This window comes from Meriones unguiculatus, chromosome 18 (genome assembly GCF_030254825.1).
Source record: "Meriones unguiculatus strain TT.TT164.6M chromosome 18, Bangor_MerUng_6.1, whole genome shotgun sequence".
NCBI classification, from domain to species: Eukaryota; Metazoa; Chordata; class Mammalia; order Rodentia; family Muridae; genus Meriones; species Meriones unguiculatus.
Window position 1 is genome coordinate 6771023 of NC_083365.1, and position 1093228 is coordinate 7864250.

Consider the following 1093228-nt stretch of genomic DNA (forward strand, 5'->3'; position numbering starts at 1 on the left):
CAAGATAGAGAGACACAGGAAGATTAGATGCTCTTAACTGCTGATCCATCTTTCTAGTCTCCATACGCTTTTTGAAGCACCCAGTGTACTTAGGGGTACTATTTTGGGCCCATGTGTTAAGAATGCTACTTTCACAAGAGACTGCCAAACTGTCTTCCAAAGTGGCTAGATTGTTTAGTCTCCCTTCTTGCAATGGATGAGGGTTTCTGCTACTCCATATCTATATTTTTTAAAAGACCCAGAGGATGGAGTCCAAGATGGCACAAACAGCATGCACTGTATCTGAGAGGCACAGGATATGAAACTCTGAAATTGGTGAGTGGAGGGGCAGCTGAAGCCAAAGCATCAACATAGAGGCTTCCTGGGCAAGAGGGGATGACTTGTGAGCAGGGATGGTTTGGATCCAGGTCACTAGTGGATGTCTTCGGGGACTGAGAGTGGTGAACATTCAACACCCCCTGCACTTACCCTTACCCCAAACACAGGCCTCCCTTCTCAGAGGAGGCAGTGGCCACTGCCCCAAGCACTGCCCTCAGCAGAGGGGGCAGTGATTGCCCCAAGCACGAGCCTCCATGCTGGGTGACTGAGGTGGCAGAGGCAGCTGCCCCAAGTACAGGCTCCCTGCCCTGTGACCAAACAGTGGGCACCACTGAGCTGACGGATCTCCTGCACTCTCGGTTGCCCCTGTAGGCCAAAATCTGAGAGTAGAGAACAGGGGAACCCCTGTGCTTTCCAATTAGGCCCGCAAGCAAGTGAGTGTGCCTTTAAGTCAGTGCATGCAGAGCCCCAGATCCAGGGTTCCTCTATGCTATACATGGCATCCCTCCACCCCTACCCCCACTGTGGTCAACATAGGGATCCTTGGGACAGTGTTCTCAACATTGAAGCCCCGGTTCTGTGGGTCTCCCAGTGGAGTCCAGGCAAACAATCCCTGGAGCCCAGATAAATCTGAATACCAGAAGGACAGTACAACAGGCCTGTAGGCCACTGAGGTATTCAGGTCACCTTCCCATGTGCATTGTGCCCGCAAATAGCACCAGCATCCCCTCCTGAACTTAAGCTCCACCCTTCCAGGCATCTACATGCTCTAGCACCCTGTCCATCAAGGCACACTTCCACACACACAGCCATGCTTACACACAAGCACCTGCGACCTTCCTCCCTTAGCTATAGCTGAAACACCAACATCCACTCTGAAACTGGTGAACCTCTCTCATCTTCCTGAAGAATACTCCAGACACCAGAGAAAGACAGACCCAGTCTGAAGTATAGACTCCTGGAACAAACAGCGAAAGTTACAGATAAGCAGATGACTAGAGGTTGGTGTAAGAACACATCCAACAAAAATCAGGATTTCATGGCTTCACCAGCAACTGAAAAAAAATCAAAGGATATTTTAATTCATCAGAAACACAGGAATGATCTCAAATCTATGCTTATCCAGTTATCAGAAGTGCATAAAGAAGAAGCAAAAAAAGCTTTCAAAGAAATACAGGCAAATACAGCCAAATAAATAGAGGCATATAGAGAGGAAATGAACAAAAAATAGAGGCTATCATGGAAAGACAGGAATCCACATTCAAACAGATGAAGGAAATGGTGCAAGACATGAAAACAGAATTAGAATCAATAAAGAAAACACAAACAAAGGAAACTCTAGAGCTGGAGAACTTAGAGAAAAGATCAAGAACCACAAAGGTAAGCATCACCAACAGAATACAAGAGATAGAAGAGAGAATCTCTGGCGCTGGAAGCAATTGTAGGAATTGATATATCTCTCGAAGAAAAAGTAAAATTGGAAAAGTTCCAAACACAAAACATCCAAGAAATCAGGGATGCCATAAAAAGACGAAATCTAAGAATAACAGGAATAGATGAAAAAGAAGGTTCCAGACTCCAAGGTCCAGAAAATATTTTCAAGAAAATCATAGAAGAAAATTTTCCTAATTTAAAGAAAGAGATGTCCATAAACATACGAGAGGCCTACAGAACACCAAATAACTAGACCAGAAAAAAAATCCTCATGTCACATCATAGTAGAACACTATGTAGAACACTAAATCTACAGAACAAAGAAAAAATAAAATAAAATCAACAAGGGCAAAGGGCCAAGTAACATATAAGGTAGACCTATCAGGATCACACCAGATTTCTCAACAGAAGCTATAAAAGCCAGAAGGGCCTGGGAAAATGTTATGCAGACTCTAAGAGACCACAGATGCCAACCCAGAATACTATACCTAGTAAAGCTTTCAATCAACATAGATGAGGAAAACAAATTATTCCATGACAAAACTAAACATAAAAAATATCTACACAGCAACCCAGCCCTATAGAAGATACTAGGAGGAAAACTCCAATCCAATGAAAACAACTACACCCAAGAAAACACAGGATATACATAACTTCACAACAGAAAATTAAAGGAAAATAAACATTGAAACATAGTGACACCACCAGCTCCACAACAAAAGGAACCAATAGTCATTGGTCACTATTATCTATCAGCATCAACCGACTCAACTCTCCAATAAAAAGACACAGGCTAAACAGAATGGTTGTGGAAATAGAATACAACATTCTGCTGCATCCAAGAAACACACCTCTGCAACAAAGATAAACACTACCTCAGAGTAAAGGGCTGGGAAAATATTTTTCAAGCAAATGGACCCAGAAATCAATCTGTGATAGTTATCCTAATATCTAATAAAATAGACTTTCAATCAAAATTAATCAAAAAAAGATGAGGAGGGGCACTTCATTCTTATCAAAGGAAAAATCCACATCACAATCCTGAACATATATGCCACAAATCTTAGCACATCTGCATTTGTAAATGAAACATTATTAAAGCTTAAATCACATATTGATCCCAACATCTTAATAGTGGGAGACTTCAACACTCCACTCTCACCAAGGGTCAGATCACCTAGATAGAATCTAAACAGGGAACTAATGACACTTACAGAGGTCCTAAATCAAATGGACCTAATAGGTGTCTACAGAACTTTTCACCCAAATTCAAGAGAAATCCTTCTTTTCAGCACTTCATAGAAACTTCTCAAAAATTAACCATATAATCAGGCACAAAGCAAGCCTCAACAGATACAAGAAGACCAAAATAATCCCTTGTATCCTATCAAACCATCATGGCCTAAAACAACAACAGAAATAACAAAACGCCTACATACACATGGAAACTAAACAGCTCTCTACTCAATGACAGCTTGGTCAGGGAAGAAATGAAAAAAGAAATTAAAGACTTTCTAAAATTCAATGAAAATGAAGACACAACTTACCCAAACTTACGGGACACTGTGAGAGCAGTGCTAAGAGGAAAATTCATAGCACTAAGTGCCTCTATAAAGAAGTTGGAGATATCTCATACAAGCAACTTAATGGCACACCTAAAGACCCTAGAAAAAGAAGAAGCAGACACACCAAAAAGAAGTAGACAGCTGGAAATAATCAAACTCAGGGATGAAATCAATCAATTAGAAACAAATAAAACAATTCAAAGAATCAATGAAACCAAGAGCTGGTTCTTTGAGAAAATCAACAAGATAGACAAGGCCTTAGCCAAGCTAACTAAAAGGCAGAGAGACACCATCCAAATCAACAAAATCAGAAATGAAAAGGGGGCCAAAATGACAGACACTGAGGAAATCCAAACAATCATTAGGACTTACTTCAAAAGTCTATATGCCACAAAATTTGAAAATCTAAATGAAATGGACAATTTTCTTGATCGATTTGACTTACCAAAGCTGAATCAGGACCAGGTAAATCAATTAAATAGTCCTATATCCCCCAAGGAAATAGAAGCCGTCATCAAAAGTCTCCCATCCAAAAAAAGCCCAGGACCAGATGGTTGTAGCGCAGAATTCTACCAGACCTTCAAAGAAGAGCTAATTCCAGTTCTCTTCAAACTATTCCACAAAAGAGAAACAGAAGGAACATTACCAAACTCATTCTATGAAGCCACAGTCACCTTGGTACCTAAACCTCACAAAGACCCAACAAACAAAGAAAATTTCAGGTCAATCTCCCTTATGAACATTGATGCAAAAATACTCAGCAAAATACTTGCAAACCGAATACAAGAACACATCAAAGATATCATCCACTATTACTAAGTAGGCTTCATCCCAGGTATGCAATATACGGAAATCCATCAATGTGATCCACCATATTAACAAACTGAAAGAAAAAAAAAAACCACATGATAATCTCCCTAGATGCTGAAAAAATATTTGACAAAAGCCAACATCCATTCATGTTTAAAGTATTGGAGAGATCAGGGATACAAGGCACATATCTAAACATAGTAAAGGCGATATACAGCAAGCCTATAGCCAACATCAAACTGAAAGGAGAGAAAATTAAAACATTCCCACTGAAATCAGGGATAAGACAAGGCTGCCCACTCTCTCCATATCTCTTCAACATAGTTTTGGAAGTCCTTGCTAGAGTAATAAGACAGTTGAAGGAGATCAAGGGGATACAAATTGGAAAGGAAGAAGTCAAATTATCACTATTTGCAGATGATATGATATATACGTGAGTGACCCCAAAAACTCCACCAGGGAACTCCTACAGCTGATAAACACTTTCAGAAAAGTGGCCGGATACAAAATTAACTCAACAAAATCAGTAGCCTTCCTGTATACAAAAGACAAAAGGGCTGAGAAGAAATTAGGGATACAACACCCTTCACAATAGCCACAAATGACATAAAGTACCTTGGTGTAACCAAGCAAGTCAAAGACTTGTATGAAAAAAATTTCAAGTCTCTGAAAAAAAGAAATAGAAGAAGATATCAGAAGATGGAAAGATCTCCCATGCTCATGGCTTGGCAGTATTAACATAGTAAAAATGGCCATCTTACCAAAAGCAATCTACAGATTCAATGTAATTCCCATCAAATTACCAACACAATTCTTTACAGACCTGGAAAGAAAAATTCTCAACTTCTTATGGAATAACAAGAAACCCAGAATTGCTAAAACAATACTCTACAATGAAAGATCTTCTGAAGGTATTTTCATCCCTGATCTTAACCTGTACTATAGAGTAACAGTTATAAAAACTGAATGATACTGCCATAGAAACAGAATGGTGGATCAATGGAAACGAACAGAAGACCCAGAAATAAACCCACACACTTATGGACACCTGATCTTTGACAAGGATGCCAAAACCATACAATGGAAAAAAGATAGCATCTTTAACAAATGGTGCTGGTCTAACTGGATGTCTACATGTAGAAAAATGCAAATAGATCCATACTTATCACCCTGTACAAAACTAAAGTCAAAGTGGATCAAGGACCTCAACATAAAATCAAACATACTAAATCTGTTAGAAGAAAAAGTGGGGAAGAGCCTTGAACATAGGAGACAACTTCCTGAACAGAACACCAACAGCACAGGCTCTAAAGTCAGCAATCAATAAATGGAACCTCATGAAACTGAAAAGCTTCTGTAAAGCAAAGGACACTGTCAGAACAAAAGGACAGCCTACAGAGTGGGAAAGGAACTTCAGCAACCATATATCTGACAGAGGTCTAATATCCAGAATATATAAAGAACTCAAAAAGTTAAACTGCAACAAATCAAGTAATCAAATTAAAAAATGGGCTACAAAGCTAAACAGAGCTCTGTAGAGGGATATCGAATGGCAGAGAAACACCTAAAGAAATGCTCAAAATCCTTAGTCATCAGAGAGATGCAAATCAAAACAACCCTGAGATTTCACCTTACACACATCAGAATGGGTAAGATCAAAAACTCAAGTGACAACACATGCTGGAGAGGATGAGGAAAAAGGCGAACCCTCCTCCATTGCTGGTTGGAATGTAAACTTGTACAACCACTCTAGAAATCAATCTGATGTTTTCTCAGACAATTAGGAATAGTGCTACCTCAAGATCCAGCTATACCACTCCTAGATATATACCCAAAATATGCTCAAGTACAGAACAAGGACATTGGCTCAACCATGTTCGTAGTAGCTTTATTCATAATAGGCAGAAGCTGGAAACAATCCAGATGTCCCTTAACAGAGAAATGGATACAGAAATTGTGGTACATTTGCACAATGGAATACTACTCAGCAATTAAAAACAAGGAAATCATTAAATTTGCAGGCAAAGGTAGGAACTAGAAAAGACCATCCTGAACGAGGTATCCCAGAAGCAGAAAGACACACATGGTATATTCTCATTTATAAGTCGTTATTAGACATATAATATAGGATAATCATACTAAAATCTGTACACTGAAAGAAGCTAAACAAGAAGGAGGACCCTGGGTCAGATGATCAATCCTCACTCAGAAAGGCAAATGGGATGAGCATCATAAGAGGGAGAAAACAAGGAACAGGACAGCATCCTACCACAGAGGGCCTCTGAAAGACTCTACCTAGCAGTGTTTCAAAGCAGATGCTGAGACTCATAGCCAAACTTTGGGCAGAATGCAGGGAATCTTATGAAGGAAGGGGAGATAGAAAGACCTGGAAGGATCAGGAGCTCCACAAGGAGAGCAGCAGAACCAAAAAATCTGGGCTGAGGGGTCTTTTCTGAATCTCTATCAGAAAACAATGACCATGAATGGAGATAACCTGCACAGATGTAGCCCATGGCAGCTCAGTGTCCAAGTGGGTTCTCTAGTAAGGGGAACAGGGACAGTCTCTGACATGAACTCAGTGGCTGGCTCTTTGATCACCTCCCCCTGATGGGAGGAGACTGCTAGTCTTACCAGGCCACAAAGGAAAACAGTGCAGCCAGTCCTGGTGAGAGCTGACAAGCTAGTGTCAGATGGAAGGGGAGGAGGACCTCCCATAGCACTGGACTTGCAGAGGGGAATGGGAGGAGGGAGGGTGGGTGAGATTGGGAGGACATGAGGGAGGGGGCTGCAGCTGGGATACAAAGTGAATAAACTGTTATTAATTAAGAAAAAAATAAAAATAAACAAAAGACCCAGAGGAAAAACTTAATAAAAAGAATATTGGGACTTGTTATACAAAGTTTGAAGAATATAACACAAGAAACATAGAAATCTAGGTATGCTTTCCTTGTAGCCACAGGAGCTCTAACATGTAGATTCCTTGTGCAATAAACTTGATGCGGTAATGGCAAATGTAAGCCCCTTAGACATGAAGTTTTCTCCCTTCCCTCCCCTCTCTCACAACATTAGTGTGGTGTACCCCAGTGTTGCTTCCTGCTGAGATGTTTGAGAAGCTACGTGAGGAAGGCTGGCTTTCTGTTTCTTCCTTGCTCTTTATCCTCCGTGTAATTACCACCGGAGAGCACACCCAGCGTGAAGCTCACCTTATCATCCCCACAGAACCTGAGGCTACAGGTGCCGCTGTGTCACTCAGGGGCGTCTTCCTGAACTGTTACAATAATTGAGGGTTTTTACAGCCAAACCCTATTCATGTATTGTAGCCATTTTTCTTCTTAGCCCAGTTTCACTATACTTTAAGCTTCACATTTTTTTTGTCTCTATATTTATCTGCCAAAGAGTTCAGTGGCGCTATGTTAGATGATAGACAAAGCAAACTTCTATCACCTAACAAAAGTGTTTTGTACTTTGCTCCTCCAGAGCCTTATTGCATTCACAAAAAAAAAAAAAAAAAAAAAGGTTCTGGAAATATCAAAACAAGAAAATTTCTATTGTAATCAATATGTAAGCTTTCAACACACACCTTGTTTTTATTTAATGTTTTTTTACTTTTCATTTTGGTGAATATGTCCTGTGACAACATATCTGAATTTTAGCTATCTTCCTGACTCTTTTAAGATTCACTACTGCTGTGTGCATGAACGGTCTGCCCGCCACTTTGTGGACTCACATCTTACCCATTCTTCCATTTCAGATCGAACTCCATTTCTCCCATGTCTTCTGAGATTAGTGTTTTTGTTGGCTTAGAGTTGGAAGGGGGCTCTTTCTAGCTCCATTTCCTGGAGTAAAGCTTATATTATTGTAGCTGCAATTACTAATCTGCAGTGAACGGACTTGCTGACTTGTTTTCAGAATTGAATAATAAGGTGTTCAGCACAGTTCGTGTCACCTAAAACTCAGCGGTAGCATTGAGAATAAGGCTTTCCACTCCTTTCCAACCAGGCTACCCTCCAGCCACTGCCAGAGACTCCCAGTGACCCTCTACTACCAGTCAGGAGTGCTGGCAGCAGAGGTTACAATTCAGCGTTGTTATTTCAATGTGAAATGTCATCTACAGCCCCGAGTATTTGAACGCTTGGTCGGTACCTAGTAGTGATGTTCTGGAAGGTTGTGGAGGCTCAGTGGAGCACTGATCATTGACGGTGACTCTTGCGACTTTACAGCTAAGCCCTGCTATCTGTCGATTCTCTCCTTCTGTCTATAGAGGCAATGTGACCGGTTAATTACACAATCCTGCTGCCATGTCTTCCTTGTATGGTAAACTGTATCCCTTCTTAAACCATGAGTCAAAATAAACGTTGCATTTGTCAGGTATTTGTTACAGCAAAGGGAAAACAAATGGTTACAGGTACCCTAGAAAAGGTTTCTGCCATCACACTCTCCTGAGTTTGAGAACTATGCATCAGACCTGTGAGGCTGAGCCATTTATAGACTCCCAAAACTGAAATCTGAAATATACACTTAGGATTGACCCCAAGTTAGAATAACAAACTATTACAACAGAAAAATGGGCCTTCCCAGAAAAATCCATTCTCTTGAGTTGCTTCAGCTGTAGGTGACATAGTAGACACACAGTTTTGTGATTCTTGTACCCATCATCCCTTTGTGCAGGGTCTTCTCTGCACAGGCTGATATTCATTGTCATGATATATCCATATTTACCTTTTTCTAGTGTTTGTAAATGTAGCTTCTAAAACTCATTGTGAAATTTAATTGTTGTGGTAACAGTGTTGAGAATGAAGACCTATCAGAGCAAGTCCGTCAGGAGGGCTATGACTTTGTGAATGGAAATGGATAAATGATAGAACAGGAGTAAAAGCCTGATAAAAATAATAATTCCAGCTCTCTTTCTTTCTCTCACCTCCCATTTCTAACATGTGATCATGTCCATCATGTTAGATATGGCAAGAATTTCCTTGTTAGATGCCCCTGAGTCTTGAACTTCCAACCTCCAGAACCATGAGGCAAATAAACTTCTGTTGTCCATAATTCACCCAGCCTGCCGGTATTCTGTTATAGCAGCAGAAAATGGGTAAGACACCACTAATCTCTTTGATTTTAGTGTTTTATGGCACTACATTACAAAAATAACTCAATTCAATTCCAAATAAACCCATGTGAAATGTTTACCTTTCAATATTCCAAAAATAAAAAAACTCTGGTACTATTATCCACATAGTACTTCACGCAGGGTTATGCGTCAAAGTTTCTTCTCTCCTTCCCTTTCCCTGTCTTCACAGCCACATTGACGACCCTCTTACATCACCATCTGGGATCACTCTCTCTCCACCTTTTCTCTACTACCACCAAAGACTGCTTTAAGCAGGGGAGGGATCCAATAACCTCATTCACATTAAAATGCAAATTAGTAATTCCCTGTAAGGCTTAATAGGGTCTCTCCCATGGGGAATTTATATTTTAATGTGAACTGAAGACCACATCTATAAAAGTACAATTTCAAGGATCAGATATTTAAGTAGAGAAGGTCACTCAAGGAGGCACTAGGCCCTGCACAGGCTCGTATGTGTTAGATCAGGGCAGCAGAGTACATGAGACCTGTGATAGGGCCGGCAGCCAGGACCTGAGGACCAGACAGAACACTGTCTCCTCCTAGATGGCTCTGGGTGAAGGATGAGTTAGGACATGCATGGAGAGCAGCCTGTGCAGGCAGAAGTCAATGGTTCTGCTCCTCCCAAAGTCAGAAAAGGGGAGTACTAGCAAAGGAAAGCTCATAGGTGTGCCAGCAGGCACAAGATGAATCTGACAAAGGCAACTTGGAGGCATCCAAAGAGAAAGCAAAGCCAGGAAACACAGGGATAGGAGGGTGAGCTTAGTGCAGAAGAAGAAATTCTGAAGCTTTGCCTCAAAGAAGTGCAGCGGCTTTAGCTAGGGTGGAGTCCTTGCTCACCCCCAAACAAAGAATATCCAGACCAAATGACAAGGGAGGCACAAATTTGTTTTTGCTGTATTTTGCCTGTCTATTGCCTATTCTTCATGACTGACTGCCATTTAATTAATTCTTTACGATGTGTCATTTAGAGACTAGATGTGGTCCGTGGGCTCTCAATCTTTGGCTCTTGTTCCCTCTTCCTTGTTTGTCATCGATTGACTCTTCCACATTTGGTTCTATTTCTAGCTTCTAAGACTCATTTCCCTTGGAGTGATTTATGCTGCATGCAGAACAGTCAACGTATGCCTCTGACAGGGTCAAAGCCATTTTTCTCCTCCGGAACCAACATTAGCTGACTTTGTCTCAGTAGCTGTTATTGGGAGCCCTGAAGAAACTTGCTACAGAAGGAACCTGGCCACATGTGTCATTTACAGTGTGTGATAAGCTTCGTGCAGTGACCTGGGCCTTTCCCCTCGTAGACGGCCAGCATCTACACACAGAAACAGACACTGGTGCTTCTATTCAGATTTTTCTCCTGTAGCTTTCTGGAAAAGCAACTGCATCTTGGTTGCACCAGCTCCAAACACAGTACATTGCATTTAGGTCTCCCGATGGTTCTCATTCCTCAACCCAGACTGAAGGGAGAAGGTAACTTGGAACATACTTTCTCACATCAAATGGCAGCAGTATGAGAAAATGATTAGAACTATGCTTGTGTATTCAGAACCTCTGCATACGCAGGATGCAGAATAGTTGACCTACTTAGAGAGAACCATGATCTATCCCAAAATGTCAAAAGTATCAACAAATAATGCAGCCTACCACGTTGGCCCACAGTTGTAATGAAGATAAAATGATGGGGGGGGGGAGAGGAGGAGCTACACTTGGTGTGCTTTCTTCAGGCTCACCAGGAGACTCCGTACCCCACACCCATCATTTCATGTATCTATTAACAACTCTGCAAACCCTTTTAGTTAGGGACAGAGACATCAAGCAAGCAGGTAAGAAGAGCAACCAAATAGTTAAGAGTTCACAGTTATTGACTATTCTATGTTTCAGGTCTTTTCTGCTACTACTAATAGAAAGTAGAATTAAAGTTGTTTTCAACAACAGCATTGGCCCCTTGCTGTGCAAAAGGTCCTTATGGAGGGGATTTGAGGTTTGGTTTCCGGTGAGTCATCATCACTCCTGGGGTCCTAGGTCTCCCTTGTTGCTACTCTGCCACCCTCACCTGGTGTTCTGGTGCCTATATACCTTACAGCAACCACACAGCTAGAGCAATGGCAGCTTCTGCACACGACCCCTGTTCTAGCTTTGTTCAGCATCCTATTAGCACTAATCTTGAGTTCTTATTGACTACGATTACATCATATAGTCATGTCTAACGCAATCATTCGAAACAGGCACAGATTGTCAAGTTCAGCCAAGCCTGACTCAGTTTTTCTTTAAAAATAATTTTTTGTTTGTTTGTTTAATGTGTGTGTGGTATTTTGCCTGGATGTATGTTTGTGCATCACATGCATGGCTCAGGCTCATGGAGACCAGAAGGATTTCCTAGAGATGGAGTTACAAATGCTTGTGAACCACCGTGTTGGTAATAGGAATTGAACCCAGGACCTCTGAAAGAGCAGTAAATGCTCTTAAACCACTAGACCATCTCTCTATCTCCTCGCACAGCTTCTCTTGCAGCCCAAACCTCCTTGGCAGTATTCTTGAGAATAGGTACACTGGGGTAGAAACTGATTTCCAAAGGAAATGGGAGCACTAGTCAGTCAAGGGCAACAATGAACTGCATCATCTAAACTGAACAACCGAAGCCATCGATGCCATCTGCACACACAATAACCACTAAAGAATACAGTTGACAGAGACTGGGCTTCTTAGAAACTTGGGTCAGGAAAACCATATTGACCTGGCTAATGACTAAAAACAAATACCTAATCCTAATGGCTAATTGCCCCTCTGTATGTCTTGGTAAATTCTACCCAGCAGCAGGCTCCTCCTGTTCCATATAGAGCCACATTCATGTGTCATAGCCTAGCATATCAGCCCTGGTACCCCAAAGCAGTGGTTCTCAGCATCAGCATCAGTGTGCCCAGCCTCAGCCCGGAGGATGGGAGAGATGGGACCACTGCAAAACACCAAGTCTTAGCTACCACACAGAGCTTTTTATTTTAAGTCTCAGCTGAGAATCGGTGAATCCATCAGCTTTCCACAGAATGCAGATGTTTCTGTCCTGGGAGCCACATTCTAAGGACCCATTGTCTAGGGAACAAGGAGCTTGGAAAAGGCAGCTTGTCTCCATGCTGACAACAACACATAGCTCTTAGCAAAACGTTAGAAGGTCACAATAGGCTTACAGAAGAAGCAGCTGGTTTTAAAGTAAATATCACCAGAAACCAAAAGACTCTTAGTGCAGGGTTGGACCCTAACGTGGCGATAGTTGAACCTGAAAAGGCTTTGATTGACAAAGTTCCAGGCTTCATATTTGAACAGAATGATTTAACCCAAGACAAAGTTCAGATAAACCAGATCCTGTTTTCTTACATTCCTCAAAGTAGCTGCCACAGCAGCAGGAAGCCACAGGGACTCGGACATACACAGAAGCAAACACACAGAAAATCCACAGGGTTTGAGACTTATGCTTAGGATCAGAACTATGTAATGATGTCACCATACTACATTTTTTAAGCACATGATTGCAACTGTGATCCCAGGCTGAAGTTATTTAAATTCCAAAACAAGAGGTAGTCAGTCTCCTTCACCAAATGTAAGATAGAGGAGAAAAAGGACTTTGTGTTCTCAGCCACTTACACAATGGCCGGTATGGGTTCTTAAATGGAACACATACTCAATAGCTATGTATTGAGAATAAAGGAAAAGAACCCCATATGGGCACGAAAGAGTTTTCTAGAGAGCAGAACTAAGGACATGGGGTAAAGGGGCAAGGAGGTTTCCCCAGAGGGCAGAATCATGATCAGTCAAGGAGTCCCCTGCTTTCAGATTAACACTGAGGACATGTGTGTGTCATGTGCTCAGTTTAACTTTATAACTGCCGTGTGTCTCCGTGTTCCCTTCTAGAATAGGAAGTTTATTTGCTTTCTGCAAGGTCAGTCTTTGTTGTGTGTTGTAGGCATTTAGTGGCCATTCATCTTCTTGGCTATAGGTCATGTGAATAGCCATTGTGGATACAGTGATGTTTGCCATCACCCGTGACCTCAGAGTTGAGCTGGATTATGACTAGATAAAGCATTAAGTTGTTTGTGGCTATGCAGTTTTCAAGGCCAGCATCTTCAAGTGTCTCTCTGCTCTGTCTTCACAGCCCTCTCTGTGTGAGGGAATGTCCCAGGGCCTCCTTCATGTAAGGGTAGCCCAGGATACTCGCTCAACATTCTTAACAGCTGTGTGCTGCATGTGTTGTCTACGACAAGCCCATTCCTCCTCAGTACAAGGTTGTAAAGGTTAAGTGGGAGCTGGTCGCAAGTCACTGGGATTGTATGAAACAGAGCCAGGTCACTCTCTGACTGGTGCCTTTTCCCTTCCAGCATGAGATTCCTGGGGAAATTCCCATTTTGTTTGGGTCCATCGTTTCAATAGTATGATGGTTAGATTAAGAGACACAATGTCTCTTTGGAAAATCTTCATTTCTGCTAGGCCAGCTACATAAAGACACCCAAAAATCCCCTCTGCTGTGGTTAAGGGAAGATGAAAGAATATATGTAAACTACCATACAAGCCCTAAGTATGTTTTATCATTGTTATTATTTTGATATATGGTATTAATGATTCCTCCAGGTGAATTTCATCAGATTCTATTGCTCACATTCAATAGAAATATTTTCAATATCCTCTTTGATTTCTTAAGTGCATTCTTTAGAAGAAAATTTCCAAATATTCTGATTTTTAAGGTTATATTATTAATCTACTTTCATCATAGGAAAAAAACCCCACACTTTATAGAATTTGAATCCTTTGAAATTTTTTGAGTATTTATCTATATCCTAATATTTGGTGTATCTTTGTGAACCTACTGCTTGTACTTGAAAAGAATACATTTTGCAGTTATTGGGTAAGATGGTCTATAAATATCAATTGGGTCAAGGTGGTTGATACAGACTCTTCAGATTTAGAAAAAAAAATTAAATGCCTAATCATTTGGGGAATAGAAATTAAGTATGGTAAATTTATATACAAAGCTATTTTATTACTGAGTACTCTGAACAATTTTACTCTGTTGACTCTCTAAGACATGGCAAATGCTCTCATTAGCTTCCTGCATTGCCCTTTTAGAAACATGTCCTAAGTGGATGAGAATAATTAGACATAGTTAAGGACTAATATTATACAAATCACAGAGAAACGTTTGACAGAACTCTTCAAATAACATAGCACATTATGCCTCAGCTTTCCAAGTATCTGCTGAAGAGCTGTTCAAAGCCTGAGTGACCGATGGATTTGGAAAGACTTACCTTTGCTCATCTTCATTATTGAAATGGGTTAATCCCTCTAAACAAAGAACAGGCTCAAGTCCATCTTGTTTCCCTGGTGCTCACTGATGCTACATTTTCCTCGTGAGCCAGAGTTCAGTATAACAAAATGCGAGGAGACTGCCCTGTAAGACTTAAAAGGGAAGCCAAACAAGACTCCGATGCCACTTTAGAAAGAGGCTTAATTTGAAAGAAGTCAAGAAGCCTGGTAATGCTGCTTCCCCCTCAGAGGGAGGTAATTAAAGAGCAGGCCAATCAGTCAGAGACAGTCCCTGTTCCTATCACAATGGAACCCACTTGGATACTGAACTGCCATGGGCTACATCTGTGCAGGGGTCTTAGGTTATCTCCATGTATAGTCCTTGGTTGGAATAGCAGTCTCAGGAAAGCCCTGTGCTAAGATTTTTTTGGTTCTGTTGCTCTCCTTATGGAGTTCCTGTCCTCTCCAGATCTTACTATTTCCCACTTCTTTCCTAAGATTCCCTGCACTCTGCCCAAAGGTTGCCCATAAGTCTCAGTATCTACATTGATAGTCTGCAGGGCAGAGCTTTTCAGAGGTCCTCTGTGTCAGGCTCCTGACTTGTTCCCTCTTTTCTTCTTCTTCTGATGTCCAGCCTCTTTACCTTTCTGGATGGGAATTGAGCATTTTAGCAAGAGTCCTCCCTCTTGATTAGTTTCTTTAGGTGTACAGATTTTAGTAAGTTTATCCTATATTATATGTCTATGTGAGTGAGTATATACTGTGTGCATCCCTCTGCTTCTGGGATAGCTCACTCAGGGTGACCTTTTCCTTTTCCCACCATTTACCTGCAAATTTCATGATTTCCTTGTTTTTTATTGCTGAGTAATATTCCATTGTGTAGATATATCACAATTTGTACATCCATTCCTCCACTGAGGGGCATCTGGGCTGTTCCCAGCTTCTGGCTATTACAAATAAGGCTGCTACAAACATGGTTGAGCAAATGTCCTTATTGTGTACTTGAGAATCTTTTGTATATATGCCTAGGAATGGTATAGCTGGATCTTGAGGAAGCACTAGTTGTCTGAGAAAGCGCCAGATTGCTTTCCAGAGTGGTTGTACAAGTTTACATTCCCACCAGCAGTGGAGGAGGGTTCCCCTTTCTCCACAACCTCTCTAGCATGTGTTGTCTCTTGAGTTTTTGATCTTAGCCATTCTGATGGGTGTAAGGTGAAATCTTAGGGTTGTTTTGATTTGCATTTCCCTGATGGCTAATGAGGTTGAGCATTTCTTTAAGCGTTTCTCTGCCTGAATCAAGACCAGGTAAACCAATTAAATAGTCCTATATCCCCCAAGGAAATAGAAGCTGTCATCACAAGTCTACCATGTAAAAAAAGCCCAGGACCAGATGGTTTCAGCGCAGAATTCTACTAGACCTTCAAAGAAGAGCTAACACCAATACTCTTCAAACAATTCCACAATATAGAAACAGAAGGAACACTACAAAACTCATTCTGTGAAGCCACAGTCACCTTGGTACCTAAACCTCACAAAGACCCAACAAAGAAAGAGAATTTCAGGCCAATCTCCCTCATGAACATTGATGCAAAAATACTCAACAAAATACTTGCAAACCAAATCCAAGAACACATCAAAGACACCATCCACTACGACCAAGTAGGCTTCATCCCAGGCATGCAGGGGTGGTTCAATATACGGAAATCCATCAATGTGATCCACCATATAAACAAACTGAAGGAGAAAAACCACATGATAATCTTGTTAGATGCTGAAAAGGCATTTGACAAAAGCCAACATCCATTCATGTTTAAAGTATTGGAGAGATCAGGGATACAAGGCACATACCTAAATATAGTAAAGGTGATTGCCTCTCTTCTTAACCTTGCTGTATTGATTAAATCTTCTTCTGCCTTTTACTTTTAATTTTGGCTCTTTTAATTAGCTGAGGATGCTCAAACCTAGCTTGTTGGGGAATAGGCTGTGACCCTAAATACTATAACCTTCTTCAGCAGCCATCAATTGGCAATAACTCTTCAGGTAGAGGTGGAACCTCTTGAGTTCCTTACTAGCCTTTGCCAGAATTGCCGACTGGCATGGTCTTGTATAGGCTTTATGCTGGCAACTGTAGCTCCTCTGAGTACCTGTGTACAAGAACTATTTACTACCAAAGCTCTGCAGCCTATGGTGGGCTTCACACACCCATCCTCCACCCACGCTTGTCTTGACTGGCTTGTCCTTGTGCTAGTCTTGTGCATTCAAATGCAGCCCCATTGGTTAAGGGATGCGACAGCCCTGCCCTTTGCAGAGGACCTCCCTCAACCTCTACTCTTACAGTCTTTCTGCATCCTTTTCTGTGATGTACCCTAAGCCTCATGGGAACAATGTGATACACAAATCTCAATTGGGGCTAAATGCTCCACAGTAGCTTATTATTTGCCCTTTAACCATTGATAAGTGTTTGCTTTAATTACTGTAATTGAAAAAAGAAAATCTTCTCCTGGTGAGGCTTGATGACTAACAAAGGTGATGACTGTGGCTTTTCCCCATGGGTTGGGTTCCAACCCCATAGGTTGTTCTTGTTTGTTTGTTTGTTTGTTTGTTTTTGATTGGCTAGGCTTTAAAAATGAGGTAAAAAAATTAAGGAAAGAGGGAAGGGTCATTGCTCCAGGCCACAAAGTACTAGGAATACAGCAAGTCTTTCATGTGAACAAAAGTTTGACTGATTTGGGGTGGTGATTAAAACATTTTCATAAATGTTTTACAAGGTGGAAGAGATAAAAGATTTTAATTCCTTATCATCAACAAAAGTTTTACAGTGACTGATAGAAAAGACTAATATTTATTGTTTCTAACAATACTTTTTCTGAATAGACACACAGATCAATAAAATAAAAGAAAGGGCCCAGGTATAAGACCATGTTCCTAAAACATATAGCTATTGGCAAAAATACCCAGTAGGAAACAAATTGTGCAGGGGAAACTAGATAGCAAAATGTAGAAGAATGAAATTTGGTCTGTATTTCTGAAACCACTCTCTACTCCCTACCCTACCCCCTGAAACTCAACTTCAAAAGCAGCAAGGACCTTGACATAAGACAAAGATACTCTGAATCTTCTAAAGGAAAAAGGGTGTTTGCTTCAACTTACAGATAACATAAAGACTTTTAAATAAGAGTCCCATAGTGCAAGGAAAAAACAATCAACAAATGGGAACTAAAAAGTTATACAGCAAAAAAAAAAAAAACAAAACACAAAAACAAAAACAAAACAAGAAAAACAGCAATCAAGTGAAGTGACATCATATAGAATGGGGAAAAAATGTTTTCCAGCTATACACCTATTAGAGGATTAGTATCTAGACTGTAAAAAGAAGTGAGGGTGGTAAAAAACAAAACAAACAAGCAGACAAACAAAAAACCTTAAACATAAAAAATAAAATAAAATAAAAGAAAGAAAAGAAACACTGAACAACCCAATTAAAAAGTGGAATGTGGAACTGAGTTTCTCAAAAGAAGAAATACAAAATGCTAAGAAATCTTTTTAAAACTGTTCAATATCTTAGCAATCAGGGAAATGCAGACTTTTATTCTTCTAGCCAGAATGGCAGAGATGAAGAAAGCAGATGCTGGTGAGGATTCAGAGAAAGGGGAACAAAGTGTTCATTGCTGATGGGACTATAAAGTGGTGTTGTAATTTTGGGAATCAGTGTGGAGTCTCCTTAAGAAGCTCGAAATGGACCTACCACATGGTATTATACCACTCCTGGCCATATCATGAAAGGGCTCTATCTATACCCACTACAGAGACACCGACTCATCCAAGCTCTTTGTTGCTGGGTTTGCAATAGGGAGGAAATGGAAGCAGAGTAAATATCTATCAGCCGATGGAAGGGTAAGGAAATGTGGTATATACACACAATGGAATTTTCAGTCAACTGGAAAGAAAACTGAAACTGTGAGATCTGCAGGTAAATGGATGGAACTGGAGACAAAAATATCTCTGTGAATGAGGTGACTCATCTCAGGAAGACCAGTGTGGCATGTTTTCTCTCACAGTTAGATCTGTGTTTAAATTGGAGTGTGTGTAGAAGCCAGGGGGCTAGAGAGAGGACTTGGCAGTAGTGGCAGGGGAGGGGAGGTTGTCAGGATATATTTAAAAATGCTTGGCTCTGGTGGACGGGTGACCAGACCAGGAACTACCAGGTGAGCTCTACCCGCACGGGTCACCAATGTTAGGGTAAAGTCAGAGAGAAGACAAGAGGGAAGAAACTGAAGCAAAGAGAGCAGGGCAGAGTGGCAGATGGTTATATCTGAAGCACCTGGCCCAGGTGATGACATAGGATGCAGGTAGTGACATAGGACCTTGTGAGGCCAGTTGAATTGCCTGCACAGCATCTCCTTTATAAATTCAAACTAATTTTAATATGATTAGTGCATCATATCAGGTAGGCCTTTTTAGCTGTAAGTGACTGAAATAAACTCAGAATTATTTGACTTGGAAAAAGTCATTTAGGAATAGAAGGAAGCCTATTCAGATGGTAAGATAGGTAGCTGGAATTTTGAAATGGTTAGGAAGGTAGGCATGTCGTGTGCTCATAATTTCAATACTGTGAAGACTGAGGTAGAAGGATTGTGAATCCAAGTAAGAACTTGCTTTTAAACAAACAAGTTATAAAGTAAAATAAAATAGAAAATAAGGTGAGTTTAATCACTGTTCCGTACGTACAGTGGCCTAAGGAATAGGAGTAGCTGTTCCATCTCTGTGTGACTAAAGTCCCTTTACAGGATTAGCTAAGGCTGCTTACAAACCCATCTTCCAGCTGCAAGATGAAGGAAGGAAAATAGTCATCTTATTTTTTCCAGCTTCTAAAAAGGAATTAACCTCTACATTTCAACAGGCCTCATATAGCAAAATATACATGCCCAAAGGTTTCAGACAGAAGGCAGGAGAAAATAGACAGATACTAAGCCCATTGTGCATTGTTTCTGATTTTGTAATTGACTGTTTTCATGCAATGTAGCAAAGAGAGAAATGTGCTGTTTTGGTTGTTTCTTTCCTGCTGATACGTAGCAGAGAAATCCATAGCATGTCCACATCCTGTTTATCCACAACAAAATCTGTGGAATTGGAGAAATTAAATTGGGTTTTGTCATTGATCAGCTGTATGAGTGTCTTCAAGTCATTGTTTCCTTGAGCCCCAGTACTTTCACAAGAGAACTGGTGTAGATGAAGCCTACAGTAACTATCAGAGGCAGAAATCTCTATTATGGGAACCAGCTTTCTTGATGGAAACATCTAACTAGAAAGCTACATCCAATGAGACCATTGAACAATTGAAGAATGGTTGACATCATTGAAAAACTGGTTCTACCATCCTACTTAATTTTAATTAATTTAAACTTAAAAGGTCTCTTGTGGCTAATGACTAGTGTGCTGGGCAGCACAACCCTGGATCCTAAGACTATAACAATAGGAGCCTTGTCTGTCTTGCTGATGGTCTGTTCTCCCAGCTTCATGTACCAGCGTCAAGTTACCAGGTTGCAAGGTTCCTATAAGTCTTTATCTGGCTGCTAATGAGTCAGACACTGTGCTAGGCACCGGGCACCACCCTGTGAACACTTGAGGTACAAACATTGTTCCTCTGGTTCTTCAGGGGGAAACACCACAGACACGTGGTGTTTTAGTATGATAAATGGTGATGACCAAGACAGAGGCTTGTTGCTGGGAGAGAGACCACACAACAGGAAGACAGCACGCGAGTGAAGAATTCCCTGAAGTGCAGGAGTCAGCCCTGCTGTGCAGGAACGGAGGCTGAGACCATGCCTGAAGCTTCTAGGAGCTGTGCCTCGGAGCAGTGTGGGATGGCGAGTGAGGCAGGCAAGAGGGCTGTGCAGTTTATAAGAGGGGGCCAGAGAGGTCTTCATCAGCAGCGTCTTCAGCTTCACTTTGAGGGGGGTGGAAGTCGCTGAAAAGCTTTGACAAAAGGTCTGTGACACATCTCATCCTGCTTTTCAGAGGATCACTCTCCCTGCACTGTGAACCAAGGGCTGCTGACAGAGAAGGACCACTGAGGGTTCTCAGGGAGACATGGTGAGACTTGAACTGTAGGAGCAGTAAAGTAAGTCTTAGTCTATGTTTTATTTTAATTTTGCTGAGAATCCACTTAGGGAGTTCCATATTTAAGCATATCTAAAGCTCACTGTGCACTAACTAATTTCCTCCGGCATCTTAGTTCACCTCCTGTTACTATGGATACAACAAACTGAGATATTTACACATCAGAAAGTGTATTTATTCACAGCTCTAGTAATTCCCAGCTTTTAGTGAAGGCCATCTTCACAGCATGATGCAGCAGAGGGTGTCACATGTTGAGATAGAAAATATTCTAGGACACTTCATAACAAAGCCACTCCCCTAATAACTAAATAATCCACTAACGAATAAAGTAAGCCACCCATGAGGGCAGAGTCCCAGACAAAGAGATAGTCACCTATCAATGGTCCAGCCCCACATAGTATCAGCCCTTTAGATCAAGGTTGTCTTTCACAAATGAGCTCTCAGCTACAAACCCTGAAATCACAGTTGGTCAGGTTCAGTGACTGAAGGTAATGTCAGCAGCATTGGCTTGTGGATAGGCCGTGGTCTGGGAGGAAGAGATGAAGTGAAGCAAGGGTGAAACTGGAAGAATGGCGTCAGAGTTTACTAGTGTGAACACAACTGTGGGTGAGCAGTCTCGGAGGCCAGACAAGGAGCGTCACCTGTCACCTACTGAGCCTGAACCCAAAGGTGAAGAATGACCGTGCTTCATAAGCCTCTCAGCTGCAGGGACCTGGGCGCTGGGTGCAGCATAGCTGTCTACCTAGAAGTGCAAGCAGAGGCAGAAGCTTGCTCTTCTGCTCCATCCGGACCTGGTCCACAGCTGCCTGCTGTGCTGCCCAGCTCCCAGCTGTCTATCACTGCCCATTGCTCAAGGGCAAGCCATCCAGCCATGCCCGTCACCAGGTTTTCTGCCCAGAGAAAGCTGTCTAGACAGTCTTTCACTCCTCGCTAACACACTTTTGCTTTAAAAATTATGTTAATTCAAAGTGATGAATAGAATATATTGTGTGTGTTCTCTTAGGTACTTACCTTCCACAATTATAAAACATTGCACAAATCAGTATAAAAGAGATTACAGAATTCCCCCCCCCAGACAAATTATTAACTGTTAGTGAAAAAATTTAAAGGAGACTTTATCTTTGCTTTATGGAAGTTTCTTTAGAACCAGAAAGCAACGATAAGGGAAATAAATGTAATTAACCTTGAAATGCTAAATAGATAGCTGGGAACACCCACCTCTCTAGCCTTGGCAAGGATTTTTCTAGGTTTTGGATTCGTTCATTTACAAAGTCTGGAAGTCTGGCATTTGCTTGTTGTTGAGTTAGTGCCAAAAAAATGAGATGTTTGTCATCTGATAGAACAGAAGGCTCTTTGATTTCCTGGGAGAGTACAAACTTAGAGAATGTGCAGCCTGCAGAAAAGGAAAGGGAAACCCAGAGAATTAGCCCTAGGCTGCCAAGCCTTGTTTTTGAAGGATTTGTAGAACAGAAACCATATTGTGAGGCTACTCAGCTGCCTAGGGCTTCCACCTATCTGCCTTGCTCAGTTCCCACCGCGAACCTTATTTAGAAGCCAGAGATTTGTGTCTGAGTCCATATTTTTCAGCCTAAACTCAGGCAGCTGTTGACTTCTCCCTCAGTGTCTATCTACATCTATGAATACCTTTATTCTATGTCCTTCCTGCATGCTTGGTATGGAGAAAGGGTCCTTTTGTCCACCAGGGGAAGATGTCTCCATTTCAAGCAATCAGTGCACATGAAGTGTCTCTCTGTACCGCAGTAGGCAATGATGTTTCCCCGCTCAGACCCCATTTACCACCCTGTATTCTTGTCCAGTCAGCTGCAGCTAGAGCAGTTGTTGATAGTAGGCTTCTACCTGGTGCGCTGCCCTTGGTGATGGAAGTCAGCTGGGCTGGTGATGTCTGACCTTAGATGTCTGGTCTAAGGCTATCTGTACCTTAGACCCATAGTCACTGACTAATAAACAAGAGGCACACACTTACGCCTAATCCTTCGCCCCAAGGTTAGACAAACTCACAGAGTGCAACCGTGCTTCAGGGTCCCACGGACCAGCGTAAGGCTATGGGGATAAGGCTTTCTCTTAAGACTACGTCTTTGCTTGTCTCCTACTTCTCTATCCTGCTTCATTCCCTCAATCTCCTATAGGTCTTCTGGTAGCATATCCTAACTGTGTGTGCACAAAGCCTTAGTTTGTCCTGTGTTTCTAGAGAACTTGACAGCAGGCTCCGGAGTCCAGCACTGGGAGCACCTCTTACCTTCAGGGTCAGAGAATACCTGGCTAGTTTTATTTCATGCAAATTGATTCACTCACAGCTTCAATGATGATGTGAAGTGAGCTTGTAGAGCAGTGCTGATGAGTGGCTGTTGTCCCTCAAGGAGATGGTTTCAGATGTTTGACACTTACCTGAGGCCACACAGTGCTATGAGGTTGAATGTGTGTATAAATGCCCCCTAATGACTAAAACATAAACATGTAAACTACAATGCCAGCACAAGGATTTCACAAAGACATTGTTTGTGCGGTCTTGTTATGTCAGAGCCCAGGCTAACCATATACTTATGGTCTTCGTACCTCAGCTGCCTGGGTACTGAGATTATGGGCATGTACCAGCACACCAAAAGATGGTTTTAACCTACAAATATTTAATGTTTCTTGTATGCATATTGAGTTTCTTCATAGTGCCTAGTCAAGATTTTCCAAAAAGAGCATCTTAATCTATTTTTTTTCTTCCTAAAACTGTCCAGCAGCATGAGCAACACCTACAAGCTTCTTAGAGATGTAGAATCTTTGGCCTTAATCCAGCTGAATCAGAATTCATATTCTTAACATTTCCCTTAAGATTCTTAAGCATATGAAAATTTGAGAATATTGGCTCAAAGAAGTCCTTCCAGCAAATGTATTCGTTACATTTGGGTCCTATGACAAGAGGGGTGCCTTGGTGTTCTGTTGCTGTGAAGAGCTGTCATGACCAAGGCACCTCATAGAAAAGGAAGCATTTAATTAAAGGCTTGCTTACAGTTTTAGGGGGTTGCAGTCTGTTATCATCAAAGCACAGTGGTGCAAGGGCAGGCATAGCACTCTGAAGCAATAGCTGAGAACTTTTCATTTTGATCCACTGGCAGCAGGTTGGGGAGGCAGGGTGGGGGATGGGAGATACCAACTAGGCCACGCCTCCTAACCCTTACCAAGTGGGAACAGAGCATGCAGACATAGGAGCCTGTGGGCCATTCTCATTCAAACCAGGACAGGAGGGAAGGTTTATTTTGGTCCTCAGTGTCACAGGGCTTCATCCATGGTGGCTTGGTCCTATAGGTTTGGGTAGGACATCATGCAATTAGAGCAGGGGTGTATAAGACAGAAAGTTCTTCCTCTCGTGGGAGACATGAACAGAGAGTGAGGAAGGCACTCAACACCAAAATTACAATCTAAGGCATGCTTACTATGACTCACTTTCTCCAGCTAGGTACCACTTCCTAAAGTTTCCAGAACATTCTAAAATTGCACCACCAGTGAGAAATCAAGTGTTGAATGCATGAGTCATGAGTCAAGTCTGTGGGGGACATTTCATACTCAAGGCACAAAAAACACATTTTCATGATTGACATAACTGAACAATTTGAAAATGACCCAATTTAAAAGATGGTAGCTCAAGGTAGAGTAAAGTGAATGTGCTGGCACAGTCTCTGTATCTCAGCACTCAGGAGCTGAGGCAGGAGCATCATGAATTTGAGGCTTGTCTTAGATATACAGCAAGACCTTGTTTTGGAAAAGAAAGATATAGCCATAGTTGCAAATTTAAGATATAGGCATAGACTAGTGCTGCTGTCGGCTTTCTCAGAGACTCTTCTTTGCAATGGCAGCCGTTAATGCAGAGGCTTGTAACTGGTCAAAGTATTGAGAACAACTAAATGCTGAGTGTCATGCCCTAAAAAGGACCTCTCAGTCACCCACAACAAAGCTCAGGGAACACTGCAGAAAGAGGACAAGGGCTAGAGATGGGACGAGTGCTCTGAGAAGAAGCCTTTAAACAATGTTATTGCTGTTGCGCTCACGAACTCACTGTAGCTGTGGTTATCTGTACAAAGTCTGCACAAGGCCAAGCCCATCAGCATCTCCTCATGGATGGGAGGGGGCTCATGAGATGCCATCCAACTCCCAAAAGACTGTTAGCAGCTAATGATTTCTGGAAGGGTGTGCACGTTTCTTCTGTGACATAGCCACTGATAAGTTATCTGTGCTCCATTAAATAAGCCCTCACAGGCTCATGTAAGCGGCCTAGCAGAACTCAGTGGGATACACACAGAAATGAAAGGAGGAAGAGGACTTGTTAAAATGAAGAAGGGCTTCAGAAGAAGAGGGGAGGGGATAAGAGAGAGTATTAGGGATTGAAAATGACTAAAATTCATTAAATGCTCAGGTTTAAACTGTCAAATTAACAAAAAGATTGAATGATACAATTTATAATGAAAAAAGGAGAAGCAGAAAAGAGCAGGAAGAAGGACAAGGAAGAGAAGGAGGAGAAGAAGAGAAAGTAAATTCTTAGTCATTGAGACAACATTTTTTTCTATAACTTGTAACCTTGGAGGACAAACCCTAGAACTGGGATACACAAAAGTATTTCTGAGAAACCAAAATAAGTGCAAATTAGTTCACAAATCAAACTTATCTCACAGGAAAAAAATCCCAGATCTTCTCAGCTGGGGCTTGTTTTCGGCTGTGTGTTCGGTTTAGTCAGACTGTTTCTCTGGTTTTAAAGTCTGGTGAATTTTGAGAGTCATTACAAGGAAAAAAGTGGCTTCCTGACAGTACAGCCACATTTATTTTGGGCTTGCCTTGTGGGTTTGTACTGGAGATGCGTAAGTGTAGAGCCACGACCATCCTGATGTAGAGAATCAGAGGCCCTGGGATGTGCTTCAGCCCCTATCACACAACAGGTTCCCGGCATGTGCTTCAGCCCCTATCACACAACAGGTTCCTGTGATTCTGATGACGCCCAAATTTTGCTTCTGTTGTTTTGGAGGAAGGAAAGTGTGGAACAGACATAGAGGAGGGAAACAGAGATACTGAGTAGGTTTGCGGGCTCCCATGGTGCCTTAGCTTAATAAAAGTAGTCAGCAGGAATTATTTTGGTAAGATGGGCCAGTCTGAGTGAAGACAGTGATAAAATACCTATTTACATGGCTGGGACATAGATTTTAACTTCAGCAGACAAGATGCTAAAAGACAAGGGGTCATTACAGACTATTCAAAGTGCTCAACTTTTGTTCTTCTGAGTGATGATGGGCTATTTATCTGCAGCAGAGAAACGTGGCTAAGAAAGAAAGAAAAGTACAGGTGAAAGGGAGAGGAGTCTGTTATCTGAAGGCTTAATTGGTCCGGGATGCTGAATAAAGGAGATTCTAGTCAGCTAGGTGGGGGAATAATGTTGGTTAGATCAGCCTTGAAATCTCAGCCACAAAGCACTGCTGTAACAGGATCCAGGGTGCTGAGATGTTACTTTGTGATGGGAAACTTTATAGAAAATGAGAGAGGCCGAATTAGAGCTCCAGGGCCTGGTTCAGTGTGTAGCTATACCCTTATCTGTCTTCAAAACCCTTTTTACTCTAACAATATTTCCATCTTATAAAACCCACTTTATCGTGTTCTCTTTACACTTGTGTGTCGCTAACATTCTTTTAAGCCACAGTTGCCCCTAATTGAGTGAAACCAGGTTTTAAGTAGATATTAATATTTATTCAAGAATACAACCTGCAGCTTTAACATTCACATAAGCTCCAGTGGATTTCAGCCTCTGGGGTCCCCTGACTGCTGACAACGTGATTTTCTCATACCTTATTAGGTTTGTCCTGTTTGTTTTGAAGAATTAGATAGACTGACACAGAATTAAACGTGTTACTCTCCTCGGTATGGAGCTGGGTGCCAACATTAAAACAAAGTGTCAAAAATGTCCTTGAGATGAGAGGAATGCAGTAGGTGAGTGGTAAGGCATAATTCTGTGAGCATTATTCAGTAGCTACACTGCCTGGTACTTTACATTTAAATTATTGAGAACTTAAAAAAGAAAGCCAGATGAAGTGGCTTCAGGGAGTGACTGTCCTTAACCACTGACATCAAACGGAATAACATTCTTTTAAGATGGTTGTGTTAATTCAGATAAAATTCTTCCCTGAAAAAAGGGACACTCAGCCTGCTCGGCATAGGGGAACTCTGTGCCTATACTTACTGAACAGCCTATTAGTGTCTGGGTTTCTGACCCAACACAGAGAAGATTTAAGTTCTACCAATGGACGCAGGCCGAGCTCTTCTTGTCCAAGAGAAGAAAGACACAGGTTGCATTTAAAGGCCTTTGCTAATTCTTTAATGCCATTCTTAACCATTAAAAAAATGCTCTATATGGCTTTAATATCAATGGTGTTTTTTTTTTTTTTTAAATTACAAAACAGGACACACACTTACACAATTTAAACGAATGAAGAATGCATTGCCGGAATGTTTTGTTTAATGGTTGTTATGTAACCTTTCAGGAATAAACAGATCGTGCTTCTTATGTGAGGTTGCATGGACATGATGGATGTTCCCTTCAGAACACACAATAGGATGCTTATATGAGTGATGGTGTGCCGCCTCCGTTGTCATTTTTACATTAGTGAAACAATACGGTGACTAATAATATATTTGAAAATATGTCAACAATTCAATTTTTTAAAGATCTACATTTGCTTCTTTTTAATTGTCTTTCTTAAGCTGGGGAGCAGAGACATACACTCAGCGGCCAATCTTGGTTGTCACTTTGATTGGACAGAGAACTGTCTGGGCTATCAGTCTGAGACAGTGGCCTGAGATGAGGACATTCTGGGAGGCGGCGAACAGTGAGAGGTGGGCCTGACTGGAGGAAGCAGATCTTTGCCCGTGTTCTTGGTGACTGCATCTTGTCCTACTGCCTTCATGTTTGTGTAATCTCTACTTCCTAGTTACCACAGTTGAGGTAGTCTGTGTTGCCATGGGCTCCCTTCCAGGTAGACTGGTCTCTGACACTGTGAATCTAAACAAATAATTTTATTCTTTAACTTATGTCAGGTATTTGACCATAGCTTCCCAAAAGTAACAAACACCTAATTACATTTATTGTCATATGCACACATTCTGTCTTCCAGAGCTATCATTCCTTCATTTTGTTCAACCATAAAATCTAATTTCTTCTCATGGCATGAGGAAGGATATTATATTTTGAGCCAATCTGAAAACGAAACTTTGTGCAATGTCCACTGCCATTTTCTTGTGCCAGAACACTGAAGACTTCAGTGAAAGAGGACATCCCATGTGTCAGATCCTCAAACCAAATATGTTTGCTTTCTGAGTCCAGTATGGTAAGAGCGAGGGCTGTTGCCATACTGCTGAACAGTGGGTCAGTGCAGGTAATAGCACTTGATGCCGTTGATGGAAAAGATGCTTCTCTGAACACTTTGTGGTTTGATAGCCATACAAGGAGGTTTGAGACGGTTCAACCATCAAAAGTCTCCATTTAAAAAAAAGTCACTATATAGTCTTATCCTTAAAAACTTAGAGCCCGTGGGGCTGGGGGGATGGCTCAGTGGCCTTGGAAGTGTGAGGACTTGAGTTTGAGTTTCCAGAACCTTCATAAAGTGGGGCAAATGGTGTATATCTATCTCAGTCCTGGTGCTTCTGTGCTGTGATGGGCTCCAGAGTCAGTAGACTGGAAACCTGGAAGTCAGTTAAACTGGTGCACGCAGTAACCACCCAAACTAAAGCAGCAATGACAATGAAAACCCAACCTCAACCTAGAAGTCAGGCACCATCCCCAGAGCCAGTGGGTGTCCTGATCTCTAAGCTCAGACTGTGACATGTGTGCATTTACACATCCTCTCATAAGCACATGCATCGCATAAGCACTATAACATAAGTTCCTCAGACCTTGGCACAACTGACACCACTATGGAAATAGCATTCAGGCCTTGGAATCTAGCACACAAGAGAATGAAGACCTAATCCATCAAACTCCCCAGTTTTGGGAAAGTCTCTAAATGTACAAGCCTTGCTTTTTTGCTTCTGTTGGCCCACTTCTGGTTAACTAGTCTTTTTAACTGATGGGTATCAAGCCAGAATGTACTTTTTTGCTTAAACATTCATTGGAGAAAGGATTTGGGACTGCTCGAACCAGAACGTGAGTGGTCTTTTCAAAGGGATATATCACGACACACAAACCCTTAGAAACTGATAACTTTGAATTTAAGCTTTTATTATACCCACTTCTTTTATATTAATTCACTGACAAACAATAAAAAAAAAATCTCATACTAACAAGTAAACAACGGTTCTTCAATGTCCTGTCACAGAGAAGAACAGTCCTGTTCGGTAAGGAACACAGCACATGCTTTTGTGCATTGTCCACAAAAGGGCAGAAATGGGTGCTTTCTACAGTTTTCAGCCCAACACACCAACACTTATCCTATTGCTGCAGGGTTCTCTTCACATAAGGGGATGTGCTTGATAGTTCTATAAAATGGGTTGTTCTTGTTCCTGCTGTTTAAAGCTGGGGCTGGAGAGATAGCTCAGCAGTTAAGAGTACTTGAAGACCCAAGTTCCGTTTCCAGCATCCACATGGTGGCTCACAACCATCTGTCTGTAGTTCCTGTTCCGGGGGATCTGACATCCTCTTCTAACCTCCATAGGCACCAGTCACACATGTATACATGGTGCGCATACATTCATGCAGGCAAAACACTCATGCACGCAAGATAAAATAAATAAATCTTAAAAAAAAAAAGGAAAGAAAAGAAAACCGCTAACCCCCAGGGACCCACTCTGGAGCTTAGTTTGCATGACTTCCTTTGCTAAATGGCCTCCTATTGTCTACTCTCCATCAGTTCTTAGTGTGTGCTCTTTTGTTCTGTTTTTGCTTTCAGTACAATAACACACATTTGGCCAAAAAAATGAGAAGCAACCCTTTGACACTGATAAAAATCACCTAAACCCCAATCTCATAAGAGATAAGAAACTATTACCTTATCTGTGTGTAGATAGCCACAGGCCCACAATGTCTACCGAACGTTTAGCAGTTGCACCATTACTGCATCAACCTTCTTCCCTGACTGTGAACACATGGGCTAACTCAGGAACACTGCAACCAAGAGCCCGTTAAAGGCTAGAGCATCACTTAAGTGAACAGAACTTGTTAAATCTGTTTACAAGAGAGAATCTTAAAAATTAATGTTCCCTTGCTCTAAGCTCACTAATTCTGGTGAAGGAATTTGACTTGGGGCATGCATGTATTTTGTTTTGAGAAAATGAAAGTTTTGATATAGTTCTCAAAGAGTTTATGAAGTGCAGGAAGAAAATCTAATGCCAAAAGAATGTGACTGAAGGCAGTTTCCAGCCTGAGCAACTGTGATTTTTATCTAATAAAACATGTAATGAAAACATGCTATCCACCATCAGTCAGTTCCTCGGGATAATTTAGGCATCATGGATGGCACTTGCAGCCTATTTTATCACGCTCACATCTCATCTGGTGACTGCTATTGCTGATGTCTAGCAGCTCCTTCTTGTTCACATCGGCTGGTCTGGAAATCCATGGTTGTTTGGCTCTGTGGCTTGCAGGTGCAGACACCAAACATGACCACAGCAAATATTCATTAGACACTTTTTTCCTAAGTAGTGGACTGAATTCATGTGAACTCTTCCACGCTCAGGCTTCCTACAAAGCTCCCCCTGTTTTAAAAGAAAGGCCACTGTAGAGGACAAACATGTCCAAGGTTTCAGGCTTGAAAATAACAATAGTTTTGAAAGTAAGTGATCGGATCCCAACCCTGGCCTTAAGCCCCGGAATGTATTGTTTCACATGTTAATGGAAATCAAATATATGTGTTATGAAAGTCAGTTCTGTTTAAGACAGGAAGGCTAGTCACAGGGTAAAGCTGTTCCTAAGGCGTGTTGCTTTATTTGTTACATATCTAATATGTGCTGTGTGCTTTAAAAAGTTAGTGGTTTTCATCGATTAAGGTTTCCTGCTACTGAACCCCTGCTATGATGGTCAGCATTCTGATTATCTGAAAATAATTCTGTATCAAAACAACTCAACCTAATGTGAGAAACCATCAATTTCCGCTGGTCCTAGGGATGGAAAGAGTTCACCCAGGTGGATCACTAGGAAGTGGGAAAGTGGATCTCCTTGAACCCTAGTTTACTGATATCTTCTAGTGGAGAGTTTGGGGAATGCGCAGTGCTCAGTGAATATTCAGCCAATAAATAAATGAATGAAGGAATTGGTCAATGAATGAGTGAATGACTTGGGAGAGAAAAAAAAGAACACAAAACAGTGCCAAATTAAGCTGAGTAGTCAATAATTTTTAATTTTTTTTATATGAAACATACGTTAATTTTAAAAGCCATTTAGTGTTAATCTAAATAATATATTTTTAATAAATAGCCTTCAAATAATGGTATAAAATATTCAATCATTACAGAACTCTTTATTTGTCTTTCTGTGAAAATGGATATAGTTCAATTAATAATCCATATGATGATTCAAGGAACTCTGACATGTAGAACATAAAGTGACAGGAAAATTAAGAGGTAGTTAAAAACTTACCCTGCTCTTATTCCTAGCTTCCATCAATAGAGGCTTCAAGCTTGCAAAATTCATGCAACTTTTTTGCAAATCAAGCAGCAATTGGAGTAAAATCTAAGATGACTCAGGAAGCCAGGGCCTCAGGACCAAAATAAAACCAGACTGGATATGACTCTGTGAAGTCTCAGAAGTATAATTTAAAAATTACTGGGTTAATTTGCTTTTCTATCGCAAATGGTCCCTGAAAAGGATGGTATAATTTATGACCCAGGCATGATGATGGAAAGTTCTTGGTGGACAGCCAGGCCACGTCTAACTGTGTATGTCCTAGCATTGTGATGGTTTCATTCATCCTCAGTGAGCTTATAGATGTACACATCATCTTTCTAGGACCTTTTACTGAAAAATAGACACAAACATAAACAACACCAATAATCCAGCAACAAAATCCAATAACAATAATCCAGCAACAGAAGCTCCAAAAGCACATAGACACAGGGGAAATTAGTATTTATTGTGGCTCGCCATTATAATCAGAACTTTAAAAAATCTTTTCCAGACATCTTAGTAGAGAATTATTGCCATGGTCCTTCCCACTCCAGCTTTGACTCTTAGCAGAGAAAGTCACAAGAGTAGCCAGAAACCTCTCTTCTAAAGACTGCTGATGCTGAGGCCTCATCGTGAAATTGTAGTTATTATTATTGAGAATGTATTTTGGGCTTCAGTGAATTTTTCCAGATACTTCTCTATTCTCTTTGTGTGTGTGTGTGTGTGTGTGTGTGTTTCTGTCTGTCTTTGTCTCTGTCTCTCTCTTTCTCTTTCTCTCTCTCTCCAGTCTTACTATGAAGCCCTGGTTGTCATGGAACTCACTATACAGACCAGGTGGCCTCAACTTAGAGAGGTCCTTCTGCTTCTGCCTTCTAAGTACTGGAATGCCTTCCAAGCACCAACATGCCAGGTTCCCACTCATATTCTTCACCTATTCAGTACATACTTGGGTGTTGATTCTCTCTCTTCCTAGCTGAAGGAATACTTAGTTAGGTGGCTACTGTGTGCCTTAGTTTATTCTCCTGTACAGTGAGAGTGATAATTCTACGCTCACAGGGCTGCGCTGAGCAAGAATTGGTAAGTTGAATCAGTGCACACGGAACTCTTGTTTACATCAGTGGTGCTGAGGATCGAGCCCAAGGCAAGCGCTCTACCAGCTCTCCCACACTGTGCTCTTAAACTGTGCCTGATATCTGCTGACGAGTGTCCTAGAGTCTACATATTGAGTAACTGCTATGTACCATTGAGTCTGCTGAGCCCTAAGCATATGAAGATGAAAAGCATCTTTCCTGTATGTACTACTGTGTATTAATTAATACACATGTGTAATTACATGTGTGCAGTGCCTAATGATGCCAGAAGAGGGCATCAGATTTTTTTCTGGGTCTGGAGTTGTAAACAGATGTGAGTTGCCATGTGGGGTGCTGCGAATCAAACCCAAGTTGTCTGGAAGAGTAACCAGTGTGCTTAACCTTTGAGCCATCTCTCCAGGCACCTCCACCCCTTTGAAATCTGAGGCAACATTAAGTTGTTTGGGCTGGCCTTGAATTTGCAGTTTTCCTGCATCTTCCTCCCTAGCGGGATACAGATAGCACCAAGTGTACACTATGGTGGCCACTGGATCTGGACTCATCAGTGAGAAAGTCAAAGCTGACAGCACATTAAGTGTATTAACTATTGCCATGTTCACATATAATACACTGAAGAAAATTTCTCATGCTTAATACCAGCTGATTCAGTTATGAGTAATGTTATATAATAAATAATTTCTATGTTTCTGGTATTGGCTTCAAAATAATTTGTCAAGTTTGAGAAAAGGACACAAATGAATGTGGATTTGCTATGAGGTGAAGATTGTTGACTTAAGATGTTATTTATGTAGGGGATGGTACTTTAACTTCTATGTTTTAGTGCAGGTTTAGTGCTTTATATTTTTTTATCTTTAAACAAGTACTGTAGAAAGTTCACATAGATGTTGGTGGGAGTTAGAAATCCCTAACACTTTCAATATAACCATGTGTATGGATGAAAAACATTTTGACTTGAAAAAAACTAGTGGATGTGTCTACAATGAGAGACGTATGAAAGGAGACCGAAGGGACTAGACACTGATGGGAAGATGATGAGAAAGATACCATGCAACTGATCTAGAAAGAATTTGGAAAGGAAGACACTCACAGAAGTTAGCTGGGTTTTAAAAAAGAAAATCAATCAAACCTTTATCAAGAAACCAAAGCTCATGACCACAGGGACATACTTGAGGCAAACAAAATGAGGTCTATTTGGTTTGCTCCAGCAAAACATAAACTCTGCCTCCCATGTTCTTTGGGCTCTTCACAAGGGAATTGAAAGGGGCTTCTTATAAGATTTGGGTTTATCTTGGGTAATGTCTGTTTGGCTTGTACAACAAAATATCATAGTCTAGATGGATTACCAATAACAGAACCATGTTGCTCAGAATGTGAGGGAGACAGGATAGTCCAAGATGCAGGTGCCCCAAGATTAGTGTCTGGTTAGGGCCTATTCCTAATAGCCAGTGCCTTCTCGTTATGTGTTCACATGAAGGTGAATGAACTCCCTTGAGCTCCATTTTATAAAGGGATTAATTCCAGGATCCATTCACCCCGCAGAAGTCTCAGCTTCCTAACTGAGAGATTAGGATTCAATCTGTGGGTGCATGTAATTCTAAAGAGTGTGTAAGAACACAGGGACAGCTCTGGGTTAGGTGTTGGATTCTCTAGGAGGCTGAAAGGTTAAGACAGAACCAACCAAATGTACTGTTTATAAAGAAGCAGCTGTCACTCATTGCTCAGAAGACGGCTATGGTTAGTCACCTGCTGGCGACACAGGTGGTCTTGTGTCCACCCAGCGCAGATGAGCTGTGAACTTCGTGTTTGTTCAGCGGGGGATGTCTTGGTCTATTTGCCACTGGCTCCTGGAGATGTTCAAGCTGCCCTGGGCTCGCATGGGCAATTAGATGGAGTTTTGGGAAGACGTCTTAGCATTTCATACTTTGGACAAACTTTGTTTTTAATTGTGTTTTGTAAGAAGAGCATACAATCCACATCTGAAATGGCAAGGGGGTAATGGCAGAGGAAAAACAATGGATTTGGATTAACATGAGCAAAAATGAGTCTCACAGTTATAAACAAGAATAGCACAATTAATTACTTAGCAAGCTCTACATAAAGAATAGAAAACTCATTAAAATAAAAAACTAAAGGGGGGCTCTCTAATAGTTCCAGAAAGCCAGGAGATTGTTTAGGGACTATGAACAGAAATCTGGGTTGTATTTCTGTAATGCACTTCACCCCATTAACTTTATATAAAGAGCAGTACTATCAAGAAACAAACGAAAGCAGCTCAACTGTCATCAAGTACAGGATTACTCAGGAAACGTCACCACTTAAGAAACAAAGCCTGCTTTTCTGTTTGTATCAGCCACATCAAACAACAAAGCTAAAACGAGAAGGGTAAAATAACTAAAATAACTTTTGCTGCCATAGCAGTACACAGCGGCAACTGCTGGCCATCTTTATCTTCTTGGACAGAAATGATTTCCAAATGGCCTTTTGTTCTCTGTTTTATAATTGGAATTCTGACTTTGGTGGAACTTGTGTTCATGGATGTTGCCTTGGTTTGGCTTTCAAATATACATTAAAGGTTCATGGTTACCCATTAAATATATATTAAATATACATTAAAGGTTCATGGTCACCCATTTGTTCTCCAGAATAGCATTATTGGAAGTGGTGGACACAGGGCCTCCCAGGAGGTCTTTAGGCCACTAGAGATATGACCTTGGGAGGTCACTGGGATTCTGATTCTTCCCTCTTTTCCTTCCCATCCTTGAATCAGTGGTTTGGCCTGTCTGTAGTGTGCTTCGTCACCCCAGGCCTAGATAGAGCTGACAGATACAAATGAGAAATGTTTTATACGTCTCACATACTGTAAAATGGAGTATCTTCTTATATTGTTTAAATAAAAATGTACAGGTCAAAAAAACAAACAAACCTAAAGCCCTCAAGAAGAAGAAGGTCTGAACTCAGAGGCCCCTGAGGTGGGAGGCTCTGGAGCAGAGACAGGAGAGAAGGGAGAAAGCTGCGGAGAAACGAAAGGGTCAGATACAGGAAGGAGGCAGAATCTGACAGAAGAAAAGCAAAAGACACAGGTATTCAGGAGAACCTGTTGTGAGTGCTTGCACCTTAGACTTGGGGGCCCCTTGGTGCCCACAAAGCCCACTGAATGTGCTGCTGCTTACTTCTCAGAGCAGCTGTGGGTCGCACCCCCTTCAGGGAACGGAACAACTTTCACAAAGGTCACATATTAGACACGTTGCACATCAGATACCCACATTACAACCCGGAACAGTAGCAAAATCACAGTTATGAAATAGCAATAAAGATAATTTTATGGCTGGAAATCACTGCAACATGAGAAATTATATTAAAGGGCCAGAACATTAGGAAGGTTGAGAACCACTGGTTCTCTGTTAATATTAATTAATTAATATTAATATCGTTTCTCTATTAGAAGAAATAGAAAAAGTGAAGAATGTGACTTGTTCTTTGGAAATATTTCTAGTACTGTTGAAACACTGTTAGGTGTTCAGGTGAGGAGACATGTTTGAATTGCTTCTTAGTAAGAGCCAGAGACATAAAATCATTGCTAAAAGGAAATAAGCAGGTAACACAAAAAAAAGCCATTTGTGCTGATATTTGGGAACTATGGCCAGCAACATACATCCCACTCAAGACCCATTAATTACTGTGCTGAGTTTGCAAAACCTTTGTCAATGCCAACAAGGAGAACTACAGTTTAGGACCTAGGATTCCCAGTGGTCATATCCATGGTGCTTTCCCCATCCTCTACCCCCTGTCCCTTCACAACCTGGCTTTGCGTGGTGCTTCTCCCTACCTTTCTCTTAAAGTAGAAAATTTCCTTATTTCATCTACTCTTTCAGAATGTCTGGGTCACGTGTTCTCATCAGAGGTCAGCACCAAATTGATGGTCAATGTTTCTTCCATAATAGTTTCTCACATTGTTTCTTTTTCTCTTGTTTCTTTTAATGTTTCCAGCTTCTTTTTTAGTTTTTCTCCCAAAATAAGTTTTATCTCTTTGTTTCTGGGGCAACTTCCGAAGTGGACTTGTTAGTATTATTTTCATCAACTTATTGGTTTTAATTACTTGCTCTCTGTAGTACATACTCTCTCTGGATAAATATACTTCATCTGTCACAACATTCTTCATTGTACTTACCACAGAGTCCCTCAACACACAAGCTCTTTACACGTGGTTAGTTTAGTAGCAGGAACAACAACAACATAAGCCAATGAGGAAGGAATACAGTACTTTAACTGGTAGTTTTATTTGTTTTTCTGGTGCTAGGAATGGAACCCGGAGCCCTGTTCGCATCAATCCCATGGTCTGTTATGGAGCTGACGCCAATCCTAGAAAGCACGTTCATCTGTGTTCCGTGGTGGATGGAGGCCATTCTCTGTCGACCCTATATTTTCATATAAAGGGATTTCAACTACATCAACACTTCCGGCCTTTTCATCTCCTCACCCGTATCTCCCCAAGGAAGGAGAAAGGGGCTTAGCTGTGAGCAGAATTCAGAAACACAAGGTGAAGGCACTTTGCTGGATTCCTGCCTCATGGCACTGGCTTGCTAGCAAAGAAGAGCCATTCTCCTCTAGTCTATTGCTAAACTCTCTTGAGGAATGTCTCACTGGGGACATGCTGTGTCCTCAAGCACAGGGAACTTGCAAACAGGTTCCAGTTGGAAAAGCTTTATTGGAGAGCAAATAAAATGTACTTTTTTAAAAAGACCAGTCATAAAACATTTGGAACAGACTATGATCAAAATATAGTGTATGAAAATTTTTAGAAATAAAGTTTTAAAAAATAGATGGGCAAAAATTAAATGCACATTAGATATTAACTTCCTAAGCTATTTTTTAATGATTTTGAAAATGATTTCTTAAAGTTAAGATAAACTTTTCTACACAATTAAAGTCTAGATGGATTCCATAATCTATCCAACTTATATGACTGACCATCCCCATCACTTTGGAAGTTAAATGCATGAACCTGTTGATATTACATAACTGCCATAAATAATCATTTTGATAAATGCTACAACTGCTATGTTGTGTTCATGACGTCCAAATTAAGGACTCTTAAAGTTAAAATATCTTTAAATGGTAATGGACTTTGTGTGTGTGTGTGTGTTTTTTATTATTCAACACACGTGTGAACAACACACATAACAAATATACTGCTTTTATTTGCTATAATAGACTCTCTGCTAGCAAGAGAAACCTGTGAGACCATTCCTAAATTATGATATAAAACAGCTTGTCCTTTGGAACTTTTGGAGTAACCTGAGCTTTCATGGAGAGAACATCTCAACCTCGCTGATGTCTCCTACTATTCTTTTCCTGATGTGAATGTCAGCACCATTCCTGGAAGCACAGCAGCCATCTTTTACCCATGATGATGATGATGGTTATGAAATACTGTCAGTTATAAGTGATGGATGCTGACTCAGTAAGACAATAGAGCCAAAATGCCTACCTGCAATTCACATGAAACAAAGCCACCAATTTCCCACTTCCAGTTTCCTTTTGAGAGCTAGGAAATAAATCTGTATTTAAGAAGGCCCTGCCAGGCAAATGCTTTCCTACCGTGCCACACACAATGTGGATGATACATTGTTCGTATTCTGAAACCTCCCTCAATCTTGAGTCTTATCAATTTAGCTGAAGAGCATTGTGATTAAAGAAAAGATGAGAAGGATAAAAATAGTAATGGGGCCACTAGCTTAGTTGCACAGTTTTTGGAAAGGTTAAATACAAGAGAAAACCTGAAAATAAGCAGTTAAATATAGGACTAAAGGAACTGTCAGGGAGAGTTGGAAATAGGAAAAGAGAAAAATCAAATGAGGGTGCAGAGATAAATGACCTGATATGAGTCAAGTCAAACCTGACCCCGCCTGGGCCACCAACTCTGTAGCTCTGTTTCCTGCTCATCTTATGCTGAGAGGCTCATTCAACGCCCACTCTAGATTATGGATGAAAAAAACATGGTCAACCACCTCTCTCACTGATCTCATTTTGTCAAGAAATATGTCTCCTTAGGCATACCCAAACCTTTTGCCATTATTTAATATAAAAACCTCATAAAATCTCTTTAATACCTGCATGGGATTATCCAGGAAATAAGCTTTGTCTCAGATGCTTCACAACAAATATTCTGTTCAATAGTCTCCCCTGAGAGAAACTGAAGATAGAAATAAGGTTGTGTATGTCGTCTTTGAATGTCTCCAGTCTTATTAGGAGAATGTAGTCTAGTTCTGTGCTGCTCTTTAGGGAAGGCTGAGTGGATTCCCAGACACAGGGTATATATTGGGACCAAGGAATTGTGCCTGAGAGAAAAGTGGCCTAGTGAGTTACATGGATCACTGCAGTGAGGTGAGCCTAGAATGATCTTGGCTTGGTGATGATCCCCCAAGAGTCACCATTTCATTGACAATAAGCATCAAAAATCTCCCCCAATAGTCCAGGAGGAGAAAGAAAGGAGAAGGAATAAGATGGAGAGAGAGGAAGTGGCCTGATGGAGCAGATCCAGCTCAGACAGGATGAATTTTGTGGAGACTTCCAAAGCCGGATTAGCCTGGGATGATATACTGTAAGTGCTAGAAGACCAGAGAGAGCAGCCCAAACTATTCCTACTCTTCCAAGGAAATTATTGTATTCAGCTCCTATGATGTCTGCTTTGAAGAGTGAAGTTGTCCAAGTTTTCCTAGTGAGAGTCGCACTTAGAAGCCTTCAGTCAACACTGAAGTTCCAGATAACTCTTGACAGATGTCACAGGTTGAGACTTTAGCTAGCTGGATGCATGCACATTCAGCAACAAAGAACTTTTAGAATATAGACATTTGAATAAATACTACTCACCATTAAGATAAAGGAATCAAAGTCTCAAAGGGGGAAACAGAGGCAAGATAGGAAAAGATTAAGAAGACAAGACAAGTCATGTCTCATTCTGGAGTCTGGCCAAAGTGTCCTGTTAGATCGGGGTCAAGAACCCCATCCCAATTGACCATTTGCTGTGAAGATTGCCTACATGGAAGCCATGTTCCTCCTATATAGTTGTCAAAACCACAATGAATCTGCTTAAGGCTTAAGCATACATGGTCTTTCTCCATTCCCAGTTGTAAACCTACAATTATCTAGGACTCTCACTAGAAAACACATATGTAGTAAAAGATGTCCTAAACTCTCGTGCAACCCTGACAACTCACAGTTTTTACCAGATTTCTACCCTAATTAAGGTATCTCTTTTGCAAAAGAAGTTTCGTAGCAATCCTTGAGGCTATAACCTGACAGCCACCAGAATGGAACATGTGGCTGCTGTTAAGACACCTGAGTGTCTTGAGAAGCCCACACCCACACTCAGGCATTCACTATTTTTTCCTGAGTGTTCTTATGTTAGAAAATTTCCACTAACTTCAACTCTGCTTCATCTTCACCTGACCTGAAATGCAGGCTCTCCTCAGCAGGTCAAGAATTCTTATTTTCACATGAGTAGAGATAGCCTAAAGAAAAGCTCCAGCAATGGTAAGTGGGATACAGAGTTGTGTCCCTAGTCCCTGCATCTCATTGCCACTGATGATTATAAGTCTCTTTCTTTCTCTCTCTCTCTGTAAACACACACAGACACACACACACACACACACACACACACTGTTTTGCCTTTAATTAAAACAATAAAGTACGGGAAAAAACCTCCCCCCAGACTGAGTGGCTTGACACAATCAGTGTTTCAGTTTTAGTTCGTCTCTTGATTCTTGTTTAGTTTATCTTGGTAAGGTTGGAGTGGCCACATTTTTTTCAAATTAATAAATTATTAAAATTTCATATGTATGCACTGTGTTTATATAATTTCACCCTCTCTCATGTCTAATCCCTTCTATATCTCCCCTCTCAAATTCATATGTATATGATTATGCCAATAAATATACAAACACAGCCTAAGGGATCTGTTTAGTGTTGCTTGTACATGTTTTTAGCACTGACCATTTTGTGTTGGAATAACAATTAGAAGACTCGTCCCTGAAGACTATTTCCCCATTTATCAACAGTCATTAACTGTGTAGTTCTTCATCTGGGGGTGGGGGTCCCCGAGATTTCTCCATCCACAATGACATTCAGTGGGGGTGTGCTTATTCAGACTTTGGTTACACAACCACATTGTTGAGATTTTATGGATGTACCGTCCCCATCATATAATGAAAACACAATCTTACAGCAGACTTCCTGTGGTCCTGTGTCTCTTTCCATCTTTGTATTTCTTCCTCCGCGATGTTCTCTGACCCGTAGGAGTGGGACAAGCTGTGGGTGCATTGGTTAGGCGTTCTGTGAATTCTGTTGACCATTTGACTCACTGTGGCTTTCTGTATTGATTTGCCTGCTTCAAAAAGCAGCTTCTTTGATGAGGAGGGAGAGAGACACTTATCTGCGGGTGTAAGGATGAGAATTTAGAATGCAGTTAGTAATCATACTGCCTTAGGAAAGTAGCAGTCCTAGTTCTCCTCTAGGACCCATGACCTCACTAACCGTGGGTAGCTGGCTAGGTCTGTGGTACCAGGCACAATTTCTTTCCTGTTCAGAGACTCTGAAGTCTAACTAGATGGCTGCTGGTGACCCCCAGATATTGCATCATTAGGAATATTTTTGCTGTGCTGGTCACTGTTGTGGGTTATAGGCATCACACCTGGTTAGCTAACACTGCTGACTGCTTGTCTCCCTTCACAGCTTCCATAGCACCTCACAGCACTAGAAAGACTAGTCTTCGAGGAGGAGGTTTGTAGGTCATGTCCAGCTCCATTCATCAAAGTCCTATGTCTGAAGGACTTTGTGTCTTCAACAACAGGTCCCTACCTTCAACTTCTGGGAGATAATCAGGGGCAAAGTGATAGCGTACGTTGTTTTGGGAGTTGCTTAGACCCTCCTGGCCAACAACTGGAAAGGAAGCTTCTTGTGCCTGGTGCTGGGATTTTTGTTAGGTAGTCTACGGCTCTTGAGGGAGCATTATCACTCCAACTAGTGTGACGTCATTATATAAATAAGGTGATAATGTGAAATAATATGACTCATATGGCTTTTCCAAACATCCTTAGTGTTATTTATCTCCCCTTCCTTCTACCTTCTATATTGTCCTTCTTCCTCCCTCTTCAGTTGAAGCAACCTCTTTTTTCCATTTCTCCCCTCATATCACCTGTCCCCTGCTATTTCTTTCTCCAGAATTCTGTCCTTCCTGCCCCATCGTCCCTTTTTACTTTTGTTTGTTTGTTTTTGTGGTAATTTTGGGTTAAATGCTTATATCTGAAGATTTGGGGCTGGGAACCGCAAATAAAATAAAATGTTTTTTTAAAACATGGAGATTACAGAGAGGCCAAGTCTTCCTCATGGTCTCTCATTCTCCAGGCTGGTCTAAAGACATCTCCATTTCCAAAAGCAACAAATGAGCAAGTTCCAAACTATGTATGCTTTCCAAGTCTCTGCTTATGTCACATTTGATACCATCTCATTGACCAAAAGAAGTCACATGGCCAACATCAACATCTTATTCAAGGAAGTAGAGGAATCGGGGATGGAGAGATGATGGCTCTGCTAGTAAAGTGATTGCCACGAAAGTGTGAGGGTCTGAATTAAGCTCCCTAATCCCTCTGTAAAAAGCTGGGCGTGATGGGGAGGCAATCTCAGTGCTGAGGATGCAGAAGCAGAAGGATCTCTGGGGTTCACCTGCTGCCAGTCTAGCTGAATCAGTAAGCTCTAGCTTCAGTCACACATCCTGTCACCCCGTCAAGGACGACCCTTGTTGTCAAACTCTAGCCTCCCTCTAAACATGCAAACATAGGCACGTGTACTTTCACACACATACGCATATGAACAGAAACGTGCACACACATACTCATACATTCAAAATAAAGCAAATAAATATATATATGTGAGATGAGAGATCACACACACGAGACATACAGACACATACATACACACACAGAAAGAGACAGAGAGAGAGAGAGAGAGAGAGAGAGAGAGAGAGAAAGTTGAGAAAAGATGCTGGGAAAAAAACTTAGAGCTTTGCATGTGCTAAGCAAGCATTTTACCACTGAGCTATACTCCTAGCCCCTAATGAAAGCATTATAAAAAAACAATCCCTGCAGAATTTGTGGACATTTTGGCAATCAGTCAGGCACAGAGAAGTATTGATGTTTATGTGCACTATAGCCAATGCTCAGTGCTTATTTATCTCCCCTTCCTTCTACCTTCTATATTGTCCTTCCTCCCTCTTCAGTTGTAATTACATCCATTTCAGGGAGTTAGGCTTTTTACCAGTGCATATGTGTGTATGCATGTACGATGCATGCTAATGGCCCAGAAATGTTTGTCAGGCTCTGCCAGGAGTTTGTAGAGGAGAGTTAGGTCTTCTAAAGAACTCACTCACAGTTTGGAACTTTTCAATAATAGTCCAGGACTTCTTGGTGCAAACACTGTTTTAGTGTAGCTGACATTCCAGGCCGATTCGAATAATCAAGATGGATTGCTCTTCAGGGTGCAGGTTCCTTCAAACTTTATGTGTCTCAGCATCACTTGAAAGATGTGTTTAAGTAAATTTCCAGACGTTACACAGATTTGGATGGAGTTGACCTGGCACGAAGCTGGGGGCTGTACATTTCTGTTAGGTGTTAGGCAGTGCCTCCCGTATGACTGGGTGTCTCACTATCGCAACAAAATACAGCAAATAACCACCTGGGGCTCATTGCTCTGTAGAGGAGCCATGATGGCAGTTAGCTCTAACTTACCATTGTTTTCCAAACACTCTGTCTTTCAGGAATGTCAATACAGCTAGTCTTAGGTAACCACCACCACAAAAAGTGCCCCACTGGGATGCAGGGCTGTTTCAGCTGCTCACTTCTGCAAGGGTTCCACTCAACTAAGCTCCTACTTCTTTTCCTTCAGCCTCCTAGTACATGAATATAATGGATGATGATTCAGAGTAGCTGCAGGAAAGAAACCCAGCAACAAAAGTCAGCTGTGACAGAGGCTTCACTATTGAGTTAACAGCATCCATCAAAACACACAAAAGATTGAAGATGAATCTCTCGGAGTCTGATTCTGACCTCTGCCAATCAGGAACTAGGAAGATTAAAGACAAATCACTTGGTTGCTCTTTGGTAGGAGGGAATGCTTTTCAAGTTCAGCATTAACAGCTCTTGGTTGGTCAGAAGTAAGCAAGTACTCTGCTGTATCCTGATAATTGCAATTGAGAGGGGCTCTTATCAGCATTGGCGAGAAAATTATTGTCTATTCTTTACTGTAATCAGTGCTCTATTTATAAAATACACCCTCTATCTGGGCACTTCTACCTTCTAGGTAACAGGATGCCACAGTTGACTAGAAAATCATCTCATTCTCTTTGGGAGTTTTCAAATAAGAAAAGGATAATTTTTATTACACGTGTGCCACTGCCTGGCACCCCTTTCATGCTCATAGTGGCATCGCCAGCTTTGCAGAGCACAATGCTCTAACCTTAGACTCTGAATCAACATACAGCTGGACCTCTTATCACAGACCTCCAGGAAATCTTGATTTTCCTCTTTGCATGTCCCCGAATCTCTGATGTTTTCTTGTGCTTGGCCAGTTCTCCCTGTTTGGGGGTAAGGTCCTACAGCCATGATACTTGGGCCTGGAATAGTATGGTTATATCGGATTTAGCACACAGTCTTTTCCTTTCATGTGCACAAAGAAATGAGTCAAGGCACCTTGGGACATATACCAAGAAGTGGCTCTAGCCTCATCATATGGCAGATTTGCTTTTAGCTTTTGGAGAATTCTCCACACTGATTTTCATAGTGGCTGCATCAGTTTTCAATCCTGTCAATAGTTAATGAGGGCTCCTTTTTCTCTACTTCTTCACCAGCATTTGATAAATTCATAGATCCAAGAGAAAAAGCTACTGCTGCTCCTTTGCAGTATAATTTCTAATAGCATTCTAATCCTATAGCCACTGATGGGTATAGCTCTCATCCTTCATCAAAGAAGCTCTTTGCAACTGATGAGTGACTATTAAAGAAATCCACATCTTATCAAAATGCATATAACATGTGACTTTGGATATCCAACCAGAATTGATACAAGTACAATTCAACCCCTATACCTAAGGCTCAGGGAATGAAGCATGACACCTACAGTTTTAGTTATTGTTCTATTGATGTAAAGAGACAACATTACCAAGGCAATTCTTATTAAAAAAGCCTTTAATTGAGGGCTTGCTTACCGTTTTCAAGGAATGCACAGGCATGGCACTGGAGCAATAGCTGAGAGCTTTTCATACTGCTCTGCAAGGAGAGGTAGTAAGGGAAGGACAAATAGAGAAAGACAGAGAGAGAGAGAGAGAGAGAGAAGAAGAAGAAGAAGAAGAAGGAGGAAGGGAGGGAGAGAGAGAAAGAGAGAGAGACTGTGCCTGGCATGGGTTTTTGAAATCTCAAAAACTCTAAATTACTCCCACTGATACACCTCCTCCAAATAGGCCACACCTCCTAATCCTTTACAAACAGTTCCACTAACTGGGAACATAGCATTCAAACATTTCAGTCTATGTGGACAATTCTCATTCAAACCAGTGCAACTGCTTTGAGATTGTAGCCTGTAGACATGACCAGGAGTCTACCCTCATGAAATCTCAGGGATGTTGTTTCCTCAACAAGACCTGCATAATAAGAATAGCAATTGACATGTCAACATGACTGGTGGAAAATTCACAAGGACCCGCCCATAGGTTAAGACCCATAACCAAACAAAAACTGCTGAGAAGAAAGTAACACTCCATTTTGTACAGGAAAAACTGTTATCCAATCCCAAGAGGTCAGCCCTAAACACTGGTACATATGATTAGCACTAAATGGACTTATGGGGTTTATGTGCGTGTCTTCACATATGTTACAGTAACAGTTATAGAAGTTCTAAATTTGAGAGAATCACAAAAGAGTTAGAGGGGGCAGAGGTAGAGGTAGAATTGTATGAAATGCTAAAAAAATTGAATTAAAAACGAAACAAATTTATGCATTATCCCACATTTATTGTTGTATATTTTGGTGGCCCCTCACCTTGTTTTAATTAATTATTTTTAACTTCTTTCTTTTTGTAAATTAATCATTATCAGGGATTGTTTAGGAATCTTGCATGATGTGCTCAGCTTCCAGTCTCCCCATGCCTGCCTTTCTTCTCCCATACCAACCCCCCATCCCCGACAAACGCCAAGAAAGAAAAAGCAAAAAATACAAGTCAATTTTCAGTGGTCCATATATTCACTGGAGCATGGTTAAATTCCATGTGGCCAGTCCATCAAGGGAGCATGAGTCTTTCTCAGCTTGCATCTGGGTCAGTAGGTATCACTGAGGCGATCCGTGTGGTGGCCAGAGTGGGGCTCCCTCTCTTGTGCCAGTGCCAAGGCCCGCACTGCAGTGCTGTGTGACTGTGGCAAGGAGCAAGATCAGCTCTCCCTTAGGTAGTGGCACCAACTCTTCCCTGCCCACCACAGGGCTGAGACCAAGGGTCGGGGCCTTGCAATACAGAGACACATGATGGATTCTGCCTGGAAGGAGATTCCTACTGTCAGTTAGGGAGGCTGTCGGATAACCAGTTAGACATGCGTCATGGATGCGTGTGTTTAGTGGAAGGGAGCAGAATCTATGCTTTTGGCTTTGACAAGCAAGCAAAGGATAAAACAAGTGTGGCTCTCCAGGCAAAGGCACTGGCCACCAAGCCTAATCACCTGAGTTCAAATCCCTCATCAAGGTACAGAGACAGAAAGCACACTGCTGCTATTAATTAAGTATTCTGAAGAGTAAATGCAGGATGGAGCGACGTGACCGCCTGTGTTAAGGTGATTAACAGGACACAAGGATGAGCTTTCTGTTCAGGAAGCACAGTAACTTAGCCCAGCAGTGGAGTAATGCCCATCAAAGACCACTATGTCTCCGTGTGGATGGTCAAAACTTTTACTTAAGGTAGCAGCAAGTGAGCACTGACGGTGGTAGAGGGAGGAGGTCTGCAGGGAGGAGGAGAGGGAGGAAAAGATGGAGGGAAAGAGAGAGACATAGAAGGAGAGACAGAAATGTGGAAATAAGAGATTGCACAGCACGCAAACTCCCTTCTGAAAGTAGCCTGTGAGAAGCATGTTTGCTTCCTGCACCCCAGTCCCGTGCAGCACTGTGACAGCTGCAGCTTGACGGACAGATGGTCTGAGTTCTTCTCTGGCCTCCAAGTACCCTGGGAAGCTCTGCGTCGTTTCCTAGATCTTTGCTTTGCCTTTCTTCTGCAGCCTTGGGAGCCACTCAGCCTCCTAGAGCAGGGGTGGCACCTCAGCTTCTTCGTTGTGACCTACGGATGATGGTGTCTTTGGTTTTGTTTCTGGATTGCTAATACTCCCCAAAAACCGGTTGGTAGATCAAATGAGGAGAAGGCAATGTTCGTAAGTAATCTGTAGGAACCATAACATTTCTTGTCAGTGTTCCCTAAATAATCCAAGGATAACAACGATTTACAGAGGATTTATTATAAACACCTAGAGACAGTTTGAAGCACATGGAAGATGTGAATGGATCAGATGCACAAACAATTCCATCTTCCACGGGGCAGGGCATTATCAGAGATGCTTTCCTTAAATATTCCTGAGCACATCTACATAGACAGCTGTGTAGCCTACTTCGCTGCAGCTCAGTAATCACAACCGAGAAACTTAATATTAACACAATGTTGTTCTTTAGAATATGTACTCAAACTTTGCCTATTATCTCCATGTCTTTAACAGAAGTTAACATTTTGCTTGGTTTTATCGAACATGGAAAAGCATATTATGTTCTTCTGTGACATTTATATTTTTTGACAAGTACAGGACAATTGCTTATAATCTGATGACATCAGACAGAGGAACTTGAGTTAAGAATAAGCATTCGTCAAATCTATTAGCTTGATGAGTTTCTTTAGATTGTTGCAGCTCGTGACTTACATTTTGTAAAACTTAGCCCTCTGTCTTCACTGCTCTGTGATATACAGCTCAATTAGAGAGAATAAATGAACTTAGGGCTTTGAGACACTCTCAGTTGTAATTGGGGTCAACCCCTTGATGCAGTTAGCAATCGATGGTCTATTACAGATCGCAGACTACAGACTTCAAAGATTTGGCAGGCGATCACCTCAACACACCACTGCACACCCAGAAGCAGAACTTAGGGCACACTACAAAGTTAAAACTGTATCAGGAAATTGATTTTATAGTTTAAATATTGTTTAAACTGCGCTTGTACCCTTAGAGAATAAAATTTCTGACTCTATACAGTAACCTAATTTTGATGAGATTTCCCCTTAGAGCTAAAATCCTAGTTACAATGTAGAAAAAGATATTACTGATTAAAAATGTTTCACTATCAAAAGCACAGGCGAGCTGTTTCATAGGGTATATCCGCACCTGCATCTGTATCTGTATCTCTCTGCACCTTGCCATTGAGTATGTTCTTGTCAAGCAAAGTGCCACTATTGTCACACCCGTCATTGGAGTAAGGGCTTCCTTTTAAGGATCCTGATCTTGAAACAGAATAAAAGGCAGTCAAGAAACCAAGAGGGTCAGCGGCACAGGAATCTGTGACATGTGCTCAGCTTCAGAACTCCTACAGGTTAACAGACCCGGAACCAGAAACTGCTCATGTTGAAGATGACACGTAAGTTACCTTTATGTTTTTACAGTATCACCCATCCTTTATACAACATGTTATTCTATGAGCCTTAAGATGGAATTTTCCTATTTGTGTATAATGTGGGAACAGGGGACCCACTCCTATCATGGCAATATCTGATGCTACAGGATTCCCCTGTAGTTTCCAGCACAGGTGCTGCTGTGACATTTTAAACATTTCTACCTTCTTTTGTCCGCTATAATATTTTAATTAAGTGGTGATAGTTTAATTAAGCTAATTAAGTGGTGATAGTTCTGTCTAGTTTCAGAAAGTTGCTGCCTGATTGTGAAAATTCACTCATTACTTAGAGCATTGTGTTGCTCCAGCTGCTGGTACTAATGTCTAACGGAGCGATCAAAGTGTCTGTCAGATTGAGAGGAATGGAAACACTCTCAATAATTTGTGCAGAAGCCCAGATCAAAAGAGTGGATGGCATTGCTGCTCACAGCCATCGTTCTGAGATCATGATTATTCATTTGGGACCCAGATTTCAAGAAGATGCCCCACACAGCACATGCTTGTAGAGTGTGTAATTTAACAGGTGACAGTGTCAAGAGAAGGAAATTACAGAAGAGTTGTGCGGTAGCCCCAGGAAATCTTGTTAATCATTTTGACCTTTTCTTTTGCTGTTGAATTGGTTATTTCTAATAGGAAGAGAGCATTATCACTCTTGATTGAAGTAGGAAGTAAGGAAAACACACACAGCAATGGAACAGTTTGTAATGTGCGACACTCGTGGAGACAGTACTGGTGCAGGTGTCACTGTGGCCGCTCAAGGAGATAGTTCATTTGTTTACCTCGTTCCTATTCTTCCCTTCCTAATTGTGGCAGAATTCTAAAACCCATCATAGACCTCTCATCTAGCAGACGTAGTGGCTTTGAGGAAAGTAAAAGCACAGCCTTCATCAGTATAGGGTTCTTGTTTGAAAGGAAGAACCTCAAGTTGCTCTCTCTTGGGAGGCCAGAGCCAGAGGTGACGTCCCGGGAAGTCTTCCGATGCCGCACAGAGGCATCCGCGACAGGACCCCACATCTCTTTTCGGTCCCTCAGATACTCTTCTCCTTCTCTTGGGAGTCACTTCTCTTCCTGCAGCACATGCCATGTTTCCCATCCTGTCGGAAAATGAAGCTTTGTGAAGGTGTTCAGGACCAAAGCTCCCAAAGCTGCTTTCCGGGAAAGGATGTGTGAGCTACAGAGTAGAGTAGGAGAGGAGCTAGAGTCGGAAACAAATGAGTCAATAAGTATTTTAAAAGGTCTTTGATAGTTTTAAGATCTTGGTAATATTTTTAGATGTCTCTTTTTATTGTTTATCATTTTTTCTCTCTTCCCCACCTGCTACATGATATTACATTGGACACTGACAGTGACAATCGTTGGTGGAGATGGGACTGGGGGCACTAATGGTGACCGCTGAGCCTGGAGCCCAGTGGAGCATGTCATGCATGAATGAGGCAGGAGCTTATCCCACCACCTGTTGCCCAGAGGCAAGAGGCTGGCTACGTACAGGTTTGGATGGAATTTTTCCTCCCAAATAAAAATTATTGGAACATGACCACATCCATTTATTCATAATATGTATTTTATTAATTTAATCACATATTTAATTAACATTAATTAAATATAATACAAAAGTCTGTGGCTGTTTAGAGTTCAAGGGGAAAGCAGAGCAGTGTGACAAATACTATATAGTTCCAAATGCCTAAAATAATTCTTTTAATCTTTTGAGCTCATTTGTAATTGGCATAAGAACTTTTAGAATGACATCTAAGCTACAAACGGATATTAAGTAAATAATTCATCAGTTTTATCTGTAATTATAACATTGTACAGTGGATCATTATAAAAATATCCTTTTTCCTCATTGTGGCATGAACACTTAACATAGGCTCTGCCCTTCTAACAGGCTGTTAAGTGCACAGCATTTTATTGCTGACTTGAGTTCAAGGCTGCACGGCAGATCTCTAGACCTGATCCATCTCGCTTGACTGTAGCCTCTTGCCCATGGCTTAACGGCTCTCATTTGTCATCCCCCAATCCCTAGCTCTTGCAACAAACATCCTCTTTTTTTTTTTAATTCTACTAGTCTGACTACGTGTTTGATGTCAGTGGCATCATGATGTACAGTTAATTTTCTGTGACTGGCATGTTTCACTCATGATATCTTCAAGACTCACTACATTTTTTTCTAATCACAGGGTTTCCTTCTACATTTTCTCTATTCATTTATCCATTTTCATGTCTTAGCTATGTGCATAGTGAGACAATAAATAAAGACTACATGATGACATGTCTGCATACCTGTCAAGATGGCTATTATTAGAATAACAAGAGTCAGCAAGTGTTGCCAAAGACATGGAGAAATTGGAGTGCTTGCCTTCTGCTTCTGACCATGCAAAATGGAATAGCTGCCCCAGAAAACATTATGGCAATCCTTCAAAACAATACAAAAAAATCCATATGATCAGGCAATCTTCCTTCCGATTATTTATCCAAAGCAATTGAGATCAGATGTTAAAAAAAAAAATTAGTCCTATACCCTTTGCAGCACTATTCACAAAATATAAAATAGCTATTATCTGCTTCATCACAAAAATATTTGATGTTCTCTGTTCAAAATTCAAAACTGCTGTTCCCAGGCCAACAGATTCGGCATTACCAAAGAGCTCATTAGACTGTCGTTTATCCAGCCCCATGCCACAGCTAAGTGAGGGAATCCCTGGGGGTGGGAACCAGCACCAGGGCCTCTGCGTGACCCAGGTGACTGATGTGTAATCAAGTCTGTGGTCTAGAGCATCCTGCCCTGATGTCACAGTGTCTTGCAAGTGGACCAGTGGTATTATCCTTCAGGTCATGCCTCACATCTCGTAGGGTCACAAGAGTTCGCAGGTTAGGGCAGGACACAGTTCAGCACGCAGATTTTCATATGAAGATCTCGTTCAGCTGACCAATGGTCTTCATGTGGAGTGACTGTCCTGTTAAAGACGGAGTGCACTTTTTCAATGATAAGATGAACATTTGCACACAGCTCATTGTGTGTGCAGTGGCTTAGGGTGCAGTGTGACGGTATTACTTTAGGAGGAAAAATACCCCTGATCGAAGATGTGTGTCTCTGTGCATGTATTGATACATATTGAATAAGTTTTCATCAAGGAAATGATGAAAAGGGGCAGGAAACATGTCTTTCCTGCTGTCTTTGGCCCCCAGTCAGGGGTCTGGATATGGATACGCAGGGTGTAGGCCAGTGGTTTGGAAGCTTTCTTCAGCACCTTAATATAGTTCTTCAAGTTGTGGTAACCCCAACGATAAAATTATTTTTGTTGCTAGTTCATAACTCTTATTTTGCTACTGTTATGAATCATGATATAAATATCTGATATGAAGGATATCTGATATTCAATCCCCTTGAAAAGGTCATTGGACCCCCCAAAAGGGTCACAACACACAGGTTGAGAACTGCTGGTGTAGACTATAGAGGAAATGTGGCCTCCTGTGACAGGCATCCTGTGCCACCAGGAGCTACACAATTAAGGGAAGGGCAGAGGGTCCTCTCAAGTTTGGGATCCAGGATCAAAACCCAGGCTGAAAGAACCCACATTGGCTCCAGATCGACTTGTCAAGCTTCCCAGTACTGACAGTCAAAGCTGCCTCATGCTTTGAGGTGGGGCAGGGCTGCGTGCTGTGGGATGTGTCACTGCGCATACCTCCTGCGCATCAGTGACGGCGAGTACAGCCTACCGCTCTACCACACACTGCCCGTGAGTGTTCTTGAACTAGTGAGCTCCTGTCCCAGTTTCCTCCCAAGTCCTGGGACTGTAAACAGAAGCCACCGTGTTAGCCCTGACTTCTAATGCTTTAAATTCATCCTCAGGTGGTCAGTGTGTTTGGTAGTGTTCCGGGTGTGTCATATCCTGAGTGTTGTGATTTCCACCACCAGCTATTTCAAATGTGGAAGAAGATGTTTCTGGATAGATGAACGCAACATTTTTCCTGGGCAACTGCCAAAGGGTGTCTTGGTTAAACATACTATTGTTTATTAATACAGTTATCGCAAGTCAAATTGTACATCCTTAAGTGATATGTCAAAAATGTACCAGGCCTTGAAATGGACTTTAGAATTAATAACTCTCTTTGTCTTAGATAGACAGTGGGCGATCTCTTTGTCTTGGTGTTTGCTCCTATTCTCTGCAAACTATCCAGACAAATTTTCTGATGGATTCTTTTCTGTGCTCGCGTGGAAAGAAGGAGAGTTTATGCTGTGCAGTTTACCGTTTGCCAGCAGAGTGATTGTCCAACCATTCCACGGCATTTAAAATGCTTACTTTTGCTTTCTCTGATTTAGGGTAAGTCATCGATGAGATCCTATTATGGTGCCCGTGTGCACTTAGCTTGTTTCAGGCTGTGTATGGGGATTTGAGAATGCTGTGTTTGAGAGGAATGACAAAATACAGAAAGCATTCAGACATTTTTAAAACTTTCTGATTGGGGACATATCTGTTGATACAGTGCTTTCTATGGAAGCATGAGGACTTGGTTTTGGCCCTCAGCGTTCAGGTAAAAAACACAAGTGTGTCAGTGCTTGTTTGAAATGCCAACACTGAGCAAACAGATATGGAAATACCTGGGCTCACCTGATGGCCAGCCTTGCCTAATCACTAAACTCCAGGTTCAGTGACAGATCTTGTCTTGAAAAGTGATGTGGAGAGCAACTGAGGAAGACACCTGGATTCAACTCCCGACCTACACGTACATACACATACATGTACACATGCGCCTGTCCACGGTGTGCACGGGGAGGACACGCAGAGCACACAGAATCTTTGAAACAGTCTTAAAGGCTGATTCTCCTTAGTGGACTATGTTGTAGAGACTATGGACCTGAGTAAGATGGCTCTCGTGTCCTAAAGAGTTTACACGGATCCGCATTGGCATTCTAACATAAACTCCAACCTTCAGCAGCTTGGGCATTTGTGCGTGTGAACAGACAGCTAAGTTCTGTATTCTTGGAGTTTTGTGTATGTTGTACAGTATTTTGAAAAACAACAAACCCACACTGAGTGCAAAGCCTTGAAGGAGGAAGTTGCTTGTCAAGGTTGTTTCCTGATGCAGCTGAACTTGCTTGAACTGACTTTGTTGTCTTGATATGTACCTTATGAAAGCTGATTTTCTGAAACAAAAAATTATAGACAATAGACAATTTTCTTTCAATTTTTGCCTTATTTTTCTTCTTCTTTTTTTTTTCTTTTTTTTTGCAAATCCTTTCTGTTTTGTTTTGGTGTCTCCTTCAAAGCTGGCTTTGGAGCATCTGATGATGTTCATGCTTCCTCACAAACACAAAGGCCTTTAGCACCAATCTTTTATTTCTGTCTGTTTCCCAGTAAGTCTGTCCTTAGTGAAAGGGAAAGCAGAAAGCCAACAGGTGAAAGAAAAGCAATAGCTAGCCAGCTCAAACCAGCTGCCTGTAGAAGAGGAACCGGAACACGAGCCAAATACTGGTATCCCGAGTTTCTTGTATTGCCACGTCGCCTTGTTTATCATGTTCCTCTCCCACGCTGTAAGGGCAGCTATGCACTGATTATATTCCCCAGGAGAGACCCTGCCATTCAGAGACAAATGAATATTTGTTGAGTGGGAAATAATTAAGATGACTTTGAACCCAATGCTGCCTCCCATGGAAAACTGTCATGCAACTTTGAAACGACTCCAAACACTCAGAATTTGTCACTTGCTATGTCTTTTGAATAGCATCCCTTTAAGAGGCTAGAATCTCATCAGACTCAATATGTATGAACTTGGAGTGAATTGCTTCTTAGGCTCTCGTGAAAGTTACATCAAACCTTACTGGACACCCAATAAAGGAACTACTGACCTTAGCTACCAGACTTGGAAAATACACATGAACTTGAGTTTGACTGACACTTTGAGAACTTAGCCTGTGGCATATGCTCCTTACAAGACCATGAGCATAGGGTGTGATGTGTCTCACTATGCTAGACACTTCTCTGAATACCAAGAGATCAGGCTGAGCCAGGAGACCCTGTGATTCTCCAGGCCTTGACGTCTCACATGCCAGCACTATTACTATCTTCCTGCTTGGAGGGACCTATGAGTCATCACAGATGTCCCCCAGAAAACTCTGTTTTGAAAGACAGACATCAAACTTTAATTAGACTTTATTTGTTAGGGAACTTTAATCACGTTACTGGAATTTAATACAATTAGGAGCTTCTCTTTCTGAGATTAATATAGTGTATTCTTTGTGAGGTTTGTTCACAGTTTTCTTTCTCTCTTTAGCCATTGTGAACTCATGAACCATTCTGTTTGCATGACACTGAGTGATATGATTCATGGAATCACTACTTTGGTCATTTTTTAATTTCTACCATATTCACATCAGAGGAACTTCATGTCTGAAGAGGAAACAGGCATGTGGTCCACGTCTCAGCTGATGGCTGAGGTATGTGAGGCTGAGAGAGGAGGGCTGGCATAGGTGTTTACGTGAGGTCAGCCAACTGTGTGCTAGCATGTGCTTTGCAAGCATCTAATCTTCGTGGTAACTTCTTGCATGCTGAGTATTTCCTTTGAGAATTAGAAGCGTGATATGAGAATTCATGGCATGGTAAGCTTCAAGACATTCAGTGCACTGGTCACCTTTCTTACCCCCTCTCACCCTGCCCAAGAAGCACCTCTCTTAGCAATTCGGGTTGCTGTCACACAGTCCCTTAGGCTTGATGTCTTAGCAGCACCAGGCATTCGTTTCCCACAGGTGTAGAGGCTGAGAGAGGTTAGGGTGCCAACATCCCAGGGTACTGGTGATAGCGTCCTTCTGTGTTGTAGCCTGCGGACTTTTCCTCGTATCCTTACGCAGTGCGAGCGGTCACAAGGAAGCCATGGGTCGTATCTAGAATGAGGAAATCCTGTACAGTAAATCACCCTGTTTGTTCGGCTCATGAATGACATAAAATGAATAGGGTCTATTATGTAACGTGAGACTGGGGAGATGAGTTATCCAGGTGCAGCCCGTGGACCTTGGATCCTGACTCACAAGCCAACTGCGAAAAGAAGAAAGTGTGAAAACTGGAACCTAAACAAGAAGCGGCATGGGGGGTGTTGGGGACACACAGGACCACTGTGTGTCATTTTAGCGTGAAGCCGTGACTTTGGCCTGCTTAAAATGACTTGGGTCAGAAATATGTGCTTAGTCAATATACTTAGTAATTTCATATGAATGGAAAAATAAATGAGGCTTACACTGAATCTCAGATTTGTTAACTTACTCCGTGTGAGTGCAAGCTTGTGTTTTGGTTTAGTTTGGTTTGGTTTTTGGTTTTAGGTTTGTTTAATGGCTAAAATAGCCAGATTCTACCTCTCAGTTCTGTTGTGGAGCCTGAGGTAGTAACAAAGTTCCCCATCATGTTTAAGATGAGTCTATGTGCAAACAAAATTAAATAATTAAATTTACTTAGAAGCACACACACTCACACGTTCACAGTATAGACACACATGCTACGTGTGTCACATATGCACCCTTTGAGCTCCGGGTGCTTGAAGTGCTGTGCCCCCTTCCTGAGACGCAACTGCTGTTGAAGGGTCAGAATGCCCCAGGCTCGACGCCAAGTTCACCTGAAATGTCTCCTCCTGAGGTGTCTCTTTAGAGTAAAGCAAGGCCACTTCGCTTCTAAAGTGAGGTAAGAGGCCCTCGTGTGCCCAGAACACAGTGGCTAAGTGCTAACAATTTTCACAGAGCACCTCCCTTGAATATGTGCATGAGGAATGCAGGGATTCATGGTTCCTTCACCTAGATGCTTCCTTCAGATCCTAGGAAACCTCATTTCTTTGCCAGCACTGCTTTGGAGGAGAGCCTGGAGGCAGACAGGAAATCATGGCTCATATCCTGTTGTCTGATCGTCACTGAAGGCCAGCAGGTCAGTTCCTTTGTGAAATTTAAAGGAAGACAAGAGTTGAGGACAGGGAGAAAAGACTTTCCAAGTTTGCCATGGTTTAAGCAGAAGAAAGGAAGCCCTCAGTTTACCCACCAAAGCAGCCTTCACTGCTTCCAGCCTATAGTGTGCACACAAGCAGTTTTAGAATGCTGTTAAAATGCATATGGTGGGGGTGCTGAGATGGCTCAGCAGGAAAAGGCACTTACTGCCAAGCCCAAGGACTTGAGGTGAATCTCTGCACCCCACACGATTAAAGGAGAGAACCGACCACAAACAAGTCAGTCTCTGACCTCCACAGATGTACTACTGCCTGCTAGTGCAAGCTTGTGTGCTTATGCATGCCACACGTGTGCACACATACACACACCCTAATACACATTCACACACACACACACTTACAAACACACTCACATTCACACACACACACACACACATATACACATACATGTACATACATACACAAAATAAATTAAAAATGTTTAAAAATGCATATTATGACCCCACCAGGTGTGGGATGAGGCAGGAATAGACATGCAGAAGGTGCCTTGTAGCTAGTCTATAGTTCATACTTGGACCTTAAGGTCACATTGTCACTTTTAGAGGTGGACTCTAATTTCTCTTACTGGTCCTCTCTAGGGCTAGATCTTTCATTTTTATAACATTTGTGAATATGCATCTGTTTAGCATCATGAGTGCAATCTGAGAATAAGCCTAATGGCGAGTTCATGTTAAGTGCATGGCTGCTGTTCAGAATCATACAGGGAAGGACCGGAGTGGGACGGGCAGCCAGGACTTGCAAAAGAACACTCTGTGAACCCCTGGGCTGCCTTTCCTGTTTTCCCACCCAGGCTTTCAGGCTGTTGTTAGGTGAGGGCTGTTGTCTCTATAAGAAAGACAGAGAAACACCAGCTTAGAGCCAGCCTACTCTGCAGAAAACATGATCCAGTTTCTTCAAAGATAAATGCCAGAAAGAAAATGGGTGGGAGGGGCGGGAGGGGGAGAGCACTCACAGATGAGGAGATCTAAGGGTCTTAGGAAACAATGCATTATGTGCACTTTCATGGAAACCTGAGTTGGCTGAATAAAACCTGTAACAGACATTTTTGGAGGTACTTAGCGACCCGCTCATAAGTGTTAAGTAACGGTTGTCAGTTGCGTTGCGTGTCCTCTTGTTATTGCAAGCATGTCACAGAGCCATTATCTGTAGAGATCAAACAGGAAAATCATATCCTGTTTTTATTTACACACACAAATGCACTCGTACATATGCACACACGTGCACACACACGTATGCACACACACACACACATATGCACACACATACAAATGCACTCACACACATGTAATGATGAAAGGTGAGGAGGAACAGATGAAGCAAAGAGCAGAATGCTAGTAAACATCATTCTTAAGCCCTCATGTGTGAAAACTTTTTTGCTCTAGCAGTGAAAACCCCATCAGCTTCTCCTCAGAAAACATCCTATGCCACCAAGGCACAAGGATCAGCACCAGGAAATTAGCAATAATGGAACACTATTAACTGATCAGAAATTTCATTCTAATGTTACCCACGTCTCCAACTATTACCATTTTTCTTTTTCAGGAACCAAGGGAAAGTCCCATCTTGAATTTGCTTATCAAATTTCCTTATTTGACTCTGGTCTGTGATTAGTCCCCAGTGGGCCCCCCCCACTACTCTTCGCATCTTAGCACACTGGCAGCATTCTCGTTACAGTGTAGAAAGTCCTTCAGTTTGGGTTGGTCATGATTCCAGCTGGGGTGTACGTGTGTTTTCATAGACTGTTCTGTCTATGCTTAGGTATGTTTGAAATTTTCCACAGTAAAAGTAAAAACAACTTTTAAGTTCAGGCACTGTGCAATTGCATATTTCTTTAAACTGAGTAGTTCTTAAGTGAGAAGAGTTGATGCTAGAATTTAGACTCATCCAAGTAAAAAAAAAAAAAAGGTTAGTTAGCATCCTTTGTATTACAAAAGTGTGATGTGAAACAATCTTTAGACGTGGAGGCTGGCCTCATGGGTGAACAGAGCCCTGCAGACATTTTCCTGCTCTGAACATAATTAATCCACTCCTACTCGATGGGTGCTTTCCAATAATGAGGGTGTGCAATCAACATTGAATTCTGTTTTGCACGGTTCCTTAGTTAGGAATGATGCACTTTGAATTCTCACTCAAAATCCACATAGTGAAGCAAAAATAAATATTGAAAGTAGGGTGACAGAGAAGGTCATAGAATTTAGAGACAGAAAAGCAGGCTTCCCTTGGGAAAAGAATTGAGAAAAATAAAACAGCTGGCATTCCTCCTCATATACATCCATCCTTATGTCTCTCTCTCTCTCTCTCTGGAAACACAAAAAATAAGATTTTGGGGGGATTATTTTGGTGTGTGTGTGTGTGTGTGTGTGTGTGTTCCACTGTGCCACTTCTGTCTGTAACTGTTCTTCATCCTATGTGTCCTGAGAAGCAATCATCTGCTTGATCATTAGAGGTTATAACCCCAGGTACAGGAATCTCTTCCGAGCGATTTCAACTTCCCATCAGCTTCACCCATACCACGTATTATAAAAACTAATTTTATTGATCTTGTGAGTTAAATAGGCATGCCAGTCAGATAGACGATGGCCATGGAGAGGAAGGACATGTGCTTTCCACAGCACTGACAGCCTACTTCTTCAGTTGTAGTTATAGTAGGTGGTGAAATCGGACGTAGCTGAAAAGCAGACAGTTTATCTCCTCCATTCCTCATAATCAGTCATTGGCAGGTTCTATCCGTATTCTGTTGAGTATAAACCCACTATAGGTCCTGATAGTTAGTTCATGGTTCTCACATACAAGTGGCAAGAACAATATATCTAAGCAAAAAACAATTAGTCATGTCTGGAGAGAAGAGGACATGGAAGTCTTCAGAAAGCAGCGGTGACCCCTGGAAGGTGAAGTCCCTGTGTGAAGGTGCAGCTCCTTCTAGGTCTTACCAGGCAAGTGGGGGGCTCCATAGCCAGCTCTGCCTGAGCTGTCAAGATGAAGTTGTAAGTGCTGTTACATGGCATTTCAAATTCAATCTCGCTGGCCACAACTTCTCCTTCACTTCATAAAAATGCTAACCTTGTTCAGCTACCAGAGACTCTTGGATAGATCACTGTTGGATGGTATCCAGCTTAGGGGTGCATTGGTGTAGGCTTTCACCCTGAGGACCTGTACCCGCTTCCCTACACCTTCCATGGGCAGTGAGCTTTCCCACCCAGTTGACACTTGGCTTACTCCCGTCGCTTGCTTTGGTATATGTGGATTCTTACCATCAAGAACAAATCTGCATGGTTATTGGGGAGACGAAGAGCATCTTCACCCATCTCTTGTGTACATGGTAAAATGTATAGAGGATAAAAGTTCTTCCACAATCAGGTGTGTTTTTAAAAAATTTGTTGTTTCCGGTCTTAAGAAAAGCAGAAAGAGTGAGTCATATAAAGGAAAGGAAAAAGTGTGTCTGAGTTTGTGATTGCAAGAGTCAATGTTTACCATGCTTCTCTCATTATGCTTCACAGCATCTGCTTTAACCACGAAGTTGTTGAATTTCTGGGTGGAGAATCACTTGGTGAGCTAAAAAGGAGCTGGGGCTGTCTCTGACATGAACTCAGGGGCTGGCTCTCTGATCATCTTCTCCTGACGGGGGGTGCAGCCTGAGCAGCCCATAGAGGAAGACAATGCAGCCAGTCCTGATGAGACCTGATAGGCTAGGGTCAGATGGAAGGGGAGGAGGACCTTCCCTATAAGTGGACTTGGACAGGGGCATGGGAGGAGAAGAGGGAAGGAGGGTGGGATTGGGAGTTTATGAGGGAGGGGGCTACAGCTGGGAAACCAAGTGAATAAAATGTAATTACTATTTTTTTTTTAAATAAAGGAAAAAAAATAAAGAGGCCAACTTTCCAGACACTAAAAGGAAAAAAGAGAGAGAGAGAGAGAGAGAGAGAGAGTTGCATGGAGGGATGGATGTGAGCATGCAGACACTTAGAGCTCCTGTTGTCAACCCACTCGTAACCAGGAGCCACAGTGTGGAAAGAACAACAGGAGAGACGCATAGCTCAGCTTAGTCAAGAACAATGCAGTGACCACACCTTGCTTCTGGGGCCATACACACAGCACAGCAGCCAAGGCCTAGACAAGTGAAGTCATAGTTTAAACGGGGCTTGTCTTTGTGCTAGCCACTGGCCATCTGGAGCACACAATAAAGGGAAGTCCACCAGAAGGAAACATCAGAAACGCTCAAACACTGTGGCTTGGATTTAGAAAGCTTAAGAGAGGACATCAAACCAGTTCCTACTTGGAATGGAGTGTGTTTACTCTGCTTGTTTGAAACCAGAGCCAATGACCCTAATGGTTTTAACTGGTTCTAAGGGCTCTTTTGGTTTTTTCCAATGGAACTCTTGGTCTTGGCCAGTTTCTGCAAGTGCATGTTTACAGATAGCGCAGGCAGATTTTTTTTTTTTTTTTTTTTTAAGGTTTGCAGTCACGTCTTTCCCCAAAGCTGCCCAGGGGCTTAGGGAGAAGCACATTTGTTTATAGCCACTTACAGGCTCCTGGGAAGGTAGATGATCATAACTAGAGGAGGTATGGGTTAAATAAACAACAAAAACAGTGGCATGTTTTAGCATAAGCATGTGCTCCACTAGGGGAGGAAGATAGATATTCAAATTGTGACCAGGACTTTGCTTTTAGAAAGGCGGGAGAGAGGGAGAAGATGTGGGGGAGCCAACAATTTAGCAGTATTTCAGTAGCAACATTAGCAGCATGAACGGTACTCTTTTCTTTCATCTGCTCTGCACAAAGTGGCGCTGAGTAGCCCCAGTCTGAGCACAGGCCACCTTAGGTGGACAGCCCGTTCAAGGTTTCAGCCTTCAATGTGATCAGCTCCTGGAGAGCCTTAGGACCCTGGCAGTCTACCACGTGTGATAACCATGTCCAGAATGCCTGAAACAGAGCTGAAATTAAAAGTCATCTGGGCATGGCTGCAAGCCTTGGTCCTGGCCCAGATACAATCCAGCCAGTCATGTACCAGTCATGTACCCTCTGAGCCCACATTCTGCACTGACGAAACAAGAAGCCTGGAATCAGTGAAGCAATGGAGCATTTCTTTCAAATATTACTCAAGCCTGAGATAGAAAGCATCTCTGTGGTTGAAGCCAGTGTTGTAGCCAGAGCCCTGTGCTGTTTTGTATTACTGTCCTGCAAATGACCTTCAGCCCTAACAATACTCAGACAATGTACTTTGTCATCCCATTGAGGTCAGGCTTGCTCCGTGACTTGCTTTGGCCAATGGGACAGAAGCAGACATTCATAATGGGTTTGAATGATCAAGATAGCTTGGCATCTAGCATTCCTGGGGTCTAAGGTAAAAACAGTATGTCCATGAAGCAATGTTCTTCATCCTGGAGAGGGAGAGAGAGAGAGAAATGATATGTACATATATTTGACTCTTAAGTTGGTTAAACTGTAGATCCATGAATAAGATGTAAAGGGTTTTTTGTTGGTTTGTTGTTGTTGTTGTTGTTGTTGTTGTTGGTTTGTTTTAATGTCACTGAGACTTGGGAGGATTTTTCTTATACAACTTTATTCTAGCTAAGCCTGGATAACGGACAGTTCCAAAATATTTTCTCAAAATCTATGTGTAGGTATAATGTTTATGAGAAAGTAAGACTGTAAAGCATTAAGAACCAAACACAAGCATCCTGCCAGCTCTGCATATATGTCACTGATGCTGCCCACAATAAGCAACTGAACTGGTTTTGCCACCTCGATATCCAGTGTGGCTGTCTTGCTCGATTGTTTTCCAGTCTGATTATCCAGACTCCAGACTACTCTGTAAGTTCTCGTAACTACTCAAATGAGGTACTACTCTTTTGACAGGTTTTGCTGGTTAGTTTTTGTCAACTGGACACAAACTGGGGTCATCTTGGAAGCAGGAACCTCAACTGAGGAATGACCTCCATTAGACTGGCCTATGGGTTGTCTGTGGGGTGTTTTCTTGATTGACGGTTAATGTGGAAGGACCCTGGACATCATGGATGGCATCAGCCCCTGGAGCAGAAGACATCAAACTGGAGAAGCTGTGAGGAGTAAGACAGAAGCAACATCCCTCCGGGGTTCTTGTTTCTGGTTCCCGTCCTGATATCCCTCAATGATCAGATGTGATCTGTATGTAAGCCAGTTAAACCCTTTTTCTCCCCAAATTGCTTTTGATCATGGTGTTTATTATAGCAGAGAAGCACACTAGGGCAGCGGCCCTCCTGCCCTACTGTGGCATCTGAATGCAGGTATGAGACTGATTTTGGCAGACAAACTTAGCCACTTCACCTTCTAACCCCAACTCCTTCCTTCCCACTAGCCTCACCTTCTTTATAGCCAAAATCACACCACAGTTATGCATTGGTCCCATTAGGAAATCTCCAGGGTGAGGTGGAAGGGGTTCATGGGAGCCATGCGGAGTAATGGATGCCTCCACATCGACCCCTCTCCAGGCTGATGGCAGTACCTCAGCCACTGCAGCCAAGGCCAGCATCTTTTAGAAGAGCTCTGTCAGTGAGGCAAGATGGTCAATTTGTTCCTCTAGAGGCAGCTTCATTTCAGCAAAGCTAGAAATGGTTTAACCAGACTTCAGTGCCAAGAGGCTTCTGTCAAGCCCTCCTCTGCGGGCTAAATTTTCTCCAGTATGATCCAGAAACTAGTCCCTGGATGACATCTGAGGAGGCCAGGAAGGGCTTTCTGCCACTTCCCTGAACCATTTATTGAGCACCTTCGGGACAGAAACAGCAGTATGCTCAGTACCACAGTATCTCCATGAGGACAACCAGACCCGTCATCAAAGTCATTGCTAGTGTGCCTAAAAATCTAGTTTAAAATCTGCAGGAGTATTTTTTTTTTTGATGAGTTATCACTGAAACAGTGGAGGAAGACGCGATCATCGACTGTACGCGCTCAGTGGTTCTATGTGGGTCACAGTGTACAGCCCTCACCTGGAGACACCCCTTTGACATCCTCCTCAAATGTGTAAATACAGTCCAGAGAAGCGAGTGCACAGAGAGAAGTGCAGCCTGTTCAGTTCCCTCTCAGAGGCTGCTGCTGCCCTTCATATTCAAGTAGTGCTAGTGTGTTTTCCAAAAGATCGGTCTTTGGACGTATATTTGACTTCCTTGTCTGTCCTTTCCTACCTCAGCTGTTCTTCCTCATCCTTTAAACAAACAAACAAACTTTTTATTGATCCTTTGTGAATTTCACATCATGCACCTCAATCCCTGTCACTGCAGTGTCCCTTTGTATGTGCCTTCCACCCTTGCAACCTCCCCTGACAAAAGAAAAGAGAAAACAAAAATAAAAAATAAACAAAACATAAAAAACCCTCGTGCGGCTGCTGCAGTGTGGCACACAGTATACGCTTCTGTTCACGCATCTTGCAAATTCATCGCTTTGAGTCACTGGTCCGGTTGAGGCATCTGACTTCTGCTCCACCATCAGTACTAGATCCTCACGAGGACGCCTCTCGGATATCCTGTTGCTCCCGTGTCATAGAGAGCTTGTGGTTTTGGATCTACAGGACTGGCTTCTTCATGTGCTCAAGCAGTTCAGAGATGGGGCAGATGTTGGGGTGGCCCAAATCAAAGCCCTGGACCTGGGCCTGAGTGATAGCCGAGCTAGTCAGCTCACCAGCGCTCCCTCCTACACAGCACCAGAGGGAACTCTCCAGCATTGCCCCAAGCTCAGGCACACCTTGGCCTTCAGGGCCAGCTCTCCCCTCCAGCCGCCTGCTTCCAGAAGCTGGGGTGGGTGGGGGCTTCCTCATCTTTTGAGACACCGTTCTGATTTAACCCATTCCAAAAGCCACGTCAGCTCCTCACAGTGAACGCACATCACCGGTAGCTGTCCTCACATGTCTCCCATTGCAAACAAAGCAGGGTCTTCTTTAGAGAAAAGATCAAGCCAGAGTGTGGCCATTCCAATGATAATGGCAATCAGAATAGGTATTAATTGCGCACTTACCTCAGACCACATACAGCTGCAAGAATTTCAGCCTGACTAATTACGACCTGCAAAATGTTCATTAATGTCTGTTTTTGTAGACAAAGTGTAGGGACTCTAGATGACAGGGCAGACAGATTTCTGACCTAACAGAGCATGGCTTCTAACTGTAGCCCTTAATCTTACCAGGGAGTCTTCACAAAGCCTCCACCACGGGGAATCCATGGGCAGAATTCAGGGAACACTGTACAGATGAGAAGTCATGTTTCTTGTGATTTCTAGCTGAATCAGTGTACTTCCTTTGGGTAAAGAATGTAGATAACAAACTGCTCTGACTTCATCCACCAGTAAACTCCCTAGAGGTGTTCTCTTATCCTGTGACCGTTGTGGCTGTTCTACTTAAATATGGATTACCACCTTCATTACTTGATGCCTTCAGAGGTTGCTCTATCCATCTCTACAGGTTGATGTTTCAAGCACCACAAAGGTTCATGTCTTTTAAAAAACGTGTTCTACTTCTATGTAGGTGGGTCGCTCTGTTTTGATTATATATATATCTATCTTTTGTTTTGTGCATATAAATCACTGTTCTGCCACAACATGGACAAACCTCAGGTGTCACGGTAAAGGAAAGAACCCTTTCCTTTACAGTCAGAAAGAACTGTGGCGTTTATACCACTTCCTACACGAGACCTTCTAGACAAACAAAGCTATAGAGATTAGTAGCTGCCAATGGCTGGGAAAGGGGAGAGGGAAGTGACTGTGGAGTTTCCCTGTGGGGAGGTGTGGGGGGTAGGGAAGATGGGACTGAAGAGAATGCTCTCAGGTTAGATTCTGGTGGTCTATTCTGTAGATTTGCTAAGACAAAATTGCGTCTTTTGGGTGAGTTTGGTCATGGTAAAGTTGTACTTAACATGGTTGTTAAACCAAACCCCGCAATATTCTGGACGAGCCAGAGCTTCCTGAACTGCTTAGAGATCCATGGTAGGAAGCACAGATGCACAGAAACCATACCTCAGGCTGTGCCAATAGGCACCTGGTAAAGTTCTATTGAAAGAGTCAAACGTGCAGGGCTTGGCAGTGCCAGCCTTTAATCTCAGCAGAGAGGCTGGCAGATATCTCAGTAGGAGACAAAGAAAGCTCCCGTGCAGCCAGGGGTACATGGTGAGATCCTGTCTCGAAAAAAGTCAGTTTTGTTGTTTTTGTTTAATGTAGCTACTCTTGTGAGTTTAAATAAGTGAAATTATATCATGAATTAAACTGATTTAGCAAAATTGACAGGAAGGAGAATGGATATTAAGGAAAATTTCCTGAACTCTTTCAAGAGAATAAAAGCAACAGAACAAGAGCCTGGACTCTGTGAACCCTGCTTCTTATCCTGGTATCGCATTTCCTCCCACAGTTCCCATCAAGCTGCTGCTCCTTAGGATATTAAAGAGCATAAAAGCAGGTTTCCGGTTAGCCGAGTCCACAAGATGAGTGCAAAACAATTCTTCTCTACCCACTTTTGGAGCCATCACCTTTGCCAGCAAAAGGTTCTTTGCTGTGTGTGTGTGTGTGTGTGTGTGTACTGCTCTTTAGGTTAATGATCAGTCTTACTCATGGAAGATCCTTCCTACCTTCCTCCATACCTTGCAAGGCTCTCCTCCTCTGAAAAGACTAATCCAAAGATGGGTGGGTCTGCCAGGAGATGACAGCTATAACATGCTCTCTTTCTGTAGACCACATGACTCATTGATGTCCTCCAGTTTAGCTTTACTGGATACTTACTTGGGGCCCTGACCATGGTCTTTTGCAGGCTTAGGGAACAAGTTCTGAGACACGCTGACAGTATCTTATCTCACACACCTACTGCTGTACTGGGCAGTGGACTTCCTGGGGCAGAAAAAGGGCAGCAGGCCCTAGTGAACCGGGAACTTAATGAGCCTGGATACGATTTGCAACCAGTGACTCGGACTGGGAACTTGTTTTCCTCACCTGTGGACCATTTATTCTGTGTTCCCAGGAGGACTGAACACCCAGTGTCCAGCTGGCACTATGCTCAATGATATATGTCTATCACCTTCATTCCTTCACTCACCGTGCCCTGTCACCTCATGTAAGCGTGTTGAGATCATCTCCAAAACAAACTCTTTAGACACAAGTTCTTCTCTCTGTGTTTGATCTAGAGAAACCTTAGTTTAGGTAACGCTGCATGAGATACGTATAGGTAGGCCCAAGTAAAGCAAATCTTTAAGAGAGGTGTAACAGAGTACCATCAAGCAGCAAGCCCCGTTGCCACTGGGATGTAGGCTCCGTAATCCACTAATTATGCAGCTGTTCAAACATTTGGGGACACCTGTTTGTGAATGATGAATGTTGCACTGAAATTGTCAGTGACGTCACATTTTCAGTTGGTGAGCATTAAGTACATAGTTTAAAATTGGCAACATTAGTTCAGATCAAGCCTAAAACACAGGGTTGATACGGGTAGGTGACAGAACTCTTCTTTCCTTTTGCAAATTAGAAGTGGCTCAAAAGGAAATACATAGTCAAACCAAGGTTGGGGGTCTTTGTCTTAGTCCTTGTGCTATGAGGTGGCTCAGAGAAGCTGTCATCCTTGTTGATACCGGCAAGGGCAATTTAGTACCCACAAAACAATTGTTCCTGCTTGAAACTCTCATCTAGCATGGCTCCCTGGAGAGATCTGAGCAGGATAGGAGGTAATGACAAAGTTGCATGGATACAGGAACACATAGACAGAAGAACCAGCATGAGGCGATTAGGCTCTCTGGTGGAGAAACTGTCCAAGAAACTCCATATGTTTATTATAGAGGTGGACAGGGGGATGGGTTATGGTATACGACTAAGTCAAGGAGGCGGTCTCTAGAAGGAGCAGTCTTTAAGCCATAAACAGCTGGGAGGAGAAACTACAGGGGACATTCTGCAAATACTATTCACATTTATACGCAGACCCTGCGGAAGGCTTTGCCACTCCCAGGGGGCTGAGGCAATGAAGACCTGGATGTGACCACGCCCATGTCAAGAGCATGCATTCGCTGGGAACTTCACTCCCAGTTGGGGTGGAGGGAGAAAGCGCCTCAGTTCCCCCTCATGAAGTAACTGCTCCTGCTTAGAAGGACAATCTCATCATGGTGTGGCCTGACTCCCAGGCTGCACTGCTCCTGAAAGACAAGGTGACCACAGGTTTAGGACAATGACTGGTCACTTCTGGGGGCCACTCTAGGCATCTGAAACAGGACGCTGTAAAGCACCTAGGTGCCCTTATCTTGGTGCCTGCCATCCTAGAGAGAGGAGTTAGGCTAGCTGAACTTAAGGCTAGGCAGTTGTCTATCACCAGAGACACTCCTTATGTGAGCAACTTGTTGTATGCAAAGTTAAGCAGGAACCAGCCTCAAAGTTTCCAGACAAAAAGGATGCTTGCAAAATGAGGGCAGGGATGCAAACTTTTACTCTGCTTTCATCTATCCAAGGAGTGTCTTCAGGCCCAAGTGAAGTATCAGTAGAAGCAGATTCTAAACTTGTCATACTAGTGTCTTCACTGGACAGTCGTCCTGAGAATACTGGCTGAACATCAGTTCTGCTCACAAGGGACTTCAGAGGAATGACCTTTCTGTCTGCTCCTGGGGTCTTTTTTTTTTTTCTTTCATTCTTCCTTCAGGACCCAACGGGAGGGTAGAGACAGTGTTAGGCCAGCTTAGAAAAGGGTAAGCCTGAACCAATGTTCCTGCCATCTACTCAGCTGCTAGCTCCCAGGATCCCATGCCAGAGCACAGCTGCCCCTCCCTTTCTCAGACCTACCCACGAGGCTGGGAACATCTGTATTTTGGAGCCTGATGTGGAGAGCCCAGCTCCACAGCTTTGTCCTTCAGAGAGCGATCTGGGAATAGCAACTAGGATCTTCTTAGAAAAGCAGGAACTTGGATCTGCCCCAGCCCTGCTGTGTCAGGACTGGGGATGCAGAGATTCAAAGCTTCCTTTCAGAAGCTCTGTGTAGGAAACGAGCCCGTAGGGCCTCTGACACTTGCCACAAAGTGGGTTTGTGTCCCTCTGCCTTGCAGATCGTTCACTGCCGTAATTTGAAAAGAACATATCGTATGTGTGTGTGTGTATGTGTGTGCTTGTGTGTGTGCTTTTTACCAAAGAGCTAAAACTAGTTCAGATAAAAGCCCATGACTTCTTCAGTCTCTTGTTTTACTTTTGAGATTCATATAAATTTTATATTCAATTCCATAACATACTGATATTTACCTTAAACTAAAATTGCTTGCTTTAACTTCTAAGATCTTTGAAACAAGCTGATTCTTCAGGCAATGTAGCATATGTCTACCCTTCCTGCCCATGACTTCCGAGATGGCTTGGCTAAAGGTTGGGTCCCCAAGGCATGTGTGTTTAAAGGCTTGGTTGTCAGCCCACTGGGGTGTTGGAAGGTAGTAGAACCTTTAAGAGACTGGACCTAGCAGGTCACTGGAGTGTTCCCTTGAAGGAGACATTGGGACATCTCCCTCCCCCGCCGTTGTCCCTGGCAACGACTGGGAAAACAGCTCATCCTGAATATGCCCCCCACACTGTGTTTTTTCTTGTCAAGCTCTCAAAGCAGCAAGGCCAGTTGACCACAGGGTTGAAACTCCAAAACACTGAGCTAAAATAAACTTTTTACTCTTAAAGTCAATAGTCTCAGGTATTTTGTGATAGCCATGGTACACTGATTCTTACACCCCTGCTTTTAGCATTTTATACACACAGCAGATGCAAAGTGACTTAATCAGTTAATAATTTAACAGGGAAATAAATGGCTGGAAATTGCAGGCTCTAATTATTAGGGAAAAAAACAAGGATTCATAAATTTGATTAGAATAGGAGACATTTCTTTAAATTTTTAATCATAGATATTGATCACAAAATAGTGCAAAATTTTATGTGAGGTATTCTCCAAAAACAGGAGAGATTTAGATTATTTCCATGTACTTTTTTTTTTTTTCTGAAGGCAGTAACACTCTTCTGTTTGGTTCCCTACACGCAGAGCTCTGAGGCAAGTATTTGAGTATATCTGTGTTTGTGTGTGTGTGTATCTTTGGAGAAAGCAGAATGACACCTTGAGCTGGGCAAGAATATGGCTTTAGTAACGTATAGCCATGGCTTGACTCACACAGCACTCTGGGGCATGACTCATACCACTTAGTTGCATCACTTGGGGTTTGAGGTAAGAGCCAAGGCTGTGTCTCCCACTGGCTTGTCATTGACTTTGAGATGTTTGTGGAGGAGACAGTGAATCTTTGCAAGACAACTCCTGATCGCGGGAGCAGAAGTCCCAGGCATGGTATCTTTGCTTTCAGTCATAAATCCTCACAGCAACTGGCAAGGAAAACTTACAGGGGTGGGGGTAGGGGTAAGGGTGGGGAGTGGTAAACTTCCATAGCATTCCTGTTCTGGGGCACGGTGGTTCAGAAGGTCTGTCTTTTTTGGTGTAACCCTTCAGTCCACATCACTCATTGTATAGTGACTGGGCTGTGTTCAACGAAATGTGTGTCATCGTGTAAGCACTGTAGACTGTACTTATGCAAACTAAGGTGGCTACAGCAATGCTAGGCATAGTAACATTATGGGCGCCCAGCAGCACAAACAGCTGGTCTCTGAGACATCATTTAGTATTACATGGTGACATATTCTTAGCGTCATATTCTTCCTTACACTGTAGATAGCTCATAGGTTTGGCTCTTGCAAATAAATAAATAAATAAATTTCAAGAATCCTTGGGATTCCCATCCAAGTCTCTCTCACTTGTCATGGCATTCAGGTGACATTCCTAAAAGTGCTTCCTTCCTACATTGGAAGTCCATTGTGGCCCTGCTCTGGACACACCCATCAGGTCTGGGTGCTTTATCTTGAACACCAAGTCTTAAGGAAATAACCAAGGCCCTGGCCTTATGGTTCTTGCTGATTACTTAACCAGCTGCCAGAATGCTGAAGCTGCCTTGGCAGGCATCCACAGTGAGGCAGGGGGCCCGCCAAGCCCTCACAGTGAAGCCGCTGCCGTTACCAGGCAGGGAGACATCCTTCAGTGTCAAGTGGCTTTTAGACATGCAGATTATGATTCTTTTGGAATCACCTTAGATGACCTGATGCTGGGAAGGTGGCCTGCTTTCAGGCTGCACAAAACCTGGAAATGCGTTCACCACTGCACAAATTAAGCAGGATGCTAACTGAGAATCAACAGGAGGCAGCACATTGCTTTTTAAAACCCTCCCCTTCATTTATTATTTTTTGCCCAGATTTCCTCTGTTCTGTTTTTTTTTTTTTTTTTTTTTTTTTATCTTACCAGGCTAAGGTGGCAGAATGGTTTTCTGCATTGTGTAAGACACAAAATTCCTCTAAGAGGCCTTGTGATTCTGAAGCAAAGCTGATAATTTACAGTACATGACTTCCAACTACAAAAATTCTATTTTATCATCTAGATTCCCACTGTATATATAATAACTATCATGTATGAAGAATAGCCTTTAAAACAAAATCATAGTCCATTCCACATCCTGCAGTGTTAACCAATAACAAGAGACGACAGAGTTCTTGGGAAGTTTTTGATTTGAAGATATCCAGTGATCCCAAGTACTTTCTCTGAGAGCAAATTATTGGTATGCTTGAGTTTTAAAGTTGTTCCTGGAAAAAAAAAAAAGACATAAAAAGGAAGACATGACTGCCTCTGGGTATGGTGGAGGAGAAGGTTTATTGTAACTATGAGGAAGGGCATAGCCAGAGATATGGCCAGACATTTGGAAGAGTCCACAGTGGGAGGAGGAGAAAGAGGGGAGCCGCTGATCAAGAGGGGCATCCTGGAGTAAAAGACTGACCAAAAGATAAAAAGTCCAAAAAGGACATAGTCAAATGGCTGAATCATGGGAAAGAACAACTGGGGAAGGAGCCCAGGGCTTGAAAGTTGAGGGTAGTGGCAGGATCTGCCAGCCAGGAGGACCCTGTAATAGGTCGGGACTAAGGGATGCCAGGAGAACCTGGAGGCCGGAGCATATTTGATCAGTTAATAGGCATCTCAGCCATTTGCCTGGGTTTAAAACCAGCAGTTCTGTCATACTCACTCACACAGAGACAACATGGCTGTGTGGAAGGCTGTGTATTTTGCCATTGTCAACAGAGGTACTGTTTTCTCTTGTCTCTAAGAAATGTCTATCCTTGTTTACAGATGTCTAAAGTACTCTTTTTTTTCAGAATCAAGATCCAGATGGACTTGTTAGGTACTTAATTCTTGTGAAGGGGACAGAGGGGCATGAGGATGTGATTCAGTGGGAAGTTCTAACCTAGCATGCACAAAGCCTGGCTCCACCCCAGCCTCTCAGAAACTGGACATGCTAGCACACACAGTCCCAGAAGTAGAGACGGGTAGAAGTTTAGGAGACGCTCTTGACTACATAGTGAATGTGAAGGCAGCCTGGGATCCATGGAGCTCACCTTGTCAGAGAGAGGTGGGGGAGAGGACAGAGACAGAGGGACAAAGAGACAGAGACAGAGAGAAAAAGAGAGGCGAGACAGAGAAGGAGAGAGTCAGAGTCAGAGACAGAGACAGAGAGCACACTAGATGAGATAAACAGTTCATCAGTTCACTTTAACCCAGTGTTTTGGAAAAATAGCCTCCCTGTGTCCTCTGGCCTGAGGAAATATCACTTTCCCAAGTGTCCTCAGGGAAGCCCTATTGTCCCTCATTTCCTGAAGAGAACAGTGTGTCTGAGAGGGCTTCCTTCCCCCTCTCCTCCAACAGTGATGACAGGACTCATGCACACACGTAGCAGGAAGCTGCCCAAATCGCCAGCTTGCCTGTGCCTGTGCCGAGAAGAGCCCTGTGTTCCTGTAGTAAGCGGTCCCCAGGTTTCTCCTGACAAGGGCCTTTTACTGAGGTTGTGCCAGCATCCCCGGCTTTACAATAGTGGACTTCTAAAGAGAAAGTTCACCTCTTTGGCTTCTTCTTAACCCAGAGCTCCCTGCCCTCAGGAAGGATGACATTGTCTGCACTGGAACTCAGCCTCTGACCCAGCTGCTTCCTGGCCACTTCTAGCTTTTCAGAAAACATTGTTCTTGACACTGATTTGCTGCACTCTAGACGCTCATGTCATGGAACAAGCAGACAGGCAGCATGCCATGGTTAGCAGTACAGCCTGGGCTAACCTAACCTTGATTTTCTTCTTTCCCTGCTTCCTTCATTGTTTCCCTTCTCTTTTACACGTGGGCTCCAGGAGAACCCGAATCAGTGCTTCACGGCAGCATCATGTTAAGTGGAAGAATTTAAAGGTGCAGTTGGTCTGTGTGTGACTCTGAGCATTCCCTCGACAGGATCTCACGGCCGCTTCGTCACCTGCTTCCCACTCCAGCCCTCAGAGCAGCCCGCTGTGCTGACTTGTATCATAGATTAGTTCTCCCTGTTTGTGAACTTCAGAGATGTGGCTGGCTTCTTCCACTTGCTATAATATTTTTGAGACTCGGTGGATACACTTCAAATGACTGGAGTGTGAGCAGCGTTGAGTTTCTGGACGTTCCTCTGGTCATTGTCAATCTTCTGGTAGGTCCGGGGCAGAGCGGGAGAGAAGGGGAGGCCTTCCGTCCCATGTTCTCTCCATGGTCAGCTCCTGTGTGAGTGTGCACGGTGACTGAAAACTGAGATTGGAGGAACCTAACAATCTCTTCACAAAGGGTCATTGCCAAGGCCAGGGCCACAGTGGTTAGAGACAGCCTCCCAGGGGTCCTTGCAGCTGCCCAGCTGGAAATCCCGCCCCTCCTTCCCTCCGGAGGGCTGGCCTTGGCTCTCAGCCTGGGAGCTGCAGGCCTCCATTTCCTGCTCTGCCTTGGGGGATCTCCTTCCTGGCTGGCTCCTTCCCATCCCCCAACCACAGGACCATCTCTGTTCCTTTTCCTTTTTCCTTACCAAAGGTTTAGAATGGGGTTGTTTTCTTCTAGCAGCTTCCCTGTTGCACTTGCCTGGCAGGGGACCTGAGACAAAAATAATACAATGAATGGCCTTCTCTGCTGGCCACTCCAGTGTCCTCCTGGCTTTGGAGTCACTTAGAAGTGGCCCTTTTACCTCTTTGGCTTTATCTGACTCTTCCTTTTACTCCTTATGTAGTCCAAGCCAAGTGGCCTTATTACCCGAGTTACCAGGGGCAGAGCCATGCCCTGATAGCCCTAGTATGCCAGATTTCCTCAATAAGGTAATGAAACAAACAAGCAATAGTGAAGATCAGAGAAAGGAGATTTAATCCGTGTGGCCACATTAAGAAGCAGGACAAAGCCATGAAGGGACTCCTGAAGGTCTGTCTTCTGAGGTTCCTGCTACACAAACTCACATACCAAAGTGGAAGCTTGCTGAAAAGTTCACCCCCTAGTACCTGTTAGAGTCATCCTGACTGGCTTACCCCGCCTTACCCTATACTCTCCAGTCCAGGATCTGGGCTTTTCGTCTCCCAGCTGCTCTGATGTCTATATAATCTCAGCCGTTTTGGACACAAGGCTTTTGTGTGTGTGTGTGTGTGTGTGCGTGTGTGTGTGTGTGCCAACTGATCTGTGACTCATCTCTTAGCCTCCCTCTCCTCTCTGTCCTCTCTTCCTCCCTTGCACACCCCCCTGCCATGGTCCTGTTCGGTCAGGATCCTTTCAGATGCCTGTGGCTGTGCTGTCCCTCATGTCTACAGTAAACCTTCTCTCCCACCTATACCTAGGAGCAGCAATGTCCTCTTTTCTTGTTTTCTTTTTCCTTCCAGTTCCCACACGAGGTTGAAGGGAGGGACAGAGTTATGCACAGCTAAGCAGTCTGTTCAGGGCATTATCTAGTCTGTCATTCACCCACTGTAGTCACACCCCAGACTCTCCTGAAATATATTCTGCTGCTTCTTTAGAATTGTACGAAATCTCCCCTAGAGGACCAGTTTCTCCTCTGCTGGCACCAGGCTTCAGCCTTTTCCTTCTCTCAGAATGAGATTTGGAGAGAAATACCAGTTTCTTAGGGACCATTATTTTACTAGTCTGGTAGCCAAAAGGAATGGCATGACTGTCTCGTTAGCATATCTTCCTTATTCCTGCCAGCAGAGCTACCCTCTGTCCCTGGAACAGTCAGGTCTATCCCTTCGTTTGGGTCTTCCCTGTAGCTCTTTTTGTGAAGGTTGCTCTTTTCTTTAGTCCTTACCCAGTTGGCTTCCATTCAGATCTTAATAAAAATATCATGAATAAAAAAGTCATTGATTGTTCATGATGTGCTGAACCTACCTCCCTTCACAGGTCAAAGATGGCTTTGCAGCCTTACTAACCAGTAGCTATTTTGTCTAGTTCATTTATTTCCTTGTTTAGTCATTCATCAAATATCTCATTCCCACCATAAAGTGTGAGCCTGGAAGAATGGAAGCCTTATCTGTCCTATCTACTATGGTTATCTATTGCCACAGAAAAACTGTATAACAAATTAAACACAAATCAAACCTCAGAGTCACTAACAAACAACTATTTACCATGCGTTTCCATGTCAGCAACTTAGAAGGCATGGCGATGCAGTTCTGGTGACTAATAAACATCTGGGCTTGGGGAAGGAGGTGCGCTCTATCAGGCAAGGTGGTTTTGTAAGGGCCCTGAAATCTATCGAGAAGCACCAGTGAACGGTGGTTTACAAGACTTTTGCTAGGCCCAAGGGGGGGGACCCTAGGAGACCCTAACTTCCCGAGGGGGATGAAGAGAACTCAGGAGACCAATCGTCGATGCAAGAGGTTTAATTCAGCCATCGTATGATGGGGCTGCCCCCTCCCCCCCCAAAAAAAAAACAGCGAGGAACAGTAAGGAGAAACAGAAGTCTGAGGTTTTTAAAGGAAGGAGCGCGGGATTCACGGAGGTTGTGAGCTTGGCAACACCGGATTGGGTAGTTGACTTTTAAAATGATTGGTTCATTTTAGGCACCAAGTCCATCTGGTCCTGCCCTGACCTGGGTTGGGCTCTGAGGTCTGGACCGGTTACTAAGCAACGTTATCTCATCCTGCAGATCTGGACAGTCCTCCACAGCGGGGAGGAGACCTTTCCTATTCCTTTGCTTTCCTATTCCTTTCCTATTCCTTTCCAATGGGTCTTGTCTCAATTTATCCGCTCCTCCTCCTGCCTTCTGTAAAAGTGCTGGGAGAATTTAGTTTAACACGGGGTATAGAATTTATAAAGAAACCTGTAAAGCTAGCCTGTTCCTTTCACTTTGTCATGGTAGAGCTGTTAATATCTGCGGGCCAAAGAAGTCACAGTGGACGATCACAGACAGACAATTCAAGGAATGATTCTAAGTTTGTTCAAAGAATTCAGAGGAGAAAGCAAACTCCCAAATGAATACAAGCGAATGTAAACACCTGAATAAAACACAGAAGTCAGACAAGATACTAAAAAGTTGTTCAGTACAGACACAGAAGTACTGGAAAAATTGAAATACTGGAAATGGAATCCAACTATAAGTCAAATAAAGCATTGTGGAAAGCCTCACCGTAGATTCAGTCAAGGAGAGGACAGACTACCCATCTTTAAATAAATAAATAAAGGCATGGCCTCCCAGAAAGTATTGACCCTGCCTGTGCTTGCCTAGGCCAACTCATCACCTCTGATAATCTTGTACCTCTACTTCTCACGAATCTCATGCTGAGAACCAAATCCTGGCCTCCTGCACCAAGCTAGCCTACAACTACCAAGAATCTTATTCCAGGAGTCAAGTCCCCATGGCTTCCTGCAGCAGCAGCAGCCATAGCCACATTATATCTGACAAAGATGTCATAAATACTCTTTGGAGAAAAGATAGGCACTTTAACAAATGATGCTGGGAGAATCAGACATCTACACGCAGACAAGTAAGTTATTAACTGAACCTTATCTCTTACCCTGCACAAAAATTAGCTCCAAATGTATCAAAGACCCCTTTGAAAACCCTGAAAGAGCTAGTGAAAAGGCAGAAAAAAAAATGCTTTGAGATATAGGCACAGGAGGAACTCCAGCCACTCAGCACACAAGGTCAATAATTGGCAAATAGAACTTCATGACATTAAAAGGCTTCTGTGCAATGAAGTAAGTTAGTTGAGGGAAGAGACTGCCTACAGCCTCAGATTTGGAAGGCAAACTTGCCAGCTATATACCTCACAATGGATTAATATCTAGAGTATACCAAGAACTCAAATAACCGAACAGCAAGAAAAAAATGACACATTCCATGGCTGGCTTCTGGAACTGAACAGAGTTCTCAAGAGAAGAAATGTAAACATTATTTTTAAAAAGTGTTCAACATCCTTAGCCCTCAGGAAAATACAAACTGAAACTACTCTGAAATTTTTTTTTAACTCTAACCCCAGACAGATGGGCATCATCAAGAGAACAAACAGCAAGCATTGATACAAATGTGGGGAGCGAGGGACCTTTAATCACCATGGGTGGGAGTGTAACTGAGGCAACCACTATGGAAATCAGTGTGGAGGTGTCCAAAAAGCTAAATACAGAGCTACCATATGACCCAGCTATACCACCTCCCCTGGGGTATATGCAGAGGACTCCTTAGCATAAAGATGCTTCACAGCCATGCTTACTGCTATCTCAGTCACAGTGGCAAGTAGACTGTACCAGGCTAGGTAACTTTGATACAGAAAGTGTGGTACACATGTACAATGGACCTTTATTCGTCTATAAGGAAAGGTGAAATTTTCAGGAAAATGAATGGAAGTGGAAATGTTTTATCAAATTATAAAATATAGGTTTTTAAAAAAAGAAAAGCGATATGCATTGTCACTCATCTGTGGGGCCTCGTTTCTAGTTTTTATGTGTGTGTATTTATGTGGAAGTGAGTGTGTGTTGGGGACAAGAAATTAGAAAGGATCCCAGCAGAAGGGAAAAGGAGCCTTAAACGGAGAGGAGTAGAGAGGGCAACAGAATACATGATATAAATGTGGAAGTGGGTACAGGAGTTGGAGGGTTTAAGTAGGGGCTGGGAGCAGGGAAATGGTGAGGAAGTGGGAGAGAGTCAGCAAAAACTAAGTATGCATGAAAATACCATAAGAAAATATGTAACTTTGCAAGCTAATAAAAAATGAAAAGAAAAGACAGGGACAATCCTGGAACATACACACACACACACACACACACACACACACACACACACACACACACTTTCCCAGGGCTTTTGCTGGGATAATCACTGTAAACCCTCAGTCTGTTGTGTGCATTTGATGGCTTAAAACATCTTAACTGTAATTCTAACATGGATTTTACCTAGCTAAAGTATTGACTCAGACAGTGATCTGGAATCAGGGAAGAAATGACTGCATTGATCTTCAAAGTGCATTTTTTGGAAAGACGAATAAACAGTACAGAAAATATTGATAGATGGTCCTGGTTAAAGCTCCAGCTCTTGTTCATTTCTCCAGAATTACAGGTCATTACCAGCAGCAATCCGAGGGCCTGTCTTCAGTGGGAACTTTCTGTCTGATAGCTTTGCTACGTTATGAGACAATCTTTCTAAGTGACAGAAAGTAATTAAAAGATATCACAGAAAATCAATCTGCCCAGTTAATCTTGCCACTTCCAAACCCGGAAAGAACTTTCCTGACAACGTGTTTCTCAGCTCTGCCATCAGACAGACATCAGAAACAGAATTTTACATTTAGACACCATGTGTGGGTAGAGTTCTTTCTGGAAAGTAGTACAGTAAATATTTTTATCCTTCTGTGACATGTATTCTGTATGGCAGCTCCTGAGCTCTATCTCTTCGGGCTTGAGTGGTGGTAGCTGGAATACCAACTACTGTATGAAGATGTGCTCTGAGCCAAAATGACTCGGAAAAGCTTCAGCAGCCTGTGGCCCTGGCCACGGTTTACAAACCAGTATTTTCCAGTTCTCCAAGGAACAAGGCATTTGGTGGGAATACTTTAGGGAAAGAGTTTCAGAATAACTAATTTAAGATATAAAATTCCTTTCTGAACAAAAAAAAAAAAAATCTCTGCCACCCTCCAAATGAACAGCTTAATGTATCCTGAAAGTATGGTAATTTTACTTAACAAAGAATAGTTTTGCATGCAGCTCTTTATGTCAAGGGACTACGTGGCTTTCAAGAGACTGTTGATCAGCCATTTCAGTGTGGAGATTAGAAAGGAGCTGCTGTATTTAAAAGGAAAAAAATATTTTCTTTTGCCCTCTCAACAGTTCCTCTTCATCCCTTGAAAATGGCAAAGTCCCTTGAACAATTTATAATCCACTGTTACTGTATAATAAAACATGTACCTTGCTCTCAGGGTATAAAGTTTATCAAGTGAAATCCTTGATTCTCAGTAACATTTGAATTTTAGATCAACAAAATTTAGCATAAGTGTGTCCTTTGCAATGCTTAGAAGATAAATACTATAAACATTTATTATTTATCATCTGAAGTTCGTATCTAACTATGCACCTTGTATTTTACTAACTACCTTATCTGGACCACTTTAACATCTCAGTGCCTCAGTTTGCTCCTTTGCAAAATGTGAGAAATTGTTCCAATGTAATAGGAATGTTGTCAGTAATAATGAGATTAATACAACTTTATCTTTAAACACATTGATGAGATCCTGGCACGTCGTGAGTATAGAAGATGACCTATTAGCTGTCACCGGGTATTTTATTATCCAATTGGTATTAACAGTACATATACATGATGACATAATTGTTAAGACCGGATTGTGTCACCCTCCACATTTATGAGTTGAAGTCTGAATTCCCAGTGTGACTCTGGCAGTGCAATTAAGGTGAAGTAATGTCCACATCTGACTCTTATCCTTACGGGAAGAGTGTGAGGCTCCCAGCTTGCCTGTGATGAAAGGCCATGTGCTTGCTGTGAGGGAGGAAAGAGGCTCCAGGAAATCCAAACCTACCAAGGCCTCCATTGTAATGGTCAACAGCCACAACTCTGAGAACATAGCCTCTGTTGTTGTTCAGGCCAGTCTGGATAATTTCCTTGTGTCAGCCTTGGCCCTTGATACGGTAATGAGGCAGATAACAACACCTTTCATGAGCTCCCTAGACATTAAGATGATGTACAACATAGGGTTCAAAATGGTGCCATGAGAACAACTTTCTCCAATTATTCCTTTTATTACAGATTCTTTTACAAATTTCTTTTTTGTGTTCCTTGTTTCACTTTGATGTTCATACCTCAGTGCAATCTTACTTTTTAATCTTTAGTTTTAAATAATCAGATGTTTCCACCTGTGAAAGCAAAGTTCCTTGTGGAAACAGAGCATTGGTCCCTAGCAACACAATTCTAGCCCACAGGCAGAGCCAACACTGGTTAGCACCTTAAGGTCCCTTTACTAGAAATTTCTTCTTTTTCTTCCTCCTCCTTTTCTGCCACTGAGACTAATGAACTAGATAAGCAGTGTGCGTTGACTTTTTTGTATGTGTGCATGTGGCATTAATTATTCTAGCTAGACAGGAGTTAAATGTAAACCCCATCAATATTCAGTCAGTGCCTATGCGAAGCATGTGGAGTGGACCAATTCTCTGTGGTTAATATGTGTTTGTGTTCTCTTTCACACCATGTGAAAATCACTTTTAGTGTTTTGTAAACACTTTGAGATCTAAACAATCTTTTGTCTCCTGTAAAAATATAGTTTCTTTTAAAAAAACCTTCATGAAACACAGATTTGCTTCAAAATAATGTAGGAGTAGGAATTAGGACTAGAGAGGAGTCGATGGTTGTAGCGTTTTGATGGCCACATTGAGGTTTGTTGTGACTTTCTGTTACTTTGTTCTGTTATGCTTACGAATTTCTCTATGTGCTTGGTGTCCAACCCTGTATAACAGAACTGCATATCTGTGCCCTTCACTGTTTGACTGTTTAATGCCTCTCATTCTGCTAGTCATTTGTATGCTTTTTCTCAGACATCAGGACATTCTTTAGGCAATGAACATGACATTCATTGAACAGATTCAACGAATGGAACGAGGGTAGCCCCGATAGTGACAGCTTGCACAAAGACACACTTTGCATATATAATTTGCATATTAATACTGATCAATATAATGTGTCTATTTATGGGATATACATAATGTTTAAAATATATATGTACATACATATGCCCAAATACTCTGCGAAATGGCTAGATGTAGCCAGTTAATACAGAGACTTTAAACGTGCACCATGGTTGTCTTTGGATCTTTGTTCTCTGTCCTCTACTGTAAGAAGAGCACTAGGTAGTATTGTTCCTTTATCCTTTTTTTTTTTTTTTCTGGAACAACAAACAAACAAAGAAACCAAAACTAAGAATCTTATCCAAACTCAACTCGCACTTTGAGGGCTGGCTCAGTATAGGCTAGCTGAAAATGGTTGAACTTCAGCCAACTTATAGGCTGTGAGAGCGCCATAAATGTTTACTTTTCAAACCATTGAGATCTTAGAATTATTACAGATGATTATCTGGAGACAATCTAACACTGAACTGTAATTTCTTTATTCTGTTTTTGGGGGGGAGGATTTATTTATTTCTATATTTTTTTGTGTATGGAAGTTCTACTTCAATGTTTGTGTATCATATTCATGCAATGCTCAAGGAGGCCAGAAGAGGGATCAGGCCCCCCCGGAAAGAGGAGTCAAATACGGTTGTGAGCCACCTTGTAAGTGCTGGGAATTGAACCCAGGTCCTCTGGAAGAGCAGTCAGGGCTTCTAATATCTTCTAATATACTTTCTTAAATGAGGAAATACATCCTTAAAAGTTCAATCAACATTGACAACTGCATGCTACATAAAATTAACTTTAATCTAAACTTTAGATTAAATACTGTAGAATTTACAGTATTTAGATTTTTGTTTGAAGTCCGTCTATACCTGGCTAACAAACTTGAGAGCTAGCAATTGATTTCACCACTGCCCCTGAGGGCCCTTCTAATCATGATTGAGAAAATGACGTGGGGGCCTTCTGATGTTTTGTGAAAGGCTAGAGACCCATTCAAGGTCTGTTTAAAAAGAGAAAGAACACAATGAGGCTTCTTGGTAGAATCCAGGAGTAGGAACAATAGCTCTCCTGTTCCTCAGTGAACAAGAGTCCTCGCTGAAGCTAAAGAGCCAGCACAATTGTCACCTATGGTTGTCACATGTTAGAGAGTTGGGGGATCAGTCTTTCATATTTTAGATGGCAGTTGTTTTATTTATGGTGACAATCTGCCAAATGACAAAATATCTTACCTTATAGCACGAAACATTTCAGTACATGAGAGCCAAATGTCTAAAAGGGGGTGGAGCTTTAACCTTTATCTCTCTGGTCTTGGGGTTGCAGGCTGACTCCCCTTCTATGCACATCCATCTTTCTTTCTCAAGATATTTAGAATGGTATTCTCTCTCCTTCTTTCGACCTGGGCTTGATGTGTTGTATTAGTACAGGCTAATGGAGCTTGGCAAGAAGATTCTGCTTTTCCACTTCACCTTCGAGTCTTAAAAGGCAGAATGAGGAAAGTCTTGGGTATGTGTAGTTTAGTTGGGAGATGATCCTAAAAAAGCAGTGGGAGCCAATGAAGGGTGAGCTGGCTCTGCCTGTGGCACTGGGGTCACCCTGCTAAAGCCTCTCTGGCATTACAGAACATACATTTGTTTTCTATTTCCTTACTGCTTAGAATGCACTTTACACTGAGCCACTGAGGACTTCCCAAGCTGTCTCCTGTTTCTCAGTTCTTGAGGGTTGCTTCTCCGAGGGCCGTTAAATCACCAACTTCCTGTCTGTATTATAAGTGGGTTGTGCACATTCTCCAGGCCCAGAGAAAGCCTTCAATCTATGAAAAATGAGAAGCACTTGTTTTGGGTGTGGAGCTTATGTAGTCAACAGGAACAGTCCCTAAACAGGTGACTGAGGGGTCCACTGAGGAGCTATGGGGGGGGGCACCGAAAACAGAAGGGAATTATTTCACTAGTCTCAGAATGGGTGCAGAGCGTCCATGCTCTCCGTGTGCGCATCTTCTCTAACTACAAATGTTGAAATCACCCCCTCCAGTGGACGGTATTGTCTGAGACTTTTAAAAGGTGATTAGGTCACAATGACAGTCCTCGGGAATAGGATGTGCCCTCAGGACAGAAGTCACAGAGAGTCCCTGATCCTTCTGCCAGATGAGATTATAGCAAAAAGTGCCTGTGAACCATGAAGCAGATCTGCCTTTCCAACCCTCAAAACTTTAAAAACTACATTAACATTTAGAAGTCATCCAGAGGACTGTCATTTTTTCTTATATCAGCACAGATAGAACAGATCAGAACCTTAGCTCTAAGGTGTTCCTTCTCCTACCCATCTAGTGTTCTTCAAGCCCTGGAAAAGGAGGAACTAGAGGTCACAATACAAAGTAAGAATATTCTGTTTACTCACCGTGTTCTTCTTCTTAAGGGTCTCCTTCTTTTCTGTGGGAGCAAAGAAATACCAGTAAGATGGGCTGAGGCGGAAAGAGCCACGGCTGGGAACATCTCCTGTCTCCAGCTTGTACTCTCTGTTTTACAATGGTTGGATAAGCTTACATGATTTTACAATTAAGTCTCTGTCGTTTTTATCATTTTCTACTTCAGTTTTATTGCTCTTGGCATCTGTCAGGCTGCCCCGATTTCATCTGGAAACAAAGAGCATGCTGTATATATTAGTGTTCTCGAAAACAGCGTTCAAAATCATTCCCACACGAGGTAACATGGCCAAGTTGTCTGAGATAGTTGGTGAGAAGACTGAAAAGAGGCAATTTTGATTGCATAACCTTGTATATTAGTGTCCTGGGTTTTTTGTTTTGTTTTATTGTTTTTAACAAACTTGACACAAGGTAGAGTCATTTGGTAAATGGGAACACCAATCAAGAAACTTTCCTTGCCAGATTGGCTTGTGGGAGAGCCTGTGTTGCATTTTCCTGATTAATTATGTATGGAATTAATTATGTATGTAAGTGGTCCAGCCCACTGTGAGTGGTGTCACCCTAAGCAGGAGGTCCTGGGTTGTATGAGAAAGCAAGCTGAATTATAGGTGTATATACATGGAATTACATGCATTATAAGTATTTTAGATAGCAGTATGATTCCTTATGACTTTTTCAGATATTCTTACTTTTACCCTCTTATCTTCTTCTATATTTACCTTCCTCCTCCTTAATTAGAGCCCCCATTTTTCCCATTTCCCCCAGCGAGTTCCCCTTCTTAATGCCCTCCCACCTCCACAATCATATTCTTCTTACTTTCCTAGTTTATACAGTTACTTCAGGCTTTAAAGCCAGTAGTCTTTGATGAGAGAAAACATACGACTTTTGTCTTTCTGGGTCTAGGGTCACCTCACTCTTTTCTAGCTCTAACCATTTAGCTTCAATTTTCATGATTTCATTATTTATAGATGAATAGTATTCCAAAGTATACATATACTATATGTTGGTATAATGTTCTTGTGGAATGTATACAATTTACCCTTGTTCATTCAAATGCTGATTTCTTTACCCCACCATCTGGTTTCAATTCAGACGTTGCATTGTGATGCTTAATCTAAGCATCACCTATCTCAAGTTTGTGTAAACATGTCACCATGTGTTCTCTGAATCACCAACAAAACAACCAGCCAGTGCTGAGCAAAGGAGAGAACAGGGTGGGACATCCTGGTCCAGAGGGGAGGAGAAAAAAGGAAAAGCAGGAGGAGAGATCCCAGAGAAGAAGATTGGAAAACATCAGGAGAAATGAGCTGGACCTAAGATATGACTAAAAAGTAAGTATTATGTGAGAAATGTGAATGGGAGGAAGCTATATGGGAGCTTGGAAGTTTAGGATGGAGTAACTATTGCCCAGCATTGTGCTCTAGGTTAATTAAATAAATCTAGTCTCTGTGTGGTGATTTGGACATACAGTTGGTTTAGGAATACCTGCTGTTTAACTAAAAGATAAATCAATATTAAATATTAATAATCATCAACAACTATCTATCTATGAGCTGGAGGACATTTGGGTGTTTTCCAGTTTTTAACTGTGAATTGAGCAGCAATTAAGGTGGAAGGAAAATACCTTTTATTGACAACGCCATGCAATTCTGACACAGGGTACCGAGAACCTGGGCTTGATATGGCCGGAAAGCCTCTTCTCTGAGGACTACCTCTCAGGGTACCATAAGGCACCATACAAGCTTCCAAAGGAGGGAATCAACCAATAGTATTACGCAGCTATGGTGCTTATGAAACACAGCAGTGACCAGAATGCTAAGATGTAATATTGGCATGCTTATCTTGGTGGTAACCAACAGCTCTCTAATAAGACTAAAGACCTGCTTTACAGGAGAAAAATCATGCCTAATGTGGGAAGCGTAGCCGAGAATCCAAGGCTTGTGAAGTCTTGAGAAAGAACCCACAACCTCCGCTTTATTAAACCAACATAATTCCTAATTACATTCTAAATATTTCTTGCCATACCTACAAATAATTGTAATTCTCATCCCACACCAAACAAACCTCTCTTTGCAACAGACAGGAATCATTACAGAAAACCACAAAGAATCAAAAATCAGAGTTGTTGAACCCAGTCCCAGCAGATAGATACATCTACAGCAAAACTCCTGCACCTGAGACCATTGTAGAAGAGGAGACAGAAAGAGCATAAGAGCTGGAAGAATAGGAGGTTTGCTGTGAGACTGTCTCTTAGAAAAGTCAGAAGCTACACCCACAAAATATAATACACCCACAAAATATAAACAACATGACTGCTTAAACATGACCTGAGCAAGTACAAGCATAGATATACATGCTAACTTGGAAGGGGAATTTCAGGCTATCAGGGAATGCTGAGGGCAGGAGAAAAAGTTTTCTCTAGGCAAGAACAGCACATCAAGTGGTTATCCAATACCAAATGCTCAGCCTTGAACACACACACATACAAATAACACATGGACTGACCAGGTCATGTTCATATATTTAGAGATAGATAAGTAAACAATTAAAGGAAAAGGCCCCACATTTGGAAAAGGGCAAGAAAGGGGGATATGGGAAGGCTTGGAGGAAGGAGAGTGTGAAGGAAATTATCTAATTCTCTTATAATCTCGAAAAATTTTAAAAAATTACCCAGAAAAAGCAAGCAGGCAGGCTGGACATGTCGTGAGGAGCCAGTATCAGCGCTCCTCTACTGCCTCTGCTTCAGTTTCTGCTTCCACGTTCCTGCCTTGCTTGAGTTCCTGCCCTAACTTTCCCCAAATTGCTTTTGTTGTAATGTTTATGGCATCAGTTTTCCTAACTAAAAGGGAAACTGGTACCAGGACAAAGAGGATTGTTGTGACAAACCTGACCCTGTGTTTTTGTGAGGGTTGTGGCAGCATTGGAACTTTGTGCTGGAAAAGCCATTGAGAGCTCAGATCTCAGTGGGCTGTTCTGTGGGAACTTGGGATTCTTAATAAGAATATTGAGAACAATAAGATGATAAAGACCTGGCTTGTGAAGTTTTAAAGGGAAGCTTCAGGGTCCTTTAAAAACTCTATTGGGGCCATTTAATATTTTTAAATTTTAATTTTATTTTTATTAATTACAGTTTATTCACTTTGTATCCCAGTTGTAGCCTCCTCCCCCGTCTCCCCAAACCCAACCTCACGCCCTCTTCTTCTCCTATGCCCCTCCTCCAGTCCAATGTTAGGGAAGGTCCTCCTCCCCTTCCCTCTGACCCTAGCCTATCATGTCTCATCAGGATTGGCTGCATTGTCTTCCTCTATGGACTGTAAGGCTGCTCCCCCCTCAGGGGGAGGTGATCAAAGAGTCAGCCACTGAGTTCATGTCAGAGACAGTCCCTGTTCCTATTACTGGGGATCCCTCTTGGACACTGAGCTACCATGGGCTACTTCTGTGCAGGGGTTCTAAGTTATCTCCATGCATGGTCCTTGTTTGGAGTATCTGTCTCAAAAAAGACCCCTGTGCCCAGATTTTGTGCTTCTGTTGCTCTCCTTGTGGAGCTCCTGTTCCCTCCATGTCTTACTATCTCCCCCTTCCTTCATATGATTCCCTGCACTCTGCCCAAAATTCTGCTATGCATCTCAGCATATGTTTTGATACACTGCTGGGTAGAGTCTTTCAGAGGCCCTCTGTGTTAGGCTACTGTCCTCTTCCCTGTTTTCTTCCTCTTCCGATGTCCATCTCATTTGCCTTTCAGAATGAGGATCGAGCATTTTACCCAGGGTCCTCCTTCTTGCCTAGCTTCTCTAGGTGTACAGATTTTAGTATGATTATCCTATATTATATGTCTGTCCACTTATAAATGAGTATATACCGTGTGCGTCTTTCTGCTTCTGCGATACCTCACTTAAGATTAAGAGTCTGTGGCAGCTGAAGAATCTGTTGTGATCAACAAAAGATCAGAACCACTTTACTGAAACTTTTACTGGAACCAAACTGATCAGATGGGTCCAGTGGTGAAGAAGAGGAGAGCAGCAGCTTTGAAGTGAAATCCTTGAGAGTATTTCCTCAGGGTCAGCATGCCGAAGCTCTGGTAGAAGGACAAGTCTATACCTTCGTCTGCCAGCCAAGCTTTATAATTGTAGGAGTCACCCATGAGGTGTTCAGTTTGGGAGCATGCAGGGGTCATGGAGAACAGTTGAGGTTTGGCACTATGAACATCTGGAAGAGGCCATTGGTTAAGTAGCAGCCTCGTTGCAGTGACAGCCCCAGGATTACAGGAGAGAAGGTGGAGAGAAGGTGAGGTCTGGCACCATGCAGCGTCAGTATCCCTGAAGAGATCCGTACTGGTAAAGATGCAGCCCAACTGCAGTGCAGACCCCAGCATTTTGGAGCTGCCAGTATCACGGGAGGACCACTAAGGTCAGCAGCAGCTGTAGAATGTCAGTCTGAACCTGGGAGATGTGCTGTGTGTCATATGGATGGCAGAGAAGTGTAGTCACCTGGGTCTTTTGGAGTCCGGAGAGTGTGAGAGAATCAGATGCCTCGAATCTGACCTTTTTACACTGTTGGGCTTTAGGTTTTGTTGTTGTTTTGATTTGATCATGACACTGCCCTCTTTTGTTTTGTTTTGTTTTGTTTTGTTTTGTTTAGGCTAGGATTGCATAGTGAAGAGGCTTTGGATAGAGATGCTTATGATATTTTTGCAGAGGCTTTGAACTTTGAAAGAGACTTTAGATGTTTTAAAGAGACTGAACTTTGGAAGTCTTTGGATTGTTAAAGATTGTGGCACTTTAAAAGCTGGAAAGTGTTTCAGATTGTGATGTTGGTATTAACATGAGATCTGGGGGGATGACCAGAAAAGGAAACACTGTGGTTAAATAGTGTTATAGCAGTGTACTAAGTTGACAAGAGGTTATTTGTCCTGATTGTTTTTGTTTGTTTCTTTGTTTGTTTTGTCAACTTGACACACGCTGGAATCTAGAGTCATTTGGGAAGAGGGACTCTCAACTGAGAAAATGTGCTGTCCCGGTTGGCCTGTAAGCAAGTCTCTGGTGTAGTTTCTTGATTAATGATTGATATAGAGTGGTCCAGTTCGCTGTGTGTGTAGTTTGACCCTTGAGAAGGTGGTCCTGAGCTGTGTAAGAAAGCAGGCTGAACAAGCCATGAAAAACAACCCCATAGCATGAACTTCTCCATGGCTCCTGCTTCAGCTCCTGCCTCTGGATTCCTGCCTTGAGCTCCTGCCCTGACTTCCCTCCATGATAGACTATGACATGAAAGTATAAGCCAAATAAACCCCTTCCTCCCTAAGTTGCTTTTGACCATGGTGCTTTATCACAGCAACAGGAACCCTAAGACTCTGGAAAGGAGTTAAAACAGTGCATGACGTTCAGTAAATGAGGTGGGCTCCATTGAGAGCTGTCTTGTAATAGTTATATTACAGTGTCTGAGTCCACTGAGACATGGCTTTGACTCCTGCACCTTCTTTGTGCTTCAGTACCCTCGTCACTATGTTTACAGATTCAAATTCCCCAAAAGTGAATGCTACAGGGTAACCACTAACCCTTTATGGTACAGGGTAACCACTCAGGCCGATTTTGGTAAGGATGGATGCAATAATCTGCAGCCTGCAGGGAGTAGAATAACAGAGAGTCTCTGCCTGTCAGCAAGGATGTTTTCCAAGAAGTTAAATTCTGTGAGGCCCATCTAGGAAATTGATTTCCTCAGGAGATAGTCTAGAAAGCTGATTTATGAAGACAGAATTATATTAAACACCCTGACTTCTCTGAACTTCTCCTGGAGGCTCAGAGAACAAGATATAAGGCCCTGGAGTGAGGGAAAAGATTGCACCGTGGCCACTGAGTGCTTGTCTCTAGTCAACACGTTTTGTTTCTGAGCCTAAGGACTCTAGTCCTCCCTCTGTCCACCCATCATTGAGAGATCAGTTTCCCCAACTTCTGAGTCTGGCATGGTTTTTTGTTCCTGGTGGTCAGGGCTTGGGCCAGGTCCTTCTAGATTCTTGACTTTTTATTCAAAGAATTGACGATTAAAGGCTCACACAGATTGGCAAAAGAAGCAAGAAAACTTAATTCAGAACAAAGGGCTAGTATCAATTACAAAGGGATACGCTGGTAAGACTGACAGGCGGCCACAGGCGTGGGTTCACTTACAGCTCTGACTATTGTTCAGCACTTTTTTTATGGGATTCAAGAGAAGAAAGAACTTTGATACTATTTTGGTGGTCTTCCATGTTGTTTAATAGATTAAATCGTATATTCTCTTGTCCTTCTGTGCATTCTCCTTCCCATAATGCACTGGATTTTAACTATGTGTGCACCCAATATTCATAGGCATAAGGTGGTAAATAGGAAAATTTCTCTAAAAGTAAACTAAAGAACACAATTTTCGTGAGCTTTCTGACCATGTAGTCAAAACCAATTCAGTCTTTCTATTCCTCATAAAAGAATGTTTGGAATATATTGAAACAGAAACCATCTACATTTGTTTGTTATCAGGGCTGAAAAATTCATACTGTGGTTCAGAAATGGAAGTAAGGATAACCTTATTCAGATGAGGGGACGAAGAGGGTCCTGCATTTGCTTATACCTTGTTTGGAGAGATGTGTGTGCCCACAGAACATTTAAGTGAGAAATTGGACTGCCAAGGGCATTGTTACGAGAGGGGGCTGGGTGTGCTGGTTTGTCCCACTCTTTTCTTTCTCTGGTCTTTTGACTGCAGGGAAAATGGCATGGCTGTTCTGTGAGGGTTCAGCAGGTCTTATGTGCTCATTCTCTTGTATATTAAGCTACATACAAACAAGGAGGTCTATAGGATGAGAGAAACACCTCATACCACACTACAGTGAACCAGATACAAGATACATGGTTCAGACAACCTTAGTCCAGCCACATACCCATAGATGGGACCTGCTAGCCAATCAGCACCAAGCTGTGGGGGTCTGAGCCAACCTAGTGGAGACCAGTAGAATCACTCAGCTGAACCAACAGAGCTGCTAACTCATAGGTTGTGAGCAAGCATTGTGTTTGTCATTTTAACCCACTGCATTTTGAGATGGTATGTCTAGTAAAATAGGACATTGAAGAAATCAAGACACAAAAGTTTTCAGAGCAGTGTTTTCTTCTTTTATGGTGTTTTCACTGTGAAGAGCACTCCCTTCCATCAGATGAATTCTCTGAGAGCTTTCTTGTTTGCTGGTAAAAAAAAAAAAAAAAAAAAAAAAAAAGAACAGGGGCATAACTCTGGGTCAGAATGGGGTAGAGAATTTCCTTCTGATGTCACTGCTAGGTTTGGCTGGGTGTTAGAGAGGACAGTAGGAAAGCAGGCACAGACTGAGAACTAGGAGAGTGTAGTATTAAAGGCAGAAGTAATTTAGCAGCTCAGGCCAAGCAGACACAGAAGACAAGTCCTGCAGATCCGAAGATGAGTGTAACTGAGCTGATGCCACCCAAGGAAATCTTCTTAGCACACTTGCACGCTGGCTTCTTCAGCCTTGCTACATTATCTCAAGAATCTACGTGTGCTTGGCAAGAATGATTTCAGTTCTTTCTTCTGAGCTCACGGATTCCTGCTTGTGCGTAGATGAAATGTTTTGAAAGTGAATCCCAGAGCCTTCCAGGAAACTCCCCAACCAGAACAGTCAGCCAATCCTGTCCATGAAGTCTGTCTACACAATGGCACCATCAGCAGGTAGCACAATTAGCAATCTCCCTCCGATGAGACCACAAACACAGACATCTGTTGCCAACTGCTTGGGAGAGAGCTGCACATGAAGCATTTCTGGGAGAACACGTGCACAATGCCTCAGAGGAGTGTTCTTAAGAGCCACACAGATGCCAGGGCCTTGGCTCTGTTTTTCAATCTAAGAATAATTTGCTAAATTACTCAGAATATAGCATATGCAAGAATGCAAAGGATTTTTAAAAATCTTCCTAGGGCTCTCTGATGGATTCTACTTGTAGCTCCTAACTGAAGGTCCTGAGAGCCTCCCTCTTTCCCTCACCTACTGTCTCTTTCTCCAATTAGGAAGGTATTTCTTCTGCAAAGTAAGCTTCTACTTTGAGAGCTACATGTCCTGGAATACCTAAACCAAGTTTCCAAGAGCGTTTAAGTGTTTTCTCCAAGTCATGAGGGCAAGATTTCAATTTCCTCCCCTGGAAAGATGGTGGGTATGAGGAAAATCCTACTTAGGTCAAGCAAAAACTAGAGAATTAAGTAGGTTGAAGGATGAGAAAACAGAAAAGAGTGAACTACTGTGTGGTAACGAGACTTAGGGAAAGGAATTGCTTCCCCATGGAATTCTCCGGAGAATGTAATATTTTCCTGACGTTTCACTCAGAGTGGGATTTCCAGAGTCAGGAAACAGGACAACAGCAATTCTTATGATTGTGCTATGTATGTGATTTTAGAATGTTTGGTTAACATTTGCTATTTTAGCACATTCATATAGTATGTAATGATTTGATTCAACCTCTCTTTTTCCAACCTTCCCTTCTTCCTAGTCGCTATTAATCACTATTTTATATTTGGGCCAAAAATTTTTTTAACTTCTTCATGTAAAATAAAACACATATCCCTTGTCTTCTGTGTCTGGCTCATGGGGAATTTCACTTCACATGCCATCCTCTACTTTGATCTGTTCCCTGTCAAATGGTAAGACTTCATTCTTTATGGCTGAGTAATTTCCATTATGTATATTTTCTTTCTTCACCCATTGATAGGCTAACAGATTGGTTCTGTATCTTAGCTCTATGCCAGTAGGCCATAATGAGCATGGCAGCAGGTCTCTCTTTGGTCTTCTCAATGTACCTGTTTCACCTGTGCTTTGGTTGTGTCCGTCCCACTCACAGTTTGACAGTCCACCAAGATACTGGTTAATGAATGACAAGCCTCACTTGTGTTACCATGATCTATTCCACCACAAAAACATGCAACTTAAGTTGAACAAGCATTAAGCATACAACTGGCCAGCTAGTCTTAGAGATCTTTGGCCTTGAAAACTGGGGATTGTTCTTAATTGCTGTTCCTCTTGGTGGCCATATAGGCTTCTATCATGTATGTTTAAGATGAAGAAAAAGTTGTTCGTGCGTGTGCGTGTGTGTGTGTGTGTGTGTGTGTGTGCACTGTTCTGCCACTGGGTTCCACTGCCAGTGCCAGTCCTTGTCTGAGAATAGCCATTGCTTTACTGGCCCTTGACTAGTTCTTCCTATCATTATCATGGTGCAAACTTGGCTCACTGCTTCTGACAGCTTGAGAAATAGGAATTAATTTTCTGAGGTTTTCTTAAAACACCCATTTCTCCAACAACCCACAGAAGTCCATTCTCTTAATAGATACCTATTTATACTAACAGTTAAAGCAGACATTCAAGAAAGTTCATGCTACCCTTGGGCTTTTTTCCCTGAAGAAGCCATGCCACCACGAACAAGGACTGCCTTGCCACCCAGCCCCACACATCTTGGAAGAAATAGGTCAGATGCTTCTAATGGCATAGCTGTCAGCTGTCAGCTATCCTTGGCAAAGAGCAGGGGTGGCCAGGAAATACTGCTTCAGGTTGAAAGCTTGTCCCCATCCCTCTTTTGTTTCATCAGCTTCACTTCATTCCCCATCAGACCTTTTGCACCAAATGCAAACAACCAGTTATTTGGGCCAATCCTCCTTCTCACTTGCCTTCATTGATTCTGCTTGTGTTTTGTCTTGTTTTTGTTCTTGTTCTGTGGCAAAAATGGGGCATGCAGAGGAGGGAAGCTACAGCAAGGGAATTACATAATTCAGAGGCTTCCGGAAGAGTTGATGGAGTTACATAGCTCTCTCCTAATTATTTCCCTCTTGGGCTCCAATTACATGTTAGAAACTTTTGGGCAATCGACCAATTCATCATCTTCAAATTCCCATGGATTATGAAAACCAAAGGGCCTGAACCCAAAGCTTAACATTGTTCTAGTGCCAGCAGAAGGCTTAAAGGATTAGATTCTGGGAGGCAGGGTAGAGTGGGATGGGGGAGGTAGTTTCTGTCTTAAACAGGCAAACAGCCTGAAATTTTACTGGTTGTCTCCTGCTGGGAAATCTCCCTTTGCTCATCCCTGTCAAAGGACCAGTGAATTTTTTTGTTTCTTAGAGAAGACAAGGGCCACTGCTGAGCAAAATTATTATTTCTCTCTACTTGCGTGGCTATTTTGTGTTAATGTTTTTGTTTTTGTTTTAATGGTGCTAATTTTCTTATTCTCTGAGTTTCCCTCCACTCCACTCTGCATTAGCAATCTAGTCAAAGTCTCTGCACTTTCAGCAAGTGCTCTATCACTGAGCTGTATCCCCAGCTTTTATCCTCTTTTGATGTGTTCCTAGAGGGCTCGGGAGAAGCATCTCTATTGCCTCTCAAAGTGAAGGTCACAGACAATTCATATGATATAGAAGAAATACAGAACTGCACCTCACTTGGGCATATCAGCTTCTGTTTACTCAGTGCTTATTAAGGCTGTGCCTTACTTTCAGGTGCTCTAGTCAGAGCCCTGATAGAAAATGCATGACACAGTCCAAGATGGGTGTTTTGGAAAACAGCAGTGATATGGCTATTCTTGAAAACTTCTTGAAAGCCCCAGAGAACCTCTACGTAAGTATTTGCCTCATGCTCACTCTTATCAATGGTATGTTGGTATGTCTATGTGCCAAGAGGTCATGGTTATTTTGTTTGCTTCATTCAGGATGAATTTCCTACCATATAGTGGCACCTACTAGGCTTTTTTTTTCTTTTCTTTTTATGACTGGATGAATCTAGGAAGAAGCCACAGTGTATCAGGCTCTGCCCTGCCCTTTCTTTAGTGAACATTTTCAGTATTTAGATGTTATTGTGCTGCCCAGAAACCGCATTGCTTCAAGCACAAATTCTTACTTCTCCAGCCTAAAAGGAGTTTGGACTTTGAGGCTGCAGCTATGAGTGGGTGCAGTAAAGGCAGCTACGAGGCAGAGGTCGCCTCTTCTGCTCCACCTGCCACCTATCTGCTCACCAGGCGCTAACCGTACTCTTTCAGCTCAGCTCCTCCAGCTGCCTCTACTGAGTAGGGAAGACTAGGAGCTCCCAGGCCTTTGTGCTCTACCTCTCCCATCTACATTGTTCTTCTGGCTTTGAATCTGGGCTGCAGCATGCTGTCCCTTGCTGAGGCTGGGAAGACCAGACATGCAGGTGTCTTTATTTGTCCATTCGAGGCATGTGAGCCCCAGCACATGTAGCAACAGGATTCAGTTAACCCAGGACCCACAGGGTTGTTTGGAGATGTAGAAGGAGACCAGTTGGGTGGTGAGAGAGCCACCTAGCTAAATTAATGACCACAGAAGGACATGAGTGTGGAAAGCACCCTCACTGTCATCACCATGCTGTTTGGAAAGTTAGGAAGTATGTTGAGGTAAGCAAGGATTTGGGGAATGGGCAGCAGAGGCAGATTCTCAAATAGCTTGACGCTTTCAAACACAGTGGGCAAGCTATTCTCAAACTACTTGTCATTGCTCAGATAAAAATGAAGCAGAAGAACAGCGTGTGGCTTTAAGCTGGCCACAAAGCTAAAGGGTAAAGTGATAACAGCAAAAATAATTGTTGTGCCTCCCTGACCCAAAGCTACCAAAAGCTAAAGGATAAACTGATATTGATAAATATGATTGGCTATCTCCTGCCTCACATACCTCAAATGGGCCAGACATGACAGTCTCTAACTGACTACACATTTGCACTGACTGAATAGATGAGTTAATCGTCTCTTCCTATGGTGCCCGAATAGGTGGGAGGTTTGTGCGCAGGCTCATGATACTCTGAGCACAGCACACTTGATATCCACTCCAAAAGAGCCTTAATAGAGGAATTCTGTGCAAGCTGGCTTTTGTGCTGTCCCAGTTTGCCCCACTGATCCTTTTCACAGGGCTACCACCTTTCCCTGAGTTCTCGTTTCATCAGAGTTCTCTGAACTCTTCTGATTTCCCAGTGCTCTTTGGGAAGATCCTGGAGTAGAGGCATCTCTGGCCTTGGGCTGTCTTATCAGGACCAGGCTGATTTTCCAATTCTCCAGTGCCAAGTCTATACTCAGACTTTACATGCCTGTCCAGTAAGTGATTTAAAAAAAAAACAATTATTTTACTTATTATGAACTATTAGTGATTTTTGGAATCATACTTTATTCCTTGTTTAGGAAAAAAAAGCTTCTTTTTGGGGGTGGGGGTTGCTCTGTTTTTTTGAGATAGTTTCTCTGTGTAGTTTTGGACTTGACTTGTAGACCCCCCTGGCCTGATCTGCCTTCCTCTGCCTCCCCAAGTGCTCAGATTAAAGGTATGTGCCACCATCCAGCTGAAAAGCTTCAATTTCTAATTCAGGATAACAAATTTGTGTCTTCTTTTAAGAGAGAAGGAATCCTAAAATGTTGCTTGGGAGTCTGGGGAGACGGTTCAGTAAAGAGTGCTGATCGTTCTTCCAGAGGACCTCGTTCCCAGAACCCATACAGGGTGCCCGAGCCTTACGGCCCCTGTAACCCTCTTCTAGGCTTTGAGTACGCCTGCATACATGTGGCTCCCTCCACACATATACATGCTTGCACACAGGCATGTATGCTTACCTGCACACACACAGGTGCACACACACTAAAAAATAAACTTTTAAAATGTTGTTTAGTGCACTTCTTTTTCTCTGGTACAGTTCATCATAATACAAAAGAGGCTTTTTTTTTTTTTTTTTTACTTTAAAAGAATAAAACATTCTAAGGTTTTTGTTAAGTGTGCATGATCACCTAGCTTTTTAGAAATTTTACCTAAATAAATCAAAACATTTAAATCCAACTACTAAAAATAGTCCTTTTTCTTATGAAAATTACATCAGAAAGACCAATGCCATAAGTACCCATCACCCAGACTCAATAATTGCCAGAAGTTTGCCAAACCTAATTGTCACTGGCATTTTCTACTTTGTGGCTTCTTTTTTCTTCCACTCTTCCATACCCCTTTACTTTTTTTTTTTTTTTAATCCTCCTACACTAGATAGGAGAGAAAAAAAATGATAGAGGGAGCAGGGAGTGATGTTATGTTGATTAGAAGCATGAAGTTCCTTGTACCACGTTTGATCTTTGCCATTAGGATGTCTAATTTCTTACTGTGTCTTTGCCCATGGCTACTTAACAACTAACCAACAGCATCCAACCGCCAACCAGCCACCCTGCCTATGCGGATCTAGTGTTGTATGTCCTCTCAGTCCACAGAATTCCAAATGTCACACGACCACAGAACCTATCTGCAGCTGGCAAAAGCACAGCCTCACCAGGGCACGAGGCGAATCACAGTCAGCTGCTCATACCCCACACCTGGGGCTAGACTGAAGACATTCCCATAGCATTTCTGTGGGTTTGTTTTTTTGTTTGTTTTGTTTTTCCAGACAGGGTTTCTCTGTGTAGCCTTGGCTGTCCTGGACTCACTTTGTAGACCAGGTTGGCCTCAAACTCACAGAGATTTTCCTGCCTCTGCCTTCCTGAGTGTAAAGTACTGTATGTTTCGCAGTTAACACACCAGCATTTTGAGGTCTGAAACCTTTAGCAGCTTGGTCACTGTTTATTTTTTTGAAAATGACCCAATTTCCCACAATTGAAGCATTGGGCATTTTGATATCTGAGACCTCTAGTTATAGCTATGTACACATTGGAACTAATATTGGCTGTATTTCTTATCCACTTGTCCAGGGCACTCCCTGCACCTTTAATGGTATATTAATGTTTTTATATTCAGTATTTGCATTTTTATATGCCAAGGTCACTATCAATACTTGTCTTGCACCAGGGTCTAACACAGCTTTGTTCACAGCTGATACTGATCTTTGTAAAAACTCAGTGAAGCCTTTTCCAGATGCTTGTATAATCTTTATAAATGAGGTAGGCCTTCTCCCAGGCTTTTCAACTCTGTCCCAAGCTCTGAAAGCCACCAAGTGACATTGTTCTATAGTAGCAACATCAAATTGAAGCTGTTCTTGTATATCTGAGTACCACCCTTCACCCAGCAACTGGTCTTTGACTATATTCATTCCATTGCTTAATTTCACTGTTCAATATTCATGGCTTCTTCCCTGCACCACGTTATCCATTGTAATTACTGACCGCATCTAGCGTAGCTGCCACCAATCCCTTCCAGTCTTGAGGAAAAATTCTATTTTGAGTAGCCCATTTATTTAGAATTTGTTTTATATAAGGCAAATGCACTCCATATGAAATCAAAGCCTCTTTAATGCCATAGATCTCTTATTTTTATAGGACACCATCCTATCTCATCATTCCCTTGTTCCATCCTATTAACAGGCATATGCTGCACTACTATTGGAAAAAACTGATGGTGATTTTGTAATCCTAGGTCCCCCTTCCTCCCACTCTGGCAGCACGGTTGGTTCAATATTAACCCTTTCTTTCAAAACAGACTGTTTCATCTTTTCTCTGACTCTAGCACCCTGTGCAGCCTCCTCCAGGCCACACACCCAGCTCCTCACCCACCCCAGGGGCTGTGGGAACTGGAAACAGAAAGTTCAGGGTGCTGGGCAGGGCTGAGATATGCCCTCCACCAGTTTATCTCCCTCTTTCTTCCTGCTGCTCTCTTGCTGAGTCATAGTGTCTTTCTACCTTTGTTGGTGCTCCTTACCAGCCCAGCACTTCCATTTCCACCTGCAATTTTTCCAACTTCTCAGCCACTCTCCAAGCCTTTTTTGAGACAGAATATAGGAAGAAGAAAGAAAAGGAGGGGCAAAAAAAAAAAAAGAATAACAACAACAACAAAAAGCAGGGGCTATCCCAGTAGAAGCAGCAGCTTTTTTTTTTTCTGGCATCTTGAAAGAAAATATCCATTCCTCTTTCCCCTGCTGTTTCCTCTACAGCCCACATTGGGCACCAGGTAATTGCAGCACTTTCCTGGGCCTGCTTGCAGTCTAACTAAGGCATGCAGCTTAAAGCTGTTGACCTTTAGCTGAAGCAGACTTTCAGCTGCTTCTAACTCGATCTGACTTTCCCACCATCTCGTCTCTCCACATGGTTCATATTACCTGCTTACAACTCCATCCTATCCCTTCTACTTCCTTCAGCATCTTCCTTAATTTTCCTAATGTCCTCGGAGTCTCCCAAGACTCTTCTCTCTGTCCAGACATTCTGCCCCTCCAGATGTTGACTGTCAGCTCTTTATTATAACCAATCAGCAGTAAGGCAATGCCTGAACATCTTTTTAGTTGCCTTTAGGCAATAAGAGCTGCCTGACCTTCATGCTTTAGGCGGGTGTGGAAGGACAAACATTTACAAATGGGAAGCCAGTGATGGGCCATAGATAATACCAAAATCCTACCAGCACTTAGCTCTCTGCCAGTATAGAATTAACAATAGAAAATACATAGACACACCTTCATACAATTTGAGGAAGGTCACCCCAACTCCTGATTTATCTTTTTTTTTTAAAAATCATTTCCTCTTAGCATCTTTGTTGCTAGGTATGGACTTGGTAATCTGAGTCTCTTAACATAGTGACATCAGCTCCTTTGCAGGGCTGAGATTTTCATAGTTTTTTAATGTACATATACCATGGGGTTCACTTATCTTATTTAAATCTCAGCTTGTTGTTAAGTTTATGGTAGAATTTCTCTGATGCCAGGCATCATGTCATAATATGTATCTACAAACACTACACTATTGGTATCGGCTTCCACAGCATAATGCCGACAAATACCTTTTTAACATAGTAGCTATCACATAGTTAAAGAATTACACCATAGGACCATTGTATATTGTTTCAGTCAAGCATGAGAAGAGACAGAAGGTTGTTAGATCAAGGTCTTCAAAGATGGAGTTCTGTGTGAATACCTCTCTGAACCGCTGCTGAGAGGTGGCCAGGCTGCACCGTAAGGATGTAACTGGGAAACAGAAGCAGCATCAGCATCCTCCCCAGGCTTCCAGGTTGTTTCACTGACACATGCACAGTGAGAGTGATCTCAGGCCTCTTCCTGAATGCTTCTTACACAACCCTATGTGCATGCTATTTTTCACAGCTGTGACTTCTCAGATACCAAGGGACTGCTGTCAGTTTGTAGCGGGTGCCCGCTGTTTTCTAGCAATAAACACCTGTCACCTACCACATGCCAACATTCCCAAATTTGGATTTTATGCAGTGGGGACCAACTAGCTCTGTGTAAAGTGTTTCTCTTCCCCAGTCTCCTTCCTCTGAAGCTAGAAGTTTCCAAATAAAGGGGTGGGAGCATGTAGCAAATGCGCAGGACAAATAGTAGAACAGAGGGGATTTTCACAGCATGTTCCTGTAGCTCATCCTGAAGGGATGGGGATTCCTGGGGGATTGAAATGTGTCAGGAGCTTGGAGCCACCTCCAAGATGAGCTTGGATACTGGGCAGGACTTACAACAGTAGTTTAGATTCATGAACTAGGAATGGTGACCGCTGTGCAGACTCAGAAGGACTCCCATCTCAACAGATGCTATTTATTCTTCCTTGTGGTGTCTTCATTCTTCTTTGTCTGAAACCATTTTTCTACCTTTATTGTTATAAAAAGAAGAATCTCCAGTGTACATATCTCAACTGGACTAGCTAGAAGCTTCTACTCCATGTTCAATAATATTTCAGGGGAAAATTCAGTTGGTCTGGGATAGGCTGTGCATCAGTTGGCTCTGCTTTGTATAGTTAATTACAGACCGAGGAGAGAAGGTAGGAAAGGGCTGTTCAGAAGGTGGAGTTGGAGAAAAGTCCTTATAGAACTGAGCTTTGGGTGAGGAGGTACTCCCAGGAGATGTCTGTCATGTCCCAATCAATACACACAACATCCTATGAGGAAGATAACTTCAGCACCATTTTAATAAAGATTAGTTGTGGCTCAGAAACTTCTTTTTGCATAAAATGATACATCTAGAAGGCAAAACCTGGATTTTGTCATTGTTATTGTTTTAAAATATCATGTGTTTATTAATTCTTTGAGACGTTTATACATTAATAGGTGTAATTTCATCACATTTACCCCAACTCCTACCCTCACTCCAGCCAGATCCTCCTCTCACTTGCCCAACTTTGTGTGTGTGTGTTCTCTTTGTTTGAAAAAAAGTAACTCAACAAGAACAAATTTGTGCTGTTTCTATATTCATGGATACCAGGCCGTACACTGGAATGACAATTTGCCAAGGATCACTCTTTAAAGCAAAGTGACTCTCTCAGACAGATCCCATCTCCTGTCCTTAGATGCTCAGCTGGTGTGTGTATGTGGGGGGGGGGCTTGTGAGCCCCCGCCCCCTCCATCTTGGGAGGTTAACTGGCTTGATCTTGCACTGCTCTTATGCGGGCAGCGGGCAGCCTCAGCTGCTGTGTGCATGAGTACAGTGGTCTTGTGGCATCAAGCAAACACTGTTCAGGTCCTGTTCTCTTTGACTCTTGGCTTTTACCATCAATTAGCTTCTTCTTCCACTGTGATCCCTGAGCCTCGGGGGAAGGAGTTTTCTATAGATGTCTCACTGCTGGCTGAGTGCTCCATCAACTCTTTGCAGTTTGATAAGTCAGAGTTTCTACATTAACCATGGTCCAATTAACAAGGAAACGTCTGTGATGAAAAAACCTGGATTTGAATACAGCCGCCTATGAACCCTAAACTCATAGTCCTGCCAAGCCCAGTCTACTTTCTTACCATCTTAATAGTAATACATCTCTATTCAGTAGTTGTCTCATTGTGAAGACATGAGAAGTTTCTATTTTTATACTATTTCCTTATAAAAAACAGAGAGTAGTTATTTTCATGTTTCCATCTGTAGAGAATCAAAATCACTTCAATCATTGGGCTTCAGCCAAAAGTTTAAGAAAGCATTCTCTGATAGTCCAAAGTTGATAGAAGCCATGTGACTTTATCTGTGGCCAGCATACCTTTTCTGTAAATAATGAAAGTTTTAGACTTCACGGCACACATGGCCTCTATCTCAACTAATTACTAACATTATTGCTCTAGTCTAAAAGCTGGTGTGCCAATAAAATTTTCTGTATGAACACCAAAATTGCAATTTTAAGTACTTTCCACTCTATGAAGACCATTTTTGTTTTGAGGCTTCTCAAACATGTAAAGCCAGTCTTAGCTCACAGGTCAAATTTGTTGAGTGGGCAGTGTAGTTTCCTACCCCTAATATACATATGGATACATTATTAACAGTGCCAGATCTTGCTTTCATGGACCTGGCCAACTAGAGTCAAAACCAAATCACATACTTAAGCCAGTATTTTCAAGATTACAGTAGTGGCAAAAGGTATGAAAAAGAAGATGAAACAGCCCTTGGAGTATGTCCTGTAGGGGAGTAGATCTCGTCTGAGACTGAGATTAGAGAAACTCCCTGTCTGTACTCTTCCCCTTAGCCTAATAACTCCCTGTCTGTAACCTTTTGGTTTCCCAACATGAACGCAATATTACTGACTCCTAGCGATCCCGTGGCGCCTATGGTTGTGTCTATGTGGTCTGACTGTCCTCAGCCCGGTGCGTTTACACAGAGAGGAGCCGTCATCCTCCATGTCTTCTCAGAGCTTTTTTCTCATTGCTAACAAGCTGTCGTTTCAGTGTACACATGTAGCTGCTTTAGCTTTCCCTTCTAATCCTTATTAATCCTGAGTGCTTTTCAGCTAGAACTGATAAAGATAGTGTGTCCCAGAATACGACTTCCTCCCCTCATCCAGAGCACAGCTCTTGTTCACTTCCAAAGACTGTTTAGCGCTTGTTCGTTAATCAGAGGAGCAATAGGAAGGTGTAAACCCAGGATGCACCGGGACTGGTTCCAAGACCCCCGTGGACAGTGACATCCCTAGACACTCAAGTTCTTTACATAAAATGGCATATTTGTTGAGAGTGAACCTGTATCCTCCCATGTATGTTAAATCATCTCAAGATTACTTACAATACTTAGTAAATCATAGCACTGTGCATGTAGTTGCTAGAGCCCACTGTTTAAGGAGTAATGATTTTTAGAAGTCTCAATATATTCATCACACATCTGTTTTTCCTGAGCAGTTTAAATTCTCAGCTAACCGAACCTGCATGTACAGAACCCATAAATATATTCCCATGAGATTTTATTTTTTTGGTGCAGAAACAATGTCCACCCAAACATCTGGGTCAGAATATCCAAGGAAAGTGATAGGATGCCAGAGGTAATCTCTAAGCATCCGAACACTTGTTACAGATGCCTCTGAAATGACTGGAACTCTCTGAAACCACAGACTATCAGAGATGTATTTGTTGGACATGGAACCAGAAAAAATAAATTTGAAATGTGTCCTGAGAGTTCCCAGATGGGGCCTTCTGAACCTTCTAGGATCCTGTGACTTTCAGCAAAGCAGGGGATAACGAGGCCCCTGGTACAGATTTAGGGGAGCAAAGACCCTAAGCTGATCCCATCAAATGGAACCATCTGGGACTTCTTTGCTAATAAATGCAGTGTAGTAATTTGATTAGATTATTTGTGTGTGTGTGACTACCAGCACATGTGGGATTCCAGGGATAGACCAAGAAAACAGGGAAGACGGTCCATAAAGACATTTTGATTGTTGTAATCGTCTCATGGAGTGGAAACTTATAAAAGGGCTGGAAGTTTTTTGAAAGCCTTCCCTTTAACAAGTGAGGACCAAGCCTTTCCCTCTCACTTTGGCCAGGGTTGTGACTGACTTGTAACCAAAAGAACGACAATAGCCTAAGGCAAAACCAGTGTCTGTTCTCACGCTCTCATTGAACCGTCAGCTTTGGGGAATGTGAAGGCAGTAGACGCGGGGTAAGAAAACCACCTACCCCTGCTCGAAGCGCTGGGGATTCATGGCCAGGGGCTCCAGAAGTCAGCCCCGGAACTCCGGAAGTCAGCCCCGGGGCTCCGGAAGTCAGCCCCGGCTGAGCCCATCCAGCAACTCTGACCACCCACCGCCAGCCATTGGCACGAAGCAACCCAGATACTCAGACCAACCAAGCCGTCACATGATTACAGTCTAGCTAGCAAGAGCTCGGTGCGGTATTCCTTCAGGGCTGCCCATTGGCCTGTAGTGGCACATTGGATTTGTTTCGCCTCCTTGGGTTCACAGAGATGCTGCTGGTGCGAGTCATTTTATTATGGATACCAGCCACCCGGAACTCTTCCAGGCTCTAAAGAAGGGAGATACTTCTGCTGAAGAACTTTAATTGGCCACCCATCTAACAGGACCTGTGATGCCCATCCAGAATGTCTACAGAAAGGAGAAAGCCAGAGTCATCACAGAAGAGAAGAACTTCAGATTTGTTGGTGGTGTTCACATGGTTCCAGCCAAACAATGGTCCCGGCTCCTTGGCATCCAAACAAAAAGCGTGAAGGAAGCCGCAGAGCAAGATGTTGAGAAAAAAAGTAATGCACTGTTGAAATGCTGCAAAACACTTTCCATAAAGCAAAACAAACAAACAAACAAACAAGAAACGGATATAGCAAAGGATACCATCAGCTCATAAGAAAGCCTGTTGGGTATGTGGTTTGTGGAAGGGAGCTCAGTGTTCTCCTGACCTCTTTAGTTATGAGTAAGAAGTAAATATCTGTGAGGAATTTTTGTGAAAGATATCAAAGATAACCAGATATTGAATTTGCTGGACGAATTTATTAGCTGAGTGTTTTCCGGGTTATACATTGGCCTTCTCCAGAAACCATTGGCATTTTTAGTGCTAGACCCAGTGGTCACTGATTAAAAAACCTGAGTGACTCCCAGAAGGTCATTAACACGGTAGAGGTAAGACCTCTACTGCATTTTTGGAGCATTAAAAAGAAAATCTCCAGAGAAAGTAGCTGCCAATCAGATTTTTCCCATGAGATCAGGATTTCAGTGAATCCATAGTCCAATCTAAAGCATAGTATATGCGTAAGATTTTTAACAGAATGAATTCTGACCCTTGCTTCACATCCTCATTAAGCTGGGTAATACATGATAAATTAATACAAAATACTAATATGATATGGACAAAGTTAGTCCATTTGTAGACTCAGTAGTAAAACGATAGTTTTACAATGTTAGGTGTACACATGTTGATTATGGCTTATTAGAGTCACCACAATGAAAATGTACAAACTCTAGCTATATCTGGTGGCCTGTACTAATTTTAAGACATCGTAAACAGAGAAAAGAACATGTGATATCTGTGTCTCTGCCTACAAAGCTCTGCAGCAGATGACATTATAGGGTGTGGTGGTGGGTTTCCTGTACTCATACTTGCTCAAAAGGAGAATAGATTGAGCCTGAAAGGATTCCAAGAGAAGCCTGGGCAACATAGAATGAGCATGTCTCTTAAAATCTCAACAATACCGAAACAAAGTAGATTAAAATAATCGCTAATTGAGGGATCGGGACACGGCTGGGATACAGAGTTAATAAAATGTAACTGATAAAAAAAAAATAAAAGAAAAAAAAAGATAAAAAAAAATTAAAAAAAAAATAATCGCTAATGTTAGACCCTCGGAGGCCTTTAAAGGTGGGAAAACTGGTTGACTTGGGTTCTGCTTCCCCTAGCACTGATCTTGCAAAGAACATCACCAAACTTTTTGCTAATTCTTAGTGTGCATATATTCTATATGTCATCTACCTGCCACACATATGTGCTTATACATGTGTGTATATGTCAGTGAAGTCTTTGGTTTAAAAAAAATCCAACAGTAAACATATATCTTTGAAAAAAAACCCATCTTGGATAATGACATACATTTTCATTTATAATCAGTTTTTAATGGACGGTTGGACACAGGCCCCCAAATCAAACCTTTTTATTCAGACACCTTAACTTTAATAAGATCAAGCAAAGCTATCCTTTATGCTTCTGTCTGGGACACACAGCCTACTTCTCATTTTCCTAAAGATGCTTTCTCTCAATTCACATTTCAATAAGTTCAGGAGTACTTGCACAATTCTTTCTAGAACTTAGGTCATAAAAACCATGCAGGCAGCACAGACATCAAGGGAAGGGAAATCCTATATCCAAATTGAATTTTCTCACTGAGGTATGTATATACTTTTTTAAGGATGATAAGACTCATGCCTGCCTTTAAGGAGGCCACTGTCTGGAAAGGGAAGCCAAGGAGGCTGATAAAGAAACAATAGATGCAAGAGAATGCTGCACAGAATGTTTGGAGTGATGGACAATAGCAGGGAAAAGCTACCCTGAATCCAAGAAGCTGCCAGCCTCCTCTAGGAGCTGCAGTTCCTCTTTGGTCCCCTACTACAGCACACACAAAGTGTTGTTGGAGTTTTCTAAAGATATTAGGACTGAATTTAAACATGAAAAGTTACTTCTTCCTGGAGGATGTTTTTCCTCAGCCAAACGAAAAGGCCTCCTTAGGCCTAGCTCTTGGGATAAAAGGGGGCCTCACTTTCTACTGCTTGACACCCCATAAATAGATCTTCTGCGGAGGTAAATGATTGGTGAGAGATGGCATAAAGAAGGAACATTTTCCATCTCCACTTTCAGCTTCTTAGAGTCTGTATGGGTCATGTTGACAATGATGGTTACTTCATCTTTCCACTTCTTCAACCAGTCTGGAGGCAGATGAATAATAGCAGCAGCAGGAGGCCCTGGAGTGTACTCTTGGGAGCAAGGAATGAAATAGTCAAGGGGTTTAGGTGAGGTCACATTAGAGAAGAAAGTTCCACGCCATGTCACTGCACCCTTCCATACATAGTTACAGGCACCTGACCAGGAAGTAAGCACACTGGCATAAACGGGGTCACAGCACACCAGGTAAGATGGCCTCTTTGCCTCCATGACCATTTGCCTCCCATTCCCTAAATATCTTCCTCGGGTGATCACAGGCTGTTTTCCAGTCATTTGTAAACACAAATAACCTTTGTATTTCTTTGTCATGTTCAGTGGTGTGGATGGAGATGTTGTCTTCTCTGCACATGTGCAAATCATCATAGGGTTTAGTTCTTGGGGTAAGCTTGCTAGAAGGTAAGGCTGAGCCTCCTTTTTACTCCTAACTCCCAGTAGCTTCAGGACCATGGCTTCACACAGTGGTGAAGTGGCTTCACACAGCACAAGTCTGTCTTGTGCTTTTGGAAACATCATTCTCTGTTCTTTCAAGTGCTCCAAGAACTTCTAATTGTGCTGCTTGTCACTTCGCTTCACTGTGCAAACTGCCTGGAATCTCCTCGTAAATAGGGGTTCAAATTTTTACTGTGTGTATGTGTGTTTGTGTGGGATTTCCCCAGAATGGCTTGTAAGAGTAATATGTTAATGGCTGTTAAACCTGAACAAGGGGAATCAGTTGAAAAAGATAAGCAATTGACTATAGCTTAAAACAGAGGTAAATACATCGAAGAGCAGTGGATTTGATAAGCAAGTATTGTTCCAACTCTTTACCATGGCATGAATATCAAAGCTCTGTGTGTTAAGATCTCATCCCCTGACCCTTGCCCTCTACCCCAGTGTTGAGGTGGTGGAACCTTAAAAATATGAGTCTCAGTGCAAGAAAAGTCCCTGTGCAAAAAGGTGTGATGGTCCCTCCCAAGACCATGGTTCGTGCTGGTCTCACGATGTGAGTTAGCTCTGGCAGGAATGAGTTGTTGCCATAAAACTAGTTCATCCTTTCTAGACATGATTGCTTTCCCATTTATCCACTAGCTTTTGATGCAACCAGATGCTCTCAAGAGGATATAAGTACCAGGAGTCAAACAAACCTCTTTAAGGAATTGACAGGCTCAGGAATTCTGCCATAGTGATGCCCAATAGACTAAGACAAACTTACATATATTCTCTTGCTGATGTCTCTGTAGTTAGAAGAAACAATAATTAATGCACTTTATTTTAGCTTTAACTAGAAAATGTCACCTGACGCAAATCAAGGGACCTTGGTAAAGTTATAATTATGTGATTGTTATAACAACTGACAGCTTGTTTGACACTACAAAGGCAATACATGCTTTTCAAATTTCGTGCTGGCGCCGTTCACTTATGCACCCGCTCTCTCCCATAGCGGTACCTGAGCCCGGGAAGAGGTGCCCCAGACGAAGCTTCATTCTCAGAGTTCACCGTCTGGCAGAGCTGCTGCTTGTCTGCAGTGAAAATGGTTGTTTCTGTGAGTGTCTTCACATTAATCACAATCACCTTTGCCTCCGCAGTCCTGTAACACATTACAAAACATGGCATCTTAAGATAACCAAAAATTTCTGCTCATAGTTTTATGGGCTAGAATGTGGGGTGGGCTGTCCTGCATTCTGTCACGTGGTTGAAGTCAGACTGGCTGGGCTGTCTTTGTGCAAGAACCCAGATGGTTCTTGCAGTGAAAAGCCAGGGCTTGTGTAGGTTGAGGGGCACACATAGCACATGCCCTTTCCAGCACCATGCTTCTGACAGAAGTGCCTCTCCAAGAACAAGGACCCCACAAGAAACAACAGAAGCGGCTCAGCCTTTCCAGACCTGCCCTGAAGTTCGCAGACTACTTCTGCTGTGTGCTATGGGTTATATGTAAGTCAACAAGGTTGGTCTAGATTCAAGTGGGAGGAGGAACACAGAATCTCTGTTAATGGAAGTTGTTCCCCAAAGTTTGAGCACACAGTGCCTGGTATAACAAGATTTATGGGACTATTTGAGGACGTGTTAGAGATAAACCAGAAGCTGTGCTTGAATGTTGACTGTGAGATTTGGATCTCTGTTAGCAAAGCTTCCTGCAATTTATGTCTCTGAATACTTCCAGTAAAACTAACAGAAGCAATTGTTTCTTTATGCTGTCCATTTCTTATCAGGCTTTTCCATAGGAAATGTGGGACAAAACCTGCGCTGTCACAGCCAGTACTTGTTTCAGTTAATACTCGTGCTATATTGGAAGGAGAAACATGTCGTCCTCCTAAATGGGAGCTTCTTTGTTTGGGTTTACCAATAAAAACAAACTCTGAGCACATTTACAGTTTTAATAGCGGAAAGTTTAAGGTCATTAGAGCCTCAGGAGTCACATGCGTGTCCGTCGACAGGAGCAGTCCACAAGCAGAGTGGCCGGGCCCCTAATCGTCCCTACCTGTAACCTTTCTCAGTTGATGTGCGCACTCCTCTGTCACTGACTTTTTTCACTCTACAAGGATTTTTATTAGAAAGACTCTTTGGCACAGATTTGAATAGCCAGGCTTTCTCAGTTATGACTCGAGGAACCCTTTGACCTAGCTGGAGGCAGAGACAGTATCATCTGCCACAGACTGGCAGGTTCTAAGGTTACTTCTTCTGATTTGTCCACATTCTAGTGGGTCCTGCCCACAAGCTGAGCTCAAAGGAGCAAGATCTATTTCCCATCACTAGACAGAGAGGACAACTCCAGAGCCTCCACCAGCAGCTTTTTACGTATGTCAATCACATGGGATTATTGTTGAAAGCCTCCCATGGTCCCATGAAAAACTAACTGCCTCCTGAATGTAAGATTCTGGTTTGAATGGTTTAGGATTGGCCCTGTGGATTAGGTTAATCTCCCAAAGTCATTTGCATCATTCTTTTAGTGAGTGGCTTTCAGTCTTTCCTGATCAAAGCCCTCAGAAGAAATACATTTTATAACGTGATCCTAGATGTTTCTGCAACTAAAAACTGTTTGAAATAACATTTCACCCTACTTTTTGCAATGTGCTGGAATATTTAAAAATAACGTTTGTGTGTGTGTGTGTGTGTGTGTGTGTGTGTGTATGTGTATGTTACGGTGATTATGAGCTAACAGGTCAGTATGCTATCATTCCCATCATAGACTACTGAAACAGTTAGCCCTGCCCCCAATTAGGCAGTAGAAACTGACAAGTGCCAGCTTAATAACCAATAATTTCCTCAGGCACTGTTTGGAAGATCACTAAGCGCCTAGGGCTTTAGAAGGACTTCAGGATCAGTCAGGAGTTAATGTAGAGTCTGCATATCAATCACCAACTTAGCTCTCATACACCTTTATGGTAAGACTCCTGAGGAATTCAATTCCCTTGCCTTCTGATGGAGGAGAAACAGGATCATTCTGGATAACCAAACTATCTCCAACAGCCTATATTGGAACATCCAAAACTATAGGTCATGTGTAGATAACTTCTAGGAGTCTTCTTGACTTCAAAAAGGACAATTTTGCATGACCCAACCAGCAGAAAGACTCTACATACCAGATGAATAAGGGGAGGGAAACTTTTGGTCAAAAAATGATCACAATAGTTAAATTTTCATTGTATATTTACCTTGTGCTAGGCATGTTTCTATGTACTTTATATTACTAACTCATTCAGTTTCAAAAAAATTCCCATTTTACAGATGAAGAAACCAAGGCATCAGTTGAAAAGTAGTTGGCCCGTTACATTGTTAGGAAATGATAGGGCCAGAAGAATACAAGCCTGGGTTTTCTGTCCTCAGATTTCAGTTTGCTCACAGTGGTTTGATATCCTACATGCCTTTAAGAACGAATCCTGAAGTGCGTTTTTTAGTCAGCCCTGCATGACTGTGATAGAACACCAACATAAATGACTGAACTGAGGAAGGTTTTGATCAGTCTTGAAAGCTGTCCATTAATAGACTGCCTCTTAACTCTCTGTCCTGGAGCACTGTATGGAGATTGTCGTGACCTTATTCTGGCTATGGAATCTGTCTAAAGACACAGACTCAAGTTTCATTAATAATATGTCTTAGGATGTTAAGCCACTTGTAGATCTCCAGGTAATAATATTTTCTGTAGACATTTTCATATAGATATGAAACCCAGGAAAGGAGGCAGACAGGTCCGGTGTCATGAGCAGCCCATGTCAGAAACAGAGGAACACATTTGTGACTTTCAATGTCAGGGTTTAATAAATTCACAGAGTGCATTAGTTTAGTGGGCAAGAATTTGCCCAAAGGTCCTGATTGTCTTTTAAGTTGGCTAAAGCAAATATAGGTCTTTTTTCTAATCTTAACTACTATTGTTGGCTCTCATATCACACATTCCAGGTCACACAGTTAATATGTCTACATATATGTGTATGTATAGGTATAGAAGCTTAAAGAGGCTTTAATAGAGTTCAAAGAATGCAAACAGACCTGAGACTAGAAGCCGGAAGCTCACAGGCATGCAAAAAAGTACTATTGAAGGCTCAGATGACTAGCCCTGACAGAGGTCCGCTATAGATACTTCTGCAGAGTCCAATCACAGCCACAGATTTGAACCAAGCCTTGGGATCAGGTCTAGCCCAGCTGCAGTAGTGAGATGCAGCACTAAGAGGCCTTGGAAATGAAGAGCAGGACCAACTCTAGATGGAGAAACTGGTGGACAAAGGGTGGACAGACAGATGGCAATCTGAATAGTCTCCCTTAATAATATGCCAACCTGAAGGCCCTGTGATAATTGAGGGTTCTCTGCCTGCTGGTCTTTTAACATATATACCAAATGGTCAAATGGCAGATTGGTGGGGTCACTGTTAGATCAGAGTTATAACTTTAAAATGACAGGGAAAACTGGCAGGTTTGTGGGAAAAAAAAAACTGACATGAGAGTGACTCTTTTAGCAGGAGAGTCTTAGGATATGGAAGGCAGTGGTCAGCCTCAAACTGAATGAGTGTTAGCAAAAGTGGAACATCATACTTTAGACAGTAATGACAGAGCTTTGGAGGAACAGGGGGCCTTCTCTTCAAATCTCAAAGAGGAGCTTCACTGTAAGATGTAACTGCCATGTATAGTGTGCAAGGTGTGTGAGCGAGAGAAAAAGAGAGAGAGAGAGAGAGACAGATAGACAGACAGACAGAGACAGAGATACTTGAAATTCCTAGAAAGGATGTTTATGGATCCCACATGATTTCAAGAGTGTGAAAAGTTTCTTACCACATGTGGCTCAATCCACATGGCTTTTGGTATGGAGAAAGGCACTAGGTGGACGATAACCAAAAAGCGCCTTTTTCCTAGAGTGTAAGGAGGGAGGCTGGGCTTGCTTTTCCCTTCTAGGTCTGAGTGCCATAATTCACTTGGGGCTTGTCAGCTCTTGGCTTTAAAGAACAGACTACATGTGGTGTGGTGTATTGTCTCCTAGGCGTCTCCTCTAAAAACAGTCCATTTTAAAGTGCAGGTCCATTATCTAACAGGCGATGGGAAGAAAATGTCTTCCTCCTCCGATGAGGTCCAGATGATGGTGTTTCTCTTTCCTTAGTTTGGTATGTTTTATAAGTTCCCAGGCCTGAAAATCCTGATAGGATTTTAATATTTCCATGTGCTCATATGATCCCACTCAACTTTGTTGCATATAAAGGATGGCACTATTTCTTCTTTTAGGAATAACTTATTGATAAGTCTGTGTCTTATGGGTGGTGCTGGGCAGCTGGCGGTATTTATGTGCCCACAACGGTGCATAACCGTCTTATTTCTGCACTTAAACTCAAAATGGAATAAAGGGTGCTTATAATAGAGTCTCTCCTGACCAAATAGAGCCTAGAAAAACACCGTTTTACACAATATGTAGTTACTTAGAGTAGAACACAGCCTGGTCTTAGCACCTAGAAGCAGAGACTTGGTAATCTAACAAATACACGACAGTGCAGTTTGGATGAAGATCCCAGTTTAAATCAACTGAGAATAAAAATCAACCAAGCAGGGGGTTTATAAAGAGTAATGAAGTACTCAAGGGATTAAGGGGAACACAAAGACTCTTTCTTAAAAAAATGATGAGAAGGATGGTCAGAGGCGTAAAAGGAAGACCAGAGGCCAATGGATAAGTAGACATAAGTAAGAGAGCGTCAACCAGCAGGTCATCCCTAAGATGAGCCTGGAGTTCTAAGGGCTGAAAGCATCATGAATTAGTTAAAGTGTCCACCAGGCACTTAGGGGAAGAAGCTGGACTGGTGAAGACTGGAGAGTAAGTGGGAGAGGAAAAGGCAGAGAGGGCAGAGAAACCTGAAATCAGGAGAGAACGAGGGCCAGAAAGGCTTCTAGAACTGCAAGGTTTGTTGTAAAGATTGTAGTTGATTTAAAGACAGTAACACATTGAAAGTGTCTAAGGAAGAAGTGACAGGGATAGTAAGCTCAATTGGGGAAAAAGTGATCCCAAGGGACTCACCTTGGCCTTGAAAACAAGGTGCATTTCACCATTGGCCTCAAAAGAAGTAAAAGAAGTCAGATGTAAGAAAACAATTAAAATTCATACAAAATCTTACAGCATGGACAAATCCATAGGATGAGGATATAGATTGGTAATTGTCGGGCATTGGTGTGAGAAAAGAATGGAGTGACAGCTGATGGTTCAGGCTTCTGTCTTTGCTTTGTGGAATCAGATAGTGTTAATGTTTAACTTTGTGAGCATGTTGTACCAAAATGGGTAAAGCGTGTATTATAGGAAACAGACGAAGGGTTTCTAAAAGATTGGAAAAGCAGTTTACCTTGAGAACAATGAAAGGCCTCGTCCCTGGAGCATGAATGCCACATTCCAATGGTAGGAGGCAGCCCCAGCTGTGTGATGTGCACAGTGTAAAAACGGAGCCGTGATTACAGTTATTAAAAACTTCAAGGCAGCATTAATCCAAACATGGGGCTCTTCTAATCATGGACTCTTGGAAGGGGGTTTTCTGAGTCTGAGCCCTGCCAGGACTGCACAGGAAACACTTCCGTGAAACACATCCATGGCGGAGCATCTCGCCAGCTGGGCTCAACCAGAGAACTAGGAAGCATGGGGAGGTGCTAAGATGAAGGAACAGAAATCCGGAGTTATTCTTGTGGGGAACTGGAGGTAGAACAGAGTCTGGCATGCAAAGAGAATTACTAGGCAACCAAGAAAGCCAGTTATTGTTAGAAAGCACTGGTTTGTAATAATGTGGTTATGAATTTTTTTTAACACCGGCTCTCCAAAAACTAAATGGACATGTAAGATGTCTTAGTTAATGTTCCACATCTGTGAAGAGCACCATGACCATGGCAACTCTTATAACGGGGAGAATTTAATTGGGGCTGGCTTCCAGTTTCATAGTTTAGTCCATTATCAGCATGATGGGAAGCATGGCGGCACACAGGCAGACATGGTGCAGGAGACGGAGCTGAAAGTTCTATATCTGTACTAGCAGGTAGCCGAAAAAGAGAATGAGTGGACATGGCTTGGGCTATTGAAACCTCAAAGCCCACCCCAGTGATACACTTCCTCTAACAAGGCCACGCCTACTACAAGAAGGCCATGCCTCCTAATCTTACTCAAGTGGTGTCACTTCCTGATGACTAAACATTATAATACATCAGTCTATGGGGGCCAATCTTATTCAAACCACCACAAGAGATCAGCCTTTTCTGGGAAGAAGCGGTTGAGGATCAAACAAATGAAGGGTTACAAGTTAACAATTAGGCTAACTGGAGCTAATAGAGAACTGCAAGTGGGCTAAGGAGACCACCTCACTTAGCAGCTGTTTATACTATAATCAGAAGCAGCAAGAAGTAAGGGTTAAGATCTAAATGAGGTGCAAATGCAGAAAACTGGGAGAGAAGAACAAGAGTAGAAATGGTGGACTTTGTTGGAACTATTGTAATCTAAATTTTCAGGTGGCTGTTCTGGGCTTTAAAGGGCCAAGGATCCAGCCCTGCTTCTGTTGAATCTATCAGACAAATGACCCAACTCACAGAGCATTAAGACTGAAGTGACTGTTGTCTTAAGATCTATCTAATGAAGATAACTTATTCTCCAGGAGGAAAGAAATGTCCTCCACTGAACACAGCCAATGAGCATTGATGGATGCTGCATCTGGCATGACAGATGGAGGAAGTCAGGAAACACACTTTCTTCTGTCACAGACTTGTTTCCCCTCGCGGTTTTGGTCCTTTATGTGGTAGCTGCTCTTCTTACAGTTCTCACCTCCTCTGCCATTGCTACTCAGAAAGGACATATCAGGCACCACACAAAGCAAGACCAGGAATCTGGCCAATGTGTGGTTATCCAAAATTCACTTCTTCTTCCATTTCTTTAAATACAGGCTCTGTTGAAGCTTGATAAATGTAAATTTATACACCTGTGGGTCCATAAAGAAGCTCCTTGTTGGCGGTTGGTCTGATGCATGTTACTGGCCCTCAAGATCTGGTTACAGCAATCCTTGTTTTGTAAACCTGCCTAAGACATACCTGATTGGTTGATTAAAGGGCCTATACCTGGGCAGGGCAGAATGGGGTAGGCGTGGCTAAGGCTCCAGGGCTTCCAGGACAGGAGAATTAAGGGAAACAAGAAGCCTGGAAAGAGAGGAAGAAGGAGGATGCCACAGTGAGTTCATGGGAAGAAAAAAACAAAACAAAACAAAACAAAAAAACAACTCACAAAAAGACAGGAAGATTACTCCAATATTGGCGTGAAAAGGCCCAGATGAAAAATACAAGCATGGGATTATGAATGGAAGGTAGACCAGATGAGCATTTAGATGGATGGTATTTGATGGGGGCTAGGAGATGGATGGTGAGGTTACTGAGCCAGCATAGGGGAAACCTATATAAGGCAATTATAAAATCTAACAGGTGTCTGTGATTTATTATTTGTGATAGCAGGTTAAATAATACCGCTGCAATAATCTTAGGGCTAATAGTAAGCATTATATAGCCCAACACTTTTTTTTTTTTTCCAATTTACAATAACAGCACCAGAGCTTCCTGTTCTGGTAAGGGCACTCCCGACATGATGCAAATATCTCCTTTTCCAGCAGTGAAGAGTATTTTCTCTCTTTTTTTTTTTTCACTTTGTAAATAGGGTCATAAAGAGTAGTCTCTTTGTTTTTGGATTCTTTAGCTCAGCATTATGCTTCAGAGCTTCATCCATGATTGCTACACCAGTGTTGCTCAATCTTTCTGATGGTTGTACTGTTTGTTATCCATAGGGGGCTAGTTCCAGGCTTTCCCAGTGATACCGAGGAGCACAGGTCCTTTATCTAAATAGGAACTCAAGTTCTTTATATAAATAGGCTTAGTATTTGCATGTAACCTATTCTTGTATTCCCATATTCTTTAGGTTATCTCCAGACTACCTATAATACCCAACAAAATATAAATAGATATACTTTATTGCTTAGGGGAAATAACAAGGAAGAAATAACTGTCCAGTTCAGTAACAGTGCTATAGTTTTGCAAACATTTTCGAAACATGGTGGCTGAATATGTGGATCTACAGAGCCAACTCTATTGCATTAATATTCTGTCTATCGATGTATGTGTCTTGGTGTCTATCTATTTATCTATGATCTATCTATCTATTATCTATCATGTATTTAATCTATCATCCATCTATTGATTGCTTCCCTTTTTGGTGGAAAATTGTGTTCTGTTTAGTTTGAGGCTACTCTGAATATTTTTCTTTCTCCTGTCTCTTGGTTGAAATATATTGTATATGTGCCCATGTACTTCCGGATCCTAGTGTACGAATGAATATTAAGTATTTTTAGACATAGTAAAAGATGTTTCCAAAATGACAACATCACTTTTTATTGTCATCCACACTGCAAGAGCATCTCAGTTGCTCTATACTTTGTCAACATTGGTAATGTCTGTATGTAAACATTTTTGTCATTCTTTGAGGTTGTTTAGTACTGCTTTTGTATTACATTCTATTTGAATTTAACATGCATTTACTAGGTGACTCATTGTGGATTTAGCACTGTGCTAGATGCTAAAGGATATTCCTCAGACATATGCTGGAGCTCTCTGCTTATAAACTCAATTAGAGCTGGCATAAAACAAAACAGATTTATTATCTATAAAACTGAGCTGTATGGAGGAAGTTGAAGCAGAAACCTGGTATTAGCTTGTCTTTTTTTTAGCTTCTCCTTTCTGGGTGTTGACTTCATTTCCTCATGCCCTAGACCAGTGGTTCTCAACCTTCCTAATGCTGCAACCCTGTAACATAGTTTTTCTTCTTGTGGTGAGCCCCAACCATAAAATTTTTTGTTGTTACTCCATAACTGTATTCTTGCAACTGTTATGGATTGTAATCTGCATTTTTGATGGTCTTAGGAGATCCCTGTGAGAGAGTTTTTTAACTCCAAGGTGGTCATGACCCACAGGTTGAGAAACACTGCCCTAGGCAATTTCTTTATGTGGTTGAGCCCATGGTCAATGGCAAGGCTCTGTATCTAAGAACAAAGAAGGAGAAAAGTTGCTCTTTGTCTGATGAGTTCTAATAATAAATGCACAGAGATAGCTTTATTAGAATATCAGGGGTTGTATGCTCATCTCTGAACTGGTTTTAGAATTCATCAGAGGATTGAATGGGAACATGGCAGGTAAATCATTATCACTGACACATTTTAGAATGAAACCCAATAAAGAGTTCATTATTTTGTCAAAGGCATTGATTATGGAAGAGGGTTCAAATTCTATACCAATGACATGGCTCAGATGGAAAGAATTTCTCAGAATAAGAAGGGTGAGAACAGGTAGTTCCCGGAAAGACTCTGAGGGTTCAGGCTGGTGGGGTTTTGTTTATCTCCCATCTCCTTCTTTCCTCATTCACAGTACTATCCACCCCGTTTCCATCCACCTTCCCCATAGTCCCTTTTTACTTTGCTGGCTTCTGCCGCTCCTTCAGCTTACATAGCTACATATAAAGGATTGGAGCTAGGTTACACAAGTGCGAGAAAACGTGTAGTGTTTTTCTCCCTGGCTCTCTTACTCCTTGTGGTACTTTCCAGCTCGGTCTGTTTACCTTTTTGTTTGTCTTGTTTGTTTTGTTTAGTTTAGTAGATTATTTGTTAAAATGGCTGCAACATTCTTCTCTCAGTATTCTCAGCTTGAACATTCCCATCCCACAGCACTGTGAGCTGCGCATCTGAAGCTCATGGGGATTTCCTCTCAAGCTAGCCACATTCTACACTGGTAGTGCTCCTTGGCAAATGGCCGTGATCCTGGCATCTGCACTGGCCTGGGATCTCCATTGCAATTAAGGCTGCTCTTTGACAAATGGCCAACCCTGTCCTCTGCAAGGACTCCAATCCTGGCATAATGAGCCTGGCCTCAGCTGCTCTCCATGATCTCCGAAACCCTGCGTCTTTCATGCCCTTTAAATACCACATGCGTAACACCCAAACAATTGTCAGGTTCTGCTGCCAGCGTAAGATGTGGTGGGCTGTTGTGGACTACAACTGCTGGGTGCTGACCCTGAGAAACAAATTCCTGCTGTCCCAGTGACGCTCTAAGCATTCCCCTGAGGGGTGCTTTCCTCTTAGAATCACTGCTCATTCTTCAGACTCAGCCCGATCAGCAACCCACTGCCCCAGTGGAGCACAACAGCGTATGGAGGTTTCACCTCAACAGTGTTGTTCTTCTGTCAATTATGGCTGCTTCCTCGGCCCCATGCTGGTCAGCACACAAAGATTCTTAGCCAAAATGTCCCCCAGTGGCCTGTATGTGGTTCCCAGCAGTGTCTTCCCCTCTGAATCTGGTCTCTAACTGTGTGCATTATTCTCAGTGTTCTTTTCTTCAGTGATCCCACAAGAACAGCCCATGGAGCTCCGTGCACAGTGCTCAATGCTCTTCCCAGCCCAAAGGGCCAATGTCTTTCACATTTCCTCCAAAGAGCAACATGGTCATGTTTACCAGAGGTGACCCCACTTTGTAGAAATCATTTTCTATGCTAGGTTCATTTCTGTTTTGTGATTTTTTTTTTAAAGTACTCTCACAAAAACCACCATGGGGGAGGAAAGGGTTTATTTGTCTTAAAAATTCCAGACCATAGTCTAGTATATGGGGGAACTCATAGCAACAGGAGTCTGAGAAGCATGTATAGCGATTCATTCACAATCAAGAGCACAGAAGAACCACACAAGCTGTCCACTTGCTCGCTTGCAATAAGCCAGTCTCCTCCACTCTTATACAATCCATTTAAAGATGCCTTTGAGAAAAGGAGAACATGAAGTACAGAAGAGATAATGAATGCTGTTATTGATGGCTGCTCAAATAATTCATGTTCAAATGTAGACATGAGCAGGAGAGATATGGGGAAATGTGTGCACGGGACTTTGCATAGCGTTGGTGAGCTAATAATGGCGAAGAACAGACCATAGTGGAACACAAGTTAGCTGTGTGGGTCAGGGCAGAAGAGGGACCAAAGTGATCAAAGTAGGAACATAGTTCTGATCTTCTTTTCAGATGAATGTTTTTGTTGTTTTTTGAGACAAGCTTGTCTCAAACTTGATATGCAGCTGAGGATGACCTTGAACTTTTGACATTTCTCCTTCAAGAGTGAGGATTATAAATTTATGTCACTATATTTGGCTTAGATGAACATTTTAACTTTTTTGTGGCTGAATGTCCAATGGTTTTCCTCTTTTTCTGTTTATAATACAGTGGTTTACTCCTCCCCCGTCTATAAATGTCATTTCCTCACCCCATGAACCAGTTTTATAGTTTATTTTGGATAATAGAACCATGAAGAAATGATAGTATGTCAATATCAGTCTAGGCTTTAAAAAACGTTGCATGTTTCCACTTATTCTTGGGAGGCTGCCTTTGTGATGTGAACTAGCCCAGGCTAAACTTCTGATGGATAAGGAATAATACAAAGCAAACATGAACCCTTATAGCTGTTTCTTTCTTAGAGCAACTGCCTCTCCCTCATCCATCCAGCATAATGACAGACTGCAGGCCCAACAAGAAGCTAAGTTAAAGTAAAAACCTACCCAGTCATGGGTATTTGGGTAGGTTTACATTACCCGATATAAATCCCCTTCTATCTAGTGGGCCTTACATCCAGTTAGGCAACTGTTAGTTACTCAAAAGAATGTCAGTGCCACTATTGCCCCATTAGGGATATGTTGATGAAACAGTCATTGTTGTGGTTTGGAGGCTGGATGAGACTGTTGAGTGCTGTCTCCCTTGGCAGCTTGTGTAACACCTTTTGATACTCCAAGAGCTAGTCTTGAAGCCGGCCTCCAGCTTAGTTCCAGATCCATTCCTCCGTGTCCTGGGTCCTAAAGGTGTGGTGTATTTGGCAATAGGATCTTCTAGTTAAGGGGATACACACACACATACGTGCACATGCCTGCGCACACATACACACTCATACATGTGTGTTCACATATCCCACATATATATATGTATACACACACACATATACACACTTTTATGTGTGGTTGTTTTTTTAAGTAATATGGAATACTGTTTCCATTTGGAGTTTCCAAGTATTTCTAGTGTTATTTATTTATTTATTTTTCCTCCCCCTCTCAATGTATCGCCTTCTCTCCTTCCTCCAGAGTTAAAGCCCTCTCCCATCTCCTCCTTTCCTCATTCACAGTACTATCCGCCCCGTTGCCATCCACCTTCCCCATAGTCCCTTTTTACTTTGCTGGCTTCTGCCGCTCCTTCAGCTTACAGCTAGGTTACACAAGTGCGAGAAAACGTGTAGTGTTTTTCTCCCTGGCTCTCTTACTCCTTGTGGTACTTTCCAGCTCCGCCTGTTTACCTTTGAATCCCACTTGTCTTTACACATCTAAATCATATTCTGTTGTGTGTATGTACCACATATTCATGATCTGTTCATTAGTAGAAGGACAGACGGTTGTTTCCATTTTCTAGTAAAGCGGTAGCGCACGTGGCTGAGCAGGGATCTCTGGAGGGAGAGTTCTTTGGGCACGTGGTGAGGAGGGGTACAACTGGGTCACATGGTAGATCTCCATTTAGCTCTTTGAGCATTCTTCACACTGGTTTCCATGTGATCTGCATCAGTTTGTAATGGCCAACAGTGAATGAGTGCTCCTTTGTCCCTGCATCCTCAACAGCAGTTTTTGAGGTCATCCCCATTTTCCCAAGCCAAGTAGACTGGGAAATCCAGCTAGGAAAAACACACTAGGAAAACTAGGCATGAGAATTTATTGAAAACACGAGACTGGGGAAGGGAGCGGCTCTTCTGAAAAGGAAGCTAGCCAACCCTGAGATGGCGGCAGTTTATCTTACATTCCAGGCTCTTCGGTAGGTAAGTAACTCACAAGTCTGCAGGGAGCTTCAACCCACATTAGTCCCCACTATTTTGGGGTCTGCTCAAATGGTAATCTGTTCATAGCTTGTTTATCTGTCTGGGAGTGTTTCACACTTTTCCCCTATGAACTTCATGGTCCTGTACTTCACCTTGGCAAGCAATTTGACTCAACACTGAGGCTAGGTTCAAACCTGTGACCCTCAGGCTTGGCTCTGTGGTAGTCTCCTGCTGAGTTACTTATCTAAATCCTCCACTTACTGCTGAGACCCTCTTTGCATCTCTCAGCCTCCTGCTTCTGCCTTCAAAAGGCCTCTTTGAGCTCCTTGAATTCTATTATGGCCTCCTTAGCTTTTTGGTAGCCATTTTATGACAGACAGACAGAGATATTATAGATGTTAATTACTAAGTACTGTGTGCTATGTACTATGTTATCTGAGTTAGTATTGGTAGTTAAGACTGAAATAAAATTGGAAAACTGTGTTTGCCAATGGCTACCTAGTAAGAGAAACTAAAATTTCTTGGAGAATTGCAGCCAGTTAGTGACTTAGCTTGTGAATTCGTTATGAAACACATTCTGACATTGAGGAAAACAATACATGTGTGCTCATCCATGTTTCCAACGGAACACGTTCATGACACATGACATGGCAGACACAATTTTAAAGAAGGATATTCTAATAGTAGAGTTTAAGACTAGGCATGTGAAGGTGGAAGGGAAAGACTGGAGAAATAATTACTAGAGAAATACCGATACACGGGATGCAGAGGTCACTGTAAGAAGAAAGCTGTTGTTTCATGGCATACAATTAATGGCATCAATTCAAGTGACAAATCAGCTGTTCGGGGAAGAATATTTAGCTGACCTTTCAGAATCACAGGTCTTCTGCCCTAGTTAGCACTCGTTATTAGGGATTTTATCTACTGATGTGTGCATTTTTTTATTGTTTTTCATAGTTCAGAGTCTTAGCTGGGTCTTTGTGGTAGGGTGTTTCACAGCTTAATGGACTTCAAGACATGCTATCATCAACAGAGCATGTCATCAAACATAGAACGTTTAAGGTGAAAACAATTTTGAGAAAATTTGGTATAGGAGGGTCAATCTGACATTCCTCTTCACTGTCACCTTAAGATATATCCTAAAACCCTTATGCAAGAGTCTTATTGCCTTGAGGAAAGGAGCATCTTTGTCTTTCAGGCAGGTAGGCTGAGAAGCATCTGAACACATTTTAATAAAGTTTTTCCAGGTTCCTTAGCTCAGAATCTTTATGTATAAAGATTGTTGTTATATAATGTTACTTTCCATTATTTATCAAAATTCATTTGATAAAGTCTGGATGAGAAATGTTCCCCATAGATTCGTGTATCTGAACACCTGGTACCCTGTTGGTAGCCCTGTTTGGGAAGAATATGAAGAAAGTACATCACTGGGGTCAGGATTCAAGAGTTTATATCCTGGACCTATTTCCAGTTTCCTCTCTATGCTTCCTGTATACACAGGAAGTTAAAATAAATTCAGCCAGTTTCATGTTCCTCCTGTATGCTGTCTCTGTCATTATAGACTTAGACCTTTGACTTAAATCTTCCTTAAATTGCTTCTGGTCACCATATTTTATTATAGCAACAGAAAAATAACCAAAACAAATTCACTATTAAAAAAACATAGGTTAGCTGAGTGGTGCATGATTTTCTTACATTTTTAATTAATAAATTAATTTTATATTACAATCACAGTTTCCCCTCCCTCTTCTTCTCCCAGTCCCTCCCTCTCACCTCACCTCCCCACTATCCTTCCATTCTCCCTTTCTCCTTAGAAAAGGCTCAGAAAAAGGAAGGCCTCCCACAGATATTAACCCACCTTAGCATATCAAGTTGTAATAGGTCTAGGAGCATCTTCTCCCATTGCAGCAAGGCAAGCCAGCCCAGTTAGGGGAAAGGATCCCAAAGCAGGCAGAGGAAGCTCTTGCTCCTGCTGTTAGAAGTCGCACATGAAGACTGAACTATACCTCTGTTTCATCAGTACAGAGGGCCTACGTCCACCCAAGTATGCTCCCTGTTTGGTGGTTCAGTCTCTGTGGGCCATTATGGCTTCAGGTGAGTTGGTTCTGTATGTTTTATTGTGGTGTCCTTGATCTCTCTGGCTCCTTCAGTCCTCCATCCCTCTTCTGCAGAATTTCCCAAGCTCTGTCTAATGTTTGGCTGTGAGTTACTACAGCTGTTCCCATCATTTGCTAGGTGAAGCCATTCAGATTTCATTTCTTCTAGATGCCTGTCTGGAAGAATAGCAGAATATCATAGATAGTATCAAGTGGGCTCTCTCTCATAGTATAGGTCCCAAGCTGGGCCAGTCATTGGTTGGCTGTTCCCTCAATTTCTGCTCAATCTTTACCTCTGTACTTTTTGTTGGCAGGAGAAATTGTGGGTCTAAGGTATAATGGCTGGTTTGGAAGTTTTTTTCTGGTTGCAGGAGATGGCCTGCTCAGGCACCACATCCCCCATTGCTAGGAGCTTTAGCTAGCTTAACTCTCATAGAGTGCAGGGGTTTCCATTGTCCCTGGTTTGGAGCTCATCGCTGAGATAATCCACTGAATCTGGTTCTCTCTCCCTCCACTCCACCCCCTCTCCCCAATGTCTATCATACTTCTTCTTACCAGAGAGACTCAAGAGTTCCCCCTTGGATCCACCTTGTTACTTCGCTTCTTTGGGTCAATGGATGGTAGCATGGTTATCCTGTACTTTATGGATACCATCCACTAATAAGTGAATACATACCATGTTTGTCTTTCTGGGTCTGAGTTACCTCATTCAGGATGGTCTTTTCTAGTTCCATCCATTTTCCTGCAAATTTCATGCTGTCACTGTTTTTAATGGCTGAGTAGTAGTCCATTGTGTAAAAGTACCACATTTTCTTTTTTCATCATTCAGTTGAGGGACACCTAGGTGGTTTCCAGATTCTGGCTATTACGATTAAAGCTGCTGTGAACATAGTTAAGCAAGTGTCCTTGTTGTATGGTGAAACATCTTTTTGTTATACATCCAGGAATGGAATAGCTGGGTCTTGAGGTAGAACTATTCCCAATTTTCTGAGAAACCACCAAATTGATATCCGAAGTGCTTGGACAAGTTTGCACTCCCACCAGCAATGGAGGAGGGTTCCACTCGCTCCACATCCTCTCCAGCATGAGCTTGCTGTCCTCTGAGGTTTTGGCCATTCTGATTGGTGTAAGATGGAATCTCATAGTTGTTTTGATTTGCATTTCCCTGATGACTGAGGATATTGAACATTTCTTTTATTGTTTCTCAGCCATTAGAGAATCCTCTGTTAAGAATTCTCTGTTTAGATCTGTACCCCAGCAAAAAATTATTGGGTTATTTTCTTTGTTGATGTTTAGTTTCTTCAGTTATTTTGGGTATCAGCCCTCTGTCAGATGTAGGGCTGGTAAAGATATTTTCCCATTATATAGGCTGTCATTTTGTCCTTTTGACAGAGTCTTTCACCTTACAGAAGCTTTTCAGTTTCACGAGGTCTCATTTATTAGTTGTTGATCTTAGTTTCTGAGCTGCTGGTGTTCTGTTAAGGAAGTTGTCTCCTGTGCCAACGAGTTCAAAGCTCTTCCCTACTTTCTCTTCTGTGTTGCTGGATATGTGATCCTATTGTGAATCTCCAGATTGTGAACAATAAAAACGTGTTTCTTGGGGCTGGAGAGAGGTCTCAGAGGTTAAGAACACTGGCTGTTTTTCCAAAGTTCAGTTCCCAGCAACAACATGGTGGCTCACAACCATCTGTAATGAGATCTGGTGCCCTCTTCTGGTGTGCAGGCACACATGCAGGCAGAATGCTATACAAAGAAATAATAAATAATTCTAAACAAAAAACAAAAAACCAACCTGTTTTTGTTAGGTGTCGCTCAGCCCTAACACACATCTTTAACATAAAAGCTTTCTGTTTACAGTAAACAAGTACTTGTGGTTTTGGCACAGCCATAGCGCACATCATTAATCCAAGAGCTAAATAAAGTTAACACTCAGTCAAGAGGTGGAGCAAGCAACTAGCTGAGTGGGATTAAGCAGAAGGAGAGACATGAGTTGAAGGGCACTTCAAACAGCATGAAGAAGAAGGAGGAAGAGAAGGAGGAGATTTTGGCTTTTAGCTTTCTGCTTTTGGCTTTGGCTTTTTCCATCTAGGGTGTGAGCTGAGTAAAAAAGGTTTTCTCCTCTGGGATGTGAGCATATAGGAAGGTCAGATGGGCACTTACTTTGCTCCTCTGACCTAGTAGAATTTCACCCGGCATCTGGCTTCTGAGTCTTCTTTGATAAAATTCACACGGTTGGGATTTTCTTTCTTTAGAAGAACACTTCCGTCAGATTTAGTGTATCTGGTTTTATGTTGAGGTCTTTCATCCACTTGGACTTGAGTATTGTGCAGGGTGATGGATATGGATCTATTTGCATTCTTCTACATGCAGCCATTCAGTTAGACCAGCACCATTTATTGAAGATGCTTTCTTTTTTTCCACTGTATAATTTTGGCTTCTTTGTCAAAAATCAAGTGTCCATACATGTGTGGGTTTATTTCTGGGTCTTCAATTTATTCCAGTGATCAATTTGTCTGTTTTTATGCCAGTACCATGTGGTTTTTATTAATATTGCTTTGGAGTACAGCTTGAAACCAGGGATGGTGATAACTCCAGGAGTTCTTTTATTGTTCGAAATTGTTTCAGCTATCCTGGGTTTTTGTTTGTTTGTTTTTCCTTATGAAGTTGAGTGTTGTTCTTTCAGGGTATGTAAGAATTGTGTTGGGATTTTTATGGGAATTGCATTGAATGTGTAGATTGCTTTTGATAAGATGGCCACTTTTACTATGTTAATCCTACTGATCCATGAGCATAGGCACTCTTTCGTCTTCTGATATTTTCTTTAATTTCTTTCTTTAGACTAGTTCTTGTCATACGTGTCTTTCACTTGCTTGGTTAGAGTTACATCAAGGTATTTTATATTATTTGTGACTATTGTGAAGGGAATTATTTCCCTAATTTTTTTTCTCAGACCATTTATCATTAGTATATAGGAAGGCTACTGATTTTTTGAGTTAATTTTGTATCCAGCCACTTTGCTGAAGGTGTTATCAGTTGTAGGATTCCCTGGTAGAATTTTTGGGGTCACTTTATGTAAACGATCATATTATCTGCAAAGAGTAACACTTTGACTTCTTCCTTTTCAATTCATGTTCCCTTGACCTCTCTCCTTCAGATGTTTTATTGCTCTAGTTAGTACTTGAAGTACTATATTGAACAGGTATGGAGAGAGTAGTCAGCCTTATCTTTTCCCTGATTTTAGTGGAATTGCTTTAATTTTCTCTCTATTTAAGTTGATGTTGGCTATCAGCTTGTTATATACTGCCTTTATTGTGTTTAGGCAAGTGCCTTGTATCCCTGATCTCCCCAAGATTTTTATAATGAAGGAGTGCTAGATTTTTTCAAAGGCTTTTTCAGCATCTAATGAGATGTGTTTTTTTTTTCTTTCAGTTTGTTTATATGGTAGATTGCATTGATGGGTTTTCCTATGTTGAACTATCTCTGCATAGCCATTCTGGGATGATGGCTACTTGATCACGGTAGATGATGTTTTTGATGTGTTTTTGCTTTACAAGTTGTTTTTTTTTTTTTTTTTTTTTTTTTTAGTATTTTTGCATCAGTGTTCATAAAGAAGATTGATCTGAAATTCTCTTTCTTTGTTGAGTCTTTGCGTGGCTTAGGTATCAGGGTAACTGTGGCCTCATAGAATCAGTTTGGCAATGTTCCTTCTGTTTCTATTTTGTGGAATAGTTTGAGGAGTATTGGTGTTAGCTCTTCATTGAAGGTCTGGTAGAATTCTGTGCTAAAATCATCTGTCTTTTTTTTGCGGGGGTGTACTGGGATACTTTTAAAGATTACTTCTATTTCCTTAGGGGTTATAGGACTATTTAAATCATTTACTGGATCTTGATTTGATTTTGGTAAGTGGCGTCTATCAAGAAATCCTCCATTTCATTTAGATTTTCCAATTTTGTAGAGTATATTTCATTGTAAGACCTAACATTTAGATTTTTTTCAGTGTCTGTTGTTATATCCCACTTTTTATTTCTGATTTTGTTTGTTTAGATGCTGTCTCTCTACCTTTTAGTTAGTTTGGCTGAGGGTTTGTGTGCCTTGGATTTTCTCAAAGAACCAGCTCTCTTGTTTGTTTTTTTCTCTTAGTATTGTTCACTTTGTCTCTAGTTTATTGATTTCAGCCCTGAGTTTGATTATTTTCTTCCATCTACTTCTCTGGGGTGTGATTGCTTCTTTTTGTTCTAGAGCTTTCAGGTTTCTTTTAAATTGTTAGTATGTGATCTCTCCAATTTTTTATGAAGGCATTTTTAGTGCTGTGAATTTTCCTCTTAGTGCTGCTTTCATTGTGTCCCATAAGTTTGGATATGATGTACCTTCATTTTCATTACATTCTAGAAAGTCTTTAACTTCTTTATTTCATCACTGACCTGGTGCTTATTGACTAGAGAGTTGTTCCGTTTCCATGAGTTTATAGGCTTTCTGTTGTTTCTGTTGTTGAAGTCCATGCTTTAATCCAGTGATCTGAAAAGATACAGGGGATTATTTCAACTTTCTTGTTTTATGTCCAAGTATATTGTCAATTTTGGAGAAGGTTCTGTGAGGTGCTGATAAGAAGGCGTATTCTTTTGTGTTTGGGAGATATCTTCTGTAGATATTTGTTCAGTACATTTGATTCATAATAGCTATTAGTTTCAGTATGCCTATGTTTAGTTTCTGTCTGCCTGACCTGTTCATGGCTGAGAATGACATGTTGAAGTCTCCTACTATTAATGTATGTGGTTTGAGGTGTGATTTAAGCTTTAGTCATGTTTCTTTTATGAATGTGTGTCTTTGCATTTGGGACATAGATATTTAGCACTGATACATCATTGTGGTGGATTTTTTTCTTTGATGAGTATGAAGTGTCCGTCTCCGTCTAGTATGATTAATTTTGGTTGAAATTCTATTTCACTAGATATTAGAATGGCTATTTCTGCTTGCCTCTTGGGTTCATTTGCTTGGAAAAAAATCTTTTTTTCCATCCCTTTATTCTGAGGTAATATCTGTCTTTGTTGCTGAAGTGTATTTCATGTATATGGCAGATTAATGGATCTGTTTTCACATCCTTCTGTTAGCCTGTGTCTTTTCATTGGGGAATTGAGCCCATTGATGCTGAGATATTATTGACCAATGATTGTTAGTTCCTGTTATTTTGATATCGGTGGTAGTAGCATGTTCATGCATAGGCATGCATTTTCTTTCTTTTGGTTTTGCTGGTCTGAAATGATTTCCTGTATTTTCTTGGATGTAGTTAATCTCCTTGGGTTGGAATTTTCCTTCTAATATCTTCTGGAGGGCTGAACTTGTGAATAGATACTGTTTAAATTTGGCTTTGTCATAGAATAACTTGTTTTCTCCCTGTATCCTGAGTGAAAGTTGTGCTGGGAGTAGAAGTCTGGCCTGGCATTTGTGAGCTCTCGGATACCACAAAACACCTGCCCAAGCCCTTCTGGCTTTTAGAGTCTATGTTGACAAGTCAGGTGTAATTCTGATATGTTTGCCTTTATATGTTCCTTGGTCTTTTCCCTTGCAGCTTTTAATATTCTTTCTTTGCTCTGTACATTTAGTGTTTTAATTATTATGTGGAGGCAGGGATTTTTTTCTCTGGTCTAATATACCTGGTGTTCTGTAAGGTCCTTGTATGTTTATAGGCATCTCTTTCTTTAGGTCAGGGAAACTTTCTTCTATGATTTGGTTGAAAATAATTTCTGGACCTTTGAGCTGGGAATCTTTTCCTTCTACTCCTATTATTCTTAGGTTTGGTATTTTCATAGTGTTTCAGATTTCTGGATGTTTTGTGTTAGGAACTTTTTAGAATTAACATTTTCTTTGAGCGATGTATTGATTTCTTTTGTTGTACCTTCTATGCCTGAGATTTTCTCTTCCACCTCTTTATTCTGTTGGTGGTGCTGGCATCTGTAGTTCCTGTTTTCTTATCTAGGTTATTGCTTCTATTTCCAATTTTAGGTCTTGAACTGTTTTTACTCATTTCCTTCACCTGTTAAATATATTTTCCTGTATTTCTTTAAGGGATTTATTGGACTTAAGGTCTGTGTGTGTGTGTGTGTGTGTGTGTGTGTGTGTGTTTCAGCCAGCCATGTTAGGATATCCAGTGCTTGTTGTAATAGCATAACTGAGCTCTTGTGGTGCCATATTGCCCTGGCTATTGTTGACTGTGTTTTTAGATTTGCTTTTAGCCATCTGTGTTTATAGGTTTAGGTTTAGATTTCGGAGTTAATCTTTGTGGTTGAGTGTTTTTGCTTTGTTTGGTTTGGTTTGGTTTTTGTTTTTAGATGTTTTCCCTTTGGCTACTGTTTCCTCTATGTCTACTGGCTTGAGTGGCCTGGAGTTCTGGTGACAAGCTAGTCTTCAGGTCAACATAAGGTGTCTCTGTTTTCAGTCAGGCACCTTCACAGCCAGTCCCAGGAATGCAGGACCAGCAGGACCCATCATGATTACCCGCCGAAGCAGCAAGCCACATGTGCCTTTGGCGTAATGTGCTGGTTCACTTTATGAAAAGAGTGTCTCCCCCTCTTCCTCTCTCTCTTCCCCCCTTACCCAGAGACAGTCTCTGTAATCCCTTTCCATGTGGGACCTGTCGCATAGCGTAAATCCGCTATAAATCTCAATAGTCTCCCCTTGGGTTTTTGTGGCCTGCGTGGTCCCTGGAGTTTTGGGTGCTATCCTTGTCTCTGGGTACCCTGGGGTACCTGATACTGGTGGGCTTTCAGGAAAGCAGGCCCCGTTGTGGACTGGAAAACGGAGTCCAGAGGGTGGGGTGCATTTAAGCCTGATGAGTGAGTTTTAGGGCAATATGGCAGACAAGGGCTTGGGGCAGGGTCTTACCTGTTTTTCCCTTGGTGGCTGCTGGCCTCTAGGAGTGCAGGCCAAGTTGTGGGGCAGGAAATGGAGGACAGGGTATGGGGTGCAACTTAACCCAGTTGGGGTGCTATCAGGTGAGCTGGTGGGCGGGGGATTGGAGGGGAGGGCCTTACCTGGGGTCCTTGGTGCCTCCAGGAAAACAGACAGAGTTGTGGGACACAAAATGGAGTGCAGGGTATGGGATACAGCTTATTGCAATTGGAGATGCTTTCAGGGGAGTTGGCGAGCAGGGCAGTAGTGCACACCTTTAATCCCAGCACCATGAAAGTGAAGACAGGCAGATCTTTATGAATTCAAGGCCAGTCTGGTCTATAGATCGAGTCCAGGACAGGCAGGGCTACACAGAGAAACCCTGTATCAAAAAACCAATACCAGAATCAGATAACCAACCACCACCACCACCACCAAAACCCCACATAGGTTAACTACTTTCTGTGAGCTTCATTTGCTAATAAAGTCTCCTGTATTGGCCGTACTTACAATCAATACATTCAGACCCTTTACTCATTTTATTCTTTGTTAAAGAGACCTCAGCCAAAGAGCCTACAAGATACAAAAAGTATGGTATTTCTTTCCTATGGGCTACAGTTGATCATGGCAGAAGCAGGAGGCATCTGAAGGCTTTACTAAAGTGGTGGCCACCGATGGTTGGCCAGGATGGTGCTGATGGCTGGGAAACCTGCATGTAGTCTCCCCACACAGACTTTCTCACAGTTGAATGGTTGGGTTATGACCTATCTTGAAAATCTCATAGTGTCAGTTCCTCTGTATTTTCCTAGTGGAGGCACTCACAACAAGGCCCAGATTCGAAGCAGGCATTTACAGTGCTCACTACTTGGTGGGAGGAGGGTGACCATCACATTATTAGAGGCCTACACTGAATGGGTTCCGTGTTTATCTTTAGAAACCTGCCACACGCAGATATGAGTGAATATAATGTTAATTTCTTCTCCTTCTTATTCTTATTCTTATTCTCCTCCTCCTCCTCCTTCTCCTCCTTCTCCTTCTTTTTTCCTAGACAGGGTTTTTCTAAAGTTAACCTTGGCTGCCCTGAATTCATTTCATAGACCAGGCTGGCCTTGAACTCACCAAGATCCTCCCGCCTCTGCTTCCCCAAGTGCTGTGATTAAAGGCGTGTACCACCACACCCGGCCAGTTTTTTCTTATTTAGGAGAATTTCTAAGGATGGCCCAGATCTCAGACCGCAGTGTGGGAAAGGGAATTAAAAGTAGAAGGCTGGAAATTCAGATTTGGTTACTGCAGTTAAACTTGCCAGGTTTGAAATTCTGGACTGAAATAACTTCTTACCCAGGAATGAAAATGTAAACTCAAAATTGTAGAATTGCTATACTGAAATACTTCATTAGAAAGAATCTAGTGCATTCCTTCACTTCTGGACAATCTGAATGCAACACATTCCGAAGAGTTTTCTTAAAGTACCCTTTCTAGAATGTAGCCATACAAGGAGATTCTTCTACAGTCTTTCTTAATTATATACTCCAGCTTCTTCAAATAATTTTGGGCCTTTACTTTGTAAATGCTATCAGTACTGTCATAACATCTTAGGTATTGCTAAAACCTAAGTCTGGATCTGAAATATGCAAATAAATTCTACCAACCTCCAAGAGCCAAAACCACACTTCAAGCCAAAAATGTATCAATCTCTTCAATGCTTCTCATGAGAATCTTAATTCTATACATTCCAAGGTCCGTAATTATAGGCTCACATTCATCTATGGTGTTGAAATATAAGAGTCTTATATTGAAAGAAAATTTACACTAAAAATTGTTTTTCATACATAAAAGCAGATCAGAGTGCTCAGACGCCTGCTGCTTATTTCAGTTCCTGCACTGTCCGCTGCCCTGCTCAATGCTCCCCTTCCTGCCTCTGTGTCACCCCAGACCCTTGTCTCTGATCTCCCACTTCACTCAAGCCGCGTCCCCCGTGCACCACTGCGTTAGGTCAGGGCTAGGGCTCTGCAGTTCCTGGCTTAGAGATCGCAGTTACTTAGAATTCCATGCAGAGTGATGAGGATTATACTGAGGAGACATGTAAAGCTCTCCAGCATGTCACCATCATCACGGTTATCGTCTTTATAACATCTGAAAACCAACAATTCCCAAGCATTCTGTGCCAGGTAGGGCAGAGAGTCATTTCATTACAGCAAGGAGAACCCAGGTAGACAAGGCACAGAAAACAAAACACAAAGCCGTAAAATTTGGCTCAGTGGGACAGAGAGCTTGCTATGCGAGCATGAGGACCTGAGGTACAATCTCTGGCACCCCAGAAACAGTTAGGCATGGCTGCACATGTCTATAATGCCAGCATTGGAGAGCAGACACGGGTGGATACTGGGACCTCATGGCCAGCCAAGCACAGTTGATAGCTTGAGTGAGAGAGCCTCCCTCACAGGAATATGTGGAGGGCAGCAGAGAAAGAAATCTGACATCCTCCTCTAACCTCTGCTTGTGTGTTCAGGGGCACACAAACGCTTCTTCATCTTAGTTAGTGTTTTATTGCTATGAAGAGACACCATGACTGTGGCAACTCTTATAAAGGAAAGTATTTAACTGGGGCTGGCTTACAGTTCCAGAAGTTCAGTCCATTGTCATCATGGTGGGAAACATGGCCTCCAGGCAGACACGGTGCTGGAGAGGAGCTGAGAGAGTTCCGCAGGCAGCAGAAGTGTGCCACACTGGTCATAGCTCAAGCATACAAGACCTCAAAGCCTACCCCCACAGTGACAACTTCCTCCAACAAGGCCATATCTAGTCCATTAAGGCCACGCCTCCTCATAGTGTCACGCCCTATGGAGAAAGCACTCAAACACAGGAGTCTATAAGGCCCTTCCTGTTCAAACCACCGCACCTCCAACACACACACTAAGAAAACACAGGTGAAAGCATACTAATATTCATAATATTCATAATGGCCTAATGATTTTAAAAAGCTATTCTACCCAAAGCACTCACTTTGCCTTAGGCAACCCATTTTAGAGAAGGGAGTAGATTTAGGGACATGTGGCCTCCAGTCTATTATGAATCCACAGAGAAAGACAGAGAACGGGGGTGGGGTTTAGAAGGATGAGTCTTTGAGTCTTGGGCATTGGCCGTATTTTCAGGTAGAGCTGAATAGTGAATCACAGAGCCTCTGAACTTGGGTCTCACTATGATCGTCCTTTGTTAAAGACGAAGAGTCTGATTCTGAAGGTCCAGACAAGCCCCAAAATGGTGTTCATGGGCCTTTCTTGGAGAAGTGTCTAGGGTGCATGCGTGTTGCAGTAGGAGGAGTGCATTGATCGGGTGACACCTGCAGGACAGATACTTGGAAACACTTGAAGATCAGTGAGAAGCAATGGTGGACTTTATCTCCTCATTAATTCCTAGCAGCAGCTAGACAAGGCTATTTATTCATTATTTATAAATATCAGACTACATTATATCTTATTATACATGGTAATTCTATCTTAAAGAAACTTACCTCTAAAACAAAACAAATTTCATAGAGGTTTGGAAGGAAAGAATTTATTAGCATACCTTTATTTCATTAATTTACTAAGTTAGTAAGAAGGTATTGAGGATACACTGGGTATCGCGGGCACGGGAAAAAGTACTCCTCCCTACTCAGGGTGTGGGATAAGGACTCAGGGTCAAGTACAAATATTTCTAATCCACACAGCACATTTGATAAGGGATCACTGATGACTCCTTTCCATATGGAAGGGAGACAGATGACTCATTAAGCTTGAGAAGACATCTCAGTTTACAAACACATTATTGAAACTGTCAACAGTACAGGTCCAAAGTGAGAAAGAATTCTTGTCCTAGTGAGCATATGACTCTAACAGATGGCTGTTGTCTAATAATGGAGAATGTCTAATAGGAGGAAGAAACTGGAACTCCTCTAAATAGCTCAAGTGAATAAACGAAAACACCAATTCTTTACAAGCTTCTGGATTTCTTGTCCTGTTAACTTGACTTTCATTGGTTTTAAAGAACGCATGATTCTTTCTCTTTCTCGAAGGCCTGTTAATCTCTACAAACTGTGGACATGTGGACAGTAGCAAGCGTTTTTCTTCCTTGGGTTGTAGAAGCTTCTGTAAACAGCCTTAAAGACAGTTATGGATATTGGCTACATGGTACCATCTTTACATTAAACTGCTTATCAAAATAAGTTTGCTCAGGTCCACAACTAGCAGGTTATTAAACCCCCCAGAACTCCCACCAGCACACATAGAACTTTCTGGAGAGCTTATGATAGAATGCAATACAATACATATATCAGCCCCGTTCTGGGAAGCTCAGTTACGGACAGTTCAATGCCAGACAGGCCAACGCATGTCCTCCAGGCAGTGGAGCTATGAAGAAGACATCTTTTCTGCTAAGCTGGAATCCTGGGGTCATGATTTGGACCTCATTTCATCCTCCATTGCTCCCTCAGTCAAGGTTGCAGACTGCACAAGTGAGGCAGCAGTCCTGAAGCCCTCTTCTTGTATTTGGCACCCTGTTAGATAGTGATGATTTAATTGGCCCTTCAGACAGCTTGGAAAATGCTCTTAGGGTACCAGACATTTCAAGCCCTGTTTAGACAGAATAGGCCAGAACAAGCTGGAGCTCAATTAAGTTTGTAAAAACTATCAGTTGGGCAAACCTATGAAAGTAACTGTGGGGTGGATTCTGAGGACCAGAGCACAGGTACATAGCTGCTTTCCATTTTGCCTGGGAAAAGATGAAGAAGAGGCTTTCTGTCTTGTCTTTCATCTTTTAAACTGCTTGTCCTCATCGTATACAGAAATAAATCTCTAATGCTCACTGTCCAATCTGCAGAAATTACATTTTTCAAAGATACCTCAGTGGACTGGTGCTCTATGCTGAGGATCAGTGATGAAAATACAAGAGGATGATGACTTAAGCAGACATATTTCCCATAGTTCTGGAGTGTGAAAGGCTCAGACTGAGGTACCAGCTGATCTGTTGTCTGGTGGCCATCTTCTTAGTGTTAAGATGACTGCCATCTTTAAGGTATTCTAATAATTAATGCATATTCATTGTTCACAATGATGTTTTCATGATGACATTTTCATATGCTTATATATGCATGTTATGTGTTTTGCTAATATTTGCTCCCATTACCTACTCTTGTCTCTCTTCTTTTCCTGCTGGTCCCTTTCTACCCCAAACAGTCATGTTTCTTCTGCTTTGTACATACATACCTTTTACATACACACATATGATCTACACATGAGAGCAACATGTGATTTTTGTCCGAGTCGCTTATTTCAACATTGTGCTGTTCAGCTCTATCTTTCCCCTGTATATTATATAATTTCCTTTTTCCCTATAGATGAGAAGCAACTCCGTTGCTTATATGTGCTTCTATATACACATTTCATTTATTCCTTCATCTGTTTATGGGCATCTAGGCTGGTTCTCAGTCTTACCTGTTATGAAGAGGGCAGGAATAAACATGGGAATTCAAGTATCTCTGTGGTATCAGTGCATGACCATTGATTTGAGGGATTACCGTACTGATAAGTACAGTGGCTGTTTTAATTCCTTTTTTCCATGCATCACTACCAGAACTAGTTGCTGTCTATTTTCTTGATGATAGCTGGGATGGCTGTCTTCTTGTTCAGTCATATAACTAATCAAACTTTAGTTATGCCTCTTCTTATGAGAATATTCATTAATCTTATCATGAAACCTGCACCCTCATAGCCAAATCACCTCCAGTATTAGTCAGAGTCTGCTAGAAGGACAGGGAGAACATATGTGTATAATAAAAGATGACTTGTGTCATTAGCTCACATAATAGGGGGACCAGGTAGCTGTCCTGCAATAGCTCACTGGCTGTGCATGCTGGAAAGGTGACCAGTGAACTGCTCAACCCAACAATCTATTTGACCCAGCAGTCCCAGTCCAGCACTAAGGCCTGAAAGCCTCCTGAAAAGCTGCCTGTGTGAGTCCATACTGAAGAGTCAAGGAGTAAGAAACCTAATGTTAGCAGTCGATGGGAGGGCCTACCAAAACACACACCCATTCAAAAAGAAAACAGGCTTATGTTTACCCCTCTGCCTTCCTCCAATGTTCATATAGTTCCAAGCTTCTGGAGGTTGCCACAAATATTCAGTGCAGCCCTTTCCCCAAAGTCACTGTCCTAGAAGCCATTCTGCTCTGGAAATGTCCCCACAGACACACAGAGCATTTCACACATCTTAGACGGCTCTTCATCCAGCTAAGTGGAAAACCAAGACCATCAATACAACTTCGCTAAGATCCCACGTCTGAATTCCATGCCGTGAGAAGTAGGACTTCAGCATATGGATTTAGAAGAGAAGAGATGAAACATTTAGTTCTCAGCAGCTAAGAAGCCTCTGTATGCTTTTATGGAACAGGATAGAAATAAGAAAATACATTTTTAAAGTGGCCCATGTAGGAAACTTAAGCCCATTCTAAACCAACTCTCAGAATTGGCACAGGCTGAGTGGACTCATGGCAACCAGTTTTTAATTTCATCCTGATAATAATATCTTAACGGAGAGTTTATTTTTCACATTCCATGGAAAATGCTTCCATAAACACAAAGCAGCTCATCCAGAGTTTTAGAAGATAGTTAAATGAACATTGATTTCACAGGATGCCTGACCAGAGGATCCAGCGAATGAGTTAATGATGGAAATGATGACATTGTCTGAAAGTACAACCATGGCATACATCTTCCTGACACATGCTCACACTCTCCCATCCAGAGAATCCTGTTTATTTGTTCAGATTCCAGATATTTTAAATAGTTTGGAGAAACAGATGGGAGACACTGGAATGAATCAGTTTGGTTAAATAACTGCCATGGTTGAGAAGATAATAAGTAGAGTTATCATTTTATGTAATAGGTATTTATTATTATTATTATTATCCCTACCACTGATGTTTTATTGAGTCTTATGTAGTTTGACAAGGAACTTCAGTTACACAGTTGACGGGGCCATGAGTCCTGCTTTCTGTCAGTGCACTCTCTCTGATACCTATGTCTCAAATTTCTCATGCAAGTTTAAGAAAACTTGAATCTCTTACAAAATATTGGGTAATGGGACTAGGGAAAGGGCATGGGGGGGAAAGAGGGTGGGTCAGAGGGTCAGAGGAGATGAGGGAAGGGTCTACAGCAGGATACAAAGTGAATAAATCGTAATAAATAAATAAATACTAACATAATAATTAAACATATTGGGTAATAACTTGTCTACTTGTTTGCTCCCCCTGACTTTGGCTTGAATACAAAATAAGATGATCTTGTCCTTTGTTTCATTAAAAAAAAAGAAAGAAAGAAAGAAAGAAAGAAAGAAAGAAAGAAAGAAAGAAAGAAAGAACAATTGACAGGAGTCTGAGATCAGAGAACACAGCAGCACCTCCTATCTTTGATACCCTGTGGCATCACTTTAGTGAAGTAGTGTGACAGAGGTTGGCATTTCTCTCCTCAGGAGAGAGCAGCGAGCAAGCAAAGGAATATTCACGGAAAGAAGGCACTCAAAGAGCTTCTCCTTGCAGAGTCTTATTTTCGACTGCTGTTTGTTTAGGTGCCTAAGCTGTTTGACTACAGAAGTTATGACTGCAGCTCTGACTGGGCTGCATGGAAATAGAGCAGGGAGATGGATGGAAAAACATGATGGCCATTACTGCTGGCTAAGCTAATTACTTGAACATTTTAAATGAGGCATTTCAAATGTCTTCGGCAAGGCCATCAGCCATGTATGGAGCCAAGGCTTATTTTTAAAGTCATGACGTTGCCGGTGGAATGCTTTGTTACTAATTTAGACCGCTTGTCCTGAGAGTTCACGTCTTCAGCATCAGCTGCCACCCACCATGTGCTTTGTTCAGGCCGAAATCCACTTGTGGTGGAATCTCAAAGCCGGACAGCTCCACGGGGAGCCAGCAAGGTTGTTCAGGGGGTTATTTAGATCGGACTCCAGCTTTGAAAACCACACATCTTGGATATGGGAATTGGGAATCATTTTGGATATTCATCCCATTCTCCTTTCTCTTGAGGGTACAGTGGGTCTGTTAGCCTTTTGAATTTGGGATTGACTGTGAACTGTCAGCAGGTAATAGTTAAATAGAGACTGAATTTAGTTAGGCTAGGCCTGCTGTGATCAGAAACAGATGGCCTTTTGCTGCTCCTCCTTGAATTTCAGTCAAAAATATAAAGGGAGAAAAAACAAAGTTTCCACTAGTCCCACAGACATTTGTTGACATCCAAATCTATGACTATAATATTAATCCTACTGTGATGTTTTTGTTACATAGCGTAATCTCAATAACCAACTGACTAATATATGAATGAACTGAATGATCTGTATTACTTCGTTTCACTCGATTGTATATTTATGTAAACTAACACGATCATTTAAAACTCCCTCCCACAAGTTATAAAGAGAGACTTAATTAACACCAATCTAAAGGGAAGAGTGGGTTGGGACCCAGTAGATACCAGCTTTCTCCAAATGGAGCAAAGGTAAGAGCTAGGGTTAGGCATCCAAGGGTGGTACTGAGGTGTCCTAAACTTCTCTTGTCCAAGAAGATTACCTCAAAGAAAATTGTCTAGAAAGGTTTGAATATAGCCTGGGGTTATAGCTCAGTTGCTAGAGTGCTTGTCTAGCATGCACAAAGCCTGAGGTTTGGTTCCCAGCAGCGCACAAACTGGGTACGATGGCCCACAACTCTATCCATGGGAGAGTGTTGAACAATCCCTTATTCTTAGCACTTTGATCAGTGCTGAGTCTTTCAAGTTATCAATGCTCACTGCAAAAAGATATATATATATTCAGAACAATAACTAGCAAAAAGGCTGTGAGATTTAAGACCAAGTGGGGATATGGAGAGAGGAAAGAGAGAAATTATACAAATAGAATACTCATTTATAAAAATCCAAATTAAAAAAAGAAAATATGCTTATGAGTATTTGAAGGAAGAGAAGCTCAGAAACTTCTGGTGAGAATATGATAGTATTCGGTTATCACAGAGATTCCTTACAAACCGAATCAGTTTCCCATTTGCTAACCCTGCCTCCCTCTCCTGGTATATACCCAAAGGAAAGGAGACCAACAGACTAAATCTGTATGTGTGGGGTTATTGTCCATAGCTAGGTCATGAAATTTGTCTAGATGCCCATTAATGAGCAAATGCATAACAACATGCTGTATTTATGTAATGGACTATCATAAATTTTATCGAGTTTTAAAAAACAAAAGCAGAGGACATTAAGTTAAATGAGCCAGACATAGGAAAGCAGGTCCTGGAGTGTTCTTTCTCATAGAGTGGAAAGTGAAAAAAAAAAGGCCTCTTGAATGTGTAAGAGTGGTGAGTATAGATTGGAGAGGCATGTGTAAGGAGGGCTCCATGAGGGGGTTTGGATTTAATTATGCACCCAGTTTATAGGTATGGGAATAGCACAGTGACATCCACTTGTATGTCAAGAGAAATCAAAATCTTAGTAATAAAGAATAATGTATTTTTTAAAGGAACTGCTGTGACCAAAGCCAATTTTGGTACTAATTTATTCATATAAACACAACTATTTATACGGCAATTTGATGGGCACATTATGCCCATTTAGCAGAACAACATCAGGACCTTTCTGACTAGGGCCTGTGACCTCACCAGCCATGAGGTTCGTCAGGTTTAGGGTACCAAACAGGGATTTTTGTCTGGGGTGAGGTAGGGCTCTAATCCGACCCGACAGGAGCTGGTCACCCTTTAGTAACAGTTACCAGTGCTGCATCAGGGGAACTGGCCGGTGAGCCTGGGGCGTTGCATGCTGAGGCTGGCTTTCGGCCATTCTCCCTAGCAGCTTGCACCTTGCTCTCTGGCACAGTGAGAGCTACCAGCCGGGAGGAGTCTTCAGTCTTGGTTCCAGACTTGGTACTTGGTACTTGGTACTTTGGTACTTGGTACCAAAGTATTTGATGTCTTCAGCAACCAAGTCTTATAATCTAGGTCTGGCGAGCAATTTGTCTGGGGGGCTGCCGAGGCCCTCAGACTAACTTCCGGATGGTAGCTCATTATTGGTGCTAAGACTGAATAACATATGTGTTCTAAGAGCAGTTTCCTGCATCCATGCAGGGCGCTTCCATTTACACTATTTTTTTTTATTAGCTTATCCATTATCAGGCTTTCCTCTGGCTTTTTCATGAATCCCTATTTTCAGCTGATCCTTTCTTTACCCTCATCTCCTTGTCCTTACCCCTCCTAAGACATTATAATATTTTTCAGTTCCAGACATTTTAGTGCAAATTTTATAATTTCATTTTTTCTTACAACTGAATAAAATTCCATTATATATGCATGCTATATTTTTATTATCCATCTACACTGAGCCCTAATTTTTTTGTTTCTTTTGTTTTTATTTGTTTTGTTTTCTTTGATTCCTTCTAGAAATGTCTTTTCACTTGTTTATGGGGAAGATGCAGCGGCCTCCCTCTCCCACTTATTTATCAGCGGGCCTGGTCTAGCCCACTAGACCAGGCATTGTGCTTGAAACCCAGTTAAGGTTCAGAGTATGTGGTACTGGGGGACTAGTTGGAGAAAGCAAGGTTTCTAGATTATTTAGAGCGAAGGGTGTCTGCTAAAGTTTGAAACGGATGGAATGGGAGGGTGGAAGAAAAGGCAAAGTATGGTGAGGACAGCAGTGGGCTGTAGGTGTAAAAGTGGTGGGAAGGTTATTTCAGAAATGTAGAAGAGAGGGGGGAATCTCTGTTACTTCAGGGAAGTGAGGCTCTGTCATGAGGCTGTGACAGGAATTAAAACACTGGGGCTTAGCAATTAATGTACAAGTTAGAGGTAATTATGTTGAGTGAGGAACTAAGCTACTAAAGACCTACAGAAAAACAGAAAAAAAAAAAAGACACGATGGGTAAACGAAAATCAGATAACCAAAATACGCATACAAACAAACAAACGAGCAAACACACATTGGGGTGGGGTGGGGGTGTGGCGATGGAGACAGATACACACAGAGCGGTAGTAACCTGAAATAGAAGATATTGGTCCGGTTATTTCTTGGTCATTGGGACGCTGTGATTCCTCCCACTCCTAAGCCCGTCCTTTGCATCAGTTCCAGCAAAGGGAGAGGGGTAGAACTCAGTAGATCAGTCATCTTAAGCGTCTGTGTCCTTTCACTGAGGACCTCTGTAGGGAGAGACTGTTTGCTAGACTTTCTTAAGCTGGGTACCCTTATCCTGTCCAGCGGATGATACAGCCCTGCCCTCTGTGAATAAGATGGTGATTCCCCCACAGCAGCGCTCTGAGGGGATGTGGCCAGTGTGTCCACTGAGCCCTTCCCTCCCCTGTGTGTGGCTTCCCCTGGGGCAGGCTCAGGGGTCTCTTAGTTCCGTCGCTCTGCTCTTGGTACTTATTTTGTTCTCTTCTGCTCTTGTGCTTGTTGGTTCGTTAACCTGGAGGCACTTGTCTGAGGTTCAGTGTGAGACGTTTGCTGGTGATGCTCAGGTAGGGCAGCTGAGCTCAGCCATAGCTTCTGGAGTTAAGGTGTGCATAGATGGCAGGGGGTGCAGGTCCGGGTGCAGGTCCAGCTGCAGCTGCACACGGAGAATGGCTGGGCTACCAGGGGGCAGCTATGATGGCTGAGGGGCACAAGCCCCAGGAATTGTCAACAAGAATATTGTCATGGTAGAGGTGTTTGTTTCCACTGCCCCGGGAATTGAACTTTGGATCGCACACGTGCTAGGAAAGCACTGAGTTATAGCCCCAGCTCCGAGGCACTTTTCGTAGGCTGTTAGAGAAGGCATCAGGTTGGGCCGCAGTTTGTGGCCATCAGGGGGCAGCTGTGTGGCTGTAAGTGCTGAGTCCCATTACGGAGGAAATTTTACCGATGAACAAGTGTTTTCCAGCTTACTGTCTGAAGAGTAGCTCGGCTACATGGTCCCGCAGCTGGGGTCCTTCTGCTTAGCCTACTGTGATCACGTGCTTGTTCAGGTGTGGCTTCTGCTCTGCCGTCTTATCTGAGATCCAGGATACTGGATTTTGTTTGTTTGACTTCTACTTTAAGTATCAACTGGCAAACAAACAAACAAACAAACAAACAAAAAACCCAGAAAACACTGGATAAGAATTTTCTTCTAAGAATATACTTTCAGAGACTAGAGTGGAGAAATAACACTCAACTTTCTAGAATTTTTTCAGTATTTGATATAGTGTGTATCTTAGAAAATCAGTAAATGCTCAGTTAGGCAAAAGAATCAAATGCTGTTTATCATTAGAGATTTTAGGAAGATACATATTTATTTAGAGCAGAACATAACACACAAGAGTAAAACTTAGAAGACTCACATCTAAGGCAGAGTGAGAGGAAAGTAGGCTCAGAACAGCAAGTTCATGGCAGCAGGTAAGTTAGAAATGAGGGCCTCTGGTTCCCACATGGAGTCCTCCCTCTTTTCTAAAACTCCTTCAAGCAGGTTTATAAGTTAAGAGTTTATACTGGTGGGTACCTTCTGTTTTACACCATAGCTTAGTGGCTAAAACCAAAACTCCTTTATGAATACTGCCAAGGTTTTCAAGTGAGCTGTCTTGCTGCTCTGGGCCAGCATGGCTGTCAGAGCTGAAGGCAGTGACCCGTTGGGACCAGCATCTGCTCAGTTAACTAGACAGCTTAGCTAATCTTGGTTGGATCCATTCCACAGCTGGTTATTTTGGTTGGAAAATGAGGTCAGCTCAGCTTAAAATCTGTCTCATCCATCCACAGGTTAAGGCAAGACTGCACTCATGGTGGTTAGCAACTGGAATGGAGCATTCTCACTAAGTAGCCAAAGCCCACCTTGAGGCCAGCCTGGGTAACAGGGCGGAAAAGACAGGAAGTGTCATTACAACTCCATTGCACAATCTGTCAATCAAACCATACCAGGGAGGCCATTTTTGCAGTCAATCAACTACAAGTTAATTAATTTAACCTTTCTTGCCATCCATTGTACCTGGCCTACTGCTGCTGTAGTCTCTGTAGAAAAAGAATAATTGATCTTTGACCTCTAGTGAAAACTATGAAATGAAAACACCTGTTTTCTTGAGAAATGTTTGGTGATTCAGGGTCAGAGCTTTCTATTGTAGTCCAGAAAAGCATAGTCCTTAAAGTAGATATTCTAACTTCTATTTAAAAGTCACATAGAAACTCAGAGGCAATGTAGGGTGCATAAATTAAAATTGGCTTTGGTGAGAATAATTGACTTCTCGGAGGTGCGGCCAACAGGGAACTGTCAGGATAGATGAGTTTTTACACATCTCAGAGAGAAACTAGAGCTCTTGGTGCTAAATTTAACTTACAAGGATATCATACATACATTTGACAACCTGAAGGTCTTCCGTGTATAGGAATTTTTGCCATCTCTGTCTGATATTTTCCTAATTGCTATATCAGCTGAGATATGTGAGGGGGCAGAATATCCCCAAATAACACATGGGCCACTTCATTTTTAGACTTTGATTAGTTACTTTCCCCAGGAGATTGACAGTGAAAAGAGTAAGTTATCCAGAGCCAGGGTTGATGTGGATAGCCACAAAGGTATTCTTAGGGAAAATAACTAAAATGTTTCAAACAACAACAACCCACCAGAGTACCTCTAACATGCTGGATTAAACAGAAGAGGAAGAAACCCCACAATGCTGGCTACAACCAGGCTGGATGTAAGCAAAGACCTGAGGCCGGTTAGGTCTGTGGTTCTATATCTGACCAGGCCCTCCTTTAATGTCCAGAGCATCGGTTTTGAAGGACTTATGGGTCAAATAAAAATGAAAGGCGACATCAGCGAGTCCACCACTCAGTGAGCTGGTGCTCCACAGGCTCAGCCTTAGGACACAGGAAAAGCAGAAGTAATTCCATCGAACACTGTGCTTTTTACCAGCAACTTCGGGACTTTTTCCAGTCAAGGGTCTTATGATGCGTAAACAGTCCGCCAGGAAACTGTGTCCCAGCCCCTAGTTTATTTTTAATTTTCAAATATTGTCTCACTAAGTTGCCCAGGCAGGCCTCGAGCTTGTGATGTCCTTGCTTCAACCTCCTGAAAATCTATGATTACAGGTTTGTATCACCAGGCCCAGTGGAAAAAAGACATACATTTGGGTATTGAGTAAGGAATTATGACTAACATTTCAAAATCAGTGGTCAACAGGGGAATAGTAAGGAGTTTTTTCTTCATGATAGATTTTCCCTGGGAAACCCTTTTAATTTTAATGTCTAAGAAGTGTTTATGTTAACACTGTAATATTTGGTACTTTAAAACTATATAGCGTCTTACATTGGAAGAATTCCTTGTCTTGGACTTAGGTATGGTGAGTGCCCTTAGAGTAGGAGTAGGGATTTAGGCCCATTTTCTGAAGGCCCCAATCCATCTTCTGGCTGTGTCACGTCTCCCACGGAGAAGTCTGTGGGGTATAAATGATTATCTTCAATAGTGCAGAAGTCTGTAGCAGAGTGTGAATTCTTTTTATAAAAGTAAACAGTTCATTTTTTAATATCAATCTACTAAAAGCAAAAAACAAGAACTCCTCAGTAGAGTATTATCAGTTGCAAGCCAGTTCCAGGAGACATAAGTAGTGTTAAGATACAGTACTGGGGGTAGGGCATTCTGTTCTTTAATGTCATCTTTGTTTTCCTCTTTTAAGATTCATTTATTTATTTATTTATTTATTTATTTATACAGTATTCTGCCTGCGTGTGAGCCAGGAGGTCAGAAGAAGGCACAAGATCTCATTATGAGTCTACCATGTGATTGCTGGGATTGAACTCAGGACTTTTGGAGGAGCACCAGTGCCCTTCACCTCTGAGCTGTCTCTCTGTCTTTTCATGTGGGCCTCCAGTGCTCCGCCTCACTACTTCCCTGGTCTATTTAAAAGTGTTAGCAGAGAGCTGAGGCTCGGTGTCAGGACCACTGGAGTTTTTCTGTTGTTTTCAGGTCCCATTGCGATAGAGGAATTTCTTGCCACTGTCTCAGCACCATTTGCTGATATCGAGTGCTCCCTCTCTGTGTCTTGCTGTTTACTATGGTCTTTTATGAGGAGGCAAAAATTCCTCTCTGACACCTGTGACCTTATTACTCTTACCATCCTAAATATGAACAATTCTCTCAGAAAGTGGCCATTGTCACCTCATTTCATTTAACCCTGTGTCCATCATTAGAGCCCTCTGCAGTCCCTCTGAGCATGTGCACTTCTGACTGAAAAGGCCTGGGAACAGATTGCACACCTCTAGCCCCCCACCTTGCTGCATCCATCCCTGAGAAGTTGAGCACAGAAAGACACAGCGTCTTAAGTTAATGAAAGGTCTGGTAGAGAAAATGTTTTGGGGCAAAGCAGTATAATATTTTAGGTTCCAAAGACATCAGCCTTTCCTGTTGGAAGTATTGTCCTAGATTCAGACGTGGGGGGCCTGCCTGAGCGCGTGCTGTGAGGGCCCCATTCCGGGCTTCCTCTGGCCGGGCTTCCTCTACAGAAAGGTGGTTTCTGAACCTGGGACATGTGCTAATCCGGGGGGCACTAGACCCTTCTTCCGTGGGTGTCAGAATGCGTTTCCCAAATATTCCCAGTCCAATTCCAGGTCTCCACAGGCCTCTACGCTGGCTCTGCCCACTAAAAATCAGCCAAGCTGAAATTGTCTTTACTGCGAAGTCTCATAACTAGGCAAAGGTCAGCTGTAGGCTTACCGCTTGATGATTTACAATCCCTATTATAGGAGGTTTTAGACACCTGAGACCTGTCACCGGTGCAGTGGAACTTTTCTTGAGGCATTGGGTGATAGGATGAAGAGATTCCCTGATAACATGCTCCTTCTCTGGAGGAGGTAGGCCACAGTACGCAGTCGACTGGACGTGTTGGAGCTGACACCCTGGCAGAGACCCACTCCCAGTGACCAGATTCTCCGAGTCTTGGTGGGATAACTGTAAGATATGCTTTACACGCCTTTTCAAGGAGGGGTGGAACGGAGCCCTGTTGTCTACCAAGATAACTTACTTAACAAAATATCTTTCTTTGGCTCCTCTCACACATTTGCCTCATATTCAGAAGCTAGAATAAAGGAGGAAAACAGAATCAGAACTGGGAATTGGGAAACACTGTATGTTTTCAAATACATAAAGTAAGGAAGAAATAAAGGAAGAGTCCTTTTAGTAGCTATTGTAGTGTGTTGTGAATCAGTCTAGCCTGCCTTAATTTTACAGAGGCAGTAAAATCCTTATCTCTTAAATTAGCTACTTGAACTCATGAACCATGTGTGGAACATAAGCTCCATCCCAGGTTAAAGGCTTGGCTGCCTTTGCTGTATGAAAAGAGGGAGTAACTAGGGAAGCAACCGAACAGAACGGAGGGATGTTACATGTCATGAGGCGGGCGTGCCCATGCACACCTCCATAGCAATAGTGTTTCTGTGATAAGAGGACAGTTGTCTCTTCCTCCTTCAAAGTTGTGCTGGGCTAAATACACAGGTTGATTCATGTTGAGAGAGTAACCTAAAAGATAGGCTGATCTGGACATGATTATTACCAAGAAACTGGCACCGTATGTCCTATGACAGAGTCCACGCTTGGCACCTAGTTAAATCAGTGTGTGTTGACCTGATGTATGGTTGGGGAAGTGCACACAGGCAGATTAAAGTTCTTCTTCGGAAGGGTGGTTCTATTGCTGCCCTTTCGTGTGCAGCTTTGGGGGGTCTGAATTGGGCAACACTAGAACATTTGGGAAAGAGAAAATTATTATCTTGGAGAGCTTATAGGATTGCTGAAAAGGCAGAAAACAAAGAACCTAAATCCAGAGAAAAAGGCTGGGGAGACAAGAGCTTTCACAGATGAGAATCTGGGGAGAAGAGTGCTGCAGGTCCTTTATCTGTGGCAATCATATAGAGCAAGAGAAAGAAATGCAGAAAGTAGTTTTAAGAGACTGTCAGGACACAGCCGGGATACAAAGTGAATAAATTGTAATAAAATAATCAATAAAAAAAGTAAAAGAGAGAGAGAGAGGGAGAGAGAGTGTCAGGAATCACATCCTGTCGGGCCTTTCCTACAGAGGTGCTGTCACACGTCTATCTCCCTTTCAGCCACTTTCCGAGCCGTGGGACATTGCTGCTTTGAACACAATGGAGCTGCAAATGGAGCTTCTGAGGGCTTTCAATAAATAACATGCAGCCTCAGGTTCTCATAGAGCAGGTGACCCTTAGAGAAAAGGAGGTAGGAAATCATGCTATTTTCTTGATGCTAAGAAACAAATATGCTTTTTTTTTTTTTCTGAAATAGGATGCACTTTCATATTTGACAAGGAATTATAGTTTGTCAAGATTTTTCTCTCTTTGTTATTAGGACATTTCTTATTGACAACTTGAATTTTTGACAGTGTAAATTGGGTAACATGTTATGTAATGGACTTTAACTTTTAAAAGCCATTTAATCCATTTTTCCATCCACTTTTCTCTAATAAATTTCCTCCCATGGGAAACACATGAAATTATAGTGAGTTTACCAAGTATCTTGCACCCAGTTTTTAAGAGAAAAAGAAAAATCTGGGAAAATAAACTACTGATATTTAGCTAAAACATGCAGGCAATGACTTTGCAGATTCCCAGATTTGTGCTGTTGTCAACTGGTCAGAGAAGCTTCACTTTGCAGGAGGCAGAGCTTAAGGCTGAGACTGCTTATTTGCTGAGAGGATGTGCTTGTGAGTGCTCAGCTGTAGGGGGGCATTCTGTATCCTTCCCTCCACATCCTTCAAGGCTCAGGAACATCGTGCATGAAGAGGAGTGCTGCTAAATCCTAGCCTTCGGACATGGCATGATTGCTCACACACAGATCCACAGCAGTTTGTATTTACCCGCGTAAGATGGGTACAAGATTGAGTCAGCTGAAAATTCAAGCAGGGAGTTGGCTCTGAGCTCCTGTGCTTTGCTGCAGAGCTTCTGGCTGTTGGTGACTGCTGGGGACAGAGTCGCTTTCTTTTGGTAGGGTGTCCACTGGCAGCCAGCTATGCCCGACTAGCTGACTTTATAACCATGCCTATCTGGGCAGCACTAGTTGGAATTGTTGGGTTACTTTTTTAAGAAGGTGTGTGTGTGTGTGTGTGTGTGTGTGTGTGTGTGTGTGTGATGTTTTGGGAGGGGATACAAGTCAGGGGGCAGGAAGAGTTGGAAGGGAGGAACAGGGGTAGATATGAGTAAGATGTGTACATGTATGAAGTTTTCAAAGAAAAAAAAGGGAAACTACCAGATTTTTTTTTTCCTTAATTATCTACATTTTTTAAATCAGCTCCAAGAAAGATGCCCACTGGGAGAGCTTTTCCTAGATGAGATTTTGGGATAGTCAAGCACAACTGAGTCTTGGGTCAAAAATTATGAAAGAGGACCCCAATTTAAAAATAAACATTAAAACAATTAAAAATGAACAATTCTTGAATTTCTCTGAAGACGTTCAAGCAATCACTCTAACATCAGTCACTGTGAAGCAAGTCAAAGCCACAGGGAGATGCTTGTCACGTTGATCCTGTGGTTTAGATGACAAAGACAGAAAGCAAGAAGGGAAGCAAGCACGGCCTCATCCACTTTGGAAGATCTTCAAGAGTGAAACATGGACTTACCACTTCAACTTGGCACCTCCACTACTTGGTACACCCAAAGGCAACAGAAAATACACAGACAATCATGCAAACGCTCCTACCAGTACAATAACCAGTAACCAGAAGGTAGAAACAGACCACCTGCCAATCAAGTGTGAAAGAAGAAAGTGTAAATCCCAGGGCTAGAGAGATGGTTCCATAGTTAAGGACACTCCTTGCTCTTCCAGGGGACTGGAGGTAGGTTCTTACCACCCACCTCTGGCACACATAAACACGCTCCTGTAACTCCAGCTTCAGGGAATCCGATGGATCTGCACACATATGACAAACACACATGCACATAAGTAAGAAAAAAAATGAGAAAAACTTTAGCATGTACCCTTATGAAATATTAAACTGTTAAATGGAGGATCTCTTAGATACATGTGAGAACTTATATTACCCGTGAAACTATGCTACATTAAAGCAACCAGACACTGACACTCACATATAGAATCTAAGTGTGTAAAATATCCAGAAAAGAGATATCTAAGGAGATAGAAAGTAGAATATTAGTTTCTAGTGGCTTGGAAGAGAAGGAAGTGGAGAGATGGTAGGAAGAGATTGCTCACGGGTATGATTGGGGAGAAAGAAATATTTGGAGTCAGGAAGTAATGGTTAATGAAACACTTAGAAACTACACTAAAAACCACTGAAGTATGTACTTCACTATGAAGCAGTGAACTTTATGGTCCATGAATCACACTCAATAAAGATATTAGAAAAATGAATATTCAAAGGGAGTAAAGTGACTAGACAGAGATTTTTGGTTGAGAAGGGTTCTTGGCCTTTGACAAAATCTAACAGTCTTCCATGATAAAAGTTCTGAGGAGATTAAGAATACAAGGGACATACCTCAATATAATAAAGACAGTTTACACCAAGCCCATAGCCAACATAAACTTGCATGGAGAGAAACTCAGAGCAATTCCACTAAAATCAGAAGCAAGACAAGGCTGTTCCCTCTATACATATCTACTCAATACAGTACTTGTAGTTTTTGTTAGAGCAATATGACAACTGAAGGAGATCAAGGGAACACAAACTGGAAAGGAAGAACTCAAAGTATCTTTATTTGCAGATGATATGATAGTATACACAAGTGATCTAAAAATCCCACCAGGAAACTCCTACACAGCTGATAAACACTTTTAGCAAAGTAGCTGGATACAAAATTAGTTCACAAAACTCATTAGCCATTCTCTATATAAATGACAGACAGAGAGAGAAATCAGGAGGAAAACACCTTATACAACCCTCTTAAAATATAAAATATCTTAAGGTAACTCTAACCAAGCAAGTGAAAGAATTATATGAATAAAAAAACCACAGGTCAGTGAAGAAATAAATTAAAGAAGATATCAGAAGATGGAAAAATCTCTCATGCTCATGGATTGGAAAAATTAATTTAGTAAAATGGTCATTCTAGCAAAAAAACAATTTACATATTCAATGAAAACCACATCAAAATTCCAACACAATTCTTCATAGATCTTGAAAAGGCAACTCTCGGCTTCATATGTACACACATACACAACTCAGGATAGTTAAAACAATCCCGAAAAATAAAAGAATTGTTTGATATATCACCATTCTCAATTTCAAGTTGTACTACAAAGGTATAGTAACAAAGACAGCATGGTGTAGATGCAAAAAAAAAAAAAAAACCAAAAAAAAAAAAAAAACATGTAGGTCAATGGAACTGAATGAAAGATACAGACATGAATCCATATATCTATGGATACCAATTTTTGATAAAGAAGCCAGAAGTACACACCTGGAAAAAGACAGCATCTTTAATAAATAGCAGTGGTCAAACTGGATGGCTGCATGTTGTAGAATCCAAGTAGATCCATACTTATCACCCAGCACAAAACTCAACTCAAAATCGATCAAAGACATCAACATAAAACCAGATATACTAAACCTGATAGAAGAGAATGTGGGAAATAGCTTTAAACTCATTCGCACAGGAAAAATACTTTCTGCACAGAATACCATTATTACAAGCATGATAATCAACAACTAATAAAATAGGATTCATGAAACTGAGAAGCTTCTGCATGGCAAACGACACCGTTATTCAGACAAAGCACAGGTGACAGAATGGGAAGGGATTTTTACAACTACACTCCCCATAGAGGACTAATGTCCAAAATATACAAAACTTAAGAAGCTAGATAGCAGGAAAACAAATCACCTAATTTCACAATGGGGTGTGCATCTAAACAGAGAATTCTCATTAAACTCAAGTGTCCGAGAAATACATAAAGAAACACTCAACACCCTTAGCCATCAGGAAAATGCAAATCAAAACTACTTTGAAATATTGTATCTGTCAGAATGGCTAAGATCAATAAAACAATTGTCAGCTCATGCTGGCAAGGATGTGGAGTAAGGGGAACATTCATCCATTGCTAGGGGAAGCACAAACTTGTACAGCCACTATGGAAAGCATTGTGGCAGTTCCTCAGGAAGATGGGAATAAATCTACATCAAGATCTAGCTATACCACTCTTGGGCAAAAACCCAGATGATTCTTTATCCTACAACAACGGTGCTTACTTGCTCAACTACATTCATTGCTATACTATTCATAATAGCTAGACATTGGCAACAACTAGATTTCCTTCATCAGAAACACAAATATGGTATATATTTGTTTATACATAGATATTAGATGTTAAGTCAATGATAACTAAGCTCCAATCCACAGAATCATAGAGAGTAGGTATGGAGTAAGATACAGACAAACCTCATTAGGAAAGGGGAATAGAATAAATAATTATGGATAGATTGGGGGAGGGGCGAGAATGGGCGGCTCAACTTGAGAGGGATAAGGGACAAGAGGTTGAAGAGGGAATACAAGGAGAGAGAGCTAAAGTTAAGGGTCATGTGGGGTTAGTACAGAAATCTAGTACAGTAGAGACTTCCTAAATACATATATGAAGATGATCTAAATGAAACTGGCAAATAATGGAGAAGACAGAGTCCCAACTGGCCATCTCTTGTCACCAAGTGAAGCTTCAAGTACCAGGATTGGGTTACATCAAATTGAGTTGTCGGCTGAAGGGATCCTGTGGGAATCCCCAAACAATTCAGGCTGCTGCAAAGACTAAAGGTTGCTCTCCACAAATTGATAGCAAGACCCTATTGTTGAAGACACCATCTACAAAACTCATTGAACATGGAGAAATCCAGCTGGTGACTACAAAGATCCTTTATCTCTATGTTCTAGTGTGTTTGGTACAGAAAAGTACTTTGAACACTACTTTCTCAATACTGCTTGGGTGACCAAGAAGCAGACCAGATAGTCCAGGGATCCAACAGAAAACCAAATACCAATGGTCTTAAAAAATGTTGTGATAAATGACTCCTTAATGATGTTCTGCTATACTCATAGACCTGTGATCTTGTTCACCCATCACCAGAGAAGCTTCTCCCTACAGCAGATGAGACCAGATACAGAGACATATAGACAGACGTTACTCAGAGTGAGAAAGAGAGCAAGAGATAGACAGAGGGAAAGAGGAGAGAGGAGAGAGAGAGAGAGATTGAGAGAGAGAGAGAGAGAGACCTTGGAACACTCAGCCCTAAACAGAATGTCTCCATTAAATCCCCCAATGCTCAGAGCTCAGGGAACCCCTTGGAAGAGGGAGATGAAATAGTTTGTAAGAGCCAGATGGAAGGGAAGAAACCATGGGAACAAGGCTCTAAGTCAACGTGAGCAAAGCTCATTAGGAAGTCACAGAGACCGAAGCATCAAGCACAGGCTTGCACAGGTCTGCACCAGGTCTTCTGCGTACATATTATAGCTTTCAGCTTAGTGTTTTGATGGGATTCTTGAGTGTGTGAACAAGTGGGTCTCTAATTCTTCTTTTGTTTGTTTGTGTTTTGTTTTTGAGACAGGATTTCTCTGTGTAGCCCTGGCTGTCCTGGAACTCGCTTTGTTAATCAGGCTGGCCTCAAATTCACAGAGTTCCACCTGCCTCTGCCTATCAAGTGCTGGGTGGGGTGTCTCTCATTCTTGTGCCTTCTTTTGGGCTGTTTCCTTCTGCTGGTTTGTCTTGTCTTATTATGTTACATTTCTATTATTACATTTTATTATTATCTCTTAGAAGCCCATAGAGACAGAAAGGCAGTAGATTTGGAGGAAAGGGGAGGTAGGGAGAAACTGGGAGGAGTGGAAGGAGAAGAAACTACAGTCAGGATATATTAAGTGAGAAGAGAAAACAATCTATTTTCAATAAGACAAAAATAAAAATAAAGAATAGGGGAGGCTCCTGAGGTTTTTATTGAGACAGAGAGGCTGGCCTGTACCAATGAGATCCAAAATGAGCATATTTTTTCCCACCAGTGTCTCAGGACCTAACCATCAGAGAGTGACCTCCTGCTACCAGAAACTAGTCTGTGTTTGCAGGTTGACGCCTTGACTCAAGGACATGATGGCATTGACACTGGTTTGCTCACTGATAGAGAAAGTACACACAATGACACAAACAGCAGGTTGACGCCTTGACTCAAGGACATGAAGGCATTGACACTGGTTTGCTCACTGATAGAGAAAGTACACACTATGACACAAACTTCAGTCTTTGTTGTTTGTTGTATTTGTTGCTAATTCAGGAAGTCCCTAAAGCTCTGAAGTTTCAGTGGATGGCATTTACTGTTTAGACATGAGTTGTCTGCTTTGCTTCTACCTCTGCAATAATAGCTAGGTGGACAAATGAACATTTTCACCACAAACATAATACTATTCATCCACTGAACACGCTGTGGTGAGCAGGAGTGGCTTGTAGGGCATGGTATCTACTTGAGAGAGAGTCATGAAAGAGAGAAAGAGCAGAGAATGAGAGAGGAAGAAAGAAATAGTCTAGGCATCTAGGGAAGAGCATTTGGAGCCCGGTGGGTGAGACAGTGTATGAGGCCAGAGGAAGATGGAGAGGACATTGTGCTAACTAGGAAGGTCTGGTGGAAGCACCTTGTTTAAGATCTCAGGCACTTACTGAGGGCTTAGCCTTCATCCTGGAGACAGCTGGAATCATGTAATGGCTTTCCATTGCCTTTGGACTTTGACTTTCCTAGTCAAGCTACAGCATGGGGAAAGGGTTACATGACTGACATGAATTAGAGAACTTGGGTAGGTGGGAGGTGATGATGGGCAAGTAACAGACAGCAAACAAGCATGGGTTATCAAGGGCTCAAAACTGACTGACCTAGATTGGCCATTTGTTGGAAAAGGGATAATGGAGACAATACTGTCAAAAATAATGTTGGGGTGTGGGAATGTAGCTCAGTTGGCAGTGCTTGCCTAGAATACAACATCCTGGATTTCATGCCTAGCATGACACTACACTCCTATAATCCTAGCACTTGGCAATGGAGACAAGATGATGAGATAGTCAAGGCTATCCTCCTTTACACAGCGAGTTCAAGGCCAGCCTGGAATACATAAGACCCTGACTCAGAAACAAAAAACAAAACAAGACATAACAACAAGCCAATGGGCAGCGTCTTGGTCAGCTGGAGTAATATTTTTCAGTGGTGATGAAAGCAAAGGGGTTGGAATGCCACAAGGGTGACAGGCGTTCTACTAGAGCACGCTCCGTATGGCTAAAGACAACTATACGGTTACAATTTCCACCTGACTCTTAGGCGTCTTCAGTGACCAGAACTCTGCCCTACATGGGGTGAGTCAGGATTGTTGCTCTCTGTGAAGCTGGGGGAGAACTTCTGTCAGCACCAATGATAACTGTATGCCTGAACACATGTGACTTAGATTTGGTCATAAAACGCTTCACCAATCTTCCGCGGCTGCCTCAGAAGCCTTGCTTTTGGATTCTGGATACCTTGTTATCAGAAAACTTGGGATGCAGTGAGGGCACTGTGGTTGTCTAGCGCAGATCCACATCCAGTCTCTGAGCTGATGCAGCACTTCATCCATGCGTAGCTAGATTCAAGCCCCAAAGCATCCAGTTATCCTCAGGCATGGCAGGTAGACACAGGCAGCCCAAGCTGAACTCTGCCCTATTGGAATTCCTGACTCTGACCCCTAAATCTACAACAGACAAGAGATTATTCGGAGTCAACAGCACACCAATAGATAATTGGCACGATGCATTTGGGATGCCTTCGTGATATGGACAGAAAACTCACACATACATTCCTTTTCCCGCTAATGTTGCAAACTACATATTTCATTTTAAAAAACTTGTAAGTTGCACCATCTCTTTTACGCATTTCCATTATTTGTCAAAAATATTTGCTTTGCTTTCTTTAGGTTAGGAAGAGAGGGAGAAAGAAAGGGATGACCAGAGATAAAAAGAAGAAACTTCCTCTTGGTGCCACTACTGCAGGGTGGTGATGGCACAGTGGCCATAGCTGTGCCCTCTGCACAGCACCACAGAGTCTGCTCTGCCTGGGCCCTGGTCTGTTATATAAGGTGGGCATTACACTCTGATGACTGGCACTCTGTCCATTGTCGCTGTCCTCCCTGTAACATGTGCTCTGTCTCTAAGAAGGTCCAGATGGACTGTGTTAAGAAATTTTTATTGTTTCCTTTGGATTTGTGATGAAAGCACATAAAATTACAAGTGGAAGAAACATCATGCCACAAAATTGCATAGAATGATTACAAAATGTGAATTATGCATTTTAAATTATTTGAGATAGAAGAACACAAATATGTACATTTTAAGAGCATCAAATACTTTGCCCCGTCTCTCTTTTTCATCTCCAATGACAGAAGCCACAATGTTCACGCCATGAGGAACAGCATTAGCACAGTGCAGAAGGGCAGTGTTAAGTTCAGAGGGATGCAAGCAGTGGTCCTTTCTGTTGGAACTAATTAACGACTGCTTATCCGTTATAGGAGTTTTAATTAATGTATGGTGGTACTCAAATGATAGAAACCAAAACCCATGGCTTGTCCTTAGAGCTTTGAACATTGATTTTACACGGTCCAACCACGATATTCTCAGTAGTTTAAAGGTGTCGGGGACACAGTCTAATTTAATGCATGATTCTACTCTCTAATATAGGAAAAACCACAGTACAGAATTTCACACATTCAACAAAAAAACAAGGCAAATACATAAAGGCACAAAACTGCACATCATACAGACCCCTTTTCTTTACCTTTATCTATTTTCAAGTAATAATAATCTTATTAATGGATAGAATCACGGTAGTAGTTTTGATGATGCAAGATGCACAGTGTTCCACGCTACCCCACAACTGCAAAAAGTGTCACTGTACAGATATAAAAATGTTATTACAGTTAATGACCAAATACAAAACATTGTAAAATGACTAGAATCACCAAGGTAATGAAGTCCAACCACCAAAACGGGGCTTGAAAGTCAGGGTCAGCCAACCTCAGTCACTGTGTGGCCTACAGCGAGATCCTACGCTCTGCAGCAACCGCCGTGCAAGGTTCTGAGTGCTGTTACCTGTCCACTCTGCTCCAGTTTCCAACAGTCTCTAATGACGTTTGTGAAATGCAACATTCCGTTTAGGCCCTTCGCACTTCTTTCTGAGTAATGCCTTTCTTTCAAAGTGCAAAAGTAGTGTGGTTTACAAAAGATTTCTCTTCGTTGGAAGGTGAGTTTTAGTAAGTGTCTAATTAACACTCTTGATCCTTCAGATAAAATACAATCATCTCTAAAGGGGATGTGATTTTTCCCCTTGTGTCTCACTAGATTTTTTTTAATCAAACACTTTCATGGTGTTCGAAGCAAGCCTTCATTTTGATTAAAACTTAATTATGATCCTAGTTATTGCTTAAAGTTAAATAAAATCATTTCCATAAAAATACTAAATTCTTGAAAAAAAAAATTTCAGGACACAACTGGTTTTTGCATTATAAAATGCTTTGCTAAATTATAACCAGACAGGTTCACTTTAAAATAAAATGAAGCCATGAGTATGTCATTGCTGGGTTTTAATCTTCTTTGTCTCACTCTCCAAACCCTATTTTTTCTATATAATATTATTTATTAATACCTTTTAATAATGTTTTTATTAACTTTAACATGATATAATTTGTTCCTCTTATTACCCTTAGAATAAAATAAGGACTAAGAAAGACATGACTAATTGAAGTAAATATACAAACTAAAATATAATCAAAGCTTTATTACTATTATAATAAAATTGAAATTAGTTAAAATTTATTGAAGATAGTAATACATTTGCACTCTATTTCCTATGCATTTTTGCATATTCTGACCATTAAAACAAGCTCAAAAATATGATACTTAAAATCCAAGTTTTGATCCTACAAATTTTTTTAGCAAATTCATATTCTAAATTCTAAATCTACCTCAAGTTGCATCAATGACTCCATAAACTGATTCTTAGCGTTTCCATATACTTTAATATCCATGTAACATATATTTGACCCATTTTCTCTGTCCGTGTATCCCTGAACTTTCTTTTAAATCTTATGGAAGAGATTGGGTCCCTGCCAATTAATAAACATACATGTACACTCATGCGTATGTATGTGTGTGTGCACTTATGTAGCTGGGTGCATACATGTAATATATACACGGAGATAATGTGTATCATTTATACATGTGCATTTAGATAAATATTCTATCTTCCTTTCTACAGTAAAAATAAATGAGCCACAAAAAACATCTAACAACAAAGTGACCCACTGGATCCTGTTCAGTCTGGCTGAAATCCAGATGAATACACATCAGCTCAACTCTCCCTCAACAGAACAGACCAGTTGTCGCTTTTTGACAGCTTCAGGTCAACAAGTGACAGACAACCGAAGGCATGCGGCCCAGTATGCAACCCATATTGCTAACTGTGAAATGGCTTCACTGGGAAACGATGCAATCAAGTGATTGTTTTTAATAAAAGAAACTAGCTTATACGAGTCACTATGGTATCTAATAAAGCCATGTCAATAGCAAATACAGATGTCTCTGTGATAAATAAATTAGCAAACTGCAAGCCACCAGTGCCTGCAAAGCAAAGGATGAAACCATTTCCTGTACATGTACTTGGGAACATGGAACTGCAGGGCAGTTAGGTAAATGGCGCTCAAAGCCGGAAGCTCCACATGTTAAACGGTGCTATGCGCTTCTCCAGCTATCTGTTACTTTGAAGTACTTTACACCAGGGCTTCAAACGAAGACATGAGCTCAAGTGTTCTTCCAAGAAGATGCTGTCCTTCCTTACACGTTCCATGGAGCCTGGGAGCTGTCTGCTTTCAATTTACTATTGGAAAGAAAAGGTCCTGCAACCATGCACCCTTCTCTCTAGACTGGCAATAGTTTCTACATGACACATGGAACCCCGGGTATGGGACCTTCACACGGATCCTTCTGGAACTCTCCCTTTGGTATGGATTTCAGGCTAAGGGATGTTTCTCAGGAAGATGTCCTGGGCAGTGATCTTTATCATTGGAGTCGGACGGAGCTCAAGCAGCCGTGCATATCTAGAAGGCCTGGAGGCACCTCACAGAGGGGTATCAAACTCTCTTCCCGGGTTCTCTCCTTCTAGCTCCTCACTGGAGGGAGACTTGTGGTTCACCTTTCCAGGCTCGGAGGCCAGGGTGGGAGGGGCAGAGCCGTGACTGCTGTCTTCACTGATCTTCCCTTTCATGGCCTCCTGCACGAACTCCAGAATCTCCAGGGGCAGTCTTTTGAACTTGTCTTGGTATTCTTGCTCCAGCTCCATCTGTAGCTGTGAGACAGCAGGAGAGGACAAGGTTTGAGGTTGTATATCTGAACTCAACCATACAGAAGCTCTTTCACAGAGAGGATAAATGAACTTGCAATGCCACTCACTGCTCTTCTACAGTTTAGTAGGACATACTACTCATTCACAGCTGAAAACCAAGTTCTGATCACATGTGGTAGAAGCAAGCCTAAGGACTTCTACTAAGACAAATAAACACAACGATGAACACATGCACACACACCTGGAAAAGCTTACAGAGGTCGTATATAAGATTTAAATTCTTACACTTGGGAATTGATTGAGTGATGGTAACAGCAGGACTTGCCAAAGCCAACTGTAAACAGGGCAGGGGGAGGCTGAGGGGACTTTGGGACAGAGGGAGGGTGACTCTCAAGGGCAGGGTTTCAGCTGGAGGCTGGGAAGCTAGTTTCTTTATTCAGCTAGTATTTTTGTTTCTTACAGGACCTCGTGCATGCTAAGCAAACCCTTTCCCACTGATCTATAGCTCAAGACGATTGGTGCCTTTAAAGCCATGGTTGTCAACCTTCCTAATGCTGTGACCCTGTAACCCTTCATGTTGTGGTCACCCCCAACCATAAAACTTTTTCATTGCTGCTTCCTGACTACAATTTGTTACTGTTATAAATCATAATGTAGATATCTGATATTCAGGACATCTGATATGCAATCCCTGTGAAAAGGTTGTCCGACCCCAAAAGGGTTGCAACCCATAGGTTGAGAACTGCTGCTCTAAAGAAAAGCTTGGTGAGGTTTTTCAAATGAGCACAACTCATGTAGAACATTACCTTTTGCTATGACTTCTTTTTATCACTTCCTTATTTTTTTCCAATGCAATTTTTATTTGTCTTTTAAAGTGTTACAGCTACCTTTTAAATGTCTTCTATTTCATCTGTTTTATGCCTTGAAAATTGCAAGACCTTTTTAATGTCAAGGAAGTCTTTCTTTACATACAGATTTATGCAGCTGCCTTAGCTATAAAATGGTTGTAAAATCACGTTTCTCATGCAGGAGTCAAGTAGGGTGCTTGTAGCAGCGAGGGTGGCTTACAAGAAAACTCTGTTGTCTGAGCCCAGATAAGATTCCAAATGTGAAATGTCATTCAATCTCCTGAAGAGAGTGCTCCTTTACTGTGCTTGTTAGACTGGAGGCAACGCTTTTAACAGCACCTGGGAGGGTGAGGCAGGGCAGTCACCATGGGTACAAGGTGAGCCTGAGCTACACAGTGAGTTCAGGGCGGTCACCATGGATACAAGGTGAGCCTGAGCTACACAGTGAGTTTCAAAAACAAAAACAGTCAAACACAGCCCACAAAGTCCTTAAGATCTGACAGTGGTTTGGTGCTAATCAGCCTTTTAATGTGCAAAGACCGTCTTGGGCGTGGCCTTGACCCTCAATCTGGATGTGGGGGTGGGCCCAGCCTCTGCATGCTCAGCTGTCCTGCTGGAGGCCAGTACAGCTGCTCACACTACTTACACTTATCTTCTAAGTCCCCAGCTCTCTGCTGGCCACACCCCGGGCTGGATGTCCTCTATCTGCGCAGCAGGTGAGGCCTCTCCTACTTGGCTTTGACCTCGAAGCTCCTAAGGTGAAGGCAGTCCCTGGGGTGGCTGCCCTTGTGGGTCTGAACCTCTCCTCTAGACATCGCCAGCCACTGGACAGCGTCCAGTTGCTCAGCTTCTTCACTGTTGCTTCAGGCCAGAGATATTTTGCCAAGTTTTAGCGATTTAATTTATATATCTATGCATAATCATCTCTGCAACTCTAAAGCTCCCAAAATTTCAAAATGTGGAAAATGTTGGTAAATCTGTGACCAACTCCGCTAGAAGGACAGCAATGGAGGCATTTGTAGTCTCCCTCTTAGGTCCTCCCTTGCGCCTTTTACTGCAGAAAGTTTATCTGTATAGTCAGTGTACGGACCAGGCTTTCTTGAGTGTCGCACTCATGGTATACGCAACACATTGCCTCTCCAAGTAAAAACGGTTATGATTTCTAAAAAGCAATGGACTGGAAGCATGGCAGAGAGGGGATTCTGGATCTTCATGAATGACCTTCTCCAACACATATATTAAATAGAGTCTGAAAAAAAATGGTTTAGCCTGAGTATTCAAAATCAACTTTTTCCCCTCTCAAAGAAAATACTTGTATTTACGTGTGTGTGTGTGTGTGTGTGTGTGTGTATGGAGAAAGAGAGTGAGAGAACGAGAGAGAGAGAGGGATAGAGACAGAGAGATGATTCATCATCATAGTTTTAAAAATATGAGAAAATGCCCCCAAAATCAGACAACACTTTTTAAAGATGTTGGTAATTTGATTCCTGTAAAGACTTAATTTTGATAATTTAATTTTAATAATCACTGACCTAATTGTGGCTAAGTCATGACCATCCTGGACTTTTCCTTTCATCATGAGGTAGAAGCAGATTTTAATGCACTCTAAACTAGGTCATTGCCTCACAGTTTGGATGAAATGTCATATACGCTACTCTTTAGAAAAGTCATTCAATTATTAATAAGCTAATTTTAAAATTGTATTTACCATTAGGTGTCAAGTTAAACATTTTCCTTTGTCTATTTCTCTTCTTATAAACTAATGATCTGTTCATTGTAAGAAAACATAAAAAGTGTGCAGGCAAAATTTTGGAGCTATTCTACAAAGTCTAATCCAACCAGAGCTAGTGCAGCTCAAGGACTGTTGATTACTGGGGCCAAGAAAGTCACAGGAGTGAGAGAAGTAGGCTGTGTGAAGAGAGAGTAGGGGGGCGGGACTGCAGTTGGAGAAGACAGAACCCAACCAAAGTTGATGCCTGCAGCTAGGTTCTAGCTGAGGCCTGTCAGACTCTGGTTTTTCAAGAAAAAAAAAAAAAAAAAAAGTGGGTGCTCTAATAAGGGGAACAGGGATTGTTTCTGACATGAACTCAGAGGCTGGCTCTTTGACCTACCCCCAACTCTGAGGGAGGAACAGACTTTAGGCCACAAAGGAGGGCATTGCAGCCAGTCGTGAAGAGACCTGATAGGCTAGGGTCAGATGAAAGGGGGGAAGGACCCCCCATCAGTGGATTTAGAGAGGGGCAGGAAGGAGATGAGGGAGGGAAGGTGTGATTGGGAGAGAGTGAGGAAGGGGACTACAACTGGGATACAAAGTAAATAAACTGTAACTAATATAAAAAAAACAAAAATTTAATTAAAAAGAAAAAAACCAAAAACACAGTAATTGAATTTTTCAAGTGAGAATTTCTGATTTTTTTTTTATAGTCAGCAATCAAACAAAGTAATATTTGTCAGTCCAATGACATTTTCCAACACTGAGCAGTAATGTGGCGTTATCTGAAATAGGTGTGTCGGCCCTGGGTTTTGGTGTTCCTTTCTGGTGCCCCCTCCCCCTTCAGAGCTAGCCTTGATATATATAGCAGGTGCCTGATCCTCACAGGTAGCCTCAAGTGCTGTATGAGGGTTGAAGGCAGCTACTGGGGTGTCACATTTGAGGACAGAACGGGCCCTGAAGCCCACCTCAGGGCAGTTCCCTTTCAGTTAGATCTTGCATTAACCTGAGGCCTGCAAGCCTGAGGTTTGGCCTTGCCTCTTTAGACAGGGTTGGATGGCAGGCAAGCCTGGGTGACAGCCTCTGCTGTCATCTTCACCTTCATTCCACATTCAGTAGAGAGCAAGCACTTTCTGTGCTTCCTATGAATTTTGTGCTACAAATAACCTCTAAGTGAAGCTAGGCAGATGCTAAGAAGCTGGCCTTCCCTGTGCTCTGCATGAGAAGCTGTTAACTGATGAGGCGGGCTGAAACCATCATGTTTGTGTTCCAGGCAGACAGCATTAACTATGTATGGTGGCTTGAGCTGGTGCTTTAGTCACAGGTATTTTCAGAAGTGGGCCAGAGGGTGACCTGGGCATGAGTTCAAGATCAGCCTGGATAAAGGGCTAAGTACTCACTGCCCAAAGCTGCCCTGTTTCCCCGGGAGACAGCATTTTACTTACACGTATTTTGTGTTCTAAGTACATAATTGTATTTTAAAAAATTCCAAGAAGTATTTTAAGACAAAAACAAACTAACAGAAAGAAAGAGAAGGATAGCACACATAGCCTTTGCTTAGGTAAGCCTACTTTTTGGGAATGAGCTTAAGGATGCTCAAAGCATTATGCTGTTGACTGTATGCACAAAATAAATGAACAGTGGAGACAAGAAAAAACAGACCCAATGTCAACCTTCGTAAATAATCTTAATTGTACATTTCTTTGCTGAACGCACACATTCTGAGTTTGTGTGGTTAGTTGCTTGCACTGTCATTTGATCTGGCTCTCAAAAACTAGAAGCTAACTACAGATTTCGTTAAATGGAGCATAAACATCTGATTTGGCAAGTATATTCAACAGGTATTTGTTTCTATCTCCTCTTACCACAAGTTTGTGGTGTCTCGGTAAGCTGGCTCTATTATCAGTGATGTTATTTGAGACCTAGAGAACTTGGTAGCCACTGCACCTTGATTTTGCCAAGACCTGTTTTGTTCTTTCAACTGGCAGTTATGATGTGAAGTCAAATTCTAGATCTGAATGAGGTTTCTTCCATAATTTCTTACATAATTGGTAATTCTTTGCTCTTCATCGGAGATAGATGGTGGTTTTTAACTATTTCATATTTAGTTGATATTCTTCTGTAATGAACAGCTAGATCCTGTCTCAAAAAGCAAAATAATCACCAGTGTGCACCAAGGACTTTCAACCTAGACTAAAGTTCTCCCCTGAAGGCAAGGAAAAAGTTAAACGTTTCCTTCTTTTTCTTTAATTACAAATTTTCTGAATAAGAAATTGTGAGAGTAATATTTTTTAGTTACATAATTTTTCTTCCTCCTCTTCCTCCTTCCTCTTGCCCCCTCTTTCCTTCTCCCCTTCCCCATATACCTGCAGACAATTCTTTTTCTACCAATTCCTTGGATTTAAATCAGTTCTAATGGTTTTGTGCTTCATGTCTGGTGTGACTGAGGGGATTCTGTTGGGCTGGCGCTGAGGTCTGTTAGGATGTCTCTTTTGATTTGTGAGTATCTGATTGTGTGTGTGTGAGTGTGTGTGTGTATGCATGTATCAGGTGCCCAGACACTTTTCTATGTCCCCTGCACAAAACCTGGAAGTAGCTGCTTTCCAAGGTAGTTCTCGTTCCTGCCATGAAGGTTTTGATAAACTCAGCCCTGGGTCCTGGAAGTGCCTGTTCCCTGCTTTCAATTTCCAGTCCAAGTTGGACTGGATGATTAAAGACATTTTGAAAAGCCACTGGTACAAACTGGTATTTCAAGTGTTTTGTTTGCTTTGGTTTTTGAGGCAGTCATGCTACGTAGCTCAGACAGGCTTGGAACTCATTATGTAAACCAGGCTGGTCTTGAACCCATGTTCTTAGTGCTGCTTCAGCTTCCTAAGTCCTGGCATTGCAAGTGTATGCCATCGTGTCTGGCTTCAATTTTAAATATAACTTTATGGTTTCTAACTTATTCAATTTTTAAAAATTGAACATTTTGCCTTCTGATAGTATTACTGTTTACCTCCATGCTTTATGTAAACTATGCAGAAAGTTTCAATATTATGATCTATTGAAACAACCAAGTAGCATTCAAATTTTCCAAGATTCTTTTCATTCCCCGAATATGCTCGACTAAGAATAGTTCCCCGTTAAAGTGTGTCTAAAATAATTATACTCTTCCTGCAGTTCTGTTGCCTTTGACAGACACAGAGGAAGTTTGTTCTCATTTAATCTTTTAGGTTATTTTATTTTTTTCTTTTTTACCAGTAGTAGCTATCATAGATATTTAAATTCAATTCCTGATAATCTTTTAAGCATGTATGTACGCATGTATCTGTCTGTCAATCTATCTAACGATGTATCTATCTATATCTATCTATGTATCTTTCTGTCTGTTATCTATTTATCTATCTATCTATCTATCTATCTATCTATCTATCTATGTAATTTTATTTTATGTGCATTGTTGTTTGTCTGCATGCATGTCTGTATTAGGATTTCAAATCCTGGAGTTTTAGACAGTTGTGAGTGCCATGTGAGTGCTGAGAATGGAACCCAGGTCCTGAAGAACAGTCAGTGTTCTTAACCTTTGAACCATCTCTCCAACCCCCCTTTAACCCTATTAAGTTATATCTTTTTGAGTTTGGGAGGTAGGTACGTATATTATATTGTACAAAATAGTTTGAAACTTATTGTGAAAGGTAAGGGAAAATAGTAAAACAAATTAGTAATTAAATAAATCAATAAAACACAAGTATTTCTGTGAAAGGGTTCTACTTAGTAAAATGACACATCCAAGTAAGTGTAATTAACAAACTGATCTGAAAGCAGATGACTAGGACATAACCATCACTACTATTAAGGTAACTGCAAAGTCCATCTAGCCATGCACACATACTCTGTGAATATGAGAAAATGTAAAAATACAGAACTACTTTGAAAGGAAGCATGAGATCATAAATTGTGTGGGGATCATGAATATTTTTATTTCTTCTTTTCGCACTTTTAGGTAATGTGATTCTTCTACTTTTGGCATGGAAAATGTCTTTCTAAAATGAAAACAAAATCTAATATACATTTTAAAAAATAAATAGGAGGAAAAGGCAGAACCCTAGCTGTGTGATATAATCAATGATCATTGCAGTGAATATAATTCTCTAGCTTCAGCTTTATCTTTACAAATGGATATTTAAAACAACTTGAAAAACCATCCCCAAATACATTTAGAGAATGGGTAGGTAGTTTCAGATTTAGCCTGAGCAGCCTTGAAAGGCCCTGTCTTAGTTTCAGAATAAGCTCATGAATTTTAAGAAAAGTACAGAATGAGGTTAGTCGGGTTACCTGAGGGTCATTCAAAAAGCTCCATGTTGGAAAAGCAGACTGTATCTTATAACTCTAGTTTTTATTTGTTTTCCTTTAAGTTTTCTTAGAATAAGTTACCATGAGACTTTGAATTAATATGAGCAACTCCACGAGAAATTTCTTTTGTACCTAAACACAAAATGAACTATAAATAAAACAGAACAGTGACATTTACTTAAAATTTTGTCTGGGTTTGAATCTAAGAGAATTCCTAAATTACGAAACTAGCAAAAGCCCTGCACAGGAAGAGGCTCTTTGGGAAGCAGAGGAGGCTCTCCGTCCTGCAGAATCGGGCTGCAGTGTTCTACCAGGATGGATGAGAAGCCCTGCATGAGGCCAGAGGTCTCTACCCTGGAGAGGAGAATTACTAAAATGGCCAGAAGATAAAATGGCTCACGGAATATGGAGGAAAACATTTGCCAAGGAAACTGGAATCAAAATCAACAATCAAAAATGAGTAGAGCTTCCAGATCTACATTACTAATGTGAATAAAGAACCCAGAGTCAGTAAATATAAGGAGAAACTAACTGTTCCACAATTGTAATCTGTGCGGCCTCAGCAGAGAAACATCAAATTCAGACATGTCAGATTCCTTTACAGCCCAAGTCAGGAGGGAGGCATATGGACAAGCAGGTACCAGTAGCCGTGAACCCAAGTTCCCTAGTCAAATTCAGCTGATGTTGGACCTTGTAATTCAAGGTTGCCATTGGCAACAGAAATCTAAAGAAGGAGCAATGTGATGATCGGTACGTTTCGAGGTCAAAGAAGGAAATACTTGAGACATGGAAATAAATAAATCCGCAGAAGAAAAGGCTTCTGGGTTTGAAAAGAAAGGAAAAGAAAGAAAACTGGACATTTCCTGCCAATGTGGAAGATTATAGTAAATTCAGAAGATGAGTGTTTTTATCAGGGGCATGAGCATAAACATATATTTTTACCAAAATTTCTCAAGATTTTTATAACTAATAATTGATTAACACTCATCTCATAAGCAAGCATCAACTAGCAACAGGACTTAGCAAAGGGCCTGTGAGCAAAGCAGAGAGTCTCACAAGGAGGGTGACTCAGGGGCTACAAAAGACTGTTCCTCCGATGTGTCATTAAACAAAGTTGACCTTGTGACGCTCATTTAATCTACTGCAATTTCAATTGTCTTACACATAATTTTAATTTTATTTCTTATGTTAGGACATGTATCTGTATGTTATGTCTTCCATTCAAGCTTGTATGACAAATGCTTTTGCCCACATTGCCATCTCACTGGCTCTTCAATTGTCCCAAATATTAAAATAAAAACAAAAAAAGAGTACTATATTGATTCCCTCTGGCCGCTGTTAAAAGGTCTAAATGAGACCAGGTTTTGCATATTGTGATTGCTCAGGAATAGTGTTGAATCTTCTTTCTAAAGGGAGATGAAGAACGAAATTTGTACACAAGCACACCTGGCACCCTGCCTGCCAAGGGACCCTGCCCCTAGTAGTTACACTTCTTGAGTAGCTACTTGGGCAGTCCGACATGGTCATGATTCTTCTCGGATCTCTCTTTTTGGACTGGATTCTGGTTTACTGTTGACTTTAATGCTTTTTTCAATAAGTGCTATTTTTGAGTGGTTTGATGCCATGGGAGAGGAAGAACTAAGAACCTTTTCAAAGTAGGAACAGATATGCGTGGAGAAAAGAAGTTACTGGACTGAAAGGCTTCCACAGAACAGGAAAGGGTGTATGGCAATGAAGCCTGGACTGTGACCTTAAAGTGACACTGGAAATATTCTTTTGAGGAGTTTAGATCTAAAAGTTGGGTCTCACAGGATTGGCTAATACCCTTGTCTGATCATACTTAGGGATGGACGTTCCCAGTGTGCTCCCTTTTCTGTAGAACAAATAATAAATGGCTTTCCCCAGGCAGACAGTTCTATTGCTTAAATTCCCTTTTTGGTGCTCCTCCTCAAGGTGTGTTATATGTGTATAGACAGCTATTTCTTAGGCTTTGTATCCACTTTAATATATAAAAATGCAACCCTTTGTATATGTCTTTCATACAGAATCATCTATAGATCACAAATGTTGAGACACATCTTCTTAAAAAATAATGGCACTATCTAAAAAGAGAAGATCTGTTGACAAGCTTTAGTGCTTCCCTAAAGTGGACAAACAAAGGCTCAGGCTCTGAGCCACCAGATTGATGATGGGTGCTCAACATCTGCATTTCTGACCAGCTCCCAGAAGATGCAGGCGTTGCTGGTCTGATGGTACTTTGTACAGGACCAGTTTACACAATGATCTGTAGACAGTTTTCTCCCGTTAAATTTTCTCCTCCACATTATTTCAGGGATATATAAACAAGGAAGTATATACACACATACACATGTACACACACATACCACACTTCTTTCTGGTAATCTCTCCATTATGGACCTCTGGACCTTACGGTTGGTTCCAGAGCGTTCACTGGAAAATACAGGGCAAGCAGCAGAATGGGGGATGCTGAATGCAGAGGAAGGAAAGAAGAGGAGCCAAGGATAAGGCAGACAAAGTACTAAGTTGATCCAGATATTGAGTCGATAAAAGAAAGAAAATATAAAGCAGACATCATGTGATTTTTTTTCCAGTATCCTGATGTGCCTTTGTATCCAGATGTAGTACGTATATGTGCACTCCTTTTTAAGTAATGGAGGAGGGGCTCAGGAGATGGCTCAGAGGTTGACGACTGGCTGCTCTTCCAGAGGGCCTGAGTTCAATTCCCTGCAACCACATGGTGGCTCACCACCATCTATAATGCGATCTGGTGCCCTCTTCTGCCATGCAGATGTACAGGCAGATAGAGCACTTCCACACATTGAAAGAAAGAGAGAGAGAGAGAGAGAGAGAGAGAGAGAGAGAGAGAGAGAGAGAGAGAAGGACATTGTGGTGCCTTTCCCCAAAGGTCTACCTCCATCCCTTCTTCTCTGTCCCTAACTGAAAGTACCTCTTCTTAGATGTTACTATTTCTTAACACAGCCCATACTTTAGACTTCTGAGCTTTGAGATGCCTTTCAAATTTTCTTTTGCAATTATCTCACAGGCACCTAGAGATTACTGTGGAAACCTTGGAAAGGAATGTTAGCAATTATGCAGTCAAATCCTACATGATTTCAGTCTTGGAAAGGGACTTTTGCAATTATATAGTCAAACCCTTTCCTTTTACTAAGTGCAAAAGTAGTTAGTGGTTTCTAAGAATATAGAGCTGGCTGGTGGCAAGGCTGGCATCAGAATCTAGTCAGCTTGGTTCTGTGGCTGACTGACTGGATGACTGGCCACAACATTTCACTCATCTCTGGGTTATAAACCTTTGACTATAACTATGTCCCTCATATTAAAGTACAGCATGTATTTTTGCTTTTCTTTCAATATGAAGCCTGTGGGATTTGTTTGAGCCAATCCTATGTCATCAGGTATGCCTAAGTAGAAGCATGGAGAAAGACTCACTTAGCTGTTGTCACAGCTCTTCTGTGACATACAGCCCAGATTGATGTTCAACTTCAAACAGATACCCAAAGATATGAGCAAATCCACACAAAAGCCATGGAGACCCCTACCTGACCTGTAATGAACTGAGATAGCTAAGCTCAGGCACAAGGAGCTAACTTATAAACTTGTGAGCCAAATGACTGTCCTCGGATGCTAGAGTGATTTATGGCTTTTTTTTTTTATAGCATTTCCTAATGACTTTCATGACTTTTCTCAAAAGTCCTATAATTGTGGCATAGAATGTTTCCCATGTTCTGTAAGTAGGACTGCTGTCATCTGTATGTATATGAAGTTACATGTGTAGCCCTATCCTAGCCATTCAAGAAGCAGCTCATACTGCAATTTAAGGCAGTGATGGAGTATTCAGCAAACTACTTTGTCTCAGCTGTTATGTTCCAGGCCTCAGGAGTTCTGTTCTTGCTCTAGGATACTACTCTCTTACGGGGCCCTGCTACTGAGGACTGGGAGTTTTCTCCTCTCAATGGGCGCTTTCTTCGGACTCAACTGCCATCTATTATCACTAAGAATGAACATAATTATGAGTATGAAAACTAATTTTGATTATGCTAAACATACCAGAGAGACCTTGTTTAAAGGAACATTATGATTATACCTGAAATGCCAAAGCTTTGAAGACCTGTGCTTTGATCTAAAGCAGTTTAGGAGAATTATTTTGTAATATGGAGGAAATAAATTTTTAGCACATTATTAAAATAATCCCATGATTCATAAAACGAGGGAACAGAAGTTTGCCACCTAAGTGATTTAGAAAAGAACCAGGACTTGAACTTAAATTCTTGCCTTCCAATCCAGGCTCCATTCTCATTTTCCAGACAAAGCCCTTAATGTTGAAAGGCAGTATGTGTGCCAAGGGGAGGCTAGCAAATCATTTCAATATGCTCTCCTTGAGTGTCTAGTTGCTTTCCTAGGACAAGCAGGGAGTCTTTCAATAAAAGGTGATGCCAGGAAGGACCCCCATGGCAGTCTTACTGACACACAGTCCTTGCAAGAAGAGTAGGATTTTACAAAAAGAAACTTATAAGGACTCCCAACCATGTGCCACTAGCTCAGTCTATTTCTAAACCTTCACTGGGTCTTTCTATTGGAAGATGCTGGCTTTCCACTCTCATGCGTAAGTCTTCAGTTTTCAGAGGTTGTTTATTTGCTCAGCTGGCTGTCTTCTGTTTGCCATTAAGAGTCTAATTTAATTTGACTATTTCTGTAAAGAGCCAGAGACTATAAGAAAGGGCAAGCAAACGGAAAACTGGAATAAGGGAAAAAAAATCACAGTTGAAAAGGAGAAGTATTACAAACTATAAACAATCTGGCAAATCACTAATAAACAAGAAAACAGAGACCCGGAAAAAAGAATTATAGTAATATAATGACGGCAATACTTATACTTTATCAAGTGCTTATTTTCTTAGAGCTTTTCATGTAGCACAATATACTGACTTCAGAGCATCTGAACGGAGGTATCGCTGGAGTCCAAGAAATAACATGAATCCGTGAATTAGTTTTGGGACAAAGCAACAGACAGAGCTTTATTGTCTGTAGAGAAATGGTGTTGTATTTCCTGCTTAAAATATTAAAGCTGGAAAATTTGACATATACTGAAAGGCTCCTGACTCTGCTAGTTCTGTCACTAGTTTGTAACACATTATTTACATAACTATGAGTAGCAAGGACATGTCTGTCAACTGTGACTTTTCTCTCTAGAGGGACAGGAAGAGAGGAAACACTAGAGGAATCCCACTTTTCAACCACATAAACCTAAGATGATCTTAGAAAGTCTTAAGGACTAAAAGACTAATCAAAGGCTAATTCTAGATTCAGCATCTATTTCTCTTCCACCAAGAGGATTAAGTTCACCCTCTGAATTTAACTCCCAGATGGATCAACACTGAAAGCAAGCCTCTGCTACAAGTGCTGAAGGCAGCTAGCTCAGATAAGTGGGGCATCCTCTGCTAAGCCTTAGGCTCTCACCAGGAAGGGACCTTGCCTTGTGTGGACCTCAGGAAGAGTTTCCTCATCTGTACATGTCTTGATGGTGGCTCCTTTTTAAGACCTAGGGCTGAGCACAACCTCAGCCCTAGCAAGGACCACTGTCTTGACTCAGCCTAAACACCACATTTAGAAAACAAGAGGCCAACTCTGTCCCATGTCCTAGAATGAACTCAGATGTGTCCCCAGAGACAGCCCTTCTCTTGATCACTGAAAATTAGTTTGGGATTTTCTTTCTTTTTTTTTTTTTTTTTTTTTTCTAAGTGTACATTTCAAGAGTTGTAAGCTGTGCTAGGGTTTTATCAGGATAACTGATTTTGGTGCTTAGGGAGTGAGTATGTCCTAATTATATAGTCACTCCTAAACATGATGTTTATTTCTCCTGCTTAAATTGCTGTGGTTTAGGGTTGAGCATTTACAACTTGATTTGAAAGGGAGCTGGGTGCTGTTCTGGTTTCATAGGCATTTGAAGGACTCTGATTGCCAGGGGCCTCAGTTCTCTACTGTAAAAGGAACTTTCAGTCACCTGGTTCAGATGTTGTCTCGGAGGCTCACTGCCTCTGCCTGATAGCCTAGGCTTAGTCCTGGAAGCTTCTTGCCTCCAGACAGTCGATCCCAGGCCTAGAACCTCTTCCACCTCTGAGGGTTACTGCTGAGTAAGCTCACCCTTCTTGTTCCTACTAAGTTCTCAGCTGGCTGGTTTAACCCAGCTGTTCCGGCTGAAGCTCCTCTCCAAGCTGAGTGATTCATTCTGGATTTTCTCTAGGCCTCTGAACTGCTCTGCTTGGCCTCAAACTAATTCCAGCAATCTGCTCTAATCTTCTAACTCCTTCTAATTTGGTCTTCCCCTGAGTTTTCTCTCTGCTGTCTCTCTCTATGACTGTCCCGGTAATACTGCCTCCTCTCTCATTGCCCCTTTAGCTTCCTTTTCCTCCTTCTTCTCCTGAGAGTTGGGTCATATCCTATTCTATTAGGTCTTTCTCCAATTCATCACTGTTTCTGCCACTCAATTAGACATCACTTTCAATCATAGGTGCTTCCTTCCACAAACTAACTTTACCTTCATTGTTTGGGATTAAAGGTGTGTACCACCAAACCTGGACCTAAGCTTTTCTTTATCTGAAACTTGCTCTATCCCAGGGTGGCCTTGAACTCGGATCTGCTTGCCTCTGCCTCCTGGTGTTAAAGGAGTGTTTGTACTCCAGCCGGATCACACAGACCTCTAAGGTTTTTGGATGTGATCTATTGCCGGAGCAGGTGTGTTCTGAATTAACGTTCCTCTACGCTCTACCCAAGGTGAAGCTGAAAATGACGGGCTTCCTGAAGATCCGCACACAACCTGAGCCGGGGAGAATGTGAGCGTGAAGGGCTGAGTGGAGCTGCGGCCAACACGGAAGACGTCACGCAGTCTTCCCGACTAGACTGCTGTCAAGTGAAATACACGGTCAGTGTTCCCTATCTGATTTTTTTTTTTCCAAAAGAAAAAAATCAGAAATAGAAATTTTGTATTAAATTGAATTTTTCAGTCTTGGCCTCTAAAATACAAATTCGCAAAATATGAGGAAGGTTAATTTACAATTTCTGGGGAATCTTGGTTTCTATATGTGTTTATCTTTGAAGCTGAAAGATTGCTACCTTACAGCTGAGGACTCTCCATGCAGGGATGGGCCTCCATCAAAATTTGTGCCATTGCTTTTGGCATCTGCTACACCTCGCTGGAAGTGCCTAACCCAGGAATACATTTAAAATTATAACGAGAAATTTATTGAGATGTACAGAGTTAGGGTTTAGTAACCTCACTGCTTAATTTTTTACTCATGTGTGAGCCTTTTATAATAAAGTTTATTGGCTGCAGTAGTAACTCTTTTGACACAGAAAGACAAAAGCGCCATGTTCACTCGTTTGCGGTTCCCAGCTCATTTTCAGATATGAGCAAATAACCTTATGTAGCTGCAGAAATCAGGAAGGTAGAAAGGGATGATGTAGGTGGAGGGGGAGAGAAGGAGCTTGAGAAAGAGGAGTAGCCGCTTGTGGGGCCTATAAAGAGGGAGTAAGAAAAGTGGGGCAGCTTAGCTGGGGGGAGAGAAGGCACAGCAATGCAGTGAAAGGGGAAGCGTGAAGGAACAGATGCCACTAAGGGCATGTGGAAAGGCCATAACGAGACATTTTGTTTGGCATTTACCTAAAATTACACCAGAGTGAGAGGAAGTCTTTCTATTAGAAATGCCAGTACCAGACATAAGAAACTTGCTCTTGAATTTTGGTCAGGGAAATCGAAGAAACTCCCTCACAAACCAATAAAGACTATTGCCATTGTTTCTTGCTTATTTCTCTGAATTTGAAGGGAAGTCCCTATTGCTGAAGACACCACATACTTTGAATATAGGATTTGCAGAATGTGAGGTGGCTCTGACCTGAAAGCCTCCTTCCTGTGGTCTAGAACTCACAATACAAGAAGGTGCTTTGCAAGCTGCCAAAGGAGAAAAACCAGCCAATATTTATACCCAGCTATGATATCTCTATAACATGATAATAATCATTGGAAAGATATCCCTAAAGGTACATGATTGGCACTTATATCTTGAAAGTAACCAATAACTGTCTGGTGGAAGTAAGACCTGCTCAAAAGGAGAGAATTCATGCCTGATAAAGTAAACCTAGCCAACGACCCATGCCCAATGAGGTCACAGACTCTAAGGGGAGGCTCCTGCCGACACTTTCCTAAGGTAATATAATTTCTAACTATAAGTAAATATATCCTTATACAGCACAGGAAAGTATAGCTCTCACCCCTCACTGAAGAAGCTTCTTTCTGAAGCAGACAGAGCCTCATACAGAAAACCATAAATGGTCAAAATGCAAGGAACAACTGACCCTGGGGTGGCAAGCCTGATTATTACATACAACACAGTCCCCACACCTGAGGTTTAGGGAACACCATGGAAGAGGGAGTGAGATCATTGTAAGAGTCAGAAGATCATGCTGAGAGACTGCGTCTTCTCTACAGGACAGGGAAGCTGCACCTATAACATCTTTAAAATATGTTAGTTAAACCAAGATCTGAACAATGGCCCTACAGGTTGACATGCCAACATGGATGGTGGAACCCTCACAAAGCTTCACCCATAAATGAAGAATTATAGGTAATTAATTATTGCTGAGAGACGGAGAATCAGCCTTCTCTAGGGGTGAGGCGCTGGTAGGTTGTCCAATACCAGCTGGTCTACCCTCAATGAGCAACACTAAATTAAGCAGTGAGATTACCAAACCCTAACTCTGTACGTCTCAGCAGGCTGTACTGATACCTTTACACGTACATATGCCTATAATCAAATAATTTAAAAAACAATAGAGAAACACATGAAAATAGATGGAGGGTTTGGAGGTAGACAAAGAGGAACAAAGGGAGCAGGAAGCCAGATATGATAATGGGTTGTTCAAGATGATTAAAGTATATTGTAAATTCTTTTTAAGAAACAATGGGCATCTAAGGGCACCACTCTGTTCCTCTGTCAACGTGGCTCCAGTGTGTAAGCCACACTGTGACAGAAACCTGATATTCTGAATCACAATGTGAAAATAACCTGGTCAACTGGGAACACTCATGCATGATTGTTATATTTTATGAAGCCATTTTTTTTTTGGCTCTGTTTGTCATAGCAGCTAGTATTATATGGATATATTCTTACATACACAATTTATGCTGTATAATTTACACTGGAATTAATGAAATGCTGAATATACATGAAGATATTATGAATGTTTATGTTAGCCATGATTCACCTTTATTAGGAAATTTTTATACCATAAGGATAGCCTCTTACAGTTGCTGTAGGCCTTTTTGCTCATTCTGAGTTTAAAGTAAAAATTAGAGAATAAGGCGAACTATAAATCTTGAATACTTTAAAGCTACTTCATGGCTATAAGAAAGAGCTGGTGTTATGAAACCCAGGGGCATTATTACTTCACATCAATCTTTATCATTTTTTTCTTTTACATGAAAGCTATAGAAATGGGGAAAATTGCTCCCCTTTCCCACCAGGGGCTAAAATATACAACATCTATGGTTCATGACTGTAGTGAAGCTAATTCCATAACCACAGGGTCGCGCAACTTCAGTTCAGTTCTATTGTAAATCAATTCTAAAATACCAGGCCTTTTTCTTCTGCTTGGGTAGCAAGGTAGATATAAAAAAGCAAAAGCTTACTTTTCTTGCACCTACATTATTAGGTGTCCATATCTTTGAAAGGCCTCAAAAAAACAAAACAAAACAAAAGGGGAGGATCTGTAAACTGTTCAGTTCAGGGGATTAAAATCCTGTATTTATACACGGTAAATAACAACACATGAAAACTATGATTCATCTGACTGGAGACAGGAAAGTCTACTGGGTTCCACTAAACCTTGTCCTATTCTCAGCTAATCACATCAGTGAGAGAGCCAGCATGGTTTCACATTATATATAGCATGGGTTTGAAAGTGGACAGTAAAGCCCTGACCTGTGATTCATTTTTTTGCCTTCACTACTTAATAGATTTACTGATTAGCTCATATAAAGGGATTTTAAACTTCTCTATACCTGGCACTGTGACACAAGATAGTCACAGGGGCAGGGACAAGACCCAGCCCTGATTTTACACAGCCCCCAGATTAGCGAGCAATGGCACATCCAAACCAAAGTGATGTGCTGACGAGTGCCGTGCTGAGAGCCGAGGCTACACTGCAGGCAAGCAGGGAACACAGTCGCCCGCGCTCGCCATCACAGGGAAGGAACCACCCAAGGCCAGACGGCCGGGATAATGCTGGTTCTCCAACACGGTGGCTGGTTTTCTAGATGACAACCATGTAAGTTCAATAAAAGCCCATTGTGTCACTTCCATATTTGTCCAGTTACATTCTAAAATGACCACAAGAGGGAAAGCAGCAAGAATGGGGTGAATTATAGTAATGCATTCCTATAATCCCAGAAACTCGGGGAAGGCAGGCAGGAGGAGGAACAAGAGGATACGGCCAATTCCAGACCAGAGGTATGCGCTAAGACCCATCTTCTCAAGGAAACAAACAACAAAAGTTTCAGAATTCTAATCAAGTTTTTAAAAGCCTGAATATGCTGTCTAATGTTATGCTAACTAATATGTAACAGCCTATCAGGTAAAAATATCCCATGATGAAGCAGAGACCAATAGCCTAATCAATCATAAAATCATAAAGATCATTGTGCATAATTTGTTATGTGACACATAAATGTCACTCAGAAGATGTGCAAACATAATTCCTATAAATACAGTCCTCCTTACGACTCACTATTTCAACACGTGCTAATGAAATATGTATAAATACAACAGACTTCTTTATTGGTGGCAGAGGTCTGTAATGCCAGCTACTCACAAGGCTGGAGCTGGAGGCCCAGCCTGGGCAACTTCCAAGACTGTCTCAAAAGGAGAGAGTGAAAGAGTGCTGAGGATGTACTTGTCGTAAAACACTTGTCTAGCATGTGTGAGGCTCTTGTTGAAATCCCTAGCGTGGCTGAAAATAAAATGAATACGACAGACTTCTCAGCTGCCATTTCAAGATTTCAACTTTGAGTTGCTTGCCTTTTTGAGAGGTGGGAAAATTCCCCTGTTCCAAAATGGTTTGAAAATGTGTCAGGGCCTCTTCAGTTTCACTAAGTTCTGGTAACACAATGACAACACAGCACAGAAATGTTTGGCATTGTCAGGCAAAGCGTGTGAGGTCCCAGAGACTCAAAGTCCTCAGAACTGTCAGTGTCACCACGGAAGCTTATTAGAAATGCAAATTCTTAGGCTGACCCTTTACTAGGAAAGTCTAGGGATGGGATCCCGCTTATCTGTATTTTGTTAGTTGATTCTGATGATATGTCAAAGCCTGAGAATCATGGGTAGAGCTTGAAGAGGACCCACAGGAGTCTCATTTAGATGACGCGATGGTGGTCCTTCTTACATTATTTAGCGATGATGTCTTCAAAAGCGTAATGCTAGATGTCAAAGTGTTTTGTTTTGTTTTGTTTTTTGGCCCCTAAACACCTGGTAATTTTTAAATACAAGGACACTATGTCTAATACTCCTGAAGTTTGCGTGGCTGTGATGGTAGCATTATTTTCTCGGTGGACTTATCATCCACTTGTGAATGCACAGCCCACAACCCTCTGGCCTAACCACTTCAGTCTGTCATAATTCCATCTTAAAATCTGTCATGATTCTAGTTACCTATATCTTTGACAGAGTTATAACTGGCTTAAAGTGTTATGAAACAGGTTGCTTTTTGCAAGAAATACTCAAAGGTGCATACTCTGCAGGCTCTTCCTGGGTACCTAGCAGGACTGAACACAAGCTGCCCACGGCTGTAATTTGCTGGCTTAAACCGTACCTTTGAGTAGCTTCCTTTCTCACCTGATCGGCTTTCTGATTTCACTACAGTCCTGTCAGAAACACTAATTTAAAATTATACACAATGTATGTCTTGGGGTCTATTTACAGAGGATACAAATTAAGCCACTCACTGAGCTTTTGGGCTGAATGTCTTGGCTGGTACACACTGGGTGGAATTTTCAGGTTTCTTTTCTTTTGGGTCTAGTGTACGGTAGTTCCTAATGCATGATGGTATTATGTGACTTTTTTAGAAAGTATTCGAGAGCCCCTTCATATATTGTCCAATGACTTCATTTAGTTCGAAAAAAAAAAAAAAACACTACATAAATTCACATGGGCTTGAAACAGGTAAATTTGAGTTTGCCCTAACCTTTTGTAGAGAGCCTACCTCATCAGTCATATACAAAATATAACAGAAGTCTAAGATGTTGAGAAATAATTTCTATAGAGAAAAAAGTGAATACACAAGAGAACTGATGGGCGTGGTTGGAACATGACCACTATGAGAGAGAACACAAAATGTTCTCTTTTCCTCGAGCAATCTACGGAATAGACAGATAAAGGAAAATCCCAACTGGTCTCAGTGCCTTTATTACATAACATTTCAAGTGAAAGGAAAAACTGTTAAGAAAAATTATGCTTCACTTTTTAAAAAATGAAGCATGTGCAGCATCTGAGTGTGTTCAAAAGCAGTGTGTCCCACGGAAGCAAAACCATAGTATTTTCAAGTAACTTGTTATTGTACTGTTTAATGGCGTAGGCCATTCAAGAAAAGACTTCACACTAAACAACAGCAAAGACCACTGCAGAGACACAATGTACACTTAAAATATATTAAAATATATTTAAAATACCTAGTTGTCGCAGCTGTATTTTTAACATTTTCCAGATGCAACAAATTAAACATTCATTGACTTTTTCTTTTTAGCTGGCTTTTAACCAGAGATTTTTGCCTCAAAAACAGGACCTAATACACAAACAAATAAAGTAGCCTTTGTTTCTTACTTTTAAAACCTTGGGTGTATTATTCTTTGTTAACAGCTTCTCTTCTTTGATCACACACCATTCCTACAAATGCACACATTGAAATTGTCTGCCTTGTATGTTCTCATTTCATTCTTAGAAGCAAATACTACCGACGTTTTCAAGCCAAAATGCTACTAATAAAGACATAAGGCCTGACTGAAAATACAGCCTTTTCGTTTTATTGAAGGAAAATAAAAACAGCCAATTTGGCTCTCCCTTCTCTTTACTGGGGGAAGTTTCTCTACAAAGTAGAAGTGCAATCAAAGCAAATGGATATGATTACTTTGGTAGGAAAGATGTTAGAATGGGGTAATTCTGTGGGTCTTTCCCTCCCTCCTGATCCTGCTGTTTTCCAGGTTTCACCACATTCTAGTAAGCAATTACTCAGTTGAATTACCTGCCACCCATGAGGATAATTAACTTGCTCTAAGCGACTGACAGAGGATACATTGGGAAAAAGTGTCTTCAACAAGAAATACCCAAACAGCATCTCACAGTTGGAAAGATAGTTTTTAAATATCCAAAACTTGCCTATGAAAAATTCAGATACACACGTCTGAACAGAATTGTTAGTTTTATTAATGTAGACATGAAGGGTTAAGCTGATTCCTATTGTCTGTTTGTGAAAACTGTTATTTGTGTGGGTGTTCATACTACCCTGAAACCAGAAATTGGTAGGAAAAAAAAAATGGAGTGGACTTTCTTGCTTACCGAAGTCACTTTTTAAATAAGAGTTTATTTTATTAAAATAAGGTCTTATTTTAAAAGCCTACTATTAATTAGGATATGCTTATTTGACCATTTGTTAAGCTTTTTAAGTAATTGATTCATTTATTCACTTTACATCCAACTGATCACTTGTGAAGTAACCCCACCCCCAGCCCACATGCACATTGTTTGACACCCGCGCTGTTTGTACTGCTGAAAGGGTTTTATGCCATGCTATGACAAGAAGCATTGGAGAGTCCACATAATCCATGAGCATGCCATCTGCAAGGCATTATAGTGAGCCACACGGCCCAAGATAGCTACACCACAGACAGCCTAAATTAAGCAGAATCTCTCTGTGAGGCTTGTACAGCTTCCTACCATCCAGCTTTGCATGATCACTGTGTCATTCTAGGAAGGGCCATCCTTGACTGTCACTTTCATTAAAAATTTTCCATTTCTACACAACATCAGGATCTGGTGACCAAAATAAATGTTTTTTCCAATTATTCTCATGACTTGTCAGATCAATTAGACCCATAGCTATCTAGCCACTATTACCAAGTACAAACACATACATAAATATTTTATAATGGATATTATAAACATATTATGATTGCCTTCATATAAGAGCTGGCCATAGAGTATGTGCATGCTTACTGGTAATATTTGGAAATGAAAATTATAGGTATGGCTGCACTGAATTTTCAGGAAGGTTCAAAAGACAGCTCAAAAATAGGAAATATAAAAATGATACCTTAAGGCCATTTAAAAACACGTTTAAGAAAGCAGACTACTAAAGACATAACACTTTTTTTTTACATAGAGAAAATTATAAAATTCTTGTGAATAAAAACCCAAGAATTGCTCTTGAAAGAGCTCTGTTAAGGACTGGGTCCCTAATTTGATGCTACTGGGAGGCTCTGGGAATCTTAAGAGGTTGTAAGAGGCCTTGGGTCACTGGCATGATACTCCTGAAATCCTGGGTCACAGTGGGACCCTGCCACTTCCTTATTCTGTCTTTTTCCACATGGCTCACATGTGGTAAAGAGGCCTCCTTCACAGGCATTTCACTGCCATCACAGGCCTGAGGCAATGAGGTCAAATGATCCTAGATGAAAACATTTAAAACTGTGAGCCAAAATAAGCTTAGCTCCTTAGAAGGGGAGGAGGACCTCCCCTATCAGTGGATTAGGGGAGGGGCATCGAGGGAGAAGAGGGAAGGAAGGGTGGAATTGGGAGGAGATGAAAGAGGGGGCCAAACCTGGGATGCAAATTGAATAGATTATAATAAATGATAATAATAAAAAATAAATAAGCTTAGCTTTTATAGGCAATGTCTCAGGTAAAGGCTAAGCTAAAGAAGAACTGTGGAGCCTGCCTGCCAGGGTCTGCTGTGGAGTTAAGATAGTCAAGAGATCAGGATAGATACAAATACAGATGACTTAACCAAAGGAATGGCTAGGGGTCACAAACACTGATGCATGATTGGTGGAACTCTGTCATATGATCATAATGTCATGGCTAAGTACTGGGGAAAAGGTAGATTATGCTTAAGATAGATCATACTTACAAAGGTGATTGATTATCTTAGGTATAAATCAGACATCAGTTCCTCATTATGCACCACACATAACTTTAAATTAATAGATTTCAGTCCTGAATGAAGATTGCTTTGAGATGCCTCAAGTACAGTTTAGAGGAGTCTGTTGATTAAATGCACAGTTAATCTTCACTAAAGTGAGAACAGGACAAAGATGTTAGCAATGAACACATGTGACAAAAACAGCTTTGAGCTCTGTAAAGAATTATTACAAGCAATAAGGCAACCCAGCACAGGCATTTACATAAGAAGGAATTCATTTCACCGGAACCAAAACAAGAAATGGAAAAGGGATCATTGTCTTCACTGATCAAGAAAAGGCAAATCAAAACCACAAAGAGATCCATCTTAGTGGGAAAAATAGGAGGTTTCACTTAAAAATCGACGATGGCAGGTGCCAAGATCAGTGGCGCTCCCCCAACCCTAGTCGAGGAATCGTAATGTGTTACAGGTACTTGGGAGGACGGTCAAACCTCATTTTAAACATGTCCAAAGGCACAGCAATGATGTTCCAGGTAACCAAGTCATACAGAGTAAGCATCGTAGGAGACACTCAATGTCTTAGTTAAGGTTTTATTGCTGTGAAGAGACACCACGACCAAGGCAACTCTTATAAAGGACCACAGTGTGGGAGGTTTAGTTCATATCATGGCTAGAAGCACAGTGCCATCTAGGCAGACATGGTGCAGGAGAAGGAGCTGGAAGAGCTACATGTAGATCTAACGGCAGCAGAAGCTTGTCATACTGAGTGTAGCTGGAGCACCTAAGACCACAAAACCCACCCCACAGTGACACACTTCCTCCAACAAGGCCTCACCTCCTCACAGTGCCACTCCCTATGGCCAATCAAACACATGAGTCTATGGGGAACCACAGCCATTCAAACCAGCACACTGTACCTGAATATTAATAGCAAATCTACTTAGTACAGCAATCTCTTGGAAATCACTAAAACATCCACCCAAAGGAGAAGAGATAAATAACTGTCATATATTCATGGCATAGAAGGCTGTATGGATGTTAAAACAACTAGAACCACACTCAACGGGTACAGATTAAACCTTTCTTACATACATAGGAAGAAGTGTATTATCATAAGTAGGAGTGACATTGCTCAGTCTGAGACTACTGTTCAAGAGGCCTCAAGTTCCTTCTTGTTCTCCTTGACCTTTGATACCACCATGGTATTGACCAGGCTCAGTGGTACACACCTTTAGTACCAGCATTTGGGGAGGCAGAGGCAGGCAGATCTCTGAGTTTGAGGCCAGCCTATCTACAAAGTGAATCCAGGACAGCCAAGGCTATGCAAAGAAACCCTATCTTGAAAAAAAAAAATAGCATACTACTGTGACTGGGTCCTTTCCCTCTGTAGCTCACCTGCGGAGCGCCCACAATTTTTTGTGTGTGCCACAGCAGCTTGAACGTTCTATGACAGACTAGATTCAATCTTGTGAACAGGCCACATTTTATCTCTGCAGGACCAGCTGAGAACATTGGTTTAGTTCTATTTGGGGCTATTGTAACTAACGAAGTTCTGAATGTTCTAGAATGTCTTTGGATAATATATGTGCCCATTTCTGCTGCCTCTGGCAGCACATTTTTAAGTGAGAACTGTATAAAGGTTACATATAGTATACAAGAGTATACTTTACTAAACATTACCATGCTTCAGCACAGTCCTTCTAATGTTATAGGATGACATTTTATTCTACTAAAGCAGCACACACACACACACACACACACCCTAAAACTCAAAATCCCAAACTATATAATGTTATAAAAAGACATGTGCATGTGATACACAGAACCTGGGTGACTATAGAAAGTATAGGATTTGTACAAAGAAGATTCAAATTCCTGGTTACCTTGGAGGGCTGAAAGTGGAAGAGAAGGAGAGAGAGGGGAAAGAGAAGGAGAGACAAAGAGAAATAAGGGAAAGAGAAGACAGAAGGCACAGAAGGAGAGATTTGTGCTGTAAATTTTTACAGGAACACAATATATTAGAAATATACTAATAGGATCTTTCAAGAAATCGCGCCTAGCCTCAGGAGGTGGAGGTGGCGAAGGAGGAAGGAAGGTCACCCTCAGATACACTGGGAATTTAAAGTTGGTCTGAGCTACATGTGGGCGAGAGAGTGTCTCTAAATCAAAGCAAAGGAGAGAGTAGAACTGCTAAATTCTGAAAAGTCGCTAGTACACGTGGCAGCTTTTACACTCGGATAAGAGACTTAAAAGTTTAGGCGTTTTTGTACAAGAAATCTGGTACAAGTTTTCTTTGCAGATACAGGCATGCTGGCACACATGTAAGCTGCTTGGGAGGGCAGAGACAGGATGCCAAGGTGGAGCTCAGCCTGGGGCCTCGTGTCAAAAGTGAACCAACAAGCTAAATTTTGCATGAAAATAAGTACATTTTGAAAGCATTTTTCCCTGTGGTTTCTCCGTGGCACCTAACCTGTATCCTCACAGGACACTAGTGGTTAAAGTTCCATCTCCATCAGCCTCAGCTACAACTGAATAACTACGGCATTGTCTTCATGTAACATCTCAGTGTCAACCATTTCTTAAAAGGTTTCTTCACTCAGAAAGTGTTCCTTCTTCAGCAAAGCGTCCTTAGTTCACTTACTAAACGTGCTGGGATGTGGAATCAGAAATGGTTTTCTTTTTGCCAGTAATGTTATTACATGACCTTCCTGGGACCTTGGGCCTGGAGTAGTGTCTGCTGCAGCTAGGTAACCCTGACCTTGGAGACGCCCACTTCCAGTGGTGCCGGCAGAGAGCAAAGAACTGTGATGGAAATGCTGGCCTCTTTTTTGTACTTCTTCCCCCTTACTAACAGCATTGTTCAAAACACAGCTTTGATTCCATTTCTCTGTTGAGACATCTCCTTAAAACCTGTGGGGTGGATGGGAGAGAACCTGTTCCCCAACATGCTAGCCCACTTTATAATTTTCGAGCTGCCTTGCCAGCCATAGGCTCACAAACATTAAGGGGGATTCCTACATCCTCTCCACACTACGTCACATCCCTTATTAATCAGGTGTTTTTGTTTCCTTCCACAACAGACATTCTAAATTCACTGTGCACACATCATTTCAAATTTCCCCTATCCCTGTTATGTTATTTAAACTTTTCCTACATATCAATTAGTTGGAAATAATAAGTCTTTAGGCTATCCATTAATTGCTGCGCTGTAGACATGATCTGTATTTAAAATTATGCGAGGAAAATTAAGGTGAAGTACAAAAGAGTCTTGGCTAACGGAGAAGGCTTCCTAGCCCTCCCGAGCAGCAGAAGCAGTAGCAGGACAGGCGGATCCTCAGCAGTCTCCTTTCCTGGTTTGTCACTTGCTAGTGTGAGCTGTGAGAACAGTCTGCTCCGGCTTCAGACTCCTCTTCCTGGCTTTTCAGTTTTCATTTTGAATACTTACTGTATTTGGTCATGCTGCAGCAGAAGAAAATGATTGTCTGCCAAAGGCCCTTTTCTAGTGGAAATTTATTATAAATAGTTTAAAGGCAACAAGGCTTCATAATGAATCTCCTTCTCTCCTTTCTTTCCCAAACACAACACATCTCTGGTCTGGAATCTTTCTGGAATCTGGGGGAGGCTGGAGGGGGCTGAGCCAGGGGAACCAGGGGAGAGAAGAGGTATCACAACTAGCTACCTCACCCACCACCACTTTTATCTTGGCAAATGCTGCAGTTTTACTGGACGATTACTTGAGGGAAGAAGTCAGGGAGTCCTTGCTGTTGGCACAGGGCCACTGGAGCTGTGACAATTTTATAAAATTGTCTTTGCCTTTCTAATCACTAATCCTCTTGTTTTGCTGAGAAGTGCCCCGTTCCTGGGATCTATCTGTTTGACCCCATAGTGGGTGTCCCTGAGGATTACAGAATGGGGACTAGAAAATCTGGAAAGCGAAAGGGAAGATGGAAGGAATAGTGGGATCTTTTTCATAACTCTCCCGTCCTGGGAAGTTCACGTTCATGCTTGTTGATTTTGCATTTGCATGCTCTTCCGTTTCTGTTTGTTTTGTTTTTCTCTCAGGCTTCTTGTTTTGGTTTCCCCATGATGAATCACTTTGACTGTGGATCCTGAAAAGCGAGGCATTGTGGAGTCATTCTTGCCCTCTAGTGGTGAAATAATGTATTCAAGTACTACTCATGCTTTATACTTCTGTCTAGAGTTCAGTCAGATAAACACTTTCTATCTTTCCTCTTGCATAAGCTGTTTTTGAGAATCCTCAATATTCATGTGTGTTTTCATAAGTTGGAGTTGCTATTTGGGCCCTTCCTGTCCCTTTTTTTTGGAGACAGGGCCTCACTATGTTGGCCACGCTTGTCTTGAACTCTGAGTTTGAGATCTCTTTCTGCCCCAGCATCTCCAGCCTCCTAGTCGATTTCCTGGAGAGATGTTAAGTGACTGCTTAACCCAGACAGGACACTGACACAACCCAAACCCTCCTCGGTGAACTGATGAGTTCATTGGGGTTAATCTTCAGGAGTGTGGGCAAAGCCCTGCTCACGGGAATGTAGGTAACTCAGTCTCCTTCATCACTGTAGGCCCCGCCCCATCACTGCAGGCCCCGCCCTATCACTGCAAGCCCCGCCCCAGCACAGGCATCAAGGAGGTTTCCTGGAATATGCTGGACCTCGTGCGTCCTCCTGAAGCTACAACTAACACCTTATAAGAGATAATTGATAAATTCATTTTTATAGCTCCGAAGAATGGGAACTTCAAAATCAACAATGCCAGCAGCGTCAGTGTCTAGTAAGGACTTCTCTCTGCCTTTCAGCTGGGTCATCACGGTGAAAGGACAGCACGGAGAGGGTGCCTCAAACTCTTACAAGGGCACTCATCTGCTCTTAAACCGTTAACACTGCTGCACCGTGGGTTACATCTCAATACGGGCTTCAGAGGACACAGACATTCAGAGCACCGAAGGAGGGGAATTTCTACTTCTCAGATACTGAGGTTGAGAATCACCAATGCTTTTCCACTTTTTTCTGACCAAGTGAAGGAAATCTGGCCTGTATCTCAGACGTGTTTGCCTCTGGGTGTTCCCGTACACCCATAATTCACAAGCATTATTGGCACAGCTGTATACGTGTATACAGCCTTCCGAGTATACCCAATTCCTGAACACACCTCCTGGCTCAGGCAGGACAAATAAACAATGTGCCTGTGGATATTTTTTAGTGTCTTGGTTTATGCTGAAGTTAAAGTCATCTGCTCTGGCCATGGCAAATATTTAGTTGTTTTTATAGTATTATCCCCTTTGCTCAAGGAAAGGAAAATATGCTCAGAGCCCCACAGCTCCAGATTGAAAGCTGTGGCCCATTTACACTCATGTGCTTTAAAGAGGTGATTTCAAGTTGGGTCTTAGAGAATAGAACCATCGCACCAGTCTGCCTGCCTGTCCATAACTCTGGTCATGTACAGCCAAATGAGCTTGACCAATGGTCAGTCTATGTCCAACTTCTAACATGAAATAAGGATGGCACCGGCAGCCTTCCAGATGCCGTGGGGGATCAGGAGATAGCTCTCCGGGCAGGAAGTGAGAACTGAACCAGTAAGGCTGATCGCTGTCTCGGAATCACTACAGAGCCACCGAACCGTCCAGCCTCTTTACTGTAAGAATATGTCAGCAGATGTTCTGAGAGAAAGAACTCAAGAGAGGCAGAGAATGCAGCCAGCGGGCCTCCCTCCTGTTTGCCTCAGGGCCTGCAGTCATTTTCTCCTGGGACAAACTGTTTGCAGACCAAGTGTTTGGCTTCCAAGTCCCCAAACACAATCCATCTGGAAAAGTGTGACAAATTCCTAGTTTGGCATTGCTTGTGGCTGCCAGGCTCTGCTGAGAACTGGGAAGTGTTAGGCAAAAATGAGAGAGAAGCTATTCTTTAGTTCTTCTTTCCTTGCTGAACGTGTTTGTCCAAGCACAGACACTCTGAAGATGGCCTGCGGCAGGGTAACTGAGGAAGATGGTTAACAGGCTCACGGGGATCATCCAGACTGCCACCATGGGCTAGGAGAATCATCCCTAGACTCCCATTGGTTCCTCTGGCTTTTGTCCATAAACACATTACACATGGTTGGACTGGCCTAGGCCCTTTGACCCAGGTTCCCAGCACACAGCTCCTACAATCCTCAGGACCTTCTTAGAAAGAGGATTATCTTCTGTTAATCACAATGAGTACTTTCAATCATGACTTGATCCTAATCAGGTGTATGGGGATCAGGCCTCTGGACGGTCTCTGGATGAGGCTAATCATGACAAAGACAGATGATTAGAGTTGGAAGCTTTTAACCTATTGCTGGGGGACCTGGAGACGGTGAAACTCATAATAAGAGAGCTTCCATGCTGGTTCAGCTTCTGTACTTGGGGCTCTCTCTGCTCTTGCCCTCTACAAGTGTTGAGACTTAATAGCCAATGTGATGGTATTAAGAAGTAGGGCTGGGCTCAGTTGAAGAGCACTTGGCTAGCATGCACAAGCTCCTCCCCAGATTTGATCCCAAGCACTACATAAGCAACAACAAAGGCAGGGCCTTTGCAAGAGGATAGGGCCAAGGGTGACTCCTTTATGAAAGGAGGTCGAGAACCTTAGTAAAAAGGCTTTTTAGAACCTTTATAAACTTTTATTAAAACTTGCAAATAAAACCACCATATTACCAAAATTAAAAGTTTTTCTAGTTCTAATTCTGCCATGTATTTTGTTTTGTTTTCAGTGGTGGATAAATATATAAAATATATTTGTGACATAAAACATAAATTTTAAAGCACCTGTATTGGATACATATTTTAAATGTACAGAAGTTCGGTGAATCATATCAACTTTGATCTGGTTAACTGTGGTGTATGAAATAAGGCTTCATGCACCTTTTATCTCTTTAATGGTCTGCCTTCAATCATGAGGGCACAGTGTGCTTCTCCTACAAAACTTGATACCTTTAAGTGACCACATCTGCCAGTGATTCTATGTTGAGCTTCCTATCCTCCGAGACTGTGACTTTTTAAAAATAAATTAACCAGTTTCAAATATCTTGTCAGAGCAATACAAATGACATTCTATATTTTTACCAACTGGTAGAATGAAGTCCCTACCTGAGTTCTATGACCCTCTAGTTTCCAGTCAGTTGGCACAGGTGATCCAGGACTGCATTTGCAACTGAACTGAAGGGAGCCTTGTGGGACTGGGTCCCTGCAACTGGCTCCAAGTAAGACCGAAATCATTTGCACCGGACATCAAGCTAGTGATGGAAAATTGGTCAGTATTAACAAAAGTGCCCCAGATAGTTGCCAGAAGTCCTTTGCTTATTTCCAAGCCTCTTTCTGGGCCTAATTCCCTAGGCCAGAATTCCTGGCAGGACTTACAGTCTAACTCCAAATGTGACTGAAGGGTAGGGTTGAAGCTCAGGGCTTCCTTAACCTCCGCCCTGCACACACCCTAGGTCCCTTTATCTGCCTGTTTTCCTCTATAGTTTCACTTGTCTGTGGGCAACTCCAGTTTGAAGATACTAAATTACAAACTAGATATGTAAAAAATTCACAACATTTATAATAAATGTAATACAATTATTACAAGATGTTGCTATAATTCTGTTTATTGTTGGTGTTGCTGTTTATTATAAGCATACAGGGTCTGGTGCTGTCTGCAGTTTCTGATGCCTTGGAAGGTTCCTCTGTGGATATAATAGAGGCTAATGTAGTGAAAGGTGGGTGACCTAAATCAGAATCTCTGGAGAGGCTGGCTAAGGAATCTTGTGAGTCTGGTCCCCAGACTAATTTAGTTAGAAGTCCTCAGCCTTGGCTGTACATAAAAATCACCCATGGCCATTTAGACTAGGCAGTCTTCTTGCCAGCTTATTACATAAGGATTTCGGTGTTGAGGAAGAAGAATCAGCATTTCTCAGATTGTCTGGGTTCCAGCTAGTGACTAAGGTTGCCAGCCCTGGCCTGGAGAATGATGGTGGCAGTAAACAAGGAGATGGAGCAGCTACAGGTGCAGGGCAATGGAAGTGAAGCTTACGGCTCAGGAGGAACCTTGAACTTCTTAGGATGGACCCCTGCCTGCTGCTCCAGCTGACTGCATACCTGGTCCTATCTTCAACATTCAAGTGAAGCTTCAGACCATCACATGAAAATCTGCACTTTGTAACTGCTCTCAAGATAGTGTACTTCCTGGACATGAGCCTTAATGGACGACTACTTCAGTGACTTGGTGTTGAGGGTGCTAGTTGGGGCTTTTTTTAAATAGGAAAATAGAATTTTCCTATTTAAAATATGGACCATGGACCAGCAGCCGTGGCAGCATCTGGGAGCTTGTTACAAAGCTGGACTTTGTGGAATTTGTTGTGACGTATTCTCGAGCATATAGACTCAGAGCCTTCACTTTAAAGTAACTTCAGGCAGCGTGCATACACTCTACAGTATCAGAACCATTGAGGAGGAGATTTCCCCCAGACAGTGCTATCGCCATTCCAACCATGGGCGTGATGCACCATGTGATTTATGTGCCAGTTCTGTACCTCCATTATTAGGGGACTGCACAGCCCTTATCCTACCCCAAGAAGACTGGGCATGTGCCTGTATCTGTTATGTAAAACAACAACAACAAAAAGGCATTGTGGTCATATTTTCCAGTCTCTTTGGAGGCAAAATGGAGTTCATTCTCATTTAACAATATGATTGAGATATCCTTTCCTTCTCAGTGTCTGTTGAGGACCTAAGAGAGACTCACATTAAATGTCACCCTGCTCCTCATGGTCACAGACTCACTTCCCCAAGCATTCTTTCCTCCCTCGGCTCTTCCGTTATCCTAATTACCCTCTTACCATATAATACAACTTAACTGATGGAAAATAGGCTTTAAAAACTCTGGCATAATAAAAAGAAAATTGGCTTGGATAGAAGTTTAGCAAATTGGAGCTTCAAAGTGAATGCTTTGTATCTGAGCAGCAGACACAAAGAGCCACAAGGAGCTGGAGAGAAATTAGTCTTGCAGAAGGGAGTTATCAATTTTATTAATCTTTTTAGACACACAAAGAAAACTGATAACTTCATGGATTTTTTTTCTCTAATTGTTTCTTTTCTATTTTGCTGCTCTATGCTTTCATTTTCAGCTTCTTCTTTCTGCTCTCTCTGGCTCTAAAGTGTGGCTTCTGTTCTAGTTTCTTGAGCTAGAATTGTAGAGTGCCACTCTCTCTCTTCACACTTAAGCTAAAGCCCCACACTTTCTTAAAGGCATGTCAGAAGTTTCATTCTGTAGGCATTAGTGAGATACAGTCTTGATGTTCAGTTCAATATATGTTCCGATTCTAACTTTGCTTTCTTTTTCTTACCCGTGCATTTATTGAGAATATTATTGCCTGTTTTCCAAATGCTTGCAAATTTTAAGTATTCTTCTGGTTATTGATCTCCAGCTTATTTAGCTTTTTTCCAAGAATGTACTCTGCATGATTTCAGTAACACAAAGCTTTGAGCCTTGCTTTACGACTGTATCCACAGACTTTGTTGGCAAAATCAATGTGCAGTGGAGTATGTATTGTTTGCTAGCTGAATGGAGTGCATTGAATTTGTGATTATGCTAGATTGATCAGTTGTGTTACTCCAATTCTTTGTGCTTCTCTATTTCTTTGTTCTGCTGCTTTCATCAATAATAGACAGTGTGTTAAAATCTCCATCTATGACTTAAGGGGTGGACGGTGGCACTCCTGTTTATGTAACAGTTTCCAGCTCCAACACTCTCACTTCACATGTACCTGGGTTGAGAACTTACAGGCTAACTGATCTATTTTAAACAAGCAAATGTCACTAAGTGTAGAAAACCTCTGCGAAGTGACAGAGGACAACGTTGGCAACAATGGGCGTGGCAAACAAAAGGAAACCACAGACTTGACATCCCTCTTCCTTACCTTCAATATCATAGAAGAATCGGTTTTCAAATACTGGATGCTTGAGCTATAGATCTACTTCCTCTATGTCTAATGACCTTTGTCTCAAGTATGCAGGGTATTATTGAGAGCTGGAAGCCATCAGAATTCACAGGGTACTGAAATGCTAATCATGAATTATACAAGCTACCCTTTGCGACCGGTGCCTAGGATTAAATAAAAGGTGTCTGATGTCATAACCACAGGGAAAAGTCCTCTTCCGCTTGGATTTTTCAAATCTGTGAGAGGAAATTTTGGAGGATAGCAACAGCCATTAAAACCAGGAATTAAAAGAAGAGTCTAATGCTAGAATCCGATTCTGAGGTCTGCATCACAGCGTCAAACCAATTACTATACACGCGTTCGCCACGGAGGCTGTCCCCGCACGGCTTGCCTTGGGAGCAGTGAGTTATTTTGAAGCAATAGCAAACATGACTAAGTGTTACCTTTCCAATCTCCGTGTTTATCACAATTGAAATATATTTATATTATATATATATCCATATACCATATCTTTATTTATATGAATATGGATGTCAGTCTAATAATTCCATAATTTTAGAAAAGCTTTGAATGAGGACGAAAGCATACAATTTTTAGGGGCTTAAAATTGAAAACTTTAGGTACCCTTGATCTAAATTACCAGCTTACGATTTGATTTTGTTCCAGCATGAAAATACAGGCCATTGGGTTGCCAATGCACTTTCTACTTCTTGGAAAATGCTTCCAAAGCCAAAAAAATCCAGTCTGAAAGACTTCCTTCAAGACGTTCTGTGTGTCTGTAATGTAGAGGATCTTCACAGTTTCTGTCTAGATGATGCCAGGAAGTCAGCTCTTCGCACGTTGGTAAAGCACAGATGGGTGGAACGTGCTCATTCTCTAACTCCATTAGGCATAGCCACAGCTCCCATCTTCCGATTTTCCGATGTTAGCAAAGGCTAACATCTACTAAAGGTTACAGATCTATAAAACAGATCCTTTCTTTTATATTTTTGGCAATTTGCTATTCCCTAATAATTTCATCCTAAAGTCTATAGCTAAAGGTCTTTATGTGGGACAGGAGAGGTGCCCTGGAAGTTAAAAGCACCAGCTGCTTTTCAGAGAACCCAAGCTCAGCTCCCAGCACCAACACGACAGCTCACAGCTCTCTGTAACTCCAATTCCTATGAATCCGAAACGTTCTTCTGACCTCTCTGACCACTGCACACAAGTGGTGCACAGATATATATTCAGGTAAAACACTCACACACATGAATTATTTCTATATATATATAATTTATTTAAAAACTGCAAAATATAATATAAATTATAAAAAAGCGCTGGCTGCTCTTCCAGAGGGTCTATCTGGTAACGGAGAGCCATCTTTCACCCTAGTTCCAGGGGATCTTATGTCCTCTTCTGGTCTCCTTGCACACCACACATGTACATACATACATTCATACATACATACATACATGCACAAATCCATATACATAAAAATTTTCAAAACCTAAAAAATGTTTAATAAAACATGTTCTGAATCAATAAATATTTTTTAAAATATTGGGGTGCTGGAGACTGAGCTTAGGCCCTCACACAGTGTAACCCACACTCTACCCCCGAGTTACACACAAGCTTCCCTCCTACACTCTGGTTTTCGGGATATTGACAGCCTGTATTTGCAGCTTTACATCTCGTTCTGTTTACACTGATGTCACCATTCCTTGTCTTCTCCTACTTTTATTAGTTTGTAACAATGGCCACATAACCCAAATGCTTTCAAAATTATGAAGATCATTAATACTAACCATAGTAGAGAATGAACAAAGTTTTCTTTCTGCTTACTCTTCTATTAACCCCAAGTAACTACATACCAAATAACTCGTGTTTTGTGCAAAGCTGGAGAAAGAACTTAAGGACCCTCCGAATAAGGTCAAAATGACGTCAAGATGTTACCACAAGTGTGCACCACACAGCAAGGTCCCGAGCTCAGCGCTGCTGGAGAACCTGACTGCAGCCCCACCCCCACCCAACACAGGCAGCAGGTCTGTATGATTTAAATGGTTCATACATCTTTTGATGGTATTCTAGAATTCTAACTTTAATGTCAGCACAACATAAGAGCAGAAGTGGCACGCTGAGAGCTGCATGAACATATTAACACACACACACACACACACATACACACACACACACACACACACACACACACACTAAAGAGGCCCTTACCAGGGAAGGCAGAAACAACAATGTGGATTTGAAGTGAACATGGAATTAAGAAAACTATTGGTTTCAATTACTGTAACTGTCCTGAGTTACTTTTAATGAAGATCTGTTTTAGAAGGGAAAAAGGCAAACAGATTAGCCTCAGCATTCCCACAGGGGGACAACAGTTGTTTGTGGCAGCCGTGATAAAGGCAACTGTTCTTTAAAATACAGTCACAGCTAAAGGCAATTAAGGTAACAGGACTACAGTGTAATGGTTGAGAAATGGCTCCATGAAACAATTAAATAGCCACCTCAATGTGTTTTAAGGAAATCGCCTTGTAAGACACCACTTCTATAAACTATGGTCACAGAAAATGATGATGGAATGTGGCTTATTAACGTTTGAATTTACAGTTGTTTAAGCCACCATTTCTGTATATAAAATCAAGTCAATTCCCCCAAATCAATTATTCTTGATGAGGTTCAGTCTGAAAAAAGTCTCTTTCAAATTAGAGAAGAAAATGAAATCAAGGGTCCTGGGTTGAACTTATAGCAGGTTTTTTTTTTTTTTTTTTTTTTTTTTTTTTGGTGCTTTTGCCTTCAATAATCACATGTTGGCCAGCCTGAACATCTGCAAAGTTTATCATGGAAGAGACCAGAAGTGGGCACAGAGCCTACGTATCTAAGCCCAGCACTAGGAGCCTGAGGTCCAAAACCTGTGTCTTGAAAGCCAGTCTGTGATACTTAATGAAGGAAAGAGAGGAGAACAGAAGAAGGCAGAGGGAGAGAGGCGGGGTGGGAGGGGTAGGGACAAGGCAGCCCCTGCTCTCTGTTGGAGCCATACTTTTCAGACTTGGACTGTCACGAGTCCCTAGCAAGGCACTGCACATCTGGAAGTCACCCTTATCGCCAAGAGTCTGTCTGTCCACTGTCCAGTTGTTGTTTATTTTTATTTTTGAAACAGTCTGATCTAGGTAGCTAACAGTGATTCTGAATTTCTGGTCTTCCTGCCATGATCTTCCAAATATTGACTGGGGTTACAGGTGTGCACTGTCACACCCGGTCTACGTGGAGCTGATGATCAAACCCAGGGCTTTGTGCATGCTAGTGAAGCGCTCTACTAACGAGCTGGAGCCAAGGCCTTCCTACTCTTTCATGCATTCTCTCTCTCTCTCTCTCTCTCTCTCCCTCTCCGTCACTCTCCCTCTTTCTTTCTGGCATGCTAAGCAAGCACATTACAATTGAATCACATCCTAGTCCTCTCACTTGCTTTTATCACCATAGTGTGACCACCAGTAAACTGAAACCAGGAAGACAATGTTTCATTTCAGCATCTTGTCCTGGTTTTGCATCAGCTAAATGAGACTTGTGCTTGAAGCCTAGGCTTGTCTATGGGACAAGTACTCTGTTTTAAGTCTGCAAAGTACTATGGGACCTGACCACTCAGGTAATTTTTAAAAGAATGTGTGTGTGTGTGTGTGTGTGTGTGTGTGTGTGAAGTATGAGAGGATAATAAGGAAAGGTTGAACAAAAGCAAGAACAAACCTAACAGTGCAAACCTGACTTCCTGTGATCACACGTCTGTTATCTCAGGTACAAGGTGATATGATATGAGCTCCAACCAGCTCAGGCAATTCGTCACCCAGGGTCCTGTTGCCTGCAACACATTTGTCTTCCTTCTTGGGCAGACTCTACTGAGGAACAGCAGCTTTCCTCAGAAGGTATCCTGTGTATTTCCTCACACCTTCAACATCTGGAGGTCCTCTCTGAAGCCCAGGATTTCCCCTCACAACCTCATGGGTCAGTCTCTCATGGACTCCTAGAGGGGATCTCATATGAGACACATACTCTAGCTTTACCAGCTTTCCTGAGATTTTTGGATATAGGCCTACATAATCCCGTAACTTGAATTCTGCATTTTGGGAAGCCTGTTCTATGAAGATGCTATCAAGTTCTGTTGCCAGCTCAAGAAATAGCTGGACCAACATGGGCCATGGTTGTGCTGAGTGCCTGAACAGCTGAAACCAAGAAAACACTTTCTTAGCCAGTCATTTTCCAGCAGGGCGTCTTTGAAACTATCCCTTTAAAAGGAAATTTTGATGTGGAAGCACATGGCTTCTTACTAATGGCACTTACCTTTTTCACAACTGTGGCTGTTTTGTTGGCACTTGATTTGCCTACAACTTTAAATGTGTCCATGTTCCTTTCCAGAACACGCTGCATATTTTCCACACCCTTCTGTTCTGCTTTTTGCTTGTGAATCTTATTATAAACTTAGTTAAAAGCAGCTAGCAGTAACCACAGCACAGCCTTAATGCTATACATCTTGCCCACCACGTTAATTCAGCCTTACTGAAAAATTGCACGTGCTAGGCAAAAGGTAGTCAGATCTTTTTAGAATGTAACGCAAATGCCTGTACCCCAACAGAGTTCTTACTCCCATCTGATGCTTTGGGAACTTGGGTTTTATTTTCTGCATTTCAATCAGCATTCTGGTCTGCTGAAGTATCTTTGGAATCATTCATTAAATTCTGCTTACATCATTCTAGAATTCCTCTCAAAGGTCTACAGTCCCTATGGTCAGGCTTAGTTATGGCAATGACTTCACATCCTCACTATCTATTTTGTATTTTTGTGTCAGGATCAGATAATGAGTATTTATTTATTTATTTTTACAGGAAACTGGCTTATGGATTATGGAGGCTGTAAGTCTCAAGATCTGTGATTGACAGGCTAGTGACCTCAGTGAGCCAATCAACAGTTCCAAAATGGGTCTGATGGTGCAAGAACAAGGGGAAGCAAAGGGACAAAGATCTAGACCAGAAGTCAATGGGCTTGGGACTCAGGGTGAGCCAATGTTCCTGTGTTTCAAAAGGTTGATCTCAGGCTAGAGATCAATTGTCTCAGCTTTACCAGTCAGGACCTTCTTCACCTCGTCCTTTCTGTTCTTGCTAAATCTTCAGCATACTGATGGGAAGACAACTGTTTCTCTCAATTTACAGAGTCAGATATTAATATCATCTCAAAATTGACCAGCTGAGACACCCAAATAATGTTTGATTGAATGTCTCGGCACCCTGTGACTCAGTTAAGTGAAGAAACAAAATTAAGCATCAGATAGAGCTTAGTAAGGTTTCTAAACCTGGAGAGGAAAGGGTTTGTTTCAGCCTACAGTTTCACCTCATAGTCCATCGCTGAGAGAAGTCAAAGCTGGAACTCGACAGGGCTGGAACCTGGAGGCAGGTGCTGCTGCAGACCATGAAGGGGTGCTGCTTACTGGCTTGCTCCTTCTGATTGCTAACTAGGAAATGATTGGGCTTGCCCACAGCCCAAGTTATGGAGGCGTTTCCTCAGCTGAGGCTCCCTCCTCTCAGATGATTAACTTGTTTCACGTTGACATAAAAATAGCCAGGAAAACATGTATAGATAAAAGAGAGACCTTAGTCCCTTTGCGGATTTTTACATCAAGCATTAGGAACTGTTCTGTCATTTCTTGAATGTGTGCTAGCATTCCGATTTGTTTGGATTGTGACAAAAGTGACTATTTGCTACATCTGAGCACAAGCAATGAGAAGTCTGTAGATACCAGGTGCTGGAAAATCTGAGCTAGACTGTTAGAGACATAAACCTCGATCATTCCCACTGTCCCAGCTTCCAAACAGGTAGATGAAGCTATTCCTCAACCAGTCACCACAGTCACCTGACAACATAACACCTGGTTATTTACTTAAATCATAAAAATTTTAAGGTAGCTTATGACTCAGCTAAAACCCAGTCAATTATTTTACACACTTGTATATATACATACATATGTGTGCTTCAGCCTCTTTCCTGTGCCATCTGAGGAATGGCTGGTGAGATATTTATGGAGAGATGATCAAGTCTATTATGCAGCTTATAAACATAACTCGTCAAGAAGCAAATTTGCAGTGAGTGGTCTTGAAAGACAGGGGCCCACAAGTGGATCCCACTCATCAGTGCCAGATAGGGCTAGCTAATAGTTACAAAGACCTTCATAAGCGCCTCCACCTTGGGTGTGGCAAATCTCCACAGAAGCCTCAGGGTAAAACCTGATGAGGGCCTTCAAAAGCACGGGTCTTCAAAGGCTGCAGTCAGCTTTTTCAAACATCAGGGCAAGGAAAGGGGTATCACGAGGATGGAGGTCAGGAGAAGGCTATCAGGAGGGTGGAGAGTTATATGTCCTGATTGGCAAGACGGCTCAAAGGGCAGAGGTGCTGGCCAGATAAGCCTGATGAAAGTTCAGTCCTGGAAAACAACATTAGGGTGAAAGGAAAAGCTGTTCTCTGACCTCCACACACATGTCATGCCTTGAGTATCAAAAGCCATTTCCATATGACTTAATATTGTCAGACTGTGAGAACTTAGAATGTGGATATATCTTTGGGGGCAAGGGAGACCACCACTCAATCTCTTGCTGTTTAATGATCCCTGATAGTGTGTCCAGCTGTGAGACGTTCTCTAAAGAAGTGAATCTTTATCATCAAGATAACTAACCTCTTGGGTTCTTCAAAAACTCAGATTAATCCACCTGACCAAGTGAGAGGCAATTAATTATCTTAATGAAGATCTTTACCCCAGAGTCATGCACTGGAAACAAGATCAAACATCGACTTTAGACATGGTGTCATCAGTGGGTCAGGCTTTTGGGTTTTAGTCTTATGATAGGGATTCCCATAATCTGCTCAGAGCTGGAACCAGCATGTGCGCAAATCTACGGAAAGCAAATAGTTTGCATGTGAGCTTGCCACATGTCAGTGGCTCTCAAGTTCATCATTTAAGCACAAGGCTGTGCAAAAAGATCTCCACCGAGTGCTGCTGTTTGCTTTTCCTGGCGTTAGCCTCTACAGCCCTTGACTACATTTTCAAATTTCCCTAGCATTACCATACTTCGAAATGATATGAAATTAATTCCTTTAATGTATTACACCAGCCAAGTTTTAGAACCAAGCGTTACAGAAATTATTAAATATGCTGGATAGCTCATTTGTCTGAATAAGTATAAACAACTGTTCTACTGGAAACTAAGTTTTATTACAGCCAGTAATTGTTTCATTTCTGCAGATGTGGAGTCTTAAGTCCATGTCTGTATCATCCTTTGGTCAATAAAGTATTAAAAAGTGGCATGCCAATGGCAAAAGTTTGTATGGATTTTTTTGATGCCTTGAAAATCATAGTCAGCTAAAATAATGGTAAAACACTTATGAAATTTACTTTTAAAAATTCATTAGTCAGAAAAAATGGAGAGCTGGAAAGATGCTGGCTTAGGAGTTAAGAACATTGCTGCTCTCTCAGAGGACCCAGGTTCGAGTCCAAGCACCCACATGGCAGCTCACAGTCATTTGTAACTTAGTTCTAGGGCCCCAATATCCTCTTCTGGCTTCTATGGGCACCAGGCACATGTACATATACATACATACACCCATATACATAAGATGAAAATAAATAAATCCTAAAAAAATAAATGGCTAGTTGATCTTTTCTTTTAAAGATAGAAGTAAGCATTCAAGAAAATAAATAAGAGTAAATCAGAACAACTGGCGGGGTTTCGTCCACATGCCAACCAATGTCTGAGCTCTGTCCTGACGTCTTACCGTCTAATTCTCTTACAAGGATCTGACTTGACATTGCTAACACTGAGACACTGTAAACTCAGGCAGAATAATCAGTAAGAAATAGAAGGTGCTGATCACTGAGAAAATCTTAAATAAGAAGTTGGCAAAGGAAAGATCATTGCTGGAATCTGGTGACCGCGCATCACCCAGCGGAGAGAGATTGGGCAGTGGCAGGAGAGCATCCCTGGCACATTCCTGCAGACACGAGCCAGGGAGAGGCTGCCTCTGCTCCAGTTTCCATGTGTTCCCCACATCTGTGAGTCAGAAGGTCACTCCCAGTGTCGCAGGGCTGGGAGGTGAAGCCTAATATAGTGTCTGGATTGCTGAGGTGGGGGCCTTAGTCATTTACAAGGACCGGCTGTCAAAGCGAGACCCTGCGCGTGCTGAACTTTTTAAAAAGTCCTGATCTGTATTCGTCTGTAATGTAAGAGGAAGTGAACAATGGTGTATGATGACGCCAGCCTCTGAAGACATTTTATACTTAATACACGGGTGCACATTCAGTAAGTTCTCACAGGGCTGGAAATGGTGTTTTAAAGCTGTGTAGTTTAGCTTCATTCAGAAAGGGAGCCTCCTTGCTTCTAGATGAGGAACACAGTGAATGTAGGCTCACTTTTTTGGGGGGGGCAGCAGTTATAAGTCACAGACAACTGAGAATATAAACATTTTAAAAACAGGACATAGGTACAAAACAAAAACACAAACCAACAGCAAAATTTAAAAAGCTGCAGCATTTATCAAAGTCAGTCTGGCTTCATGATACTTTCTAAGTCCACCCAGGTGTCACTGGACACTGTGTGTGTTGGAGGTTGAGGGAGGAAATCAGCCACATCCCCAGGTGGAATATGGAAGACCCTGGGTTCCATTCAGCCATCAGGAAAGTCACACAAGATGCTCCTGAACCCAAAGGTGAGAAAGGACCAGGCTGGAGGCCGCTTTCAAGTCTCAAAGCTTAAGCCTTTAGCTGCCTTCTTTGCACCAGCATGTTAATGTGGATTACTCCAAAGGGGCCAATACATAGAACGGCTAGAGTGAAATCAGCTCTCTCTCCTCTCTCTCTCTCTCTCTCTCTCTCTCTCTCTCTCTCTCTCTCTCACACACACACACACACACACACCCCTGAGCTGAGATTTACATTTGGGTTTGAGTTTGATCCCTGCTCAGGAAATCCTGCAGCTCAGCCTTTCCTTTGAAGTCAGTCATGCTTAGGGAAACGCTGAGGAATTTGAGGATTAAATGAAATGTCCTTCTAGGGCCTTTTTCGCCAATATTTTCTTAGAAAATTCCTCAAACATGTGGCAGTTAAAGGAACTGTACAGCAGCCATCAGCAGACTCACTGTGATATTCTACCACTGACATTTACTATGCCTTTACAAGTCAGCTCATGTCTGCATCATTTAATTTCGGGGTACGCTTCAAAGGGCCTTTCAGACATCAAAGCTAACATATTGGCACACATGTTACTGGTTGGGGTTCATGATGATTAAGAAAGGCTCACTAGGCCACAGAGGAAGACAATGCAGCCAGTCCTGATGAGACCTGATGAGCTAGGGTCCAGTTGGAAGGGGGGGAGGTCGCCCCTTATCAGTGGACTGGGGGAGGAGCAGGGGAGGAGAAGAGGGAGGGAGGGCAGGATTGGGAGGGGACGAGGGAGAGGTTACAAAGTGGAATACAAAGTGAATACGTTGTAATAATTAATTAATTAATTAATTAATTAAAAAAGGTATTTTGCAAGTGCAGCATGATTCTCTGTCTCAAATGTAAATTCTCCTAGGTCTGGATGAGGCGACAAGCAAGAATCAATACAGAACAAAGCCCTGCATTGGACCTTTTCCTAAATAACTAATTCTAAGTCTAGAAAAACAAAACAAATAAACTCCTTGAAAGGGAGGGGGAAAAAAGAAAGGGTTTCTTCTTTTCCTCTCTCGTTTGTTGATGTCATAAATCCGTTGGGTTGGGTGCTTTAGAGCACTTCATCAAGGCACCATGATATTTATGAGCATAAAAGCTGCAACCCTGAGCCTGCACAGATTCTTTAAAATAGCTCTACAGAAGTTTTGACCAGGAATGAGCCGATGAATTTCTGGCTTGTACTTAAGCTTGGCCCAATAAAGGAGAGCATGTCACCTCCGTAAAATGGCAATAGTGAGAGGACAACAGTGCTGGGTTAGAGCAGCTCCTACTGTAAAATAATCTTTCTTGTCTCCACCATTTGCTTAAGAGAAGGTTAAAAAAGATAACTAACATTGCTGTCAGGAGGGTCAGTACATTTCCTTGTTTTGTATTGCCAAACCTTGGAGAGAACTTAATTTGACTTTGGATCCTAGAGAAGACCATGGCCTATAAATAGGAATGAGCTGTTAAAGAGTACTTAAAGGAATTACAGGAAGACAAAGACAGTTGAGGACTCAATGAGGCCCCAAGCACGCATGACAAAGGCCACATTGCTGGGGATGTAAATTATGAAGTCTAAAATGCAAGCAAATCGGTGTAGCTCTGGAAACACTCTCTTCATTCATTTCATTTCCCTAAGTTGCTCAGAATAGTCTCTATTAAAACAATTTGTCACACTACTATTTTTCTTCCTTTAGCTCAAGGGTTGGCAAACTCAAGGGAGCCAGAGAGAAAATATTTTGACTGTGTAGGCTGCTCCGTTTGCTATGGCAGATACAAACACAGACAACACATAAGGAAATGAGCATGCTTATGCTTACTAAAACTTAGCTAAGGACCTTGAATTTTGTGTTTGAAGTTATTTCATGTGTCCTAAAATATTCTTCTTTTGATCAGTTTTCAGTCATTTCAAAATCCAAAACTCATTCTTTTTTCCCAGCGTTGTGTAAAAACGGGAGGTAGCCTGTCTAGTCGACTTCCTATAATGGTGAAAAGACAAACATTGGCACTGTTCAGCACTGTAGGCATCAGCCACAGGGCTGTGGGGCATGGGATTCATGGATCACATGAAGGAAGAACTTAATTTTAAATGTTATTTAATTAATTGTAATTAAATAAAGGTTGGATAGCTGTACATGGCTCACAATTACCCATTTGCATAATTCAGCTGCACAGACTTCTTTTACATCAACTTGAGAGAAATCACATCTTTGGCCTATAAACAAAAATCCTCATTTTTGCAGAGTAAGTCAGATAGGTGGTTCTCCCGCTGCAGAGACCGCCTCTGTATATACCCCTGCATGCACACTGTGTGCTCAAGGACACGTCCAATGCAGAGTGCTCATGCATGAGCACACCCAGGATACCTCTCTGCATTTCCTATATCAAGCCCAGGGAAAATTATAAGTATGAGAGGAAAAGAATATCCCTCAAGATATGCTTTCACTTCCTCTTCATTGCCTATGCAAACATAATATAGGATGATGAATGCTATTATTGTATGGCATGAAATTCAACAGTCCTTTTGGTTTGCTCAATTATTTACTTTTTTAAAAATCTGTATCTCCTTTCATCAGCTTGCAGTGATGAATCTGCAAAAGTGATCCGGGAAAGGAGATCTTCTGAGCTACGTAATGCGGGCATTTCCAAGTAAATGACAATACCCCACCCCAGGTCGTCCCAGATGAAATCCCCATCTACAGGCAGCATGAATGCTGGGCTTACAGTGAGGCCAGAGAAGCTGACTAGTCACATACAAAGTCACAAAAATCACTAACTTTAAACTGCTTTTGTCACAAGTATATTCAATAAAACTATCCGTGACTGTTTAGATGCTTCGAAGGCATCTCCAGCATACGATGTCCGTCCAACATTCTGCTCGTGTCTTTATCTTAAGAGTCTACACTTGGTTATCTCTGGCAATCCTGTAGTCTGCTGATAGATGCCGACACTCCCTCGAGCTCACAGCACGCCCTACAGTGAGCTCAGCACCAGGTCCTGCCTCATGTGCTCTCTCTGCTGTCATAATCCGGATTCACATGGTTATTGGCTCTTATTACATGAATGCAAAAATCTCTTGAAGGCTTAAGAAGAGCAAATGGCTAAATGAATGTAACAAGGATCTTGAGAAAGCTTGACTGACTGACTCTCTGATGGCACCTAAGAGTGGGAGGTCACCATGCCAATGGTACATATGAGCTCCATCTGTTACCAAGAGGCTAATTCTGCTCATAGTGCCAATCAACGCGCAGGCTTTGAGTGGCTGAAAATTTGCAATCTCTTTCTTTACTCAGTTCTTTGCTTTCACTTTATTTCGCACTGTTTGTCTTTAGAGATACTTATCTTTGCTAAGTGCCTTAATGTTCTCTGTATTTTTCTTGAGAACAGAGCTGTCATGCAATAAATATTGTAGTTATAATTTGGAGCTCCAGTCCTTACTGCTCTAAAGACCAGCTGTTCCTTACTGTTTATCTACTTATTTATTTATGGTGCCAAGGGCGGAACTCAGTGTCTTGTGCATTTAGGTTGGTTTCCCCTGTCTGGAAAACCAACTCTGAGGGCTGTCTGATAATCCAGTGTCCACCTGGGCGCACACCTCTTTGTGTCTGTATATCCCTGTTTATGCCCTCAGGACTACACGTGGTTTCTATCACACACTCTTCCACGTCACTTCCGCTGGATTTGTGAGCAGGAAATAAAATATTTATTAGTGAAGCAGAGCAGTGGTCCATTCAAATTGGGCCATCCAAAGAAAATACTAGGCAAAGAAATTACAGCCAGCATTTAAATCCATGCTGTGATGTTTTGGGGTTGGTTTTGAAAGTATTCTGAAACCAGGTACAATGCTGAGGTCTTTGCTTGGTCTCAGGAGCCAGGAAAAGAAACAGGATGTTACAAATTGGTTGGTGGTTGTTTATTACCACAACCTACTTTAGATCTTGGAATATTTTATTTTCTTCCCATCTACTTGACATTTAGGAATGAAGGATTTTTTATTGAAAAGGCAGAGGACAGTAGGCATGGCGTGGCGGTGTGCTGCGAGTACCGTCTGCAGATGAAGCATTTCTCCGTATCAGTTTCATTATGTTGAGATGATTCATTGTAACTGTGCATAGACAGTGCAAAGTAAACACTTTCAGACTAAGCTGCTATTGCTTGAAGTACCTTTGAATTCTTCAGAAAGCATGAAGACATCACCATCTTTGGTCTCCCGCAAGAGCTGCACAGTTCTGTCCCCAGATGGTCTAAATTTCTCTTGTATTACGGTTGGAGCACAGTTCTTCTAAATGTAAAGCTTCTCTCAAGCAACAGAAAGGGCTCGGCCTCCGTTCCCTGCTTCCTTTCATTTGAGGTGTACATCAGCCTGAAGACACCACATTTGTGTCTGTGCCACCTAATATCTACAGAGAACCACATGCTTCGTCCTCCCTCCATGGACCTGGCCTGAAGTAGGTTCCCAACCAGTTATATGGAATGAGTTGATACTGTTTTAAATACTTGGTCATCAGAGAATTAGTAATGTCGGTGACATGCTCTTTAAGTGCTCAAATGCATTGCTGGTTCTCAGTGGCTTTTTCGGCATCTCACCAGGTTAGCAAGGACCCCCATCCTTGACTTGCTGAATGGGATTAGCATCTTGTCATCTTGCTAACTGAAACTGTAGCCAGCAATCAGATTATCCATGTCATGTGATACACCCAACAGAATGTCTTGTAAACAAACCCAGGTGCTGACCACTTTCTCTAAGTGTTAAACCACAGGCTGTTGGGCCTGTAAACAGGTCAACATTCTGTTGAACTATCCTGATGTGCCTTTTGTTATCTGGCTACATACATCAATGTCAGATGCACACATGTATCTCTAGAAAGAGACCAAGTGTGAAAGTGTTGATACACCAAGGGAAGGCCTCAGAATAGTACCCACTCCCAGAATAACATTTTGAAATCAAACCAAAAACATCTCAAGCCCAGATTTAAATGCTGGCTATAATTTTCTTGTCTAAATTGTCTTTGGATGCCAAAACCTCTGGTATGTGTGACTCTCTACATTAGAAACATTTACTTGAGTTTTTGTATGTTTTTCTATTACCTCTAAATTTATAGGAATTTCACCTATACTAATACTAGATATGTTATAATACTATAATTACTAAGTTTTATGGATGACAGTTATCTGCCCCTCAAGGTATATTTTAAGGAGCAGAACATATATTCCCTTTAGCATAGACAGAATTGTCAATAGTTGTTTAAGTTTTTTTTCCCTGTATCAGTAAGGAAATCCTCCCTTTTCCTCAAAGTACATGATTATCTTCTAAGAGTTATAACTTTATGTTCCTCCGCTTAAGTCTTGAAATCATGTAGGTGTGAATTTTCTCATGATGTGTTGGGCATGAATCCTTTTATATTTCTTTCATATTGATGACCCACAGTCCTGGAACCATTCACTCATTAAAAGGTTTGTTTCTCTGCTGATCTCCAATGTCAACTCTGTCAAAAAGAGTTTCACACTGTGTGAAATTCTTTATGTGAAACTAATTTGTGCCAGTGTTTAGCTTGCCAAGAGCCCATCAGTATCTTTAATGTTGTACATTTATGATTTTTGATAAGTGATAAAAATTTAAAGCTTAAAGTTATCTTAAAGTTCAGGTCTGCTTCACTAACTCTTAAGTCTCTTTTTTTTTCACACACAGTTGGGAATTTACCTAGCACATTCTACAAGTGTTGAGATAATCTTCTTGGCATTGTATTTCATCAACTTGGATAAATTCTTTTTATGCTATTGGCTCCTGGCATTCATAAGAATGTTGTAATCAGGCTTGTTTGATGTTTGTTAGTTGTGTTACATTTCTTTCATAATTTTCAGTATTTGCTGCTAGCATTAGTATCAGACATAGCACATTTGCTAAGGCATTATAAAAATTAAAAGTTATACTGGTTGCTTGCTGTTTATTTATGAAAATGATGTTGATGTGTGTATCCTTCAGGATACTTTCCAAGCTTTTATTAAAATGATTTTTCTGTAGACACTTTAAATGGACACACATCATTTACAAAGTCAGTTATTCCTCACCTAAAATCTTTCGTTTCTTACTGCAGAGACGTGAAGGTCTGAAAACAGAGTCATTTAGGCCTATTAGGAATGCTTTCATCATGATACTTTGCTTGGATTAGTTTATTTATATGCATATATATGCACACAGAAATTAGTCAAATTTCAAATTGTGTGTAATTACTCAAGTCCTCCAATATTAACTTTTTTTCAGCCTGTTTCATGTGTCAGTCGCTGAGAAAAGTGTGTTGGACATTTAAATACAGAGCTGGATGGACTTAGGTCGGTGTTGGTACCACACAGTGGATACACACGGCACTTCAGTTCTTGTACCTTCTCAGACAACTGGCTGTTTTGTCGTTCTGCAGCAGCCTTCATTTATTTCAGCCTAAAATGGGTTTACTTGATTAGGAGGGTTCAGTTAGTTTTTAGCTGACACGGTTTTCTTTTCTTTTGATGTACACCTTTCCTAAGCCTTCACACTCTAAACATGTCCTTCTCAAGCAGCACAAAGTTCTAGCTGACCATCTCTCATACTTGTTAGTGGAGCCTTGTGTGTATGTTATAACTGGGATTTGATTTCATCATCTCACTTCAAGCTTTTAATCTTTTCCTTCCCTTCTCTGCTTATTCCTTCTCCCTCGACCCCCGCTTTCTGTTGTACTGTGTTTCTTAATCTCATATTTTTCTGCTCTGCAGTTAGAATCTTTTCATTCTTTCAGTGGCATCCACTAACTTACAGGCAAATGAATCTCCTCACAGTCTTCCTGAACAGCACAGGGACTTAGGCTTTACAATCAAGTTCTTTTGAGTAAAGCATTGCTTCACGTTCTGTTTCTATTATGTAACCACACAGAACATGGTTCTGCTCTTACACAGTCACCGTTTGTTTAGATTTGCCTGCTAATTTACTTCTGCGGTGCTGCTATTCAGTTTTCCCTCTGCGGTTATTTTTCTTCTGACTGTTTTCTCATTAAAGGCCGGATGGTAAGTGAACTGAGATTCACCACTGTTCCAGTGGCTCATATGCTCATAGGTTTTGGTTCTTTGTTGTTTTTATTTTGGAGGGGGTTGGAATAGGCTTCAAATATTTTCATTGCTTTCAGTTCTTAAGTGATATTTTGGGTTTCTGAAATTTCAATAAGTTGGATTTGGATACAGAATATTTTAAACTTCATTTATTTACTTATTACAATGTATTCACTTTGTAACCCAGCTGTAGCCCCCTCCCTTATCCCCTCCTAACCTCTTCCTTCCTCCTCTTCTCCTCCCATGCCCCTCCCCCAGTGCACTGATAGGGGAGGTCCTCCTCCCCTTCCCTCTAACCCTAGCCTATCATGTCTCATCAGGATTGGCTGCATTGTCTTCCTCTGTGGCCTGGTAAGGCCACTCCCTACTCAGGTGGAGGTGATCAAAGAGCCAGCCACTGAGTTCATGTCAGAGACAGTCCCTGTTTCTATTACTGGGAAACCTTCTCAGACACTGAGCTGCCATGGGCAACCTCTGTGCAGGGGTTCTCAGTTATCTCCATGCACCGTCCTTGGTTGGAGTATCAGTCTCAGAAAGACCCCTTTGCCCAGATTTTGGTTCTGTTGCTCTCCTTGTGGAGCTCTTTTACCCTCCAGGTCTTTCTATCTCCCCCTTCTTTGATAAGATTCCCTGCACTCTGCCCAAAGTTTGGCTAAGAGTCTCAGCATCTGCTTTGACATACTGCTGGACAGAGTCTCAGAGGCCCTCAGTGGCAGGCTCCTGTCCTGTTCCCTTTTTTCTCTCTCTTCTGATGTCTATCCTGTTTGTCTTTATGAATGGGGATTGAGCATCTTACCTAGGGTCCTCCTTCTTGCTTAGCTTCCTTAGGTGTACAGATTTTAGTATGTTTATTCTATATTATAGGTCTAATATCCACTTATAAGCAAGTATATACCATGTGTGTCTTTCTGCTTCTAGGATTCCTCAGTCAGGATGGTCTTTTCTAGTTCCCACCACTTGCCTGCAAATTTCATGATTTCCTTGGTTTTATTCGCTGAGTAGTATTCCATTGTACCACAATTTTTTAAAAGATGTATCTTGTTTACAGTTCTGATTCTATGAGCTTGCGTTTTCCGTTAATTCTAAAGACAAAGAATTCAAACCCTCTCCTGTTTTCATCCTCTCACCTCCTCTCACACAATCTGTTATGACCCCTAATATTGCTACTGTGTTTCTGCATGCCTTTGACACTCCTCTATATTATGGTAATTTTATAGATCTCTGGAAATATACTAATTGTCACTCTGTGACTATAGCTGTACATTGAATTTTAAATAGGACTGTGTTTTGCATTTATGGAAAATCAATGTGTTTCAAGTCTGCTTCATCCTCATTTAAGTTCCAACTTGTCAATCTTCCACACACCTGCTTAACTGTCTCTCATAATTCCTACATCTCGGTCTGTAGCACTCTTTTTACCATCTCCTCCGGTGTTTCTCGCTCACCGACTGTGAGTTTGTGCAGTGTGGCCACTTTGGAAGTTTATATATGTACAGTAGCAGTCTAAGGTATGGTTTAAAGACTGGTTCCTTTATACACAAATGGATCAATTATACCAGAAGCCCTAAATGAGATGCACGTAGACCAAATACTGGGTTTGTGAAGTGGTATGAATTCAGGCTTCCAATTTCTGTGAGAAGCAGCCATAAATCATCACCTCTCAGGGAAAACCCTTTTTCCTTTGTAGTACATCATGCCTTGAAAATACTATTTTCCTGAAACTCCTTATAATAATAGGGTTTCTCTTTTGTTTAGTCTTTTGATTGATGGATGGGTTCTGTCTCCTCAGGGTCCCACCTTTAGATAGTGTGTCTTTTATTAGACACATCATGCTGGCTGCATCTCCTGTTCTTCCACTGTCCAAACAGCTCAGGAGATACCCTCGAGGGGGAGGCCTGCTTACTCTTCCCCTGTTGTGTAGGCACTGCCTCGACTCCGTGGCACCTCTTCTAGACATTCCTTGCCTCTTTCCCTCTGTTGATGGATTTAGGCACATTTAAGATGCACTCTGAGCTTTAGTGGGCTCTCTTTCCGTAACCTAAACCATCACCATAGAAAGTTAACTTTCACTGGCATTCAGGTAGTCATGACTATGTATGAAAAAATGTACAGACATGCGATCAAAACTATGGTTATCATATCAGCAACAGCTGTGGAATTTTGTGCTGAGGGAAACACGTGACTTCAGGAGTACTTCAGTATGGCTGTGATTCTCCTAAGAACCAATCAAGCTTGGAGGGCTCATTAGCAGAAACATGCTGCCATCAAGGAATCATAAGGAGCCATTTAGGCAAAATGAGTGTTTTGAAAAACTGGAAGTAGAGAGAGGGCACTTCGAAGAAGCGGATGCAGATGAACAGCCTGAGAAAAGTTCAGGATTTCCAAAAGTCTCCCATTTAAAAGTAACTTTTACTAGCAATAGATTCTTTACAGTAAATTAAGGGCATTTAAAAAGCCACTCAGAAACGAATAAATACATTATTTTGGGGAGACAAGCCAACAGTGAATGCAGAGAAGAGCTGTGCAGCACCGTGACCCCCTCGCCCAGTCTCTGCTGCCTTCCCTTGTTAACCATGGTAACCAGTGGGAGAGCAAACACCTATGAGTGCTCTGTTTATTCACACTCTTATCTGTGTCTACAAAGCCATGCACAAACATCCTTTGCCTTACATTTTAGTAACATTTATAGGTTGTACGGTATTTCTGCCTGTCTGGACATGTTTTTAAGCAACTCTTCTGCTTGTCTGGCCACAGAACTTGCAGTCAACCGTTTCAGAATTTCATGGCTTTGCTCTTCTCACCTACATATTATCTGTAAAGAAGCAGACTCCATGCTAGCTTTCAATTTTTCTTTCTGGAAATGTCTGGAAATTGTCTCCTGCTTTTGATATGGTAGATTTTTTTCTGGTTTGGGGCTTTCACGTGGATTTTTTATTTTTTTTTTCCTGCTGCTGGTATTGAGTGCTCGCTTTGGATCCTGATAATTGCTCTGTGCCTGGAGTTGTAGAAACATTTCCTGCCATCGCTCAAGGATATTTGTATGCTTTGGTCTCCTTCTGTGGCAGCCTTCCCCCCAAGCCCTGGCCCTGAGCACACAGTATACACTGCTCTGTAGCCTCCCGTCCTTCTGTCTGTATTGTAATTATTTAGTGATCTCCTATATATAGTTGTCTCCTCTTTTTATCCTCTGAGCATTTTGTCTTTCACTATCATTTTAGGAGAATCATTAAATATTACTTCCCAAAATTTAATTTATCCCATAAAAATACACAAAATTCCTGAAGAATATCTATATAGTTTATATAATCTTATATTTTATGTTTGCTTTACAGTATAAATAATTCTACATATAATATTTTAATTCCTAAGTAGAACCATAGATGTTGTTGCTGACATAGACAGGATTTTGATATTTTTATTTAAATGATATCCAGCACGTAACCGAATTACTTTGTATTACATATTTTTAGTGTCTTATGATGATCAGATAAGTTTTAAATTGTCTAAGTTCCCTTCATGCCTCACACCGTAACTCACAAGATGGGATGTACATGGGAAAAGAGAATGGTTGGGAGTAAGGCTGTGGTCCAGACAAGAAGGGTGGAAGCTAGGCTGCAGGCCTGGCCTCACCAACCAATGAGCGGATCGCTCGCTCTGGCCTCTGTCTATTCCTGCCAAATCAACAGACATTTCAGCCCTGCTTAGGTCAAACTCTGAGCCTTTCATTCTAGTTTTCTATCTTAGGGTTGCAGGCCTCCTTTATTTCTCCTTTAGATGAATATAAATTAAAATTACCCAGCCCATCGGCAAATTTTTATGTCAACAAGAACACAGCAATAGTTTAAATACCAGGTATGAGCAGGAGTCCAGTGGGAAAAATCTCAGCTGAGGAAGAGAGGGTGAAGCTGAGGAAAGGCCACGGCTGCACCCAGGGCGAAAGGAGTACAAAATCAAGTATTGAATTAGCCAGCTGCTCTTCCCCTCTGTGACTATAAACTCGTAGCAGCTAAAAATGAGTAAGAGAAGGCACAGTGACGAGCCACCGGGACCAACAACGCTGGCAGCAGACACCATCCTTTCATCTGACACCTGGGCAACAGGGAAGCAAAGGCTGATCTAAAATAAAAGGGACTGGGCTCTTAAGAGACTAGGCTTTGAACCTGGATAATGAATGTGGGGGCAGCTAGGCAGAAAGGCCCAGGGAGACGTGCTCATCTGGTATTCTGCCTGCTATCATCTACACAGATTGACAAATGTGAAAAGCACCACGTACGGTGCAGTGTTCAAAGAGAGCAAGCACCGAGAACAATGTGATTTCTGTTAATTATATCTTTGTTGAACTAAAAGAGATGCTTTTACCAGAGTGTGTGTCGGAGAAATGAGCTGCTGTGCCTTTATATCTACACAACTCCCTCCCCTGACATTTGTGTGCATACACACACATGCACACACGAGTCAGTCTTCCATATTCATGGGATCTGCATTTATAGATTAACCCAACCATGGAATTATGGAACAGAAATGTTTGAAACAAAAGTTGGATTTGTCTTGACATATATGTTTGTTCTTGTCATTAGTTTGTAAATGACACTAGCACTTCCTATCATAGCACTCACAATGTATTAGGAATTGAAAGGGAATTAGAGGTGACGTAAAGCGAATGGAGTATAGATCGCTCTGTGCAATTCTAAGCTAATACCATATCACTGTATATAAGAAACATGAGCATCTGTAGATTTGAGTACCTATGGGTGGTCATGGATGCTGAACTATCAATACATATTTAAGTGTATATTGTAGACTCATGGATAGATGGACTGTTGGATATGGCGTGCTACTTTTAAATTAACTGCCCTTAACAAGTGATAGGAAAATTAAAGGATGGAGGGAGAAAGTTCTGGTAGAGACTAATGGATGGGGGATCATCTCTGGGGTGAGCTAGAAACCTAGAACAATGGAAACTGCCGGGAACCAATGGGAATGACCCTAGCTAAGACTCCTAGCAATGGAGGAGATGGAGCCTTAACCAGCCATCTCCTGTAAAGACTTCCAGTGGAGGGCTTGGAATACCACCCCAGTCACACAACCTTAGACCCACACTTGTCCTGCCTGCAAGATGTGCAGTGGTAGAAGATGGAGCAGAACTGAAGGGCTGACCAATGACTGCCCAGCTTGAGACCCATGCCATCCCTAACACGATTAGTAATATTCTGCTAGACTTGCAGACAGGAGCCCCGCATAACTGTCATCAGAGAGGCTTCACCAAGCAACTGATGGACACTGATTCAGAGAACCAAAGCCAAACATTAAACGGAGCCTGAGGAATCCTGTGGAAGAGGGAGAGAAAGAACTGAAGGGGCTAGAGGGGCCAAGGATACCACAAGTAAGCCTACAGAATCAACTAACATAGGTACATAGGGCTCATAGTCTAACCTGCCAAGCAGAGAGCATGTATGGGACTGACTGGGTCCTCTGCGCACATGTGACAGTCGTGCAGCTGGGTCTTCCCGTGGGACTCCTAAAGAGGAAGCGGTGGCTGCCCCTGACTACACTGCCTGCCTTTGGACCCCTTTCCTCGTCTAGCCTCGTCTAGGGAAGATGTTCCTAGTCTTACTGCAGCCTGAGATGCCGGGACTGGTTGAGATCCATGGGAGGCCTCCCCTTTTCTGAGGGAAAGGGGAGAGGGGTGAATGAAAGAGCGGTGGTGAGAGAGAGGAGACGCTGCAATCAGGGTGCAAAATAAATCAATTACCTAATCAATGAAAAGTAAAAACAAAAAACTCTATATAGTCTCTTTTACTCGTCCATAAATAAGAATTTTAACTACAAGATTAGATATCTTTGTTGGGAGTTTGACATGTGGCCTTTAGGTTTCACAATTCTATAAGCTTTAATGCTTATGCAGAATGTCCACAAAGGCCAGGGTCCAGACAAGGACCAGAATGCAACACTCTGAGGGCACCACACACTGTTTCTCATCCTGCAAAGTCTCACGCAGCAGCTTCTGTCCGGTCTTATTTCACCAGTGAGATTTAGGTACTTCGTAGAGATTCTAGACACGACAGTGATGTGGGGTGAGCTGTGGACACTCAGGCATCAAGTTCAAAGGGAGAAAAAAAAAACTGTCTAGATCTTCCAGCTGAGCTTAAGGGCAAGCCAAACCGGGGGAGAGGAATGTGTTCGGGCCATGCGCAAAGCTTTGCTGTGACCGTGTGGCCCTGGCAGAGGCAGGCATTGTGTGGCCCATCTCTGTAGCAGACATCTACTGGAGCAGGACCGCAAAAGTAACTGCCAAGAGTCAGCCCACTTCTCCAACAGAAATATTTTACTCATGAATTTTTAGACATGTCCACCACCTCCTAATAGTTCCTTCCTGACCCATGAATGGGTTGGTGTTTGTGTGTGCAATATTTTCTTTTAGAGCAGATGTTAATAGGATATTCTGAAATTTTAAGTATGAAGCAGGTTTTAGCTATGTGTTGGGGGTGCTGTATGTCAGAGATACAGCATTTGCCTAGCAGGCTTGAGGTCCTGGGCCCAATCTTGTTCACCACAAAACTAGAAAAAAATATTCTGACTTAACTCAGCAGAATTAAGCCTTTCGGCAATGAAAATGAGAATGCTTTTTCTACAAAATATGAGACTCTAAAGGCTTTTGCTTAAAATTTTGCCAAACCTTTCTAAGGAAGTATAAACACAGTTGAGAAAATTAAAAGAGAAAGAAAGAAAAGGCTGGTGTCACCTAAGCCACATGTCTCTTGTTCCCAAGGGACCCAGCGTTCATGAAGCTGTTTATTATTCACCTCATTACAAACGTCTATCCGTCACAGCAGGTGTTGGGTCATGAGAGGACACGGTGTCCAGGAAATCTGAAATTAGGTTAGAAATCTCCCAGGTGACCAATTCCCTTTCAATTGACTCAAGTAGCTGGTTCCACCTCGCACAGTCCCTGACATGGCTGTCGTTTGACTCCCAGCTGAGATGTCCCTAAAGCTCACTTCCTGAAGATTCAAGGGCCGCATGTCCAGGGAAGGGACACAGGCGGCCATCCCCTTTCTAACTGTCAGAGAAAACAGTTTCTTTCCCTCCCCCGTGGAGGGTAACTGTATTACAGAACTCAGGGCATCTTCACGAAGAGCGTTGCTGCCACCTCTGACCTGCAATCCTTCCTCTACTTCTGCTCAGGGCCCAGCTCTTCACTCTTGGGCTAGACCTGCCCATGGCCTGACATCAGAAACGTGTAGCAGAACTCCCCGTGTGAGTCCACGGTCTTGTGGAGCTAACAGAAGTCACCCAGCCTTCACCACGGGATGCTGCTGTGTTGTTTCTGGCGTTTCTGTGGTTTCTGGCGGCCCATGCAGAAGGTCATTCCCATCACTGGGCATACAACACTTCCCCGCTCTCCTGAGACATGCAGGATGTGGAGAGCTATGGACTAAGCAAGACTCTTCCAGTTTGTGGCCCAGAGAGGGAGACACAAAAACCTTCCCTCCCACTCTATCCTCTCCACCCCTTCTACTTCCAAGTCTGCAGCTGGAAGGCGCAGACTTTCCTTGTTCTCTGTCCCTGGCCCTTAGTGGCGCTACTGTCTTTGCAAAAATATTAAGACTGTAGTCTCTCAGACTTGGCTTCTGGTTGAAAGGGTGTGAAGGAACTTGGAGAAATCTCTTACAATCCTATTTTCCAAGATGTATGTTCCATTACTGAGAAACTTCTCTTTCAGGAGGCTCATCCTTTCCTAGAAGAACTCCTCCTCAGGTGTGAAACCACAGCTTAAGGCAGGAAGACAACATGAATTTATTATGTACAAAATGCTTTCCCTCCACTATGAGGTGGAGCAGACTCTAATTCCTGAAGCTAGCATTAGCAGCCTATTGGGCGGAAGATGGCTCAGTGCAGCAGCCAGCCAAGCATGCAGCCTTACGTTGTGGAGATCATCTGTAAATATCGTCCTTTGAAGGCACCACACAGCAAAAGAAAACAAGCTCATAGTCAGGGGGTGTCTTCAGGGGGCGGTTAGCCTTGTATTTCATGATATTTCTGCTGTATCCTCACTAAAATACGGTTCATGGCGGGAAAGGCTTTCCTGACAACTATGAGGGTTGGTGAAAACATCTTCTTTGGTCTTTTCTATAGTTATCATCTCCTTTAGTTGCCCCTGTCAAACTAATCTCAACTATAAATTACATGTACTTACGAACGTCTTAGCAACCGGATGCCCCATTATTCCCTTTGTTTTCACATTATCCTTCTAGAACGTGGCTTGCTTCCATCTAAACTTTCAGAAGCACGTGAGATGGCTTTCATTCCTTGCCTTCTCCTGACCCTTCCAGTGTCATCTAGACCCCAGTGCTACTTTCCGCTCAAAAATAATGAAGCTATGGACAACCTCATGGTTACGGATCCAAGAGAGAGTCTTCTATGGCTAGAGTTTGTGTGAGTCACTCACATTCGAGAGCAGGGAATTTGGTCCCAGCGTCAGAGCTGGGATACTTGGGAAGTGAGATTAGTGGATTAGTGAGGCAGGGGTGGCTTTGTCACATAAGCCATCTCTCTGGTAGCTTGCTCTGTCTTGGCATGGGAAGACTGCTACTGTGTGCTACATCCTGACAGGAACAGTGGCTCAGCAGAAGCTAGGGGTGCAGTCTGGGACTTCTTAGCCTCCTTCTTAGTCAGCTGAATGGACTCTGCTCTACCTAAATGATCCACTCTAGCAACAAAAAGCATACCGACAGAGCAGCTTCACACAAAATGGGCAATTGTATACATGGGTAATTCTGCTGATACATGATTTTCTCTGGTTTCTGTGGTGCTACTCTAGATTTTCTCCTGCCTTCTAGAACCCCCTTTCTGAATCTTTTCTATTACCTTTGTACCAGATTTTTAATGGTCTCTTTTTCAAGACACATCAAGGATTTTATGTATCCCGACAAATAAGTTTAGGTAGATTTGGGGTTCTCAATATCTCCTATCTCTACCAATATTTTAGGCTTGCAAATCTCATTTGGAGAAAGGATACAAATTTTAAATCATTTAATTTTAAATCATTCTGCTTGAACCCTCCACCTGTATCCACTTCACAAAAAGTTATAATGACAAAGAAATCACAAACCAGCCTCCAGTCAGAAACTACATGTTCTACAGAGTTAAACCCAAGAGCAGGGCCAACATGAGGAAGACAGAGTGCTACCTAAAGCATTCTTTTTTAAAATATTTTTATTTATTTATTTTTATGTGCATTAGTGTGAAGGTGTTAGACCACTTGGAATGAGCATTACAGACAGTTGTGAGCTGCCATGTGGGTGCTGGGAATTGAACCCAAGTCCTTTGGAAGAGCAGGCAGTGCTCCTAACCACTGAGCCATCTCTCCAGCCCTCCAATCATTCTTACAGAACTTTGAATAAGTTACTTTAACTTCCTGTTCCTCACATTTTGAGCCCACAAGTGTGACTTAGCCTTCGCTTCTGGAAGAGGCTGAAAATGAACTCTTCCAAAGGTAAGCTCATTTTTCAAAGTCTGAACAACTCCTTCCTTGCTAGAAGATGATGTAGAAGGGTGAGATTGGAGATAATGCTTCCCACAAGGAAGTCACATGTCATCCCCAAACTGCTTCTTCACCCAGTATCTATTCAGCTTCACTTATTGCTACTTAAGACTTCTAGGAGGAGTGAAAAAACACACTCTGTGAAATGAACCGGGAAAGTGTTGGCTTGGAGTCAGCTGCCAGCAGGTTGAGACTTAGCAGTGGGAGGATTGTTAATGTGACAGAGGAGGCAATTTTCAGACACATTGCTGACTGGGTTACAGAACTGTTGTCAAGACTGGACTTAGGTTTTAGGAGACTCTTGTTTTCCCCAAAATAGTACCTTCTGGTTACCTGGAAGATGATTGTTTAAATAGATACTATAATGGTTCCCTTCTGTGGGAAAGGTAATTCAATTCAACAGGAAATCTTGTTTTGTTTATAATGAATGGGTGGTGCTATGGTTTGAATATGATTTGTCCCCTGTGAAACCCATGCTGAGATCTAATCTCTGTTATGAGATATTAAGAAGTAGAATAAGGTGAGACATTTTATAGGAGATTAGGATTCTGCCCTAATGAATGGCTTAATGCACTGGATTAAAGATCATCTTAAGAAAACAATACAGGGTTGCTATAAAAGCTTATTCCTTGTCTTTCACCATGTGGTGCCCTTTGCTACCTTGGAACTCTGCCAGCAATAAAAGCATCATCAGATGTAGCCTCTGGACCTCAGATAGAAGCATGGGATGCAGCGAGCCTCTTAACAACTCTTGAGCTGGTATAGTGTGTTATAAAAAAGAGAAGTAGATTGCAAGAAGGAATAATGAGCTTTCTATAGTGGCAAGCTCCAACAGGAGCTCTGTATAAATCCTAGGGAAACCCTGTGCCAGAAAGCCACAGAGTTCGAACAAATGATGTGCTGGCATGTATTTAACAAGGGGCTGTTCTAGAAAGAAGAAATACCCTATTCATAGAGTTTGATATTTCACCATGATATAAATACTTGTATTATGTCCAATTTTAAACAATCAAATAGATGACTTTGAACAAGGGTTAGGAAAAATAATGTTAAAGCCAGCATACAGATTCTACAAATCTAAGAGTATAGAAAGATAATGCTGAAAACTATTAAATAATCAGTAACTGGTGACTTTGGGGTATTGGTATCTTATCTCTTAATAGTATTTATTTCTAAATTTATGCAATGAAAATTTAACAATAGCCATATTTAACAAGCAATACAAAAAATCCCTGGAAAAAAATGAAAATGGACGGCAGTAGGCCGTGGTTTGTCCTCAAAGAATAAAATGAAATTAGGGTTCACTTAATAATACTTGATGCGTGTGAGGCGAGCGTGATAACCACTACACTATGGAAACGACACAGAGGAAGACAATGCAGCCACTCCTGACAAGACCTGATAGACTAGGACCAGAAGGAAGGAAAAGAAACTCTCCCCTACCAGTGGACTGGGGGAGGGGAGTGTGTGGAGAAGGGGAAGGAAGGGAGGGGTTGGGAGGGGAGGCGGGGGGGAACTAGAGGGGGGATACAAAGTAAATAAAGTATAATTAAAAAAATATTACTATGCATCTAAAAACTGACAGGGTAATAGTATAGCCAAGACTCATCTCAACTTTGAAATAGTGTTTTTTCTAGTTTGGAAGGGAAGAAAGAAATGAGGGAAAAGTGATCCAGTAGGTTTCAAAGACGGATGCATTTCAGCAGCATCAATTCTTAGTTGCTTTATAGAATATCGAATAAAAATGCAGTAGAATAAAAAAAAAGAAAAAAATAATACTTAATGCACCTGATGCGTGGGAAGTGAGCATGTTGGTTTAAGTATTTTTACACTCGTTGGTGTTCTAGAATGTTGTTTATGGATACACGACTCAAAAACATGAATAAAGATATCAGAAGATACAGAAGTAACTGTCTTCTATAAACCGTGTGACCTGCATATGAACACTACATTTCCTTTTCTGTGAAAAGCAAATCACTGCGAAGGTATTTGCTTATTGAGTGATGTGTGACAGCATCTGAATTGTGTCATCTTGAATACTGAAGCCCTGATTTCCAGTATTGGGACGGTATTTGGGATGGCGAGAAACAGATCAAGGGGCCATGACCTATATTTGCTTCAACGCAAGGCCATGTAAAGACAATGGCCGGTCTCTTTCTGCGTGCCCGGAAGAGAAGCAGAAACCATCCCTACAGATGTCTTTATCTTATACTTACAGACCCCTCAACAAGGAGAAAGTATTTTTTTTTCTTTAAGCTCTAGTCTGTGATTTTTTTTTGTTACAGAATCCTAAGCTGATAGATACATAAACAATGAGATTGTACATAATTCTAGGACACTAATATAATGCTCGTATCTAGGGCTTTTCATAAAGCCCCATGCTAATGTATTATCTTCTGCCTCAAACTTTAGCTCATCCTCTGGGTCTCAGTTCAGACTTTGCCACCTGGGTGATGCCACCTACAGTTTTGGTTTTACCAAGTAAGTGCTTGTTCTCTTCCCCTGCTTTGGTTTGTTTGTTGTTTGGGCTTGTCTTGAACTTGTGGTGATCTTCTGCCTCAGCTTTCTAAGTGCTGGGATTACAGGGCTTACCACTATGCTTAGTTTACAAACAACTTTTTATAATGAGAATCTTAGTGCGTATTGCCAGGGTAAACCCTGTGTAGGCAGGTGGCCCGGACGCTGGAAATTAAGCGTGTACCTTTTAGCTCAAAAACGGCACCGATGATTTAGTTATTAAAGTCCTCCATCCCTGTAGAAAGTCCTATGGGAGGCTGCACTCATCCACTGCATTGAGGCAGCCAGGCATCTTTCTAATTTCCCAGTTCAAAGTTCAACGCCTGTTATGTAATAGGCATCTTTTAGTTGAATTAAGGAAGGTGAACAATGGACAGACATTGCTCACCCAACTGCAGCTTTGTGAAGGAATCATAGTTCCCACAAGCCACAGAACTAAGCACAGATACCTGAACTTTTATATTATCAATGAGGACAAAACAAAACAAACAAAACAAAACCAACCCCCCGCAAACCCACTATTTTCATTTTCTCTAGGATGAGAACACCAATAGATATTACTTAGATATAATTATAGGCTCTATCTCTCAGTGGCTAGTTTAGAAGAACACTATCGATTCTAATTTATTTTTCTAGGCCATTGAGGCTCTACTGCTCTATCAGTGACCCTATGGACTCATTAAATCTTTCAGCATGATATTTATGCAGCTGCTTAATGAGTCCTCCAACACCTTCAACTCTCTGAATCTCATGCCTATTATTTTAGAGGTAAATGCCTGACTTTAATTAATCATATCCTTCATGGACTCAAAGGAGATCATAAAAAGGTTACAGAAGTTTCTGATGGTGAAAGGATTCTTTGTTTCTGTTTTTAAAGATCTTCTTCTCAGAGAAAGCCCCCCCCCATTTTTAATTCTTAAATCCTTCTAAATGTAGCTTAAAGCAGTTACATTGCCAAAAAGAACAGGGTGAGTGGTCATACACTCCAGAGAGGCCCCTTCCTGCTGAGTGAGTAACACTTAAATACAATCTAGGAGCTGGTTCTCGTTCAAGGTAGTCTTTAGATTTTATAGTATCCTCTGGGGTAAACTATGACAGAATAAATGTAACTTCAAGGGATATATGAAAGCCAATTGCTTAACAAGTAAAACTAGGCACATTTCAAAGGCTACACACTATCTCTTCATACACACTAGCCCCTGCTACACACTAGCCCTTCATACACACTAGCCCCTGCTACACATGATTTCCAGTACACACCAGCCCCTTATACACACCAGCAACTTGTACACACTAGCTCTTATATACACTAGCTCCTAGTACATACTAACTAGCCCCTTTCTGGGATACTTCTGAAGAAAGCTTAATTAATAAGGACACCTATAGAGTGCTGGGGATTCAGCTGACTTTACCAAGGAGAGAGTAAGATGCCAAGGGAGCCAAATCCATTTAGTCTCTGGTTAAGTCAGCACCTACATGTATATTCTAAAAGGTGAGTGGAGGGGGAGGAGAGGGAGAGAGGGAGGGGAGATAGATGGTCACTAACCCTCAGTTTCCCCAAGAGTGCAACACTGAGCACAAGAAGACAGTACAAGTGATGTGGTCTGCAGGTCTTGATAACAGTGCATGCTAGATAAATGCTATTTTGAAATTATTTCATTAATACCTTCTTACTGCTGGTAGCTGACTTTTAATAGTGTCAAAGCATGGAGGAGCTATGTTTTCTGTCCTTTGGTGTTCCCTGCTGGCAAAATCTAGAACACAGCAGACACATAATAAATACTTGTTATTAATATGTATTTTCTCAAGGTAATGTCTTCAGTATTTGGGGGAATGGGCCATTTTACAGATCCGCAATGTTTTCAAAGATTCCTTTTATTTTTTTATATTTAATTATGTTAATTATAATTATATGCAGGTACCCTTGGAGTCCAGAAGAAGATGTCAGATCCTTTGGAGCTAGAGTTCAAGGCAGTTGTGAGCTGCTTGACATCATGGGTGCTGGGAACTGAATTTAGGTCCCTTGCAAGAGCAGTAATCTTTCTTAACTGCTGAGCCATCTCTCCAACTCCCCTAGGCTTCTTAATAACCCTCATCTACACGAGAGGCAGGCACTTAAGAGTTTGTTCCACAGCAATGTCAATATTAAAAATAGAAGTTATAAGAATTCGTAGAAGTCTGGTCTATTGTTTTGCTTCACCTATTGATCTCCAGCTAATAACAAGGACTGCATGAAAGCATGCAGTCACAATTTAAAAAAAAATATAAACTTCAGCTACTGCATACAAGCACTCTTGGGACCCACCTTTTGCATATCACAAGTATAAGAGCTGTATATACTACTAGCTTTAATTATTTTTCTCATTTTCTATTGCTATGTATAAATAGAAGTTGTTTAGTGAAAAATAAGACACATTCTGGGAAAATTAAAATTGGAGCAAAAATTGACTTTCTATATAATGTTACATAATAATGGTTTGTATTTTTTTAAACCATACCATAGTATAATTAGTTTTTTTCTGGTTTAGCAATGAAACCTTTTTCATAAAAAGTGTGAGGTTGGTTTATTTTTACATTACCCTTTGTCTCTGAGCAGCTAAAGGGAGCACACTAACAACGTGATTAAAGATGTTTTTTGGAAGTGTAGGTACTGTGGGGATATTCTTTTAACAGATAAATCATTTTGGCTTTTTGTTTATTTGGTTGGTTGTGTTGTTGCTGTGTGCCAGGCAGAAAGGTCAGCTGTTATTCTGAAGGGGACGAAGTTGTAACTGGGCCACCAGAAGCCCAGTGGAGTACTGGGACAAAACACAACATGCAGAGTCAATGAATTTGTTTTTGAAATAACCCAAGTCCTGTACTCTTAGGCTCACTGTCATTTGTAACTTTTGAGAGAAGCTAGAATTCTACTCATCACATAAATGCCACACAGTGGCTCTCAAAGTAAAGCCAGCAAAATGGCTCAGCTGGTAAAGACACTGGTTGCCAAGGTAGACCCACAGGGTGGACCGAGAGAGCCAACTCCTGCAAGCTGTCCTCTGGGCACGACACATGCGCTCTGGTACCTCCCCTTCCAAAAAGAAGAAAACCACCCAATCAGCAACAAACCAACAGGAAAGAAGCCTTAAATTCAGATCCAAATGAGGGGCAGGTTTCTAAGCTCCCCTAGGGCTGCCTGTAGAAGGTGGGAAACCATGTAAGCCAGACATCCTCCTCCCCAAGAGCGAGCTCTATCACACGGCCACACAGGCACAGTCACTGATGACGGGGTGCTGTTGGAAGGCTCTCAGAGTCTGTAACTTGGCTCTCAAATATTCTGTTTCTCTGTCTCTCTCCCCCTCTCACTTACCAAGAGAAAATAGTGATATCAAATGGCTAAGCTTGTGATTAGACAAAAACAAAATTCAAGTACAGAAGAAGATTACAGCTTTTTGCATATGCTTAAGACAGGATGTAGGAATGTTCTAGAACTCTGGCAGTCACCTCATGGCCAAAGGAAATGCGTGTCAGCTGGTTAGAAAGAAGATTCTTCTACCCAGCTGGACCTCTTGGATCAGAATGTGTGCTTAACAGGATGCCAAGTAATTCACAGACCCCTCACCCCCACCCCTAAGATTTGTTCAACACTGAGCTGATGCATAGACTTACCTTTCTTCCTCAGCAAAAATTGTTTGCCGCCATTTTTATATGTTTTTCTATACTACACTGCATCACAGATCAACAAATATTTGAAGAAAAAAATGTTTCCAGTCTCACTGTATTTTTGTTACATCAGAGAAGAATCTTGTTATTAAAAAGATTAGTCTATTTTAGAATATACATTTTAAATCTTTCAATTCCTTCTCACAGCATCTTTATGGATTATAGTACAATATTTCTGTACAGGCACATGGATCAGGTCAAAGTGACTGGTGTATCTATCACTTCAAACATACACTGTGGAGTGTGTGTTGAGCACATTCAGAACCCTCTGTACTAACTACTGTGCTTTCAGATTCGTTTTAAGGAATGCAACAGATTGTTACAACACAATTGCAAGGAATGTCCTCTGCTCAAAGTTCACATCTGCAGCTTGCCTCAGTCTCCACCTGCTGCCTCAGCATCTCTTTTGCAGTGGTGTGATCTAGTGTTCCCGCTTCTACACAGTCAGGGCCGTGAGCTGCCCTCCTACCTCCAAATGCCACGAGATAATACAAGTCCCTCTGTTGAATTTTTAGAAGAAATGCTCTAGTGCAGTGTAGATGAGTTAAGATGATTCCCTGAGAGACTGCTCTTGGGTTTTAAATAAAACTATGGGACTGTGTGGGAAAAGGAGGTTATAGTGAGCGTCAATGGAAAATACATTTCCAAAGTGGGAAGAACAGATGAAGAGCAAGAAAAAAAAAAGTAAGATGAAAAGGGGAAGCCAATTTTGCAAATAGAAGAAATCGGAAGAGGAAGAACGAACGGGGAGTATATGTCTCTTGGAAAGAATGCAAAGATGAAGAAATCCATACCAGAGGGTACAGGAAAGGCCAACGAATGTATGCCAGTTGTGCTGGGGATTCCACAGGAAATAGAAGAGACCACGAAGGATGGAGGGAGGGAAGTCCACGCTGCCTGCACCGGAGCTGGCCACACACCACCCTTCTCTCGATAGGGCCCTCCCATCCAGTCCTACCTGGCTAGAAGGACGGTGCTCACCACCGGAGAGCTGGAGGGTTGGGGGGAGTAAGGTTGGGGGGAACAGAGGGATCCTCATGGCAACTTTCCGACAAGACTGAGGAAGAGCCTTCCCCCTGTGTGGAGAAAAAGGGAGGCTGTCATTTCTCTGTCAAGGAAATGGCTTTCTGAGTCACCTGGTGTTTCTAACTTAGGTCTGGGTGGTCCCTTGATGTGCCATCTGGAGTAGCGATGTAACACCCCCTCCTCCCTCAGCACCCGAAGGGTGCCATGGGACCCAGCCTACTAAATGACTTCTTGGCTTTTCCCCATCTTCTCCAGGGATTATTGCTGAATGTGATGACAAGTCTGTATCAAGAGTCTATATCAAGAGTCCCAAGAAAAGATGACATTGAGTGACAGCTTTTCACTGGGATGAGGTATTCCAGTGAGTCAAGTTATAATGCTCTACCTTTCATCCACAGAGAGAGAATGTTTTTAAATGCAGTTAATGTATCTCTCTACATAAATAAAAAAAATTCAGAAGTCTTTACTGGAATGCCCTTCAGCAGCATAAATGGGTAAGAGGAGCCGTGCCGAGATCACAATGGCCCCTGAGTAAAGTGGCAAATTTGTGAGCTGTCCTGTGTTAAACAACTGAAAATATTTACCGACTATGAAAGTGAGAACGTGACGGGCGTTGCTTGTGGGCATCTAGAGTGCTTGTGCATCATCAAACAAAGTAGAGAGAATAGACTAAGCTCTTGACCCCTCGCAGCTTACACCCGACTGGGGAAAGACAACTAGACACAGGAAAGAAGTCTATGGCGGAGGGAGAAGTGGTTAAGTGCAGTGACGCATAGGCAGTAAACTAGAAGGAAAAGGGCAGAAATAGAAGTCATTGGTGCTATACAAATTTCAGGGTTTTTTTTTTCTTAATCTTTATGTATTTGGGTGCTTGCATGGTCCTTGCATGGTATATATGCCTATCTACCATAGAGGCCAGAGAGGGTGCTGGGTTTCCTGGAACTGGAGTTGCAAATAGCTGTGAGACACAATGTGGTCGCTGGGATTTAAGCTGGGTCCTCTGGGAAGCCTTGAACCTTCTTAACAGTCTCTTCAGTGCTGGCAGGCGTAAATTTAAACAGATCATGCATGCAAAGTCTCCTCAAGACCACAGGACAGAATTGTTCAATAAACACTTGGGCTATGAAGAAACAATCTATACAGGAGACCACGATGGGATGGGCTAGTTTGTTGGGGCTCAGCAAAAAGGCCGATATGGTCTGAACAATAGTAGCTGTATGTGGAAAGCAAGAAGAGATGGATACACTCTGCAATGAAAGAGCTGGATCTTGTAAGCATTCATCACGAGAGAGACAGAGGCCATCAAAAGGCCTTGCACAGAGAAGCGACTTGATTTAAACGTTGACTCTTGTTGCCGAGCTGGAACTAGACAGGGAGTGGGTACACAACTGTAGGGAAAGACCATTTTAAGATCCACGTAGATGGTCATCCTGCCTTTTGGCCAAGGTGAAAAAACATATGTCTCAATACCTTATGCTACCTTTCAAATCCTAGGGTTTTCTGATTCCATCTAAAACAAAGAGTAGTAAGTGAAAATGCTGTTTGAAACTTTCACTTCGAAATTCCAGAACTTCCTTGTCAGAATAAGAGATTCAACTAATGATAGAATACAGAAGACTTGTGTCAACTGATTTTTAAATAATTTATGTAATTTTATTTTGTGTGCATTAGTGTGAAGGTGTCAGATCCCTTGGACTCAGCATTACAGACAGTTTTGCGCTGCCATGTGGGTGCTGGGAATCGAACCCAGGTCCTTTGGAAGAGGATACAGTGCCCTTAACCAATGAGCCATCTCTCCAGCCCTCTGCCAACTGATTTTTGATTATATAAAATGTATGGATGGGACCCTCATGGCTGACTGGCTATACCACTGTTCTTGAGGTATAACCCAAGAAATATAGACAGTAACACTCGGTGTTAGCCACCGTTTTCCTACGTTGAACAGAAGTTTCTGGAGTTCCCTCAGCACTGGACTTTTGAAAAGCCCCTTCTGTCAGTCCCCACACTTGATTTCCTGAGGACTTAAAGACTCTTGGATAAATGGTTAAAACATGTTTCCTGACTGAGTTTCACCATTTCCCCTTTAAAATGTCAAAAGCTTGGGTAAAATCAGGTAATAGTTTTCAGATATCAATTATACTTTCATATATTTTGTTTTAAAAGTGTTTAGAATGTGTGTATCCATACTTTTTAATTGTCCCATTTATCACAAAGGAGGGCTTGAAAATTAGAGCTATACTGAGAACTTAAAATCCAGTTAGTAGTAGAAAAATGCAGGCAAACCATGCATGCTGTCATAAACACAGGACAGGAAATGGGGAGAAGTTCCAAGGCTCCCATCCCTGAGAGTGAAGGCTTTTTTGTGTACAGCAGTGGAAGATGGAACACGGCTCAGTCAATTCTTGGTACTAAATTGGTGTTTACTGAGAAGACTCAGAATCATAACTCAAGACCATCTCCTTAGCATGCAGAGTATTCCCTTCAGAGTCTCTGCCTTCTACCCAGTATAACTGATTGCATCTTCCTGCATCAACTCACTTCTAGGAAGGGAAAATCCAGAAAAAGAGGTAGAAAGCGAGTTAACTGGGAAGAGAAAAGGAGGAAGAATCAGCTGCCTCCAAGGGATTCTATGTTACAACTTTGTTTAAACTTCAAACTCATCATCTTTTAGAAGTCAGCTAACAATAGTAATCTGTCACTCAGCCTAGGATAGACCAAGCTTGAGACCCCCACCTCACCACCCTTGACATAGTCATATAGCCTGGCACCAAGCTGCAGGTTAAACTTCCTTTCTCTTTGTAAGGACAAGCACCTGGAACTCCTCTTCATGCAAATGAAGCATTCCCAGCACCTCACCTCAAAAACCCCAACCTGCTCCCCAAGGTTTATATGGCTCTTGTTTCCTCACAATAAAGACAGAGGGTTCACTGAAAACTCTCCAGAGAAGGCTGTTTCTCTGACATTCACACCAGCCACGACCCTGACTAACCCACTCACTCCTTCCAGTCCGGTCAGGTGCACAGCATGCCTGGATACCCCTAGGGAAAAGCAGATGGGGGCGGCAGGGCTCTTTTGGTGACTTGTCTTCATGTCTTTATCTGCTTGCTCATCTTTCCTACTTCCTTCTGTATTAGACGGGGAAAATAGCTTTGTAAAACCACGTGGAGCTAAACTCCACGCTGCAGGGGACAATTCCCTGTCATCACATGCTTGACAGCCTGTGTGTCTTTGTTGAAACCAGACTAACTCAAGCATTAACAATTCCAGCTCTGCTATGAGGAGCCTTTCTGTCGCTCCCATTGGCTATTTGAGTTATTTGGACTGTCTCTCCCAAAGAAAACAGACACAATTTGGATTGGATTTTAAAACTATCTTCTTTAGAAACCACTAATTCTTAAGGAATATCCAGGCCCAACGGAAGGGAACAATGCAACCAAGCAACAGAAGCCCAAATCAATCATTGCCCTGGTGGGTTCTTACTCAGACTGGAGCATCTGAATTCCTTGCTGGTGCTTTGAGAGGTGAAGAACCTGTACCCCAAACACAAGGCCTCTCCAGAGCCAGGGAACCTACATGGAAGCTTCCAAGCAGCAACCCGCAGCTTCCAGATTTGACACTGATTTGACAGCAGGGCAAATAGAACTTACAGAAATGATGGAAAACACACAGCTTAAGATTTAAAGCTGAGTGGATGAGTAGAATGGACTCAGTAGAATGGACTAGAAAGATAGTCAGAAAAAAAAACTGTCCCAGGAAAACTGAAGTTGGGGGAGCACCCCTTTTATGAGGAAAAGTGAAAGAGAGAAAAAAGAAAGAGGGTGGGAGGGTAGGAACAAGAGGAGAGGAGGGAGGAGACTATGATCAGGATGTAAAGTGAATAAATAAATTAATTTAATTTAAAATAGATAAAAGATGGAGTAAGAGTCTATTTTTCATAGCCATGAGAGCAGACACATACACATATACAACAAGTGAAGAAGACATGTGCACACACAGCTACATACATGTGTACAGAACACAATCCTAAAAGTGAGGGAAAACATTAGGCAGAAAGCCACTGTTTGGGAACATGATAACTGAGGGTCTGACAGGACAGATAAAGTTATCTGTCTTGCCGTTTCAAACGCAGAGACACATTAGAGAGTTATCTGTCTGGCCATTTCTTTTTAAAAACTTTTTATTTTATTTATTTTTTTACATTTTATTCATTATATATCCCTATTGAAGCCCCTTCCCTAAACTCCTCCAGGCCTACCCTCCCCCCCATTTCCTTCCTCTAGTCCACTGAAAGGGGAGATTTCCTCCCCTGCCATCTATCTATAGCTTGTCAAGGTCATGAGGATTGCCTGGATCCTCTTCCTCTGTGGCCTGGTAAGGACATGGAGGAAACAGGAGCCCCATAAGGAGACCAACAAAGCTAAAAAATCTGAGCCCAAGTGGTCCTGCAGAGACTGATGCACCAACCTCTCTGGCCATTTCAAACGCAGAGATACATTATAGTATTATCTGTGTGGTTTATTCAAATACACAGACACATTTTAGATTTATCTGTCTGGCATTTCGAAGACACAGACGGCATTATAGAGTTAACGGTCTGGCTATTTCAAACACACAGATACATAAGAGAGTTATCTTTCTAGCCATTTCAAACATACAGATACATAACAGAGTTATCTTTCTGGCCATTTCAATTACACAGATACATTAAGGTTACCTGTCTGACCACTTCAAACATACATATACATTAGTTATCTGTCTGTCCATTTCAAACACACCAGATACATTATAGAGTTATCTAGAGAAACACAGAAACAGGGTATAGAATACCAGGGAACAAGGGCTGTCTCTGACATGAACTCAGTGGCTGGCTCTTTGATCACCTCCCCCTGGGGCGGGGCAGCTTTGCCAGGCCACAGAGGAAGATGATGCAGTCAGGGCTGATGAGACCTGATAGGCTAGGGCCAGAGGGAAGGGGAGGAGGACCTCCCCTATCAGTGGACTGGGGGAGGGGTATGGAAGGAGAAGAGGGAGGGAGGGTGGGATTGGAAGGGGGCTACAGCTGGGATACAAAGTGAATACATTGTAATAAATAAAAAAATAAATTAAAAAATACCCCCCCCCCAAAAAAATAACCCACCCCACAACACTATGTATGTGGCCAAAAGGAAAAAAATATACTCTCTGTCTAAAGAACTACTAACTCTTAACTACATCAACAGATACAGGAAGGCAGCAGAATTTTATCCCCAGTGAGCTACCAAAAAGTAACTGTCAATACAAAATTTTACACCCAGGGAAAATACCACTATAGAAGAAAGGCAGTGTAGATTCTTGTTCACATTTTATTTATTTATCTATTTGTTTTTCCATATTTAAAATTATATTATTATTATTACTATTATTATTTATTACAATTTATTCACTCTGTAGCCCTCTTCCTTATCTTTTCCTGGTCCCCCCATACCCCTCCTGTAGTGCACTGAGGAGAGGTTTTCCTCCCCTACTATCTGACCCTACCCTCTCAGGTCTCCTCAGGACTGTCCAGATCCTCTTTCTCTGTGGTCTAATAAGGGGGAGGATCACCACCAGGGGGAGGTGATCAAAGAGCAGGCCGTGCCAGAGACAGCTCCTACTCCATTTACTAGGGAACCCACATGGAGACTGAGCTGCCCATGGGCTACAACTGAGCAGGGGGTCTAGGTCCTCTCCATGTATGGTTCTTGGTTGACTCATCAGGCTCTGCAGGCCCTTGTGTCCACATTTTAAAATAAAGAATGTTCGGAAAAGAAGGCTTAGGCATGTAGCTAAACCTGAATGAACACTGACAGCAAGCATACACTAGTCTCATGCCTTGTGAGTTTAAAAGTCTTTGTGATCATCTCATGCCATTACCTTTTTCAGTGTCATCCAACAGGGGGCACAGTAGAAAATCAGAGTCCTCGGGAGAGACTTTGTTCTCACTGAAGTTCTCATGCACTGGGAACCGGTGGGTGGAGAACATGTTTTGATAGCTTTGCTGTGTTTTAGAGTTTTGCCAGAGACTTTGAGGCTTTTTTTTTTTTTTAAATTAAAACTTATTCTAATTTTAAAAAGTCTTTCTAATCACAATAGTTTTCAAAAATAAGTTGAGATTGGACAAGGGGAACCAAAAATGGTCTCAAACATCCTGGTATCTTCCTGAAGAAAAGTAAACATGTCTCAGTTTTATATTCAAGAAAATAAAAAATAACCATATTTGTTTTCTAAAAAGAATTCTTTGCATAGATAAAAATGAAAACCAATCTCATACAGAAAGATAAAACCAAACTACTGTGTGAGTTCACTTGACGCTGAGTGAGGCATAGCCCAAAGGCTGCTGGCTCCCATGGCAGTTTGGGTTCTCCCACAAAGAATTATCAGTGACACCGGCAGGGAAAATTCATTCTGTCCACTGAATAGCAAAGATTAGAGGAGATGCAAACGATGAGGAGAAAGGTCTGACTTGAGATCCTCAGGTTAAGCCTTTCCCTGAGTACAGCAGGGCAAAGGTCAGCTGCCTCCAGGTTACATCTCAAAGAGCTGCAGAGCTTCCTAGCAAGGTTAACTTCACACCAGAGCTGAGTCACTCACCCTGCCACAGAGATGTCAGAGGAAAAATAGAGAAAAATCCTAGTTGAGAAGAGAGAGATGGAGAGAAACAGAGACAGAGAGAGACAGACAGAAACAGGGAGAGAGACAGACAGACAGAAAGAGACACAGACTGACAAAGACAGAGATAGGGACACAGAGATACAGACAGACAGAGGCAGAGACAGAGAGATAAAGACAGGGACACAGAGACATAGCTAAACAGAGACAGAAACAGACAGAGACAGTAGCTACATGATGAAATGCCTTAAGGCTTCCTGAAATTCTCTCTTGATGATGAGCTAAATTAAAAAAGAAAACCTATGGCCTAAGAAACACCAAAGACAAATTAGGTGTCAGAGAAAAAAAAATAAATTACAAATTTATTGACTGTTTTTTGAGATCAGGCAAAGTTCATTAAAAAGTCCTGTCAAAAGATGATTTCTTTTTAGAGCCAGCTGCGGCACAGTGATCAATATTCATTGGGATATTTGCAACAGATTGAGGGCAACATGCTAAAATAATCATCTTTCAAATGGTCAAGAATGAGTCCTCTGTATCACCGTAACGTGTAGTTGTTCAAGCCCACACAGGCAGTGGCTGCTCAGGATTGGCAGCTGAAGTTTTGAGTCACTTCCAATGTGTTTTGTATACACTAATTCTTTCTTATTGGCTTGGCAAATTCAGGTATAGAAATCCCGAGGAAGCCAATTAGGTCCCAGAGTTGGAAATTGGGACAGTTCTTGCAAGTATCTTCAGGATTCTGTGGTTGAATTTTGCAAGAATATGTATCTTAGACATACATTTAAGGGCTCAGTGAAGCTCTTTGGAACTGAGAATTCTGTTGCAAAGGAACTGAACATCACTTTTATGAATGCCTATTGTTTGTAGCCTAATAAGCCTCGGTGGGACTTGCAGACAGCAATGGACAACTTGATCTTATGTTAAATGGAGGGTCAAAATATTTATTTGCTGTAGAAATTGCCCTTAAGGATCACCTTTCTGTCTTTGCAATGCTCTCTAAAGTTACGTGCTAAAGGAACATACCATGCTCATTCAGAATGGGGATAAAACCGAACTCTACCTATCAAAAGCCACCTGCCTCGATGTGGGGCAGTCTAAACTAAGCTTTCACACTGAGGCCATCATCTGCTCCCCACGGGGGGGGGGGAGAGGGTAGTCGGGGGCATCAGGAGCCTGAGTTCACTTTGCTTGAGCACTTCACGGCTGCTTGCTCCCTGCTGGACCAGTGAAATGTTTTGCCACCGAAGTACTGTTGGCTTACACCAATTGGCTGTTTGAATTTCTTGTGTTAAAATTTTAAATCTCCTTTTACTTTTAAAACAAGATTTTGTTTATTAACAAGGAAGAAAGTTATACAGATAAGTTGAAAATTCAGAACACCTCAAAATAGTAAGTAGATAAGGATAAAAGAACGCTGTAAAAAGAGCATTCTCCACATCTGGGCCATGAGTGTGGACACCAGCATGTGACTCTTGTATGTGGACGAAGTGGAGAGTGAATCATCATATCCAGGAATATGTTGAAAGGCACTAAAGACAGGAGAAATGGGATCTAGTGATATTTTTGCTATAAGCAGATAACTACACACTACCAGGTTCTACTGAGAATTTTTTCCTGGCCCTTTTTTGAGAAGGACTGCTGTTTTCCAGAAGAAAAAAGGAAAGTTTGGGCATGTTTTCATATGAAGGTTGCCAGCTACATAGTCAAGTCCAGTTCTTTGTCAAGAACTCAGACTGTTCATAAATTTCAAGATGTCATGAAATCATTCTGCCTTGCCATCATTCTTGCTGAATGGAATTGACTTGGTGAACCTATTTTATAGCTACTATTGATTACTTCTCTTTCCTTGAGTTTTTCCTCTGTTCTGTTGCTGCTCTTATTAATTTTGTTCATAGCTGGGTCAAGCTCCAAAGGCAGCACTATTCTGGTCCGCATCCCACAGTCATAGGCATGCTGAGGTCTGCTCAGCATCCCGCCTTTCCTACCTCACACATGCTGTTTTGTGCTTCAATGTGCTTCATCGCACCCCACACCTGACCTTGCCGTTTCCCTCCACTGCTAACTGCTCCAAGTCTGAAGTGTCCCCCCCGGGGGGGGGGCAGTGAATACGGCGCATGTGCTGTAAGGAGGCCCAGCTGGGCTGGGCAAGGTACCTTACAAACCTTGAGGAGGCCACTGTGATAGTAAGACAGTGTAGGCTGCATAACAACGCTGTCTCACTTTTTCTTTTTTTAAGTGCATCTAGTGGAAAGAAATGGTCTCAGTGGGAATTTGACCTTGAAGAAAACATTAGGACTCTGGTCTCTTTCCTCTGTTTCTGATTTTTGGCTGCCAAGCATGAACATAATTCCTCTACCATGTGCTATCTCTGTGACCTGGTGTGCTGTGATAGGCCCAATGCAATAGGGTCGGAAAACAAGGGACTAAAACCTCTGAGCTTGTGAACTAAAATAAGCCTTTTTTCCTTTTAAGGTGATTATTTCAGGTATGTGTCACAGTGTCAGAAGGCTAACACACTCATCCTTTTGTTATCATAGTCTTCCAGTTGCTGCGTCTCTTGATTTATTTTTGTTGTTGGAGACAGTCTTATATGAATAGCTTCAAACCTGATATGTAGCCAAGGATGACGTATAAAAGTCCCGAGCCTCCTGCTTCCTCCTGCCAAGTGTTGGGATTATAGATGTGAGCTACCATGGCTGACTTCACATGTGATTTTTCATTTTATTATCAAAGTAATGGCTCTAAAACCATGTTCTTAAGCTCCAAAGAACACCCTTCAATAAATGATTTAGCCTGACAGGAAACCAATAGTTTTCAAGGGCTACCTTCAAATCTGCTTACAGCAAGATGGCCACAGGCACAGCGTCATAGATAAAAGAGCAAATTTATTGTGGTACTTCTTTACACTAAGAACTAAAGACAAGAGAACGACTAACAATTCCTAGGAACACTTTACATCCTTTCTAAGGAGCCAAGAAAAAAGAAACAAAAGCTGCTAAATACATCATTATAGTACAAACTACTCAACACTTCCAATTACTATTTATTCACTATTTGATGAGAAAGCATAATTTTTTTTTTTTTTAGGTTTCAGTGACCATAGAACCAAGAAGCTGCACTCCTTCCACCTCTGTGAATGAGTCTGAGCCACTTTAAGCCAGTCATGAATATTATGTTCTCTTTCTGGTGATGTGTTTAAGACCTGCAATGTGGCTCCGTTATCACAGGAGAAATCTATTTTGTGGGGGCTGGGCACTAAAGTAGCCCCCCAACTTTAGGACTGACCTTCCATCCCTAGACAGGTCAGCTATCCCTGGAAACAGCTGCCTGCCCAGCACTGGCTGCCCACGTGCTGTGGCATGAGTGAGACCCGCCGCCCCTGGATTGTCTGAACATCTGATCTCCAGCTGCTAACACTGGTTAGCAGATCGCGGGATTTTCAGGCCACGCAGCCTTGCTGGTGGAGGTGAATCACTGGGGGTGACTTCTGAGGGCCTGGAGCCTCAGTAATAATGTCACTTATTAAGCGGTCACCATTTAAGGCAACCCTTTATTCAGAAACGTGGCTTCGCTGTCACTCCTAGACGAGCCATGAGCTCCCAGTCTCCCTGACTCCATCCCCGAGTTAACGGGATCATATGTGCACGCGAGCATGTCCAGTCAGCACACGCCTGTTGTCTGTGAACTGTGCTCCGGCAGGTAAACTGCCACAAGGTACTGGTTATTTTAATGTTTGGTTGTGTGCAGCAAAGAAGTTTCAAGGTGCTCCAATAGCCACTTACTCAATTTGATCTTAATCATGATGACATTTAGAATAGTCACATATGTGGCCATATATGTTCACACTCTCAGGACTGGGGAAGCTGAAGGTGAAGGAACCTGAGTTTACACACACACACACACACTGAGGGCTAGGAAGATAGCTCAGTTAGTAAAGTGCTTGCCTTGCAATTGTGAGGACTTGAGTTAAATCCGCACACGTTACACTCATAGAACAAATCTCTGTATGGTGCTAAGTCCTTGTAATCCCAGCACTGGAGAGGGAGCAGCAAATGGATCCTTGGGTCCCTAGTCAGTCAGCCTAGCGTACTTGGCAAGTTTATGCTTGTCTACAGGCTAGTGTGAGACCTTGTCTCACACAACAAACATAGATAGTACCTGAGGAATTATCCGCTGGCCTCCATATGTACACACACACACACACACACACACACACACGCACGCACGCACACACGCACACACACTTACCTACACACATATGAATATATATAATACCTATGAATTACTTAAAGTAAATTATGTTAAAATACATAAATCACTGCATTTTATCTATAAGTAAATATTTTACAATCTTGAACCAATGTGCACACACACACACACACAAACACACACTCAAAAGCAAGACAAAACTAAAAATAGCTGTAGTTGTAAAAAGGGTTCTAAGAGATCTAAAACTGCTTATGAGAGTCACCATAAGCAAATGTATCATACCAGGACACAAGGCGATGGCAAGCTCAACATCAGGTGCCCAGCTTAAAAATGTTTGGGTCTGAATATGTATAGTTCTGACTACTTTTAAGTTTTCTTAAATTTTAGTCAAACCTGGATGTTATTTAAAACATTTGAGCATGTAAGTAAGATAGATTTTGAAAATAAAATACAGTGCCCCTCCCCCAGTGTGTCCTGAAGTCACAAAACGCCAAAGCTAATCTGCCCCTTATGCCCTCAGCTGAAGGACTCCTCAGTCTTGTTACTCTCGGGGTTTGGAGCCATTGTTAAGTAGAAGAGCTCGCAGACCCTGTGACACCAAACAGAGAGGGCTGCTGGGCAGCCATATTGTGCAGAGAGACACTGCATATCCAGAATGGCCAAAACATTGCTTCAGGGGTTCAGCAGCAGCTTAGAAAGCTGTACAGTCTAAGGCTTCATGGATTGTTCATTCCGTGAATTCTTCGCTTCATATTTTTAGACCACGAATGACTGTGGGCAACTCAATTCAATCAAGGAGAGAGAGATCAGAGATAGAAAGGAGATGGCTGTGTGGCGTCTCAAGGAGAGAGAGACCAGAGATAGAAAGGAGACGGCTGTGTGGCCATTTCTAGTGTTACGCTAAAAATATATCCGGGTGTGTTCGCATAAGCAGCCCGAGAAGCTGGCAACGAATATCTGAGGTGCCTGTTTGCAGGGGTCACTTCAGAGTTAGCAACAATATAACACAATCAGTTACAACAATACAGCGATATAATCTTGATACAATCAGTTCCTGTCTGAGGCTGTATATGGCTAAGTCTGAAATCTTTAGAACTAACAAATTTTAAGTGACTGCTATATATGATAAATATGAAAGCTGAGGAACATAGCTATGAAAATCTGTTCAGAGCCAGCCATGAGGAATCTCTCTGAGGCTCGCCAGGGAACAATACACACAAACAAACAAACCTAACCCTTGAGTTTTGCAGACTCCATAAACTCAGGTTGGATGGCAGTACTTTTGAGACTCCGACTTTTCAGCTGTAGCTAAAAAGGTTGGGAAATCTGAAAGGTGCATTTATTTATTTGTTTGTTTATTATAATTTATTCACTTTGTAGCCCCCTCCCTCATATCCTTCCACCTCCCTCTTCCCCCCCTATGCCCCTTCCCTAGCCCACCGATAGGGGAGGTCCTCCTCCCCTTCTATTTGACCCTAGTCTCATCAAGTCCCTTCTATCTGATCAAGTCTCATCAGGGCTGGCTGCATCATCTTCCTCTGTGGTCTGGCAAAGCTGCATCCCTAGATGAGGTGACCCAGAAGCAGAAAGACACACTTGGTATATATTCACTTATAAGTGGATATTAGACATCTAACATAGGATAAACATAAACGTAAAATCTATAGTCCTAAAGAAGCTAAACAAGAAGGAAGACCCTAGGAAAGATGCTGAAATCTCACTCAGAAGGCAAACAGGATAGATGTCGGAAGTAGGAGAAGATACGGAAAAGGACAGGAGCCTTCCACAGGGGCCTCTGAAAGACTGCACTTTTTTTTCTTTTAAAGAGACAGAAATTTTTTTCAGTAATAAATAAAAATGTTCTCGACCTGAGAAGCTGTTGAATAACCTGCAAGTATTTGATTTATAGTTTATTCAACTTAATGTCCATAGACGATTCATCTTAACAAACTGCAAGCACAACCTGCTTTGATTTGTTGTTTTGGATTGAACTCAGGACCTAGTACGTACTGAGCACTTTCAGGGCCACAAAGCTGAGCCATAATACGATTTTAAAGGGCAGCACTGCTCAGCTGTTGCTCTGGGGGAGAAGAGGTTTGCTTTTCTCTCCTTGATGGAAGATTTTGTTGGATGAAGAGCAGGGTGATCTTGGTGAAGGGTGCCCTCTGCTGGGAAAAGTCTGATGTTGCAGCGCTACATTAAATTGGCTGGCGAGATTAAAAATACCCCTGCTCAAGCCGTGCCCAAAACCAGGTATCAGACCAGCTGAAACCAAGCCTGTGAGGAGGGCCTCGAGCCCTCGCACAGCTCAGACAGTGCCAGCTGGTGATGGATGCTTGCAGAATATTGCCGTATGTTCACCATCACCACAAACGACGCGTTTCACGTTCAAGGAGTGAGCTGAGAAGTTGTGCAAGGTACTTAAAAAAGCAGGAGGTTTTATTTTTACTGGAGAGAAAGCAAACGAGCCACCTGTGTACAGACAGTCGGTGTTATTTGGCTTCATTTACCTTGGGCTTCTCATCCAGGATCTGCTGGCGGATCTCCTTGTGTTTCTCCACAAGTTTTTCTTGCCTTTTACTTTGTGCTTCCTCTAACTATGAGAAAGTTATCAAAAGAAAAGAGTGATCTTAGGAAAAACCCACAAAACTTTTATGCAACAAAACAAAAAGAAAGCTTTTCAAACCAAAGGTAACAATTATTTGGTATACTGAGCAAGAATTGAAGCTTTGAAGCTAGGTGAACCCGGGGCAGAGTGGGGTGGTGACTAATAGACATACATTTTTTTAAATCTTTGAAAATTTCCATAACACAAAATTTTAAAAAGCTTAAGGACAGACATAGATGTGGCCATAATCTCTATCATTGGTAACAATGAAGGAATCTTTTGGGAACTCCCTTTTGGGTCATTTGGGCGGGGGGTCCTGACTTGCCCAATAGCTTTTAGTTAGCTCTTTATACATATGATCTGCAACAGTCAGAACAGGTGCTCTCTTGAGAAGTATCTCAAAGCAGTTGATGCTGGGGACAAGTGGATACAACGATGATGCACAGCTCTCCTCTTGGAAGGTCACAACGGGCTTGGAACTGAACCTGTGTCATTGCACAGGAGAGAGGGGAGGACAGACATACCCTCTGATGAAATGTCCCTGTGTCATTTGCAAAGGAGAGAGGGGAAGACAGACATACCCTCTTGATGAACTGCACCACCTCCTGGATGTAGGACCGGATCATCTCCGTCTTCTCCCTAAATGTAAGTAAGCCACAGATCACACACCACCCCACCTGGAACCCCAGACTTCTATGCTTTTACTATCTTTGCATAGCTGTTGAAAGAAAGGCCCAACCTGGGGTGGGGGAGAGTGATGCTGCCTCTTCCCAGGCATAGGCCTGGTTTTCATTAGAAGCTCCCAAGGTTGCCTAACAACCTGACAAAAGAGACCACTTTACTTTTTTACAAAAAGGTCCAGAGTACCCCTGTAGAAGAGTTCACTGTAAGAATCATACAAACGAGACTGTGGTAGTTTGCATAAGACTGGCCCCCACAGGCTCTTGTGTTTGAATGCTTAGTCACCAGGGAGTGGAACTCTTTGATAGGATTAGAAGGATTAGGAAGTGTGGCCTTGTTGGAGGAAGTGTATCACTGGGGGTGAGCTTTGACATTTCAAAAGGCCATGTTTGCCCCCACCCAACAAACAGGATAGAACTCTCAGCTACCTTGAGCATCACCATATTAAGCAAGCCCACAGTTAAATTCTTCCTTTTATAAGAGTTGCTTGCCTTGGTCATGGTGTCTCTCCACAGCACTAGAACTGTGACTAAGACACGGATCAGGTAAAAGATTAATTCAAGGAGGACAGACTTCACTCAGCGGTCTTTGGTGAAGACCCTGGTTCTCGGACAGAGAACAACAGTTGCTGCTTCAGTCAGGGAGGGGGCTGCTTCCTACTCACTCTTCCATCTGGCTTTTGTCTTTAGACTTGGCTTCCGTTATCTTCTCCTGCCTCTTTTTATCCATTTTCTTCTTTAATTCCTTCTTCTCTCTGAATTTACAATGGGGAGAAAAATCAGACAAACTGGATAGCAATCTGCATTTCATGCATTTATGTATATTCAGGCCAAAAGTGAAGGAACGAGGGCTTACTTCTCACAGATTTCCTTGAGCTTCTTTAGCTGATTGTTCTGACACTCTTCGGCAACATCTGTCAACTTCTGAATGAGCTGTGGAAAGAAAACGCCAGTCTGATGTTTTCTATGATCACAGACATACGCTCCCGTTCCTGACATCCCCACCCCAAAGCCAGCATGTGTACTTAGGCAATCTGCAGTGGATGCTGAGATGCTGTTAAATCCCAGGAGTCTGACTTTGGCAACGAGGACATGATTTAAAGTATGACATCATCTGCTTGTGGTTTTTAACATGAAATCCTTCTGATTTTCTCTTTTAACTGAGTTGAATTCACTAGATTGTCATTCCAGTTTCAGCGGCTTGGCTCAGGGCAAACAGGGCTAAACACTGTGGTTCTATGTGCTTACCTCTAGTCTGTAATGCATTAAAAGTATTATTAGGGGCTGGGGATACAGATCATATCTGTATTTTTAATGTAATAAACATTAAAGTCATGATTTGGGCGAAGAGTCTGTCTTTTCTGAACCATCATTTTCTTGATTATAAGTCAGATCATTGCTCCCTTTACCTCTGGTAGGTGGTGTGAAGCTTATAAAATACTAAGTATGACATAAATGTAAGTTATAATCAGCAGTGCAGAATTCTGGGCTCCTGGCTGTATTTTGTTGTTGTTGACTTGCTTTGAGGATGACATCAGTTCCCCGTCTCAGAAACTGATGCAATGTCCTTGTGGGGTGACTTCAGTTGGCACAAAGCGCATCAGGAATGTTTTTCTGTGCTGTTGTTGAGCTTGGCTTGTGTGCATGCAGTAACTGTTTTGTTTTGCATCCTTTTTTTTTTTTTTTTTTTTTTATCAAGACAAGATTCAAGACAGCAGCAACCGCGTCTTTGCATCCTGAACACTCCCACGGCTCCCAACATTCAGCACATGCCCAATGAATGTCAACTACATGAAAGTAAATTTTTGTTCCAATCAGTCCTCACTCTTTTTTTCCCCACACCAAGAGTCTGTGAAATCTCAGGCAGCTGTAGCAACAGACCTCAGTCCTTCCACGGGAGCATAAAATATATGGCATGGACCTTCTTTGAGAGGCTCTACCACCATTTTCAAGGCACGGATTTTTTTTTCCCCTCAAAACACGCAGAGCCAGATGAGATACTATAAGTTTAATAATGACTAGTTTACTATAAGATGACTAGTTTACTATAAGTAATCTCTAGCGCAGTAACAAGCCATTGCTCAGTGTTCATTGAGAGTTGGTTCTAGGGTCTGGAGTGTGTACTCAACCCCATGCGTGCCCTGTGCTAAATGGTGTAGCAGCTGCCATAATAGTCACACGCTCCTCTGTGACCTTCAGATTGTCTGTAATATCTAGAACACTTTAAATGCTGTGAAATAAACTCAGGCAGGCTCCACAGCCTGGGGCTTCACCTGTCCGCTGCTGCTCTCCACTGTGGTTTCAGAAGTTGCTTTTAAAAGCCCTTTTAAGGGGCTGGAGAGATGGCTCAGTAGGAAGACAGCTCTTATTCTGTTAGCATTGGGACCCTGGTTCTAATCTCCAGCACCCATATGAAAAGGCAGGCATGGCCCTTCCCATCCCTAACCCCGGCATTGATTTCAGAGGCTTAGAGAGCTCCATGTTCGTTTGTTTGTGACTAGCTACCAGGGAGAACACGGGGCACGGAAAGCCCACTTGATCATTCAGAAGAGTCCGCCTCAGCACAGCCGCCTCGGTTGAGGAGATCATGCTTTGAGCTATGCCATTTATCAAACTGTCCAAAAATGCTGTTGTCCCCTACCCTCACAGACTTACACAGGCCAAAGTACCATGTCTCCACTGCATTCCTTCTCCCAGAAGACCTTCTTCTGTTCCATTTGCCTCAAATGTTTCACAGAAATTATTCAGATTCCCCACTTTGCTATATCAGTTTCCCCTGGGAGACTTAAAAACGCAGGTTGCACGGCCTTTTCCTGGGTTTATGAACAGGGCACTGGGCCTGAGAATGACTATTTTTATAACCTCCTCGGGGAATGTGAATACTTGGGTGGTCCCTGGGGTATCTCACAGGCACTCATTTGAATTTGCTGGCAATCACATGTCCTTCTCCGTGTTCTCACCTCTCATTCTCACGATCACAGAATATTTTATTTTCTGGATTTTGCCAACATCCGCTTACATTTCCTGCTTTCCTCCTACTCATTGTCCTCATCCTTAGCACTCTGACATTCACCAGCAAAGCCACCGAGCTAGAGCCCCTGGGCTTTCCACCCACTCAGTTCTGACATTTATTTTAATTTGGGATCAGTCCTCACTCCCACGTCCCCTGAGGTCCTGCTGGCTGGTTGTCTTCACACCCTGGTAACTCGGGTCTGTGTTCTCAAGTCTTGTCCCCACTTCCTGGTTCTCACTGTGTGTACCTCTTGGGGAACGATTCATTTCAGCCTAAATCCAGTAAGTATTGATCAAGCATCCTGCAGGCCTGGCACTGTTTTAGAAGCTTGGCTGATGACTCATCTGAATGGATCCTGTTACTCCTGTGTCCTATGGCGAGCAACTAAAGCATGACAAGGACACATTAGAAATAAAAACCAGCTCTCTCCTGGTCCAATAATTTAGAATCTGTACTTTTTCAAGGTTCCTGGGGGGAAATGTGTACCTCGGAGGAATTTGAGAAGCCCTGTCTGGATTATTGAAGGAAGATGCTGACACCATTAATGAAGCCATTTCAGTTTGTCTGGCCTCTGCCTCAGGAAACTTTGTGTTCTCTTCATCACTCAAAATTCAAAGTCCTTATCTCTGTAACCAGGGTGGTTTGGACAGCTTTGGAAAGACACAGAAATGATTCCCAAGAGACCATATATCATATTATAGGTCTCTAATTTGTTTGTTTGTGACACCTCCCCCACCCCCGGATTAAGTCCTTTATTTTCTTTCATGTCTTTTCTACCTGTTGAAGGATCTGAAAAAACATTTCATATTTTTTATTTGAAATGTCCTGTGACATTTCATGGATGGAATTTCAATGCATGAGATAAACTTCCTCTGCGCAAAAACACTTTATCTATCTTCTCAGAACCATGCACTCTTGCTCTGTCTTTTATTCTCCTTTAATCACAGCAATTTGGAGAGAGAGGATCAGGCATTCAAAGACAGCCTGAACATACAGCGAGACTATGAGTCAGAACAAACACAAAGCAAACAGACAAACAAAACAAACGAAGAAAGAAGAGTGATTCCCACAGTGCAGTGACCCCTTCTCTTCCCTTTCAACCTAACCACCTGTGCTGGGTAGGTTTTTATTTGTTTGTTTGTTTGTTTTGTCAACCTGATACAAGACAGAGTCATCTGGGAAGAGGGAAACCCAACTGAGGAAATACACCCATCAGACCGGTCTATAGACATGCCTGTGGGTCATCTTGCTCTGAGAGGGTCCAGCCCGTGTGGGCAGTGCTGTCCCTGCCCAGTGAAAACCAAGCAAGACAGTGAGCAGCATTCCTCCATGGCCTCTGCTTCGATTCTGGTTTCCAGCTTCCTGCTCTGAGTTCTTTTTTTTTAATTTTTTATTTTAATTTTTATTAATTACACTTTATTCATTTTGTATCCTGCCATTAGCCCCTCCCTCCTCCTCTCCCAATCCCACCTTCCCTCCCCCTTCTTCACACATGCCCCTCCCCAAGTCCACTGATAGGGGAGGTCTTCCTCTCCTTCCTTCTGATCTTAGTCTATCAGATCTCAACAGGAGTGGCTGCATAGTCTTCCTCTGTGGCCTGGTAAGGCTGCTCCCCCATCAGGGTGAGGTGATCAAAGAGCAGGCCAATCAGATTATGTCAGAGGCAGTTCCTCTTCCCATTACTATGGAACCCACTTGGACACTGAACTGCCATGGGCTACATCTGTGCAGGGGTTCTAGATTATCTCCATGCATGATACTTGGTTGGAGTATGGGTCTCTGGGAAGGCCCCTGTGTTCAAATTTTCTGGTTCTGTTGCTCTCCTTGTGGAGTTCCTGTCCTCTCCAGATCTTACTATTTCCTACTTATTTCACAAGATTCCCTGCATTCTGCCCAACAGTTGGCCATAGTCTCAGCATCTGCTTTGATAGTCTGCAGGGAAGTGCTCTGAGTTCTTACCTTGGCCTCCCTCAATGCACTCTGTTGGGACATGTAAGCCAAATAAGCTCTTGCTTTCCCAAATTGCCTTTCATCAGTGTTAAATCACAGCATAGAAAGCAATCTAAAACTGTCTCAATTCTGTTTTAAATACCAGAATTCACCTCCTCTTTCATTAAGATTTCAAAACCCTCTTGTTGCTGAAGTCATTTCTTATTTCTCAAGATTTTAATTATTCCACAGATTCCTACATTTCCTGGATCGCAGAACTTTTAGAAACTCAGTAATGTTTTGTTCCAATGATACATTTAGGCTAAAATAAAATAAAATTGAAGACTAGCTATAAGGTCCAAACAACTTAAAGCTAGTAATTTATAAAGGATTTCCAACAGATGTTTCTGTTTCTATAAGAAATAAAAACTATCTCTCAATGCCTGTGAGTTTGGTGTCATACTTGAGGGTGTCATGGCACACAGTTTGGGAATACTTTAAATTTCATAGGATAACTAAGTACTCTCACATGGATACCTCTTCCTCAGTTTCAACAGGAAGTACCACAGTTATTCCTTCTTTAGCTTTCCTGCCGCCAGGCTGGCTGTGGCTGCTCCCTCCCCATCTCAGCATCTGCATAAGCAAAGGCTTCCTGGTGACATGACTCTTTCTTCTATCAGGCCTCATCATTCAGCTCAGAGGTGTACAAGGCCATTTCCCACCCTCTTGGGCACTCTCGTCATCCACTGAATCATAGACATCTGTGCATTTCTCCACGAGTAACAAGAACCCTGGTGCACATGCCTACGAACTGCAGTCTCTGCTTGAACGCATCTCTTCCCTGTCTGTAATGCCTCATTAGCTTTTCTACTCCAGCCCTGATATTTTCCTTCCTTAAATGTTTCCAAGACTTAGCTGGCCCTGTCCCCAGATATTTTTCTTGACTTGCAGATTTTCTTTTTCACACTGGCCTTCATCATATTTAATATTCAAGCCAATAGTTTGCTTCCAGGACTGTCTGAACACACCTGTGTGTACACCTTTTGTTCTTCACAATATTTTATCTTTTCAGTGATATTCTCATGTGAACAGGACACAGCACAAATAAAAATTACTCCCATTGACTATAGAGCTACCTTGGATTGTGCTGTTATGCCTCAACAATTCTTACTTCTGTTTGAAGTTTGTCTAACTAAAGTCCAGGAGGTAGCATGAGCCGTACAAGTGCCTGGGAATGAGATGACGTACATGCACACACACTGGGCCTCTTTCCCACCCTACCAAGAGAAGGCTTGGGCTCATTTCTGCTTTCCCACCCAGGACTGTCTCTCTGGGAAGCGCTTGCTCTGCTTTTCGGCTCATGCGTGGCTCCCATGGAACTGTTCTGTACTCCAGCCTCCATCCTTTGACTAAAGGAATGGATCCAGGAGATCACTGGTCTAATCATAGCTTGACTTCTCTATGGTAGCAAAGCTCTTCCCCAAGATTCACCTACAAGTCAATGGAGAAAGAAAACCCTGTCTTGTTCATCATCTGATGCTGAGAATGATACTAAGTCTAGAGGGAAACAACAGAGAATTGGAAAGTGATAATAGCCACATGGGGGTTACAGGCAGTTTTCCTGATGGATTTCCTGGATCGGCTGTTTCTGGATTGATCTCTGTCAGTTCCCTTCTTTATATTTCTACAATACTTTTTTTTTCATATGATTCTATCCCGTTTATTTTTTCTAGTATATATTATTTCTCAAGTTAGTCCAGTGTAAGTTTCTAACTCTTGCAATCTGAAGAAACTTGACAAAACAAACAAATTAACTAACTAACTAACTAAAAATTTCTCCACTGCTCCCCAAATAAGATGAAGGAACTCGAGTTTTGGTTCAAAGTTTTTACTGCATGAGATATGAACACAGGACCCAGATGAATGGTTTTTATAGTAATGGAAGCACTTCTAACTAACCTAAGAGAAGAGGACACTGACATTTGGAGTTAAGTGTTTTAGCTACAAGCCTCACCAGGAATACATAATTACAGGTAACAACAGAGGAACAAAGATTTAGAGTTCTTAGAAAATGAACCAAGTTTACATATGGTAATCTAAAATTCTACACGATATTTAATTTTAACTGTTGATATAATTTTTTTCCTCAAAGTAAGAGACACATTTTTTTTTTACTCTGTTTGTTTACTATTCATGGTAATCTGCTAGATAAAAGTCCAAACAATTTAAAGAATCAAAATCTAAAACCAAACCAAACCAAAACAAAAACAAAAAATAAAAAAAAAATAAAAATAAACCCCTGGAGAATAGAATTTCATGCTTGTTCTCAACTCTGAACTAAATTTCAATTGGTTTAGTCACTCGGGAAGAGAAAATTTTCCCACAGAAGAAAGTAATTCCCTGATGCTAAGTCAAAGAGGATAAAAGATGTGTGGACAGAATTAACGTATTTGTAGTCTCTTCTGGGAAGAATGATTTTGGGAAAGAGACAAACGCCCAGTGCCACGTACATGGATCACACATAGCTGCCTTCCTCATTCACCAACTCCCTGAGAAACTTTGTCTCTTTCGTTAGTGTCAAAGCTCCTCTAGTGAGTTTTCACTATAAACTAGTCAACAATGAAAGAATTTATGATGTTCGTGAATTATTTGGGGATCAGCTCTAACCAAGCAAGTGAAAGAACTGTTTGAAAAACTTCCGGTCTCTGAAAAAAGAAATAGAAGAAGATATCATAAGATGGAAAGATTTCTGCTTCTCCATGGTCAGTGACACAAGTAAGTTGTGTCTTCGGCAATGGGGCCTTATATCAGGCTGTAGAGAGTAACCAATATATATAGTCATATATATCTATATATGCATATATATAGATATGTGTGTGTGTGTGTGTGTGTGTGTGTATTTTAGAAAGCGTCTACAATAATAGGCTTCCATATAGCTTTTCAAACGGTTTCTAATGTTAGGTGTCTCTGCTCATATCCCCTCCTCTACCCTACCCCTCAATCTTCCTACCTACTTAATTCTCCTAGTCTAGTCTCCCTTTATCTCTTTATAACACTGTCCTCTTTGCTCTTCCCTCGAAGATCCCTTCACCTCCCCTGTACCCCAGTTCCTTGCTTGCACCTAGCCTCTATAGACGGTCTCTCAAGATTACTTAATGCTTTTATTACTTTGGTTAAGTCAGGTCTGAGGACTTGCAAACGTTAAAGAAGTTCACTTTATCTGTTTTGAACGGGGTAAATCACAATGCAGAGTGGGAATATAGGAAAGGCATAGAATCAGAGCAGATTTTTTTTCCATTTCACTGTATTATTATTTAGAGTGTTTCACTTCTTTTTTATTAATTACACTTCATTCATTTTGTATCCCCCGATAAGCCCCTCCCTCTTCCCCTCCCGGTCCACCCTCCCTTCTGCATGCATGCCCCTCCCCAAGTCCACTGATAGGGGAGGTCCTCCTCTCCTTCTTTCTGATCTTAGTCTATCAGTTCTCATCAGAAGTGGCTGCATTGTCAGGGTTCTAGGTTATCTCCATGAATAGTCCTTGGTTGGAGTATGAGTCTCTGGGAAGTTCCCTGTGTTCAAATTTTCTTGTTCTGTTGCTCTCCTTGTGGAGTTCCTGTCCTCTCCAGCTCTTACTATTTCCCACTTCTTACATAAGATTCCATTCACTCTGCCCAACAGTTGGCCCTAAGTCTCAGCATCTGCTTTGATAGTCTGCACGGCAGAGGCCCTCTGTGGCAGGTTCCAAGGTTGTTTCCTATTTTCTTCTTCTAGCTTTCAGAGGCCCTCTGTAGCAAGTTCCTAGTTTGTTTCCTGTTTTTTTTTTTTCTTCTGATGTCCATCCTCTTTGCCTTTCAGGATGAAGATTGAACATTTTAGTTAGGGTCCTCTCTTTTGCTTAGTTTGTTTAGATGTACAGATTTTAGTGGGTTTATTCTATGTTGTATGTTTATATGAGTAAGTACATACCATGTGTGTCTTTTTGCTTCTGAGACAACTCACTCAGGATGATCCTTTCCAGGTCCCACCATTTACCTGCAAATTTCATGATTTCCTTATTTTTCATTGCTGAGTAATACTCCATTGTATAGATGTACCACAGTTTCTGCATCCATTCTTCAGTTGAGGGGCATCTGGGCTGTTTCCAGCTTCTGGCTATTACAAATAAAGCTGCTACAAACATGGTTGAGCAAATGTCCTTTTTGTGTACTTGAGCCTCTTTTGGATATATGCCTAGGAGTGGTATGGCTGGATCTTGAGGAAGCGCTATTCCTAGTTGTCTGAGAAAGCGCCAGATTGATTTCCAGAGTGGTCGTACAAGTTTACATTCCCACCAGCAGTGGAGAAGGGTTCCCCTTTCTTCACAACCTCTCCAGCATGAATCAGAGCAAATTAAAAAAAAAAAAAAAAAACAAAAACAAGAAACAATCTTTGCACATCCCTCACGGTGTTCATGTGAGATTTTATAGAACAACTCATGGAAACTTAACCAAGTGGCTAGAATATGGTAATAATTCTTTTCCCAAAGGTAAATTGCTCAGGAGTGAAGAAAAGAGAAATGGCTTGTGTTTTTACATATGTACCTTTTGACAAATTTTACCTCTTTGGTATCTATATCACTATTTCTGAAACAAGAAATGTCTATAAGAATTCTTAGAATGTCTCCTTTGACTAGGATGTTAGTTTATATTATATTACAGAATGTAGCTATGACTCACCTCCCAGAGATATTAAAATAATAATTAGGATGGTTAGTTTAAAGCAACAGATTTTTTATCTTTGATCTTTCTCTTTTTTGTACGTTATGTATATTGTCTTGATTAATTAGATGGTGCTAATGACTATTCTGTAAAGATTAAAGAAACATCAATGAACAACAAAACCCAAAGGCTTTGTTTTGTGTCAACATAAAGCATCTTGAGGAGGGTGACACTCTGCTGTGAGGAAATATCAAAACAGAATCCATGTGACTGGTCTTTTAGCTTGAGCACCATGGAGTTGCAAGAATTACTATATTTGATCTGGCAAACAACGGTTGCTGAAATGATATATTTTTGTATTTAGAAAACAAAATGACTGACATGTTTTTCTCCACGGGCAGCTCTTCTGGGCCTGCCTTCTAAATGGACCATAGAGTCCAAGATTTATAAGCATGATACAAACAAGACAAATGTTATCTCTTCTAGTCAGACCTGCATTGTTAATGATCTGAAAACCTTTATCTGCAATGATGCCGAAGACACAACTTACTTGTGTCACTGACCATGGAGAAGCAGAGCTCTCGGGTTAGAAGCTTCACCCCTACATGACAGCATACATGGAAGACACTGCGTGGTATCAGAGGAGAAAATTAACCACCCATATCACTCAGCTACGAACCCTGTGACCTACAGTGTTTAGCTCAAGTATCACATTCAAAACTGAAGCACCCACAGCCAAGGGATAGTGATCGTTATGGTTCTGTGATGCTTTTGATAGGTTTGTTTCTCAGTCAGATGCTTGGCCCAGCGCTTTCCATTCTTTCTTCTTCCTTTTCCCTTCAGTGCTGGAAATCGAGTCTGAGCCTCACAAACACTAGGCAAGCACTGATCTGTAAACCCAGCCTTTCCACTTCTTCACTTTGCCTAAATTGTGTATGCATCCTCATGTCTGTCATACCAGCCACTATTCTAAGACCACAGTTCAACATTAGGACCCCAGCCCTGAGTTCTCCAATTCCATGTCAATCCCAGAGGACCAAAGGATGCAGTTTCAACTGAGAGCTCTCAGTGATTGTCACCAGCTGCGAATGGAATAGCTCATGGGCTACGGTGACGATGAAGGGGTTAAAGTCACATACGCCATCACAGGACATTGCTGCCCAATGAGTAGCTATGTGACACCTGACTTTCAGAATCCTCATGTGTTCAATGAAGAGCAGAGTAATTATCAGTCCATTAGCTGCCCAGGAAAATAAGAAAAAATGCATAGACTATTGTTTTCAGTTAAACGTCTCTATTTTTGTATGATATGTGTACCTCAAACACGAATGTGTCGCTATTGACCTCCTGATGCAGCTGGAGAGAACTCACTATCTTCCTTTGGTGATTTGTACTGGCTCTGTGCTCCAACTTGCTGTGAGACTCTTGAATCATCTCCCTCTGTAGCCCTGCCTGATGTACACATGTGTGCCAGGAGTAATTACAGGCTGGTGATTCACCATGTTTACTGTGGTCCTGTTATCTGTTTTTCTTTCATAGTCTGACTTTAGCACAGAATCTTTTTTTTTCCTTAAAAACTAAATCGTTTATCTTTCCCTAAAATGCTGCAATTTTTATCAGAAAAGAAATGACAAATAAGTAAAGGATTTTAGCAACAGAACAATAAATAATGTAATTGTCAAAACGTTATTTGTCAGTTTTCCTATTATTTTCTAATGGAGTTGACCACACACATGCACGCAAGCTAAATCTATAGACTACAACTTGCTCCTTTTATTTAACATTTAAGTGACATTTTGTCATATTTTTAATGTTGTTCATTGATTATGAATTGTTTCATAGTATAATGTAGATTAATATGTTCAAAGTATAATGAATATACTTTGAATAGCTTTTGTTTTCCTTTATCTTTTGATGTCATTACAGCAATGCTGTGGAGGTCATTGTGTGAAATTTGCTACCAAATCTCTTTCTAGAAACATTATGCCAACATGACCTATCACCCATATGGATTGATGCCCCTACTTTGGCACTAAAGAGTTTATCTTTATTTTATTTTATTCTATTTTATTGTGCGTGTGTGTTGCCAGTGAAAATGATGGGAAATTATATTTATTTCCAAATATATAATTTTACTTATGGGCATAGAAGATGGATGTGTATTGGCCATTCATATTACTCTTTTCTACAAACTGCCTGTTTGTATCTATTTGTATTTTTCTTTTGAGAAAGAGGTTTGATGTTGCATTTTTCACTTAATATTTAAGACATGTGCAGCTTAGAGAGTGTGGAGTAACTGGTGCCATCTAGGAATACAGGAATGGACTGTTTTTCTCTGCCATTAAAGAATTAAAAGGCAAGAAACAGAGGCATGCAGAGACTGATGGATCAACCAAGGACCATGCATGGAGAGGACCTAAACCCCCAGATGTAGCCCATGGGCAGCTCACACCCTAGGGGCTCCCTAGTAAGGGGAGCAGGGCCAGTCTTTGGCATGAACTTGGTTGCCTGCTCTTTTGATTACCTCCCCCTGAAAAGGTGGACTTACTAGGCCATACAGAAAGAGGATCCAGACAGACCTGATGAGACCTGATAGCCTAGGGTCAGATAGTAGGGAGGAGGACCTCCCTTATCAGTGGACTAGGGGAGGGGTATAGGGGGGAAGAGGGAAGGAGGGTGCGGTCTGGAAGAGATGAGGATGACAATTACTGGGAATCCTAACATGGAATGTCTATCAATTTGCAATGCTTATCAGTCACCATTGAAAGTAAAACCTCATCAGCTGCGCAACTTTAATCCTAGAACTCAGGAGGCGGAGGCAGGTGAAGTTTTGTGAGTTGGAGGCCAGCCTAGTCTACATAGCCAGTTCTAGGCCAGCCAGGTCTACAGCTCTACAGGACTGGAATTCAGTTCTCAGCACCAACAACAGGTGGCTCACAGCTGCCTGTAACTCTGTCTCCAAGAGACAGGATGCCCTCTTCGGGTCTTTATGGATACCCACACACATGCGGCATACCCTCACACAGACACACAAATAAAATCAACTTTCTTTAAGTGAAAATGTCATCCAAGTGTCATAGAGAAGACAAGGTCACCCTGTGCTGGAAGAGATTATCAGTTCCTTCCTAGGAGCCGGGGCCCTTCGGTAGTGTAATCAAACCTTCAGGCCATTCACAGAGAAGCTCTGAGCCTACAGGCTTGAGTGTGTGGGGGAGTGTCCATCTTTGTTTTCACACACCCATACTAAAGCATTTCCTTCTACAGTGAATACAGGCAGGCAACCCCAGCCTGATAGATATTCTGCTATAACAGACTGATGTCATCCATCCAGCTCATTAATCAAGTTGTGACGGGTTCAGTGCTTCCCATTTTGATTAAAGGGAACTTCAGGCTGACTCTAAAATGTACAAATTTTGAACACAGCCAGGGGTTTATTGTGCCTCTTCAACCTGAGTGTGTGCAGGGTCATACACTCTGCTGAAATACAAATCATGACGTAGCAGATCTGCGATGGGACTTCCTCTGAATGAGGCTGTGGCTGTGTGGTGACTTGCATGGAGTTCCCTAGGGACACACAGCCTCATCTGAACAGGCTCCAAGCCTCCGAAGCCACTGCCTATGAAAATTGTGTGTATTGTATATTTCTGTGTTAATATGAATGAACAATGCCTTTAAAAACATTCTCTTGGCATTTAACAATTTACAGATTTGGTAAAAATTTCGTCACATCTTTGCTATCCTATCAGCTTTCTAGTGTCTTTATGACTGATTTCATGTGTTAAAATTCTATGTCACACACTCCTTAAGCACATTTTAATTATTTTTGTCTTTGGCTTCTACCAGGATGTTGGGCTGATGTTATTATTTTCAGTGAACATTTGGTTAGGATTTTATTAATGTTAATGGTTTCCTAATCCCTGAAATATAAAAAACTTAACCCAAATGAGTCTAACCCCAAAGTAATTTTAGGAGACAAAATCACTTATGTTTAAATTTCCTCATCACCCTCGTACCTGTGGTCTGCTGACTTTTAAATTAAACTTGGCGTTTGTGTAATTTCAGTCTGGGGAACCCACTCATCCTTTGGACACACAGCTAAATGAAACTGCACCTTTTGGTCAGCTTTCAGTCAAAAGATTTTTGTATACCAATCAATACTTTCAGAATTGAAGAGTCCAGCATTCGTGATGGAAGCAGGCGTGGAGTATGAATTGGGGAAACCAAACGGCAGTGAGACAAACTTCCGGATTGAAGGGGTCTGCATCTTAGCCTTGTGAACAAAAGCCTCCATCAGTGGTTCATGTGAGTTCCAACCTCACACACACTGCGCTGAGCAAGGGAGAACTGGGAGAGGGCTGCTTAACATTTGACCTACAGGCCATGCTGATCTGAATACGTATGTATGCTTCATGAGAACTTAGGTCTCCAGTGTGTGCATTTCCTTTCCCCAGCAGACGAGACTGGACGCAGGGAGCCTGGCATTCCACCTCTGCTAGGATTTCAAGACCTCCCACCACACAGCGAATGGGACCCAGCTGCTTTCCACACTCCTCATGGGGCTTCTCCTTGGTCCCATTTGCAGCTCAGATTCTAGCCCCTACCCAGCACACTACACCCGAGAGGACATCCTAGGCTGTCAGGGATTTTTTCTTAGCTATGCTGCACTTTCACTTTTTGAGAATCTCTGCTAAATGACTAACTCCCCTTTATTCTGCTACATCACCTCTGAATAACCACGCCCTTTTCTTGGTGAATGCAATCTTGTCCCGGGTAAACTCAGGTCACTATGGTGGGTTGTCAAGACTGCTCAGTAGCATTCATTCTGTTAGTCAACTGAGTCCTCTGTGGGTGAACCCAGGATTAAACAATATCAGGAGCTAGCCTTGGCTTCTTATGAGTTTAGACTGTCCCTTTTTGGAAGACCAGTTCTCACTATGGAGACAAGAAATTTTCAGAATGGTCTTTGGGAAAGTTCCATGTCAGTCCCCTGTTCAAAGACAGCTCCCCCACCTGCCATGCTCGGATGGTGCCTACTTAACTCTGAGAACAGTACACAGAGACAGTATCCAAAATCCCAAATATGTGTCCCCTCCTTAAACCCCATCTGTCTTGCTCAATACCTTCTAAGTTTCTTTAGATGGAGCCACTCTGCTATTCCTCCAAGATCCAGCCCAGACACTTTGCATGTTGCATTTCCTGTCTGGAAAATCCTTCTTCCATGTGTGTGCCTGGACCAGCTGTTAAACTGCTGGCTAAAATGTTGCCTTAATGGCTAGTCTGGCTAGTCCTTCCTTGCCATATCACTTATAATTTCCAGGTACAGTCTACATTCTTCTCCAGCCTCAAACATCTATTTCCCAACACTAATACTATGTTTCTCATAGTCCTTTCTTGCTACTTAATATATTAAATATTCTGCCAACTCATCATCTGATGGTCTGTGCCCCCCTTGGAGAAGGTTAGCTCCAGAAGGGACAGCATTGTTACCATTTTTAGCCAACATTTGTTTGAACTGTTTACTGAGCAAATAGTAACGCTATTTGCTGAACGAGTCCATGAATGGATGAAGCAGATTTCTCCATGGGGTGATCACATTATAGTGTTGATTATTATGAAGGTTGGTCTTAATTGGAATATACTGAAAATCTGCATTTTATGTGATATGTGAGACAGTTCTTGAAGGATGGACAGAGAATAGCAGCCGTCAAAAAGGAACATCTGGCTGTATGTGCTCTGCACGAGCAAAAACAAAAAGCAATCCCACCACCCTGACAGTGGCCTTCAGTGTCAAGCAGGAGGGCATCTAGGTACTGGTTAGGAAGCAGTGATTCTACAGTCAGATGGCCAAAGTTCAAATCACAGATGTACCACTTTCTAGTCATAGCACCTTGGAAAAGTCACCACATGGAAAATGTGCTGACGACAATCCTGAGAGCTAATGAGTGCCTAAGGAGAAAACTGAACGGTGATCCCTTGAAACGTCTTAGCATAGGACACAGCGCAGCTGCTGTCGTCATTGTTATAGTCTGCAGTTTTAGCCATAGCTTCCTGGAGAAAATCAGATAGTAGTGGTTGGATCTAGAAGGATGGTCATCATCTATTATTAAAATTAACTTGGGCTCTCTTGTGTCTGTCGAGTCAATTCCTCCCTCACTGCTACCCCAAACCCCTCTCAGGCATTCTTTCACTGTTTGAATCTTTAGAAAAGTAGTAATTTTAAATTTTAATGTGTGTGTCTGTGCCTGAGTGTTAACTTATACTTTGTGCACCCAGTGCCAGCAGAGTTCATACAAGGCATTGGGTTGTCTGGAAATGGAGTTACAAGCAGTTGTAATCTATGATGTGGGTGCTGGGAACAGAACCCAGATGCTCTGGACCATTCAGTGCTCTTACGTGTTAAGCCATCTATCTAGCCCATTACAGCCTCCATCTTAGTTCAGTAGTTTACCAATCCGGGCAACTCACCCATGCTGTGGGGCTTGTTAAAAACACCTCCTATAAGTTCCTGGTCCTCAGAGAAAGTTCTTGGAACAGAATGATCATTAAGAGCCCATTCTGTGGAAGACTGCTGAATTAATATTTAGGACAGGGCCTCAGCCTGGATTTTAATCAGCTCTCCAGGGGATCCTGATACATCCTTTAAGTTGAGAATAACTAGCCAAGTAGACTATGCTTTCGGATAGATATGTCATGTAATTCTGACCTTTTAATTTTACATTGTCATAAAGGATTCAGGATGAAGACAAAAGCATTACACCAAGTCAACCTATTACATAGTATCTTTTCTTTTTTCTTTAATATTAGGTTAACATACAAAATAAGGTGTTTCTTTGTTACATTTTCATTCACATGTATCTTTTGTGTCTTGTTTATATTCAATTTTCCTCCCTTCCTAGCTGGTCCTTTCCTTCCTCCCAAACAGTATCTTTTCTGATTTCATGAATAGTTTATGTACATATGCATAGGTAGCTTATTCACAAATCTGGTTTCTGTGAGAGAAATGGGATACTTTGCCTCTTTTCCCATTAACCTTTCTTGTTTTCTCTTCCCCATTCTTTTCCTCTCCTTCTCCTTTAGAGTGCCTGTTCTTCTTTCATGCTACATGTTTATATTTAAATCTAGATTGCACACATGAAAGAGAACTTGTGACATGTCTTTCTGAGTTTGGCTTATTTAAGTTAACATGATGATCCTCAGTTTCACCATTTTTCTGTGTGTGAAATAACTTAATTCTTCTCTATGGCCAAGTAATACTCTGTGTGTCTTTTCCACATTTTCCCTATCCATTTAGTTTTTGATGGACATCTTGGCTGGTTCTTGTCTACTGACTTCTGCGGATGGGGCAAAGATAAATATGAGTATGCAGTGTCTCTGAGGTAGGCTGACTTAAGATTCCTTTGGGCAGCTGAGTCATGACAATGCTAGTTTTAGGTTATGAGAGCTTTTGTAACTGAGCTTCATACTGGCTGTACTGGGTTACCTTTCTGCCACCAGCTTACGAAAGTTTCTTTTCTCACATCCTCCCTAGTATTTGTTGTCATTTGTTTCTGTCATTTGTTTCATCCATCTTGACCTGGATGAAATGGAATCTCAAAGTTTTAATGCAAAGTTTTAATTTGCATTTCCTTGACAGCTAAAGATGTTGAGCATTTTAAAATATTTATTGATCATTTGTATTTCTTCTTTTGAAAACTGTCTGTTCAATTCATTTTCCAATTTACTGACTGGATGACTTGTTTTCATAGTGCTTAAGCTGTGTGGTATTTTGGGGAGTAGGGTGAGGCAGGGTTTCTCTGTGTATAGCTCTGGATGTAGTAGAATTACTCCATAGACCAGGATGGTCTCGAACCACAAAGATCAGCCCGCCTCTGCCTCCTGAGTGCTGGGATTAAAGGTGTACGCCACCACCACCCAGCTGTGCATTTCTTTATAGATTCTACTTCTTTGTTGGGTGTACAATTTGCAAAGAGTTTCTTCCTTCCATAGGCTATCTCTTCATACACAGTGAATTTTCTTACACGTACAGGCAGATTCATAGCAAAAAGGTGGATAATTCTATGAAACCATTTCCTCAATACACTATTCATTTCTGTCAAGGTTATTCATTTTGGTTCTTTTGTTTTGGGCATTAGCTTGTTTTCAAGGCTAGTACTTACTAAAGTCACATTATGTGTCTCTGTGTGTGACCAAATGTTAAACATTTCTATTATTTATCAAAGCATCATAGACAGTATCAAAAGTTTTACAATCCATGAGAAAATATTTTGGCAGGCAAACCTTATCACTAACAAAGAGGATGTCTTTTGCTTTCATGGGTAGCCTTGAGGCTTTGAAGGAAAACCTGGACAACAGGCAGCATACAGTTCTGTTGTGTCTGTTCTTGAAAACCTCACTGATACAGAAGTAGAAGTGAAAATTTACTTGGAGCACATGCTTTATTTTTGAAAGAACTTTTTACTTCCTTGTGCCATCTCAAAGATCCCCCGAAATGAACTGACATTTAAAAATAATCCAGGGAAGGTAAAAACAAAACACAGCTTTATGGAGGGATTAGAGGAACTTATCAAAAATTCAAGAAGTGTTAGTGTGTCGGACCCTGAGCATCCTCTGTGCTCTCCCTGATGGCGTCATTTGCTTACACACTATGCCCTCTGAGTCATCTGAGAGCAGCAAACGTTTGTTCCTCCTTTTCAGAGCCCTGTAGCTGCACAAACACAGCAAGTATGTTTGTATTCTTGGCTTACCAGTTTAATGTGCTCTCGCTTCTGGTACTTCTCACTGTAATACTGCTCCTGCCGAAGATTCAGCAGCTGCTGTTGCTGCTTGTCCTTCAAGTCTATTAGCTTCTGGGTCATTTCTGCATCCAGGGCGGCAAGGTCTTGCTCTATGGCTGATGAGCCATGGTCAGGGCTGCTGGGCTCAGATCTGCAAAGACACAGAGCTTGGCTCAGGAACTATGCACGTGGCACCAGGTGCTCTGAAGGCTCTGAAGTGCCTGCTGAGGTCAATGGGCCTGGAAGTAGAGACCACACCAGTACAAGGAGAAGCTGTGATTCCCACATCCAGACAGAAACCAGTTTCAAGTAAAGGGCTCTTTACATTACATGGCATGCTCCGGGGAGATGATGGATGATGGAGGGAGCAACTGACATAATAAGCACAGTGCCTATGATTACTCTGAAAACTTTGTAAGATTTACTTGTAGATGAAGAGAGTTGGGAGACAGGAAAATAGAGACTGGACCTCAGGGTCTTTGCATCTCTTGATACATTTTTAGATATCAAATGTTTTAAGACTTTTTGCATTTCCTTGACGCTAAAGATGTTGAGTATTTTTGAATATTTATTGATTGGTTGTATTTCACGGTATATTTCATGGTAATGTTTCTACATCTTCCATAACTGATCCCTGCACCTTTAGTTCCTTCCTAGGAGCCAGGGTCCTCGGTAGTGTAATCACACCTTCAGGCCATTCATGGAGAAGCTCTGGGGCTCACACACTTGTGGGGGTGGGGGAGCTTCCATCTTTGTTTTCATGCACCTACATTAAAGCAACATTTCCTTCTAGAGTGAAAACAGGCAGGCAACCCCAGCCTGACAGATGCTCTGCCATGATAGACAGATACCATCCATCCGTTCACTGACAGGGCAGAGTGCATCCCATTTTAACTACAGGGAACTTCAGGCTGACTCTAAAAAGTAGGAATTTTGATCATGGACAGGGGTCTATTGTGCCTCTTCAACTTGAGTGTCTGCCGGGTCACCTAGGACTCCGCTGAAATACAAGTCGTGATGTATTAGATCTGGGATGGACGTGATATCTGCATGTTTAATAAACTTGTGGCTCTGGAACGTCCTCTGAATGACCACCATGTTGTGATTTGCATTCCATTCCCCAAGGACACACAACCTCATCTGAACAGGCTCAAAGCCTATGAGGCCACCATCTATGCAAATTGTGTGTATTGTATTAATATTAATAGACAATGCTTTCAAAACATTCTCTTGGCATCTAACAGCTTATAGATTTGGTAAAACTTTTGGCATATCTTTGCTTTTCTGTCAGCTTGCTGTTGTCTTTATGATTTCATGTGTTAAAATTCTATGTCATATACTTCTTAAGCGCATTTTACTTACTTTTATCTTTGGCATCTATTAGAATGTTGGGCTGATGTTATTGTGTTAAGTGAACATTTGGTTGAGGATTTTATTGATTTCATGGCTTCTTAATCTCTGCAATATAAAAACTTTAACCCAAGCTAGTCTAACCCCAAAGTAATTTTAGGAGATGAAATCACTTGTGTTTGACTTTCCTCGTCACCCTTGTTCCTGGGGCCTACTCACTCTTAAGTTATACTTTGCATTTGTCTACTTTAGTCTGCATTACCCACTCAGGAGAGAAAGGGATGTCTAACTGTTATCTGGGAATGACTGTGTTTAGTGGCCTGGTGACCTTTGTCGAATTCTCCCCAGACCCTTATCACATGCTTGTTTTTCACAGTCAGTCTATCTTTATGGAAGATATAACAAGGTCTTTATGTAGAGTTTCAGTGTAGCCATGTCCAATCTTTATTTAGTTTACTTTGTGCTTTATTCTGCACATGAGATTGAGTTAATTATCAACAGAATGTCTTCATGAAATTGTGCTGTGCTTAACTATGCCTAAAATAAAGTACTCGTGGTCAGACTCCTGAAGGTTGACCCAACACCGCTACTTCGTCATGCTGAACTGAACTACCTTCCTGCCTAGTGCTGGCCGTGGTAGTCACAGAGATGCTGCTTGTGTGTGTTATTCAAGCAGAGCAGAAGGTTGTGGAAGCCTTCCTGGTTTGCTGTACCTGTTTGCATCTTCAGACATTGTGGGCTACAGAGATGTATCCATCTACGTCTCCTGTGCTGTCATTTTGATGAGGAATTTACAGAATATGGTGTAAAAGTAAATTTAAAAAAATGAATGTGTTTATCATTAATGTGTAGTTCTCAGGAGATATTTTAGAGCAAACTTTGTCTTCACTGACTGTGTAGCGAAAGGTAAATGCTGATTTAGCCTTTAGCTTTCCTCACCAAAGAGTGACAAATTTCACCTGATACCTTCCACGTCTGTTCTACCTCTAAGGAAAGGTGATTTTTTTTTTTTTACAACTTCTTAAAAATCAGACATTACATTTTGATTGTGTTCTCAAGGTGAGCACATGTTACATCATATGTCACAATATGGCTCTGAAGCCGCATCCTTCCTTTCTCCACAACCTGGTGACAAAGATGACGATCAGAACAGGGTGAGAGGAAGGACGCATCACAGCCTTCTGCATTCTCAGGTCACAGACAGATGGCTCACACACTTACAGCTTCAGGGGGATTTACGGAATTTTCAGCTAGAGACGAAGAGTGTATTTCAGTGGCAATCAGTCACTGTAAGTCAAGCCATTGAAACACCTTAATGAGAGCCGATGACACATTTCCAGAAAAGCTCTTTGTACTCTACATGGTTTTCCTGGATCTGTGATGACTGTTGGATTACCCTGACCACAACTCCCCATTTATCAGCTAAAAAACAAAACAAGACAAAACTAAAACAAACCTAAAACAGGATACCTCATAAAAATAATTTGTTTGAAAAAAAAAATTTGTTAAGCTCTTACCCTATAACTTCAGCATTAAGGAGGCTAAAGTAAAATATCATAAAGCGGAGGCTAGTCTCATCTTCTCTCAGGGCCAGCCTGAGCTAGACACTGTCCACATCTCAAATCCCAACCAACTAAATAAATAAACAAATACCAGTTTTAATCCAAACTGCAGAAAATCAAGTAAAAAAGGAAAACGATGACTTAAAGTGCTTTCCCCACCACTGTGCTATTTATTTAAAAACTCAAATGCACATTGAAATAGAACAAAAGGATACTTAATACTTTTGCTCTGAAATATTATATATATCTCCATAAACAACATTTCACATTTTAAGTTGTGTGGATGGTGTTCATGATGACATTGGAATAATGTCTTATACAATCCTATTAGTGTTCATTAAAGAACTAAAGTTTAAAATGTAAAATTGTTTTGAAATTTAGCTAAATTAAACCAAGGAGGACAAAAATTGTTCCCTAAAAAGACAATAAGAAAACTTAAGTTATCTTCACTTATTTTCTAGTTCTGTAATTGTTAAACATTGAAGAAAACATTTTCACAATAAAAATGAACCCCACTGATTAGAGAGCAAGAGATTATTTATCACCAACAAGCTTGCAAAGGATGCTACAAGAAAAACATGATCAAATTAGGAGAAAGGGCTCAAACATTTATAACAGTTGCTAAGTAATCTTATTTGGCCTTTGCTGTTTCATAAGTACATTAGAAGCACTGAAGCAGCTATCAGTTTCTACATGCTTTGGAAGACCACAGGTAGCTCTTCTGGAAAGTCACATGTCAGGCTCCATGCCACAGATATCACTGATGGGTAGGCACCATGCTTTGGCCCCACTGTAGCTGCATCTAAGGTGTGACTGGGCTTTGGTTGCTTAAGTGGGCCCTTGTTGCTGTGCTCTGGTAGATAGATGCCTGTGCAGACTTGGCAGGGCTGCTGCAGGAAATGCACAAGGCAGTACAGCCGAGTGCTTAGTTGTTTTGACGGTCCTGTCTTCTCAGAACCTCAGCTTGTTCGGAAACTTTCTTTGCAAATTTGGTTGCAAATGGAATGGTTTTGTTAGGTTGTAATTGGATAAGGATGGGCCCTACCTAATCTAGGTACTAAAATCTTTAGAAGAAGGAGCAAATTTTGGCAGGTATACCTACACAGAGAGAAAGCCATGTGATGGCGTGGGCAAGTCTGATATGATCAATCTACATGCTAAGGTGAGCCAAGGATATTTCCTGTAACTGCTACAAGCTGGAAGAGCCCAGAAATGGCATTCCCCAACATCTCTAAGCTGATGCCCTGCTCAAACACTGATTTTGGACTCCTACACTGAACTGTGACATAGCATTTTAAGTAGCCAGTTTGTGGTACTATCCTTTATGGTTGTAGAGTGCCCTAGCACATCTGCCTAAAACATCCTTGATACTCAACAGAGGAGCTCACCCAGTGGTGAAAGAGCCCCACATCAGAAGGCAAAAGATCCCAGTGTGATCAGACAGAACCTACGCCGTGAAGCCCAGGACAATCTGGATGAACATCCTACGAAGGATTTTGAAAGAAAAGGCCAAGCTGAGATCTACACGGAAATCAGAATACTGAGATTCTGATGTTGGTCAGCAAGTGTCTGCTACAGTTTAGAGGTAAATCTTTCCGTCTTCATGCAGAAGATCTGCTGGTGGAGGAGCCCATGAGCCTGAAGAATCCTTACTTCCCCTTCTCATCGCAGCACACAGTCCAAGCAAGGAGCAGTGGCTTTTACGTGGCTGGGATGGAGACTGAAGATGCAGGTGGGATCTAAGCAAGGCCTTTGTGATGTCTTTCAACTTCAGGGACACCACTGAAGAGTTATGGACCAAATTTTATCAATAACAAGTCTTTGAACCAAGAGTGCCAGCAAACCCCTCAGTCTGTTAGAGCTGCAGAGGCCTACCACAGGCCTGAGTCAGACTCTGAAATGGAGGCCTGCATCTGAGCAGTTGTCCTGCCACTGCTTGTATGAAGAAACCTCTGAGCCACACTGCTATAGCTGGACAGTGGACTCACTGCCTTGAACAGATGTGGCCATGGTGATCACATATATTTCAATCTCCACAAAGATGCCTGGCAGTTACAGATCCACAAAGCCATGTCTTCCCTCCTCTAGTGCTCATTTCACATCCTAAACTCTCTTAGAAAACAACACCAACACAAGAATCCAGCCCTTTCTCCCACTTCTGCGACCTCTTTTTAGGAGTATTTATCCTCACTCAGCTAGACTCCCGAGAAAGCGTTCCCTCCGGCCTCTGCGCTCCTGCTCTGAGCGCTCTGTCCTGGCACCAGCCTCTGCGCTCCTGCTCTGAGCACTCTGTCCTGGCATACCATCCGGGAAACATCCCTTCAGCATCACCTGCACCAAGCATGACTGAACTGGAGCGTGTCAGTAGCTCACACCCATCTGCGAAGCCTAGCACCTTCCACGCAGCAGCTAGCAGTGTTCTCTGAGGCCATTAATTGAGTTGATTTCACTGAGTCGTTTTCTTCAGTGAGTTCTTACTCAGCCACATGAGTTCTGAATTACTTGTCACTCGCTCCAGCTCTAAAAGGCCTTGGTTAAACGGTGTTCTCTCCTAACTGTTAGACTTCATGCCACTCTTCATGGGGCTTTCTAGTCTCGCCCCTTTTGCCAACTGTGCTATCCAGGGAACAAGTCAAATTTTCCCTGCTTTGAATCTTTCCCTGGGCCTGGAAACATCTTCTGCTACTTTCCTGATGGTTGTCCAGGACTTACTCCTCAGAAGTAATTCTATACTGACGTGTCAGTATAGAATTACTGATTCTATACTGACGTGTCGGAATAGCTCTCCCAGCTAGTGCGTATCATCTCAGCATTTGGACACCAAGGCAGGAAGAGCATGCGTTCAAGCTCATCCCAAGTATTTTAATCAAGGTTTCTATTGCTGGGATGAAAACACCGTGACCAAAAGCAGTTTGGGAAGAAAAGGGTTATTTGGCTTATACTTTCTGGGTCATAATCCACTGAGGGAAGCCAAGGCAGGAATTCAAACAAGGTGGGAACCTACTTACTGGCTTACTCTCCATGGTCTGCTTAGCAGCCTGCTTTCTTATAGAACCCAGGGCCCCCAGCCCAGGAGCTGAGTCCTCCCAAATCACTAATTAAGAAAATGCTTGCCCACAGCCAGTCTTATGGAGGCACTTTCTCAGTTGAGATGCCCTCCTCTCAGATGACTCTAGATTGTGTCAGCTGGCATAAAAATTAGCTGGCACACCCAGCTACATGGCGACACTCTGTTTCGAAATTCTGGAGACCGGGCGTCAGCTAGGTAGTGAGGGACTTGCCCGGCATGCGCAACTCCATGGGTTCTATCTCTAGCAATAATAAATAAATAAAAACAACAACAACAGCAGGGAGGATGTTCTCCTCTCCACGTCATTCCACATCACAATATTGTTTCTGTTTTTATAGTCTTCATGATTATGCTGTATGTTTACATTTGTTGTCCATTTTCCTCTCATCACTAAGATATATTGGGTTTCCATTGCTGTGATAAAGCACCACCACCAGAAACAGTTTGGGGAGCAGAGGGACTACTTCTTCCTATACTTCCGGGTAAAGACTCATCATTGAAGGAAGTCAGGGCAGGAACCTGGAGGCAGGAAATGATTCAGGGGCCATGGAGGAGTGCTGCTTATTGATTTGTTCCTTGTGGCTTGCTCAGCAACCTGCTTTCTTATAGACACCAGGACCACTGACCCAGGATGGCACCACCTCCAGTGAACTGGGCCCTCCCATATCAATCAAGAAGAGTCACCACGGGCTTGCACCTGAGGAAGTTTAGTGGGAACGTTTTCTCAGCTGAGGTTTTTCCACTTCCAAAATGACTGCAGCTTGTGTAAGTTGAGATAGAACTCACTGGCCTATATAGATAGATAGAACTCACATGTGCCTATATGTTTTCTATTGGAGGGTAAAACTTTATACAATCATTGCATTATCCACAGGACACGAGAAACACAGCAATAATACTCTTTAATAGCTAGGCTAGGCATGCGTCCACCCATCACATTCTGAGTGTTCTGAGTATGTGACGCTGTGAGAGCCCCAGACCTCAGCATACCTATCAGGCCATTATGGGTTCAGGCCTCAAAAGAGAGTGGAAACTTCTCCCTCCTCAAGGAAAGCCATCTCTTCAACTAGATTCCAGGTACTTAAGAGTCTGTACCCAGCCTGTTGCTGACTGAGATGGGGGGGAGCATCAGCAGCTTGATACCTAAGTCAAGGGGTAGCGCTCTGGAAGACTAATTGTGCAGCCACCCCAGAATTTGTTCAAATGAAGACATCCACACCTGCAGTCCCAGCTTTCCCGAAAGCAGAGAAAGAACAGCCCCTGAAATTTAGCCATTTAACACTAGTCTGGGCAACTAGCAAGATATTGTCTCTTACAAAGAAAAAGGAAGGGAGGGAGGGAAAGAGGGAAAAATTAAATTCAGCTCACAGGCAAAAGTGAACCGAAATGACTCAAGAGCAGCGGAGAGCGGAGCACAGGTTAAAAAATGTGACACAGCACATAAAAACATCAACCACACACGCCAGCACCTCTTCTTCCTCGACATAAAACCAGCAAGGAACTACCAACTCACTTTTTCTTGCTGTCCTTTTTGGCCGACTTTTCCAAGGCCGCCCTCCTTCTCAGGTAGTCGTTCTGAATGTCGTTGTACTTAGTGGTGTGGTCCTTAATGAGCTCCGTGGTTTTCTTGTGGTGTCTCTTGACCAGGTCTTTCATTTCTTTGTAGTGCTTCTTTTGAAGTTTCACGAACGATTTCTGTTGCTTGAGCTCCTCGATAGTTTGCGCCTCTACTTCTGCAACAGAGGAGCGTCAGAGCTGAGTGGCAGGGAGGACTAAGGGTCCGGGAAGGGCCGGTCCTGCTCCTCTGCACCCAGAGCAGCTGGAGAACACAGCTTGGGCGGCAGACCTGGCAGTCAGCCGAATCTTTCACCTGGAGCTTATAAGTTTTGTTTTCCTAGAAATGGAGGCTAGGATGGAGGTTTGGGTGCCTGTGACTTACCGTGAGCAGGGAGGGAAAAGATGGAAGTAGACCAGGAGTGGAAACAACCGAGCGAGGGTGCCTGTCAGTTTCTGTCTGACTTCTGAATAATGGCAGAGGAACCCGTGTACACAGCACCCCAGGGTGCTCTGCCTCTGCCCCAGGGTGCGGTATAAAGAATGAAGAAGTCCGGCTTCTTGTGTATTTGGGACAGTCAGATGGGGGACGCAACCTTCTGGAGACCATCTCCCACTAGATAAAGGGCAGTTGTGCAGAGAAGTAGAAACTCTGGACTGAAACAAACCAGCCTTGCTATGGCTGGGAATAGATTGCCACCTCAGAGGAAAGTGGAGCACGTCCCCAGCTTTACACTTTTTAAGGATGAGGACATTTCTACTAGCTCACAAGGCTGGTATGATGGTGAAATAAGAAAAAAAAAAAGTCATGGAAAGTGTTAATCATTTTCTGGCTCCAAGCCTGAACCTGAACTGGTTCTTAACCTTCTTAATGCTGTGACCCTTTAATATAGTCTCTATGCTGTGGGGAGCCCCAACCATAACACTATTTTTGTTACTACCTCATAGCTAATTTTGTTACTGTTATGACTAATAATATAAATACTTTTGGAGACAGAGTTTTGCTATAGGGGTTGCGACCCACAGGTTGAGAAACACTGCTGAAGAGGCCTAGCACATGATCAACACAGGTTCAACATCTTCCACGGGACTCACTGAGGAGGGTTTTCCCTATATCTCGGTGGACATGGAAATAGTGTGTGAAGAAAGCATCCTTTAATTTCCACAGTGGTTCCAGCAGGGCTAGTGATTAAACACCTGACCACAGTGTTTAATCCAATATTGAGAAAAACGGTCAAGTATCAAATCATTCTGTATTTCAGAGGCCCATTTCATCACTTCTGTAATAGGCATCTTAAAACTGCAATCTCACCTCTGAAATCAAGATCCCACACTAGTATCCCTATTGCTCTTCCTAGTATCCCAAGAACAGGGATTGGGGGAGCCTTTCAATCTATGGTGTCTTAACTTTAACAAATTATCATTTATTTGGACCCAGATTAAGTCAGAGTTTACATGTTTGCATCTCTTGATCTGAACTTTGTGTTTTTGGAACAACAACAACACAAAAGATACCATAAATATTTATAATTGTCAAGAGATTAAAAAATAATGTATGTCAGGAGTCACAGCAAACCTGAATAAACAGGGGAACCGGAATGGTTGTTTCTGTTGCTAAGTACCAAAGCCTTTAAACAGCACTTCATTCTCTAACCGTGCATCTGCCCCGACAGCTGTTTTTTCTCTTTTTGGGAAGCTCAGAAAGAACTAGGTACACTTATTTAATAGTTTTCTTCAGGTTCAACCTGACTCCTGATGGTTGCATCAAGAATTTACAATCCTAAGGAATTGCTGCCTTTTCTGGTAACAGTTTCTAGAACATGAGCTATGGGCCGCTCCTTGCTCCAGCCTATAAGAAAAAGACACTTTAAACTGCCTTTGAAAAAGCCTCCATGCAGAAGGCTAGACCCCTGGAATATACCAAAATGTAAAAGTAATGTTTGTTTGCATAAAGACACACTATCACTAATGGGTGAGCTGCCCAGAGTCGGCCACAGGTAAGGGGTGATACAGACCGGCTGCCTCTGTGTATATATTACATATTTTAGGTGACACTTCAGTATCTTCTTTTCTGCATCAATGTTGCATTGTTTCCCACCTAACCTTAAAAAACATGCTTTGTTGTCTTACAAGTTCCTCGTAATTTTTCTGTGCATGACTTACGTACTTTTTGATGAAATGTAAAATGCAGATAGTGCATAAAATGCATATAGCCAAAACCTCTAGCCCTGCACACTTTTGCAAAGTTGACCTGTTTCAGTGACCATTACCAAGTAAATGCCGGAATACTGCCAGGACCCTGGACACCTGCCGAAGCCTGACCCCACCAGGCAGAATCTGAGCCTGGGCTCCAATGGTGCGATGACTTTTGTCTGCCTTTGACCCTTAGGCAGGTGGGATCATGCTGTCTCGTGTTCTGTTCCTTTTTCTCAACACACCTTAGCTATCCTCCTTGTTGTAGGTGATCAAAATCTGTCCTCGTAGTTACGTCTCATGCTGTTCTGTGACTGCATCACAGCGTAATGACTCAGTCACTGCAGGCCGGCATCCAGTTCTTACCAGTGGTTTTAGTTTTGGTGAATGCATGCATACACCCTTGTTCCCTTTCGTGCCGGGTATTCTAAACATTCTTTAGACTCCACTACATAGTAAGGCTAGGGGTACTGAAGAAAGCTGAGATCAATTTGAATCCCATTGCTTGATGTAACTAACCCAAGTTCATGCCAAAGATCATAAACATTGTATATTTCATGGTCACAAATAGGCTGTATTCTGCATATCTTAAATACAACTGATTAAGTCAATACTTTAGGGAGACACACATTCCTGGTTGCTGAAGGAAACTTGTTTTTTTCTTATACTTTCTCCAGAAAGTATTATTTTTAGCCAGTAGGGTCTACTCTGCCTACTCTGGCTTCTTCTCTGTGATTTGCATTAGATAATGTGATCAAACTCAGGCCAGATGTGTATAAACTGTTTTAAAAAATCTATTGATGATGTTAGTTTTCGGAGATCAATGGCAACATCTACTTCTCTTAACACTTACGGCACAATGTTCAGTTGCCAGAGCCCACGAGGAAGAAGGGCAGGGCTCACCTGTTAAGACGCTCTGGATTAGATCTTCAGTTTTGGCAGGCGCCTTCACAGAACCTGCACCAAGAAGAGCAGAGAAATGGCTATCTTCGTCCTTTGAATTTTCAATCCCATTTTTAAAAACAATGTTTGGGGAGGGAAGTGTAGCTCAGCAGTAGTTCACTGGCTTCACCTCAGTACGGAGGGCAGGGCCCCTTGAGTTAAGTCTCTTTAGAGACAATGGCTAACTGTGGTAGGAAGTTATTTTCAACACAATTACTCTAACACTTACTTAATTTGTAACTTGGACTCAGTCCCATGTTGATGAGTAATTACATGTATTCTCCTCATATAGGGGGCATCCCTCCACTTGAACCAAAGCAAGACATACAACTTCAGCAGTGCTACTGACATCTTCTGGCAAAATCAGGAGTGATGTGATTAAAGCCTGCTGCTCAAAAGGCAGTACTAACTTTTGCAGACAAGAACCATTATCCACACCAAAATCACGGAGAGAAGTGTTAAGGAGTGAAATGGTATTAGTGTATCCACAAAATGCTTCTCCCCACACACCTAGGAATAGGAACCGAAACTTTAAGAGGAAAGCCACTTTGACCTAAGGACCTGATATCACCAGGGATGGGACACTGCCACATCATCTGTCTCTGACAGAATGCGTCAAGAAGGGTGCAGCAGTGAAACAGAACCCCAATCTGATGACAAGAAAACATCGAGGCAGCTCAAAGTAAGTAATCTTGAAATTTTTTTGAAATCATTTTGAAAAATAATTTACAAGAATTCCTCAAAGGTATCAGGGGTCCCAGAAACAAGAAAGAGTCAGGAGCTGTTACAGAGGGAGGGCGACCATGGAGACAGGGTGAGCAAGCGAAGTGTGGGATCCCTGAGTGCAAATTTGGACAGTAAACAGACACTGCTGCAAGGGAGGCCAAGTTCACTGGCTCTGCGGCCTTCAGGAAGTTCTTCACCACCTCTCGGAAGAAAGAGCACACTCTGCTGAGGACTGGAAAATGATGGTGAAACGACCGACCTCCCATGCATGGCCTAGAAGGCAGCCTAGTGTGGGCAGTCAGTTAAGGTGGTGGGAGGGTCAGATGTTGGCAGAGACTTGAGTAGAAGCAAGAGTGTGCTCTTAAGGCACATTCTTCTAAGGCCCATGGTTCGCTGCTTGAAGAGCTCTTCACAAACTCAGACTATCAGTGAGTGGATCATAATTCACCCCAAATAACAACTCACAAAACAGGTGGAGATTCTTAGGTGTCAGCAGAGACCTGTGGGGTCCCGTGACATTCATCCAGGTGTCCACCCTGCCTCCTCCCTCCCCCACATCACACAAGGGCGTGCTTTCCTCACTCAAAGCCACAGCATACTGCAGAGGCGCCCAGAGGCTGAAGGTTGGACAGCTAGGAAACAGCATTGTCCCCACCGCTTACCTGGAGCTGGCTGGCTGTGTGGAGCCTGGGAAGGAGGTTTGGGAGCAAGGGATGTGGTATGATTCACCCCATTTTCTGCCGGAGTTGTCCTGGTTTCACTTGGAGCCTCTGAAGATGTCTCCCCAGGGTCAGCCTAAATCAGAAACACCTTTTATTACTCTCAGTTTCATATTGTTTTTATTGTCTTCCTATACCAACAAGGCCACACCTTATGTCATTTTCAAAATTCATCTGGAGTCTGAAATGATGAAATGTGAAACTGTCTGGAAAGCAAGATGAACTGCATCGTGTGAAATCACCGAGTGGCAGCTTAACTGCACTAAGGGCTCCGGGTTCAGGTTCCGCTCCAACTTGTCCATGCTCTTGGATGAGCCTTCCCACACTCCTGTCCCCTTCCACTCTCTTTCTCCCCTCCTGGAAAAGAGGAGCCCTCTCCCCCAAGATCAACCCTCCCCAGCACATCAAGTCACATCAGGACTGAGCATATCCTCATACCCTGAGGCCTGGCAAGGCAGCGCTGTAGGGGGAAGTGATCTGAAAGCAGGAAAAGAGTGGAAGGGGACAGGAGGGGAAGGGAAGGACTGGGAGAAGAGGAGGGAGGGGACACCCTTGGGATGTAAAGTAAACAAACTGAGAACTTTTTGAGAAGTAACTGAAGATTCCATGGGCTTGACTCTGCAGTGTGGTGGCTTCATCTCAGCCCAGCCAAGTGGGCCTGTTTTCAGTGCCACAGCAGAGTAAACAAATATGGCATTGAAAGTGTGTGAAAACCTATTAAAAGAAAGTCAGGGTTGAGCTAGAGGACATGAGAACTTGTTATAAAGTCTAAATGTTTTAAATAGCAGGCATGCTGAGTTCTGTGACAGTGACAGCTAAAAACCACATGAATACAACAGTAAATTATGGCTAAGGTGGAGACACAGAATAGGCGAACGTTAATTCCCGAATAACTCACCCTGTCACTCTGAAGCAGCATTCATTTAAAAAATGCAATTAAAATGGCTAAATACTTACAGTTGTGAAATACTAAATTTAACTTTTTGATCTGAAAAGTTGAGTCATTCTCGCCAGATTAGTGCATGCTCTTAAATGCAATATCCAAATTCTGTGTCTACCTCAAAGGAATCAGCATTTTTTAAAACAACGTTTCTCCTCAGGCCTCTTCATAATGGCTGCTATTATGTGTTTCAACAAAACAAGGACAAAATCTTTTCTCAAGGTGCTGGACATTATGACAGAAATAAAGGTACCAAAATTTGTTTTTATAAGCGTAATTGGAAAACCACTGGGATGCAATTACGTGAATTTCAATGAAGGAAGGCTCCTAAGGGGAACCTTGGTTGTTCTTACTAGATTTTTGCTTTTGGCCTCTGCCCCCTAGTGGTCATATGGAATTACTGCAATATGTTCAAAATAAAGACAAAAAAGACTTTTAAAAACTGAGATTTTCTATTTAAAAATTACATCTTTCCTTGGTTAGAGTATCAATCTCACAAAGACCCCTGTGCTCAGATTTTTTGGTTCTGTTGCTCTCCCTGTGGAGCTCCTGTTCTCTCCAGGTCTTACTATCTCCCCCTTCTTTCCTAAGATTCCTTGTGCTCTGCCCAAAGTTTGTTTATGAGTCTCATTATCTGCTGTTATACACTGCTGGGTAGAGTCTTTCAGAGGCCCTCCGTGATAGGCTCCTGTCTTGTTCGATGTTTTCTTCTTCCAATGTCTGTCCTGTTTGCCTTTCTGAATGAGGATTGATCATCTTACCTAGGGTCCTCCTTCTAGCTCACCTCCTTTAGGTGTTCAGATTTTTGTAGGTTTATCCTATGTTATATGTCTATTATCCACTTATAAGTGAGTACATACCATGTGTGTCTTTCTGCTTCTGGGATACCTCACTCAGGATGATCTTTTCTAGTTCTCACCATTTGCCTGCAAATTTCATGATTTCCTTGTTTTTAATTGCTGAGTAGTATTCTATTGTGTAAATGTACCACAATTTCTGTATCCATTCCTCCACTGAGGGACATCTGTGTTGTTTCCAGGTTCTGGCTATTATGAATAAAGCTGCTACAAACATGGATATAACCTAGAACCCCTGCTCAGATGTAGCCTCAGCTCAGTATCCAAGTGGGTTCCTAGTAAAGGGAACAGGGACTGTCTCTGACATGAACTCAGTGTCTAGCTCTTCGACAGCCTCCCCTGGATGGGGGAGCAGCCTTGCCAGGCCACAGAGGAGGATAAGGCAGCCAGTTTGGATAAGTCCAGATAAGCTAGGGTCAGATGGAAGGGGAGGAGGACCCCCCCTATCCGTGAACTCGGAGAGGGGCATAGGAGGAGATGAGGAAGGTAGGGAGGGGTTGGGAGGGAATGAGGGAGGGGGCTACAGCTGGGATACAAAGTGAATAGACTGTAATTAATATAAAAAATAAAAATTAACAAAATCACATCTTTCCAAGAGTTAAAGTAAACAAACATTCCTTGAAAAAATACCACATGTAAATCAGTCTTTTTACAGGTTTTGTGGAAAAAGACTTGTGTACTGGACATGGAAATTTTGGCTTTGATAACCAAGCACAGAGAATACATATTTTAAGAATTCTGCCGAATGTTTAACATGAAAGTAAAATGTCTTCCCACTGTCAGATGTGACGGGGGTTCCCAGAGGACACTCCTTCTCCTGAGTCCTGGGCTGGTGAGGCGGCTCCCTGGGAAAAGGTGCCGGCAAGCTTGAAGACCTAAGCTTGAGCCCAGGGACCCTCCTGACAGAAGGCGGAAACAACCTCCCAGAAGCTGTCCTACACTTGTGTACTTCGACACACTCATGTATGCCCCCCAACACACCAAGTAAATACATAAACAAATGTAAAAATAATTAAAATATGCTGCTCGTGCCATCAGGCTGGTTAGGACGACTTGGACCTGGTGGATGAGGGTGACGTTAGCCAGAGTGTCATGAAGGAGAACTGAAATTTCAGGGTGCGCAGCTCAGTCTGCGGAGGACAAGGGTTCAGACACGTGAGGACAGTGGTAGAGGCAGGACTTCTGTCGCTTTGTCAGAGACAGTATTTCACCTGAAACAGCTCCCCAAACACCTAATCTGTCCCCAAACTTTCCACTAGCCTAGTTAACCTAGCTATTGCATCTGTCCTAAGAAAGCCAGACCCAGTCCTGAGAGCACACCCTGACCGTGCTCTTCCACGTGCACAGGCGTGAAGCGCACTGTCATTTGCAGCCGCCTTTGAAACGTGTTAAGGAAATTAGACTGATAAGCGGATAGAGGCATTTATATGTGAGAAAGGGGAAAATTGCGACTTAACTGTAGACAGAGATAAGATGACCAATTTTACAGTTCTTTCAAGTTTTGTGTGTTTGAAAGTTTTTAAGATTCTAGTGGGACAAGCGAGAAGCAAAGGCTTTAAGTAGCTGGACAGATTCACCCTCCACCGTTAGGGTTTGGCTTTCTTCTTTTGAAGATTTATTCATTCCTTAACCCGCATGAATCATTGTCCTGTACATATGTACATGTACCATATGTGTTCCCAGGGTCCTCAGAGGGCAGATGAGGGCATCGGATTACTTGGAATTGGAGTCACAGATGGTGTGAGACCACACGTGGCTGCTGGGAAGGGAACCTAGCCACCCAGCCCAGCTCCAGCCCCGTTTTCAGACATCTGAATGAACAAGTAATATGTAAATTATTTTGATATCTTTTGAAGCCAACGTTGTCCAGCAAGTTCTTTCATCCAGACAACTCCCTACACATCAGGCTGTACCACCATTTAAATAAGCCCCACCACACACTGAACCAGAGGGACAACTCCGAGTTTAATGTGTGAAACTTCATTAATGTCACTTTCTTCTTCAGAAGTGAAGAAGACAGAAAATGATTTTTCTCAAGGGGTGTGTATGTAAATATATATCCATGTGCATACATAAGATGTATGTGTATGTGTATATGTGTATGTATATATATTCCAACATAACTGACATAAAGTATTAAAATAACATTTATTGAAAGTAAGAATAAAAGGATGAATGAATGAATGAATGAATGAATGAATGGAAGAACAAGTGCACATTCAGTTTCCTGCTGGTACATAAGCAGTTGGTACTTCACTGGCAAAGTCCTGAAACTACAGTACCACCTACGTCTTATGCTGGAATCAGAAAAATGTGTTTGAATGAGTGATCGGTAAATCCATGGATAGAAAGAGTGAAGCTGCTTCTCTTTCTGCATTTGACTCATCATTACACCTAGGGGATTAGAAAGTATTAGAGTGTGAATAACACGGCCCTGCTATGTTATATATGTGTCAGGATCTATGTGAGGGAAATCAGAAAAGCCACAGCTATTACAATCTTTATGAAATGTGTGCAAAAATTTATAGATTCTATGCTCATACCCAGTAGATCATTGCTGTATTAATAACTGTTGTACTGTACTGTTTAAGAATTACCAGACAAACGTCCACATGTCCATTACAGAGGCAATTAAAAACTATCACAATCTGCAGGTGTTTGAATGCAAGTTAACCCTTCAGTGCCTACCTCTCCTCATCTGCTAGAAGGGAGCAATTAGAGATTATGGATACTTTAAGACACAAGTGAAAGTAGGCCTGGCAGTTCCTGCCTGCAATCCTAGTTACTTAGGGGCTGAGTCAGGGGGATCATGGGCTCAGCAACCTGTCTAGGTTGCACGGTGAGTTCAAGGCCATCCCAAGCAATTAAAATAGCTGGGGTGTAGCTCAGAGTCAAGTATTTGTTGAACTACCCAACCAAAATGACACATGTTGATACGTTAAAGGGCCCCATTCATGCCAGGTACATGGAACGGAAGCAACACACATCACATTTGTTTTCCCTCTGCTCCTCTGATATGCTGCAATGAGCACTGCAGAGACAAAAGATTACAAACAAGAAGGTGATCCCCCTACCCCCAACTACCAGATCCTAACTTCTTGGTATCTAGCCCAGGATCTGAGGTGCCTAATACAGACAATTAGAGCCTCCCTTTTAACAGCCCCTGGCACTTCACACCAAATGACCAGGCTCAGAGAGGACATAACCCATTCCTTCCCAGGGGTCCCCTTTCTCTCTGGGACTCTGCCTGCTGTGCTCGTCTATAATGTACATGACTTATTCAAAGAGTTCTATGAGGCTCAGTGGGTAAAGACATCTGTCACTGCGCCGAACACCCTCAGTTTAAAACCTTAAAGTCCACGTGGTGGAAAGAGAAATGACTCCTGCAAACCTGACTCTGGACTCTGAGCTCCCTGTGGGATATGACTGCACACACAGGTGTAAGTAGTAACGATAACTTGTGCCTCCAGGCCTTGGGCACACCATTCTCAACATGACAGTCATGCTTGACATCAGGGCTTTCCTGATTAAGCGGTCACAGTTTTCCTATACAGGTATGTGTTAAAAGTAGAAAACAAAAAGAGGTGCTAATATTTCATTTGTCATCACTGTAATTACACCAAGGTTCTGGGCTTTGAACTTGCAAACAAAGATATATGCATAGACAGCAGGCTAGTGTGGCATGTATCGATGGCTGACAGTGCCTACATGTTACTGAAGAGTTTCTTTTTTGTTGTATATGTTCTAAGTTTTTTATTTGGCATTTAGACAAATACCTATACAGTATTCCTAGGATTAAGACTATGTTTTTATTCTGCAACAATTCTGACCAAGAAATGCTGACCTGAAGAGCAATTTTTTAAAATGACAAACATACTCAGGGGCTGAGGAAAACACCAGTCGTCCCAGAACTTGAGAAACAAAGGCAGGGAGATGTGCAATCTGAGCCAGCCTGGCTACACAGTGATATACTGGCTGCAAACAAAAACAAAAACACAACAAACAAAAACAAAGCAAGAGGAAAAAGAAAGACATGAAAGTAAATGCAGCAAATATCTATCTAATCTTCTAATATCCAACCATAATGTACATGTTACACAAATATAAACATTACAGTCTGGACTTAGGTTATTCAGAATATAATTTGAATGCTGCCTATCTCAACTGGTATGTAATTAAATGCCTGTTAACTGAACCCAGGGGAACACTTCAGATTTAAAAATATCCTAAGAAGTAATTTATTAGCCAATTAGGAATCTGGTAATGATTTGCAAATCAGTGGTTTTCTTATGGTCAAATAGAAGGGACTTTTAGAAGCATCATGTTCAGGGTCAGACAGAAGATGTCTTTGCTACTGCATAAGGGTCTCCAGTGCCTAACATGTCCTAGATAGAATTTTCTGCTGAGAAAACTATGGCTGCTTATTTTGAGTGGCCTCGTTCAGATAAGTACATAACACTGTAAGATGGGAAGAGACATACACGGCCTCAGAGCCTGGAGATAGCTTTCTCCTTACAGCTATTCATGGTCAAAGGAAAAAAAAATCAATTCTTCAGTTTCATAAACGAGGCCAGAAAAGCTTTAGGCAGCTTCACAGGCAGTGGGTAGGGTAGTTATCTTATTGTCTCTGAGACCAGTGTGGAGTCTTTGTGATTTTAAGGCTTCTAAGGGATGGTGGAAATGTCCAAAGTAATCTAAATTTAGCCAGCATTGTACATTTATAGAAACCATTTCTAATCACTTTATCAAAAAGAAGAAGCAAAATTAATGTTGACCTAAATCTCAATTTCTGTGTTTTTTACATCTTTACTGTTTTTATTCTTCAGAAATAGGCTCTTAGTATGTGATATCAGCTCTTGGTACATGATGTTGGGTGGAAAGTGAAGCTTCTGAAGGACATGGTTGGGTGAGAGATCTCTGCAGTAAAGGGTCTTCTTTGCTCCCATTTCCTTAGAGAGACAGTTTGTCCTGTGACAGAGAAATGATCTTGGAGGCACCCTCACTGAATGCTCCATTATGAGACTTTCAGCAGCAGCACCTTCAGCTGGAGAGATAGACTGTAGGTGTGAGCTAACAGGCCTGTGACATGAGCAATTCCTCCCTGAAGATAGCAGCTAACAGCCAGGTACAGGTAGATGGCCCTTAGGTCCTCTGTACATACACTGTAGCCTCCAGTTTGGCGTTTTTATGAGATTCCTGAGTGTCGGAACAGTTCTCGGCCTTCTCTTAAGCTCTTTTCCTTCTGTTTGCTTTGTCCACTTTTGAAGTGTTTTGTTTTATCTTATTCTATTTCACCACATTATATTTTATTATTAACCAGTAGAATCCTATTTATTTTCTATTAATGAGAGACAGAAAGGGCATAGATCCAGATAGGAGGGCAGGCGAGGAACTGGAAGGAGTTAGAGGAAGAAAAAACCATATTCGGGATATGTTACATGAAAAAAATCTATTTCCAATAAAATGGAACCATGTAGAAGTAAGTAAATAAATCTTCTTAGCATCTCATTGAAGCCTCCTCTAAAATATTCTAGGCCACAAACTCAGTCTGACCAAGTACAAAGAACCTTTGCTATCTGGTCAGAGCATAGAGCAGTGACTTTGGAAACCAGACGCAGGACACACAGCAAAGCTGCACAGTTACCTGGAGACCGAACTCCTCACTCTGCAATGACTGGTGGGTACTGAGGAAATCAGGGAGGAAACTAAAAATGGTGCAGCATCAAATGAAAAACAACTTATGGGAACCTTTGTGACGCTGCTAAGATGGTCATAAGAGGAAGGTTTATAGCTGTGAACGTCCAGCTGGGACCCTGCAGCCGCCAACGATGAGCCTGGCCTGGCTTGTGTGTGAGCACATACATGTCATGACGCCCATGTAGCGTTTAGCTATCAGGACATTTGTTTTCTCCTCTACCGCGTGTCTTAGGGATTGAACTCAGGTGGTCTGGTTTGCTGGCATGCACCCTTACCTACCAAGCCTCTCAACAGCCCCTGATACATATTTTGTGTATTGTAAGAAATCACAAAACACTTGGAAAATTTTTGAATTAAAAGCAAAAGAAGATACAATAATGTAGTGAAAATTGCTTTTCAGTGACTTAGTTGCCAAGTCAACACAGAGTCATCTAGAAACACCCAAAGCAGCAAGATATGCACAGTGACTACAACCACAGGATGAGGCACAGGTCTGGGCTAAAGAATGCCAAAGAGAAAGAAATGTGGAAATTCTCGTAACTCATCTCAAGTTTTGTAACTGTGTGAATTCTGTGAACTCCAGCGTGCAGTGTCTGTGAGGTGTGATGTTACCCATGCCGGCAGGTAGATGTGGAACTCACATCACAGGGATGCATTAAGGCTGGGCCCGTTCTCACCTCTTTCTTCACCTCCTCTTCATCCTCCAGTGTCAGTGCAGCCAGCTGCTTAGCTCTCTGCTCCATCAGATTGACATATCGGATTGGGTTTGACAGAGCTTCGATCACATCTAAACAGAAGAGACTTTCTAAATCAGGGTTCCTGGAGGAGCTGAGTATCCAGCATCCGTCTAAAGAACCATCCATGCGTACAACCCATCATCTATACATTTGCACTTATTCCTTGCCCAGTCATTCATGTAGCATCCTTTACTCCTCCACCTATGCCTAGAACTCAGATACGCCACATTTTAAAATTTCTAAGGGTCAGGACATTGATAAAACTTTCAGAGAGAAGTCACATTCTGAGAGCCAAATGACAGGCATTTCAGTCAGGACCCCCCAGCTACTTCATTGCCACCTTCCTTTTGAAGGTTTTGTCTGTTCTAGCAGTGGTCTCCACGCTTGGCTCGTTTGGTTAAATGAGTTTCATAAACAGAGAACCTTCATATAGTCTGTCTTCCAGATTGTTGGAACAACCCAAAGACTTGGCAATTTTAGTTTCATTTGCATGGCAGTGGCCAGGCAGAGGGAGTCATATTGGTCCACCTTTGGGAGAGAAACACTTGTTCCAAGTTTATCACAGTCTCTACCACTGGCCACTATCTCTCTCACTCCCAGGACCCACGTTAATAAAAATAAATAAATAAATAAATAAATAAATAAATAAATAGATAAATAGATTGTGCCTCCTGGTTAAGTTAATTCCTGTAAGTTTTGGACTCTATCCGTAGAATTGGTTAGAGTTCTGCTACTAGCTGAAGGCAAATCATTGCACAGTCCAGGATGAGCAACTGCAGAAGCCGGCGGCAGGGGAGGGGCAGGGTTGGTGCCGTGGGACTAAGGCTGCCCGCGTGTAAACTGACTAAGCACTGAAATACTACGATTTTAATTGAGACGTTCAAATGTGCACAGAAAGGCCCAAACAACCGGCCGTCAAGCATGCACAGAGGTGGTGTGTCCCTCCTTCGGCTCGGTCGGCCTTCCATCGGGCCACGAAGAGGTGGGCGGGCCCGGCTGGCACTGTTTACCTGCATACGTGTCTGGCACGTAGTCTTTGACTTCGATGTAGACAAAGACAGCTGGCAGCATCAGGGGCTGGTTCCGCTCATTCCGCAGGCAGATGTAGTGGTAGCCTGCGGGGCGACAATGGTACCGACAATGGTACCGACAATGGTACATCCGTTCCCACCCATGGCGCGTGACCAACAGGCCACTTCTTCCTCTCCCTAATCACACAATTTGAGCATTGCTGATTCTGTTTTTATTTTTACTCTTTCCCCCTGCAAACTGTACATGCCAGTTTAAATTATTGGTCCAAATGTACCCTCTACACTAAATCATACTTGATGTGATTTCGTGACTGGGGATCTGCTTTGTCCACGGGTCATCAGTGCTTTGAGGCAAGCAGAGAGTGTACACACATACGTGGAGTTAAGCACTTTTGACATACGTGTGGGTCAGCAAAGAGAGCCCCTATGTTGGGTGGGCTCAACCACGTCAGCCACCACGTCAGCATGTACTCCAAAACAAAACACGTGGAACAGAAATGGCACCCCAAATGTACAACTGTGCCACTGAGCTCAGGCTAGCCCAGAAAATCCTTATGCTGAGCCTGATGTGCTTTGCCTCCCCCATGAGCTCAGGCTAGCCCAGCCAGTTCTTACACTGCGGGCTTTGTTCCCCAGGTTCCCATGTTAGAGGTTGTGTGATGATCCAGCTGCTGCCTCCCGCACAGCTGGAGTCACAGGTCTTGCCAGAGGTGGTTCTTGAGGAACATGCTCATTAAAAAGAGTGAGCCTGGCCTTCCCCAGTTCTCTGGCTTCCTGCCTGGCATGGTGATCCCCACCCCTACTTCCCCCCACCCCTACTTCCTCCAGGAAGCTTCCACTATCAGGCCTTTACAAGAGGGAAGCTCATGAAATGATCAGGTCTTGACCTTGTAGCCTCCCAAACTGAGTGAAATAAACTTCTTTTCTTTAAAAAGCAGCCTGACTAAGGTATCTTCATTATAGCAGTAAAAAAGAGATGGATATACAGTGCTAACCCACAGGGCTCAGGGATTGACAACGCAAATGCCCCTGAGTTTTCAGGCAGCTTGCTACGCACAAGCACTGTGGCCAAGGTTGACTTTTGCCATACAACAACAAACATGCAGAAATATGAGATGGATTTGAGCAACTTTAAAGCCTCTGTGCTACAGCACAATCACAGAAGAGCAGCCGCTCCTACGCCGTTCCTTAAAGAACGCCTCTCGCCGCGCGAGCCTTACCTGGCCGGACAGCCTGCACAGGCAAGATCCGGTGGCCGATAAATTTACCCCCTTCTTCATAGGCTGCTATCCTCAAACAGGCCAGAGAAGGCAAAACTACCTGTGGGGACATGAGAGATGCTGGTTACAAGAGCAAGCACATCCTAGGAAGAACTAGAAAAGGATTAGAAAAGCCAGCCTTGCCGTTCCCAAATCTACTCAGCTAGTTCAGGTGAAAGGTAGGCTGCCCTCTGTGAGGTGAGAGAACACAAGAAGAATCTGCCACTGTGCTCCAGAGGCCCATTCAGGTCAAGGGTACTTTCTTTCTACATACGCATCATCCATGAGGAGAGTTCTGTGAACTCAGGGATCCTACCCATATGCACGTAGGTTCACACAGGAAGCTACTTTGATATCAAAACCTAAAAATAAGGGGCTGGGAGGATGGCTCAGAGGTTAGGAATACTTGTTGCTCAGTTTGGTTCCCAGCACCCACACTGCAGCTCACAAGGATCTATAACTCCAGTTCTAGGTGATCCACACACCTCTTCTGATCTCTGTGGGCACCAGTATGTGCTGGACAGACTTATACACAGGCTAGACATTCACAGAATTAAATAAAGCTAAATACTGGAAAAAAATAAAATTAAAGCCTTCATGGTAACCTTCAAAATACACCTTCTTTGTACAGTCACAACCAAATAATTGCTTGTTTTTCCTCTGTTTAAAACACCTAGAAAACACCTGCCTCTCAAGCAAGCAAGAGACCTACCTTTTTGAACACAATAGGTTCTTCTTCCCAGACAGGGTTGACAGCATTTCCTTGGGATGTCTTGGTTTTAAATGCCTTCCTCCTTGTGTCCACGGGCAAACCAAACATATCCACTTCCACATAAGTTCCAACTTTCTTATCAGAAAGAAACTGACCGGAAATAATCTAGAAAACATCAGAAAGTCTTAATATATGGTTAACAAAGAGCCAGGAGACAACTAACACTAAGGAGGCCAAATGCAGCATGTGAGTGTGAAGTAATAAACGAAATAACAGCAAGAGTAGAGCCATCATTCCTCATCCGCTTAAAGAGTCGGCACAGGAGGCTGGGGATGGGGAGGTTAGGAGCCAATGGATGGAGTCATATGAGAGCAATAAGTGAACAGACATCCTTGGAAGTCACCAGGTTATCACGACCTCTGTCCTTACCCAGTTAGCCATCTGTACAACTGTTGGCCTCCTTTATCTGCTACAGAATGAGTCAATACCCTGAAGTTAAATGAAATTTAAGACTACATGTTCCTATAACATTCCCCATGTCTTCCTCTCTCTATAACTCAGATGTCACCATTTAGGGACCCATCAGCTATCATAAGGTTAATGGACACGCTAACCCAGGACCAAGTCAGAGCTTTCCATGTTACTTCCTCCCTGACTCCCTCACCATCTCTGGCCACATCAGCAGACTCTCAGGCCTCACTTAGCCTCTAGTGCTTGTGCCCGTGCCACTATTGCTCCGGGCTCCTAGGCCAGCCATCATCTTGCAAGCCCTGTCCCTGTCACGGGGAAGCTCAGAAGGCGGCAGAGGGTTTGCTCCATCACCCCTGTTCCCGCTGCTCTTCTGAAGTGAAGAGCAAGGATGTTTTATTTGTTCCATTAACCATCATGACAGATGATTGATCCCTTGGATCTGGCAACCCGGTTACACAGAGAGGAAGACGTGGCAGTTCTTTTGCCGGTATGCAACTTTAAAGTATGAGCTTCACAACAGCAAATACTTCCAAAGCTAGACAAAGTAGGCCCACAGTTGTGTAGCAGGCTAACTGGGCAAGAGGAAGGCAAAGACAAGCGTGGTGAGCGCACACCTGCTACGGATCGCCGCTGTTTAACGTGGCTTCCATCTCCTAGCAGGCTTTGTATAACATGTTGGAACTTTCAAGTGAAGTGAGTCCGAGCAGGGGCTCAGATGCCGTGAAGTTCTGAGGGCTCCTGTTGTGTGGCCAAAAGCAGAGTCCTAAAGTAACGATGGTCCCAAGCCTCTTGTCAGTCAGATGGGACTGATGTCACCACACTACCTTGTAGATCTGAAACTGTAAAGCCTCGGCCAGAAGACCCACACAGAGGTCTCACAGGGCCAACAGGAGCTAACCCCGGGTTTGGCACCTGGGACTCCGTGCAGTGGCCTACATTTTGTGCAGAAGCTACAGGGTAAATTTTGGGCTGTGGCTCTCAACTATTCTGCCTTCATCCCAACTTTCCTGTACTGATGTCATGATTTTATAACTAATTCCACTGTCAGAGTAGAATTTTCAGGACATAATAAACAAGCCAAAAGACGTATGGGAAATAAGATGGACCTAAACAAGGTCAAGCTACTGCTAGTTTGACTCGGCTGAAACAGTTGACAGGAGTGATAAAAATGTAGTATTCTGTCTCCACCTGGTGCTTATAAGTGTGTCTTAAACATTCCTGACAGGAATTAAACATCATTTGCTGAAAACAATTTCTTAAAATAAATACTTTTAGGCAGCACCATTTTTGCCTAGTTTACTCTATAATATGTGGCTTGAAATAACTTCAAAAGATACAATTACAGAACATTTCACTGAGATGTTACTTTTGAAACTTTAATATGAAGTGGCTTACTTTGAGGACAGGCAGGGACTGGCCAGCAATGCCGGATATGGAGGTGGGGACCTGTCTTCCCACCTAAGCTGAGCCGGAGGACTGTTGACTGAGGCAAGCCTGGGCTACATAGCAAAATTCTGTCTCACAAACTAAGTGCTTGGGATGTAGATCAGAGGTAGAGACTGGCTTAGTGGATGCAGGCCCTGGTGTTTCATCAGCAACTACATAAAGTGTGTGTGTGTGTGTGTGTGTGTGTGTGTGTGTGTGTTTGGGTTATATATTAAACTCTCAAAAGGGTGTGTGAACAAGGTTTTTTCACATGATTTTGTTAAGGAAAGTCTGAAAATGCATTCATGTTTTGTTTTGGAAGTTTATTAGTCATGGAAACACAAAATAAATGAGACTAAATTTTTACTGTTTATGACATTCTAATTTCAACAACTACATGCTTCCAGAATCCATTTACAAAACTGGAGCCCTCTCAGGGCTGGAAAGATGACTCAGCGGTGAAGACTGGCTTCAGAGGACCTGGGCACAGCACCCACATGGCAGCTCACAACCATCTCTAACTCTGTCTGGTCCTAGAAGATCTGATGCCCTCTTCTGGCCTTCACAGGCACCAGGGTGCACACGGTGCCCTGACAGACATGCAGGCAAAACAGTCATACACATAAAGTAAAAATTATGTTTTTTAAAATGGAGCCTCCTCATGGTATTAAAATACTCCTTGACAGCTAAAAATCTGTCATTACATCTATTTCAAAGGTGAATAAAAAGATTAGGAATTCATTTTTAGGATAAGATACATAGTTAATAAAGCAACCCTTTAGGATTACTAAAGTGATTTTTACATCCTGAGTACTCCGGTAAATTAAAAACCACGCTGTAGTAGCCTGGAAGCTTTTGGTTAATATTTAATAATTAGAATTAGTGAGACGGGGAGAGGAGAGACTGGTGCCTGCTTCCCTTTGCACTTCCCAGCGGGAAGCCTGCACCCAAAGAGAGGGTGTGCCACTGGAAGGCTCTGCTTCATCTCCTTCTTCAGCTCCATCTGTTCTCATCCTAAGAATAAAGCCCCTTTGTGTCCGTGTAGTCTGAGAAAATGTCTAACGAGTATTTGATCCTTAAAAGGAAAAATGTATGAAGGAGCCTTCCTAGCTCATTAGCTTTTAATGACAAAGACACTTCTTTATGCAAAATAGAAGCCTCTTTCCAGGGATGGGTTTGCGACTGGGTGGTTGAGGGCAGGAGGAGGGGTGGGAGAGTTAGGGAGGAGTGCACATACCTTAACAGATAAAGTGTTGGCCACTATTCCATCCACGATTCCTTCTGTGAACGGGTCAAAATGCTTGTCGGGCCTCCGCATGAACTCCGGCTTCAGCCGGTAGCCGCTCTTCCCGTTATACTCATACATGCCCATGTTGATCTGCATGGCTAGATCTGGTGAGCAGAGGGACGCGCTGTGACGCACGCGGGCTGCAGAGCGCAGGCTGGCTAACAGTACAGTCCATCGCCCCACTGTTACAGTCCACTACCCAGCTGTTACAGTCCATCGCCCCACTGTTACAGTCCACTTCCCAGCTGTTACAGTCCACTACCCAGCTGTTACAGTCCATCGCCCCACTGTTACAGTCCACTTCCCAGCTGTTACAGTCCACTACCCAGCTGTTACAGTCCATCGCCCCACTGTTACAGTCCACTTCCCAGCTGTTACAGTCCACTACCCAGCTGTTACAGTCCATTGCCCCACTGTTACAGTCCACTACCAACCACCACAGTCCACTACAGTCCACTACTGTCCACCACAGTCTACTACAGTCCACTACAGTCCACCACAGTCCACTACAGTCCACCACAGTCCACTACAGTCCACTACCAACCACTACAGTCCACTACAGTCCACTACAGTCCACTACAGTCCACCACAGTCCACTACCATCCACTACAGTCCACTACAGTCCACTACAGTCCACTACCAACCGCCACAGTCCACTACAGTCCACTACTGTCCACCACAGTCTACTACAGTCCACTACAGTCCACCACAGTCCACTACAGTCCACTACAGTCCACTACAGTCCACTACAGTCCACTACAGTCCACTACAGTCCACCACAGTCCACTACAGTCCACTACAGTCCACCACAGTCCACTACAGTCCACTACAGTCCACCACAGTCCACTACAGTCCACTACAGTCCACTACCCAGCTGTTACAGTCCACTACAGTCCACTACAGTCCACCACAGTCCACTACAGTCCACCACAGTCCACTACAGTCCACTACAGTCCACTATAGTCCACTACAGTCCACTACTGTCCACTACAGTCCACCACAGTCCACTATAGTCCACTACAGTCCACTACCAACCACTACAGTCCACTACAGTCCACTACCAACCACTACAGTCCACTACAGTCCACTACCAACCACTACAGTCCACTTCAGTCCACTACCAACCACTACAGTCCACTACAGTTCACTACAGTCCACTACAGTCCACTACAGTCCACCACAGCCCACTATAGTCCACTACAGTCCACTACAGTCCACCACAGTCCACCACAGTCCACTACCAACCACTACAGTCCACCACAGTCCACTACAGTCCACTACAGTCCACTACAGTCCACCACAGTCCACTACCGTCCACTACCCAACCGTTCTAGGCCACTTGTCCAACCCTTCGTCTTTTACAAGGAAATGTAGTCCCACTTCATAACAATTCAGGGATACAAATAAAAAAATAAAATGAGCTGTAATCCCCGATGTGGAGAGAATGCTACCGGGCTGGTTCATTACCTTTTCAATTCAAATCTGCATTTACAAACATACACCCATTTTAGGAAGCATTTTTGGCTTCAATTTTAACAGCTGTATAAAATTCCCTTTCATACATATACTTGAGTTGATGTTTTTAACCGGTCCCTTCTTTGGGCACGTTCCTGTGTTTAGTAAATTTTCAGCATTTCAGCATTCAGTGAACATCATAATGAAATTTTTGAGAATTTAGCAATATTTTTGCTAGGAGTAAGGGAATTGTTGAATCAAATGTTAGGTACATTAGAAATGCTGTTTTGTTTTGGTAAGTCTTGTTAAAATGCCCTCCAGAGAGTTTAAATTAATTTATATTCACATAAACCATTTTAGAGGATTTTTTAAGACTCATTTTTACATAATTCACTAATAAGAGGTGCTCTAATTATCGGTTTATTAATTTATAGAAAGACATTTTAAATGTACATTTCTGTGATTAACTGCAACCAGACTGATTTGTAATCAGACTCTTTTCAGGTGGACAAAGGTTATTGGTTATTTTCTTAGCAGTCACTACACTAACTCAATGTCTAAATTTCCTATAATTGCTGAGGCTGAAAAGAGGGCATTTCACCGCCTGGATGTTTAATGGTGGAGTATTTACCAAGCAAGCATGAGCCCTACATCGAATCAAAACTGGATATGATTCACAGCACAAAAATATAAATAAATAAAATAAAAACCAGAACAAAGATTCAAATTTAACAAGGCACCAAGGAAGCTGTCCGAATCATGCATGAAGTGATTCATTTGCACTAATGAGGCCAACAAATAAGGTAATAACAACAAAGGTAATAACAGGATTGTTTCAGAGTTCTAGGTGAAACTTTTTAGAGTGTGGGGGGCCGGATAAGTTAGAATGTCTCTATTGCTTTGTTGAACTATTATGACACTAAATTGGACAGTGTAACATGAAAGGCAACAATGGATCTCTCACACTTGAAACAGTTAATGTTGCTCAAGAAACTGCTTTGCCAAACAGTACTAATTACACACAGGATCAAAAAAACAAAATTAGGGCCAGTGGGATGGCTCAGCAGATAAAGAAGCACCTGCCACCAAGCAGATGACTTAAATTTGACCCACAGGACTCCCTGGTAGAGGGAGGGAGCTGAGTCATAAAAGCCGTCCCCTGACCGCCACGTGAGTGACCTTTAACACTCACGGGTTCACATTACCTAGCAAAGTAATGCACAGCAGCGTTTCTGGAAGATTCCTTTCTGCCCCGCCCTGTGTGTGTGTGTGTGTGTGTGTGTGTGTGTATATGAGTGTAGGTGCATGTTTATATGTGTGTATGTGCAGGTTTTTGTGTGTTGGTGCACGGGTGATTGCAGAGACACCTACACACACGTACAGTACATGTGTGTGGGGAGGACAAAGGATGACCTCAGCTGCGCCTTGTGAACTGTCTGTCTTGGGAGCCTGAGGAGGCCAGCCTGGCTGCCACGACGTCTGTGCCCTCGGGAGCAGGGGCGACCGTGCTAGCTATCACACCAAGCTTTCCCACACGGGTCCTAAAGGACCTCAGGTCCTTGTGCTCCCAAGGGAAGGGCTTTATCAACTGCGCTTTCTCCCTAACCCAAAAGTTCTTGTTTACTTTCTGTTTTCTGAATCTTTAGTTTTCTAAAATGGATTTATACTGCTTTTTAAATTACTTGAAAAAAAAAACATGACACCCATAGATATAAACTCTTCACAAATTATTAAGGACAATATCTCAATTTCCAAAATTCAAATCTTTTTCTTTTGCTTTGACTCTCCTTCATTGAAATTTAGTTTTTCAATCAAATCTGGTTGCCTCACCACCACCCCAAGTTCCCATGGTAATGGCTTGTGGACACTTGGAAATGTAGTTTTGAGACAACAGGATGAGCTCTGTGTTACTTACCCACCGTCTGGAAGTTGAGCGCCACCATCTGACAGCCAGCATTCCAGAAGAGCTGGGGCATGTAGTTGGAGGAGTCCACGCGTGTTCCTTTGGGGTAGATCCTGCTAAGTTGCATCTTGTTGTATCTGACCATCATGTTAAGCAGTGAATACAATTTCAAAATAATGTTATATTCACTGTGAGACTGACTACTTTTTTCATAGCGGGAAAATGAGGTAGATATTGACGATCCTATTGCATTGATAGGTGAAACACGCACAGAACAAGTTACCAGAACAGACATGTTCTTAGAAGCCCTGTTGCTTCTGGGAAGCCTGTGGGTGCTGCGTGCTAGGACAGCAAGAATAACCAAGTCAAAGTCTGTGCTATTGCTAAGGTTTACCCACAGTCATAGTGACAAAGGGCACCGGAAGGACGTGCGCCGCCGAGCGCCAGGAGGAGGGTATTGTGTGAACCACAAAGCTGATTTTGAAATGCTCTTTCTCACTGTATTAACCTTCTCTGGGAGTGCCATTTGCTAAGACCACGGTAGTCTTTAAGATTAATAAGAAGGTAAATAGAATAGAAATGTCTGACCTTTCTTCAAATTTTAGTTGTTTCCCTCCTAAGAGCCTTGTAGACACTGAACAATATTCTATCTTTATAACAGGACAGAATGGGACCTATGACCAAGCAAGGTGGAAGCTGGTTAAGGTCTGAGGCAGGCAAACTCAAATCTTAACATTGGCACTTGCTGGCCGTATGATCTTGGGTAGTTAATTCACCTTTCTGTCCTCAGTTTCCTCAGCAATACAGTAGGTGAGCAATTCCCCCATCATAGGATTTCTTTGAGAATTCAGTGAGAAACAACATTTAACAAAAGAGCATCACAAAGTCAGTATTGAATACGAATGACATTGATTTTATTTCATGACTTTAATTATAGAGTTCACATTTGTTCCCTCTTCTCTCACCGATGAGTGTGAATGTGTGTGTGTGGGTGTGTGTGAGTGTGTGTGTATTTGAAACAGGGTACCATATGTAGCCTAAGCTGTCCTGGAACTGGTGGTCCTGCCTTGGCCTTCTGAATGCTGAAATTATATACATGTGCCACTGTTGCAAACGCTTCTGCTGATGAAGCTTTTTTGGGGGTGCGTGTGCAGGTGCATATTTATGTGTAAGTTTGTGCCACAGGTCAAACTTGGATATTACCCCTAGGAAGCTGTCTACCTTGGTTTCACGAGCCAGAGTCTCTCACAGGCTGACAGTGTGCCTAAGTAGGCTACACTGCCTGGCCAGGAAGCCACAGGGTTCCATCTGTCTCTATCTCACTGTAATTATAGGTGCATGTCACCATACCCAACTTCCTGAAACATCAGCCCTGAGCTCACACTCAAGTCCTTGTGCTTGGTTGAGCCATATTCTTAGCCTCACTGAGGTACAAAGGAATCTTATTCTAGGCATGCTTCACAAACTAGGACTCTTTAGGATAGTAGCATTAATCATGAAAAAAATAACATGAAGACTTCTTTGATTTTGATTCATGGGAAATAACATCAAACTAGAAACTACCATCACCATGCTTTTACATTATGATCATTGCTTCATTGCTTTTGAACTGAACACAAACCACAAGTATGTGAGGTGCTAAGCTAGGTGTACAGCTGTGTACACACCATTGATCTACACACTCATACATGTCTATAAACCCAGAGGGCACACCTAGACCATCCTGTAAAGCATACACACTTGTACCCAATCAATCAGCAAATCGTACTGTTAGAAGCATTACCTCTGTTGAAAGATGAGGAAAACGAGAATTAAGCAAATTGCAGGAGGTTGACTGCTGCCCTAAAGGCAGTTTGTTTCTCTGTAGACCAGATTACCCACATTGCACGTGACACCTAGACTTGGGCTGTAGATGGAAACCATTCTATGCATTGCTCTCCTTATCAAACAAACAGACCAGGACTTCAGTAGGCGAGTTCAGCAGTCAGTCATCAAATCAAGGATACTCCACAAATTCCACTGGAGACTTTGTAAGTTGTTCAAGTCCCTTGGTTTCCACGAAGGAAGACATTTCGAAGCTTTTGTTTCTTTCTGAGTTGAACAGCAACAAGTAGGGCAAAAATAAGATTCAGTATTATAAATTATAAAAGAAATAAATGTTTGGTGAATTGGAGGGTAACTGATTCTTAAAATTCCGTGAGCATAGTTAGGCTTTTATTAGTTAAGCGTTTACCAGGAATAAAAGTTGAATCTTGAAAGTTAGCTCTTGAATTATTCACAGCTGGGGTGAGATATTCTCACGGTTTTGTAGGGCATGAATTAATTAACAGGTCTAGCATGACAAGGAAAACGGTCTGAAATGTGAAATTCTCAGTCTGCTGGACACTGGTTTGATATCTTTCCAGTAAGCATGCCTGGTCTGAAGTCTTATTAAATAAGTGGAGGAGCACGATGAAATTATAGCATGTGATTTTCTAACATATTAAATATAATATATAATGTTAAATGTTAAAATAGTGATATCAAGAAGGTGGAACCCATGCAAATATCGAGACATCCAGAACAGAGTACTTCTACCAGGTTCTGACTAGACGACACTAGAGACTTTTCTGCAGGAAAGCTTACTTTTTGAAATTTCAAAGGACTCAAACTTGACAGGCTGAATATAGTTCACAAGGTTAGACATCTCTTCTGTGGCCATGGCCTCGCTGCCAGCAGTGCCCTGGAAGCAGAAATAAAAAACAAACATCTCCTGACTCAGTGCTACACTATCAAGGGGTTTCCGCTCAGGAAAATGGTCACATGACTCAAAGGGGCAGAAGCTCCTTCCCTTCTATCAAGAATTGCAGGGAAATTCACCACAGGCGAGGGATGCAACACGAGGCAGGCCAGGTCCCCATCACGTGTACCTGGGAGCACATGTGTTTTAGAGTTCGGACTTTGCAGTATTTTGTTTATATATAATAGGTACTTTGTGGGCGAGACCTAGGTCTAACTAAAAAATTTCATTTAAAACTCACCTGCATGTTATATTCACTGCATATTTTCCCCAATACCGAGTGTTGAAACCAGCCTATAGCAACTTTAAACATGAAATTAGAATTTCATGCTGCAAAATTTTCCATCTGTGGTGTCACGCCAGCCTTTCAAAGTTTTGGGGCTTGGGACACTTTAGATTCCCGATTTTCAGATTACGTGTGCTCTGTGAATGGTCACTTTATGAATGTGAGAGCTGGCAGGGTGGTCTGGGGCCAACAGCATCGGTACCTCCCTTTGCAGCAGCTGTGTTTCTCAACCTGGGTCGTGACCCCCTTGACAGTTAAATGACCCTTTCACAAAGGTTGCCTGAGACCATCAGAAAACACAGATATTCACATTAAGATTCATGAAAGTAGCAAAATTGTAGCTATGAAGCAGCAACAAAAATAATTTTACGGCTGGAGGTCACCACAACATGAGGAACTGTATTAAAGGGTCAGAGCATTTGGAAGGTTGAGATCCACTGCTTATAGGGATGCCAGGCCTCAGCCCTCTCTCTGAGCATCGGGAATGAAACCTGTGCGAAGAGACTGGTGCCCGCAGAACTGCTGCCCTTTGGAGCAGATCGCACAGGGAGGGTCTACAGTAAATCAAGAACTCACTTGACACAAGAACAGCTATTATGTACATAAACACTGTAGGAACCGAAATAAAAAAAGAATAATTAAGTGAAGGCTGCCTTGTGGAAGGAAGCGGAGGTTGTACAAACAATTCCTATGTTTCTTTTACGAGCATTCCCTCTCTTTGCTGGTTCCTGTGTAAAAACTTATACCAGATGGCAACAGGTTAGCAGCTTAGATCCCAGAGCAAGGCTTCTGATATTAATTCCAAAGTCAGAAGCTGTTCCACTGTGGACAGTGACTTAACAGCTGCTTACTCATCTGAAAATCCAGGAATATAAATCAGTTCTGTAGCCTGTAAGGCTTTACACTTAATAAAATAAGATAAAAAGTTGGGTGTGCTGGTGTTTGCTTTAGTCCCAGCACTCAGGAGGCAGAGGCAGGCAGAGAGATCTCTGCGTTTGAGGCTAGTCTTGTCTACAAATTGAGTTCCAGGAAAGCCAGGGCTACACAGAGAAACCCTTTCTTGAAAAAAGATAGTGAACTCAGAACAATGCCTGGCAAATAGTGGGAACTTACATTAACTTATGTGTCTGCAATTACATATTCTTTAACGCAAGTTTTAATGAAAACCCATATTTTTCATTACTTGTGTGGACAGGCCTCTACAGATGAGTCTAGTATTTTCTCATTTTTAGTTTAAAAGAGAAAATGCATAGAGATAAGATTTCTTTGTGAGAATTCCAGAAGACATATTCTGGTTAAATGCGAACTTGGGAAATACTCATTTAAAAATAGACAACTGCAAAATGATCCAAGTGCACCCTGAAGCCACGCTCAGGCAGAGGGAAGCAGTTTTTACAGCAGTGATCCTTAGAATTCAAGATGACATTTAGGGAACACAGTAAAGCACCTTTCAAACCAAGCTGGACATGGAAGCTCAGGTGTGTGGTCTCGGCTACATGGAGGCTGAGGAGAGAGGACACCTGAGTCCAGGAGCTTGAGACCATCCTGGGCTGCATAGTGAGACTCATTCACAAAATAAACAAATAAAACACACAAAAATTCAGACTATATCAAAGCATAAGCAAATGAGTGCCAGCTGGATGTGGGGGCACACGCCTGTAATCCCAGCACTTGGGGAGGCAGCAGCAGATAGATATCTGTGAGTTCAAGGCCAGCCTGGGCTACAAAGTGAGTCCAGGACAGCCAAGGCCACACAGAGAAACCAAACACGAAACCAAACCAAAAAGAACAGCTTGTTGAGGCACAGGTAGTCATTGGTAAATCCAGTATTCTAGAGGGTGAGGCGGAAGATCCTGAGTTTGTAGCCTCAGCCACAAAGCTAAGTTAGAGGTCAGGCTGGTCTACCTAATGATGATCCTGTCACAAAACCAAGCAAGTGAGCAAACACTTTAATAAATGAATGTGTTTTGTTTTGTTTTAAAGAAAAAGAACAGTAACTTTTATTTACTATAAGGTGGTCGTAAAGAGTCAAAGACTCTAAAACATACTTGAATATGGATTCAGCACCAAGCTTGTGATAATGAGTGAAGGAGAATTCTGCAGTCCTCATTGAACTGTGCCTGATTTATTTCTGAGTTCTGCGCAGTTGTCACTTTGCTGGCGTTGACTTGGAGACCTTACGTAAACATGCTGCTTCAGAGGATGCAAACCCCAATCAGTGGAGTCACTGTCACATAGCTGAGCATCCCTGCAAGCCCTGGGGTTTCATAAATCATTTAATCACCTCAAACAAACAGACAAAAGGAACTAGCAATCCAATGTCCTGTGCTTATTCTTTTTGCCACTAGATGGCAGAAGGGGATCATAAGATGGCAAGTTGGTGGCCAGAAAGCTTGGACTTCACCCACCTCATCCATGGAAGACTTTTTACAGTCATCATCATCGTCATCGTCATCGCTCTCTGTGTCTGCTTCTCCTGTCAGATTTTAATAACAGACGTGATTTCAGTATTCGTTCACAGTTCAAGGATTTGCAAAAGCACACCAACAACAGTGCTACGGACTACTGATATTCAGCTTCTTCAAAAAATTATTTTCAAGGACATTCTAACAGAATTAAGCTTACATTTTGACAAAAATTTCACAAATCAGATTTGTGATAAATAACATCATAATTTTTAACATCTACTTTAAAATAACATCTCTCCCCTCTCCATCTGTGTCTAAAAACTTAGGTCATGGAGTGTAATTTGCCTCTGTGGATTGATTGTACTGTAAAGTACATGTTCTCTCTCAGGGATGCTAAACTCTGTGACCCTGCCACAGACAGAGCCTGCTTTCACTCTTGTGTCCTGTCCTACGCCTTGCCCCTCTGAAGCAACCCCTGGTCACCAACATTCTCAAATAAATAAATAAATAAATAAATAAATAAATAAATAAAGGATGCCACAGAAGGTGAAGAAGTTTATGAGAGAGATCAAGAACTGGAGAAACGGCAGCCCAGGGGATGGTGTGAAAACTGCCAAGGATGGCTCCATGGTTAGCTAAATAATGTGTAAATCATAGAATGATAGCATTTTTCAGTTCCAGGAGTATAAGAGTCAGTGGGTAACTGCAAGGAAGACGGGTCTTATGAACTCACAGTGGCGGAGGCAGCGTGCAAGCCAGACCAAATCCCAAGGAGGGGAGGGGAGGAGGCAGGAGGGGAGGGGAAGGGAGTGTGAAGTCATTGTTAATGAGGAGCTATTGGCAATGAAATGATTCTGGAAGAGGGCTCACTTTTCTCTAAGAGTCTAGCCCTGGAGAGCTGACCATGCTGCAGGGGAAGGCTGCATATCCAAAATTATTGGGTCACCACAAATTGGTACTGAAGAATTTAAAGCAAACAAACAATCGGGACCCAAAGCTGGAAGAGCAGGGAAAGAGGCATGGATCTGGGAAGAGTTGAGGTGAACATGATCAAGGCACATTATAGCAAATCCTCAAAGAATCAATAAAGATACTTTTTAACAATGACATCCTATTTTAAAGGGCAAGGTAAAATAATCTAATGCAAAAAGAAAAAAAACCAATGAAAAACAGAAAATAAACGTAACGCTTTGAAATCACTACACTTAAAAAAACCAAGTCAGTCTGACTAAATTCAGCATCATGTTTAGCCAATAGCAGTCACTTCAATCGGCTGATCTCACCCTTCTCCCCAAAAGCTAATGGATTTTTTTTTAGTACAATATCCACATTACTGTCAAGCATTAAATTCTTCTATATTTCTCGGCTTCTTTTAAACTCAATCAATCATGTAAAAATATTTTCAAGAAAAAGTAAAGAAGGTGTAATTACTTCTCTTTCAAGAATTCCCTCCGCCCACTTTCAGTTTCTCCCACTGCAGTAGCATCAACGCCCCAGTAGATGGCAGGATGAGCTCATCCCTGAGGCAATGGGCAGCATCTGGTACCTGCTCCCAGCACCCCCCCCCCCCCAAAAAAAAAAAAACAAAAGCCTGCCACACTCTTTAGTCAGTGTAGCTGCCGCGATGCCCATAGTCCTGCCTTCCAAGAAGCTCCTAAGCGTTCCCATGAGAGTTCAATCAAGTACTGGGAGGCAGTGGGGAGAGTCCCTCTAACACCTGTAGAGGGAAGGCCCTGTGACCAGTGACTGCGCATTCGCTGTTAGTCACAGAAGTCCTTGATGATTCGGAGGTAACGAGAACCCCTTACACTTGGAGAAAAACAGGCCCTGCTATATATATATATATATTTTTTAATTTTATTTTTTTCTTATCAGTTACATTTTATTAACTCTGTATCCCAGCCGTGTCCTGCTCCCTCATTTCCTCCCAATCCCACCCTCCCTCCCTCATCTCCACCCTGCCCCTTTCCAAGTCCACTGAAAGGGGGGGACCTCCTCCCCATTCATCCGATCCTGTTTTATCAGGTATCTTCAGGACTGTGCCCTGTTATATTACAGACACATTATTTTAGGAGGCTGCTGCTTGATATTGTAGATACATATATATTATATATCCATATATTATATGTTACATATTATACAATTGTGTTTATATGTTTCATATGTGTGTGTGTTTTTCCATGAAGTTCTTCTTTGTATGATTATTTTTAGTCTGGGAGGGGATTTTGTAATCAAGCAATCTGAAAAGATGACTGTCAGAACTCTCGACAAATGTTTCATGCGATATCACTATTGTCCAATCACCATTTCACCATACATGGTCAAGTGGTCAAGTCAAATCTTGGATTGTGTGGGGCAGAAGAAGACCTTACCTGCCTTTCCTATGAAAATGAAAAACAGATTATTCTTTTGTAAGTTTAAGAAAGAAAAACCATATCAATCTGTGTTTATATATTGTCAGCCCAGAGCCCGTACAGACTGAGGCTTCCCTTATAAGACTCTGAGAGAACCCTTGAGAAATCTATCTGAAACATAAAAAATAATACCCTTTAAAAAGCAACAATAACAACACCCCAAACTAGCATCTTACTTGACCCTCGTTCATTCTGGAAAGTTCATTGTGGCTAAGGGTCGGCTCCCAGAAGAGGCATCCAAACAACAGAGAAAATTAGCTCAGAAATAAGATCTGTTCCATGTTTTTGTTCCCAGTACTGGAACAAACTGAATGGTAAATTATTGGACTCTTTATTCCGGGGCCTACCTGCATACTAAAGCCTTCAAAACATTGCGTGGCAATAAATACTGATTGCACACAGCAGACTCCTGGCTAGCTTAGGAAACCTGGAGGATTGCTAACAAACAGATTGTTGTTTTTTTTTCTCTGTATTAAGTAATCATGTTCTCTGCTTCTAGAAATCAGTATTAGAGCTATACATCCACTTAATGGGAGAGAGAAACGGAATTAGATGAAAGCAGATGGCATAAAACCCACCGCGCACCCACGTGCACAGGAAGGCACATGGGGACAGATTGGGAAAGAAGTGGCCTCTGATGATAACTGTTTCGTTCTATGCATTCTAACTGAGAACGGAAGTTATTGTTCAAGAATAAACACGATCTTTGAAAACATGTCTGTGAACCGTGGGGGAGTCTGCTGAAGGAATTACATAAAGTCTGTTCCTTAGGGTGTCAACTGAAGTAATAAAGGCAGTCGACAAATGAGACAGACATAGAAGAAGAGATAAATCCGCGCAGTCAGGGTTTGGGGGTGTGACAAGCTCAGAGGTACAACACCTCCTCCCATGCGAGAGGTCAGAGCACAACAGAAGATTGTCCGAGACAAGCCCAAACGACCAACCAGACAGGCAAACAACAAGCTAAGCTGGCCATACTCAGGTTCTGACTGCCCTGAACTTTATATTTTAACATTCCAATTGTCTACCAATCTTTTAATTTATGAGTTATAGACATAGGGAAATGCAGGTGTATGAGCAGTGTGTGGATTTTTGTCTTATAAAGATGTGTCTACATTAAGACAAAGTGTGATGAGACTCCAGAGGTGCCAGGGCTTCCTTCTATTTCCGTCCAAGGCTGGCCGTTACCCTGACTTCTAACAGCTTGTCTTGGTTTTGTTTGCTTTTATACTTCATGCAGATAAAGCTATGTAGCAACTACCTTTTTTTTTTTTTTTTTTTTTTTTTTTTTTGCATTGGGCATCTTTTGCTGGCTATTGTGTTAACAGTCACTTAGCGGTAAATCGCTCTCATCATACACATTACTCTTTTGTATGACTAAACCATGATTTGCAACCAGCTGATGGATTGCTTGCTGCCAGTGTTTGGATATTTTTAATAACACTGCTTATAGCAATTTTCAGTCTGTTGATAAATATCACTACTCATTTCTTATTAGCACTCTCCCTCGAAACAGGACTGGGGGCAGGGAGAATATATGTGATTAGCTTTTGTCCATATCTTGAACATTTTGTTTTCTGCCTCCTTTTCTTTCTTGGCTTTTTTTCCTTCCTCTGTCCCTTTGTGTGTGTGTGTGTGTATTTGTGTGTGTGTGTTTGTGTGTGTGTGTGTGTTTGTGTGTGTGTGTTTGTGTGTGTGTGTGTGTATGTGTATGTTTGTGTGTGTGTGTGTGTGTGTGTATGTGTATGTTTGTGTGTGTGCTGGGGACAGGACCTAGAGCCTGCCAGGTATGCACTCCACCACTGAGAACACTGTCAGCGCCCCATGGGGAACTTTAGTTGAAGAACGTCCTAAGGTCAAGCTTAGAGTTCGTTTAACACCATCAGCCACCAATAAGGAGATCTTTGCAATTGTCAGGATTCCTCCACATAAGGGGAAATAAATTAGGCTCAGTAACAAATAACCTAAAGAAAACCAGTCCTTCGAATTTTTTCCTCATAAGCACAAGGAGTCAGTTTCAGACTACTGACATGAAAGGAAATGTTAAGCATTGCCTAGTCACTTTCATAGACAATGTAAGTCACTTTGTCACTTCATGTTTTTAAAGGGCTCTATGAAACACTCTGTGGGAGAACTGCAAAGCCTAAAACCCTCAGTGACCGCAGTAAAAGCCAGCCTCTTCTCTTTCCTCCACCTGCAGATGCTGCCTGGGAGTAAGCCTAGAAGCAGATGTCTGCTGTAAAGCTGACTTGCCTCATATGCAAGCCAGAGCAGACGTTCCCAAAGGTGACTCCATAGGTGGGGTCAGGCTGAAGTGGGGGGAAGGGGGGCTTTCTTGGACTCTCTCAGTGAGTCTAGGTGATAACTTGAGTCTTTGAGCTGTCAATAGTTCCCAGTGATGGTCAGAGGGGACCGCAGCAGGAATACAGAGATGCAACAACATTGCTGGCTTGGAAGCTGGAGGAAGGGACCTGTGAGGCAGTAAATGGGAGTGGGCCCTAGGACCTGGAAAAACACTGACAAATCCTTCCTTAGAGCTTCCAGCCTGGCTGACACCTTTGGTTTATTCCATGAGCTTTCTTAGGAACCTGTGAACCTACAGAACTTGTGGTTAAGAGATCGTTGTTTAAGTTGGTGGTAGTCACAGAAAAACAACACAGCATAGAACTTTCCAAAAGGGAAAGCTAAAAGCCCTTCTAGGCCCATTTCTGAGCAGCAGGTCCAAAAACTGACTTATCACGAGCCCGGTAGCCCCTCACCAGCTCCTGGAGATGAAGGCTCGAACACGCTGGACGAGTCACTGTACGTGTTGGAGGCTTGCTCAGAAAGCTTCTTTTTGCCACTTCCCTCGGACGACTTGTGCGATTTCTTCTTGTTTTTCACCAAGATTTTATACATTAAATCCATAGGGCTTGGAAGAGGAACCCCAGATTCCAGCTATTTAAAAGAAAGCACAGCCTTTAAAAACACCATCCCCCCCTTTCAGCTACACTTCCAAACCCAGCACACAGTTTTGGATACCACAGGGTCTAGATCAGTGTTTACCAAGCTCTTCCCAGCTCATGAAAGTGTTCTAATTGAGCCTTGCATTTTTTTAAAATAAAAGATGCATTTAAGACACTGAACTCATTTTCCACAACAAACTAAAAAAGTAAGACCATTTGTAGACTTGATGGATTAAACGTAGTCTTTGAGGTGTTTTCTGATGGACCATGTAAGTCCAACCATGTTACTACAGAACACATAAGTCATCCATCCCTAACCTGACTCTTTGGGGAAAGGCCAGGCAGTCACCAGGAAGAATTGGTGAAGGTGGGCAAAATAAGTCACTGTTTCAGACAAAGCTTTACAGACAGCAGAATCTTGGCTGGTTTTAGTACCAGCCAAGAAGGATGGTATGATTTCAGATTCCCTTCCAGCCCTGAGATCCAAGCTGTCTTACTACTGAGCCTTACTTCACTGTTGCAAGTTTGCTCATGTAATGGGAAATCAATTTCCCACAAAGAGGTTATGAGCTACTGTATCAAGGAGCGTGTGCAGGACACAAGACAGGCTTATTTTTAGAAAGGCTCTTGAAGTCCCATAAGCTGGGCCTGCATCCTTTGCTTGCCCTGGGCCTGGGGACTGGTGTGAACTCACTTAACAGCATGCAGACACTGGGCCAAAGTGTCCAGGAAGAAGTGGCTGCTTTAGGCTACGCCTGCGCTTTTCCTTTCTGAACAGGGATGTGGCTGTTATCATCCTCTGGGTGCGGTCATCACACTGTACTCAGGGGCCACAAGGAGATGAAGACAAGCTCTTTTGGAATTCTCAGCTGTGGCCCCTTGAGAGCCTGAGCCAGGCACCTGGAGTTACTGTGCCTCATGACCTAGAGCTCCAAGCCTTGCCAGCCAGGGTCCTACAGCTCCAGGCTTAAGAAGCTAAAGGTTTGTGGTGATGGGCATTCAGGTTGGAGGATCATGGAGATGAGCTTTAGCCACCAGCAGGCCGGAACTGGGCAGCTGTCCTCACCTTCCTGCAGCAGTGAACAGCAGCAAGGGATAGCACCTGCTTGTATGCCAACTCCTTAAAGAGCTTATGCTGTCCAGATCCAGAGCCCTTACAATCCTAGTGTTAGAGGGTGGGACCCTGGCAACTTAAGTCGTAGCTTCCTTTGCAACGACTTCTAGAGATAGGGCCCAGTTTCCCTTTTCCTGCTCTTTACAGCGTCTTGTGCCCCTAGCACCTTTGTTCCTGGTCACTCCCTGGAGTCCTGCTATCACCCCTATATGCTATTCGGCTGCTGCTTCCACCAGTTCCTCTTCCTGTCCCCGGTTCAGGTTCAACCACTGGACTAGTAAGAGCAAAGCAGGCTAGAGGAAAGTCTTTTGATCCATGATGCTGCAACGCCAGGGGGCAGCACAGGATGTCTCTCTGCGGGGCCATATTTAGCTAAACAGCTGGCTTTGCTTCCACAGTGGTGAAGGGGGAGTGGCAGGGATGTCTGCAACCCTTTGTGGCCCAGAACCCTACAACAATTAAGTACTATGTTTGCACTAATCACAAGCTTTTGCTGGGCCCAGGAAATGTGCCTAAATGAATATGGCTGTTAATATTTCGCTGAAGCTCGTGATGACAAGATGCTAGTGATACTGCTGTTGAACTCCGAGATAGCTAGAATAGTACTTCATGGAGCCGAAGTACTACGGCAGCAAGAATCTGCAGTTGCAGTGTGACTCCCTCAAGGCAGGCATACAGTGTTCAGGGCTGTTGGGCAGCCATTAGGGCCGTCCAGCTGGCTGCTAAAGAGGTGCTGCTTAGCTGACAACCCTCTGTCAAGCATCCGAACACCCAGGGAGGGGCTACCAACTGTCGATTAGGGAATCAAACTTACTCAGCTCCCCTATATCCTGTTTAAAAGAAAAATAAGCAACAAGAAGGGTGCTTACAAATAACATTTAACAGTTATGTACTCTTAGCTGAATACGCATGAAAAGAGGTAGGGCATTTTATCATGACTATAATTAGACAGAAGGCTGAGTGCTGTCTCTAAGATGAATGCAGGTGGTGGACAGCAGGTGGTGGACAGCAGGTGTCAGAAACAGTCTAAGGAACCAGGGTTGCTACAGTTTGCATTTCCTTCAAAAGGGTGTGCCAAAGGTCCACTGGGAGGGGTGTCGGGGTCAGGTCAGGAGGGTGGTGGTGGAGGCGGTGGACAGAGTCCTGTTGTCTTGGACCGTGTCTCTGTGAACTGACTGTCATTGCTAAGGACTCTGCAATCTTGACTGATTCCTGGTAACTGAAACATTCTCTCTTGGAGAGAAGGAAGACTGATGAGATCCAGGAAGTAAACAGTTCTCACAGCCTCAGGAAGTTCCTGGAACCGACAAGGCTCTCAAGCCTTCCTTCCGTGGTTATACAAGCAGTGTGGGTGGGATCGGGGTATCGCGCCATCTGTCTAGCTGCCTGCGTGTCAAGCAGGGAGCATCAGGGATGGAGCTCTCAGGAGCTGAAGCTCATGTTGGAGTGGGCTTTCAGATTGCGTAGCTTCCTTTGATTCATCTATGCTCCTGTCAATAACCCTTCACCCATTTTCCAGTAAGTAACTCCAATAAACACATGGCGGACCAAAAAACTTGGATGGAATCCCTACTTTGCTTGTCTTCAATAACATATCCAGGGTAAATAGACATTTGTTCATAAAAACTGACTGTGTCACTTTAAGCAGGGGAGAGATAAGACTGGAAAAGAAAAGAAAACAGATGCTCTGATCTCAGAGAGGACTAGTATTAGAGTCCCCTAATCAAGCCACATCGATCATAAATCTATACCGAGAACGTATCTCCTCAACTGTAACTAATAAATGTCCTCCTTTAGTGGCACATGTCCCAGCTACTTACTGGGTATTTTTCCAAGGGCTCCATAAGGAGGGCATCACCAAAGATTAATCGGCAATACTCTGCCATCTTGGCTTGTTGCTTCGGGCTAAGGAAGAAGAAAGGCATTATATAGGATTTATTCAGAGAGGTTACTTTTGCACTGTTAACACAGAAAGATGCTAGTCAGGATCAATTTCCCTCATTTTGAAACTCTACCCTGAATATCACGTGCACAAACACACATGTGTATTACACAAGGTGCAGCTTGCGGTCTGGATATGCGAGGCCATTTTTGAGGTTGTCCTGCACAGCCCACAAGAGGACACAGCCCACCGTTTGCTTGTCTCTGGATTCGTAAGATTCCTCAAGTTAGAAACTTTGTTCCTTTTGTTGTATTCCTGGTTCTATGTCAACTGCAAGGCAATGGGATAGGAACATTTGCATGATTCCATGTGAATTCCTGGATAAGAGTGTATCAGAGCAGCAGAAGGTAGAAAAGGAAGCAAGAGGGGAAAGAAGAGTGAGAAAGAAAGGCGAACAGATGGAAAGAGAAAGAGAGCGTCATGTGCAGGAGAAAACCAGGCAGAAGTGGTCTGGGTGTTTACAGGGGGTGCTGGAGGAGGCATACAGCAGCCTCGGAGGCTGTCTGCAACTCTTCTCCTTCCTGTTGGCTGAGAGGTGGCCTCAAGGTGCAGTCTTGGCTGGCATAATGTTTGACATCCTCCTGCCTTAGCCTTCTGGGTGCTGGGATGGCCGGCGCGGGTACACCTCTGCACTGCCGACAGCTCTTCTGTGCTCAAAGACCGCAGGGAAGGAGACAGCAAGCCCAGCTGGCTGCTAGGAAGAAACTAGTCTGACAGGGGCTGGAGTTCAGGGTTTGCCGACCTGAGCACCTGGCTCTGAACTGCTCTGAATCTCAACAAGGAGAACGTTTTTAACTGCTTTTGGAACCAGACAAAGGATGCTGAGAAGAGACGATGGAGTAATGGGTGTGAACACCTTTGAAGAACTATTTGAGCGAGCTGTGTGTAAGGTGGTCCCATGGGGAGGAGATGCCCAGTCTATGGCTAGCCTAGACAAACTGTGCCTCCAGCCCTTGTAAAGATGCTGTTAGAGGGACCATCCGCATCCTTTCAGCCTTCTGTTTTCCTTGACCTTTTCAGATGTGATTAAAAAACACTTTTCTCATCCTGTGCAACAATAAACATCGTTACCCAGTACCCAGTGCTGCTGGCTGGGGGTTATGAGCTTGATTGTGATATACAGGCTATGGGTCTTGACTTCCCCTGGTTATACTGCAATGACAATCCTTTCTAGCTTAAAATAATAACAATAAAAAAGGAGGAATGGTAACCGTGATGAAAATGATGGTGCTTTGCCATAAATCATAAAGATTATAGGACGTAATTCGTCTTTCCACTCCTTCCCTGAAGGAAGGAACATGCTGTGTTTTCTGGGAAGCAGGAGCTTAGGCTGAAGGTCCGCTGCAGAGCAGAAGGAAAGTGTTCATTTTAGCTGTCTAACAAAATGAAGCATGCACTCCACGGGCCAGTGAGCTTTTTGGGTTCATGTGTCAACTCTCAAAATTATCTTCTTGGAACCGCAGGGAGAGTTAAACGAAAGATTCCAAGAACTTGCAAAGCCCGACATAACCATTCTACATCTTTCTTTGGAGACAAAAGCTTCTTACATAACTCAAGCTGGCTTCAAACTCTATATCCCAGGCTGGTCTAGAACTCGAAATCCTCCTGCCTTGCCTGGGATCGTGTTCACAGTGAAGCCCTACACTTCTACTTTGCTCCTGTCTTGGCTGAACAAGATTTTACATAGTCCTAGTAGAGGCTGACCACTCTCAGAAGTGCGAGAGGGGACCGACAGCTGACTGCTTCCTGACTCAGAGTGGAGGTGGTGGCTTAAGATCAACTCAGTAGAGCTCTATGGATGGGACCTTTGGAACCGGCAGGGTTGAGGGGGGAGATGATTTCTGCCCAGTGCTACCTTACACAGGAAGCTGGCTAGGTCAGCCTGCTCTCCGGCTGCAGCTGAGCCCGGGGCATCTGCCTGGGCATTGTTCTAAGCTGCACTGAAGAACATGGGACCTAGCTGGGAGCAGTGGCACACACCTGTGATCCCAGTACTCAGGGAGGCAGAGGCAGGTGGATCTGTGTGAGCTTGAGGCCGGGCTGATCTTCAAACTGAATCCAAGACAGCCAAGGCCACACAGAGAAACCCTGTCTCGAAAAACAACAACAAAGGACCAACAAGCAGAAGCTACATCTGATGAAGGTTGAAGGTAATTCTGATGTGAATAGCTCCTGAGCCACACGTGGAGCATTAGTATGCTGCAGATTCACACTTAGAATCTGCAGGGCAAACATGCAGTATTGCTGAGAGAGTCCCAGGGAACAGATGCTATAAGTGCTGCGGACTGCTTTGTGAAAGAAGTCTGTGTGAAGACAAGGGAGGAAGATGTAGGCATCTAAGAAAAAGTGAAGTGTGGCATTTAGAAAGCAGGCCATTCCTGTTGTCAGTGAACACAAATGTCCTTTTAATAGAGCAGAGGGCAAACTGCACACACACACACACACACACACACACACACACACACACACACAAGTACAGTTCAGTGAAAACAAAGAGACTTTAACTGATTTAATTTAAATGACATTAAAACTGCAATTAACGAATAAAGAAATCCCAAAATTTTTAGAGTATCAACATCAGCCATGATGGTAATAAAAGAAAAGGGAAAAAAATTCACAAAAATATTATGTGCTTCAAGCCACGGCAGATATTTCTAAACATATTAAAATATCCACATTGCATCTGCCAAGGCAGTGAGTTTTCTGACGACTGTGCCCCACTGCAAGGGGTAAAATCCTGCAAGACAAGCGCTAAGCCTATTCGTGACTTGTCAAAGTCTCACAGTCTGTGGTGAAGCCAAGCTTGGAAGTCACTTCGGTCAAAGTCAATACAAGACTGTTTCTTTGAAAGCGCTAAGTCCAACGGGACCCTTTAAAACCAACTTTCCTTCCTCCCCGCCTCCTCCGCTTCTTGTGTGTGGTGGCAGCGGTTATGTCGTTAGTGTGCGCCCATGCAAGCGTGTGCGTGCGTCCCTCACAGTGGGCAAACAAAGAACAGAAGACAATGCGGTACACTGCAGTCCCCAATCGCCTTTGTGGGTCGTGAGCGCTTACTGAGTCCGCACCTTCACTGCTGAGCCACCTCGCTGGCAGGAAGTGGGGCGTGTTGAAACCGGAAGTGTGGTTAGGAGGTGTGTAATTGGGGAGGGGCGGGAAGCCGCTTTCTGGGAGTCCTGGCTGCAGGGGAGGCAATTTAAAACCTGTGGATTTCTTCCATTCTTAACCCCAGCAAAGCTTCTCTTTAAGGTAGTGTGGCCCGAATGAGTAGAAAGCGGAGTTCTGAGCCTGGCCCGTGGCACACAGTACCGAGGCCCTGCCGCGCTTACCAAGGGGAAGCAGGCCTTGCTGGGCCGGCGTGGGGCTGGCTCGCTGGCTGAGGAGTCTGAGGGTTGTCTGCTCTGGGGAGGACACGCACAGCGAGGACTTGATGACGTGACCCACAGGTCAGATAGACAGCTCTAGCCACTAAGGGAAGGCCACGTTTTCCCTGGGTGAGAGTACTCCCGGGAAAGCGCCTGGCTGAGCTTCCTGGCTATCTGGGGGTGAAGGAGAGGACTGCGAAACAACTTGTTTTCACGTCAGAAGTCAGCACTTCTGCCCTCTGCTACGCCTTATCACAGTTGTGCATCCTGAGAAAGTTGTTTTCCTGTTTTCTTTCGTCGTGTGTGGATTGTGAATGAACCTGCAACAGCTACATTCCCCCCCCACACACACACAATTCAGCATCCTGGTGCTATAGTGTCTTTGCTTTTGCGCACAGTGTGGGGACGAGGTTTTGTGTTCAGTCTGAGATCGCTGTGCAATTAGAGTGAAAGGCTGCAAAGCACATCCTGTGGTTGGGGTCACAGGCGGAATTAGAGTGGACCCTGCTGACAATTGCCTTGTAGAGCTCTGATTGTCTTGATTCCATATCTTAGAAGTTTCTGATTCTTCTTTTTAGGTGTGTGTGTGTGTGCGTGCGCCTGCCTGCGCGTGTTGGTTAAAATCCTGTATTCTGAGGCCAGACTAACTTGGTTTCAATCTCATCTCAGCTGTGTAGCCTCAGGCAAGCTAAATGTTCATTTGGGATTCAGTTTCTTGACCTGTAAGATAAGGATAACCCCTGTTCCTTTGATGAACACGGGTTCATACCAAAGGTTGCATGAGCACGTAACATACTGGGAAGAGTGTTTGGTGCAAAGTACAAGCTCAGTGAGTGTAAGCTTTGCTATGCCAGTGGTGGTTACAGATGTGGCCTTTCTGTCTTCCTCAAAGTAGAATTTACTTTGTCGCAGGTGAGACAATGCAAAAATGCAACTGCATTTCTTGATTCTTTCTCTTTTAAGAAAATAACACGGATGGATGCCTGTTATTAAAGAAAACAGAAGCAAGGCACTGTGGACTTCCCTGAAAACTGCTATGCCTGAGCAAAATGGCCAGCGGTTGCTGGAAGCCAAGGAAAAATGGGATAGACATGGAGGAGAAAGCCTCTTGCAATATTACTTGCAAATCTTAGCTGCTGCAGCAAACCAGTTGTTAAATGAAGTCCCTGCAGGGGTGAGGAGAAATAGCAAGGGAAGCTGTAAGTTCCATTGTCTTCCCAGTCCCTGAGGAGTGTTAGAAAAACCATGTGCAGTGATTTCATCATTCACAGGATCAAATGCTCACAAGGAAACAGAATGCTGAGTGGCAAATGCTGTGCTGTCCTGAGAACAAACTAGAAGCAGATACTTAACAAAATCAGTTACATCAAAGTAAAGTTGCTTTCTGCTTTTTACATATTAGTGGAATGCCTAAATTTTGGTTCTGCTTAAACTGCTTCTTGAAGATTTAGAAATTCATTTTCTAAAGTCTGTGTTGCAAGTTAGTAAACTGGAAAAGACTCTTAGACAGAAGAAGGGACAAAGAAATGTATGAGTCCTATTGCCATAGGTACCACCAGCTTTCACTAAAAAAAAAAAAAAAAAAAATTCTCTCAGGGGTGCTTGTGAGGTAATGAAGGCTTCAAAACACTCTATAAGTAACCATGGCCTACCACATGCCCTTCAAGCACTGATTCCACAGACTGAGGTCATGGTGTTAATGGACTTTGTCTCAACACAAACAATAATCTTTTCTTGTGGGCCTGCGAAAGCAAGCGACTGTATGATACTGTGATACACATGCTAATATCTATATTGTAGTAATAATTTACCTCACCTTGATTCTTTGCAATAAAATGAATAGTTGCTAGATGCACTAGCCACTTGTAATCCAGCATTTTTGGGGCTGAGGCAGGGGAATTGACGTTTAAAGCAATCTTGGTTATGTAACAATACCATGTCAAAACTGAGGGGTGGATGTTGCTGCTCAGTGGAAGAACACGTGCCTCATATACAAGAGGTTCCTCACTCCATCTCCAGCATGGCAAATATTTCAGTCAGAATTATTTTTTCCTGTATAGCTCAGCAGTGAGTGCAGGCTACTTTGAAACAGAAAAATGTTTGCAATAAGGTAAGCAGTGAAAAGCAACAGGAAGAAGAGGGATGTGGCCAACAGACACACGTGAAAGAAAAGAGTTTCTAGGTGTTTCATCATCAGTCATAAGCATGGGGAACTGGCCTCTCAAGGCAACAAATGGTTTTCAAATTTGTAGCAAAGAGAGTGACTGAAAGAAGGTTTTAAGAATGGCTCACTTCATTCCAAGTCAGTAAAGAAATGACGTCTTAAATATAATATGCTCTACCACACTGTAAAGCAAAGTCCTTAGTTTAAAATCATACTATGGCATGCAGATGGCCCCCACAAGCCAGAGGCTGTATTAATGATAACAACATGTAAATGAACCAATGAAAGCATGCCCCTTACTGTATGGCATCATTGAAAGATACCACTGTTGACACTACATCATCTGAATTTGGGCGGAACATTGCCAAAGAGGCCTCATGAGGGCCAAAGACTGCCCCCTGAATGCTCAGATACTTACGAGTCCACATGGTTCTCGAAGGAGAGGAGGATGGGGAAAGGTGAAGTCTTGAATGCACACTCTGCTATGGCTTCTATGACTTCCTGAAACAAGAACACATCCATAGTCAACAAAGGTTCTTCAGGGGCACATTTTTCCCCCTTTGGAATAAATTCATTACTACGGTGTTTTCTTATTTTTATTTTTGTTTCTTAGTCTTTGTGTGTGTTAGGTTTGTTGTTCTGGCCATTTGCTTATAGCAGTTCTGGGCTCAAAAACAGGGCCTCATGCATGCTAGGCATGTGCTCTTCTACTGATTTTTTTTTTTAAATAGAAGTATCTCAAATAGTTTGGAATGGGTGGAAGAGGCTGTGAAGTTTTGGCTTCTGGCTCCGTAAGGTTAAAAAAAAAAAAAAGAAGAATGAGTGGGCTTGGTGGAATGGAAGCAAGTGGGGAAATGACAGTTCTTTTATTTATTGATTGTAGCTTCTGTTCCTTTGTAATGAAACCATCTAGTCATGTCATGAAAATATGGGCAATCATATAAGCCAATTTTTTTACCCACAAATTTACTTTCTGGACCAAAGTGCTATCAATGATTTTTAACAATAGTTACATAATCTGTATTTTTAATAAATATTGCTATTAAGGGTAAATAAAGGAGCAGGAGTGAGGACTGATAGCAGGTCACCTGCCTAGAGTGGACAAGGTCTTGGGTTTGATGGCCAGCACCAAAACCAACCAAACACAAACAGGATGTAGGCAGACCTCGTGTTCATGACAATAGTGCTTAAGACATCCAGGGTTGTGTAACCATCGCTCCGGTCTACTGCAGACAGCCTTGTTACAGGTTGCTCTCTTTACCCAACCCCCACCTCACACTCACACTCTCGCAATCCACCCCACAACCGGAATCTCCATGTCTCCTTACATCTGCTGTCCCAGACATTTCATACACATGGAATGATGGACTATATGGCTTTGGGGGTCGGGTATTTTTCAGGTGTGTTTTTGCTTTAACAGTTTATGTCAAGGCTGGAGCTGGAGCCTGGTGTCCGGGTACTCCATTCTCGAGGTTCTCCATCTAACAGTGGGGTCAGAAGCTTCAACAGCGCTATCCAAGTCCAAAAGGTAGAAGTGCTGTGACTGACTTAACTAGCCGTCAACTGCCGGGTGGGGGCATTCTTCTAGGAATGCTCTCTCGAAAGGAAAAATACTGAGTTGAGTAACGTGAACTCCTTAATAGCCTCTCACATGTTTCCAAATTATTTTTCATTGTGAAGTGTCTATAGTAATGCACAAAGCATCAGATTGCAAAGCATATTCACCACTGGGCATTCCAGCATTATTTTCCCAAAGTGCTTTTTTTTTTTTTAATTTAACTTATACTGAAATACAATCACTTTATTTATCTATTTATTTGTTTGTTTGTTTGTTTTTAAGATTTACATGTAAGCCTGTGTACCATGTTCACGAAGTACCTACAGAGGCCAGAAGAGAGCATCAGAGCCCCTGGAACTGGGGTTACACATACCTGGAATCTGTCCTGTGGGTTCTGTGAATCAAGCCCAGGACCTCTGGAGGAACAGTCTCTGCTCCTGACCGCAGAGCCATTTCCCCAGCCCCTTACTTAGTGTATAAGTGTCCCACATAGACTTTTTAAACTTCAAAGTCTCATACACTGCCTTTATATACATTTATTCTTTACGTACTCTCCTGTCCTACTGTACCTTCCCTCATTCTTCACACCCAGACCTTCCCCACAGGGTCCTCTCCCTTTGCTGCGCAGTGCACAGCTTTCTTTATAGCTGTGCCGTTAAGCTATTTCCCTTGCCCTGGAGTACACCCGAGGCTTTCTAATTCTGTGCTCCATTTGCATATATCTTCTAAGAATGATGAGTCGTTCTTACTGTTTCTTGGAAGTGAATTCACAGGTTGCTCTTCATACATAATCAATTTAACTTTTATCACAGCTAAGTCCATCAAAATAAGTGCACTATAAAAAGCAAGTGATGTCGGGATGTAACATTTTTTATTTCATGCATTTGCCTGCAGGTTGTGGATGCAAATAGGCTTGTGCTTGGTTCTTGTGTCTTGGACTTGGAAGTGGTGCGATGCTGGGAAAATGATGCAGTGCTTCCGGGCTTGGGGTGCCATGGGCTGTAAAGTGAAGGTGACGAGCTCTACTCCATGGATTGTAAAATGGAGGTGACGAGCCCTATTCCACAGGTCTGTTATGAAGGTACAGCGAGAGAAGAAGAAAAGCTAGCTCACCTCAAGGGAATGGTAGTCATCTTACGGTTCTTATCTTTGTAGTGATTCTCCCCACGTTGGCTATCCCTACACTCTTACCGTAGCAAGGCCTCCATTAGATGAGTACATGCTATTTTGCAGGCATCTCACAGAGAGAATACTGTCTGCCATTTACAGGTTATGAGGTGGGAGTTCAGCAGATTAACTGACCTGAGAAGTCAAGATCAACTCCAGAAAGTTTCTACGCTCATGGGTCACATGGTCACGTGCTTCTCAGCTCCCACCAGGCTCCCAACCAAGTCCAACTTATGCTGACTACCACAGAGGTAGGGGCTTCTGGCACCTTCCTAGTGGGCACAGGCCAGGCTGACAGGATAGCGAAACTTCCCCTTATCAATTTTACAGAGGACTTTCCCTGTCTCTCAGGCTTCAGTCTGGTTGAATTAAACTCCCTATGTATGAAAGTACCACTACAACCTTTACATTCACAGAAAGAAAACTGAAGTTCGGCTCTCCGTAGTCTAGTTGCACTGCCTGAGGCTCACAGCCACAGGGCTCTCACGTGTGCCGGGTGGGGTTGTGAACCACACCTGTACTCACAGTGAGATCGGGGTGGTGGTTGATTGCACTCCTACCCCTGCTTGCTGGTAAGGAGTGAGGCTTGGCGATAGGAAGCCCTTCCGTGATCCGACAGCCAGCAATTCGAGAACTGGTCCTGAGGCCCGAGAGTTGGCCTAGCAGTCAGCTGGAGAGCAGCACCCTAACATCTATCTTCTCTTTCTCTCTCTCCCTTCTCCTATCTTCCTTCCTCCATTCTCTGCCCAACTCTCCTCCTTCTCTGCATGTTTAACTACAGGTTAAAAAGCTTTGTCAGTCTTCACTGAATTTTAAGTTGGGGAAGACTCAAAGATCTAAGACTCCTCCTGGGAGACTTTTTTTTTTTAATGTTTGAAATATTTTGTAAGGCATGCTTAAGGTCAGAAAGCTAGCACTGGCTCCTAAGCTTCACTCTCACACATGCTGCATTAGTGGCATGGGTGTTACAGTCATTTTCTGTACCATTGCTGTTACTCAGTAACCTCCTGAGCACACAGTTCAATGACTAACTTCCAGTGGGAAAACTGTCCTTGAATGCCTTTGCCTGCAGGGTGTGGTGGTGTATGCTTTTAATCTCAACACTTGCAGAAGCAGAGGCAGAGGCAGGTAGATCTCTGTGAGTTTGAGGGCATCCTGGCTACAGAGAGAGTTCTGGGATAGCCAAACTACACAGAGAAATCCTGTCTTGAAAAACAAACAGATAAACAACAAAAAAGAAAAGAATGTAAGAGACAGACAGATAGACAGACAGGAAAGAAGGAAGGAAGAAAGAAAAGAAAACCTTTGCCCTGGACAGAAAAGAACAGCGTGAGTTTGTATAGGTAGACATTTATGGAGTCATATAAAATTGCACCCTAAATTATTAGTTCTTTCAGAAAACAAGGTCTTATTTTCAGAAATGCTCAGGTTAATGGTTTTATCCGTTTTCATCATGTGTTTTTTTTTTTTTTTCCCCACACTATTTCATATGATTGCTGGTTAAAAGTAGCTGTCTGAGGGGAGAAAAATCCAGGGATGGAGTGAAAGTGTGATGTCTGTCCTGTGTCAAAAGGGAAGAGACTGACCAAAAGTTGCATTTTGAGGACAGCCATCAGAAAGACCAAGACAGATGGTATCAAAGCCGGAGCATCGCTCAAATGGCCACAGCTCCACCACTGGCATACAGCAGCTGACTATACAGCATGCCCCTCTTCCTAGGACATAGTGTGCCCTCCTTGTGCATACGATCAGCAGGTCGTGTATGTAAACAGGAGTCCTTGCTTTGTGAGGAACAGCACATGGCATGTTCTGGAGCACATAAACTGAGGGCAGATACATGGTGTCACACAGAAATGACAAACTTTGCCCTCTGCTGTGGCTGCTGCACAATGCCCTGGACTGTCAAATGCAGTCTAGTTACACTGCAAAGTCAGTTCCAAATGCCCAGGAAGCAGCAGAAACTTTTCACTGCCCACCAACATGTTATACGTTGAATTTCACACACAACAATGGGGAAGCAGTTTCCCGTACATAATGGCCAGAGGAAAGGCAGAGGGACATGAAAGTGAGGCTGCACTTTGATTGGTCTGATGGCAAATCTCCAAATCTTCATTGATCACCTCCTCTCTGTCAGGTTCAATTCAATGTGCTGTGGGTGGATGGGGTCACGGAGACCTACTGGGACAAGTGGGGATTTCACAAAGTGACTGGTGCCATGTGGAAATTTAAAAATGCAGAGTGAGAGGGTGAGAGAATGTGTATCCAAAAAAGTGTGAGATCACCACTAGTAGCAGTATGAAATAGCAAAGTCATAAGAGTCCTCACTGGGGTGACATTTGAGAGTGCTTCAAAGAAGGAAGAAGAGAGCTTCAGTGTGATCTGTGCAGCGGTACGGAGGCCTGGAAGGGCCAGGGAACAGCAAGGAGGCTCATGCAGTTCCTGTTGCAGAGTGAGTGGAGTGAATGACACAGTAAGTAGCAAGGACCAGGGTGATTTGCAGAGGAGACAGTGGAGAGCAGAAGGCCCCATCCCTTGTTCCTTATGTCACCATTACAAAGGCTTGGGGGGGTATCCATTCACCTAGGCTCTGCACTTCACTCACAGGACTCAGAGTGAGGCTCCAGCTCCTTCCTTCCCTGGCTCCTGGAGAATAAAAATCCTGCTTCTGAACTTATCTACAGCTCAGGCTAGGCTTTCCACTACTGCCCCATTCCCATTCCACGTCTCTCTGAATCACATGAGCAGGAGCCATAGGGCTAGGGTTCAGGAGGGTATAACTGACCCTCTCTGGTTATCCTAGTCACCCTACCCGGCAGCAGGCAGAGGAATGCAGTCTGCTGGGCTGGCGGATGTCCTTAAGTCTCTAAAGCTGGTAGTGTCTGGACTCGGTAGAGGAGCTGGCTGCAGGAGTGTAGGCAGGGACAGGCAGTGAGCAGAGCAAGCACTCACAGATGAGACTGAAGCACCACTCGTAGGTCAAGTGCATAGGAAGAGTCACTCGGAGAGAGCCCTGGGGCTTAGGCCGGGAAGCCAGTGCTCTGCGCAAAAGAAATGGGACTTCAAATGTGCAGGATGTTTATTCTGTTTCCAGGATCTCAAAGGATTTTAGAGATTAAATTGTTTTTTTTAAGACTTGTTTGTTTTATGTGCATTGGTGTTTTGCCCAAATTTCTGTTGGTGTGAGGGTGTTGGATCCCCTAGAAGCGCAGTTACAGACAGCTGTGAGCCACCATGTAGGTGCTGGGAAGTGAACCTGGGTCCTCTGGAAGAGCAGCCAGTGCTCTTAACTGCTGAGCCATCTCTCCAGCCCCTGGACATTAACCTTTAAGAAAACAGAATTGCAGCTTCTATGGACTCTAAAGGGGAATAGCAGGGTGCAGGCAGGGTGGTTGGTAAGTTTTCCCTTCAGCAGCCCAAGTGTGGTGCCTGGTTGTCCCCACTCCTCCCACCATCAGAACCCTCTTCACCATGGCAGTTGACGGGACTCCCTGAAATCCCAAGTGCTTTAAAGCTTGAAGTTTTTAATCACAAACATTGTGTACAAAAAAGTTTTGGATTTTGGAACATTTGGGTTTTTAGATTTGGGGGGGGGTTACAGGTATTTAGTCAGTAAAGTCTACGATGATTTTCCCCAAAACTGATAAATTCTGTGCAATCTGAAAGATGTCTGATGGATGAATAAATCAAACATGAGCAAAGCCAAGCATTTCAGATAAGAGATACTCAAGTGATATCATAAGAAAATGGTAGCAATTAACTGTCTTCAAGATGAGTAAAGCAAACAAGCTAGAAGTATATGAGATAAAAATCACAAGTCTCCCAACATGGAGTGAAAAAAAAATCCAAGACAGAAAAGAATGTGGACTAGAATATTTAGCAATATAAGCCAAGCTCTGTAACTGGTGGGGTCACACTGTCACGCTGTACTCAAATGTGCATAGCTCTCAAATGTTAGAATAGTGATCACTGTGCTCTGCAAAAGAGCTGCCCTCTTACGGCGGGGAACTCTGCGTGAGAATGGCTACATGGGGTATGTTTCTGGGGCTCTGCTTCTTGATTTACACGGTAGATACATGAGTGCACAGGTTGACATAAGGATATACCTCTGAGTCAGGTATACATCTTTAATCCCAATGGGAGGTAAAGGCAGGTGGATCTCTGAGTTCAAGGCCAGCCTGGTCTACTGACTGAGTTCCAAGGTAGCCAGGGCTACACACACAGAAACCCTGTCTTGAACACTCACTCACTGCAAAAAAAAAGTATCAGTATACTTTTGTTTGACAAAAATAAGATCAAGAAAATGGTGAATGGACAAAAATACAAACAAACAAAAAACTTTGATCTGTCCTTTCCTAAGCCACTTTCCTTAGTTGGACAAAGGGCTCCATGTTAGCTTCTGAATTCAAATGCAGTGGTGATTCTCAGCCTGTGAACTTCACAGTTATACCCAGACATCGTCTGAAAGGCTTTACCCGCATAGGGCCAGGTCTCGGCTGCCTTTTAGCAACTTTGTTCACTCTACCTTGAAGGAGATTTCCGTTGTCATGGTGAATCCATGGGTGATGACAGGCTCTTCCTCCGCAGTCCTGCCCTTCCAGCAGTCCAGCTCCACACAGCGACAACCCGACAGAAGCACCTGGCGATACATCTCTACAGAGGAGTTCCCAGCCAACTGGCCAGCTGCAAAACAGACCCAGAATCTCTTGAATCAAGGAAAATATCAAGTGGGGACTTCATCCAAAGCTCTTTGAAATGGTGAACATGGCACCAGAGCGGCCCAGGTGGCATCTGGGCTCCCTAGTGGGAAAAGGAGAGGACAGGGGAGGGTGCTGGAACATGACAGTGACACATGCTGATTATCATCTGCTTCCTGTGACTCAGTCAACAGGCAATCTTGAAAAAAAAAAAAAAAACTGACATAGCTATTTTTTAAGAAACAGATTCCATCCCAGACAATGAAAAGGGCACAGAGCAGTTGTCACCAAAGTTTCACAAGAGAAGATGTAGAAACACAGGTCTGTTCATGGAAAATACATAGTGAAGACTGCAGTACTCCCCAGCTCTATGAACGGTTTTAATCCATGTTAAATTCAACATGAGCTTTCTCTTCTATTGCCTGTAGAAACTGACATTCTGACCCAAACCTTCACATGGGAATATAGGGAGTCCTTAATTAGCTAAAGTAATCTTGAAAAGTATAAACAAAGTTGGAAAATCACACTTTCCAATTTTAGGACTTACTTCCAAGTTATAGTAATCAGGATAGTCTGGTGCCATCACAGGAAGAAGCACACACGTGAACAGTAAAATGAAGGTTTAGAAATAACTCACTTCCGACAAGATTGTCAGTACAAGTCAGTACAGAAAAACTAGTGTTTTCAGTGAATTGACCAGGGGCAATAGGAGAGCCAAAAAACAATAATAATAAAATAGAATTTAAAAAGTTGGATCCGTATTGCATTCCACATAAAATAAATAAATAATGCAAAACTGATCAAGTTCCTAAATGTGAGATGTAAAAGTACAAAGATCTTAGAAGAAACATAGGAAGCACCAAGCACAAGCGTCAAAAGGAGGAACAGGAAAACTTTGTAAAACTGAAACTCGTGAGTAGAGCCTAAATAACCCAGTACAGCTGTTATGTAGCTAGTTGGGAGTGAGCAGGCTCTACCACTGTCATCATAATTAGTTTCTGGGCCCCACCCTTCATGTCCTTGTTAAACACAGTATTTTGAGGAAGGGGGAGGATGACAGTTGTCCAGCCTTAGAATTCAAAATACAACATGAAAGAAGAAAGCATCACAGTTGCCTCCAACACTTCAAAATACCACATCAAGTGATAACTACAGGTCGGACAAACGGGAGGAGGGAGGCTTTCAAGTAGGGTTATTCATTCCTAGTAAAATATGGCTACTTGAATAGGTTTACTTTTTTTTTCTCTCTCTCTATCCCTTTAGTTCTTTTAAATCTGCTCTATTGAGCTGGTGAGATTAGACTGTGTTCTGTGTTAACTCCACACTGTATACGACCTTGGCTTCAGGTTGTGTCTTGTCCTGAGAGACTCCATTTTATACACATCCTTGCGCCTGTGTGAGAGCAGATGTAGAAAGGTAGAGAGCCTCTGTATCTTGATCAGTACACAGATACCATTCATGAAGCAGAGAATGGTATGCAGCTTATTCTTAATTATGGAAAGGGTGCTGCCCTATGAATTTATTAATGTAAATTGGGATCCTATAAGCAGATGTGTGTATCAAAATAGTATCAGTAAAACCAGGCACCAGAATCTACTGAACACATTGGATTGAGGAAAGAATGCAGTGCTTTGAGCCTCACAAAAAGGAGGGCACTGAACACCACAATGACAGTGACCTTGTTGGCCTGACATGGTGCATGCTCCAAGGACTGACTGGCAGAGAACATTCAACTGTCTCAGGGGCTTCAGCGTGCTCAGTCTCCACTGCCAAGGCCCATTTATTTACATGGATGGGGCCCTGTGCTTTATCTCTGTGGCCTGTGGTGCTACGTCTCACCTGGGCAGCTTGACTCACCCGGGGCTGGAGCTAAATTGGTGGATTACGAGCTACCATGTATGTACTGGTCTTCTGCAAGACAAGCAAGTGCTCTTAACCGTCCAGCCATCTCTCCGGGCCTGATGGTCACTGCTTTCCTGATAGAATTGTCTCAAAGGGATTAATAATAAATACATTTTGAAACAACTCTATTATCAAACATACAAATTGAAGTCTTTGATATCCATGTCACAATTTTCTTTGATCAATACTTTATAAACCTTTCTGTATCTGTCTGTCTATCTGTCATAGTCTCACGCCTTCCTTCCTTCCTTCCTTCCTTCCTTCCTTCCTTCCTTCCTTCCTTCCTTCCTTCCTTCCTTCCTTCCTTCCTTTCTTCCTCTCTCTCTCTGTCTATCTCTCTCTTCTTTCTTTGTCATAGTCTCATTTGAAGTCTAGGCTACTCTCAAATTATAAACCCCCTCAACCTCCTTAGCTTTGGGAGTACTAAAATTGGGAGTGTTCTTTTGGATCTCTCTTTTATAACCAGTTGTAGCATGCTGATAAAAACTGTTAAAATGACATTGAAATGGACAACATCTGCCCTGTGGAGACACAGGGGAAAGGAAATGGGATTAGGCCAACTGGCTTATTTTTACTTTTATATGCATGGCACAACACTTTTATATGTTAGGCCATCAGCATAACAAAAGGAAGGCACTCTTCAGTGCTATACAGCTCTAGAAGAGGCACTGAAAGGTTGATTAAGTATATTTGCATAATCACTTTTCTTTACTAGAAAAATAGGGCATTTAAATCCACAAATGTATTTACAAAAACAAAAATGCTGACAAAACAACCTGAGAGATTCCTGATGACAGTTAATCCATTTGCCATTTATAATCGCGTCAAAGGTTATTGTCATTGCAAGACTGTCTCCATCTCTGCTGCTGAAAGGACCAGGGAGGTGGCAGTGAAAATTAACACTTGTTATTCCTAAGCTTCTGAACCAGGGAAGTGAAGAATTGAAATAATCATAAGATTAATTCATCAAAACGTTTGTTCCTGGATAAAATAACGTCGGTATGAAAGAGCAGGGCAGACCTATATGTGGCTGTTATTTATGGTCAGTGTTAATTGCCAACTTCATAGACTCTAGAATTACCTGGGAAATAGTCCTCTGGGCTTGCATCTGAGGAATCAAGCTGATTCTGTTCATTGAGGTCAGAAGACCCACATAGTGTCTGTGATGGCTATTCCTGGGTGTCGACCTGACCACATCTGAAACTCACTAAACCCCAAAGAAGGCTAGACTTTGTCTGTTTACTTAGCTACTTATTTTGCTTAACTGGATCATAACATGGAGCTTTAAGGTGAAAAGACACACCTTTAATCCAGTTTTTTTGAGGCAGGCCGACCCACATCTAATCTTAGCCATACCTTCTGCTGAAAGCCTATATAAGGACATGGAAGAGGGAGGCTTGCTTGCTCTCTTTGTCTGCTTCCTCCAACCCTTGCTAGGAAGTCCATTCCTTCACTGGCATTAGAACCTACTTCTTTTTTTAAATTTATTTCTTGATTATTACAATTTATTCACTTTGTATCCGAGCTGGAGCCCCCTCCTCATCCCCTCTCAATCCCACCCTCCATCCCTCTTCTCCTCCCATACCTCTCCCTCAGTTCACCCTAGATCAGGTGACCCTAGCCTATCAGGTCTTACCAGGACTGGCTGCACTGTCTTCCTCTGTGGCCTGCTACAACTGTACTCCCTCCAGGGGCAAGTGATCAAAGAGCCAGCCACTGAGTTCATGTCAGAGACAGCCCTTGTTCCCCTTACTAGGGACCCTGAGACTGAGCTGCCATGGGGACATCTGCACAAGGGGTCTAGGTTATCTCCATGAATGGTCCTTAGTTGGAATATCAGTGTTTGCTAAGACCCCAAGATTTTTTGGTTCTGTTGCTCTCCTTGTGGAGTTCTTGTTTCTCCAGGTTTTTCCAACTCCCCTTTCTTTCAAGATTCCCTGCACTCTGCTGCTTTAATAGAGTCTGGGTAGAGTCTTTCAGAAGCCCTCTGTGGTAGGCTCCTGTCCTGTTTTCTGTATTCTCCCTCTTCCCATTTGCTTGTCTATCCCATTTGCTTTCTGAGTGAAGATTGAGCAACTTCCCTAGGGTCCTCCTTGTTCAGCTTCTTTAGGAGTATAGATTTTAGTATGTTTATCTTATATTATATGTCTAATATCCACTTATAAGTGAGTATATACCATGTGTGTCTTTCTGCTTCTGGGTCACCTCACTCAGGATGATCTTTCTAGTTCTATCCAAATTTCATGGTTTCCTTGTTTAATAGCTGAGTAGCATTCCATTGTGTAAATGTACCACAATTTCTGTATTCATTCATCTGTTGAGGGACATCTGGGTTGTTTCCAGATTCTGGCAATTATGAATAAAACTGCTATGAATATGGTTGAGCAGTTGTCCTTGTATATCTGTGCATATTTTAGATATATACCCAGGAATGGTATAGCTGGATCTTGAGGTAGAACTATTCCTAATTTTCTGAGAAAGCACCAGATTGATTTCCAAGTTTGTACAAGTTTGATTGTACAAGTTTGTATTCCCACCAACAGTGGAGGAGGATTCCCCTTTCTCCACATCCTCTTCAGCATGTGTTGTCTCTTGAGTTTTTGATGTTAGTTATTTGATGGGTGTAAAGTGAAATCTCAGGGTCATTTTAATTTGCATTTCCCTGATGACTAAGGACATTGAGCATTTCTTCAAGTGTTTCTCTGCCATCCAATATTCCTCTATTGAGAATTCTCTGTTCAGCTCTGTACCCCATTTTTAATTGGATTACTTGATTTGTTGCTGTTTGACTTCTTTAGTTCTTTATATATACTGGATATTAGCCCTCTGTCAGATATACGGTTGGTGAAGATCCTTCCCCAATCTGTAAGCTGTCATTTTGTTCTGGCGACAGTGTCCTTTGCTTTACAGAAGCTTTTCAGTTTCATGAGGTCTCATTTATTGATTGTTGATCTTAGAGGCTGTGCTGTTGGTGTTCTGTTCAGGAAGTTGTCTCCTGTGCCAGTGATAGAACCTACTTCTTAGGGGTTCTGGCCTATGCTGAAAACCAGTTGAGACCTCCAGATCATGGAGTACTGAACAAGTACTGAATTCTTGGATCTTTTATACAGAGGCAGCCATTGTTGGTTTAGCTGGACCATAGTCTGTAAGTCATTCTAATAAATATCTATGTTTGTATGCATATGTACACACACATATCTATACAAACACATACACACTTTTTCTTTTTTTTTAATCTTAGTTGGTAAAATCTGGACTCTGAGCTTGTTCTCATTTAAAAAGGTTACAATTGTTATCCCACTCCTACACTCTACCCCAATGCAGTTTCTTCCAAGTATTTTCTGTCTTTCTTCCTCTTCATCTTAGTCCTTGAGGGCAGATGATGAGGATTACAGCTTGCTTCTCCATACCTCTGGGGTATTGTAATTTTTGAAGTCTACTAAAATTGTTCTCAAGCTTTCTTCTGAGTCCATTTATTTATTTATTTATTTATTCATTCATTCTCGGGGCCATTCTTAAATTCTGTTATTAACATGACCAAGAACCCTGAGAAGGGACACCAGTTTCCTGGTAACATTTTCCACCCTAGGTGGAGTACACACAAATTTTGGAACCATAAGGTATTGCAGAGTGCATGGTCTTGGCTGACTGTTCAAGCCATGGTTGTGGGGAGGCAGACTGCTGAGGCTAAAGCCAAAACTTTCAAAGGCTACCTTACGCCCATTGGTAGCCTTACATTATGTGTGTGTGTGTGTGTGTGTGTGTGTGTGTGTGTGTGTTGGGGTGGGCAATCACACTAGCCCTCATTTCAGTCTTTCTGCCTCAGCTTCCTTAGAGTTGTAGGTCAGTTTCAGTTACCTTCCCTTCTCTAGCAGATCTCACAAGCTGTGAGTAGTTGATACCAGTATCTTGGGCCAAACAGTAGACCTCCAGCCTTCACCCTAATGTAAAGAATTCCATAAGCTAACATCTGAACCCACAGCAGAGGTCACTCCCTATCTGCACCCTGCCCCATTAGGCTCTCATCAATGTTCTTGTACCTGGTGCTACAAAAGTTCATAAACCTCTCTTGTAGTCATTCACAGTAACCTGGGTCTCTGTTTCTGGGGCAGGCTAACTCATACCTGGCTCACAACAAACTGTTTTCTTGTCTCCTTCAAAAGCAGAGACATTATTTTATGTTGACAGTTACTAAGTAAAACTAGAGTGCTCTAGGTACTTCTAGAAACATTTCTGTGAACTGGCTTGAAAATGCATTCATAATTCAAAAAACAATTAGAGGGAAGTGAATCTACCTTACCAGTGTGGGATTTGAGAGATGAAAAATAATCTGAAAATATTAAAGATAGCTTGGGTTTACCATCCACCATCTACAGCCTTCAGAATCCCTCCAAAGTAAACTTCTTGCTCATTCTTAAATGAACATTTTTTTTTCAAAAATAAGAAATCAAAGTCTCCAAAGAAAAAGCATTTTTAGAAAACCCATATCCCTAGTTGTCCCATTACTTGGAACTGGAATTCCTATTATGTTTCCTAGATATGATATTTCTATTCTTCTCTTTTTTTCTCCCTAAAGTTTCAGGTTATTTTCTTTTCATCCCTGAAATTCTTTACTTCTCTTTATTTACCACATCTTCCCACTAAATTTCTCTGTGACTGGGGCTGTATATTAGTGATATGTCCTGAGTCATTCAATCCTTGGTATTTCTGAAACTTTTCTTTGACATCATCTCTACTTGGCCATGACCACTCTTTGCAATTCACTCTAACATTGTGACTGAATCTAAGCTGTTATTCCTTCCTGGTTACATGTGCAATGTTGCCTCAAGTGAATCTGCAGTGGCTCCCCAGCCTTTGTCACTTGTGACAGTGCTGGTCATGGTCACTGGAGCTTCAGCTCTTTACCAAGGTAAGAGAGAAAAGACCAGAAACTGGAAATTAACATCTTCTCTATTCATATAACATTCTGAGAAATTTCTCATGCTTTAAGTCCTAGCAAATAGCTGCCTATCTTTATGCTTATCATTGTTTGATATTTCCCTTCAACTGCAAAGAAAGACGCTTTCAGAATGTTATGTGCTTGTTATCTCAGTGGTCTCAATGAGGGCATATCACCTCACACAGACTGTGGGCACAGTCAAGATTGCCAAGAATGCATTGAATTCACTAGCTGTTGTCCCACTGAAAGCACAAGCTGCCTTGATTATAGATTCAAGTGATAGTAAAGGCCTAACTGAGAAGATAGGGAAGATATAAAGTCATTGTCTCTCCTGAGAAAATCTATTTCAGCCTCAAGCTTTGCTGTTGACAAACATATCATCATCAGCTCTGTATATATTATCAAACATGGTCTCTGAGGGAGGCACTGGTTACTGGGAATTCCAAAATAAGACACACCCCTAACCCTATCACTTGGCAGGGGAGCGGAATATGAATATGAATAGGGATGGTTCTTGTTTAGCAGGGAGTTTAAATTTTCACAATCCTACATTTTTTCCCTCTTCTTTATATTTCTCCTTGACAATAGAACATTGCATTTAAGTTCCAATATGCTCCAGGGTCCCTTTCTATCTGTAGAAAAGAAATCTAGAAACTTCTCATGCTGCCAAGGCAATTTCATGCCCATAGTAGTGGTCAGTCTATTCTCTGCTGTTGGTGTAACCTGAGGATACGTAATAGGAATGATGGAAAGACTACTGGGTAGGGCTGGAGAACTGGACTGGGGACCTCTGGACACTCTACTCTTACAAAGTCAGCAGCTTCTGCAGAGGTGCGTATCGGTCATCGAAAGCTCATGCTTAGGGTGCAGCAGTCAACCCAAAATCAAAGGAGACCCCAAAGACAGGAAGTAAATGGATGCCTGATGACATTCATGAATTCCTGATTGAGGCAAGCCTCTGCTGCTGACACTGTGCTGAGCAGGGCATAATTTCCTCATTCTTAAGTCATTTCGACAGTATCTAATCATTTTCAGCCACAGGGACCTAGCTCTTCTGCCTAGGTAAGAGTGTCATGTAAAGGTAAATTCAAGCAGGGCTTGTTCATTTCCTAAGTTTATTCCACCACTAAGTTTTCTTAGGTCTGTATATAATTTAAATTAAAAAAATAAATAAAAGCTTGCATATGCTACAGTTTAGTGAGTAGGAGAGAGGTTAAATAAAAGGGTAGTACTCAAACTTTGTTTGAATAATGATTGCTCCATGAGGGTACAACTAGCCAACAAAGTATGCAAGAGGAGAATAATTATTTGAGATCTTGAATGAGATCATTTAATTAATCAGATTATTGGAGTAACTAAATCTAATATTTTCAACATTAAATCTCAAATCTTGCATTTTTCTAGGTGGAATAAGGATATTATTAATTAGGCAATGATACAGAACATATGTAGAACCATTATCTCCCAAATTCTTGGAGACCAGGGAATTTTATGAGCCAGTTAAAGTGCAGGGTGAAGGGACTGTATACAGAGTTCTGACCTCGGAGAGGCTTTTTCATTTATTTTTCTAATTATTTGTTTTTCCTCCTTGAGTCACTGGGACAGATTCCTTGGGGAGAAGCAATAACTTAAGACATAATCACTGCAGGTTCACGGCCAATGCTGTCCGAAACTTTCAACAGTAACCACCGTAGTTAATGACTGGCCCATTCTATGCATGGTATTTTATTAACACAGTGTGTTCTTCATTTTGGCTCCATCTTCATCTTTAATGAGAGGCAGTAACGTGGAGAGAGAAGAAAAATCAGTCAGAGCTTGTCAAACAGAGTCGTCTCTCATGCTGTGTAGAGTTAATTTTTACAGTCCCTTTGAAGGCTCAAAAGAAGATAATCCACAGTTTGAAATTCGTCTTGTTTGAATTTAGAGCGGGGCACCTCAGAAATCCACGTTCTTAAAATGCTCCAAGAAAAGCAGAGTGGCCACAGGGGGTTAACCTGGGTCGTTTGGTCCCACCTCCTCTAGTCAGAGCACAGCCCGTCAATGCTGCCCTCTCCTGTGCCCAGCATTGCTGAGGCTCATGTGAACTGGCTCTCCCTCAGCTACTTCAGGCATGCTACGCCTATGGAATATGACTTCTGTAAAGTTTCCACTGTTTTAGAAATGGATGCGGAGCATGGTGTGCACCTGAAAGACTCCTGTCAGCAGACAGGCGAGGGGCTTGCAATCCACGGTCAGATTCTAGCTTGTCTCCTAGCTACTGGTTTTTAAATTTAACTGGATTGTGTGTTAGGCTTTGGTTATGTGTTTTATTTTACAGCATGTTTACCTGATTGGAGGCAGTTTGAATTTTATAGCAGAGATATTAACATTTATCCAAAGGCCTCTGGGAAATAGGAGTATTGTATTCATTTTGTGTGTAATTAAAGCAGAGCCCTACTCCTGGCATATGAAGTAAAGACACATTTGACCCATAAATCAAAACAAGACTTTTCAGGCAAAACCTTGAAACCTGTGGGAAGCATTTCCTCTCTCCCTTCACTCCTTTCTTCCTTCTTCCCTCTGCCCGACCCCTGATTATATGGTATTCTCCTCAATTCCCACACAGGAAAGAGAATATTTGGACTGGAAAAGTATAACATGGGGAGAATTTATTTAATCTATGTAATGTAGATAAAATGATAATGTTATAATGATAATGTTATAATGGCATGATAACAGCTCAAAATTCAGAGCAAGAAAAACAAATAGAACATTCCAGATCACAACATGAGTGAGCAGCATCCAGCTTAGGAATCTGTGTCTCTGGAAACGTGGACACTGGTGCTACTAGAAGTCAAATAATGGGACAGAACCAGAAATCATGTTATGTAAATTAGATACAGAAATGTGAAGACATTGGTTTGAACTCTCTTCTCAGTAAATAGTCAAAGTTGAGAGTGTCATTCAGTGGCTCCCTAACATGAGACATGCTGAGCTACATGCCTAGTAGGACAGGGAAACAGGTAAGTCCTTCTGTTTTCTACTAGCTCAGAACTGTTAGCCATTAATCTGCAAATCCCCTGTTTAGTTTTTATTAGTGTACAAAATAATGTGCTTCATTATGCAATTTTTATGCATGTCTGTCATGTACTTTGATTTTATTTGTCCTATTTACCCTCTTGGCCTCCTTCTCCTTCCTGCTAGTCCTTTTCAGTTCCCAGAATAGCACCCCACCTGGCTTCAGGTGTGCATTTGAAAGTGTGGGGTTCACAGATGGTACATGATGCACTCCAGTTCCAGTCATTCATGAATGAATGACAAGCACTCTGTCCTTTACGGTCAAAGGCACTCAATTTGCTTTAGCTAGACCGAGTCCACACCTTGGCTATTTTAAAGTACCCCGAGACACATGGATGTCCAGGACCTTCTCGTGTTTCCTGAGCTGGATTTCTTCAGGTACACACACAGAAATGGTAATGCTAGACAAAAAAGTAGTTCTGCTTTCAGATCCTTTTGAAACCTGTGCACTGGCCAGGCATAACAGAGCCCCACACCTGTGATCAGGTTGCAGAGTTACGCTGAGGGAGGAGGATATTAGTGAAGAAATTAATTTGTGTGAGAAATTTTTGCTCAAGTGAAGTTTATAAAAAGAAATCATCAAGAGAAATTTGAACTATATTGCACTGTGTTTCAATATTGAATAATTTTCTTATTAAGTATATTATTGTGATATCACAATGTATCATCAGCGATTGCATATTATTAGGGCTGTTAGTAATTATGTGTAATGTGTTACATACTGAATCTACTGATGCTCAGCTGTAGAATTAAAAATTTAAGTTAGAAGATAGAAGTGGAAATACCTTTGTAAACCATGACCTAAAACACAAAACAAAGAGAAAAGTTTCTTTTCTAGATTTGTCTAGAATCTGTCACTGAAATTATTTGGAACTGATCTTTATAGCACAGGGTCCACATTGCTATTAAAGTACTTTGTTCCCCATTAAAAGGAACCAGGGCTTATTGTGGTGGGGTAGGATGGGGATGAGGGACGAGAGGAAGGGAGCCTGGCTCTCTTTCTGGACAGAGAACTGGCTGAGCCTGTAGGTCTTAAAGGCAAGGAATTCCCAAAGATCACAGGTTCTGTCAACAAGTTCCATAAAAGGGCAACAGCGGCGAGCGAGCAGCAGAGGGAGAAAGGTGAGTGTGTGTGGGTGGAAAGCCACACATCCACTGGGCAGAAATAGAAAAAGTGAGATATTCTCTGGTGTGGAAGAAGGAATGCATATCTGATCAGTGTCCATGCCTGATCACTGTGAGACACAGGGAAAGCAATGAATATAAATACAAATGCTGGACGCATTTTTAGACATCAAAGGATTACCATTACATTACTCAGTGTTGCAACTTCCAGGCAGGAAAGGTACAAAATTTAGACACATATTGGTTTTTTGTTTTTGTTTTTGTTTTTTAAAATCTTGTCCTTAATATGTGGTAAAAGCAGGACTCCATTGTAAGCAGTATCTTTTTAAGTTACAGTTGCTTGGATTAAGGTAAAAAGTCTGTATTTGTCTTTTATTTTTTAATTTTAATTTGATTTTATTTTTTGGAGACAAGGTCTCACTAGGTAGCTCTTGCTGATCTGGAACTTAATATATAAACCAGGCTGAAGCAGAACTCCTGGACTTCTTGCCGCTGCATCCCAAGTGCTAGGATTAAAGGCCCATGCCACTGTGCCCAGGAAAACCAAAACTGTATTTGTAACTTGGCATTTGATACACTTCCTTGGACTTGTGTTAAAAAAAAAAGCATCCACACAAATTTTGACATTCTTTCCATTTTTCCAGTTGTAAATGAAGGTGACAGGTCACAGTAGCACTGGAAAGATCTGTGACTTTGTTACTGACAGAAATCCCAGACATTTTCCAAGTTACTCTGTCGCAAACATCAAACGGGTGGTGCTTTCATGAATTTAAAATTTGTTGACAAAAATATGTATGTTACTTTGGTATAAATTATTTTAATACTCATTTAAATGTCAGTGAATTTTATTTTTGTCTTAATGCTAGACACTTCACATCATTTATTTAGATTCTGAGAAGGGCTCATAATCTTTACCATGTTTCCAACTAGGTCAGTGGCACCAAATACAATAAAGAACCCTTTAAGGAGGTTCTTAACACAAGGCTGATAAACATGGATTAGTGGAGTGGGATTTTTTTGTTTGGTGAGGGTTCCTTTGTTTGGTTGCTTGTTTGTTTTGTTGTTTTTGGTAGTAGCTTTAAGGAGCTGAATCCAAGAAAGGGGGTAGAGAGGACACTCTTTTTTTTTTTTTTCTTTTTATGACTTTGTGGTTTTGTTTGTTTTGCTTCCCTTTGCTTTTTGATACAAGATCTTACTGGTTGTCCTGGAAGTTGCTATATATACCAGGCTGACCCTAGAGTCTTAAAGATCTGCCTGTCTCTGCATACCTTTTTTTTTTTTTTTTTTTACTTATGAAACCTATAGTGTTCTTAAAGAAGACCTGAGACTTCTTTCAGATTTTCCCTAAATCCCCTCTCTCTGGACCCAGGTAGACTTGTAACTTTTCCAACAAGTACAGAAAGAATGGATCTCACTAAACTTTAGAAGCCAAGTTGCAAAAGATAATTAAACTTCTTCCAATTGTGGAGTGTTTGTTCTGGCAGCCCAGGGTCCATGAAATAAGGCTACCTTCACCTGGGTTGCCACGGTACAGGAAAATCAAAGTTATATAGTGAAACTTCTTAAAGACAACAGGTTCATAGCTCTGTTGAACTGGCAGACATGTAGGAGATGGTAACAGAAGATCCAACACAGGCGTGGTTTGTGCCATCATGTCCTCATTCTATTCCCGGGAGAACTCTAAGGCACCCCAGGACACAGATGTGTTGCGCCCTCTTTCTCTGTTCCAATTCCTGACACAGCAGGGGCCTTTACTGCCTGCCGCTGCATGGACCCTGCATGGGTGTGCTGTGCGGGAGTGAGTGACGAGAATACGGCTTAGGACAAGCCAAGCAACAATTGCTGTTGTAGTGTGATTTTTTTCGTAGGAGAAACAAAGCAGGCCACACGTGGTACACATGCTATACGACCCTGACACGCTTCTAAACTGCAACTGACTGCAGAACCCATACACTACAGCAGTGACTAGATGGCTTCCGGTTGTACAGATGACCTCCAGACAGCCCATCCCCGGCTGCCGCAAGGTGACAGTGCAGTCTTTGCTCCGGACTTTCTCACTGAGGGTCGGAACGGCAAATATGTCCTTGAGACCGGAGCCAAGGGTCTGCTTAGGAAGTGACTTCTGGCCTGCCACCACCTGCAGCCTGGAGCTCTGTTACAGACCATCCGTCTGTCCAGTCCTTATGTGTATCACTGAGTGCAGCCTGGGGCACAGATGGAGCATGCCCACACTAGGTCCACTAGTGTGTACACACAACCTTGAAGGTACAAGGCCCATGTATCTCCCACAGGTCACACATCAGGTCACACCGCAGACTTCAGCAACATCTGTTACGATCACACACACACACACACACACACACACACACACACAGGCTATGGTTTTTACAAAGCCTTTCTTTTCCTTTTTAAACCAGCAACTGATTTTTCTCCAAGGATATTTTAAAGCTTGTGGTTAGAGATAAAGTTTTTTATTTTTTTTAATTTTTTTTAGATGATTTACCAAAAACCTTGCCAATGCTCAGGTTAGGATCAGTGTAGGACTCAGAGCATTATTTTCTCTTACTTTATTATATATTTGCTACTAAATCTGCCCGTGGGAAAACGGCTGTTTGTTTGTCTAAAGCTCTGTTTTGCCTTGAAGAAAAAGCAGTTTGCGTCAGAGCAGCCCCCGAGGGGTCTCAGAACCCTTAAAGATGAGTACAGTATAGAGAAGCAGGTGGAACTTTGATGGCGTTTTTCTCTTTTGTGGGTCTGGCAGGGTACCCTGGATCATATTCCCTTTGGAAACGCAGTGAGTTCACTGTACCCTTAATCCTATCCCACAGAATTCCACCGGTCAGCAAACATCAGTTGCCAGTACAGTCCAGGAGACTTGAAAACAACAAACTGTAAAGTCGGGGTGACTTCACAAACACACCCAGGTGGCTTTTACCAGGAGAGGTTGGCACTGCTCGGCGACCCAAGTCCCCAGAGGCAATGCCCAGGACAGCGGAAACGGTTGTCTTCCAACAACAGACACTAGAAAGTCAAATCAGGAGGGACTGGACAAACAACAGAAATTGCATCTACCTGTGAGGTAGGTGTTGTGTGAGGAATTAATGAAATAGTGAGACAGGGGCTGAGACATGTCTTCATTCAAATCCAGCTTCTCCGGGGAAACCACTCCATTTTCTTCTCCACTCAGGTAGCGCATGAATCCATCCACTGACATCTGCCCTGGAGAGAAGGGGACAAGAGGCACGTGAGCGGCCAGGCATCCCGATCGTGGGGGTCAGCCTGCGCTGACCCGTCCCCAACAAACCAACCCGCTCCGCACCAACCAAGAACCCGACAGCAGACACGGGGCACACTCAACACGGACACTCGCATATTACATTCTCTCCATAAACGTGAAGGAAAGATGTAGTTACTCTGACGCTTTCTAGATTTTTCAGAGAATTTAAATTAGAACTTTTCTTTTTAAATATTAGAGTGCACATCAAGTTCAAGAATTAAAAAGGAAAGGTTAACTTGGTAAATCACCTTGAGATGTTTTTTTCTGTTTTTTTCAATTTCTCCAATTCTTGGTTTTTCCATTTTCATTAACAACATATATTGCTTTTATATTTATAACAAACAAATATTTTTATTTTAAAGTAAAAGTGTTCAAGTCATTTTTCTCTTACACAAAAAATAAAGATAACAACAAATGACTTATACTTTACATAAAAACTGAAAGCACACAGGAAGAGAGGTTTGAAGTTTCTGTTTACAAGATTACTTGAGAAAAACATGACTTTCACTTTATAAATGATTTATCTCAGAAATTTGTATTTTCTTGTAGATATAGCTAAATCTTGAGACCATTCTTTTCTCTCAGCATTACTGAGGTGAAACGCACAGACAGCGAGTGTGCATATTTAGAGAGGACGTTTGAAGCCGCATCACAACCACTGTCTTAGTCCCTCTTCTTCACCTCCACAGCCTTACAGGCACAGGGAGCCGTCTCCACAGAGGGCTTCCTCAGCCTTCACAGTCATTAAAAAGAGAGGGAGGTGTGTGTGTATGTATTTATTTTAGTAGAATGCAAATATATGCACACATATATAATAAAGTTCAGTGATTTCTTCTGAATTAAAAGAACAATACATTATAACTATTTTCACACAAAGAAAATAAGATCAGTGCTTAACTAGAACTCTTAAAATATATACTTACTTATATTTTTTATATATTATAAAACATAAAAATATAAAATTAAGCAACAGTCTATTATTATTGGTTATTAAATTTGTTTAAGGTATTTTTGTTAGTAAAAATGACACTGTAGTAAATGCTATAGCAGTTAAATCTTTTGACATATACTTAATTAGTTTTGCAGGCTGCATTGGTTCAGACTATACATGTTATCAAAGCTTTTAATGCAGACTTGTAAATTCTTTAGGCGTACCATCTATAAACTGCAGAATTAACCATAATATTTTACACAGTAAACTTTTTTCACATCTAATATAGTTTTCAAGATAACTGATACCAAAGTCCTGGGAATATTATAGTTTAATCAGTGTTAATATTATTCAGGATGAATGAATTAATGAATGAATAGAAGTGTTACTATTTGCTCTCTAAAGAGACTGTCTATTCTCAGAAAGAAACATTTTATAGATGATCATCATTACTGTTTTGTCTGTGTGCATGCGTGATGTGGAAGGGTCGGTGCCTGTGCCACGGAGCAGGAGGGGTGAGCAGACAGCCTGAGGAACATTTCCCACCTTTGCATGAGTTCCAGAGGGGGAACACGGGCTACCTCAGCAAGCACCGCCTAAATTATTTTGCCAGAGCAGAAAGAAACATCTTTCTAAACAAATGAATAGAAACAAGTCTTTGTATCACAAATAGCTAAAAATGGACTCCAGTGTGGGTCCTGATAGTTTCCATGATAGCCAGGAGAAGTGGCAAAACAGTCTCTTAATTAGCAATGAAAAATGATCTAAAGGCTTTAATTGGCATGCCTGAGACCTACAGCAGGCCATCCTTGCAGGCCATACCTGTGTGTGATCAGTTTCCAACAGACACCTCTGTCTATACATCCAAATAGACATCACTTAACCCAGAGACCTTCCTGGTCACGTGTCCCTCAGAAAGACCATTTGCCACGGAAGCCTCCGCTCACCATACCTTGGTGGTGGGATGCATGCATCCCTTTGAGCTGATCATGAATTTCATAAATTAATCAGTCAGCTTGGTGCCAAAGCTATTTCTATAGATGGTTTAAAAATATTTTGGATAAAACTCTTGAGGCAGAGTTTCATAAAATATTCAATTTTTCCATTCTTCTAGTTTTCTGTGATTATTTCGGATTGCTACATATTACTTCACCCAGCCTCCATCCTTCCCTTCCTCTTTTTTCCTCCTTTTCTCTCTTCACCTTATTTAACAATTAGTTTAACACCTGAGATGTGCTAAGCACACAGACAAATAAAGCACAGGAAACGCAGGCAGAGACCCAGGCTTGGAAGAGCTCACAATCTGGCAGGAAGCACAACGCCCACCTCTGAGGGGCAGCCACTGGCTCACGTGTGATTCCCGCCCTGCCGTTTCTGGGGTCTTCCATGAAGCTTCTGTATCTCTTGAAATTAATTTTTTCACATGGTTAGAGTCATTCAGATTAGAAAATAAATTGCTCTGAGAGTAGATCATCCAGGACAGCACAATTTGGTACTTTGACCCCATACAAAAAGGCAGATTTGTGCAACTCTGTCTTCCGCTGGGGCTCCTGGGGGCCAGGAAGTAAACTCCAGTGCTAGGAAAGAATAACAGGACTTCTGTATGGGAGTGAGTGCCGAGAGATAGTATTTTGGAACACAGCCTGCTCCTGTGATGTCATCATGTGTCCCCAGCCAGGCGGCCACACCTGGAAGGCATGGTTACCGTGCCCCTTAAAGGGCTGATACCGACACGTGGTCTATCTCTTCTCTCTTACCCTCTTACTCTTTCTCTCTCTCTGTCTCTCTCTTTCTCTCCTGGGGCGCCCCTTTCTTTTTCTCTCTCTCCATGTCCTGCTCCCCCTTCCCTCCTAATAAATCTCTTGCAGAGAATATCCGTTGACTCCTGCTTCTTCTTAATTTTTAACATTGGTGCGTTGGCTAGGATTGGGATCCCCTAGCTTTGCTAGGAACCCTTTCAGACTCCGGACAAGACGGTTACCACCGATTTTCTCTGCTCTATCCCCAAAAGCCGAGCCCCAGCATAAAGCACCAGCTTGCTCTGGTGCGTGGACCCCCTGGGGCCATGGCCACCCCCACCCCACTGCTCTCTCCGTCCTCTGGTTCCCCAGGCTGCTTCTGCTCTCTCCAGGCTTGGGTCCCTGTCCTGAGGCAGGTACCCGCCGCTCCAATCTGGACGGTGGCCGGGGCTCTCTGAGAGGCGCAGTGATGCAGGTCCGGTTCTGGTCAGTGACTGGAGACGGTGTGTGCCCCTGCCTGGCGTGCTGCGGCCGACAGCAAGGCCCCACTCCAGCCAGCGCTCCCGAGTGGGGGGGGGACACACACAACACAAAAATCAACTTTACAAAACTTGACTAGGTCACAAGGAGCCTCATTTCAAATTGGTATGGATTTTTATAAAAATTCGAAGTTACATTTTACTATCTTATGATTCAACCTTGCTTCAAAATAAATTTTATATAATAAAACATTTCAAAGTTATAAATATCTATTCAAATTAAGTTGGTTTATGTGTTCCTCAAATATAATTTTAAGATTGCTTTATACTGTTCTGCTCAGCGGTTCATTATTACATACAAATTGTTTACCAATATTCTAAATTAAGCTCTTAATTTTAGAGGTATTTACTTATGTTAAAACTGGGTCAATTTGCTGCATCTCTGCTATCAAAAGGTTAATATATGCTTGGTCTTCTCTTAAAATGATGTTATTAATCTGTAGTATAGCCTTAGACTATAAGTTACTTTTATATACTAAATCATACAAAAACTCTTGTGCTCTCACTCTAATAAATTATATTCATGACTTTTAAGATTCTAACTTAGCAAGGACAAACCCTAAAGTCCTAATATTTAATGGTTAACAGATGCAGGTTAATAGTCATCTCATAGATACATATTTATAGTCCTGCAGATGCAAACATGGTCTCACTGCAATTTTTAATAAACAGCTGAGGATGGTCCTTGAGTCACCATATAGGAGTTGGTAAAAATAGTGAGCCATCCCGAAGGGCTCTAGACCTAGCTGCATTCGGAAGCTGCTGATGTTCCGCCAAAACACAAGAAGTTTGCATAGCCAAAAGTCTGTTCGACCAGGTGACGTTTTCAAATGCAGCCAAAGTGGATGCTTGTCCCAGTGCTGACATGCCAAAGCTGGCTACTGGCAAACTGGCCTCTGGAAGTCAAAATGCTCCCAAGCAGGTTTGTCCTCTGTGCCCAGCCACAGAGGTTCAACCAGCACAATAGCTACAGACACTGCCAGCCTTCTAGCTCGTTGGCCTGGTGGAGGATGAATGGCTCCTTGACTTTGCAACCTCCACAGCTCTCACACAGGTCTGTTTTTGACCTCAGAATGAGGTCCCACGGACATATTGCCAACTTCTGTATTGGGAGACTTCAGGTGCCTTCCCAGCTGTCTTCATATGCAGGAGACCAGGCCTTAGGCCTAAGTCCTAGAGCTGCTATTTTCAGGCCTAGACACAGTCCAGACTTAAGAAACAGGCCTAAATGAAACCTTTTACCATCCCTTTAGTTAAAGGACAATAAATGTTCATAGCAGTTTCAACTATGTCTCATGGTAAATAACTAAATACAAAGGTCCCTCTCAAAAGACATATTTGAGAGATGTCTTAAGGTTGGTAAACATAAGTTATACATGTTTGAGAGTCTAAAAATGTGTCTTAAGGTTGGTAATGCAACTTACAAATGTTTTAGGGTCTAAAAAAAGTTTTAAGGTTGGTAAATGCAAGTTATAAAGGTTACAAGGTCTAAGGTGATTTAAGGTATCTTAAATAGGTAAAATGACTTAATATTTCCTGTTGTTATGCTACTGTTGTATTGACTGTCCAGAGTTTTGACCTTTATCAATAGGGCTGGATTTTATTAATCTAACTCTGATACAAAAACATTCCACTATACCACATATTATTATGGTTCTTAGCTCAAGACTGTAAGCCTCCATAATGTGTATGCTTATATTAAAAGTTAAAATCAAGTGAGTTTCCCTTTTACTTCATAAAAGGCTTTTGCCTTTTCAGAGCTCACCTTAAAAAATACTTATGCTATTAACACAAATATGTATGTCTGCTGCCTTTTTCTACAATGCACAGTACAATTGTAATACTAACATGTCTAAAGTTTTATCTCCTTCTTAAAACTTAAAAGTAATTCTTGTAAGCTGCAGAAAGTCCACCTAAATCCACCTCTCAGGTCAAATGGACTCCAGATCTCCAGATAAGTACTGCACTAATTGCCTATCTCAAAAGGTGGGACTCCTCCCCTTTCCCTGGTTTTGGGACTTCCTTTCCTGGCTTCCAGACTGCTGTTTACTGCATGCAACACTGGCTGAATTGGTGAGTTCTCCTTATTGACCAGCCACTAGACTGGTGAGTTCACTCCATTTTCCCAGCATAAATGCCTCTCTTGGTAGGGGAAGCTTGACCACAGAGCTCCGGCAACTTCCTACTATCTTTTGAGATGGAGGGACCCCCCCCCAGCCATAGTCTTAACTGTCTAGGTTTGACCCTCTATGCTGACGTCCATTTTAGGGCCACACTCTCCCTTGGGCAGTACGTCCCCTCTCGCACACGGTTCCTTCTCCCCCTTCCTCGCTCACACATGGTTCCTTCTCCCCCTCTCACTCGCTCGTGGGAAGACCTAGCGCTAGGCGAATCGTCAGGCCCTCGGCCGTGCCCCACTGGGCACAGCGCCCCAGTCTCTGGCCAAAAGCTGATGAGCCATTGGACCACGTAGGACCCCTCTTGCTCGGAGTCACACCTTCCTATTGGAATGCCTTTGGAAGGTCGTTGACTTCTCTGCCCCCAATGGGGGACGCCCAGATGCCTGTCCCTCCAGACAGGATGCCCTCTGGAGAATTTTAAGTTTCTACACCTAGTGCCAGCTGGCACCAGGGCCTCTAATTTTACACACTTCTGTAACTAAACCTCACCTCAATGACAGCTCGAAAACAAAACTTCTTTAAATATTGCCAGTGACTGGGTAAATAAAGGTCCCCCAGGTAGACGGAGGTTCCCATGTTCAAGCCTCATCCATCCAAACCTTCTATTCCTGTTTGCTCTCCCAAAAGCTTTCAGTGTATACCTAGAGGATTCTCTCCATAACCTGCTCAACCTTATCTTCTGCCTAGATATGTTTGGGTGTTCTGCCAGACACAGATGTTTCCTATAGCCACAACAGCACCAAAGCAGCTACAGGTGTTCAACTCTGACCTCACGGACTTCCAACAAGCTGCAGGTGTTCAGCTCTGACCTCACAGACTTCCAACAAGCTGAACCTGCACCTTCCCTCCCAGCCATGGGTGTTCTTGCAGACCCTGGAAAGCATCAAAGCAGCCTATTCTTCCTGGACTTGGCCAACTTTTCAGCCTTTTGACCTCCCTACAGCGCCCCCAGTGTCAGCAGGAAGTAGCCAGAAGAGAATCTACACCTGTTATTCACTTGTTGTTAAAGGGCTGAAATGGTGTGCATCAGGACCAGGACAAGCGGCTCCAGGTTCTCCCAGTGTTCCCCAGCCCCTACCTGCTGCCTTGCATGGCTGGCAACTCTCTCTATTGACAATCCTCTACCCTAAATTTTCCAGGGCAGAGGCTTCCCTTACTCTTGACCTTGCAATCTGACCATTTTGTTGCTAGAACTCTTCTCTCTCTCTCAACCTCTTGCATGACAACCAAGAGCTGCTTCCAATGTGCCTAAATTTATATACTTTAACTTACGTTATAAAAAGCAGCCTAAGCTCCCCATTTTTAATTATAGAAAAAGGGAGGAATGTTAGTATTTTGGAACACAACCTGCTCCTGTGATGTCATCATGTGTCGCCAGCCAGGCAGCCACACCTGGAAGGTGTGGTTACCGTGCCCCTTAAAGGGCCCATACTGACACGTGGTCCTCTCTTACTTCACCCTCTTACCCTCTTACTCTTTCTCTCTCTCGGGGCGCCCCTTCCCTTTTTTCTCTCTCTCATGTCCTGCTCCCCCTCCCTCCTAATAAACTTCTTGCAGAGAATATCGGTTAACCAGCCTCATTGATTTTTAATAAATGATAACAGAGAGCAGGCATTCACTTAAGTTTCAGGCAGTCATTTTAAGGGAATCCAAGGGTGCCAATGGAGGACAGCGTGACCTAGCACCCCGTTTTCATGGGGTTGGGCTTGACTCTGAGGCTATTAGTTTGTAATTCTTACAGTCTGCCAATAAATAGCTTCTAGCTTGATCAGCAGCTTTACCAAAACAAAATAAAACAAACAAAAAGCAATTTAAATAAAATATATGCCAATAGGGTGGAGGTGGCAAAAGAGTATTTTCTATTTATTTTATTTTTAATTACGTCGATATGGGCATGTACACATAAGGCCCCCACACAGATGGTTCAGTATCAGATCCCTCGAGGGACACACCTTCAGGCTACTGTGAGCCACGCAGTGGGTCTCAGAACTGAATCCAGTCCTCTACCAGCACAGTGTGGGCTTGCCAACTTTGACCCGTCTTTCCAGCCCAGGCAAATGTAAGGTCAGCATGGGTACCACTGCACTGTTAAGGAACCTGTGCTGGACTGAACTTTGTTTGTGATTAATTTGAAATGCTGTACCTTGCTTGTCATTAATTTTGTTGTTTATATTGAATGCGGGACACAAAATGAAGGCCATATAACCTACAAATGACTTAACCTTCCAATTAAGTCATTATAATTCAGATCAATGGCTAATTACAAAACAATGTGTCAAAGTTAACTCAAAAAAAAAAAGCCAGGAAGATGAAAAAAAGTTTACAAAGGTTATGAACCAACTGTCTATCTATCTGTCTGTCTATCTATCTATCATCTATCTATCTTTTAAACTTTTAGTTAAAAACTTAAAATTTAAAACGGACAAATATGCTTTGCTTTTTACAAGTTTTCATGCTGGGAATTGAATATAGCACATGCTATATTCACACATGCTAAGCATGTATTCTACCACTGGGCTGAACGTCTTTTTTAGAAAAAACAAATGGAATACAGAAAATTAAACAGAGACATGGACAAACTTGCTAGATTAAATACCAGCCTAGCTAAAAATCTCCATGTCAGGCTTTTAGATCATTTCTTTTACCTTTATTGTTTCATATAAATCAAATATTTTAATTTGGTTTTTCTTTTTTTGCTGCTGAATACTGAATCAAGGGCCATTATTAACATTATAAACAGGCACTGAACTATATATAATGGTTCATCCATGAGCTGTAATTCCAGACCCTTAGCATAATATTAAGTGAAGATCACAGTCACAAAACAATTTAGGAGTTTAGATACACTAGTACTTTTAAAGATTATTTATATTAAACACACAAAAAAATCCCCAGGGAAGGATGTTTCCTAACTTTACTTTAAGTTTTTCTTAGTGAGTGAATGTGCATGAATGCAGGTGTGTGCTTGTGTGTGGCACAGAATTTGGTTTTGGTCTTCCATTGAAGGTGCTAGGAATCAAACTGAAGAAGGCATGATTGCAGTGGAGGAGTGATTTAACTTACTGAGCCATCTTGCTGAATTACATTTATCTAAATTTGAATAAGAACAATGTGAACGATTGCAGAGTGCCCAGACAAAATATGTCGAAGGATGTAGGTACTCAGACACTTCCCAGCCGGAGCTCACCTGCTCCCAACAGGAACAAGCATTCAAGATTGTTGACGCACCAAATGAACGGGTAGAGGTATGGCAAAGTCAAGCAATGTCACTGTGAAAAAGGATTAGTCAGCGTATAATATAGAAGGTGAATCAGATAAAGGGTCAGGAGTTCAATTTCAAAACATACTACACACTTTGCACCGTGTGTGAAAAGTGACTTCAGGATGTGGAGACAGAGAACAGACCCTCAGATTTTCAGCGCGTCGTTGTAACCTGCAGGTACAAGAAGGAATGCTGCTGCCATTGACTTAAAAGCATCTGCATTAAAAATATGTATAAATCTTTCACTGTTAGTGAAAAAAACCACCATTTATTTTCATAGTGCACTTAGGAACACAGAAGATGGAAAACCTTGAGAACGGACATAGGATGGAGCTAGACACCGTAGAAAGGAGGCCATGAGTTCAATCCCCAGCCTAAAAAAGTAAAACAAAACAAAGCAGGAGTCTGGGCAAAGTGGGGAAAAAGGTGCTTGCTATATGCCGGAGCTGAGTCTTATCCCCAGGGGTACACGTGGTAGAAGGACAGTTGTTCTTTGACCTCTACCCATGTTTGCACACACAAGCATGGAGAGAAATAAATGTAACAAAATCAAAAGTGAAACAAAACTCCAGCCAACCAAACCACCAAGCAAATGAAACACATTGTCTTTCTAAACGAGTTTGTAAACCGCCACGTCCTGCTTCCACATTACCAAAGCCAAGGACAAGTCAGCCAGAGGTCTTCTTAAGATTTCGATGATAGGACAGCACACTGAGTGCGATGAGCAGGCAGCAATGACTGCATAGCAACCAACAGTCCAGACTGTGGTCCCCCAAACACCACCATTTGTGTTCCCCAGATGAGAGGAAACCCCACAGGGTGGGAAAAACTTGGATCTGATCTCAGGTCACCCAGCTAAACCCAGAAGAGTTCCTGGGTTCCCTACAGGCGCTTGGTTGCCAGCCAAGACCCATACCTGCGAGCCGTGATCATCGGCCTGGACTGAACTGTGGGCCCCACACACCAGAGACTGGGTTTCCTAGACTAGAGGAAACCCGATGGTGAAGGAAGCAATCTGGTCCGACCAACCTCAAGTCACCCAGCCAACTCCCCTACCCTGCCACCTGCAAAAGTTCTTGGGCTCTGGCAGGCACTCAGTCACCAGTGGAGAGCCACATGCCTGCATGCTCTACTCACCATCAGACACTGAACTGTGGACCCTAAACAACACAGACTGGGTCTCCCCATTGGAAGGAAAGCCCATGGCAAGGGAAACATCAGGTCCGACTTCAGGGCACCCAGCCATTTCCCAGAAAAGTTCCCGGGTTCCCGCAGGCTCTGAGGCACACACCTGTGTGCTGTGCTCCCTGGCCACTGATTACCTCTTGGGTACTGGGGCCTCGAGCTCCAACCTCAGACCTTCAGAAGCCTGGGACCCATGGTATTGCCCACAGACCCTGCCCCAAAGCTCAAATCTGTCTCCCTAGCCAAACTGACCAAACCTCAGGGCTCTCTGGTTCTTTAAGAGGGTGCGTCCAGGAAACACAGTGTTTGAGCAGCAGCAGCTCATTAAATTCAGAGCAAGAAATCCAGTGGCAGGGCAGCTGTCTCCAGGACTTCTGGTGAGAGGAGAGCCCCTGGGCTCCCAATGAGTCCAGTTAGCCCACAGGATGATACACCTGAGGAAAGCTGCAGCAAATCCCTGAGAAGCATCAGCCATTAGGTGATCGTACCCGAAAAGCTGAGGAGGTCTCCTTCAGGAACAACCAGCTTCTTACCAAGGAGATACCCACACCCAGGATTCCAGCAGGCACCAGAAACTAACAGCCAACACCTGAGACAGCCAGGTGGGTAGAGGCCAAAGCAATATGCCATCTCCAGAACCCAGTTATCCAGGGGCAAGCAGCCCCAGATACCCTAACATAAGTGAAATTCAAGAAAATGACCTTAAATTTATGCTTATGAAGATGATAACGGAGAAAACGAATAAAATCTGTAAAGAAATACAGGAAGATACAGCCAGTTTGTGGTCTTTATAGAGGAAATAATTAAATGAATGAAAGAAATAAAAGAACTAGAGGAAAGTTCAAACAAACAAGTGAAGGAATTGAAGGAAAATACAAACAAACAGGTGAAGGAAATCAATGAAATGGTTCAAGATCTGAAGATGAAAATGGAAAAATTAAAGAAAACACAAATGGAGGAAATAATAGAGAGAAAGAACTTAGGAAAGAAAACAGGAACTATAGAGGTAAACATAACCAAGAGACTACAAAAGATGGCCGAAAGAATCTCAGGTGTGGAGGATACAATGAAAGAAATCGATGTATCTGACAAAGAAAATAATAAATTTAAAAAATTCCTGATCCAAACCATCCAAGAAATCCAATACAACACACAAAGTGAAACCTGAGAATAATAGGAATAGAGGAAAAATGAGATTCCCATTTCCAAGGCCCATAAGATATTTTCGACAAAATCATAGAAGAAAATTTCCTCAATTTAAAGGAGAGGCCTATAGGCATATAAGAGTCCTACAGAACACCTAATAGACTAGAAAAGAAAATACCCACTCCATATAATAATAAAACAGTCTATACAGAACAAAGAAAAAATATTAAAAGCTGCAAGGGAAAAAGTTCAAGTAACATATAATGACAAACCCATCAGAATCACACTTAAATCTTCCACAGAGACTATAAAAGCCAAAAGGGCCTGGATGGATATCATGTAGAACACAGATGTGAGCCCAGCCTACTATACCCAGCAAAATGTTCAACCATCATAGATGGAGAAAACAAGTTATTCAGTGACAAAACAAATTTAAACAGTACCTACCCACAAATCTAGCCTTACAGAAGATTCGAGAAGGAAAAATACAACCTAAGAAAGCTAACTACACCCAGGAAAACACTGGAAATAAATAACCTCACTGCAGCAAAACTAAAAGTAGCCAAGTACACAAACACACTACCACAACAAACATCAAAATAAAAGGTTTTAACAGTCACTGGTCATTAATCTCTCTCAACATCAATGGACTCAACTCTATAATAAAAAGACACAGACTAACAGAATGGATGCATAAACAAGACCCAACATTCTGTTGCATACAAGAAACACACCTCGATCACAAAGATAGATATTACCTGAGAGAAAAGGGCTAGAAGATGGCCTTCCAAGCAAATGGACCCAGGAAGCAAGCATAAATAGCCATTCTAATATCAATAAAATAGTCTTTCAACCAAAATTAATCAAAAGAGAAGGGGAAGGTCACTTCATACTCATCAAAGGAAAAAATTTCACCAAGAAGATATCTTAATTCTGAACATTTATGCCCCAAATACAAGGTTACCCACATTTGTTAAAGAAACATTAATAAAACTGAAACCACATATAGATCCCCACACATTAGTAGTGGGAGACTTCAACACTCCACTCTCACCAAAGGGCAGTTCAACAAAACAGAAATTAAACAAAGAAACAATGACCAACAGATGCAGTATGGACCTAACAGACATCTACAGAACCTGTCACCCAAACACAAAAGAATTTATCTTCTCAGCACCTCATGGAAGCTTCTCCAAAATAGACCTCATAAATGGCAACAAAGCAAGCCTCAAGAGATACAAGAAGATTGAAATAATCCCTTTGATCCTACCAGACCACCTTGGACTAAAGCTGGATCTCAACAGCAACAGAAATAGTAAAAAGCCTATAGACACCTGGAAACTGAACAAAACTCTACTCAATGACAGCTGGGTCAGGGAAAGAAATTAACGGCTAGAATTCAATGAAAATGAAGGCACAACATACCCAAACTTATGGGACACAATGAAAGCAGTGCTAAGAGGAAAGTTCATAGCACTAAGTGCCTTCAAGAAGTAATTCAAGGCACCTCATTCAAGCAACTTGATGGCTCACCTGAAAGTCCTAGGAAAAAAAAGGAGACACACACAAGAAGAGAAGATGGCTGGAAATAATCAAACTCAGGGTTGAAATCAATAAATTAGGAACAAATAAAACAATTTAAAGAATCAATGAAACCAAGAGCTGGTCCTTTGAGAATAGCAACAAGATTGACAAATCCTTAGCGAAACTAACTAAAAGGCAGAGACACTATCTAAATCAACAAAAATCAACAAAATCAGAAATGAAAAGGGGGACATAACAACAGACACTGAAGAAACCCAAATAATATTAAATCTTACTTCAGAAGCCTATATGCCACTAAATTTGAAAATCTAAATGAAATGGACAATTTTCTTGATCAATTCCACTTACCAAAGCTGAATCAAGATCAGATAAATAAATTAAATAGTCCTATATCTCCTAAAGAAGTAGAAACAGTCATCAAGTCTCCCATCCAAAATAAGCAGATGGCCAGATGGTTTCAGCACAGAATTCTATCAGACCTTCAAGAGGAGCTAATTTCAATGCTCTTCAAACTATTCCACAAAATAGAAACAGAATGAACATAAGCAAACTCATTCTAAGAAGCCACAGTCACCTTGATACCTAAACCTCACAAAGGCCTAACAAAGAAAGAGAATTTCAGACAAATTTCCATTGTGGAATTGACACAAAAATATTCAACAAAATACTCGCAAACCAAATACAAGAACACATCAAAGATATCATCCACTATGACCAAGTAGGCTTCATTCCAGGTATGCAGGGGTGGTTCAATATATGGAAATCCATCAGTGTAATCCACCATATAAATAAACTGAAAGAAACAAAAAAAAAAACAACACATGATCATCTCCTTAGATGCTAAAAAGCATTTGATAAAATTCAACACCTGTTAATGTTTAAAGTCTTGGAGAGATCAAGGATACAAGTCACATACCGAAACATAGTAAAGGCAATATACAGCAAGACTATAGCCAATGTCAGACTAAACGCAGAGAAACTTAAATCAGTTTCACAGAAATCAGGGATAAGGCAAGGCTGCCCACTCTCTCAATATTTCTTCAACATAGTATTTTAAGTTCTTGCTAGAGCAATAAGACAATTAAAGGAGATCAAGTAGAATCAAATCAGAAAAAAGTCAAAGTAACACTATTTGCAGGTGTACATGAGTGACCACAAAAATTCTACCAGGGAACTCCTACAGCTGATAAACACCTTCAGAAAAGTGGCTGGATACAAAATTAACTAAAAAAAAAAAAAAAAAAAAAATCAGTAGCCCTCCAGTATACAAAAGACAAATAGTCTGAGAAAGAAATTAGGGAAACAACACTCTTTATAATAGCCACAAAAAACTATGTATCTTGGTGTAACTCTAATGAAGCAAGTGAAAGACTTATGTGAAAAAAACTTCAAGTCTCTGAAGAAAGAAATAGAGGAAGAAACCAGAAGATGGAAAGATCTCCCATGCTCATGGCTTGGCAGGATTAACAGTAAAAATGGCCATCTTACCAAAAGCAATCTACAGATTCAATGCAATTCCCATCAAATTACCAATATAATTCTTTACAGACCTTGAAAGAAAAATCCTCAACTTCATATGGAAAAACAAGAAACCTGGAATCGCTAAAACAATTCTCTACAATAAATGATCTTCTGGAGGTATCTCCATCCATGATCTCAAGCTCTACTATAGAGCGACAGTAATAAAAACAGCATGGTGCTGGCATAGAAACAGACTAATGGATCAATGGAATTGCACTGAAGACCACGAAATAAACCCGCACACCTTTGGACACTGATTTTTTGACAAAGATGCCAAAACCATACATTGGTAGAAAAATAGCATCTTCAACAAATGGTGCTGGTCTAACCGGATGTCCACATGTAGAAAAATGAAAATAGACCCATTTCTATTACCCTGCACAAAATTAAAGTCCAAGTGGATCAAAGACCTCATCATAAAACCGGACACACTAAATCTATAGGAATAAAAGGTGGAGAAGAGCCTCGAACTTATTGGCCTGGGAGGAAACTTCCAGAACAGAACACCAACAGCACAGGCTCTAAGATCAACAATTAATAAATGGGACCTTGTGAAACTGAAAACCTTCTGTAAAGCAAAGGGCACTGTCAACAATGGAGTATTCGTTAGCATACAAACTGGGAAAAGATCTTCACCAACTCTACACCAATAGAGGGCGAATATCCAGAATATGTAAATAACTCAAGAAATTAAGTACCAACAAACCCCATAATCCAATTTAAAAAATGGGATACAGAGCTAAGCAGAGCATTCTCAACAGAGGAATATTGAATGTTGGAGAAACACTTAAGGAAATGCTCAACATTCTTAGTCACCAGGGAAATGCAAATCAAAACAACCTTGAGATTCCATATTGCACCTATCAGAATGGCTAAGATAAAAAACTCAACTGACAACACATGCTGGAGAGGATGTGGAGAAAGGGGAACTCTCCATCATTGCTGGTGAGAGTGTAAACTTGTACAATCACTTTGGAAATCAATCTGGTGCTTTTTCAAAAAATTTGGAATACTATTACCTCAAGATCCAGCTATATCTCTCTTGGGCGTATACCCAAAAGATGCCCCACCATTCAGCAAAGACATTTGCTCAACCATGTTCAAAGGAGCTTTATTTGTAATAGACAGAATCTGGAAAGAACCTAGATATCCCTCAATGGAGGAATGGATATAGAAATTATGGCACATTTACAGAATAGAGTATTACTCAGCTATTAAAAATAAGGAAAACATGAAATTTTCAGGCAGATGGATGGAACTAGAAAAAAAATCATCTTGAGTGAGGTAACCCAGAAACAGAAAGACATGCATGGTATACACTCACTTGTAAGTGGATATTAGCTGTATAATATAGCATAGCCATACTAAAATTTACAGATCTCAAGGAGGACCCTAGGGAGGATACTTAAATCTCATTCAGAATGGCAAACAGGAATGACACCAGAGGCAGTGGAAGAGAGGAAACAGATTGGGAATCTACTATAGAGGGTCCTCTGAAAGTTTCCACCCAGCCGGGTATTGAAGCAGATGCTGAGACTCACAGCCAGAGTTTGGCCAGAGTGCAGGGAATCTTTTGGAAGAAGGGTGGGGATATAGAAGGACATGGAGGAGACAGGAGCTCCACAAGGAGACCAACAAAGCTAAAAATCTGAGCCCAGGGGTTCCTGCAAAGACTAATGCACTAACCAAAGACCTTACATGGAGAGTTTCTAGACTCTCTGCTCTGCAATAGCCAATAAGCAGCTCATTCTCCATGTGGGTTTCCAAGTAAGAGGAGCAGCGGCTGCCTCTGTCATGAACTCGGTTGCCTGCTCTTTGATCACTTGCCCCTGGTGATGCAGCCTTGCCAGGCCACAGAAGAAGAGGATCCAGGCAGTCCTGATGAGACTCGATAAGCTAGGGGCAAATGGCAGAGGAAGAGAAACCCCCTTTCAGTGGACTAGGGAAAGGGATGGGGGGAAGAGGGAGGGAGAGTGGGACTGGGAGAAGTTGAGGGAGGGGTCTTCAATCCAGATATACAATGAATAAATTGTAAAAAAGAAATTAAAATAAAAAAGATACTCTTTGTAAATCACAGTCAGAATTCCACCACCATTCAGGGCAGAGTCAGGGCCTTTGATGAACTTTCACGAGTCAGGGGACAGGACCCATTATCTGTGGCCAGGAGTCAATAAGGGATACAGCCCGGGGAGATACTCAGGTGACTATAGAAAAGCTTAGATTCCCAGGGTGGAACATTTCTTCAGGATAGACACAGTTTGAGAAAAGAAGTCATGTTGAGGTCAGGGAGTTAGCTTGCTCTAGAACCCACATCTGCCTGGTACCAGCATTCTTCACATTGCTATGATGATGGTAGAGAGATAGTCAGGGGCGCAGAATTTCTTTATATTTAAAGGGTTATAAAGTAGAGCCTATGCATTAGATACCATCCAGGGTGAAGGAGTGGGTAAAGAAGTAAGGAAATGTGGTCAGATATTTAAGAGCCCAGTTGCTCTGTGATATGGTAACAGCTTTTGTGGGGCTGGAGAAATTTCTCAGTGGTTAAGACTGTCTGTTGCTCTTCCAGAAGACCCAAGTTCAGTTCCCAGCACCCACATTGGGCAAATCACAACAACCACTAGTAACTTCAGTTCCAGGGGATCTTCAGGCCTGCACACATACACACACACATACATGCAACTGAAACAGAAAAAAAAATCAATTTTAAAAATGGGATGGGCTGTGATTGATTGTGCTTACCCAGCACGAATGAAGCCCTGAGGTTGGCCCTCAGCACTTCTGCACAGGGCATGGTGGCATATGCCTGTAATCCCAGCATTTAGGGGTGGAAAGGAAGGACCAGAAGTCCAAGGCTTTTCTTAGCTATACAACGAAGTGAGAGCCAAGCTGGATACAATGAGGCCCTGTCTCACCCCTACCCCCAAAGCCCAACTTCTATCTGGGGACACTAGGAGGAATTAGGGTAAAGTACTGGTAGATGGAAAAGTCATAGAATATACTGTGTAAGTGTGTGGAATAAATGAAAGTATTCCTTAAAAACAACAACAACAACAACAGCAAAATATTTTGCTTTCAGCCTTCAAGTTCTATAAATTCAAGCGGGCCACTATATTAAGTACAGTTACTAGCTGAACTGAAAACAAAACATCTCACATGATAAAGTGTATGAAACACTAGGGCACAATGAAAAGCAAGGTGCTTTCTGGAATAAAATCCAATGAAGTTTAAAGGGTAAAGACTAAGGCTAAAATAAGTCTTAACATGCTTCCCATTGTCCATTTTGGTCACATCATATACCTTAAGGCATTACATCATTTGGAGCCGATGTAGGAAAATATAGTCCCTCGGGGGATATAATGTAACACTGTTCTATAAAGCTCCTCAGAAAAAAACTCCAGTGTTCAGTGTTCAATGAAAACAGAAACTGGTTCTGCAAATGGAGAGCAGCCCTGATTTCTTTAGAGAGGAGCCATCTTTAAAGAGAGCCCAGAGGAATGTGGCTTGACCAGATGATGGTCCCCATGGGCTGTTTAAATGTCTGCTCATTTTTTGTTAGCAACATATTCTTCATACACTTTCAAATGTCATGTGGTTTTGCACTGTCACGGCTGTGACCACGACTCTAGTTCCAGAGGAATCTAATGCCATCTTCCAGCCTCCATGGGCAGCAGATAAGGATGTGGTCTACAGACATCCATGCAGGCAAAAGCACTCATATACAGAAAAAAGATCCCGAAAAACATGGCCGCCATTCTGCTGCCCAGGTCTGGGAATTTCGATTCCTGGGAGACTGAGGTTGGAAGGAGGACATTAAGAGGGAACTAGTGCAGATAGTGAATAGAATCTCCAAGGAGTATCAAGAAGTCTTGTGTATAATTTGCTCTGGATGCGTGTATAAAATCGCAAGGGTGAGTGAGGGTTCGGGGACAAGATGAATACCAGCATAGTCTGGAAGCCAAGATTGGATTTCTAAATTCATAGCATTTCTAAATCTGCTTTCCAAAAAATCTTGTCTCAGGGCAATGAAACAGGAAATAAGCAGCCCAATTTCTCCTTGATTAGGAGCAAAGACTTGTCAGTGTTTTCAGCTGATGCTTCTCTGTCTATTTACTTCTGGTTCTCAAAATAATTTTCTTGTTTATGGTTTTTGATTTCCCATCATGAAAAAAGAGGCATCTTTATTTCTTATATCTATTCCCCCAGCACATATGAGGTCACTGTAATCAAAGCTGATATTATCGTGGCTATGTATTCTATTCAGAGCCAAGTCATGCAGTAACCCAACAATTATCTTGCACAATTTTTAACTTCCATTGAGTTTAAAAAATGTCTTATTTGTCATTTGCTAACTTTTTTTGCCCACATCTTTAGGGAAACTTCAAACTGTCCATCAGTTTTCTGAACCTCATGGTAATGTGTCCAGTGCAAGCGCTTTTTTTCAATTACATTGTCCTGAGCTCTTCCTGGGAGCTTTCTCACCTACAATTGAAATTGGTGATTTCCTATTACTTTTACTTCTAGCTTATTCTTATTCTCTTATTTTCACATGCTATGCTTTGCTCTTTCATGCACACACACACACACACACACACACACACACACAATTGCAGTTGTAGCACATTTGCCCAAAGTGGCTCCCTGTTGAAAGATTTGAGTCCTGAATTCCTGAACTTCGCATATCTGGAAATGGCTCGCATTCCCTTGCACACATATTTCCTCATTTAGCTGGGTAGGGCATTCTTGGTAGAGTTTTTTATTTTATTTTTTATATAGTTGCTTCACAGTCTTTTTATTTCCATCATGGATGTTGGAAATATTGAAGTCTTTCTAATTTACTGTCTTAAAAACAATTACATGGTCTGTTTTGCTTTTTGCTTTTGTCCCTTTAGAAATTTTCTGTATTTTTGGCCCTAATTTATTGAAACTTGACAATGATTTTTCTTGGTTTTGTCTTTACTCTCTGTTTTGGTAATGGTTTGGTGTGAAAGTTATTAGCCTGTTTGGGATAAATATTATATAATTATTTTATGATGTTTTCTTCTTTTTAGAATATTAATTTCTCAGATTTAAAACTTTAAGTCACCTTAAACATGTCTATTATACAATTTTCACTTGTTTGTTTGACTTTTAGCTAGTTTTTTCAATTCTATTTCCACCTCCTCCTTCAGTGTTTCGTTTCTTCTGTGCTTTTTTAAATACACAATTTAAGATATCTGACATTTCTTTTGAAAACAGCATCTGTTCTTATGTCAAAGATTTGTTACTGTTGTAAGGATGAAATGATATCTATACTTTTAATTAATTTTTGTATATCTTTCTCTGCTGTTGCTTTTCCCCTTATCTCTACTTTAAAAGAAGTGTTCCTCCCACTTTAAAAGAAGTGTTCCTCCTATACTAGCAACTATTGTCTATTTCTGTTTTCTAATTGGCAGAATGAAACCTTCACTGCATTATTTTAATGAACTTTGATGAATGGCTTTGAGAACTCTGACATAGATGAGAACTCACTGGAAGAAGAATCAATCTGACCTTGTCTCTCTGGGGTGATTCCTGATCTTCATGTCTCCATGACTAATCTTATGCACAAACAGCTAATGCTCACTGCCAGTACTCTAGGCCCGATGTGGGGCAAGCATCAATCTCTTTGTGTTACAGTTTGTGATCTTCTTTTCAAAATGGTTACTTTGCCTGCACCTATACTGTGTCATCTTGACTTAATCTGTTCTTTGTCAGGGAAGAATCTTGACTATATTTCAGCAGCTGCAAACGGCACTATATTCTGTATTTGCATTCCTTCTGGAAGGGCAAAGCATCTTCAGTTCCTGAGATTTTTAAGGTTTAAAAATAATGGAATAACTCACGGTGGTTCACAGCGTGTCACCTAGCTGTCCTACGATCAGATTGATTACAGCTGTAAAAACGTTCTAAGATAACCGTTATCTCCTTAGTTCAAACCATTTCTAGATCACATCTGTAAAATGATCTCTTCATGCAGACTTAGTGTGGACTCAGGTAGCTTAATTAGATGAAAATGCTCATCCCATTATGTTTATCTTGATGTTCTACAATGTTGCTACTATGACACATACTTTCTATTATTTTTAGGTAAAATTGATTATATTAGATTAAATACATTTAATTATTAATTAAATTTGATTATAAATTACCAATGAAATTGACTCATATGGAAGGATTTTTTGGGGGTCTTCTGTTTTGTCAGGAACTTATTTGCTTTTCCCTTTTGCAGTGGAACATATGCAGTGACTAACATCTCGCAATAGGTGGCACTACATGGACAAGTCGTCAATCGGGTTTTTCTTGCTGTGTTTCTTCCTATAGCATGCAATCAGAGTAGCAGACCCTGTCTGATCTCACTACTGGGAAACTGCCTGGGCCTCATGACACAGAGGCAGTTGTGTACAACAGGCATGGTAGGGAGTGAAAAGTGCTGCGTTTTTAACAGAGTGATAAATGAATCAAGTTGGGTTTTTTTAAAAATTTTTAATATTAATTACAATTTATTCACTATGTATCCCAGCTGTAGCCCCAGCCCTCATTCCCTCCCAATTCTGCCCTCCCTCCCTCTTCTCCCCTATGCCCCTCCCCAAGTCCACTGATAGGGGAGGTCCTCCTCCCCTTCCATCTGACCCTAGCCTATCAGGTCTCATCAGGAGTGACTACATTGTCTTCCTCTTTGGCCTGGTAAGGCTGCTCCCCCATTAGGGGGAGATGATCAACGAGCCAGCCACTGAGTTCATGTCAGAGACAGTCCCTGTTCCCCTCACTAAGGAACCCATTTGGACTCTGAGCTGCCATGGGCTACATCTGTGCAGGAGTTCTAGGTTATTTCCATGCATGGTCCTTGGTTGGAGCATCAGTCTCAGAAAGACCCCTGTGCCCAGATATTTTGGTTTTGTTGCTCTCCTTGTGGAGCTCCTATCCCCTCCAGGTCTTTCTATCTCCCCCTTCTTTCATAAGATTCCCTGCACTCTGCCAAAAGTTTGGTTATGAGCCTCAGCATCTGCTTTGATACCCTGCTGGGTAGAGTCTTTTAGAGGCCCTCTGTGGATAGGCTCCTGTCTTGTTTCCTAGACCTTGAAAGAACAATTCTCAATTTCATATGGAAAAAGAAAAACCCAGAGTTGCCAAAATGATCCTGTACATCAGCAGATTGTTTGGAGGTATCTCCATCCCTGATCTCAAGCTGTACTACAGAGCAATAATAATAAAAACTGCACGGTACTGGCATAGAAACAGAATGGTGGATCAATGGAATCAAATAAAAAATCCAGAAATAAACCCACACACCTACGCATACTTGATTTCTGACAAAGAAGCCAAAACCATACAATGGGAAAAAGATAGCATCTTTAACAAATAGTTCTGGCCTAACTGGGTATCTACATGTAGAAAAATGAAAATAGACCCATATTTATCACCCTGCACAAAACTAAAGTCCAGGTGGGTCAAAGACCTCAACATAAAATCAGACACACTAAATTCATTAGAGAAAAAGTGGAGAAGAGCCTTGAACTCATTGGCACAGGAGACATCTTCCTGAGCAGGACATCAACAGCACAGGCTCTAAGATCAACAATCAATAAATGGGACCTCATGAAACTGAAAAGCTTCTGTAAAGCAAAGGACACAGTCATCAAAACAAAATGAAAGCCTACAGACTGGGAAAGGATCTTCACCACCCTCTATCTGACAGAGGGCTGATATCCAGAATATATAAAGAACTCAACAAGTTAAAAAGCAACAAATCAAGTAATCCAATTAAAAATGCGGTTCAGAGCTAAACAGAGAATCAAGTTGGTTCTTAATGTCTACCTTTCTCCTTGATGGCATAGGAAAACCCCTGAGATGTCAATCAAGAGATCACTTGCACATTTATAACAGCATTTTCTACATATCTCAAGTCAAGTCACAATTTGAGTTCAAAACACTGCTGAAGAGTTAATCCAACTATTTAAAACAACAACAAAGGAAGGTAAGGCGGTTCCGGTGATGAATTTTAAGACTTTGAACTCATTTATACGCTAAGTCTTATTATAGCTGGATATCTGCTTTCTTATCTTCCAGAAAGCCTGACCCTTTAACCTTTTTTTCAAATAGGTACCAACAAAGCCTGTTACCCTTTGCCTTTGGAAAGGAATGGAGGTCTAAAATATATTCATGTTCTGCTTGGTTTTGTTTTATGGACACTGTTATACCAGAGCTTCCTTCTCCTTCAGCATACAAGAAGTCTCAGGCATGTTGGTATCCAAAGGCATCAGAACAGATCAGAAAATAGAATCTAGGACACTTGAGAATATGGCAAGCAAATCCTTAAATGGAAAAAGAGTTCTGTGCACTCCATTACATTGCTCATGGCAAGCTATGGACCCATCAATGCATAATCTTTTTAAGGACCTTTGCTCTGGCAGAATTTTCTATTCAAGTCAGAAGTAAAAAAGCATATCTGAAATAAATCCCTAGGCTTCAATCTTCTCCTTAGAAGCTTATGTATATGACTTTCAATAAAACCACATAACACAAGTCACTGCTTCCCATTTATGATGAAATGTTTGAGCACAGCAATGGGTTCAATACCATACTTCCATTATACTTTGCTAAATGAGATAATCCGATGATGACCATACATCAGTGCATGACTAAAAGCTAATCTCGGAACTGAGTTCATGATACATGAACTAGGTACCCAGATAGTCCTTTGGTCATTTCTTTATCACTCAGTATGCATTAAAAAACAACAAGTGACATGCTCTGTTTGTTATTACTTTATTTTTTGAGACATGGTGTCTGTATGTAGCCCAGGATATCTTGGAACTCGATGTGTGGGTGAGGCTGGCCTTGAACTCACAAAGGTCTGCCTGTCTCTGCCTAAGTGCTAGGGTTAAAGGCATGCATTACCACACCTGGCTTCTGATTTTTGATTTTCATTGTCAACTCTTCTGGATTTAGATTCACCTAGAACAGATACCTCTGAATGTGGGCTATTTCCCTGGAAGTTTAACTGAGAATTGAAGAACCACCCGAATCTTCAGCATATTTCCAAGGGTCTAGACTTCTTGAAAAGGAGAGCAGAAAAAAGTGAGGTGAGTACCAGAATTCCCCTCACTTGCTTCCTGACTGTCTTCAGAGGGACTGACTGCTTCAAGCTCCTGGCATGACAGCTAGGGCAGGGAGAGCTGCTACCTCTCCCCACCCACGATAAACTAGACAACTGTGTGCCAACATAAACCTGTCCTGATTCTGCCCTTGTCAGGCACTTTGTCACCATAACGAGAAAAGTCACTAATACAGAAAATAAGTCGGACCCAGGACCTGTGTTATTTTGTGACTTGTAGAAGGAATGTAGAATTTGAACTGTAGAGTACAAAATGTTGTCAACAGAGTTTAATGGACTATTCTCATGGGAGTTTGGGAGACGAAAATGCTAAGAGAGTTGGAGTGGAGACTGTGCTCAGGGGTTTTCCAAGTAGAATTAGGACTATAGCAGAAAGCGGGTTAGAAGCCTGTTACACTTTATTCTGCTGAAGAATGAAGTTGCATGCAGCCCATATCCTGGTAGTTTGACTTCAGCTGTATTTGATCGCCATAGACTAGAGTTTTTCAGAAAGGAAAATTTAAGGCAACATATCTTAGCTCAGGAGAGGGAGAAGGAAAGGCCCACATAATGCCACCAAAAGCCCAGAGGTAGACTAGAAAACTGTAGGATTTGGTGTGTTCCCTACTGTTGTTCACTTTCCTTTGGTCTTACCTTTCCTTTTCGATGAGAACTTTTCTTTTGTACCATTGTATATTAGAAGTATGTGACTTTTAAAAAAGTATTTATATATGTTATGTGTGTGAATGCTGTGTCTGTCTGCATGTATGTCTGCATGAAAGAAGAGGGCATCAGATCACATGATAGGTGGTTGTGAGCCACCATGTGGTTGTTGGGAATTGAACTCAGACCTCTGGAAGAGGAGCCAGTGCTCTTAACCACTGAGACATTTCTCCAGCACTATTTTTTTTTTTTTTTTAATTAAAAGCCTGTCTTGAGTCTTAGGAGAGGCTTTGGACTTTGTGTGATTGCATGTGTGCGTGTGTGGGTCTCTGTGTTTTTTGACACAAGGTCTCTCTGTGTATGTTTGGCTGTCCTGGAACTCATTATGTAGACCAAGCTGACCTCAACCTCAAAGGTCCACCTGCTTCTGCCTCTCAAGTGCTGGGATTAAAGGCGTGAGCTACCACGCCTGGTTGACTTTGGACTTTTAAACAGTGCTGCAACTGCTAAAGACCATGAGGCCTTTTCAAGTCGGGCTGAATTTATTTTGCTCTGTCAGATGGACAGGAACGTTTGAGGACCAGCAGTGGAATACTTAGGATTTAAAGGGGATGTGGTTGGGTGGCAAGTTGACAAGGGCTGGATGGACTTGTGATGGTTAACCTTCATTTTCACCTTTACTGGGTTTAAAAATCAGTTAGGAAACTCATATCTGGCTGTGTATGTGAGAGTATTCACATAGAGGTTTAACTAAAGACGTATGTCCCACCCTGAATATGGGGGCACCATTCCATGGGATGGAGTTCTGTAATGAGCACAAAGGGGAGAAGAAGAAGGGGGCAGAGACCAGCTGTCCTCTCTCTGCTTTCTGACATCCGGTGCACTGTGGGCAGCTGCCTCGTGCTCCTGCCACCCCACTGGAGCCACTGAAGCTGTTCTTGCCGTAGCACCTTCTTCACGTGATGGGGAGCATCCTTGAGCTGTGAGCCAGAATAATTCCTCCCTTCCTTGGGTGATTTTCGTCGACATTTTGTCACAGCAAAGGAAAAAAATAAACTAATGCAGATGCTTATCCAGCAAATGAGCCCTTCATGGCATTAACAGCTGATGTGGAATTGCTCATGAACAAGATGTTTCCAGCAGAGAAAATATGGCTGTCCATGTTTAAATGCACAAATTTTCTTTTCAGATAGCAGGTTGTGACTTAAAAGAAAGTCTAATATGTAAGCACAGGCAGGATGATGAATGAAGAAAAACAGCCTATAATAGGTTTTTCGGTTTGGTCTGTTTCCTGTGTGCTGCTTAACAAATCATTCATGTTCCTTGCCATATGCAGAATGAACTCGGCCCATCCTCACTGTCATTGTGGAAAGGCAACAATTTAGATGCCTATCATATGCTCAAAACCTGAAGGAAAGAGCTTGTTCAAGGTAGCATGGAGCACAGACTTGTGCCTTAGATGGCCAGTTTGTGCTGAATGGTGAGGAAGACACTGCCCACGGTCTAGTAGCAGAAAGTAAGCCATAAAAATAGCAGTAATAATATGATGTGTCTACTACTCTGAGAGTGGACCACATGCCAGGCACAGGCATTCTATGAGAGAGTGACTCATTTTCAGTTCAGTAAACTGAGGCTGAGCGGGGAAACTTGCCTGGCAAGTGTGAGCTCATGCTGGACAATGAAAGGACAGAGGTGTGTGAGACGTATCAGTGTCCACCCATCTCTCCTAACACAGTCCTGAGTAAGGGCCAGGAGCCACGGAAAAAAGGACATTTTGCACTGGCCTTAATCTGGTTGCACTGCATCAGTACTAAAAATAGCCCCGAGTGTGACCAGGAAGAGAGTCTTTCCCATGATTTACTTATCTCTCTAAAGTGTGTCACTTTAATCTTTTTGTTAGAAGAAGCCGGGCTCTGGCCGATAAACGACCCATCTGGCGAGGCGTGAGGATTAGGCTCTTTGATTTGAATTTGTCTATCAAGGTCCAAAATTCCTCTCTAGACTTAATTTATGTCCTAATCTCTGTGTGAGATTTAGAGGAGTCCTCCAGCATTTTCTTTCCTCAACCCATGAATCTTACATTTAGGAGAAGAAAAATAAAATGCAATAGAAAATGTGTTACGCCAACGTAGGACAATAGAAATGCTAAGCACTAGGTGACATTGTTAGTGGGATTTGCAGAAATTATGCAGGGTAGCTAGCAAAGGGTAAGAGAAAGCCAAATGCATTCAAATATCTTCAAAGCTGTTCAGCACCGGGAGAAATTCTGCCCTGGGAGACAGATGGCCCACATGCATCACAGCACAGTGGAGATGGGCAAACTGGACAGTGTGTCTGCCAGTTAGCATGGGCACCAACCGTATTCTGTTGTGCCAAATGCCAATTAGGCAGGATCTGACACTCATATGTTTGGATGTCACTGGGATTATGCAGATGAAAAACCATTCATCATCATTCAAGCCTCACTCTCTGTGTAGTGATAGCAGAGGTCATTGGAACACTTCCTGCCCATAGCAGTGAGATGCTATTTCTTGGCTTATGTTCATTCCTGGTGCTATGACCCTTGAGGGTTCTTCTAGCTCTTTTCAGGGAAAGAAGGGCAGATGGCATTGATGTCTCATGGCTCACCCAAATCTATTTGCCTGCTTTCAGAAATAATCATTAAATGTTCCTCTTTTCTTCTGCTTGGGCACAGATTTTCCTATAACATATGCTAACTACCTTGGTTTCTGTATAATGGATGAGCTTTGCTGGCTTCTTTATTTTTAATCCAGATTTTTCCAATCCTGTGTTTAGTGTGTTCTACACATGTTATTATTTTCTTAAATTGGAAAGCTTAAACTTATTCTATATCTTGTAGACTGCAAAACCTGCCCAATTACCATAACTGTGGACAAATACAAGCTAAGCCATGGTCTGATGATGCTCATTAAATGATTATTTGCTCTGGTCAAGAGCTGCCATAGGTCGGCCCCTGTCCCTGGCTCTGCCGTTGTCTCCATTCAGTGTTAAATTGTACTTGTTGCTGTGGTTGGTGTGAAAGTTCTTAATAATGACCCTTTTTCTAAAATATCATATTTGTGAGTCATTTACTCCTCACCACTGTTTGGCATGTCAGAGAAGTTCTTTGTTAATTTCACAAATAAGCTTGGACTTTTTATTACTTAATTTTACAGATAAGGTTTGACTTTGTGTTACTTAGTTTTACAGATAAGCTTTGACTTAAAGAAGACTTGACTGTCCCTTTAAATTGGCATAGACAGGTAAAGATGGTCTAGATTAGGCCTTCTGTTTAGAAGCTAGTTGGGGCTCACACTTGTCATCTCAGTAGGTGGGAGGCGGAGGCAGGGGGACTGCCAGAAATCTGAGTTTATTTGTGCTACGCAGCAGGCTCCAGGCCAGAAAAACCCCCTCCCACTGCAAACAATAAAGCAAAGAAGGAAATGATCTTATTTTCTGTTCCCCTCTAGGGCACCCCTCTCCACGCACACACGCTAGGCATGCACTCAGTACTAGTGCCACACCTCTCTCTCTCTCTCTCTCTCTCTCTCTCTCTCTCTCTCTCCCACTCTAGGCACATACTCTGAGGTGATTGTCATCTCAGTCCCCTTTCACTTTTACATGTAACCTTAGACTTGCCCGTGGAGCCTAGACTGCGCGTCTTCCCTTGGAAGAGAGGTTCTCAGAGGGCGGGAACAAGCTCTGTTGCATTTCATGAGTGAACTTTTTGTCGCACTGCTCTGAGATTCTGGCCACAATGCGAAGGAGGCAAAGCCTGGTAGATCTTTGGCCAGGATGCTTGGGTCAAAGTGGGCGGAGACTTTCAGGGGCTAGCCTTCACCGTCCTTAATTCTGTCTACTCCGAAACACAATGGCTGCCCAGCGGTCTGTTCTCCCAAACTTTCTGATGAGGAACTTAGAACCTTCCTAGTGTTTCAAGTATCGTGAGATGGTCTGTCTCTTGTGGGAATACTGCTCTGCAGACTTCTGGAAGCACAACAGGAAGTGACACTTTCCTCCTCCAAAGCTTTCAGATCACCCAGGGATTTTAGGCCTTTGCCACTATAGCCAGTTTCAGCACTTCCTAAATTAGATGCACAGGCATGCTTTTAGAATTAAAATGCCCGACACACTGCATTGGGTATCTGGTGAAGAAAACAGCTGTGTGGATACCCTGGACCATGCAGCACCTCTTCTTGACTGGAGATTGGTTTGCTTGTTTCTTTGTTTTCTTCTGTACTTAGGATCAAACCTAGGGCACAGACATGCAAGTTAAATACTTTACTCCTGAGTGACAACCACAGTCATCTTTTTACATTTGAGATGGTGTCTCAAAAGCTGTCCAGGCAGGCCTTAAAGTTGACATTTCCTACATCAGCCTCTCAAGTAGCCAGCATTACAGACTTGTGCCATCGGGTTTAGGTGGAAACTTCTTTTATGCTACTGCAATCAGGGTGAACATTTGTTTTTCTGGTAAGGAGACTCAGTTAGGCAGTGTCAGTGTCTAGGAGGGGATATGATTGGAGTTCTATTTGCATCTCTTTACCTGAAGACTTACTTGGGAGTCTGGGAGTCAGGACTTCCTTAGAGCATCCTCAGACACAACAAAGGATGGATGCCCCACACACTAACATAATGTTTGCCCCAGGGCTGCGCTCTGCTTATGCACTGTGGAAACAGCCTTCACTGACTGCCTTCTCTTCCTCTTCTCAGTCCCATGGTCCTTCTACTACTCAAAAGATTATATCTCAAATGGTTTTGGACTTCAATATTTTTCTTTCAGAGTTAGTTCCTAAGAAAATGTGGAACAGTTACACACAGCATCGTGACTATGCAACACCTTTGACTCATTTTCTGTATGTCAGCTACAGGATAAGGTAACATGGTTGATTTTTGTGTATTGTCCAAAATTAAGGCTTGTCTTAAGTAATCCTATCACTAAGCCTGGAGATAATTGCTTTACAACTGGGGTTCTAAAGACTGCAAGATAGAGTTAAGATAGAGCTCCCATAATTGCCAAGATACATCAGTGAACTTCTCAGTATCTCTGGCTTCCCTGCTACGCATTTTCTAGCTCCTCAGTTGTGTGTTAACAAGGACCATCCAGCCTTGTGATCATGACTTGTCTGTTCCCTACATCCAGTGTGTCTTCCTCTTACTTTTGAATGAGACTCTGGGAATTTCAGTGCTGAGGATAAAGCGCCTGTGGCTTAGCATAGATCAGCCTGCCTACCTGTCCCTTTTAGAGTCCCATCTATCTGCAGCTGAAAGAGGAAAGGATACCAGCAGCAACTGTCATTACCATGTTCTGATGGCAGGTGACACAAAAGGGAAAAAGAGCTATTTGCTTAGTCTCAGTACCTCACATGACATGGCAAGGCATCTGGGGAAGGTCTCATGTGATGAGGAAAGAGGCCTGAAGAAGACACTGTAGGCGTCTTATCCTGCCAGGCCCCCTTTCCTTCCCTTGGGACTGGCATTTGTCTTTGCCTTCTACTATTTTTACATATCCTGCGTGGCTATTTCCTGAACAAAAAGAATTTTAGTTGTGACAAGACATAGCTGTGAACTTCTGGCTAGAGCTGAGCTGCAGAGCAAACACTGAGGTCACCAAAGGAAAGGCCAGAGGAGGAAAACAGAGCCTTCCTGGGCCAGGCCTTCGCTTCCCTTTTTCTGGGAATGAAGGAAAAGCAACAGAAGAAAGGTTTTGGAAGTTCCCAGGTCTACCAAGCAACAGCAGGCTCATAATGCCTGTGCCAGGAAAAGGCAGGGCTTAGTTTGTTTATTTGTTTTTCTTTTTTTTCCCCTTGTTAGCCAGTTTCAAACACTTCAGAGTGGTCTATGAGCATAAGAAACTCAGAGTGAAGAGGAGTTTGCAGTGCACTCAGGAATGACAATGCCATTCTTCCCTCACCTTCCACGGGGCTGGAAAGTCAATAGGTGGAATTTAAATAGGATTCTGATCAATAAAATGCTAGAGTGGCTCTCAGCAGCTTCCTCAGTGCAGTAAATGAAGGCATGAAAGAATTAGCTAAGTCCCTCAGTCTCCGTCTGTGTTTGTCTTTTGAGAAGTTGACTTTGTTCTTTCATTTCAGCTCTTTTATTCCCTCAGTTGCTATGTGGCTAATCTATGCACTCACCTTAATTGTGAGGCAGATCTTTAAACCGGTCAATATTTCCTCCAGAGCAGCAGTTTTAAATCTGAACAACTTGTGTCTCCCGGGGTTTGCGCCACAGCCTGCAGAGCCAGGCACTGGACTACTCAAGACACAGGGAAGGGAGGGTTGTCACCACCCGCTTCGAGTCTGCACTCACGTCTCCTCTTGTAACCCTCACAGTGCTTTTGGCAGTTTTATTCTCTCTACACACAGGTCTTCTTGTAACACTTTGCTAGAGGAAACCAGGGTAAGTTGTGCTCTGTCAAGGGCAGATTTGAGAAGCACGGCTGTGCACGCCACATGTTAACATTCTGCCTGTCAGCACTGCATCTCAGTTTTAAGAATTGCTGGAGGAGGGCCCAAGTGGGACTCTGGAGCAGCTGAGGGCAACAGGGAAAGGAGAAGGAGCATCAGTCACAGCACAGCTTCCTTCTTACCGGCTACGTGTGTGTGTGATCTGAGTGTTAGAGTGACATGGCTAATCCCCTTGCTGACAGGAGTCCCTGGTGAAAACATCAAGCCTGGTGACAAAGGAAGACTCTGGAGAAGGTGGGGAAGGCACTTGAGAAGCGGGCTATCATTTCCACGGATGTTCAGGATGGCTGTGGCTGGATTGAGAGATAGTCCTGCTGTGTTACAGAGGATGCTGCTGGCTAGAGTTGGACAGTATGTGCCCAGGAAAATGAGAGAAACACTCGTGTCACCAAAGCAGGTTATCATCTCCTGTCACGGGAAACAACCCAAGGACCAATCAAGGAGTGCTTGCCTGAGGTTCACTGGTCTGCCATGATGCCAGACATTGTTCTTAACTCCAGCATGTGTGTTCACATTCTTTGAGATAACAGCTCAAGTAGATGATCTGGACTTAAACCTTCTATGTATCCAAAGAGGTCCCAGAGCTCCAGATCCCCCTGCTTCCATTTCCCGAGTGCTGGGATTACAGGTGTGTGTCCCTGTCCCAGGTTTAAGTGGTGCTGGTTCATGCATGCTTGGCTAGCACTCTACCAACTGGTTACCTCCCCAGCCCACCCTTAACTTTTATAATTTCTGTCTAGATAAGAAGTAGTGACAGAGAAACATAATTTAAGAATCTATATGGAAAACTTTATAATACTAAAGTGAAAATCCTAGGTAATGAGTCATGTACAAATCCGTATGTTTATAACTTAATCATAATTCTAAATAAACATTTATAAAAAAGAAATGTTAATCCTGAAAGAAACATTTGGTCGAAGTCTCAACATGTTAAATATTAATATATATATGTTAAATATATACATTTACATATACATATATTACATAAATATGTAATATACATATATTAAAGCATACATATATAATATACATATATACTTATTATATATGTATATATAATAATAAACATATATTATATACACACACACACACATATATATGTATATATATATATATATATATATATATGTACTGGTTTTGTGACTAACTGATCCGAACTTGTAACTTTCTGAATGTAGTATGTGTGCTAAGAACTATAACAGCAATGTTCAACTTTACTGCTTTTAGGACAAGTAAATATTGCTAATTTCTTGCTAATAGTTCAGTCCCCTCTCGTTAGTGATCACATACCATACTTAGTTCTCTGAGCAATTCTTTCACAGAATCCCTTCAAAGATGAGAAGGTACAGACGTGGCACTGGTCCAAAGGGTAAAGTGGCTTGAAATGTGACGACCAGGTTCTCTCTCTGGCCCAGTTCTGGTGGCGTGCGTTACTTTCCTGTGACCACATTCTCTCTCATACATAACGAAAAGGAAGCAATGTTTGTTTTGGTTCAGCTTCAGTTCATCAACGTGGGGAAAGCATGGGAGAAGGTTCATTCTACAGGTGACTGACAAGAACTAGTGTCTGAGGCTGGTGCACCGTGGGAGACCAAGAAGCAGATACAGTGTGGCAGGAGCCATAGGCAGAAATGACCTTTAAAGGTCACCTCCGGCAACCCGCTTTCTCTACCCAGCCCTACCTCTTAAAGGTTCCTCAGGTTTCTAAAATAATGCCACTATCTGGACAACAACTATTTAAAACAGGAGACTGATGAAGACATTGAGATTCAAGTCATAACACAAATTCCTTTTTTTTTTTTAAATTTACTTTGGAACCATCCCTTCTTTGTCTAGTGAACTTAACTCATGTGAACTTTGAGGACCTTCTCATCCATTATCAAGTCACGGGGTATGTGGTTTAGATAAGTCATCCTGCATTGACTCTAGGGAGAATCATGTGACCTGAGTGTGCCTAGTTATTTTATTTGATCCTCCAGAACAGTGATTTTTTTTTTTTTTAAACTCAAGAGTGGCCTTGTTGGCTCAGGATTCTGACACTTTTGATGGAGCCACGAGTGAAAAGAATTTCCTTATATTGCAATACCTTATTTGGCAGGCCTGGCTGGAGTGTTGGTAGTTATCATGTTACTTTAGAGAATCTGCTAAAGAGCTGCAATGAATACAGAAAAAAATGATAAGAAACAAGGAAAGATAATTGTTTTTTATTGGCAATACATACCTTAAAACTACATATATATTTGTGAGTACAATCTAATGTTTTGTTATTATTTTAATTTTTAAATTATTTTGCAGTTTTATATGTGTATATACTGAATATTTGGTTATTTTTATCCCCTCTACCATTAACCTTGGTTTTTCTTCTCTTTCAACCACTGAAACCCTACTTCCCAAAGTAAGGCCTGCTCTCACTTTGATTTTTTTGTTTGTTTATTTGTTTTTGTGCCTCACTGAGGTTAATTTTAATTGCTTGCATGAATATTGTGGGGATTAAATACTAGAATATGGGCAAATTATCAGTAGTCATACAACTGCAGAATGCAGCACCCTCTCCCTAAGGCCCCATTCACTGCTCATGGCCCCTCAGCAATGTGATGTTTTGATATACTGCTGGACTGCAGGGTGATGAACTCAAATCAACAGACTTACCACCTGAGGAACTTATCTTTGTGTTCCACACTTTCAAAATCTATTCTTTTAGCTATTGTAAAATAAACAGTGCATTAATATTTATTATAGCCATCAGTACACCACTGAACCTTATTTTTCCTAACTGTATTTTGGTACCCTCTGACCAGCATGCCTCCTCTTTGCCATTCCCCAGCCTCATGTATCACTGCACTCTTTACTTCCACCAGTCACTTTTTAGATTCTTTTTTTTTTAAGTGAAATTATGCACTACTGGAGAAAAGTCAATTCTCAATCACATTATTTGAACTCCTGGGTTCTCTGCTAAAACCCACTGACATCCAGGCTCTTTGCTTGTGTGTTTCTATGCAGTGTGTGTTTCTGCTGTTTTCCAGGGAAGGAACACTGCCTCATGATGCTGCAGTCTGCAGGCCGGTGGAGCTCAGAACCCTGCCACATTCTACCCTGCTTCCTGGTATTAATAATGTTCCATTATAGTTGGATTGTGTCAATATTGAAAAAGAAAACAATACTGGAAACACAATGTAGTTATTTGTCTGGACACAAGCACTGTTAGCTTGTTTCTACTCCGAGGACAGTGCATGCTTGCTGTACCTGAATTGTATTGCTTTGCTTAAAGACAAATTGTTGTGTCATCATAACTGTGAGTTTATTTCGGTGCTTCAACCACTGACTCCATAGGCACTGATCAAATGCGAAAGTGAATCACACAGCTTCGGTTTTACAATTTAACTGCAATAAAACAAAGGACTACAGTACATGTAAAACATAGAACATATGGTTATGTAGTAAGCCTGTAAGTAAGGTAGGAGGAAGACTTGATGAGAAAGAAGAGTGGAACTTGAAACACACACTAGTTCTGTTGCATCAGTTCAATTGTTCAACAACCATACCCACTTGCTCTTCACAAAGGAGTAAGGGCAGAAACAAACTTAATTGTTTTTCTTTTTCTTTTTTGCAGTTTAAGCAAAAAAAAAAAAAAAATGGCTTTCATTCATGACTATCCATGAATCCTGAAGTCTGTATTCTGTAATCAAAGGCACCAACATAACTGTGTTGTTTTTTGTGCTATTTTTAACTCACTGATTGTTTTTGAAAGAGTCTAAATGATTAAAAAAAAGATTAGTCTTCAAGCTAAAACATCCATTACCATCTTGTTGGGTAGAGGCAGGGTCACTGTGTATTCCCTCAAGCACAGTTAGGTCTGCATTTAGATGAGTAGGGAAGAAAGAAGCATTGGGTGACTGGGACAGGGACATTTCTAAATATAGGACATTACATTAAAAAAAGATGAATCTTCTCTGAGAATGATAGTCTCTATTACAAAATTCAAATATTTTTTTTGTGGACAACAAGTATGCAAACCTGTGGCTTAGAATACACAGAAACCCTTGGACTATTTGCAGTGAATGAAGGCATCTCTCCAAGCAGAAATTCCAGAGTGGAAATATGGCCTACATGCTAAATACAGCTGGATAGCAGAATAGCAAAAGCTACTCTGAATATTTTACATTTCCTCATGTTGTATTTTTTTTTTTTAGACAATATGTACTTATATGGGTTTGGTGTTCAGGCCTCTGGTTACATTAAATTTTGTTCACTTAATTTTTGTCTTCTACTTAAAATTTTAAAACATTCACATGAATTGGGCATGGCAGCAGAAACCTTTAATTCCAGCACTTGGGAGACAGAAAAGGGCAAATCTCTTTGAAGTCAAGACCATCCTCATCTCCACAGGGAGTTTTATAACAGCTAGAAATATATAGTAAGACCTGTCTTAAAAACAAACAAATAAACAAAAAACCAAACAAAAACAAAATTCCCCAGCTCTCCAGAAACCAAACATTAACATGTATTTAACTTATAGTATGTGTATCTGTATTATTTAACCACTAAAAGATCTACCTTAAATGTATTTCTTGAATTCCTGGGAACCAGCAAGCCTCACAGGCTAGGGAACTGGGTAGCCTAACTGTAGATCTGCACCTCTTCCCCCTTACTCCCAAATCCATTCCTCTAGTCTCAGCACCAGCTTTATTTAGACTGTCTGCTACAGCCTGCTTTTCTCTTTGCCCTCATCTCCAGTGTGTCCTGCAGATCTTCTTCTCCAACCTCCTTGTTTACTCATCCCTTTGTCCCAGCCCCCAGCTACAGCATGCATTTCCTGGGAACCCACCAGCCAAACCTGAAGAGGTTAACCACAGCAATAAACCACAAGAAAAATCCAGGCCAGCAAATCAAAAGAGGAGGAAAAAAAAAGACTACCACAACAAAATAAGAGAAATCAACGAATGCCACTCATTGATAACTCTCAACATCAATGCTTGCAGTTTCCCAATAAAAAGATACAGACTAATAGATTAGATGTGTACGCAGGCTCCATCCATTTGCTGCATCCAAGAAACACACCTTAACATCAAAGATAGATATCATCTCTGGATAAAAGGCTAGAGAAAGTTTTTCTAAGCCAATGGACCCAAGAAGCAAGCTGATATAGCCATATTAATTTCTGCCAAGATAGACTTCAAACCAAAACAATCAGAAGATATAGGGGAGGATACTATATATTCGTCAGAATAAAAATCTACCAAAAGGATATTGCAGTTCTTAACATCTATGCACCAAGCACAAGGGTACCCAAGTTCATAAAAGAAACACTTCAATATTCCACTGTCACCACTGGGTAGGTCATCCAGACAAAAACTAAACAGAGAGATGCTAGAGTTAACTTATGTCATAGGTCAAATGAACCTGACAGATATTTATTGGACAATTTACCAAGACATAAAAGAACACATCTTCTTCTCAGCAGCTGAGGAAACTTTCTCCAAAATTGACCACATACAAAGCAACTCCCAGTAGATTTAAGAAAGCTGAAATAACAGCTTGCATCATATCTGGCTACCACTGATAAAAACTAGATATCAGCAACAACAGAAAGCTTACAAACTCATGAAAACTGAACAACTCACGACCTGACATTGCTTGGGTAAGCAGTAGCCTGAGACTAGATAGCTTAGGGACTGAGGCTAAAATCAAACACTACTGCCCTTCCCCCACCCAAATAATGCAACAACAAAAGGACTCCTAATGACATTCTGCTATATTCATAGATCAGAGTCTTCAGAGAAGCTTTGTCCTGCAGCTGATGGGAGCAAATACAGAAACCCACAGCCAGACATTATGCAGAGAGTGAGAGACCATGGACACTCAGGCCTAAATGGGATGTTTCCATCAAGCGCCTCCCCTCGGGGCTCAGGGAACACTTCGGAAGAGGAGGTAGAAAGAGTGTTTAAGCCCAGAGAGAAAGAAGACCATCAAGAAAAGAAGGACCTCTAAATCAACATGATGAATACATATATGAACTCACAGAGCAGGCACAGGGCCTGCATGGGTCTGTACCAGATGTGGTCCTTGAGCTGAAAAGAGAAGTGGACATATTCCCCCATCTCTAACCCAGCAGCTATCTCCAACTGATAATCACTTCCAAACGAAAATTTAGTTTTCTTCAAGAGGGTCAAACAGGAATACAAACCACTCTTAAGAAGGCGGGTTTCAAATTTTCTGGTTCTGTTGCTCTCTTTGTGAAGTTCCTGTCCTCTCCAGATCTTACTATTTCCCACTTCTTACATAAGATTCCATGCACACTACCCAACAGTTGGCCATAAGTCTCAGCATCTGCTTTGATAGTCTGCAGGGCAGAGCCTTTCAGAGGCCCTCTGTGGCAGGTTCTTAGCTTGACTATTGTTTTTTCTTCTGAAGTCCTTCCTCTTTGCCTTTCGGGATGGGGACAGGGGTCTTCCCAGAGACTCATACTCCAACCAAGTACCATGCATGGAAATAACCTAGAACCCCTGCACAGATGTAGCCCATGACAGTTTAGTGTCCAAGTGGGTTACCTAGTAATGGGAAGAGGGACTGCCTCTGACATAATCTGATTGGCCTGCTCTTTGATCACCTCCCTCTAGGGGGGAGCAGCCTTACCAGGTCACAGAAGATGACAATGCAGTCACTCCTGATGAGATATGATAGACTAAGATCAGAAGGAAGGAGAGGAGGATCTCCCCTATCAGTAGACTTGGGGAGGGGTATGTGTGAAGAAGGAGGAGGGAGGGTGGTATTGGGAGGGCTTATGGGGGGATACAAAGTGAATAAAGTGTAATTAATTTAAAAAAATAAAAAAAGTTTGAATTAAAAAAAAAAAAGAAGGCAGGTTTCAGTGGATGGCTTCAGGCTGCGGGATCAGAATTCTACCAGAGAACTCCTTCAGCCAATGCCTGGATACAAAAATTAACAACAAAAAGCTGAAGCCCTCCTGTATGCAAAAGACAAACAGGCTGAGAAAATTAGGGAAACAACACCCTTCACAATAGACACAAATAATATAAAGTACCTTGGTGTAACTCTAACCAAGCAAGTGAAAGACCTGTTTGGAAAAAAAAACAAAACAACAACAACAAAAAAAAAAACTTCAAGTCTCTGAAGAAAGAAATTGAAGAAGAAACCAGAAAATGGAAAGATCTCCCATGCTCATGGATTGGTAGAATTAACAGAGTGAAAAATGGTTATTTTACCAAAAGCAATCTACAGAGTCAATGTTATTCCCAACAAAATACCAACACAATTCTTTGCAGACCTTGAAAGAGCAATTCTCAATTTCGTATGGAAAACAAAAAACCCAGAATAGCTAAAACAATCCTGTACAGTAAAAGATCTTCTGGAGGTATCTCCATTCCTGATCTCAAACTGTACTATAGAGCAACAGTAATAAACAGTAGTAAACTAGTAACTAGAGCAACAGTAATAAAAAAAACGCATGGTACTAGCATAGAAACAGAATGGTGGATCAATGGAATCAAATCAAAGATCCAGAAATAAACCCACACACTTATGGACACCTGATTTTTGACAAAAAAAAAAAAAACAAAACAAAAAAAACCCCAAAAAAACAACAAAACAATACAATGGAAAAAAGATAGCATCTTCAACAAACGGTGCTGGTCTAACTGGATGTCTACATGTAGAAAAATGCAAATAGATCCATACTTATCACCCTGCACAAAACTAAAGTCCAAGTGGATCAAGGACCACAACATAAAACCAGACACACTAAACCTGTAGAAGAAAAAATGGGAGAGAGCTTTGAACTAATTGGCACAGGAGACAACTTCCTGAATGGAACACCAGCAGTACAGGCTCTCAGATCAACAATCAATAAATAAGACCCCATGAAACTGAAAAGCAAAGGAAACTGTTGTCAGAACAAAACGCCAGTCTACAGATTGGGAAAGAATTTTCACCAACCCTCTATCTGACAGAGGTCTAATATCCAGAATATCTAAAGAACTCAAGAAGTCAAACAGTAACAAATCAAGTAATCCAATTAAAAAGTGGGGTACAGAGTTAAACAGGGAATTCTCTGTAGAGGTATATCAATGGCAAAGAAACAGTTAAAGAAATATTCAACATCCTTAGTCATCAGGGAAATGCATGTCAAAATGACCCTGAGATTCACCCATCAGAATGGCTAAGATCAAAAACTCAAGTGACAACACACGCTGGAGAGGTTGTGGTGAAAGGGGAACCCTCCTCCACTGCTGGTGGGAATGTAAACTACAACCACTTTGGAAATCAATCTCGTACTTTCTCAGACAATCAGGAATAATGCTACCTCAAGATCCAGCTATACCACTCTTAGGCATATATCCAAAATATGCTCAAGTACACAAGGACATTTGCTCAACCTGTTCACAGTAGCTTTATTTGTAATAGCCAGAATCTGGAAACAACACACATGTCTCTCAGTTGAGAAATGGATACAGAAATTGTGGTATATTTACACAAAGGAATACTACTCAGCAATTAAAAACAAGGAAATCCTGAAATTTGCAGGCAAATGGATGGAATTAGAAAAGATCATCCTGAGTGAGATAACCCAGAAGCAGAAAGACACATGTAGTATATACTCACTTATAATTGGATAGTAGCCATATAATATAGGACAAACATACTAAAATCTATAGTCTTAAAGAAGTTAAACAACAAGGAGGATCCTAGGGAAGAGGCTTAGCCTCATTCAGAAGGGCAAACAGGATAGACATTGGAAGTGGGAGAAGAGAAAAAAGAAGACAGGAGTCTTCCACTGGGGGCCTCTGAAAGACATCAGGGTACTGAAGCAGATACTGAGACTCATAGCCAAACTTTGGGCAGAGTACATGGAATCTTATGGAGGAAGGGGGAGATAGAAAGACCTGGAGGGGACAGGAGCCCCACAAGGAGACCAACAGAGCCAAAAAAAATCTGGGACCAGTGGGACTGCAGAGGCTGATGAATCAACAAAGGACCATGCATGGAGAGGACCTAGACCCCCTACTCAGATGTAGCACATGGCAGCTCAGTCTCCAAGTGGGTTCCCTAGTAAGGGGAGCAGGGGTAGTCTCTGGCATGTATTTTGTTGCCTGCTCTTTGATCACCTCCCCCTGGCAAGATGGCCTCACAGGCCACAGAGAAAGATGATCCAGATAGTCTTGATGAGACCTGGTAGGCTAGGGTCAGATAGTAGGTAAGGAGGACCTCCCCTATCAGTGGACTAGGGGAGGGGGTTGGGAGGGGTAGAGGGAGGGAGGGTAGGACCGGGAGGAGATGAAGGAGGGACACTGCAGCTGGGATACAAAGTGAATAAATTGTAATAAATAATAATAAAGAAAAAATTTTTTTAAAAAGTTGGCCTCATGCCCTGTAGTCAAAGCCAACAGAAAATGAACTCAATGGCATCTTTGGAGGTTCCTTGTCTCATAATGCTGTGTCAGAGCTTTTCAATTTTTCCTTTCTTTCACTTAAAATTTAATTTAAAATTTGTATCTATTTATTTATTTATTGTTTTTACACTATATGTCCTTCAAAAATATATTATGGCTTCCTGCTGTGTGTGTGTGTGTGTGTGTGTTTATGGCTTTCCTGAGTGTGTAAACGATTGTTTTTCTGCATATAAATCTGTTTCTTGTGTCTTTACTTAGACTTTTCCTTCTGCTTGTTTATTTTATCATATTTTGATTTTAAAAAATATTACTATATTTCTCCTTATTTCATTATTATCCCTTACATGCCTGTTTATTTTTTAAGGAAAGACAGATCAGGTTAGGGGAGTTGGGAAGGAATTTGAGGAAGAGAGAGGTTAAATTGTAATATATTGTAGGAAAACATCTGTTTTCAATAAAAGAAAAAAAAGCACATATTTCTTAGGAATCAGAGTGTATGTATATTCCTGACACACATACTTGTTACATGCACAATTATGTTTCTTATGCCTCACATTAAAACATTAATTTCAGACCTCGTGATTTTATGGGCTAGAAGTAATTTTGTTCTGAGATAAATCAGATGATGTTTATCAGGCAATATTGAGATGAACACCAACTTAATTGATTCTTGGGCACACCTGAGGTAATATTCAAAGTGAGAGCAGAAGGAGAAGGCAAACTATGACAGCATATTGAACTTTGATATCTATTTTCTCAAGTTTTCATAGGTAAAAATACAGGAGCCACCTGATTTAAAGTTACAACTGGTTTCATGAAGAACATTAAGTCCTGGGGAAGCCTTTTGACCACAAAGCCTTAGTTTTCCTCTTTGAAAAAATATTCACATGCTTTTAAATATGGTATTTACTCATTATTTGGAGTAGTGCCTGGGATTGGACTCAGGGTTTCACCCCTGTTAGGGAAATTCTCTCCTGCTAAGCTGCCTCCTACCACTCATGTGCGTTTTTACAGTTACATTTCCTTAGAGCCCCACAGCAGCCATCACGTTCAAGCCAATCCCACTATCGGGAACTGAGCTTTGTTAACACTGACTCATACTCACCTAATAAAGAAGGGACAAAATGGCTTTTGTTTGTTTGCTCTTAAAGGAAAAGAAATTCCAAAGTCAAACACAACAGGTTAAGAACTACAAACCCAAAATAAAAATATTGATGTTCATTGTCTGACAAAATATTTCAAACTCTTGTTTCTTTCCTTCCTTTTTATTTTTTTAAGATGAGCCCTGGCTGTCCTGGAACTCAAAAGATCTGCCTGCCTCTCCCCCCCCCCCAAAAAAAAAATGCTGGGATTAACGGTATCCGTCACTATATCTGGCCTCAAGCTTTTTTAGTTTCTAAAGTAATTTCTTCTCTGTACACATAAATCTCAAAATCCTATCCTATTGACTATGAAATCAAAGTGAATAAACAAACAAAAAAAGTTCCTTTTTTCCTTAGTTCCCATAAGCAGTGAAAGTAGCACACAGAATGTTATAATACAGCAGCTCAAGATCAACATTGTTTCCTACTCAAGTGGCTGGGTTAAGAAATAGATGCTGTCATTAAAAAGATTTACTTTACGTAGCTAATGGAAATTTAGAAAAACAACTGTCTGGGCAGTTTGGCCAGATGTACTTGTCTGTCTTGGGATGTCTTCAGACTGAGCTTGTGGGGACTGCACAAATCCTGTTTTAATTTTTCTTGGAATTAATTATATAAGGATGTTCAAGAGGAATGAATGCAGGAGTGAACAAAAGAATGTTACCCTTGATCCCTAGAAAATCTTCCATTCATTCCTGTTGAAATTAGTTCACCTCAGAAATTCCTGGACCTTCCCTATAGGCTCCACCTCCCAGCTTTCTACCCATCCTCAGTAACTCTCAAAGCCTGGCTGCTCAGTGTGGCTCCTGTAGGCTGGTCGGGGTCCTCACCACCTTGTAAGAGATGCAGAACCAAGAATCTAAATTTAACAAGGCCTCAGATGATTTCATCAGCAGCTATTTGTTTGGCTTGCTTTGTAAAGCTGAAGTCATGAAGAATACAGATAATGTGCATGCTTACAATTTGAGTTCGCTATACTAGGGCATGTAAACTTTCTTCCTCCATGGCCATCACAGCAAAGAACGGAATTTATATTATGGTGGAGACATGCCATCATCATCTCCTCCCTTAAACAGTTACTTAAACACCCATTGGAGGAGGGCAATCTTCTGACCAATGGACCACCCCTTAGGAAGGTGTGCCTGCCTTAAGCCATGCTAACAAGACAGGAGGAATAGCTGATTTTCAGGTGTGTTAAGAAATATCTACTTGCCTTTCTGGGTTCTGCTCAAAATACATTACTTTTGCTAATATTTTTATCTTCTGTTTTTCTTTTAGATACCAGCCAAAACCCAAGTGTGCATTCTCTGGTGCTTTGGATTTCCTTACAGTTTCGCTAAGGCTCCCTCGGCTCCACCATGGTCATCTTTTCTGCTGGCTTCACTCAAACAGTGTGGACCTTTCCCCCTTGCAAACAACAACAAAGCAAGCAACAACAACCAAAACTTAAAAACCCCTCTAAAACGCACCTTCTCTGGTCTATGAATTTCATTCTTCTAATTTGTGAGATAAGAACCCCAAAGCTACTGGCTTGGGCAACTTTTGTGGCCATTGAGTTTTCAGGTCCCTAGATTCTTGGGAAACTGTCATTCTCAAAGACACTCTGACATTTCAGTACGGTATCCATTTTGTCCTACTTGCAATAATAATGGTAACTTAAGGCTATCATGTGTTAATCTCACCTAAATAACACACTTTCACTTTACCCTTGAAATAGGGCAGTTATCAGTTCTTTTTTGTGAATGGGGCTGAAGTGGTCCTACTAAGGTCTTTTATAATTTGACTAGTTGACTACTGAGAGTTGGATTTCTTCACTGGGAGAAGCGTGACAGCTCTAGACAACTAGATCTGCTTATTTATCAGTTCTGTTTCGTGGAGTGACAGAAGGTAGACCTCCTGCCATGGCTAGGCATATCTCCACATCTTGGTGTCACATGGCCAACCTCTGTCCTTCCTAGATGCTACTTGAGTGCTCTCTGTGGAGAGAAACTAATCTAACCCCTGCACAGACTATTATGAAGAACTATGCTATTTTGGGGCACAAATGCTTTATGGAAGTGATTAGATCTTACTTCCTAGCCTATAATAAATATTGTATCCTAAGAAGTCTAAGGTTCAAGAACCTTATGACCTAGAGAGCAGCTAGATGGAACACACCACAGGATTTCAAAACACGTCAACATACTGAGTAGACTTCACACTTGGCCTTCACATCACATCACATAGGCTGGGTGCTTTTTTAGTGGACATTACTTATTTCACGCTCACACAAAGTCAGCGAAAGACTTTCCCCTCTTCAGTTCTTCAGATGAAGCACCTTGAGCAGGAAGAGTTTATCTGCCAAGAGGACCTGCCTCTGGACATTGTAGTTAAGGGCTTCATGCACATCGTCAGTAGGCCACAGGAAGGCCTGATGGCTTCACAGAACCTTTTTCTTGTCACAGTATTATGAGATAATCTATTTAGAAGTCATTCTGGAATTGTTCCATCACTAAGTGTTAGTTGTTCTTGGAAAAGTCTGGATTTCATAATGGGAATTGCTGAGCTTTATTGGGAAGCTGCCCCAGCTTGAAAATAAGGAGCAGGAAGAAAAAGGAGGAAGAGGAGGAGGAGGAAGAGGGAGAGGAGCAGGAGGACATCTTAACCTACTCTTGCATGGCAGCCCTGCCCCAATGACAAATATTCTCTTGTTGCTTACTTTCACTGATCTTTCAACAGAAAATAATGTCAATTACAAGGGCAAAATGCTTGGCCACGCACATAAAAGTATGTTGAAAGAAGTTGTCTATAAGTCCTCAATTAACAGACTAAAAAGAAAAATTTCATTTTTTACTTACTACACACCTCTCTTTTCTCTTGAGAGGGCTGATTCTGAACGAGTACAGTGCACAAAAAGACTTGTGCCATCTGTTCTCATCTGTGGCCTGTGATTGTTGTATGACATGCCTGCATGTAAACACGCCACTCGTTTCTCCTGGAAACTAGTGTTTGTGGTTTGTCTAGACGATCTACACAATCGCAGTAATGATGGATCAGGTTCTGAACGAGGGTCTTTCAGTCCAGAAGAGATTCAGTATCAGTGGCAGAGGTTTAGCCAAAGCCCTCAACACAGTTTATCCAGCAACTAACTGCTCATGATCATATTTTGTTAATTCATTTTTCCAGAATAAAAAAGTATATTAAAAATAACTTCCTGTTTTTTTTCTACTAAGATTTTAATTTAAATCTGCCAAAAATTTAAATTGTAAGAACAAATTTCAAAATATTATCACATGTAGAAAAATTTATCAGTTACTCTAAACTGGAATAAGATCTGATTCTAGCAGACTAAATATTCTCTTTAGTTTTGGAGACTTGGAGAAAAACAAAACCAAAATGAACTCATGGGTTACTATACAGAACTTTCAAAAAAAGTGACCCTAAAGGACAACTTTTGAACTAGTAAATTCCCTGTATGAGAAAAAAAATGCATTCAATTACTGAATAAATTTGAAAACAAACAAACAAATTAGAAATATAAAAATTTATAGCATGCACACATAGACATAATTAGAAGAGTAACTTGCCAAAGTTAAAAAAAAAAACAAAACACCACAACAAACGACATCAGGAAAAAATCACAGGAGTCCAGACACAAAGGAGTGCATGGTCTGAAGTCTGTGAGCCCACTCTTGGCCCGCCACGGAGGGGGCAGGGCTGTGCAGTGGGGGAAGCACTCTACCTTTCTTGGCGAGGCTGCTGTTCGCTTCATACTTCTCAATCAGCACTTGGACCTGCTCTTGCTTCAGAGGGGGGTAGAGTATTTCGTTTAGCCGGGGGTCTCTCTGCTTAAGGTTGATAAAATCCATCATCTGATCAACAGTAAGATACGGTTTGCTTTTGGCACCACTGCAAGCAATGAAGACACAAGAGATCACACTACTTTCCACATCTTATTTATGCATTAGCTGCAAAGAAGTAAAAGCATTTCACGCCTGTGAAGTCTGTAACAGAGTTCTGACCTTGCCCCAAACCACGGTGCTGCCACACCACACTTCCCAAAGCTCGATGGATTGCCACCTTTTCTAGTCACCGCCACCCAACGCCAATGCCTAAACCAGCACCAGATGCCTGACAGTGCCGTGCCTTACACTCAGCATCTGAAGATATATTGCTGTTTATTACTTTAAAAAGAAAAAGAAAAAAAAAAAAACCCAAAGTGCTTGAATACAGCACTTCACTAAAGTTACAGGGTTAGAAGAGTGTATGCTTCCGTCATTTGCTTGTTTTCATTTTTGAAGACGAACTCACTATGTATCACTGTTTATCCTGGTGCTCATGATGGGCTGGCTTCAAATTCATACTGAGCCTCCTAACTAAGCTTCCTTTAGATAACGACAATAATGATTTATACCATTATGTAGATGTAAACACACAATCTCACTTTATCTTCAAAATAATGGTGTTGTTGAATAGAATTATTCAAATGCCGCTTTAAATTTAATTGGCAACCCATGACAATTCAATGGTATATATATTGTGGATACTCAATAAATGTTTTATGGTGATGAAGTCACAAAGCAAAAGTGTTCATGTATGATGTCATGCTCAGTGGCAGCCCTTATCTGTCTGCCCCTTGCTTCCTTTACCAAATTTGGATTGCTGTTTTGCCAATTTTGTAGATTTGGGTGTGTCAAGAGAGATAAACTGCACTTCCATTTGTTTGTTTTCTCTTTTCATTTCTGTGTTTCTTTAAGAAGCAATATCTAGGGACTGCAGAGATGGCTCAGCAGTTAAAGGCACTTATTCTTGCAAAGGACCCAGATTCAGTTCCTACCATGCACATGGTGGATCACAACTCTCTGGCATGAGAGAGCTAGGCATGCACACGGCACACAGATATCCATGTAGGCAAAACACTCATATACATTAAATAAAATTAATCGAAAAAATTAGCAATTCCTATAGAAGTTTGTAATTGCTAGAATCTGAGAAAATAATACACTGTCTGTGAGGGTTCTTAGTAATCTAAACTTCTTTACACTGATGGGGTTGACAGGAATACAGATGAATGGTGTTCAGCCAGGAACGTTTCTGTTAAACGAATCATTCTTGTGTTTGGCAAGACACTTCCTGCTATATTCATAATCTGCAGTCGAAACAAAGCCAACTGAGCATATGAAAACGACACCTCGCCACACATGTGTCAGAGTAAATATATGCTTGTTACAACAGTAGTAGCTTGTCAAGGCCAAGCACCCCATCACCTCAGCACAGCGAAACATTGCTGCTTTGGGGTAATCTCCTGTAGCCGTAGCAAAGTCTGCCCTAGCCGCTCTGAATATCAGTGTAAGCTAGAAGAAGTACATTAAAATGCATCCTCTTACAATTCAGAGAAGATGTTATCAATTTCAGGTCGCGGACAAAGGTTGTTCAGGAAAACTCTGAACACATCTGGAGTGAAATCCTCTTGAGGTATGGAATCATTCTGCGGAGTAAAACAACAGTGTCAACAGAAGGTCTCATTCTTTCTCTAGCTTCCTTTTGAGTTTTCTTAGTCTCTTTTCTCTTTCTGTCCTCCCTCCCAGCTTCCTTCTCCTCCTCCAAGTCTCCCTTCTCTTTTCCCTTTCCAAAACAGGGTAAATGGCCAGAGCACACTCCTGAGGCCAATTGTGGACTCTATTTGAAACCTGTGGTGTGTCAGTGCTATTTTCTGTTGATTATAACTTCACTGCATGATTTCAGTTGCAAAAATTTTAATTAAAGCTTTAGAATTTTATCCTGCTAAACATATGTTAATACAGTTTCCTAAATATATATACTAAAGTAAGTTACATATAGGAAGACAGAACCTGTTCAGTAGAAATGTTTTAACTTGCCTGTCTGTCCCTCCCTCCCACCTTCTCTCCCTTCTTTCCTCCTGCCCCCCATGTGTTAGTATACATGTGTATGCACATGGGCACATGAAGGACAGACCTTGGGTGTTGTTTCTTGGGAGCCATCTACTTTGTGTTTTGAGGCAGGGTCCCTCATAGGCTTGGAATTCACCAGCTAGCCAGTGACCCCGAGAAATCCCTCTTGTTTGCTTCCCCAGCGTTAGAATTACAAACAAGAAACACCAGGCTTGTCTGGATTGTTGATGTGGGTCTGGGGGTCAAATTCAGATTCTCATGCCCTTTACTCAGTAAGTGTTTCCTGGCTCATTCTTATTCTCCTCTCTCTGTGTGTGTGTGTGTGTATGTGTGTGTGTGTGTGTGTATGTGTGTGTGTGTGTTCATGTGTGTCTCTTTCTGCCTACCTGTCTCTGTCTGTCTGTCTCTGTCTGTTGGACTGTCTCTGTCTGTCGGACTGTCTGTCTGTCTTCCCTCCATCTCTCTACTTGACTTTCTCTTTTCGGTTGAGTCTTCCTATTTAGAAATGGTGGTAGTAGACACGCAGCCTTGCCGAAAAATATCCCCATTATCATGGCCTTTATCAAGCTTTTAAAGTGATGACCCTGGAGACAATGCTACCATTAAAACATTAAATTCCAATGGGATGTCATTTACTTTTTTGAAGCATGGAGTTTATTTCATTTTATACTTCCAGAGAGCAGTCCGTCATGGAGGAAGATCAGGGCAGGAACTGATGCAGAGGCCACCAAGGGGTGCTGGTTTACGTTATCCGATCTGTTAGTGGACACTTTTCATAGGCAGGACAGCATAAGGTATCATGAGCTACTGATTGCTCATTGTCCTATTGTTTGGGAAGCAGGTCACTGACATAGAAGGCCGCTGCCACAGCTTATGTTTTCTGTTTGGTTGGGCTGCCATGGAAACCGGAAGCATGTATTTGAGCCTTTGTTAACAGGAAGGACATTTTTTTTTTCATGCAGCTTCCTATTTCAGGTATGTGCTTGAATGATTGTTTTTATTTTTAAGTCCCTAAAACAAAGAAAACACCCTTCCTTTTAAACATATTCATATATTTTAGCTGCATTTTTAATAGAAATTAAAAAAAATTGTCTGAAATTGTATACTGCTTAGTAACAGACTAGAAAATTTAGTTCACCACTTGGCAGTTAGGAGAGGCCCCACGTTTGTGGAATGAAAAAAATAAAGTAACATTTCCTCAAATAAGTCCAGTTATAGGAGAAAAACCATAATATTTTGCAAAAATAGATTTTGATAAAACAAAAGAATACATAAGATCACATGGAAGATGTCTATATGAACTGACTTCGGCTCTTTCGACAAAGCTTTGAAATCATAAGCTCAAGAGCTCAAATCCACGAGCATTGCAAAGTCTCTTAAGGCCTTTACTGGTGTTTTGTTACTCAGAAAATGGAGACATGAGCAGCTTGGTTGTGGGATTCCAGGGTTTTACTTTGTTTATGAAAGAAATATCTTTGCCTGGAGGATGCTAGTTTCTGAGTTAGACCCATACTTCTCTTGCTTTTCTAGAGAGGCGAAATTACTCTACTTAGCTCACTATTTGGCTGTGAGAAGATTTAAAATCTTTTGGAAAAGAAAAGCAGCAGTAACGTGGGCCATCTCAAGTACATTCAGCTTCACTGCATTTATGAGCCTCAACCGGGACATCTCTTTCTCCCGCGAAACCTATCTCTCTTTAAGCTTACCTAACACACACGAATTGATCTTATCTAAGGATATCTTCCTTAGATCATGTCTGTTGGTTTTCAGTGTCTCTCTCAGCCATAGCTTCTGCTTGGGCTGTTTCCTCCTGACTCAGCATTCCTGTTACATTCTGCTTATCTTATCCCGATGCTCATCTAGCTGTGCTGTGTCCTCAGCTGCAGGGCTGTCTCTGTTCTTGTGCACATGCTAGACTTTATGTGTTGCATGTTATCTGCCTGACTTCCGGGTTGTGAAAAATGATAGCTACAGAATAAATGTTATTAAGTGAACATTATGGGAAAGCTGAATATTATACTTGCTTTGGACAATCAGGTTTAATGATGCATGTGAATAGACATAATTTCATAGATGTATTTTACTAAAATCTAATCTGTTTACTTTTCAGCTGTGAACTAGGACTTTCCATTAAAGTGGGCAAATTTGTGAGAGACTGTGAATAAGTGCAATATTATTTTCATTGCATGTTGAAATTTATCACATGAAGTTTTTTTTTTTTTTTTATAAAGCTGGTTTGATTCATCTTGTTGCTCTCCTGCCCAACTGAGTAGTGAGTATGTACCATGGACTGTGGAGTCATTAGGTGGAAATAGGAGAAAAAATATTTCATAGAATTGGACTGAAATCAAGGAGTATCACTGAAAGTAAAGTGCAGCCATCTTAGGGAGGTATTTACTGCAAGGCACAGGGAAGTCTCAGTTTTTGTGTATGTGAAATGAGCCCATAATTTGCAGAGCTCATTCATGTACCTTCTTTTTCTCTCTGGTTCGGTAAAGAGGAGAGCATATATTCATTTTACCTGTTTGACTAAAGAGGCAGCCCAAAGTCCAGTGTGCTAAAGGTCATGCCCCAAGTCTGGGTCTACTGTGCCACTTTCTGGCCACACTAGTGCTGGTCAAGTGTGTCCACAGGCCACCTTCATACACCTATATGATGTCTTCCACACTTGAGCTTTCTCTTCATATTTTATATTTCTGATTTTCTGCTAATGTGATGTTTGGACAGGAGGGGCAATCTGCTGCTAAATTCTGTCCAGCTAGGGGCAGGCTGCTTCATACAATACACAGTAGCTGATGGATGGATCCCAGAGGGGGAACCAGGCCAAAATCTTCTGATTTCAGGACTTCATCCCACTTCAGACATCTAATATAAAACATTTTTGGTGACCATTGGTGGCTACCATTATGTGGACTTAGATTATATTAAGAATGCTGGTATAATTTGAAGTATTATGATATGGATTAGAATAATTGGTGCAGAAACCATGAAGAATTAAGGCAAACGAGAAAATCTGACATTCTTCTAGTTATGTCTTTACACAGACTGAATCTCATTAGAGAAACTAAGAATCTAAAGTAAGAGTTTTTGGCGTTAGCAATAGTGGCATTTGGATTTGCAGATCCCATGGACTTAGCAGCACCATGTCCACATGGTGAGGAAAAGCAAAAATTGGGACATATATGTGGCCTCTGTCTATGCAGATATATAGCATACTAAAAAGGATAATGAGATTAATATTGGGTACTTGCTAAGCATTACTCTATGAGCGCCCTTTGAATGTCCTTACTCAGTTCCTAGGCCCAGTTTAGGAAGTTTTACTGTTAGCCTTTTACCGTTACGGCAAAATGCTGGGAAGAGAAGTCCCATTTCCTGAAGTCCCTGTTAAAGCAGGCATGGTGGTGGCCGCAGGCACACTTTGGGTCTGAGTGGCTCAGCACCACCACTCTCACTGTAAACCCACATGCTCAAGGTTCATATTCGTATTAGAATTCTTTTTCATATATTTGTGTATTTAAAGAATCATATTATGGTGAACTCGAATTTAATATTCAAGAGTTTTAAACTACATTTTAGTAAAGCAGACTCTAACATAGATTTATTATCATCATCATTATTACTTCTTTTGTATTTTCTTCTCAGCATATGGATGTTTCGCCTGAATGTAGGTCTGTGTACCACGTGAGTGTCTGGAGCCCACAAACCAGAAGAAGGTGTCAGATTCCTTGGGAGTAGAGTTACCAATAGTTGTGAGCCATCATGCGGGTGCTGGGACTCAAACCTGGGTCCTCTGGAAGAGCAGCCAGTGCTCTTAACAATGTGCTCTCCAGCTCCAGCTATTTTTTTTTGTGCATTATTACCTGCTAAATTTTAGACATTCAGCCCCTTTTAATATTTTTTGTCAAAGAATCATAAAACAAAAGTTGAATTAGTCAGAGCTCATAGAATCATTACAAATAATTTGCTCATTGCCTTTTGGGTTGTGTGGTTTGAAATATAATTTTGCTATGGTGATTTGATGAGCCATAACTGCAAAATGATATTTCTGATTTATCTTCAGGAAGTAAGGCAATGAACTACAGTTCTACAGAGATGTTCCTCTGTAAGCTTTATCTATAGCATTTCTTAATAATATCTGTGCAAGTCTTTAATAGAAGATAACTGGTCTCATGTATTTAATGCATACTTATATACATCCTGTAGGAAAGTTTATATTTAAAACAAATATATGTATTTATTTATTTTCTTATTAAAATGCTACCTCACAGGGTAATGTCATAGCAAGATTACAATGTAATTCCAAATGTCACCAAGCCCTTTCGAGTTAATAAGCCTTAAATCACGAGAGTTTGGTACTGATAAATTATTCTCAGTTCTCAAAGAGCTTGTGAGTAAAAGAGTAATTTTCTGAATATGGAAAGGTTTTCACAGGTCTCACTGGAAAATCTTCTTGGATTATTAATAGAAGGACAGTAATTGCTTTGTCTCATTTTAGGTACCGTTTTACTTTTTACCAATTAGGGTAACTTGAGGCTCGTGACTGTGCTCTCCGAAGGAGAACCGTCCAAAGCAACGTGTTACTCCAGCAGGTCATGTCAGCCAGGGTGCAAGTTCAAGTGCATTAATTATCCCTAACAATGTGCATAAAGATAATGTTTAAAAAAATCTCAACAGGATATCCACAGCATTTCTGGTAATGTGTCTATTTACAGAACACAATTAAGTTCAGTTTGAATGATGGCTGGCTAGGAAGCAGACTCCCATTTATGCAGAATTACCTACCATTTACATGACCCCTTCCTTCTTAGGAATGTGTAAACTATCCCTAGGCAATACATTCTGAATCTTTTAGCCAACCAGTGACCATTTCCCATAACCACTATTCAGGATGTGTGAAATCAACACAAGGATTTTTGAAAACTGGTTTCGAAGTAGATAGCTCACAAAAATGTTTATTTCCTTGCTTTGAGATGGTCTTGGGTTTGTGGATCTTAAAACAGCATTTGAATTCTACAAGTCCTTCAGATAAATTATAGTTTACGATGAATAATGAGCTTTCAAAACTATAGTAGAGGTTGATTATATCTTAAAATATCTTCAGTTTGCTTTCAGAAAATTGTCATTACATTTAATTTGCTAAAGATAAGTATATTTTTCAATTTAAACATAACTCCTACTGTTTGAATCTCATTTTTCTTTTAAAATGTCTCCAGTTGATATTGGACTGAAAATTTAAGCCTATAATAGACATAGTGAATTATAAAGACTCAATTTATGTTTATTGACTTATTTGTCGGAATCTAATTGTTCAGAAAATTGCAATTTACAGAGAATTGATTGATGAATTTGATTTTTTTCTATTCAGCTTCATTCTGCTTTTTTTCTTTCATTTAACTAGATGTAGAACACTAAGTTAAACCTTTGATCATTGTATTTCACAAGATTGTATCAAGGGAAGATAAACGTAGAGGGGGTTACAAAAGGGGAGAATCTTCTCATGTCTTGCACTTCCATCCCTATGCTTCCTCTTCATGCCGAGTGTGTGTAACGATCATTCCTCAGCTGGATGAACTCCTCCAGACCCAGGGACCTGTGCAGCGTCTTTTATGGACTTTTCTTCTCAGAGGCAGCACTCATTCTGCTCTAACAGCACCTCTTTCCATTTATGAATGCACTTGCTGGCATGCTCTGACTAGTTCTGTCAGACTCCTAGACTGAGGAGCCAGAGCAACAGCATTCGTTCAATGCCAGTGGGTTTGCAGCAGGAACACTTTCCTATTCCGAAGCTTCTACCAGGAGAACAACAGTGAGTACGTCTGAGAATTTCACCCTCTTCAGCACAGTGAAGGGGAAGGAGTGAGCATGAGTGCCACAGTAAAGCCATCGAGAGGTGTAAAGGAAGCCCTGGGTTCGAGCTCCAGCACTACCCCTTCCCAAACAGAGAAGAGGAGAAAGGAAATAGACTGCAGGGGCCAGAGCTGTTCATCACTGGCCATATGCACTTACAAGAGCAAAATTGGTTGGTATTGGAACAGGGTTTATGGTGATCTCTTTTGCTCTCTTTTATTTTTCAAAAGAACTTTTACTTGTTTATTTATTATTTTGTTTCCAGAGGTAATGTCTCATTCTGCAGCTCCGGGATGGCCTGGAACTTGCAGTGATCCCAGTCTCTGTCCCTGAATGCTGGAACTGTAGGCAACACCAAGCCCAGCTAACATTCTTTCTAACCTGTTTAGTTTTCTAATGTTTGGAACTGGAACTGGTTGACAATGTGCTCAGTCTAAGTTCATCTTAGGTTGAAGGGTAGCTTTCCAGTCTCACTCAATGCAACTGGAACGTGGCTAGTTATCTCTAGAGGCTTACAGTCCCTGCCAGGAGCCAGTGGTCTAGATAAAGGCCAACTTGTTTTCAGATACTCGATGAACCTAAGGTGGAAGAAAAAGGAAACTTCTATAGAAGCATGAGATACGGAATTCAGGCAGCACGCTGTTCTCCCAGAAGTAACGGTAATGCATCCTTTTACAATTATGTGGAAATGAACTGAAAAGGAGTTCCTCTCAGGCGTAACAGAAATGGAATGGCTTGTGTGTCAGGTGCAAAAATAAAAAAGCATCTTGTGTGCTGGCCTTCTCGCTGTGAGCAGTGAGTGATCTCCCAACTGTTCTGAACCTGCATCCCTTTCAGTAGAACCTGTGGGCACAGCCTTGAAGAGTATTTATACTAAATTTGTTTATCAATACGTGCACCTTTCTCCACATCCTCTCCAGCCCATGTTGTTACTTGAGGTTTTGATCTCAGCCATTCTGATCAGTGTAAGATGAAATCTCAGAGTCGTTTTGATTTGAATTTCCCTGAAGACTAAGAATGTTGAACATTTCTTTAAGTGTTTCTTGGCCATTTGATATTTCTCTGTTGAGAATTCTCTGCTTAGCTCTGTTCTCCACTTTTTAATTAGATTATTTGGTTTGTTGGTGTCTAATTTCTTGATTTCTTTATATATTCTGGATCATTAGCCCTCTATTGGATGTAGGGTTGGTGAAAATCTTTTCCTAGGCTGTCATTTTGTTCTGTTGACAGTGTCCTTTGCTTTACTGAAGCTTTTCAGTTTCACTAAGTCCTATTTATTGTTTATTTTAGAGCCTGAGCTGTTGGTGTTCTGTTCAGGATGGGAGCCTATTATAGAGGGTCCTCTGAAAGGCTCCACTCAATAGGGGATTGAAGCAGATGCTGAGATTCACAACCAAACTTTGGGCAGAGCACAGGGAGTCTTATGGAAGGACAGAAGGGGACAGAAGCCCCACAAGGAGACCAACCAAGTTAAAAATTCTGAGTCCAAGAGGTACTGCAGAGACTGATGCACCAACCAAGGACCATGCATGGAGAGGCCCTGGAACCCCTGCTCAGATGTAGCCAATAGGCAGCTCAGTCTCCATGTGGGTTCCAGAGTAAGGGTTACAGAGGCTGCCTCTGTTGTCTGCTCTTTGCTCACTTGCCACTGGTGGTGCAGCCTTGCCAGGCCACAGAGGAAGAGGATCCAGGCAGTCCTGATGAGACTTGATAAGCTATGGGAACATGGTAGGGGAGGAGAACTCCTCCTTTCAGTGGGCTAGGGGAAGGGGATAGGGGAAAGAGGGAGGGAGGGTGGGACTGGGAGCAGTTGAGGGTAGGGGCTTCTATCAGGATATATAATGAATAAGTTGTAATACACATTATATATACATTACATGCACACACACACACAAACAAGCAAACAAAAACATGCCACCATGTCCCAACTGTGTCTGTAATGGATACATTTTAAAAGGAGAGCTTTAAAAGAGGTAAGTTGAAGTTTGTGTTTCAGAAGTTTCTGAAGCATAGAGCCTAATGCTGCAGCCCTTTAATACAGGTCCTCCCATTGTGGTGACCCCCACCATAAAATATTTCATTGCTACTTTATAACCATGAATTTGCTACTGTTACGAATTGTGATATAAGTATCTGATATGTGACAACTGTGAAAGGGTCTTTTGAACCCCCAAATAAGGCCACGCCCCACGTGTTGAGAATGGCTGTTCTAAAGCATAGCAGTTTTCCTAATTGCACCAAGCTAGGTCTAGGAAACACTAGGCAGTGTAAGTTCAGCATGGACTTTTAAGACTGTTACGTGTTGGGACAGTGGAAAGCCAGCATGCTCACCCTCGAAGATGGAAGACTACAAGCCTCCAGAGCAGTTTCGACTCGCTTCCGGTCTGCTGAAAACAATCGGTAGATGCTACAAAGTGAAAAGATAGACATGAGAACTGGTTAAAAGTTGATGTGGTTCACTCCACACACAGATGACCTCAACTCAAGGTATCACATAGAATGAAAGTTAGGTAGCTTTGAATAATGAAAAAGCCACCATTTCCCCACACAGTTGAATCTGTTCTCAAGATCTATATGCATCTTCAAAAATTATAGGTCTGTTATAAAAATCTGATATAAAATATTCTAACATAGTGGAGATGACCAACGAAAACTATTGCACTAGCCATTTTTTATATTAATTCCTAAAACAAATGATCTTCCCAGTCTTCCCAGTGTCATGTCTTGTTATGTATATTGCCTCCTATGGTCCAGTCTCACTGCTGGCTTCCATGTCAAAGCCGAAGGACTTCTGGCTGATGTGTTAGAACCATGTACTTTCCTTGGCCACACATTTGTTCTTTAAACATAGGTGCAAGAATTAAATATAGTGATTTGGATTTGTACACTCTAGTGGAACGTTAGAAAACCCAGTCTGGTGTTTAGCACTTTTGCAGGGAAAAGGTGACTTGCCATCTTGTTCACACTGGCTTTTCTATGTGGCTGTCTTCCTCTTCTTCCTCTTCTTGAGTTTTTTATATATTCTGGATGATTAGCCCTCCTATTGGAGGTAGGGTTGGTGAAGATCTTTTCCCCTGTCTGTAGGTTGTCATTTTGTTCGGTTGACAGCGTCCTTTGCTTTACTGAAGCTTTTCAGTTTTTTGAGGTTGCATTTATTAATTCATTGTTTATCTTAGAGCCTGAAATTTGTAACTTAAGCTCTCTGCCTGGCTCCTGTGTCCACTGGACATCGGGAGCCCTGACTTATAGTGACCACTAGGAGCACCAAGCTTATACAATTTGCACTACTAGAACAGATCTGAATCTCAGTTGAGTTCTGGGATTGAAACAGGGGATTTCTTGCCTAGTTCCTGAGTCCACTTCCTGCAGGATCTCAAAAATGATGTCACAGGAATTGGTGGCCAGGGAAGTGTTATGAGGAAGCCAGATGTTCTTGTGTGAGACAAGCATGAAGGGGGACAGAGCTACCACATCAGGTCCATGTTCCTACTTGGCCTGGTGAAGAAATAAGCCAGACCATGGCATAGATTCAAGTTTTTGGAACAAAGTAAATGAATGATGGGAAACACGCCTGAAGCTTACTTTTTGAGAGGAATGCGCCCTTCTGGAGTGACCTGAAGCTTGAGCTTAGTATATCTGTTGGGAGAGAAGAAAAGTAAGCCATTAATTTTAACAAGAACTGAAAAATAGATTATGTGAAAACTTCATTTCCATGTGCAGTGTGCTGAATTTGGTACCTAGATGGCAAAATGGAATGCTGTCTGTCTAGATGTCTCCCAGAAGTTCCCTTCATTCCTTCCAGAATCAACCCCCACAAATCACTGCCATGCTTACATGAAGCAGAAGAAATTGTCTTTGCTTGTTTTTGTCCCTTACTTAAAGTAGGACCATATTTGGGGCCTGGCTTCTTTACCCCAATATTAAGCTTCTGAGATCCATCTGTATTCTGCTTACAGTTATCTTAGTTTGCTCATAAGGAATTTACAGAGAAATATGAGGACGGCATTTATCCTTCATCTGCCTTCAGACACATAGGTGGAGATCCAGGGCAACAGAACTCTGAACTCTCACTAATGGGAGTGTCGATAGGAAATGTGACCCAGACACCCCCCATCCAGATTTGTACACAACACATCAAAACTCATGTGCTACAATTCTCACAGGAGTCCTCACAAAGGTCCTCCATCTGGAATAGACATTTGCAGCAGATTACGATCTCTCAGCCCGTTTACCATGCTGGGTCTTAGCTTCAAATCTTATTTCTCGCTGTATCTCTTTTATTAACACTACCTAGAAAAAGACATGTTCTAGAAATATCTAGATGGAGGATGAATGGGATAAAAAAGGGAGAGAGAAGGGAAGGGAAGAGGCATGTTGGGAGTTTCCTTAAGGTAACAAAAGGAGGGGATCACTCCATGATGAGGCGTTTGAGTAGAGACCTATGAATAAAATTCATAGAAGAGAAAGATAGAAATGTGACTGAGATGAGGTCTAAAACAATGGGGATGGCTTCTGGAACAAGAGGGAAGACAGGCATGTCTATTGATGTTTCTGCTTGTGGCTTTGATTTGAAGCTCCTGAACCTCCAAGTCACCAGGAGAACACACCTGTCTCCCTGCTGCTCATCTGGCATACATCATTATTTCCTTTGGTCAAACAATTTTTAGAAAGTTTGTTGCAATTCCCGGTGATTTTATAATCTTATTTCCTTCCCTTCTCCTGTTATTTTCCTTCTGCTTGCCCCTCTAGTCTCTCTTTTCTTTGTTGTAGTAGTCTCTAAGGTCTGGAATTCCATCATCAACCCATGGAATGAAGGAGGGAGGCAGGTCTTGTACCCAGCGGAGGATGCTCTGGAAAGAGGGACTCTGTTCTGAGCACAGCTCCTCTTCTTGTGTATCAAAAGCCCTCATGTGCAGGCCACCTCAAGCTGATATGCTCTTGGGGAACAGAACCCTCTGTCTTGGAAGTCTTCCAAGCCTGCACAGTAGACAAATCTGTCTTTCTACCTATCCCAAAGGGAAATGTATGTTTATGAATGTGAGAAGCCAAAGCAGCATAAACAAAAGACTCACAAAGGGGAAAGGAAACTGACTCACAAGAAGCCACGCCCTTAACAAGAAGCCACACCCTTAACAGTACAACCAGAGTGACTTACGCTTTCTCCAGAAATGCATCCCGGGACATGTTCTGAGCCAGAAGGTTTGTTGCCAAGCTGAAAACCTCATTTGTCCATTCCTGAAAAATATAAATCATACTTTCAATAGTTTAAATACTGCTCAGATATAAAACATGCTTTTAACTTGCCTGCCAGGAAGACAGACAAATTAATCCAAGTTGGATGTAGACAACTTCCTACCTAACCCCCTCTTTATTTTGATAAAAATGTTATAATTACATTCAAATCTTAGTGGTTCCTCTTTTAATAAGGGACTGTATACATAGAGATACATTTTTCTGTCTTCTAAGGTCCCCGTTGATAAAACTGCTGTGCTTCAACAACTGTACAATTTTACTATTTTCTTTTGTTGAATTGTTGAATTATAAACAAATGCAGAATAACAGAAAGTTTAGAATGTGGTAAATCTCCTTTCAACGGAATTGAAACAAGTTCTTCTCCCGTCACGTACTCGAGGTTTATCAGTGTTAACTAGCTCCCAGTCAGAGGCAGTCTCAGTCTCAGTCAGCCTGTTCATGTGCTGTTCATCCTGCCCTCCGCTCCGTACCTCACACCCCCCACCAGTGCCCTCACGGGCTGCGAAGAGGCACATTCACAAAAAGAAGGCCACATCTCCATTCGTAGTAATAGCGATCAATTGCTTTGCTAAGTGACTTTGTTAGGACAGCGTCATCTGGCATCTTAGTAATGGCTTTTGGTCCCTCTGTCATGAACTGTCTCTATGTCCTGCAGTTCTCACATTACAGTTTATCTTTCCTTTTAAGTCCACTGACTTCATCTTTACATATTTGGATGCTTACATGTGTGGGGCACATGTACCAAAGATGGTCATACCCCCTTGATAAACTGATTCTTCGTCATAATATACGACATTGTCCTAATTTTTTTTTTATTTCATGTCTATTTAGTAGTCATTTCTGGTTGACATTATTCTGAAGTATTTTTCTCTCATCTCTTAAATAAACTCTCACTTTGTGTGTATACTGAAGACTAAAGTGAATCTTTTAAAGCAGTGCATTTTTGGATCTTGATCTTTTTTTTTTTAATTCTAGCTAGTCACTCTGTATCTTTTAACTAGAAAATTTACCCTAGTTACATTTAATTAGTGGGGGGTGAGAAGTTACTGCTGGCATTTTGTCAGCTTTGTACAGTCTATAGTCAATTCCATTCTTGTGATTTTCTCTTTACAATGAATTAATTTAAACATTTTCACAGATTTACACAACACATTGTGGTCACTCTCCCCTAACACTTCTTTCCCTCCCATCCTGACACTCCTCTTCTTCCCTACAACTATCCTCTCTATGTTCATGCCTTTTTTGTTTTGGTTTGTGTCCCACAAAATTTAAGTAGGCTGTCCATGTGACCATGGCTTGGGCACTATTAAGAGCCTAGCAAGCTCAGCAGTATAAACTAGACGTTTCGCCTCTCTCTCTCCCCGAATCTGGTCACCAAGAGCTTATCAGTAAACAGTGGGATCCTGTGATCTCGTTCCAGAGCTGACTATGATGATCCCAGAGGTGTGGTCCAGTGCTGGCAGGCACAGATGCATGTTTAGGATGGCCACGTCCTGCCCATGTTTGAAAGATGGCCTTTTGCAGCCCTTCTCCCTCCCTTCTGGCTCTTACATCCTTTGTTCAATGATACAGTCGATGTTCTGTAAACTTTAAAGAAGTGGCATAACTATCTTTTCTAGGGCTGAACCCTCAGCCATCCTTTCTTTTGTCTCAGCATTTTGTGTAACCATGGCTCTCTGCATTTACACCTGTTCAATGCAAAGACAGGCTTTTCTGATTGAGGGTGAGAGTAGCCTTGTCTGTGTGAGTACCGAGATATTTAGAAGGCGGTTCGATGTGATGTCAGTAAACAGCGGCAGTAGGTGTCTTCTCAGGCCTGAGACATCCTCCTCATGCTGTTCTGACCAGGGTTATAGTACCAGGCATGGACTCCTGCTTGTGGTGTGGACCTCATGTCCAGCTGGCAGGCACATGGTCGCCCCTAAACAAGTTGTGCCACTGTTTCCCCAGCAGCGTATCTTGCAGGTTTAGTGTTGTAGTTCATAGATATGACATCTGGGAAAGATCAATGGTGCTTTACCACCCACTGCCCCACCTCCTGCCGAACACTGTCTGGTCCTGTGCAAGATAGGGAAGGAGCACAAGTCGTTCTCAAATAGTGAGCAATCGAGGATCTTGTGATATTTGTGTTTATTGTAAAATAATGTATTTAGTTCAGCATTTTTACAACTTAGTTTTGCTGTTGCTACTGATTTTAATAACTTTATATAGTATCTTTAAAAGTTGTGATTGTTTGTTTCCTGGATTAGAACCCCAATAGTGTGCTATCACATAATAACAGGATACTTTGTACAGGACTGGAATAACAATGGGCCAAGAGTGATTGAAAGGGAAGACAGACTGCTTAAGACAGAAAACTAACCGGAAGCAAAGAAAGCACACGTCAGGAGTTACAAGAAGAATTAACTCTAGTAGGAATGAAGAGAGCTAGAGCTAGAGATAGATAGAGAGCGAGGGAGAGAGAGAGAGAGAAGGGGGAGAATTGCAACTAAAAAGTAGTTATAGACCAGGGTAAAAGAACATTTAATGTGTGTTCAGATGCCCAAAGATAGTAAACAAATTATATGATCAAAAGGGACCTGCCCTATTGGTGGACTTGGGGAGGGGTATGAGAGGAGATGAGGGAGGGAGGGTGGGATTGGGAGGGAGTGAGGGAGGGGGCTACAGCTGGGATATAAAGTGAATAAACTGTACTTAATATAAAAAAATTAAAAAATTTAAAAAAGCCCTTTTCCAGAATGGGCATGAGAAGAGCCAGGACAAGGCTGAGCACTAGGGGGTTCCCTGACAAGGCAGGACGAGCCTGGGGCTGAGTGGCGATGATGGAGAACTCAGTCAGGAGGCTGTAGCAGTGTGGGTGAGGAAAACTGGAGCTTTGTCTTCTACAGATCAGAGGATTTACAAAGAACAGCACAGGGGAGTGGGAAAAGGAAGATAAAACCTCCTACTACCAAATGTGAGCTGAACTGTTTTTAACAGCGTGGAAAGTAATTTTAATAAAATCAGATAATTTGAAGATTAAAAATAAATATTGTCACTGGTTTTAAAGATTTGTTTCTCTTTTTAATACTTCCTGGAATAAAGTCAAACTTCAGATTTTCCTAGCTCCACAGCAACTTTATGTAGCACAGGAAGTCTTTATAACTGAGGTCATTGTGTAGTCTGATGGGTTTGTTTAGAGCAGCAGTTCTCAGCCTGTGGGTTGTGACCCCTTTGGACATCACATATCAGCTATTTTGCATATCAGATATTTACATTACGATTCACAGCAACAAGATTACAGTGATGAAGTAGCAACAAAGTAATTTTATGTTTGGGGGTCACCACAACAGGAAGAGGTGTATTAAAGGGTCGCAGCATTAGGACGATTGAGAACTACTAGTTTAGAGGAAATTTAACATCAAACAAAAAAGGAATTAAAATTCTTTCTGGAGATTTAATTTTTGTCTGACATTATAGACTTAAAATCTAAGTCTCCCACTATGTCCAGTCCAATAAAAACATAATATGAGCCAAGTGAAACTGAATTTTATAGTAGCCAAATTTAGCAAAAAAAGTGCATCACAATATTTCTACTAAGATATTTACTTTAGTTTAGTATTTTACCTGTTTGAACACCTCTGTGGCATAACAATGAGATAATTCATCCAACCTCCTATGATGGGTTAGTATAAACTGAGATTTAAGAATAAAAATACCATACAAAAATTACGTTTATGCTAAATATAAAGGTAATTATAAAACATAAATTAATTTCATGTTTAGACTTGAATTTTAGCCTCAAGGTTTTTCATTAGAATTTGAAAGAATATATAAAAAAAAATCCCAGAATCAGAGAGAACATGGTCAGAGCCTGTTAGAGTCTTTCCCAGGATAGTAACTAGTGTTTTGGATTCTTGAGTGATGTAAGCAGCCATTAAGTAGAAGGAAGGGATATGCACCCACGCTCTGGAAAAACAAGGCCACATACGGAACAATATTTCTCAGGTTTTCAAGTGCATCTGTATCGGTCTTGCTGAAGAGCACTTGCTCCTTCCGTAGGGCTGAGGAGGGGGCAGAGATTCTGTATTTCTCAGGAGCTTCTGGACACGGTCTTTGCTGCCCCAGGACCTGAGTGGCTGTGTTCGAGAATGGACACGTAGCACTGCCTGAGAACGTGTTCCAAATGTTGGCTTCCCGCTCCACACTGCTCCATACCTAGCTAGTGTGGACACCCTCCATACTTAGCTAGTGAGCCTTATGTGTTTTATATGTGTCAACACTTAAACACACGGCCAGGCCAAAAGCAGCCCTTTGGAAAACAGGGCACTCCAGGATCCGGCTGGGGAAGCTTCCGCCCGGTGGTTGCTTATTTCCTTCTCAATCACTTAAATAAATGATTCTGGGCTGTTGTGTAGCAGCCCCCAAAGACATTGCAGCTGTGGTAGGAGCAACATGACTAAACCGAGGGGCGAGAGTGTAATGAGGTATAAGAAAACAAGAGTCACTGCTTGGGAATCCGATTACTGGTTTCTTTGACTTTAAACCTGAACTCATTATGAGGCTATGGAATCTTACCGGGATCTTGTTTTTGTACATCCAGTCCGAGCTTTGGGTACTATGGCCTGAAAAGGGCAGCTTCTTTGGTGTAGAGGAACTGCTCTTTTCCTTTCAGAAACCAAGTATTCACAGTCATTCCACCTGGCTTGGATCCAGCTATTTAAATCCTGAAATTTCTTAAAGGACATTTCCTGTCTTGAGTTTAATCTCACTCTTGGGACAAAGACCTTAACTTGAGAAGTTGACTCTAAAGCAGGGGAATTTGCTGGAGTTTCAGTGTTCTGTTTCTGTTCCTTCTCCATCTCCTCTCCTCTCAGATGCCAGTTTAGACAGGTCCAAAGATACTTTTCCTACCATGTCACGAAGGTAGTGCCCTTTTATTTTTAAAGCTATTTACATTCTAAAATGCGTGGCATGTGATTTCATGTGTTTGCTTAATAGTATGAACACTTACTAGTCACAATTATCAATTACACTGACAATGACTGCTTGAATGTTTACTGTACTCTGAAGGGAGATCTTTGCATTCAGTAACTGGTCCTCATGATATTTTACTAGGAGATGGATAGTTATTCATTTTGCAGAAAGGATTTATGGATTCAAAGAAGTTATAATTTATCCTTGGGTGAATACAGTCACTGCTTAGAATCAGGCCACTGTGCGCACTGTTGTGTTGTTTTGGAACATTCAAGCTAATCAACACAATTAACAGATAAATAAAGCATGTGAACTACATCTTAGAGCCAATGCAAATCGACAACTTCCTATGGGTGGGCTATGCTGTAAATATTTTGTAAAAAAAATAACTCTTAATCCTCACAATGCCCTCTGAAGATAGTTTATTATCAACAGCCCATTTTCCAGATGAGAAAACTCATTCGGAGAGAGATGTTCAATAAATAGCGTAAGGTGAACACAGACAGCTAGGGCCATTTAGAATTTGCACCTGGGTTTGCCTCTGGAGTCAAGCATTTTACTGCTACCTAACAAGAATGGAATGAATTAAGTAGCAGAGAAACAAGAAATAATTTAATGGCGAGAATATGAGGACAGCCACAAAGTGCAGAGCTGAAGTCTCGCAGCCCTGATAAAGATGGGCACCAGCTCAACCCGATTTTCCTTTAGTTCCAAACAGAGAAGAAAGGGAAAGAATCAGCCCTAACATGATTCATCACTGTCCTTCATCCAAATACCAGCCATGCAGTCCTTCAATTCAATGCTCCCAGTTCTGAGAACAGAAAGGAATTCTCCAGGGCTAATTCAGCCTCTGGCTAAGAGGAATAAACACAAAAAGACAGTGTCTGTGGAAAGAAATGTCATTCTTGCCAATGTTTCTGTTTTCTGCTCTTCTGATTCACGTTATTTTAAATGTTCTAATTTTCTTATTACCCTTCATTTTTCAGTATTTTACTTTTCGATATACATATGAAAAACACAGGATGATGTAACTAATATATCTAGCCATCAATTCAAATTTGACAAACAATAACATTTTGTCACAGTTCCTTAATTAACTTTTTAAATGTAAAAAATATTGCAAACTGCTGCAATATTGTTTAAATGGACTCTTTCTTGTGCTCTCCCTTCTTTCCTTTCTCAGGAGTAAGCTCTAGTTTGAGAAGTAAACATAAACACTACATCTACTTTATGTGGTATTCTAAAGTGAATGAGATAGTTCAGGGTCAGATTAAAGCCTGAGGGGTCATCCAGCCTGCTGTCTGATTTATAAATAAAGGTTTATTGGAACATCGACTCTTCTCACTTCTGAATTGTCTGTGGCTGTAAATGTTGTTCTTATTTCCTCAAATGAAGGGATGAGAGGAGGACCACACTCGAGCTTTAAGGAGACATTGCTGGGGCTGAGCCCAGAAGATTTATTTCCTAGTTCTAGCTCTTCCTAAGACTAGGCCTGGAAGCTTCCAGCCTCCCTAAGACCTGATCTCTGTAATCTGGATCTTGCTGGCTTCAGCTTTCTAGCCTCCATCTGCTAATTTAGGCCTAGAATGTTTCAGTCTCTGAGACTTACTGCTGAATAAACTCCTTCTTTCTAGCTCTTTCTGGACTCTTGCTGGCTGGTTCAATTCAGCTGTTCTGGCCCAAATTTCTCTTCAAGCTGACTGATTCAATCTGGCTTCTCTTGGCTCATGGCTGATTTGCTCTGCTTGCCCTCAAACTCTGTCAATATGTTGTAATCTTTTGGCTCCTTCTCATTCTCTGGCCTTTTCTCTGCAACGTGTCTCTGCAAAGCTGTCCTGGTAAAAGTGCTTCACACACTGCTACCCCACTTCTGCTCCTACCTCTTCTCTCTCTCTGCGCTGGCCGCTGGTAAGTAGCGTCTCTTTCCTGTGTGTTCTCCTGAGAGCTGGGAGTACCGTTTCTGTGACTCATTCTGTCAAGTCTTTCTCTGATTGTTACTTTGCCCCTCAATTAGAAGTCACTTTCAAACTAACCTTACTTTTATTGTTTGGAATTAAAGGTGTGTACTAAGGGCATATGTGCATTCCTTCTGGATCACATAGATCTAGAAGATCTTTAGATGTGATTTCTTGCCAGAGCAGCCATGTTGCTGGATTAAAATTCTTCTGTATGTATGTGGCTGTTTTCATGCTGTAATGGCAGCGGTGACTATTTGTAATGGAACTGTCCTCTAAAAGACAAATGCTATGGGAACCTTCCTAAACAATGTTAGCTACCCCTTCCTATGGCCCCCTCTATGTATGAAATTCAGCACATCAATTCCTCAGCTAGAGGCTGTTTGTAATCAGTATTATTTGTTTAAAACAAGGCTGTTGCAATAGGTCCAGTTTATTTTAACTCCCATATTCTTCCACTGCAGAAATGTATAATTCAGGAATGGCCACTTTTATTGAATATTTATTTTTATTTTTTAAAAAATGTTTGTTTCATACTTCATTTTTTCTTAGAACATAGCCAAATGATTCTCCACGGTGTAGAGCCAAAAGCATTCTAGGATTCTAGCATTTTCATTAGTAATATTTGCTCACTGAAGTGGTATTTCTCACAGAGCGTAAGAACTTGTGTTTCTCACACTAAAATAAATCCATTTGCTTACTATTAGACAGTCAGAAAATTTGCTCAAATCTAATTGAAACAATGAAATCCTGCTGTAGTTTTAATTGAATCTCGACTTACCAATGTAGTTGAGCATTGCTTTATGTATTTGGGAGCTATTCTGTGTTGTTTATTTGTTTGTTTTTCTTTTCAAATTTTATGCTGATATTCTTATTTATTTGTTTGGTCCTCTGGAAAAACAACAACAAACAAACAAAAAACAAACAAGTGCTCCTAACTCTTGCCAGCCTTCTACTCATGTTCACAACCCACTTTTCTCATGATTCTTCTCATTGTCTTTTAAAAAGGTGTGGAGTTTTGCTTGTTTCAGAACTGAGGTCAAACACATACACCAGTTTCAGCGTCACTGAGGTTTGCAGAAGGAAGAAGTACCCATGGACAGGTAGCAATTGGACCCCACAGCACCAGGGTATGTCAGTTTCTCAGGGAATGGCTTCAACTTAAAACTAACCTGTTGGAATTACATGAAAAGGCTAAGTGCACCCTCTTTCACACACACACATTCAAAATGTACTTTTAGGAGGTTACAAATTCTAGAATGTATCTGAGTGTCTCTCTGTTTATACACATATCCATTATGTGAGTATATACATATTGAATTATAGGCCAGTGCATACAGGACTAGCAAAGAGCATGCTCTCACAGCTCTATTTATTGTAATTATGTATTGAACATTCTTTCGTGTGTGTACACATGTCTGCATAAGAAGGGTAGAAGGCTAGAGAGTGGCTCTGAGTATCCGCTATTGCTCACCTTATGATCTGAGCCAGTGTCTCTCACTGATCCTGGAGGCTGCTGTAAGCCCCAGGGAACTGTCTGTCTCTGTTCCCTTCTCCGGAACTGGAGCCCAGATGAGCGCTCTAATAACTGGCTTCATGTGTGTGCCATAGATCCAAGGATCCGACACTTCACTCACAGAGCCATCTTCTCAGCCCTTGTAATTACATTAGAAAAGCATTTTAATACCATTTTAAGTTCAGTGCAGAACTGAGTGGCAGGTAATTCATGTATTCCCCGCATTCTTACATGAATAGCTTGTTCCATTATTAAATATACTCCACCAGAATGTTAGATTTATTACAATCAGTGAACCTACATTAACTCATTATTATCCTCCAGACTCCATGTTCTATATTAGAGTTTGTTTCTTGGTGTTACATGTTCTATGAGCTCGGGAAAACCTACAATGGTGCCATCAGCACTTACTATCAGAGCAGCCCTCCTACCCTAAGTGTTTCCTAGCTATACCTTATCTGTTTATCTTTCTTTTTACATCATGAGTTTCAAAGGGGTCTTGGGATTTGCATAATTTCAACTGAGGTATTTTAATGCTTGTCACATATTTTAAGTATTTCATATCTGACTTACTGATAGTTTCTAACTGCTGTCATTAATAACAGTGACCTCTAACTACATGTCATATGTGGCAGCAGTCTGGGATATGAGAGAGGAGGAACATTTGATGATTCATTCAGAATGGGCCTCGCCTGCCTGAGCATGAGGCAGAGTTCACGATGCTGTGAAGAATCTTTTCACAAGGAGAGGAGTTCTTTGTGCTTCACAGCCTGCATTCAAATCAGAAAAGACTCCAAGAGAATTTGCTGCATCTGTGCTCCAAGACAGAACACTCCGAATGTTAAACCATTTTTAGGGCTGTTGTCTGCCATTTGGTAACAGGACAGGTCTCATTTCCTGTTATCAGCATGTTCCTGTTTTCATCTCATACTCAACAAGAAATGATTGTTAATCATAAAATGGTAAGACTACCATCGCCACTATATCAGCCACAACAAACCCCTAAGAAGAAGTGTGTTAGTCCAGTAATATCAGCATTGAGAAGCACACTTATCGCTCAGCTGATGGAATATCCAGGGAAGATGCATCATTATTTTCTAATGCCTTTAGCCTGCCGTTGACTAATGCACAACTCAAGCTAACTTAGGAAATAGAAGAATTGATCAAAAACATTGAGCCATTTATTGTAATTGAAGAAAAACTAGACAAATTGTCAAAGAAGAAATGCGTGAAGAATCTGGATCATCAAGAATCTGGAGTGTGAATGTCAAGAGACTTTTGTTACTGATTTTGCAATGAATCTACAATCAGTTTTCCAGAGGACATGATTTCTCTTTCTACTGGTGAGCTCTTTCCCATGGCCCCAACAGCCCCAAGTTGTCATAGAGGATGGTTTCTGTCACAACATAGGATCTGGCTGATTTCCTTACCTGTCATAGAACAATCCTGGGACTTCAAGGTTGGATATACCTTTGGGACAATCTGTTCAGGTCAGAACCTTGTATTGCTCAAGAGGCCAAATCCTGAGCTAGGTGAAACAGTAGGCAGAAGGAGGGGTGTGAAAAACACTGTGAGCCTTGTTCAAGAGCATGAGGACAAGGATGCATGTCATCCCTCATCTTACACAGACTATCATCACTCATGGCTGATTATGTCTGTAAACTGGGTGATAAATTCATAGTCATTGAGTTAGGCTGACTACACAAATGTACATCTAGGTGAAAAACACTCCTATGCTTTAGAGTTTCTGTCTTTGGGAAGCACCTATGTACCATGGCTGAGGGGATTCTCTAGTAAAGAAAGCATGGGAACTCTCCTGTTTCCCGGCAGCATCCACCTGCTCCATGAATGGCTTTATGCTTTGGGCTTCATTGTAGAGAACTGATGGCTGGCCACCTTTCTGTAGTCAAGTGAAGCAGCACTGTGTTGAATGGTCCTCTGAAGCTCCAGAGACGCATTCACACGCCTGGAAGTGCATTGTGCATTCAAAGGTCCACACTTTTGTCTGTTTTTGACTGGTGCTAGATCTACTACAGTTATTTTCTTGTGTGGAACATAGGAAAAGTTTAATTCAGTGAAGTCAGACTCAGATTATCTTGAAGAGAATAGTATGATAAAAATAACTCCCTTTTCTGTGGTTTGAATATGGTTTGTCTCCTCTGACACTCATGCTGAATTTTAATTGTCACTACAGTTTTGGCTGACAGGGCCGTCAAGGTGTCATTCAGTCATTAGGAAGGTTCATGGTGAGGTGTTGAAGATTATTGGTGTTCTGAGGATTATGTGAAATCCTGGAGTGAGGGAGTCCTCACGCTCATGGAACTGAATTAGTGATACAGAGTGAGGTGTGCTGCCTCTCATGTCTTTTCTACAGGAATCTGCTTGTGTTTTGTGTCACAGCTCAGGGGCCTGGGCAGATGTGACTCCTCAGTGTTGAGCTTCTGACTTTATTTGAATAAATAAACGGTCTTTTACAATAAGCAACTTTCAGTTACCTAGTTATAGAGCCAAAAGTGGACAGCCCCCCAAAGAAGAGAGAGAAGAAAAAGACAAGCACGCATGTCCGCTCAAGTTAGAGGAGGGCAGGTCTATACTGTCATAGTGAGCTTTGAGGGTAATTTTCGTAATTATCTCTCCAGCCAGTTTCCTGACATGTCCCTTGTGTATAAATCCCTAATGATTCATACTTGTAGCTCCATGTCAGCCAGTCATCCTCTGGGGACAGTGGCCCCATAATCTACTACACTTGGATGAAAATGTTTGCTATTACTCTAATTCTAACAGTCTTGACCTCAATTACTTTGTCTGTGGCTGACTTATTACTGAGCACTATAGACGATAAATGTGCATAAGCAGGCTCTGCTGTGATATTAATTATCTAACACTGCTTAGTTTAAAAGAAATTCTTAGTTTACTTAAAAGAATACTTAGTTTAAAAGTATGAAGATATAAACGCAGAAAGATAAAAATAAAATAAAACAAAACAAAAACACCCACCATGTCTAATTCCACTGCGGGAGAAACTCCCGGAAGGAAACAGGAAGCGATCACCGTTTCTTGGGAGGTAAGAGGCACTGCTTATTTGCTAAACTGATGCATCTGACAAAATTAAAGCTACGTTCCTGAGAACTGGGTTGTGAGTGCGCACAGGTAGTTCCTCATTAACGTATAATGACGGAATTCTGCCAAAATGTAATTTTCTCATTTGGAAATCAATTTGTTTAAAATACCTTAATTATACCTCCAAACTTTCTTTTAAACCTGCTAGTAAACTGGATTCTTTTCCTTGACGTGAGGAGGGCTTGGCTCTCAGCAGTGTTTTCCACCCTCTTAGCTCCTCCTCTGCCACAAGAGCTGTCCTCTGCCTTTAGCTTTGGGCATTTTGTTTATTTTCATATTGTTGTACTCTCTTCTAGACGACTTTAAAGTTTTCTGCTCTAAACTCTGGAGCTGTGATCTGTCACGTGAGCTGTGGGGTCCGCTGCTAAGCGCTGCCCTTCCACGCTCTGGCCTAACTGAAACCCACTGTCACCCGACCCAGTGCTACAGCCAACACAAAATTAGTTCTACAACTTGCTCAGCTCCAACGTGTGCACATGCACAGCCACAGGGAAGCAGAAGTTGTTGGGGGCTTCCGGGGGAAACGTGAATTCCTGCTTTAGGTGCTCGGAACAACGCAGAGATGGCGAGGGACAGGCAAATGCTTGGTCTGAGGAGATAGTCAGTGACAGCAGTCTTGTTAGCCTGGCTGTATCAATGGCTGAGACCATTATCTTCAGTGTCCAAATATACAGAAGAAAACACACGAACAAATAACATACAGACAGAAATTGCTACATTTCCATGCCACTGTTTGCTCTAGTATACCTTGGCTCCCTGACTCCTATGCTCTACACCATAGTTCTTACTAAAGGGTTTGCCTGATATCTTAAAAGGTAAGGTCTGTGATCTGTGTCATTCCAAGTAGCTGGTCATAAATTATTCTGCACAAGCAGGAAGAAGGAACGAGCACTTTTTCTGTTTTCCTTCAGTTAGACATCTCATTGTGCTCTCCCTCTCTCTCTGTTTCTCTCTTTGCAGTATGGCACCCACACTCACACGCATGCTCCTCATTGAGCCAAGGCCCTCAGGGATGCTCAGGCATCTGCTCTGAAGCATACCTCCATCCCCCTGTGCCCTTGTTCTCACCCCACTTCCCACTCTCGCTCCATGCTGTGAAGACCACTAATACCCAAGCTCAAACAGCCCGAGCTTTTTTTTTTCTGAAGCAGATCTGAGCATCTCCTAACGACCCATATCATTCTCTTAGTAACTGGCATTCGCATTCCTTCATTATCTCTTCCATAATGTCTTAAGCAGGATGAGAGGTCTCAGTGCTCATAATTCATTGTTCTGATTTCCCCTCCCTAATTAGCTCTGTAGCTCAATAAAGCTAATTAAAAAAAATATATATATATCCTGTAATCATCTTTGGCATTTTTGTTTGTCTCATATTATACAGTGAAAATATCAGCAAATCTTTGACCTTGGAAAACAGATCCAGAATATATTTAGGCTTCAGGTCAAGTACTCAGTTATCCTTCTGCCTTTGTATGCCTGCAGCCAGAGCACTTCAGCTAAAGTATGGCCCACCAAATCCATCCCTTGGTCACTACAATCAAGGTGATTCTTACAATGCCCACTTGTTGCTGAACTAGGCTCAGCATGCTCTACACTGTCATTCTCTGCTCCCACACAGTGTGTGCTTTCATCAGACCTGGCCTCCCGAGTTCTGCCACCATTCCGGGCATTCTCAGGAGCGTTTCTCCCTTATCTTTTCAGGCTTTCATCTATAGGCATCCTCTCATCATGGCCTCGTCTAAACCATGTGTTTAGACGCGAAATGCTCTCTGACTGTCATCACTCCCTACTCCTCTCCACATTTCAGGTGTCCTGATGTGTTTTGCTGTCAGTCTGCTTCAAATTCCTATGTTTGGTTATTTTCCTAACCTTAGGTCTCAACGCAGCGCATGACACTGTTGTTCTCCTTGTGGAGCTCCTGTCCCCTCCAGGTATTTCCATCTCCCTCTTCTTCCATAAGGTTTCCTGCACTCTGCCCAAAGTTTGGCTATGAGTCTCAGGATATCCTTCGATACCCTAGTGGGTAGAGTCTTTCAGAGAGCCAAAAAACCTGGGCTCAGGGGGTGCTGCAGACAACACTCCAACCAAAGACCATGTGTGGAGATAACCAAAATCCTTGCTCAGATGTAGCCCATGGCAGCTCAGTGTCCAGTGGTAAGGGGACAATGCTCCATGGTAAGGGGAGCATGGGCTGTCTCTGACATGAATTCAGTGAGTGGCTCTTTGATCATCTCCTCCTGGGGGTTTCAGCCTTGCCAGGCCACAGAAGAAGATGATGCAGCCAGTCCTGATGCAACCTGATAGGCCAGTGTCAGATAGAAGGGGAGGAGGACCTCCCTATAGGGGACTAGTGAAAGGGCATAGTGGGAGAGAAGGGAGGGAGGTTGGGATTGGGAGGAGACGAGGGAGGAGGCTACAGCCCAGATACAAAATAAATAAATTGTAACAAACAAACAAACAAATAAATAAAATATAATAAAAAGCAGTGCATGGCAAACATTGGGTAATTAAATCTTTGTTGAATCAGTGGATAGTATTATATAGCCATTAAAAATTACTGGTAAGTTATTTTCAAAAACTTTTAAAAATATTTAGTGGTGTATTGATTACTCATTGGGCACACTTAGCTAGCCTACGCAGGACTGATGGTACAGTCCTTCTCAAAGGGCGCCAAGTAAGTGTTTTCCCCTAGGTTTCACAGATGGAGGAGAACATAAGACACAGTCAGATTAGATTGTCTCTTTGAACTCTTCTTCCAAATATCAACTGTGACTTATTTTTCTTTTCTTTCTTCACTCCTGTTCCATTTCCTTCTTTCCCTGTTGCCTCCCTCCCTTCCTTTCTATAATAATAACAATAATAAATATTAATATTAATTATTATTATTGTTTTTATTATTATTTATCTTCTCTTTCCCTATTATTTTCATTTTCCTTTTTGCATCAGCCTGTCTACTTCAAGCCCTGGTTCCAAGATAACATATTCAAGTCATACTCCGATGCCAGGGATCAGAAGGCAGGGATGCAAAGGAGCAAGGAGGAAGCAGCTTCTTTCACACCCTGAGATGGATGGATGGGAGAGAAGATGCCACTGCTGAGCTGGCTTTCTGTCCTGCATTTCTGGGGCTATCAGGACTTGTACACACGGCAGCTAACAGTCAGACTGCACAATCATTTCTGTTACCAGGTTCATACTTTCCCTTCACTTTTGCTCAGGTGCCTCTATGTGGAATCCTGTGTGGCTCTGTGCAGCTCATGTTTACCACATGCAGAAAGGTGACTTGAAAGACAGAAGACAAGAGGTGTTTTTAGTCCCAGAACGACAGTTGCTGTGGCCTATCCGTGGGGTACGGAGGAGATGGGGTCCAAGTTGCCCTTTCTTCCCTTTTTATTAGGAATCTCTCCTTGACTTCTGAACTTTTAAACTTTTATAAGAGATTCCAGGTGAGTAACATTTCTGCAGTGTAAAATTTAGAGTTTATCTGACTAATACTCTTGCAAAACTCAGGCACAGAACATGTGGGAACATGTATTTTCCAGTGAGAGACACCCATAGCTATCAGACCAAGGGTGCAGTGGACTGAGCTGAGCCTGTGTTATGATTGGTGGTGGGAGAGGACCAACAATGACATAGGCATTCATTGTTCAAGTGAGACAATTGAAAGGAACAGAAAATGAAGAGCTCTTAAAATACAGTAAATATAGTGTCTATATGTCATGTTTCTCAGCAATCACTTTGGCCTATGCACAACCTATCACAAGGTTAAACACCGTATCTCTAAACACACTGTGGAATATAATTCATGGTACTCTTTCTTTTTCACTTATTATTTTTCATTTAAAAATTCAAAGTTTTAGCTATTGACTGTTATTGCAAATTGGTCCTGAAATGAAAATAAACTATGTACTTTGAAGAAAATATATATCAGTGTTTGTAAAGCCTTACCTCAATGTATAAATGTTCCCATTATAAAAATAAATATGACTTTTATCTTTAGGAGTTCTTTAAAACATGAAAGCATTACTATTGATTTTGAAGATTGTCAAAGAGAACTTGCAAAACTTTTTACGTATTAAGTTCTAAAAATAAGAATGGCCTCGAACTGGTTTGGTAGGTCTTTTCAACTATTTCTCTTTAATTTCCAACGTCACATGTAGATATCCAGTTAGACCAGCACCATTTGTTGAAGATGCTATCTTTTTTCCATTGTATGGTTTTGGCATCTTTGTCAAAATCAGGTGTCCATAAGTGTGTGAGTTTATTTCTGGGTCTTCTCTTCAGTTCCATTGATCCACCAGCTGGTTTCTATGCTAGTACCATGCAGTTTTTAGTATTGTTGCTCATTATAGCTGTATTATAGTACAGCTTAAGATCAGGGATGGAGATACCTCCTGAAGATCTTTTATTGTAGAGGATTATTTTAGTGATTCTGGATTGATTGTTATTCTATATGAAGTTGAGAATTTTTCTTTCAAGGTCTGTAAAGAATTGTGTTGGTAATTTGATGGGGATTGCATTGAATCTGTAGATTGCTTTTGGTAAGATGTCCATTTTTACTATGTTAATCCTGCCAAGCCATGAGCATGGGAGGTCTTTCCAGCTTCTGATATCTTCTTCTATTTCTTTCTTCAGAGACTTGAAGTTTGTGTTTTTTTGTTTGTTTATTTGTTTTGTTTTGTTTTGTTTTTTGTTTTTTGTTTTTTGTTTTTTCATACAAGTCTTTGACTTGCTTGGTTAGGTTTACATGGTTTACACCAAGGTACTTTATGTCCTTTGTAGCTACTGTGGAGGTTGTTGTTTCTCTAATTTCTTTCTCAGCCCATTTGTCTTTGGTATACAGGAGGGCTACTGATTTTTTTTAAATTTAATTTTGTACCCAGCCACTTTACTGAAGGTGTTTATCAGCTATAGGAGTTCCCTGGTAGAATTTTTGTGGTCACTCATGTATACTATCATATAATCTGCAAATAGTGATACTTTGACTTCTTCCTCTCTGAACTGAATCCCCTTGAGTTTAATTGTCTTATTACTCTAGGAAGGACTTCAAGAACTATGTTGAAGAGATATGGAGAGAGTGGGCATATTTGCCTTGTCCCTGATTTCAGTGGGATTGATTTATATTTTTCTCCATTTAGTTTGATGTTGGCTATAGGCTTGCTGTATATTGCCTGTACTATGTTTAGGTAAGTGCCTTGTATCCCTGATCTCTCCAGGATTTTAAACATAAATGAATGTTGTCTTTTGTCAAATGCTTTTTCAGCATCTAAGGAGATGATCATACAGCTTTTTTTTTCAGTGTGTTTCTATGTTATACTACATTGATGGATTTCCGTACATTGAACCACCCTGTATACCTGGGATGAAGCCTACTTGGTCATGGTGGATGACATCTCAGGGGCTGACTCTTTGATCACCCCACTCTGGGGAAGGAACAGGTTTACCAGGCCACAGAGGAAGATAATGCAGCCAGTCCTGATGAGACCTGATAGACTAGGGTCAGATGGAAGGGGAGGAGGACCTCCCCTATCAGTGGACTGGGGGAGGGGCATAGGAGAAGAGGGAGAGAGGGTGGAAATGGGAGGGCATGAGGGAGGGGGCTACAGCTGGGATGTAAAGTGAATAAACTGTAATTAATAAAAAAATAAATAAATTATAAAAAATTCCAACTTCAGTTCATCAGTTTTAATTTTTCTTGTATTCCTCCCTTTTCTTGTACTTATTTGTTTGCTGTTGTAACTTGTGCCTTAAATCCTACTATCCTAGCTTCCCAAGTGCTGGGATTTGAACCTGGATATATTTTTTTCTTCAAACAAAGTCCCTTCAGTGTATCAACTTCTCTCATTTCTTTAGCTCAAAGGTGTCTAATGTCAGGAAGCAGACACTGACTTTCATATTTTAAAAAGCACACAATCCCTGATGACAATACAGGCAGCACAAATGGGTTCTCACTATGAGCAGCTTGAGTCTAGGATCAAGGAGAAGAATGGAAGTTGTTGCAATTGATACTTTTGGCAAATTATGAACAGAGAACCATGAGAACATTCCATGGGAGAGAGATTGAAAGAGCCACCCAATAGAGCAACCTCAGTTTCTTCTACTCTAAAAGGTGAGAAGGTTAGAGTACCTGATGCTCAAGCCTCTAGGGCTTTGACATTTTCTGTGGTCTATCAGTTGTTCTCTATAGTTCAAACGCCTCCTTCCCTTCATCCCTCCCTCCCTCTCTCTAGCTCTTTTTTTCTTTCTTTCAACCTTTTTCTTACCCCTAAAGACATTTCTGGCCACCTATCTGTCACATGCCAATACTGAACTAGATCCCTGTATCCCAAGAGTGAGTGAGCTGTGCTGTTTTGCTCTCATCAGCTCACATATCTAGGGCACTGTATTAAACACAACAGCAGGCAGTTCCAGAGTAATAAATGCAGAAAGCATGACGGTGCTTTTGGCACAATGGAGGGAACAGTGAAAGATTCCTGAAGATCTTTGGCTGGAAAAGGAGAGGGTGAATCTCAAGTGAGGCCTAGACCTTATGCAGAAAGGCAGAGAGAGTCAGAAAGTAAAGAGAAGTTTTTAGAAAAACAGGCAGATGACTATCAGTAAGACCCATCATGAGCTTGAATAAAAGAGCCCAGAGGAAGAAGGTGAGGGAAGAGATGTGGGAACTCACTAGAAGGGAGAGCTTCGATGCTCTCTTACCTGGAGAGCAAGAAAACAACTGGTGTGGATAAACTTGAGGAAGTTTGTGGGAAATCTCACATTGCAACCCTCGAATAGGTAAACTAAATTCTCCAAGCCAGAGTGGGAGAGGGTCTGCTTTAGAAAGGGCTTTAGACAGATGGCCACTGCACACAGTGCGTTCAGTGAGGTTTGGAGAGCACATTCTCTCTGCCTCTCCCTGTCTCTTTCTGTCTCTGTGTGAATGTAATAACATTTTTAAATGGAGCTGGAAATTGGCTGTACCTATTAAGGCAGAAGAGAAAAATCTATGACCAGCAATTACACTTTGCAGTGTGTGCTGCCAGGAAAAGCAGCTGTGTGGCTTCACTAGTGTAATAGCCCTAAATTAGGAACTGTCAGGATGTCTGTCGGCTATAGAATAGAGAATACTATATAACAAAGAGAATTAATGAGTTCTATGCATAAAACAGGAAACACTAAACTCATAAATCTGGAATGATAGAAGGCAGGTGAAAATGGCTACATTATATGAAACCATTTACAGATATTTTGAAAACAGGTAGAAAAAGATCAATGTTAGAAGCCCAAACAAAAGCTGCCAAAAAGAGTAGATGCCTGGGATCCTGATGATTCTGGATTTTATGCGTTGGCTCTAAATATGGGTGCTAGTAATATGGGTGTGCTTCCTTTTCAAAAGTTCACCAAGTCTAGTTAGCATATGAGCACTTTTCTTGTTCAGTGACCATTAGTATGGCTACATGAAAATAAATTTCTTTTGTTTTACTTATCTGTAAATGCTTAAAAGAATTTAGTACTAAAGAAAGAGGAAAACAGCGGCATCTGCCAATGCCTGCGCAGTTAAGCATCATACAATTTCCCCTCATGGCAATTAGTGGATGTCTCAGTCTCAACTCACTGGCCTGAAAGCAGTTGAGTTCAGTGCTTCCCAACAGAACAGAGCAACATTATGGCTGAAGTCTGACAAAATAGGTGTTAATTAACAATGTACACACATGGGGTCCTTCCAGTGTGCTCAGTAATTTACTATTTCATGTCAGAGCCTGGATCTCAAGTTCTGCCTCTCAGGTGACAGATGCCCTCACTAATTTCATGGAACAGGAAGCAGACGGAGGGCAAGGAGACGAGTCTCCTATCCCGTTACCAGTCAGGCATCACATAGAAGACTCATTTCACCTTAGAACGCCAGCACCGGGCTTCCTCCAACACTGACTCTACAGCTTTCACCATGAAGGACTAGAGCAGGAACTCGCTGGAACCAAAGGTAAATACCAGAGGCGGTGTCTTTGCTTCCTTTACTTCTTGGCTTTCCTTGGGCTAAATTCTAGGACAGATTTCACTATTACTTTAGCTTCTGGGAAAATGAGCCTCTTCTTAGCAGCTGTAATCCGGGTCCCTGAGACCTGAAAGTGTACGCCAGCATCTGGCAGTTCTAGGATGGGCTGCCTCTGACTCACAGCACTTCACAGTTTGCAGCCTACAGGACACCACTCACATTGCATGTGATTAGGGTGTAGCAGACACACCTCAAAGTCAGTCTGTCTGCCAAACCCCAAGAGAGAAACAGGATATAGCACAAAGAATGGAAGCTGGCAGGCAGGAGAAAACTATTTTCTCTTTAGACACACCAATCAATCAAAAATGTGATCTGATGAGTCAGTCAGCTTACTCGAAATGACACAAATTTTTGGGTGGATGTGATGACCTGCCTTTTGCAGTCCGAGGTAGCCTCACCAGCTAGCTCTTTAAAGTAATTCACTAACTAGTGAAGAAAAGTGCTTGAGAAATCAAATACTCATTGTTCTCACTGAGTGACTGCTTTCAGCTTCAGTGATAAGAAAATTGAAGTAATCAGAAAGAATTTCTTCTGCACTGTTGTGTTGCCAGGAGCATCACTGTACTTCACTGTCCTCATCTGAGCAAAGCGCCAGTTTACTGCTCCCACCTAAGCCCAGGTGCTCTGTGCATTAGAATAGAAGCTGTGCATGTGTGTGTATGTGTGTGGTGTATGTTTATATGTGCCTGTGTGTGTGTAAACTATTTTATGGCTTATATCATAGCAACTCACCTTTGTCATGCATAAGCATCCCTAAAGAGTATGGAAGCAAGTGGGAGTTGTTGTGTTCCAATAAAATCTCACTTATAAAACTGTTTACTCAGTTTGGCCCCAGGCTTAACTTTCTCAAATCCTATACTAAACCTTATTTCTCTTGTCTAGTCGATGATACATCCCAATAGTCCTATTCCTCTACATGCACACTTGGGTTTCTTGTACAAGACCAGTCTTAGCAGTACAGAAGAATTATTATTATTTTTTTTACCTTTTCCTCACTTTCCTTCCCAGGAGCTTTCCCATATCTCTGCTGCTCATTATATCATGACTTCTCAGAAAGGAATTGATTTTGATTTCTTGTCTCCTCCTGAATCCCCAGTGTCTCTCTGATCAAGGATTTGACTGAGACTGCACTGAGGTATCCTAAGAAGGCTGCAGAGACCATTGTGTCATTAGGGCCAGTTGTCAAGTTTTGGTCTTTGTCCCACTTGGAACTGTTAGCAACACTGGCTCAGTGGATGTCACTCATCCTTGAAATAGTTTTATTACCTAGCTTCCAAAGACACATTTATGGTTGTTGCCTTGCTGGCTGCTCCTTCAGCTTCCTTTATTTCTGACTCTTTTGTAATGTTGGGATGTTCATGACTCTGAGGTTGGCTATCTTCTCTGTTGAGAGTCCCTTCCCATATGATCTTTCATTCAGCTTCATGAAATTCCATGATAACTTTTAATGCCATTATTATTTAATTCCTTTGAGAAGATTTTATGTCACATTTGTTGCTCAACTTCAGGCTCACACAATGAACTTCCCACTTATCATCTCCACCTGGATGTTTCATAATCTCTAACTGGACATGGCCAAAGCTTAACCTCTAGCATAAACCTCCAGCTCAAAATTTACACCTTAGATTAATATTTTCTACATCAGTGAGGGATACTTCTATCTTTCCTGCCATTCAAGATAAAATTCTAACAACATCTTTCATTTCTTTCTCTTTTATATAACAATTCATAAGTATCTGCTGTTGACTCTTTTTTTAAATTATGGAGATTTAGACTCCTTTTCATTTCCTTGGAAATTTCTTCTTTACCAAAATAACTAGTAGTTCACTTAGAATAGTCCAGCGTTTGCTGAGTGCTCTGCTTTTTCCAGTGTTGTCTTCTCCCTGCCCCCAGTCCATCACTGATCAAACAGTAAGTCAGACTGCACCCGTCCTTGCTCACAATAAAAGCCAGACTATCCCTTGCTATTTCCCCTCAGCCCTACTGTCCCTGCTCCTGCCACACAGACCCCCTGCTGTCTCAAGACATCCCCAACACTCTCTTACTGGAGGACTTTTATACCTTACATCTGTCTCTCTGGAATATTCTGTCTCCAGTTATATTCCTGGTGCATCCTTTAGATGCTCCAAATCCTTGCAGAGGCATTGCCTACTCACAGATATTACAGGGATTAACAGCCTAGGGGGCCATTCCTTCAGGTTGGCTTTCGACCCCAACCCACATTTCCCTGGTGACACTAGAAAGGAAAGCCTTTCCTTAGGATTTAAATTGCTCTATGAAAAGCTGGAGGTGTCTGGACTTCTTTGAGGCTCATTAAGACAAAACAGCTTCTTTCGATTTAAAAAAAGAAAATTGAATCCAATTTCTATCTCTCAGATCAAGAGGAGCTCTGATGTTCTAAGCTACCCAAACCATTACACACTATCCTCTCCCCATTCTCAGGATTAACCCATCTGGGTCTGCCAATGACCTGGCCAGGAGGGCACAGCCCACAGAAGAAGGATCACCACCCTAAGGAGCTAAGGAACTCATTTCCTGCAAGCCTTCTGCTGACACAGACTTGCCGTGCTTCCACCACAGTCTTTCTGCCTTTTTGAGTCCTAACCCAGGTAACACATAACCCTTTCTTTTCCTGCTCTCTTAAAAAAAAATCTTGTTTTATATATATGAGTATTTGTAAGTATGTCTGTGTATTCCTTATGTGCCTGACAAGTCCAGAAGAGGGTAGTGGATACCCTGGAGCAGGAGTTACAGGAGGTTGTGAACCACTCTGTGGGTGCTGGGAATTGAACCCAGGTCCTCTGCAGGAGCAGACAGTGCTCTTATCCACTGAGCCATCTCTCCAGCCCCATCTTTTTCCTTCTGTCTATCTTCTTTTCTTTTGGATACTGGCCAAAAAAATTGGCATGCTTTCTCTGGCCCTCTGGGCCCTCTCACTCTTTCTCTGAAGCCACAATCCTACCAAGCCCTCCACGGAGAGGTTTTCTGACTCCATTGTTAATGGTATGGTTATCTTCTTGTCCTCTCTTCGACCTTTAGGATTTACAGCTTGTCTATAGTGTTAGGTTTCTCTCCTCCAGCCTCCTTTCCAGTCTGTTTTTAAAATTACCTTTTATTAAGAAGCTTGAGAACCTTTTAAGGAAACCCTTATTTCCTAGGTAATAGAGGTGTCTAGTGTGACAAATCTACATATTGTCTACTTCCCAGCACTCCCAACCCCAGCTTCATTTGTGTTGACCTCACTTTTCACTTCCTCACTGGTTTATTTTGTTGATCGTATATCCCTCACTACAACTGTTCCACATGGCAAAATGCCTTTGTTTTGTTGTTTACTGTTTTATACTAAGCAACACGAAAAGAGCTTGGGACACTGTGCAGAGCTTAATTGTTGAATTTGTTTGAATTGTTGAATAATCCCAACATCTTCACTTCATGCATGAAAAACTTACACAAATTGTCAAGGGCCTTCCATGCTCATATCCATTTTTCATGAGAGCGTGTCTGAGATTTTAGATCTGTAGACTCCTTAAGTGTTTTCTTCCCTTTTCTTTGTTACTTCCTGTATCCCTAATTTCAGAACTTATTAATATGGATTCTGTTCCCACACTTATTTCTTTTCTACAGTAAGCAAAAATGGTCTCAGCTGGAGAAATATTTCATTTACAAGGGTCTTGTCTTCTCCAGCAACACAACAGCCCACGTTTGCCTCCTCAGCAAGTTTCAATTGCTTGTTTTGCATTTGTTTAATTAATGGGTTGAATTTTGAAAGGTGACCTTGCAGAACCCTGGGCAGTGTTTAGCTTTGCCCTGCTCACATCACATTCTGCTCCCCAGTATTTAATTTTCCACACATACTCAGGAATGAAGAATAGGGGCATCCAAGAGATTATCCTTCAGGTTATTCTTTCTGTCTCCCTAAACCCCCACACCTTCTCAGCTCATGGAAATGCCTGATTAAGAATATAATCTGACTGGAAGTGCAAAAAAGTCATTGTTATGAAAAGTGTCATGCAAAGAGGCCATATTTCTTAGGTATCACAAATTCTCTGGGAAATGTTTGCAAGTTAGAGAAAGCACACATGTGCGTAAGACTACAGCTCCGGCTCTGCAAAGTAAGCTGATAAGCTCTCCTCATTGTGCTCAGAGGTCAAGGCCTGAGATTCTATTCAGTGCAATGTTTGTCTTCCTTAATATGAGTCTAGCCTGAAAAGCTGCCAACAGAAGTACCCAAATCACATCCAGCTCATAGTTGTATTTGTTTGTCTAACATGATTCGTGAAAACAACCGCTGTCTATTTTTAACATCCTATCTGGGTTCTCTAGCTCCTTTTGGAACAAAACTCAGAGGTCAGCCAGCACTAGAGTGCAATGCCCAGATCTGTAGGCTACAAATCTCCTGGGGACTTCCTAAACATGCAAATAAATACTCAGAGTCTATCCCAGACTTTCTGGGTAGGGCTGTGTACCCCATCTTTTAATAAGCCTCTCTGGTGATTCTGGCCACAGGCAAGTTTTGTATCTACTGCTTGCCAACAGCTGCTAGAAGCTGAGGAGCAGCTACACTGGTTAGAATGGCCTGTAGAGACTGTCATTTGGCTACCATCCCCACAGTCTTCTCTGCTTTCTTTCTGTGCAGTGTGGTTACTAATGCACCTGACAGGGACCCGCAAAGGTGTAAGCCTACAACTTAGGTGACCTTTGCAGTCTCTGAGAAGGAGCTCAGTCTCGCGGCTGAGGCTGTCACGGGAGTCACCTGAGGGATGAACAGGGTTGCTAAGTATTCAAGCACCTCTTAGGCAGTCCCAAGGGAGACTGGACCAAAACTGTGAGAAGTTAAAGGCACTTCCAGATTACTGTAAAAAGTCAAGAGGGCAAAAGAGTGCATGCAGAGATGATGCTGCAATAGAACAAGGAGGTTAGACAGTTGTGTTTGTGTAGCCTTCAAGTCTAAGGTCTACATTAGAATAGAAGATGTTGAATCCAAGAAGACAGTGTTGATGGTTAATGGATATTTGACTCTGAAGGAGGCCAGTGATGGGCATTGTGGGGGTTTTCAAGGAAGATGTAGTCATTGTGAGGTGTATTAAAATATGCTCCTAAAGACTCAGAGTCTATCCCAGACTTTCTGGGTAGGGCTGTGTACCCCATCTTTTAAAACCTCTTGCTGAGGTTTTTTACTCCTCTCTTTCCTCAAATGATGAAGCAGCCACATTTATTATAGAGCTTGTTTATTCCCTTCCTCCTTTGTTTCCATTTACTTAGTGGATAGCCCCACCCTTGCAGTAGATTGCATAGCCATGAATGCAGTCCGAGGTGTCAATGGAGGCAGAGTAAGAGAGGAAAGAAACATGGCGTTCACCATCTCTCTTGCAGCTGTGCAGCATGGTCTGCAGATGAGATCCTGGAGTGCCAAGTGATAGCAAGCACAGGGTGGGCACTGGCCTTCTGGAGAGCAGGCATGTGCAGAGAACAGTATGAAGTCACACTTGCATTCCTGTTTCTCAGACACATCAAACCCACAGAGTGAAGCTCATAGATAGGGCTCGGGAAGGCTGGCAAGCCAGACTGCATCAAGAGGATGTGGTTGGTGTTCAGCTGTAAGAGACACTGTGATTTAGTCCAACCACAGAGGGAACTTGGAAGACAGTCTCCTTGCCATGTCTGTCTCTCAAAGGTTCCACCTTCCTTTTTTTATACCATGATGTTTTTAATATGTAGTATATTGAATATGTAATAAAACATTTAAGGAATTTGAGAAATAGAGTATTGTGATGAAGAAAAGAGATACTAAGTAAATAGAAAAAATGGGCATTTCCAACTAGGAGACCTTTAGGAATAATCAAATTTAGTTTCGATATTACTCTGAAGAACCTGGCAAGGCGATGAGTTGGTTCTGCTGCTACTTGAGTGGAGTAGGGATCTATGCTTGGAGGAATCTCTCAGCAGATCACCCACTGGGATTATGAAATTTTTCCTCACTTGCAACCAAATCAATCATATGTGTGTTTCTCTGGGTCTGGGCTATCTCATTCAGGATGATCTTTCCCAGTTATAATCCATTTGCCTGAAAATTTCATAATTTCCTTGTTTTTAATAGCTGACTAGTATTCCAGGATCCACCTCTCTTAAGGACTAAATTAAAAATTCAGTTTCAGCCAGGCACCCTGGCACACAACTTTAGTGCCAGCATATCTAAGGCTGAGACATGATAACTACAAGTTTGAGGGCAGCCTGGGCTACATATAAAATTCAAGGTTTGAGGTCAGGCTGGCCCATATAGCATAACCCTGTCTCAAAGACAATCAAATAAAAAACAACGAACTTCAGCAAGTTTGGAATTGCATCTATGCTTGCTAATGTTTTCAATACACAGTTTTCTTCAGGGATTGGCCTTCCCTGGCTGGCTCATTAAGAGACAAGTTCTTCCTCCTGCTTTTTCCTCCTCAGGCTTCCTGCTTTATTCTTCCGCACACGGCTTTATCTGACATAAGGCTTGTCTTGTTCACAGCCTCGTTGGGAGTTAGCTGGTAATTTTTTTCTAGACTCGGAGAGGAGATGGGCTTGTTCATTACTGAAGCCCTAACACGGGAGTTGTGCCTGGCACAGGAAGGACTCCCATCCTGACGATACGTGTTGCTGTTGGCATGAGCGGCACTCTGCTGGTAAACAAAACCCTCAGCCAGAATTCAACTCTTAGGGGACCTTGGGTTTTACTGTGCATCCTACCTCCTTGCTGGCGAGTCTCAAACCCTGGGACAAATGGCTGAAGTGCCTGTTTAACATATCAAAATGGATGTGGCCAGGAGGTTCTTCCAATAGCTCTCGGTCCCTAGCTGTTACAAGAAGTGGCTAGCATGCCCTTTCCCCAGAGGCTCTTCCCTATGTAATGTAAACATTTGGTCACCTGCCTCCTTTTCCACCTTTCGCTCTCTTGGCTGCTGCACTTAGTTTCTCTCTCTCCCTTTCTTCACATGGCTCAGGGTCGTGTCCACTCTGAACTCACCCAGATGTCTAAGATTCTGGGCTTTGCTCTCCCCTTTATCTCCTGTACCACACCTAGGAACAGTCATGTCCTTTCCTTTTTATTTCTCCTTTTCATTCAATGACATGCCCTCTCCTTCAGGCTAGTGATGTACAAGGCTGGCCTGAGAAAATGTCAACAGCTAGGAAAAAAAAATCTATCTATCTATCTATCTATCTATCTATCTATCTATCTATCTATCTATCTATCTATATCTGCTTTAGGAGGAAGACATAATCTGCAAATTTAAAATTGGTGCAGTTTCACCTAGGGGAAGTAATTATATAGATATTTATAGTCGGATAATGTAAAATGTACTATATAACTTCATTAATTATGCCAAGAGCTTCAAGTAGCTGAAAGAGAAATTTTTGTGGACACCATAGTGATGAGGACCGTGATTGGCTTAGAAATTAAAATCTATGGAAAATTACTGTGTGGGAACCACAGAGAGGAGGATATTGAAAATTTTAAAAATGTAACTTCACAAAGATTTAGAGCAACAAGAAGATACACAAATGGGTATGAATATGAGTTCAATCTCAGCAAAGCCCTGCCTGGAAATAACATTTATTGAATGCCTTAATTAGAAATATTCTAATATAAGCTTGGTCATTTTAGAAAGGGTAATATGGGTGCATTGGGGGAGAGAGTTTTTTATGGTATCTTAGAAATGGTTAGCATTTGTTTATCTGTAGTCATCCATTGTTCATCAGCTCAGTTAATACTGACAAATGGGGTTATTTAGCTCAGTGAGTTAACAACAGGACTCTCAAATAGGGCAAATGTAATGCCAACAGGGGCAGAGTTCCCTGCACTGATTTCTCTCCAATTGTAAATTATGCTCTGTTGTTACACAAAGAAAACAGATTAGGTTTTAACACACCTGGAAAACATAGTTTGCAACGCCCCAGAGTATTATAGCTGGTTGGCATTTTATTCATTCTGTTGTAAGAACCAAAGCTGATGTTAAAGAAATGGTCAGAAATACACCCCGCCAAAAAATCACTAACAGAGACAAGGCAAGCTAACACATTCAGGTGTAACTCATACAATTGTCAGTCAATATATAATATCCAGTATATACAAAGAACTAAAGAAGCTGAAAAGCAGCAAACCAAGTAATCCAATTAAAAAATGGGGAACAGAGCTAAACAGAGAATTCTCGACAGAGGAATATCGAATGGCAGAAAAACACTTAAAGAAATGCTCATCCTCATTAGCCATCAGGGAAATGCAAATCAAAACAACACTGAGATATCACCTTACACCCATCAGAATGGCCAAGATGAAAAACTCAAGCGACAACACATGCTGGAGAGGTTGTGGAGAAAAGGGAACCCTCCTCCACTGCTGGTGGGAATGTAAACTGGTACAACCACTCTGGAAAGCTATCTGGCGCTTTCTAAGACAATTAGGAATAGTGCTTCCTCAAGACTCAGCTATACCACTCCTAGGTATATACCCAAAGTTCGTTCAAGTACACAAAAGGGATACTTGCTCAACCATGTTTGTAGCAGCTTTATTTGTAATAACCAGAACCTGGAAACAACCCAGATGTCCATCAACGGATGAATGGGTACAGAAATTGTGGTATTTTTACACAATGGAATACTACTCAGCAATCAAAAAGGAGGAAATCATGAAATTTGCAGGCAAATGGTGGGATCTAGAAAAGATCATTCTGAGTGAAATATCCCAGAAGGAGAAAGACAAACATGGGATATACTCACTTATATAGACCTATAAGATATGATAAACATAATGAAATCTATACACCTAAAAAAGATAATCAATTGAGCGGACATGGGGCAAGATGATCAATCCTCGTTTAGAAAGACAGATGGAATGTGCATTGAACGTATGACAGGAGTCTACTGAGCGCATCTGAAAGTCTCTAACTAGCAGTGTTTTCAAAGCAAAGACTCATGACCAAACCTTTGGCAGAGTAGAGGGAATCATAAGAAAGAAGGGGAGTTAGTCTGATGGGGAAAGGATAGGAGCCCCACAAGGACCAAATATATCTGGGCACAGGGTCTTTTCTGAGACTGACATTCAACCAAGGACCATGTATGGATATAACCTAGAACCTCCACTCAGATGTAGCCTGTGGTAGCTCAGTAACCAATTGGTTTCCCAAAGTGAGGGGAACAAGGACTATTTCTAACAGGAACTCAATGACTGGCTCTTTGGTCTCCCCACCCCCGAAGGGAGGAGCAGTCCTGTTAGGCCACAGAGGAGGGCTTTGCAGCCAGTCCTGAAGATACCTGATAAAACAGGATCAGATGAATGGGGAGGAGGTCCCCCCTATCAGTGGACTTGGAAAGGGGCAAGGTGGAGATGAGGGAGGGAGGGAGGGACTGGGAGAGAATGAGGGATTGGGACATGGCTGGGATACAGAGTTAACAAAATGTAACTGATAAAAAAAATAAAAAATAAAAAAAAAGTTAAAAAAAAAACAATTGTCAGTCAATATTAAATATCAGACTACAAGGCCTGACAACATACCCTGGCCAGGAGCGACCATGGAGTTGTGATCTGTATTATGTATGCTCTGTGAGACTATGCAAATGATATGCAGACCCCAAATTTTCTTAGATTCACATTCTGAACTCTCAAAGAAAATTGAAAGGCACTACTGTTCCGTAAAACAGGGTACAAACATGGATGTGAGTGAGGGCCCTTCGTGAAAAGGTGTTCATTTCAGGCCTTTTCAAATGGTCATTCTCGAACACTGGTCCCTCTACACCTCCATTTGGGGTCACATATCAGATAGTTACATCACAATTCAAAGCAGCCAAATTACAGTTATGAAGTGGCAACAAAATAAGTTTATGTTTTGGGGTTGAGCACAGCACGAGGAACTGTATTAAAGGGTATCAGCATTAGGAAAGTTGAGAGCCACTGCTCTAGAGAAAACATGGCACTCAAGTTCAGGGAGTGTTGGAATTTACAGCTTCTTGTCTGCTCTATTTTATGTATATCCTGTGTCTTTCTGTGCATCTGGAAGGCTCGCCCTTTAAGCAGAATAGTAATTAATTACTAAGGGAAAACCCATTTTAAAATTACCTTTCTAGTCTATAGCAGAATAAGTATTACTATTTAAATATTTTATTTAAAATGTTTTTTTTTCATGTCACTTACCAATTAAATAACTACTATACAATTGCTGGTAATCTCTGTGGTGTGCCTGGGAAACTGGTTTAGAAACGTGAAGTTGAGCACCCTCAGGAAGTGAGCTAAAAACTGACATGGAGTTAGAAATGATAATGGGATCGAAGTTAAGACAGAGGGAGGTTGTTCTCCAGGTGAAATGAAACATGGTTTTATCTACATTTTGTTTTGCAAAGAAATTTTATCCAATGCCTTATTCCTAATGGAAATAATCTCTGTTTATTGAACATAGACATTATTATTGAAAAGTGTTTTAAATACAAGAGTACATGACAGTTGAATTAATTTAAATGGACAGTTAACCCAAACTAAATATTAAGCAAACTGAAAATCTTCCATATGTGTTAAACCCTATCACTAAATCAGATGGAGGCCAGAGCTCTCGGTGTCCCCACCTCCCATACCTTGGCCACTTCCTCTTGGAAAGCCACCAGATTCAGATGGGAGATGTTCACCAGGTCAGGCCCGTACACCACCGTGATCATGCGCTGCTCCAAGTGTCCGATGTTCCCAACATCCAGAAGCTCGCGCAACTTGGGGTCCTGGAGAAGAAATGTTAAAAAGAGTCGGAGGTAAGAAAAGACTCTAAAATGGTAGCAAACCTTTAAATGAACTAGAAGTAGAACTGCCTTTTCCTAGGAGAAACTTGTATGAATGGAAGTATTCTATTCTACTGGAGAGGTCAGTAGCTTGTCAAAGAGCTGTGTGGGTGGGGGGGGGCCGGGGAGTTTCAGTTCAAGACCTGTGGTTTTCAGAAGTGCTTTCTATCATACAACCATTCTGCAATACATTTTTATGTGTTAGAACTCTTATTTCCTCTAATCATCTAATGGGCTGCACATTGAAATGAACAATCTCATCTTTTTTCTCCATTCATGGACATGTTCAAAAACCAACAAATAAATTCTTATAGAATAAAAATGCTAATGCCTGCGCAGCACAAACCATTAAATGGCCCCTAGAGGCATGGGCATTGGTACTGTTGGTAGTGGTGTGAAGTCTGGGCTGTGGGGTCTTCTGACCATTGAGGGTGTCCCTGTGGAGGCGATATCCAGGCCTGTCCCTCTCCTGTTCTTTCCTTTAGCTCTCCCAGGCCGCGAGGACAATGGTTTGCTATGTGACTCCTTCTGTGAGATGAGCCGTCCCATCATTTCACCCACTAGATGATCAAGAGCCATTGGCCTTCCCAGGCATAGACTGGAACCCTAAAACATGAGCTGACATAAGCCCTTTGTGGTTATAAGCTGATTGTCTCCAGCATTTGTTACAACGATAAGATACCCACAACAGAAAGAAGGCAGACTTCCTGCTGCGACTCCTCAGCACTGAGCCCCGATGTAAAAGGACAGAGTGTCAGCATGGGCTTTGACTATGATGGTGTAAGTCCTGCTCTTAGCATGTTTTTTGGTTTGGACATAGTGGATGCCTTCCATCTTTTCTGAACAAGATATATTCTTTGGGAACACTATAAGAAAGAATCAAGTTTTTTGTTTGCTTGTTTGTTTTTGCTTTTATTTTATGTTATTTTTTTTCTGGGAAAGGGGTGTTCCTAAACTTGCAGAGCTCAAAATAAAACTGAAAATAGGGCTTAGTCAACTTGGCTGCATTTATTTTTCTCCCATAGGACAGGCCCCGTAGGACTTTTCAGGCCATGCAGAAAATTAGCATCAAATCAATCACTTAGCAAATTTGCTGCCAGCTTCTGAGCAGGACTGGGCTTACACTCCTGTTCACTTAGCAGAAAGCCAGCAGAGCCTGGTTACTCAGGCCGGGTGTCCTGGCCTCCTTCTGGGGGTTTATAAACCCTTGCAAAGAAAGAATGAAAAAAACAAACCAGAATCAAAACAAGCAAAACTTTTCCAACTAAGTTACTCACTTGGTATTATTAATTCTCTTTTCACTAGATAAAACTTTGTCCCGTGTGGACACACAAAGTCACACTTTCAGGTAAAGCAATGGAGAAATAAACTTCATTTCCAACTTGCCCAGTAGAACTGAAGATTTAATTCAGCTGACCTACCAAGCCAAGAGAAGCCTCCCGGAAAGATGAGCAATTTCCCTCAAAGCATTACTTCTATAACCCACAAAAGGAGAGGGATAGAGTCAAACAATTTTCCAATGAAGACTGAAAAGTGGGAGATTTCAGCACTGTGGAAGCCATAGAAGACCAAAAGAGAGTACTTAAAGAGACTTAAACAATGTCATCAGCGGTTCTGTGAAATCATTAATTATATCACAGTGTCCAAACAGCATAGAACAAGTTTAGAGAGTTAAGTGTGTTTGATCAATAGGTGTGTACAGAAGAGAGTAACAGTTCTCCTAAACCAAAATATCCATAATCCTCAGGTTCAGTCAGTATCCTTTTGCTCATTCACTAAATGCCCCTTGATTAGAGTTTCTCCTTCTGAGGATTACAGGGAATAGTGTGGGGGGTGGGAGTTATGTGATCACTGAATCAGAAGAACCAGAGACATGCAGAGGCTTTCCAAAGGAGGGGCCTAGAACAGAAAATGACAACCAAAGAACTTCCAGAATTCTGTCTGCTATGAACAATATTACCACTAGATATAGTCAGGAAGAATCTCTATGGAACATGGCACCCTTGTATGCCTTACTACTAAGGGCTGTTAATACATGCTTTAAAAGTCCCTTGGTGTTTATTTAATCAGAGTTAGTCTCTGGACTTGGGTGAATGAATCAGAATTAAGGGGTGAAGGGAATTAATGACAGAACCTGAGTATTGGTGAGTCTATCTGGAACTTTTCTAACATTTCTAACACAATGTTAAATGATTTTTGAACATGAACTAGATGAGCAACTGGATTTGAGATATTTTTGATCAATATAAATGCTAGTAGTTTAAAATCATGTAATTCAGGATACATAATGAGAAATGATTTAAAATATCTAAACCGAAGTTGTTTCCTAACATCCATTTTTCAAATTTTAATGTTTTAACCTTTATCTAAAGGTTTATTGTCGTTTTATCTATCTGCGTTGGTGGTTTGCCTGTTTCACACGTGTATGTCTGGGTGAAGGCGTCAGACCTTGAAGTTACAGACGGTTGTGAGCTGCCACGTGGATGCTGGGAGTTGAACCCAGGTCCTCTGCAAGAGCAGCCAGTGCTCCTAACCACTGAGCCCTCTCCTCAGCCCCTCCCCATTTTTAATTTTAGAGTATGTTCTTTTAAACTGTATTTTACTTTCTCTTACACCATTGCTCATGTTAATCTCCTCTGTACTAATACCATAATTTCTCAAATGCTGAACCCTGCTCACTTCTCAGCATCCACATGTGCTGTATGTGCTGGTAAGGACGCCCATTTCTTCAACCACCATTTCTTCAAGCAGCACACTGTGTGAAGGAGTGACCTGGAAACACCAACTGCCCCACTTTCACAAATGAGGGCCTCGCTCATGCAAAGAGTCAATGAACTTCTGTCGCTTTTGGACTTCAGTCTAAACTTCTGTCGCTTTTGGACTACCACATTGTAGGTGTGGGAAGATGGGTGCTTGTCTTCTATTAAGAAACATGCAAAATCAAAACAGCAGCAAGGACAGAGCCTGTAGATAGTGTGTCTGAGAATGACTTTGTCCCCTAAGGCAAACTTATGAGTCTCAAAATTCCTAATCAACTCTCAGAGGCAGTTCAACAGTCCTGGGTCTAGAGCACTTAAACACGTTGGTATGTAGACTACAGCTGCTTTTAAGGACAACAAATTATTCCGAAGCCCTGTAAAACTCTAAGTTTTCTAAGAGTGTTAAAAGATATAGACGATGGAAAACTAAGAGATGAGGTGAGCGTGGAATCTTACATTGCTCAGCTTCAAGGTTTACCTTCCTCAGAGTGTACTCTTTCAACGCCTCTACAATCGGAGCTAATAAGGACATTTAAGAACATTGGCAGTTTTCATTTAAGCCCTAAGTTATCTCTATTCCCATGAGTTACGAAGCAGAAGTGCTCTGCCAAAGTCAGTCCACTTGCTCTTTCACCAGGACTTGTGATTAAATGACTTCATGTTCATTCTAACGAGAGTGGTGTTTTGCTCTTGGTGAGACGAGTTAGTCATTACCATTCCTTGCTGATAACTTGGCCTCTGAAAAAGTAAAGACCTAAGAAAGGTGAACTCAAGTATGACACAACTATGTAATTATATAATTTAGAATATCAGAGCCAGATGGAAAATTAAAGTTTTTATCTGTCTATGTATGTATGTATGTGTGTATGTATGTATGTATCTGTCTATCTATCTATCTTAAAGAATAATAAATGCTGGGCTGGAGAGATGGCTCAGCGGTTCATAGCACTGTATGATCTTCCCGAGGACTCAGGTTCAATTCCCAGCACTTACATGGTAGCCCACAACTGTCTCTAATTCCAGTTCCAGGGGATTTGACACCCTCACACAGACATACATGCAGGCAAAACATCTACTTATACAAGATAAAAATAAATAAGTCATTAAAAAAGAATGATAAATGCCAATTTAGAGCTTTACTATTTAATCTGACTTTTAAAGAAAGTTATTTTATTTTTATGTCAGGCTTTTGAATATAGAAATTGTTAGGTGCAGAAATATATATTTTTACTCAACTTGGCTGCATTTATTTTCCTCCCCTAGGACAGGCCCCATAGGACTTTTCAGGCCATGCAGAAAATTGTTTTGTTTTTCATCCTCATGAAATACAACTTTACCAGATTTTAAGCTTATTTAAAACTTTTATATGAAGATAATTCTGTTTCAGAACTTAATACAATGTTTTCAGTCTGAATTGTGGTTACCCTTAAATTATGAGAAAAGTTACAGGAAAGTCTCCTGATCAATGCCTGGTGTAATCATTGTAAATAGAAAGCCATATTCCCTGCTACACTTACATGAGATTGATATGTAAATCATGGGGATGGTTCAATTGGCAGAAATATAAATCAGCATCTACAGTCACCTTCCAGAAGGGATGTTTTAATCAGCTTATTAAAAAAAGGAAATAATTCATACAGTACATCCAAATAGGAAAGAACATGTGAACTAGCAGCACCAGCTACTTTTCTAGGAAAAATGGAAACCAAAGGGTCAGGTTCTACTGCCTTTGGATAGTCACCTGTACTGAAAGTACAGGGAAACAAAATAGCAGATTTTCAAAGTTAACAAGGAAGGTAGTTAGCACCCTTCTTTTCTTGTCAAGAAAGCTGCTAGAACTTGAGAGCATGCTTGAAAGAAGCGACAATTCTTCAATTCTGAGTGTTCTCTTTGTTTGAGAATCAACCGCCCACACATGCTAATGACTGCACTGACCACTGTACTGGACTTGGTTTACTGAACGTAGACTGGGGTTCAAACTAGGGGACTACAAAGAGGGTTTTTCTCTGGGCATCTGTTCAGCTAGATTGGACAGGTAGGCTAATCGACAGCCAGCGGGCTCTGGATGCCCTACACAGAAAGGGCAGCTTATACTGAAAGAGCACCGACAGTTTCAGCCACTTCCTTCATGCAAATGAGAGATTGAAACTGCAACATGATATTCCTTGCCTGACCAATGCCCAATGGTGGCTCCTCCTGTAATCCTCCTACTGTAGTAGCTGAAATGGGAGGATCCCAAGTTCAAACCTGCGTGGACAAGTTAGTGAGACCCTGTTTTTAAAAGATGAAACAGGACTGGGCATCTATCTTCATGGTATGCCTACTGTCTAGCATTCCCGAAAGCTTTAGGCTCCATTCCCGGTACTGAAGTGGGAGGCAGGCTGGCAAAGCTGAGCAGGAGGAGTCGGTGATTGCAAACCCGTGCAGTGTCTGGTCCTGCTGGTCAGTGGCTGGTCTCAACCGTACTTAACTTAGAAGCTTTGACTCATAGACTCATAGGCTCTTCAGGAGGGTGTCCCTTTTTACTTCTGTTGAGGATGTGTTCACAGACAATTTTTTGGAATTCAGGGCAGCATGGAACCTCCAAGAGTCCCTGTTTATGTCCTGTGTGTAATCCCTGTGAAAGTGGCATCTGGGTGTGATCCCTTGGGGGCTTCTTCGCAGCGGATTCTGTGCTCTTTTGGAATTTGGCTCTGCTACGAAAGCACTGTACGCTAATGAAGCTTTGTTAACCATCCCATGCCTCAGTTTTCACATCTGTGAATTGGGACTGACAGCAGCATTCCATTTAAAAGGCCGTGAGAGTAAAGAAGTGAGACTTCAAGAGAGCAGCTGAGAAGAACATTATAGCTTGAAAATAAAAACCAGAACTATGCCCCCACTGAATAATTTAACCTCATGAGAACCAGAACATTCTGCTGTGTGACTTATCAAAAATACTCATTACCATTTGTAATCATGCTTATGTGGTTCCTGTATAAGGGATGACTATATTTTAAAATCATGCACCTGAATACAATATTTCTCTCACTTTGCTTTTCCCTGGGAAGAGGTTTGTAGGGAGCTAAAGGAAAAACCATTTCTAGAACTTCTCAATTACCAGCTCCTTCATTCAACTGGCTTTAAAGTAAGGCAACGTGGTTCCTGAGCCTCAGCTCAGTCTCCACCCCAGGTAGATGGACACTAAGGACAGCTCCTGCTGTGTACATTAGCACAGTGAGTGGACAGAAGCCATAAAGTCTGATGGATTCCATCTCTTTACAGAATTAAAGTGTGTGTGTGAGAGAGAGAGAGAGTGAGTGTGTTGTTTAAGGGAGTGTCAATGACTGTGTGTGAGTGAGTGTGTGTGTGTGAGTGAGAGAGTGTGTGAGTCTGTGAGTGTGTGTGTGAGTGTGTGTGAGTGTGTGTGTGTGTGTGTGAGGGAGTGTGAATGAGTGTGTGTGAGAGTGAATGAGTGTGTGTGAGAGTGTGTGTGTCTGTGAGTGAGTGTGTGTGTGAGTGTGCATGTGCACACACACTTGTGAGCTAGAAATGCTTTTAGGACTTAAGAGAGAAGCTTTCCTATTGCTTCACTACAAATAACTGAAAGAACAGAGATTAAATGGGATCTGTCTGCCAGTGTCTGAGAAGATACCCATTCTTGCTGAAGGTCCTGAACATGAATGTAAATTTAAATGTGTTTCAGCTTTCATGGTTTCCTTAACATCTGTTTTCTATTGTCTCACACACACATATATATATATATAATTTCACACACACACACATATATGAAATTAACCAACTCTATAAAGCATAAAGATCAATACAATGTTAATCCTTTAGCATCTCAGGGATGTAAAACCCTCCACAATTCAAAGTCTTGAGGAGATCTAATATCTACTTTCACAACTACCAACACCTAAGTAAGCCCTGGCTTAACTCTGCTGTTTTATGTGTGTGCTTCTTTCTTGTTGGCAGTAAGAACCTGTCTTCAAATCTGTTATGTCTATTCATCAGAGCACATTATGCATGAAAACTGGAGCTGTAATCTCTAAGACCTCCGGCTACAGTGAGGAAAAACCGTCTTGAGGGTTCTGTGATTGGGTCTATTCAATGAGACCTGAGGGTTAATGATGGTTAATGATGTCTTCATGCTATAAAGCCATCGCCAGCATTCTCAGCACAGTTCCACACAGGGATAAAAAAAGAGTTTAATGCATGATGCACTCTTAACTTTACAAGACGAGATAATCTAAAACACTCTAGATCCCAGGACCTTATTAGTCAGGTCTGTACTTTTTACTTGTCGCTGTAACTGATGGGCTGTTTGTTCACTTGTCCTAACATCTCCACTATGCTACACAGTTGTTTTTCTTTTTTTTTTTCTTTCTACCTTCTCAGCCATTTTTCTCTCCCTCATCAACAGTTTTGCCAGGATATTTTGTTAATCTGTTGCAAAGCAGGAAGCCAAATGTTTTTTGTGTCTTCCTGAGAGAATGACAATCAATGCTTGGTCTGGTGTATTTTGAGACTGGACATGATGTTACCTACTTTGCAGAGAATTCTAATTTACTCTATTTGTCAATGATGGACTGAAACTTTCTGTTTATTGACTTATTTTTTGGTTTTTCAAATATATGCTATTTGGATAAACCAGGACAAGCACGGCCTTGGGTGGTCCAGAAGGAGGCATATCTGAGACTACCTATGTCCCTTTTTTCTAACTACCTCAGCTCAATGCCATTATGTAAAATGCAGTTTAGGACAAATACAGTTTACAAGACCGAGAGACTGGTTCACAGTTTGACTCCATCTGGTGATTCTGTAGTATTGTTGAGTAATTTCAACAATTAAATAAATAAAAAAAAATGGATTGCATTGGGCCAGGGATGAAAGCCTTCCTGTGGTTTGCTAGCAAGTGCAGAACAACAGACTTTCAGAAAGCAAAATAAAGCAAAACATCAAATGTTCAAAACACAAATTCAAACAAGCCAACAAGTTCAAGACCCATGGCTCCACAGTGTAACACTGATTGATGCCATGAGATAAACGACTCATCTTAGGCCACCCAACGACATAGCTGAACTCGGAGCAGAAAAGACCGTTAGTCATTAGTCGTCATTGTGTGCTATTTAACTGTACATTGATAGGAGTGACAGCAAACTGCAAGATGACAAATAATCACCACAGGACAGTTGCCTGTTGTGAACTAGTATAATCTGGCTCCAACACTTCACTGCTTGTATCTAGAGGTGAAACCTAACGAGGAAAAAGTACATCCCTGTGAATACGGAGTTCAAATCCAGGAGGATCTGAGCATTACCCTGAATCTCTAAGTGCCCGCTTTTGGTTTTGCCTGAAGAGGACTGCCCAAGGCTGGCTTCTCGTCAGATGGCTGCTTCATCCTTTGAACTGTGTACAGGGACCCCACCGAGCACTTCCCATAATGGTTCCATTTGCATTTCCCGAATGACTAAGGACGTTGAACATTTCTCTAAGTCTTTCTCTGCCATTCGGTATTCCTCTGTTGAGAATTCTCTGTTTAGCTCTGTACCCCATTTTTTTAATTGGATTATTTGGTTTGTTGGTGTTTAACTTCTTCAGTTCTTTATATATTCTGGATATATAACATCGGGTAACCATACTAAAATCTGTAGTTCTAAAGAAGCTAAAGAACAAGGAGGATCCCAGGGAAGAGGCTGAAACCTCACTCAGAATGGCAAATAGGATAGACATCGGAAGTGGGAGAGGATGGGGAACAGGACAGGAGCCTTCCAGAGGGCCCCTCTGAAAGACTCTACCTATCAGGTAGAGTCTAATATTCAAATATATGCTATTTGAATATATGCTATTTGAAGGAGATACTGAGACTCATAGTCAAACTTTGGGCAATGTGCAGGAAACCTTGTGAAAGAATAGGGAGATGGAAAGACCTGAAGGGGACAGGAACTACACAGAGAGACCAGCAGAGCCAAAGGACCTGGGCTGCTACAGGGACCAATACTCCAACCAAGGACCATGTATGGAGAGGACCTGGACCCCTACTTAAAGGAAGCCCATAGGCTTCTCAGTTTCCATGTGGTTTTCCCAGTAAGGGGAACAGGGACTGTCTCTGACATGAACTCAGTGGTTGGTGATTTGATCACCTCCCCTGGGGGGGTGTGTGTGCAGCCTTACCAGGCCACAGAGGAAGATGATGCAGACAGTCCTGATGAGACCTGATAGGCTAGGGACAGATAGAATGGGAGGAGGTCCTCCCCTATCAGTGGACTAGGGAAAGGTCACAGGGGGAGAAGAACTGGGAGGAGGCCGGGGAGGAGGCTACAGCTGTAATGCAGAGTGAATAAACTGTAATAAATAAATAGATAAATAAATAGAAAGATAGTTAAATAAATAAATAAATAAATAAATAAGAGATAAAGTAGTTGTAGCCAGATGCACTGTAGATGAGGGTTGGAAATCATACAGAAATCATTCCTCCTTGTTACTGAAGGAAGGATATCAAGTTTGAAAAGATTAAAAGCTAGGGGAGAAGGCTGGGTGAAATAAAGCAGGAGAGAGAGATAGGGTGCCACAACGCGCCAGAAGGTATAGTCTGTCTCACGAAGGCATTCCAAGCAAAACGCCACTGAATGGTTCAGGCTGGGGAAACCTAGGATATCAGTTTTTAGAATATTGGGACAGACTGGAATGGGGATATAAATATATAATATTTACCTTTGTATTTATTTATTTTGATGTTCTGAAAAAGGCTATCAGGCTTGTCTGTACTTTTTAAGGCAGCCCAGATTGGCCTTGAACCCCCAACCTGTGCCTCTTGAATTTTGGAAGTACAGTCACACACCATCAAATATCTACCTCATGTGCAGCATCGTAAAAGCAGAATCTAGCGGCTAAGGCTAGGGGTACAGATCTGAGAGCTAGGTAAGACAAATCAGCATGAGCTGACATTGGCATTGTTTTCAGGCAAAAGATAGTGCTGTCGAAGTATTGAGTTTCTGATTTGCCCAATTAAGATATTGGTGCTGTTGTTAGGAGTGACATGGGTGCCAGGAGGAGGTTCCGGGTTAGGGGAGTAAAGGCTATCATCCTGATTATAAATGTTGATACCTTTTAACCTCCTGAAGAGGTTCAGAAGCTATACCTACATTCAGGACATAAGTCTAGTCAGAAAATACTTTTCCTACCAAGAAATAGCTACAGATAGCAAAGCTCCTAATTTCAGTATGATAAACATGATTCTGATCTCAGTCAAAGAAGCCTGCAGAGGAAACACGTTAAGTAGATTTGTTATATCTTTTTCTTTTCATGGGTATCAGGTTATTATCTTTTCAACTCACATTTTTCTCCCTTGATTCTCAGGCTAAAACCATTAATGTTTATCAAAATATTACTACATAGAAAAGCTAAATGAAGTATGACCATGTAAAGACTAACTTTTAATGACTTCAAAGAGAGGTGACACATTTTGGATAAGTCTCCACTGAAGATAGATGGTAAAGATTTCTGTGCATTGTATTCAGCAGTGAACAGGGACGTTTCAGAAACAAGGTACTTTATTAAAAACATTGATTCCTAAGGCTATTGTGTTTTATGTAGGTGGTTTTGCATGGTGATGTAGAACTACAAAAACACCTTCAAAATACGATACATCAGATGCTTCTGTACTTACAACAAAAGAACTATAAATCACTGACTTACTTGTGAATTAGATACTCTCAAATCCAAGTGCCTTGCAAATTTCTTAAATATTCAATGTACTACAAACACACAGGAAACAAATAATTTAAGTGCATATGATGGCTTTGTACGTAGGTTAAAATGGTATGCTTATGTAGAGTTTTAAGTTATAACATACACAGTGCAAGCAAAGTTAATAAAGCTTTACTGGGTGATGAAGCTTTGCGCCCTCTAGGGTACAAGGCAGGCAGGCAACCTGAAAAGGTGGGTATGTGTTGGGCAATCAGTAATTAGGGCTGAAGGATCCGGTAAGCTTCAGAGTTAGTGGATCCATAGTACACAGCACACCTACAGAGCCTATGACATCTTCTGCCTCTGAGATATACAAGCCAGATCTTCTGGTAAGAAATCCCTGGATACCTACCAGGGCCATAGGAGACAAGAGAACTTTCAGATCTAGCAACACAGGCCAGAAAAAGGTGTAAACCTGAAAGCCTTAAAGGAAGGAAGGAACTAGCTCTCATTTCTCACAACCTTGCCCTTCCAGTGAAGAAACACTTTCTTCCAAACTCATGTTGTTGGTTTATATGTCTTTATTATTATTATTATTATTATGTGTGTGTGTGTGTGTGTGTGCGCGCGCGCGCATACTCATTATATGTGTGTGGACATGCATGTGTGCAGCTGGAGGTCAGAAGACAGCTTTATGGAACAGGTTCTCTCCATCCATCTGGATTCCAAGGGTCAGACTCAAGTTGCTAGACTTGTGCCAGCAAGTGGCTTTAGTGGATGAGCCATCTTGCTGGGCCACTTTTGAGTTTTATATCACAGAATTTCAAGAAAACTTTGAATGTTCATTGAAGTGCCCTTCACTGTAAGAACTGACTCACAAGTGAATGTTCTGTGGCTCTATGAATGACATAAGAACACTCCTTTCACCTTCTCCATATGTACTTGTCTTCATTCATTCAACAAACTGTGTCTTTGCCACCTGCAGGTTCTAAGGACACAGAAACGGGAACAAAGGCGCGACTCTACCTGCCTGAGGACTTTTGGAACACAGAGCGGCTGCATAATTGTGTTGATGGGAGTTGAAAAGTCGACGAAATAAAGCTGATGTGTTTTCAACAGAAAGAGTGTGAGGTGGGAGCAGTGGTTAGGGGTCCCTGAACAGTGCCAAGAGGATGGCCTGGCGATGCCACTGCGGCACAAGCTGAGTGCGTGCAGTCACCAACGCGCCTGTCCATTCAGGCGTTGGAACTCCACAAACTATCCTTGGCCCAAACCCTCTCTTTTTCCTGTCTACATTACTAGCTCTCCTGGTAATTTTAGGTCTCCTGAAGAATTTGTTTTTATGAGTTTAGTAAGTAGGAAAAAAAAAGAGGTAGGACTCATGTTCACGTTTTGTTGGTTTGCTTGAGATGGGGTCTTACATAATTCCAAGCTGGTATCTAACTGTGGAGCCAAGGCTGGTCTTAACCTCTGAATCATTTTGTCTCCATTTCTCCAATGCTGGAATTACAAACATGCACTCGCAGGCCGGGCTTCACAGCTCCTTTTATATTTTTGATTTTTTTAAATTGAAGGTAAAATAGAGGGTTCTATCATTTTAAAATAATCATCTAGTCTGACCATCCACTTCATGCACTTAAATGCACTGGCTATTGTGGCTGGGATCCAGAATGCACCCCAATGTTCACAGTCTGGGAGGTCTGGCTGGGAGAGCCTGGGAGAAGAGGTAGAGCCTGGGAGAAGAAAGTTAGGTCATCAACTCTCCTTTTCCTGAGAGCTACCAGAAAAACATCACCCCACTCCTCTGTCCCCAGGATTTATTGTCTTACCACAGCCCCAAGCATCACAGATAATAATGGATCTTGTGAGCCTTGCCAGCCATGAGTAACAGAAGCCTTGTACCTTCTTACACTGTGTAAAGCCAGTGCATAGTGGCAAACTTTCTAAGTGTTAGTTTTGTTAAGGATACTAATTTATTTTAAATCTGAAACTTGCAGTAATATCTATACTTAATCTTTTCAAAACCATAGTATCTATTTCTCGGTAAGAGCTAAATAAAATGATACCCAATGCTACCATTTTAGTTTCTCAGGTACATAATTTGGCAGGTTCAGAACACAAGAGCCTTTTCTACATTAAAATAGAAACTTACATTCAGATTGAGTTGGTGCATAAATGTATATAGGTACAAAATCTCTCCTATTCTTGTTTTCTTCTTGTCATCCATAAATAATACTAAGGATAAATAAAAGTAAAATTCAAGGATCCAGTTTCTCAGTAGTTGAGGTGCCGGGGTAATTCCGAGAAAGCCTAGAAGGAATGCGTGGCGCGTTTCTTAGATGTTCAGCTTACCCTCGATTTCAGGCTGTTTTCCTTTTTTTATAGTCAGAAAATTTTAAATTAAAATGCATTTACTTAAAATAAACTTATCCTCCTAATAAAGTTGGATTTTTACCTCACCCTGTATACAAAACTTAACTCAAATTGTATAATCGACCCAATTTTAAGAGCTAAAACTGAAGATTTTAGGCAACTTCATAAATACAAATCTGGACTAGAGAGATGGCTCAGCTAGTAAGAGCACTGTCTGTTCTTCATCCTGAGTTCAATTCCCAGCACCCACATGGCGGATCACAACCGCCTATGTATGAGATCTGATGCCCTCCTCTGGCATGCAGGTGTACATGCAGATAGGGTACTCATAAAGAAAATAAATACATAAAACCCTAAAAAAAAAATTCAAGGAGGTACAAATACACATCTCTGCGGCCTGGAATCAGGAAACTTTTTTTTTTTTCACAATCTAAGAGTTAAAGCAAAAACAACAAAATAGTAAATTAGATTTCCTTCATTGTATAAATGTAGTGTGTGAGAATCTTCGGGTTGGAAACAAGAAAATAAAAACAACAATCAATCAACCAGTAAAAATAAAAACACACTGCAGAGCAACGACTCTATCAAGAAAAACAAAACCAACCAAACGGAGAAAGCACTTGTCCACTCTGTCTAAGAAGACAGAGAACGCACAGCCAGGAATCTGGGTGGCAGCTGGTGGGAATATGAAGTGGTGGGGCCCTTGGAAGAGTGTGAAACTCCTTGAGACGCCCACCAGAAATCCATATGTGTTATGTGCCAACAACAACTTTTCCATAAAATGCAGCCGCGGGGTTCATTCCAACAGTCAAAGGTTGAAACAGCGAGACGTGATGGCTTACACTCTTCACCCAGAACTTGCAGCCAACCTGGACTACACAGCCTGTCCATTCTGTTCATTCACAGCCCTGTTTGTAGTGAAAGATCTTGTCTCCAAAGTAATAAATAAAAGTTGAGGCATTCTGACTGTCCATCCACTCATAAATACATAAAACCGATAAACGTGCAGTGTAAATATGAAATGGAATATTATTTGGTAACCAAAGCAGTGAAGCACTTGCTAGCACAGAGAAAGGCTGAAAACATGTTCTGTGACGGAGGCCAAACATGAAAGACCATATGTGGTATGATCCCGCTTACATGAAATTTCTAGAATAGTCTAATCTCTTTCTTTTAACTATGTCGCATATAGGCTGCCCTTGACTTTACCATGTAGCCAGGAATAGCCTTATTTTCCTGACCCTCCTGCCTCCCTTCCCTCCCAAGTGCTAGGATTGTAACGTACCATCATTACCAGCTTAGAATTGTAAACTGTATCAAAAGTTAAATAGTTGCTCTGGAGAAAGAAAGGTGGATGATCTTGCACATGAGGTTTCTCTTTAGAATAACAAAAACTATTCTGCAATTAGTGATAGTGGTATAAATGTGTACCAAGATACCGAATATGCTAAAACCCACTGGGTGTGAGTTACACCCTTTTCAGAGGCGAAGCTGCCGGTGTTTAGATAAATGTTAATCCTGACAGAGTTGCTTCAGAATACGTTCATGAACCACAGGATCTGGAAGTGATGCGGTTTCCTTGGCCTAGGACAGTGGTGAACTGAGGGAAAGGAAGAGGCCGTGACAGTGCGGGCTTCCAGCGGTGATGCAGTATCCATTTATAAGAAACCCAGCTGGCATGATGACGTAATCCTCAGTTCTCTGGAGCTGCAGGGCACTGTTTCGGTTTCATCCCAGTAGTGGGGAATGGAAACACTTCCAGGCTCATTCTCATGTCCTTCATCAAAATGAAATTGCGGGAGCCAAGTCTGTGTCACCTTTGGGACATGGATTGCTCTACTATATATCTCAGAAACCAAGCCCAGCACACAGCAATGGTTTCGCTATAGGGAGTGACTGCAAAGGAGCAGAGGGAGGACGAAGGTTGTAAGAAAACTATACTTTCAGCTCAATAACTTTTAATTTATTTCTGTAGAAATATTTTATAGGGAATTTGACTTCTCCTTAGCTAAAACAAACAAACAAGCAAACGAACCAAAATGCTACTCCAGGATTGTCTACCAATACTGTCAAATTGCACCGGCCCTCACGGTCAGGTGACTGGCGATTGTCACAGTCCTTGGGTTACGGTAACATAAATATTGAAGCCAGCCAAATACTAGAAACTGCAATTAAAACAAAGCTTTGTCTGGGACCCAAATAATTACCTCTAATATTTTTATTTTTGTACTCTTATGAGTTTGTTTCCTTTTTTAAAATTTATTTATTCATATATTTTATGCATATGAGTGTTCTGTCTTCATGCATATCCGAAGAGGGCACCAGATCCCACTATAGATGGTTGTGAGCCACCATTGTGGTTGCTGGGCATTGAACTCAGGACCTCTGGAAGAGCAGCCAGTGTTCTCTTAACTGCTGAGCCAGCTCTCCAGCCTGTGAGTTTGTTTCTTAATTCAGAAAATATTTGAGCTGCTGCACGGGGCATATGGCTATGTCAGTGGACTCACATTTGTTTTGTTGTTGTTGTTGCTTTCTTATAAAATGAACTGGAGAAACGTTTATGAAAGGCATTAGTGTCCTGGCTGGGAGGGGGCAGCAACACTTTACAAATACATGTGTAATTATTTAACCATTTGAAAATATTTTCTCATTCCTAGTTAACAAATGTCACTGACAATAATGTCAAATTCAGATGAGCAGAGGAAATTCCCACGATAAATGGGTTTTTGAGCTGGAGCAAATTTACTTTCTGGTAATGCCCCTTTCCTTGAAGCATGAGCTGGTTCCTAGCTTGTTTCCAAGTGCGTGTATTGCCTTAAGTAAAGAGAACAATTTTATCTAACATGGTGGAGCTCAAAATCTTTATAGAATCCCCAAGCTCTTTCTCAAAAGAATTATTTTTGAGTTTATATGTGATATTAGGTTCCAGGGTTTAAGGATAAAAAACTTTGAGTTAATTATATGACTGAAACTTCATAGGCCTCTGTGTACATTAAATACATAGCTACAGAATTACCTGTTAAGGGATAAGGGATAACACAGGCATGAAAGAGCACAGAGGGCATTCCTCGGACACATCGGGAATCATAATCACCCATGGTGGGGTGCAGCATATCCATCTGTGAAGTAACATGCCTGTGCCGTACACGTGCTACATGTGTGTACAGTGTGAGTGCTGAATCATGCAGTTCAACATACGAATTACCACAGTGCTCCCCATTCTGTAGTCATTTTTATGTAAAGACATGAAGTTTGACCCCAACCTCTGAAACTGTGAGCCAAAAAAGATAATAATAATTCTTCCTTTTAAGATGACTTTCTATTTTTTTGTTTGTTATTTGTTTTGTTTTGCTTTTTGTTCACATTTGAACATTCTGCCACATTTCAGTAACCAAAACTGCCTAACACTGGTAAGATCAGAGAGTCATTGTTCCAACAGCCATTTCTGATCCGGAGACCACGCTGAGAGTCACGGAAGTTTAAATGCAATCACAGCGGGGCTGACAAGTGCGCATTGTCTTGGGCTCCATCTTCTGCAGGGAGAGAGCAGTGGCCTGAGGAGTCAGCGGCTTGTGCTACTCTCACCAGCTGGAGATTACCTACAAAGCTGTCTGAATTTCACCCCTGAGCCTCCGTTCAGGGGAAGTGCAAATGCTAACCCGAGTTTGGACCAGAGCCACTTTGCAAACCTTGACACCCTGCTCAGCAATAGATTTCGAGGGATGTGGACAAAAGGGAGGGGCCTGGCTCCTGAGGTGGTCTGTGATGCCTGGCCCTGCTTCTGTGAAGCAAGTCAATGAAACTAAGGCGCATTGCCGAGCTGACAGCTGCAAGCATGGGCCGCACACTGTGAGCCGGCTTGTCTATAACCAAGTGTGGGAGCCTTGTGCTCCACAGGCTACAGGCCTATCATTTTCTGTCCTTTTGGGAGCCCTTCACAGAGCGCAAATGCTGCCGGTACAGAGACAACATAGCGTTTGAACACTGCATGTATGCACTCGGGGCTCTTTTAAAGTGGAAAGAAAGACATGCTGAGAAGAGTTTCCTCCCCAACAGGTCCAGGGACCTCATCTCTGCTTGGGAAATTCCACCGCTTGAGAAGATCTGGAACCTTCTCAGCTATGATATCAGCTTTGAACCACACCCAATGTCAAGAGCTCCAGAAATTAAGCTAGGAAGTTAAGTACACAAGTTCTCTACCTTATCATAGACAGAAGAAAGCAAGTAAAAGCAAATTTTCTATACTTCTTACCAGCTTTGCTTGCCCTGTAAGCGACGGGAACTTTTCTGCTAATATTCCTTGACCTGAGGACACTCCTGTTAGCCTTCTGAAAATGCTAACATTTTCATCTCGAATCTGTAACCTGTGGTTAATCATCATGAATTACACAGTTTGGGAATGAAATATATCTGGACAGGGATAGATAAGTCTGTTCATGATGATTCTACGCTGACATTCAGGGCTTAATTCAATTTTCAGAAGTGATGATCTCCATGGCATTTCAGCAAGCCCATTTTAATTAATATCTCGACACCTCTTTAAATACCATTTTGTGTTCTATATACCTGCTTTAAATTAAGGCCGTCTAGGCACTATCACATGAGCCTCTATTCTGGGAATGCCAAGAGCTAACCTTTCTTTTGTTTCATTTTGACAAAAATAACTTTGAGTCAAATGTTCTCCTATACCTCTACATTTTTATGGGTATTGGACAATGATGCTTTGTTTTCTAGGATCAGCTTTTCAAACTCTCCTCAAATTACTTCTTACCTGAGGTAGCCAAGGTGGTGCCCGGGTACAGTGTGAAGTGACACTTGATGGCCCTCAGGTATCATGAACTATGGAAGTCATGCAGGCTTACAGCATGAAGTGCTGATGTGAGGGAGGTGCTGGATGGGAAGTGGGTGAGCAATGAGAGGGACTGACCTACAGAAGAAAGCTGCCAGTCATCACATTTCAGAGCAGGCTTTGTCTGGGGAGCAGCAGCTTTGGAGGAATTTGAATGTCCACCGGAGTCTAAAGTGTTTTCCACAAGCATGAGTACTTCCTTTGGACTTGCCTACAAAGAACGCTTGCTCAGAGGCATTCCAGTCAGTGGATGGGCCACCTGGGTGAGCCGCATATATGAGGTGATCTTACTGGAGAACGACCCCAGGGCCTAGTGCACACGAGGCAAGTGCTCTCCCACCGAGCTCCATCACTGTTACTTTCATATCTGTGGTGCACACTTTCTCGTTGGACAGCATAATGATAAAAATACAGAGAACAGTTGCCTCTCCTTTTCTTTTGTTCATTTGGTTTGGTTTTAGATTAATTTTGGTCCCATCAAGTCTTTTATTTCCCTTCCTTGTATTTGGCAAAGTAATTTTAATTGCCCTTAAAAAAAATCCTTATCTTTAGGTTGCATCTGAGAGGTTTATATTAGCCTTGAAAGAAAATTCACAGACACATCTTTATTCCTGAATAAAAATTCACAGATGCCTCTTTTAAAAAGTTCCTGTGTGCTATTACATGCATTATAAAATGTAAGAGCAACCTTTAAAACAATTCAAAGGTTAATACAATAATGTGTTCCTTTATGGAATGCCCTTTTAAGCACCTAATTTGGGAGAGTAACTGTCATCTAAGAATGAATCAGATACGTGCTTAATGTCTGATGGAGGCAAGATGCACTTAGCAAAATGGTTTGTTTCTAAAGGCAGTGATTTATCTGCTGTGCTATTTATACAGTGTATTTAAGGGACTGAGCTCATGCTGATAAGTTGTCTAAAGAGTGCCATTGTTTTGTTTCCTAAAAGTGATACTGAAGGATTCCTGCAACTCACATCTGCAAAGGACTCTCCAAGGACTGGACAGTCCACAGTGCTCTCAGAACCCTGCTATTAGACAGCTGAGACTGAGCCAGACATGCAGCACAGCATCCCCAGAGCTCAGAAGGACTCAAGGTATCTCACCCTAGACTGACTCAGGACCACGGAGGTCCCCAGCTGGCTGTGTGCACAGGGCTGTCTGGGCAGCTCTGATCTAGGCAGTGGTCTAGCATGTGCTGGAAGAGCTTCTGAACTCCAGAGCAAGGGTAACAGGCAGTGCCCGAGTTCCAGCCAGAACGACTTAGAGCTGCCGCCAGCATCTTCTCAAGACCAATCGGTTGCTCACTGAAGCTGTATTTTCAGGTCAGGGCTGGAGAACACCAGTGGAGGTTTGCTGTTCTCCCAAATAATCTGGACTGCTCTGGAAGGCCTGGCCTGGCTTGAAGACAGTATGCCTCAGTTTCTTCAGAGCAGAAGAACTTTAAAGACTATCAGGAAACCATGTGAATCCTGCCTAAATTCCTCGATGCATTTCCTTGTGTTTAATCTTTCACACCCTCTCCTAAAGAAGCCCCAAATCTAAACCTCAATCAAATTCACCATATTTCTGGTAGGAACCACATGATATGATCACTGGGTCTTACTAAAACTAAAGACACTTTGCTTTTCAGTTAGTGGCACAAACCTCTCAGGGTAAGTGAATAATGAAAGACACCTAGCAAGTGAGGGACTGGAAATGGCAGTAGAAGGTGCAGAGAGGGCTGAGGAATTCTTTTACCTTATCTGACAAAAAATGCCTTGGCTGCATCCTGGCATCTTCCGGAAGTTCTTAAAAATTGGCTGCCTGATCCTAACCTCAGGATTCTGATTATTTAGTTGGTTCAGCCCGGGATTCAAGAGTTTTACAAGTGGCACAGTTGGTTTAAATGTTCCAGAGTTCAGAAACTGTGTAAGGAGGTGGGTGGGCGGCACACACCTATAATCCCATACTCAGGAGGTTGAGGTAGGAGTTTCATGAGATAAATCTCGGCCAGTGTGGGCTCTGCAGGGAGTTCCAGGCCTGCCTGGAGTACAGAGTGAGACTCTGTCTCTAACTGCCTATGTCAAAAATTTATTGTGCATAAAACCAAAGCTTGCCCTTCGCTTTATTACTTACATTGCTGATGTTCTGAATGGTATCCGGTGCCTCCCCCTAGCGCCAATTCACTTGTTGGTAAATAAGACCTTTAAAAAATACAGGCTAAATGAGGTCATAAAGATCCAGCCTTGGCCCAATAAGGGTAGAATCATTATTGGAAGGGAGAAAAAGAGAGTGGGGAAAAGTGTGCACAGCAATTGGAGTCATCATGAGAAGGCAGCCAGAGCAGAGGCTCCAGGAGAGAGCAAAACTGCTCCCATCTTGACTTTGCACTTCTAGCCTCTACGGTCATGATGAAAGGCATTTCGTTTCTCTTAGGCACTACCCAGGATGCCCTTAGGCCAGCCTGAGTGCTCACTTCCCTCTGATAGGAACTATTATATTGGCTGTCTCTTGGCCTTCCTTGTCTTTATAATCTGCCTTACTCAGGAAAATAGAAAGAACGCAAGTATTTATCCTCCAAACTCCAGCAAAAAAACCCCTCCATACTATTATTTTTCAGGAGACCCACATTCATCGTCTTGTGAGTGGTGTCAAAATTCATGATGGCCAGAATGCTGCCCTTTGAGAGGCCTTGGGACTGGCCCCAAGGAGCAGGCAGCTGGGCAGGACTAGGTGAATATCCACCCCTTTTTGCCTTTGGGCTGTCAGGGCAGTGAGTAAAAGTGCTTGCCCCTGATAGAGACCTCCCTTATCAGTGGACTTGGAGAGGGACATCGGAGGAGATAAGGGAGGGAAGGTGGGATTGGGAGGGAATGAAGGAGGGGGCTATAGCTGGGATACAAAGCGAATAAAATGTAATTAATGTAAAAAAGTAAAAATTTAATTAAAGGAAAAATAAAAGCATTTGCCACACAAGCCTGATATCCTGAATTCAGTCCATGGAACCTACAGAGGAACAGAAGAACTGATTCCCAAACGTTGTCTTCTGACCTCCACACACATGCTGACATCACACATACACAATGTAGTAAATAGATTTTTTTAAGTCATTAGAATTTGGTTATTGTTTTTTTCATGACTAGAAGATCCACAAGTCATAAGACAACAGGCACCAGGTCATCCTGACCTAGCATGACAAATGAAGTTTCCTGATGCCTGAAAGATGCAAAACAAAACAAAATGTTTCTTGAGGAATCTTATGTCACTTAAGGGTAGAACACTGCCTAGAATGTACAAGGATGCGAGTTTGATCCCCAGCAACACACACACACACACACACACACACACACACACACACCTCACACACTCACACACACACACCTCACACACTCATACACACACACACACACTCACACACACACACACCTCACACACTCACGCACACACACTCACACACACACACACACACACACACACACCTCACACACTCACACACACACACCTCACACACTCACACACATACTCACAATCTTTTTCCTGGTTATTACAGTTCACGTTCAGAAGTTACAGCTCAGGGGACTAATGACCAGCCAGGGCATCAGCTGCTCTCAGAGGCCAGTGCGCCTGCAATGAGTGGGTTTCCACAGCCTTCCCGCTCTTGTTTCTCCTTCCCCTTTTTAACTTAGAAAAGCCTCCCTCTTCATCATCTTGGAAGTACTGATTCCGGACAGCTGAAGTTTATGTTTCCTTCCTGGGTGGCCAATCTTCATGTTAGCTTTAATCAACTTTCCGTTCTCCAGGTCGGTGTGCCTCAACTTGCCTTTTAGCTTGACAACCCTGGGGACTATTGCAGGTCTCTGTGACCCTTCCTGTTGCCCTCAGAGGAAGATCTTCTCCTGACAGATTTTGACCAGGACATGTTGCTATTATGTTTTCTGACCCTACAAGGTCAGCGTGAGGCTGTCAGTATATCCTATGTTGGCTTCAAGTCTCTATTGTCTTAGGCCAGGGCTGGGTTTTATTCTGAGCTGTTTTCAACTCTTCTCTGTGCAAGTGAGGAATGGACTGGCGTCTGCATGGCATGGACACTGCTTCCTGCCTCAGCAGGAGGATGAAGATGTGCTTTCTTTTAAGGGTTCCAGAGTTAAGACACAGTCCCCTCACAGCCATAGCCTTGCTTCAATCTGTAACAAACATAGTTTAAGCGCTGGGTAAGGCATGGCTTCTTTGGTTTGTGCTGGCTTTGTGACACCGATTTCTCTCTAAATGGGGTCCAGCCTCTTGCTCTGACCTCTGGGGTAGGAAAGATGCTCTCAATAATGAAGGCATTAATGGAAGTGCTCAGACACTGGTCCATAATCTGTGGCAGTCTCAGGGGGACCCCCTCTAGAAGACTGTTTTAGGGACCTTCTGCTCAGCCGAGATCCCATCAAGGCACCTGGGTCAGCTGACTTCCGCTAAGGTAATCAGATTTCTGAGAGACATAAATGAGCTAAATGGACTCAAGAGCAAGTTACAGAGGAATCACCACACAAATGGATGCTGGACATCCCACACAGGCCAGACCTGGTCACTTGCCAGAGGAATCTAAATTGTGACAACTTGCTCCACACAGCTTCCCCTTCTGGACAGAAAGGCTCCCTCACACTCACAGTGTCTAACCCAGTTGGTGCCTAGGAACATGGCTTCATTTAAGGACACTATTAAATGCCAGTGACAAGCATGCTTTTTTTTTTTTTTTAAATTCCAAAATGGGTATATTTTCATTCTGGGTTGGAAATACCCAATTTAAAAACAAACCAGAATGCAAGATTTTTAAAGATATTTAAATCCTTCTAAATACAGCTCAGAAAAAAGTTGCCTCTCTGCAAACAGAAAATGAAAAAAATCAACAGAGATTTGAGGACCAAGTCTTCTAAAACTGTTTTTTTTTTTTTGTTTTTTGTTTGTTTGTTTGTTTGTTTGTTTTTCCTGCCTGCTTTCTCCTAACACCTACTACAGTTCAAGGCAGGCAGCCTTCAGGGTAATTTCTTGTGTAAGTACACCTTCAAATTACCCTTTCCTTGGTTTTCAGGTTAAACATTTCTGTCCATCATTTGAATCTTTTAAACATTTGCTTCAAGATGGCAAGTTAAGCTTATCTGCCCACAAATATGCCTCCTCTATTTTCTTCATGAATTACTACCATAAACAGCATGTTCATGGATGGGTCCACCCCTCAATCTATGTGTTTCCTGATGGTTCTTTGGCTTAAGAAGGGGATTTATTTGCAAGCTCTCCTTGCCTGCTTTGGATATTAAATAAGGTTTTTACTATGTCTTCATTATTTTATTTTGGATTTGAACTCCAAGAGGAGATTCCACTATGCTCGGTGTCAGTCAGTATTTGGACCTTTCACTGCTGTGATTTTGAGTCAATTTCCCTAAACAGAGCCATGAAACTCAGGAAACCTTCATAGAAAGCAGGGGAAGGGAAGGTCCCCCAAGACAACCCCCTTAACCTCCACAGGGCTGCTCTGAGGATTCCCAAGAAGGAACACCTAAGAAGAAATTGAAAGGTCTGTTAATACAACAGAGGCCTTGGCTCTGGTCCATCCTGGCTGAACTCCATCACTTTCAATTATCCTTTCCAGGCCAGGAGCTGAGATTCGTGCTATAGTGCTCTGCCCAGTGAGCTCCAGGATGTGTGTTCAACCCCTGATACCACAAATACCAGATTATCCACTTTCCTAAATAGTGAGGGGTTCGGATATCACCTGACTGTTCATAGCACTGATTCAACATTTTCCCAATAGCATTTCTTAGACCTGTGATTCTCAACTTTCCTAATTTTGCGACCCTTTAATATGCTTCCTCAGGCTCTGGTGACCCCAACCACAAAATTATTTTGTTGCTACTTTATAATCGTAATTTTGCTACTGCTATGAATCATATATAAAGAACTGTTTTCCGGAGGCCTTAGACAGCCTCTTGAGAGGCTCAATATACCACTATGAAGGGGTTGGAAGCCACAGGTTGAGAACCTCTGTCTTATAGTCTCTCACTTCTTTTGGTTTATGCAATTTATAATACATATTCATTCGTAGTCCACCCCTTTCCCTCCTTCTCTTCTCTATGGGTCTTCTGTGGTGCCTGGGATTGTCTTAAAGTAGGGTTAGGAGAACCCGCGGCCTCACTCTCCCAAATAGCTACGACTACAGGTACACACTGGTGGCTTAGGACAGTAGGGATGTCTTTAAAATTCATTTCCTGTTTTCAAAGGGTAGACTATTTTGGGACAATTAAAACAAGAATACCCAGATTCAGTCTTCTATGAGGAGCCACACACTGTAACCCTTCCTATGGCTACAGCTGAAATTTCTAAAAAATTAAAACGAAAGCCTGAGAAAGAACTGAACAGACCTTCCCAAGCAACCCTGTCACGTCAAGCCCTTACAGCACAGTCTCCTTGCCTTACAGGGTTACGTCCTCAGGTCGGTAATCTAATTACAAACATAGCAGACAAAGTACATTAAAAGGCCTTAACCAATCAGCCAAACTGATATCCAAAGTAAGGCTTTCTGGCATTTTAGTTGACTATATTAGTACTTTTTATAAAACAAAGAAATAAAAGGGGATTTCTTTTCTTTCTTTTTCCTTCCCTCGTCCCTCCCCACCTCCACACTTTCTCCTTTTTGCTTTACTTGTGTTCCAGGCCTTGAAGTCAGGTCCTCAAAGCTTATGCGGCAAACACCTGTTCCTGAGAAAGAGCTAGCTCCACAACCGCTGTGTATTTGTCTTAAGGAATTGACAGTTAGCTGGTTCCCTGTGACCTTGTCTAACTGCCTTATGTCCTTCCTCCCCTCAATCCTCAGTGACCTCCATCTGAATCTGACTGTAAATTTCAGTCTGTTAAGAGCCTTCTGCTAGTTTCATCATGATGATCAAACCTCCAACAGGAACAATTTAAGAAAAGAAAGAATTAAAAAGAATGGTTTAATTCCATTACACACCATGGCAAACAGAAGGTGAACAGAGTGATAACAGGAAGTAGGCAGGACAAGATGTCATTCTCAATGACAGCCCCTTAATGCTCTACATCTTTCCAGTAGTCCCTGTCCCCCATCATTCACCGTGTCTCAGCAGTTTATTCATTTCATTTTTGAGTTTCATACATATAAAATATATTGTGGTTATATCCACCCACTGTAACCATGTATGATCTTTTCTTCCCAGTCAGCCCCCGAGTAGCTTTCACCGCTGAAGGCATTCCCTCCTCTTCTACCTGGTAACAGTCAACAGATGCTCTGTAGGGATGGTGCCTTGGGGGAACCTTTTATCCAAGATGGAATGTTGAAGGGCCCTGCCTAGTGCAGATGTCTATTTCTGCCGGCTCCTCATGACAGCAGCGGCTTGCTGCATCCAACAGTTTCACAGTGGCCCTCTCCATCTTTCTATTCCGACATTTTTCCTGTCCTTTCTTCTGAGTTTTCTTCCTGGACCTTGGGCAGGGCAGGGTGGTGTTGTGGCAGCTGGTGGTAATACAGATGTCCCTGAGCGCTAAGCACTCAGTCCTTATCCTCAGCATTTTAACAAGAGATGGGTCTCTGCATTAACCACACCCTCAGCAACAAGAGCTTCTTTATCCTGAGCTGAGAGCAGGACTCCAGTACAAACATAAACATTCTCTCTTTCCAGGGAAAAACCTTGACTGTACTTTGAATGACAAACCCTATCAGGCCCCCTGTTCAGACTGGGATGTTACCTATGATCTTGGCCTAAGTTCTATCTTTTAGTGATAATTTTTATTTCTTGTTTTACTAGAGTTATACCTTTAAAAATGACAGTTTGGGGCTGCCTAGCTACTGACATGACTTGAAGCAAAGAACTAACCAAAAGATTAATAGTGCAAGGAAAAAAGCCACTGAAAAGCCAGCGAAGAGAGACCCTTAGTGGTCTACCTCTGGTGATAGCTGGGAGAGCTTTGCTTGTGATTATGTGTGGGGGAATATTAGGTCTGTCTGTATGCTTTCCTACTTGTATGTTTGGACAGGCTATGTGGTACCAACCTGACTTGGAAATACAGTGAACTGCCATTATGAAAGGAGGCTTCATGCCATCAGAAGTGCCTTCCTTTCATGCACTGAAGTCCTTGGCAGGGATAGAAATTCAAGCTGGACTCAACTTTGCCTCAGCTCCACTTGAAGAGATGCCTCTTCTGCTTCAGACCCTCCACTAAATGCTTTCCAAGAGTACAAGCTCGTAGCCTGGGATGAAGCAATCAGCTGTTTATTATCAGGAGCTGAGCCCTCCTAAGATCATGGTTTTACATTCCACCTTGGCTGGTACTGTTGTTCTGTTATGGCTGGAATTTAGTCAATTGCCTAAACTAGTCAATTGCACCTTAGTGTTTCAAAACTAAAAATGTCTGTACTTTAGGAATTCAGCCCTAGCTGAGCCCCTGAGACACGGTGGGTGCCGTACCTAGTTTGGCCTGAGCCTTGCTTTTCCAGCCTTCTCATTCCTAGTAGAGTGCAAAAGTGACCTCCGAGGGACTAGCCTTACTACTCACAGGGGACCTTCAAATTCTGAAGCCTTGAGGACCCACCAATGAGCCACAATGTTCCCAGAGCAACACTAGTGACATGGGGTATGATAAAGGACTTTCGATGACATAACAATGACAGGAGACTTACATAATTTGATCTACAGTGATAGATTATGCTGATACTCTAATGTCAAGAATGACAGGAGCCTACCACAGAGGGCCTCTGAAAGAATCTACCTATCAGGGTATCAAAACATATGTGGAGATGCATAGCTAAACTTTGGGCAGAGTGCAGGGAATCTTATGAAAGAAGAGGGAGATAGAAAGACCTGGAGGGGACAGGAGCTCCACAGGGAGAGCAACAGAACCAAAAAACCTGGGCACAGGGGTCTTTTCTGAGACTGATACTCCAAACAAGGACCATGCATGGAGATAACCTAGAACCCCTGCTCAGATGTAGCCCATGGTAGTTCAGTGTCCAAGAGGATCACCAGTAATAGGAACAGGGACTGTCTTTGGCCTGAACTCATGGGCTGGCTCTTTGATCACCTCCCCCTGAGGGGGGATCAGCCTTACCAGTCCACAGAGGAAGACAATGCAGCCACTCCTGATGAGATGTGATAGACTAGGATCAGATGGAAGGGGAGGAGGATCTCCCTAACATTAGACTAGGGGAGGGGCATAGGAGATGAAGAGGGAGAGAGTGTAGGATTGGGAGGAGATGGAGGAGGGGCCTATAGCTGGGGTACAAAGAGAATAAACTGTAATTAATAAAAATAAAATAAAAATTAAAAAAGGAATGTAACAAACAGCCAAGCTTAACCACAGTTCTTACCTGGGTTGTATAAGGGACCGATGACCAATAACTGTTTTGTGCTACTCTTGTCAAGCAATACAGTTGTGACAACCTCTTTGTAGCAACCTCCTTGTTTTTATTATTATCACTTAACAATCTCTAATGCCTCAGATGCCTCAGACACTGAGTGCTTATTTTGAGTGACTAGAACAGTTTTCTCTCCATTTTGACTAAAATAGAGTCTTTGTTCTCACAGTCCATGTGCCTCAATTTTTAACTTGACAGAGGAGCTCAGTAATTTATAGAAGATGGTTCCCATCTAGTTCCTTCTAATTGCACAATGTATTTCTCTATACTCTGAAGCCTGGAAATTTCAAGATTTAGGTAGAGTGTGTGTCAGTCCTCACAGAGTGCAAAGAGTGAAGGAGGGTGCTGTGGTGTCTTTCAGAAACTAATCTCATTCACGAGAGCTCTCACGAGAATCATTTCCTAAAAGCCATTACTTTGGGGGTTAGGGCTACAACAGATAAAATCTGAGAGAACATAAATGCTCTGTTCATTGCATTATCACATAAATGGATGATTTCAGCATAGTGCTAAAGGTACAGGAATGGAAACCCAGACAGGACACCTGAGGAAGAGCCAGTAGGAACTGAGTTGAGACAGTTTCCAAGAGTTCCATTTTTGTCTTCACAAAGTACCAAGGAATACCCTGACTGTTATGAATTCTGAAGTAGTGTCTCTGGAACTAATTCTACTTCACTTACAACTCATCATTTAAATATAAAATATGCAAACAATATTGGTTGAGTTATTTTTGGGTTCTTTTTGTATTTATTTATACAACAATTAAATTTAACTCAGTAGAAGATAAATTTGATATAGACCTTTTATATTTTCTTTCTTACTATTTCTATTGCTACATCACAAATTACTATAATTAGTGGCTTAAAACAACACACACTTAATACTTTCCATTTATGTGTTAGAGGTTTAACTTGGATGTTTTCTGGAGGCTCCGGGAGGGGGGAATCTATGCCTTTTCCTTGCCCAGCTTCTGGAGATAGCAGCACTGCTTGGATCATTACCTCCTTCCTTCCATTTTGAAAGGCAGAAACACTGAACCTAGTCCTTCCCTTTCTATCCTCTGCTTTAGGGACCCATGTCATTACATTTGGTCTGTCTGTGAAATCCAGTTTAAGATTTGGTCCCTGTTTGGTAGTTTTCAGCTCAGGGTTATTTGGGACTGGTGATGATACAGTACATTATGGTAGCAGTCAATGGAAAATCAAACTGTTACTGCATGGGGAAGAAAGGGAACGGGAGGGGAGATGAAGAGAGAGAGGAGGACAAGGCAGGAGATACTAGTGGCCTAATGACCTTCCATTAAGTTCTACCTCTTAAATTTTCTACCACTTCCCAACCCATGCAACAGCAGGAGTATAGAAATTAAACCTTCAACATATGGGCCTTTGTTGGGAGGAGACACTCTGGATTCAAACTATGACTTCCAAGTTATCAACCCAATTTTAAAGTCATCTGATCACTGCACTTGATTTCACCTGCAATCATCATGCCCATTAACCATGCAAGCTGACATAGTCCTGGGCTCCAAAAGACACAGGGACTGCTGGGAGCTGTTATGTAATCAGTACCATACCAGTTTAACCTAACACAAAGTAAAGCACATCAATAAATTAACAAAAATAGGCTGATCTCCTATAATCAGAGCAAACAGAGATTCAAAGAGTTTTCATTACCATACCCACCATTTTGTCATTAGCCCAATTTAGAAGTTAAGGTAGAGGAAATGGACTTTTAAAGGTACAATTAATATTCAGCTCTGCCCTAAGTATAGAGCCATGCTGTGTAGCTGTGCAACCCCCAGAGGCATGAATACGACACTGTCTTCTGAGTGCTTGTACACACGTGTAGCACTGATACTACTTGAGAATGTGCACCGGGGGACCATTTTTTAAAAGGTATTTTCTTGTTCACCTTTAACTTAGCAGGTACACTCTTCATGGGCAGCTACCCATCCTGTGTGGCCAATACTTTACATGGTTTGTGGGTAGTGATTGAAAAACAGTTCAGTCAAATACAACTTTTTGATCACTCAAATAGTGTGATAACAGTATATGCTGCTTTTCACCGAGTAGTTACTAAGGGCCAAGACTCTATGCTAAGCGCTTGTGATATATTATCTCACTTAGATATTATAGAAGTCAAATACATGTATAACCCCCACCTGGCACATGACAGACCACTACAGCTAGACCATCAGATTTCAGCAAGAGCTTTTAAACTTGCTCAAAATAATTTTGGTTACAGTTTCTTTTACTCCTTACCTAAATTGTTCTAAATATATGTAAATTGATTTATATGTCCCCATAATTCCTGGCAGAAATCTTGCCTGCCATGCCCAACCAGCAAGCATATACTGAGTTATACCTTCAGTAAGTATTTTTATAATAACCAAGAGTTGTGATTATTCACCCCAACAACAGACAGATATTTCAAATACATGATAATCTAGAACATACTTGGTTGCATAATGTTTCTAAATCAATTTTGGCAGGAGACTGAGTGAAATTACTAATTTGAAAATCTGAGGAGGCGGGAGAAATCACCCCAACCATCATGCTGTCTTACCCTGTGAACTATGAACAGAGGTGAAAATGTTCAGTAGCTTGTTTCTGGGCAGCCATCGTGGGAAAACTGGACTGCTGGAGTCCTGATTTAATTTCTACACATGTCAGGATTATTAATTGTGCATACATGTGCATACATGTTGCTATAGCCCCCGTGACACTTCCGCATTGTTACTCTCCGCTGCAGTTAGAGCATGTCTGATCCAAAAAAACTTAAATGTGAAATGTTCCAATATGAACACAAGATTTTTGGGTTTTATATTTTTTAGATCAGACATACTCAATTAGTGAAGTCTATTCAAATATTAAAAACAAACAAACGAAACCACTCTGAGATCTCTCTTCAAGCACTTGAAGCAAGGAACACTGAACTTTCATTCTGAGAATATATTCCCAGGCAAGATGGTTTGAGATTAGAACCCAGTGACCCAGGCCGCTTCTTTCCTTGCTGGAATGACCATAAGCACTCTGAAAATCAGGAAAATAAAGACAAGAACAATGAAGTAAACAAAGCAAACAAACAAAACCAAAAGAAAAGAGGGAAGAAGATCAGGTAGGAAGGAACGGAGGGAAGTAAAAGGACGGAAAGAGAGAAGGAAGAAGAGAGGGAGGGAAGGAAAGAGAGACAGGACCTCTGCTCTCTTTAACTGGTCTTACTCACTTTGATTTCCTAAGTGCACTCACTTTGGATAGGGCGGCAGACATTCTATGGGATCCCCCTTCCTCCCACCAGTACAGCATCATTATATAAGAAAACAAAGGGTGAAACTGCCACACTCTTTCCCTGAGATGGTCCCTAGGCAGGCTACATTAAGAACAGTGTTGTACATGATCTGATAATTGTCTTAATTCCTACTAATTAATAATAACCCAACTCATTTAGCATAAATTCTGGGAGGATTCCCTGTTGGCACTGTTCAAAGCTAAGACGGTTCGACATCCTCCTTTGTGAGATCTTACTTAGCTGTTACATTTGATAGCTCTGGCATCGTCTTTAACAATAGCAAAAATATATCATTTTCTGTTCTTAAAATTTTTGGCACAATTTTACTGGTTTACTAATTATTCTGTTAGGTAAAAACACTTAGATCTACTGAAAGGTATTTTGAGACCTGAAACTTTTATAACATTTTGTTGTTGTATAACTTGGATCCAAGCCCTATGCATTTGCTATAGAGAGAGGAAAAAAAAAACCAAAAACCAAAAAACAAAACATATTTGAGAGTTTGTATCCCAGTGAATTCCCTGGGTCACAGTCCCACTGAGGAAAGCCAGGCCAGAAAGCCCAGGCAGGAGCTGAAGAACTCACCTGGAGAGAGGTCTGTTATGGGCTTGGTCCTCATGGCTCGCTCAGCGCCTTCTTTCTTCTCCCTCCCAGAACCCCCCCCCCCGCCTGCGGTGGCACTATGCGCAGTGGGCCGGGCCCTCCCACATCGACCATCAACCAAGAATATGCTCCACAGACAAGTCAGATGGAGGCAACTCCTCAGTCAAGAATCCCTCTTCCCAGGTGACCTCAGCTTGCGTCAGATTGTCAGAAACAAAGCCCAGCACGGGACCCCAGATTTTGTAGCTTGGACTTCTGAGTTAGGACACTCATTTTGGATTTTGGAGTTAAAATTTGTGAGTCTGAGCACAAGTTGGCTTGTGCTTACATTTACAGAATCCTCTTAACAAATTTATTATTTATCTATTTATTCATTGACAGACTCCTTTAGACTTGTTTGCTTGTTCGTTTAATGTGTATTTTACGTGAGGGCTAGGGCACACCCACCAGGGCACACATGTGAAAGTCAGAGAACAACTTGCAGAATCGTTCTTTCCTTCTCCTACCCTATGGGAGGCAGCGCGGAGCAGAGGCCATCAGGCTCGGCACCACCTGCCTGGCCACTTATGGGAACAGGAATTTCCTTATTATGATGTATATGGAAATACATTTTGTAGAATATAAGAAAGGAGATTTTTGTACGTGTTGCCGGAGATAACATTGAGGTCCCTGGTACGATCAGCAAACACTCTACTACTGACTTATATAATCTGAAATTTAAAATCTAATATTCTCAGCTGGTTTTGTTTGTTGCATTTGTGAGTGACCACTGAAGCCCAGGGCATTTTGATTTGTCAGAACAAATATCAGTCCTCTATAAAGGCTGACCTATATTGAGGGAGTGAGGTAATTACAAAGCCTGGTCCTGTCACCAGTTCAGTATCAGCTTTAAAAATATATAAGTCTATTACTGCCAGATAGGGTGGAGCATGCCTATATCAGCATTTGGGAGGAGGAGGCACGAAGATCAGGATTTTAAGGCCAATCTCAGTTCCATATTGAGTTTAAGGGCAGCCTTGGCTGTGTACAAATCTGTATCAATAGTAATAGCAGTAGCAGTAAATAATGATAATGAATGATAATATTAATAGAGTTGGTCAGCCCAAGTGACTCCCACATCTATTGTTTATATTATGTAAAATCATAGTAGAAGGCACCAGAGGTCTCCTTTAGCATGGCTCGTCAGCCCAAGTGACTCCCCAAACAATACGGACTATCGATGTTGCCCTCGGTTTCCAATCAGGTGTTGAGGGTACGTCCCTATTGCGAAGACACAATATTTAGGACATGGGACATGGATAGTCTGAGCTGGATTTGACCTCGAAAGCCACCTGGATGGGGTCCAGCTTCCACGGAACCAGAAATTATTGAGCGAGCTGCCAAGGCAGTGAAACACTAGTCCTACCCAGCCTCAAAAGCCATGCACCATGACAGTGGTCATACCGACCCTAACCATGACAGTGGTCAGTACAGTAAGATACCCCTAAAGGTGCAAGAAGCAAGTGACACTCACATGTTGGCAAAACCCAAGAGCTGTCGAAATCCTACTTGGGACTGGAAACTTAGCCAACAGTCTCCAGGACACACAGTTTGTCATTGTGTTCTAAATCTTATCCCTAACCCGCAGATAAATGCAGCAAACACTTCTCATGGAAAAAGAGCAAAACAACTCTCCTCACAGCAAGTGGAAACCATCCCTGAAAACTGCAACCGGACACAGTGCAGAAGTCAGCTGGTGGCGGGAGCCCATCCCAGTGGACACATCTACATCGCGGCTCCCGCATCCACTTTTTAATGCAAATGTGTTTCCTCTGCTTCCCATGTTGATGACAAATCTGCTGCTGTCCCTAAAAAATGTTGTTTCCTCCTGAAAAATGTTCCTGGAAAAAGTCAGGCTAAGGCTGCTGAGTTAGGCGAAACAAAGAGGTTTCAGAACTGGACAAACCTCCTCAAAGCGGCAGTGGCTTCTTTCCTCGAAGGAGCACTCAGCCACATACCGGAAGCGTGAAACCGAAGTGCTGATGGGATGGTTTAAATGAGATACATACATCCTTTGTCATTCAAAGGGTGCATCAATTTCTCAAGCTGCCTGCAGTTTAATTGACATGGTTCATGGAGCCTCATAGACTCCCTGAGGACAGCCTGTGCTCAGTCAGCACGCTCTGAATGACTCTGGGGTATTAAATTTGAGTGAGGCAAAATTCTCCTCAAGGAGTTCTCACAACCCAACAGCAAAGGTAGAAACATGAATGCAAGTTGAAGAATGAAGAAAACTGTTAACTTTGTATGAAGAGGAGACAGTGAAGGCTCCTAGAGAGAAGACAGAAATATTTCATGGAGACCTTTAAAAAAAGGTTTGGTAGTTGAACAACAGGTTAGCAAAGAGTAGGGATTGCCTCAAATTCATGAAACATGAGGAGGAAGCGTGAAGAAGCACACTGGAGCTGAAGGTGTAATGCACCAGAAAAGCATGTGCAAGGCCCGTGATACAATCGCTGCACCTCAGACAAATGACTACACCAAGCTAGGCTGAGCTAAGATAAACCACAGACCATAGCAGCTGGGTGAATTTAGCTTTCTAAATATGCCAACTTAACCGAGACTTGAAAGAACAAAGAGAAGCATTCAGTGCTGAGTGTGATGGTACCGGTTAAGCAAGGTGAAATTTTGATAGTTCTTTTGAGTGTGAGGCAGGTGTGTGTGTGTGTGTGTGTGTGTCTGTGTGGTGTGCTGAGCCCTGGGAGCATTTACTTCCAGAAAGTGAGCAAAGTGCCAAGGATCCTGCAAATTCTGCCTCTGTCTGAGTGAGCTCCTGAGACAGGAGGGAAGATCTAAGAGAAAAAGGCCAGTGTCCTGGGGTCGCATGGCTTAAAGAGGCCAGAAAGGAGAACAGAAATCTAGGGCTAGATTCCTCTTGCTGCTTTTTAGGGAACTAGTTCTTCCAGGGCAACAGGAAGTCTGCTGGAGGACTAGAAACTGTTTCTGTCTGAATGATGACGCTAGGATATGTGGACATGAGTTAGTGCAGATATACATACAGGGCATGAACACTGTTCCCTGTGTGAGCTATACTTTAGCAAGAATAATCAGAAAAAAGAAATCAAGGTGAGCATGTACTGACACCCCCCCCCCACTGGAATTCATGCGTACAGTGAATTAGGCACCCACAGTGTCTCCATGGTTCCGTTGTGAGATGCAGTGTGCGTTATCAGTTCTGTTCTTTTACATCTTCTATTTTGCCACTTGATTATGATCCTTCCTAAATAATCTTCTGTCATTTAAGAGTGAGAAGTGTTCAAGATAATTGCTATTAATTATTAAACTGACTTGGAGCGTTGTTCTGCAGTTAATTTACAAATGCATATGTGAACCAATATTGTTTTTGATGTTAAAGTATTTCATTTCATTTCTCTAAGGTCCTTGTATTTTTGCCCCGGAAATACTCATTTAAATGCAGGTGTGAGGACGCATAAGCTTCTTAGTGGTGACTCAGAGTGCTGATGGGCCCCTTTTTATGATTTTTCCAGACAGAGAGGAATGGTTCGGCATGTTAAGTAGCTACAACAGTATAATTCAGCCATAAATGGCTGCTCCACATGGCTGCCTAATGCTTCTAACTGTCTGCACCTTAAATGCCATGCTAATACACTAGCATTTCATTTCTCCTTCCCTCATCTAGATAAAGGCACAGCCAAAGTTCACAATGCAAATTCGAAAGTTCCTCTTGATAGAATTTTCAAGGCATGCAGAAGAAATGGAGACAGTCACACAAAGATATTCCAGTAAGCAGAGGAATCAAGGAGATATTCTTTGTTCAAGGTTCCTGAATAAACTGCATTGAAAAAAATAAAAAATTAAAAAAAAAAAAAGAAAAGAAAAGTATACTCCAACCAAGTACCAGGCATGGAGATAACCTAGAACCCCTGCACAGCTGTAGCCCATGGCAGTTTAGTGTCCACGTGGGTTACATAGTAATGGGAAGAGGGACTGCCTCTGACATAATCTGATTGGCCTGCTCTTTGATCACCTCCCCCTGAGGGGGGAGCAGCCTTACCAGGTCATAGAGGAAGACAATGCAGCCACTCCTGATGTGATCTGATAGACTAAGATCAGAAGGAAGGAGAGGAGAACCTCCCCTATCAGTGGACTTGGGAGGGGCAAGCGAGAAGAAGGGGGAGGGAAGATGGAATGGGGAGGGGAGGAGGAAGGGCCTTATGGGGGGATACAAAGTGAATAAAGTGTAATTAATAAAATTAAATTAAATTAAAAAAAAGTTCTCAGAAGAGTTTTATTTTGTATGGAAGATACATGCCGGAGACTCTGCATTCTGTGTTTATTCTCCTGGGCTGGGAATATGAGGTCAGTTTGCTAGAAGCCAAGCCTCAAACGAGAATCCTTAAAACACTCATTTTTCAAGTCAGGCTCTAAGGGGAAACATATAAGGAAAAAGGGAAGAATTTTTGGAAAGGGGCGGAGCTAATAATTCAGTTTCATCTGGAGGCAGGTCTCAGCTTCTTTAAAAGAAGAATTGTAGAGTTTGAATGTGCCAAAATTCTGTCTCAAACTGGGGTTGCTTGGTTCATTGAAATGGGGGAAAATGGAGAGATAATGGCTAAACAGCTTCAGAATTTTGTAGCAAAATAAATCCATTCATTTAAAAAAATATTTGAAATTACATCCTAAGAATACAATCATGGCATATTCAAGAGCTTGCCGCTTGTGACCTTTGTGTGATACAAAGGTGTGAGTCAGTGGGAGTGTTTGCACACCAAGCTGCCCTAGCCGGGCAGCGCACAGCGCCACATGACAAGCTGCCTCAGCTCATGGTGTTTGATGATGATAAGCAACTGTGAACTTACCCTTTTGTGTCATGGCTTCATGGCCCGCCAGTACTGACTGAACCTGCTCACATACGTAGGGATGGATTTGCTGTTGTCGCATTGAGAGTGGCTTGGGCTGTGGCAAATGTGGATGTCATTGTGGGTGTCACCTCTCCCAACACCTCATTTGTAGTATGTGTCACACTGCTGAGCTGAGAGGGAGGCAGATATTCAGTTCCATGTCTGAAGGCACAGATACCCGAAAGAGGTAGTGACGAAGAATTTGGTTCCATAATGCAATCAGCCTTCCAAAAGAGTAAATGCTAACAAGTATGCTTCAAGGAAAAGAAGTAGTCTGAAAACAAATCAGATTAATATTCTATCATCTGTCATTATGCTTGGGATCTGACTCACACTTGTTAAGTAATTTCTGCTGACCCAATATATATTTCTATTAAAATCAACTGCTACAAGAAACTTCCTCGGTCTGCACAGGAGTCGTATTCTTATTGATCTATTAAGTTATGACACGTGGTAGACTTGAAGCAGAAACTGAATCATGTATACAGCTGTGAGGGAGGACTGATGGGCTGTGACTTAGTTGCAGGCATCCAGGTTATGATGGATTTCTTTTCTAATCGCCCTGAATGGTAACGGAAAAAGAGGAAGCCTGCAGTATGTAAAAAGGCCAGAGAAACTACTATGGGGGAAAGCGAGACCTTCTATGAAATGATTTAATCTGATTTCTAAACTCTGTATAGTTCTTTAAACAGTATTGATGGGAACTATTTCATAAACTTTCTGTCTTTCGTACATTCAGCCCTCATATAAATAACTTTGGCGGGTTCTATACTATAGCTTCTTGTTACTATTTTTTCAAAAAAACACATTGATTCTTGGTGTTCCCTCTTCCCCAGTAAAGGTTATTTTTACTTTATTTTTATGGATCAACAGTTTTGTTTGCTTTGCCAGACCAGGAACCATTCTGCTCTGATGATCTATAGTCCTCACACACTGACATACCACTGTGCCTCCTCCGTAGAGAGGAATTAACACAGAAGGGACTGTGTCATGAGCATCCAAAGAAAGCAAGTTCATTCAACAAACACATTAATGGCAAACCTAGCATTTGGTAAACACTGGGCTGCTGCTTGCCACATCTGTACAAGTTCTCCTGGTTCTTGGCCCTGAGCTATTAATCAGGAAAGAAAGAAATGAGCACAACTAAAAATAAATTATAAAGGCTAACAAAGGTGAGAATTACAAGTTAGTTAGTAAGTGCTTTTAGAGGAGAGATGGAGGAGGTCCCTGGGGACTTAAGTGGTCAGCTTTATTAGCTCGGGAGCAGATTTTAAAGACACGCTGACAAGCGTGGAAGTTCTGGAGCCCACACGCACAGGCGGGGCTGGAGTGAGAATCGGGTGCACGCACAGAGACAAGCAAGGAGCAGAAGCAGTAATCAGCCCTGGCATGTCAACACTGAAAACAGAACCAAACACGGAAGACCAAGGGGCAAAACTTTCTAAAGCCATTGATAATCTAATAATTAACCAAAAGAAATCACGTGGGCTGCTGCCGCGCATTTACCTTTAGCCTTTTATGCTTACTATTCTTTGAAGCTATCAGCTGACATAAGACTGCTGAGGTATGAGGCCAGTGATCCAAAAGTAAGAAGTGTAGCACAGGAGAATGTTAAAGGCTTTCTTTCTTTTTTCCTTTGCTCGCTCATATTGCTTAAGTTAAAAAGTCATTGAAGAAAATGTGAACTGAACTGATGACTCAGCATGATTATGTTCAAGACTCTTAAAAAGTATATGTTTTTATGTCTACAAATAATGGGTAATTGATTATTGTTATCTTATTAATATTACTTATTATTATTGTTTTTCACCTCCAGCTCCTCTGCTAGGGTTCTCTTTTTTCCCCACAATTTGGGACCAAGTAATTCTCAAATTCTCCTTGTGCACAATACGCATGGTGTGTGTGAGCTGCTCTTGCTGTCACACTCAAAGAAATTTAGGCTTTGCATGGATTACTATGTAGCAATCATTAAATTGTAGGATGAAATAAAAGTGAAAAATAAAAATGACATAAAACACAATCCTATATTTTAGTTTGGAAAAAACAAAGAGGCAAAATAATACTTTAGAATATACCCTTAGGAGGAGAAATGTAGCTTGCTTTAGGGAGGGGTTGGTAAGTACCAAACTACATTCTTCTTTAGACAAACACATATATGTTCCCAAATATACGTTAACTGAGCTTGTGTTTTATAGCAACTACATATGAAGGCCCATATACGTGACTAATATATAAGACAAACAACATATGTGAGCACTTAGATAAAAACTGGAAATAATGTATTTAAGTCATTTTCTGGAAATTTTGCCAGGATATGTATCTCTGTGAAGTTTTGCCTTCAAACATTTTGCTGAAATGAAAAGAGGGATTCTTGCACACAGAAGTAGGCATGGCAGCCAACCAGCATGCTTTGCTTCTCCGTGGTGTCATGCTCACTCATGGCTCTATAGTTTGTTCATTACAGAGTAGAGGAGTCTCATCAGAAACAAGGCCGGCTCTTTGCAGTCTTAATAGCAGGGCCTAGTCCCCAAACTCTCCAGAGCATTTCTTCTATTAAAATATGAAAACAGGCTAAGTGCTTCTCAGGGAAGGCTATCTGACTGGACACTAGCCAAAAGTGCTCACCAGTTGTTTGAGGATTACTTCCAATTATTAATTTGGCCAGCTGAGAGGTCATTCACAAAATTAAAAAAGAAATTACAGTTTTAAGCATGGTTATCGCACTTAATGTGGACATGTGTGAATGCGTGTCAGCAAATCTGCCATTCATTTTAGGTGCCATGCTGTTATTGTATCTTCCAGCCTATGGAAATGATATTTTACAGAAGATGCAGATATTTCAAGATCACATGTCCTTCCTGAAGCAGGAGCTGTTGTTTCTGACTAATTCATCCATGAGTCTCACGATATCTGAGATGTATCTCTGAGCTTACTCTTGGTGTGAAATAAAGAGAAAAAGCACTTTTCCTGTATAGAGTGAATCAAACCTGTCCATCAAAAGGGACTGATCTCCAAATAACTGCTGCGTGAGGTTTCAGCTTATTCTGGGTCTTGTTCAAGGGACTTCCGTCACTCCTATTGCTCAATCTATGACTTAGCCAACAAAGTAAACATGGGTGTCATACAGAGTCCAAATATACACACATACTTTGTATGTACAATAATCTCCTACGGCAAGAGAAAAGCTGTTGGTGTCTTGGATCAGCCTAGTTCTGCTTTGAAAGGCTGCACGCCAGCCTCTTCCTCTGTCTAAATATCTAAGGCATTTTACTAATGTTTTTAAGACACATATTGGCTAGCTGAACTCCTACAGCTGATAAACACCTTCAGCAAAGTGGCCAGATCCAAAATTAACTCAAAAAATCAGTAGCCCTCCTGTATACAAAAGACAAAAGGGCTGAGAAAGAAATTAGGGAAACAACACCCTTCACGATAGACACAAAAGACATAAAGTATCTTGGAGTAACCCTAACCAAGCAAGTCAAAGACTTGTATGAAAAAAAATTTCCAGTCTTAGAAGAAGATATCAGAAGATGGAAAGATCTCCCATGCTCATAGCTAGGCAAGATTAACATAGTAAAAATGGCCATCTTACCAAAAGCAATCTACAGATTCAATGCAATTCCCATCAAATTACCAATACAATTCTTCACAGACCTGGAAAGAAAAATTCTCAACTTCATATGGAATAACAAGAAACCCAGAATTGCTAAAACAATCCTCTACAATAAAAGATCTTCTGGAGGTATCTCCATCCCTGATCTTAAGCTGTACTATAGAGCAACAGTTATAAAAACTGCATGGTACTGGCATAGAAACAGACTGGTGGATCAATGGAACCAAACAGAAGACCCAGAAATAAACCCACACACCTATGGACACCTGATCTTTGACAAAGATGCCAAAACCATACAATGGAAAAAAGATAGCATCTTCAACAAAGGTGCTGGTCTAACTGGATATCTACATGTAGAAAAATGCAAATAGATCCATACTTATCACCCTGCACAAAACTAAAGTCCAAGTGGATCAAAGACCTCAACATAAAACCAGACACATTAAATCGGTTAGAAGAAAAAGTGGGGAAGACCCTAGAACTCATTGGTATAGGAGAAAATTTCCTGAACAGAACACCAACAGTACAGGCTCTAAGAGCAACAATCCATAAATGAGACCTCATGAAACTGAAAAGCTTCTGTAAAGCAAAGAACACTGTCATCAAAACAGAACGACAGCCTACAGATTGGGAAAGAATCTTCACCAACCCTTTATCTGACAGAGGGCTAATATCCAGTATATATAAAGAACTGAAGAAGCTGAAAAGCAACAAACCAAGTAATCCACTTAAAAAATGGGGAACAGAGCTAAATAGAGAATTCTCAATAGAGGAATATCGAATGGCAGAGAAACACTTAAAGAAATGCTCAACGTCTTTAGCCATTAGGGAAATGCAAATCAAAACAACCCTGAGATTTCACCTTACATCCATCAGAATGGCCAAGATCAAAAACTCAAGTGACAACACATGTTGGAGAGGTTGTGGAGAAAGGGGAACCCTCCTCCACTGCTGGTGGGAATGTAAACTTGTACAACCATTCTGGAATTCAATTTGGCTCATTCTCAGACAACTAGGAATAATGCTTCCTCAAGATCCAGCCATACTACTCCTAGGCATAAAAGTACATAAAAGAGGCTCAAGTACACAATAAGGATACTTGCTCAACCATGTTTGTAGCAGGTTTATTTGTAATAGCCAGAAGCTGGAAACAGCCCAGATGCCCCTCAACTAAAGAATGGATGCAGAAATTGTGGTACATCTACACAATGGAATATTACTCAGCAATGAAAAATAAGGAAATCATGAAATCTGCAGGTAAATGGTGGGAACTGGAAAGGATCATCCTGAGTGAGCTGTCCTAGAAGCAGAAAGACACACACGGTATATACTCAGTCAAATAGACATGTAATATAGGATAAACCTACTAAAATCTGTACATCTATAGAAACTACTCAAGAGAGAGGACCCTGACTAAAATGTTTGATCTCCATTCCGAAAGGCAAAGAGGATGGACATCACAAGAAGAAGAAAACAGGAATCAAGCTAGGAACCTGCCACAGAGGGCCTCTGAAAGGCCCTGCAGACTATTAAAGCAGATGCTGAGACTTATGGCCAACTGTTGGGCAGAGTGCATGGAATCTTATGAAAGAAGTGAGAAATAGTAAGATCTGGAGAGGACAGGAGCTCCAGAAGGAGAGCAACAGAATCAGAAAATTTGAACACAGGGGTCTTTCCAGAGACTCATACTCCAACCAAGTACCATGCATGGAGATAACCTAGAACCCCCATAGCCCATGGTAGTTCAGTGCCCAAGTGGGTTCCATAGTAATGGGAAGAGGGACTGCCTCTGACATAAACTGATTGGCCTGCTCTTTGATCACCTCCCCCTGAGGGAGGAGCAGCCTTACCAGGCCACAGAGGATGACAATGCAGCCACTCCTGATGAAATCTGATAGAATAGGATCAGAAGGAAGGAGAGGGGGACCTCCCCTATCAGTGGACTTGGGGAGGGGCATGCGTGAAGAAGGGGGAGGGAAGGTGGGTTTAAGAGGGGAGGAGGAAGAAAAAGGGAAAAAAAAGAGGGGAGGAGGATGGGGCTTATGGGGTGATACAAAGTGAATAAAGTGTAATTAATAAAAGTTAAAAAAAAAAGCAAGCAGGGTGAGTGGGTTGTAATGACAATATAAAACAGAATCAATGCCCACCAAGAAACCCCAAACCATCCACACTTCTATAAATTTCTTACTGCTCTGGAAAAAAAAAAAAACATATTGGCAAAAAGAGGTCTAACTTCCCCACTGAATCTATATATCCTTGAGTTTGTCACATAATGTAACTGTGGCGTCATATCTGGGTGATGCAACCAATGGATTGCACTAGATGGTTATCTCTAAAGTGGGGTGTGAGAGGTCCCTCTTTGGGTTAGCATCATACTCAAGTTCTGGAGAAGCTTGGATTTAACACTCCTGTGCCCTCTACCCTTTGCCACCCCCAATCCTGTGCTCTATTTTCTGGTCATCTCTCTGCCTTTAGTGTTGTCTTATATTTGGCTTCTAACTCCCATTCTTTGTACCTTTCTGTGGCCAGCATCTGCTTAGTGCCCCTCCTGCTGGAAGTGCCACAGGGTTGATGTATCCGTCAGAGAGTCCTCAGCTAAGCCATTGAAGGAAGTTGTTAGATAAATGACCTAGCTCTCTTTCACTTGGGCCAAAGACACTGGCCATGCCTTTCAGTTTCCAGCAGCATTAGTTCCAGCTGCCCACAAAATAAGTGATTTGACTATGTACTCTTTGCTGACAACATTTCTTCCTTGTCCTGTTTCTTCCTGCTCCTGTTGGTATCCTGCTAACACCTAAAAAAAAGAAACCATTCTGACTCAAGTCTTTAACTTGGGGTGAACATATGAACATCCTGAACTAAAATAACTCCCAGTACTATTTTTTTTAGAAAAAAAAAAAAGATTAAGAATAATAAGCCTACCATAGCTGTTTTTTGTTTGTTTGTTTCTGATCAATTAAAAAATTCTACATTGTTAGAATATTGTAATCTTAATCTCAGAATTTACAAAAGATCATTCTGATCATGATATTTTCTCTTTTGTTGTGGAAACTGATTACTGGAACCTTCTGAGATCTGATTATAAGCATCAAACATGAATCAGACTTTTAAGCGGAGCCTTAGAGGAAACTCTAAGGGATCTGCAATCATCTTATATTCTTCTTTTGTCCACGGGACAAGTCCATTAGCCATTAACTGCAGAAATGTAAATGTTCAATTATCCTGAAATAACAGGTTTAGAGAGGCATGAGATTCCTGGCTCTTTTGTTTTGTTCTCACTGGATCCTAGCCTGAAAGCCACGAAAGGAACTACTACTGTAAGCACTCATCAATACAGAGAGCCGTGGTCTGAGAAAGACAATAAACAAAATGGGAAAGGATTTTATGCTTTTGAAAGCTTAGAGTAAATTTTGATGAGCCAAGATCAAAGTGAATCATGGCTATTTAGAACTTGGACTTCTTGTAGAGGGGTCAAAGAGATGGTGTGGGGAGCACCCCCCATACACACACACACACACACACACACACACACACACTGCAGTGTGAATAATTCCTGTTCTTCCTGTAGATGAGGGAGAGAGTAGACAGGGCACTATGGAAGACAGACATATACCCGAAAATTGGAAAGGATATAAAATGAACAAAAGCTTCAAAGTCAGACTCGCACATATCACAGATGAGCTAGTGCATAAGCTTTGCTGTCCACCTTTGATAGCACACCTCTCTACAAACACTGTCCTGAGGATCTGCACTTTTTTCAAAATGGTTCTCTATAAAATGTCTCCCTTGCTGTCCCTTTCCTTACTGCTCAAGAGAATGTCTGTGCCTATTCCCCCCCCCTAAAAAAAATACTGCTTTCATGAAGGATACAATGACCTCCACAGGGCCACATTCACTTCTCTCACTTCCCTCCCTGTTTCTCTCTCTCCCCCTCCCTCCCCTCCCCTCTCCCTCCCTCCCCCTTCCCCTCCTTCCCCCTCCCCTCTTTCTTCCAACACTGGGTGTTGAGCCCAGAGCCCGGCATGCACTGAGTGAGTGTTCAGTCAGACACATCCTCATCCAACTCTTTCTCTTCACGATATGCTTGATTGGCCAACCATATCATGCTTTACTTTATTTTTTCCATTGTTTTTAATTCATGCGGTCTCAGGGATGACATAATCCAATTCTACAGACTCATTTTCTTCTTCTTCTATATTTTCATGTGAATCTGGGGTTAGCTACACTTGTACAACTGCATAAGGAGCCGCGCCAGGCTGAAGGCTCTGGCAACTCTGTCCTAAAACTCCTAATGATTTGATATTCGAACTGGCATTCTACTTCTGAAGTCTGATGCCCATAAGATGGCACAGGGTGGGACTGTGTGCCCTGTGAATGCCCATGATTGCCCCATGCCCAAAGATTCATGTGAAGATTTGTGGGTGAGCAGTGCTTGAGAGACCTGGGAGAGATCTTGAGGCTGAGGGCCAAGCTTTCCATTTGGATTAGAGCCTGATTGAAAAGCAGAAAGGAGGCAAGAGCTGTCAATCACAAATAAGCCTCATCTTGCTTGTGCCATTCTGTATGTTAGCCAGCTGCTGTGCCAGAGGGTGACAGAGAAGTGTGGGAGCCAGGACACCCATAGTTCCTTTTCCTCTCATTACCTCCTAACTCACCACACTCATCTCCTTAGGTTGTCATGCACTTATTTTACTGCCCTTTTCTCTGCACTGGGATGTCAGCTCCATATAGCATGTAACACTGTATCAGAAAGAGGTTCCTTCTATATAGGTCCTCAATAAATACATTCCAGCTGAATAAATAAATGAAAAAAAGAGTGAATGAGGTTGGTAGATGTGATGGCTAATCTTCGTTGTCAGCACTACTACACCTGGAATTATCTAAAACCCATATAGCTGGGCACACCTCTGGTCGATTTCTCTCTTGATTGGCTTATTTGAGACAGGAAGACCCACTCTGAATCTGGACCAGACCTTCTGGTGGCAGCCCACTTAGCAGAACACGGACTAAGGAAGCCTTTGCTTCTTGCCTGTTTGTCCTCACTCTTGCTGGCAAGTTCATCTATTCCACTGCTGTGGCATTCATTTGCTGGTGTTAGAACCTATTTCTTAAGGGTTCTAACATAGGCTGAAAACCAGCTGAGACTTCCAGCCTCTTGGGATGAACAACTACCAGATTCTTGGCCTTTCCATGTGGTGACAGACATAGTTGCAGTAGGGGGATCACAGTCTGCAGACCAGGCTAGTTTTAATATCCACTCTATCAGTTCTGTTCCTTCAGCGGTTAGGTTACAGTTCCTTTCTGGATGGGATGCAATGCCTGGATATACACATGTGCATGCGCTTGCCAAACCACAGGTATGAATATATTTATGGACCATCCTTGATACTAGCATGGCTTCCACACCCATCTCTGCATCTCCTTCACTTGAAACATGCATGGTTAGAATAGAATTGGCTTCGGCACTCTGGCAAAGGATCGCTGATTGTTTTATGGTCAGTTTTATCCCTCAGCTGTAGATTTTAGTTCAGTCATGAGCAGGCAGCCTCGATGAGTGATGAAAGGATGAACTTAGGAATTCTGTTCCACGGCTGAGACAGAAGCATTTATCCTGAGCCTTGGTGTCATTAAGAATGCTTGGGGCTCTGCTGACATAAAACTGACAATCAAAGGAAGTGCTGGCTTTAGCGCAAGGCGGAGAGGTCGGGGTCGGAAGAGCAACAAGGAAACTATGATAGAATGATAGCCCTGGCTCCACCCCTCCAATGCTGGGACTAGAGGTGCATAGCAAAGCACCGTGCTGGCTCCTGGCGACACACACTGCATTGCCTGTCTTCCTTTCCATCTGTTGTCTCCTGCTCCCAAACTGGAGCTTGTTAAAAATAATTTTTAAGATAAAGTTTTTATTCCCCAAGTCTTTTGGCAGGCTCTGTCTCTAAGGAATCCAATCTAAGATACCCATCAAATGAGACTTCGTGCAGGCTAACACCAAAAGTTAGGTTCCTAAAAACATTTACTGAACATTTGACATCTTCCCTAAGCTATGTTTAAAAAAATAAAACAAAGCAACTTGGTTTCCATTAGAAAACACACACACACACACACACACACACACACACACACACACAAACACGCGCGCAAGCACAATCTATATAACCACATTGGCCTTTAAAAACACTTTCAAGAAAATGAGTGCAAATAACCAATATTTCATGATTTTAAGCAAAAGAACTGTTTATTCCTTATAAATGGACTGCTAGAATGTTGTTTTGTTCACTGCATCCCACCCCTGGGGCGTTCTTAGATATTTGAAAAGCACAAATCCCTCTCTCTCCTTAGGCTTTAATAATCACGTTTTAAAGAAAGACTTAAATAGAAGCAGCATATGTTGTAATACCTGGATCCTTTCATTAATTCCTCTTTAAGAAATGCCTGCATTGTTAACTGCTATTGGTCCTCTCCCCTCCCCCCATCTTTACCCTTAGTTCAACTAGAACCTTGGCTACAAAATTTCACAGGTAAAATATAAAGACTAATAAGAAATTTTCACGTATTAAAGTATTCCTGAAACCTCAGTATGCTCTCTCCAGTATATATATATGGCAGGGATATATGGTGGGCAGGGCAACTCACTTCCAAGTAGTCACAAAGCTTTGGGAGGGACCTGAAAAGGAAGAAGCCCAGTGTCCTTCCATGGCTATGCTCGCAATAACCCATCCTCCTTCTCCTAGGCCACACCTCCCAAGGCTCTACTGCCTTCCTGCAGCGCCATCACTGTGGAAACGTGCTTTTAACAAGGAAGCCTTTGGGGGCCTTTCAGAGCCAAACTATTACACAATAGCCTTCTGTTTTAAAAAATTAAGAATGTAAGAATAGATCATTTTTGAAGAAAGCTTGTTGCTGAGATGATGCCACAGCTATGCATGCACACACAAAGCGTTATACCTCAGAGCTTCTGCCTTCTTCAGACTTCCCATTTGTGTGTGATCTGAAATCTGAACTGATCATAAATTCCCTTTAAAGTATAAATTTACTTCAAAGAGGGAGCTTCAGTTGCTAAGTCACAGCTTTTAAACAGTGTCTCCAAATTTTAACAACTTCAAATAGACATTTTAACACTGGTTGTTTTTAAGCAGAACAGGAACATACCAAGTATTATAATGATCATTATTAACCTATTTTAAAGTGCAGTACCACGGTGAAATTTCTAAAGTATGCCAGTGAAAGTTAGTTTTAAAGGCATTGTGTGATGTTTGCTAAAACACCTGCAAATTGAAAGGAAGAAGTTTTTCATAACATTTTAGATCTTCCATAGAGATAGCGCTGTCATGAAGGAACTCTAAATTTGGAACATTCTGTCCTCAAAGTGTGGGGGGAATGAATCAGGCGTCTGAGGGTCTTAATAATTTAGGCTGCAGATTGGAAATAACAGGAGAGGAGTTGAAGGTAGAGCAGGAAGTGGAAATGAGTCACCATTTCTGCACCATCTCATTTTAATATTATCTCTAATGCCCTTCCCAAACTATCAGACTTGTTCCCAAATTTAACCCATCTTCCCTAGAGTTCCAGGTCAGTGTATTACTTGGGGTTCTCCACAGAAACAGAACCAACAGAACGAGTACATATATACATATGAGCTGTGCAAGAAATACATGAAAAGATGCCTTAAACTTGCTTAAGCAATACTGCAGAAAGCATCCAAGAATGGCTAACTGTGACCAGAGAGGTCAACCAGCAGTCAGTCAGTCAGTCAGTGCATGAGGCTGGCCTTCTCAGAAGTCCTAAACTGACACTGAAAGCCTGGAGGGCTCCCGGAGAGCCAGAGGTCCTTGGTCCATGCTGGCATCTCAGAAAAGCTGGTTTTTATGTCAGCAAAGGATGAACTTGGAGATGTATCTGATAACCCAGGCAGGCCACACCAGCATCATGAAGCAACAAGCAATTCACCAACGGCTAGAAGCCACTGTGACTACAGAGCTTATACCGCAGGGCATACGTGACCATGAACACAGTGAGGATGCAAGGCCACCGCCGCAAGGCCACCCCGAAGAAGCTGGGGCCAATATCACCAACTGAGAGGACTGATAGCTGCCCTCTGCTGCATTGTAATGGTATCTCCATTACAAAATTACAAAATTGCCTGCTCTCAGTATGCTTCTTCAGAAAAATCACACATAACTGGGCCAATCTTGGAACTCTCTACCACCTCCCCACTTTAACTTACAAATAACTCTCACTTCCATTGAAGTTTTGAGAGAGGGTGCTATCCAGAGGCTCAAGCATGGCCTCTCTTTTTAGGAACCCAACACATTCATTGAACATGTTTCAAGGAGAACTTGGTTTCTTTCTGGAATAAGCTTCCTTTCATTCTTTATCTTTTTCTTGTCTCTGAGCTCTGTCTGACGGTGACAGGAACCTAGAGATAATCATATGAAGTCTGGAGCTGGCCTCTCTGTCTCTGTGGCTTCCTCATCCTTTACCACCAGTGATTTATCCACAGGAGAGTGAAGGCTGTGTACGAGGCCCACACAAAGCTGTCTGAGCATGCAAACTCGACCTCCAGGTGCCTTCAATGTTCTCTCTAAACCAGGCCAGAGAACGTGTTAGCTTCAGGTCAGGTACCACGGGCTTTTCCCCACCTGCTGGCATCTTAATGCTTATGGCTTCCATTACCGTTCATGGCCAGGGCCTGAACCCAGATCCTCATGTGTGCCAGGCAAGTGCTACTATGGAGCTACACAGCCCTGCTTACTCTTCCATGCCCTGATGTATTACCACATTATCCCCAGAATAGTCATTTTCCCCCAATTTCCTTTCACTGTTTCTCCATGGTTTCTTTTACCTATGTCAGAGTTTCTGATAATCCCCATCCCATGGAGTAGTTGTCTTTTTCTTGTTTCATTTCATGCCTTATTTTTCTACTGTTGAAAATGGGACCTCTTGAACATTATGTGGTAATTGTAGAGTCACTGTCTTTCCCCAGCTTGGACTTGCTATTTCTTTCTGCTGTGGGATGGAATTATTTGTTTAGTAAATTTTCCAAACATTTTTTTATTAACCTACATATTGTAAATTTTCCACTCTAAGAGTGCAATTGAGTGGCATTAAGTACAACTACAGTGTTTTATTTTCCATGCATCACCACCAACTATTTATCGAACTTACTCATCCCAAACACAAATGCTGCACCCATTAAACAACAATACACGGCAGCTCCATCTCCAAGAGGGCTCCCTAGTAAGGGGAACAGGGACTGACTCTGATAGGAACTCAGTGGCCTGCTCTTTGATCTCTGTCAGGGAAAGGTCTCCCTGAGGGAGGAGCAGCCTTGCCAGGGCGCAGAGGAGGACAATGCAGCCAGTTCTGATGGACCTGACAGGCTAGGGTCAGAGGGAACGGGAGGAGGACCTCCCCTATCAGTGGATTTGTAGAGGGGCATGGGAGGAAATGAGGGAGGGAAGGTGGGATTGGGAGGGAATAAGGAAGGGGGCTACAGCTGGGAAACAAAGTAAATAAACTGTAATTAACATAAAAATAAAAATTTAATAAAAAACAATAATACCTTATTCTCCTTTAACTGGTGTTTGATAACTGCCATTTTTTTTATCTCTATGATGTGCTTACTCTATATATTTCATATAATTGGAATTATATAGTTATCTACCTTTTTGCCTGGATAATTTTATTTAATAAGATATCTTCAAAATCTAACCATTTTCTAGCATGTGTCCAATTTTCTTTACTTTTTAAAGGCAAATAATTAGGTGTACGTATTAGGTTCTGTTCATATATGCATCTATTAATAAAAATTTTAGTTGTTTCTACCTTTTGACTATTGTGAATAATGGTTTGTGAAAAATGTGACTCAGTCCCTGCTTTCAATTGTTTGGGAGTATATTCTCAGAAGTAGACTTGCTGAATTAAGATTTAATTAATATTTGAAAAATATTTTTTTCATGGCAGCTGTACCATTTCACATCCCTGTCTGGAAGGGATGAAATTCTCATCTTTTCACGTTATAAGTAAGTCTTGTTGTTTCCTGTTAATTTTAAAATTATTTTTCAATGACAGCCGTAATGGTCTAAGGGCAATGGTATTTTATCCTGGCTTTGATTGACATTTCCTTCATGTTTACTAATATCATGTAACTTTCCTCATGCTTGTTCTTCAAGTGAGTCTTCACTAGAGAGACATATTTACATCTTCATTCATTATTGTCGACTGTTTTTCAAGTTTATATTTTATGTTGTGTGCTCGTGAAGCTGTAGTTCAGTTAGTAGATTAGGTAGTAACTTAACTGTAGACACACACACACACACACACACACACACACCCTCTTTGTGTCTTATGTTGGACACTTGCTGTAGCTTAGCATAGCAATGCAAAACTATCCAAGCTTTCATTTCCTAATATTGTATGAGCTTAGGTGGAAGTAAAAGCTTAGGGTTTTTAAAGTATCAGCCCTACCTGGGACATTTGCATAATTGTAGATTTCTTACTACATGGGAGTGAGTCTTCAGAACCATTATCCTAAAGCCATCCTCCCCTGAGCCTCTTCTCTTAGGATTTATGACAGCCTTTTATTTCTGCCAACTGTCATCTTTTTGTTCTAGGTAGCTTGTTCATTTAACTCTCAAAGTTTTTCAGGAATATTTTATATAACAGCTTGTCTTGTCTCAGAGACTTCTCAATTGGGGGAAGAAGAGTCAAGAAACTTCTGTTATTCCTTATAGAAAGCTCAAACACGATAGCCACGTGAGCAAGTGATTCTTTGGTACTACAGCCTGCTCTGTGAGGGCACCAGACCTACGCTCTCACCAGGATACAGCGTCTGTGTCTGAGTGGAGGTTTATGGCCAGGCTGAGTAAAAGTGTCACTGCGGTAAATTTGGCAGCTCATCTGGTGTCAGATACGCCAAGACACTGTGAGGCACACCTTTGGTGTGTCTACAAGGGTCTTTCTAGAGAAAGTCAATTGGCAAACGACCTGTTCTGGATGTAGGTAGTGCCATCCCACACTTGAGGGTCCTAGTCTGAATGGAAAGGGGAAAGTGAGAGCAGGTGACAGCATGAGCGCTCTCTCTGCACGGCCCCGTGTGATGTGAGCAATCAAGGCTTGTGGGCCTCACCAGAGGCTGGCTCTGCTGCTGCGCCTTCACGGTGGGATGGACAGCAGCCCCTGTACAGGGCACACGAACAATACTGCTTGTCGGGTATTTGTTCAAAGCAATAAGAAAAAGAGTCACACAGTCACAACGCTCTTCCACCACACTAAAACGACATTCCCCGATTTAGCATATGCTTGGCTGCCTAAACCTTTGTATCTTCTGCAGAGGTTTGACAGAACTTTGCAGTTACAGAGATCTTGCTATTGTCTGCTTCATCAGTGTTTGGATGGAGGAATGAGCCTTTTGAGCTTCTTTCTCCAGCGCTTTTGCTGAGTTGATCACTAACCCTTAAGTCATGAGGATGTGTAGACCAACAACCTTAGTAGGATTGAAAAAAAAAAAAAACCACATTAAAAACAGGTCAGGCAAAGGATCATATGTGTCAAGTTCATAACTGAGCTTTGAAGTGAAAAGGCAGTTCTGGTTATATTGAGCTGCACAATCTCTCCTTTCCCTCATTTCACCCACGGATTGCAAATAATAGGGAAATCACACCCACCTCCAGATCAAGGTCATTTTGGTAGTCTGAATGCAAATGGCCTCCATTAACTCATTCATTATTTTAATACTTACCCCCCCACCATTACGCTTTGCTGCAGCATTAGGAAAGTAAGTAATACAGCCATCTAGACCAACTCCCAGACCAAAGCCATTTCTGTAAAATCGTGGACTAATCTGTACTAACGCCTAACACAAGTCTATCCACACAAACTAGAATGCCTTGCCTCATCCAATGTGTTTTGATGTTTCAGCATCAGGTCTTTAAAGACATATTTCTATAAATCTCTGTCTCTCCAATGCCTATTAAGTGTTTCATATAAATGTGACAAACACAAAGCAAACGAGACACTCGTTTTAATGATAAGGTGCTGCCTGTGTGTGTATCAGGGAGAATATGGCATGTGCTCTTACCATAAATGTTACAGCAGTGATTTGGGTGTCAGAGCTTCATCAAAAGCATCTGAAAAGGTTTGAGTTGGAGAATAGACTATAATTTCCATGTCTGCCCCAAATAATCAGTCACTGACAAGCTATAAATTCTTATCAGCAAAAATTGAGCTGATTTTCTCTATTTCATTAAGGCACATTATTTTCACAGAGAAACTTTTAAATAATGTGAGGCCTGATTGAAATTGCATGGGAAAAAAAAACACACACAAAGCAACCAAACAAACATTGAGCCACAGGAGTGTTTTTTAAAGGAAAAGAAGCTTAATAAGTGGCCATGAGTGTCCAGCGGTGTGATGGGCAGCCTACCACTGCAAGGATCCACTGGGGAATAGTTATAGCATGTAGGTTAGTCTCAGGATTGAACAAAATTTCTCCAAGTTAATGCATGTCAGCCCTAGGGCCCTCAGCTTTCCTTACAGTGTTGAGGTTCACATTGCCCAGCTTTTTGTTTCTTCTTGCCCTCTGGTCTCTTTGCCTTTCTCAAACTCTACCAAATTGGTTGATATTAAAAATATGAGATAGAGACACAGGCAAAGAGAGAAAAAGGGATATTTCATGTGGTGAAACATAGTTTAGAAACCTACTTGTCAACCAAGAACAAAGAATATAAGATGACAACAAATGTGCCAGTGCCCCTTCAGGAGTTTCAGAGACAGTGGAGTAAGTTTTGTTTACTCTGTAGTGCTAGGGATGAAACCCAGCCTTGCGCACGCTAAATGACTGCTTGGTGCCTGACCCAGTCCATAGTCATGATCCTGGAGAGTGTGTTTAAAGGCTTGGCACTTGAAAGTAAGAGCTTTAAGCCCCAGAGTACTTCACACAATAGGAACGCGAACAGCCTGCTTTCATATGGGTAAGATCTTATCAAATTTGAATTTAGGTTTTAAACTAACAGAGAAAACTTATGATGATATTGCCAAGTAGGAACTCAGCGAGAGCTGTTGTTTATAGTAACGGAACTTCCCTGATGTATAGTTAACATAGAGACAAGGTAAATGTCTTGAGGGGAGCTTCAACTTGAGCCAAGGGCTTTAGCAGATGGTAGGCAGGTGCCCTGCCACAGACCACATCCCCAAACCATAGACAATACCAATATTAAGTATATTCTTCCTTGCAATTATGCAATGATATGTGACCACATGATCAGCACCCAGATTATGATATATACATTTAATCTGCCCAGGAAGATGCTTTTTTATTCTTTCCCCATCAATCCCCTTGCAGTGGGCAGCCAACTGCCAACCTGTTTCCAACCATTACACCATACTTTGCCTTTAATTTAGCTTAATGTAGGTGGAATCATAGATTATAATATCCTTGTGTCTCTTTCTTTAAACCAGTGGTTTTTAACCTGTGGGTCATAGCCTCTCACCTATGACCATCTGAAAAAGGTATTTACATTATGACTAATAACTGCAGCAAAATTACTGGGTGAAGTAGCAAGAAACATAATTTTATGTTTGGGGCCACTACAACATGAGGAACTGTATTAAAGGGCTGCATCACTACAAAGGCTGAGAAGCGCTGCTTGAAACATCATGATATTGAGAGTCACTCATCAACTTGACTATTAGACACTCATCCCTACATGTGGCTGAGCAGAATTCTACTATTCTGAATATGCCACAATTTATTTATTACTTTCCCAGTTTGTGGAGAGTTCAGTTTAATATGAAAAAAAGGTATCATAGACAAGTCACTACATGGATATATTTTATCTCCTTTAAGTAATGAGTTAGGCGTAGAATTGCTTAGTCACAGGGTAGGAAGCATACATTGAACTTTAGTAGACACTGCCACTACTCCCAGTGGCATAGGCCTGTCATCTCTGCAACTCATAAGATGGAGGCAAGGGGATCAAAATCTCAGATCCTGTCTAAGCTGGGCTCAAGACCAACTTCAGACCTTGTGGAAGTAAAAAGGACTAAGAATGGAGTTCACTGAGTAGCTTTGCCTCAGATACCTGAGCTCCTTGTTCCCACCCCCAGTGCCATAGTGTCATAATTACTGTGCTATTTTTGTGAAAGAGACAGCAGGACCCAGGTAGCTTTAACAAAAGGATTTCTTGACCACAGTTTCAGAGGGTTAGTCCATAAACATCATGGCGGGGAGAAGGAAGGCAGGCAAGCATGGCAATGGTAATATCTAAGAGCCTACATGCTGATCTGCAGGCACCAGGAAATAAATGGGAGACCGGGCCCTGTCAAAGCCCACTCCCAATAACACACCTCCTCCAACAAGGCACACCTCCACCTCCTCCTGCAAGGCCACATCTTTCAATCCCCCACTCCAAATTTACACTAATTTAGACTAAAGCATCAAATATACGAGCCTCTGGGGAACATTCTCATTCAAACCATCACACTCTACTCTCTGGCCCTCACCAGCCATTTAAATTTAAACCACCTACACACAGGAAAAGGGGAAAGGTACCACCACGACAGCAACACCCGTTCACATCACCGCCATGTGAGGGTTCAAATGATGTAAGCTTTTGTGCATAGTTGGTATCGTAAGTATTTTTCCTGGGCTAAGTTTTAGGACTTTCAAAGAGTATTCTGAGGTGAACTGCTTCTTGGAGGTTACAGATAACTTTATCATGGCCCCTGACAGTAATGCTGTTTTGGATTAACTTACTTGAATCTTTCTTGACTTCGTTGTTGTTTCTCTTCCCATACCTCAACTACTGTCAGTAGTCATATCAATGAAAACAGAATTAAAAATATGAAATGGATTGTGAGGTGAATGGGTAGAAATGTCTGAATCATGGGAAAAATAATTCTCATAAAAATCTGTTCTTAGAAGATAAAGGGCCTTCAAGAGTGGAAAAGTTAATAGATCTTATGACTAAATTTTTGTGTACCAAATGTTTGTGGCATTTTAGGAAATGATTCCATCCTGTCCTTGGAGCTGTGCTGATATCATTTATTCCACTAGTGGTTCAATAGCAAATCTAAACAGTGAGAAACTCTATCTAAAGCCTGCATTACAACAGCAGAAACCAAAACACAACTGTGAAATTGCCTTTTTCACACTTGTAAGAGTGTCTTTTGAGTATTGTGATTATTTTGTCCTGAGAGAGCATAAAACACATGCAGATTATAAATTCACCATTACTGACGACTGATTTGCCTGTGAAACTCAGTTTGAAATTCGTAATAAAATGCAGCTGATTTTTGTTCAGTCCAGTTCTTTATGGAATTATGGGTATGAAGTATATGGTTTTCAGCCACTGTCATGTGGCTCAAGGACACACCCCAGAAGCAGATATCATTTGGACATGTGGTCTATGTGTGTTTCCCAGGCTTAAACCGAGTTCCTAAGAACTCCTAGAGGTTATCAATGTGCAGTACCTATAAAATCAGCTGTGAAATTATAATCAAGACTGACTCAGAGGACATAAGTTTAAGGTGAGCTGAAGCACAACAATTAAAGGGAGCTATGTTAACCCATTTATATAATGTCATAAATGGTAACTTAGCAAAACAGGAATCTAAGAGTGATTTGTGGTAAAAATACAGTCACTAATTTTGTGAGATTCCTTTCAATTAAATTATTTCTATTAATAAGTGGGAAAGGCTACGATGACAATGGACATTTAGCTTCCATTTTTAATGGATGAAATGTCTTGGTGTCTGTACTGTGTCCGTTTTATTTCTCCTATCTTGTTACAAAATCTGAATTCCTAAATGGATAGGTATATCTTCTAAACTGGGAGAGAGGGAGGTAGGGAATAAAGGAAGGAGGAAGCGAGCAAGGGATGGAGTTGATGGAAAGGGAGAGTGGGTAGGAGTAAGGGCTGGCCAGGAAGGCTGTTTTGTTGAATTATGCATTTAAATTATGAAGCAAAAGACAAGAATCAAGACCAAAGGTTTGATGGATCATTCATCTTTCATCCAGAGAAAGTCAGGAGAAGGAAATGGGATTGGAACACACAGGTCTTTGAGGGACATGATAAAGATTTTGGTGTTTTAATAAAAGTAATGAAAGATATTGTCAGGATTAAACCTGGGGTTCAGTTGATGTGTAAGCTAATTAGGAAGCCACTGTCGATATAAGGTAGAAAAAAGAAATTGGTGTTAGTGAGGTAGAAAATGTCCTGGAAAAGACAAAAATGGTTGAGTTCAGGAATAAAACCAGGAAGAATAAATCCAGAAGTAATATTTCAGGACATGCACAGGATTAGGTATGGCCACTGAGAAGGGAGGAGATGTGAAGTGTGACAGGCTTACCAAGCAGAGAGACAGAGGTAGCCCACTCAGAGCGAGAAGGACCTTTTACCTACTGTAATGCATTTGATCCCCGTGCAGGACTAATTTCTGCACTTTCAACCGGAGGTATTATGAGGAGTCAAATACTGCACCAAATGTGTGATGGACAATTAGATCACTGAATGTCGATACCCCCGCATCTGAAGGTGCCATAATGACTTATTTTAAAATGTGATGCCAGAGTTGGCTGTAGGGCTTCAATGAGCACAAGAGCAAGCCACAGAAGACAGAATGAGCACAAAAATTAATTGCTTGGTGCTCAGTAGCCCAAAGAAACAATGAGCTGGCTTTATTACAAATTTAGTGAAATGAGAAAGCTCTCTGAAGTGACAGTCTGTCACTCTGGGTTCCTCGGAGAAGTAGCCAAGTTATTATTCTGGAAATGTATGCATTTGTTTTACCAATGGAGATCTGAGATAGTAACTGTTCATTAAAGCCAATTAGGGAGTGCAATTATAAATTTCCAGATACATATAGCAAAATATGCTCCTTGGAGACAGCAGAGTGGAGGCAGGGACAGGCCATTGCTAGAGATAATATTCTGAAGAGCAGGACTGAGTTCAGAGGAAGAACCCGTCTGCTATGGCCTAAGAAAACTCACTGGGAAATAGAGAGATTTTTTTTCCAGAAAGGTTCATGGAACTAGCCATTTCTGACAAACACATAAATAGGAAGTGGCTAAAACACATTTGAGATTTTGCCTCAAATCTAAGGTTTATAAGCTATATGCTAAATATCCTTTTTTTTTTTGCAGCAAAATCTATTGAGGTTTTTTTTTTTGTTTGTTTGTTTGTCTTTTGCCCATAAATACATGTCGTTTTCAGTTCTTCCCCAGACTGTAACAGCAGTGGTCTGGTGTTTCTTTGACGGTTAACCTCAATTGTCAGACTGTCGGGTCGAGAGTGTACTAGGAGATTAATAAGCATATAACTGTGTGTGTATGAGAGAATGTGCAGCAGATGAAAGCGTGAGTCTGGCCCTAGTGAAAGGCCTGATGAAATCGTGATACGATGGCATCAGTGGGATGTGGGGAAAGGTGGAATGTGGCATCTAATTGGAAGGAACAGGTCAGTAGGGATGTGCCCTTGGCCTCGTATTTTTCCCTGGTCCTTTCATGTGTACTCACTCTCTCTGCTTCCTGTGTGCCATGATAAAAGCTGTCATGCCTGTCATGATCTCCCAGTCACGGATAGGACTCTCAGAAAATGTGAATAAAAGAAAACTTTCATTTATTGAGTTATTTCTACCAGATATTTTTTGTCAGGGTGACAAAACAGACAAACAAATAAGCCAAAACCCAAAACAAAACAAAACAAACAAACAAACAAAAACATGTAGAAACATGGTTGTGTTCTTAGCAATGCAAGAAAGTTCGAGCTGTGTGTTTCAGAACTGTGGTTCTGGATCTGAATTATGTCCTAAGTACCAAATCGCTCATTAGAGGAACCTATTGGCACGTGCCCTGGATGGTTTTTGTTAACATGACACGGGCTAGAGTCATCCAGGAGGGGGAACCGCAGCTGAGAAACGGCCCCCTCCACACTATCAGACTGGCTTTTAGGCAAGCCAGGGTATTTTGTGGATTACTGATTGCAGTGGGAGGGCCCAGCGTGGCCCACTGAAGCCAGTGCCGCAACTGGACAGGTGGTCTTGGCCTGTACAGGACAGCAGATTGACCAAGCCATGAGGAGCAAACCAGCAAGCAGTGTTTCTCCACGGCTTCTGCCTCAGTTCTTGCCTTGAGCTTCCTACCCTGACAGTGCAGCCCGAGAGCTGTAAGATGAAACACTTTTCTTCCCACGTTGCTTTTTGTCAGTGTTACATCACAGCAATAGAACAGCATATGATACAGTACCTGTTAGAAAATATTGTGGGGAAATTGTCTCGGTACTCTACAGACTTCTGAAGACTACACAGACACACAACACCGCTTTAATGATACTCTATGCAATGTTAAAGAAGCATCACACATATGTGTATAAACATGCATATACACAGAAATGTCATGCATGTATACATGACAAAAGAGTGTAAATCTATATACTGGACCTATCTTGTGACTTGTGAATTTGACACACACACCCAGGCATTTTTGTCTCCCTTCATATTGCCTTTTATTGAGGTGATGGCTCTATCCAGGGGGTTCTATCAGACTGGAAGTGCTGAGTCCTTCCTAGAAACACTTTAGCACTTAACACAAACCACATTTGGCAGAAATGCGAGCAATTGTGCTTGTCTTGGTGTTGTGATCTTGACACCTAACAAGCAGAGCTTTTCCAACTCTGGGCTGGCTGCTATGGATGTCACTCAGAGAAGTGAGTTTAGCAGTCCCCACAGGTACACCGTGACTTCTTTCAAAGCACGTTCCTGGCTTTTAATTTACCCTTGATCCTTCCCTTGCAATATGGAAGCGTGGGCTACTGGGAGAAAGAGGAGGACGATGACTCGTCAGGTCAGGAAGTGGGGAGCAGAAGCAGAGGCAGGAGTGGAATGCGTTATGAGCTTGGTGGTTTCTTTCCACCATCAGTCTGCATTTCCCACTCTCATTCTGCAGATTCACAGATAATCTCTCCATATCCCCAGTTCTATAGTTTGGAAAAGACCTCATTTTAATAATTTCTTCTTGAAAATGCTTGCTCTCCCACATGCTCTGGGTTTTGAGATGGAGCTTGCTGTGTTTCCCAGAGTGGCCTGGAGCACCTGTGTCACAGTACTCTTCCGGTCCTCACCTCCTCAGGAGCTGCGGCTATTGGCACAAACTGTGGTAGAATTAAATTTTTCTTCTACATAATTTGAGTTCCTAAATTTTTCCTTCTTTGTGAGTCATTTGCATATACTAGAATAAATCCATTGCAGACCACAATGAAATCACAGTGTTCTTGTCACCTACAGTCGCTTGAGTGTTTCCAAACCCCTTTCACTGTTCACATATGCCAACCTTTAGAAGTTTGTTCTGTGTGTGCCTTGCATGCTCTTCAGGCTACCCTGCCCCCTCTGAGTGAGAATGCACATGTTCAAATGGCCCAGAGCCCTGGCGCTCTGTACTAACACGACTCTCACGTTAGCATAGACTTGGCTCCTCTAATTCCTATTCGTTGTTCTCTCTCTCCCTCTCCATTCTTTCTTTCTCCCTGTCTCTTATCCTCCTTACATATTTTCTCAGTGCTGGGGAATCCGAACATACTAATTTCCCTTTAAAAATTAATCTTCTATATATGTTCTAACATGTGTAGACAGCCCGGGGATGTAGTTTAAAAGGTTATTTTAATTTAATAGATATAGGTTAAGGTCTAAGATTCTGCTTTCCCAATCAACTGCTAGAATATATTGAGAAGACCAAGCCTCCTGTGAGGTAATCCTCTCTCTCTTTCTCTCGCAAGTGAGAGCCAATCCCCATCTGAGTCACGGAGTCTCCATGGGCATCAGCCAGCCCCAACTGGAGTCACACAGTGATAGTAAGAGTTCCCCTAAAGCCTCTAAGAGAGCCTGCAAGCTTACTTTGGGATCACCATTTTGTGTGAATGGTTGACCAATGCATGCTGGTTGTCTGAAGAATAAAGGCTCTTTACTAGTTGAGTCTGGGGTGTGCCTTCAGTGATCTTCAGACCCTTACAATATCACTGTATTTTTGTTTGGTAAGTGACTCAAGAATTTTTATACACCTAAAAGCAGAGCTTTGATTAGTTTTTTCTGTTTGTTTGACCACCGTGTTCTCAGCACCTAGATCATGTCTGCTAGAGAGTAGTTGTTCGATGAAGACTGAAAGATAAATGAATGGATGCATTTTATTTAAATAGAGGGAAACGCAGCATGGCTTGCTGGGTAATTTTGCATTTTGGTGGCTGACTCTGCAGAGACAGCCTGAGGAAGTGAATAAGCTCCTCCAAGCCTGAGTCACCTGATTTTCACCAAGGGTTCTGAAAATCTCCTCTAAAGTCCATTGTGACTTAAAACATATTATTTTGTCAGTTTACCAGAATCAGGGAAATCAGTGCTTCCCAACCAGTTGAAAGGCAAAAGCAACTTCACAGAGCCTCTTCCCTTTTCCCCTGAACACTACCTCTTCTCTTCCCATTGTCAGTGATCTCTGACGAAAAGCCACCGGCAATGTTTTCAGAACAGTTGGATGCTGAAAGTTTTCAGTGCCATGTAGGATCACAAGCATGTCCACAGGACAGCGAGACTTCTGACAAGAGTGGTCAGTAACTCGGGGAAAACGTGGGGCCAAGACACTTAACTGCTGAAAATGATCTGAGGTGCTTCTCCACTGTACCAGCCTACCACGAAGCTTTTTGCTGACCTCTGCTTATACATCTTGCTGGCTGGAGCTCAGAGTTCTGCTCTTTCTCCAGAGGCAGAGGAGACCATGTGCCTGAGGCACTAAGAGATCATATCATCTCTAGGTTCAAATCTTTGAAAGAACAGGTCATGGAAACAAAGGAGTCCAGAGACCTGTTCATTTCTGGACCATTTACTTTGCTCTCTGGAGAGAGAACTGGGCAGAGGGAGAGGAAGAACTCCATCCGATGCTGCTTTAAGAGCAAAACAAACGACCCAGTGAGTGGAGGGAGCATTCTGGGATCGTGCTCACATCAAGGCCTCAGTCTGTTCACAGTTCTACCTCTGATTGGGAGGAAAATTACTCACAGCTGGGAAATGAAGTCACATCTGTGCTCTGTATGAGCCGAAGCCACCTCATTCCTCTTTGCTTGTTCCAAATTGTACTACCATTTCCAAATCATATGCAAATGAGAAAGGGAGAAGTTTGAAAGGAAAGTTACAGCTCAGAGCTCTTTGTAGCATCTGGCGTGGGACACTGAAGGTGACCACTGATGCATTTATCCTTCTCGTAGTGTGCCATTCAGTAAAGCATGGAACGAGTTAGCCATTTCGGCTGGCAGATACTCAAAAACAAATATGTTTTTCAAAGGAAAAGAAGATGATACACACCCCGAGGAGGCCGCTCCAGCAATGCGCACATCACTCAGTCTCCTCCTTCGCTGACACACGCCCACAGTCGGTCATGCAGCCACCATGCTCCCTTACAGCGCGAGAGCTAGGACGGACACGGAGCTGTCCACAGGAACACACTGAAAATGCGGTCCTTGGTTCCTCCCTACCTATTATTACCTCGAGGCAGAGCCTAGTGCTTAACCCATCGATGCTGAATAAAGAGCCACATTGCTGTACAAGGAGGGGGCAGCAGGAGGCGGTAAAGCAGCTTCGCCTTCCTTCCTTAAAAGCAAGGGTGTGAGCACATTTCTGTCCCGTGTTTCAGCATATGCCACACACCAGTGTTGCAATAATAATAAAAATAACATCCCTCACTGGGAGTGGTGGAAACGATTATTAAAATAAATAAATACAGGGCATGGGAGCTCTAAGTCATTGGCTTAGAAAAGCCTGGCAAAAAGGTTATAATTTCTTGAGTCAAAACCAAAGGTAGCAGCAACAACATCACCTTTATTCACTGTCTGTCAACAACGTGGAGCAGGTGGGACTGATTCTGATCGTTAGTTATAGCTGACACAACCTCCTGCCTGCATTGCGTCAATGCGAGTCTGTGAAGAGGTGCTCCAGCGGTCTGGAAACTTTTGAAAGGAGGTTCAAGATGTCGGGTACCGTGAAAGATGGGAGGGCGTGAGCTGTGGTGTGGCTGCTGCGAATGAATTGCTGCGATGATTTGTGCGAAAGGGCATGTTGAGACGAACAGGGACAAGGGGCAGGCTTTTCAGACAGAATGGGCTTCTGATTGCCGGCCGACAAGGTGTTTGCTTTTCTGTTTTCTAAATTACGCAGGAAGCGTTCCGTGTTGTGATTTACGGCGGAATGGGGTTTCGGCCACCTGTGGGCCTCGGAAAACTCTGGAGAGCTACCAAAGAGAAGCAGGGTGTTTTCAGAAAAGTATGTCCACATCAAAAAGCCAGAGAGGTGGGGGGCCCCTCCACCTTCCAGACAGCATGGCTGTGGAGAAAGTGAGGGAAGTCATAGCTCATTCCCCAGGACCAGAACCAAGTGAAAATCTGCACAAAGGAGGCTTTTCAGTCAGAGCCTCTAGCCTTGCTTTCTTATATCATAGACCAGGAACCTTTTTCTTGAAAATCAATTTCTGCTTATAAGCTAGGTCCTGAGTGGAAAACTCAAGCATAATTCATTTATTCTTTACATTTACTCTTAAACTGATACATAAAAGCATACAACTCCATCTGTTTGAGGGGTCTCAGTGATGCACACATCCTGTGCCACCTTTGTGACAGTAACCACAAGCACCTCTGTAGACACTTGCCATTTCTTTTTGGGCAACTGAACCAGTTTTATTGTTGTTTCGTCTATTATTCATCAATTACTCTACTTGTCGCCATTAGGTTAATGGAAGAGATTCAAGGGACATTAAGATGACTGTAACCGCAGTAGTCCTGCTATGACACAGAAAGATGCTTGCTCATAGCACAGTGAACTAAGCATTGAGTGTTCTCACTTCTGTTGAATTCTGATGGCGTTTATGTTCTATTGTCACTTAAATTAAAAAAATGGAAAGAATCATAAAGGAGGGAGTGGGGGCTGGGTGTGGAGGCAGAGGCTGGTGGATCTCTGTGAGTTTGAAGCCAGCCTCGTTTACAGAGTGAGTTCCAGGACAGTCAGGGCTGCCAGAAACAAACAAACAAACAAACAAAAAAACTGAAAAAAAAAAACCAAACCCATAACAAACAACAAAAAAGGGAGTAGGAGGAAGGAAGGGAAGGAGGGAGGAAAGATCTTGGTTGTAAGAAACATTGTCCTGAGTGCTATGGGATGCAATAGTCTGATAGTGAATACATTTCTTACTCCTTGTCCTCTAAGGAAGATACTTTGAGTTGTTCCTTCTTTTTTTAAATTTCATGTTCTTGTATCAACACTGCATGCAATCTAGTCACTAAATACATGTGGTGACCAAAGAGTGGTGATGTGCAGCCTGAGAAATGTGTTTTCAAGCTTCTTTAAATTGTTTCCAACAGTAAGTGACAAATAATTTTCAATTATTTTCTCCAGTACCGCCCCATTATCAGCATCCTGTGGTCTTTCAAATGGTCTCATTTGCCATGCAACTCAAAGGGGTTTTTGGTGAACTTAAATTTTATCACTGCTGTGGCTATTATCACAGAACAAAGGGTATGATGAAAGTATTTGATGACTTTTTACAGGTGGGTAGGTAAAATATTAGTTACAAAAATGAAATCAAGAATGAAAAGTTTAGTGGAGCCTCTATTCATTACTTCATTTCCAGGTCACAAACTTGGACTATTACAGTTTGATGTCAAAATTCAGGATTGTTGGGCATCATTGTTATTAAAAACTGATACATCAAAGGAACACTGTAGGGAGAAAGTGAACCAATGCTGGGTCCTGGCTGAGCTGTGGCCATCGTGGCATGCTGCTGGTATGCTCGTAGTGGACAGGTCTTTCTGAGTGCATTCTTTTGTGAGAATCATTGGAAAGAATTTGATTTTATAGAGTATACACATCTTCATTGTCCTGACTCTTTATTAGTTACAAGATTAACTGAATCCACAGACTGTTGATCCTGCAATGCAAACAATGCACTCATTTTTACACTTAGACATGAATAAAAATTTACTTCGCTAGCAAAGAAGCTGACGTGTGGGCCTGCACAGGAGCACACTAGAGACTTCTGTTTCCTTGGGTCCCCCATTTCTCCACAATCATTTGATCATAATAGGATGAACAGCTGAGCTTGGTATACCTTGCTTCAGGAGGAACCACTTTATATTCTATTTAAATTCCATCCCAAATGTTAATAATTTCCCCCAAATTACTAATAGGACATAAACATTCTTTTACTAGTAAACCGTAAGCTTCCACCTACATTTTATTATCTATTCAGACTAACATCCATGACCGAAAACTAATCTGGTGGTCTCAGCACCCACAGTGGTCCATCCATAGTGAACTCTAAATGGCCAAGGTCTACTGTTGAGCTCCTAAGTCCTACGGTTGTCATCCACATTTTGTGGCCAGATGTTCTGTGTGCCATAAGTATGGACATTTTTGTCCCAGTTTTCTAGGAATATAATTTAGTCCCACATGAAGTTGCCCTGAGTGCCCAGATCCAAATCATTGAGTTGTCAAAATTCTTTATGCTGTTGTATCACTAGACACTTATAAGTATTGGGTTTTGTGGAAGCTTGCATAAGACTATACATTTTTGTTTCTAACTACCTGAAAGGTATTGAAGATTTTTTTCTCACATGACTGCATAACATAGCCTGACAGTATTGATATGACTGATGTGAGATGATAAGGTAAATGGTGAGAGCTGTAAAAATGGGTGTGTTTGGCACTGTGAAGGCAACGGGGTTTCAGAAGGAAGACTATTTAAACTCAGCATGAAATAAAGATGGAATCTGATAGCCATTGAAGTGACTGCCTTCTGAGACTTCTTAAGAACTTCTCAAGATCTGGCTATACCACTCCTGGGCATATAACCAAAAAATGCTCAACCATATATCAAGAACATTTGCTCAGTTATGTTCATAGCAACCTTCTTCATATGAGCCAGAATCTGGAAACAACCTAGATGTCCCTTTACTGAGGAATGGATACAGAAATTGTGGTACATTTACACAATGTAATACTACTCAGCAATTAAAAACAAGGAAATCATGAAATTTGCAGGCAAATGCATGGAACTAGAAAAGATCATCCTGAGGAGGTATCCCAGAACCAGAAAGACACACATGGTATGTCTTATAAGTGGCTATTAGTCATATAATATAGGCTAAACATACTAAAATCTATAGCCCTAAAGAATCTAAACAAGGAGGACCCTAGGGAAGAGGCTTAAACCTTATTCAGAAGGGCAAACAGGATAGACATCAGAAGTAGGAGAAGACACAGGACAGGAGCCTTCCACAGAGGACCTCTGAAAGACTCTGCCCATCAAGGTATCAAAGCAGATGCTGAGAGTCATAGCCAAACTTTGGGCAGAGTGCAGGGAATTTTATAGAAGAAAGAGGAGATAGAAAGACCTGGAGAGGACAGGAGATCTACAAGCAGAGCAACAGAACCAAAATATTTAGGCCCAGGAGGGCCTTCAGAGACTGATGAATCAACCAAGGAATATGCATGAAGAGGACCTAGAACTCCTGCTCAGATGTAGCCCATGGGCAACTTAGTCTCAATGTGGGTTCCCTAGTAACGGGAGCAGGAGCATTCTCTGATATGGACTCAATGGTAGGCTCTTTAATCACTTTCCCCTGGTGAAATGGCCTTACTAGGCCTTACTAGGCCACAGTGAAAGAGAATCCAGACAGTCCTGATGAGACCTGATAGGCTAGTGTCCGACAGAAGGGGAGGAGGACCTCCTCTATCAGTGGCCTAAGGGAGGAACGGGGTAGGGGGAAGAGAGGGAGGCTGTGACCGTGAGGAGATGTGGGAGGGGGCTACAGCCAGGATACAAAGTGAATAAAATATAATAATAATAAGAAGAAGAATGATGATGAATAAAAGAAAAGCAAAAACAAACTTCTCTAGGGCTTAAAGGAAAAGATGGTCTGAGTTTTGTACTCTCAGTGTTAGTGAGGACATGGTTCTTCTTTATATAATTGTCTATACATATTTATAAAAATGATGTCTGCTCCATCTGGCAGACCCCTCCCTGTGTTAAGCTCAACCTAGAATTCAAATGTTCCTCATTGTGACAGCCTGTCACCAAGTATTCCTCTCTGTACTAGATGACACTGTCATGGAGGGAAGTACCATGTTGACTCCTTGAAGATGGTGAAAGAGATGCTCTAATTTCAGATCTAGTTGTTAAGAGCCTGGCAATACCTGTCCCTTGCTTCTTGGAGTGTCAACTTGTCATGGGGGATGCCCAGGCTACTTGGCCATTCAGAGAGGTCTTGTCAAGAGCACTGAGGCATGGCCACGTCTGTGGCCCCTCACTCTGCCACACCTTCAGGAGCACTTCATCTGTACCCATCAGCTCACTGCAGCTGTGTAGGAGACTCTGGCTGAGAACACAGCAGAGTCCAGCCAACCCGTGAAGCTTGAGGGTGAATTACTACCTAGCCCTCTTCGCTGGATACAATGCAAGTAATAGCAAAGAGGAAGAGGGTAACCACATGAGCAGAAAGGAAGACTTCAGAATTGCACACCAAACCCACAAATCCTCCTAAAGTACCAGAGATAGAGAGAGAAAGAGAGAGGGGGGGTTTCCCACATTTCATCCTGTAAATCCATGAACTTTCTTTCTCAATACTTCCTCCTGTCTAGTCTTATTTATACTTATTGAAATAGCTACTTGGGAGAGGTTTGGCTGTTCAGAACACAGACACACACACACAACCACAGATGTTTGAGATGATGGCCATGCCAATGAACCACAGGTGCTTATATTGTACATTATATGCACAAATTCCAGTGTCACACTGTCCCCAAGAAACATATACGATTATTATGTGTTAGTTAAAAATATTTAAAGCACACACATGGTATATACTCACTTATATAGACCTATAAGATAGGATAAACATATTGAAATCTACACACCTAAAGAAGATAAACAAGAAAGAGGACCCGGGGTAAGATGATCAATCCTCACTTAGAAAGACAAATGGGATGGGCACTGGATGTAGGAGAAAACAAGTAACAGGACAGGAGCCTACCACAGAGGACCTATGAAAGACTCTACCTAGCAGTGTATCAAAGCAGATATTAAGACTCATAACCAAACCTTCGGCAGAGTGCAGGGAATCATAAAAAAAAAGGGGGGGGGAGTTAATATGACCTGGAGAAGACAGGAGCTCCACAAGGACCAAATATATCTGAGCACAGGGGTCTTCTATGAGACTGTTTCTCCAAACAAGGACCATGTATGGATATAACCCAGAACCCCTGCTCAGATGTAGCCCATGGTAGCTCAGTATCCAAGTGGGTATCCTAATAAGGGGAAAAGGGACTGTTTCTGACATGAACTCAATGGCAGGCTCTTTGACATTCCCCCCCCCCGCCCCCTAGGGAGGAGTAGCCCTGCTAGGCCACATAGGAGGATGTTGCAGCTAGTCCTGAAGACACCTGATAAACTAGTATCAGATGAAAGGGGAAAAGGTCTTCCCCTATCAGTGGACTTAGAAAGGGGCAGGGAGACGATGAGGGAGGGAGGGTGGGATTGGGAGGGAAAGAGAGAGGGGGATACAACAGAGATACAAAGTTAACAAACTGTGACTAATATTAAAAAAATAAAAAAAAATGGAAAAAATATTTAAAACAAGAAGCACAGTTAGTTTCAAGCTTCTAGTGTTAGCATAATACTCACCAAATTAAATATAAACTAACATAGCAGCTTTACAAAGATTTGAAAATTAGAAAAAAGAAAAAAGGTCCATGAACCTACCATCCTGCCATTCGTACCATCAATAATGTACTAATTTTCCTCACTGTATTTTTCATTCTCTTTTTACAGTCTTAAAATTATAACTGAAGGTGGGATTGGTTTACTAGCATCTAGAACTTCCATAATTATAAAAAATTTACCGCAAGAGGAAATTAAAATTGCCTTAAATGAAGAAAAAAATCACAAAGTGCAATAATATTGTGAAACACGCTGCCCACCCCTACCCACCCCCCTGGCCCACTGGCAAAGCCTTTGAGGGCCTGTGTGGTAAGCAGCCTGTGCCCAAGGCTTCACCAGCTGCACGGCAAATCTGCCACGAACCATCATCCACAGAACAATTTACATCCAACTCAATTACAGAAAAAGTGTTCTAGGCTGGAATCTAAAGGGCGTGAAGGTTAAAGATGGCACACTCAGTGGGTGACTATGCTGCAAACGAAGTATTGATATTTGGGGCTCACCAAGTCTGTGCTGAGGCTACTGTCTTCTGTGTGTTACCGCCTGAGCAATGGTAGCAGATTGTCTTCCTCTGTCTGATGGAAACACGGCTTCCCTGGGGTGTGACTTCAATTCGACAAAGTTGAGTGTGCACTCTGGAAGACTCCTCTGTGCTTTGATGCAAACTTAGGGTCTACCAGACAGTCTCCACACAAGCCCTGCTGTGTGGTCATGCCATCCCTCAAAGGCAAGATCAGAAGCCCCTGAGGAACTCCCAGTCCGGGCAGCTAAAGAACTGAACACAGAGTTTTTATAAGCCTGTTGCCCAGGGGCTGTGCCATGACCATTCACATCCACCAACACTGCCTCTCCAAGGTGATATTTCAAGTTCATTCCCTTCTTCCACCCTTCTCATGTTCCTTCTTTCCAGCCCTCCTAATCCCATACCCCCTGTCTATTTCCCCCTTTTCCTTCTCCCTTCTTTCTGGCTCCTGTCTTCACATCCCAGTGTAGTTTGAACAAATTCATGAAAACTGAAGGGAAACAGATGTTTTTGTTTGTTTATTTGTTAAATGCTAATTTATTCTCATTCCTGTTTTCAAATTCCACAACTAGCTTCATGGCTTTGATCTATGTCTGTTTAATGAGATGCTTTAGAGTCACTTGATGTAAATTTACCATATTTAGCATCTATAAATGCCCTTGCTAAAAGCTGACAAAGAATGTAACATTTATAGCTGACACGACAAACAAAGAAGCAAACAAGAAAAGCTGTAGCAAGCCCTTGGGAAGTTCAGGGAGATTATCATGGAATGCAGGTGGCACAAGACACAGGTCTGGAGGGAGCTGCGGCCCCTATAGCTGCCTAGCAACCGGGACGTGCAGATGACCTGGCTTTCAATGGGTGAAATCAGGCAGTGCCCGGATACTCAGTAACTGATAAAGGAGTGTTCTCGCTGATAGACAAAACAGCCAGAAAGAATTCAATAGATCATTTTCCCTTTAAGTGTTCAATCTGCTTTATTTAGATAGAAACACTCTAAAATGCAGACACCATTGCACTGGTTCATAAAATATATCATTGGCAAATAAGACTCTAATTTTAGATCAATGTAGAAAATAAAATTCCAATGTCCCAAACAGTGATTAGGCTTTTCGTGCAATTCCTCTCCCATCATGCTTTGGGTATGATGAAGCACAGTAGACTAGATTTCTGTATTGTCTTTGTGAAGCTTTAAATATTATTTTCCATTTCTAATTTTCATATTTTAAGGGAATTTATAATGAAGATTACATAACAAAATGTTTTCTGCTTTAAAAAAATTATAGATCTTGTGGCCAGAGAGATGGCTCAGTGGTTAAAAGTAACAACTTTTAGGAATAGCACTTCCTCAAGACCCAGCCACACCACTCCTAGGCATATATCCAAAAGAGGCTCAAGTACACAATAAGGACACTTGCTCAACCATGATTGTAGCAGCTTTATTTGTAATAGCCAGAAGCTGGAAACAACCCAGATCCCCTCAGTGGAGGAATGGGTACAGAAATTGTGGTTCATCTACACAATGGAATATTACTCTGCAATGAAAAACAAGAAAATCATGAAATTTGCAGGTAAATGGTGGGAACTATAAAGGATCATCCTGAATGAGCTGTCCCAGAAGCAGAAAGACACACATGGTATATACTCACTCATATAGACATATAATATACGATAAACCTACTAAAATCTGTACACCTAAAGAAACTAATCTAGAGGGAGGACTCTGGCTAAAATGCTTAGTCCCCATTCCGAAAGGCAAAGAGGATGAGCATCAGAAGAAGAAGAAAACAGGAAACAACTTAGGAGCCTCCCACAGAGGGCCTCTGAAAGGCTCTGCCCTGCAGACTATCAAAGCAGATGTTGAGACTTATGACCAAACTTTGGGCAGAATGCAGGGAATCTTATGAAAGAAAGGGGAAATCGTAAGATCTGGAGAGGACAAGAGGTCCACAAGGAGAGCAACAGAACCAAAAAATCTGAGCACAGGGGTCTTTCCTGAGACTCATACTCCAACCAAGTACCATGCATGGAGATAACCTAGAACCCCTGCACAGATGTAGCCCATGGCAGTTCAGTGTCTAAGTGGGTTCCATAGTAATGGAAACAGAGACTGCTTCTGACATGAACTGATTGGCCTGCTCTTTGATCACCTCCCCCTGAGGGGGGAGCAGCCTTACCAGGCCACAGATGAAGACAATGCAGCCACTCCTGATGAGACCTAACAGACTAGGATCAGAAGGAAGAAAAAGAAACCCTCCCCTACCAGTGGACTTGGGGAGGGGCATGCATGGAGAAGGGTGAGAAAGGGAGGGTTTGGGAGGGGAGGAGGGAAGAAACTAGAGGGGGGATACAAAGTAAATAAAGTATAATTAAAAAATGAAATAAAAAAACACACTTTCAAAAAAAAAAAAAAAAAAAGAAAGAAAGAAAGAAAAAGTACACTGCCCAAGCTCAGGTCCCAGTTCCAAAATTACAAGTGGCAAGTGGCTATGACGACTTGTACCTCCAGTTCCCACAAAGGATCAGACATTCTCTTCAGCCTCTGTGGGCACTGACATACCTGTGGCACATACATGCGCGCGCGCACACACACACACACACATAGCTACATATAGACAAAAATATAAAATTAATTCAAAGTTACAGATCTTAAAACCTTAGATGAATGGAAATAATTTTGTCTGATATAATAGCAGATGTTGAATACATATCCACAAATACAGGATACATTCATATAAATGCAGAAGAATCTGTAAGATCTCATGAGTTTTTTATTGTACGATTCTTCTTCCTTTATTTTCTGAAACAGACAGAATCAAACTTTTAATGCATAGGGAGGAAATGCACGGGGAAGAAAAGCACCACTAAACTTTTATGAGTGAACATTAATTTGCATGTTCTGTACATTTTGTGGAATAGACAAAGGCAGGAAGCCGGCTTACCTGGGGTGTGTTAAACATAAGAACCTCTGCACACATACATGCACACACATACATGTACACACTTTGCTAAAATATTCCATCAAAATCATCATGTCTTGCTACTTTTGTTCAAAAGAATACTCAAATACACAACGAGGACATTTGCTTTATTCGTAATGGCCAGAACTGGAAACAACCCAAATGTCCTTCAACTGAAGAATGGATACAGAAATTGTGGTATATTTACACAATGGAATACTACTCAGCAATTAAAAATAAGGAAAACATGAAATTTGCAGGCAAATGGTGGGATCTAGAAAAGATCATCCTGAGTGAGGTATCCCAGAAGCAGAAAGACACACATGGTATTTACTCACTTATAAGTGGATATTAGACATATAATATAGGATAAACATACTAAAATCTGTACACCTAAAGAAGCTAACCAAGAAGGAGGACCCTGGGTAAGATGATCAATCCTCATTCAGAAAGGCAAATGGGATGGACATCAGAAGAGGGAGGAAACAGGAAACAGAACAGGAGCCTACCACAGAGGGCCTCTGAAAGACTCTACCGAGCAGTGTATCAAAGCAGATGCTGAGACTCATAGACAAACTTTGGGCAGAGTGCAGGGAATCTTATGAAAGAAGGGGAAAATATAAAGATCTGGAGGGAACAGGAGATCCACAAGGAGAGCAACAGAACCAAAAAAATCTGGGCACAGGGGTTTTTTCTGAGACTGATACTCCAACCAAGGACCATGCATGGAGATAAACTAGAACCCCTGCACAGATGTAGCCCATGGCAGTTCAGTGTCCAAGTGGGTTCCCTAGTAAGGGGAACAGGGGCTGTTTCTGACATGAACTCAGTGGCTGGCTCTTTGATCACCTCACCTTGAGGGGGGAACAGCCTTACCAGTCCACAGAGGAAGACAATGCAGCCAGTCCTGATGAGACCAAATAGGCTACGGTCAGATGCAAGGGGAGGAGGACCTTCCCTATCAGTGGACTTGGAAAGGGACATGGGAGGAGATAAGGGAGGGAGGATGGGATTGGGAGGGAATGAGGGCAGGGGCTACAGTTGGGATGCAAAGTGAGTAAACTGTATTAATATAAAAATAATAATTAATAATAATTAAGAAAAGAGTAAATTTCTTTAATCCAGTAGGTTCAGAGCAGAGTGAAAACACAGGAAATTCAGCACATTCAGCTCTCAGTCTGGACAGGGTACTGCAAGACAAGGCACTGTGACACAGAGCTCCCTGTATGTTGCTTTTCCAGGGCCACAAATTATGGACTTTTTAAAAAGACCTGAAACGCATCCTTTCCTTTGCTGACATTTGCACTTCCATTTATTATTTGCACATCCTCCATTTGCTAAAGTTCACGACCCTCATTCCTTTTTTCTCAAATCATTCTTCCTAGATCTTCAATTTTCTGACTTGGGCCCACAGTCATTTTGTTATATCAGAACCTACTTTTAATTTTCATAGTGTCAGCTGATCGAAAATCCCAATATCGCATAAGAAGATCAATGCAGGAACATCAATAAAAGCTACTGTGAAACTTGGATCTGGATCACAAGAAACATCCAGGGAAGTGGCACGCTCAAACATTTACCCCTGAAAACACAGAACCCATTATCTTAATCCACAAATCAGATTATTAGAATAGGAAGGATATAAGATAGGTGAATTTATAATTTTGTAATTGTCACTATTCCAAGTTTGAATTAATGAAGAAAATATGTTAGAATACTTGCAGACATTTTGGCAAACTTAGCCACATGGTATGAATAAAGAAAAGCCAATCAAATCTGAAAATTCTGACTGATATCATGCTAAACATATTTTTTGGTGACACTGCAATTTAATTAAAATCAATCATCAAAAAAGTTAAGAAGTTTCATCCTTTTTTAAAAATATATGATAGACTTCAAGAAGAAACAATGGAAGCCAGGCTACATTTAAAAATGATTTATTTATTTTATTCTGTGTGTATTGGTGTTTTGCCTGCATGTATGTCTGTATGAAGATGGCAGATCTGCTATCACTGGAGTTACAGGCATTTGGGAGCTGCCAGGTGGTTGCTGAGAATTGAACTCATGTTCTCTGGAAAGGCAGCCTGTGCTCTTAACTGCCAAGTCATCTCCAGACCCTTGGTTACACTTTTTTTCAAAAAAAGTTAATTAGAGCACACATACTGCATGAAATAAACTTTGTTTGTTTGCTTTTTTGAGACAGGGTTTCTCTGTGTAGCCTTGGCTGTCCTGGAACTAACTGTAGACCAGGCTAGCCTGGAATTCAAAGATCTGCAGGCCTGTCTCCCAAGTGCTGATGTTAAAGGTGTGTGCCACCACTGCCAGGGGGTGGTCAAGACCTTGGATGCTTTAACATGCTAAAATATGCGTTTACGCAAACATGGGTTGAAATCCTGCACATCATTAGTCGTTAGCTAGGATTTAACGAACAATTCTCAGCCACTTTGGGTGGAAATGTAAGCCACTAGCGTTTCCTGGGAAAAGAATTTCCCAGCTAGGATGGAAATAGGGCCTCAGCAGGAAGTGCAGAGCTTCCGTGTGTGATCACTCATCTGGCCTGTCCACTTGGCTGGGTTAGGACACACCTCGGAGGTCGGTGAGGCACACCTGAGATGCTGTGAGAGAGTTCCGAGGCAGGGTTACAGGAAGAGGGCCTGACCTAAAGCGGATTAGCCTTCTGATGTATTCATAATAGGATGAATTATTGGGAAATAGTTGAAGACGGCACGATAGAACGCACGGCACAGCTGGAGGAGGCAGGTCCCCAGGGCAAAGCCTTCGGGGCGCCACCTTACCCGGGCTTCTTCTTGTTTGACTTCTCTGCTTTTGTCCTCCCTGAGTGACAGTTTTCTCTACTACACATGATTTTGCATCTTACAACAGATCCAGAAAGGATGAACCAGTGTCCATGGCCTGGACCTTTCAAAACCATTGAGACAAAATAAATAACCCTTCTCTGTTTCTGTCAGGTATCTGTTCACTAAAGGCACTAAAACATTACTCTATATTCAATACAAGGGAGCAAGCCCTCAAGACAAAAAGCACTGGAGAAACTGATAGGAACCTTAGTCAAAAGCATTGAGACATCAAATAGCAATGGACCTTAAAATGTCTACAGCTAGAATGGATTAAAGCAAATTGCAGTGTATTTTTGTGATGCACACCATACAAGTAAAATAGGAACAAAACAAACCCTACTGTTCTGGGTCCAACATGAATGATCTAATAACAAGTTTCTAAAGAAGAAGCAAATTAAAAAGAATTGTATTCAGTGTTTCTGTTTATGTGTGTTCAAAAGCACTATGCCCTTTAAGAATATATATACATAAACATATTCAGAGGTATGTTTCTATTTAGGGAAGTCATGAACAAAAGATATTACAAATAAAAGTTCATTATAGTACTTATGTCTTTTAGAGATGACTATGAGTGTTGAGGTGAGGGTTTAGAGAGGTGTTCAGTAAGTATCAAGAGTTCTGATAATATCCTTTGTTACTGTAGAATTGTTTTACAGAAATTTGACAAGGTGAAATAAAATTTCTAAAATATATATTCATAAAATTCTCAAACCATTTATCCTGATAAAAATGAATACTACCTGTCTTTCTCTTTCTGGGTTACTATGCATAGACAGACCCTCTGCTCAGATGTGGCCGATTGGCAGCTCAGTCTCCATGTGGATCTTTGAGTGAGGGGAGCAGGGGCTGCCTCTATCATGAACTCAGTTGACTGCTCTCTGATGACTCGCCCCTGATGATGTGGACTTGCCAGGCCAAGGAGGAAGAGGATCCAGGCAGTCCTGCTGAGACTTAACAAGCTATGGGCAGATGGCAGTGGTGGAGAACTCCCCCTTTCAGTGGACTAGGGTAAGGGGATGGAGGAAAGAGGGAGGGAGGGGGGAACTGGGAGGGGTTGAGGGAGGAGACTTCAATGGGGATATATAATGAATAAATTGTGAAGAAAAAATTTTTAAAGGAAAAACAAAGAAAAAAAATGAATACTATAAATAGTCCAATACATGCTTAATGGTATGAATATAAGGTTGTTCTTTTTAGTCTTATTTGTAAGGGGTAAATATGATTCTAAGTAGCATCATGAATGGCTAAAAATAGCTGGAAGCACTGTGACCAATATTCCACAACTGGTATAAAATGGGATATGAGATGTACATTTAAATATGAAGATAAGTTTCAGATAATACCCTTGGACAGGAAAACAAAGAGCACTGCTTGAAGAGAAGTAAACAGACCTGACTGGGGACTGGTAAGGGGGAATTCCTCTCCATCTTGAATCTCAAACACTTTCTGGTTTACTAGGACCTTTGCTATGTACAAATAAACACTCAAAAACTAAATGAAATCTTTACTGTAGGACATATTTTGTAGCTTGTGAGGACAGTGTTGCTGTTCAAATGTTGTCAATGGAAGAAGAGTAAAATACATCAAAAATAACAGAAGAAAATTAAAATATTTATCACCCTGCACAATGCACCCAACGTGACAGGGAAGAAAGTTGAGAACATCTTGAATTCAGCGGCACAAGAAGAGACTTTGTAAACAGAACGCGGCAGTGCACGCACCAACACCAACAACCAAGGAATGCTTCCTCATAACTGAAGAGCTTCTGCATGGCAAAGCGTAACGTCATTCAGACAAAGCAGCAGGGCACAGAATGGAAAAAGATTTTTACCAACTTCATATCTGATAGAGGGCTCATATCCCAAAATAAGGGAGTCAAGAAAAAAACAAGTATCAAGAAAACAAATAGCAAAATTGAAAAAATGGGGTGCAGATTTAAACAGAGAATTCTCAAAAGAAGAAAATCAAATGGCTGAGAAACAAAGAAATGTTCAACATCATTAGTCATCAGGAAAATATAAATCAAAAATACTTTGAGGTTTTCTTACACCCCTCAAAATAGCTAAGATCAATAAAACAAGTGACAGCTCATGATGACAGGGAGGATGTGGAGTAAGAACACTCATCCATTGCTGATGGGAGTGCAAACTTGCAGAGCCCCTATAGAAATCAATGTGGCACTTCCTCAGTTTGATGGAAATCAATCTATCTAAGGATTCCACTACACCACTTTTGGGCATATACCCGAAGGATGCTTCATCCTATCACAGAGTCACTTCTCAACTGCATTCATTGCCCTATTCATAATTGTCAGAAACACCAACTCAGCCACAGATTCTTTTGAGCTACAGTGGCACCCTGCTTCAAGATATGATAATGCAATGGTGGCACATTGTGGGAGTCATAAACCAATACCTGATTTGACTTGAAGCCCACTCCAGGAGACGGAACCCATAACCAATACTGCTAGGGTGGCCAAGAATCTGAGACTAGAAAGCTCTAAGGTAAAATCAAATACTGCTATTGAGAAAAGTAGTCATATTAAAAACGTAGCAATAAAGTGACTCCTAATGTTATTCTTCTATAATCGCAGATCAGCGCTTTGCTCGGCAATCAGCAGGGAGCTTCCTCATGTAGCAGATGAAAACACACACAAAGTCCCACAGCCAGACTTTATGCAGAGAATGAGAGGCCTTGAATCATCAGCCATAAATGGGATGTCTCCATCAAAACCCTCCTCTCAGGGCTCAGGGAACACCACAAAAGAGGAGGCAGAAAGAAGGTAAGAGCCTGAGGAGATGGAGACCACCAAGAAAGCCTCTAAGTCAACAAGATAGGTACAAGTATGACCTCACAGAGACTGGCACTTCATGCACAGAGCTTGCATCAGACGGATCCTTGGGCTGAAAGGAGAAGAGGGCACATGCCCTTATCCCTAAAGCAACTGATAATCATTTGCAAATAAAAACCTGGTTTTCTTCAAGGCGATCTCGCTGTGGGAACAGACTCTTGAAGGTAGACTGCACAGCCGCAGAAGGTGGTCAACAGAAAGCGAGCTGGCGGCATCTTTGGAGGTTCCTGGACTTGTAATGTCACGCCAGAGTTTCTATTTTTACTCTGAAAATTCTTTGTATGCATATATGTGTATTTATACATACATATCTATCCTTACATATATGAATATATGTATGCTATATGTATGTATACACACATATATAAATACATACATATAATATGCATATACATACATACATGTATATACAATATACACATATATACACATGTATGTATATATGTATGTATATGTATATATGTATGTATACTGGCTTCAACTTAGTGTTTTTATGGGATTCCTAGGTGTGTAAAGGGATGGTTCTCCATGTTTATATCTGTTCTTTGTGTCTTTTCCTGGGCTCTTTTTGTTTGGTTTGTTTGTTTTGTCTTGCTCCAATAGGTTAGTTTTTGTTTTATTTTATTTTATTACATTATATTATTTTTTATTATCCCTTAGAAGCCTGTTTGTTTTCTAATGTGAGACAGAAAGCTGTGGTGGATCTGAGTGGGAGGGGAGGGAAGGAGGAAGTAGTAGGAGCAGACAGAGAAGAAATTATGATCAGAATATATTGTGTGAGTGGAGAATCTATTTCAGGCAAAGGAAAAATAGTTTTTCATAGATAATGAAACCTCTCAGGATGCTGTAGGGATAGAAAAAAAACCTTAGTGCATGTTTTTAACAGTTTGGAAAATGATAAATGTATATAATTAAGTGTAATCATGAATTTTTTACATAGTTTCATAATTTCCTCGCTCTTTCTCTCCCACCCCTCTACAATTTTGCCTGGGACCGGTTTCTTTTTCTTTCCGAGTGGTCAGGCTGTTAGTGGCTCAAGTGATGCTCTTTGCCATGCCATGCTGCACTTGGACTTCAAGCGCACCGCGTCACACCAGCTGCTACATACTCGTCCTAACAATATAAAATGTAGTTTGGCATTCTTTTGACACAGAACAAGAACACGTAACCTAAAACTTTCAGGAAAAAAGTAAGGTGTCCGGTATGTGACTTTGCCAGCTGCAGAAATCTGGTTTTGAAGATGCCAGTTTGTCCACTGTGGAGATTTTACTAGGAATTTTCTGTCACTGTCTGGACATTGTAGCAGCGGCTTCTCAATAAAGTGTCTTCTCTCATATTTATGACATTCAGCATTTAAAGCAAATAGTCTTTTTTCCTTTCCCTAGGAAGGGTCACAGCTCTCTCAGCCCCACATATAGCTTACAAAAAAACAGAGCATGGAATGTGGATGATCTAGATTCACTTGGTTAGTGATGGATGTGAACTCTGTACAGTGTCACATTCTATAAACACTAGTGATCTTCAAGGGTCATCACCTTAGAATGCTGGAATGAGGGTTAGAATCTTCCAAACTCTCCATCACCCCCCCTCCCCCTTATTTTTCACTAACAGACGTTATACTTTTATTTTGAATTCTCTTATGGAGTGTTATCAGCTACTGGAGTTGAAATGGTGGTTTCTTTTTGCTTCCATGAGAAACAGATCAATTTTGATACCTGTCCTACAACTCAACAATTTTCAGGCAGACATCTTCACAGCTTTGGAAAGTTCTTAAGATCACAAGATGGCTGCTACAAATCCTGTCTAGCCCCAAAGACAATTTCCATCACCAGCAGTTCCCCACCTTCTCCGTAAAGGCTACCATCACTCTAATACCTACTGACAGACTCATCTTGCCTCTGACAGACTCATCTTGCCTCTGCCTCTTTTTCATGGGTAGGATCTCACAAAATCACAACGCCCTTTACCGGCTGTGTAATCTGGCTTCTCTTGTTACACTCTTGTTTTGAGTTATTCATGACGTAGTAGCTTTGTGTTGCAGTGTAGGACTACATCAGTTCATTTATCCATTCTTCTGCAACTGTACGGTGCTTCGTTTTTTAGCTACTATAAATAAGGTTGCTGTGAACACCGTCATACGTCATACAAGCATATGCAAGGATCCATATATAGCCCGAGATACCCCGAAAGTGAACTACTAATTACTTGATCATAGGATCAATGCATAATTAGCCTTTTCCAGATTGCCAGGCATTTTGTGGAATAGATAGATAGATAGATAGATAGATAGACAGACAGATAGACAGATAGATATGTATGTATATATGTATATTTACATGTATATACATATATATGTATATTTGGTTTTTGGAGACAGGGTTTCTCTGTATAGCCTTGGCTGTTTTGAATTCACTTTGTAGAACAGGCTGGCATCGAACCCAGAGCCTGCCTCTGCCTCCCCAGTGCTGGGATTAAAGCCGTGTGCCACCACCAAGCCCGGTTTCACTGATACTTTTTGATGCCACTCTTTCATGTGAAATGCGGAAATGAACTCTGTTTAAACAGTGTTGCTGTTTATATCCCACTATTGGGATGTTTCGCCATCCTGATATTTCATTGAGAAGCTAAGCATGGGAGCAAGGATGCTATTATAATGCTTTAAATCACATCTCCTTCACAAATTTGAAAATAGTACTGTTTAAGGTCCATCTTTCTTTGCATTGAGTTATAACCAAACGAAAATGGTGTGCATACTTCTTAAGGGGATTCATCAACTAAATTTAAATATAAAATTAAACAGTTATTATTCAGATCAAGAAGATAAACATTTCAACACCATAGAAACCCTGTTCCTCCACTGGGTTACATCATATCTTACAGGGAGAACCAGTATTTTCACCTTGACCCTATAACATTTTTGTATTTATAATTAAATTTATTGTAAGTACAACTGTACAGTTTTGAAAGATTGTGTAAGATATATAAAGTTTGAAAAGCAAAATAAAACTTTTATTATAAATCAAACTTTAGTATATGAAAGAGAAGGAGCCAAGATGTTTTTAACAGAAAAGAGTTACCAGTGACAGAGCTCACAGGCCCCGCAGGCATTTTCACCCATGCTATTAACCTTTCAACATCTCAGTGAGCAGGTAATTGGATGCATTTTCTGAATAAAGAACCCGAGACTAAAAGCGATGAAAACACCTTGCCCATCTTGGAAGGCTAGTGTAACTGACTAGAATGCGTACCTGACTCTGACACCAAGCAGCTGTGTCTGATTAGCCTGCTGAGCCAGACCTCAGCCAGCTGTGACTGAAATTGTCCTCCTGAGTCTGACATCACTTTCCTGAACCTAACATCATACTGTTGGGCCCGTCATCACTCAGCTGTGCCTGACATCACTCTGCTACGTCTGAAAACATTCAGTTGTGTCTGCCATTATCTTCTGTGTCTGACATGACTGTGCTGTGTGTGACATCACCCATCTGTGCCTGACACCGTGCAGCTGTGCTTGACATCATCCAGCTGTGCCTGACATTATCCAGCTGGGCCTGACATCATCCTTCTGGGCCTGACATCGTTTTCCTTAGCCTGAAATCACACCAGTGGGCCTGACACCATCCACGTGTGTCTGAAATCATCCATCTGTGTCTTATATCATCCAGCTGTGTATGGCATTATCCAGCATGCCTGATAGCATCTTAACATGCCTGACATCATTCTGCTATGCCTGATGTCACTCTATGGCCAACAACATTCAGTTGTATCTGCCATCATCCTGCTGTGCTCAACATCATTCTGCCGGAGTATGACATCATTCATTTGTTTCACATCCAGTTGTGCCTGGTCTCATCCTGCTGTGTCTGACACCACTCTGTTGTGTGTGACATCACCCAGCTGTATTTGACGTCATACTTCTTCAGGTGATACTGCTAGCATGTTTGACATTATAGACTAACTTTTATTGTACTGTGCTGGAAACTAGTCCTAAATTTTTCAAATGCTTAATGAAGAGATAAAAGTCTCAGTGAGTAAAAGAAGTCATTTGTAGTGGTTATATGTACTCCTTCTTCAATGCAAAATATGAAAGCAAGAGGCTAGCGATGAGGGCCACAATCTGCTTTGATTACAAAATGTAACTGCCCGGCAGTTTCAGAATCACTTTCACTCTCCTGCCATTTTCTGGTTTTCCTGAAAATTAAAAGAAGTGTATCTTAACGTTGCAGCCCACAGCTGGCCTTATTACTGCTTATGGGGTCCATTTTTTCATTAAAATGCAATTAATACCCCAAGATGTAAGAATACAAATTTATAAGTAATATAACGAGCAAACTGACAGAGCTGGAAAAACTGCAAGGATTCATGAAATAATTTGTCAGTAATGATGACACTTGCACTCAAATCCGTACCCTGCTGAAGGACAACAAAGGCACTTTGTATGCAGTGAAGGGTGATGGAATGGTAGGCCAATTCCATGATTCAATCTACAGGCCACTGCAAGTGCCCCCACCATTTAACCTAAGTGTTTTTCTAATAATAAATGCGAAGAAGGTACTAGATATGCAAAAGTAGAAAAAAATCACAGTCAAGAGAGCAGAATCTTTGGCTTTGTGGAGACCTAACATTCAGCTGGGCAAGGTTATTCACTAGGCCAAAGGACCACACCTAAGAAGGTGAACTCACTTCAAGGCAGGCTAAAGAGATAGGTGGAAAATTAGTCCTTTGATGGGATAGTGTAACTTTTCTTTCCAGAATTCCCACTCTCAGTGCAGTAGCTTATCATAAATCTGCAAACGCTCTGAACTATTCAGAAAGACACAATGTTCCCAATCTTCTTTCCATGCCTCCCCACCTTTGGTAGAGGGACTGTATTATGTACTGTATGGAAGCTTCACCTGTCAACAAAACACTGATGGCCTATGAGCTGAGCCAGAAAATAGAAGGTGGGCATCCAGCAGAGAGAGAGAGATGAACTCTGGGTTAGAGAGAGGAAGGAAGATGTACACCTGAAACTGAGGAGAGGTGACCAGCCATGTGGTACTCATGGAGTAGAATAAACAGGTAAAATAAGTTATGAGCTGTTCAGGAACTAGCCAAAGGTTATGGTCTAGGAACTTATTCATAAAATATAAAGTCTTAGAATCATCATTTTGGGAACTGGGGTGTGGGAGACAAACCTGCTTTTTTTTGGGGGGGGGGTTGTTTTGGTTTGGTTTGGTTTTTCAAGACAGAGTTTCTCCATGTAGCCCTGACTGACCTTCCTGGAACTTGTTCTGTAGACTAGGCTGGCCTCAAACTCAGAGATCAATCTGCCTCTTCGTGGGGTTAAGGGGTACACCACCACCACCTGGTTCCATGTCCTTTACAAGCACGCATTTTTTAAAACGCTTTGGGTTTGCACAACATTTGGGCTTCCTTACTCTTTATAGGAAGCATCCCTCCTTTCCCCTCCCCTCCATGTGGTACTTGTCAGTGGCTGGTTTGACCTCCATGCCAGACTGAATGGCAGCCCATCCCCCATCCATGTGCTTACTCCTTTATCAAGGCAGCTGTTAAGATTTACACCTGTGTACCTTGGAAGTTTTCCCTTTGAAGTGCACATAAAATTGTTCTTGAGCTTCTTCTTCAGTCCAACCTTAAATTATTTCATCAAGGAGACTATGAACTCCAAGAGGAGACCCCAATTTCCCTTGTATCATCAGGTAACTAGAAAAGGGTCCCAAAATTCCAGTAACCATAAGATAATATGATGGATGTTGTAAATAGGTTATACAACACAAAAATAAAGGCCTGGAAGGTGTGTTAAAAGATACTAAAGGGACATCAAATTCAATTCATTTGATAAAAGAAAGGTCCACAGTGAAATGAAATAGAGTTTCAGGTCTGTAAAGTATAGGGTCAAATAGAGAAATGCAACGTTGAAAAGTGAATTCCTCCCATACACTTTAAAATGCTGGAGTGTAACAGAGTTAGTAATGAGTTATCACACAATCACAGACCTGAATTCCCTCACCCAGACCACCCACAGAACAGCCACTGTCTCACAGTCACCCCCATTCTCCTCCCTGGCATCCTCCCCTCCAAAGCAAAGGGTTGCTTGAATAGCACTTGGAGGTTCAACTAAACCCACAGAAACTTTAGGAAAGAAAATAGTCAAAAATTGTTCTCCTTCAATAGCCAGGCAAAAAGATAAGTCCACTGTTCCCTGTTTTTAAAGAAATTTTCTGAGTTTCACCTTGTTTAATAAGGTCTTATTCATGGAGAGCACGAGGCTGATCTTTCTTTACAATTCTGCTGGCTGGGAGGTTATGGAGAAAGTTGAGTCTCCTCGTAACAGTTTTCCAGTGTGAAACTAACCAGTTTAATTGAGGGTGACTACTTAAACATGGCACCTTTCTTGGGCATTGGCTTTATAAAATCAAATGGAATGATATAGATTGCTAGTAATGGCTGCTTTTACTATTGTTTTTTTGTTTTTTGTAAATATATGTGATTGGACATGTAAGCCCACCCACCACCTCTCTCAAAGTGTTACCCGGATGGCAGTTCACAAGGACATCTGCCGCATTCACAGCTGGTCAGTGAACATCTCACATCCCCACCCCTTTCTGTATCACAAGTGCACAGGGCATGAAGGACTCACAATGTTTTCAGACAACTGTAATATCAATTAATAGATCGTAGAAGGTAGTATTTACTTAGCCTTGTGAATACTTCAACTCTGTGTTATCAACAGTGTCAAACATAAGTTTTTAAACCCCAGCACCTCCCATCACATAAGAGACATTTTGGGTTGACACCTGGCTTTACTTCTTATGACATCTTCTGTTCACTTATCTTACCCAACTGGACGTATAAATATTTAATCAGCACATTGCTGCTTGCCTAACATAAGAAAGAAGAAACCTGACTAATGATACTCAGCCAAATTGACCTTGAAAGGACAAGACATATTTAAATGTTATTCTTGTCCTGGTTTGCGTTTAAGGAGGGAAGCAAATGCCAGAACAGTTTAGCTAAATGGAGTTATTAAAAGAAATATCCCAGGCACAGGTTATAAAACAGAAATATCTCATCAGTCTCCATCCTGAAAACCTCAGACATGTTGGTTTCTCTCGTGACTTGTTAAACTTCTGAACTGCTAAAGCTATTTAAATATTTATATATATTTTCTGATCATATGCATCATGTTTAATGTAAAATTTCATAATGCTCTTTTTTTAAATATTTATATTTTGTTAACTGTTTTTGCTAATCTTAGTTGATAGATCATTATATTATAGTTGGTAAGTCCTTATGAATAAAGCATTGTTTCTACTTTCTTGATATGAAGGTTTTAAACAGGAAATGGAAAGAATAGAGGGATTTCCTTAGGTTTTTCCTCTGTTATTGCTCTACTTAATACTCATATATGTATACGTGTTTGAATGTGTAGGTCGAAACATGCATGCAGGTGCTGTGGAGGCAGAAAAGGGTGTTAGATCCCCGGAGCTAGAGTTACAGAAAGTTGTGAGCCACCAGTGTGGGAACTGGGAACCAAACTCAGGTCTTCTGCAAGAGCAGCGAGTGCTCTCAACTCCTAAACTATCTACCTGGCCCTTGTTTCTGTTATTGCCACGTTTCAAATTCATTAAATATGGACATCCATGTTGGATGTTATTTATATTTCAAAGTTAAATGGTTAGTTGTTATAACCTGTCCTATGGAGTGAATTAATGAGGATTGGAAAGCAAACTCGTAAAGCAAACATTAGATTCAAGGTAAAGTTTTGTAAGTACAATCATACTATTGTAAATATTTGAGGAATGGCACGGCCATGTTGTTTATACTTGCTATACACCTCTCTCCTGGCCTCTGGGTGCTTAGTTTTCAGTGGTTGCCTCTGTCTTACTGGTAATCTATCTCCTAGGTCCTGAGAATTCACGTGTCACCAAACACTCTCACGGAGTGCAAACAGCTCTTTCCTTTCTCTGTACGTTGATGTGGAAACCTTCATGATACACTCTGCTCTCAGGAAGCTCTGTCCTCTTCCAGCAGATTTACAGTTGTAGTTTATAACACAGAGGGTGCACCCCTGACGCCATCTTGGTTGCCAAGCATATCCTCAAGCTTTCCTGAGACTGTCAAGCAAATCTGCAGAGTAGACTGTTAATCATATATTGAGATGTACTAAGACCTCCCTTCTTTTCTCCTTTAGATTTCTCTCTTTCTCTCTGTCTCTCTCTACCCCCAAGGATACACACTTCTGTATGATCAGAATCATTTATAATTCTTTGCCTCAATGGTAATCTTCACCTTGAATCAGATTTTTGCTCCAAGAATTTGCTCTTCCCTTTGAATCCTCACTACAGTATATACTATCTTCTTCCTTGTCACATCACTACTGTCTAGATCAGTGTGCTTGGTACACAGTAGATATCTTCTAACCACCGATTGGAAGACAGCGAGATATAAACTCCAGCGCAAGTGATAACCAAACTTCCACCTTTGCCCCAAGATTACATGAGCCTTTAAAGCTCCCGGCATTCCATCCTTAGCTGCCTGGTCCACTTTTAGAAGGCACTAAGAATCTGGTGGTGTCTTTTAGCTGTCTGCTCCACCGGAAACAATACCCTTGCTCTCTGACTAGCATTCCATTTGACAGACGCGCCTGCACATTTCAGCCAGTCTCATTTCAACACCAGCATGAAGGCCCTTGACTTGAGATTTCCTCAGTGGAGAAGCAGATATACCTATGTCGGGTTTCGGAAAATAAGTCTTGAAGAGAGAGGATCCTTTACTCCACATCTCTACTTAGTTACCTTCCTATATTTGAAATCACATACAAGTAAACACTTAATTTTTTGTAGCTTAAAACACATTTATAACAGAGCCATTCTGATTATATTATCATGCTTACGACTCTCGAAGCCATACTTTGTGATTTCTGGCATTCCAAACAGCACCACGTGCTTTCGATCACTGAGCCCTGTAATGAGATGTTCACTAAAACAAAATCATTGTCTTTAATCTGCATGTTGTGGATCCTGAGGAAAGGGTGTTGCATTCTGCTTTGACCATGTGTGTTTACTGGAGGAGTGGAAGTCGGACACAGAATGATGAACTAGGGACAGACTTTGGATTCAGGCTGTCCATGCGGAGTCATTTGTCCTCCCCAGTAGGTAGTTTCTGGGAGACGGCATCCGGTCTTCTTTATACTCCAGCAAAATAAGAGTAGAAAATTACAAATTGAATAAATTGTAATAAATGATACTAAAAAGTTTTAAATGTAATTTAATGTGACGATCTTGGTACTGCAACAAGCATTTCGAAATATTTTGACTACACACTCACATTTACTTGGTAATTTAAAGGAACACACAGAAAAAAAAAGGAGTAGAAAACTGATGAAATGAGTATCTTACGTGAGGTCTCCTCAAAAAAGGGGCCTGAGATGGAGACTCTAACAATGATCTATTTAGATGGTCTTCAGGAAAAATCCAGAACAGCAAAAGGTAAGTGAGATGCGGAGTCAGCTGTCTTATATTCTCAACTTTATCTGGGAAACTTAGCGTGTGTGTTGGGAGTGTGGGACCCCAACCATAATGGCATAATCACCAGCAGTATCTTCAGCTTGAGACCACAGCACCGTGGCTGCACCGGCAGGAGCTGTGGGTCTAGGCAGTACACCGCGTGTGCTACAGTGAGGAGGAGCCGTGGTCAGAAGGAAGGGTGACCTAAGCTGCCCTCCTGAACTCTGGTGTCTGCGGTGCAGCGTGACTTCACCTTCTCCACAAGGAATTCTGTCCTGTTAGTACTGGCACAAGGCTGCTGAGCCTTCGGGAACTTTCTCCCCCAAATCTGCAAACAACGTGGAATGACTGCCTCAGTTATTGGAATCTGTTTGTCTTCTTGTCCTCCCAGGGATCTGTCCTCTGTTATGTCGCTGGTATTTCAGTCCATATCTTAACATCTCAGAAACTAGAATACCTTATTTTAAGACATTTAGAAGGATTTTTCCAAATTACTATTGGTTACATAATAAAAGCACATTTATTATTGCTGGCTTTTAAAATCTAATGAAATATAGCACATCACATGTGCACCAGGCGCAGACAGACTGTTCTATAAAAGCACATAACCTTTGGTTCAGTATCTGTGTTCACTGATACAATAATAGAATTAGAGGTGACCTTTTACAGTGTAGCTCATGCTTAAATACCAACGCGTAATCTGCTGGGTGCAGTGGGGCTCCACCTATGACAATTCATGAAAAAAACGGAACCAAAGAGAAAATGCCCTGGAACCCTCAACCCACAGGACCTTTCGCCCTCTCTCTCTCTTTCTCTCTCTCCTTCTCTTCTTTTCACCTTATTAATTTGTACAAATGAGGAGGGCCTGACTGAATTAATGAAAATTATGGGAAAAATCATTTTTTTTTTTTTTAATTCAAGAACAAGTAGCTGATGCAAGGTTAATGAGGCATCACCTAGAATTAGCCCTTCAGGGAGCAGCCTCAATAAATGGATAAGAATAATTTATAATTAGGCTTTTCTTTCTGTACTTGAAAAGTGCTTAAGATGAGCATATTTATAAAAAGGCTATACATGTCTTCCACTGCTTTGCAATTTTATTTCTATTTTTAATTTGTCCTAGGATAGCTTTCTTAGTTTTTGTGTGGCTCATTTAACACAGTCCCCTCTGAAATATCACCTTGTTGGCATTGCAAACATTTAGGTTAGTGAGTGCTACTTTTATTTGATCACTGTTTAGGCAGATGAAATTATATTTACATGCAACATTTGCAGAAATCCTAGGCTATACTTAGTGCACAGACTCCTGATGAGCCAATCCAGACCCAGAAGGCAGCCTGCTCTGTGATTCTACAGAGAGGGAGCCTAAGAAGATGCATAAGCTTTTTAGGTCGTAGGAACTGGGCAGTAGAAGCCTTTGTGGGTGGAGTGCCTGGCTGGACCAGGGAGGGACGAGGCAGCGTGACAGTCCACATCTTGATCGGATGAGCGTTAAGTGAGTTTGTGTATGTGCTAGAGTTCTTTTAAAGACACTTACCCATGTATGTTACAGAAGAAAGATGTTACCTTAACAAAGAGGTAAGCTGCTACTCAGGTCCCGGTCCCTGTTTTACAGAATAAGTTAGCACAGAAAACCAACAACAAAATCCCAAAACAAAACTGGGATAAACCAACAAAACTAGTTCGGTAGCAGTAACAGGAAGATAGTTAAGTTCTTATTACGTGTAATTTATATGACTTAGCTAAATTCCCATTTTTCCCTAACCTTTCTGAATGAACTTTAGCTTCTGATTTACACCGAAATGGCAATAATTAGAATGCTTACTTTAAAATAACAATAGGGCATCCTAGAATAATTCCGTCTGTCTGAGTTTTAGCCCTCCAAGGCCGTTTTCATCCCTCTAGACTGAAGAGTTTTCACAGGTAAAGTGTTAGTGGCTCCTAAAGGGATATTTCTTAGCACTCCGTCACCTAACTGTGATTTGTAAGTAGCTTTGCTCTGTCACTCCCAGGTTTTTTAAAAAAGCAATCCCTTTGTCTAAAGCATGAATTGACAGCACTCATGATTTCAAAATGAAACTAAAACAGGTTTGGTACTGCATGCCTTGTAAACTACTGTAGGAATGGAGGTAGGGAGGCAGAAGGATTCCAAGTTTAAGGCCAGCCTGGGTGGCAGAGCAAATTTAAAGCCAGGCTGGGCAACTTTGTAAGATCCTGTCTCAAAAAATAAAAATTAAAAAAAAAATAATTAATTAAAGAAAAGAGTTTGGGTTATGGCTTGGTGTTTGAGCATTTGCCTGACATATGTGAAGCCCAAAGTTCAATCCCCAGTCCTTTACACAACTAAGTGAATAAATAAACAACAAATAAATGAATAACACAACATAATAAGCCGGGAAATGATTTAGTCTCATTTGTGCTGTCTAACGATAAAGCAATGACTGGCCAAAAACTATATCTATGCACATTATCTACCAGGAAATATTAGACAATGTATCCATTAAAAAATATTTAAAATAATAAAGAAAGGTGAAAGTTAAACATTCTTCAGGGTTTAATAAATGATATCATATGTTGCCTAATAGCATTTTATTAACCTAAATAAGGATAAATACAAATTACATTCATATGAAAATTTGGAGGGAAAGCAAGAGATACAGAAATAGTTACATGTCATTTTGGTGGCTCTTTTGGGGAGGGCGTAAAGTTCTGTATTTAGCTTCTCGTGTGTCTACTGCCTTGATTTACCCTCATAAACAAATGAATAGGCAGTTATACAAAATGGAAGCAATTATGCAAAACCTGTTCTGATCCTGAGAATCTGCTCCTGTCTCTGACTTGCAGCCCTCCGTTGAGGCTGCAGGGGACAGGGCAGGGTGCTCAGACCCCCCTGTGGGCACAGGACAAGGATGACCTGGTTCTCAACTGTTCATCCAGTTTGCCTTCATCTTTCTTTCAGGTTTGAGACCAAGGTCTCTCCTGCTCAGGTTTGGCTCACTCTTCCATGTGCCTCTCTCCCTCCACACTGATCACACTGCACATTAGCCCCACCCCTGCGCAGAACTCACAGCTGCACTTTCCTCGGTAGGCCTCACACAGAGGCACCTGGAGGCAAGGGGAGTGTTTACTCTCACTCACAGAGCCACCTCAGCAGGTGGGATGCTTCTCACATTGACCAGCTGAATGAATGCAGGTCTGCATAAGGGAATGATGAACGCCACTGAAGAGCAGAGGCACAGCCTTGCGACATTCCATCTCCAAGCCCACTGTCTCGACCTGCATTTTCTTGTCAGTCCTCTCTTTCTTGCCTTGCACAACCTTTTGAACCTCTAAGAAATTTCTCTAAACATAAACATGTAACACCAGGGGAAGCTGACAGCCTTGGTATTTCTGGCTTTACTATTTGGAGTAGACTAATAATACTAAGGAGTTTTTGCAATAGAGGTGTGCGCCTTCAATCCCAGCACTGGAGAGGCAGAGGCAGGCAGATCTCCGTGAGTTCAAGGCCAGCCTGGTCTACAGAGCGAACTCCAGAACAGCCAATCTTAGAACACATACATATATATAACAACAATTCCTGAATCTAATTTGTAAAAGTAACCAGAAAAATATGAGTTGTAAAAATTGAATTTAATTTCAGTTGAGAAGTGGGTAGTTTTCTTCACAAAGTTATCCAAGAGCCCAGTCTCCAGTGCCTCCCCTCTGCTCCCTTCTTGGTACTGAAATCCACATCATTGGATCAGCAGTTAGGCTGGGGTTATCATGGGTGACCACTGTCTCTTCCTGTTCAATAGACAAGGGTTTAGACACATATCCCCAACTACAAATAAGGCTGGGAAATGCAGCTGCTCTTTGCATCCGAAGAAGAGGACAAAGCCGGACCATGGCAGAGCTGCTGTTGCCGTTTCCACCACACTGGGACTGATGGATACTTCTTGTCTAGTTTCTGCTGTCTGGAATCATGCTGACATTGCTCATAGGAGACTGGTTGTCAGGCTGGCATGGCTCTGACAGAGACTTTTCCTGTTTCATCATTCCCGCATGAATTTAATTTCAAATGTAAACCACAATTTTCAGTTATTCCTTTGGTTGGTTTATTTCCATGTCTCAGGATATTCCTTCTCGTTCTTTCATTTTAAGGAGGATCCACCCTCATCTGACAGACTCCTCCAGAGTCTTGAATTCTAACTTGCATGATTACAGACAGAAGGTGCTGGACACAATCTCATTACTTATAGTTTTTGGTTTTTTTAAAATACAACATGTGACCAGCCCTCTATGCTTTTGAATCTATTTCCCTCTCTCAGGATTTAGCTCAGGCATCCCTTCAGCTGTTCACTGTTGATCCGGCTCCTTGAGAAAGCTGGCACACATCTAGTCAGAATGTAGAGCCTGCCACCTGGTAATAATGTCTTAGTAACTCATCTGCAAATATCAGAAAGCCAGAGATGGTGCTGTAGTCTTCTACAGAACCATAATAAAGAGTATATAGCAGTCTTTGATGGTGTTTTTTTTTATTTATTTTTTTATGACTGAGTGAATATGCTCGCCACTTTGACCATGACTCAACCAAGGATTGTGCTCCCAGGCATTCTGAAATTTAAAACACTTATAAAACAAGGCGAATGTAGTGTCAAAATGAAAATGTAGGAAAAGTGTGTATATCAGAAGCATATTTTCTCATTTTCTATCAAGTCCTGGGATTATGAAGGAAACCAACATCCCAGCACCCCTAATTTAGCTAAATATACCTATAGATATCTAACATTCAGTAAAAATAACTGACGCAGACTTTAGAAATTATTTCCATGTTTAACAGAGAAACAGTTTTTGGAAGACCATCTGTCTTTTTGATGTGGTCATCGACTCCCTTTTACTACCATGGGAGGTGAGTCTTCTACATATTGGGACTCAATTCTCCCTTGTCAGGAACAGAGAATACAGAGGTCTGTCTCAAAACTATGATTGGCTCTGGCCAATATAATCTAGCAGCGTTGAGGCAGCAGAGGTGTGAAACGGCAGTCCTTGCTTGAATGTGCCCATGTGTGCTCACAGCGTCACCAGGGAGAGAGCATTGCTTCACAGGAGTCGCAGGGAATCACTCAGGCAGAGCTGCCTCCTAAGCGCTTGTGGCTGATCTAATCGAGAGGAGGCATTTTCAGCTGAGCTGCTACATTTCCAGATGTCTGCTATGGTAGATGCTCCTTCACACTTCTCATGTGAACTCTCCCTGCACTGTGTCTTCTTCAAGACTATGAACGACTAGACAGTAAGTGGTTTCGGAATGAGGCCACATACTTTTTGAACCAATTCGGACTACTGAGAATAGATACAGGGCTGATGCATTCATGAAAGTAGTTAACAAAAGACCTCACCTCAGACTGGATAATCACATAAGGAAAAGAACTAAGTGATGGAAGAAAAACTGCAGGAGAGGAAATTCAGGTAAATGATTAGGGTGAAAATCTCTAATAATTGCATGCAACCTGAGTATATTTAATGGCACAATTACAAATGCAATTTACAGTAATGGTGTCTTCGTGCTAACAGTTATTAGTTTAATAAAACTGCTGGTCTAATAACGTAGATGCTATTACCGAAACAGCTCCCTAATTGAAGTGTTATCATTATAGTCACTTTAGAACCGAAATGGTAAATAACTAACTGGCAGCCTGTTGAAAGAACGCGAAGGTCTCTTCAGGGCTGAACCTATGAAAACTCTACTTCTCTTTACCCTAATATTACAGGCCTTGACTTTTATCGGTTGGCCCTTTTTATTTTCTCTTTCATAACACATTAGAGTCTAAACACTATTTAACTTTGTATATTGTTTCGGAAGTGGGGTCTGCTGAACACAACTTGGGTCCTTAATGGAAACTCAGTCCAACCCTGAAGGAGAGTGTCATTCTTCATAGATCTGAGGGTGATTTGCCAAGAAGTTTGACAAGCACTGGTTTTGAATTAGAGGAATTTGTTAACATGTGAAGTAAAAATGAGTATTAATTCATACACAGTATATGAAATATATATTGAAAATTTCAAAATATAGCTTAAAATTTTAGTTACAGTTTTCTTGGTTAGTGTAAAAACGACACCATGAAATTAAACAGTGTATTATTGTTTAGGGACAGAGAATTCTGTTTTATTGTGATGTCCTTTCTCTTCTTAATGTTTTTAAAAAATGTTTTGGTTCTTTGGCTCTGGAAGCCTTTGATAACTTTTATAAATCAAACATGTTCATTGACAATATTTTGGGGGCAGTCCTTTTCTGGTTAATTTCAGTGATAACCATCATATTCTGATTAATTTCAGGGATAACCATCCTATTTCAGGTGGGGTTCATGATGGAAGCTGGCAGAAAGGAAACAGAAACTGTGCAATGCTTAGAGGGAGTGTTAGCATTCTGAATTTTAGCATCTGTGGTATATGTCTTCATTCTGAATTGTCCCATCTATTCCAACACACTCAGGACATTGAAAGTATGAAACCTATTTCCACTGTAAATGTAACCTGTCATATTACACTGACTGCGGAAATGGTGCTCATCCTGTCTACTGTTGACACTTCACAGATTATACTGTTTTGTTCTGTTTTTGAGCTAAAAGTTGGACCCGAGGCCCAACTGAACCAACCCTTGTCCACAGATTTCTTTCCCTGCGTATGAGGGAGCGTTTGTGCTGCTTCTTTTTGAGGATTACCAGGATGGCTGGGCCTTTAATGCTGAAGGATTATGCACGCTGCTCCTCAGATGATCTCCATCAGATAAAACAGGCCTAACACCACCAAGGAGTCTGTCTCATCTTTTTTATCTCCTTCATTTTGCTTGTGCTTGAATTTCAGACAATAAGGATCACATAGCAGTTACTTGTAACTTGTACATCTATAACTTAACAACTTTTATTTAAACACTTCACAGTGACATCATTATGCTAAAGGGAAAATGGATTTATTAAGACAAACATTGTATGATTGCACTTACATGTGGAGTCTAAAAGCTCAGACTCAGACACAGAGTACACTTATGGTTTCTAGAGGTAGCAGAAGGGATGGCAAGCAAGAAGCAGAGGGTCAAAGGCCACCAGGCTTTGAGTAGGCAGCAGGAAGATGACCTACTGCAGAGCAAAGCAACCATAATTAGCATTAATGGACTGTGGCTTTGCAACTTGTGGAAAGAGTAGATTTTAAATGTTCTCTCCACAAAAGTATATGGTGCTAATTAGTCTGATTTGTTCACTTCAAAATTTGTGTATAAATAGATGCAACTTTTATCTGTCGATAAAAATAAAGTGAAGCCATAGGGGGCTGGCTGTAGCTGGCCCAGCATGCTTGCCTTACACACACAAGGCCCAGGGAGAGATCGCTAGCAACACATACACACAAAGGCTGTCCAGAGGCAACCCGCCATCTGTAAATTTCTGTGCTGAAGAAACAATCCACAGAGTGGGAGATAGCATAGGAAAACTTTAAAAGGGGCTATTATTTAATATACACAAGGAACTCTAGAAATTCTGTAACATGTGAGCAGCGTGGCCTAAAAACGGGCAAAGAACTTGTATAGACTTTCTTCTTTCTCTTTTTTTTTTTTTTTCAGAATATGACACACAAATGATCAAGACATCTGTGAAAACTAGTCACTAACTCAGTCCCCAGTTGTTTGAGAAATGCAAATTAAAACTGCAATGAGAGTATCACTTCAGAGACACTCTCATGTCATCAAACAGATGGGAGATGAGAAGTGGCCCCTGCTGCCAGGCCTGATGACCCGGGTTCACTCTCAGGCCTACATGGTGCAGGGAGAGAACCAGCCTCCAAAGCTTGCCTTATGATCTCTTCAAAGGTGACTTCTCCGCCAGCCCCGTCCCTCATGACTTCCTGCCATCACTGACTGTAACTTCTAAACTGGGCCCAAAGAACTCCCACACATATGAAACCCCTACATGCATACATAAAAACAATAAATACAACTATAATTTAAAAAGGCAAAGGATAACAAAAACTTGTAAGGGTGTAAAAAAAAGAAAACCTCGGTATACTGTTGGTGGGAACTTAAATTTAGATGTACTTTATAGAAAGCTGCATGGAATTTACCTTAGAAGATGGAAGAGGAAATTATCAACTCCCATAAACTCCCATGGTTTTGTTTTATGGTTTTTGGTTTTTTTTTTGTTTGTTTGTTTGTTTTTAGAAGAGATCCAGAAAAAGTGAAATCAGTATGCTTGGATGAGAGAGTACACATTCTCAAGCTCACTGCAACACTCTCCACAACAGTGAAAGAACAGAATCAAACTATCTATAGACAGAGCAATGGATAAAGAAATCACAAGTGTGCATGTGTGCACACACAGACACACACACTGTTATTTGTCAGTTGAAAATCAAATGCTAACTTAGAAGTAGTGATGAACCCTGAGGCACGGTGACTTACATGGCTACAGTTTCTCTCTTTGGGCTGAGGATGTAGCTCAGTGGTACATCACCTACCTATCAAGCCTGAGGCCCTGGGTTCTGTCTCCACCATTTAAACAAACAAAACAAGCAAAACAGAAAACAAACAAACCACCACCAAAAGCTCGTTCTTCTGTAGAAGCAATCCAACTGGAATTTAATTACCTCTATGATTTTCACAAAAATTTACTCTGAGAGAATGTAAGAGAGTAAGAACTTTAAAAAGTAAGGTTTGAAAAGGGTCAACGTTCTTCCTCAACAAAGCATGTACCCTCAGTTTGTCTCAAGTCTAAAGGACTGGCCTCCACAAAGGTAGGGGAAAGCAATCCTTCCCCAGACCTGAAATCACCAGATAAACAACATGCCACTCGATTCACTCTTGAAGGACAGCTCTGTGATCTTTTCACCATCGACACAGCAGACCATCTGCTTTTGCTGGCACAGAACACCACAGGGTATGTAGACTTGAATGAGAAATACCGCACAGGCTCCTGTGCTTGAATGCGTGGTCCCAGCATGAGGTGCTGAGATGTTATGGGATCTATGGACTGCAACTGGTCTAAGGGAAGTGAGTTTCTGGGAGCAGGCCTTGAAGGTGACATCTTCTGAGTCCAGTGCAAACTCTGGTCCCTGATCAAAGAAGCTGACCTGTAAATTCTGGCCACCATGGACAGAGCTGCCCTCACCCCTAAGCCAATCCATCCCCCATGACTGTTATCACTGACTGTAACTTTTTTTTTACAGTTTATTCATTATATATTACAATTGAAGCCCCCTCTCTCAATGCCTCCCAGTCCCTTTCTCCCTCCTCTTCCCCTCATCCCCTTCCCCTAGTTCACTGAAAGACGGAGTCTCCTCCTCTGCCCTCTGCCCATAGCTTATCAAGTCTCATCAGGACTGCCTGGATCCTCTTCCTCTGTGGCCTGGCAAGGCTGCATCACCATAGTCAAGTGAGCAGGCAACCGATTTCATGACAGAGGCAGCCGCTGCTCCCCTTACTTGGGAACCCACATTGAGCTGCCAATTGGCCACATCTGAGCAGGGGGTCTAGGTCCTCTGCATATGGGTATGGTCCTTGGTTGGCCCATCCGTCTCTGCAGGACCCCTGGGCTCAGGATTTTTTAAACTTTGTTGGTCTCCTTGAGCCCAAAGAACTTCTTTTAAGTTACGGCTGCTAGGTATGTGTCTGTAGTGGAGAAAAGTAACTAGTATGCCATCTATAAAATAAACCATCAAACCTTTCCTAGTTACTCAAGACATGATACAGTTCTCCACCACTAATTATGAATTATAATTGCTGTCAGAAATGATGTTGATCATATTTCCTATGAGGTAGCTATAAAGAGGAAAGGCAAACCAGCAAATCCACAACAGAGCAGATGGCGACACTTATTTGAACTCACCTAGGTCTTAAATCTCCTACGGGGCACAATAATTTGGAAAATGGATGACAATCTGCAAGTCAATGGAAGGAGGCCCATAGTCACATCAATCCCTCAATGCAGACCAAATGATGACTTTCATCTAAATGGCTTCCAGTATGCCAGAGTCTTCAGCAGAGGTGCTGCCATCTAAACACTGTGTCCCCGGCTTCCTGCCAGGGCGCACTGCCTCCTTCCCTTCACCGTACTCTAGACACCAGCAGAACACAGCTTGATAAATAACTGGAACCAGCTTCCTTTCAGAACACAGACTAAATGCCAGTCATCTCCTCCTTTGCTGTCTGCTCCAGATTGATGAGGTCTCATTCAGGGGTGTTCCATGCAAATTGGCAAATATTTTCAAAGCACATGGAAAAGATGTTCAATAGCCCTCTCCGTCCCAGCTGAGAATTGTGCCTGCACTTCCGGCTGCTGCGTGACAGACTGCTGCACCACTGCTCTCCGCAGTGGGGTGCATTGTGGAGACGCCTGAAGCAGGTTGCCATTTTTACGTCTAGTGAGACAGAGAAAGTGGATTTGAGGTGATTTTTCTGGGTGACACAGGAAAAAAAAAACCCAGAACATGATTAGATATCAGTCAAGATTTAATTTAAGCTAGTGCTATCAGTACCTCAGAAAGAACAGGCTTTAGAGGCCGGAGAGGACAGATTTGAACAACAATCATCAATGGAAAGTGCATCTAAAAAGTAAGCCGATTCAGGCCAATGATGTGTTCCAAAGCCAGTGTGAAGGACACAGCATCGAAGAGAACTGCTTCCAATTACGAATAAAGTTTGGTTGTGTTTCTTATCAGTTTTTCCAGGTACTTCCTAATAAATCTGAAGTACCATTCCTTTCCCTATACACCATATATCTTCCTGGCTTTGCTCACTGCTCAGTTCTCATCATCACACACACGTGCCTGCACATGCACACACAGACACACAATTTAAAGGTATGTGTACTTTAAACTGACACTATGTTATTTGCTTACTTGTTTGTTTATTACAGTAGCCTCTGCACCTCTACGGACATTCTTTTCTAAGAGAAGTATTTCCACTGTCGCCTTGCAGCCATTGCACACAGCCTCAGCCATCTACTTATGTCTTCAACAAGTAAGAGAGGATCTGATCTGAACTTTCTCATCTTGGTCAAGGATAATACACCCCTCCTCCTTTCTGACACTACCTCTATCGAAGTGTAAACAGCAGCAGAGAAATAAGCAAAGACAGTAACAAGATGGCAAGGACAAGGAATTAGAACGAGCCACTTCCAGGCCGTCACTCTGTGTGGCTACTAGGTTGCGTTTATAATCTGAAATAACAAAGCAGCATGCCTCAGGATATTATATTTTTGTTCAGGAAGCCTACATTTCAGCTCATATGTGAATATACTTGTATTTCAGTTGCAATCTGGGCTTATGTTAATATTAATTGATCTGCAAGTTCCTCAAAACTAGTTTTGTTAGTTTTCATAGCTCCATGCTAGTCAACAGATTGATGATAATATTTGAAAATGGGTTTTGGATGCAAATACATAATCATTTGTTGTGTCTGTATAAGTCATGTAAAGAGTCATGAATTCATTAATGGATAAATAAAACTAATATAATAAATTTTTCCAGAATAACACCGAATCTAATTATCAAACATTTCTGGACTAATTGTAATCATCTCCATCTTAGAAATTATTAAAACAATATAGAATTTATACAAGTAAGGGGGTGACAGGTGTTAGAAGCTATAAAAATATACTTTGGGAAGAAAAACTTCAAAATTATGAAAAAGAAGGGTGATATATAAAATCATAACAGTCAGTAAAGAATATTTGACAATGCAACCTCTTAGTCCATTCTTGTATTATCTTTTAAAATTTAGCTTATTAAAATATTTATTTTCAAATGCTATAACCACAGCCTGTGTTTTAGTTATTAAGTAAACTTTATCCAATTTCTTGACACCAATTTCTCTGATCCTTTCTTTTATAAAAAATATAAAGTGTTTATAACTAACTGCTCTTTTAGAACTTGGGCCATTACTATGTCTTAGTTATCCTCAGATTCTGACAGTCATACAGTGACCTCCAGTTTATCAAAAGCAATAAATTTATACCCAATGTGACTGATGTGGACTTGTAAATTATATAAATATCAGGATGCTTGTGAGAGTAAAAATATTTGATAAAAATTTCACGCTATTGTGTTAACAGACCTACACAATACTTCATTTAAAGGTATTTCAAATATCGAAGACCATGAAGATGGCTCGGCAGGTAAAGTACTAGTGTAAGCTCGAGGATCTGAGTTTACAGCCCCAACACCTGTGTAAGAAGCCCAGGTGACCTTCTCACTTGTAACATCAGCCCTGTGTGGGGCAGAGACGGCGTGTTCGGGAGGCTGGGGGAGTTACTGAGGCTGGCCCACAGCACAGCTCTGTGTTCAGTGAGAGACTGTCCCAAAGGAATAAGAAGGAGAGTGGTTAAGAGGGACACTGACGTCCTCCTCTGGCCTCTGAACATTTGTGGGTATACCTGCACAACTATATGATATACATGACACAAACACACAGCACACATGTACTCCTTCGTAAAAGCAAACATAACAAACTATGTTGTTCTACTGTGTGAGGAAACAGGAGCTCCCTCTAAAAGTGAGGTGACTAGCACCTTGGTTTTGGACAAGTCAGCCCTCCACAAACAACTTGTTCATCTGATTCAAAAAACGAGTTTTTGACTTGTGCGTGAGAGATCCTGAGTATGAGAAAAAAGCAAATGCATTGGAAGAGTGAGAACTGCACAAGCAAGCAGCAGGAAGCGCCGTGGAGACACTATTTCATTGTTGAACGCATGCAACGCATGTTACCTTCCGTTTATCTATGCGAATGCATGGACTCAGTCATATCTGTGGTTGCCTGTTTGGTGGATCTTTAAGATATAAAAACAAATTTGAATATTGATATTCTGTTAAACATAAAATCTTGGGGAAATGATAAATTATACAATAGATGTCATGTGAAATTCTGTCAGGTAAATTGAAGAAAATGTAAGCCTTTTTTTATAAGTAGTCTGGCCTTCCAGAAATCAGTTTTGGGTTAGATGTGATTGATTCAGTAGATGCATTATTTATGTTTTGTAGTTTTTGGCAGTCAATCCCTGTAAGTAAACAGCCCATAGAAAGTCATTATAGTAGGCTTGCTGTGTTTTTAAGTACATCCACAACTAGCTTCATTAAGCCCCTGAGTTTTCATGAGATGTGCTCTGGCTTATTGAGATCGGTAAAATCATTTAAATGCAAAATTATTAAAATCAGTGTCATGTACACCATTAGACAGACTGATGCAGGCAATATCCTATTAAGAACAAATGCACTTCCTGTGAATCCTACAACCGCAGAAAGCATTATATTTGTGCAGTTTATAATTAGATAAGGGAGCTCAGTTGCATTGGGTTCAAGTCCACAGAGAAAATACTAGGTTGAAATTATTGGCCAGATACTGATTAAATTGGTTTCATCTTTTTTTTTAGCAATTAGTGATAGTTTCTAAAATATTTGTAAGGCAAAGGAAACAACCCCATGCCAGCTTACGCCATGCTGATTCCCGTGTTGTGCTAGGCCAGGTTGTAAATGACCAACACCAAGAAAGAAGAAAGAGAAGCGTAGTGCCACACAGAGACCCCAAGCAATGATCTCATTTCACACACCAGAGTTAAAACAAAGCCCAAATCCCAGGTTACATTCTCCAGCTTCGCTGAAAGCAATTCCCCCAAGAATCGTGGAAAACAGAGCTTTCCCAGTTGTCTATTTTGACAACTCCCTCTAATAATAATAGCAAGTAATTTGCATGTAATCTAACCTGCCTTTAATTAAATTGTTACCCCATTTACTCTCTTAAAAGCCAACTTATTTCTCCAAGCAGATGGAACATAATTACTAGCTCCAAGAGACTGTGCCTCAACCTAGCCAACTGTATTTTCCCTCTTTTTCCAAATGCTAAAATTTCCAGGAGTTCCTTGGAGAAGAATTCATGTTGAGTTACTGAACAATAAAAAAAAAAAAGAAAAAAAAAAAAAAAGAAAAGAAAGAAAAAGAAAAAACCTGACCATAGTTTAGCAAATCAGATGTAGTTAATAAAATGTCACTTGGAAGTACAGAAGTAATACAGCATTTGTTACCTCAGAGATTTATTTTTAAAATAAATTTCAAAATGGCTAGTAAATCTCTATTCCTTCTGCTTTTCCCTCCCCCTGAAGGGAGGAGGATACAAACCCTCAATTATTGCTTTATTCACCAATTGCCAATTGCATTGATTCAAATGTCTCTGGCAGGATAATGGAAACCAATATCCATTACCCACTCTCTCCTTCCCAACTCGTGTTTCCTCATTAGACACAGTAGGTTGGGATGGAGCAAGTTCCATCCAGAGAGCTCCCTGATCAAGCAGAGAGCGGGAACAGACTGAAGGGAGGGAAATGGTCCCAGTAACACCGCCATCGGCAGTGTAGGGCCTATTTTTGTGTGGGATTTCATGACAAAACGTGTATGGCTTCTTCATCACAGTAAGAACTTCCTTGTCAGGAGGAACGCACGAGAGACCACGCTGCCATTTGTCAATGCTCTGCACATTTCAGACAAGTTAGTAGCACACCACTCATTCCAATGTTTTTTAGGAATCAGATATCTCATGGCTGCTTTTGCATTATTGCTATTTGATTTTTTTTTTTTTCTGGTGACTTAAAATCTTTTCAGTGTCAAGAAGAAAACAAAGAGAAAGCTATGGGGCTTGGGCTTAAGCCATGTCCATTCATAGTTTTTGATGAAGGGAATTCACATGGAACCCAAAGACCTTGCAGTCTAGAAACTAAGTAAATGAAAGGTGACCCCATTCCCGACTTGGATTTCTAAGGAAATGCTGCGGTGCTGGTGTTTAGCGTTGATGCCAGGGCGTCGTGGGTGCTGAGTGCACACTCTGCGTGTTTACTGTTTCTTCTGGTGTTCTGGTGGCATGGAGGCACTCCATGTTTATGTCTGCTTTGAAGCTGGGTGTGACCATGTGTTTGGAAGCACATGTCAGCATGTCTGTGCAAACAGTTTTACAGCGAAAGTGATTGGTCCCTTGTTCTTTCCTTTGGACAAGAATTTGCAGTATAGCAGTGAGGCCAACCCATGATTGGTGTCAGAGGGAGCTGACACAAGACAGGGCCCCGACAACCTGAGGTGACACTGTAGTTAGACCGAGAAATATGTTTGTTTAAGAAACAACCTGTAAAACTTATCTATCAAAAAGTACATTTCAAGTAAAATCTACATAATCCTCAACCTTCCCAACATCCTTACTTCAACCTGAGAGACACCAGCTGTGCCACACTGGGGAACAGAGGACGACAAAGAGAAGGTGTCAACGCCAGCCGCGTTTCCTCTTCTCCACTATAAGCTGCCAGTCAAGAAATTTATACGTTAGGCAGGTGAGTGGAAGCTTTGCGTTCAACTTTCCTGGAATCACACGTCTTTATATTAAGTGTCCAAATTATTTAGTACTTAAAAGAGAAATATATCCCAAGGAGTCAAAATTGAAAGTGAGGTGAGGGAGGAGAAGAAAGCATATCACGAAACATGTTCATGCGCCCTTGATCCTATCTGCGCAGGTCCAAATTCATAATTCCTAAGCTTTATTTAGTTGTTTGTACAGAAAATACAAATACTAGCCAAGGATGGTGGTTCAGGCTTTTAATCCCAGTGCTCAAGAGTCGAGAGAGAGAGAGAGAGAGAGAGAGAGAGAGAGAGAGAGAGGTCCTATCTCAAAAACCAGTTCGTAGTCAGTCAATTTGATTGGCACCCTACTCTCTAAAGTGGCTCTTTTAAAAAATGCCTTTCCAGATATCAGTCTTAAGGCACCCACTTTCACAGCACAGAGCTGAAATGGAAGGACCACACGCTCCTTCCTTCCCTTCATCAAGGTCACGGCAGATGGAGGGGGCTAAGTGGCCAGAATAGAGCAGCACAGAGTCTTTGATCTGACCCAGGCTTTAGCATTCTCTGTAACTCCAGGAAACAAAAGCAGGAAACATGAATCAGAAATAAAATAATATTCAATGTTTTTGCTTTTTCAGATTTATCTCTCTCTAGAGATTATTTAAGAAAAAACAACACATTATCTAGGATTGGGGTTTTACCAGTAAATTTTCTTAGAACTCTGAAAGGAGCAAAATATTCTCAGTAAGTGTTGGAAAACTGTAGTCGGCAGCCACTAAGAACCATTAAGCAATTACCAATTCAACAATCAGAAAACTCTACATGTTCCCTTATCAGAGAACTTGTTCAAATGCGAAACTGTCCCACAGATGGGTATACTTCAGCAAAAACACTGTAGCTACCCAAATAAGTCATACGCCAAAAACACAGATTTTATGCCTCTAAATAAAATATGTCTAGAGATGACTTTACAAATGCAGTAAATGCTTTCCAAATGTAAGCCTGGCTGTATGCCTTGTCAATTGAAAGATGTCTAAGGAATTAATATTGGGGACGGTGTATCTCAAACAATGTCAGCTTTATCACACGCTGTGATAGTACTGACAAGAGAGATTTCCATGTCAGAGTGGTTCATATCGATTATCTCTTCCCTGGGATGCTTGGAAAACATGTATCTTAGTAGCTATTTTTAGAACTAATGCACAGAATATTATTTATTTCAGTTTTAACTTCATGAACTGGCATATTTAAAAATAAATATAATTTATTGGTGCTCAGTAAATGAGACATAAAAATGGCAAATAAACTTAACAATAAAAATGTGTATAAGTTATCAGTTTGAAGTAAACCTGTTGACCATCAGTTTTAGATGATCTTGTTTGTTTGTTTGTTTTGAAATTAAGTTTCTAAGAAGTATAAACATTACAGAAATAAGATGTGGGAATAATATAAGCAATAATAATTTATATTTAAAAAGATAGGTAATCAATATACTTATTTCCAAAATATATAATTCATAAAATATTTAATAACATCTATGTTTAAATAGATATAATTATCATATACAGTTTTAAACAAAAGTGATAACCCTCTATATAACTTTTTGTAATCTAATTTTAAATGCATGTGAAGAATTCAGAAATCATACTAACAAGACACAGGCACTAACTGAGGAGGCTATGCACTGCACAAAAGAGATGTACAATGGTGAGGGCTGAATAATGGAATGTTTCCTCTATCTCATCCCATGGAATTTATCAACAGTTGACATCTTTCCTACCCTGCCTGAAACTCCGTAAGGACCAGGGCTTACAGTCCAGAAGCTCACGCTGTCTTGTGCACCAAGTAGATAAAGGCTTCTTCACAGGAGCCCAGAGAGTGGGACATGTTCAGAGCTTTCAAGAGACGTATGTAATAGAGATGGCCTAGGTACAGCCTGCTGCCCTGGGCCGTTGTTCCTAAAGCAGGGGACACATCTGCCTCTCATTTCTTCACCTGGCGTGCCTGCCGCCCTGAGCTCTCCTGCCCAGTGCACTGGATGCGCTGCTGGAGCCTTGGGAACAGCCTTCCATGTACGAAGCACAGTTTCCACGCGTGTGACACCCGAGGCTGCCGGGAGTAACTAAGCACATACCTGAAGAAATGAACTTGGAGTGTAAACCTGGGCTAAGCCAGGGCTATTAACACACATACAAAGACCTCAAGGTAATGTGCGTTTAAATTACCACCAAATGCCCCACCTACTACGAACAGAGTACACACACACACACACACACACACACACACACACACACACTCATGCTTCTCTGTTCACAGCCTCCTCGCCGTTTCTTCACTATCTGGTACAAGTACACATCATTGAGTTTGCGTATGTTTCTGGCTTCTTTCTGACAAAATAACCACTTAGTTGTATAAGCCCCTAGTGTTTATTTCTGCATAATGCTGTTTTATTTAACATTGAATTCGTGTTCAACAATACAGGTACGTGTGAAAGAAAGCATTTCTTTATTAGAAATAAAAGTGTAGTAGTAGCAAATATGAAAAAAAGAATACTTGAATTTTTCAGAAAAAACATTTTCACTCTTACTTTCCATGCCCGCTAAGTACACCAGCTTCACAGTTCTTGCCCAATGGGGAGCCCATAACAAAAGTTATTTTCCAAATGAAAAGCATGGCGCAGTCGAAGGGAGATAAGTATGCATCTTGCATGCAGGTAGCTTCTGAAAGCTCAGCCACGCACTCCATCTCCAGGGTACATTTTGTTCATTTTGTAGGTCTTTCCACCATGGCAAGTGGTCCAGGGTTAGGTCTGAGTATGTGATGTATACTCAGAATTAAGGGAAGGCTAGCATGTTGGCTTCCCAACGACCCTGCTTCACTCTAGAACCCCGCCCCCACTGCCCATGTAAAAGGCCTTGGGTAAGGTGCCAGAATATGAGCAAGGTGAAAGACAAACTTCAGCAGATTTCCTGCTCAGCCAGCAGCCAGCTAGCATGGAAGAGGGAAGCTTAGCCTGACTTCTCATCAGCAAAATGGCTCCCAAATGCGGAACCTAAATCCCAACAGGCTGAATGGGAACCTACATCGTAGTTTGTCTTAGGTCATGAAATAATGGGTTAGTTTGTTGCTCAGCAAAGCAAGCACCTAGCATGGTTAGATTAGTCACCACTTTATACCATCTGTTCCTGATTATTGGCAAGAAACTCCCATATTAATCCTCTTGACTTCTTCAATTTCTTGAAAATGGAGTCTTTCAGAGGAGAAAAACTTTTGACAGCTTCATTTTATCCTTGTATTCCGAGCTCTTAGATGTTCAATGAATATTTGTAAAGTCAACAAGAAAATACATTTCACATGCCATTTTAAAGTTAAACAAAATAATGTGAATGAAAATCTCAACCCTTGGCTGTTTGGTTGATGATTGGAACAGATAGCTTTATTATTGTCCTAAAAGATAATAAACAGTGAGGGATCAAGGAACCAAGAAAAATTCGCAAAGTCATTATCATATACATAAAAGAGGTGAGAAACTTGGGTACTTGTGAAAAAATATTATCTACTAGATTAGCAAATTAATGCAGTGATTAAAAATAAACACCCTTTAATAAGCAAGGCTAATTTTCTGTTGCTAATGAGCTTCTAGTACAGCTATTTATTAACGGATTTGAAAAATAATGAGTTCAGATATTTTTCTATACTTGGCTTATTTATTCAAAACATATTTTGTATCATTACCAACAAAAATATTTCATAAACTTACTGGGATTTTGTTTTGTTTTCTGTCATTCCCACAGATGAACCTTGCAACCAATGGTTACTCAAAACATGCTTTGATCTGCATAAAATCTTTGGTCCAGCAGCCACATCCAATTCATTTTATGGTCAAACACATGGTTAAGTATTCTATAATTAATTGGCTTGTAACTGTTGTCAACAGCCTTTTCAAACTAAAAAGTATTTGTCTTGTTTTGTGCAAAAGGATGAAGATGAGATGGGTAAATTGGATAGCAATTTTCTCCTCAAAACATATTTAATAATTGCTGACAGATCTGTAACCAAAATATTATCTTCTGAATTACTTTCCAAAATTAATTTTAGACAGACTGTATTTACTGAGCCTCTCATATATCATTTTATAGTTCAATAACAAATATCAGATGGATATTTCAAATGTTCAACAATGCATTTAATGATTTAAAAAATTTTAAATATTTTGCTACTGGTGTGTATCAGCTGCACTTAAATCCTAAATAAAATGCAGATAACTCTTACTTTGAATTTTAATGTTTCTATACATAAAATTCATCAGCCTAAGCAAAAATGTAGATGTTTTTCTTTCATTCCTAAGCAATTAAATTCATTAGCATGTTTATGGTATACTTATATTTTAGCTTCCTTACAGTAGCCATTTAAAATTGGATGTAAATTAAATTTCTAATATCATTAGCCAGTAGTTCAGACTCAGCATACAGACCCAAGGTAGACTAGCTCTTATCTATTTGAGTTCCTATCTCTCTAGGCCAGTTTTCTACTTACAAAATGAGCACACTGCCTCATGCCTTACGTTCAACAACATTGTAAAAACAAGCATGGTGTTTCACAAGCATGAACGGGGAAGGCACTAAATATCACTGGACAAAAGAGTAGATTTTTTGTGTGTAAACGGATCAGCTTGCTATGTTTATACTGTGTACCATCACCGCCTTTCCTTGGCCTGATTTCTAATCATGCCAATAGTCAGTGACAATAATTTTTATTATTTATTTTTCATTTTTTGCAATTTATTCACTTTGTATTCCAGCTGTAGCCCCCTCCCTTGCCTCCTCCCAATCCCCCTTCCTCTTCCTCCCCTCCCTCCCCTAGTCCCCTTATAAAAAGGTCTTCCTTCCCTACTCTCTGGCCCTAGACTATCAGGTCTTGTCAGAACTGCCTGGATGCTCTTCTTCTCTGGGCTGACGAGGTCACCCCACCAGGAAGAAGTGATCAAGGCACAGTCAACCAAGTTCATGTCAGAGGCTGTCTCCTCTTCCCTTACTAGGGCATCCACCTGGAGCCTGAGCTGTCCACGGGCTACAAAGAGCAGGGGCTCTATGTCCTCTCTATGCAGAGATTCACAGCTAAATCTGGACAGAGCTTAGGGACTCTTATGGAAGAAGGGGGAGATGGAAGGACTTGGAAGGGATAGGAGTCCTACAAGGAGACCAACAGAGTCAAAAAAGCTGGGCCCAAGGGGGACTACAGCATCCTGTGATCAGGGCCCCTGTCATCAATCAGTGACAATTAATAGCACAAAATGTCAAGTTCTTGAAAACTTCATTATGTGCAAATGTTAATGCCTAACAGCTTTCAGTTTAAATTCCCTCTTTTGTTTCATCAAAAAAAAAAAAAAAAAAAAAAAACTAGCCTATGATCTTATTCATTTTTGAGAAATACACATTTTATTTTGAGTTATTTCACTTTTCAAAATATAAAATAATACTGAGGTTTTGGAATATTTACTAAGATAGTTTGTCATTTGTTCTCTAAGTTTGAAAAACAACAACAACAACAACAACATTCTTCAAATTGACCCCATGGAATCAGTTGCAGAGAAATGGGCTCAGAACCGCTGGGGATGACTCGAGGGTCCTCCGGGAAGCCGCAGCCTTTGACTGCCGCATCATGCAGGACCGTGAAGAGATGGGAGAGTTTCATAGTGCTTATGACTCCAGTCCTGTCGTCCAGGATCCTAAATCCACACCTCTTTCCAAAATATCACTCTTTGTTGTAGACTTCTATCATAATTCGTGCCAATCAGAATCTTTTAATATTGAAAATAAATACATCTGATAATCCAAACGTTAAAAGAAAGGCGGTCCTGAGGGCTGGGAGTGTATCTCCGCAGCAGAGTGTATGCTAGCATGTCTGAGGCTTTGAGTTCCATCTCTGGCCTAAGAAAATCAAATAAGCAAGCAGGAAGACAGACAGACAGACAGACAGATACAGGAGGATCTTTAGAAGAAACCTGTCTCCATGGAAATAGCCCCACTGGTGCTAGTTTGCCTGGGTGTCTGTATCTCCCTGGAGACCTGCAGAAGGAGCTGAGACCTCCACTCACTGTTGTTATCTCAGAGAAAAGAGTCGAGTGGATCACCCTGAACTTTTAGAAAAGAAGCGTTCCTCACTTAGCTTTCTCTAGGCCACACTGAGCACTTCCTGTGTGAAAAACAAAAACTTGACACAGCCACGCTTTGTCACTGACTCTATCCTTCAGGACCAGACAGAAAACGGTAGGAAACCCAACAAATCACAAAGATACTATATGTCTGTGATAAGAGTTTTGAGCAAAGCAAACCTAGGCAATGTAAAAGAAGCTGAGGGAAAACAACCTACAGAATTTGGAAAAAAGTTGTCACAGGTGCTGTGTCATAGAGATGACTGTTTCCCTAGTCATAGCTAGGAAGTTGTGGAAACACCAGACAGAAAGGACCAAATGGAGAAGACATTCAAGCAGGAAGCAGTTTGAGGGTGGAGGCCTTGGGCAGGAAGAAGATTGGGTAAAGAGCCTTGAAGCCAGGAAGTTTGGGCTTGGAAGCCAGCACAGGCCCATGGCATAGTTTGGTGATAAGAACCAAATCTAGTAGAGGCAGACCCAGTTTATGGACATCAGTCCTGTGGCAAACAGAAGTCAAAATATGAAACTTAACAGAGGTCCTCGGACACCCTAGGTAGACCTCCCACACCAGAAGAAGGAGAAATGGAAGGAATGGAGGAGAAGGCACAGGCTTGGGGACCTAAATAGCTCCACTTTCATCTATCTGTGTTATTTGCTTTCACCATTGAGTTAGCAGCTGGTGATACTGCTGACTCCATGATGCCCACAGGGCTTCTCAGAACTTTGCAGCTGCTTTTGAATCTCTCAAATTGGCTGAAGACATCAGAGGGCCCCAGACAACTCCTTCAGAGCACACCAAGGCTGCCATTCTCTGAGTGTGTGTCCTATCAAGAGCCACGGCTGACTGTGTAGAGCAGACCATTCAGGGTTTCCCCTCTCACCTCTAATCACCCTTTCCCTGATGCCAAGGATGACCTTGTTTGCTTATTCCATAACTACTATGCAATTCAATCCTTCGAGATTTTGGTGATCCTAATAAATTTCCTTTCCAGCAACTGGCGCACAGAGGAAAAGGCTAAGAAGCCTCATTTGGGTAACAGAAAGGGATGGGTGAGGAGGTGAGCATAAGTGTGCTGGAAAAGAATTAGAAAACTTTTTGTGCCGCAGAGAAAGAAGTAGAAACATACAGAGAAACCTGACAAGGGAGGGCACTCCTGAAAGAACAACTGGAATCAAAGGCTGTGAAAAGCCCATCTTCTGTCTTTTTATTTTTTTCCCTTGAGCTTCTCATTTACTCGGGCAGCCTGCTTTTACCTTCCGCCTTTGGAGCAGGCTCACCTCTACAATGCAAAGCAACCTCAAAAAGATTAACGCAAGTAAAACTAAGTGTTTCACATTGCTTGCTTATTATTAAAACTATATATTAAGATCAACTACACTTGAGTGTAACACAATAATATGTTACTGTTACAAAGAGTAACTTTTTCTTTATAGAAATTAAGGCAGATATCTTTTACCTTCAAAACTAACTCACCATAAGAAAAATGCATTGGGGGATTAGGTTTAGTCTTATGTATTCCAAGACAGATATTTTTAGGTCCTGGCTTATGTTGCGTCCTCTTGTGGGCCAAGGGAAATGCATCATTTTCCCTCACTTCTTCAGTCTAGAACTGTAACTCATTACATTACTCCTCATCGTGGATGTAGGAGGAAGTCTAATCAACCAAGGCATGCATTTCCTGTTTAGATTGTTGAGCATTATACCAGCTTACTTTTCTTTTTTTTTTTTTTTTAAACCACATGATTCCGAAAGACAATTGTCACAAAAATTTCCATAAAACATCTTTTAGGAAAACTTACAAAAAACCTATTTGAACAGTTTATTGCAAGAATTCCATTTGGAAGATGTAACTAGCAATGCAAATTGCATGAAAGGCATGACTCACGCACAGTCAGACAAGCTGTGCACAAATCAGGGCTTCTCATAAGACTAAACGCTGGAACACTAGGCAAGTCAATAGAAGGTGGTGAAAATAATGATTGACAAAAGTGATCATTCACTAAAAATGAGCAGGTTTACTACTAAAAGAGGAAGGCGATACAAAGAAAAAAAGTTCCAGACAGCTTCTTTGACTCAATCAATCACACTTTGAATGAAGAATGTATTCTCATTTGAAGTCAACTTAATAATTTCAATTTCCAGTCAAGATGGAGCAAAAGGGGCCTTCTAGAAGCGTCCCTTCATTTTCAGAACACAGCACGCACACAAATCCACTGGAAATGTTTCATTACACTTTATTTGTGAGTATGTGTGTGCAGGGTCTGTGCATGCCCTGGAGCGTGCATGGTGATGGTCAGAGAACACCTTACATGAATGGTTTCCGTCTACCATGTTGAGCTTAGTCCTAGGTGGCAAGCACTTTCTAGGCTATTTCACCAGCTTAAATTCCCTGCTTTTATGACACAAAACAGAAGTCAACATAGGACAGTAACCCACTGGTGAAGGTGTAGTAACAGAAGGAGTACCTGAAGGGTTCTACCTTATTCTCTTGAGACAATGAGAAGTCTGCTGTTCAAGAGGCTAAGTTGCTGAGAGGGGCTGCTGAGAGCCCAGGAACACTGAGACTGGGAGAGTTCACCAGAAAGAGTCCTGGAGAAGACGATTTCAGCAAGAAAGAACTCCAGAGGTGGGCATAGAGCATTTCTACCAATACTGATCAGAACATGTGTATGAGGCCAACAAGTTAAGCTGAGAAAACTGTGAGTCAGAAACAAGCCAACTTCTTCCAATAACCAAGTCCCATGGGAAGCCCCATAAGTGGAAAAGGGTACAGGCATTGGAGAAATAATATTGAAAAGGTTTCAAAGTTGATGAGAACTATAAATCCTTAAATGTGAAGAGCTCAATGGATCCTAAGTACAAGAAATATGAAGAAATCCAAACTAAGAAATGACATTAGCAAATTGCTCAAAACATGTGATAGAAAATCCAGAAGAGTTAGAAGTATGAACAACCATTTTAAATTGGAAAGATTAAAAATGAACAAATTTTAAAGTACATGAAACTCCAAAGCTACTTGAAAAGAAATTGATATAGCTGAACAGTTCTATATCTATTAAAGAATTTATATTGATAGTTAAAAAAATCACAAAAATGCTCTACTTCAGACCACCTCACTGGTGACTGCTGCTCAACATTCAATGAAGACACAATACAAACAAACTCTTTTGAGAAAGTGTATGGGAGGAACCACACCTATCTTACTTGATGCATCTCCATAACTCAAACCACATGGAATGACAAGAAAAGAAGTTCAAGGTGCTTCAACATAGATCATGTATTGGAAAAAACGAGCAACCCAAATCTAGAAACAACACATGGCAACAATAACACAGAGCGACCAAAAGAGGGCTTATTCCCAGGCATATAAAAGTTATCATATCCTTTAAAGTTATTCAACAAAATTCACAATAACAAACAAAATTCAAAAAAATAAATGATCATCTAGATGAATAGCTTAAAGAAAATTAGAAACATCCTCAAATCTGAAAAGGATATCTTTGACAGTGTATGACTATTATACTGATTTACACTTTCACACACACACACTATTATATAAAATATATCATATATATAATAGTATATATTATATATCATAATTATATGTTATATAATGAAAAAAGGAATAGATAATTGTGAATCAGCCGAATGTGTCTGATACGTGAGCTTGACACAGCACTGCACGGGGCTATTCATGCAGATTACAAAGGGAAGAGCATGATCATCCTGTAACACAGCATCATCTGTAAAAAGCCATAAATCATATCTCATAAGTGGGTCTAAAAATTGTTGGACCTGAGAACAATATACAAAAATCAAATTTATTTCTATATAGTGACAACAATAACTTGGATTGTAAATGAAAGAAACAATGGTATAAAATAACATACTTAAGGATCAATTTTAATCTATAAAAGATTTTTATACTGTAAACTACAAAACAGTCTTGAAAAAAATGCCAAAGCTCTGGCTAGGTGTTAGATCAGAGGTAGAACATTTGCCTAATATGAAGAAGGTCCCAATTTGTTCTTCAGTACAAGAAGAAAGAGGAAAAACAAAACAAAACAGAGAGGAAAAGGGGAAGAAGGAGAAGTAGGAAAAAAGAAAGAAGGGGAGAAGGGAGATGGGAGACTGGGGAGAGGAGAGGGAATGAGAAGGAGGAGTGAGGAGGAAGAAGAGCCAAATAAATAGGTATATTATATTCAGGTTTTAGGTGACCCAATATTTTAAAGAATTATTCCCCAAATTCATCTATATACTTAATGCAATCACAATCACAAATTATTTGTAGAAGCTGATGATTGATTCTAAAAATCTTATGTAAATGAAAGAATCTAAATTCAATCTAACTCTGAAAAGAAAATAAATGTGCAAGACCTAAATTATCTAATTTTAATGATTTGTATAAAATAACCATAATTAAGATAGTGCAACACTGGCATAAAGAAAGCTAGACATGTCAATGGAACAGAAAAATGAAAGTTCAGAGTGTGTCACACTTTGACACAACTGATTTTCAGCTACGGACCACAGACAACTCAGTAACACAAACGGTTTTAACAAAGGGCTCAGCAAGGCTTGGATAACCAAATTTAACAAATAACTTCTGGATGCAGCACACCTCACACCGCACACAAACACTCACATCAGTAACAGGCAGCAGCACTTGATTCGAACTAAAACACAAAATATTTTTAAAAGGAAGTTAAAAATCTTTGAGTTGGGTAAAGGTTTTTAATATACAACAACGAGAGCACAAAAAGAACAAATTAATAACTAGCATAAAAGTTAATATCTCTACTCTTTGAGAGACAATGTCATAAAAATGAGAAAATGCACTGTGGCCTTGGAATAAACTTTTGCAGGTTTCAAAATGACTCATACTTGACTCATATACAAGCATCAGAGGTGACTCATACCTGACTTCATATACAAGCCAAGAGAATTAGAAAGAGAAGTGGCAGAGATGAAGCTGCCCTCCAGGGATACCTCTTCTCTTTATCTTCCAGAGTACTGACACAATGGACTTCAAAGCTGTGGGAAATTCTTCAGGAGTCTCATGCTAGGGGAAGGCACCAGTCAGAGCAGTAACTTGTTTTCTTGAAAGAGGTTTTACAGTTCTAACAACTTGGCTTCAGTTAAGCCCAGACAAGGATTGGTAAAGGGTGGGTAGGACCAGACCTTGACCTTTCTGCTTACAAATGCATGTCCTTGCTCCTCTCCTTAAACTCTGATCTCACTTCAGAATGCCCCAAGGTGAATTTGGGAGGTTTCTCTGGATATCTTCATCCTTCTTCTCAATGTGGCTATATTGAGTAAATCTCCATTTTTTGTTTTCCACTCTCAATCTGGCTCTTTTAAATGGTTGTTGAAGATGAGTTGTCTGGCCTGAGTTGGAGCACAGACCAAGTTCACCAACATAAACTTCCATGACAAAATAAGAGGAAAATTTGGACCAACATTTTACTAAAGAGAAATTTGGTTGGCAAATAAGCACTAGAAAAGATCCTTAATATCATTAGTCATTAGGGATATGCAAATAAGTAGCATACTGAAATGCTACTCACTATCTAATCAGAATGAGGAAGATCAGGAAGATCTTAGCAGCTGAAGCCTTGGCAAGGATGCCGCCTTTTTATGACATCACTCTCCATAATATTAACAAGTGAACATATTCTAACACTTCCTGCTGAACTCCTGTGGTATCGATAGAGAAGAAATAAAAGCTTATATGTATATAGTAAAACTTCTATACACATGCTCATAGTAGGTTTTTGAAGCGTAACCCATAAATAGGAAGCTGATATGCTCTCACTAATGCTGTGGTAACCAATAACTTCCCAATAATTGTAGCTCCCTTCTTACTTATACAACCCCTGCTGTGAGGAGCTTTGCTCTTCACTTTAGACTCTGACTGAATAGCCTAGGAAGTCCCCTGGAAGGCCCACTGTGTTCCTTGTGGGTTTTGGTAAAACTGAATTACATTTCTGCCACTAGGCTTCAGGGTTTAAAGGAAGCCACACTTGGACCTTACAACAATGTCTTGGAAGGATCTCCTGAGGGGACGTGCTAAGGATGGAAGGATAAGGCAGGAAGAGCAGCAAATATTTTGACAACAGTAAAAAATGTGCCATAGTTCTAGAGTCATCTTTGGCCTGGCTCATGATATTTTAGTATTGCATTCTATTTGGATAAATTTCTGTATTTGCCACCCAAAATGCAGGGATGATTTCAAAGATACCTTCAGGTTCCAAGAATGAAGCCCTTTATCAAACACATCAAAGATCTAACCCACGGAGCCACCAGAGCCACAGAATCTTAGAAAAGCTCCAGTGCAGAAGCTGCTTCAGAATAAGCTGTGCACCGTTCCAGGGAGAACACGCCCATGTTGAAAGCCAGCTTTTAAGAGAGTGCTTGAAAAAGTAAGAATCTTCTGGAACCACTGTGCAACCGTGGCTGGCAGCACGGCCTGTGCCCTCTGCTGCCTCCGTAGCTTCAGTCCTCCTGAGATTTGAGGTAGTTAGAATTTTCATCAGCTGCTGGATCAACACCAGAGCTTACTACAACATAGACATTTTGGAAAGGTTACTAAATCATCTTTTACATTCCAAGAAATTAATAGAAGGAGACACGAAAAAAGTATGAAGCTAACCTCCCCTTTTTGTGAAATAAACAGTTATATACATACAAAAGCATTGCTATTTATTGTGATCACTTCTCCAGGTCATTTAGTTAAGACAGTTTATAATTTAGCTATATACCACTTTCCCTTGATAAGAAAAACATCACTTAGCTTCCAGTAGATTCTTGAGCTGAGTTCTCTTAGCATTTTGCTTATTGCACTGCAAAAGCCATGTCCATTATCTTGCTATGTTATAGAACATTCTGGAGTTCATGGTCATTTATGGTTCTAACTTTATCTTCCACACACACCTGTAAAAGTCTCTGGGAACAGAACTCACTTCCACAGTGGCTCACTCTTCCCAAGCAGGAACACATATCCTTTCTTGCTAGTCAATAAATGAAAACTAATAATTCAGTGTTGTAAACTGTGCTTATCGCTACCACATAAAATGAGGTATTTATTTAGGAGAATGCTTTCTAATCTTCATTTGTCTACATAACATGCCACACTGAAATTAATCAGGTCTCCAAAACTTTGACATGCCGAAGTTTTTATAATACAAGCTATCAATTAAATGTGGAACTCTGCTCCGGCATGGCTTGGGTGCAGGAGAGCAGGGTAGTGGAGAGCAGGGTGGCCTGCTCACACACGTGCGACTAAAAATATACAACGTTCTCCTGACGAATGACAAAGCTGAGCTGTATTCCTATTTTCTGCATCAGACATATAAACACCTTCTTAGAAGGCTTTCATACATGGGGCAACAAAAGCACTTTAGCTCCTGTATCCTGCTGTCACTTCCTCACTTGCTTGGACCAGACACCTGGCAAAGCAACTAAAGGAAAGAAATGCTCTATTTTATCTTATTATTTAAGAAAGGATGCAGCCTACAGCCCAGCATATCTGGAAAGGCATGTGGTGAGGAGTGGAAGGTCAGGAGGCAGAGTCCTGGATGCTGGTACTAAGCTGGATTGTTTTTGTTTGTTTGTTTGTTTGTTTTTTCAGTCTGGGTCCAGCAAATGGGATGGCATCATTTACATTCAGCATGGATGGATCTTCCTGCTCACTTAAACCTATCTGGAAATGCCTTCATAGATATCTGCAGAGGTATGTTTCCATGGTGACTCTAAATCCACTACATTAACAACGGAGATTAACCATCACATTGCCAAAATGTCAGCAGCCATTTTTAAAAAAGATTATGGATTCAAGCAATGGAGAGAGGCAAAGAAAAGACTGATAATTCATCATTTTTAAATATCAGGAAAGCTGCCAGCCTGAAAGTGTAGAGACACGAGGAGGAGTGGCATTTGACAAACATGAATTTGAATGAGTTAAATGCAAAGATACTGAAGAAATTCATTTGATGAAGTTTGCTTTTTTTAAATAACTAATTTCATCTGTTTTCGGCAGATTCCAATCCTTAATATTCTTTGGGCCAAGAATATTAGTACCCTGGTCTTGCCACCATGCTCAGTGGCGTTGGTCTAGATTCCATGAGACCACAAAAGCAAAGACTTTGTTTGTCAGTGGTGAACAGCACAGGAATAATCTTTTTCAAGGCAGGTTAGGATGTTTGTTTAATTTCATAACAGAACTTTCTGTGTTCATAAAAACCACTGTGACTCTCAAAATAATATTTATATAGACCATGAGACTACCTCTGTTTTGCCCTATGTGGGAAACAGAAGTTTTACTTTTATTATTCATCAAAAAAGTTCTATAAAATATGCCACTATAAAAATTTTGGCTATGGATCTCATCATCTGCTTTAATACTCTGCTGAGTAGAGGCCCTCTGTGGTAGGCTCCTGTCTTGTTCCCTGTTTTCTCCCTCTTCCACTGTCTATCCTGTTTGTCTCTCTGAAAGAGGATTAGCATTTTAACCAGGATCCTCCTTACTGTTTAGCTTCTTCAGGCGTACAGATTTTAGTATGTTTATCCTATATCATATGTCTAATATCTACTTATAAGTGAGTATATACCCTGTGTGTCTTTCTGCTTCTGGGATACCTCACTCAGGATGATCTTTTCTAGTTCCTACTATTTGCCTGCAAATTTCATTATTTCCTTGTTTTTAATTGCTGAGTCATTGTGTAAATATACCACAATTTCTGTATCCATTCCTCAGTTGAGGCACATCTGGGTTGTTTCCAGATTCTGGTTCTTACCAATAAAGTTGCTACAAATATGGTTGAGCAAATATCATTGTTGTTGTGCAGAGTGCAGGGAATCTTATAAAAGAAGGGGGAGATAGAAAAACCTGGAGGGACAGGAGCTCCACAAGGAGAGCAACAGAACCAAAATATCTGGGCCCAGGGGTCTTTTTTGAGACTGATATTCCAACCAAAGACTATGCATGGAGATAACCGAGAACCCCTGCACAGATATAGCCCATGGCAGCTCAGTCTCCCAAAGGGTTCCCTAGTAAGGGTAGCAGCAGCTGTCTCTGACATGAACTCAGTGGCTGGCTCTTTGATCACCTCCCCCTGAGGTGGGGGAGGTAGGTAGATAGCCTTGCCAGTCCACAGAGGAAGACAATACAGCCAGTTCTGATGAGACTTAATAGGCTAGGGTCAGATGGAAGGGAAGGAGGACCTCCCCAATCAGTGGACTTGGGGAGGGTCATGGGAGGAGAAAAGGGGGGATTGGAAGGGCATGAGGAAGTGGGCTAGAGCTGGGATACAAAGTGAATAAAGTACAATAAATAAAAATAAATAAATAACTTGGGGTTTGAAAGTTTGTTGATTCTTGATCCTTTAAGATTTCAGACAGGAGGTCTTTGATAGGATTTAATAAACATAATCTGACTGTCTTTCAGGTGCCAATGGCACAGGGTTTGTCAACAATGAAGTATATAATCCCAGTCAGTTTCCATTTTCTCTGCAGGAAAAGACACTATTATCCAGCAAGAACAGTTTGGATCTAATGTGCTACGGTGATACTTGCTTATTGTCCAGCAGCTGCCGGGGAAATAGTGCTCTCAAGGTCTGAGTTATATGGCCAAAGAAGCTAGATATGGACTTGTTACAGAGAAGCCAATGTCCCAAGTGCGCACAGTGACGCTCTGGCCATGCATGGCACCTGTGGTCTAGGTCACTTCATAGAGACACTCTTCTTTGGTTTCAGTGTGGCTGTGGGTACCGCACTCAGGGCTCTGTGTATTAGAAGCAGCCACCACTGAAGATTAACACTACACTCTCTTTTTATTAAACTATATTATGAATATGTAACCAATGTATGCTTATACAGTATCCGTGACTGACACATAGAAATTGCATATATTTATAGGTATAGGATGGGGGTCTTTGATATATTTATACAAAGTATAATAGTCGAAGCATGGGAGTTAGTAACTCAGATTTAGAATGACAGAATTTTTCTGTGTTTATACCATTTGAAAAGTCTCTGTATAAGTTTTTATATGTTCAATAAATTGTAGTCAGCCATAATTATCTACTGTTCACATATGTGCTTTTTAAAATGTACGTCTTTACTTCCTTGTTAAAAAGCTGTCTGTTTCACAAAATAGGTCAATGTCATTTTAACCTGACTGGCAGATGTCTGGAAGTAGCACTTCCAACTGCCACTTCTAAGAAATAAGTAACATGCACAACATTTTCTTTATGGCCATCTACAACTAATTGTATTTCAAGTGGAAACAATGCCTGTTTTGGGTTTACTGTCTTCCATGTTTCCTATCTGGCTTTTAATCTCACAACAACATGGTGAGAGGCTGTCAATTATAAAACCATTATTATTCAACATAAAGCCAAACAATGCACACCTAAAGCTTAAGGCCCTAGAGGGAGGAGTGGTGGTGAGTCAGCAGCTGACTGGAACTTAGGAGCGCTCGGAATTACATTCTAACAAGAATAACCTGAACGTTCAAAGGTAGTCAAAACCAAACCTCCCTGCTGTTTTTGACCAATCTGATGAGAGTGAGAAAGACAGATTTTCAATTAACTAAACAAAGCGGCCTCAAGGGAAGCACTTTTAGCCGGTTGCTTTGTTGAGTGAGAATTCTCCCCAAGCTGGCACACGGTGTGTCTGCCAAGGTACTGGGATCAAACTGAGTTGCGCAGGAAGCAAATGCAACCCATTCCCCTGGTCTGGAAGTGTGTCAGGTAGCTTATTCTCAGCGCCAAATGCTCCAGACATTTCTATGCCATATTGAAATTCACTTTTCTAACTCCTCCCTGTTTATCTCTTCACTCAGCACTGAAACAAGGAAAAGACAGACACCGGCCCTCAGTTGAGAGCAAGTTACTGTTTACATGTTTTTCTCATGAGGGCTTTGACAAGAGCAAAGGCCAGAGACAGCTGCTCTAATGAACTTCCCATTGTAGCACACATTCAATCATCACTTTGCCACTTAGATTTTCCCCTCCTCCCAGTTAGAAATTCAAATGGAAGCAGGACAATAATGAACAGTGGACTCATCTAAAACTCCTTTTATATACACTCACCCTGTCTTTCCAAAGCGTTCTAAGCTTATTTGAGAAAAATGTAGGCAGCTGTGCTGGGAGAGGCACAAGGGTGACTGCTATAGTGATCTGGCTCTCAGAAAGTAAAAATCAAAATAAGGACAGAGCTGAACACTCCTGCTCCTCTCAGAGTCTGCGTGTCAGTGAGAGAGCGCCTAACAATCTTTCCCTAGTGCTGCCCACGACCACAGGCTTATTAAAGCAGGTAACTGCATCTCTCTATCCTGGCTTCTGCCACATATTTTAGGGGTGCTGGTGAGAGCTGTTTGCTTTGTTTTGTCTGTCAGCTTGACACAAGCTAGAGCCATCTGGAAAGAGGGACCCTCAAGCTGAAAAAAAAAATGCCTCCATCAGATTGGCCTGTGGGCAAGTCTGCAGGGCACTTTCTTGATTGATGACTAACTGATGTGAGAGGCCCATCTCAGTGTAGGTGGTGTCACCCCTGCAGGTAGTCCTGGGTTGTGTTAAAGAAAACAAAAACAAAAAACAAACAACAAAAAAAATGCAGAGTCAAAGAGGAAGACAATAAACAGAAAGTCCTCAATGCCCTCGTCTTCGGTTCTTGCTTCTCCCTTCCCTTCATGATAGGCTATAAGCCGTACAATGAATAAATCTTGTCCTCTTCAAGTTGCTTTTGGCCAGTGTGTTCTCATAGCAAGGTAAGAAAGTAGTGACAGATTCATGGATATTACTGGGACAGATCTGCCATTTCTGTTTTGGAGAGGACTGTGGAAATGTTTGAAATTTTGGTCTGGAAAAGCCAGTAAGTTCTCCAAGCTCAATGGGCCATTTTATGGGAGCCTGGCCTGGAAGATAAAGAGTGTTGCAAAAAGCACAGAGGGCCTTGCAGACCACGGAGGTCTGGCCTGTAAAGCTTCAAAAGGAAAAGACCTCATCAGGGCTGTACATGATTTACATCTGAATACAGAATTTGTGGTTAGGGCTGAAGAATCTGCAAGACCAGTAACACTGAAGTAAAACCTTTGCTTTGCTGGGACAGCTGATGCTAGTTAGCTGGGGCTGAATAAACCCTTGTGATTACTAAGAGACCAACATGATTGTGGTTAAATCTTTTGAGAAGTGTTCCCTCCTCATCAGCTGATCAGCACACAGAAGCTATTGTCCCGAGCAGTCAAGCTGGGAGCCAAACTGTAATGTGTAAGAGTCTGTAGCAGCGATTCTGGTGACAGGGGAACTGTAGGTCTGAAGAAATCACAGGGGATGTCTCTGGCTCAGCCACTGGAGAAGGTGTAGCCTGGGTTGCAGAGGGAGCCAGCCTGCTGCACATGTCAGACAATGAGAAGACCACCAAGGACAGCAACAGACGGCATGAAACCCAGCTGTGCCAACCAGAAGAGGTGCATTTGGAGTAGCTGCAGAGCTGAGAGGCAGGGCTACCCAAGGCCTTTGGAGCCCAAACGATCATGAGTTAATGCAGGACGCCATCCACTTCTGACCTTGGGCTAGGCTTTGAGTTGACTGTGACTGTGCCCTGGTGCCTCTTTTTTGAAGTAAGAAAGTATTTAATTTGTTTGTGTTTTTACAGGAGTCCACAGTCAAGAGACAGTGGATTTTTAAAAGAGGTTTTGGACTTTTAAAATGCCAGAACTTTAAAGACTATGGGATTTTTTAAAGTTATGCTAAGTGTTACACTGTGAGATTAGAAGATCTTGGAAAGGGACAAGAAAAATGTGGTTTAATAGTGAAATATTTGTGTGCCAAGTTGACAAGGGGTCAATTGTGCTGGTTAAGCTTTCGTGAACTTGACACACAAGCTGGAGTCATTTGAGAGGAAGGGCCTTCCACTGAGAGAATGTCTGCATGGACCTGTCCTGTCAGAACCTCGGGGCATTTTCTTGATTGACGACTGGTGTGGGGCGGCCCAGCTTGCCCAGTGCGTGGGTGATACCATCCTGTGCAATGTTCCTAGACTGTATAAAAACGCAGCCCGAGCGAGCCACAGACTAAGTCAGCAAGCAGCACTGCTCCGTGGCTCTGCTCTAACTTCTGCCTCAGGTTCTCTTTTGAGTGACCTCTTCATGACGAACTATGACCTCTAAGGTTAACACCACCACCTCACAACTTGCTTTTGGTCAGTATTTTATTACAAAAGTAGAGAGTGAACTGGGGCAGTCTGCAAGTCAGTGTCTCTCTCCACCGTAGGAGGGTTTCAGCTGGACCTCTGTAAACCTATCTCTCTCTGAGTCTCTGCTAGAGTAGAGGAGTCCACGTTCAACAACTTCCCTATGTAGGTAGGTCACGGCCTCTCTTTTTTTTTTTATTAATTACACTTTATTCACTTTGTATCCCTCTCCCTCCATAGCTCCCTCCCTCCACCTCTCCCAATTCCACCCTCCCTCCCCCTTCACCACCCATGCCTCTACCCTAGTCCACTGATAGGGGAGGTCTTCCTCTCCTTCATTGTGATCCTAGTCTATAAGTTCTCATCAGGAGTGGCTGCAGTGTCTTCCTCTATGGCCTGGTAAGGCTGCTCCCCCCTCTGGGGGAGGTGATCAAAGAGCAGGCCAATCAGTTCATGTCAGAGACAGTCCCTGTTCCCATTACTATGGAACCCACTTGTATACTGAGCTGCCATGGCCTACATCTATGCAGGGGTTCTAGGTTATCTCGATGAATGGTCCTTACATGTGTGTGGATCAATGGCATTAGAATAATAGGCCCAGATTCATCTACTAATTATCGGTATTCATTCAGGCCCAAGTTCATAGATGGAGCTCTCTGGCTCTGACGTGCTTCCGCTCCAGCTAATATTGTTTTTCAGAACTTCCTTGTAAAGGGGCGAAAGAATACAACTTATTTATAGACACAATGACTTCCTATGGAACACTTGGATTCAGATAACAGTATCATTGTCACTAAACCTCAATTATTAGTGAACATGTATCGTGTATGAGAACTTCTTCATGCCCTAAAAATAAGAAGAAGGTTCAAGCATACTATAGCTTCTGCCTTTACACAGCTTGGAGCATACTCGAAATGTTAAAAACCACCAGCACACGTACAGGTGAAACATTAAGAAAATTAGTCTATTGTGTATGTGGCTCCTTCCCCCTTCCCCTGCCACAGCTCTTATTTTTGAAAATAAAAAGAAGAAAACTTAGAGAGAAGTGAGTTTTGTGGAGGACTGACTGGAATACGCAGGCCTGCATCTTCAGTCTAGTTCTGTGTGTATGGATCCTGACTAATGGAACTTTCTAATTCTGAACCACATAAACTTGTCCTCTTACACAAAGTCCTGTTAGACAGGGGTGTCTTTTGCTTTTGTTTATTTATTTTTTAATTAAAGAAAATAATAGAAGTAGCTGGGAGGTTTCTTTTCCCAGGTTTTCTGTGGTGCTGTTCACTGGATCAATCAGTTCCCAGGAGTAGAGTCAGTGGCAATGTAAGACGATTATCATTAAGTGTATCTCTCTCTCTCTCTCTTTCTCTCTGTGTGTGTCTGTGTCTCTCTGCCTCTCTCTGCCTCTCTCTCTCTCCTTCTGTCCCTCTTCGTCCTCCTCTCTTTTGAGGCAGGTTCTCTCTACATAGCTCTGGTTCTCCTAGAACTCAACTAGACCAGGCTACCATCAAATTCATAGAGATGCATCTGCCTCTGCCCTCTGAATGCTGGGGTTAAAGGCAGGCACCATCATGCCCTTCAGTGCAGGTTTTCAGTTGTCCTTCCCTGTCAGGCAATTGACCTGTATCCAAACTTTTTCTTCCCTTAGACTTCCAGAGAGCTTATGGCCACAGAAGAGCCTCATAAGGACATCTATTCACTCCCATCTACTTATAAAGAGTGATCTTGTACTGAAGGATAGATGGAGAGCGCAATCTGTCCTGAAGCTGTTGTCTGAACTTCAAAGATGTGTAGGATGTCATAGGTAAGCAAACCAGTGAGACAGTGATAACGTTCTAAAGACAACAAAGGGAGGTGACAGACTGTAACAAAAGGCCAGAAAATGCTCAGAGAAGGCATGCAGGAAATAAAGGCGTCTTAGAGAAGGCACGCACACAAAGCAGCTATCCACAGCAGAAATCTCTGAGGAGAGAGGAGGGTAAAGTGTGAAGGCTCTGAGACTAGCCATTTGTTCTCAGGTCTCCATGCACACTCTGCTCTTTGTTCATTTACTTATTTCTACTATATCCTTACTGACCTCTGCTTGGGGGCCCCATTCTCATGTAGCCATTGCTTAGACAAACATAAATCACAATTTTATCTCTGCTGTCTTTATTTATTATGGAATGAAGCCATGCAAAAGAATTACATAGTTTAATAGAAAAGTATTCTTTGTTTTCAGGACTATGGCATTCTACAGCACTGTTTATCTAAACAATGAAAATCACAGAAATTTAGAGTTTAATATTAGCCCTAACAAAGGTGTGACTAGGGACTTAAAAACCTGCCTCTCAACTTTGGAAAATGAGTCTGAAATTGCACATTTACACACTTTTCAAATTTTATATTAAACTATATATTAACCTTTAGAAGTGAGATTGTTTTGTAGTGCTTTAAATGAGATGAATTCTCAATATACCTGGTCTGGAAGTCTTTATCCAGTCCAGGCTGGTCTGGTACTTGTTATCATCCTGCATTATGGATACGAGGTTGCAGGCTTGCACCCCAGGCCTGGTTGGAAACCAGTATGTGATTAGCAGGCAGAAATAGAAAGAGGCTAAGGTCTTGTTTCTGCTGAGAGGCACTGTTCTAGCAGAAAACTCAGTCAATTGTTCCTGTTGTTTGTGAGTTTAAGGGATTAACTCCATATTTTTAATAAGGTAAGTACCTAAAAGAACTCTATTTATTATCCCACTACTTCCAACAAAGAATAGCTCATCAGGTGCGTAACTTGGGCACAGGCTATGCTATACCTTAAGTTTTGAGAGCCAACTTCTTTTCAGTGAGGAAAATTGTAATAAATGTGTGTGTGTTTGTATGTTTGTCTATGTGCATGCAGGTCCACATGGCAGTGGATATATTAGCACATGTCTGTGGAAGCCAGACAACAACCCTGGGCATGCTTAGGCACTATCTACCTTTTCTTCTCCTACCGTTGGAATAAGACAGGGTTTCTCACCGTGCTGGATCCTGCTGAGTAAGACATGATGGCTTGCCGTGAGCTCCAGGCTTCCACCAGCCCCTGCTTCTCCAGTGCTGGGATTGCAAGTACATATTAATACATGAGCTTTTTGTGTAGGTTCTGACATCAAATTAAGGTCTTTGTGTCACAAGGCAAGAACTTTTATTGACCATGTCATGTCCTTAGTTCTAATTATAAAAATTTGTTAAAAAAAAAAAACAATTTAAAGCTGGCATGTCAGCATATGACATAATGGCATTATGAAAACATCAGAAAACTCAACACATGTGTAGGCATATTCGTTTCACACAGGACAAAGCAATAGGAATTGGAGCTGGCAGGGTTAGGGTGAGGGTGGTTTGTCCTGCTCCTGCATTTGCTCTTCCGTTTGCCATGCTGGTTTGCTGGACTGCTGAATCCTGACAATGAAGACCAGACTTGCCCCAAGGAAGCACACTCGTGTTAAGCAGGACGTAGCCCACGGATGCTCACACCCCTTTTCCCTCTAATCTTTCTTTCGTCACTAGTGTTGGGGGGTTGGAAGGAATGGGGATATATAAGGTTTGGAAGGGAGGTTGAGATATAAAAACTCAATAAAGTAAAGTAAAACATATTCCTACAAGTGGTGCCCGGACATAGGGTAAGGCAAGATGGAAAACTGAGTTCCTAAGGCTGTAGAGACGATGGCTGGGTACAGAGGAATGAGTATACCTTCTGAGGATATAAGCAAAAGGGCTGCTGTGGCTCCTGTCTCTGGGTTCTTTCCCACTTTGCTCCTAGAGGGGATTTTCTGTTTTGTTTGTTTGTTTGTTTCCTATATTCTGTTTTAAAAAAGGTTGGGAGAATAGCTGAGCAATTGGAAAAATTGCAAGTGGAAATGGAGGGATATGAGAGACAACTGGAAACATTGCAGGTAGAGATGAAAATGATAGGGAAGCAAACATCACTGGAAAGAGAACAAAAGGGTTCAGACCTGGTGAATGAGAGTGGGAGCTTCCTGCAGGATGAAAGAGGGAAGCACACTGGGCTAGAAGGCAGATCACAAGCCCACCTTGCTCCGTGGTGTGGACTTTCAGCGTCAAGTTCCCACAGCCCTTTGGTGAGGTGAGAAGCCAGGAGGGTCTGGAGGCCAAGGCAGTGCAAGGTGGCTTGAAGAGAAAGGGTTAATCTTGAGCAAACTGAGCTGCCAGAGGGGCAGCCTGGGGTTAAGAGGTTACTACCATTAGCTTTTCTAGTAGCAGCCTAAGGTCTCAGATATCAAAATACCCAGTGCTTTATTTGCCTTAAATTTGGCCATTTACAAAGAAATTGTGAGGCTAAAAGCCTCAGAGATCAAAATGCCAGGTGTGTTAGTCTGAGGCACACAGTACTCTGTGGAGAAGTGAAGGAATAGTTGTAGCGCTGGGCTGTGAGTAAGAACGGCTTTCAGGGACTGTAGATGCTGTGGTAAGGGGCATCAGGAGACAATGTAGGGCCAGGAGGGACATAGAGATAATCCTTTGCAGTCAGAAAGCAGCTTTGAGGCTCAGAAGAAAAAAATACAAACTGTTTCAGACAAGAGCAACTGTGAGTTATCAGGTTATAGAAGAAACTACCAATGCAAAAAAAAAAAAAAATGGTTCATTGATAATCTCCTTTTAAGTAACAACAATTCCCATTAATGTTAGAGAAAAAGTCATTTTTGGGAGTAAAAAGAGGGAAATGTAGTGAGAAGTTTGGTTTCTTCAAAAACCCACAGATACTAATTACGATTTGCGTCATGCACTAGCAAGGGCATGATTTTTGCCAGCTACAGATAGTTTACATTTGGGATGCTGGGGACTCCTGAGAAGTTATGAATGTCTGAGCCCAGGGAGGGACAGGAAATTTCCACAGAAAAGAAAGGCTGCTGCTGCTTTCCACTGCTGCTCCTGGTTGCTGCTGTTGCAGTTTTGATGAGAAGAAAAAAATTGGTGATATCCTGACTACAAAGACTGGACTTGCCCCAAGGAGCCTAATGACCCTAATCAGCAGACGGTAGTCTAAAGAGACCTAAGCCCCCTTTCTCTTGTAACATTCTTTCTCTCCTACAAATTGTTGGGAAGTAGAGGTTTAAGAACCCAATAAAGTAGTGTAAAAATATGTCTATATGCATTTGTCAAGGCTTCTGGGGAAGCATATTGTATCAATCACCACAGAGGAGGACAGAATACAAGACTGAGATTTTACTGTGGGTTGCTAACAAGTAATTGGGAAGAGTCAATATGTTTTTACTTATTTTAGCTGAATATTTGTTAAACAGAAAAACAAAAGCTATTGTAGAGACTTGTGCTCTCAAGTAACATGATTCTGATTAATCAAATAAGGCTTTGGTCTATCCCATTTTTTTTATTGTTTCTATAAATAACAGCCACAATAAAGGTTTCAAGATAAGGGCAGGGAAAAAATTTCCCCCACAATGCCTCACACCTCAAAGAACATGATTGAGTTATGAAGATGTAGGTGGGTTGACTAAATAGCTCCATAATCACTAACAGCCTTGTACTCCGTCTTTCTGACATGTTTTGAGCATGTTTTTAAAACCCACTGTATCGTAAACAATCCTACTTGGCAGGCAGTCTGCATTAAAGTGTGTATTTTTACAAAATGTAAAATTGTATCCTTTGTAATTAAATTGCCTTTTATTTTTCTCAGTGAAAATAAGAAGTACTGCTGTGTTCTCAAAAAAAAAAATGCTCCAAAGCCTTTTCTTACACTTGGGATTACACACCATTGGCTGGACTGACTGCTAAGTGATTCAGAAAATATTGTTACAATCATTTTCAGTGAGGGGAAGATTATTTCTTAGAGAAATACTCTTTGTATTCATTGCTATAAGTTAATGGATATGTCAATTTGTGAAGCTAGACAAAATAAACCAATTTTATTCTGGGATTGCAGAACCACAGTTCTAATATAATCTCTTTCAAGCACAGAATAAATTGAGCTATAGAGAGATGAGTTTTATTAAACCAGGAACACACAGCATACTAAAATAATTTCTAAAGTTGTGGGTGTTCATGAAGATTCACATCAATAGTAAATGATGTTTTAAACTTAGAAGTCATCCTGATATTTACTTTCTCCTTTTACATGGAATGATAGTCACATAGACTCCAACTTGGAAAAACAATAAAGAAAAGAAGTGCTATACTCACAGAAAGTATCAACTTTCAATTGATTTAATTACTTTTGGATTTCAGATCGAAAACCACATTCAAATCATTTATTTGTTGAGTGGTAACTCTATGATGTTCTGTTTTGCATAATCTAGGTAAAGGATGAAGAGCAATAGAGAAGGCATTCAGAAGGGTGTGGGAAACGGCTAACATCTGAAGGAAGGTCCTTCGATGTAAGTAAAAGCCACTGTATAAGCCATCCTATAGGAAGTCTTCATGAGCTTAATTGAAATGAAATGCATTAAATGTACAGCCAAGAAAAAGATACATTTCCCAAGCTTTCAGCTAATAACATTAGATTAAACACGCACAGTTGTGGCCACATGGAGTCTCACAGACATTATTACAAGACAATGAACATATTTAATGTTGGGTAAGTAAAGGGTACAATAGATATTGACTATAGGAATTCCTAGAGAAAACTATTTTAAAAATAAAATTTATGTATCAGATTGCTAAAAACTCAAAATTGCCAAGTGTGGTACATTTAAAGTAAATGCCTTTAATCCCAGCACGCAGGAGACAGACACAAGTGGATCTCTGAGTTCAAGGCTAGTATGGTCTACAGAGTGAGTTCCAGGACAGTCAGAGCTACACAGAGAAACCCTGGCTCAAACGAATGACAAAAAAAATCAAAATAATTTGTGTTATCAAAGTAGTGATAAACTTCATGGAGATAACTTAAGACCCCTGCACAGGACATGGACTGACTGGCCTGCTCTTTGATCACCTCCCCCTGAGGGGGAGCAGCCTTACCAGGCCACAGGGGAAGACAATGCAGCCACTCCTGATGAGACCTGATTGGCTAGGATCAGAAGGAAGGAAAAGAAGTTCTCCCCTATCAGTGGACTTGGGGAGGGGCATGCTTGAAGAAGGAGGAGGGAGGGTAGGATAGAGAGGGGAGAAGGGGGGACTTATGGGGGGGACACAAAGTGAATAAAGTATAATCAATAAAGAATTTAAAAATAAATAAGCAAATCTTTGCCTGCCCCTCCACCAAAAAAATTCAGCATTAAACTTCTGTAGTGGAAGTTTTGGTTATGTTATGTAAATATGTTTTTGTTGTAATCCCACCTGTGGGAAGCCGGAATCCACAGCTGATAAAAGCCTCATGAAAGGTGCATGATCTTTGTCAGCTGGAAAATGCCCGTGTTGGGCATGGGTTTTGCCAGTTGAAAACATCCTAGTGTAGACTCTGAGAAGGTATAAATAGGAGACCAGAGAGAGAAAGAAAGGCTTCTCTTCAAGATGTTCCTAGAGAGAAGTGTTTCAGAGAACGCTTCAAGGAAGCTGCTGTTGAGTTCTTCCGTTGCTGCTTTTGTGATTTCTGGATTGGTGGTTTGTTGGTTTACTGGACTAATGGATATCTTGAAGATGAAGGGTGGGATTGCCCAAAAAATCTATGTCTAAGGGGGTCTACATCCCCTGTCCCTACTAACCTTCTTGCTCTCCTACCTAGGGTTTGGGGGTTAGAAGAGAGGTAGAGGCCCTTAGGAACCCAATGACCATAGCCAGCAGGAAGAAGCTAACGAGAACTACGACCCCTCTTCCCACTAGCCTTCTTTCTCTTCTACCTGGTGGTAGGGTGTTGGAAGAGGTTGGGGTGAAGAAGGAAGGTAGAGGCCAAAGGAACAACAAATAAAGTAGGCTTAAAAGCTAAAGACAAACAAATTTCCTTATTAATAATTACAGAAAAAGTCAGGTAAAGATACTCTGAAAACAAATATCTGAGATTTGATGTCTGCCTAGCAATACCATATTAAAAAAGTGTATTACTAATTATGGATACATTACACTCTAGCTTTTAAAATTCAACATGAGTTTGAATTCTTCTTTATGCTCCAGGTACAGAGCAGTTTTTATGGTCTTCCATTTTCCTTTTATAAAGATCACCATCAGATTTGTCTCCACAGTAGTTTTCAAACTGCATTGTTCATTCAGCCTCCATCTGATGGCCTTAAGTGTCTAGTTAGGACTTTGTGAAGATCTGATAGGAAACCATTGTTCCTATGATGCTACTAAGTGATCTATAACTTTTCATACTGATGATATAGACCATACTCTAAAGATATAATCCATCTACATTAGAAACATTCTAAAACCCACAGATGCCCTTCTTATGATGTCTGTTGGAGCACTTCCTTCCCAATCCTTCTACCCCATATGCAGCCCTTGTAATACACTTTTCTAAGGCTTCACGTTTGTCTCATGCTTTCCGTTTCTATTTTTCATCTTCTGTTCAGTTTGTGGTGGTACATATGACCTTGAACAGACCTCTGATTGTAAGTCCTGCCTAGATCGGAGGGTTACCACCCAGTCACCCAGGGGCTCACCAACCTGTAACTAGTCTATCTCTTTCATTCCCACCACAACGTGTTGGAGCTCAGCTCAGGAGGTCTCTATTCCTGAAAATCCTAGAGCCAAGACAAAACTGCATGGGAGCACTTTGTGCAAACAGACTTCTCCATTTAGAAGCAGCAATTACGTAGGAGATATTTCTCTCGTGGCAGATGGCGAGAGTCAGAGAATATTTGTACCAGAAAGCACGAGTAAAATTGCCGTGTCATTATATCACTAACATCTGACGGAACCACAGCATACCACGGGGAAGAAAATAGAACAGACTGTTAAGTCCATCCACCTTCATCCATGACCCAGAGGGCAAAAGAAAAATTGCGAATGACTGACAGCACTAAACACAGCCGCCAGTGATGTAAAACTGATTAATAAACCATATAACTAAAGAGCATGTAGTTTGTTTTTATATTCCATAATGTTTCCTGTTAGCGAAAACAGAGCTAAAGCTTACAACATTTTCTCCTCACAGCCTCTCAGTGTTAGTGAACAAAGATTTTACAACAACAATGTTTACAAAGCATATAGGAAAATACAATAAAAATTCTCATGAGCTTCAGAAACACGAAGCTTCTGAAGTTATCTCGGGACTCTCAGAGCTTATATCACACTGCACTGATATGCAGGCTACTCTGTCTACACATAAGTAAAAATGCTCATTCACAAATGCACACATGATATCTTACATGGATTCTATAATGATGTAATTTGTTCATGGTTAGCATTCTAAAACCAAGCTAAAATTAATAAGGTTTATAATAAATTTAAAAATATGAAATGCACAAACTTGTCAGTCATAGCATTCTGTGGCATCCTGAACATATGTGTTTCTGGTGAATAGGCTATGACTCCAAAAACTGACAATACTTGCCATGATTATAGCTATAAGTCCAGTTTTCTACACTGAAGAATTAATAATGACAGACTTTCCAAAATAGTAATTAGAAATGAATTAGGCATAATTGCCAAGCTATAAAATTGGCTATGCAGCAATAGTTTTCTACAAATATAACCAAATGAAATTCATGAAGGATCAATATATAATGTCTAACTAAATTCAACCATGTTTAATCTGTCAAATAAAAATCTACTCAAAGTTGCAGATTTTAGACCATTAGTAGCTAGAAGGATCTTTTGCAGAATTAACACTTCATAAAACTGTCACATCTTATGCTTTGAAATTAGTGAAACTACAAAGAAATATCACAATCTATAACCTTCTTTCTTTTCATTTAAAAAATGTTATTGAACATTTCTTGTGTGCATGGGTTGGGAATGTGGTGAGGGTCAAAGGGTAACTTATGGGAGGGAGTTCCATCCTTCCATGATGTGGATCCACGGGATCACACTCAGGTCTGAAGCCACAGTGGCTTCACTTTCTGAGCAATCTCACAACTCCACAATCCACAGTCTTGGGGAAAAAATCATTATAACTAAGGTATGTTTGTCTTATAACTAGTTCTTATCCAAAATAAGAATTAGAATTTCTATAATTTTCCCAATATACATAAAATTCTATGTTCAAGAATTAGCAATGCAAACTGAAATGGTCCTTTGTGTTTGGGAGCAGGCTGTGGGAGTTTGTTCTCTCATCGTTGGTTTGGTTTGTTCTGCTGTATTCAAGCTGTTGCCACTAAGCTGAATGAACTGGCAGTTCACTCCATTATTTTTTGTTCCTCTTCTTTCCCCACCCCTCTGATTTATTTATTTATTTCCTTTCATCATAAGGGTGTTATTATTTTCCTCAGTTTTCAGAACACACATTTCCACACATCATCAACCAGTGCCAAGCAACTCACCCTTTGCCTCCACCATGTTGGAACATACTAAGTCATTCCTGTACACGCTCATCAATGTGCTAAGTGCTAAGGACAGCCTTGGTTGCATAGAAACAACCACAGGAACCCAGCTTCCTCTTTCCAATTTGAACTCTGAATCATCTTCTTTCACACAAATGTTTACTCAGTAGGAGTAAATCCAGAAGAAAACAATGAGACTATATGGGGTGACAGTTGGGTGAAATCATGACAAGGAGGACAGGACACAAAGATGGTTGGAACCAGTGGTAACTGGTCATACTGTATTCATTATTTCATTCTATCCTGGGTGCCTCAGGCTTGGTAAAAATAGTGGGATCCTGCTATTTGGAAAAATCGGTTGTGTTTGATTTTTTAGTGCTGAAAGCCCAACCTGGAGCTTTGAACACTAGATAAGCCCTTGCCTCCACTGCACCCCAGCCCTGCCTCTTCATTTGCTTCTACTTCAGGTGGAGACTCAGACAACTGGGAAAGAAGGGACTTAGTGCCTTACAGTTAAACCATCGTGTCAGCTCTCAGGATTTGCACCCCACTTGCAGAGCTCTCTCAAAATGAACTGTAGTTCAGCTTGGCCTGGAGTTCTGAAATGCTAGATCTGGTTCAGCCACCGCGATGAGGCTGGAGAGATTGATTTATCTCCTAATCCTGCAGGGCTCGCTAATGCTTCTGGTCTACACACTACTCATCAGGCCATGCCCAAAGATGCTGATTTGGTTGGTCCGGGTGATCGTGAACATCTGTTCTCTTTAGAACCTGCTGAGTAAGCTAAAGTAGAGTCTAATTTCAGAAAAACTGGAGTGTGCCACCATCTTTATGAAAGATCCTTTTTCTACAGCTGCTGTTTGAATAGTTCTTCATGATAAAGGAATAATGTGTCTGCGGAGTCTTTGATTACTGCCCTATATAAGGAAGTGTGTGTCTCCTTCCAAAAGTTTTTGTGGTGCGTAACCTTGTAACATCCTATCCCTGTGAACAACACACCCAGAAAAGCCATCTCAATCCAAAGCAGTAGCAAAATGCTCCTGGACCACTCTCAGAGGCCTGGGCCAAAGATTCACTGCACTGTCCTTACCTAAGAACTTTTCAAGAAATGAAACATTTCATTTTCCCCCAGACTCACTGAGTGAAAATTTATATTTTAATAAGATTCTAAGATGATTTGGGGGCTCATTAAAATTGGAAAAGCACAGCTTTAATGACGTTCTCTTGTGTTTCTCCTAAGTTTCAAAGTTCAGCACTTTGATCAAAGGGATGTGTTACTACCGTATCCAAAGCATTTAGGAAAATTAACGTTAGCAGCTCGCCAGAAAAAGCTAGTGTTAGGCAGGGGAGCACTGCGTCCTTTCCTGATTGGTTTTGGCAAGGTAAAGCAGGAGACCCGATGGAGTGAACTGACTGCCTCTTGAGCTCTATGGTGGTACAGACGCTCCCTTAGGACATACTTCCTGCACCTTGGACTTCCTCCCCCCTCCACCACAGCATTCTCTTTCTCATTCACACTTTATGATCTTTTACTTTTTTAACATTTGTTTTAATTTTATGTGTATACGTATTTTATCTCAATGCATGGCAATGCAACACACAAGCTGCATTTCCAGGGAAGATCAGAAGAGGGCGTAAGTTCCTCTGCAAGTGCAGTTACAGATGGCTGCGAGCCACTTCGTGGGTTCTGAAAAACATGTCCCCTAAAGAGAAACCATTTCTCCACGTCCATGGCCTTCCTTCCTTCCTTCCTTCCTTCCTTCCTTCCTTCCTTCCTTCCTTCCTTCCTTCCTTCCTTCCTTCCTTCCTTCCTTCCTTCCTTCCTTCCCTCCCTCCCTCCCTCCCTCCCTCCCTCCCTCCTTCCTTCCTTCCCTCCCTCCTTCCTTTCTCTTTCTTCTTTCTTTCTTTCTTTCTTTCTTTCTTTCTTTCTTTCTTTCTTTCTTTCTTTCTTTCTTTCTTTCTTTCTTTCTTTCTTTCTTTCTTTCTCTCTCTTTTAAAAGTCTCAAATAACGAGCTATTAACCCAGCTTCTTGTCTTTCTTTGTTTGCCTTCTTCCCTTCAACACAACAATTTCCAGTTTCAGCCACATCACAGGGGACCTTTTTATGGCTGAGTACTATTCTGTGTAAACTTGCAGCACACTCCCTTTACCCACCAACCAAATGAACCTGATAGTTGTTTCCATTTCTTAGCCACTGTTAACACTCTGACCATATGCCCTAGGAGTGCTGGACCACCTGGAGATCCTATTTTTAACTTTTTTTGAGGAGGCGCCATACTATTTTCCATAATAGCTACATTGATTTATGTCCCTGCCAACAGTGTGCAAATGCTGTTCTCCCACCCTGTCAGCACACTCTTGGCCCCAGGGACAATCTTTGCATTTCTCTACACCTGCACTCTTGCCAGATAGCCATAGTGTGTTCTCCTTCAGTCCATCTAGGTATCTGCTGCCATGTACTGTTTTCACAGCATCTCTCCACGACACACACACTCGCCTCGCTCTCTAGCACTTCACTCCACTCTATCTATGCTTGACACTAATTTTTGTTTTATTTGTAAGAAATCTGTCCTATTCACAGTTATAACTAGCATCTAAATCATGACCAGACATACAGTGAATATCCATTACTTGTTAAATAAGTAAATAAGTTCTGCTCCTCCTTGCTGCTGGAGAGTGAGACGGAGGCTGAAGTCTGTCATAACGGCGGTTCCAAATATACACAGAAATCAAGAACAGAGCAGACAGGAATGACTGGTCCAAAGGCGGTAGCATCCTCGAGGTTGTGATTCTTGCTTCTAGAGATGCCCTTCCAGGTTTCCATTTAAGAAGCAACTCCACACAGTGTGCAAATGGGAATGAAGATGGTCCCAGGGCTTAGACATCCAAACTGGCACCAACAAGCCACTGCTGCCGGCCTGGCCAATGTGAGAACTCACTTCATCATCATGCCGGTGACATCATGCCTTACTCATCCTGAATCACACTTTCACCCACTGAGCAGTTCAGACAAAGCCAATTACATGATATCATTTTCCAGTTCACAAAGAGGGTGGGTGCATGGCTGGATATTTCCTCCATTAGCACCCTGGAGTGACGGCAAGGGGCTCAAATCTCTTTTCTGCTAATGGCACCTGGGAAAGGAACACTGCAAGGCTAAGCTGTCAAAAGCTGTTTTTTAAAGCTACATATGCAAGTCAGACTCTCAGTTTGACATTCAAGAAAATTTGAGAGATACAAATGGTTATTTGTTTTGTAATGTGAGAATAGATCTATTGCTCAATAAAATTTGCCCTCCAGTAACATAAAAAAAAATTCTGTGAACTAATTTGATGAAAACTCATTAAGGAAATTGCTTAACACAGAGATATATTAATTATTAGTCTGAGATTTAAATGCATAATTAATATGTGCATGCCTGTGTAACTTTGGATGTAACTCTCTCTACCTCATTATTCAGATTGCTTTCGAGAGGATCATAAACACGAATGAGCAAATGTGAGAGCAGTGTGTGTAAGAGATACGTGAGAGCCCTACACTCTCTTCCTAAGCACGTGTTACATTTCCAGGTGTATCTTGTGGTTAGGATAGTCACATGATTGATTTTAGGTAAGCGACTATGAAGTAATGCATCTGTGTATTCAAACCTTGTACTGATAATCCTTCATGCTCTTGGCCCTTCTAACTTAATGCAACCTTACTAAGTAAACCAAGGTCCCAAGTTCAACCCTCTGCACCACCCAAACATTATAAAATGTAAAACGCAGACACTCAATTCCCTAGGGTTTAGGTACTAGATTGGGTGCTTATCTTTCATGGCATCTAGTATCAGAGAGGACCAGTCTCCCTCCTAGGTTCAGTCTTAGCTCATGATCTCATGATCTTATGCTGTGATTCCTCAAATCTCCAGACTGCCTCAGGCAGCTACAAGATCTCATTCTATAGCGAGAGTGTATTGGTGGTTCGGCCACTTGAGGCTGTCTGTCTTATACATCTGTCTTCTACCTGACAGCACAGAATCTCACCATTGGCATTTTGGTCAAAACAATAAAATGGGGAAAAGAAATAATAAAATATATAAAGAAAAGTAAATAAAATACAGTAACAGTGAAAGAAAAAGGCCTTTCTTTTGAGTTGCTGGTGTTACTTGGCCCTAAATAGAATGCACAGTCTTCAAGCCATGACATCAACCATGATATCTATAGAATCGAATCATCTGAGCTCATTTTGCTGGAAACAAAAGTTAGGCCAATTTTCCAAGAAAAACTTAAGTATTAAATTTCCCAATGGACACATTTCTAGTTTGCTTAGGGAAAGATTTAAATGATCATGAACATGGAATGGTTTGAGAATATTTTATGTCTTCAACTGAAGGCATGGGATCTGACAGAGGCTCGTGTGTGTGTGTGTGTGTGTGTGTGTGTGTGTGTGTGTGTCTGAAGAGGGTACTGAAGGAGCCACTAATAGCTAAATTCTTAATTCTTAATTTCTATAGCTTTTTTCACCTAAAACTTTGAGAAAATAGCAGGCTCATCAAAATATCCCCTCAATACAATCTGAATGAAATGGTTGGCAAAATTACCGAGGAAATTCCATTTCTACTGAGACACAGCCCCCAGGTAGGGCCATTCAAAACGCACACCTTGAGAAGCAGCCACATGAATTACATTTAGCATGCTTTGAGACACGCCATGAGAACTGTCTGTAGAATGCAGCTCACCTGGCAGGAGCCAGTTATGAGTTCTGACGACAAATAGCTCGTCAGCCGGTTGGAGGGACCACAACCCACCTGCTTCAATCTTCTCTTTCCTCCCTCCTCTTCTCTGTTTAATTGCAGGGGTTTTCATTTAGTGAATACCTAGTCCTGTCCATATTAGTGCTGACTCTGTGCCAAGCAGCTTACCCATCACTGCTTCTTCATCTGGGCTTTATACCTCTCCTCTTGTCACAGCCACAGCTTTCCCTGGCAGTAAGATTCCACTTAGATAAATTGCCATCTGTGAAGCGATGCTCCCTGATTGCCTCCTGTACAGCACAAGTCACAAACAAGAGCACTAAGGAAAGGAAAGGGCTTCGAATAATGTCCTTTCAGAGAGTAAAGCCCAAGGAAGAGCTTTGCTTCCTGCACCACACTTTATTACTGAGCCTAAGCAAGCTATGCTTCTCCTCTTGATATTAAAGCAATTAATATTCCACAGGCTGACTTGGGGAATATGTAATTAAATATGATATACAAAGTGGGAGTCAGCTACTCTGTTGGAATCAATATGTGGATGGTAATTTGTAACTAGCAAACTAAATATTAACCTGTTAGTAATTGGTGAGCGTTAGATATAGTGGCAAGCATTCCATATTATTTCATCCTCTTCCTTTCTATGCTTTTCTTATCTCCTTTGGCATTGTCACTTCGGGTAATTACTAAAAAACTTATTAATCTTGGCAAACACATGGAGACTCTGGATTTATCAGCCCTTCTTGGAGGAGCTATAAATGGTCCTTCATTTCCTTAAACATAGAAGTACCATGTGATGCAGAATTTCCACTCCTGAAGATATTCTGAAGGCACATGAAAGTGGATTTTAACTGGAGTTTTAGGGTCGGTCAGCTGCAACAGGCTAAGTTCAGCCACCCATCTCCAAACACGATTAAAGAGCTCAGCAAGCCCAAAGAGTAGAGAAAAAGTGTAAATGTGCTCTGGGAAGATGAACAAATAAAAGGGTCCAGTGACTCCAAGTTCATCACCTGGTACTGACAGGAGCTTAGATTCAGAAAAGAAAGCAGCGGAGCAAGAGGCAAGAGAAATGCATAACCAGGCAGACTTAGGTAGGTGTGGTCTGGCTGACCATTGTCCTTGTTCTGTTCTGCAAGTTGAACAAAGGGGTCCTGTTGCTTTGGAGACAGGCTGGTCCTACTCCAGAGTAAGACCTTTCTTTACAGATGGGAGATGGTTCATCCTGTGAGGCTCTGATTTTCCAGGGATCCAAGGTGACTGAATGCCTAGCAAAACAGTCGGGAGCTTCAGATAGCTTTTGAGGGGCCGGATCCTAACACTTCAAAAAGCTGGAGATGCAAGCTTTGTGCCTCTGGGCTTGAAGGTTACGGGATTAGTAGGTGTCATGGGTTTCTAGATAGACCGTCCTTGATTGATTAACATGCCTATGTGAGAGACAGATGAGTGATCTAACGGAAAGGAGACAGATGCATAAAGAAGGCAGATTCCAGCTTCTTACCCTGTGTTCAGGGGCCTTGAGGACCAGTCAGTAAGCCATTTTACCAGAGGCAGTTTTTAAGAGCCTGTTACAGAGTATCTACATAAAAATTATGTGTGAATGTATTTTTATCCAAAAAGCAGAAATAGCCCAGCAGTCCATCAACTAGGTAGATAAATAAAATGTGGTATACCCAGACATTAAAATATTATCTGGCTATAAAATATGGTAAATATTATGTCACTGAATGGAGTCATTCATTCTACGTCATGGTCATGACTAAATTAATCAAATGATAGGAACAAACAATCTGGAGAAGGAAGTTGAGAAGTGGTTACCCCAGGTTGTGAGGACCTGAAGGCAAACGAGGAGTGCCTTAGTGGACAGTACCCTTTGGAGTTGGCAGAGTCATTTTTAAGTTCCTTGGGAATGATGGCTATACAAGCCCAGGGCAGAAACTGAACTGGTCACCTTGTGACAGTGAGGATGGCTGTGAACTGCGTCTTAGCAGTGCTGTGTACTTGTTTGTTTTGTACCAAATATGACCCCTGCATCTCTCTCAACTCTGTAAGGGCCTGGGCTGGGCTAAAGAAAGTGTATAGAGGGAAATGGAAAGTTTAAATTTTTTTTTCATAATGAGAATTATGGTTTTTGTGTTTCCTCTCTTTTCCTCAAGCACTTTCAGCCAATAACAATACTCACAATGTGTCTATGTTCAAAAAGCAGAAATTAACCAGCAATATGGTTACATAAAACTGGGGTTTAGCATAAATACATGGTTCCACACAAAAGATCGAAATAATAACGATTCGAAGACTTAAAAGTATGATTCAACAGGCCACATGGTCAATTTCTGGGCATAACCACTCATAATCGGGAATTGGCTTTAGAGTTCTCCGACATTTTTTAAGTCCCCGAGCACTGCCACAGACAGCCTTAGCACACAGGCCTCTCCTGAGCAGAATCTGAATTCTTCTTTAAATATCTCTTCTATAGTGGAATTTTCTTCCTTCCAAGAATGTGCTGTGGGACTATAAGAAGTCTCTTGAGAAACCTTTGACTGTATCAACCCCATTTCCTGTGGTGGAAGCAAACAAGTTCTATGAAGTGACTATAAATGCCTTCATGATGCTTGGCTTTACACAGGTATTCAGACAACAGAAAGAGCAGCAGCATCTTAGTCATCATCATCATCATCATCAGCAGCAGCAGGAGAAGCAGCATCCCTGAATCATGCCACCTGTGGTCCCACATGGAACCCACCATCTCTTATATCCTGAGGGCAGGTGTGGCATGAGCCTGAGATTTGAAGAAGGAAGACAAATGGTTCTGAGTTGTAATTCTCTCTAACTTTTCCTGACTATAGCACTCAAGTAAGAAAGATTCCATATGCCAGTCTGTCTCGATAAAATGAAGGAAATATAATACTATTTTGAAGCATCATTACTGGTAGTTGAATTAGATGGTACACACAGAAAATCTTATTAATAGAAACAAGGACATAAATGTTGGTTGGCATTATGATCAAAAAGCCACCCACTAATATGTAACTAATAAAAACAAACATACTTGATGTTCTGAATAATTTAATTCACTTGTCTAAAAAGCAGGAGGTTTGAAAAGTAACACATTTTGAATGTGAAGAAATCATAGTAAAACTCCCATGTATTGTGACAGGGACGATGCTAAAGACTTAACAGCCATTAGTCCACTTAGGCTTCAGATAAAAGTTGAAACGAGTAGACGCAGGTGTGTATACCAGTGATGCCTCCTTCCCCAAAGGCTCTTGAGCTCCGGGCCAGCCTGAAGTGCATTAGGGATTAGCCTACGAAACTTAGGCAGCCCCTGTGTGGAGCTAAAATAGAAAGTGCTGGGTGTGTGGGTTAGTGTTGATGTCTATACTGGTCCAGTCCCAATGGATGCCCAAAACGTGGACAACCACCATCTCTCCTTTACAAAGATAGAGGTTTAACGTGATGTAGCTTTGGGAAGTACCAATTATTTGTGTAAGAATGCGGAAACCACACTTGCAAGCACTTCCTTAAAACTGTTTACCGCTTTTAACCTAAGGGAACTTCTTTCTCTCCCTTCCTTCCTTCCTTCCTTCCTTCCTTCCTTCCTTCCTTCCTTCCTTCCTTCCTTCCTGTTTTTTTGTGATAAAGTTTTTCTGTATAACAGCTCTCGTTCCTGTGGAACTCACTTTGTAGACCACGCTGGCCTTGAACTCAAAGAGATCTGCCTACCTCTCTCTCCCTGAGTGCTGGGATTAAAGGTGATCCACCACATCTAGCTGAACTTTTTTCTTTATTAAGTGAGAATACATAGATAATAAAAGTCTAGGCACTAACTGTGCAACTTTATACAGTCTTATGTAGGTGTACAGACATATAGTTAGTGCTAGGTAAAGATTTAGAACGTTACTCCAAAAAGGCTCTTTCATTCCTCTTCCTGGCCAATGTCCTCTCAGCACAGTTAAGCATCTACTATTTTCGTCTGTTCCTGAAGCTATTCTGAAAGAAACCATAGAACTGACAGCATCATGCTTGACTTCTAGCGTTCTGCATCATCTTTGCAATTCTCCTCCCATCCCTTTGCTTTGTATAGTAGAAGTTTATTTTTTTCACATTGTTAACTAGAAACACATTTGTTTGAATGATAAATAGGAGCAATCCATTCAAATTCCTTTAAAAGTCATCCAAATGGTGTAGAAAAAAGAAAATGAATGTCTCCCCTCAGACATATGGCTAAAATAGAAATTAAAGTGGAGTCTTTCTCATTGTGCAAATCAATGACATATATTCTGACATAAAATCAAACCCAGACTGTAAAAACACCTTGGAAAAATGCTCAGAAGATAAGAAAGAGAGAGAGAGAGAGAGAGAGAGAGAGAGAGAGAGAGGAAGGAAGGAAGGAAGGAAGGAAGGAAGGAAGGAAGAAAGGAAGGAAGGAAGGAAGGAAGGAAGAAAGGAAGGAAGGAAGAAAGAGAAAGAAAGAAAGAAAGAAAGAAAGAAAGAAAGAAAAAAAAAGAAAGAAAAAGGTTCAATGTCCTGCCAAAGATGGTTCATATGAGTCCACAGAATAAAGTTACATAACTTTTAGAGAAAGCAGCAATGATTTAGTGAGAACCTGATTTGATTGTTGGGTTCAAGAGTGGGAATCTTAGTCACATTACCAACTGTAATTGCTGCCACTGGGGATTAAAGAGCTGGTAAATGCTGACCTGCTGGGGCTGAGCTCACTGCTCAGTTCAGACTTGGATTTAAAGGTTAGAATCTTATTATGTCCTTTCATGAATTTTTTTATGGCTACTAGAATCAGAAATGTAATATGTGTGGATTACAGGACCATATTTGTCAGAATATGCTCTGGGAGCTGTAATGAAGAAATGTGAGACAGATGATATCATCATGGGTGTTAATGGCTCTAGAATGACAGAAGCCAACAGGCTCATCAATGCCACACCTGGCATGTTTCACACCGTGCATGCCTCTCTACCTAGGGACACAGAAGACTCTATCTTTTATTTTTAATAAAAACATTTTAATGTTTCTATCAATAAATTTACCAGTATAAACAGGATATGCAATGTTCAAAAATTTGAAAAGTTTCTTAGGACCTGTTGCCGTCAATGCTTTACAACTTGGAATACAGCAAACACTGAGTTGTTTTCTGTTCCTGGGAATTGTGTTAGAGTGTAACCTAAGTGAGGAAAAGGTGTGGTTGGTAAAGGCTAGTAGCAGTGTATTACCACACGTCTCTGGAATTGAGGTTTGTTTCTGATGCATTTGTACCACTCAATGCCCTAGACCACAAAGCATTTGTTGCTGCTTAGTTTATGATCCATGCACATGAGTTACAAGGAGTGTCTCAGAAAGTCTTCTAACCAATAGGGAATCCTCCAGTATCCAACCTCACAATTTGCTTCTCTTTTTTAAAAAAAATTATTTATTTTGTATTAATTAGTTTATTATTATTATTTTACTATTATTATTAATTAGTTTATTCATTTTGTATCTCAGGTATAGTCCCCTCCCTCGTCCCCTCCCAATCCCACTCTCCCTTCCCCTTCTCCAACCATGTTCCTCCCCCTGTCCAAAGATAGGGGAGGTCCTCCTCTCCTTCCTTCTGATCTTAGTCTATCAGATCTCATCAGGAGTGGCTGCATTGTCATCTTCTGTGGCCTGGTAAGGCCACTCCCTCAGGGGGAGGTGATCAAAGAGCAGGCCAATCAGATATGTCAGAGGCAGTCCCTCTTCCCATTACTGGGTAATCCACTTGGACACTAAACTGCCATGGGCTACATCTGTGCAGGGGTTCTAGGTTATCGCCATGCATGGTACTTGGTTGGACTATGACTCTCTGGGAAGACCCCTATATTCAAATTTCTGGTTCTGTTGCTCTCCTTATGGAGTTCCTGTCCTCTCCAGATCTTACTGTTTCCCACTTCTTACATAAGATCCCATGCACACTGCCCAACAGTTGTCCATAAGTCTCAGCATCTGCTTTGATAGTCTGCAGGGCAGAGCCTTTCAGAGGCCTTCCATGGCGGGTTTCTAGCTTGTTTTCTGTTTTCTTTTTCTGATGTCCTTCCTCTTTGCCTTTCAGGATGGGGATTGAGCATTTTAGTCAGAGTCCTCTCTCTTGATGAGTTTCTTTAGATGTATAGATTTTAGTAGGTTTATCCTATATTACATGTCTATATGAGTGAGTATATGCCTTGTGTGTCTTTCTGCTTCTGGGACAGTACACTCAGGATGATCATTTCCAGGTCCCACCATTTACCTGCAAATTTCATGATTTCCTTATTTTTCATTGCTGAGTAATATTTCATTGTGTAGATGTACCACAATTTCTGCATCCATTCTTCAGTTGAGGGGCATCTGGGTTGTTTCCAGCTTCTGGCTATTATAAAGAAAGCTGCTACAAACATGGTTGAGCAAATGTCCTTTTTGTGTACTTGAGCCTCTTTTGGATATATACCTAGGAGTGGTATGGCTGGATCTTGAGGAAGCGCTATTCCTAGTTGTCTGAGAAAGTGCCAGATTGATTTCCAGAGTGGTTGTACAAGTTTACATTCCCACCAGCAGTGGAGGAGGTTTCCCCTTTCTCCACAACCTCTCCAGCATGTGTTGTCACTTGAACTTTTGATCTTAGCCATTCTGATGGGTATAAGATGAAATCTCAGGGTCGTTTTGATTTACATTTCCCTGATGACTAATGACGTTTAACATTTCTTTAAGTGTTTCTCTGCCATTCTATATTCCTCTGTCGAGAATTCTCTGTTTAGCTCTGTTCCCCATTTTTTAATTGGATTACTTTGTTTGCTGCTTTTCAGCTTCTTTAGTTCTTTATATATACTGGATATTAGCTCTCTGTCAGAAAAAGGGTTGGTGAAGATTCTTTCCCAGTCTGTAGGCAGTCCTTTTGTTTTGATGATGGTGTCCTTTGCTTTATTGATTGTTGCTCTTAGAGGCTGTGCTGTTGGTATTCTGTTCAGGAAGTTGTCTCCTGTACCAATGAGTTCTAGGGTCTTCCCCACTTTTTCTTCTAACCGATTTAATGTGTCTGGTTTTATGTTGAGGTCTTTGATCTTGGTCTTTAGTTTTAATTACCACATGAAGAATATAAGGAAGAAACTTCATATTTTTTTATTAGCTAATTATAAGGTAACTAGACTTTTGCTGTGCCATACATGACTTCTCTTACTCTGCTCAACAGCTCAGTTTCCCTATATAGCTTTTCTTCTGGAAGATGAAATCAAACAAAACAGCTGTAGAAGGGTATGGAGAAGTCCTGAGTGAACACATACTACTGACATGGGCACAGCCACATCAAGGACCCACAGAGCCTCAGCTCCAACCCAGAAGCAACGCCTTCCTCGGGTGAGGCTCAGAAGGACGGCAAAACCTTCTCTGAGTTCTTATGTGGATGATAACTGTGTGTGCAGAAAATGTGGACCAAAGCCTTCTCCCCATGGATATTTACTGCTTGAAGACTGCTCCCTTACAGAGACTGCTCCTACAGAGATCAGCCAAACCCGCATGATTGATTCATCTGTATACACTAAGTCTGTCTTCTTATTTATTTGTATGTAATAACTCCAGCTCCCACTTTGCTTTCTTATTTTGCTGTGGGCAATAAGTATGCCCTCCGCTGTTCGGCTGTCTAGAACAAGCTGGTTTGCTGTGTCTCCCCATCAGGGATCCTAGTCTACCTGATCTCAGCTTTTTTCTGTATCTGAGTATTTGTGTTTCCTTTATCCCCTTGCCTTCTGGGAAGAAAGCCCTGGAGCTTGTTGGATGCAGCACTTCACCCTGAGGATGTCTGTGGTCTTGGTGACCTAGGTAAACAATCGGAACAGTATGTGGAATTCAGTGGGAGGTTGTGCACCCAGAAGAGCTGAAACTGGGAAAGAAATCTTTTCAGGGGACATATTGGTCTTGAACATTTAATGCAAACATTTAAGGCAAACCTTTCCTCTGAAAGACTATTAATACATATCATATATAGTAGTTTTATAAAACAAAAATATTAGAGAATCTGAGAATGGCTAACACTTCACAGAATAAAGAAAAGAATGAAAACATGACTCAAGAAGAATAAAAAAATGAGTAAGTTTTTTTTGTTCTTTGGTAGAACATGGTGAATACAGTAAATAATAATGTATTATTCGTTTTCAATCATAAACAAGAAGAAAATCAAAGCAGCCTTCACTCAGTGAGAAATCTAGACTGAGAAGACGATGGATAGTCAGCCTGTGTCCGTCGGAATTTACCATAAGATGTTTTCAAAAGAAATATGTTCATATTGTAAACGTTAATCAGTATAGTTTTGAAATCTTGGTATGGAATAAAGCCATAAAGAGAAAGACAAGGAAAAGAAGTGAGAATTCACAGGAATAATAGCACAGGTAGGGATAACAGGAAGAAGAAGGGGTCATCCAGGGGCTTCCTAAGGTAAGGAAGCTGAGGTTGTTGTACAAATGTTTATTGTTCTTCATTACACAAATAGAAGTAACATAAGAAAAATCTTCATTTATTCAGGGTTGAAGGGACGTGGAAAGCTGTTCCTTCAATTGTTTTGTATTTTGATTCTTGAAAAGAGATTCTTAGGGGAGGGGGTGGTTTGCCCAGTGGGCAGCCAATGGTACTTAGTCTTTAAGGCCTAAAAACGATTAGGGAAAAACCAAGTACTTTGTACACAGTTTTTATTTTGCAAAGAGGCAAGAGACCATGTGGTAACTTAGGAAAGTGGTTTCAACCCTTATCTGCTTCCTCTCACAGATGCTCAGAACCAAGAGAAAACACACTCTATCTCTTGTGATTGTTAGTATATCAGATTGGCTGTTATACTTATTCAGATTGGTTGCCTTACTTTAAAAAATAATCTGGTCCTGATAAGGCAGCATCCAGGCGGTCTTGATGAGACTTAACTAGCTATGGGCAGATGGCAATAGCAGAGAACTTCCCTTTTCCATGAACTAGGGGAAGAGGATTGGGGGAAGACAGAGGGAGTGTGGGAGTGGGGGAAGTTGAGGGAGGGGGCTTCTATCAGGCTATATAATGAATATATTGTGAAAAAAAATTAAAATTAAATAATCTGGAGCAAAAGTTACCTTGATAAAGAAACACTGATGAATGCAAACAGGAAGTTTGGTTGCCTGCAATATCATAGTATAAACAAAGCATTGAAATTATTTAGTAAAGTCTATAGAGCTTGTTTAAGAATATATAAAAGGAGATTGATTCAGTATAAGGTATAAGCCCTTCAAGAAACACAGAATCAATGTTTTCTTTCAGAAATGCCTCGATATGTCTTACTCAATCATCCTTAAATGGTAAAACTCCCAGTTCAAGCCATACATAAATCATGACTGTACAAAGGTCACTGGATGGTTGTTTTATGCCATTACAAGGAATCAGAAGACTATCAATATTTTCAGAACTCAACACAAACGCAGAAAATAAAAGACCTTAAAGTTTCCCTCAGCCCTAATGGTGATTCCTTGAGTCCGTGCACGTAAAATATTTAGAATAGCTTTTCATATTCACTATATGGTAGCTGTTACAGTTTCCTGTTTCATGAGAAAAGCAAAGCTTTAGATAAAAGCCATGTGTGTGTGTGTGTGTGTGTGTGTGTGTGTCTGTGTCGTAAACAAAGGCTATGTTAAACAAAGCAAAACTGTTCAAGAAAATAAGAAGAAAATATTTTTACCACTATCAAAGGAAGAAATTATATGCTTGACACCTAGAATTAAGTATTTTTCTGGACATGATGGACTTATAGAATCCCAATTATACCACCATGATATTTATGACAACTTTGTTTTAAAAGATAAAATAAAATTCAAAAGCAAAAAATCCACACCAAAAAATATTATCTTATTTCCATGTAAAATAAAATAATAAAACACAGCTCCAGGCCCATCAGAGTGCTTTCCACACATAGAGAATGTATAAAGCTGTATACAGTTGTTGTTATACTAACGATGCTGGTGTGATACTCTAAGCCTGGACTGGACTTCTAGACCTTTGATGTTATTTATTTAATCTAGCAATTAGGTAATAGTTGTGTCTAAGCACCTCTCTCTATGATCTCACCAAAATACAGCCAAATGTGTAAAAGAGCTCATACTGACACAACCAAAAGAATTTCAGAGCAAATTGCACTGCAAAAAAATGATGTGTCAGAAATCCCATGTGAAACCTGTGAGCTAATCATTACATCTTCATAATCATGATTGCTATTTTAAGATGAGGAAATTGATGCTTAGAGGATGAGCATTTCTCGTGAGAACTGTTACTATAATTGGTAGTGAAGGCGAATCTATCTACCTACCAGGTCCTGTAACTTCAAAGTCAAGCCTTTGTAACATCTGACAGTTCTATGCATTGTCTCCATAAGTATGGACCAGGCTGCTATCAAGAATGCTAGTTACAAGATGTATAAATTGTTTTTGATTCAATGCCAGGCTCTGGATGCCCTAACAAGTCAGTCTTCTAGAAGTTGAAAGTAGAATGGTGTTTACCAAAGGATTGGCAGAAAGGAGGGAATGAAAGGCTGGTCAACCAGGACTCAGTAAGAACTAGTGAGGTATTCTCTTGCATAGAGGAGCGGCTTCAGGTAAAGATTAACAACAGCACATATTTTAAAATAACTACAGTTGGAATTTAAAGTTTCATTACAAGGAACTACTAACTGTTAGCAGACATTTACCTATCCTAGTTGTACAAAGTTTATGGAAAAACTACATAGCACCTCAGCATAACGTACCATCTTTATGTGTCAGCTAAAAGGATTTAAAGAGTCCCGAGAAAGTCAGAGGCAGCCTCCAATTCAGTCAGCTATTCCTGTCCTCGAGACAGGAAAAGCCAAGGTGTTGTAAGTCCTCCAGGAGAAGCAAATATGGTAGCCAGCTATTTAGATTCAATTTCATTAAATTTATGTTCCTCCGTTGCGCTGGCGCCACTGTCCGTACTCAGCAGTTCCATGTGGCAAAGAGCTGCTGGCTTAGAAGGTGCCGGTACTGAGTCTATGTCCACAGCAGTGGAACGCTTTCCAGAAAGCCTTCCTGGGAGCCAGCCTGCTCCACATGAATTCCCACACACCCCCTCCACCCAGGAGCAACAGCAAAAATCCAACAGCAAAAGCCCCAGTGACTCACACACTACTCCAGATCTCAAATGAAGGAGTTTATACAAAAGACTTGAGATTTTCCCAAAAATTTCACAACAAAGTAAAAACTGATGAGGAAGATCGTTTGGGACACTAAGCAGAATGCGGATAATTTGCACTTAAAGAAACACGAGAAACAATGGCTGCCTGCCATCCTCACATAGAAAATCAGAAAGTGCAATAAAGCTTCCCCGGGGCAGAAAGATTCCTTTGTTACTAGTGAACACCAGTTACACAGATTAACAGGTTTCAGCCACATAACAACCATCCTCGGGATATATCCACTTCTCACTGTCTCCCTTGTTTGTCTTCCCTCTTCTGGGATTTTATTCCTATACAATTCCATGCCATCTATTTTTTCTTCTTCTAAATTGCATGTGTGAGAAAAAAAACATTATACTGTTCTGAGTATAATTTCTTGCACTTAAAATGGTGATAATCAGTGTAATCCATGTTCCTGCAAAGAACATGGCAATATAATAATCCATTGTGTGTGTATATGTGTGGATGTATCCATGTATGTGGGAGGGTGTCTTTCTTCTTTCTCCCTGCCTCTCTGTCTATCTGTCTCTGCCTTTCTATCTGATTCTGTCTTTCTAACTCTGTCTCTTTTTGTGTGTCTCTATCTCTCTGTCTCTGTCTCTCTCTCTGTATGTGTGTGTGTGTGTGTGTGTGTGTGTGTGTGTGTGTGTCTGGAGGCCAAAAAACAGCATTAAGGATAGCAAGCCATCCATCCTGATTTTCAGACAAGGTCTCTTGTTGTCTATTGTTGCCTCAATATAAGCTAGGATGGTTAGCCAAGAAGCCTCAGGGCATCTAACTCTGCCTCCTCAGTGCTTGGATTACAAGTGTGTACCACTGAACCCAGAATTTGGTTTTTAAAGTGGGTTCTAAAGATTGAGCTCTGGTCCTTGTGCTTTCAAAGCTGTAACTTCATAGACTGACCCAGGCCCCCGATCCCATAACATGTTTTGTTTATTCATTTGTTGATGGGTACCCACATTAATTTTGTAGCTTGTCTATTGTGAGTAATGCCATAATGAGTACATTTTTCTCCTATGGTTGTTTGATTCCTACAAGAATGCACAAGAATACACCAAAGATATTATAGCCATTTTGGCTTTAGTCTTTTGAGAAATATTCATACTGATTTTTATCATTGCTGAGCTCATTTACACAGCAACAGACAATACATCCAGGCTTCTCTAGCCTGTGCCACTCAACAGTTCCGTTACCTCGTACATTCTTGATGATCAATGAAGTAGCAGTAATTTATGTTAATGACGAAGGTGTCTTAGGGTTTTAAAAATGTTTATTTTATATGTTTGTATTTTAGCACATGGGTTTGCACCATGTACAGTGCAGGAGGCTGTGGAGGTCAGAAGAGGCCTCAGATCCTCCAGAACTGGAATTCCAGGTGGTTGGGACCGACCATGTGGGAGCTGGGAACTGAACCAGGTCCTCTGTAAGAGAAGCAGCTGTTCTTAGCCATTGGGGCATCTCTCTGCACCACTGTGTTAAGTTTGATGGATTCATGGGAGCAAAGACTATTTCCAGTGGTGTGGGATAGGCAGGGCAGCCCACAAGAAGAGCTCACCAGCCTCAAGGGCGATACATTTGGAGCAGCACACTTCCGTGTCAGCCCCTGGAGAGTCACATGGATGTTCCAAGGTGATGTGGGAAAGTTGCCCTTAGATTCTCTTAGCAAAACAGTGGATGGCTCCAATATGTGACTTTAGCCATGAAGTCTAGAACAATGCAAGGGATTATGGGAGATCTAAGAAAATAGGTATGCCTAGCACTGTGTCTCTCTCCACCTCATCCCAACCTAGCGTTTAGAGGAATAATTTCTACTACATTTTAGTTAATGGAAAAAAAAAAGTCTTTGAAATGTGTGCTGATAATTCTCTTTCATCCACAGAAACCAAGTTGGCTCAGGCAAATAAAACATTAGTTCATAATTTCTCAGCTAGACACTGACATAACAGGAGCCCATAGTGAATATTTTCATATGTACACTCATCATTTGGGGAAGGAGACATTACACAGTGATTTCATTACATCGCTCCCACAAGTTATCAGAAATCCTATTGAGAAAATGCTCTTATTCATTATCTCCAGGCAATTAATATCTAGAAATATATTGGTTGTGCCATGCAAAGTGGTTATTTGTAAAATGACTTCAAACCTGCTGGGCAAATGGAGGACACTGTGCTCCCTGCAGGAGATCACCGCACTTGGGGCCTAATGACGTGAGAGCTCTTGAGTTTCCCTGCAGCAATCCTACTACATTATTTAAATGACAAAGTTTGGTGTGAGCCTTACAACCCCTGCAGTTGGAATTGGCTTAAACATCACATATGTCATCTATTTAAGGCTGTTTACTTGTAATTATATATTAGAGGTAGCTATACATGACTGTGTGTAATTACATTATGTAATAATGTTCTTTATATTAAACAAGGTTATTCTTCTGTACTCAAAACTAAAGAGATACGTAAAACTCAAGTGAACATTGTCCAGGAATAATAGATGGAGGGCCATCAACTAGCAGCTCAATCATAGAGATATAAAAGACTCCAACATGAGAAAACAATTAGCATTCAATATCAATAATTTATTTTGTAATGATGAGCCAAGAACCACATTAATCTCTATCCAAAGAATAAAGCAGAGAGAAAAAGAATGGTTCCCATGCAGATGCATATTTATACCCAATACAATTACTATGCAAATGCCTAAAGATGAAATTAACTTGCTTTGCCAATGCTTTCCAATAGACACCAGGAGACAGAGTATTATAACTTTTTCTGCACAATTGATTTTCTGTTCCAAGTTGTAACTCAGTGGCTTTCTAAAAACAAAACATTATGTCTATGAATATGTACCTCATCCTTGCCTATCCTTCAAACTAACCTGACTCATTAGAAATGTTGTAAGAACCCAGCTTTTAAATTGTCTAACGGCATCATTACACCCTGTGCCTCCATGAAAAAGTGTGACAAGCAATTCACATTTTATTCTACATTGACTTTTAATTCTATTGAAATAAAATCTGAACATTTCAAAGAGTAGGCACCATGTTATTAGAATATTTTGTGCAGTGTCAAACCCTGTACAAACATTACTTAATTCATCTGCTTGAATTCTTTCCTGGAGTGGGTGGTATGTTATTATTACCATGAAGTGGGAAAGGGTTTGCTTTGAAGGTCAGCTTTCCCATCTGTAAAAGGACTTTTCATATAAGAGTTTGAAGTGGCAACCTCAAATGCTTTTTTTTTTTTTTTAATTCCAGCCAGGTACTCTGAGTAAGTCAAACATGCAGAGTTGGATATGCAAAAAGAATAGCCTGAGTCAAAACGAGAACCACTACAAAGTTGGTGCAAGTAAGGCTGGTGATATAAGGAGTTGGGTGTAGCTTGGGAAAGTTCTTGAGTCCAGAAGTCCTACTTTCCTTGTAAATGACATTGATTTCTATGAAAGCTTCTTGTATGCATTAAGGGGAAGGGTACAGATCCAAGAGTATACAGGCAGCACAAATTGTACTTGATGGGTTTAACACAAAGCTGACTAGGTAGGAAATGGGGTTGGCTATGGAAGAAGTTTGGAGAAGGAGTGAATGCCGTCAAAATACTTTGCACAACAATTCTCAAGAAAATAATAAGAAAAAGATAACAACGGGAGCAGCGTGTTTGAGAGATAAGGAAGCACAGTGTGAGAATGTTATTGTAGCTAGCACAGTGGTGCACACCTTTAATCCCAGCTCGTGCGAGACAGAGACAGGATAATCTCTGTCAAACCAAGGCCAGCTTGTTTGCATAATGAGTTTCCATGCCTACCAGGGAAACACAGTGGAAGCTTGCCTCAAAGACGATGGGAGAGGTAAAAATATTCTCAGACTCAACAATTACTGACTGGACAATAAGAAGTTGAGTATGCAAATGGCTAGTGTCTGGCCATATATAATCCATAAGTGAGCTCTCACCTTAAGGTCTGCAGTAAGCCACTGGAAGCCAAAGCACAGATCAGTAGCCTTCAGCTCAAATGGACAGTCATGAATCAGTAAGTGACATCTACTTTCTCTGCTTTCCACACAACTCATTTCAAGGAAGGACTGACTAACAGGACAAAGATAGTTTCCAAACCAACTCCACCTGATCCCCACTTCTTGATAACTCTAGCTTCCTCTGGTTAACAACCTCCCTTCAGCATGTGCTGACATTTCACCTGACATCTCTCTACCCCTATTAAAGTCTCTGCCAAATACAAGTGATAGTAACCAACCCTCCCCGAGAATCTAAATAAGTATGCCATCTGTTTTCATTTGTGTGATCTCTATTAATTTCCACCATCTATTTTAGAAAGCAATCCAGTGACAGGATGGAGAAGGAGGTTTCAGAATGAGCAGAACTCCCACTTCTACTCCAGAATAGCACGACAAAACCAGTTCAGTGGCTGGATGTGCATGGAAGGCACTGCGTGTGTGTATGTGTGTTTGTGTGTGTGCAAATATAATAAATGTATAAGGGTGCAATTGGTTGAGAGAAAAAGGCGGGGAGATCATGAAAGCCTGTGAGCAACGAAGAGGTTAATTTATAAGTTTCATAGTTTGCGCTCTAATAAAGACTAACAGTGATAAACTTCAAATGGGTACTGATGGGATGGAACTTGAAAGGTTTGAAAGGTAACAACTGCATGGTAAAGATAGATGAGAGGTGAGGTGATTAATGAACTGTCTACGCAAGCATCAAGGCTATGGGGAAATGAAATAAGTCGTAGACCTGGAAAATGACAGTGGAAAAACAAACAAGGAAACAGTAAGAGAGATGGCACATGCACAGCACAATGGGAGTCAAAAATAACAGACTTACAAGTACTCTCGATTTCTGCCTAGTATTGTCCACAGAGGAAAATAGAAACAACAGTAATGACAACACACCATCCAGAACTATGGATTTCTGTGTTTACAAACTATTCAGTTTACGGTATTTTGTTAGAACAGCATAAATGAATAAGGACAAGAAATCTTGTCTGATAAATGTTAAGTCCAATCATGTTCACTTTACATGAAAATTTTCTCATGAAATGTGTTTATTAAAAGCAGAAATATGCTCCTTAAGAGATGAACCAGACCCCTTTGCATACTTAGCACTTTTTAAAATTGAAGAGCATTTTTACAGAACAAAACAAAGCCAGATCTACCAAGTAAAACAACACTTATTTCACTTTTTATGGGGAAACAAAACCAACACCACAAACTCATCAGCTCAGAATTCTCAGCAGCTAAGACAAAAGTTCACACAAGACTACTGATACAAGAACATTAGGTTTCACTCATGGCAGCATCATTTTACTTCAAAAGAACTTTCTGAAAAGCCAGCCATTCTTTGAAGTACTCTATTAAGGCAAATGCTGAGAGAGAGGGTCTTTTGAGGAGCATTGTTATTGTATAAAAAGAAAAATACAGAATACAGTAAAACTTTGCTGTTAGAAGAGATATTAGCAGGCTATAATATAGGAAAAATTCATATGTTCTCCTTTTAAATCAAATCTTTGATTTTTTTTTCTCTGCCACAAGCAACTTAGAGAGATTAGTCATTGATTAAACCATAACATATATTCCTATAATTTCTCACATGATTATGCTTATGATAAAAAGCTTTGATCCTGCTGTACACATCATTTCGAGTACTGTCCTGGCTTGACTGCAGGCTTTGAGAACAAACTGGAATTTATACTCAGCACAAAGACAGGTGCCTATGAAGGGACGAGGAAAAAGCATCAGCATCCCTTATATGACATGATAAATGAGCACTGCAAAGGGAAGATTGGGTTACAATCCCAGGAAGGCACTGTCACATCACTGTGTGTGTGTGTGTGTGTGTGTGTGTGTGTGTGTGTGACAAGAACATAAGTAGAAAAATATTCCTTGTAGGAATACTATTACAGTAAAGCAAAAACAGCAAAAAATCACACACATGAAACTCCATGTTCTGGGAGCTACATAACCTAAATTAAGGCATAAGTGAAATATATAACACCTTTGATAGCAATAAATACTACAGAGAGAGGAAAATGGGACATAAGGGAAGGCCAGGACACAAAGGTGACATCTGTGTAATGACATGCAAGAGGGGACAAAAGAGCCTTTCTGGTGTCTGGAGAACAGCATCTAGACACAAGTAAGGCCATCTCCACAAAGGCATCATCGTTTGCTCAGCTGCGCAGTCCAGTAACCTATGAGTCACCCTGACTTGCTGTTTCTCATTTCACATCCAATCCATCACCAAATTCTGACAGCTCAGCCTCCCAGATCTATGCTTATGCCTTCTTGCGTCTCTACAGTAAGCTCAAGCCCTAGCCCAGCCAACTGATCCCCAGGCCATACTTTCTAGCCCAGAGTAAATCCTTCACACAAAAGGAAGGAAGTTCTCCAAAGGCTATGCAGACACATTTAATTCTTCAGCACACCCTCGAAAAAATCCAACCACCGGCATGGAATCTTGACTCCTGGTATGCTGGATGTTTCCTGGTGACTTTATCTCCCTCTGCTGTTCCTAACTCTTCTGTAGCCACTGTCATTTCAGATGAAGAGCCTATATTCATTGGTTAGGCTGCCATTAACAAAATTTCACAAACTGGGTAAATCAGACAATAGCTCTGGAGGCTGGAAGCTGCTTTCAGAAATGGCTTTTGGTAAGGATTTTCTTTCTGGCTTGTTGGTGACTGTTTTGTCCCTGTGTCCTCACATGCCTTTCATCTTCCTGAGCAGGAACAATGTACTCTGTATGTCTTTTCTTATGAGGCTATCATACCAAAGCCCACCATTAAGGCTTTATTAACCTTAGTTGATTTCTTAAAGGTCCTGCTTCCAAACACAGTTCCACATGGATTTTGACCACCTACATATACTATCTGTTGGGAAGAGGACATTCTCTGGTCCATAAAAGCCTCATCTGGCTCTGTCTCCTCACACGGTCACTGCACTTCCAGATTTTTCATGAGCTCTGTTCCTTCATTTCATGCAGGCATACGGCTTTCCTTGGCCACCTCACACAGCTGCTTCCTCGGGCCCACCTCCTCTTTCTTTCCTTTTTCCCATTTCTTACTCTTCCATTACTGGCATTGTATTCAGTACTGCATAGCTTGTTTCCTGTCTGGATGCGAAAAGGACAGGATTTCCCTGCACACTAGCGCAGTAAACTGTGCACAATGCTCAGTCCACACTGTTGAATAAAACTCTCACAGCAGTCCACCAAAAAAGGCACCGTCAGCCACATCACATGCACAAAAGAATTGGGCTTGGAGAAGTTGAACAATGTGAGTAGGTTCTCCCAGTTGGAAGCAAGATTTAAATCCAAGCGAAGTCACATTTCACCTGTTATCAACTCCACCTTTTTCAAGAGTCCTGTGTGGTAGCTGTGGAGGCTCTTGTTATTGGTTGGCTTTCCTTGGAAGCCAAGCTCACTGCATTTATCTAATGAAGGCAATGCTGGCAAGCAGGGCCAGCAGCTTCCCTTACAAGGGCTGGACTTAAAGGGTAGCTTTACAAAGGCTCACCTTTCGAAAAATTGCTATCACGTTAACTGACATTCTCTAAAGTTCATCTAGCCCACTCACAAAGTGGGGAGAAAGATCACAATGCAAGGCTGGTAGGGTTCAAAGAAGAAGGACTTTTATGAGGGTTTAAACTGAATAGAAGATAAATTCTTATAGCTGTCAGTTGGTGCCCATGAAAGCTAGTAACTTGGGAACAACTAAGCAATCTGGCAGACAAGACATGGCTGTTCACCGGTATCATTATGCCACATACTTTCCACCCTCAGTCATCTTTACCCCCCTTTGCTAAGTCCTGCAGTTACCTAACTCATCACGTTCCTATCTGGATACATTTCCCCAGGGTATTCATCTGGTAAAAATCTTATTAGTCTTTCAAAGCCCAAGTTAAATATCCTTCCCTCCTTGGCTCCTTTTAGACAGGAACAAATGTTTCTTTTCCAGGGTTCACTGAGCTTCATTAGCAGAACCAGCCACTGTAGAAGCCAACTCTATTCTAGTAAACACAACATCATTTGTTTCAGCTCACGCTCTCTGTGAAAATTGTCTTCAAAGACACCACCTATACGCTGTTTTATGTCTTCAGGACATCAACACTCTGAAGAACATAATGAACATTGGGGAAGTAAACTTTCCCATTCAAAGAAGGCCCTCCATGCTTGCCCAGGGCCAAGAAAGAATTGTCTAGCTGAGGAATGAATCTGAGCCTTATTGCTCATACCCCAGTGCTTTTCCAGCAGACCAGCATGAATCTGTCTAGGTCATTTTATCATGTGTTTCCATAAGGTTGTCCTGTGCTCAGAACTGACACTGTCACCTGCCTCTTGAGCTTTTGGCTTTGGCAAAATTGCTACAGAATAAAGCAAATATTTAAATAAAAAGAATGAGAGCCAAATGGAAGAAAATCTTTCTCTTGGAAAGAATGTTTTTTTCCTAGCATGTACTAGATTAGAGACTTAAAAAGGACCCCCCACAAAAAAGCTTTGCAATTGAGAGGCATATGAAGTCTAGTGTTATAAGAATACTGCCTACTTAACTACCTAATATTAAATGAAATTTGCTTTGCATTTTGTTAATTTGTAATAATAATAAATTTAATATATAATATTATAGGTTATATTTTAATATTATATATGTAATAATAATTAATATTTTAATATGAGATTAAAATATTCTGTAAATATAGTTAATATACTAAAATTGTTAATTTTATAATAGTTGGTTTCATTTTTTTTAAAACAGGAATATAAGCCTGCATTTCAGAAAAATTTTTAGTGGCTATCAAATCTAAATGATTCTCCTTAAAAATTCATGAGAGTCTGATTGCTTTTGCTTGTTTTTGGTAAATGATAAAAAGAAGAAGGAAAGAAGAAAAGTAGCAGCAAGGTAAGAAAGAAAAGAGAACAGGCAGACATTTCTAATAAAAAGTAATTTCATGCTTATTTTAAAAGGCAGTCTGGAAGGAGTTCATGAGAGGAGTCAAAAAGAAAAAGAAGAAAAACAAAAACAAAACCTTATCCACTCAAAATTTCTGTCTGAACACATATTATTGGTTGCTTTCCCTTGAGTGATTTCTTTTGATTCTTCTCACAGAGAAAATGGAGTTTTAACAAATCATTCTGTGATATGGTCTTATACAGGTATAGGTGACAATGGAATTGATAAATGAATGTCTCGTAGTTGGAAAGTAACTATACCATAGGTGATAGAATTGTGTATAGTCTCTTATATTATTGTGAAGATATAGTATTCATTCTTGACTACCATAGCCTTTGTATACAGCAGCAATTATACCCTTTGACATTTGGTACATACCTCCCAATGTCCACACAATGTTTTCCTTGACACAAACCCTCTGCTTACAACAAAGCAATGAAGTAATGTGAACTCCTGTGTCAAGTCATGCTGGTTTGAGTGGCTTTAACTCTATAGTCCTTCATACTTTTTGATAACTGACTAGAGAGACTTGAACTTGTAAGAAACACAGTTTTTGTTTGTTTGTTCACCCATGTTTATTGACGTGGCCACAAATCATGAATGGGATGTAATAGAACTCACCAAACAGACTTTACAAAGTATGAGCATGGAATTTGTAGTCGACCCACAACTAAATACAAAATTCCTAACAAAAGAGTACAATCTGATTTTAAGGTAACGGGGCAAAGCATGTGTTCCTAAAAACCTTTGCTACCAGTAATCACAGTCATATCAAGGAATTACGTTCGACTTCCATTATCATGGAATTGTTATGAAAAATGTTCCCTTACTTTTCACTTTGTAGATGCCTTATGATGTGTCATATAACCAGTCACATCTGTGGTCACGGAATCCCAGGAGCTCTGAAATGGAAGGAACTCCAGGTTCAGTCTACTCAACTGGCTGTGTGGGTCTCAGTAAGACGGAACTTCCTTTCCTACCTGTAGCTGTTTGTCCAACCTTAAACAACTGAGACTATTTGTGCGGGACCCATTGCTTTGCTGCCTGTTGTCACTGCTCACACTAAAAGCAAAAATCCAGACAACAAAGGAAAACATTAAAAACAACAACAACAACAACAACAACAACAAAAGTCCCTTCACTGAGACATTTTAACAAAAAGGACTCTCATTTTTCAAAAATGAAATTATCTCTGAGATAGAAAGTTGACATTCTCCCCAAATGTGCTCGGAAATGGCAGGCATTGTTATTTCTGTCACAGTAGGAGCACTGCTCTTGAAACAAGTTTTTGTTAAGACTGGAATTTCACAACCTTGGGCATACAATTTGTCCTCGATGGCACTCTAGCACAGCAATTGTTCTGCCAACGCAGACTTTTGCTGCTGTCTTTGAAACATAACATGTACAGATTTAGGTAGAAGTGGATCAGCCACTTTGCCACACAAACGCTCTGCTCCCATGAAAACATGGCCGTCTGCTGTGTGTCTTTGAAAAACTGTAATTATCAGCTCCTAGAGGCAGAAAGAGTGAAAGGCACAAGACTAGTGTGCACTTAAGGTTTTTTTTTTTTGTTTGTTTTTTGTTTTGTTTTGTTTTGTTTTTTTGGGGGGTGGGTAATTTTTTTATTTTTTTTATTGTTTATTATTATTAGTTACATTTTATTAATTCTGTATCCCCGCTGTATCCCACTCCCTTATTCCTTCCCAATCTCACCCTCCCTCCCTCAGCTTCTCTGCCCCTTTCCAAGTCCACGGATTAGGGAGGACCTCCTCCCCTTTCATCTGGCCCTGTTTTATCAGGTATCTTCAAGGCTGGCTGCAAAGCCCTCCTCTGTGGCCTTGCAGGACTGCTCCTCCCTTGGGGGGTGGAGAGGTCAAAGAGCCTGCCATTGAGTTCATGTCAGAGATAGTCCCTGTTCTCCTTACTATTATGGGAAACCAATAATAATAAATGAGCTACCACAAGCTTCATCCAAGTAAAGGTTCTAGGTTATATCCATACATGGTCCTTGGTTGGAGAAACAGTTTCAGAAAAAAACCCCGTGCCCAGATATATGGTCCTTGTGGGGCTCCTATCCTTTCCCTGTCATACTAACTCCCCTTCTGCCGAAGGTTTGGTTAAGATGCACTTAAGGTTTTCAGAGCCTGCTCGGTTAGGTTGAAAATCCCTGGCAGGGTCAGCAGGAGAGCAGACACTATGAGGTTTCTTTTTCTTTCAATAACTTTCACAGCACTTAAAAAAAGGGAAGGTGTAGCTCTTCGAGGGGACTTATACCTGATGTAATTTCTTGAATAAGTCTGCAAGCTGGCAACACAAAAGTCATTGTCTGCCATGGATGGTATCTTTGCATCATAGCCAGAAAATATATGCAGTGATATCAATACCAAGTTAGGACAGCCTGTCTTAGGGTTTCTGCCAAATGCTGGTTTCAAAGAGGACAATACCAGTACAACCAGGGTTGGAGACATTTTTCTGATGTTCAACATATACATGAGGTTCTGAAATCAGAGCAAAGGAAGTAAAAGGTCATTCTTGTCGTTCTTCTCTTTGTCCCTTCCCTCCCTTTTTTAGTCTTAAATGAAAGAGCTCCTGCTAAGTCCATATTTTGCAGAGTATGTGTCCTGCTTTTTTGAGTAATTCAAAGGGGCACTGCACATTAGCTTGCTTCCTTGCTTGATAGTGCTAGAACTTAGAAAAGTTTCTCTTTTTCCTTTCTCTCCTTCACTAACCACTTGGTTCTGACTTCCTTTGGAAATTCCTTCACTGTTCTGAAGTAGCAAACCCTTCCCCTCATTGCACATTCTTTCCTCTAGCTGAACTGCCCCTGTTCCCTGGGCTGTTAAACTTCTATTGTGGCTTCTGTCTACTGATGTGAATAAATCGGAAAGTACCACACATCACTTGAGGTTATTTTCTCAAAGCATCATCCATGAATCTTAGGATCTCTATTTCAGAAACAATGACCAAAAACTATACTGCTTGCTCAAGTCTCACAGCTACTCAGGAATGGACACAAAGATGAAAACCCCAGCTTCCAATATCCAATACTTCAAACTCGGGGCTCTTAAATTTGCCACACATCTCTCCTGACTGTCTTCCTACTTGTGGCTTTGGTCCAGAGAGAAGCATAGCCCCAGACAGGGTCTTGTTTTAAAATTATATTCCAAGTGTTATTACTATTTATAAAGGCTCATTATCTCACTGAGGTATCTGCATCCATCATCTATGCATCCTCCCACCCACGCTTAAGACCAGCGTGCAGCTTCAGAACTACAGTTCCACATATCTAAAAACCAGAAACCACTGAGACCTCATCAGTCTCTGATAATATTATTCAAGAAGTACAGCATATCTTTAAATTATGCCCAAAGAAAATCCAAAACAAGCTTTTATAATTAGAGAATTTAACAATAACTGGTCATAAGAAGGGGTGTAGACTCTTAGAAATGACCCAACATAAAAACTGGCTTATTGGGAGTGACTAACATAGAATGGCTGTGCTTGACCACACACTCTATTCTGGCTTGCTGGTCATGTTCACGGTGCTTTTTCTCAGTGTCTCCCTCTAGGGACTTAAAGTTTCTCCACCTATCAAAATCCCAGAAACTAAGCAAAACAAGCAAATCCAAATCAAAGTCATTCAAGCTAAGTGAAAAGACTTCAATGGAAAGAGAAGTCTAGGGGTGTGAGCAGGATGCGAACATCAACATGAAAACCAGCGCAAGGAGCTGCTATTATCCTAGGACTGAAAAGACCAGTAGAGGGAGGAGGTTGTATGAGAGTTGTAGTTACACTAAGTAGTGAAAGCTGGGTGCATAGGAGGATTATTGGAGAGAAATGATGGTGGGAAAGTAGAAATGGGTACTGTCAGACATGTGACGCTGAAGCGAAGAGACAAGAAAAAGCCATCTTACACCTCTTGCTTTGCATTCCAGTAGCCTGGTCATCTGTCCCACTGGCCAAACTCTAAGTCAGTTCAGCTGGCCATGGAACCTGAGTGCTCACCCCATCAGAGTCATCTGTGCTTAAATCAAGGAGAAGGAAGTTGGTGGAGACTAGTGAGCTAGTGTCGGGTTAGAGGGTGAGGGCAACAGGAAAAGTTCAGCACACACAGCACCTTTGGCTCTGGCTAGTGGGTCCACTGGTCACCCTGCCAATTATTGGCAAAGGTTATCTTTAAATGGATATTGAATTCTACATTCTTCCCTTTGCCTTATAAAAATTACTGGCTTCCTTATATCTGGATGGAGGATTTGACTGCTTCTACACCAGAAAAGAATTTTACTTTTTATAAAAGTAGCCTCCAAGGTCAGAGTTCATACTCTGATGTAATTTAAATTAAGTCTCATGGGATGCTCATACAATGATTTTGTTTTTGTTATTATTGTTTGTTTGATTTTGTTGTTGTGGATAGTGGTCCAACAAAGGTGACATAATCTCCTGGGCTTTATGAAGAAAAAAGTTTAATACGTAAATAGCTAAGCCCTGTTGCCTTATAGTAGGTTTATGATCAGAGAAATTCCCTCAGTGTACATTCACGTAAATCATTTTATGATTTATTTAGATAATATTGGTCATTTATGGTAAATATAACCTGAGTTATATTTAAAAGAGGGTAGTCTTCATCTGCAATTTCACAGAACTTTTGATGTAGATATTTATTCAATTGGGCATTAATTGCCGAAAAATACAAAGTTTCTGTAAAAGTTAACAAGGATATAAAATTTCAAGTGTATTTTATAGAAATATTCCAAATACAAATAAAAATATATTACCAAATCATATTTTTGTTTGTATCTATATAAATGGAATACGGTCTACTGTTTTATGTCCAGCAGCATTGTCAATTCAGTTATGTCAGCATCCCTTACCCTGTTTCCTTCTCCTTTTTGTCTAAAATTAGAGGTAGAACGAAGGCATAGTTCTTAAAAACAGAGTCCTTGTTTTCTGCACATATTTCTCTACAATGCTTCTTTATATTAATTATGTAACACATCTTTGGTAAGAAGCCCCATTGTTTCTGCTTAACCTTCTTCAGTTGACATAAATACAAAGAGCTGAATGAAAAGTTTTAGATACAAAGAACTTCACAGTTGGACAAGCCAGGTGAGAAGTTATCTGAGAGCACATCAAGCCAAACAGGAAGTCATCTGTTCTTTGTCTTGTGAAATTGGTAACTGCAGACTTGGTCGCCAACCTGGGACACACCTTTGTGTGGTGCTAGAGCTGTTAACAGGCAGGGTCCAGTAGAAGGAAGCTGAGTTACAGGGAACGCACTTGAAGATCATATTAGCGTTATAATCCTGCCGGCCTCTTTCTTTGCTTCCACCCCATCAGATCTGCAGCTTTATTTTACACACATTTCCTGCCACAGTGCTCTGCCTGACTATAGGCATGAATTAACAGAAACAGCAACTGTGAACTTCACCCTCTTAAATCATGAGCCCAAATCCTTTGAGTTGGTCTTTTAAATCAGATATTCTGTCACATTAATAGCACAGACATGACTAACAATATTCTATTCCAAAGACAGCGCCAGAAGGGCCACTCTCCTCAGCGCAGTGACAGGTCTCATGGAAGAGTAGCATTAGAAGTTACTCCTGCTATCATCAGGGATCATCATCACTGCTCATGTATCCTACATGCTTGGCTCATTTGTAAGGAAATAGTGCTCTATTCAGTCCTGGGACTCATGCAAAGCCATCTGTATTTGAATAAATATTATTTGTAAACCTCCAGAATAAGGAGTATTTATTATCTGCTGTTGACATGAGTTGGATTGCAATCATCAAATTTCTTATTTTGTGTTCAGATTAGTTTGTAAGTAGTAAATTAACAGTCATTAAACATCTTGGCTAGATAATGTACTCAAAGGAATTCTCCCTTGAATATCATTCTATGTTTTGGATATTTCATTCTGATTGAGGAAGTCTGTAACTGATGGTCTTGTTATCAGGATCTTTGATCTTTCTTTCTTTCTCTTTCTTTCCTTTCCTTTCCTTTCCTTTCCTTTCCTTTCCTTTCCTTTCCTTTCCTTTCCTTTCCTTTCCTTTCCTTTCCTTTCCTTTCCTTTCCTTTCTTTCTCTGTCAGTCTTTCACTGCTATGGCAAATACCTGACATAAATTAAGGAGGAGAGGATTAATTTTGTTCACATTTACAGAGGCTGCAGTCCATCAGTCGGTTAGGGCATGGCAGGGTGTAGCAGCTTACACAGAGACAGAAGAAAGTAGACTGGACATGCCTGTACCACCTGAGCCTCTCCTGTGCCTTTTTATCCCCGTCATGTCTCAGGCTATGGGATATTGCATCTCACATTGCGGACATGTCTTCTTCCTTTAGTCAATGTTGTCCAGAAATGGCCTTCATGAAATACACAGGTGTATGCTTTATTAATCTCTTACAATGTTCTCAATTCAATCCACTTGACAGTCAGAACTAATCTTCCACAATATCCACTTTTTTAAATTTTTTTATTTTATTGAAAATAGATTCCTTATTTATTTATTTATTTATTTATTTATTTATTTTTAAATTATACTTTATTTACTTTGTATCCCCCCTCTAGTTCCCTCCCTTCTCCCCTCCCAATCCCTCCCTTCCTCACACTTCTCCACACACTCCCCTCCCCAAGTCCACTGATAGGGGAGGGTTTCTTTTTCTTCCTTCTGATCCTAGTCTGTTAGGTCTCATCAGGAGTAGCTGCATTGTCTTCCTCTGTGGCCTGGTAAGGCTGCTCCCCCCTCAGGGTGAGGTGATCAAAGAGCAGGCCAATCAGTTTATGTCAGAAGCAGTCCCTGTTCCCATTACTATGGAACCCACTTGGACACTGAACTGCCATGGGCTACATCTGTGCAGGGGTTCTAGGTTATCTCCATGCATGGTACTTGGTTGTAGTATGAGTCTCAGGAAAGACCCCTGTGCTCAAATTTTTTGGTTCTGTTGCTCTCCTTGTGGACCTCCTGTCCTCTCCAGATCTAACTATTATTTCCCACTTCTTTCATAAGATTCCTTTTTCATATAATGTATTGTGATTATATTTTCCCTCCCTGTACTATCCCAGTTCCTCCCCACCTCCTCCCCTCCTGATCCACTCCCTTTCAGCCTCTCATTAGAAAATAACTCTAAGAGAAAGCAACAAAAATGACAAAATAAAATACAATAAGATGAAGCAGAAACTATCACATTGAAGTTGGACACAGCAACCCAACAGGAGGAAAAGAGTCCCAAAAACAAGCAAAAGAGTATGATATGGTTTGTGTATTTAAATGGCAGTACTGCTTTAACTAGCATGTCACCAATTACAAAGAATGGCTTACATGTAATTTATTTAATTGCATGTAACAAAAATACCTGGCAAATAATAAAAAAGTAAGGTACTTATTGGTAGGTAAATGATGAGTTTTTGCAGCGGACCCTTTGGAAACGATTACCTCACTGTCAGGTAATAGCAAAGTCTAGCGAATTTATTCTTCAAGTGTCTTACACACTCGCTTGCCAAAATAATAATATGTAAACTCTCCAGATAAACCTGAAGGGACCAAGTTTCCAAGTACAAATGTAATTATTTTACTGTTGAAGAGATATGTGGCAGAATAAAAAGTGACCATCCGTTCCTATAGAAAGTCCAGGCACCATATTAAACCACCAGAATGCATCTAATCTCAATTTTCCTTCTCCCACCAATGAGTCATCTGGAAGAGTTAATCAGTTTCTTTAGTCACTGAAAGCATGAACAAAGTTCAGATTTTCAAAAACAAAATCAGAACAGAAGACATACTATAGTTTCCCACCAGCCATATTTTACTCATTATGGGCTTAACAAATGTTTAAATCATTTTGTTATCAGACTACCATCATTAAGATGATTTTACACAGCCTCAGTAGTGTATTCTCCACCCACTGATCAATTGCTGGCCTTTAAGCCATTCACATCCGCATCTTCTAGGTTGTTTTACTTTATGCTTACCTTGACCTTGATGCCAGTAGCTTACATTCCAACTGCCCTCTTGGAAAATGCCCACTGTATGCGAGAATCCTCAAAGAAATGTCAACAGAGACCTTATCATTCATTCTTTCAGTTTAATACTGTTCAAGGCAGCAGAGTTCTGTATGATCTGTTTCTGCAAACTTTACAAGTAAACTCACACATGCATCTTTAAATAAGACTGTGAATCCTGACACTGTTAAATCAAATATGAGAGAAAGTAGAGGCCAGAGGTGTCAAAAAAGCATACATAGTTAAAGGAAGCTTTTTAGCAATTTAGAATTCTGTTCCATAGAAAGGGGCATTCCTCTCTGTGCCTGCAAAAACAGGAAAAAGCTAGCTAGTCAAAATAAGAGAGGTTAAATCAAATAAAAGGTAGTCTCTAAAAATATAGCAGGCACTTACTAGAAATGTAAAGAGCTTATAAACCTGTCATCAAATAAACAAATACCGTCTGCTCAGATATCTAAATATCAAACAACTGTTCAGAGTGAAAAATTCCAGTTCAGGCTGTAGTTTGAATACATAACCCAGAAAGTTCTTTAAATATCTTGACACACACTTCAGCCTCTTTGATTAAACATCTGAGTATTTCTTCACCTCAGTCCTTCCTATGAAATAGTCACAGTTTATTCTACTTGTTTTTATAGGTCTTAGGAAAAAATGCAGCTTGTCATTCTTTGAAGCATCTAAAAGTAGCAATTTCTCATTAAGGCATTGTTTGAAACAGCCAATAAAATATCCTCCTTGGTCTCAGAAAAAGGCTACTGTGGGCTGACACCACCATTGAAGGCTCAAAGTTTAGCATTTTATTTTTTCTATAAATAGTTAGCCAGAGATCCTGAACCCTGCAGATGGAAAAGGTACAGCAGACTGGTGATTTGCACTCCATCAAGTGTTAAATCATTTGCTGAAGCTTGCCCAGAATTTTCTGAGTGCACACTCCACACAAGGCACTGGAGATACGAAGGAGATAAAAGCTGAGACTGGAGAAGACTCTAGTGAGGTGCTTAAAATAACCAGAGAGGGGACATTTTGAGAAGCTGCCCCAGTGACAATGTATTCCCGTCTCCTCCTCTTCCCGATTAAGATCAACAACAAAAGAGAAAACGGTTTCAGTATGCCATGTGCAAGCCAGGTGTGTTCCTTAACTTTGCAGCAGGGATTGCTTCTCTCTCCTTACTTGTGGCCAGTACTAGGGGACACACTTCTTTGCAGCTGAGAATGGCGAGGTCCTCTCAGTCAGGAAGTGGGGAAGTGAGCTGTTCACAGGTGACCCAGAGCACATCACAGAGCACCTTGCCTGGGACTTGTCACCATCGCCATCTGACTCCTGAAGTGACCCTGAGTGACTGAGTTGGATTTGCCTCCAGTGAGGCCTGAGAGCCTTGCTGCCTACTGATTTGTATGAGACACCGTTATAGGAGGGAGATAACGCAGACTTTCTTTCTTTTTCTTTTATTCATTTTACATCCTTGTTGCAGTCCCATTCTCCCTCCCCTCCCAGTCTCACACTCTCCTTCTTCTTCCCACTCCCCTTTTCCATCCATCCCAGCTGTTCAAGCTGCACCTGAGCTGAGCTCGTTCTCTTCTGCTGTGGCCTGGTGAGGCAGTTCTGCCTGGGGAAGTGATAAAAAGCCTGCAAGTGAGTCCTGTCAGATGCAGACTCCTCTTCCCTTCCTTGAGGATCCACATGAGGCCTAAGCGCTCATTTGCTCTACCTTTGCTGGGGGCTAAGTCTTGTTAGAGCATGGTCTTGGATTGATGCTTCAATCTCAGGAAACCCCTCGGGGTTCTGGTTAGCTGTCTCTGTTGGTCTTTTTGTGACATTCCTGTCACCTCCATGTCCTTTTCTCTTTCCTCACACTTTTCCACAAGACTCCCTATGCTTAGTTCAATGTTTAGCTCTAAGTCTTATAGCAAAGGGAGGGGAACACCAATACACACACAAAAACTTCAACCCAAAATGTACCCTGCCTACAAGATGGGCAAGGATAAAGATAGAACAGAGACTGAGGTAATGCCCAACCAATACATGGCCCAACCAAAGACCTATGGGACCAAAGACCATAGTGCCAACCCCTGACCCTATGAAGGATTCTCTGCTAAGCTTGCAGACAGGAGCCTGACAGAATTGTCTTCTGAGAAGCTCTACCCAGCAGCGCTTTAAAACAGATGCTGAGACACAGTCTTTCTTTAGAACATATCTTGTGAATGTTGTCTTCCAACATTCCCCTTTCTCTACTTTCCCCCCTTTCTCTACCATTTCCTTTGCCAATTAGAAAATTTCAGTGTTTGGACAATCTGCCAATGTTTTCTGTCATGGTGTCTGACATACTGTACAGTTATAAAAAGTGTCTTTGCATATTTCATTGGTTTGTATGTCTCTCAATATTTACATCCTTATTCTATCTCAAATTTATTTGCATAAAATACTTACATTATATATGGCTACCCATTGTCTCAACACTTAGAGAATATATCATTTATTATTTGAAAATGTCATCTTATTGTTTACTCATCCAAAGGGAACATTAAATTATCTGTTTACAAATACATAAAATAGATACATGAAAGTAGAATATGAAAATAAAACATAAAGATATAAAATATTCTCTTTATTCAAGCATAAAGTGTGACTGTGTAAAATAACTAACACATAGTCATGTATTTTTAACTGTATAGAGAATGATTTCTTCACATTGTTCTGCTCTGAATGAGGATGCACCCAGCATCATTTACTGGCACCTCGTTTTTCCTTGCTGATCAGTCTTCAGGCTTCACTGATGTGTATTTATCCCACTATATCTAAGACTTCCCTAAAGTGGTTTTTGGTCACTCTCTTGGAACTTGTCAGAACAAAAGTAAGATGGAAATTTAATATCAATATTTTTTGGTATTCTTTGGGATAGTACAACAGCTAACGTACTTACTCATTTGACAGCCAAGGAACATCCATGTGAAAAAAAAGTACTAGTAAAGCAGAGTTCCAGTCAGGTGGTACAAATATAAGCTATATCTCTGCTCTACCAATGAATGGCTATTTAAAAGTTAGAGCTTCAGTCCATTCAGCACTATAACAGATTACTTTTTTTTTTTAATTTCTGTTTGTATAGTTTAACAAAGGCAATCGTAAAGCATTAGCATCATAATGAAGTGGATTCCATGTAGCCATTCTTGATGACATACACCTGTTTGGACAATTTCTAATCTCTTACAGAATATGGATATAAGGTGCATATACTAGGAGATATTTTAGTAAATAGTAACTTTCAATGTTCATGGCTTCAATGACAAAGCCAAAGGTCACCACATGATTTGAGCTGCTATAATAATAATGATGATGATGATGTTATAATAATAATAATAATAATAATAATACAGCAAGCGTTTCCATTTAAAAAGAGTAGAAACTTGACTCTGAAGTTAGATAAACAAAAGCCTAGAAAATAGGTGGCAGGTATTATATGGGAGAGAAAAAAACAAAACAAAACATAGACCTAAAGACCGAAATTCAAGAAATGATGAAGCAGAAAAAAGCGGAAAGAGAAAAGAAGGGACGGAATGAGAGTTTTTTTGGTTATAACACGTGCGTGCATGTGTGTGTGTGTGTGTGTGTGTGTGTGTGTGTGTGTGCATATTGTATATATGTTTGGTTTTTTGAACAAGTTTACTCTGTGTAGCTTTGGCTGTCATGGACTCACTTTATAGACCAGGTTGGCCTGGAACTCACAGTGATCTACCTGCCTCTGTCTCCCTGTGTGCTGGGATTACAGGTGTGTGCCACCACATCTGGCTGGTTATAACATATTTTAAACTAGGAATCTCTGCTATATAGACAATAAATGAATTATGAAAAGTATTAATTTGTTTTTCTGAGCACAAATAAAAATTTTACAGTTTGGGAAGCAAAATAATTAAGGATCAAAATCTACTCTGGACATCTCACTGCAGTTCTTCCTTTCAGCAGTTTGTCAACCACTGTAAAGACTGCTTCAAAAGCTGCTTCAACTAATAATTCTCTTTTTTTTGTAATAAAAATATTTTTGCTATATATGAGTAGAAGATAGGGCATTATCTTTAAAAGAATCTCAATCCCCTATAAATGGAGTCTTATTGGTAAGGCTAGCTAACTCCTGAGGATTAAGACTAAGATGTCACTTAGCTACATAGTAGATTTTAATGGTTGTGCTGTCACAGATTTAACAGCTTACAAGAACTCCTACAACCTTGCTGTTTCCGTGGGCCAGATGTCCGGGCATAGCCTCACTAAGACTTCTGTTAGGCTGTCACAAGGCCGTGATTAAGGTGTCAGCTGGGTGTGTTAACATCTCCAGGCTTCACTAAAGAACAATATGCTTCAAAACTCAACCTGGTTGTTGGCCCAATTCAATTTTTTTGAAGCTCTATGGCTCTATGCCTTACTTTACTGATAGCTGCCTTAGATACTCAAGTATTCCCAAAGATTTCCTATATTCTTGGAAGCTGCCATGTTTCTTTACAATGTCTTCTTTAGTCAGTGACAAGGTCACTGACTAAATCACATGTGATACAAAGATAGCCTGTCACCTCAGGAGGACCTTCCCTCTTTTAAAGGGCCTTCACCTCATAAAGTTGTAACCATATAGAACGATCTACCTTTTGATTAACTCTAAATTAAGCGGCTTGGGACTTGAAGTTTTTTTGTTTGTTTATTTGTTTGTTTTACTTTGTAAAATTCTACTAGCTGGAAGCAAGTCCCAGATTCTGTCTACGTTCAGAAGGCTTATTGAAGAGGTGAACAAAGGATCATGAGGGGAGCTCAGGAGTTTGTTTCTGGTGGCTCTACATGAGAATTAAGCAGGACCGCAAAGACATGTCCCCTAATTCTAATTGGTAGACTTGTCCCCTAATTCTGTTCCCAGCTAACTTTTTACCTCAGTGTATTTTGGCAGGCACCGTACTGCAGAATATTTTGTGCTATTAAAAAAAAATAAAAATAAAACCAAGAACTGTAGGTATAAGGCACATCTCTAGGTGGCACAAACTTGTTACGACAATACGTTAATAAGATAATTATCTAAGTTCACAAGCAGCTATGTGACACAACATGGAATTATGAGAGTGTTGAGGACCTGAGTTCCACTAACCATGTCCTACCTTAAAAAAAATGTGTCATTATCTAAGAAAGTAGAAACACTATCCTCTGATTCTTGCGGTCTTAGGACCAGGCAGTGCCATCACAGATGCGGGTAATAGTAAAGGACATAGGTAGGTATCAGAGCTAGGCCAACCTCTGTCTGGTTCATATATTTTGTGTGACTAGTAGAAATTTATACAATCTCTTCAGACCTCTGTGAACACATATAATGTTATTATTATAACTTTACTGACTATCTTTACTATGTGGTGCTGAAATGCTTAGTATAGTCATTAACATATATGAGTTTCTTGATAAATATCAGTTGTAATATTATAGTAAGGGTAGACTGCCCAGTTCAGCAAGTCATTGAGCAAATATGACTCATGTACTCAATCTGCTCCAGCACAGCTGGTTAAAGCAGTGAACAAGAGAGGAGAAACTCTCAGCCCTCCTGACCAGACACGCTTACCTAGGGAGCTGGCACCCCTGCTCTTATTTTTAAGTTATATCTTTGGAATATAGAACAGCACTAAGATAGAGACCAAGTCTAAGTTACTGTGAACATTAGTGTCTGGACACAGTTGAAGTTTTACATGAATAAGGAAAAAAGGAAAGAGAAATCATAGGGTATACATTGTACCTCCAAAAAAGCTTTAAAATCCAGGAGGAAGAATTAGAGTAAGTACACACATTGTGAAATTATTAATGAACTTCCTGCCTTATTAAAAACTGTTATGTATAATCACACAACTTATAATTTTCAGCTTCACAACAGAAAATTCAATGCTGAAGAACAAGCAAAAAAACAAACACCTCAGACATTAATAGTCACTGTGATTGAAAATCACCTTCCAATTTTCTGGTAACAAAGGCACAAACAAAAATTATTACAGGCTGAGTAATTTGCAGTGTTTAATAGAATTGAGTACCATTCTTCATGAGAAAGATTTTGTTCCCCCATGCTGCCAATGACTACTCGAGATGTCACACTGACAAAACTAAACATGATTGAGAATCTCCTTATGAACAGACATCATTTACGCCATTTTTGCATGCTATTCACAGCGGGTCATCGCCACAAGGCAAAGAACATTATGAGCTGTATAAAACCAGTTGATCAATAATGATGATGGTGAAGACATCCATCCTTAACACTTGGTCTGCGCCAGTTCCCATTTTATGTTTCCTGTGTAGGTTCTAAGAAAATTCTTGCCACCTCACTGGAGGCAGTTATGTTAGCATTCGCTTACAGTGAAGACAGAGACACGAGACACTAGATTTTCCTAAAGGTCACACAGAAAACAGGATTCCAGCCATTTCACTTTGTGGCACATGTTTTACTTTGTAATTTATAACTCTTCTTTTATAGAACATCTCCAGAAAGCGTGGGAGGAAATCACCATCCATACTGCTTATCAAAATTATCATACTCCTCCAAAATTTAAACTCCCCAGCACACCATTAACAATTTCTCTAGAGGTTTTTCTAGCATTTTCTTTGCTCTACCATTATTTGAAAATCTAATTTTGCTTTTAACTATTAGAAAGTTAGATCCCAGATTTTTGTAATTCTGCTCCCGACCATTAGGTCTAAAGGTTCTCTCATAACACCTTTAAGGTCAGGTAGGGACCAGAAGTTGTAAGGAATTTGTTTCCATTTTAACTGTCCTCTAAAGATAACTATATCCCTAGATCTTACTGAGTGTAATTAGAACTTTGTTTAACCCAAGCTGTTTGGGGCAATGATGGTGAGCCCATTTGCTCTGGAAAATTGGTTCCAGCCACGACTGATGAATGAATCCCACATGTGGTAAGTATCAAAGTTACCCTGGCCCCGTGGGTGCTGCTGGGAGAAGCCATGTGGGAATGGTGAACTCGATGGTAATTTTAACTCCAGACAGAAAATATTTCCAACGCCAGATGGATTTCTACACCTCTGAGCTGTGAATTTTGAGCATGACTGATACCTCTCCTCTTTGCTCAGCTGACAAATAAATACAATGGATCAATCCAAAGGCTTCGTGTTGGCAATTTAAAATACTGCTTCTGTGTTGTTGTCACTTTGATCATGAGGAAAGTATTTCTCAGAAAAGAAACAAACAAGGAAGTGAAATGAAGTGGGTTAAGAAAAAACAGCCTGCAAGCCACAGCATAGACTCATTTGATCAAACATTACAGTTTAGCTCACATTTAGAACCTTTAGTTGAGGGAGCAGAATTCCCGATATCCATGCTACAGCTTAACCTCCAATGTAAGCATAGTTGGAGACAGGGTATTCTGTAAGTAGCAGTAAGTGAGATCACAGGGGCAGGTCTCTAACCGATTAGGATCTCTGTCCTTACAAAAAGAGCCGCACCCTGCAGAGGGTGAAACCTGCTTCTCAGAACCTTGATCCTGGCTTTCCCAACCTGGAGGAGAAAGAGAAATAATATTTGTCTTCTACCACCCATCCTAAGGAGTCTTAAAGTCATTTTAGCTCCCATTTCAAAATTAAATCTCAGTTAATATTTTATTTTTTATAAGACCTTTATGGGAAAGTTCAGGTTTTAAGTACATTCGGTTGACTTCCTAAATAATCCGGCAAACTCTACACCATCTGCCGAATCAGCAGCACACCCAGGAAGCCTCCTACACAGGGTGAAATGTATAGTCCAAGTCCCTTATTTGTACATGACCTAAAAGGGGGTACCCTCCCCTACTCGTGTGGCCGTGAACTCCTGATTGGCTGAGTTTTCAGCAAATCCGTTTGTTGGCACAATTTATTGAAAGTAGATGTAAACAACTTACGGTAGTAAATAAATAAAAAAAAAATGTCCCCTCAACCCCCCCCCCCCAATAAAAATCACATCTGGAGTGAAGAAGCACACACTTGCTATAATTCGTTGGAATGAATTTTCCCTTCCTTCCTCCTCAGTTTCTGTTTCTGGACCTTATATCTAGAGCCCAATGCTCTTTCAAGGTACCATCTTGCAGAGTAACACTGCAAGTACCTCTAGCACATAACAAGAAAAACATCCTGTTGGCTTTAGGCTGAGATATTTGATTATTCATCTACAGAGCAGCACCATTCCCAATAGTACAAGAAGCTAACTTTTCAAGTGTTTATATTTATATTATCTCATTTGAAACTTAGCATTAATTGAAGAAGATGACAACATGTTTATAAATGTATACTATATTAACTAAATAGTAATATAAAGTAGGTAATGCTATGATGTCAAATCAATGGAAAGAAGCATGAAAGGATCTGCATATATAATCTCTGCCCATTGTCTCCAAATGCACACCTTTCCTCTAGTGTCAAGACCTTCAGGTTTCTTCATACAATGTGATGACTATCCTTCCAGCTCTCCTCATCTGGTCTTGCAGCTGCTCCCTGAGTGTCAGACACATTTACTTGGTATGGCTAGATCTGATTCATGCTCAAATCCAGGCTGTCTGGCACCTAACAAACCACTGGGAGAGCTCGAGGTAGTTTGTCTTTTAAAACCTCTCACAGTTAACTCACCATTAAAAGCCATAAGGATCCATACACCTGGTGGAACTTAATGCCTGTCTTACTTGGCATCTGCAATGATTAAAATGCCTGGGCAGGGCTCGGGTTACATCTCAGTGGCCGAGTGTTTGCCTAGCATGATAGAAAATGAGATTCAAGCGGAAGCCCTGCAAACAAAGCAACAGCACAATGCTGAGCACTCTCGATTCCCAGGTTCTCCCTTGCCTTTGAACTACAGTGATCTCCATTAGAAATGTTCCTGAGAGGCTCACATGGATGCGGGTCAGTGGTTTTCATTTTCCTCACCATGCTTCTCAGTAAGAAATTCACCTCACACGTCACTCAGTGCACACACGTGAACACACAGTAACTGGGCACTGTTCGAGTCGCATTGGACCTCATTAGCTGATAAACTTTGATGTTTTTATTGTGCTGAACTTTATCCCAGTGTATGATTCTTCAAATTGTGAGTCCAACCCACAGAACTAAATTTATCACACACAAACACGTCACAACTCAAAACCTCTGCTACACAGCAACCTCGCCCTACCACCTCAGCCTGCAAGGGCCCCGAGACGCGCTCTTACTTGAAGTCTGCCGGGAAATTCTCTTCTCTTCCTTTCCCACCATGAGCCATCTCAACTAAACATTTGAGAAGTTAAAAAGGGAAACTATCCAGCTTTTCTGTTTCACTCATCAGTCGACGGCGAATGAGCAGCTTCCCATCTGCTCATTCACAGGGCACCACTGCTGGGCCAGGTGGTGCTGGGCCCTGTCCATATTGTGACATTGTGTGTCACCTACTTATAGATGCAGCCTGTGACACCTTCTCCACACTGAGCACTCAGCACATACTATGCCTCCATCTTTCCTAGTCAGTGCTACTACAAGGCCAGCATGACTTCCTTCTTCTTCCTTCCCAAGTTCACAGATCAGCCACCTCAACATAGCATCTCCACCCTCTCCTGAGGAACTTTCACTTTCTCACTTAAAAGAGAAAATACTTTAGTGATCCTCTTTTGCATACTGAAACCACAAGTAAAATAAGGATCACTCATTAAACATAAGCACTGTGGCTCAAAAAGTCAGTCAAATAACTGGGATAGCTGCGGAGTATTTAAAGCGTGGAAAGTGTACACAGGGTGGTTAATAGCTCAGTATGAGCTGTCATCATAACAGAATATCATGTGATTTCAAAATTTATAAACTGATTTTTTTGAAACTTTTCTGGTTAATATTTTTTTGTATCATAATTGACCAGTATCGCGAAGCTGTTTCTCAAGGTTGGATATGATTATTGACATTGTGATTCAAAGTAGCTGAGTTCTCAAACTGTAGTGAGAATTTTGGTATCTCACTGAATATGTTTTTGTTTTAATCCAAGGTGTGTGGATAAGCAGCTGCTTTACAGCAGATGACTATGATTTGCCTTGTGCTCTGACAAGGGTTTGATTTGCCAGCTCTGGACAGTTTTCACAATTTTGTGAAGTTTGGAATTCTGGGGACTTTTCAGAGGGTATAAAAATGCCAGGGCTCAGAGCAGTGTGTGTGTGTTGTTTGTTGGTTCACAGTTGCTGTTGGTCATGACTTTCTAAGTTGGAATGCACAAAGAAGAAACAACAAGAAGAAATTAGATATTGTGACAGCAAAGATCAAACTTGCCCTAATGTGCTCAATCAGCAGAAAGTAGTCTAATGATAACGTTCCCATCTTTCTGACCCCTGACTTTATTCTGGGATCTCTTTCCCTTCCTGTCTATCCTTTTCTTCCCCTTGTCTAGTGTTAGGAGATTGAAAGGGAAGAAGAAAATAGGTGGACAAAGGTGAAAGAATGAAGAACCCACCAAGTAGCTAACCCGCACTAGAATGGATCCCTTAACACATCCTATGGCAAGAAAATGGAACATTAACTGTGTTTGTGAACACCGCTCCTTCACAAGTAGGTGACTGCTTGAATAGAAGGAGGAGATTCTTAGGTGATTCAGCTGTCTATGAGGTGCCCATGGTCCAGTACGGAATCACAATAAAGTCACTGATTCAGCAACGAATCAGCTAGAAATGTTTTCTTCGGTCCACTACTCGCCCCTCTGTTTGGAATAAGTCAAAATAAACCCCCCTGTAGATGTCACATAGTGACCATGATGACTTAAGCCACAAATAAGGAGACTAATGTATATGTGGTGCCCAGCCACACACCTAAGCTACCTAAGGCTAGCAGGAATCTATGGCCGGTACCTTGAGCATATTGTAGGGGAGAAGAGGAGACAAGTAAATACACGCGCCATCATACCCCCCTCTTCCCTCTGCAATCTGTTTCCTCAAGGGTTGAAAAAGCCCTTCTCTTTCAGGAACCCCCATGGTACCAGAAAAAAATCCCTAATCCACAAGGTCTTGATCAACTGTCATGAGATAAAAATCAGGGCAGAGTTTTTCTCCCTTATTTCGTGTTTCTGATAAAAGAAGTCAGAGATGCTCAGAACAATTTGGTGGAATTTACAGAACTGACTCCCAACACCATCATTTCTCAGTGATAACCCAGACTACTGGCTTCCACAGTCACCCCTCCAAACTCACTGTAAGCAGCCTGACTTGCTATTTAATCTGATACAGTTCCTTGCTCAGAGGACCTGCTATGGCTTTGCAGTTTTGCACTTTAATGGTGGTTCCCCTAGGACAGGGAATATAATATTCTTCCCTTTAATTGTGTCTTAGTTGGGGTTTTAAAGCTGTGAAGAGACACCATGACAAAGGCAAACATTTAATTGGGGCTGGCCTACAGTTTCAGAGTTTTAGTCGATATCATCATGGCAGGAGACACGGCAATAAACAGGCAGGCATGGTTGGTGTTGGAAAAGGAGTGAGAGTTCTACATCTAGATCCACAGGCACCAAAAATGACTGTGCCACACTGGGTGGAGCTTGAGCATCTGAGACCTCAAAGCCCATTCTCACAGTGGGCACACTTCTTCAAATGAGGCCACATCTACTCCAAGAAAGCCACACCTCCTAATAGTGCTACTCCCTATGGGCCAAACATTCAAACACCTGAGTCTAGAGGAGCCATTCCTATTCGGAACAATACAAACTGACACAGCACATTTTTCCTATATGGTTTTCTTTTCTTTTTACCTAAACGGCTTTGAAAAAACCCTCCCTCATTTTTTGGTTGTTTGTTTTGTTTTCTGAGACATGGTGCTGTTAGGTAACACAGGCCAGACTTGAACTCTTGATTCACCTGCCTCAGGTACATCACAAGTGTGCCAACAAGCTTTTCTGTTACCCTCCTCAAGTCATGGGGTTTTACTGAGGATCTTCAAGAACAGCGGTTCTCAACCTGGGTCACAATGTCTTTGGCAAGCCTCTATCTCCAAAAATATTCACATTATGATTCGTAATAGTAGCAAAATTACAGCTATAAAGTAGCACTGAAAATAATGTTACAATTGGAGGTCACCATAACATGAGGAAGTGTCTGCAGTAAAAGGTTACAGTATTAGGAAGGTTGAGAACTGCTGTCCAAGACTTGATTCTTCTTCCTTCATTTGGTTAATGCTCTTTGGCTCTCGTTAAATGTCTCCCTCAAGAGTCAGCTCCCTGTAAGGCCATAGATCCATTTAAATTCCATCTGACGGCTTTTTAAAAAACCCACTATGGCCATGTTTGATGAGAGATTCAGGGTTTAAATCTTCAAATCTCCAGGAGCCAGCTTATCTTTTAAGCCTCCTGACTGAGAGCGAACTGGACTTTCATCTCTCCTGGCTTTAGGTTACAAATCTGACATGTCTAGTTTCTTTAGCATTGTAAAATCATCTTGTTTTTAATAGTCCTCTCTTTCATTGGCCATTACTACTATTATCCTACATATCTTAAAACAAATTCTGTGTATATTTGGAGTTTTGAAAAACTCCATACAGATGTTCTATATGTAGGACAAACAGAAAAACAAGCACAAAACGTTGCTATCTAATATATATCCTCTTGCATATTTTTCTGTGCCTATGATAGGAGCAGCTAAATGTGCTTATTTAACAAAAACCTCAAATTATCTTAGATAATTGTAGAATAAAATACTACAACCAAAAGCAACTTGGAGAAGAAAGGGTTTATTTCATCTTATAGCTTATAATCCATCAGCCATGGAAGTCAGGCCAGGAACTCAAGGCAAGAACTGAAGCAGAGGCCATGGAAGAACACTGCTTACTGGCTTGCTCAGCTTGCTTTCTTATACCAGCCAGGACCACAGCCAACGTGGGACTCGCCAATGTGACCTGGGCTCTCTCGCTTCAATCATCAATCAGGAAAATGCCCCACAGGCCAGTCTGGGAGGGGAGATTTCCCCAGTGATGTCTCTTCTTCCCATGACTCTAGCTTGTGTCAGTTAATGTAAAACTAGCTGGAATAGCAACAGTACACAATCTTCTTCGTTTCAGCCCTGTGTTTGTTCATCGTCTGTACCCTCTGACCTGCATCTCTGTGTTCTTAAAATGCTGGCACTCAGACTGCAGAATAAGAGGTAAATCCCATTTTGCTGATCAATTAAAACTTGTAATCTCTGTGTGCGCAGAGAAGAGAGTGAAGAGAGAAGGGAAAAATCAAATTGTAACACATTTTGCATTTTTCTCAGTCTGGAAAGCACTGGGCGTTTCTTCCTTTAGAATTCTGATTTATTTTCAGCCTTGTCCAGGAACTACTGGGAGTTAAAGTAGCACATTGCTCATGGGCCTGGCCCTCACTGAAGAGCGAGCCCTGGACTATTTCATTTCTCACCAGTCGCTGTTCCCTGTCTCAGTGAAAGAAATCACAATTCACCCCGTCCCTGGCTCTTCCAGGCAGAAGTGGAACAGTGCTTCCTGTTTCTCTCAGCTCGGTGTAAGATCAGAATCTGCAAGCACCGGGGCCAGCAAAGTGTCATGGCGCGTAAAGCTGGAGCTGGAAGCAGCCTGAGCTTAGGCAGGTCTCCCTGCTGCCTCTGCAAGATACCGGAAAAAGTGCCCAGTTTGAAAGGCAGCACAGACGCGCACTCTCACGACATGGCTTTGAAACTTTTCCCCCAGAAAATTAAATGCGACATGCACAGGCCACTCTCTCCCACTGTAGATGAAGGGAACAGCCAAGGCCATAGCGATCACAGGTATTGCTCCTTGCACTGTGCTTTTGGCCAGCTCAGCGAAGAACTGATCCTCCTTGTCTTGGGAATTTATACTCACCCATTGTGGAGGCTAAAGGTGTGTAATTATGCTTTAAAGGATGAGGGCATGGCTCTGCTGGGGAGGGGAAAGACGGAGAAAAGAAGATTGTAATTCCAGCAGTCTGGAAACGGGCAAAAGAGGACCTCAAAGTCATTCTAAGTTACATACAGAGCATGAGCCCAGCCTCTGTGACATGAGACGTTGCCTTGTGGGAACTAAAGGAATGAGGGAGGAGGAGGGGGAATCAGTGTGCTGAGAAGTGTTAAAACTTCAATCAGAGCTTCAGACCTTTGCTAGTCATATGACATATGGCATACCTAGTGTGGTGAAAACTTCGGTTTCTTAAAATCCCAGTTATGTTATACGACTGTTTTTGTTTTAGTCCCAGGTGAGGATATGGGGCTGCTTCAGGTTGTCCACAGACACTGAGGATGATTTGTCTAATCCTCTAGGAGAGTGTGATTTTTCCAGCTCCAGATAGTTTATGTTTGGAGTTCTGGGGACTCTTGAGAGGGTATAAATGTGAGAACCCGCCCGGGTGGTCCTGTGTAGGCTGCTACCCCTGCCCCTGCCCCTGCCCCTGCCCCTGCCCCTGCCCCTGCCCCTGCCCCTGCCCCTTCCACTGCTGCCTTTGCTGTTGCTGCATTGCTAGTTTGCTGGTTGGATTAAATTTGCCCCAAGGAACTCGACATCCCTAATCAGCAGGAAGTAGTCTAAAGAGGTCTACGCCCCTTTCTCCTATAACCTTCTTTCTGGACTACTAAGTGTTGGGGTGTTGAAAGGGATTGGGGTGGGGAAAGGTGGTGGTAGATATTGGAACCCAATAAAGCAGCAAAAGCCCTGGCTACAACCCAGGGCCTGGTTAGGGTTTGAGGCTCTCAGGCCCAACACAGACTGGTGGGGTGGGTGTGGGTGAAGTTAGATGCTCTCCACAGATTTACAGGCAGCTGCACAGATGATTCGCTGGTTTCTCTGGAGCCTGGGCGAGTCTCAGTACAGCAGGCTTCCACGTCACAGCTGACTTCCCACTGTTTTAGAGGCTCAGGGGCAAACTTTGTGCGACCATATAAACTAAAAACCTATCCTAACTAAACATCTGACTTAACATTTGACTTAATTGCCAGTTGTATGATGACACCCCACCCAACCTGCTGACGTGTTGAACATCCTTGGTCCACTGCCTCCATGTTGTTCTTACTGCTGTATGCTACCCTCTCATTGGGCACTTGGTAGGCAACTATCACAGCATCCCACAGCTGTGCTCATGTACTTGCCATTTCATTCAACAATGGACTCAGCATATCTATGCCAGCAGCTAGGACAGGCCAGGAGAAGCCTACAGTGGCTCCTTTGAATGAAAAGTCCTTGTGTGTGTTCACGTCTGTGCATGTGTGTTCCATACATATATGTTGTTCAGTCTTGTACATAGCTACTAGTACCTGAATCTGTCCATAGGGAGGAGCTAACTATTGAACTGAAGAGGAACCTTTGCTAAATACTTAATATTTTGATGGTTAAACCTTAATGCCTGAACAATTTTTCAGTTTATGGAATGATGTTGGCCAAGAGAGAAGACAGCCAAGAGAGCTAATGCATCTTAAAATTAGGAAAATTTCAGCAATAGAGGCATAATCACATCGATTTTTTTCTCTAGTAAAAATTTAGTGGAGTTGAAATGGGCTCCTCTACACTAAGACAGTGTTGCCCAAGTAGAATCCACAGAAGTGAACTAGTTTTCGTGACGAGAAAAACACTAGGTGTGGTTACACAAATGTACTGTTGGCTTCAAATACCAGTGAATGTCATTACTGAACAAACATTTGAACTGGCACTGTATGACTCAATGTGAATCTGCACCGCAGCATATTTTGTGGCGTTGTACACTCTTGCCCTGAGGCATTTATCTGATAATGTACAGCACTTGAAGCAAATTCAACATCCATTATTACTGTGCACTCATTTACGTGTGCATATATTCATGCAAGAGTGGTGTGTGTGTGTGTGTGTGTGTGTGTGTGTGTGCACGTGCTTACGTGCGTGCACATGTGTACATGTGGGGGTGTTGTGATGAGAAACGCCAGGCACACTGTTACAAAGAGTGATCCAACCCCAACTTCCGGACCCCTTCTTCATTCAAGAAAGCTAAACCAAACCTTTCTTTCAGTCCTGGATTTTTTTGTCCTAGGCATGCCTTCTTCACTTTCCAGTGCAGTGCAGTTAGCTTGATTAGGCACTTATTGTGCATGTTAGGAATCCTTCCGGAGCTGCTCTGGGAAACTTGGAAAGAGGAACAATGATTATGCTCAGTCCCTGGCTGATGGAGTATGATGGAAGGTGCAGGAATTAATAGAAACACGGCGCTTGCCAGATTTAAGGTCAAAACTTTTCTGTTATTAATCTGGCATAATCCCAACTAGTATAAATTACTTTGATCATTGCTGACCTACCATCCTAAAGGGAAAAACAGGCAATCTAGCACAACTGAGAGGTGTAATAAATGCTGTGCATGTCTTAGTTAAGCTGTTATGCTTTGGTCTTGTTGAATGTTTGAGACAGGGTCCCCCCATAAGGCTTTACACCTACTATGTAGCACAGGCTAGCCTCAAAGTCATGATCCTTTTGCTTCTGCTCCCAAGTACTGCTATCACAGTCTGGTGCCACTATTTCTGGCTGTAAAGTGTTGTTTTAATTTTTTTTTTTAGGGTAGATCAATAGGTATGTGTTTATCTCTTTAGTGTCTGTTTGGGGAACCGAACATGCAGCCTTGTGCATGTCGGGCAAGCTCTCTACCACTGAGGGATAATGCACTAGGCCCTCTCCAAAGTATGCCTGAGGCAGATGTTTTTGTGGTGCAGATGTTGATGTGTGAGTCTTCAGATGTTGGGACAGGATGCAATCACTTTAGTCTCAGGATTTTCCACTGACAGTTCCCTCCACATGAAATACCAATGTTTTCAATTTCCTAATTATTGGCTCCTTTTCAAACACTTCTCGAAACACTTCTCTGATACTATTAAAGTAGATACCTCAGTCTCCATAAGACGTTCATCTAAGAGTCAGTCCACATGACAGGCACTCAGTAATCTAATCAACATTTACAGAGAAATGCAAATCATAACTCTTCTGAGATTCCTTCCCACCCCAGCAATCATGGCCTTTATCAAGAAAACAAATTACATCAAATACTGCCAAGGTTTTGAGGAAAGGGGAGCCCAGACATGGTTAGTGTGGCTGTTATGGGTGTCACCAGCTGGTCTCTGGTAGGATTTAAGGCCCATTCCACATGAGAGAATTTACATCAATTACTAGAAACTTGGTAGCTGGGGAAGTCATGGGCATTGGGGTGGGGAAAGAATGCTATTGTTATTTTGATGAATTCACACAGCATCAAGCTGCCTTGTTTATATTCCTTGCTGTTCTCAGTCTCAACAGAAAAGAGATTAGCTTCCCTTTGCAGTAAAGGGCAGTGAAAGCAGCAACTCATGGCTGCTTAAAATGCTGAGAATCCATGGACTGTTGGGTGTTCAGCACAAACAAAGGACCTATGCTACTCCCTCCAAGGTTCCGGCACAGAAGAGGAAGCAGAATGGCGGAGCTGTATGAAACGGAGGAGGGCTGCAGAATGAGGTGTTCTGGGCACCACACAGACATTGCAACAACAACAAAAAACTCACAGCTGTTATATACACTGGGGTGTGTACACAGCTGGGCCTGTCCACAGTCAGTCAGTCATGGGGGGGGGACTTCACGGTGCTATTGTCTCTCAGGAAATACTGGCTGTTGGTGAATGTGGAGGAAGGAGGAATCATTGTCCTTAGTGTGTGTCTACTGGTAAGCCTAAGAGGTTCTAATGGATAGTTCCATACCCATTGTCAGATGATGGCCTTGTTAAGCTCAGTGACTCACAAATCAACACCAAAGAACATGAACGTGGGAAGGGACTTGCAGGGAAAAGGGGCGTTGGTGAAGGTGTGAGTAGGAAGTGATAGGATAATCAGAATGCATTATATATATACATGTCGGGAACTGTCAAAGAATAATTCACAAAATTTGAGACTACATGGGGACCTCTTCAAGAATAATTCTGTTTATTCCTTCAGTTTCATTTATTTTGTTAGAAGTGGATTTTATACACTGCTACAGCTTGCCCTTCCACAGCTTCCCCTAGATTTATTTAAATGTCACTCAGTTGTTCATCTACTCAACAATCGATTGTTCATCTCTTGCATGTCAGGCACCTTCCTACTGCCTCAAGAGTACGAGTACCAAAATAGATCTCTCTTATGTTTGAGGGTTATGAATGGGTTGATGGGTAAATGTCAATAACATGCAAGGAAATAATTCAATATTCAGTGTCAGGCCCCACCCAGTAATAATTCATCTTAAATCATGATTCCTAATCTTGAAAAAATAACACTGGTTAAGATCCCTAGGGTAGAGGATCATTCACTGTGGTCCCTTCGTTGTCTAAATAAACACGCACAGAGAGTTTTGCATGTTCTTTTGGATTTTAAATCATCCAGTCTTCAATATATGCCTTAAAGACAATTTCATCTGCTACCCTTTTACAGATGAGAAAATGACAGCACACAAAGGTTATGCCTTAGATTGATGCTGACTGAGGCCAGATTTAACCTGGCTGGTTCATATCCAAAGTTTATGCTACCACACTCTCTGCCATGATGCCACCTGGCTCCTGGGAGAGCTAGCATCACTAATCAGGATGCCTATGAGATCAGTGTAACCAGCCTTCCTGCATACAGTAAAAGCCTCTGTATTACCACCAAAGGGAACTTGCCAGCCCACGCGGCTGTGTCTAGTGTCAGCTGCAGTCAAGTTTCATAAGACAAATGTTTTCTTTTCACTAAGGTGTCATTAATATTCAGTGAGATATCTACATCTTAAGTTAATAATTCACTGAGTTTTGTGAATGCATATATTCATGAACAGCCCATTACAAGATAGAGATCACTGCTAATCCTTAAAGGAAGTTCTCCTTTTTACCCATTTTTGGACAACTGCACACATTTTACTTGGTCTGATACATATTTCTGCAGCAGTTTGAACAGTGAATGATGGTTTTGATTCCCTGTAAATGTCTGACTTGTCAGACCTAACCAACAATCATATTTGAAAGAAGTATCAATCATATGTTCAACAACAAACTGCAATCCTGGACTTCTCTGACCTCTTTTTATCTATGTGATCTATCTCAAAGTGTCAGTCATGCTCTGTTTTCACTAAATACACCTGGTTTTACAGCTATCTTGGTGCCCCAGGAAAGACACCAGCTCATTTGCCTGCCTGTCTGTGATTTGTAATGTAGAATATCACTACTCACAACTCACTAAACAAATGCAGCAGGTCCATTTGTCTAATCACCAAAGAACATGGCCCATGAGCACCGACACTAGACATGTAGATAAGACTAGCTATTTCCATACTGATTTCCTCGGGAGGTCTCTAACTTGATAGGCATGCAGGTGATAAATCAGAATAAATACTAGGCCCATGATATTCAAATTCTCATATGAATATAAATCCTCTGAGAATCATCCTCAAATACAGATGCTTATTTCTTAGGTTTCAGCTGAGCCTGACATGTTCTATGAATCCATAGATATGCTGTTGATGCTGCTCAAGAAAGAAGGCTTAAATATCTCTCAGAACTGGAAACAGGATAGCAGAAGTGGCTGAAGAGAGGGAATAGTGTTGAAGAATGAGCATGCAGAGAAATGAGGGTATAGGGCAGACTGGGGAGAGGGAACAGGAGGACAGAGTGCTTGCAAAGAGAAGAGAAACCATGGGTGGGGACGTCTCTGTGACAAGCTGGAGACCTACGACAGGTTAGGCTCCTGGAAGGAAAGGGAAGTGACTCTAGCTGAGACTCTTAGTAGTAGGGGTCAAAGAGACTGACGAGGACCCTCCCCCAAGTAGACTGGACTCCTAATGGAGAGAGGGAAGCACCAACCCACCCTCAAAAACTTCAACCCAAAATTTACCCTGCCTACAAGAGGTGTAGGGATAAAGGTAGAGCAGAGGCTGAGGGAATGTCCAACCAATGCCTGGCCCAATCTAAGACTACTGGGAGAGAGCCAACTCCTGATATTAATGATACTTTACTAGGAAATTAGTATTGCTGTCCTCTGAGAGGCTCCATCCAACAGCGGATTAAAACATGATGAGACTCACAGCCAAACTTTGGGTGAAGCTCAGGGAGTCTTATGGAGGAGCGGTGGAAGAATAGAAAGATCCAGACAAGACATGGCCGCCAGAAAAAGACCAACAGAGACAACTAACCTGGGCCCAGGGCTGCTTAAGGAGTACCAACCAGGGACCATGCATGGACTCTTACACATACATACATGATGGGTGGCTTGGCCAACATGTAGGTGCCCTAGAAAGGGGAGAGGGGGCTGTCTGTGACATGGACTTGTTGCTTGCTTTTCAATCTCTTCCCTCTGGCCAGGCTGCCTCACAGGGCCACAGGAGAAGAAGATGCACTAAGTCCTAATGCAACTAGATGAATGTACTCCTTATCTGAGGAGTAGGGTGAAGTGAAAGGAAGGATGGAAACAGGAGGAGAGGAGGGAAGGCCTATACTCAGGATGTAAAGTGAATAATAATTAATTAATAAAAGAAAGAAAGAACCAAAGCCAATGCAGGGAAGTAGCAGGAAAAATGCAAATTCGTATTAAATAAACACATATTTAATACAAAGTAAGTATTTTTTTTTTTCTCATTGATGTGAGCAAATATCTTTCAGGGTGTAGTTTAAGAAGCAGGGGCTGACTGAGACACAGTTTAAATGCACCATCCATGGCACGGCCTGGCAGCAGAAGCGGTGTGGCAGAGAGCTATGAAGATGCTCACATCTGTGAAGCTCAAAGGCAGAGAAAGAAGGGCATGCTGGCACTCATCGGCTTTCCTCTCCCTTCCACTCCGGGTCTTAGGCTCATGGTTCCATCCACATCAATCCTCTGTGGAATCGTCCTTACAGATACACCCAAAGGATGCCTCACTGATGCCCAAGGCATTTCTTAACAGTCAAGTCGACAGTATAAAGTAACCTTCAGCAGCTTCTCCCCTAACCCTCCACCAAGGCATTAGACAGTAAATGAGATCTCAAGTAAGAAAATGTGTTATTGGCACAAACAAATGACTGTTCAACACAGGTCTTAGCAGAGTGTGAATATGAACTGTCACATTCCAAGTGCACATTATGGAATGTGAGGTTTCCTAGATGGGTTGGATCCTGGAAACTTTTCTTTGCAGAATATCTGAAGCATACACCCACCTCTGATAGGGTGGTAAGCACTCAGAAGTCCTTTTTCATCCTAAACTACAGGAGTTTCCTCCTTGAACTGATAATCTTCACAAAACAAAGAGAAAACACAAGAGTGGGTACAGCTCCGTGACAAACAACTTGTCAAGTTCGTGCAGAGGCTGAGCTCATGCTCCAGCATGGTAAGAAAACAAACTTCCTTTTATATTTCTTATTTTTGTTTTGCTTTGCTTCTGTCTTCCTGGAGCAAGTTATGCAAACCAACAGGTTCAAACCAAACAAATACAAATTGTTCAAATACAAACAGGTTCAAAGCAACAAGACTGAGCTTATCAACTTCTATTGTGTTTACTGAGAAAAGGGGATCTGGGTGGAAAGCAAGCCCTACACACTGCCAGCCATGTCTGCATATTCATTATGAGTCTCAGAGACTATGATAAGGTCACTGTCTTCTTTTCCCTGCATGAGCAGGGGGCTGTTCAGCCTTCTCCCCAGTCTAGCTGGGAAAGCTGGGGCTTGTGTCTGACTTCTCTCAGCTCCCCCCTTCCCCCACTTCATCTCTTGCTAGGGATATGATAGCTGTCTGACAGCTCAGAGCTAAAGTTTCTTTCCAGACTGTCAAACTGCTCTATTCTACCAAGGCATTTAAACAGAAAGAGACTTTAAAACTCAGCACTTCTAGGAAGTCTGAGACATTGTGAACAGCAAAGGCTTTTCTTTCTGATGTGGGCTGTCCTATCCCAGGTAATTTGGGTTGCTGAAGTCTGGCTTCCCATCATGTTATGACATTCTCTCGCAGCTTTTCAAATGGACGGTTCTGATGAACAGAGCCAAAGCTTTGCAAAGTCTCATTCATTGGAAAAGATAGAAAGAAACATTGTGATAACTCTTCAGTAAATCTCCATTACTCTTACATCTAATGATTCTGTTTCTGTGTGATTATGAACAAGCCTGGTGGTGGTTCACAGAATATTCAAAAATTACAAACTCATATCCTGTCCCTTGTAAGTATCACAGGCAGGAGCGCATGCTCCAGACCAGTGAAGGCAGACACCTTTCATCATTAAGCTTCTCTTCAGAGTTGTTCACCTTCAGCATACTGGGGGCTTCTCTCATTTCATTTCAATCCTTTGAGTAGCAAGGATTACTACCCATTTTTTTTTTATGGGAAGGAAATCAAGGGCTTGCTTGCAATAAAAGTGTTTAACCATAGGTCTGAGACTTTTCTTCAAGCTGGTGAGCACCAGGAATTAGATTTGCTACTATGACCTTGTTTAATAAGGCCGCATTGACTGGCACATTTCTATTAAGCAAATGCATTTACATTAATTGCATATAAAATGGCTGCTACTATAGCTATGCATGGCCTATAACTGACGGGCAATGACATTCTTGCCACAGCAGTAAGATAACAAAGCTAGATCCCTCAAAATCATAAGTATTTTTATGAACTTGATCCCTACACATTTTGGTTAAAAAGTAAACTATGCTTTGGAAGAGCTGGCCACACTCTATACTGTTGCCTCAATGAGAATTCATAGTAATCGCTAATGCTTTTATTGATCAGGCACTGTTTTAGGCCGGAGCCTCCAGACATTTCTGAACATAAGAGCTCATTTAGTTTTGCAAAGCGCGTTCCTAAAGTAGACATCACAGCAAAAGCGCTGTGTCATAGTAGAGCAGCCAAGCGCTGCATTCAAAGTGTTACATGTTGAATTTTATACACCAAAACAACTTAACTTCATTTCTTAAAAGACTAAAGGCTATTTTAACATCTTCAATTTTCCACACGGGCAGGGATGCTTACATAATCATTAGCTGCAATAATTAAGTGGAAATCACACTAATGAATTTTGGTAGAAAAATACAAAATATTTTATATACAGTGAGTGTTTTTTAAAATGGGTCTCTTGGAGCACTAAGAAATGTCTTTTGTTGCTAATGTCCTCTCCAGAGGAAAGTAATGAAATAGAGCCCAGACACATGGGAAAAGCAGGGGAGGGAACTGTCTCTCTCCAGAACTGTGGGTTAAGGCAAAGTTATCATTGTATTAGCGGTAGTAAGTGCTTCTAGAATCCTCAGTGCTGCATGGGAATCGGGCTATCTTTAGATAAGAAGTTGCAGACAACATCTCTGTCCAGGATTCTCGACCTTCCTACTGCTGTGGCCTTTAACAAAGTTCCTTATGTTGTGGTGACCCCCATTATAAGATCATTTAGTCGCCATTTCATAACTGAAGTTTGGCTACTGTTGTGACTCATAATGCAAATATTTTGGAAGTTTGCCAAAGAGATCATGACCCACAGGTTGAAAAACATTGCCATATGATATTCCCATGTTACAGTATGAAGCACAAAAAGAAGGCTGCCTAACAGTGTCATGCCATTTGACATACTTGATTCTACCAAAAACACCAAAGTAAGTGAGCCAAGCAAGCCAAATAAACTCATTATTCTTTACATTCTGTATTTCATTATGAAACCAGAAATGGGGACTAAACCAACCCAGTGTTGATTTCTGAGGACTCTTAAAAACCGATCTACACCTCTGAGAATGTGAAACCATGGACACACGTTGTCCACTTACTGACACTGGAAGGGAGACTGCAGCTTGTGGGCCTCATGCTAGGCTCCAGTGCAGCTTCCGCATGCTTGTGCAATCAGTGCCCCTCAGAGTGTCATGAACCACGTTCCTCCATCTTCCAAAACCATGAGACCTGGAGATGCCATACAGCCTTGATATCTACTGGCCAGAAGCTGTTAAGTGTAGGTCAGGGACAGCAGATAGAAAAAATGATGTCAACTGGGGAAAAGAGGACAAGATAAATCAAAATCTGACGCTCTTGTCTCAACCTGAGCAACATACCAGACCTGCAGAAAGTGGGGTGGCTTCACTCAGGAACTGGCCACAAGCCAGGCTGAAGCAGAAGATCCACCCACGGTGCGTGACTGCCATGGTCCAGCCAGGTTCTCTCAGATCAACAGCCTCTTTGGAGTGCTCGAGATGGCTGCTTTTCTGAGTCGGGTCTGTGGATGCTTCCTGTCTGCACTAGGACACCTGGCTATAGGCATCACTATTCACTACCACACAATGGGCTTCTAGAATTTTACATATTGATACTCTCTACAACAAGGTTTTCTGCTCCGACATCCTGTCTCCTTGCAAAGTATAAGTGACCCCACGGGAACCGAAAATAAGAATTAAATTGCAAGTCAATTAAACAATCTAATTACAATTGGACTGTCCATGAGTTCAGGAGCGTTTTTATCATGACTGACTAACTGAAATGTATTTGTGTGCTTAGCTCAAAGCTGAACACTTGTTAAACAGGGAATATGCTATAGTTCTCATACAACCTACCATCCCATCAGGGCACTTTTCAGTTCCAGCTTTAAGGACATTTGCTTTCTTTCAAAACTAATAAGAATAATTTCAAAGTCCTGGTCTCAAGAATGAGCCCAGGGATCCATTCAAATCCTCTTTGTCATTCACTACAGAGAAATATAGAACAGATTGAATTCAACTGGAGATGTTCCACAAACCCAGACAACAGAATGTACCATGTAAGAAACTATATTTGTTCCTAATGAAGGGACCAACAGCTCAACAACCAACAGGGTCAGCTGTGCCCTCATCTGGAAACAACTTAAAGACATAGGTGGAAATGCTATGTGACTCATTCTTGTAGCAAATATTCTTCAGCTGAAAAAAAAATGAATGCATTGCTAATGCTCACTCATCCACAATAAAATCAGAATCCCCAGTGTTTCTGAATGGATGATTAATTAGAAGATGAAAATTGCTGGAGGGCAGGGTTTTCCTAACTTTCAGGATGACATAACTTGCCAGGATCCATTTCCCTCACCATTTCAACCACAGGGACCATCAAAACAGTATGCTTTTTACTACTTATTCCTAGTTTCTATAGGAAGATTTGGTGAATTATAGATATTAATTTATAGATGGCATGGAGAAAACACATTGAATTTGCTGGAGCTTTAAGCATCCTGTCTTCATATACAAGCTATAGCAATAATACTTGATTTTAGTAACGAAAATAAAAACATCAGCATTTATCTCTTAATATCACGAATGAGAAAAAAAAAGAATTTCAAAAACCAGATTGTTTTTTGTTTCATGTTCTCCCAATCTACTTTTCCATGAAAATGATTCATTCTTTCTCTAGCTCATGTAGCAAAATATCTTCACAGTAGTTGAACATCCTACTCACTGTTCAACACTGATTAAAGGGTAAAAATTTTTCTGGACAAGACAGATATACCCAAATATCAAGCATATTACAAATTATTTGATGGCAGCTGTATAAAATTCAGTCTAGAAAGTTACAGCTGTGACAGGCTACATCAGAGACAACACTTTTGTGGAAGGCAACAGGATGCCACCAGTTCAATCATTTTGCATTTTGAGTTTTAAAATCTGATTGATGAAAGAAAAAGGTTTCAAAAAGTGGAAGAATCAAAGTATGTAAATGCTGCAAATAAATGTTCTAGAATTGAGCTGTACTGGGTGTTATGTTTTTCAGAGGGGCACTGGGGACAGACACCTATGTTAATAGTTCCATGCTCAGCTAGAGCAACCTTGAAGCATCTCTGAAATGAGCAACTCCAGGATCTGCAAGAAGTTCATCCTTGGTTGGTTGCAAATGTTTAATAAACCATGTGCCAATAAATTGGGATACTCAGATTAAAACCACTTTACTTGTTATTGATGATGAACTTGAAAACAAACAAGCAAAAAACAAAAACAAAGACTCAGACTGCTCACTCATCTATCTTTATGTTGTTAAACGTACAAGTTTTAATAATTAAAATAAATCTTGAAGATACTCTTTGGAATGTAGGTTTATTGTATAAACAAATACAACATTTGTTAAAAAGAAGAAACAAAGTAATATTTAATAATTTTGAATAATAGGGAAAGGCAAAAATGGAAAGATTAATGACTATTGTTTTTATAATTTAAGCATACATAATATTAAAATAAATATTTTACAGCAAATTTACAAATATGCACTCACAATAAGGATAAACATCCTGGATGTGGTCTGGTTATTTCAGAGTCTGGCTTAATGTCGCCAGCAAAAGAAACACTTGAGTTAGACTTTCTCAATTTGAGCTAATTCACTGGGGAAAGTGCCTTGTAAAATGTATACTGGATTTTTATTTCAGTTTTGGAAATAAAAATGTATTAAAAGATGTAGAAGCTCCTGTTGGATGGGTTAATGATACCAAATGTGCCTGTTCTGGAGCATGTTTTTTAGACACATCCTTTAGAGTGCTTTTTGTACTGATATAGGAAGAGGTTACTTTCAGTCTTGACTTGATGATGGCAAAGCACTTGTTCTGGAGCTCTAGCTCCCTCCTGGCCTGCCACTCATTCAGTCTTCTCCAGAACTCAGTTCTAAAACTTGGGGGAATGGACAGAGTTCACATACAGCTCATGGAAGGTAAGGGAGCTGGCCATCCTCCACTCTTAGTTTCTAACCTCACGGTTGATCCTACTCCTCTTTCTGTAATTACCCTGTCCCCATGACAGCCACAGTGGGAGCTGTCAGACAGGTTTTCATGGCAGATTATTTTAGGGGAAATTATTGAAGACAATGAATTCATGATAAGAAAAACAAAATCCTTTATCATGACAAATTCTAATATAGGCAATGTTGACAGGCTAATGTGTTGCTCCACGCTGTTTTTGTTCACACACACACACACACACACAGTTTTAAAACATGGATGTCAATCTGCAGAGCTAGATGAAGTCTGTGCAGGCAGACACAGGTAGCAGCTGCTATCCGCATGACCACAGTCTTCCTGGACCACCTTTCATGTGTGCAGCCTCATGAATCTTCATGATAAACTCATAAAACAGGCGAGGCTATTATCTCTGCTTAACAGCTAAAGAAGCACAGGCGGATAAATAATGGGCCCATTTTCTATTAGGTTGTAAAATCTCAGAATACAGGGCCTCTGTATTGACTCATCTCTTCACTTTCTGTTCTCCTACCACAAAATAGGATCCATATTAGATAGTCCAGGAATAAAGACCTGTGAATGAAATGAAAGCCAACTGTAAGAGAAATACCATGTTTTCTTGCATGGCAGATGGAATTAGTGGTCTCGGTTCCCCCTCACTCTGGAACAGCACATTAGAGTCAAACAGACAAGCCCCACTGGCTTAGTGTTGCACCATGTGACTGATTTGGCCAATACAATGTGGAGCAGCACTTGATAGGTGTGATGGAGAGGCTTAGTTGGCAGGGAGAATTCCATATATCTGTTTGGTCCCTTGGCATGACTACAGAAAGAACAGACTCAGATTCATGCTGGCTCAGACGTGGAGACCGAGTGGAAAAAGCTAAACCCAACTAAAATTTTGAGCCTATCTCAGCCAGTACCCAGAATCCTTGAGCAATATTTAGTTAATACAGCAAAACATAATCTCTAACTAATATAATAAATGCCTACTAGTATAAATGACTGGTTTGGGGGGCTCCATTACACAGTTTTATTATAGTTGTGGCTGACACAGAAGCTGATTCACAGTTTTCTTATTTAAACTTGTCAATTTCTTTAATAAGAAAATAATGTTTCTGTTGACAGGCCAGACAGGAAAAGACATCTGGCTGACAGGTGAATAATTTCAATGTCCTTTTGGTAAGAGGTTCTTCAATATAATTTCAGATTAAAAGTCTTATTTTTGTTTTACATGAGTGGGTATCTTGTCTGCATGTATATAAGTATACCATGTGTGTGCAATGCTTTCAGAGGCAAGAAGAGAGAGTCCGATCCCCTGAAAATGGAGGTACAAGTGGCTATGAGCTGCCATGTTTGTGCTGGGAACTGAAACTTGCTCTTCTAAAAACACATCAAGTGCTCATAACCACTAAGCCATCTCCCCAGCCCCCAACATTAGATATTTTAACTATAGAAATGAAAATGTTTATACTTCAAACAGTGTTATGGGAAGTGAGAACAGTCACACAACCATCGTTTTTATTCTCTACTGCGAATGAAGACTGGTGGAGGCTTTATGGTGAGCTGACAGCAATCTGAATTGCCTGATGCATGGTGTTCTCGCTTTTATAGAGATATTATATAACTGACATGTAAATTATGTCATGTGCATGCTTGGTGTTGTTCTTTAGTAGAAAACCATGGGTGAATTAATTTTAGTAGTATATTCTGCATATCCCAATTTTTCAGAAAATTAATCCAACCTATCATTACCACCCAAAGCTACTAATTATATATTCTGCTATTTTTCCTCATATGACCATTCAAAATTCAGAATGCATTTTACATTTATACACTCTCAGTTTGGCCTGGTCAAGCTTCAGAGTTGGCTGGGGTGAATGTAATAGTTTAGTTTTATGTTTAAACAATGTGGCAAATTGTCTGTCTTATAGTGTGCCTTTCATATAACTACTGCGCTAAATGAACAAAATTGCCTTTTAGAGTTCTGGAGGTCAAAAATGTAAGGCTGAAGTGTCCACAGGGTCAAGCTTTCTCTGAAAGCTCCGCCCACCTTCAGCTACTGTCATTGGCAGCACCACTCTAAGCCATCTCCATCACAATACCTCTCCTCTTGGGTTTAGCCAGTGCCAGGAGGCCTAAAGGATATTTGCCATTGTTCTTTAGTCTTTCCTGGATATTACAAGATGGTTTTTTTCTTATTTCAATATTTAGGTATATTAGAAAAAGAAGTCATCTTTTTCCAGATAAGAAATCTTCCATCCACAGGTTCTGGGATATAGGGCATGGTTATTTTATGTATGGTGTGGTTTGTCATTACATCTTCTACAAATTAAAATAACTTGAAGTGGAGCTGGAGAGATTGATGAAGTTCTGTTCCCAGCAACCAAACTGGCTCACAACCACCTGTATCTCCAGCTCCAGGAGAGACAACACTTTTGGCTTCCTCGAGCATCTGCATTCATGTGTGCATGCATGTGAATGCATGTACATTCCTCGAGCATCCGCATTCATGTGTGCATGCATGTGAATGCATGTACATTCCTCGAGCATCCGCATTCATGTGTGCATGCATGTGAATGCATGTACATTCCTCGAGCATCCGCATTCATGTGTGCATGCATGTGCATGCACACATGCACACAGACATGTAGACACAGGCATTAAATATTAATCTTAAATAAAAGCAGACTGTTTATAAATTGATACAGAACTGGCTATATGATGAATAACAAATTCAATAAAAATTCAATACACTGTGTATATTGCTCTATAGTAATGCTAAAAGAGCAAACAGACTGCTCTATGTTACTATAACCACACTCCAGAAAGGTGTAAATTGAAAACTTTGGGTAAAGATGTATAAAACAAGACTGATTTTATACTTTTACTGAAATGTAAGTTAAGGCAATTCTCTTAGAAAAATGCTTGGCCTTAATGGAGAGTCGTCATTGACTTAGCAGTTACACCCGTGTCCATGTGTGTTCAGCAGGAAGCATGGCATAGAACACTGAAAGCAAAAGCAGGTGGCTCCTGTGGCTGTTGTGAGAGTACCACACACTCAGTGACTTAAAGTAACAGAGGTTTATCTTCATATTTCTGAGGGCTACAAGCACAGCACAAAGCTGGAAGCTACATAAATGAGAGAAGATTGTCTGACACACACAAAAAAGTATACACAGGAAGAATTTATGTCAAAGTAATCACTTATTAATCAACATTTGTAACTGTCAGGTGACATAATACAAATACAAATGCAATAGGTCAAATAAATCTCCCATCACCCTCTTTCCTAATCCTTAGCTTTATTTTTTTTCCATAGCGCCATTATTCTCTTCAGTGACCATTCATACATTTCCTTATTGTCACTGTCATCCGTAACAGCCTTGGAGATCCATACCAAGTCTCGTCTGTCCTAGAAGATAGGAAATGTGGTTCCTACATATAATATTCATAGTTCACTGTTTGCTAATGTCTGTCTAGACTGGGACTTATGCCGTACAATACCCAAAGCATGGTAAGCTCCCAGCGGTCTTCTCAGTTCTGTGAGGTCCATACTAGTGGGAAGAGGAGTACATGGAGCTATCTGAATATTGTCATAGAAAGATACTGTCTTAGCAATTCTGGGTTTCTTGTCATTCCACTCCTAGGTATATATCCAAAAGAGGCTCAAGTACACAATAAGGACATTTGCTCAACCATGTTTGTAGCAGCTTTATTTGTAATAGCCAGAAGCTGGAAACAACCCAGATGCCCCTCAACTGAAGAATGGATGCAGAAACTGTGGTACATCTATACAATGGAGTATTACTCAGCAATGAAAAATAAGGAAATCATGAAATTTGCAGGTAAATGGTGGGACCTGGAAAGGATCATCCTGAGTGAGTTGTCCCAAAAGCAAAAAGACACACACGGTATATACTCACTCGTATAAACATACAACATAGAATAAACCCACTAAAATCTGTACATCTAAACAAACTAAGCAATTCCCATCCTGAAAGGCAAAGAGGATGGACGTCAGAAGAAAAAGAAAACAGGAAACAACCTAGGAACCTGCCACAGAGGGCCTCTGAAAGCCTCTGCCATGCAGACTGTCAAAGCAGATGCTGAGCCTGATGGCCATCTGTTGGGCAGAGTGAATGGAATTTTATGTAAGAAGTGGGAAATAGTAAGAGCTGGAGAGGACAGGAACTCCACAAGGAGAGCATCAGAACAAGAAAATTTGAACACAGGGAACTTCCCAGAGACTCATACTCCAACCAAGAACTATTCATGGAGATAACCTAGAACCCTGACAATGCAGCCACTTCTGATGAGAACTGATAGACTAAGATCAGAAAGAAGGAGAGGAGAACCTCCCCTATCAGTGGACTTGGGGAGGGGCATGCATGCAGAAAGGGGGGGGGGGAGGGTAGGACCAGGAGGGGAGGAGGGAGGGGCTTATGGGGGATACAAAATAAATAAAGTATAATTAATAAAAGTTAAATAAAAAAATAAAAAAAAAGAAAGACACTGTCTTAGACTGGCAAGAGCCCAACATGCCTGCTTTGCAGCTTAACCATCATAGCCTTGGGTTCTATGGCCTCTGCTGTTTTAACTGTAACCAAATGGCAAGTGGATGTGGCAGGGTTCTCTCTCCATGAGTCTATGTCTCACTGAAATGCTACTTGATTCTAAAGAACAGTAATAATCTTTTCAGTGCTCAACACAGTACAAAAAACACTGATAATTAGATTTTTTTGACAGTAAATCAACTATACCTTATATTCATTCAGTCTTTACTAGACTAGAACATGAATTGTGAAAATTAGTAATGAAATTACATGAAAAAAGCAACAATTCCCACTATCCACGACTCTTCAGTGCCTTGGACAGGCAGCAATGTGTGTGGCGTCAGAGTGAGAGTGATGAAAGTGAGGTAATTTGTCTTACTTGTAACAGCTGGGTAGTGGCAGGGCTGAAAATAGACTCTTAACAGTTGACTTTTTAACACTGTGATTTCAGCTACTTAGACAAAAATGCTAACAAGCCCAGAGGTGTGACATTCCACAAAGCTAAGGAGAATCATTCTAAGAATGTGCTGCATTCACTCAGCTAGAGTCAGGGTCGGTTGGGGTCTTCTTCACTTTAAAACAAGCAGTGTAATAGAACCAAGTATCTGATTTTAAACCTAAGGAAACTGGTTGAAGGACGTCAGGTATTTTGTGTCCTTAATTTATAACAATATTCAATGGCTTAGAGTAGTGGTTCTCAACCTGTGTATTGCAACTCTTTGGGGTCAAAAGACCTTTTCACAGGGATTTGCCTAAAATCATTGGAAAACACAGATATTAATATTGCAGTTCATAACAGTAGCAAAATTATGCTTATGAAGATGCAATGAAGTAATCTTATGGTTGTGAGTCACCACAACATGAGGAACTGCATTAAAGGATCGCAGCATTAGGCAGGTTGAGAACTGCTTGCTTAGAGTAACCATGTCAGATTTCAGTCATCATGTTCACTCATACAGGTTACATACCACACCTGGCTCTCTCACCCCTGGATACTCACAGTGTAGGCATCTCAGCTTGATAATTAATTTATAGTTAGTGAGCCCATGTTGACCCACTGTCTTCTAACTATCCTCCATGTCCATGTTATTTCCTCAGTTTGGACCTAATGTCCCTTGCCTGCATTAGATCCCCATTCAAGAAGCTATCACGCTTAGCCACCACATCTCCCTAGGGACCCCAATACTATGTTTTTTTCCAACAGGGGTTGGTGTTCCTATCAATGACCTTAAGGAAAACAATTCTAAGCTTCCATGCCCACCTTGCAAAAGAGAAGGGAACAGTAGCTTAGAAAGCTCTCTGTCACCTTCCAATGGCTTTCCTCTGAACGTACTCAGCATGACAAGGCACACTTTAAAACATCATTGTCTGAGGTGGAGAGATATATCCCTCCCATAGAGAGCATTCCAACATCTACATAAAATAGCTGCAAATAACGCTGAGATCATTAGCAACAACAGCAATAGGGATAACAAACAAACAGTGACCACTGCCTAAGTTGATCTCTGTTACCCACATCTTGGAAGGAGAGAACAGACTTGTGTCTTCTGATTTCCGCATGCTTTTTGGAGTACATGTATACAAGCTCATGCATGTGCATGTATGGACATGAGCACACACAGACTCACTCAAACACATGTAGGTAGATGAAGAGTTGAAACAATAATATTGAGAAAATAGCCAGGCAGTGGTTGTATTTACATTATTCCTCATTATATAACTGTTTCATATGATTCTAAATTATACAGCTGCTTCATGAACTGCTCTTGCTACCAATTGCAAAGATACAAAAGTTTCTGGTTACTGATGGGCCAGGTTCCAGGTGGCTCTAATTTTGGTGGAAACATCCACGTTCCAGAAGAAAAAGATACAAAATGCAAAAATGGCCCCAATTCTTACTTTTCATATTATCCAGTCCTTTCTTCATTGTAGCTTTGTGATTCTTTGTACTAAGAGTTAGCCTATTTTGCCACCCTAGTTAACACAAACTAGAAACCAACCTTAGCATAAAAAAATGTGGTATAGCGGGTGGGGCACCTTTTTGGATGGAATCTATACCTTAAGAGGCCTTATTGTTCTGTCTGCTTTCACCAGGAGCACATGACCTGCCTGGGTCGACTGTAAAGGAAAGTGGGACACTAAAAGACACTGGAGATAGTTCTTGACCTGCCAAGAGCCAGCTGACCCCAAAAGATACAGGAGATCCCAGCCCCATCAGCAACCCGCAACTGAGCAGGGACTAATGCAAAAGTCCTCAGAGCTCATCAGCAGTGCAAAAGATTGTGACTCTATGTGCCCAAGTCTCGGGATAGCCACTGCACTTTCTTAGGAACAGCAAGTTGTACCCCCTAACACAAGAACTAAACACTGAACTCAGGATCTGAACATTCACTGGTGAGAAAAAGGACATTTCCAAGTTTCAGAAACAGAATAAAGAGCTGCCGGGAATCAGAATGGGAGGAAAAGATATAGCTCATCAAAAATTTCTAATCTGGCCACAGAATCTTCAAGAAATATTGTTTGGTATAATATTTGGAACTAAAAGTAGTCGTGATCAGTAGTAATTGTCGTTTTAAATGTCTGAATCATGTTTCCAAAAAGTTGTGGATTCTGCATGAAATGTATTTTGCAAAGAATTAAGATTTGCTTTAGAAAATTCTATTCATGATAATATTTCTGGAAAGGGATTGTTCAAAAGATTTTAATATTTTAATAGAAGCTTCAAATCATAGAATACTACCCTAGACCTGTCAATTTGAGATAATGAGGTCTTTAGTTTACAGTGCTGTCGAAAATTGGTATTTCCTCCACATATTAGGTCCTCAAGGATCACGGTCGAATATGTGTTTCAGGGGAAATGGAAGCAAGAAAAGTGAAATCAACTTGGGAATTTATTCCTTTTATGCTTCAGCTTGCTGCTTTTTAATCTCATGTTTTCATGTCAGCACCAGGAGATGTGATTCACACAGAGAACTGCAAATTGTTTGACATGCAAGAAAAAATTGGGGAAAATGTCAGAATGAATGCAATATTGATTGTACAAAGCAGAAAACTGTGGGATTCTGTCTCTTGATATAGATATGAAAATATTTGGCCCAAACTCTAAAATAAAAAAATTTGCACAGAGAATTCGTTCCCACAGAACTACAACACCCATTGCTTTCAATGCAAGTTGACTGTCAATATTCTTGATATTAAAATCTGCCTATACAGAAAACAAAATCAATGTCACATTTTTACTGGTAAATATGAAAAGTACATCAGATATGTGAGTATGAACACATGAGTCCTAAAAAACTTTTTAAAAGATATTTTTAACTTAAAATCTGGGCAATGTTGTTTGGCACAGGGGAAGTATACACAAACCTCCTCAATGAGGAAGCAAAAACTGTCCTGCTGTCCCTTAGGACGGGCATTCATATGCATAAGGTATGCACGAAGAGCTAACACTAATCCACTTTGCAGATGAATAATCCCCAAAGGGTTGTCTGCCAATGGGCACAGCCATTCTAGGTGTTGAATAAAATTAACTTTACCCTTGAGTCCAGACTCTCCTATTTCACTGGCCACCACTGAAGTTCAAACTCAGGTTTATGCGTGTAATATCAGAACTTGGGAGGCTGAGACAGGAAGGTAAATTTGAGGCCAGTGTGGGCTACATAGAAAATTACCAGCCAGCCTGGGCTAAAGAGAGAGGTCTTATCTCAAGATAAACAAACTCAGCAAACAAAGACAAAATAACAAAGCTATAAATACAGACGTCGTATGGAGAAATAAGGAGACAAAGCCCTCAGAGAGGGCTTGATTGCATTAGAAAAAAATTCTAAAATACTATGAAGATTCAGTAAATTAAGTGCATAGAAACATGTATATACAGATATCACATATATATACATCTATTGAAATAACAGTGTTTTTATTTTTACAAGCTTTGTTACTTTAAAAATGTGTAAGTGTGGGGCTGTAGAGATGGCTCAGGGGTTAGTTAAAGGCAAAAGTGCTGGAGATGGAGCCTAGCAAAGAATGCTTGCCTAACATCTTGGTCTAATCCTTAATGCTAACAAAATGACAACTATTAAACCTCTAAACAACACTTCTACTCAAGGGAGCTAGCATATTTAAGTGTATACTTGAGTATTTGTGCCCTGGTATAATAAATGATAGGAAAGTTGTATGCCTGGTGAGCACTGTCACCCAAAACTGTGGAACAAAGCAAACACAGACAGTGGCTCTCCCAGACACTCCCGAAAGGCAGCTTCCCTCCGTCTGGAGTTTTTATCATTGATTAGGTAAAATGACAGTTCTCACCCTCTTTGGATCAGAGTCCGATCAAGAAGCGGCATGTTTTAACCCACACAGTGCAGCAGAGGCCTGTGCCTGCAGTCCAGAATCTAAGGAAACTTCTGGGATTATACCAAGTTTCCATCTCCTAGAACTGACAGACGTAGAAAGCACAGGGCAGATGCAATCTGCTCCCACAAGCTTTATGGCTATTTAAAGGGCCTGCCAACATGAATAATGCACAAAAGTTATTTTTACTAAAAAAACACTCTGAATTATACAATGAACAGCTCAGTGACGGCATAGGTGTTCCAGAAGTTAAATCTATAAAACAAACTTTCCTTATGGTTTTTCTTTTCTGGTTTTGTAAGATTATTGTACTTGCTTAATTAGTAATGATTTGTTTTACATTTCTAAAAAATTTGAAGCTGGGCATACTGGCACATGTTTTTAATCCCAACACTCAGGGAGGCAGAGGCAGGCAGACTGCTGTGAGTTTGAATTGTGTAGTTCTAAAACATTATTATAATATGCATTCTATATTATATAATAAATATATGCTATATAACATACACACATACACACACACACACACACACATATGTGTGTGCTGTAAGGAAAATGTTTTGCTATAGGGCCAGATATTAAAAGAGAAGAATAATACTGAGAATAAAATTTAACAGTACAGAATAATATCATGTCATTCCTGAATAATAATCCTCTTTTTCACTGAAGAACATGAATATACCTTAAGGTATTAGAGCAAACCTTCAAAGATGGACTGGGCAATGAAATAGCTCAGAAACAGACCCAGGCACAGGCTAAAACTGGTCACGAGAAGGTTTTTAACAAGTAGCCCTGAAGGCAGAGTTTTCAGTGGATGGCACTGGGATGAAAGAAAAGCATTTTTAAAAGGATCCAATTGTATTCTAAAATACGGAATTAAAAAAAAGTACTGGGTGCTGACATGGCTCAGTGGGTAGAGGTCCTTACCTTATAAATCTGAAACCTCAGTGAAATCCCATGTGAAAAAGGAAGAAAAAGAAGCCCAATTCCACAAGTCTGTACTTTGACCCACCCCATGCCACACACACACACACACACACACACACACACACACACACACACACTTTTAAAATGTAAATAGTATTGAAACAAAGAAACACAAATTAGAAGAATAAAATCGGAAAGTTAGATTCACACTTCCTGACAACCATGGGCAAAAACACCTGATCCAAGATTTAATGGAAAAAGAGGGAGTGGAAGCTAAGCATGCTGCTGAGGCTTCATTATTCAGAAACTCGGAAGGTGAGGATGAGGGCCAGGAGAGGCAGTCAGCCTGGGCTGGAGGGTGCGTGTCTCAAAACACAAAGCCAAAGCAAAAAGGTACAGCAATTAACAAACAAACAAACCACAAGCCTATAAAGTAACTGCTAAAATTAGGAAGCACAAAGTAACTGTTCTTCATAAGCAACAGAAAATATGACAGATTCAATTAAAACCCAAAAGCTACATAGCAGAAAATGCCACAAATTCAAAAGGCAAATAAAAACACAGAAGGGGAAAATTTTTGTGCATCTGTAATAGAAATCATGAAGGAGCCAGATTCCTCAGGCTACCTATGGAGGGCATGCATGCCCCAGCCCACAGGGCAGGACAGTTAGCCCAGGCAAGGTGGAGCGGGGGTGGGGAGGTGGGGGGGTGTTGTCAGCCTGACAGCCTGGTCTTCCTGAAAGAGCCTCAATAGAGTTCCGGTGAGCTGGACTGGAGCTTTCTGGAGGCAGCCTCTGTGGAGGTCTTTATCAAAAACATCAGTGTCCCAAGAGGCCGCCCCCAGTTGTACTAATGAGAGATGAGTAGAATTCTAGAGGATTTTGTCCAAACCTGTTCTTCCTGTATTTTCATCAGTCTAAGAATGTTGTTAAAGTTGTTAATGTTGTTAAACTTTTGTTAAAGTTGTCTTCAGAGTGTCAGCCTTAACTCTTGGCCTCAATATTTCCTCCTCTTCACAACCCTGAAGCTGAGTTTTTACTGAGGCTGATTAATCACTGGCTGAAAACCAAGTAGCCTGTAGAGCCAAAACTCCAAAATTGAGACTTACTGCTCTTGCCTGTAGAACAGTTTGTATATGTGTGGTTCTATATAAAGCCTCACATTAAAAGAAAAAAGTCCTCATTGTATTTGGCAATAAAGATAACAACAGTGGTGGCTTGAAGAGCAGTGACTGGGCCAGAGGTGAGAATAAATATATTCTTACGTTCTTGCTGTATAACCTAACGTCCTTGTGTTCTCTGCTTCCCAAGAGCTGGGGTCTTGCAAGCCTATGCCACGTGGCTCAGCCCATTTTACTTGTCTTGAATGTACTATAGAAGCAAACTTGTTTCCTATGTATCCATTTCCCACTTTATTTAGGACAGTGTAGATACTTTATCATCACATCACTGGGTCTGGTAGGTTTTAATAAAATCAAGACAAGAGCCCACCATTGAAAACGGACACCAAGCCCCCACTGATAACCAGAAAAGCAGCCTCTCAACATTTCAGGGTCCTGCAGCCATTCAGTAACAGCACCTCATTAGGACAGGCAGCTCCACCCACTGCAAGAAAAAGCACATTTGTTCTCAGGTGCAGCAGTCAGTGATCCTTCTCTAAAGCAGGGAGTAGAGGGGCTGTCCCAGAGTGAGTGATCACATGAAGTACAGCATGTCCAGCTAATCCTGAATTTCAAATAAACATTTTTGGTATGTCATGTCATTTTTTTAGTGTGTCTCATACCTCTCTATGTTCATGAAACATAAATTATTTGCTAAATACCATCAAACCCTTTTGGTTCACTGAATAAAAAGCTTTTAAAACTAGAAACTTAAGTGAGTTTGAAATTATTTGTTTAGATGTGTTACATAAATAAGCTACAAAGCTGGAAACAAGTACATTGCACAGTGTTGGGGGCACAGAAATGTACAGAGAGACTATTCAAAAATGAAACCGAGCATCAGCACCATCACCACAGATAACCCCTTAGTCCTAATGCTGGACCAGATAGCGGGGTTGACACCGAAAGACTTGGTTAAATTCATCTTTTTTTTTTTTTGTTTGTTTGTTTTTTTGCTTGGGAAGCTAAAAGTATGTCACAATATGTCACTGGATGGGAATTAAGGTCATTTTGTGGAAAGGTGACATTAAAATTGAATTAGAGCTAGAAGAAGAAGGGGAGGAGGACTGTCATGATCTACTTGGAGTTATTCTAGTGTTATTTTAAAACAGCAGAGGGTGCTGGAGAGGTGGTTCAGCGTTCAAGAGCACTGGCTGCTGTGTCAGAGGACCTGGGTTCAATTCCCAGCTCCCACATGGCAGTTTACAACCACCTGTACTTCCAGTTCCAGGGGATCTTATACCCCCTTGTGGCCTCATGGGTTCCAAGATACACATATGATACACACACACACACACACACACACACACACACACACACGAAAAACACTAGACATGTGGAATAACCTATTTAAAAAAAAACAGCAGAAACTGTTATACCATAGAGGAAAAAAAAACAAATCTTACATAAGAATGACAAGGACACATTTTATGTATTTTGAAGTAACTGGAATCTCAGATCACTGAGAAGAGATGGGTTTTGTATTACCTGCCCTTAGAGATCTAAATTAATACATGAGTGTTTATGTGTGTGCATTACCTCTTGTTTTTGCAAAGACAAATGTGGTCAGATAAAGCCAGAAAGGGAATAGGAATTGAATGAAAGGAATAGGAATACGAGTGAAATGAGTGTCCATTCTCATTCACGTAACTTCGTTTGAAGTCAAGTGCAGTTTACCTCTTCAAAATAGAAAGGAAATAAAAACAATAGAGAACATAAGGCCTAAAATCGAGTGTAAGTATAATTAAAAGTACCCAAATGAATAGCTAATTAAAATTACAGCTCCTCAGGAAATTGATTAATTTTACTAACCTTGCAACAAAGATAAACAGGTCCACAAAGAAACTGTGACTTTTCTCTAGTGGGTTAAGCTATGGAAGAATGTCGTATAAAACATAACCAATGAGCAAATGTATCAAGGTAAGAAACAGATTTTTCACCACAAATGAATTAATGCATGTAAGGAGAAATAACAAAAAAGATCTCCATGACATGGAGTTAAACGCAACCAATTTCAACTTACTATTCCACTGCTGGCAGTGTGTGCTTATATCATAGACAATTAGATACAGACATTGGTTCAGAATTTCTAATAACATCAAAGATAACAAAGAGTATTTCCTCACTGCTCAAAAGTAAATAAATAATAATAAATATTCTATAATTTGCCATTAATAGATTATTATTTGGGAAAAACATGACGGTTATATGAAGTACTTAGAACCAGCACAATGCGTACTATGTCTAGTTAGAGGACAGAAATACGCAGTTAAGCAGTGTTTATTCTTTAAGAAGCAATTATTCACCATGTAAAGCAACTGATTCACCTTTTCATTTTTTTCTTGAAAAAGTTGTTTTATTTTTTTTATTTTTATTTATTTGTTTTTTTAGCAGCTGTAGTTTCAGACATCGATAAAATTAAAGACTGAATCCCCGTCACTTTCCCCAACTTGTACTTAAACTGTCCTTTAGACAAGTTCGCACATGTAGAGACAGAGGCAGAAACTCAGGAATGGTCACTGGAATACTTGATTTTCTTTTTCTTAGTCACACAGCCAGCAGTCATTCAGAGCCAAGGATGTGTAATTCTAGCACTGTTCCAAAGTATGGCTGGAATTAATAGTGCATGACTCTTTTTTTGCCACATGTGACTAATATCAACTAGTGCTACTCAAGTAATTATTTTGTTAAGATTGAAAGAAATATTTTGAACTAACTAGAATCCACCAGGTGAACTTCTGTTTAGAATTATCAATTTCTAATCTTATTAACTGGGGCAAAGATTCTACCAGCACCCCAAAGATTCTACTACCCCCTGAAAGTCAGGCTCCCCACTTGCTCTGCAGCTTTATGATAAGTGTATGATTTATTGTCTAACATTCTCTTGCCTAAGAAATGTGCTCAGTGAACAAAGCAAAGCATGGTTCAGTTCAGTATATTGTTTTCTGTTATGACTTTATCATTATTCAATTTTGAATCTTAAATTGAGCAAGTATTTGTTAATGTAAATACAGATGAATGAAGAGAATTGATTAAAAGAAACTTGTTAGATTTTGGATCTTAGAACATTTCTAAGAATTTACTTGAAAGATTTCAACTGTAACGTGGCAGTTGTGTATCAGGAAAACATTACCAAGCAGACTCAATCTCTCCTGACTTTCCATATTTCATAAACTAGAATAACAATTCTCTGTAAGAAATGGAAAGTGATAAGGGCCCTTGTCACACTTCCACTGTATTTCCAATGCTCTGCAGCACCCTTCAAATAAATTGTTTGACTGAAGCACATTCATCTCAAACCATGAATTTTGTACAACTAACCTGAAAATTAAATATTAAATATTTGTTGTGCTATAATTTATTCTATAACAAACTTCCCCAATGGCCCATCAACCACTAACTCACACAAAAATATACTCAATCACTTACTTAAAAAAAAAAAAAAAATATATATATATATATATATATATATATTTCATGTGCCTTGGTGCACTGATGTTTTTGCCTATATGTCTGTCTGTCTGCGTGAGTATGACAGATTCCCTGGAACTGGAGTTAAAGATGGTTTTAAGCTGCCATATAGGTACTGGGTCCTTTGAAAGAGCAGCCAGTGCTCTTAACCATTGAGCTATCCCTCCAGTCTCTCAGTCACTTACTTTTATTTTGATATTGCATGCCATATTCTTTTTCAATAGTCCCTGTGGAGAATATTTTTTAAAAAAAAATTTGTTTTTTATATTAATTACAGGTTATTTACTTTGTATCCCAGCCAGAGCCCCCTCCCTCATTCCCTTCCCTCCCCGCCTCATCTCCTTCCTGCCTCTCTCTAAATCCATTGATAGGGGAGGTCCTCCTCCCCTTCCATCTGACCCTAGTTTATCAGGTCTCATCAGGACTGGCTACAATGTCCTCCTCTGAGGCCTAGAAGGGCTGCTCTTCCCTAGGGCAGGGGGGGGGGGGGTTCGGTCAAAGAGCCAGCCACTGAGTTCATGTAAGAGACAGTCTCTGTTCCCCTTACTAGGGAAATCGACTTGGATGCTGAGCTGCCATGGGCTACATCTGAGCAGGGGTTCTAGATTATGTCCATATGTGGTTCTTGGTTGGAGAAACAGTCTCAGAAAAAAACCCTGTGCCCAGATATATTTGGTCCTTGTGGCACTCCTGTCCTCTCCAGGTCTTACTAACTCCCCCTTCTTTCATATGATTCCCTGCACTCTGCCCAAGGTTTGGTACACAATGGAATACTACTCAGCAATTAAAAACAAGGAAGTCGTGAAATTTGCACCAAATGGGGGGAATCTAGAAAAGATCATCCTGAGTGAGGTATCCCAGAAGCAGAAAGACAAACACGGTATATACTCACTTATAAGTGGACATTAGCCATACAATATAGGATAAACATACTAAAATCTGTACACCTAAAGAAGCTAATCAAGAAGAGGTTCTGGGGTAAGATGATCAATCCTCACTTAGAAAGATGAATGGGATGGACATTGAGAGTAGGAGAAATCAGGGAACAGGAGAGGAGCATCCCATAGAGGGTCTCTGAAAGATTCTACCTAGCAGTGTATCAAAGCAGATGCTGAGACTCTTAACCAAACCTTGGGCAGAGTATTTTTATTTTTACAAGCTTTGTTACTTTAAAAATGTGAAAGTGTGGGGCTGTAGAGATGGCTCAGGGGTTAAGAACATTTTTTTATTTTCCAAAGGACTGGGGTTCAATCTCCAGCACCCACATGGCAGCTTACAACTGTCTGTAACATCAGTTCCAAGGGTTCTGATACCCTCACAGCAACCAATGCACAAAAAATTAAATAATTTTTTAAATGTGTAAACATAAAGTTCTGTTTTCCTTCTTCACCTGTGTGTGTATTTCTGTGTGTGTGTGTGTGTGTGTGAAATTATCTTTTTTCAAAATTATTATCATTTTTTATAGTTTATTCAATTTGTATCCCAGCTGTGTCCCCCTCCCTCTTCTCCTCCCAATCCCACCCTTCTTCCCTCCTCTCCCCTTATGCCTCTCCCCTAGTCCACTGATAGAGGAGGTCCTCCTCCCCTTCTATTTGACTCTAGCCTATCAGGTCTCATCAAGACTGGTTGCATTGTCTTTCTTTGTGGCCTAGCAAGGCTGCACCCCCCAGAGGGAGGTGATCAGAGAGCCAGCCACTGAGTTCATGCCAGAGAAAGCCACTGATCCCCTTACTGGTGAACCCACTTGGAGACTGAGTCTATGGGTGACATCTGAGCCAGGGTTTTCTTAAATGAATTTCATTTAAATTTTCATATAGCACCCATATTGCAAAGAAACACTTTTTAATTTATTTACATATACTTATATTTATTACAATATATTCACCCTGTATCCCTGCTGCAGGCCCCCTCCCTCGTCTCCTCCCAGCCCCACCCACCCTTGCTCTTCTCCCCCTCTGCCCATTCCCTAGTCTCCTGTTAGGGTGGACCTCCTCCCCTTCTATCTGACCCTCAAGGAAATGATTCATACAGGGATGTTTCAGATGCGCTAAAGATGAACTAACGTGCTCACTCATTAACTCTTGCTTCAGACTATGTGACAATGCAAAACCAAACAGCAGTTGTTTAAATTTTCCCGACCATTTGTATGTTTCCTAACTCATGACACTTTCAAAGCTTTATTAAATTCACAGGAAATTACTAAAGGATGAAAATAATATCATTTTTACAATATGAAAAATGGCGAACATACTTAATTTCAACTAAAGATAATGAAATTTGTTTGCAATTAATATTCGTAAAAAGAAAAGCTACTTTTGGCAAACACTTCTTTGAACAGAAATAAACCCTGAACTATACGAAATATGCCTTATTATAAGGACACTTTTTGTCACTATGGCGGAAATGTTTAATCAGAATGACAGCATCATTGTTTTCTGACTAAGGTACACTGACTGGGTCCACTCCTCTCAGTCTGAAGTAAAGCAAATCTTATGATACAAGCCAGAATACAAGTGGTCAAGGTTGCGTACCTCATGATCTACTAAAATGGAAGGGTGACAGCGATAGCTTCAGGACAAGACAGTGCCCCAAAGGACACTCCCCCAGTGACACATTTACAATGTTTGTATCTCCTTGTCGAGTCCTCAAATTATGAAGCTACCAGTGGATTGATCCATTGATGAGGACAAAGCCTTCATAACACAGTGACTTTCTAAAGCACGACCTCTGAGAGCCAAACACAAGGTGAACACATTGTGAAGGTTATTTTAAAAAGGCCATAAGCCACTGATGAGGAAGGCACCTTCATGACCTTATCTCTTCTCAATACTGTTGTGTAGGTGCTGCAGTGTCAACAGGAATTTTTGAGGTGACACAACACTGCAATCACAGCACCCACATCACCAGAAAACCAGCATTGTGCTCTATCAAGAATAACGGTGTTCAGGAATCGTAATAATAGGCTCTACATTTTCACGAAGCACTCCTATTTTAAACTCTTTCATCTGTTAGAGTTGACTGTTTCACCTGTCAATTAGCATTGCAGTATTTCTGCATTAGACTTTATGTCATATGACTTTAGACTCTAACCTCCCAAGTGGAGGTATGCAAGAAATATGCATAACAAATCTATCAGTCCTACTAAAAGCTGGAAAGAACACATCTGTAGAAACCTTGAGCAGGTGGAGAGCTGGGTGGCAAGGAGCGGTTCCTAGAGCCAAACACAGTAGTCTTCTCATTCACCAAGGGACTCATCAGGTAGCTCCATTCAGCTACTATTCTCATTCCACGCAAATCACAGAACATTCTCGGGAACTCTCAACTAATGTGTGCACTGAGGCTTGAGTCTGGAGCTTTCTGACCCTAAATCTTGTTGTTTCTTTTCAAAACAGTGATTTTGATTTTCTTCAATGGTTTCAGAATGCAGGGGGAAAATGCCACTATGTTCTTAATTGGAAGCAAACGGCTTTAAGATTATTTTGATTGTTGAGAAAATAAACTGTTGGCAAATTGGGCCAGTTTTCCAAATAAGAAGTGTAAGTCTTATTATAATAGGACTGGAAAAATGGTTCTCTGGGGGGGGGGGGGCAGGCAGCTGGATACAGAGATAATCAGACTTTGTGTTCATTTATTTTATAGTTAATATAATACAAATAGATTTTTGAAGGTAGGTTTAACTTTCAGAAATACAACAGTATAATTTTATCACTAAGAAGGAATCTAATGAAGGACATGTAATTGTACCATGTACAAGATAATTTCCTAATTTTAACATACTTTTGCCTACACATTTTATCAACTTCCATTAATAATGATAGACAAAGCATATTTTGCACATACAAGGAAGCATGGTAATGTTGGGCCCTTGCAACATCCAGGCGAGATAAACATAGAGATTAAGCTTGCATTCCAGATAAGGAAACCGAGCCTCAGATACAGAAAATGATACGTTGGGTTATATAGCTAGCGGTTTGGCCCAGCGCTGCCTCACCGAGTGTGTGCTGTAGTAGCTACTTTCTGTTATGCGTTTGCAGTACACAGAGACACTTGTTGGATTCTCTAGAATATACAAAAATTCACAACAATAGGAAAACAATACATTCTTCAGTAAAGCCACTCAGAAAAGCAGTAACATGGATTTAAAAAAATGAATTTAACATGGATTTAAAATCTCAACTATGAGGTCTTATCCACTTTGACAATCACATTGATTATAAGGAAAACAGTTCACTTTCCTTTATTAGATCAGAATTACTCTGTATAGAAGTAAGTCATAAACTTAGTCTTAAAAATACTACAAGGAAATATTGCTTTTGGCTGGATTATACCCCTCAAAATTCTTATGTTGAAGTCTTAACCCATAAATTTACAATGTAGTCAGAGAAGATGAAGCCATAGGATACACTTATTTTTCTTAATTGACAACAGCGGTTAACATTAAAGAGGAATAGTCCCGAAAGATTCTGGGAAAATTCCTAGTACCTTTCTGTATTATGATTCTGAAGTCATTGTCTGCAAAGGAGAAATTCTCCATTTAGGCTGGTGCTTTCCACTTACAGAAATGCATCTCTAACTTGCATGGGCACCAGCCTGCCTCCAGGGAGCTTTAGAGAGCCCGTGGCGTCTCAGTACCACACCACACAGTAATTGATCTGGGTGTGGAAAAGGCATCAGGATTTTTTTTTTTAGTCCCCCAGTTACTTCTTATACCTTTATATTAGAATCCACCATTAAAAGCCCTGCTTTAGAGAGCAGGTCAGTGGGTAAAATTAGTTTTTAAAAATTATTAACAGGGAGAACCACAAGATGGCATGATTTTTCATTTGAAAGAACTGAAATTGAGAACTGTTTTTAGACGTCGACCCTGCACCTCCACGGGTTGAACAAACTGGATATAAACTCAGGTTTCACAAGACAGAAGCACTATTACTGAGATCTACAACTTTTGGGAAATACCTGGGCTTTGACCAGGTCCAGCAAACAATGCTTTCAATGCTGGGAATCAGGACATACATTTCCTGTCACCATGTCCTTGAACGCCTGTGATACCCTGGAAAAAGTGTGGCCTCCTTTCATTCCTCTGCAACTGAGTCCCTGGGAATTGCTGGACAAGACAGCACTGAGGTAAGATATTTGTCATAATGAAAACTCAGAACAGTAATTCAACCATACACATTTTTAGTTCGTTGCATTCTACAGACGGACACACACATAGTGCAGGCATTGCTCAGACACTCAAATGTAACTGCTTAAAAGACGCCCTAACATCTCCTCAAATAAGGGGATTTATTCTCACATCCCAGTAAAGACTGCACATCTGAAAATTGCCTTAAAGAAAGTAAAAGCTTCCAGCTATTAGAGAAGATATGCTTTGCCTTAATGGTCACTTTCAAGTCTTTTCTTGTCCACTACTGGATGTCCTTGAGGGTAAGGCGCAGGTAAAAACAGCCAAAGGATTTCAAGTACAAATAGGCACCCATTCTTGCCAACCCCAGAATCCTAATGTTTCTGCTACCAGAGTTATATAAAGGTTTCTGTTTCCAAGGAAACTACTGACATATATGGAATTTAATGAACATAAAAAGGAACCATGCCATATAATTTACATTTAAAGATAAATGTGAATAGCTGTCAAAATCACACACACACACACACACACACACACACACACACACACACAAGTTCTGAGAAATTTTAGCTCTATTTTGCTTCTACTTAGGAAAAAACATAAACACATTTATGGAAACAGAATGACAAAAACAATTCCAAAAAAGCTCTTGCAACATGTGAGGTGAATTAAGAAACAGTTGAAGCCAGGAATAAGGGCCAGAGGTTGATCTCATTAGCAATCAAATGAAAATGAGGAAACCTTTGATTTCGTTGCGTGAAGCGTTCTTTTTTTTTCTTTCTAGCCCACAAGTATCTATATCAGATTTTATGGCTGCAGTTTCATTAATCTAAGCAAAGTCAGAAAATTTGCTTCTAATCACCAAAAAGGGCAATGAATAAAGTTCTTGTTTCAACTCTAAGCCTCACAGATGATTCGTTAAAACCACTGCTGTAGACCACCCAAATCATGGCTCATTATGAGATTTCTATGTTGGCATCCAAATCCTGTGATGAGCTATTTGGGATTGACAACCCTTAAGCAAACAGTCCTTTATCAAGACATGTTTATGATGCAGGGAAATTTTGAAAGAATGTGCGGCGGTGTCTTCAATCGGAAGTTTCAGTAGGAAAAGAAACGCCTAAGGAGGAAATGCCTCTTGCACCCCCTCACCCCACCCACTTTCTCTTTCCTAAATGCATTTTGAGGGGCTTGGGTGCTCTCCTTTGTTATTTTCTCTGTCCCCACTGACTTTTCTTTCTCATGAAATATACAGAGCATGATTAATAAAATTGGTCATTAAAAAACACACACTGTGGTCTAGCCACCATTACCATACTCCTATGGGGCTCCTTCATCTTCTCAAACTGAGCTATGAACAAGATGACAAGCTTTACTTCCCCTCCCCACAGCCGGACAGCCACCGCCTTACCTCTGAATGTGAATACTCTAGATATCTGACATTTGAATGGAGTCACACCTCATTGTCCTTTACATATGCCTTATTTCACTTAGCAAAGTAACTCAAGGTAGGCTCATGTTGTAGTGCATGTTAAAATTTCAGTCCCTTTGAGGCTAACTAATACTCAGTATTGAAGCATATGCTACATTTTCATATGTCCATTCATCCAGAGAAACACTGGCTGAGAAGTGCTTGCTTGCTTAAATTTCTGCTTTCAACTCTTTGGTCAAGTACTGTTCACAGGCTCTTTGGCTGGCTTCAGAAAGTCAGCAAAGTCTGTGTGCCATGGCCATCAAGCTGCAGTTATGAGACTGACATTCTCTCTCTCTCTCTCTTTCTCTCTGTCTATGTCTCTCTCTCTTTCTCTCTGTCTCTGTCTCTGTCTCTGTCTCTCTCTCTCTGTGTGTGTGTGTGTGTGTATGATACATGCACATGAAGAGGGGTGTGTGCCCATGAGTGAGCATGTGGATTTTGAAACAGGATTTTAGGGTCTCTGCCTCTGTTTCTGCCTTGTTGCCTTGAGATAAAACCCTTTAACCAACCAAAAGCTTTCCATTTTGATCAAGGTACTTCCTAGTCAACCAGAAGCTTGCCGTTTTGGCAAGGGTAGTTGGCAACTGGGCTCTCAGGATCCACCTGTCTCTGCTTCTCAGTTCTAGGGTACCAGACATGACCAACCATGCTGGAGCTTTTCACAATGATGCAGACATTCAAATTTAAGTCCTATGCTTGCAGAATAATTACTCTCATATGCTGATCTATCTCACTAGCCTTAGTGTTCTTCTTTTGTACAAACATTCACTAGGACACTTCACCCAAGCTTTAAACTCCGAAAGTTCATTTCCAGGGCTAGCATTTCCTCTGAACTCAATAAGAGTCTTCGTAACATTAGACAATTGACAGGCAACACAACTGTTTAATTATGCACACCAAATTCTAGATTTTAAAATATATTCCTTTCCTTTTTTTTCCATCTCAGGACATAGCAAATCAATTATTCTAGTTTCTTAAATACTTATAGTTGTTTTTAATTCTCTCGATCCTCATTCTTCACATTCAACACATTAATATGACGTTTCCATCTTTAATACACATTTATATGTTACCATGTTTTTCACTGCCTCAACAGTTATCAGTCTCCAGGCTGTTGGCAATAGTCAGTCAGTTTGTCTCCTTCTTCTTCCATGTGCTGCAGTCTGCTCTCAACACAGCCACCCGGCACTGCTTCCAAACACTCCGAGTCTGCTCACAAGTCTCTGTGTCTCCTTACTTATACTAGAAGATATCTTATTCCACTGGCATGCTCTCAGGCTTGAATCACCCTGTATTTCAATTCAAGTATGCTCCCTGCTTGGAGTCCTTGCTTTTGCTGGGACCTCTGCCTGAATGTTCTGCCTCTGGTCATTCACCCAGTTCTGTTTCTCATTAATTTCTTGTTTCAGTGAGATAACTTACTTTTCTTCTGTGGTCTTACCACCAGGGAGAGGTGATCAAAGAGCAGGCAACCAGGTTCATGTCAGAGACAGCCCCAACTCCCTAACTAGGAAACCCACATGAAGACTGAGCTGCTTATGGGCTACATCTGAGCTCTGATGAGATCTGATAGGTTAGGGTCAGATAGTAGAGGAGGAGAACTGCCTCTAGCAGTGGACTAGGGGAGTAGAATGAGGGAAGAGGTAAGGAGGGTGGGACCAGGAGATGAGGGAGGGGGCTACAACTGGGATACAAAGTGAATAAATTGTAAAAAAACAACATTAATAAAATAAATAAATTAAAAAGAAGATAATCTACTCTGTAGCAGCCATGTAAAACAGAAAGCCTTCCCCATCACTCATGGTCTATGGCTTCCTCTCCTAGTTTATTTTTCTCATTAGAATTTATTTATTATCACCCCCCCCCCCGAACTGTGAGATGACAGAATGTGTTCATAGGCTAAACGCCAAGGTATGCTTTACTCCATTCTCCATTCACTGGAATTGGGCTGGTGACACGAAAACGATCAGGGTAGAAATGCTTCCCCATGGAAAGTCAATCAACACAGAACTCAAGGTTTCCTCTCTTTTAAAGACCCATCATTCCCAAGCAGAAGTTACAGAGGGAGGAGAGCTGTCTGCCCTGTTTTTTCACTGCTATTTTTCAAAGAGCCTAGGTACATACCTACCAGAAATTAACTCCTTGTCAGACCCTATAGAATGAAGTTAAAAGATAGGAATAATCAAAGCATTGTTTTCTACATAGCGAATATAAAAGCAAAGGGTATTCAATTTTTAAATTTATGCCTCATGGGATTATGGTGATGCTATATACAATTTAGAACTTAATTATTGACCTAGATATTCACAAAGCATCCATATTGAAATCAGCATTACAGATCTGAAATAAATTGCCCTCTACCCGTCAAAGGATCTGGCTGCCAGGCAAGTTTGTGAAGCAGTTTCCTTTACAAATTAAACTTCAAAAATCGAGTCATAGCAATCTTTCTCACAGATATTGCTATATGTGTCACTGAAAACTGAGCACAGGCAGCCTGGAGGTAGCACATAGCGTGACGTTAGGAGGTCTTTGTAACTGTGACATTTCCTTCTGTGCAGTATAAATTCAATTTAGAATTACTTTCAAGAAGCCATGTATGAAGTGAAACGTAAATATTATTTTCTTTAGGTTTACATCCTGTAATATCATGAGCTTGGAACTTGATATTTTTTCCCTTTTCTTTCACCTGATTTTATGTTCAAGGTGAGAAATTTTAGGTACTGTCAATTTGCGGGACACCAGTTCTAGAATCTACAATATGAAAAGGCTGTGTATGATTAATTTCCTCACAAAAGCTGGAACCAAGAGCTAGCAAAAATGGCACTCCAATAGCTAGATATCTACCACATACCCATTGCACAGATGAGGAAAGTGAGGCCCAGCGGCAGGATGGTACACCTTCTTTAAGCTCATCAGTGACATGGTTGGCACAAGAGCTGAGCGCTCCTCTTTCCCACTTCATCTGTTTTTCAGCATACCTACTGACTTGCTACATCCTAAGGATAATGAAGGTGATGATGTCATCATTTTTGCATTAACATCTTTTAATCTTTTTCATGAGGCCTTATAGGAAAAATATATATACTTTATTCCATGACCCGGAAAATATACTTAATGTACATGAAACATTCCACAGAAGAAGCTGTCCTGTACCAGACTGGTATTTTTAATTCTAGTCAAGTCTATTTTAATTAATGCTGGACACAAGCCACTAAATTAATCTGCTGGGTCAAGAACCAGTGTCACTCTCCTTTAGAAACCATCCCATAAAGTGGAAATGCACAGCGTAAACCAGATGGACATGCCACAGTGTCTCGCTCGATGTGACTTCAGATACGGGTAGTGGGGAGGAGGGAGGAGCATCTTCAGAGTTCAAGATGTAAGGTGTCTTCTGCGTTTTTATGTTTAAGTTATGAAGCCTCCCAAAGCCACGCTGATTAGAAATTTCAAAACCAGTGGCTTGAACTAAGGCCCTATAAAGAAGAGCAGATATTCAGCCTATGTACTATGCTGGAAGCCGACACAGATTCATTAGCATGGCATCACATCGCCTTCTCCGTTCCCCATACATGCCATTTCAGATCACAGCAGGCACAGAAAACAGCTCATTCTCAGCCCAGTGTTGAATCTGTATGTAACAAGATGCTGTGAAAAACAAAAGCATTACAAACACACAGATAAATATTTGCAGGGTGCCCTAGTAGTTTGATAAACATCTACTCCGCAAGTGCTTTGTGTTCTGACCTAGAAGCTTCACACGGAGTCCTGCTGAATCTGCTGCCCTGGTACTTTGCTGTTTTGTTGTTGTTGTTGTTTTGTTTTGAGGCAGCAGCTTTCTACATGTTGTCTCTGTAACTCTTTATACCTCCCAGCCTCCTGGGTTTCTGTTTTGTTTGGTTTTGGTTTGTTTGTCTTGCTCAGCCTGGGCTCAGACCTGTGATCCTCCACTGCAGCCTCCCAAATGCTCTGATTTTTACCTGTGTCACCATATTGATGTTGTTCTGCTTTTTGAAACTTTCACAACATTTTTTCTGCTTTTTACTTTGAATTTCCTGTTCTAATCTAAGTTCTGCAAAAATTTATTCTGGTTTCTTTCTTTTCTTTTCTTTTCTTTTCTTTTCTTTTCTTTCTTTCTTTCTTTCTTTCTTTCTTTCTTTCTTTCCTCTCTCTCTCTCTCTCTCTCTCTCTCTCTTTCTTTTGTGAAAGGGTCTCACTATATATCTCTGGCTGTCCTGAAACTCACTTTATAGACCAGGGTGACCTTAAAAATCAAAGTAATCCACCTGCTTCTGCCTCCCAAGTGCGGGGATCAATGGTGTGGACTGCCACACTGAGCCCTTATCCCAGCATTCTTAATGGTCTCTAAGCTCTAACGCAGCTATCTGACTCGTTTTGTTCAGCAACGAATTCTACTGGACTCATTCTGGAAGGCTTTAGAGAACAACACTTCTCCTTCTATACCCTCTTACCCTGCTGTCAGCCAAGAGCTGATGAGGGTATCACTGTGTTGGGGTTGGGGACCCGAGGGAGAACATGGAAAGGGAAGCCATGTTCAACAGATTGGTGAGAAAACTAGATATGTCCCTTGACAACACAAATTGAGCAGCAGAGTAAGACTTGAACATTCCCAATATTTTAAGCAAGTTATGTTTCTATTTATGCAGGTTGAGTTCAGGCCATCTTTGTCAAATTAAGGATTTTTTTCACTGATTCTTCGACATTGCCTGTTGATCCACAAAGCTCCTTTAACAAGACTCCTACTTTTGACATTTAAACGTCTCCAGTTTAGGGAAATGAGATTAAAATTAACTTCCTGAAAACGAGATTTTAAATTTTAAAATAATATTTACAAAAAGATCGGGAGGAAGGGTTGGGGAATAACCCAGAGAGAGACTGGATTGCCAACACATTCGCGGTACTTGGTTCTGTTTTCAGGGCCACCACCTTTCTTCTTTCTTTCTTTCTTTCTTTCTTTCTTTCCTTTTAAGATGGCAGTATCATCAGCACATTAGAGTGGTGCTGATCAAATTTTGCAGCAACTTTGTGTTTCAGCATCCTGAAGCCATGTCACTTCTGCACCATTAGAACCTCATCTCGGTGAATCGGACTTTGTTCGGGGGTGAGAAATAGGCAACATTTATTTTTTAATGTTCCCCAGGTGATTTAATGAGAAGTTAAACTGGATATCTCCTGTGCAAATGGTTAATGAGTTACTTCCTTGCCTTCTCACAGCAGTCCTATCAAGTACCTATTACCACCACTGAGCTTATGAGCAGAGAGTCGTTCTCAGCAAGGTCACACAAGTAAGTAGAACAGAACCAGCTTCGGAAATGTGGATATAGACCAAGGTTTGGAGAAAACAGTGAGGAATGAGAATGGTCCACAGAGAAAGCAGCCCTTCACTCCAAGAAAATGTTGGCAGAAACAGACAAACTGAGTAGTCTGGGTTTCAAAAGCGCCTCGCCAAGGAGGCACTTTGAGATCTAATCATAGTTTATCAGCTGAACACAGAGCAGATACCACTTCGGTCATTTATCAACATTCAATAGACATTTATCAAACCGCATCCATAAACCAGGCATTTACTGATAAGCTAGCTGTGAGCTAGCTTACAGTGAAAGAGACAGGTCCAGCCAGCTACTTCCCATGTGGCAGTGGGACTGGCCTTGACTCTGGTGCTTGAGAACCAGTAGGGGCTGGTGAGAACCAGCCCAGTGTGGTGTGCACCTGTCCTCAGCTGGTATTAATATCAGGTGAGGTCAACAACCGGGGGTTAAAAGGCAAGGTTGCTGTTAAGTTAATGGCGCTAACAGGCTTGCATGAAAGCTGGCTGAAATAGTGCTTGAAGAAGAGGAAGAGAGTTTTTGCTAACTCCAAATTGGGAATAATTCTGTATCCACAACAATGTATTAATTCCAAGATGCTTAACATGAAGTGCAAAGACCAAGACATGAGAGTCCCCTGTATGAGAAGAGTCAATCAAAATAGTTAACTGGTTTCAGATGAAACACATTTAGAAGCCTTTTCACAAATATTTCTGATTTTTTCTGTCTAAATATGATTTTTCACATTTCCTTGTCAACCATGTTAACCCATTCAGCTAACCCCAGCATTTGTCATTTGCTCTGTGCCAGACGATCAGCATCAACCTACAGCTGCAGGATGTCTTTGAGGAAAAGTTAGTGCAGCTGATGTTTTCTCTCTTCCTCCAAAGCAGCAGATCATTCTGGATGCTAAAGAACTCTTCTGACTTTTCGAGGCTAAAACAACAGTTGTGGGAAGACACTTAAAAAAGAAGATCGCTGCTTCGAGCTCCTAGAGCTTAAATGGCAATTCCCCTTCTCTTGTTGCTTTGCTCATACTCTGTCTCTGCCAGAAATGAGGCGTTTAATGCATTAAATATTAAATCCAGTAACAAAGAACTTTCAACTACCCGAATAAGTTAAGAAGCATATTTTCTTTACCCAGCACTTAAATATTACCTTTAGAAATATGCTGCAAACCCAAACCGATGACACCCCACTTAACATTCCCAAAGCGCCCTCCCCACCAGAGTGCCGAGGTAAGTCCTGGCCTTACATTGTGCTTTCTACATTGCACAGCCTTTCAGCTTCCTATCATCCCTGTTAACTAGGATGAACGTGCATTATTATAAATGTAAGTAAAGAAATGTATGTTGACTGACACTTCTGAGCTCAGTGATATTTTGTAAGTGCACTCAAAAATATCTTAGGCCATTTAAATTAACTGGCACAGGTTGAACAAGCCTTATTCAAAATACTAGGGATAAGAGTGTTTCAGATTTTAGATTTTGAAACATTGGTGTATGTGTACTCGGATGCTTAATATGACCCAAGTCTAAATACAGATTTCATACACACCTTATACACACTGCCTGAAAGTAATTTTTTATGATTTTTAGTGACCAAGGCATATCACAGGTCAGTATGGATTTTTCCACTCAGGATTTATAGGATTTCGAAATTTCCAGTTATAGACACTTACTCTGTAACTTCTTTGGCATTATATATATCTACCTTTTTCTTCAGACAAAAGTAAAATTCCAGAGCAGTAAGTAAACCCCTATATTATCACCGCCCATGTGCTCACTCACTGCTCCCATCTTCTAATGAAAGTGGAAGGGAGGAGGTCAGACTGGCCGTTGTGTTTTACAACATTTGCAACACAGAAACTTTTAACTGGGGCAATTAATTGATATCTTGACACAGATAAAGAATCAAAGCAGCAGCTGGTGTGTGGGTAGAGCTCTGCTTCCTACCTTGGGAGCTTTGGCGTGCTTCCCACACCTGGCATCCTTGACGAGGCTGAGATCTAACAGCTCTGTCTCCTAGAAGGCAAAAATGGGAAACCGTTAGGAAACCACACACATCGTTCATCTGCGTTTTATGCTATGACATCACTTTAAAAGATGCTAACAGCTCGGGTTTGCCTGAAGACTTAACTGCAGCGGGCTACCCTCATATAACGTCTCACTGAACCAGGAAGACAACAAAAAGATCAGCTAGCTGCTCAGTTTAATACCCACGCCTGTATATTTGCTAATCTTGGACAATTTAAGTGAATGCTTTACATCTCTCAATCTACATCCTCTGAGGCAGTGCTTCTCAGCCTTCCTCAGGCTGCGACCCTTTAATACAGTTCCTCATGCTGTGATGACCCCAACTATAACCTTATCTCCTTGCTACTTCATAACTGAAATTTTCCTACTGTAATGAATCATGACGTAAATATCTGATACGCAGGATATCTGCTGTGTGACCCTCTGGGGATCGTGACCCACAGGCTGAAAACTACTGTTCTAAGCCACTCCTAAATCAGGAGAAATCCAGGCTCTTTGACCCATTGTTTAAATCTTCCCATCCCATACGAATGACATGTGGGAACCAGGCAAGAGAATCTTCCTTGCAGAACACTGTGACACTGCTTTTCTCTGAAGTCCCCTTCAGCCATAGCACTGAGGTACGTCATGAGCACTAGGAAGGGATGCTATAAATACGGCATTCAACGTTAGGCTTAGGCAACTGCACCATGGATCTGTCATGAAATAATGGAAATCCAGACTTGTTGAAGTCGGAGTCCAAGCCCAGGTTTCCTCATCTTCCCACTAATAGCAACCACTTTGCGGAGGAGCAGGGCTGGTGTACCAATAAAGCCTTCAGAAGTTTAATCTACAGGATGGGAACAGGATGGAGATCTGAGACACGGGCCGAGGGCCGGTGGCTTATCATCGCGGAGTTCAGAAGTTGACTGCAGGCTGCTGCACAAGGAAGGGAAAAGACCACCAGCAGGGCTGGGGTCTGACTTCCTCACTGACTCAAATCCTAGGCAAACTGCTTTCATATTGGAGAGCTGTTGATCTGAGAAATCAGTCCAGGAGCAAGCAGCATTCATTAATTTATTTGAACATTGTTTACTGAATCCCTACAAAGCATAGACTACTGCTGAGGATTAAATCACAAAATAAAAAGTAGTTTTTCATTCTGAGGTCTTCACAAGTAACCCAGTCACTCCCTTCCAAAGGAGATACTACAAAACACTTGGAGATACTGGTTATGGAAGGCTAATTCACAAGGATGAGGTAGACTCCTGGCCTTATAATTTACATAGGGAGGAAGACAGAGATAGATTCTCAGAGAGGAACAAGTAGGGGAAAATGCACACAGGCAGGCATGATGAACATAAAGCAGTTATGCAACAGATCTGTAAAGGCACATAAATGCCAGTCCATACTTGCTCGATGGCTATTTTACGCAGATAGAATAAAAACTCTCTATGTACACATTTTATACTTACCATAGTTTGATAGTAACATTTTCTATTCAACGGTTTTCCTCTCAGTTGAACAAATGGACTGAAACATTGCTTTTTTGTTTATACACAAAACCCAAACTGAGTTCACAAAGAACTTAGTGGGCATCATTACTTTTATATTGAAGATAATGAATATTGTTTCCTACTGCCAGCTCCAGGGGGAGGTTTCATTCCCCAAGTTGTGGAGTGATAGTTAATGCCAGGTACCCTAGGGATTCATTCTGATCACACAGAGCTAAGAAGCTTCTCTCACTGGTGTGTAAAATTGTGTGTTCAGAAAAAGTATCCAGGGTGCCATGGGGTAGGCAATGTGGCATGGGGAAGACCCAGGTGGAAGTGCTGTTCACGGGCTCTTTCATCCGGAAAGGAATGATTAAAATAGCATCTCCCACTTCCATTTACATACAAAACCCATTCCTCTGGATGTTTCGCTGCATCTTTTCCTCTCCTCCACGGTAAAGGAAATGCGGTGCCCAAGGCACAGAACCACAGAAGTGCTACTCACATCATTGAAGCTTTTTCTAGGTTAATATGCCCGTTAATAGTTTTAATAGCCCAGTCCATTACAAAGCATTGAAGTGGTCCCTTTCTTAGCTCACTTGGCAATTAGTGCCTTCTAGATTTGTAGAACTTGCTGAATAAAATTGTATTGCCTAGTAAATGGTGACAGCACCTCAAATACCAGCAGCTCTCAGAATGTAGCCTGCATGAGAGTAACTTGGAAGGCTTAAAAACATTAAGCCTGAGAATATGATCACTAATAAACTTCTACCTGGTGCAGATGCTGCTGGCTAAAGGACCAGCACTTTAAGATGTGCTAATAAATACACACTCACAGAATGCTACTGTAAGATTTTTGGGCAAGCATGATGACTAAAGATTATATGATAGTTATAAATTATATGAAGAATCTCTAACTCATCTTTTAAATAGAGAACTGTCAATAATACCTATTGAATGTAAAACTGTGGCTAAAAGTAAATAATCTAGGCTTGGATTTGAGGAAACTGATGGAACATGCCATAAACTAGTTTTGACATTCCTTTATTTTAAATTTTATACTGTAAGTAAATATCTCTAAGTGTTCAGAAATTTAAGCAATCATTAAAATGATTTTATGCTCGCTGAATGCCCTGTTATTTAGCCTTGGCATTGCATTTCATTCCATTGAGGTGTTTGTTTATATTCTAAGACCATCTGGCTTGCCCAGGTACCTAAAGAGAGAATGCAGCAACAGAAATCTGCTACCTCCCAAGACTAGACGACAGTCCTAGGACTCCAGCAGGTGCTCTCCGGACTGTGCTCTTCCCTCTTCGTAAGTATGGATAAAAGTGAATCAGCAACAATCAGTGGTTTGGGGGAATATTGTTTCAGATTTTTGTTTTGAATGCACAATGAGGAAAGCAAGACCTGCAAGCTACAGGAGGACTGGATGGTCTCAGATGTTTATATTCAGCAGAAAGATTTCAACTCATCAGCCACGACCTACTGTGAGGTAGATGAGCCATGAAATCCGCCACAAATTCAGGAAAGAATACAATTTAAAATGCAACTCTTTCCAGAATACCAATTTCTATGCATTGTTACCAAATTCCATTAGTCAGCTAATATAATAGCATGCTTCAAGTTCACACAATACATAATCAGAACAGCAATTACAGCTATAAACATTTCACAGAGAAGATATTAATGTTTGGGTGTGTGGTGTGATTGTGTGTACCTCCACATGTGGTACAGTCATCAAGCTGTTCAACCTTCATTTGCCAAACACAAAGATGAGTTAATATATTGACTGCCAGGGATCTTTAAAATTCACAATTGGAGAATGTTTGGGAGATACTGCAAAGAAGGTTTTGAATTAAGGAGGAGCATGGGAATAGACTAGACTCTTTGTTCTTTAAATCTATGCTATTTGCGAGATGGCTGCAGCTCTCAAAATTCCACAAACTGACTTCCCCTTCTAGGCTCTTGTTTCATTCATTCCATAGGCATAATTTTTGTGCTTTGTTTTACAACCTGCAACGTAAGAAAAACAAATGGTAATGAGACACACCATTCCCGAACAAAGGTGACTGTCTCATTTTCTTTATTTAAAGACACTTAGATTGGATGTAATGCAAGCTTCATAAACCTAGAAGGCAGAAAACAGAAGTTTTCTCTTGAACTCACTTGTTATCAACGCGAAATTAAGCAGACGGTGGCAGGTGTTTGTGTGTACCAGGTAACGGTGCTGCAGACATGAATGCAGGTGCGGCACCGTTCCGCTTGTTTGGGCTGCTGCTAAATCAACTGAGGTATTAAACTGGGATCTCTGTTTAGCAAGCAAAGGTAATTGCATTCATATAAATGCTAATGCATATAACATTTCCCATTTTGAACAAAAAGGAAAAAGGTCTAGTAGAAACATAGGAAGTTGATACATGAGTTGGTTTTCTGTTGCTATGATAAAGCACCATAACCAAAGGCCACTTAAGGAAGAATGGGTTTATGTTGGCAGATGTTTTCAGAGGGATGAGTCCGTTATTGTGAGGGGCATAGTGTAATGTGGCAGGCAGTGGTGGTTTAGATAGCACCTCTGCAATAGCAAGACTAAAGCAGAGAGGAAACTAAGCGAGACTTTTAAACTCTGAAAGCCTACCCCAGTGGTGTACTTCGCCCTGCAAAGCTGTACAATCCCAAAGCCTCCTAATCAGGACAAGTGCTAAAATGACTGAGCTTCCTGGGGACATTTCAAATTCAAGCTCTATAGTAGATAAAATATATGAAAGAAAAAAACAACTGGAAATAGGTAAGAATAAAAAAACAAGATCTGAATATTAAAGATATTTCATGAAAATATGACATAATAAGAGAAGCAAATTCTAGAGAAAACTGATTTCACCTTTATGTGCCAAAAATCCTTGTGATACAGATCATACTGTAACTGCCTAATAACATGGAATTTCTGGGCTTTGTTGTCATTGTGCCATTTCTTCTCAGCAAACACATGTTTGGGCTAAGAGTCCAGCGCAGAGGCTGTATTCTACTTTGCTTTGTGGTAGGAATGATACCCTGCTGATGATGGTTAGAGACAACTCGGGCTCTAACAGAAACAAACTGTAAAATATCATTAACTCTCATGTTTACATAGAAACTCACTCTGATACATAGTTGTAACAAAAAAAAACTGACAGGAAAAGCTAGCAGATACAGTGTGTGGATTACTTATCACTCTTCTATGTTCTGAAGACTATGTCTGACACAGTGCCTTGCGATGTCACTTACTCTGTTCTGGGGTCTGAACATTACCCTTAGCCTTACTTACTTCCAAATTCTGTCTCAATGATATAGTCAAGAATACAGACAATACGACAGAAAATATGGAAAGTGATATTATTTGTGTTTTCTTCTCTGTTCCCCCCCCCCCATTGGCCAATATGTTTCTCCTTCAGAGATAGATCATCCATCAAAGACTATAGCTCATATAGTCTTTCAAAAGCTAAGATCTGGATAAAAAAGAGAGCACTTCAACCAGCCAGTCAGCATCTCTAATATAATTTTTAATCCCAGTGGGCGCTTAAATAATACTTTTTGTTTCACTTTGAATGGGAGATGTTGCAAGCATTAAATAAAGGATAAAAAGAAAAGAAGGAGAAGTTTAGAGAGATGGAGGAAAACTATAGTGAGTAATCATACAACATCCATGCTAAGATGGAATCTGTGGAATAGTTACAGGCTTGAAAAATTTACTACCATTTTCTTTCTTTCTTTCTTTCTTTCTTTCTTTCTTTCTTTCTTTCTTTCTTTCTTTCTTTGAGACAGGGTTTCTCTGTATAGCCTTGACTGTCCTGGACATGCTTTGTAGACCAGGCTGGCCTCAAACTTACAGGGATACACCTGCCTGTGCCTCCCCAAGTAATGGGATTACAGGCATGCACTTACTAGCTTACTACCTCATTCTTTTGTTTAATACATTTTCACTTAGGAGCTTCAGTTTAGCACATATCCAGTAAATACTGAAGATGTATTTTTAAGCAAAAGAAACTCAGTGTTGAAATTCTTTGAGTGGATAGATTTCAGTCTGGAAGTGTTCATTCACAACAAGAGTGAATTCACAAAGTGAAGAAACAGGAGCAAAAAATGATTAGCCCAGAAATAGGCCAGTTCATGAAGGAGGAGAAGTTTGTCTGTTGGAATAAATACCCAGGAGAATAAGAGGAAAAGAATACATGCAAGGATACTGGAGAAGGAATGTGTCACATACACGTCTAAAAAAGCCATGTGCTGTAGGAGGCAGCATGGTTAACTTCCAGCCTCGTAAGACACTGTGGCGTTTATCAGTATTCTAAAGCACTTAAGGCAATGGTTCTCAACCTTCCCAACATTGCGACCCTTTAATTCAGTTCCTAATGTTGTGGTGACCCCCAACCATAAAATCACTTTCTTTGATACTTCATAACTGTAATTTTGCTGTAGCTATAAACCGTATTGTGCTTTCCTATGGTCTCAGGTGATCCCTGTGAAAGCGTTGTTCAACCCTCTCCCCCCAAAGGAGTCTTGACCCACAGGTTAAAATACTGCTAACTTAAAGCCTCTGTTGAGTTTTGAACAAGAAGTTCCAGATCATCATTGGCACATGTCACTTCACAGTGACACACTTCCTCCAGCAAGACCCTGTCCACCCCACCTGGGCCACAGCTCCTAATCGTTTCACCCCCTCTGTGCCGAGCATTCAAACACATGAATCTATACAAATCAGCACACAGAGCCCCTCTGCAACGTCAAAGCGTCGCTGTGTTCCTGACAATGCCTGCCATTACTTATAATGACTCTGGTTAGGAGTTCTAAAATGACTTGGTCTTCGTTGTAGTTTGATATATAGATTGAGCACAAATGGATGAACTACAAAGAGACAGATGATAAACCAGAAGACCCTCATATAATCAATGCCAAGAAAAAAGTCCACCTGTGAGGAGAAGTTAATTATTAAACATAAATCCTCTGGCCAGTGCTAAGTATTATGCAATTTTTACTAAATAGTGTAAAGGTTTTTGAGAGCTTGGATCAGTAAGACCAAAATTGAAGTTTATTGTGATGGGAGTCAAATTTCTTCATCACTAAAGGGTGGACATGAACAATGTAAGTAGCATTACCAACAGTTGTAGTGATTAGGACTGTTAAAATTGGAAACAAAAGCTTTGCCGAGAAATGTAGGAGGTGATTTGCGGGTGTCTGTCACCAAGCAGAGCGGCAACCTGAACACCTGTATCTAATTCTTCCCCTCGACAGAGGACACAACTAACAAAGACTACCCAACTGGGTAGATTCATTACAGATCCCAAAACTTTTCTTGCTTGTGGTGGGGGAATGCTAAGGTGAGCCTGTGGCAGCCGCTCTTTTATGTAAGCACTTCCACTCAAGCATGGACAGAACCACGCGAGCTTCAAACCGGGAGCCTGGCAGAGGTGATTCACTATCTTGTGAACCACTGCGGATAAGACAACAAAGGTAAGAGGAGTTTTCAGAAACTAGGAAAGCTTTCAGTCCAATGACTGAAACAAACGTGGCTTTTCAGAAGACCTAGAAGTAAGAGGTTGGTAGGAAGAGGGCCTCTGACCTGATGCTATGTTGCGTCCTGTCTAAGAAAAGGAAAACCTCTAGGAGACAGGGGACTCAGATGAACAATGGTGAAGTAAATTTTGGCAACTACCTGAACCTGGGTAGCAAAATTAGAGCTAAATGTCCGGCAACCAGCCTGAAGGCCAATTATCCTGCCAAGCCCCCAAGTAGGTGTGATTCTGGTTCGTTGAAACTGTAAGAGAAATGTTTGCCACTGCCTGTGTGGTAATTTGTTATGAAGCAGGAGAAAGCTAGTGCACTCTCCCAGACAACTTTTTAAATGATAGCATGACTTTATTTTCACCTCACTTACCTTCTGTTATAAAGAAGTGAGACAAAAGTGTATAATCACCTTGAAATACCTCTACATATCTTAAAGATGACTAACATCAGGGATATTTAAGGTCTTAGGAACAGGTGTAGTTGACTAGTTCTTAGTATCAGGCAACTCATAAGGGGAGGGGCCACTTTCAGTCTGAGAGAAAGAGGTATACGGTGCTGCATTTGTTAAGGACTCAAGTAATAAGCAATAATATCAATGCTGATAAAGATTACACTCATACAGTCTTCTCTTACTCCTGTGCCAAGAGAACAAACTCATTTCATGCTAATCAGATTAGGGGATAATAGTATCCATCATTTTGCAAATGGTTTCTTGAGTGCTAGAAATGATCTCACTAAGTATTTTGGGTGAGTACAGAATCTAATTTACATAAAAGGTCTTTTGAAAAAAGCATGAGATGCTCGATGCTTAGCGTAGAAACAATCTGCTTCCATTTGTAAAGTCCAGACAATTTCAATATAGCCAGATTGTCCTTTTGAGTCATCTAAAATGTTATCATTGATCTATACCTATTTCACTACGGCTGAGCTGCCAACAGCATCTTTCTCTCCGTTTTTGTTTGTTTGTTTTTTGTTTTGTTTTGTTTTGTTTTTCAGACAGTGTTTCTCTGCGTAGCCTTGGCTGTCCTGGACTCACTCTGTAGAGCAGACTGCTTCAAACTCACAGAGATCTGCTTGCCTCTGCCTCCCTGAGTGCTGGGACAAGCAGCATTTTTATCTGGCGATCGAAGCTGCTTCTTTTCCATGTTCTTACCTTAATATAACTGAAAATACAACTCACCACATGCCACTTATACTAATTAAGTTCCTTTATGTCTCAACACCAGTGGTTCTAAGCATGTGGTTCCTTGACCAAGGACACCAATACCCCTTTAGAACATGTGCAAAATACAGAGTCCTGGCCCTCCTCTAGAAATACTGTGCTAGAAGCTGTGCAAAATACAGAGTCCCGGTCCTCCTCTAGAAATACTGTACTACAAGTTGTGGGGGTGGAACTCAACAACCTTTTTTAAATAAGCCTCAAGGTGATTCAAATACAATCCAAGGTTAGAGAACTTCTGCCCTAGATCTTAAATGGAGACAAAGGCTGCCCAGAGAGAAGCCTAATTAATCAGGGCTAGGTAGGGCACTCAGAGACTTGGACAGGCTGCCTTTGCCCATTTATGAAAGAATTGCCCCAGAGTCCTACTATCAACGAGAGGACTTCTCATCAGTAGTCTGAAAAAGTTTAAACTTCTGTGTGCGTTGGCAGCATGTGCATCTCGTAGATTAAAGCAACCATTTCTCCACTGAGCCCTGGAGGCCAGACAGCATCAGAGCCCGTTCTAAGCATGGCTGGCTTAGTTCCAGATGTTCTGATTCAACCCCTGTGCATGATACTTCTGGGCTGGCAACCAAATACACTTCCCTTTCTCTCCAGTTATAGAATCAGGGTATGTCTGGTGATCTCTGAAGTGTACATAAATGGCAGCCAGCCTTGCCTTACCTTTGAGGCCACTTGGTCAAATCTACCTGGATAGTCTAATTTTCACCTTCAGCTGTTTGTTTAAGAATAGCCAGTAGACATTTTTCAGCACAAAATTTGTATTTCATCCAATTGACTCTGAGTTTCAATCATGGCAGGATTCCAAGGCACTTTTTTATCTTATATGACATTTTGAATATGTGAGGAGTTAATCTATTTAAATTGACATGAATGCAAGAGAATTCTTTCTCTTTTGCAATGACTTGCTTCTTAAGATCACTTTGAGTTTCTGGCAAGGCAGAGGGATCAAACTGAGTCTTTTCCAAATGTTAATTTGTGCCATATGGAGATGGGAATCTAGCGGGGAGGATGAAGCTTAACGAATTTGCCTGAGGAGAATATTCAGAGTCAATCAATACATTGGCCCTAAGGTTTGTTCTCCTGAGGTGATCTGGATTGAAGAGTAAACTTTCTTTTTGAATCAGCATGGATCAGCCCAGCACTAATGAAACACAAACAAACACAGTCGTTCACACTAAGCACTCCAGAGAGAACTTTAGTCCCAGGTTGTTTTTCATTGCTTTTGTTGCTGCTTACCTGCCTCCCTGCCTGGCCTCCTTTCTAGCTGCACCCCCCACCCCCACCTGTTTCACTCACACAACAGGCATTTGTGATCTTTGACTACCTTTGGCCTGCTAGACAGACTTCACTGAGGGGTGGAGACAGCAGGAAGTGCTGGAACGCTGTGTACCCTGGAGCAAACTCTGAGATTGGCTGACAGGCTCAGAAGCAGGATGCCTGGCAACCTAGGCATGGGGCAGAGCACAGTTCCTGGTACAGATTTTTGTTCTGGAGCTCTCAGGGGGCATAAATTAAGGGTGGTGCTCTAGGTGAAAGTTCAGCCTTGTCTGGCCCCCACCTCTACCCCTCTTGTCCAGCTTAGGCTGCTATTAACTCCTAGGATTCCTTCCTTAATATACATTTTAGATATAACTCCTTGCATGGGTTGGGGGGGGGTGATCAGTTTGAAGAACAGATCCCTTATCATTTATAACTAGTTTAGAACATGATGTTAAACTTGAACCCAGCCAGAATCATACACGTTTATTGCTATTAATTATTTTCTTTGGTCTTTCTCTATGCCTGCATTTTTAAAGCAATCATTATATACCCACTGAATGAGAATTCCTTGAGTCCAAATTCTGTCTCAGTGCTCTGCAGTTCACCTTGTCCCATCCATAGATTATAAACTATCTTGAGCATTCTTGAGAAATAGCGCATAACTACAAATTATCCAATCTAACGTGCAGTTTTATTGAGAATACTGGTACATCTATATCTAAGAGAAGAAGCTTGATTTCAAAGAAGGAATATTTCCTACTTGGAAAATCAAAGATATAAAAAGTATTCATTTACCTAATCTCCAAGTCAGAATTAATTTTGTCATATTCAGAGCTAAAAGGAAACATTCATACCCACTGTGTGACTCCCTCCTTGCTAAGGATAGATTTCATTTTTACCACCCACTTTGACTTTTTTGTGAAAAAAAAAAAAATCTGAACATAATGGGACACATATAACTTCATTCCAAAGCTGAATAAAAATGATTCATAAGCAGCAGTAAATAGACATGGTGGATAATCAAAAGATAAAAAGACACTTTGGAAAGGGAGAGTATTGGGGGAAGGTGGAGAAATCCAGAGGGAGAAATGGAGAATAGATAGAGATGATTGTAGACATGTCCAGATTCTCAAAAATAAAGAAAAATAAAACTTTTTAACCCAGCAAAAATTAAGATTCTTAAAAAAAATCATACAAATAATATTTCTCTAGTTTTCAGAAATACTGTTAACTTTGTATTACTACTTATTAGGAAGGGAATGAATAGTGAGGACTGATTCTAACGGTGATGAAGGGAACAAGCCAGCTCAGGAAGGATGAAAGTAAAGAGTTTAAATTTCAAAACTTCAAACTTTAAATGCTATCACTATGGAGAGCTGGGATCCATATGGAGGCAATGGATTCATTCATTGGCTTGATAAAAATGTGATGGCATAGCATAACATTGTCTTAAATAAATATGGTTATTTATTTGTCAATTAAAAGTATACATGTATATACAAATATATACATAGATGCAGTGAAAAAAGAGGAAAGGACAGAAGAAAGAAAAGAAAGAAATGACATAATTATATTACAATTTCAAAAAAGTTAGTAGGTTTTTGTTTTTAAGAGAACTCTGCAGGACAAAAAAAAGGACTGGTAATCATGTAAGGAAATTCAACACTTATTCAAAGGCAATGCAAGTGTATTCATAAAAACAACAGGGATTGCAGAATCAGTTGGCATGGTCCATGTTCTGACTACAGAGGTGAGGATTACAGTTCCTCAAGCAATAAGCTTGTAGTAGGTAATATGGAAAGGATTTTAGAGTTCATTAAATACAGATGCTCTTTAAAGAACATAGAAATTTCAATCTTCAGACTCAGATGTAGACACATTTAGGAAGTGGGTTAGCACCAATGAGAGAAAGTGAATTGTCTTCTCACACTGTCCTTGAACTTCTGCCTTGGGAACCATGCAGCTGCTCTCATTTGCCCTCCTGACAATGAGAAAGGAAGTAATACGTTGTGAAAACTCTTTTACAAGGCTTAGTGTTTGCCCCAATTACTGCCAGAACAGCAAGTCCAAAGAAAACAAACAAGGGCAACTAAAAGAAGGCCTTCATCTTCCACAGCATTCCCTTGACTCGACCTTCAGGAGAACGCTGAGAAATTCTCACATTTACTGCCTTCATTCGGAATATGGTGAAAATTGATGACACCAGATACTTTATGGTAATCAGTTGGTGAGGAGAATGAAGTCACTCAGAAGTTAAAAAACAGGAATTGGAGAAGAGTAAAAGACAGTTAAGGAGCCGAGTTAGTACAGTGGCAGAGACCAGAAGGAGTTTTGAGTAAAACTACACTCTGAAATAAGAAACACACAAAGAAAATAATACCACTAGGGCAGGGCTAAAACAAACCCATATTAAAAAAACACAACCAACGATTTAAGATGGATTCGTCTTCTATTATTGTCTGTGCTTTTCTATTATACGTATAAATTATTTCTGGAAAGAGAGAATGAGAGGAGGGAGGAAGAACGATGGAGCATCCCATACGTGTTAGCTGTGTAAAATCCTAGCATAAGCCAACATGCTGGGTCAGGCACGGGTCGTGTCCCTGCATGGAGGCACGGATGATGGAAACAGGCCTGGGGGGAGCTAGGAGAGGAGGCCATGTGCCCACCTACACTCTTGAAGGCTGAGTAACGGCAGCGGTTGTCATAGCACGCTCCGACAGAGCTGAGCAGTACACTTCACGTTGGGTTTCTGCACATGCTCAGACCTGACCCTCCCCTTGTCACAGCAGAGAAGCACTCTGGGAACACAGACTTCATTGAATGGTGCCGCAAAGTCAAGTTCAACAAATAAACACAGTCCTCGGATGACTTTTCTCAGATTCTAAAGTGGGTGATGAGCTAAGAAGCATTTGACGGTGGAACTGTTCCCATAAAAGTTGGCACAGTGCTGGGGAGAATTTCTTTGTCTTCTCTCCGTGTCGCTTAGACACATTACCATTTCTAACAACCTCCTTGGAAAAGATAGCTAAGGGAAAATAATCACGATATTTATGGTTCTTTCACCAAAGATCTGAGCGTGCCCACAGGCGGGCGGTTTTTAGACTCCAGATCATCACCTCTAAGCAGAAGTGCCCTGACCAGCGCCAGCGACGGTCTGTGGATATGAGTCTTATATGCTGATTCCCTGCAGCCTCAGACTTCCAAAACAGAACCTACTTTGATTTTGTCTGTATTCATTTCACAAATTTATAATGTCATGATAGGAGTACTTTATCCTCTAGAGTTCTGAACCACTGAATCTTATAATCTCTCTTGCAGCCTAAATATAGATTGGCTTCACTGTCCCTGGGTGTATAATTTTTCAAAAGAAATAATTTATGAATCCTCAACATTGGCCTCAAGTTCCTAAGAGGACAGGTCACCATTTTCAATACTGAAAAAGTTATTTCTTACCGTGCAGATAAAAGTAAAGCATAATAATAAATCTTCCTCAAGATGATTTCCTGCGTTTTAAGAAAAGTGAGGACGAGGCATGTATCTCTGGAGAGGTGGCTGCCTGGTAGAGCAGTTGTCTGGCTCCCATAGTAGCATCTTGTTTCACTCCCCAGAACTGCGGATATGGGGAGAGTGAATGCCCGCAAAATAAAAATAAATAAATAGATAAATATTCTAATTCAGCTCAAACACTGGACTACTCTCTTGTGAAATGACTTTATCTCCCTTTTTCTCAAAATTTCTGTCTTTCTCTTGATCCTTTCCCTAATATATGGGCAGATGACTGACCACCTAGGTGTGAACCAGTCATTCCTGTCTTTTTACAGATTCATTGTCTTCATTTAGGCCTCACTACAAATTCTGTCGTTTTTCAGGTCTTAGGTTATTTGGATTTTCAGGCACAAGTCAGATAAATCACATTTGCTCTATGTGGGTCAGTCAAAATTAAGTACAGAAATCTCTTAAGTACCAAAATTGGTCCTATTCTGCCTCATGATTATGGAATTAAATTACCCTGAGTCTTAAGCACTGTATGTCTCTCGGCGTTATTATTGTTATTTTTATTTCAAAAGCTAGGCCACAGCAAGTAGCCCTACCTCACAGGAAGAGTATAGATTTCATGACCTTTTCCTTCACTCCTTTGTTGGTATTTGACAGGCGCATCTCATAGCGCACACCTTCATTCCGTGCTGTGAATCCTTCGGGAGCTTGTTAAAAACGCAAGTGTTGGGGCCCCACCCAAGCCCTCTAACGTGGAACTCCAGGGGCCTGGAACCAACAGTCGTAAGTCTGAGTCTTAACAAAATCCTACAAATGATTCAGTATGAGAATCTCTGGGTGGGCAATTATGGATTGGTGGTAAACATGGGCTATGCCTGGGTTTCTTGTTCTGAATAATTTCCTTACTTAAAAGTATTTAGAAAGACACACTAAGGTAATGATGATCTGGTGCTATTCTTAAACAAAATGGGTAACTGAAAATTGATATGAGAGAAAATACCTGTATAAATACAAAAAAAAAAAATAATTTAGATACAATAGAGTCTGGCTCTATAGCATATCCATTCTACAAGTCTATTTTTAAAGAACAAAAAGGTAGCTTGAAGAGGCTCATTGTCTTGTTAAACACGATTTAAGATGGGATTCTGGTGATTCCTTTAATATCCTTTCAATCATAAATAAGCATTTCTGAATGTTTTTAAAAAACAAACAAACTTGTTTTGATGGAATTCTTGCTAATCAATTTATAGGACATGGAAAACCAACGGTTATTTATCACCACTGGAATCTTGACACTGCAAGGGGCTTCATCATAGTGGCTATGCCCTTTTCTCCACACAGGAATGCTGGGTTTCACAGTAAATCCTTGATGGATCTATACATTTCTATGGCAGAGGTAACTCATGCCCACCAAAATCTGTACTTTTCCCTACACACTGCAAAGAACTGCGAGGAAACCTTTCTGTCATGAGCTGTCTTCCCAACAGCCCCAGTATCTGTGGGCAGGTGAGCAGTGCCCACACCTGAAACAGGGACGAGGGTTATGTCTGGCCTTATTCTTCCCTCTTCTTTCTTTGTGTGAATGATGACAAGAGATCTTAGAAGATGCTTAGATCTGGTGGCTTAGAGTATACCTGAACCATAAGCAAGAGAAAGCTACCTTTTATAAGGAGCACCTATCCTGGACCACTTAGTATGTGAGAAACGCTTTTGTGTATCCTAAGCTGTTTAAACCCTGGGCTTTATTATTTTTTATAGGAGGGAGGATACTCCAAATAATTATAGAGCACATATGAACTTAAAAAACATAGATGTCATGATCTTGTGTCATAGTAAAAACCATATGCAAATAGAACATTGGAAAGTGAAAAACCATCTTCTAGGAAAAGAAATTATTTTATCTCCACGTGTTAGAGATGAAATTGGGAGCAGTCTGTGGGAAGTGTTTAGAGAGACATACCCAGTCACCTGTACAACTTGAACTGTACTGCGTAGCTACAGTCTCTAAACTCTTGAAGCCTCAATCCACCGATTAGGTCACTGCAGTGACTAGACAAAGACCAGTGAAACTTACAGCCATGATCCCTTCTAAGCATTCATGCTTATGCTCACAGATTAACTGTTAGCTTTTTATCAGACAAAGCTGCTTTTTGCCATGGGCGGTGCTCACTTCAGAGACTCCTAACTGGTCAAAGTGCTGAGAATTAGTGACTGTTGAGTACTGAATTATAAACGGGACATCTGTATCAATTCCTCTGAGGTTTAGGGAATATCACAAAAGACAGAGTAGAAAGAAGGGAAGAGCTAGGGATGAGATGGAATGCTCCGGGGACACCATCATCAAGGCATTTTGCGGCCATTGAACTCTTAAGCTTAGAGTGGCTTTGATTACCTTCAGGAAGCTGGGTCTGTTAACATCCTGTCATGGAGAAGGAGGGAACTTCCCCACTCGTCCCTAAGGACATAGACAGGTAATGGTGGAAGTGGGGAGAGAGTGCTATAGCTACTTGCAAGGTAGGTACCGGTGGTCTTACTGGTCATATCCACCCCATGCTCCTATTATCAACCATAACGAAACTCATAGTGTAAAAGAAAACAAAGAGGGAGGGGAGACAAAGGAGGAAGAAAAGGAAGGGAAGACAAAAGAAGAAGGAAGGAGGAAAAGAAGACAACAGAAAAGCAGGAAGATCTGTTCAGAAGAGAAAGGGGATCAATGTGAATGGGAGGACAATTGACGGTAAGGGAATGAATATAATTAAAATAGAGTTATATATGTGTAAGTAAATGCCATTAAAACATTATTTATATACTTATATATACTAATAAGTCATAAAAAGAAAAAATATCGCATCCGTTTACTAACATATACAGAATTTACTAGGTTTGCGTAAGTGTAATGGTCTCTCTGAAGAGTGCTGATACACACACACACACACACACACACACACACATTTTCAATGTTCCTAATTAATTTGAACCAGGGACAGGAAGCAATGATCCTGAGCCAGCTCTGTAGTGGGAAATAGCATATTGACATCCAATCATGTTGAAATGATTAATAATAATGTATGAGATAGACACAGTACCAAGCTTCTGTCAAGTATATAGGTCTCTACCTTATGTTATGCCTCTCCATACCGAATAGCATATTGAGTTTCCTAAAATAATTTTGCATGTTTTTCATGGTAATTGTGGAATAGGCCTGCAATATTTATGAGTGAAGAAAGAGTCTAACCCCTGAGTACTGTGTGCTCAGCAGAGAGCTGAGGTTATAGGGTTAGGGTTTTACCCACCAGTCCTTTATTTTCAGTCCTTCCATGGTATCTCCTCCCCAGTTTTCTCTATCTTAGAGCTATTTTTGAAACTTTTTTGTGATAAAATATATTCAACTCACAAATTACAATTTTAATCATTTTAAGTGTACAAATCATCAATATTAAATGCCTTCAAACCACTCAGCAGCCATCACTGTCATCTTTCTCAAAGCCTTTTCTCATCTCAAACTGAAATCCTGCCCACATTAAGTAATAACTCTTCATTATCTGTTCTCCACCCCAGCTCTTGACAAACGACATCCTACTTTCAACCTTGGTCCATTAAAAGACAAAATGACATTTCATTTCAGAATGGTTTAGAATTTACAGAAAATTATACCACAATAAATACACGTGCACAGAACTTCTGTATATCAAATTCAATGCCCCCTATCATCAACACCTTATATTAGTATGATAATTAGGCATAATTAATAAAGTGACATTGACACTTTAGGTAAAGTCTATCTTTTATTCATATGTCCTTAACTTTTTACCTTGACACAATCCCATTCAAGATGATATTACATTAGGTCTTCCTACCCCGTTAGTGTTTCATAGGCTTCCCTTGCGATTGATAACCTTGACAATCTTCACCTTTCTCTCTCTCCACACCCAGGGCCAGACAGCACCGAGCCACGTTCTAACCCTGACGTGCACTCAAGGCCTTAAAGAGCCATTCCACAGCATCCTATCTCAGGACGTGTCATCGGTAGGACTCAACAATGATGGCTTTAGCCCTGCCTCAGGCTTTGTTTAACAGGCTTCTTAAGTGCAAAGCTCTTCTCGTGTCTCCATTTAGAGCCCACAGTTTGGAAAGAAAAAGATTCTGAGAAGCCTCATGTAAGAGTTAGGAAGTTCTTCACATTGAGGGATATTACATATGTACATAGATTGTTTACTTGGGGTTTTTCTGTTTGGGGAGGTTATTATTGTTCTAAATCATTTACTTTTTATTGAAAAATAACATCATGGGCTCCCAATATTTACCTTATACTTTGGGATACAACTATATACTAATTTTTAAAAATGTCCCAGCTCTGGGTCTTGAGCTGTCCTTCACTGATTTCTGTGACCCTCTGTAACATCTCCTTTGCTGTGTTTTCAGTACTTTCTTCCTGGCATTGGTCGTACTCCAGGATCAGCATGCAAATGGCCTCTTCCAGCTATCCAGTCAGTTATTTCTCCTTGGAAACTGGTATGTGAAACAGAAATGATGAGGCTGAGCCCACTCATTTCTACTAAGGTGGCATCCCTTCGAGGGACTCTCAGAAAATGTAAAAGTTGAAAATGTCTCAATTATTTTCCTCACAATCATTCACATCTACAACCACTTCTGTATTTATCCATCTGCAGAGACGTTAAACTAAACATGGATCCACACTACATCCACCACGGCAGCCCATGCACATGTGGGTCATTCCAGGCTCCTCCCTTAGCTGACTACTCACACCAACTTTTCTAATTCCATGATCAGAAAAGTTTTCATGTGTGTGTTCAGGCAAGGTCAGTTGTCCTGGAACTCACTAAGTAGGCTAGGCTGGTTGGAGAGTCCTAGGCTTTCGCCTGTTCTTGCCTTCCCAGTGCTAGGCTTAAAAGCAGGCCCCACCACACCCAGCTTTTCTAAATGGGCTTTGGAGATGGATCTTGCGTCCTCAAGCTTGAGTGGCAAGTACTTCCTGACCGAGCCATTTCCCCAGCACTAATTTTGTTTTTGTAAGACACATTATATTGTTTTGCTTTTTACAGTCCTTCCTATTATTCCTGTGAGCTAATTATAACTCATTTGAGTTAATACTCTGAAAAAGGTATAAGCTCCACCTTTGAGTTTCGTGTATGTTTCCATATGGACACCTTAGACTTTACTTTCCCCATTGGGTTGTTCTCGTGTCTTTATAAAAATCGGTTTACTGTATTCATTACTTCCCAATGGCCTATATGTTTAATTATATTTTGCCAAAATCATGCTTCTTTCATTACCACAGTTTTATAGTAACTTCAAAATCAGGTAATATGACTTCTCCAGCTTGAGTTTTCCATTTTAATAGTGTACACCTTGAATTAGCATACAAACCTTACAGCCAGTTGGTTTATCAATACGTAAAAAAATTTTTTTTTTCTGGAACTTTGATTGGGATTGTATTGAATGAACAGTTTGATTGGGAAGAAATATGTTTACCACATGGAATCTTTCTACCCATAAACATGAAATAGCTCCAAATGCTCAAGATTTTCTCTGACTTATTTCAGCAGTATTTTGTAGTTTTCTGTATACATCTGACTGACACACCTTACTAAATTCATCCACAAAAGATTTAATTTTTGTGCTATTTCAAGTTCGAGTGGCTCATTTTTGGTACATATAAAAAGACTGATTTTTATCAGTTTAGCTCAACCCTACAATTCCAATGAATTCATTTTCTGTTCTGGGAGATTTGTTAAAAACGAGGCCCTTCTGGTTTCCTCCCACCGAAAATCATGCCATGCATATAAAGGCATTTTTATTTCTGCCTTCCATTTGGGTCATTTCATGCTCTGATTCCCTTTCTTTTCAACTGGATCCTATGCACATCTTTCCCCACAATCCATCAGACTCTCATATTTCTCCTTCTCAGTGTGGACTGTCTACCTGGTCCTACATAGCAGCTCGCCACACTTCCCCACATCACACAGCTCCTTTTAAAGCACACACATGCTCAATCAGTATTACCGTGCCCTTACTACTCCATTGTCACAAGCAATGCCACCAGCAAGTAAACAAGCTACCTGCCTCTCCACTCGTCTCCTTTGAAAACAGAAGTGCAGGTAGAACAAAGACTGGAAAGGCAGCAATTGCAGACACTAATTACACAGTTTCCCTGAAAATGCAGCCAGTCAAACAGTAGAACTTTGGTAACCTGTGTATTCTATTACAGCTGGATTCAGGGTTATCTACCTGCCGAAGGTCCTGAACGCTGACTGTGGCTGTTATGAGAGATGCCTGATTTGATTTCTATTTCAATCCATAGTGTCCTTTTCTCTTGCTGGCACCTGTCTAGTCATTCTTTCTAATCTTCACAACTGTGTTCTCTGCCTAAATTCTTGTCTCTTTCAGCTTAAATTACTTGTCTCTTTCCTTTAAATTACTAAGGGTAAGATCTCAAGGTTGAGATCTGCTTTCTAGGGACCTAGCTTCTTCTGTCCTCTAAACAACATGAAATTAATCCAGCCCTGAGATTGCTTTACAAAGTTAATCTTAGAAATTCATCCTCATGAAACTTCACTCTGTAAGGTTTCTGCTCTGTTAATCTTTTGATTCCTGTGCTACTAATTTTATTTGGCTACTTGTTACAATGTAGTCTTCTATGGTTTCTATGCACATATGCATTTGTATCTGGCTGGATTAATGTGTATGCATATATTTTTGAATGTTCTGTTTCTTCACATTAAAGAAAGTTGCTTAAGGACCAAAATCCCATTTCATACCTGCTTATTTGCAATCCATACACAAATAATTACATGCAGGTGATTTGTGACTGCTTTAAAGTAAACACACTGCCCTAGTTTTAGCAAAAACTGAGGAAATCTCTATTAAATATGAATTTAAATTATTGGATCCAGCTTATAATCATAATTAATGTGTTCTAGTTTAGTTAAGATTGCCACTAAGCAAATAAAACAGCCAAACTAAGAGTGGCTTAGACAGTTTCGGATCGATTTTCCTCCCTCACAGCAGTGTGGTGGTGGGAGTGCGTGTGTGGTGAGGAAACATTACAAACTTATCTGATCCTGGCTTTTTCTGCCCAGCAGTCTCTCTGACTTCAGTAGAGATGGGTATTCAGACATCATTCATGCTTGCATCATTCTGGGATAAAGAAAAAGGGAAAGGAAGCACTTGCCTCTCCCTGTAAGAAAACGCTCTGAAACCCCCACTGGCTTCTCATAGGCACAGCCTAGCTGCTTGGTGTAGCTGCTGGAAAAAGGGAGGAATCAGTGCCAGGTCCACTGTATGTAGGCTTCCTCTGGCCTAAACTACCTAAGGACATTTCTTTTTTTTTTTTTTTTTTTTCAATGCAGTTTATTCAGAAACCTTGAACAATCCTCGGACCCTGGGGAAAGCCAGCCCACAGCTTAAATAGCCTCTGGGTAGCCAACCCAGGCGTGCCACGTGGGCAATGCAGATAGGTCCACATACATGGAAGCAAGCCAGATCCTCAGCCTTAGCCAAATGTGGAGTTGTTTGTGACAGAGAGCACTCACCATCGGGAAGGTGGAAGGCGGAAACCAGCTCCATCTTTAAGGCGCGGCATTACGCAGCTCTCTACAGTTCCCCCTTTTTGTTTTAGAGTAAACAAAAGGCAAGAGTAGAGGTCTGATCTCTGATATTAGAAATAAATTGGGACTTTGTACTGATGTTCATTTAGGTGTCATCCACCCAAAGAGCATCAGACCCGACCGATACCTTTTTCTCAGAGGCGGGACCTGGGGCATCAACCCGCAGGCAATCAGACATGCTCTTCTCTGGGTCCAAAGCGGCTGGCCCTGAGTGCAGTGCTTAGCCTCGCATTTGTACGAGTATAACATTCATGTTCCTTAGGAATCAGGCCCACGTTTGTTCAGAGATAGAGCCTCAACTCAGTAGACTCATCTAGAAAGAAACCTGCTTCCTAAGCTTCTCAGCCCCAGAATGGCATGCCTCAGTCACACCTACAAACACCTCTTTCCAAGAAAAGGTGAAGCAATCATTAGGAATCACATCTCCCCTCAAGGTCCTCCCAGTCATTTCTCTGGACCTGAGATCCACTTTCTAGGGACCTAGCTTCTTCTGTCCTCTAAACAACATGAAATTAATCCAGCCCTGAGATTGCTTTACAAAGTTAATCTTAGAAATTCATCCTCATGAAACTTCACTCTGTAAGGTTTCTGTTCAGTAAGAGTACAGTAAGAATACAATTTAATTGGGACTGTTGCTTTGGGAATGAGAGTTGATGATTCAAATTCCTACTGTAGCCAAACTCCCAATTTGCCAGCAAATTAATACATCTAACAGTTTCTGACCCAGTGTCAGCCAACAAATGGACAAAGAACCATGAAAGAAAAGCACACATGAACTTTAGAGACATTTGTCCCTAATTAGATTCTTTGTTCAATCTCCCTTCTGCCTTTTGTTTTCTTCCAGTTCAACACAGTTTATGGTCATGTTTTTTTTTTTTTGTTTGTTTGTTTTTTTCTAGTTATCAACTATTTGAAAAAGCACTATTTGAAAAGAGATGTTTGATTGGCTGACTGACTTTGAGATAGGGGATCACTATGTGGCCAGGCTGGCTTTGAATCTGAAATCTTCCTGCTTTAGGTTACTGAGTGTTGGTGTTACAGGCATGAGGCACTGTGGCCAATTGGCAGCTAGCTTCCTCAAGTTCCCTTCCAAAATGTTATGAAGTAGATATTTCAAGACAACAGGCTACATTTTTTTGTCCTATCTACACACTCTATAATTTTAATTAACTAAATGCTTGTTCTGACATTCTTATCATTTTTCCATAAATAGTGAATTCCAGAGGTAAAACAAATTTGTTTCTCTTAATTGGCATATTCTTAATCCTTTCCTGTTTATGGCTTTATACAGGAACCCTGTTAGAGCTGCTTAACATCAAACCTAAACCTGCCTGGAAGTCCAGACTATGTGCATACTTCCTATATTTAGCACTTGGCTTTTTTCATAGCTCTGCCTCTTCCAACCCATAAATACTTTAAAACACCCAAATTTTAAATCCTCTCCTGCCTCTTGGACCAGCTATCTTCACACAGAACTAGAGCTCATGGTAATCCATGTCACATAGTCCCACATCGCAGAATGACATGTCACAGAGGACTGTCTCAACCCCACACAAAGGCTGTGTCACCGAAGTTCATAGTAAGGAGGGCTACATCACAACATTTCAGGTTACTAAACTCCACATTTTAGACCCATGTCGTAGGACTCTATGCCACAGTACCCCATGTCACAGACTTCACTCCACATGTGTGACAGAAATATCCATCAGAGAACTCCATGTCACAGAGTTCTATGTGACAAAACTCCATGACATAAAGTACTGTATAGAGTTCTTTTCAAACAATCTGTGCATCAGACACCTTTCTGGAAGGGAAGGAAATTGCCTTCAGGAGGTAGATAATGTCCTCCAGGGACAGAACTACTGCTCCTTCTCTTGGGGTTCCAAAAGCAACCACTGAATGAAACCTGATTAAATGGATGTTTTTGTCACCCCAACGCTGTCAGTGGATTTATCATAGCTCATTGCAAAGTCCATCTTACTTCTGTTTTACTGCAGATTAAGCGTTTGGGGGCAGAATCTTGTGTGTCACAGTTTGATTAATGCAACAACAAAATATGGGATTAAAGGAGTTTGTGTTTAAACAGCTCAAATCATAATTATTAATAATTTTAAGAAAAGATACAATATCTTTATCAACTAGAAAGAAGAAAATCCTAAGAATTGGTAAGAATGAGCTCTTTCCTTAGCTGGTGCCTTGTTTTGGCACACTTCTTCTGCACTTAATTCTCATGACAGAATAAGAACAAGGTCAACATAACATTCTCAAAATGTCAGAATCATAGTTATTAACTACTCAAGTCTTGAAAAGCAGGCCTGCCTAATTATCTTGACCATGGTGAGGCTTTCCAATCACGAGGAGATATGAAGCAGAGAATTACACATACCAGCTGAAAGTGGGGGGACACGAGATCACTGACAAGAAAAGAATGAAATTCATTTGGTTGGGACTGTAGCTCTAGAGTGAGAGAGTTTCACTATTTCTATCTTTGTACTGTCAGGGAATATTTATAAGTTTGATTAAAAAGATGTAACATGAGCCAAAGTTTACAATAAGGACTGCTATGTCACAGCATTGCATTCCACATTTCTAAACTCCGTATCATAAAGACCCATGTCATAGGTTTCCACATCACAGTACCGCATGAACCTGTTAGGAGGTGAAAATAGGGGCTTATGAATTTGAGGCAAGCTTGTATTTAACACATAGTGAGTTCAAGGTCAGTTTGTGTTACCCAGTAAGACCCCTTTTCAAGTCAAATGAAGAAAAATAAAAATTGGGCCTGGGATCTAGCTCAGAGTTAGAGGACTCACCTCCCATGGATGGGGCTCCAGATTTGACCCTCAGACAGAAAAAAAAGTCATAGGGTAAGCATGGAACATTCTTAACTTGGCTTTTATAATTTTGTTTCCCACCACAATAAAAGTAAAACAGGAGTGGTTTTGTTCTAGCCACTATGTGTGAAAGGGTAGTTCCCATCTGTCTCTTCTATACAAAATCATGGAATATCCCTCTTCAGCCATTTTAGATTACTGAAGAAGGTGCCATTGAGGAAAATGGCTGAAATGAAGCAGAGGAGAAATGGTGATGATTTCTTGAAAAGAAAGCCACCTTGACTCTGAACAACAGTCTTTTGTGATTAGGTAGTGTTTAGGAAGAGAAAGCCCTTAGGTTCCCTCTAGATCAGCAGATGTCAATATGGCCATGGAGGGCTTCAGAAAGCACAGCTTCCCCTTCTCTGTCCTCAGCAGCACATATCTGGCAAGGTGGAGAGACAGCTACCGCATTAGTGGATGCTAGACATCCACTGGGTAGAGCCCAGCACCTGTAGTAGGGCAACGTTCAAGAAAAGGCCCTGCTGCACCACTGAACTACACCGCCTGCTCTGGACAGTATCTGGACAGTGTAAGCGAGAACATTTGTAGGTGAAAATACAAAGGGCTATAAAGAGCACAAGAAACTCAATTTTCTAGCTGCAATCTAGTTCATATTCTTCCCATGAATCCATGTCGACACGTAGGAATACTCAGGGTAAGAAGCTCAGGTTTTTCATTTTCCCCAGTAAGGCGCTGTGTAGTTCTAATGAAGAGCACACTTTGGCAGTTTTGACAAAGCGTTTGTACTTTTTGATGAGTACAGAGTGTACTAGGTATACTAAAAAATAATTGTCAGTTTGGTTAAAACACTTTTCTGTTTTTAATTGCCTAAGGCCAGAATTGTACAAAGAAAGAAGAAATCATTAAGGGTTATAAACTCTTCTCAGTATGCCAAATCTGCACCAGCTATGACTATTTTTAGCATGCATTTTGTCCCTTCATCCTCTTCCTAGGTCTTGACTGTCCAAACATTGTCCAAATGTTGCAACAACGTCGCACCACCCCCATCCCTCTGCTTCCCAAGCAAACACATATATTCTTACAAAAACTAGCTGAAAGGAAAACCGAGACACTATAGCAACCGCCCTTGGCTTAACATGTGACTTGATTTCTCTTGGACATTACAAGAGTTAGTTTAAAATCGGGTAGGCCTGCATGTGGGGTCTGAAGGCAAGTGAGGACCAGGAGAGGACACATTGTGAAGGGCCTTTTGGAAGGGGTGTGGTGGCTAGTAACTGTTGCCAACGTGCCTGGATTTGAGAGAGCCTTAAAACACCTGGAAAAATCCCCTTCTGGGTTTACTACACAGGCATTTCCAGAAATGACCAGCATTGTTAATCAATGAACTGAATGATATCATCTCATCTGGATGTGAGTGGCACCTTCCAATAGTTAGGGGCCTGGATAGAACAAAAGCAGGAAGTTTGCACATAGAAGTAAGGACGAGTTTTGAACAAGTGAGTTTTTATTTGTTTGTTTTTATTACTCTTAACACCTGTGGGTATCAGATGGATTGAAGCTCCTCCAGCTTTGGATAACAGACTTGTACCTGTGACTCTCAAAGGGCTGCCAGGATTTCAGCCTCACCACTGGGACTACAGGACTGATCAGCCTCATTCTGAAGTTTTCCTTCTCATGAATTAAGCATTCACTGGATACTCTGGCTCCCCAACCTGCAGATGGCCATTGAAGGGCTATTTCCCTTCTGATCAGGTAAGCCAATATAATGAATCACTTCTTGTAATTATGCATGTAACCTATTGGTTCTGTTCCTCTGGGGACCAAGCAGCAGGGAACCAAGAAAGATGATGGTTTTGTCAGGGTATGGCTCTGGTTGATGTGCCCAGTGCAAGGGAGTGAAATTGGAAAGGAAGACAAAGACTCTAAGAACTCAAGTACAACAGACTCCTAAAGGAACTTGGGCATGAAATAACAAGATAACAAAGAATGCAGATGTCCACAGATAAGGCAATCTATCATGAAACAAAGAAGTCACATTTTAGCTCAGACTCCATAAATAGAGTGACTGTTTTGAACTAAAGAAGCAAAACAAAATGCCCCCCCCCCTTTGTAGTTGTGTTCAGAGAAAAAGGTGGACTAAGGACACAGTGCCCAGTTGTCACAGGCTGCGAGAGCAAACAAGCCCACAAAAATTCATCTCCTGGGTTGGTTAGTAAAGCTGGAGGCTCGCATCTGGCAGTGTGTTCTGGAGGCTCATCAACTCTCTTTATGGGCTCTACTTGCAGTATTTACAGGCTGAAAGAAAACAAAACCCACACCAGTAACAAACAACCCTTGCTTCTAACAGCCTAGAAAAGAAGTGGCATGAGGACTCAAAGAATTACAGGAAGCTGGGACAAAGAAAAGCAGAGGTCAGAGAAGCACAATGCACATTTTCTGGGGTGGGGAGGGCCAATTTCTCAAGACCTTGGACTTTGACTTGATGCAGCCTCCTGCTGTATGTATGGTATGATGATTCCACAGTTAGTATTGTGGTTAGTTACAGTTTACTAAAATGCTGTAAACACCAAAGCATGTATTCCGACCCATAATGCCCTTGTGGGCCTCAGAAGTCTCTGAAATAGTTTATCTGAGCTAGTCGTAAGTTGGATGTATGCACTGGTGAGCAATATCTCCCAGTTGCAGCAGGATAACTAGAAAGACATCCCTGGCAAAATTAAGCTGGTGTGATACTTGTCCTAGCTGTGTATCATTACATGCCAAATACTGAGGATTTGTATGAAATGGTCCAGAGAGAAGCATTAGCAGTCTCATAAACAAGCCAAAAATATGTATGAAATAGTCAGCTTTTAAAGCCTAAGTCTGGTGATATTCAAATAGTGAGTTGACAGAGTGAGTGATAAGTCTAGGCTTCACTCCACTCATCAGGATGGTGGCTCTCAAAGCAGAGGACACAGACAAGCGTCAGGAAAGTTGGCAGAAATGGGCATAGAAAAGAACTAGTGAATCTGAATTTCTTACCACAGGGATTGACAACTAGAGGGAGGGTGTCCGTTTCTGGTGCTAGGGACTGAACCCTGGGCCTCATGCATACTAGGTACTTGACCCAGCTTAATGCATGCTCTTGCCAGAGAAACACCAATCTAAGTAATGCGTGATGTGACGGAGCAGCATGGGAACCTTCTGAGAACTACATAGAAACACAAGACCTGTGGCTCCACCCCACACCTGCTGACTCAGAGGTGGTATGCTCTCCAGAACCTTTCCTCTGGTACTGGCAGGCAGAAGAAATCTGCAAAATTGACCAGGGATGAGTAACAAAACCCTAAAAGATGGAGTTCCTGTGGGAGTAGAGAGATGGAATCTCTAGTACAGACTACAGGAACATTTGGGACAGTGAATGAACAACTCCTCCCTCTGTGACTGGATTTGGAGAATCACCTGGGAATGAATTGCATGCTCTTTGGGGACTTGAAGGACACACGGCCTATTATATTGGATAATAAAGATTTTTCAATCACCAGGGCTATGTATCAGCCTTTGTAATGACCCTGATTCAGGTGATGCAGACATTTCAGAGCATGGCTACACATGAAGCCATGTGTATTTTTTGTAGGATGTGGGGGCAGTGGTACTTGGAGAGAGGTAAACACTTAACACTGATCAGATTCAAGCTGAGGGTCTCTGAGGTTTGGCTTTTGTTCAGGGTTATGAACGTTTGCCAGCTTCAGGTCAGCAGATGGTAGGGACAGTAATGAGATGTGCACTGCGGACTTACAGAAAGAAGTCAAAGGTCCGCCTGAGAGACAGCATACAGGTGTCCTTTCCAGCCATAAACCTTCTTTCCTCTGACAATGACTGTGACGGCGAGAGCGCTAATGAAGTGGACAGCAGGCGGAAGGAAATAGGGATCAGTTCACCTACCCTATTTGATTTCATTTAGAAACTGGTCCCAGTTCAAAACAGATTATTGATTTGTTAATGAGTAAGCTCTCATATCTTATCAACTACAGGTTATGGAATGCCTATTTCTGCTCTTAAGATGTGTGAGAGGCCCTCCATGCACTTCTGTATGTGATGCTGTCTTCCACACTCAATGGAAGTGAGCTGAGCCCTTCCACGGGCCACTGTTTCTTGAGCCCAAGTCCAGCCTCTATTACCAACAGTCTGGAGGGTACACAGTGCCAGCTGCTCCACTCACTTTCGCTGACGATTCTCTGCCTCCTCAAATCTCTTTGTGTTCTTGAGGCACATGGAGAAGCACTTTTATTGTGCAGCTTTGACCTCCTCCATTCTTACCCCACAGTTCATGGCATGAAATTAGGAGGGTCTACCTCTTCACTATGGTACTTCAGTTTTGGAACCAAAAACAATTAATTTTACCGTTTTGTACCCCAGTTTCCACGCATGTAAAATGAAGACAATAATCTCATTTAGATCACTTTCTCATTAATAGGGAATAAGCTAATGTCAAGGACTTATAACAGAAACCAGTACACAGCAGGTATTCAATAAATGCCAGCTACTGTTATTGTCAATTGTACAATTTGAAGATTACAAACTATTATCACTCAACATATGTTTAATATGCATTAAACAAATGAAAATGTAAGATCCAGAAAGCATTAACATGATATAATCAAAAGCAAGGAGAAAATGAGGCCAAGGACCCAAGGGAATTGTTTTTGTCAGGATGCTACAAAATTTGGAAGTCAATTCCATGATATAAAGGGATATCTTCAGGAAAAACTTACAGAAAAGAGTTTCATCAAAAAAGCAGGAAGTCCTTGAAAGAACAATTCTCAATTTCATATAGAAAAATAAAAAATCCAGAATTGCCAAAATGAACCTGTACAACAACAGATCATTTGGAGGTTTCTCGATTCCTGATCTCAAGCTGCACTACAGAGCAATAGTAATAAATCTACATGGTGCTGGCATAGAAACAGAAAGGGTGATCAATGGAACCAAAGAGAAGACTTGAAAATAAATCCACACACCTAAGATTATTTGATTTTTTACAAAGAAGCCAAAACCATACAATGGAAAAAAAGCATCTTGAAGAAATGGTACTGCTCTAACTGGATTCCACAAGTAGAAAAATGCAAATAGATCCATATTTAACACCCTGCACACAACTAAAGTCCAAGTGGATCAAAGACCTCAACATAAAACCAGACAAAATAAATGGTTAGAAGAAAAAGGGGGGAAGAGCCTAGAACTCATTGGCACAGGAGACAACTTCCTGAACAGAGCACCAACAGCAGAGGCTCTAAGAGCAACAATCAATAAGGGGACCTCATGAAACTGAAAAGCTTCTGGAGAGGATGTGGAGAAAGGGGCACCCTCCTCCATTGCTGTTGAAATGTAAACTAGTACAACCACTTAGGAAATCAATCTGGCACTTTCTCAGACAATTAGGAATAGTGCTTCCTCAAGGTCCAGCCATACCCACTCCTAAGTATATATGCAAAATATGTTCAAGTACACAACAAGGACATTTGTACAACCATGTTCATAGCAGCTTTATGCGTAATAGGCAGAACCTGGAAACAACCCAGATGTCCCTCAATGGAGGAATGGGTACAGAAATTGTGGTACATTTACACAATGGAATACTACTCAGCATTTAAAAACAAAGAAATCATGAAATTTTCAGGCAAATGGTGGGAGGGAACTGGAAAAGATCATCCTGAGTGAGGTATCCCAGAAGCAGAAAGACACACAGGGTATATACTCACTTATAAGTGGATATTAGACATATAATATAGGATAATCATACTAAAATCTGTACACCTAAAGAAGCTTAGCAAGAAGGAGAAGGAGGACCTGGGTAAGATGATCAATCCTCACTCTGAAAGACAAAGAGGATGGACATTAGAAGAAAGAGAAAACAGGAAATAGGACAGGAGCCTACCACAGAGGGACTCTGAAAGACCAGCAGGGTATCAAAGCAGATGGTGAGGCTCATAACCAAACTTTGGGCAGAGTGCAGGGAATCTTATTAAAGAAGGGGGAGACAGTAAGACCTGGAGAGGACAGGAGCTTCACAAGGAGAGCAATAGAACCAAAATATCTGAGCACAGGGGTCTTTTCTGGACTGATACTCCAACCAAGGACCATTCATGGATATAACCTAGAAGCCCTGCGCAGATGTTGTCCATAGTAGTTCAGTGTCCAAGTGGGTTTCCTAGTAATGGGAACAGGGACTGTCTCTGACATGAACTCAGTGGCTGGCTCTTTGACCTCTCCTCTCCCGCATGAGCGGGAAGAAGCCTTGCCAGGCCATAGAGGAGGACAATGCAGCCAGTCCTGATGAGACCTGATAGGCTAGGGTCAAATGGAAGGGGAGGAGGACCTCCTCTATCAGTGGACTTGGAGAGGTGCATGGGAGGAGGTGAGGGAGGGAGGGTGGAATTTGGAGGGAATGAAGGAGGGGGCTACAGCTGGGATCCAAGTGAATAAAATGTAATTAATATAAAAAATAATTAAAAATAAAATTTAAAAATACTTCAACATTTACCATTAAATAAGTGAAAAGTAAGATCTGATTGCTGTTTACAACACATAAGCCTACTTGTTTCCAGGCCTGATGACATGACTTCAGGCTCCATATCCCACAAGAGGGCAGACACAAAGCATCTCCCTAGAGTTGTCCTGAGGGAGGACATGCACGTCTGCATTCTCTCACACACTAAATACTGCAAGGCGATGCTGATTCTGCGCCACCAACACACCGCTTTCCAAACTCTGTCTTACAAAATGCAAGGTTTTGAAAATGATCAAGTATTACTAAAAGCCATTAGAAGTTTGATGATATTCAGGCAGGGAGTCTAGTGCTTCAGAATCTAGGAGCAGAGTATACGTTTCAGGGAAGAGGCCAGCTGTCAGCTAAGACAATGGTGTTAAGGGCCCCAATGATATGGAAACGTGACCAGACCTTGGACATTGGCACCTTTTTCAGCAGAGTGGTGCAACCAAGAGCCATCATAGAATCTCTAGGGGGTAAAAGTGGGTTTGGAGAGCAGGTAGAGGGTGTGGATCGTAGCCGTGCTCTAAAGGATTCTTCTCTCATGAAAAACTCCAAAATAAGAGTCTGAACAGGAGGACATGATTTCGAGCCGGTGAGGTGCTAGTCCTGTCAGAGAGAAGGGCATCCTGGGTAAAGGCATGCAGGATGGAAAGTGCAAGATGTGTGTACTGGCAGGGCAGGTGCAAACAGAGAGGCCTGCCTGCCGCTGCGGTGTGCCCAAGTCCAGCACCACAGCAACAGGCAGCAGGGCAGGCGCAAAGAGCTGCCAGTGAGTGCCTAGGCATCTTGTGGGAACGGTCAGATGAAGAGCATGGAAGAAGGGAACGGGTTAAGAACAAATCATGACTTCACACTCTTAGGCATAAAAAGTCCTCTGTGTTGTAAGTGGGAGAGACAGCATGGACTTCTGTGAAATCCCATAACATCAGAAATGGAAAATAATAGGTCCAGCCCCTCAGGGTGAGGTAAATAAATATTTTGAAGGTGGAGTCTGTGTATTAAAATCAGAGTCTAACGATATATTTAAGTTATAGAAAATACACACTGGAAATCTATTTTTAGCATAGTATCTTTAATATTTACTCCTATAAAGAGTGGAAAATGAAATCCAAAGAGTCCCAGGTCAAACATAAAGGAATGTTAAGGTCTATCGTGGTTCACCATGGTGTGCCTTGCAGTTAATGCTCACAGAAATTCCTTAGTCAGTTACTGAGAAAGTCGTTTCTGAAATTAGTAACTAGCATAAATATATTGATCACAGGAATTGAGGCCAGAAAGTTCGAGAGCGTGTGGCCAGCAGATCCACTGCTGGGTGAAAGTTTTGTCCCTACTTTCAATATGGCGCCTTCCATGTTGCCTTCTCTACTCATGCATGGAAACAGAGTAGAAAAGGCTGTTAGTTCTCTCTAGCCTTTAAAAGTTACTAATTCTCAGGAGAGTCTTTTACTAGGATTATACATTAAGAGACTCAGGGTCAGGACAGAGATAGGTCTACTCATTTACAAGAAGAAAGGCACTGCAGACCATGATAGGAAAAATAATACTCAGCATTTGCTGAGCTCATGTTATATCTCAGCTCCTGAGCTGAGGCTGTGTAGACATGAAGTCTCCCTTATGTCCTTGCTACAGACCAAGAAGCCTGGAGAAGTCAGTGCATACCTACTTAGGGACAGAAGTTGTAACTAGAAGGTGTCAGTGATGTGTAGATCAATCAAGAAAATGACCAGCTGCAGAAGAGAGTCTGTGAAGCAGCAACAATGCAGTATGGGCATGGAGAGAGGCAAACAAGAGATCAAGGTGCAGATGGGTTGAAAGCCAGTCCTGGAATTAATTTTTAACACAACCAGTGGTAATGGTGTAACTCTTAATGGAAGGTTGGCAGACGCTGCTGGCGGAGGATTTCCAGCAGTAAATACCTGTGTCCTGCTGTTAGCAGAAGGACCCATTACCTTTCCAGCAAAGCCACCAGCCCCATCCTCCTACTCTCTCCCATTCCTGCCAGAAGCCTGATAAGCGATGGTAGGAGTGGGCAGCACTGTGACCACAACCATCCTTTTGTTGTTGTTTTGAATGAATCAATATTTTTTTTATTCTGAGATAACTGTAGATTTTATTGCAGTTGTTATAAATATGAAGAGAACTTATCCACCCTTTATCCAGTATCCACTGATGGTAATATTTTGATCACTTACAGTATAATATTACAACCAGAAAACTGATATTCACAGAATTTGTCAGGTACAGAGATCACCAGTTTTACATATATTCATTATAGATTTACTTACAATCCTCACGGTCAAAATTCTAAATAGTTCCTTTACAAGGATTGTGCATTGTTGTTGCTGTGACTGCACATCTAAGGAAGCCAACGTTCTTCTCTGGATTCCAAGAAGCCCTACATCTATGTGCACACACACAACATTTTTAAGTGCAAACAAAGAGGTAAATACTTGCCTACCACATACAATTCCCAGACCCCCAAACAACAACAACAACAATGAATCAATATTTATTGAGGTTTTTTTAGGCCTATTTTAGGCTCATGGCAAATTTGACCAGTTAATTCGGTTTCCTCACACCTTTTACCTTTATCCACATTATATCCCCCCCACTAGCAAAATCCACCCCTACAGCAGCAATATAATGCATATGTGCATGCTAAATAATATGTATGTATATAAGTAACATGTATGTGCATATATGTACGTTATGTATGTGCATCTTACTGTAGCTCATTATGCAAAGCACACAGTTCTTTTTTAACAGGGTTACCTAAATGTAGAATATTCCATAGTTGTAGGTGAATGTGTAATGATATGTGTCTGCCTGCTCTTTGATCACTTCCCCCTGGTGATGCAGCCTTGCCAGGTAACAGAGGAAGAGGATCCAGGCAGTCCTGATGAGCCTTGATAAGCTATGGGCAGATGTCAGGGGAGAAGAACTCTCCTTTCAGTAAAGGGGATGGGGGGAAGAGAGAGGGAGGGGGAGACTGGGGGGGAGAGTAGGGAGGGGCCTACAATCAGGATGTTAAATGAACAAATTGTAAAAAAAAAAAAAAGAGCTAAAGAGCTAAAAAGCCAACCTATAAAAGATTCATAGTTCATGAATCTATGGCATTGTGGAACACAATGCTATGAAACACCGAAAATGTCAGTGGTTTTTAGGTGTAACAAAGAATAAAGAAGCTGAGTGCAATGGAGAGCCAGGTTGCAGAAGCTACTGTGTATGATGCCACATCCTGTTCTCTCATGATCACCTGGTGAGACTAGAAAGTGATGCAAACACTTCGTGAAACTGGAAAATTCTGGCAATTTTAAACAGGCACCTGCCCTATGACTAAACAAGCCTTTGCCTATGTAAATTCCCGAGAAAGAAGAAAGCACATCTGCACTGGACTTGTGTGTGACTGATGATGGCAGCTTTAGACATACGGGCTCAAAACATAGGCATCCATCACCTAGAGAAGAGATAAGCACAGCATAATAAAATCATGCAAGGAATGCCACGTGGCAACAGAAACTGAGCAAGGCAACCTGCAGGGACCAGGATGAAGTTCAAGACCCTAATGCTGAGTGACAAACAAGGATGCTGAGGGAGACACCTGGCACCGCACCAGCTAGTTCAACTCAGTCGACAAGCAAGAGCACCCAGAAGCAAGATCGATCATGGGGGTCTTCCCGCCTCCTAGAGATCTTGTGTATGCAGAGGTGAGAGGTGCTGAATGGAAGAGGAACACACGACTTGGGTGGAACACTGAAATCGTTCTGTTGAGCAACATCACAGTCGCACAGCAGTTTGCACCTATTCGCATTCACTGAGTGATAAGTTTTAGATTTGTACATTAATTTAGATAAATTATGTCATGCAGAAGAGCCACTGGCATACCGAAAAAGACTCAACTGTTTTCTGACAAATGGGCACAAGCAACGCAAACCCAGCTCTCTTCATCAGTGACTTCTCAGTTTGTTACCTTTGTCCCATATGGTCACATCCTTTCAGACATCACTAAATGTAAAATCATTAAAGGAAACACAGCCCACACAGGTGCTGCACTCTCGACTTCTCCCAGCATCCGACCCTCCAGTACTTCACTCATGTAAGACAGTGTTAATAAAAGACAAACAGACTACCAAGTTATCAAAAATAATTAGGATGGTGAGTACTGCTAGCAGAACTTTTTCTTAATGGAGAAGAAGAATACTCGAAATTTCTTTATGAGTGAACCCACAAAAATTCAACATGCCTGTCATATTTAAACATGTGCTCAACTATTTTAGAATGATGTGAATGTCAGGATATGACAGGTTTAAGCAGAACAGCTTATCATAACTTTTAGAGCTGTGAATCCTGGGAAGGTTGGTCACTGTCTGTACATCCTTGACTCTGGAGTCTACAGCTGTCACCTCAGAAAGCACAGCTGATCTCAGGTGCCTTCTTGGCACCAGGCTCCCTTCACTGCTCAGCCTGAGACACAGTCTATAAGATTGGAAAGATCTTGCTGTGAAAGAAGTATGGACCCAAGATGCAGTGAACTCACTTTCACTCACTAAATTTACCCCTCTTCCTACAGCAAAACTTTTCCTATAGCAAAAAGTTTCAAAGACTTATTTCCAGTTTTTTTTTTTTTTTAAGAAACTGTGTATCTTAATTAACTCCCCTTCAGTCCTGGTGGGGAAGGCCTGGGGCAGCAGGTGAACCTGGCAAACAAATTTTACTAAAGTCAGTGCAGACACTTAGCAATTGGGAGCAAGCGAAAAGTCTTAATTTATACAACTCCCATGTGTATCTTTCAAAGACTATTTTTGAATGTCATTCTAGTAAGCACACCTTGGTTATTCCAACATTCATGTGTTAAAGGTGATTCCATAAATAAGTTATAAAATAGATATGACAGATGTTTTCAAACATTAAGAATTTTGTATATTTAAAAAAATGTTGCCATCATTCACTGTTCAAGACAATAAATTTTTTATACCACCTTTTAAAAAAATTATTGTACGTCTATGACTTCCAATAAATTGTCCCAATGCAGCTATAATAGTTGAGACCCCCAGTTCAAAAGTGGGTTCAGGGATAGGGAGACAGCTCAGTCAGTAAGTGCTTGTCCTGCAAGGCTAAGGACATGAGTGTGATTCCCAGAATTCACTTCAAAAATGCCAGGGGTGAGCAGAGAGATGACTCAATGGCGAAGGGCACCGACTCCTCTTCCGGAGGGCCCGGAACCCACAGGACACTTCTAACCACAGTTATGGCACCTTCTTCCAGCGTTCACAGGCATCAGGCGCTCACGTGGCACACAGACATACATAAAAATAATAATTAAAAATGCTTACAGAGCAGCCTGCTCTTGTAATGCAGTACTGGTGGTAGGAGACAGGGATTCACTGGCCAGCCAGCCCAGCATACCTAGAGACCATGCTTAGAGAGTTCCAGGCAAGAGAAAGACCTATCTCAAGCACTCGAGGAACAGCATTAGTGGTTGTTATCTGGCTTCCATGTGCACACACACATACACAAACACACAAATAAAGCTGGGTTTGAATCATAACTTTAACATATATTAATTGTGTGACTTTGGGTCAGTTCCTTAATACTAATAGTGCCTATGTCTTAAGTCTGTATTTATTTTAAATGACATGATCTTAGAGAAGCGCCTAGCACGTAAGTTGTGCTTAGTTATTTTTAGTTATTATTTTTGACCAATATTTTCATTCTGGTTACTCCTGTTAGAATCATTAGAGACATCATATAATCCTTATGTTACTATGGGAACGAACTTAGACTCATAGACATCATAGTAACATATACATACATATATTATATATAATATATCTAAATGCATATGTTCATTCCAAATAACGATAAAAGGAAACAGCACAAATAATTATAACATTTTCTCTAAATGTTAAAATATGAAAGGTTATCATCAAAATGTTGTAAGCTGTACTGGGGAAAATAGAGTTAAAAAAAAAAAAGAAACAAAGACTAATGGTAAAGCCAAAACTAAAATTCTTTCCCACAGATGAAATGAATGTGCAATTAAGACGACAAACCTTCATGCTCTAAGGGAACCTTAAAAAATGGCATCCCAAGCCCAACAGGTACCTTCCTAAGCACCTAGAGATGCTTGGTTGGACGTTTGTTCTGAGAGTTCCCTGACCTAGCAATAATTCCCATGTGCAAGGCTGCGCCAAGGCTATTTAGAACAAAAGTCCCCAAGAAGTCAGTGTGTCATGAACTGGTTGGAACATGTGCCCTTGAGTGTAACTGAGGGGTTTAACCAGTTCCGATATCCAGAGAGGTCATACTCAGCACTGGGGTGGGGGGAGGGGGATACCATACACATCAAACTTTTCTTATATATGAAATGCTACCAAAAACTTGCAAGGTTTTGTATGAAAGGTTGTCTTCTGTCAGAACTGAATTAGAACCCACTTATAGCAGGATCTAAAGAAGACATGCACAAACATAGAGTCTGGGGATCCACTAGTCTAGAGTACTCTGGTTACGTGAATTTGAGGCAAACTCTTGAATGTCACGGTGTGTCCTGTTACAGGATGTTACCAATTCTTCACTTTCATCATATGAAATATCAACTTTTCTGACACTTTAAAGACATCATAAGCCATGATTTCATTTTTGTAAACATGCACAAAGGCACGATACAAAATATGTATGCTATAAACTTTCAGGTTTACACAGAAAAATGCAAAATAACACACAACCCTTTACACTAGTTATCAATATCCAAAAGGATTGTGTGAACTTTCTGCAGTTTTTCTTTCCTTTAGTCTTAGTTCACTGGAGAACTCATACATTTTATTATTTCTTCTTAGAGAGCTGAAAATAGCTTCTTGCCTCCCCTGGACTTCTTTTCTCCAGGCCACAGAACCCAACTGCTCTTCCTCGCTCCTGCTGCTCTGCCACATTTCCCTTGCCCCTAGCACCTCCCCACCCCCTGTTATCAGGCCACGGAGACACGATGCCAGAACCCAGCTCTCTCTGACCAGCATTATTAACAGTAATCAGCTGTTCTCCAGGAGTTCTTTCTTCTTGGCTAATAATGTCTTCCCTTGGAAATGTCATTTTAAAAGTCATAGGAGGAATTGGTTCCTAAGTCACATGAATTACTGCAATTTCCCAAACATGCTGATGATGCCAGGAAGAGGCCTGTATCTGCCCTGTAATAGCATTAATTGCACAGAACTCAACATTCATTCCTACTGCAGAAGAGAATAATTACAACATATGCATGAAGGAAGACAATTCAACAGAACTGAGTGTTTTCTGAGATAAGCAAGGGGTGGGGGATCTGCTCTTGCACAAGCAGAGATGCTCAAGTGCAGCCATGGGGAGTGTGCATGGTTATGCAACATGACCAAGCTCTAGGACACAGGTAACATTGATACGATGATCTAGAAAAGAAGAACAAAGGAGAGGGCGCAAGGTTTAGGGGCCAAGGGTTATAAGGAAATAAGTATATAACTCTTTGGTCTAATTTAGGGCTAAGACAGCTTAGAACAAAAACTCCCCAAAAAATCAGAGTAGCAACAATTTGTTGGGACTTGTTGACTGAGACATGTTAGTGTAACTGAGAGGCCTGATCAGTTCCAAGATCCAGAGTGATGACGTGCAGCATTGGGGGAGTCCATACAGGTTAAATTTTTTCTTACAAATGATATGTTACAAAACATAAGGTTTTATATGACAAAGTTATCTTCTAAGGTTGATTTAGAGAACTCTGTTTGAACACAGGAAACACTGCCTGTATGATGGGAATAGATATTTGTAGCATAAGTATCAACGAGCCTGTCCTGATTATTAGCATTGAATGAATCTGGAGATGCCACTCAGTACAGAAAGAGCTAAGGTATGAGAAAGCTGAGAAAGACTCTAAAATGAGTTTCTAGACTTTGTGCCATCGTACAAAGAGCTCAAGAATATTTCACGATGGCACAAAAGCCTTGTACAGGAACAAAAGCAGCCATACATGGAAAAGCATGTTGTGAACATATGTACAGAATATAGAAAAGCCACGGTCACGGAAGTTAGTGAACACATGTGCAGGATATAGCAGGATATAGACAAGCCACGGTCACGAAAGTGATATGAAAAAAAAATCACAGAAAACTAGAATGGCCACAGAATAAAAAACACAGGCCCATAACAAGAAAGTAATAGTTGTCTAAACCAAGTCTTAGAAAGGCAGCTTTCCAATTCTTTGTCAAAAAAAAAAAAAAAGGAATGATTGGAGAACATAGAGGAACAAGCTAGAACAGAATGGGAAGTTTCCTTCTTGATGACTAACTTGCACAGTGCCTGGAGTTATTACATAGGCAGCTAAGACAGCAAGGTCATCAATGTTCCTAGCCATGGGCCCTGTAAGCTACAATGTCAACCTGGCAGACAAAATGTACTCAATTGCTGCAGTACTGGCATGGCTCTTAGGGAGATTTGAGTCCTTCTTCACAGCAGGAAATTCAAACCTGAAACTACAAACCTAGTCTACACCCATGGCTAGGGAAGCCATAAGCCCTAGATGGCATCTTACTACTCTCATTTTGGTTTAAAAAAATAGACATGGTGTCAATTCGCCTTCTAAATATTTTTATTTATAACCATAAACAAGCATTGTTATCAAGCTTTGATCAGAGAAGCCTCTTTATGTTGTGCCTGGTAAATGCTTGTGTCTAAAACAGGACATCTGTACCACCCCATCTAAAGCTCAGGGAGCATTGGAAATAAGGAAAAAGAGTAGAGGGGTAAAAGGGAAAGAAGGCCATGGACTGCTCTCCTCTGAACATAACAGGACTACTGCAATCATAAACTTAACACCTATATTTATCTGCTTTGGTCCCGTACAAGACTAGATCAGAAAATCGTAAGTTATGAATGGGGAGGACCTCAAGAGGCCCTACCCATTCCTGTGGGATCTGTACCTGTTTTTAGTTCTGTTTTCTTTGTTTGTTTGTTTTCATATCCCTTGCATTTTTGTGCTCTTTCTTTCTATGGCTTTGTCAATTAACAACTACAGTCAGAAAATACTGAATACAAATTTCAGAAACAATAAATATAGAAGCTTCAAATTGCACAGCACTTTAAGTAAATGGTAAAACCTTGAATTGCACAGCTGTGTTCTACCTAGGAAGTGAACTGTTCTTTCGTTCAGAGTACTCAAAGTATCTAAGGCTACTCATCTGCTAGTCACCAGTAGTCACGCCAGGTTTCAGTTCACTGGTCCAGCACCATAGCCCTGTGTTCATGAAGTCTTTATATAGCCTAAGGCTACGCAACATGTCTATATAATTCACTGAATTGCATCTTCTCATGCAGACACTGAATCATCTCACAACAACCCAAGGGATGTACAGTAAAACGGCACATGTTGAGAGAGAGAGTATATTCACCCAAGAATCCTGGCTGCATATTGTTGTAATTGACCAATTTTATTATTTTTAAATTTTACTTATTTATTTTACATCCTGATCACAGCCCCCTCTTCTTCTACAAGTTCCCCCCATTGTTTGCCCCTCCCCCCACTCTCCCTTTTCTTCCTCTCAGAGAAGGGGAGGCCCCATGGGTACCAACCCACCCTGGCACATTAAGTCACTGCAGGATTAGGGGCATCCTCTCCCACTGAGGGCAGACAGGACAGCCCAGTTAGGGGGGCTGTGATCCAAAGGGAGGTATCAGAGTCAGAGGGGATCCCTGCTCAAGTTGTTGGGGATCCAATGAAACCAAGCTGCATGTCTGCTACATAAATGCAGGGGGTCTATGACCAATCCATGCATGCTCTTTGGTTGCTGGCTCAGTCTCTGTGAGCCCCCATGGGCCCCGGTCAGCTGACTCGGTAGGTCTTGTGGAGTCCGTGACTCCTCCAGCCCCCCCAATTGTTCCATAACTTTTTTATAGGACTCCCCAAGCTCTGTCTAATGGCTGTGGGTCTCCATCAGCTGCTAGGGGCGTTATGCTAGGCTCCTGTCTACAAGCACAGCAGAGTAACAATAATAGTGTCAGGGACTGGTTCTCTCCCATGGGGTGGGTCTCAAGTAAAGCCAGTCTTGGGTTAGTCATTTCTCAGTCTTTATTCTTCCATCTTGATCTCTGTGCATCTTGTAGGCATAACACATTTTGGGTAGAAGATTTTGTGGGTGGGTTAGTGTCCTCATCCCTGCTCTGGAAGTCCTGCCTGGCTATAGGAGGTGGTCACTTCAGGCTTCATATCCCCTGATCCCCACAAGCCAGTGTGTCCCTCCTTGTCTTCCTGGGGCCTCCCCTATCCCAGGTCTCTGGCAAGTTCCAGAGATGCACCCTACCTCCAATTTCTGTTTTCTTACCAGGCCCTTTCTACCCTGCTCTTTCCAACTCCTAATTCCCATCCCTGCTCCCCTCCCCATTCCTTCTTCTACCCAGCTGCAAACTTGTACAACAACTTTGGAAATCAACTTGGCAATTTCTCAGAAAATTGGGAATTGTTCAACCTCAAGACCCAGCTAAACCACACCTGGACATATACCCAAGAGAGGTTCCACTATACCACAAACACACTTGCCCAACTTTATCCATAATAGCCAGAAACTGTAAACAACTTAGATGTCCCTCAACTGAAGAATGGCTAAAAGAAATGTGGTACATTTACACAATGGAATACTACTCAGCTACATAAAACAAGGACACCTTGAAATTTGCAGGAAAATGGATGGAACTAGTAAATGTTATCCCAAGCGGGGTAAGCCAAAGCCCAGAAGCCACACATGGGAGACATTATAAGTAGATACTAGCCATAAAGTGCAGGACAACCATGTTACAATCCACAGACCGAAAGAAGCAAAGTTACAAGAACGGCCCAAGGGAGGGTGCTTGAATCTCACGCAGAAGGGGAAATAAAATAAGCAGAACCTCTAGATAGGTGCTAGGAGAAATAGTCGGTGTCTCCAATGGCCAACAGAAATCCTCCTGCATTCCAGTGAATAGCTCCATAAGATGGTTCACAAAAATAGTCCTGGTAAAGTCAGTGAGACAAACAAAAACCAAACCAAACCAAAGACATAAGGTGGGAGGGGGACTTGGAGAAAGGAGAAGGGGCTGCCAAGCATGGGAGGGGACTAAGAGAGGAAACAGCAGTAAATATGGTCAGAATGCATTACATACATGTATGAAATTCCAAACGATACATTTAATTTAAAAAGAGAGGGTAGAATTAATACTGAACTATATTTAATCTAGTGTTGAATATTGTTTCTGTTTTCATACTATGCTCCCTTTGGGGAAACGGGAAACTAGTTATTTCTTCAAACAGTATATGAAAAGTAAACAAGTGTACAGGCCAGCCCATAACGCTACCCTATGAACTGCATCCTATTTATTCAATTGCACAATTTCAGATCTTACTAGCAAGTTATTATTGTCACATGTATGACAATTCTAGGAAGGAAAGAATATTTACAGTAAGTACCCTTTTATATACATATCTATCATAATATTTTTGGTATATCATTCCATTTAAGAATGATAAACATATTGCTTCATAAACCTATGAAGTAATGATACTAATATTCCTATTTATGGATTAAGAATATTAAGCTTATAGGTTTATTAGCTTGTCACAAATCCCCAAACTATTAATAGAAATATGTAGCTTAAAGGCCATGTTCGCCCCCCTCCACCATGTGTGTGCGGGCGTGTGTGTGTGTGTGTGTGTGTACCTTTGCATACACCCATAGGAATAGAAGGTCAATGTCATGTTCCTGTTGTGACACTCTTTCTCTCATACACACACACACACACATACACAGAGACACACACTCTCTCACACACATATATGATTATAATTACACATGATCACATATATGTATATATAGTCATATATACATAGATATTTATTTAAGACAGGGTCTCTCACTAAACCTGTAGTTCATGGAATGACTCAACTGCCTTTTCAGCAAACCTTTGGGATTCTCCTATCTCCATTTTTAGCACTGGGGCTACAGAAATGCTCTGCCCACCACCTCTGGCTTTTTATGTACTTGTAGGAGATCTGAACTCAGGTCCTTATACTTGCATAGGAGCACTTTAGCTACTAAGCAGTATCTCCAGGTCCAAAAACTAGCACTTTTTATTCCACATGCTGTTTATTCCATTGCAACATGCCACCTAAGAGCCAAAAGAAGCCTTATTGTCAAGAGCTTATAGCCTGAATAATGTGTCTGAGAAAAAGGATCTAACACAGAGCAGGGACCAGACGGGGTCTCCATGAGTTCAAGTGAGCCACTTGTCATGAGGACATACTTGTGGCTCCAGACATGTCTCTAAGACAGGGCCTCTCAGCCTCAAAACTGTCAACATGTTAGATCAGATACTGCTTTTCTCTAAGGGGATGCCATGGCCATTACAGGATGTGGGTAGTACCCGGGCTTCTCTGCACAAGAATGGCCATCACATGTCTCCAGAGACTGTCAGACATCCTCTGGGAGTGAAAGGCAAGATTATTCTCAGTTGGGAAACATCACTCTGAGGCCATACAATAATATTCTTTATTGAAAGGTAACAAGGCATTGCTAAGTTCAATTACTACCCTGTAATCCAAGGCCCGGCAGGCAGAGAATCCCCATGATCTGGCCTTGAATTGAGATTAAAGCAACAGGAGCTTTGCATGGTGCTTTCAGCAATCCTTGGTCAGCTGCTCTATAACAGATAAGCCTCAAGCTCTTGGTTCCTTAGTTACACAGTTATGTCTACCCATGCTCCAGTCTACTGCAGGTGTTCCTGCTTACATGGCTTCCCTGAAGGTGGTCACCCCAGAACTAGACTCCATAATTTGGGATCTGTCATCTCCAACACATGTAAGAAGTTCCCTCAATTTAGAAAGGGGGGGGGGAGCTGTGTTTTCTCTAGTTTGTGGTTTTAATGTGTTTTCCATAGTATGTTGGAAATTCATACCTCAGGCAAGAGGACTGAGAATCTGGGAGCCCTTTAAAGGGTGGCTAGGATTAATGGTGACATTGCAGTGTTGTTATCGGGAGAGCATAAAAAAATGCCCTATAAAAAAATGAGTTCTGTGCCTTCTCTTCCTCTTACCTCTTGCTCTCATGATGCTTCCAACTTCTGCCACCAGATGACATAGCGAAAAGACCCTCATTGGATGCAGCCCCCCAAATCCAGACTCCAGAACAACTAGAAATAAGTTGCTTTATAAAATTTCCCAGCCCCTGGTATTCTGTTATGCTAACATAAACGAAGCTATAAAAGGAAGTTCCCTTTCTGGAACTGCATGAGTCTACAAGGGATAGGGTTTCCTTACCTTACTTTGAAGTGAGATGGGCTAATCCACTAGTGATAATTCTAACCCAGTTGAGAGGCACCCGTGGTTCAGTGATGTTCTGCCCACCTGTGCTTTCAAAGCAACATTTCAGATGAATAATTCCGTAAATTCAGCAAATGCAATCCCAATCATCCATTTGGTATTTCCCAATTCTAAATATGGTAAAGTTTGCATACAAATTGTTTCTCTGAGGTAAAGTTAGCAATGATGTCTACTGCCTCTGGCTTTGACTCAGAATTGAAGGTACACACCTCAGAAGGCAGAGAAAGTATGTTCAGAACAGAAAAGGAAGCACGTCAGTCAAAGAGTGGGGCTGCAGGGTACTTATGAGCACTGTGAGTGGAGCCTGAGCAGCTCTGACCTGGTTGTTGCATGTGACCTTAGACCGGTGATTTTGTCTGTTAGTCCTTCCCCGCTCTCGCCTAGGGTGATGATTTGGATAAATAATGCTCATAGCCTTGGACACTTGAGTATTCGATCCTCAATTGATGGTGCAGTTTGGGAGGTTTAGGAGGTCAGGCCTATTGGAGAAAGTTTGTCATGGGGTCAGTTTGTTCTTTCTGTTTCATGTTTGTTGTTCAAGATGTGAGTCCTCAGCTTCCTCCTGGTACCATGACTTCTCTCCACTCGAACTTTCTGGATTGTAAATCCAAATAAACTCTCTCTTCCTTTGCTTGTGGTGTTTTATCAGAGCAATAGAAAACAAGCTGACACACCTACAGATGATAACAGCTAGAACTCTGTATGGCTGACAAAACAGTTAAATCATAGCCATGCATGAGCAGCACTTAAAATAAGTATCCATGATAAAGTGTAGTTATTGATACTATTAACATAACAGACATCTGACACATGCCCTATAAACAGTCAGACATTTATTATATTTGCATGACACTTTGGCGGGTCCCCTTAGGTATTTTGTCCACTTTAGCTGGTTCATAATGATCAAATAAACTCTGTCATAAACTTTGGCAGACTTGCTCAATTCTACAGTAGGAACCGGAAAAGACAGCATCTGGGAAACTATGTGTCGATGAATCAGCATAAATCCATCCCTTTGGCTGGCAAGCAGCCCAGAGTGCAAACCCACTGACATTGAGCCAGTGGCATCATGTTCACTTAAATATCAAGGGCAGCACAGAGCATGATGAACGGTGGAAGCAAGGTCGAATGTTTTGTGTGTTCCTCTGCCAGATCAGCAGCCAGAGATTCTAGGGCCAAGAACAAAAACCAAACAGCCAACTTCATCTTCCCATTCATGGTCCTGAATCACCTCGTTTTATATATGAGAAGGTGAGGAATCGAGAAAGCTCCTATTCAGATGGGCAACCTGAGTCCAAACTCAGATTTATTGATGCTGACACCAACTATCTCCAAAGCAATAGTCCAACTGTTCTGCTGTGTATTTCATAATCTACAGCAAAAAGTAAAACCCAGGCACATGAGACCAAAAAAAAAAAAAACCAAAAGAAAAAGATTTCTTTTACTAAGGAGCCAGGCTTTCCCATGTGCAAACATATTTTAAATTTCATTGTCATTTCCCCCACATGGAAGATGAATTCCTACTGCCTAGGAGTATTCAATACATTTGCTATAATAATACAGCCCAATGCCACTTGACTCTAACAATTAGCTTCAACAGATCCTAAAGCCATTCTTCAGGTGAGGTGTCCAATAATTAAAGATGCAGCAGTTTTCTGAACCTCGACCTTACTCTTCTGTCAAAAGAATAGTGTATGAAGGACTGTTGACATCACCATGACACAAGCAAAATCAGCCACAAAAACTTGCAAAAGGTTTCACCCTACCAGGTGAAAGGTTTTTGCCTCAGCAGGGAAGCATAAAAAAAATTACACCTCAATGTCAGCTTTGGGTAAATATTTTTCTCTCAGTTTTAACATAGAAAAAATCCACATGTTGACTCCCATTCTTTCAAGGTATTGGAGAATATGGTAGGAGACATAATCTTCCAAATCAAGTATCACACTGGGGAACATTATCTTCTGAGATTATCTTAAAGATGCCTCCTCATAGAGGTCTCACAATTTCAGCTCCTCTTTAAGATATTCTGAAAGTCAAGTAGAGTCCCACTTGGCATTAGCTGTTTTGGCTGAGACAGCAGCATAGATATCTTCACACATGAACGCATACATGAGTTTACAGATATGTACCTATGTGTACACATGAATGTATCCCATGTTGTTTCTGACACATAAAATGGTACTTCATTGGTACTTCAATATGTCGAAGCACCTATGCATATTAAATCTATGGTATTCATCAAAAGGCTACTGAGCAAAATGATACCGTGCTCCCTACCTATCTGCTTCACAGTTGATTTTATTTTCCACCCAAGTGCTACGTACATCAAATCCAAGATGCTGTTAGCACAGTTATCAGAAATATTCCTTCAAGGCAACAAGTAACAAATGCTACCAAGATGTTCAGAAACAATCATTCAGGTCTGCTGCATGCCAGTGAGTCAGTTCTCAAAGTAGATTCTAAAACACTTCCCTGGCTCTGCAGGGCCCATTGAATTGAATCAAGAAAACAGGGATGCCAAACAACCTCTTCTAGAGCAAAGGGAACCTACACAGAGTGAGACCCATTCAGCAGAGCTCCAGAACCGAGAGCAAAAGCTGCATGTGATCAGTGAGTGCCACCGCCACAGCCGCTGCGGTAAGCAAGGGAGAGTGGGCAGGAAGCCCCTTGGTGGCCTAGTGGCCCTTGTGGGAATGCACTGGAGATCAGCATCAACACTGCATGTGTCTTTCATGGCGATAGGCTGCAGCTTTCTGAGCACTCAGGCAACAGCTGGCAAAACTGTGTCTTTAAAGACGGCTAGGGAACTGGAACCAGACCATGTGGGCACACATTCACCTTTACCAATTAAAGCCATGAGTGGGGGTTCACCTTGTTACCCTCTCCATGCACTGTCTTTCGACTTCAAAAATAAAATCTTCACCTTACATTTTCTATCATAATCAGTTGAGTTAATAAACTAGGGTGTGCTGAGAATAAGGCCTCAGGCATGAAAAGAAATTAATGAAAGAGATATTATCAATATATTCCAAGACACTGTTTACCTTCATCTAAAGGTTTTTGTCTTCCCTGACCCCAGTGGAAGAGACAGAATGAGAAGTTTACTTTTATAAGTTTTGCCCCAGGAAATAATTATACCGTGAGACCTGCTTGCTTATCTACCTATTTTCTCATTTTCAGTGGCAAATTAAGGCAGTATTTACAAGATGTAGGCTGACCACACAGGTCCTTTACAAATACTTAAGTAATGCTTACTTTAATACACATCTCTGCTGCACAGCTGATTTCATGAAACCCAAAAGGCAATATCCTCATGAAGTTCCTTAGAATATGGAAAGAGAGGCTCAATTTCAATTCAGAGCATGCAGTGGCATAACTTTGAATACTGCATTAGATGGACTCTGAAAAGAGCCCTAAAAGCGACCTATAGCCACAAGTAAATGATGATTTTCATAAGAGAACAATGCTGGAAAGTCTCAGGAAGCTGAAACATGGAGCTACTTTACTTCCAGGCACAGGCAAGAGAGAAAAAACATTTGCAAATGTGCTGGGTAGAAGTTGTTGATGGAAGGACAAAATGCTGTCCATTCAAAGATTGAGCATCTCTTGCTGAGTGGCTTCCTACAGCTCCCAAGTACATCTGGTAGAGATGAAATAGAAGATTTGAAAGGTGTCCCTGAGGGAAGCTGGAGTTGGCTTCTTTTGCTAAAAATGCATATTAACTCACTTTACCAAACTTACTCCTTTATGGAATATAGAGAAAAACAGAGACATATAGAATTCACTTTTGTTACTTGAGACATTCAAACCTAAACCCCTAAGTAATCCGTGGACTCTTTATTCGAACTGTGCATTCTCACTGGACCCTGGATAAGATTGCCAGTATCAGGTATTGATATCCTGGCTGCTCAAGCTCTATAGCTTTTCTTTCATCCCATTCAGGGTCCTACACATCTGGCCAGTAATTTCCCTTGTTAGTTAGCTATAATATATTTAGCCCATAGTTCATTTTCCTTTCTGAGCAATCTTCTCCACCACTAAAAGGTTTAGAAACCCCAGAACAATAATATTGACTCAATATTTATTTTGAGGCATTTCTCTCAGAGAATATAAAAATTTAACACATCACCAAGGATGATATGAAAAAAGTAAAAAATTAGAGCAGGTTTAAGCTATGGTTTTGTATGCATACATGCTGACTATTTCACAAAGCTGAGAAGACATATGTAATCATACATATAGTGAATATTTATTACTCATCCAAAAATAAATAACAATTAAAGCATGCAAGTAGAAATTATTCAAGATGAGTATAGCTAACGTGTGATGGTTAAGTCTACCATGCATGCACAAAAAAAAAAAACCTAGTCATAGACTAGAAAATTAAAAAAAAAAAAAACCCACCATAGTGACAGGAAAAGCATGCTGCAGACACTAACTAACATCTGATACATCTGCCCCCATTTCCATTTTAATCACCCCGTAGAAACAGTAGAACTCAAATTTAAGCTAGCATCAAGGAGCAGCAAAATGAGAGAAAAAAATAAAACAAAACTGAGTTTCAGTGAAAGACTAAAAAATAAAAATAAAAAAAAATCAGTCACATTTTTTATGTACTTGTCTGTGCTCTTCCATAGATACACATATAATTATTTATGCACAAAAGTAAAACACCATAAATGTGTACAGGTAGAGCTGGGTACACGCACTTGAGTTTGTGAAATAAACTAAAGGTAATCAGGTATTCATGCTCGCTAGCAGAAGACAATACAATTATTCAACAATGTACAAAATGCATGTCCAGCCAGAGAAGCAGCAGAAATACCTGAGGGCATAAGTGTGGCACAAATTAATTAAACATTTGGCATACAGAACTGCCATGCTCTAAATCCGGAAGGATCCTGCATCCTCGGCCATGAACTGTGACAGGCAGCCTTCCAAGCTGGGCCCATTGTTCTCAGGCGGCCGCATTCCTTCTGTCCTTTCAGTAACAGCCCCCTCCAAGCTCATAGGACTTTTGACTGCTAAGTCACAATTCCCAGCTGCCCTTGCAGATAAGCATGGGCATTTAACTTAATTCTGGCCAATAGTTACATGCTTCCTTGAGGTATGAAATTCTGTGTCATGTTCTTAGTAAGAAATGAGTTGCCTCTGTTTCTACCTTCTTGTGATGGGACCAGGCATGGTGGGTGCTGTGACACACACTCAGCCACGCCAACGCTCTGACATCTCATTGCACAAGGCAAAACAAACCTGGATGCCCAGACAATCATATGGAATAGCAGTTTATAATTGCCCACTGGTTCAGACCTTTCCGTGTAAAAGAAACAGTCCTCCCACTTTGTTTAGGCTAATTCTATCTTAGTCCTGTATAACAGGATGTTATTATTCTGCCAATATTCTCATTTGTTTCACTGTTTTATTTCAGGACTTTACATGTCTGAAAACCTTTTGGTAGCTCACAAAAGGAAATAAATGATGAAGCTGTAATCTGAACTTAATTTAAAAGAAAGCTCATTCGATTTCTTTTCCCTTTTAAAAAAATAAGAGGGGGAAAAAAAAACCATTGTGGATTACCCAGTCAGAAGACATGGTTAGATAAGGGTTCTGTTATTTCATATTTCATAGGTTAATAATTGAGTTAAGTCACCTGCAAAACTTTCTGAAGAAGCAGATAACTGACAATAAGAACATTTTTTAAGTCATAGGAAGAAGTAAGCATTTTTACAACTATGCAAACTAAGGGCAAAGGAAAGCAATGAGCATCATTCCTAGACAGCAGAAGACCGCTGGCTATGGCTGCTGACCTGCTGGCCTTCAGTGGCCCTCCCTGGAGCAGTAGGCACTGCACTGGAATGCAAACTTTGGAATGCCAGGACCTTTTCCCCAAGGCATGGGGAAAGATTTATGAGCTAGGCAAATGAACGACAATGCAAAAGTAAAACCACAGAAGCAGCTCTCTGCTATTGTGTGTGGGAGTCAGTAACTACCACCCAACGTCCTGGGGACCGAACTGAGCACAAGGACTTGGAAGACTTGGAGACTAGATCTTCGTAAGCTCAGAGAGACCCATGAGAACATAACAGCAGGTATTTACACTTCTAAGGAGAAACACTTAACAGAGAATTAAATATTTACTTAGACAACCATGACCGGCAAGTCTCTTGAAAGAATAAACTTTAATTACTCTTCAGAAGATTGGGGGAGTGGGTGGAAGTACTTGAGGCTTCATATAATGCTTAAAATATTTTAAGCTGCCTTCTCCTCTACAAACAACATGGTCAATGGGCAGTGGCCTTTCCAGTAAGGTCAAGGGTGCTATCCTCTCTGGGGTTTCCAATCCCCCAGGCAAAATGAAACCTTTCACCCCTTGAGTTTTTCTGGCACTTCCTGAACATGCTGCTAAATTCGTAACACTTTCATCACTGCTTCTCCAGACCCTCTGCTTATCACAGAACTGCTTCACTACAGCTGGGGAGGGGGTCACACTTATATAAACTTACGTACACAAAAGCACCAACTCTAAAGGTAGCAACTGATGAAACAGGGTCAGATAAAAGGGGAGGAGGTCCTCCCCAATTAGTGGACTTGGAAAGGGGCAGGGAGGAGATAAGGGAGGGAGGGAGGGTTTGGGAGGGAGTGAGGGAGCAGATACAACTGGGATACAGAGTTAATAAAATGTAACTAATAATAAATAAAATAAAATAAAACAAAATTAACTGTAAGAAAAAAAGATCCAAGGGTGTGGATTGGATTGGCAGTGTCCTCCTGAAGTCTGGACTCACTGGACACTGAACTGTTGCTACATATCAGTCGCAGCCCTCAGCCCCCACTGTATTCCCTCCTGCAAAGACCTGGTGTCCTGCCTGTGCCGTGATTATTGTAGGAACAAAACCACAGCTGAAATGTAAAGTTCAAAAAGAAAAGTCCCTGAAAACCTATCTGTGCATATCTTTTCCATCAGAACCTAGGGTGGCCAGCTCTGCATTTCCATAGGCTCAGCATTCTCAGATTCAAGCCTCTGCGGCCTAAACATGCAGTCAGGAGGCTGGGGCATTGGCTCGGTGGCAGGCTCGGGGTTGACTCCCGTTACTGACATGACCTATTATGATGCCTTTGAACCACAACACCCAGCATGGCAGAAAAGACCAAAGAGTGTAATAGCAGTGAGCATACCTTGGTGAAACTTAATTCTTATTCTTTTTTGAACACAAGTCTAATGTCTCTGCTTCAAATAATTCAGGAATTGCTCATTCTTAGATCCCTGCTATTGTAGTCCCCAAATCAAAGAAGGTTATGTTATGGCACATTTCTCCAGTGACACTTTATAATGTCCCTTTCATTCAATAAACATTTTCATGACATTTATGACATAACATATCCTCAGAACAAAATACCATCCATGTGACTTTTCTCAAATACAATGATCACCTTTGGCAGTCTATATATTCAAGCTATTGTTTGTAACTTCTTTTGAAGTAATTTTCAATTTAGGAGAACATTCAGGGCTGTTTCCTGGACATTCTGCAGAATATAAGAGATGTGACTTTTACTATGCTATGTGGGAGTAACCTTTATCAACAAATCACTTACACACACATACATACATACATATATGTCCACACCTTATAGAAACTAAGACAAGATTAAGTTCTATTCATAATTTTCAAAGCTCTAGCTGTATCCATCACAGTAGCACACAGCACTGTTATACTTAGGGGGAGGAGAATCAGTTTGTAAATAAAAGACAAATCCAATAAGAAAAATGGTACATATATTATTTTGAAATCAGCATTTTACTTCTCAATCTTTTCCACTTTGCTCATAATTCTTCTACATATATTTTAAAGAATAGTTGGCTAGGACATTAAATTTAGAAAAAGTATTACACTGTAACCTCTGAGACATGAAATTAGCCAAGTATTTTTTTAATAATGACCTCTATTGAGACCCTGAGACATTGAAACAGAATTACTATTAAATGCAGTGTTTCAAAACAAAGATGTTAAATATGGGTTCATTTAGTGACTTGCACCTTATTTATAGAATCTCAGATCATACAGGGAAACTCACTGTTGGCTTTTTCTGCCCTGTAGAACAGCAATCTTTGGAACACTGAACAGCCAGCTCAGAAGTTCTGCTACTTTGATATTTTGTGCTGGAGAGACTTATGAAGAATACGTAAGGGAATAGAGGCAGACAAGACAGGTGCTTCTGACCCCAACTGCTTGAGTCTTCACAGCCAAGAAAGCTGTACCTGAGCAGAGAGGAATCGCTGTAGTGTCAGGTGTACTAGCCCAGCAAGTTCCTGGGGCACAGATGAGACCATTTCCTAACTGATCAGAGCCGAGCAGAACAACAGCAGAAAATGACTGCTTTTACATCAACTAGCTGGAGCCTGTTCCACTTCAACTAACAGTATATACATTACATAATGTATAAAACTGCTGTACAGAGATCTTCTATGCAGCTTAACGTATCTACGATGTATATTGTAGGAAGGACACAAAACATACCAAAGAGAGAATGGCCAAGTTTTACAAGTGCATGTCTGGCGAAGTTCATGGTCCAAATCCCAAGTGGGACTATGCTTCCAAACAGTACATTAACTGGCTTTGACTAGAAACTCTCCACTCTGACAGAGGCGGAGCTGACAGCACTTGAAAGGCAATGCATTTTAATGACGAGAGAAGCTCCTCTCAACTTGAGGTGTACTTTTTATGTCAGCTTGACAGGCAGCACACCCCACACAATTCAGCAGATCTGCCTGTAGCAGCAATTCCCAGCCCTCTGACAAACCACGTCACCTGCCCGTCCTACCAAGCGAGGCAGACTCACGGGTAATCTGAAGAATGTACACACCTGTCATTTATAATTTGAAAAATTGGAAATGAAATTTGAGGGTTCTTTTAATTCCCGTGAAATACCTTCTGTTGTTTTTGATATGTTTCTGCGTTCTTTCTGAAGGTCTAAACTAGTGCTTTAAAAATATTTATAAACTAACTCTCATTTGTTTATTCTGTTATTGTAACTCTTTTATCTTGAAATTCAATGAATGACTTGTTTAATTTTCTTATTCACTTACATACACCATTATGATTCTAGTGCTGTATCCAACTTATTAATTTTTTCTTATTTTATATATTATTCCTTAGCCAGTATACAGAGAACTTGACCTTATAATAGGGGGCTTCATGACCTTGGCATGCTGGGGGGTAGAATAAGTAGAGGATTTACAGAACAAAGACCACAATGGAAGGAAAATATAATACACTAACAAGCATGGCCTTGACATTTAATTCTGAGAATGTTTTGGCAGGTGGCTCCTATTGGATCTTCTAAGGAAGGCATGAACAAGTAAGAGCTAGAAATAAGTTCATCTGAGAAAAGCCATCCCAGAAGACCTATGGGTGAGTGGAAACAAAAGGTAAAGATGGGAAGAAAGCCAGAAGAAAGTATATAATAAATGAATAATGATGGACGGTCATAGGAGTTCATTTTTATGGTGAGATTTGGGAAAACTGAGAAGAGCATGTCTCAGATTCACCCTGAGTAAAAGCTGAGACACTTAAGGAGCCTTTCTAGCAGATTCCATCTGTAACTCATAAAGGGCTGCTCCAGGGCATTCATTCCTGACGAGCAAGGCTGGCCAGCCTGACTGTGAGCATCCCAGGAGACAGCAGAATAACCAGAAGCCACAGGCACATCTTGGATGTCTAGGGAGTTTCAAAGGGCAAGGCCCATCAGCTGCAGGGCACAGATTCCTCCTGGACACACTCTCAGGATAAGGACATATTGTTTCAGGTCTTTAATTTGGGATTCACATTAATCTAAGAAACAGTCTGGTGTTTTAGGCCATGGAATATTATCAGAACCCATCTTTGTTGTTAATAGTATGCCAGGGAACTTTTCATAAGTGACCTTGGAAACTACAACATCTCAATAAAATATGTATAGAACCTCAGCCCTCTTGGTTTGCTATCAGGAGATGGCTTTTTCAACCCCAGAGCCCATATTACCCCTCTGGTTTTTTTAAACATCTCTCCTAGTCTCTAGGGCAGCGATAATACTTTTTAAGAAGCTAATTTCCATGAACATATACCAAACACGAAGGAAGCTGAATGTCCAAGTTTCTAGGAAAGAACAGCACTGACAATTTATTAAGTGATTAGAACACAACAGTGAGGGATTCGGTGAATAACAAGAAGGTGTAGGCAAAGGTGTCAAATCAGGATTTTTCTTACATGTTTACACTTTGCTATGAAAAATAAAAACAAAACAAAAAAAAACAAACCAAAACAAAAGAACACCATCCAAATAAAAGCCTCCTCAGGGAAATGCTCTGTGAATTGTTAGCAAAGTGTTCTACAGTTTTTAAACACCACAGGAGCAGCTTGTAGCTACGTAACTTACTTCAATTTTATTTTTATAGAGGCAAGACAAGTGGACAAGCTAAACTTGAGGACAACAGAGAGCACCAGAAACCATTACACTTTTCCATTCTACCCTTTATTCTTCCCACTTTTTTCCCTCTCATTTCCTTCTTTCTAATTTTTCTCCTGGGTTTTTTATTTCTTTGTTTCACTGCTTTCTTTTTGACTAATATTAAGTATAAACTTGTATGAAGATATAACGCAGTGCCGTATACAATGAATATATGTAATCAAAAATATTAAACACATTTATTTTTAAAGTTTTGAAATATTTCCATAGAAAACTACTTTGTACCCTTTGACATGTGAATAGACACCAAAGGGGAGTCTCAAGATACTGAGGGGGTAAGTACCAAGACAGAGCTAGAGCTAGATTAAAAACAGCCATGGAATGATATGCAAGTTGTGGCTTGTTTTCCCTGAGAAATGACATGGAGGGAAGAAGCCAGAATTTTTCTTAACAGTGGCTTCTGGCTCTGAGCCTGGGGTTGTCAAGTGCTTGACAAAGCATGCCATTGTCATGTATTAATGGCTGACTTTGAGTAGGATACTCAAAACACTCTGAGCTAACCTATGATTGCTTACCAACAATTTCCTTTCAGAGCTAGGCCCTACTTGAAAAATGGATGTCTGATAGAAGGGAATCCCCCAAACAGTTTGCCACTCTTCAGACCCAACATTACCATATGCGATCCACAAGCAAGCAAGCAAGCAAGCAAACAAACAAACAAAAACTGATGCCAACTCTTTCAAGCCAGCACCTACTTTAGCTGTATTGTAGCATATTGAGAGTGTGTGCTGGTCTACAACCACACTTTCACTTGAATGAAGAGAACAATAATTTACCAGACTTACGCATTCTTCATTGTGTCACAATAAGAATAAACAAAATGTAAACTACTTCCATCATACATGGGGTGTGGCGGCACAGGTGGAGAAAACTGCTCAGAGACAGCTTGGAAACCACCATGTGCATTGCAGGAATAGCAACCAAGCCCTCTGCCTTCCAACACACTTTGCATTTAAGCAGTACACTTTAACCCAGGGGTACATGGCTGAAACCCTACCACTAGGAGGCTGAGACAGGAGAATTGCTAGTTTGAGGCAAATCTAGGCTACAGATGGTGAGAATCTGTCTTAAAAAAAATATTAGTTTTGTTGCATATAGGCTTTTGAAATAGGACCTAATGGTTTTTTGGATTTCCTCAGTATCTGCTGTTATGTTCCCCCTTTTATTTCTGATTTTGTTGATTTGGACAGTGTCCCTCTGACCTTTAGTTAGTTTGGGTTAGTTATGGGTTTCTCTATCTTGTTGATTTTCTCAAAGAACCAGCTCTTGGTTTCGTTGGTTCTTTGAATTATTCTTTTTGTTTCTAATGTATTGATTTCAGCCCTGAGTTTGATTATTTCCAGCTGTCTACTCCTCTTGGGTATGTCTGCTTCTATTTTTTTCTAGTGCTTTCAGGTGTGCCATTAAGTTGATTGTATGAGACGCCTTGGATTTCTTTATGAAGGCACTTAGTCTTATGAACTTTCCTCTTAGCACTGCTTTCATTGTGTTCCATAAGTTAGGGTAAGTTGTACCTTCATTTTCATTAAATTCTAGGAAGTCTTTAATTTCTTTATTTCCTCCCTGATCCAGGTGTCATTGAGTAGAAAATTGTTCAGTTTCCATGTATGTATATGCTTTTTGTTATTTCTGTTATTGTTGAGATCTAGTTTTAGAGCATGGTGGTCTTTTCAATCTTCTTGTATTTGATGAGGCTTGCTTTATGTCAGTTTTGGAGAAGGTTCCATGATAGCTGAGAAGAAGGTATACTCTTTTGTGTTTGGGTTAAAATTCTATAGGTCCATTTGATTTAAGACCTCTGGAAGTGTTATTTTCATGTTTAGCTTCTGTCTCAATGATCTGTCCCTTGGCGAGAGTGGGGTGAAGTCTTCCACTATTAAAGTTTTGGGATCAGTGCGTGATTTAAGTTTAATAGTGTTTCTTTAGCAGGAGCCCTTGTGTTTGGTGCATAGATGTTCAGGATTGTGATGTCCTCCTCATCGATTTTTCCTTTGATGAGAATGAAGTGTCCCTCTCCATCTCTTTTGATGAATTTTGGTTAAAAGACTATTTTTATTAGATATTAGGATGGCTACTCCAGCTTGTTTCTTGAGTCTGTGTGCTCAGAAAATGTTTTTCCAGCACTTTATCTTTGATGCAGAGGTGTGTTTCTTCAATTCAGCAGAATGTTGGATCCTGTTTTCACAAACAATCTGTTAGTCTGTGTCTTTTTATTGGAGAGTTGAGACCATTGCTGTTAATAGATATTAGTGACCAAAGATTGGTAGTTCCTTTTATTGTGGAGTGGGTGGTGATTGTGTGTTTGGGTGCTTGTTTTCTTTTGCTCTTTTGATGTGATGGTGTCTTTATCCTGCATTTTCGTGGGTGTAGTTTTCCTTCTAATATCCAGAGTAGTGCTGGATTGCTGCATATATGTTGTTTGAATTTAGTTATGCCATGGAATATTTTGATTTCTCCATGTATGTTGATTGGAAGTTTTGCTGGATATGTTAGTCTGGGTTGGCATCTGGGATCTCTAAGTTTCTGTATGACAGTGCCCAGGCCCTTCTGGCTTTCATAGTCTCTGTTGAGAAGTCTGGTGTGATTCTGATAGGTCTGCACTTATATGTTATTGACATTTTTCCCTTGACACTTTTAATATTTTTTCTTTGTTCTGTAGATTTAGTGTTTTGATTGTTATGTGGCAGGAGGACTTTCTTTTCTGGTCTACTCTATTTGGTGTTCTGTAGGCCTCTTGTATGTTTACGGGCATCTCTTTCTTATGGTTGGGTCAATTTTCTACAATTTTCTTGAAAATATTTTCCAGGTTATGAGGCCTGGAATCCTCTCTTTTTGTCAATTCCTATTATTCTTAGGTTTCGTCTTTTCATGGTGTCCTTGATTTCTTGGATGTTTTGTGTTTGTAACTTTTCTGACATTACTTTTTCTTTGAGAGATGTATCAATTTCTGCAAGTGTGTCTTCAGCGCCTGAGGTTCTCTCTTCCATCTCTAAAAGTGGGGAAGAGCCTTGACCTCATTGACACAAGAGACAACTTCCTGAACAGAATACCAACAGCACAGGCTCTAAGATCAAAAATTAATAAATGGAACCTCATGAAACTGAAAGTCTTCTGGAAAGCAAAGGACACTGTCATCAGAATAAAACAACAGCCTACAGACTAGGAAAAGATCTTCACCGACCCTATATCCGACAGAGGGCTAATATCCAGAATATATGAAGAACTGAAGAAGTTAAACACCAACAAACCAAATAATCCAACTAAAAAAATGGAGTTCAGAGCTAAACAGAGAATTATCAACAGAGGAATACTGAATGGCAGAGAAACATTTAAATGTTCAAAGTCCTTAATCATTAGGGAAATGCAAATCAAAACGACCCTGAGATTTCACCTTATACCCATCAGAATGGCAAAAATCAAAAATTCAAGGGATGATTCATACTGGGGAAGTTGTGAAGAAAGGAAACTGTCCTCCTTTTCTGGTAGAAATGCAAACTTGTACAACCACTTTGGAAATCAATCTGACTCTTCCTAAGGCAATTAGGAATAGTGCTTTCTCAAGATCCCACTATACCACTCCTAGGCATATACCTAAAAGATGCCCCACCATTCATTAAGGATGTTTGCTCAACTATGTTTATGTAGCTTTATTTGTAATAGTCAGAATCTGGAAACAACCTAGATGTCCCTCAATGGAGGAATGGATACAGAAATTGTGGTACATTTACACAATGGAATACTACTCAGCAATTAAAAAGAAGGAAATCATGAAATTTGCAGGCAAATGGATGGAACTAGAAAAGCTCATACTGAGTGAGGTATCCCAGAGGCAGAAAGACACATATGGTATATACTCACTTATAAGTGGATATTAGCCATATAATATAGGATAATGATACTAAAATCTATAGTCCTAAAGAAGCTAAACAACAAGCAGAATACTAGGGAAGACACTTAATCTTCATTTAGAAGGTCAAGCACGACAGACATCAGAAGTAGGAAGAGACAAGTAACAGGACAGGAGCCTTCCACAGAGGGCCTCTGAAAGACTCTACCCACCAGGGTATCAAAGGAGATACTGAGACTCATTGCCAAAGTTTGGGCAGAGTACAGGGAATCTTATGGAATAAGATGAGATAGAAAGATCTGGAGGAGGCAGGAGCTATACAAGGAGAACAAGAGAATCCAAAAACCTGGGCCCAGGGGGGGCATGCAGAGACTGATACTCCAACCAAGGACCATGAATGGAGAGGACCTAGATGTCCTGCTTAGAAGAAGCCCATAGGCTGCTCAGTGTATAAGTGGGTTCCCTAGTAAGGGACACAGGGGCTGTCTCTGAAGGGAACTCAGTGGCAGGCTCTTTGATTACCTCCCCCTGGGGTGTGCATCCTTTCCAGGCCACAGAGTTAGATGATGCAGCCAGTCTTGATGAGACCTGATAGGCTAGGGTCAGACAGAAGGGGAGGAGGACCTCCCCTATTGATAAGAGGACTAGAAAAAAGGCCTACTGAGAAGAAGGAGGGTGGGTGAGACTGGGAGGAGGTGAGAGAGGGGGCCGCAAGGGGATACAAAATGAATAAATCATAATAAATAAATAAATAAAATTGAGAAGAAAAAGGAAACAAAAACCAAACAAACAAAGGACACAAACAAGTGGTATCTAGTATCCTTCCTCTTGAGCCTCTGTGGCTTTGGGAAAAGGGCCCAGAAGTTACAGCATGTCATGATGAGGTTTATTTTCTTCCCTCTGGTCTCCTCCTGCCCTGCCCAGCCACCCTCTGAACAAGCTGGGGGTGATCTCCTAGAGGACAAATGATGCATGACGCCGTTACCTGTCATTACACCCACGTGACTGCCTGGCGAATGAGGAAACTGGACAAGAAGAACTAACTGCGCAGAAAGCCCGACTAATTTCCAGGATGCAGATCTGTGACATAAACAAGTGCTCTGTGTCTCAAACCACTGCGAGGGGACAATGTGTCAAACAACATTTACTTGGTAATAGAGAATTAATGTGACAATGGAGGTAAGGCCTAAACAGGTAAGGTCACTGATGGAATCGTGGAATGAATGCCATGGAAGAACCAGCCACTTTCTGACTGGATTTAAACTTGATCCATAAGAAAACCATACCTGGCCCTGTTAACAGGACAAGAACCGTGTCTGGATAAGTAATAGGCCCTAGCCTGAAGGGGAAGGTGAGACATGGACATGAAATTCCATCACTAGCCCATGAGCTATTGGCACTTGGCAGCTATTGGGAAAGGTACAGTCAGATTCTTTTAATGGTGTGACCCCTGGAAGGTTGATCACACTCCTGTGCAGGCTCCGCTCTTGAGAGTCATTAAATGGCACATACTGGACTCAAAGTGTTTAAACCTTTTTTTGAAAACAGAAGTGCCTTGTAGACTAGGATCTGCTTGGAGATAACAGTGGAGAGAAATAAGCTGTGGCTATCATTACCGTTTGGCTGTGAATTCCAGGCTCACTACTGGTCTACATATCCTCATTTGGAAACTGGAATGCTTGATAAATTTCAAAGCAAGACATAACGAAAAGAAAGTGCTCCTAACAAAGTCAAAATGGAAGGAAAACCTCCCTGAGAGTGCCCAAGAGGCAACAGTAAGAAATAACAAGGGAAGTTTTAAACTAAAAAAGATGGGTGGGTGGCTATGTAATAACTGTAGAGCTGTGAGTTTTAACAAGGAGAATGCTTACATTTTATTCCTCGCTTTCATGATGAACGAAGTAACACAAAACCTGATTAAATTAAAGCAAGTCAGACAAATTATGATTGGGAAAATCACATGGCAGAAGAGAGCACAGGCCCGCTCACATTGACAAGCTCCTCACGAGCTGCCTTGGGTGTGGAGTCCAGCTCTACACCCTAAGTCCCTCCACTAGCAGGGAACAGAAGCCCTGGGGGTTACGGTTACATTTTCTAACACTAAAGCGCTGCAAGTTCTTCAGCTTTATGGCAGCATGGTGTCTGGGGAATAAGGCTGCTTACCCAATGCACTGCCCTGGGGAGCACTATCTTGGAGTGCTTGCTAGGAGATCACCTATATCTGTGTGGGAAGAGGCAACAGCATCTCCTACCAGGGAGTCTTGAAACTCCTTGAAAAACTAATAACCTATAAGAGATCCTTACAATCAGACGCTCTGACAAGGAGGCCCAGGAACTTGTTTAACAAGCTCTCTAAAGGAATGTGATGCAGCCAGGAGTATGAAAATTGTGTTTTCAGAGCTTTTCAGTGTACTGGTTTTCTCTAAATCCCTAAAGTCCAACCTCTCTTCATTCTCCTATTTTGAAATCATCCAGTTGTCAAGAGGGCTTACATGTTAGTAACCCCATGTCTGCTTGCCCTTTTGCTCATTCATTTATTTAATACTTACTAGTACTGACTATGTGCTAACACATTATTGAAAATAAGCAAGACTCTTTTTCTTTATGGGTTTACATTCTTTTGTGTGTTTATGGGAGTAACAGTGGATGTAGGCAGAGATTAAGCAAAAGCACTGTGACACCTAACATGCTAGCAAATCACATAACAAAGAAGTTGAGACCTAGAAAAGAAGAGGGAAAAGAGAGTGCATATGTCCACAACAGGCCCTGGAGACACTGAACTGTTTTAATCCCTCTAACAACACCATTGCAGGGAAGAATACAGAAACTGGACCCCCTACAATCTAAGAGTTAGTTGGTAGGTTCCAATCTTGTTCCTTCTTACCCTCAAGCTTTGATATCTTCATATAATCAGAGCTATAGCCTTCATACCCCAGGAAAACACACTGTGAGGTAGAGATTTGTATGAAGGTATTTGTTAAAGAATAGATGTATCAGTTTGAAGGGAATGGAAGGAAAATAAAGGCAAGGGAAACATAGAGAAGAGAAGTAGAGGAAAAGAAATGTGGTTAGGAAGCAGAAGGCAGAAAAGGGAAGAGGACAGGAGAAGATGAAAAGGGAGAGGGGGACTAGGGGAAAGTAGGGAATAGGGAAGAGGAATAGGAAGGGAAGTGAGAAAGGTAAGAGAAAGGAGCCAGGGGAGAAGTGACACCAACACAGTTACTGAAAAGGTACATGCCAACCTCCTGGGAGCTTCTGAGCTGATATGCTCCTTCAGAACTGTCCTGAAGAAGGGTGTTGGTATAATGTTCTTTTAAAATGTATATGCCTTACCCTTGTTAATTCAAATGCTGATTTCCCCACCCCCAACTCTCTGGTTTCAATCTGGATATTGCATTGTGATACTAACTATAAGCATCCTGTCTCAACTCTTCTGTAAACAGGACACAAATAAAGCAACTAGATACCATGTTGTGCAATGGGAGGAGCCAGAGGACAGGAAAGAGGGGAGGAGCTAGAGAACAGGAAGGGGCGAGAAGGAGGAGGAGCTCAAGGAGGGGAGAGCACAGAGGAGAGCAGAGTGGGAGGAGAGATCTTGGAGGACTTGGAGCATGAACCAGACCTAAGATTTCACAAAAAGCAAGTATAATGTGGTAAATCCAAATGTTAGGAAACTGAGGGCTTGGAGGTTTAGGAGGGAGTAAATATTGCCCAGCATTGTGTTCTAGGTTAACTAAAAACCCAGTCTCTGTGTGGTGATTTGGTTATACAGCTGCTGAGGATTAACAGCAGCATTACCAGAAGATAAACCCAAAGTAAATATTAATAACTTCTTACAACAAAAGGGTGAGCCCCTGAAGTTCACATACTAGAGCCAGCACTCATAACCAGCATTCAGTATGAGTTGATACACCTTTACCTAGCATCTTACAAAACCAACTAACTTAATAAGGACGTTCAAAACATGTGGAAAGAAATATAAAACCTAAATTTCTAGAGGTTTTGTTGTTGTTCTTCTTCTTGTTGTTGCTGGAATCTAATCCTCCATTTGAGACTATTCAGTAATAAAGCCTTGCTCCAAATGTCCATCAAATGCTGACGAACAGCTCAAGTGCTTTGTAGAATTAACAGTATTAAAAACATAAGTATGTCTTTGTAGGAGAGTGTTAGTTTTGCCAGATATCAATAAAGTGCACAAGTTCTTATTCAAGGCAGGAGAAACTGCCAAGATTATAATTGCTGTAACTGGAAGTAGGCAAAGAAATTAATGTTGCTGAATAGCATTCAACTCCCAAGAGCTGGCAAATTTACTCAAGATGGGCTATCATTAGGAAGGCAGGAGGAAAAACTCCATGCAATATGGTCAGCGTTTTCTGAAACTCCTGAGTGGTCACAGTTAACATGGTAAATATTTAATTCCATCACTTGTAGGTACCCTTTGCCCTCAGCGTTTCACTTCAACAGCTCCGAGAGTTTAGGCAAACATTTAGATTTCTATTACCTGCCTGTTATTCTTGCTGGCTTAGCTGGCTGCCTTAGGCCAAAACCACAGGAAAAAAGGGTAAGTAAGACTAGAAGACAAGAAATTTAATGGGAGAGGAAGAGGATAAAACAAGAGCTGAACATGATCTTCAAGGAGGAGAAGGACTGTTCACATTCTTTCTTGTTACATGAGAGACTACAGTCTGAAACTGAAAGGGCAGGCTTATATTTAACGGCACAGAGAAGGAAGAGTGATTTTTTTTTCCTTTGGAGAAGAAATCTGGTGCCCTGGCAAGTATTCTTTCCCTGTCAACAACCAGAGTTGGCCTAATTAGACCTCTTGGTTTTGAGGACAGTTTTTTCTTGCCGAACCCCATGATAAGTAGATGCATGATGACTCCTTAGTGCTTAGGCTAAACAAGAGTTCTGAGCATTTCTCATTAGGCTGGCCCACAAGAGACCTGCAGGAGCATGGGAAGAAGTGAAACAGCAGCTATATTGACCAGCCCAAGGCACAATCAGCACACCCTGGAGCCCAGCACACACTGAGAGCCATCCCTTCAGAGCTACTTGAGGCAGCTCCAGGCTGCTGTTATATAGCACATTTTACGAAGTCATGAATGGCACAGCTCTCTCCTTTCACATTCTCTGAGTTTAAAAGATGTTCTTGCTTTCTGTTTTAGAGAAAATCCATGCTGGGGGAAGGCTCAGGACTCTCTGAAGCACACCAAAATTATTCTTCAAAGAGCAAGTGTCTCATCAGAAGCAAGAGAAGACAGGGAACAGGACAGGAGTCTACCACAGAAGGACTCTGAAAGACTCTCTTGATCAAGGTATAGAAGCAGATTCTGAGACTCATAGTCAAACTTTGGGCAGAGTGCAGGGAATCTTAGGAAAGAAGGGGGAGATAGAAAGACCTGGAGGGGACAAGAGCTCCAAAAGGAAACCAACAGAACCAAAAACTACTGGGCACAGGGGTCTCCGCAGAGACTGATATCCCAACCAAGAATCACGCATGGAGAGGACCTAAAACCCCTGCTCAGTTATAGCCCATAGACTCATTCTCCAATTGGGTTCCCTAGTGAGGGGGACAGGGAATTTCTCTGGCATGAACTCAGTGGCTGGCTCTCTGATCACTACCGCTGGGGTGGGGTACAGCCTTGCCAGGCCACAGAGGAAGACAATGCAGCCAGTCCTGATGCGACTTGATAGACTAGGGTCAGATAGAAGGGGAGGAGGACCTTCCTTATCAGTGGACTAGGGGAGGGGCATGGGAGGAGAAGAGGGAGGGAGGAAGGGATTAGAAGAAGACGAGGGAGGGGCCACAGCCGAGAGATACAAATTGAATAAATTGTAATAAATGATGATAATAATTTTTTTAAAAAAGAAGTTAATAGAACTGTTACACACCAAAAAAAAAAAAAAAAAAAAAAGAGAAAAACCTCAAAAAACAAAAAACAAAGAACAAACAAAAAAACCAAGAGTCTCCTACAACTCACAGTACCTTGCTGTCAGAAGACACCAGCTAAGTAGAAAACCAGCAACACAGGAAGAGATCAAGAATTCATTTTCCTCCTGGGAACACGTAATTTAGGTTCTTCTCTATTCTTCGAAATCAAATCCCTCATCTTTAATTATGTGTTTCTGCCAAGTGTGTGATATGGATCAATCACAGATTTAGTGCCTCAATTAAGGATCATCAGTAAACTGTCCTAGGATTAAACTGCCTCAGGGACCACCTCGTTAGCTTCCTTACCAAGTTTAAGTGTCAACTGAGAAAACCTAGGTCCTGCTAAGAGCAATGACTCCAGAGTCATGGAAATATTTCCTTGTTACCCCAGGTCCTTTCAAATCATCAAGCCAGCTAACATCGGAGAAGTGACACATGCGTTTACTAGAGATTAGGCATCACACCGAGAAACAAGATCTATCAAACGCCACTCAATCAAACACAGTCGAGTATGCCTCTCCTCTCTCTTCTAAAAAGGAAGACAGGTCACAGCAAAGTCCAAACGGTGCACCTTCCAACTCAACCAAGCTCCCACTGATCACACAAAACCATAAATGAAGGCCATGTTCTCTGGACCGGACATGGTCTCCGAGTGCTCCAGAGAGGCTTGTAAATATGAAAGGCAATAGAATAAATATATCCACTCAATAGCTAACATTTCTGACAGCTCTGCCATAAGACCAAATAAGTCCAGTTTGTGTTTCTCAGATTCTAGGTTTTTTATTTTTAATAATTGACTTCAAAACAAAGAATTTTACTTTTGCAAGTAAAATTTATAGGTGACATAATGCATATATTTTAGTATACATTTGTGGATTTTGATGAAAGCACTCACATAGTACAAACACTACTAAAACATGGATTATTTGAATGACTAGAGGGCCCTGTACCCTTCTAGCCAACTCTTGCCCTTAACCCCAAGAAGCAACCAGGACTCTTTGTGACATGATAGATTAATTCCACTTGTTTCCAAGTCCATGCAAATATAAGATGATTTCACGATTTCACGCTTATTTCATCAGCGTCATGTCTTAGGTGGATAGCAGGGCTGTAAGTATCAAACATCACTTTCTCATTTTGCTGCATAGAATTCCTTGGGGTGATGTAGAATCATGAATTTCAAGCTTTTGTTCTGGTAGTTGAAGATGATTAAAATGCTAATTTAGAGAATGTGAATAGTTTCTTTCAAAATAACATTATTTTATAAAGACACTACTCCTAAATGAATAGAGCTTCTCAAACCACTGGAGAGTCTTCAAAGGTAAACTCCCAGAATCCATGTTTTCTTCTCAACAGAACTACAGATAAATAATCAGCAAATGGGTCTGTTTTAATAATTGGAGACTATTTCAAAGTATAGTAAGAAAAAAAAAGAAACGATACGCTACAGACCTACTGTAAACATGTAATCGTCAAGACCTAAGAAAAGCCTGTGAACATACTCTCAAGCATAGCAGCAGCAATACAACCTGAAGAATAATTCTGTGTGTGCCTTATTTCTGGCACACTCCCCTCACTGGCTAGCACGCTAATCCCTTTCTTAGAAGAGCACTTAGCGCTGGAAATGTGTGAGGCAAACACAAAGATGCAAGTCCCAGTTTCGTATGCAAATCAGCACCATGGAAACCAGGGCGGCACTGCTGTGCTCAGGGCAATCGGTGGGGAACAGATGTGCTATGAATCAAAAGCTGAAGAAAATTGCTGTCAACAGGATTAAGGACACAGCCTGCTTCTCACCCTGTGGCTTCCTTTAATTCTGAAGTAAGACACTGCAACTTGACACTTCAATAGACTAGATGGGGCTTCTAATTCTCATTTGTGACCCCACCTAACAAACATCTTGCTTATTTACAATACAGACATCCAAGCGGGACTTTTGGTGACTCAGTTACAGTAAAAACAAAAATTTAGAAGTCATAAATGTATACACTTTTCTACCCAAGTAACACAATTAATATGTTTCTGTGTCAGGTATGTGGGTGCAGTAATACTTTTATCTCCAGTTCTCCTTGTGCGACCATAATCACGTCTGACTATAATTATGAAATTAAACACTACATCTGATGACAGAGATCAATGTGATTGCCCAGGGTACAGCGACTCTACCTTGAAAGGTATGCATAAACTTTTAGGGTAATAAAAATGTTCTTTTAGTCTGAAGGATGGTGTCACGGGTACACATATAATTGAGCTGTACAGAAAAACTTGCTCATTTTACCTCATCAAGGTTACCACCATAACATGCCAGAAACAATACATTACCCCTATAGAATTCTGAAGGCTTTCTTCAGAGGTTCCTAATTACAGAGAACTGAGTTCCTAAGTAGCTAGGAGCATCAGGGAGGCCAAGCAGGTTCAGTGGACCCTGGTTAGTGAGCAAGCCATCATCCAGTAAGCCTCCGCTCACACTGTCCAGTCTCTTAAATGCTGCCCAAACACCCTGTTCCACCAACAGCCTTTCTAAGACAGCTGGCGAAGACTGGGACTCTGCAAAACCCTGTGAGCAGAGCCTTGCACCAGCCAAGGCAAGGTGATGTCCTGCACTGAGTCAGACTGGCAGGGAGCACCTGAACCTACCCAAGCCATCCTCCCTCCCCCTCCCCCTTTGAAAAACTGGGAAGGATACTCTGCTGTGTTCCATCCCAGCATTCCCTTTAGTCTGAACTGATTTGTCACTTGATTCTTGTTTTGAAGCTCTGGTACATGCTAGGCTTATCCTAGAAGGTAATCACACTCCAGCTTGATTATTTATAGATAAGGAAACCCAGTAATGATCCTTTTAACTAACTAGTCATTACTTGGACAATACAGACCTGGGTGACAGCTATCAACCATTCACCTTTTAAAAATACAAAGAAGCCAATAGTCACTAGTCAAAGACACCCTTAGACTTACCTTACATTCTTAGCCTGTCTTCCAGGCTGTGACCTCTAAAGCTCCTCCAGGAAATGGTCCATGGAAGAGGCTGAAGTCACAGCAGGGAGCCTCATGCTGATGAGCACTATCACCAGAGGGACCTGCAGACTATTTCCTGCCCCATCTCAGAATCTTCATCTCCATAAAGAAAGGGTAAGAAAATTCCGTCCTCTCAGCACAATAGTTGATGATCCCATGGAAACTACTTATAATGATTTGTCTCATTAATTCCTGGTTTCAGACCCAACTATGATATATATATGTATTTCAAATTCTATCTGGACTTTAATTTTAAAGGGGACTAGTGGGAAATGGAGGAGTGACAGAAGAGTGTAATGGAGAACAAATACACATGTGTGAAAATAGCATAATAAAACCTATGATTTGCCATACTAAGTGAAAAAATTTATGGATGTATTTGATGCCTTTTATCATTATAAAAGAAGAATCCGTTAGCTCACATCTAGTTAGTATAAAGCAGAAATAAAGCTGTGCTGATGTTGACAGGTGTTACTATCATTATACACAATCACTCAACAATTATGACTTGAGAGCTCTTGGCAGAGCTCATATAAAGTTCACAGGCCCGTGTGGATTAAAAGTCTACCCCTTCCACATTTAATGATATGATATTTGGCATACTATATAACAGCCTGCATTTTACTAAGTTTTATCTGTAAAATGGGACTGTTCACAATACTTCCCTCGTGATCACCAAGAAGATTAAATTAGTTAATTAAAATGAAAAACATAAATCCTCTGGCCAGTGCTAAGTATTATGCAATGTTTACTAAATGATAAATTAAATGTTTTGCTCAAAAAAGAATTTCAGGGAGGCCATCCGTCCCCTGAGATAGGCTCCTTCACATGAATCAGCAGTGACTTCACTTGACAGGAGCACAGCGTTAACCATTCTGACATTTAAAGTCTCCTCTAATAGAAAGATCGAACATTCCCGAGGGGGAAAACTATCAAGCATCAAGCAACCCATTCTTTTGTTTTAATTTTTATTTTTTTACTATTAGTTACAGTTTGTTAACTTTGTATCTCTGCTGTATTCCACTCCCCCTTTCCCTCCCAATCCCACCCTCTCAAGCAACCTGTTCTTAAATAACAACATAATTAATGATTATCAATGGGAAAACACTGGACAAGAAAAAAAAATCAACCCCCTCATTAGCACTGAAATATCACGTCCACTGTGAAGCTGTGAGGCTTTTCCAGAGGATTCTAGTTGATAACATGGGAGAATCGGCCAACTGCTCCATTCATCTGCGTTCATACTTCGGCAGAGTCCATCCCCTCCCATCTGCTGTTGACAGTGGAATGAGAAGGCTATTTCTGATTAATTTTTATGGAACTAATTAACATAGGATCCAGAGCCCCCGAGACCTTTAACTGACCCTCAGAAATGTATCTTTCTGCACCCACCATGTGCCCCTAACTCCCAGTCCCACCCTTAGGTCTTGGATATATTTTCTTTAAAATCGATGCTATTTTTAGACATTGAAATGTGGAAGCTTTTGCTAATTCTATTTAGAGAGCACGCACGATGCCAGCTTAAGGTCCCAGTTTACCTCATCCCTCACCAGATCGACAGTTGGAAACACTTAGTTCTGCTCTGCTTCCATTGTGCCTCCGAAGCCATTTGAGTGACTGAAATCACAGGTAAGTATTTGCAAATGAGCTGAAGAAATAAAGATGTGCCTGAATGCACCAAGCTGCCTTGTTAAGACACCGCATAGTTCTAGGTTAATTCTTGGGGATTTGGCTAATGCTTTGCAAACTGCAACAGAGTTCTTCCCTGACTGTAACATACATTTCATGACTAGTTTGTGCTTCCAGATCAAAAATTTGTTTGGTGCTCTTAAAAGATTTCCTGAACTCCACATTTACAGAATTGCAGAGGAAATTCTGCCAAAGGGGTGGGGGGAAGGTTTGTGCACTTTTTAAATAACCTCTGCCCTGCTAAGAAAACAGCAGTAAGTTCAGTATTGTCATTTTTCATTGAATGTTTAACATGACTAGTTTTAGACTCTTCATGGCAGAGACATCAAGATAATTCATAAAAACTATTATTAACCCCACTTTATAGATGATAAGACTGAGGGTTACACACAGTAAGGATTAGGCCAGAGTGAAAAACAGGGCTATGATTAAGCTGAAACTTGAGTAAATTTAGTTAAAGTACTATGTTTAGAAGACAGGGTATGTGCAGGACTCTTCACAGCCTGGCATGTCCAGTGCCCTGAATGTGGCATTTATAAGGCACTTCTAGCAGTGGAACTGGGACCTTCAATTATTATAAATCCATTGCAGACAGAGAGGAAAGGGCTGAAGATCTGTAGAAACACTGAGCTTTCCATCCTCAGCTCTCTTCCATTCCTCCTCCTCTAACAGACCACTATTCTCTGCATCCAATCTCAGTACAGTGATAACCAGTAGTGTGGTATTTTCTGTAACTGGAATGGTTCATGGGCTTAGCATCCTTTGGCATCTTCTAAAAGGTGAAAGCATTAAATGCAACACATTAAAGTTTCATCAGAGTTACATCCAAAAGAACAGGCCCACATTGGGGTGTGACGCCACAAGTGTATTGCCTCAGCTATTTAGGGGGCTTATGCTGAGCACTGGCACCTAAGAGTTGAAGATCTATGTCTAAAACTACAACAAAAGCCAGACACAGACTTCAGGTCCTCACGGACTCCTCTGGAACTATATGGAGCTCCAGTCTCACCATCCACTGCTGCTCATTATCTTGAGAGTGATGATGCTCATTGACTTAATTTACTTTAACAGACTGAAAACAGACCCTGCAATCTCCAGTGTTTGCCTTGGATGCTTGTCTATGAAAACAAAGCTAGATGTGGCCCAGGCACAGAAATGAGCATTTGCATTTGCACGAGTAATTCTAACAGTTACTAGAGGCTGAATCGACACCGAAACTGATACAGGACCAGGGCCCTAGCCTTGAGGAAGATATATAAATACCAATCTGTAGACCTTTGGCCTTTGAAGAAAAGTCAAACCATAAACCAGACCTCACTTCCCCTTCTCCTCACACCACTAGAGGGTGATAGCTGTGGACAACAAGGTTGATGTAACAGGACTTGGATTTCTCATTCATTCATTCACCATATGAGCTGGCACCTCCAGAATCTTCACGTGGAATCAGCTCTCAAGATGAACTGGAAGAATAAAAGCATCATGGTTGTGACCCGGAAACACCTGAATTCAAGCCCTGATGCAGATGTTCACCAACAGTCTTTAGTCACGTTGAGCCGACTTCTTGGAAGGGAAACAGGGCTGCTAATGTGGAGAGGCTCAAGCAGCATAGCACCTTGAGAGATCCAGCGCACATCCTGTGTAGAGCACGCGACAGAAATAGTAGCTTCTTTCAGGAAGTCAGCCATGGTTGAGGCTGGGGATGAGGGAAGTGTTGAAGCATCACAAAAGAGTGTGGATTATAGATTCTGAGTCTAACGGGCGGCCGACCAATTCCTGCTTCCTCATTTGCAAAACTCATCTGTAGAGCAGAACAATCCAACTACTCAGTTCATGAGATTGTTTTTGAGGATGATATGAACACTAGCAACTTTGTATTCCCGACTCTAAGAACTCCATAATGACTGACTCTTATTATAACAACAATAATAATAACAATTGTTTACACAAGAACAAGAAGAAACACACATGAACACGCTTGCATGTGCACTCACGCACAGTGCCAAGTAAAGAACTTTCAAAGTCTCTGAGATGTTTTGCTCATAAGACAGGCATCAGAGAAGGAGCCTGAGACCTGCTGTCTCACGTAGAGCTCTTGTGCACAAGGAGACTTCATTCATTGTGTTTGGCCCAGAGGAATAAGTTAGCCTCAAAGGATCAAAGCAACAGGGGACTCTCTCTTTGTTTAGATTTTTAAGAAAAGAAAAGAAATCAAGCAATATGACAGAGACAACATGAAATGCTTCTTGAAAGAGGAAATTTGGGGTGATGAGAGGAATTGAGGCAGCACCTATCAATTTTTTACAGTGGTGACCCCAATGCACAGCAAACACTGACTCAGGGAGCACAGCTGACCTCTGAGGTCCATGGAGACTGAAATAATTAAGCCAGAGACCCAGGCAGGTACTCTGGAACGATGACCATGTGATGAGGACATTGTCCAAACGCCTCTGAGTCCATCAGGGTGGCTTCTCTGTTTCTGCTCGGCCAGGACTTTGTGCTATCGGTTGCCCACACAGCTCACACCTTGCAGAGAGCTGGCACAGGAGCCTGCTCTCCTCAGTCTGAGAGGATCTTTCAAAGAAACAGCAAGAAATGCTTTTCTTTTTGAGATGAGAACTTGGCCCTTGGTGACCAGTCCCTTTTAATTCATGGCTTATTGGCAATCGCTCATCTCCTGCTGTTAATTAATTAAGGCTTGTGTTCTGCACGAGCTGGTATTTCCTTTGAATCCCAGACCCTAACACCTGAAACTCTGAAGCGACAAAAACACATCTCCAATTTGGGGCTGGCTAAGGCAAATGTGAAGAGCTCCCTGTAGCTCCCAGCTATTCTGTTCTGAACAATGCACTATAAACGTTCACAGCGACAGTACGCGGGATGGATTTTAGTCATCTGGAAGTCCCTGCTGATTTTACCAAAAGGGCAAAAATATATATCTAGATGGGATAGAACAGGCCAATTTGAACAGGCAAAACCTAGTATTCCAATGTTTGAATTATTTACCATCATCTTTGTAATGATACTTCTCTAGTCAGTTTTTTGAAAGAATAGTTCACTGTGTATAGGAAGAATTCTAACAAGTCCCTTAAATAGAGGGCATTATTCCAGCTAATAAGCTTTGTGTTTAACAAAGGACATATGACCCATGGGTTTTCTTATTTCTCATACATATGCCTTTGAAAGCCTCTCTGTATCTCTGTGGCGTTCTTGTAGCTTCCATCTACTCAGAAAAGTAAGTATAGATACTTTTGAGAATGTCAGGAGTTTGAAGGAACCCTTGCCAGGGAGGCAAATGGAGAAATGAAATCACGACCTTTACTTTGAAATCCCAGGTCTCTATAAAGGGCAGCATAACAAAAAGAGATCAGGAAGCTTTCTTTTGTCCCGGATTTTTTTTCCTTATATTTTCAAGAGCTGCTCCTGGGAGGAGGCCATCTATTTAAGGGACACACACAGGACATCTCAGATGGGTTCAACTCTGCCAGGATGGGCAACTTCTCTCTGCTACCATCCTCCAGCTGGAGAGCACTATTCTCTGCACTTGGAGTGATTTGCAGTAGATCCCTACCTCTTGGCACAGCAGCGAGTGCAGCCAACATAGGCTGTTGCAGTTGTATTTTTCTACATTATCTTAGATCTCCTTATGCCAAGACCATCTCCCAGTATCCACAAAGCTCTACCCCAATGCCCCCCAAATACATTAATTATGGCACAACACTTGATAAATGAAATTATTTCTTAGAAGATAAGGTCCCAGCTTTTACTTAAAACTTGTAACTGATCAAATCAAATAAAATTAACTGAAAAGTGCACTACAGCATGTGGTTTATAATTTCACAAAGCTGCAGTGGTCAGAACACTCTTTATTCAGAGGAAAAACTAGATATGCATATGCTAATGTGGGAGGAGAAGACAGCAGTGCCTCTCCGTTACAGTTCTAACTGAAAGCCAAGGATTTAAGTAGGCAAAACACAACACTGACATTATATAAAGTAAAATTAAAAAGGCTAATTTTGATTAAATCAAGTCTATTTAAAATTGAATTTTAGTCGGCTTCTATTGGCCGCATCTTTGGCCCTTATCACTGAGTGCCAAAGTGTTGAATGACTGTCATGAGATTAGCAGAAGCTATCATAAAAATGGAATAGTTTTCCAAATTAGAGAATTGGCATGTGTGTCTTTATAAAAATAATTAGTGTAAGGATCTCCCTTATTTTTCATAACAAGTCACCAATTGTTCATCCTGCATTAAATCTGGCTAAAACACTAAACTAAGATTTCACAGAACATAAAATAAGGGTCTAATCAGTCTACGAGTAGCAAACGAGAAGCAAAAAGAAAGCGAGAAGTTATAAACAATGCAATCACATTTGAAAGCAGAGCAAGTGCTTACATGAACACAGGGTTCCTGCCAGGCTTCAGGCACTGTGCAAAGCGCATCACCTTTACTGACATTTTTAATCTTGCTAATACCTGTAGGAGGCAGTTGCTATTATTATCTGTTTTGGTATGAAGCCATCAAGGCAAAAGGAAAAGTGATGTGCCAAGCTCAGGCAGTCAGGAAATGATAGAGCCATTATTGGAATCTAGGTAGTCTCACACCAAGGCCACGCTGATACCAAACCCAACTCCTGGAAATGATATATAAATTCTGCTAACCTTCTGGCTGTGCAGCACTGAGCATCAATTCATTTATTTCCTGAGGACGATTCCTTCAGTGCAGATTGTATATTTTAGATTTATACCCGGTGCCTAGGTGGTTAGCAGACGAGGTCTATCAGAAAAGGCAGGTGAGAGGATCCCAGATGGCAGACTCAGCATGAGCAGAAGGGTGCTGGGGCTTGTGCTCCGGCAGCCGCATGAGCTTCATTTGTCTACCGCATGGAAAGCAGGATGGTGCAAGAGAGCTCCCATCCCAGGTGCCTGGCTACATTCATCTCACAGAATTTCCTTCAATGTAGGCAGCACATTATACACTTGCAAAAATGAATATGACATTTGTCATTTCGAGACAAAAGGAAACATTACGGCTTCATCAGTGCTTCCTATTTGTTTGATTTATTTGATTTTTCAAGACAGAGTTTCTGCAGCCCCAGCTGTCCTGGAACTTGCTCTGCAGACCAGGCTGGCCTCAACATAAAGATCTGCTTGTCTCTGCCTACTGAGTGCTCAGATCAAAGTGTTTGCCACCATGCCAGGCACCCATTTACATTTTTATATTTTCTTGTCTTTTTTCATTTATTTATTGAATCACTTTACAGCCTGATCTCAGCCCCCTCCCTTCCCTCCTCCCAGTCCCACCCTCATGCTCCCCTCCCTAAACTGCTCAATAAATTAGAGCAAAACCCTTTTAACAAACTCTTTACAATAGAAAAAAAATATTTGATTACTAAATTTGGGGCATCAAACTCGATTCTTTGTAAAAGAAAGGCCTGTTATCGTTGAGCTGTAAAAAAGCTTTACAAACAGTATTTCTGTGTTTTGCAGGGAAAATGATACTGAAGAACCCTACAGTAGCAGCATATAGATTCCCTGAAGGAACATTGGGTATCCAGAAAGAGAGTAGGGTCCCTTCAGCTTCCATTATGGGTCCTGCAATTCCAAGAGTCTAACTAGCAGAAATAGGCAAAGAAGCTTCCTCTAAGTATGTGATCTAATATAACTTTTGCACCATTTCTGCTCCAGGTACAATATTTCATATATATATATATATATATATATATATATATATATATATATATCACAACCACTGCCTAAGAAGCAGGGTGTCTTTCAAATAGTAGATGGTGGTGTTATTTGCCAAAGTCCTTATCTCTCCAACACTAAATACTGCTAGTGCCTGACACCATCACTTACATCCTGAAGTCATCCTTGCTATTCTTTATTATAGCCCATTTTCAGTGAAAACTTAAAATGAGCCAAGTATGACACTTTGCAATTAAGAAACAATGAGAGTTCCTTTCCCAAGTGCCTAAAAACAACGTGGCCCAAACAAATAGCCTTGAAATTGTAGAGAAGTAAGGTCTGTGCAGCAGTGAAAATAAGAAGGCTCAGACTGTGGTTTGGGGGAAGGATCTTTTCGGCCTAGTGTACAGTCTTTAACAGTTTCCAATTCATTATCTTCACTATATCCATGTCTCTCTCCATGAAATCCGCAGACCCCCTGCTCTTTAAAACCAGGTTAAGTCAGCCTTGCCAGGCCACAGAGGATGATGATGCAGCCAGCCTTGAGGAGACCTATACGCTAGGGTCAGATAGAAGGGGAGGAGGTCCTCCCCTATGTGGGGACTAAGGAAAAGGCATAGGGAGAGAAGAGGGAGGGAGAGTTGGACTGGGAGGAGATACAATGTGAATAAATTGTAATAAATGAATGAATGAATAAATAAATAAATAAATAAATAAGAAAAAGCAGGTTAAGGGATGTGCTATGTTTCAGCCACTGGGACATCAGAGTGGCATGACAGAGCACTGAGGAGCACTTCGTGTCTCTACCTGTGCTCTCTGCCCTTCTGTGACTATATTCTACAGCAAGTGTGCTATGGTGTGAGACAAATGGGAGGCAGCCAAGTCAGCCTACTTTTCCCAGCTGAAGTCACCTCAGAGCAGCCCCTAGCTCTGAATTCCCAAGCAGGTAAGTGAGCTTAGCTGAGAACAACCAAAGTGAGGCCAGGCTCTCAAATGTGTGATCAACAAACTGTGGCGAGAGCTGGATGATCCATGAGATGTTATCCAAGCTGTGCGCAGAGAAACAGTAAGCTAGGGAGATCCGTCATCTTTAAAACGATGTGAAAATGAAGAGAAATTGATGAGTTCTAGGTATCATTACGGTGTAAAAGTGACTAAACATGATGATAGATCAGACAGGACACGTAAGTCTAAGAAGCACTCATGGATCCAGCCTGGGAAAATAAACAGATTTGCTAGAAAATGGACTGGAAAAGGAGCAGCTCGGAGTTTAAGATTAGGGTGTAAGAGCAACATGTGAGTGGAGCTGTCAGTGAGATAGTCCCACAGGAGGTAAGTGGTGGGTAGGACGGTTGGAGGTATGTGGTGGGTAGGACAGTTTGAACCTGGGAGTAGAAAGCAGATATGTTTCTATCCAAGGCCCGAATGCCATCCCTTTCAGCAATGTGAATGTTTGAGAACAGAAGGTCTAAAAGTAGCATGTGTATGTTGATATGTGCAAAGTAAAATGATAAAATCTAGATGACTTCATTAAAAGCAAAAACCAAGAAAAACCCACGATGGTATTCTAGGGTGTTCTTATTAGGTTCTTAGCTAACAAGCCTTTACGTGTTGCTCACAGTACTGGGCAGAAAGAACAGCCAAAGAGTTTAAATTAACTTAGGTCTGAAAACAAATAAGATACTCCTGGAAGAAAGGAAACCCAGAACAGAGGCTCCAGAACACAACTTGTGAGTGATGGCTGTCATAACGGGGAGTGTGAAGGTGCCCGGGTACTCAGGGCACCCCTACTGTCTCCTGCTGGCCCTGTTCTAGATAAGCTACTGTGTCTATCATTTTTCTGTCTATGCATAAACTACTATCTAACAAGCATCTATCTCTGTCTTAGGGTTTTTATTTCTGTGAAGAGACACTGTGGCCATGGCAACTCTTATAAAAAAAAACATTTAATTGGGGCTGGCTAACAGTTTCAGATGTTTAGTCTATTATTGTCATAGCGAGAAGCATGGCAGCATGCAGGCAGACGTGGTGCTGGAGCCGAGAGTTCTACCTCTTGATCTTCAGAGAGGAGAAGAACGCTGTGTACAGACTGGGCATAGCTTGAGCATAGGATCCCTCAAAGTCTGACCATAATGACCCACTTCCTCCAACAAGGCCACATTTCCTACAGTGCCCTTCCCAATGGGCCACACATGTAAACACGTGAGCCTACGGGGGCCATTCCTATCAAACCATCCCAACCTCCTGGCTCCATCTTCTTGATAAATGGCAACATAGGTAGCATTTCTCATGTATAAAATGCCCACACATGGATTCAGTTATGTTTTAGATGCTCTACGCCCTTGAAATTCTTGTGCTCTATAACAGTATCAGGGCTTTGAAGAAAGAAATCCTCAATGAATACATCTAAATTAAAGAAAAAATAGTGTTTACATGCAACTCTTTTTTAAAAAAAAATTGAGGAAACACACACACTCACGTACACACACAAACCCAAATGCAAATAAGGTTTGAACATGCAAGGGGATTTTTATTTCACATTGGCTCACTCTATACTAAAAGAAAAGAAAACCAAATCCTAGGCTCTACGCTTTCAAATGAAATAGTTTGTTTACGCCATGAATAAGTCTTTGCTAGGACACTGAAATTAAGTATAGTTCTTAAAAAAATAAATATCAGAAATATGACCAAGGTGATATTTTTAAAAATAAGAAATAGCTCAAGTTACAAGAATGCAAAATTATGTTGACTCTTCTCTCAGGACCTGTGCTCAGAAGCAGAAAAGACAATATAAATGCGCTGACGACTGTTATACCTTGAAGACTTAGCAATTTGATTCAAGTTCTTGCCTCGTGTTATTAGAACAGGAGTTCTGTGGGACTGTAATCCAACATGCCAGAAAAACAGCAGGAGAGCCTATAAAGTCAATGGGAACACTGCACAGCCAAGTAAAACATGTTGGCACTGAGATCAGGACTGAAGAGCACAGAACGTACTGCAAGATACAGAGAAACGAACACGGCACAGTGGCTAGTCTGCCTGAAACTTCCTGGAAGGTGTCTGCTTTTAGTTCCCAACGTAGTGTCCACGCCTCGCCTCTAAAATCCCTCACAGCTGCTTGGCATTAGTGATTCCAAGAGTCCCAAGAAACCTTTCTTTCCCCAATCAGTGCTTTCACTCTCAGGCATCGCTCAGTGCATGTGACTATTATTACTTGCCACTCAATTGCCTTTGCCATTCTCTCCAGTTCCCTTTCAAGAACGTTATCAATAAACATTTAGGAGGCCCATACTATTTTTGTATTTTTAAAGTCAGTGTACAGCTCTTCAGTATGAACGTGTGTTTCCCACTTCAGAGAGTGAGGCATAGACCTCTCTCAGTTCTCAGGGAGCACTTGCTCCAACTCCCCTTAGTCCAGATTGTACTAAAAGATCAAAGACATTGGGCACAAGATGGAAGAAAACAAAATGGAGCATCTCAGATTCACTAAAGCTCACTATGGTACAGGACTCCAAAAACTTTCAAAGGACTGATGGATACACTACAACACACACACACACACACACACACACACACACATACACACCCACACAACCATGTTCTGCTTAAGACAAAACACTGACCTATACATACTAATGAACCTACAGCAAGGCATAATGAATGATGCTACTGAGTCATTCAACAACTAACAACACCACACACTTACATTTTCAGGTAATACTCTCACACCCTTAGGTTTGTACCTGACAGTAACTTCAGTGGGAATTTTAACACGGGTATCAATGCTCTGCATTGTTTGGTTGAGATATATTTGTTAAACAAATTCAATCAAAATTGCCCTTGCAATCTTTCTCCTATATAAAAAGTATAGCTTATTTACTGTCACTTTATCTTGAATAACATAGTAAATGAAATATACACAACATTATGTTACTTTATGTATATTTAATAAAATAATGTCCTTATAACGTTAACTTAGGAGCTGATATGTGGGAAGGGATTAATGTTTTACATATGGGTTACAGCATGACTAAATGATGGTCAATGCACTTGAGCTAAAAATGTAAATTTTTAGCAAATTTTACTAAATGATATCAGTCGTAGACTATATTATATCCACAAAGCAGATCCTAGTTGCTCATTTGGATAATCTTTGGTAGCAAATATATATTTGTTGCATAATATGTTCTAGATATTCTTTTTTTAAAGATTTTATTTGTTTACTATTACTGTCTTTAAAAAATTTATTAATTACAATTTATTCACTTTGTATCCCCCCTGTAGCTCCCTCGCCCCTCCTCTTCCAATCCCACCCTCCCTTCCACTTCTCTACCCATCTCTCTCCCCAAGTCCACTGATATGGGAGGCCTTCCTCTCCTTGCTTCTGATCTTAGTTTATCAGGTCTCATCAGGAGTGGCTGCCTTGTCTTCCTCTGTGGCCTGATAAGGCTGTTACCCCCTCAGGGGAAGGTGATCAAAGATCAGGCCAATCAGTTCATGTCAGAGACAGTCCCTGTTGCAATTACTATGGAACCTACTTGGATACCGAACTGTCATGGGCTAAGTCTGTGCAGGAGCTCTAGGTAATCTCCATGAATGTCCTTGGTTAGAGTATCAGTCTCAGAAAAGACCTCTGTGCTCAGATTTTTTGGTTCTGTTGTTCTCCTTGTGGGGCTCCTGTCCTATCCAGGTCTTGCTATTTCCCACTTCTTTCATAAGATTCCCTGCACTCTGCCCAAAGGTTGGCCATAAGTCTCATCATCTGTTTTGATACCCTGCAGGGTAGAGCCTTTCAGAGGCCCTCTGTGGCAGGCTCCTGACTTGTTCCCTGTTTTATCCTTCTTCTGATGTCCATGCTCTTTGCCTTTCTAAATAGGGATTGAGCATTTTAGCCAGAGTCCTCCTTCTCAATTAGTTTCTTTAGGCGTGCAGATTTTATCCTATATTATATGTTTAATATCCACTTATGAGTGAGTATATACCTTGTGTGTCTTTCTGCTTCTGGGATACCTCACTCAAGATGATCTTTCCAGTTCCCATGATTTACATGTAAATTTCATAATTTTCTTGTTTTTTTTGTTTTTTGTTTTTGTTTATTGCTGAGTAATATTCCATTGTACCACAATTTCTGTATCCATTCCTCAGTTGAGGGCATCTGGGTTGTTTACAGCTTCTGGCTATTACAAATAAAGGTGCTACGAACATAGTTGAGCAAATGTCCTTATTGTGTACTTGAGCCTCTTTTGGATATATGCCTAGGAGTGGTATGGCTGGATCTTGAGGAAGCACTATTCCTAATTGTCTGAGAAAGCACCAGATTGATTTCCAAAGTGGTGTACAAGTTTACATTCCCACCAGCAATAGAGGAGGTTCCCCTTTCTCCACTACCTCTTCAGCATGTGTTGTCACTTGAGTTTTTTATCTTAGCCATTCTGATAGGTGTAAGGTGAAATTTCAGGGTAGTTTTGATTTGCATTTCCCTGATGACTAATGGCATTGAGCATTTCTTTAAATGTTTCTCTGTTAGATATTCTTTTAAGGCAGATATAAATGACTGACATAACTCTTTAGCTTATTAGCTTTCAAAATTTAGGAAGAAATATGAAAATAAAAATCACAACTGCAAAATGTGGATAATATAAAATGTTATTAAGTCTTCAGGTCAAGATGTGACAACACACGTTCTTCTATCATATTTTATTATAAAATTTTAGGACACAAAAGTGCTTATATCACTGCATATCCTAGGTTTTTATAATAAAATAAGTCTATTTCTCTATTTAAAACATTGATTAGAAGTATCACTACATTTCTCTTCTAAACTACACTGTTTTCTCTGTACACCCATTAGGAGAAAATACTTTATTAAAATTCTGGGTTAATGGCACTCTTGCTTTATGCTATAGTTCAGTGTAAAAGACATGTAGTCATTACTAAACCTGGAGAGATGGCTTAGCGGTTAAGTGTGCCTGCTGCTCTTTCCCTTAGGTACCCAGGACTCTTGTAGGATGGGTCACAACTGCCTGCAACTCTACATTCGGGGATCTGGCATCCTCTTCTGGCCTCTGCAGGCACCCACAAATGTGTGGCATTCACTCACAGATACACACACATGAATAAGAAGAACTCTATTGATTGGTAGTACATTAATGTGATCAACAGTTTAATGTGTTTCTGTATGTAGCAGTAGTTAATTTTTACTACCGTGTATATTCCAGATCAGGACTATGCCGCTGATGATTCCACTCATATTCACCTGTGCTGTTTTTCTTCCCTGTTTTGCCCTTATGAACATCACCACCAAGATTCTTAGCTATCTCCATGGACTTGAGCTCCAGTTTTGGTGGGTGATCTCCTCTCAAAATTGCTTTTCTATTATTCAAAGAATACAATGTTTAATATCATAGGATAACATGGCATTCTTTCCTAAATGATGGCTCACTTCACAGAAAACAGGTCTACTCAATGACTAACAGGTGCTGGGAATCACCAGCTTATCTTCTATTAGTCTTCTGGAGAAGAACATTCCACTTTGGCATCATATGTGCATCCTCCTAGTTTAGGACAAAGGTAGAATAATTGAGCTTACCAGCCTGACCAGGAAAAAAAAAAGAGAACAGAATAAAAACTGTATCACTGCAGGAGGCCAGAAAGAGGGATTTCATCATGCATAAACCTACATATCTTGTCCACATTTTTCCTAAGACATAACTAGATAATCCTCTAGTAAGTTTCCAATTTATCTATGAAAATGTTTCCTGCTTTACAAAATCTGAGATGGATATTTCTACGATGCCCACCCACGGTGTCTTTCCTGTGCTTGCACATGCTCTCCTATGATGAGCCGCTCAGGAGAACATCATGATGATGCCTCATGCCTGTGATAGAATTCATCTCGACACAAACCTACCCTTGTCAGTTCCCTGTTCTTCTGTGGCACCTGTGTTCATAGACTGGGAACTCAGTCATCAAGGACTCTATCCCTCTCACTGACATCAGGCAGCAACTGAGTTTCTGCACTATGAGCCTGGGGTCTGAGTTTTTGTTGGCGTGTCCCTGAGGCCAAACAATGAGGTATTGCACTTTTCGTTGCAATGATATTTGCATTCTACAAAAGCAGAGAAGGGTGAAGTACCTGGTATCATCACCAAAATGAGGACACAGCCACCAGACCCCTGAAAATCAAGTCACTGCTTTATTCACTGTCACATGGAAAGTGTTTACATAAATGCAACTATGAATGTCTTTCTTGTAACTGTCCATCTGCTGTTCCATGTCTTCAGTATTGTTAGTCACCATGAGAAGAACGATAGGTTTGCTATTTCTTGACTTCTAAGAACATGCTTTATCAGTATTTCCTGTGATAAAAATGGACAGAGCATAAGCCTCTTCAGTACATCAAAACTCGCAGAGGCAGAGGTTTGAACTGAGTAGGCCCTCTCGCTCTTGTGATGCCATTTCTCTTCAAAATGTGCTGATAGGAAAATAAAAAAGGTTATTCACTCATGGGTATGTGGCTGCTTATTTTCTTGAAAATGGAGGAGATGGCTCTGTCACTTCAGAGTAAAGATCTGATAGAATTTATCACCATGGAAAATGGACACTTCTAAGCCGACAGCTTTGAAAACACATATCCATGAGCCTGAAGCTTTCTGATAAGATCAGATATGCCAATGCATGTGACCATAAAGGACATCATTTCTTACGTCAAGCAGCATCTCTTTGGAAGAGAATTAGCTGGTAAGACTTCAATGTGAAACGTTCTTTGCTATTGCAGCTACTAATAGTGAACTCTCATACTTAACAACTATTTATTGAGCATCTATTATGTAGTAGATTCTGGGATAGACATGGGATAACAGACAAAAATTTTCGATGCTGCCCCAGGAGTTTACATAAAAACATTAATTTATTGTTACGAGAAAAGCAGTGTAAACCTCATTTTTCTAAGAAAGAATGAGGCATAGGAAGGTTGAAGGACTTCAGTAATGTCATAGAACTAGGCTTTACGATGCCCACCCCAGACTGTAGTGTTCTACAGGAAAGTGTTCCAGGCTACACAAGGCTTTAGAATAACAAGAGCATCTGGGATGCAGGGCATCCTTAGGACGTGACTGGCAACTTCCTACTGCCTTAACAGGATGACCGTGGGCCCATCTTATAAATAAAAATCTGAGGTCAGGTACCTTATGTAACTAATCAGCATTTGGTACCCAAGAAAAGACTCAGAATCAAACTCAGTCCTTCTGCTTCCTTTCTTAACCATTAGGCTTTACTTCTGTAAAAAGTTCCTTGTTACACATCCTCAAGGATATATATAAACCTATGACCAGGCATTCAGGTTAAAAAAGTTTTATGTGTCAATGTTCAGGATTGGCATGGCAGGCTAGTCAAACAGCTTCAATTCATTCTCCAGTCCTCACTCAGCCCTAAGAATTTCTGCTTATCCTCCAAGACAGCTGATTAGACAGTTCTTTTCCTCAGTCAATCTGTTCTAGAACACTTGCATCCTTTGACTCACCATAGAAGATTATACACATGAAAACACAAAGCGGAGCTTAGGAGGTGTCTGAAAGCATTTTCAAAGCTATTTTTGCTCAGTAGCATTTTCTCCCTTTTGCAGTCACTTACTCCTCAGAGAATGCAAATGGATCCTTTACTATGTATTTTAAGACACTCCTGAACAATTCCACATTTGGCTAAGGCTGAGGATCTGGCTTGCTTCCATGTATGTGGACCTATCTGCATTGCCCACGTGGCACGCCTGGGTTGGCTACCCAGAGGCTATTTAAGCTGTGGGCTGGCTTTCCCCAGGGTCCGAGGATTGTTCAAGGTTCCTGAATAAACTGCATTGAAAAAAAAAAAAAAGACACTCCTAAAGCCTCTTAGAATGAATAGATACACAAAGGGACAAAAGATTACCCAAAGTTAAAATTATTTAATCTTTCTATTTCCTCTACCTTAATATTATTCTCATAATTATCACCTTGTTAACTTCAATTTCCACTTCTGTAAAATGAAGGTAAAAAAACAATATCCATTCATGGCAAAATTATGACAACTAGACAAGACTGATTTACTGTGTGCTTAAGACACTGTGGGTGTCATGCCTTGTGATCGAAAGAAAAACCAACAGTGAGTTGCAGGGACCCATAACAAGGGACACAGAGGTGGACTCAAGTCAGATCTCCAATGTTCACCCAACCACCCATGTGTCTTCAGGGAACAGTGTGACAAGAGCAAGAGTGGGAGATCCCCTTTAGGAAGTAGGGCCTGAAGGAGGAAGCTGGACCACGGTGGTCTCGCCCCCATGGAGAAGATATCCTGCTGCCTCCTGTCTCCATATGCAGCAACAGCAATCTGACACAACACGCACAAAATATCTGAGTAAGTGAGAGGTTCTGGCAAGGCTGTAGACACACAACTTCTGAGAAAAATGTTAAGGCAAAAGGCTAACAAGGAGCCTGCATAAGAACCACAAAGAGAGGACCCCAGGAGACCTCGAGGCTTCAATGAACCTTGATCCTAGGCTTGGTGACCACAGTTTTGTCTTTCTGCTTTTCTTCCTATGGGAAGGAACAAGGCAAGAGTAGCAGCTGGGCCAGGAAAGTCATGGAAATGCTTGAGTGGTTCCACTCAGGCAGGTAAGAACTGACATCCTGAAGCTGCTGACCTGGAAGCAGCCAACTTAACGCTGGCGCAGAGCACACTTTCTTATTCCTCCTTCACTCCTGACAATGAGAAACACAAATGTGGTATTATGAAGATTATGTTTTAAGCCCATTAAAATTTACTGCCAAAAATGAGCCTTTATTTAATTTTCAGTTTGTCTGGGCATTCTTTCATTCTCATGCCTCCCCAAAATTGCTACTAACTGGTAGGTAATTGTGAAGGGCTTTTTGGAATAAACGAGTGAATGAAAGCTGCAAACATTTTCTCACCTGCCTAAACTTTCCAGCAGTTATAATTTACAACTGTAATGCATACAGTTGGTATCTCTGATTATGCTAGTATTTTAAAACCTCCTAAATGGGGTTAAAACGGACAACTGCCTTAGTTTCTCCAAGTCAGTTTAAAAGTGTTCTAATAAACTGCGTAGTTCCATGAATGTTAGGAAGCAGGAGGTTGGGGCTGGACGGGAAGGTAGAGGGGGTCACTGGTGCACAGAGAGGTCAGCGCAGCACAGTTAACCTCCAGGTGCTGTGAGGATGCTCCGCTGTGCTGGCCGCAGCCGTCATCACTTACTGTCTCCACATTGAGGAAATGAGACTCATTTCCTCAATGCCAAGCATAAGCACTCCTACCTGTCTGTCAGGTGCACAGGCTACTGCCCAGGATTGGATTTAAGGTCAGACCATCAAGCCACTGACGAGCGACTGATGGGATTGGAGACAAAGCACCACGGTTGACTTGTTCCCTGGTTTGAAGTACAAGACACAGACTATCTCCTAGAAACTTCCCAAGACGGTCCAGCTCGCTAGGGAAGGGGCAACGTGCTTGAACCTCACACCCCCAGTGACTTCTCCTGTCCCCTCCCTCGCTCCTGTAATGCACAAGCAAGTTTTTCGGCACTGCCTTCCCAAAAGTTACTGCACTGAAATTCTTGCCTCAAAGTCTCCTCCTCGGGGAAATGAGATTGAAAACGGCCATCCACCGTCTCTGTTGCAGTCAGCAGCCAATTTCCCTCTTTCCTGCCTGGATCTCAACAGCAAAATTGATTTCTATTTACCTGCCAGGGTTAGATGTTCAGCCACTGGGAAGCAGCTGTGTGCTCACAGCTTTTAGGGAGCCTCATGTACCATTTTAGGGTACGCAGCAAAAATTAATTAGACCCAAGGAAGCCAAGAAATCAATTAGAATGTTTCAAGTCATAATCTCCAATTGCCTGCTATTTTACATTACATGTTGGAATAGCACAAAAGACAACCGTAATGATCTTTGAGAAATTATGCCTGCTGTCCTTCATTCTTAGAGGCCCTGGCACTCACTCATTAGTTACTTTTAAGCCCCTTGGAAACATTGTCAAGCTGCAGCCAAATGGTTTGGAGTCCCAGGAAGCTGGAAGAGAACCTAAGGAAGGAACAGTCTAGGCTCTGAGTCACACTTAGTCATGGTTGTCAGTGAGTCTTGGCCACTGGCTTGTCCTCACTCACCCTGGGATTCACCACAAGGACATTCATCTTTCATTTGTTGGCTGTGACACTTTATTTACAGCTTCACCTTTCTGTGGAGAGCTTCCACGAGAGCCTTTCCATTGAGACACAGAGGAGCCAGGCTAGGCAGAGGCACACCCTGGCTCCACCCATTCCTAGCTCTATAATTTAAACCAAATTGCTTAGCTTTCTCTGCCTCCTTTTCCTCATCCACAAAATGGAAATAATGCTAGAATCTACTTCAAAGGCCTGTGAACTCTTGGCTACCTGCACCAGCCTGCAGAGGGACACATCAGCTTTCCATGTGTCTGAGCGGAAACGCCTCCATCAAATCTTCTGAAACAAGACTACATTTCCATAAGGCTTGGCCAAGGTCTTTGCACATGAGAGCCTCAGAAGCACTGCCGAAGCACAGGCCAAGTGTTTGGGCAGATCTGGACAAGTTTGGAGTTCCCCTCAGTTTTCACTATTATTCTCTCAGCTTATGTACTTCTTCTTGAGGACCACCTTCAAGGATCACCAAGAATGAGCTAAGCGGCTCCGTTACGTTATAATCGCTTGCACGTTTGCCTTTCGTAGAACTATTTGACCACAGCCCGTGGTTAGTTCGTTCTTCCCTACCACGCTTTGCCTTTCTCGTTCTTTTTCCTGAGAGCATGTCTTCAGTGGCTCCCTTGAGTGAGGATCACAGTCACACTCTGCTTCTAGGGAAGCCTCAGATATAACAGCTTTTCTTTTTCCATCTTCTTTTAATTTTTTTTCTACCAGCATTGCAAGGAAAGAGTCCCAGATTTTGAGGTGATTTTGGCAAGTTCTCCTTTCTTTGTGGCCTTCTGGAAGAAGAGGAAGCTGGTGCTGGGACGTGGCTCCTGGTATCCTGTTCAATTAGCATGCACAAGATTCTAGTTCAATACCTAACACTTCAAAAAAATTAAAGGAAGAGCAACCTTAGTAATAAAAGGTCAAAGCTCGATCTGCATTTTCTAAATGATGGGAAGGAAAGAATAGAAAGGGCAGCACTGAAGCACAAGTTTCAAGATTTGCCGAGAACTGAAAACACATTGGTCAGGAGAGCTGCCTCGGTGCTTACCTTCTGCCCACTGACCTGACTCACCGGGCGATGAAGACCAGACAGTTACGTTTCCAACACAGAAGTCCCCTATTCAGGGAGCACTTAATAAGGCTCGTGGTGGCTCACGCTGGCATGTATCTTCATCCCTTTCCCTGTCAAGACATCTAAGATCTTTCACAAAGGTAACATCACCAAAATCACCCAAACCCTCAGTGTTTAATTTTCACTGCTTATAAACAGGGTGTGCACTGCTCACTACAGCACCGAAGTCTGTTGTCACGTGTAAGTGCCACAAATCCCTTGAGTAATTACTAGTCTTTGGAGGTAACTCGGGGGTGACGAACAAGCCAAGAGGGTCCCTGCTGATTCTTTGTACACCTATCAAGCGGACACTATGATTCTGTTGGCTTAATTATTACACCTTGTGTAGATGAATGCAGGAAACATGCTTGCCTTGTCACCAGCCTCCCAGGGGACTGGTACCGAGTAATTGCCTTCCATCGCGGCAGGAGCCATCGACTGCCAGCCACAGGCACCATCTGGTTCTCCATGCCCTCCCCCACATCCCTCGGCAAGCCTCCTGGGGGCAGGATGAGATATTGGGGTTGCAGTTATCATCAATATGGTCATGGCCTTTTATCTCCTATATTCAAACCACAAATTCTCTGTTATTTGATACTCCTGTAATACTAAGATAAATATATTTACAAATGTATAAATTCATGTTATACTATTTTATATTATACTGCCAAATGCAATGTTTAAATATAGAATTAAATAATAGTACATGTATGTGAGAAAACATTAAACATATGTATTTATCATTGCACTGTTATTTTGAGAACTAGGCTAAAGAAAGCCATTCACAAACAGGTAAGAAATATTTGATACACTATATTACAAGAATTAACTTTATTTCTGAGAAAACTATGCTCATTTAAACATAATTTATTGTAAAAATCACAATAAATTTCTCTTGAATTAAAAGTGAAATGTAAAAATTATAAAAGATGAAAATTATGTAACGGTATGGTTAAGGTTGTGTGTGTGAGAATATATAAACAGTGTGCTATATGAGACTTTTCAGGCTCTCCAAGCCACTTTGTTATAGACTTAGAAGGAAAACAGGAAACCTGGAAAGGGTTTCAGATAGAACAGATAGGAGAAGAAAAAAAACCAAACCCTTAGATCCTTCCCTTAATATAAAGAATCTGCAGACAATAAATAAGAAATTGAATTTAGCAATCTATGGGTCCTAACCTGAAACAGACAACCACTATGTGTTGCATTAATTGGCAACTAATCAACAAAAATGGAAACAGAGAAAAAGCACCCACAATTTACATGTAACAAACCCTGAAGCATATTACGTCGTAGATGCCCTGCTCCTCCAACTGTTAGCTGCTCTCAGTTCTGGAGAACCTACCTAGGAACCAACTCCATACCCACCCAGGCCAAACTCAGCAAATCGCCAAAGCTCCTGGGTAGGCAGAGATATACATGGATGTATGATAGTGGGAATCATCAAAGTCACTTTTGCTATCAAATCACACACACACACACACACACACACACACCTGATGAGGCTCAAACAGCAAATGACAGTGTTATAAACTGAGCTTTCTTCCCTACAATTGCATGCGAGAACATAAATCTCATTCTCAAACGCTTCCTAAATCCATCCTCTGAACAATTTCCATTAAGAAGTCAGCTGTTTCTCTGATGTGTTTCACTTTATACATGACTTGTGGTGTCTCTCATGCTAATTGAAAGTGTCTTCTCTGCTCTGTATTTTCACTACAATATGTTGTGGTGATTTTAGTTTTTTGTCCTGTCTGTTCGGTGTTGTCTGTGTTTCTTGAATCTCTATAAACACTTGTGAATAATTAATCTTTACAATTCCTTTGACTTGGGGGAAGTTTTCTTCTATGATTTTGCTGAAGTTATGATCTATAACATCGACCAGAGATTCTTCTCCTTCATGTACAGCAGATTTTGGATTTGGTCTTTTCATGGTGTAGCACAGTCCTTGTATTTTCTCTAGTTAATATACTCACATTCTTTCCCTGGGTGTTTCAATCAATTCCTCTACCGTATCTTCAAGCACTGATAGTCTGTCTTCTACTTGATCCAATCTACTGGTAAGGCTTCATCTGGAGTTTTCTAAATGGGCTATTGTGGCTTTCAATTCCAACCTCATTTTATCTTGTGTTTTAGAAATTAGATTTACTCATTCTATTTTATGTGTGTTTGTGTGCATATATATGTGTGTATGTGCTTATCTATATACACCAATGCATATACATATGCGTATACATATATGTATATATATATATATATATACACATACACACATACACACCACATGTATTATTGATATTCATGGAGGTCAGAAATGGGTATTAGATCCCCTGGAACTGGAGATACAATGATTAACAAGTGATTTTAACCACTGAACTGTCTCCAGACTCCTCTTATCAATATTTCTTACTCTTTAATGAATTCAGTTCCAAATCCTGAATTGCCTTCACCATTCCTTTCAGATGCATGTTTGTGTGTTTGGGGGGCATCACTCACAAATTTGTTATCATCCTCTTTAAGTTCATTTAGCTGCTTATAGTGTCTTCTTTAAACTCCCTGAAATTTTTGATAGAGCTCACGCTAGCTCTCTTTTTAAATTGTTTGTCTTGGAATTCATTGAGATAATTCTCATTAGAGAACATTTGTAGGAGACTAGCAAGTTTGAGGGTGACACAGTGCCCCAGGCTTCAGTGAGCTGGGCATGTGGACTTCCTGCTTAGTTATGTGCCATATGTCATACTGTAATCTACCATAGGTTGGGCTGCTGCAGACGCTGAGCCAGAGCCAGCAGGTGCAGGAGCAGGAGCATGAACTGCTCCACCGCAGTCAGGACTGCTACTGTGGAAATGGTGCTGGGGCAGGCGAGTGTCAGAGGAACTCAGCAGGCAAGGGTGGTAAGCAAATTGTGCGTCCGGAGCTCAGCCTGTGAGACCGATGGACCACAGCACATGAGCAATGCCCTGCTGGACCAGAAACAACACCAACTATATTTTTGAATCATACAAATTCAGCTAAATACTACTAAGGGAAGAAAGAAGAAGCACCATGAAATACTTCTTGAGTCTTTCTCAGTAAATAGTACAATGGGGTAAAAATGGCCCTTGCAGCATGTAGCATCCTAGAACCACCACAGAAGATGGCTGTGTTTGTGAACCACCATGTGGGTGCTAGGATCAAACTGAGATCCTCTGCAAGAGCAACAAGTGCTCTTAAGCACCGAGTTGTCTCTGGTCTCTGCCCACTTCTCATTAATATTTCTACATAGCTAATAAATTCAGTTTCAAGTCCCACAGGGCAGTGGGACCTGGGAGCCTCATGGCCATATGGACTGGCCCAGTTTTCTAAAATATCTATTTGGAATCATCTTCCTGATTTGAGGTTTCATTTCAACGAAGGCCGAAAGTTACAAATGGCCACCCTACCCCCAACAGACAGGCCAATCCAAATGAATAGTTAGGTCATACAGTTGTTCATACAGCCGCTGAACTAGCAATGCGAACACACAGATTAACCTTTACTATTCCAGGTGAAGAACTGAGAGATGCTTCCTTAAATAATTGATTGGGATGTAAAAAGGTTCAAATTTCCAGCCGTTATTATTTTACATCTGTGGTCAAATATCAAGCTTACTTCACCAATGTCCCTTGTCCAAGGATGAAAATGTATTATTACATAAAGAATATAAACAGTATAAAAATATATAAATAAAAATATAAATAAAAAATACTAAAAATGCTCTACCTGACTACTTATATTTATAATAACACAACAAAGATCATACATTATGAAGAATATTTGCTAGGACAAACACAAACACAAAGCATCTGGCTGACAGAATTAATAAATTCCCAAAGTAGGAACTCGGCAAACAGTGAGAAAATAAGGACAGGAAAAGAGATAAAAAAGAGGGAGTGGGATGTAAACAGAAGCAGGACAACGGCTGGGCAGGTGAGGCCAGCAAAGGAGAGGAAGAAAAATACACAGCAGAAGTAACACATTCATTAGAAAGTGCACACATAACTGGCCAAACAGAAAAGGCAAAAGCAAGCAACCAGGTGTGGGTGAAAACCTTCTAGACTGACCCAGAACGAACAGACAAAAGAGACAAATGGCTCTGACCAACAGCTTAGAAACCATAGAACTCAGAGTCAGGAGCAGAGGAAGGAGCTATGGCGATTCTGTGGGGTTAAAATACTTCCCCAGATTCCAGAACCTTTGGTTACTGAGTCGAGCTTTTTTTAAAAAAAATTATTTTTCAAGAGGAGAGAAAAGCTTCTTGGCATGATAGGGCAAAAAAACCGTGCAGAAGACAGGGGAAGTGCTTTGATGGGAAATAACAGCAATAAAAAAAAAAAAATACTGTGTAGGAGATGCAGAGGAGAATCAGAATACTCTCTTCATGCATGAGCTATGAAGTGTAACATACATGACCACACTCAAACTTATCACTGAAAAACATGCACTGGTCAATCAAGAAACAAATAAGGCTCAAATAAGAATCATCTGCTTAAAACAAGCCAAGGCCAGCAGTGAGCAGCGAGCATTCACGTGGTAGCAGCCTATCCCTCCATTTTCAAATCTCCACTCATAGAGCAAGTTACTGGTTCCTCGCTCAGTACAAGTAAGTATTATTTCCCCTTGTATTAACAGACATAATGTCTAAGAATGCAAACGTTTATTGACACAGAAGGCTTCTCTAAGTTAGGAAAGAAATATATATATATATTTTTTCTTGTTTTTTTTTTATTTTATTTTATTTTTATCAGTTACATTTTATTAACTCTGTATCCCAGCCGTGTCCCGATCCCTCATTCCCTCCCAGTCCCTCCTTCCCTCCCTCCCTCATCTCCACCTTGCCCCTTTCCAAGTCCACTGATAGGGGGGACCTCCTCCCCATTCAAAAGAAATATATTTAAAGATGAACTGTATCTTCATTACAGAGTTTTAAAAAAAACTATTACTAAAATAGTCTAATATCAAATAAAGAAATTTTAAGCAAGATATACAAATTACCAAGAACTTGTTTTAAAGATTCTGTGGTGATCACAATGAAACAGAAAGGAAACAATGGTATTACTGTTATCCATCAAACAATCCATATTTAATGTTATCTAATCATGAGGAGAGTATATGTGGCAAGTGCCCTAAAAAACACATTTGGGGTATAACTTGTTATATACTTGTTGATGAATCATTTTGGAAAATATAATAAAAACTTACAATACTTGTTGTATCTCCAAGTTAAGCACCCTAGAAATTCAGTTAAATATTTATAAACTGTTTCTAATTTTCTAATCACCGATTGAGAACTGTGTAAGGTTCTAGCAGGCGCCCCCCCCCCAAAAAAAAAGTTAACCTCGGTCAGAACACATTGTCTGTTTTTATCCTGATTTATATTTATTTAGAGATGTCTGCCCTGTCTCCACCTTCAAGGATTCACTCACTCACTCACTCATTGGACAGTCATCCCTGTTCCTTCACTTACGGCAGCCCCAGTCTGTAACAGAGGAGACCCTGGATGAGAATGGTCCCCATCGGCTCATCTAACTGAATACTTGCTCCCCACTTGGTGTGAGTATTTAGCAAGGATTAGGAGGTATGGCCTTATTGGAGGAGGTCTGTCTATCTATCTATCTCTCTCTTTCTCTCTCTCTCTCTCTCTCTCCTTGTGAATTGGCATGTAAGCTCTCATCCACTGCTCGAGTGTCATGCCTGTCTGCCTGCTGTCATGACCTAGCCATGATGATCATGAACTCTAACCCTCTGGAACTTTTGAGTCCCAATAAATATTTCCCTTTAAAAATTTTTTTATAAACACCAATGTGTTTTAAATAATTAGAAACATCTAAATGCTGAATAGCATAAATTTGGTGAAATCTGTTAATGCATATATACACACAGTATATAATACTGTTCAGCTAAAGTAGTATTTTGATAGACTTTAAATGCTGAAGAAAATGATCAGGACACTTACTAAATTGAACAAAAATAGCAATAAACACTATAGAGTATAATTCCATTTTGCTTTAAGTAATGAAAAGAAGTATGCCAAAACTTAAAAGTGGAGTTTTAAGTTTATTTTAAGTGGAGGATTTATGGATGACATTAATTTTCTTCTTTCCAGCTTTATATATTGTGTCAGACTATCAGACAGCCTCCAATACCCAGCTTTCTTTTCTTCCCCTATTAACTGAACTTCCAATTTTAGCTAGGTACATGACTATAAAATGGAGATGAAATTTCCCAGTACCCTTTTGTGTGACTAAGCACAGGCTAATGGAATTGCAGTGGAGGTGACACGGGTGACCTCTGGCAATGTGTTGAGTCTCATTTTCTCTTTCTGCTTCTTGCTGATACATTACTATGAAACTGGAGCTGAACCAGCCATCTTAGAGGAGGAGGTAGAAGCTAAGTTTGGCGACACCAGCATAGCGCGGAGAGGCCAGTTCCCTTATTACAGGGAACGTCGTCTCTCAACTGTGTACCTTAGAGTAGCATGGGGTACCGCAAGATCAGCACTGCAGGAGCTAGTGTCATACCTAGCATGTACGCCTTCCAAAAGTCCTACCATGGTGTTTCATTAACTTTATGGGGGAAAATCCCATTAAAGAAAAAAAAAATTAGAGATTTAACTGAAACTCATTGAAACAATAGTCAGGCTCACAGTAAAAATAATTTACCAAAAGTGTTAAAACCTACAACCACTACCACCACAGTACACTCTACTAGGCTTTTAGCTGACATGTTCCCTTTTTCTGTACATGATTATTTTTAAACACAAAGTATAGTTGGACAATAAGATTCATCTGTACTCTTCAGATGCTTCCATCATTTTAAAGAAAAATTCCTGGGGGGGGGAGTAAAAGAAAATAATTAAAATACAACCACACTAAGGAAATAATAGTAGGAAATATATTCTATGCATTCTACCTACATGTCTAAGAGTTATTTTGGGAGGTAATCACAAAATCTGTTTGGAAAAGCATTAACAGCCAGAGAGGAAACTCCTGGCCAAGCCGTCTGCGCTGTCTTTGCTTCTGGTGCATACAGGTCGACTAGTACAATGAATGTGAAAATCTAGAGAAATAATGAACAAAAACTTACACTTTCTTTGTATTTTAAGAAATCTGATTTTTACTGTTGAATTAATTACCAAATAGAGCCCACTGTGTTCATATTATACTTTGTGATTTATTCTTCGAGAATTTCATATGGTATGTTTTTATCATATTCTTTTCTGTTCTTCAAACCCTGCCAGCCCACTTGCTAGCAAATCAACTTCATGTTCTTTCCCTTAACAAAAAAGAAAGAAAAACTATGGGTCCAACTTAGTCTGCATTTGGATTGTGGTTGATGTGCCCAGTGACACTCCTTTGAAGAAAAGAGATTTTCCCTGTTCTGCTTCCCTGTCTATGAGGCAGAATGGGGTGGTTGAACCTTTACAAAGAAGAAGATAATAATGTCACTGCAGACACCACCTCAGAAGACAGCAACACAATGCTTGTAGATTGTGTTCTCTCAGTAGAGGAGATCAAGGTGAGCACAGTTGCCTTTACTGCACAGGCTCCTTCCTTTTCCATCTCTTCACCGTGTTTTACAAAAACAACGTCCAGCACGTGCTAATGCTATTAAGATTTTGTAGCTACCAGAATTGTAAGCTAAATGAGCATCTTTTCTTTAAAGTGCAAACTGCCTTAAGCACTTTATTATAGAAACAGAACATGAAAAGAACATACACCTACTATTTATGATCAGTCTTCTTTTCTTTCCTTTCCTTTTAATTTTACTCTCTGTAGTTGTATTCCTTCTCATGCCTGTTTGGCTTCTGCCTTGCTTGGCTTCTATCTTTTATATAAACGAGTTACCCGCATGAAATGCTGTGTATCATTTTGCATATGACTTTCTTCAGGCAACATCATTTTGGAGAAATTGTATTGTTATACTTGCTGCTGTCACTATGCAGCAAAACTTTGTGTGAGCATACTACATTTTTATATGGAAAAGTCAATGCCATTTTAGCAATTGAAAGTGTTTGACTCAGTGGCATTGAGCACATTTAAAATGCTGTGCAACCATGGCCACTGGCCACTGTGTGTATACAGCAGCATTCTGTCACCCCAAACAGCAACCCTATGGTCATCAAATAATAGTCCCTACTAACCTCCACTATAAGTTACCACTTTTTAGAGACTCCATGTATGTAGAATTATACACTTGGTCCTTTAGCTTCATGACTTGATGTTAATCTGCAAGCTGGGAATTATCAGAATTCTATTTTTGTACTAGTTTTTCATGGCTGTGGCAAATTCATGAAACAATTTACAAGAGCAAAGACTTGCTTGGTTCAGAGTTTCCAGTTGACTTCACTGGATTGGCTTCCTCATTGCCATGAGGGTCAACTGCATCAACACTTCGGGCTTGAGATGAACCAGAATATCGTGATGGTAGGATGTGATGGAGGAGCCTAACACAGGGCAGTAAGTCTGCGAGCAAGGTGAAATACCTGGGGATCAGGCACACCCTCGGTAAGTATGCCGCCTTGACCTACTGCATCCAAACAAGTCTCACTACCTAGTTCATCACTTCCCAATAATGTCAGCAAATTAAGAAGCCATCAACATGACAGCCTCTGTGGAACTGTGGGCTCCCCAGATTCATTCAGCACTCAGTGACTGAATCCATATGCTCATGTCCAAGCCTCCAACACACAAGTCTGTTAGGGGATATCATATCCAAACATAAAAATTCATTTGTAAAGCTGAATAATACTCCTATTCATGCACATACCATTTCTCTTATGGATTCACCTGTGGATGGACACTTGGAATTGTTTCTGCCTTTAGCCTAGTTTAAATTATTCTGCCAGGCACATGGGAGGCAAGCATCTGTTAGAGTCCATGATTTTTACTATTTGTAGAGATTATTCCCACTCAAACCCCAACTCCTAGCAATTCCAGTATTTATTTCTTGGCCATGCTCAGCATGGAGACTGCCATCTCGTCACATTTTTACCAACACATCAGGGAAAGAAAACAAAACAAAACAGGTGTTTGGGTTGATGGTTTTGAATTGCCTCTCCCTCCCCCTTCATGCTGTGTTTTACTCTGTAGTTAAAAATGCCTTAGAATTCATTTTTTAGCCTCAAACTAGTGGGCCTCCTATACCAGCCTCCTGAGTGCTGTAATTACAAGCATGAGCTACCATATCCCCAGCTTTGAAAAAAAAATTAGTATTTTTATTATCATTTATTAAATTCATTCAATTCATGTCCCTATCAGGTCTCATCAGGCCTGGCTGCATTGTCTTCCTCTGTGGACTGGTAAGGCTGTACCCCCCAAAGAGAGGTGATCAGAGAGCCAGCCACTGGATTCATGTCAAAAACAGTCCCTGCTTCCTTTATCAGGGCCCCCACTTGTCTCAGATGGGCTACATCTGAGCCAGGGATTTAGGTCTTCTCCATGAATGGTCCTTGGTTGAGGTATCAGTCTCTTCAGGGCCCCCAGGACTCAGCTTTTGTGGTTCTGTTGCTCTCCTTTTGGAGCTCCTGTCTCCTCCAGATCTTTCTATCTCCCCCTTCTTTCCTAAGATTCCCTGCACTCTGCTCAAAGTTTGGCTATGAGTCTTTGGGAGCATCAGTTTAATGTGTTTAAAGACTATTTATATCCACTTTTCTCTTACAGATTATAATTTTCTACACGAAGAAAGTCTCTCCTATACCAGCACTGTAACAGCAAATATTGATATTCATGAATATCCATAAAATTATGTGAAAATGCATGTTGCACATTCAGAAGGGTTGAGAAGAGGGTCTGAGAGTTTGCAGTTTTAATGGATTCTTAGGGTCAGAGGTACAGGTCATGGGTGTAAGGCTTAGTATGAACTCTGTGAAACAGTAGCATAAACTTGAGGCAAACATCAAGCACTACAACTTTAACCTACACCATGGAAGCCACACTCCAAGTGTCTTCTCCTTGTGTGTGGCTTGCCATCACACACCATGTCATATGAAATGACTCACACTTAACTTCTGAGTGCAGAAGGGAAGCCAACTCTTTGAAAAATTCAACCCAATGAAAGCTGACCTGCAGAGGGTATCACCCAGACTGACACCAGTACTTGGCCATGAAAATTCTCCCTGCAGCGCCAGTGTTCCATTGAAGCCTTGGGCTTCACACAGCTTCCTAACTGCCTGAGCCTGAAGACAAGCCCAGGCTGAGAAGATTGCCGGGAGAGCTGTGTGAAGGATGAACCTGGGGTGACTCTGTCAGATCCTCAGCCTCCCTCACATCATAAGCAGAAAAAGCACAATATTTGTTACTTTAAGTAGTATGCAAACTTTTCTTTTAAAGAACTTATGATGTCAAAAAGAATGTGTTTACTAAGAACAAACTCACAGAAAGAACTTTCCACTGGATGACATAACAACAGCGACAGGAAGAGAAAATGTTTACTGGTGACTCATCGTGTTCTTCCATGCATTTCAATGTCATTTCCACAGCCACACTGAGGCAGACACTTCAGACAACATTCTAGTGAAAGGAAAGGATGCAACAGGAGGACTGAAACGAATCTCATACTTAATTGTTCTTATTTGTGAATACTGTTTATCCCTAGGGAAAACATCACAAGTAGCATTTGGAAGCACCGGATACTGATGCAATGACCTCCTGCCTGCCTGCTCAGTGGCGAACACCCTCACAGGTCAGGACCATTCTAGTTTAACTACTCTTGTTAGTTTTTGTTTTCGAAACAACAAAGATGCTGTTTTTTTCTTTTGTTTTTTAAATGATCTTTTCTGAATGTGTCTTTTCTGAATGTTCTCCCTCTCTGTTTGGTTTTAAAAGTATCTAAGCAAGGAAAAAAGTCAGTTGAAAGAAAGAAATAAGATTCTCCCAATGAAAATCAGTGAGTTGTGAATGTTCCTTTTTATTCAGCTTATAAATTGGGACTGAAAAAGAAAAGGGTTCTCAGCACTGACAGGAACTGAACACTTGGAAAAACAAAAAACCTGAAGCCAGTGGGTGTTCGTGTAAACACCTCCTAACAAGCTGAGCCAAGCTCAAGTGTGCACTCTAGACAGCCTGCTTCCAGGCACAACACACACCTTTGAGGCAGTAGAAACAACCTCCTGTCCTTGGGTCAAAACACTGTGAGGATTTTCAGGTTAAAAAGTAAAGATTTAAAAACTGTCTCGCAGAATACATTTAAAAAACGAGGGCAATCATTATAATGAAAACAGAACAGAAGAAAAAACTGGAGTTTTTGACCTTATACAATAACTCAGATAGCTAAGAAAATAACAGATTTTCTGGACCCAGACGAGCTGGGAGACACTGACTCTAGGTATCTATCACATGTACACACACACACTCACATTCGCAAACACAGGCATGAGTGTACACACATATGCACAATTACATAAATCTAATGCATGCTATATAGAAAATGTTAAAAGGAAAAAAGAATAAACCAAGACTTCCTCCAAAAAAAAAAACAAAAACAAAACTTAATGGCATTGGTTGCCCCTCCAGTTCCCAGCTGAAGACGAAAAAAACGAAGCCTTAACACCCAGCTCTCAAATCATAGCCTGCATATCAAAATACTCGTCTCAGACAAAGGAAGGAAGCCAAGAGGCACCAATATTTTATTGTAAAGGCAGAATGTTTGAAAAGCACCATCCAAACAAGATAAAAGGAGGGCAAAGCAACTATGTAAAGCATCCTACTTCTGATTTTTTTTTCCTTTTCTTTTTCCTGAGCATCCAAGCATGAAAAGCAAATAATTCATCACAGGGAAAGAACAATTCCTTCTTAAAGTTTTTTGTGTTCCTGATCTAGAAGTCCATGAAGTAATGGCTGTTAAAAGTGATCCAAGAACAGCATATTAAACTACACTACCCACCATGGGAAAGCACATATTAACATATCTGTACCTTGTCCACATCCTCATAATTATAGACTTTGAAAGAGGCACTGAGACAAGGTAGAAAAGAAGTGAGACTAAGGTCATGGTGAGCTCTGGGTGGAGAGCACACATTACCTTTGGATATAGTGCTAGCAAAAACCTATACCAGAGACATGGTTTCAAGACAGCATGGAACCTTTAAGCATGTGAAGTGTTCAAAAAGAAAGAAAAATTTTAACAAGACCAAGACATGGGTCAGAAGGAGTAGAAAAGACTAAAGCGAGGTCTTATGTACCTTGCAGAGGAAATCAACACTGAAACTAGAATTTTAAGACTACAGAATGAACAATTTGGGTTTTATAAAACTTCCTCTATACACAGCATCTGTTTGTGTCCTTAGACATAAAGATGGGCAAGGTTACCACAATGTTCATGAAGATAACTTACTTCCGGTAGTAAGGTCAAAAGAGATTTTTTTTTTTTGGCTGATGTTTCTGTTTTATTCAATGTTTCTGTCTGTCTGTCTGTGTCTCTCATTCTATGTGTATCTGTCGCTGTCTCTCTTTCTCTTTCTCTGTGTGTCTGTCTATAAACCTACACTTAAAAATGCCATGCTTCAAAAGACAAAGACCGGAACTAAGGGCGTTTGCAAACACTGGCTGTTGAGCATTTAGAGTAAGTCCCTGCAGCCAGGGGCTCCTGGTTCCCTACACTTGCTAATCTGGCCATGGCAGTCTATGCCTGTGCCTTCCTTTTCATCACTTTTACCAGTTGTTGGTGATGGACATGTACTTGAAGCTCTGCCCACTGGTATATTTTCTGCTGTTTCCTCTATAAACTATTGTTGTCTTGAGTGTTACAGATCAGACAGCAGCTTTGTCCAAGTTTTACACAGACTTGATGAATTCCAGAACCCAGATCCATTTTGAGCCATAGCCCACAGTATTTATGCCATCCCATTTTTGGAACAATTTATTTTCTCAACTTCCTTTTAAATAGGAATTCACACACCTTTTAATCCATCAAGAATCAACTTCTTAAATGCAAATTGTCACTGTTCCTAAAACTGCAATGTTCTAGAAGAGCTTAGAAAAACTTCAGAGCAAAGGAAGCTCAGGGGAGCTAAGTCTTTCCTTAGGCCAGCGAGGTTGGGTCTCCTGGCTAGGAAAGCTCCCAGGGCAGATGCTTTGCAACAGTAGAGCAAGACTCTCCATGATACAGGGCCTACCTAGACAGCCAGGGACCAGGCCACTGACTCTAACATAAATATTTACTGCTGAGTTTACTGTTACCAAAGCAGGTGTATGTAAAATCTAGCCCCTGTCTTAATAATCAAAATTAATAATAGGAAAGGTGTTTTCAAAAAAAATTTTTTGGCTAAATTTCACCTCTGATCTTTAAATTTTAATCCAGCAGATTTAAAATTAAGCCACTGCTATTCATATCAGCTAAGTAAAGGCTGCCATAAAATGGCTAAATTATCCCCAAAGTCTTTAAGTATGAATTTAATTATTACTCAGCTTATTTTGCTAAATGTTAATTCATCCGACAACCCCATCAGGTTACTTCATAAAAGGGTACTCCCTCTCTGTTCCTTGCACTCTCTGTAGTCCATTTCCAGCTACATCAGCCAGTGTCATAGGCATTGTCCTGCAGCCAGCGTCACTGAGTTGCTTTGACGTGCTCTCTTTCATGTAGCCAGATTCTACCCTGAGTGCAACCTTCCATGAGAAGAGGGACATGGGCCGCGCTGCTCCTCAGCAGCTGTCAGGCGCTCTGACAGCACAAATGCAGAAATGTTAGGATGGCTGCACACTCTCTTTAATGCAGCTTTAACAGTGGCATTTAATTTAGCTCAGCAATCTAATGTGGATACAATCATAGGGAACAAACAAGAAAGTTGGCTGGGAGTTTAATTTTCCAATTGGTGTGTACTCAAGTAGAGTTAGAAATGCACACCTTTTCAACAAGAATTATGGTTGTATAAGATTTGATGCTAAAGAAATAAAAAACATCACATGGAGTTTCACAATGAAGAACCAGAGTAGAAATAACCCCAGCGTGGTTGCCAAGATAGTGTGCTCTGTTTATTGCAGTTCCCACACCACTGGTCACGTGACAAGGCTCCCTGTTACCATCCTGCCCCTGCCTTCTCTCCACTGCACTGATCCAAAATGCTGATGTGCTAGCAAAGCACAGGACATTATCTGTGACAGTGACAGCACCACCCCGACCCAAGCTTCCTGTACATACCTCTCAAGGCACAAACAATATCCTCTCTACACACCCAATAATGTTTCCCCAGTGTGCAGAAATTTTCTGTATAAACATATTCTTATTTAGCACTCTTCCCTTCTTCCTTGTCCTACTGGTTTTTTGTTTGTTTGTTTGTTTGTTTGTTTTGACTGCTTTAAATGTATTCTTTCCACACCACTGAACTCCCTTATCTACCCTGAAGATCAATGCTAGCGAAGACTTTGAAGGGTGTTATGGGTGGTGCAAAAGGAGTGTGCCAGGATGGCAGCACTGAACACTTCACATTGTTCCTCCTTCTTATTCCTTAGAAAACCCTCCCTCCTCCCCACTTCTTCCATCTTCCTTCAGAGCTGTGTAGGTGGAATGTGCTCCTTGATAAATGCAGTCTAGTTACATAATGTGGCTGCTTCTTTACAAGATGTTATAATCAGGGTTACCTTAGTTTGTCTCCGTTATGTAATTGGGTTGTAGACGCCTTTAAGTGCCTTCACCTACGTCAATATTAATCTTATTTCTTGCTTGCTTGATTCCAGGCACTTATGTCTTTTACATTATACTTGTATGAGTAACTTTTACCTTGCGTTATCTCTTTGCTGTATTAACCAAACACAGCATAGTCGAACTGTCTCATTTCCACGTATGCTACTATATGTGCCATATTTCCCAGATGAGCCATGGAGAAACGCCTCTACTCGAGAGCAGCAGGTACCCATAAAGAAGTTACAGCAAACAAAATAAAGACTAACACTCCTGAGTGATTACCTTGTTTTCTATAAATAAATTTAATCCCAATTTTAAAGTTTTCATAACTTTTAAAAATGTAGATACTTAATTCAATCAGAAATAAAAATGAAGCCCTGAAATATAGATTATACTAGAAAGGGGTGTGGACGAAACTTCATGGAAGCAGAACTGGCAAACTAGCCTCAGGTGGCAGCATTTTAACATCAACAAGGGAACACGGATGAGACCAGCTACAAGAAAAGTGAAAGAGTCAGAACCTAATCTGCCGCGGCTCTTTCATTCTCGCCTTTCCTCTAGGCTCACAGAAAGGGTCTGGAGAACGCTGCCTAGCACAAAAATACATAAATAAATAAGCCTTCTTGTAAGAAAAAAAAAAGTTTTTAAACAGAAAACAAAACCCAGCAGCACGTCAGGGAACACATGGCCCCGGCTTAAGAATGCTCAGCATCCTCAGCCTGCACTATGCGCAACAATACGCTCTTCTGAGCGAGTAGCACGGGGGCTGGAGTCTGCTGTGGTTAATTTCTTCCATATTTGCGTAGGTTTGTTTGCTCTCTCAGCAAAAGGGTACAAGATGGGATGGAGGCCAGTTACATAACAGCAGCTCTATAATTCTTTAATGTCTCTCTATGACTCAGACAGCCAGTAAAGAAATAAATAAAATAGATCAATTATTTCATATACGATTGACAGAGATAAGACTGTTACACAGATTTCACTTTCGAAAAGTGCAGGACAGAAGTTACATTTGGCTTTGCTTTGTTTTCTTAACTTCTATTTCACAGTCCTGGGACCAAACCTGAGAACATGTTGGCCCACAACCACAGGCCCTACAACAAACTATTCATTTTGAGACATATTTCAACCCTGCTGTCCTGGTTAGGGTTACCACTGCTCTGAAGAGACACCATGACAGAAAGCAACTTTGGGAGGAACAGGTTTATTTCATTCACAGCTCCACACAACAATTCATTATAAGGCAGTGATGGCAGGAACTCAAGGAGGGCAGGAGCCTGGAGGCAGGAGCCGATGCAGAGGTCACAGAGGGTGCTGCTTACTGGCTTGCTAATCACTGCTTGTTCAGCCTGCTTCCTCATAGAACCCAGGACAGCACTTAGGGATGACATTACCCACAGTGGGCCTCCCCCAGCCATCACTCAGAAAATTCCTTATAGCCAGATCTAATGGAAGCACTTTCTTCATTACTCTGGGTTTCATCAAGTTAAAACAAGTTTAGCTTGTTTAAAACAAGTTAGCACAAATTCTCAAGGTTAAACCCAAAACTCCATTGCCCCAGCTTGCCTACTGCTGGGATTACAGGATGCTCTAATATGCCTAGCTGAAAGTTAGATGTTAACCATCAGGGTCAAGAGACATTAGAAAGTCAATGCCAGGTAACAGAGACCTCACACAGTTACAGAGGGTGCGCTCCACCGCAGGTGTGCTGGGATTGCTCTCCAGTCTTCTCAACGAGCAGCAGGAGCTTTTAACTGTGGCTCACTCCCTCCATCCACAGAATTTGGTTTTCACTAAGTAGAAATGTTCATCTCAGGGGAGATTATTAGGTAATCATTCAAGCCACAATAGTTAACATGAGAAGAACATCCATATATTATTTTTCAGCTAAACCTTAAACAAAGTGAAAGTATGGGTGAATACTGTTCTGAATGAAGATGTATCATTCCAGCTTGAATCTATAACATGAAATCTATAACATGACTGTTGGAACAAAACCAAACCAAAACAAAAAAAATGTTAAAACTCGCCAAAATTAAGATATATATATATTGCATTGAAAAGAATGCTTAAGTTGCTGTTTACTGCTTGAAGCTCACTTGTTCTGAAAGCTGATTCTGCCATATGCCTGAGCTGTCAGTTAGGTGAGGAAGTCAGCTACTTAGAGGACATGCACATGACATATTCCCTCTCTGCTGACATAACAGAAGCAAAAATACTTTGGGCAGAGTGCAGGGAATCTTCTGAAAGAAGGGGGAGACAGTAAGACCTGGAGAGGACAGAAGCTCCACAAGGAGAGCAACAGAACCTAAATATCTGGGCCCAGGGGTCTTTTCTGAGACAGATACTCCAAACAAGGACAATTCATGGAGATAACCTAGAACCCCTGCTCAGATGTAGCCCATGGCAGCTTAATATCCACTTGGGCTTCCTAGTAAGGGGAACAGGGACTGTCTCTGACATGGACTCAGTGGCTGGCTCTTTGACACCCTCCCCCTGCTGGGGGAGGGGGGCAGACTTGCCAGGCCACAGAGGAGGACAATGCAGCCAGTTCTAATGAGACCAGATAGGCTAGGTAGGGTCAGAGGGAAGGGGAGAAGGACCTCCCCTATCAGTGGACTTGGAGAGGAGCATAGGAGGAGATGAGGGAGAGAGAGTGGGATTGGGAGGGGACTGCAGCTGGGATACAAAGTGAATAAACTGTAATTAATATAAAAAATAAAAATTTAATAAAAAAGATGATAACCACATTGAAAACAACAAAATTCTGCCCTCGCTCCCACCCCAGACAGAGATGGAGAACTTATGTTTCGATTTTGACTAAGTATTAAAAACAGTAAACAACATAACCAGCTTTGGGGGGGAAAGTAAGGAAAAAAAGCCGTTTGTGAAAAGGCAGCAGACAAGAAAATGAGGTGTCCTACAACTCGTGGCTCCATGCCACTGGCTTTTATTTCTGCTTTTTTAAAGTTCTGTATTATAAAAAGCACAATGGCTCTGTTGGTCTTCTTGTGGAGATCCTGTTCCCTCCAGTTCTTTGTATCCTTCCTCCCACTCTTCCACAAGGCTCACTGCGTGCGCAATGCCCAATGTTTGGCTGTGAATCTCAGCATCTGTTTCGATCTGCTGCTGGGTGCAGCCTCTCAGCAGACAGCTATGCTAGGCTACTGTCTGCAGGAATAGCAGTGTTCTTAACAGTGTAGGGGCTGCCTCTCTCCCATGGTATAGCCAGGCATTGCATGGGCATTCCCTCAGTCTCTGCTCTATCTTTATCACTGCACAGCTTGCAGGCAGGATAAGTTTTGGGTCAAAGTTTTTGTAGGTGGGTTGGTGTTCCTCTTCCTCTGCCTAGAGTGCCTGTCTGGTTAGAGGGTAGACTCTTCAGTCTTCATGTTTTCCGCTAGTACGGGTCTCCACTACAGTCACCCCGAGATCCTCCCAGAAGCCTACCCTGTCAAAGGTCTCCAGCCTGTCTCAGAGATGCCCCAGGCCATGGCTTCTCTTCTCTGCATGCCCTCTGTCCTCTTCCCTGAGCCCCTTCCTCATTCCCCGACCTCTACCCTTATTTCCCTCAGCACTGCCTTCTTCTATCCTGTTCCCTCTCTTTGAGCACTTCTTCATACACCCACCCTTGGGTCCTCCTTCTTACTTAGCTTCTTTGGGTCTGTGAATTGTAGTATCCTATACTATGTGGCTAATATCTGCTTATAAGTGAGTATGTATCATGTGTGTCTTTCTGGGTCTGGGTTGCCTCACTCCAAATGATCTTTTCTAGTTCCATCCATTTGCCCCTGTAGGAGAGGAGTGAGGAGGCTATGATTAGAATGTAAAGTGAATAAATGAATGAAAAATTTTAAATGTACAGTGTATAAATTCAACATTCATACAGGCAATCCTCTCTAAAACATACCTGTCATGCATTATACCATCTAAGTTAATTTCAATACTATTTATCTTTTCCCATTGTCATTGTTATTTCTGCTTTGCCTGTAACTCAAGGTGAATGATCTGCAGGAAGTGACTGGCAGGATCCAGCACAGTGAGCGGTGTTTTTCGAATTAAAGTTGATAACCTTTCTTCACACATGCTTAACTACAGTGACTGCAGGGCATCGAGGAAGGAGAGAGACCAGGGACACGGAGAGCTGAGTTCAGCTAGGCAGTGGTCTCAGATGAAATCTACCTGCTCCCATTCTTCAGGGAACCCCACTACATGCAGTTCCCTATCCTGTGAATTCTTCTCACAACCACCTCACAGGGTAACTGCTCCTGTTATCTGTACTGTATGGGTGTAAAAGGATGAGTGTGTGATACAGAGGTAACACAAGACGGGGCTTACATTCACACTCAAGCATACTACCTTCCCATCAGCTCCTCCAACTTCCTCACGTCACCCAATCATCCCAATAAAATAAAATACTCACAGGGCAGAAAGTGTCCCGCTTTGCTTATAAAATCATCACTCTAGGAATAGATACCAAATCTTTTGTTCTTGAATTTCCCCTATTTTGCTTTTTAATTTGTTCAGCATGAGACACGTGGCTGTATGAGACTCACTCTAGAATTCGGATGCTTCTACAGTTGCTGAAGCTATTCTCAGGACAGTGTGCTCCTTTTATCAGCAGGATTGAAATGTGAGCATTTCTGGCCCAAGTTTGAGCTAAACACAGCAATTATGTCCCTACTGATGAAGGAGGCACTGAATGACATGTACCTAAAAATGAGGACTTTTAGAGGCATCCATGGAAAGAGAACAGATCTGAAGGGATGTTTTAAAGTGAAGGTTCAGTAGCCACAGCTTGGTTTGTCTTAGTCACACAAGTTTAGGGAAACGTGTGTCCACTAAGTAAAACAGAATTTTCTTAGAAAGCACAATCCGTCCATTAGCAAAACTATATGCTTCAAAGGACTTGCAACCAAACTGAAAGAATTACTGCCCACTCTAAGTAAACGCTCTGCTTATTAATAATGCATGTGTTAGATTAACTTCTGCATTAATTTTAATAAATTTTTTAATAGGAATTCAACAAGAATCAGGAAAGATAGTAGGTATGGGCTTTTGTCTACAGAATCCATTGGCATTCCTCTAGTGAAAATTAAAAAAAAAAAGAAGGAAGAGCAACTTGCAGGCTGGTTACAAAGCCCACGCCGGCGATGCCTTCCTTGCTTACCTGCTCTTTTCCTTGGGACTTTGCCATTCCTCCCAGCAAGATGTATATTTTCTCCTCACCTAAACCATGTGCTCCAGACCAGTCATAGGAGGCAGGAAAGTTGTGTCCTCAGAGTTCTCCATGTTCCCACCGTCTCCTGGCCCCATCTCTGCCCTCTGATGAGACTTTATCTAATCTCCTGACATGAGATGTGATTAGAGTCGGGTGAACTAAAGCACAGCCCTCCGGATCTGAGTGCCTCCCAGATCATGGCTGACCAGACATGTAAGGAGCCAGTGCGGACCTGAAGAACTTAACCTTGGGGATTACAGTCTGTACCCCAAGAACTCATTTGGCTACCCATTCCTGAGGGGCCAATTCAAACAGCCAAATCAATAATAAAAACAGCAGGAAAAATAGCTTTACTCAATGTGCCCACATTAGGGAAATTTACAAAAAGACCCAGCGACCCCTCCAGTCCATCTTTAGGGTACTGAAAATGACATTAAAGTTTAACTATTAGGTGTATGTCAACAGTCCTCATCAAGGTGTGGTCTTCCCCACCATTGACTCATTATTGTTTGTTTCAGTCTCAACCTAAGAAATATTCTGACAAATTATAATTCTTTTTCTTTTTTTTACAGAAGAAAAAATTTCCCCTCTGACTGGACCCTCCTTCTCCCATCACAAGGTTCCTGTGATGGAAGAGTTTTGTGGGTCCATTATTTCAATACTTCGAAAGTCAAACTGTGGGACACAAGTGTCCCTTTAAAATATCTCCATTTCTGCCAGCTCAGTTACAGAACCACTAAAGAAAGCCCAATTTAGGCCCCAAATTCATGAAATGGACACTAAACAAGTAAGGGGAGAGCATCTCTTACTTTGGGATTATTTCTTACACAGCAAAAGGTAATGAATACAGTCCCTATGAAAAAATATATATACAAGGATAATTCAAATAATGCTATAAAATTTGTGTCAACCTGCTTAGAATCTATTTATAAAATATGGCTCATAGAAAAAAAGTAATCTTTTATACAGAATACTAGACTGTTAGTTGACATAAATCATGATAAATAATCATTTATTTACTTTTTATATTTATGAATATATTAACATATTTACATATATGCATTATATTTTGTATATTTTCCCTCAAAAACATACACAATTGAAGTAGATACTGTTTTATGAGAAAATTCTGAATAGCAGAATCTTACATTTTATATTTTAGATTTATTTATTTTAATGTTATATGTATGAGTATTCTGCTTATATTTATATAGGTACAGCATTTGTCTGCCTGCTGCTGCAGAGGTCAGAAGAGGGCATCATATCCCCTAAAACTGGGTTTACAGATGCTTGTGAGCCAGCAAGTGCATGTTGAGTACTGAACCTGAGTCCTCAAAAGGAACTAGTGCTCCCAACCACTGAGCCAGCTCTCCAGTACCTTGTGTACAATCTTTAAATTCAGTGTAATAACTGCCAAGTGTAGAGATGAGCACAGCAGAACAACAAATGATCATATACTTACACAGAGATTTTATTTATTTATTTTCATAGAGATTTTAAAATCATGTTATTAGACTGGCTTATTTATTTTCCATACTGATTCAAAATCAGAATATTTACTATTTACATCCATTGTCTTCATACATACTTGTAACTATACACACATAAGAAATCTTCTTGAAACAATGTCCTTCCTTTCTACTTCTGATAGCTTCTAGTATATTCTTTTAAACTGTATTCCGCTTTTCTTTAAAAAGAGTTCTGGTCTCTAAGAAACAAAGCGATTTCTCAGCTCGCTCATGGGTGAAGACCTCTAGTTTGAAGAATGCTGGCATCAGTTTTCATCTGCTGTGAATCAGAGTCATTAGAAAGGCTTTGATGATAAGCACTCGCCTAAGGGGTGAGCTGTTCTCTGCTCACTGTTGAGACTTTTCCCCACTCTGAGTGGTCACAGGTAGTTCTTTTTTCCAATAACAATGGCAACAATTAACAGCTGCCCAGTGTTTTTCAGATTACAGAGTACCTTACAAATATATTACCTCAAACTTCCACTGAGTTAATTGGCAAAGGCAATATAATATTGTGCAATTAAGTTCAATTCTTGGTAGTTTGGTAATCTTATTACTAAAGATAAAATGAACCTTCAGTAACTGCAATGCATCACCCCACTTTCCCATGGCCCGGTAATTGAGTTAGTTTTCGATGAAGAATCTCCTTGGGAAAGGTGCACATCATTCAAGCCAAAGAGCTTATATTGGGCAAATAAAATAAGTCAGCCATATTCGATTGAATGCTTTAAATTCCGCATACTGTAACAACCTCGAACTCTGGCCAACAGAAGATACGAAGGCCAAGGGGAGTGGTCAGGCATCCTTTAGGAAAGCAGCCTGGCTTCTCATCAAGACATAAAAAGGCATCAGTGTTGCCAGTGGCTGGTTCGTTTCATTGTTTGTTGTTTTTCTGTTTTAAAGAACTGTCTAATGTGTAAAGGAGATACATTGACGTGTAATACCAAATCCTAACTTGGGGCTCAGTGAGAGGTTTATTTAAATAGAAGTAGTAGGTCAGATATATTTTTAACTAACATATATTTAGTTTTTCCCAGGTGACTGAAATTTTAGAAAGTATTGAATATGATTTAATGAGACCTTTTGTAAACGAATAAAGTAGCTTTTGATATCTTCTTATACATGTTTCCCCAAACAATACTAATTTACTCAAATAATACTGGGGTTTGAGTTAAAATTTTCAGTTTTTATATCACATTGAGATTCTCAAAATGTTGAATTTCAAACTAACAAAAAAGCTTTGGAATGCTCTGGAAAGTGTGCTAGATAGCTGTCAAAGTTACACTGGGAGTAAAAATAGTGTGCCCGGCAAGAGGACTATTCGGGAGAAAGGAAAGCTTCTTTGAAATGACTGCAGAGCTGCACAGTATTGAAGCAAACATAACGTGATGAAGTAAGCTATTAACACAGATGTGCAGAGACACAACTGGCTGATAATGCAATACTTTCACTTTTCTTTGTGAATAACATTTCAAATTCATTTAGGCCATGGTTTGAGTTATGCCTTATTTAAACTGGTGATTCTTGGCTTTAGGGCAAATTCAAGACACCTAGGGGTAATTACATTCAGTAACATACTGGTATAAGAATAGTTCAATGGTTTAGAAAAAAAAAATCCTTAAATAGATACACACATATAAAAGCACTTAAACATGTCAAGTTTCCAGGGAATGTAATAAGGAAAAGCAAAGGTTGTAAATGAGTAGGAATTGGTCACTTGGACATCCCCTGGAAACAGTGAACAAAACCTGATCACCAATTGAGATCCACCAATTGTTGGTTGAAGGATACTTTGGTAGAGATAACACTTAAGAATGCAGCCTCCTTCTGATGTCCATCCTCCTTGCCTTTCTGAATGGGGATTGAGCATGTTAGCCAAAGTCCTCCTTCTCTATTAGTTTCTTTAGGTGTACAGATTTTAGTATGTTTATATTATATGTCTAATGTCAACTTATGAGTGTCTATATACCCTGTGTGTCTTTCTGTTTCTGGGATACCTCACTCAGAATGATCTTTTCCAGTTCCCATCATTTACCTGCAAATTTCATGATTTCCTTGTTTTTTATTGCTGAGTAATATTCCATTGTATAGGTGTACCACAATTCTGTATCCATTCCTCAGTTGAGGGGCATCTGGATTGTTTCAAGCTTCTGGCTATTATGAATAAAGCTGCTACAAACATGGTTGATCAAATGTCCTTGTTGTGTACTTGAACATCTTTTGGATATATGCCTAGGAGTGGTATAGCTGGATCTTGAGGAAACGCTATTCCAAATTGTCTGAGAAAGCGCCAGATTCATTTCCAGAGTGGTTGTACAAGTTTACATTCCCACCAGCAATGGAGGAGGGTTCCCCTTTCTCCACAGCCTCTCCAGCATATGTTGTCACTTGAGTTTTTGACCTTAGCTATTCTGATGAGTGTAAGGTGAAATCTCAGGGTCATTTTGATTTGCATTTTCCTAATGACTAAGGATGTTGAACATTTCTTTAAATGTTTTTTGGCCATTTGATATTCCTCTATTGATAATTCTCTGTTTAGCTCTGCACCCCATTTTTTAATTGGAATACTTGATTTGTTGCTGAGGGAACAGGACAGAAGCCTGCCACAGAGGGCCTTTGAAAGGCTCTACCTTGCAGGGGATCAAAGCAGATGCTGAGACTTATGGCCAACCTTTGGGTTGAGTGCAGAGAATCTTATGAAAGAAGTGGGAAATAGTAAGACTTGGAGAGGACAGGAGCCCCACAAGGAGAGCAACAGAAGCAAAAAATCTGGGCAAAGAGGTCTTTTCTGAGACTGATACTCCAACCAAGGACCATTCATGAAGATAACCTAGAACCTGCAGAGTAGTCCATGGCCATTCAGGGTCTGAGTGGGTTATTAGTAATGGGAACAGAGACTGTCTCTGACATGAACTGATTGGCCTGCTCTTTGATCACCTCCCCCTGAGGGGAGAGCAGCTTTACCAGGCCACAGAGGAAGACAATGAAGCCAGTTCTGATGAGACCTGATAGACTAGGATCAGAAGGAAGGGGAGGAAGACCTCCCCTATCAGTGGACTTGGGGAGGGGCATGGGTGGAGAAGGGGAAGGGAGGGTGGAATTGGGATGGGAGGAGAGAGGGAGCTACAGGGTGAGCTACAAAGTGAATAAATTGTAATTAATAAAAATTAAAATTAAAAAGTAGTCATTACAGAACAAGAGAGAAAAATGATTTAAGATGGGTTCCAGCGAGGTAAAAGGCTTACCTTTCCTTTCTTTTGTATGTACACATGATTATTTTCACATACACCTAAGTTACTTTACAAAATTAAAAAAAAATGTACGTTGACAAATGCAAAAACAAAAAAGAAAAAGAAATGCAGCCTCAAGTAGCCAGTCTTTGGTTGGCCTTTCCCTTAATCTTTGCTCCATCTTTGCCCATGCACATCTTGTAAATAGAAGAAATTATAGGTTGAAGATTTTGTGGGTGGATTGGTGTCCTCCTCCCACTACTGGAAGTCCTGGTTACAGGAGGCAGCCACTTCAGGGACCCATCCCATAAGAGAGAACAAATCTCTGAGACTAGTAATGTCACTCTGCTATGCTTATAGACAGGACTCTAATATAACTCCTCTGAGAGACTTCCCTGAGAAGCTGATGGAAACAGATGTGGAGACCCACAGCTAACCATTAGACAGAGCTCATGCATCACCTGGTTCTAGACCCCTGCATACATGGGGCAGATGCACTGCTTGGTTTTCATGTGGATCCCCCAGCAACTAAAGCAGGGGACTTCTCTGAGTCTAAGGTCTGCCTTTGGATCCCATTCTCTTAACTGTGCTGCCTTGTCCGGCCTCAGCAGGACAGGATGTACGTAGTTCTGCAGCAACTTAATGTGCCAGGATGGGTTAGTACCCACGAGGGACCTCCCCTTCTCTGAGAAGGAGAAAGGAGGATGGGGAGAGGGGTGTGCAAGGGAGAAACTTATAGGAGAGGACTGGGCTGCATTCAGTATGATTAAATAAAAAAATTTTAGAAAGCATTAAAGGAAAAAAAAAAGAATTTCAGCCTATTGGGTCCTGTGGCATAAAAAGGTATTCTGCATACAATACAAACAGGATGATGTAAACAAGAATATTCTAGAATGGTTAGCCCGAAGGATTAGAACAAAACATGGCATTTGCTGTAGTAGATTGTCTAACCATACCACATACTAAGAAATAGTTTATCTCTGTTCTACCAAAACTGATACTAAGAAATTATACCTGCAAGAGGAGGGCATGTGTAAAGTTGTTCCTTTATGAACCTCTGTCCTCAGGTATTTATACAGCAGATGTAAAGGAGAGTTGGAGAGTTAATAAAAGAAAATTCAGGTGTCCTGAGCGTGCTGGTAGGAGAAGAAAAGAAATCAGCCAGATAAGGAATATGGTCTGATGCACTTCCTCATGGAACAGCGACTTCATAAACAGACTCCACCTTTACTGTAATGTCTTATTGCATCGGTAGACACAGTTGGTCATTTTGTCCACCCACACTGCATGGATAAATGAAAGAAGGTGAGGCATCAAGAGTTCACTGTGTTAGCAATTATCTGTGGCTACCACGCTGAATCTACCAGCACTCTATCCTATTTTTCACAAGAGAAATCACAGTTCCATAACGTTTTAAAGTCCCACATAGGAATACATTATGGAATCCAAGTGTCATCCTTTCATAGACACCAAAACCAGCAAGTGAGGTTGTCCACAGACTGCCGTGTTTATGAAGCAAACTTGTACATATGTGTATGTATATACGTGTATGTATGTATATATGCATGTATATACATATATAAGCATGCAACAAACATTAATAAAAAGAGGCCATATAATATTTATATACATTATATATATTGATAAGGATAACCACTCAGTCTGTATAATGTTCCTTGCATATATGTTTTCAGGGCTGACCATTTGGTATTGGATAAAGAGTTGGTGTGCTCTTCCCTGGGGAAGACTACACCCCATGATCTCAGCGCTTCTTAGTTGTCGTTAGTTATATGCGTAGGGTTGAGGCCTCTTTCCTATAAACTTTACATGGATGGACCACTTGCATCTCTCTCCCTCATCACCTCATGGTTTGCCTCTTATCTTTAATTTATTTTTTTGTTGTTTTGTTTTTCAAGACAGTGTTTCTCTGTGTAGTCTTGGCTATCCTAGACTCGTTTTATAGTCTGGGATGGCCTCGAACTCATGAGATCTGCCTGCCTCTGCTTTCCTGAGTTCTGGGATTACAGGCGTGTGCCTCCACACTTGGCTATCTACAGATCTTCTTGAATGCTCAGGCATTCCTACCATCATGGCCATTTTCAGAGAAAAGATGAGTAGTTACCAACATTAACTTACCACTAAGAAAATAATATCCACCTTCCTAAGTCCATTGTGACAATTATTTTCTGAATTCTGAGTACTCATAATTCTAGTGGTCTTCACAGCAGACAACAAATGATGTTGCCAGAAACTTTAATAAAAGTAAAAGTTTCATCAAGATCAAATTCAGCTTTATTTAAATTTTTATGTTATCAATAGACAGTATTGGTCATTGCCAATTTACACAAACTGTTTTCTTTTTCACCTTCTCTTTTCCTCTCTGTTCTTGCTCTTTGCTCTTCACTCTCTTGCCCCCGCCTTTTCTCCTCTGAGAAATAATCTCTTTCTGACGACCAACCTGGGCTATATGTAGACCAAACACAACCTGATTATGGAATCCTCATGCCTCAACATGCCCATTGCTGGCATGACAGGCAACAAAACCGTGCTATCACCACACCAGTGTAAAAAATCTTGAGGAAAAAAATCCAGGTTTGTTTATCAAAATGATGTAATCTGGAAAATTCTATTTCTTGTTCTCTTAACTGTAACTGCTCTTTCCTTTAAGAGCACATTTCCTTTTAACAAGCAGTATAATAATAAAATAGAAGAATCACTTTGAATAGCATACACAGTCCCTCATACTGCTATACCTCTAGGTTACAGCCACACTTTGCCTATGGGAAACTACGTATCAACCTTCAGCTTCAAAGCTTCAGGGCATAAACTGAAACTCTTACTTGGAGAGCTTGTATTTAGTCTAGCTTTCTATTTGTATTGTGGACTGAGTATTAGTTTCCTGCTCAGTGTGATACTATTAAGAAGTAAGGGAAACCTTTGAGAAGTGACTGAGTTATGAAGGTTTTACTTCATGGATGGTATCATGGAGACCTGAAGAAGTCTGTCTGCCCACTTGGCTTTCTTCCACAAGTAGGTACAGTTCAAAGGCTTATTTGTGGAGTCGAGGTCCCCATCACACTGGTTGTGCTGGGTACATCCTAGCATTCAGAATTGTGGGAAGACGTTGTTTAGCAACAGTACAGGTTTGCGTACATTTGTTCCTGCTGCCTGAAGACAGACTTATGTCTACTGCACTGTTTTTGTTTGTCTGTGAATAAAAGAAACTAGGTCTTCCATCTTTGTTCCTAGCAGCTAGTAATGTCCCTAGCAAATTGTTTGAACTCAGTAAATACTTATTCGCTGACAGTCTCAAAGTAAGACAAACGATGTCATGGTTCATGTCCTCAGACATAGCTGATAGCCTTGTCTCTGATGTGTTGTTGGACTCAAATAAATATTCCTTGACTGACAGGTAGAAATGATGAAGTTTAAAGTGGAACTCTGAAAATATACTTTATGACTATTTTTTCTATTTAAAGTATATTACGAGTTTATAAAAGAGAGACTTAAACAGCAACTCGAAGATGGCTAAAGATGTGATGAAAAATAACTATCAGACGTTTTCCAGATGAAAAGTCAGCAAAACCCAACAGATCACTTAAAAAGTAAAGCAGGTATTGCATGGTAACACAGAAGTTAGGATATTGTCAGCAACAAATGAATATTATTATTAAGTGATAATTTCCTTCATTAGCTGAAACTTGCAAAATACAAGTTGAGGATCAGGCCAGGCACAAGTCTGCCTTTGACAGACACTTCAGAAGCATGGTTCACAGCATGCACTTCACATTCTGCAGGTCCGGTTTTCTCCGATACAGTTTTGCCCTCCAGATGTGGAAAGATGGGCTTATGCTTAAACGCCACTTTTCACCAACGCCCTTTGTGCTTTATTTCCCAGATATGTTATAAAAAAATGTACTAATTCTCAGATAATTCCCTAGTAAATATTCCAAGCCAGGGCCTGAAGATATTTGGCCTGCCTGTTAATATTTAGCACCTAAAACAATGACAGTAAATCTCTGGCAGCAGACTTAATCTTCAGGATTCTAATCTACTGTCCTTATGGTCCTAAATTCCAAAGGACTAAGATGCAAGCATGGATAATTAAAGGAGAGCACAATTAATGTGCTGCAACACCCACATCAGAGAAATGACATAGAGAGCAACAATGTGAGTAATCAAAAGCAACGAACTGAGGATCAGGACCTTCCAGTTTGGGGACCCACTGGAGTCACAAAGCAGGCAGCTGTCTCATCTTACTGCTTTTGGCTGTCCTATGTGAAGACATGACTTTGATAAAGCCTCAAATTTCACAGTAAATATGACCCCCAAACCACAGGAAAGTCCAAAGCAAAGCAAAGTGAGTTCTCTACTGATGATGCTCCTGTCTATCAAAATGGGCTATATCATTTCAGGAGGCTTCATAAGTGATTTGGGAATCTCATCCCTATTCACCACTTAAGACTATGGTTCTAGAGCTCATGTAGCTTTGATGGATAGGCCATAACTGAGACAAGAATAATAAAAAGCTCAGAATCATAAAGTGTTTTATTAACTTGTCTCCAAAAATATTCAAAATTAGTTATCAGGCATTTCTGATATCTTCAGAGACCATAAAGTAAAGTACATTTAACATAATGACACTTCAAAATAGATCGTCTTTTTACAAATATAAATGCATTTTGAAACATGATGGTGACTATTAACACCTTTTTCAAAATTTGCAATATATAATAGTTTTGTTTGTTTCCTTCTGTATCTTAAACTTTTCTAAACTTTCCTCACCATTCAAAAGTTGAATTTTCTTAAAATAACTAGATAAGATTCAAAGACTAGATTCCTTCAGAAGTAAATCTGATAGTTGAAATACTTTGCAGCAGGAAGAATTGTTCTACATAGCCTGAAAAATAAATCTCCATTTCCTCCTTTAAAGGAGCATATGAAAGTCAATTCATGCTACCACTATTCCTCTCCAGCAATGCTACAATCAACTGACCATGGCTGCATTCAGATACTGTCTGACAGATAACCCAAGGAGGCTGAAACTTGAGGTAGATTTTCTAAGTATTTGGTCTTCATCATTGGACCACATTTTTTTCTGTGATTTATTTGTTTTTTTTATTCACTTTACAACCTAACTATAGCCTTTTCCCCTCCTTCCCTCCCAGTCCCAGCCTCTTTTTCTTTCTCCTATCCCTCTTTTCCTACTCCTCAGGACAGGAGAACCTTCTCCACCAACCTACCCTGGCGCATCAACTTGCATTAGAACTGAGCACATCCTCTTCCACTGAAACCTGGCAAGGCAGCCCAGCCAAAGGCAAGTGATCAAAAAGCAGGCAAGAGAGTCCATGCCAGAGACAGCTCCAGCTCCTTTTACTAGGGGACCAGTAAGGGGACTAAGCTTGAGGACTGAGCTGCCCATCGTCAACATCCATGTAGAGGGTCGACGTCCAGTCCATGCATGGTCCTTGATTGGTGCTTCAGTTGGACCACATTTTTATAAACTGCAATTTTAAAAGCACTGCCATTCATAAAGCAATTTTTATAAATTGCTCTCCATCCTTCTACAGTTCAGTGCTCTATCTCCAGCCCCTAATGCTATGCTTGCAACTGTATGCAGCTGCAGCCATCTTTAGGGTCTCCTCTGGAGCTATTTACAACTGTCCTAACACTGTGAGGATCTGGAAGGGACTGAAGATCCATCCCTGAGAGTGCTGGCTTACTGTCATTTGTTGGGATTCTCTTCACTTTCCACGGCTGGTGTCCATGCTCCCTGGCTTCTATCTCTTGTAATCCTTCCCTCTTAGGTCACTGTGCATACTCCTCCTCTACAAGTCTGCTTCTGGGGAACTTAAGGTAAGACATCTGGCTAGGGCACTTGCTCTCTCCAGACCCGCACTAGGCCCTGTACACATACTATCCTACTGGCTCCCAGCCAACAGGTACACATGTACCATTCTCACACTTGAAACCTCAAAGCTAAAGAAGAGAAACACAAGCTCGTGTACTCAAGGGGCCCTTTGTTACACAGTGTTCACTTCTGATCTGACTGAAGAGGGTCATTTCCCAAACTTCCCATTGCTTCCAAGAAAAGTAATAAACATGCATTTACCATCTGCTACTATCATTTTGATATTGGCTATGTTTATGTGATTGTGTGTGATGAAACTAAACTGCCTAGTTCATTCTTCATTTAAATGCAGAAAGTAAGTCATATGCCATGTGACTAAAAGCTAATAAACAGTGGTCACTAAATTCCTAATTTATGTGGTTACTATATGAGGGTATCACTGTTTCTATGAGAACGGATCCTGGAGAACTTTAGTATACAGTGGGCATGTTAACCAATGCCCCAGCCTAGAGGAGCAGGGAAAAAGGATAAGAAGAAGAAGGAGAAAGGGTGGGGACAAGAGGAGAGGAGGTAGGGGGCTGTGGTTGAGATGTAAAGTAAATGAATGAATTAATTAAAATTATTTAAAAAAAAACAGTGATGTTCCTTAGAAAATATTGAACAACCTGAAAGTCAAAAGAAAACTTAAAATAGCTATTATTATATGTCTGAATCAAAAGAATGTATTTCTAGGCCTCAGTGGAGTAACCTGAAAAATATGTGTCCTTCCTCAGCATAGTGGAGCACATATTGTAGGAACTCAGAGTAGAGAGAGGATGCTGAACCTGTGGAAAGCTTCTCTTCCTGGGAAGGAAGCATGCCAGTCACCATGGACCACAGGAGGCTTGCTCACATGACACAGCATCTGACTGAGAAGCTGTACACATAATTTGCTCATGTAAGTCACTGGGTCTGATACTTCAAAAAGCCATGATATAATGTTGCGTCTTTTGGCTGCCAGAGAATAGAGGGTTAATTCATAGCAGCAGGCCTTCAAGAGCGTGAGTGTAGCTCTAGAGAAATCCAACCTAGCTTAAATATTCAGAACAAGTGAAAAACCAGCTGAGGAAGAAAATCCCTAAGAATTGAAAGCAACTGTTTACAAATTAACCAATAACTACATTGGAGTCATTCTTAGAAAAACTGCATGTTTGCACATTCATTCATACAAAGTAATACCACTGCTGAAACCTTATCAGGTAAGCTAAATAAAGTAGTGAGAGATGAATTTGTCTTTGCTTGCCATCCTGAGTAAAATGGCAGCAATTTTTTTGCCATCGTCTCCTTTGTTTTTTTTTTAATTTTATTTTTATTAATTACAGTTTATTCACTTTATATCCCAGCTGTAGCCCCCTCCCTCCCTCATCTCCTCCTTCAGGTTTTAATAAGCGACTTGGCAGTGGTTTCCTTAAAGTGGTTAAATCCAGACCAACCTTGTGGCCTGTTTTGACTTAGAGACAGTGACAGATGTCATGCTAGTTGTAATGGAGCAGCTACTTGTTTCTACTCTTTCTCTTGAAACCACTCCACAAACTCTTGCATTAAAGAGCCTACGGAGACTAGAACCTGGAAGAGGAGCATTCTGAAGTGCAGCCCCTTTGATCGCCTCTCTTCCCCTTCACATAAGAAATGGACTTTTAGTTTGTGTCTGACTTCTTTCATTCAGGACGATCTTGTGGACTCCATCCCTACGGCGACATGGACATGAATGCCTAGTTCTCTCTGCTCCGCAGGCGAGGGGCCCTGGCATTGCGAGTACACTGCAGTTTGTTTCTGCGTTCTCTGGTGATGGACAACTAATGTTGAGGGCTATAACTATGATGCTATGTGATCACTTTTGCAACTGTCTTCTGATGGTTATACATGTACATTTTTATTAGGTTTGTATGGTATCGATACAGTGTGATATAGTATGATATTCACTATGTATAATATGTGATATAACAGCACAACATAATACATATAAGTTTAACAGTTTTCCGAAGCACTCTCCCTAGCAACCCATGGGAATCCCAGTTATCTTTTCTCAAACTTGACACTGCTAGCCCTTTCTATGACCATGCAGTAACTCCGTCTTTACAGGTATATAAAGTGTATGTCCTCAGAAATATGTTAATTTTTACAGTACAATGCTCTGATACAAAATAATATAATCCTTTTAGTTAGTGATTGTTATTAGATTATTAAAATCCACTTCTTCAAAGATTTGAAAGTAGAAAATTACATTTTTTATTGTCCCCAATCAACCTCACTGAGAGAATAGATAAATATGATTAACCACCTCAAATGTTGCTGTGTTAATATATTAGTACTGCATGCAACATTCTGAGTCACGTGACATTCTGTGTCACGGAGCATGTGTTTGAACTCTAAGAGAAGAGCAAAGAACAATCACCTTTTAGCACTTGCACCTGACCCAAGCTTTGGACAATAAGTCTTACTAGTTTCTGCTAAATTCCAGATCACTCATGTGTTTACTGCATATTATAAAGGAATAAAGTAGAGACATTTTCATGATTTCAAACATTTGAAAATAAGATCTGGAGTTAAAAGTATGCACTGGGAAGCGCATGGCTTGCCTCTTTAACTGATCTGTTTATACACACTGGATGGCCGCCATTAGGATGTACAGAGATTCTCAGCTAGCTAGAACTGTAGAAACCTAAAAATGTATTTCTAGGCTTACACCAGGAACTTTCAGGGACTCAAGAAAAAGCTCATGTTTGGCCAAACCACAACCATTCTTTCAGATCCATGTTGCCTGCATTGGAAGATGTTTAGGTTCTGTGCATGAACACAACAGGAAGAACTATTCTGTCCTGTGTTATGAAATTTAACCTTGCCCTATTTCCATTTTCTATGTAAGACACACTTGGGCATTGCTGGCCATCAGCCAAGCATGGGCTTCCGAGCAGGGTCTGGCATAAGTCTTGCCTTCTCTATAGTCATGTCTTCTTCTGGAGTTTTCTTACCAGAAAAGGCTCACCTATTATCACTATGTTTTGGAAGCCCAAACTTACTGGAGATCATATTAATTTTCAGGTCTTTCATCACTCAATAACCTGCCTTAACAAGCTGTAAGTTTGGTGATTTTATTTCATTTGTTTTTTAACACACAGCCTGAAAAAGCATTTCCCACAGTGACACAAGTTTAGATACATGATTATTGGCTGCTGCATTCCATTTTCCTCAGGCCTTTGTCTCTATTGTTGCCATTCTCTCTTAATTAACCTCTGTGTCTCATTTTACCCATCTTTTCAAATCACTCTGCACCAAACTTCTTTCCCTTGCAAACTTTCTCCATTCAATGTGCGGATCAATGGCAAGTGTTTCTCCTGGCCTTTGCCCTTGTCCACGAGAACGCTCAGCCACACTAACCTCGTACTTGAAATTTGTGGCTCAAATGTCAATCAAGTCTTTCTTAAAGGAGCTACCTGTGCCATGCTATCAATGAATTGTTCTGTGGCAATGATAAGGAGCTCTGAAAACCAGTCTTCCCCACTGAAAACTGGGCCAGTGATAAACACATGGCCATGGAGTCTGGTGTTGAGCTCAATGAGGCCAGAGCACCTCTGCTATGGTTGGGGTAGCCACACACTAGACTCTCTGTCAAGACGTCAAGCAGATGTATGAGGAAGCTGAAAAAGAGGTAAGAAGAGCTGCTGAGTTCTCCAGAGACACGGGGGCCATCTGAGCTGACACTCCCAGTTTCCAACTGCTCTTCTACATGATGTTTTATTGAATTTCTTGCTAAAATCCTCTGTCTGCCACAATTACATCATCTAATCCCAGTTCATTATGGTCAGAAATAGGGCTACCATTTTGTTCCTTACCAGTAAATCTGATTAGATCTCATGTGAGCACCATGGCTGTCTTCATCTCAATGGCTTTATGCAGACTCTTCCCCTCTCCAAATGCTGGCCCTTCTTCTCTCTTTGTCTAAATCACATCTTTTTAGCACTTGAACTCTGTTCTTACAAGAGGTGCTGTTTGCTACAGCTTTTCTAAGGTTGGAGACAGAGGTTACAGGAAGGTAGAGAGAAAGCTAGGAAGCTCTGTACATATTGCAAGTGCCTAAAAACAATGTAGCCCAAACTACAGTCTCAAGGGCAAATTCTTTTACTTAATGCCCCACCACCTATCACAGCTCTAACCAGACTGCGAAGCTTCCAGAGGAGGAATTGTGTGTAATGTTCAAACCATTTCAATGCAAGTCTTCAAGAGAGCAAGTCAATCATTTAATCCCAAACTGTATTGTTTCAAAGTTTCATTTTATCTTTCATTTATCTTTTCTTAGGATATTAGACAATCCTTTTACAACACTTCAGGATTGATTTTTAAAATTATTTTGTTGTTTTTATAAATAATTATTTTTCAAAAGGTATGGTGGTTGAAACTGAGATCTCATTTACATAATTGGTTAGCTAATTAATGCCATGGTTGGTGTCTGATTATATTACAGATTCTATTTGTGTCTCCATCAGATTAAGGGCAGAACCTGATTATCTAATTTACCAGCAATAAAGAAGCCACTAAACAGAGATGCCTCCTTCAAACTCTGAGTTAACAAATAGTCCTGATCATCGCATTTCTGTTCTTAGAGTACAAACTATGTCTCATGTAAAATAAAATGAAATGTGACTTCATAATGATGTGATGCGTATTATATGTTTTCATTCTAGGAAAATTGCAAATGTGAATGATTACAAATGAGTGAATTAAAATTGATCTTAATTTCCCACCCAGAGGAAGTCACTATCATTTGGATTCCTATTCATAGTTTCTAGGAATCTCATCTAGTAACAAAAGTCTAGTTCATTTTTCTTTCCAGTCTGAATAGTCCCCTTAGCAACAAAGGAGGGTGCACATTTTATGTATTATTTAATTAGGGAACATTTATTTAATGCCAGTAAAATATCATCATAACTTAGATGGTTTCCTGTTTTTGAGAAATTTATAGACATACTACTATTACTACTTAATATCCTATCACATTTTCTTTATTGCATGCACACACATGGAACACAGTCCATGTGTGAAAGTCAGAGAACACCTTGCAAGAGTCAGCTCTCTCCTTCCTTCATCTACATTCCAGGGATCCAGCTTAGACTTGGTGGCAGAACCTTTTGATCTCTGAGCCATCTCACTGGCTCCAATTTGTTATAGCACTGATCCGTGTTACAATGAATTTCATTGAAATATCCAATCAATTTCACCATCACTTCCTTAGAATAAAATGCTAATAGTAAAGTTGTTGATTTGAAGGGTTTGAAGGTTTTTATATTTGGAAAAAAAATGTCAAAGACTATCAATAAAAAACTGAACTAATCTAATCAACCTGCAAAATAGCAAACAGAGCAAACGGAGCGGACTCACCAACCACCGCTCAGAGTGGACATCACCAAAGAAAAGTTTATGTGTGGTGATTGTTTTTGTATATACTTTGTCTGGATAAGTATATTTTGGTTTATTTTGAAGCTAATAAGGTTTACTTCTATTTCTTTTTATCTTTGTTAACTGCTCATTGTAACCCCTTTCCTATTTTCTTATTTTTTCGTATATATTTATCTTATTCAGAATTAGGATCTAAACCTTTTAAGTGTCACCAAGTTTGGTTTGCCAAATAAACAGATAGATACATAAATAAATAAAATAGTCAATCCTATTTTGTTCTACTCTGCCTTTTAAATTATAAATTATTCTCCGTAGAAGCATTTTTAAGTGATCTACTCACTGTACCGACTCTCCCTGTGAACATCTGCCCCTTATTAAATAACCGTTACTCGAGTGATTTAGCAGTATTTTGATCACCTCACAAATATGTCAGAACTTTGCACATATTTGGAGCGTATATATTTGGTTTTATTTTAACGTGAATTTTCATATTGGGAGTTGAGATTGGAATGTTTTCTAACTTTTCTCTGCAGATTTGTACTAACCATTGGTGTTGCTTTCCTTATACACATTTAGGATATACAGTGTAAAAACTGAGTCGGGAGGGCAATGCAATCAAACCACAGGAACCATCCAATAAATTTAGTTTTGTCATAATCTCCATGTATTTACTGAAGTCCTTACGGGAATTTTTAATTTATTTGTCTTCCCAGGATAAATAATTCTACCTCTGGCAAATGTTAACTCTTTTTTAATGTCTTCCTTTTCCTAGTATTTATGGAATAAATATTTATTATTCCATAAATAAATAAATAAATAAATAAATAAGTATTTATAATAAATAAAGAAAGACGCATTTATAAATGTTACTGTCTTCCTCTTCCTAGTATTTATGGTGTTCATCACGGTCCCCTGCCACAGACTTGTCAGCAGAACACTTTGCTTCCATCTCCATTTATCAGAGTGCCCTGAGAGCAACTGCCACTCAGGACCCTCACTGTTGCTCTGAGGCAGTCTGTAATATTCCCAACTTTATGAGATCTTTTAGAAATCATTAATACAACATTATCATCCTTGTGACTTTATGAGAATGATCATGTGATCTGCCTCTTTTTACCTGCTGAGATAATAGCCATAAAGATAGGTTTTTCTAATATTAAAATACACTTAAGGATTGCCTCTGTTATGTTAGGGTTTTTAATATACTAGATTTTATCTGTCGCTGACTTCAATCTTAACAACCTGGCAGAAAAATACTGAAGCACAGTTTAGAAACCAACCACATAAGGCAAAGTAGCTGTAGCAGCACGTCCTGTAATGTTGCCATTGACACATTGATTCCTGTATGGTTGGCACCAAGTCACATGCTTTCAAGACGTGGTCTCTCTAACAGAACCACATAGAGAGCACACTAACAATTGAAATAAGCCGGGCAGCACTGGCAAACACCTCTAACCCCAGCACAGGTGAGGCAGGGCAGACATACCTCTTACTTCCAGACAAACCTGGTCTACAGATGGAGTTCTAGGACAGACAGGGATACACAGAAAAAAAATCCTCTCTTGAAAAATCAAAACCAAACAAATGGAAAAAAAAATAAAAACAAAGGCATAACCCAAAGAAGACTATGCAAATCAGTCTGACCAAAGCATTGTTTCTTTTTTTACCTTTTAGGGGAAATGGCATTTTTTTAAGAATTACATCATATAGACAGGACACATTACATTATTATGAATACACACACACACACACACACACACACTAAACTTCTCCCATAGGAAAAACAAAGCCTCTGTATAAAAGCACGAACAATAAAGGCTGCAGTCAGCCTGCTGTGTTCCGTGTGGTGCTTAACATCATGGCTAAAAAAACTAAGCAACAGCGGTGCAACCCTGAGGTCTATTTTTAGTGAAATGTTGTTTTTAATCTAGAAAGCTTCTACTCCACAACAATTTATCAGCCGCTGCCAGATCTACAAAGTCAAGACAATGGAGCGACTAGGTCTGGATTCCAACAAAGAAGTCCATGCACACACAATCCTTCTGCAACAACTTTTAGGCCCATTATCACATCTTTAAGAATTCCATACAGAGTGAATCAACTGTAATTACTATAAAAAATAAAAAATTAATTAAAAAAATAAAGAATTCCATTCAGTGTTAGGAATGGTATTTACCAGAACATGGAATTTTACAGCCAACCGTTAATGTGGTACTGCGTTGAGAAAGAAAGAGGTCAAAAAGGGTAGACTGTTACATTCCATGAGTGGCTGGAAAACTCAGAGAGGAACGAGCAGCGCGGGTACCTGACAGGCTTTCAAATCCACGCTCACGAGAAGCCGTCACAGCCAATTCTGATCCTCACAGAGCATCTATTTGGGGAACCGCTCTGCATTCTCTCATCATCATCATCATCGTTGTTATTAGCAGTAATATCGTTGTTATTATTTCCACCAGCTAGGTAAGTCTCGCATATTTCACAAACCTCAGGCCTGGGTAAAACCACTTTGGAAAACTGCTTCATCGTTAAAAGCTGAACACACACTCTTTTACCAGAAGTGTGCTGAGTCGGCTCTCCTTGGATTGTAAGCTAACTATGCATAGCAACCCCCTCCTACTTTACTTTCACAGGGCTGCTCTCAGCCTTTCCATCCACGGCAGATGTGTCTTCAAGAAGAGTGTTTGTGGGAATGTATGGCAAAGCTTCCCGAGCGCCTATTGTAAGACACAGAAAAATATATGTGAGACACATGACGGAGAATACTATCCAGTAACCAGAACTACAAAAAAAAAAAAAAAAAAAAAAAAAAAAAAAAAAAAATGGGGCATTGTGAATAAATCTTTAGAACAGCATGGTGAGTGACGGAAAATAAAAACCGATACACCTAAACCGAGGAAGCTGTGAGTTTCCGTTAAAATAGAATGCCCAGTTGTCAGTTAACTGGCATAGGTAGAATTCGAAGGTCACTGCAGAGGAGCAGCAACCTCTGCGAAGGAAGAGGAGGGTGTGGTTGGAGAGCCGCGATGTGCTCTATTTCTCACTCTCTGTGTGCTGGTTACATGGCTGTACTTCCCTTTAAAAAAAGTCCAGATGTAATATTATTTGTAACTGCCTATAAAAAGTTTTTTAAAGGAAAAAACAATCAGCTCAGCTAAGCGCTGATAGTAAAAGGTCATATAATAGTATCTTGGTTATCTGTCCCCCTCACCTAGCCATGGCAAGACAAAATTGTTAACCTTAAAGAATGATCAGTATTTTACTTGGCATGATGACTCTCCTAACTATTCAGACACCTCGGCTTCTCTGTACGTGTCACCCTCTCACTCCGCGCACCCTCCTGCAATGCTCTAGGGTGATGGTTCTCCATCATTCCTCCTGTTAACGTGGTTCAAGACCATGGGATTGTGTCTGTATCCACAGAGCTATCGCTAAGGTAGCCTTTGGTAAATATTTGTAATGGTGAACAAACGCACATAACAAAGCTACATGAGCCTCTAATCACTCACATACTAACCGATTTGGTGATCCCTCTCCCATCCAGGTAATGGGACTATGGTTGACTGAATTATAAAGGAAACTAAAGGCAGAACCCACTGATAAAGGCTGACATGTCCATGGCAAGTACTTTGTCAAGTGGGATAGAAAGCCAAGCCTGTAACAATGAGACATGCAGCCGTGTCATTTATTCATGGTTTTCCTCTCATGGTCTCACTTATTATAGCCAACAGCCTTTAAAAAATATTAAGTGAAAAATTTCAGAAATAAGCAATTCATAAGCTGGATATAGTCATACACATCTGTAATTCCAGCAGAGGCTGATAGATCAGAAGATCAAGGCCATGGTCAGCTACATATCAAGTTGAAGTCAATAAGTGCTACATGAGGCCCTGTCTCAAAGACTGAAAAACCAAAAAATCAATAAATTATTTAAATTTTAAATTTCTAGTTACATGATGAAATCTTGAACCCTCATACCATGTATTGTCAAAGATGATGACTGACCTTTTGCTCATCATATCTTACAACATGTGTTACCCACACCATTAGGGAGTATCGGGTCAACTGTTCCAGTAGAGCTGCGTCTGTGCGCAAGTGACCCTAATTTTAATAAGTATTGGCTTCAAAGTATTAGCATATGTAAGCTGTTAGTACAAATATTAAAATAAAATCACTATAATGTTTCTTTTTCATGTGCAAAAAATTTATATTCTACTGCTGCTGAATTTGTAAGAATAAAACTTATCATGAATAGGCTTTGGTTTATTCATTGTTTGAGTTTGGGGATATACCGCTAAAGGAGAAGCAAGACTAGCATCCACACAGTCCATACAGAGCCCAGACGGAAACACAGCGTCTGCATTACTTGTAGATGTCCATATCAGCTATTTAGGTATCAGATCATGCCTGTGGGGTTAACAGTGCACCAGACCCTAGCAGGGCTTAAAACAACAACAATAACAAAAACTGAGGAAAGCAGGATCGAGGACTTCACCATTTTGCATCAAAACAAAGAATAGCGCAGTCCTGGTAATAAGAAAAGGCCTGTGAAAACATTTGAGGAACTCCTGGGCAGAAATGATGGCAAACATAAAGGACACATATTGTACAGTCCTAGTTTTCAGATTGAGAACTATGAGGCATTCATTTTCTGACAGAATCCTAAGCAGAGGAATGTGTCAACTTGATACAAGCTAGAACAATTTACGAAGACAGAATCTCAGCTGAGGAAATATCCCCACCAGACTGGCCTGTGGGCAGACAAGCCTAGGAGACATTTTCTTGGTTGATGGGAGATGTGGGACAACCTAACTCACTGTGTGACATGCCCCTCTTGGGTACTTTAGAAAGCAGATTGAGCAAGCCATAGAAAACCAAACAGTAATCCACATTCCTTCATGGTCTTTGCTTTACTCCCTGTTTCTGCGTTCCTGCTCCAACTTCCCTTGATCATGCACTGCCATGTGGAAGAAAGAGGAGATGAAATACACCCTTTTCTCCCTAAGCTGTTTATGGTCATAATGCCAATCATCAAAAACACATGTATCAGCAAATGTTGGAGAGGTTCTGGATAAAAGGGAGGATTTTATATACTACTAGTTTGGCTATAGACTAATTCAGGCCCCATAGAAATCAGTGAGGAGATTCCTAAAACAACAAAACCCATAAAATGCGTACCACAGCAGTTCTCAAGTCAACATTATTAAAAAGATCTTGCATATGAACAGTTAGTACAGCATCATTCATCATAACAGCCATGCTAGGGGACTAATGCAGGGGCACTATGCCAGCGAAAGTCAGCTTGATTCCATCCGATATATCCAACAACAAAAGAAAGGGGAAAGAAACTAAGATCTACATATACCATGAAAACTTTAGCCATGAAAAAATAATGTCGCCTGCCTGTTGCCACAGAAGCCCACCCACTGTGTGGCAAGCCCTTAGCTGGAGCCACTACAACATGCGAGGATGTGGCAGAGCAGTGGGTGAGAAGGAGAAGCAGACCACGTGCGCAGCATCAGGAGAGGCGGAACTGGAAACAAGGGTAGACGGAAATAGCCTGATCAAGTAGCCTGTTCTGCCAGCTGAGGCCGTGGTGAAGTCCTGTGCAGCTACCAAGGACTATTGTGGGTCTGTGGCCATTTAGCAGCAGAGGTCTGTGTCAATGTCCATGGCCCATGTTACCATGAAAGTCCATGCAGACATCCCTGCTCTGGGCTGCTGACTGGGACCAGGTGAATATCCAAGGGCTGTGCAGAGCTGGCCCTGTCCCTCACTGGCTGCAGGATTCTGGGGAGCCGTCCTTGCACCTCCCCTGGGCAGCACAGTAGAGCTGGCCCTGGTTTCAAAGGCACTGATGAGCTTGTCCCAAGGGCATGACAGTGAGAGGACTGGCCATGCCCTGTCCAGCTGCAGCTTGAGCAGACCAGCTGGCCTCGCTGGGGAGCTCACCCTGGTGATGTGGGTACCTGAGAGCTGGCCAGATGACCAACTCGGATACCACCCAGGTCCAAGATCCTGGGATTTGAATTGGTCCACCCCAACATTTACCCCGTCAATGAGCTTCTGGAGCATGTGAAGAGGCCAGTCCTGAAGCTCCAAAGCTGCAAGATCTCCATGACACATAGCAACAACAGGATATCCTAGAGGAGTCCTGGTGAGGATCTAGTATTGAAAGGTTAGTAGAAGCCAGAGGTTTTGGACCAGACCAATGATTCACTGCAATGAACATGTGCAACTAAAGATATTTGGACAAAATGTTATACTATGGGACAAAGTAACACACCAGCTTCCAGGACAAGATTTTGTTTTGTTTTGCTTTTTTGTTTGTTTGTTTGTTTGTTTTGGGGGGTTGTTGTGGTTTTGTTTTGTTTTGGGACAGGGGAGGTTGCAAGAGCAAAGGGCAGATACAAAGAGATAGGGAGATGACTAGGATTTGGTTGTGTGATGTAATATTGAGAAAGAATCAATTAAAAAAATTTTATGTCATTCTGGAGGTTAAGAATGAGAAGGATATTGGGTTTTGGGTAGGGTATGCTCAAAACACATTATACACATGCATGAAAATGACCATGTGCAACGTTCCATAAACATGGGAATAATAAAGTGGACACTTTTTACCAGAAATAACAATATATTAAAAAGTTTTTTTTTTTAAGTTATTGGTCAATGACAGAACACTTCCCTGGTATGATGGTTTGAATAAAAAAGGTTTCCATGATATCATACATTGGAATGCGTAGTCATTGAGGAGTGGTGCTACTTTATAGGCATTAGGGAGTTTGGCTTTCTTGCAGTAGGTGTGGCCTTGCTGGAGGAAGTGTGTCACTGGTAGGCTTTAGGGTTTCAAATGCTCAAGCTGGGTCCAGTGTATCTCTCTTCCAACTGTGATCCAAATGTAGACCTCCTTCTCCAGTACAATGTTTCCCATTATTAATAGAGTAAACTTTTGAAATTTTATGTGAGCCTCAATTAAATGTTTTCCTTTATAAAAGTTGTTGTGGCTATGGTGCCTCTTCATATTAATAGAACACTTACTGAGACATCTGGTATACCTGAATTCAGTGGGTTCATGGTTTCAATCTCCAGCATAAGTGTAGGGAGGCACCATTTCCATGAAAGTCAATCCATCTTAATAAACTTGAACATGAGAAATCTGAAATGAATGAAATGGTAAGACAGGAGCAATTCAATATTCCTTTATAGAAGATTCTCTGTTTAGCTCTGTACCCCATTTTTAAATTGGGTTACTTGATTTGTTGCTGTTTAACTTCTTTAGTTCTTTTTATATTCTGTATATCAGCCCTCTGTTAGATATAGGGCTGGTGAAGATCCTGTCCCACTCTGCAGGCTGTCATTTTGTTCTGATGACGGTGTCCTTTGCTTTACAGAAGCTTTTCAGTTTCATGAGGTCCCAATTATTGATTGTTGATCTTAGAGCCTGTGCTGTTGGTGTTTTGTTCATGAAGTGGTCTCCTGTGCCAATGAGGTCAAAGCTCTTCCCCACATTATCTTCTAACCGATTTAGTATGTCAGGTTTTATGTTGAGGTCTTTGATCCACTTGGAATTTACTTTTGTGCAGAGTGATAAATATGGATTTTTTTTGCATTTTTCTACATGTATAAATCCAGTTAGACCAGCACCATTTGCTGAAGATGCTGTCTTTTTTCCATTGTATGGTTTTGGCTTCTTTGTAAAAAATCAAGTGTCTATAGGTGTATGGGTTTATTTCTGGGCCTTCTAATCGATTCCATTGATCCACCATTCTGTTTCTATGCCAGTACCATGCAGTTTTTATTACTATTGCTTTGTAGTACAGCTTGAGGTCAGGGATCGTGATACCTCCAGACAATCTGTTGTTCTACAGGATCATTTTGGCAGCTCTGGGTTTTTTTTTTTTTTTTTTTTTTCCTTATGAAGCTGATAATTTTTCTTTCAAGGTCTATAAAGAATTGTGTTGGTATCTTGAATCTGTAGATTGAATCTGTAGATTGCTTTTGGCAGGGTGGCCATTTTCACTAAGTTAATCATACCAATCCATGAGCACAGGAGATTGATGGAAAATCTTCTGATATCTTCTTCAATTTCTTTCTTCAAAGACTTAAAGTTTTTTTGTTTCTTTTTGTTTTTTCAAACAGGTCAGAGTCATACAAAGGTACTTTATGTTATTAGTAGCTATTGTGAAGTATGTTGTTTCCCTGATTTCTTTCTTAGCCCTTTAGCCTTTGGTATACAGGAGGGCTTCTAATTTTTTTTTAGTTAATTTTGTATCCAGCCACTTTGCTGAAGGTGTTTATCAGCTGAAGGAGTTCTCTGGTTGAAATCTTGGGGTTGCTCATGTATACTATCACATCATCTACAAATAGTGATACTTTGACTTCTTCCTTTCTGATTTGTATCCCCTTTATCTCCTTTAGTTGTCTTATTACTCTAGCTAGGACTTCAAGTACTATGTTGAAGAATTATGGAGAGAATGGGCAGCCTTGCCTTGTCCCTTAGTTCAGTGGGATTGATTTAAGTTTCTCTCCTTGCTGTAGATTGTCTTTACTGTGTTTAGGCATGTGACTTGTATCCCTGATCTCTCCAAGATTTCAAACACGAATGGGTGTTGGACTTTGTCCAATGCTTTTTCAACATCTAAGAAGATGATCATGAGGTTTTTTTTCTTTCTTTCAGTTTGTTCATATGGTGGATTGCATTGATGAATTTCCATATTTTGAACCACCCCTGCAAGCCTGGGATGAAGCCTACTTGGTCATGGTGGATGATATCTTTTATATGTTCTTGGATTCAGATTGCAAATATTTTATTGAGTATTTTTGCATCAATGCTCATAAGACAGATAGGTCTGAAGTTCTCTTTTTAGTTGGATCATTGTATGGTTTAGATATGAAGGGGGCTGTGGCTTCATAGAATGAGTTTGGTAATGTTCCTTCTATTTCTATTTTGTGGAATAATTTTAATAGAATTGGAGTTAGCCCTTCTTTGAAGGTCTGGTAGATTTCTGCGCTGAAACCATCTGGCCCTGGGCTTTTTTATTTTCGAGGGGAGACTTTTGATGACTGTTTCTATTTCCTTGGGGAATATAGGACTATTCAATCAATTTACCTAATCTTGGTTCAAGTTTAGAAAATGGAATCTACCCCCAAAACTAAATGTAACACTTGTTTGAAGTTTGGTTTTATTTTTATAAGCACCAGCTCTGGCCAGGATTATAGCTACCAGGGTTAAATGCAGCTGCTCAAAGAAAAAGTGGGACCCAGAAATGATCATCCTGAGTGAGGTATCACAGAAGCAGAAAGACACACATGGTATATACTCACTTATATAGATCTATAAGATAGGATAAACATAATGAAATCTATACACCTAAAGAGATAAACAAGAAAGAGGACCTGGGTAAGATGACCAATCCTCACTTAGAAAAAAAAAATGGGATGGACATTGGATGTAGGAGAAAGCAAATAACAGGACAGGAGCCTACCACTGAGGGCCTCTGAAAGACTCTACCTAGCAGTGTATCAAAGCAGATACTAAGACTCATAACCAAACCTTCTACAGAGTGCAGGGAATCATAAGAAAGAAGGGGGAGTTAATATGACCTGGAGAGGACAGGAGCTCCACAAGGACCAAATATATCTGAGCTCAGGAGTCTTTTATGAGACTGTTTCTCCAACCAATGACCATGTATGGATATAACCTAGAACCTCTGCTCAGATGTAGCCCATGGTAGCTCAATATCCAAATGCGTTCCTTAGTAAGGGGAACAGGGACTATTTCTGACATGAACTCAATGGTTGGTTCTTTGACATCCCCCTCCCCCGTGAGGGAGGAGCAGCCCTGCTAGGCCACAGAGGAGGACTTTGCAGCCAGTCCTGAAGATACCTAATAAACCAGGGTCAGATGAAAGGGAAGGAGGTCCTCCCCTATCAGTGGACTTGGAAAGGGGCAGGGAGGAGATGAGGGAGGGAGGGTGGGATTGGGATGGAATGAGGGAGGGGATAAAGCTGGGATACAAAATTAATGAACTGTAACTAATATTAAATAAAAAAGAAAAAGTCATATCAGCATAAACACAATACTTGTGATGGAATCTAAAAGTCTGAAACTATTCACAAGAGAGAGAGAAAGAGAGAAAAAGAAAATGAGTGAGTGAATTAGTCCTAGTTAGTTTTTATTGTTACCTTGGCACAAACCAGAATAACCTGGGAAGGATGAATCTCAATGGAAGAATTTCCTGGATCCGGATTGACCTGTATCTGTCTGTGAGGAATTGTTTGGTGGAAGATTAACATGGGAGGGCCAAGCCAGCTGTGAGCGGTACAATCCTTAGGCAGGTGGGCGTGTGTGGATTGTATAGGAAAGCTGAGAATGAACCAGTGAGCAAGAGAGTAAGCTCCATGGCTTCTGCTTTAGCCTGAGATCTTGTTTGACCTCTTGCTCTGGATTCCTCAACAGTGGACTGTGATTTGAAATGTAAGCCAAATTAACTCTTTCCTCTCCTAAGCTGCTTTTAGTCAAAGTGCTCTATCACAGGCTCAGAAAACCAAACTAAACAGAGAATATAAAAGATTTATTAATTTTTTCTATCATGTACATGTTGACATCATATATTTGAAGTGTTGGGTTAAATAAACTATTTTAATTAATATTCAATTGCTCTTGCATTTCCTTAATTTAATTGGTAGACAATTTAACATTCTCTAAATAAATGAAAAAAAAATCTCAGAATCTATCCTGTAAGGCTAAAACAATCCACAGAGAAAGAAGCCGGTTATGACACAAAGGAGACAAAGGGATTGAGCTCAAAGGGTCCTGGTACCCTCAAATAGAAAAACCCAGAATATAAGGGAAAAGCACCTTTATGGTTGAAAGATTTTGCTTTCTCTTCTACTGGTGACTGTGTACTGTCAGTTCACTACCTTGTAGTCAGCACACTCAGACACAACAGAATGGCCAAGGTAAGAAAGGACCAGGCTGAGGCCAAACTGTCCAGCACTATAGGTAGTATAGCACAAGACGCCAGTATAGCACAATCCAAGGGGATCTATGGCAGTAGTAGTCCAAAGTTCTGGGTCACAGGCATCACTCTACAGTAAGAAGAGAGCTCATGATAGGAGACTACAGTGATGTCATCCATAAGGCGCCACAATGACCTCCAAACTACATACCTCAATGACCTCAGAAGATGTGGCTTTAGTACCAATTAGCCAGTGACCAATACAAGAACAATGGAAACCACTATGCATCCGGGAACACTTTGTAATGAGAGGGATGGACAGGAAAACTCTAGGACAGATGACAGGTAAAGAAACAGAAAGCATTAAGCTTGAAAAGGCTAAGAGATACATTTTATTGGAAACCTCAAACACTCTGTGTCATCAGCAATGAAACTGCTTGAAAGTAAGAAAAAAAGGTGTAAGAGAAGATCATTTAAGCAAGCACCCACTGGGTAAGTAGACTGCCATTCCCTTCGGAATGCTCTCTCGAAGTCACACAGGCAGAAGTGAAACCCAAGGATGAGAACACTGGCTTTCTCAATATCGTTCCCTTTAAGGAACTTTCTCAGGTCTCAGTGGTGACTGTGTTCAGTGAAGCTGAGCTAAGATAGCCCACTGTGCTTGTCACTTTTCACGGAAATCAAAGGAGCCAAGTAGCAAAATGTGGGCTTTGTAATACAAACAGCAGAAAAATAAAATGAAATAAAATTGAGCAACCTAGAAGCTCATCCCTGAAGCACAGGAAACATTTGAAATAGATAAGATACAAGATGTGAAGTAATTAAAAGCTATCAACTTTTTAAAATATCCGAAGATATTATGAACCGCAATAGCATCTGTAATTTGAAAAAGTGCAAATGTACTCTCTTTATAAGAGTCATAAGGAACATGTAAATTTATCCAATATTCAGTTCATGTAAGTAGAGCACGGTACCCAACCTTACAAAGGAGAGTTTAAAAGAGAGCATCCAAGCCAGGCATGGTACTGTGTGCCTCTGTTCCATCCCAGATCTCATGAGGTTGAAGCAGGAGGATCACGAGTTCAAGGCCATTCTGGGAGACATAAAAATTCTAAGCAAGCTGGGCCACACAGCAAGGCCTTCCCTCAAACAGCATCCCTAACCATAGTATATGAACATTCTTTTTAAACCCTGTTGTGAAAAACAACTAAAATCCAAATGAGAAAATTAAGCACGTCCATTCCCAGTACAATGTTGATAGCCAGCATTTATCATTAAGTTTCTAAGTGCGACAGAGGGACCCTGTTCATATGGAGATACATACTGACATTTCTGTGGGGGTAATTACCAGTATGCTCAGAGACAATCACCCAGAGATTTGAGATTAGGAACTAGGTAAGCTATTAAAGCAAAGTACTGGTACTGAGTTAAAGATGGTTTTTCAGGGCTATAGAAGGAACCATTCATCATGTTTGTTCTTTGTGTTCTATTGATGTTTCTATAATAAATTAGGTTTTAAAAAGCTATCACAAATAGAATAGAAAGCAGAAGCCAGACACTACCTCCTATCCTAAAGAGTATACCCCTATGTTTCACGCATGTAAACTTCAAACCCATGCAGAATAAATTCAATGTATGAGTATCAGAAGAGTAGTCTATTTTGGTAAGGCTGGACAGTGGTTAGAGTTGGTACATTTTTTAATCTGAAAACTCTGTACAGCTTGCTTAGAATTTGAAAATATTTTGAATTGTACAGTAGCAAATCTTTTACTTTTAAATGTATATGTTAAAAACAATAACTAGATTGTGTCACAGGTATCACACTGTTAGTCACTATTGAATTCATTAAATAATATTCTTATGGTGCCAGCACTAAGGACATAAGGTATGTTTCATAATACAAGCAGTTTAAAATAGTCTTGATCTTAACAGCACGAAATGCTTCCTTTTCTTGGTCATATCTAGTCTCAAGATCAAAGTATTTGCCAAAGAAACAAAGAGAAGGCTGCATTTGCTAACCCTATAACTCATCCTTACAGATAGCTCCTAGAAAACGACTTCACAGAAAATGAGTTTGTGGCTCAGGAGTTATGCCACTTACAAAATGCCACCATGAGTATTAGAAAGGATTGGTCCACACCCACCTTACTCAATAGCTATTCCCATTTCACCACCACGATTTCCAAAGCAAGCATCCAACAAATGTGCAAATTCAGTCACATGTTTACTGTACATTAAGCAGACTGTTTTGTTTACATTTTGGTGTTTGTTCCTAACCAAAATAGCTCAAAATGAAAACAATCTGAAACTGTAAGCAACAATCCACTTTGAAAAAAAAACCATTAGTCTCTTATGTGCTAATTCTCACTATAATGAATCTACTGAATCTATGCATTTTCTAGAACACAACTACTTCCCCTAAAGCAGGGACTTCAAGGGTCATCCCCATTCCCCAGCTGAAAAGGAACACATGTTGCATGATGGAAGGAGAGCTTATTGTAGCCAGTCAGGGATACTCAATCCGTTTCAATATTATGTGCACAACACACCTTCCCAAAGAATAGGCTTACTCCAAAGGCACACATCTGAACTGAGTCACTCATAAGAATGCATGCACTTTTTGAATTGTACAAGTATTTGGCTAGATGTTTATATACTCAGAACACAAGCCTTTCCCATGGAATTTAACCAAGATTTTGTGCCCTGGGAAATGAAGAGGTCTGGACTTCATTCAACAAAAGCAAATGTGCACATTAAAACAAGTTTAATGCTCAATTGCCAAATTTCAAAAGTTTATAGACATTTCAATCAATAAAAAAAGACATTCCTCTGTTTTCTGAAAGAAAAAAAAGGGGGGGGGGGAAGAAAAGAAAGACCAAAAGGTCAATGCCGGGATTCTACCAAGCCTTCAGACAGGACTGTTCCTGGGTACTTCTCCAGATGGCAGACTTCCGGGGAGCTTGCCAACTTTCTGGCCTTGCTCGGGACACAGAGGGCTTACAGCTTGTCTGATGGAACTGTGAGACAACATGGATGCTTGAAGAAAGCCTAGTGTTTGAGAACGTAGCGGTGAAACACCTTAGAAGCACCGTGTTACAGTCTCTGCCGTGGAAATGCTACCAAGTCCTTACGTAGAGCACAGGCAGGAAAACAGCACGATGCCAGGGCAGAGCTGGAATTCCACTTAACAGAGTCGCTGCCAGGTTCTCCAGGATTGGTGCACTGTCTACCAATCATGGGAACTGGACCAAGCTATTTGATTTAGAATAGCCAACATACTCATGGTGGCATGTATGTCACTCATGAGTACAACGGTGGTTTAGCTAAGGAAACGCTGCAGCCACTGCATGTTTCCATACAGATGCACACATACGCCTGTTGTCTAGTTGAACAGTATTCTTTACCAAGAAGGGAGGAAGGAATATAGATATCAGGTTGGAATGATCTCAGAGACTGCTAAAACGGAGAGTGTCAATCCACTTGCAACAGACTGCAGCATTTCAGATGTGTAATGAATAAAAATTGTTTTTTAGAAACTTAAATTAAGCATACAAAATCTTACATATGCGTATAAATGTATATAACAGACAGGAGACAGAGTGACAGAAGATGTCTGAAGAAATAGCCACAATTTTGTCACATCATTAAAAGACATCAGTTTCACATAGAAACTTAGCAATCTCCAGTAGAATAAACTCTTTATAATCATGTCCAGACCTTTCACAGGGTATGTGCAGAACAGCAAAGACCAAGAGAAAATCTTTAAAGTCAGTTGAAAGAAATAAGTTATGTCCACTAAAAATGAGGGCATAGATTTCCTTAGAGTCGAAAGAAACGAAATGTGTCACCCAAGATTTCTAAATCCAGAAACACAGAAAATTGAGGAATAAAAGTAAAATCCCTTAATGGACCTGGGCAAGAGCAGAAGTTTCAGGAAGCTATACAGCTGAAGAAAAATGAAATGAACATTCAGGATGAGTAGGCAATGCACGGGATAGTATGCTCGGAAAACATGATTTTCTTTCAGTGTTTCTCTGTGTAGCTTTGGCTATCCTGGACTTGCTTTGTAGATCAGGCTAGCCTCAGACTCATAGCATTCCACCTGCCTCTGCCTCCCTGAGTGTTGGTATCAAAGGAATGTGCCACTATGCCAGGCTGCTGCTGCTGCTGCCGCTTCCTCCTCCTCCTTCATTTTATAATACACAGTACTATTTGAAGAGAAGTTACAACAAATATCTTATTGGCCTGTGATGCAATTAGAAAGAACCAGGCCAATGATTTTGATATAACTTGGTTCAGTATTATGCTGATTTTGAAATCCTTAAAAAACTAGGGGAAGATTATGAAAAACTGAACCTAAATTTTCACAATTTTAATTTTTTAATTCAGCCTTAAAAAAAAACTATACAAAAGGACACTTGATCTATCTCAGTGTAGATGTCTATAGAATGCGACATTTTCAGATCTCTTCAAGTACTGACACTCCTGGATTTCACCTCTGACCCAGAACTTCTCTTGTAATACCATCTTCATGGGTGCATTTAGGCTGCTGCTTGCTCTTTTAATCCAAAGGGAGAACCAGTGACTCACAGCGGTGGGGGGGGGGGGGGCAGCCCATGGTCACAAGGCCAGTGACAGACTAGCAAGAGGGTGACTGTCTAGCTTTTGTATTCTTACTAAGAACTAGCAAGTGACAGTTAAGTGGAAGGAAGAGGAGGAAGAAGAGGTGAAGGGGCGAGAAGAGGAGGAAAGGGAGAAGCAGCAGGAGGAGGAAGCGGCGACAATGATCTCCTACGAGAATACAGAGAGGCAAGAAAGCGTCACTAGATAGCTCTGCCTACCATCAGCCTGACAGGTGCAAATTCCTATACTCTGACGGAGCTGACCAAGAATCCTGAACCAAAATGGACAACAGTACCGTTTTCATAGTCTCGCAAAGCTGGGCTGTCTCGAATCAGACTGTGGTCCAAAGTGACTCAGTTTATAGCAATCATCACAGACTTCTGGAACGTGTCATCCCAAGCTGTTTGTGCAAACATACTCAAGCTACGCATATTAACGCATTTAATTTTCATGGCATTGGCTACAAACAGCTTTTATCACCTTGAGTTTGCAGATGGGAAGTGGAGTGTGGTCAGTGGTGGAAACAGATCTGATCGCTGTCTGCCCTAAAGCTGCTGATGGTGCCCTTAAATGTTAAGATGGTCATTTCACTGTGCAAAGAGATTTCAGCATGTGGTCGTGATGTCAGAACACCAGATATCATTTCACTTAAGCCTGCCTGCCTTCACAGGAGGCAAAAGAAGACAGTGTGTGAGATTTCTAGAGTTTCAAAGAACTGTGAAGCAGGGGATTCATGTTACAGTACTGCATTTATTCTGCTTTGTAGGATAGAAGTCTCAGCTGAAAGACAAACAGCCTCATTGCCCCTCCCAGGATCTGGGGGATCCTGCTTAGCCTCGGAGTTCTTCATGTTCCCTGGCAGGTATCCATACCACACCAAGCTCCAAGACCGTTCTCACATGCCTAGTCTGTGTCTCCATATATGTCTCCTTCTGTTCCTGCCATCACAACAGTCATGAGATTTAAAGCCCTATTAAATCCAGTAACAAAGAATCTCAACAGCATCCACATAATCTGTACTTCTAAATACGGTTACATTCTAAGTTCTGTTCTAGGGAAATATGAATTTGGGTAAGGTGCTGTTAAAACCATTATATCCTTAAAGGATGTCTCATTCTTACTTGCATATGCCCAAATCTGACTTTATAATTTTATAAAACTATTAATTTTGTATTTGAGTAGAACTTGTAGATTACAAATCCAGATTATTATACATAATTTAGGCATGAATTAGTAATCTGTTTTTGGTGATAAAACCAAGTCTTTAAAAAAAATCACTTTTCTAATATTAAATGTCAGTGCAATGACGCACCTGGAATCGGAGACCAGAATGGATGACTTTGTCTCAGTGGATGTACCCACATCCACCACCTTTGAACAGAAGGGTTTACTGTATTACTTGGCATTAGGTATTATTGTAGATAGCAGAGGCATTAAAGATATTAAAAATTGACTACCTCTCTAAAAGTAACTTTCAACCTAGCAGAAAGTAACTTATAAATACCTCATATTGTTTAAATATATATGTAATGAAAATACTTTCAGACAAGGTCAAGTGTGTTCAGTATAATATGACCCACAGACATCATACAGTACTTTCAAGTAACAGTGTACTATATGCTCTATGTGTGTGACTCATAACATGTTATAATTTGCACATGTATTATAAGTATTAAATGATGATTCAAATCCTTGTCCATCCCTCTAATAAAGTCACTGTCATGTCAGAAGGAATCAATGAACTATCATCTCATAGCACAGCTCAGATTCATTCAAGAAATGTATGTAGCCCATAGGCAGCTCAGTCTCCAAGGGGGTTCCTCAGTAAGGGGAACAGGGCTGTCTCTGACATGAACTCAGTTGCTAGCTCATTGATCACCTCCCCCTGAGGGGGAAGCAGCCTTACCAGGCCACAGAGGAAGACCATGCAGCCAGTCCTGATGAGACCTGATAGGCTAGGGTGAGATGGAAGGGGAGGAGGATCTCCCCTATCAGTGGACTGGGGGAGGGGCACAGGGGAGAAGAGGGAGAGAGTGTGGGACTGGGAGGAGACAAGCGAGGGGGCTACAACTGGGATACAAAGTGAATAAATTGTAATAAATGATAATTTTTTTTAAAAAAATGAAATGTATGGGTAGCTTCATTCAAAAGTGATTGGATAGGATGCAAATTTGAGGTGCTATTTAAAGTGTAGAGAATGTCCATCAGATGTAACCTCTGTCTAGGTTATAATGATTTAAAGATATATGTCAGTATCATAACTCCATAACCCAGATTTTGGCAAGTTAACATATATCATTTAAGGACTACTTTCCTGGGAAGGACCACCTTCCTGCAGTCAGAGGACAACTCAAGACTCTCCAAGCTCCCTCACATATGACTGACACCTGCTCCACGGTCTTTGCTTGTGCCAGCGGCTCCCTTCTAAATGAGCCTAATAAAAACTTTAATAATTAACACTTACTATAAAATATCAATCATTGATACAGTAAGCGATCCAGATGCTCACATAATCTTACAACCCAACCCATCATTCTTGTAAAGAAACAAAAGGGAAACAAACTATTCCAACAACATATGGAACTCAATGTTTGGCCTACATTTCTCTAGAAGAAATGAAGTCTTCAGGTGTTCACATCTAGAAAGAAAACCTCACTGACTTAACACCCATTGGTATTTACCTGGCATTCTGGCACAATAACTAGTTTTCAGTAACTTTCTGAGCAAAACTAGAAACTGCCCTTCACAAACAAGGTAACTGTACTCTTAAAGTCCCGTGCATAATAAAACTCAGAGATACCTGATTAGATAGAAGGTAGACTGAAGTATATGAACACAAGTCATTTTATATGGCTCTTTTTCTATGTGAATGCCTGTTGAGAAAGTGGAGACATGATGGGAATATAATTTCCTAACTAATGGAACAACCCCAAGCCTTTGAAACCTAGAATACTCAACAGCTTTGAACTGACCCTTCCTGGAAGTGGCTGTTCATCATCTCTGTTCCATGTGACAGTTTGGATTGGGTCTTATTGACTGATTACTGTTGTTATCAATACTTAGAGAATATTTTGCTGTGTGCCAAGACAGTCTATAAATATTGAACCTTAAAAATAACTCTGTGAAATAGGTGTCATTATTTTTTATTATTTTTCTTTATTAATTACACTTTATTCACTTTGTATCCCCCCTGTGGTTCTCTCCCTCCTCCCATCCCAATCCCTCCCTTCCTCCACCCTCTGCATGCATGCCCCTCCCCAAGTCCACTGATAGGGGAGGACTTCTTTTCCTTCCTTCTGATCCTAGTCAATTAGGTCTCATCAGGAGTGGTTGCGTTCTCTTCTTCTGTGTCATTATTTTTAATCCCTGTCCATTTGGGAGAATACTGAGAGTGTCAAAAATTGTCCCAAAATTACAGGGCTTAATGGCAGAAATTGGAATATGTAGCCTAGGTGCAGAATCCACACTCCACTACACACCCTTTAATGCACACCCATAACATGATCCCACAGGACACGGATGGTATGCATTCGTGCTCCTGGCTGGGACTAGCAAGGGCTTACGCTCTGCACCTTGCAAGTGAAACAGAGCTGTGAATCTGTCTGCATCTGCCACTAAAACACTCTGGGGCATTTAGCAGATTAAAAATACACTTTGGTAGTGAGTGCATCCATTTCTCACTCTCCGCAAGATCCTCGACTCTCAATTATGCTATTGACAGATCTCTTCATTTCTTTGGTAAGAAGTTTTAGGTCACAAGTACAAATCCTAGCAGTTTCTTCCCACTCTTCCTGCATGAAGCCTCGTTCTCTTCATGTCTGTCATCTCACTGCATGAAGTATCTTTCTCTTCAGCGTCCTCAGTGGTGCTTCACCTCAACCCACAGCAGAAGCAGGGTACTCATCTCAGCCCCATATCTCCCTCTTGGGTCCATCCCCTCATTCTCCCTTGACTTTCCTTTCATGTCAACCAACCAGGTCATCTCTCCTTCACCTGCCATCTGCTGTGACTGTAACTAGACTTTGCATGCACTTACTGAAAAGCAAAATCCTGCCATAATTCCAGACTATACAGCATTATAATTCCAGCATATATGCTTCACCCAGAACACACCGTGGCTTATGTGGTAATATTCCAGTTGTTTTAAAAAGGAGATGTGAGCATGAACTTCTTGCTATGCAAGCATGATTACCTGAGTTTGGTTCCCAACACCCACATATAAAGCTAGGCATGTGGTACACCCTGCAGTTACAGCCCTTTAAGCAGAGAGGAGCGGATCCTTGGAGCTTACTGGCTAACTAGTCTCTGAATTGATGAGCTGCAACTTCAGGGGGAGACCCTGCATAAAAAAATAAATAAATAAAGGGTGGACAGTAACTGAGGAAAGATACACGATGTCAGTGTTGGCCTCCATGGTCACAAACATGCACGTTCACCCTCACACGTGTGCACACTCATGGACACATGCAAACACAGATGTACATATGGGATGTGTTCTGTGAATGACTTGAAATAGTGTCACTTTCAGCAAGAAGTGCACATAGCACTGAATGGTTCTCCGTTTTGTTCTTTATCCATGCAAAGGATTAAGCCCCGGGCCTTTGCACATGCCAGGGAAGTGTTCTGACCCCATGCCCAGTTTCAACACTGGGGATTCCACACAGTCCTGGAGGCAGTAAACTTTTTATAGTCATGCACAGTGAGAGAAGCACTCTGCATCTTCAGTTATTACACCACGGTCTGTGCGGTTCTGTAATTTATCTTTAAACAGTCGCTAGGCCCTTTCTCTGACCTCCTGGAAAATGAGGATTTTTTACTTACCAAGAAATGACCTTTTCTGAGTGATGCTATGAATTATGATCAGCTTCCTGGAGCTACACAAATACCACACACTTCCTAGCTTTACTTATGCTTGTATGTTTAAAGACAAACTTTACACTGAACTCTTGTCTGTCTTGGAAGACCCTCTCAGCAAGCACCAACACAGAACACGATAAACAAAGATCATTTTTGGAATCATAGGACATTCTTAGATTCTTTTGAACTTCAGGACTGTACCCCAAAGCCTGAGCTTCAGTCTGAGACCCATAATGACCTTTGATCCAATTTTAGCTCTATTTTTTTCTTCAACCTAAAACTCCATATTGTTCAAAGGCTTGCTTAACTCCTCCTGTAAATACAAGCCCATGTTCAGAGTATGCTGGGTGTTCATAATTCTGCTTTAAAGATTTCCTAAGTACAAAACAGAGTTTACATCAGACTTTGCCAAGGACTCCCAAATATGGCATTTCTTCAACTGTGAGAGCCTTCCAGCTTTTATGAACTTATGTCCCCATGTCCTATAATGATGTAAAATGTCAAAAAGATCTTAAAATATCTAATTTTAACAAACTCCTCAGAAATGACATAAATAGCCCTTTTAAATGAAAGAAATAAGAGGAAGGAGGATATTTTCAAATATACTCTGTGTAAAGCTTGTCTTTTATTCATGGTGTGTACCCTACTCCTTCCTGTAAATTTAATAAGTCTGTAAACAGAGATACACACAAAGCATTCAAATATAGTGAATTATCTGATATCATGCATACTGAGCATTTCCCAAAGCTTTTTAGCCAATTTTCTGAGACTGTTCCATTCATGCAGGTTTTGGATAGAAGCTCAGCTCCTGCTCTATAAAACAAACAAACAAAAAATAAATGCTGATAGTCATGAGCCTCTGTTGAGTTCAAGGCTGTCAAGATCTACCCAAACTCTCAGGGGGCACAACTACCTTTCCCTATAGCTAGGACTGTTGATGGAGAATTCCAAATGAATTGCATAATACCTAGCTGTCGTATTTCAAGCAGGGCAGAGACAAGGAACTCAAGCTTTTTCAAGGGAAAATCCCTGCCCCTCGCCGCCCTACCCAGGCTTGCCATGGCTTCCACTTAACTATCAGTTGGCAGCTCAGTGCAACAGTAGACAACCTTAGCCCTCAAGCATCTTCACCTACAAGTCGCTCTTTCCTTCCCTAGACTTTCAACATTCACAAACCAACTGACAAGAGAAAAGAAATTCCAGCGGGAGCCTGTGACTAGCCTCATGGTTACAGTGTAGAAGAAGGGAGGGAAACAGAGATGGGATCCTTCAGAAGGTTAAAAAATTAAAAAAACAAAAACAAAGTAATTTTCCAAGTGGCCTCCGATTTAGAGAGTAAACACACCGCTCAGGCACTGTCCGGCTATGAGAAACAGCCTTGAGAAGCGGCCGTGGCGCTGAGAAGGCAAAATATTTTTAGGGGAGTAGCATACAAAGGAACAGGATGGTAGGCAGAGTAGTTAGGCAGTACCTGCACCATTTTCAGGATAGCGTGGTCCTACTGGTAATCTTGGACACCCTACAGACAGCCTTCCTTGGGAAGAACAAGCTCCCATGTAATGAGCCAGCAGGCCTGCACTATTTCTCCACCAGAAAGTGAAAAAAGTTAACTAGCACGCCATCACAAACCACCTTTTAAATCATATGCTTGTTTAAAGGGCAGCCCGAAGGCCACATTAAAAGGCATTATCACACAAAAAAGGAATGAGCTAACACGAGTTCCTGACATAAAAGACAGCGGTCCTACTTGGGAACAAAGGAAGGGGGGGAAGCAGAACGAACACTGTAGCAGCCTCAGGATGAGTGAAGACACAGCCAGCACCATCGAATACTGAAGCCACTTCTAAACTGAAGCTGTTATTCATTATTCACAAACACTAAAACTTCTCTTTGACACCCCCTTCCCCCACTGTTGACATTTGGCTTTCTTAGCCTCCTTATCAGAGGATTTTGAAATACTTTTACTATTGCCCCTGCTTTGGTCGAGCAATTAAGAATGCATTACATGGAAGCTGTTAGGTGTGGATGCTAAATTGTCTGGGGACTCTGCCCGACACTGCCTTCATTAGTGTCGTCTAGGCCAGAGTTGAAGATGACTTCATTCTTAAAGAGAATTGCCGCCAAAAGAATTATAAACAATTACCTGTCTCCATGCATATCAGGTGTTTAATAAGTGAGATCAGAAATTTCTAAACGTAACAAATTTTTATTTTTGATTCGTGTTAATGAAAATCCAGTCTTGATGGTACACACACACACACACACACACACAAACACATCACTTTCCCTATTGCTATCTTTGCTTAAATTCTCCTCTGGCTTCTATCGATTCTCAGACATCATCAAATCTGTGCAACAGGGAAAACTGGTGTTAGTTTTGTCCAAACTTAATTCTCTGCTACAGATGGCCTTCTGGCCTTTCCTTAGCAACTTGCTTTTCTGCCCCCTGCCTTGGGGCCTCAGTGTCTTCAAATTCCTCTGATTACAAAGGTTGCTGTGCCACAAATGATCATGTGTTGGGTGAACTTTCAGAAAGCCCATCTCAGCACCCTCAGGGCACCTGGAATCCTTCTCTGTACACAGGCTGGAATCTCCTAGGCTCAGCTCAAGAACATCATGTTTTCCAGCCATTGTCTAATGAGCATTTTGTCTCCGACCAACCAAAGCTTAAGCTTCATGAGATTTTACTTCTGTGTATCACTTTAGCCTAAGGCTCAGTATACCAGCCTGCAAACAACTCCTGCGTAAATTACTAATATATAAATGCGCTTCTGAAAAAATGAATCCATGAATTCCAGAAGGAAACAGGATGTGTAGTCCCAAGGTATCTGAAGAGGCCTTAGTGAAATGGCAGTTCACAGTACGGGTAGAATAAGGCACTGAAGAATAACAAGATTTTTGTTTCTCAACACTAACTGTACAAAGATAAAAGCACATACATTTTAATACAGCTTTTATTTTAACAAAGGCAAAATATGCTAACGCTTTGATACTCTGATGAAATGCTTTCAGCTATGAATCCTAAAGTGTGTACACAGATGGTCTTTGACAGCCTCTACATACAAGAGCAACCAAAACTTTAAAGCACACCCAAAATCTTTCAAAGGACACACAGCAAAGGCTTACCACTGTACGGGTGGATCTTCTGGCCACTAGGGAACAATGAACATGGCTTTTGGCCCAGGTTTGAAGTTGCAGGTTTGAGTTTCATTTACAAAAGAAAATATACATAATCCTTACATGTTATTTGTCTATAAATTGTGAAGAAATTTATTTTAGTATACACGTATACTGTATATCTGCATGCTAATAAAGTGAATATATTTACAGCTTATGTAAGCATTTATTATTAAATGTTTACTAGCTTACAAAGAATTGGATTTCATTATGGCATTTTTTTTTTCAATCAAAATGTGTTCGTGGTTTTTCTTTCTCCTTCCCTTCTTTCCCATCATCTTCCTCTTACCCCAGTAACATCCTTTCCACTTTTGGGTCATCTTTGACCATTAACACCCTCCTCACTTCCATTTGTTCTTCTCTCTTCATCTCCCATCTCATTTCATAGTTGGACACTCTCACAACCCCTTATTTAGAAGTGTAGAAACATGGAAAGTCAGGTAACACATGAAAGAGAATATCTGATATTTGTCTGAGACTGGGTCACCTCACCCAATGTAACCCTTTACAATTCCATGCATTTTCCTGTAGTTTTCACAATTCATTTTTCTTGAATGCTGAGTAAAATCCCATTGCTTGAATGTTATTTAAAAAAACTATATATTTTATCAATTAATACAAAGAATCAAAAGTTCAGGTGCTCCTTTGAGCTTCATAAATTACATGATGGGCTATCATTGCTAAAGAGGTCTCTGCTTTCTTAAAGTAATAACAATGAAACTCGGGTTTTTCTAAGTCTTCTCCTCACTGAATGTCACTGTGAGGGGTCTTCAATGTCACTGCAGTTGAAAACAATCATAGAAAAATAGGTAAGTTTATTACTGAACCCAAAGTAAAAATCTCAATGTGGTTCATAGCTGTTCCTAGAGTGACCTGTGTGGACGTCTACCTGGAAAACGGCCACTAACACCAGAATTCAAGCGTTTATGTTTCAAATGAGGGAATTTCCAAACATCAGCAACTTGTCACTGCTGATAAAGGAAAGAGACAGTCCTACAGTGTGAACAGGATAGCTTAATCAAGAGTGACCTGGAAAGTAGATTTTTCTTTTCACCAAGGATGGCATGATAGGTAATAAACTGCTTTGGATGGTGTATTTTAGGAAAATTGATAACTCAAGAAGTTTGGGCATCTGTTCTAATCTTCTGTCACTAAAGACTCGGTTTAGATTTCCTTAGGAGACCAAATGAATACAACTTCTGCTCTGAAACACAAATCTAAGATTCAAAGCATGTTAGCAATTCCAAACAATATAATCTCTTCGTAGGCTCCATACCACACTTATCCATCTCACTCCTTTCTGAAGATGTTTAGCATCTGAGCCACACTGCTGCGGCTTCTCTTGAACACAGATGACCCTGAAATGATCCAACTTGGAATTATTTTATTTCTGTAGCAGTGGCAAAGCACTGTACATTCAATAAAGCAATGATTCTTTCTTTGACCCATCCTTGGGCTGTCAATCTGTGATAGTACCCATTCCCATCTTTCTCGGTTCTAGGGAGAGAAGACAGCCCACACTGCACAGTGTTCAATGTTGTCAAGTCAGGGTGTACAGTATGGTGAGTTAGTTTGATGCATTACCAATTTGTGATGTTTGGAGTTTACAGTGGGCTTATCAAGACATCACCCAATTGAAAGTCAATGAGAGTCTTTAAATGATTACACATAAGGAGCCTAAAGACCCAAATTTACAAATTTGTACATGGTCATCATGGGCATTTCTCCTTCTACTCAAATCATCTAGAACCGTGCTAAGAGTAGAAAGAGGGTGCATACAACATTTTCCCAGAGAAGCTGGGAAATGGAGAGATTAAGGGAACATAGTTTAGCTTTCCTATGTGGTGAACAGGAAAGGTGTTCTTTTATTGCTAGCTGTGCTTCATTTCATGGATGCCAGCCTCATCTTTATGGGAAAAACAATACCCGGCGTCCAAAAAGCATCTTGCTAAGGGGTTTCTCTTTCCAAGCCTGAAATGAAGAATATACAAAGCTTCCTTCATGCAAGACACCGTGAGCTTGCAGTGGCCTGTTGAGCTTCCCTGCATCGTGCATACCTTTCGAAGTTAGGCGTGCTGTATGAGAAAGCTAATAATGTTCATTCAGCAAATGTCCTCCTTCTCTGCCACTTTGGAAAACAAATGCATCCTTCTGGAGGGACAGTCCCATAAGATCAAATGGAATAAGCGGAAATATGTATTGACTACAGCAGAACACAGCTTCACAGAAACCAAATCACAGATGAACCTTGTACCTCTTATTTCCCATTCAGGACTTAAAACCGGGATGGAAATCATAGCAGTCTACAGTAACGTTTGTCTACTGAAAAAATGAACTTGGGCTTCTTGTGACAGGAGGACAGGCTTTGGTTTTCCAATTAGATTACACTCAGAACATTTCCCATAAATTAAATGACTTAAAAATACAGCAGCAAGGTTTAGACAGACATCAACTTATGATAAAATTCATATCATATCTGGTCACACTGAAGACCTCAAAGGGAGTCAGAGAAAGAAGACTCCATTTTTCATTCTGTAGTTCTTGTATTGTTTCTTTCTTCTTTCCCAACAGAGATGACAGCATTAAAAATGAATATCGTCTTTTTGACAAACAGGCCAAAACCATATAATGGAAAAAAGACAGGATCTTCAACAAATGGTGCTGGTCTAACTGGATGTCTACATGTAGAAAAATGCAAATAGATCCATACTTATCACCCTGCACAAAACTAAAGTCCAAGTAGATCAAAGGCCTCAACATAAAACCAGACACACTAAATCGGTTAGAAGAAAAAAAGGGAAAGAGCCTAGAATTCATTGGTACAGGAGACAACTTCCTGAACAGAACAACAGCACAGGCTCTAAGATCAACAATCAATAAATGGGACCTCATGAAACTGAAAAGCTTCTGTAAAGCAAAGTTCACTGTTGTCAGAACAAAATGACAGACTGGGAAAGGATCTTCACCAACCCTGTATCTGACAGAGGGCTAATATCCAGAATATAAAAAGAACTAAAGAAGCTAAACAGCAATGAATCAAGTAATCCAATTTAAAAATGGGGTACAGAGCTAAACAGAGTATTCCCTGTAGAGGAATATAGAATGGCAGAGAAACACTTAAAGAAATGCTTAACATCCTCAGTCATCAGGGAAATGCAAATCAAAATGACCCTGAGATTACACCTTATACCCAACAGGATGGCTAAGATCAAAAACTCAAGTGACAATACAAGCTGGAGAGGATGTAGAGAAAGGGGAACCCTTCTCCATTGCTAGTGGGAAATCAATTTGGCACTTTCTCAGAAAATTAGGAATAGCACTTCCTCAAGATCCAGCTATACCACTCCTAGGCATATATCCAAAATATGCTCAAGTACAAAACAAGAACATTTGTTCAACCATGTTCATAGCAGCTTAATTCATAATAGCCAGAACCTGGAAACAACCCAGATGTCCCTCAACGGAGGAATGGATAAAGAAATTGTGGTATATTTACACAATGGAATACTACTCAGCAATTAAAAACAAGGAAATTATGGAATTTGCAGGCAAATAGTGGGAACAAGAAAAGATCATCCTGAGTGAGGTATCACAGAAGCAGAAAGACACACACGGTATATACTCACTTATAAGTGGATACTAGACATATAATATAGGATAAACATACTAAAATCTATACACCTAAAGAAGCTAAGCAAGGAGGACCCTGGGTAAAATGATCAATCCTCACTCAGAAAGGCAAATGGGACAGACATTGGAATAAGGAGAAAACAGGGAACGGGTCAGGAGCCTATCACAGAGGCCTCTGAAAGATTCTACCCAGCAGTATATCAAAACAGATACTGAGACTCATAACCAAACTTTGGGCAGAGTACAGGGTATCTTCTGAAAGAAGGGGGAGATAGTAAGACCTGGAGAAGACAGGAGATCCACAAGGAGAGCAACAGAACCAACAAATCTGGGCCCAATGGTCTTTACTGAGACTGATAGTCCAACCAAGGCCCATTCATGGATATAACCTAGAACCCCTGCTCAGATGTAGCCCATGGCAGCTCAGTGTCCAAGTAGGTACCCTAGTAAGGAGAACAGGGACTGCCTCTGACATGAATTCAGTGGCTGGCTCTTTGATTGCCTTCTCTGGAAGGAGGAGCAGCCTTGCCAGGCCACATAGGAGGACAATGCAGCCAGTTCAAATGGGACCGGATAAGCTAGGGTCAGATGGAAGGGGAGGAGGACCTCCCCTATCCATGGACTTGGAGAGGGGCATAGGAAAAAATAAGGGAGAGAGGGTGGGATTGGGTGGGGAGAAGAGAGGGGATACAGCTGGAATACAAAGTGAATAAACTGTAATTCATATAAAAATAAAATTAATAAAAATGAAAATCGTCAAATACTTTCAGTGAGCAAGAGCACTTTTGTAATTCAAGAGCATAGAGAAAAAAATATAAGTGTAGTAGAAAAAAGTAACCATTTAAAACAATATAATGTACCACAGTAAAATTATCATAAGATTACACCCTCCTTTGCTGTTCCTTAATTGCATTGTACATGTGCCCATTGTTTGAAGACAATAGCTAACTCCGTGGAGAACAAATTCTACATTTGCCAAGAAAATCTGTTTCCCACTTTCGCTTATAATGGAAAAGTCACATGGGTACTGAACTGAAAACCACGCACTGTTTTGTTCACAACCGTTGACAAATCCCAAGGTTAAACACATTGTATAACGTCAATGCGTATGTGAAAGGGGTGGGGCAGCATCCTTTCTCCTTCCCTCCAAGTTCAACGAGAGGAGCAGCCCGGGTTCCCGTGGGCCCAGTCGCTGCCACTCAGCGCAGAGCTTTCCTTTCATGTCCTCTCCAGCACGATTAGTCATCCCAGAAACAAAATGCATTCAAACCATCTCAACTGCCTGGTCAAAATCTCCACTGTGAGGACGTAGACAAAAGCTGAGGGAAACTTCAGTATCACAGAACAAAAATATCCTAAGTAGGCTAGAGTTGTGGTTATGAAAACTAAGTTCATCAGTAAAATGTGTATTTTTCATCTTAAAAGTTGAATGTACATTCCGCATTTTAAAAGTTGAATTATCTTTATTAAATGATTTTTTAATAATCTTCATACAGTAAATGAAAATGCTAATTTGGTCTTGATTTAATAATTTGATTCACAAAATTCTTGTTCTCTATCTGTGTGAGTAGATCAAAAAGTACACATGAGCTCCTCAGGGCTGAAAGCCTAATTGTTAGAGTCAGGAGCTAGCCACATGCCATAGTATGATTATAAAGAAAAATGACCCCTCCTTTCTTATCAATGTTTGCACCTGTTATCTCCTTAGAAAGCTTTTTATAGAACTTAATTCCAGCTTAGCTGTAAAGAAAAAGGGGTAAAAAACCCACTCCATTAAAAAACTAACAAATTGAATTCTACCTGCTAGCCAAGCGCAATATGATGCATGCCTATAATCTTAGCACTTGTGAGGCTGAGGCAGGAGGATTGAGGTTAAGAACACAGCCTGGCTGTGCTACAAGATCTATCTCAGAAAACCACATAGCAAATTCTCACATTACATGCCTTCAGATCCACATTCCAAGGAGACTTTAGGTCTAGAGCAAAGTGCCATGTCTCTAATGAAAAGAGGAGGGGGAAATGAAGCAGAGCGACAGCCAGTCAGTGGTTCAGTCCAAATACTGTTGCCTGTTTGGGACTGACCTCTCCCTTCTGCCACCATGCAAATACCATGAGACTGGAAGGAGAGGTAAGATTCCATGTCCTGCTTGGGATCATTTCGCATTAGAAGTTGTAACACAGGTGAAAAATGGTGACAGCCATTGAAAAAAGAGAAAATTGGATGTTATATAAAAAAAATGTATCACTATGAAACAAAATATGTTTGGGGGGGACCAAAAGTAAGTATGTGATAAAGGGTTGACTCACGGGTTTCCTTAGACCTTCTCTGCACTTCCGTAAGGATGGACCTGGAACTGGCAGCGTCCTGCACAGAGGAGGCAGCCTGCGTTCCCAACAATGATACAGAGAGGGCTAGGGTTGATGGCACAGCAGACCTTTGAGTTTAAGGAGGACAGACCTATGACATGAACTGCAATATCTATCGCAGCAGAAAGCAGGCAGCCTGCGGCAGCACACCCACTGCAATTATTACAGTGTGCGTAATACCAGTCTTCCATTTATAACCACATTTCCAGTATAATTAAAGTTTTCTACCAAAGAATCAATTTGTCTTTTCTTTGTTTTTGAAGATATTGAATAGTTATCATTATAACAGCAGAAGGGAACTTAAAACCAACTCTAATCAAACAGCTGGTTTCATGTCAGAATATCCCCTTCCAGTTCTACATAAACTGTTAGACTTTATGTGTTTATGATCACAGTGGGTCTGTCTTCTTTTTTATTTCTTTATTATTATTATTTATTACAATTTATCCACTTTGTTTTCCTGCTGTAGCCCCCTTCCTCATCTTCGCCTGATCCCACCATCCTTCCTCTCTTCCTTCCATGACCGTCCCCTAATCCATTGATAGGGGAGGTCCTCCTCCCCTACTATCTGACCCTAGACTGTCAAGTCTCATCAGGACTGCCTGGATCTTCTTTTTCTGTGGCCTACTTAGATCACCTTGCCAGAAGAAGTTGATCAAAGAGCCGGCCACTGAGTCCATGTCAGAGACAGCCCCTGCTCCCCTTACTCGGCTAACCACATGAGATTGAGCTGCCCATGGGCTACATCTGAGCAGAGGGTCTAGGTCTTCTCTATGCATGGTCTTTGGTTGATTCATCCATCTCTGAAGGCTCCCCTGAGCCCAGATTTTTTGTTCTGTTGGTCTGCTTGTACAGGTCCTGTCCTGTCCAGTTCTTTCTCTCTCCTCCTTCTTCCATAAGATTCCCTGCACTCTGCCCAAAGTTTGGCCATGAGACTCAGCATCTGTTTTGATATCTTGATGGGTAGAGTTTTTCAGAGGCCTCCTGTGGAAGGCTCCTGTCCTGTTTCCTGTCTTTTCTTACTTCCAATGTCTATCCAGTTTGCCCTTCTGAATGAGCATTAAGCCTCTCCCCTAGGGTCCTCCTTGTTCTTTAGCTTCTTTAAGACTATAAACTTTAGTATGTTTATCCTCTATTTTATGGCTAATGTCTACTTATAAGTGAGTATATACCATGTGTGTATTTCTGCTTCTGGATTACCTCATTCCTGATGATCTTTTCTAGTTCCCACCATTTTCCTGCAAATTTCATGATTTCCTTGTTTTTAATTGCTGAGTAGTATTCCATTGTATAAACGTACCACAATTTCTATATCTGTTCTTTAGTTGAGGCCCATCTTGTTTTTTTCCCAATTCTGCCTATTATTAATAAAGCTGCTATGAACACAGTTGAGCAAATGTCCTTGTATGGTTGAGCATCTTTTGACCATATGCCCAGGAGGGGGATAGCTGGATCTTGAGGAAGCATTATTCCTAATTTTCTGAGAAAGTGCCAGATTGATTTCCAAAGTGGTTCTACAAGTTTACATTCCCACCAGCAATGGAGGAGGTTCTCCTTTCTCCACAACCTCTCCAGCATGTGTTGTCCCCTGAGGTTTTGTTCATAGCCATTCTTATGAGTGTGAGGTGGAATTTCAGGGTCATTTTGATTTCCATTTCCTTGATGACTAAGGACATTGAGCATTTCTTTAAGTGTTTCTCTGCCATTCAATCAATATTCCTCTGTTCAGAATTTTCTGTTTAGCTCTGTACCCCATTTTTTTTTAAATTGTATTACTTGGTTCGTTGTTGTTTAACTTCTTGAGTTCTTTGTATATTCTGGATATTGGCCCTCTGTCAGATATAAGGTTGGTGATGGCTGTGACAGCCATGCAGGGTGTCTGAGCAGCAGCCCAGCAGTGAGAACAGGATGACAGGCAGGCTATACTGTGGACCCCAAAGCCCCGACGTCTGTGTTTCTCAGGCGAGAGGAGACTCACCGGGATACTGGAAGGTCCACCTTCAGGCCACATAACTAATACAGGGAAAAATTCTCCGGCTCCTGCCCAGCACTGCCACAGCCCTAGGGCACCTGCCCAAGCCCACCATCTGTGGACACCTTCCTGGGACTGGCAGTGGTGCATGGCTCCCTTTTTAAATTTCCCATAATTAAACACATCAATATTTACATATTGCTTCAGTTTCTAAGTTTATGCCTGTGGCACGGAAACATTTCATGCTGTTGGGACATCAGGACTTACTTTCCTTTATTTATTTTTTAAATCATCCATGTCTGTTTTCATCCATAACATGGTCATCATTTATTTTATAAATACAACTCCAAAAATTGGTTTTGTTTTATCTAGAATCATGTTGCTTTCACCTCACCCCGAGGACACTTCCTTCAGGACTGTTGCAATGAGGATGCCACCATGTCCTCTGCTTAGCAACTCTGCAACACTGCTGCTAAGAATGCCACTGAGGGTACCAGCCACAGTGCAGACATCTTATCAACATGTGATTCATGCACCCCAAAGACTGAAATTTAAGCACGCTAAGTGCATGAGTGAAAGATGAATACTGACGGGAGAGCCCTCACCCAAGAAAGCAGAAACACGTGCACATGGACCCAAGTCAGAGCTAGGAAAAGCAAGACACACCCGTGTGTCTCCCAGCCTCTTCTTGGGGCAATCACCCAACACCTTGGCAGTGGGGTTTGTTCTAAAATGGTTTCAAATTTTTATTAACTTATTTAGCATTAGTTCTGTAAAATATACAGGTGCAGGACCGCTTTGCCTGTCTAACAAAAACTGTTAGTAGAGAATGCAACAGTGTTCTTACATGGATGCGACCCTGTATACACAAACTTTACCTCCCTTGCTTTGATCAGATGCCCAGAAATAAACTGTCAAGGGTGTGCGACCCGCCCACCCCTGCCCCTGCCAACCCACACAATCCTGATCCTTCCACCACAGTTTAAATAAGTCCCTGATACTCTCCAAATATATGTCAATGATTAAGCAGATCTCTGAAATTGTAACATAACCAAAATACCTAGAAAACTAAGAGTAAATTCTTTATATGATTAAATGCCCAGTGCCGTAGCCTGTTTATTAAGTGTCACAATTAACGTCTAAATACCCATCTGCAAAAATATCTGTACATTGCATAGAGACTGTGTGTATTCTAAATTGTAGCTCCCCTTTGACTTTTTCTAGCTTATTTGTCCACTAAACCAAGTTTGCTTTCTGAAGGTGTCTGCTTTTAACGCTGCAGCACAGAGCAATCACATCTTCCTTCCACCACGTAGCACGTGTTCCTCATCTTACTCCTAATAACTCAGCAGTAAGATCTTGCAGCTTGATAAATCTCAGGGCTGGATTTTCTTCTCCTTCATATACTGAATACCAAGACCTTTAATTAAGTTAATATATTCACAATAATAAAGTTAAAAGCCAAAGAGCAACATACAAAAAAATCAAAGGAGTAAACACCTCTTCTTCTACGTCATCAAGTCTTAAAGCATAAATTACTTGCTAACAGTTCTGCCATATTTCATAACAACATTATCAAACTAGCTGTTTTAAAACTGATTTGTGTACCTTATTTTTCCTCATTATTATCCTAAATGGATTTTTATCACATAGAATTTAAAGAAGCTGCAAGGTGGGTTTGAGCTTAATTCAAAACTTATTTCCAGTATGTCCTATATTTTTCACAGATGGTAAACAAACTCAAATGTCAAAGAAGTAGATGTGACCAGTCCCAGCTGTCAGCTGTGGTGAAGGGTGGATGAGGACATAAGGGACCTGGCATTAAGAGGGTAGCATGCACTTTATAGGCGTAGGAGGACTGGGCTATATGAAGATACATTTGAGGATGTGGATACTCAGTAAACAGCGTGCTCCCCACGGAAATGGCAGAATGTTCACAGTGACAAAATGAATATGGGCATCCGTTCCTCTCTGCATTTGTGGCTCAGGCAATCAACGGTTCCGAACCCCCCAATTCCAGCCTCTTTGGTTCTTCTCACTATCCAGCATTCATTCAATTACTTCTCCATCTCATCAATTTTAAGTTCTCTTTCTCCACATGTCATCTCCTCTCTGTAATCCATTTTACTTAGATTTTTGTGCAGAAGAAAAAAAATTCCATTTTGCCTTAGTGTCTTTGTCTGACTTGGGATAGTTTTGCTGTTGTGTTTTGTCTTTCAAGGTTTTGACTGGATACAATTATTTCGAAGTAACTCTAGGAAAAACTCATTGAGCAGTTGATATATAATACATAAGAAAGTTAAGGAGTGAGGTATACTTGAAAGAAAATACACTTGGAGCAACTGGGGCTGGAGGTTCTAGGGAAATTCTGTAAAACTTTGTGAGTGCTGACTCTAGGTCATGGCAACTGAAGAACGAGGGCGTTAGAGCATTTATTAAATGACAATCTTGCTGTCTATTTTCCCCTGAGGATACATGTTCCCCAGTTGGAAAATAAAGACTGCCCAATGTTCTCCCTTCCCCTCATTGATCACTCTTCTGCAAGAGGCTGGCCCTTCCCTAAAAGCATCTCTCTTTCCACATGTCCATCTTCTGCTAGACACACTTGCCCTCTTCCTGCCTTCGCTCATCACGCTGTCCTAGCTGCATGTGGTGATGGCAGCACTGCAAAGGCATTTCTCCATATAGTCTGGCATCCCCATCTAAACATCGTATGTTCAAAACCAAACTCCCTACTATTATCCGCTCCTTACCACAGTGGAATTTTTTTCCCTGGAACAAATTGTGAATCCGTCCTTGCTCCCCATTCTTCTCAGGAGCTGCCTTCTGTTCGCTTAGCCACATGACACCACCCTCACTCTTGTTTTCCTCCCTCTTCATTGCAGTGACTTGTCTTCATCAATTTCTTCATCCTGTTTCCTTCCTGATCCTCTTACTACTACTTTGCTCAGCTTCTAGACTGAACTCTCAACCCTGTAGAAATGCTAGGTTAATTTGTAAAGAAACAAAACGCACGAGCACTTCTAGACCTCCTTTCCTGATCTGTAATCAAGCCCTGCTTGCTGTGTTCTCTATTTCTACACTTCCTCAATAACGGCCTCATCCGCTTCGGTGCTTTCGGTCTGGTCTTCCTAAAACAAACCTCCCTTTAAGACAAAATTCTATCTTTTCTTACTTCTTCCACAGCTCTCCGTTTCTCTGTGATTCCTGAACATAGTTTTTATGCTACCAAATGCCGATAATCATATTGTTTGATACTATTGTGTCCAGCCTATCTCTGTCGAGTCAGACTCCAGAACATGGATGCATCACCTAGCATACACACAGCTCTCTGTCTACCTCATTAAAAGTTGACGACAAAATGAATTTCTTTGTGTGATCCTGGAATTGTATCATCTAGAACATGCCTGAAAGCTCCTACATTTGAAGGTCAACATGTGTGTCATAAGAATCCAGGGGCAGATATCATTCTAGAAGCAGAGCATGTGGTAAATGCGAGCACCCACACTGCATGCCAGGACATACAATGGCTGATGTTCTGAACAGTAGGTCACTGACATGAGCAAGAATAAAAAGACAGGTAATTAAGCACCAAGAAGAACAACTGAACTGACGATATTAGATTGGCTGAAAAATAAAATATTAAGATAAACCCCACTGGCAAGTTCCCTCTTGACATATGCATTGAGTGTGGACAGAAATACCTACATATTCTACTGCAGGCAAAGACTATGCTCCTTCACTCGTGTTGTCAATAAACTGCTCACTTTAAAAGATGATTTTTTTCCTCTTAAGTCTGTTCAATATTAAAACAAAATGATGCCATAAGTAGCATCATTGATTACAGTGCTGAAAGAAGAAATGTTGTTTCAGAGTTGGACACTTTAAAATTCATCTTTAATTTCCAGCTGACTAGCTCCTGCCTCAGCATGCTTGGGAGTCCCCAACTGTTGGCTGCAATAAACCCAACCTTCAGATTTAACAATGTGTGTGGTTACAAGGCTTTGAAAATAAAATTTTATTCTCTAGTTATATTTTTAATTACAGGTTTTATCTGTATTAAAGATAGAATGACACTATTAAATTACATAGAAAATGGGTTCATTTTAATACAACCTTTTGCAACTTTTTTGGGCATTCCAGCTGATTTCATGAGTGATATAATTGTGACCACTACTAAAAAAAGATTAAATATTTTCTGGTCTTCCAACTATAAATTTCATGAACTCTTCTTGATTTGCCTGTGGAAGAGCTAAGTATAAGTTACTTATGAGAATATAAAAATTAAAATAAAAAAATAAAATGCTTACAATAGCAGAAAAATCAGATATTTTGAAAAAGTATTATGAGGAAAACTTTTTTTGTGAATTACAATAAATAGCAAAGAAGTTACAAGTAATTTACATGGGGATAATTGTGAAAATGAGAAATAGCAAAGATCCTATAGAAAACAAATATGAACATTTCTGTCACATACTTTATGTATCTATATTGTCTTGATATTGAACAAGGAAAGCACAGGCGGATGAAATCTCAGACTATCTCACCTGTGAACACAGAAGTGAATTAAAATATTGTCAAACAGATCTCATCAATAGTGACTATGGCTTGTCCTAGTTCATAAGCAGCGAACAGCTCACTTCACGTATGCATAAAGGAGTCATTTGAAAGGCACATTATCAACATATGGTCATCTTGGAGTCTCTAGAACATCAAAGATGGAGGGAACCTTGTTAACCTGTTCAAGAACGTTGCCCAAAAGCCTGCATCACACATTGTGTAACAATAAAACATGAGGTGCGTTTTCATTTTCTCGGAGGTAAGGAAAGCCACAGGCGCAGGCAGTATTTCTTTATTTAACATTAGACCAGAGATTCCAAATAACTTGAGAAGAAAATTATTAATTTATAGTCATAATATAAATATAATATAAACTGTGAAACAATACAAATCCAAAGTTCCTTGTGTAATGATGCTCCAAGAAGGTACATCATTTCTGTGCCCTTGACCTTTGTCCAGGACCTCAGTCTCCTCTCAAGAAAACACCGGGTCTGGAGAGACTGTCTGCAAAACCAAAAGCTAATGAACACTATTCCAATGTGTCAAGTACATGAGCGACATGGGAAGACAGGAACTGTCACTGATTTCAAGAGACTTGGAAGACTTGACAACTAAATGCCAGGTGGGATGTTAGACTGGATTCTAGACGGAAGAGAAGTCAGCTGAAAAGGTGGTAACATTCATGATAGCTGGGTCAGTACTTAATTCATATTACTTAAAGTTATGTTGTGATCATGCAAGACTTAAAGATTGTATGAGGGAGATGAAGACAAGAGAGGCACACTCTATCATTTTACACCAATCATTTCAAAACAAAGGCTTAAGAACGAAATAGCTAAGAAGTGCCATTTACATACAATGAATGTTATACAGTCACATTTTTCAGGAAAATAAATAATTAGAAATCATTACATTAAGCAAAAATAATTTGGATAAATATTACATGTTTTTTCTTATGCAGTAACTAAATTAAATTTGCATATAAAATTCCGTTTCCTTATCATTGTTACATGAATATACAAAATGTGCTTTTCCATGCCAGCCATCATCCATTTCTACTGGAATGTGTTCATTTGCTGTTTGTTTTTGCCCTATCAGTCACACTGTCCTTCAGTTCCTACTGCCTGTCTTACTGGTATCTGGCATTCTGACGGTTAGATTCTTGCCTATTCCACTGAACTCACTGTTTCTCCAAAAACTCTCCAGTGCTTTCCCTTGACTTGGAGATGAAGAAAGACATCCTCAAACTGCAAATGCTCTTGCAGTGCCTTGCTTTTCCTCCTGCCTCACTGTCCCTACCTGCCACTCTCTAAGCTCTGGTTTGCTGCCTTTGTACTGTAAGTCTGCTCAGGGGAAGTTCCCTCATATTGCTAAGCTCACAGGATTCACATACTTAAGACCTAGTATACTTCCTTTCTGTACTCATGCTGTCTGAAAGCTCAGATCCTACTGATCCTTGGTTCTCTGAACCTACAGCCCACACAGGATTCCTTTCATATGCAGTCTCCCAGGATAGTCTACTACCCCCAGGCCAGAGCTTTAACTTCAGTGATTCTCTGGGACTCATCTGTAAGTCCAACTTTCAGAGTTCTGTGCCATTGGGGACCAAGCCTGTCCCCAGATGTTCTAGCTCAAAGTAGATGCTTAGCAAACAATTACCAAATAATTTATGTGTGAATGAATAAGTGGCTTAAGACATATTAAATAAAAAGGCATATCAGTTCTGTGTCACATTTTGTGCTGCAGTTACTATAGTTACATATATGGCCAGAGAAGGAGCCTTTCTCACTCCATTTGTGCTTCTGAAGCAAAAATTCAGTAGGCAGAATGGATTATCAAAAGAAGAGATACCTTTATTTTCCTTTGTTCCGAAAATGGTTACATATAAAATCAAGGAACCTGGCAGATTCAGGGCCAGTGGAGGCCATCCTTTTGTTTTTAGGAGGTTGGTTGCTGTATCTTGTGTGGCAGAGGAGGCAAAAAGGACTGTGGACTCTTTTCTAAAAGTGTAAATTGCATCTTTGAGGGGCCACCCAGAACACCACTACTCATCACCATCCAAAGACCCAAAGTTCACTCACCGTAACAGTGGGAATCAGTTTCAAAGAAGTGATTCAGAGGACACAGAAACACACAGTTACAGCAGAGCTTTACTCTCAGCAATACAATGACAAATTATTGCTTTTTATATTAAGCCTCTTATTTTTTTTTCTGCTTCAGAATGCTTTCTTCTTTATTTTCCAAAAAGATTTTCTACTAATAGCATATGGGAAAAGCCCATCTTTGTAATGCCGAATGATTATGCAAAATTTTTCAGTGGAATATTATTTCTACTTAAGGCAGAGAAAAGGTGCTAAATTGGATATTCAAATTAGAGTTAGCATAAGGGGGCTGAAAGAAGTCATCCCAGGTTGCAAAGGACTTGTTATGAAACGTAACTCAACTTTGTCTCCCTGTTGGTATTGTGTTTTCGTCCAGTGAGAAGCCTAGTCTAGGCAGATATGGACAGTAAGACAGACATTGCATGGTCACAGACAGGATGCCCCTTTGCTTCTGGTACTAAAGGTGTGAGTCTTACAGGGGAAAAAAAAGAATTTCTTTATTACTATGTCTTTTCAGTAAATAGCAACATTTGTTAACTGTAGTTTATTGTAGCCAAATTAATAGATGACCTAGCTGAAAATACCTTAGTCCTCCTTCCCTCCCCCCCAATCACAGAAGACCTCCTATCAATCTAAAACATAAACTCCATCAATTTTGCCAACTTCTTTTCCCTAGTATTCATCACACTTATTTTTGCCTGAGTTGTAGGTGTGGTAATACTGCTGACATGTACGCATCCTGAAATCAGTGTAATTCTGTATCTTTACAATCATAATTGAGGCCATATTTATTCTGACACATGAATATGGTTACATAAAGTGTTAAGGGTTAACACTTATGTAACTTATGGTTACATAAGTGTTAAGCAGTTAACTTGTAAATATTTACTTGTAATAGAAAAATGGCATGATACACTAATGAGAATGTTCCAATTTTGACACTATGAATGATAAAATAGTCATAGCTCCTGATTCTTCAGCAGTATTTATCACAGGTTCCAACTGCTTCAACTGAAAGATTTGAAGAAGCAACAGAAAAAAAATTAAGTCCCACCAAAGTCTACAAAAAGTAAAAGATCACAAAAGAAAGAAAAATTCAAATTAAGGGCCAATAATAGATCAGATTCTAATATCTAATCGATACTATAAATTATATCAAAATAAAAGTATTGGGTGGATGATCAGAACTGTTTCCCTTTCATGTAAAAGGAAGCAGAAATAAGATAATGTGGTAGCAACATGGTAGCATTAGAACTTATGTTTCCTTCTTTCTGCTCTGTACTCTAAGCCTATTGATTCCTTGTGCCCATAGTATCTGCTGAAGCTCTGGACTTTAAATCCATTTTAGGATGAAGAAAGCAAAGCAAAAAGACCCTGAGATTAATCAGATATATGAGAAAATATCAAGGGATACCATATACCACTAAACATGTCACTAGTCTTGGAGCTGAACATAGCTGCAAGGGAAGCTAGAAAAAATATCGTTTACATGTCTAAAGAAAAAATGTTCTCATTTGAATAAAAAAGAAATAGGGAATATATTTGAGGCAGAAAAATAGCTGTCCTTGTCATTCTTATAAGAATATAACAGTCCTCTTTTCCACATTTTTCATTAACTAGTACATAAACACACTTTAAAAAGTATAAAGTAAAAAAGGTCTATTTAGCCAGTGAAGATTTTCACACCCACCCATCTCCATCTGCCAGTTTTCACCCACCACAAAACACTTTTTATTCATATTTTTTATCTCCTTCTAGTTTCTTTAAGACAAAAATGTGCATAAGATTATTCTTGCTTCTTCCCCCTCTCCCAGGAGCTATTTCCAAATCGGTACATGGAGCCATCCTCCTCCTCTGCCGTCACTTCCTTTGAATTGCCTTTTATAGCTGCATAGTACTCCATGGCGGTATCTTTCTGGGCTTATCTAATTAGTTCTCCTGTCGAGTAGTTTGCTTGAGTTACAGGCTTCTGTTTAACCTGTGCTAGGCGGGTCTGTGGAGTAAACTGCAGAAGCTGCATTTGCAGCGCAAAGGGCATGTTTATCATTTTGATAGGTATCGCCAGCCAGCGTTCCCATCAGCAGCACAGGAGTGTATCTGTTTCCCACAGCCCCACCTAAAAGAGTAAGGCTCAAAACACCATTTATCTCTTTTGAATGTTGACTTTCAGCCTCTAATTATATCAAAAGTATTATGAGTACTACATACATACAAAGGCAGAAATCCTGGGCTGGAGTCATCACAAAGCACGCACAGCAATACTGTAGATACACTGGAGAGTCAGTTGAAAGTTATTTTCTCACTAAGGTCTGCTGGTTTTATGTCACTGTGAGACCATTTCCTCAAAACAAGCCTCATTTTCCTAAGATCTTGCAACAAACTACATCTCTTTGACACACACCTTTACCATCTGTCTCCCATCGCACTGTGGAGCAGCAGGCTTCTGCCCGGAACGCCCACACTTTCTCTTATGCGATTTCTTTCAGCATTCTTTCTGTCTCTTCTATATTTCCAATTCCTCTGAGTCTTATCTTCCTGTCCCCAAGGAACTGTCTCTACCTGCTGAATCTGCACTGCAGTCACTCAGGTGGCACTTGCTCCTTCCCTGGAGCTGACACGGGTGTGACATTGTCTCCACAGGTGGACAGGAACAAGTGCCGACCCAGCCTCTCCGTCTATGACCTGAGGGTACAGGAAATGCTGCATTCTTCGTCAGGGGAGCTTTTGTGTCAAAACCCTCAGGAGGTGTGGCTGAAGGAGGGCTGTCTTCCTACAGTTCAACCTTCCCAGGTGGGTGATGTCACTGGTCACCTGCCCTCCATGATGTCTTTAGTCATTTCAGCTCTCCTTTTAACAGTGTAGTTCTTTGTTTTGGTCTTACGGTTTTTTTCCTCTTAAGTTTGAAAGTACATAAAAATAAACAGTTACCCCAAACTCCACAAATGTATTCAGCTCAAGCCCTTATGCATACGTTCTCAGCTCATTAACTCGTTTCATGTGAAGGCCTCCCACAAACTCCCATCACATCGGTCAATTTGTTTTCCTTGCCAGAACACAACTGCCATGCACTGGCTTAGTGTTTTAGGAGCTGGGCGCCTACAAATAGCAAGCCAGCCAGCTTCCTCACTGGCCTGGGGCCACTCTCTCAGGAAAGGACATTAAATATTTGAAACCACTGAGTGACCTTCAGTGAACTGCACCTGTTTAAAAAAAAAAGCCACTATTTAGAAAAATACAGATCACTTCTAAGTCTTTAGTTACTTATTAAGTGACTCCCAGTGACCCTAAAGAGTTAATGCTCACCCTTAAATAGCCAGCTGTAAATTGGTAAAGAATTGGGGTGCTGTGGACCATTATGTACATATGCGTTGTCTGCAGATGTCTCAGCCTATAAACCCAGTAACCAACCAATCTGAAGGACCAGCTGTCTGAACCCTTACTTCACTGTGCCACCATAAACACAACGTTCTATGTGGGCATCAAGCTCATTAACCTCAAAGCATAACTTATCTCTGCTGGAGAAGGCAAACCTACTTCAAGTTTCAATATGGGAGCATTGGCATTTGGGAGTAGTTAACATTTTCTTAAGTGTGGAACCGAACAGTTTCACATAACCAAGCAAAAATGACACTAATCTAAGTACTTTTAACAGCAAGTGTAAAAGAAGATATCAAGACTACTTATCAGAGAAGTTCAGATGGCCCATACACTGAACTGCTTAATAATTAACCAGGCTTCCCAGAAAAGGCAGGGGCGTATGCATATACAACTAGTGAAACTGGGGGTGGGGGCTGCACACAACACAGGGGAATGGAGTCCTTTGCCATCTGATTGGAAGAACTCTGATCTGTACGTCGATACAGAATCTCTGGTTCTGAGTTTCAGTCTGTGAGAAAAGGGAACAAGTCTAGTGCCAGTTCACTACCGACTCAGGACACCCTAGCAACAAGCCAGCCAGTCTCAAGTTACAGCCTTGAGACACAGCAGAACATTGAAAATATCCGGTTAAAATGCCACTGCCTTCCCTCAGAAACTTATGCAACTTACTTTCTGAGCAAAGCATCTCCAGAGCATTCAGGTTCCTCAGTGGCTCTGCAGGTGACAAACAGCAAAGAAGTGGGAAGCTGTCAGCCCCTTAAGTGCTCCCAAGCTGAAACAGATCTAGTTCTTGGAAAATCTTTCTGGAAATAATACAGTGGACAAGATGTGGGTGATGGAGAATCAAATGCATTGTCATAAACCCATTTATGAATGGTAAATTCAAGACTATAGGAATGGTAAGTTACGGCAAACCTTACAACATGACTTAAAATTCATTCATCCCCCAGGTCAGTGTATTTCCTATGACTAGATCAGATCGTGTCTACCAGCATCCTTGTTGCAAAATAGAAAGGGATCCCTTTCCCTTGTGTAGTATCTCTGCTTCCAACAAAATGTCTGTATTTAAATGTACAAGCAAAACATCTCCTAATAGGAATAAAATAAACATAATACATATTTTCAATAAATTGTATGAATTTAAGTACATATCTCCATAAACATGATATTCAACCATACCATTGTAGTAAAATGGTTAACTAGAATACTAAACCAACATGCCCCTTACTTGGCAGTACTCACTGTTCCCTGTGGAAAGAGGGATAATTTACTCATTCAGAAAAAAAAAAGAAATAGAAAATCTGATAGTTGTTGAATCTAAAACTAATTGGTTCAATAATCAGCTCTGAAACTTTGTCTCATGTTTAGTTCCACTGTTCCTGTAAGGCTCAGGCCAACCACCACCGCCATCAGCCCAGGACAAACTGGACAGTAGCCATATGTGCCTGTTGTTGAGCCCTCTACTTGACCTCTTTCTCTACCTTTCTCTACAGCAGGCATTGCTGGAGTCTGAAACTTGACCAGTATATAAAAGCTATCATTTATAGTAGCTGTATATCATTTATAGTATAAAAGCAGAGGGGGAAAACTGCCACCACCCCACTGCAGAGTTTCCTATCTATTGCAACAGGCACAAATGCCAAGGAACTAAAGAGAAAGGCAAGCTATGAGAAGTATATGAAGTAAGCAGTCAAGCCATTGCCATCAACAAAAGAATGGGCTGAGAAGGCCTTGCTCCACTATGAAACGTGATTATAGAGAGAAGCCTGTGAACCAAATCAGAATTGTAGCTGAAGAAATGGGAAGTGGGGCAGAATTAGACACACCCAAAAAACATGGTAGCTGTCTAGGTACTCGAGGTGAAGAGAAGAAAGGGGTACTGGCAACTCCAAGGCTTTTAACATGGGAATGGCAAGTAGAATGTCATGAGGAGCTAAGACAAAGACGAAAGGTAGGATCGAGGGTGGGAGAAGGAAGATATGGTCATGGTGAGCTGAGAGGTCTGTGAGATTACAAGGCACAGAAGTGCACAGGGCACTGGGAGCTAGGTTTGGCATGGCAGATAAGAGATCAGCACTGCTAAAAGGAAGTGACACGACAGGTGCAGGTGAGGTCATTTGAGGACAAATCTAAAGTGAGAAGAGGCCTGTGGTGCAATTTTGAAGAGAGCATCATTATAGGGCTATGCAGAGAGTGACACAGCCTATCAGGGTCAGAGTACTGGTGCTCACAGCCAATGTTGGATCCCAGAAGGAAAGTGCACACTGGTCTCTGCCTAGGAGATAAGAGACTCTCTGACAGCTGACTTTGACTCAGAAAAACCTCAGATTTCCATAATCAACCCACCTACTCTCCCTCAAAATTATATCTCAACTAGAGAGACCCCGGTCTCTCTTCTCTGCCACTTTATAGTTATTTTCTCCATCACACAAGCACCTCTAATAATAAAATCTTTGCATATTTAACCCCACCTCAGCTTCTACTCAGAGGCTCTGGACAACCAGAGGCACATAGAGAAACTGACAACATTCCTCACTTACTATCAATCATCAGATTCTTTTGGCCTTGTGGTTGGTATTAGACTCACAGATAAGCAAAACATGTGTACCTCTGGCACACAGAAAATATTAGACATAAAGCTTTTGTCACAATCAATGTAAAGACATCAAATAGCATAGATCGCTATTAAACAAGAATGATAATTAAAACAGCAGAAAACCTGATAAAGAGCTAAGTGACACCACGTGCTTGCACCGTATATGTGACCTGAAAAGCACAAAATGTAATATCATCCATATCTTCGCTTCATTTACACATGAAAAGTAATCATTTCCATTACAAGAATTTTGTGAAATAAATTTTTAAATCAAATCTTTCTGGAGTCAAAATATCTATCTTAATATACTCCAAAATGAAAAGGTGGAGATAAATCAAGCACCGCCAAAATAGTATAAAGTAAAAAGGCTCCTTAAAAAGCAGCTCACCTAAAAAAAAAAAAAGAAGAAGAAGAAGCTCAACTTTTTTGATTTGGTAGTATAAACTATTTTTAGTGAATTCTTCTACTAATCTCCTGACAACAAGTACAAACAAACAACATTAAAGCATTTTAAAGGTTTTCAAGTGAGAATAACATACAAAATTATATTATCCCGGATGCAGTTTAGGAAACAGAACATTTGGAAATCCTTCAAAATTAACTAGATAACAAAATCTAGCTAACTAAAAAGTGAATCAAATGTAAATAATCATGGAATTGCAGAACTAAATCTATGGCTGCTTTAACTCTACTTGTAAGAAATGGCGACTGGTAAATGAATGGAAAAAGTTGAGAGGCCCAGTGGCCACTTTTCCTTCCTTTCTTGCTCCCGCCCACACAAGGAAAATGCCCTGAAGGTCATATATATCCTCTAGGCAAACACATTACCCTATTCCCATTCATCTCTCTTTATCCACTTTCTGGACAGCACCATGTTAGCGATTGGTGAACCATACACGTCTTTGCTCATCACCACAGAGAAATCCCTTTTTGTCCCTTTTGTCTTTTCATTCGGCTCTGAGCAGTCTTCAAAATCTTTCATTATATGAACGGCCCACAACTTACTCAACTGGTTACCTACTGATGGGCGCTCACATCATTTCTAAGACAGGGCATTACAGCAGCCCTGAGACTTGTCTAATATATATATAAATATATATAAACATATATATATATAATTTTGTACATGTGCAAACACATATAAGAGATAGTATTCCACAGAGAAGCTGCTGAGTAGATCTACATGCATTTATAGTTCTGGTAGATATTACCCATAATAGAGGGCTAATTGCACTTTTCCCAGAAATGCATGCATGATAAGGCCTGTTTACTCAGCCTCACCATTAGAAGGTGTGGTCACACTATCAGATCGTTGATACTGGTAGGAATGGAAGCTCAGTTAAAATTTGTACTCAACTGTTATGAATGAGTACGGGTTTCTTTCTTTTTTTTTTATAGCTAAGAGCTTTCTGCAGTTTCCACTTTAATTGGATTGCTGAAATTCTGACAATTAATTTTAATCCACTTCAAGAATTATTACAAAGAGCACCATGGCACGGCAGATGCTTTACAAATGTAAAATTATTAAAGCTAATACCTTTAGTTAAAGAGAGGGTGACAGAAAGAAACCTCTCCAATATAGATTCATCATCTTTCATAGCACAAATTAAATATGGTTGCAAGCTAAATTTTAGTTACACAAATAGCTACTGAAAAATCCAAGTTCTTCAGAATCACTCTAGACTCATTCTATCTCCAAAGCAGCAGTTCTCAACCTGAGCGTTGTGTTTGGGGTCAAACGACCCTTTCAAAGGGATTGTGTATCAGATAACCTGCATATAACATACTTACATTACAATTCTTTTAAAAATACCAAAATTATGGTTATGAAGTAGCAACAAAGTAGTTTTATGATTGGGAGCCACCACGACGTGAGGAACTGTGTCATAGGGTCGCAGCACTGGGGAGATTGAGAACCACTGCTCTAGGGGGATATTTTGGAAACTACCAACTGTAAACCATGTTTCCTGGAATTCAGCCATTTAGGTTAAATGCAATGTTTCTGGGTTTTGTTGTTGTTGTTGTTTTAATGCTTACTCTGAGGTAAGTTAAATCTCAGTGTTGTTCAGCTGGCTCCTAGCACACATCCAGCCATTCTGAAAGCTTTCTTGCTCTCAGGCTCCCTTCCTGCTTGCAGGTACCAGAGGTGAGTATATGAAACCATAATCTGTGCAACTTTCAGTGTGCAGAGTATTATTTCCTGGGTAAAATGTCTGATGTATATTTTAATCACTTGTAATTGCGTTATTAAAATTTCATGTTACAATGTTCTGCATTATTGTTACAAAGGTAGCCATTATTTTGAAATAGCACAAGTCATTATTTCCAAGATGATCTATATAAAGAACAGAAGTGACAGCCACACCAAGAGAACCATTTCTTTAAAAAAGCTAAGGGAAAAAAAATCATATTTCAGTTACTGAACAATAAAAAAAACTTGATATCAGAAACCAACTTTTATTGTCATAACTGCTAACATGGCAATCTCTAATGCAAGGAAGATAAACCCAAGAAACTTGTACTTCAGAACTGTACACACTGACACATAAAGGCGCAGATCAGGGAGCAGAGAGGACTCATCACTCATTACCTTTCTGCTTCCATTCTTTCCCAATTACAGCTGGCACATTTTCCTTCTGTATAACATCTGGTTCGCACTCTGAGAAGCCTGAAGACTGACATTTATATATGGCATTTAGGAACTCAAAAAGTAAAAGGAGCTAATTGCAAATTGGCTCTGCTTTAAAAAAAATCCTTCATTTTATTGAGAATTTCATACATGTGTACAATATTTTTGGATGAAGTTTAACCTCCATCCCCTCTGCTCTCTCTTATTCCTCCCCCCACACATCACTGTCCCCTCTTGATTTCTGTTTTTTTCAAACCCTCCTAGTGCACTTAGCACCGGCAGTATGTCCAATAGCGGGGCCATCTGCTGGAGCATGGCGAGCTTCTCAGGGCATCCTTGAGGGAAAGCGAACACCCTCTGCCAGCAGCCCCAATCACCAACAGCTCCTTGGCCGTGGGCAGGACTTCATGTCTCCCCATCAACTCCATGCGTGTCTCATTTGATCTTGTACAAGTCCTGTGCTGTCAGAGTGATGCATGCTCACAGGTGTGACTGTCCTGCTGGGTTCACAGTACAGACTTCCATCTTTACATCCCCTCCCCCACAGTGATCCCTGACCCCTCAGAGGAGGGTTTCACAGATGCTGCATTTAGGGCTACACATTCTTTAGTCCCACATCTTGGCAATTTGTGGCTCTCTGTGTTAGCTGACAACTAGAGCAAAAGGAAACTTCTCTGTGCACTAATCTATGGGTATATCCATAAACTATTTGGAGTCACTTTACCACTGTGTTCACTTAGTAAAACAGTAGAAGTAGGTTCTTGTCCAGGACCTACGGCCTTCCTAGACTCAAATTCTTGGCCCTATTAACTGTGACAAGCATGACTTCTATCTTGGGGAACAGGCTTTAAGGCCAAGTGGAAAGTAGTTGGTCTTGGTCACTCCTGTGATACCTTTACCACTATTGTGCCAATGTGCGCATCTGGCCAGGATAGTTGTTACTGTAGCACATTGGGAACACAGCTGGGTAAGACTGACAGTTATTTTTCTCCTCCAGTGGTGGACGCAGGTCCTTCCAGCACCATGAAAGTCAGCCAGTACCACCTCCCATAAGCATGCGGTGTCTTTAGCAATAGAGCAATTCTATAAAGCTCTGGATGGGAACTGTGATCAATAGCCTATAATGTGGAGGTCTAAAGTAGACTACTGACTAGCTACCCACTGATGACTGTCTTTGCCTGCAATATGAGGGAGGTAATGAGGTGTTATATCTGAGTCTAAACTCTTCTGTGCTCTGTTTCATTCTGTAGACACTTACCTCTGTCCAGAGAACAAATTTAGGCTTCAAGAAGAGAGCAGACTTCATAAAGGAGCACAAGCCATTCCATGCCACCCAACTCATGTTCCAAAAGCAGTAACCCATTGCCGTCACTGGGCTTTTTAGTTGAGAGTGTACGGTGATAGGCAAGGCACTGTTGCCCCACCCCCGGCATGATGACTCCATTTAAAACCTGTCCACGTGTATATAGACTTTGAGAAGCTTATATGGTACCAAACAAGCGAGATAATTTCAGTTCCCTCTAAACCTATCAGGACTTCCAAACCATGCCTCAACTAGTTTAACAACCCCAATAGTGTGACCTTAAAATATTGCAAAGATTTGTTGTACTTGCTATTACTTGAAAGACTGCATGAACTGAAAAACCTTTACACAGAGTTTTATTGGAAGGTGGAAGGTTTGACATTAACCAAATTTGCATTGTACTTAACAGCTAAGAAATTTGTGTGCAAATGTTCATTTCACCCAATCCATTTTGTCATGTGGGTGGACAAAAGTTTTGTTTCTATTTTGCAAATGGTGCTCTGGGAACTTTGAATGAAAGTCACATAGGTAAATGGCAAACCCAGAAGAGCAGGGGGAAACCACTTGCTGTGCAGCAGATGAAACAGAATAACTACGTGCCTGAAACAGTGAGGCAACAAAGCCGTGCTGAGTGATACAGCCTGCGCTTCCCTTGTCAGATGAGCCAGGATAACGGCCCTGTGCTCTGAGCCACACATCTAGAAATGGTAAATCCCTACCCACAGCAGGAAGTTTAGCCCTGTAAGGGATAGACAAACAGTGCTCTCGCCCGATTCCATATCTTGTGAATTGTGCCTGTGCGTATGCATGTGTGTGTTCATCTGTGCTTGTAAATACCTGTTCACGTACGTGTCTAGGTACCGAGGAGTTAGGTCTATCTGTCACTTTCGCACTCATGTGGAATTGTTTAATTACAACAACTCACTTGTATTGCTATAGCATGAGATGGTTTCCTGTGATGGTGGTAATGCTAAGAGCAACTTTGAGGGTTTTTTTTTTCTTTCTTTTTTCTTTTTTTAATGAATTATCATTTGCAGGTTTGGGTTTTCACCAATATACTGAAGACATGGAATACAATCTTCACTACAGTGTCTCTCATATGGCTGTTTTACCAACACTTTGCCAGCCCTCCTCACCTACACCTGGGCTTATTGACTGACAGCCACAAGCAGGTGCCCATGGCTAGTTTCTTTATTTTAAAACGCTTACATAAATGGAATCAGAAAGAATGTACCTTTTGGGCATGGAATTTTTTACGCAACATGCTGAGTATCTCTGCATGTTGTGTGTGTGTGTGTCTGTGTGTTTACCGATAGTCAATTACTTTTAATCACTGAGCTTTATTTCATACACCGACCTAGGGTAATTATTCCCTATGAAAGACATCAGAGAAGTTTTCAGTGAGGCTATTGTAAAAAAAATCTATTATGACTGTATTAGCATAAAAAAGCTTTTCACTTGTTTTGGTATGTTTTCTGAGTAGAATTGTAGTATTTTGTAGTATAGAAACACATGATCATTCACAGAACACTGCCCAGCTGTTTCCCAGCATTCAACTCTGTCTCATGCTCCCCTAAGCGGTGCACCGGTGATCTGGTCTGTCCATGCCCTTGCAGGTCACTCTCTCAACTGCAGCTCTTGCCAGGTGTCCGCTGGCCTCTCTCTGGGTTCAGTTTGTTAGGGAATCTCGTTAGGTTCAGTTCAGTGTTAGGGAAGTCCCTAACACACTGATGGCATCTTGCACATCCTCTGTTAAGTACTTTAAAAGGTGAACTATCTATGCATATCTTTTATCAATTTCCTTGCTTTCTTGGGGGTTCCTTAATAATTTCTTTGCTTTGTTTGTTTGTTTGTTTGTTTGTTTTGTATTCTGCCTTGATATATTTAGAGTATGCAAGACAGCTTCCTATTATGAACCCCAAGTTGGCCTTGAATTCATTATTCTCCTGTCCCAGCACCTTGAGTGTGGAGATTACACTATGTTTAACTATAGTCCTTGATAAAATATGTCTTTGCATACTTTTGAATTTAAATAGTTTTTAAGATTACTAAAACTTCGTTATGAAGAACTTACAATTAAAACTCAACATGCAGTGAAGTTAATTGGACACGCAGTCTTCACCCCTATCTGAAGCTCCACATGGTTAGCACAGCCTGTCTGAAGCTGTGGAGCTTCACGCTGTATTTTAAACCTTCACTAGAAAATGGATTCTTGTTACTTGTCCACCACTAACCCCCCAAAAGTTCAGGACAGTTTTAAAACTAGAAAAAAAAATAGCTTATATCCTTTTTCATGACTCAAATGTTAAATTCAATCCTTTCTCACAACCAAATATTTTTCCTCTTGTTCTCTTTCTGCACATTACACTGTAGCCCCATGAACACTAGTTTATATGGGCCTACACGCACATACATGCACACACAATTATAGAATCTTTTTATGAGGGAGAGCGTGTGATTAGCTTTTTTTTTTAGCTGAGACTGTGTAGCTCAATATTATACATTTCAGTTTCATCTATTTTCCTAACACTTTTGTGATTTCATGTCTTTAGAGTTGGATTAGTGTCCTGTTTACATATATTCTAGATTATTCATCCATCAGTTGGTGGACAACTGGGCTAGTTCCAATTCTTTGCAACTGAATTAAGCAATAAATTGCCAAAAAAATAAGTAAATTATCTGAATAGGCAGCCATGTTTATACACTCTTATAGCAGTCATTGATCTATATACCGATCATACAGTAACATGTGACTTGCCATAGTCTATAAATATCAATGTTTTGCCTTTTCACTTGAAATAGGAAGATGACTTCAAAACCACATGGGTTTTTTTTTAATGCTCCCCTTGCCTTACACACAATTTTCTTAAATACGACAAAATAATATAATTTAGTTTCAACTAAAAATATTACTTATAAAACTTACAGGCTTCTATTTCTATTCTTCCCATCACTTAATCTCTGATCTTTTTCTTTCAGTGGGAGAGTGTATTGCTGCCTCTGGCCTTCCCACTCTGACCAAGAAGTGACTCACTGAATGGCTTTCCTTACAGTCATTGCTAATTCTTTGGGTGCTTCCAAGCCTCTCACGTTCAGCTTAATTCAAGAAGCCAACTGAGATTTTTCTAGATTGATTCTCATTCAGGTTAGCTCAGATTCTTGGATCTATTGGGTTGTGTCTTTCACCAAATTTGAGAAGTTTTAAGCCATTTATTCTGTCTCTTTCTCTTGTGAATTTCATGGAAGTCTAGTGACAGAAATATTAGCTATTTCGTTAACTGTGCCACTCAGACCTCTTTTTTTCAAAGAATTTCATTCCTGTTGTTCAGGTGGGGTGACTCCTATAAATCTGTCCTCACTCCTTGGCCTCATTTGTCCTCTCCACACTGTCATTGATCTCATTCAGTGGGTGCTTTTCTTTTCACTATTTATTTTTATTATTTTCATTTGGTTCTTTTCCAAGGCTTCTGTTTCTTTCCTGGGATTCGTACTTCTGCTTTAGTTTCCAATAACTTGTAGCTATCGATGTGTCATTATGACGGCTGCTTTAACGCTGCTGTCAGATAACTCCATCCTGTGATAGATGAGTGGGCATCAGTCTTCTCTCACGAGTTGTCACTCCTATGGCTCTGGGTCTAATGGGTAATTTTCATTTGCTTCCTGGATCCTCCACTTATTACTCTAAAAGATCTGGTATTCTAATTCTGTCATTTCAGCAGATCATTGTCCTGGCTCAAGATTTTCACCTGAGTCTTAGTCTGTTTTGTAGGTTGACATTCCAAGAAACTTTAATTGCAGAGCTTTTTGTTTTGAGATCTTGGTCCTTTCGATCTACATGAAGCAGCTAGGCCACGCCCATACCAGCCTGTGCCCTCCCATGGGGCACAGGAGTGTCTTTAGTCTGACCACCTCAGACACAGAGAGCCTCTTTATGGCATTTTCAAGCAAAATAAACTTTAGTGCATTGTTTTCCTTTCTGCCTTCCTTATCACCTTGTATCCTCCCTTCCTGGTCTCTTCTTTACTTTCATGTCACCTCTGTCCTTTAGCCTAGATCCAGAGTGAGAGAGAGAGAGGCTCCAAACATGAGAATGAATTATGTGATTTCTGTCCTAGTCTTCAAATGTCATCATTTAATTTTTCTTTACCACTGAGTAAAATTCCACTCCATTGTGGAAATATACCATGTTTTCTCTAGCCATTCCCCTACTGATAGACATCTAGGTTGGTTCCATTTCCTTGGTACTTTGAATAGAGTTGCAATAATATGGATATGCAAGTATCTCTGTGGTAGAACATGTTTGCAGTCTTCTGAGTATATGCCCAGAACCCAGAAGTACTTCCTGCATCATTTCTAGCCTGACACTGAACTCAGCATAGAACAGAGAGCCTCCCTCTGCATGACCCAGCCTTCAAACATGTGTCTATTCTGCTATAACCTTTTTAAAACTTTAAAATAGCTTCAGTTCATTTAGTGAAAACCCACCCCTTAAACTGGTTAAACTTAACAAGCCCAATGTAATCACCCTTTCTTCCGGCATGCTCTCTAACCTTGCCTCCTACTGTGGCTTCTGTCCCATTTGCTTTGGCCCACACAACAGAGGTGTGCTGTCCATCAAACCCTGCCAGGTATTAAAGTTAGGGTGTGACGGTGGTACAGTCATTGCGTAGGACACACAAGGGACTGGGTTCCATCCCGGGGAAGGAAGGAAGGAAGGAAGGAAGGAAAGAAGGAAGGAAGGAAGGAAGGAAGGAAGAGAGGGAGGGAGGAAGGAAGGGAGAAGGGAGGGAGAGAGGAAGGAAGGGAAAGGAAAGGAAACCAGAAGGAGCACAGCTTCACACTTCCGGATTCTCTCGTTTGGCACAATCTTCTTCTAGATAGCCATATGCTTCACATCCATGTCCCTTAAACCTCTGATCAAAGGTCAACTTATCAGAAATGCCTTCCCTTACCATACATAAAACAGCCCTTCTGACTCCTTTTTTAGCTCTTCTCAAACTCTCCTTACACTCTGTAGTAGGCTGTGGCACTCGTTATGTCTACAGTTTATCTGTGATGGCTCTTGAGACACAAGAGGGCTGTTATTCAGTAGATGTTCAGAAGCTGTGAGTGGCCTACAGCTAGTACAGCTTGTGACTAAAGCCCTGGATCAGAATGGTTAAAATAGGTATGCCAAACTGCTTCTTGGGAAAAAGCACACCTGAAAAGAAATTGCTCCAGCATGTTAAAAAGGGAATAACAGGTGGATACTTAGGTCCAGCCAAGTAAATGCTCAAGGGCAGTTTGCCCTCTTTCTCCAATCCTAACAAATTACATAGGGATGCAGAAAGGGCCACCTTATAGTTCAGTACAGCTTTTTACTGACAATAGGACATGTCCATAGATGAACATATGGTAGTAAAGAAAAACAAATTCTGTTTCTCTCATTTGAAAAGAGTTCTTCTCTAGACGGCCTGTGTCTTCACGTTTCAAAACTATGAAATATAATTAAAAACAAATTCAAATGATGAGCGCTAATCACATATACTGTATAATTCATTCAATTTCAACCACAGCCTTTCAAAAACGACGACAATTACTCTCTTTTTCTACATGTGAAGCATGAAGCAGAGAGGCTAAGTCACACATGCCTCAAGTGACATAGTTCAGAAGTGACAGGGCCAGTAGGCTTTAGGATCTTCACTTCCAGCTATGTATAGCTTCAAAAACAGCCACACACCTAAACCAGCTGTTCTCCTGACAAAACGAACGAACATAACTTGTAAACAAATAAGAACATAAAAATGCAAAATATTAACTCCAAGTATCGTACCCCGAATCTTCAGCCTGACGGTAACCTAGTCACCTTTCTTGGGAGCACAGAGTTAAGCTGATGTAGATTCTCAGAAATGGCATGTCTTCTGTTGTCTATGTGCCTATGTGTCCTCTGTTGTGTCCTGAGCTCTCTCAGACATTTTGGAATACAGTCACTGCCATTAATAACAGGAACTGACCTCCTGTTAGTCACACCTGTACATAACGGCTCCTCCTCAGTGATCAACATGGAATGGTCCATCCAGCAAAAGTAACAATGCTGCTCTTTCAGAACAGTATTTGAACTTCACAAAATAGCCCATGTTTGAGCACTCTTGACCTGTATATATGGCAATCCCATCTGTGTTATCCTAACAAATTCAGAACTTCTCTATCAACTTCCTGTAACCAGTCTTTTTGATTTAGAGGTTTTATTTTTGGGCAAACCTGGAACTTAAGGGTCACCTTGATTTTCTGTATACAGTGTGCGTTTTTAATATAATATTGTCCTCTGAGCCAAAAGAAGCAGTGAACAAATGAAGACCACACCACAGTTTATTGCCTTTGGATTGTGTTTTTCCCACCCTGACCATATATAGCTGAAGCTTTAAATTTGATTTAAATATATCATTAAATAATTTTTCCTATCCTGATGCACGTACCCAGACCTTGAAAAAAAAAAAGTGATTTATATCAAATCATGCATTCAACTGTTTCCCCATTCTTACCTGCTTTTTAAATTTTATTACACGTTTTTTTAAGATCCAAACATAACTATCATAGACTTGTAATCCTCTATGAAAAACACACAACCAGCAACATTATGCAATTGTCCTGACAGCACATAGCTCGTGATTACTTTGTGCAGAGATATCCATCTATATTATCTCATATGCAGCAGCAAGAAGCACTTGGCTCTTTAACCCCCACCCCCCAGAAAAGGAGTAACACCCATGTCCCGCGGGATCCATGCAGAACATGGACAAGCCACCTAGAGAGACCGGGCCAGTGTTCCTCAAAGCTCCATGGCAGCTTTAGGGCACACCGATAAGCAATTCCTAGTTGCTACATCAACTTCAGGGCAGAGGACCCATAGAACCCAAGAGGATTGTGACCCTGGCCAGCAGAGGGACAAATTAATGTCTCGAGGAACTCCACAGCATCCGTGCATAGAAACCCACAGAACCTAGGTGGAACACCGAAACTGACCAGTAGAAGGACAAGGCCAATATCCTCACGGTAATTGCCTCAAGCCATCTTAATTGATATCAAAATGCTATTCTTTCACTCTGGAATATAAATATAATATGAAAGACTTTTTGGCGTCAGATACACAAAAGAGAAACAGGACACAATGCCTGTTTATAAAAGGTAGACATTTCATCTCAGCCTGAAGTGCCGTCTTGCCTGGAGACTCAGTTTAGATCAAACTATGATCTCCTTCTTAGCCTTCTATTCCTGAGGCTCAGTGGGTCAGGACTAACTGCTGTCTTCATTCAGTCAGGCGTGCTGAGTGTGTCCTCTCTTAGGACGGGCTCCGTGATGAAAATTTTCAGGGGACACAGGCACTCATATCACAGAATAGGAGATTATCTCAGAGCTGTTAATATATCCACAAAGACACTGACATCCCTTCAAAGTTCCAATTTTTCAACCAGATTAGGCACAAAAGGATGTAGACTATAGAACAAAAGTATCTGGTCACCTGCAGTTGAATGTCACACTTACTAAAAGTTCTACTGAGATCAGCGAGCAGCTAGATAATGAAGCACGTACTGCACGTGCTTGCCACGCCTTTCACAAGGTTCCTAGATGCACAGGTATTACTCCACTTTAGAGTGTAGAAACCACAGCAGTCACTGTCTAAGAGCCTCCTACAGAGACAAGCCCAGGTCTGAACCAGGATGCTGAGTCCATGACCTCACATGGGCACTATACAAAAGAACAGTTATGGAGGCCATGGCCTAATTCTACAGAGCACAAAGTGAAGAGACGGAGATAAGGTGAACATTTCATGCTCAGTAGCTCCCTACCCAATACACATCCACTAGATAAGGGATAAGGGCCTTCCTTCCCTTTCACTGCATGCCCTGTTGGCTCAGTTAGATATAAATACGCTGATGCCTGCATCTTCACAGAGCACACTCAGCTTAAAAAAAGGATGAGCTCAGAGCAAGGACTGATCCTTTCGCACGCTTCATTGACAAAACCTACTGCCCTCACCCTCAGTCAAACGTGTATGTTTCTCTTCTCAGAAAAATGCTTGTGTGGCCCATGCTACAAGAGGTTTGGAATGATTTCTACTTTTACTGTGGAAATTTTCCCATGACCATTTTCCAGCAGTGGAGAGTCCTGAGGTTTAATTCTCATTTTCCCCCATTTTTTAAAAAATTTTTTGGGTTGTTTCCACATTCTTAAAACAGACTTTAAACAAAGAAGAGTACTGGGCACTGAAGAAAAAAATCACGTTAAAATCAACAGAGAAAAGGACAAAGGAGGTAAGAAGGTGAAAAAGTACAAGATTGGTAACAATTACAGTGGTTAGGCTTCTTGTTTGTTTATACATCTGCTTTTAAGCTCTGACAATGCAGACAAGGCTTACAATCCTTCTGCCTCCACCTCCTGAATGCTGCAATCGTATATTCCTGGCTTAGTCTAGTCCACACAACGGAAGCCTCGGCCATAACACATGGCTCCTCTGTACAGCCATGCACCCACCACAGGCTCACTGCAGAAGACAGAAGGAGCACAAAGGAAACCAGAAATGACCCACCCAAGCCCACATCAGAATGTCAACCCATGGAAGCGTGAAGTACTGTTCTGGAGCACTAAGCGTTAGGCCATTTTGCTACACAGTGAAGACTAATAATGTTGAGGGCTTTTGTTGTTGTTGTTTCATTTTGTTAGTTTCGTTTTGTTCTTTATAAATAACTGTATTACAAAAAGAAAAAAAGGAAATATTTCAGCAGATAACCTACACTCTTAAAAGGAGCAAAAAAGTACCAGCTTCAGTCATTTCTAAAGCAGACTTATTTACATGCCCAATTATAAACATTCTAATAAAGCAACCTTACCTAAATTACTAGTTTTATTTAATTTTGAGAATGGAAGTGTAGCACATTGGAAATATTCTTGTTGGTATTTTAGCATTGTACCTTTTAACTTGTGTGTGTGTGTGTGTATACACATGCATGCAATCTCCAGGGGCCAACCTGGCTGGAGTCTCGCCACTCAGAAGCTTTCTAATCATGCTTTTACGAACAAGGTCTCTCAATGGCTGGTATGGATCCACCAATCAGGCTAGACTGGCTGTGGGGCCCACAAGGATTCACCTGTCTCTGCCTCTCCAATGCTAGGATTATAAACAAACTCCATGATGCTCATTTTTTATGCAGATTCTGAGGAGAAACTCAGCAACTCAAGCTTATATCTCATGGGTGAATTATCTCCTCAGCCCTCTTGGTCCTCAATTCTATCAGAGAAAAATGAAGATAATACATTCTAAAGCCTTGTCAAATTCCAAAATGAGGAATTTGGGATGTTTCTCTTTTGCTGTGTGTGTGTGGTGGTGGTGGTGGTGGGGGGGTGTACATGTGAATTTTACCTGGAACATTGCCATTTTGAGCAGGTTTCTCAGTAGAATAAAAACACTGCACTCTTTCCAAACAACAGTCCCTCGGTACCAGCACCGTGCCAAGCAGAGCTGAGCCACGGACAGTCGTGAAGGATGTGGCAGCAGTGTGCTTGAATATGTACGGCAGCTTAGCCAAACGTACAGCGACTTCCCAGATACACTTGTAGACACAAGGCACCATGGCATGAAATTCCTCATACTGGGAGTCAACAGCAGTCAATACAGGAACCAGACACTGTGACTCAACTTTGTAAAAGTATTTTATTATAACTAAAATGTATGGCAAAACAATATGGAGGCCATTTAAACTAGAGACAAAACACTGCCTAAGCAGAGCAAAATTATTGAGACAATGTCAAGTGGAAAATCACATTCTTCATCCTGGTAAATGGAACAAAGCCAGTGTAGTTAGTGTGGCTGCAGGACAAAAGACAAGAGGCCAGAGGCCCAGGGGAGCTGGAGAAGAATGTTTTAAGCAAGGGAGACTTCACCCCGGGAAAGGTGCCGAAAATGCAGCAGAGGCAGCGCAGGCATAAAGCAAGTCTAAGAGATATTTGCTTGGCCTCAAGGATCTCTGGGCAGGGCTCCCTATGAGGAGGTAAGACTGAGAGCCGCGTGTCCAGGAATAAAGTGCAGATGTGAAATGCATGAAACAAAAGAGAAGGGCTGCTGTTCAGCTCCAGCAAAGTTGACTGAGATGAACAGCCAGGGAGGTGGGAAAACATTACAGGGCTTGAGGCGATTACCTAACCACTTCAAGGATGTTGGGGTAATTAGCGCTATAAGATACTGAGTTATCAAAAGCACCCAAAGCACGAAGGATGGTAAACAGAGGAAGGATGAAGGATGGGGACAGAGGCCAGGTGAACCTTGATTAAAGAGCAGGTGAATGCAAAGAATCAAGAGTGTTTAGGCAAGTATTTCTATAAGAGGAGATAATGAAAAGACAAAAGAAGGTGCAACTGTGAGAGGCCAGGGTGGGAAGAGAGTTTTATTATAAAACAGGCATCCCACGGTTAACATAGCTGGTACGGATCCAGTTATCACAGAAACACTGATAACTCAATGAAGACGGGAAATAAGCCTTAGTGTAAATTCATCGAGAACCCAGGCTCCTCGCCCAGAAGGATAGAGATCACTTAGGAAAGGAGACAGTTGGGAGAAGGAGATGGGATCTGGGGGTTTGGAAGCTGGCAGAGATGTCCTATTACATGTTCACATTTTCTCTCTTCTACAGAAGGTTGGAGGTCATACAAAATGCTGAGGGAAGCAGCTGGCAGCTGAAGCATGGAGACAAATGAATCAGTAACGGAAGGAACAGACCTTGGCTTTGGACACTGACAGATGAGCCTTTTACTGCTTAATGACCTTTAACCTTAGACAAGCCTTCCTGAGCCTCAGCCAGTGGTACAGTCTGATTGAGCAACTACTATGTACTAACAGTGTAATAGGTAATGAAAACTGGACAAGATCCTTGCACTTGAGGGCTTCATCGTCTAATGGGAAGCAAAAGGGAACCAGACAAAATTAACACATCACAAAATGTGTTAAGGTGAAGAGAATCAAAATGTGTTACCGTAGCACCAAAGGATTCCACTCAAAAACACAAAGGTTAGAAACAGCCTTTCAAACAAAGAACTGCCAGAGTTAGGTTGCACAAACTCAGTTAATTATCACACAATCTAATTGATATAAAGCAAGGCTACCCATGCAGAAAGCCACAATTTTTGGAGCCACTGGCTGTCAAAATTGAGCCCCAAATACCTTCTTTTTTAATTAAATTTTTATTTTTTATATTAATTACAGTTTATTTACTTTGTATCCCAGCTGTAGCCCCCTCCCGAATTCCCTCTAAATTCCACCCTCCCTCCCTCATCTCCTCCTTTCCCCTCTCTAAGTCCACTGATAGGGGAGGTTCTCCTCCCCTTCCATCTGATCCTAGCTTATTATGTCTCATCAGTTCTGGCTGCAATGTCCTCCTCTGTGGACTGGCAAGGCTGCTCTTCCCTTGGGGGTGAGGGTGCGGTCAGTCAAAGAGCCAGCCACTTAATTCATGTCAGATACAGTCCCTGTTCCCCTTACTAGGGAACCAACTTGGATACTGAGCTGCCATGGGCTAAGTCTGAGCAGGGGTTCTAGATTATATCCATACATGGTCTTTGGTTAGAAAATCAGTCTCAGAAAAGACCTCCTGTATACCAAAGACGAAAAGGCTGAGAAAGCAATTAGGGAAACAACACTCTTCACATTAGCCACTAATAACATAAAGTACTTTAATGTGACTCTAACCAAGCAAGTGAAAGACCTGTTTGAGAAAAACTTCAAGTCTCTGAAGAAAGAAATTGAGTACCTTCTTATAGAAAAACAAAACAGACTGGGACACTGCTTTCTGCAAGATCAGTTACCCCATTTACTGTCCAAATGTAATGTCTTGAGCAATCCCAAAATCTTCTTCGATGGAAACTAAATAACAATGTCCGGACCAACTCTAATTACCTATACACAGTGCTCTAGCAAAAGAGGAAAAGCTTCGTTCTTTGCAAGATCTTAGAAACATACCACTGCAAGGAAACGGTACTGGCTCAGAAAAGCCATTCCAAATCCACATTCCATCCAGTAACGTCCACTGAAATTTTCCACCGTAATGGGAATGTTTCATAGTTACATGACTCTAGTCCACAGGTTGCTACGAAGCACTCAACTATGGGGACTATGATGAAGGAAATTAATTTTAATTTAAATCAATTTTTAAATTTAACTTAAAAGTCATATGTGCCTAGGAAATATTGTATCAGACAGAACAATCCAGCCAATGCTTCCTAAGATGAGCTGGAGGTGAAGTTAATGCTCATGTTCCACAAAAGAAAGTCATTCTGCCTGCTGTCCTGATCCCACCATTCTTTACTCCTTTAGATTATAGTGCGATTTAGCTTGAAATCATTTGCTGAAGGGACATATTTATAAATCTTACCTAGCACAATGCCATGTGAAAGTCACTTTGGAGTGACAGCCTTTTAAAGTGGAGCAGGACCCCAGGGCACATGCACTTCAGATCCATATTTCAGGGAGGGGGGCAGGCTTAGAGAAACAACTGTTTTGTTTTAAACACTCAGGAGCAAGGCTGAAAGGTGCTGACCTTCATCCATGCTTTCCACTGCAAAACTCAGTCTTTATGCTGCATATTCTGATGGCTCATTGAGACCAAATTAACAGCAACCCACATGAAGCTTGACACTCACTAACTCATTGAAAATTCCAGATAGGATATGGCCAGAGTGGCCTAATGTTTATGCCTAATGACCTAATGAGCATACAGGTTCTTGTAAATTAAGCAGGCTGTCCTGGTGGGGGCTGGCAGATTGGCTATCACATGTCCTGGCTATGGCAGGCATCTGCCGCTCTTCTCTGGCCAAACGTGGCTGTAGGGGCCTGCTGGAGAGTACGACTCTGCATATTTGTTTGAGGAATCTAGATTCACATACACACTCCCTAGATCTTGAAATGTGAGAGCATTGTGCCAACTAAGCAAAATCTATTCAAGAATGGGTTCAATTCCCAGTTTGTAGCTTATACAACACGTATATACAATCTTTGAGTAAATGAAAATTAGCAATAACAGCCACTGGCGATGGTGTCAGTGCCAACCCACACACAGCAACTGACAGGTCTCAACTGCAACTACGTAGGAGAGCTTTCTTAAAGGCTAAAATTTGTGTGATTTATGACCCTGGAACATGAGAAGTTGGGACGAGAGCTGGGACAATACCCCGGAAGAGCTGGCCACTGACATCTGAGATTTGGTGGATGATTGCCAGAGCTCCTTCTCCTCCATGCTGCCCCCAGAGTTCCACAAAGGAATGAAATCTCTCATCTACCAAGCTTACTTATGTGATGGCTCACCTCACACTTATGCCTTTGCTTGCCTAACTCACTGTCTCACTGTGTGTCCATATTCCAAAGGGTCACCCTGAATAAAGCCTGGGGAAGACAGCTGGAAGAATTCAGCCAACACCAAAGCTTGTTTCAGCATTTTGTTTTCTTCTTGTTTCTCTCTTTAATCATGAACCATGTAGGGCTCACGCCTCTGAGAAAGTCGTCACATATCTAAGGTTGCCTTTACTCTGGTGTTCTAATATCTCAATATTCAAAGTACAGTGCTGAAAGTGCTGTCCTCCTGCATAATGAAGCCGAGCAAGAGGAACAAATGTTCATCTAAAAATAGAATCCATTATGTATAGCAGCACAGCCATTAGCGTCTTAGTATAGCAACTAGTTCTGCCTCATAAAACTTTTCATTGAAGCCTTCATTTCACACAGGTGCACTGCGTGCCGTGGCTCAATGCCACTGCCAGGACACAGACCCAAGGCAGGGTCGGCACAGGGCTGGACAGAGCTCTCACAGCTCATTCTCATCCTGCCAACACCCCTTGCAGACCACAGAGTGAAAACAGAGCATCCCTGTGAGAGAAATGCAACTTTCGCTGCACCCACCTGTACCATCTGAAGATGACTAAAAGGTAGGTTTCATACCACAGGTGAAAATCACTCAACTTTCCATGGTTTCCCTGGTTGGGTGTATATGGAAGTACAAAGGAAATTCTTATAAACTGACAAGAAATGATACAATGCTGCAATTTAATACGATAGTCTTTGTATTTGTAGATAAAAGTTTAGTTATAAAATTAAATAATTACATAGGGTCTGGGTTGTCTTTTCTTTCGGCTATTTTGTTTTTATGTTTGTTTTGATGTTTGTTCTGGTGTTTAGTTTGATGGTTTGGTTTGGTTTGAGTGTGCTACATACTGAATACTGCCATGCTAACTCACAGTCTGTCACTATTACAGCCTCAGCGCTTTAAGGCCATTTTTAATGCCACGTTCCCGTCTTAAAAATGGCAGCTGATTTAATTATGTTCCTTTACCCAATCTAGCAAATGAATATGAAAGAGCACACGCAGGCTTGGATGGGGGCAGCGTGTAAGCACAGGACACAGGGATAACACCTGAGCGTTTGAGGGAAATGGGAAGCTAATGAATTTTAAGTAATTATAAATATAACAAAAATTCTGAGTCAATCTTGAATATTAAGAAACATTCTAAAAATGCCAGGAGTTTCCTGCACTATAAGGACTATCATCCAATTATATTAAAGTAACTCAGAATCTTGCCAGGCAATGGTGAATGTTGAGCCCAATGTTGCTCCTGATGGGGAGAATCGAGGCCCAGATGCCTAAGCAGTGTGTACACAGCCTCAGAGTGCGATGAGTTCATGGGTGATGCTCGCCAGGGCTGTGTGATACAAACTGATGAGGAGCTTTAATAAAAATAAAGTGCACAGCAGCCCAGTAAAACAGAATCGCTGGAGGTGGGAGCCAAACAAGTGTTCTTTGCAGCTATTCAAAGATTCCTAATGTGCAGCCCAAGTTAGGAATCCTTCTCATACATACCCTCTGCCTCTTCTTGGCAAATGCACTGTGCCTAGTAAGAGTCTTTATTCAAACAAATCTGAGGAGGGGAGTTCTACAGATAAACAACCTAACACATGAATCAATTCCTTAAAACATAAAGTGTGAAAATTTGGGCCATATGGCCAGACTGCTGTGCCTAGATTCTGTTTCTGACACTTGTCAACCATATTACCAAGGGAAGTCCATTACCTCTGCGTACAGTTCAATTTACTTGCTTATAGATGGGGATAATTATAGTACGGACCTTCACAGGCTTATGGAAATGATTAAAAATGTAGACATTAGTAATGTTTGTATATTAATACATATACAAACAACATATTTATATACACAAAATGTTCATATATAGTATACAAACATTATTTACATAAAATAATACAGTATGTAATATTGTATGAATAATATGGTAATATATTATACACATACAAAAATCACAGTATATAATAGATCATATAATAATATATTGTATACTAGCATATGTACATTATAGTACATATTATGTATATACATTTATGTATGTATACATGTCATAAAAGTTCAATGGAACACAATGTACACTCTGCATATGCCATAAATCTATACTATGAAAACTATATACATTTACCTATTTAAATATATAACAATGTAAACAATAAATCTCTATATTATATGCATATTTGCCCTTTTCTCTTTTACTCTATTATATTGCATATAGATAATATCACAGTTTTGTTTGCTGTTATTGATGCTCTATTGATAACAATAACACTAATGCATTGATACAAGCAGATAAAAAACTAAGAGCGAACATTTCCCCAGATTTGAATTTGTACGTGAATGATGGCTTCTCAATAAACTGTTCAAATGTTACATTATTTTCATTTTTAAATTATTTAAGAAAAATAAATGATAATGAAACATGTAAGAATGGAACAAAACAGTTATGTTACTTGTTTTAGTTTTGTTTGTGTGGTGATAAATGCTTTCAAAAAGAAAGTCTAAATTTTGTTTTACCAAAATACAGAGAGGTTTGTCCTGTTGATTAACTATACAAAGAATTTGAAGAAATCCCATGAGTATGGCCAAACAATCTTGCCTTGGCAAGAAAACAAACCACGAAAGAACCAAGAATATTCACTGTATCTAAGATCTCTGCAGCCCACGCAGGTTGGCACAGTATGGCCAACGATTGTCCCCATAAAAGGAAAGAAAATTATAAACAATATACAAGTGTGTCTCTTCTACACATTCTTCCGATTCAATACCTCAAATCACGTTTCTATCAAAAATGATTGAAGCCCTACCTAAAAGCTTCATAGAATGAAAAATATCCCACTTAATTTCAAAGTCTGAAAAATGCTAAACACGAACAACCCACAAAGCCTAGGATAATTTCATAATTAAGTTATACAGAGATTATTGAATTTAGAATTAAAACCAGAGTGCCACGGTATTTCTAGATTCCACTTATCACTCACATGTGTGTTGCTATTGTTATTCCCATACGGTCACACAGTAACATGACTATCCTCTCACACTGGAAAATGGTCACGAAGAAACTGTCATGATGCCATTTCACCATAATTCTAGTGAGTTTAAAATACACTTCAAGAAACTGCTTCAGTTCTGTGGAAATGTCATGAATCACCACCCATCAGGATGTGTAAAAGATCCCATTCCAATAACAGGTACGCTTAAGCTGTATCTACAAACACTAAGCCCAATAACACCTGACTTTCCTGTGCTAGCCAGTGTTTATGGAAGTGAAAACTCAGAGGAGGTCCTGGTGGTGAGAAGACAGTGTTGATAGTAATGGAACTTAATGAGAAATTAAATTGATGCAGAAGAAGATTGCCTGCTCCTAGCAATCTGGATTGTGGTGGTTTGCTTTATGCTCAAAAATGCTAGAATACTAAATTCTAAGGATCAAGTTGGTGTGGCTGAGAAGCTGTGCCTGGTACCAGTCTAATTGTGATAATCCTAAAACGATTATTCAACAAAAAAAGACAGGCCACTGTGCAGCAGCAGTCTCTTGGAGGATAATAATACCACTTTGTCTTATCAAAGACCTCTAAATCATCTTACAGCTTATTCCATAAGATGCCTCAAATCCCCTACAGTCTAAAACACTTTCACCTATGATGGAATATTTATTAGTGAATATCCTCAGAGGAAAAGCTTTCTGGCAATAAATCCCTTCTTTCAACTTCCATGGCTCTGTTCCCAAAACATGATGAAATATATAAACAAACATCTTGTTTGCCCAACAAGCCCCAAGCTTCAATGCTCTAGATCAAATAAGCTTGTATAGAAAGCAGGTCACTGTTACCAAGAAGAAGAAAAGGGGGAATAAAAATGCAAACATCCATAAATGTTCACTTGGCTTTCAGAGCAGCACACTTATGATCCCTAATGAGGCACTGGGAAAAATGGTGCAGCAGAGAGTGTTTATGGCAAAAGCCACCACACAGGCCTGCATGTTTGCAAAGTAGCAGGCACAATGCTAGTGTTCAGAGAGAACCTTCAGAACCATCCAAACTTAGACATACTTTTCTTACAGATGAGCAAAGCAGGGCCTAGACAGTTACTGAGGTGACTCTTTAAACATACATGATATGGAGTTCCCAAAGGCACATCTGCCATGGCAGTATAAATGAGTTCTGTTTAGGAAAACCAGCCCTGGCTTAAAAGAGTGGCTCTTCACTAAGGAATATCTTTATCGCTCCGAATCAGGAGGTATGTACACTAACCTGTTCAAAACAAGACATCCCCATACAAGGATTATGGTGAGAACAGTTTACTTTAGAAGTGGTGCTAGGATGCAGGAGGGCTGAGAGTGTGAGGGAGAGAGGGAAGAAAGCTTTGCTGGGTGTTTACAAATCGGTTAACAATGAAGGAAGTAGACTCCACTCCCTAGGGGCACTTCAGGGATTACCATTCAGCATGCACCTCTGAGTTTTCCTGACTACAGAGATGGTATTGGTGCCACATGTACTCTTCAGATATCATTGGTTAGGGTGGGTGACGTGGAAGTTTCTGGTCTCCTTGAAGACTCAGTTTTGTCACATGATGTTTTGCTGTGAGCCCTCTCTTGTGAGGGGCATGACTTTGGCCAGCTGAGAACATCCGTGGGTGGAATTTGAGAAGAGGAGATATAAAGAGGCCCAAGCACAGCGAGGTTTCGCTTTTTGGATCAACATCACTGTGCTGTTCTCCGTGCTTCAAAACTTAACTTCTAAGAGAGAAACGTTCCAGAGAGTTTCTTGGGCCAATCCAGCAGACCGGAGGCTTTCACTGACTTGTCCTGATCTTCTGAATCATGTTGCTAGTTGGTGTTGGCCTTTGGACTGGACTGTTGTATCCTGATGACTGAGTTTGGTAACCCCCTGAAGACCCATTGACCCTAATCAGCAGGAAGTAGATAAAAAAGGTCTAGAGCCCTTTTTCCTATTAATATACTATCTAAAGTCAGGGGGTTATAAGGGAGGTAAAGGTGTTTAAGAACCCTAAATAAAGTAGGTTTAGTGAAAAATCTGAGCCTACAGGTGGGCGTCCCTCACCAAACTCTGAGAAGCTACACTGGATTTGAAGTGACATCTAACAGCTGGAATAAAAAGCAGAAGGGTACAGACACTGGCTGGACACTGGCACACAGCTAGGGTCCTATGGAAGGGCAAGGAGCCAATGGTACATTTGGAAATGCTTCCATCCATCTCATTGACAGCAAAAATGGGAAGGCAGAAGAGAGAGAGAGAAGCACTGGACGTAGAGCTATCAGTTTGTCCAAGTGATATGTGCTCTGCTTTGGGTGGGCCAGGGAACAATGGCTGCACTCACAGAGCTGCATCACATCAACCTTGCTGCTTGCTAAGGTGAATTCACTTACAGTCTCACCTTTTATAAAAGTCAACTAATAAACGTGAGCAAGCCTCAGCTCTTACTTTATAATTGCATCTTTACGTTCAAGCATGGTGTCAGTTCTGGAGTACTTCATGAAGGAAAGGTTGGAAATGAGTTCCTAGGATGCTCTAGACACATGTCTCCCAAAGAGGAGACCCATTGCCAAAGGGCCCATTTTGAAGCATGTGTCCACCATTCTTTATGGAAGCCAGACTGGTTTTTCATAGCACATGGTTCTTTTTGTGAGGTTTATGATTCATCATCCAAAATATTTCTTAGCTCTGGACTTCTGTTTTAAAAATATCACAGCGGCTTATGTAAATATTTAACTTTTAAACTTTTCATTTGAACTCTGTATAGAAATCTCAGATTACAAGAAAAGGGTATCTCCAGTTGACATTTATAGAAACGCCCATCATCAGCACTCTTTACGAGAGGCCCGCAGGCTCTCACTCGAAGTCTTGGAGGAGGAAAGAGAGGCAGGTGGTGCAGGTAGCAGTCAATCGCTCCAATGCGGCTTCCCAGAAATGACTGAATATGTGCATATAAATGTACGCCTGCCATCTAGATCATGGAGAAACACAAGGGGTGGTGCCAACTCAACCAAAAAGTGCAATTGGCAGAAGGTAACTAGGAACGAAGCAGAGAATGACAACCAAGAAGTTCATGGGCACTGACATTTAAAGCTATTCAAGTTGGGAGTAACAACAGAGCATTACCTCAGTCCAGTCGCCTTTGAAGTCCCATGTGCCCTTCAAATTCTAAGCCAGCAAGAAGGCCCCAAAGCAAACGGTGCCCTGAGATGCTACCCACTGGCTACAACTAGAAAGCAGAGAGAGCCACAAATACACAGAACAACCTGTTTGAAGAAATCAAATTAAGAAATCCATCTCACACCATTCATGAGTATTACATGTGGATTCCAAACCTCAGTTAACAGGAATGATATGAAGATGATGAATTGGAAAAAAAAAAAGAGACAAAGAAAAGTTGAAATGTGACTCCATCAAACTTTCAGACTATAAGCTATCTTTTGTTAAGCATGAATTAGATGCTGGGGAATTCAAGACGTGCCACAGACAGAAGAATGTATTTGCAAGATTCACTACAGCAAGAAGTATCAACACAAAAGAACAGAAATGGCCAGTAAGGACTGAAAATATGCCCAGTTTCCTGGCAAATCCAGTTAGGGCAGATTAAAGCATAGATACAACAGTTGTATCTGTCAGGCAAAAGTTGAAATGTTTCCTAACACTGATGACTGGGCCTGAGAAAACAGTCTTCTCACATATGATTATGTAGGCATAAACAACGGTACGGCCCAGGACTAAAGCTTAAGAGATGTGTAGTTTTCAAGCAGCAATAGTACTTTAGAGAATCCCTGTCCTGCATACCCACAAAGAGCATCAGACTGGCCACGACTCTGTGTTGTAGGGGGGTGGCTCCAAATGAGAAACAAATATTCAGAATCTGCCAAGGGGAGCTTTATCATGATGTAAAATTTTGCAATCCAAAATTATATGGGAACACAATAGCACAAGTTAAAAGAAGGCAGGAGGTTCATACATGAATATCTATAATACGCTCTGGGGATAGAGTCATACATGAACATCTCGGACATACTCTGAGGGTGAGTTCATACATGAACATGTCTAACATACTCTAGGGATACGTTCATATAATAACATCTCTAACATACTTTTGGGCGTAGATTCATACATGAATATCTCTAACATACTCTGGGGTAGGCTCAGACATGACGTGTCTAACATACTCTGGGAAGTCAAAGGCAAGTTTTGAAACAGCAAAAATAATCTAACAGGATAAAATGGATTTGAATAAAACACAATATTTTCAAAATTATGCGTTTCAAATGAATGAAGGAAACCCAGGAATAAACCAGAAAGATGCTAGCTATTCCTGAATGGAAAAAAGAAAGCACATACACAACTAGGATTAGGATTATCAGATAATGTTGAAGACATTTATAATGATTTACTTTCTTACTAAAAGGAAATATTTATGAATTATCTGCATTTAAAAAATCTGATCATCCTGAGTGAGGTATCCCAGAAGCAGAAAGACACACATGGTATAAACTCACTTATAACTGGATACTAGACCTATAATATAGGTCCTATTATTCTACAATATAGGATAAACATGCTAAAATCTGTACACCTAAAGAAGCTAAGTAAGGAGGAACCTGTGTAAAATGATCAATTCACACTTCAATGGACATTGGAAGAAGGAGAAAAGAGGAGCCTACTACAGAGGGACTCTGAAAGACTACCCAGCAGTGTATCAAAGTGGATACTGAGACTTATAACCAAACTTTGGGCAGAGTGCAGGGAATCCTATGGAAGAAGGGGGGGGATAGTAAGACCTGGAGAGGACAGGAGCTCCATAAGGATAGCAACAGAACCAAAATATCTGGATACAGGGCTCTTTTCTGAGACTGATACTTCAACCATGGCCCATTCATGAATATAACCTAGAACCCTTGCTCAGATGAAGCCCATGGCAGCTCAGTATCCAAGTGGGTACCCTAGTAAGGGGAAAAAAGGCTGTCTCTGACATGAATTCAGTGGTGGGTTCTTTGACAACCCCTCCCCCTGAGGGGGTAGCAACCTTGCCAGGCCACAGAGGAAGACAATGCAGCCAGTCCTGATGAGACCTGACAGGCTAGGGTCAGATGGAAAGGGAAGAGGACCTCCCCTATCAGTGGACTTGGAGAGGAGCATGGGAGGATATGAGGAAGAGAGGGTGGAAATGGGAGGGAATGAGGGAGGGGGCTACAGCTGGGATACAATGTGAATAAACTGTTTTTAATATAAAAAAATAAAATTTTTAAAAGAAAGATTTAAAAAAATCTGTATTGCCAAGTGTGGTGGCACATGCCTATAATCCCAGCACTCAGAGAGGCAGAGACAGGCAGATCTCTGAGTTCGAGGCCAGACTATTCTACAAAGAGATCTCAAGACATAGGAAAAAACAAAACAAACAAACAAACAAAAAAAAAAAACAAAGATTCCTTCATTGAAAATGCGTATTTTTTTCCTCTTATTGTTTTTTAAAATTTGTGAACTTGTCCTCCCTTCCCCACGGTGCCTCTTTTAAAGAAAGAAGGAAGGATTTATTGAAGTTTCATGAGCTTCTCAGATCTGAACTAAACTGATTTTATTTTTACACCAAACTTGGCACAGAACCAGGGCATCAAATTGCAAGATAATGTTCTCTTATGTCATATTCTAGACAGGACTTTGCGAGCTCTTCTCTGTTGACCCTTTTTTTTTTTCAGATTTTCACAGTGACATGAATATTTTGGCTAACACTTCCTGTCATGACTGCCAGTATCCATGTGGCATGGTCTAATGACGGCAACCTTTTTGGCACTTTGGGTAGGCAGAAACTTCTCGCCCATGACTTATAAATAAATGTATCCTTCTTACATACTCCACACTTATAGAAAAAAGCCACTGTGCTTAAAATAAAATAATCATATTCAGTAACTCGTTTTTGCTAATTACATTCAATAAACAGTAAGTAGAAAGTTGTCAAAATAGGTCCAGCAATGGAACAAAGCATGAATATTTATCTATAAAAGTGATATTCACATTCATCTGCTTGCACTAACCCAAATGTCCTGTCAATATTTCAGTGAACGAATTTCAGCTCTCTAAATATGACTTCCCATTTCTGATTTGTAATTCTATCGTCTGGGCTGTCTGTCTTCTTTGTCACCGATCATTTCTATGATGACAAGTCAAAGGAGTGGGGTAGGTAAGGCAGCCCTGCACTGCCTACGAGAGGAAGCCAGCGGTTTGAAATCAGAGTCTGGTACCCGGTGTGGTGCAGCTATGACAAAAACGGACATACATTAGACAGCACGAATGTGAGAGTTGTACCAGGCACGCTCTTCTCACGAGGCTCTGATGGGATCTTAAACCCCTCACTGTGTCTGTGCGCACAGGAGGTTTACTGTGAGTGCAAATCCAGGTGCTTCTGCACCAGTTTCATGGACCAACAGTAGACCATGTCGGGCAGTAGCTCAGAAAGACGAGGCATCTTACAATAGATACCAGTTTAAGCTTCTCAGTCATGGAAAACAAACGTGTGAACCCAAACGGTAACCTTGAAGGAACTATATTGTTTTCTCGGAGGTCTCCATAACACAGATGGCAGACCCTTAAGACTAACTGCCAGGAAGCAAAATACTTTAAACAAGTAGTCCTTTACGGGGCGTCCTGATTCACCACTCACCCTGGTCCTTCAAAGGACCTATGCACAACCTCAACTAAAAGCCTGGCATGCTGCCCTCTGTTTGTGCACAGTTTGTCCAGCCTGCACAGACTCTAATGTACTGTTTACAGTTGCCCAAGACCAAAGAGTGGATACACCACTTGATCGGATTCCAGGACTGGGCTAAACGCCAGAAAAAAATGACAAACTTGAAAATGTGGTAAATTTCAAGTTTCTTTTAGTATTATTTTCTTAAATCTGCCCATCTTTTTGAGTTTAAGATATATGATCATTGACCAAAAAATAAACCTCCAAACTTATAAATGACTGAGGAATGACAGGGATCTTAGAAGCAAAGAACACAATTTACCATGTTTTGACTAAGATTAATATCCATAAGAGGAAAAGCAAAGAGACATAAAAAAAAATTCCCTCACCCCTTCTCCCCGTTATTTGTTCCGAATGATTATAAACAGCATTGTGTCCAAGAGAGAAAGGCTGGTATAAAACATGTAAATGCATTTACTCCACTGAAAATATGTCTGGGTAAAAATATTGGGCTCCCAAAACAATAAAGACGAATCAAAGAGCCTTTGGCCCCTTCTCTTCCTCAAGCAAAGAAATGTTTATGATTGTTCTTCTGCTGGAGCTTAACCGAGTTGCTATGAATTATTTAAAAACCCCAAAATATCTTCTGGTGCTTTTATGGAAATTTGATTTACAAGTTGAAAAAATCAAACTGACAGTCTGGTCTCTTGTACAAGCACCAAACCTTTAGAAATGCTCTAGGCATTATAAATAAATCTTTTACAAATATAGCTGTGACTGTTCTAAAAATAATCTTTAGGAGTAAAAAAAAAAAAAAAACTCTTTCAAGTCATTGTTTTATACATAACAGCAGGAAACAAAACAGAATGTCTAAGACAACGTGATTAACACACCCAGCAGCAAACATGAACGCTGCTAAGCATGAAATCTTACCCACATATAATTTCTGACATTGTCCTCAATCCTATATGGAACTCCTGTATCTATGGCCATGGGCTCCAGAGCAAACACACAGTAGTTAGATGTAACTCCAGGACCAGTAGGACCAGCACCTCTAGGATAGAATTTGCTTTTTGAGAGACTGTGAGCTGGCCAATTCAGGGCTGGCCTGGAGAGCAGATATTAACTTTTCACCATGGAAACATTTCTAAGAGGACCCACAACTCTCAAAATGATGCTGTCAAGGCCAGTTACAACCTGTGCTCACAAGTGCAAAAGGTTGCCCAAGGCACGGCCTACAACCAATTACCCAAGGATTCTGGATACTTGAAATTGACCATGATGTTAGAATACAAATATTTAAACCCCACTGTGAAATAACTGGGGAGCCCCTAGCTGCTCTGATAGTATTCTATTAGTAATTCTAGCTTATTGCTTTCTAAATGTATTTAGTAATCTTGAAAACAGCAAACCACTTCTTCAGATGTCAGAACTTTGAGGACTAAAATAATCTACGTGCTGGGCCCTTAGGTGCCAGTGACTCTTGAAATAATAACCACTTCCTATGAATATTCTTGTCTAACTGCCCATTAAACCTCAAATAAATCTTATGGTCTGCAGACATTTTTTAATAATTCAGTATGGAATTGTCAACTGGCTTTTTAAGAACTGAGATACTGAATTCTTAGTATTGCAGGCAGAAAGCTAATATGGGAAGACTCTTGAAAAAACTCAACAAAAAGGTTAAAGGAAGCTTAGCTTTAATTTTTTAACACTGTTGCAGTTTTGCTTTCTGTTGCTGTGATAAATACTACGACTAACACAACTTGGGGGGATGGTTTACTTGGATCATAGGTTTGAGTATATAAACCCAGGAAAACCAAGGCAGGAACACAAAGAAGGAAGCTGGAACCAGGAACTGAGGCTGAGTCCACAGAGGATTCAGCTTGAGTCCAGGCTCATGTGGGCCTACCTTTCATACATAGGCAGGCCCAAGCCCTTAGGGACTGCGCTGCCTACGGAAGACCTGACTCTGCTACATCAAGGGTAAGTGATATATATCCCACAGACATATCCACAGGGCAATGAAGAAGGCAAGTCCTCATCTGAGGTTCCCTCTCCCCAGATGTGTCAAGGTGACAATCACAATTACCCATCACAAACATGAAAAAACTATCAAGGCCGAATCAGGCTACTACTGAGAGAACTGTTAATTATAGCCCAGAGAAAAGGGAGGGAAAAAATGGACTGACTGTTTAACCTTTGGTCATTAAGGTCAAGAGGAATTTTCTCATCATCTGTCTTCCTTCTGCATTGAAAGGGACTTAAGTCAGTGAAAGTCTAAAATCATGTCCACCACCAAATGCAATCTACAAGTCCGACTTCTTGTTTTAAACAGAAAACAATTATTCTAGGATCTTGTGAATCCACCATTTCACACAAGCATCCATGAAAGGCCCTAAGGCCTTTAATCTGAGTCTCTGAAGTAGAATCAAGAAATACACTGCAAAAGGTAGTCTGTGAAATGGGTAGACATATAAGGTAAACAAATACTTTGTAATTAACCAACAGGATAATGTGAGAAAGACATCTTATCTCTTACCTTATTTTGATCTGTCCAGTAAAAGAAAAATCCCTGAGGATCAGTCCTCAAAATAATTGGAGTAACAATAGTGGAGTCCTAGAAAATGAAAAAAAGAAAGAATGAACATCAGTTCATATCCCTGTGGGAAGTTACTGAAGAACCAATAACGCATAAGTGATTCTTCAAGGTTATCAATTACTAAGAAAAGTTTCAAACAAAGTAGACATGGTAATTTTTTCATTAATTAATGTATTTACTTCACATCCCAAGCAAATCTTCCCCTCCTTTCTCTCCTCCCAGTCTCTCCTCTCCCGTTATACTCTCTCCCTTTCTCCTCAAAAAGGGTGAGAGCTCCCCTGGATATTAGCCTGCCTTGGCATATAAAATTAGTAGGACTGGGCACATCTTCTTCTATTGAGGTTAGACAAGACCATCCCATTAGGGGAAAGGGATTTAAAGGCAGGCAGCAGAGTCAGAGACAGCCTCTGCTCCTGCTGTTACAGGTCCCACATGGGAATCAAGCTGTGTATCTGCTACATATGTGTAGGGGGCCTAGGTCCATCCCATGTATGCTCTCTGGTTGTGATTTAGGCCACTATAACTAATTTATTAATTAGAGAATTGATGTGATGGCTCATGGGTAAAAGTGATTGCTACACAAACATGAGGACCTGAGTTCGAATCCCTGAAACCTACATAAAGCTAAGTATGGTAATAGACAACAGCAATACGAGTTCTCCTCGGGCAATATGGGAGGTAGAGACAAGAGGATCTCCAGAAGCCCCTGGGCCCACAGCCTGGTGTAAACAGCAGGAAACAGCAACGAGATCTGTCCTCTGATCTCCACACACACACCACAGTACATGTAAACCCTTGCACTCATACAACCACATGCACTTACATACACAAAAAGATTATCAGATGCAGAACTGACAGAGTTAAGCAATAATCAGAACATCACTACCTAACTCGAAAAGAAAGACAGCGATGCACGCATTTATTACGACAAAAATTTAAAGACATTGGCACAGTTTCTTTTAGAAAACTATATTTAGATTTTAAAATAATGTTAACACTATCATAATGTATTTCATATAATTAAGGTTAATTAAAATCCATGCTTGAGGATAATATTTTAAATTACATTTGCTCCATAAAATGATTTTTAATTGTACCAAAGAGAGTGAGTATAGCATTTGGGCATTGCTGTTTCCACGGTAACAGTAAATAAGGACATCTTTCACATATTTGGAAAGGTGCATATGAAACTGTTGCAGATTTAAATTCTATATATAATCTAAACCATCATAGACAAATATTGCTGTGAATTTAATGCATGAGTCTATGAAGCTAGGTTGCGTGCACTGTGCTACAACAAGGAACATTGTTGAGCTATGTTGTTTTTCCAGCAATATTCCAAACATTTACTTCTTGCGCGCACACAAATACATCAAATATAAATTTATAAACTTCAAGCAAAACTACATCATTTACCCTTCCCTTTCCTCCTTCAGCCCCTTTGCTGCCCTCCCATTCCAACCTGTCCCAGTTCAAATTCATGGCCTCTTTGTCATTATGTGCTACGCATATGTATGAAAGCATTAGATATATGCAACCTGCTGAGTCCACTCAGTGTTACATGTGTGCATAAGGTTTCAGGACTGGCCACTTGGTACTGGAAAACCAATTAAGGACATCGATTAAGAGGAAGACTAATTCTCCCTCTCAGCAGTCACTAGTCGCCCGTAGTTCTTTGTTTAGGGGTGGGATCACGTGAGATTTCCCTTCCCACACGAGTGTGTTCCGTGCTAAACAAAAATGCTCTGGTCTTTACTGAAAACACAATTTTTCATTTTTCTCTTTTACTCCTTCCAAGCACCGGTCCTTTCCCTCTTTCAAATTCATGTCCTCTTTTTTCATTAATCATAGTCACGTGCATATATTTATATACATATATCCATATACATATATTCCTAAATATAAACTGCCTACTCTTTATAATGTTACTCAAGAGTATATTTTCAGGGCTGGTGACTAGGTGCTGGATAAGCAATTGTTGTACTCTTTCCTGGACAAGTTGATTTCTCCTGCTCTCAACACTCTTTAGTTGTCTGTAGTTCTTTGTGTAGGACTGAAGTGACTCCACTGCCACTTCTGTCGTTGTTTGTTTGTTTTTAAAATTGTATTTTAATTACAATATTTCTCCCTTTCCTTTCCTTCCTCAAAACCCTTCCTGTAGTCCTCCCCACTCTCTTCTGAATTCATGTCTCTTTATTCATCAGTTGTTACTACACACATATACGTAATTGTGTGTGTATGTATGTATCTATATGTATATATGTTACTCGTATGATGATTCCAAGGCTGACCATTAGCACCAGAAAATCAATCAGTGTGCGTTTCCTTGGGGAAGCCATTTCTCCCACTTCCAGCTTTCGTCAGTTGCCTGTTGTCTTTGTGCAGGGTTAGGCCTCGTTGGCTTTTCCCATTCAGTTTTGAATGTTCATTGTTGTCATCCTGGTTAAGCTCATATTTGGGTGGTCTTGTGAAAACATGGTTATTGGAGGAGAATCTAAAAGCACTAATTTACTAAACCAGCAAAATCCCTAACAATCTACAAGCATTTGTCCTTACAACCACAAATAAATGTGCCTTCGTGCCTCTTCAAGGACTCTTCCCTTTGCCACAGACAGGAACTATTACAGAAAACCACAACAAATAAACAAAGTTTTTGAACCCAGTCTCAATTGATACTTCTACAAAATACTCTATATGTAAGGCTCAGGGGACATTGCACAAGAGGCAATGGAAAGATTATAAGAACTAGAGGATTAGGAAATTTTCTTTGAGGTTTCTTGTGAGAGATGGTTAAGCCATTCCAGGCAAGGCTCACAATCAAAACATCAAGAGATTCTGTCTCCTATTGGCATCAGAAGCTATACTCATAAACCCTGACAAGCCACTTTTTTCCTTTTATTGAAAATAGATTTTCTCACATAATGTAACCTGAATACAGTGCCTATACCCCCTACTCCTCCTAGCTCCTCCCCACCTCCCCTCCCATCTACATCCACTCCATTTCCGTCTCTCATTAGGAAACTCACAGGCTTCTAAAGTATAATAAAATAAAATATAGGATAAAACAAAATTGGACAAAACAAACAAACAGAATAAAAAGAGCCCAAGGGAAGACACAGGAAACAGATCCGTGTGCTTGCACATTGGGGAATTCTACAAGCACACTAAACTGGAAGCCATAGTATAAACCAGGACGATGGTGCCAACCAGGCCCTGCGCGTGCAGCCCGAGTCTCTGGGAGCTCATATGCTGATCTTGTTGATTGAGTGTGCCTCATTTTCCTGATCTCTTCCACCCTAGCTTCTAGACTCTTTCTGCCTCCCCTTCTACAAGATTCACTGAGCCCCAAAGGGAGACATTTGTTGGAAACATCCTATCTAGGGCTGAGCGTTCCAATCTCTTATTCTTACACATTGTCTGTCTGTGGGTCTCTGTATATGTCCCATCTGCTGTAGAGGAAGCTTCTCTGAGTGAGGCACTGATATGTGACTATAGCACGATGCCATTAGGAGTTTTTTCACTGCTTTATCTTTACTGTTTTAATTAATTTTTTTTGTGTTTGTATTAATTACAGTTTATTCACTTTGTATCCCAGCTATAGCCGCCTCACTCATCCATTCCCAATCCCACCCTCCCTTCCTCATCTCCTCCTCTGCTCCTCTCCAAGTCTACTGATAGGGGAAGTCCTCCTCCCCTTCCTACGGACCCTAGTTTACCAGGTATCATCAGGACTGGCTGCATTGTCTTCCTCTGTGGCCTGGTAAGGCTGCTCCCCCTCAGGGGTAGGTGGTCAAAGAGCCAGACACTGAGTTCATGTCAGAGTCCCTGTTCCTATTATTAGGGATCCCACTTGGATATAGAGCTGTCATGGGTTACATCTGAGCAGAGGTTCTAGGTTAAATACATGAATAGTCCTTGGTTGGAGTATCAGTCTCAGAAAAGGCCCCTGTGCCCAGATATTTTGGATCTGTTGCTCTCCTTGTGGAGCTCCTGTCCTCTCCAGGTCCCACTGTCTCCCCTTCTTTCCTAGGATCCCCTGTGCTCTTAAGTGAACAATAGTGTTTAGTTTTACTCGAGGTCCCCGCACTATCTGGTGTCGGTTTCTTGGTGAGCTGTATCAGGTGTGGTTTCCGTTTCCTGGAGTGGTCCTTCAGTCAGATCAGGTGTTGATGGATTACTGCCACAAGCTTTGTGTCAAGGTAATGTGCAGATTACCTCTATGTACCAAAGATGCTAGAACATAGGGGTGAAGGCTCTATGTAGGCACCAGCTTGATCTCTCTAGTCAACATGATGAGTTGTGAAGGTGTCGTCTTCTCCAATGTCCCTTGAAATTGGTTTGTGGAGAGCCATCTTGGCGACATCCTGGGTTGCTAGTGGATTCCCTTTGGCCAATTTCACTTTCCCATTTCACTTATACGTCACCCAATCCCAGGACAGAAAGCTCTATTTAGTAACTAAAAGGCCAGCTGGGGCTCTATCTCCCCCATTATTTGGCAACATTAGTTAAACCATCATCATATATGGATGTATTTTAGGAATCTTCAATTGTATTAGGTTTTCATATAACCCCTCAGATGGGCCTTAATTTTAGTTGTCTCTCTCCGTATTGTCTCCCTTGTTCCCCTCTTCCTTTCCACTCCCAATTTAGTTACTCCATTCCAGGCCCACCCTTACCATCCATCCATAACTTCCAATTTTATTTCTCTTTCCAAATGAGATATATCTCTCCACCCCAGGCCCTTACTCTAGACCTCTTTTGTTCTATGGATTATAGGTTGGTTATTATTGACTTAAAAGCTTGTATCCACATATAATCAAATATCATTCATTCTCTTCTGTTTCGGGGATAGCTCATTCAGTATGTTTTTTTTTTTTTTTTTTTTTTTTTCTCCTAGATCAATCCGCTTATCTGAGAATTTTATGGTTTCTTTTTTTTTTTTTTTAATGTCTGGAATTGTTTTCACTTTTGGGTTTTTTTTGTTTGTTTGGTTGATTCTCAGCCTCCATATGGCTTTTCAAAATCTGTTATGAATTGTGTGGAAATTTGATGGGTATTGCTTTGAATCTGTATACTGCTTTTGGCAGGAGGACCATTTTTACAACATTAATCCTACCAATCCATAAGCATAGGAGATCTTTAATATTTTGATACCTTCTTCAATTTCTTTCTTGAATGTCTTAAACATCTTATCATACAGTCTTCCACTTGCTTGGTTAGAGTTGCCCCAGGATGTTTCATATTATTTGATCCTGCTGAGAAAGGGGTTGTTTCCTTGGTTTCTGCCTCAGTGCATTTGTTATTTGTGTATCAGGAGGTTTCTGACTTTTTTGAGTTAATTTTGTATCCAGCTACTTTGCTGACAGTATTTATCAGCTATAGGAGTTTCCTTTTTTATTGTTTATTATTATTAGTTACATTTTATTAACTCTGTATCCCAGCTGTATCCCTCTCCCTTATTCCCTCCCAATCCCACCCTCCCTCCCTCAGCTCCTCCCTGCCCCTTTCCAAGTCCACGGATTGGGGAGGACCTCCTCCCCTTTCGTCTAGCCCTGTTTTGAATTTTTAGGGTATTGGGTATTTCCCAATAAAATTTTAGGGTAAGTACTACCATGTCATCTACAAATAAAGATACTTGGACTTTTTCCATCTCAATTTGTATCCCCTTGATACTTCAGTTGTCTTACTGCTCTAGCAAAGCCTTAAAGTGCTATACTGAATATATATGGAGAGAATAAAAAAACCTTGCTTTATCCCAGACTTAATGAAATTGTTTTGAATTTTTCCCAATTGACTATGGGCTTGTTGCAAACTGCCTTTATTATGCTGAGATTTATCCCTTGTAATCTAATCTCCTGAGGAATTTTTTTACGAGGGAGTGTTAGATTTTGTCAAAGCCATTTCTGCATCTAATGAGATCATCATATGGTTTTTTGGCTATCAGTTTGTTTATATGGCAGGTTATACACATCAATTTACACATGTTGAACCATCCTTGCATCTCCAGGAAGAAATCCACCTGAGCATCATGTATATCTTTTTATGTGTTTTTTAATTCATTTTGCAAGTAGTTTGTTGAGAATTTTTGCACCTATGTGCATAAGAGAAACTGATCTGTAATTTACTTTCTTTGTTGGGTCTCTATTAGGATCGAATAACAGAATAACTGTGGCTTTTTAAAACAAATTGGGTAATATTTTCTTCTGTTTCCATTTTGTGGGATAGTTTGAGTTGTATTGGCATTAACTCTTTGAAAATCTAGTAGAATCCTGTGCTCTGGCTCTGGGGTGGGTTTGAGTTTTGCTTTTATTGTTGTTTTGGTTTGGTTTGGTTCAAAAACTTTTAATTAATGCTTCTACTTCCCTAAGATCTGGATTTAATTTTGGTAGGTGGTATATAAAAGAAAAAAAAAATAACCTTTTTTTTTTTAGATTTTCGCTATTGGTGGGGTACAGGTTTTTAAAGTATGTCCTTCTGGTTCTCTGGATTTCCTCAGAGCCTGTTGTTATGTTTCCCTTTTCAATTCTAACATTGTTAGTTTGGATATTCTCTCTGCCTTTTAGTAAATTTGGATAATGTTTTGTCAATCTTACTGATTTTTCTCAAAAAAAAAAAAACACTTTGTTTCACTTTTTTTTTTTGTATTATTTTTCTTATTTCTATTTTCCTAATTTCAGCCCTAAGTTTGATTATTTCTTGCCATCTACTGCTTTTGGGTGTAATTTATTCTTTTTGTTCTAGAGCTTTCACGGATGAGATCTCTCCCATTTTTCTTTTTTTTTTAAATTTTTTATTTAACTTTTATTAATTACACTTTATTCCTTTTGTATCCCCCCCATAAGCCCCTCCCTCCTCCCCTCCCGGTCTCCCCCTCCCCCCCTTTCTGCATGCATGCCTCTCCCCAAGTCCACTGATAGGGACTCCTCTCCTTCTTTCTGATCTTTTTTTTGTTGTTGTTGTTGTTGTTGTTCTTCTCAATGCAGTTTATTCAGGAACCTTGAATCATCATCTGACCCTGGGGAAAGCCAGCCCACAGCTTAAATAGCCTCTGGGTAGCCAACCCCAGCGTGCCATGGGGGCAATGCAGATAGGTCCACATACATGGAAGCAAGCCAGATCCTCGGCCTTAGCCAAATGTGGAGTTGTTTGTGACAGAGAGCACTCACCATCGGGAAGGTGGAAGGCAGAAACCAGCTCCATCTTTAAGGCGCGGCATTACGCAGCTCTCTACAGTTCCCCCTTTTTGTTTCATCCCCCTTTCACCTTCACTGATGAGATCTCTCCCATTTTTCTATGTAGGCATTTAGTGCTCTGAACTTCCCTCTTAGAACAGATTTCATTGTGAGCCATAAGTTTGGGTATGCTGTGAATTCGTAGACATTCAATTCTAGGATGTCTTTAATTTACTTCTTCATTTCTGTCTTGGCCTGTTTTTCACTGAAGAGTGAGCTTTTAAGTTTCCACGTGTTTCCAAGCATTCTATTGTTTCTGATGTTATTGATATTCAGTTTTAATCCATGATGGTCAGATAGCATGGCTGGTTGGGTGGGTGGGTGGTTGGTTGGTTGGTTGCTTGTTTCTTTTTTACCCCCACAGCTGAAGACCAAATCCAGGGCTTTGTGCTCTAGCACTGAGATAAATCCCTAACCCCTGTTTACTTGGTTTATAACATCAGTTAGCTCCAGCATTTCTCTGTTTATTTTATTTTATTTATTTATTTATTTATTTATTTTTGTCTATTGACAAGAGTAGGTTATTGAAACATTTCACAGTGTGTAAGGGCGTCACTATGTGATTTAAACTGTAGTAATGTTCCTTTTATGAACTTGAATGCCCTTGTGTTTGTTTGATAGATGTTGAGAATTGTAATATCCTATTAGTTGATTTTTCCTTTGATAAGTCCATAGTGTTCTCCCCAGTCTCTTCTGACTATTTTGGTTTGAAGTCTATTCTGTCAGTCATTAAAATTAAAACAGCTTGTTTCTTAAGCCCATTTGCTTGGAATATCCTTCTCCATCCTTTTACCCCGAGGTGATATCTATCCTTGATATTAAGGTTTCTTTCTGGAATGCAGCAAAAGGATATATCCTGTTCTCCCATCTATTCTGTTATTTGGTATGTTTTTATTCAGGAATCAAGACCATTGATGTTGAGAGGTATCAACAAGCAGTGTTTGTTGATTCCTGTTATTTTGTTGTTGCTGCTGTTCTGTTCTAGTGCGCATGTGTGTGTGTTTCCTCTCTTGTGATTTGTTGATTTGGGATTACTTATTCCTTGTGGTTTTTGTGTGCAGTTAACCAAGTTTGTGTTGGGCGTTTTTTGTAGTGCATTCTATAGGGGTAAGTTTGTAGACAACTATTGCTTAAATTTTGTTTTATCATGGGATATCTTATTTTCTCAAGCAATGACATTGGAAAGTTTGCAGGGTATAGCAGCCTGATCTGGCATCTGTGATCTCTTAGAGTCTGTAGAACATTTGTCCAGCCCCTTCTGGATTTTAAAGTCATGACTGAAAAAAATCAGTGGTATCCTAATAGGTCTGCCTTTTTATGTTACTTGGTCTTTCTCCCTTGCAGCTTTTAATATTCCCCCTTCGTTCTGTATGTTTAGTGTTTTGATTATTGTGTGCCAATAAGGCTTTCTCTTCTGGTGTAGTATATTTGGTGTTCTCTATTCTTCTTGTACCCTGGTAGGCATCTCCTTATTTTAAGCTAGGGAAATTTTCCTCTATGATTTTGTTTCTGTGCCTTTGACCTGGGTTAGTTGCCTTCCTCTATTTGTATTACTCAAGATTTTTATTTTCATGTTGTTCCACATTTCCAGGATGTTTAAAGATTTCTTTTAATTTACCATTTTCTTTGATCAAGGTATCCACTTCTTGTTTCCTGTCTCCAATGCCCAGAATTCTCTCTTCCATCTCTTATATTCTGTTGGTGAGGCTTGCCTTTGTGGTTCCTGTTCTAGTTCCTAAATTTTTATTTCCACATTTCCCTCAGTCTAGGTGTATTGATAATATTTATATTTTTTCAGGTCTTGAACTGTTTGTTCATTTCCTTCCACTGTTTGTATTTAGATAGACTTCTTTCATGAATGTATTTATTTCCTCTTCAAGGAGCCCTATCACAGTCTTAAAAACTACTTTAAAGTCTTTCAGTAGTTTCAGCCATGTCACAATACTCTGGGCTTGCTGTGGTAGAGTTGCAGAGCTCTAATGGAGACATGTCCTAGCTGTTATTGATTGTGTCTTTATGTGGGTGTCTAGGCATCTAGGTTTGGAAAGATTGTAGTTCTAGGTCTTGTCTTTTTGGGGGTTGGTGTTTTGTTCCTTGGTTTCTGTTTCCTCTCTGGATGTTAGCATAGTATGTTGGCTGTGTGTTGCCTGGTAGAAAATTCTTCTGAGATCCTGATAGGCGTGGCCACTGGAGGTTTCAGGTATTGGGTATTGATAGCTGACACTTAGGAATGGGGATAGTAAAATCAAGAGGGTACACAAGAAGGAAGAAATTGAGGTGTTCCATAAGGATTGGCATAGCCCCCTGGAATTGGGCTGGAAAGTGAGGAGAGGCTCCCGAGGGGGTCTGGTATAGAGCTGGGGGTGCGAACTGGGGATTGTATTTGGAGGAATGGAGGAGGAGGTGAAGATCTGCAGCTGGCCTACCTGCTTCCCCAGCTGGAGTGGCCTGTGGGTTCCTAGGGAATGCCTGCTGGAGTTGGGTGCTGAGTGACTGAGGAGAAGGCAGGTTAGGAGGGGAAGATCTCTCCCCTGGAGATGGAGACAGGGGCAAGGATAACCTCATCACGAGGCCTGCTGCGTATGCATACATACATACACACACACACACACACACACATATATATATATATGCTGAAGATGAGATTTGAAGGAGCAGGTAATAGGCAAAGATCTGCTTCCCTGGCTTTAGTCCAACTCTTTTTTTTAACATTTTCATTTATATCCTAACTACAGCAGATCCTAACCTCTATGTAATCAAAAGACATTGTAATGAAAACTCACAAAGAACTTACAGAGAGAAATTTGGAAGTTTGTATTGTTTGTTCATTGTGGACAGAGTAGCAATAACGGATTTTCATTTCCCTGTAAGTTTAATTTTAGGAGCTCAGTGCTGGAGGCTGCCCACTTGATTTTTAATGCCTCCCTATTCTGCTTTTCAGTTACTCACTGTGCAGGGATGGAAAGGGAGGGTTGAAGATATGCATCCAAGAAGGTTGTGAAGATCAAAGAGGAGGAGGATTTTAGTAAAGTACCTATACAAACACATTCATGCCACATAATGATGTTTGCTATTAATAATGGCATACTTAAAACAAAGCTTGGCCTGGGACATGATGTGAAAGCCCCTGATGCTCAGGCAGAGCAAACTGCATGACCCTGAGAACGCACATCCTCAGAACCCATGCATAAAAATCCAGGTGTAATGGCACAACTCTGTTATCCTGGAAGCCTATTACAAGGCTAAAGATACAGAACTGGCCTGAAGCTTACAGGCCAGTTAGCCTGGCGTAGTAGCCAAGAGAGACAGTGAGCTTCAACAAGGTAAAAAAATGAGTACTAATCCTGAATGTTGCTCTCTCCTCTCCAAAAAGTGTGTGTGTGTGTGTGTGCACATACACATACTAATAAATAAAAATGTACTGAAAGATTAAATGTAGGTTTATCTGAACGCGAATTTTATTGAGTAAAACAGATGTAACATAAAATTTACCATTGCTAGGCCTGCAGTGAGGCCTGCATTTAGATACTCATCTTACTGCACACTGCCACCACCAGCAGAACCTCCTCACCCTCCCTAATGGAAACGCCATAACCACTGAACAATTCCTGTTCTTTCTTCCTTCTACGGCTCTGAGTTCAAGTCCCAGCCAAACAGGGCAGCTCACGACTGTCTGAAACTCGAATTCCTGGGTATCTGACAGTCTCACACAGATATACATACAGGCAAAACAGCAATGCACGTAAAACAAAAATAAATGAATCATTTTTACAAATCATCTTTTTAAAGAATTGCATGAAACTTTAGAGGGAGTGGAAGATTTCAAATTACTTAAAATTTAACTGTCAAAAAAGAAGACACTTGGAAATAAAATTTGATCTTAAAAGCAGGAATAATTTGAAAATGTTTTAGGCTTCTGTGAGATTACATGCTTGACAGATCACAGAAGCATTTGTGGCCCTGCTCCATCACCTGCTCTTCTCAAAGAAAGCGAAACAAAAGCCCTGGTGAGCGGCATGCACTGCATTCCAGGCTACCTGGAAGTAACTGCAGCTGTGAGCCGCACACACGTATCCCCAACTCCCAGACCAACCGGAATTAACGGGAAGGTGGGAGTCATTGTTTTCATGTCACCTCCTCTTATCAGAGCAATGGACAAGAACTCAATAAAAAGATCTTGGTGATAATTCACTGCAAGAATCTTAAAAAGCAAATGTTAAAGTTAAAAGATTAAAGTCTATCAAATCTAGACGCTGGGAATCTGTATTAGGCCTTTTTCCTTCATTTCAGATGCTGCCAATTCTCATTTATTTGTTCTCCTTTCTGACCCCGTACTTGGGTACAGGTTCTCAGTTAGTGATCATTTGTTTCGGCTTTATGCCCACTTCCTCCGTAATCACTTCAAACATTCCAGGACCAAGTGGAATTCAGCATTCTTGGCACTCAAGGCATGATCTGACTCAGAAATACACAAATCTTCATTTCCAGTTTCCTTTGCTACATAACTGAAAAAGTCTGTATTCCTATCAAAGCAGCTACTCACCGGAGCTGCTGCATATTAACTGTCAGAATATGTGCCGAGGAGTGACGTCTGAGATACCTGCTCATCTTTTATTATTTTGTGATCAGTTGGCTACTCTAGAATGGGGCCAACCCTCAGAGGGTTGTTTACTAACTGATTTCAATTCTGGTTAGCTATCTCTCACTGTGATAAACAGCAGGACTAAAGCATCTTGGGGAGGAAAGGGTTTTTTAGCTTACAGCCCATCATCCAGGAATCCAAGACAGGAACTTACTGCAGGAACTTGAGGCAGGAACTGAAGCAGAGGACATTATGAAATGCTCCGGAGTTTCTTCCCATTCACCTTACTTTGCTATATAACACAGGAGCCCTGCCCAGGAGTGGTGCCATACACAGTAGGCTAGGCTTTCCCACAACAATCATTAATTGAGAAAAGGTCCCACAGGTTTGCCTACATTCCAATAAGATGGAAGAATGGAGAATCTCAATTGAGATTCTCTCTTTCCAGATGACTCTAGCATCTATCCAGCATCAAACAAACAAACAAAACCCCAACACACACAAAACAAGACAAAAACAAAACAAAACAAAACCCTAACCGGCACAGAGCATTTTTTTTTTTCTTTCTTTCTTTCTTCATCAAAATCAATAGCATGGGAATTCCATACGATGGTAATTTAAAAGTTGCATGCACCCCAGATGTACTGAGTTGTTAAAATGGATTGTGGCCCTTTTCATGGAGGCACTAGGAAGGGATTCTTTTTTTTGTTTTGTTTTCTTTCCATTTATTTATTTATTTTATTATTAGTTACATTTTTATTAACTCTGTATCCCAGCTGTATCCTGCTCCCTCATTCCCTCCCAAACCCTCTCTCCCTCCCTCATCTCCTCCCTGCCCCTTTCCAAATCCACGGATTGGGGAGGACCTCCTCCCCTTTCATCTGACCCTGTTTCATCAGGTATCTTCAGGACTGGCTGCAAAGTCCTCTGTGGCCTAGCAGGACTGCTCCTCCTTTGGGGGGTGAGGAGGTCAAAGAGCCTGCCATTGAGTTCCTGTCAGAAATAGTCCCTGTTCCCCTTACTATGGGAAACCAATTGGTTACTGAGCTACCACGGGCTTCATCGGAGCAGAGGTTCTAGGTTATATCCATACATGGTCCTTGGTGGAGTGTCAGTCTCAGAAAAGACCCATGTGTCCAGACATATTTGGCTCCTATCCTTTCCACGTCATACTAACTCCCCCTTCTTTCATAACCCTCCTCCACTGCTGGTGGGAATGTAAACTGGTACAACCACTTTGGAAGACAATCTGGTGCTTTCTCAGACAATTAGGAATAATGCTACCACAAGATCCAGCTATACCACTCCTAGGCATATACCCAAAATTTGCTCAAGTACAGAACAAGGACATTTGCTCAACCATGTTTGTAGCAGCTTTATTTGAATAGCCAGAACCTGGAAACAACCCAGAAGCCCCTCAGTTGAGGAATGAATATAGAAATTGTGGTATTTTTACACAATGGAATACTACTCAGCAATCAAAAAGGAGGAAATCATGAAATTTGCAGGCAAATAGTGGGATCTAGAAAATATCATTCTGAGTGAGGTATCCCAGAAGGAGAAGGACACACATGGTATATACTCACTTATATAGACCTATAAGATAGGATAAATATACTGAAATCTATACACCTACTGCAGAGGGCCTCTGAAAGACCCTACCTAGCAGTGTATCAAAAAGCAGATACTAAGCCTCTTTTTTTGTTTGTTTGTTTTTTGCTATGTGTAGGATGGAGTCCAGGAATCCACCTTTTAAAAGGTTCACAGAGATGCTGCAGCTGCTGGTCCACCGTCCATACTTTGAGGACCGCAGTGGTGAGGCTCTGAGTTAGGAAGACGATCAATGGCAACCTAGCACGCCATCCCTCATATACTGCCCACTATTTGGGGAACAGCCCTCTAGCGAACTCACCGAGAAGGTCAAGCTGGGTCACTTGTCTACCTGGATCTGTCACGGCCATATGTGCACAGCCATGCACACCTATGGCTCATGTGGATCATAATATATTTCTAGGAGACAGTGCAGCTACGCTGATGGCCACACCAAAGGAACTTGGTTTTCTTTTCTGGCAATCCCATCTGGAGATTTTCCATACTTGCAAGCTACTCTTTACCTGGCTCAGGCAGGCTACAGGCTGACCTGCATCAGCTTCCCCTGCAGGGTGAAGACCTAAAAGCATGGCATTATTTGAAGATAGGGTTTTTAAAGATACATTAAGTTAGGAAATCTTCAGGGTGGGCGCTAATACAGTCTGGGTAGTATCTCTACGAGAGGAGTAACTGCGGCACAGACACAAACTGAGGGAGACAGACAAGAAACCAGAGACCCATAAGACAAGAGAGGCCTGGGACAAACCTTCTCCCCTGGCTCTTAGAAGAAAATGAGCTTGCTAAAACTCTATCTAGAACCAGGAGGAAAGCCTCTGTTGAAAATCTCTGCTACTTTGTTATGGACGCCCACATAACTTGGTATGAAACGTACCCTTAGCCTCAAGAGCAACCTCCACAGACCCCACAGATCGTCCCTCAGCACGTGTTGAGGGTGTGTTGACTAAGCTGACTACAGTTCTCTCTTCATGTGAGTCTCCTGCGTCCGTCTACTCCAAGGGCACACACGTGATGAAACACACGCACTTCTAAACGCACCAACACTGTAAAAGCAGCACAAACAAACAAATCTGCAGCGGCCACAGGGATTGCCCAAGACTCACATTAGGAAGAGAACTAGAGATAAATACGATGATAATGCATACTGGGGTGAAAATGCAAAAGAAGGAGAATTCTGGGACAGAATAGCAAACACAAGCAATACAACTCTGAATACGAAATAAAAGCATACCAACTTAACATATTGCTTTTCTCCTTGCCATGGCTAAAGACCCCAAAAGAAGCAACGTAAGGAAAAAGGTTTATTTGGGCTTATGGTTTGAGGTAAGACAGTCTTTTACAATTGGAAAGCATGTGCCTAGCATAACTTTGAAGGTCAGAGAGCAGGGTAGCCAAATGCCCACATCTCAGAGTACCAGGAGGCAGAGAGAGATAGGGCAGTTGGAAGTAGAGCGGGTCTACAGCACTCCAAGCCCATCCCATAATGGTCCACTTCTTCTTGTGGGGCCCCTTCCCTAAGGTTTCAGAACCTCTCCCGTCAGCACCACCAGCTGTGGACCAAGTGGTCAAACTCTTAAGCTTGTAGGGATTATTTGACATCAAACTGTAACATATGAGGAAGCAGAATGCTGAATCAACATCAGTGAAGCAGAACTTCCAGGGTTTTAAAGAATGAAATTTCTCCAAATTAAGGAAAGTGGAGAACTAAGAAGCTTTGGAATAGAAAAGAGAAGAAGCGGAGAAAATCCAATTAAGAACATACTTTTAACTATGAGGTATAAAAATTCCTTTTGACAGAACATGCAGGAAAATCAGGAGCATGACTCTTTAACTACTATGCAGGGTGTGTCAGAGGCTGAACTAGGGAACAAAGAAAAAGCCTAGACCCCCTGTGATCAACCTTGATGTGCTTCATGTGTCAGAGCAGAAGATCATCTCAGTACGGCTCTGGGGGATATCAAGCAGCCATCCTATTTGATTTTAATTTACCATGAGTACCTTTTTATGTACTTAAATGACTAGCGTGTGTATGATGGGAGGGACACAGACAGGGAGAGAGGCAGGGGAGGGGCCTGGTACATTTTAAATCATTTAAGAACAGAGCATGTTATTTTAATCAGTGGTTCTCAACTGGGGCAGTTTTGTAACTCAGGGGACTGCTTCCAATATACAGAAACAGCTTTGAGCATCACAATTCTAGCATCTACTGGATAAAAGCCAAATATGCTGCTGGGCATCTTACAATACAGCAGGCCAGAACTTCACAGCAAAATATTCCCTGGCCCCAAATGTCAGAATGCGAACACTGAGAGCCATGGGTTTAACAGCTTCCTATTGACTTTATATGTAAACTCTTCCCAGACCAAAGCACTATACAGAGCAGGCTCTTGCTACCACACAGCATTATCTGAGCCATGTTCCCCACTTGCTTGTCCTGCTCTGGTCCTTCAAAGTCTTGTGTCCTTTACTTCATGAAATGTCCCCACATCCTCTTTCATGGCTGAAACACATCCAATCTTTCATGTTAAGTTCTACAGAGCACCAAGGTCTTCTCATTAATAGAATTTCTCAAAAAGAAATTCCTCCTATACTTCTTACAAACATGTTTACTTTTCTCTGTGACAACGCAATTTGAATAAACCAGTACCTTTGTTTGACTAATATCTATCTCCTCCATTTGCATATAAACTCCATCAGGACAAGAACGAACACATTTATCATCATAAATTCATAATAGTGGTTGGATATCTTTTAAGATGTAGCAATACATTTTAAAACATGAAAAATGGGTGAATGGATGTGCAAAAAGGAACTGTAGAAGACGCTAGATAGATTCCAAACATTATCATTTGGCGTTGGGACTTGCATTTGTCATATGCCATGACAGGAAAAATTTCAAAGCCATGATTAAAAATTTCAAACCAATGATGAAGGCAAACCCAAGGCTTTGGAGTGCTGAGAAGAACTTAGCAGGTGGTAAGAAATGGAGAGCAGAGGTTGCATCCTCAGTGCTGGGGATGCAGCTCAGTCAGTGGATTGCTTAAATAGCATGCCTACCACAACGCCAACTGAGTGCGGTGCCGCCAAACTCTAACCGCAGCTTACAGAAGCTAGAGGATCGGAAGTTCGTGCGCAAACCTGCTACAGTGCAAATGTGAAAACCTTACATCTGGGAGACTGAGGGGGAGACACAAGGAGAATGATGGGACACATATGTAAAGGAAGAAAGAGAGGTAGGAACATTGGAAGATTATTGTGTTCAGAATGTGGAGGGTAGCTAAAAGTCTGTTAAAACCCCCATCCCCAGCGTGAGGATACTGGGAGCTGATGGAGCCTTCAAAAAGGAGGTACCTATTAGGAGGTGTTCAAAACTATAGTCTCTCTCTCTCTCTCTCTCTCTCTCTCTCTCTCTCTCTCCATGGTAATGAGAAGATCCATTTTTTTTTCTGCCACATTCTCCTGCTATGACACAAGTTGCCTGGTACAAAGGAACAGGACCAACCTATCACACACTGAAACCTCTAAAACTATGAGGAGAAATAAATTTCCCCCAGTAAGTAGACTATCAGAGATATTTGATATTGTAATGGAGCACTGACTAATACAAGCATATTGATTGGTATGTTCTTAGAAGAGATTCCACAGAAGTGAAACAGATATTGTCCAAAGACAGGTGAAGTGAGCATAATAATGATGCCTGGCCTCTGAAACACCTCGGGAAAGAGCAGGGCTGTTAGGTGGAGTAGGCGGCCATGCTTCTAAGAGGAGGGGCTTATAAGAAGGAGGGAGCTGGCCTGGGGACACACTGAGGCAGATGGGGAGGAAATTTACGTTGCCCTATGACTTCGCTGCATCTGTGCAGAATAACTGATGGAACTGGGACTTTGATTTTAAATAGAAACTTAGAGCAATAGGCCAGTATTTGTCATTTCCTTGTTTTAGCAATAAAAGTAATATAACTTTCTGTCTGTGAATCATTCTCACGTCAGAATGTTTTCATATAAATCAGCCTTTTACTTCCCTGCAATTCCGCACATTTAGGAATTCCTTTAAGGGTGGTTTTCACTGGAAATATGAATGAGCATCTCTTTTAAGAAGCAAGAACCTGTGGTGACATTCAAAATATAAGCTGGAGTCCGTGGCAGATGCCTATAAGTCCAGGAAAAGCAGAAGAACAGCGAGTTCAAGCCTAGTAGCAGCTACCTAGAGACTTCAACGCAAGCCTGAGCTTCAGCCAAAGACAGTAGGACTCTGTTGGGCAGGGTTTAGTGGAACAGACACCTCTCTGGGACTTTGAACACAGGAGGACGAGTACAGGTAAGTAAACACTTGACCAAAAATCACTGGAAAAGCCAAAGATACTAGTTGCAGATGAGTCTCCATGAATGACTACGGCACCTTTCAAACTCAAGAAAGAAATCAGAGACCCAACACACCAATTTAGTTAAAGACAAAAGAAAAAGTTAAGCTGATAGTAAGAATGACCTCTAAGCATCCTGACAAACTCTTTCCCAATGTGCCACCTCTTCAACATCTCACAGAAATGCAGAAACAACACAGTGCAGGAAGTTGACCTCTTTCACACCTTTGCCCTCCACGTTTCACTCGTACCTATCAATTTAATATGCAGCCAGAATTTTAGCTCCAAGGCACTCTGGCAGCTATAGCTTAGATGCCCGGATATTTTGTTACAGAAAGTCCTACCAAGAGTGTATGGGGACAGATGCAAAACTCAACCTCACTCAACGTCACAAGTGCAGTATTTACTTCTGTTCAGTCAGCTGGACCACTTGCTGACTTGCTCTTTGGATTATTACTCTTTTTATAGCTCATATAGCCTCTCCTATTATAGGAATTAAAGTTAACTTTCTGACACTCATTTTGTAGGCAAGTCTAAAAGTCTAAAAACCTGCTCCTTTTTATTTTATTTTTTAATCTTCCAGGCCCCAATGCCATCCCATGTCCAGTCCAGGTGACAATGTTTCTTTTGCTCACTAATCCCTTTCCCCATGGACTTGCTCATAAAACTTCCATATAATAAAATGAAACAAAACACTGTGAAGTAAAAAGGCCCTAGAAATAGAAACCAGATGTACGATGCTGTTAATTCTCTTTTAATACCAACTACCTATTGTTCTCATTTTATAGAAGTCTATTTCCCAATCTATAATAATTTAGTTTCCTGGTAAATGTATGCATTTTTCAACATCCAATAATACATATACCAAAACATTTTCAAGAATACAAACTAAAACATTTTTAAATAACACATGAAAAGAAAAAATGAAATATTAGACCTTTTAAGGGATCCAAGGGGACTGGGGAAAACTCAAAAGAGCCAGCCTTTGAGCTCATTTTTTTTTTTTTTTACAAGAAATGAATGTTTCCTTAGAATCGTATGAGTAAACCATCTCAGCCATGTGTCTCTACAACCTTTGCTTCAGAGACGTAGATCATCCGGTTCTGATCAGGGACTCCAGTGTCGTATATATGCAGTGCATATGGGATTTTTGATATGACCTAAAAGGCTGCAGGAACCTAATGTTGGCCCAGATAACAGGAAAACTAATGTTTTCAGCTAGCAAGGATTCCTACTTAAGTGGAGCCCCACAGCATCAGTCAACCTTTGACCCCATTCCGTTTCTGCTGCAACCTACCGCTCACAGTCACAAAGAACACTTTTGAAAAAGAAATGTTTAACTACAGGTTACCAGGTCAAACATAAGAAAGCAAACTGTTCCTGTTCCATTTAAATATCACCACAGGTAAGTACAATTTGAAGCTATTTGTTGATAGGCTAAATTCAAGGGAAATATTCAAGACATTCTAATTGCCAGGACAAATTAAGCCAATGCACTGGGGGCACCTAACGTCTGCATAAGTTGTTACGAGGGAGGAGTGGACCGGAGTTAATGCAGTTCCTTTGGTGTATACATTGTCACTGAACTTTACCCTTTAAAGGGGTTAATTTGTGTTATTTGCCATTCTCCCTCAACTTTTACATGTTATAATAAAAATAAATAGAATACTAAGTTAAAAATGAAATGAAGGTTGGAGAACACAACAGATAGTGTCAAATTTGCATATACAGAGACCCTGGATTCAACCTCCAGCACAGAAACAGAAATAAAATGGGTGAGGAAAAAACAAACAAACAAACAAACAAACAAAAAAAGGAAGAAAAATATATCCTGACAGCAGTTGTATGGGCCTGCCACGCTTTGGCTGGAACTGCCTTCTCGCTCTGCTCTCTGGTTAAATTCCTGTGTTTTGTTCTATGGGCCCCTCTCCACACCTGCACACTTCACACTCAGCCTCAGCACAGAAAAGGACCTCATCAAGGCTCACCTCCTTTAAGGATCAACCGCTTTTGCTGCTCCTGCTGAAGAGAGGGTCAATTTCAGCAGTAATAAAAACGCCGTAGGCGGAAGAGGTTTGGCTTAGTTTCTGCTTAAAATAAAAATAGCTGTCGTAGATTAAAGCCAGGCGTAACCATCTGTGGGGCTGCCAGTCATCCAAAGCTACCCAGAGGGTAGGGATGGTGTTAAGAATGGACTTTGGATCCTTTAAGGCTAGCCAGTAACGATGTCCCTAGAGAGTGTGTTGGTGACAAGTAACTGAGTACTTACTCTGTGGAAACTGATGCATCAGGATGCATGACTTGTATTTACTTCTTCAGACATGAATGTTACACTGTGACGCAAACCTTAGCTCACCATTATCATCTCACTTAGAGAAAACTGTATTCTTGTATTTATTGAGATTGTAGTCCCTACTGGCGGTCAACAGAAAATCAGAGTTCTTGGACAGACAAATTACATATGCAGGTGTTTTTAATTTTTTTTATTCCTTTTCCATGTTTGTGTCTATGCCTGAGTGTATGTATGTATGCATATAAGGGCAGAAGCCTGCGTGGTCAGAAGGCTGTCAGAGACCCTGGAACTGAGTTGCCAGCACTTTGCAACAACCGTGTGGATGCTAGGAATTGAACCCTGGTCCTCTGCAAGAGCAGATGGGGCTCTCCACTGCTGGCCCATCCTCCCACTGCAGCCCCTGTGGGAACATTTAAGCGGCTCTGTACACAAAGCCTTCCAGTCAAAACAACCTCTGAGGCTGCCCCAACCCAGAGCCACCTGCTGTCAGTTCGGCTGCTGCTTCCACTGCCCATAACCTTTCCAACCAGAATCTAACGACTTCCACCTGATGGCACCCTCCACTCTGCTCCCTTCATTAATCTTGTCAGTATAACCCTGTCATCATTATAGACACCAACACTGATTCTCCAGAGTCCAGGAATTTCCAGCTAGGCTTTTGTGTAGAATGCTGCATTAGCTGTGGACTGTCTTTATTACTTGTTTTGGCCTTTCATTTTAATTTTCTTTAATTGGGTAGGCATAGAGTAAAGGGAGATGTAACCTATTTCAAATCCGGGGGCAGGAGGACCATGGTATAGATCACTGCATTTCCTCAGATGCTCCCAGCAAATCAGCCCAGTCCATTGCCTTCTGAATGGCACTTACAAAATTAGAATGTACCATGTGAAGTTATACATGTGCGCATGTGCGTTCATATGTGCCAAAGTGTGGTGTGTCTGTAACGCTTGCACAAATAAAACTTCTGGATGGTTTGTACACTGGCTTGCTTGTAGAGAATGGATCCTGCTTTGAATTGTGTAGACTCATTCTCTCTGGAACATCTGAAAATTTTAAAAAGGATAAAAATAGATGGTTTTCCTCTTTAAATTGTAAAATATAAAATTGAAACACATATTAAATTGAATGCAAGAGAAGTGTGGAAACAATAGAATGTAATCTGTAGAATGAGAGTGTCCTCCCTAAAATCCCTGCTTCCATTTCTATTTCTCTACTGTGACTGTTTTTTAAACCTCCCTATCATTGGGGGTTCCTGTGTGCCAGACATGATACAAAGAGATGCATATGAACATCAGTAGCATTCTATGATATAAGAAATACAAGAGGCATGTTAAAGTTAAGAAACATGAAGTTATTCCTGTGAATACAAGCCAGCCTGGTCTACAAAGTGAGTCCAGTACAGCCAAGGCTACACAAAGAAACCCTGTCTCAAAATAAAAAAAAAAAGAAAGAAAGATAGATAGATAGATAGATAGATAGATAGATAGATAGATAGATGAGGCTGAGAGCAGGGCACTGTGGTACATGCCTGTAATCCTAGCCCTCTGGGAGGCAGAGGCAGGCAAATCTCTGTGAGTTCGAGGCCAGCCTGGTCTACAAAGTGAGTCCAGGACAGCCAAGGCTACACAGAATAACCATGTCTCAAAAAACCAGAAACAAACAAAACACAAAACAAAAACCATGAAGTTGGGATATATCAGGCAACTATATACAATGTGATAGGGATTTGGGACCTAAAAGTGAAGAGAAGAAAGGAAAAGAGAAGAAGAGATGAGAGGAGGGGAGGGGAGGGGAAGTGAGGAGGGGAGGGAAAGGGAGGGGAGGGGAAGGAAGGGGAGGGAGGAGGGGAGGGGAGGAGATGAGAAGAGGGGAAGGAAGGGGAGGAGAGGAGAGGAGAAGGGAGGAAAGGGAAGGTGAGGAGAGGGAAGGAGAGGAGAGGAGAAGGGAGGAGAGGGAAGGGGAGGAGAGGAGAGAGGAGAAGGAAGGAGAGGGAAGGGAAGGAGAGGAGAGGGAAGGGGAGGAGAAGAGAAAAAGAAAAGAGAAGAGCCAGCGCTGGGAGGGTGTCACAGGCCTTTAATCTCAGCAGTCTGGAGATAGAGGCGGCTGATCTCTGTGAGGTAAAGGCCAATCTGGTCTACAGAGTAGTTTCCAGAACAGTCAAAGCTCTTATACAAAGAATCCTGTAAAAGGGGAGGAAGAAAAAAAAAGAGAAGGAAGGAAGGAGGAGGAAATGAAGGAAAAAAAGGAAGGAAGGAAGGAAAAAAGGAGGGAAGGATAAAAGGAAGGAAGGTGTGTAGGAAGGAAGAAAGGAAGGAAGGTAAGAAAAAAGGAAAGTAGAAAGGAAAAAAGGAAGACTCCCCAGAGGCTGGAAGATAAGATAAGGTCATAGGTTTGAAACACCAGTAGGCCAGAGGATAAGAGAGGGCCTTTCGGGTCATTTCTTTCCTCTCTCCTGAGTAGCAGTTTCCTCTGAGATTGAAACATTCCATCCTGTAGGGAAGCTTCTTAAACCAGAAAATATACAACTCAAAATAGCTTTAGAAAGTCCCTAAAACTGACCAAATTCACTGGGCTGCTCACCCCCTAGAGTAGACAATAAAGATTGCTAAGAGGCACTCTAGGACAAACCAAGCTGCAAAGAAAACTCTCAAAGGGGAGGAAGAAGAAACCAACCAAGCTGCCTAGAAGAGGCTCAGCCCAGCTGAGTTGCTTGGGGAGGACACTCCAGCCTCTTGTGCTGTCTGTAAGCTATGCATTGAGCTCCAGGTTCCCAGCTTTCGGGAGCGTCACCCAAGCTTAGGTGGGCTCTGGTGATGTCTTTGAGTCCTTTCTGCTTCTGCAAGTCACCCACATTCCTGTAACTCCAATGAAACTTATTGTTCACCAAGTTGGACTTTGAAGTTATCCCTACTTTGGTTTGTCCTGGGTTTCCTATCTCGGGTGTGTTTTCCCAGGAAAAGTTTTGTCACACAACACCAATCCACACAGAAGTCAAAACTCAGGAGAAAAGGCTCGCTAACTAAGATGGAGAAAGTAAATTACCGCCCACTGTCTACCTCGCCACAGCTCTCCTGTAACACCCACAGCACAAAGGATTGAGCGTGTCCCACCTGCAATCCAGCCATACGAAAGGCTGCAGTTGGCCTTATTTTTGTTAGTAAACAGGTTCCTACAATAGGTCAGCTGTCTCTCCTCTCACCAAGTACAGAAAGACTGCATCACGTTTGATGTTACAACATGTCCACAATTACTAGCTTTAAACTATTGCACGATTCCAAGCCTTCTCCTCACTTCTCAGGGACTCCCAGATCTTCCGTGGCAGGACAGTAAGTGTCTGGCTGAGTACTGCAGTGCCTGCAGCCCCAGCTCCTGCTCTTAGCCACTGGATCCCTGCTGCCATCTGTTACTGCCTTTTGCAGTGTCAATCATCCTTGGATCATCCACCACCCTATCAGGACTTCAGGAAAGAGCCAACAAGTTGTGCAGGGTATAGCGCTGTCTAGGGGACACTTCTCATTTCATATGGTGGTCGTCAGAACAGGACTAGTGACTATGTGTAACACTTTACAATCCTAGACAGCCCGACATTCCACCTTCAAATTCTCAGCATGCACTGTGCTGTCTAATAAGATAATAAAATAGCTATGGGACTTTCCCAAACTCCCTTTTTGTAGACTAGAAATTAGGATTCTACTTTTTTTTTTTCACAGCAAAGTAGGTGTACAAAGGGCTTCTAAGTTGTTCGTAGCATTCATTTTTCTTCTAGACAAGAAGATGAAATGTTTCCTTGAGGGTAGAAACTGGAAGCATTCCTCCAGAACTTAAAAGCAAGAAGCTTCCATAGCTCTGTTATACAAAATCAAACAAGAGACCCTCTCAAACCTGGGGAAAGGAAAGGAAGGAAGGAGATATAAGAATGATTTACTCTCTACCTATAATAATTAGAAAGATATGTAAGAATTTGCATTATTTATTCTAATCTAAGTGCTGAGGCTTGAGTAAATGACCCCAGGGGACCTAACAAGCTGCCACTTGGGTGTTCCCAACTCCTAGATGACAAATTTCTCAAATTGTAAGCATGAAGACAAAATTAAACTCACAAGCCAGTGGCTAAGACGCTACCTTCCCCGTGGTCATAGACAGTGTTCTTTCACAGATCAGCATCAGCGGCCACATTCCTTGCAGCCTCGTGAGAAGCACTCTCCAGCCCTACCCCAGAGCTAAATCAGAAACAGGACAGACCCAACAATCCCAGGGCTTACAGGTCCTTCCTGATGCTTCTAATGGGAGAAGTTGGGAGAATGTGGCTCGGTTGCAGAGAAGACCGATAGAGGATTACACTAAATGTATCGGGGGTGTTGTCTGCCAGCTTTGCTCAAGAGACAACAAAGGTTCAACATGTTTATTTGTCTGAAGTCACACTGCTAAGTGATAGAACCCAGACATTTGATTCTGGATTTGGTTTTCTTTGTCTTGAAAGCACAGCCTCACATAGACGCAACAGAAATGCCAAACAGATCAAACCAGCTTGTTTCTAAAAGAGGAAAGACAGACTAGGAATAGTGAGAGAGAGGGGGATGTTCAGGGACTACAACAGTGAAAGTGAGAATGTCTGGATGCCTCCCAGCGCACAGATCACAGAGAACAAGAGAGCCAAGTGCCCACCAGGCACTTCTCTAAAGTCCAGTTAACTTGTCCTCTGGGTGCAATCTGTTTTCTCTTTAAGAAGACCTTTAGGCTCTCTCCTGAGTGTCTACCTCCTTCCCGCCAGCCTCCCCAGGAACTCATTGCTGCAGTGATGGGAGGGTTCTGCCCACCTCTCCCTTCTCCTGTTGGCTTCTGCATTGTTCCCAGAGCATCATTCAGTCAGTCTCACAGGTGTTTTGATGATTTTGGTCTCTTCTATTTAGCGTGTCCAGTCTATAACAAGAGAGATTTTTCCTACTTTCTCCATTACCCCAAAATGTAGTCCAAGACAGGCACTTGGTAAGCGAGCGTAAAATGTTGGTTACATAAATACATGGAACACAAATCACCCCCTGGGTATCTATAACCTTCCTTCTCAATGTGTTATTTTCTCAAAAACCAGAATTTATGGGGAATTACTTAAAATATGGTTTAGCTTATGACTGAAACTACACCCTTTCTACTCTGGAACTCTGCTCTCCTCTCCTCTCCTCTCCGCTCTTCTCCTCTCCTCTCCCTTTCTCTTGGCTTTACCCTCCCTTCTCTTTCTCAGATTCACCCTTTTATTAGCTCTTTGCCTAAGGATGTCTAGATGGGCAAGAACATTTTATTTGTTGAGCTGCACTGTGCTTCGTTTTCTTCAGCAAAGCAAACAATTCGTCTATGTCTCCATTTACTGTTAAGATTCTATTCCATGTGTAGCAGCATCCATTCCGAGTAGACTGGGGCAGAAAGGAGAAGGATGTGAAGCCCATGGTAAAGAGGGTGTTTGCATCCTGCCCACACCATTTAATAATTGGCCTGAGATCTCAAGGAGGCTGTGGCTCATGCTGCAAGTTCAGTTTGCGCTTCCAACTGGACAAAATATAGACAGGGAGGGATGCACTCAGCTAAGTAATTGGATTCACCACCTGGAATATTTAAATTGTTTTCAGACACTGGAAATTGGCTTAAGAAGATTAAAGTAAAATACCCGGGAGGATAGCAGCCTGTAATTTACAAGGTGAGAAATCATCTCAGTGAGAAGATGGGCTCATTCTCCAATAGTTGTTCCTGGTAAGAGATGTGGTAATCATTAGAGCTTGAATTTCTTTAGATCCTGAGAGCTCAGGTTTATTCAGGTGAGTTGTTCTTATCAAACCCACTGGACGACACCCAGGAAGCTCTATTGATGTATAATGTGCATCCCATCCCCGTTCCCGTTAAGAGTTTGTAAGTGTTCTGAAGGTTACTAGGCTGGAGGGAAGGCAGAGGGCATCGAAGCCCTAGTCTGTATTGTAGGTGAGACACTGGGATCCCAAGGCTAGACAGGATTTGTCCTATACAGCAAACGGCGAAGCTGTGGGTCCATTTCTAAGTGAAGACTTAAGCAAGCTCGTATCTCAAACCCCGGTCCCCTCTGCAGGCCCATTCTGCGTTCCTAGGCCCCTTGTTTGGTCACTGATCTGCCCCTAGCGAGCCCTCTCCAGCCCTCCCCAAGGCCCCTCACTCTGCAGCCAGGTGCTAAAGTTTGGCATCAAGACCACCTGTCGGCTGTACCGCTGTGCCCTCTGCTGCGTGGCTAGCAGAAACATTCTGAAGCCTTAGTGGGAACTGCAAGGTTCTGGACCTGGGTGGTAGGTAGATCTTCTTGAAAGAGGAGGAAAAGAGGTAATGGGACGCCTTAGCCAGCTGGGGAAGGGATGGGGTGCGTCTAGTTCTTTCCAGCTCTATGCAGCTGGCCTTAACTTCATGCTCTTTCCAAACTCTCAGGACCTGTCACTGGATAAAACTTGTCCCTCTGGCTCCATTAGCCCCAAAGACTTGAATCCCTCAGGAGGCGCTAGCCAGACCCAGCAAAGATGTCAACTCTAAACCCCCTAGGTGGAGAAGAGCGCGCGCAAAACTGCCACCCTCTGCCACCCACCCAGGCAGCTGGCAACCTGTGCACCCGTGGCTGCCCGCGCCCGCTCCAGCGCCCCATTGCATAACGCGCCCCTCGCCCCACCCCCACGCAGCCTGCCCTCGGGTACCCGGCCCGCACCCCACAGGGCCGCCCCTCACTTACATCATCCCACTTGACGAATTTGGTGCCCTTCTTGAGGCTGTCGGACACGCACACGGGCTTGAGTTGCAAGGCGTGCACTCCGGGCTGAGCCCCAGCCATCTGGGCTCATCGGGGCTCCCGGTGGCCCGGGCGAGCGCGGCGGGGACGGGGCGCGGAGCTCCGGGCGCGGGCGGGCTCGGCTCTCTGTTCACAGGCTCTGGGCTCCGCTGCCTGCCGGTCTCCCGGCCTCTTGGCCTCCGCACCTCTGGCCCGCGCCGCTCAGGAAGCGGGACACGCGAGGGCGCAGCAGCCTGCCATGCCCCGGGCGGGACCCGCGGTGACTGTAGAGCCTCGGGAGCCGCGGAGGAGCAGAGCCGGGCAGTGCGAGCCTGGAGCCGCCGGATCCTGCTCGGCCGCCGCCTCGAAGTGCACCATTCAGCACATCCTCTGTGCACAGAGGGAGCAGCGCGCGAGTGACACGCTCCGGTCCCCTCCTCCCTCCGCTCCTCCCGCCCCTGCTCCGCCACCCTCGCTCGCGGTCCTCCTCCCCCAGCTCCCTGCCCAACTTTGCGCGCTGGGTCAGCTGCAGGAAGCGGGGACGCAGCGGCACCTCCCGGCTCCTGGGCCCCACTGCATCCTACGCCAGCGCCCGAGTACCCTCTGAGCATGCCCGGTGCCCCTTGCTAGCTTTGGCATTTGGGGGTCTTTTCCGGGAACCTGGGCGCGAGCTTGGGTAGTGCCTAATCAGATCCTAACCTGTATAAAAAGAAGGACATTGGGGATGAATGGGGACAGTCCTAGGCTTTCCTTCTCTCTGGTGCTTTCCAGTCAGGGTTATTATTTGTATAGAGGAGAAGCACTTCTGGGGTGCAGCTGGAGAACTCCAGAGAAACCTCGACCCGCCCGGAGTTGGCAGCCTGCTAGCCTGGATGGCCCACAAACTTTTTTTGAAATAAAAAAGTTCATCTGGGGGAAGCGAAGCATTTATTTACCAAAGAAGATGAAAGGTGTGGCGCACGGGCTGGGCGGGAGTCATACAGAAACGGGTGTATGGACGTTTGTCTTTACTCCCAAGGCTGATACTGTCAAGTGTTTCAGAGATTGTGGACCAACGGGAATCTTCATCCATCGCAGGCGTGGGGGGTGTGGTAGGAAGTGATAAATCTACTTTAGAGAGTAATTTCTTATCAAGTTAAACATTTGCTCGTCGCAGAATCCAGAAATTCCACGCAGGCATTTTTGCTGAAGAGAAAGGAGGACATATCCACATAGACTTGTCCAGCAGTGTTAACAGCAAGTGAAAATCGTGCATGTCAGACCACAGGTGACTATGGAAACAAGCTTCAGTGTGTGTATGTTCCCCAAACTAGAGTGCTACCCCATGGTGAGAAGGGGCGGACACCCAAGAACGCCTCCAGGACTGCTCAAAGCTGAAGCTTAGCGAAACCAGCTAGAGTGTGCAACCGGCGCCGTCCGTAGGATCTGTCAACTGGGCAAGGTATTCTGTGTGACAGAAAGTAGGTAACATAGGTACCTCCGTCCTTCTTTCCCTCCCATCTAGTGATAGAAAGTGAAAATGAAGACCAGGTGGGGCAACAGAACCAGAAATTTGAACACAGGGGTCTTCCCAGAGACCCATACTCCAACCAAGTACCATGCATGGAGACAACCTAGAACCCCTGCACAGATGTAGCCCATGGCAGCTCAGTTTCCAAGTGGGTTACATAGTAATGTGAAGAGGGACTGCCTCTGACATAATCTGATTGGCCTGCTCTTTGATCACCTCCCCCTGAGGGGGGGAGCAGCCTTGCCAGGCCACAGAAGATGACAATGCAGCCACTCCTGATGAGAACTGATAGACTAAGATCAGAAGGAAGGAGAGGAGGACCTCCCCTATCAGTGGACTTGGGGAGGGGCATGCGTGAAGAAGGGGGTGGGAGGGTGGGATCAGGAGGGGAGGATGGAGGGGCTTATGGGGGATACAAAGTGAATAAAGTGTAATTAATAAAAATAAATAAATAAATAAGAAAGAAAACCAGGTGGGGGATAAAGGGTGGGAAAAAGAGAAACCCACAAAGTAGCAAAGTCTAGCCACACACACACACACACACACACACACACATAAAAAGAAAAAGAGAAACATTGCTTTCAGTGGTTTTTCTCTGTGTGCTTAGTTCCCAGGTCTCTGTGAGCCAAAGTTTATAAACTAAATCAAAACACTCCCAAATATATCTGAAAGGCTAAAAGTGCATCCCAGTTCTAGATGGCTTGCCTAGTATGTGTAGAATTCTGGTATGCATCCCAAGTGCCACCTAAATATACATAGACAGACCGAAAGATGATAAGTTGTGATAGATAAGACCGATAACACATACTTTTTCAAAGTGTCTTAATTCAGGCCCCTAACTTCTCTCACCTTTGTAGGCCTTGTCTTGCTCTTGGAGCAACTTACCACAGAAGAAGTGACAGACTGATTTCTTTCACTCTGGTCCTGCACTGCCAAAATACAACAGGGATCTGACGCCCATAGTCCTTCAAAGTAGTGGCCTTGGCTCACCGAAGGCAGTGCCCTGCCGCTCACATTGATCTCTGTCATCAGTGCCTGCAATACCTCAGCTCCCAGTGCTCCAGACCTTCTACCAACTTGCTCTGTTCCAGCCTGGCCTTTCTTTTTCTTATTTCTCCCTCAATTATTTCATCATCCACTGGAGTGATTATTGAACAGAAAGCTTGAATTGGAGTGCCTTAGGAAATCAAGATAGACTAGGGTTGCTCCCCGAAAGGGATGCTAGAAGAACCTTAGGCCAAATTACTCGCTGAACGCTTCCCAGGCATTCCATAATGAAATTTTTCCCATCCACCAGCATCCCTACCCTTCTTAATCTTAAAAGCAAACTCTAAATTGTTTAGCTGGCTTAGTGAATGAATTATGAAGCTAATTATAATCATTCCACTTTTCTCCATTGACCTTTGTCTGTAACTGGTTGAGAGGGTACGTAAGAGAGTCAAATCTAACCAATAAGGTGAAGATTGGGAGAAATCGTTCATGTTTACATCCCTTCTCCACCCTCTCTGTATTCTCCTTGCTTTCCCTCTTCCTCCTTCCTCCTTCCTCTTTTCTAAACAGAAAGAAACAAAGAAAAATATCGTTCCTCCTGGACTCCTTAGCCCTCGAAACCATCTCCAGACTTTCTGACTCATATATTAATACATATGTTCATTAATTAACCTCTACTGACACTCTTAGCTGATCTGCTGTACCAGATCAGCAGATCTGGTGGTTAGTTTTAACAGTCAAGATAACGGAGAATCACTTGGGCAGACAGTCTCCATTGAGTAATTATCTACATCAGGTTGGCCTGTAGGCATGTCTGTAAAGGATTGCCTCCAATCCCACCCTCTGTAGGCAGCACCAACCCCTGGGCTGAGTCCTGAGCTGGGTAAGAGTGAAGAAAAGTAGCTAAAAGCAAGCAAGGGTGCACATATTCTCTATTGTCAATTGTGGATACAGTTTGATTTCCTGACTCAAATAACGGATTATGTTCTAGGTCACCTAGCTAGGAAGTATGATGTTAGAATCCTGACTTACTACACAGATCTGGGTAGTTTTGAACATACAAATATTCAAAATTCTCTAAAAACTGTATTATGACACACAAACTTCTCTTATCAGTTTGTAAGGCAGTGAGGCTTGCTATATTAGAAAGGAGAGGTGTTGACTTGAATAATGCTTCCTAATAGCCAGTAATACCAATTATTAGCTGTGTGAACATGGGAAATGATCACTTCTGAAATGAAACACTTCTGGATGTAAATAATAATGATACTGAGGTCTAGTAACGTTCCTGAAACTTTTCTAAAGGGTTTTATACTCTCAATGATTTAATCCTCACATTAAAATCCTATAAACTGTGTTTCTGTTAGTTTCTTTACTTCAGGAAAATGAGTCAGAGAAAGAGGGAAAGTTTATTCCATTGCCTAGTAAATGAGAGAGCCAAAGTCCAAACCTAGGGAGTTAGGTCCCCAGGTCTACAAATGCCACAGCAGAGTAATTTATCGTGAAAAATAATTATAAAGATCAAATACGATCATGTGTGCTAAGTCCATACTACAATTCATTATTAATCAATAGTAGTTAACATGCTTATAGTTAATTCTAAAAGCGTATTTAACTGCCTCTACCAGCCCTAATGTAACTGAATCTTCAAAACAGTACCTTAATTCTGTGGTTTGTGATTCAGTCAGCTCCATTTTTACATTGAGGCTATAAACTTTAATCAGATCCATTTTCATCTCTAACCTTCTAGAATTGAAATGCTCTCTTCCCTCATGAATAAATGAGTTCTAATTGCAACAAAGCTTCGGGGGTTTTGTGACCTTGTCACTTTTGAAGTGATGGAGAAATACGAAGAAAACCACACAGGTCCTGCTTTGTAATAACTGCATCTGGGCTGTAGTCAAAGCTCCCAGGATGCTGCTCCCCCACCTCCCTACCTGCCTGACAGGAATGGATACTACCCGTCTATTGAAGAAGGGAGAGCTACTGCTAGCCAGAGTCATTTAATAGCTCTATGGAAGGTCACTCTAATGACTTACTCATTTGTCTAGTGATGTGATGTGAATAAGAAATATATTTAGTGTGTTTTAGCCAAGAATTAAATGTCATTGGCATCATAGTCATAATTATACTCCACATTAATAGAAGAGAAAAAGCTTACATATCTTAGATGGTAAATAAGAAAATACACTCTGATAATATTGCCGCCAAGCTCTGACTCAGTGAGGACTGTTATGCAGTGAAATATGGAGCTGGGCAGAACCCCAAAGAAGACAACATGAAATTATCACTAGCACATGGAAAGGATCCACATTTTCTCCTTCATGCAGGCACTTACTTTAACCCTTTCTTTAAATCAAAATACATTTTCCTAAATTCTATTGCACAGAAGAAAAAAAATACTATTATTGATGTCACCCACCCCAAAAAAAACGGCTTTTTTATCTTCTTGAAAAATGACCTTAAATTCATTTAAACTTTGCTTTACCATTCACTTAAAGCAAAGGCTTTCATTGATATTGGCTGGTTGCCTTAAACACAATTCCAAAAAGGAATTTTGAAGCCCAGATCCAAAACTGTTAAGGAGAGACGCTCCGCAGAATCTGGATTTCACTGAATGTATGGAATTAGAGGAGGAAGCCCACAGAAGAACGCCTCACACTGGAAGTGTCCCCACCGTGTTTGTCTCTTGCTATCTCTGACCCCCAGATGGAGTGAAATGAGGATCGAAGCACAATCTTCATGAGTCAGTTTCTCTTCCAGACATGCATCATAAAAATAAACATCGCACTCTATACTTCTTGCTTCAAATAGAACCTCCAAGTTGATTCTCTGGTGATACCTGCGTCATAAGTGGCAGATTTCCTTCTATTTTCATGCTAGTGGATGCTATGAATGGATTCATTTTTTTTTCCAAAAGGTTCCTTATGGTTGGTTGTAGTGAATCTCTTGTAAGTTAAGCTGAAACCAAATTCTATATTTCTGTGCATTCTTTCCCATCATCCACACAGATTTCAATTGCAATTACTGATGTAGCAGCAGCTAAAAGACAAAGGATGCATTCACTAGTATTTTTCCTAGATTTTAACAAACATCACCACGACTGTGCTCAGGATCAGGACTTCTCTCATTAGCCCTCCCTTGGCCCTGAATTATCCACCTTAAGAACTAAAAGCAAACTTTGCAAGTGTCCTTGCTTGTAAAAATTAATTGTATTACTTCAGCCTCCAGGGTGGTCAGCAGATTGGCTGCTCAGAGAGGCTCAGAGAGGAAGTTTCTAGCCGCTGTCCGGGCCCAGTTCTTGTGTTGTCGAGAAGTAGTAGAACTCCCATTTAACTCATAGTTCACTTGCTGCCCTCACCTCCTGCTTTGTCCTGTTGCCTGGAATGCAGGCTTGATGAAGGATACTCTGCTCATGAGACAACCTTGAGGATTAAAGTCAGGAACTGGACAGTTGGTGGCTCTCCTAGCCCACTTGGATTTAAATGAGGAAAAAATTTCTGTCTCATTTAAACCCCTCTAATTTGGAAGGTTTTGATTTGGGTTGGGTTGGGTTTTTTGTTTGTTTGTTTGGTTGGTTGGTTTGGTTTGGGTTTTTTTTTTTTTTTTTCTTTTTCTTGTGGAACCACATGAATAATCACTAACATAGTTACAAGCAATAAATAGCAGTTTTCTCTGGCGCTGGTTTTTTCTTCACATATGGGGGTTTCAGTGAGAATGTCCCATAGGCTCATAAATTTGAATACTTGGTCTGGTGGAACTGTTTGGGAAGGATTAGGAGATGTGGCCTTGCTGGAGGAAACGCGTCAGTGGAGGTGGGATTTAAGACTTCAAAAGACTTGTCCCATTTCCGGTGCACTTTCTGCCTCCTACTTCGCAGATCAAGATGTGTGTTCTCAGCTGTTTCTGCCACATGACTTTGATCAGGTGCGGTGAACTCTAACCCTCTGAGACCATAAGCCCATTTAAATGCTTTCTTTTATAAGTCAGGGTTTTGCCACAGCAATAGGAAAGTAACTTAGACACTACAAAGCTCTCTAATTGCCTTTCAGTGCTCTTGTCAGCAGAGTGGGGGAAATATATTATATTTTATTACCATGTGTTTTGCGGGGGTTTGATCCTGATGGAATTGCTGCTTCTGAGTCATTCTACTTAGAAATGCTTTATCCTGATTTCCCCAGGATCAGGACAGAAGCATTTGTTTTTATGAAAAAGAGCTGTACTTAAAGCATGTATGAGCATGGGTCATGAGGGAACTAGCATAGTGATGCATTTTATTTAAAATGAATCCCAATACTACTGTAACAGCTACATAATTACAGTGTATATCACCAGTTATGTCAATCTAGCATGATTTACAGAGACCGTGAAGTCTCACTTTTTCTCCCTTGAACATCTATTTTTGATTAACATTGATATTATGTATGATATGGAATTAATAGATGATTTCATTCTTCATCTAAATAAATAGTGCAACCCAAATTTTTTTCTAGCATTCTCTAGTTTTAAAGACCAAAATAAATAAGTAATCTGTCATTGTTGATCCAGTTTTCTGGTGGAAAGCAGCATAGGAAGGATAAATTTGAGCTAGGAGATTTGAAATCCCCAAAAGAGGTAGTTAGTTTGTACTTTAAATCACCAAACTTTTGTAACAATTGTCTTAGTTAAGGTTACTAAAAACAACTTGGGCAGGAAAGGGTTTATTTTACTCAGACTTCCATATAGCAGTTCATCATCCAAAGCAGGGGAGGCAGGAACTTGAGCTGGGCAGGGACCTGGAGGCAGAAACATATAGAGGCCACAGAAGGGTGCTTCCCACTGGCTACTTGTGGCTTCCTCAGCCTTCTTATGGAACCCAGGACCACCAACCCAATGGTAGCACCACCCACAATGCACTCTCTCCTCAATCGCTAATTAAGAAAATACCTACATGCCTGCCTACAGCCCCATCCAATGGAAGCATTTTTAGAAGTGAGGTTTCTCCTCTCAGATGAATTTAGCTTGTGTCAAGTTGACCTAAAACTTTTTATATTTATTGTTAAAAAAAAATAAGTTGCAAGAAAGAGAGTGAAGGAAAACCCTTTCTACTAAATCCTGCCCTGCGGCTTGGGGTGCGCTGCCCCAGAACAGAGCAAAGCAGCGCGAGACTTGAAATCCTCGCCCAGAATCCTTTCTAATCTTGCCTGGTGAAGATTATGACACAAACTCCCGGTGACTTTCCCTATTAATTTATTAAAGAGAGTACAATTAGTAGCTCTGTGGTTGGAACAGCAAACATTTTGTCAGAGGTTAAACCATAAATATTTCAGACTTTGTGGTTCAAATGACATTTTCTGTCACTGTTGCTTACCGTGACAGACTGAAAACAGCTCCAGATAGCACCCAAATGAGAGAGTGTGTCTGTGTCTGCTAAGTCTTCATTTTTTTAATAAGTAAAACTTTGTTGGAGGGCTGGGGAGTGGTGGTGCACACCCTAAATCCCAGCACTCAGGAGGCAGAGGCAGGCGGATCTCTACAGAGCAAGTTCCAAGAGAGCTAGGGCTACACAGAGAAACCCTCTCAAAATAATAAGGACAAAACAAAACAAAAAACAAAAGAAACTTTATTTGAAAGAACTTTTAAACAAACAAACATTACCTGGTAACCTGAGCCAGACCCAAAGACAACACATCTCAATGAAATTCATATAGTTCATACTTCATACAGAGTAACCATTCTGAAGCTGTCACAATCAACTTCTACGTTCTAAATGTTACACCAATGTCTTCTAGGAGGTTAATTTTATACTATGCCTATAAAGGAATACAATAAATCGGAGTCTTAGTTTCCTATGAAAGAATATGTAAATCTCATTGTTTAATTCAATTAAAATGATTTCCAAAATTAAAGTTATACCACACCCCTGTGCGCATTGGTTCACACACACACACACACACACACACACACACACACACACACACACACCACAATTTCTATATGAGAAAGAACATGCAGGTTTTTTTTCTTTCTTTCTGGGATTATGGGACCTCTTAGTATTATACACCCCACAAACTTTGTGATTTTACTTTTAAATTAATTGAGAGCTGAATAATGTTCCGTTTTACGTATCTACTAGGTTTTCCTTGTATGTTTTTCTATGAATGGACAACTAAGTTGGTTCTCTTTCCTTGGTATAGTAAATAAATCGGTGATAAATACAGAGTGTAAATATCCCTATGGTGGGTTATGGAGTTCTCTGGGTATATGTGTAAGACTGAAATAATTGAAATATAAATATATATTAGAGTATGTATATTTTTCAATATACATATATAGTTATATATACATATATAGTAGTTCTATTTTTATTTTTTGAAGAAATTTTCAAATTGATTTCCATCATTGCTGAATTATTTTGCACCCCATCAACAGGGAATTAACTTTTCCCCCTCGCATTACTCAACATCTGTTGTCATATTTCTTGATTTTGATTATTCTGACAGAGCTGGTATCACCAATTAATTTTGATTTGCACTTCCTTGATTTCTAGGGATATTGAGAACCTTTTAAAATAGTTATTGGTCATTTGTGTTTCCTTTCACAAAAACTGTCTATTCCGTTCATACGACCATTTGTTGGTTGGCAGGTTTATTCCCTTGGTATTTAATTTCTTCAAATTGTTGTAAATTCTGGACCTTTGCCTGAAGTGTAGCTGGTAAAGATTTTCTCTCATCCTGTAGACTGTTTGCCCTGTTGGTAATTTTTCCCGGCTGTGTAGAAATTTTCTATTTTCATGAAATCCCTTTTGTAGACACTTGGGCTGGCTCCTGGTTTTCTGACTTCTCTTCAGAAAGTTTTGCCTACTCCAGTGCCTTGACGATTATTCTCTGTGTTTTCCTTTAGAAGTTTTAGCATATTTGGTTTTAAACAAAAGTGTTTGATTTGTGTTGAATTGATTTTTGTACAAAGCAAGAGAAATAAATATGATTTCACTCTTCTCCAGGTAGATATGCAGTTTTGTTTGCACCATTTGTTGAAAGTACATTTTCCCCAATATATGCTTTTGCCTCCTATATCAAAAATTAAGTGGGTATAACTTTGTCATTTTAGTTGTAGTTTAATCCACCAGTCTACCTGTTTAGTTCATACCACTAACAAGCTTTCTTTTTGAAATCTCATTTATATTTATTTTTTAATCAATTTATTTATTCACTTAACTTCCCAATCATGGCCCCTCCATCCTCTCCTCCAGGTCACAACCTCCCTCCTTCTTTCCCTATTCGTCCTCCCCTATTCTTCAGAAAAGGGGAGTTCCCCTCCACCCACCCACCCCAGTTCATCAACTTGCATCAGGACTGAGCACATCCTCTTCCCCTGTGACCTGGCACCACCAAGGGGAGTGATCAAAATTCAGCATCTGTTTTGATCTGCTGCTGGGTGGACCCTCTCAGAGGACAGCTGTGCTATGCTCCTTCCTCTGAGCAATCATAGCAGAATATTGTCAATAGTGTCAAGGACTGGAGTGGGTCTCAGGTTGGGCCAGCCATTGGTTGGACTTTCCCTTGATCTCTATTCTATCTTTATCTCTGCACTTCTTACAGGCATGGTATATTTATGGTATATTTTACGTAGATTTTGTGGGTGGGTTGGTTGGTTAGTTGGTTGGATTCCCCCACACACACACTAGAAGTCCTGTCTAGATAGAGGTTGTCTTATTCAGTCTCCATGACCCCTGCTACTAGGAGTCTCAGCTAAAGTCACCCCCATATCCTCCCAGAAGCCTACCCCGTCTTAGGTTTCCTGCTTGTCATAGAGATGCCTCTGCCCACGGTTTCTCCTCTCTCTGTAAGTTCTCTGTCTGCCCACTCCTGCCCCCATGGGTCTGGTCTCCATCCTCATCTTTCGCTGTGCTCCCTCTCTTACCTGGTGCTCTCTCTTCCATTGTCTTTTCTATTTCCCCTTCTGAGTGAGATTTAAGCATCCTCCTTTGGGTCCTCCTTGTACTCCTTAACTTCTATGGGTCTATCACTTATAGTGTGTTTATCTTGTACAATGAGGCTAAAAGCTGCTTATAAGTGAGTACATACCATATATGTCTTTCTGAGTCTGGGTTACCTCACTTAGGATGATCTTTTCTAGTTTCATCCATTTGCCTGCAAATTGCATGATTTTCTTGTTTTTAATAGCTGAGTAGTTTTGTGTAAATGAACCTCAATTTCTTTATCCATTCTTCAACTGAGGGACATCTAGGTAGTTTCCAGATTCTGGCTATTATGAATAAAGCTACTATAAACATGATTGAGCAAGTCATGTATGTATGGTACATACATACATGATGTATGGTAGAGCATCTTTTGGGTATATACCCAGGACGAGCATAGCTGTATCTTGAGTTGTAACTATTCCCAGTTTTCTGAGAAAACACCAGATTAATTTCCAAAATGGTTGTACAACTTTGCACTCCCACCAGCAATGGAGGTGTGTTCCCCTTTCTTCCAGTGCTCACCAGCATGTGCTATTACTTGAGTTTTTTTATCTGAACCACTCTGACAGGTGTAAGATGGAATCTCAGCCATTTTGATTTGCATTTCCCTAATGGCTAAGGATGTTGAATATTTCTTTAAGTGCTTCTCAGCCATTCCTTTATTGAGAATTTTCTTTAGTTCTGTGCCCCATTTTAATTGGATTACTTGGCTTGCAGGTCTTTAATTTCTTGAGTTCTGTATGTATTTTGGATATTAGCGCTTTGTCACATGAAGAATTGGCAAAGGTCTTTTCCCAATCTATAGACTGCAGTTTCAGTCTATATTTCGGTGTCCTTTGCCTTATGGATGCTTTTCATTTTCATTTATTGTTTTTTTTTTATTTTATTTTTCTTATTAGTTACATTTTGTTAACTCTGTGTCCCAGCTGTATCCCGCTCCCCCATTCCCTCCCCAACCCCACTCTCCCTCCCTGGTCTCCTCCCTGCCCCTTTCCAAGTCCACTGATAGGGGAGGACCTTTCATTGACCCTGTTTTATCAGGTATCTTCAGGGCTGGCTGCAAAGTCCTCCTCTGTGGCCTAACAGGACTGCTCCTCCCCTGGGGGGGGTGGAGAGGTCAAAGAGCCTGCCCTTGAGATCCTGTTAAAAATAGTCCTTGTTCCCCTTACTTTGGAAAACTACTAGGTTACTGAGCTACCACGGGCCACATCCGAGCAGAAGTTCTAGGTTATATCCATAGATGGTCCTTGGTTGAGTGTCAGTCTCAGAAAAGACCCCTGTGCCCAGATATATTTGGTCCTTGTGGAGCTCCTATCCTTTCCCCATCAGACTAACTCCCCTTCTTTCATATGATTCCCTGCACTCTGCTGAGGGTTTGGTTATGAGTCTTTGTATCTGCTTTGAAAACACTGCTAGTTAGAGTCTTTCAGATGTGCTCAATAGACTCCTGTCATACATTCAATGCACATCCCATCTGTCTTTCTAAATGAGGATTGATCATCTTACCCCATGTCCGCTCTCTTGATTATCTTTTTTAGGTGTATAGATTTCATTATGTTTATTATATCTTATAGGTCTATATAAGTGAGTATATACCGTGTTTGTCTTTTTCCTTCTGGGATATTTCACTCAGAATGATCTTTTCTAGATCCCACCATTTGCCTGCAAATTTCATGGTTTCCTCCTTTTTGATTGCTGAGTAGTATTCCATTGTGTAAAAATACCACTATTTCTGTATCCATTCCTCCGTTGATGGACATCTGGGTTGTTTCCAGGTTCTGGTTATTACAAATAAAGCTGCTACAAACATGGTTGAACAAATGTCCTTGTGTACTTGAGCAAATTCTGGATATATACCTAGGAGTGGTATAGCTAGGTCTTGAGGTAGCACTACTCCTAATTGTCTGAGAAAGCGCCAGATAGCTTTCCAGAGTGGTTGTACCAGTTTACATTCTCACCAGCAATGGAGGAGGGTTCCCCTTTCACCACAACCTCTCCAGCATGTGTTGTCACTTGAGTTTTTCATTTTGGCCATTCTGATGGGTGTAAGGTGAAATCTCAGGGTCGTTTTGATTTTCATTTCCCTAATGGCTAATGAGGTTGAGCATTTCTTTAAGTGTTTCTCTGCCATTCGATGTTCCTCTATGGAGAATTCTCTGTTTAGCTCTGTTCCCCATTTTTTAATTGGATTACTTGGTTTGTTGCTTTTCTGCTTCTTTAGTTCTTTATATATTCTGGATATTAGCCCTTTGTCAGATAAAGGGTTGGTGAAGATTCTTTCCCAATCTGTAGGCAGTCGTTTTGTTTTGATGACAGTGTCTTTTGCTTTACAGAAGCTTTTCAGTTTCATGAGGTCATCTATTGATTGTTGATCTTAGTGTCTGAGCTGTTGGTGTTCAGCTCAGGAAGTTTGTCTCATGTGTCAATGAGTTCAAGGCTCTTCCTCACCTTCTCTTCTATTAGACTTAGTGTATCTGGTTTTATGTTGAGGTCTTTCATCCAATTGGAGTTTAGTTTTGTGCAGGGTGAGAAATGTGGATATATTTGCATTTTTCTACATGCAGAGATTCAGTTAGACCATCACCATTTAGATGCTTTCTTTTTTTTCCATTTTATGGTTTTGGCTCCTTTTCAAAAAAAAAATCAAGTATCTGTAGTTGTGTGGGTTTATTTCTGGGTCTGAGTTTGTGATTTGATTCTATTAATCAGCCAGTCTCTTTCTATGCCAGTAACATATAGTTTTTATTGCTATTGCTTTATGGTATAGCTTGAAATCAGGGATGGAGATACCTCCAGAAGTTCTTTTATTGTATACGAATTTTTTTTAGCTATTCTAGGTTTTTTTGTTTGTTTGTTTGTTTGTTTCTCCATATGAAATTTAGAACTGCTCTTTCAAGGTCCATAAAGAATTGTGTTGGAATTTTGTTGGCAATTGCATTGAATCTGTAGGTTACTTTTGGTTGGATGGCCATTTTTACTATGTTAATCCTACTGATACATAAGCAATGGACATCACTCCATCTTCTGCTATTTTCTCCAATTTCTTTCTTCAAGACTTGAAATTCTTGTCATACAGGTTATTCGCTTGCTTGGTTAGAATTAAACCAAAATACTTTATATTATTTGTAGCTACTGTAAAGGGTGTAATTTCCCTAAATTTTTTGTCTTATTGTTCTGGCTAGAACTTCAAGTACTATATTGAAGAGTCCCAGTGAGAGTGGTCAACCTTGTCTTGTCCCTGATTGCAGTGAGATTGTTTTAAGTTTGTCTTCATTGCTGAATATTGCCTTTGTTTTGTTGAGGTATGTGCCTTGTATCCCTGATCTTTCCAAGACTTTTAACATGAAGCTGTAAAGGGATGTTGCATTTTCTCAAATTAATGAGATGATCATGTGGGTTTTTGTTTGTTTGTTTGTTTGTTTCCAGAAAGGATTTCTCTGTGTAGCCTTGGCTGTCCTGGCCTTGCTTTGTAGACTGGGTTGGTCTCAAACTCCTAAGAATCCACCTGCTTCTGTCTCCCTGAGTGCTAGGAATAAAGGCCTGAGCCACTGCACCTGGCTGATCATGTGTTTTTGTTGTTGTTGTTGTTGTTGTTTGGTTTTTGTTTTCCTTTCAGTTTGTTTATATGGTGGATTACATTGATGGATTTTCTTATTTTGAACCATGCCTGCATTCTTGGGATGAATCCTACTTGATCATGGTGGATGGTATTTTTTTCTTTTTATTATTATATAATAATATATAGTACATATATATATAATATATATATAATAATATATAGTTAGTACAACGTATTCACTTTGTATCCCAGCTGTGGTCCCCTCCCTTATCTCCTCCCAATCCCATTCTCCCTCCCTCTTTTCCCCCTATGCCCCTCCCCTAGTCCGCTGATACGGAGGTCCTCCTCCCCTTCCATCTGACCCTAGCCTAGCAGGTCTTGTCATTTCTTATGTAGCCTTGGATTTGGTTTGCAAGTATTTTGTTAAATATTTTTGCAACCATGTTCATAAGAGAAATTTGTCTGAATTTCTCTTTCCTTGTTGGATCTTTGTGTGGTTTAGCTATCAGGGTCACTGTGGCCTTGTAGATGTTCCTTCTATTTCTGTTTTGTGGAATAGTTTGAGAAGTATTGGAATTAACATTTCTTTGAATCTCTGGTAGAATTCTGTGCTGAAACCATCTGGCCCTGTTTTTTTGTTTGTTTTGTTTTGTTTTTGGCATGGGAGACTTTTAAAGATGCTTCTATTTTCTTAGGGTTTATAGGACTATTTAACTTGTTTGCCTGATCTTGATTTACTTTTGGTAAGTGTAATTTATCAAGGAAATTGCCCATTTTATCTACATTTTCCAATTTTGTGGAATACAGGCTTTTGAAGTAAGACATAATGATTCTTTGGATTTCCTCAGTGTCTGCCTTTATGCCCCCCTTTTCATTCCTCTTTTGTTGATTTAGATACTATCTTTCTGCCTTTTAGTTAGTTTGGCTAAGGGTTTGTCTATCTTATTGGTTTTCTCCAAGAAACATCTTTTGGTTTCATTGATTCTTTGATTGTTCTCTTTGTTTCTAATGTATTGATTTCAGCCCTAAATTTGATTTGGTTACTTCTCTTGGGTCTGTTTGCTTCTTCTTTTTTTTCTGTAAACCTTGCAGGTGAGCTGTTAAAGTGTTAGTATGGCATCTCTCCAGTTTCTTTCTGGAGGCACTTAGTGCTATGAAATTTCTCTTAGCATTGCTTTCATTGTGTCCTGCAAGTCTGTATATGTTGTACCTTCATTTTCATTGAATTTTAAAAAGTCTGTAGTTTCTTTCTTTATTTCTTCCCTGACTCAGCAGTCATTGAGTAGGGAGTTGTTCAGTTTCTGTGAGTGTGTAGGGATTTTTGTTATTTCTGTTGTTATTGGGTTAAAGTCTAGCTTTAACCCATAGGTACAATGGGTTAATTCAATTTTCTTGTGTAAGTTGAGGTTTGCTTTGTGACCAACTATATGGTCTGTTTTAGAGGTTCCCTCGCAGTGCTGAGAAGAAAGTATTTTCTTTTGTGTTTTGGTAAAAAGTTCTTTAGACATCTATTAGGTCCATTTGATTTATGTCATCTGTTAGTTTCATCCTCTCTCTATTTAGCTTCTGTCTCAATGATCTGTCCATTGATGAGAGTAGGGTTTTGCAGTCCCCTACTATTAACGTGTGGGGATCAATGTGTGATTTAAGCTTTATTGAAGTTTCTTTTTAAAATGTGGGTGGGTGTCCTTATATTGGGGGCATAGATATTTGCTCTGCATCTCTGAACACAAGCTGCCCAGACCCCGTGTGTGCTGGGCGCTACCATTTTGGAGCAGGATTCTGTATGCTCTTGAGGTTTGGCTGACCCCCTCAGGGAGCCTGGTAGATCTGTGGACCCTTTCCCTGGATTCCAGGAGTGTGGGTGACCAAAGGCTGGAACCATTCATTTCCAGAATTTCTGGGCTCTTCTCTCACTTGGGCAAAACAGATACTGGCACTTTGGAGTCCACAACATGGTCTCTCACTTGCTTTGCACTGATTGAGGTCCTGCTACCCTGACACAAGTGCATGCTGTGAGCTGCCATCTTGGATCGCCTGCAACAAGCTTTCGTAATATAGTTCTGAAATATAATTTGAAGTCTACTGTTGTAATACCTACAACAGTATTCGCATACCTTAGGAATAGTTTAGTTGTGAGGATTGTGATTCCAAGCAAATGCCTGAATTTTTTTCTAAATCTGTGAAATATATCATCAGGTTATGACAGATATCATTAAATCAATAAATTAATGGCCATTTTCACAATATTAATCCTTCCGTCTAGGAAAGTTTTTTCACCATCTAGTTTTCTTTAATTTACTTTTCCATTGTCCAGTCATCTTCATTACAAAGGTTTTTCGCTTATTTGACTAGATTTATTTGTTTTCTTATTTATTTATTTATTTATTTATTATTTATTTATTTTCTTATTTTATGTACATTGGTATTCTGCCTGTTTGTGTGTGTTTGTGTGTGTATGTATCAGATCCCCTGGAACAGGAGTTACAGAGAGTTGTGAGCTGCCATGTATGTGATGGAAATTTAACCCAGGAAGACTAGCTAGTGTTCTTAACTGCTGAGCCTCTGATTAGATATACTTTGAACTACTAGGTCTTGGGAACTGTTTTGAATAGGATAGGTCTCCTAATCTGTTTTTCTGAGGGTACATTGTTGGTACGTGTGAAGACTACTGTTTTGCTTTGTCTTTGTTTATTTTGATTAGTGCAACTTCACTGTGAGTCCATAATAGATTTTAAAGGGGTTCTTCAGTGAAGAACTCTGTCATAGGCAAATAGGAATAATTTGACAACTTCTTTTTACCATTTTTATTCCTTTTATGCCTTTTCCATCTTAGTTGTGCTAAGACTTCAGGCACTGTATCAAATAACAGACAGCGTCATTCTTTTCTTCCTGATTTTAAAAGAAAGACTCTAAGTTTGTCTCCATTTCATATAATGTTGGCTACAGGGTGGTTGTATATAAGATTTATTATTTTGAGGTATATTTTATCTTTTCCTAACATCAAAAGAACTTTTACCATGAAGGCACAATGAACTTTGTCAGATGCCTTTCAGCATCAATTGAAGTAACTGTGGTTTCTGTCCTTGGGTTTATTTATGCAGTGTGTCACATTTGATGGGTTATCTATGTTGAACTAACTACCTTTGGTAGCTCCAATAACTACCTTATTGGCACAAAGTAGATGTGACAGTAAGGCATGAGATTCTTAATGTACTCCTGAATTCGGCAAGCATTTTGTTGAGAACATTTTTATTTACATTCATCAAAGACATTGGTCTGTATTTTGTTTTATATTGTTGTTGGATCTTTCCTGGTTTTGATATCAGAGTAATACTGTTTCTTTAGAATGAATTTGGTATTATTCCTTTGACTTGTATTTAACGGTGCAAGTTAAAAAGAATTGCAATGATATCTTCCTAGAAAGTCTGATACAATTCAGCAGTGAAAACATGTAGTCTTGGGCTTTTTATTGAGGGGAAGCTTTTTGGTTTGTGTGTAAATGTGCCTTTTTGAGACAGGGTTTCTCTGTGTAGCCCGGGCAGCCCTGGATCTTGTTCTGTAGACCAGGCTTGCCAGGAACATGTTGAGGTCTGCCTGCCTCTGCCTATCAAATGCTGAGATTGAAGTCATATACCACTACCATCCAGCTGAGCGGGAGCTTTTAATTGCAATTTAAATCTCATTTCTTAAAATGGGTCTGTTTGATATATACATAGACATATATGTTTGTCTGCATTTAATATAATGGATATATATATATATATCTTCTGGATATATGGAGATATGTATCTAAAGGAGATATTATATATATTATATATAATATAATGGAGATATATCTATATCTATAGATAGATAGATAGATAGATATCTTCTGGATGGATTTGGTACATGATATGCATTTAGAAATTTTTCTCCTTCTTCTGGGTTGTCCAGCTTATTAGCATACAGATTTTCATGATCATCTGTTGGTATAATGTTCTTTTGAAATGTATACACCTTACCCTTGTTTATTCAAATGCAGATTTCTCCCCCCCACCACACTCTCTGGTTTCAATCTGGATATTGCATTGTGATACTTACTCTGAGCATCCTGTCTCAACTGTGTGTAAACAGGCCAAAATAAAACAACTAGCCACAATGTTGAGCTGGGAGGAGCCAGAGGACAGGAAAGAGGGGAGGAGCCAGAGGGCAGGAAATGAGTGGGAGGAGGAAGGGCAAGAGGAGAGCCAGGAGGAGGGCTGGAGGAAAGATCTTGGAACTACGGAGAGATGGACTGGACCTAATATATCACAAAAAGCAAGTATAATGTAGGAAATCTAGATGTTAGGAAACTATGAGGGCTTGGAGGTTTAGGAGGGAGTAACTATTCCCCAGCACTGTGTTCTAGGTTAACTAAATAAACCCAGTCTCTGTGTGGTGCTTTGGGTATACAGCCGTGTAGGATTAACAGCAAGCCTTACCAGAGATATATCAATAGTAAATATTAATAGACACAAGAATCATCTCCGTGTATTTTATTAGAATCTCTTATAATGATACCCTCATTATCTCTAATTTTGACAATTAGTTAACATGTCCTCTTTACTTTGTCAGATAAATCAAGCGTTTGTCATTATTATTGACTTTTTCAAAGAACCAACTATTTGTTTGGTTGACTTTGTGTATTGCTCTTTCAATCTCCATTTCATTAATTTCTCACTATTTACTCTCTCTGGAATTGGTGAGTATGTTTTTGTCCTTTGAGAACATTGAGATGCATCATTATATTTTTATTTGATATATCTCAGATTTTTTAGTATAAGTACTTATTACTACTTGTTCAGTGACTTATGTGAATCCCAGACAAAGAATCCCCAAAAAAGACTATAAATATGTTCAAATATCTCAAAGAGGACACAGAAAAATCTGGGAATGCATTCTAACAAGATGTGAATAATTTCCACAGTTAATTGTTTAAAACTAAGTGAAATAAAGATGTCAGTGTAAGGTATGAAAATGGGTTCAGCAGATAGCAATATTTTTAAAATCCAAAAGATATCAGAAATGAAAATTTCAACACACCAATGAAATGTCTTGCAAACAGAATGGATAATGTGGACAATGGAGTAGCAGGGCTTGAGTATGTGGGAGAGAAACTAGATAATTCATTTAAAGTCAATGACAATTTAAAAACACATAAATAAAATATAAGAGATTTGTAGGATACTTTGTAAAAGATCAAATTAACAAATTATAGGCATAGGAGGAAGAGAATTCTATTCCAAAGGCAGAGAAAACATTTTCAATTAAATCAAAGAAAATTATTTCTCAATCCTAAAAAAAGAGAAGCTCATTCAAGTACAGGAAACATATAAAACACCAAAAAGACAAAACCAGAAACATTCTGTTATGTATAAAATAACCGTAGTGTTATTTAATAACATATATCCATGTTCCATAAATAAGACATTTCCTGACACGTATATTCTGCACAGAATATCTGAGAAATACTATGTAATGGACAAAGCTTTAATAGATTATTGAAGGTGGACCAGATAATTCTATGTTGACCCTGCCATCAATCACCTAGTTACTCTTATTAGAATATATAAAATATTTTATATGGAGTGAGAGCAGGAAATGAAGACTGAACCACAGGAAAAACCTTATTTACTTATTTATTTATTCATTCATTCATTTATTATCTATGTATGTATTCTTTGTGGGCAGCTGGGTGCCACATGTGGAAGACATAAGTCAATTTTGTGGAGTTCATTCTCTCCTTCTGCTTTCATGTAGATTTGAGGACCAAACTCAGCTCACCTGAGTTGTGTGGCAAGACCCTTTATCCATAGCCATATAGCTGTCCCATAACCTTTAATTTTTATGATGGTTGCCTTTTAGTATTAACTTTATTAGATTTAAAATTATCTTGGTGATGAGTTAGACATATCTTGGTTATAGCAGGTCTCAGTTGACATTCCTCAAGAGAATTAACTGAGAGTTATAAATCCACCCTGAATACGGGTCTTGTGAAGGCCCAGATGGATAACATGGGGAGAAGGAGGAAACAAGGCAAGTACTAGCATTCTCACTCCTTAGGTCAACAGCTCTCCATTGATTTGTTTCACCATTACTATATGTCTAAGAGTCTGTAGCCCAGTGATGCCATGAAACTAGGAGCCAAAATAAACGATTCTCAAAGGTTTGGTATAGCAATGAGAAAAGCAACTAATATAATTTCCATATTAGCAAAATTAATTCATCCAAATGCTTTTCCTCTTTATCATCACTACATATTGAAAGCATTGATTATATTCAGGCACAATGACCAATACTACTCAGAGAATGGGGACTCTGCATGTTTACATGTTGCTGACATTTGAGGCTTTGCCTTTATAAATATGATGACTAGCTTTATGTATTTAATTTTTGATCTCTCATTTGCCAAAGACTTTTATAAATTTTAGTGAAACCAATTAAAATAGTCTATTCTGGAGACAAATTGCTTTGTGGTCCCAGAAATTTTTCTTTAGTGTTCCAATGTTTGTTATAGGGCAACAGAAGAGGCTTCACAGTTAGTCATGGCTTTCTTCTTGACTAACCTTCACCATGAAGTTTTTTAACAGGTTTGGTTTCTCCGAAATATGGGATGAGGTCTACAGATGAAGCTAGAGGAAGTGCTGGAGCTTCCAAGACTAAAATTTTTGCTTGTGATGGTTATGACATCAGCATGTGTGCAGTAACAAGTACAAGCATACTTTGATTTTAGAGCTTCCACACACCTGGTGAGGGCAAAAACCAGCCAGTTTCAGTTTTCAGTCTGTAAGGCCGTACATACATTGCTTTTAACACTCCCGTTCTGTTTTCATCAAATTAGACACAAGCTTAGTTTCAAAAGATCAATCTCCAAAGCTGTTTAGTAAAAAGAGCAACTGCCTGTCCTACTTTCAACCAACTCCTCTTAGGATAAACTGAGTTATTTTTGCCTCATATCAAATACTATATTTACATTTATACTTAATGGTTTACTCTGTTCATGGTCATTGAATTCTTAGTTCTAAAGATAACTAAGTAGCTTCTTAAAATTATCCTCCTCCTGTTTCTCTCCATTCCCTTATAATCCCACATACTGAGATCATCTTAATTTTTAGCTCAATATTCAATATTTATGTTGTTGTTATGAATCTTACAATATAGTACATAAGGAGTTCTGCTACTTTATATATACTCATATTATCTAACTATAATTACTCACTGTAAAGCTCATTATAAACATACTTTTCAGTTCTTGCGTGGTGGTTTGTTCCATGTACCTTTCTATTTTTTATCATTTGATCAGCTTGCTTTGTACAGAACAGCAAAGCCTCAGTTCTCTCAACCTCATCTTAAAGGGAATTTTTGTGGGGCTTTTGGCTGCATTCATTCTGGACTGAGAGTTTTCCTTTTGCTTCCTTGGAACGAGAGAATTCTTCTCTTGTTCTAGCTTCCTTACCTACAGTTAACACATTTGCTTCAAATGATTTCACTTTTATTTCTCTCTGTTCCTGGACACAAACGTGAACATGTCTGGGAAGAGGGAATGTCAGTTGAAGAACTGCGTCCGTTGTATTGTCCTGTTGGTAAGTTGATTAGTGATTGAGTAGGAAGACCTAGCACTATGCACAGTCCCTCCTCTGGGCATACAGTCCTGGGTTGTAAAGCAAGCAGGCCAAGCAAGGCATCGGGACAATCCAGCAAGCAGTGTTCCTCTGTGGCAGTGGCTCTCAACCTGTGAGTCATGACCCCTTTGGAGTTTAAATGACTCTTTCCACAGGGGTCATCACCCAAGACCATTGGAAAACACAGATGTTTACATTATGATTCATAACAGTAATAAAATTGTAGTTATGAGGTAACAACAAAAATAATTTTATGGTTGGGTGTCACCACAACATGAGGAACTGTACTAAGGGTCACAGCACTGTGGGGCACATGGACAGTGCCACCAGGGGAATTGGCATGGAACTGGCATAGGAATTGGCATGCTCAAACTCCGGAAATCTCAAGCTTGTGACTTAAAAATCTCATCCTGAGACAATTTCCTCCTTGTTTCCATGCCTGCCGCTGAGCATATAGCAGTGCGGCCTACCAGTCATGGAGCATGGTAGCCCCAACTTTGCAGTTCTCCAGGTGGTCATGGAGCACTGCACTTGAAATCCTTCCCCATGTAAATAGAGCATCACCAGCATCTCAGCCCCAACCAATGGAAGGTATTCACCCCCAAAATCCCTCCTTGCTTCCCAAGGTTTATATAATAGTGCTCATTTACTGTGGGACACATACACACACACACACACACACACACACACACACCACGCACACACACAGAAGTCTAAGAGTTGCTGTTTCAGCCTTGGAGAAGGTCTCCCCTGCCCCACCAGTTCCGGACTGCTTCATCTTTCTGGGCTTGATGCCTGGTAGCACCAGGGATTGCCAGAAAGAAGCTGAACGATGCAGCACTGAGAGCCACCGCCTTAGGGCCTGTGCTTCCTTCTGCTCCTGGCTCCAGGTTCCTGCCTTGTGTTTCTGCCATGACTCTCCTTCATGATGGTCTCCAACTGTAAAAACAAACAGATAGATAGATAGATAGATAGATAGATAGATAGATAGATAGATCCTTTCTTTCCAAGTTGCTTTTGGTCATGGTATTTGTCCCAGCAATAGAAATCTAAATAGGAAAGTGAGAGAACCCTAAGAAGGTGAGAGCAATCATATGCAGAAATGTTTCCTCTGTCAATCATGATTAATTAATTGGATGAGCAAAATATTCTAATTCAGAAAACAGCTGCTAGGAAATTGGGAGGATTATGATCTTTCCCATTGTCTTTTCTGTTATTATTTAAATAATTTATCTTCAATTGGTATACAACCATTGCTTATGGTCCTGGAGTTCAACAAAACAGTTTTCAAATGAGTATAAAATGATGTAGTTGGAGCACATTCACCCCATAGTTTCAGATAATTTCTCATCCCTTAGATGCTCTTATTTAGTTCTCTTTGTTCCACTAGATAGATTTATTTATGTCTTCATATAAGTTTGACATTTTAATTAAAATATAATTATATCACTTGCTCCCTTCCTTTCCTCTCTTCAACCATTACTATGTCCTCTCTCTCCTTCGCAAATGAATAGCTCTTTTGTAATTATTATATGACACACACACAAACACACAACCTCCTGAGTCAGGTTACCATTTTTGTGCCCCCAAATGCCATAAGACACCTGTAGTTCTTTGTCTAGAGGTATGTCTTCATTAGGGTTTCTATTGCTGTGTTAAAATATCATGACCAAAAGCAACTTGAAGGGAACTCAGAGAAGGAACCCAGGAACTGAAACTGAGGCCAGAGGAATACTGCCTCCTGGCTTGCTCCACTTTGCTTGCTTAACTTGCTTTCTCATACAACCCGGGATGAGCTGCCTAAGGGTGACATTGTCCATAGTGAGCTGGACCTTCCCAGATTAATAACCAACCAAAAACTGTTCCACAAATGTCTACAGCCAATGTGATGAAAGCATTTTATTAAGGTTCCTTTTTTTCCCAGATGACCCTTATTTATATCAAGTTGACATAAAAACTTGCCAACACAGAATGGGACCCTGTAAGATTTCCCCCTTCCACATTAGCATCCCTATTGATATTGTCACTTTTCAGGTCTTGCGTTGGCAACCATTACACTGTTGAGATATAATTTGTGTAGTCTCACTGTCATGTCTAAAAACAAAAATCTCATAGAAGACTTCCTGGTCCTCTGTCTCCTACAGTCTTTCTATTTCCTCTTCTTACACATGTACCTGTTGGGGCTGGGCTCTCCAAGATCCATTGATTTCTGCTTGAATCCATTAATCCATTGATTATGACACCAAGGATGTTTGATAAGATTTTATATTAATTAAAATTATATACAATACATATAAGTATATGTGAATACACACATATATATTTTAAATGAAGCTATACCACTTGGGCTAACCATGCTCCCCACTACAACCATACACATCTAATAAAATTACACTACCAGGCATGAAAATTTTCTTTCCAGTTGTAGATCAGAGTAGTTCAAGTGACTTCCAAAACAGTAGGCTACAGCTGTTTCCCTTTGCTGCTGAAGGTTAGTTCCTGTTGCTGAAGACCCCACACAGGACACATGAAGCAGATGACTTGAGCTGATTCTGATCGAAAGTCTGCTCTCTGTGGTATAGCTTTCTTAGTACTAGAAAGAACTGTAGAAGCTACCAAGTGGGGGAAGCAACCAACAGACCTACCCAGCTGTGATATGAGTGACCGCGTGCTTTCTGTCTGAGAACTCACGCTCCCAGATTCAGAAAACACAGATGTGTGTTTTAAAAGCAAGATATAAATGAGAGGAAGTGATCAGAAAGTAACATACTAACTTTGTAAATTAAATATAGCCCAAATATGTAGCAGTATACAAATTATCCTGTTAAAAGGATGGCTAAGATGTCATACCCCAGTTACTGCACCACATTTGACTATTCTAGTAGCACAAATGAGATGCTTCAGAAACTAAAAAGTACATTTTAGCCAAACTTGTACATTCATAAAAATAGTTGGCATGTATAATACATCCCTCTAAGTATAAATTTGGCTTTCTTATTATAGTATCACACTGCTGTTACAATGGCCAACTGTCTGAAGCTTAGCACATGCTAATAAGTCTTTGACAATTGCTTGTAAGAAAATTCAAGTAGAGTTCTATGTTAAACTGAATGCCAAGTGGCACTAGCTTTTTACCTCTTCCCATATCCAGTCAGATGTTTTTTTTGTTGTTGTTTTTGTTTTTGTTTCTTGTTTGTTTGTTTTTTCAGTTTCTCTTATTCAAGGCTCAGCTGTGCTTAGGACCAGAATAATGATGCCATAGTGAATATGTCTGTTTTGAGCCTTAGCCAGTTCTCCCAGGGTGACCCGCAGAACACCAGTAGAATAAACTCTTTTAGATCAACTTAGAGCCAGCCACCCTGAGCATGTGAGACCGTTCAGTGAAGATCAAGAGAACACTGCCTTCCAATCCACAGTGGACAGGGCATCTGAGTGGACAGCAGCGGCCTGAGGCCTGCCCAGCTGCTGCACACTAAGGAGCAGCTGTCAATCCCATTGTTTAATCCAAATTTTGGTAGAGTTCTGATACAGCGCTGCTATGGTAATAGACAATGATATGAGTGTGCATAACTATAACTATCAAACAACTATCTGACTGCTTTTGCTGTTGTCTTCAGCTCTCTACAGTCTTTCTCTTTACAATCCGGGGTGCACTCACAGCTAACTAAAGTCATTCAAGGTTTGGGTTCCATTTGTTTATTTCAGAAATTCCCCTAAACTCTCAGATTAAGGTTCTGACTCTAATATTAGTCAACTGTAACAAAACACTGTTTATGCAAGAAGAAAATTAATTGACGTAGGAAATATTATGACTCATCAGCTACACTAACCTCAAGAGGAACTTTCACTTAGGAGGAGAGAATTTACATTTTTTTCTCCCTTCCTTTTCTTCATTCCTCCCTTCCTGCATGTGTCCTGCCCTGCCTCTCTCTGCCTTTCTGTGCATCTCTGTGTCTGCCCCCTTGCTGGTTCTCAAACACAGAAACTTATTTGTGATAACCATACATACTACTGTTGAGAAACATACCCAGTCCCCCTTACCATTTTCTCCAGGTGGGACTAGAATATTCTGGAGATGTAACTAAGCTCATCAGAGTCATGCCATGGTGCAACCAGCTGTGGTTTATCTGGTTTGGGACATTGATACCGAAAGCCTGAGTCTAGCCTTTTGCTTAGGGGAGGTTTATTTGGGTCCCTTCCCTAATATCATGGGTGTGCATGCACCACACTAATACAGATGAGATCATCGCAGCTCAAGAGGAAAAGCTGGTCCAACTAAATTCATGGGAAGACTGTTGCTGGGTGAGCCAGGGTGAGCAATGGGGAGACTTTGCAAATCCTCACAGGACTCCACATAGAAGAAGCTATTCATGAAGAAATAGACCCAACTGAGGATATGGCTTCTGTTGTGTGTGCTGTTTGGTGTTCAGAGACAGAATACTTTTTGATTCAGTATTTTGTTCTCAAAAAGGAGGAATGAGTGCTGTGTCACACTCAACTAATGATGCCTATGCTTTGATACTTGCATCGATTGAGTCTTGATGCAAAGTATGGCTTGCAATGCACTGGATCTCAGGACTATAGCCACGACTGAGAACTGCACCCAGTGTGGCGAGTGCAGCTATGGACTTCATTTGCTTATGCTTTGTAACAAGAATAAGCTAATGTTCTGAAAGCTGACAGACAGCACATCAGCTAGCATACCAGCTCCAGTCTCTAATTAAGACACACTAATACATGAACTCTTACTTTCATTGTAAAGTATTGGGGTCCAAACTCTCCAGATAAGATGCCTTTAAAAATAAAAACCTCTTCTAGAGCTATTCCCATCTTTCTCTAGTCTGCTATCTCTCTGACCTTGGGATGTTGACCAGGATGGATGTGTCATCGAAGGTTTGGGGCTCCTGTTGGCTTTAGACCTGGGGTATATCAGAGTGAAATTGAGACAGGAGACTAGGGAATGAGGTCGAGGACAAGATTCCATAGAATAACATATGAAAGATTAAAAGGCCTTCCTTAGACCACAAGGGCTTCTTTCAATAAAGGGAGCAATCTCAGAAAACAAGGGGGGACTTGGGGAGGGAGTTACTATACAAATGACCCAAAAAGGTCCTTATAGCTCCTTACCCCTTTCTTTTCACTCTTTAGGCACTAGGCTATAGGCTACTTCTGGCATACCTCCAAGCTCATTTGAATCTCCCCCTTTAAAACCTCTCCTTCCCTGTAATTATCCATACGTCTCTGTACAATTCACTGGGAAGAGGCTCAAGAACCTGGAAAAAATGGTGTCTGCCCTCAAGGTCAAAATACACTCCTGTAACAGAAAGAAGGAAAAGAGATAAAATCAGAGTACGTGGTTGCCTGGTTCCTGTCTGTTGGATCTCAGTACCTGAACTCATAGCATGTTCGTAGGGTCGGCTCCTGCTAAACTGTGCTCACACTTCAACTTTGATCTGAGAACACTGGTTTCTAGGGCTGCTGGCAATTCATGCATTACTACTAGGCCCAGGGTCCTCCACTGTCCATGTTTGCCTTGCTAGTTTTTAATACATATTTAACTAACCTTCCTCAATTATCTTGTTTGAGTGTGCCCTGTGCTTGTTGCTGCAACCTATGATTTAAGCTGTTATTAAAGATTTTTGTCACACACTATATTTTGCTCATACTGTTTTCCTTCCCCCAACTTGTCTCAGAGCCTTTCTGCTTCCTAAATAACTTTATATTCTTTCTCTTACTCCCTCTCTCAAAACAAACAACAACAAAAAATAAAAACAAACAAGCAAAACAAAACAAATAAAAACAAAAAATAGACAAAAAAATACTAAAACAAAACAGAAAGTACCCCAAAAACATGGAGTCTGTTCTGTGTTCAGCAACTACTCCTGGGCACGGTGTCTGTGGTGGCTTGTATACAAGATTTTCTGTAAGTTTATTTGGTCAAGTAACCAAGACAGAAGTTGTTGCCAGGAGTGAAGTATTGCTATGAAAGGCTTGACCATGCTTGTTTTAGATATATGCAGAGGACTTTGGGACTTTGGACTAGAATAGCAGCTGAATGCTGTAAGCAAAGGGCTATCCTAGTAGGAACTTGAAAGATAGTAATACTGTTAGTAATTTGGATGATGGATACACCTCAAGAGGTTTCAGAGAGGAACAATATTAGCAACTGGGACAGAGACTCTTTGAATGATATTTTGCCAGAGAATGTGTCTAGGTTTTATTCTTAGCCTAAAAATCTTCCTAAGGACAAATTGAAGAGTTTTGGATTAATTTTGTTGGCAGAGGGGATTTCAAGACAACCTAATATTGACTGTGTTATGTGGTTATTAGTAATCACTATTATGCAGGTCTACAGTGAAAAAGACCAAGCACAACAAAAAGAAACACAAAGTGTGCAGTTTTAGTGGATATAAAAAAAATAACCTGAAATATAATATTGCAGTCAAGGCTTGTGTTGAAAGATGTGAGGAGAGGCCTGATGCAAAATGGGATAAAGGGCATTCTTCTCTCCAGGCAAAACTGCACCAAGCTAATCCTGCAAGTTGTGAAAGAAAAAAATAACCCCAGGAGATTGTCTCATCCTAAAAAAGTAGCAACACATCAATCCAAATGGGGTTTCAAAAGCCCATGCCTGTAGTGAGAATTATGCAATTTTATTTTTTTTTAACACAGAAATGTTATGGGAATGTGTTTTCATTTTAATCCCAAATGTTGAAATATGGGGCTACTTGCAGCAGCTTAATGTGATTTGCTCCTGCTCCAGTGGCTGTGTAAGTTTGCCAGCTGTAGATAATTTTGGCAAGTGTGTGACATTTGGAATTCTGGGAACTTTTCAGAGGATATATAAATGCTACTGCCATGACGGGGATGGGGTGAGGGTGGCTGGTTGGTGGTTGGGTACTTCTGGTTGTAGTTTGTCAAGTAGTCTTGCTCAACGACAAGAGAGAACAAAATTAGATATCCTGACAGCAAAGACCAAACTTGCCCCAAGGAACTCAGTGTCCCTAATCAGCAGGAAGTAGTCTAAAGATAATAATGCTGTCTATCCTTTTTTCTCTCCTATCTAGTGTTAGGTGTTTGGAAGGATGAAGACAAAAAGAAACCAGGTAGGATGGAACACTGTTTACAAGTGGCATCTGACACGGAGCTAGACAGAATGGAAAATCTGATTTCAAATGCAGTAGAAACACAATGTCGGGGGAAGGAGTGGTTATTTCTTTCCAAGACTCCAGGGAAACAACTATTGAGACTGCGGCTTCCACTCTGTTATCCCCACTTTGCTCTCCAAGGGGACTTTCTGTGATTGTTTGTTTGTTTTGTTGTTGCTTTTTCTTTTTTCTTCTCCTATATTCTGTCTCAAAAAAGTTTGGAAAAATGTCTGAGCAGCTGGGAAAAAAATGCAGGTGGAAATGGAGGAGCGTAAGAAGTAAAAATGACTGAAATGTGGAAGCGATCACTCTGCTCTCTCACTTCTACGAGGATTGCAGAGTTGGCTGCACACCTGGAAAACTGTAGGTTGAGGCAGAAGCACTGAAAAGGGAGAACAAAAGGGCTCCTATGAGTGAACAAGAAAGAAGTTTCCCACAGGAGGAAAGAGGTTAAGAAACTAAAGGGTTACTCTCAAACCAACTGCACCGCCAGAGATAGAAGAGAGGCATCCTGGGGTTCCAAAATCCCCATTAGCTTCCCCAGCTGTCATACAGAATATGCCTGCAAAAAGGTTATGATAAGATCAGAAATTATAGATCTAAGGGCATTTTAAAGAGGCTATGAATTCTTATGGAATGTATTCACCTTATGTGCAATTAATTCTAAATAGCTATTATTTCCCAAGACTGGAAGAAATTGGTGACAGTTGGATGTTGGTATAATGTTCTTTTGGAATGTATACACTTTACCCTTGTTCATTCAAATACTGATTTCTCTCCCTCACTCTCTGGTGTCAAACCAGACATGGCATTGTGATACTTATTCTAAGCATCACCTGTCTCAACTTTGTGTAAACATGCCAAAATAAAATAACCAGCCTCAGTGTTGAGCAATGAAGAGGAAGGAGTAGGCAGGAAAGGGGAGGAGCCAAAGGGCAGGAAGCAGTGGGGGCAGAGGAGGAGGATTGCAGAACTGGGAGAGCAGAGCTGGAGGAGAGGTCTTGGAACAACCTTGAGAATGAACTGGGCCTAAGATTTCACTAAAAGCAAGTATAATGTGGGAAATCTAAATGTTAGGAAACTATGAGGGCTTGGGGGTTTAGGATGGAGTAACTATTGCCCAGCATTGTGTTCTAGGTTAATTAAATAAATTCCAGTCTCTGTGTAGTGATTTGGTTATGCAGCTGGTTAGGATTGATAGCAGTTTTAATAAAATCTACATCAATAGTAAATATTAAAAATCAAGTACAACAAATGGTGCCCAACTAATCTAAGTATCCACACCCTTTAAATCATACCTTATCATAATTTGGTGGGGGGGAATAAAACTCCCAGTGATAAAACCCAAACTTAAAACCTAAAACCTTCCAGGTAAATTACTGCCTCTTTCTGATTGGCCTGCTCTTTGTTCACCTCCCCCTGAGGGGGGAGCAGCCTTACCAGGCCACAGAAGATGACAATGCAGCCAGTCCTGATGAGACCTGATAGACTAAGATCAGAAGGAAGGAGAGGAGGACCTCCCCTATCAGTGGACTTGGGGCGGGGCATTCATGAAGAAGGGGGAGGGAGGGTGGGATCCGGAAGGGAGGAAGGAGGGGCTTATGGGGGGGATACAAAGTGAATAAAGTATAATTAATTAAAAAAAGAAAGAAAAAAAAGAGAGACAGATTCTTAAACAGGCCCTGGAGTGAAAGACAGCCTCTTGTGGGCAGACCTGAGACTTAACCAAACTGGCTCCCACTGCAGTCTAACTGAGGGGTCCACAAGCATGGCTCCTTTATACTGTGGCTGGTTCAACTGGCTCAGCTCCACAGCCATGGCTGGAAGGAAAGGAACTGGAGGCAGACAAACTTCTAGACAGAGCTTGGCCTAAAACTGCATCTAAAATAAAAAATTGCTATGGCAGAGGGTGTTTTAATCCCTTTTGGATTCATTTTGGCTGTCATATTCTTGGTTCTGGTTGCAATATGTTTAATGCTGATGGCTCTTCTCCATGCCTTCTCCAAGAAAGTTCAAGGAGAAAATGGGGAAAAAAACAAGGATTGGAATACTGAGTTACAGACAATAGAAAGGGTATATGTCCTAATAACTAGATTAATAGAGGCTAAAATCCAAAGCTCTCTGGCTGCAAGATACTTGTCAGCTCTTTCTGGTAAGGGTCCACAAGTCACTGAAACATCATCTAAAATAACCAACTGGGCTTTGTTTGTTACAGAGTAAATTGGCACAACTGACCCCAAACTTAAAATTTTCTTGTCTCTTTGTTTGATTAGTATTTAAAGGATTTGAGTTACAATGATGTTAATTTGAGAAAATATTTAAACAAGTTGGTGAAGGCACATGCCTTTATTTCCAACACAAAGTAAAAAGAAACAGGGAGATATCTTAAGTTCTGGATCAGCCTTATTTGCATAATAAAAGCCAGGATGGCAACTCCTGCTGTTTAGCCACTTGCAGAGATAGTCTAAGATTCAAAATGACAAATTTTTTCTTAAGGTTACCATGTAAATTCCTTTTTCTTAATAATAGATGGTATATCATTACTGCTCTAAAGGTTGGATTCACATATATTTTAGGTTTATGTAAGAGAGATGATGTCATACTGATCTGGAAACTGCCTTATCCTTTTAGACATGAGGCATTTTCACAGGGGAAGAATGTTGGTCATGCCTGATGCAAAAAAGACACAAGAGGCTTACAGATGGAAAAGTACATACCAGCCTAGGTAAGTCCTAAAAACTCAAAAATTATAATTCATATGTTTAAAAAAACAAAACTGTCCGTCCCATATCAAAAAGGAGGCAAGCCAAAGAATAGCCAAAATGTAAAAACCCAGGTACAAGATGCCTAGGGTATGCTTAAATGCTAAAGGAAAGAGGGAGTTTAAATAAAGTTTGTCTATAAAGGCATAACTGCCCATTCTATGTAAAAAAGGGGATAGGAAAAATAGCTACAACATACAAAAATGTAGGGCTAAACCTCAAAACAGGTACAAGATACCTATGATATGCTTATATTCTAAATTAAAAAGGAGTTTTCATAAAGTTTACTTAAAACATGCCTTTTCTATTACTCAAGGCAGCCAGCTTGTCTCTCTAATGGGAAGCTTTCTTTTGAGAGATAGGTAGCAGCTTGGCCTAATACAACAGGCGTGCCAGAGCCCCAAAAGATATTTTGATCTATCCAACCTTGTTTTGATTTCAACATGATAATGATTGTATGTTCAATAATAATGGCAAATTATATTGCTGATCCCTTTATATGGAAACAACCTTAAAAGTGACTGAGACATAAAAAATGTCTCCAGCCAGAACTCCAACAATACTTGGCCAATAAATCCTTGGCTATAATATCCTCAAAATGTATTATGCTAACCTTTTAATTGACACAGATAAAATTGGCTTACAGTTTAGTTTCATCATATACCTCTCATACATTTATAATCTTAGAACTCTATAATGCTTGTGAGAAATTATATGTCTGCAGAAAAAAAGGACTGGACACCAGAGATGCTGGATCAAACTTGACAGGATTCATTCTTCAGCATGCTGAGACATTGACACATCTGTTCCAGCATCTTGCATGTTCCAGCATTCTGCTTGTCCCTGCCTCAACTGCTTCAATTGCTGTTTCTCATCAAAGCCTGCTCCCAAGAGATCTTTGAAGAAAGCTACTAATCTTAATTGGTCCAGCATTTTAGACTGTTCCAAACAGGACTTTTATTAAGCCTGAAATTTCTCAACATTCAAAGACTGGACCACAAATGTTACTGCTTGCTTAATTAACCAATTTTTCTCAATTTTCTTTCGGTCCCTGAACAAGATTTCTGCATGTCCAAAAATGTCAGCTAGAAGAAATCCATGAGAAAAGGAAGTTGGGTATATTTTTGGTTGTTTTCTATGGCTATGAATTTTTATTGTCATTGGGAGATGTTTATGAATTATTAATGATCTTATTCAGAGGGAAAGAAAGGAGTATACAGGGATATCTTATAGGAATAAGACAAAGGGTAGATTATTGAATCTACTCAACTAAGGGTTTTATTTGTTATTCTCAAATAAGGTTAATTTTAATTCTGGTATAGGATTTTGCATATTGAAGCAAAAATAAGTATTTTTGATACATTGGTATAAGCTTTAGTATATTGATAGAAAGTCAAGGTTACTTCCAATACTTTTAAACTGCTATTAAAAACTGGTTAGGATATTAGGTAGTGCAAGTTAATTGTTAATTAATCAACTCATAGTCATGTCAGACACTAGTCTAATTTATCACTGGAGTATACGTCCTAGGTTTAACAGAGCTGATTTTGTAGACAGATCGATTACATAAAGATAGGTAGTCTTCAAAAACTTCAGAGACCTACAGAATATGACATTTAAAATTCTTTATTTTTTAAAGATTCTTTGACAATGAGACAGGTCATCTCCTGGCAGTACCCCACCTACCTTAAAGAAGATGATGAGCATTGAAGAACCTCCATATGGAGATAGCTTCAGCTAAAGAAAATACTCTCGCTTCACGACAAATTCTGCCAAAAAATGGACAAACTTAAATGCAGGACAAGTCAACTGCCGAACTCTGCTCAGACAGGGTAAGCAATTCCTAAATAGTTCCTGCTTCACATTTATGTCTGTCAAATATTCTGAGCCAGGAGGCTGAAGATGATGCTCCAACATTATAAAGAGTTATGGGTGACTGTTCAGGCAGCAAACTGTCTCTGTCAGTTTTTTATATATATATATATTTTGGAAGCTGCTAACATGCACTTCCTTCTAATAACTAATTTCATTCCTTCTCAAGTCTCTGATGGGGTTGAAGACCAAATAGTTATAGTGCCACAGTTAAGTTTAAGTTGTTTAGAAGTTAAATCCTGTCATATAGGTAATACCAATAAGGATAAAAGTTAATTTAGGTATAGAACTCTAAACTTGTCAAGATAGATAGGATAATCAGATACTTCCTCCTAAGTCGCTAAATACACATGGACTGGACATTGCACATGTAGATTTTACCTAACAGTTTTCATAATTTCATAATATTGTATTGAAAGAAAAGGAGCCTTTTATTGGACTTAAAGGGGGAAACGTTGGTATAATGTTATTTTGGAATATATACACCTTACTGTTATTTATTCAAATGCTGATTTCTCCCCCCCTCCCTGGTGTCAATCCAGACATGGCATTGTGATACTTATTCTAAGCATCACCTGTCTCAACTTTGTGTAAACATGCCAAAATAAAATAACCAGCCACAATTTTGAGCAATGGAGAAGAAAGAGGAGGAGGGAGAGGAGAGGAGCCAGAGGACAGGAAGCAGTGGGAACAGAGGAGGAGGAGAACAGAACTGGGAGAGCGGAGCTGGAGGGAGGTCTTGGACTGACATGGAGAATAAACCAGATCTAAGAATTCACTAAAAGCAAGTATAATGTGGGAAATCTAAATGTTAGGAAACTATGAGGGCTTGGAGGTTTAGGATGGAGTAACTATTGCCCAACATCGTGTTATAGGTTAATTAATAAATAATAAATAACCTAGTCTCTCTGTGGTGATTTGGTTATGCAGCTGTTTAGGATTAACATTAGCGTTAATAAAAGATACATCAATAGTAAATATTATGACCAAATACAACAGTTGGACTAGAAGCTGTGAATATTGAACAGTGAAGTAGAATGAGGGGAGTGAATATACTAAAAGATCAGTTGCTGGGTGAAGGGTGGTACTCTGGTATACAAAAACAGTTTCAGTTTCATGATGTTACTATATAACAATGTTGCACAAAGTCTTTAAGAGCTTAAGACAAAGATGAGGAGCCCAGTAAAAGGTCCACCTCATTTACAAGGATTACACAAGACTCTTGGAGAAATCACCAGGATATATATTAAAAAACAAACAAACAAACAAACAAAACCCACAACTGTGGAATAAAATCAGTCTACTATAAGGATGTGTTAATATCAGAATAGAAGCCTGTAAAAGTTTTGTGTTGGGTACACAAGTTTGTTCATATTTCCACAGGAAATGAAATGCAATGGATACCATTAAAACTTATAAGATCTGAACTGAGCAGGAAAGGTCTCCTGAAAATCTTGTCCAATGATCTAAAAAGCTCTTGTTTCATTGAAAATGTCTCTATAATTTCCCACTAAACACAACACAATTAATGGCTTAAAACAGATAGGAGGAAATGTAGTGAGAATTTTGTAATTTTGGTTTCTTTAAAAAAATACAGAAATGTAGTGGGAATATGTTTTTATTTTAATCACAGGTGTTGGGACAGCAGGCTGCTTTGCAGCAACTGACTGCGATTTGCCTCCTGCTCTAGCAAGGGTGTGACTTTGCCAGCTACAGATAGTTTCTGCAAGGGTGTGACATTTGGAATTCTGGGATCTTTACACAGGACATATAAATGCTAGTGTTCTGATTTGAAGGGAGGAGGTGGCTGGTTGGTGGACAGATGTTGTTGGTTGCTCTTGATTGTGGTTTGTCAAGCAGTCTGTCTCAAAGAAATGAGAAGAAGAAATTAAATATCCTGATGGCAAAGATCAAACTTGTCCCAGGAACCTCAATGTTCCTAAAAAGCAGGAAGTAGCCTAATGTTAACAATGCCCCCTTTTCTCTCTCTCCTTTTTTCTCTCTTATTTGGAGTTAGGACATTAAAAGAGTGGAGAAGGGTGGAAGGAAAAGAGAACACACCAAGTAGCATATGCCAGTTACACATGCCAAGCCCAGAATCTCTTAGCTACTGCTCCAGAACCTACAGGCCTGCATGCTCCCCACCATGATAACAATGAACTAAACCTCTGACACTACCAGCAACCCCCAATTAAACATATTTTCTCACAAGAGTTGCCTTGGTCATGGCGTCACTTCACAGCACTAGAACAGTGACTAAGACGAGTACCAATCAGCACTGAAAACATATTGAAGAGTTTAAGTTAGCCTAGGTGACTCCATTTTGAAATGAGGAGCTGTCTTGACTGGGAGCTGAACTCAGGTACCAGGAAATATCACAGAATGTGCACCTGGAAGAAAAAAAAGTTAGGTCTCCAAGCAACAGCCTCCAGGAAATATCAGAATAAAAGTTTAGTAAAGGAGTCAGAAGACCAGGGAGGGACAAGATGGCGGCACCAGGAGAATACTCCGTCTGAGGAGCAGGACAACATTTTCTGTACAGCGACCAAGAGACTGAACTCTGGGCCCTAAAACAACAGCTATCGTGTTTCCCAGGTGAGAGAAAACCCCCACGGCATGGGAATCAGTCAGGTCCACACTCAGGTCACCCAGCCAGAACCCAGAAGAGATCCCGGGTCACCCAGGCACTAGGTCACCAGAACAGAGCCACATGCCTGCGTGTCCTGATCACCTTTTCAGGCTGAACGATGGGCACAAAAACCCCAGAGACTGGGAGTCCCAGTCACGAGAAAAACCCACAGGGAAGGAAGGCAACGGGACTGGGCCACAGGTCACCCAGTCTTTACCTGCAAAAGGTCTCACAGAAATGCGGGTGCAAGCCGCCATCACTGAACTGGGCTCAAGCCACAAGCACAGAGAGTTGTTGGGCACCCAGGTCTTCAGAACAGACTGAGCTGTGCATCCTAGTGCAACAGAGACTGGGAGTCCCTGTCAGGAGAAAACCCCACAGGGAAGGAAAGAAATGGTACTGACTTGGATCACCCAGTCTTTACCTGGAAAAGGTCCCACAGACCAGCGGGCAGGCGTGTGCACCACCAGCCCAGAGACCTGCTCTGTACCAACTATTCCTCACAGACAGAACTGTGCGCCCCAGGACACCAGAGACTTGGAGCCACTGTCCGGAGAAATCCTAGGCATATATCCAAAAGAGGCTCAAGCACACAATAAGGGTATTTGGTTAACCATGTTTGTAGCAACTTTATTTGTAATAGCTGGAAGCTGGAAACAGCCCAGATGCCCGTCAGCTGAGGAATGGATACAGAAATTGTGGTATATCTACACAATGGAATATTACTCAGCAATGAAAAACAAGAAAATCATGAATTTTGCAGGTAAATGGTGGGACCTGGAAAGGATCATTCTGAGTGAGCTGTCCCAGAAACAGAAAGGCACACACGGTATATACTCACTCATATAGACATGTAATATAGGATAAACCTACTAAAATCTGTACTTCTAAAGAAACTAATCAAGAGAGAGGACCCTAACTAAAATGCTCAATCCCCATTGAGAAAGGCAAAGATGAAGGACATAAGAAGAAGAAGAAAACAGGAAACAAGCTAGGAACCTGCCACAGAGGTCCTCTGAAAGGCTCTGCCCTGCAGACTATCAAAGCAGATGCTGAGACTTATGGCCAATTGTTGGGCAATGTGCATAGAATCTTATGTAAGAAGTAGGAAGCAGCTCTCTCCGTAAGAGCTGGAGAGGACAGGAACTCCACAAGGAGAGCAACAGAACCAGAAAATTTGAACACAGGGGTCTTCCCAGAGAGTCATACTCCAACCAAGTACCAGGCATGGAGATAACCTTGAACCCCTGCACAGATGTAGCCCATGGCCATTCAGTGTCCAAGTGGGTTACCTAGTAATGGGAACAGGGACTGCCTCTGACATAATCTGATTGGCCTGCTCTTTGACCACCTACCCCTGAGGGGGAGCAGCCTTACCAGGCCGCAGAGGAAGACAATGCAGCCACTCCTGATGAGATGTGATAGACTAAGATCAGAAGGAAGGAGAGGAGGACCTCCCCTATCAGTGGACTTGGGGAGGGGCATGAGAGAAGAAGGGGGTGGGAAGGTGGGCTCGGGAGGGGAGGAGAGAGGGGTTTATGGGGGAGATACAAAGTGAATAAAGTGTAATTAATAAAAAAAATTAAAAAAAAAAATCTGGGAACTACCACAAAAAAAAAAGTTTAGTAAAAAAATAGAGACAATCTCCCTGGCAATTGTGATTATGTAAACGGTCACCTCTCCCCTATGGCTTTTACCCAATTCTGTAACATCAAGGCATGATCCCCCCTCCCCCACTTTCTCTCATGGAAACATGTACCCCCTGCTTACAGTCTTTCCCTTTGAAAACCCTGCTCACTCAGGGCTCAAGGGTCCCACTTCTCTACTGCTGGCAGTGAGACTTGGGTCCCAAGTTTGATCATTCTCATAATAAAGCTCTCTTGCTCTTGCATAGAGTCGTCTCCTGGTGGTCTCTGAGGGTCCCTTAATCCTGGTATTACAATATAAGCAAATAATATTTACAGAATAAGTAGTGTTTATGTGTTTAGGAACACAGACAGACACACACACCACCACTACCACCACCCCTACCTCCTAGTCCTCCACCATGCTTAGAGAAAGTAAAAAGAAGGGAGAAGTTATATAATTATATTACAATCTTAAAATATAAAAAGTCTAAAATTGCTATTTTGCTATATTCCTGTGATATCTCTGAAGATAAGATTTTTTTAATGCTCTCACAAATAAAGGAATTCACAAAAGCACATAGAAGGAATCTCAGTAACAACTTGGTTAGAATCTGAGAGCAAAACAACAGACAGGCTGTAAACCTTGTCAACTTGGTTGTATAAGGAACCAACAAAGAAGGAACAACTTCCTTGTATAAGGAAGACTAAGGTGAGGAAGAGAGAAAATATTGTCATTTATAAGCAGCTATGTGACAAAAGGGGGGTAGTTTCATAGAAAGAGTGAGAATTAAACAGAATATCAGGAGAAAATATTCAGGCTTTGGGGAAAGAGAAAGAAGAACAATTAAAAGTCACATCTTTCTACGTAACTCAGAAAAAAATGGATGAGCCACTGTACTGTTTAATGGATGTTTTGCAAGTGACTGTACAATGGCAGAGCTTCTAGGGAGGACAGTACATTATTTTACGTACAGAATAATTATTCTTCCCATATCCAAAGCATGAATTTAGGCAACATTAACTTTCTTGAAGGGTGATTTCCTACTAAGGTGACAGGCTCAGTGGGCTTCACTCTTAAGGGAGGAGGCCGTGGAATATAATGTTCTAATCTCTGGAAAAGATCAGAGTGAACTACTACTGTCTTCACCCAGAGTAGATTGTATTCTTCTGACCGTGAGAAAATAGCTTATCCTTAGTGGACCTCAACAGAACCCTGACATGCGACTGCGATGGCCTCCAAGGCCATTGGAACATGCACCCACAAAGAGTTAAGACCCTAAAATCACTCAAGAGGTGGCTCCAAAGTGGAAACCAGATGCAACCTCTTTACACTGAAAATCTGAGGACCCAATTCCAGGGCTGTTTACCACAAGGGACTGGTTTCTTGTTCACACCCTCACACATAGCCTTCAGGCAGAGGTATGCTCATTTAGAAGGAGATAGGAAACAAGAGCTCCCTTCCAGCAGTCCTGGCCACACAACCAAGGACCCATCCTGCTTCAGGCCGAGAACATGAGCTTTCTGGTTTCCCTAGCTCTGCATTTGACTCAGTGATTTCTAGCTCCTGTCTTTCTGTCTTCATCCTTATGACTTAGCACATCACAAAAGCAGGGATGAGACGTGTTTGGGTTTTTTCCCCCTTTTTATAATTTTAGAGGGAGCATGTAGTCCCTGGTGATGTGGAATGAGGGGCTGCTGGAGTCCTTCATTCCATAGAAATAGGTATGTGTGGTCTAGTATTTTTCATGCTGTGGCCAAACCAGTAGCTGAGAATGCCAGTCACAACCACAAGTGGTATGACTTCCTAAGGCTCATCCTTCATCACCTATTTCTACCCACTAAGCCCAGGGTCCCAAAGATTCTACAACTACCAAGAACAGCACCACCAGCTGAAGACTAAAGTTTAAAATTTGAGCCTTTGGGAGACAGTTCAGCCACAAACTGTAGCATTGACCTTAAGGAAAATGTCTGTTTAAACCATGGCAGATGAGACCCGTGATTCAGCTGTAGAGACTGAAACACCAACAGACTTTTCAGGGGTATCAGCAGGTTCAAAACCATCTTTTTGTTTGCTAAAGCTAATTTGATTTGAAGCGTCTGGAACTGGCAATTAAAACACAGTAACTACCTATATAACTTAAAGGTAAAATGACTCAAGTTAGAAAGTAGGATTCACCTTTTCTCTAACAAAATGCACAGCTGAAAGTAATTTAGAAATAGTTTACTCACTATTTTCAGAGTTCTCTAATGTTACTTTGCATCATTAAAAGCATGAAGCAGTTAGAGATAAGTCAAGAAAAGAGCAGAAGTTCAAGTAATCTTGAAATAGAAATACTGCATAAAATGTTTAATTGAAGAAGCAAAAATAATAATTTAATGTTTAGCACAAGAAGCTATTTATTCAAGCCATTTGATAACTAGTTATGTACAGGGTCCTGGTTCTATGTATTGGATGCTTGGATTATGCTAAGTAGACACAAAATCTCATTCTAGAATAGTTGGCCTGTGAGAAATGGTAACAAGCAGTGAATACAAACAATAAACAAGGAAGATCATAGACTGCTGGGTAACAAAGAAGAACATCATTAGTCATGAACTCTAAGGAGAAAGCAATTTGAGAATGATATGGTACTCTGTGAAGTTAAGATATAAACAGACTTGCAAGGATTTGGGCCCAAGAGAGTGAGAAAAGGGAGCATCTGCAAGATCTTTTAATTAGGATCCAAGATGCTGGAGAAAGGAGAAAAGCTGTGTAGTCCAACAGTCAGAGCAAGATCCTGAAGATGAAAGCAGAGCACTCCCAGGAGCCAGTCTTACAGAGTTTTACAGTGATTTCCAGAACTTTGTATTCTAATAAACAGGAAAAAGGGGAATTGTGTGAAGCAGTGATCTGACATGTTACACACTGCTTACCCTGGCAACTGGGCTGGTTAAAAGAACAGGAAATAAGTTTAAAAGCAAAACTTCGAAGACATGGAAAAACCAATTTAAAGACCAACGTAGCTTGTCAATGGTCATTTGAGGAGATATACTAACTATACAACAGAGGTTCAAAGAAAACAAAATTGGGCCTGAGAGTTGGGGAGCTGGTGGGAGCAACTACAGAAATCCTATAGATGAATTCCCGCTGGCAAGTAAGATAAAATCTTCTGTCCTAAAGTCTCACTGAGATCTACACGAGTGAAGAGAAAAATGTATCTGAAACCAGTTTTAAAAAATAAGTGCCTACATACTTTTAAAGAGGAAAACAACCAATATGGTGATTTGTTATGAAAGCAGAATGAGAACAACAGATTTTGTTGTTGGCAAAAGCAACAGCAGAGCCACAACATGTTATGGCAAAGCCTCCTAACATTAGAGATCAAATTATTTTGAACTAAGAATGCCATACTCAAGTCAATTTTATAAATACCAAGGAAAAATAAAGGTATTTTCTGATATAGAAGGGTTCAGTTAAATGTTCTGAAGGCTCTATTTCAAATATAATTTGAGAACTTCAAGAACATTGAAGACACTGGAAGCAATAAAATAATAAGAACCAATTATAAATGTATTGTCACACTATCAAGATAACCAAATAATAACAATATCAGCTAAAGTTAATGTGTTTCAACTAAATGCCAGTATCATATCCACTTATGATTTTCAAATTCAACTTTTTAAGACAATTGTAGATTTACATCAAATTTTAAGAAAAAATAGTAAGATACAATGGATATTCTACTCAACTGCAAGATGTGGAAATTAGAAGCGTAATTTCACAAGAAATGGCAAACTGTTTTATAGATCACTATATTGTTTTATATTTCGTTCAGCAATATATGAATGAGACAGCTTATGTGCCCTATTGCTCATGTCTGGCACTATCAAACTGTTCTAGTTCCACTATTGTAATGGGCATGCAATGCTTTCTCACTGAAGTTATTGTTCGGATTGTGCAGAAAGGTTACACAATGGGCTCACAAATCACTCCATATGGGAGGTTTTTTAAGAGAAGGAGGAAGGAGTCATAGAGACCGTTTCTAGGTAGGGCAAGAGAGGGGGATGCGAGTTCTCTTATAAGGTGACTCAGAGCACAGGTGGTTTCAGGTGGTCTGTAGGTGGCCTCACAGATGCCTGATATCTTGTTTGTCAGGGCTCTTGGGGCTGGCCATAGAGATGCCTGCTTATGGATCCCAACATTCCTCCCTTTCTGTTTTATTAAAAAGTGAGGAGCTAGGGTGATGGTGGGGAGGGCACAGGAGCGACCTTTGCTCTTCAAGCTACTTCCTGCTGATTAGGAGTGTTGTCATTCTCAGGGTAAAGCTGGTCCCACCATCAAGGTTGATTGGAAGGTCATTGTCATCTGGTTCTATGGGCTGAGGTTAATAATCCTATAAGACTAACTCATTAATGGTTTGTTTAGAGAATTTTTGCATTTGTTGGAGGAATGTAGAGAAGAAGTTAATAAAGCAGGATGCAGAAAGACGAGCAGAAGGGGTGTGAGGAAGGGCAGAATCCATTTCCATAGGGGGTTCTTGAAGGCCCAAGAGCTAGAGGCCTCAAGCTCTTCCCTTCGCTTTTGTAGACTTGTCTGGAGTTGTTGGATTTTGTCTTTTACTATACCCAACTGGTTGATTAAAAACAGCATTCCTCCTGGAGGAAGATGCAAGGGCCACCTTCTTTAGCAGTGAAGGAAATCCAGTTTTGAAGTACCACTACTGCCAGTGAGTCAATCTGTCCTTGTTGGAGGTCCTGCATGAACTGGGAAGAAAGCTGATAATAAAAACGTAGTGAAGTGGCTGGTTCTGCTGTCTGGGTCCCAACAGCTGCCAAGATTCCTGCAACAATCAAGTGGAACAAAACTTGAATTGCCCCCCTCTTCTCCTGCTGGACAGCTATTGAGTTTGGGACCTGGATTGATAGAGGCTCAGGGAAGAGGATCACCAGTGTGCAAACTCCTGACCCACGAGCAGGCAGACAACAGTAGAGCTGAGTACCACAATGAATTGAGGTATTATTAACAGTAGGGCATTGGGGTTGAGATGAGGTATCACGGGTTATCATTTTATTACAGTCTAAGGAACTTAGCATTCCTACACAGTATGTCCTGGATGTCTTGAAACAGCTTGCCCTACCAAAGAGGGTGATATGAAGAAGTCAACATCAGAGTCAGGCAGTTAGTGAATGGTGAAGTAAAGTTACTTGACAGTCACTGGAGAAGCTGTCAGCTGTAGTTCTGAGTTGGTCCCAGGTGGGATACACAGTCAGCAAACTTTAAAGCAGCATGGCTGGGTCACAGTAAAGAGCTTGTAGGCTGAGGTCAGAGTCTGAAGTAGGAGACAAAATGACAGGGACAGGTTTGTATTATTTAGGAAAGGGATGTCAGAGAGGCAATGACCTTAGAGGAGTGTTTAATTACCTTCTCTACTTCTCCCATCCCCAGGGATTAGGTAATATACTGAATAGTATCCTATAGCTGAATGACCACAGAAGAATGGTGCCTAGCAACAGAGGGGTTTTTGATATCCCAGACTTGGGGGTCCACTTGAGAGGCTGGTAAAGGAAGCAAAGTGTCACAACAGGTAGGAAGGGTAGCTAGGAGAAGGAGGAGAGAGGATGCTGGTGAGCTTGGGATCAGGCGGATGGGTAGAGTAAAGGAGACAGAGGCTCCCGCTTTGGCTAAAAGTCCCTTCCCAGTAAAGGAACTGGACAGGTTGGCATCACTAAAAAGGAAAGAGTCAAGGGAACACTCCCGAAAATACAATTCAGTGGTGGAGTCAGGCAAGCCTGGCAAGGTGGCAAGGCTGTCCCTCTACCCTGACAATAGGGGAACTAGAAGGAGAAATTAATCCCCAGTACTCAGTCAAGACTGAGTAAGTGGCTCCAGTGTCCACAAGGAAGGAGATGGGCGGCTCCGATATCATGATAATTACCATGGCTCCCTGTAATGGACAGGTCAAGGGAACCTGAGCACCTTCAGTCATCCGTAACCAGGCTTAGGATATCGGCCAGAGGGTGATCTGGGAGTGATGCCCACATATCATGGGAGAAACAATGGCAGTCAATACCCCAATGTCCCTCTTGGTGGCGTATTGGACAAGCTCCCCAGTGGCTTGTGGGGGTTAGGACAAAACAGGGCCCAGTGACCTTCTTGACCACATTTGAAGTAGGGACCCCATGGTCTTTGTGCCTTAGGAGGCAAGGGAGCCTGGGTAGTAACTGAGGCCGGTCAGATAGCCATGGCCAGCATTTGGTATTTTTGCTTGCAGGCTTTCTCATTTCTCCCATGGTACACCTTAAAGGCCAGTGCTGAGACTTCTGCCTGTGGAGTCAGAGGTCCTCTCTCCAAGCATTTAAGCTTAGCCCAGATGTCAGGGAAACTCTGGGAGGAAAACATAGGTCATCAGAAGTTGCCTGCCCTCTGTACTTTTGGGGTCTAGTATGTTGTAAGAAGGCCTTTGTATGGTGCTCTAGGAATTGAGATGGGTCTTTATTCTTGTCCTGAATGACCTCCTGGAGCTTCTCATAATTAACTGGCATGAAGGCAGCCTTGCAGAGACCAGCCAGGAGGCAGATTGAGAACTGATCTCTAGCTAAAATGCCTTCCAGGGTATTATAATTCCATTGTGGATCCTGGTCGGGCACCACCTCAGCCACAACCAGGTGTGCTGCGTTTGTTTGGTGAATCTCATCTGTATGCATTGTAGCCTGGTCCCAAACTCATCTTCACTCCTCAGGTAATAGATTGTTGGTAAGAATCACATCTGTGTATATATATATACACAGATGTGTGTGTGTATATATATATATATATATATATATACATATAATATATATACATATATATATTATACACACACACACACACATATATATATCTTGGAAGGTAAGACTATAAGATTGAGTGAGATACTGAAATTCTTTAATGAAATTAGAAGGATTAGAGGTATGGGATCCTAATCTCTTTTCTACTTGAGAAAGTTTAGTTAATGAGGAGGGAACATGCACCCTAACTAAGCCATCCACACTGGCCACTTCCCGCAAGGGAAGAACTGAGGCTGGTTTATGCGAAGTAGAAGAAGGGGGTTTCACTATAGAGCAAGAGCAGGTAGCAGGGGTCCTAATAGCTTTTGGTGGGTGAAAGTGGGTACCAAAGTAGGATGACTAGGATGGCCTGTTGCTGGGGAGGAGGGTGAGGATGCTGGAGAAACTAAAGAGGAAGAGGAGGAATCAGAGGAGGAGGGTTGAGAAGAAGCTGGATGTTGAGAACGGTGAGATAGAGGTTCATCCACCTCTATTTGGGGAGGGTCAAAGGCAGAGAAATCTTGAGGTTGAGACTTTATAGCTAGAAGAAGTTGGGTAGGAGAACAGGAAGAATAGAGAGAAGGTTTAGAGTGGAGAAGAGAGAAAGCTTGAACATAAGATACCTCCTTCCATTTACCAGATGGCCGACAGTAAATAAAAAAATCCCATAAAATATTGGAATTTAATGTGCCGTTAATCAGCCAGTTTGAACCATTATCTAAGGAATATGTAGGCCAAGTTTTATTACAGAGGCATAAGAGTTTAGAGGCCTTTAATTCAGGCTCCATGCATAGGGTTTTGAAATTCTCCAGAAGACATCCCAGTGAGGGTGCTGGAGGAATGGACAAATTTGCATTTCCCATTGGGAGGATAGGAGTCAGTGACCTACCAGAGGCATCCCAAAGGCAAGGTTTGGCTCAGTAGAGTAGTATGGCACTATCTGATCCAACAGCTCATCAGCACTGGCCAGAGACCAAAGGTCTCTGTAGCTGCCTGGAGGAGACATGGTTTAGCTAGCACTAGGATTTTCATAGACAAGCAAAAGAGGGGGAAAACCATGCAAGAGATGGGGGGGGGGAATCTCACCCAAGGGAAAGAGGAAGCCCTAAATGGAGGTCATCAAAAAGGGTCAACCGTGGCCCATGAAGACTGTGGTTGGGAGTTCCTCTGTCTCACTAGGAAGTTGCCAGAAGCTCAAAGGTCAGTCTTCCCCTACCAAGAGAGATGTTTATGCTGACCAGTAAGGGAACTCACCAATTCAGCTGTTGTTGCATGTAGGAGATAGTGATCTCATTGCCAGAAAGTGGGTCTTGGGTTGATTTGAAATGAAACAGGTTTCCAGCAGCTCTGGTGGGGTGCTGGCACCAAAAGCAAACACCACTCGGTGTGGCTGCTGAAAGCACCTATTTTGGCCAATGCCCCAGTATTAGGATTGCGCAGCAAAGTTACATGGTGGGTTCACAAATCACGCCACAAGACTGGTCCCACGTAAGAGGTTTATTAAGGGAAGGGGGAAGGGGTCACGGAGACCTTCTCTGGGTAGAACAAGAGAGAGAAGGGAGAGAGAGGAAGTGGTGCAAGTTCTCTTATAGGACCCAGAGCATGCACAGATGGTTTCAGGTGTCACAGGATGGTCCATAGGTGGCCTCAGAAATGCCTGATATCTGATTTGTCAGGTCCCTTGGGGCTGGCTGTAGAGATGCCTGCTTACCAATCCCAACAGTTATCATGTTGAATATCTTATGTTCTCTTTGCTGAAATAATTCTTTCATTTTGACCAGGTTTTGACTGTTGGGTTTTTGGGGAGGAAAAGAAAAAGTGAGTATGCACTGAAGTGAATATCCTTCTGGTAAGATAGTAAGCACGTCAGCAAGCATTTTGAGAGGGGCCTTAGCCGTAAGCTTTAATCTCACCAGACAATGTGAGATACCCACTCTTAGACACTACCGAGAGTGGGGAGGTCCTGCCCTGTGTGGAATCTCAGTTAGTGTGTGATCTATGGTAAAGGTCTAAAGTCAGGTTGTCTCCAGTTCCAGGTGGAGGACTGGAGTGTGTCAGGTGAGGAGAGCTCCTCCTCACAGCAGCTTTGGACAGTCAGACCTTCCTAAGACTGTGGTGAAAGAAGAGAGACTGGGGCTCTTCTACGTGTCTGAACAAAAATGTTTAAAGGGCTTTTCTTGCTAAGTTCTGTGATCCAACAAATAATTAAGTTAGACATCATCAAAGCTGAAAGGTTTTGCTCTGTGAAAAATTTCCTTAGAAAATGAAATGGTTCAGTGTGGGGATAAAAAAGAAGCATATTTGTGTTTCACTTTTCCCAACGGACCAATATCTAGCATATATACACAAATAAACCAGCATGCAGAGTGTAAAAATTGATAGATTTTAGCTATTTGTTGGTATGATGTTCTTGGGGAATGTATACAATTTACCCCTGTTCATTTAAATGCTGATTTCTCTACCATGGTAACTGGTTTCAATCTGGACATTGCATTGTGATGTTTATTCTAAGCATCTCCTGTCTCAAGTTTCAATTAAACAACTAGCCAGTGCTTAGCAACAGAGAGAATAGGGTGGGACATCCTGGTACAGAGGGGAGGAGAAGGAAGCAAGTGAGAGGAGTCAGAGAAGGAGATCAGCAGGACAGGACTTGGAACCATGAAGAGAGATAAACCTGACTTAAGATTTGACTAAAAGCAAGTATAATGTGGAAAATCTGAATCGGAGGAAACTCTGCGGGCTTGGAGTTTTAGGATAGTGTAATTATTGCCCAGCATTGTGCTCTAGGTTAATTAAGTAAATCCTAGTTTCTGTGTGGTGATTTGGGTATACAGCTGGTTTAGGAATAACCACTGTTTAACTGAAAGTTAATCAATAATAAACTTTAATAATCAGCAACAGCTATTCCTCCTTATTGTCATGTCTTTTATTTCCCTCTCTTGTTGTATGGGGTACTGAGAATTTGCAGTGCTCAAGAAGAGTAGCAGAAATAGAGTTCCTGTTCCATTCTCATATATATGGGAAAACTTCCCTTCAGTAAGGTACTATCTTTGGAATTTGTAAGTGAAACTTGACCAGTCCAATGAATTTCCCTTCTCTTTCTTTTCTAGGAGTTCTTCTCTTTCTCTTTCATGAAATTAGTCTTGAACCTTTTGGAATTTCTTTTTCTTCTTTACTGATACAATCATGTGACTTTTCTTCATCTTGTTAATATGGTTACCATTATTTATATTTGGATGATCAATGTACATTCTAGGAATCAATATCTCTTGACCAGGCATTACTATTTTTAAAAATATTGCTGAATTTATTATTGTGTTAGATATTGTCACTATATTCATGGGAGATATTCATAATTTTATTAAAAAAATTATCTCAGGCCAGTGAGATGGCTCAGTTTGCAAATTCATTGGCTGAATAAGTCTGGTGACATAAGTTTGGTCCCAGAACCCATGTAAAGGTGGAAAAAGAAAACCAACCCCGTAGAGTTGTCCTTGGACATCCACAGTTATACTGTGGCACACATGTACTCACACAAGTCATATGCCTCTATGCACAAAACAACAATAATAATAGTAATCAAGTTTTGAAGGCCAAACCGTCTCTCTACACGTCTATTATTTGGATAGTAGTCTGCAGGATGAGTCCTTGCCTTTTGCAAAAGATATTGCAGAGAATTACTGTTGATCTTTTAAAATATTTGTTAGCATTGTGTTAGCTTTAGGCCTGGAGTTTTTTCCTACAGCAGTTAGTTACAAAGTCAGATTTCTTTATCATGACAGGAAATTATTTGTATTGAGTGAGTTTTGTACTATGTGTTATTTGAAGAGTTGGTCCATTTTACCTCAGGTGCCACACTTCTGTGTTACTTTTGTTTATAAAAGCCTCTTTGAAGGTCCACTGTAACATCTCTTTTCATTCGCGACTTTGGCAGTTTCTTTGTGTCCACTTTCTTGGTATTGTTAGACATTCACCGATTTTACTAACCTTTCAAGGAGTCAACTCCTGCTTCATTAAGTTTACCTTTTCTGTTTTCAATTTTATTTAAATCTGTTCTTAGCTTTATTGTTTCCTCCCATTGGCTTGTTTGGGGCTTAATTGGCTTTTCATTATTTTATTAGTCAGGATTTTCTAAAGGAAAATAACTAATAGAATCAAATGTGTGCGTGTGTGTAGATAGATAGATAGATAGATAGATAGATAGATAGAAGACAGATAGATAGGATTTATTAGTATAACTCACAGGTTGTTGTCTGGGGAATCCAAGAATAGCAGACTCTCTCCCAACAGAAGGGCCAAGAACCTGGTAGTTGTTCAGTTCACAGGGTGTCTGGATGTCTCAGCAGTTCTAGTCTGGTGCTGGGGTCTGGGAGGATTCCTAGGCAGATGCTGCTCTTCAGTCTATTTGGAATCCTAAAAAAGTAGGTTCTAACACCAGTGAAAGGATGCCTCAGGCTGAGGGTAGATGAACGTGACAGCTGGAATGGGAACAAGCAGGCATAATGTACCAGCTTCCTTCTTCCATGTCCTTCCTTTCATGTGACCTGTGACCTGCCACAGGTGTTGCCCAGATATATAGTGGGTCTTTCTGCCTCAAATAATCCAATCAAGAAAATTAATCACAGGGGCACTCAGAAGCTGGGGTTTTAGTTGATTCCAGATGTGTTCAAGCTGACAGTCAAGATAAGCATCACAGTCATCTATGTCCTTAAAGTTGAAATTTCAATTACTAACTTGAGAGTTCTCTCTCTTTTGTGAATGAATTAAGCACTCAGATTCTCATCTAATATTATATTGACTGTCCATAACTCTTGATATATTATCTTTTCATTTTTTTATTAACCTCAAAGTGTTTTAAGAGTCTTCCTCTTGAGCCCATGTTGCTTAAGCTCCTCTTACTTGCTTGGAGATTGTCCTGTCATCTTTTTGCTAATTGTATTTGCATCTTATGTGGATAGAGAACATACTGTGTCAGAATTATTTTAAATTTGTTGAGTTTGTGTTTTTTTTGTTGTTGTTGTAGAGCAGGCTATGGTGTGCATTCCTTTGGTGCATGAAAAGCATGTTTGCTGAATGGGAAGCTGATATACAAATGCTGCTTCTTATCCTTTTGGCTAACAGTGTGGTTGGGTTTTTGTATTTGTTTTCTAGCTTGCTGCCTATTTTGTCTATCAGTTGTTGCAACATAGATTTGATGCCTCTAACAAAAATTTAGGCTCTGGTCTCTTTTCCATTCTGTCAGTTTTTTTTTTCTCTTATTGCATTTATTATTTTTAAACATTTTTTATTTATTAAAATTTATTCACCTTTTATCCCAGCTGTAGACCCCTCTCTCATATCCTTCCCATTCTGCTATCCCTCCCTTTTCTCCTCCCATGCCCCTTTCCAAGTCCACTGAGGGGGGGTCCTTCTCCCCTTCCATCTGACCCTAGTCTATCAGGTCTCATCAGGACTGGCTGCATTATCCTCTTCTATGGCCTGGTAAAGTTGCCCCCTCCCACGACAGGGGGGGTGATCAAAGTGCCAGCCAGTGAGTCAGAGACAGCCCCTGTCCCCCACACATGGAGACTGAGCTACCTATGGGCCACATCTGAGCAGGGGTTCTAGGTTATCTCCATGCATGGTTCTTGAGTGATTCATCACTCTCTGCAGGACCCCCCTGAGCCCAAATGTTTTGACTCTGTTCTTCTCTTTTTGGAGCTCCTGTTCCCCCCAGGTCTTTCTGTCTCCCCCTTCTTTCATAAGATTCCCTGCGCTCTGCCCAAAGTTTGGCTATGAGTCTCAGCATCTGCTTCTATACCCTGCTGGGTAGAGTCTTTCAGATGCTCCCTGTGAAAGGCTCCTGTCCTGTTCTTTATCTTTTCCTACTTTGATGCCTATCCTTTTTTTCCTTCTGACTGAGGATTAAGCCTCTTCCCAAGGGTCCTCCTTTTTATTTGTTTTGCTTTTTTAAGACTATATATTTTATGTTTAACCTATATTATATGCCTAATATCCACTTATAAGTGAGTAGATATCATGTGTATCTTTCTGTTTCAGTTGGTCACTAATATCTAGCAATATCAATGCACTCAACTCTTCAACAAAAAGACACAGACTAACAGAATGATTGTAGAAACAGGATTCAACATTCTGCTTCATTCAAGAAACACACCTCTGCAACAAAGATAGACACTACCTCAGAGTAAAGGGCTGGAAAATGGTTTTCCAAGCAAACAGACCCCAGAAGCAAGTTGGAGTAGCCATCCTAATATCTAATAAAATAGACTTTCAACTAAAATTATTAAAAGATATGGAGAGGGACACATTATTCTCATCAAAGGAAAAATCCATGAGGACATCACAATACTGAACATCAATGTACCAAACACAAGGGCTCCTGCATTTGTCAAAGAAACACTATTAAAGCTTAAAGGGAGACTTCAACTCCTCATTCTTACCCAGGGACAGACCATTGAGACAGAAGCTAAACAGAGAAATAATGACACATACAGAGGTCTTAAGTCAAATGGACCTAATAGATGTCTACAGAACTATTCACCCAAGCACAAAAGAGTATGTCTTCTTCTCAGCACTTTACGGTTATCTTAAAATGTCCTCTCCATTTTATTTTCATTTTTAACCAAATAGGACAGTGTTATGATTTTTTTGTTCTGCAAAATACGTGCATTGAAGGATAAAATAAAGTGTGTCATCACAAGAAAGCACCTTAAAATATGCTCACTATCATCATCCAATTAGAAATTCTACTTAGAAACAACCTGTAAGACAGCTATATTTTAAAGATAATAAATAGTATAAACATTAGTGAAAAATCGAAGTGCTCACATATTGCTAAAAAGATTATATAATACTTTTACTTGCTTAGAAAATAGGAAATTCATCTACATTAAATATGTATTTACTGTATATTCCAGTGATGGTCCCCGAAATAGAAAATATGCTTATAAAAAAATGTGCATAGCAGTGCTCATAACAAAATGACTTAGAGTAGCCCTGAGATAAAAACACCACAAATGCCCAGTAGCTGGTATGTAGATAAAAAAATATAGCATGCACACACAATGATATATTTAACCACAAAAAGTTATAACATGAATAAACCCAGAAAACTGTGCTACATGTAAAAGCCAAACATAAAGGTCCATGTAATTTATAGTTCTATTTATATGAAGGTTTTGGGTGAGACAAAGCCTTGGAGACAGAATGTCTTAGGGATTTGCAGGAGCTGATAGGCAGAAAGAACAGGATGAGAAGTAACCGCTGGTGTGTACAGAGTTCTGTGGAGGATTATGAAATATTTTGGATTAGATAGTGGTGACAGTTGTACAACTTTAAGATAATATTTCAAAACACTGAGTTGTACGCCTTTTGTGGGCAAGTACTATGGTATTTAATTGTGTTTTCTTGTTGTAAAGGAAGGTTACATCCTGAGAAAAATAGAAGGCTTTTGCTTTTTCCTCAGTGCCCTCAGTCTCATTAAAAAGTTACTTATTTATATACTTATTTATTTTTAATTGGTTCCTTGAAAGTTTCATTCACAGTATTTTGATCATGTTCACCCTCTCTTAAGAGTTAGTTTGATCCTATGTTTATTTAGCAAATAGATTCTTTCCAAGGGCCTATGACATGGTTAGCCACGGGTCCATAACCCGGTTAATGGTGTCAGGTCTGGGTTTCATCTTGTAAAATGATTGGTTTTTGCCATGATATCCATGCTACGGCTGTTCCAGGAGGCAGCATGTCTTGCCAGGTCAGTCACTGATAGCACACAGGATTCACGGCTGGGTGTGGATGACAATTGTGTTTATCCTCTGGTGGTGAATACAGCACCTCCCAACACTATAAAGTCTATCCAGTAGTGATAAAAACTCTCAATTTATGCCAGATGAGTTTTTCACATTCCACAACTCAAGTATGTAATGTCTGAAGCATATGGTCTTACTGTCAGATTCTAGAGGGTTAACAGTAGCCTTGGCAATACCTGTAATATTTGTGGGTCTGCGAGACTTCATAGGCCAACAACTCCACAAAAGATAACCCAGTCCTGGCACTGGACTTTATCTGTTACCCTACAGTATCTCTTAGGGGCATTGTATTACCCCATGCCCATTACTGCATAAGTTCCTTTAAATTCTTTACATATGTCTATGTGTATATTTTATGAAGTTTCGACAGCTGTAGGTAGGTTTCCATATAATTTTGCAAAAAGACTTTAGTCTTAGTTTCTCTATAGTCTTTCCTTTACCCTACCTGCCTATCCCCCCACACCAATTTAGCCCTTAGCCCTTGCTGTTTATTTGTTGGTTTATTTTTTAATTTCCTTTTAAGCCTTTTACTACTGCATTCTATATTCCTCCCTGTAACATTCCTTCATGGCCCCTTACTAATTTCCTGTCCCCTATGAATATTCCAAATAAAACACATATATTCAAAGATTCAAAGCTAATGTACAAATGAGAGAAAATGTGATTTTTTTTTTCTCTCTGGGCTTGGCTTATCTTACTCAGAATGATTGTTTTTAGATCAATCCATTTCCCTGTGAATTTTATTTTTCTTAATGACTGAATAATATTTCATTGAGTTAATGTACCACATTTCCATTATTTGTTTATCAGTTGCTGATCATCTAGGCTGTTTCTATTTCCTATATCCTAGCTCTTATTAATAAAGATGAATTACTGGGACACTCTCCAGTCAGATGTAAGTCTTTTGAGTCTATGCCCAATAGTCATAAAGCTGGCACATATGGTAGATCCTTTTCCAGCGTGATAAGAAACTTCCACAGATTTCAGTAGCGGCTGCACTGCTTTTCATTTTCCACAGCGGTAAGTGCTGTCCTTTTTCTCTTCTCCGTATCTAAGCCAGCATTTGTTCATTTTTCTTCAATGGTGTTTTTGCTTTTATCTTAGCTCTTCTGTCTGGCATAAGATTAAACTTCAAAGTAGTTTTAATTTGCATTTCTTTGATAGCTAAGGATGTTGAATATTTTAAAAGTTTTTCACATCCATTTGTATTTCATCATTTGAGAACTTTGTTTAGCTTTATGCCCTGTTTTTAAATTGAAAAAAAAAAATTTAATGTTCTGGTTTTTGTTTTGTTTTTTAGTTCTTTGTATGTTCTAGATATTAATTCTCTGTCATATAACTGCTAAAGATTTTTTTTAACTCATTCTAAGCGTTGTCTATTCACTCGAATAATGGTGTCCTTTGCTGTATAGAACATTTTTTTTGTTTGTTTGTTTCATGATGTCTGTGTATTAATTTTTGGCCTTAATGCCTGCCTCCTTCCTGTGCCTGAAAGTTCAAAGTATCCCTACTTTCCTTACTATCAGATCCCTACTTTCCTTACTATCTAACTCTAAATGGATCAGGAAACTCAGAGTTAGATTTTGTACAAGGTGAGAGTGAGAGACTAAAGAATTAAAAAATAGTTATTGAATTTGTGTTACTGAATTAAAGTTTAAAGCACAAGCCTGAACAAATGCCAGGCAGGTGGAGACATGTCCAGCCACCTGGGAGGAGGAGCCAGCCTTACTGCATTCTTTTCCTGCCCACTAGATTGAGACACAGTTCCTAGGAAAGCAGCCCCAGGACAGCCAAACCCTTTCTCCCCTAGGACAGCCACACAAGGGAAGCCAGACTATCAGTGGCTTTGGGGCCTTCCCAAAAGAGCCAATCAGTTTAAAATGCAAACCCCCTTTTATGATTCAACCAAAAGATACTCTCCAGGCAGGAATTCCCCTCCTTTTGGCAGGCTGGCAGGGACTAGGATTTTAAGTCTCCTACCTACTCTGAACACAAGGCTCTACTTAGTTTTTTGTTATTGTTAGGTATTTTAAACAGTAATTACAGTTTATTCACTTTGTATCCCATTTGTAGTCCTCCCTCATTCCCTCTCAATTCTACCCTCCCTCCCTCATCTCCCATGCCCCTCTCCAAATCCACTGATAGGGGAGGTCCTCCTCCCCTTCCCTCTGACCCTAGCCTATAAGGTCTCACCAGGACTAGCTGCATTGTCTTCCTCTGTGGCCTGATAATATTGTTCCCCCCTCAGGGGGAGGTGATAAAAGAGCCAGCCACTGAGTTCATGTCAGAGATAGTCCCTGGTTCCCATTACTAGGGAACCCACTTGGATATTGAGCTGCCATGGGCTACATCTATGCAGGGGTTCTAGCTTATCTCCATGCATGGTCCTGGGGTGGAGTTTCAGTCCCAGAAAAGATCCCTGTGCCCAGATATTTTGGTTCTGTTCCTCTCCTTGTGGAGCTCCTATCCCCTCCAGGTCTTTCTATCTCCCCCTTCTTTCATAAGATTCCCTGCACTCTGAACAAAGTTTGGCTATGAGTCTCAGCATCTGCTTTGATAGACTGCTGGGTTGAGTCTTTTAGCTCTCTGTGGCAGGCTCCTGTCCTGTTCCCTGTTTTCTCCCTCTTCCAATGTCTGTCCCATTGGCCTTTCTTGGTGAGGATTGATCATCTTACCCAGGGTCCTCTTTCTTGCTTAGCTTCTTTAGGTGAACAGATTTTAGTGTGTTTATCCTATATTATATGTCTGTTGCTGGTGGGAATATAAACTTGTACAACCACTTTGGAAATCAATCTGACACTTTCTCAGATAATTAGGAATAGCGCTTCCTCAATTTCCAGCTACACCACTCCAGGCCTATATCCAAAAAATGCTCTAGTACACAGCAAGAACATTTGTTCAACCATGTTTGTAGCAGCTTTATTCATAATAGCCAGAATCTGGAAACAACCCAGATGTCCCTCAATGGAGTAATGGATACAGAAATTGTGGTACATTTACACAATAGAATACTGCTCAGCAATTGAAAATAAGGAAATAGTGAAATTTGCAGGCAAATAGTGGTAACCAGAAAAGATCATGCTGAGTGAGGTATCCCTGAAGCAGAAAGACACACATGGTATTTAATCACTTATAATCACTTAGAAGGCCCCACTTATAAGGTGTTGGTTAGGCTGTGAGCCCAAGCTCTAGCTCCTGGTGGTCTTTCGGGGTCTCATGAATTGGACACAAGACATAACAATCTACTTTTACTCTTTTACATTTTAGCTTTCCAGTGTGAACAATATCATCTTCAACACTTGTTGAAGATGACTTTTTTCTCCAAGTGTGCGTTTTTAACAATGATGTTAAAATCAAGTCACTGAGCTAGGCAGTGGTGGCACACATCTTTAATCCCATCACTTGGGAGGCAGAGGCATGTGGATCTTTATAAGCTTGAGGCCAGCTTGGTCTATAGAGTTCCAGGACAGCCAAAGCTACACACAGAAAACCTCTGTCCCCTCCCCCTCCAAAAAAAAGAAACCCACAAACAATAAAAACAACAAAATCAGGTAATCAGAGAGCTGTAGGAACAAGGTGGAGGCTTCTCTCAGTTCTCAATCCTATTCTGTTGATCAGTGATTCTCTTTATGCCAGTACCATATGGGTTTTATTACCATAGTGCCATGGTATAAATTTCAATTTTGGATGTTGTTTCCTCCAGTAGTGTTTTATTATTAAGGATTTTTTTTTTTTTTGGCGGCTATCCTAGTTCTTTTGTGTTTCCAAATGAAATTTAAAATTGAGGAATTACATTGGCATTTTGGTGGGTATAGTACTGAACCTGTGGGAGGAGAGCCATTTCCACAGTATTGATCCTGACAATCCATGGGTATGGAAGGGTTTCCTTTTGGCAACTTCTTCAATTTCTTTTTCCGGTGTTTTAAAGTTTTGTTGTGAAATCTTTCACTTCCTTGGCTAGATTTTTTTCTGAAGATTGACTTCTAAGCTTCCATGAATGGTATTGTTTTTCTAATTATTCATCTGTTTGTGTGTCATTTGTATATAAGGTAGCTACTGTTTTTTGTTATTGCTGTTTAAATTTTGTACCCTGCTACTTTGCTAAATGTGTTTATCAACTCAGAGGATTTTTCTGGTGGGGTCTGTTGGGGCTTCTGTGTATAGATATTCATGTTTAGGTAAGGATACTTCTCACTGGCTTTTACTGAGTGATTCAACTCCTCTACCTCTCATCCCTGAATCTCTATATTCAGTGTGACTCATTTCATTGGTGATGCTTTTCAGAAGTTTTGTTTGTTGTATTGAGTTTCTCATGTCCATCATTGTTTCAGTTTGGGTTTTCTTTAAAAATTCTTACTGGCTCTGGGTATGGTGGCACATGGCATTTTTTTTTTAAAATTAATTATACTTTGTTCACTTTGTATCCCCCCATAAGCCCCTCCTTCCTCCCCTCCTGGTCCCACCCTCTCTCCCCCTTCTTCACACATGCCCCTTCCCAAGTCCACTGATAGGGGAGGTCCCCCTCCCCTTCCTTCTGATCTTAGTCTATCAGATCTCATCAGGAGTGGCTGCATTGTCATCCTCTGTGGCCTGGTAAGGCTGCTCTCCCCTCAGGGGGAGGTGATCAAAGAGAAGGCCAATCAGATTATGTCAGAGGCAGTTCCTCTTCCCATTACTACTAAACTGCCATGGGCTACATCTGTGCAGGGGTTCTAGGTTATCTCCATGCATGGTACTTGTTTGGACTGGGCACATGGCCTTTCAGTCCCAGCATTGGAGAGGCAGTAACAGGCAGACACTTAACAAAATTTTGTGAAAAAAGTTTTTCAGACTGCATTTTCATGTCTTGGATTGCCTTTCTTATTTCATTCCTTTGTCTCTTTGAATTGTTTGACCAGGGCTATAATCATTCTTTTGAACTCTTTGTCTGGGGATTTCTTTCTCTGATCTTCCTTCCTTCCTTCCTTCCTTCCTTCCTTCCTTCCTTCCTTCCTTCCTTCCTTCCTTCCTTTTTTCCTTTCTTTCTGTCTTTCTTTTTTTTATTTTTCTTCCTTTCTTCTTTATTTCTTTATGTACTTTTTGTTTGTTTAGTCTCCTTTGTTCATCAGGGTATTCATAATGTTTAGAAGGGAGCTAATTCATAGCAGAGCTGGTATGTCAATTTCCTGTTTGTCTGGTATTTGTGGCTTGGTCTTCCTCAGGCCTCTGCTTGTCAGCTGCTACCTTCAGCAGCTTGGTCACGGAGCTTGAAACTTGTTTCCTGTGGCAGTATGAACTAGGTTGGGTCTCAAGGCTAGATAAGGCAGAGGGAGGGCAGCCAGAAAAAGTCTGGTGAATCCTGAAGCAGGAGCAGAGATGGTTTGGGTTCAGCTGTGTGTGGAGAGTCCCTGTGAGAAGCAGACTGAGAGCTGGTGAATCCCAAGGGAAAGGAGTGGAGCCTGGAGAGATCATGGTCATTAGGAAGCAGCCATGGGTAAGGAGCTGTGAAGAGGCACCACAAGCCCATTTGTGTCACAGTGTCATGTCAGCAGGCTAGACATGCCTCCTCAGTCTTCCTTTCCAGTATTTCACAGTTGTTTACCTTCTTTGTTCTGTCCCTCACCTGATATTTATTTCTGTTGTAATAAAAGGTACATGTATAATCTTAGAGAAATGAAATTCTGCCCTTTTCCCAAAATGTATTCATTGTTTCTGAGACTACTTACTGGATTCTTACTGACAAGGTTGGATAAAATTTACTGGTTCTGTATGTAGTTCATTTTCTACATGTGAGGCATATTTAATTTTATGCACAATTCTTCATATAGTGTTGCAACTCTAACCCCCTTTTCTCCAAATCTATAATTTAGATGATAATTCAAAGACATAAAATGGATTGATTTATGGGTGTAGACATAGGTTTGACTATGTTCCTAAACACAGTTTGTTATTCTAGCACATCTCATAACTGGCTCTCATACAAAGCGTTGTGACATAAAAATCTGAAGTAATACTATGTCAGTTTGTTTTTGCCCTCCCTTTCCCTGGAATAGTCTCCCACATTGAAAAAACAAAACCAAACAAAACTGTTCACCGTTTTGAGTGACAGATAGCTGGATAATCTTGAAAGACTGACAAATCACTGTACCCCAAGGTCAAGGACATTCACAAGAAAGCTGAGAAAAGAGGAAGATAAAGACTTAGGGAATATTTGAGAAAGATATCATGGGATCAGAAATATTTGTCTGCTGTGCTGTGCTATAGTCGAACACTCCTTCTCTACCTGTCATAATGATCAGCACCGATGCCTCATGCTCCCCTGATGGGTAGGCAGGAAAGAAAAGAGAGCCTCTGAGGGACAGCAAGAAGTAAACAGGGAATTTCACATGAGTGGGAGAAGTAAAGACAGAAAGGGACATGGGGGTCCAGACATCCCAGGAAGTTGGGAAAATCCTAGAGAGAGCATGAAAATTTTCACATGACTGTGCAAGGATTCAAAGCAGTTTTGTAATCTCAGAGGATGCATTGTAATATTACAAAGCAATATCTGATTACAAAGTCAGAAAGCTAGCAAAAGCTCTTGTTATGGACTTCACCAAAAATCCACCTTCTTCCAAGTCTGGTAATATAAAGAGTTGTTGACTTGGTTGCCTTTAAAATCTGCCACAGGACAAATATAACCTTAGAAATTTTTAACAATCTACGGAAGAGGAATCCACCCCGGCCATTCCCCACCACTACAGGAAGAATATACTATGTTAAGGGAGAGGGAAAGATGACCAGTAAAATAGAACTTCTATTTCCCTTTAATTTTCCTCTATACATTGAAATATATAATACACAGGTACATTTATATACTTTATAAATAAGTGTATTTTAATAATTATATATGTAAATTATTATTATTATTATTATTTGTTAATGAGCATGTGACCTGTAAATTGTTAAGACAATGAACTTACAGATAAGGTGTGGGCTTAGAGTTCAGTCAGAATTTACCATAGTAGACTAACAAGTCAGAGAATGGCCTAAGCTTTATATAAACCACAAAGTATTCTAATATTTCTAGTTGTCCCACGCCAGGCAGTTTCCCCTGGGGCTTCAGTGGATTGAGGAATATTAAGATGAATTATAACATTTTTTGGGAAAATATCCCAAGAAAAGACAGTTTTACTTGTAAACTGGCCACATATCACAAATCTCACCAGGTAAAAACTTGATTTCTCTGATTTTGTCAGTTTATAATATTCAGACTATATAGTATTTATCATGAGCACAAAAGGTATTTATTATTGATTTTACCACTTTTTTTACATATGCCATCTACTTGATCTTTATTCAAGTTCTATAATATAGTGATTATTGCTCCCATTTTATAGCAAAGAACCAGACACTGTGCAGTTTGCCTGATGCTTGGAACAGGAATGTTTACATATAATTGATCTTTCTCTGTCCCCCAGTCCCTTGTTGCAGGTTAGTGTATATCTTCCTAGCTCAACAAAAACAAAGTTCATTCCAGTCCTCAGATTTCTAAAACATATTGTCTTCATTGCATGTCATAGCAAAGTAGGGGCAATGACCATGCCCTTATATTTTGAAATGGAAAGACTCACAATAAAGGAATACTGAATTCATTTTAAAAAGGGTGAAATCATTTAAACTGCTTTCCTGCTGTTTAATTACTGACCCCTGAAGGATTTGTGGAGCTCTCTTTGACACTCAACTACTGAATGTTGAATTTGAGAAATGATAATTGGAAAAAGTTAATTGTCATCTTCATCTCATTAAGCTAATTTCGTGAGACAATTCAAGAGAGAACAGGACTGCAATTTCCATGCATCAGTTATTTGCTAAGTCACTCAGATTTGGATACCATTTATTTTTCAATTCAGAAATACCTACAGACATTATTTTTAAAAGTACAAACCTGAGTTTGGAGAAAAAATTGATATGCGTTTGATGAAAGGCTCAGAAGGGGCTCTTTCTCAGCAGCGACAGAACTGGGGAGAGAGCCTCTCTCTCCAGAGGCTGGATGTACTTGAAAGCAGACTATTAAATGATAAGGAGGGGAAAAAGTAATTTCCTCAGAATAATTTTTACAACTACAGAAATATCTTACAGAAGTGGATACTCCATTCTCTCCAAAATGCATGTTGCTATAGCCCATGATGAAAAATTTAAAATATCCAAGGAACAGTATCTTCTGGGAGTTGCAGATAATACCTCTCCCCTGAATGTTCATATTTCTATTGTCTGGAAAGGTGAGTGCAAAACACTGGGGAAGGGAGGTATGTGCGTGAATCGGTATACGTGGTCTGGAGAGAAAACTGTTCATCAATTGCAAAAGACTAGAGCAAATGTCAGTTGACGGTTTTCATAGAGATGGCGATATGAGAAATGTAAAAGGACTTTTAAACGGGAAAAGAATAGGATGTTTATATTTACTGTGTAAAATTGTGTGATAACCTATATGGTTATTATATTAAACATTTATAATTATTTTGTACTACTTTTACATTATCAGTAGACAAAATATACAAAATTAAATGTGAAACATTTATAAGCAAACTGGGATAAGTATTATAGTTGGTGGAATCACCAAAGTTGAGAAAGATTACAGCAACAAGCTAGAGGCAATTATTTGCCAGTTGGACCTTCCATTTAGCCTAAATATCTACCTTAAAAATATAACTATCTGCTCTTTCTTTCTACAATCATTCTCCAGTTTTGCATTTTAATTCCTGTTTTAGGAGGCTAAAAGTCACTTGAGAATAAAGACCATCCAAAGTTTTGATTGATACTGTTGTTCTCAACCCTCCTAGTTTTGGAATCCTCTAATACAGTTCCTCCTGTTGCACTACTCGTTTTTGCTACTTCTTAACTGTAAATTTGTCACAGTTACGAACCGTCATGTAAATTTCTGTGTTCTCCAATAATCTTAGGCAACCCTTGTCATGGGGTTATTCAACAACTCCCTAAGGGGTCATGACCCATGAGTTGAAAGCTACTAGATTAAAATTACATTTTTCTCTGTTTCTCTGTTCATATGGTACTTAACCATTTTAGAGGCCTTTGAATTAATTAACTTTATTAATTTTGTTATTTTATTTTAAAATATTTTAATTTATTCTTTGCAAATTTCATACATACATATGTTTTGCTATCTTACCCATTCCCCACAATCTCTGTCAACTCTCGTCACAACTCACCAGTTATTCTGTGTCCCTTTCAAGTATTACTGCTACTACTTCCACCACTGCTACCAGCCTGCAGGGCCTGTTAACGCTGACATGTGCACGTGGCTGTGTAACCATCCACTGGAGCATGGACAAACACAGCCACACCCTGAATGCATAGTGACGCTCCCTCAGCATTTATCAACTGCCAGTAGCCATCAGCTAGGAGTGGAGTGTCGTAAGCAACTCTCCCATCCATGTTGGATCTTTGACTGGCTTGAATTTGATCAAGCCAAAAAAACAAAACAAAAAACAAAAACAAATAACAAAACAACCAACCAAGCAATCAAACCAGATCATTTGTGTTCTGGATCGTACACAACTTGCTTTATGTTTCTGGATGGATCCACTTACTGTAATTGCTGCATTACTTTGCTTCCTTTTTTTACTTTTATTTGCCTGTTTTAAATGTCCTCTTGGAGGCTTACTGCTTCCACCTGCTAATTCAGGCCTAATCCTAGAAGCTTCTAGCCTCCATACAATGTAATCTAGGCCTAGAACGTTTCCAGCCTCTGAGACTTACTGCTGAATAAGCTCACCATTTCTCATTTATTCTGAACTCTGACTGGTTCAACTCAGCTGTTCTGGCTTAAACTCCTCTCCAAACTGACTGATTCAAACTGGTTTCTCTCTGCTTCTGATTGAATTACCTTGCTTGACTTCTTCAAACTAGCTTTGCCAATATGTTCTACTCTTTGGGCTCCTTATTCTCTGGCTCATTCTATCTTCACTTGTGTCTAGCTTGCTCCTCTCTCTGCAACCTGTCTCTGTCAACTATCCTGTTAAAACTGTTCTCTCTCTCTCTCTCGCTCTTGTTCTCTCTCTCTCTCTGCTCTCTGTTTTCTCTTAACTTGCCTCTCCTTCCTTTCTGTTCTTGTGAGAGTTGGGTACAACCTATTCTGTGAAATCTTTCTGTGATTCATCACTTTTCCTGCCTCTCAATTAGATGTCACCTTCAAACATGGGTATTTCTTTCTATAAACTAACTTTACCTTAATTGTTTGTGATTAAATATATGTGTTAAAAGAGTGTCTGTATTCCAGAGTAGCCATGTTGCTGATTAAAATTCCTCTACACCTCTTTATTTTTCTTGTCATTCATTTTCTATCTCTCTGTGGCATTTATATCCTTCAAACTTCTTATTCATAGAAACCTAAGGTATCATTCATTACTATTCTGTCTTACATCATGAGTTTTGCATAAATCAATTTGAATTTATAGACATTAAGAGGAAGATTAAGAAGAAAAATAATCTTTTTTTTTTCTTTGAGGTTTGCAATTAGCATCGCTTTCTCGGTTACCAAGTGAAAAGTACTTGGCAGCTACGCGAATCAAGAGAAATAGAGTTAATCAGATGGCATCATTGTTGGGAAGGGGTTCTACAATGCCACTGTCTGTTTTCAGGGAGAATATACGCACACACACAGTCAAATACTTACTGTCATATATTTTCCAGACACAAAATGACAGGCTGCCTCATTTTTGGGATAAACTAATTTAAAATAATTGAAAACCAAATATGGCAGTAGATACTGGGAGACATTAACCTCCTCTTGTTTTCTTATTCCTGATACAACGTTTTGCATAATTAAGCTTTTCGTTCACACTGTCTCAACTAAACAAGCAAATGGCATTTTCATTAACCATCCTTGTTTGGAGGTTCAAGTCAAGTGCTCTCAGGAGAGTTTTCATTATAGGCCAGTATTACAAAGCATTCACAACTCTAAAATCTCAAGTAAAATGTGCTACCATGTTCCAGAATAAGAAGATTCTAAACATATCTGACTCTACTATGTTATAGTTTAAATTAATTTTTATCTTGTTCAACCTTAGCTATTTGAAACATCTATGCTATGTCTATTGTTGAATACAGTTGCTCTTTACGTCATTAGTTTGTGTGATGTTCATACAATTCTGTGCCTGCATGCATTTCACTGCTGGCATAATTTCACCTTTAAGATACTTTTGGTCACATGCCCATTTTTAAATTTTCAATAATATTTTATTAATCAATAATATAAAGATAAGTAATACATTCAAGTGCCAAGTTAAAACATATACAATGTAAGAGACATAAATTGTAGAGACTAGTAGTCAAAAATGAATATTCTGAAATTTGAATATTTGAGTTTAAACCCTAATTCAGCACTTGATAGGGGACCGCCTTAAAAATATACTTATGTGTTTCAGTTTATTCATCAAATTGTAATGAGGAATGTGTGACAATTTTGATTCTAACAATGATTAAGTAATAAGGACAAAATTTGCCTTATCATCCAAAACAATAAATGACTGAACAGTATACATATGCTGTAATTTCTGAGAAACCAAACAGTGAGCACCCAGGAATGGAAAACTGAGGTTTATGACCCCAACAATGTTTCCCTGTCTTTTTAGTACAGATAAGGGGAATCCCAGGAATGGGGAGAAGATTTTAAGAGTTTTAAGATTTTAAGAGTCTTAAAATTTTAAGAGAACTATGTCAAGGGAGATCATATTCTAACTGTTGTCTGGACAGATGCTTAGAAAGGAACGTGAGTTTCAGGAATGTACTATTGCTTTTTTGTGAGCCTTCAGCAAAGTGATGATCAGCATGTTTAGAAAGAAATTACCCAAGCCTAGGGAAAACATCACCTGGGAGGATTATATCCAATTCTCACAGGTTGGGAGCAGAGTTTTCATCGACCAACTTGACTAAAAAATACCAAAGCTTATTGGACAGTAGGTGCCCAGAGGGGCTCAGCTGTGGGGTTTGAATGTGGGAATTGTTATACCTAGACTAAACACTGTGTGCTCCATCTAGTATAAAAGCAAAACTCTAAAAGAGCAAACTCTCCTTCAGAGTAAAATAAGTGGATAGTAATACAAAACATTTAGCATCAAACTGAAATTAAAAATTCACATTCACTGACTGATATTGAACCAAACATTATGAGACATGAGCAAAAAGAGGAAAATAGCATTTATGAATAAAGGGAAGGAATAATGGTGATGAGGACAGGAGAGAAATTAGAGGGGACAAAATGGGGGTTGATCAAAATACATTATATGCATATATGAACTTCTCAACCAATAAAAATAAATAAATAAGAAAGCTGTGTAAAAAGAAACACCAAGTATAGCTAGGCATAGTATAGTCAAATTTCTAAAATTCTATTCTAAGGGAACAAAATCTTATAAATAAAAAAATATATTTTAGTAGAGGCACAAAGACAAGCATAACAGATATTTCATCACAAAAATGCAGGATGGAAGACAGCAGAAGACAATGAAGCAACAGCTAAAAGACAACAATCCAAGGAAGAGTCCACCTGTGAGGTGTGAAAGAGATACACATTCAGCCACAGTGACATGCAATGAGCTCAGTGCTTACAGTAAACATAACAGTCATCACAAATTCAAATGTGCTGTGTAAAAGTCAGAGCTCTACGCAGATTCTAATATATATTGTATAAAAGAAACAAAATATAAGTGTAATTGAGGTAAAAGCACAATATGAACTGTACTCATTCCAAACAAAAGAAAGCGGAAGAGGCTGCATTAGTGTCACACAAAGCAGACAGCACAGAAAATCATGTTACAGCTGTTTCATTAAAAAAAAAAAAAGTGTCCTTTCATAATGACACAGAGGTCAATATATCTAGGGAATGTAAAAGTTCCAGTTGTTTTTTTTTTTTTTTTTTTTTGAGGGGGAGGAAAGAGGATTATTTACTTTTGAAACAAGATCTCTCTATGTAGTTCCTGCCCATCCTGAAACTCTCTCTGTAGGCCATGCTATACTTAGACTCACAGAGATCAGCCTGCCTCTGCCTCCCAGGTGCTGGGATTGAAGATATATGCCACCACACCTGACAAATATCTAAATTGTTAATGTAGGTAAGGCCAGTAAGAATATTTATTAATTGAAACATGTAACTTCAGAAAACTGACAAATCCAAGTTTTTCAGACTTAAATGCATTTTGTACTGAAATACATTCAGACATTTTCAGACTGAAAGTCTCTACTTTGTTCTGTCGTGTTCCCGGAGAATACATTTTCAGACTTAAATGTATTCTCCGGGAACACGATAGAACTAAGTAGAGAGTCAGTGAGACTGTAACAGATTTAGCAACACGGTCACGCTCCTTTACCAAAGTCAAACTGACAGCTCTGCAAGACCACAGAGTGCACATTTTTTCAAGTACACTTTGACTATTTCCTCATCTAGATAATGTTTGGAGCCACAAAACAAGTCTTGGTGAGTAAAACTGGAATTCCATCATAAATGCTATCGGCTATCAATGATGGAGGAAGGTAGGAGTCGTTAGCATAAAGGAGCTCTGAAAGTTTGATAACTAACAACAAGTTTCTAGCCATGCACTGGAGAATCAGCCCTAGGCTATCGTAAAGACACAGTTCAGCAGCAGGGCCTTTGCCTAGAGTGGACGCAACATGGATTCTAACTCCAGCATTGGAAAAGCAAAAGATCAAGTCCAAAAGAATACTATAAAGCATTTTTACTAACTACAAATGAAAATAGAACATTCAAAAATGTTTATGCGTTCAGTAATTAACAGTGATATTTCAACATGAAAGTCCTATTTTACAGCACAAGAGAGGTCTTGAGTTTGTCTCCTTAAGAAACTAAGAAATAGAAGAATGGTGGTAATAAAATCCTGTAAATTAATGGAATTAAAAATTAGCTAATTTAAATATGCAACTATCAAACAAGTTGTGTACAGCCAAATCTCAGGCACAGAGTTGAGTCCAAATGTCTCACCTGGGTCATTTCGGAGACACTGACAATTGTAAGTATGGGGAGCAGACAAGAAAAGCAAGCGAGATAGGCCAACTGATCTTCATCAAGAAGTTTACCACTTTGGCCAGCAGCAGTTTAGATGTGATGCAGGTGGTCTTGGAGCTAGTGTGGAGTACTTCTTAGAGTCTGCCAACAGAGCTATGAGAGAAATGGTGTCTCTGTCTTCCAGTTTCCAATCCAATCTTTCCCTTGAGAAGTTCTTATCATTTCCCTGGCCATAGTAGGTCAATATGAATTCCAATAAAAGCAGAGAATATCAGGTATTTGAAAGAAGCAGCGTCAGTGCATAGAGATGAACGCCACCCCCCAAGAAAGAGAGCTATCAGTAGCCTTAGCTATGTTGAAATCATCCAGGACTGCAGCACATTTTCAAATGTTCTTTCAGCTAAATTATCTTTAGAGTGTCCAGTCTTTCACAGCTGCTATTTGATGGATTGCTTCATCACATTTGGTATATGACTTCAAATGTTGATAATGTGCTTGGGAAAAGCAGTGGGATTCTAAGATGCTCTGCAGCTGTCACACACATGTAAATGACAAAGAACAGCCCCTGAGACATTGCAGGAGCTGGATTACCACTGTGAAGGTTTCCTTCTTTAAGAAGTCAAATGCTGATGAGTCTGCAACTCATCAAATGTGCTTCTGATAATTCTTGTTGGTATTGAGTATAATAATTCTATTCTTCCCTCTTCATCATGATCCCTGAGTCAATTATGCTGACATTTTCCATTTCTATCTTATGAGGAAGAATTTACCACAGGAAACCTGAGCATGGAAAGAGTCATTAGGCCAGCAAGGATGAGCTTATCTGACCTAACACACTATTTCTTTCCCATTAGTCTTAACAACTAATATAATTCTCGTCATCCCAGCTGAGAAGCCAACATTAATGAGAGTCAGATGCAGAGATACCAAAACTCAACATTTTTTTTTTTTGAGACTGCTATGAACATTTATTGTTCTTTAGTTAAAGAGATGGTAAAAGGTTACATCTGAGGCCTGCTTTTTTTTTCTCTTTTTTTTTTTAATTTTTCATCAATTACACTTTATTCATTCTGCATCCCCCCATAAGCCCCTCCCTCCTCCCATCCCAATCCCACCCTCCCTCCTCCCTCTGCTTGCATGCCACTCCCCAAGTCCACTAATAGGGGAGGTTCTCCTCTCCTTTCTGATCTTAGTCTGTCAGTTCACATCAAAAGTGGCTGTATTGTCCTCTACTGTGGCCTGGCAAGGCTGCTCCCCCCCCCCCCCAGAGGGAGGTGATCAAAGAGCAGGCCAATCAGACCATGTCAGAGGCAATCCCTCTTCACATTACTATGTAACCCAATTGGACTCTGAACTGCCCTGGGCTACATCTGTGCAGGGGCTCCAGGCCATCCCCATGAACAGTCCTTGGTTGGAGTATGAGTCTCTGGGAAGTTCCCCATGTTCAAATTTTCTTGTTCTGTTGCTCTCCTTGTGGAGACCCTGTCGTCTCCAGCTCTTACTATTTCCCAGTTCTTACCTAAAATTCCGTTCACTCTGCCCAACAGTTGCCCATCAGGCTCAGCATCTGCTTTGATAGTCTGAAGGGCAGAGGCTTTCAGAGGCCCTCTGTGGTAGGTTCCTAGGTTGTTTCCTGTTTTCTTCTTCTTCTGATGTCCATCCTCTTTGCCTTTCTGGATGGGGTTTGGACGTTTTAGTTAGGGTCCTCTCTCTTGCTTAGTTTCTTTAGATGCACAGGTTTTAGTGGGTTTGTCCTATGTTGTATGTCTATATGAGTGAGTATATACCATGTGTGTCTTTTTGCTTCTGAGACAACTCACTCAGGATGATCCTTTCCAGATCCCACCATTTACCTGCAAATTTCATGATTTCCTTATTTTTCATTGCTGAGTAATATTCCATTGTGTAGATGTACCACAATTTCTGCATCCATTCTTCAGTTGAGGGGCATCTGGGTTGTTTCCAGCTTCTGGCTATTACAAATAAAGCTGCTACAAACATGGTTGAGCAAATGTCCTTTTTCCAAAACTCAACATTAACATGGGAATATTAGAGGAAAAAAATCCCAAACCCAGATAAAATTAATTGTGTAAGAATATTTAGAACATGGGGGGGAGAATGAATATGACTTGGCAGTCATTAGAGGGGTATCATAAGGGTCTTCCATATTGAATGGGGTGTGAATATAGCTGATTTAAATGTCTATCAGTTTTCCACAGTCTATAGTGTTGAGATTAGTAAATGGGGCCACCGGGGAAGAATTCATTCACATTGCTGTAAACTGGGTTAATTTTTCCATTGGCTGATGGGCTGAGAAAGTCTTCAGTGTTTTTTTCATTTAGGTTTTTACAGTACAGCTGACAATGTGGCAGTTTGCTCACATTAATTCTGATCAACACAGAGCTGGGAGATGAATCAAACAAAACTCAGTCTTTGGACACTATAGACCACCAGTTTAGCCATATTCTCTCCTTTGACATGGATTGAAATCCAGCCCATACTTAGGAAAAAGGAGATTTTGTAAACAAAAGAAAACCCAGTGGTTGGTATCACTAAGAGCTTTTTAAAAGGGTACCGCAAAGCAAAGCATGACTCCTCTCAGGACACCCTGGAAAACAGAATTCTCATATTTTCCTGAAAAGGAGGCTTTTTCCTGACTCCTTCAAGCAAATTAGGCAAAGTAGAAATGAATTTCACAACAGGGTCATGCTATGGTGACTCAGAGTGCATGGACCATCTTTACATTTTTTCCACAAGTGTAGAGGCAATTTATTTATATTTTCTCCTGGACATTAGTTGAGAATGTTTAGCATTTGTGCTATATTCTAGATGAATGATTTACTATTAAGCTCTACCTTAGCCCTTTCAGTATTCTAAAAGTCAAAGAGCTTCTTCACAGCTATAGATTTTAGTATGTTTATCCTATATTATATAGCTAATATCCACTTATAAGTGAGTATATACCATGTGTTTCTGCTTCTGGGTTACCTCACTCAGAATGAACTTTTCTAGTTCCCACCATTTGCCTGAGATTTTCATGATTTCCTTGTTTTTAATAGCTAAGTAATATTCCATTGTGCAAATGTACCACAATTTTTGTATAAATTCTTCAGTTGAGGGACATTTAGGTTGTTTCCAGATTCTGACTATTATGAATAAAGCTGCTATGAACATAGTTGAGCAAATGTCCTTATTGAATGGTGGGGCATCTTTTGGGTATATGCTTAGGAGTGGTATAGCTGGATCCTGAGGTAGCACTACTCTTAATTTTCTAAGAAACCTTCAAATTGATTTCCAAAGTGGTTGTACAAGGTTACATTTGTACCAGCAATAGAGGAGGGTTCCCCTTTCTCCACAACTTCTCCAGCATGCATCATCCCTTGAGTTTATCTTAGCCATTCTGATGGGTGTGAGGTGAAATCTCAGGGTAATTTTGATTTGCATTTTCCAACAAGGAAGTCCTTAAGGAAGATGCTTAATCCTTATTCAGAAGGGCAAAGAGGATAGACATCTGAAGTAGAAGAAGACAGGTAACATGACAGGAGGCTTCCACAGAGGACCTCTAAAAGACTCTACCCACCAGGGTATTGAAGGAGATTCTGACACTCATAGCCAATCTTTGGGCAGAGTGCCAGAATCCTTGGGGAAGAAGAGGGAAATAGAAAGACTTGGAGGGGACAGGAACTCCACAAAGAGACCAACAGAGCCAAAAAACCTAGGCTGGGGGGGGGCTGAAGAGACTGATGCTCCAACCAAGGACCTGTTCAAAAGAAGCCCATAGGGTACTCAGTTTCCAAGTGGGTCCCTATTAAAGGGTACAGGTATGTCTCTGACATTAACTCAGTGGCTGGCTCTTTGATCACCTCCTGCTGCACAGTGGAAGATGAAGCAACCAGTCTTAATGAGACCTGATAAGCCAGGGTTAGATAGAAGGGGAGAATAAGGAAATTCCTTATTCTCAGGGGAATAAGGAAAGAGCATAAGGGGAGAAGAGGGAGGGTGGGTGGAACTGGGAGGAGATGAGGGAGGTGGTCACAGAGGAGATACAAAGTGAATAAATTGAAATAAATAAGATCATTAAAAACTTAGTCATCAGGAAAATGTAAATCAAAATGACCCTGAGATTTTACCTTACACCCATCAGAATGGCTAAGATAAAAAAAACTCAAGTGACAACACATGCTGGAGAGGATGTGGAGAAAGGGGAACCCTTCTCCATTGATGTAAACTTGTATCACCACTTTGGAAATCAGTCTGGAGCTTTCTCAGAAAATTAGGAATAGTGTTCCATCAAGATCCAGCTATACCACTCCTAGGCAGATATCCAAAATATACTTAAGTACACAACAAGAACTTTTGCTCAACCATGTTCATAGCATCTCTATTCGTAATAGCCAGAAGCCGGGAACAACCCAGCTGCCCCTCAGTTGAGGAATGGATACAGAAATTGTGGTACATTTACACAATGGAATACTACTCAGCAATTAAAAACAAGGAAATAACGAAACTGGCAGGCAAATGGTGGTAACTGGAAAAAAACATCTTGAGTGAGGTAATCCAGAAGCAGAAAAACATACATAGTATATACTCACTCATAAGTGGATATTAGCCGTATAGTATATGATAAACATACTAAAATTTATACTTCCAAAGAAGCTAAACAGCAAGGAAGACCCTAGGGAAGATGTTCAATTCTCATTCAGAAGGACAAATGCAATAGACATCGGAATCAGGAGGAGATGGAACAGGACAGGAACCTACCACAGATAGCCTCTGAAAGACTCTACTGATGGAGGTATCAAAACAGAAGCTGAGACTCAAAGCCAAACTTTGGGCAGAGTTCAGGGAATCTTAGGAAAGAAAGGGGAGATAGAAAACCTTGGAGGGGACAGGAGCTCTAAAAGGATACCAACAGAGCCCAAAATACTGAGCCCTGGGGGCTCTGAAGAGAATGATAACCCAACCAAGAACAATGCATGGAGAGGACCTAAAACCCCAGCTCAGATGTAGTCAGACTCAGTCTACAAGTGGGGTCCCTAGTAAGGGGAGCAGTGGCTTTCCCTGGCATGAACTCAATTGCAGGCTCTCTGATCACCTCACCACTGGGGGGGGGGTGTGTGTGTGCAGCCTTGCCAGGCCGCAAAAAAAGACAATGCAACCAGCCCTGATGAGACCTGATAGGCTAGGGTCAAATAGAAGGGGAGGAGGACCTCCCCTATCAGTGAACTAGGGAAGGGGCATGGGAGGGAAGGAGGGAGGGCAGGATTGGGAGAAGACGAGGGAGGGGGGCCACAGCTGTGATACAATTTGAGTAAATTGTAATAAATGATAATAATAATAAAGAGATCATAAAAATCTACCAATATAAAAAAATAAATATCAAAGAGCAATTATAACATCAACTCAGGAGAGACGAGAACACTGCAAAAACAGAGTAGAAGTAAAGAAGAAAGATTCTTCTGCAAGAACGGCCTGTCCTCATGGTTCCAGAGGCAAGGACTATTTGAAGCCACACATTGACCGTGTATGGTCCCTCTTCTGCTGAAAGTTACTTTTGATTTTTTTTTCACACACAGAGCATGCAAATAAAACCTCTCAGTTACTTAGAGCCTTCTTGAAGTTCATCCTACATTGCTTTCCCAGAGAGTCTTCCAGAGATGTATTTCCCCTTTACTCTGTTTCAGTCTGACATAGAAGATGAGGATTTCTCCTGATGGCATCCTTTTGTGTCCACTTGCAGCTCCATAGCTACATTTCAAGTCCAACTGAAGATTTCCACATCACAAGGAACCTCACCTGGTTTTATCTGTTTATCCTATTTGCTGAAAAATCGGTGCTATATTATCTTGACATTTCCCTGTGCTTACTGCCTTTGTCTGCTTAGACCATAGTTTTTATTGCATATTTCATTTCCTTAGATGGATTTTAAGTTTTTTAACAAAACTAATAAATCCAATACTTCCCCCATAATTTTATATTTTTTTACGTTGTGATAGTAAACATTGATTGTAGGCTTAACAGGATCTAGGAGACCAGCCTCCGGGAATACCTATATGGGGTATGTAGATTAGTGAGCCTCTGCACGCATCCTTGAAATTACGCTTGGTTAGTTGGTATGGGAGCATCCAGCGTGAATATGGATGCGCCATCCTATACAATGGGCTGGGGTCTGAGACTGTGAGAAGACACAGAGCTGAGCATGATCGTTCATCGCTTTCACTTCCTGCCTGCAGACAGAGTGACCTCAAGCTTTTGCTATTCTGACTTCCCCATTGTGTCTGCATCCTCCCACCGTGAGCCAAAATATGTCCTTCCCTCCTCGGGTTGCTTTGGTCAGGTGTTCTTAGCATGACACTGACACAGTGACTAATAGACGTGTGGATTTTCACTGAGGAGAAGCTTGGAAATAAATCGGTAAAAACAAGCCACATCAAGACCAAAATGCATTTTATGGACTTGGTACAGCTAGAACGGCTCTGTATTTCTGAGCACTCCGGAAGAGGGTAACGGAAATGGCTAAGTTTAGCATCCTGTCGATGAGTGGTTGTGCACACACTCATTGGCCGTACGATCGGTACCCTCTGCTCTCATGATGCCATAGAAGACTGTAAGAGCCATGAGGACAGCCAGAGCTCACTTTGGTCACGACTCTGTGCTAGTGCCCACGAAAGGGGCACAGAAAAGACACTCGTAGACAGACAGCGATGAGTGAGTAAGGAGCAGTACTGCTGCCAGGAGTCGTTAAATTACTGATGTTTCAGGGCTGGAGGGCTGGCCCAAGGATGAAGGGCAGCACTGCTTTGGCAGGAGAACTGGGTTCAGCTCCTAGAACCCACGTGGGACAACACACAGTTCCCTGTAACCCCAACCTAGCTGGCCTCCGTGGCACCTGCACTCATGTGCACATACACAGACACTTACACATACACTTAATTAAAAGTGAAATAAATCTGTAAAAAGTATTCCGACAATTAAAAGTGGCATAATTTTTGAGTGGGACATAGTTACTTATTTATTTTAAATTGTTTTAAAATGTTTTTACTTATTCTTTGATAATTTCATACATTTACACTCCTCCTAGAGAGCACCACAATGACTCCCTCCCAAAGTAGTGAGATATATATATATATATATATATATATATATATATATATAATTTTATTTATTTTATTCTCTCATGTATTACAAGCTGACTGCAGCTTCCGCTCACTCCACTCCTGAAAGTTCCTCCTCTTACGTTGCTTTCTTCTCCCCCAGATCCACTCCCCCTCCATTTTCCTTCAGAAAAGAACAGTCCTCCCAGAGATATCGACTAAACACAGCATAGCACGGTGATTTAGACCAGGCATAAACCCTCATGTCAGGGCTGGACAAGGCAACTCAGGAGCATGAAAGGGTCCCAAGAGCAGGCAAGAAAGTCAGAGTCAGCCCCTGCTCCCACTGTTAGTACTCCCGTGAAAAACACCAAGCCAACAACCAAGACATATTTGTTGAGAAACTAGCACAGACACACACAGCCTCCACAACTGGTTTTAGTCTCTGTGAGCCCCTTGAGCCTTGCTTAGCTGACTCTGTGGGCCCTGATCTCCTGGTGTTCTTGACCCATCTTCCTCAGGTGCCCTGAGCTGCAAGGGGCGGCATATGGAGATCGCCAATTCTGGCTGAGCCTAATGTGTGGCTGTGGCCCTCTGTGCATACTCCTATCAGCTGCCAGAGAAAGTCCGTTTGGTAATGATTGGGCTAGACACTTACCTGTAAGCAGAGCAGAGCATCATTAGAAATCATTTTATTGATTTTATTTTCTATCCTAGGTCTCTGGGCTGTCCAGCCTCCAGTTACTGGCTATCCAGATAGTGTCAGGCATGGGCTCCCCCTCTCACTGGCATGAGCCTCAAATTAGACCAGTTGGCCACTCCCACAAGTTCTGTCCCTCCATCACCCCAGCATACTGTACAGGCAGAATATCTCTGTGTCTCTGTCTCTGTCTCTTCTCTGTCTCTCTCTCTTCACTGAATCCAGTTACCTCTGTTCATGAAGAAAACCTCCTATCATCAACTGATAAATGGCATCACACTTCTTAGATGGGACAAATTAGGGAATCAAGGTTACATATGTACTAGGAAAATTCTCATAAGTAAATGAGGTGGTATGTGCTGTCATTGGAGAAAGAAATTATCCACTATATGATACTGGAGAAACAGGCAATCCATCTGAAAGAAAAAAAAAAAAAAGGCCAAACCCAATCTCCCATATATCCAAACATATAAATAAAACATTAGCACACTAGGAGAGAGAGAGAGAGAGAGAGAGAGAGAGAGAGAGAGAGAGAGAGAGAGAGAGAGATTTTTTATTTTGGAAACGTCTGACAATTCTCTAAGGAAATGATACTTTAAATTATACAATACTAAAGTTTGATAAACTAACTTTTTTTATACAATTTATTAGTTTTGTATCCCTGCTGTAGCCCCCTTCCTCATCTCCTCCTAGGCCTACCCACCCTCCCTCTTTTCCCCCATGTCCTTTCCCTAGTCCCCTGATAGGAGAGGAACTCCCCTTCTATCTGACCCTAGCCTACCAGGTATCATGCATTATCTTCCTCAGTGGACTGACACGGATGCAGTCCCCAGGGGGAAGTGATGAGAGAGCCAGCCACTGAGTTCATGTCAGAGACAGCCCCTGTTACCCCTCACTAGGGAACCCACTTGGAAACCGAGCAGCCTATGGACTTCCTCTGAGCAGGGGTTCTAGGTCCTCTCCATGCATGGTCCTTTTTTTGGAGTATTGGTCTATGCAGCCCCCTCTGGGCCCAGGTTTCTTTGCTCCGTTGGTCTCCTTGTCCCCTCCTGGTCTTTCTTTCTCTATCTTCTTCCCTAAGGTTTGGTTTGTGTTTGGTGTTCTCGAAGACAGGGTTTCTCTGTGTAGGCCTGGTTGTTCTAAAACTCACTCTGTAGACCAGGCTGGCCTCAAACTCACAGAGATCTGCCTGCCTCTGCCTCCAAAGTGCCAAGATTAAAGGCATGAGCCATCACTGCCAGGATATAAACTATATCTTTATCAAAATTAAAAGATAAGTCTTAAAATGGTGGAAACCATTGATAGCATATAGCTAATTGAGATTCTTTATCAATTAAAGGAGAAAATATTTTCACAAAATGTTGCTCAAAGATTGGTAAAGTTAAACTATCTGAACACTATTCAACCATTATATTTTTAATTTGAATTTCACAGATACAAATCCAAGGTAGAAAATCTATCTGGCTAGTAGCTACATAGGAAATATGTTCAACATCACTCATTACCCAGAGAAATGGAATTTCTCTGGCAAGAAATGTAAAATTTGTTAAACTTTGGTGCTGGTGAGAGTTAATAATATATTAACATTCCTGCGTGACTGATGGGAATAATTTGGTACAACCATTTTGAAAGAGAATTTGGCAGAATTCCTGTTCCTCTCCTCAGTAGAATATATATTCACCAGTTAGAAAGACACTGGGGTATTCATGTTTTGGCATGAAAGATTGGCGGGGTTTTTCTAAGTGACCAGTAAGCACAGTGATACAAATATAAGAATTGTCATACATTAAAAATCACACACACAGCTGGACGCAGTGACCCTCTCCCGTAATCCCAGCATTCAGGGAGGCAGAAGCAGTCAGACCTCTGTGAGTTTGAGGCCAGCCTGGTCTGCAGAATGAGTCCAGGACAGCCAAGGCTACACAGGGAAACCCTGTCTCGATAAAACAAATCTCTCTCTTCCTTTTTCACACACACACACACACACACACACACACACACACACACACACACGCATATGATCTTCCTTTAGATTCCATGGACAGTGAATTCTTGGATTATCAAAAACATGGAGGCTGGGCATGGTAGCACACATCTTTAATACCAGCACTTGGGAGGCAGGGGCATGATCACAAACTGCGTTTGACTCTATAACTTCAGAGACCTTAAATGTCAGGTCACATCTTTCATATAAGACAAGGACAGTCTGGTCTGTGTAGTGGCTTCGAGGTCAGCCAGGGTTAGATAGTAGAACTCTGTTTTAAACAGAAAAATGAACATGGACTATGTATATGCTTGACCTAAGCTTTAATGAGTGATAGAATGCATTCATATTTACAAGGGTACCTGCCAATGGAATTCAATGATACACATCAAAAGCAATACAGTATAAAAGAGCTAGAGTTAAAGGGGATTAATAAGGACTTTAGTTCTATTTGCTCCTTTGAAACAAAAACTGGTAACAGAATCTACATATAATCCAAGAAATCAAAATGAGTAAACTGAAATGAAATTAAAAACTATAAGTGAATGATTCAGGAAAATTACTTCTACCATATATATTTGGAAACCTCCATTGGTTATTTCCCTGCCTAGGGATGAAGCAGGCATTCTCAGGCAGCAAAAGAGATAGGAATGCTCTTGTCTGTTTTCTCACTTGAGTTTAAGATTCTTGAGGTTTTGGAGTCAAACAAGGTTCATGACCATAGTCTCGCAACAGTGATTATAATGTTTCTTGTAATTTACTAGAAAGAGGACCTTTTCTGAAATAGGTTAGGAGCACTGTCCTAATGACTGGAAATCACTATTTAAACTGCGTGCAACAAAGAACACGTCCTTTTACTCTGACTAAAGGTCATTGTTAGTAATGACTGGATTGCCAGTGTTCCCTTATTTGTCAGAATAAACTCACACAGAGCAGGTTTGTAGATTCAGTGATTAGCATTGCTTTCTTTCTGAGCATGCTCATACTGAGTTTGTGCTGTTTTGTGTGCAGTAATGCGTGTTTAATGCCACACTGTAGTTTGGCTGCATTGCTTAGCATCCTGAACGTTGCTGCTGTTCTATACCGTAAAACCGTCTCAGGGTGCTCATGTTGGACTGTCTTCAGCTGTTTTAAAATTTTATTATGTTTATAAGTGCACTATTAGTTATTGGAGACTGATTTATGCCAGAGCCAAAATATATAAGAATGTGAAATCTGTTGCTTAAAGGTTGGAAAATGATCCTGACGTAAACAAGGTACATTTTCTTTATGTCTTGTGCTTTCAGACAGCATTGGTGTGTTTGAACACACTCGGGCTGTGACTCGGTGGATTCCGTCTGTAGTTGTAGCATGGTCACGCTCCCAGTATCATCAAAGAATTAAGATCCTTCTCACCTCCGGACTCTAAGTGGGAATCTCATTCCTTCTTTCTTTCCCTCCACCCCTCCTTTCTTTCTCTTTTTCTTTCCTTAGGTCTAAGTATGAATCATAGGAATTAGAATCACCTGATGCTTCAGTTATTCTAACAGAAACAGTGGCTTAATGCTAAATTGCCTTTGCAGTTATCAAGCTTCAGACAAAATCACTAAGAATACATGAAAGAGAAAAATTAATAATTCTTTTCATCAGGAATGGAGACATCAGCTTAGAAAAATAATCATCAGTTAATTGTTATTCAGGGTAATTTTCAAATATACACTTTAGAAAGGATCAACCAATGAGGATTAAAAGAAACAAGCATAGTTCTTTTTCATTTCTGCCTCAAAAATATCTGCATCTTGTCAATGTTTTAAAGATTGCCAGTGTAGAAGTTATAAAACTTAATATTTCATAGTGAAGAAAATATGTGTTAGCTAATGGCCTTTGGACATTTATAACTGGCAAAATCACTGTCACCTGATTTAAAAAAAAAAGACAGGCCCTGGCTAATCTTGATTGTTTCTTCTACAGACTGGCCCGTGTCTGATCAAGTCTGACCAGCAAGTTTCACATAAACGATCTCAACAAATGTGAGAAAGGCTTTAGCTTTGGAAATTGCACTTTCCTAGTCTGAGCAATGACCATCAACATATGTATTTATGTTTAAGCAAAATTACAAGTAAAGTGACTTTGCAGAATGCTCATTTTCCCACACCTATTCCTGCTTAGAAGTCAGAAGTTCAAAGCCATCCTCTACTCCATGTTTTGAGTTTGGGTATTTGTTTGTTTGTTTGTTTGTTTGTTTTATTGATTTTTCTGCCCTTGACACCTGGCTCTGTTTTTAACGCAGGAGGGTACCGTTCCTAGGTGTTCTCTGTTATATGTATAGTTCAGGGAATACTGGAGATGGGCTGAGAAACAGGTGTGTGAGTGTGTATCCACATGTACAATGAGAATGCCTCTGGATCCTGCACCTGCCCTTTCAGTCCTCCTGAAAGGAGGCCTTCAACGTCAAAAAGCCTGTCCCTTGGTTTTCTCCACATATACCATGGCTAGAATGATAAAAATGTGGGGTTTCTTTAGGGGAGAAGATAGGGATTATTAGAGTAAATCAGAGCACCCCGAGCGATGAGAGCAGGTAATGACTAAATGGAAGCCCGAGAGGAAAACATTCATTGGGTGACAGTGGGCAATGGCCAACCTACACTTCTTCAATATTAGTGTGTTCAGTACGAGTGTGCCGGCATGCTTGCATACACGTCTGACCGCACACTCGTACCTGTATGTGCACATTCTAGGAGTTGAGCTAAGACACCTAGCCGTGTCTGGCAAACGCTTTTACTGGCTGCTCCCTCCTGCCAGCCCGTGTGCCAGCCAGCATATATTTATTTTCATTTTAGTTTTGAAAAGATTAAAATATGTATCTTTTAATGGATTTTAAAGATTGCTGGTTTAGCTGAGGATACGCTACTTTCTCGGCCATTGTCTAGGTTCATCCCCAACACAAACACAACACACACACACCATACACACTATTTTAAATGCTTATCATCTAGGGAAATGTGTAATACTCAAAGGAAGACAAAAAGAGGAGAAAAAAGTAAAAAGAAAGAAAGAAAAGAAAAGAAATTGCTTAGTTGTCAGAGCTGGTTTCAAAGCAGGAAGTAAAGCAGCTTGTATAAGGAAGGCCTGTCCTTCAAGGAGAAAGGAACTTAAACATTTCATCTTAAATGAAGTTAAAACTTAAAGATTCCTCAGGCTAAACTACAGAGGTAAACTGAGCCCGGTGATGCACTCCTGTAATCTCATCACTCTTGGGGAGTTCAAGGCCAGCCTGGTCTACAAAGCAAGTCCAGGACAGCCAGGGCTACACAGAGAAACCCTGTCTCAAAACAAAACAAAACATAACGAAACAACAAAACAAAACAAAACAAAACAAAAGACAACCAACCAACCAAAGAAATGCTACAGTGGCAGCCCTGAGGTCCAGGAGCAAGGAAGGCTTCCAGGGCAGTTAAAAAATTCCTACAGTTTTGAAGCCAGTAGATACAGCAACCATCTCCAATGGAGATGTAGAGTTGACCTGTTTAAATAGTGTCAGGTCTCCTTTAAGTCAGAGAAGGCACCTGTCTGAATGGATAGGGCTGGTCATGGGGATGGGAGTGGGTGGGAGTCAGGGTAGGGACGGGAACTCCACGGCCAGAAGCCTCTCACTCCCTGCAGGACACCCTTTTGCTGACCTAGATCAACAGAAGGTGCTGCCGCCCTGGAAACCCTTACTCTGCAGTCTGAATTTCCATCAAAGAGCAGCGAGAGCAAACAGTCTCTCCATCACTGTGGTGTCTGAATAAGAACGTTAGATAACAGCAGCCCACCCGTCATGAGGTCAGCCTAACTGTGAGGAAACTCAGCAGCAAGCGAGATGCTACAAAGCCATCAAAATGAGCCAAGGGCAACGTGAATGGCAGCGGGGACCCCTACAAAGCTGCAAGGCCAGAATGCTCTACATTGTTCTTGTACTTCTGAGTTCCCGCGGATTCCTGTTCTCTAGGGACTCCCCTAGAGAGAACTATAAGAGCTGCAGAGGAAGGACACAGGACTTAAATTCCTCTACTGCCAAGTGAAAAATAAAACTGTCATATAGAGAGTCGCTAAAGAAATTGCTTGTTCCATAAACAAAATAGGGCTACCAAGTTAATATTCATATGATGTAGCTTCCAAAGTCAGCCGAATTAGTAACTCGTACTGCCAAAGCTGCAAGAAGGATAGGTCTGAAAGTCACACGATTGCATTTGACACCAGCACCCCATCGTCTTCTGCCTTCAGAATACAGCACCCCAGCTTCTTCTGCCTTCAGAACATATACTCAGCTAATTCTCCTCAGTTCCGGCCTTACACAGAAGCTAATGCTGTGACCCTTTAATATAGTTCCTCTTGTTGTGGTGACCCTAATCATGAAATCATTTTTATTGTTACTTCATAACTATAATTTTGCTGCTATTATGGCTCTTAATGTCAGTATGTGCTCTGCGGGATGCTGCCCCTGTGAAATGGTCATAACCCACAGGTTAAGAAATGCTGGTCCAGACCTGTCCACTACACCCAAAATTAGAAACTAGCTGCACGTAAACTGGGTCTGAAGCCGTCTATGCTATATCTTCTAGGCTCCAGGCAATCTTCCACCAGATAAATGAACAAGGCTGAGCGCCAGGCTGAGCTTCCCTCAGAAACAGCAAGTAGCTATTGGTTTTTTGAATAGTTACAAGAGATGAAGGATGCAGCATACAATTGCACATCAGAAAAGAGGTAGAAGGCTGTGAGCTGAGCAAACTGTTAGTGAAGGCTGATTACAATCTGTGAAGCAAGTGTCTGCGTGTTCTTAGAGCAAGCACTCACACGTCATCATTCCAGCCGTATGGGGCATGTGGCAAGACTGTCCCATGAGACAGCCTCAGGTAGATTTTTTTCTCTTAAAGTATTGGCATATGTCACTCTAGGTAGTTCTGAAAATTTCTGAGTCTTGCGTGCCATCCATTATGATGAACAAAACATTGTTAACATAATTTTCAGTATTATTTTGTTATTTTAAAAAATAATAACCCCATTTTAAAAGTTCAAGGATCGCTCAAAATTTTGTGCTGACAGCTCAAGTCTGAAGTTTCTAAATTATATGGGTGATCATAATTAATAGTGGAAGGGATGACATGCAAACGGTAAAGTATATGTAAACATAATTAGATTTCTTTTCCTCAAGGAATGAAGGCCCTAACTCGTCTCCATAGCTAGTGAGCATACTTAATTTAGTTGTTTTATTCATTTTTAACCCTAGAGTTAAAAGGAGAAATAGTCACACATCTCTGCACCCAACCCAGAAGCCCTTGAAAATTGATACCTTCTTATGAATGAGAATTTAGATGTCTCCAAGGGGGTTAGGGTATGTGTGCTCAGCAGTGGGCGGCTAACGGAAAACTAACTCAGGTCTTTGAAGGTTCTGTATCTCATAAGATTGTATCACATCTTTTTCTTTTTAATTATGTCTTCTTTTATTTTTCTCTCTTTTGTTAACATTGACGTTCCTTTATATACTCCGGCATATATGCTCCGGCTTCTGGTTTTATGTTTTTAAAGGATTCTTGAGTGTGTGAATGAGTATATCTCTGAGTCTATATCTGTTTCTTGGTTCTTTTCTTGGACTAATTTCCTTCTGTTTATTTGTTTTCTCCTACCATGTTGTTTTTGCTTTTGTTTTCTCTTATTAGATTTTATTTTAGTTCATTATTACCCCTTAGAAGCCTGCTTTCTAATGAGAATCCCGGAGTGGGTGAATGCAGATGGAGGGGGATATGGGCAAAAACGGGGAGAGCTGAGGAAGTTTACTGTAATTGGGACATACTATATGAAAAAAATGTATACTTTCAGGAGCCATTTCTCTAGTTTGTTACTAAGGAAAAATATTTTTAATAAAACAAGAAAGTAAAAATTTAAATAATTATATATTAAATTATTTAATTCATACTCTTGCATATTTTATTACATAAATAATAGCATGGTATCTATTAAGAATTTTCATTTGCTTTTTACATCCATGCGCATAGCACAGAATTAATCATCCTTTCTATTTACTCTGTAAAACCTCCAAGCACAATCCTCCCTGTCTAGTGCTGAATGGCATCTGGGGTGCTTCCCATTTTTAACTACTGCAAGAGTGAATGTCCCCATTCATATCTTTTGGAACATATATCTCAAAAAAGAAAAAAAAATGCCGGGTTATAAATATGCATCTTATAACTTATAAAATACTTTTTAGAATAGTTGTGATCATCGCACTTTCCTCAACCTGGTGTATATGTGTATTCACAGCCATTGAAAAGTTTTTGTTTAGTAGTAAGTATAGAAAACTATTTGATCTTTAAATCCCATGCTTTGAAGTGTGAGAAAGAATACCCAGTTTTTCATATGCTTTTGGTCAACACAAGCTTCTCTTTTACGAATTGCCCAAACCTTCCATTGGTCTGACTTCTCAAATCAGAATTTTCTGTGAACTTGTAGGAATTTTTATGTAATCTGTGCAGCAACCCCGTGACTGTAGTGTGTTGTAATGCCTTCTTCACCTCTGACTCACATCAGCGCATTCATGACATCTGCACTAGTTATCTGTTGCTGGGAAGCAAATCACCACAAACACAGCAGCTCAGAACACTGCACATTTGTGATTTCACTGTTTCTGTGGGTTGAGATTTGGTCCTGGTTCAGCAAATCCTCTGCTTCCGTGTCCCTCTTAAGCAGCGTGTATCCCAGAGGCCAGGCTCCTGTAGAGTCAGGACAGTCCTGGTCAACTTCCCATTTAATCTCCATGGCATTCGGAGTACTCTGCTCCTTTTGTGTTGAACTTGGGGGTGTTTCTTTTTTGCCAGCTGATGACATGGTACATGACCCCTGCTTCACTAAAGCAAGGCAATGTATGTTCTCAGAATGTTTCATTACTAATGTGGGAATGGAGGGCTCTGAAGGCTGAGACACTCTGTTGTTGAGATTAACTCCAGGGGAAGCAATTACCCAAAGCCATGAGTGGCAAAGGGAAAGGATCAAGGGGACCGTCTTAAGACCCATCTATCACAGTCTCCTATTTAATTACGCAATCCAGTGATTCTTTTACTTATGATAACAATCTGCTTGTTAAAACATTGCTTTACTGTTTTGTTCACATATCATTCTGTCCTGAGGAAGCAACCTAAATTTTGCCTGTTAAGTTTTCAAAGCAAGTCTTCATTTAGTTTCATTTTATGGTGTGAACTACAGGTTTTATATATTTCATTTTCTATTTAGCAAAATGAAATATCCCAATACCACATGTCCCCAAATATTTGGAGTCATATTATCTTCATGTCCCATGCATAATTTTGTTCCCCATCTGTTCCTTTTGGTCTGTTCCTCTCCTGGGGTAGCAGTAGTGGCCTGTCATAGAGAAAGCCATCCACTAACTTTATGCTGACTTCATAACTGGAATGAATATCACTTTTTTTTTTCTTTCCAAGATAATCTTGATTGTTACTATATCTGTTTCCTCTCTTATATTCCTCTTAATATGCAGGAGATACTACAAGGCTCCTAGTGGACAGCCAAAGCTTATATAATACTGAATGTTATTTCTAAATTCACATACACATACCTGAGATGAAGCTTAATTTGTAAATTATTACAGCAAAGATTACCAGCAGTAGCTAGTGTTTAAGAACAATTATAGTAATATGCTGTAATAGAAATCCTTTAAGGGCTGGAGCAGAGGGTGGCTCAATGGTTAAGAGTAGGTGCTGTTCACTTGTGAGGAGCCCCAGCCCCGACACCGAACACTCATAACCTGTGACTCCAGTCTCAAGGGATCCAGTGCCCTCCTCTAGCCTCCACACGTACATGCACACACGTGTGCTTTTATACTCAACACAGACCTATGCACGGAGACAGAGACATGCACACACGCACACAAAATAAAATAAAACTTTAAAACTTATTTAGAACTGTTTTTTTTTTTTGTTTGAATATGAAAGCCTCCTGCCCGAAGGCTCATCGAATGGAGGGTTGGCTGCCAGCTGACGGACTAACGGGGAGTTGGATAGAGAGGGTTCTGACTTACTCAAAATATTCATCATTTGATGACTTCATAGTCTGATAGCATTGCTGAGAGATGGGGAAAAGGAGAAGATGTAGCGTAGTTGAAGGCAGTAGGTGGCCGAGAACACGCCCTGAAAAGAGGCATCTTGTCCCTCTCCCTGGCACGTGGCCCTGTTCTCTGACCTCCATGAGGTCAGTAGCCTTGTCCTTCACATATGCCCCCTGTCATGATGTTCAGTCTTGCCTCAGTCAGAGTAATGACTGCAGACCATGCGTTGAATCTGGGAACCAAAATGAGCTTCTCATCTCTTAACTTGATTTCTCAAGTGTTTTGTCATAGAGATGGAACTGTGTCTAACAAGCTTGCCAAGGATTTATTTCTGGAATCATGGTGACCAAAGCTCTAGTTTGGTTCTGGGCTAGCCTGTGATGGGAAGTGTACCCACTTTAAAAGACTCTTCTGCTCTCATGCTGACTCTTCTGAGCCATTCTACATGTCTATCCATGCTCATATTAAATATAGATTTCCAAGGATTTATGAAACCCATCCAGTTCTTTCTCCCAAATGGCTTGAAGTTGCAGAAGCAAGGAACTACATGCATCCACCTTTTGTAGTATTTCCTCAATGATGCGCAGAGAAAAGACATTGTCCTTTTAGGGGAAAGATAGTTCATTAGAATTCCACCAGACTTCAAAGCATGATTTAATGGCCCAAATCAACAATCCAATTATACATAGGGCAACCAAGGGTAAACTCAGTCTGAGAAATTTGCATATTCTTTCCTGGACCCCTCACCTCTAGAACCACAGCTACACTGGAATCATTTTGCTGTATCATTCCTCTTCCTTCCTGTTCTCCCTCTCCTTTTTCTCTTTCTCCTCCCCTCCCTTCCCCCCTACGTCTCCTTTTTCACCTCTTCCACATGTAAATTGAAGCCTTACTGAATTTTCTGTTACAAATTTTTGTTACCTGTTCCCTCTAAATGATTCAAAATATATCAGAAAGAAGAATTCAAAATCGTCAAAAATTTTAAGAGTCCAAGAAAGCTTATTTTTGTGGAGTTGTGTGTGTGTGTGTGCATGTGTGTGTGTGATGGTCATTTACTCTCTTCAATACTTTTTTGAACTCTGTGGGAATCTCTGGCATCAACAATTTCATGTTGTTGGTTGAAAACCTCAAACCAACCCAAGAGAAAGTTGTTACCCGTCTTGGGATCAAATGAAATTGAGGCTTCCAGTTTTGTTTGTTTGTTTTGCCTTGTTTACTAATTTCCAAAAGCACTCCAAGTCGGAGAGAAAGAATTTAGGTTGTAAACCCATGTCTTCCTGACCTCAAAGTCCATACCATAAGCATCATGTCATGCTTTTTCCTTTCCCTCAAATACTGTGAATAGTAAAGCATAAACATTTAAAATGGTCAGCAAGGTGAAGGTGCTTGCTGCCAAGGCAAAGAACCTGAGTTCGATCCTAGCAATGCATCTGGTGGAAGGAGGCTACTGACTCCCACAGTTTTCCTCTGAACTACATGCATATACACAACAGTAAACAAACACATAAATGCAAACAAATGATTTTTTTTTACTAAGATGTTGGCTGTTTAGAACAGGATTAATCTTGTTTTGTGATATTTTTGCATAAGGTCTGCATTTATATCTTTTTGTTTATCCATTCTGCAATTTTATATTCTCATAGCCAATGAAACAAAATGAAAGCTGAAATGTCTAAGATGACAAAGTATGGTCATTTCTCCTTATGTCTCATCTCTGATGACAAACATCAGCCAGAAACCCATGCTCATAGTTTCCTTTAGCTTCTTCCTTGTGACTTACTATCTAAAGAACATTTGCTTATATCTTTTAAACTTTTAAAACTTAAAAAAAAAAAACCTTTAAGATAGGAGTTTAGTTTTAAGTATGGTGGGGTGTGAACTCTACCCATCCATCTTCTGTTACAGACCAAAGTTCACTGTGTCCCAAGATCCTCTCTGTGCCGCTAGTTCCTGTGTAATAGTTATGCTGTGTTGTTTCCTTCACATCCAGTTTACAACATGTCTAGATGAGCAGTCAGCAAACCTTCCTTCTCTCTTGCTGCTTCAAAGAGCCTCTAATGTTCCTGGTCTAAAATACTTCCATAAAATTTGTGGCAGTATCTTAGAAATTCTGCAATAAAAATCTGTTGTAATATTAACTGGAATTGCTTGCAATTTTGTCTTAGTTAGGGTTACTGTGCTATGATGAGACACGGAGACTAAAAGCGACTTCTCGGGGAAAGGTTTGTGTCACTCGCAGTACTATCCTTGAAAGCGATGAGGGCCGCAACCCAAGCAGGGGAGAAGCTTGGAGGCAGGAGCTGATGCAGGGGGCTGGAGGACGGTTGCTTCCTGGCCTGCTCCTTCCGGTTTGCTTTGCCTGACTTTTGAGAGAACAACCCGGGACACCAGTCCAGGAACAGCGCCGCCCACAGTGATTGCCCCATCCCCATCAATCACTAATTAAGAAAATGCTTTACAGCCAGATTTAATGGACCCATTTTCTCAAATGAGGCTTCCTCCTTTCAGGTAACTCTAGCTTGTGCTGACATAAAACAGGCAGCATAAATCACTAATTAAAATTATGGGAAACTCAGAATATTTGTAATCGTAAACTTCCATTCCTTTTATATTTCTTAATCTCCAAGTATAACTTTGTATAATTTTACCAATGAACATTGCATGTGTCTTTGTTAGATTTAATCCCAATAACTCAGTATTATCCAGCATAACAATGACAGACTGTATTTGAAACATCTGCACCTACCCCGTGGCAGCGATGAGACGCGTAAATCACAATCAGGTGCTCGTGTGTGTCAGTTTCTAGCTAAGATCTCAAACACCATTAATAAAAGCGCCCTTAAAGAGATCCTTAAGCTTAAGAAGGCTATTTTAAAGACTCCACTATTTACAGTTATATCTGACCTAGGCGTTAAAGAACTGGCAGACATAAAGCATCGTTCTCCCTTATTTGGTGGACACAGATTTTATAATTGTTCTTCTTTACCTGTGAGTGTTGCCCAGTTTCAGAGCATTTGGCTAGTATATGCAAGGCCCTAGGTTCAATCCCGTCTGATAAGAAGATTCTGGAAGGATACTATTGTTCGTCCTACAACTACTATCATAGTTATGTGTTTTTGAAACTTATTTCATCATTCTATACACTGGTGTGTTTACTTCTGTGTGGTTTGGGATATCTGCACTCCTAAAAGTCAGTGGAGTTAATGTTTACTTCTTCAATATTAATCATTCATATAAGAACTCAGCAAAGAAAACCCATGAGACATCACAATTAAATCTCTCTTTTCTGTGAGTAAAGGTTATGCAGTTGTCATTTCAGGGTGATAATGTATTAAGTATTGCCTCTCCCTCCCCCCCCCCATATACATATCACTTAGTATAAAGTGTTCTATACACATATGTATAATTCTATTTTCCTTTCTAATACGACTCCAAAAATGTTTCTTTCTTTTGTGAAGTGTTCTGTTCCAGGTGCTGGAAACTGGGCATTATGGTCCATGCCTATAATTTTAGCACTTTGGTAGCAGGATGAGTTCAAGGCCAGCCAGGTAGCTCTAGAGCAAGACAACTGAGCCGTGGCCAGCGCGTTTGGAAACACCGAGTTAATGGGAACGGGAAGCCTTACAAAGGGCCACTCTGAGCCTGTTGAACCAAGTTTCTATCTTTGATGCTGACAGGCAACACTGGCAATGAGGTAAAATAGATTTTCTCTTTTTCTGGCTTAGGCAGCGAATCCAAAAGTTCTCTTTCAACAATGGGGCCATTGTAAAGACACCATTAATCCTAATCAGGACTCACCAAGCTCAGAGCAAGGTCAAAATCCAGACTCTTTGCAGTGAGGCGGAAACAGTAGGGCTCTTATTTGAAGGAGGCAGCTGGCTGTTGACCCCAGACATGGAGCAACAGCAAGTACTATCAAGTCTCCTTGCAAATGCACTTGGGCTACTCTAGATTTTACCTTCCGGATGCCCTCAGATATGCTCTGGCCTCACGCTTCTGCTTTTGTATGCACCATCCCTAGCAACCATACACTGACAATGGCAACTTTGTAAATCCCTCATCTAGCTGCAAATCGTAGCCAACAATCGACCATAACAATAGTAAAATCCCACGTTTTCTGAGGCTAGACCAAGTCCAAGGTGTGACCTAGGCCCCAGACCTCCTCTCAGGGCAGAGACAATGTCTAGAGATCACTTACCTCACACCATTGCGCCCCTTCCCTTCCTTGTCCTTTCTGCCTCTTCCTTCTGAGAATACAAACTTAACAAGTCATTTAAACATCTTCCTCAGCTTTAGTTTTGCCTCTGAAGACAAGACTCTAAGACCAATGTTCTATGTCAAGTGCCACACCACTGATTCATTTTCTGATTCTTTGGCTAATTCTTTCATGGTCTCCTTATCTTTGTGAGTGTCACTGTCACCAAGGAAAAATATGGTACTGGACAAAAGCTTTTCAAAACTAATCCTACCTTAATAATGCTGGCATTTTTTTTTTTATTTTGTGATAAGTCACTACTGGACAAATCTAATAAAGTTCATGAAATTTCTCATACTGTTTAATTAAACACAGCTTTAATACTTTGTTTTTGTAAGAAGTAAGTCACATCATCAAAAGGTTTAAAATATATTTATGGCTTATGTTGGTTTTTACAGTTATTTAGCCTTTGAAAAACCCGTCAAATAAACAGTAGAAACAAAATAGCAGTAAATCTACATATAAAATGGTCTATCATCCTTTTGATAATCAGTAAGATATTATCACAGTCATGTCATCAGCATGGAAACTCCCACACAGTCTGGTAATAATTTGACTTCAAGGCTGACCTTAAGTAATGGATGACAGAACAGGAACAAAAAGTAACTGCTCTGAGTTGTTCCTGTCTTGTGTCCCCCTAAAGCATAAAATTGGATATAGAACAAAGATGGCAGATGACATGAAAACTTCAAAACATGAAAATTTCAAAAGGCATACCTATTTTGAATTCTTATTTTTTTGATGGGTTTAAGAGTGGACTCTCCTTGCTGGGGTCACTATTGCTGTGATAAAACAGCACAATCAAAAACAAGTTGAGGAGGGAAGGGTTTATTTGGCTTACACTTCCACACTGCTGTTCATCACCAACAGACATCAAGACAGGAACTGAAGCAGGGCAGGAACCTGGAGGCAGGAGCTGGGACAGAAGCCATGAAAGTTGCTGCTTACTGGCTTGCTCAGCCTGCTTTGATAGAGAACCCACAATGGGCTGGGCTCTTCAATTAAGAAAACGTCCTGCAGGCATGCTGAAGGCCCTTCTTATATGGAGGCATTTTCTCAATTGATGGTCCCTCTTCTCAAATGAATTTAGCTTGTGTCAAGTTGACATAAAACTAGCCATCACACATCAGACTATAAATTGTGTGTAAATGAAACTAATCTAATGAAATTTAAGAAACATGGCTTCTCTGTTCAAAAGAGTTGCTGCAGTGCCTGGAGGCGATCGATACCTCATGGTCCTGATTTCTGCATCTCTTTTTCACATTAGCTTCTCAGATGTCCTCTCTTTCTATGTCCTGTTTCTCCTTAGATACTACATATGAAGAAAAGGCACAGTCTCTATCTAGACTCACAGGCTTTCAGTTTCTTAACTCTTTCATTATCTGTGTCATGGAGCACTTGGAAAAATCATGTATCTGACAATCATTGCTCACTCCTAGAGCTGACTCTTGTAATCAGGTGCTGCAGCATGACACTGCTTCCTCACAGCTTGATTAATCTATGAGTAGCATTTTAAAACCAAAAAGAGCAGCAATCCAAATTTTATCAGAAGTACTCTTGGTGATACAGGAAGCCATTGTTCCTTTTACAAGTTATCTCTCTATTCCTAGATTTTGCATAGTTATTTGGTTTTGGCAGTTGTCATTTTATCATGTGGCTCATTTCATGGCTTTCTGTAGGTCTATTTTGTAAGGTATTATTCTTTCATAGGCCTATGCTAAGAGCGATGCACAGTACCGCTAGTAAAGTAACTTGCAAAATATAGGATGCCTATTCTTAAAGTAAAATGAACTTGGGACTGTAACTGCTAAGAATCAAAGTAGAGGAGCTTGTGTGTGATCAGGGCACAGGTGTGTGATCAGGGCACAGGTGTGTGATCAGGGCACAGGTGTGTACGCATATGCAAGTGAAGGCCAGAGGACAATTTCAATTTCATTCTTCAGTCTCAACCTGGAGTTTGCCAAGTTGGCTACATTGCTGGGCAGCAAGTTCACACCAGCCATCTCTGACTCTCCAACTCTGGGATTACAAGTATGTACCATCACATTTTTTTTGTTTGTTTTGTTTTGTTTTTGTTTTTTTTACATGGTCAAGGTAGGCTCAAATTCAGGACCTCATGCTTGCAATGCAGCTACTTTAAACAGCTGAACTATCTCCCCAGTTCCTGAAGCTTGAAAATTTGTGAACTCATTATATTTCTTCCCTAAAACATCATTTATTTTGGGGGAAGCCATTAAAAAATTGTAACCCTTGAATTAAAAAGTTCTTTTCTACCAGTTACACAATCTGGAATCCATGAGTTCGTAAACCACCAGTGAATATGCTCACAAAGAATAGCTATCATTTCTCACTAAAAAATATTTAATTATAAAGTTGTTGTTGAGGATAAAGTGGAGCGCAATGTATCTTAAGATAAAACTGATTGTGACTCAGAAGTGTTTACGTTTTAGTGGGCTCCAGTCACAGCTTGCCTTGACAGCCAAGCATATTCTTGCCTAATTCTCAATAAACTATCCCATATGTCTATATTAATCAACACCAAGACAAGCGATGTTGGTTGGGAAAGACATGAGGAGTAGAAAGTGAGATGAGGATGACAAGGAAACGCCAACCTGGGCCATTCTGAGTTTAATGAAGCTCAGTTTGGGGAATTCTGAAAGAACTTGGAGAGCACACCCAGACTTATTCAACAGAAAATCAAGGAATCAATCATTGGATAATGTATGCTCCTAAAGAGTGCAAATTTATTAAAATCACCTTCAGCTTACGGTGTCCAAAGTAGAACAGTAGAAAGATTTACACCTGGAGAAAGTGCGCCAGCAAAGAGATATAGATCATCACACTTGGACGTGGGCCAAGAGACACAGACGTACAAGGACTAGGAGGTACAGTAGAGGTGCTAGTGACATCTACCCCACGACCCCGTCACATCCCATGGCGTCCTCACCCAGATACGAGTGAGATTATAAGGTGGCTCACTCAAAATTTAATTCCACAAACCTGTGTTAGTGATCTCAAAACTCATAAGTATATCTTTCACAAAGTCATCTCAAAACTCGAAATTCTTATATATCATCATAAACCAGGACTTACTTTAGAAGTCAACTTCAGGATTCCATTAATACCCTTCTCTACATATATCATTAAAAGAATATATATATATATATACCATTAAAAGAATCTCATGGGGAATCTTATGGAAGAGGGAGAGGAAGGATTGAAAGAGCTAGAGAGGTCAAAGACAACACAAGAAGCCTACAAAATCAACTAACCTGGACCCAAATGGGTGCACAAAGACTGAACTAGCAACCAGAGAGCATCAATGGGGCATTTCCAGGCCACCAGACACATATTTAACAGATGTAGACCTTGGTTCTCATGTGGGACCTCTAAAAGCAGGAGCAGGGGCTTCCTCTGACTCTGTTGCCAGCCTTTGGATCCCTTTCTCCTAACTGGATGCTTTCCAAATGTCTATTCATCTCTGAATACATGAATTAATTAACATCCATGAGGGTAAAACCTTATGATTCAAAAGCCCTACCTTTGAATACTGCTGCTTTGTAGATCAAGCCTTCAATCCATGAGTTTCAGGAATGCCTCAGATTTAAGCCATCATAAGGTTATTTAGGTGCAGGTAGTAGCCAATCTGTAGAGAAGAAAACAGAATCTACTCCAGATATGGACCATCCTAAGAAAAACATGTCTCTCCTAGCAAACTTTAAGATTCTTGTTGCCTGTGAGTAAGGCCAGTCTCTTTAGCTAAGGAGTCCAACAATTCTGACTCCTCCCTAAGTCTGTGTTGAAATTCCTGCTAATCGGTGCTTCTTTTCCCCAGATAGCGCTGTTCTCAAAATCTGTGCCCACTTTGTCCTGCTCAGCTGCTGGCTCTCCTACTTTTGCCTGTGTTCAGGCACTGCCGCAGTTCTTTCTCTTCTAATTCTGCAAGGACAAACTATGTATATCAAAATATTTCACCAGTAAAACATAACCTGAATTTATCCTGCTCTACTTTTCATTGCTATTATGCCCTCAGATCTTATAAGGTCCTTACTCAAAATCCACAATGGGTTGGCCCAGGACTCCTCTCTCAGACCCAATATTCCATATCAAAACATTCAGTTCCCCACAGTGAAATGGTACATGCGCACATAACCTCACCATCCACTCACGTACCTTAAGTTATCTCTAGGTCCTGTATAATGCCTAACCCTGTTTATTTACTATTTAAGTAGCTATTACACTACATTGCTGAGGGAATATGACCAGGAAATTAAAGATACAGGTGTTCAGTACAGGTGTAATTTTTCCTAATATTTTGATCTGTCGCTAGTTGATTCCATGGATGTGAAAACACTTATATAGAAAGTTGACTGTAGTTGTGTTGTTCATTTTGACCAAGCGGCTGCATCAGTGCCTCCATTCAGTCACTGAATGATTCTTTTGCAGTCCGTTCAGCTTCTGTGATTATTGTTGCCACATTATTATGTGACAATAGCTGAGTGAAAGGTCTGTAAGTTTCCGTGGCTTCATGCTTCAGCCTTCCCTGTTCACGTTGTTCCTACAGTGCTCAGTGGTTGGTTTACACACATGAGGTATTTATACAACGTGTGCTGGGTGAGCAAAGGACCATCCTCATCCTCTAGGCTGGCACCCCATAAAAGATTTCTAAGTACCTGACCTCAAGACGGCTACACTTAAAACTGGCATAATAGTTATCAATACCAAACATATACAATAACTATACTAAAATATTATTCTATATGTTTACATCAATATTGTCACGTTAACAAAGAAATATAATACAGATTTCTATAAGTAAGTTCTCAGCAATTAGTATTATGCTACCTAAAAAAAGGTGTTGAAAAATTTAGGTGATGCCTAAATTACGCTTTCTCAGACAATTAGGAATAGTGCTACCTCAAGACCCAGCTATGCCACTCCAAGGCATATATCCAAAATATGCTTAAGTATACAACAAGGACATTTGCTCAACTATGTTTGTAGCAGCTTTATTCATAATAGCCAGAAGCTGGAAACAATCCAGATGCCCCTCAGTTAGGAACGGATACAGAAATTGTGGTACATTTACACAATGGATTATTACTCAGCAATGAAAAACAAGGAAATCATGACATTTGCAGGCAAATGGTGGGAACTAGAAAAGATCATCCTGAGTGAGATATCCCAGAAGCAGAAAGACACACAGGATATATACTTACTCAGAAGCAGATATTAGCCATATAATGTAGGATAAACATACTAAAATCTGTATACCTACAGAAACCAATCAAGAAGGAGGACTCTGGGTAAGATGCTCAATCCTCATTCAGAAAGGCAAAGAGGATGAACATCAGAAGAGGGAGAAACCAGGGAAGAGGACAGGAGCTTACCACAGAGGGCCTCTGAAAGGCTCTACCCTGCATGGTATCAAAGCAGATGCTGAGACCTATAGCCAAACATTGGGCGGAGTGCAGGGAATCTTATGAAAGAAGTGGGAAATAATAAGATCTGGAAAGGACAGGAGCTCCACAAGGAAAGCAACAGAACCAAAATATCTGGGCACAGGGGTCTTTTCTGAGACTGATACCCCAACCAAGGACCATTCACGGAGATAACCTAAAACCCCTGCCCATGGCAGTTCGGTGTCCAAGTGGGTTCCATAGTAATGAGGACAGGGACTGTCTCTGACATGAACTGATTGGCCTGCTCTTTGATCACCTTCCCCTGGGGGGGGGGTTACAACCTTACCAGGCCACAGAGGAAGACAATGCAGCCAGTCTTAATGAGACATGATAGACTGGGATCAGAAGAAAGGCGAGGAGGACCTCCCTGTCAGTGGACTGGGGGAGGGGTATGGTCAAGTAGAGGAAGAGAGGGGTGGTTTGAAAGGGGAGGAGGGAGGGAGCTACAGGTGGGATACAAAGTGAATAAATTGTAATTAATAAAAAAGAAAAGTAACTAAAATTGAACATATTTCAAAAAAAAAAAGAAAAAGAAAATATCTCAAAACTTGAATTGAATAAGTTCAAGAGAAAAAAATAGCCTGAGTCCCAAAATGATATCAATGATTCAGCCTCAAACTAAATTCTTGACCAGATCCTCAGACAAAACAAAGTCTTAGAATAGGAGCCTAAACACTAATGTAGGTGAGCTCTCAGGGGAATAACGGATATAGGAAGTAACATGCTTGCTTGTTATTGACTATAATATTTTGTTTACAAATAAATGCTATTCTAGAAAAATGTTAGAAAATACTTTTACACTCAAATCGTTTACTCTGTTCTAAGGATGCTGGAGAGATGGCTCAGTAGTTAAGAGCACTGGCTGCTCTTCCAGAGGGACAAGATTCAATTCCCAGCACGTACTCGGCGGTTCACAACTGTCTGTAACCCTGGTTCCAGAGAAACTGACACCCTCATACAGACACATATGCAGGCAAAACACCAATGCACACAAAATAAAAATAAATGAATTATTTTTTAAAAATCTGCTGTAAGATTTTGCATGGGTTACCCTTTTCGCATCATTTTCAACAGTCTGCAACTCCAGAGGAATGTTGTGGCTGCTTACAGGAGATTCCATTAGTCAACATAATTGTGATATAATCCAGGCAGTTTATGTTTACTCTCACCAACTTACAGATATGATCAAAACATGGGTGCCTCAAAACTCTTCTGATGTTTTGCATAACACATGCCGTCAGCCTGTTAAAAACTGCAAACTTTGAGATTGCGCGCGTGACTTTCACTAGAAGAAAGAATGGTGTTGTTTAGACCCACTGCACTCTTGGTGGTTTATTTTAAAGAAGTTGTTTATCTCTTTCAGAATTTAGTAGAGTGAGCCATAAAATTAGAACTTCAGCAAAGTGAGAAATAAACTTTGACCTTCAGTAGATACCATAGAGCTAGCAAATGCCGACACGAGTAAATAACCTGTAGAGTGTGGCAGTCAAAATGCACAAGCAGGCCATCTTAATTTTGCATATATTTAGAAAATGAAGGCTACTATGAGTAAAATCTTAGAGAATGTGGGTTTTAAAAGCTCTGGGATCTAATCTGAAGACTGTGGAATACATGATATAGAACAGATTATGTGGTGAATGTATAACTAACGTTAAAATATGGATGTAAATTCATGTCATCTGTAACGCCGAGGAGGAAATTTTTCATGCATAATAATTTCAGCAAGATACCGTGCTCATAACTCTGTTTTATGCTTTCCTCTACTGGAACCTTTTCAACAGAAAATGGCTGGAGTTGGGACAGAGTCCTGTGTATTCATTCCTTCTCTTTTATTCTCTTCGCACAGATAGCTCTGTTTAAGCGTACAATCTCAGGAATTCTTCAAGAATATTTAGCTTCTTTCATGCTCTCTCCCAGGAAAAATACATATTTCAAGGCCTCTGTGAATTCTATTACTGCAAAGGAACAGAATCTTATTACATAGAAATTATGCCCATTAAAGGTGAGGCTATATTTCTAAGTCCCATATTTCCTTCAGGTGGCTTTTCTGAAATATTTTTCTGTTAGTGAAATTTTGGTATTTCAGGCAAATTACACATTTAGATTTCTTGATATTCTGGCAGGAATATGTCTCATTGAAGTGAAGAATTACACAATCCAAAGCAGCAAAATACAAATGACAGTAGTAGTGAATTTTCCAAACAGAGTTTATAATACATAGGAAGCCATACCTAGAAACAACATCAGGACATGTCCAAATGTGACCTTTCTTCAAATATGCATTTACCCAGTGCATTAGTAGTAAATGTCTTGGGTTTTAATGATCAGTTGAACACAAGTATAAATTTACTCAGGACCTTTCTGTAATTAAGATAAAATATATGCCAGCTTTAAACACAGAAGCAAACATTATGAAAGGAATTCTTGCCAACGATGAGTATTCTCAATGCTTCTACTTTATGATTTAACTGCATGCAATTTGAGAGCCAAATTCTAAGGGGAAATAATAGTTAAAAGCTTCAGTAAGATTTATTTCAAATATGCCTTTTATCTCTTCAGAGTAGGCCACGGAGAACAAGATCTATTCTTAAAAGATGGAAATAAAGCGGGACGAATGTGCCAAGACCTATTAATACAATGAGTGCATCCAAATGTTAGCAGTGACAGCAAGGCTGGTTCACTCGAAGGTTAGCTAAATAATTATTCTAAGGACTCAGTGTCCTCTCTGGGAAAATGAACTGCAATGTCAAACGCTCTCATGATGGGAAACATCAAACAGTCATAAGTGATTTATAACTATTCATAAAGCATGAACTTTGCTTAATGAATTACAGGATATACATTAAGTGTTTGTTTAGATTCTACAGTACTGAAATCATAGTGTCTCTTATCTTTATTAGGCAGGTGTCTCTTAGCCTAACACAATTTGCCAAGTATAATTCAATGTGCTGATTGTCATGGTGGGAATGTTAGCTGTGGTTGCTTTCAACAAGAGGTTGAGGAACTTCAGTGCAGAGTTGCTATGAGGCAACTTTAAAAAATCATGGAGGAATGATATTTGTGATATTTTTTATATCCTACAACCCAATTGCTTAGAATAGTTCCCAAACAGTAAAATTTTTAATGATTGAATTATAGTAATGCAATTAATTGCCAAAAGAATACAGTAATAGGAAGATTTAGAAGGCTTCTATCTGTCAATATTAAAATATGAATATAGGTTAGGTATTAGTATTTTCCTGAGCTGCTCTGATGATCATTCTGATCCTGCTTCTATTAAACCACGATTAAGCTGCTTAGAAGCAGAGTATGTGTACATAAGAAACCTATGCAATGAATTGTTTTGGTCATTTATCATGAACTGGGTCATACAACATGAACTAAACTCCTCCTCTTTTCCTTTCTAAATTTGGTTGTTGTGTAGTCCTGGTAAAGTATTTTTAGAATGAGAAAGCACAGGTGGTAGCCTAGAATTCACCCCACGATCTCTCACCATTCTGTAATTCTTAGCAAGCAGGTTGTCAAGTTTTTTCAAAATTATTTCAGAATATATTTAGAATTAATAATCACTTCCTTCCTCTGATATCATTATGGAATTATTTCTCTATACACCAAATCTCTTGAAAAATGTTTAGGAATTTGTTACTTCTAACTCTAATGTCATTTTATGGATTATGTGTAAGACTTAAGAAGTTATACCCTGGGAATAAGGACATGTTGCTTCTCATTTCTCAGTTCTGAATAATTTCATGACTCCTTCCAGGGCACCAGACTAGATTCAGAATGATAGTCAACTCCATCCTAATTTAGACTCAGATCTTTGCTATCTACCCTTCTGCTTGTAACACATTGTATACTTTTGCACAGCTGTATTTTTATAATGTATGATCACTGCGTGTTGCATGTATCATACTTGCTAGTGCTTCTGATTTTGTTATTTTGATGTCTTGGTAAATCTTCACCTTCCTTTCCAACAAATCCTATTAACCCTTACTGGTTGAGGTTATATATAAAATTCGTGTATCATTCTACCACATGGAATCCATTTATCTGTATTCATGGGCTGGATTAACATCACTACATTACTCAACTGATACTTAATGGGGAAAATGTGTCTCTGATGAATCAGGCTGACAATAATCAAGTGCATTTCATGTACTTTCAAAGAACATGACTTCACAGGCAAAAAAGAAAATCTTTGGGACTATATTATAATAACAGAAACACTGCTAAAAATGAAATTTTATTTGTCATTATTTTGATTAAGATTGTACTCATAATTAAAAAAAACAATGCAGCCTTTGGGGATATTTTGATTGATTGATTTCTACTCCTTTATCTTTTTTCTTTTATTAGTCTACTATCATCAGTTTTTTTTTATTAGTTACACTTTATTCACTTTGTATCCCCCCATAAGCCCCTCCCTCCTTCCCTCCCGATCCCATCCTCCCTTCCCCTTCTTCACTCACGCCCCTCCCCAAGTCCACTGATAGGGGAGGTCCTCCTCTCCTTCCTTCTGATCTTAGTCTATCAGGTCTCATCAGGAGTGGCTGCATTGTCATCTTCTGTGGCCTGGTAAGGCTGTTTCCCCCTCAGGGGGAGGTGATCAAAGAGCAGGCCAATCAGATTATGTCAGAGGCAGTCCCTCTTCCCATTACTATGGAACCCACTTGGACACTGAACTGCCATGAGCTACATCTGTGCAGGGGTTCTAGGTTATCTCCATGCCTGGTACTTGGTTGGAGCATGAGTCTCTGGGAAGACCCCTGTGTTCAAATTTCTGGTTCTGTTGCTCTCCTTGTGGAGTTCCTGTTCTTTCCAGATCTTACATTTCCCACTTCTTACGTAAGATTCCATACACACTGCCCAACAATTGACCATAAGTCTCAGGATCTGCTTTGATAGTCTGCAGGGCAGAGGCTTTCAGAGGCCCTCTGTGGCAGGTTTCTAGCTTGTTTCCTGTTTTCTTCTTCTGATGTCCTTCCTCTTTGCCTTTCAGGATGGGGATTGAGCAGTTTAGTCAGGGTACTCCCTCTTGATTAGTTTCTTTAGATGTACAGATTTTAGTAGGTTTACCCTATATTACATGTCTATATGATTGAGTATATACCGTGTGTATCTTTCTGTTTCTGGGACAGCTCACTCAGGATGATCCTTTCCAGGTCCCACCATTTACCTGCAAATTTCATGATTTCCTTATTTTTTCATTGCTGAGTAATATTCCATTGTGTAGATAAACCACAATTTGTGCATCCATTTCTCCACTGAGGGACATCTGGGCTGTTTCCAGCTTCTGGCTATTACAAATAAACCTGTTACAAACATGATTGAGCAAATGTCCTTGTTGTGTACCTGAGCCTCTTTTGGATATATGCCTAGGAGTGGTATGGCTGGATCTTGAGGAAGCGCTAATCCTAGTTGTCTAAGAAAGCACCATATTGAATTCCAGAGTGGAATTGTACAAGTTTACATTCCCACCAACAGTGGAGGAGAGTTCCTCTTTCTCCACAGCCTCACCAGCATGTGTTGTCACTTGAGTTTTTGATCTTGGCCATTCTGATGAGTGTAAGGTGAAATCTCAGGGTCGTTTTGATTTGCATTCCCCTGATGGTAATGAGGTTGAGCATTTATTTAAGTGTTTCTCTGCCATTCTGTATTCCTCTACAGAGACTTCTCTGTTTAGCTCTATTCCCCATTTTTTAATTGAATTACTTGGTTTGCTGAAACCCAGAAGCAGGGCAGCTGTCTCCAGAACTTCTCTGGGTGAGAGGAGAGCCCTCTTGACTGTCATCAGTTTTTATTTTCAGTATTTCTACTCAGCAAAGTCTCTGCATTTTAGCTTCAAGTGGAATATTTAGTATCAAAGTTAACATCACATTTAAGGCTCTTCTTACCTAATAAAATAAGCATAATAACATAATATTAATTGAGCTTCTATCCTCCACTCAGCACCATGCTGTATTTTTTATTTTTTTGTCATGCTGTATTTTTATATGAATATTTTTCATTCAGTGGTCTCCAATATTATGTGAGTACCACTATTACCTGGCCCATTTATAATTCACATACCTGCTTTTGCAATGACTATATGTTGTTTTTCAAGTGTAAATATTGGATTGCTTACACAAAATCAGGTGTAATACTTTACTTATTATCAAGAAAATATTCATTAATATTATAGACTTAATCCCTCCACAAAGAATGGCAAAATAAAAGTGAAAGAAAATACTAGTTGTCTTAGAGTAGCCGTAAGGAATTCTCAGATGCTGCTATGAGAGAAGTGATAAATCAATAAAAAAAAGGAAATGTTCAGCAGAATGTACGAAGCCTAAATAGATGCATATTCTTTAATCCAGCAGGTCATTGCCTACTTAAACATCCTCAAAAATAATCACATATGTGCACCATCTGGTAAGGATGCTTTTAAGTCTGACCAAACCGCATAGAACCTATATCAAAGCAGATGAATCACAAGATCACGTATATCAGAAAGAAAGAAAAACTTAACCTAACACCACACCAGACATTTTTGTAAATTATGTCACCATAGAAGGTAGACTAATGCTTTTTCTTGATTTAGATTTTAACTGCGCGGATATGTTTGGTCTCTCCATGTCCGTGAAGCTGCATGAACAGTTGGAATTTTTAGACTTGCAGTTATATTTATATATCTTTATTAAAACTAGGGATAATCTCCAGGAAGTCTATGTTTCTCATTTTATGACCGATGGATATTAATTTCTGGGTACAGGTATTGTAGGGCTCCTAGCCTCCTGAGCTACCTTTTTTAGAACCCGCATTTTCTCAGTGTTGTCCCACACTATTAACACTAAATTAGGCAACCTCTTCTTTCTCAAAAAAAAAAAAAAATCCTTTCAGTAATCAAATCTTCAATGTTCAGAAACAATTTAAATACCAATTTCAAATGCCCAAGACCCCACAAAGCTTTTTTACAAGCCCTTTGTATGGTTCTGTGTTTTCCCATATATTTTGGCCCAAAGACAGGCAAGTCTTAAGGCAAACATAAATATTGTTGTGGGTCAGGAACAAAATCTCATAAGAGATACAGGTTCTGTCCACCACACGTGTATACACACCTGCAGTCACTGACTTACCCAGCACGCATCTATCTGATGCTAACCCTGAGCTCTGTGCTGCCGGCTGGAGTGATTAGTGATTGAAGGTCTCAGATTTCCCTGCTTTTACAGGCACTGACCTTCTAACTGAGGGGGTCTCAGGCTCAACACTTCCAGAAACATACTGTGAAATAAGCATAAGAGCAGAGATAATTTGCTAGGGATGGGCGGAAAAAGGAAAGGAGGGAAGAAAGGAGGTTGGAGAGAGAGAAAACAGTGCTGCGGATGTGCACAGAAGGGAAGCTGAAGCCCACTACTGACCTTCATCTCTGAAAGAAAACACAACAAGCCAACTCAGAGTTGTCCTGAATTCCAGGCCCTCATTGATTGAGGACTATTTGACCTCACTCTTACTCTAGCCTGCCTCCCTGTGCAAGCTGAGCTTGAACTGGTGTAGTCCTGAGAGAGATGTGAGATAAGAAGGTACACGCACTTAGAATGGAGCCACAGGCCAGAGATGGACATAAGAGATCTAAGAGGTTGAAACACTGCATCCATAAATACTGTCTTCTTGGCAAACATCATCATATAAGGGTGGAGAAAAGATGATGATTTGAATAATAAATTGTTTTGCCAAAGGAAAAAAAAACAAAGAAGTGATTTTAGAGTTTCATAGCTACAGGAAAACAGGAGATCAGCTATTAATAGAGTAAAAAGCCAGAATGTCTGGGAAGCCTTGTCAAACTGACCATCAAAGTGTGGGCAAGCACATGTCATTAAGACAAGAGAAACGTGGTCATATCAAAGGAAGCACATTCTTGGGCTAAGGATACATTTTAATTTTTAAAGTTATACACTAATATATATCACTATATATGATTACTTATTAAATCCACATTTAAAAGATTTGTTTTTATTTATTTTCTAAGTTACCTGTGGATACTTGTAGGGGGCATTTTAGGGGGAGGGGCGGACATGCACATGGGAGTGAAGTTACCTGTAGAGGTGAGAAGAGGGTGACGGATCCAGCGAAAGCCAGAGGCAGCGGCGCTGTGAACTGAACTCAGGTCCTCTGCAAGAGCGCTATGTGTTGAGCACTGAACTATCTACCCAATCCATAAACTTTATACATTTTTATAAATTATATACATGCTTAACTTCCTGTGTACTCATATATGAATGCACTATATACTCCAGCTTAACAGGGAATGACAGACAGAGTACATTTTTATCCCCAGTCACTGTGCACAAATGAACACTGTAGATAAGCCAATGTATATTCTGTACCTGAGGGCGAAGTGGTTGTAAGTTAGATCAGAGTTTCTAATTCCCCAGCTACCCAGGAGGCAGCTAGTGAGCACTGAGATGGGGGACATTAGCAAATGATACATGGGACTGCGTAACATTAGTAAATAGTAAATGGTAAACCGAACATCAGGGCTGGGAATGGAGCTCTGGGGTAGTTACCTCACAAACGCAAGGCTTGAGGCGCAACTCCCAGAATGAAAAAAATTAACGGAACTAAATTTATATTTCATCTACACTTGAAATTCCACCATGGAAAAGGCTATTAAGAGATGAAAGAGACTGGAAATATAAGCAAATAAAACATGTAACAAAGCTTCGAACATGATGGAGAACTTACTTTTAAAACCCTTTCCTACTATTTCTTTCAGGAAATATTTCCTGTCACAAAACCAGAGAAATTTATTATCAAGTGACTCACAGTGAGATTCATCTCTGATTATTTTTTCTTTTATTTTTTTTTTTGTTTTGTTCTTGCTTTTAAAACTGAAAAGTGGTTAGAAAGACAAATATGTTATTTGTCTTAAATTTGGTATGCATTTTGACAACTCTTCCTTACAGAGATTTTGAGAGCCATTTAACCAGAATAGAAAGACGGCTGCATTGACAGTGAGATGTGAGGGCTACACACAGAAGCCGAGCTGGCAGTGAGATGTCTGTGGTACATATGCTCTAAGACAATTGATTCAACAGGATGAGGAAATGAGACCACATTATTCTCAGCAGTTTTAAAGGCAAAGCGTCACGGAGGCAACAGCTCATTTTTAGTGGATTTAAAATTGGTTTTAACCTATGAGAGCACATGCAGAAGATGCAGTAGTCATTCTAAGACATTACACACACACACACACACACACACACACACACACACACAGATGAAAGAGAGACAGACAGACAGAGAATTCCGTCATCTGACCCACTGTTGGGCCTACTTTCTAACATTTATACACGTGGACAGCTCTTCAGCCATGTAATTTCTAGGAGGCTACCTCACTCAATGGACCACAAGCCTCTTTAAATATGCTTCATAAACACACTGATTGGGAAACAAGAAATATTACATCAAATTAGAAAATTTCAGAAGGAAAATCATTGATCAAAACCAGACCACAGCTGTCATTTACCGCTTAAACATCAGGCATGCACAATCTCATTGGGTTGTTTTAGAAATTTCACTTACAAACCCTGAATTGCCTGATATAATGATGATATAAAAAGATTCCTTTTTTTTTTACTGTTTTCTGATTTAAACATTAATTTCATTGTGTATATATGTATGTATGTGTGTGCACATATTTGTGTGTGTGCATGTCTATGCATGTGTGTGTGTCTGGGGGTGTACCATGGCATATGTGCAGGGTCAGAAGACAGCTTGTAGAAGGAAACTCTGCCTTTCCGTGATGCAAATTCTGGAGATGGACATATGAACATTCCCACAGGCCCCTTTCTGGTGTTTTTTCTTTAAAGGATTTTATGCTAAAGTGAAATTAGTCCTAGTAGGAAAATAAATAAAGGCGAGTGTCATCTGTTTGTAGATGGGAAGACTTGCCAGGGATTGTATGTTCAATGATGACGGCAATATATATCCTCATTGAAAGGTTCAAAATAAAACATGCCTAGGTAAAAGAGAGAGTGCTAAATTAAATCCGTCTACGACTTCAAACAACAGAACAAAGAGGTAACTTAAATTGCTGATCATGCTACATGAGAACAGCTTTGACGCTGACTGAGACGTGAATGTCTATGCACAGCCAATAGTTCTTGTTGGCTGCAGAACCCTCGTGAGTTATTATTACATGCAATACTTTCATATGGCATGAATGCAGATTTACGGATGTCTTTCTTCTGCTTCTTTCTTCAGCAGAGAAGCATCCTGAGCTGATCTGTGCATTCTGCACATCTCACTTATAATTTTAGGACTGTGTAATGCTTCTGAGAAATTTTATGTTTTCAGAACAGAAGAACTGAACACTGGTGATGCCGGATCATGCCCAACAAGACTCATCCTCCAGGAAGCTGAGATGCTGAGACAAGGACTCCAGCATCCTGTGCGTTCCAGCCTCACCTGCTTCAGTTACTGCTCCTCTTCAAAGCCTGTTCCCAAGACAGCATCACAAAAAGAGCTGATCTCCATCAGTCCAGCCTTTCAGACTCTTTCAGACACGACTTCACTCAAACCTAAAATTTCTCAACATTTAGAGACTAGGCCACAAATGTTATTGCTAGCCTGCTTAACCATTTTTCCCAATTTTATTTGAGCCCTTAAAAGTATTGTATGGGTCAAAATCAATAAGAGGTAACCTTCAGATAATGACACCCATTTCCCTTAAAGGAGGTTGGATAGGTTTTTGGTTGTCCTAATGGACTATGAATGTTTGTTATCAGCTGGGAGGCGAGGGTTTACAAGTTATTAATGCTCTTATTTAGAGAAGAAACAAGGTATGAAAGCTTAGACTCAGGGATTTCTCTCTTAATTTTCTCTATCTTTCTCAGGTAAGGAAAAGGGGTTGAAAAGAGAGAGAGGGGGAATATAAGGTTATCTGACAGGAATCATAGGACAAAAGGTAGACTATTGAATCAACTTCTCAATTGGAAGCCATAATTGTCATTCTCAAATAAGGTTACTTTTAATTCACTGGTATAGGATTTTGTATATTAATGCAAAAATAAGTTTATTTTTGACACATTGGTATAGAATTTAAATTTAAGACTGTCTCCCCCATTTATATGTATTTCTATTCTGATATGAGGTATAATACCCATACAAATAATATATGATACATGATTTACTCCCAATACTTTTTAAAGCTGCTATTACAAACTGTTTAAGATAATTAAATAGTTCAAGTTAACTGTTAATCAACTCATGGTCATGTCAGATATCTATCACAAAAATGCATCCTAGGTTTAACGGATGGATATGATTGTATAGAGAGATTATATAAAAATAAATAGATAGATAAGGTCTTCAAAAACGTCAGAGACTTACAGAATATGGCATTTAAGGATGTTTTTATTATTTTATAAATTTCTTTACACCAAGACAGGCCAACTCCTGACAACACCCAGCCTACCTCAAAGAAGATATAAGCATTGAAGACCCTCCTTATGGAGATGGCTTCAAATGTGGCAAAGCCAAGGCAAAGAAAATGCTCTCATTTCTACCACAAAATTCTTCTTAAATTAGAGTCTCACAACAGCGTAATGCAGCCATGACCATTCAGGCCTTTACAGCCATTGAAGCAGGACAGTCTCCCCAAGCATGGCTGGCTACCATAAAAAGCTAAAATGTTACGCTCAGGATGCGAGGCTAAGCATTGCACTCAGGGTCAGCCGCTTTGGACCCAGAGAAGAGCATGTCTGATTGCACGCGGGTTGATGCCCCAGGTCCCGCCTCTGAGAAAAAGGTATTGGTCGGGTCTGATGCTCTTTGGGTGGATGACACCTAAATGAACATCAGTACAAAGTCCCAATTTATTTCTAATATCAGAGATCAGACCTCTACTCTTGCCTGATGCGTCTAAAACAAAAAGGGGGAACTGTAGAGAGCTGCGGAATGCTATGCCTTAAAGATTGACTGGTTTCCGCCTTCCACCTTCCCGATGGTGAGTGCTCTCTGTCACAAACAATTCCACATTTGGCTAAGGCTGAGGATCTGGCTTGCTTCCATGTATGTGGACCTATCTGTATTGCCCATGTGGCACGCTGGGGTTGGCTACCCAGAGGCTATTTAAGCTGTGGGCTGGCTTTCCCGAGGGTCAGATGATTGTTCAAGGTTCCTGAATAAACTGCATTGAAAAAAAAAATCTTCTTAAAATGTGAAGGCTTGGATGCAGGCTGAGGCTACTTCTGAGCTCTGCCAAGGCAGGGTAAGCAAGTCCTTAATAGTTTCTGCTTCATAAAGATGTCTATCAAATACACTGGGCCAGAAAGATGAAGATGAAGCTCCAACGTTATAGAGTTTTGGGGTGGCTGAACAGGCAGCAAACTGTCTCTGTCATTTTATGTTTTGGAAGCTGTTGGCCTGTGTTTCCTATTTACTCAGGTAATTATTATTTTTCCTTTTCAAGTCTCTGATGGGGTTGAAGACCAGATAACCATAGTTTTATAATTAAGCTTAGTTGCTTAGAAAATTTTAAAAAGATGTTTTAAGGTCGAGGTAAATATTTTTAGGTTGATAGATATAAGCTATAATAAAAATAATTTGAATACAAAACTTTAGACTCCCCAAGATAGGATAAATAGTATTTTCTTTAAGATTGCCAAGCACTTTTAGAATGGACATTATGTATGGAAGTCTTACCTATTGGTTTTTATAATTGTTTCATAATAGTTTTTCCTGTATACAGTTTTTAAGGCCTTTTGAATTAGACAAAAAGGGGGAAATATAGTGATATGGCTTGGTGCTTTGTATTACTTTGTAATTACAGCCCCCCACCACCACCTCTGAGATTCTTACTGTTCTGGGAACAATCCCTCACAAAATGATGTTTGTGTTCCTTTCCTCCTGTTTAGCTAAATAAAACTGCCTATACCTGGGCAATGGTGAGATGGGCAGAGCTCAGGTTAGTGGGTTTTGAATGAGGGAGGATCAGAGGAAGAGAGAGAGATTGGCAGAAAGGAAGGAAAGAGAGGGTCCCATGAATTAGAATGGAGGAGCACATGGCTGATCAAGCATGTGTGGAGGAGACTGGCCCAAATGAAGAACATTAGCAAGTATTTTGGGATTATGGATGGGAAATAGCCCAGATAGGAAAGATTAAAGTAGATGGCTTGAGTACGGGCTGGAAAATGACAAGGTTAGCTTAGAGGGCTAATATCTGCCCAGTCCCTGGTAATACAAGGCTGTTCTAAAATACAACAGGTGTCTGTGTCCTAATTGATTATGATAGTGGGTGAGATAGTACCTGTGAAATAAATGTAGGGCAAATAATAAACATTATTTGTCTGATCCCTTTGTTTTCTGTTACAGATCAACTTGGGCTGTGGTGTGGGACCTCTGGGGCTCCAGAGACGTTCACCTAATCATCACCTATACACATCATCAACTAGGTACAGAATCAAAAAGTCAGCTGTGACAGACCCATCCTTAGTCAATTGGGAACTTTTCAGATCTCTCCTTTCACCTGTCCTTGTGTCCTTTCCTGTCATTCAGGGTCTGAAACTCCAGCTACCAACAGGGCACAAGATGAGAAGAAATAGCAGATGCACAAATGAAACACATCCTCTTCTTGAAGACCCCACTGAGTACAGCATAAAGCTGGAGAAAAGGGGAAGACAACCCACTATAGAGGGAAGTCGAGAGTATTGGTTGATCTCTTGGACTGAAATGTGTTTTCATTTCCATTTCTTTACTCTCATTTTTTTTCTTTTGAGATAAGAACTCACTATATATCTGAGGCTATCCTTAGCCTCTAAATCTTCCTCCTCCTGCCTAGACCTTCCAAGTGCTGTGATTGCAGACATGCCCTACAGTGCCTAGTAATGAAAGTGAATGGCTTAGCAAGAATATGGGGCGGAAGTCATGGAGCCCATTGAAGCTAATACTTAAGAACAATTTTGGATATTCCTGAGGAATGGAAAATAGTTTTGTTTCAGCTCATGTATCACATGTTGATAAAAGCACATTGTCAATACTTTATTTCTTAATCTATCCTTTAGCTTCTGAAATATTAATACATTATTAAACTTTCTCAACTTTGTTGCTTTGTTCTGTTTCTCGGGTTTTTGTTTTGTTTTGTTTTCTGTTTGTTTTTGTGAGACAGGGTTTCTCTATGTAACGTTGGCTGTCCTGAGCTGGCTTTGTAGACCAGGCTGGCCTCGAACTCAACAGAGATCTGCCTGCCTTTGCCTCCCTGAGTGCTGGGACTACAGGTGTGCATCCATGTGCCTGGCTTTTCTCAACTTTTTGAGTTGCCAAATTTATCTATCACATGATATAGCTTCATACTCCAAGTTTATAAACATATCCTAGATTTCAAAACTAATATTCCACAATTTAGCTTTCTATCACTGTTTTTAGGTGCATCTAACATTCATTTCATGTTGTTAACTCTGGCCTCAGGAGGAACCTTGCCCACATTTACACTCTGTTCACAGAGGTAGTTTCCATCCAGGGTTTAATCCTTTGACTGATTCCAGCTTCCATGCTGGACAGTTCTAACGGGCACTGCATCCTCCATTAGGGCTGGCTACAATCTCAGCTCTCAGCTCATACCGAAATGCAGCTCCTCTCTCTCACTCTAGCCACTCTCTGCGCTTGTCCCTCCGCGGTGACCTCCAGGGTCACTTAAAAGCCAAAATGTCTATGTCTCAAAACACTGTTTTTTTTTCAGGGAAGCTTCAAATTCTGCAGTGAATTCGAGTGAGATAACTAACTGCATTATTGTTCCAAGACCAAATCTCACTAAATTGTACTAAGCAACCGGGCTTTGTACTTGCATTAATTTTTTTAAATTAATGTTGGGATGGGCATGTACATGGTATAGTACTCTTACGGCAGCCAGAGGACAGCCTTCTGGAGTTGGATTTTTCTTTATGATGTAGAGATACCAGGGATTGAGTCTTCAGGTTTGGCGTCAGTTATCTTTACTTGCATTTCACTGGGTCTGTACTTCCAATTTTAAATACCACCTACATTACCTAGTGAGTTTCCCTATGCAGATAGTTTCTTTTCTTTATTAATTACACTTTATTCACTTTGTATCACCCCTGTGGTTCCCTCCCTCCTCCCGTCCCAATCCCTCTCTTCCTCCACCCTCTACATGCATGCCCCTCCCAAAGTACACTGATAGGAGAGGACTCCTTTTCCTTTCTTCTGATCCTAGTCAATTAGGTCTCATCAGGAGTGGCTGCCTTGTCCTCTTCTGTGGCCTGGTAATGCTGCTTCCCCCTCAGGGGGAGGTAATTAAAGAGCAGGCCAATCGGTTCATGTCAGAGACAGTCCCTGTTCCTATTACAATGGAACCCACTTGGATACTGAACTGCCATGGGCTACATCTGTTCAGGGGTTTTAGGTTATCTCAATGCATAGTCTTGGTTGGAATAGCAGTCTCAGGAAAGACCCCTGTGAGGAGATTTTTTGGTTCTGTTGCTCTCCTTGTGGAGTTCCTGTCCTCTCCAGACCTTACTGTTTCCCAATTCTATCCTAAGATTCCCTGCACTCTGTCCAAAGGATGCCCATAAGTCTCAGCATCTACATTGATAGTCTGCAGGGCAGAGCTTTTCAGAGGCCCTCTGTGTCAGGCTCCTGACTTGTTCCCTCTTTTCTCCTTCTTCTGGTGTCCACCCTCTTTGCCTTTCTGGATGGTAATTGAGCATTTTAGCAAGAATCATCGCTCTTGATTAGTTTCTTTAGGTGTACAGATTTTAATAGATTTATCCTATATTATATGTCTATATGAGTGAGTATATACTGTGTGTATCTTTCTACTTCTGGGATAGGTCATTCAGGATGATCTTTTCCAGATCCCACCATTTACCTGCAAATTTCATGATTTCCTTGTTTTTTCATTGCTGAGTAATATTCCATTGTGTAGATAAACCACAATTTGTGCATCCATTTCTCCACTGAGGGGCATCTGGGCTGTTTCCAGCTTCTGCATATTACAAATAAAGCTGCTACAAACATGGTTGAGCAAATGTCCTTATTGTGTACTTGAGAATCTTTTGTATATATGCCTAGGAGTGGTATAGCTGAATCTTGAGGAAGCGCTATTCCTAGTTGTCTGAGAAAGCACCAGATTGCTTTCCAGAGTGGTTGTACAAGTTTATATTCCCACCAGCAGTGGAGGAGGGTTCCCCTTTCTCTACAACCTTTCCAGCATGTGTTGTATCTGGAGGTTTGATCTTAGCCATTCTGATGGGTGTAAGGTGAAATCTTAGGGTTGTTTTATGGTACTTTAGGTACTTTATGTACTTTATGTTTTGATTTGCATTTCCCTGATGGCTAATGAGGTTGAGCATTTCTTTAAGTGTTTCTCTGCCATTCTATATTCCTGTTTTGAGAATTCTCTGTTTAGCTCTGTACCCCATTTTTTAATTGGATTACTTAATTTTTTGCTGTTTAACTTCTTTAGTTCTTTATATATACTGGATATTAGCCTTCTATCAGCCATAGGGTTGGTGAAGATCCTTTCCCAATCTGTAGGCTGTTGTTTGTTCTGAGGACAGTGTCCTTTGCTTTACAGAAGCTTTTCAGTTTCATGAGGTCCCATTTATTGATTGTTGCTCTTAGAGCCTGTGCTGTTGGTGTTCTGTTCAGGAAGTTGTCTCCTGTGCCAATGAGTTCAAGGGTATTGCCCACTTTTTCTTCTAAGCGGTTTAGTGTCTTTGGTTTTATGTTGAGGTCTTTGATCCACTTGGACTTTAGTTTTCTGCAGGGTGATAAGTATGGATCTATTTTCATTTTTCTACATGTAGACTTCCAGTTACACCAGCACCATTTGTTGAAGGTGCTGTCTTTTTTTCCATTGAATGGATTTGGCATCTTTGTCAAAAATCACGTGTCCATAAGTGTCTGGATTTATGTCAGGGTCTTCTATTCGATTCCATTGATCCACCAGTCTGTTTCTATGCCAGTACCATGCAGGTTTTAATATTGTTGCTCTATAGTACAGCTTGAGATCAGGGATGGAGATACCTCCTGAAGATCTTTTACTGTAGAGAATTGTTTGAGCAATTCTGGGTTTCTTGTTGTTCCATATGAAGGTGAGAATTTTTCTTTCAAGGTCTGTAAAGAATTGTGTTGGTAATTTGATGGGAATTGCATTGACTCTATAGATTGCTTTTGGTAAGATGGCCATTTTTACTATATTAATCCTGCCAAGCCATGAGCATGGGAGATCTTTCCATCTTCTGATATCTTCTTCTAATTCTTTCTTCAGAGACTGGAAATTTTTTTCATACAAGTCTTTGACTTGCTTGGTTAGGTTCACACCAAGGTACTTTATGTCCTTTCTGGCTATTGTGAAGGTTGTTGTTTCCCTTATTTCTTTCTTGGCCCTTTTGTCCTTTGTATGCAGGAAGACTACTGATTATTTGAGTTAATTTTGTATCCAGCCATTTTGCTGAAGATGTTAATCAGCTGTAGGAGTTTCCTGTTAGAGTTTTTGGGGTCAGTCAGGTATACTATTATATCATCTGCAAACAGTGATACTTTGACTTCTTCCTTTCCAATTTGTATCCCCTTGGTCTCCTTCAATTGTCTTATTGCTCTAGCTAGGACTTCAAAAACAATGTTGAAGAGATATGGAGAGAGTGGACAGCCTTGCCTTGTCCCTGATTTCAGTGGGAATGATTCTCTCCATTGAGTTTGATGTTGGCTATAAGCTTGCTGTATATTACCTTTACTATGTTCAGGTATGTGCCTTGTATCCCTGATCTCTCTAAGACTTGGATGTTGGATTTTGTCAAATGCCTTTTCAGCATCTAAGGAGATGATCATGTGGGTTTTCTCCTTCAGTTTGTTTAAGTGGTGGATCACATTGATGGATTTCCGTATATTGTACCACCCCTGCATGCCTGGGATGAAGCCTACTTGGTCGTAGTGGATGATGTCTTTGATGTGTTCTTGGATTTGGTTTGCAAGTATTTTGTTGAGTATTTTTGCATCAATGTTCATGAGGGAGATTGGCCTGAAATTCTCTTTATTTTTTGGGTCTTTGTGAGGTTTAGGTACCAAGGTGACTGTGGCTGCATAGAGTGAGTTTGGTAGTGTTCCTTCTGTTTCTATCTTGTGGAATAGTTTGAAGAGTATTGGTGTTAGCTCTTCTTTGAAGGTCTGGTAGAATTTGGCACTGAAACCATCTGGCCCTGGGCTTTTATTGCATGGTAGACTTTTGATGACAGCTTCTATTTCCTTAGGGGATATAGGACTATTTAATAGGTTTACCTGGTCTTGATTCAGCTTTGGCATGTAGAATCAGTCAAGAAAATTGTCCATTTCATTTAGATTTTCAAATTTTGTGGCATATAGACTTTGGAAGTAAGGCCTACTTATTGTTTGGATTTCTTCAGTGTCTGTGGTTATGTCCCCCTTTTCGTTTCTGATTTTGTTGATTTGGATAGTTTCTCTCTGCCTTTTTGTTAGTTTGGCTAAGGGTTTGTCTATCTTGTTGATTTTCTCAAAGAACCAGCTCTTGGTTTCATTGATTCTTTGAATTGTTTTATTTGTTTCTAATTTATTCATTTCAGCCCTGAGTGGAATAGTTTCTAATTTATTGATTTCAGCCCTGAGTGGAATAGTTTGTTTCTAATTTATTGATTTCAGCCCTGAGTGGAATAGTTTGAAGAGTATTGGTGTTAGCTCTTCTTTGAAGGTCTGGTAAAATTCGGCACTGAAACCATCTGGCCCTGGGCTTTTATTGCATGGTAGACTTTTGATGACAGCTTCTATTTCCTTAGGGGATATAGGACTATTTGATAGGTTTACCTGATCTTGATTCAGCTTTGGCATGTAGAATCGGTCAAGAAAATTGTCCATTTCATTTAGATTTTCAAATTTTGTGGCATATAGACTTTGGAAGTAAGACCTAATTATTGTTTGGATTTCTTCAGTGTCTGTGGTTATGTCCCCCTTTTCGTTTCTGATTTTGTTGATTTGGATAGTTTCTCTCTGCCTTTTTGTTAGTTTAGCTAAGGGTTTGTCTATCTTGTTGATTTTCTCAAAGAACCAACTCTTGGTTTCATTGATTCTTTGAATTGTTTTATTTGTTTCTAATTGATTGATTTCAGCCCTGAGTTTTGTTATTTTCAGCTGTCTATTCCTCTTTGGTGTGTCTGCTTCTTCTTTTTCTAGGGCTTTTAAGTGAGCCATTAAGTTGCTTTCATGAGATGTTTCTAATTTCTTTTTAAAGGCACTTAGTGCTATGAACTTTCCTTTTAGCACTGCTTTCATTGTGTCTCATAAGTTTGGGTATGTTGTGGCTTCATTTTCATTGATTTCTAGAAAGACTTTAATTTCTTTCTTTATTTCTTCTCTGACCCAGCTGTCATTTAGAAGCAAGTTGTTCAGTTTCCATGTGTGTGTAAGCCTTTTGCTCTTTTTGTCATTGAGGTCCAGTTTTAGTCCATGGTGATCAGATAGGATACAAGGGATTATTTCAATCTTCTTGTATCTATTGAGGCTTGCTTTGTGACCAACTATGTGGTCTATTTTGGAGAAGGTCCCATGAGGTGCTGAGAAGAAGGTAAATTCTTTTGAGTTTGGATGAAAGGTTCTGTAGATGTCTGTGAGGTCCATTTGATGCATGACCTCTGTCAGAGTAATTGTTTCTTTGTTTAATTTCTGTTTGTTGACCTGTCCTTTGTTGAGAGTGGGGTGTTGAAGTCTCCCACTATTAATGTGTGGGGTTCTATGTGTGGTTTAAGTTTTATTAAAGTTTCTTTTACAAATGTGGGTGCCCTTGCATTTGGGGCATAGATATTCAGGATAGTGATATCTTCCTGGTGGAATTTTCCCTTGATGAGTATGAAGTGTCCTTCTCTATCTCTTTTGATTATTTTGGTTGAAAATCTACTTTATTAGACATTGGAATGGCTATTCCTGCTTGCTTCTTGGGTCCATTTACTTGGAAAATGTCTTCCAGCCATTTACTCTCAGGTAATGCCTATCTTTGTGATTTAAGTGTGTTTCTTGTATGCAACAGATTGTTGGGTCTTGTTTACACATCCATTCTGTTAGGCTGTGTCTTTTTATTGGAGAATTGAGTCCATTGATGTTGAGGGAGATTAATGACCTGTGGCTGTTAGATCCTTTGATATTGATGTTGGCCATGGTAGTGTGTTTGTGTGTTTGGCTACTTTTTTGTTTTGCTGTAGTGAGGTTATTTATTTCCTGTGATTTCTTGAAAGTAGTTAGTTTTCTTGGGTACTATTTTTCCTTCTAGTATCTTCTGTAATGCTGGATTTGTGTGTAGGTATTGTTGAAATTTGTTTTTGTTGTTGAATATCTTGTTTTCTCCATTTATGAGGACTGAGAGTTTTGCTGGGTACAGTAGCCTAGGCTGACATCTGTGTTCTCTTAGGGTCTGCATGATATCCCGTCCAGGCTCTTCTGGCTTTCATAGTTTCTGTCGAGAAGTCAGGTGTGATTCTGATGGGTTTGCCATTATACGTTACTTGGCCTTTTTCCCTTGCAGCTTTTACTATTTTTTCTTTGTTCTGTATACTTACTGTTTTGATTATTATGTGGCTGGAGGATTTTCTTTTCTGGTCTAATTTATTAGGTGTTCCGTAGGCCTCTTGTATTCTTACAGGCCTCCCCTTTAAGTTGGGGAAATTTTCTTCAATGATTTTGTTGAAAATATTTTTTTGGGCCTTGGACGAGGGAATGTTCTTTTTCCTCTATTCCTATTATTTTTAGGTTTTGTCTTTTTATGTTGTCTTGGATTTCTTGGATGATTTGTGTCAGGAATTTTTTAGATTCATTATTTTCTTTCACGGATACATTGATTTCTTCCAATGCATCTTCCATACCTGGATTCTTTCTTCCATCTCTTGTAGTCTATTGGTTATGCTTACCTCTGTAGTTCCTGTTTTCTTTCCTAGGTTCTCTGTCTCTGTGATTTCCTCTATTTGTGTTTTCTTTAATCCTTCCAATATAATCTTCAGATCTTGAACCGTTTTGTTGATTTCCTTCACCTGTCTGACTGTATTTTCCTATTTTTCCTTCAATTCCTTCAGCTGTTTGTTTGAACGTTCCTCTGTTTCTCTTATTTCTTTCAGTGACACAAACTGTTTGGTTGCATCTTTCTGTATTTCTTTATGGATGACCATAATCTGTTTTATTATATCTTCCCCTGATTCTTTACACATTTTATTTACTTCCTCTATTAACCTCTTCATAAACAGAGATGTAAGGTCATTGTCTTGAATTTCACTTATGTTAGGGTATCCAGGTCTACTTGCCCCTGGATAACTGAGTTCTGGGGATGCCATATTGTTTTGCCTTTTGTTGGTTGTGCTTTTTCACTGGCCTCTACCCAACTCTCTGTCTCAGGTGTTGTCTGTTAATTTCTGGTGCCTGCTGAGTCCTGGGGCAGGGAGAATCCACTTGGTGGGGTTCTGAAGTTCTCCTCTGCTTTTTTGGTATGGTCAACTGAATAGTGGTGCTTATCAGGAATTGTCACAGTTCACTTCATGTGTATGGACCTGTATGGTCACTGTGGTATTCAGGAAGGCTCTCCTCTCATCAGGAGAGGTCCTGGTGATGGCTGCCCTGCTGATGGGTTTCTTGCTCTGAATTTAGTGAGCAGCAGCTGTTGCTCTTAAGGTGTAATTTTTGGGTGCAGCCCTCTTGAAGAACCAGGAATTCCCACAGTTTTGTCAGTCTAGCTAGGGATAACTGGTTGATCCTTGGCGCAGTATCTGAGGGCTGCTGTAATGGCTCTCTGGCTTTTGTAGGTCTGAGGATGCAGCTGTGTGCCCCAGTGCCCTGTAGGTACTCAATAATTGTGGATGAGCACAGTGCTCTTGCTTGCAGTAGAAGGCTAGAGCCTAGAGTCTGTGTGAATCCAGAAAGTCTTTTGGTGTTGGGTGTCCTGAGCATTAGACCTGATGATCCCCCCACTGTGGGGTTTCTTCCTGCCAGGGACACGCAGTCTTTGTTTTGGGGATTGCCTTTCTGTCTGTGATGGTGAATAGAACCTGCAGGCTCAGTCTTAGGTGGCTCTGCTTTTCTGGGGATTATGTGCCTGGGCGTCTGCCTAAACTGGGTAATTTTCCGGAGACCTTTCGGGGTGGTGGTATCGGCTGAGTGCTCTGAGATCAGACCAGCCATTCCCCTCCCTGTTGGTTTGCACCCGACAGTGAAACTCAGTCTCTGGTCCTCTGGGACCCATAGTTCTATCTGGGGCAGCAAATCAGGTGCAAAGGCAGGACTCTGTGCTGGAGCCTGGGTCCCTAGCTCTGGCTCCGGTCTGGCTCCTGGGGCGCCCATGGAACCCAAGTCTTTTCCAGGGGATGTCTGGGTTACCTAAGGTTGGTCCCAATCGTTTCCTGCACCGTGGGGTTATCTCTTGACTGGAAATCTCAATTTCTGATATTGTGGTGCCCACAGTTCAGTCTGGGTCAGTGACCAGAGCATGCTGGTGTGTGGCTCTGGGCTGGCGACCAAGCGCCTGGAGGAACTGGGATCTCTTCTGAGGTTTAGCCAAGTGAGTTAAAGCTGATTGAATCCCCCACCGTGGGGTATCCTCTCACCTGGGAAACACAATCACTTGTGTTTTATGGCTGTGAGTTCTGACTGCTGGTTACTGTGCCGATCCTGCTGTGCTGCTAGGCAGAATGAGATTGGTCCTGGTGCCGCCATCTTGCCCTGCAGATAGGTTTATAGTTGGCCTGTTTAGAATATCAAAATCTTCTGTTTATATTTTTTAATTCTTAACTTTAAAAATGTGTATGGGGGTGTTTCTGCCTGCATGTTTTCTGCCTTTGTGTGCATCATGAGCATGCAATGCCATTAGAGGCCAGAAGGGCATCAAAGCCTCTGGAACTGGAATTACAGAAAGCTGTTGTTAGCCATCATCTGGATGCTGAGAAGCAAAATCTGGGTCCTCTGGAAGAGCAACAAGTGCTTTTAACTATTGAACAACCTCTCCAGCCCCTTGACCGAATGTTTTTACAATGGTAGATTTAAGATAAGTCTGAAACCCAGCCAGACAAGATCTTTTATACTGCCATCTTTGATAATTTTACTTGTTTTTTCTTGCTGATTCAATTTTCTTTGTTTTTCAAGGACACATAAAACACAAAGTAGATTTTACTTGCCTTTATACTGGATTATGATTATATATACTGGGTGTATGAAGAATTAAAGAATTAAAAAGTTACAGTTTTCTACATGTATATGATTTTTAAGCAAATGCCACAGGATATAGAATTCATGCAAGCAATGAAGTTATGGCATTTTATTATCTTTGAAAGATTATTAGTTTTTTCTTATATATCTTGAACTTATTGCTTAATAGGTTTATTTCTAGATGTTTTGGGGATAATTCTTTCTGTTATTGACTGTTACCTGGGATTTGAAGGCTAATTTTGTATCTGACCATCATTAAAGAATATTTATATTTCTAATAAGACTGATGTGTATGTACACTTACACATTTTTCTAGTGATAAGACATCATTTGTAAATAGTGCCAACATTTTCCTTTCCTTTCTAATCAATACAACTAATTTCCTTCTTGTCTTATTTTGTTGGCCATGTTCAAAAACAATGTCTATGACAGAGCTTTCTTTAGCTTCTTCCTGACTTTAATAGAAATTCCTGTGACATTTCATCAATAATTGTGTTTTTTTTTTCAGGGTAAAGATGATGTAACTGATGTGTAACTGTGTAACTGATGCCCTCTTTTGACATCCTAGAGTACCAGAAACACATGTAGTACACAGACATACATGCAGGCAAAATATCTATACTTATACAATGAAATAATAAATTAAAAAGAAATTTAAAGAAAAATAAGATTTGGGAAAATGATATATATTCAAGAAAATGGGAAACATTTGTGTGGACAAATAGTATCAAGGATAACAGAGCAAAGATTTTAGTGTTACTAGAATACAAAGAAAGTGGAAACAGTAATAGCATAAGGCAAAATTTCATAGCGAATGATTTGGTTTGGGATTAAGATAAAACTATTGTTTCTAGGGGGCAAGATGGCCCCGGGAGGACTCTCATTCTGAGCAGCAGCAGCAGGATCAGTACAGTGACCAGCAATCAGAACTCTCGGCCATAAAACACAGTCATTGTGTTTCCCAGGTGAGAGGATACCCCACGGTGGGGGATTCAATCGGCTTTTAACTCACCCGGCTAAACCGCGGAAGAGATCCCGGTTCCGCCAGACACCTGGCTGCCGGCCGCCAGCCCTAGCCCCAGCCCAGAGCCACAAGCCAGTGTCTCTGGTCATGGTCCCAGACTGAACAGTACGCACCACACTATCAGAGACTGGAATTTTCAGTCGAGAGATAACCCCAGGGTACAGGAAACGACTGGGACCGGCCTTAGGTCACCCAGACATCCCCTGGAAAAGACTCGGGGCCCACGGGCACCCCAGGAGCCAGCCCGGAGCCAGAGCCGGGGACCCAGGTTCCAGCACAGAGCCCTGCCTGCCTGCCTGCGCGCCTGATTCGCCGCCGGAGATAGAAACGGCGGGTCTGATCTCAGAGCACTCAGCTCACCCCCAACCTGAAAAGGTCCCCGGAAAATTACCCAGCTTAGGGAGGCACCCAGGTTCCCAAAGGCCGCAAAGGCAGACACAGGCAGTTTCTGGGCACCAGACAGCTGGCAGAGACTGAGCTGCCATCACACAGCTGTGCTCCAGGCACAGGCAGTTTCTGCGACCAGCCAGCTGGCGGACAGTGAGCAGTGTGCACCAGGGCAAAAAAAGACACTGGGAGTCCATGTCTCCAGAGAATCCACAGGGAAGGAAGGAAACTGTACTGACCTAAATCACCCAATCCTTCCCTAGAAAAAGTCTAGCAGACTAGTGGGGCCGAGGCGGTAGCACTCAGCTGTGCTCCAGACACAGGCACAAACAGTAGATGCACACCTGATGTCCAACTGGGTCACAGCAGCTGATCATTAAATTTACAACAAGAAACCCAGAAACAGGGCAGCTGCCCTCAGGACTTCCCTGGGTGAGAGGAGAACCTTCTCAACTAACAAAGACCACAGTTACCACTCGGGTCTATATCCCTGAGGTGAGCAACTCCTGAAAAAACACCAGCCATCCAGGGACTATACCCAAAAAGCTGAGAAGACATCCTTCAGGAAAAACCAGCTTTCTGCAAAGGGGATTCTCTCCACCACAGGATCCCCAGGAACCACCAGAAAATAACCCCAAACACCTAAGATAGCACAATGGGTAGAGGCCAGCGTAAAAGCTCAAGCAACAAAAGACAGAGCAATATGACATCTCCAGAACCCAGTTACCCAGGGGCAAGTAGCCCTGGACACCCCACCATAACTGAAATCCAAGAAGATGACCTAACAAGTATGCTCATGAAGATGATAACAGAGGAAACAAATAAGATTCGTAAAGACATAGAGGAAGATAAACTCAAACAGAATATTGCCATCCGTAAAGAAATAGAGGAAGCTGCAGCCAAACAGTTTATGGCCTTTAGAAAGGAAATGCTTAAAACACTGAAAGAAATGAAAGAAACAGAGTTGAAGGAACTAAAAGAAAAACAGGAAAGTACAATCAGACAGGTGAAGGAAGTAAACAAAACAAATCAAGACCTGAAGATAGAATTGGAAAAATTAAAGAAAACACAAATAGAAGAAATAATGGAAAGGAAGAATCTAGGGAAGAAAACAGGAACTACAGAGGTAAGCATAACCAACAGACTACAAGAGATGGAAGAAAGAATCTCAGGTGTAGAAGATACAATGGAAGAAATCGATGTATCTGTCAAAGAAAATGTTAAATCCGAAAAATTCCTGACACAGACCGTCCAAGAAATGCAAGACAATATGAAAAGACAAAATCTAAGAATAATAGGTATAGAGGAAAAAGAAGACTCCCTTCTCCAAGGCCCAGAAAATATTTTCAACAAAATCATTGAAGAAAATTTCCCCAAGCTAAAGGAGAGGCCAATAAGAATACATGAGGCCTACAGAATACCCAACAAATTTGACCAGAAAAGAAAATCCTCCCGCCACATAATAATCAAAACAGTAAGTATACAGAACAAAGAAAAAATACTAAAAGCTGCAAGGGAAAAAGGCCAAGTAACATATAATGGCAAACCCATTAGAATCACACCTGACTTTTCAACAGAGACTATGAAAGCCAGAAGGGCCTGGAAGGATATCATGCAGACCCTAAGAGAACACAGATGTCAGCCCAGGCTACTATACCCCGCAAAACTCTCAGTCCTCATAGATGGAGAAAACAAGATATTCAATGACAAAAACAAATTTCAACAATACCTACAAACAAATCCAGCATTACAGAAGACACTGGAAGGGAAAATACAACCCAAGAAAACTAGCTACATTCAAGAAAACACAGGAAATAAATAACCTCACTTCAGTAAAACAAAAAGCAACCAAGCACACAACCTGATGACCACAGCCAACATCAAAATCAAGAGATCTAACAGCCACTGGTCATTAATCTCTCTCAACATCAATGGACTCAACTCTCCAATAAAAAGACACAGATTAACAGAATGGATACGTAAACAAAACCCAGCAATCTGTTGCATACAAGAAACACACCTAAGACACAAAGATAGACATTACCTGAGGGTAAAGGGTTGGAAGACGACTTTCCAAGCAAACGGACCCAAGAAGCAAGCAGGAGTAACCATTCTAACATCTGATAAAATAGACTTTCAACCAAAATTAATAAAAAGAGATGGGGAAGGACACTTCATACTCATCAAGGGAAAATTCCACCAGGAAGACATCACAATCCTGAACATCTATGCCCCAAATACAAGGGCACCCACATTTGTGAAAGAAACATTGATAAAATTTAAAGCACATATAGATCCCCACACATTAATAGTGGGAGACTTCAACACCCCACTCTCAACAAAGGACAGGTCAACAAAACAGAAATTAAACAAAGAAACATTGTCTCTGACAGAGGTCATGAATCAAATGGACCTAACAGACATTTACAGAACTTTACACCCAAACACAAAAGAATTTACCTTCTTCTCAGCACCTCATGGAACCTTCTCCAAAATAGACCATATAGTGGGTCACAAAGCAAACCTCAACAGATACAAGAAGACTGAAATAATCCCATGTATCTTGTCTGATCACCATGGAATAAAGCTGGACCTCAACAATAACAGAAATAACAAAGCCTACACACACATGGAAACTGAACAACTTGTTACAAAATGACAGCTGGGTCAGGGAAGAAATAAAGAAAGAAATTAAAGTCTTTCTAGAAATCAATGAAAATGAAGACACAACATACCCAAACTTGTGGGACACAATGAAAGCAGTGCTAAGAGGAAAGTTCATAGCACTAAGTGCCTTTAAAAAGAAATTAGAAACATCTCATGCAAGCACCCTAATGGCTCACTTAAAAACCCTAGAAAAAGAAGAAGCAGACACACCAAGAAGGAGTAGACGGCTGGAAATAATCAAACTCAGGGCTGAAATCAATCAATTGGAAACAAATAATACAATTCAAAGAATCAGTGAAACCAAGAGCTGGTTCTTTGAGAAAATCAACAAGATCGACAAACCCTTGGCCAGGCTAACTAAAAGGCAGAGAGACACCACCCAAATCAACAAAATCAGAAATGAAAAGGGGGATATAACTACAGACACTGAGGAAATCCAAACAATCATTAGGACTTACTTCAAAAGTCTATATGCCACAAAATTTGAAAATCTAAATGAAATGGACAATTTTCTTGATCGATTTGACTTTCAAAGCTGAATCAGGACCAGGTAAATCAACTAAATAAACCTATATCCCCCAAAGAAATAGAAGCGGTCATCAAAAGTCTCCCATCCAAAAAAAGCCCAGGACCAGATGGCTTCAGCGCAGAATTCTACCAGACCTTCAAAGAAGAGCTAACACCAATTCTCTTCAAACTATTCCACAAAATAGAAACAGAAGGAACATTACCAAACTCCTTCTATGAAGCCACAGTCACCTTGGTACCTAAACCTCACAAAGACTCAACAAAGAAAGAGAATTTCCGGCCAATCTCCCTTATGAACATTGATGCAAAAATACTTAATAAAATACTTGCAAACCGAATCCAAGAACACATCAAAGATATTATCCACTATGACCAAGTAGGCTTCATCCCAGGTATGCAGGGGTGGTTCAATATACGGAAATCCATCAATGTGATCCACCATATTAACAAACTGAAAGAAAAAAAACGCATGATAATCTCCCTTAGATGCTGAAAAAGCATTTGACAAAATCCAACATCCATTCATGTTCAAAGTATTGGAGATATCAGGGATACAAGGCACATATCTAAACATAGTAAAGGCGATATACAGCAAGCCTATAGCCAACATCAAACTGAACGGAGAGAAACTTAAAGCAATCCCACTGAAATCAGGGACAAAACAAGGCTGCCCACTCTCTCCATATCTCTTCAACATAGTGCTGGAAGTCCTTGCTAGAGCAATAAGACAGTTGAAGGAGATCAAGGGGATACAAATTGGAAAGGAAGAAGTCAAATTATCACTATTTGCAGATGATATGATAGTATACGTGAGTGACCCCAAAAACTCTACCAGGGAACTCCTACAGCTGATAAACACCTTCAGCAAAGTGGCTGGATACAAAATTAACTCAAAGAAATCAGTAGCCCTCCTGTATACAAAAGACAAAAGGGCTGAGAAAGAAATTCGGGAAACAACACCCTTCACAATAGCCACAAATGACATAAGGTACCTCGGAGTAACCCTAACCAAGGAAGTCAAAGACTTGTATGAAAAAAATTTCAAATCTCTGAAGAAAGAATTAGAAGAAGATATGAGAAGATGGAAAGATCTCCCATGCTCATGGCTTGGCAAGATTAACATAGTAAAAATGGCCATTTTACGAAAAGCAATCTACAGATTCAATGCAATGCCGATCAAGTTACCAACACAATTCTTTACAGACCTGGAAAGAAAAATTCTCAACTTCATATGGAATAACAAGAAACCCAGAATTGCTAAAACAATCCTCTACGATAAAAGATCTTCCGGAGGTATCTCCATCCCTGATCTTAAGTTGTACTATAGAGCAACAGTTTTAAAAACTGTATGGTACTGGCATAGAAACAGAATGGTGGATCAATGGAACCGAACAGAGGACCCAGAAATAAACCCAAACACTTATAGACACCTGATCTTTGACAAAGACGCCAAAACCATACAATGGAAAAAAGATAGCATCTTCAACAAATGGTGCTGGTCTAACTGGATGTCTACATGTAGAAAAATGAAAATAGATCCATACTTGTCACCCTGCACAAAACTGAAGTCCAAGTGGATCAAAGACCTCAACATAAAACCAGACACATTAAATCGGCTTGAAAAAAAAGTGGGAAATACCCTAGAACTCATTGGTACAGGGGAAAACTTCCTGAATAGAACACCAACAGCACAGGCTCTAAGAGCAACAATCAATAAATGGGACCTCATGAAACTGAAAAGCTTCTGTAAAGCAAAGGACACCATCATCAAAACAAAGCGACCACCTACAGATTGGGAAAGGATCTTCACCAACCCTTTATCTAACAGAGGGCTAATATCCAGTATATATAAAGAACAAAAGAAGCTGAAAAGCAGCAAACCAAGTAATCCACTTAAAAAATGGGGAACAGAGCTAAACAGAGAATTATCTGTAGAGGAATACCGAATGGCAGAGAAGCACTTAAAGAAATGCTCAACCTCACTAGCCATTAGGGAAATGCAAATCAAAACAACCCTGAGATTTCACCTTACACCCATGAGAATGGCCAAGATCAAAATCTCAAGTGACAACACATGCTGGAGAGGTTGCGGAGAAAGGGGAACCCTTCTCCACTGCTGGTGGGAATGTAAACTTGTACAACCACTCTGGAAATCAATCTGGCACTTTCTCAGACAACTAGGAATAGCGCTTCCTCAAGATCCAGCCATACCACTCCTGGGCATATATCCAAAAGAGGCTCAAGTACACAAAAAGGACATTTGCTCGACCATGTTTGTAGCAACTTTATTTGTAATAGCCAGAAGCTAGAAACAACCCAGATGCCCCTCAACTGAAGAATGGATGCAGAAATTGTGGTACATCTACATAATGGAATATTACTCAGCAATGAAAAACAAGGAAATCATGAAATTTGCAGGTAAATGGTGGGATCTGGAAAGGATCATCCTGAGTGAGTTGTCCCAGAAGCAAAAAGACACACATGGTATATACTCACTCATATAGACATACAACATAGGACAAACCCACTAAAACCTGTGCATCTAAAGAAACTAAGCAAGAGAGAGGACCCTAACTAAAATGTCCAATCCCCATCCGGAAAGGCAAAGAGGATGGACATCAGAAGAAGAAGAAAACAGGAAACAACCTAGGAACCTACCACAGAGGGCCTCTGAAAGCCTCTGCCCTTCAGACTATCAAACAAGATGCTGAGCCTGATGGGCAACTGTTGGGCAGAGTGAATGGAATTTTAGGTAAGAACTGGGAAATAGCAAGAGCTGGAGAGGACAGAGTCTCCACAAGGAGAGCAACAGAACAAGAAAATTTGAACACAGGGAACTTCCCAGAGACTCATACTCCAACCAAGGACTATTCATAGAGATAACCCAGAACCCCTGCACAGATGTAGCCCGGTGCAGTTCAGAGTCCAATTACTATGTAAGTAATGTGAAGAGGGACTGCCTCTGACATAATCTGATTGGCCTGCTCTTAGATCACCTCCCCCTGGGGGGGAGCAGCCTTACCAGGCCATAGTAGAGGACAATGCAGCCACTTTTGAAGTGAACTGATAGACTAAGATCAGAAAGGAGAGGAGAACCTCCCCTATCAGTGGACTTGGGGAGTGGCATGCATGCAGAGGGAGGAGGGAGGGTGGGATTGGGAGGGGAGGAGGGAGGGGCTTATGGGGGGATGCAGAATGAATAAAGTGTAATTGATGAAAATTTAAAAAAAAAAGGGAAAAAATAATTTAAGAACCTTAAATGACTTTCAAAAGTGGAGGAAAACATGGAGTTAGTCAATTGGCATGGAGCATGTCTCGCCCCTGGGGGCAATGGTCTCCTGAACCTACTCAGAATTCGGACACCACCACTGCTAGTTCTAGAACTGATGCACGATGTTCCAACGAGGGGGTTAAGGCTTCTCATAATATTTTCTATAAGCCCACACCTGTCTGTTTATATCCCCCATTTTTATTCATTATTAGCCAGATAGAGCCAAGTAATTGTGGTAATGATACTTGCTTTTTTGCCCAATGCTGGAATGCTAGTAAATTTAGGTATGCCCTGGTTACTCGCATGCCTTGCTGGGTGCCTGTGCCCATTGATGCCCCTCACGCTATGACTCTCTTCAGACAGAAAAGGGATCTTGGAACTACAGCCACCATTGTTTTGCCATCTCATTGGCGGCTGTTGGAGCTACCACTGGGGCATTAGCCATGAGTCATACTGGGCAGACTGCTCAGACCCTGAATAATCATTTATCCAATGTAGCTCATGCCTTAGTTGTACAAAAAGGAATTAATGCTCAACTAAAAGGAAGCTTGATGGTGTTCAATCAGAGGATTGACCTCGTGCAGGAGCAAATTGATACCCTATGGCAAATTGCTCAACTTGGCTGTCAATGAAAATATGCTGGACTTTGAGTCACTAGCATATAACATGAGAATTTTTCCTGTGCTGCAAATCTGTCTAAACAATTGTCGAGCTATATTTTAGGTAATTGGACTGGAGAATTCAATACTACGATGGAGCAGCTGAGAGTAGCCATTGTCACAGTAAATTCTACCAGAGTGGATGCAGGACTAGCCACAGGATTATCATCATTGATTGCTGCAGCCATGAATCATCTGAAGAAATGGGTGGGCATGGGAGCGTTAGCAGGCCTTCTGGTGTTGGTCTCCTTGGTTTGCCTGTGGTATATATGCAAGATTAGAGTCTCACAACAGCGTAACGCAGCCATGACCATTCAGGCCTTTACAGCCATTGAAGCAGGACAGTCTCCCCAAGCATGGTTGGCTACCATAAAAAGCTAAAATGTTACGCTCAGGATGCGAGGCTAAGCACTGCACTCAGGGTCAGCCGCTTTGGACCCAGAGAAGAGCATGTCTGATTGCATGCGGGTTGATGCCCCAGGTCCCGCCTCTGAGAAAAAGGTATTGGTTGGGTCTGATGCTCTTTGGGTGGATGACACCTAAATGAACATCAGTACAAAGTCCCAATTTATTTCTAGTATCAGAGATCAGACCTCTACTCTTGCCTGATGCGTCTAAAACAAAAAGGGGGAACTGTAGAGAGCTGCGGAATGCTATGCCTTAAAGATGGAGCTGGTTTCTGCCTTCCACCTTCCCGATGGTGAGTGCTCTCTGTCACGAACAACTCCACATTTGGCTAAGGCCGAGGATCTGGCTTGCTTCCATGTATGTGGACCTATCTGCATTGCCCACGTGGCACGCTGGGGTTGGCTACCCAGAGGCTATTTAAGCTGTGGGCTGGCTTTCCCCAGGGGTCAGAAGATTGTTCAAGGTTCCTGAATAAACTGCATTGAAAACAAAATGTACAAATAAAAGACTCTTAGAAAAAAAAAAGATAAAACTATTATAAACCAATAACGATGGCAACTAAATATGTAGAATGTAACACACTGGAAGTTCAGGAAGAACATAGCAAAAATAGTTATGACAAAATACTGTAATAAATTACTTTATAAGTGCTTGAACAATAAATGAATAACAGCAAAAATGATTTGATGAAATAAAAATAGTTATGTGAATTATTCTTACATATATAGTTTATAAAAATTAATCATGTCCCCCAAAGTGAAAAGTATATTTTGTTAGTCATATCATCTGATCATAATCAAAATAATATTTTAAATTATCATACTGAAAATGTGAATATTTCGAATCATAAACATTGTGTTTATTAGGAAAATGAAAGTAGTACCCTAGAGAAAGGAAGAAAATTACCAATAATACATCGAATAAAGGGTTAGTATCTAGAGTGTAAGAGATGAAAAAACAAAACAAACAAAAAAGATACAAACCCTGAACATAAAAAAATACCCCACATAACACAACTAAAACATGGGTTACATAATAAACAGAGTTCTCAAAATATTAAAAACAAATGGCTGAAAAAACACCTAAAAATGTACAGCATCATTTTTCATCTGGGAAGTACAAAATAAAACCACTTTGATATTTTATTTTACACCAATCTGGATGGCCAAGAATAATAAAACGTGGCAGTAGATGCCTGTGAGGATGCAGAGAATGGCAGGCACTCCTCTATTGCTGGTCGCAGTGCAAACTCTGGAAATCAGTGTGAGGTCCTCAGGAAGCTGGGGAGAGATCCACCTCAAGATCCAGCTCTATGATTCTTGGGCATATACCCAAAGGACACTTATCCTCCCACAAGACACTTGCTCAAACATGTTCACTGATGCTCTATTCATAATAGCCAGAAATTAGAAACAACCTAGATATCTCTCAACAGAAGAATGGATAAGAGAAAATGTGATATATTTACTTAATGAAGTATTCAGTGATTAAAAAAAAATGACATCATGAAAATTTCAGGTATATGGATGGAACAAGAAAAAAATCATCCTGAGTGAGGTAACCTGGACCTAAATAGACAAATATTACATTTTTAATAAGTGGGTGTTAGCTTTTAAGCTTTAGATATGTGCATTTCAGCCCATAAAGGATAGGTAGCCAGTAAGAGACCAAAGGGAAAAGCAGACCTTTCAAGGAATTGGAAATAGAGTATATCGTTATACCCAACACAATTTATTGACAAGGCTACTGATTACTTTTCACAATGTGATGGTTAAGGACCTGTTACTGAAGACTTCAATTATGTTAAGGAACATGGAGAAACCAACCTGCTGTACAACTAGAAGCTTTTCATATACTGACTAGCATTTGTGGTGTTGGAATATACTTCATATGCCACTGAAAGGTAAAGGTAACCATCAACAGCCAGCTACAATCCTGAGATTCACAACAGAGGTCTAACCTATAAAACACACTGGGACAATAGTGGCATAAATGTTATGGTAATAACCAGCAACTTTTACTTTTTTATTAGCCCACTATGTGAGCTGTAACCTTACATGACATTGCTAATGTGGTGAAGAGCAATAACATGACTTTAATGACATATTGATATACCCATATATCAGAGAAGCTTCTTCTTGCAACAGATGGTAAAGACTCACTCCTTGAGAGCCGAAAACATGGGGTAGAAGTTTTTATTAGCCAATGAAAGGAACCTTTTTTTTCAGTTTTATCTAAAAACCATCATCCTTAAATTATTTTTCTTTTTCTATTAATTTTTATTTTTTATATTAATCATAGGTTATTTACTTTGTATCCCAGCCCTAGCCCCCTCCCTCATCCCCTCCCAATCCCACCATTCCTCTCTCGCCCCTTTCCAAGTCCACTAATAGGGGAGGTCCTCTTCCCCTTCCATCTGACCCTAGCTTATCAGGTGTCTTCAGGACTGGCTGCAATGTCCTCCTCTGTGGCCTAGCAGGGCTGCTCCTCCCTTGAGGGTGGGGGGAGGTAAAAAAGCAAGCCATTGAGTTCATGTCAGAAATAGTCCCTCTTCCCCTTACTAGGCTACCCACTTGGATACTGAGCTACCATGGACTACATCTGAGCAGGGGTTCTAGGTTATATCCATACTTGGTCCTTGGTTGGAGAAACAGTCTCATAAAAGACCCCTGTGCCCTGATATATTTGGTCCTTGTGGAGCTCCTGTCCTCTTCCGGTCATATTAACTCCCCCTTCTTTCATATGATTCCCTGCACTCTGCCGAGGGTTTGGTTATGAGTCTCAGTATCTGCTTTGATACACTGCTAGGCAGAGTCTTTCAAAGCCCTCTATGGTAGGCTCCTGGACTGTTACTTGTTTTCTCCTATTTCAAAGTCCATCCCATTTGTCTTTCTTCTTATTATTATTATTTGTTTGGAATCTTTTTATTAGTTACACTTTATTCACTTTGTATCCCCCCATAAGCCCCTCCCTCCTCCCCTCCCGATCCCACCCTCGATCCCCATTCTTCATGCATGCCCCTCCCCAAGTCCACTGATAGGGGAGGTCCTTCTCTCCTTCCTTCTGATCTTACTCTATCAAATCTCATCAGGAGTGGCTGCATTGTCATCTTCTGTGGCCTGGTAAGGCTGCTTCCCCCTCAGGGGGAGGTGATCAAAGAGCAGGCCAATCAGATTATGTCAGAGGCAGTCTCTGTTCCCATTACTATGTAACCCACTTGGACACTGAACTGCCATGGGCTACATCTGTGCAGGGGTTCTAGGTTATCTCCATGCATGGTACTTGGTTGGAGTATGAGTCTTTGGAAAGAACCCTGTGTTCAAATTTCTAGTTCTGTTGCTCTCCTTGTGGGGTTCTTGTCCTCTCCAGATCTTACTATTTCCCACTTCTTACATAAGATTCCATGCACTCTGCCCAACAGTTGGCCATAAGTCTCAGCATCTGCTTTGATAGACTGCAGGGCAGAGGCTTTCAGAGGCCCTCTGTGGCAGGTTCCTAACGTGTTTCCTGTTTTCTACTTCTGATGTCTATCCTCTTTGCCTTTCAGGATGAGGATTGAGCATTTTAGTCAGGGTACTCCCTCTTGATTAGTTTCTTTAGATGTACAGATTTTAGTAGATTTATCCTATACTATATGTCTATATGAGTGAGCATATGCCGTGTGTGTCTTTCTGTTTCTGGGACAGCTCACTCAGGATGATCCTTTCCAGGTCCCACCATTTACCTGCAAATTTCATGATTTCCTTGTTTTTCATTGTGGAGTAATATTCCATCGTGTTTTTGATCTTGGCCATTCTGATGGGTGTAAGGTGAAATCTCAGGGTTGTTTTGATTTGCATTTCTGTGATGGCTAATGAGGTTGAGCAGTTCTTTAAGTGTTTCTCTGCCATTCGATATTCCTCTATTGAGAATTCTCTGTTTAGCTCTGTTCCCCATTTTTTAATTGGATTATTTGGTTTGTTGATTTTCAGCTTCTTTAGTTCTTTTTATATACTGAATATCAGCCCTCTGTCAGATATAGGGCTGGTGAAGATTCTTTCCCAGTCCGTAGGCTGTCATTTTGTTCTGACGACAGTGTCCTTTGCTTTATAGATGCTTTTCAGTTTCATGAGGTCCCATTTATTGATTGTTAGAGTCTGTGCTGTTGGTGTTCTCTTTAGGAAGTTATCTCCTGTGCCAATGAGTTCTAGGCTCTTCCCTACTTTTTCTCCTAACTGATTTATTTTATCTGGTTTTATGTTGAGGTCTTTGATCCACTTGGACTTTAGTTTTGTGGAGGTTGATAAATATGCATCTATTTTCATTTTCCTGCATTTAAACATCCAGTTGGACCAGCACCATTGGTTGAAGATGCTTTGGTTTTGGCCTCTTTGTCAAAAATCAAATATTCATAGGTATGTGGGTTTATTTCTGTTCCATTGATCCTCCATTCTGCTTCTATGGCAATACAATGCAGATTTTAGTACTATTGCTCTGTAGTACAGCTTATGATCAGGGATGGAGATACCTCCAGATGATCTGTTGTGTCCAGGATCATTTTGGCAATTCTAGGGTTTTTGTTTCTCCATATGAAGCTGAGAATTTTTCTTTTAAGTTCTGTAAGGAATTGTGTTGGTATTTTGATTGCAATTGCACTGAATCTGTATATTGCTTTTGGCAGAATGGCCATTTTCACTATGTTAAGCCTATTGATCCATGATCACGGGAGATCTTTTCATCTTCTGATATCTTCTTCTAATTCTTTCTTCAAAGACTTGAAGGGTTTTTTTTCAAACAAGTCTTTCACTTGCTATGTTAGAGTCACCCCAAGGTACTTTATGTTATTAGTGGCTATTGTGAAGGGTGTTGTTTCCCTGATTTCTTTCTTGGTCTTTTTGTCTTTGATATACAGGAGGACTTCTGATTTTTTTTTTGAGTTAATTTTGTATCCAGCTACTTGCTGAAGGTGTTTATCAGCTGAAGGAGTTCTCTGGTTGAATTTTTGGGGTCATTCATGTATACTATCATATCATCTGCGAATAGTGAAACTTTGACCTCTTCCTTTCTGATTTGTTCCCCATTGATCTCCTTTACTTGTCTTATTGCTTTAGCTAGGACTTCAAGTACTATGTTGAATAGATATGGAGAGAGTGGGCAGCCTTGCCTTTTCCCTTATTTCAGTGGGATTGCTTTAAGTTTCTCTACATTGAGTTTGATGTTGGCTATAGGCTTGCTGTATATTGCCTTTACTATGCTTAGGTATGTGCCTTGTATCCCTGAGCTCTCCAAGACTTTAAACATGAATGGGTGTTGGATTTTGTCAAATGCTTTTTTGGCATCTAAGAAGATGATCATGAGGTTTTTTTTTTTTCTTTCAGTTTGTTTATATGGTAGATTACATTGATGGATTTCTGTATATTGAACCACCCTTGCATGCCTGGGATGAATCCTACTTGGTCATGGTGGATGATATATTTGATGTGTTCTTGGATTCGGTTTGCAAATATTTTATTGAGTATTCTTGCATCAATGTTCATAAGAGAGATAGGTCTAAAGTTCTCTTTTTTTGTTAGGTCATTATGTGATTTAGGTATCAGGGTGACTGTGGCTTCATAGAATGAGTTTGGTAATGTTCCTTCTGTTTCTATTTTGTGGAATAATTTGAATAGAATTGGAGTTAGCCCTTCTTTGAAGGTCTGGTAGAATTCTGTGCTGAAACCATCTGGCCCAGGGTTCTTTGTGTAAGGGAGACTGTTCATGACTGCTTCAATTACCTTGGGGGATATAGGGCTATTCAATATTTCTACCTGATCTTGACTTAATTTTGGTAAATGGAATCTATCAAGAAAATCATCCATTTCTTTTAGATTTTCAAATTTTGTGGCATATAGGCTTTTGTAGTATGACCTAAAGATTGTTTGGATTTCTTTGGTGTCTGTAGTTATGTCACCCTTTTCATTTCTCATTTCGCTGATTTGTATAGTTTCTCTCTGCCTTTTAGTTTGGCTAAGGGTTTGTCTGATCCTTTAAATAGTTTTATTTGTTTCTAATTGGTTGATTTCAGCCCTGAGTTTGATTATTTCCAGCCATCTCCTCCTCTAGGGTGTATCTCCTTTTTTTTCTAGGGCTTTCAGTTGGGACATTAAGTTGCTTGTATGAGATGTCACAAATTTCTTCTTGAAAGCACTTAGTGCTATGAATTTTCCTCTGAGCACTGCTTTCATTGTGTCCCATAAATTTGGGTATTTTGTACCTTCACTTTCATTGAATTCTAGGGAGTATTTTATTTCTTCTTTAACCCAGCTGTCATTGAGTAGCAAGTTGTTAGTTTTCATGCGTGTGTAGACTTTTTGCTATTTCCATTGTTTTTGAGGTCCAGCTTTAATCCATGGTAGTCAGATAGAATATAGGGGATTATTTCAATCTTCTTGTATCTATTGAGGCTTGCTTTGTTACCAACTATATGGTCTATTTGGGAGAAGGTTCCATGAGGTGCTGAAAAGAAGGTAGACTCTTTTGAGTTTGGGTGGAAAGTTCTGTTGGCATCAATTAGGTCCAATTTGATTTAGGACCTCTGTAAGTGCCTTTATTTCCCTATTTGGCTTCTGTCTAGATGATCTGTCTCTTGGTGAAAGTGGGGTTTGAAGTCTCCCACTATTAAGGTGTTGGGATCGATGTGTGATTTAAGTTTTAATAATGTTTCATTTATGAATGTAGGCGCTCTTGTACTGGGGCCATAAATGTTCAAAATTGTGATGTCCTCTTGGTGGATTTTTCCTTTGATGAAAATGTACTGTCCCTCCTCATCTTTTTTGATTAATTTTGGTTGAAAGTCTATTTTATTAGATATTAGGATGGCTACCCCTGCTTGTTTTCTGGGTCCATTGCTTGAAAGACATTTTTCCATGCCTTTACTCTGAAGTAGTGTTTATCTTTGTTGCAGAGGTGCGTTTCTTGGATGCAGCAGAATGTTGGATCCTGTTTCTGCACCCATTCTGTTAGTCTGTGTCTTTTTATTGGCAAGTTGAGTCCATTGATGTTGATAGATAATGGCTACCAATGAACATTAATTCCTTTTATTGTGGAGTTGGTGGTCTTACTGTGTTTCATTGCTTGTTTTCTTTTAAGTTTTCTTGGTATATTATCTGTATGCTATGTTTTTTGGGGTGAAGTTGTTTTCATTGGATTGGCGTTTTTCTTTCCAGTATCTCTGTAGGGCTGGTTTGCTGTGTAGCTATTGCATAAATTTAGTTTGTCATGGAGTGTTTTGTTTTCTCCATCTATGTTGACTGAAAACTTTGTGGGGTATAGTAGTCTGGGTTAGCATCTGTGGTTGCTTAGAGTCTGCATGACACCTCCCCAGGCCCTTCTGGCTTTCATAGTTTCTGATGAGAAGTCCGGTGTAAGTTTGATAGTTCTACCTTTATATGTTATATGGCCTTTTTCCCTTGCTGCCTTTAATATCTTTTCTTTGTTCTGTAGATTTAATGTTTTGACTATGATGTGACATGATGTGTTTCTTTTCTGGTCTAGTCTATTGGTGTTCTGTAGGCCTCTTGTATATTTATGGACATCTCTTTCTTTAAGTTGGGAAATTTTTCTTCTGTGATTTTCTTGAAAATATTTTCTGGCCCTTGGAGCCTGGAGCCTTCATTTTCATTGATTCTTATTATTCTTAGATTTTGTCTTTTCATGGCATTCTTGATTCCTTGGATAGTTTGTGTTTGGAACTTTTCCAATTTTACTTTTTCTTTGAGAGAAGTATCAATTTCTGCGAGTATATCTTCGGCATCAGAGATTCTCTCTTCCATCTCTTGTAGTCTGTTGGTGATGCTTACCTTTGTGGTTCCTGATCTTTTCTCTAACTTGTCCAGCTCCAGGGGTTTCTCAGTTTGTGTTTTCTTTATTGAGTCTAATTCTGTTTTCATGCCTTGCACCATTTCCTTCATTTGTTTGAATGTGAATTCCTGTCTTTCTATGATGGTCTCTATTTTTTTGTTCATTTCCTCTGTATATGCCACTAAATGTATCTCTACTTTTGCCTCTATTTGTTTGGCTATATTTGCCTGTGTTTCTTTAAGAATTTTGTTCATTTCCTCTTTATTTACCTCCAATTGACTGAACAAATCTTTGATAGATTTGTTCATTTCCTCTTTAACTGTCTGAATTTGCATGGCTATTGCTCTGAGAGATTTGTTTGTTTCCAATGAATTAGTGTATCCATTGTTTTTGGGGGGGTGCTGGTGAAGCCATGATTTCCTGATTTTTGTTGGATGTGTTCTTTCGCCATCCTCTGGCCCTTTGCTTATCTGTAATACTCACGGTTTGTTCTTGGATTCTCCGGTTCAGACTGGTACCGTCTTCCTCTGGTGTCTGGAGAATTCTTCAACAAGATGAGAGAGGTCCAGTGGTTTCAGTGTGTGTGTTGGTGTTTTAGCTGTACCTGTGGGAGGAAAGTCCCTGGGAGCAGAAGGACAAATGAGGTCAAGCGTGTGCATGTGTGTGTGCACGGCAGTGTGCCCTGAGAGACAGGGTGCTGGAGAATGTAGATGCCTTCAGTGTGAGGGAGGGTCACCTTGCAAGCATTGAAGGGGTCACAGGCACTACAGGTATTGCAAGTGCTGGTGATGATTGTGGGCACACGTTCCCTGAGTATGTCAGTGGCCTACAAGCTACTGGTATTTGTCTATAACTGAGTCCAGGAGTTAATTGCTTATACTCCACTGGTAGATCCGCAGAGCAGGGGCTTGAATGTCCGAAGAAACCCTCTGTTTCCCACAGTGGATGTGTGGGTGGGAGGGATCTGATGTCTGGCTGTCAGCTTAGAAGCACCCTGGATCTGGAGCTCTGTAGGCACTTGAGGGTGCACTCACTCTCTAGCAGGTCAAATCGTAAAGCACAGGGGTTCCTCCTGTTCTCTACTGGCCATTTGAACCTGCTAAACAAGTGCGGCAGGATGAGCTCATCAGCTCAGCGCTGCACCCGCTGGACTAGGGAGTCCAGCAGTGGCTGCAGAACTGGAGTGTAGAGGTGCCTGCTGGGAAGTCCTGGGGAGCCAGAAAAGTGGTCCACAGTCCTAGGTGGCCTGGAGCCTGGTGTACCTGGGTGGTTTTGCAGGTCTGCTGGACACTGGTGGCTGTACAGCTAGCTATCTGCCACTGAGGGATTGGGTAGCCCATACAGTTACTAGCTGGGAGGCCCTGTGGAGTCAGTATGGCCCCTCGAAGACATGGGACATGGGAAGGATTGTACCATGGGTCTGGGACTCAGCAGGCAGGTACTTGGCAGGCAGGTACAGCAGGCAGCCTCGGCTGAGGAACGAGGAGCCCTGCCTTTGCTGTCTAGGTCTCCAGGCAGCAAGTTCTGTGCTCAGCTCACTGGTCCTGTGTATCCGCTCCCCCAAGGAGGAGGGAGGCCCGAACAAGGGAGGTGCCCCTCTCTGTTCTCAGAGAAGTCTGCGCCTGACCTGAATCTACATGTTCTCCGCTCCTGTGATGTCCCTCTCTTTCAGGAAGCCACAACTTTGATTTTCTGGCTTCAGTTGTGCTTCCACTCACCAATTTCAGAGTTTCAAATCCTCTGCCTCTCAGAAACTGTGCAAGCTGGTCGCTGCCATCTTGGATTCCTGGATTATTTTACTTTGCTTTTATCTAATATTTATCTATTTTTTATGTTTCAAGAGTTCACTCTGTTTTATTCCCCAGCAGTATTTTATTGTATGTATCTGTCACAAATGCTTTATCCATTCATTGGAATTATTTTTGTTTCAATTTATTATAAATAAAACATAAATATTCTAGTGAAAAGACAACTAAAAAGTAAAATAAGGTCTACAAGTAATGCCAAAACAGCCTTGAAAAGTACAGTAGTCTGGTTCCATACTCAAAACCAGTAGCCTTTTTTTTAAAAAAAAAAAAAAAAAAGAATTAAATCATCATTGCTTCTTTTTCAAAGATATTTGTGAAGTAGTGTAATGATGGCTACCACTGAGTTAACAATGGCCACCACTGAGTGAATTTCTTTTCATATCCATCACCAGCAAATGCTATATATATTATTATATATTATATAAAAATATATAAACATTATATATTATATATTATATAATGCTTTCTGACTGTTGTTCATCTTCTATCTGAAAGTTTATAGTCTTTAACCAGTAGTTAGGAAGAATGCAATTATAAAGGCAAATGTAAATAAGAAATGAATAAAGAGCAAAACTGAAATTCTAAATTTAGAAAACCTTTAAATGTAGTGCAATAGACAATGAATGAAGAAAATGAGAAGAAAAGGAAGGAACATGACTGCTCCTAGGTAGGGTGAAGGAGAAGGTTTATTATAGCTATGTGGGAGAGCATAGCCAGAGGCAGGAGCATCTGGGATGGTCCAGAGTGATCATCACTCTGAGCTCAGCTCAGAGTGAGGAGACAGGAAGGGGAAAGGAAAAGGGAGAAAAGCGAACTAGATGCAGCAGTCTAAAGGGGCAGGTAACCAAAATATCATCATTATACTGGAAAGAGCCTTTGGGAGAAGGGCAGGCAGCCATGTCAGCCAAACCCTGTAACAGGTAAAAGTTGAAAAATGCTGGGAAAACCAAGCAGCCAGATTTGATATGTTAAATAGGTACCTCAGCCATTTGTCCCAATTTGAAACTTAACAGACAAATTTTAGACCTAACAGAGATAACATTATCTGTGGATACAACATTTGAAAATATAGATAAAATGCTTATTTTCCTAGAAAAGGCAAAATTAACACAATTGGTCCCACAACTCATTTTTAAAAACTGAGGTGACTAACAAGAGCTTGAAAACTTCCTTACTTTTCAGTAGGTGTTAAGATGGTGTTGAACCAAATGAATGACCTCAGTGCTTGACTGGCCAGTCACTTCTGCCTTAACTCTGTCATAGAATGCCTGGAATGCTTCATTTTCATTTCAGAAATGTCAACAAGGAACAAAGGCAGTGCAGGAGGCCAGTACCAGAAGTCTCTCAAGTTCGCAAGTCAACAAATTAAAGAGAAAACAAAAATATCACATAGACATCGCCAAGGGAATAAAAATCTAAAACAGGAGTAAGAAAAATAACATTTTTTTAGCTTCAAAAACCTGAAAACTGACATTAGATTAGTGAAGAGCTAAATCCTTGTCTACTAAAACTGGAAGAGAAAGATGTCTATTATAGTCACTATTGCTCACTATTAAATTAGAGACTACAATGAATTCAAACACTCAAAAAATAGCTGTGTCTGACATGAACTTAGTAGCCTGCTCTCTGATCACCTCCCCCTGAGGAGAGAGCAGCCTGACCGAACAAGAGGAAGACTATGAAAGACAGACCTGATGATACCTGATAGGCTAGGGTTAGTTGGAAGGGGAGGAGGACCTCCCTTACCAGTGAACTGGGGAGGGGTATAGGAGGAGATGAGGGAGAGAGAGAGGGCAGGAATTGGGAGGGGATGAGGGTGGGGTTACAACTGGGATCCAATGTGAATAAATTGTAATAAATAAAAAATTATATTAAAAATATAAAATTGTATTATTTTAAAATTACTTCTACTATAGTTTCTTCTTCTAATGTACAAGGCAAAGGGGATCATAATAATAGTCAATAAAGTTTTAAAGAAGTTTTCAACTAATTAGAAGACAATATTCTATTATCTAGAAATAACCAAAAATTAGCATAAATCAATCCTTTCATATTAAGAGCAAAATCTACAAAAAAATGAAAGTCTGAAAACATAACAAAAAATTTATGTGAAAAATTATAAATCTTGGGCTGGAGAGATGTCTCAGAGGTTAAGAGCACTGGCTTCTCTTCCAAAGGTCATGAGTTCAATTCCCAGCAACCACATGGTTGTTTACAACCATCTAAAATGAAATCTGGTATCCTCTTCTGGCATGCAGGTGTACAAACATATTGTATACCTAATAAATAAATAAATCTTTAAAAAATTATAAATCTTACTAAAAAGCATAAGAGAAATTTGTGTTATGAAAGAGATGAGTAAAAGAATGAGTCAAAGATTCCCAAACACTAAAGTGTACTATAAAGGTACCATTGTTATATGATATCATATATATTTTTACACGTATATCATATATAAAATATATTTTATAAATGACTGGGAATATCCCAGCTGCATTCATAGCATAGAAAGATGATGAATGGCAAAGACTGAACATCATGGGGAAAAGCAGTTTGCCGCAGAAAAGTGTAACACTGATGCACACATTCACGAGGTGACAGATTGGACTCTAACCTCATGCACAGCGAGGTCAAGTCTATTTAGTCAGTGTAGAAATCAGGAAGAAAGAGACTGTAAGTGTTTGGGGGAACAATCTGGAAAAAGGACAAAGCAATGGAGTTTTTACAGATATGTTTTGGTTAGTTTGTTTTAGGTTTGTGAGCCAGTGTCATCTGTAGCCCATAGCCCAAACTGGTCTTGACTTTGTTGTGTAATCAAGGCAGGCCTTGAAGGACTAACCCTCCTCCTGCCTCAGCTTCCTATGTTCTGGGATCATAGACACGAGTCACCACAGTAGGCTTGGAAACAGTAAGAAGCCATGGAAGAAAAAATGTTGATAAATAACTTTGACTTTATAAAAAAAATTAAATATGTGACATAAAGTAGTGGCTTAAAGGAGAAGTGTCCCCCGTGGGCTTATGTACGCAAACACTTGGTTCCCAATGGCTGGTGCTTGTCCGGAGGTTACAGACCCTCCAGGTGAGCTCTCGCTGCAGTGAGGCCATCACTGGGGGCAGACTTTGAGGGTTTATAGCCTCGTCCCACTTTCATTTGACTCTCTCTGCTTTCTGTGCGTGATGATGCGGTAGCTTTGTCTCCTGCGCCTCTCACAATGGATGTGGCTTGCTGCATGCCTTCCTGCCAGCAGGACCTGTTAGCCCATGTAAGTCAGAATAATTTTTCTTCCTTGAGTTGCTTCTGGTCGTAGGATTTCGTTACAGCAACAGAAAAGTAACTAATACAGTTATGCCACCCAATATTCACAGAGTTCTTACAAATTAAAATTTTAATTGAAAATAGGCTTATTGTATAAAAAGGAAATCTGTGGATGTGCAAATACTAATAAGAAGTAAACATAGAAAATGCTCAAATTTGTCTGTAGTCAGATATCAGAGATCCGAGTGAAAACAGCATCGCTTTCCAGGACCTAGACTGGGGAGAAATCAGTGTATAATGTATACACCTGTTACTGGCAGGAATGCAGAAGAAAGGCTTCCTGTAATTTCAAGCAGATATGAACATGCTTTCTAGGGTCTTTTAGAATTAATATCTCAAGCAATACTTTATAGAACTTCAAAACACAAGCCAACTGTGGTAGTACATGTCTGTAATCGCAGCACTGGGGAAGCTAAGACAGGAGGACTGTGAGGCCCAGTTCAATGCAGGCTGCACTTGGAGTTCCTGTCTTCAAGCGCAGCAAGGAAGTGAATAGATGGATACGCACACACTCCTAATTTTTGAATCCTCACATCCAAAGTGTGCAGCACTGAGAGACAAGGTGCTGAAGGCCGATCGTGCAAGTTTGCTTTCTACAGTTTGGAGTGCAGAAAGATTAGCAACAACCATTAGTGGGAGAACTCTCCAGTTAAAACATCACTTAAAATCTCACCGACGACCTGGGCCTCCAGGAGTTGGGATGGATGCACTTCTGTACTGCCCTGTTAGGAAGCACAATGACTAGGACTGTAGCTAGTAAAATTGCTTTAGAGACAGTGGTAAACTTTCGTGTTTACTAGGTGAGGTGAGTAAAGGGAAGTGCTTCAATCTCTATTTCCATAAAGCAGATGTGCACATGGACTTAAGAGCCACAGAGATCTTTCCAGAAATGTCCCTGTGAAAGAAAAATGGAAGAAGACTGGCAGGCTAGAGCATGCCTGGGAATATGCTTGTATCTGTCACTTGTATCAGCCAAGTGCATGGTGATGGCCAGAGCAAAGGTTGTCCTCTGGAGCAGCCTCACCCAGGGCACAAAGGCCCACTTAACCTTCCTGCCTGCGCACACTCAGTCACTGTCTGCGTGGCACCATCCTAAGGCGATGGCATCAACTCCAAGGCTAAGATGTCAACTGAGGCGCTAGGAAAGGAGGCTGTCTTCAAAATCCAACCTCTGCAGCAGCAGATCGGGGGCTGCTGCAGGGCGGTGGAGCCGTGTATCTCCACGCAAAGGCGCGCAAGACTTTTAAAAGGAACAAAAGGTAAGCTGAAAGAAAGAGGAGGAGGAAGTACAAACAAGAAAAATACACAGTGCTCTGTCATTCCCTTGCTTTTATTTAGAGATTAATCACATATGCCTGAAAAAAGCAAAACAAACAAAAACCGAGAACCAAAAAAGGTTTTCTAGTCCACATGACCCAGAAATAGACAGCTGCTCACAGGGTCATCTTTGCAAAATAATACCAAACACTTTCATGAAGGGATAGTAAAGAGCTGGTATCATATATTTTATATGAAATCACGTGTGTGTGTGTGTGTGTGTGTGTGTGTGTGTGTGTATGTGTGAGATATGGCTGTGAGGTTTCAGATTATTTTCTTTCATCCAGGTAAATGTGTCTCTCAAAACATTACTTTAAAAATCAAGTATTATTTATATGGAATAAAAAAGCTAGCTAAGATAGGTTTATCATAAGAAATGAATCCTCAGAACTTGGTAGCCATGGTAACTTATATGCTATTATAAGAAAAGCTAGCTAGGACACCTCATTAAACAAAACAAACTGAGACTGACATGTCTGCTGAGAGCCATTGTGTAGTCTGAGAAATGGTACAAATGGAAGCTACCAAAACAGACAATTCACAGTCCTTGATTCTTAATCCCGGCTAATTTAACCTTCCTATGATGGATGCCTTTTCAGTTAAACAGTGGCCGCTCTTTGCAAAACCCAAGAAGCTCAAGAGAGCAATGTCTAAATGCCTTCCTTCCACTCCGAGAAGGAAAAACATTAGAGAACTCATGAGCTGACTTCATGAGAAATCTGGAAGTCACAATTCTGTAGGATACTGCAGTTTTGACTTACTGGGCCAAAGCACCTCTCCCTTTCAAAGTTCTTAAAATGTGTTTTTCTATTAAGTTTAATAACATTTGTGGAAATATGTTCTTGTGGAGCAATCAGAATATGCAAAAAGTATTCGAAATGTTTCATCCCTTTCATGCTTTGCTATGTAGTCATTAGGAGTCTCCTTTTTAGTAGTTTGCTTTTTATCATCTTGGATGGGAAATCCTCAAAGAAGAAGATTCTGAAGTCACAGCAGAGGGAATTATTAGTCCGTATGTCCTGGTGTGGTAGATGGCACACCAGGTTCTGTGGACAGGAGTTATTAATATAAAGGAGTGCCTCCCCATTGCCGAAGAAGGAACACGCTAAAAACAATCCCTTATGTAGAAGCTACAGGAAACAGCTGCCATCTAAGAGCTGAACAACAAAGGCCAGGGACTGGGCTAGTTAAAATAGAACAGGTAGACAAGGGCAGTCGCCAAGGGTCCTGCCAGGTTGACATAGAGAAGAAGCCTGAGATGCTGAGACCCAGGTCTCCTGGGGGGAATTAACCATTGATGCTGGCATCACTGAGCCCAGAAGAGGCCTCAGAGGGCTGCAAGGGTCTTGATAAGGCATTAAAGTTAATCACAAGATTTAGAATGGGGTCAGAAAATGCCTGTTCATAAAAAATGAAATACAGTGATATACAGCTACTACGTGGACACACCCCATAGGCCCCTCTCATAACTTAGAGGGCTTCTTCAGTCGCTGGGTGTTAGGTGATTTTTCTAAGTCACACAGAAATCAAGTTCCAAGCAGATGTGGATTAGTCCTGCGCCTTATTTAGCAATTATATGATCCATTTCAGCTTATTCTGATTTGAGGCTCTTGAAGAAGCAGAGGTTTTTCTATGCTCCACCTGTTTGATTAATATTAATGAAAGAAAATCTTTGAACAAAATATTATTTCAGAAGATGCAAAGATGCTTCAATTCAGTAAAATGATGGAATTAGCTAACCTGCTTCCACTGTCAAATTCAATAGTGACTTAATTGTGCTTTTAAAGAAGTATTTTTAGGATGATTGTTTTAAAGAAAAATGGAACAGAGAAGAAAGCCACCTGAACACATGTATTCTATCTTTTAAGAAACTGTATTTTTATTTATTGTTATTATTTATTACAGCTTATTCACTTTGTATCCCTGCTGTGACCCCCTGTCTTGTCTCCTCCCAACCCACCCTCCCTCTCTCATCTCCTCCCATGCCCCTTCCGTAGTCCATGATAGGGAAGGTCCTCCTCCCCTTCCATCTGACCCTAGCCTATCAGGTCTCATCAGGACTGGCTGCATTGTCTTCCTCTGTGGCCTGGCAAGGCTGCACCCCGCCCCCCAATGGAGGTGATCAGAGAGCTAGCCACTGAGTTCATGCCAGGGATAGCCCCTGCTCCCCATTCTTTTGAAAAAGATTAATTGAGCCTTTTATGCTTGCTGGGCTCTGTACTGGGTAGATAAAAAAAAAAAAGCTGTTTCAATCACGATGTGATTCCTCTTTAAAAGACAGCAAACAGAGGTGGGTATGCAGCTGTTTAAAATTTCCCTTTATATTGCTTCATTGTGCTTATATTACATAGTGTATCATTCAAATATGTGGTATAAATATAACACCATTAAGTAGATGCTACACTTATTTGAGTAAAGACTGCACAGAAAACAATTTCCATTTTCTAGGAATCCTTAGCACTTTTCGGTAGTCTGAGTCATAATTATATTTGAATAATAAATTTTAAATCAATAAATCAAATGCATAAATAATGGAGCTCTGAAAAAGTCCAGCTAACTTGAGAATGTAGTTATGAACTTTACTGCCACCTAGTGGCGAAATCCTTAAGCCTTCGAACCAAAATGAGAGAGCTTAGGGGTTTGTGGCGCTGTGTATGTGAAGGAGCCAAGCGCCAGAGCCCGGATCTCTTTGTTCTTAGTGTCTTGGCAGTTCATGGCTGTGCTGTGCAACCGGCATATTTGTCTCCAGCTTCCTCTGCAAATGTGTGGAAGGAAACCATGTCAATAGAATATAGCACAGTTGAAGTTGCCTCCATCTCCTTTGCTTCAAAAAGAGTCGGTCAAAATATGTTCTATCTTAGAAATAAGTGCTGCTTACAAATTTGGCAAATACTAAAACCAAAAATGCATGAGCCACAAAAAATTGGAAACACAAAAACTGATAGTCTCTCCAGTTTCATCTTATCATAGAGCAAGTAAGTTATCCTATTACAAAGTGACCAAGAGTTTGTGAACGCAGATGAAATTGACTCTGTTTCAAATTACTCCTGTTTCACTTTTCACAATTTTCTGCTATGTATCCCAGGGCACTCTTGAAATTCTCAAACTTGCTATGTAACCCAGGCTAGCTTTGAACACAAACTTCTTCTTCAGCCTCTCAATTGCTGGATTACCTACGCTAACTGGCCACACCTACTTCTAGATTTCACCCCTTCCTTCCTCCCTTCTTTCTTTCCTTCTTTTATATGCCTTCCCTCTCTCCCCCCCTCTTTTCTCTTTTTCATTTATTGTGTTTTAATGTCATTTACATTAAGTTTTTTCTTTTTGATTTTTTTCTCTACTCAAACTCACCTATTTCAGGTATTGTTTACATTATATATAATGTTTATATATAATATCTGATACATATATGTACACAATGTTTATATATAATGTCTGATATATATGATAATGTATGATACATGTATTTTCTAGACAAGGTTTCTCTGGCTTTCTGGAACTCATTTTGTAAACCAAGCTGACCTCGATCTCAGAGATTCACCTGCCTCTGCCTTTCAAGTGCAGGGTTTAAAGGAGTGTGCCACCTCGATTAGCCATTATATATATATTTTAAATTATTGATTTGTTTCTTTGTGTAGGTATGTGCATGTTCCTGCGTGTGTGCACACCTGTAGACATGTGTGTGGAGTGCGTGTGAGTGCACAAGCCTATGCATACACAGGGGCTTGAGGAGAACGTCAGACCTTTGGAGCTAGGGCTCCGGGTATTTGGCATATTTGGGACCTATCATGTGGGTGCTTTAATCTGAATCCCAGTTGTTGTGATAGTGCAATCATCTCCCTAATGACCTTCTCCCCAGCCTCCTTCCATGGTTTTAATCCCAAACCTACCAGCTCTCTTCAGAGATTAAATCTTTCTTTTAAATAATCACTAGGCTTTTGTAAATCCTGTTCTTTTATTAACTACATAAAAATATTTTTATTCTACATCTTAAAATAAGAAAAGATTACATTTTAAAAATATGCAATGGAGTCACACAGCTTTTATAGTGCCGGAACATGAGATGTTAGCAAAGGACGTAGGAATGTCAAAGAATCCAGCTTCTAACTTGACAAGGCTTTCCTCTGCCAAAGCAGGGCACTTTGGGTAATTAGGTAAGTAATAGCAGTATTGGATTGTAGCCCAGAGTACAAGAAAAATATTCATGGGCTCAGACTAAGAGAATAAAGATTTGAAGAAGAAATAAATAAATGAGGGAAGAATGGAACCCCACCTGAACAGGATTATAGTTAAAAAGTGCAGGAAGAGGCTGCAAAGCTGCTAGACAAGGAGCAAATGTTTGAAGGCAAGGCCTGCAGATAAGAGGCTGAACTTGCTGGTCAGAAGCCTGAGAAACAAGATGTGTGTGTGGTCTTAAAAGAATTCCCTCAATGTTAAGGGACAGCTGATTCCCTTAACATTTTCTCCCTTTTTCTAGTTAAACATAATGTTAGAATTTCATTTTTCTATATTGTTCCTTTTTTCTCATGATATTTTTATATTATATAATATAAATATTTTTAAAAATTTACAATTTATTGACTTTATATCCCAATTGTAGTCCCCTCCTTCATGTAATCCCAGTCTTACCCTCCCTCCCTCTTTCTCACCATTCTCCTCCCCTGGTCAACTGAAAGGGGGAGTCCTCCTCCCTCTACTATCTGACCCTAGCCTATCAAGTCTCATCAGGACTGCCTGTATCTTCTTCTGTGGGCTGGCAAGGTCACACCTCCGGGGGAAGTGATCAAAGAGCAGTTCATGTCAGAGATAGTCCCTGTTCCCCTTACTAGGGAACCCACATGGAGACTGAGCTGACTATGGGCTACATCTGAGCAAGTGTTCTAATTTCTCTCCATGCATGGTCTTTGATTAATGCATCAGTCTCTGCTGGCCCCCCTGGGCACAGATTTTTTTTTGGCTTTGTTGGTCTCCTTGTGGAGCTCCTGTCCCTAATCTGGCCTTCTACCTCCACCCCCACTTCTTCCATATGACTCTCTATACTCTGCCCAAAGTTTGGTTGTGGGTCTCTGCAACTGCTTCAATCCTCTACTTGGTGGAGTCTTTCAGTGGACATCTATGGTAAGCTCCCATCCTGTTACCTCTCTTTTGCCAGTTCCCATGTCTATCATGTTTGCCTTCTAAATGAAAATTAAGCATCCTCCTTAGGGATCTCCTTATTGTTTAGCTTCTTTAGCTCTGAAGACTGTAGTATGTTTATGATATATGGTAATTATGTGGCTAATACACGCTTATAAGTGAGTGTATACCATGAGTTTTTTATGGGTAGTTCAGAATGATCTGTTCTAGTTCCATCCATTTGCCTTCATGATTTCCTTATTTTTAATAGCTGAGTAATATTCCATTGTGTAAATGTATCACACTTTCTTTATCCATTCTTCAGTTGAGGAACATGTAGGTTGTTTCCATATTCTGGCTCTTACAAATAAAGCTGCTGTGAACATAGCTGAGCAAATGTACTTGTTGTATGGTAGAGCATCTTTAGGGTATAAGCCCAGGAGTGGTAAAGCTGGATCTTGAGGGAGAGCTATTCCTAATTGTCCGAGAAAGCACCAGATTGATTTCCAAAGTGGTTGTACAAAGTTTGCACTCCCACCAGCAATGGAGGAGGGTTCCCCTTTCTCCATATCCTCTCCAGCATATGTTGTCACTTAAGTTTTTGATCTTAGCCATTCTGATGGGTGTAAGGTGAAATCTCAGGATCGTTTTGATTTGCCTCTCTCTGATGACTAAGGATGTTGATCATTTCTTTGTTTCTCTGCCATTGGTTATTCTTCTGTTGAGAATTCTCTGTTTAAATCTGTATCCCATTTTTATTAGATTACTTGGTTTGTTGTTGTTTAATTTCTTAAGTTCTTCATATATTCTGTAAATTATCCCTCTGTCGGACATAGGGTTGGTGAAGATCTTTTCCCAGTCTGTAGGCTGTCATTTTGTTCTGATGACAGTGTCCCTTGCTTTACAAAAGCTTTTCAGTTTCATGAGGTCCCATTTATTAATTGTTGATCTTAGATCTGGGGCTGTTCCTGTTCTATTCAGGAAGTTGTCTCCTATGTCAATTAGTTCTAGGGTTTCCCCCACTTTTTCTTCTGACAGATTTAATGCATCTAGTTGCATGTTCAGGTCTTTGATCCACTTAGACTTTAATTTTGTTCAGGGTGATTGATATGAATCTATTTGCATTTTTCTACATGTAGACATCCAGTTAGACCAGCACCATTTGTTGAAGATGCTAGCTTTTTTTTCATTGTATGGTTTTGGCTTCTTTGTCAAAAATCAGGTGGTTGGAGCTGTGTGGGTTTATTTCTGGATCGTTGATTTGATTTGTTCCATCAGTCTGTTTCTATCCCAGTACCATGCAGGTTTTTGTTTGTTTGTTTGTTTTACTGTCACTCTATAGTATACCCTGAGATCAGGGATGGAGATGCTTCCAGAAGATCTGCTATTTAACAAGATTACTTTAGCAATTCTGTTTTTTTCCATATGTAATTGAGAATTTTTCTTTCAAGTTCTGTAAAGAATTGTGTTGGTAATTTGATGGGAATGCCTTGAATCTGTAGACTGCTTTTGGCAGGATGGCCTTTGTTACTATGTTAATCCTACCTATCCATGAGCATGAGAGCTCTTTCCATCTTTTGATATCCTCTTCAATTTCTTTCTTCAGAGACTTGAAGTTTTTTTCATACAAGTCTTTTACCTGCTTGGTTAGAGTTACACCAAGATACTTTATGGGTTTGTGCGCATGTGTGTGTGTGTGTGTGGCTATTGTGAAGGATGCCGCTTCCCTAATTTCTTTCACAGCCCATTTGTCTTTGGTATACAGGAGGGCTACTGCTTTTTTGAGCTGCTTTTGTGTCCAGCCACTTTATTGAAGGTGTTTATCAACTGTCCTTTGTGTTGTTATGTCTTTGCTGCTCATTGCTCTGCTTGAAATAACTCTTTTGCTGCCAAATAGGTAAGTATTTCCACCTTAGCATCCCTGGAGAGCAGTCATAATTCTTTCCTTGATTGTTCTTAAAAAGGAAAAACCAGAGTGTGCATGATACTGCTTTAAGCAACGGTTCTCACCCTCCTGATGCAGTGATGCTTTGTTCAATGCACTTCCACATGTTGCAGTGACCCCCAACCGTCAAATTATCTTTTTGCTGCTTCGTAACATTAATTTTGGTGCTATTATGATCCATAATGTACATATCTGATAAATATCTGATATGAAAGACATCTGATAGACCAACCCCAAAGGGTCAGAACCCGCAGGTTGCAAATCACTGCTAGCTGGTTGTGCTGAGCGAGGTTGGCCAACAGCGCCCTCTTTGATATGTTAATATTTACCAGGGCAGTTTGTCCCAGGATTGAGACCTAACATAGAAAAGGTACTATTGGCACTGGGATCCATTTATTATGATTGTTATTATTATTATTATTATTATTATTATTATTATAAACAAAAGAAAATTATTTGGTGGCAGCTGTAAGGCAGCATAATGCTTACTCTGGCTTTTCCATTATGCGAATAATCAAGAAAGGAATTATGACTGTTAAGAAACTATTTTTGTGACTGATTTTTTTTTAGAACAATGTAGTCAAATTTATACATTTATACCTAGTGTCAGCTTGGTTTTAATTGTTCTGCTTGTTTTTTTTTTTTTTTTTTTTGGTTGTTGTTGTTGTTTTCTCAGCTACCACTAGACACGGAAACTCTGCAAACCTGCACTCTTATCATGTGTAATGACATCAAGAGCCAGTACCCACTATAATTTCATTGTCATTAAATTTTCCCATTATTCTAACAATCTTCTTACAATGGGTTCTGTCTTGACAATGCCAGAATCTCCTCCCCCACTTGCTTCCTGAACTCAGTAATTATTTTATGGTTTTGGTGTTAAAACTCCAGTCCTCACACAAGTCAGGCAATTGCTCTACACTCACTTGGACTTCAGGCTCTGAAATGTACAGTTCAGTACCATAATTGTATCCACAACATTTGCAGCCATAACCATTGTCAGATAAGGTCCAGCACATTCAGGATGACTGTAGACTCCCATCACCATCGTCTAATTCCAAACACTTTGCACCACCGACAGCTGAAACCCCATCCATTAAATAACGACCTTTTTTTCTTGATGAGTCCCAGAAACTACTGATACTTACATTTTACAAAGGTTCCTGTTGTAGCTATTTCATAATAATGGGCATCCACATAATGGCCTTTTCCATCTGTCATTTCATTCAGCCTAATGTTGTTATGATTCATCTGCCATGTATCATGTATTAGGCTTCATTCTTTCAGGACTGGAGAGCTGTGAACGGTAAGCATATAAAAACAATTCCACTACTGAATCTAGATACAGAACATTCCTGACTATTAACAGCATGTTACTCATGGTGATGTAAAATGGCTCTATGATTAGGAGAATGAGTTTGTCAGTTTCTTAAGAACTTAACCATGCTTGTACCATTTGACTCAGAAATCTCAATCAAATCAAATATAAATATAACTGCATGTAAAATTCTGCATGTAGCTACACATGGTAGCTCCATTCATTATCACTTCTACAAACTGAGTGCAATAGTATCCCATCTTTATAGCTAACATTCACAGCAATAGAATACACTCAGAAACAACAACCAAACCAAAATGCTATTTAAAAGACCACAGATGAGGTCTTTATGGATATAGGCTGAGAAAAGCTCTCTAGTGACCAGGGTTAAAGATGCAATGGGATTAATTACACCAACATAATTAAAAGTGTAACTCTTCACTGATGGACTAAACCAAGTTTCTTCTAAACGTGGTGAGCAATGCACATGGTTTCCAAGTTACAATGATTTGGTATGCAAATGTTCCTTTTATTGATATGGGAATACAGTATCCATTTAACAGAAAGCTGTGGGATGTATGAAGGTTCCTGTGCACACAGAGAAGCACTAGGGGAGCCAGAAATGTTAAACACACAGATATGTCCCTTCTAAGGGGGGATGGATAACTTGTCTTGTACCCAGAAGACCCGGAGCAGAGATGGCTAGTAGCCTGGTAATGACTGAGCTGTGTGGCTGAGAGCACACCAGCCCCTCTGCAGACTCTTATTTTGAGCCTGTCAAGCTATAGAACCCATCTTTTTTTATTTTTTGATTTTATTTTTCTTTATTAATTGCACCTTACTCACTTTGTATCCCCCCCCTTGGTTCCCTTCCTCCTCCCGTCCCAATCCCTCCCTTCTTCCACCCTCTGCATGCATGTCCCTCCCCAAGTCCACTGATAGGGGAGGACTTCTTTTCCTTCCTTCTGATCCTAGTCAATTAGGTCCCATCAGGAGTGGCTGCCTTGTCCTCTTCTGTGGCCTGGTAATGCTGCTTCCCCCTCAGGAGGAGGTAATTAAAGAGCAGGCCAATTAGTTCAAGTCAGAGGCAGTCCCTGTTCCTATCACAATGGAACCCACTTGGATACTGAACTGCCATGAGCTACAACTGTGCAGGGGTCTTAGGTTATCTCCATGCATGGTCCTTGGTTGGAATATCAGTCTCAGGAAAGACCTCTGTGCTCAGATTTTTTGGTTCTGTTGCTCTCCTTGTGGAGTTCCTGTCCTCTCCAGATCTTACTGTTTCCCACTTCTTTCCTAAGATTTCCTGCACTCTGTCCAAAGGTTGTCCATAAGTCTCAGCATCTACATTGATAGTCTGCAGGGCAGAGATTTTCAGAGGTCCTCTGTGTCAGGCTCCTGACTTGTTCCCTCTTTTCTCCTTCTTCTGATGTCCAGCCTCTTTGCCTTTCTGGGTAGGAATTGAAAACTATAGAACCCATCTTTATGGAATACAACATGGACCTTGCAAAGATTGTCTATGTAATTTTTAAACTTTTATTAATTACACTTTATTCACTTTGTATCCCCCCATAAGCCCCTCCCTTCCTCCCCCTTCTTCACACATGCCCCTTCCCCAGTCCACTGATAGGGGAGGTCCTCCTCTCCTTCCTTTTTTCTGATCCTAGTCTATCAGATCTCATCAGGAGTGGCTGCATTGTCATCTTCTGTGGCCTGGTAAGGCTGCTCCCCCCTCAGGGGGAGGTGATCAAAGAGCAGGCCAATCAGTTCATGTCAGAGGCAGTCTCTGTTCCCATTACTATGGAACCCACTTGGATACTGAACTGCCGTAAGCTACATCTGTGCAGGGGTTCTAGGTTATCTCCATGCCTGGTACTTGGTTGGAGTATGAGTCTCTGGAAAGACCCCTGTGTTCAAATTTTTTGGTTCTATTGCTTTCTTTGTGGAGCTCCTGTCCTCTCCAGATCTTACTGTTTCCTACTTCTTTCATAAGATTCCATGCACTCTGCCCAACAGTTGGCCATAAGTCTCAGCATCTGCTTTGATAGTCTGCAGGGCAGAGTCTTGTAATTTTGTCTTAACCTTTCTTGTGCACATGAATGAGCTTATTACCAGGATGAATTTCCCCAAATTTTGCTTTGATTCATATGCCTAAAATCAACTACTCAGGGTCAGACATTTGAAGCAAATGTTTGAACCAACACTGGTTACTGAGTCTTGTCCAACCAAACCTGTAGGAAGTCATTTTGAAATCTGAGTTTTTATTTTTGCATGAGCTAGCATCAGTCTTCTGATATTGAGTGGTTGTCACCCAACAACTTTGTCACAAAATAAACATCCATTATTCCAACATGTGCTGCTTTACTTGGCTGAGATGCTCAGAAAGGACAGTTTTTCCTTTCTTGTCACTGTGGCCACAACTCTTTTTTTTTCAATGCAGTTTATTCAGGAACATTGAACAATCCTCGGACCCCGGGGAAAGCCAGCCCACAGCTTAAATAGCCTCTGGGTAGCCAACCCAGGTGTGCCACGGGGGCAATGCAGATAGGTCCACATACATGGAAGCAAGCCAGATCCTCGGCCTTAGCCAAATGTGGAGTTGTTCGTGACAGAGAGCACTCACCATCGGGAAGGTGGAAGGCGGAAACCAGCTCCATCTTTAAGGCATAGCATTCCGCAGCTCTCTACAGTTCCCCCTTTTTGTTTTAGACGCATCAGGCAAGAGTAGAGGTCTGATCTCTGATATTAGAAATAAATTGGGACTTTGTACCGATGTTCATTTAGGTGTCATCCACCCAAAGAGCATCAGACCCGACCGATACCTTTTTCTCAGAGGCGGGACCTGGGGCATCAACCTGCATGCAATCAGACATGCTCTTCTCTGGGTCCAAAGCGGTGGTCACAACTCTTGACAGTAATAACTGAATGGAGGAAAGATTTACTTTGGTTCACAGTTCAGAGGCGTTGAGTTTCTCATGGTGATGAATGCTTGGCAGGTAAGCTCAATTCATGGTGACGGGAATAAGAGACAGTTGCTGCTTAAATTATGGCAGACAAGGAAGTAGAGTCAGGCATGATCCCTCCCCTAGGAACCTACTTTGTTAGGTAGGTCCCATTTCCTAAATGTTCTACAACTTCTTAAAATAGAGCTAACAGCCCCAAAGCATAAGCCCTTGGGTAATGCGACTCTGCGGCTAGTGGATGGGACCATTAACCTTGATGCTCAGCCTGACCAGAGAGGAGCCTACGGGACTAGGAAAGCTCAGGACTGTATGCAGCTTTGAAGGTGTTTCCAAGCAATGGGATTAAGGTGGTGTTGGGGTCATCTTTCTTTTTGTTCACTGTGGAAGGTTGTCTTTGTATTATTCAAATGTTGACATTTGTAGCAACAGAGAGCTGAGCACTGTCCAGACTTTGGCATTGTTATTTTTGCGGATCATCCCCTGTCTCAGCATTCTATAAACATGCATCTCCCTTGCCTTCTGATTGGATTAATAAAGATCTGATGGCCAATATCTAAGCAGGAGAGGAAAGGCAGGACTTCAGAGCAGAGATAGTACCTGGGGGAAGATTCAGACTGGAAGAGTCACCAGAGTGACATGGAGATGGAAGGAAGAGTTGCTGGGACTAGAGTGAAAGGTAATGGGCCACTACATGGCAAGATGTGCACTAGCACACTGGGTTAGTTAGGTTAGACGAGCTAGCTGGGAGGTAGCCTAAGCTATGGCCCAAGCTCTAATAATAGTCTCTGTTTAACTACTCAGGAGCTGGCAGATCCAAGACAGTCCTGCAATAATGGAAAAGGCCAGCTTGGATGTAGATGTCATGATCCAACAGACTGGGGTATGGGTGGGATTAAAAATAGGTAAAAGAAAATGAGTCAAGGATGTGAGCTCTATTGTTCCTGAGTGATTCTATTGTTTCTGGCATCAACACAGAAGCCAGGAACTCTCTTCTTTAGCCTTCCAATATCCATTATCCTCCATAAGTTTTCTAACCTCCAGACTTGGACACAGAAGGCATTCTTGGTTTTCCTTGTCCTGAGACCTCACAGATTTTGGTACCAAGAATGGGGTCCTTGCTATAAATAAATGTAACCTTATAATTTTTAAGAGCTCAAAGCTCATTTGTGGAAGAAAATTTGGAAAAAATAAAGTGTGGGCTAGAGAAGCCATTTATTGCTAAAGGTAGAGCAGTTCTTCTGGGATCTCAGAAAAACAAAATGCTGATAGGAACAAAAAAGACCATATACAGTCTATGGGAAGAGAAAACATGGCCAACAGGTAAAATCCCAAAAGAGAGGCCACACGAGCTATAAGCAGTAGACCCACAAGAACAGGGTTGTTTAAGCCCTTTGCAGATCCCATCAGGACTCCACAATAGCCCGGCTAAGTTGGTTCTTACTTTGAGTAATCCCTCATTTCTGTGCTCCTATTCCTCCAATTTTAGAACTGGAATTTTAACTTTGTGCCATTATAGCTTGACGGTATATAACATTATTTTGGTGTTCTGGGGCTAACAGCTAAGAGTGGGCCTCAAGGGTCAGAAGACACATTGGATTTGGACATTTGTGCCATGTGGTAGAAATCATGAAGACTTCTGGAAATCTTGAGGGTGGAATAAATAATTTTGAATTATGTGATGGCCAGGAGCTTCTGGGAACCAAGGTGGAGTGGTACGGTTTGAATATGAAGTGTCCTTCACCAGCACACGTGTTGACTGCTTGGCTCCTAAGTGACAGTGGTATTTTGGTAGATAGTAAAAAGTTTAGGAAGTGGAGCGGGAGGAAATGGGTCCCTGGGGGTGTGCCTTGGAAGGTAAACCTAAGTGTAATTACCTTCCACTTCCCCTGCTTCCTGTCTGACATGAAGTAAGTAATCTCTGGATCATGGTCCCACCGCCAAGAAGTCCTGCTTCATTATGGGCCCTCGAATCCAGAGCCATGAGCTGTGAACACATCCTCTGAAATTGAAAGCTAAAATAAATCTGAGCCCTTTTAAGTTTTTATGTCAGATATTTTGTAACAGCAACACAAAGGCTTACTGATATGCTAAGTTAGTCCGTTAAAAGCATTTCAATTAAAATATTTTAAAATTATATTTAATTCCATTGTAATTTAAGCAGCATGCACACCAGGGCTTTGGGGAGAGACCTATTGCTTTGAACCTTTGGCATACTAGCCAGATGCAATGTATTTCGTTTTCCCATCGGGACTTTTGGCTCCTCCGGCAACTTGAAGATGACAATGAACATTCATATCACAGTCCTGAATATAGGATTCCATGGGGCAGTGGAGGGCAAAGGATGCCTCCTTGCAATGCATAGAATTAAATGCCGTCGAATCAAACCCTTGAGAGAGTGGAGCTATGCAGATCTCACTCAGTATCTTCTTCCTTTTCTCAACACATGGGTTAAAAATGTGTGTGTGTGTGTGTGTGTGTGTGTGTGTGTGGTGCTCTCCTGCAGTGGACATGTGAAGGAAGTTCAAAAGATCAAAGTGCAGCTTGTGAAAGTTGCTTCTTTCCTTCCCATGGTGGGGCTGGAATTCAGCTCCTCAGGTTTGACAGCAATTGCTTTTACCCACCAAAACATCTTACCAGCCCTCTTTCTTTCTTTGACCAGCTGATTCCATGTCTGGGTTCCCTTTGGCAACCCAGGAAATCCTTTGCCAGGTGGGCATATCTGTGGATGATCACGGCAGTGTATTTCCACTTGTCCTATGTCCCTTTACTCTTTGTTTTTCTGGTACTACCTCATCTCCCAGGTAAGTACGTTCAGTGTGTCAGTAGGAAGGCTTTCTTTGTTCTCTAGTGTTTGGGCTCAAATAGTTCCCACTGGTTTTCTCCATTTTATAGATAAGGAAATTTCAAAGAAGCTGATTAAATCTGAAGCTTTATGATAGAAATGGCCACATCCACCACAGATAAATCTACTAGATTTTCACCACTCAGTTCCGTGTCTGATCCAAAAGTACAGTGTGTCTTCTGTGAGCAGTAAAGTAACACAGGACTAGTGTGGGAATGTCCTAAAACTTGACCATTATTTCAGAAAGAATGTGGAAAACTAACAGTCACACATGCAAAATAGGTGCGCTTCACTAATGTGTTTTAGGAGAGGGAAAGAGAAGTCTGATATTCGGCAGGGATCCAAAACCAAACACAAAGATCTGTACTGTTCTTAGTTAAAGAGTTTAAACTGTGACACACTCTAACTTGATCCCAATCTTCCCCATGCCAAATATTCCATTTAAAAAATTAAATTGGCAAAGCTTTTCTGCAGCAAAGAAGCACTCACCATGAATATAAAATGTCTGTCAATCCAGAAAATTCATGGGTTTTTTTGTTTGTTTGTTTTTGGTTTAAAAATTGCATGCTTTGTCTTTGCTTTTGCTAATTGTTTATTTAAATTGTTTTAAATTAGGTAACAGATTCACACAGAACATAATGATTTTCAATTTAAAAGCTCCATTGTTCTTTCCTATATGTCAAGCTTCCTTGCATATTGCTGTGTTACCTTTTTCCGAGGAAGGAGAACCACTGGCTGCCCGAGATCCACTCATGCTGTTTGAAAGGAGCCATCATTGTTATAGGAAAGGCAGAGTGTCGACTATCTGCTCAAGAACCTGCTGTCATCAAATCTGGTAAATGCATTCATTAATGTTCAGAGGAACAGGCATCGTCTTCAGTTTTTAACATTATTTTCTGTTTATCTTTGTCTACATGTATGTCTGTGTATCACTTGCATGCAGTACCTATGGATGCCAGAAGAGGGCATCTGGTCCTTTGGACCTGGACTTTCATAGTTGTCATGTGGGCGCTGGGAATTAAACCTGGGTCCTCTCCCAGAGCACCGAGTCCTTGCAACTGCTAAGCCAGCTCTCCAGACCCAAGGTCTTGTATTCAAAATTCTCAGGACCACAGTCTCTGCAACAGACTAGCCCAAAGTCAGTAGAACCAGAATCATTGAAGTATTGTTCTTTGGAGAACGTCAAATAGGTTATTCCTTAGAGCTTCATAATGGAAGTGTGTCACAGTCCGGAGCATCTCATACAGGGAATGCAGCTCTCAGAGATGTCACATGAAAGTCAATGGGACTGCACAGGCCTCACCCTGCTTCACACAAGCATTTGATTGTTACACTTAAAAAACAAAAAAACTGTGTTCAAATTTTCTTGTTCTGTTGCTCTCCTTGTGGAGACCCTGTCCTCTCCAGCTCTTACTATTTCCCAGTTCTTACAGGGAACTTCCCAGAGACTCATACTCCAACCAAGGACTATTCATGGAGATAACTCAGAACCCCTGCACAGATGTAGCCCAGGGCAGTTCAGAGTCCAATTGGGTTACATAGTAATGTGAAGAGGGACTGCCTCTGACATAATCTGATTGGCCTGCTCTTTGATCACCTCCCTCTGGGGGGGAGCAGCCTTACCAGGCCATAGTAGAGGACAATGCAGCCACTTTTGATGTGAACTGACAGACTAAGATCAGAAAGGAGAGGAGAACCTCCCCTATTAGTGGACTTGGGGAGTGGCATGCAAGCAGAGGGAGGAGGGAGGGTGGGATTGGGAGGGGAGGAGGGAGGGGCTTATGGGGGGATGCAGAATGAATAAAGTGTAATTGATGAAAGATAAAAAAATAAAATAAATAAAATAAAATTATAGTAGAAAAAAAAAAAACTAAATGGAAGGAGGCATCTCTGAGTCATGGTGATCTTGAGTCTCAGCCCTTAAAAGAGACTCTTATGGACCTTCTAACACTTTGTACAATAAGGACAGTGCTGAAACTTAATTTTTTTTCCAATTAATTTGCAAATCTTACAACAAAAAGAAATGGGAAGAGTACTGCTCAAAGTACTGGCAAAATACCTGAGCCAGTTTTGTGGGGGCAGGGGGGAGCAGATACAAACTCTACTGAGAAAGGCGCGGAAACAGCTGTTCTCAAACTCTGCTTCCGGAAGAATGTGCTGGGAAAGTCCCTGCGGAGGGGCGGGGCTGTAGAGCACCACAGTAGTCCGAGTGGCAAACGCACATTTCCTTCAGGCCCACAGGTCGGCTTCTAGAAAGTCCAAATGAACTGATGTATATGTACTGCAGTGTATAGTCGGGATTGTTCTCGGAAGCATTATTTTCAAAATGGGTCTGCATTCCAAATACCCGGATGCCATCAGTGGAAATCTGTCACCGTGTATCACGCGTAGCGCGGTACGCCTGAGGACATTGAAGCTGTTAAATAAGGACGTGGAGGGAGCACTAACACAGCTCCCGTGAGACGCCGCAGCACTTTATCAACCACTAGGAAATCACTGGTGTACAGCCTTCAAATGTTTTCTTTCTTTGCCATTCAATCACACACCTTTCCAATACATCATTTTATTTTAGTGCATTGTATTACCTTTCTCGGATTTTCATACAATACGATATATCATGTTAGATATGCTCTTTTACTACACTCTCCAACATTGCTAGACGGCGCGCATGTTAGTAAACCTCACCAAGACGCGATGTGGAAATGCTCCAATTAAAGTAACAGGCATTCTTTTTAAAAGTGCAGAATCCGCCAGTGTGTGGCTAAATGAATCAGCACAAGCAGACAAACGCACTACTGAGTGCGTAGGCGCGCTGGCGAATTGGCCACCCCTGAAACAGGACCCTATCAGTGTCTCGGGTTTTATAGACCAGTGTATTTTTCTGGTTTTTCTTTTTTTTTAAAGAATGAGTTGTCACAAACCTGAGCTTAACAAGTGTCTATGAAATTATCTCTGTGAAACTGAAACTATCCGTATGAGCTCACATGTCTCAAGACTTAATGGCTTCTGGCCAATTAAAGCTACAACTTCTGGGGCTGAAGAGGCGTCTTAGCCGTTAAGACACTTGCTGCTCTTGCCAAGGAAGCGTTTTCGATTCCTGGTGCCCATGAAGGGCAGCTTGCCAGTGCCCGTCACCCATTCTAGGTGAGCACTGACTCATGCCTCTGGCCTATATGGGCACTGCTCTCATAGGTGGGTCCGCACTCCACTCTCCCACACTCACACATAATTAAGATCATTAAAATATTAAATCGACAACTTCTGAATAGCTTTATTATGATTGACATCGGGACAAATGCTTACAAATGTTTAAATCTCTTATTTTATTATTTGTCAGTAAGTACATTGTCACACTTTCAACAAGGACATCTATAAGTCACGATAAAGATGTCAACCTGAAAAAAGTGATGAAGAATGATGGTTAAGCAGGGCGTGGTGCCACACAACTTTAGTTCCAGCAGGCAGGCAGAAGTAGGCAGATTTGTGAGGTTGTGGCCAGCCTGATCTACAGAGCAAAAAGGTACAGCCAAGGCTACACAGAGAGACCCTGTCTCAAAAAAAGAAAAATAAAGGTGGTTAAATATCAAGCAATGCCTTAAAAATAGCAAATGTCTTTAAGCATGTTTCTTAGAAACAATTTCAAAAAGTTCCACAGAAATTGGTATCTCTATGTCTTAGTTAGGATCTTACACTTCCAAGCAATAGTCTATCATTGAGGGAAGTTAGGGCATAAACTCTGGCATGGCAGGAACTGGAGGTAGGAAGTGGAGAAGCTGGAGAAGTGCTGTTTACTGGCTTGCTCATCGTGGCCTGCTCAGCCTTCCTTCCTGTAGTACCCAGACCCGGCAGCCAAGCTGTGGCGCCACCCACAGTGAACTGGGCCCTCAAGTGCGTCACAGGCTTTCCCATAGGCCAACCTGATGGTGGAATTTTCTCAATGGAGCTTCCCTCTTCTCAAATGACTCTAGCTATGTCAAGTTGGCATAGAAGTAGCCAGGACCGTGTAACATTGAAGGGAAAGAACCAATCCCAAGACACATTGTTCTTATAAATGCCCAAATATGTACAAGTGCATGCTCTTGTTGGCATGTTACAATTTGCCTTTCTAAATGGTATGATCTCCAACGAGGATCAAAGTCCAAGCCTTGGATGAGTCTCTGACTTCTTGCTTTGCTGAGGAAAAGTCAGTTTTTCCCTCCGTACTCTTGAGTGGAGGCTAGGTTTGAGAAAATAGGAAATGAGTCTTTATTTAATTTATTTTTTTACAGGTACATGGCTGTTGGGGATAGGGTGTTTATGTGTGTGTGTGTGGGTACAGGAGGGAGATGGTGGTGGGGAGATGATTTCTCAAAATACCCGATGTATCAAGATTTTCTCAGGATTGATTTTTCTCCCCCTTTCCCTCTCCCAATCTGTTTCTCTCTATCTCTCTCTGTCACTCTCCCTCTGTCTCTCTCTGTCTTTATCTCTGTCTCTCTTTCTTGTCTCTCTCTGTTTCCCTCTCTGTGTCTCTGCCTCTGTCTCTGTCTCTCTCCTTCTCTCTGTCTATTTGTCTCAGGTTAAAGGTCCATTTTGTGATATGGAGACACAAGTTGGCCACTCAACATTACTTTGGAGTGTGGTGCTCACAGAGGAAATGTCCAGTGTGTCCTGTCCTGTGAATCATGAACACAAAAATCTCAGCTTTGACCCCTAAGGATCCCTCATTTACAAACCACAGATATATGATAATTTAATGTGTAGGTTGAGCATGCATGTTCCCTCAGGTTTAAGACTTAGTGTTTTTTAAACACTGTGGTGACTGAATTCTCTCTGTGGATCTTTTGTGGGTACTACGGCTGCTGAGAGGCAGGGTGGCCTTCACATGAAAGGCTGCCCAGCCTGGTCTTAAACTTTTGATTCTTTTAGCTCAGCTTCCTGAGTGCTTGGATTCTGGACATCCACCACTCTATGAGGCCTTCCTCTTAGAATCCTGAATGAAATAAATGAAAAAGCCTACTTTATTTTAAAAAGTAACCATGAAATAATTCATGTTTGAGATAAGTGTTGGAATGGTCTTCACTCAGTGTCTGTAGACACATTTCTGCAGTGGCGAAGGGCTGAAAAACACAGGTGATCTGCTCAGATATTCTTGAGTGTTAGGGTATGCACTATCTTTATCTTGAGAATCTGTAAAAGCTACATCAGAGTTGAATAGTTCTCTAGATTTAGAGAATTTTCCACTGATGACTAAAATATTTGGAAGGAAAATAGTAAGATTTGCCACAACTCTTCCAGAGAAGATGCTGTGTGAAGTGACCATATTCTTTCCTCTTCTTTTTTTATTATCATTCATTACAGTTTATTCAGTTGGTGTCCCAGCTGTGGCCCCCTCTCTCATTGCCTCCCAATCCCACCCTCCCTCCCTCTTCTCCCCATGCCCCTCCCCTAGTCCATTAATAGGAGAGGACCTCTTCCCCTTCCTTCCCCTAGCCTAGCAGGTCTCATCAGGACTGGCTGCATTGTCTTCCTCTGTGGCCTGGCAAGCCTGCTCCACCACAGGGGGAGGGGATCAAAGAGCCAGTCACTGAGTTCATGTCTGAGACAGCCCCCATTCCCCTTACTAGGACACCCACTTGGACACTGAGCTGCCATGGGCTACATCTGAGCTGGAGTTTTAGGTCCACTGCATGCATTGTCTTTGGTTGGGGTATCATTCTCTTCAGGGATCCCAAGGCTCAGTTTTTATGGCTCTGTTAGTCTTCTTTTGGAGCTCCTGTCCCCTCCCGTGGGTGAGGTAACCCAGAAGCAGAAAGACACACATGGTATATACTCACTCATAAGTGGATATTAGCCACATAATATAGGATAAACATACTAAAACCTATACTTCTAAGCTAAGAAACAAGGAAGGCCCTAGGGAAGATGCTCATTCCTCATTCAGAAGGACAAACACAATAGAAATCGGAAGCAGGAGAAGACAAGAAACAGGACAGGAGCCTACCACAGAAGGTCTCTGAAAGACTCTACTGATTAAAGTACCAAAGCAGAGGCTGAGACTCATACCCAAACTTTGGGCAGAGTGCAGGTAATCTTAGGAAAGAAGGGGGAGATACTGGAGCATATTCTTGATGTTAAAGCAAAGAGAGAAAGAAAGAAAGAAAAGAAAGGAAGAAGGAAGAAGGAAGAAAGAAAGAAAGAAAAGAAGGAAGAAAGAAAAAAGGAAGGAAGGAAGAAGGAAGGAAGGAAGGAAGGAAGGAAGGAAGGAAGGAAGGAAGGAAGGAAAAAATTACAGATAAAAGCATTGTTGTCAGAAATTAATATATTATATGCAATAATCTTTGGCCAATGTGGTCAAACTACATTAAAACATATAAGAAGACAATAGTGTAACTAACTTACTTTTCCCACCTTTGCCTCAACACAAAAGGGTTGCTTCAATGTTACTGTAGAAGTCTCTGTAACTTAACACATTATAGATTTCAAAACAAATCAAGTAATTTTTAAAAGGTACAGAAAAGGTGTTTAATAAAGAAACAACTCAACACCCATTACTGGCAAAATATTTCCAGGAAACTAGAAGCAGAAGAGCACTGTTCAATCTAATTAATGATTATTTATAAAAATCCCATATATTATTACAATGTTGAAGCACAGAACACACACCGCTACAAAAGCCTAACCCATAATACCACTTCTACTTGTTCTAGTCAAGTTTTTATCAGCTGTCTCAAATGGTAGAATAAAAATTAAGTTCTTCTCTCTGCTGGCCCTTTCCGCCTGTCTCTGCTCTCCCCAGGTCTGATTACCACCCTCCTCTCTCTCTGTGCTCCCTCTACTACCTTGTTCCCTCTCTTCAGCCATTTCCACTCTCTAGTCTATTTCCCCGTCTGAGTGAGGTTTAAGCATTCTCCCTTGGGTCCTCCTTGTTACCTATCTTCTTTGGGTCTGTGAATTGTAATATGTTTATCCGGTACTATGTCGTGAAAATCTGCTTATAAGTGAATATAAACCATCTGTGTCTTTCTGGGTCTGTGTTACATCACTCAGGATGATTTTTCTCTAGTTCCTTCCATTTGCCTGCAAATATCATGATTTGTTTCTTTTTAATAGCTGAGTAGCATTCCATTGTGTAAATGTCCCTCAGTTTCTGTATCCATTCTTCAGTTTAGGGACATCTGGGTTGTTTCCAGATTCTGGCTATTATAAATAAAGCTGCTATGAACATAGCTGAGCAAGTGTTCTTGTTCTAGGGTATAGCTGTGTCTTGAGGTAGAGCTATTCCCAGTTTTCTGAGAAAGCGCCAGATTGATTTCCAAAGTGGTTGCACAAGTTTACATTCCCACCAGCAGCAGAGGAGGATTCCCTTTCTCCTCATCCTCACCAGCATGTGCCATCACTTCAGTTTATTATCTTAGACTTTCTGGTGGGTGTAAGATGGAATCTCAGAGCTGTTTTGATTTGCATTTCCTTTATGACTAAGGATGTCGATCATTTCTTTAAGTGCTTCTTAGCCATTCGAGATTCCTCTGTTGAGAATTCTTTGTTTTAATTGGATTATTTGGTTTGTTGGTGTTTAATTTCTTGAGTTCTTTATATATATTGGATATTAGTCTTTTGGCAGATGTAGGGTTGGTGAAGAACTTTTACCAATTTGTAGCCTGCCTTTTGTTCTATTGACAGTGTCCTTTGCCTTACAGAAGCTTTTATGTACACTTAGATTTTTCAAAAACAAAACAAAACAAAAAACTACTTTATTTAGAGTTCTTAAGCACCTCTACCTCCCTTCCAAACCCCTGACCCTAGTTAGGAGAGAAAACAGGATTGTAGGGACAAGGGACTCAGTTCTTTATATCTACTTGCTGCTGATTAGGGTTGTTGGGTTCTTTAGGGCAATACCAACCTCAGTCATCTAGATTCCACAAGTCCAGTGAAACAGCAAACAGCAAACGGTAGCAGCAACCCCGAAGTGTTCTCTGGAGCCTTTCTCTCCAGAAGCATCTTGAACAATAGCAAACTGAAGTGATAAGAAGCAATGCAAGGCAAAGTAAAGTGATGCAAAACATCTTCTCTCTCTCTCTCTCTCTCTCTCTCTCTCTCTCTCTCTCTCTCTCTCTCTCTCTCTCGGCTCTTATTTATATGTTCTCAGAGTCCAAATAAGGATGTTTTCTAGCTGGCAAAAACCATGCCCATCACATGAGGCAGTTTCCAGCTGGAAAACATCACACATTTTCTTACAAAGATTAAGCCCTGCATGAGTGTATTTTATGCCGATAATGATCAGCCCCACATGAATCTGCTTTCAGTGGTGGATAAAGCATTTCCGCACTCCCCACTTAGGTCCAAAACAAAAACACATTCACATAACACAACTGTTTTTTTTTTTATTTGCATTTCCTTTATGACTAAGGATGTTGATCATTTCTTTAAGTGCTTCTTAGCCATTCGAGAAACTTCCAGTATAAACTTCCAGTATAGTTTTCTGTTTCAAGAAGTCCCATTTATTAATTGTTGATGCCTGAGGACATGATATTTTTTTCAGGAAGTTGTCTCCTATGCCAATGAGTTCAAGGCTGATCCCCACTTTTTCTTCTAATAGATTTAATGTATTTAGTTTTATGCTAAGGTCTTTGATCCACTTGGACTTGAGTTTGGTGCAGGGTGATAAATATGGATCTATTTGCATTTTTTCTACATGTAGACATCCAGTTAGACCAGCACCATTTGTTGAAGATGCTGTCTTTTTTCTATTGTATGGTGTTGGCTCCTTTGTCAAAAATCAAGCGTTCTTAGGTGTATGGGTTTATTTCTGGGCTTCAACTCAATTCCATGGAAACCCCATTCTGTTTCTATGCCAGGAATCATGGACTGGGCATCGCTGTGACAAACTGGAGACCCAGGACAGGGCAGGCTCCTGGGAGCATATTGCGGTGACTCTAGCTGAGATGCATAGTAGCACAGGCCATAGAAACTGAAGAGGCCACCCTCTAACTAGATAGGACTACTAGTGGAGGGAGGGGATCACCAAACCATCCACAAAAACTTTGACCCAAAATTTACCCTCCCTAAAAGATATGCAAGGATAATTATAGAGCAGAGATCAAGGGAATGCCCAACCAATGCCTGGTCCAGTCTGAGACCCACCCCATGGGAGAAAGCCAACCCCTGACACTTTTTTTTAATCTTATTTATTTATTTATTTTTACAATTTACTCATCGTATATCCTGATTGAAGCCCCCTCCCTCAACTCCTCCCAGCCTCACCCTCCCTCTCTCTTCCCCCTATCGGCTTTTTCCCTAGTCCTCAGAAAGAGAGCGTTCTCCTTCTCTGCCATCTGCCCAGAGCTTATCAAGCCTCATCAGGACTTCCTGGATCTTCTTCCTTGCCAGGCCACAGAGGAAGAGGTCCCCTGACACTATCTTAATGCTCTGCTAAGTTTACAGACAAGAGGCTGACATAAATGTCCTCTGATAGGCTCCACCCAGCAGCAGGTTGAAACAGATTCTGAGCCTCACAGCCAAATATTCGGGGAAGCACAGGGAATCTTGGGGAAACGTGGGGCGTGAGGACGTGGAGGATGACCTGGAGGGGACGGGAGCTCCACAAGAAGACCAATGGAGCCAACGAACTAGGGCCCAGAGGGGCTTGTGGAGATGAAGCACCAACCAAGGACCATGCATAGACTGGACCTAGACCCCTACACAGATGTAGCTGATGGGCAGCTCAGCCTCATGTGGGTTCTTTAGTAAGGGGATCAGGGGCTGTCTCCGACATGGACTCTGTTGTCTGCTTTTTGATCACTCCCCTTGGAGGGGCTGCCTTGCCAGGCAACAGGGGAAGAGGATGTGCTCAGTCCGGAGTCAACCTGATGTGCTGGTGTGGGTTGAGGGGGGGGGGTGTTCCTCTTTTTTGAGGAATAGGGGAGGGGGAATGGGATTAAAGGGAGGGAGGGTGAGACTGGGAGGAGAGGAAGGAAAGGGCTATGACTGAGATGCAAAGTGAATAAAAAATATAAACTTAAAAATTAAGGTGCATTAAAACAGAAAAAGAAGATATAAATTTCTCATTATTTATTTAGAATAAATTAATATGCAAAACATATACAAAATATGTGCAGCAAATTAGTATAAATCCAGTGGCTTAAAAATTACACATTTAATTAGCTCAATTTCTGTGGCTGGGGCTACAGAGAAGGCAGGAGTCTCTGCTAATGTTCTCAGTAGGTACAGGAGTTCTCACGGTTCTTTTCCAAGCCTTAAGGTTGCTGAGGAGACTGAAGATATCAGCTGCAAGAGGCTAGCCCATTCAATGTGTGACTGCTTGCTGCTGGCAGTACAGCAGAAGCAAGCCTCCTCAGAAAAAGCCTGGCTGTTCCCCCTTCAAACCATTCAATTGAACTTTTGTTCATTGGTTCACTTTTTTGTCTGGGTGTGCTAGGGATTGGCCCAGGGCATCACATTTGCAAGGCAATTGTTCTGCATTTTCAGCTAATAAATTCCAGTTTGGCTAATTAAAAATCAAATCATTGGAATCCCTCATGGAACTGAAAAATGCTGTCACCTTTGCCATCTAGCTAGTGAGAGGGTGCTGTCTCATGCTTGTAGCCCTGCTCACCCTCAAGGTATGAGTTAATGTCCAGTAGGAAGAGCAGGGGCCATCCTAGATCTCTTTTTGCTACTGCACTTAGGTGTTTAAAAGAAAAATGATCAATAGTCATTTAGCCAGGTAGGTGTATACAAAACTTACATTCGAGGTCATTTGTATTTTTCAGTATTAGAAATTTAATTAGAAAAAAAATTCAAGGGATTATTTTTTTAATTTTTTAAATTTATTACAATTTATTCACATTGTATCCCAGCTGTATCCCCCTCCCTCACCCCCTTCCAATACTGGCCTCACTCCCTTGTGTCCTCCCATGTCCCTTCCCCAGTCCACTGATAGGAGAAGTCCTCCTCCTCTTCCATCTGACCCTAGCCTATCAGGTCTCATCAGGACTGGCTACATTGTCTTCCTCTGTGGGCTGGTAAGGCTGCCTCTCTGAGTTCATGTCAGAGAGAGCCCCTGTTCCCCTGACTAGGGATCCCACTTGGATACTGAGCTGCCATGGGCTACATCTGTGCAGGGATTCTATAGGTTATCTTAATGCATAGTTCTTGGTCAGAGTATCAGTCTCAGAAAAGACCCCTATGCCCAGATTATTTTGGTTCTGTTGCTCACCTTATGGAGCTCCAGTGCTCTCCAGGTCTTTCTATCTCCCCCCTTTTTCATAAGATTCCCTGCACTCTGCCCAAAGTTTGGCTATGAGTCTCAGCATCTGCTTTAAAACCTTGGTGCATCGTCTTTCAGAGGCCATCTGTGGAAGGCTCCTATCTTGTTCCTTGTTTTCAACCTCTTCTTTCTGAATCAGGATTGAGCATCTTTCCCAGGGTCCTCCTTCTTGATTAGCTTCTTTAGGTGTACAGATTTTCATATGTTTATTGTGTATTTTATCCTATTGTGATAAAATACTCTGACAGAGTTTACTTTGGCCGTGGTTCCAGAGGGGTAGAGGTAATAACAGCAGAGGACATGGCGATAGGCAAAGAAAGTTGCACTTAGTCCAACTTCAAAGTTCTTAATAGTAAGCTAATTGCACTGAAGAGATGAAAAATGTCGATTGTTTTAGTAAAACCTTGTAAACTTTTACTAATCATAATGGTGCAATGAAAGTGAATAATTGATGTGTAACTCAAAGAACAAAGTTTAAGTATAAAAATACCCTTATAAGTCACTGAGACTATATTGATGAGGTTTGAATGAGAATAATTTCTAGGCACATATTAGAATACCTCATTCCCAGTTGGTGGAGAGGTGTGGCCTTGTTGGAGGAGGTGGGCTTTGAGGTTTCAAAAGCCCAAACCAGTCCCAGTCTTTCTCTGTCTCTCTCTCTCTTCCCTCTCTCAATCTTTCTCAGTCTCTCCTCTCTCTCTGTCTTTTTCTCTCTGTCCCTCTCTCCCTCCACCACCACTCACCTCTCTCTGCTGCTACAAAGCTCTCAGCTACTTCTCCAGCACTATATCTGCATGTGTGTATATCTGCAAGCTTCCCACCATGATGATATTTTATTGAAGCAGGTAAGCTGGGAAGACAGTGTTGTATAAGAGATGTAAATCCTACAAAATCTCCAACAGGAAGCTAGAGAGATAGCTCTTTGATTAAGTACACCTACTTCCCTTGTGGAAGACTGGATCACAGTGCCCAGCACTCAGACTGCAGCTCCCAGCTTTCTCTAACTCTCCAGAACATCTCATGCCTCTGGTTTCTGAGGTAATTACAAGCAGTGCACACACACACACACACACACACACACACACACACACACACAGGCACACACACACTTAAAGTAAAGTTAATAGTTTTTCTTAATAGAAGATCAGAGGCAAAGAAGTTAGAACAGGTAGGATCAGAGGGTCTTGCACAAGCTATGTCTTATACCAAGCCAGGTTATTAAGAAGTACAGCATCTTACACACTATTTGCAGGGAGAGCATGGGGTGAGACAGACTCAACAGAAAGCTACCATAAGACAGGATGGACTCAGCAGGAAGCTAATCAGGGGATGTTGTGCAAGAGAAACAGGATACAGAGGTCTAGTTCACAATGGCTTTGGGACTGATAACAACAGTCTTTTCAGGGGAAAGGCAAGTTCCCCGAAATTGAAAACTTAACTTCCTTTAGACCAGGGCCCCAGCCTCAGACCAGGCCTCACCAAGTCTGCCCATGAACAAGGACACAGAACTGGGTTCCTTTTCAGCCTTTCATTAGTGCCTCTGAGAAAGCCCTAGACTGGCCTGGCTCTGACAGCAGGGTGGGGTGGGATGTGATGAAGTCCAGCTCCTAGCTGGGGAGCTATTTGGCAAATGGTTCTTGCTGAGAAATCTGCATTCAGTGATCTTTAAGAATTTAGGCCCTAGCAGGTCAGCTTCACTCTGGTGGATAGCCCCACACCCACACATAAATTGGAATCAATAATTTTACAAGAACCAAAAGGCCACAAAGTTGCTTGGTTAGGGAAGCAAAGTGGATCTTGGAGGAAGAGGGAGGATTGAATATGATTAAAATTCATTGAATGGAGTTCTCAATTACCAACACAATTCTTACAGACCTTGAAAGAAAAATTCTCACCTTCATATGGAACAAGAAACCCAGAATTGCTTAAACAATTCTCTACAGTAAAAGATCTTCAGGAGATATCTCCATCCCTGATCTCAAGCTGTACTATAAATCTGCATGGTACTGGCATAGAAACAGACTGGTGGATCAATGGAATCAGATAGATAGAAGACCCTGACATAAATCTACACAATTATGGACACTGATTTTTGACAAAGATGCAAATCCATTCAAAGAAGACAGCATTTTCAACAAATGGTGCTGGTCTAACTGGAAGTCTACATGTAGAAAAATGCAAATAGATCCATACTTATCACTCTGCACAAAATTAAGTGCAAGTGGATCAAAGACCTCAACATAAAACAAGACACATTAAACTGCTTAGAGGAAAAGTAGGGAATACCCTTGAACTCATTGGCACAGGAGACAACTTCCTGAACAGAACACCAACAGCACAAGCTCTAAGATCAACAATCAATAAATGGGACCTCATGAAACTGAAAAGCTTCTGTAAAGCAAAGGACACTGTCCTCAGAAGAAAACGACAGCCTACAGATTGGGAAAGGATCTTCACCAACCCTATATCTGACAGAGGGCTAATATCCAGTATATATAAAGAACTAAAGAAGTTAAACAGCAAAAAATCAAGTAATCCAATTAAAAAATGGGGTACAAAGCTAAACAGAGAATTCTCAAAACAGGAATATCGAATGGCAGAGAAACACTTAAAGAAATGCTCAACCTCATTAGCCATCAGGGAAATGTAAATCAAAATGACCCTGAGATTTCACCTTACACCCATCAGAATGGCTAAGATGAAAAACCCAAGAGACAGCACATGCTGGAGAGGTTGTGGAGAAAAGGGAACCCTCCTCCACTGCTGGTGAGAATGTAAACTTGTACAACCACTCTGGAAATCAATCTGGCGCTTTCTCAGACAACTAGGAATAGCGCTTCCTCAAGATCCAGCTATACCACTCCTAGGCATATATCCAAAAGATTCTCAAGTACACAATAAGGACATTTGCTCAAACATGTTTGTAGCAGCCTTATTTGTAATAGGCAGAAGCTGGAAACAGCCCAGATGCCCCTCAGTGGAGGAATGGATGCACAAATTGTGGTATATCTACACAATGGAATATTACTCAGCAATAAAAAAACAAACAAACAAGGAAATCATGAAATTTGCAGGTAAATGGTGGGATCTGGAAAAGATCATCCTGAGTGAGCTATCCCAGAAGCAGAAAGATGTACAGGGTATATACTCACTCATATAGACATATAATATAGGATAAATCTACAAAAACCTGTAAACCTAAAGAAACTAATGAAGAGGGAGGACTCTTGCTAAAATGCTCAATTCCTATCCAGAAAGACAAAGAGGCTGGACATCAGAAGAAGGAGAAAAGAGGGAAGAAGTCAGGAGCCTGATACAGAGGACCTCTGAAAAGCTCTGCCCTGCAGACTATCAATGTAGATGCTGAGACTTCTGGGCATCCTTTGGACAGAGTGCAGGGAATCTTAGGAAAGAAGTGGGAAACAGTAAGATCTGGAGAGGACAGGAACTCCACAAGGAGAGCAACAGAACCAAAAACTCTGAGCATAGGGGTTTTTCCTGAGACTGATATTCCAACCAAGGACTATGCATGGAGATAACCTAAGACCCCTGCAGAGATGTAGCCCATGGCAGTTCAGTATCCAAGTGGATTCCATTGTAATAGGAACAGGGACTGTCTCTGACATGAACTGATTGGCCTGCTCTTTAATTACCTCCCCCTGAGGGGGAAGCAGCATTACCAGGCCACAGAAGAGGATAAGACAGCCACTCCTGATGAGACCTAATTGACTAGGATCAGAAGGAAGGAAAAGAAGTCCTCCCCTATCAGTGGACTTGGGGAGGGGCATGCATGCAGAGGGTGAAGGAAGGGAGGGATTGGGAGGGGAAGAGGGAGGGAACCACAGGGGGGATACAAAGTAAATAAAGTGTAATTAAAGAAAAAATAATAAAAACAAAAAAAAAGAATTAATAAAAGATATTTTTAAGTGTAAAAAAAGAATATCTCACAAAAGTATTATATTCATCTAAACTTGTATCTATAGACTATTTAAGGCAAGCAGAGCACGCGGGCGTTGCTAAGGAGCTCAGCAAACTGTGCAGGCAGGCACGAAAATAACCACCACACAAGCAGAGACAGAGATCCAGGAGGGACGCCAGTAGGGTGATTGGGAGAACCAGGGTCCTCAGTGGTGCTGGTGATGTCATTTCTATATGTGTGGGAACGGCTGTGCATGGCACAAAGTTCCTTTCGACCGTTCAGCTTCTATTGGCTGATAGTGTTCTGTCATCATACTCAACAGCACCTTTAGCTTCTGCCTACCAGAGACCATGAGGACTCTTCCTACTCCTAGAGTTCACCCCAAAGGCCCAGACACTTCCAGAAGCCCTCCCCCATCTGAGGAGGAAAAACCATCTGTTCAGTAGAGAACCCTTGATCCCAGAGTTCTTTGATGAAAATTTATCAATATGAGAAGGGTTGTTTCTCCTGTACAATGTGAACTTACGATCTTATACAGCAAACAATGGCATGTCCCTTCTCCCAGGGGGAGTTTCTATTCCTCCAAATCACAGCTGTGATGTCATCTCTACTTTCTAGTTCTTTTATCCACAGAGAACTTTAGAAGCCACTAGTTTACAAAAGAGAAATTTTTAGTCATCTATTAAGTGATTTGATGAAAATTCTGTTTTGTATGGCAGAAAATAAGATAAATTGACAAAATAATTATATATTTAAAAATATCTCAAAACTTACCTATTATTTCTGGGCCCTTGGCATAGGAAAGATGATATTTTTAAGAGTTGGTAGGTTTATTTTTATTTTTATTGTTTGAAACAGGAGCAGGCACTGAACACTTGCCAATAAAACATGTTTCATATAGCAGATGTTTTAAATGCATGTTGTCTTTTATTTAAATCCACTGGAGGAAAAAAGTAGTGGTGTGATTCATCAAGGTTTAGGCAGTGCTGAAAATCTGGTCTGAAACAGAGAAAAAAATTTCATTGGAAAATGATCATTGCCACAGCCCAGCCAGCTGTGCTGAACTGCACAGGTAAAAGCCAAGATGTGCATGACTGTGAACAGTTGCAAGCAGGCACTTAACATCAGCGACGTTCAGATCTAAGGATCCCCTTAGCCGACCTGTTCCTTGGTTATGCCTTAAATGGCACTTTACGGGGAAGAAGTTTAGTGAGTATCAAAGGGCGTAGGCTTGGATCAAGCGTAGGACTGCACATCTGTACATAGCAGCTTGTACAGCGCCATCACGTGTTTTATGAGGCAGGATAGCATAAAAGGAAATCCAGGAAACATGGACAGGAAATGAAACCATTCTCTCTAGGACCGGGTTTGTCTTTCCTGCTGACAATCAAGAAAACATCAACACCACTGGGAAACAGAAATCGCCAACAGAAATAATGCACATTTCCCCAAATACATTGCAAATGATGATGTTAAAAACAGCAGGTGACTTTGCTGACTCAGGGCCAGAATGTTTGCAACCTCAAGTTCTAGCATGTTACCATACACCCTCACCCCTAAATCTCAATTGCACACCTCATAATGCTACCTGAAAAGTTCACGCACAAGAGGAAGATATTTAAATAAGAGAAACAAGCAAGCCAGCTAAGGTCATGGTCATTCTACTTGTCTTTTAACCATTACTCTTGGAAAGTGTACTCTTTCAACAGCGTAGCTTAGAAAGCCGCAGGGCATATACATAACCACCGGAAAGAAGGCTGTCCCTTGCGAAGTCAGACCCAGACTTCCACATATGGCATTCTTTCCCCGAGTGCCACTCTTTCTATTAAAGCCCGGGCTTAAGACCTATGTTTAAAGTGGCCTTCAACACACTGATGGCTTCATACTGGCTCATCCCAAAATTCCTTTCTGCTGTGGAGGCAAGAATCTAGGTTTACCAAGCAGAAGTCTTAGAAAGAGAACTCCCCAGGCTACCCAGGGCCAGCTGAAGCCTGTCTTTCCCCTCACCACTTCGACAACTTCTATGTGCCAATAGCATTTAGAGTGCAGGGCTACCATATTGTTAGTATGCTATTATAACCTCTTCTTGCAATGAGTTCTGGGGTCAACTTGCACCAAAACCAAAACAAACACTAACCGAGGTGCTAGAGTGGGTGCCAGTGCTTGCTCTGCAAGCCCGAGTACAGGAGTTCAAATCCCCAGCACCCAGCATTAGGAGGTGGAGCCAGCCAGCTGAGTCAAAACTGGGAGCCCGATCCAGAGAGAGAGAGAAACTCTGTCTCATGGCAGAGCGTGATAAGTAAAACATCTGATGCTCTGGCCGCCACATGGGCTCACAGTGGGCCACCCCCATTCACACTCATTCATGTAACACACACATACATACACACACGCACAAAGAGGTGAATTTCAGCCATTTTGATAACGAGTATATGTACAGTTAGTAGCTGAGATAGACATGATGTTAATACTTAAGTCATGGAAATTGGCCAAGTCAAGAAAGCAGGGAGGGCTCTTCTCCGTCAGGGAGGAGATAAGGATAGCCTGTCAAGTCTCATCAGAACTGCCTGGATCCTCTTCCTCAGTGGCCTGGCAAGGCTGCACCATCAGAAGCGAGTGGCCTAGGGGAAGGGCATGGGAGGAAAGGGGAGGGAGGGGGAGACTGGGAGCAGTTGAGGAAGGGGGCTTCAATCAGGATATATAATGAATAAATTGTGAAAAAATAAAAATTATATATATCTATATACATACATATATATATATATGTATATATATAACAGTATATCACTGATGACTAGCCTAAATGGTGTGACATATACTCTATCCCACTTAGCAGTATTTTAGTGTTTGGTAGTATAGTGCACAACTGATTTTTATGAAATACAGGCTATTATTTCATTTGTATTTAATCTTACATTATTTACCTTAACTTTCCCCCCAGCTTCTATCAGAAACAAAAGTCATTTCATAGCAATCTTCTCAAAGTATCTCACCAGAAAATTCAAACTTTAGATTCTTGGCTACCAGTATGAAATACTTTTATTACGATGTGCACCTGATATTGGAATTCAAAATCAGAAAACAAAGGGAGAAACGCTTGCCGCAGTCAAAAAAGGTTAATTAGAAATACAAAGTTTTCCCCAGTCAATAATTGTTCTCTAGATGTATTGAAATGTAAGGAAAACACAGTCATATATATGGCCAGACATATTTGGATTATGAATCAAGGATCACATCCTAAAATAAAGTGTATAAAATAGAACTGAAATTTGATAGCCACACAAGAATTACCTCGGTTACCATGTGTTACCGGCTCGTAGTAGAGCAGTACCCTGAATGGATGTCCTGGCTGCACTGCTTCTTCTTCTCAAAGAAGCAGTGTCCCTAACCTTCAAGTACCAAATGGCAAACAAGGATGTTCACAAGAAACCTAATTGAAGTTACTTGTCTGTTGACTTTGTCAGTTTGAGGTAAACGCTGAGCTTCTTACCCAATCGAGTTCTGTTATTTCCCCACCAAAACTTTCTCCTCACTCCTTTTCGTCTGCTTCTAAGTGTATCACCATAGTCTGAAGTTCAGTTATTTTCACATTGTGTTCTCACCTTTCTCATTGCAAACTGTTCCTGATATCAAACTGCAAAGCCTGATATCAGTCTCAGCATCCCACACAGTACCTCTGAAGATACCATTTTCTGGACATTTTAAACTTATTATTTAATGTGATGTTATTATGCACAGAGAATTGTACCATTGACAGCTAACAGAGCCTAACACACAATTTACGGCCTATTAAAATTTTTGGCATAAAAAAAAAAAAGCTCTAGCATCATCTGGTATCAAGGACCTGGTGGTTATTGGAGTGCATCAAACATCATAAATAATTTTTATACATGGAAGGTTTTTCTTTCATTCATAAACAGCTTATAGCATTTTCTTTTGCTCTGTTCATTTACCTGAATTTTAAAACTGGTCCACACGTGATGGATTCCCAGATATCATGCTACTGGTTAGCATAATCATGGAGTAGAGGCAGGCAGCTGGATTGTTGTGATGCGACTGCTGAGGATTTGGCACTGGTGCCTGTGCTTCTGGTAGTAGTGGGTTCTTCTCCGAGAGGAGTTAGAGTTAGCAGCTATCAGACATGCTTTTGCGATCGGCAGTGTGCACGAAGAGTTCACAGTCTTCTGCAGGAGTTTATAGTCCACAACTCTGCTGGATTGTGTGTCTCTGCATTATTTGTAGGAGTTCTTGATCTTTAGAGTGATTATATTTTTTTACTCTTTATACTATTCTATCAGGTTAGTTCTGCTTTTTTTTTTTTTTTTTTTTGTGGTAAGCCTCTAGAGCTCCTTTATGTCTTCGGTGTATGACATGATACTCAAGAAAGCTTTGCCTAACAAATGAATATAAAATTATTTTCTAAAAACTCTCAAAAAGAGCATTTTAGATTTATCAAAAGTGGATCTGGAGCTCCTTTGGAGAACATATATGCACACATACACATATATGATGAAGGAACTGTCTTAACCATGCTATGCATGCTATGTAATAGTTCAGTTTCCCACATGGAAACTGTGGGAAACTTATTATTTATTATGTATTACTTCCTGTGGAAGAGCATTGCTTTTTGCCAGCTAGGCAGGACTTTATGATTTATTCTGACTAATGGACTAACAAGCTGAACTGGCATGTGCTCCTTTGAATTAGGAAAAAGCCGCTTGTGATGTGGGTGGTTTCTTTATTCCTGCCTGGTCATGGAGAAAGTTTGTGCCAAGAAAGAAAAGCCTTAGAGTTGAGATAATGTGTGGAGAACAGCTTCCCTGTGGCTCTCTTAGAAGGCAGGTGTGTTTGACGTGACATGAAATTACCTTTGTGAGTTTATCATCTGAGATTTGTGTTACTATTTATTTTTATTATTGTTTCCCAAGACTTCTTTATTGTGTTCTATTACCTTTCACATAGATAATTGCTTGGATAAATGTGTATAGTTATAATTTAAATTTAAATTTATAATTTAAAATGAATCAGGTATTTATGCCAATTCACTTATCTACATAATATTTTCTACACTTAAATCTCATCATTGTTTTGAAAGTTTATGGTAGATTTTTAACCCATGAGACTCAAGACCTACATTGTGCTTCTTTTCAAAATCTCTGTAGTTATTTTAAGCATTATGTTTCTTGTTATTATAATCATTCATTTATATTTTATATATGTTTGTTTGTTTGAGTCTTGGCAAGTCTTGAACTGTAAAGCCTCCTACCTTAGTCTTGGAATTATATCAAGATGCTATGATGCCCAGGGAAGTATTTTAAGATAGACTTTTGGAATTGTATTAGAATGGACCTTGGTTAGATTTGGAGGGTTTGCTAAATAAATTCCTGTAGGTTTTTTCTATGTTCTACAAGTTTATGTATTAAAAATGGTTTTATTGTGGTCTTCCTTTTCTATTACTGTAAGGAAGTGCCATGACCAAGGAAACTTATGAAAGTGTTTAGTTGGAGTTATGGTTTTAGAGGGTTGGAGTCTAGGACGGCAGAACAGAAGCCTGGAGGCAGGAACAGTGAAGAGCTCACATCGTGTTCTGCAAGCGGAAGACAGAGAGAGTACCGGAAATGGTGAGGCTCTTGAGGCCTCATCAACTGCCCCAATGCCACACCTCTTCCAAGAAGGCCACACCTCCTATCCCTACCCCAAGGGTTCTACTGAGTATCCACACCTCTGAGTCTACAGGGACCCATCCTCATTTAAAGCAGGACAGCTGCTGCCAGAGGAATCTTCATCTACACTATGTATTTGAATTAATTCCTAGCCACACATAGAATAGAGTTGGTTTCTGAATACTTTTAGTACACAGCTCTTCTTTTCCTGAGCTCACTTACTAGGTTTGAAGAAAAGTTAATTTCCTTTCATCAGAACATGTACCTCGAGTTTTCTTGTCTTCTTTATGGAGTTGTTTCTAGTCACTTATCTGGGCACACTTCTGCATAGTTTCATTGTCCCTGGCATCCCCTGCCATCTGTTCTAGGACATGTTACTTCTTAAATTCTTTTTTACCTCTGTTCTTGTAAGACATTTAGAAAATATGTTTGTATAATTAAGTGGCTGTGCTTTATAAACTAATTTTACAGCATTTTCATAACTTAATTTTTTGTATTGTTTTTGCCATCTCCAACAGAACACCATTGTACAGTCTTGGTATACCCTATTATTATAACACATTGTGGATCTCATTTCAATGGTTTTCCTCATAATAGGAAGATACGATTTTGATTTTGCCCATCATATCAAAATCTTTGGCTGGTAACTATACAAGAAGGCTCGTACCGATGGAAGTTTTGATTTAGCTCTTCTGAGAACTCTTTTCTTATATCAGTCAGTCAAGGGGAGGGGAAAAAGGTTCAGAATCTAAAACATAGTTATCAGATTCTTACTTTCTTGTGTAAACACTACCATATTGTCTGAATCGTTTTATGAAGGAGTTTAACAAAAGTTCAGTGGAATGCTGAGTGTTCAAATACACGATGTCAAGCCAAAGGCTTGAGTATAACACTCCCCAGTTACCTTTGCCCACTACCCCCACCAAAAAAAAAGAAAGAAAGGAAAGAAAGAAAGAAAAAAAGAAAGTAAACGCAGATGAGATGGCAGGGATGTCTTACAAAGGGACACAGAGAAGAAGCAGTGTCTGTTACAGTTGGTGACAATATGCTCCTGTAATGCACACAGAATGCCAACACTACTCCCATGAGACTCATCCAGAGGAGATCATGAATCCATCCAAAATGAGCGCGAGTAGTGGGAGTCATTCAGTGGTGGAACTCCCTTGCCAAGTAAGTTCCTGTGCACATACTTGGACAAGACCTTTTCCTGCTGAGCCATCTTGCTGGTCCTTCAGGATCGTTTTGGCAAATCAATGATGGACATGATATCTTTTGCTGCCGTTCACTAAGGGGTCTTGTCTAATTCTTCTCCCTGTTGGTCTTGGCTGGCACTCAGTGTCCTTTCCTCCACTAGAATGTAGTAGAAGTGATATTCTCAGATTTCTGAATCGAGGGTTTGAGTAGCAGCGCATGTTCAGCCTGTACTCTTGCTATAGAAAAATAACCAGGGCAGTCCTGAAAGTGCCATGCTGTGAGGAAGCCCAAGTTAGCCAAGAAGAGTTCCTGTCACATAGAAGAGATGCGTGATCAGCCTTCATGTGTCCTACCCATGCCTATCAGGTGCCAGATGCTAGTGCAAATGAAATTTCAACTAACTCTAGGCTTAGCCTCCAATCATCTGCCACCATATAAACAAGCGCAGGTTAACACCCCAACTCAGTTCCAACTACTAACCCCCAGAAACATGAGAAATGAAGCCTGGGGTGGTCAGTTAAAGAAAACTAGCTTACTTAAAACACTATCATTATTAAAATATGCACCTTGCCTATGTGAAACCCGTGAAGATTCCAGGAAGCCATCTGGGGAGCTCTTCTCCAAGAAGGAACAGCAAGGCCATTTAAACTATTCTTGTAGACTCTCAATCATGAACTTTCCTCTAAAGTTTCTGTAGCAAGCAAAGGAAACATTGGGACATCTTTCATGTGGCCCAGTATGCTAATTTGACAGAAATAACTTCACATTCCTGAACTCTTTAGCTAGAACTATTCACACAGGCTAGCCTGACTTTAAACAGATGCGAAAGCATATGCCAAAGCACATACCTTTTGAACAAGTATAGAAAGAGGGAGATTATATATATATATATATATGTTATATATAAACATATATGTAATATGTATAATATATATTACGTATGTATAGTAAGAGGATAGAGATTATATACATATATACACATATGTATATATATATACACACACATACACACACATATTTGGACTTTTCCTATAAGGATTCATTATTATTGTTGTTGTTGTTGTTGTGTTAGCCAGAGCTAGCCCCATAGCCCCATCGTTGCCAACTCCTCCAATGACAAAAGCCCTATGGAGAACAGTACCAGGTCCCGTTGACAGACTTGGGGATCACAGCCTGTGCTCAGGCCATGCTTTGCCCCCTGACCTCAAACAGAATATTAACAAAGCCAAGTTAAAAGTGGAATGCAGGAAAAGGAGATTTATTCAAGTTGGCCATATTGGGAAGAGGGTCAAAGAGATCCAGTGAAACCCTCAAGTCTGTCTTTGGGGCCCTGATGTGAGATGGAAGTTTAAATAGAAGGGCTATACACTTCTGAGCAGTCTTTGCTAAGGTGTCGATGCACTCATCATTGACCCACCATTATCTCGGCTCAGTCTCATTCTGTAATGAGACAAGTGTGGTCTGACAAGTTCTTAGAACCATGTGAAATCTTTTTTAGGAAGACGAGTTCCCCCTCTGGCTGCTGATCTCCACCTTAAGGTTCCTGGGAGAATCACCCTTTCCTTGGGGGGTCCACTGTTTCAATAACCTGATAGATCGACTATCGTGGACTGTCTTAGACTATCTTCCTTTATGCAATGTAGGTTACAGCACTGATTATGTCAAACAGTGCCTGCAAACTTAAGAAGATGATGTGTGCTACTATTTATTCCAAATCTGGGTAGCTCAAAAGTGCATTGAAACATCTTAGTTTCTTGCATAAAGGACCCACCTGATCTTCACCTTGAGGCTCTGACTCATTTATCAGGCCTTGTCTTTTATGTTGGTCACTCACATGTGTGTCCGTGAAGTTTATATCCCAGGAGACTGTTGTACAGAGGCCTTGTGGGATGTTGTACAAGGCCTTGTTGCTTGTGGATGTTGGCTTTAGGCTTCCCTTTGGATGGTATCAAATGAGTAAGCAAGATGAACAGCAAGTGGCAGTAGGATGGAAGCCCCAGGGTCTTTTGCAATCTATTGAGGAATATCTAGCCCTTCTGCTGTAGTTAGTTAGAAGTGAGTCACTACCCCAACCCATACTCGAGAAAAAGATAGAAGATTCGGAATTACCATGAATTGGGTGGCCTTCAGAGTCATGCCAAGAACTGCTATAAGGTTGGCGTCCACAGTGTAGGAGACACAAAGCCACAAAGTCCACAACCTTGGATGGGTGTTTAGTAGGCTTTGGGGAAAAGCAGAGACAGTCAGGTGATAAGGAAGTGACATTGTTGCATAGGACAGAGGTGTGGTAAAGCTAAACAGTAGAACCATTGGTTTTGAAGTTAGCAACTCATTTGCCAGGGCTATCAGAGGTACAGTGTGAGCTATGTGATGGAGGAACATAGCTGATTGTAAGAAGAATAGAGAATCAAGGAGACAAAGCACAGTGTGCTTTGGCAATGGGACATGGCTTTTTGTTACTGGAGTACAGGGGTGTATGGGAATGGCGGGCAAAAACAAAGCATTATGAAGGAGACTGTGTGGCATTTAAGTGATTTTTACTTTAGGAAAGATACAGAGCCTTATTCATGTTACAGTATGCTGTTGTCTACAAATAACAACCAGCTTTCCTGAGCCTGCTATGTAAATTACACTTCCACCATCTGTACAGCTACCTTTTAGAGCAAGTTTTGACCATCAGCTGTACTTAAACAGACACTAGTTTTAGCCCTAAATGTAGTGTGGCTAGGAAGCAGTGGGACCTAGATGCCATGTGGGTGGAGGCAGCTGCACTCTTGTCCTGGTCCTAGAGGAAAAGCTCCTCCTGCAGTCCTTGCTGAGCTGTTTCTTACCTCCTCCTCGTCCATCTGAAACTCAAAGAGATGGGATTTTTTTTTAACAGTGTTAGAAATAATAATAAAAAAAAATCATTAGCAATGGTTTTCTTTTGGGCATCTTTTGCTTCTCTTTGGTTTCTCATTTCCAATCGATTTACACAAAAATAAATAACAGAAAAATGCATTTAGCTTCAATATTGACTAAACTTTTATCTTGCTTTATGCTTCCATTGCCTGCAAAATACTCTAAAGCCAATTAATTCTAAGCATAAGCATTGCATTATTTTTTGCCTGCTTGTCTCTGTCTGCCTGTCTCGTGTGTGTGTGTGTGTGTGTGTGTGTGTGTGTGTGTGTGTGTGTCCTGAAGAGGGCCTGCTGCCTGCTGGGAAAATGCTTTACGACATGGCTATGTCCTCAGCCCCCTTTTAAACTATTTTTTGAGGCACACTTTATTTGCCCAGGTTGGCCTTTAACTTGTAACTCTCAGGTAGCTTGGATCTCCCCGCTGTGTCACCAGGCCCAGTGCATCCTATTATTTCGATGCATAAATATGTTAGTGTCTGTAACTAGTGATAGCTGAAAAACAACATCTTACTGCGCTCCACCCAGTGAACCGCAACACTGAGTCAATCATCTACCCGGTATTTTAAAGAGCCACACCGAAAAGGATAGACTTCCTGTTAATGAATCTTTTATGTAGACTCGATGTGCACACCATGATCTCTTATCCAGACAATCTCTGCATGCAAATTTGATCTCCATATTACCGACTACAGACTGACCTTCAGTACTCTGGGTTGCATAGCCCGCTAGGAACATAAACTACAGTTTTCACGCTGTATTAACCATACTGAATTTTACAATGTAGACATCTAAAGTTCTTGGGTCCTCTAATTGTAACGAGTCTTACAGCTTAAGGTTTTGGTGGTCCCAGGGTACAGATCCGCCTACTGTGTACCTGGGGGACACTGCATTGCAACTAACAGTTCTCCACGAGCTGACGCATTGTTAGTACACAGATTTTACACGTCTATACAGTTTATAAAAGGTTTATTTCTTTGCAAGACTGCATAATCTGGTTTTACCACTCATCTAGTGTCGTCCCTGTGGACGGCGGCGCTCCAGCCTGCGCAAGCAGAGAGCTCTAAAATTCTCCCTCCCTCCAGTCACCACGGTGCAGCCCACAGAGGTCGGCCGTTGGTCTAGCCACTGGCCACGCTTCCCTTTAGAGAAACTGACAGCAAGCCGGTGCGGGCCGGCTTCCACAGCCTCTCCGCCGCCGGCCGTTGCCGGGCGAATGGCAGACGGTTGCTTTGGCAACCGCCTTCCCGCAGTGCGTTGGGGCGTGGCCGCGGCGCGGGGGCGTGGCGGCGCGGGCGGGCGGCTGGAGGGACGGGCGTGGCGGCAGTGCGGCGCTCGGGCGTCCGGGGCTCTTCTCGGCGCGGAGAGGGCGCCCGCTGGGTGAGGCGCCCAGGCCCTGCCCGCTCCGCCTCGGGAGCCCAGCCCCGCGCCGCCATGGCAGGCTGCGTCCCGGCGCTCCTGCTGGCCTGGCTGGCGGCGGCCGCGGCCGAGGGCCCGGAGCAGGCCGCGCCGCCGGCGGAGCCGAGCCGGGTGCAGCCCATGACCGCCTCCAACTGGACGCTGGTGATGGAGGGCGAGTGGATGCTGAAATTGTGAGTGTGCCCACCCGCCCGCACGGCCCCGGCCCGCGGCGCGCGCCCCCAGCCCGGCCCAGCCCGGGCCGCTCCGGCCGCACCTGCGGGGTCGGGCGGCGGCCTTGGCGGGGAGCATGCGCAGTCAGCCCCCCGCTGTCAAGCCGGGCCCGAGAAACCGAGCCAGCATCCTTTGCCCCTGCCACCGTTGCGTTAGCCGAACGTGTTGTAGAAACACCCGGGGAGAGTCCTGAACCGGGGGAGGAAATCTCGTTCGCAGAGGCATACCCATGCTAGAAGAGGGGAGCTGTTCGGGGATGCGCACGCCTAGGGACGGTGCGTGTTGAAAGGAGCCTTTGCTTCAAGGGAAGGAAGACCAGTTTGAGTGAAATGCCAGTTTCCCCTTTGAAGACGTCACTTTGGAGATAAAACATAAACATGGTGGCTAACTTAAAAGCAGGTTATGTTTAAATTCTGGTGCCGTAATTTTTAGGGGTAGGACTTTGAGCCAGGGTTGTAATTGGATTGTGCCAATGGCATAAAGAGAACGGCATTGACAAATAGCCCCCCTTGAGCGACAAAGTCGGTAAGTGGTGGTGCAAGGAATCTTGCCTGAAGGTTACGGGAAGCTGTCAGGACAGGGGAAGGGATTTATCTTGATTGTAGCATAAAGTTAATGCCAGGGAAGGGGACAGTCATCTCAACAGACTTAATAGACACGCTGGGCATCAAGGGAAAATGAAAAGTGTATGGAAACATACGTTATGAACCCACATCACCGTAGTCTGTGATCTCAGGTAATACAGAATTATCACTACCGTTTGGTAATTAGTTTACATATAGATATCCTCAAGACTTTTTTTTTTTTATCCAAGGCCACATTTTGATTTCTTCAGTTTATGTTTTAAGTAGATGCCTATGCTGTGAATACCTTCCTATGAGATCAGGGTTAGATATGTAAATTAAGGAACATAATACATATTTATCCCCTCAAACTGTGGAGGTAATTTGAACCTTAAAAATGAAATGCTCTTGATAAATCATTGGTGAAACTACAAGGCTATGGATATGAATAACCTATTTGGATGGAGATGAGGTCATAATCTATTTGAGAGAAACTTTTTCCTTTTTAAAAATGGGTCTCACTATGTATTTCCTGCTGGGCTGGCACTGTTGGCCATGTAGAGATGAGCAGCCTCCATATCACAGAGATCAGCCTGCCACTTCCTCTGGGGTGCTGGGTTCAAAGGTGTAAGCTCTTTGTTAGTACTATCAATTTGCAATATTTAAGAATGTTGAGAAACAGCTTTTTGTTAGCTATTTCTATATTTCAAAGTTTTTACTCATTTGTTTTTTAGATTTTTTTTAATGTAAAGTATAAAAACTCCTTAATGGCTCCTTCTAAAATTTTCTTTCTCTTTTTCTTTTCTTTTTTTTGTTATTTAAGGAAAAGAAATAAGAACAATAAAGCTGAGCTGAGCTGATTGTAAATCCTAGTAAGCATCCAGTTCAGTACTGGCAAACAATTCCTGTTGATCCTGTGAATGGATCATATTTTACTGTTTTCAAGTGCCCCAGCCTAGACAGTTACCATCCATTCCTGGGACTTGCCGTGTGTCCAGCTGTATGCATGTATGAGTATGTACATATTTTTAAAAATTGAGGCACTATCTCACAAACACTTTATTGGTGGGCACAAAGTAAGGATGAAAAGGGATGATATTATGCTATTACATCCAGTTTCTTTCCGGATACCGGAAACTTATTCAGAGAGATACTGCTGATCGTATCATGTTTTAAATCTGTTTTCCTGTATGAGTGGATGACATTCCTGATTCTTCTTTGAAAAACTCCATCACTTTAATGTAATACCTATTTGTATTCTCAGAAGCACAGTATGCCTATTATAAGTACATTTTGGAGTATTCTTTCAAAATAGTGACTCCCCCGTGTATGTAAGAGAGAGGCCACACAAGATGAGGACAGTTCCTGTCCCTGACATCCAGGTAAACACATGATTCTGACACTGGGGAGGCGGGGGTGGGAGAGCCTGGCGCTTGGTGGTCAGCTGGTCTAGTAAATAGGTGCAGTGAAAAACCCTGTCTGAAAAATAAGGTGAAGACATTTGTGAGGACAGTGTTGACCTTTGGCCTACACACACATGCACACACATATGCATGTATATGTACAAACACAGTAACATCTGTGCACTACACATGTCTGTATGACTTCCCAAGTGAGTGTTTAATGAGATGGTCTGGTCTTACAATTGGAGATTATTAAGAGTCTGCAGATAAAATGTATTTGTTTTCTGTAAAGAAGTGTTTTAGAAATCTTTGTGATCATATTGGAAACTTTGACATTTTAAATGATAGCTCTTCATTTGTTCATTTGTGTCTTTGGGGTCAACTTTTGTATCTTGAGTCATCCAAAGCTCCTCTAACACAAGTTATGCCGATTTTGGTATTAATCATTTGCTTTTAAATCCTAGTAGTATTTGGTGTTTTGATATATGAAAAGCTATTACAAAATTTAATTAGTTAAATATTCTTACCTAGAGGGAACAAGAGCAACAGAACCAAAAACATCTGGGCATAGGGGTCTTTTCTAAGACTGATACCCAAACAAGAACCATGCATGGAGATAACCTAGAACCCCTGCACAGATGTAGCCCATGGCAACTCGGTGTTCAAATGGGTACCCTAGTAAGGGGAACGGGCTGTCTCTGACATGAACTCAGTGGCTGGCTCTTTGATCACCTCCCCCTGAAGGGAACACAGCCTTACCAGGCCACAGAGGAAGAAAATATGGCCAGTCCTGATAAGACCTGATAGACTAAGGTCAGATGGACGGGGAGGAGGACCTCCCCTATCAGTGGACTGGGGGAGGGGCATAGGAGAAGAAGAGGAGCGAGGGAGGATGGGATTGGGAAGGCGCTACTGCTGGGATACAAAGTGAATGAACTATAATTAATTAAAATAAATAAATTAAAAAATAAAACAAATTTTCTTTATCTTTTAAGGAGTCAGTGTTTGTGATCTTTGGAATTAAATTTTCAACTTTGAAAGTTATTTTGTTTGAGAAATACCAATTAAGAATTTGTGATGGTTACTTTTATTTTGAAATATTTTTATAAAGCAGTGAGAGGACTCAATACTACTTATATTTCTTTAGTTTTACGGGTTTGTTATGTACTCTGCTTTCTTTTCATTTGTTTTTATGTATTATTTTATAGTGTTTATTACCCATTTCTTCCCTCTCACTATAATTGGTTACTGTCCTAAAACACCGTCTGATGCTATCTTTTCTGTATTTCTGTTGGCTTATATATACTACCTTTTGTTTAATTACTTTCTAATGCTTTTGTGGTTTTTAACACTTACATGGCTTCTGTTATGTTACTTTTTAAAAAAATTATAATTTATCGTTTTCATTTAAAAATTGATTAAATTTTTCATATAATATATTTTATATTCTTCTGCCTCTGTCTCTTGTCATATCCTTTCTACTTCCGCATCCATCCAGCTTTATATTCTCTTCCTCTTTTTTCTTAAAAATGAAAAAAACCCTCCAAAATAACTTCATAACACAAAAAAATAAGTAACCAAAATAAAAGCAGTCAAAGAACCATGGAGTTTGTTTTGTATAGAGCCTACACTGAAATGTGGTTGATCTATTCTGTGACACTCTATTGGAGAAAACTGATTGTCACTTTACCAGCAGGTATCAGCTGCAAGTAACTTCTTGGTTAGGGTAAGACTGTGTTTGTTTTTCCTCCATGCTAGAATTTTAACTAGTTTGAACCTGCACAGGTCTTGTGTACACTGTTACAGTTTTTATGAGTTCATATGTCTGTCCATCTGTTTCCAGCAGACACCGTTTCCTTGGAGTCATCACCTCTGGCTCTTACAGATTTTCTCTTCCTCTTCCTCATAGATCCTGGAGCCTTGAGGGAGGGGTTTACTAAAGACATCCCATTTAGGGCTGAGTGTTTCAAAGTCTCTCACTGCACACATTTTCCAGTTGTAGGTCTCTGTTAATTACCACCTACTGCAAGAAGAAGCTTCTGGGGTGAGTTATGGGCAGTGCTCCAGTTTACAGGCATAGCAGTGTGTCATTGGGAGTCATTTTATTGTGCTCCTTTAGCACAGTAGTAATAGTAGGTTTTCCCATAGAGTGTAGACAGTGTAAGATTCTAGGTCACTTGAACAATGCAGGAATGGGTTCTATTTCATGGAGTGGGCCTTAAATCAATTAAAAAATGGTTTGTTATTTCTATAACATTGGCTCCAGAATTGTACCAGTAGATCCTGTAGGCAGATGACTATGTAAGGTCTTCGGGTTTGTATCTGTGTGTTACTGATCATAACAGTTCTCAGCAGTATGCAAAGCACCTTCCAACACTATGAGCACCAGTCAGGAGGGGAAGCTTCTAACTGAAGCTTGAGCTTGCTTTCTCCATGGTCTACGTAAGTGGTGTCTTCAGCAGCAAGTTTTGGAGGGTAACCAACAGCCTTGGCAATAGTCTGTGATGTTTGGAGGGTCTCAGGACCTCATTAGTCTGCAACTGAAGAAGATACAGCCTATTTCTGGCATTAGAGGTTTTATTTCTTGGTATAAGATGTTTAGTTGATACATTGTCTCCCCATGACAAGGTGACTTCCTTTAAACTCTTTTCATATATATTCTACAGTAGAGGTTTCTGTATGGCTTTTCAAAACGCTGTTAGTGTTAGTTTCTCTGCATATCCCTTTCTTTGCCCATGAGCTTCCACCCTCCTATTCTAGTGCTGTTGTCACTTTTGTTCTTTTGAAGCTCAGCATATGCAATGTTATCCATTGTCTGTAATGATCTAGTGGTTCTCTCTTCCAATCAAAAAAATGCCCAAGATGTCTAGAGTTCATATACCATAATTTTGATCTACTTAACTCTGCTCTCTCTTGGGTAAATATATATTTTCAAGTGAAACTGACTTCTAGAAAGAAAATTAATTTTTATGATTCATGGCTTCTGACTTTGTTCTTGGGCTGCTCATGTTTCAAAGCTGGTTATGTAGCTGTAAGCCTTTTATTTCTGCAGGACTTCAAAGTTTTAGTATTGTCTTTCCAGTGTTGTTCTTACACCTGTAGGGAAAAATTGTTGATTTTCTCATGCCAAACACTTAAATTTCCTGTTTTATTGTCTGAATGTGTAAGAGGCAGTCACTAAATGATCGCTTGCTGTTTGTCAGATTTGGGATATGAAATTGGGAAAGTGAAGGTGAAGAAGGTTCAGTGTTTACCTCAAGGGACTGGTGGTTTTATGCTCTGACGGTGGCACTCAATTGTTTAGCAACTGCTTACTGAATACTGTACCTTATTAGATATTTCTCTTCAGTAGGACACCCTTGTCATCTTGGGCTGGACAGCTCTTTTGGGATGTGGGAAATCTTGACTGGCTGGCTTTTGGTTAGGCTCTCAGCATCTCTGCTGATCAGCATCCTCATCATAAAAGGGAAGGAAGGCTCTGTTCCTCAGCAATCAGGGACCCATTCCTTTTTCTCATCTCTCGTTTCTGCAGATAACAAACATTATTGCAGGCTCATTTTTGACACTCCTTATCACTTGGTCTTACCTTCCCTACAGAAAACTCCACCCCCCCCCTTTTTTTAACAATACCTGTGTATCTAGCATGGCTCTAACTACAACTAGTAAGTATACATTTGGCTACATGCTTTTGTATTAAATATTTTATTTTTCCACTATACTATAAACTTTATATAGAGAAATAAGATTTTTCCTTCTTCCTGTTTAACTCTAGAGCCTTACTATTAAGTAGCAAGTGTTCAGTGTTTTTGACTAAATGAATAAGTAATGCAACTTAATTATTTCTTTATTGAGTCTTTTCAAAAATATCATTTAATAAACATTTGTGTAACATCTCCCATTTGCTTATTTATGCCATAAATGTTTTTCATGGCTTGGTCCTGCTCGTCTGTTCTAAGTACAAGTGACGAAGCAGTCATTGTCTTGGGGGATTCATGAGGCCTGGAACATAGTGTTCTCTCACTCAAGCAGGTATCAAGGCTTTCATAGGGCTGCAGTTTTTGTCGTTTACATGCGCATATATCAGGCAAGTCCCTTCGTCCTTGTCGTCTCCACAACGTTAAGGCACAGGATGGGAAGAGTAAGTAGAGCTGGGCCTGACTTCCAAGCCTCCTTCCCCTTGAGCAGGAGCCCTCCTAGTATCTGAAGGTGCTGCAGCTGCCAGAAGAGAAAGCAATCAGTAGTCCTACCCAGCTGAAGGCGGAAGACTTCGATGGCCAGCATCAAGTTAGCCCCAAGGGTACAGTAGCACCAAGGTTAGCGCCAGTATCTTGGGAGTAACTCTCAGCTGCCTGAAGACTCACTTAGGAGGAGGGGATTTATGCTTAGGCCTGTCAACCTAGCTAATTATGTTCATAGATTCTAGAGGAAAGGCTGTATAGTTTTTAATTGCATTCTAAATACTCATCTTTATGTCCAGAGATAGTGTAGATCCCTGTCCTTATCAAAGAAGCTTCTTTTTGCAGTAGATGGAGAGCATTGCAGAAATCCATAACTGGTCCAAATCAGAGAACAAATGACTGTGGTGTGCCCACCCTCAGTTGGGAATCTATAACACAACCCCTATACCTAAGGATCCGGTACCATCACAGAAGAGGGGACAGTCGTAAGAGCCAAAGGACCAGGGCATCCGCTGTGAGATGGTGTCTTCTGTATAGAGGCCAGCTGTGTATGGTGTTATAGTCAAGGGTTCATTTGTTGACACTGTAATTTATTTAGTTGGAGAACAGTGAGTCTTGTAGATTTCATCTTTATTGTTTGTTATAGTAAATCCTAAGTAAATTGCATATATCTGCCATCTAGCTAATTTCTATGATGACAAGAAAAACTCAGAAAAGAGAGTGCTCTAAGAAATACTGGTGAACCAAGAAAAAAAATGCCTATTAATTTAGTGCTTAAAATTTCTTTTAGTAAACTTTCCCATCTGGATTTGGCATAATTGTTAGTATTTTTTTAAATAAGTACTTATACCTAGTTGTGGTTAATATACCTACCCATTTTAAAATAATTTAAATGACCAAAATGTTTCTCAGTTTCACTATTTTAATCTTTCCAATATTCAGCAAAGAAATTAGTGCTTTCCTTATGTTTTAAAGTTATTGTTAATATCTGTATAATAATATTTTAAAAGGACTTGTAACTGGACAATGGCAATCTGTATCCCTAGAATTCTACCACCATTGAGGTAAGGTGATTGCTTGTTCCAGACCATCTTGAGTACAAGGAAGTTCAAGACTAATGTGGAGTTTCCTGAGCTATTCACAGAAAGAGTCTGTCTCAGAAACTAAGAGTATAACTCCGTGACTATGCACGTGGCCCTAGGTTTGATCATAAGCACTCAAACAACACGGCCCACTGTATTACTTTTCCTCTTTAGCTTCCCTTTTAAAGGCATGACATGTACAGTGATAAAGACACACACACACACTCTCTCTCACACACACACATACACACACACACACACACACACCAAATCAAAAATCAGAATTTAAAAAAAATCAAGGGGAAATAGTGTTTTTTTTGGAGATGGGTCTTGCAGAGCACCTGTGCCTGAGGCCACATGTGTTGGCCACCATGCTGTTCGCATGTGCTTTGCTGCCCTCTTTCTGGTGGTGGTGTGATTTGTATGGTACAACATTCACTCATTGTGTGGAAAAATTTAATGATATTAAAACTTTAATATCACTACATTTAAATAGCACTAAATTTAAATATTAAATTTAAATATCACTGTTTGATTTACTTTCTCAATATATCGACTTTATTACTTCTTAAATGTTCAACTTAAGCAGACTTACTGAATTACATCTACATGGTGGGATTCTGAAATATTTTTCAAAGTGTACCTTGTGACTTTTTTCTCCTTGAATATCATGTTCCTGTTTTTGAAGATGATCATTTTAGGGTTTTTATCTTCTAAGTGTCATTAAACCAAACAAAATGTTTCTCTATTTGTATCAATACATTTTTGTGACATTATGAAAATGTTAATTTTTCTTTAAATTGTGTCACATTATTTTCAAGCAAAATTCCAGCATATACTGCTTTTTGCTTACGTATTTTATATTAAACATTGCCCTGCCATCCCCCTAAGACAGTGGTTCTCAGTCTGGGTTGCAACCCATTAACAAACCTCTGTCTCTAAAAACAATTACATTATGACCATAAAGTAGAAGATTACAGTTATAACGTAGCAACAAAAATAATTTTATCGTTGGGGTCACCACAACATGAGGGACTGTCACAGCATTAGGAAGACTGAGATCCGCTGCTTTAAGACCTGTAAGGCTTATTTAACTGAAGTCCTTCTGCTTTCAAATTGTATCTTGCTTTCTGTATTAGTTTCTTCAGGCTGCTGAAACAAAGTACCACCATGCTGTAAGCCTGAAAGAACTGAAATTTATTCTTTCATAGTTCTGGAGATCAAAGGCCTGCTGGGGTCAAGATGCAGCAGTAATGGCATACTCTGGAGACTGCTGGAGTGTCCCTTCTTTGCTGCTCTTAGTTTCTTGTGGTTTCTGGTGTGTTCCTGTGTGTGTCTTCTCTATGTCAGAGCTACCTCTTTCTCTTTCAAGAACTGACACTGTGTTATTACATGCAGGCCCCGTCTTAAACCAGGATGATCTCTTTATAAGATCAAATAAGATCTCTATATAAGATCAAATAAGGTCACATTGGCAGGCACCAAGGCTAGAATTTAAAGACGTTATTTTGGGTAAATTATTTTTTCTATACACTTTACAAGCAGAAAATGACTCTATTTCTATTTTGAAATATTCTGATTCAACACTAACAAAAAAATCCCAGCTTTACAATCTGGGTCAGTATTTTGTTGTCATTTAGCTGGTTGTTCACTTTTTGAAATGGAGTCCTGCTTACCATATTTTCTTGAAGATAGAGGTTTTCTCATTGAACCTGGAAGGAGGCTGGCCTCTGAAAAGTCCCAAAGATCTCGCTGTTTCTGGTCCTCAGTGGCACTGGGGCTGTCGTCACACGCAACCACTCACTTTGTTTGTCTTCCCACATGGTCTAGGGACTCGGACCCCAGGTCTGCCTATCTGTCTAGTCCCTGATTTTCATTAAGGTTGGCAAAAGTGTCTTCACCCTCTCTTACTGAGTGCTAGATTCTTCATCTATACCATTTTCCTGCTTAGATTGGACCATTTTTAAATCCTTTCTTGGATGATGTTCTTCTTAGGTCTTAATACAGATGATCCTTGTAGACCCTTATGATTTGTCATTCACTGTTTCCAACTGAAAAGTATGTATAAAAAGTAGAGTTATGGATTTAAGGCCCAAATATTCATAACTTTTTTTTTAAAAGGTTTTTCTTTCAAAAAGTTAAGACGTTCCATGGGTATTTACAAACTTGGAAGCATGCTTGAGGGCCCAATAGTGATAATTGTCTGGTATCTCTGCCTGTCACACCCGTAGATTGTGAAATCTTAAGTTGGCTTGCCTAGTATTGAGACATCTTTGACAGTTATTTTACTTTGGGTGCATAGAACATATTTGCTTCATAGATCAAAGCTATCTGTAAGGGATAACGTTGATTTATTTAAGAAAAAAATCACATGGAGGAAATGTTTTCTATGTTACTTTTAAAAAATATTCTGTTTTGATAGAATTAATATTTGTATATAAATATACAGATATGTAGATTTTTGTATAATATTTGTATATCAAATCATAAGGGGAAATACACTCTTGTTTTTCTATGTGAAGTAACTTGGGAAAGCTTGATTTTATTCTCCCCTTTAGTTTATTTATCTTTGAATGTTCTATTAATTTTGTTTATAGTTTTTACTCCAAACACATTTTGTGTTAACTAGTTCTCCTGATTTTATAGTTATGCCCCGTGGTGTCCATCCTGCCAGCAGACAGATTCTGAATGGGAGGCTTTTGCGAAGAATGGAGAAACACTTCAGATCAGTGTGGGAAAGGTGGATGTTATTCAAGAACCAGGTACTGTAAATGTGATTTTTATATGTGCTTACTTAGAAAGTTTATCATCTGCTTACTTAGAAATTTTTATATGTGTAAAATATTTGCCAAATAGAATGTTGAACTTAATAGCTAAAAGCAAAATACCAAATTTTGACCTATTCGTGTCTATGTATGTGGGCTTTACCCACATACATAAATTTATATATGTACATATGTTTATTCATATTTGTATTATCACTACTTGTTGGTACATTGACAGTAAATTGAAATATGATAGTTCACCCTTCATTTTTTTTAGCATGTTAAATCTGGTTTCCCATGGCTTTTTGTATATATTTTTTGAAATATGATCCAATCAGGGTTCATAACTTGTATTTTTTATTAAGTACTTTGTAGAAGGATTTTAATCTAGCAACATGGCTGCTCTGGTAAGAGATCACACTCAAAGACCTATGTCTCTGTGATCTGGCTGAAAAACAGACATTCCCTTAGTACACACCTATACTTCCTCTCGCTGAAACACATACCTTTAATCCCAAACAGTGACATCTAATTGAGGTTCAGACAAAGTGGCAAATCAGAGAAAGATTTGACAGAATGAGTCAGAGATAGGATGCCCCAGTTCTCAGGAGAACAGGAAAGAGAGGCTACTTAAGAGCAGTGCAGAGAGAGTAGAGAGGAGTAGAGTGCAGGAGTGCAGTAGAGTTTGTGTTGTCAAGTCCGTACAGTACAGTTTGCTTGAGTTCAGTGCAGGGAGTCTGGTGCATTTCAGTTCATGGAGTTCAGAGGCAGCTTTCCCGAGCAGAGCAATTCAGTAAGAAGTTGAGATAAGCCAGTTTGAATCAGTCAGCTTGGAGAAGAGTTTTGAGCCAGAACAGCTGAGTTGAACCAGCCAGTTACAGTTCAGAAAGAATTGGAAAGTGTGAGTTTGTTCAGTAGTAAGTCTCAGAGGCTGAAAACATTCTAGGCTGAGGTAAGCAGACAATGGCTGGAAGCTGAAGCCTTCAAGGTCCAGGCTTGTAGAAGATTAGACTTTATGGAGGCTAGAAGCTTTCAGGCCTATGCTTAGGGGTGTTATATAAAAAGGCTCTGGGCTCATCTGAGGAAATATAAACATTTACAATGTATAATTATCCTCTCCTTTTAATAGCATCAGTATGCTTAAGAGAATAGGCCATTATTTACAGACATTTCCCTATGAGAGTACTCTTCTTATTCTGTTATTCTGTTTTTAAAAGCTGGAAGCTTGCTATAGAGATGTGATTTCATTCCGGTTATGGAAAGAGCACTGCATAGGTAGTGCTGTGACTTCATGTTCCATCTTATCAGAAGGCTTCTATTGCCACCATTTGTGAAACTCTACCATTTGTGAAGCTTGAACACTTAGCCAAACTAGCGGCACTTAAATGCATTCAGTGTGAAGAAACAGCACCTTTTTCCCCTTCTAGTGAATAATCTGAGAGGTGATAGTTTGGAATTTTAAGCTTTGTGATATGCTTGCTTGAATAAATACTTCCTCCCGCTGAGGATCAGTTCTAAGCATCAAATGCTGGTTCTCAACTGTCCATGTTTCCAGTTCTGTAGTAGCTCCAGTTTTAGGGAATCTGATGTCTTCTTTTGACCTCTGCAGGCATCAGACACTTATGTGGTACACATGCATACATGTACTTAAAACATTCATACACATAAAGTGGCTACATATATTTCTTAAGTGGAGAACACAATTCTACATTCTTGATTGTCTGAATAGCTAAAGATTATGGGTATTGGTTACATACAAGGTTGTGGCTGAGGACAGACTACACAAATGGTGGTGCTCTTATAAGATGATACTGCTTAAGGGTGGTGTCGTACCTTAGTGTAGTGTTCTCTGTTATATTCACAAAACAGCGTATTACCTGGAAATGTGTTTTGCAAAACATGTCTCTCTTTAAGTGATACGTGACTGTATGATACTGGCTATGGTCTTTTAAGTCTATGATTTACTTTCAATTACTACTTTAATGTTTTTACTAATATCTTAATAGGGCTTAGAAATAATAATGGATATTTGAGTTCTAGGTACAATTGATTTAGAATTTTCTAAGGAAAGCAGGTATGGCTCCTATTTAGCTTACATTCTAATGAAGGGAATAAATAATAATAAAAACAAAATGGAAATGAAAAATAACAAATGAAAAATACAGTAAAGTATCTAGGCAACACCTTTTTTTTTCTTTTTTTTTTTTAAATACAGAATGGGCAGGGAAGGTCTGTTTACTAAAAGGAAGAAATGTTGATAAAATAAGACCACAGACTTCAACAGACTTTGAGGGGAGAGTGTTCCCAGCAGAGCCAATAACATGTGCAGGTTGGACCACCTCGCTTATTTAGAAGATAGTACGGCAGGCTGACCGAAGGTAGCCAGGGCCCAAAGTAATCCTACTGGCCATGGCATCGAGGGCGGATTTACAGAGTATAGCTGTAAGGATGATGCTAGAAAATTTGAGTAGATACTTGGGACAAGTTTCATTTTAAAAGAACTCCATTGGTTGCTATGTGGAAAAAAATTGATAGGGGTCAGAAATGGGAATAGATAAAATAGATTCGTTCAAGAAAGAAGACTTAAGAACATGGTGATTCAATAAGGACATTTGCTCAACCATGTTTGTAGCAGCTTTATTTGTAATAGCCAGAACCTAGAAACAACCCAGATGTCCATCAATGGAGGAATGGATACAGAAATTGTGGTATTTTTACACAATGGAATACTACTCAGCAATCAAAAAGGAGGAAATCATGAAATTTGCAGGCAAATGGTGGGATCTAGAAAAGATCATTCTGAGTGAAGTATCCCAGAAGGAGAAAGACAAACATGGAATATACTCACTTATATAGACCTAAAAAATATGATAAACATAATGAAATCTATACACCTAAAGAAGATAATCAAGAAAGCAGACACGGGGTATGATGATCAATCCTCATTTAGAAAGACAAATGGGATATGCATTGAACGTATGACAGGAGTCTACCGCAGAAAGCATCTGAAAGACTCTACCTAGCAGTGCTCCAAAGTAGATACTAAGACTCATAACCAAACCCTTGGCAGAGTGCAGGGAATCATATGAAAGAAGGGGAGTTTGATGTGGAAGGATAAAAGCTCCACAAGGACCAAACATATCTGGGCACAGGGTCTTTTCTGAGCTGGACACTCAACCAGAGACCATGAGTGGATAAAACCTAGAACCTCTGCTCGGATGTGACCCGTGATAGCTCAGTAATCAATTGGTTTCCCATAGTAAGGGGAACAAGGACTATTTCTAACAGGAACTCAAGGACTGGCTCTTTGACCTCCCCACCCCACAAGGGAGGAGCAGTCCTGTTAGGCCACAGAGGAGGAATTTGCTGCCAGCCCTGAAGATACCTGATAAAACAGGGTCAGATGAAAGGGGAGGAGGTCCTCCCCTACCAGTGGACTTGGAAAGGGGCAGGGAGGAGACCAGGGAGGGAGGGTGGGATTGGGAGGGAATGAGGGAATGGGATACAGCTGGGATACAGAATTAATAAAATGTAACTAATAATGAAAAAAATAAAAAAAAAGAACATGGTGATTTAGAAGCTGTAATGATTGAAATTTTAGATTTGGGACTAGGATTTCCTGATAGAGGAGTTGTAAGCTGGTGGGAAGAAGAGTCAGAGAGATCTGCAGTGTGGGACAGAGAAAAATATCTTTATCAGGTACACATATATCAGAGGGTTAATATCCAGAATATACAAATAGCTAGAGAAAATAAACCAGTAACAAAAACCAACTAAACACACAAATGGGGTATGGAATTAAAGAGTTCTCAAAAAACAAAAAAGAAAGAAATACAAATGGCTGAGAAGCAGTTATAAAATGTTCAGTATCTTTGGTCATCAGAGAAATGCAAATTAAAATTACTTTAAAATTTATTTTAACTACTCAGACTTCCTGAGACCAAAAGAAAAAAAAAAAAAAAAAAAAGAAAACAATTCTGAATGCTGTCATGGATGTAGGGAAAAGGGAAAACAGATTTCAATGCGGTTGGAATGCAAAATGGTACAGCTACTATCAGTATGGATTTCAAAGGGCTAGAAATATATTTACCACATGATCCATCTGTACTGCTCGGGCAATCAATAAATGGGACCTCGTGAAACTGAAAAGCTTCTGTAAAGCAAAGGACACTGTCATCAGAACAAAACGCCAGCCTACAGATTGGGAAAGAACGAGATTACAACCAACTCCTGTGGGTAAGGCAGCCTAAATAAAAGAGTACACAAAGGGAGACCTGAATAACCAGAGGACTTTATGACCTAGGGTAGAGATACTTGCTTATTCATATTCATAGCTGTTCTAGTCACAGTAGTCAGAAATGGACAAAAGCCTCAATGTCTATCAGCTTATGTAGAGAGGACATCTCACCTGGAAATTATCCTTAATGTGTAGTTTTTACGAAATCAGTATTCTGACTGAGCAATTAAAATAATACCATTTTGAGAACGTTACTAGGTATTTTTGTATAAACCTGTATTTGATTCAGGTCTCCCTTTGTGTACTCTTTTATTTAGGCTGCCTTACCCACAGGAGTTGGTTGTAATCTCGTCCTTTCCCAATCTGTAGGCTGGCGTTTTGTTCTGATGACAGTGTCCTTTGCTTTACAGAAGCTTTTCAGTTTCATGAGGTCCCATTTATTGATTGTTAGAGCCTGTGCTGTTGGTGTTCTGTTCAGGAAGTTGTTTCCTGTGCCAGTGAGCTGAAAGCTCTTCCCTACTTTTTCTTCTAACAGTTTTAGTGTATCTGGTTTTATGTTGAGGTTGGACTTTAGTTTTGTGCAGGGTGATAAGTATGAATCTATTTCATTTTTCTACATGAAGACATCCAGTTAGACCAAATTTTGCTTTTTAATTTTGAGAAAGCAAGAAACTTTTTGCTTTAGGGAGGAATATTAGACAACCTCTGCCCTCTCCTACAGTACCAATAATTAATCAGAGTTTGATTCCACCTGTTTATCCTGAGGAACGTCTGAGTTTATAAGACTTTCTAAGAAAGCTTGGTGTTTAGTTAGAGCATCTATTGCTGTGTTAAAAAACACCATGACAAAAGTGACTTGGGAAGGAGAGGGCTTATTTTATATTGTAGCTTATAAGTCCATCAGTAAAGGAAGTTAGGGAAGAAACCCAGGGTCCCTGAGAGCAAGAACTGAAGTAGAAGCTATGGAGGGTGGCTGCATGCTTAAAGCACCCTGGACCATCATCCCAGGGACCATCACAGTGAGCTTGACTCATCTTCCCTCATCAGTCATCAATAAAAACAAAACCAAAACACCAAAGCAAAAAGAAAACCAAACCAAACAAAATGCACCATAGATTTGCAGGGGTAGTCCCAGTTGAGGTTCCCTCTTTTAAATTAACTCTAGCTTATTATTAGAACTGGCCTGCACATGAGTGAAGGCAGGAACATGGGCGACTGTAGAGCAGCCACAGTGGAGGGTCTGCCCCTCGACATGGTCGATAACTTACGGCTGTGTAGATGGAGCCTGCTTCCCTAGTCCTTCCTGCCTACATACTCCTCCTTCCCAAGACCACAAGCAGTAGGACAGAGTTTCCTACAGCCTGCTGTGCAGAGTGGCTGGATACTTCGATGAGAGTCCCAAGACCCCCCAGCCCTCAGCTCATGGAGGAACACCGACAGTCAGCAGACAGTCTGGCTTGGAAGATAGTTCTGTACCACACTTCAGCTTTTCCTTTGGTTCTTTATTTTCTTTCTGCCCTGCTTTTCCACATGGTCTCTGAGCTTGGAAGGGGTGACGTGTCTGACAATTCTTCTCCAACTTCAGTGAGGCATTGAACATCCCTGCCCTCTTTCAGTCCCTGAATCTCCAGAGCATGAGTGTTGGCAAGTCTTGGATGTTCCTCCTGCTATAGAAAATAAGTGAGAAAAAGTGTGAAGAATGGGAAATGGAAAAATATTTAGACGCCGAGTCAAGTAATAACCTGAGTAGATGCCCTACACAAATGGACAGTACTGTAGCTGGTACATATGTATTTAACAAAGAAATAGCAGCTGGTTCTTCACTCCGCCTCTGACTTCCTTGACCAAAGTTTATCTAAGTTTCAAGTATCAGATGTGAATTTCTCCCTGTGGATCAGTCCTTAAATCTAGTCATAAAGTTTGTTCTGTCCATAACTATGTGTGTCACTATTTTGGGGTCTGGCACAGATTGCCTGATACTTCCATGAAGAAGCACACAGCAGCCACAGCTGAGAAAGGTACCTTGATAGCACCTTCAGCACTATGAACACTGTTCTGCAGGGAAGTGACACTTCTGGCTCAGCCCTAGCCTTAATTATCCTAGTCCCTTAATTATCCCTAACAACTCTGTGATGTTGTTAGCGTTAGTGTCTTACCATTCAGTTCTGGAACGAAATCAGCAGCAATGGCAATGGCCTTTATTGGTGTAGGAGCCTCTGGGGCCTCTATGGCTAACAAGGAGATAACTCACTCCTAGCACTAGGATTCCCAACTAAAGATTATGGTTTCTAGGGGCTTTCTTCTCTACACTCGTACTCAGTAGACCCTGTGTATCATGCAGGCATGCTGCTTCATCAAATCTACAAAATGGATGCCACCCTGAGCTATGCCCTATGTCTGTCTCCTGCTCAGATAGCTTCAGCCTTAGTAACATATGGCTCTAATCTTCACACTGCTGCTACCTCATCCCCAAAGGCACATCAGCCCATTCCACACAGAGACAGAAAGTTATGTTCAAAAAGCCTCTACAAATGCTTCACCTCTGAACAGCGGAGACTCAGCTACCTGTCTCACTGCCTCTGTCAGGAGCAATGGTGTCGCTCTTTGCAAACTCAACACTGATTTTGTCATAGTTTGCTGACTCCATTAATGTGTGAGGAGAATTTTCACCCTAGGTGGGACTAGGAAACATCTACCACTAAGCACTTTCTAAGATTCCAATGGCCAATCAAAGTTCACTTTGGAGAAACTAGTATTTCCTTACAGAGCAGAGTGTGGTTACAGGCAGATGTGGATGACCCTAAAGCAGCCACACGAGAAGATCTACCCCCAGTAAGGATATGACTCTTTTGTGGCTGAGTAGAGGGAACGTATTTCCTTAGTCCTTCCCTACCTCATGCGGTTAGGACAGAATTCCGTACAACTGATTGGTAATACTAGTGGTATATCTGACCCCTCATTCAGTGAGGGACCATAGTCAGCAAGCCTAGCCAGTTAATCATATGTATTATATAAATATAGCTTTATTTTATAAAAATGATGAAAGCATTGTCAATATTTTTAAAAGCAAAGCTTCAGTGTATCATATTTCAAATGACCCAAGATATAAAAATACTCGAACGGCTTGATTTGCATAGATGTTTGATTTTGTCCGTATTGTTCAGCAAGAGAGGTAGGTAGAAATAGTAAGTGTAAAAAGGATATGTGCTATTTTTTATGCTATTTCCCTTCACTCAGTACAGGTACCCTTTTAAATATAATTGATTTGCAGATCACACAGGGCAGAGAGCTGTTTTTCAGTCATTGTGAGTCAGGTTTGCTGTGTGCTGTTTTTTGGTATATGTCTCTGTGAGGCCGTAATTGTGATCAGTTAAACAGTTTCCCTCTGAACTCTGAGAGCACACTGTCTGCTGTCTTCAACTCATTATCTTCAGGAGCTATGACAGTTCCTCAAAGGAAATTTCTCAGGAACTACTTGCTGAGTGAAGGCAACCTTAGGTTACTTACCGTTACATGCAGATAGTATAACACATGACGTGTACTTCATGTTCAGTAACGGTCTGCTAAAACACTTGAAAAATAAGTATGCTGCATGTGCAGTACTTGAAAATTTTATAAATATATAAAGCAATTAGGATTTTAAGTCTTTTTAAAATATTCATTAATGGGATGGACTAGTACAAGTGTCTTTATATTGTTACTGTATTTTACATTTTATGAGACAGGGCATCACTGTAGCCTTGAGTGGTGAGAAACTTAGTGTATAGAGGTGCCTTCTGCAGGCTTGTAGTGCTGGGGTTGCCAGCATGCCTCACTGGGCCTGGCTTATATTTTAAATTATTTTTACTTTTAAATGTTCCTTTTACTTTTATCTTTTTATATAATGAAATAAAATATCTACCCTTGGGTTCCCTCCAGATGTCCTGCTTTTGACTACATGTATCTTTGTTTCATTCCTCTTTCTTTCTTAGAAACTTACTAAGTTTACTTAATTCCTCCCATATGTGCATGGATATGGGACCATCTACTGTACTATGGAGAACCTTCAAGCAGACACCTGTAATGAAGAATGTGTTGTCCTTTTTAAGTTGACAGTTAGGGTACTTCATATCTGTAATTTGTTGAGTCTTTCACTAGGGACTACATTATGTTCTTAGCAATTTGATCCTAGAATAATTAACTAAGTGTTAATATAGTCATTTTATAGATGAGGCAGCTGAAACTCAAAAAGTTTAAAAAAATTACCTAAGCCACAAAACTAGTTTGGAAAAGTTAGTATTCAGTTTAGATCTATTGCTCTACAATATATCCTTTTAACCTGCATACAATGCCAAGTAATACATAAGTGAGAAAGTTCTATTATAACACTTGAAACATAAGCATGTATGATGTGTCAGTAACTGGGAAATATTAGGAAATAAAAGTTTTTTTCCCCTTAAATCAAAAAATAGTAAATGTGATTCAGTAATTTGAGTGATGTTTGTTCATTGGTCATGATAGCAGTCTTAAGGATGATGCTTCTCAGTGCTTGAGTACTTGAGTTACTTGGAGTTTACCTTTTAACTGTTTTTGTTTATGCCTTTTCTAGGTTTGAGCGGCCGCTTCTTTGTTACCACTCTCCCAGCATTTTTTCAGTAAGTTTTATTAATTTTGGGATCTTATAGAGATTAGCATTCAGTGTTTCATGAGAATATGTTAAGTAGGTGACAGTGAACCATGCTAATGAGAGGTGAAGGGAAAATGGCACACACACACACACACACACACAAGTTTTCTGTGGATATAGCACTTAGGATCATTGATCATTCAAGATACAGGCCGATGAGCTTCAATGGATTCCTGGGAACAGAACTCCCAGTTTCACTCAGTAGTATACTGGGAATGAAGAGAAGAAAAGGGCTTGTGTAAATTCTTCCTGTGAATCCTGTCTGGGCTGAGAAGGAGAGAGAGGGAAGGCTTACAGGTGAATGTGAGGTACGTGCTTTGCTACTGATCATGAGCGTAGAGATTTGGATGACATAAGTTTGGAAATATGAAGGCATAATTTGTTACTGTGGCAACAGTTGCTATTTTGCTTGAAAAAATAAAAATAATTGGTTGCAAACATGCTAACAAATGAATTGTCTGATTAAATCTTGCTGGAAATTTAGGCTATGGTTGTAGATTAAACAATGATGAAATAGAATATTTAATGCTTTAAGTTTTAGAATTTCTCATTTATATTAAATTAGAATGAATAACACATGCCTTCTGGTTTATGTCTGGCTACAGTTTTTTTTGTTTTCTTCCTTTGAGCTAATTTAAAGTCCAAGCAGAGTTTACAAATGTGAACAATATTTTTTATTATTATTTTGTAATACCGACTTTGATTTATCTAATTTCTACTTGATTTTATAATCTGTAGTGCAAAAGATGGAATATTCCGCCGTTACCGAGGTCCAGGAATCTATGAAGACTTACAGAATTACATCTTAGAGAAGAAATGGCAATCAGTCGAGCCTCTGACTGGCTGGAAGTCCCCAGCCTCTCTAACGTAAGATAGCAATAAAGTGTTGTATGTAAAACAATAGGTCCCATGCTAGTGTGTGGACCTACAAGTCTAGATTTTCCTTCCTATTCCTTTCTTCTTAGCTAGACTACCAATTCCTGTGATTGGTCAATGTCGTGTTTCTGGTTTTTTCACCCACATCTTCTGTAAGTGGTTCTAGTGTCATGAATAGTGAATGGTTGGATTGAAGGTTGGTGTAACAGAAAACCTTTCCTGCAACTTTTGCAGCAAGCTATGCCAACTGTTTTCTCTTTACAAATGTGGTACGGAGTGCTGGTCACCACTATCTAGAAGGACAGATTTTCCTCAAATTGTAGTACTCAGGGATTCCTGTGACTTACATTGAATAAAACTCTGGTGGTTTTGGCTGTCCGGCACAGTGTTTCTGGGGATAGCTTTTGACAATATTTAGTAAAATAGACAAGGCTGAACTGCAATAATTCTTAAACTGTTACTTGACTTCAGTCTTGAATGGCCATATTAGTAATTTTATTTTGTATATACAGCTGTAAGAAATATCCTTAATACCATAGAAACAATGTAATGTCACATCCCATTTACCAAATGGCACCTGTGTTAGTGCTTGAGAGATAATAGAGCTTATCCTAAAAATAGCCCACCTCTGGCATTTCATTCCATAAATAAATGAACACTGATTTTAATGGTAGATGTTGTTCTAGGAGCCAAGTATTTCTGACTTCATTGCATAGGCTTGCTTTCTTCATTCCCTTTATTAGATAACTTAAGACTAATAAGACAGATGGCAAAATACGCTAGAGAGATATGATCATTTGGATAGAGCTGTGAAAATCAACAGTGTAGCTTCTTATATTATGCTGGAAAAAATTGAATCTTGGGCCTATTTGAGGAGGTGTTAAGAGTGGTTGCTCTGAAGGGAGCATTGGGGTGGGAATTTCAGAACAGGAGGAGCTATGGCCCAGATAAGAGCAGGCATAGAAAAAAAAATCTCTCTGTGATTCCTGTTCAATACTTGGTGGATCTTGCTATTTCTCACCATCAAGGTTCTGCTGGACGTTAAAGAAAAAAAGATGCTATAAGTTTCAGAGGAAGTAAGGGGTGTTTTGTTTGGGTTGGAGTTGGAGGAAGGCAAGGGAAGGAGAAAGTGATACAATTAGATTTTATCTAAAATATTGAATAAAATAAACTCTGCTGGATAGCTTAGGGATATTTAAAATCAAGATCATGGCTTCCAGTCAATATTCTAGTGTGGAGTGGAAAGGATTCATGAGCCCTTATCTCTGATTGAGCTATGGATGTTACTGGATTTCTTTTCTGAAAGAGAAAGTCAGTTTTCCTCAAGGGTGTGATTTCCTGCTATGCCAATCATACTCCTTTGGATGGCCCACACCTATAAGTATATACCTGGCACAAATTGGAGTTGATGGTAATGAAGGAGGAGAAAAGAAGAAGGAGAGGAAGGTGACAATGACAGCATGAAGCAAGGGGGCAAAAGGGAGGTGGGGATGGAACTGGGAAGTGTTGGGGTAAGTATGATCAAAATTTATTATGTGAAATTCTCAAAGATTTAATAAAATATTAAAAAGGAAAAAGAGAAAGATTGTTAGGCTTTGTAATGCTATTAAGCTGAGTGTGTGTACATAGTTTCCTGTGGAGAATTAATGAACACAATTACAGTGTTTAAAGCCTTAGAATGAAAGAGAACAGATAGGAAGTAAAGAGTAGTGTGCTTGGGATAAATCTGTGACCCACCTCAAAAGCAAGAAGCTCCATACTAAGCAAATGTCATCAAGAGCAAGTGGATGAGTGACATAGCACAGGAAGTAAAGGCACCTGCCACCGAGTCTACTGACGTGAGTTCTATCCCTGGGCCCCTTGTAGAAGGAGAGCAGTGACTTAAGCAAGTTCTCCTATTGTAGCCCAACTGTGTAGTCACATGTACCACAATCAATGCATGCGATTAAAATTAGGAAAGGAAACTGAAAATTATTCCAGTGAGACAGAGAGAAAAACAACAGTGAAACTTTTTTTAGAATCTAAATAAAAGATACTAAAGGAAGAAATATTAAGTACTTATGATGCTAGGAGACAAAAAAAGACAATCTCTGACAAGGACATAGAATGCAGCAGGGTGACATTGTTATGACCTTGACAAATGGTGGTTAGGATGCAGCCAGATTTAAATGGTTTCATGACATCCACTGAAGAAATTGCAAGAGAGGACTGCTCTTAGAGAATTTTGTTCTGAAGCTGGAGGGCCATGTGAGGGCAGTGTTGCTCAGTTCACGAGATAGGGGTGAGGATGACATGTCTTCATGCTAAAGAGGGTGATATCAGAGAGGTGGAATAATCAGGAATGCAGGAAAAAGGGATGACAGAAAGAATCATGTCATCACAAAACAAACAAAACTCACAGGTTGATAAATTGGCCTGACCAGTCAGGTCGCCTTTGCTGTTGATACCAAGGTGATATGGTAAACATCAGGTTCAAATGTGGTGACAGGGCAGTGAGAGTGATCACATCATGGCTTCTGATTTTACCGTTACACACAAGGAGTGCTTGTTAGCTGACAGTGCTTGTTGAAGGAGGATGGGTAGGACTGAAAGGAAGGAAAAGCAAATGAGTTATGGTAGTTATATCCTGAAAGATACTATACTAGACAGTATTGAGCTTTCGCCTTTGGAAGTTACCTGGATATGTTGTCTTTCTGCATATATAATTTGTTTGCTGTTATGAATTTTTTATATGACAGGATAAGGGGACAAGGATTTGAAATATATTTACAGCAGAGTGGTCTATATAATGACCCTGAACTGTAACCTTTTTGAGAACTGGAGTGAATGGAGGAGAGAAAGCCAGGAGTACAGGCTCAGTGAAGGTGTGGTCCCTGGCCTGAGCTTTGCATGGTTTTGTCTTTGTATGTCACTAGGATGCTTCTCTTTCTTTCTTAGGATGTCTGGAATGGCTGGTCTTTTTAGCATTTCTGGAAAGATTTGGGTGAGTACATTTAAACAGTTATTATATTTGATGATAATATTTTTAAAAAGTGTAAATATAGCTTTTAGGAAAATAAAAATGTATAAGTACTTTTATAAATTCTGTTTTCTCTAAGCCATAAAACTACCCTCATACTTGGTTCATCATGATAATAATGTGTTTATACAAAGGCATAATTTCAAGAGGGACCCCTGGCGCTGTGTCACAGTCATATTTTATGAGATTGGTGTTGAAGTCCTTGTAAAAACAAAAATACTTATGTGATATGGTTCTATTTTAATTCATCCCCCCCCCGGGAAATATCTGTGTAAATAAAAAGATTCTCTAGGAAGCATGAAAGTCAGTCTGTGTATTGAGATGCAACAAACTGTAGCCTGAGAAGGGCTTTCTGGTTTTGTAATAAAGCTTTCATTAAACAGCCATTGTTATTACAGCATCTGATGTTTCTTATCTGTTGTTGAACTACAGTGATGGAATTGGCATAGTTGCTACAGAAACCAAGAGTTGTGTACCACTAGTATAAAATTCTCTCCTTGTATGTGCTTCTATAATAACATATGGTCACTCCAGATTTACAACAATTATTTAGGCCAAATGCTGAATTATTTCTTGGTCTTTAATATGACCTTTGACCATTTCTTTCCCTTCTCTGTAGAAAGAGCTTAATGCCATTTATTATGTATTGTGTTTGAATTGTTTGTTTCCTGCTTTTGAAGAGCACCATATTGTAAAACTTATGTACTTTTGAACTAAGTCTAATAATAACAGACTTACGATAAAATTCTGTAGCAGTTCCCTGTGATCTAGATGGGGACATCTCACATCTTTTCTTCCATTTAACACAATGTACAGAAATCTTTCATAGCAAGTTATATTGTGATGGTATACATTCATAAGGTCCCTTTCTTGAAGCCTGCAGAAGGCTGTTAGGTTAGGTTTGGTAGATATTCAGAGACAGACTGTAAAAGGAAGCAAGAAGCTTTTGATACCACTGAAGAGATCTTGCTGGTTGCTCCCACGTAAGAAGGATATTAAAAGGATTCTGAAATGTATGTGTAAAGGGGATCATGAGCTTGTTCCTGAACTCCTCAAGAGTATACTATACATCCTGTTTTGTAGATGAGCTCTGAACACTAAGCTCCACTGTAACTTTGAATGAGAACATGCAGTGCTGGCTGCAACAGTTCAGATGTCTAGAGGAAGGAATGGCCTTCCTGGGCACAGAAGAACTTACCTGTTCATGGAGGTCTTGATTTGACCACTGGTTGCAATGATATTATTTCTTTTATTTAATAATTATTTCATTTAGTCTCTTCATACAAGAGACTAAAGATTTGTAGCAAAATTTAGCTCTAACTTAATAATATATGAAATTATATACATCAATGATTTCATATTGTATCATATACAATATATTCCTTTATATTTAGTTATACTATATTATTTTATATATTATTAAGTATATATTTCATAATATATAGTTAATATATATTAAATAAGTTCAGTATTATCAGCTGACATTTTAAAATATTTTCTATAAAATAGAGTAGGATGTTTTTATGTAATGAAAGCATATAACATTGAGCAGGTATCAGTATTTTGACCCGAGGATACATGATTAAGTAAACAGAAACATAAAAATCTAAAGCTAAACCGGATCTCTTGTAATCAGCTATATATAAAGCTTCATAATGCCACAACTCTAGTCTTTCATAAAGATCTCTAAAGCTACTATGAACTCAGAGTAACAGATGGATTTTTATGTCTGTGGCTATACAAACAACTTAATTAATTACAGCTCTTAATAATTGTTTATTAAATCATTAGTCTTTAGTAATAATTACCTACTAACCCACGATATTGTTGAATTTCTTTATAATTTCAAATAGATTTATTGAAGGATAAGTTTATACAAGAAACTTGAAACATTAAAATAAGAGAATACTTTAAAGTGCTAACTATACTCAGAATGCAATGATTCAGAGAATGATTCAGAATTTTGTAGTTTAAAATTTCACGTAGGAAGTTTCTTCCATGTTTGAATCATTTGTTTTGGAGAAAGGTCTGTGACACTGCCGAGAAGCTCCTAAACTGTGTCTGTTCATTGCGGCCTCTGAGTAAGGTGAAGCAGCATGTATGCACAAAGCAAGTTCCAGATATGTCCATGAGTCAGCAAGAGGCAGTGACCTTCAGGATCCTCTGTCTCTTTAGCCCAGTAATGACAGTGAGTCATCAAGAAAGCATAAAGTGTTCCATGTACAGTTTTTATATAGAGCCAGAACTTAATAATATCTGTGAAAACATTAGAAGTTGGAAACTACATTCCAAAGAGCTCCAGTCCACAAAATACAATGCAATCAATTAGGCACAGAATTAAAAGGCACCAATTTAGACATTAGCAGACCACAAAAACAATTATTGAATGATCTTCCCAGAACTCACAAAAACTGATGAAATGAGTCCAAGTTTCTACTTTTATTTCATGTTTCTCAAAATCTGTTGTTCCTATTAGTTTTTAGTTTATACTAAATCAATTAAATATTTTATTATAGCCTGTTCTAAATTAGAAGCAAAGATGGTCTAAAACAATATGAGGAAATATGGCCGTAGCAGTCTACTTCTAAGTAGACTTTGATTTGAATTAACAGTTCACATGTATAATTCATATATTGTTTAACGTTAGGAAAAGTGTGAAAAAATTTAAGTGGTTCATACTCTCAGGCATCATTTTGTTTTACATAGGCATTAATAAGTGCCCAAGGGTTTCATGTATTAACAGATTCCATGTTCAGATTAAATACTGAGCAATAGGTAATGATTTCATGAAGGATATTTGAAAACTGCTTGTGATGGCAGAAAGATCTGGCAAAGTAATTTGACCAGACCTCTGTCAAGATCCTGAGCTTTGAAGAATATTTCTTACAAGATGTGATTTTGATAATTACTGTTTCTCAGTGCTACAAAATTTGATTGGCTAATTAGGAATCACATGAGTCTAAACTTTGGGCCCGTGTGGAGAGACAGTCCGTAGACTGGACTTGCAGCTGGAACCCTGCACTGCAAGTGAACATTTCATTTTCCTTTGGACTGCAGCGTCTTCACAACTATTTCACAGTGACTCTGGGGACCCCCGCATGGTGTTCTTACATCTTTTTCGTCATTGCCACTTTGGTGTTTGGCCTCTTCATGGGTCTGGTAAGATAACATCAGTCGTTTTTCTTGCTCTTAAAGAGAATTTCATGTAAAATTAAAAGATAGTCATGAAAGGAAAAACACATAAATATCATTTTGTGTCAATTAAAGCAGTAAATTTGCTTTTTGGTTTCAATGGTAATGTGTAATATAATGGGAAATTCATTAATTATCACCGTCTAGTCTTATCTTTTAAGTGTTCTGAATATTAATGCTGCTAAGAATGTACATAGTGATTAATGAGGAAATAAATATCTTCCCTGAATTGGTAATCATTTTTCAAGTCAGGGAAGTTACTATGTTCTCACACAAAGCTCCTTGCTTTGACCACAGTGGTAGAGACAAAGAATGTACTTAGATGACAGACTATTTTCTTGTTCCTATCCTCCAGTTGAATATCTAATTGTGACCATATTCTTCTTAAGAAGTTTTTAATTAAGTTATTCTCTCATGTATTACGTCAGGAAAACCGTATTCTCTCCTCTCTCTCCTGTCAGCCCATCCCCCCGCACCTCCCTCTTCCCCATCCACTCCTTCTCTGTTTCCCTCCAAAAAGGGCAGGCCTCCCAGGGATGTCAACCAAATGTGGCAGATCAAGTTGTAATAAGACTAGACAATTCCCTCATATCATGGGTGTATGAGGCAACCCAGTAGGAAGACAGGAGTCCCCAAAGCTTGCAAAAGCCTGATCAGATTCTTATGTATTGCCTCTGGTTCCCTGAGGTTAGTTTTTTTGTTTATTTGTTTGTTTGGTTTGGTTTGGTTTTTGTTAGAGAACATAGAGGAAAGAACATGGTTACTGCTGTAGAACAAACAAACAAAAAACAGACAAAGGAAGTCATGGGACATGAAAGTTTGTATCCCATAGGGTTTGAGTATCTTCTCTTCTCGGGTATTAGTGAATAATACATTGACTTGCTTAAATACAGAAGTTGCTATAAATTTTTTGTGACATTTCAGGTTTTTGTTTGGTTTAGTTTAGTTTTTTCTTTTTCCTGAGGTAAATATTTTAGATGTTTCGCTTAATGTATACATGGACATTTTGATTGTATGTTAAACTCTAATTAAGATAATATGCTTTCTGAAAAGTTTTGTTGGTTATTAATTATGTAGTTTCTAAATATTTTATAATAGAAATAATTGATAATTTTGAAACATCTAGATAAAGAGTACACTGTAGACTTTTGGTAAGGCTATTTACATTTTTTTTTATGAAATTGGGCTATCTAGCAAGGTCTTAAAATTGAAAATAGCTAGCAGTTGACATTATAGTGCCATCACAGATAAGTTACAACTTAGTAGGAAACAGTTACTACAGAAAGCTAAAGCAGCTTGACCTCTTTCTTGACAGTTCTTTATCTACACTTTAGCTCATTTTTTTTAGTTTGGCTTTGGATGTTAGCTTTAGAAGTGGGGTGGAACATAGCTACCTGTATGAATAATTATTTAGGCCCCAGCTATGTCTTAGTAATTTTATTGCTAACTAACATGGCCTCCATTGCCCTGGTTTAATGGAATTTGACTGTACAATAACAGGTATAAGTTCTATGCTTCTTCTGCCTTTTGTTGTTATTGTTTCACCAGAGTGGGAACTACATGAGTATTTCTCCTCTAGGGGAGACAGGGAGAGACCAAATGTGGAGATGTTGGTGAATCAGAGGTGCAGACCTTGGTAGTGTCGGTGTGGATGGGAAAACTCTGCTCAACTGACAGGGTTTTAGCATCGCATGCCTATCTGTAGAGACTGATTTATTTTATTTTATTTTTTGGAAATTTAGATTGAAATAACCCTTAGGAGGGTATCATAAGCTTAAAGGCAGGGTAGAATTGACCGCAGACTGGTCAGTTGATTAAACGAAAAACACTGTTATGTCTGGACAGGGAATTGAGAAGATAAATCAATAAATTAGCCTATTAATAGATTTCCAAAAAGGAGCAAACACCTCTCTGCTCATCATTCTATAATTTTAAACAATGTTAAATTTACCTTCAATAATCATTAATTTTTTTATGTACTTTTAAAAATAAATTTCTTGTTTATATGATTAAGAGATTTGAAATGGCCATATTATTTTATTTTGAATTACTTACTTCAGAATACCATTTTTGTTATCTTAGAAAACAAAGAAATACCATATCTTTGTTATGATCACAGAGACAGTATTTCACAGTTGTCTGTTTATCTTAGCTTCATAAAGAATACTAGTTTGTATATAACATTAAGATAAAGGGAAAACATAGATGACAGAGATCCTTCAGCTTGACAGAGCGCCTTCAGCCTGGTTCTTATTAGCCTAGGGAGCAGCTTCCCATGTCCCCAGGTTCCCCAAGAATGACATATCCACCAAGATGCCAGACTCTAAAGAGATTTCGTGTAGTGTTACTTAATGAATCAAATAAATCTGATAGATTTATTCACATGATTTCCAAAATTTGAAAAATTAGCTTAGTAGTGAAAGGAAAGAGGGTTTTGAGTTGCTCTGTTTGATCCCAGGTAACTAAAGGATTTGGAACTCAGGGCCTTTCTGAACAGCAGTGGGTCAGTCTGCAGGAGTCTCCATTGCCTGGGGCTGAAAGCCTCACCCTGGCTTGCAGCCCTGTGAAACTTGATCTTGCTTGTCTCTTCCCTCCTGTGAGTCCTCATGTAGCTGAACTTTAACAGACAAGGGCAGGACATTTTTCATAGGAAATGTCTGAAGTCATTGCTTCATATAAGCGTGGATGTTGTTTTATTTTTTCCCAAAATTCAAAAGATAACTTCGCCTGACAGATAAAATATTATATGCCATTTTTCACATGGGCTCAGTTTGAGAATCAAGTACATATTTTGCAGTTTTTGAAAGGGATCTGTGCTCACTCAGCATCACAGCCTGCCATCACTAACTGCTTGAAAGAAGCCATGGAGAATCTAGGAGCGATCCAGGTAGCCCTAAGTAGTGGCTTTCAGCTGCTGAAATCATTCATAGAACAGTAAAGGGGTAGGGCTTGTGTTTGTTTCCGTTCCCTGGTATCTGTTTCTGTTGTTGTGCAGGCACTGCCTAAACTTTGGTGCTAAGTAAATTACTTTCACAATACCTGTGATCTTTGTCTAGCCCAAGGCCTCCTATAGAGGAAGGTCTGGAATGTTATAGGCATAGATGCTGTCATCTGTGGGGAAAAAAAAATGCATCTGTCTACTTCATTTAGGTGCTTCTTTCTAGGTAGAAGCCAAAACATGAAAGGGTCATTGTATAAGATAAAGAAAGTACCATTTATCTATAAGCAATGTTTATAAACTTTGTCATTTTGTAGTGGCTTAGAAACTGGAATAACCCTTGAAACAGAAAATAATCTGGAATCGAGAGAATCTTAAAAGGATTGGAAGATTTTTCTTCCCAAATTTTGAGAAGGAAGACATGATGGAATTGTGTACAACATAAATAGATGTTGATGGTGAGCTAGCCCATAGACAGCTTTTTATACACTATGGCATGAGAGCGGACTTAAGTGACATGTCCTTGGCCACACAGCCAACTCCAGACAGAGGCAAGACTGCACTGTGAATCTCTTCTAGACTGGAGGACCCAGTTAGTCCTCCACAGAGCTCAGGTCTGTCGTAAGTGTGACTTGCTCTCTTTGGAGTCTGTGGAATGCTAGAAACACTGGATTGCTGAAAAATTCTACCTCCTTATGGAATTAAATAAAAATAAAGTCACAAAAGGTAGTAAACACATGACTCTCACTTTTAAAATGTAATTTTCAAACTTGGTCCAACAGATAGATATGTTTTAATCTTTGCTGTTTAAACCAGTTATGTAGCCGAAGGCTTATTCTCTAACCCCAAATTTCTCCCTTTATCTCATTGGCTTTTGTGGATGCCTTGCCTCAATTACAGGCCCTCTATAGACCCATGAATATCATGAATACCACTTGAACAACTTAGAGGAGCCAGGCAGCCATGTCTCCCATTGTCTACCGTGCCCAGGGCCCTAGCTGTTCCTCATTCAAATGGGAAATCGGAATCCTATAGTGGATGTCATCTCTTTATCCTTAAAGTATCAGAGTGCTTTATTCATGGTTCATATTGTTGGAGGACACATTAAATAATGATGATTAGGCGTACAACAGATTTTATGTGAAAGAGGTTTATTAGATGGAGGTGAAGAGAGAGGGAGAAGGGAGAGCAGGGCATGATGAGGGGAAAGAGAGAGGGGGTGCCCCAACAGAGAAAGGGGAAAGGGCAAGAGGGACCAAGAGGCAAGAGGCCAAGAGAGAAGAGACCAAGAGAGAGACCACATGGCAGGCTGGTAAAGGGAAGGTAACCACACCTTCCAGTTGTGGCCACCTGGCTGGTGATACATAATGACATCATAGGTTGCTAAGCAACCCAGGAGCAGGTTTAGTTCCAAAATACTAATACATATGAAACAGATGTTTTTTTCCATATTGATTTATAGTTAAACTGCTGTTTTTCTCCCTTTTCAACATTTCTCTCTGAGCTGTTAACATGAACCTTTAACCTAAGTTGAACAAATGAATATATGTATACGTATGGTCTTGAATACAAAGTAGGATGCTCTTATGTTTTACTATAATCCGAAGGACTATGGCTTTAATATGCTATTCCTGTTTTTGAAATCTCATCATTCAAAGAGAAGTCTTCCTCCATGTGTTAGCTAGGCAAAAGAAGACATATGCAAGCAAGCCATGCATGTGTGCCATACTGCTGAGAGCAGTGCCTGTATTTCTGTAGCCAGGGGGGCGGTGTGGGGGTGAACTGCAAAGGCTGAGGCCAATCAGGTAGAAAGCTTGTCTGACATTTGCAAGAAGAGTGAGGGTGTGTCGTGGGGGTAAGATATAACCTCATGCATGGGCAGCTTCTTCCAGGTTTGATCTTTCTGCGTGGTCACATAGGGCAGTGGAATGTTGCAGTTGGAGAGTTTGGCTCAGGTTTATTCTGGTTCCAGTTAACTCTACCCTGTTGATTACAAACAAGCCAATTAATGGATTAAGCCAACAGTTTCACTAATATGATCCATTCTTGTCTCTAGGTGTGGATATGGACTGAGGTGATTCTTCCCTTAAGAAACTTGTAGTTTTTCAAGAAGAATAAAAAAGACTTTTATAACACAGTAGAAAGTCACTGGTACATCAAGGTCAGATGTGAAGCCACCCAGTCTCTGCTTAAAATAGAATTTAGTTCTCAACAGATTTAAAAAATATATATGAAGTTTTTTTTTTTCAATATTCAAGAATCATGTACTCTTGCACTCTTCTGTATTTTTCTGAAGGCTTTGACTAGCTGCTAAGTGTCTGGTTAAGCAATACAAATCTGATTTGAGGCAGGTTGGCAGTTTGTCTTGTCTACTTGGTGTGAAGTCACTTTGTTTCCCCCAGGTCCTGGTGGTGATCTCAGAGTGCTTTTATGTGCCTCTTCCAAGAGCTTCATCTGAACACTGTGGTGAGTCTGAGAAGTCCTCATGGGTAGAGGGTCTAGAGTTTTTTGGTATTCTTTGCTTTAGCATTTTGGCTCTAGCTCTGCACTCCCTTCACCAAGCACACAGTCACCTCTATTGAGTTCCCTAAAGATGTATTCGCCATATAACTTTGAATAAAATTTACTTTCCTCTTTTAAAATTAGAAAATACTTCATATTGAAGATTGCATTTTCTCTTTGGGCGTATCTGCCTTATTTTTCAGTGGACAACTTTTGCTTTTGAATTGGAATGAAAGATTCTTAGAGGAACTCAACATTTGTTGCGATTCCAAGACAGTTGTCACTATGTCAAGTACTTCAAGAGCAATTTACCCCAGTCTGCATCTATTCTCTCTACTTCTGGGCCTAAGTGGCACTGGCCTTGATGGCCTTTATTCATACTGTTGAATTTCTCAGGAGTTTAAATACAATCATGTCATTAGTTCTTGAAGTCTGTAAGACTTCATAGACAGCTAAATAACATATGTGACCTTCAACATTGTGGAGTGTGAAAGGCAGTGCTAAACTCCATTCCCATCTGCCCTACCATCACAGTCAGTGATGCTCCTGTAGGGGAATATGTAATTTCTAGATATGGGTAAGCTGCAATCAGAAAACCTGTTCATGTGATACCAGCACTTTGGGAGCAGAAAACTTCCCATTTGTTCATCTCATGGTTAAAGCTCAAGTTAAATACTAAGTTGCCATTGTTTATCCAGAGGTTATTTTCTCTCTTCTCTCCATAGAGCAGGGTCAGAGGCCCAAGGAGGCTCAAGGAGCTGAACAGCTACAGGATGCAGAGGAAGAAAAGGATGACTCAAATGAAGAAGAAAACAAAGACAGTCTTATGGATGATGAAGAAGAGAAAGAGGACCTTGGAGATGAGGACGAAGCAGAAGATGGTGAGGAGGAGGACAACCTGCCAGGCAGTATGGATGAGGAAAGAAGTGACACCAAATACCAAGGAGTCTTGAAGGAGCGCAGTGTGTCCCAAGAGGAACTTGAACCCAGTGAAGCTCATCCAGCTAACACACAGGAGGTGGTAGAAGACTCATTGAGGCAGCGCAAGAGTCAGCATGCCAACAAGGGGCCATAGGATGCATGGTGTCGTTTCTAAAAATACAGGCCACAAAAAAATAAGTCTGCTTCTGTCTGGTCTGCAGTTTAAGCCAAATTCTTAGGGTTTGTTTGTTTGTTTGTTTGTTTGTTTGTTTGGGGGGACTGAATGAGCAGTGTTCATTGTTTGAAGATGGTTGATCTCTGGTCCTGTGGTTACATGGTAGTAAGCCCCACTGTCCTAACGAGAGTACAGCATGCAGCCATCTTGTTGTTAGGATCTTTGTGGGGACTTAAGTGGAGAATAAGTTGATGTGCTTGAGGGCCAAAGAGTCAATCAGAGGACTCACTAGCATCTTTAGAAGTGAGGCTGCTGGCCTGATAAGGTGAGAGGAAAGTCATATTATTTCAGAGCACCCTTGAAGTACAGGAGGTGTCTGAGTCTTCATATTTGAACATTTGTTTTTGTCACATTAGAATCATCTGTTACCACAGCCGACAAACACTGTCTTGGGGCTAGAAATTGCAGGAGACCTGGATACAGATACAACCTTAAAAAGGAGCTCTGGCTGCTGTTGTCTTATTTCTTAGCTTTAATTCCTGTGACTCTACCTCTGTGGACCTAAAGACTCCGTACAGTCACAAGTGTTCTACAGTGAAAGCGCAGACAGTGGTCAGTCTGCATCCACTGCTCTCATTCGATTTAGACCTCTAGGTAATCAGCAACCACAGCTGAGGAGGCCAAGATGGCCAAGTATCTCAAAGACATGCTATAGTCCCTGAAAGTTCAATAGGTAGTAGAGGCTTCATAAGACAGGTATGAACAACTTGTTTAGGTCAACCTGTAGGACTTACAGGGTAACTTCTTCAAGAGTTCCTTCAGCCACATTCTTTGTTTTTCTGAACCCAGAGTGCTCATAGTTCTGTCACTACAAGGTTGCTTGGTAAAGGTGACTTCAGGTTTGTGGGGTTTAGTTTCCATCTCAAGGGGTTCTCTGTCTCTGGAAGCACTTTAATAACAACTGACAGAGAATGTCTGCTTTGCTTTCAGTGATGTGCTCTTTGTGAAAAAATGATGAAAATCAGTATCAGGTGGTAAAATATTTGATTTTGTTTCTGTCTCCCTTAATCCTCTAGAGAATTGTATTATAAAATCTCTCCCTACTCAATCTGATATCAGTATCAAGGAACCAAGCTCCCTTTAAAAAAAATCTTGCCATCTCCTCTCTTACTTTCTTTTGTTTGAGAATAAGTCCATAAAATTAGATTCCAGCTACATGAAAGCTGACTAAAGTCAATCTTATTCCCCTTGGTCGAGTCAGAATAATGGCTGCAGGTTTATGAAATGTAAAATGTTGTATCATTTTAAAGAAGGGATATGTGGTGTATTTCTTGGCTGCTTAGATAATTCTTTGCCTGCATTAGCTGCCAACAGGAGGCTTACTGGTGGTGGGGTTTCAGCATCTGTCCTCCCGTGCTGCATGAGGCTGCTGCCAGCCTTGCGCAAAGAAAGATATTATTGTGACAAATCATTTTATTAATGTTTTTATTTCATCTTTGTAACTTAATTAACTATCAGTTCAAAGCTGAGGCCATCACAAAACTGCTTACTCTCCCATGTTTGGGCCCTTCTGGCTTCCTTTCTCACGAGGCTCACGTCTGTGCTCTGTGAAGCACCCTCCTCCAGTTGACATGCCTGCTGGGCTTTAAGGGGTGTCTGACAAGAGAAGGCTGGAAGAATTAGTCTGCCTTGGCTTTTATATGATTCTCAACCAGTTTCCAGTTGGACCCCAAACACTATTTAATTATACAATGAGATAATATGTTTCCTTTCTGAATAATACATAAAAGAAATTAGAGGCTGGGAAAAAAAGTTATGGATAGAAGGTCCAGTCCAATAAAATTATATTTATCTGTAGAAATCATTTTTCCTAGACTTTCTGTTTCTAACATCCTGGAAAAAAAATTGAGTTTCTGGTAAATAGTCCAGAAATTATTTAGCTAATTTAATTTCTTTACATTTGAAGACTTTAGGTTTATTTTCAGTATTTAGTTAATATAAAATTAAAGGAAAAATCAACTTAAATTAGATCAACATTTAATATAACTTTATTTTTTGTGTACATAATAAATTTAATCCAGAAGTTAAATGCATGGAAACATGATTTTATAAAACAAAAGTAACCATGCTTCCCCCCCCATTGCCATATCTGCTCTTGTAGGATGCTATTTTCTGTTTGTTAAAATTGGTGAATGAGATGGCACTTGTGGAATGAGGGTATGCAGTGCTTTATGTACAGGTAGTTAGAGTAAGGTGCCTTGTTCTTCACTGGAATATATGAAAATGCCAGTTAAACCTCTTTAATTTTTTTTCTTTTACTATTCACCTCCTTAACTGTGCTCAATCACACCAGCTTGCTTAGAATCTCATGGAACCAATGCTCAGGCAATTTCACTTTTTTGTTGTTGTTATTGTTTTGTTTTGAAAGCTAATCATGGAACATGTAAGGGATGGCACATTCACTGCCCAGGCCATTGCATGGAATCACTACAGTCTTGTCCTGTACATAGGATCTATACTGGTTTTCTATAGTAACTAGTGTAATTGAAGGCAAACAAGCTTGACACAGATAAGCTTTGGGCAGCTGAATAATCTACACGTTTAGTTTTTAGTATCAAATACTGGCTGATAATTATGATACTGCCACATGGTTTGAGTCTATGTAAGCTTGAGTAAGTGCATCTTGTAGCATCTACGGGAAGTGTGGGGGGAATTAAAATGTGAGAATTTCTACCATGTGGCTTTTTGTAAGATAGGAAACAATAGAGTCCAAAGGGAACTTTTAAGAGATTGAAAAGGGTGAATAATATTTCAGCATAAAATCCTAAGCTTGAATAAGAGAAAGAAGAAGAGATTGGTGCTGTTGCTGGTGTGTGCAGATTTTCTGGGTTCTTCCTTTTAATGTTCCACTGTTTTTCCTGTCAGTATTGTAGATGTGTGATGACTTGCCTGTCAAATTTATCAACTGTTGAGAAAGTAATAGTGTAAATCTTTGTGCCAACGAAACCTCTGCCAGTGTTGTCTCTTTACCTCATTCTTGTATTTGGTCCTGTCAAGATTGTAGCTTGTCTGACAGAAGCCATAGTGGAGTCTGAGGAAACCTGCCAGGTCAGTTTTTTGAGCAGCTACCCAAAGCCGGAGGCTCCGCTGAGAAGCCTTGGACAGCTTCAGCCTAGCTGTAAACCTCAGTGGCATACTCTCTAACGGTGTGTGGAGACTGGCTTGCTGTTCACATGTGGCTTTGAATCGTTTCTGATGTGACAGAATTTTATTTGTCTCTTGACAGCTTTGTAGAAATGCAATTTTTATAGTAAAGACACTGTTCATTTGGAAGTGAATACATTATAAAATTGGTGTGTTTGTTCTTTGTAATAGTTTGATTATTTGGCCCAGTGTATTTATTTCTCTTTACCTGTGTATTCTGTGCTCTCTAAAATAGATGTGCAGAACTGAAATGAGAAATCAGTGCATCATTTCAAGTACTACATTGCCTGCATTACAAATTCTCTGATCACAGAATTATACATAACCCTGACCTTACATACTGCCATTTTATTGTCACGTTCCATTTGTGTCAAAATCTAAAATGGTAGTGATGACTAAGTAAAGCATAATGGTGTATTGCTTTTTCATATAAATATTTTCACAAAAAAAGCATCTGTGGAAGCAGTTGAAAATATTACTTTGTTAAAAAAATAATTCTCCTCTGTATTTATTCTCTGACTGTTCATTCTCCACCTCTTGTACCTGAACTTGGTGAAATCCATGCCATGGTTTCATGGTTAGTGAACGATGTAAGGGCTTCTCAGCACATCACAGCTCATTGTGCCATCTGGAGGAGCTCACCACATTTGCCGTGGCCAGGGCTGGTGCATTAATCAATGACTGCTATTCCTCCAAGATGCTGGACTTCACAGTCCGGAGACTAGGACTCACACAAGGACTTAACCTGCTCTCACCATTGCAGCAATACAGAAAGCATAAAGGCCAGGTGACTCCTTTGAACACACACTGATGTCATGGATATTAAAATTATCCCTTTTGAAAGATAGCAGTGAGCTGTCTGGTTAAAAACAAAACAAAACAAAAAAGCCAACCAACCAAACAAACAAAGGAAAAAAAAAGCAATAAAGTCAGTAAGTTTGTTTTTTTCGTGTCTTTTTACCAAAGTAAAGCTGAGAATTCTGTCTGTGTAGGTGAACCTTAGTGAAGTTCTTCACTAATCAGGTAGATTTTGTCCCTTGTTGGTTTGTTTATTTGTTGTTTGTTTTTTGTTTTTTTTTCTTGAGAGAGTTTCATATCTTTCCATAATGTTTTTTCCTGTTTGAATGATACTTATTAATTTATAAATTCCCTGAGTATATAAAGTGGGATTCTATTTAATCATAATTTAACATTAGTCACCCTCTGGAAAGTCTTTTGTCATCAGAATGTAGAGTGTCTTGTCACTGGTGGAACGCTTCCTTTTCTGGAATCACAGTTACTTAGGTGGTAACCATATGATACACACAGAAAATATCTCTGCTGCAAAAGGACAGAATGCTTGCTAGGTTCACACAGTTACCAAGTCATTTCCATGGAATCGACTGTCCTTTGAACCCATGCTCCCTGGGAAATAAGCTATAAGCACAGATATCAAGCACATGATAGATTACAGGTTGACCCCTTGATTATTTTCACTAATAGCAATAATTTACAGTGTGTTTTGCTTTGCATATCCTTAACTACTGTAAAGTAACGTACCAAGCCAAGCCAACTGATCTTTGGACTCTTCCACTTACTGGAAAATGAGGAATTTTGTTGTTGTTGTCACTTGTCTCTGTTTTAATATTTTGTTTTGTATTTGGGGCTTGTTTTTAGAAGCAGGGTCATGCTGGGTATCATACTAGTACTCAAGACCTGTCCCCTGACTAGCCTCTGATCCACACTCTCTAGACTTAGAATCCCTCCCTCAACTCCCTAAGTGTGATTGTAGGCATTCGCCTCTTTGTCTAGCATTGTATTTTTAAGTAGCATAAAGTAGGATGATTAAAAAGCAATTTTTATTGTCTACAACTTCTATTTTAAAGCTATAGATCTGCCCTTCTTTGTTAACAGCAAGATCAGCCCCTCGCCTGGTAGTGTAGGGCGTCCTAACTGTAGATTCAAGTAATAGCCTCAAGACACCATCTACAGCTGCGAGAGCTGGTACAAGGACCTTATGAAATGCAGACAAGAGTTTAGGCTTTGATACAAGCCAGAAGAGCTTTGTGTTTGTTAAAATGGGGTTTTTGATAAAAACAATTTCTAGATGTAACTCTGTATACCTGGTAAGCGCTGTGACAACAGAAATTTGAAAGGTACTACAAAAATGAAATGTTGGTTGCAATAGGAAAGTTGAACTCAAAAGAGCATACAAAAGAGTAACAGGTGAAAACATGGCACAAGTGAGAGAGCTGTTTGGCCCATCTTGGTGGTGGTGGTGAGAAGCCCACTTCTCTGGAGCCACTGACTACACACATGCTTTATCGGTTCTCCAGATAACCAGATATACAAAGCTGGGCTCCTACAAGTTGGGAATGAACTGGAAAATCTAATTCTCATCTCTGTTCCTGGCAAAGCAAAACCTCGTCAGCCCATGAAGACAAGGGTGCAGACGAGTCACCCAAAAGCATAGTCATGAGCCTAGATTTAAATAAGCTGGTGTTTGAATTCACAGTACCTTTTTACACTTAAAACCAAAAAACTAAACCAAACATTTTGCGTATGAAGGCTAATGGGCCAAATTTTTAGAAAGAACCAGTATTGAGCCTAGGAGACCTTGTAGCCAGTAAAGCATGGCTCCATCCAGAAGCAGACTGAAAAAGATGCAGAGACCCACAGCCAAACATTAGGCAGAGCTCAAGGTGTCTTGGAAAACAAGTTGGTGGAAGGAAAAAGGGACCCAGAGGGGACAAGAACTCCACAAGAAGACCAACAGAGTCAACTAACTGAGGACCATGGAGGCTCACAGAGACTAAGCCATCAACCAAAGAGCATGCATTGACTGGACCTAGGTCCCCTACACATATGTAGCTGATGGACAGTTTGGTCTTCATGAGATTCTAGCAAAGTGGGGCCTGTCTTTGACATGGACTCTGTTGCCTGCGTTTGGATCACTTCCTCCTACCTGGGTTGCCTTGTTGGGCCTCAGCAGAAGAGGATTCCCTTAGTCCTGATATGACTTGATGTGCCAGGAAGGGTTGATGGGATGGGGCTCCTCTTTTCATAGAAGAGGAGGGTGAAAAGGGAGGGAGGGAGGAACCAGAGGGACAGGGAGAAGAGGAAGGAGGGCCCTGCAATTCGTATGTAAAGTGAATCAAAAAACAAAACAAAACAACCTGAAAACATCCTGAACATGGTTTAAAAATTCTTTGAACTCAGTTTGAAATTACAGTCACATAAGGAAGCTATTCAACAGATAGCAGGTGTAAAGTCCACAGTCTGAAGCCAGGAAAATAGGAGGGCATCAGAAGATAGGGGGTTGAAGAAGATGGGACGGGTTATAGGCCGAGGAGAGACACTTTTTTCCTGGATACATAGGTTGTTAGGCAGGCAGCTGCTGGCAAGCACCCAGGCACACGCTTGTATGTGTGAGCCTCACATTGGCACATGTGTGGAGCAGCACACAGGCTGTGCATCGTCCCACAGGCTCCACAGCCTACCTGGCAAAGGGAAAAGGTGAGGGCATTTGCCTCTGCTCTCAAGGGCATATTTCTGCACAACACATGAAAGTGGTATTCTGCCAGGAATGTTACATATTACATCATTGTTTACTGTCAGCTCCCGAATGTGTAGTGTCAACCATCAGGCCATAGTCCACCAAATGGTGTCAGCCACCTGTTAACTGACTCAAACCAGATACCTATATTAGCACCTTGTTGTCCAAATCCTAATTACCCCAAGAGACTTCTGTTCTCTATAACAAGTAGGACTAGATTGCCTAAATCATTGAGATAATAAAATTATTAAAACAAAATCTGAAAAACTTGAAAAACAAAATGAGTAGGTATAAAGCAATAGAATAATATATTTAAGGTTCACCACTATCAAGAGGATCATTACACAAATGCAGCCCACATGATCCATTCTACTCTTGTAGGGCAAGACAGAGAGTTTCAACTTAGATGGTTCTTTAATTGTTTGGATTATAAGGCATTCTCTGGACTATTTTAACAGTAATCTCTAGGAAACACAAGAATGTTGTCAGTCTATAACTTGGGTCTTCCTAAGGGCTGTGCTTGACAGCTGGAAAGCAGCTTATATTATTACACTGACTAGGAGTAGACTCTTGACAGCAGCCACCTAGCAGCCTACTGCTGTCAGATCCCAGTGACACCCATCCTAGAGGTGCAAACTCCAGCAAGTGACTACGTTCCCTATGGGGCTAGCAGGTGAGAGTTTTAACCAATCGAGTGAGTACAGCTCAAGGAGCTGCTCAAAAAATGTAGCATCTTGTAATGTTATTAGACTTTACTGGGCAGTACTTCAAGATCTGGGAGTGAGCCTGAGGTTGGGTGGGGCATATTGAGAAACAGCAATGCTTTTGAGATTGTCTTTGTGGAGTCGGAGTCAGAATTGTCTAAGTCCTTGAGATAATAAACCTTAGCCAGGTTGGCTAAGGGTGGAAGGGCTTGTGAAATCCCAGCCTGTCTCAGAAATAGCTCACTTTAGGAATGAGGATGAGCCTCAACTAAGCAGACACAGAGACAAAACTCAGCCTTTATTGACCGTCTGAAACCTGAGGTAAGGCTAGAAGTAGGTGTGCATGCTGGAGGAAGTCTGCTGGCCACAAGGTCTCTCAATTCTTTCTAAAATTCTGCTGTGAGATAGTTGGTCAAGGTTTGTTTACAGCCTGAAGACCCGGGAGTCCTATTTGAGTACATTATTGATTTCAAAGGACTGTGTTCTGGCAATCATTCACTTGTATATTACTTCCATTCTCTCTTAGTGCCCAAAGCTATCACTTCCATAAGCCAGTGTGCATCCTCATTCATCTTTTATACTAGCCCTAGGAATTCTCTTCATGTTCCCCAAAGGACACACCTTTTACTTCTGCTTCATCTTTACTCCTTTTGGAAAGATTTTTTTTTTCCTGCTTCTAGGGTTTTCACTGTACACTTGAGCCTTGGATCTTTAGGTAAATGGAAAGCAGCAACTCAAACAGTTCTTGATTGCGAGAGAAGGTGGATGGAAGCTGTGCATGTCAGAGTCTATAGGAATTCTGCATGTCTGTGACTGCAGTTTCCATTTACTTCTGTGTGGGCATGTATGTGTGGGCATGTATGCGTGTGCCGACGCAATGCATGGATAGTATCTTCTATTTCTGTCCATATTTTTCCGAGACAGAATCTCTCCTTGAACCTGGACTTCACCAGTTTCTCTATACTAGATGGCCAGAGCCTCTTGCATCCTCCTGTCTCATTTCCTTGCTGCTGAATTTACAGGCACCTGCTACCTTTTCTGCCTTTTCCTTAAATCAGTTCCTCATGCTTCTGTGGCAAGGATTTTTCCTGACAGACCCACATGCTCAGATCTCAATCTTGACTTTTTTGAAATTGTATTTATTTACTGATGCTTATTTATGTGCATGTTGGCAGGCATTCCACTGGTAGATGTGTTGAGGTCAGAGGACAATTTGCAGGGCTCAGGTCTCTCTTTTTACCATATGTGTTCGAGGGATTGAATTCAGTTGAGCAGTCTTGATGGCAGACGTATTTAAATGGACACACAGATGCTTTCAGTGGGGATCCACGCAGCCCAGTATGGGAAACTTCTTTGGAAGCTACTGCCTTCCTGTAAGAGTGTCAATGAAAGCAAGTAGAGAAAGGCAACAGAGATTATGCATCTCGTCAGTAGAACTTGTGTTCCAGGTGTTGTTCTATTTATAAGATTCCAAACATTTCAAGAAGCCAGATTCCTCAAAAGAAATGACTTAATTACTGTTATTAGTAAATGTTGGGATTTTTAAAAAAATCAGTAATCCTGACTCCTGACTGGAAGAATCACAAAAGTACATTTTCCTTCTGCTTGGAAATATTGGTTAAAATAAATAAATAACCTGTCCACAGGTCCGTGACTTTTAATGCCATTGTTTTACATTTCCTGTGCTTTTGAGCCTATCTCTTTATTGCAAATTGCTTCCTGCATATGGAAAATGATGCCACCTTCTTTCTGGAAAATGTGGGTATCCATTAATACTGAAATCACATTAAGAGATACTTTCCTGTTGCTAAGAGCCAAAAGACCAGGCTAATTTGTATGATCCTTATCCATATGACTTCCCGAAAATCCTATTAAGATAAAAGTGCTGAGAGTTGCTAGCTGGCCAGTTTCCAAAGTCTAGCTGTTTGTTGCACTCTGAGCAGATGAATGTGGGGCCAAGGAGGGTAGTAAAAGGTAGGTGAGGGCACCATGCTGAGAACTTAGGAGGTATAGGAGGCCATGCATTGTTACTGGTTACAGAAGTGACATAAGAGATGAAAGGGACAATTGTCATGCATAATAACTTGAAAAAAATCTCTTGGTGTTGATGATGTCAATAAAATTTTTCCAAGTTATTTTTTTTCTGTGGGAAATTTATCATTTCTTCCAACATTCCAACCTTATCTTTGTTGTGTATTATCTTTTTCTTTTTTTCTGGACAGAGTACAACAGGATTCTTGAACCCCCGTGGGTCTTAATTTCAGTAGTTATTCCTTGGGGGTAGGGTCCTGCTTACAAAAAGGCATATTTTCATTGGAATATTGACTCACATTAACCTGGAAAGCCAGCGCTAAATATCAGTTACTTGTCTTTTTACAAAAAAAAAAAAAAAAAAAAAAAAAAAAAAAAGGTTTGTCCATCTCTGAAGCTTTAGAGGAAAAACAAAAACAAAAACAAAACCCAAACCAAACTAAAACACAAGAAATAACTGAAACCATTACTGCTTTTATAGTTCACAGTGAGCTGACAGGCTTTGCTTATGGAAATGATGCCTTTGTGTTTTTTTGTGATTATAATGAAGCTATTGACAAGAGATAATTTTATAATGACCATTATGAACCCTGAATGGGTTATGTTGCCTTTTTTTTTTCCTTCAGATGAGAGTGATGATCTAATTTACTATACTAAAAGAGTCTTTCTTAGCACTTGACAGATGTTTGATTAAATCACATTAGCACCACCCGGCCATGGCTGGAGGTTTAATGCCTGGGTGGAAAGCTGGCATCTGGGTCAGAATGTTTACCTTGTATCCAGATAGTTGATCAGAACAAAAACTTTCTTCTGTTTGGAATTTAAAAATGCCAAGTGACCTTGACTAGTGATTAGCTATATATTTTATCTATTCCCAGTCATAACTGTGGGGATTGAGGTCTTCCCTTCTAATTGGTTTTCCATTGTTTTGTGTGTGGTACCAAGGCTTAAACATAGAAGCTCATGAATGGGCTAGTGACACCTGCAGCCTTGGGCATGTAATGTGGAAATAGAATGTTACAAGACAATTTGAGACAGATTGCATGTTCTACTCTCATTTATCTGTCTCTAGTCATGCTGATTGCTTATATTAAAAAATTTCAGTTGCTAAAAATCTACATATAATCCTCAGTTTTTATTTTTTCTTTTAATGTTGAGTGTCAAGCACAGAATAAACACATATAACTTCCACATACACATTCATACACATACACACATATACATGCAAGTGCATACACACATACACATACTTACATGGACACAGACCATTACTCATCCCAGTATGTTTCAGAAAAGAGTATTTCTGGGATTTACTTAGTGAGACATCCTGTTAGATTGGTTTCGTTTTTTCTGCCTTAAAGAGGTCAAAGGCAGGAAGACATCTTAAAGACAGTAGGCTGCAACAAGGAGTGAATTTTACTGCAGGCTATGAAGCATACACACACACAGCAAAGCACACAGAAGAACAACTCCTTGTAGAGGAGGATGACCGAAATCCATTTTGCCCTGGAGGTCTAGCGGGGAGGTTAAGAGCTTTTGGTGGCCTGGGATAGTTCCCGATTTCCTTATTTCTGATTGGTCTGATTAGACAAATAAAAGAAAGGTCCACAGCCTCAGCTAAAATGTTCAGTACTAGACCTCAACATATCTAACCAGGCTGACCCAGTCACAAGGAATGGAGGCCAGGCTAGCAGGAGGAAAATCATTCCTACAGGTCAGCAGAGGTAGAATGAAGGGGAAGTTTTGCCGTCTTTCTTATGAATCAATATGCCCCTTCCCTCTCTGTCTAGTTCCTGGGCCCTCACTCGTATCCCTGGAGCTAGAGATGCTCTCTTATATTATTTATGCACCAGACACCTCATTAGTCAGGAGCCACAGCCCATCTGCTTTCAGGGTAACAACCGTCACACATAGAACAGGTAGCATAACAGTATGACAGCAGCTAAGAACAGAGGATGTCCTTGTTTTGGTTTCTGTCATATCTCATGCCATTTTGGATACAGTGATCCAGAGACCACAACAGAAATTGGCATTTCCAGGTAATAATGTTTTTCAGTTTATCTTTAATCTAAGGTTGTAAGGCTTTTATTTATTGAGCTTACACATTTGTTTTACATTTCACAGTGATGCTAAATTGTATGTAATGATGAATGGTATAGGACACATACCCTATGCTATAATGGGAAACAGAGCATAATTGTAGTTTTTGAAGTATTTGCACATTTATCTGACACTGAGTAATGTATGACACATTGTATGGTATACAAATGAATTTCATTAAAAATTTTAAAAGTATATAAAATTTCACATAAGTAACTTATAAATTCTGAAGTCCTTTTTTTGGGAGAGGAGGATTATAAACACAGAGCTGCCAAGTACATTGGCTTCTCCATTTCTTTTTTATTATTTTTTTATAATTATTTTTTCTCTATTAATTACACATAATTCACTTTCTATCCACCCTGTGGTTCTCTCCCTCCTCCCCTCCCATTCCTTGCCTTCTTCCACCCTCTGCATGCATGCCCCTCCCCAAGTCCACAGATAGGGGAGGACTTCTTTTCCTTCCTTCTGATCCTAGTCAATTAGGTCTCATCAGGAGTGGCTGCATTGTCTTCCTCTGTGGCCTGGTAATGCTGCTTCCTCCTCAGGGGGAGGTAATTAAAGAGCAGGCTAATGAGTTCATGTCAGAGACAGTCCCTGTACCTATTACCATGGAACCCACTTGGATACTGAACTGCCATGGGCTACATCTCTGCAGGGGTCTTAGGTTATCTCCATGCATAGTCCTTGGTTGGAATATCAGTCTCAGGAAAGACCCCTGTGCTTAGAGTTTTTGGTTCTGTTGCTCTCCTTGTGGAGTTCCTGTCCTCTCCAGATCTTACTTTTCCCATTTCTTTCCTAAGATTCCCTGCACTCTGTCCAAAGGTTGCCAATAAGTCTCAGCATCTACATTGATAGTCTGCAGGGCAGAACTTTTCAGAAGTCCTGTGTGTCAGGCTCCTGACTTGTTCCCTTTTTTCTCCTTCTTCTGATGTCCAGCCTCTTTGCCTTTCTGGATAGGAATTGAGCATTTTAGCAAGAGTCCTCCCTCTTGATTAGTTTCTTTAGGTGTATAGATTTTAGTAGGTTTATCCTATATTATATGTCTATATTAGTGAGTGTAAACCATGTGCATCTTTCTGCTGCTGGGATAGCTCACGCAGGATGATCTTTTTTCAGATCCCACCATTTACCTGCAAATTTCATGATTTCCTTGTTTTATCATTGCTGAGTAATATTCCATTGTGTAGATATACCACAATTTGTGAATCCATTCCTCCACTGAGGGGCATCTGGACTGTTTCCAGATTCTGGCTATTACAAATAAGGCTGCTACAAACATGGTTGAACAAATGTCCTTATTGTGTACTTGAGAATCTTTTGATATATGCCTAGGAGTGGTATAGCTGGATCTTGAGGAAACACTATTCCTAGTTGTCTGAGAAAGCACCAGATTGCTTTCAGAGTGGTTGTACAAGTTTACATTCCCACCAGCAGTGAAGGAGGGTTCCCCTTTCTCCACAACCTCTCCAGCATGTGTTGTCTCTTGAGTTTTCGATCTTAGCCATTCTGATGGGTGTAAGGTGAAATCTTAGGGTCGTTTTGATTTGCATTTCCCTGATGGCTAATGAGGTTGAGCATTTCTTTAAGTGTTTCTCTGCCATTTGATATTCCTGTTTTGAGAATTCTCTGTTTAGCTCTGTACCCCATTTTTTAATTGGATTACTTGATTTGTTGCCATTTAACTTCTTGAGTTCTTTATATATACTAGATATTAGCCCTCTGTCAGATATAAGGTTGGTGAAGATCCGTTCCCAATCTGTAGGCTGTCATTTTATTCTGAGGACAGTATCCTTTGCTTTACAGAAGCTTTTCAGTTTCATGAGGTCCCATTTATTGATTGTTGCTCTTAGAGCCTGTGCTGTTGGTGTTCTGTTCAGGAAGTTGTCTCCTGTGCCAATGAGTTCTAGGCTGTTCCCCACTTTTGCTTCTAAGCGGTTTAGTGTCTCTGGTTTTATGTTGAGGTCTTTGATCCACTTGGACTTTAGTTTTGTGCAGGGTGATAAGTATGGATCTATTTGCCTTTTTCTACATGTAGACTTCCAGTTAGACCAGCACCATTTGTTGAAGATGCTGTCTTTTTTCCATTGAATGGATTTGGCAACTTTGTCAAAGATCAGGTGTCCATAAGTGTGTGGATTTATGTCAGGGTCTTCTATTCAATTCAGTTGATCCACCAGGCTGTTTCTATGCCAGTACCATGCAGATTTTAGTATTGTTGCTCTATAGTACAGCTTGAGATCAGGGATGGAGATACCTCCTGAAGGTATTTTACTATAGAGAATTGTTTTAGCAATTCTGGGTTTCTTGTTGTTCTATATGAAGGTGAGAATTTTTCTTTCAAGGTCTGTAAAGAATTGTGTTGGTAATTTGATGGGAATTGCATTGACTCTGTAGATTGCTTTTGGTAAGATCGCCATTTTTACTATATTAATCCTGCCAAGCCATGACCATGGGAGATCTTTCCATCTTCTGATATCTTCTTCTAATTCTTTCTTCAGAGACTGGAAATTTTTTTCATAAAAGTCTTTGACTTGCTTGGTTAGGTTCACACCAAGGTATTTTATGTCATTTGTAGCTATTGTGAAGGGTGTTGTTTCCCTAATTTCTTTCTTGGTCCTTTTGTCTTTTGTATAGAGGAAGGCTACTGAATTTTTTGAGTTAATTTTGTATCCAGCCACTTTGCTGAAGGTGTTAATCAGCTGTAGGAGATCCCTGGTAGAATTTTTGGGGTCACTCAGGTATACTATCATATCATCTGCAAACAGTGATACTTTGACTTCTTCCTTTCCAATTTGTATCCCCTTGATCTCCTTCAATTGTCTTATTGCTCTAGCTAGGACTTCAAGAACAATGTTGAAAAGATATGGAGAGAGTGGACAGCCTTGTCTTGTCCCTGATTTCAGTGTGATTTCTTTAAGTTTCTCTCCATTGAGTTTGATGTTGGCTATAGGCTTGCTGTATATCACCTTTACTATGTTCAGGTATGTGCCTTGTATCCCTGATCTCTCCAAGACTTTAAACATGAATGGATGTTGGATTTTGTCAAATGCCTTTTCAGCATCTAAGGAGATGATTATGTGGTTTTTCTCCTTCAGTTTGTTTATGTGGTGGATCACATTGATGGATTTCTGTATATTGAACCACCCCTGCATGCCTGGGATGAAGCCTACTTGGTTGTAGTAGATGATATCTTTGATGTGTTCTTGGATTCAGTTTGCAAGTATTTTGTTGAGTATTTTTGCATCAATGTTCATGAGGGAGATTGGCCTGAAATTCTCTTTCTTTGTTGGGTCTTTGTGAGGTTTAGGTAACAAGGTGACTGTGGCTTCATAGAATGAGTTTAATAGTGTTCCTTTTGTTTCTATCTTGTGGAATAGTTTGAAGAGTATTGGTGTTAGCTCTTCAATGAAGGTCTGGTAGAATTCTGCGCTGAAGCCATCTGGCCCTGGGCTTTTTTTGCATGGTAGACTTTTGATGACAGCTTCTATTTCCTTAGGGGATATAGGACTATTTAATTGGTTTACCTGGTCTTGTTTCAGCTTTGGCATGTAGAATCGGTTAAGAAAATTGTCCATTTCATTTAGATTTTCAAATTTTGTGGCATATAGACTTTGGAAGTAAGACCTAATTATTGTTTGGATTTCTTCAGTGTCTGTGGTTATGTCCCTCTTTTTATTTCTGATTTTGTTGATTTGTATAGTTTCTCTCTGCCTTTTAGTTAGTTTGGCTAAGGGTTTGTCTGTCTTGTTGATTTTCTCAAAGAACTGTGGAAAGCAGAGAGAATGCAATCACTATAACGAGATGGCGCCGACATCCGGCCTTGGCCCTAGTGAACAAGTAATAGAGCGCATGTGCAAGTTGCAAAAGCGCGCCAAGTCACTGCCCAGCCCGGGGCGTCACTGCCCAGCCCGGGGCGTCATACGGGGCAATGGGCAAGCAGCCAACCAGTGGAGTACACGCTGCCATAGGGTGTACTCCACTTTAAGCAGCACCATTCTGGGGCTTGGGGTCTTCCTCCTCTCATCGCTTGACTGCAATAAAGCTTGCTGCAGAGGATCCTGGTGTCCACGTGCATTCTTGCTGGCGAGACGGTCGCGCGGGTCACAACTGGTGTCGAAACCCGGGACGCGGGGCAGCCTTTTATAGCCGGCCCTGAGGAGACCCCCGCTCGCGGGGAGGATTCAGAACTGCAGCACTAAGGTAAGTTCTGAGAGGTATGTTTGGTCTTAAAGAGATTCCACCCCATTTGATTGTCCCAGTTGCTCTTGCGTTTGTTTTGGTGGCCTTAGTGATTTTTCTTTTGGTTTCATTTTGTTTCCATAAAGGCTGGTGTTAAAGTGCTTTGTCTCCGTGGGACATCGTTAGACGGACGTAGATAAGCCGCAGTGTCCCCCCCTTTTTTTTGGTGTGCTGTTGGGTACTGTTAGCCAGATGTAAATAAGCCGCGGTGCCCCTCCCTGTGTCAGTTTTTCTCGTAGATAAGGGAGCAACATGGGAGCTTCACATTCGGTGATCAGGGCACTTTTAAAACAGCATGAACTAAAGCTTTCAAAAAGAACGTTGGAAGGATTTATTACAGAAATTGATCGCATCGCTCCCTGGTTTGTATGTTCAGGGTCGCTGATGCTTGCTTCCTGGGATAAGCTAGAAGGTGATTTACAGAGGGAGGAAGAAAATGGAAAGCTAAAAGTTGGAACTAGGTCATTGTGGATTTTAGTAAAATCTTGCTTAGAAGATGAGAAATGCCGCTCATCTGTGGCAGCTGGCCAAGGGGTGTTAGAGGAACTACAAGACAGCATGTCAGAAACAGAACAGGATAAAAGGTTAGGGTCCCTTAAAGAAAAAGAAAAAGACGTCTCTAAGAAAAAAGGCCTTTCTGTGGACGGTAAGCCCAAAGACAGGATAGACAAGGGAAAGGACGCCTGAGAGAGAAAGGTGAAAAGGGAAGGAGAAACCCAAAAACGAAGCCTCTTTATCGGATAAAAGAATTGGAGGCTTTGGGGCTTGATAGATCTGAATCTGAGCAGCTGAATCCCTCTGAGGAAGAGGACTTAGAGGAGGAAGCGGCTCGCTATGAGGAAGAGAGGCACCACCCTGATGAGCAGCCGTTACCACCAAATCGAGAGAAACAGAGGGGAGGAGCTGGAATTCGCAGGGCTTTCTCATTAACCCCTAGTGCCCCTCCGCCTTATGTTGAGAGGCACAGTTTAGATTCCTTCTTTTCGAAAAGGGATAAAAGGAAGCTTTTGCAGGCCTTCCCTGTATTTGAGGCCGCGGAAGGGGACCGTGTTCATGCACCAGTAGAATATCCCCTTGTTAAAGAACTTGCTGAATCGGTTAACAAATACGGGGTAGATGCTAACTTTACAATCATGCAGCTTGAAAGACTTGCTAGCGTGGCCATGACTCCAAATGATTGGCAAAATACCATAAAAGCTGCTCTCCCTAGTATGGGACAGTACTTAGAATGGAAAGCCTTGTGGCATGATGCTTCCCAAACTCAGGCAAGGGCCAATGCCCATGCAGAAGGCAATCAGCGGCAATGGACCTTTGATTTGCTAACGGGGCAAGGCCAGTTTGTTCATAATCAGACAAATTATGATTGGGGGGCATATGGTCAGATCTCTGCTGCCGCTATTAAAGCATGGAAAGCCCTTTCAAAGAAGGGCGAGGCCGGAGGACACCTGACAAAGATTATACAAGGCCCCCAGGAGTCATTCTCAGAATTTGTGGCCAGAATGACAGAAGCAGCAGGTAGAATATTTGGAGATCCGGAGCGAGTTAGGCCAATGATGGAACAGCTGGTATATGAAAATGCTTGCCCAGAATGTAAAACAGTCATTACTCCTAGAAGGAACAAAGGGCTAACAGATTAGATAAAAGTTTGCCGAGGACTCGGAGGCCTGCTTACCAACGCCGGCCTGGCGGCAGCCATATTACAGAACAAAAACCGCCCAAGTTCTGGAAACAATAAAGTTTGTTTTAATTGTGGCAAAATGGGTCATTTAAAAAGAGACTGTCGTGTGTCTGCGCAAAAGAAAGTTCCTGGACTTTGCCCTAAGTGTAGAAAAGACAATCACTGGGCTAATGAATGCCGTTCAGTTAGAGATATTCAGGGAAAACTTATTCAGCATGAAACGCCCCCTAATGAGAGGAATGAGAATATTCCAAAAAAACGGGTCTCAGGGCCCCAGATCTCAGGGCCCCAAAAGATATGGGACACAGGCAGGCAACAGGAGGGTTTATCCAGCTGTAGAGCAACAAGAGGATCAGCAGGGTTGGACCTCTGTTCCACCTCCCAATTCTTATTAATGCCACACATGGGGGTGCTACCTGTCCCAGTGGAGTTTGAAGGCCCCCTGCCTGAAGGAAGTGTCGGTCTTATTTTGGGTCACTCCTCTCTCACTTTAAAAGGACTTATGGTCCATCCTGGAATATTAGATCAGGATTTTATGGGACAGCTCCAGGTGCTTTGTTCCTGCCCCCAAGGCATATTTTCTATTTCTCCTGGAGATAGGATTGTTCAATTAGTCCTCCTCCCAAGCCTTCATGACTGTTTTCCATCTACCGGAACACCAAGGGGTGCAAAAGGACTCGGTTCCACAGGAACAGATTTTGCTCATTTGGTAGTTGATCTTAAAACTAGACCTACCCTACAACTACAAATAGAAAGGAAAAGTTTTACTGGTATTTTGGACACAGGGGCTGATAAAAGCATTATCTCTTCCACCTGGTGGCCTAAGACGTGGCCTGTTACACAATCATCCCACTCCTTACAAGGGTTGGGATATGAGGCCAGCCCTGTGGTTAGTTCATGTTCTTTGATGTGGCAAGCACCGGAAGGTCAAACAGGAAGTTTCATACCATATGTTCTTCCTCTCCCTGTCAATGTCTGGGGAAGAGATATTTTGCAGGATTTAGGATTAGCATTGACCAATGAGTATTCTCAACAAGCGGTTGATATAATGAAAAGGATGGGTTATAAGGAAGGAAAAGGCCTTGGTAAACAGGAACAAGGGAGATTACACCCGATTTCACAGGAAAGTAATACAGGGAAACAAGGCCTGGGTTTTCATTAGCTGCCATTGAGGGTTCCATGCCCATATTTTGACTCAGAGAAGGCCGTATGGGTTCCTCAATGGCCCCTTTCCTCTGAAAAGCTGGAAGCCGCTACAAGGCTGGTTAAAGAACAGGTACAGCTTGGTCATTTGGAACCATCTACTTCCCCCTGGAGCACACCTATTTTTGTTATTAAAAAGAAGTCTGGAAAATGGAGACTTCTTCATGATTTAAGGGCCATTAATGCACAGATGCGGCTCTTTGGCTCTGTTCAGTGAGGCCTACCTTTACTTTCTGCTTTGCCTAAACAATGGAGAGTCATAATTATAGATATCAAGGATTGCTTCTTCTCCGTTCCTCTGTGCCCACGAGACAGACAGAGATCTGCCTTTACCCTACCTGCTGTTAATCACCATGAGCCAGACAAAAGATATCAATGGAGAGTTTTACCTCAAGGCATGGCTAATAGCCCCAACATGTGTCAATTGTATGTGCAGATGGCTCTTGAACCAGTTAGACAGCAATTTCCTTCCTTGTTACTGATTCACTATATGGATGATATTCTCTTGTGCCATGAGGAGTTAGCCATCTTGCAAGATGCATATCCTTTGTTGCAAAAAACCCTGCAACAATGGGGATTACATATTGCCACTGAAAAGGTCCAAATTTCAGAAGTAGGTTCCTTTCTAGGGACTATTATTTATCCGGAACGAATAGAAATTCGCAGGGACCATTTGCATACCTTAAATGATTTTCAAAAATTATTAGGTGATTATAAATTGGCTTAGGCCATTTTTAAAGATTCCTTCTGCTGAATTAAAACCCCTATTTGATATGTTGGAAGGGGATGCTCATATTTCTTCACCCAGAGCCTTAACACCGGCTGCAAGCCGCACACTGCAAGTGGTAGAAGACGCTTTACAAAATGCCCAATTAAAATGTGTAGATGAAACTAAGACCTTTGACCTGTGTGTCATTAAAACTAAACATTTACCAACTGCTGTATTATGTATTATGGCAAGATGGACCCTTATTGTGGGTTCATCCTAATGCTTCTCCTGCAAAAATTATTGAATGGTATCCAGATGCAGTTGCTCAACTTGCACTTCGTGGGTTAAAAGCAGCCATTACATACTTTGGGAAGGAGCCAAAGTTCTTAATAGTTCCTTATACAGATCATCAGGTTCAGGTATTGACTGCTACCTCTGATACTTGGGCAGTGCTATTTACCTCCTTTAGTGGTTTGATTGATAATCATTATCCTCGACACCCTGTTTTGCAATTTGCTTTAACTCAAGAGGTAGTCTTCCCGCATGTAACGTCCCAGGAACCACTTTGGGATGGACTGGTAGTTTATACAGATGGGTCAAAAACAGGAGTGGGAGCTTTTGTGGTTAATAATAAAGTTGTTTCTAAGCAATATCATGAGACCTTGCCTCAAATTGTGGAATGTTTAGTAGTGCTAAAAGTTTTGGAAAAAATTCCAGGTCCCTTAAATATTGTTTCTGATTCTAGTTATGTGGTAAATGCAACCAAAATCTTAGAGGCTGCTGGATTGATTAAAGCATCTAGCAAGCTTGCAAAAATTTTTCAAAGGATTCAGTTTGCCTTAATTACCAGAAGATCCCCTGTTTTTATTACACATATTAGGGCTCATTCCGGTCTATCAGGGGGGGGGGCCCATGTCCCATGGAAATGACCTGGCAGATCGAGCCACAAAGATGATTGCATTTGCCCTCCTTTCAAATTTAGAATTGGCTAAGGAGTTTCATAAAAAATTTCATGTTCCAGCTGAGACATTGCGTCATCGATTTGACATAACTAGAAAGGAAGCTAGAGATATTGTTACCCAATGTCAAAATTGATGTCGGTTTTTACCTGTGCCTCATGTTGGGATTAATCCCAGAGGAATCCGTCCGCTACAGATGTGGCAAATGGATGTTACTCACATTTCATCTTTTGGCAAACTACAATATTTACATGTTTCCATTGATACTTGCTCTGGAGTTATGTTTGCTTCACCCCTGACTGGAGAAAAGGCAGCCCATGTTATTCAACATTGCTTGGAGGCATGGAGTGCCTGGGGAAAGCCCAAAATTCTGAAAACTGATAATGGGCCAGCCTATACTTCTCAAAAATTTGGACAATTTTGTCATCAAATGGGAGTGACCCACCTAACGTGTCTCCCATATAACCCTCAGGGACAGGGCATTATTGAACGTGCTCATCGCACTCTAAAGTCCTATTTAATAAAACAAAAATGGGAAGTTGAGGAGGCTCTGCCCTCAGTGCCACGAGTGACTGTTTCCTTGGCACTCTTTACTCTCAATTTTTTAAATTTGGACAGTCAGGGCCACTCAGTGGCTGATCGCCACTGCTTAGAGCCTGATAGGCCTAAGGAAATGGTCAAATGGAAGGATGTCTTGACTGGTCAGTGGAAAGGCCCGGATCCTATTTTAATAAGATCCAGGGGAGCTGTCTGTGTTTTCCCACAGGAAGAAAACAATCCATTTTGGGTACCGGAGCAACTAATTCCAGTTCTTGCTTGGATCCTTCTAAATCAGGTTCCTAGTATTGTGGGGGCACAACGTTGGGGCATTTTGTCGGCATTCCCGAAGCCTATGCTGGTCAGACATAATTCATTGGCTTTTCCAAAATTCTTCTCGTCCAATAAAGATTTAGGCCTGCCTTATTTGCCTTATGATGAGACTGAGGCATCATTAGGGGAAAGCCATGACTTTCCAGAAGCTGGCTCCCTTTGCTTTCAAATCGAGGATTCCGTAGGAGATTGTGTTCGGCTTACCAAAAGGATTCTTGGGTCATTTAGCCATAAGGATTGGAATTGGGAAGTTATGACCCAAAAGAAAAGGGGTAATAATGACACCATCGATGTCTATTATACCTTTTGGCAAAAGGTCACCTGGATAAACGGTTCCTTTTTAGGACCAAATTTTTTAGATAAAAATAGACCTCTTCAACCTAGGGTGGCCCCTTCATGTGCATGGGAGGATGATGAGACCATCCCTCCATGGTCTGACTGCCAGTCGCGCATTACTCGATGGGCTGACAAAAATAAAACCTTTTCCTTTTCCCCAAATATGTTGATGGATCCTACAAAAGATTGGGTAATAAAAAAGGGGTTCTTTATACAACATCGAGATATGACCCCTTTTCATAAATGGGTACTTTGTGGGATAAATGGTAGTTGTACGGACCTCAATCCTCTGGGATTCATTAGTGGTGGTACTGTAGGGAAATCGATCATCATGGGCGCCCTAAATGGTACTGTGTTAAAAAAGGATAGGGAAATGGTGAATGCGACAAGGCAAATTACCAATTGGAATAGAACCATTACAAATCAGACAGCTTTTCTGCCTAGTCCTGTCTGTGTTTATCCCCCTTTTCTACTTGTTTTCTCCAATAATTCTTTTAGAAATTGTACCAATGAGACATGCTGGATGTCGCAATGTTGGAATGCCAGGCGTTACGCTCGTGCCCTGGTTGTTAGAGTCTCGGAGTGGATCCCAATCCCTGTGGAGACTCCATCCACCCTCTCCCTGTTTAGACAGAAGAGAGATTTTGGCATCACCGCAGCCATTGTTACTGCCATCGCTGTCAGTGCAGCTGCTGCCACTGCAGCCGGCTTGGCAATGGCAAATTCAGTCCAAACAAGCACAACAGTAAATCAATTGTCAGCAGGTGTGGCTGAAGCCATGAACCTTCATGCATCTGCTAGCGCACAATTAAAAGGTGGATTGATGGTTCTTAACCACCGTCTGGATCTTGTGGAAGAAAGAATAGAATTTTATTTCAATTGGCTCAATTAGGATGTGAAAGAAAAATAGGAGCACTCTGTATTACCAGTGTACAATATGAAAATCTTACCCGAGCCGCTAATTTGTCCAGGAAATTGTCCTTTTATCTTGCAGGAAACTGGTCAGAAGGATTTGAAGAAACGCTTGAAGAGCTAAGGGCGGCAGTGGTGACCATTAATTCTACTCGAGTAGATTTATCGCTCACAGATGGCTTATTATCCTGGGTTTCTTCTGCCTTTTCTTATTTTAAGGAATGGGTGGGCGTTGGAATGTTTGGTGCAGAATTACATTGTGGCTTAGTGTTCTTACTTTGGTTGGTCTGCAAGCTCAAAGCCCAACAACAACGTGACAAGGTCGTGATCACGCAAGCACTTGTGGGCTTGGAGCAAGGATCATCTCCCGAAATTTGGTTATCCATGTTAAAAAATTAAAACAGACTGTGACACTCAGTCGATGCACCTCAGGGGTTTTACCCATTGCACTGAGTCGATGAGTGATCCAAGTCACAATGCTGCCTTTGCCTAAGCAGCTATGGTACCTAGATAGGAGGATGATAGCCCTTGCACTCCCTGGAATTTTATTCCATTGCACGGGAATGGGTGTCACCTCCATTTTTAATCTTCTCCCTTAGCCCCTGCACCCAGAGGACTTGTCTCCTTTGCACCTGGTGGGGTAAGGGAGTAATCTAGAGCTCTTGATCGCTTACTCCCCAAAGAAGGAGTTCGCTTGATCGAGCTTAGGGCTTTCTTGTGCCGTGCTTACAAGGCTTTGAGGCAGTTTTCATTTATTAAAACAAAAAGGGGGAAATGTGGAGAGCCGAGAGAATGCAATCGCTATAACGAGATGGCGCCAACATCCGGCCTCGGCCCTAGTGAACAAGTAATAGAGCGCATGTACAAGTTGCAAAAGTGCGCCAAGTCACTGCCCAGCCCGGGGCGTCATACGGGGCAATGGGCAAGCAGCCAACCAGCGGAGTACACGCCGCCATAGGGTGTATTTAAGCAGCACCATTCTGGGGCTTGGGGTCTTCCTCCTCTCATCGCTTGACTGCAATAAAGCTTGCTGCAGAAGGATCCTGGTGTCCGCGTGCGTTCTTGCTGGTGAGACGGTCGCGCGGGTCACAAAGAACCAGCTCTTGGTTTCATTGATTCTTTGAATTGTTTTATTTGTTTCTAATTGATTGATATCAGCCCTGAGTTTTATTATTTCCAGCTGTGCAATCCTCTTTGGTGTGTCTGCTTTTTTTTTTTTTTCTAGGGCTTTTAAGTGAGCCATTAAGTTGCTTGCATGAGATGTTTGGAATTTCTTTTTGAAGGCACTTAGTGCTATGAACTTTCTTCTTAGCACTGCTTTCATTGTGTCCCATAAGTTTGGGTATGTTGTGCCTTCATTTTCATTGAATTTTAGGAAGTTTTTAATTTTTTCTTTATTTCTTCTCTGACCCAGCTGTCATTTAGAAGCAAGTTGTTCAGTTTCCATGTGTATGTAAGCCTTTTGCTCTTTTTCTCATTGAGGTCCAGTTTTAGTCCATGGTGATCAGATAGGATACAAGGGATTATTTCAATCTTCTTGTATCTGTTTAGGCTTGCTTTGTGACCAACTATATGGTCTATTTTGGAGAAGGTTCCATGAAGTGCTTAGAAGAAGGTAAATTCTTTTGAGTTTGGGTGAAAGGTTTTGTAGATGTCTGCGAGGTCCATTTGATTCATGACCTCTGTCAGAGTATTTGTTTCTTTGTTTAATTTCTATTTTGTTGACTTGTCCTTTGTTGAGAGTGGGGTGTTGAAGTCTCCCACTATTAATGTGTGGGGTTCTATGTGTGGTTTTAGTTTTATTAAAGTTTCTTTTACAAATGTGAGTGCCCTTGCCTTTGGGACATAGATGTTCAGGATTGTGATATCTTCCTGGTGGATATTTTCCTTGATGTGTATGAAGTGTCCTTCACTATCTCTTTTGATTGATTTTGGTTGAAAATCTACTTTATTAGATATTAGAATGGTTACTCCTGCTTGCTTCTTGGGTCCATTTGCTTGGAAAACCGTCTTCCAGCCCTTTACTCACAGGTAATGTCTATCTTTGTGACTTAGGTGTGTTTCTTATATGCAACAGATTGTTAACACATCCATTCTGTTAGGCTGTGTCTTTTTATTGGAGAATTGAGTCCATTGATGTTGAGGAAAATTAATGACCTGCGGCTGTTAGATCCTTTGATATTGATGTTGGCCATGGTAATGTGTTTGAGTGTTTGGCTACTTTTTTGTTTTGCTGTAGTGAGGTTATTTATTTCCTGTGATTTTTTGAAAATAGTTAGTTTTCTTGGATAGTATTTTTCCTTCTAGTATCTTCTGTAATGCTGGATTTGTGTAGGTATTGTTGAAATTTGTTTTTGTCGTTGAATATCTTGATTTCTCCATCTATGAGGACTGAGAGTTTTGCTGGGTACAGTAGCCTAGGCTGACATCTGTGTTCTCTTAGGCTCTGCATGATATCCGTCCAGGCT

General features: G+C 41.1%; 2 protein-coding genes and 2 long non-coding RNA genes across 7 annotated transcripts; 3 read left to right on the top strand and 1 right to left on the bottom strand.

Moving 5' to 3' along the window:
- Window positions 1-153521: 153521 nt before the first annotated feature.
- On the bottom strand, window positions 153522-855149 carry Plcb1 (phospholipase C beta 1). 2 transcript variants are annotated; one of them, XM_060371731.1, is made up of 33 exons: window positions 854736-855149; window positions 827868-827945; window positions 631814-631882; window positions 412908-413045; window positions 382635-382714; window positions 381062-381115; window positions 379811-379886; window positions 371108-371208; window positions 369463-369629; window positions 324692-324838; window positions 310425-310582; window positions 303596-303678; window positions 297530-297614; window positions 294410-294587; window positions 289237-289304; window positions 286389-286485; window positions 285770-285854; window positions 283776-283900; window positions 280355-280509; window positions 277218-277386; window positions 276471-276566; window positions 275230-275334; window positions 274160-274269; window positions 265932-266064; window positions 264505-264558; window positions 261368-261587; window positions 253843-254023; window positions 236313-236389; window positions 236122-236211; window positions 235358-235415; window positions 234679-234765; window positions 221262-221379; window positions 156554-156690 (listed from the first exon to the last, which is right to left on the bottom strand). In XM_060371731.1, exons 1-32 carry the CDS (start codon window positions 854832-854834, stop codon window positions 221281-221283), a joined length of 3522 nt encoding a protein of 1173 aa, XP_060227714.1. In that variant the 5' UTR covers window positions 854835-855149; the 3' UTR covers window positions 156554-156690; window positions 221262-221280. The 2 variants fall into 2 exon arrangements, with proteins under 2 accessions (XP_060227712.1, XP_060227714.1); XM_060371729.1 differs by lacking the exon at window positions 221262-221379 and having other exon boundaries at window positions 153522-156690; window positions 854736-855148.
- Window positions 532775-536677, top strand: LOC132649003 (uncharacterized). Its single transcript, XR_009587386.1, has 3 exons — window positions 532775-533106; window positions 535324-535479; window positions 536554-536677. It is a non-coding gene; the product is annotated as an uncharacterized LOC132649003 (long non-coding RNA).
- On the top strand, window positions 693698-700177 carry LOC132648974 (uncharacterized). The gene is made up of 4 exons (XR_009587365.1): window positions 693698-694915; window positions 697564-697706; window positions 698513-698661; window positions 700049-700177. It is a non-coding gene; the product is annotated as an uncharacterized LOC132648974 (long non-coding RNA).
- Window positions 855150-1035402: 180253 nt separating the features above from the next.
- On the top strand, window positions 1035403-1071649 carry Tmx4 (thioredoxin related transmembrane protein 4). 3 transcript variants are annotated; one of them, XM_060371633.1, is made up of 8 exons: window positions 1035403-1035720; window positions 1045633-1045748; window positions 1054577-1054622; window positions 1055393-1055521; window positions 1058468-1058513; window positions 1061496-1061708; window positions 1067082-1067145; window positions 1067907-1071649. In XM_060371633.1, exons 1-8 carry the CDS (start codon window positions 1035563-1035565, stop codon window positions 1068254-1068256), a joined length of 1122 nt encoding a protein of 373 aa, XP_060227616.1. In that variant the 5' UTR covers window positions 1035403-1035562; the 3' UTR covers window positions 1068257-1071649. The 3 variants fall into 3 exon arrangements, with proteins under 3 accessions (XP_060227616.1, XP_060227618.1, XP_060227617.1); XM_060371634.1 differs by having other exon boundaries at window positions 1035405-1035720; window positions 1061607-1061708; XM_060371635.1 differs by lacking the exon at window positions 1061496-1061708 and having other exon boundaries at window positions 1035404-1035720.
- Window positions 1071650-1093228: the final 21579 nt, after the last annotated feature.

Bases quoted from the DNA above. Each gene is read 5' to 3' on its own strand.
- Plcb1 (XM_060371729.1), bottom strand. From the start codon at position 854,834: ATGGCTGGGGCTCAGCCCGGAGTGCACGCCTTGCAACTCAAGCCCGTG. The intron at 369,630-371,107 runs GTAAGAGGATGC...CATTGCTTGCAG, and splicing joins GATAACATCTTCTCTGAATT to TGGTGCCAAAAGCAAACCGT. The intron at 264,559-265,931 runs GTAAGCGGTGGG...TTCTTGGTGCAG, and splicing joins ACACAGCCAGCCAGCTCCAG to GTTCTGTGAAGGCGCCTGCC.
- Tmx4 (XM_060371633.1), top strand. From the start codon at position 1,035,563: ATGGCAGGCTGCGTCCCGGCGCTCCTGCTGGCCTGGCTGGCGGCGGCC. The intron at 1,058,514-1,061,495 runs GTGAGTACATTT...TTGGCTAATTAG, and splicing joins GCATTTCTGGAAAGATTTGG to GAATCACATGAGTCTAAACT. The intron at 1,067,146-1,067,906 runs GTGAGTCTGAGA...TTCTCTCCATAG, and splicing joins AGCTTCATCTGAACACTGTG to AGCAGGGTCAGAGGCCCAAG.